Raw genomic sequence first — 1,101,588 nt, forward strand, 5'->3', positions numbered from 1 at the left:
GGTGTGACTACATCTGACAAGGCTTACGGGGAAATTTTCCCCCTACAGCAAGCTGTTTTGAGCTTCTACCGTTAACTGAAACAACACAGCCCTTTCCGCAAAAATAGGACACAGGTCCTGGTGCACTTTAATCCCTGGCAAGCGCTGTGTTTCAGCGTGGCTCAGGATGGATCCAGGTTATTGCAGGTGTGCTTGGGGTCAAAACTCAGTGTCCCTTCCACCTTTGGTTCATTAAAGCCTAAAGCCTGTGACCCTGAATGAGGTTCAGCTGAATATGCTTGCTGGAACCTTGCCAAAGCTAACGGGGTGCCCCTACCCCAACTCCTTGTCCAACCGTGGTATTCAAAACTCACAAAATGAATAGTTTGCACTTTTCCTTCCTTCTTTCTTTCTTTCTTTCTTTCTTTCTTTCTTTCTTTCTTTCTTTCTTTCTTTTCTTCTTCTTCTTCTTCTTCTTCTTCTTCTTCTTCTTCTTCTCTCTCTCTCTCTCTCTCTCTCTCTCTCTCTCTCTCTCTCTTTCTTTCTTTCTTTTGTGACAAGGTCTAGCTCTAGCCCATGCTGGACTCAAACTTGAGGCGATCCTCCTGCCTCTGCCTGCAGGGTATTGATGGTCACATCAAATCCGGCCACAATGAGTGCAAAGGCTTGACTTTTCAAATATGCGCCCAGACCGTGTTAAGTACTTAGCTGTGTAGAGGGTTTATCCAGTCTACAGATTTTTTTTTCCCCCTTCTCCAGCAGTAAACTGACGTCCACTGAAAGCAAGGCAAGAAAACGCAATTCCCCTGTCTGAGAGCTAGGAAATATTTACAAGCCCCAGGAGGATGAAAGCTTGCCTTAAGGGTGACTAGGAGTTGTGAAAGGTCCAGCGAGGGACCAGGTCCACTCCCCATGCTCTCCCACGGTGGTCTCCCAAGAAAAACCAAGGCGTGGGGAAGAGAGCCACGAACTTTGACCCCTGCGCTGTACAAACAAGCCCGACCGCACCCGAAGAGGGCCACGGCTAACCCGAGTGGAGAAAGCTTCCGCGTTTGGCAGAGCCCCGCCCACAGGACACGCCCACGCCCAGCTCCGCCAATCCCCTGGATCCATCGACCGCTCGGGCTTCCCCAGGCAAGGCCAATCGAACGCCTACATGCGACAGGGGGCCCGAGGCCGGCGATCAGGGATGGTCAGTAGAGAGCCTATCAGAGCGCGGCTGGGGGCGGGGCCGAGGGGCGGGGCCGCGTGGGGGGGCGGGGCGCGCTCCGCGCAGTCGGGTGCGATTGGCCACCCCTGGCGGAGCCGCACCTCGGACAGCAGCAGCGGCCGCCGCGGCGGCAGCAAGGGTCCTGCGTGGAGAGTGGGGCGCGACGCGGGGCTGGCGAGGCGAGGCTGCGCGTGGGGGCCCAGCACGCGAGGACCCAGCACGAGAGCGACTCCGGGCACGAGTCAGAGGAGGCGGCGGCGCCGGGGCCGCGGGTGACAGCGCTGAGGTGAGAGCGCAGCGCGGGCGCCAGAGTGACAGCCGGAGTCCCGGCGGCGCGGGGACCCGGCGCAGCGGCCACGAGCATCCCGGGAGCGGAGTTGCTAGCGGATCTCTGCCAGTGCTTCGGGGGACCGGGAAGTGACGAGGGGACCCCGAGAGGGACCACGGGTGAGGGATGGGAACAGGGTCGGCGGGGTGACGAGTGGACCCCACGAGTGGGACCGCTGGTGAGAGAGGGGATGCCGAGAAGGGTGGGGAAAGTAAGATGAGGAGGGGGACCGAGAAATACCGCAGGTGAGCAAGGGGACCCCACGACGGGACCGGGCAGTGGGACTAACGTGGCGACTTGAAGAGGGAGCTGGAGAGGGACCCCGGGCAGTGGGATGAGCGAGAGGACCCAGGAGGGACGGTGACGGTGGGATGAACGAGGAGATCCGCCCCAGATGGACCAGTGGGGAGAGCGGACCGGACCCACAGAGGGACCAGAACCGTGGAGTGAGCGGAGGAGACACTGAGAGCTCAGGACCGGGACTGCAGACTGAGCAAGTGGACTCAGGCTGAGAACCCAGGCAGCGGAATGAAGGAAGGGGACCCAAGAGGGACTAAGACAGAGAATAAGCAAAGGACCTCAAGGGAGATCAGGGCAGTGGGTTCTGAAAACTGTGCCCTCTCAATGGATGTGAAGAGGACCTCATGAAAGTTTAGGACAGCTGCGTGACGGGAGGGGTCCCCACGAAAGGACGAGACAGACGGGTGTGGGCAGAGCAGGGCCAGCATCGAAGAGTCCAGGGAGAGCGGGTGAATGGGGTACCAGAGAAGAGCGTTCAGAGCGTGGCTTTCTGACCTGGCAGCCAGGCACCTGGGGAAAAACACCGGCAGCCTGGGTCCCGGTGGCATTGGGTGGGGACAGCAGCAACGCTGACACCTGGACACCCGATGTTCCGCTTCTACGCTCCCTGAGGGTTGAGTTCCGGGACGCTGGAAGGGGGATCATGTGATGGGCCCGGGAGTGAAGGACTGGATCGCAAGGGCTGGCCAAGGGCTAGTCTGACGATTTGTAGAGATTAGACAAGCAAGCACCTTACCTCTAGCAAACAGCGGGCTGGCTTTCCGCCTCTTTATTCAAGTTCGACCTGGAGGGGATTCCTTGATGACAGATCTGGGGGGAACCTTAGAGAGGCTCTCATTTGACCCATCACAAGAAGTTAGAGGAAGATGTCTTCTGGAATATCCTCCTCGCTTTGGATTAATTAGTGTGTTAATTTTAACGCTGTGTGCTCCTGAAGCACCGTTTTTGGTTTTTGTTGTTGTTTGTTTTGGTTTTAGTTTTTCATTTTCGCTCCACGAGGAGTTAAGAAACTTTTTCCCATTTGGCAGTCTATTTCTATCATTGTTTACCATGCAGATTTAAGAGAACCAGAGCAGGGTCTGTAGTTCAGGCTGTTGAACTTGGATGTGGTAGACACAGTCAGAAGGTCACAGTCAATTTTTCAAAACAGTTACTTGGGTGGGGGTCAATAAATGAATGGCACTTTCTAAGGAACCAGACATGTGTATTCAAAGCAGACATTGTAGGTCTGACTCTAAGCTGGACAAGGAGCTGAAGCAATCAGGTGGTCGGTTCCTGGGTAGCCTTCTACTCCGAGGGATTTGAAAATATCATGACCTCGGTTCTGGGATCAGTTGGCATGGCCCTACCCACCTTCTGAATTCAGCCCCAATGTACTTTATTTGGTCATCAACTTTATATTTGATGATTTTAAGTAATCATGATGGGTCTTTTTTTGTCTTAAATTATTTTTTGGATTACCGTTACAAATGGATAGATTTTCATTGTGGCATTTTTATGTATCTCTTGTATTTCATCTTTTAATCTCCTTTTTCTCTGTTTCTAATGTTGCTTCTGTTCTCTTCGTCACTGTTTTATTTCTTTTTTTTTCTTTTCTTTGGTTTTGTTTTTAGAAACTTAGAAAAGGATAGTTTTAGGGAAATAATGGAGAATGTAACTACTATCCCATTTCTGTTATTTAGATGTCTCCTCTGAGTCAGGTTCAGTGTGTGTGATTCCTTCACTGGGCATGAGACAGGATAATTTTGAGTTGGAGGCCAGCCTGGGCTACATACCCAAGGAGTACCGGGCCAGCCTGGGCTCTAAGACACCATCTCAAAAGACCAAAGAAAGATTTCGCAGCTCCATCAAGAGGTCTACTGTGTTATTTTCCATAGATACAAGGTAGGGGTGGGGATTTCCTACCTAATAAGCCCGAAGCCGTGAGTTTGGTCCCCAGAACAACAGCAAAAGTAGACTTGCCTAGATCTGCTGTTTCTCTCTTTAGGTGCAGAGCATCAGACCCAGGGCCTTCCAAACACTAGACAAGTGATCTTCCCACTGAGCCATACTGCCAGCCCCAATGCTGTTTCAGTCCAAGACCAATGTCTGAAATGGTTTCCAACGGGGCGATAAAAGGCTTGCTCTGCTATTAGAAATCCTCCCCTGGGAGACAAGTGATGCTAAGGACAGAATCAGCTGCCTCAAGCACAGATTTTCCCAGAATTCAGGGGCGTGGGGATAGGATGAAGTCAGTTAACTCCTGTGTCTATTCATCCTGGGGGTAGGGCATGGCGGCTGCCTGAGGTGCTCTGAGTGGGAAGACCCGCCCCAGTCCTTCCAGCAAGTCAGGGAAGTGTCAGTGCAGAGAAGTTTTTCACCATCCTGATAGCTCACTTCTGACTGGTGCAAACGGTCATTTCTGAAGCCAGAACAAGAAATGTATTTCCTTGTAGGAAATGAAAGTCTCTGCCCCTCTCCTGAGTTATCACCCAGGCATCCATGGCAACCACTTTCTGATATGGTATTGATCCAGGGATGATGGAGACAGAGTAGGGTAGAATTCTTAGAGATAAAAGGGGCCCACGAGTTGCTTCCCTGGGGGAGGGGCGTGAGAGGGTAGGAATTCCTGAGAGATCTTTGTTCATCTAAAAGGCTTGTTTCAGCCATGATGGCACATGCCTTTAATCTCAGCACTTGGGAGGCAGAGGCAAGTGGATCTCTGTGAGTTCAAGGCCAGCCTGATCTACAAAGTGAGTTCACGGACAGCCAGGGCTACACAGAGAAACCCTGTCTCGAAAAACCAAAATAAACAAACAAAGCCTTGTTTCTTGTTTAAAGAAATAAAATGACAAGAAGAGAGTCAGGTGAGCACTTCCATGTTCTTTACCTGGTCTTAGCCAGAGCCCAGGAAACCTAATCGCCCATTTTACACTCTTGACTGCAGGAGTCCTGCACAGTGGATCCATTGTGCTCGCCGAGGCTGCCTGGCTATCTGGCGTGGCTTAACAGTCAAGCCAACCTGAACAAGCGTTTTCATTTCTTGCCAACATTCATAAGCACATGGGTCTTCAGTAGAGCAGGGTGCGCGAGTGGAGCTCCTGGAGAGCTGATGCAGGGGGATCATGAAGCCTTACTCTGCACCCATGCTCCATCCAGTATTACATACACACTCTTTCCTCCATAATTTACTCCCAGTTTAAATTTCTTCTTTCTCTCCTAAAAAGAACACAGATACATACACACACACACACACACACACACACACACACACACACACACACACACACGGAAAGATCCAGTCTTAACACATTTGGGGACTTCCTGAGAAAACATTTTTCAATTTATCTTCCTTCAGGGGGAAAATTCCTATCACTCACAGGAGATAGTTTCTGAGTTGTTATTTTGGGGGTGTAGTTTGGCCCCGGGTGATTTCTAGCCTCATCACCCATTGGATTGGCTGATTTGCTGTTTGTGAGGATGTGTTTAGTTCCCAACCAATGGAGCATTCTGTGCCTGAGTCCGTCACCAGTGGTCCCGCCATTTTACCTCCGGCCTCCATGAAGGAAGTGAAACCAAATGAGCTTCAATGCCTCATTTTAATAGTGGAAGGCATGAATGACACATTCATTGGAAGAGTTCAACGCCAGCTTCTTCCACTATTTTGAGGGGAAACTTCATTTCCAGATTAAGCTGGGGTGTATACTCACTTTTATTTTTTCTTATACTCATTTATCTACTGTGTGTAGGCCTAGACCATAGACTCCTATGTCCGTGTGGAGGTCAGAGGACAACTTGGAATAATCGCTCCTCTCCTTCCATCATGTGGGTCCCCAGGGATCAAACTCAGGTCACCAGGGTTGGTGGCAATGCCTTTACCCACTGAGCCATCCCACCAGCCCCGTGTTTGTTTATTTATTTTATAAGCAAGGACTTTATTTTATATGTGTGGGTGTTTTGTGATGTCTGGGCACTGCGTGTGTGCCTGGTGCCTTCAAAGGCCGGAAGAGGACATCACATCCTCTGGAACTAGTTACAGATGGTTGTGAGGCCACCATGTGGATGCTGGGAACTGAACCCGGGTCCTCTGCAAGAACAACCAGTGCTCCTAACCGATCAGCCAGCTCTCCAGCCCTGCCAGCCCCGTATTTATGTTCGTCTACTGCACTTTCTGTCCGTCTGTCACTGGCATGTGTCCATGGCAAACAAGGGTAACGGCAATTCAAATACATCTTGTTTCCCCACTACAAGAGAGCCCACTAATTAAGTCAGAAAGCTTTCTTAAATAAACTAATAACTTAATTGGTCCTGGCAGTAAACACACTAACCAGAATTATAGTTCATGGCCAATTTTCTCTTCTGTTGAGAACATAAGCCTTTTTAAAAAATTTTTTTTTCATTTTTTTTTTTAATGTTTAGAGTATCTTTTATTTATCCTCTACCACTTCACCCACGTATACAATATATCTTGATCAGATCCACTCCAGGACGCTCTTCTCTGTCTCTCCAGACACCTTCCAACACATCCCCCTCCCACCTCACGTCCACCACCCCACCCCCACACTGGCACATGTGTAATCCAGAGTCCAGTTACTCCTGCCCGCTGGCGCGCTGGCTGAGCGCTGGCTGGTCTTTTGACTTCCGTCCATCATGTGGGTCCCCAGGTAACCACAACGGCAGTGAGTTCCTGAGTGTAGTGGGTATACCATGCCCAGAAGACATCACCTCACAGCCCCCTCCCCACTCCTGCAGCTCCCCTCTTCTTCAGCGTCTCCCTGAGCCTTCTGAGGCCCCGGGAGGCTCCATCGACACAGATGTCCCATTTAGGGCCCAGCACTCAGCTATCACCGCTCAGCGCTCCACCCGGTTCTGAGTCTGTCTCTTCAATCACTGCCGCCCACCATCAGGAAGACAGCTCCAGGGCTGAGAGCAGGCACTGGTCATGGGGATAAAGGAAGACTGTGTTTTGGGAATGTGCAAATATACGTATTTTCTTGTATTTATTTAGATGATGGGGCTCGAACTTGGGGCCTCAAATATGCTAGGCTACAGCCCCCCCACAGATACTGTCCCAAAGCAACAGTGACGTGGTTTTTAAGTGACCTGGGCCAAGATTTGAGAGCAAAGAGGATGGTAAAGGTATTTTGTGAGACTTTCTGCTTTTATTGGCCCTGCAAAATTCCTTTTCTGTTTCTGTTTTGTTTCGTGTTGTGACGAGGCCTTCCTCTCTAGCCAGGCTGACCTCGAACTCTCCAGTAGCCTCTCTCTCAGCTTTCCAAGTTCTAAGATCACAGGCTTGAGCCACCATGCCTGGGCTTGCAAAATCCTTTCAGCCATTGTGTGTCAGGTCCCTGTTTCCATATGCTTCTCACTGACTGGCCTGTGAGCTAAGGAAACAGGTGGTCCTTACTCATCTTCGCACACCCCAGGCCATGAAGTAGGAAGTATGCTCAGTAGTGTGCATAAGAATGGGGAAATGAATTGTGATTGGCAAATTAATAGGTCATGTCTATGACTTCTGACTAGTCCTTACTGGGTGCTTTTAGCTCATCAAAAGGATGTGAACAGGGGGGCCCATCAAGATGACTCAGTCCCTTAAAACACTTGCCTCTAAGCCCGATGACCAGAGTTCAATCCCTGTAACCCACATAGGGGGAAAGGAGAGAAATGACTCCACCAAGTTGTCCTGTATCTCCACATGTGTGTGTCATGCATGCCCATATACACCAGCATGTACACACATGTACCATAATAATAAAAAAATAATCAAATTTAGAGCGAAGTTGGGGATAGATATGATCAAGATACATTGTTGACATGCATGGAATTGTCAATGAATACATTAAGGATACTCTGTAGGCTAGAGAGATGGCTCTGCAGTTAAGAATGGGCCCTGTTCTTAAAGAGGATCCGAATTCAGTTCCCAGGAGCCATAGCGCGTGGCTCACAACCTCCTGGAGCTCCAGCTCCAGGGCATTCAATAACCCTGTCCTCCTCAGGTACCTGCATTCATACATGCACACACCCAGAGGTGCACACACTTGAAAAAATAATGTTTTTAAAAAGTGTTCTGTTAAAAATAACCGTTTTTTTTTTTTGTTTTTTTTTTTTTTGGTTTTTCGAGACAGGGTTTCTCTGTGTAGCTTTGCGCCTTTCCTGGAACTCGCTTTGGAGACCAGGCTGGCCTCGAACTCACAGAGATCCGCCTGGCTCTGCCTCCCAAGTGCTGGGATTAAAGGTATGAGGCGCCACCACTGCCTGGCCTAAAAATAACCTTTTTTTTTTTTTTTTTCCACTTTATTTTCTTTTTTTTTTGTGATATATATTTTTTATTTTACAATGCCATTCAGTTCTACATATCAGCCATGGGTTCCCCTATTCTCCCCCCTCCCACGCCCTCCCCTTACCCCCAGCCCACCCTCCATTCCACCTCCTCCAGGACAAGTCCTCCCCCGAGGACTGAGATCAACTTGGTAGACTCAGTCCAGGCAGGTCCAGTCCCTTCCTCCCAGACTAAGCCAAGTGTCCCTGCATAAGTTCCTGGTTTCAAACAGCCAACTCATGCAATGAGCACAGGACTTGGTCCCACTGCCTAGATGCCTCCCAAACTGATCAAGCCAATCAACTGTCTCACCTATTCAGAGGGCCTGATCCAGCTGGGAGCCCCTCAGCCTTTGGTTCATAGTTCATGTATTTCCATTCATTTGGCTATTTTTTTTCAATAATTGAGTAAAACTGAAATTTATTATATGCCACAGTCGTCCTAGGGACCTCCATGCTATATATATATAGCCTCTATGGTTCTATGGGTTGTGGTCTGATTGTTCATTTTATATCTAGAATCCACCAATGAGTACATACCATAACTGTCTTTCTGGGTTTGGGTTACCTCACTCAGGATGATTTTTTCTAGTTCCATCCATTTGCCTGCAAATTTCATGCTTTCATTGTTTTTCTCTGCTGAGTAGTACTCCATTGTGTATATGTACCACATTTTTTTCATCCATTCTTCCGTTGATGGGCATCTAGGTTGTTTCCAGGTTCTGGCTATTACAAATAGTGCTGCTATGAACATAGCTGAGCATGTATCTTTATGGTATGTATCAGCATTCTTTGGGTATATGCCCAAGAGTGGGATGGCTGGGTCTTGAGGTAGTTCCATTCCTAATTTTCTGAGAAACTGCCATACTGATTTCCACAGTGGTTGTACAAGTTTACATTCCCACCAACAGTGGAGGAGTGTTCCCTTTGCTCCACATCCTCTCCAACATTGGTTGTCATTGGTGTTTTTGATCTTAGCCATTCTAACAGGTGTAAGGTGGTATCTCAGAGTCGTTTTGATTTGCATTTCTCTGATGATTAAGGATGTTGAGCATTTCTTTAAATGTCTTTCAGCCATTTGTAGTTCTTGTTTTGTGAATTCTCTGTTTAGCTCTTTAGCCCATTTTTTAATTGGACTGTTCAGTGCTTTGATGTCTAGTTTCTTGAGTTCTTTATGTATTGTGGAGATCAATCCTCTGTCGGATGTGGGGTTGGTGAAGATCTTTTCCCAATCTGTTGGCTGTCTTTTTGTCTTATTGACTGTGTCTTTTGCCCTGCAAAAGCTTCTCAGTTTTGAGAGGTCCCATTTATTAATGGTTGTGCTCAGTGTCTGTGCTGTCGGTGTTTTATTTAGGAAATGGTCTCCAGTCCCAATGCGTTCAAGAGTGCTTCCTATCTTCTTTAAAAATAACCTTTTAATGAAGGCTGGGAAGAGAGACAGGATTCCCTTGGAAGAATAAGAACAAATGTTAGCCTTTCCTTGTTTGACACTGTGGCGAAAAGGGTGGTGTGGGCTCAGAAAGACTAAAAAAGCCACGGTTTTCAGGTCCGTTAGTGTGCCACCTGCCTGGCCCTGAGTAAGTTGGGTGACATTGGAAGCATCAGATGTTCTCTTCTGTCCCAGAAGGATATGTGGCTCTCCGGGGTCTTAGAATGAGTGGATGAAGGGCCCCGTGTCGACCCCGAGCACAGTGACGAGCATTGACGACCCCATCAGCGGTGGACGTCGCTTCTCCCCACCCCTTGAAACCGTTTTCTCTGGCCGCCTTTGCTGTGCTCTCACGGATCATTGCTCCACTGAATGACACACTCCAGAAAGAACAAGGAGTAACTCTACATACAGGGAAACTGAGGCTCCGGGAGCCAGTGACTTCCCAAGATCACCAAGACAGTAGCAAGCCTGACCCCGGTGAGCTAGGTGTGGTTTCTTTGTCCTTCGGTGCTGGGGGCAGAGGCAGGAGCTAGCTCTGCCCCGGGGCTGGCTTTTCATTTGGAAGCCACCCCGCCTCCATCCTCACCTTCTATCCTCCACGGTCCCATAAGCGCCTTAGTAGGATGCTAGGACACTGTGACAATTGTCCAGTGTCTCCTTTAAATTTTTTTTTTAATTTTATAATGTTATGTGGGTGTCATTCTGTCTGCTTGTATGTATGTCTGTCTCTTTCTGCTGAACCAGCTCTCCAGCCCCTAGCCTCATCTTTCTGTCCTTCCAGGGTACACAGACACTTTCTGACTTCCTCAAGGGAGGACACCAATTTTCTTCATCTAGTCAAAGACCCCAACCAATCTCTGGGCCTATTAAACTCGGGGCAGATTTAGCAACATATTCTTGGGTTTGAGTACCCCATTTCTCTCACACACTTACTTTCTGTGTATGGGGTATTGCTGGGGGTCACCTGTGGAGGTCGGAGGACAACTGGTGGGAGCCAGTTTGCTCCTGCCACCTTCCCCCTCAGCCATGTCACCTGCCTGTTAGCCATGCACTTCCTGCCTGGCCATCCACGGTCCCATCTTTGCCCTGCCCTCTCAACACCTCCGTCCCTCATCTTCAGGATTCTTTGGGGGTTTCTGGAGTGTTTTTCATGGACCCAGGGCCATCGTTAGTGAGACCTCTAACTACCCTGCGCTTCTCTCTCGAGTTTTCTTAAGTATATGCTTTCCTTGTTCTAGAATATTCTTTCTTTCTTTTTTGGTTTTTTTCGAGACAGGGTTTCTCTGTGCAGTTTTGCGCCTTTCCTGGAACTCACTTGGTAGACCAGGCTGGCCTTGAACTCACAGAGATCCACCTGGCTCTGCCTCCTGAGTGCTGGGACTAAAGGCGTGCGCCAGAACCGCCCGGCTAGAATATTCTTTCTGATAGTCCATTCTGGGTTTACACTTCCCTTCTCTGTTGCAGAGGTTCATCTTCTTGGTTTTAAAAAAGGACAATCTCTTACATTTCTAACCTTGCAACAGATACCTTAATTATTGAATTGTACTGAACTGTAACACTTTAGATACAAACTAGTATTTAAGTATAGTTATGGAGATAATTATAGAATACAATTGTCGCTTCAGGCAAAGATGATAGGGACAAGTTCCTGAGGGAAGATTACCTCTGAGCATGACAGTTGGAATGTCTGACATCAGGAGGCATCAGGAACCGAGGACTTGGAAAGATCCATGGTCATTTTTAACATTTCACTTTTACTCTCTTAATTTTTCGAGACAGAGTTTCTCTGTGTGGCCCTAGCTGTCCTGGAACTTGTTTTGTAGACCAGGCTGGCCTCTGCCTCAGAGATCCACCTGACTCTGCCTCCTGAGTTCACTTTGACTGTTGATGTTGGGCTCTATTACACTGTTTCCTTGGATGGTGTTCTTATTAGTTGTGTCCTTTGGAATTTTGTACTTTCTCTGAGGTTTAAAAACAGAAGATGGTGGTGATATAAGTCACCTCCACACACTGTTCTTTCGAAGCAAAGGACCTTCCTTTCTAGAACGATCAATTAGTAGCTGAGCACAAATCAACTTGGGTGGTCTCCACCTTTCAGACTGAATTCTTCTCTCCAACACTTGCTAATTCTGGCAAGTGTTTTGTTTTTTTAATTAATTAATTTATTTTTCTATTATCAGCTTGATACAGTATAAATTCTTATCCTAATAGTGAAATGTTTCATTGAGGCTTGCCCAGTGATTGAGTAAAACCAAAACTTGTTATAAGCCACAGTCATCCTAGGGTCCCCCCTGCGATATAGCCTCCCTGGATCTGTGGGTTACAGTCTGATTGTTCTTTGCTTTATATCTAGAATCCACTTATGAGTGAGTACATACCATGTTTGTTCTTCTGGGTTTGGGTTACCTCACTCAGGATGATTTTTTCTAGTTCTATCCATTTGTCTGCAAATTTCATGCTGTCATTGTTTTTCTCTGCTGAGTAGTACTCCATTGTGTAGATGTACCACATTTTCTTAATCCATTCTTCAGTTGACAGGCATCTAGGTTGTTTCCAGGTTCTGGCTATTAAGAATAGTGATGCCATGAACATAGTTAAGCATGTATCTTTGTGGTATGATTGAGCATTCCTTGGGTATATGCCCAAGAGTGGTATGGCTGGGTCTTGAGGTAGATCGATTCCCAATTTTCTAAGAAACCGCCATACTGATTTCCACAGTGGTTGTACAAGTTTGCATTCCCACCAACAGTGGAGGAGTGTTCCCCTTGCTCCGAATCCTCTCCAACATAGACTGTCATTAGTGGTTTTTTGTTTTTTTGTTTTGTTTGTTTGTTTTTGTTTTTTCGAGACAGGGTTTCTCTCGTGTAGCTTTGCGCCTTTCCTGGAACTCACTTGGTAGCCCAGGCTGGCCTTGAACTCACAGAAATCTGCCTGCCTCTGTCTCCCGAGTGCTGGGATTAAAGGCGTGCGCCACCACCCGGCTAGTGTTTTTGATCATACTGGCAAGTGTTTTTGTTTCACTTCTGTTCACCTTCAATCTCCCCACTAGCATTTGGGGTCCACAAAGGAGGGGTTCTTGTCGCTTTGACTTAATGCTTTCACCCCAGCTAGTTGCTTAGTGAGTGTTTGTTGAATGTCTAGTAGAAGTCTGCCTTGAGCCAGTTCTCCAATTGGTTGGCTACAGGAGTTTCGTTCTTTTGAACATAAGGAAGTAAAAATCCTGAGGAAGAAAAGATAGTTTGGAAGCATTTTCATGTCCACTTTACTCTCTGGGTATTGTCTTTTGGACCGGCCTCTCATTCACTCTTATTTTTGACCATACAAGCCAGGAAGGATGCATCTCAGGCTGGAGAAAAACCTATGAACACTGTTCGCTGTAAGGAAACCTCTCTGGTGCCTGGCACAGAACACTTAAACCCACAGTAATACTGAGTCCCGGCGCAGGAGCATTAACTCCTTGGAGACTTTTCACCTGGTTTCCATTGGTTGTGATATTGACGATGGAAACTGGTCAGCTCAAACTCCTGATGTTATTTTGGGGGTGTTATCAGCTTTCTGCATGTATGAGTAATTCGTTTAAGCCTGAATTAAAATAACTGAGCACTGACGACATCTTGCCTGCCGGCACCCACAGCCACCACCTCCAACGTGCACTTGGAATACCAAGGACACACAAACCCTCACCTCCACGTACCAGGGTCTGGAAAAGGTCTTTTTCCATCGTCTCCCCGTGTGAACCAGGCTGGCCTTGAACTTGCCATCCTCCCACCTTAGCACCCCCCCCCCCAATGCAGGGGGGTTACTGGTGTGAGCCACCAAGCCTGAAAAACCTTTTCAGGCTTCCAGTGGAGGCCTGATCACGAGGCTTTTTAGAGTAAACGTGAACTGCTGTCAGCTTTACCAATTGCCAGCTGAGTGTCTTCTGTCTCCGTCATATGAAACTTTTCTTCCCCTTTTATATACAAAATCTACCAGATCCCAGGCCATGTTCTGGTCACCACAATGTTCTAGTGCCAGGAACCTTGAGAAAGTGACAGGGTTAGATAGTGAGTTGGACCTCGGGTTTATATAGGCTCGATTATTTTTTAAAGTTTTTTTTTTTTTAAATTTCTGTGTGTGTGTGTGTGTGTGTGTGTGTGTGTGTGTGTGTGTGTGTGATGCACGTATGGGGGTATGTGCCCAGGGAAGCCAGAAGTGGCTTTGGATCCCTTGGAACTAGAACTGCAGGCAGCTATGAGCCTTTCGATGTGGCTGCTGGGATCCAAACTCCAGACCTCTGGTAGAGCTGCAAGCCCTCCTAACCGTGGAGCCCTCTTCCTTCCCAGCCTCTCCCTCCACCACTCATTTCTGACACAGCCTCTCACTAAGTTGCCCAGGCTGTCCTTGAACTCACCCTGAAGCCCACACAGGCTTTGAAGCCCCTCTGTAGCCTGAGCAAGACTTGAAACTGGGAATCATCCTGTTTCATCCTCCCTACTCTCTAGGACAGGCTCAGTCATGGCGAGTTTTCGAGAAATCACAAAAACCTGTTGAAGTTAAATGTCCGCAGCCCTTTCAAATCAGGCGATCGCCAGTCCATAATGAGCCTTGCTGCATGGTTCTCAGTTTGAACTTAGGGTGGTAGTGTCCTAGATCCTAGATGTTCCTGGTTTGGTAAAGCCAACCTTAAATCTTCAGGGAATTGATAGATAGTTGAGAGAGACAGAATGAGAGAGAGAGAGAGAGAGAGAGAGAGAGAGAGAGAGAGAGAGAGAGAGAGAGAGAGGAGAGCAAATGAACGGCAGACTGGCACCACCCAGAGGCACACGCACCTGCAAGGGCCAATGGGCGTCGGAACAGGAAATGCGGCATGCAGGCTGCTGGGCCTGATAGCACCGTGGGGCACCCTGCTCATGCTTCTTTATCTGTAGTTCCTCATAAGGATTTTCTGGGGTTTCTTGCAGACTTCTCGTTCCTAAACCTCGAAGAGACGGCACTGTAGATTCGAAGAGTAAAATGTGAAGACATCTTGACCGCTCTTCATTCTCAAGGAACCCGGTGAGTGCCTTCTGGGATGCTTTCACGGCCTCCTAACAGGGTGTGTCCCATGAAAAGCTCACGGAGCACCCAGGCAGAGGGACGAGGGGCGCGTTCACGTAGCCCGATGCTGTGGACGTCTTTATGGAGGACAGTGCCCTGGCCTGGCTTGGCCTGGCGTTTGCAGGCATTGACCAAATGTCATGGATTTTTACATGGTGTTTATTTAGCTCACGCCTGTTCTCTTTGGTGGGAACTGGGGGTACAGGGGTGGGGAGGTGCGGACGAGAGACTTGTTTTAGAACATTCCTTCCCCAAATGTCAAAATACAAAGCCCTGTAAAGTGCTCTTGAGGCTCCGGGTCTGACCAGGAAGTACTGCTTAAGTCTCACTTGAGTGTCTGTGAAGAGCTTCCTTTCTCAGGATCTGAAGGCGCTTGACAGCCTAGGGTGTCCTTGTCACTGAAGTTGATCTCAGGTTTATCTTGCCGGGGAGCCAGCCTTTCAAAGAAATTCACCTCGCAGGCTTATCGACTGCTGAGGGAGGCGGGCTTCCATGGAAAACCTCTGTCGTGTCGCCTTGGGGCCTACGTTTCGGGCAGCCCATTGCGAGTAAGCGTGCTTGGTTTTTAGTTTTACACTGAATGTCCCATTATACAGCCCCTTATGTTGACACAGTGCTCACACACGGGAGCCACTTGAACTTGGTGTTGAATTTCACATGAGCCCTTAGGACCTTCGCTCAAAGTCCAGCCGAGAAACCTAAGGCCGAGGCTCGGCCGACACACAGGCTATGTTCAGTTAGTGGTTTGACAGAGTTGGGCTTTTGTGTCCATTTTTCAAAACTTAGATTTTTTTTTTTTTTAAGTTTTCCCTCTTTCTTCTGGATAAGCAAAGCGAAGGCCAGGCTGCCAACAGAATGTCATAATCTTGGCAGAAAAGCCCGTGAAGAAAACTTTCAAAATATGCCAAAGGTTACCTTTTTAAAGGTGGACGCCGCCTACCCTAATGGGTGCCCGCCACCCCCAGCATTAAAGTAACATCTCGATAGTAAACTACTCAAAATGGCAGAGGGTCTGTCCCAGACCTTAAAAATATCACTTCCTATTTTTCTTACTTCAAAGAAAGGGAAAATAGGGCAGAAAGCAGAGGAGTTTCTCACATATAATTCCAAACATAGAGACACAAAGATCAAAGAGTTTGGCCACAGTTACTCGGTTTTGCAATTTTTTGAAATCATTTTAGGGACTAGGCTTAGTTACTTAGTAAAGTGGAGAGGAAAATGCCTTAGCGTTGAGGTCATTAATTTCTGGGCAGCTCTAGTCCATAAAATAAAGTCAGATGACGCAAGCAAGGAGGTAACTTTTGATTGGCAGCCCGCTACTTCGTAAGTTAGTTAGTCTAAAACATCCTCTGCCCGAACACTGCCCCGTGAATCTCTTTTAACAACGGCTTTACTAGGCAATCCCCGCAAGGACTGAACGAGATGCGTGGGCTGCCATTCAGCCCTGGACAAACTCTAGCATCCTCCATGTCCCGTGTGTACATTGATTCTTGTCGTTCTGCGTAGGAGGCATTGTTTGTTCAAGAATGTGTGTGGTGGGGTGTGCTGCTCATGGTGGGGAGGTCTATTAAAGAAAAGAGGAAATTAAAAATTTCAGATAATCTTTGAAATATGATGCCAAATCGTGGGGGTGTGTGTTTATGTGTGTGTGTGTGTGTGTGTGTGTGTGTGTGTGTATGTGTATAAGTAATATAAATTGCAGCCTCTCAGAACTGCCAGGATGGGCTGAATGTAGATTCACAGTCCTGCTTCAGGTCAGAGCTGGGAGTGGGTGGGGAGAGGAAGTGGGCGTGGCCTCACCCTGACAGATGATTTCAGATTTTCTGGAGTTAGGGAAGGTGGAAGTCAGTCACTTGCTGCTGCGTGCCATTCATTCATCTGTGCTTGTTGATTTACCCAGGGCCAACCGTGTGCCGGTTCCATCCAGAGGACAGGGCTCTCTCTCCAGAGTAAGTTGACACGACACAGGCTGACCCTTCTCTCTAGTTTCCCGGGGTCATAGTCCTTATCTCTGGCCCGCGAAGATCACATGGACCCCTTTTGTACAAGGCCACATGTTAGCAGAAAGCGGGGGAGGGGGCAGGCAGAGTTTCACAGTGAGAGTCCTGTGTTTCCTGTTTTAAATTATTGCAGAGTCAGTGTGTGAGAACCTCCCGACACATTGGGACCATCATACAAAACATTAAAGAAGAATCAAAAACTCCTGGGACGGGGCCTGAAGTTCTAGATTGTTCTGGTTCAGCCCTGGTGGCAACATAAAAAGGAAGCCTTCAGAGGAAACGTGACATCTGGGCTCAGATGCTTAGGAATTGCAGAGGCAAGTTATTTTTAGAAGTGTCTTAGGAGTGTGTATGTATGTGTGTGTGTGTGTGTGTGTATGTTTGTATGTCTGTGTGTGTGTGAGTGTATGTATTTGTATGTGTGTGTGTGTACACACACATATACATTATATATATGTATATATAACTCATGCACACATACACATATAAATGTGTATATATACATACATACACACATAGAGATAGGAACTTTGAAAGTTCCTTTCAAAGTTAAGCTTCAGTTGCCCCAGATTGGCCTGTCCCTGCACAGTCTCAGGAAACACTTTAAAGCATTTTAATGCCATCTGCCAGCCCTCATCAGTCCTGCACAGGCTGATAGCTGATAGCATCTTTTTTTTTTTTTCTTGTGTACCATCTGACCTTGATGTGATGTGAGTGTCCTGCCAAAAGGGGACAGTAAGACTCTAACTCTAGCAGGGTCCCACCCACCCCCTGGGACAGTTCAGGGCGTCAGAGAACCTGTCATTTGTGTCCACAACACAGTTCTTAGAGGATGGCCCACCCTGACCCCTGCACTGTGGCTCATGGTCAGCCTCATTGTGTTCCTTTGGTTTTCGTCACGTGCACTTGCGGTTGGCACAGGAATGTGTCTGCCACCTGCTCATTCCATCGCCTCACACACCCGCTAACCTCCTGGAAGACTCAGATGTCTCAAACTGGAAAGTGGGCGTTGGCCAGAGACCCTACTTCCCAAGATCAGTGTAGGAATAAGTAAGAGAATGTCTGCGAAGCCAAAAGTTGACCGTACATCAAGGCAAGAGCCCATGACTGATGTCTGGTGGCTACGTTTGTTCTTGCTGCTTCTGGAGTAAGATAGCTCCCAGTCACAGCCTAACCGGAAAATGACCGTGGGAAGAAAAATAGTGCACAAGCTATGTGAGGTCACAGAGTGTCAGGAGAAGACCAGTGCTGTGGACATGCAGATGGGACCTGCTGATGTCCTTCATCTTCTCACCCTGTTCCGTGCTACCCAGGCCAAGAGGGTGGGAGGAAGTCGGGGAGGAAGCAGAGTTGGCTGTAGATACAGTAATTATTAGTCGAGATGATTATTCGGTCTGATGGAGACTCATCTTTAGCACCATTTCCTCTTTGCCACCTCCCCCTTGAGAATTTCCTCCCCATCCGATAGAACTCAGAAAAACTCAGGAAAGCAGTGTGGCCAACGAAGTATGGGTGTATTTTCAAATTACTTGTGTGTGCATGTGTGCGCATGTGTACGAGGGCACACTGGCTGTTCATGCATGTGTCCGGGCCTCTGTCTCTGGTCAGTAGTAGGGTTATGGACACATCACCACGTCCCGCTTCCGCCTGGCGCTGGGGACCCGACTCTTTAGTCCACGCGCTGTTTTCTCTGGCGTGGCCACATCAGGTTGAGACTGTATTTCAGCACCTTGGGTCAACGGAAGAAGAACTCTCGGGTGTTTCTTTAGCCAGAAGCAGAAGATAAAGAAGGTTTTGTTGTTGTTGTTGTTTTTACTGTCTATCTCTGGTAAGGAACCAGTAAACTTTGATGAGTTGAAGACGTGATGATGTTCATGGGATGGGCGAAGCAGATGTGAAATTTGGAAACACTGGCAATAAATGAATAAACCAAGAAACTGTCCCCTTGTTGAGGACTATGTAGCCTCTGTGGACATAGTCCTGACACTTGAAAGTCCTGGTCTCCGTCTGTAGCATGACCCCCCGCCTCCTGCTTCTGGATTCCTCTATGTGTGTTCCTTGTATCCGGAAGCTCCCAATCAGACATCCTCAACAGTGTGGTAAAATACACTGTTCCCTGTCTCCCCTTCTGACTCAGACCCTGGTGGCCTCATTCACAGGTCACCAAAGTTGCCTCTCTTCTTCCTGGTCTCACCCCCACCCACTCCAGCTCATTCTGAACAACCTTTTCACTCCTTGTGTCTTTGTGGATAGTGGAGACAGTCTCGCTGTGTGCAGGCTCGGCTGGCCTCGAACACTCCATCTTCCTGCCTCGCTCTTTTCAGTGCTAAGATTGCAGGCATCATCAGCATACCCCGCTGCATAGCCTTCTTCACACGCCACTTCCAGCACAGAGCTCCGTGCACAGAGCCCCTGAGGTTTCCCACTTTCCACTGCAGTGTCCCCCACACCCTTCCTAGTCTGTCCCCACAGTGTTTATCCAGCCTCCCTTCCTCAACTCTGGGGCAGGCGGTCCGTTCTGCTCTTCTGCAGTCAGATGTCCCAGGCTCACCCTGGTCCTGCCTTTGGTACTCACGGTTATTTCCTCAGAGAGTTTCTCCACCCACTCACACATTACCTTTTTTCTTCAAGACCCAGTGTCTTGTTTGGCTCTTCCTCCGCCTAGTTCTGCTGTCTTTTTGCTGAGCCAGGGTTTCATGTAGCTCAACCTGGCCTAGAAATTGGTGACAGCACCAATGCTAAGTTTGAACTCCTGATTCTCCTGCCTCCACCTCCCAATAGGATTTCATCTATTGTTTTTTTTTTTTGTTTTTTTTTTGTTTGTTTGTTTTTGTTTTTGTTTTTGTTTTTTTTTTGGTTTTTCCAGACAGGGTTTCTTTGTGTAGCTTTGCATCTTTCCTGGAACTCACTCTGTAGTCCAGGCTGGCCTTGAACTCTTGTTTTGTTTTTTGAGTCAGGGTCTCACTACATAGTCTCCCGGCCAGCCTGGAACTTGCTATGTAGACCAGGCTGTCCTTGGACTCCCAGAGACCCTCCTGCCTCTGCCTGCTGAGTGCTGGGAATTTAAGGGCGCACGCCACCAGCAGCAGATGGCTTTTCATTGATCAAAACAACAAAACAAAAGGTGTGTGTGCCCCTGTCATTCAGCCTCACATCCTCACTAGTGCACACACTGGGGTTTTATAATCTGTGCACACTATATATGCTAGTGAAGGGCTTTCACTGTGACGTTGGTGTGACCGGCCTGTATCATGCTTCCATCATACCCGTCTTCACCTACCCTCTTCCTCGCCCCCTTCAGTTCCCAGCTTTCTCATCCTCTAGCAGCCCTCTGCCACTTTTGGCTCATATGTAATTTTTTTTTTTTTTAATTCTCGTTTCCACAAAGCCCAGAACACATGTGACACTGTCTTCTCATGCCTGGCTTCTGGTGATTCTGATTCTATCTACTTTCCTGCAAATGATCGGATTTTATTCTTGGCTATGGCTGAATATATGTACATCTTCCCCACCCTTCTCACCCACGAGCTAGCCTAGGCCAATCCCATGGCTTGGCTGCCGTAACCAGGGCAGCAATAAGCATGGTGTGCAGGTGTCCACAGTGTCTGACGACTGATTCCTCCAGGTGGATACCCAGGAGAGGCACACCTGGATCATCCTTCTCTTTTTCAATGGGATTTTTTGCTTTTGTTCTGAGATAGGGTCTTCCTATATCTCTCTGACTATCCTGGAACTTGCCATATAGACCAGGCTGGCCTCAAACTCAGAGAGATCCTCCTGCCCCTGCATCCTGAGTGCTGGGATGAAAGGTGTGCACTAGCCCACATGTTGTGTTTTGAGTGTGTTGAGAAGCCTCTGTCTGTTTTCTACTGTAAGGATGCTAAACTATCAATGTGAGCATTTGAACACAAGGACCCTGTTTCAAGCTTGCATCCTCCACTGTTCTCAGCCGGATGCTGTGATGTCTGACTTTGATTCAAAGGGAAATTAAAGAGTAGATCTATTCCTGTGTCTGTGTTAAACTCAATCAATGATCCCGTTAATGTCGAAGGGACTTGAATATTTTTCTAATTTGGGGCAGGTCTATCTTTTTCTTAACCAATAAGCAGAAAATTATACTAAACTGAGCCTCATAGCACAGGCCTATAGTCTTGGCTCCTTGGAAGACTGAGGCAGGTGGATCATAAGTTGAGGATATACTTGGACTACAGAGGCCAGCCTAAGCAACTTGGGGAGATCCTAAAAGTAAAAAAGGTGGCTGGGGGTACAGCTCATCAGTAAAGCACTTGCCTGGTAGGAGGCCCTAGGTTCAATCCCCCAGGCCCCAACACACACACACACACACACACACACACACACACACACACACACACACACCTCTGTCCACATACACAGTCTGCCAGTATGAAACTTGACATTTTAAAGCTCACAATTCAGGCCTGTAGTATATCCATGATGCTGCTGCAGCCATCACCATGATCTTAACCCAGTGTTTCCCAACCTCCCTAATCCTATGACCCTTCAGTTCACTTCCTCATGCTTTGCTGACCCCCAACCACAACATTATTTTTGTTGCTACTTCATGACTGTAATTTTGTTACTGTTATGAATTAGAATGTAAAGATCTGTGTTTTCTACTGGTCTTACTTGGATGACCCCCTGGAAGGGGTCTTGACCCACCGGTTGAGAACCACTCATCTTGACTCTTGTCAGTTCGGTCCCACGTCCCAGACAGCAGGGTCCCTGCTGGCAGGCACTTGCAGCGGCTTCCAGCACCAAGCAATTGCTAATTCTCTGTCTTTGTGAATCAGCTGAGCATTTTTATGTGTGGACTCAGACCATAAGTGGTTGTGTGAGTGTGAGTGTATGTGTGTGTGTGTGTGTGTTCCACTTTGCATGGTGTTTTCAAGTCTCACCCATGTTACAGCATGTGTCAGAGCTTCACTCCCTTTTAAGACCAGCAGTATCCCAGGGTGTAGGGGGCATCCTATTCTGTGGACCCATCTACTGATGCCGTTTGAGTTGTTGCCACTTGGTGATTGTGGATAATGTTGAGGTGGGCATCCTCATAGGTACTGGTGTGTGTGTGTGTGTGTGTGTGTGTGTGTGTGTGTGTGTGTGTGTAAGTGCACAGAGAGATCAGAAGAAGACATCAGATCCCCTGGCACTAGAGTTACAGGCAGTTGTGCGCCTCCCTGTGTGGATGCTGGGATCCAGGAGCGCATGAAGCACTCTTTATGGCTGAGCTGTCTCTCTGGCTTGCATGGATACATTTTCATAGGAGCGTATGTTTTCAGTTCTTTGGGGTATGTACCTAGGGGTGGAATTGCTCGTAATTATTTTTGTTATATAATAGAAATGAAAATTCTTTGATAACGTCTCTCTGAAGTCCTCCACACAAATACACAAAACATTGTTTATTTAGTTAACTGGCTCCTGGATGTTTTCTCCAGAAACAAGACAGACATAAAACCTCAACTTGGTCCTGGACAGGTGGTCTGTCTTTAATTCTGAATGAATGGTTCCAATTGTCTGCCACCTGGAGGGTACCATGCAGAAGACATGACTAAGCATCCTATCATAGCCATAATTAATAAAATTGAGGAGTGCCGACGTCATGTAAGGGAAGACACAGGGCGCGGCTGCCATCAGGAAGCCGTCGGGGGGCAACTGCACACGGTGGAGATGGAATTTGAACGAAGTCCCAGAGGCTGGCCAGCTTTTCATCAGGTGTGGCAGGACATAATCAGTGCATGCTCAGCCAAGTGCAGAGGGTGTGAACAAAGCCTAGGGTACTTAGGGACAGTGGGAAATCAAAGGCCTTTTGAATCACATAGCAAGAGGGTTGAACTCTGAACCAGAGATAGTGGGGAGCCATTTAAGCCATTTGAATAGAAGAGACCGGTGCAATCAGAGCCTTTGAAGGAGCTCTCCAGAGCTAGTTTGTGGAGTGACTTCAAGGAAGAAAGAGGTTGGGAATGAGAATTTGGACCAAGGTTCCGGACCGAAGACGGCCACAATGAAAAAGAAGAAAAGCAGCCGGGGAGAGATTCTGAGGGCATTAGCAGCTCGGGAGAGAGAGCTATCGGCAGAGAGAGTGAGGAAGGGAGAGAGTACAGAGGAGAGTGAGAATGGGAGAGAGTACAGAGTTCAGCACCAACTCCTGCGTGGAAGGGTGGGGTGGGGTGCCACCTAAGGTGTTTGCAGGGGCTCTCACGGGGCCCCAGGGGGAAGGAACCAGGGCCCGTGAGGAGGGCCTGCCCAGAGGTTCCAAAAGATCCGACCTGGGAAGAATCCTTCCGGATGTGGAGATGAGCAGGTTGGAGCGAAAGTCCCGGAAGTGTGTTCCTGACGGGGAAGGCCCCACCCTCTAGAGGCAGGGATGCCTCGGCATGATGTAGGCCACGCAGAGGGGCGGGTAGGCAGGGATGGAAGACGATGAGAGGGTGGACTGATCAGCGAGCAGGCCACCCGGTAAGGGACGAAGGGGCCATTTGTTGTCCTGGCTGAGAGGTGTCAACCTGAAGAAAGAGGGTTGGGGGTAAAGACAAGTGAGGGGCTGAGGAAGCTTATGGCCAATGGCCTCCAGGTGGGGTGTAGACACATGAGGAGGAGGAGTTCCCTACAGACTAGTAGGATGAGAGAACATCTCGGCTGACCTCAGGCACCTGGAGAGAGACTGAACTGTCTGTCGTTCCATCCTCTGTGAATGTTTGTCTTGTAGGTAAGGTAGGAAACAGACCTCCACTTACTCTTTTAAAGGTGTCTTCTTCCCCCAAAGCATGGCCCTGTGGTAGAATTGTACAAGCACCCAGGTCGGCCAGCCAGTCTGTTTCTTGTCATTGTTCAGGCTTTGTATTTTAGATGCTTATAATAGTGGGAAGTCATAAAAATTTACCGGGTGGCGGTGGCGCACACCTTGAATCCCAGCCCTCAGGATCTCCGTGGGTTCAAGGCCAGCTTCAGTCTAAAGTGAGTTCCAGGACAGCCAGAGCTGTTACATAGAGAAACCTTGTTTCAAAAAAACAAAGCAAAATGGCTCCTAAACCTCCAGTTTAACACGTTGATACTGATGTGTTGCTTTTCCTCAAAGGTGTCCCGGAAGGATAATGTTTTGTATTTTCTATAGGCAGTGTGAGTGCTAATCTTTTCTACAGTATAGCAGACGTCAACATAACTTTTATTTTAGGGAACTGGGACTCAACTGTGAAAACGCTTGAATCTGCCCCCAAAGTAATGATGACCAGATGTCACGTGGCACTGTAGAGTCTCTATATAGCAGATGTTCTCAAAGGGAGTTCCTTATCAGTCTTAATTGGGGGTTCCCGACCCTGATGAGGAGGTTTGGGGAGTGAGTAGACGTGGAAGCTGGGCCCACCATTGTTTTCGCTAACTTTCCCTTGGGCAGCAAAATGGTGGCAGTGTCTGACTCAAAGAAGCCCTTATCTACTTTTTATTCATTCATTCATTTGTTTATTTATGCCAGGGTCTCACTGTGTAGTCAGACTGGCCCAGATCTCACAATATAAACCAGGCTGCCTTTGAACTCAGAAATCTGCCTGCCTCTCCCCTCCCCCTGAAGGGGGGTGGCCAGGCAAACAGGCAATCCATTCTTCTTGCTTTGATCAGTGGGGTAGATTTGTAAGTAACTACAAGATACAAATCGTACCCTACCCCAGGTGTATTTTGCATATGACACTCCAGACTTCTTTACAGTTTTTAAAGTAGTAACTAGGATGGCTGATGTCATGTAGCTTTCTTACCTTAAAGTATCAACAGATGTTCATCGCTTTGTCATAAAATGTGCCTCTTCCCTCTCGTTCCCAAGCCTTCATTGTTGCACAGATAATCAAATTAGCTTTTTTAAGTCTTTATTGTTATAAATGTTGAAATTAGCTCCTTAGAGTCTCTCTCTGTCCCTCCCCCTTCCTCTCTCACCCTTTCTCCCCCAATACACCACCACAAATAATATAATAATAATAATAATAATAATAATAATAATAATAATAATAATAGCTGGGTGGTGATGGCACACACCTTTAATCCCAGCACTCGGGAGGCAGAGCCAGGCGGATCTCTGTGAGTTCGAGGCCAGCCTGGGCTGCAGAGTGAGTTCCAGGAAAGGCGCAAAACTACACAGAGAAACCCTGTCTCAAAAAACCCAAATATAAATAAATAGATAAATAAATAAATAAAATTTAAAGTATTAAATTATTATTATTATTATTATTATTATTATTATTATTATTATTATTCTAGGTTCCTTTCCAGGCACAAGAAGATTCCATAGCAGTTAAACCTCTAAGAGCTTGGTTTCCAGAAATATGGATTCTTTCTCTCTTTTCTTCAAAACAGGATGAGGGGACAGAATTGTTACACTGTGTCCTAAGAGAGGCATTCATTTACTTCCTGGCTGTGTGTCCCCTTTTTTTCTCCACCCACCAAAAATGCAAGCCAGAGTCTGACAGTTCCCTCTAGCTGCGAGGGTCCGAAAGGGTGTGGCCCTGGCTCTCTGGACAGATGGCTGTTTACTGACCTTCATCTGGTCAAGACCGGCTCCTGCCACATTTCGTCCCAAACCTGATCACTACCCTCCCTTCCTCATACTTCAGCCTGTTCCATATTTTTTATTATTATTCAAGTTTTACATCCAAACCTCATTGTTTTAACCTCTCTAACATCTTGACTAAGAAAGGAAAAATGTTGTACCTGTCCAAAGTAGCCAATTCCTAATTAATGACTACATTATTTAATAACTATTTCTTACCTATTTTGGCTATACTTCAGTCTCTTTAATCTATTTCATTTAAGAGTGTGTGTGTGTGTGTGTGTGTGTGTGTGTGTGTGTGTGTGTGTTTTGCCTGCATGCATGTCTGTACCTACGTGGTATGCCTAGTGTCAGAGGAGGTCAGAAAGGGAATCAGGTCCCTGGAAATGGAGTTATGGATGGTTGTGATGGTTGTGATCTATCTACTATGTGGGTGCTTGGAGCTGAACCCAGGTCCTCTAGAAGAGCAGCCAGTGCTCTAAACAACTGTGCCATCACTCCAGCCCAGAGGTTCGAAACCTGTGGGTCACCATATCGGATATTTACATTATGATTCATAATAGTAGCAAAATTACAGTTATGAAGTAGCAACAAAATAACTTAATGACTGAAGGTCGCTACAACCTGAGGAACTGTATTAGAGGGTCGTACCATCAGGAAGCTTGAGAACCACCAGTCTCCAGCCCTTATTTATTGTTCTTTTACAAATATTTGTTTGTTTGAGGGCAAACACACATGTGGAGGTCGGAGGACAATTTGCAGGAGTTGGTATTCTCCTTCTCCCGTGTGGGTCCTGGGGTTTGAACTCAGGTTCTGAGGCTTGGCAGCAAGCCCCTTTACCTGCTAAGCCATCTCGCCGGCCTGTTTGACTTTAAGTTTTTGTCCTGACCTGATCCTGCAATGTGACGTTTTCATTCAAACATTCAGGAGCAACTGCTTCTAAATAGTAGATCTGGCCATGTGGGGTTTGTTTTTTAGCATTTTACTTACTAGCTAGTAGCGGACTAAGCCTCAGAAGCTTACTGGGGATCCTCAACTGGCTAACACCTCGGAAAATCAGATTAACGCTCTGAGTATCCTGGACAAGGTGAAGGGGTGAGTGGGCATTACCATGAGGCCCCAGCTCTACGGATGCACATTGTGTGATATAATAAAAGACCAGACACAAGGAAGAGTAAGCATCACCAGCAGCTCCAGGCTTTGAAAGAGCAAGAGAGAAAGAAGTGCTGGCTTCTGAGTGTGAGAAGGGCAGCGCTGTTGTTCACACAGCCAGGATGCTCCCCATGGCAGCATCAATCGCATCCACATCAGTTGGTCAGGACTCATTGTGCAGTTAAGGGAAGCCTCTGAAAAATCCTTTCTTCCACCGGCTTCCATCATGAATAGGGGTGGGGAGAGCATGTGCAAGTGGTTAATACAGGGCTGGAGAGATGGCTCAGAGGTTAAGAGCACCAACTGCTCTTCCAGAGGTCCTGAGTTCAATTCCCAGCAACCACATGGTGGCTCACAACCATCTATAACAAGATCTGGTGCCCTCTTCTGGCCTGCAGTCATACATGCTGTATACATAATAAATAAATAAATCTTTAAAAAAAAAAAAAAGTGGTTAATACAATACCATCGATGAGCAGGCATGGTGGTACACGTCTTTAATTCTAGTATGCAGAGGCGAGACAGGTGGATCTCTGAGAGTTTGAGACCAGTCTTGGCTACATAGTGGAAGCCCCATCAAAGAAAAAAGAAAAAAAGTTCTCATTGCCTCGTGCCTTTCATGTTTTTAACCATATGGTAACATGCTCGTGCCAGCAGGGGCCCATCTCTGCGTGGTGTGCCCATCCCTGTCAAATAGGAGGATTGTTGTGCTGCTGCTGCTCCCTAAGAGGCAGGTGAGGATGGTGGGCGGGTTAGAACTGGTACTCCGGTCACATCTGTGCTTTTCCATGAGGATATGACCAACCAAGTCTGTCCCTGCTGCATAGGCATCCGGGGTGGGGGTCGAACTGGCCATTATCCCCACTCACACCACTGCAAAAGATTCAAGAGCTTGGATCTGTGGGTCGAGATAATCAAGTGAGGAATCTGGACAGGACACAGGCCAGTGAGTACGGGGGTGCTGGGGGAAAATGCTGGCGTCACTACACGGTAAAGATGAAGTGGGGCGTGGGTCTGTTTTGATTTTCAAAAAGTGAGGTACGGTGCCTTGCCGTATGTCCTTTAAATGAGTGACAGCAGCAGTTTCGTGTGGTGGCGCCCTCATACTTTATTCTGTCCCGTGCAAATGGACCCGTGCAGGTACCAATACCCCATATTTTATAATGCTTGTTCACATTGAATTCTTTATCTATTGGGAGCTGGTGGGGAAAGGGCGCATGCTTATGAAGGTTAGAGGACAGCTCTGGGGACTCACCTTCCACCATGTGAGCTCCAGGGCCTGAACTGAGGGCCTCCGGCTTGGCAGCAGGCATCTTTGCCCATTTAGCCCTCTGGCCAGCCCCTCAGCAAGTATTTTGGATTTTTCCCCCTGGGCATCCTAACCATTAGGTTTAACGCTGTGCTGTGTATGGAGTGCACTGAGAATCCTGATGTCATAAAAGAACTTTTGCAGCCAGACTTGGTGACACACGTTTCTAATCCCAGCACTGGGGAGGCAGAAGCCTGAGGATCTTTGTGAGTTCGAGCCTGGCTGCTCTTTACAAAGCAAGCGAGTTCCGGGACAGCCAGGGCAGTTACACAGACCCTATCTCCAATCGCCCTCCCTACAGAAAGAAAAACTCTTGCAAGTAAACACAGAGACTTATATTGCTTACAAACTGTATGGCCATGGCAGGCTTCTTGCTAACTGTTCTTATAGCTTAAATTAATCCATTTCCACAAATCTATACCCTGCCACGTGGCTCGTGGCTTACCGGCATCTTTTCATGCTGCTTGTCAGGGTGGCGGCTAGCAGTGTCTCCTTCTGCCTTCCTGTTCTTTTATTTCTCCTCTCTGTTAGTCCCGCCTATACTTCCTGCCTGGCCACGGCCAATCAGGTTTTATTTATTGACCAATCAGAGCATCTTGACATACAGACCATCCCCCAGCACAGCCAAGTGCATGCCATCTCAGACACCTGCACTCAGGCCCGTGGTCCTAATCATCCTCTATGTGGACCTGCTGGGTAAAGCCACAAGGAACCCAAGAACGGGCTCCCACAGGACATACAGAACATCCCACAGGTAATTTTCTAGAAATTACCAACAGAGGTATAAAGAAACACCTGTAGAAGCTTTTCAACCCAAGACATACTGTTTGTCCTTGGATGCCACAATCTGAAGAGCTATTTGTTACCTGAGGCTTAGAATGTCTCCATGCCAGGTACAACAAGGTATTGGACATCATCTACATTTTACTGATTGACAGTCAGTGAGGCTGTAACCCTTGGTCATCTGGAGCAGTCTGACATTGTTGATGTCCCCATGCCACTGTGGAAGAGAGTTTCCCAGCCTTTATTATCCCCAGTCTTGAACTCAAGGTAGCACTTTATCACTTGTATAACAGGCCTTACTATCAGCATCCCAACCTTTATTAAAAAAAAAAAAAAAAAAAAAAAAAGACCGACTTCAAAGTCACACCGTGTACTACCAGTCATATTTGCCTAGTGCCGTGTGGGCGGGTTTGAATGTGGCTTTCAGCTGCAGGCTGCTTGCCCCCTCCCAGCGGCTCTCTCTCCCTGGGAGGGCCAATATCACCCTAGTAGCAGATCAGAAAGCCACACTCTCAAACCTGTGATCACAAGCTCAATTCCAAAGGAAGTGAGTATTTGGCCAAATTAAAACAGTGGCACATTCGGCAAACAAATGAGAGATCGGGGAAGGACGTCAAGAACACGGTCTGAAGGATGTGCCTGATAAAATGGCATTAAAACCCCCGAGCCTCAGAGGAAGTGTGCTGAAGGGAGGCGAGGCGACCTGGTGTAGGGGTGACCCCTGCCCCACGTCCTCCTCTGGCTGTCACCGTTGACTTCTGAGGGTCCCCGATAGACCCTGTACGTTAACCCTGTCGGATGCGTGCCTCGCAGACACGGTCAGTCTGCAGCTCTTCCTCCTCCTCATTTTATTTAACCTAAAGGCAAAGGTCTGGGGGTTCTGCTGGGTGCCATTTCCCGGTTTTTCCCTTCCCGGGCACCTGCTTTCGCCGCCATTCTGATGATTCCTGGAAGTCCGTCTCCTGCCTTTTGTTCTAACCCCTCCACACTTCACACTTCATCCTGGTTTGTCAACCTCTTCTTTTGCGCACTGGGCCCAGGCCAAGGTTGTACTTATTTACTTATTTGTTTATCGATCTACGAATGTCCAGTAGTTTCAGCAACATCTGTTGAAAGGTGTCCGCTCAAGTGCACCTTTGTCAAAACTCCGAGGGCTGGAGAGATGATTCAACAGTTAAGAGTGTGCACCGCTCCATATAGAGAGGACCTGAGTTCGGTTCCCAGCATCCACACTGGGTGGCTCACAATCACCTGTAACTCCCTCTCCAGGAGATCCAGCCTCTAGCCTCCTCAGGCACCTGAACTCACATGCACATGCTCCACACAGACAGATAATTTAAAATAAAAATAAATATAAGAGAAACAAATCAGGTGGGCTTATATGGATGTGTGGGTGTGTGTAGTAGTAGTGTGGTGTGTGTGTGTAGTGGTGTATGTTGGGGTTCTCTTTGTTATCTCTCCACCAGCACCAACCTGCCTTGATCACCATAGCTATATATGTTGGTGTACAATACAGTGACTGATGTTTATTTCTCTTTTTTCGGGGCTAGTTAGCCTTTCTAGTACATTCTCCTTGCATATAAACCTTAGAACAAGTTTGCCTGTGTGTAAAAATGCCTTGCTGGGCTGTGGTGGGAATTCTGTTCCTATCACAGGTCCATTTGGGGAGAACGAACAGCTTCCCATGCTGCTCTTCTTGCTCTGAGGAAACATAGCATCTTTTCACTCGGGCTCCTTTCTTTCATCTGTATCTTGTCGTTATCAACATGCACACTCTTGACTTTTTTGCTCCGTTTGGATGCTGGGCTTCCCAAAGTCTAGGGCTTCATGATCAGCGAGGGCTCCCCCACTGGACCATACCTCCAGCCAGCATCAGTTGCAGACTCCTGTGTCTAAGGTCTTGAGAGAGTAGCCTGCCGTCTCCTTTCCCTGTGATCTCTTTGTCTGGTTGGGTTTCGTGGTGATGCTAGTCCCATAGGAGGAGGGCGGCCGCCTTCCCTCCCTTCCACGTTCTGAAGGAGAGTGCACAAAGTCGGAGTTAATTCCTCTTTAAGTGCTTCGTAAAAGTTTTATAGGAAGGGGCCTAGATGTTTCTTTTTTAGGAGGCTTTACAAACTCACTTTGCTTTCTGGGTATAGGGTTATTTAAGGCATTAATATCCAATTCACATTGGTGGACTTTTAGGGGGAGTTGCAGAAGAGTTGGTCTGTGTCTTCTAAATTGTCAAAGTAGCCTCATTCCTGGTCTCTTGCCCCCCCCCCTTTTAACAGCCTTTTGATTTGTATTTTGTGCATATAGGTGTTTGCCTATATGTGTATTTCTGAGCCCACCTGTGTGCCTGGTGCCTGTAAAGGCCAGAAGAGGGCATCAGATCCCTCAGAACTGGAGTTATGGGTGTTCCCAAGCTACCATGTGGGTGGGTAATGGGAACTGAACTCAGGTCCTCTGGAAGAGCAGCCACAGCCGATACTCTTGACACAAATCTATCTTCTTAACAGATTTTTTTTTTTTTTTTTTTTTTTTTTGGTTTTTCGAGACAGGGTTTCTCTGTGTAGCTTTGCGCCTTTCCTGGAGCTCACTTGGTAGCCCAGGCTGGCCTCGAACTCACAGAGATCCGCCTGGCTCTGCCTCCGAGTGCTGGGATTAAAGGCGTGCGCCACCAACGCCCGGCTCATCTTAATAGATTTTTAAGATCTTGAACATTTAAAAATATGTATAGTCTTAATGCAATCAAGTAGTTTTGTACATGTGGTCCCGGGTACTTAGGAGGTAGAGGCAAAAGGATTACAAGTTCAAGACCAGCCTGATCTACATGACGAGTGCCAGGCCAGCCAGGGCGACATAATGAATCTCAACCCCAGACCCACCAAACCAAACCATAAAATTCGTACAGTGTTGTAAAAAAGACCTCTTGAAATCATTTGTCCTACCTGACTATTGCTTAGCAACTCCATACTCCTCACTCTCTTCTCAACTTTGACAAAGTTTACTACTACGAGTTTGGCCATGCTCTAACTTCCGGGCACGTGACCATTGTAACCGCTCCACGTTTGACCCGCTCTGAGTGGCCTGTCATTTACTCGAGAGCAGCAGTTCTCAACCTATGGGTTGTGACCCCTCTGGGAGTCACAGATCAGATATCCTGCACATCAGATATTTACACTATCAATTATAACAGTAGCAATTACAGTTATGAAGTAGCAACAAAATAATGTTATGGGCCAGGTGGTGGTGGCACATGCCTTTAATCCCAGCACTCAGGAGGCAGAGCCAGGTGGATCTCTGTGAGTTCGAGGCCAGCCTGGTCTACAGAGCAAGTTCCAGGAAAGGTGTAGAGCTACACAGAGAAACCCTGTCTCAAAAAACAAAAAGGAAGGAAGGAAGGAAGGAAGGAAGGAAGGAAGGAAGGAAGGAAGGAAGGAAGGAAGGAAGGAAGAAAGAAAGAAAGAATGTTATGGTTGGGGGTCACCACAACATGAGGAACTGTATTAAAGGGTTCTAGCATTAGGAAAGGTGAACATTGTTAAAGGGTCAGAGCATTAGGAAGGTTGAGAACCATTGACCTAGTGTCTTAATGCTCCCCCATCATGCCATGCTGCATTCATTACTTAAGGCTGAACCATATTCTCGTGTGTGTTTGTGTGTGTGTGTGCATATATGTGTTTATTGCAGTATGTTTATCCACTAATCTGTTGGACAGTTAGGCCTTTTTATACCTTAGATGTTGTGATGAGCAACGTTGATTAACACTAAACTGAATATAATAGAGGTTCTGATGGTGCGTCTGCCCCCTCACAGCCTTGTGGGATTCCAGTCACCAGGAACACCTCCTAACTATGAACCTTTCTTAAACAAATGTGAGAAAGGAAGTTTAAAGCGTCTGATTTGGGGTTGTCTGTTGGAAACAGCTCAGAAAGTGGCAAGCCTCCCAAACACTGCCTTTTCTAGTTCCCTGTGAGCAGGTAGTTGAACTAAAGACTTTGCACACGATAAGTGAGCACTCTACAGCTGGGCTCTGTCCCGAATCCTTTTTGAACTTTTTACGAATCTTGAGACACTTTCAGTAAGTGGCCCAGACCAGTCTCGAACTTGCGAACTTTCGAACTGGCGGTTCCCTTACCTCAGTGTGTCAAGTGGCTGGGGCTGCAGGCCTGCACCACCTAAGCCTCGGTTCTTCTGTTGGACTTGATCAGGAGTGGGCTGGCCAGGATGAAGGAGTCTCATGGAAACCCTTCCTGACAGGCATGCCAGACACAAGGATCATTTTTTATGTATAAACAACAGTGTGAGCTTGGGTTGAACTGGTCCTTGAATTGAACTGCGTGATAAAATCTGAAGTAAGCAATATCAATTTATTTAGTTTTTCAAAAGAAATTTTGTTTATGATGAGGTCTCACTGTGTAGCCCTGGTTGGCCTGGAGCTTGCTATGTGGACCAGGCTGGGCTCAAACTCACGGACACCCACTTGCCTCTGCCTGCCTCCCTCCCGGGGGCTGAATTTAAAAACCCCAAGTGCCACAACCCACACAGATTTTTTTTTAATCTTCCTTTGTTTGTATGGATTTGTTCAAGTGAGAATTTTGAGCAATTTCAAATGGTTAAGTAAACACAGGAACTGCCTTAAACCCGTCCCATGGCCAGAGCCTCCTACCTATCCACACTGTTGTGTAAGAGTCTGTTTTGGGAATATTCTATCATCCAGCCGCTGGAGATAGCTAACTGAGCAGTGGCAGGCAGCACGACAAACACACTTCGTTTACCGAGCTCTAACTAGACCCGTGTACCAAAGAATGGGGACAAGACCCAATGGCGGCCGGCTCTGATGCTTTCTGAAATAGTGTGTGCTTTGGCAGAGTGGCTGTTCATCAAATGGAGAGAGAGAGAGAGAGAGAGAGAGAGAGAGAGAGAGAGAGAGAGAGAGAAGCTTACAGGATGAGTTTGTAAGTGAAAACCAGAGAGAGGAGAGCAAGGGTGTGCGAGCCAAGATGGCTGTGGCACCAACCGCGCATGAGCGCATGAGGAAATGGAGCCAAAGGGCGGGAGGAGAAGGCTGCAGTGGACAGCAGGTCGAAGTGAAGACAGTGCTTCTGAAGGAGTGGACAGTCAGTACAGGGGCTGGAGGGATGGCGCGGTGGTTAAGAGCACCCGCAGCTCTTGCCAAGGACCCTGGTGCAATTCCCAGCACCTACATGGCGGCTTTCCTACCTTCAACCTCAGTCTGATGCCCTCTTCTGGCTTCCCTGAGTACTGCACACATAACATGTGGGCAAAAATCTCATACACATAAAATAAAATTTTCAATTAAAAAAAAAAAAAAAAGAGTACAAACGCCAGCTCATCAATTTTTTTCAATGTAGTAACCAGACTTTCCTTCACAGGTTTCAAAACCCCTTTACTTACTAATAACACATTATATCTTATAGCAATTTATTTTATTTTCTGATTCTAAGGATCAGACCTCGGCCTTGTACACACTGAGCAAGTGCTCTGTCCCTGAGCTCTAGGCCCCCCGAGACCTTAAAGCAATTTATAACGCACTTTTCTGTGTGGGATAGAGGAGGCATGGTGGCGCACGCCCTCAATCTCAACACTCTGGACGCAGAGGCAGCCGAACCTCTGAGTTTGAGTCCAACCAAGGCTACAAAGTGAGACCTTGTCTCAAAAAATGGGGAGCAGGTGCTCAGAGATTACCCTAAAGTCAGGCCGTAGTGTCTTCATTTTATAGGAAATGGGAAGCTGGAAGTCACAGGGCTAGTCACAGGTTATAGCCAGAGCAGAGTGCATCTCCTTCACGCTCTGGAACACCACACTGTCCGCCTCTCATGTTCACTGGCTGTCTGCATAAAGGCTGCCATGGAAAGGAACCGGAAGTGAACTCAGGTCACCTGTCTGTTCTGTAGTAATTACTCCTGAAAAGTACCCATCACCCATCATTTATTCTGTACCAGAATCCTCCCTCCTCGGATACAAAGGGAGGGCCAGACCTCTGCGCCTTGTTCTCACTCAAGCCCGGGTGGCACCGGTTCCATCTCGCTCTTGGTTCTCAAGGAAACAGACATCTCCCATTTTCACAGGGCTTACACAGTTTCAGACTTAGGATGATAAACGGGTGCTGTCGATCAAGGGCTTTGCCTTCTGGCTCTCCACACTCCTTTCTGGCTCTCCCCCCACCCCCTGCTTTTTCTTTCTTTCTTTCTTTCTTTCTTTCTTTCTTTCTTTCTTTCTTTCTTTCTTTCTTTCTTTCTTTCTTTCTTTCTTTCTTTCTTTTCCTTCCCTTCTTTTTCCTCACCCTCCTTCTAATGACCCCTTCTTCTGTTTGGACTTTTTGGATCTAGCTTTCTGTTCCCTTCTCTTCTCCCCACCCTTCCCCCTGCACTATAAATCAACCTGTCTAACGTTTAATGAGTAACTGACCGGCGGCACACTTCCCCTTTGCGATGATTTCCTTTCTGCCCGGCTATCAACCAGGCCCAGATAAAGCATATGCCCACACCACATCCTAACCATCAGGACGAGCTATGACAAGACAGCTTATGCCCAGAGTCCTAACACTGCCTAAAAAAGCACCAGGCTGCTTTGTCATGTGTTAATTCTTGACCATTTCCTAAACAAACATGTAAGATATAAAACCTGTCCACGTAAATGAGGTACCGTGTAAAAAAGCACGTCCTAAGCTTCATATGGGAATGGACCTTTTCTCTATCACGAGTAAATATAAATACCTTGGGATGTCTGAAAAGAGGCAGATGATGCCTCACCAGACCTCAGGAACCTCATATCAGTTAGACAAACCATTTATCTGTGGGCTTGAATGCAATCGTTACGCTAATTTTTCTCAACAGTCATTTTGGCTTTTCATGGATAAAGTTTTTATATTGTGTCTCATGCAGACATCCCTGAATTGAAATAAACTGTGTGGAGGGGGGAAAAGGAGGGAGGAGAGGACAGGAAATGAAAGGCAGATTTTACTTTAGGACCTCTCATTCTGTAGGAAGCCCGCGCCACTGAAATATTGATACATCTGTGTCAAAAAAAAAAAAAAATAGACAAGATCGCCAAATATTTGCCCATATTGTTGACCCAGAACTGTAACCTAGTGGCAGTTACTGATAATATATTGTCTTCTGTCTTTATTTAGGGAGTTCAAAGGCAAATAACCTATTGCTATCCATGCCTTGTGTTCCAAATCAGACACATGAGAGAAATTTTTGCAGCAGAATTGGCTGAGTGCAAATATTTATGCAAATCTCCATTTTGATTCCCACTGCCAACCCCCAGAGACCTCAGCATGACCCATAAAGGAAGTCTCACAATAAGGGAATAGTGTTTCCGGGTCCCTTGGTCCTGCAGTAGTTGGTAGCTAATGGGAGGTTCCTTCCCATGTGAACAGGCCAGAGAGAATGGCCCTCCTAGAGCAGGCTGAAGGCACAGCAAGCAGCAGGCTCTCGTCTTCATGTAAACACCTCACTCCTCCACCCTGTCTAAGTGCAGCACACAGAAAATGACTCATGGTATGGAATCCACTTCTGGGCTTCATGATCAGTCTAGGGAAAGTTTAACATGAGCTTTGATAATTAACTTGAGGGCTTGGCTGGCATGCACAAGGTTCTGGGTCCCATGCCCTACCTAGCACCACCTCCACACAAAAAAAGCTTAAGTTCTTTTTCTGACATTTGTGCTAGACTGAAAAAAGTTTATTTGTATTTTATGTATATATGTGAGTGCCTGCATGTATGAATATGCCCCTTGTGCATGCTTAGTGCCCTGGGAGGCCAGAAGACGGTGTCCGATCCCCTGGAGCTGGAGTTACAGGTGGTGTGAGACTCCTGATGTGGGTGCTGGGAACTGAATCTGGGTTCTCAGCAAGAGCAATGTGCTGGTTAGGTTTGGTTTTATTGTTTTGTTGTTTATCAGCTTGACATGCTGGGGTCATCTGGGAAGAGGGAACCTCAGTGAAACTGCCTCCATAAAACTGGCCTGTAGACAAGTCTGTGGGGCATTTTCTTGATTAATGATTGATGAGGGAGGGAGAGTCCAGCCCATTGTGGGTGGAGCCACCTCTGGACTGGTGTGGTCCTGGGTTCTATGGCAGACTGAGCAAGCCATGGAGAGCAAGCCAGTAAGCAGCACCCTCCATGGCCTCTGCATCAGCTCCTGCCTCCAGGTTCCTGCCTTAAGTTCTTGCCCTGTCTTCTTTTATGATAGAAGCTGTAAGCCGAAAGAAACCCTTTCCAACCTGCTTTTGGCTGTGGTGTTAGCACAGGCATTGAAACCCTAACTGAGACAGGACCGTGTGCCCTTCACTGCTGAGCCATCTCTGCAGGCCCCAATTCCTTTGCGATCCAGGTCTCAACCCCGGAATCTTGGTCTTCTTCCTGTTGGTTTCTGAAACAAGAACCCAGATCCCAGCCAGCAAAACCCCACCCAGTGGGCGGAGCCAGCACAGCTCTTTACATAGGGGTTAAAGCAAGGTCAGAGCCCCAGACACTGGCATCCCTTTGCCTGCCTGGTGTTCAACTGCGCTTCTGCATCATGATGGACTCGGTCTCCAGGCCTTTTGTGAGTGCCGCCCCAGCCTCCAATACTCTGGTTTTTCTGGAACCTTCTCACCTCCTTAAGTGATTGAATTGAACAAATCCCCTTTGTCCGACGACCCTCCTGTCTCCCTGTGTCCCAGGCCGGCTCTCCCTTGATAAAGTCTCCTGGAGGACAAGACCTTAACATGTTCACGGTGGTATCTTTGCTGCCTGGCATGAAGCCTGGCACCTAACAGATATGAAACAGGTATTTACCAAAGGAAGGGATAACGTTACAGGAGGAGGGGGAAGTTACTCACTTTCACGTTTCTTTTAGACTTAAAAACCAGTATAAACCAGATAGGCCAAAGTAGTCACAAGTTACCTGAGTGAAAAGTTTCAACTATTTGTGAGAAACTAGCATTTAAAAAAAAAAAAAAAAAAAAAAAAAAAAAAAAAAAAAAAAAAGCTAAAGCTTAGCTATCCAGAGGGAAAAATTAACATGCTACTAATTAATGAGAATTTCTGGAATAGCTGGGCTTTTTGGTCCTTGTTGTTGTTGTTTGTTGTTTTTTGTCTTTGAGATGGGTGTAGCATGAATCTTAACAGTTCTTATTAATAAGATCAAACCCAGGGCCAGTTATTGGGGTGAACACTGGAAGGAAGATCAGAGACAGAATGAGCCACAGCTACCTCACCTGGCCAACTTCTCAGCTGGTCTTGTTTCCTCAGACTGGAAGCTTCTGTGTCCTCATCCCAATGGCTCTCAGCTGAACTGCAGATGGGGTCTTATTATGTAGCCCAGGCTGGCTTTGAACTACTATCTAGTTTAACTGGCTGGCCTTGAACTTGTAATACTACTTCCCAAGGCTCCTAAGTGGATGTCACACAGAACTATTTAGTTATTATTATCATGGGGAAGTATGTGCCACAGCACCCATGTGGGGGTCAGAGGGCCACTTCCAGAATTGAATCTCTCCTTCCCCTGGGTTAAGGCGTTTCTGCCTCTCTGTGTACTCCAAGCCAGCTGGTCCACAAGCCTCTGGGCAATTCCCCGTCTCCACTTCCTGTCCCATCCTGGTAAAATTAGGATTGCAGATGTGCACTGACAGATCCAACCGCTTTGTGGGTTTCCAGGCTACAACTCAAGCTGTCCGGCTTGTGCGTCAAGCAGCTTACCTATTGATCCATCTTGCCGACCCTAACAGCTGTTGTATGTGTGTGTATGTTTGCTTGTGTGCATATAGTTAATTAATTAACGTGTATGGGTATTTTACCTGAGTGTGTAGATACAGTGTATATGCAGTGCCCAGGGAGGTCAGAAGAGGGTGTTGGACGCCCTAGAACTGGTCTCACAGACAGGTGTGAGCTGCCATGTGAGTGCTGGGAACTGAACCCAGGTCCCCTGGTAGAGCACTGGCTGCTCTCAACCTCTGAATCATCTCTCCAGCCCTCCTGTTTGCTAGTTTTTGATAGTAAAATACTCTAGTTGTAAGGCTTTGAGCTCCAGAGGAGCAGAGGGTCCTGTGCCATACCCCCAAGTCACTGGGGGAGGTGGGGCATAACATTACAGTGAATAACTGTGTCTCTTCTGTACACGGATGCTCCCTGAAAGCAGGGCACACACATCTACCATGTCTGTTCTGGCCTCCAAGCACACAGTCTGGGGGTCTGGGGAATTCTGTACTTAGGCTGACCAAGTACTACAGTCAGAACCTTCGTTCAGCATCTGCACTAAGTGTGGTGGAATGCATACACACAGCCAAGTTAGAAAGTGGGGGTTTCTGTCTAAGTAGACCCTTTCTGAAAATAAGCAGGAAGGTCCTATTGCTCTTAGGGACATCACGACTTTGGGATCGGTTTTGTGCGCCATTCCTTCAGTCTGAATGGGACAGAAAAAAATGAAGCCATCCGAAACGAACGGACGTGAGAGCTGCTGAAAAGAATGGAGACAGCCAGTGGTTTGTGGACTGGGTGACTCTTAGGGAAGACATGCAGTGCAGACGCCAGGTTCCAGCAAGCTGGGGCTTCTCTGTGAGCGTCACGTGATGAGGATTTTTATAGATGTCCCTCTCCTCCCACGAAGGGAACTTGAGTTTGAGAACTAGTCCCCAAGGACATGATAGTGAATGAACTTAACTCTGGCATGGATGGAGTTCAGAATTTTTTTTTTTTTTTTTTTTTTTTTGGCAAACGATCAAAACATCCTCCATGGAGCATTTGCATAAATGTGTGAAGGACTGCTTTCCCTCAGTGTTGTTATTCCCCAACATGTGTAAGTGTTTTCTCTCACTGGACAAGCAAGAGGTTCAAACTCCAGCCTTCAACTTCCATGCCATGAGCAGAAAGTGAAGCCGTGGACTTTTGCTGGTGCTGGCGTGGACCCCTCTTGAGATCCCCTCCCCGCTCCAGCTCTGTCATCTGTCACAGTTGGATGGGAGTACCAGGTCTTGGGGTCTGTTGGAGATTAATTGGCCAATGCAAAGAGAAACTGGAAGACAAGCGAGTGTACTGTGGGTGATGTGACAGGGTGGGGTCACCCAGGCTTAAATTAAATTAAAGCCAGATGCAGGAGCCACTTGGCTATTTGGCTGGCTTGTGTTCACTCACTAACCCCAAATTAGCCCAACGCGTCTACTACATAAGAAACACTGATCCATTTTATGATTTGACTTTGCAGTGCTGGGGACCAAACCCAGGGCCTCCTGCGTGCTAGACAAGCCCTCTACCACTGAGCCATGCCCTTCCAGAAGAAATCTGTCTGTCTGTCTATCTATCTATCTATCTATCTATCTATCTATCTATCTATCTACCTACCTACCTACCTATCTATCTATGTAAGGAATACTTTGGAGTAACCACACAGCTATTGATTTAGACTGAGTTTTGTTAATCTCAGTCAACAAGTCACAAATGGATATTATAGCATGACTCTAATTTTAAAAACAAAGTTATGATCGTTATATACATTTTTAAAGTTTTGTTTTTATTTTTTAATCTATGTGTCTAAATGTGCCTGCATGTGTGTATACAGTTGCCTTCAGAGGCCAGAAGAAGGTGTTGAATCCATTGGAGCTGAAGTTACCAATGGTGTGTGGTGACCCATGTAGGTGCTGGAAATTGAATTTAGGCTGTGGTTCCTCACACCTTTAATCCCAGCACTGGGGAGTCAGAGGCAGGTAGATCTCTGAGTTCGAAGCCAGCCTGGTCTACATAGCAAGTTCCAGGACAGCCAGAGCTACACAGTGAGACCCTGTCTTGGAAAAAAACAAAAAACAAAAGAAGAGGAGGAGGAAGAGGAGGAGGAGGAGGAGGAGGGAAATGAGAAGGTCAAGGTCAAGTGGAAAGAGGAATGTTTATATATTGTTATGGGACTAGACTATTGACACATTTGTCTCCAGGATAAAACAAAAGACCACTGGACTGTTTTAGCAGCAGTTGGGATGGTAGAGATTGTGAGTAAAACCAGTACACTGTCTACCTTGCTGGTAAAATCTAAGAATAAGGGTTTGGGGTTTTTTTTAGTCTTCTTCTCATACAGTAAGAACACTCTCCATGATTATAAAGGTGAATAGTACAGAGAGAGATTGTTGATGTTAATGCAAAGTAACTAACATTGCCAGATAACTTAAAGTGTGTCTTAAATGATTTTGAGTTTGGGGTACAGCCAGCCTTCCATGGACACAGGTCCTACATCTGTGGGTTCAGACAGCCATAGAGTGCAACCATTCTGCTGGGTGGGGCCACATGGAAGGATCTGAAGTGGTCACAGATCTTGGTACCTAAAAGTGGTGGCGGTCTTGGAGTGACTTCCCAGAGACTGCTACAGTGCACACAAGTGGCCAGTGACCTTCCTCTGGGGCCACCACTACCAGTTTGTTTATTTCTAGTATCTTGGTGTGTTTTCTGTGAGTTCTTCCTGTGGGAATTTGAGCCCACGAAATCGTACATCTATCACTCCATCCTTTATTTTTCCTCTGTATCAAGATAGAGACCTGGGTCTCTCTCAGGCTTGTCTGCTGAGCAAACTACATCCCTGCTCCCACATAGCTTCTCTCAAAAATGAGCATCCTGATTTGCCCTACTCTGAAAACATGCTCCTTTTTGTTTGTTTGTTTGTGTTTTGTTTTTCGAGACAAGGTTTCTCCGTGTAGTCCTGGCTGTCTTAGAACTCTCTCTGTAGACCAGGCTGGCCTTGAATTCGCACAGATCCACCTACCTCTGCCTCCAGAGTGCTGGGATTAAAGGTATGTGCCACCATCGCCGCCTGGCTTCTGAAACATACTCTTTCTATTTAATACATTTGTGTAGACGTATACCTCGTTTGTCTTACACTCTGACCCAAGCTGACTCAGAACTCACTACAGAGCTCAGGCTGGCCTTGCACTTGTGGAAATCCTCTTGTCTCTAAGAGTTATTTATTCATTTGATTTTGTTGTTGTTTGTTTGGTTTGGTTTTTTTTTTTTTTTTCAGAGACAGGGTCTCTCTGTGTAGTTCTGGCTGTTCTAGAACTCACTCTGTAGACCAGACTGGCCCAGAACTCAGAGATCCTTCTGTCTCTGTCTCCCAAGTGCTGGGATTGAAGGCGAGTGCCACCGCCACCGGCTTGATAGTTATTGTTTAGCCTCTGAACTGTTGGATCACTGTTTTACTGGGTAGTGCTATTGCTTGTCTGTATTGTCTGCATCTCCTTGTTATGTGGGAGCCTCCTCTACACCCATCTCCCCACTCACCTTCTATGGCACGGGTACCAAGACATAGGAACCTCTAGATAGAGAGGTGCCTCCGATTTATTTTATTCTTAGCATGCCATAGAGTGAACCCAGGTTGTCACACGAGCTCGGCAGCTCTTCTGTCACTTACCAGTATCCCCGGCCTCTTTAGCTTTGCGTTTCACAGTAGAGTCTCACTAAGCTGCCCAGACTGGCCTTGAACCTGTGAACCCCACCACCACACCCCCTGCCCCAGCCTCCTGATTGGCAGATCTCGATCCATTCTATCCCTCTTAGCAGACAGTGCCCACTACTGAGGTCCTGCATTCCTGCCCACAGCCACGTGCCCTCCATGGGTCTTCATTTCCTGGCCTGTGGCTGTGGCTGAGAGTCTCACGGGTCTTCTCCACCTCTTTGTGTTCCGTGCGCTGGGTTCATCCTTCCCCTGCCCTCTTAGATATCTTTCTGCACTTTGTGACTCAAGTACTCCATCTCTGGATGCTGCTTAGCTTTGTAATATCAGGCAAGTGTTAACTACTTACAGCTTTCTGTCTTTTAACTCTTTCTGCCAAAGTGACATTAAATTCTTTTTTTTTGTTAAAGACAGGTTTTCTCTGTGTAGTTTTGATGCCTGTCCTGGACCTGGCTCTGTAGACCAGTCTGGCCTGGAACTCACAGAGATCTGACTGGCTCTGCCTCCCTAGAGCTGGGATTAAAAGCATGTGCCACCGCCACCACCGCCTGGCTGTGACATTACTTTCTGTAATCAAAATTTTGATAATTTTTTAATCAAAATTATCTATTTCTCTGTATCAGTAAAGAGCCCCCTCCTCCCACCCCAGGACTCTGATGCCACGGGGCTGTCTCCTGCCTTCCGTCCCCACCACATCCAAGTTCTTACTTCCCATGGCAGCTACTTTTCAGGTTTATAGACATTTTCTCTATTTGTTCTTTCTTCCATATTTCTAAACAGCATATTTATACTGTGCTGTAAATGTTTCAGTTTTAGATGACGGGAGAACTTAGCCTTCGTCCATACAACACAGATTCTCCTCCCATCTCCCAGATCCAACCGCATCATCATTTCTGGTTAGCTAACAGCTAGACTTCCATGATGATGATGTGTGTGACTCACAGCTGTGACTTCCAGTAGACTGATTAAATTTGCTTTATCCATGTGACATTGTGTCCCCCCCAGAGTAAATAACGGCTTCATGTCTTCTATTAACCTGTGTAATTCATTCTCATATTCTCTCCCGGAACCATAAATATTCCCCTCAATATGTTCAGACCCGCCGGAGGGTCTTCTGTCTCGTCTCCCTGAAGCCTCCCTATCAGCCACAGGAGACGACACTTCACACATAAACCCACATGGCTCATCATGTCTCAAGTGGGAACTGGACTCACATATGTCCACTGTCCTGTAAACTGCTCTTAAAACCCAATAGATGTAAGGTCATTACATATATTATTCCCAGGCTTAGGGCAGCCCCAAGCTATTCTCCTGCCTCAGCCTCCCGAGTAGCTGGGACTACAGACGCACACGGAGGATTCTGAACAACAGCCCCCCACCACTGCCCCACCCCTACCCCCCACCACCAGAGCTGAGGATCGAACCCAGGACCTTGTGCTTGCTAGGCAAGCGCTCTACCACTGAGCTAAATCCCTAACCCCATGAACAAGAGTCTTTAGACCCACACTGCTGTCCGTTGTGCCTCAGTGAGAGCTGGTACTCTGATGGTTTCTTTTCTGGCACCATGCTGGAAATTCATTTACCTCTTACACAGCAAAATTAATACGTGTGCAGGTTTCTAAATTCTGCGTCACATTTCAAAATCTAAGATCATGAAAACACACAGCCACATCTGCGTTGGTTAACTGGTTTGAATTGCTCTCCATAAAACTCAGAATTGCTTCGGCATACTGAGCGAGGCCTAGGAGTTTGCCCCACCTGACTGACCTTGAGTGGCCAGTGCCTGCCATCATGTCCCTTTTTAAGGTGATGTGAAACGTAGCCCACATCTTATGCTCACGCCTACCCATGTTTGGTTCCATTGCTGAGAACAGCCATCCTATTTCATTCTGTCTATTCTAGTCCCAGACCTTAACGGCTGATTTGCTTTAGTTTAAAACCATTTATCTATCAATCAATCTATCTGTCTGTCTGTCTGTCTTTCCATCTGTCTGTCTATCTATCTATCTTACATGGCTAGTCTTAGTTTAAACCATTTATTTATTTATTCACTCATTTATTTTACACAGGGTCTCACTGGCCTCAGAGACTCACCTGCCTCTGCCTCATGAGTTCTGGGATTAAAGGTTTGGACCACCACGCCCATCTCTCTCTCTCTTTTTTAAAGTTATAAAATTGTTACTACACAGCCAGGCATTGGTGGCACACACCTTTAATCCCAGCACTCAGGAGGCAGAGCCAGGCAGATCTCTGTGAGTTCGAGGCCAGCCTGGGCTACAGAGCGAAATCCAGGACAGCCACCAAAACTACACAGAGAAACCCTGTCTTGAAAAACCAAAAAAAAAAAAAAAAAAAAGAAAGAAAGAATTGTTATTACACTTTACTTATTGAATTTACGAATGTGTGGAGTGGGTTTTAAGTCAGAGGACAGCTTCCAGGTGTCAGTTTTCTCTTTCTGTCGTGTGGGTTCCAGGTGTGGAACTCAGGCCGTCAGGCTTACTGGTGACTTCTTTACCCGCCATCTCACTGGGCTTACACTTTCTTTTCTTTTCTTTTCTTTTCTTTCTTTCTTTCTTTCTTTTTATTGATTCTTTGTGGATTTCACATCATGCATTCTGATCCCACTTATCTCATCCCCTCATATCTGCCCTCTGCCCTTGTCACTGCCCCCAAATCAAAATTAAAAAACAAAACCAAAAACAGAAAAAAGGAACAGTCTTGTTGTGGAAGCTGTAGTGTGGCCCATTGAGACCCGCAGTCTACCCTTTCATCCATTCGTCTTTACTTGCAAGTCTTTGGTCTGACTCCAGGCCTCTGGTTTCTGCTATGCCACCGATAATCTCCAGTAATACCTGAGAGAATGCCTTCTTGGTTTTTCCCCTAACTGTCCCTAGCTATGTGTTTATGGTTCTGATGTCTGTTCTTCCAGATTGAATTGGAAAACTATAACCCCCAAATTAAATCTCTCCCTCCTGTCACTTGTTTTTAGGCAACCTGGAATTTAAAATTAATTTATGTATTTTAACTGTTGGGGTAAATCAGAATAATCATACTTTTTTTCTTCAAACGGGTCTCATTGTACAACTCTGCCTGGCCTGAAACTCACTCTGTAGACCAGGCTGACCAGGAAGGAACTAAGAGACCCACCTGCCTCTGTCTCCAAGTGCTGGGATTAAAGGCGTGGGCCACCACCACCCTGGAGGTCTTTTCTTTATGTAATTTTTTTCTTTGTAATTAAAATAAATAAATAAAAGGTTGATTATAAAACATAGTGGAGACATGATGTAAGATCTTTCTGTTACCATCCGGGTCAAAATTATTATTTTTAATTAAAATAATACAGTAACGCACCATATAGACAACTTCAGTGAAATAAGTCACCAGTCTAGCTGGTCAAAGTGGAGCACACCTATAATCCCAGAAGCAGGGGGAATCTCTGAGTTCAAAGCCAGCCTGGTGTCTACATAGATGGGCTAGCCAGGGCTACATAGTTAGATCCTGTCTCAAGAAAAAAGAAAGAAAAGGGGAAAAAAGTTATGAATCTAAAAATCCCCCCCAAAAAAAATTAAAAAATAAAAATTCCCCAAACCTTTGCACTATCATAATCATTCCCACTCTATGTACTTCGGGCAGATGTTTCTAGATTTTTCCTTTATCGTGCCTGATGTTCATGTCATTATATGACTGTTTTGTCTGTTTGTTTGTGACCTGAGCTGGCCCTCTGATCCTCCTGCTCTCACCTCCTGGGCCACTGAGATTGCAGGTGCGCTTGCCATCACCGCTGCATCTGTGAGGCTGCATGCAGATTAGACTCTATACCTTCCGCTTTCACAGGACATCCTCCCCAGGGGTCCGCTTGACTCATATCAGCCAGCCAGAAATCACAGGCGAGATGGAACCCGTTCCTTTTCCGATGGACATCCGGGCCGTTTCTAAACGGGTGGACTCACAAACCGTGCTCTAATTCTCCTCGCAAACAGCAGCGGTTCATTTTCGATTCATTGACTCTGACTCCGGCCGAGCAGCCCACTTTCTTCCTGCACTCTGGAGCGGTGGGCAGGTCCTCTCCTTGAGCAGCTGTTTTACAGTGACAGAGCAGTGTGCTGGCTGGAGTTGATGGCTGGAGTTGATAGAAAGTGTTGGAGGATCCAGAGTAAACTGCTAGCCGCCTGGGGAAGTGGGGTGGGGGGAGCGGGGAGGGAACAAAGTAAATGGCTTACAAGCTAGGCAAAAAGATACATTTTAGCAAGAGAAGAGACAAAGGGGTGAAAAATCCCAGGGGTAGCCCTGGTTGCTACCTTATCATTCATGTGCTGGAGCATCAACTTTAGGAAATGTTGGTGAGTGTTGAAGTTATGTAAATATATCTTTAAAGCCTATAGTGGGGCCGGCAAGATGGCTCAGTGGGGAAAGGGGCTTGCTGCCAAGCCCGATGACCGGAGTTCGATCCCAGAACCACACTCAGGAGAGAGAGAGAGAGAATGGATGCTACAAAGTTGTCCTCTGACATATTAAATGTATAAAATAAAAACGAATGAAAGCAACAGCAAAAATCACAAATCTCTCTACGTTCACTCCATTGTCCTACACCTGTCATCCCATATTCTGAACAGTTAGTTAGTTAATCGTTGTCTTCATTAGGGTTCCCGTTGCTGGGATAAGACACCATGACCAAGAGCGGCTTGGGGAGGAACGGGTTTATTTGGCCCACAGTTCAGTTCCGCTCTCTCGCTAAGGGAAATCGGAGCAGAAACACAAACAGGGCAGGATCCCGGAGGCAGGAGCTGATGCAGAGGCCACGGAGGGGTGCTGCTGACTGGCTCGCTGAGCCTGGTGTCTTATACCATTGAGGACTACCGACCTAGGGGTGCCATCACCCACAGTGGGCTAGGCCCTACCCACACATCAATCGTTGGTCAAGGAAATTCACCACAGGCTCGGCCACAGGCCAGTCTGGTGGGGGCATTTTCTCAACTGAGGTTCCCCAAATGACTAGCTTGTGGCAAGTTGACATAAAACTAGCCAGCACAACCATGGGGGGGGGGTGCGATGCCAAGTTTTATTAGTATACAAACTAGAGCATATTCAGTATTTGACTTACTATGTCTAAGTTGTAGAAATCTGTCATAAATTACTTCAGGCGCCAGCCTCTCCACTGTCCCCAGAAATCTGTCATCGTCTCAGGCTAAATCTGTGTCCAGTAAACCTCAGATCCCTCCCTTCCTCCCTGTCCAGGACCTACAGTCCCAGATCCTGCATCAGTGACATTGCCTCGCAGAACTGATTTTTGAAAGAAATGCAGTATTCAATAGTTGGCACCTCCCTCTCTGCCAGGTGCGTTCCTTTGCCCCCAACCCCCCACCTCCTTCAGGAGATCCCTGCCCTTCAGGAGTGGCTGCACTGAGGTCCGTTTACCATTTCCATATGCTTGTTCCATATGCCTGTTTATACGTCCTTCACAAGAGACACGAAGTTGCGCCAAATTCCGCTTGAGTTCCGTTTGTCCTAAGTGCAGATCTTCAACCTGCTTTCTCTCATCTGGTTTTGCTATTGAGCAACTCAGATGAATTTGTTGATGTAAGCCCAAGTTTGGCTTTAGGTCTGATGACCATGCCACAGTCCTCTCCTCTATGGAGGGATATCCACCACGTCTTTTACGTTTACCATTACAGCAGCCGCTCAGTCCCGGCGCGGGTGCTCAAGTCAGGCTACATGCACACCCTCAACCTCCCCAGCTCTTGCCGGCAGCTTATGCTCACGAGTGCCGTCAGGAAGGTCCTTGTACTTACTCCTGAGCGAAACTCCAGTCTTGATAATGTCTGGTAATCCTTGTGATGGAAAACTGAGCTAGGATTTCAGCTCCGGAATGAATTGATGGGATCGCATGGGACGGGTTATTCCTGCTGTCTGAACCTCCTCCTCCAAAGCAAGGTCTTTGCCTTGGTATCCTGTGGTCTTACTGTGGATGAAGTGTGTGCAGAGGAGAAGAACCATACCTTTATTTTTTTGTTTGTTTGTTTTTTGAGAAAGGGTCTCACTATGCAGCCCTAGCTGGTCTGAAGTTCACTAACTAAACCAGGCTGGCCTCGAATTCAGCAATCTGTCTGCCTTACTTCCTGAGTGCCGGGATGAAAGGCGTGGGCCAGTGCAATGGCTTGAGCCACACGGTTTTTGTTTTATTTCATTTTGTTCTCCTTGGTTTTTCCAGATAGGCTTTCTCTGTGTAGCCCTGGCTGTCCTGGAACTCACTCTATAGACCAGGCTGGCCTCGAACTCATGGAGATCTCCTACTTCTGCCTCCTGGGATTAAAGGAATGTGCCACCTCTACCACCTGGCAGAGCCGCACTTTTAAAAATGAAATAAGAGATAATAAATAACAAACACCATCAAAATCTTAGAAATACAGAAGTTTAGTGCCTAATCATCCTCATCTCAGTTTACAAGTCATTTTCATGTGCTGCATAGTTTTTAAATTGCTTCTTATCTGGCTGTGTCTTTATCACATGGTCAAGATTATTATTTTGCTTTCTACAGTGCTGGGGACCCAATCTGGAGACTCATGTATCTAGGAATCCCAGTTTACATCCTGTTTTTTTGTTGTTGTTTTGGGTTTTGTTTGTTTGTTTGTTTGGTTGGTTGGTTGGTTTTTTTGAGACAGGGTTTCTTTATGTAGCTTTGAAGCCTTTCCTGGATCTCTCTCTCTGTAGACCAGGCTGGCCTGGAACCCACAGAGATCTGCCTGGCTCTGCCTCCCAAGTGCTGGGATTAAACCCTAATCCCACCGCTCGGCCCAGTTTACTCCCTGTTACTGTGATTAACACCACGACCAAAAGCAATTTAGCAGAGTCAAACCCTGAGTTCAGCTTAGGTCCCTGCCCAGCACCCAAGCAAGGCAAGGCAGGGAGCTTGGGAAGCCTGCTTACTGGCTGGCACCTCTGGCTTGCTCAGCTAGCTTTCTTGTATAGAGAGTTCAAGCCCACCTCAGCTCCACCTGTTGTGGTCTGTGTCTTCCTACATCAGTTAGCAATCAAGAAAGACAGACATGCTCATAGACATCCCAGGTGACTCTAGGTTTATGGCAAGTTGACAGCTGGAGCTGACTGTGACAGGAGATAAGGACTGTACCAGTAGCCTGCGGGCTTAAAGGATATCTTACAATGCAAAATAAGGAATTTAATTTGCATTTGAGTTAATAAGCCTGTTGGACAACAACCTAGATTTCACACAGGACATGGACTTGGGAATGAAGCATGTTCAGAGTGACAGGTACAGGACGCGCGCGTGTGTGTGTGTGTGTGTGTGTGTGTGTGTGTGTGTGTGTGTGTGTGTGTGTTTTCTAGAAACTCAAATGTCACGGCTGGGAGATTTGTATATTGTAGCCTTGGAAGGTCCTAGAACTTCCTCCTGAGCCTGATTTTGGACCCACCCCTGGCTGATTCATTTGAAGAGCAAGGAGGCTTAGCAACAGGCAGGTTGTGACGAATGCTTTGTGAAGGGCAGAGATGACTTGGAGGGCAGCTGTGGTCAATACCCCCATGGCTGAGTCACCAAAGCGGAGTCCGTCGTCGCTCTCTCCTGAGAAGTCCCTCTGGCACTCTTTCATCTGAAAGTTTTGGTTTTCGTTTCCCTAACTCTCAGCCCCCGTGCAGAGTCATTCCTGTCCTGTAAGCTCAGCCCAGTGAGGCGGTTGCTATTGACCCAGCCTGGCAGTGAAGCCCTGCAGAGCAGTCTCCCCTCGGCTTTAATGGGCTCGAATGCCTTCCATGTGGAATAGCTCACCTTCCCTCTTAATTGACACCCGCTGCAGAGGTGGCTGAGTGATTAAGAGCATTGACTACCCATGCAAAGGACTCAGACCTGATTCCCACCACCTACATCCGAAGGTGTAAGCTCAGAACCATCTCCAGTCTTGGGAGACCTGGCTCCCCCTTCGGGCCTCTGTGGGCACCAGACATGCACATAGCACACAGACGTACAGGCAAAACACCTCCCATAGGCATAGAATAACTAAATCTAAAAATAAGTTTAATTTATACGGGAATTTTGTTTGATGGCTTGCGTTTTATTCATTTATCATTCATCTATCTATTTGGTGGAAATATGGGGCCAGGGGAGGGGCATGCCATGGCACACACATGGAGGTCAGAGGACACCTTTCAGGAGTCAGTCCTCAGCATGTCCCGAGGATCACAACAAGGGCATCAGTCTTGGCAACAAGTTCCTTTACCATCTCTCTAACCCTGTTATGAATTTTAAAGCTCCTCTCTGTCTCTCTCTCTCTCTGTGTCTCTGTCTGTCTGTCTCTCTCTCTCTCTGTCACACACACACACACACACACACACACACACACACACACACACACTCCCATGTAGCCTGGACTGCCTTGAACTCACTATGTAGCCAAGGATGACCTTGATCTCCCCGATGTCCTGCCTCCTCCCTTCTGGTATTACCGGCGTGTGTGCCAGGCGTGTGTGCCACCACACCCCGGTTTATGTGGCGCTTAGGGAGTGCCAGGGCTTCCTGAATGTTAACCGAGCACTTGACCCACTGAGCCTCGTCCCTGTCCCCTAAGGTCATTTTTTTTATAAGATTTTATTTTCTTTGCTCTTTTCAACTGGTGTCTTCTCAGCATTCCCCTCCTTCCCTCCCCCTTCTTTAGGGACAGCCTCCTTCCCCACCCCTCCCAGTTTCAATTCCCTGCAGATTTGATACAAGGCTAGCAGGGCGGGGCCTCAGAAGGTCACACCTCTGGTAGCTGGAATTCACCTCTCCCAACTCTCCCTGCAGTGTTCTCCTTAGCACTCTCCTTTTTTGGGGGGGGGATTGTTGTGTGAGGTGGCGATACTACAGGCCCCCAGTGGGGACTGGTGCTACTCCACAGCCAAAAATAACGCCAAGAGTGCAAGCTCGTGGCACAAACTGTGAGCCTCTCCTGTCTGTTGACTCTGTGGCGTCTGGGGGCCATTAGCCCCTTAAGCTTCCATTTCATTTCTGCATTTTTCAAGTCGCACCAGAATGAGAGATGATGCGAATAACTTGATTATAAAACATAAACATATGTAGGTTATAGCACTCGTTGGGTCTGTTGATGGTCAGTGTTGTCAACAGACTCCGGGATCTCCTAGGAGACAGGCCTCCCCGCGCATGTCTGTGGAGGATCATCTTGATTATGTTCATTAAAGCGGGAAGTCCAGGGCACTGTGGGTGGCAGCGTTCCCTGGCTTGGGTCCTGGACTATGGAGAAAGGGGTGGGGCTGTGGAGAAGGGGGCGGGGTTTTGGAGAAGGGGCAGGGTTATGGAGAAGGGCGGGGCTGTGAGCAGCAGCATGCCTGAATCACTGTCATCTGATGTCATCACAGACATCTGCCACCAGCTGCCTCAAGCCCCTGCTGCCTCGACTTCCCCACCAAGACGCACTATAACCTGGAGCCAGGAGCTAACGTTAACCCTTTCTCCATAAAGCTGCTTCTACCAATGTGGGCTTTTTGTTTGTTTTTTATCACAGCAACAGGAAAAAGGAAATCTAAGGCAACTATCAACCATAAACTTAGCATTTCTCTTGTGAGGCAAGGCTTCTACCTTGCTGAGGCTGGCCTTGAACTTCTGATCCTTCTGCCTCTACCTTCCCAGTGCTGGATCTATAGGCATGCAGCACTATGCCTAGCTAATCATAGACCTTTAGCAGATACATTATTTCGAGAACTTGTTCCCTTATTACCATCCACTCGACCAACCAACCCATAATAATACCTTACTTGTTTGGAGTTGTGTGAGGCAAGACTATCCATAGATGACTGAAACAGCATATGTGACCTTGGCACCCCAAGATTATGGCGTAGTTGTATAGTCTCCCCCATAAACACTCTTTTCTTTCTTTCTCCACCGCTTTGTTTTGCAGTATTAGGGACCGAACCCAGGGCCTCATGTGTACTAGGTCCACATTGCTGAGTCTAGCAGACCATGTTGCTACAGAATTGAACCGTTTTTCTTTCATAAGCTTACCTGGAGAGTGGTGTTACTGGGGGTTGAATCTAGAGCTCCAGGCATGCTGGCCTCTCCTACTGAGCTGCCTCCCCAGACAGCTTCCGTGGACTTCTATGCTACAAATGTTGAATTAAAGCACTACATTTTCAAAATGGTTTTCAATTGTTATTTTATATATTTGGGTGTTTTACCTGAATGTATGTCTGTGCACCACTTGTGTGGCTGCAGAGGCCAGAAGAGGGTGTCAGATGATTGTGAACCTACATATGGGTTCTGGGAATCAAGCCCAGGTCCTTTGGAAGAGTAGCCAGTGCTCTTAACTGCTGAGCCATCTCTCCAGCCCCTCTCTCCTCATTTTTAAACACCTAATAATGTGAGGACTCCCTTGGGTCTTATTCATTTCATCTACTTTGATTTTTCCTTAGCAACAATTTTTGTCTAAAGCATCTCGAGAAAACAGTGAAATAATAATACTCATGAAAACACTTTCGATGATAAATAATAATTTCTAACCAGTAAATTCAAGTATTAATGTGGAATATCGGCCTTGGAGTGGTCTTTAGGTTGTAAATATTCCAAAGTTGCCTTTGAGTCTTTTTGCCTCGGTGCTGTAGAATTTGTTTTTAGCATGAGTAACTCAGTGATTTAGAGGATGTCTCACTATCTAATTTTGCCTGGGATGGTGTGGTGTCCTTTCAAACTAGAGCTTCAACTTTTTTTCTTATTTCTAGAATTATTTTAGTTTTATATTTTTAATATGTTTTCATTATCTTCCTCAAGAATACTGATGGTTAATGTGTCCATCTTTCATGTCTATAATTTCCTTTAAGTTTTTTTTTTTAAACTTTGTTCAGCATCTTATGATGCTGTATTCCCCCAAAGGCTTGGTAGTATCCTTGAGTCAGTAGTATCCTTGAGTCACTGTGCCTTTTTCAGTGTTCCCAGTTCTTTGTTCAACTTCCCTTGCAGACTTCATTTATTTCAGCAGTGATTGTTTGTTTTCCTTTTCCCACAGTTCTCTTGACTTCCAAGCCATGTTACATTCCGTGTTTTGGCTCCTGGTATCATCTGTTGACTTCTGTCCTTGCTGTGAGATCCTATGATTGGCAGTACACTCTGATACAGCTGTCCTCTGCCATATGGCACCTTTGTTTCCAAAAAGTCTTTTCCACCCGTCATTTTTCCTATTTATGGATTTTTAAAGCACTTCCTCTGCATACAGCTACTGCTGTTTCCTTCCTATAATTACTCAAATCTTCATGGAATTGGTTCTCCCCATCTTCTATGGTCCCTGAGGGGAAGGAAGGTTTGATGCCACACTTAAGCTAGTTGTTAAGACTAGCAAGAGGTTTCCTTGTTGTGTGGTAAAAATGGGAAACAATTATTTGTGAGTTCTTTTTTTTTTTTTGGTTTTTTGAGACAGGGTTTCTCTGTGTAGCTTTGCGCCTTTCCTGAAACTCACTTGGTAGCCCAGGCTGGCCTCGAACTCACAGAGATCCGCCTACCTCTGCCTCCCAAGTGCTGGGATTAAAGGTGCACACCACCACTACCCGGCCTATTTGTGAGTTCTTTTAGTCTTTACTCAGCTAGAGATCCCATATTTTGCATTTTTATTGCATTAATTTTGGAAAAATTTGATAGAGTTCATTAATTATAGTGTGTGAGTTTCTGGTGGTATCTATGAAAAGCTGGCTCTGAAGACTCAGGATCTACACAGATTTTGTAGATCGAGCCAGCGGCTGTTGTTACGGATGACTGGGAGACATAATTACATATTATAAAATACCTTTTGCACGGGATGAGATTCCATTGTGGGGAGGCTTCCTGTCTGCACTCTGCCCTTTGTTGGCATCTTTCTTTCCCACACTAAGTCTTCCTCCACTCTGTTCTGGATTAAAGAAAAAAAGGACTGCCAGCACCCCCATCAGATGCACCCCATCAGAGGTGCCCCATAGACACACCAAGGAAAGCTGTGGAGTGTGTGTGTGTGTGTGTGTGTGTATGTGTGTGTGTACGTGTGTGTGTGTGTGTGTGTGTGTGTGTGTGTGTGTGCATTGCCAGCAGTTGACCATAGGGCCTTGGCACGTTCTAGCAAGCATTCTATCCCTGACCCAAACCTCCAACTCTGGATAATTCCTACATTGCTTTTTGCTTTACTCTGTTTCCCCTAAATTCTCATTACAATGAGATAGCGATTGTGAACAGGTTGAGCAGTCAGTCCAGTTTCAACCAGTCAAGGATACTCTCCAAGTTTAGGGCACACATTTTTTTTTAAAGATTTATTGATTTTTATTTTACATGTTTGCCTACAGGTATGCCTGTGCACTGCATGCATGCAGTACCCATAGAGGCCAGAAGAGGGCGTGGGATACCTTGGAACTGTAGTTAACAGGCGGTCAGGAACCACCATGAGAGGGCTGGGAACCAAACCCAGATTCCCCTCTGCAAGAGCAGCCAATGCCCTTAACCACAGCCATCTCTCTAGCCCGCTAAGGCACAGATTTAAGCTGAGCCCTCTGAAGTCCCACAGCACGTGAAGAACTTGCATGCTTGTATGTTTGGAGATATGTGTGTACTTCACACCTCAGAAGGATCTGTGCACAGCTCACCAAGTGTGAACAGCAGATAAAGGGCGCTGTTAGAAACAAGCGTTTAGGGTAGAGAAGGAAGCAGCCAAGGGAAGGAATGGATGACAAGGAGCAGGAGAAGGGGGTGACAGCAAGTGCGGACAGGGTGGTACCCACACTCAGTCAGGAGGAGGAAGCAAAAGGCCACCTTTGCAGTTGGGGGGGGGTGGGGAGGACGGGACGGGAGGGTGATTCCAAGAGATAAACGGAAGTGCCAGATGAAACTCTTCAGCTGTAGGTTAGTCAGACGGGCACAGCCATGTCTGTTTCTGTATGCTCGCCCCTGGTGCAGAGCTGTGACAGTCAGTTCTCATTGCATGGGTCACCTGGGAAGGAGAGTCCCAGTGAGGAACTGTCCAGACTGGGTTGGCCAGTGGGCAGGTGTGTGTGTGTGTGTGTGTGTGTGTGTGTGTGTGTGTGTTCTAATTGGGTTAGCTGAGGTGGGAAGACACCCCCCCCCCAAATATGAGTAACCCTAGACTGGGTGAAGAGAGAGAGTGGATCTCTGCTCCACACTGTGGCTGTGACCAGCAGCTTCAGACTCCTGCCACCCTGACTTCCTCCCATGCTAGGCTCCAAAGGGGGACTCGTAAATTAGCATAAGCCACGTCTCCCCTAAATTGCTTTTGTTAGGGTGTTGTATCACAGCAATGCCATGAGCTAGTCGCCTTTTTCTGCAGACCTGTGTCTGGGTGTCTTAACTAGGGTTTCTATTGCTATAAAGAGACACCATGACCACAGCAACTCTTATAAAGGGAAATATTTCATTGGGGCTGGCTCACAGTTTCAGAGGTTTAGTTCATTATCGTCATGGTGATAAATATGGCAGCATGCGGGCAGACATGGTGCTGGAGAAGGAGCTGAGAGTTCTGCATCTGGATTGGCAGGCAGCAGGGAGAGAAAGAGAGAGAGAGACAGAGACAGAGAGACAGAGAGAGAGAGACTGGGCCTGGCTTGAGCATTTGAAACCTCAAAGTGCACCCCCAGTGACCTACTTCCTCCAAAAAGGCCACACCTACTCCAACAAGACCACACATCTTAATAGTGCCACTTCCTAGGAGCCTCTGGAGGCAATTTTTATTCAGACCACCACACTGGGTGATGCCCTGGACATGGTGGGTGTGATCAGAGTGATTCCTTCATCTTGTGGGGTGATTAAATTAATTGAAATTGGTTAGGTCCCCGAAAACACTTATGCAAACAAAAGCTTTCGTGCAGTTATTCAGTGATGAACGGAGGCCAGACGTGACCCCAGCAGGCTGCCTTGACTGCTGCTGGGATAAGAACCACAGCCATGGTGTGGTGCAGCCAGGGCAAATGGTAGCAGGATGGTGGAGCTGTCTGCAGCCTAACCTTTCACAGTTCTTGAGTTATCAGATGCATTCTCTGGGGTGGTGAGTTGGGCATTTACAACCAGTTGTGAGAATCTGAAAGTTCATGAGCAGTTCATGACCGAAACCATGACCTCTAGCCAGCAGTAGAATGCCACTGGGAAGTGTCTGGGAATGTGTTTCCGAGGACGGGTGGGGCGCCATAGCTGCTCTCCTGTGCCCCGTGAAAAAAGACACAGGGACACACCTGCCCTCACCCCTTCCTTGCTGAGGGCCAGCTGACATCAGCTTAAGAGCAGAGACCCACAGATCACTGGCAACGTGACCATCCAAAGAGGAGGTGTGGGCGGGGCCATGGAGCATCATCAGTCCGGAAGCAGTCGGGCTTTGTTGCCTAGGGTCAAAGTTAGACCCCTCCTTAGAGTTCTGATCAGTTTGGGCTTTGTTTTTCACAAATGACTTCAAACAGAGAATGTGAGGACACCACTGGGGCAGGGGAGGGCAGAAGGTTGATTCATAAAGTGGTAAAACCAGCGCTGACTCTTGGGGCACCACCCGATGCGTCTGCCGTGTGGACAGTGAGACAGCCTGTGCCCTTCAGTTGGGAGTCTCGTGACTGTACAACTTACTGTAGTTACTGGAGCCTTTTCACACCACCTTGAACTATCTCCGGTGATGTGGCTGCTCACCCCAACAGAGAGTTACATTTCAATTAATTCAAAGGAAACAAAGTTATGAATTCAGTTCTTCTGTCCCACTTGTAAATGGCTACCAGGGTAGGTACTGGGAGGGGTAGGCTCACTCCAAAGTGCAGATCCTATATAAACTGAAAGCCAGGGGTGAGTGTTAACTGTGTTCTAGTCTATAATGAAATGATTGAATCCAAAGTGTAACAGGTAAAATAATAATAATAATAATAGTAGTAATCATCTTTTAAAGATGGACCCTAGCTGACGTGGTGGCACACTGGTGTGACCTCAGAAATAGTCAGGAGGATGGCATGTTCAAGGCCAGCCTCAAGTACACAGGACTATGTTGGGAAACACTGGAAAGAAGGGAGGAGGGGAGAGGGACAGAGTGGCAGAGGGAACCGAGTGAATTTGTTATCCTTGTGTGAGTGACGTTACCAGTCAGAGACTGGGGCCTTAGGCAGTAAAGTGCCAGCCATCTGAGTGTGAGACCCGAGCTTCCTCCTCAGAACCCACCGCGACAGATAAAAAGCCCGGCACAGGAACACACACCTGTAATCCCAGAAGTGGGGAGGTGGGCACGGGAGGGTCCCTGGGCTCACCAGCCAGCTAGCCCGGCCTGTTTGGCAAAACTCCAGGCCAATGAGAGACCCACACCCCCACACACACACAAACAAGGTGGACAGTGAGAAAGGACACCCAAGGTTATTCTGTGGCCTCTACATATGCATGCACAACCACACACATGAAAACTTACATACCTGACCCATATAGACATATTTTGATTGCATCTGTGTTCACTAAATATAAGTAAAGACAGAATTTTGTTAATTTTGGTCTCTAGGAACACAAGTGGATTTAAAATGGCCAAAAGTGTCACGTGCTTTGGTGTTCCAGAAGAATCTAAGTCAAGACAGGACAAAAGTGAGAAAGTACCTATACCAGTAATTATAAATAAGAGGCAGAATTGAAGAGGCCAATTCCGAGATCCTTCCATAGTCTTTATTTTGTGGAAAGCAAAAGTTCCCATGAAAATATCTTTTTTTGTGGAGGAGGTGGGGAAGATTGAGACAGGGTTTCTCTGTGTATCCATGGCTGTCCTGGAACTTGCTCTGTAGACCAGGCTGGCCTTGAACTCAGAGATCTGCCTGGCTCTGCTCTCGAGTGCTGGAATTAAAGGCATGGGCTTTTGTAGCAAAATTTAAGGCCCAGTAAAGAAAGCCTAACTCAGTGGTTCCCAACCTGTGGATTGCAATCCCTTTTGGGGGTCAAATGACCCTTTCACAGGGGTCACCTAAGACTACCAGAAAACAGATATTTACATTATGATCCATAACAGTAGCAAATTTACAGTTATGAAGTGACAGCAACAATAATTGTATGGTTGAAGTCACCACAACACAACACAAGGAACTGTATTAAAGGGTCGCAGCGTTAGGGAGGTAGCCTCGCTAGCCCAGCCTCAGCTTGTGCTCCTGCATCTGCTTAGCGAGGAAGGAAACCGAAGGCAGTTTAGCCAACGCCGTGACGTGTAACACAGAAGAAAGGTGACAGGCGTGTTCTTTGTATGTCTTCTGTGGGCCCTGCACTGACTCTCCATGTTATTCTGTCCCTTGTTTGTAGTGATCGAAGGTTGCTAACGGCTTCCCCTGCTAGAGTCCACGCTGTGGAGCAGTTAAGCCGAGCTGTGTGTTTGATGAATTATGTCTGTTGTACAGATAGGACCCTGAGCCAAACAGAGCCCGAGACCTGTCCCTGGTCAAGATACGGTAGACCTGGGGCTGGGGCTTGAACCCCATTCTGCTTTTTTTTTTTTTTTTTTTTTTTTTTGGTTTTTCGACACAGGGTTTCTCTGCATAGCTTTGCACCTTTCCTGGAACTCACTTGGTAGCCCAGGCTAGCCTCGAACTCACAGAGATCCACCTGGCTCTGCCTCCCGAGTGCTGGGATTAAAGGCGTATGCCGCCGCCGCCGCCACCACCGCCGCCACCACCACCACCACCACCACCACCACCACCACCACCACCCGGCCCCATTCTGCTTTAAACAGGACCCGCCTCTCACCTCCTCAGGCAGCAGCTGTAGGTAGTTCTGGAGAGTGGGGTTTGCAGCCCGTCCCAGATGCCATGTTCTTTTCTATTTACCTTCAGCCCTTCATAGCACCTACAAATAGTTTATAATGTCTCCCCCAGTTCACAAGGTGCTGTGGAGCCCAGGCTGGTCTCAAACGCTCTGTTTAACCCAGGATGACCTTGCGCTCCTGATCTTTATGCCTCCACTTCCCCAGGACTAGGATTACAGGCATGCACCACCATGCCCAGTTCTATGCAGGGCTAGAGGTTAAACCCAGACCTTTAAAGGTGCATGCTAGCCAAGCCCTCCACCAACTGAGCCACATCTCAATCTTCTGCAATTAAAAAAAAAATCCTTTAAAATGTCATTTATTGCCGGGCGGTGGTGGCGCACGCCTTTAATCCCAGCACTCGGGAGGCAGAGGCAGGCGGATCTCTGTGAGTTCGAGGCCAGCCTGGGCTACCAAGTGAGTTCCAGGAAAGGCACAAAGCTAGTGTATGTGTGTGTGCACATGCGTCATATGTGTGCCATGGCACCTGTATGGAGGTCAGAGGTCAGTAGCAAATTCTTTCCTTCTACCATAAGAGACCTGGGGATCAACCTCTGGTATTCAGGCTTGGCAACAAGAACCTTTATGTGCTGAACCACCTCCCCCAGCCACTATTGTGATTTTTTTATTTTTGTTTTTATTTTATATTTTAGTAAAAAAATTATTTTTTACTCATTTTTTTAGTAAAAGAGGGACCTGTAGGGCCCTGACCCCTGTTTTGGTAACTGTTGCCTTGCTTGCTGACCTTGACCTTGATATCCTCCCTATGCTAATTTCCTGCCAGGTTCCACCCTCCTGAATGCTTAAGGGAAGTTCCTTGTCTGTGTATCCTGCATAATGGACGTTAACAGCTTAGATGCAAGATTGTAAAACATCAGTAGCGAACTTCTGCCCTCTGGGGTTCTCCCATTGTGCTGTAGGCCTGTATTTAAAACCTCCTCCCTCCTTCAATAAACAGCCTTCCGGCATTAAAAAACATGATTTTATTTTGAGAAAGGGTCTCACTATGTAGCCTTGGCTGGCCTGGAACTTGCATAGATCCCCTTGTCTCTGCCCGCCCCCCAATACCACCCCTTGAATATTGGGATCAAAGATGCATGCCACCACACCCAGTCTGGAGCTGGTTCCTTAGCTAGTGGGGCCATATGGGGAGGCACTGGCACCTGTTAGAGACAGGGCCCAGTGGAGACCCTACCTGCCCCGGATCTGAAAGTCGTACCCACCCTGGATCCTGCTGGATCCCTCCACCCTCTTCTCCTTCCTGCTCGGCTGTGGTGTGAACCGCTTTAACCCCCCTCTCTGGCTGCCGTGCACTGAACATCTGGGCCATGTCTTTGGGGCCACAAAACCCTCTGAAACTCCGTTCAGAGATAAACCTCCCACCCCGAAGCTGGTTCTGTCAGGTGTGACCGCAGCAACTCAGAAGTCACCCGTACACTTGGCTTTGGATATAGATAAGCAAGTGCCAGCCCAAGGAGTCAGAAGGAGGCCATTAATACAGCCGAAGGTGAAGGGTCTCGGGTTGGCTCCTCTATTCCGTCCTGAGCCTGGTTCACGAAGTCCACATCTCATCTCTGGCCCCTGAGACCTTACAGGTTCTAGTGTTCCACGTGAAAAACTTCTGGAGAGCAAGAACTTCCCCTCTCCACGAATAAACTGCAGTCAGCCCTGTTCAGTCACAAAGCTGTTTGGTTGTGTAGGAGTGTGGGAAAGAATTTCCTCTGGAAAACCCTATTTGCCATTTCTTTTCTTTCTCTTTTCTTTTCTTTTTTTTTTTTTTGGTGGGTGGGTGGGGTTTCGAGACAGGGTTTCCTCTTTATAACAGCCTTGGCTGTCTTGGAACTCACTCTGCAAACCAGGCTGGCCTCGAACTCACAGAGATCTGCCTGGCTCTGCCTCCCGAGTCCTGGGATTAAAGACGTGCACCACCACTGTCCGGACCTATTTGCCATTTCTACAACTTAAAACTTTAGTCTGGGGTCCGGTGTGGCGGGCGGCATGTGACAATAATCCCAGCATGTGGGAGGCCCTGGCTGTCCTAGAACTCGCTATGTAGATGTGCCTCCTGAGTGCTGGGATTAAAGGTGCGCATCCCCATGCCGGGCCACAGTGTACTCTATACTGTTCTCCATATCTTCACCTTCCCCTCACCTCTGTCAGCACCACCACCTCCCATCACTGCAGGCCTCTTTCCCAAATCCGCGGCTTTTAGTTTTGTTTTGCATGCTTGACCATCCCGCCATCTCTGCACCCCTCTTGCGTTCTTTCTGCTCCTGTCTCCCACAATGCTCCGGGAGGGAGCCTTAGAAGGATGGTAGAACTGTCTTCGTTGGGGCTGGGCACTCATCCATCACTCATTCTTGCACATCATAAAGCTGTGAGTCTGCCTTCACCACTGAGCACTGGAGAGAGAGGCTTCTGTGATTGAGGCTGAGAGTAGTCTGTGGACATAAAAAGAAGTTTAGCTTGACACTGTGTCAGCTTGCTAAACAACAATTTCCGGTTCCCCTAGGGCCTGTGATCTCTTCAGCTGTGGTTCTGGACCAGGTTTACGGTCCTAGGCACAGATCCCTCCTGGGATTCGGGTCTTAAATCCAACCAGAGAGCAGTTGGTTACCCCATACCAGGAGTGCCACTGTTGCACAGTGGACCATCTTGCCTGGCAGTTTGGTCTCATAGCTTGTAGGCTTCACAGCTGGGAATGACCAGTGATGCCTACTCCCCTACCCTTCACCCTTCATGACCCATGATGATCTTCCCTTCACAGCTGTAGGTATAGCCTGGCTCCTGGCAGTCAGGACACCTTTCCCTGCAGAGCCGTAACACTTGCAGTGTCCTCCTGAGTTTACACTTAATTTCTTTATTTTGTTTGTGTTTTTCGAGACAGGGTTTCTCTGTGTCGTCCTGCCTTTGCTGGAACTCACTCTGTAGACCAGGCTGGCCTCGAACTCACAGAGATCCACCTGCCTCTTCACACTTAATTTCTAAGAGAAGCTTTACAACATTGTTTTGTTGTATAAAAAGTTAATTAATTAATTGTTTTAACCAAATACTGGCTGTCAAAGGTTGGAGATGGAGTCATGAGCAAGAGACCACCCTGACAGAGTTTACCTTCTAGAAACAGGAGACAGAAAATGTGCATTTAAGGAAAATATACTGCAGTTTAGAAGGTGATACTGGTGATATTCCTAAGGTAAAAGGGCAGAGGAGAGGATAGGGTGGAGGTAAGGAGGCTTTGAACTGAACAGGGTGTTGACGGTTTCTCCTTACTGAAGTCACAGCGTTCATGTGTTGGAGCTGAAGCTGAAAGCTTCGAACCCTCTGCTTTAGTGAGGATAGGGACCAGGGGAAGGCATAGATGGTGTGCACCTATGTGCTGGTCCTGATGAGTCCTATGCTGGGGTGGCTGTTATTATATGGGAGGGGTGAGGGAGTTGAGGGGTTGATAGTCGTAAGATTAAAAAATTTTCCTGATAATGGATCAGAGCCACACTCATCATCCTGAAATCCCTGCACACGCAGTGTGCCGTCACCAACATCCCTTGTGCAGAATGCTATTTTGTCATGTTGGCATTTTTTTAAGATTAGTTTATTTTTATATGTATGGTGGTTATGCCTGCAGGTATGTCTGGATACCACATGTATGCAGTACCTGCAGAGACCAGAAGAGGGTGACAGTCTCCCAGAACTAGAGTTACAGACAGTTGTGAGCTGCCATGTGGGTGCTGGGAACCGAACCCAGGTCCTCTGCAAAAGCAGCCGGTGTTCCTAACCACCGAGCCCCTGATGTTGGGATTTTTGTTTGTAGGAAATACACTGCTCTACCCTTCTAAACTTCTGAAAGGTCCTCCGAGTTAGGACAAACCCGCCTGTCCCCACATCTCTTTGTAATGCTGGGTCTGTGGAGATGCGCCAGTGAAGAGTTGTCCCATTACTTGCTCATTTAACCAGTGTTTGCTGAGTGACTATCTGGGCAGATGGTGTTTTCCTTGGAAGCATACCTAAGTAGCTCTTGAACTGCCTGTTCTGAAATGCATTGACTTTACTTGTCTCCCCCTTCCTCCTGGCTTCTGGGCAGGCAAGCCCAGATCTCCTGCTTACACAGACTTGCGCTTGACCCTGCTACTCAGTTGTTTCTGGAGTCTGGCAGACCCCTTTCCCCTGGCTTCATTTCCTTTTTTTATTCCCGCTTCCTAACCCAAACTTTCCCCAGCTAATTGAGATAATAGTATTCTCTACACTGGCCAGTAACCTCCATTTCCTTATGAATTGTAGCTACTCAGTAGACTTTGGTGTACTTTGTGAATGAATGAATGATTATGAATGAATGAATCCCTCATCTCCTCTCTGTCGGCTTTCATTCACACTTCTTCCTCCCCTTTGGTGAAGTAGGAGAGGATATTGAGACAGGATCTCACGTTGCAGTCCCGCTGTCCCCGAGTTCATGACCCTCCCTCCTCAGCCTTCCAAGTGCTGGAATTACAGACATGTACCACCCTACCCAGTTTTTTTTCTTCCCCATTCTGTCTTCAGATATGATAGTCTCTCCAACTAGCTATTACCTGGTAGCCCCACTGGTATACCTGAAATTGTTCTAAAACACCCAGGTTTGAGCTCACTGTTCTCATGGTGTCCATCCATTCTCCCAACACCATCTAGCAATTTCATGTTTGTATAAGAGTGGGATTGAAATCTATGTCTGTAAATTCTGCCAGCCTTGGGTTGGAGAGATGGCTTAGCAATGAGTGCTGATGACTCTTGCAGAGGACTCAGTTTCCATCCCTAGCCCCTATAAGGCTGCTTAACAACTGTTTCCAGTTCCAGGGGATGCAGCGCCCTCTTCTGACCTTCTTGGGTGCAGCATGCATGTGGTGCATATACACACACAGAGAGACACACACAGACAAAATGCTGTGGTGCACACCTTTAATCCCCACACTCAGGAGGCAGAGGCAGGTGAATCTCTGAGTTGGAAGCCATTCTGGTCTATAGAAAGGAGTTCCAGAAAGCCATGGCTACACAGTCAAAAATGAGGGGGCTGGAGAGATGGCTTAGTGGTTAAGAGGATGTTCTGCTCTTCCCGGGGATCTGAGTTCAATTCCCAGCACCTGCATCAGGCTGCTTACAGCTGCCTGTTACCCAGCTCCAGGGCTATCTGATACCTCAGACATCTGTGGGCACTCGCATTCATGTGACATGTGCATATAGACACACACACACACACACACACAATTAAAATAATAAAAATAAATCTTAACGAAACAGGAAAACCAAAAAGAAATGAAATTTGACAGTCTTCAGCACAGCGTTCCCCAGGAGACCGTGGTAAAGATTTGCTTGACCCCAGGGTTTCCAGGCGAGCCTGGGTAGCATAACAGATCCCTTCCCCATGGGTGTATTTGTTTGTTTTTGAGACAGGGTCTTATAGAGTCCAGGCTGGCATGGAAGGCACTGCCTAGGCAAGGATAGCTTTATTCACTGATCCTCCTGCCTGCCCCTCCAGAAGAGTGCTGGGGTGCCAGGTGTGTGCCTCCATGCCTGGTTTTATGCATGTGGTGCTGAGGACGGAGCCCAGGGTATTGTCCATGCAGGGCAAACATTGCACCCATTAAACTGCATCCCCAGCCCAAAGAGGTGTTTGTTTCTGCCAAGTCTCATGCCCAGGAGCCTCCGACAGATGTCTGCTCGGGTTATGGTGGAAAGGATTGGGTCCCGTACCTATCCTTAGATTCACTGCCGCAATGGCAATTAACATGTTGCCATGACTATCAAGCCTCACCCTGCATGGTGGGACAGGAAATGTCTGTCAGCAGGATGCAGGGAGGAACTGGTGTCAAGTAAGGCAGCCAGCAGGCAGGGTCTGCCAGGGCATTCCTTCTGTACTGGGACTTGTCCCAAGTATCCAAACCGTGGCAAGCCATCTTCCAGCAAATAAGTACCATCTTCTTCAAGCAGGGGCTACAACCTGGAGGACATGTTGAAGAGTTAGAAAAATATCATCTGAACCAAGTGTAATGGCATTCATGGCCCATTCATAAGCATATCATTAGACAGAAAACAGCAGGCACCACCTTCGATCATCATTAACCCCACAGCCAAGACCTCATGGGGTGTGATTTGACATGTGACGGTCACCCTTTTGCTTGAAATAGCTCATATAATCCCCACCACCTCTAAGGGGTACCCCTGTTGTCCCGGCGAGAAAATGGGGAGAGGTTAAAGGTTGAATTTCCTGACCAGCACTGCATGCCAGAGGCAGAAGCCAGAACTCAAGCCCAGGTCCACTGGAGTCTGAGCCAGCATCCCTGCCTTGTGTGCTAGGCTACCTTCAGGAGTCAGTCAGAGAGATGTGCCTGTGCCAGAATGGTCTGGGCCTCTCCGTCATTCAGCCCCAGACCTGGGGCCCTTGGCCTGATTCTCCCTCTTGCCAACATGTTCACTCTGCCTTCTGCCACTTCCGGCAGAGAGTGACTGTAGCTGGCCCGTAGTGCAAGCCTGGGGCCACCCAATCTCCTTCCTGGACTAGCGCACAAAGCCGCGTTTGGTTCACCCCCTTAGGAGAGAACGAGGCAGAGGAGGGTAAGCCACACCTGCTAGAAAAATGGAGCCTACGAAAAGTCTTTTAAAAGGCGTTTCATGCTCACAAATGTCTGTAACTCCACTTCTAGGGGATCCAACACCCTCTTTCGGCCTCTGTGAGCACCAGATATGACCGACCATGTTGCAGGGAAAATACCCACACACATAAAATAATTTCAAAGCTTGCCCATAAATCATGCCATCTAGTAAAAGTTGAAGGGGATGAGAAGAAACAGTGGCACAAGGTGGCCATGTCCTTTTGTCTTGCTTCCAACTTTGATTATTCTGACCACTAATTGTGGCTTGAGTGCCCCCCCACCTCCGCACTCCCCTGAGCTGAGGACCGAACCCAGGGCCTTGCGCTTGCTAGGCAAGCACTCTACCACTGAGCTAGATCCCCAAACCCTATTTTTTAACATGTGTTTATTTTCTGTGTATTCATGGGCATGGCTTCATGCATTTGGGGGTTGAAGTCAGAGGACAACTTCTGGGAATTGGTTCCGCCCTGAGGATCAAACTCATCAGGCTTTGGAGCAAGTACCTTTACCTACAGGCTCCCTCTCTTGTCCTCTCTCATTTCATAACTACGCATGTGCATAAAACGAAGTCTCTTGCTGAATTCACATTCATGAACTCTCCTTTGAGAGCTTAAGCTTTGCGGGAGGGGTTTATCTTATGCGGAGAAAGGCCCTTCACATTTGGACGAACATCCAAATAAACTTTCATTATTAAATTCTCCCCATGGCGGACACCACTGTACGCTGGGGTTTCTCATTTACGTTTCTCCTGTGCTTGCTTGACTCAAGTTGTCACGGAGCGGTTTTGCTTTGACATTTCCACCTCCTTGCAGCTTTAATTGTCATCTGTGGTGGTGACATTGGCAGCCGCCTGTGGTACTGTGTACTGATCTCGAATTTATCAAGCACCACAGTAACGCAGGCAGGCTCACGACGTAAAACATTTGTACTTAACTCCATCCGATGACTTGCGCCCACCGGGCCACTGACACAAGGAACTGTTGAAGGACAGAACAGCAGAATTCTGGGAGTGGGGAAACTTGGAAAATACCCTTCAGCACGTTAAAGGCTGCCTGTGTGCGCAGGCTGGAGAGTTTCTAATGCTCACTCTACAGAGGTTATTCAGAAAGCTGGTTTGTGGGCATCGGCCCCTTTTGGTGGTTTTAGGCCTGTGAGCATCCTCCCCTGGACTGATTCTTCCATCTTTGGATCGCAGCTCCCAAGCCTCCTACATAGACAGCTTCAGAATTCTCTCTCTCTTCTCACTTGATACCCAGCTCAGACTTCTGAAAGTTACCCCTCAGGCAGGTGCAGACCCAGCGCCTCGTGTTCCAAAGCAGTGACCAGATTTGTTCGTGTGCACCTTCCGTGACTTGAGCCTCTGGTCCAGCCCTCGGAGCCCCAGTGCATGCTCCTCATTCAGGTGAGCATCTCATCTGCGTCTCTGAGTCCTAAAGGATTCGTTACCATTTCCTAATCAGCCAAGCAATCGCCTTGATTTCCTTTGATGAAGGTTTCCTGGCCGACATCCTGATCGAGCACAAAAGCAATTCATACCCTGCCCGGAAATGCCCTGGCCCAGTGAACATGCTCCAGTCGTGCACATGAAGCTCTAATTGTAGGTTAGGGGACAGAAGAGGAAGAACGGCAGAGCCCCCCTCTGCCCCCGACTGCTCTGCAAGACAAGCTTGACCCTCTTCCCCAGACACGTGTGCGGGGCTACACCATCAGAATCCTTCCCCCATCGCTCACGGAGGTCAACACTTGCAGTTCTTTCCAAATAAGTTCAGTTTCAGCCGGATGAAATAAAACTCTGCCAACAATTGAGAAAACTCGAGAAACCTTAAGTACCTCGGGCTTGGAAAAAGCATTTCCAAACTGATTTTGTGCACTCTTTGATAGACTGCTGAAAACTGATATTTATTGGTGTTTTTTTTAAAGATGGCGACCGTTTTCCAAAATCAAGCTAGCGCATAACAGGAGGGGAGGGGGTCGTAGACATCTGAGCTTGCCCTGTGTTAACCTGGGACGCGTGTGTATGACGTGCTGGCCCTAGCAGACTTTGGGAGATGATAACATTTTATATGCCAAAATGATCCTTTTTTTAAAAATCGTTATTATTTTATTTTATGTGGATGGGTGTTTTCCCTGCACATTTATCCACGCACCATGTGCACATGGAAGCAGGAAGAAGACATTAGGTCCTCTGAAACTGGAGTTGTAGATGGTTGCACAACACCATGTGTGTGCTGGGGACCAAACCTGGGTCATAGAGGAGCAGCAAGTGATCCTGTTTTTTAACTGAACATTCTTGGTGTAACTATCCTTTCAGCTTAATCTGAAATATTAATTAATCTTAATCTTAATCTTAATATTTATTTTATTTTATTTTTATTTCTCCACTTTTATGTATGTATGCAGGTTTGCATGTCAGGGGTACGTGTGTTTGGAGGTGCACAGGCTTGCGCGTGTGTACTTGAGAATGCAGAGACCTGTGTTGACATCAGGAATCTTCATCAATCATACTTCGATTTTATTCAGTGAGGCAGGGTCTCTCAATCAAATTCAGAGATCACTGATGTGGTTAGTTTCCTTAGCCGGCTTGCTCTGGGGATCACCTGTCTCCACCTTCTTAGCAGCATGAGTTCTGGGGATCGGGACTCCAGTCCTCACATGTGTGTGGCAAACAAGCGCTTCGATCCCTGAGCCAGCCCTGAAGTCAGTTTCTGCCCCTTCGTTCTCTCTCTCTAACCCTGGCTTCCAACTCACCCTCTTCCCTCGCTCTGCTCAGCCACCCACTGCTCCTGCGCGGCCTTTGCACCGGCTGCTCCCCCAGCTTCCAACAGTAGAAGAGGCTCCCCCACACACTGGCACCTGCTTCCAGATTTGAGAAGGGTCAGATTTCACTTCCTCACGGAGCTGTGGCCCACAGCCGTGATGCAGGTCACAGCTTGCCCCACAGCCCTGGAGTTTCTAATCTCATCTTATTTTACACTTCTATTTTCCCTTTTCATTATACTCTCACTTATTTGTATGTTTATTTTGTATGTGTGTGCGTGTGAGGTCAGAAGACAACCTGGAGTTGGTTTTCTCCTTCCACAATGTGGGTCCCGGGAACTGAACCCAGGGCTTGGCTACAGGCACCTCTACCCCCTGAACCATCTCACCTCCCCCTCATTATTCCTTTACTATGCTAATTATTTATCATATTTATTATTAATTACCCATTTATTTCCCTCCACTAGAATTTAAACTTCTCAAGAATGGGGAGCTTTGTTCTGTTCCTCTAAGTGCCCAGAACAGCGTCCAGAGGGCCGTAAATAACAGCTCTAAGTGGGTAAATTGAAACTGCAGCTCAAGTTATCCTATCTAAACTTACTTTTTCTTTTGTCAGGGTCTCCCTATGTAGTCCTGACTAGATCTCGCTCTGTAGACCAGGCTGGACTCACAGAGATCCCCCTGCCTCTGCCTCCTGAGTGCTGGGAGTAAAGGCGAGCGCCGCCACACTGGGCTTCAAACTTTGGTTGTTTAGGAAAAAATGCACACTTTGCTTTAAGAGCAGTGGAGGAACAGAAGCCGTTTCTTTTGTTGTTGCTGGTGGTGTGGGGTGGGGTGGGGTGGTGTGATGTGGTGTGGTTTTGGTGGCACTGGGGTCAAATCCACGGCCTTGGGCATGCACGCTAGGCACACGCCTGGAAGAGAACTTTCCAGTTGGGGGAGCCATCATGTCCACAGTAAACTATTAATGTAACATCAGGAAAGGTGACAGATGTCAGGATGGAAACGAATAGGGCTGGGGCTGGAGAGTACCAGAGATTAGTGGGGGCTCTTTGTTTATTTACAGTTGTCTGCACTTGAGCACACTTGGTTACTTTCCCCCCATTCCCTTCTCTCCTTCATGCCTCTTGCACTGAAACCCTTCCTATTTTAATGTGTGTGTGTGTGTGTGTGTGTCTGTCTGTCTGTGTGTATGTGTTTGTGTGGGTGTATCTGTATGTGTTTATGTTTGTCAGTTTGTGTATGTGTGTGTGTGTGCCTGTCTGTGTGTATGCGTTTGTGTGTGTGTATCTGTATGTGTTTATGTGTGTCTGTGTGTGTGTATCTGTATGTGTTTGTGTGTCAGTGTGTGTGTATCTGTATGTGTTTATGTGTGTCAGTGTGTGTGTGTGTGTGTGTATCTGTATGTGTTTATGTGTGTATGTGGGTGTGTGGGTGTATCTGTATGTGTTTATGTGTGTGTGTGTGTGTGTGTGTGTGTGTGTGTGTGTGTGTGTCCTACTGAGTTGAGGCTTGCTTACACGTGCCGTTTATCAGTAGCTATACCACTAAGGGAAGTGACACTCCTTCCACAACAACCATTAACTGCCCATCTGGAGGGATGAAGGTCTCATGAGCACCCCGCCCCCGATCCGTGAGGAAACATTGAGAGACGCTGCTGTCCCATGCAGGTGACTACAGGTGCAGTGAGTTCATGTGGGCGAGGGCCATGCCCTATGCAGAAGACAGAGTACTGCGGCTCTCCCCATCCTCTGACTCCTGAGTGCCCCTCCCTCCCCTCCCCTCCACTCCTCCCCTCCCTCTGCATTCCCTGGGCTTCACAGTGGGTCCCCTCTGAGAACTGGGCGGCCCACTACCACTTCTTTGCACCCTTCAGCTTTTAACTTCATCTTAGAAGAACAATTGAATTTTGACTTTTAAAGAAGGGGAACAATAATTAAAAGCCAAGTAAACGATATAAGCGGAGCCCAGGGAACACAGAAGGACGGGCACATCCGAGGGGCGCTCAGGGAGGGCGGGCACATCCCGGCGTACTCAGGAAGCAGTGAACTTGAATTGAAACTATGTCTTAGTAGTATGCAGTGCTTGCTGTGGGTTTCGGGGTGTCTTCATAGTTTCTGAGTAGTAGGGTGATGCGCTCAGAGCCCTCTGTGTTGGGAAAACGGCATCTGGGGGCCACTAGAAGATTGGGTGTGCTTGAACTCTCTCCGGGCATCACTTCGGGCTGCGGTGTCCCTCTCCACTGTGCATCGCTGTCTCCCCGCTGGGTATTAACCACACCCAGTTCCTCATAGTCCCTCTAATGCTCAAAGTTCATTTGAGAACTTGGAAGCAGCTCAGGTCCATCATGGCAGGACCATTGGCTGTTGACATTTTTTTTTAAACTTGCCTGTTAAAGATATTTTTATCGTGCCGGGCGGTGGTGGCGCACGCCTTTAATCCCAGCACTCGGGAGGCAGAGGCAGGCGGATCTCTGTGAGTTCGAGGCCAGCCTGGGCTACCAAGTGAGCTCCAGGAAAGGCGCAAAACTATACAGAGAAACCCTGTCTCGAAAAACCAAAAAAAAAAAAAAGATATTTTTATCTTGTGTGTGGGGGTATGTTGCCTGCAGGTATGTCTGTGGACACATACGTGCCTGGTGCCTGTAGGGGCCAGAAGAGGACATTGGGTCCTCTGCAACTGGAGTTACAGGTGATTGTGAGTGCTGGGAATCGAACCCAGGTCCTCCGGAAGAAAAACCAGTATTCTTAATGGGACTTTTTTTTTTTAAATGTCTCAGCTTCTTTTCAAGAAGGCATTTCCAGGGGCTGGAGAGATGGATCAGGTACTTGCTGCTCTTTCAGAGAACACAAGTTCGGTTCCCACTCTTCACATCGGCTCGCTCACAACTTCTGGCAGTTCCGGCTCCAGGAGCTCAAACACTCTGGTCTCCACAGCCGCATGTGCACACATCCCAGATACAGACCACCCCCCATACTCATAATTAAAAATAAAATATTTTAAAATAAGACATCTCCTCCATCTCGTGAGCGTAGCAGGTAACAAGTGATCTGCTCCAACACATCGCTGTCTGCCTTTGTGGGTTCGTGCCCCAGCTGCCAGGGCAAAGCCAAATTAACAGTGGTTAAGGATACAGGCACACCCTTTCAACATTAGAAATTGGGTAAGAGTTTCGAGGGTCTTTATTATTTCGATTTTTTATTAGATTTATTCATTTTGTGTGTCAGTGTTTTGCCTGCCTGTATGTCTGTCCACCACATGTGTGCCTGGTGCCCTTGGAGGTCAGAGGAGGGCATCAGATCCCCTGGAGCTGGAGTGAGGAATGGTTGTGAGCCATCATGTGGGTGCTGGGAATTGAACCTGGATCCTCTTAAAGAGCAGCAAGTGCTCTTAACTATAGCTAGAGTTTTTCTGGTCCTGCCTGGCCCACAGTCAGGACAAATCTCTCTCACCCGCCAGTCCCACAGCCGCTCAGACCCAACCAAGTGAACACACAGAGACTTATATTGCTTACAGACTGTTTTGCCCTGACAGGCTTCTTGCTAACTGTTCATATATCTTAAATTAACCCATTTCTATTAGTCTATAAGTTGCCACGTGGCTCGTGGCTTACCGGTATCTTAACATGTTGCTGGCAGCGTCTCTCTGCCTCAGTCTTCCACATCTCAGAATTCTCCTCTCTGCTTGTCCCGCCTATACTTCCTGCCTGGCTACTGGCCAATCAGCATTTTATTTATACAGAGCGATGTCCACAGCACTTAACCACTAAACCATCTCTCCAGCCCCTTATTTTTATTTTTTAAAAAATATTTTACACTTTCCTTGATTATTTTAATTTTTACATTTATTTAAAATTTACATTGAGTGAATGAAGGAGGGAGGAGGCGTGGGAGAGATAGGTAGGTAGACAGACAGACAGACAGAGTGTGCCTGTGTATACCACGTGTGGAAGTCAGAGGACAACTTGTGGGAGTTGGTTCTCTCCACCATGTGGATCCAGGAGCTGAACTTGGGTCCTTAGGCTCAGATACAAGCACTTTTACCCACCGAGCCTTCTTGCCAGCCCCTAGGAATACTTCTTTTACATGTGTACATGTCCATGTGTGTGCTTTGAAATCGTCTTTCACCTTCCCCTAGAAATACTTCTTTTACATGTGTACATGTCCATGTGTGTGCTTTGAAATCATCTTTCACCTTCCCCTAGAAATACTTCTTTTACATGTGCACATGTCCATGTGTGTGCTTTGAAATCGTCTTTCACCTTCCCCTAGAAATACTTCTTTTACATGTGTACATGTCCATGTGTGTGCTTTGAAATCATCTTTCACCGAAGGTGGAGCTCACTGATTCAGCGAAGCTGACTGGCCAGCAAGCCCCAGGGACCTCAGCTTCCCCAACACCAGGATTCTGGAATGCTCTGGTATGCCTGGCTTTTTGCATGGATCCTGGGGATTGAACTCGGTATTCATGCTTGCACCGCAAATATAAAGGGTCATCCCTTCATCCCTGGAGTTTTGGGTTTTAATTGTTGTTAAGTGTCCAATATAAAGCAATCTGCAAACAAATTCTCAGTGATAACATAGCCTTTGGGGGGTAAATATTATGATCCCCAGGCTGGCCTGGAACTCCTAGATTCTAGGGACCCCCCTGCCTCAGCTTTCCGCCTTATTTTTTTTCTCCTTTCTCCAAGTAATAGGGCCAAAACTCAGGCTTCACACATGCTAGATAAGCGCCCCATCACCAAGTTCCAGCCCAGCCCTTCAATGCCTTTTAAAAGATTTATTTATTTTTTATTCCACATGTATGTCTGTGCACCACATGTGTGCAGTGCCCACGGAGGCCAGAAGAGGGCATCAGATTCCCCTGTAACTGGAGTTGCAGATGGTTGTGAGCTGTCCTGTGGGTGCCAGGAACCACTGAACCATCGCTCTAGCCACTCAACGCCTTTTCTAAAAGCACAAACTAAACAGGAAGTTACAGGTGTGTTGGAGCCCACTCGGTCTCCTACGGGCTGTACCCAGCAGGACTGCATAAAAGGATGATTGGATCATGTGCCTGGGTACCAGGTGTTTGTAAGGGTCTAACTAGCAAGGGGGAGGTCTTTTGCTCCACCCCTTGGCATTGTTATAAGTAGTGCTTTGGACTGTTTGGATAAGGATCCAGGCCCACCGAGTCTATCCTGTGTTTTCTCTCTGCTTCTTAACTCTCCAACTGACTCTCTTATCCCTCATTCCTCAAGAGTTCCTGGGGTAAATAAGTGTGGGGGCTGGTCTCCCACACAGGTGGAAGAGGTTAAGCCTGCCGGCATGGCTTTGGGTAAAACAAGCCAAAGTGATAGATAGCCCAATAAAGCATCACCAACTCGCTCGCACACTACACAGATCCCTTTATAACTGAACCCAGTCACTGATTTCTGAGTCCTTTATACCATTCTTTAACTAATACTTCTACTGTGGCCATGCAAAGACGGGGTTGAAGTCACACAGCTGAAACTCACATCCTGGCTCTACAGAACTGGCCCTCGGGGTTCTGTGGGTGGATCGACACTGGCTACTCTCTCTCAGTGTTGTGTTAAGGATGTAGAATGCGTGGCCAGAGTGAGTACCAAATACGTGTGATGATGGTGATAACAATTATGGTAACCTGGGCCTGAAAAGAAAAAATGAGTCTAAAATGTGTGCTTACGTGATACTCACTCTCCTGTTCCTTCTAAGATTAGTTCACTTACAAAAGACAACACTAATGGTATAAATCAAGACAAGTGGTGCCTGGGCTGGGTGACTAAGTGAAGGCAGACTTGAACGGGGCCTGAAGAGATGGCTTAGCAGCTAAGAGCCATGCTGCTCTCTCAGAGGAACCAAGTTCAGTTCCAAGCACCCACGTGGCAGCTCACAGCTGCCTGTAACTCCAGCTCCAGGGCGTCCTGTGCACAAATCACCACTCAGATGCACACACATTCACACAAACAAAAATAATCAAGCCGGGTGGTGGTGGTGGTGGTGGTGGTGGTGGTGGTGGTGGTGGTGCACGCCTTTAATCCCCGCACTCTGGAGGCAGAGCCAGGCAGATCTTTGTGAGTTCAAGGCCAGCCCAGTCTACAGAGCAAGATCCAGGAAAGGTGCAAAGCTACACAGAGAAACCCTGCCTTGAAAAAACAAAACACAAAACAAACAAACAAAAATAATCAAATAAATCTTTAAAATAAACAGTACTAGGTCTTATGACTTCCTGTGTAAAAAAGAACAATACACAAAAGGATTAATTTTTTTCACATGTGATTTATTGCATTTTATTTCACTGTTGTAGAGGACTACATGTACATTCTACTCCAAAGTGCTTCATAGATGCTTAAAGGGCCTGTACCAGTCCCCTGATGCAGTCTGTAACATCAGAGGTTCTTGAATAAGTTGAAAGTACAGATCATTCTGAAATCGTAATCAGTTGGCTATCACCCGGTTTAATAAAATAGACATTTACAACACAAAGGGCAAGCTCATTTGTGTATCTAACCAGTAGAAATAAGAATTCAGCAGTTGCAGAGATGACTCAGTGTTTAAGGGCACTTGCTGTTATTGCAGAGGACCCTAGTTCAATTCCCAGCTCCCACATGGCATCTTGCCTATAACACTAGTTCCAGGGGAACCTAACTTCCTCTTCTGGCCTCCATGGGTTCTTTACACACATAGTACACACATATACTGTACGTGCAGGCAAAACACTTATGCACCAAAAACTTAAGTAAATCTTTAAACAACAGTAGTAATCCAGAAAAGTACATGAAGGAATGAAGTTTGTGAATTTTACAAAATATTTACCGGTCCCTTAAAATATCAACCACTTTAAGAAGTGTGACTAGGGGCTGAGCACCCTTCCACAGCATTTACAGCCACACTATCGGCCTGTCGGTTGTGTGCTGGTATGATTATTTTTGGTTATGGATATATGTGTCTGTGTAGGTCTCCCCTGGCCTCTAGCTGGGGAGATACATGCATAAGATGACTCCCATCTTATATAGTGAGTACTGTGTGTAACATAATAGTCACCACGCCCTTCTACAGAGACAGGCAGCTGACACTTGCAAGACCCAGGTGGGTTCTTGAGCAGTTCCCAGCTAGCTGGGCACAGCCCACCATTCTTCATATTTTTGCATTGGGCTTCCTGGCATCCCAGAGAGGTGGTTGGAGATAGCTGTGGCATCTGTGTGGGGGCCCTGGAGTCACTGAGGACAAGAGTCCAGTCTTGACCAAGAAGGATGTCTTATACCACCTGCAAGGACCAAGGGTGCTGTGCGACGATTGGATTATGAGTTCAAGTCCAGCCTGTGCTACAGGAAACCAAAGGAGGGTGCGAATAGTGAGCAGAGGGTTGATAGTGCTCATCAGGTTTGCTGTTCTTTGGATTTTTGTCGGTTTGAATTTGTTTGGGTTTTTGGTTTGCAGAGCTTAGGGCCTGATACATAAGGGGCAAACACTCTTTATCATTCTGCCCCTGGTTAAGTTCACACCATTAACAGATTTCGAGGCAATCAGCCACAGATAAAGAAACTGCCTTATGTAGCTGGAGAATGAGGCAGACTTACCCGCTGCTGACTGGAGGGACTTTCACTCATGATGTATCCATGCCCATCCAGAACTGCTGATGCTCAGATACATCTAAACAGCACTTGCAGACACATTTAGGTCAAGACTTTGTACTTAATCTTTATGTGTACACTAGTCTTATTTGTGGGTCATCCTCCCACCCCCAGTTATTGGGCAAAGACTTAAGTATATTATAAACGTTCCCTCTATTTCGAAGAATATTTGTGTCTTATTCTTTGAATTATCGTGACTTTTTTGTGATTTCTTAAAAAAAAAACCTTTTAATTATGTTTATATATGTCTGTGTCTGTGCATGTGAGTGCAGTGCCCCTAGAGTCCAGAAGAGGGCAACAGATCCCCGTGGAGCTGGAGTTACAGGTGACTGTGAGCTACCTGATGTGAGTGCTGGGAACTGAACTCCAGGCCTGTGCAAGAGTAGTAAGAGCTCTTAACTGCAGCACCTTCTCTCCAGCCCCCGTGATACATTTTGAGAGGAAATAATGTTCTCTATTCCTCTGTGACAGACGCTGAGGCTGGTTCGTAACCCAGCTCTCATTACTAGCGCTGTGTCGGCTGATGCTGCGGCATGCTGACTCAGTCTTTCAGGACCTGCCCATGAGTACCAGATGGGCCACATGGTGGTTCTACTCTGAAGTTTTTTGAGGACTCTCCATACTGCTTGTCATGGTGGCTGTACCAATCTGTATTCTCCCCTATAGTGAATTAGCGTTCCCATCTCCTCACCAGCGCTTTCCTGTTACCTCCTTTCTTGATGTCTGCCATTCTGACTGGGTGAGATGGACTCTTACTGTTTATTCAGCCACAGAGACAAATGAAATGATGTTATTTGCTGGATAATGGAGCAATTAGAGATCAGCCTGTTAAGAAAAATAAGCGCAGAAAGACAAATACCATATGTTTTCTCTCATCTGTTATCTTGGAATTGTGTGTCAATGCAGAAAAACCTATATATAAAATATGAACTTATATGTATGTAAACATGCACATATTTATGTGTTTATATAATGTACTGGGTGGTTTTGTGTGTCAACTTGACACAAGCTATAGAATCATCAGAGGAAGGAGCCCCAGCTGAGGAAATGCCTCCTTGAGTTCCAGCTGTAAGGCATTTTCTCATTTGGTGATCAAGCGGGGAGGGCCCAGCTCATGGTGGGTGTTGCCAACCCTGGGCTACTGGTCCTGGGTTCTATAAGAAAGCAGGCTGATCAGGCCATGAGGAACAAGCCAGTAAGCAGTACCCCTCCATGGCTTCTGCATCAGCTCTGGCCTCTGGGTTCCTGCCCTGTCTGAGTTCCTGTCCTGACTTCTTCAGTGATGAACAGCAATGCTGAAGTGTAAGCCAAATAAACCCTTTCCTCCCCAACTTGCCCTTTGGTCATGGTGTTTCATCACAACAATAGAAACCCTAACTAAAACATATAATATATGTGTATATGCACATCTATATATGTGTGTTTACACATGTATTTGTATATGTATATATTGATATAACATTTATATATAAATATAAAATACACTTGTGCATGATATGATAATACATCTACATATGTATAAAGTGTGTATATCTCCGTGTGTGTATGTATATTTAGTGGAGGCTGCAAGTCCGAGCCCAGTGTGCCTGCAGAGCCTGCTCCTGCTTTGGCCTTTCTTCCTGGGGGGCCGCCAATTCTGGCTGTGCTCTGAGCTGCTTCTCCCAAGGTTCCTATTCTGAGTTCTGTTGTCCCCAGTGGCTGCCTCCCTGAAGTGCAGCATGGAAGGCACAGGTACCTTACAGGAATTCAGTCCCAGCTGTCAGGTCCTAAGTACCAGCTGACTCCATCCCCGGAGCTACTAAAAAACACCTCAGTATTCCAGAGCCCCACTCAGATCCACTCCAAATCCTAAATGCTATTTATACATCGACCCTTAAAGCACACACTTAAATATGTGGACGAATTTCAGATCGTTCACTGTGGTATCAAGCCCTACCCACTTCAGGAAAAGGAAGAGGAAGAAGGGAGCGGGGAGGAAGATGACCAAAAACAGAAAAAGGACAAAGGTGTGGTCTGTGTGTGGCTTTGTTTGTTTGTTTGTTTGTTTTTCTTTTGCTTAACAATGAAGCAAGTGTACAGTCATCTTCTGAAAACTTAAGGAGCCAGGCAGTGGTGGTGCACACCTGTAATCCCAGTACTTGGGAAACAGAAGCAGGGGGATCTCTGTGTGTTCGAGACCAGCCTGGTCTACAGAGCGAGATCCAGGCCGGTCAGGGCTGCATAGTCAGACTCTGTCTTCAAAAAAAAAAAAAATGTATATATGTATATATTGATCAACATTCCCCAAATCTTAGATTTGTGTGTACACGTGAACCTGGGGCTGGAGGACAGCTCAATGATTAAGAACACATGTTGCAGAGGACCTGGGTTCCATCCCCAGCACCCATATGGTACCTTACAACCATCTCTAACTCCAGTCCTAGGGCATCCAGTTCCCTCTTTAGGCCTCGGCAAGCACCTGATACACGTGTGATCACGCATCCATGCATGCAGGCAAAACACTCATACATATAAAATAATACTCTTTAATATTAAAAATAAGGACCTCCATTTTTTTGTTTGTTTGTTTTTTTGTTTTTTCGAGACAGGGTTTCTCTGTGTAGCTTTGCGCCTTTCCTGGAGCTCACTTGGTAGCCCAGGCTGGTCTCAAACTCACAGAGATCCACCTGCCTCTGCCTCCCTAGTGCTGGGATTAAAGGCGTGCGCCACCACGCCTGGCTAAGGACCTCCATTTTACTACTAGTATTCATCCACTTATTCATCTCACTTGTTTGACATAAGGCAGTCATTTTAGCATTTCGACTGCATATTCAGTGAGAAGAATATACTCAGCATCCATCCAGCCCTCAGTAAGAATTCAGCTTTGGCGTGGTCCTCAGCGCTCTCTCTCCTCCAGTCACTGCTGCTGCTCTGGACAGCCTCCTTCTCTGGGCCAGCGCTCTCCGGGTCTCTCCCAGCTCTATCCTAGGCCTCGACCCCTGATGTCCATTTCTTCTTGCTCACTGCGTGCCTCTTCCTGGGTGCCCATCTAGTGTTTTTAACTCCGTCTGGCTAGAAACCCTCATCTTTCTGGCCACCAGGCTTGATCCTTCTGCTCAGCTCTCTGCTCTCACCTGCCGAGCAAACAAAAAGGGAGACCTTGTCACTTGTCCTAGGGCCCCGGAACTACCTCAGACTCCCGTGTGTTTTCTGGGATACGCAAGCCTGTCGGCCGTCAGTCCCTTACTAGGCAGCTACCAGTTTCATACGTCCAGATTCATGGAGCAACAGGAGGGTGTCGGCCGGGTCTCAGTTCCATTGCCACATCCGGGACTAAACCATCTGTTTTGCTTGACATCCCCCGCCCTCCCTCCCTACATGTGTTCCCGGCTATTCCCACCCAATCCTTAAAATAAACTTTTTAACAGGGTCTCGCTGCACAAGTGATGAATGGCCGTCAGTGCGGAAATAAAAGTAATACGAAAAGGTAAAAAGAACAGACAGTACCCATGTTCCCAGCACTGGCAATAATCTCTACTGAAACTTGGTCTGTAGTCTTCTAGTTCTTTCTATAGCATCACAGCTTCCTAGAACCCCCTTCACTGTGTCTTAGTTCCTGTCCGTCGACCTGTGTCCATTTCTCCCTCCCCTGTACACACCTCAGCCTGTGGGCACCACTCTTCTCTCAAACCCTGCGATTACTGTCCGTCTCAGTCACTGTTCGGTTGCTATGATAAGACACCTCAGCCGAAGCAACCTACAGAATAGAAGGTTTGTTGGGGGCCTACATTTTTAGAGGGCTGGAGTCAGTGCCCGTCATGTGGGAGCATGGCAGGCAGGTATGATGCTGGAGCAGCAGCTGAGAGCTTACATTTCGATCCACAGTCTTTTGAATCCTCAATGCTGGCCTTCAGTGACACACCTCCTCTAACAAGGCCATGCCTCCTAATCCTTCCCAAACAGTTTCACCAACTTGGGGACCAAGCATTCAAATATATGAACCTACAGGGGACACTTTTTTTTTTTCTGGAGACAGGGTTTCTCCATGTAGTTTTGGTGCCTCTGTCGACCAGGCTGGTCTCAAACTCACAGAGGTCCACCTGGCTCTGCCTCCCTAGTGCTGGGATTAAAGGCGTGAGCCACCACTGCCCAGCCTACAGGAGGACATTCTTGTTGAAACCACCACAGTGACATCATGCAGCGATGATGTCATTCATTCTCAGTTTGGCTCAGATCTAACTTCATTGCCTATGTGGGAGTTCACCCTTTTAAATGACTGAAAAAATAACCCTGTGTGTAAGCAAGCAGCACATGCTTGGGTGTTCATCAGCGGCCAGGCACTTAGGTTGCTCCCATTTTCAGCTCTGAACAGCGCTACAGTAAACAGGGATCAGATTTTCCGAGGAGCCTCCATCCTTTGGGCATAATGGTTGTATTCATGTGCGTCCCTACCCACACTGTGCCAGGAAGGGTTCCCTTTCCCAGCTCCTCTTGTCTTTGTCTCTTTGGTAATAGCCATCCTTACTGGAGGGAAGCGGCATGTCCTCACGGTTCTGATTTGCATCCCCCAGCCCACTGTGGCTCCCAATCCTGTGCGTGCTTTCTGCCCATTCGCCTGTCTTCTTCTGAGACCTGTCTGCTTAACCTGTTGGACGATTCCGCTGGTTTTTGCCACTAGAGTTTTTGAGTTGTAGACTCTAGGAATGATGGTAGGAAAATGTTAAAAAGTCTTTGTTTTGTGTATTTCAGCAATAACGCTTCTGTAAGAACAGGAAACTTTGTATACCCCCGCTGCAGTTTGTAACATACAGCAGTCTTGACTCTGAGCCCAGGTGTTTCCAGAAGTGTCCATTGCTGTGCATAGTACACCAATACGCACAGTGTGCCAAGTGCACATGTTCAGTGTTCAGAAGCATGGCTGCAGTGATATCCGGCTCTACAGTCAGGGCTGCCAGAAACCCCTGGTATTCATTAGCATTTGAGTTCGAATTAATCTCTGGTCGCTGAACACACAGAAACCTTCCTGTACTGCCGACGGGTTCTCTGTGACCCCTGCATTCCGTTACACGGGTTCATCCCGACATCACAGCCCACAGGTCAAGAAATCAGGCGCCAGGGCGGGAAAGACAGCTCAGTGGGTAAGAACACCTGTTCCTCAGTCATGTAGACCTCAGTTCAAATCCCCAGCACCCACTTAAAAAGCTGGTCATATTGTGTGTGCCTGTCACCCCACCATTGTGGGACAGAGACAGGAGCATCCAAGCATGTGCTGGCCAGTGAGAGACTGTGTCTCAAGACACTGATGCTGAGAGTGACAGAGGCTGCCTGGCATCCCGCTCTGCCCCCTGCATGCATGCTGCCCACGAGCACATGCACCTGCGCGTGCACGCGCACACACACACACACACATATGTTTAAGGTATAAGGTACTAAGTGTTAGGTAAAGCCTGCCTCAGAACCTACAGCCTTGCTCAGTGCTGAGTATACAATCCACATTTAATATTCTTGCTGAGTGAATGAATAAATATTGTGATGAGTGAATTAATCAGATAACCGAAAACAAGTTTTTAAAAAGAATTGGGGATCTGTAAGAATGGTTGATAATGGATATAGATAAATGTTACACAAATCATTATTTTGTAATCATTTAGAGCTTTCATATCATGTATTTGATAGCTATATATCATTAAGTTTGTAGTATATCATGAAGACTACAGTTTGGTCAAATCTATTAGAATAATTTGGAATTTATAAAGCCAGATGAATACCATTTTTGTTCTGTTCTTGATTTTTTTTCATGTGTATGTGTGTGTGTGTGTGTGTGTGTGTGTGTGTCTATGTGTGTATCACATGAGTGCAGTGCCAGAGAGGCCAGGAGAGGGCGCCAGACAGAAGTGGAGTTACAGGTGGTGAGCCGCCTGACATGGGAGCTGGAAACCAAACCCGGGTCCTTTCAAAGCAAGGTCCTTCCTTGGCAAGAGCAGCACATGCTCTTATCCTCTGAATCATTGCTCCAGCCCCCTGGTCTTGATTTAAGACCTGCATAGAGTACTGTTTTTTTTTTTTTTTTTTTTTTTTTGTTTTTCGAGACAGGGTTTCTCTGTGTAGTTTTGGTGCCTGTCCTGGATCTCTCTCTCTCTGTAGACCAGGCTGATCTTGAACTCACAGAGATCCCCCTGCCTCTGCTGCCCCACACACCCACCACCCACCCCCCGAGTGCTGGGATTAAAGGTGTGGGCCACCGCTGCCCAGGGAGTACTGTTTATTTTCTGAGATAGATGTAGCATTGATCTCACGCTTTTGGCCTCCTATCAAAGTAGCAGACAGTACAAAGTTACTCTGTATTCAAGTTGAGGGATCCAGGCTAAAAAAAAAAAAAAAAACAGCTCAGTGGTTCAGAGCACTCGCTGCCCTTCCAGAGTACCCAAGTTCAATTCCCAGCACCCACATTGCAGATCACAACTATCTGTAACTCCAATTTCAGGGAATCTGATACCCTCTTCTGATCTCCTTGGGCACCAGCCACATACATGGTACACATACATAGACACAGGCAAAGCACTCACACACACAAAATAAAAATCCGTGAAGTTAAGGATCTAAGGAATCTATCTTCTTCCCTCTGTCGACCAGTCCAGTCAATCAGAACAAGCAATAGCTTTGTTTTGTTGATTTCTTGTTTGTTTGTTTTTGTTTTTAACACACAGATATAGACCTTAGTCTTAAGAAGGGACGGGAAGAATCTTTGTCATATAATTTGATGTCGGTTCTCCCAGAAGCAGGCTAAAGGTTGTCTCTATTATGATAAATCAATAAACGTGGACATTCCGCCATACTTTGGAGGTGGCGCTCAGGTGATTGCAAGGTCCCTTTCTAGCTCTCAAGTGCAGTGGCACACAAGCCTCCTGCACTATACGATCTTGGTGATGTAAAAGATAACTGTTGTCTGGTTTCATTGCCAAAATGTAAGTGCCATAAAAAGCAGTTTTCTTACCTCGGAATAACAGTTAGTGGTGGCGGACAGGCCCAGCAGCTAGCAGACCAAGATTCCTGTGACTTTCTTGGCAGGTGACTCTCTTCAAGTCTGTACCTAGGTTGAGTGGTAGGCATGGGGGCGTGGTGACCCACACCACTAATTCCAACTTTGAGAAAGCCCTGACTCCTATTTGAACGTCAGTTTTCACTCCTGTCCAAGGATTAATAAATGCTTCAGCCCACCCTCTGATGCCCAGCTGCCCTCTGATGCCCATCCACCCTCTGATACCCAACCCTGTCTCTGATACCCCAGGCACCCTCTGATGACCAACCCTCTCTCTTACTGCCCTAGGCACCCTCTGATGTCCGACCCTCTCTCTGATACCCCAGGCTGTCCTCTAATGCCCCAACCCTCCAGCCCTCCAATGCCTTGGCCCATCCTTTGAAAGCAAATGATGACTAACAGTTGTTTTAAAAGACTGACTTCAGTGTGGACCCCAAGTTGCTGGTCCCCCTCCAGGCTCTCTAACCACACCTCCTTTGATCCTCTTGTGCTGTGCTAAGGGGTGACCCCAGAACCTTGTATGCACTTGGCAAGTGCTTGGCTGTCCAATCACATCCCAAACCCTCGGGACATACATTTATGTGAGAATTTTATATTCTTTTTAAAAGATTCATTCTAAATTATTTGTAGGCATGGATGTCTGTGTATATTCACACACGTATGTGAGCAGGTGTGTGTGAGAGGCAGCTGTGAGCCGCCTGATGTGGGTGCTGAGAACCAAACCCAGGTCCTCTGCAAGATCGGTACCCACTCTTAATCACTGAGCCCACCTCTCCGTCCCTGTATTATTTCCTTAAAGATGTCCCCGAGTTCTCCATTCCATGGGCTGAAGTACCGAATACACATATATACCAAGTGTTAGGAGATCCTCAAGGGCACATGAGACACAGGAACCCAATCTCATATGACACTAAACTCTTCTGAATTGCCCTCCAAAACGTAACGACTTGGGCTGTATGGAAGTCTGACTCGGGCGTGTGATTGAGGGGAAACTTTCTAGACTGGGAAATAAGAAATTCTGAATTTCGGTTTAAGGAAAGACTTCTGTGCAGGTGTGGGGTAACAGTTAAGTTCCTGAAACTCAGCATGTTTCAGGAATGGAGAGAAGAGAGAAAGGGAGGGGAAGAGAGGAAGAGAAAGAAAGAAGGGAGGGGAGGGAGGTGGTATTCCAGTGTGAAGCATTGCCTCTTCCTCCCTTCCTTGATGAAATCCTGTAGGCTTGGGGTTTTGCCAGCATGTATGGCTGCATGAGGGTGCCAGATCCCCTGGAACTGGAGTTGTAGACAGTCGTGAGCTGCCATGTGGGTGCTGGGAATTGAACCTGGGTCATCTGGAAATGAAGCCAGTGCTCTTAACCTCTGAGCCATCTCTCCAACCCCAGCTTTGGCATGACTTAATCACACCACTTCTGAGACAAACCAGGAGCCATCATTTCCAGATGACCCAGGTTCAATTCCCAGCACCCACATGGCAGCTCACGACTGTCTACAACTCCAGTTCCAGGGGATCTGGCACCCTCATGCAGCCATACATGCTGGCAAAACCCCAAAGCACATAAAAATAAATAACTCTTTTTTTAAAATGGTAAAGCAATAAAGAGCCTCAGTGAGTCATTCTCAAAGTTTCTGGGAAGGGAAGTCAAGGAAACACTGTGTTTCTGTTCTCTATTTCTCTGTTTCTTCTTTTTTCCCCCGAGGTCTGTGAACAAGCCACTTACTGGCTTCCCATTGTTGGAAGGCTTCCATTTCTGAGGAACAAGAGTAAACCGTGTTATTTCAGTTGCTGTCGCTGATGAGAGCTAAGCTAGCCAGATTGTTTAGTTGACCCAAGGGCCCAAGACCTGAAAGGCAACATTCTTGGCACTGTCCCCACCCATCACTGTCCATGTGACATTTAAGGTTGCAGGAAGCTGAGGAGGGGAGAGGATTTGCCGCATGTCATTTCAGCTAACGCTCAACGTGAAATCCCCCCAGGGGAGAATGTATCCAGTTGTGTTTGGAAGGGAGGGTGGGTTTCAGTTCTCATTTTTGGTTCTGATAGAATTGGACAAGAGGAGATTGGTGTGGGTTTTCCTGGATCATCAGCTACTTACTGAGGCCAAAGAGCCCAGCTAGTCCAGCCCTGGGTATATATTCAAGAGAAATAAAAACAGAAGTCTACTAAAAAAAAAAATGTGGGCACAAATGACTGTAACGCCATTCATTGCTCACAACAGCCAACAGGTGGGCACAGCCCAGATGCCCATCAGCCGCTCTCTTGACAGGCAAACTGTGGTATGCCCACATCATGGAATGCTACGTGGCATTGACCAGACATGAAACACTGATTCATGCTACATGCTGGCCTATATCACATGAAAGAAGCAGGCTCGGGGTTGGGGATTTAGCTCTCAGTGGTAGAGTGCTTGCCTAGCAAGCACAAGGCCTTGGGTTCGGGCCTCAGCTCCGGAAAAAAAGAAAGAAAAGAAAAGAAAGAAGCAGGCTCCTAAAGAGCACATGTTGTGTGAACCTGTTCTCATGAACTATTAAGAACCAGGAAATGGAAGGAGACAAGCACTGGCTAGTGTTTGCCTAGCATGGAAGGGCGGGAGAGTGAAGACTGTGGGTTTCTAAAAATATTGTTGTAATGGTTGTAGAGAACCTGGGAAAACACCAAAAACAAAAAAAAAAAAAAACAAAAAAAAAACACCGAACTTCTCAGTTGAAATGAGCAGATTAGATATGGGAATTATATTCCAATAAAGCAGGGTTTGTTTTTTGTTTTTTGTTTTTTTTGGTTTTTTTTTTTTTTTTTTGGTTTTTGGTTTTTCAAGACAGGGTTTCTCTGTGTAGCTTTGCACCTTTCCTGGAGCTCACTTGGTAGCCCAGGCTGGCCTCGAACTCACAGAGATCCGCCTGGCTCTGCCTCCCGAGTGCTGGGATTAAAGGCATGCGCCGCCACCACCCGGCTAGGTGTTTTTTTTTAAAATGATAACTCAAGAACACATAGCCCAACCAAGAAGTGAACTGTAAAGTGTACCTTTCTCTGAGGACACTCCAGACACTCCTGAGTATGTTGATCTGTTTGTTTAGCACCGAAGGAAAGAGTTAAAATTAGAGGACAGGCCTGGGGAGGCGGCTCAGTCAGCAAAGTGCTTGCTCTCTACCCACAGAAAAGGCCAGGAGTGGGCCAGTGTGTGCGTGGAACCCCAGTGCTGGGGAGGAAGATGGGGTCTCCCTGGAGCTCACTGGCCATCCAGCCATGTACCATGAGTGAGCTCCTGATGTTGCCTAGATGGATGGATGGATGGATGGATAGATAGATAGGTAAATAGACAGATAGATGGGTAAATAGATAGGTGGGTGGGTGGGTGGGAGGGTGGATGGATGGATGGATGGATGGATGGATGGATGGATAAATGGATGCATAGATAGATAGATAGATAGATAGATAGATAGATAAGGCAGAAGTGATTAAGACACCTGAAATTTGGTCTCTACATAGATATATACACACATGTACACACACTCACATCACAAGTTTACTCAGTAGCTTTCACACACTGTCATCGGGAATACCTTGGTTCATGGAGGCTATAGTCAGACTAGACTATCGGGAGAGATCAGCCATGGAGTGACTGATGGTTTAGTGGTTAGGGGAAATCTGGTGCTGAACGCAGCATGTGACCTCCCACGTGTGTGCTGGGAACCATACTTGAGCCCTCTGGAAGAGCAGCAGGTTCTCTTAACGGCTAAGCCAGCTCTTTTGCACCTGGTGGGTAGTCTTGAGTCACGTGGGGTGCCTCCTCTATGTAAACCTGAGTCTAGTGTCATGTTCATCTCGTGGGAATCTAAGGAGCTCAGGGTGAAAGTTGGATCTCTACATTTGTCATCCCCGCACGACAATTAATGCTTTATACAATTTTGTAAATATTTAAAACTACCACATCATTAGTTTGTTTTTAACAAACAACAAAGGTCTCATTAGGTCGCACAGACAGGCATCAAATTCCTGGACTCCAGCCATCCGCAGTCCCCGTCCTCCAGGGTTGCTGGGACCACAGATGTCTGCTACCACGTCCTGCTTCAATGACTCCCTCCCTTCCTTTCTCCTATAATTATCTATTTTCCCCTTCCGTCCACAGGTGTGGGAGACAGGGATTGCCAGCGAGAAGAGGTTGCTGCTACAATGAACCTGAGCGATCCTGCGGGTCTTGTGCCACACATCAGAAGGTACTGCGCACTCTTGTGTCTCTGTGATGGAAGGTACTGCGCATGGCTTCCACTTAAGAAAATAGGAACAAGCTATGCTTTCTATGGTGAAATTTTATTGTCTTTGTAAGAACATAAAAGGAGTAAGCACGTAAGTAAGAAGATAGTACATTAAATGACTAGAGAGATGGCTTAGTGGTTAAGAACGTGTTCTGCTCTTGCAGAAGACCTCAGTTCTGTTCCCAGCACCCCCATAGCACAGCTCACAACTACCTGTAACTCCAGCTCCAGGAGGTTTGGCGCCCTCTTCTGGCCTCCACTGGCACTGCACCCATGTGTACAAACAGAGACACATGCGCGTACACAATTTACAAAATGAAATAATTTTTTTAAATCTTATATTATTAAAAGTGGTCTTTTTTTTTAGGACTGAGGAGATGGCTCAGTCAGCATATTGCTTGCTGTACAAGCATGAAGTCCTCACTTTGATCCCCCTAGAACCTTCATAAAAAGTCAGGCATGGTGGCAATGGAGCTGTAATCCTAGCACTGTGGGGACAGAGACAAGAGGCACCCTGAGGCTCACTGGCCATCAGCCTCGCTGAATTGATGAGCTCTGGGTTCAGTATAAGACCATGTCTCAAAAGTAAGATGGAGCCGGGCGGTGGTGGCGCCCGCCTTTAATCCCAGCACCAGCACTCAGGAGGCAGAGGCAGGCAGATCTCTGTGAGTTCGAGGCCAGCCTTGACTACGGAGTAAGATCCAGGACAGGCACAAAGCTACAAAGAGAAACCCTGTCTCGAAGAAAAAAAAAAAAAGTAAGATGGAGTCGCAGTTGAGGAACAGACCTTTGCTGACTTCCTGCCTCTACATGTACATGGCTGAGCACATCCACACCCATATGAACACACACACACAGGCACACGCACACGCACACACATACACACACACTTTCTTTACAGATTCTCCATATTCTCTGTCAGAGATCATCATAGAGAATCACTTGGTTACAAAAAAAAATAGTTTGCTGATGCCCTTTTCCAGGAAAATGCACGCACGCACACACACACACACACACACACACTCAGGCATGCAGACATGAACACATAAACATTTATCTATACAGAGAGATGGCACCGTTTTTACTGTAGTTAGGTTTTAGATTCTGAATTTTGTAAATAGTTTCCATGTTAGATTTCTGTTTCTGTGATGATGTATCTAAACTAATAAACTTATATGGAGAAAATGTCTGCCTGGCCCACAGTTTGAGGGTCTCAGTCCACGATCAGTTGGCCCTTTTGATGAGGTGACAGTTCATAACAGGAGTGGGTGGTGGAGGCAAACTTCTCCCTTCATCCCCCAGGGGCAAGAGAAGAACTGAGAGAGAGGTGAAGTTCCACAGCACCTTTCAGAGCAGGGTGAACCCCCGACCCAAAGGCCCCCCACCGGGCTCCGCCTCTCCCAGGCACCTCTGTACCCAGAAGCAGAAAACCCGAGTCTTTGTCACCCAAGGCTTCGGTGTGTGTCGGGGGAGGGGCGCTCAGGATCCAGACTAAAGTGGATTCATACCACTTTCCCAGATGTAATAGGATTTTCAAAACATGTTTTTCTTAATACAGATAAACAAAAAGAAGGGCAGTAAACATTACCCGAAATCCCAGTTCCTGCTTCAGATCCAACACAGGCTACCAAGAAACCCCTACCTGTCAGTTAAAAAGCCACCATTTTTATGTCCGCAGCACCCCATAAAGATAATCAAAAGAAATATACATTTTTTTTTATTTAAATAAAGTGCTTTGGGCTGAGGAGCTGGCTCAGTATCTTTTTTTGTTTTTGTTTTTGTTTTTGTTTTTGTTTTTGTTTTTTGAGACAGGGTTTCTCTGTGTAGCTTTGCGCCTTTCCTGGAACTCACTTTGTAGACCAGGCTGGCCTCAAACTCACAGAGATCTGCCTACCTCTGCCTCCCAAGGACGGGGATTAAAGGCGTGCGCCACCACCGCCCAGCATGTTGTTGGTATTTTTAAGACAAAGTCTGGCTGTCCTGGAACTCACTCTGTAGACCAGGCTGGCCTCAAACTCCCTAGTGCTGGGATTAAAACCATGTGCCACCACTGCCTGGCCAAAGGCCAGTTCTCTGATTGCTTGTGATGTCACATACGTTTCATGTCCTCCGTGGCCACTGGTGTCTCGCTTGTGAATTTCCTGTTCACATCCTCTGAGTGGGTAAGCGCCTGTATGTGTCTCTGTTCCTCCTCTGACACTGACTCTGAGTTCATCTAGACACGTATGTGAAACTATCATCCCGGTGATAATAAACAGATGCTCTGCTGCCCAAAGCTCCTTGGCGCCCCTTCAGCTCTTCCTCTCTGGTCCTTGCCAACAACCACCCTGGCCCAGTAAGTGTGTGTCAGGGCATGTGTGGAGGTCAGAGGTCGACTTCATGAGTTGGTGCTCTCCTTCCTCCACGTGGCTTCCAGGGATCGAACTCAGGTCAGTGCACTTATTGGCAAGCATCTTTATCTGCTGAGCCACCTCCCCAGCTCAGATTCCAGTTGCTTTAACATAATGGTCAGATACTTTTTTTTTTTTCTTGAGCCAACTATGGCGATTTGTGTCTTCTGAAGTATTTGGCCATTTCTTCCAAGTCCCTGAATTTCTTTGCACAACATTGTTGGGAAAAGTTCTTCATTACCTTAGTGCCTGGGAAGCTGGACCGCTGTCTCCTCTTTCATTCCTGATTAGTCATTGGTTTTGTCGCTCTTTTTTTTAATTAACAAATAAATTTGATGAGATTAATAAATACAACTCTTTTCCTAAAAGAGTCAGCTTTGCTTTCATTGTCTTTTTTTTAATTTTATTTCAGTGATTTCCTCTTTGATCTTCATTATTTCCTCTGCTCGCTTTAGGTTCGGGGGACTCTTTTTTCTAGGTTTTTGTTGTTGTTGTTAACACCCAGTGCAAGCCGAGGCCCCTGACTTGAAACTTTCCCTCCCCTGTGCCTTACATTTCCCTGGAGGGTTAGCAGCCTGATGTGGTTCGGATACATTGTGCCATCCTTTGCTTTGCTTTTTACATGTATTCCATTGTGTTTCCTTTTGAGACAGAGTCTCACTCTGCAGCCCAGGCTGGCCTCAACAATCCCATTTCAGGCTCTTGGGCACTAAGGTTGCAGTTGCAGGCTACCCCACCCCACCCTACCCCCAGCCGGGCTTGCCTTTTCAATCCAGTCCAAATGGGTTCTTATTTCTCTCTTCATTTGCTCTTTAACCCATGAATTATTTTTTTCAAGATGTATTTATTTTTATTTTATTTTATGTATGGGTGTTTTGCTTGCATGTATACTTGGGCACTATATGCATGCCTGGTACCCACAGAGGCCAAGAGAGGGCATCAGATCCCCTGGAACTGGAGTTACAGATTAGTGTGAGCTGTCACGTGGGTGCTGGGAACTGAACCCGGGTCCTCTGGAAGAGCAGCCAGTGATCTTATCTGCTGAGCCCTCTCTCCAGCTGTTGTCTTTTAAAAAGTATTGTAATAGGGGGCTGAAGAGATGGCTCAGAGGTTAAGAGCACTGACTGCTCTTCCAGAGGTCCTGAGTTCAATTCCCAATAACCACATGGTGGCTAACAACCATCTGTAATGAGATCTGGTGCCCTCTTCTGGCCTGCAGGCAGAACACTGTATACATAATAAATAAATCTTTTAAAAAAAAAGTATTGTAATAGAATATCTGTACTTATTCTTTGATAAGTTCATATCATGTAAGCAGTGCATCTTAACCCCACGCACCCCCATCCAGTTAGTTTTTAACCACATATTTTAAGGTCCTGTTCTGTGGAATGTACACACTTGGGATCATTATATTCTCTAATGGATCCATGCCTTTAGCGTTATCAATATCATCAATGCCCTTCATTATCAATAGTGACCTGCTTTGAAATCTCCTCATGGTAGTAGCAAACTCGGCTCTCTTTCCAGCAGGCTTATGTCCTCTGTCCCTTGACTTTCAGCTTCTTTGTGTTTTCTATTCGAAGTGCATATGTATTTATAGGTGACTTGTGTATACATGTAGTCTGTGCTGAAATGGGTGCTATTGACGTACCCTTTCAGCCCAGTGCAGAATTTTTATAACAACACACACCAGCTTCTCCCCTCCGTCCCAGTCTTGGGGCTGTCACATTCTATGCCCCACAGCTCACGCTGCATCGTGATTTCTGTTGAAACAATTGACTGTGCTTTAAAGAAATGTGCGAAATGGGCAACCTCTATGTCTGTATACTGTGTGAGTTCCCGCTGCCCGGGGTACCCATGGAGGCCAAAGAGACGGTCGCATCCCTTAGAACTGTAGTTACCCTGGTCCCCTGGAAGTACAACCAGCGCTCTTCGCCAGAGACACTCCTCCAGCCCCTTACCACAAGTTTGCACAGTTTTCTGTCACGCACCTTGGTGTAATGCCCTTCATGTGTTTTGTCCCCGACTCTCCCTAGACATCTGCAGATCTCTGAGTTTCTGATTCTCACCAGTTTGTAAATGTTCCCACCGTGATTTCTCCAAAGAAATGTGTATTTGTTTTGTTTTTACCTTATTTTTCTATCTGACTTGTTTACTTCATGTGTATGAGTGTTTTGCCTGCATGTATGTCTGTGTACCACATGCATGCCTGCTCCTTACAGAGTCCAGAAGAGGGCATCAGATCCCCTGGAACTGGAGTTACAGACAGTTGTGAGCGGCCGTGTGGGTGCTGGGGACCAAACCCAGGACCTCTGGAAGAGCAGCCAGTGCTCTTAACCACTGAGCCGTCTCTCCAGCTCCATTTATTTTACTTTCTTAACAGATCTTCCTCTCCTTTAAGGATGCCAGCTAGACATACACAAGGCTGCAGGAAGATGTCCCCAGCTGAGGGATGCTCAGCTGTTTGCCCCCTTCCTTTTTTTCTTCCTTCATTCACCTTTCTTCTATTTTTCATTTGGATTTCATAGATTCATTCAAAAATGTTCCCTAATATTTTTTTCCACTTTGCATTCCGTTCAACACATTCTTATCCCAGACATGGCTGGCTTCCCCCAGTGTGGGCTCTTTCAATCTCTCCATCCTGTACGCCTCTGCTGTAAGTGTTCCTTGTTCTGCTTTTTAACACGTGGGCTCCTGTCCTGTTTACTGTCCTTGTGTTATCTCAAGTTCAAGGGCAGTGTGGGCAACAGAGTGAGTTCCAGATAGCATTTTCTCCAGTTTCGGGTGGCCTTGTCCTGGGCTAGCATAGCTTCCTCAATGCCAGTCCACACTGCAGATGTGGGGGGCACCGGCTGTGGGTCCCCACACCCTCTCCTGTGCTGTTCCCTTGTATTGGAGCTGTGCCCTGTGAACACTAACCACCAGGGTCACCTCAGATTCTCACGGTCCCCCAGCCTCTACCCATACCCCCTGGAAACCGTCCCCGGGCACACACTGGAGTTCTTGTGGCTTGCATCTGCTTCTTATGTCAGGGATCTTTGGCCATGGCCTGGCAGCCACGGTCTTCAAATACCATCCTACATGTGTTTCATCTAATGCTTTGACTGTTTCAGGTGACAGGAGATAAAATAAATCAAGTGCTCATTCCTCCATCTCGGCTAGAGCCAGAAATCTCCTCATTCTACTGTTGAGCTTATTAATTATGAGTAGTCAAGTTTATTGTTATGAATGATTGTTAGTAACTTAGTTTAGTCCTAACTGAAGCCAAAGCATTCAGAAATTCAAAACACACTTCAGCAACTGAATTGCAGTTACTAGATCTCTCTGGTTTTCTTTTCTTTTTTTCTTTTTTTTTGTTTTTTTTGTTTGTTTATTTTTTCAAGACAGTGTTTCTCTGTGTAACTTTGGAGCCTGTCTTGGAACTCGCTCTGTAGACCAGGCTGGCCTCGAACTCACATACATCCGCCTGCCTCTGCCTCCCAAGTGCTGGGATTAAAGGCATGTGCCACCACAGCCCAGCATCTCTCTGGTTTTCTTAAGGGGGTCCCATCCACTTCCTGCTAGGCACGGTCTCCAAAAAGGCCCTTTCATCTGTTCATCTGGGAGCCCTTCCTGTCAGGAACGAGGAAGGCAAACCCACTCTGAGCCGTCCTCTGTATCTTCAGTTATCTGACTGATGGGGGGGTTCTAGTTCGGTTCCTTCCCCAGAAGTAGGGATGTGGTGGCTCTGCACCTGATTGTCGGTGTCTAAAGATGAGCCGGACCATTGCCCGAGAGGACAGGTACAGCGTTAGCGAGCCAGACCCTTCCTACTCAAAGCCTTTGGTGGCACCCTGGTCCACACAGCATCAAGTCCAGATTTCTTAGCTCGGCTTAAAGGCCTTTTGTGGTTTTGTTTTGTTTTGTTTTGTTTTGTTTTTTTCTTGGCTTAAAACCAGCTTTGTATTTTCTGCTCCCAACTCTCCCACCAATTCATAGTAAATGAACTACATTTCTTTTCCCTAAGAAGGCTTGGCTTTTTTATTTGTAAGTTAAAAAAAAAAAAAAAAAAAAAAAAAACTAGACCAGACCAGCCTTCTAAACACTTATATTGAGAGACACTTTGGTTTGTAGCGGTCCACTGCTTTGTCCTTGGGGTGTCTGTTACTTTGCTTGACCCAAGTCCTTTATTTATTAATTAATTAATAATTTTTTTGTTATGTTTTGTTTTTCAAGACAGGGTTTCTCTGTGTAGTTTTGGTGGCTGTCCTGGCTCTCGCTCTGTAGACCAGGCTGGCCTCGAACTCGCAGAGATCCACCTGGATCTGCCTCCCAAGTGCTGGGATTAAAGGCGTGTGCCACCACTGCCCGTCGACCCCATGTCCTTTATACAATCCAGGCTGACATGGATTCTGACCCTAACGCTCAGCCCAGTGCAATGTTGTGAAAGCACTAAGCACGCAGTGAGTGTTTGTTCAAAGAAAGAATGGGCCCAGCTGATGGGTAGATAGATGATCAGGTTGTTCGCCGACATAAACTAATGATTCCAGTAAACTGAGGGCCTGACGCCGTGTGCACTGTGACCCCAGGCTGTCACAGCACAAGAGGACATGTGTCTGCCGACACCGTCACCTCCACTTCCTTAACAAGTGACCTTTTAGAATTCGAGAATATCATATTTTGAAGAAAAATCGATTTACTGGCTAATAACTAAATGTGTGGCCTGGTTAGCCAGGGGTCAAGGAAGAGACAGTCTATACCATAATTAGGTCAAACAAAAATAAGTGGTTATTTGTGTGTAGGAGAGGTTATTTAGAATAAAACGACAGAGGGAAAGTAACACCCCAGTAGTTTTCAGACATCAAGGAAAAGAATCGAATTGGCACAGAATGAACTTGGTTTTTTTTTTTTTTTTTTTTTTTTTTTTTTCCCCTGAGGGGGGGTTGTTTTGTTTTTAACAGATCCTGCCTCAAGTTTATTTGTAAAAACAGCATGGGGTCCTGATCATCTGCAAATAGTGTGTAGGTGTGTCACACCAGTCCATCTGTCTGGCAGACAGAAACCTTTCTATGGGGCCTTCACAGGGGCCTGGGCACCTTTGGGAGCCTGAGCTGGAGCTGAGGCCTCTGCCCTGGTTTGAGCCTTGGGCTTTGTCTGGCAGAGCCTATGACCCTTGGCCATGTAGCTTCTAATCCGCTTCCCGAGCTTGGGGTGCTCGATGAAAGCGAGACGGCTGAGCTTGTGGCTGGGGCCCTTTGGCATCTTGGGCTTCACAAGGGCCTTGGTAGCCTCTGCACGTGCACTCACTACCTTCGCATTGTTGGTCTGCATCTTCTTCAGGCCTTTCTTGTTGTGCTTCTTGGCAAAGCGCATGTTCCTCAGGAACTTGGGGTCCACCCCCTTAAGAGATTGGTATCTTTGTGACCCGGGTTTCTTGATACCATTTCTGTGCCATTTTCGAGATTGGTTGTGTGTGGTGTGGTTCTTGGACTTGGCCATGTCTGAACGGTAACCGGCGGCTCCCGAAGCGCCAGGGACCGGAAGAGAAAGAGCCAGAATGAACTTGTGTTCATTCACGTCAACACACAGACGGGCATCCAATGGTGTCCTGCTACTCTTGGGCGCTTCCAGTCTTCCAGCGGCCTCTCAGAGTGGGTGTGGCCATGGGCTCCGGTTTATGGCAGTTTGTTGGGTCACCTGAGCGCCTTGCTGCAAGAAAGCATCACATGCCAGTCCAGACGTGGACCTTCCTGTACCATCTAGAGCTGGACCCAACTGGCTCTGCCCCATCATACCCCATCCAGAGCTGGATCCAGCTGGCTCCGCCCCATCATACCTCAATCAACTTAGGACATTTTTAGCATCCTGATGGCCCAGTTGCCAGCTTGATTTGTCCCTGAGCACACCTCCTCGGTAGCCAGTAGTCTCTCCTTGTTTATCTGTTCTGGAAATCCTATGTAGATAATGTCATACATGTGTGGTCTCTTATGGCTAGCTTTGTTCACTTAACATAATGCTTATAAGATCCATTCATGTCGGAGCATAGACCACAACTTTAGTCCTTTTTTTTTTTTTTTTTTTTTTTTGGTCTTTTCTTTTTTGAGACAGAGTCTCATGAAGCCCACGCTGCCATCAAACTCACTATAAACCAAGGGTGATTCAACTCAGTTCACCTGCTTCTACTTCCCAGGTGCTGGGAATACCGGTGTCCTCCACCATGCCTGGCCCTGTATTCCCCCTATGGCTGTTATATTCCATATTCCATTGCATGGGTTACTACATTTTATTTATTCACAAGTTAACAGGCATTGGGTTATTTCTGATTAGGAATAATGCCACTCTGAAACATGTCAGATTTTGTATGGATATCTTTTCCTTTCTCTTGGGTATGTACTTAACAGTGTGTTTTTTTTTTTTCAGTTGTATGTGTATGTGTGTGTATGTGCTTGAAAAAGCCAGGTGGATATAGGATCCCCTGGAGTTGGAATTATAGGAGGTTGTGAGCCCCCTAACATGGGTGCTAGGAATGGAACTCAGGTTCTCTAGAAGAGCAACATATGCTCTTAACCCTTTAGTTCCATGGAGCAGAATTCCTTAGGCAAATGCTAACTTCAGGTACTAGATTTTGTTTGGTTGGTTGATTGATTGGCTGGTTTTTGTTTTTTTTGTTTGTTTGTTTGTTTGTTTTTGTTTTGTTTTTTATGAACTCTTGTCCCCAAGATGTCTGTGCCATTCCACATTCCTGCCTGCTGGGACAGAGAGCCCTGTCTGCCCCTGCCTTCCTTCTCCAGTTCCCAGTTCCCAGTACTTGTCTGTTTTATAGCTGTCTCAGCACAGAATGGTTTTGGCTTTGGGTTTTAATTTTTGTTTCTGATGATGATACTTTTTTTTTTTTTTTTAAAGAAAAGTCTATTAAACTCCTGTGCCAATTTTTAAATTTGGGTTTCTTGTTCTTTTACTGTTGAGTTGTAAGATAAAGATACTTATTACATACTATTCTCTCTGTTTGGGGTGAGTGAGTGCATACACCCCACAGTGTACTTGTGGAGGTCAGGAGACTTGCAGGAGTCAGTTCTCTCCTGCCTGTGGGTTCTGGCAATGGAACGCAGGTCTTTAGCCTTGGTAGCAAGCGCCTTTACCTGCTGAGCCATCTCGTTGGCCGGGATAAGTACTTTTTAACGTTCATTTTTGTTTGTATTGTCTTGTTTGTTTGTTTGTTTTAAGCTGAGGATCGAACCCAGGGCCTTGCACTTGCTAGACAAGCACGCTAACTGAGCTACGTCCCCAAGCCTGTGTTTGTATTGTTGTCATCCAAACAGTGTGTTAGGAAGAACTGACCGGCAAATCTCATTTTCTGCAGGGACTGAAGGTCTCTAAGAACAAAAGCAGTGGTCAATGAGAGAGACCGAAGGACTGGGCCACCAAAAAGCACCGCGCAGGCCCCACTCGCCACCATGCGGAAAGGAGTGCTGAGGGACCCAGAGATTGCCGATCTCTTCTACAAAGATGACCCCGAAGAGCTTTTTATCGATTTGCATGAGATCGGACACGGGAGCTTCGGAGCCGTGTACTTTGTAAGTAACGGGTCGACGGGGTAGAGTAGGTTCAGAAAGAGTGATCCCCGTGGTCTGCTGCAGAACACACTTGTGTTCCGGGTAGAGATGCGTGGTCATTGCTGAAGGCAGTTCCGGAGCACGAGGCTCTACTCCAGCGGTTGTAAGGCGAAGTGATAAGCGTGAAGTCGAGCCCCGGGTGTTTCCTGGAGACGCCAAGCTCCTCCAGCCTGTGCTCTCTGTCCCTTCACCCCAAAGCCTCTAAACCCTGCACCCCAACCTCGGAGCCCTTGCTAGTCTGGCAGGATTCAGTAAACGTTACTTCCACAAGACGGATTTTCCTATTCAGCCCTCCACCTCTTAACAGCCTGTGTTTATGTTTAGATACATGCTAGCAGAATGCCTAGTCATTTATGTCCCTCACCCTAAATTATGCACCATGATAACAGGGGTCTGTCCATCTCATTCATTATTGTGTTTCTAGGAACTAATATAATGTCTGCCAGTGGTAGGACTTAAGTAAATGTAGGGGAATGGATGGGTGGGGCTCACTGGCCGCCAGTCTAGCTCCAGGTCCAGTGAGTGACCCCGTCTCAAGGGAATTAGGTGAAAAGTGACAGAGCTGGACACTCTTTCCTCCACTCGCCTCCACACGCACTTCTACACATACACATGTACGCACCTACATGTCCAAAGCACCTTCGTGTGTCTACAAGAAAATCAACATGGAAATTGTTTCCAAATTCCCGGTCCCAGAGAAAGTGCGCACTGTGAGGTCTAATTAGGATGGCTCTGTAGATGGAGGAAAGCAACGCCAAGCAGCGTTGACTCTACATTTCCTTAATGAGCAATTACTCAGTGGCACTGTCTAATTCCACCCAAGTCTCTTCTCCTCTCTCCTGCTCCCTGACCCCGGGGTGGTGGAACCCAGGCCTCACACATGCTGGCCAAGTGCTCTCCCACCAAGCTAGACCTCTATCCTGTTTTCTTCTTATAAATGTGTCAGGCATGTACTATGCATAATTGTTTGTTTGTTTATGGTTCTGGGCTGGAACCCAGGGCCTCACTCATGCTAAGCAAGTACTCTGCCAATGGCCGACTCCCAGAACAAGATTTTGTTTTCAATGAAAGTCTATATATAACTTCTAAATCAATGATTACCTTATATGTGCCTTTCTGAAGGCCTTAAGAATTGGAAACAATTAACTAGTAGATGCCTTTGATAACAAATCCTGTCACCTTAGTGAGTCTATAAATTTTTTTTTAATGTGTATTCATTTTCCCTACACTTCAGCATCAGGTACCTAGGGTTAAAGAGCCTATGTCTTGGCTACCTACTGAATAGTAGAGCAAGAAACATGGGTGTGTGTGTATTTGTCGGTGGATTGCCTGGTTCTTTTCCTAAGATTTATTTATTTTTATTTTGTATGTGTGAGTACTCATTTGTCTATGTCCTGTGTATGTAATACCCACAGAGGCCAGAAGAGGGTGCCAGATCCCCTGGAACTGGAGTTAGGATGCTTTGAACCTCCCTGTGGGTGCTGGGAACCGACCCCAGGTCTCTGAGAGCGCCAGAGCTCTCACCTGCCGAGCCCTCTCTCCAGCCTGATTGGTTATTTCACTTCCTGGCTGGTCTCTCAGCTGGTTCTCCACTGTCCAGCATCTAAGATGGTGAATCCCAGCGTTTATAAATTTGCTTTTCTTCCATTTGACCATGTGTTTTCTTCAAGTCCTGTTATAACTCTCACACGTCATACACATGTTATTACAGCAAGGAATTCGAGCAGCCGTTCCCACGAAGTCAGGGTGGAGGGGCGCTCTAGCCCGTCGGGGGGAATGTCTTTAAGAAGGACTTTGCTGAGATGTGGGGACAAATGCTACAAGGCTCCAGTCCAGCGCTTGAGTTAAGGTGACTGGACATCGTAACTCTTTCCTTTTCTTCCCCTCTCTTATCACAGGCAACAAATGCTCACACCAATGAGGTGGTTGCAGTTAAGAAAATGTCCTACAGTGGGAAGCAGACCCATGAGGTAAGACAGCCCCATGCCTCCACAGATGTGTCAAGTTAGGCTGAGGTTAGCCAAGTCCTGAGCTCTGGCATCCCACACAGAGCAGGGCAGCTAGTCCCCAGGGCCACCATGTGTATTTCAAAACTCACTGGAAGGGATGGCCCTCTGTTCTCATCACAAGGATGTGGTCAGTGTCTGAGATGACGGACGTGCTAGACACCATCTCAGGATAATTGCGGTACAGAGCTGTAGAGAGTACCCATCAGCACATATGATTAGTATGTGTTCATTAAACATAGAACAAAGCTTTCGAAAGATGTAATCCATAGAAGTTACCTAAGTATTTATCACAATGCTGTTCTTTGTGGGTTTTTTTTCCCCCCCTTTTAAGCTCAGGGACAATTTTTTTAAAAGATTTATTTATTTTATGTATATGAGCGCTCTATCTGCATGTCTGCCTTGATGCCAGAAGAGGGCACCAGATCTCATCACAAATGGCTGTGAGCCACCATGTGGTTGCTGGGAATTGAACTCAGGACCTCTAGGAGAATATCCAGTGCTCTTAACCATTGAACCAATCCTCTAGCCCCCAAAATTAACTTATTTTTATGTTCTTTAAAAGATTTATTGTTCATTTATTTATTCTGTATGCAATGTTCTGTCTGCATAAATCCCTGCAGGTCAGAAGAGATCATCAGATCCCATTATAGATGGTTGTGAGCCACCATGTGGCTGCTGGGAATTGAACTCAGCCCTTGCTCAGGGATAATTTTATAAGAGTTTTAAAGAAAACTGGAGAGATGGCTCAGGAGTTAAGAGTTGCTCTTCCAGAGGACCTGGGTTCAATTCCCAGCACTCACATGGCAGCTCACCACTGTCTGTAACTCCAGTTCAAGGGTATCCAACACCCTCACACAGAGTATATACAGACAAAACACCAGTGCACATTAAATAAATAAATAGATAGATCTTTAGGGGTTGGGGATTTAGCTCAGTGGTAGAGTGCTTGCCTAGCAAATACAAGGCCCTGGGTTCGGTCCTCAGCTCCAGGAAAAAACAAACAAACAAACAAACTGCCAAGGAAGGCAAACTGTAAACCTCAGTAGCTGCCCATAAGAGAGAGAGCATGGAGACAAGAAAAAACAAAATAAAACAAAACAAAAAAAGCTGCCATTTGAGCTGGCATAGAAGTCAGGCACATAGCAGACAGGAAGGGGGGGGGCTCTAGAGCAGCGTTTCTCAACCTGTGGGCTGCGACCCCTTGGAATCAAACAACCTTTCCTAGGGGGTCTCATGTCAGATGAGACTCATCATGACATCCTGCATGTCAGATGTTTACATTTTGATGCCTAACAGTAACAAAATTACAGTTATGAAGTAGCAACAACAATGATTTCATGGCTGGGGGTCACTGCAACATGAGGAACTGTACTAAAGGGTCATAGCATTAGGAAGGGTGAGAACCACTGCTGCAGAGAAACAGCTAAGAGGCTCAAAGTGTTAGGGAAAGATACAGGCCGGGCAGTGGTGCTGGCCTTTAATCCCAGCACTCGGGAGGCAGAGGCAGGTGGATCTCTGAGTTTGCAGCCAGCCTGGTCTACAGAGAGGATTCCAGGACAGCCAGGGCTACACAGAGAAGCCCTGTCTCAGAAAGTAAAAGAAAGGAAGAGAAAAGACCCAGAAAGATGAAAAGGGAATTAGGCTTTTCTGGGTTACTCAGTGAGTGGGCCGGCTTCGGGAGTCGCATAGCTGGAACCCGGAACACTGCTGACCACATGTTGTCTCTGTGGGGCCTCTAGCAACGCTTCTTGGTATTGCATCTAAGCAACAACTTTCCAGAGTAGAACATGGACTTAAGTAGTGGTTTGATTCTGATATATTTGATGAGAGATTTGGACCTTGTGCTATTATTAAAACTATAGCACAAGGTAATTAGCTGGTTCATTTATTAAAATTTACCTTATGTCCTTCTAACACAGAAGAAGAAATATATAAAATGTATTGATCTATGTATATACACACTTGATAAATACAGTTTTCAGTCTGATAGTTAAAACCATTTTTCTGATTTCTATAGAAATGGCAAGATATTCTTAAGGAAGTTAAATTTTTACAACAGTTGAAGCATCCAAACACCATCGAGTACAAAGGTTGTTATTTAAAAGAGCATACTGCTTGGGTAAGTCAGAGAGTCTCTATTTTCTTTTTTATGTTAATTTCTTAATTATTTATTTGAACTATAAAATTATGAGCCCTGTTTCTGCCCCCTTTGACTTTTGGAATTGCTGATTTAACACTTATCAGTGCTCACCAGCTTGCATTATGGTATGTATTCCCCGAGATGAAATATACCAGTCTTGCCTCTTGGAAACATCATTCGGAAAACATTTAGCAAAGGGATGGGGAAAAGTTAACATCATCTTGTAAAACCAAAAGGTAAATCCTTTTAGTCTCCTAGAATTTTTAAAGATTTTTGTCACATCTATTTTGTGTGTGTGCCTGTTTGCCATGTGCACATGTGGAGGTCAGAGGTCAACTTGTGGAGCCGGTCTCTTCCTTCCACAAAATGTGTTTCGGGGATTGGCCCCAAGTCATCAACAGCAAGTGTCTCTACCCACCGAGCCATCTAGCCAGTCTTTATCCTGCAATCTAGCCAGTCTTTATCCTAGGATTTTTTTTTTTAAAGATTTATTTTTATTTTGTATGTATGAATGTTTTGCCTGCATCCATGCGAGTGCACCACGTGTGTGTGTAGTGCCCAGAGAAGTCGGAAGAGGACTTCAGATCCCCTGGAACTGGAGTGATGGATGGTTGTGAGCCACCAGGTGGGCGCTGGGAATTGAACCCTGGTCCTCTGCAAGAACAGCCAGTGCTCTCAGCTGCTGAGCCGTCTCTCCAGCCCTCATTCTTGAATTTTATCTTTGCCACGTCAACCCTCCTCCCCATTCCATTTGACCAAAACCCGGGCACTTTGCTAGACACTGTCACTGTACGACATTTACAGAATGACACCACCACTGTGCCGCTGGAGTAGGGTGCCCTTTCCTTCCACGTGGTTTGTTTTTGTTTGTTTGTTTTGTTTTGTTTTATGTGACGGTCACTGTTCGAAGCTGGCATGTCACATACAAGTTAGAATATGAAAATGTTAAACTTTGCAGTTAGTCACATTGGGCATTTTAGCTTAACATCCGTCTGTGATGGGTTGCTTGTGATGAGCCAAGGCCTTTCTGGACCCTCTTGCTTACAGGAAATGGACAGTCTGTTCCCAAACATTATGTGTAAACATTTCTGCTCAAGGAGTTCATTTGGTGTGTGCATGTACATTTGTGTGTGTCTCTGTGTGTCTGTGTGTGTGTGTATGTGTGTGTGTGTGTGTGTGTGTGTGTGTGTGTGTGTGTGTGTACATGCATTTCTCTGTGTGAGCATGTGAATGCCACAAGTTGAAAGTCACCTGTCTTACTCAATTGCTCTCCACATGATTTGTTGAGCCAGGGTCTCTCACTGAACCTGGGGTTTTCCCAGTTGATGGGACTGGCTAGCTAATGGACCCCAGGGCACCCTGTGTCCACCTTGCCAGCACTGGGATTACAGGCATACACCTCTATACCCCACTTTTACATGGAGGCCGAGCTCTGACCCTCGTGATTGTGAGGCAAGCTTTACCCTCTGGATCATCTCTCCAGCCCCTAAGCAGTCCTTCAGTGGTCCAGAACCACGGCTTCATCTCCAAGCAGCTGTCAATCAAAGGAGCATCCTGTCTGGACATCAGCTGCTCTGGGCAAGCTCAGCTGCCTTGGAGGAGTCTGGAGAGATGTCACTCGGGAAGGGTAAATGCTGCACGTTCCAAGTTACCAGGAGTCTTGGCAAAGCCTCAGGAGCTCTTCCTCCAGCCTGTTGACTCGTGGAGTGCTAACCAGCCTGGCTACCTGGTTTCCATCGACAACTAGTTGACTACTGGTTAGAAGGTGCTCGTAGGCACTGAGCAGTGAGAGGCAGGGAGTCAAACAGCACCAAGAGTGACCTGGCCATGTGGAAGAAGTAGAGCACGAGACAGCAGCAGAGCTGTCGGGGCTCAGTCTGAAGGACTGGGGGAAGCGCTGGGAGAGCATGCACGGGGCCTTTTAACGCGCACTTTTTTTCATATTTATTTATTTATTTTTCTATTATCAACTTGATACAATACAAATTCTTATCCTAATAGTGAAATGTTTTAATGATGCTTGCCCAATAATTGAGTAAAACGAAAACTTATTTTAAGCCACAGTCATCCTAGGGTCCCCCCTGCTCTGTAGCCTCCCTGGATCTGTGGGTTGCAGTCTGATTGTTCTTTGCTTTATATCTAGAATCCACTTATGAGTGAGTACATACCATGTTTGTCCTTCTGGGTTTGGGTTACCTCACTCAGGATGATTTTTTCTAGTTCCATCCATCCTGCAAATTTCATGCTGTCATTGTTTTTCTTTGCCAAGTAGTACTCCATTGTGTATATGTACCACATTTTCTTTATCCATTCTTCAGTTGACAGGCATCTAGGTTGTTTCCAGGTTCTGGCTATTACAAATAGTGCTGCTATGAACATAGCTGAGCATGTATCTTTATGGTATGATTGAGCATTCCCTGGGTATATGCCCAAGAGTGGTATGGCCGGGTCTTGAGGTAGATCGATTCCCAATTTTCCGAAAAACCGCCATACTGACTTCCACAGTGGTTGTACAAGCTTGTACTCCCACCCACAATGGAGGAGTGACACGGACTTCTTAAAGACTAGGAGTACAGCCCAACTCCCTCCTGTCCGGTCTCAAAGATGTGCAAGGACCCAACTCAACCTGTGACTCTTTGGCGTCACAGTGGCGCACAACCAACACACAAAGTGGAACGTGCCGTCCGAGTTTGGCTTTCGCCCTTTCCTAGGCTGGCGTGGGTACTGCAGTCCTCCCTTATAGTGCCGGGCTGTGTCTCCTGACCACAGGGGCCCACAGCCAGCTCTCCACAGAGCACGGTGGCCCCTTATCACCCAGGGGGCATATTCCCAGACCCCAGTAGGTATTTAAAGCCATGGATAGTACTGAGCTCTGTACATGCTATGATTTTTTTTCCTGGCTATACATGCCTATGATAAGGTATAAAAAAATTTTGTTTTTGAGGCAGGGCCAAAAATGAGCAACCCTGGATGGTCCAGGACTCACTATGTAGATCAGGCTGGCCTCTAAATCAGAACTGCCTGCCTCTGTCTCCTGAGTGATGGGATTAAAGACACGTGCCACAACACCCAGCTGGTACCAATTTCTAAATCAGATGTAGATTAACAGCAGTAAGAGCTGAAGCAAAGCCATTGCAGGTGTCTGCTACAGGGGAATTGCCAGCATCACTACTCTTGTGCTTTTGTGCATTATTGACTAAGATAATTATTTAGGATTACTTGGACACAGGTTCTATGGTACTATGACCATGGGTCTGTTGGGTGGATGGTGTACACAGAGTGGACACTCTGTACAGGGGCTGATTCTCATGCAGAGCAGGAAAGAAAGATGTACAACTTAAAGCTTGTGAATTGTTTTTCTGGAATCTTTCATTTACTATGTTTGGACCACACTTGACTATGGAAATTCAACCAGGATAGGAAAAATCACAGCTTGTGATCACTGTGCTCTCTGTGCTGTGTGGCTAATCTACGCTGTATCACAGATGTGGGGTCTCTGTGCTGTGTGGCTAATCTACACTGTATCACAGATGTGGGGTCTATGTGCTGTGTGGCTAATCTACACTGTATCACAGACATGAGATCGCTGTGCTCTGTGGCTACTCTGTGATGCTCAGTTATTTCCTGGGGTTGAATTCATCCTCTTTGTTCTTTTCCTTTGGTAGTTTCTTTTTCCTTAGTGATGGTGCTGGGAACTGAACCCAGGGTCTTGGGCAAACAGGATAAGCACTCTGCCACTGAGCTATATACCCCATGTCCTGTAGTTGAATTTCTAAGATATTCCCAACTTAAAATGGGCTTACAGGGCAAAGGAACAGCTGTACTCATATCTCACATTTTCAATTTAAGGAAGTTTAATGCACATATTTAGCTGCTTACCTAAAAAAAAAAAAAGGCAAGTGATAGTTTAGTAAGTTTTCCTTCCAAGTTAATTTAAAAAGAAGTAGGGTACATAGAAAACTAACATTCATGAAAATCTTTACTTCTGTAGGCTCCTTCATGTCTCAGTAAGAAATAAAATGTAGTTGTTAAATTTTAAAAGTATGTTTGTTTTGTGTGTGTGCGTGGGCGTACATGCATGTTGAACATGTGGAGGTCAGAGGTCACCTTGCAGGAGTCGGTTCTCTCCTTCCACCATGTGGGTTCTGGGGATCAAACTTAGGGTTCCCGGATTGGCAGCAAGTTCCTTTCCCACTGAACCATCCTGCCAGCCACAAAATAAAACACTCGTGAATGTTTATCTTTGTTGTTTTTCTGATCGTCTTCATTTGGGTTTCCCGTTCAGGGTTGTTTTTAGTTTGTTTTGTTTGGTTTTGTTTTATGTGGTACAGACTGGCTCATGACAGTCCCCCTACCTCAGCCGCCTGTGTGCAGAATTACAGGTGTGAGCTACCACACCCTGCTTGAATTTGTCTTCATGCGCCAAGAAGAATATTATAATAAAGTGTCTCAATTGTAAAAATCTAGATTATTTGAGTACTGTGAGGTATATAGTATATTTAATGCTTCATATTAATGTTCATAATGAAAGGAAGCACTCTGGTGACACTGGTTATGTCTGGGTGGTCACAGGAATTGGCATTCATGCTTCCTTTTATAATAACAAAATAATCACTGGCAGGAGTGTGTGCTCACGTGAGTGGCAGAGAATTCACAGCTTTGGCCTTGGCCGTAATCAAAAGTCTGGGACACAGGGTCCGGGGTGGCAGCAGAGGAAGTGTCTCCTCACTTTTGCTCTGAGGAAGCCTCTCAGATGCCTACCTGAGAACGTTCAGTAGCATGATCACATAAACACTTCTTGTGTGGGGGATGTACATGGAGGTCAGGGGACTACTTCAGATGCCATTCCTCAGGTGCTCACCACTTTGTTTTTTGAGACAGGGTCTCTCATTGGCCTAGACCTCTTCTGGTAGTCTAGGCTGGCTGGATTACAAATGAGCATTGCTAGCCTGAATATTTTCATGTGGGTTCTGGGGTTAAATATTAAATAAATATTTTAAGATACAAATTAAAACTTCCAGGAGGTAGTGGCGCACGCCTTTAATCCCAGCACTCGGGAGGCAGAGGCAGGCGGATCTCTGTGAGTTCGAGGCCAGCCTGGGCTACCAAGTGAGTTCCAGGAAAGGCACAAAGCTACACAGAGAAACCCTGTCTTAAAAAAAAAAAAAAAAATTAAAATCTCCAGATGACTCCAATTCAAAGCAGTGGTACTAGAGTGATTCAAGGTAATAATAGCACATGGCAGGCCACGTCTTTATGCTGAGCCCGACAAAGACATGTTCCTTGTGTCAAGCTCTAGACAGTGTAGACAAGGAGGCCTGCTAACTGGGGATTTCTGTTTGCTTTTGGTCCTAAGGATTGAACCCCAAATAAGTGAGGTGCAAAGTCCTGAGCCCAACACAGATTTTTCTGGTTTGTGTATTCTTTGACACTAAGTAACAAATTTTATCTTATAGTAAATAATAAGCAATAATATCTAGCCACTCAAAACCAATTATGAAACAAGACTGTGGGAAGAAGGTATTAGGTCAGAATTGGCAATCTCAGCTTGACCATCTACAGTGACTATTTCATATCAACCCTTATATGGTAAGAGGCCAAGTCCAAGTGAAAGGTTACAGGAACCGAAATGTGGAAAATTAAAAATAAATTCATTATCAAGTGACCAGATAAGACAGGTTTAGATCAGGCCAAATGTCTTTTCTCTTGATGTTCTTTGTGCTTTGGTTGGTTGGTTGTGTGCATGGTTGATTGGCTATTCAGTTGGTTGTTTGGGTACTTGGTTAGTTGTTTGTTTGTTTGTTTGTTTGTTTGTTTGGTTGGTTGGTTTTGTAGGTGGTTGTTTGGCTGTTGGTTGGTTGTGTGCTTGGTTGATTGGCTATTCCATTGGTTGTTTGGGTACTTGGTTAGTTGTGTGGTTGGTTGGCTGTTGGTTGGTTTGGTGGTTGATTGTTCAGTCGGCTGGTTGGCTGGTGGTTGGTTAACTTGAGGAACTTCTTATTAACTTTAATTATTCTGATCTTTTCATCTCTTCCAGTTGGTGATGGAGTACTGCTTAGGTTCAGCCTCAGACTTGTTAGAAGGTAAGGATGACATTACTACGCTGCTCCTGTTTTTCCTCCACCATGTTCTCTGTGGGGCTGAAGAGGTAACTCAGCAGTAAAAACACTCTGCTCTTGGGAAGGACCCAAGTTTGGCTCCCAGGTGGCTCACAACTGCCTGTAACTCCAGCTCTGGGGACCTGATGCGCTCTTCTGGCTTCCACAGGCACCTGCGCTCATGTACACATGGACGGACAGTCTCTCTCTCTCTTTCTCTCTCTCTCTCTCTCTCTCTCTCTCTCTCTCTCTCTCTCAAATAAAATCTTTTTTTTTTTTTTTTTTTTTTTTTGGTTTTTTGAGACAGGGTTTCTCTGTGTAGCTTTGCACCTTTCCTGGAACTCACTTGGTAGCCCAGGCTGGCCTCGAACTCACAGAGATCCACCTGCCTCTGCCTCCCGAGTGCTGGGACTAAAGGCGTGCACCACCACCGCCTGGCTTAAAATCTTTTTTTTAAGGATCTTATCTACTTCTAGAAAAATAGACAAAGTACAGTTTGGGCCTCTGGTTGAAAGTTGAGGGTCATGTGGGTAAGCTGTGCAGACATAATCTCTGCCATGTAGTTTACATGTCTGGATAATGTCAACAGTCCCCCTACTGGTGAGGCCATGGCCATCCATGGCAGGCTATGATGCCCTTAGCCAAAAACCATCAAAACCATGTGTAAGTGTTGCTATCTACCTTTTCCCAGTGTCACGATGGACCTTGTATGTGAGACAGAATATGTGTGTGTGTGTGTGTGTGTGTGTGTGTGTGTGTGTGTGTGTGTGTGTGTGTATACTCACACGTGTTGTCAACTCATGTTGGTATCTACCCATGTGAGGTGTCAGGATGGACCCAATCCCTCCTTACCAGTGCTAAAAATGTCTGGCCGGGTGGGAGTGGCACACACCTTTAATCCCAGCACTCGGGAGGCAAAGGCAGGCGGATCTCTGTGAGTTCGAGGCCAGCCTGGGCTACCAAGTGAGTTTCAGGAAAGGCGCAAAGCTACACAGAGAAACCCTGTGTCGAAAAACAGAAAGAAAGAAAGAAAGAAAGAAAGGAAGGAAGGAAGGAAGGAAGGAAGGAAGGAAGGAAGGAAGGAAGAAAGAAAGAAAGAAAGGGAGAGAGAAAGAAAGAAAGAAGGGAGAGAGGGAGGGAGGGACAAAAAAAGATAAATAAATAAAAATGTCGGAAGCTGCCCATGGTCTCTCAGCAGAAGTTGGTTCATAGCCTCTTTACCTGTATGTAGGTCGGGAGGTGGGGAGTGAGTAATTATAAAGGCTTTGCAGCCGAGAAGAGCATGGCCTTGATCGCTGTCTGGGGGACTGGTACACCTGGGCCCAGTTGGATTAGAATTCATACAGCTCTGGCTCACCATTGACAAGTAAATTAATACCACAGGCCTGTGGGTTTTGTTGTGTTGGGTTTTTTTGTTTTGTTTTTTTGTTTTTTTTTCGAGACAGGGTTTCTCTGCGTAGCTTTGCGCCTTTCCTGGAGCTCACTTGGTAGCCCAGGCTGGCCTCGAACTCACAGCGATCTGCCTGGCTCTGCCTCCCGAGTGCTGGGATTAAAGGCGTGCGCCACCACCGCCCGGCTTGTTTTGTTGTTTTTACGCACTTGGTTCTCCTGTCTCCTGCTGTATTATGGAAGGTACGGCTTCCACGTGTTTAGGTGACTACGCTCTCAAGTTGTCCTTCGGTAAAGTGTGTGTCACTGTGTGGTGTGGAAGGCCGGTCATCCATCCTGACCATCTCTCCTTCCTCCCCAGTTCATAAGAAACCACTTCAGGAAGTGGAGATTGCTGCTATCACTCATGGTGCCTTGCAGGGGCTGGCCTACCTCCACTTTCACTCCCTGATCCACAGGTAAGTCCAGACCCCAGCTTCCTTTCCACTGCCTTTCCCAACTCCGGAGCCCAGGGACTGTGGGAATCAGTGTGTGTGTTCCAGTTCTGCGCCTAAGGGACCACAGGGAACAAGTAGAGACCGACCCCCCCCCCCCAGGCCTCTTCACAGCTCCATGAAGACAGCATCCCTCTGATGTTTGGGGGGGGTGTATTTATTTGTTGTTTGCGGGTGATAGTTGTTATTTTTAGTTTAGATTTCTTTTTCTTTTCTGAAACAGGGTCTTACAATGTAGCCCAGGCTGGCCCCGAACTCACAGTGTAGCCCAGGTGGATCTTGAACTCCATTTGTCCTGCCTCCGCCTCCAGAGGGCTGACATTGTGATGGGCATTGGCATGCCTGGCTGCCTCCTGATGGCGCAGGAAAATCTGAAGAAGGGTCGGTCCATCCTCTTTTCCGCTCTGGGCCAGGAACAGAAGTCCACTGACTTCCATGCACAGAACAGCAGCCAAGCTGAGCCTCTGCCTTTTCTTCTCCCATTCCAGAGACTTCCCGTTCCTGAAGTCTGTGTCAGGAAGGCTCTCAGCACACACAGGTGGCTCACAACTGCCTGTAACCCCAGTTCCAGGAGTTCTGACGCCCTCTTCTGACCCCTGTGGGTGGGCATTGCCTGCACGTGGTACATGACATGTATGTAGGCAAAATGTTCATACACAAAATATAAATAATTTTTTTTAGAAAGGCTAGATTAGACTGGGGTGTGTGTGGATCAGTACCAGAGCATTTGCATAGCACACACAAGGCCACCATGTCCATGTCCATCCCCAGCACCACAAAAAAAATAAATAATGGTATAGACAAAACATGAACCAATCACATATGGTAAATAAGAACTAAACCCGTTTACGTTTAATCAATGGATTTAGCAAATTTTTGAGGTCTGTTTCCTTGGAGTCAAGGTATAATTGCTGGATGGTGGCTTGCTTGCAAGTCTGCTGTTTTTTTTCTGAAGCCACAGTTTAGTTCATATGCGTCCCTCTTACCTTAATCCGCATGGTACTTATGAAAGAAATTGAGAAGACAAAAAACAAAAATTTAATGTTCTTTACATTTCAAAATGAACACCAAGCATGGTGACACACACCTTTAATCCCAGCACTCAGGAAGCAGAGGCAGGAGGATCCCTGTGAGTTCAAGGCCAACCTGGTCTATACAGTGACCAATTGTTTTTAAAGAGCCCATAGCCAGGTACAGCGGCATAGGCATATAATCTCAGCACCTGTGAAATAGAGGCAGAGAATTAGAAGTCCAAAGCCAACCTCAGCTACATAAAGAGTTCGAGACCAGCCTGAGCTATGTGGGGCCCAGTCTTCAAACAACATGAATACCGTTCATCTCAACTTTGTATTGCTTTGAGGGACGTTTTGTCTCCAAGCCCTTCTGTTGGAAGAGAATAGACAGTACCTTTGTTTGCCTTCCCTCTGCCCGGTGTCGCCGTGGAAGAGAGAACCTGTCATTTCGTGGGGACTTTTGGAAGCGTTTAAGCCTATCACCTTCTCTCCACTTTTTCAGCTGTCTCTTCCCATTATCAACTTGCTGTTCGGGTGTCCCAGTCCTCATTACACATCATTCATACCTTAAGAAAAATAAGGGGACAGCCACATCATCCTCTCATTCTGAATTTTCAAATGCTATTTTTTTCCCCTAACGTTTCACTGCATCAAATATCAAACATCTTTAATAGCAAACCAGCCACAACCCGCCATTGCAATACTGAAATGCAAGTTCCTAACCCCTAATCCTTGTCTGTTTTGATCTTCCAGGGTCTTCTTTGTACTGTACAGTGTTATTTCTTAAATAACACCTTTTCTATAGCCTGTCCCCTCCCATGCCTTAGAGGGGCAGTTACAGTTAAAGGCAGAGAGAAAGGGTCTCGGGCAAGACAGAACAGGTATGTGTCCAGCTGAGGAGCCCCCGCCAGGGCGGCCACGCAGGCATGTCAGAAAGCTTTGGAAAGGGGAAAGCAGCAGGCAGTTCCGAGTGGCGCCAACTTTCCCCGCACGCACGAGGAATGTTGGCGGTGGGGGGGATAGAGCATTGAAGAACATGCTTTGTAAGGGTCGCCAACTCGGAGCTCTCCTTGACTGGCATGGCTACCTCTTTCCCTTGCTCCACCCCTCCCTCTGAAGACAGCTCCTCCTGGAAGTCCTTCCAGTGACCGCCCAGGAATGCGGGCTCCCTTACAACACGCAGTGACCGCTGAGAAAAGTATGCTTGTGTGTTTAAGAAACTTTTTATCTTGCTAATTGCATGCTCTGGCCTCCTGCCTAGTAAGAATCGAGACCTTAACTCTCGAATCCTCCCCTCTCTCTCTCCTGCAGGGACATTAAAGCTGGAAATATCCTCCTCACAGAACCCGGGCAGGTGAAGCTGGCTGACTTTGGATCCGCCTCCATGGCTTCTCCTGCCAACTCCTTCGTGGGGACGCCTTACTGGTGCGTAGACATAGAAGATATGAAGCAGGCTTAAAATATACAAGTGTGAGCAGGAGGGACACTTGGCATGGGCCTTGCTGTTTCTGCAGTGGTAGGGATTGAACCCAGGACCTGGAGTGTGCTGGGCAAGTGTTCAACCACTGAGCTATACCGCAGCTCCTTTGTTTGGAAACATTGCCTCACTAATTTGTTCAGATTTTCCTCATATTCATTCTCTGTCCCAGGCTGCCCTTGAATATGCAATCCTCCTGCCTCAAGCTACCATGGAGCTGAGCACACAAGCCTGCACCACCAGGCCTAACCTTGTTTTGTCTCTCAGTGATGTGTTCCCAGCCAGGAATGTTGCACACCTTTAATCTCAGCACTCAGGAGACAAAGGCAGATGGGTCTCTGTGAGTTCAACCAGTCTACACAGTGAGTTCCAGGACAGCCAGGGTTACATAGAGAGAGAGACTCTATTTAAAAAAAAACAAAAAAACAAACCCTGTGTTCCCAATGTCCCCAATCAGATTTCATTTGAGAAGGTTAGAGGCCTCACTAGCCAAACAGAGTGACCTGAAATTGCTCAAATGGTGCAGCTGGCTTTGGGTCTCCTTTGTGTGTTATCGATTTGCTGGGCTAGCTCTGTCTAAGGTTTCACTGGAGATCTCTTTTGAACTGCTCCCCGGAGGCAGCGTGTTCAGGACAAGGGATCTTCTTTATAGCCCTCTGGCTGGCTACCAAGCCAGGATGGAAGAAATCCAAGCTCCCAACTCTATCGAGTTCTCTGACACTTCATCCACTTTGACGTCATTCTGACTTGGAGTTGTCCCCCACATTCTGCTCCAGATCCCCTTTAAATGTTCACAGATACACCCGTCATGTTACCGTAGCTTTGAAAAAGACACATTCTGGAAAAACCCGCTAAGAGCCGCTGCTGTTTGACCTTTGACCTCATGGTAAGATAGGATTTACAAAGCCACTGCCGACGTGGAATAGACCGTAGCACCAACCAAAGCAAACTGAAGGCTGAGAGCCTCTCCCTTCTGGGGGTCACACATGCTGCCCACCTTTACCTGTTTGGGTCTGTAAATCACAATGTCTTTGGAAGCACAGATCGCGGTCCTTTATGCTGTCCCTCCGGATATTTTTCATGTCTTTTAGAGTAATTCATTTGTCTGTGCTCACAACACACTAAGCGTTTACGTATCTGCCTGAGGTCCCTATGACAGATCTCTCCATTTTTTAGATGAAGAAACAGATAGACCATGAATGAGCAACAGACTCAAGAGCAAATGGAGAGCAAAGGGTAGAGCCAGGATGTGTTGAAAATCATGTAATAGTTCCTAGAAATCACCAAAGGGGATCTTCAATTTTTTTTTAATTAATTTTTTAGCTGCTGTACGGAAGAATAGGTTGTGTGATATTCTCTCACACCTAAGTCATGTTTTGTACTTGGTTCACATTCATCCCGGTGTCCTCCAATTCTGCTCTCCTCCCCCCTCCCTCCCTCCTTCTCTCCTAGATTTATCTTTCTAAGTCTGGCTTACTTCACGTAACATGATGATCCCCTGTTGCATCCTACATCTTAGTTCCTTCTTATTGCTGTGATAAAATGCCATGACCGAGTCGACTTATAAAAAAAAAAGTGTTTAATTTGGGGCTTTAATTTCAGAGAGTTAGAGTCTGTGGCTGTCAGGGCAGGGAGCGTGGCAGGAGGCAGGCAAGCCTGGTAGCAAGAGCAGTTGAGAACTCACATCTTAAGGCATAGCCATGAGGCAGAAAGAGAAAGAGACACCAGGAATGGCAGGAGCCATTTGAAACCTCAAAGCCCAGCCCCACTGACACACCTCCTCCAGCAAGGCGGCACCTTCTAATCCTTCCCAAACAGTTCTACCAGTGGGAGCACGAAATTAAGTATATGAGCCTATGGGGGCCACACTCATTCAGACCACCCCATCACAGGCACCTCCATCATGTACCTGGACCGCTTTTCTTATCTGTGCCTCTGCTGGTTGTCAAGGCTAGTTTCATTCCATGGCTTCCACAAAAACCACCACAACAAACACTGAGAACTTTAAGCCGGGGCTGGAGAAATGGTTGAGTAGTTGGAAGCACTTGCTGTTCTTACAGAGGACCGTGGTTTGGTTCCCGGAAAACAAAAGAGAAAAAAAAAAAAACAACTTTCAAATAACCTTAGAAATACTTTTGGGCTGGGCGGTGGTGGCGCATGCCTTTAATCCCAGCACTCGGGAGGCAGAGGCAGGTGGATCTCTGTGAGTTCGAGGCCAGCCTGGGCTACCAAGTGAGTTCCAGGAAAGGTGCAACGCTACACAGAGAAACCCTGTCTCGAAAAAACAAAAAAAAAAAAAAGAAATACTTTTGAATGCCCTTAAATCTACTGTATCGAGTAGTTTTATAATGGAAATTTTGTTTCTACTGACGACTTGAGTTCTGCACGTTGTGTTTGGCAGGATGGCCCCAGAGGTGATCTTAGCCATGGACGAAGGACAGTACGATGGAAAAGTGGACATCTGGTCGCTCGGCATCACCTGTATAGAACTGGGTGAGTGAAGAGTCGTTTTCACTGGATCTCTGCAAACTGGTCCTCATCCTGCTCATCGGTTAGCCTGTCTAGAACTCACTCAGTGATTGGCGGCTGTGCATAGGCCAGGCAATGTGAATTTGTTGTAGATATTTCTCATGCTCTTGTACGCCCCAGAAGACTGTCCCTTCTCTGCTGTGCCTCCATGAAAAACAAGCTAGTAATTGCTAATATTTGAGAAACACCCCTTACTCGGTGTGACATCGCATACCAATAACCCCCCACTGCTTTGCTTCATATTCCCGGCCATATAGGGGAAATATTAGAAGACTTATCGAATATACGCCTTTAACATTGACCTGACAGTGGAGCCTTGAAGGAAACTTCACAGTAAAGGATGCACTACCATGACAGTTGTCCCCCAGGGACTGGAGAGATGCCCGGGGGATGAGAGCACTTGCTAATCTTCAGAGGACCTGAATCAGTTCCCAGCACCCACATTGGGTGGCTCACAACCACCTGTCACTCCAGATCCAAGAGTATTTGACGCCATCTTTTGGCCTCCTTGGGTAACACACACACACACACACACACACACACACACACACATCTTTAAAGTTGTCCCCCAAATATTTATAACCTAAAATACATTGGTTTTCCTGATTGCATGTTTGAACTTTGGCTTGTCTTTAAATGACGTCTGTCCCACAGTATCCCTGCCAATAAACTTAATAAACCGATCTGATGCTGGAGGGAAGGACCCAGGGTAGCCTTCGAGTGTTTCCATAGTGTAAGCTGACATCACTGTTCGTTAGATATGGGCCTGAGGACAGGAGGGGCCTTTCCAAGCCAGGGTAACCTGACCCAGGTTTAATCCGCCTTATCTAGAAATTTAAAACTACATTTAAAAAAATTCTTTGTCTAGTTTTTAAGATTTATATCTCCTTTAATTTAAATTCTTCTTTCCTGGTCTCCACATGGACCCTGTCAGAATTCCTGAGAAGTTTGTCCTGTCGAGGAGACCTGGGACACTCTTGCTGTACCCAGCACTTTATCCACATCTTCCAACAGAAAAACTTAGATGTGTGACCTGTCTGTCACTTTTCATCAAAGAGAGATTAGTGAAAAGAAAATGATTCAAGGGGAAGATAATATTTGCTTAATTTTTTTCAATGAGGTCACATATCCACACAGTTTATAAATCAAAAAATTTAAGTCTGGGGCTGGAGAGATGGCTCAGGGAGGGGCTAAGGCCACTTGCTACCTCACAGAGGATCTGAATTCTGTTCCCAACACTCACCTTGGGCAGCTCACAACCATCCATAACTCCAGCTCCAGGGAATCCCATGTCCTCTTCTGGCCTCAGCAGGCACTGCACTCACTTGGCATCTGTTTGCACACCTAGACACACACACACACACACACACACACACATACATTGAGCACGGTGGTGTGCACACGTCCCAGCAGTTGGGAGGCTCCTGGGGTCGGGGCTGACCACTACTCTGTCACCCATTTCAGTACTGAGCCTAGCTGTCCCTTAGGAGGGTACACTTAGCTGCCAGGCTCCGGTGGGCATGATGAATGGTGTCCATGCCATGCCTGAGGCAGTGAGTGCCAGATGTGGGATAGGAACTAAGCAACTCATGGCAGTTAGTGTTCCCTTTCAGCTAGGGCTGCCAGCCATATGTGTTCATAGGAAAACCTTGACTTACAAAAAGCATTGATCTAAGAGTGGGGTGCCTTTGGGTCGCCTCTTTCTCAAATAGAGTATAGCCCACTGGTTCCAAGTTAGCACATCCAGGCAGAGCTGTTAGCAACGACCCACTCAACTGACCTCCTTAAACCTTGATCTTGGTTGGCATAGATGGTGCATCCGCCAAGATGTGACCATTGTCTGTCAGGTAAACAGGAACACACACACACATACACACACACACACACACACACACACACACACACACACACACACACACTAACCCCAGAGCTCAGGAGGAAGCAGCAGGCGACCTCTGGAGCAATCTGGCTAGCTAGACTAGCCGAATCAACAAGCTCTGGGTTCAATTGAGAGGCCCTGTAGAGCACCATCAAGGAAACCAGCTTCTGCCCTCCACCTGCATGCACACACCTGTGCACCTACACGTATGCTTACACACATAGGAAATATACACATCTACTCACATGCACACTACCCACAAAAACACACGTATGCCAGACACGAAGACGGACACACACCCACACACTTGTGAACACTATGCAAACACAGAGACCCACATGCGTGCACACACACACACACACACACACAAAATAAGGACTCGTGGGTCCTTGTCACCAGTACCAGCAGTCCTTGCTTTTCACTGTGTACAGACACAGGCCCCGTGCTGTGCCCCGCCCATGCCATGATGAAGGACCACATGATGGATGTTTAGACTCCGCAGGCCCCGCCGTGTGTGTCTGCACTGCTTGTACCTTCCCCACCGGAACAGGAATCACCCGTGGAAAACACCTCCTTACACAGAAGTGGGCGGCTGGCTGGCCCTGGCCTTTGCTCTGCGGCGTTCTGTCTCGGTGACAAGCCCTGTCACTGTGGCTATGAGGCTGGTGTTGCTTGCTTGCTTCCTTGGAGACAGTCTTCCTGTGCAGCCCAGGCTGTTCTAGAACTTGAGATCTTCTTGCTTTAGCCTACCCAGTGCTGAGATTACAGCCTTCGGCACCAGGCTCAGCTGGCTCAAGGAGAGTTCTTCTAGTAAAGAATTGAAACGTAGACCAGACCTTTCCAATCCAGTGTTTGAGCATGGCCCCAGGCTCTGGCTTCTCTACTGTAGTGGTTTGCCCCACCATCTAAGGGCTGGCTGTTATGGCTTGTTCCCAGACACTTTGCTTGCTTGTCCTGGGCCTCCAACTTCAAGTCTGAGTTGCTGCTGTCTCTACACTAATGCTGAGTTTTGGTTTCGAGTTTCTCTTCTGAGACAGAATCTCATATAGCCCAGGCTGGCCTTGAAATGACTATCGAACATAGGATCCTCCTGTGTTCACTCCGAGTGCTAGGGTTACAGACATGCTCCCCCACACCTGGTTTGTGCACTGTAGGGATTGAACCCCCTGCATGGTAATCAAGCACTCTATAGACTGGTCTACATCCCCAGCTCCCACATCCTCTTTCTAAACTTCTGTGTTCTCCATCTGCTCCCCTGTTCACTGCTTCTCCCATGCAAATCACTGTTCCTCTGCACAGCTTGAATGGGTGTGCATTTTGCTGGGAACAAGAGTGACCTTACCTACCCCTCTTACGGTGAGCCCATCACATGGTATTTGATGTGAGCCCCAAGACCTCGGTCTCTTTTCATCATTTCTACGTGCCCGTTTGTTACACATAGATCCTTTTAAAACATTTTTTAATAATTCTATATAGATAATAAATATTTATTTCTCTGTGGGGGGTGGAGGAAGTGCATGTGGGTGCTTTGGCATGTAAGTGGAGGTTAGAAAGCAGCTTGCCAGAGTCATTTCTGTTCTTCCACCATCTAGACCCAGGGATCAAACTCAGGTCCTCAGGTTCAGCAGCAATCACCTTGGATGCTGAGCCATCTCAGCAGCCCACACAAAGATTCTTTGTGGATACAGTTCTTTGCATTAAGCTGCCCTTTATTAATTTACTTAGCAGGTTTTGTGGGGACTGCCTTCCAAGGTGAGTCTTCAGCACCAGACGGTAAAGAGCAAAATGACCATCGTGAGCATGGTCACTGCCCCTGTGAGGTTTAGACACTTAGTAAGGGACACAAGATAATGAGAGTTGTAATGTATGGCCAGAAGAAGCAGCACAGATAAAATCCGCAGTGACAAAACTCACAGGGGGCTTCTCTGAGGCAGTGATCGGTCACGTGGCAGAAGCCCTTAATAAACATGCTTTCAATTACTGCAAAAACAAAGTGACTTTTCTCACTGCTATGACCAAATACCTGACAAGAAACATTGTAAGCGAGGAAGGTTTGTTTAGCACTCACAGTTTGTGGGGATACAGTCCCTTCCCGGCAGGGAAGGCGTGGCCAAGAGCACTTAAGTCAGCTGGTTACATTGTTTGAGCTGACTGGACAGGGAGTGGGTGGGGCAGGGCTATAAACATCCCAAGACCTTCCCTCCTTGACTCACTTCCTCCAGTGAGGGTCTACCTCCAGGAGACTCCACAGCTTTCTAGAACAGGAGCACCAAAACTGAGGGACCCAGTGTTCAAGTATGCCACTTAACATACCAAAGCGGACCTGGCCTCAAGGTTCTCCCAGCATCCCTCAGTCCCTACCCACTCTGGGGTATGGCTGGCATACCCCATCCTCTACCCCGAATTCTCCAGCCCTGGGGGTAGGCTACCCTTCCCCCAGGGGCTCTTCCTATAATCCAGACATTTTGGCTACCTGCTCTTTTTGTACCTTTGGAGTTTTTGGCTGCTGCATCTGGCTCCCCTCTCTCTCCCTCCCTCTTCCCCTCCTCACACATGACCCAGCCCGTCATGTACTCTCCCAGATGTCCCTATTGCTGCCTATGTGTTTTCTCTCTCTCTCTCTCTCTCTCTCTCTCTCTCTCTCTCTCTCTCTCTCTCTCTCTCTCTCTCTCTCTCTCTCTCCTGGACCTGCGCCTGCTTCTGCCTACCAAGTGCTGGGATTAAAGGTGTGCGCAGCCGCCGCCGCCGCCACCACCACCCCCACCACCACCACCACCACCACCACCACTGCCCGCCTTATGTTCTCTCTTTTATCTACCATAAACTTTTCCCTCCACCACACCTAGGAGCAGCCATGTCCTTTCTTTTCCTTTTGATTTCTCTTTTTTCATCCATTCATGAGCCTGTGGGGGCATTTCATATTCAAGCCACAACAGGATTGTGAAGAATTAGCCAGAGCTGAGACAGGAGCACACATGTTCTCAGCTACACAAGAGGCAAACAAGAGAACCGTTGGGCCCAGGAGTTTCAGACCAGCCTGAGCAACATAGCAAGACCTCATCTCTTTAAAAAAAAAAATTAATTAATTAAAACATTGTTTAAAAGAATTAGCCTCCTGATAAGGTTAAAATCTGGACTGGAAACATCCATGTGAAATGGCTGTTCTTGATGGCTGGAGAGCGGGGACCGAGGCCCATGTTCTTCTCGGGACAGGACAAGCTCATGGAGGTCTGCAGACGCTGCTCAGTGGTCTGAACTTAGGGCTAGCAGGAGTGGGAAGGCGCTTGTGTCCACAGGAGTTCCCAGTTCCCGTGTGGCTTTAGAACTTGACATCACCAGAAGACCACGCTCTAGAAACCCCTTGAGTCCACTTCCTAAAAAACAGCCCGAAAACACTTCTGTCTCTTCCCTGTGCTTGAAACCTTTGTCCACACTGCTCCGGCTCAGACCAGTTCACACACCATCGGCCAGTTTCGACCAGCTTCTACCAGTTTCTGCTTGATGCTGGAAACTGCTGCAGCGTGGTGGTGTACATGTGTGATCTCAGCTGGGGGGCAGGGGGAGCCAACCAACTGGGGCTATGCTGGAGACCCTGGAGAGAGAAGGGTAGGGGAGAAAGAGGGGCAGGAAAGGGAGAGAAGAAATCCTTGCAGGATTCTAGTGGACCATCCCAGAGGTATCTGCAGGCACCGGTCAGCAAAGACCCACCAAGGACTGTCATCAAAGCGTACTATGAGACCATGAAGGAGTAAATATTTTTTAAAAGACTAACAAGTCCCTCCACATCATCGCCTTCTTTTCTTTTCTTTTTTTAAACATTTTATTTATGTGTCTATCTATTTATTTTGGAGACAAGGTCTCACTATGTATCCTTGGCTATACTGGAACTCCCTATTTAAACAGGCTGGCCTCTGGGCTGAGAAAGACCCTGGCTGTAAATAAATAATTAAATGTCTGTCTCACTCCACAATAATATTTTTTTTCTTTTAAAAAGAGATTTATTTATTTTACATGTATGAATTTTTTGCCTGTATTGTATTTACCACACTGTGTGCATGCATGCCCGGAAGAGGGCGCCAGCTCCCCTGGGGCTAGAGTTAATGGATGGTTGTGAGCCACCTTATAGGTGCTGAAACTTGGGTCCTCTGTAAGAGCAGACAGTGCTCTTAACCACTGAGCCATCCCTCCAGCCCCTCCATTCCATAATAATATATTTTTGTTCTACTTTTCTTTGCTTTCTGATTTTATTTAATGAATATGTATTTTTTTAATTAAAATACACACACATATTCACACCTTGTCATTGAAAAACAGGCCAGCCACAATCTTTGCAGAACCTATGAAAAAATAAGGACATTCTCTCCCACTATTCCGCAACGGGTTCTGCTGGGAGCCTTCCAGTGGACAGTGAGTGACCAGCGGCCAGCAATGGCTCCTTTGAGCTGGCTCTAAGAGTACAACAGGAGAACGGTGTCTCGTTGACGGATAGTCCTGATTTTGCTACCGACCTTACTTCTTTGGAGAATGCCTCACTGTGCCTGCTTCCTCTTCCAGCGGAGCGGAAGCCCCCCCTCTTCAACATGAACGCCATGAGCGCCCTCTACCACATCGCCCAGAATGACTCCCCCACGCTACAGTCCAGGGAATGGTAAGACATCACCAAGAAACTCCCTGTGGGTGCCTGACATTCTCATGAAAGTACATTTTATAGATCTGCCTTAAAATACCGTTGCATTCTTCCATCACAGCAATTGTAAGAATGGATGCCCCACAAACAGTGTACCTTTGTACACACACACACACACACACGCACACACGCACGCACGCACGCACGCACGCACGCACGCACGCACGAACACACACACATGCCCCCACCTCCCCCCCACACCTCATCCCTCAGGTCCTGCTCATCACATCTCATCTGAAGTTTTTAGCAGCTGTGAGATGCCCTGGCTGGTGTCATTGTTTGTCTCTGTGTCTATCCGAACGGGCCGGGACAGAACATGTTACCCTCTATTCAGAAGATGTGTTGTTGTTGGCCAAAAACCATGGCATATTTGTAACTACTGAGGCCACAAGAGTTACAGGGAATGGGCCATCTAACCAGAGTGGACCCAAAGAAGTCTCCAAGAGAGGACTTAGTTTTATTCAGAAAGTGTGTTTCCAGGTCCCCTGTCCTGATGGGCTTTCGTTTCTATTCCTTAGAGGTTGTGGATGGCAGAGAGGTTAGCAGAGCGGGAATGAAGAATGCAGACTGGACATTAGGAATGGTGTTGCCTTTGGGGGGGAACGCATATTAAAGTATTACACATAAGTATAGTGTTTGTATTTTCTGATCTGTCTTGTGATTTGACCTAGCCTTGCTTATGTATATGACTGCGTTGACTAGCTTGGGACCGTGTCCACCTCATTATCCAAAGGAATTAATTTTCAATGCCATAACTTGAAAATGATCCAGGTCTCCTGATATTTCAAAATGTCTTATGAAAAGGAATCTCCTGGCTGGGAGATGGCCCAGTCAGCAAAGTCTTGCTGTGCATGCAAGAGGGTATCAGTTATGTCTCCAGAACCAATGCAAAAGCTGGGCCCCAAAATCCCAGTGTGGGGAGATGGAGAGGGAGGAATGTCTGGGGCTCACTACCCAGCCAGTCTAACCAAATCAGTGAGCTCCAGGTTCAGGGAGAGACCCTGCCTCAAACATCTAAGGTGGAGAGTGACTGTGAGAGACACTTGATGTCAGCCTGTGGCCTCTACACACACACACACACACACACACACACACACACACACACACACACACACACACACACACACACAGAGTCCCAAGTTCCAAGTGTTCTCTCCCATGCACTTTGCCTTCTGTATGCTGTGCCCCTCAGCCCCTCACTGCTCTCCTTGATGTGTTCACTCACACAGGACCGACTCCTTCAGGAGATTCGTCGATTACTGCTTGCAAAAGATACCTCAGGAAAGACCAGCCGCAGTGGAACTGTTACGGGTAACTTTTCCCGTTTCCATCTGGGGAGGGGCCATGAAGTCTGGCCACGGGGCAAAGAGTTACCCCATGGCTGAGCACTGTGATACACTGGCGTATGGCGTGCTCCCTGGTTACAACCCAATGATGGAAATAGGCATAAAAAATGGCAAGGCTGTCAGGATCCGCGTCCTTCCTGCCGTTCCCCCAGCCCACCCCTGTGGGTAGTGTTTTCCTCCCCGCCCTTCTGCGTTGCCTGAGTCCAGTCACTTTCTCCTCCCCGCTCTGCTTGCCATTCGGGGTTTTTCTGACTGAACTCGAGTGAGCCCTCACGATGATCTGCCAACAACGCGGGTGCCCACTCCGCCAACCTCAGTTAGGTTGGTGACAAATCCAGGCAGTGAGGATGTAGGGTGACCGTCTAAAACCAGATACGCGGGTCACACCGATGAACTGCAAGAGTGTCCCATAACTGTACTCAAGAGGCCGTGGTGGCAGGCCTGTGATCTCACCACATGCCCAGGCTGATCTCGTGATCCTCCTGCCTCCACTTCCCCAGCACTGGTGTTAACTGGAGCATGCTGTCATCACGCCCAGCTCTGGAGGTAGAGGCAGGAGCATCAGTGGTTCCGGCCAGCCTTGGCTGCATGGGAGCCTGTCTCCAACAGCAGCAGAACGTTTCCATTCTGTGATATTTTCCTTTTCTTTTCTTTGACTCCTGACCTTTTCTTTAATGAATTGGTTTGATTTGAACCTCGCAGTCCTGAGCCTCCCTTTGCTTGTGTGTGTGTTGGTTTTATGTGATGATGCTGTGGTCCATCAGCAGGCGTGTAGTGGATGGGAATCCATCATGGTGTAAACATTTCCTGCCTGGCATAGGATAATGCAGACCTCTACCCTTTTATGTGTGTATGTTTATTAGTCCTGTTGCTCATTTCCCCCTGAGAATGGATCCTCTTCTGTGCAGTTTGGTTTGTTGGTTTGTTTATGAGAAAGACCCAGAAGGGTTGTATTCCTCAAATGTGTCAGGCCTAAAACAGTGGCCACTGTGGGCCTGGAGAGATGGCTCAGCAGGTCAGAGTACTAGTTGTTCTTGTAGAGGACCGGGTTCAGTTCCCACCATCCACACAACACTCACAGCCATATGTGGCTCCAGTTCCAGGGGCTCCAGTGCCCCCTTGTGGCCTCTGCAGGCGCTGCACTCAAATGTAGGGCACAGACAAACACCCCAACACAAAATAAGTTGTAAAAGTTCACACATATGAAATAAAAATAAATACATTTTTGGCTGGGGAGATGACCCTGTGGTAAGAGCACTTAAGCATCAGGACCTGAGTTCTGATCCCAGTACCCACATGAAAAGCAGGGCAGGGCTACATGAACCTGTAGCCTCAGTGTTGTTGGGGGCAGAGACAGGAAGGATGCTAATGCTTTCTGGCCACCAGCCTGGCTCCATGTTTAGTGAGAGACGCTGCCTCAAAGGAATAATACAGGGAGTGGTGGAGCAAGACACCCAACATCCTCCACATCTGTGCTCACACACATAACACACACACACACACACACATACACATTGACACGCAAAATAATGTTTTCCCAGTACTGGGGAATTTTGTGTGACACTATTCCTGTGAAGACAGGAACAGCAGTCTGCTCACTGCAGATTAGGATCTGAGGACAGACCAAAGTCCAACATGGTGAACTGTGAGTTTTGCTGGGCTACAGGAATATGGGTGAGGGGCTACTGACAGGAGCAGAAATGACTCCAAGACAGCTGCATCACCAAAGCCCACCCAGCACAGGTGACAGCTCACCAAAGCTGGACATCTAGAGCATACTGCACAGCCGGCGGGCAACTCAGCAGGTATCTCAGCTGGTCTGAGAGTGACCCTCAGCAGTCCTTACTGTTTATATATGCTTCAGGAGGGAAAGTCTAATGAATCTGGTCAGTTTTAGGGACTTCCTGAAGCTCTTGAGTTGTTTCCTTCCTGAGCTTAAGGAGCTTCCCTGTAGGATGGAGTGTTTCATCTCTGCTTAGAACACACTGCTGTTCTACCTTTCTGTAAACAAGCTTGGAAGGCTTTAATCTAGGAGGAAGCAGCTACACAAAGAGTATTGATCCCAGGGCCGATGCATGCTGGGAAAATGGGAGCTGTGCACTTACATCTCCTTACACCCTGCCCCGCAGTGAGCATCAACAGGTATGACAGCCCTCAGGAAGAAGGTGGATCTTAGGTTGGAATGCATACCACCAGATCACTCTGGAGTTTACAGCCTCACAGACCAAGTGTGAGCATCTGAATTGCACAGCTTAGAGTGATTTAAAAAAAAAAGTTTCTGGTTATGGTTTGGGTGTTTTTTGTCTTTTTGTTCTGGAATTTTTTTTTTTTTATAGAATTTTTTTCAACTTCATTGGGGTTGTTTTCATTTGGTTTGGAGGTCTTGAGCAGTGCTGGAGGTCAAAGCCAGGGCCTCACCCCTGTAAGGCCAGCACTGTGCCAACAGAGCTGTATGCGCGCGCGCGCGCGCGCGCGCACACACACACACACACACACACATACATATGTACACATACACACACGTACACGCACACATACATGCACACACGCACACTCACCCACCCCTCTGGCTGTAGTTTTAAGTTTTATTTCTCATCACTTGGAGAAGTCTCTTCCCTAAGCTGCAATGCTGTTTCTGTTTCCTGGTCTAGGGCCTCTCTGTGATCTTTGCCATTTGTCTGCTGTTGATTTTCCCCCTCACTCATGTATAATGAATCTTGCAGACATCTTTCTTACTTTTACTTTAGCTTTTTTTTTTTTTTTTTTTTTTTTGGTTTTTCAAGACAGGGTTTCTCTGTGTAGCTTTGCACCTTTCCTGGAACTCACTTGGTAGCCCAGGCTGGCCTCGAACTCACAGAGATTCTCCTGGCTCTGCCTCCCGAGTGCTGAGATTAAAGGCGTGCGCTGCTGCTGCTGCTGCTGCTGCTGCCCCCACCGCCCCTGCCGCCGCCACCTGGCCAGCATTATTTTTTAAATTGCATTGTTTTTAATGGAAATAAAAGTAATTCCATCACTTTCACCATATCCTCCCTGTTTCCTTCCCTCCAACCCCTCTCGTGTTCCTCAATCTCGAGTTGATAGCCTTTTTTTATCATTCTTATTACACACATATATGTATGTATATATGTACACAAATATATAAAAACACACCCTGCAGAGTCCATTTTTGTTGGTGGTGTAGTTTCCAGGCTGATGATTCTGCATTCGACAACCACGAATGGGCTCATCCCTGGGAGAGTCCAATTCTCCTTCCTAGCAGTCAACTGTGGCCTGTAGTTCTTTGTATAGGGGTGAGACCTCATGACAAATGTCTCTCTTCCATGGTTGCATGTCCATCGCTATTGCCATTGTTCTGGTCATGTTTCTGCAGCCTGATTGATTCACAGCCGACCTCGTGATTCTGACTCTCACAATCTTCCCACCCCCTCCTCCATGGTATTCCCTGAGCCATGGCTGCAGGAGCTGTGGTGTGGATGTACATGTTGGGGCTCGGCTTCCCATATCTATTGACATCTGCATGTGTCCAGCCATGCTTTTCTGTGGTGGTCTCCATTTATAGTTAAGAGAGGCTTCTCTGATGAGGAATGGTAGCCGCATTTATCTGGGGCTATAAAGATAAGATTTAGAATGTGGTAAGGAGTTAGGCTAATCAGGCAAAGTGTTGGTAGCAGATTCTGTTCTAAGGTCCATGGCTTCATCAGCCTCAGGACTATGGCCAGGTTTCTAGCACCAGGCTATGATGTGTCCCTCCTTTGAATCCAATTAGACAACTCGCGGTTGCCACCGACATGTGAGCACCACTTCTTACACCATAAAGGTGTAATACCCTGCCACGCTGGTAATTGTCATGGTTCATAGGTGTTAGGGCTGGGTAAGGTTGTTTAATTGTTTCCCTCCCTTGGCAACTTACACAGTAATTTCTGGAACCACGGGAGCTAGGACACAGGACAGAGACAACCAGGTCAGTTCCAGCTCAAATCACAGGATTCCTGTGTCCTGAGTGTGTGGTTTCTTCAGCAATAGAGGTCTACCCTTGAGAGACAAGGTTACCTCAACCCTTGAGAGGCAACCTAGGCTACACCTATAATCTATATTGTTTGGGGCATCACTTAGCCTGCCCTGACCAATCATCTCAAAGAAGGTTTCTTGTGCCTGGACTGGGACCTTTGTTGGTCCCTCCATCAACGTTAGAAATCAGTAGGCATTTCTATGTACTAACAGACAGGCTGAGAAAGAGGACATGGGTACACTTCTCTTTAAAATAACATTGGAAAAGGATTTTTGAATAAACCTAACCAAGAATGTAAAAGACCTTGATAATGAAAACTTCAGCTCTCAGGACTAGAGAGATGGCTCAGCAGTTAAGAGCAGGAGCCGCAGGAGCCGGGCACGGTGGCTCACGTCTTTAATCCCACCACTCTGGAGGCAGAGTCAGGCGGATTTCTGAGCTCGAGGCCAGCCTGGGCTACAGAGTGAGTTCCAGGACAGTCAGGACCACACAGAGAAACCCTGTCTTGAAAAATCAAAACAAAAAAGGAGCACTAACTGCTCTTCCAGAGGACCCAGGTTGATCCCCAGCATCCACATGGTGGCTCACAACTGTCTGTGACTCAGTCCCCTACACATAAAATTAAAAAAGAAAGAAAGAAAGAAAACTTCAAATCTCTGAAGAAAGAGATTAAGAAAGACTTCCCATGTTCATGGGTTGGTAGAATTAATATTGTGAAAATGACCATCCTATCAAAATGATGGACAGATTCAATGAAATCCCAAAGTACCTAAGCATTCTCCACAGAAATAGGAAAAAAAATCCTGAAATTCAGATGGAACCAGAAAAGACCACTGATAGCCAAAGCAGTCCTGAGCAAAAGTAAAAATCCTGGCGGGACTGCTATTCGAAATGCCTTCAGCCTCCTCTGTACCGAAGACTGCCTTGCATGAATTTTGAAAAGGCACGAGGTAAGAGTCTCACTTTTTCCTCCAGCTGGCTATCTACATATTCCTGAATATTTTTCAATAACCCTTCTTTCCTTCATATTTTCTTCCTGACATTAAAATGTCACTTTTGCATTGACTAAATATAGAACTAAGGCAAAAATTATTGAAATGTTTAAAAACCGCAATGTGACGTGATAAACACTGACGAAATAAACAAAGGCAACCGGAGAAAACTAGGGCCAGGAAGTTACCCGTGCATTAATTTTCCTATTTTTCAGATTCAAACATAGTGTTTTGATACAGGTGACCCGCTCTCTTAGACCTTGTATGATATCTTCTCTTCATTTTTTAAGAAGTCTTGTTGCGTTGACATATTTATTTAGAGAGAGCGTATGTGTGCACATGAGCATGTATGTCCCGCACACATGTCACCTGCTCTCGGTTCCCCTTCCACCGTGTGGGTAGAGAGCGTATGTGTGCACATGAGCATGTGTGTCCTGCACACATGTCACCTGCTCTCCGTTCCCCTTCCACCGTGTGGGTCCAGCTGTCACACTCAGGTCACCATCGGTCTTGGCGGCAATCACCTGTACCCACTGAGCCATCTCGCCAGCCCTCTCCTTAATTTAATTAAATCTATTTACTTGTTGATTAATTAACTTATTGAGGATCACATTTGTACCCAGGTTTCATATTTTTTAATTTTTGAGATTAAAATATGATTACATAACTTTCCCTCTTCCCTTCCCTCCTTCCAACCTTCCCACATCCCTTCCCGTGTGCCCCCCATCCCACCCCACCCCACTTCCAGGGCTTTCTCTCAAATTCATGGCTCTCATTTATTTTATTTTATTTTTTCTCCTTAATTTTAAAGGGAGGTTTAGGAATAGATAACACTGGCAGTGAAAAAAAAAATTATAACTAAAATGAAGCAATTATTTTATTTCATTCTCTTCTAAATCTGTTAAATTCAAGTATATCTTTAGCTTTGTAGATTATACTTAAATTAGAATCTATGATATGGTTCCTATTTGAAATTTTTTTATTAAAAGTCTTTGTTCTGGGGTGGGGGGAATTGTTAAGACCTAAGTAGTCATCCTATAATTTTACAATATTTTCTTCTGGATGATGGAAATTGGAATTCGCTTATTTTTCTTTAAGCATTTTTTCTATATTATTTGAGTAGTTAGACATTGTAAAGAACAATAAAGTTATTACTTTGTTGTTGTTTGACACAGGGTCTCGATATAGAGCTTTGCCTGGCCAGGGACTCACTCTGTAGACCAGGCTCTTTCTGCCTCTGCCACCCCTGGTTTACAGATTATTCTCTTTTTTTTTTTTTTTTTTTTTTTTTTATTTATTTATTATGTATACAGCATATATGACTGCAGGCCAGAAGAGGGCACCAGATTTCATTACAGATGGTTGTGAGCCACCATGTGGTTGCTGGGAATTGAACTCAGGACCTCTGGAAGAGCAGCCAGTGCTCTTAACCTCTGAGCCATCTCTCCAGCCCCAGATTATTCTCTTAAAGGGGTCTGGACCTTTCGATTGCAGGGGTGCAGAGAGCAACAGGGGTGTGGGGGTGCAGGCAAGGAATATGAGCACAACACAGGTGTGGCAGCGGCAGGACCAGGGCCAACCGTCCTCTAGAGTGTTCTGTGCACTGGCTAGGAGAACGAGAAGGAAGGGCCGGGTCTGGAATAAAAGCAGGAACCCAGGGCAGCAGGCTTTCGCCAGGAGACGGAGAGATGTACTTGGGCGTTGAGTACTTCCACGTTTCAGAAAGTGTGCACGGGGGGAGGACTGAGTCCTCTCCTAGTGTGAGGTCTCAAATGTCGAGAACAGGGGTGTCCCTCCCAACCCAAAGTAGTATGTGACTCAGCAATGTCACTCTGAGGCCCAGCCTCTCTATCCGCTTTCTCCACAGCTCGTGGCCTCCATCTTCTTAGGTGGAAAATGACAGCCCCAGCCCCAGGACTCAATCCTGATGCCAGACCAGGAAGCACACAGGGCTAAAGCCAAAACACCTGTGTTTTTTGGTTTTTGTTGTTGTTGTTGTTGTTGTTTGTTTGTTTTTTGTTTTTTTCCTTACACATCTTCCTTTTGATCTACAAAAGAAACCTCAGAGGCTTCTGCCTGCGTGTGCTGGGCTGCTGCTTGCTACCAATAGCAGCCAGGGTGGGTGCAGGTCCTCGGAGACCCTGGTCCTTTGCTTCTGCCTGTGCGGCCCTCTAGTGGAGGGCAGCCCTCGCAGGAACCCTGGCCTCTGGTGGACTGCACCGCTGCCATGTTTTTATCCAAACTGTATGACCAGTGAGTGAGCCATGCAGTCTTTTTCATGCTGTGTCTGAAAGAAGAGAAGGCAAAATATACACAAGTCTGTTCTCCAAAAGCTGGTGAGAGGTAGAAGGCCAGGCGAATTGTGGCCGGGGAGAGACCTCGTCCCACCTCAGCTTTGGAAGGGACAAATCTGTCTTTGTTACTTAAGGTTCTTGTCACTAGTTTTTTAAGGATTTTATTTATTTTATTTTATGTGTGTGGTGCCTCCATGTAGGCATGTGCGCTATGCGCATGCAGTACCCACAGAAGCCAGAAGAGGGCATTAGATCCCTGGAACTGGAGTTACAGACAGTTGTGGACCGCCATGTGGGTGCTGGGAACTGAACTCAGGTCCTCTACAACAGTAGCCAATACTCCCAGCCACTAAGACGTCACTACAGCCCTAAGTTCTAGTGGTTTTTATTATATTATATTTATGATAAAGTAAATCTTAGGGAATAGCATCACCCCAGAGCAAAGGGAATGCTTATTAATTGATGTGACTATTATGGAAATCAGTGTGCCATTTCCCCAGAAAATAAGAAACAACTATAACAACAAAGGACTGTATCTGATCCAACATTCCCTCCTCCAGGTTCACATCTAAAAGAAATGGAATTCATTATCTTGTAAAGATGTCTGCATCCCATAATTACTATAGCACTACTTGTAACAACCAAGGTGTGGAAACAATCCCACATGTCCAACAGTGGGATAAAAGATAAGGGAAGCTGTGATCACACACACACACACACACACACACACACACACACACACACACACACACAGAGAGAGAAACAGAAACACAATACAATCGTTTTTACCCTGGGAATAGAAGTTCCCAGCCAGACATGGTACCAAAGCCTGTAAGCTCAACACTTGGGAGGTGGAGGCAGGAGATCAGAGGGCTACGTAGTGAGTTCAAGGCCAGCCTGGGCCACATTAGACCCTGTCTCAATTAAAGGAGGAGAGAAGATGGGAGAGAGAGAGAGAGAGAGAGAGAGAGAGAGAGAGAACCTATGGTATGTGATAACACAGATGAATCTAGACAGCATTCTACAAGTCAGAGAAACCAGACTTACAAAGGAAGGCCCCAAACAGCCTTGTATACAAGTAGAATTGACACACTTTTTAAAAAATCAAAGATATAGGAAACAAGTAGAAAGATGGTTTCAGGGATGGAAATGAGAATTAGGGCTGATGAGAGGGCTCAGTAGGGAAAGGGGCTTGTCACCAAGACTGAAGACCTGAGTTCAGTTCCCAGGAAGAGACCCGACTCCAGCGGGTTGTCCTCTGACCTGGACACACACGTGTGTACACACATACAAATGAATATGTAGAAGAGAATTGGGGAGGTTGAAGTATTGGGCCCAGTGTTTTACTTCCGCAGTATAATGAATAGTGAGACCTAAGGTCTGACCTGAAAACTGTGGATGCCATGCAAATTTTGACGGCAGTGGGTTTTAGGCACCTTTGCTACAGACACGAGAATGGGAAATGATGGTGTGGTAACTGCCTTCTGTTACTTCGCCATTTGCACCAAAGCATCACATTGTATACCATAAATATATATAATTAAAAAGAGAAAGTCTTTTAGACAAGGTCTCATGATGTATCTCTGGCTTGCCTGGAACTCACTGTGTAGACCAGGCTGGCCTCAAATGCAGAGACAGAGATCCCCTCACCTCTGCCTCCTAGTGCTGGGATTAAAAATTGTGCACTGCCCTGCTTAACAAAACAAAAACAAACAAAAAAGAAATCTTGTGGAGACTCCAGAGCTGAGTCTGCAAAGAGGAGCTTGGGACAGATTGTAGAAGCATTGTTATCTCTTTGTAAGGGGGAGTCCCCTTGAGGGACACCAGCCTCAAGATCACATTTATTTCTAAGGTCCGTGAACCTGTTCCCTCTTCCCTGTCTGTTTATGTGTATACATCGCTCATAAAGATAAGGCTTACTCACCATCAGTGTTTTCCTCCCCTGTCAATCAGCACGACTTCATTCGGAGGGAGCGGCCACCACGGGTCCTCATTGACCTCATACAGAGGACAAAAGATGCTGTCCGAGAGTTGGACAACCTGCAATACAGAAAAATGAAGAAAATCCTCTTCCAGGAGACTCGAAACGGACCCTTGAATGAGTCACAGGAAGAAGAAGAAGTAGGTCCCCCTGATTTCAGCTTCCCGAGTTGGTACAGGGAAAACATTTTGGAGGATGGGAACAGAATGGGTGCTCTCTCCCCTAAGAAACACTCGGGGTAACAGGGACACAAGTGCAGCAACTCTTGCTTAAGGTAGACTGTGAAAAGTGCTGGGGGTCCAGCCCCAGTATGGGGGGCAGGACACAATGCTGGGTAGGAGTGAGGGTATAGTGAGTAGTACTCATTATCATACAGGCTCAATCGTGTGTGAGCTGCAGAGTTCAATGCTGCCAAAGATCTCAAAGTGGCACTGGGCTTGCAATCTGTGTGTCCGACACAGAAAAGACCAACAGAGGTCCTATCTCACCCATAGCCAGTAGGCTAAAGGCAACTGAGCCATTCCCTTCCTTAACGAGCCTTACTGCAAATTGGAATCCTTGTAAGATGGTATCCCAAAAGCAAATGGAACTTGAGTTTATAAATTTATAATTTTCAAAGCCAATCGAAATGTATATAACTGTTGAATTAAATTTACCATGCCCAATAGAATGGAAGATTAACTAACTGTGGTAGCTACTTTTGCTGCCAGGGTCTCCACTCTGCTAGCTGTAGTAACCAATTATGAAATGGCAATCCCGGAAACAGTAGCAGCGGTGGCCACCACTGCTGTAACAGCAACAACAGCAGCAGCGATGTTAAATTCTCTTCTGGAGCGTGTGGGCATCCACTGGTATGGATACAGCTCCAGGCAGGGCACAGTGCTGGATAGGAGTGAGGGTGTAGTGGGATGGAATAGACATTCATGAATGGGCACAGCCCAAAATTTTAAATATATTTTTATTTGAGAATTTCACACACACGTACAAAGCCTTTCAGTCACATTCAGCCCTTGTTCCCCCTCCAGCTCTTTCAGGACCTTCCCCCCACCCCACCCTGTCTTAGTCAGGGTTTCTGTTGCTGGGAAGAGACACCATGACCCTGACAACTCCTATAAAGGAAAACATTTAACTGGGGTGGCTCACTCACAATTCAGAGGTTTAGTCCATTATCATCATGGTGGGAAGCATGGCAGCATGCAGGCAGACACAGTGCTGGAAGTGAGAGTCATCACATCTTGATCCAAAAGCAACAGGAAATGAACTGTCTCACTGGGCGTGGCCGGAGCATATGAGACCTCAAAGCCCACCTCCTCAGTGACACACTTCCCCCAACTAGACCACACCTACTCCAACAAGGCTACCTCTCCTAATAGTCCCCCCTCCCTTTGGGTGTCATTTTCTTTCAAACCGCCATGGTCCACTCCCTGGCCCCCAAAGACTTGTAGCCATATCATAATCCAAAAATGCATTCAGTCCAAGTTCAAAAGTCCCCATAGTCCATAACAGTCTCAAACTTATTTAAAAGTCTAAAGTTCAGATGAAAAAAATGTGGTACATATACACAATGGAGTACTACTCAGCAGAGAAAAACAATGAAAGTATGAAGTTTGCAGGCAAATGGATGGAACTAGAAAAAATCATCCTGAGTGAGGTAACCCAAACCCAGAAAGACAGTTATGGTATGTACTCACTCATTGGTGGATTCTAGATATAAAATAAAGAACAATCAGACCACAACCCATAGAACCATAGAGGCTATATATATAGCATGGAGGTCCCTAGGAAGACTGTGGCATATAATAAATTTCAGTTTTACTCAATTATTGAAAAAAAATAGCCAAATGAATGGAAACACATGAACTATGAACCAAAGGCTGAGGGGCTCCCAGCTGGATCAGGCCCTCTGAATAGGTGAGACAGTTGATTGGCTTGATCAGTTTGGGAGGCATCTAGGCAGTGGGACCAAGTCCTGTGCTCATTGCATGAGTTGGCTGTCTGAAACCTGGAACTTATGCAGGGACACTTGGCTTAGTCTGGGAGGAAGGGACTGGACCTCCCTGGACTGAATCTACCAAATTGATCACAGTCTTCGGGGGAGGACTTGTCCTGGAGGAGGTGGGAATGGAGGGTGGGCTGAGGGTAAGGGGAGGGCATGGGAGGGGGGAGAATAGGGGAACCCATGGCTGATATGTAGAACTGAATGATATTGTAAAATAAAAAATATATATCAAAAAAAAATAAAATAAAAAAAAAATAAAAGCACAAAGACTCAGACACAGAAGAAAAAAGTCTAAAGTTCAAAATCTCTGCTGAGAGTCATGGCAATCTCTTAACTGTAATTCCCTGTAAAATCAAAAATGAGATCACATACTTCCAACATATAATGGCACTGGATATACATTACCATTCCAAAACATAGGGAAGGGAGCACAGTGAGGAAATACTGGACCAAAGCAAGACAAAAACCAGCTGGGCAAACTCCAAACTCTGCATCTCCATGTCTGATGTCAAGAAGCTCTTTGTATCTCCATCTCTGTTCAGCTTTGTTGACTACAACACACTTCTTTCTCTTGGGCTGGTTCCACTCCCTGTTAGCAGCTCTCCTCAGCAGGTATCTCACGGCTCTGGCATCTCCAATATGGAATATGACGTGGAAGCAGACATCTTTAATCCCAGCACTAGGGAGGCAGAAGCAGGCTGATCTCTGTGCATTCAAGGCTAGCCTGGTCTATAGATCGAGTTCCAGGCCAGCCCTGGCTACATACTGAGACCCTGTCTTCAAAACAAAAAAAATGAAAAAGTGGTGTATTGTCTACCATTTTGCATGACTAAGTGAATGTTTGTATTCTCACGTCTACATAGCAATTTACTGAGTTCGTTTGTGTAGAGTGAGGTTGGAAAACAAGGCTTCTCTGTATCTAGATTGACTTAGTGACATTTAATCTTGTGGGGGAAGAGCCTCTTCTGTGATGATTAACTGCTATATCCACACTGTTTCACCCCAGCCCGCTAGACATGCATACCAGTATTATCTAATAGATATTTTTCATGAGATCACAGAGGAAAGCATGGCAGACATGCATTAGGGAGGCAGAATTTAATTACCTACCTCTGACGGTACAATTCCTACCCCTGCCTCATATGCAGTTACTCACTAATAGCCTGCAGGGGAGCATACTGCTTGTCCCCTCTAAAGACCCTCTCCACCACACTCCAGTTTCAGGTGACAACTTCGAGTATTGTAGAGATCATCAGTTTGGTGGCCAGCAATGTCTCTCTGGAGGACATTGGTATTCCCGAAGAGCCCACCTGGACTCATGACACATACTGGGGACAATCCCATAGTGTCACGGTCATGTGTAACAGGGGAAGCCCTGGAATGGTAGCATTTCAAGTCTTTCATAAACAGATTGGCCCTGGGGGAGGCACAGAAGTGATCATAGTAGCGTGTCCCCAAAGATCTTCCATTAAAAAAAATGATAGGTGAGGAACTGGGGAGATGGCTGAGTTGATAAGTCCACTTACTGTGTAGGTATAAGGACCTAAGCTCCATCCCCAGAACCCATATTTTAAAAAATCCAGCAGTCATGGTGCCTGCTTATAATCACAGCTCTGGGGAGGCAGAGACAGGCTAGGCCAGCCTAGCCTACTTGGTGAGATCCAACCAGTGAGAGACCCTGTCACAACATTCAAGGTAGATAGCTCTTTAGGAACAACACCCAGGGTTGACCTCTGTCTACAATGCACACACACACACACACACACACACACACACACACACACACACACTTGTTGATCTTTGCACACCAACAGAAAAGCAGCTCGCCGCTGCGGAATTGAGTATACTCAGTGGCCCGGTCAGTGAGTCGGCACTAGATCTCCAGGTGTTTGGTTTTTGTTTTTTTTTTGTTTTAATGCCACTGCCCATTTTTACAGGACAGTGAACATGGAAGCAACCTGAGCAGAGAGGTGGACAGCCTGGGCAGCATCCACTCCATCCCCAGCGTGTCCGTGAGCACAGGTAGCCGGAGCAGCAGTGTGAACAGCATGCAGGAGGTCATGGATGAGAGCAGCCCCGAGCTCGTCATGATGCAGGAGGATGAAGGCACTGTCAGCTCCGGCTCCTCCATGGTGCACAAGAAGGTAGGCATCCCAGGGCCCTCTCGAGCCAGGCTGGGTGGTCACAGCAAAGCCAGCTCAGGACACACTGCTTCCAGGTGGGTGGGCTTCCGCTTTGCGCCCAAAGCATGGGAAGAGAAGAGCACGAGGGACTTGAGGTAATGAGTTGACAGAAGACCATGTTGGCCACACCCTCTGTGGTTTTACCCCCTCTGGTTGCTCTGATGGCTGGCAGTAAAGAAATCCCAGTGGAGCACAGTGGCACGGGGTCTAGAATGCTAGACCCTGGAAGACTGAGGCAGGGGGATTACCACCGTTCAAGACTGCCCTGTGTTACATTGTGAGCTGTAGGCCAGCCCAGGTTACACAGTGAAATCCTGTCTCAAAAGAGAAAGAAAAGAAGAGGAGAGGAGAGAAGAGAAGAGAAAAAAAAGAAAGAGAAAGAAAACAAACAAAAAAAGGAGGCTGGAGAGATGGCTCAGAGGTTAAAAGTACTGGTTGCTCTTCCAAAGGACGTGGGTTCAATTCTCAGCACCCACATAAATGGCTCACAACCATCTAACTCCAATCAGGTGGCTCTGACACCCTCTTCCGGCCTCCTCAGACACCAGACATGCAAAACGCATAGACATTTATGCAGGTAAAAAGCCTATTGATGCCCGGCGGTGGTGGCGCATGCCTTTAATCCCAGCATTCAGGAGGCAGAGGCAGGCGGATCTCTGTGAGTTCGAGGCCAGCCTGGTCTATATAGCAAGTTCCAGGACAGCCAGAGCTACACAGAGAAACCCTGCCTTACCAAAAAAAAAAAAAAAAGGAGGAAGGAGGAAAGAAGAAGGTCAAAGTCCCCAGAGCCTCATGGAAAGACACTCATCTTTACAGAGGATCAGTGACCTCCACACCTCAGACCATCAGAAGAAAGCTTACAGCCAGGCCTGGCAGTTCATCTTTAACCCCAGAGACTCGAGAGGCTGAGGCTGGAGGATGGTAAATTCAAGGCTTGCCAGGGCTACAGAGTGAGTTCAAGGTAAACATCTTACAAAGACCCCCGTCTCAACACCAAAAGCCAAAGACAAAACAGCAACAAATGAAGCCTGAAGATAGAACTCACCGGTGGGGTCTATGACTGTCATGGGCAGGTGCCCTGGTTCCACCCCCAGTACCCGGTGCAGGGGTAGGAAGTGTTTTGGAATCTACAGTCCTGAGTGCTGTTTGTTTTAGGGATGGTTTTTATTCTTATATGTGGTTTCTAGAATTTATTGTTTATGATCCTTCTAAGGCTAGCTCTTTGCCAGCTAACTACATGTACAGATTTATTTTGTTTGTTTGTTTGTTTTGTTGAGAGGGTGCACATATGTGTGACCAGCACACATGTAGAGATCAGAGGAAAACCTTCAAGAGTAGATTCTGTCCTTCCCCTGTGGGGGGAAGGGGGTTCCAAGGGCATCAGGCTTAGTGGCAGGCAAGCCTCCTTATCCCGTTAACTATTTTGACTTTTGATTGATTGAATGGTCCTGATTAAGGATGCCTGTCCTAGGATGCCTGTCCTAGGATGTCTGTCCTGTTGGCTTTCTGGAACTTCCAGATCCAAGCTGGAATGGCTACCCACTATACCTGTCCTAGGATGTCTGTCCTAGGATGTCTGTCCTGTTGGCTTTCTGTTGCTGTGATAAACTCCACGACCAACAGCACCTTGGGGAAGAAAGGGTTTATTTCATCTTACAACTCTCAGGTCACACTCCATCACTGATGGAAGTCAGGACAGGAACTCAAACAGGGCAGGAACCTGGAGGCAGGAGCTGATGCAGAGGCCATGGAGTGGAGCTGCTGACTGGCTTGCTCAGGCTGCTTTCTTATAGAACCCAGGACCAGCAGCCTGTGGATGGCTCCACCCACAGTGGGCAGGCCCTAACACATTACTCATTGATCAAGAAAATGTGCCACGGACTTGTCTACAGGCAGTTTGTCAGTTGAAGTTTCTTCTTCCCAGTGATCCTAGCTTGTGTCAAGGTGACAAAAACCTAACCCACAGAATGCCCATTTTATACAAACCTATCATAAGTTAAGACTCTTTATGAAAAAAGTTAAGGCTTACTTCAAAGCCGTAGCTTTGGCTCAAGGTCAACATTCCACACTATAAAATTATAGAAAAGATCCCTTGTCATTTTAAAATTTTTATTATTTATTTTTATTTCATGGATCTGAGCATTTCATGTATTGTCTGCATGTATGTATTTATGTACCATGTGCATGCAGTACACGTGGAAGCCAGAAGATGGTGTCTGACCCTCCTGGAACTGGAGTTGCAGGCCATGATGGGGGATGGGAACTGAACCAGGTCCTCTGCAAAAGCAGCAAGGACTCTTCTACACCTCCCCCCAACCCCTGGTAATTTTTTTTTTTTCTTTTTCTTGCTTTTTTTTTTTTCATTTTTTTTCTTCTTAAGTATCTGAGCCATTTGTGTGTAGTGTTCCTTTCTAAATTTGTTCTGGGTAACAGGAAGTCTTAACCAACCAGAGAATAACAGGAGGTTTACACAGAATGACAGTTTAGATGAAATTTCACAGACACGTGGAAGCCTCATAGCTTGGGAGGGGAGTGAATCCAAGAGCAGGAAGTGCAAAGGCCCTGGTGCAGGAGGAGCATTAGAGGTCAGGGCAGAGGGCAAAGGTCGAGGAGGTCGGAGCCGGGAACGTGGGTGCTCATCAGACTGGGAGGACATTAGGTTCTGGGGACCAGGAAGTTTAAGGAAATGGGCGATATCCAATAAAGGAAGCCATTTGCCTCCGTACTAGCTGGACTCTTTGGATTATAGGCAAAGGGTCACGTGTGTAAAGTGTAGGAAAGGGAGGACTGGACTGGGAAGATGGTTCAGTGGGTAAAGGTGTTTGTTGCCAAACCTGATGACCTGAGTTCAGTCCCCAGGAGAGGAGAGACCCAACTCCCGCATGTTGTCTCCAGACCTACGTCCTGGGAACATGTGCAGCTACAGGTCAGGGAGGCATAAAGTAAATAAAAATGTAAAAAAAAAAAACAAAGCTTTTGTATCCGTCCGTGGGTGCTCACAGGCGCTGGCTGTCTCTCTACCACCTGTTGGGGTCTCATGAGTAGAGCGCACCAGGGAGGCACTAGACTGGATCTGGCGCTGCCGGAGCTCTAGCTCAGCGGGCATGCACAGGTGGGAAGGGGTCCACCGGGGAGTGGCCTCTCCTGCCTTCGTTTCCACAGTCTGAGAAGCAGCGGCCTCACACCCACCCCAGCAAGGGGAAGGGCTGCTTTTTCTGTATTACAGCAGGGATATGCAGTCTACCTGAGATTTCCCTGTGATGGGATCTTTCAAGAAGCCCTCCTCAAGTTGGTTCCCTGCCCATGCTGATGGACAGCAGCCGCACTACCACGCGGTCAGATATTTGGGTGCCTGGTTACACTTTCCAAGAAGCAGAGCCAAGGCAGAATTTTTCTTTTTTTGTTTGCTTGTTTATTATTATTTATGCATGTGTGTGTGAGGCTTGATGACTGTGTAGCATGTGCATTCAGGTACCTCAGAGACCAGAAGAGGGTGTCAGAGTCCCTGGAGCCAGAGCTACAGGTGGCTACCATCTTGGAAGATGACCATCTTATGAAGCTCACCTTTTAAAAATTCTTATATGTGCATGGATTACAGTTTCACCATTCATGTATGCACGTGTATCTACACACATGCCAATGATTCTCAGACTTACCACGGAACATTAGGACTATGATTTCCAATACTCTTAACTGTTTATAATACAATTGAAAAACTCAAAATTTAAAAGATATTTACTGACCAAGAGAATATTTGTGTCAGCTACTTCAAGTAATTTATCATTTATTAATATACCCTGCCCTTACATTCTCTTAATTACTTTTTATATCCAAAGTAATGGATTTTATTATGGCATTTCCACCCATATGTGTCACTACTATATTCTGTTCTTTTGTGTCCCATGTAAAACCTAAGTCTAAAGTTGTGTGCGTGTGTGTGTGTGTGTGTGTGTGTGTGTGTGTGTGTGTGATATGTGCAGGTTATGAGTGTAAACTCATTTCTATGACATTTAGTATGCATGTCTGTATGTGCATGTGCACACGTGCACTGCACACCAGAGCACTTATGTGGAGGTCAAAGGACAGATTTCTGTCCATTCTGTCCTTCCACCGTGTGGCTCCCAGGGCTAGAACTCAGGTCATTAGACTTAACAGCAAGTGCCTTTACCCGCCCGGCCATCTCACCAGCCCTGTTGCCATCTTTGAAAACCAAAGGACAGCTTTCCCCAGTTTGTTTGGCAGGAAGAAAAGTCCTTGAGGGGCTTGAGCTTCCTAGGTACATTTTGCTCCCATGGCCTGTGGTTATTTCTGCCCGACAGAGGGCCAGGTTCACTGCTGCTTCCGCTTAACTCAGCAAAGAGAACCTGATGGTGCGGATGAGGGGCTAGGAGCATCCTGCAGTCGTGTCCCTGTCCTCCGTCCTTGCCACCTTCCTTCCCTGACTCTCTAGTTCAGACCCAGGATTCCCCTCCAGCTCCATCGAGCAGCCTCAGAAACCAGGCCTGGTGGCTCACACCTTAAATCCCTGTCCTGGGGAGGCTGAGGCTGCTGGATCTCTGAGTGTGAAGCCAGCTCGGTTTACAGATCCAGTTCCACATCAGCACAAGCTGCATGGAGAGAGCCTGTCTCAACAAAACCAAAGTGATATGTTGAAGGGAGCAGGTGAGGGGCAGTGAGTTTGCTGGCCCCTCGTCCACAGACAGGTCGGTGAGGGTGTCCGAAGAGGCTCCAGTCAGAGAAAAGCTGCTTCAGGTCACACCCGTGGGCTGTGTCGGGTGTGCGCCACCATTTGACAGCTTCCCCGTAAACAGAGTAGCGGGCTTTGAGGAAGCACCAATACGAATTCTGTTAAGTAACCCAAGAGAAAATGCCATTTCCTCATCATCTCCTCAGACTGCTCCTTTTGAGTTTATTGAGCCATGGCCCCCCAGACAAAGTGCCACAACCACAGGCCAAGTCCCGGGGAGACAGGGTTTGTCCAAGCCCACAGTCCCAGGCAGCTATCACAGTGAACCGGGAAAAGTGAGCCGAGCCCACAAGGCAGTCAAGAAGGACCCAAATCACTGCCAAGTTCATATATGTTCTAGACATGTGACCACGAGGCAGTTCTGTCTGGGAGGAAGCTTCTGTCTAAATAAAAGCAGTGTCTTAGGGGTGCCGATTCAGTCCCATTCACGAAGTGCTCACCAGCATGCACAGGGCCTCAGGTTCCATCACCAGCCCACACCTGTAATCCTGGAAATGGGAGAGCAGAGACAGGAGACTCCCAGGGGTTTGCTGGCCAGCCCATCCGAGCTCCCAGTTCAGTGAGAGACCCTGCCTCAAAACACAAGGTCGGAAACAATAGAGGAAGACGCCACTGTTGGCCTCTGACCTGCACATGTGCTGACACACATACACAGTAATGCCAGGACATAAGTTTGTGCCTCTTGCATGATATATTTCACTCTATGATATAAAAAATGTAATTCTTTTTTATCCTGTCACCTGCCTGTCATTTTAGTACTCAAGAGGCTGAGGCAGGAAGATTGCAGATTCAAGCCAGCCTGAGCTACAAAGCAAGGCCTCTGTTTCCAAAAAAAAAAAAAAAATTACTTTTTTGAATAAAAAATACAATTTAAAGAAAAGCAAATTTATTGCACATACTGTAAGAGGGTGCTGAGCAAGTATTAGTTGGAGGTTTGCCCACAGAGTGACATCAGTTTTTTAATCTGAGGAAATATTTCTGGTATGTTTTAACCATGAGCACACATGTAGATTTGCCAGATTAAAATACATGGGCTTAACATGGGCCCCTAATCCCAAAGGTGTTTCAAAGGACTATATCAAGTGTTGTTGGACAACAATATTTCATTACCTTTTATTTATTTAGTGCGCATGCACATGTGTGAGTATCCCTGTGGAGGGCAGAGGACAACCCACAGGAGTCAGTGAAATGCAAGTTTTGAGACTGGGTAGCAAGTATCACTACCCACTGAGCCTTTCTCCTCAGCCCTGATAATAATGTTTGTTTGTTTGTTTGTTTGTTTCCGGAGCTGAGGACCGAACCCAGGGCCTTGTGCTTGTTAGGCAAGCGCTCTACCACTGAGCTAAGTCCCCAGCCCCCTCCCCCCCCCAATAATAATCTTTTAAAGGTAAATTACCAATTAAAAAAAAGAAAGGAAAGAAAAGAAAAATAGCCGGGTGGTGGTGGTACACACCTTTAATCCCAGCACTTTACCCCCCAAGGCAGAGGCAGGTGGATCTCTGTGAGTTCGAGGCCAGTGAGGTCTGCAGAGCTCCAGCACACCCAAGGCTACACAAAGAAACCCTATCTCCAAAACCCAAAAACTAAAATAAAATAGAATAAGAATAAAAAGTTGTTCTACTTAAAAAAAAAAAAAAAAAAAAAAAAAAAAAAAAAAGGTAAATTACCACCAAGACACATATTTGGTCTTGGTAAAGTGTAGCCTGGTGTTTGCCCTTCATCTCATAGAAACATTCTTCAGAGATGTCAGCCCTCTGTTCCTCGTGGGCAGAGAGCAGATTCTTACTGCTATTGTGATAACTGACCCTTTCCACGGCTACTTCTAAATGGTGCCCAGCCCACAATCTGTGAGCACCATATACAGCAGTTAAACTCTGAGGGTCTGTGACTTGAAGGGACAGTGTTCACCGAAGGTGACAGACATATCCTTGTGTTTGGGCTTCACATCTCAGGCCACATCCCCCTTATTTTTAAGTAGCTCATTAAGTTGATTTGGAAACTTCAGCCTTTTTTAATCCAGTAAGATTGAGAGTCTACAAATTTATTTCTTGGGCCTGGGAATGTCATTCAGTGTTAGCGAATGGTTGCCCCAAAAGACAAAATACAAGTAAGCCGGATATGGTGGCCACCCCTTTAATCCCAGCACTCAGCAGAGACAGATGGAGCTCTGTGAGTTCCAGGCCAGCCAGGCTACGGTAGCAAGACCTTGTCTCCAAAGAAGTCAATAAATAAAATGTAAAGCAAGCAGACTTCCTTTCCTGCTACCCCGGGAATGGGTGTGTCCACTGTTAGAATGACTCACAGCCCGATCATTTGCCTCTCTAGTACTAGACCTGAGTTCAATACCCGGGGCCCACATTGTAGAAGGGGAGAGCTGACTCCTGAAGTTGTCCCTGACCTTACGCACATGCCATAGCACACACACACACAAACATACATACATCAATAAATGTAATTCTTAAACAAGAAAAAAGGGCAAAGCAAAGACTCACATTATTCATTTTATCAGTTGTATTTAAAGTTAAAAGTTTGGCCTTCATCTTTGAACTAATTCCTAAAGTGGTATCTTGGCTTTTTTTTTCTTTTTCTAAGACAGGTTTCACACTGTGTGTAGCATTTTTAATATATACTTTAGTGAGTTATTTAATGTGTCAATAACAATCAAAAGTGATGTCAGATTTTAGCTTTCTAAATGTATTCCAATGTCTATACATCTAACACAATAAAAATACCAGTAACTTTTAATTTAATCATCAGGGTCCTAAACCTAAATTAGTCATAATTTTGCTTGTTTGGTTGGGGTTTTCTTTCTTCATTGTTGGTTTTGTTTTTTGAGGCAGAGGCTTACTAACGTAGCCCAGGCTGGCCCCAGACTGCCCTGTTTCCTCGGCCTCCTGAGTACTGGGATTGTAGACATACATCGCCACACCCTGGGTTCTAGTTTTTTATTACTTATGAGGGTGCGTGATGTGAGCACTGTGGCTTCTGGTACCACTGGCCGCCTTTGCACGTGAAGTCACCACCACTTGAAGTGTGACTGCTGCTGCCCCTTACCCCACGTCCTTCCTCGATGGCCCTGCTTACGTCTCACCAAAGTCACGGCTCGGAGCCGCAGACTTTGTGTCTCTGACGAGGCTGGCATTGAAAAGTTTCACGCTTTTCTGATCCTGTCGTGTTAAGTAAGTTCAGTTTTAGATGTGGTGAGATTTCATTAGTAAATACAGGATGATGAGAGAGGGGCCTTGCAAGAAGCTCAGGCCCACTGCAGGGTTGCCGTCACACGCCAAGCTCGTTTGTCTATGTGCCGCAAATTCAGACCTCCTGGGAAGTAATACGAATTAATTTAAAAGGATCCTTCAAACATTTTTTTCCTAAGTTTCAAAATACCTATGTTAAAGAATTTTTTTTATTATTATTATTTCAGGAGTGGGGCGAGGCTCCCACTGTTCTGCCCACAGTGACCTCAAATCTGCAATTTTTCCTACCTCTTGGGTGCTTCAAAGTGCAGGTGTATCTTAGGGGGTGCTGATTATAGGTGCCCACAACCTCGCCCAGCATAAGTAATGCATTGTTTATTTGTTTATTTATTTATTATTATTATAGCTTTACATCAAGACCTGGTTATAACATTTCATTTCCCTCAGAAAAAGTCTACATATTTTTTTTGACAATTTCAGATAAATGATATGGTTTTGTATCTTCTGAATCTCTTTGGTCCTTGCTTTGTAATGAAGGGGAGGGCAATTATATGTTTTTTTAAAATTTTCAGGTACTCTTGGAGAAAATGCAAACAAATGGTTTCTCCTAGAACCCTGGGGAATAAGAAATTGATTTCTCCTTCCCCATTTGAGCATGTGCTATTTAAAAATCCCCCACTGTTGAACATGGTTTTGAGCTACTAATTGCCAGAGTACTGTTGGGGGGTGGGGGGGGCTGTTTTTAATTTTCTAAAGGTTAACATCCCAACTGACTGAATGACCAGCTCATCTTGTACAGAGGGGGCATGGTCCTCTGAAAACATTTTTTTCCTTTAAAAGTCATTTCAGTTGCATTTAAGGAACATCCATTATCATCTGTCCAGGGCATGTTATTTTTTTTTTTTTTCTTTCCACGGAGCATTAGAATGAGATTAATCATCTTTGGCCATCAAGAAAGCACAGGACTCGATTAAATCAGTCAAGGACATTAAATACCAGCCTCGCTGAGTCTGCTGGCATACCGATGCCCGAGTTGAGGGACCGTTTGTGAAAGTATCATTTGGTTTGGAATTGTACGCCTGTCTCTTTAAATCTAAAAAAAAAAAAAAAAAAAAAAAAAAAAAAAAAAAAAAAAAAAAAAAAAAATCCTTTCAGAAGCTGTAGAGAGAAGGTGCTAGAACTGTGTACGATCATGACTGGAAAGCAGGATCCCTCAGTGACTGCCGAATCTTCCCAGCACAAGACAGAGAGGCGGCTGGCCACAAGCCTCCCCTGATCCCCCCACCCCACCCCCAGAAGAAGGATGACCCCACCGACCAGCTCACAGATCCAATTCAATTGACAACGCAGCTCTTTCAAGGGAATGAGGCGGAGGCTCGCTTTTATGTTAAAAGCCACCAGCATCCTCCCCGCCAGACACGGACATGACATTTTTAAAGGAATTATCTGGTCACCGCGTTTTAGGCAGACCGTGCTGAAGCGTCGTCCGGCCGCGCCATTCTCTTCTCTCCCCTTCCTTTTTGCGTTTGCATCTATGTGATTCCGGAGGTAAAGGGGGGAAAAAAGCCTGCCAGGGAGTCAGAAGGCATCCCACGAGCGATCAGCTGACATTCCTAACCGAAGGCTGCAATGTGTTGCTTATTCATTTTATACCGTGGGAGCTGCGGGGACTAGAGAAGCTGAACTATGCATTTCAAACAGCGGTGCTTGTTCAGAAAGAGGGGTGAGAGAGAGGCAGCCGGCGAGGAAAGAGCGCAGCTGGACTTCCTCCTTCTCTTCATCCATTTCTGCAGGATCATGTATTCGTAAGGGATGAGGCGGGCCACGGCGATCCCAGGCCTGAGCCGCGGCCTACCCAGTCAGTTCAGAGCCAGGCCCTCCACTATCGGAACCGAGAGCGCTTTGCCACGATCAAATCCGCGTCTTTGGTAAGCCGATGCTGCTCTCCCCACCTTCCCTTGCCTTCCCCTCCTCCCTGTCTGGCAGCCTCTGGCCCTCCCTGAGCCTCCCTCGGCTTCATGGATGGGAGGAAAAGCAGCCAGGGATGTTGTCTCCCTCCAAATAATTTTATTCATTTTAGGGGGGGGAAGAAATCTGTTGGCATAGCAACCTGATCTGAGATATTTAGCATTGTCTATGGCATAAAAAAAAAAGCCTCTGTGATGTGTGTGTGTGTGTGTGTGTGTGTGTGTGTGTGTGTGTGTGTGCTGTATATGTAAAATATAAGGTTTGGGGATGAGTTGCTGGCATGACCAATTTTTTTTTTAAGCGATCTGTGTTTTAATCAAAATAAATAATTCTAAAAATATTTTTTAAGATATGGATGTGTGTAGGGCACTATGCTTCTTTTTATATAGGTGCATGTGTGTCTCTATGATACACATACATACATACACACACACACACACCCCAAAAGGTAAAACACGATTTAAAAAAAAATATGTATATATGGTTGCCGGCTACCATCTATAATTGTAGAAAAATCAGACACTTGCTTCCCAGGGACAGTCCACTGGTTCGTTCTGGTTCATTCATTTATTTATTGCAATGGTGGTAGTGGCCGAGCTTCCCCCATTTAACCCCTGAAGAATTTCCTGAGAGCCATAAAGCGAGGAGGGCTTTGTAGGGGAGGCTGGCAGCCGCTGTGGGAGCCGAGGGGCTGTCGGATTCCTCAGCATTTTTACTACTGCGAATGTGATTGCCGGGTGCCCTTGTAGTAGCAAAAGGGGTGTGCGCAGGAAGACTTAGTTTTCATGCCTCCTCCCCTCGGCCCCCCACGCGTGCGCGTGCGCGCTCACACACACACACACACACACACACACACACACACACACACACGTCTCTCCCTCTCCCTCTCCCCATTTCATCCTTAGCCTTTGGAACTCTCTTTCAGCCATTCCACCTGAATCGCACTTCTCCGGCAGGAAAATGATTGAAATATTAGTTGTTTTGCCCAAATGGATATGTTAGAGGTCACATGAGCGGGAAGAGTTACTGTACACTGCTTGGCCGTTACATCCAGAACCCATGATGACATCATCTGAGGCCGACCCAGAAATAATCGGTTTTTTCTTGTCCTATTTTTCAAACCTGATTTCTACTTTTATCCCCCCCACCCCCACCCCACCAAGTCCTTTTTTAAAGGCTCCAGTGATGTTTGAGATTTGGAAGGCATTATAATCTTTGAAAGAGCAAATGGGAGGAAAATGGAGACGATAGCGGCAGTCTATTGCTCATGCCCACTCCATGTCAGGGGAAAAAAAAAAAAATCACACAGTTTAACGTAGTCTGTTCATAAAGAATCCCACTCCCGAGTTCTTTGATGCTGAAGTTTCTTGTAACCTCTTTAATGGGCAATTTTTCATCTGAAAGGAACACCCTGCCGTGTGACGGAGATCTCAAAATGTCCACTCTGTGGCTGCTAATGCTTGGCAAGCATCTCCCAAAACACGCCTGCGAATCCGCTAGAACATGGTGGGGCTGTCCACAGTTGCCTCCGTGCCACGGTGTCTGACAAGAAGGCTGTGACTACTCACCACAGGCTCCCGGGGGGCTCGTCCCCTGGACCCCCACCTGCTCTCCGAGGAGTGGGAAGAGAGGCCGTGGGGAGCCCTCGCAGCAGGGGCAGGCTGCAGGGAGGTGAACCCCAGCCCCAGCAGTTCCCCCCCATTGTGGGACAGGTTCTCTGCTTTCCCTCAAGCCACGCCCTCCTTCCCACATCATATATTCATGACTCTCTCCTCCCGCCCTTCATTACTACAGCCATGCTGGTGTAGTCTCATGCCGGCCTCTGAAAACTCCCTCCGGGGCCGCTCGGCGTGGGCTCCAGCCACCACAGCCGCCTTCTCAGTGGCTAACAGAAGCCGCTCCCCTGCCAGGCCACTTCAGGCTATGAGCAGAGAGCCCTTGGAAGCCTCCCTGGATGCTCCAAGCTTCAGAGTAACCCACCCCACCCCACCCCCAGTGCAGGAAACGGCTGTGGTCCATCCCTCCGGTGGAATTCTGATGTGTCAAAAGGTCTCTGTTCCAATCCTGACCTAGAGACCGAGAAACCTGGGTTTGGGTGGGGCGGCAGCTGACGCTCTAGGCACAGAGACCAGCGGCATCCCCTCTCCAGACGGGATGCTGTCCGGGTCATGATGGTATCCTTGGAAGTTCTTCTGAGTAGCTGGCAAATTTTGAGGGAGACGAATAAAGGAATGAAGGGAAGAATGGAGTGTGGCATTGGATGGTTGTGTCTGTGTCCCATTTGGGGCCGTCTAACTATTGCCACGGCTATGTTCATGTGTATTATCAAGTCCTTCAGTCCTGCCCCTCACCACATGGTCTCAGACACTTAACCCAAGGACTGTCCAAGCCAAGACACTAGAATAGTGGAAAGAAGTGTGTGATTTTAGAAAATGGATCACACATCCTATTTTTTTTTCCATAGATCCCAGTTCAAGTGAAAAGGACTAAGGTAGTGTAAATAGCATTTCATTAAGCGCAGGGTCATGGGACAGCGGGGATCCTCTCATTGGTAGTCAAGCCACGGGTCAAACTGACAGTCGATGGCAATACTAGACTGATGGGTTGGTGTGTCAACCATGGGTTCATCGGCTGGATTGGATCGTACCCTTTCTCCGTGGTTTCCCTCTGGTGGCTGCTGACCAGTCACCGAGATCTGGACGTGACCAGGCAAAGAGCACAGACAGAAACACACAAGCTCACTCTTCCATTGTGCGCTCAGTATGTGCTGAGAACGTCTTTCACTTGACTTGCCAACCCACGCCCACACTTACCACTTCTCAGATGCGTCTCATGAACCCACCTTTTCCACACAAACCTACAGGAGGCCCTCGCTGGACACTGCCTCCTCTCACTCAGTATGGCTCTCTGTGTTGTGTCTCTGAATGAGGTGTGTGGTGGCCATGAGCTGTGGGCTCTTGCTCCTGGGGGTATGGTGGCCATGAGCCGTGGGCTCTTGCTCCTGGGTGTGTGGTGGTCATGAGCTGTGGGCTCTTGCTCTTGGGTGTGTGGTGGCCATGAGCCGTGGGCTCTTGCTCCTGGGTATGTGGTGGCCATGAGCCGTGGGCTCTTGCTCCTGGGTGTGTGATGGTCATGAGCCATGGGCTCTTGCTCCTGGGTGTGTGGTGGTCATAAGCTGTGTGTGGTGGCCATGAGCCGTGGGCTCTTGCTCCTGGGTGTGTGGTGGTCATGAGCCATGGGCTCTTGCTCTTGGGTGTGTGGTGGCCATGAGCCATGGGCTCTTGCTCCTGGGTGTGTGGTGGCCATGAGCCGTGGGCTCTTGCTCCTGGGTGTGTGGTGGCCATGAGCCGTGGGCCCTTGCTCCTGGGTGTGTGGTGGCCATGAGCCGTGGGCTCTTGCTCTTGGGAGTATGGTGGTCATGAGCTGTGGGCTCTTGCTCCTGGGGGTGTGGTTCTCTGGGCACCTTAAAACAGAGTGTTCTGGGTTCCACACACTGCTCTTCTGTTGCTTGTGGGACAAGGGAGAAGCAAGCCATGGTGGGGCTTTAGAACACAGCTTCTTCTTTCGAGCCTCCCGTGAGCAGCCTTTCCCAGCCTCGTGTAGACCTCAGAGAAGGAAAGGAACGTCATGGCCTTTCTCTGCCTTTCTCCGACCCTCTGTGAGAAAGTGTGGTTTGAGCTGGTCTGTTGTCTAGAAGAGAGCAGTTTATGTCGTTCTTCAGAACTGTCTCTCCGGGTCCTTGGCCCTTGGAGGGGGACCCTCCTTGGGTCTTACTGCCGGTGAATGGCACGCCCAGTGTTTGCGTTCTGCGACTGACCCATGAGAGCAATTCTGGCTGTTTGGGTGTTTGAAGTCACTTCCTCAAATGTTGCCATGTTCTGGGTCCCTGGCAGCTTCTGTAGCAGACGGTGTCATAAAGAGCATCAGGGTCACCCGTGTCTACCGGATGGCTCATTGGTTGCCTCCTACAGGAAGGCTCGTTGGAAAGGAATGGTCTGGCCACCGAGCGAGTTTGTAAGAGACCACACGTTAGGGAGAGGGCATGAGAGGAAAGTCTGGTTTAAGCTCCTCAGAAAAACATGGAAGAGAAACCGTTGTTCCATCCCTGTCCTGCTGGTTCTCTCACTTGGCCTCATCAGACTGAGAGGAAAAATGCCTAGGAGGCGGGGAGGGATCTGCATCTGGAACGTTTGAGGCGCTGTCAAGCTGTTGAACTCATCTCAGTGAGTGTGGCCCGCTCCTGTGGCGCCTCTCAGGAGCCCAGCGCTAAGCTAAGCTAAGTTCGAAAATGTCTCCTTCCGGACGGTGCACCAGAGGATGCGTTATCGATACGCCGCAAATCTCAGGGCTAGGAGGACAACTCAGCCAGTGAGGTTCAGATTCCCTGCACCCATGCAGCCAGCCACCTGTGACTCTGTGCCACCAGTTCTCAGGCGGGGGCGGGGCAGGGCAGGGGCAAGAGTAGGGATGGGCAGATCCCTGGAGCTCAGTGGCCAGCCAGCCGAGCTGAATTCATGTGTTCATCCCCTCCCCCCCCCGAAAAAAAAATAAGGTGGAGAACACCGACATGTTGACCCCTGGCCTCTGTACACACCCAGATGGACATGTACATATCACACATGCGTGCACACACATGAATATTACATACTTTTTTCCCATGGCCTGCCTGCTTAACTCACTATTTGATCCCAGTTTCCTTCACCTGTGCTGTCTGTCAATCAATACGTCCAACCCACATGGCCACTCCCTCAGGAAACACATAGTTGAATGAGTGACGTCCCTACAGCCACTGCCACATGAGGATTGGGATTGAGAAGTGTGCGTTTTAGCTGGGTGTCGTAGTGCAACCTGTGGTGCCCCTACACGGGAAACAGAGTCGGGAAGAGCTCGAGTTCAAGACCAGCCTGGGCTACATAAGGAGATCCTAGCTCCCGTTTTTCAAAAAAATGATGAGTGTCACTTATTCTCTCTCTGTGTGTGTGTGTGTGTGTGTGTGTGTGTGTGTGTGTGTGTGTGTGTGTATGAGAGAGAGACAGACAGACAGACAGAATGTAGAAATCTCCTGGTATCCCTCAGCTGTTAGTGGAGAACTTAAAACACCTTCCCTCGGGTGTTCTGAAGGGCGTCTTGTCGAGGCTCCGCAGCCAACCCAAGGCACTCACCATATTCTCTCCGAGAACTTGCTGGCGGGTGATTGCTGCTCAGCGCTGAGGTGACCACTTCCGCTGTGTCCACTGCTCTGCTCCTTAGGAAGACTTCATCCTGCTCATGGGCTTTGGTCCCTCGAAGCCTATTGTTGAGTGGTTCCTGTCAGCCTTCATGCTCGCGCGTGGGGGGCGTGTTCTGGGCTGTAGGTGAAACGGTTTGCTTCGGAGCCAGGTCTTCTAGTATTAAACAGGGTAGTGTGTTGAGCAACTGGAATCTTCCTTTAAAAGGTGTTGCAGGCCTCCTGGCTACGACTCCTTAGCTGTTGCTTATTTGTTATAGTGTCTCTATTCCAGGTATGTGAGGTGAGCAGTAATTCTGACTCGGAAGTTATATGTGGCCTAGGAGTATAGCTCAGTGGGTAGAGCACATGCGGGACACAGTGGGAAATACACATACTTAATCCCTTTTTAGTTGGGGGCGGGAGCAGGTGTTAGTACAGAAGCCAGGGCCTCATGCATGCTAAGCACGTGTTCTGTCGTGATTCCCCCTTAAAGCCCACACACTGGCCAGAGGTGATTGCATTGTTAAATGTGCTCTCCCACCAGGATTGGTGGCGCATGCCTTTAATCCCAGCACTCGGCAGGCAGAGGCAGGTGGATCTCTGTGAGTTCCAGGCCAGCCTGGTCTACAGAGCAAGACTCTGTCTAAGAATGAAAATGAAACGAAGCCCTTTCTCTCCTGTCCACTTGTTGAAAGCTAGACCTGCCCCCCCCCCCGCCCCGAAGCAGAGGCATGGGGGAGACATTTCTCCGGGGCTGGCGGGGGAGAGCAGGGGAGCAACAGGTCATTCTTGTCCCCTCGAGTCAGAGGCTCCTCGGCACGTTGACACAGGCCACCCCACCCAGTCCACCACACTGAGGAGAACTGGGCTCACCCCACTTTCCCTAAGGAAGCATCAAAAGACTTGAAGAGGTCAAGTGTTCGCCCAAGGTCATAATTAGGACAGAATGGGTGTTTTCTCCCAGCAGCCTGTGGCATGGCACCGTGGCACTTCCCGCTTACATTTGGTCCCATTGAGATGCCCTTGTAAAACTGTAGTCACCACATCCCATAGCTTCTTTTCAGCTTCACACTCAATGTGTGATTCAGACTTACTGTTCTCCCCAGCTTTGACTTTTTTTGGGGGGGGAGGGTTTCCTTTGGTGTCTTTATAACAGAGAATGATCACTATCTATCTGCCTTGATGATGGGGTCCCTCAGGAAGTTCAAGAACTGTGGGCCCACGGTGTATAAAAATTAAAGAAGTAGCTGGGTGTGTTGATGCAAGCCTTTAATCCCAGCACGCTGGAGAACAGAGCCTTCATAGTGAGTTCCAGGCCAGCCAGGGCTGCACGGTGAGACCCCATTGCAAAAGAAAACAACACGAGAGAGAGAGAGAGAGAGAGAGAGAGAGAGAGAGAGAGAGAGAGAGAGAGAGAGAGAGAGAGAGAGAGAGAAAGAATATCAGGGTGGTAGTCTGTAGCCACAAGTGTGGCAGCCTAGAGCCTCAGTACCTGAGAGGCTGAGGAGGCAAAGTAACAAGTTTGGGGCCTGACCAGGCTACACAGTAAAGTGTCTGCTTTATTAGCGTGAGGACCAGAGTTCAGATCCCCAGAACCCAGTGGCATGTCCCTGTAACCTCAACACAGAAGGGGTAGCAAAAGGCAGATCCATGGCAGACTTTGGCCAGCCAATCTAGCAGGGTTCATGAGTTTCAGACTCACCGAGAGACCCTGTCTCAAAAAATAAACATAGAGAGAGGTTTGGGAGAGCTATCCAGTGTCAGCCTCCCCTCCGGCCTCCGCACACGTCAGCAGGCAGGCAAACTCACAAACGTGTGCACACACCCATACTAACAACTTCATCCACCACACACACGGACACAAGTCCAAAAGATAAATTATAAAGTACATATAAAGTATATGAAATTATCAGTTTTTTAATATATAATTTATTTTTTATTTCACGTTCATGGGTGTTTCGCCTACGTGTATGTCTGTGTGAGGGTGTCAGATGCCCTGGAGCTGGAGTTACAGACAGGTGTGAGCTGCCATGTGGGTGCTGGGAATTAAACTCATGTCCTCTGGAAGGACAACCAGGGCCCTTAACGGCTGGGCCATCTCTCCAGCCCCAAATTACCAGCTTTTTTAAATGCTATTGACCAAACAGTATGCTCTTCAGACACATGGTGTAAAAGTGAAATGAGAATTCATAACCTAATTAACAAATGATCACTATATCTCACATTGCATTTCACAACTGGCCATTGCTCATACTTTCGCTTAAGCTTGTGTGTGTCTACCTTGGTGGCTCACGCCTGCCAACCTCCTACCTGGGAGTCAGAGGTCACCCTGAGCTACAGATAGAGACCTCATATCAAAACACCCCTCTCCGTATGTGCCCCGGAAGACGGTCTGAAAGTCAGGAAGCTCGGTGGTGACAAATGGAAGGTTGTGTTTGGAGTCTGAGGAAGGTGATTCTCCTAACCGTGGGGGGCGCCAAAAGCAAAGCTGCCCTCCTGGAAGACAGCCAGGTACAAGGAGGGCGTGCTGGGCTCTGCCAGTTGCCTCTGTCACACATTTGAGCTGGGTGTGATAAGACAGGCAGTGGGACCACCCTGTTTGCAGGGACCCAGGCCCTGGTAAGACAGGAAACGTCCCTCGCCTCCTTCCCAGTCCGTCATGAGGCCTCCTGGCATAAGGTTAGTCATCCCAGAGTTGTCAGCTGCGGGCCGGGACATGTGCAGGGTTTGGATGCATCGCGATGGCGGCGTTAGGGTAAGCCCTGGCTCCCTCTGGGAATCTCATTAAAGAGGGAATTCCAGAGGGCTGGGGAGATGACTCAGTGGATAGAGCGCCTGCTGCGAAGAAGCTCAGATCCTGGCACCCATGTGAAAGCCAGGCACTGTAGTCTGCGCCTGGGACCTCAGCACACTGGGGAGGTAGAGACCTGAGGACTGCCATGCCTCCCCCGGCAAGCCAGCCTAGCCAAAATAGTGAGCTCCAGGCTGAGTGAGAGACCCTCTCTCAAAAAATAAGGAGAATGATAGAGAAAGCCTGCCCTCCATGCCCACATTCGTGCGTGATTGTGCACACACACACACACACACACACACACACACACACACACACACACGAGGGAATACTAAAGTGAAAAGTTAATATCTGGATAAAATATGTCTACCTGGACATGGCCATGGTACTTGTTTGGGGGGGGGGTGCGGGGAGAATCTGATTTCAAAAGGGGCTGTTTTTATTTTGTTTTTCCCTAAAGTCATCCTCGTGTGTGATATAAGCATATGGGATTGAACCTTATACACATATCTCAAAATACTTCTGTGTTTCCCTCTATCCAGATATAAATACATTTAAGAAAATAATAAAGGGACTAGGTGCAGTGAGATGGGTTGCTAATCCTGGTACTCGGGAAACAGAGGCCGTAGGCTCTCCCTGAAGGTCAAGGCCCCTGGGCTACACAGGGACACCCTGACTCCAGAAGGGGAAAAAAAAAGATGTCTGGGGGTTTAGCTCAGGGGTAGAGAACATGCTAGTGTCTCACTCCCAGCATCGGGGGGGAGGGGGCAAACATGGTGTAAACATACCTGTCTAAAAGAGAAGGATGGAGCGCGTTGAGACCAGCCTGCATAAAGGGCAGGCTAGCACTGGCAACCTTAGTTTCCTTTCCAGTACCCAGAATATAAATAAATAAATAGATCACTTGGTATTGTAGCGGCGAAACATATCACTCATTTCTCTCAGAGTACTAGAGGGCTTTAGGGTGATGCCAGGATGTTCTTTGTCGGCTAGCCTTAAAATATCCTCTGCTCTCCGTCCTGGAGAGGAATGTCCTTCCAAGTGAGGCATGCATAGGAAGCCGCATGTCCGCTCATCAGGAAAGATTAAAGTCCGCTCCCAGGACAGTCCTCCCTCTACAGCAGCGGTTCTGGAACACCCTTCCCATCGCTGTGACCCTTTAACACAGTCCCTCATGTCGTGGTGACACCCCCCCCCATCACATCACTTTCATTGTCACTTCATACTTCATAACTGTAATTGTGCTACTTGTTAAGAATCTGAAACTAGACATAACTATCTGATGTGCAGGATATATGATATACAACCCCTAAGGGGTCACAACCCACAGGTTGAGATCCTCTGCTCTATAGCAAGGGCCCAGTGGAGAGTGCAGGGACACCCTTCTGAGAGGTGCGCCATCCGTGGAACACAGTTTGACCCACAAACTACAAACAGTGCAGGGCGTTAATAGCGCGGGATTTTCCAGGAAAACTTGTTTTGGGGGGGAAGTGGGGAAGGGAAGTAGCCAGACGATGCTGTGAAAAGTAAAGTTAGCATCCTGATGCTGAAATCCAAGGGCTTTTCTAAAATAGGGAAAAGGAGAAGGAAGTGATGGATGGCTCCATGGGGTGGGGGGTATGGGGACGGGGAGCTAATGAAGGAGGCCAGAAATTCCCAGAAGGGTCAGAGGAGGAGACGAGATACCCAGGCTGCAGGCTCCCCTGGTAGCCTTGGGCTTGCTGGACATTGAATTTGTAATGAAATCAGGAAAAGTGGTCCAGCTACACTCATAGGGACATTGTCTCCTTCGTAGGGAAAAAAAATTGTAACTTGTGGGTCGATCTTTTAGGGATGTGGCTAAGGGAGACATAAGAGTTTAAAAAACTTTGTGTGTGTGTGTCTGTCTGTCTGTCTCTCTCCCTATTAGGATGATCCTTTGAAAAAGCACAGCTTCTCACCTGGAGGGCCCCACTACCGTGTGTGTGTGTGTGTGTGTGTGTGTGTGTGTGTGTGTGTGTGTGTGTATGACTGTTAAAGATATATGAATGACCTGCCTCCAGTCTCAATTTCTCTATTAAATGAGAACAGTAACACCCACCTCGTGAGTGTGTAAAAGCGCTAAGCAGATGAGGCATTTTGAGGATGACAGAGTGTCCGGCAGAGCCCACCCCCCCACCCCCCCACCCCACCCCCCACCCCCCGCTCCAGCCCATCCCCGGTCAACCCGGTGACCCGAGCTCTGCCCCTCCCCTGCCTCAGGTCACACGGCAGATCCATGAGCATGAGCAGGAGAACGAGTTGCGGGAACAGATGTCAGGTTACAAGCGGATGCGGCGCCAGCACCAGAAGCAGCTGATCGCCCTGGAGAACAAGCTGAAGGCTGAGATGGACGAGCACCGCCTCAAACTCCAGAAGGAGGTGGAGACGCATGCCAACAACTCGTCCATCGAGCTGGAGAAGCTGGCCAAGAAGCAGGTGGCTACCATAGAAAAGGAGGTCAGTGTGCCGGGCGTGGGGGGCGTGGGGGGCGGGGCGCCCTCAGGTGCTGGGGGTGGGGGCGGCCAGGAGGCAGGGGTTGGGGGGGAGGACCTTTAGGTGCTGCCAGCCCTTGCCAGTCTCCACCAGTGGCAGAGTCAGCAGGGAGAGGGAGGGAGTAGCAGGGGGGCACTGTTGCTGGGTTGGGGGTCCTCCCTGAAATTGCCATGGAAGGTAAAATTATCAGGTGATTTCACTCGGATGTGTTCAGAGCAGGGCTCCCTCCACAGTGGCCAAAGAGCCAGTCAAGGGAAGCAAAATGCCACTGTCTTTGAGGACCGTGCGTAGCTCCGATCCGTCTGCGCCGGCCGCACCCCTGTTCTCCTCAAACAGCCCCTTTCGTGGGGAACATCCGTCCCTGCTTGTGACGGCTACTGTATCAGCCACTGGCCACAAGGAAGTTAAGCTGGCTGTGATTGGGGTTTTCTGAGAAGAGATCTCTCTTCCTCATCCAGGTCTTTAGCCAGTGTAATTATTTGAGTTAATTTTTTGGTAGCGCTGGGGATGGAACCAAGACTTTCTTGCATGCTCACCCGAGAGTCACTCTCGGGCCCTCTAAACTAATTTGGAAAGCCTTCTCTCTGGATGTGTTGGAATGCACCTGTAATCTCGGGGATTTGGGTGCCCGGGCAGGAGGATTCCCAATTCAAGGCCTTCCTGGCTTCTATCATGCTGCCTTGTCACATAAAAAAAGAAGAAAAAAAGATAAAATGATAAGACAAATCAAGATGATGTCTTTATTACTGTCAAATGTTTAATATTAGGAGGGAAAGATGGGCCAGGCATAGTCGCATGCCTGTAAACCTACCGAAAAGGTGGAGGGAAGGTGGAGACAGGCAGATGAGACAGGCAGATATGTGGGACCCACTGGCTAGCCAGCTTAACCTAATCGGTGGTAAACCTCAGACCAATGGGAGACCTTGTCTCTGAAACCAAGATGATGGGTGGGGGTGAGGGGTGGGGTGGGGAGAGGGATGGGGTGGGGTGGGGTGGGGGCGAGGGATGGTTCAATAAATAAGAGCACTTACCAAGCAAGCGTGAGGACCTGCGTTCGGGTCCCAGCGCCCTACATGGGCATGGCTGTATGCACACCTGTAACTCCAGTGTGGTAGAGATGGAGACCAGAAGATCACAGGGGCTCGCTGGGCGCTAGTCTAGTTTCAGACTCAGCACAAGACCATGGCTCAAACCAGTAAGGTGGAGAGGGATAGAGCAGGACATCTATGTCCTCCTCTGGCCTCCAGGAGTGTGCACACTCAAGCACAAGCACCTCCCCCATGCTCGTACACCACATTCGCATAAATAAATATATATATATATATATATATATATATATATATATATATATATAGTGGGTGAATAAAGAAAAAATGTGTGTGGCCCTCATAGAACAACACCTGAGATTGGCCTCTGGTGTCCACATGCATCCACACACATATGTGCACACACACACAGAGGCACCTTCATATCTGATCTACCTTCATATCTCCCCTATCATTGGGAATGTATTTTTAAGATGCAGAAGAGCCACAGAAGGCATTATCTTTTTTGTGTTTCTTTGGAGACAAGGTTTCTCTGTGTAACAGCCCTGGTGGTCTTGGAACTTGCTATGTAGACCAGGCTGGCCTTGAGTTCACAGAGATCCACCTGCCCCTGCCTGGGGGTTAAAAGCGTGCACCATCACCACCACCACAACCTACCTGGCTTGGAAGGCATATCTTTAGATAGATAGTCTTTCGTTCTCTGTCCAGGGGTGACATTGTCTGGCACTCATGGACAGCTGAGTCTGGGGAGCTCAGGCTGACCTCGGCCACCTCTGTCGTCCTCTCAGGCGAAGGTAGCCGCAGCAGATGAGAAGAAGTTCCAGCAGCAGATTCTGGCCCAGCAGAAGAAGGACTTGACAACTTTCTTAGAAAGTCAGAAGAAGCAGTACAAGATTTGTAAGGAAAAAATAAAAGAGGTAAGTAAGGATGCCTGCACCTGAGGTCACCTGCACTTTGAACTGGCTAAGAGCTTGAAATGGCCCATCTTGCCCTGGGATCGGCTTTAGAATTCAGCAGCCCTGACTTCTCATTAGAATCCTCGGAAGGCTTAGTAAAGCCGAGATCGGCAGACCCCTCCATCCTCCCGTCTTCATAGGCCTGGGGTAGAGTTTGAAAACTCACCTTTCCGACAAATCCCATGGGACACCAATGTCGCTGAGCGAGGGGCTGCATTTCAGGAATCATTGATCTAAGGTGGGACCATTCTCCAAACCTTTCTCCACACATCAGCCAAAGAAGTAGATTTAAGCCATTTAAACGCATCTCGGCCTTGGAAAACCAACCATCTTCCCATTGTTCTCAGAGAAGGTCAAAGTTCTGAAGACCCCACGTGGTTAACCACCAGTCTCCCCTCACCTCCCTTCCCCACCCCAGCCTCCTCAAGGCTGCTGCATCCCCAGGATACCCTTCAGTTCCTCAGATGTAACAAGTTCTCCCTCCCGAGGCCTTTACACGTGGCATTTCTTTACCCCATCTGCAGTTCTGCCCAATTCATTCCTCCTCCTTGTAAGAGTTAGGATCGATTATTGAAATCTTAACTCAAATATTATTTCCCCAGAGAGGCCTCTCCTAACCACCTCGGCTAAGATACACTTCTCCCATTTCACAAAACTAGAGTTGTTTTTTTTTTTTTTTTACTAATTATTCAAAGTCCTTACTTCTCTGCTAAACACCATAAAAGCAGAGAGCATGTCTGGTGTTGCCCAAGACTGTGTATGATACGTGAGTCTATTTGCCACGTGACTAGACGATTCCAGAACGTTTGGCCGAAGAGCGCAGATGGACTTAAGAGCGTCCCCCGAGGTTTAATAAAGCACAGCCTGGGGCCCTGCCCTAGTGACGTCTTCTGCTAGAGCCCACCATCTGATTGGCGGGTAAAGGGCACAGGACCTAGTGTGCGATCTGCGAGGGAGTGGGTAGGATATCCAGAGGATCTCAGGCTCTGCCCAGCAAAGACGTTGCTGCAGCTGATCCACGCTGTCTGAATGCTGGGGGTCTCTGACTCTCTGAGTCCTGAAAACCAGAGAGGAAATAGAAATAGCCCAGGGAAGAAAAGGTTCCCGCATTTTCTTCAGCTTTTCGTTTGTATTTTTCTTTTGTGGTGGCAAGATCTTGCTGGATCTTGGAGGTTGCTTTGATTTTTTTTTTTTCAATAGGAAATTTTGCTCTTTCCCTCAACTCCAAATACTTCCTCCTTTATAAACTCTACGTATTTGTTCCTGCTCTCGAGGCCACCCTCTACAAGTATGACTGCCCATCTTGGGCATTTGCAACACCAGGATGTTGGGGGTCGACTGAGATACCTTTAAAAGATTCCCCACCAAACATCTATCCCGGAGTCCTGTCCCACTCCCAACCCAGTCCTCGGGTTAGCTTTGGGTCACCAGACTTAGATAATGTAAAAGGTTTGGGCCTTTTCCTGGAGAGAAGCAGGTCCAAAGTCAACCTGAGGTGGCCTCAGCCACTTATGAGCAGAGCATGCTCATCGCGTGTGTTCAGATACCTCTAGAATTTCACGTGTGGACCAACCAGAGCAGTATGGGAAGGACAGTAATAATCCAGTCTTGATTTTGGAGTGACTGTTTATGGTCACATTTGAGCTCAGACATGCAAACGCGGGGCTCACGCCGAACCTTGGGGTGACGTCGTGGCATAAAGAGACATCATTCAGCCTGTCTGTCGCAGGCTGTCTGATTTACAAGGACTTATCGGTGGCAGAGGGCAAAACTAACCTAAGTAATGGTGGGTTTTAACAATCATTAAGAAAAACAAGTGGTTTCAGATGTGTGAGGAGGGTTAACCAAACCTAGGTCAAGTTCGTTGGTATGAACGAAGGTCGGTACTCTGTATGCTCTCCAGAAGTGTCCTCTTGCCCACTCCAGGCTAGCGTCCCAGATCTTGCGGTAGGCAGCCCTCTTCACATTGCCCATGTATCCTGGGAAGCCAGAGTGGAGATTTCCTATGCGTGGTTTCCTCGCTCTCTGATCCCAGATGAAGCACAATTCTTTTTGTCCTGGAACTTAACCACATCTGCAGAGTCCCTTCCTAACTCGGAAACCCATCGACTTCTCTTTAAGCTTCTTCTACCTCCTCCTCATTCCAAGCCACTCTGTGTCCCCCAGCCTGACCTTCCCGGGAGACTCCCAGCTGCCTGCACAGCTGGTCCTGGTCCTGCCTCTCCACACGGCAGCCAGCATCCACTTCCTCGTGACGGCAACTCCCACATACAGAACAGCCGTTTTCCCAGACCCAAGGTCCTGGGTGGGCTTGGGATGTAGCTCACGGGTAGAGTGCTTGCCCAGCATGTCTGAGTCCCTGGGCTCAGTCCCTAGAACTGAGTAAAACACCAATCTGAACTTGGTCTACACGTCCCTGGGCCGACCGGCCTCGTGGCCCGTGAGACCCCACAGGCCATTGCCTCCAGTCACTTCTTGACTGAATTAATTCCACCCCATGCAAGAGTTTTTCCCAGGCTGTGCCCTCCGTCAGCCTCTGTCCCCTACTTACCTCCCGTTCGTCCCTTCCGATGTCCACATAGCTGTTAGTCAGGTCAAATGCTTTCCACCAAATCCTCTTGGAGGACGCCGGTCCTTCCCTCGAAGGCAGGTTTTTGACAGTCATCTCATTCCTTTCCGCGGCTCTGAAATCCGGTTTGGACTCTGGGTTGTTCAACCCTCGAGTGTCAAGGTGCCGGGATCCCTTGGTCACCTGCCGCCTGCTAACCCTGTGGTCAGGGCTTAGAGTCGATGGCTGATGACTGAATACATGATCTCTGAGCGTGAGAAGACAGATGGAGACAAACTCAATACCCCCTCACTTAACACTCAAGTAATTGGGGAGAAGACAATTGCGGGGGGGGGGGGGGGGGGGGGGAGTGTGTACCACAAAGCCTTTCTGTGTTGAGATCCACACCCACCATCTCCATGATCTGACCTGTCCTCGGTGCCATCCCGTTTGATGGGCCTGGATATGTTTGTGGGTTTTGTTTTTTTTTTTTTTTTGTTTTTTTTTTTAAGGTTTATTTATTTATTATGTATACAGTGTTCTGCCTGCATGTATCCCTGCAGGCCAGAAGAGGGCACCAGATCTCATTTCAGATGGTTGTGAGCCACCATGTGGTTGCTGGGACTTGAACTCAGGACCCCTGGGAGAGCAGCCAGTGCTCTTCACCGCTGAGCCAGCTCTCCAGCCCCTGTTTGTGTTGTCGTTTTAAGGAAATGAACGAGGACCATAGCACACCCAAGAAGGAGAAGCAGGAGCGGATATCGAAGCATAAAGAGAACCTGCAGCACACGCAGGCCGAGGAGGAAGCCCACCTGCTCACTCAGCAGAGACTGTACTATGACAGAAACTGTCGCTTCTTCAAGCGGAAAATAATGATCAAGCGCCATGAGGTGGAACAGCAGAACATTCGGGAGGTATTTGTCACTCCGAAGCCGTCTGAGGGGCAGTGGGGGGTCCGTCTCCTCCATTCCGTTCCTAAATCCTTAGCCGTTCGCACAAGGCAGGGGTCCTACGCAAAACGTGTCAGGGGATGACGTCACCTCCGATCAGAGAAAGCCGATAATTTTCAGCATAAGGACCAGCCTTAAATGGGTGAAAAGCAGTGTTATAACGAAGGTGCACGTGCATCCTATCACACGAAGCAGGGGTATGGGGGAGGGAGGGCGGAGCTTCCGCTTCCAGCCTCCTTGTCAGAGCCCTAGGTTTCGTGATTCTACAAGAAACACTTAAATGACGGAGTGATGCTCTGCGCATCATCGCGTTCGCTGTCATCCAGTGCCCACAGAGCGCCTCCTTTGTGCCAGGCTCTATGACAGACACCAGGGGCTACCAAGCAGCACCTGTCTGCCGAAGTCTGGGGGGGGGGCAAACAGACATAACTGACTGAACGTCAATCTCCCGCCTGAGTGGCAGTGATGGGCTGAGATGGGGCTTGGAGGAGAAATCAAGGGCAGCCAGAGATCTGGGCGAGTGGAATGCAGCCTGGGGACAAGGGCAGCTGGCTGGAGCAGGCTGCGGGCCTCATTTAAAATGAAGCCTTCCGACTGTACCCTGAAGGCAGTGTGAGCCCTGAGAGGTGTTTAGGCAGGGGAGTGACCGGCAAGCACTGGCTTTGCTTGTGAGACCCAGAGCATCAGTGTGAGACCCAGGCTACGCTGGTGAGAAGCCAAGAGCAGGGAGGAAACAGGTGCTCTTCCTCTATGAGTTCCAGCCCAGAGGAGGCGGTGGCACAGAAAGGGGAGGTTATATCAGAGCGGCATGCCTCAAGTCAGATGCTGCTAAGTCTTACCAGTTTCCCATGGGGATTTCAAACAGAGGAGTCCAGAATGGTTTCTGCCTAGAGACTGAGGCAGGCTGACAATTTTGAGGCTAGCCTGAGCTACATAGGAAGCCCACATCTCAAAAGTAATGATGATGGAGCTAGGGAGGTGGATCGGTGTGTCAAGAGCTTGCCACACAAGCGTGAGGACCTGGGTTCCCAGCACCAAACTCCAGGTGCTACAGTGTGCATCTGTCATCCTGGCACTGGGGAGGCGGGGACAGGAGGACACTTGGGGCTTGTGGTCCCTCCAGTCCAGGCTAATCAGGGAGCTGTAGGTTCAATGAGAAACCCTGTCTGAAAATATAAAGTGGATAGAGATTGAGGAAGACATGCAACGTCAACTTCTGGCCTCCCCACACATGCATACACATATAAACACATGCACACGTGCGTGCACACACACACACACACACAATCATAACAATAACAATAATAGCAATAATTATTATAGTAATAACTGCCAGTCTTCCAGTTTCGGAGGTTAAAGGGGCATGATGGCCCTCACTGAGACTGAGGATATAGACGGCATGTCTGTCAGGAAAGCATTAATAATCTGAGAAGACATGCCATGAGCCATTGGTAAAAATACTGATGGCTCATGAAAGTCCGGTGTTCACATGCAGGAGGGGAGCAACCGCTTCAGGCACCATTAACAGAAGAGTAATTGGGGCAAATGTTTCAGAAAAAAAAAAAAAAAAAAAAAGTTTTGTTTTCTGAGACAAGGTCTCCTTCTGTGGGCCAGCTGACCTGAACTGTCCAGCCTCCTGCCTCAGCCTCCCGAGCGCTGGGATCATAGGCCTGCTCTCGGCAGGGTTCAAACTGGAAGAAAGAGCAAAGCCAACTGGAATTTGCTGACCACCAACCATTCTAGACCGGCCAGGCTCTGTGTTTGTGTTTTGATATCTACGAAGGAGAAACTGGTGGACATTTCCAATCAGGGCAGTGATTTGATCAACTATAGACCAGAGAGAGAGAGAGATGAACATCATCTGGGGTGATACATGGGTTGATTAGGATAAGGGGCCCTAGTGAAGTTCAAACTTACCCCACGGGGATGAAAATGGTTCTAGGGTGAGAAGAGGTGTCTAGACACTGTGGTAGTGTGGGGTGCTCTGCTGGACCACAGTCATAGACAGAGGCACACAGTGAGCTGTTATATTGATGTGTCAGGGATATGAGTAAATAAAGGAGAGAAAAACTGGACAGGCTCGTTACAGAGGCGATAACAACAGTAAACATTTGAGAAAAGCTCTTTAGAGAAGAGAGACTAGAAACCAAAGGGTCAGGGGTGGGAACTCGGGTGTGGGCCACACCACGGTGGTGGGAGGCTCTAAAGGGCAGCTCGGTCTGCGTTGTGCTTTCAGACAGCGTGAACGGGACTTGGGCTGCTCAGCTGGCAGTGTTTGTTTGCTTAGGGTGACAGAACCCTGAATTCCACCTCCAGCACCACACAAACTGGGTATGGCGGTTCACGCCTGCAATCCCAGCACTCAGGAGCTGTCTGAGGCCAGTCAGAGCCACAAGAAACCCTGACTTCAAAAATTAAAAAAAAACAAAAACACTGGGCGATGGTAGTGCCCGCCTTTAATCCCAGCATTCAGGAGGCAGAGCGGTGGATCTTGTGAGTTCGAGTCCAGCCTGGGCTACAGAGTAAGTTCCAGGACAGCCAGGGCTACACAGAGAAACCCTGTCTCACAAATCTAAATAAATCAAAGAAAAGAAACAATAACCTACAGGTCTTGGTGGCCAATGAGAGGGGGGTGGAATCAAAATTACTTTTCAATTTGAGACTTGGAAACATCAGGGTCTAGCTAGAAACAGAAGCCTCCGGAGAAGTTTTGGTGAGAACTTATCTAGGCCTGAATATTCCAGACCTGTCAGAACCAAAAATCAAACAGGCGAGAAAGGCTCAGTGAGGAAGGCATGTGTGTATGCGAGCATGAGGAAGTAGTGCAGATCCCCAGCATCCGTGGGAAGCAGGGCTCGTGGTGCACGCTCATCTATAATCCCGATGCTTCTAATGACTCATAGAGCAGGATGGGAGACGGAGACAGGAGAACCCCTGACCTCCACAAACATGTGTGGTGTGGTATGCTCCCACATTCAACGCACCATACATACATACATACATACATACATACATACATACATACATACACACACACACACATCAGAGACATATACTCATGCCATGTATACACACACACAAACACACACATACACACACAGTTGGGTTTTTGTTTGTTTGTTGGTTTTAATAAAAATACGCCGGGCGGTGGTAGTGCTCGCCTTTAATCCCAGCACTCGGGAGGCAGAGCCAGGCGGATCTCTGTGAGTTCAAGGCCAGCCTAGGCTACAGAATGAGATCCAGGAAAGGCGCAAAGCTACACAGAGAAACCCTGTCTCCAAAAAAATTTTTAAAAAATAAAATAAAATAAAAATTAAAAGCCTTACAGCTAGTTAGAAATAAGATATTTTTTTTCATCTGACAATTACTGTTACTCTAATAGCAGATATTTAGGGAAACTTTGAGGTCAAGGGGTCAGTTATCACCAATAAAAATTATAGAAAGTTACTACTCCCCAACATGATTTAAAAAAAAAAACTATATTCCTGAAGAGATGGCTCAGAGGATAAGACGTTGTTCATCATTCTTGCAATAGAGCTGGGATCAGGTCCCAGCACTCATATGGCTGTTTACAACCACCTGTAACTCCAGTTCCATGGAATCCAGTGCCCGCTTCTGGCTTCCACAGGTACTGCACATAGGTAGTACACGTGGACACACACACACACATACACACACACACAGCTAAACAAAGGATAGCCCTGTGGGAGTATTTTTCTTAAGGATTCAGATTTTCCTTTTTTAATCTTACCTGCTTTCATGAAAATGATCAGTGCTTTTCTATTTAAAAAAGCAGCAGGAACACTGAAGAATAGAAAAACATAAAGTGTAATATAAAATGTTATTTTTAATTATGGGATAAAAGTTGTCTCCACTTAAGGTATATACTCAGTGCTTTGACATAGTGTTCATTGTGAAATTATGGTATTTGAATTCATTGTCACATCCACCAGCCCCACAGTTTCTGCTTGTATGTGTGTGCATTGTACGCAATGTGTGCATGCATGATGTGTGTATGTATATGTCTTTGTGTATTATGTGCATTCATTATGTGTGCAGGCATCATGTATCACGTGTATATGCATGCATTATGTGCAGGTATATATGTGTATATGCATATATTATGTGCAAGTGTATATGCATGTATTATGTGCAGGTATATATGTGTATATGCATACATTATGTGAAATTGTATATTCCTGCTTGAGTGAGAAAATTTCTGTCCCATCCTCCCAAATATACACATGGCAAGCTATTGTCATCATGCTGTCCTTTAGATATCCAGATATGAAATTATTCATCTTGCATAATGAATGAAATAATGAAAATCTGGTGCCTTTTGGTCAATATCAGACTTTCTCCATAATCTCATATCATCCAGTTTCTACTCCCATTCATTTAGTATATATTATTCTAGAGTCCCTCACCCCGACCCTCCCCCTGTCTTATGTATGACATTAGCTCTGTGGCATTATCTGCAAGCAATAGACACAAACTCTGGCCAGCTTAGGCATGGTAATGACATTTTTCAAGAATTTATTTTTATTTTATGTGTATGGATGTTTTACCTGCATGTGAAAGAGGCCAGAAGAGGGTGGTAGGTCCCTCTAGAACTGGAATTATAGGCAATTGTGATCCACTATGTGGGTGGTGGGAACCCAACCCAGGTCCTTAGCAAGAGCAGCAGGCTCTCTTAAGCACTGAGCTACCTTTCCAACCCCAGGATTACCTGGAAGGGTGAGGGGTAGGTAACGGAGCTGAGGGAAAGAGCCAGGAATGATGAGGAGATGTGCTGGGAAAGCACCTTCCGTGATGCAAAAGGCAAGAGCTCTCTCTGCCCCTCTGGGCACTGTCATTGGGCTGTATCTCTTCAGTCCTGTTACTGGATCATTTCTGTATGGCATCCAGTTCCCAGGAGGGAGAGAACTTGAGTGGGTAATATGTCTGTCCTCAGTGGAACACTCTGACTCCAGCAAGGATGGAGTCCTTTCTCAAAGCAGAAGGCTAGGGCAGGGAGAGTGCAGAAATATCAGATGTCCACCACACGACTTCACCTTTCTCCATTTACCATGGAGCATGCAGAGCACTGCCCTGCTCTCCACAGCCTCACAGGATTCACTCATAGTCACAGATCTGTAGCTAATACTGCTCCTCTCAGGGCATCTGTGGAAATGGGAATGCCACCACCACCACCACCACTACCACCGAGAACAGCTCTGTATGCAAGTGTTTTTAGTGTCTCAAGGTGTGTGGTAGACAGCTCACGTAGTATGCACGAGGCCATGGGTTCCTGTAGTGATATTTGCTCCGCCCATGACCTTGGGAGCAAATACCACTACAGGTTCCTTCCCCAGCACTGCAGAAAAAATCAGTGCATACATAAGTTGGGGAGGAAAGGGTTTATTAGGCTTACACTTCAGCAGTGCTGTTCATCACTGAAGGAAGTCAGGACAGGAACTCAAACAGGGCAGGATCCTGGAGGCCAGAGCTGATGCAGAGGCCATGGAGGGGTGCCTACTTACTGGCTTGTTCCTCATGGCTTGCTCAGCCTGCTTTCTTATAGAACCCAGGGCCAGCAGCCCAGGGTTGGCAGCACCCACCATGGGCTGGGCCTTCCCCCATTGATCACTAAATGAGAAAATGCCTTACAGCTGGAACTCAAGGAGGCATTTCCTCAGCTGAGGCTCCTTCCTCTGATGACTCTAGCTTGTGTCAAGTTGGCACACAAAACCACCCAGTGCAAGGCACTTGCTGAGCTTGATCCCCTGAAAACCACATGCACCCACGCATGTACACTCATAGAGTAATAAAAATTTAAAAACAGACAGATGCTACCGAGTCACTCTCTTAGGAGTCTGTAGTTCTACCAGCGAACATAACTTCCTTCATCCCTTTCTGAGCTGACTGTCAGACTTCTTTTAGCTCACAAAGCAGGTGTAAAGGAACACCAATGTCTGTCTGAGTCTTCCTAACCCCGTCCAAGAACCAGAACTCCAAACACCAGAACTAAGAAATCACTAAATATACAGTCCAACAGCAGCACCATTGTGAAGTTTGAATTCTAAGCCAGATGTGGGTGGCACACACCCATCATCCCAGCACTCAGAAGGCTGAGGCAGGAGAATCGTGAGTCAGGAGGCCAGCCTGGGAAGCTTATCAAGACCCTGTCTCAAAATACCACTTGAAAAGGGCTGGAGATTTTGCTTAGTGGGAGAATCCCTTCCTGGCAAAGGGAGCCTCTGCCCAGTGCTCCCCTCCCCCCAGGGCATGTGGACCTTGAGTGCTTGGTAGGCAGGGTCCCAATGCCATCAACTATGGTTCAGCTCATTTTTTTTTTTTATTTTATACAAGCCACAGACATGCATGGCTCTAACATATAATGTGTCGTCAGTGTCTAGAGCATTCTAACACAGGAAGATACACTTCACTGGGATATCTTTTCACAGAAAATGTTGCAAACCTGAAAACCAGAATTTTATTAGCCTCTATTCAACTGCACACAAGTTGTATGTGATCTTAGACCTTCAGCTCCCCAGTGCCTCATGGTTACATATGAAAGTCTTTATAAGGAGCCCTCAGGGTGGTGGCACATGCCTTTAATTCCAGCATTCAGGAGGCAGAAGCAGGCGGATCTCTGTGAGTTCAAGACCAGCCTGGTCTACATAGAGTTCCAGGCCATCTATACTATCCAAAAAATAAATAAACAAACAAACAAATAAAATCTTTGCAAGGTTTTCACCATACAGAGAGGCACAGTTAGAACTGGGTGAGCTGTATGAAAAAAAAATTTTTTTAATTGAGAAGTGGGTACAGTGGTGCATACCTGAATTCCCCACTGTCTGGAAGGCTGAGTCTGAGGCAGAAGGATTACTTGGGTGCAGGAGTTGGGAACCAGCCTGGGCACCATAGCAATACTCCCACATAAAAGAAAAAAATTGAAAGTACATTGCATGTTGTCATGTAGGCATGGCATTGGACTCAGGCATAAGATAGATATGAAATAAGATAGGAAAAGGCTTCCCATGGCTGGAACTATTACATGCAGCTGGCCATCTTACACCTCAAAACTCAGATATAGGATTTACGACAAAGGACCAGCCTAGAAATTGCACCCCAACACCATTTTTGTCACCATACTTACATTCTCTAAATAATTTGCAAAACCAATGTAAGATACTCTATGCCAGTTATTCATTTCTAAGTACAGAAAAACAATGACGCATGGTTACATTCTGAAGCATTTTCTTGGGATCTGCCATATCATCTTCACAAGCATTTTTTGTGCTGGGTGGGAAGGCCCTGAACTTATACCTGAAGAAACTAAAGTTGTGTGTTAAGGGGTTTCTCTGCATAGGAAGCTTGCCAAAGCCACAGACCTCGAGTCACCAGAAGGACCAAAGCTGACTCTCACCTGAGCATTGTTTGGATGACTCCTGAACGTTAGTATTGGTCAGCAGCCACTGCATAGCTCAGTGCACCCCATGCAGGTGTCCATCAGAGCCCAGAGCATCCAATGTAGGTGCTCTCAGCACCCGGAGCATCCTGTGCAGGTGTCCCTCAGCACCCAGAGCATCCCGTGCAGGTGTCCCTCAGTACCTAGAGCATCCTGTGCAGGTGTCCCTCAGTACCTAGAGCATCCTGTGCAGGTGTCCCTCAGTACCTAGAGCATCCTGTGCAGGTGTCCCTCAGTACCTAGAGCATCCTGTGCAGGTGTCCCTCAGTACCCAGAGCATCCAATGTAGGTGCTCTCAGCACCCAGAGCATCCTGTGCAGGTATCCCTCAGTACCTAGAGCATCCTGTGCAGGTGTCCCTCAGTACCTAGAGCATCCTGTGCAGGTGTCCCTCAGTACCCAGAGCATCCAATGTAGGTGCTCTCAGCACCCAGAGCATCCTGTGCAGGTGTCCCCCAGCACCCAGAGCCACTCCATTCAAGAAGAGAAGCCCATGATGTCTACTTAAAGTACTTGCTTGGTATTGTTTACTTCTAGTCTCTGAGCAGCTTGAGCTCAATTTGGGTTTCCAGAGTTAGTGTGGAGCTAGAAAGCTCAGCACTGTGGGACAGGGACCTTCATTCACTTACGGCGCTTTCTCTGGCACTCCCTGGGTTTATCTGATTACCTGTGGGAAGGGCCAGGTTCCTATGGTACTGGCCACTCACTGGAATTTGAAAGAAGACATTTAGTTTGGGCTGGAGAGATCTCTCAGTGGTTAAAAGCACGGGCTATTCTACCAGAGAACCTGGGTTCAGTTCCCAGCACCCACATGGTGGCTCCCAACCATCTGCCACTCCATTTTCAGGGGATCTGATGCCCTCTTCCAGCACTCATATAATGCAGGCAAAGCACTCACAGACATAAAATCATTCTTTTTTAAAAGAATTTGGTAGTCTCTATAAAGAGGCAAAAATAAAACACTAGAAAGAAAAGCATGGAAGCTGGCAGGATTCGCTTTTGTGAACCGAAACATTTAGACCATGTTTACACCATAGCTACTCCTGTTACTGTAGTTACTAAAAGCCGAGCCCCAGGGATGCCCTTGGTCCAGCTCCATCCCTTGTATCTGTGTCTGCATCGGCACACAGCACGTGTGTAATGATGCTTGCTGAGTGACTAAAGGAATGTTCTATGGCAGTGCTCTAGGGCTAGATAGACGCTGTGGGTGGAGCCAGCGTATGCAGGATCCTCACAAGCACCCATACAACATCCCTGTAAACACACAGGCCTCCCATCTCCTCCCCTCACAGATGCCGGGAGAGGCGGGGCACCCAGGTGCTCCCCTGCCAAGCCCAGCTCCCAGCTCCCTTCCACCAAACTTCCTACCACACACCCTCTTTGGAGTATCCTCTTCCGGCCCTGCTCTTTTCCCTCTTCAGTGTGTACAGACCCTGTTCCCCTGCGCTGGTTAAGACTCTCTGGCTTGCATGCTAACTGGAATTTATTTGGGTTGTCCTTCGGTCTAAACCAGGAGTGACAGTGTAGAAATACAGGAAAAGTGCCACGCCTTCAATCCCAGCACTCAGGAGGCAGGAGCAGGCGGATCTCTGTGAGTTCGAGGCCAGCCTGGTCTAAGTTGCAGGTTCCAGGCCAGTCTAGACTACGTAGTGAGACTCTGTCTGGGGGATTGTGGGGGAATCCAAAACAGAAATGAACAACAATCTCAGCAGCTGTTACTAGAGCTGGACATAGAGATGGGCTGAAACGAAGCCAAGACTTGGGTATAAAATACTCACTGCACACGTTTCTCTCTCCCTCTCCCTGTTTCCCCTCCCCCTTCCTTCTTCCCTCTCCTTCCCTTCTCCCTCTTCCCTTTCTTCTGAAGTCTAGCTTTATCTAGCCCTCATCCCTCCTAGCAGCAGGTGACTATGATCCCATGGTCCCTGCATGTACCATGAGTCACTCCAGCCACCACAGAGACAACTGGCCACCCCAGAGTCACAGCTCCAAATTCCTAAGAGAAAGTAGACTGGTTATTACGCCTTGGGCCCACCTTGGATCCAGTCAGCTGCGAGACCAGCACCTCTTTCACCATTAGAGGATCCCCAAGTCGAGGCCAGCAGCTTAGTGAACGCTGGCCTGAATCTGGGCTCGTGGTCTAGATCTTTGCGACTAGTGCATTGAGGACACAGCCTCAAGGGCCTGGGGGTGTAGCTTAGTGGTAGAGCACTTGCCCAGCATGTGCAGCGCTCTGGATGCAAAGCTCAGGGCATGAGGTTCAAATCCCCAGTCTGGAGTGAGAGATGAAAACAGTCTCAGGTTAGTGGGAAAGACCTTTTACTTAATCTTTTCTTTTTTTCTGGTAGATCCTTCCCCACTCTCCAGGGGAGGAAAGGAGGAGAAAAGCATCAGACAGGCAGGAGTAGAACTAAGCAGCGGTCTGGGGGTGTGGCTCGGCAGAAAAGCGCTTGCCTAGCACATGCAAGGCTCTGGGTTCCGTCTCCAGTGCCATAGGAAGACGTCGGGAGAGAGGGAGAAGGAAGGAAGGAAGACGTAGAACTGAAAATACCAAGTGTTAGATCTAGACACGATCCGTCTGCCGTGGGAAAGATGAAAGGGAAGTGCTGTGCTCAGATTTCTCCCAGCATGCCCTAAGCTCTGCTCTTAAAAAATAGATAATTGGCCCACTTCTGTTATGTACAAAAACAGGGTATTTCCCCGAAAGCTGAGGGCAATGCGGGCATTCCCAACTGAGTTCTCAGCACTGGCCCCATATCAGAGTCACCTGGAGATCTTGACCCTGGTCACATGGAGTCACCTGGAGAAGGCTTTAAAATTGAAATGGGGGGGAGGGAGTCCCAGACAATTGTCAGAATTTGGGGGTGTGTTTCCTTATATGAGTTTAATGGGTAGCTATCACGGGAGCCCCTCACACAATCGAAGACCCACAGCCGTTCTGTGAGACAGGAAAGACCATGGGGGATTAACCCCATTTCCCAGATAGTGCAGCTGTGACGGCTGGGAAGTTTCCATCTCGTGAGTGGTGGCCTCACCCCAGAATGCAAAGCTCCAGGGACCGCCCCTCTGATCTCATTAAGTCATGCTGCAAACACTAACGGACTAATTAGGAGCCATCCCTCACCGTGCCGTGTGTCCCTCCCTTTTCCGCTCCGCTCATCTCTCTCCCTTCATCTTTTTGCTCCTGGGGTGCAGGAACTAAATAAAAAGAGGACCCAGAAGGAGATGGAGCACGCCATGCTGATCCGTCACGACGAGTCCACCCGAGAGTTGGAGTACAGGCAACTGCACACCCTGCAGAAGCTCCGCATGGACCTGATCCGGTTACAGCACCAGACGGAGCTGGAGAACCAGCTGGAGTACAATAAGAGGCGGGAGCGGGAGCTGCACCGGAAGCACGTCATGGAGCTTCGGCAACAGCCGAAAAACTTAAAGGTAGGAGGGCCTGGCGCGCATCCTCACGCAGAGGGGCGGGGCCGCCGCAGCCTGTCTGTGTTCCACCCCACAGAATCGGGATCTCCAGGTGCGGTGTCCAGGGCTCCCTAGGCAGGCTGGGAAGCGGCTTTGGAATCCCTCTAAGCTGCAGGGCCCTTGGCCCTCCCTGTAGTTCAGTCCGTCGCCTACCTGAGCCACTGGTTCCCCACCAGAGGGGCTGGAGAGATGGCTCGGCGCTTAAGAGCGCTGGCTGCTCTTCCAGATTGTTGATCCCCAGCACCCACACGGCAGCGCACAACCATGACCTGTAACTCCAGTTCCAGGGCATCTGATGCCCTCCTCTGGCCTCCAAGGGCGCCGGGCACCCATGCGGTGCACAGACACATTCTGACCAAACACTCATACATATAAAATAAAGCTAGAAGACTGAAAGTGAGCGAGGACACTTCACTTCAGTCAGTGAAGTGTTTGCGAGGTCTATCCCCGAGAGCAGCGGTTCTCAACCTGTGGGTCATGACCCCTATGAAGGTCAAATGTCCCTTTCACAGGGGCTCACCTAAGACCGTCAGGAGACATGGCTATTTACATTACAATTCATAAAAGTAGCAAAATTACAGTTATGAAGTAGCAACAACAGTCATTTTATGGTGGAGGGTCACCACAACATGAGGAACTGTATTAAGGAGTCGCAGCGTTAGGAAAGTTGAGGACCACTGCCCTAGAACCTATGTTAAGAAAGAAAGAAAGAAAGAAAGAAAGAAAGAAAGAAAGAAAGAAAGAAAGAAAGAAAGAAAGGAAGGAAGGAAGGAAGGAAGGAAGGAAGGAAGAAAAAGAAAAAGTTGGGGCTGGAGAGATGGCTCAGAGGTCAGGAGCACTGGCTGTTCTTCCAGAGGTCCCGAGTTCAATTCCCAGTACCCACATGGTGGCTTACAACCATCTGTAGTGAGATCTGGTGCCCTCTTCTGGCCTGCAGAGATACGTGCAGACAGAACACGGTATATGTAATAAGTAGATAGATAGATAGATAGATAGATAGATAGATAGATAAATCTTTTTTAAAAAAAAAGTTGGGCTGGGCACATATAGTATTGTTGCACACAGAGAGCTAGACAGGCTCCCTTAAGGCCAGCCTGGTCTACATAGTGAGCTCTGGGCCAGCCAGAGCTACACAGTGAGACCCTGTGCCACCAATAAAAAGAAAACAACAACAACAAAAAAAAATGCTGTCTGTGAGCCCAGCTCTTCTGGGCAGCTTTCTGGAGCTGGCTGGCCACCCACCTAGTCTGCTTTTCAGCCCCAGGCTTTTGCCAGATACTGTCTCAAAAGAAAAAGAAAAAGAAAAATAGACAGTATCTGTGGTACCTACCCACGGTTATCTTCTGACCTCCATCTACATAGACACAAGTGCTCCCAGCAAAACTGGCTGAGGAACTGTCCATGGTCCTAGCCCCAGTCAGTGAGAACATCCGTCCTCAAGGCTGTGTGATTCACAAACAGAGGCTACTCCAAAGCCACAGCCAGAGTTAGACAGCTCCGGTGTAGCTCACTAGCGACATCTGCCGTGGGCCTGGGAATCAGGCCTGGCTCTCCCGGCTGCAGTGGGGGTGGCCCTGGCAGCCTCCAGCTAATCCTAGCATGGCACTAGTTGGCCAAGTTCTGTGTCCTCAGCCACCGGCGTGTGTCACAAAGAGAGGCCGGTTGTCAGTGCTGGCACAGACGCAGGCCGCCCTTAGTCACCCGGGCACGTCTTCCAGGCAAACCCTAGGCACATCCCTGACCCCTGCCAGCAGAAGCCCTGAGTGTTCAAGTGTCAGGGAGACATTTGGAGCCAGGGCCTTGGAAGCTGACTGTATGGTGTCAGTCCTTTCTGAGCGTGGAAATAAAAGAGAATAGTGCATACATGGATGTACACACTCGCCCAGGGGAAAGAAAACTCAGTGAGGCCAGGTGCCGGCGATGGCGCACGCCTTTAATCCCAGCACTCGGGAAGTAGAGACAGGCGGATCTCTGTGAGTTGGAGGCCAGCCTGGGCTACAGAGTGAGTTCCAGGAAAGGTGCAAAGTGACACAGAGAAACCCTGTCTCGAAAAACCAAAAAAAAAAAAAAAAAGAAAGAAAGAAAGAAAGAAAAAAAAAAAAACCTCACCGAACAATAGGAGCCACTAAAGACTTGGAGGAGACCGGGGAAATAATTACCAACCTTTAACAAGTCTCATAATATTCCACAGTCTACTTACAAACCGTAGTTCCCCGTTATAATCCATTTTTTCCTAAAGCCATTTGTCAATTCTAAATCAATTCCATCCATTTCATGTAAAAACAAACAAACAAAAACAAACAAAAAACGGAGCACTTGTAGTGTGACCTCCGGCATACATTGCCCCTGTCCTTTTCCGGATTGCCGGCTGTCCTGTGGGAGTCCCGTGCTTGTTCTGTGTCGTACAACCCAGGGACTTCCGTGCGGACTGACCCTCTTTTTTCTCTCTGTTGCTTTTTTTCTCCCTGCCAGGCCATGGAAATGCAAATCAAAAAACAGTTTCAGGACACTTGCAAAGTACAGACCAAACAGTACAAAGCACTCAAAAATCACCAGTTGGAAGTCACTCCAAAGAATGAGCACAAAACAATCTTAAAGACACTGAAAGACGAGCAGACGAGAAAGCTGGCCATTTTGGCAGAGCAGTACGAACAGAGTATAAACGAGATGATGGCCTCTCAGGCGGTAAGTGGGCAGGCTCGTTGCCACGGCTCCGAGAGCTTTGGGGATCTCACGGAACGTCAAGATCCGGCTTTCACTCCCAAGCACCTTCTGGGGATGTGTTGGTTTAGGATATATGGGCGGCTTCTTTTCCTGCCCGAGGAACGGAGGAAAATGACGTCGCCGAGCAAAGCCAAGGCCATTCGGATACAAGCCGGAATGCGTCTTATAAAGATGGAGCCGAAGGAGCAGTGCCGGTCCAGCCGGGGCGGGACGCGCACGTAGGGAGGGGGGCGAGATGGGATGGATACCGCGTGTCGTGTTTACGCTTATTCATCAGAGGTTTACTGACCACCACCGCAACTAATGTCAGGCATGGCCCTGCTGCCTCTGAGCTCATGGTCACGTGAGGGGAGAAACACACACACACACACACACACACACACACACACAGACATATGTGTTAAATAAACCCTGGCCAAGCCTTGGCCGGCAGCGCTGCGCTGGGCCCAGAGATAGTGGAGCTAGCTAGCTAGGGTCTCATGCTGTGTCAGGGAGGCTGGGAAGCCAGATCATTGAGTGCTGATAGCCAAGCACACTGAGTCCTTAGTTGTTGGGGTACCCAGGGCCTTGGAAGGACAAGGAGGAACAGGGAAGCTGGCCTGGAAAATACCTGGAGAACAAAAAGGAAGCCATGAAAATCCATGGGCCGACGATATAGACAAAGGTCCAGATAAGGAGAGTGTGCACCTGGGGCTCAGAGCTGGAGGGTCAAGGAGGAGGAAAGCTGTGATCCCAGCATTTAGAAGACTGAGGCAGGAGGATCGTGGCAGCATGGACTACTGTGGAGACCTAGTCTTGGGAAACAAAGGCGGGGGATGAAGTTCATCAGTAGACCACTTGCAGGAGGGCCCCCAGCACCGCAAAGAAGATGAAGTGGGGAAGGAAGAAGGGAGGAAAAGGTAGAAGAAAAGAGGAAGAGAGGGAGGGAGGGAAAGGGAAGGAGAAAGGGGGGCCCGTGTACCCCTCCTGTCTTATTCCCAGTCTAGTCTCTCCTGGTTCTCCACTGTGTCCCAGGATCCCCGGATCCCAAGGATGCTGGTAGGTTGGGAAATGGGTCTGTCGGGTCATTGAATGATGTCATCCCACAGCACCCAGCCCCAATGGCCAATGGTTTACCCAACAGAAGCATTAGTTCCACCTGAGGGTGCAGCCTGCAAAGACGCAGAAACCCCAAAGGGTCTGAGAATGAATGGCCAGCCCGACCAGCTGCCACAGCCGGGGAGTACCACACGGGGTGGGGGGTGGGGGGTGCGGGTGAGGGTCAGAGGCTCCGAGGCAGGAGGTGAGCTGTTACTCTACAACGAGAGGTCTCAGATGTCCAGTGTGCCATTGCCGTGAGCCCTGGGGTCCACCACAGCACAAGAGGGAGGTGGGAGGCAGGCACACGGACATGGCGAGGGCTGGGCAGGGTTTGGGGGACATTTAGGAGGGTGGCAGAAAGAATTGAGCTTCAGAGTGGAACTGATAGGAGACTGGGAGGGTTGAGGAAAGAGGGTGGACTCAGACGCCGGGCACAGTAACTGAGCAGGGTGGCACTGAGCCCTGTAGGTGTCCATGTGGAGAGATCCAGATACTGAAATCTGCCGGTCAGAAGGGACGCCAGGAGTAAAGACAAAAGGTCCCATGCCTGTGCCTCGTGAGGGCAGCTATGACAGTCAGGGGTACGTGAAATTTACCAGGGGCTGGGGTGGGAGGGGTGGAGTTTGAGAAGCAGGCTGGAGCAGGATCTGGTAGCCATCCATGTTTGAAGGCTGGGTAGGTGTAGATCAAAGGGGATGAGGACCCAAAGATCAGGAGGGGCCAGGAGAGAGCAAGTCACGGAAGGCCGAGCGAAGGTTCCCACCGGAGGGTTCAAATATGCAGGAGCCGCGAGAGCAGGAAACCCCGGTGACCTCCCGGCTTTGGACAGTGGCTTTAGCCAGTGCCGTACAGCAGCTGGAGTGGAAGGTGCTCTCCCCCTTCAAAGGGATGTGGCCGCAGCTCAGCAGGCAGAGTGCTTACCCAGCACACACGAGGCCCTGGGTCTGATCCTCCACACTGCAGAAACCGGCATGGTGACACACCCACCTGTGATCCTGGCACCTGGGCGATGGAGCAGGAGGATCAGAAGTTCAAAGTCATCCTCAGCCACCTTGCAAGTTTGAGGCCAGCCTGGGCTACATGAGGACCCTGTCTCAAAAATAAAAGAGTGCCCATAAAAAGAAGAAACCGCACTCGGGACTCCCTCTCCCATCCTCGTCGGTAGAGGCAGATGGACGTGTAGCACATGGAGGGGACAGTTAAGGAAGCTGCTGCCAGGAGGGAGAGGCTTAAACATGTTCCTAAGCTGATGGGTGCTGCTGCTGCACTCATTCACACCTTCATCCATCCATCCATCTGGCATTTATGACTGACTGCACCATGCTCCAGGCACCCCTGCAGAGGACATGATGGATAAGAGATCCCTCACTCCCCAACCAGGTCCCTGGGGACAACGGAGGAAGCCACATCAAAAGGGGGCTGCTGTGCATGGAGTAGGGCGGAAGCAGGAAGGGAGCGGTGGACCCAGAAGGGCTAGCCTGGTCTATAGTGGCAGAAGTGGGAAAACTGTAGCCCACCTGAAGAACTCGGAGTAATCAGTTCTGTCTGGGACGTGGAGAGCTACGGATCTCGCCTGGGAATAAGACAGGAATGCACAGGGGCCAGGTCACAGTCAGGTCTGCAGGCCTCACTCGGCACGGTGCACTGTCACTAAAGTGTAGGGGACCTGGCCTCGTATTGCTGTTTGGGGGCCATCCCTGAGAGACACACAGAGAATGGCCTGAGAGTCCCCAAGAGCGACGGGAGCCTACTGTGGTGTTTGTGCTCTCGCTCGGCCACAAGGGGACGCTGGCTTCACTAGAGATGTGATGCTGGGGTGAGGGGAGAGGTGGCCATGTTTGAGACACAGGCCAGAGGTGCAGGGAGTGTGCTTGGGACAGGGCCAAGGTGCTGAGTGAGGGTTAAGGAAGGACCTAAGTCTCTGGGTTGAGCTTAATGGTAGGTGACAGGGATGGCTTATTAAAAAGGCAATGGGACAGTCTGGGGAAGGGCAAGCAGGAAGTTGAGTTTGTAGTGGTCATGCTGAACTCATGGGTCTACCAAACAGCCCAGGTGAATCTGCCTAGCACCTGAACAGAAGAAAGCGAGGGAGAAAACTGGAGGACTTGCCCTCCCAGGCAACCCTGGTGTGCCAGCATTTGCCCAAGAGATACTCTTGGAGGAAACAGGAGCCCTCAGGAGGAGCAGTTAGAAGAGGACCCAGGCTAAAGCCCCGGAGTGCCCACATTTCCTGAGGTCCTGCCTGGCAGGGACTAGCTGGGAAAGAAGTAGAGTGGGGAGAAAAACACGGGGAGGGTGTGACGCAGTGTCTCGGGAGTCAGGGACAAAGTCCAGGCTAGAGGAAGGAATTGGAAGAAAGGAGGCCCTCAGCAGTGGCGGGCCCTGCTGGGGGGTGAGGTCACTAAGGGACCTCACAAAGATGTTCAGAAACCTGAGCGTGAGGGTGTAAGTGGAGGACGGTGAGGGAAAGACGAGAGGTAAGGAGCAAGAAAGGTGATGGATGGGGTTAGCACCGGGTAGATTCCTGTCTTGGTCTTTGTTTTGTTCTGAGGCTGGGTCTCTTGTAGCCCAGGCTAGCCTGAACCTCACTATGTTGCCAAGGTTGACTTTGAACTCCTGACTCTCCTGCCTCCCCACCTCCCAAGCACTGGGATTACAGATGTTCATCACCACACCCTGTTTATTCTGGGCTTGAGATGGAACCAGGGCTTCATGCGTGCCCCACATGGACTCTGCCAGCCCAGCCACACCCCTGCCTGGCTCTTGTCAAGGGGGCCAGGTCTAGTGAACATGTTATGTAAGCTGGCAGACACAGGGTAAGGAATGTGGGCTAAGAGGAGAGCAGTGCCCTCTCTCTTAAACCAGGGAGTATGGCCATCACAGCTGTCCACCACTGGCCTTGGGCCATGAGTCAGGTGTGACCTTTTAAGTACCCGCTGTGAATCCCTCCTTTACCTGTGCGAACCGGAGGCTCACTGAAGGAAGGCCGGTCACATTAGCTACTGTTTAGGACAAGAGTCGGCACTTTGGTTCTGTAAAGGGACAAGTCATAAATGTGAGAAGCTGTGTAGACCATGAGGTGTCCATCCCACTAGCCAGCTCACCTCTGCAGAACCAGCCAGAAATGGTGTGTGTGTGTGTGTGTGTGTGTAAGAGAGAGCCAGCCTGCATGCCCTAGTAAAACTTTAGTTATAAACAGGCACAGCCTAGGGGCTGTAGCATTCCCATTTCCAGCATTTGGGGGAGGGGAGGGGGTCATATCTTGGGTGGAGGCTGTGAGCTGTATGCTAGACCACCACGGAGTTACACTGCACACTCCCTTGCCTCCTCTTCTTGTGTGTAAGCCACCGGAGGAAGCAAGCATGATATTCACCCACATCATTATAAACCTTAGGGTGCCCTAGTATGTGTGACTGACTGTGGGTGATACATGCCAAAATCTGGAACGCCTGTGGTTTCTAGCACCTGGACTTGTGTGGTCAGAGCTGGCACAGAGCAGAGTTTGAGGATCGCTAAATGCTAGAGACTGCAGGCTGGGGATCTAGCTGGAGAGGGCTGGTCTAGCATGCAGGAAGTCCTGGGTTTTGTCACCAGCACTGCTGGAATTCCAGCATGGTGGTGCACACCGTAATCCCTGCATGGCAGTACACACCTGTAATCCCTACATGGTGGTGCACACTTGCCCTTGGGAGGTAGAGGCAGGAGGATTAGAAATTCAAGCTCATCCTTGGCTGCACAGCAGGTTCCAGATCCAGCGTGGCCTGCATGAGACCCTGTCTCAGAGGGAGACACTTCAAGGGTCTAAACTGCCCATTGGAGTTCTAAACTCTTGGCTCGTTCAGGCCTCACGGCAGCTAATGTGTAGAAGCAGAGAATGGCTGGGCTGTCGTTTTCTTTCCTGGTAAGGAACCTCTCAGATCAGGAGAAAATCCGTAACAGTCCTCACTGGGAGCCACGGGACATTTCAACATCATCTGTGAACTATTCTGGCTGTAGACTGTGTGTGCAGCAACCCTGCCCCAAATGGAAAATGGGAAGAAAAAGGCCTGTCCTCCAGCAGATTCTAACATAGACTGCTTAGGGTGGGACTCAGAAAACACACTTTTTCTCCATAACTTCATGGCATATTTCCCACAGAAGGACTCGAGAATACACTCTACAAATAGCTTAATGTTTCCAAAGTCACTTCCCACTGCACATGCTGGGATAGATTGTCAGGTGTCACAGGCGTAGATCAGATGAAGATGATACTGGGGAAATGGACTGTATGAAAAGGTGCAAAGAAACTCAGGGTAGCCATGCTGTCTGACTTGGGGCTCTGACCTCAGTAATCCCAGCCAAACTGAGGGACTGCCTAGTACAGAGGACCTAACCTGTGCTATGCTAATGGTCTGACCCAGGAGCCTCTTGGAGCTCAGGCCTTCAAGATTCCACAGGTGAACTTGGCCCATCTCCACATAAGATCTGGGCGTCTTGGTACAAAATGTAAAGCTAAGGGAACTGGGCCGGGATGCATGCATAATCTAGATCCCATTGCTTCGAAGCAAGATATACGTCCCCTGAGGTTATCCGCTGCTCTCAAGGAGTGAGATTTCTGAGCCCGTGGGGTTCTGGGTTGGTGGCAAGGAAGATGCCATGTATAGCCGCAGCCATGGCCAGCATGATGTGTTCGGTCACGACAGCTACAGTAGGCATGGTCCTCACATGTGTGAATTGTTGTTGAACTCACTTCTGTAGCACTAAACACGTCTACACGATGTCATGGTTTTACGGTTAAAGGTGTTTAAATATGGACACTGTCTTGTCAGAAACAAAATAATGTAATAACTGCTGTTTATTGGACATTGTAGTATGTGTGGGGGTCTTAGGCTCGGGATCCTATATGGAGTCTTTCATTTAAAACTCATGCCAACCTTAATGGGAATTATGATTGGTTCCTTGAAAAAAAGAAATGAAACCAAAGGAGGCTGAATAATTAGCAAAGTGACACCCTGGAGCGGCAGAGCCAGGCTTCAGGGTCACCAGCTCACCTCCAGAGCGCTCATGCTTAGCGCCTAGAGTAGGCAGCCTTCAGGGATCTGAGGCCCCCACCGAAGGAAATGTACTCTTAGGATCCTGTGGCTGCCCAGGCAGACTCCTCTGGCTCTAATCCAGATCGCAATGTCTGTCGAGTTTCTGCCCTTCCGCCTAAGCCCGAGCAAGGGGACCGTTCCCAGTCGGCCCCAGAGTGGTACGCGTGGGCTGCTGTGTGTATCTATATAGCGTGTGTCTTCTGTATCCACAGTTACGGCTAGACGAGGCGCAAGAGGCGGAGTGCCAGGCCTTGAGACTACAGCTCCAGCAGGAGATGGAGCTGCTCAACGCCTACCAGAGCAAAATCAAGATGCAGACGGAGGCCCAGCACGAGCGCGAGCTGCAGAAGCTAGAGCAGAGGGTGTCTCTGCGCAGAGCGCATCTTGAGCAGAAGGTAGGAAGTTTCCGGGCAGCGGGTGGCTGGGGCTGGGGTGGGGGAGGGTCGTGGTTTTGTACGGAGCCCTCCCTAGTGACCTGGGACCCAAGAGAGGCGGGCATTACCTCCAGGCCTGGGACACGATGGCTCAGGAAGGTTATTCAGCCATCCGAGGTGCTGCTTAGGAAGCCTTCCATCTTAGCCAGCTGGATGACATCACTTACATGAGAACTATGGGATGCCAACATGGCGGCCCAGGGGCCTAAAAGAACGTCAAATAGGACTTGAATTTTTTCAGCAAGAGAAATCACCTGCAGGCTCTTTAAATAAGAAATAAAATGAGAGCTAGGCGGTGGTGGCACACTCCTTTAATCCCAGCACTCAGGAGGCAGAGGCAGGAGGATCTCTGTGAGTTCGAGGCCAGCCTGGTCTACAGAGAGCGTTCTAGGATAGGCTCCAAAGCTACACAGAAAAACTCTGTCTCGAAAAAAACAAACAAATAATAATAATAAGGGTATTTGATACCCTCTTCTGGCCTCCATAGACACTGCATTCATATGCACACACCTAAACACAGACACAAATAGACGTAAATAATTAAATAAAAATAATTTTTTAAAAGTAAAAGCCAAGATAGGTTGATATTGCCACATGTAGTAAATGTTATCCCCCTCGAATTATGCCTTGCTGTAGACAGTGTTACAGGGAGTGTCCAGTGGACACTGCCATGAGGCAGCTCAAAGCTGGGGCTGAGGAGATGGCCAGTGGGGAAGGTGCGTCCTGTGCAGACATGAGGACCTGAGTTCTAGCCCAACACCCACATTAAAAAAAAAAAAAAAAAAAAAAAAACTCCTATCACACGGACTCATTGGACTCAAGAGAGAAGAAGACACTGACCTGGATCAGCCCAGGCTCAGATAGTATCACCACCCACACCCACACCACACCACACCACACCACACCACACCACTACCACCACTCACACTACCACACCATCACCATACCACACTACCACACCACACTACCACACCACCACACCACACCATACCATCACACTACAACACCACACCACACCACTACCACCGCCCACACTACCACACCATCACCATACCACTACCACCACCCACACTACCACACCATCACCATACCACACCACCACACCACCACACAATTACCATACCACACTACCACCCCACCACCCCACACCACCACACCATACCACTACCACACTACACTACCACACCACCACACTTCCACACTACCATACCACCACACTACCACACCACACCTCCACATTACTACACCACACTACCACACCACCACACCACACGACCAGACTACCACACCACACCACACCTCCATACCACACCACACCACACCACCACACTACCACCACCATTACCACCACACCACGGCCATCCCACCACCCCACTGCCACACCCCAGCCCTAGCAAGTTTGAGACATAGTGGATCAAATCCAAGATACTTTATTCCTGGGCTCCCGGCTCTCAGGTCTAGGCTGTTCCCCACTCATGTGTGTGTGTGTGTGTGTGTGTGTGTGTGTGTGTGTGTGTGTGTGTGCTCGCATGCACGAGCTCGCACTCATGGGGGGTCCCTCGTGGCTGTGGGACGAGCACTGGCACTGAGGCCCACTTCTGTACTTCGTGCAGATTGAAGAGGAGTTGGCCGCCCTGCAGAAGGAACGTAGCGAGAGGATCAAGATTCTCCTGGAAAGACAAGAGCGAGAGACGGAGACTTTTGACATGGAGAGCCTCAGAATGGGATTTGGGAATTTGGTGACATTAGATTTTCCTAAGGAGGACTATAGATGAGATTAAATTTTTTTTGCCATTTACAAAAAAAAAAAAAAAAATGAAAAAAAGAAAACAAAAAAATTCAGACCCTGCAAAACTACATTCCCCATTTTAACGGGCATCGCTCTCACTTCACTCTCTCTCTTTCTCTCCCCCTCTCTCTCTCTTTCTCTCTCTCTCTCTCTTCCTGACATCGTGTCGGACTAGTGCCTGTTTACTCTTACTCCATCAGGGGCCCTTTCCTCCCCACGTCAACTCTCGGCGCCGGCTGGCCCGCCCGGCCGGCCCTACTGTCCACCACCCACACCGAAGTCGCGGTGTGGCTCACAGATGCTCTGGCGAAAACCTTGGAGGTGGTTCTGGGGTCAGTCAACCAACAAACGGCAATGGAACGCAGATGGATATTGCTTTAAGCAATCCCTCTTTGTCACCAACTAGTGAAAATAAAGCAAAAAAAAAAACAAGTAAATAAAGGAAACTAAATAAATAATACATGCCAAGGGGGAGAGAGACACAAAATCCGCAGCCTTACACCTTAACCAGCTGCTGCATAATTTTATTTTATTTTATTTTTTTGGTATTTATTCATCAGGAATTAAAAAAAAAAAACAAAGTTTTATTAAAGATTGAAAATTTGATACATTTTACAGGAACTAATTGTGATGTACATATGAAGTGGTAACATATTATTACTATTTTGGGGCCGGGGTGGGGGGGTGGGGTGCAGAGAGCTTGTGATTTTTAAGAACCTGCCGGCAAGAGTTTGCCTTGCCGTCAGCCTGGTCTACTGTATCCCAGCATCCTCTGCTGTTGCAGACGGTGCGAATACACGTACGGAACTCACAGAATCCCAGTAGCACAAAATTGGGCTTTGGCAAATCATGTATTTTGTGTATAGAGGGAATCTAAGGAGAGGAATTGCTTATTTTCATATTGTATTTTAACTGTTTCTCTGATCAAAATTTTTTTACTTCCTCCTCCTGTTCCTCCCTACCCACCCACGCCCACCTCCCGGCGGTTTCCAGTTCAGTCTCGAGTTCAATGTCTTTTTCAGTCCGATCATCTCCATTTATTTCTCCTTCCCTCCCCGCGCCCCCTATCTTTGGTCATAAATATTGCATTATTCATCCTTTCAAACTGTGTATTTTCTTACAATAAAAAATGATGAAGAAAAAAAGGCTTTACTCCTTTGGCATGCACCTTAAAAAAAAAAACACTTTAAAAAAAAAAAAAAACCTTTTTCAGGTTCCGAGGAAGAGCATGATTAACTGTCAGGGCTTTTAATTATATTTGTAAATAAAAGTGTTCGTCACATTGCCTGGCTGTGTTCTTGTGGCAGGGTTTCCCTTCTAGGTGCCTCTGGGGATGACTCACTCCAAGGGCTGAGCCCTCCTGGAACCGTGCTCCAGGTCTTCCTCCCAGAAGGACGCTGAGGGGAAACCGAATCTTCCAGTTTCTTCCGGACCAAGATGGAGGTGCGCTTTTTGACATGCTCACAGACCGGCCCAGCTCAGTGCCCCTAGCCTTAGAAGCACAAGCCACACAGGATCGCAGGCAAGAGGACCTGCACCCCACGAAGAAGAGCAAGCTGCGGAAGGAGACTGTCCCACGGTAGCGCAGACTCCATCCCTTCCCGGCCTCCTGTCACTAGAGTAACCCCGCAGTAAAAGCAGAACTTCCGGGATGGCTCACACCTATACCCTTAGCTCTGCAAGCCGTGCATACTGAAATTGGATTTTGCTTTCTTGTTATTATTGTCTCTTCATTTCTTGTTGTTTTTGGTGTCCCCACTTCCCCACCCCCACCCCCACCCCCGTGGAACTCACAATGCAGACTGGGCTGGCCTCACCCGTCACCTCCCCAAAGTGCTGGGATTAGAGGCGTGTGCCTCTACACACCCAGCCTTGTTTTGTGGTTTCCTAAAGACCTGAGAGTTGGGCCGCTTAGGCATGCTCGGCCAAGCTGAGGCCACATGCAGTTTCTGATTCTGCAATGCAGGGGTCTAATTTCAGCCTCCTGTGCTAGGTAGGCACTATTCCAACTGTAATAGGACTATTCCCCAGCCCCGCCCCAGCCCCTACCCCTGCCCACACTGCTCTTTTGTTTGTTTGTGTCGTCCCCCCCCCCTCCCCGGAGCTGAGGACGGAACCCAGGGCCTTGTACTTGCTAGGCAAGCACTCTACCACTGAGCTAAATCCCCAACCCCTAACACTGCTCTTTTGAATGAGGGACCTGAGAACCATTCTCGGATCCTAAAAGAGAGTATGTTATCAAGCACATATGTAACCTGTCGGTTTCATTGTGACTACATCACACAACTGTAAAATAACAGATAGTTACTAACATGGGTTCACTCCTCCATAAAGCCTATGGTAACAGCAGCTCAGCATCCCAGGCCCCTCAGTGTTTATGGTCAGCACATTGAAAGCAAGATTGAGTGCAAGGCCCTGGGTTCGGTCCTCAGCTCCGGGGAAGTGGGGGGTGGGGTGGGGGTGGAGAAAGTAAGTAAGATTGGAGGAGCCTGGCATGGGGGCACACGCCTTCAATTCCAGCATTCAGGAAGCAGAGGCAGGCAGATCTCTGAGTTCTAGGACAGCCTGGGCTACAGAGTGAGTTCTAGGACGGCCCAGGCTGTTACACAGAGAAACCCTGTCTCAGAAAAACAAAACAAAACAAAACAAAGCAAAAAAAAAAAAAAACAAAAACCAGCAAACCGCGTATAAAAGAAACACAAGGACAGGGCAGAAAGCAGAAAGCCAGAGTCCTCCCTCACAGCATGTAGTAAACTCCCCTGAGTGTAAAAAGGATTATAAAAACAGGTTTATGGGCTGGCAAGATGGTTCATTGGGTAAAAGGTGCTTGCTGCCAAGCCTGATAACATGAGTTCAAACCCTGGAGCCCACAGGAGGAAAGACAACACCCCCCTCCTGCAAGTTGTCCCCTGACCTCTTACATGCACCATGGCATGTGCGTACACATAAGCACACACAAAATCAAATTAAAAAAAAAAAACAAAAAATGAGTTTGTCAGGCATATATCTAAGGTGTAGCTGGTAAGCCTTGTCCTGTGGTTCTTGTGGCTGTACACTGGGTGCCTTCCATGTGCCCATCCATGTCTCTACCACAGATGACGTGACGGTCCTAGTGCTGGGAGACACCCAGTGACTAGTGGTCATGATGAGTGACTGATAATAAGTCCTATGGACGCAGAAGTCCATGTAGGAAAGAGTCAGGAGCCCACCTGACCAGAGCCAACCTGGGCTATCAGACACCGAACTGACCAGAGCCAACCTGGGCTATGCACTTAGACTCCATCTCAAAACAAAGAGAGAAAATAAAGTCCCCGAAGCTAAGAACCCCTTGTCAATCATCCAGGAGACTTCAGGACACAGGAGGTGTCCTCCACTGCTGGGGACTGTAGCTTCTTTTTTTTTTTTTTTTTTTTTTTTTTTGGTTTGGTTTTCCTGTAGCGCTGGGAAAACCCAGGACTTTGCAGACAGTGTCCAAGGACTCTACTACTGAGTCATGCCTCCACCCAACACATTCTCAGTCCTTGACTGCCTGAAGGGTACTACCTTCTAAATATTAAATTTAAATACATACATACATACAACACACACACATATATATGAACGCCTTTAACTCCAGCGCCCTCTCCACAGACACTGCACTTACATACATCTACCTCCACACAGAAATACCCCCATAGACATATTTTAAAATAATCTCTTACAAAACCAGAATTCAAAAAACTCCACACACAGGGGCTGGAGAGGCCAGTCAGCTGATGGGCTGCTTGCTGACCACAGACAGAGCCCTGGGTTCCAATCCCGGCACTGCATAAACCGGGGGCTGTGGTGCTTCGCGGAATCCCAGCAGCGGAGAGGCAGAGCTGGAGGACAGGAGGTTTGAATTTGAGGCCATCTTGAGAGATGTAACACACTGCCTTAAAAATGAAGGAAGGGAGGGAGGGAGGGAGGGAGGGAGGGAGGGAGGAAGGAAGGAAGGAAGGAAGGAAGGAAGGAAGGAAGGAAGGAAGGAAGGAAGGAAGGAAGGAAAGAAGCAAAGAAAACCTATATGCACATGCATCTTTAAATGGCACTGGAAACACAGCCACAGAGCCATGGGAATACCTAGCCCACTCAGACAAGGTACCGTAAGGGTCATCACTGTCAGCAGAGAGAGCAGAAACACGACAGTGTGTGTGAAGGGCCAGATCTGAAAATGCCTGGCAAGGTCAAGGAACCAGGAGGCACTCTTGCAAGGTGGGAGCTGATGAGTTAAGAGACTTGGGGGACCAGATGACAAACGGCTCCCAGGCCCTGCGAAGGACCAGGACCGAGGCTCTATCTATCCCAGCAGCATCTGTCAATCAACCAGGGATTTCCGTTTTTTGTTTTGGGGGTTTTGTTTGTTTGGTTTTGGTTTTTGGTTTTTGAAGACAGGGTTTCTCTGTGTAGCTTTGGAACCTGTCCTGGAACTTGCTCTGTAGACCAGGCTGGCCTCGAACTCACAGAGATCCGCCTGGCTCTGCCTCCCGAGTGCGGGGATTAAAGGTGTGCGCCACCACTGCCCAGCTTCAACCAGGCATTTTCAATCAACTGTGAGGCTGCCTAACTTTGCACCCATGTCAAGACACGTTTCCACCCTGTGCAGTTGGGTTAAACGCTGATGAGATATCAGCCCTGCTTTGGGGACATGGTCTCCGTTAACTAGAGGTGAATTCAGGAATTCCAGAGGGACTGACGTGGCACATTGTTCCCATCCACATGAGGTCAGAATGACAGGCACGTCCCCAGATTCCAACCTTAGACACACTACTGGGCTGAGGGCCGGCGAGACGGCTCAGCGAGGAAGGGGCTTGCTGTGCAAACCTGTTGGTGTGAGTTCAATACCTGAGCAAGTAAGAGAAAACCAGCTCCGCCAAGTCTTCCACTGGCCACACACGCTGGGATGCACACCCCCACACACACACAAGCTGGGATACACACCCACGCATGATGCATGCATATGCCAACCGTACACGGACACACACAAAATAACAGGATACGATTTTAAGTAATCCTGGGCTGTGAGCCCGGCTGGATGGTGAGACGCCTCTTGTGGTGGCTGATATTATTATTACAGGATCTAGACTCCAATCATAGATAAACCTCTGGGCAGGCCTGTGAGCGATGATCCGGATTAAGGTAATTGAGGTGAGACAATCCACTGTACTTGTGGGTGTCACCAGACCACGGGCCACGGGCCGGGGTCCTAAAAAGGAGAAAGCGAGCTGAGTCCCAGCATTCAGCTCTCCGTGCTTCCTGGCTGTGGATGTCACGTGACAGCTGCTTCAAGCTCCTGCTCCCATGCCTTCCCCGCCAGGATAGCCTGTGCTCTCAAACTGGTCTCACTTGTCTGTGTTCATTCCAGACCGTTGTTACACTCTTGGGAAGGCTGCAATCAGGCAACGGCCCTGAGCCTTTGGACTTTGTTCTGGCATGTCAGATCAGGTTCAGTTTAATCATTTATTACATTTCTTTTTTTTAAAGATTGATTTTTTTTTAATGTATGCAGGTGCTTGTCTGCATGTATGCCTGCAGCCAGAAGAGGGCACCAGATCTCATTATAGATGGTTGTGAGCTACCATGTGGTTGCTGGGACTTGAACCCAGTGCTCTTCACCTCTGGGCGATCTCTCCAGTCCCCATTTATTACATTTCTTATTTTGTGTATGTGTGCATGCCCATGTGTACCACACCTCACACACGGGGGATAGGGGACCACGGCGGAGAGTCAGTTCTTTCCTCCCACACTGGGGGTCCCCTGGGTCAGATTTGGGGGCAGTGACTTTAACCCACTAAGCCTCATTGCTGGCCTGAGTCTACGTGTGTTTAGACAAGGAAGCAGAGGACTGCTTGACCCTGATTATCACTTTTTTAAAAAACCTAACATCTTGCAATTAGTGATAGAAAATCACATGAAAAATCTCGTAAGAGGAAAAAAGCTAGTGGATGATTTTAAATATATGTAAATACTAAGTCAAAATGTTTCAAGTTCAATAAAATTGGCCAGACAGTAGCGATGGGACTCACACACCACTCTTCCTGGAGGGCAGTCTGCACCTATCAGAACTGAAAAGATGCAAACCTGTGGACACATTGTTGCAATACTAGGGCTCCCCCCCACAGAATTAACTTGCCATACCTGTATGAAGGGTGTTTGCTGAAGCACTATTTATAACAGCAAATGAATGCAAACAGGCAAAACCACAGTGGTGGGAGCGTCTGTAAGTGAAGGATCTGTTCAAAATGGAACTACAGCACCCAAAGAACCATTGTACAGAGTAGTTAGTAGTTTGGAAAATAAGTGCCTAGGGTCGCTGAGATGGCTTTAGTGGATAGAGGTGCTTGCCACCAAACATGATGATAGGAGTTTGATATTAGAACCCACAGTGTAGAAAGAACCACCTTCCACAAACTGGAACGCTGATCTTCACATGCTGCACTGTACACATGTGTGTGCATGTGCACATGTGTGTACATCCACACACAACACATGATAGATGGATGAATAGATGCATAGCTAAAGAAATTTTTTTATTTTTTAATTTTAAAGAAAAGGCTGGAGAGAAGGCTCAGTGGTTAAGAATGTGCACTGGCTGGACGGTGGTGGTGCACACCTTTAATCCCAGCCCTCGGGAGGCAGAGGCAGGTGGATCTCTGTGAGTTCGAGGCCAGCCTGAGCTGCAAAGTGAGATCCAGGACAATCACGGCTACACAGAGAAACCCTATCTCAAAAAAAAAAACAAGACAATTTTGTTAAGTAAGTGGCTAACAGTGTTTACCAGTGTCCAGACGTGTGGGAGCCCATTCTCAGGTTCCTTGTGGCTTTACCCAGCAGGACCAAATAGAAGATGATCAGGACCACGGGCCTGAGTGCAGGTGTCTGAGATGGTCTGCACTTGGCTGTGCTGGGGGAGGAGGTCTTTTGCTCCACCCCTTGGTGTCTCTATAAAAACCCTGGGGCAGAGACAGTCCGTTGGAATAGGTTCCAGGCCCTCTCGAGGCTATCATTTATTTTCTATCTGTTTATCTCCGCAAGATTCTCCACTATAAATCCTTCTATCTAATATTTGTGCTGCTCACACTCAAGAAAACTCCGGGGAACTGTGGGATGGTGGGTGGGTAAACGCCCCACACAGACCATGACTTACCTCTTATCTTAAGGATGTAAAGATAATGTACATTTTGTTTCTTCTGGAAGAAAATCTAAGCCAGGGACTGCCTGCCATCACGACACCATGTTGAGATGGAAGGCACTTTCTTTCCACATTCGGTTGCATGTGTGTGTAGTGTGTTTATTCTTTTGGTGCTGGGATCAAACTGGGGGGGGCATGTACATGCAAAGTGCATGTCCACCACTGAGCTACACCCCAACCCCATCATTCATATTTAGAACCTTTATTTTATTAACTTACTTTAAAAATACGTTTTCCACAAAAATCTACCGACCTGATGCCACCCAGGAACCATGAGGCCATGTTCTCAACACTTTCCAAAGAAAGTACTAGGAGGTGGGTAGGTGGCATATGCCTGTAACTCCAGGGACAGAGGGAGACAGAGGCAGGATCAGGAATTCGAGGCCAGCCTGGGGTAGGCTGTAAGGCCTGTCACCATCCAAGACTAGCAGTGATGGGGAGGTCTGACTCCAGATCCTTCCCCATGAGCCCAGTCACAGTGACAGGAACCTCCTGACACCAGGCAGGAGCTCCACCTCCTCCTCTGACCCGCCGTGGGGGACCCATCAGGAGTGTGTATTTCCGAGACCCTGACAGCTTCACCACACCCAAGGGGAAGGCTTGTGGAGAATGTGGGGAGTGCAGAAGGGCCCTGGGTCCCATCCCTGGCACCAAGGGATGCAGTAGGGCTGTGTTCTGGATCTGATCCGTCTCTCACGGGATTATTTTCCCCGGTGGGAGTGCTGTTTTGGAAGGCTGTGAACTCTTTAAGAGTTCTTTTCTGGATGAAGAAGGCCAAAGGCTCAGGCCTCCGGGAGTTCCAGCCCAGTTGGTTCCAGCTCCATGCTCTCTGCTCTGCCGGGATGTGAACCCCCGTTACCAGACTTTCCCAACACCACAGCCCGGGCCGCCTAGCTGTGCTTCCCCTGCTGTGACAGACCCTCGAGCAAAACAAGCCCTTCTGCTCATCAGCTCCGTCGTGGAGGACAAGAGCAACAAGCACATTTGACAAGAAAGAACTCGTCAGAAGTAAAGGTGCTTCCCGGCCCGGAGCAAGCCTCTTCCTCTTTAAATACCTTTTAAAATGATGTGTTTGTGCTCGGGTGTCCGTGTGCTAAGATGCACGTGTTGAAGTGAGATCAGAACCTACAGTAGTCAGTTTTCTCCTTCCACCACTGGGTCCCGGGGTCTGAACTCAGGCCATCAGGGTTGACGACAAGTGCTTTTGCCTGCTGAATCATCTCAGTGGCCTTTATTATTTTTTATGTAGCCCAGGCTGTCCCCAAACTCACGCAATCCTCCTGCCTCAGCCTCCCAAATGCTGGGATTGCAGGTCTGATCCGCCATTCCCAGGCCAGCCTGAAGCCTGGGAGTTTGTCTGTTTTGTTTTTCATTCTTGTTGAGACAAGAGTCTCACTACGGAGACCAGGCTAGCCTACTCACAGAGATCCACCCGCCTCTGCCTCCCAAGTGGTAGGACAAAAGGCATGCGCCACCAATGCCACCATTCCTGACTCCTCTGTGAGCATTGCTCCCAGTGCCCTTTTTAAGCATCCCAGAAGGATGGGATGGCAGAACCCTCCACATGTGGCCGGATCGCATCGCTGCTTGCCTCAGAGGGCTCTGACTCCACCCACGTGTGAAACCCAGACACAGGAAGGAAAGAACCTGCATGTCTGAATCCAATGCCTTTTATTTTTATTTGCCGATGAACACACACGATTAAAACAGTAGCAACTCCGGTGACTTTCACTCACAATACTGAGAAGCAAGGCTTAGCAGGGATCCTCTCCATGGCCACGCCTCAGCACAGCAGCCCTGTTCTAGTTACAGGACATCAACACCTGTGCAGCCAGCCACCTGACCAATAGGGACTCTCGGGGCTGAGCTGACATGGAAGCCTTGGGTTGTCTCAGTCGGGGGACAGAACTCTCAAAACACATCTTAGAAGGTGCCACCGTGCCTGGTTCTGCACCTTGCCCTTGCCAAACCACGTACAGGCAACACCAGCCCGTGGACCCGGCCTCGGCAGAGTGTCTGTCTTTTCAGAGTTGCGCTTCTTAAATTAACGACACAATGACTCCATCAGAACGCCAAACACCCCCCAGATGGAGCCTAAATTCGAGCAAACATAAACCAGGATGCAACTAGTAATCATAAGGATGGGTAGCGGGAAATCACCCTAAACCTCTACCCTAGCACAGCTCAGGACTCCCTGCGAGGGGGCAGGAAGGAAGGAAAGAAGGAGAAACAGCATGCTTTGTACCACTTGACAATACTGTGGGGGGGATCCCCAGGACGGCCGGCTCCCTACTTCCCGGACAGCTGCTCATACAGCTTAGGCACGTAGTCGTCCCACTCGGCCTGGTAACACGTGCCCGCCACCGGGGCTCCCAGGTGGTACTTCTTGCGGAAGGCCGCCACCTTGAACTTGCCACGGTGGTCTCCTGACCTGTTGCTGAGGATCGGTTCATCACAGTTCAGCGGCTTGTCCTGCTCGTACACCAGCCAGACATAGCGGTGAAGGCCTGCAGGGAGAGGCAAGCATCACCCAGACTGTAAGTGTGGAGTGGGGATGGGCCCCAGCTGGGAAGACTCTTGCCTAACATGTACAAAAATCCCCGGCTTGCTTTTCTAGACAGCATAACGGTCCACAGTGTGTAGTGGTGCACACCAGTATCCCCAGCACTCGGAAGAGGAATTAAGGATCATTCTGAAGTACACCAAAAGTTCAAAGCCAGTCTGAGCTACATGAAACTATGTCAAAATCGTATGGTTTTAGCCACTTTTTAAAAAATGTTTTTTGTTTTCATGTACCAGGATGGTAAAGACAGAAATGGCCATCATCCATCAGAGCGCTGGACAAGGAAGCCACAGTATGCCACCTGTCACAAAAGTATCAACGACCTCCCGGGGAGCTGCAAGGATTTCACAGACTCACAAAAGCCTCATACAAGCTGATCAGGGTGCAGAACGTCCATTTTGGAGAACTCCAGATCAACTCTTAGACCTGGGATGTCCACCCAAGAGTGACGGAAACCCCTGCCAAGAACAGCCAGGAAGGCACACAGTGGCTCTCTTCACGATACCCACATCCTGGCCACAGGCCAAGTGCCCAGCAGGAGGAAGGCTGAACCGTGAGGCACGGGAACAGAGAATACTAATTAATGAAATGAACTAGAACCAGGATGACCGCTCACCAGGTTAACACACCCCACACACTCCTGCCCACTGGAAATGTGGTGGCCAAAGTGACCCATGGAGGCAGGTGGGCAGAAAACGCTGAGCGCTAGGGGAGCCACAGGAACAAGGCCACCTCTGGAACCTTTGAGGGGACAGGAAGAGCCGGCATCTTCCTAGGGTGTCCAGATGTGTGTGCCTCAAATCCTCTGCCTGAAACCTTACGACCCATCAGTGATTACACAGGCCAACATTTCAGAGCACCTGAGAGCTTCTGGCGTTTCTCGTCTTGGAAGCAGAGCACAGCTCCTCCAGAGAATGGCCTTACTCCCCAGGGCCACCCGTCTATAATTAAATCACCTCCTTTCGTAGGTGCCCTGGAGAACCTCAGAGTCCCCAGAAATTTGTTTCTTTATTCTCCTGTAATGAACATGCGAGAGGCCTTTATTGCACCTGGAAGCTGCTGGGCCTGCGGCCACACCGTGAGCCATGAGCAACGGTCCTTGTCCTTATTGGGCACTTATTATTATTCCAGTCAGTCCTCAGGGCAGAACAATGCACAGAAGGTCACATTCTGCCATGCATCACCCATCATCGCCGTGGCCATGTTCCAGCGAATGGGAACACCGTGTAACAGGCAACAGGCAGTAACCATGTCCCCCACCAGCTCCACGGGTGCTTGTCCGACTTGGGGAATTTCGATGTCGGAGTTGACTCCCTCACTGACTCACGACGTTGTCCACGTAAACACAAAACAGCGTGTGCTCAATGTGGGGTCACTACAGTGTGTGTGTGTGTGTGTGTGTGTGTGTGTGTGTGTGTGTGTGTGTGTGTCTTCAGTGTGGCTCACTACAGTCTTCCAAATCTTTTCAAGGAACCCAACCACATTTTGGGGAGAAAGGGAGTTATAAAGAGATATAAAAGGCAGTCTTTGGGCATTGGTATGAAAATGGTGATCACTACCTGTTCATAAGATCAGAAACTCCCAAGATCACAGGAAGCCGATTAGTCAGGGACCAGAAGGGCTCAACTTCATTTGCCCCACATAGAGCCCCCAGAAACCCACGCCAAGCTCCCCACAGCACTGCCTGCTCCCTGTGCCCCTGCTCATTCAAAGCACTTGACAGCCCAGAGACAGGAGCTTGCCTAAAGCATCTGAGGGCCCTGGCTGTAATTTTTCAGGACCACCAAAAATCATACACTGACATGGCTTTCTAGGAGTCCAAGCAGTGATTCTACAGAGGACCCGCCCAGTCAGAACCCTTACAATCCAACAAGCTGAGGACTGCGCTGGAAAGGACTCGCCCGGAGGGGTGAGCAAGCAGGCTTGTGTCTCCCTGAGGGTGGGGCTGCGGCAGCCCCCCTGGGCCATCCCAACACTCCCCGGTCCGCTCTCACACCCCTCCCCGGAAGCAACCTCTACTGACCGGTGCCACTGGGAGGTCCAGAGCCCACATAATCGGACAGGACCTTGCCACTGCTGATGTCATTGCCTTTCATGTTGACCACCAGAAAATGGTGCCACTCCCTGGGGAGAGAGGAGAGAGAACAAACGACCGTGAGCACCAGATGACAGGGAGGTGACAAGCACCTGCTCCACGCTGTGCTGCAATGGCAGATGACAGAGCAGGAAAACCCATACAAACGAGAGGGCTGCATGAACCCCGTTTCCGGGGCTGAGGATGTGGCTCAGGTGGCCTTCCTCCCCAGCACTACAAACCAGGCTGTAATCCCAGGAGGTCTATGGGTTCCTGTCTAGCAAGGAACTTCCACCAGACAGGTGGATGACTGCCTCTCATCATCTTTTCCCCAACTTGCCTGAATTTGGGGTCCTTCCTGCTGGGAGCATCAGGGTCTGTGAGGACCAGGGTATAGAGTTTCCCTGGGTCAAGGCCATCCCATGAGATGCTGCTGGGTCTATTCTTAACCTGGAGGAAGGAACCAGTTTGAGGTTAAAGATTCAGAAATGCTCTCAAACTCAACACTTTGCAGCCTTATATTCCTAAAAGGTAAAACATGAAGATTATTTTTTTTATTGACTTTTTAACTAAGGATACAAAAATATTTATTGTATCTTCATCCATGTATTCTACTATAGTCCGCAACAGCAGATTAATGCAAGTTCCTGAGTATGACCTCTATTAAAAGCCTGAATCTTGGGGCTGGAGAACAGGCTCCTCCATTAAGAATTCTTGCAAAGGACAGACATTCCCAGCATCTGTGGGGGAAGGGGCAGGAGGGGCGGGAAGGGGATAATAGTTTGCAAAAGCAAATTAATGAAAGTTCCTGAGTATGGCCTCTACTAAAAGCCTCAATCTTGGGGCTGGAGAGAGAGCTCAACCATCAAGAACTCTTGTAAAGGGCAGACATTTCCAGCACCCGTGTGCGACAACAGATTAATGGAAGTTCCCGAGTATGACCTCTATTAAAAGCCTGAATCTTGGGGCTGGAGGGAAAGCTCAGTCATTAAGAACTCTTGCAAAGAACAGACATTCCCAGCACCCGTGGGGGAGGGGAGGCGTGTGGGGGGTGGGGCAGTTCTTAACTGCCTGCAACTCCAGCTCCAGGGGACCTCCACGCTGCTTGCTCTCACTCACATACACCCACACACTGACATATCAATAAAAATAAAACAAATCTTAAAAGAAGAAACCAGATGGAGTGCACGCCTCTAATTCCCAGCACTTGGGAGGCAGAAAGCAGATCGTGGATCTCTATGAGTGCAAGGGCAGTTTGGTTATATAGTGAGGTCCGTTCCAGGCCAGTCAGAGCTACACAGTTGAGCGCACGCACGCACACACGCACACACACACACACACACACACACACACACACACACACACACACCAGCCTTACCAACACTATTCCCACGTTATTAACAGAAAGCGGTGGGACAGATGTCCAACCGTAGCACCAAGTCCTCCTCCACAATCTTATTGGGGTCCTGAGCCACCACGCCTTTGAATAGAGTGGCCAGCTGATGCGTAATCTGCCTTCACTGAACAAGTTCAAGAGCTCAGAAAATGAGAACGCCCAAGGACACGTACAAAGTTTGGGACAATGGAGACCGGCCAGGCCTCCCGCTGGAACCTTCCAAGTCACCATCCCAAACCCTGTGCTCTAAATACACAAACTGAAGGGTGAGACCTAGTTTCTCTGAGCTTGGAGCCGCTCTTGGGGTTCAGCATCCCGCCCCCACCCCCACCAGCAACATAGGTAATGGGAAGGCGCTGGCCCTGCAGCCCTGCAAAGTGCAGGCCGCTCGCTGGGGGTGGCCGCAAGTTCTGGACAGTGAAGAAGGGTTACATAAGACGCCCCCGGCTGTCGGGTGGGGCTCCTGTCGCGCAGCTGGGGCTGCAAAAGCTGAGCCCGGAGGCCCTGGGTGCGAGGCCTGCTCCGTCCCGCTGCTCCCGGGCCTCCCCCGCCCGCAGACCTGCGCGGTACCTGGGTGGGCGTCAGCACTTTGCCCAGCTCGTCCACCTCCACCCCGGCGTAAGCGACCCGCAGAGCGTGCTGGGGACGCTCATCCACCTCCTGCAGGCTCAGCGGCCCGGACCACTGGCTGATATCGGCAGGCATGGCGACAGCGACCGCGACGACGGCCAGGACACACGCGCTGAGTCCCGAGTGCCGCGAACCCATGGCGCTTGCGCAATTAGCCGCCGCCGCTCGGCCAATCTCAAGGCAGGCCACGCACCTCGCCCTCTGATTGGCTGATCCGGAGCTGGGCGGTCCAAGAGCCCGGGCGATTACGTGCCTGCCGGGCTCTGCATTCAGTGCTGCTAGGGTTTGGATTGCTTTTCCCGCTGCTTCTCCTCCTCTGTATTTGGAGGACACTTTGCCCGGTTTCGCAATTCCCAATGATAAGGCCTTGCTCTTTCTCTTGCATTTCTTAAAATTTAAAATTTCTTAAGCGCGGTTTCTTCCCTGAATTATCTCTTTTGTCGTTTTAAATGATTTTTAAATGCCACCAAAGTTCAACCCCCCTCCCCCTGCTCTGCATTCAATGCTATTAGGGCTTAGATTGCTTTTCCCGCTGCTTCTCCTCGTCTGTATTTGGAGGACACTCTGCCCCGTTTCGCAATTCCCAATGATAAGGCCTTGCTCTTTCTCTTACATTTCTTAAAACGAGCGCGGTTTCTTCCCTGAATTATCTTTTTTGTTGTTTTAAACGATTATTAAATGCCACCAAAGTTCAACACTCCCGCCTCGGGGAATCAGTGAATTTGTTGGGCTGATCTGCAGAATGTGGGTGACCCCAAAGCAGCCGGACTGAAAGTTCTGCACCCAACACAGATGATGGCCTCCATCGCCCCATAAATGCCCACACTGGCTCTCTTCAATAAACCTTCCCAACCTGTATGCCTGCAAGTTAGGGCAGAATTGCGTACACCTGGTTGGGAGGAGTGGCTGGATCTTGGGTGAGGCTTCAACGACAGCCCCCGCCTCCTTATGAGAGACTGTCCACAGTTTATAAGCAAGCCCCTTCATGACGGTGGCTTGCCAAGAAGCAACAGCTGAGCTCGTGAAGATGGCGGCTGCTTTTCTCAGACCGGAACAAGTTCTCCTACACAGACAGTGTGTGACTTCACAAGACCAAACGGAATTTAGGTTGCCAGTCACATAGACTCAGAATGTGGATATTTCCTGGGTGGCTCCCAGGTCATCCCAGAAGCCCTGAAAGAGAGAAATGGAAAGCGGGGTTGACAGGACCAGACTGAGAAGGGTGAGCAAAGCTGGACCAGCAATCGACCGCTTTGCAGATAGATAGAGCAGGCTCCAAAGGCTAGAAGCGGTCAGAAAATGGATGGACCTCCGGAAGGAAGCAGATGTGAGGAGGATTTGATAGCAACCCATCTTGACGGATTTTTTAAGTGTATATCTAATAGACTGTATATCTATTATAGGAGCGCTCTAATCTCCATGAAGGACATAACCACTGATTATTTTTTCTATTTATTTATTAATTGTGTGTGTGCGCGTGTGTGCGAGGGTAGGAGTGGAGTATTGGACATTCTTGCCACGGGTCTGAGTATAGAGGTCAGAGGAAAATTGTGGCAGTCTGTCTCTCCTATTCTACCATAAGGTGTTAGGGATGGAGCTGCATTTAGGATTGGCTGGTGGCAAATACCTTTACCACTAAGCCACCACACACACACACACACACACACACACACACACTTGATGTTTTGAACAGAGAAGCTATGAGGACCCACAGGAGACCTTCTGATATAAGACCCTGCTAACAGTGCCTCCTGGAGGAGGTGGAAGGATCTGTGGGCTCCTAAGACTCTCCCCTTCCTGAACACATATGAAAGATTAAAAAAAATTAATTAATTAAAAAAGAAATCCATGCAACATATACTACGCACATGAAAATGCATACATGTGTCTACATGCTTTTTCTCTCAGTTACATTTCTCTCACGCTTCGGCAAAATGCCTCACAAATGCTAAGTGAAGAGGAAAGGGTTCATTTTGGGTCACAGTTTGAGGGCACAGGCCATGGAGGTGGGGGGACGGCATGGCGACAAGAGGCATCCAGTCACATCGCACCTGTACTCAGGAAGCAGAGGGTGATAAATGCCGGCATTCAGCTCGCTTTCTTCTTTTTATGCAGTACAGGACCGCAATCCATGGGATGGTACCACCCACAGTTAGTGTGGGTCTTCCTGCCTCAGTTTACTCGGTCTAGAAGTTCCTTTACAAACATGCCCAGAGGTTTGCCTCCTACATCATTCTAAATCCCATCACCTTGACAAGATCATCCACCACACCCTCTCTGAGCACTCTATATGGAACACTTGTAGTAGTTTGAATGTAATTGGCCCCATAATCTCATAGGGAGTGGCGCTGTTAGGAGGCGTGGCTTTGTTGGAGTGGGTGGCGTGGCTTTGTTGGAGTGGGTGTGGCCTTGTTGGAGGAAGTGTGTCACTGTGGGGATGGGCTTTGAGGTTTCCTATGCTCAGGATACTGCCCAGGGTCTCAGTTGACTTCCTGGTGCTTACAATCAAGACATAGCCAGCACCACATCTGCCTGCACACCGCCATGCTCCTGTCATGATGGTAATGGACTGAACCTCTGAAACTGTAAGCAAGCCACCCCAGTGAAATGTTTTCCTTTATAAGAGTTGCCGAGGTCACGGTGTCTCTTCACACAATAGAAACCCTAACTAAAACAACTTTGTAATACGTAAATTGCTATAGTTCAGATAAGAGTTCCCCAAAGACTCATGTGTTAAAGGTTGAGTCCTGAGCCTGTGCAGTACTGTGAGGTGGGCAGTCTCAGGCAATGGGTAAGAGTGTCCTTGAGGCACACTGTGAACCCTGTTCTCTTGTGCGCTCCTTCTAACCATGAGGGGGGTGATTGCATTCCACTGTGTGGGCGAGGCTGCACGGACTACCTCACCACAGGCCCAAGAGCAATGAAGCCAGTTGATAATAGGTGGGAACCTATAAAACTGTGAGTGTTGCTAGGCAGCGGTTGCACACGCCTTTAATCCCAGCACTCGGGAGGCAGAGGCAGGCAGATCTTTGTGAGTTCGAGGCCAGCCTGGTCTACAGAGCGAGGTCCAGGAAAGGAGCAAAACTGTACAGAGAAACCCTGTCTCGAAAAACAAAAACAAATAAACAAAAAACAACTGTGAGCATGGCAGACCTTTTCTCTTTGATTTCCCCAAGTAATTGTTACAGTGTTGGGAATCTGACTAAAAATAAAACACTTTTCAAAATTGTATTTTAGCTGGGCATGGTGACACAGTCCCTTAATCTCAGTACTTGGGAAGCAGAGGCAGGCAGGTCCCTGTGAGTTTTTGAGGCCAGCCTGGTCTACATATCAAGTTCCAGGCTAGCCAGGTATGGTAATTTGAAAGAAAATGGCCCCAAAGGCAGAGGCACTGTTAGGAGGTGTGGCCTTGTTGGAGGAAGTGTGTCAATGTGGAATCGAGATTTGAGGTCTCAAATGCTCAAGCCATGTCTAGGAGGACAGACCCCTTCCTGTTGCCTGCAGGTCAAGATGTAGAACTCTCAGCTCCTTCTCCAGCACCATGTCTGCCTGTACACTTCCATGTCTCCCCATGATGATAATGGACTAAACCTCTAAAATTGTAAGCCAATAATGTGTTTTCCTTTGTAAGAGTTGCCGTGGTCATGTGTCTTTTCACAGCAATAAAACCCAAACTAAGACAGCACATAAGTGTGTATGTGATGGCCGAGGAAGTCAGAAGAGAACATCAGATTCCCTGGAACTGGAGTTACAGGCAGTTAGTTGTGAGCCATCATGTGGGTGCGGGGAATTGAACTTGTACCCTCTGAAAAGCAGCTACTCCCCTTCCTTAACTGCCAAGCCATCTCGCTGGCCCCTAAAATGTGTGTTTTAAGGCAATTGCCTGGTGTCCACAAATCTTGAACTGTGTGATCACGAGGTAATTGTTGGATATCAAGGCTTCTCCTCTCCCTCCTCGTTCCCCAGCTCAGGGAATTTGCCAAAGGCCTAAACCCAGAAGAGAAGAGACCTCATGTGGCCTGCTGTGGGCCAAGAGTGGCTTGAGATGCCTCCAGGATGTGGAACAGAGAGAACATCAAGGAAGAGACATTTCCTAGCCACAGTTAAGGAGCTGGGTGTCCCTGCAAATGTCTGGAAAGCCTCCTCTGTCTCCAGCTTCAGCGACATGCCCTAAACCTCCAGGTAAAGATGCAGCTATGGGGGATCATGGGCTACATGAAACCCTGTCTCAAAAGGGGGGAAAAAGTATGAAAATTATAGCATGTGTTAAAACAAGTCGAGGAAGCAACAAGAGAAAGGAGCGAGAAAGATTTTTATATTTATATATTTATTTTATATTTACTGACACACATCCAAGGTCTGTGTGCATTTCTGGGTTGTCATTGACCAGCTTGTAGGTCCAGCCTGGGGCTCCAGGAGGCTCTGGCAGTGGGTAGACTCCAGTGAATGAGGGGAACCTTGGATTGCCGAGTGTGGGGAAATTCTCTAATGTGGTTGGTCAGCAGGGCGGCTTCCTTCCAGAGCACTGCTTCTGCGAGACAAGAGCTTCAAGAAAGGCTTAGAGGAAATCAAAGCTCTGTGTCCTGTGGCCGTGGTCTGCCATCGGAAGCTGCCACTGTGAGGCACAGAGGGTCTGAGGATAGTGACCTCGGGGCACACAGGAGCTGATATCTGGCCAAGGACCCAGACTGAGATGTGGTTTGGAAATTGTCTGGTCTCCTGGATTCCTGTTGCTTGGGATGTGTGCATGTGCCCGTGTGTGTGTGCATACGTGTGTGTGTGTGTGTGTGTGTGTGTGTGTGTGTGTGTGTGTGTGTCTCCTTAATAATCTCAAAGCTGCTAAAACACACCTCATATTCTCACTGGCACCTTGAAAAAATTCCTTGAAAAGAGTCAGGAAATATATATCTCTTTTTGAGACAGGATCTCATGTAGCCCAGGCTGGACTTAAACTGGCTACATAGCTGTCTTAGTCAGGGTTTTTATTGCCGTGAAGAGACCATGACCATATAGCAACTCTTATAAAGGAAAACCACATAACTGAGGTGGCTTACAGTTCAGAGGCTCAGTCCATTAGCATCATGACGGGATCATGGTGGCATGCAGGCAGACATGGTGCTAGAGAAGGAGCTGAGAGTCCTACATCTCAACCTGTAGGCAACAGGAAGTGGTCTGAAACACTGGGCGTGGCTGAGTATATGAGCCTTCAAAGCCCACCCTCACAGAGACACTTCTTCTAACAAGGCCACACCTATTGCAACAAATCCACACCTCCTAACAGTGCCACTCCCTATGAGCTTTTGGGGGCCAATTACATTCAAACTACCACAGTAGCCTAGGCTGCCCTTGAACTCTTGATCCTTCTCCTCTCTAGCTGGTTGTTCAGATACCAGGCAGCTCAGCTCTGCCCTGAGCTCGGTCAGTCCTCAGCCTCAGTTGACACCTTAGAGCAATGGTTCTCAGCCTTCCTGGTGCTGCGACCCTTTAATACAGGTCCTCAAGTGGTGGTGACCCCCAACCATTAAGGTATTTTCATTGCTAATTCATAATTATAATTATAATTTTGCCACTGTTATGAGTCATAATGTAAATACCTGCGACCCCTGGGGAAAAGATCATTCGACCCCCCCAAAAGGGGTCTCGACTCACAGGTTGAGAACATATGCTTTAGACCTTCTCTTGAGAGGCCTTGGGTCAGCAGAGGACCCAGTATTGCTGAGCTACAGATACCGAGACGTGACAAATCTGTGTTGTCTTGAGACTCGAAGTTGGCAGGGATTTCCATTCACAGCCGTAGATGAACAAGGAGACCACTACCGCTTGCGGCTTGCTGACATCCAGGCCAGTACTCAGAGACCACAGAGGGAAGGTCTCTGTGTCTCAACATCCCCCACTCGTGTGGACACGGTCTCACTATGTAGCTGGCCTGTAGTTTGCTGTGTAGACCAGGCTGGCCTTGAACTCACAGAGCTCCATGGGCTTCCATCTCTCAGGTACATGGATTAAAGGTGTGTGCCACCGTTCCTGGCCTCTTTGGGTCTTTTAAGTTTGTTTGTTTGTTTGTTTGTTTGTTTGTTTATGTGTGTGGGAGCAGGTGAAGAGGGGTCAGAGGGCAACCTATAGGCCTTGGTTCTGTTCTTTTACCATGTGAGTCCCCGGGAATCTAATACAGGTTATCAGGCGTGGCAGTCTTTATCCACTGAGCCATCCTCCTGGTCCCAGTTTTGGATTCTTTTGAGAAGTACAGTCTTACTGCTGTCTAGCTCAGGCTTACCTAGAACTCACAATCCCCCTGCCTCAGCCTCCAGATTGCTAGGATTATAGATACAGAGCCACTGTTACAACGCTGACCATGGCTGGCTATTTGCCTGCCCTTACAGCTTCTGGGGTGTATGAACAGTGCCCACACCATTGCAGACACCCCTTCTCCATTGAAAGGGCAAAAAATTTATGCCATATCGATTAACACCTTGCCCTGGTGCACGGTTAATAAAAATTGTGTACAATATCTGTCACTTAATTAAAATAGACTCTGTCTCTCCATATCAAAACCTTACAAGCTTGCCGGAACATTCTGTGTCCTCTGGAAATTAAGCATCTGAAATTAGGAAAACACAGCAACCTTGGATATCCTACGCCCTCCCAAACTGGTTTGAACTGGCGCCGGAACTACTGTAATTACAGTCCATCCAGAAGTTCAAGGTGAGTAAACAGAGACCTTGGGAGACACATGAGCGCGCCCAGTCGGTTCCTCAGAGCGGTGACAAAGTCCTCGGTGGACACACAGTGTGATTGTGCCGGGAGAGACTTTTGCCAGATGAGTGTGCATTCGTGATTATGAGTTGCTATAGGGTCTAGTGGTCCTCAGCCTTCCTGACGCTGTGACCCTTTAATACAGGTCCTCGAGGCGTGGTGACCCCCCAACCATTAAGTGATTTTAATCGCTACTTCATAGCTGTAATTTTGCTACGGTTACGAATCCTAATGTGAGTATCTGACAGGCAGGCTGTCTGATGTGAGACCCACAGGTTGAGAACCACTGCTGTAGACACAACTAAGAGACTTGGGGGCAGTCATTTCCATGATTCATGGTGGGAGGAGGGGTGTGACAGAGAGATGGAGGATTTCCTCTTCGTCCTCTTGGGCGGGCCTGGAGAGCTCACTAGGCAGTTAAGTGTGCACACTGCTTTTCTAGAGGACCCAGCACCCACATCGGGTGGCAACAGTCACCTGTAACTCCAGCATCAGAGGGCCTGACACCTTGCTCCGTTGCGGACTTCCTGGGCACTTGCACTCACAGAGACACAGGCAGATTGGAAGTAAAATCTGTAGTCTCTCGAGTCCATTAGGCATGCCACGGTGCAGTCTGGAGCTCTCACGGAGAACAACAGGCGCATCTTCTGATGTTCAGTTGTAGGTCTAATGTCAGTGTTAACGGCGAATGAAGCGCAGCCTCTCCAACTCCTGAAATCATTTATCCTTTCCCTTCACTGCATCCCCTCTCCATTCAAAGGGAAGCAAGAGACCTCACAGAGCCCAGAGGTGGTGGTGGTGCACACCTTTATTCCCAGCATTTGGGAGGCAGAGGCAGGCCGGTCTCTGTGAGTTCGAGGCCAGCCTGGTCTACAGAGTGAGTTCCAGGACAGCCAGAGCTATGTAGGGAAACCCTGTCTCAAATAAAAGGGAGAGAGAGAGAGAGAGAGAGAGAGAGAGAGAGAGAGAGAGAGAGAAGAAGAAGAAGAAGAAGAAGAAGAAGAAGAAGAAGAAGAAGAAGAAGAGAAAAAGAGAGAAGGAGGAGGAGGAAGAGAAGAGAGAAAAGAGAAGAGAAAAGAAAAGAAAAAAGAAACTCAGACATTAAAATCTCCAGGCTAGCACTGGGGGTAGCTCAAAGGTACAAGACTTGACCAGATCTGTGATGGCCTGGATTCTGTCTCTGGCATTGCACTTAACTAAGTCATTTAAAATTCTAGTAGCTATATGCCAAAGGCAAAAAAGAAACAGGTACCATTAGTTCCAATAATACATCTATTTAAACCAATATTCCAATTATCATTTTCTCCCATATAATTAATTTTCAAGCTGAAGTGATCAGGAGAAAATGAGTTTTAATTATTTATTATTTATTTGTGTGTTTGGATTTTCTCTCCTTTTTTTTTTCCTTTTTATTTGGGGTGGGGTGGGGTCAATTTGAGACAGGGTCTCACTACATAGCTCTGGCTGGCTTGGAATTCACACAGATCCACCTGCCTCTGCCTCCAGGATGCTGAGGTTAAAAGGTGTATGTCCCCACTCCTGGCCTTCTTTGGAATTTTTTGTTTTTGATTTTTTAAAAAAATAATTGTTGTGTTTATTCCTTTATCTGTGTGTGTGTGTGTGTGTGTGTGTGTGTGTGTGTGTGTGTGTGTGTGCTCGAGCACATCTACACCACGGTGCTTGTGTAGAAGTCAGAGGACCACTTCTAGGACTAAAGTTGTCTCACACCAGGTAGGTTTCCAGGATCCAACTCAGGAGTCAGACCCAGGAGCCAATGTCTTTACCAGGTCGGCTACATCGACAGCTCTTTTGGTTGTTGTTCTCTTTATCCCCGGTTGGCCTTGAACTTGGCAAGGAGCCAAGATGACCCTGACCTTCAGACTCTCCTACCCGTCGTCCCCCCCGCCACACACACACAAAAAGTGCACAGTCATAGTCTATCAAAGCGATAGGTACCCATTATACTCCAATTACACAGTACTGGGGTCATAGGTCCCCATTACACCCGACTTACGCAATGCTGGGGATGGAAGTCAGGATGTGGTACCCATTAAAAGCAAGCACTCTGCCTGCTGAGAGATGTGCCCCAGCTTTTTTTTTTTATTTTATTTTATTTTATTTTATTTATTTATTTATTTATTTATTTATTTTGAGCTGAGGACTGAACCCAGGGTGAGCTAAATCCCCAACTCGATCCCCTGGCTTTTAAGTCTTCTCTGAAACATGTGGTACTTCCTGGACTGTCAGGAAAGGGACCGTTTGCACACAGATGCTGGAGTGAAATCTTTTCAGGAGGCAACTTGGAGGGATCTGTGGAAACTACCCACATGCTTGCTTGTATCCCGTAACATCTCATCTGAGAATCTGCCTGTGCCACATTGTGAAATAGACATGTCCCATTTGCTGGCACATAATTCCTGAGATCATTGGGCATTCAGAGTGACAGGTGTCCTGTCCCCCCCCCCTTTTTTTTTAACTTGACTGGCTGGGTAATTTAGGGTGGAAGGGAGAGGGTGGGACTTTCACCCCTGGCTCTCTGGGAGAGGAAAGAGGTGGAAGGGGATCAATTGTGTATACAGGGACCCTTCTAAAAAAATAAAATTAAAGTAAAATAAAAATAACCAGCAGAAGCCGGGGGGTGGTGGCGCACGCCTTTAATCCCAGCACTCGGGAGGCAGAGCCAGGTGGATCTCTGTGAGTTCGAGGCCAGCCTGGGCTACAGAGTGAAAGCTCCAGGAAAGGCGCAAAGCTACGCAGAGAAACCCTGTCTCAAAAAAAAACCAAAAAATAAAAAAGAAGAACCCCAACTGCGTTAAGTGAAAAAAACGAAATCGGCAGAGTCACAGCAATGAGCATGGCAGGGTGGGACCGCCAAGAGGACTTGGAGATGATGAAAAGACATACAGCTAAGCCTGACAGCCTGGTTCCATCCCCAGCCCCACCTGCTAGAAGAAGAAATCTGGTTCTTGCAAGCTGCCCTCTGACCTCCACACTCACTCGGTGACTTGGGACCACACTTACTTTTCAAACGAGCAAGTTGTGCCAGGGCGGTGGTGGGCACACACACACCTTTGATCCCAGCATTCAGGAGGCAGAGGCAGGCCGACCTCTGTGAATTCGAGGCCAGCCTGGTCTACAGAGTGAGATCCAGGACAGGCACCAAAATTACACAGAGAAACCCTGTCTCAAAAACCCAAATAACTAACTAAAGAAAGAATAAAAAAAAACTGTTTCTCTTCAGTATTTCAGTAGCAATTAAAAAAAAAAAAAGACTAAACAGAATTTCTTGCCCTTTGGAAGGAATCAATTATGAGTGGGTATTCTAGGAAGGTAGTAGTTCGGGGACAAACAAATCACGTTTGTGGGGGGGTGAATGTCTCTACTTCCCACAGCTAACACTGCACAGAAGTCACTGTCTATAGTGTTCACAGATGGAGGGGGGGGGGTTGGGAGGGAGGTGTCCTTGGATTATCCAGAGGAATTACTGCTTTGCGTCCCCAGCTCTGAACAATGGATCAGGGACTGTGCGATGATACATTTTATACAATCAGGGCCTGGGCTGTGGGTGCCTCTTGGCTTTTCCCACGAGCTGTGACCTTGAATGAGATGTTTAGTAACTCTGGGCCTGTCCTGGCTCCTCTCCGAGGGCGGCGGTGGCTATTGGCTGAACCGAAATCTCTAAAAGTCTTTTGAGTTTCAAGCAGCTTGTTATGATTACTGTTCTCTAGATGGCCTTGGCTGAGGGATCCAGCGTCCACTCAGGGCTGAGAGCGCCACCTGGTGCCCAAGTTTGTCAGTAAGCTTGTCAGTCATTTCTTGTTTTATCTGTTTCCCTCCTCCCCTTCTCTGATGGCTAGTCTCGGTTGTCGACTTCACAAAACTCAAACCTGAGAAGGGGGACTTTCAGCTGAGGAACTGCCTCCATCTTATGGCATGTGGGCACAGTTGTGGGGCATTTTCTTGATTGCTAAGTGATGTAGGAGGACTCAGCCCACTGTGGGCGGTGCCATCCCTAGGCAGTGGGCCTAGGCAAAGCCGCTAAGCAGCGCTCCCTGGCTTCTACCGCAGGTTCCTGCCTTGGTTTCTCTCAGCGATAGACTTCCAAGTGTAAAATGAAAGAAATCCTTTCTCCCCAGTTTGTCTTTGGTTATAATGTTTGTCAGATCAAACAAAGAAAACTAGAACTCCTTCCTTTCTTTCTGTTCTTCCTTCCTCCTTTCTTTTCTTTTTATTGAAACTGGTGAAGTTGGCCTCAAATTCCTGATCCTCCTGCCTCAGCCTCCCAAGCGTTGGAGAAGTGTGGGCATCATGTCCAGCTGAAGCAACATGTTTATAATCCCACTTTAGACTGGGCAAGGACTGGTTTTTGTTATTTTGTTGTTTGCTGTGTGTTTTGGTTTTGGTTTTGTTGTTTTGTTTTCAGAGCTGAGGACCGAACCCAGGACCTTGCTCTTGCTAGGCAAGTGCTCTACCACTGAGCTAAATCCCCAACCCCTGCTTGTGTGTTTTTTAAGTGTCTTAAAATATATGTTGTAAGTGTATCTTTTGTTGTTGTTTTTTTTTTTTCTTTTCTTTTTTTTTTTTTTTTTTTTGGATTTTTGAGACAGGGTTTCTCTGTGTAGCTTTGCGCCTTTCCTGGAACTCACTTGGTAGTCCAGGCTGGCCTCGAACTCACAGAGATCCACCTGGCTCTGCCTCCCGAGTGCTGGGATTAAAGGCGTGCGCCACCAACACCCGGCTCTTTTGTTGTTTTTTTAAGGGCTTATTTATGTGTGTGTGTGCCAGAAGGGGTTGTGGAATGATCCTCTGGGGCTGGAGTTATAGGCGGTTAAGAGCTGCCTGACTTGAGTGTTGGGAACCAATCTTGGGTCCTCTGGAAGAGCAGCAGTTAGAGCTCTAAACCACTGAACCCTTTCCTAACCAATGTTTTTTTTTTTGTTTTTTATTTATACACTTTTTTTTTTAAGATTTATTTATTATGTATACAATGTTCTGTCTGCATGTATGCCCGCAGGCCAGAAGAGGGCGCCAGATCTCATTACAGATGGTTGTGAGTCACCATGTGGTTGCTGGGAATTGAACTCAGGACCCCTGGAAGAACAGCCAGTGCTCTTAACCTCTGAGCCATCTCTCCAGCCCCCCAATGTGTTATAATGTAGTGGAGAGTAGACCCAAAATCTTGCAAATGCTACTAAGTTGCAACCCCGGCCCTCTTAAAATTGTTAATTTGGTTTGGTTGTTGTTTTTCTTTTCAAGACAGGGTTTCTCTGTGTATTCTGGCTGTCCTGGAGCTCACTCTGTAGACCCAGCTGGCCTCTGCCTTCTGAGTGCTGGGATTAAAGGCATGTGGCACCACACTGACCTTTTACATTGTTATTTTTTTTTTTTTAAGATTTATTTATTTATTATGTACACCAGAAGAGGGCACCAGATCTCATTACAGATGGTTGTGAGCCACCATGTGGGTGCTGGGAATTGAACTCAGGACCTCTGGAAGAGTAGTCAGTGCTCTTAACCTCTGAGCCATGTCTCCAGCCCCTTACATTGTTATTTTGAAACAGGGCCTTGGAACACAGCCCAGGCTGGCCTCAAACCTGGAATCCTCCTGCTTCAGCCTCCTCCTGCCTTGGCCTCTGGAGAACCACCACTCCAGCCCTGATGGTTTTGGCTATGATGTAAGTGTGCACATTGTCCTGTAACTAGGGGACATCGCTTTCATCACAAAACCTTTCCGTCCTGGGAGCTAACAACTAGTTCCTGAAGCCAGACATGGCAACGGACAGCTACAGTCTCAGGTAGTACTCGGGAATCCGAGGCACAAGGGTGATTTGAGCCCAGGTGTTCGAGGCCAACTTGGTCAACATAGTAAAACCCTCGGTCAAATAAAAACAAAACAAAAACAGGGTTGGAGAGATGGCTCAGCGATTAAGTACTGGCTCCTAGCATTCTCAACTGCCTGTAACTCCAGCTCAAGGGGATCAGACCACACCTCTAGCCTCTGTAGGAGCTTGTACTCAGACTTTGAGATTATTAAGGGGGGCCACACAATCAATTAATTAATTAATTAAAATTTAAAGCCAGTCGGTGGTGGTGCATGCCTTTAATCTCAGCATTTGGGAGGCACAGGCAGGCAGATCTTTGAGTTCGAGGCCAGCCTGGTCTGCAGATCAAGTTTAAGTTCTAGGACAGGCACCAAAACGACACAGAGAAACCCTGCCTCAAAAAAATTTTTAAATAAATAAAAAACAAAACAAGAACCAAAATCCATTGCTTGATAAGAAAATATCAGAACCCAGGGACTTCGTTTCATGAACTTGGATGTGAGGCTCTGATGGTTTGGGGGTTAATTTCTTCTCTCTGGGCCTCTATTTCTTTATCTGCAGAATGGGGACATGAACCCCGAGTAGAGTGTGTTAAAAGTTGGGAAGGCTGGTGCCGTGGCGCCCAGTGAGAACGAACTCTACCTTCTTGTGCAGTCTTTTTTCTATTGCTCTAGCAGAAGACCTGATGATTCGTCAGTTAGAATGTAAAAGAACGTGGGTCAGCTTCCAGAGGCTTCTATAACCCTGCCACACCTCAGAAAGCTGGAGGGAAGTGTGTGTGTGTGTGTGTGTGTGTGTGTGTGTGTGTGTGTACAATCGCAAAAGGGGAAAGGTGGGATGGAGGGGTGTGGCTCAGTCACTAGGGGGCTGCCTGGCTAGAACCAGAAGTGGAGATGCAGCAATTCCAGCAGGGAAGAGGTAGAGGTAGGGGGGCGCAGAAGTTCCAGGTAACTTCCTACTACATAGCCAGTTCAAGCCAGCTTGGGCCACATGCCTTCGAGGGAGAGGGGGGAGGGGATGGCGGTGTGTGTGTGTGTGTGTGTGTGTGTGTGTGTGTGTAGTGTACACAAAAGAGTAGACTCACTGTACAGCCATCTACCCTCCAGCTAAGGGCCTCTGCCTACACCACGGTTTATCTACTCTAGTGACCCTGCCTCTCCCATTAAAACAACACTAGGAATTAAGGTTTCAAGACACAAACTTTGGGGGATACACCCAAACCATAGCCTGTGCTATGAGGGATGTGGGCACGTGAAGGCCAAGGTTAACATCAGGAGGAGTCTTCCTCGTGAGCGGGGTCTCTTACTTGAACTCAGAGCTTGCTGTATCCAGGTGGTCTAGCTAGTCAGCTTGCTTCTGGGGTTCCTTATCTCAGACAAAATAAAAAATAAATCTTAACAAAAAAGAGGGAGCTGCCAGGGAGTGGTGACACACGCCTTTGATCCCAGTACTCGGGAGGCAGAGGCAGGCAGATCTCTGAGTTCAAGGCCAGCCTGATCTACAGAGCAAATTCCAGCACAGCCAGGGCTGTCACACAGGGAAACCCTGACTTGAAAAACAAAAATAGACAAAAAGAATGAGCACCTCAAATTTTTTTGCTTGTTTGGTCCTGAATTTGTTTTTAAATTTCCGTTATGTGTGTTTTTGTCTTGTTTTGTCTTGATTTGTGTTTGTTTTTGAGACAGACACATGCTAGGTGTAAGAAAAATAAAGCAGACAGACTTGACCTCACCACGCTGGTCTGCTCTCCTGGAGCAGCAAGAGGCCCACCCTTTCAGAGGGGTGAAGGTTATCAGCCCTTGGAGGGGCTGGGGGACATGTAAACATGCCTACCAGGGAGTTAAAGTTGTTATTTTGTGGTTTGGCTTAGAGCAGGGTGGGTTGTTTACCATACAGGGCATATTGTTTCTGCAGCTGGAGCTGGATGGTCAGGCTGGGGGGGCTAAGCCACTGTTTATGGGTAGGGACCATTGCCCAGGACAACCTGACTCAACCCCTCATGACCTGAGGCTATTACCCAGCAGGTCCCAACTCTGGAAGGGCAAAAAGAAAAAAAAGAGAGAAGGGCCAGAGCTTCAGGGGAGAGGGGCTTCTTCCAGCTGAAGGGGACATGTTGAGGTGGGATAGGGGCTGGTAGTTTTGGGCCTTGAAGAACTCAGGGATCCTCTGGGCAGTGAAGCTTGTCGGGTTTTTGTTGTTGTTGTTGGAGGAACATGGTGTGACTACTGAAAAGTCAGGGACCAATGATAAAGTTAGTAAATTTATAATGATTGGGCTGGCCAAGGGAGTGTTCCACAGTTCCCAAGCAGTCCAGATGTCCTTCCAGAAAGTATTGTCTATTTTTTTTTGTTTTGTTTGGGATTCTTCCTAATAATTGTTTGGCAGTTTCCAGGACTAGGCCAGATTGGTTTGCATGAAAACAGCATTCTTCCTCCAGGAAGACATAGATGCCTCCCTGTTGGCAGTCATTAAGTCTAGTCCTCAGGTTTGGGAGGACCACCCCAGCCAAGGGATCCTTTTGATCTTGGGTAACTATGCTTTCTTGTACCAAGGTCAGGTCTTCCGTAAGGTAATTGGGTCGGCTGCGTTGTTCTTGTTGGAGTCTTATTGCTGTTGCCTGGGAGGCCGTTGTAGGGTGAGATCGGCTGGGAGGGCTGACAGGGAGCCTTTTGTTTGGGTGTAAGGAGAAGTGCGGTAATTAAAATATTGAGAAGATAAGTTAAAAAGTGAATATGAGAATGGCAAGGAGGGGGTGGACACCACAAGGGAGGAGCCAGAGTCTGGGGGTGGGACTAGAAACCCACACACAGGAGGAGGCTTGTGGTTGAATTTTTGTCTGGTCCCCATGTCTTTGGGCCTCATCTCAAACCAGTTAGGATTTGTTGATAGTGAAAGCAGCTTCCCTGGAGGAGGAGGGCACAGACCCTATCCTTAGTGGTACTCAGATCTAGTCACGAAGTACTGCAGCAGCCAGAGAATGGAGTCGGTCCGGAAAGATGTTAAGCTGGTCTGAAATTTCTCTAAGGTTTTTTTTGAGAGCTGGTGAGACAGGTTAATTGATGGAGAAAAGGCCTGGTAAAGGCCTGGAACTCGCTCTGTAGACCAGGCTGGCCTCGAACTCACAGAGATCTGCCTCTGCCTCCTGAGTGCTGGGATTAAAGGTGTGCGCCACCACCGCCCGGCTTAAAATAATACTCTACAACAGTTCAGGGTGCAGATTTCTCTTCGAACTGACAAAAGGGACAATATAGAAAGGGCAGCAGTTAAGGGTGCCTTAGAGGAGGGTCCACGCATGGGGGACAATAAAACAACAGATGGCAAGAATCCAGAACCAAAGTCAGGGGGTTAGAAACTGCAGACCTGTGAGAAACATTAACGGACAGAGCTCATGTGACTTTTGCTTAATAAGATTAAATACAATTGTACAACTCCAGAGTTCTGGAGAAGGGTAAGGTGACTGTAATTAGCAGTTTGTGACATCAGACGCCTCCCACATGAGGAACAAGCACCTGGAAGCTTTGTAAAAGAAGTCAGCTAAAGTCAGCGTCTCATTGACAATTTAAAAGACACATTTAATTGAGTCTTTTATATATATATAGGCTTGTCTAGCAAAATTATTTTCAAAGACACCACTTGGATATCCTGAATAACTTTCCAAAGCTGTGAGATTGGTGATGGTATCTGGCAGCCTCTTTTCATCGGGGAACATTGGTGGTTAGGGTGTGGACCCTGGAATTAGCTCTCGCTAAGAGGAAGAATTGAAAGCCAGGGTGAAGGGCATGGCCAACTGAACCAGCATGCAGGTCCCGCTCCCGTCGGATGGTAGCTTTAGATACAAGGTTCCCCTGTTCACGACATCCTCATATGTCAGTTTGGGAGACATTGAGGGCAGGGGAATTTCTATTTGCCTCTGTACTGTTTGAGACATTTAGGATATGGATGCAGACCCTGAGATCTTTCACTGAGCAAGAGAATACACACACACACACACACACACACACACACACACACACACACACACCTGCCATGTGAGACATGACGAGTAATTTATCTTCCCTGTGGTTTAGGAGGTAGTTCTTTTTGGTTTGGCCCACACAGCTGGACACAGGAACAGCAGGCCTCTGGTAGGCTGGTAGGTCTCACTTCCCCATGCATCCTTGTCCTGTAATGAGGCTAGCATGCAATCTTTTTCTGGTGGGACTGTGTCCCATCCAAGGGAAAAGGTCCTACTTGGATCTGGGAACATCCTGCCATGCAAGTGTATTGTAAATTTAGCCAACTTTACTCAAGCATTTAATTTTTTTATAACCAGTTTTCTAATATACCTGATTTTGAACATTATTATTATTATTATTATTATTATGGCTTTTCGAGACAGGGTTTTTCTGTGTAGGTTTGGTGCTTTTCCTGGATCTCGCTCTGTAGACCAGGCTAGCCCGAACTCACAGAGATCCGCCTGCCTCTGACTCCCGAGTGCTAGGATTAAAAGCGTGCACCACTACTGCCCGGCTGAATATTATTTTACATTAAGCAAGTTTACCTTAAACTTGTTTTGAGTTATTTGCTTCAGGCTTACTTGGATAATGATAACATATACAGAAGACTATATAACTGAAGATGTAAATTGCTCTCTCCCTCCAAGCTTGTCCCTGTAAATGAATTACATTTGTACTTAACATAGCTACAAACATAATTTGGAGCACATTAAAGAATTTTATCATTTATAAGGTGATTGATATTAACTTTTTTTTTTGTTTTTTTTTTGTTTTTTTGTTTTTTGAGACAGGGTTTCTCTGTGTAGCTTTGCGCCTCTCCTGGAACTTACTTGGTAGCCGAGGCTGGCCTCAAACTCACAGAGATCTGCCTGGCTCTGCCTCCCCAGTGCTGGGATTAAAGGCATGCGCCACCACTGCCCAGCTGACTGATATTAACTTTTATGTCTTAATTATGGTTAAGTGTTTACAGTAAGTTAGCAACTCTTGTAAGAGTAGGATTTTATAATTTTATTCCTGTTAAAGATTTTGAGCCTTAAAAGTTATAATTTTGAGCTAGGCAATGGTGGTACACGCCTTTAATCCCAGCACTCGGGAGGCAGAGCCAGGAGGATCTCTGTGAGTTTGAGGCCAGCCTGGGCTACAGAGCGAGATCCAGGACAGATATCTATACAGAGAAACCCTGTCTCAAAAAAAAAAAAGTTATAATTTTGAGCTAGGTGGCACACACCTTTCATCCCAGCATTTGGGAGGCAGAGGCAGGCGGATCTCTGTGAGTTTCAGGCCAGCCAGGGCTGCACAGAGAAACCCTGTGTCAAACAAACAAACACAACAAAAGTTTTCACTTTGAATTGAAGCCCTTTTCGTATTAAACTTTAAACCATAGATACAGTCCATGGAGAGACTGGGAACCATATCTCCCAAGTCTTTTTTTTTTTTTTTAAATATTTATTTATTATGTATACAGTGTCCTGTCTGCATGTGTCCCTGCAGGCCAGAAGAGGGCACCAGATATCATTACAGGTGGTTGTGAGCTACCATGTGATTGCTAGGAATTGAACTCAGGACCTTTGGAAGAACAGCCAGTGCTCTTAACCACTGAGCCATCTCTCCAGCCCCTCCCAAGCCTTTTATAGTGTACTTTTATAAGAGATCACAGTTTTGTATATAAACTCAGTTTTTCCAAGTTGCTAAAGTTTAACAAAGTTAGCAAAGACATACGTGATTAGACATACATCTATAAGTTGGATTTTGTTACCGTGAATAGACCGTTATAATCTCGGGAATTAATAGACATCATGTTGTACTAAATTAAGATTACCTGTATATGGAATTTCAACTGTTAACTTTTTTGGTTGTTGCAGGTTTTAAGTTAAGAAGAACCAAGAAGGTGCGTGTGGAGGGGTGGTATTCAGAGATAGACATTTGTAATTATACACACACACACACACACACACACACACACACACACACACACACATCAGCCAGACAGTGGTGGTGCAGTCCTTCAATCCCAATACTTGAAAGGCAGAGGAAGAATTCTGAGTTTGAGGCCAGCCTGGTCTGCAGGGTGAGTTCCAGGAGAGTCAGGGCTGTTACACAGAGAAACCCTGTCTCAGAAAAACAAACAAACACACAAACAACTACAACAATAGATAGATAGATAGATGGATGGATGGATGGATGGATGGATGGATGGGTGGGTAGGTAGAGATGATAGATAGATGATTGATAGATATAGATTGTAGATAGATAGGTAAAGACATAAAAGTAATAAACTAATCATTTGCTAAAAGAAATTTGTTTGGTTTTTGTTGTTGTTGTTTTGTTTTTTGAGACAGGGTTTCTCTGTATAACCCTGTCCAGGTCTGGAACTCGCTCTGTAGACCAGGCTGGCCTTGAACTAATAGAGATCCACCTGTCTCTGCTTCCCAAGTGCTGGGTTTAAAGACATGCGTCATCACCACCCAGCTAAATTTTTCTAAGGGGAGGTGTTGGGTAATATCTGGGGCATTTACTCAACATGCAGAACAGCTTTCTTGTACTGGTAGAGCTCATCTCCATTTTTAGACGTTAGCCCGTACACTTGGAAAACCTTGAGGTTTCATGTGAGGGCCTTACATCAGGCAAGCAGCTGGAAGGTGTGACTGAATACTCAGGTGAAGGTCCAGTGACCTTCCCTATCTCCCCCTTTCTTGAGGGAACATTAACATTTAACAAGCCCGGCTGTAATTATTTTAAGGAGGCATCGTTGGAGTTCAGAAGATGGCAAGAATTCAGTTTAGAAGACATTGTACAATACCACCTTAATAGAAGGAAGTTGAATCCAAATCCCACATACAGAGTGGCACAAGACATTAATAATTATCTTCGTACATACTGTAAAACCATTAGGCCCTGTAAGTTTCTAGGTAAACCTTACAGAAAACATAAGACAGATTTTAAAGTTCTGTTGTTAGGATTCTGTACATGCGCAGCTCGGGGTCCTGTGTCTTGCATCATCATCAGGCACTGGCGACTGCGTGGTCACGCAATCCCTGCCTTAAAAAGCCGGGCACAGACCCCCACGCTCTCTCTCTTCGCTCTCTTTCTGTGTTTCCTCTCTGCTCTCTGCTCTGTTCCCTCCTGCCATCTTCCTTTCTCTTCGGGCCTGGTTTCTTTCTAGTAAAGCTCTTTCTAACTCTGGTAGTCGAGGCCATGGCTTGTGACTTTCCCACCAGTAACCAGCGTCACCTACCAGCACCGTTTAACTATCATTTGTAGATGTAATCAACCATCTTATTAAATAAGAAACACAGAACTAATGTAAAAGAGAAAGCCAAGAGGTCAGAGCTCAGAGCTAAAATCTCACCCTTCCTCCTGCGGTGGTCCTAGCTCTCCGAAAGAGAGCTATTTCCTGTGTGTATGTCTTTTCATGGTCTTTTTTGTTCTGCCTTCTCATTGGTTGTAAACCCAAACACGTGACTGCCTCATCACTGTCTGTATGTACAGCCCTCTAGGTCTTAAAGGCATATGTCTCCAATGCTGGCTGTATCCCTGAACACACAGAGATCTATGGGATTAAAGGCCTGCGCCACCACCGCCACGCTCTGTCTATGGCTCTAATAGCTCTGACCCCTGGGCAACTTTATTTATTAACATACAATTAAAATCACATTTCAGTACAATTAGAATACCACCACAATCATTTGTAGCTTATAGAGTTGTTTTTTTTAAAATCGGAATCATTATTAAATTTATGTTTATATCATCTAACAATTTAGCTGAGGAAGTCTTGTGAAAACTATGATGTTGCAGTCTAGGCAGTGATGATGCTTGCCTTTAATCCTAGCACTTGGGATGCAGAGGCAGGTGGATCTCTGTGAGTTTGAGGCCAGCCTGGTCTATAGAGCGAGTACCGGGACAGCCAAGTTTAGCTACATAGAGAAACTCTGTCTTAGAAAAAAACAAAACTATGATGTTGGAGTTGTTATTGAGAGATTTATCCTTTTCATGTATCAGCATCCTGTTAGCTGGTTTTAGTACGTGTAGAGGGGCCCCAAAGCAGCCTGACCACACAGCTGCCATGATAGGTCCAGACACAGCTTCTGTGATAGGCTTACTGGCAGGCAACATCCAGATCCAGGAAAAGCCATAAGCTGACACCACCCAGGGATGGGGAAGTACCTAACATCCTAAACATCCCAACCATTAGATAAGATAGCCAGATGTCCTTGAGCCTAGCACACACCTACATTTGTTTTACAGATACCCTAGACAAATAGCCAGTCAGGGTCCTGAACCCTGGAAACCCCCCACCCCAACCTCTGCAATGATAAAAACTCTACCCCACCTGGACTCAGGGCTCTCTGCTCTCACCACTGCATTGGACAGAGGGACGAATCTCAGAGATTGAAAATAAAGGCTCTTTGCTTTTACATACAGGGTTTGGTCTCCGTAGTGGTCTTTTGGGGGTCTGCGATCTGGGCATAACAGTACGGACACCTGTATACCATGAGATAAACAGCAGTAGCTTTTATTAGAAATAGTGCCCCTCTTAGCTGCTCTGGAGCATATAATGGCTTTTTTCCTGGGGTGTTTTGTGGTTCTTTTTCTCCCTGTCACAGAGTCAGGGAGCCACCCTGACTAGGAAGGTGGCCTTGCAGGAAACCGAAATAAACATGCTTGGGTCTGAAACAGGCAGGCCAAATCCTGTCTCCAGAAGCAGCTTTGTGGAAGTAAAGCACCCTGTGACGCATTTTCAGTATTATCCATACGCACACATCGATTGAACCCACTGATCTGCATCAGCAGTTTGAATTTGTCTGTGGATGGGGGCAGACAACCTGAAAATCCCAATGAACAGCCAATAAGTAGAAAGAAAAGCAAGAGCAAGTGAGGCAGAAACAAAGGCATAAGGTAAAGACGTCCTAAGAACAGAAATATCCTATCTCGGGGAAACAGGCTTGGAGATCCAGTAGAAACAGCCGGCATTAAGACCCAGTTGTAAGTGGGAGCTGAGTGGCAGGGACAGATGAGTTAAATGCGTTTGTGGGGGGTGGGGGGGTGGGGGGGTGGGGGGGGTGGGGGGTGTTTTACTTGGGGGAGGGGCCTTGATTCATTTGCAAAAATTGTCTAGGTCTCTGAGAACATCAAAATCTAGTCAGGCAGCAGTGGTGCACACCTTTAATCCCAACACTCAGGAGGCAGAGGCAGGTGGATCCCTGAGTTCGAGGCCAGCCTGGTCTACAGAGCAAGATCCAGGACAGCTAAACCTGTCTCAGGGGTGGGGAGTGGGGGAGAGAAGAAGAACTTTTAGAGCCCATTTAAACGATTTGGTTTAAAAAAAAAATTTTTTTTTGGAAGGTTCTACATTTTATTACTGGACAAACTACTACTCCCCCAACTTAAAACACAACCAACTCTTCAGGTTAAAATGTTGAACTCCATGGTTTAAATTTGAAAGGACAGGCAGGACTGGTGGAGGAGAATCTTATCCTGATGCCTGAGGCATCCCCCAGGTGGAGAAAGTTAAAACAAAACAAAACAAAACAAAACAAAAAAAAAAACAACCCACCAAAAATAAAAAATAAATAAAAAAAAAAAACAAAACACCGGGCCCAGGGTCCTAAGAATCACAAAGTCAGTTACATCTGGGAGGTTCCCAGAACCCATGAAACTGCCTGATCTGGAGAAGGAGTGAGAAGCTCCCTGGGCTTCTGGGGTCTGGTCTGGGCGCCTCAGAGAGTCTGGGAGGAAGAGGTCAGAGGAAGATGGATGGGGAGGACTCGGAAGAGAGAAGAGGATTATGGTCAAACCAAGCTGGGTTTACACAGAGCCTCACCAAAGCCCCAGGAACCGACTACGGTCCATCCACGAGACTTGCTTGCACTACCTACTCTTGGAGGCAGAGGCCATGGAAGACCAGAGGTCGCAGGTCAGACTGGTGGCTGTTGAGCCTGTATAGTGAGCTTAGAGGGTGCCCATGTGCCCAGAGGACCCTAAAAGGATCTCAGGTTTTTGCACCAGACGTAAGAAAAATGAGGCCGAGAGGCTGACATCCTGGAGCGCAACAGACTGAGAAGGACAGCCAGGGGCCTCAACCTTTCCCAGGGATGAAGGCTGAGTACATTTAGTGGGACGGGGACAGGGTGGGGGGGAGCGGGGGCACATGTTACATATACATGGATAGCCACCAGGAAGTTTCAGCTCTTTTTTTCTGTGGTTTGGCTGGCAGCAGGGTGGGTCATTTTCCATACGAGGCCGACTGTTTCTGCAGGTGAAGCCAAGGAACCCTAGATGGTTAGGGGGCTATTGCCCAGTACAGCCTGACTCAATTCCTAAAGACCGGAGGCTATTACCAGATGCTAGCTCTAACACTGAGCTACACCCCCAGCCCACTCAGCTCCTACCTCCACAGACTAAGACACAGGTCAAGCTACATGCCCCAGTTCTTAGCGAAACAACAACCGTCTTGGCCGCAGATACACGCAAATGGGTGAGTATCTATTTAAAGTGCAGCAGAGGGGAACCAAGGTCACCCCCTTGGCCCTCTGTCCAGCTCCCAGCAGGTCTCTTTTGTGAGAGCGACTTGGGAGTTACCTCATCCAGCAACCTTTCCAGCCGAGGGGCTCAGGATAGTTGAAGATGTGTGGTTCATTATCTAAGTGTGGTTTATTATCTCCCAGAACCTGCTTGGCCGCTCCCGCTTGTTCCGTGTACCTGGCTCATCCACCTCTTAGCAGCAGCCTCCGGGGTCTGTTTCTCTGGCCATCTATCTTCCTGTTCCCTCTGAGAAGGGCAATTTCACTTTCTAGGGGGTGGATCTGCCTTTCAAGTCCCATGGGTCTCGGAGGCACAGAACTTCAGCATCCTGGGGTCTCTGGTCCGGAGAGGCTGGGTTCGGGTTATAAACAGCAAGCTCCTTTGAAAACTCTGTTTTCCACCCCACCCCGCCAGCTTCTCTTCTTGGGGTGTTTGCCTGTTGATCTGCCATTTTGTTTCTCCAGAATCCAGGCGGCCAGCTGCAGCAGCAGGTTTCCACTCAGGCAGGTCCCTACTGCCCCCCCCCCTACAAAAGCCCCAGGGGACACCTCTAGGTTGTTGCTAAGACTCATCTCTCAGTCACCTCTAGGGACAGGAAGAGTAGGGCAGAAATAATTGGCACAAAAACGGCTTGCCTGAGTTTTCAAAGACCCAGGCCGCTGATGCAATCTCCACGAAGCCGCCAGAACCCCAGTCCATTGCTGCCCCCACCCCATGGTATCTAGGACTAGGGGTGTGGCTCCGTGGCAGAGCACCTGCCCAGCATGCAAGAGTCCCTGGCATCCACCCCCAGCCAGTACTTCATGAAACAAACACGATTCAGCAGCCTGAGACCTGGGTTTGAATTGCCACCCTCCTGTTTACTTCTCCTGTTATGGAGTCTCTTGGACTCACCTGGAAACATCCACTTTTCTTTCTTTCTTTCTTTCTTTCTTTCTTTCTTTCTTTCTTTCTTTCTTTCTTTCTTTCTTTCTTTCTTTCTTTCTTTCTTTCTTTCTTTCTTTCCCTTCCTTCCTTCCTTCCTTCCTTCCTTCCTTCCTTCCTTCCTTCCTTCCTTCCTTCTTTCTTTCTTTCTTTTTTCGAGACAGGGTTTCTCTGTGTAGCTTTGCGCCTGTCCTGGATCTCGCTCTGTAGACCAGGCTGGCCTCGAACTCACAGAGATCCACCTGGCTCTGCCTCCCGAGTGCTGGGATTAAAGGTGTGCACCACCACCACCACCACCACCACCCGGCTGACATCCACCTTTCTGGGTAGCAAACGAGCGTGTAACCAAATGCGTGTGAGTGACTAGGAGCTAGACACGTCTCCAACAGACAGACAGACAGACAGGGAAATTCTGTCTAGTAGATAATGAAGATCAGAAGCTCACTGCTTCTTTTCACCCTCCTGACCTGAGACAACAGCCTGGAAGTCTTTTCCTCCTGCCAGCAGGGCCTGCTATGGCTGTTTGCATTATGTGACAAACTTTTCCTGGGGAGATGCAACACACGTCTACTTACCCCACGTAGGGAACCCACAACAGACCAAAGAATGATACCACTGTAAGCAGAGGCGGATCTTTCTGCTCTGTCCTCCCAATCCCAAATATCCAACAGCTGCTTCACAAGTTACCACACAGAGGTCCTGAGTTCAATTCCAGCAACCATAGGGTGACTCACAACCATCTGTAATGAGATCTGGTGCCCTCTTCTGGCATGCAAGTATATATGCAGGCATAGCATTGTATACTTAATAAATAAATCTTTTAAAAAATGCTAGCTCTTACATTTAAATGAACCCATTTCTAGTCATCTATGTATTGCCACATGGTCCATGGTTTACCAGTCCTCTGGCATCTTGTTCCTTGGGCGGCGGCCTCCCGTCTGCCTGGACTCCACCCTTCTTCCTCCCCTCAGTTTGATTGTTCTATCTAACCTTATCCTGCCTTACCATAGGCCAAAACAGCTTTATTATCAACCAATGAGAGTAACACACATTCACAGCGTATAGAAGGACCACCCCACAGCACACCACCAAAGTCCAAATTGGTGAGCCAATGAGTCTTATTGGGGTCACCTACAAGAATGGAAATGACTCAAAGTCAGCTGCATCACCAAAGCCCACCCCAGCTTGTGTGACAGATCACAAAGCTGGGTACCTGGATCCCGCTGCACAGACTGCCCAGGGGGTTGGACTTCAGTGTCCCTGAGCCTCTCTCTGCTCTGTTGGGGACACTTTCTGTGTCTTGCTGTGCTTCTTCGCTTTTTCCCCCTTCTTTCTGTGAGATTTTTCCTGTCTTTTGATTCATTGAATGGGGGGGGGGAGGGGAGAATCCAAACCAGACAAGACCAGCCACGTGTAGCAACCTAGACAGAGGCTTATCTGCTCCACAGTTTCTATTTTTTTTTTTTTTTTTATCTCTACCTATTTTTCACTTGTGTATATGAGTTACGATACACATGAAGGTGCGCTGGGAGACCAGAAGAGGGGGCCGATCCCCTGGAGCTGGAGCTACTGGCAATGGTGAGTAGCCTAATGTGGGTGCTGGGACCAAACTCAGGTTCTCTTCAAGAGCAGCGAGCACTCTTGGCTGCTGGGTCCTCTTTCCAGGCCCCCACAATCCAGATTTGATTGTGGGATTTAGGGTCCCGGCTCAAATGAGATTCCTCTGACAATGCTCAGTTTTGTCTATCAAAATGGTGGTTGATGACTTTGGGGTAAGTCAAGGCACTTTATCCTTATAGAGCCCCATGAGGGTCTCTTAGTGATGTGTCTGTCTTGCTCAAGTCCCCATGGGGAGCCCCAGCTGTCCTGTGAGTCTTCTTGGCAGGGCACCTTTGACTCTCAGGAGTGGATGTCCGGCCAAGGTGTTTCCCAACACCACCCCTGGCCCTAAACCAACGGGTGGCTAGTTCCTCTCCGTGATGCCCAAGTATCCAGACCTAAGTCCCCTTGGCCTTGGTGGTTCTGGAAGAAGCCACAGCGTTGGAACCTGGTCGAGCAGGATCTGGGGTGCGATAAGCGAAATCCAGTCCTGGTTTTACCAACAACCAACGTGTCTTGGAGAGCAACTTCGGGAGTAATAGGCTGTACCCATTAAAAAGGGGCTGAATGGTTATCTCAGGTCCAAGGACAGCAGGAACTTTGTGGTTGAATCAGCAAGTTCCCCAAGCCTACTCTTTGAAACTCCCCTCCCTGGGCACCATCAAGGTTCCAGAACATTCCAGACTCTTAGCCAAAACATGGCTGGGCAATGCTTCTACCGAAAGCTTTTTGACTCCAGGCCAGAATGTTTGCCTGGAGAGCGGAAGAAACATCAAAACCAGTTAACTTAGCCAGGCATGGCGTACCCTTTGAGATCCCAGCACGTGGAAAGCTGAGGCAGGAGGATTGCCTCAAGGTAAAAGACTGAGTGAGCGACAGACATGATTGTGTCAAACAACAATACACATTCATTTAATACATATTGGGTGGCAGCTAGGTGTGTGGCCCTGGGGACACCAACAGGAAGTAGGGGCCATCAGGATAAACACCTTCTGTTTACCTATTCCAAGGCAGTTCTGTCTAGGAAGCCCCACGGGGCGCGGGCGGGGGGGGGGAGGAGCTTTTCAAAACAGAACCAGCGATTTTTATTCCAAGTGTAGCTTTTCCCCATATTTTACTTTGGTTTCGAGGTGCTGGGGATGGAACCCAGGGTTTGGTGCAGGAGCTATAGCGCTGAGCGCCATCCTCAGTCCTCCCAATATTTTATAAACACACAGAAAATCTGGAAGAGCGGGAGCCGAGGGACGCCCACCTCCCGGAGCCCACAATAAAGATTCCACGGGGCTGACTACATCCTTGTTTTTGAACACGAAGTTTCTTTCTTCTCTCAGAGCTGTTTCAAGGGCAGATATCCTCCCGAGGGCCCAGCAGTGACGGTGTCCACCAGGACGCAGAGATGGGATGCCAGAAAGCTGATCCCGGAAATGTGGCGCTCCGCTCCGGGGATCTGCCAGGACGGGAGGGTGGGGATCGCCAACGGGACAGGCGTGGAAGCACCTGAAAACAAAACTCGCTCTTCCCGTGTGGTCTCGACCCAAGTTCATTCGAGCACCCGAGTCTCGTGGTTGCTTTTGGCCGGACGGCCGAGGGATCGTCTTTCCTTGGGCTCTGCGCGATGGCGGCGCTGTGGCCCGCCCCTGCACCCGAGAACCCAGATGACAAGAGCAATAGAGCCGCAGGGCTGGGACGGCGCCCGGTGCCCCGCAGCCCGCGCGCAGGGCACAGGCCGGGAGCGCGTCCCGCACCGGCAGGCCAGAGCTCGGGGCCGCCTCCTCCCAGCCCCGAGGGACTGGGATCATCGCACAAGGCCCTCCTCCTGGCCAAGGTGGAGGAAGTTGCCGGAGAGGCGGGAGGGGGCCCGCGCCTGTTGTTTTCCGCCGGGCGGGCTGGGCGCAGGGGCGGGGCGCGCGCCCCAGAGGCGATCGCCCGGGCTCGGCCGCAGCATCCTAGTCGGGGAGCCCCTCGCCGCGGGCCCGGGAACCCCAAGAACCCTGCACACCCAGAGCCCTGCGCTTCCCTCGGCCGTAGATCTGGGGCGAGATGGCCCGGCTACGCGTCCTGCTGTGCCTCGGGGCGCTTCTGGCCCGCCAGGGCTCGGCAGGTAAGGGACTCGCCCCCCCCTGGGGACCCGAAAGCTCCGCGATCATGTGCGGCAGGGCCCACCGAGGGGCACGTGGAGGGGAGAGTGGTTTTATCTATTATTTTTTTTCCTTTCCTTTTCGTTCCTAACTCTGCGTTCTGGTTTTGCCCGTGGTGCCGGCGCACCCCACCGTACGCTTCCATTTGTGTTCGGCTCCCCGCCTCCCCCAGGTTGACCTGGGCTTACACCTGTAACTTGTGGACTTGTTTCCCCACACCCTCCTTCCTGAGTGAATCTACCTGTGCGGGACCCGTGCATGAGAAGCCGCGCCTCCTTCCTTGTTCTTTTCCTGTTTTCTTTTTTGCCTTTTTCTTTGGAAATCATTTCAGATTTGACCAAAACTTCCTCTCCCACGAGACGTGGCTGGTGAATGGGCTTATATACCTCATCTACACCGCGCTGTTGCCAGAAAGAGAGAGAGAGAGAGAGAGAGAGAGAGAGAGAGAGAGAGAAGCTGGGAGGGTTGCTTAGCAAACTATGTAGACTGTAAAAAGATTGGAAAAGGATGTTTGAGCGAATTTGTGTCTACTGTGTGCAGGAATGTTTCGGGGTTGGGGACGGGGATAACGACGCCAAGAAGTGGGTAATCTCCCAAGATGCAGGGGAAATGTTATTTTCGTGTGTGTGTGTGTGTGTGTGTGTGTGTGTTCGTGTGTCCGTGTGTCAGTCCCCGGGTCCACCCCACTCGCCTGCTATCCTGTAAGTAGGAGATAAGCTACTAAATTATACCTGAGCTCCCTAGCAGCAAGCGGCAAAATTTCCTATTTATTACGCTTTTACAATTTACTTACTTACATTTGTTTTTAAAATCAGTAAATTTCCCATAACCTATGCTTCCGGTTTATATGGAAAAATCTGAAGGTTTGACCACACAGGGTCGGCTCTCCCACCTGGGACTGGGCAGTGGTCATCTGTTTTACTTAGGACACGTGACCCCAAATTGGTTCCACTTTTTCTTGCAGTGTTATCCCCAGTCCTTTTTGGTCATGGATTTAAAAAAAATTTTGGATGGGGGGGGTGCATTTGTTCTTAGGTATTCCGCAGCACTTAGCCTGGACAGACCTTTCTGGCCTTTCTGGGCATTGGGGGGTCACTGTCAATCTTCTTTGGAGGTGTTCCCAGTGTCCTGGAGCTGGGAGGGGCCTGAACATTCATGCTGGGATGAACTTGCTTTCTTTCCTAGTTGAAGATCTCCCCACCGCAGCTCTGTATGCCCCGATAACTTGCTTGAGTCATGGTCTCACTGTGTAGTTCTGGTTGGTCTCAAATTTGTCATCCTCTCACACCAGTTTCCCTAGTGCGGGGATTCTAGGCATGAGCCACCCACCGTGACCTTCTGCTCGGTACTTTTTTTTTTTTTTAATTTTTAAATTATTCACGTATTCATTTATCTGTGGGCGTGGGGGCGGACATGCACAGAGTCTGAAAGCGTGGGGGTCAGAGAACTAACTTTCAGAAGTCACGTCTCTCCTTCGACCATGTAGGGCTTTGGGAACAAGTTCAGGCCCTCAGGCTTGGCAGCAAGTTCCTTATCCTGCTACTGCTCAGTGATTTTTTTTGCCCAGACCCTCAGGCCTGCTTTACCTGTGTGCCTGGGGCACCCAGGGGCATGTTGTTTGTGCATACATTAGTCCTTTCTTTTTTTGAGTTCAGAAGTGGGTGTCTTTCTTCTGACTCTCACCTACACATGCCATTGATGCTTCAGCTTGTCACCTGGGGGGTGTACTCCAGGCCACGCTTGGGGAGGGTTCCTGGGATTAGATGAGTGTTTGGGTTTGCCCCCCACCCCCAACCCCACCCCCGGCTGTGTAAACAAGGATAGCATCAAGACCGGGATGGGGCTGGGTGTATAGTATAGCCTGGTAGTGGAATTGCTTGCTTAGCATGAGTCCCGAATTGTCCCCCCCACTCCCCACCCCACCCCCAGAGCTGAGGACCAAACTCAGGGCCTTGCGCTTGGTAGGCAAGCGCTCTACCACTGAGCTAAATCCCCAACCCCCAGAGTCCCGAATTGTTAACATTCACTGGCCAAAGAGTTCTCTCTCTCCCGTCTTGGTTACACAATGTGAATTTAAGGTTGGGGGGCCACAACAAAGTGACCCCTGGACAGTGAATGATGTTGAACAGCACAAACATTACCTTGTTGTCTTTTAATTTTTTTTTTTTTTTTGAACTTTTAAAAAAAATTCTTGCCGGGCGGTGGTGGTGCACGCCTTTAATCCCAGCACTCGGGAGGCAGAGGCAGGCGGATCTCTGTGAGTTCGAGGCCAGCCTGGTCTCCAAAGCGAGTTCCAGGAAAGGTGCAAAGCTACACAGAGAAACCTTGTCTCGGAAAAACCAAAAAAAAAAAAAAATTATTTTATGTGCAGTAATGTTTTGCCATAGGTTTTGGGTCCCCTGGAACTGGCGTTAGACAGTTTTGAGCTGCCATGTGGGTGCTGGGAATTGAACTCAGGACCTCTGGAAGAGCAGTCATTGCTCTTAACCACTGAGCCATCTCTCCAACCCATCCTTTTGTTTTTAAATTACATTTTATTTCTCTGTGTGCGGGATATGTATGTACCATGGCATGTGTGTCGTGGTGGGGGGGCGTTCAGAGGACAACTCTGGGGGGCAGTTCTCTCCTTCCACCGTGTGAACTCCCGGGGATGGGTTTGATGGCGGGCACCTTTACCCACCGAGTCATCTCACCAGCCCTGGCTGTGTCTTCCTCTGTCTGGGGTGTGGGACCCTGTAAATCCTTCTGATCCAGAGCACTCCAGACTGTGACTATCCCACAGCTCTAGGGAACCCATGTGGAGCCAGAAGTGTAACAGTGTGACGAGGATATGTGGGACCAGTATGTGTGTGGGAATAACAATGTATCTTCAGGAGCTGCCTTTTCTTGTCCATAACAGACATCACCAATCGATGACTTTTCTCTGAGGCTGAACAGCTTCAGCCACATCACTGATTAGAAGATCTCCAAGGCCATAGTCAGCTTCAGTAATTACAAGCAGTGGAGTGGGCAGAGCCAGGGGGAGATCAGCCAGGTCATTGTCATCCTTGGAGAAGACATGAGCTCGGGTTTCCAGGTTAAAATTGCATGAAGGCTGTTCCAGGGCATTATTCCTTTGTGGTTGGTCTGAGGGACACTCCATGCCTCTGTATGTAACTCTACAGTGCATCTTTTCCATGGTGGAAGTCGCCATGTGAGAACCTGGGTTGGTACTCTAATAATTTGAAAGTGATCCTTTTACTTACACACACACACACACACACACACACACACACACACTTCTCCCTTTTGAGTCAGGGTCTTTTCATAGCTCAGGCTGGTTTTGAACTTGATCCTCCTGCCTCAGCAGGGTTGCAGGCATTGTGACACTAGGCTCAGCTGGGGCAGACTTGTATTTTTTTGTTTTTTGTTTTTCGAGACAGGGTTTCTCTGTGTAGCCTTGCGCCTTTTTTCCTGGAACTCATTCTGTAGCCCAGGCTGGCCTCAAACTCACAGAGATCCACCTGCCTCTTGGGGCAGACTTGTAAATGATCACACTCAAGTGTTTCTTGCTGTTTGAGAGTGGCTAGCATTAGCTAATTCTCTATCTTGTTGACACTGGTCTGCCCACAACTCTGCTAGTCTTTCTTTTCTTTTCTTTTCTTTTTTTTTGCTTAAAAGCCTTTGGGGAGTAACGTAACCAGTACAGACTCAGGACTTCTGGTGGCACGGTCCAACTTTAGTCTGTTGAAAGGATCCTTTTCTTAATTACAGGAGGGACCCAGCTTGGACACTCAATGGCAAGGTCACTAAGAGGCAGGTGGCAGTTTCTATTTCTTCCTTTTTTTAAATAATAGCTTTACTGAGATATAATGTGTATATATATATATATATATATATCAATCATAAAATCTGGGGATCTAGCTCTGTTGTCAGAGTGCTTGTCTAGTGTGAATGAAACCCTGGGTCCCAGCTCCCCATAAAACCAAGTGTGGTGGCACATTCCCGCACTCTCAGCCCTGGGGAGATGGATGCAAGAGGACCTGAACTGGATGGTTATCCTGACCTGTGCAGTGAGTTCAAGGCCAGCTTGGGCTGTTTGAGACCCTGTCGTAGTCAGGTATGAGACAAAACAAAGTAAAAACCACTCTGTTGGGCCAGCGACACGGTTCTGTGGGCAGAGGGGCTGGCCGTAGAGCTGGGTGACATGAGTTCCATCTTTGGGCACCCCCCCCCTTGTCCCCCCTCCTCGTGGTGGAAGGATAGCCCCAACTCCTGAAAGTTGTCCTCTGACCTCCACTTGTGAGCTATGATATGGTGCATAGCAACGACCTCCAGCTGTTAATTACCTCTGGGACATTTTTATCAGCCCAGCAGGTTCTGCCCAAATTCCTGTCCCCGTGGCCTCTCTAGAATTGGGTGTTGAGTGTAGAAAGGGCTGGAATATTACTTCTTAGTGAAAATGGACTGCATTTGTTTCTTGTTACCTACTGACAAAGCTGTTCCTTCTCACTTCTTCATCCTCTGCCCCTCCCCCCCCCAGTCAGGATCTCACTATGTAGCCCACGCTGGGGTCCAGCTCTAGGCCTTCCCACCTCTGCCTTTGAGTGTCGGGATTCCACATGGGTGTCATCACCGTTAGCTTTGGTCTGGGCATTTGAGTTTGCTGTTCCCTCTGCCTGGGACTCTGGCTCCTTCTGAACCCATCCCATGCCTACTTGTCCACCGAGTCCCGCTCTCCTTCCTGAAGGAAGTCTTACCTGGCACATCCCCAGCTGCCTTGGGAGCCCTTCCTGGCCCCCTGACCCTCACCTCTATCCTCCTTGCTAGTTTGACTTTTCCCATCAGCCTGTGAACTGGATGGTTCTCATTTGCCACCAGCAGATCCACAGAGCCCGACTTGCCTCCCAGCGCGTACACAGGATCTGTTGTCAGCCCATTCCTGCATGGAGCAGCCCAAAGTGATTAACTCCACGGGGAGGAAGACTGGCCATCTGATCCCCCACCCCCACCCCATCTGGATGCCTAGGCAACAAGATGGCTGCCCAAGGCCGTGTGATTATGGACTAACAAATGGCCACATGGATGCTTATTGCTCAATCCCTGTGCTGTGATTGGATAGGCAGCTCTGCTGATCTTGCCTGGGCCCTCACATGTCACATGTCATGATCTAGAGCACTTGCAGCTGGAACCTCTAGAGAACCTTGGCTCTGCCCCATGTAGGGTTCTCGCAGTTGGAGCCGGGCCTGTCCTGATGGACAGCAGTGACTGAAAATGGGCCGTGTTGAGGACGCGGTTGTATGGTTCATTTCTGTTGCTGTGATAAAGTACCCGACCAAATCAAGTTAAAGGATGGGAAGGGTTTATTTTGGCTCACAGTTTCCGAGGGGTGCGGTCCATCATGACAGAGAAGGCCTGGCAGCAAGAGCTTCAGGCCATCCCCTCTCAGGGCATCCGTCCAGAAGCAGAGAGAGAACAGGAAATGTGGCCAGCTAGGTAAACCTCAGCACACCTCCAGTGACTCACTTCCTCCAGCAGAGCTCCGCCCCCTAAAGGTTCTGTAACCTTCCCAAACAGTGCGACCAGCTGGGGATGTGAGCCTATGGGGGACATCTTGCATTCAAATCACAGCACCTCTGTGGAGTACGTTTGGTAAAGTAGCTTGGGATTTAGCTCAGTGTTGCAGCACTCGTAATCCACTCGGCTCTGGGCTCCGTCGCCAGCACTGTATAAACAGTGGCACAGCGTGGAATCCCAGCATTTGGAAGTTAGGGACAGAAGTTCAAGGTCTGTGCTTGAGTAGTGTTAGGAAGTGAGTTCAAGGCCGGTTTGGGCTGCATGAGCCCCTGCCTCAAATGCTCTCTCTCTGTCTCTTTCCGTCACTGTCTCTATCTCTGTCTCTCTCTCTTTCTCTCCCTCTCTTGTACGTGAACACACACGTGCGCACACGCACGCACGCCACATGCAATTAAAAAAGAAAATCTTACTGTTCCCAAAGGGTTGTTGCTCATCAACCAGACAAGATGTTAACAGCCTGCCCTTCCCTTTACAGACCTGGGTGCTGTGGCCATCGGCGAGGTCCATGAGAATGTTACTCTTCCCTGTGGCAACGTGTCAGGATCCAGGGGCCTGGTGACCTGGTACCGGAATGACTCAGAGCCCGTCTTCCTGCTCTCCTCCAACTCCAGCCTCTCTCCGGCTTCGCCTCGCTTCTCCCTCGAGGATGCAGGTGCCCTGCACGTGGAGGCACTGAGGCTGGAGGATGAAGGCAACTACACGTGCCAGGAGGTTCTGAATGAGACCCACTGGTTCCCTGTGTGGCTGCGGGTGGCCAGTAAGTGGGACTGGTAGGGATGGGCTTGGGGAGGCAGTGAGAGCCTGGGGACGAGGTCACTGCCGGGAATGTGGGCTTGAGGGACAGATGATGTCAATCTGGGTAAGTTGGAGGCCAGCCTGGGTTACAAAGAGAAACCCTGTTTTATTTAATTTTTTATTCATTGTGAATGCTCGGCCTTAATTTAGGCTCATCCTACTAGCTCTTTTAACTTAATTTAACCTGTTTCTATTCATCTACGTTTTGCCTCACGGCTTTTTACCTTTCATTCTGTATGTCCTACTTCCTGCTTCCTGTGTGTCTGGCCCGTGGCGTCTCTTTTTCTCTCTTCCAGAGCCTAAATTCCTCCTCCTACTTACTCTTCCTGCCCAAGTGTCCTGCCTGTACCTCCTCCCTCACTGTTGGGCATTCAGATTTTTATTAGACCAATCAGGTGCCTTAGGCAGGCAAAGATAAACAGCAAAACATCTTTCCATAATTAAACAACTGCAATGTAGCTGGAGTTTTCCTGCCTGGCCCACAGTCAGGACAAATCTGTCCCCCTCCAGTCCCACAGCCGCTCAGACCCAACCAAGTAAACACAGAGACTTATTTTTTTTTTTTTTTTTTGGTTTTTCGAGACAGGGTTTCTCTGTGTAGCTTTGCGCCTTTCCTGGAGCTCACTTGGTAGCCCAGGCTGGCCTCGAACTCACAAAGATCCGCCTGGCTCTGCCTCCCGAGTGCTGGGATTAAAGGCGTGCGCCACCACCGCCCGGCTCAGCTGTCAGTTTTATCATCTGTGAAGTTCAGGGTCATGGTGGACTTTTGTTGCACCGGGCACACTGATAAGGTAAAACTGGCACAGTGGACAAGACCTTGGCCATGTACCTGGGGGTCTGCGCTTATGAAGGGGACGGGTATCCCGTGAGAAAAATGCATCCCAGGGTCCCCAGCAATCAGTACATCCGGGCCTGTTCCTCCTGCCTCCCTCTGTTCTCTCATTTCCCCCTCCCCCCTCTTTTTTTCTTTTTGGGGGTGGAGGGTTGTGGTGGAGATAGATGGGTTCTCACTATGTCGATCAGGCTGGCCTTGAATTCACAAGAGATCTGCCTGCGTCTTTCCTGGGTGCTGGGATTAAAGGCGTGGGCTACCCAGCCAGCCAGCTCTTTCTTTCATGAGACAAAATCTTGCTGTGAAGCCCCAGCTGGTTGTAGTTTGGGAGTAGAATTCGTACCTAGCAAGAGTAAGAACCTGGGTTTTGATCCTTTATCCAAAAAAGGGGGGAAGGGAGGAAGGGAAAGAAAAGAGAAATGAACTTAGTTTTGGGTGATATCCTAGCACTCTGGAGGGAGAGGTGGGACAATCATGAATTCAATTTTTTTTTTTCCCCCAAGACAGGGTTTCTCTGTGTAGTTTTGGTGCCTGTTCTGGATCTCGCTCTGTAGACCAGGCTGGCCTCGAACTCACAGAGATCCTCCTGGCTCTGCCTCCCGAGTGCCGGGATCAAAGGTGTGGGCCACCAATGTGCTTATGAACTCAAAATTATCCTTGGCTACATAGCAAAATTGAGGCCAGCCTGGGCTACTTGAGACCTCTGTCTCAGAAAACCAAAGCACAACAACAACAAAATCCCTTACAGAAATCCTCCTGCCTCTGCCTTCCCAAGTGCTTGGGTCACAGTTTCCATCTGGGTGTTTGAATGGGACTCTGTGAGAGTCAGGTCCTGGCTTTTCTTTATCTTTTCACTCAAATAACTTGCCGTGTGTGTGTGTGTGTGTGTGTGTGTGTGTGTGTGTGTGTGTGGTGTTTTTAAGGAGAATTGTTTGCAAATGTTCTAACATGGCCTTGGAGACCAGGGAGGAAAAATCCCAAGCTGTTCCAGGCTATACAGGCTCTTATCTGTGGGTGACCTTGGTTATCGAAGACACGTGCCACAGAGGCATGTGTCCAGCAGTGTCTAGGTTGGGCAGCTTCTGTTACCAATGTCACCTGCACCCCAGTGGGAGTCAGTTTTCTGTAGGCCAGAGTGGGAGGGATTTAGCCCACCTGGTGTGGGCACCACAGTGGGATGTCATCCATCACCCCCACCCAAAGAGTATGTAGTACTGTGTCCTGCCAAGGGTGAGGTGAAGTCTGGGGATGTGGCTTGGTGTGTGGAGTACTTATATCACATGCATGAAGCCCTGGGTTCATCCCCAGAACCATGGGAAAGCTAGGTGTGGAGGTGCATTCCTGCACTTAGGAAGTGGAAGGTCGGATTAGACATTCAAGGGTTTTCTTGTTTAGGAAGTTCATAGCCAGCCTGGGCTACATGAAGACACCCTGTCTTTCAAAGTAAAAAATAATGGGGCTGAAGAGATGAATCGGCCATTAAGAGCACTTGGAGGGGACTCAGGTTTGGTTCCTAGCACCTCTATGGTGGCTTGCAACTGTTTGAGACTCCAGTTCCAGGTGATCTGATAACTGCATTAGGCATGCATCAGGTGCCCATACATACATACAAGCAGAAAAACCACCAGGCACATAAAGTAAAAGCAAAAAATATAAAGTAAAAGGCAAGATCAAGACCGAGGCCTGTCATCTTAGGACCCTGTTCCTCTGCTCCTAAGGCTCCAGAGGTCCTCTGGCACATCCTCCAGGGCTGCTGAAGCTGTTGACTTAATCAATGTCCCCATTCCCTTCTGGATCCACGTGGGAGTGGGGATGGGGAGGGCCAGCTGGGTGCTTGCCCTCTGTAAGGTTAGCGGGATGGCGAAGGTGGCTCAGGCGTTAACTAGTCCTGCAGCCTTGGTGTTTCTTGCACGTTATCCTCTCTTAGGCATTTGGGGAACTGAGTCCTGGAGCCAAGTGAGGAAGCTGAAGACAAGCCCCTGAAAAACCCCAGTTCAGATTTCAGGGCACACTGGGCAAGGCTCACCCTGGGTCTAGTTTTCTCAAGCCAAGCAGTTGTTCTGGGGTCATTGGAACCGATGGGCAGGAGGACAATGAAGAAACAGGCTTGTATCAATTGCCAACCCCCCTGGCAGTCGGCCGGGGCTTGGGGCTAGAGCATGCTCCTAACTTCCTGTGGATCTGCCTTGCTATCTCTGTAGCTGGAGTTTTCTCGAGTCCTGCCTGGCCCACGGTCAGGACAAATCTCTCTGACTTGCCAGTCCTGCAGCCGCTCAGACCCAACCGAGTAAACACACAGAGACTTATATTGCTTACAAACTGTATGGCTGTGGCAGGCTTCTTGCTAACTGTTCTTATAGCTTAAATGAACACCTTTCTATTCATCTATACCTTGCCACATGGCTCATGGCTTACCAATATCTTACATCTCCCTTTATAAGGCGGCGGCTGGCAGCGTCTCTCTGTCTCAGCATTCCACTTCCCAGAATTCTCTTCTCTGCTTGTCCCGCCTGTACTTCCTGCCTGGCTACAGGCCAGTCAGCATTTTATTATACAGAGAGATATCCACAGCATATCTCAGTGAACTTCTAGCATAGGGTGTTTCAGGGACGATCCAGGCTCCCTGAACTGAGACTCTGTGAATAGAGCCCTGCTCGTTGGTGTCAACATAGCTTCCCAGGGCAGAGTTCTAGAGAGAGAGGAAGTAGTGGGCACACAGAGGGGAAATCATTGGCCCCGTCAGAAGTCAGGGTGCCTCTTGCTCAAGGTTAGATTAACTTGGTTTCTTAGGGTTTCTACTGCTGTGCCGAAGAGACGCCATGACCACAACGACTCTTAGAAAGGACAGTGTGGCTGGGCGGTGGTGGCCCATGCCTTTAATCCCAGCACTCAGGAGGCAGAGCCAGGCGGATCTCTGTGAGTTTGAGGCCAGCCTGGGCTACAGAGTGAGTTCCAGGAAAGGCGCAAAGCTACACAGAGAAACCCTGTCTCGAAAATCAAAAAAAAAAAAAAAAAAAAAAAAAAAAAGGGAAGGAAAGCATGTAATTGGGTGGCTTACAATTCAGAGGTTTAGTCCATTATCATCATGTTGGGACATGGCAGCATGCAGACAGACATGGTCCTGGAGGAGTTGAGAGTCTACATCTGGATCCACAGGCAACAGGAAGTGAACTGAGACACTGGGTGTATCTTGAGCATAGGAAACCTCAAAGCCGGCTCCCACTATGACACACTTCCCCCCAACAAGGCCACACCTACTCCAAAAAAGCTGTACCTACTAATAGTGCCACTCCATGAGCTTATGGGGGCCAATTACATTCAGAACAACACACTTGGATTTGCAGCACATATGGGTGCTTAGAAGGAGCTGAAGGGAGAGATTGGGCTTTGGATTTAGGACTCATACCATGGAGCCTGGGATGAAAGCTGGTTGACACATCGGTGTAAGTGGTATTTAAGGAGGTTTAAGGTGGAAACTCGAGCCGTTGGGTGCCATTTGTAGCTGGAGAGCTTTTCTCTCCTCGTCCCACCATGTCCTGCCAGTCCCAGAGCCCACTTATAAAATAAACACACAGACGCTTACATTATTTAAACTGCTTGGCCATTAGCTCAGGCCTATCATTGTCTAGCTCTTACTCTTACATTTAGCCCATTTTTATTAATCTATACTTTGCCATGTGGCTCGTGGCTTATTGGTACCTTATATCTCGCTTGTCCTGGAGGCGACTCCAGGCAGTCTCCCTCTCTGACTTCCTCTTCCTTCAGTTCTCTTCTCTGTTAGTCCCGCCTATGCTTCCTGTCTGGCTACTGGCCAATCTGTTTATTTATACAGAGCAATATCCACAGCAAAGGAGCTTGAGTGTGGTGTCACAAGTCCATAATCCCAGCACCTGGGCTGGTAATTCTTAGCTAGGACAGGCTAGTTTGAGGCCAGCCTGGGCTACATGAGAAAACCAACAGAAGCTACAACTAAATCATGATATAAGGGTAGAGTTGGCTCAGTGGTGGACTACTGCTTGCCTAGCCCCTCCGGGCCCTGGTTCCACCCAAAAACCTCAAAGCAGAGCAGAAGGCTTGGAGGCTTCAGCCAAGAGTCTCAGCTGGTGAAATAGATGGGCACATTCTAAAACCTGAAATGACATGGACCTGAGCCTTTCGGGTGGGAGATACTTTGTCTGTGGTACCTCCTGGGTGCAGTTAGAACCCCAGGGGATCAAGAAGAAAGGGTTTAAATAATTTAGATTCAGCCCAGGGTTTAGGATGAGCCATGGTCTTGGAACACAGAACCACTCTGGAGGCTCATTAGGGTCTCTCTCTTGTTTTTTTTTTTTTAACTTTAAATAGTATATTAGCCTAGTTTGTGGTACACACCTTTAATCACAGCACTTGGGAGACAGATGCAGGAGGATCACGGAGTTTGAGACCAGCCTGATCTATGTAGTGAGTTCTGGGACAGCCAAGGCTACACAAGGGTTCGAATGGCTTTAGTGTTGGACAGCTTGCCTCACCAGGTGAGACTCTGTGTCAAAAAACTAAAGATTATGTGTATGCCATAAATACATGGATGTCTTTGGAGACCAGAAGGCTTCAGATCCATGGAGCTGGACTTCCAGGCAGTTGTGAGCCTTCTGGCATGGGTCCTGAGAACAGAACCCAGGTCCTCTGCAAGAGCAGCCTGTGTCTTTAACCCCTCAGCTGCATTTTCAGCTCTGGCGTTTTCTTTAAAAGATTTTTTTTTTTAATTTTTTTTAGATTTATTCATTACGTATACAGTATTCTGTCTGCATGTATCCCTGCAGGCCAGAAGAGGGCATCAGATCTCATTACAGATGGTTGTGAGCCACCATGTGGTTGCTGAGAATTGAACTCAGGACCTCAGGAAGAGCAGCCAGTGTTCTTAACCACTGACCCATCTCTCCAGTCCTAAAAGATGTTTTATAGCCAGGCGGTGGTGGCATTAATCCCAGCCCTTGGGAGGCAGAGCCAGGCAGATCTCTGAATTTGAGGCCAGCCTGGTCTACAGAGCGAGATCCAGGATAGGCACCAAAACAACAGAGAAACCCTGTCTCGGGGGGAGAAAAAAGTGTTTATATATATACATATATATATATAATATATATACATATATATGTATATATAATATATATAGTATATATACATATATATGTATATATACTATATATATTATATATACATATGTATGTATATATAATATATATATAATATATATAATATATATACATATATATGTATATATATTAGCATTTTTTAAAATTTAATGTGTGTGTGAGCTCACATGTGCCATGGTGCTCATGTGGAGGTCACAGGACAATTTGTGGGGGGCCGGTTCCGTCCTTCCCACAATGTGGGTGTGGATATCAAACTCAGGTTGCCAGGCTGGGTGGCAAGCACCTTTACCTGCTTGTTTGCCCTCTTTTGAAAGTCTATTTATTTGTGCGTCAGGAGTGGGTACATTGTGGGACATTTACCCACCAACCCCACAGCTCCCCAGAGTTTTCTTGAGTGTGAGCAGCAAGAAATATTAGCTAGAAGGATTTATATTGCAGAGATAAACAGATAGAAAATAAAGGATAGCCTCGAGAGGGCCTGGAACCTTTTCCAACGGGCCCTGACTGTCTCTGCCCCAGGGTATTTATGGAGATGCCAAGGGGTGGAGCAAAAGACCTCCTCCCCCAGCACAGCCAAGTGCAGGCCATCTCAGACACCTGCACTCAGGCCCGTGGTGCTGATCATCCTCTGTATGTGGACCTGCTGGGTAAAGCCACGAGGAACCTGAAAATGGGCTCCCACAGTACATGCCTGTCAGGGGCCAGAAGACAGCTCTCGGGACTCCGTTCTTGACTTCTCCTTGTTGGTCAGGGTCTCTCATTTGTCCAGCTGCACTGTGTACCACAGGCTAGCTACCCCTTTTGCTTCCCAGGGTATTCTCTGGTCTCTGCCTCCCATCTCACTACAGGGATGCTGGGAGACTCACTCCACCACATCTGACTTTTATAAGGATTCTGGGAATCATAAACCTCTTGCCTGTCTAATGATTCTCAGTAACAAATTCTGCTTCATTTATTTATTTATTTGTTTGTTTGTTTGTTTATTTATTTATTTAACCGGAGTTGAGGACCGAATCCAGGGCCTTGCGCTTGTTAGGCAAGTGCTCTACCACTGAGCTAAATCCCCAACCCCGCAAATTCTACTTCTTGTTGATTGTTCTGCTCAAAAGCTCTTCCCAGCTGCCTTCTGGTGATTCACACTGTCCAGGCCAGGCCACCAGGACCTGGAAGACCAGAGCAGGGATGTGACCCGAGTCACATTACCTTTGCCAGACACCCGGACATTAATATCTCAGTACTTCAACTGAACCCTGTTTAGTTGGAGGGAAGCCCGCGGAAGACACTCCCTAGGACCTGTTGAGCTGCATACCTGACCAGCTAGCCAGCAATGGTGAATGGGGCACCAGGCACCTCCAAGGCCACCACCTACGTCTCCCCAGACCCTTGGGGGGGGGTTGGCAGTATAGTTCCCAAAGATTCACCTGACAAGGATGTTGTCCTGACCAGGTGTGGAAGAAAGCATGCTTGTCATCCCAGCACTCGGGAGGCTGAGGCAGGAGGAGCTCGGGTTCAAGGCTAGCCTGGGCTACTTAGTGAGGTCCTAGGGAAAGGAGGTGCTTCCACTGAAGGACCGCAGAGGAAAATCTTCGTGCCCTATAAATGATCCATATCCCCCCCCCCCTCCCCTCGGACCTATTTCTGAACTAAACTCCACAGCTGTCGATGGATGGATTCCTTTGCTGAAGCTTCAACCTTCCTGGTCTGTTTTCTAAAAGACAGTTTCCGAGGAGAGGCGGGCAGCAGGCAGGATCACGCTAACGTGAGCAGCCGTTGGGTGTGCCCATTCATGTCTTTTAATTGGCAAAATAATTGTATAGATAAGTTTCTTTTCTTCCCTCCCCCCCTTCGCGCGCCCCCTCGAGACAGGGTTTCTCTGTGTAGCCCTGGCTGTCCTCGCTCTGTAGACCAGGCTGGCCTTGAACTCACAGAGATCTGCCTGGAGTGCTGGGATCAAAGGCGTGCGCCACCACTGCCCGGCCTTCCCTTTCTTTTTAAATCATTTGTTTGTTTATTTTTGAGCAGGGTCTCATTATGTAGCCCTGGATGGCCTACAACTTTATGTAGACCACCAGGCTGACCTTGAATTCATAGAGATCCACCTGCCACTGCCTCCTGAGGGCTGGGATGAAAGGTCTCTCTCCCTCCCCTGTGCTTTTCTCCCCAACCCCCTTCCTCCTCCCCTCCTTCTTCCCACCCCTTCACATTTGTGGCACACTTGCCCCTGAACCCAGAACCTTGTGCGCACACAGTAAGCACACAATGTACCCCGGAACTGCTTCTCCAGCTGGAAGAGGTACCTTTTTTTGCCAAAGGGAACTTGGCATCTTGGATGCCCTGGGTACCACAGCGCTGTTCGTTTTGGGGGTCAAGAAAGTTCAGGTCTGGGTGGGGTGTAGTTCCTAGGCAGCATGTTTCCTTCCGAGCACTGAAAACAATACATACGAAATGCAGAGATGAAGGTGAACTAAGATGAGGTCCAGCGTTTGTAGAGTGATTCCGACATGCCAGGCGCCATTCTGAGTGCCGCGTTATATGAACGCTAGCCCTGGCTGGGGGTGGGGTGGGGTGGGGGAGGGGTGGGAGCTTACTGTCATCACCCCCATTTCACAGAGGAGGAAACTGAGGCTGAGCAAGGATGAGTAAGCTGCCTGAAGCCTCACAGCTGGAGTTCAGTCAGGCCTGGAGCCATCATTTCCTTGATGTGAATGTGGGGAGTGGGATTAGGCTGGGGTGGGTGGTGGCTAGACCTCTCTCCGGTTCAGGGACACTTTAAGGACAACTCCCAGGAGCTCAGCGTGTCCAGTGGTTAAAGAGAAGGCAACCTCACTGAGGGGAAAGGGCTCCTGGGCCAGTGCACTTGAGAAGAAAGGCCCAGAGCTTTCCATGGGCTCTGGTCTGCCCAAACCTGGGAGAATTCCAGGTTCTCTGAGGAAGGCCAGTGTTTCCTAAACACCTCGGTTGTGCTAAAACCGAGACCCAGCAAGCCATGGGGACAGGTTTGGGGCATGGTGGAGCCCCTCCTGAGGTCTAGGATTAGGTCTTTCCAGGGCCTCAGTAGGAGAGCAGTTGAAGGCCCAAAGTGTTCCTTTTTCTTTTTTTTCCTCTGTGCCCACGTTCTTTCCTTTCTCCTTCGTAGGGACTTTATGTGTAGGGTGTTTTGCCCTCGTGTATGTCTGTGCATTCTGTGTGTGCCTGATGTCTGTGGAGGCCAGAAAAGGCTGTCAAAGCCCCTGAAACTGGACTTCAGGGTGGTTGGGAGTCACCAGGCGGGTGCTGAGAATAGAACCTGGGTCCTCTGCAAGGACAGCAAGTGCTCATAACCACTAGCCCCTTGGCAGGAATTTTGTTTGTTTTTTTTTCAATTTAGTGTTATGAATTTATTTTTCATGTATTTCATGTGTATGGGTGCTTTGTCTGTGGTGGTCAGAAGAGGGCGCCAGATCCCCTGGGACTGGAATTGACAGTTAATGAGCCACCATGTAGGTGGCTGGGAATCGAACCCAGGTCCTCTGGAAGAGAAACCAGTGCTCTTAGCTGTTGAGCTGAGCTATGTCTCTAGTCCCTCTTTTTTTTTTTTTTTTTTTTTTTTTTTGGTTTTCTTAAGAAACCAAAACAGGGTCTCATTATGTAGTACTGGCTGTCTTGGAACTCTGTGTAGACTAGGCTGGCCTCGAACTCACAACACGTGCGTGCGTGCGTGCGTGTGCGTGTGTGTTGGGTGTGTGTGTGTGTGTGTATGTGTGTGTGTGTTGGGTATGGGGGAGTTCACAGAGGGGACCGTGGCTCCTCTGGAGCTGAAGTTGGGGGAAGCCGTGAGCCACTGGACGTGGGTCCTGGGAACCTTACCGATCCTCTGAAAGATTGGCCAGCACTTACCCTCTGAGACGTTCCCCGGCTGCTGCTTGCAACATTTTAAGGCCAGCCCTTGGGAAGTGGAAACAGAGGATCGGAAGTCCTTCGAGGCAGGGCTGGCGATGTTGCTCAGTGGGTAGAGTGTTTGCCTGGCACCGTGAAACCCTGGGTTTCACGCCCAGCACCACATACACCAGGCACAGTATCATACACCTGTGGCCACAGCACTGGGGGGTTAAGAACAGGGGGATCAGGAGCTCCGGGTCATCCCCAGCTACATAATTTGAGGCCAGCCTGGGCTACATGACATCCTGACACACACACACACACACACACACACACACACACACAAAACCCAAACAAAAAACAAATGGAAAGTCATTTAAGGAAATTCTCCCCTAGCCACAGTCCACTTCCTACAACTGTCCAAGATCAAATGAACAGAGGTCTGAGGACCCTTAGCCCAGGGCCTTGTCACACAGTGAGTGTCGGGAGACTGTTCTTGCTGTCCGGTTCCTTTCGAGCTGTCGAGGGGCTCAAACCCCACTGTGGTCGTTCACACCCCCCCACCCCCCCTGTCATTCCCAGGCGGCCCCGATCAGATCGCGGTGAACATCTCAACCACTGGTGCCCTCTCCAACGGGACCCTGTATGCAGCCAGGGGCTCCCAGGTGGACTTCGGCTGCCACAGCGCCGCCCAGCCTCCGCCCGAGGTCGAGTGGTGGTTCCGGGCCCACAACCTGTCCGAGTCCTTTGGAAAGAACCTGACGGCCAACAGCTTCACGCTCTTGCTGATGTCACAGAACCTCCAAGGCAACTACACGTGCTCAGCCACCAACGTGCTCAGCGGGAGTCAGCGAAAGGTGACCACCGAGCTGCTGGTCTACTGTGCGTAAGCAGCACGCCCCTCCGTGAACTGTGTCTGTGTGTGTGTCTTCTCTCGCCTTTAATGCTGCTTTTTTTCTGCCTCTCACAGTTTCCTCTACGCTGTGGCTTGTAGCGTGTCTTTTAGAGCTCCATTTCTCTGGGGGAGGGGGCTGTAGAATGCTCCATTGCATGTCCACGCACAGATCCTGACATACTCCATTGCGTCTTTCAACATCCATGCACATGCCTGGACTGTCGCGTGAGGCTCCTCCCTTCTAGGAGCTTGTTCTGATCTGGGATGTAGCAGAGGCCTCTAAGCCACAGAGGAAAACTAAGACAGAGCTCTTTTTTAATAGTGGGGAAAGTATTTTAACATTTCAAAATATATGAAAGCTGGTCACGGCGGTTCATCCCTGTACTCCGAGCACTTGGAAAGCTATCATGAGTTTTTGCAGCAAAGTGGCTATCTGGAAAAAAGGGAAAACCCCAACAATGTGTTGGAGAGACAATTGTGGGTAAAGTGCTCGCCACAGGAGCATGAGAAACAGTGTTCGAGCCTCAGCACCCACATAAAAAAGCGGGCCATAATCCCGGTGCTGGGGAGTCAAAGACTGAGGATCACTGGGGCTCCCTAGCCTGTGAGTTCCAGGCCAGTGGAAGATCCTGTCTCAGCAAATAAGGTGGTTACCTGAGGAACAACATCTAAGATTGACCTTTGGTCCTCTTATGTACCTACACACATATGTACACGAGTACACATACATGCACTCCATACACAAAAAGGGCACAACTCACTGGTGTTTACTAAGTGCTGTACAGCCATCACCTCTAGCGAGTTCTGTGTTAGTCGGCTTTCCGGTGCTCTGAGAAGTGACCCGACACCATCAGCTTATGAAGGAAAAAGGTTTCTTCTGTCTCACAGTTGTAAAGGTTCCGCTCTGTGGCTGATTTGCCCCCACACAGCACGTCATGACGGGAGCACATGGCAAAGGGGTCCCATTCACTTCACAGCTGGTTGGGAGAGAGCGACAGGAAGAGGAGGCCAGGCGGCTAGGATCCCACACTCCCCTCGGAGGGCACGCCCACAGTGATTCAAAACCGGAACCTGAGTGAGCCTCATCCAGCAGCTGCTCTGCCTCTGCTTCTCAGCCCTGACCACCCTGACCCCCGGATTTATCCATTCTGGATATTTCTTCCCCTGCCCTCCCCCCCACATTTATTTATTTTGTGTGTACATCCATGTGGAGGTCCGAGGACAACTTGGAAGATTCTACACTCTCCTTGTACTTGCTTGGGTTCCAGGGATCAAATTCAGGTGGTCGGGGTTAGCCACAAGCACCTTCCCCTGCCGAGCCATTTCGTCAGCCCTCTATGTATTTGTACTGTGAATGTGTCTGGTACCACATACACAGGAAGGCCAGAAGAGGGCGCTAGATCCCCTGAAACTGGAGTTACGGACCGTTGTGAGTTGCCATATGGGTGCTGGGGATGGAACCCAGGTCCTTTGCGAGAGAACAGCCAGTGCTCTTAACCTCTGAGCCATCTCTCCAGCCATGTGACTGGTGTTCCCTGCATCTTTATATCAGATGCCCTTTGGTCCTAGTTAATTCCTAAAGAGTAGGATTGAGCTGGGCGGTGGTGGTGCACGCCTTTAGTCCTAGCACTTGGGAGGCAGAGGCAGGTGGATCTATGTGAGTTCGAGGCCAGCCTGGTCTACAGAGCAAGATCCAGGACTGCCAGGACTGATATACAGAGAAACCCTGTCTCAACCCCCCCCCCCAAAAAAAAAAGAATAGGATTGAACAAATTAATCTTTTGTCTCCCACCTTAAGACAGATGTTTGGAGTTTTTTAAATGTGTGTATTCATTTATTTATTTACTCCCCCCCCCCTTTTTAAGACAGAGTCTCTCTATGTAGCCCTGGTTGGCCTGGAACTTTCTATGTAGACCAGGCTGGCCTTGAATTCACAGAGATACACCTGCCTCTGTCTGTTGAATGCTAGAATTACAGATGTGCACTACCAGGATTGGCTCATTTGCTATTGGCATGTGTGTTTATGTGTGTGCACATGCCACCACCACACACATGTCAGAGAACAACCTACAGGAGTCAGTTTCTACCCTCCACCATGTGGGTCCCGGGAATCTGGTTGTCAGGCGTGACAGACACCTTCACCCACTGAGTCTCTTGCCAGTTCAAATTCTGAATATTCTTTTCTATCTTTTTAAAAAAAAAAAAAAAAAATCTTTAAAAAAAATTATTTTTATTTCATGGGCATTGGTATTTTGCCTGCATGTATGTCTGTGAGGGTGTTGGATCCCCTGGAACTGGAGTTACAGGCAGTTGCCATGTGGGTGCCGGGAATTGAACCTGGGCCCCCCCAGAGGAGAAGCCAGTGCTCTTAACCACTGAGCCATTCTTTATCTGGTTTCTCTCACTTAGCGCGGGGTGTTCAGAGTTCATCCGCATTGCCTCATGCCTGTTATCAGTGCCTCGTTCTTTTTCTTGTAGACCAGGCTGGTCTTGAACTCACTTTTCATGGTTGAATAGTGATCCGTTGTATGAAAATACGACATCTTACTTATCCACTGTTCCACCTCTCCCATCCGTCTTTTGGTAAACCCTGTAGGTGTTCCCAGCCCACTCCTGTTGAATCAAAAGGGTATCCCACTACACCTAGCTGACTCTGTGCTCTTTCTCACAAATGGTTATTTGTAAATGTCGACACGCCCTTGCAGCAATGGCTTGGTAGTCAAGCGTGCTTGCCCCGTCGTCATGGGGATCAGAGTTTGGATGCCAGTATCAGACATAACAAACCCGACACCTCACACACACCTGTGACCCCAGTTCTGAGGAAGGATGAGGAGACGGGAGGATTTCTGGGCCTCACTGGATTTCAGCCTAGCCCAGATGTGAGCCTAGGGTTCAGGAGGACACCCCTGCCACAGAGGAGCAGGTAGCGAGTGATGGAGGAGGACCCTGACATACACACGTGAGGAACGTAAATCTTTACATTTATGTGCTTAAAACGCAGAGGAGCTTCAAGCGGACACAATTGTCCCGAGCATCTCTGTGCTTGTTCCCAGTAATTTTTCCTATAGGTGAGTACTACATATCCACTCACTCATATAAGATACAAAATTTTGGGCTGGAGAGATGCCTCAGCAGTTTGGAGCACTGACTGCTCTTCCAGAGGTCCCAGGTTCAATTCCCAGCACCCACTGCGGCCCCTTCAGAGTTTTTTAAAATTAGTTTTGTAAGTGTCTGATGTGTGGGTGGGCGCGTACCTCAGCATGTGTGTGGAGGTCAAAGGCTAACTTCCGGAAGTTGTTTCTCTTCCCACTGTGGGCTGCAGGCATTAGGTTTGTGTGGTAAGGCCTGCAAGGCAAATAACTTTTCACCCACTGAGCCATCGATGGCCTCTGCCCTCCTCCTCCTCTCTTCTTCCTCTTGACAGTGTCCTTTGTATCCCAGGCTAGCCCTGAACTAGATAAGTAGCCAAGGATGACCATCAGTTCCCAGTCCTCCTGCCCCTGTCTCCCAAGTGTTAGTGTTACAGACGAGTACCACCAAACCATTTTGTGGGTGCTGAGGATCGAACTGTAATGTGCATGGCACCTTAGGCAAGCTCTGTACTATTTGAGCTACACCCCTCAGCTCAGTAGGTGCTTTCTGAAGGTAGACTAGCTGGCCTTGGTGGCTCTGAGATCCTGGTTCTGTAACACACACCACACACATACACACACACACACACACACACACACACACACACACACACACACACACCACACACACACATACCACACACACACACATACCACACACACACACACCACACACACACACACACCACACACACACACACACACACACACCACATACATACCACACACACACACCATACACACACACACACCACATACACATACATACCACACACACACACACACACACACACACCACACACACACCACACACACCACACACACACACACACCACACACACACCACACACACCACACACACACACACACCACACACACACCACACACACCACACACACACACACACCACACACACACACACACACACACACACACCACACACACACACACGCACACACACACACCACACACACACCACACACACCACACGCACACACGCACACACACCAGACACACACACACACCACACACACACACCACACACACACACACACCACACACACACCACACATACACACACACACACACACCAGACACACACACACACCAGACACACACACACCACACACACACACACACACCACACACACACACACCACACACACACCACACACACACACCACACACACCACACACACACACACACACCACACATACACACACACACACACACACACACACACACCACACACACACCACACACACACCCTGCCCCCCTGTCTGACTCAGAGTCTGAAATGAAGCATGCATTCCCCCCCCCCCTCTGCTCTTTTGCAGGGCCCCCTCCATCAGCTCCTCAGTGCTCAGTGGGGGTGTCTTCAGACTCCATCGTCCTGGAACTCGCCTGTAATTGGGATGGGGGCTACCCTGACCCGACCTTCCTGTGGACGGAAGAACCCGGAGGGACGGTCGTGGGGAATTCAAAGCTGCAAGCACTGAACCCCTCACAGCTGTCGGAGGGCAAGAAGTTCAAGTGCGTTGGGAGCCACATTGTGGGACCAGAGTCGGGAGGCAGCTGTGTGGTACAGATCTGTGAGTCTGCCTTGCTTTGTCCCGGGGTTGGGGTTCACCTGCCTGTCTTTCTTCTCAAAGAACCGTTTGATGATAGTCCTGTGAGAGAAACTCAGTGCTGGAGTGCCCAGAATCTTCCCCCGCCTCTCCCGGTGCCTCATGGCTGCTCCCTTCCAGGTTTAAAGATGTTCTCCATCACGGCAAACACTGGACTGTGTGTCTGTGCCCTCCTTTCTCGTCACTTGGCACAGTGAGCAGGATGGATGTAAGGCCTCTGTCTTCTTTATCGTGTAACCGAGAATCCTGGCCCTCCCATACTTGGTGGCTTTAACCATACCATTTGTTGCCTGAGGATTTCTGGTAGGGTGCGGTTCTCTTCTCAAGAATGTGATGGGACGGGGTGTCAGCCAGACGACTTGGAAGTTGGGGTGCTGGAATTATGAGAAAAGGTACATGTCACAGGTGCTCACTCATATGCATGGCGAACTGTCCCCTTTCCACATGGGACTACCCTGGGGCTGCCAGTGTGTCCTCTCAATGTGGTGACCCACTTTCTTGAGAGCCAGTGATACAAGCCGAGCTGAGCCAGGCAGGAGTGACCATTTGCAGGACCTAGCCTTGGGAGTTGCTTGCACGGTCTGCCTTCTGGACCCTTCTGTCTCTTAGCAACAAGTCACTACCTGGAGCCCACATTCAAGTGGGGGTGGAGGAGAATTATCAGGCTCCTTTGTTCTCTTTTGGTTTTGTGCTGGAGATGAAACCGTAGATCTCACACATAGTAAGTAGGATATCCTCCCTTGACCCCCCTTTCCCGCTCCCCCCCCCCACTCACCCAAGACCCTGTCTCTTGAGAGAGACAAGGGATATTAGGGTGGAGGGTAGAGCAGACCTTGCTTAGCCTGAGTGAGGCCGAGGATTCTGTGCACCCACAAAAGAGGGGCTGGCTAGATTGCCAGGTTGACTCTGAGTTCCTGGGCTCAAGTGCCCTCCAGCCTCAACCTCCAAAATAGTGAGTGGGACCACAGACAGGAGCCGCCATCCTCTGCTGCAGACGTGTCAAAGTGGCCTGTGGGTCCATTCATTGAAAAATGAAGCATATGCTTTGGGTGAAGGGCCACCCCATCATGTGAAGGCCCCCACAGCCATCCTCACTTGGGGAGCTCCACATGCCCCACATCTTTTGCAGTCTTTCTCGCTGTCCCTGTCCAGTGCATCCTCTCGGATAAACTCTTTGAATGGATAGCTGCCGTGCTGGTCAAGTGTGTGTGTGGTATTTTGTGTACGTGGGTGTTTTACCTGCACCCATGTGTGTGCCTGGTGCTCTCGGAGGCCAGAGGAGGGCGCTGGATCCCCGGGAGCTGGAGTTAGAGATGGTTGTAAGTTGCCATGTGGGTGTTGGGAATGGAACCCAGGTTCTGTGCAAGAACATAATGTCGTCTTACTTTAGGGTTTCTGTTGTGGTGGTGAAAACACCATGACCAAAGCATTTTGGGGAGGAAAGGGTTTCTTTGGCTTACACTTCCACATTACAATCAATCATCAGAGGAAGTCAGGACAGGAACTCAAGCAGGGCAGGATCCTGGAGGCAGGAGCTGATGCAGAGGCAGCTTACCTGCTTACTCCCCATGGCTTGGTCAGCCTGCTTTCTTGTAGAACTCCAGACCACCAGCCCAGGGATGGCCCCACCCATAATGGCCTGGGCCCTCCCCCATCAATCACTAATTAAAAAAATGCCCTGTGGGCTTGCCTACAACCCAGTCTTATGGAGGCATTTTCCCATTTCCCCTCCTCTCCAGTGACTGTAGCCTGGGTCAAAATTCACATGAAATTAATCAGCACATCTCTTAACCCTTCTCAGCCATTTCTTCAGTTCTGTGGGTGATGTTTTGAAGAGTGTGCTCTGCTTGTCAGCCTAGTCACAAGCATGACCTCTTGTTTGGGGTCTGGGAAAAAGTCACCAGGGGCTCGCTTAAGGAAAAAACAAGCCAGTTCTGAAACTCTGGTTTGAGTGTCCCTGAATATTAGCACACCAGTGACGCTTGCCACTCTTGTTGACTTCATGACCCGGAAGGAGATCTAGGTTCCCCACAGAGAGGAGGGAAAGGCACCATCCAGCAATGAGGAAAGATACCTTTTTTGTTTTTTGGTTATGGTTTTTCAAGACAGGGTTTCTCTGTGTAGAAACTCACTCTGTAGACCAGGCTTGCCTCGAACTCACAGAGATCCGCCTGCCTCTGCCTCCAGAGTGCTGGGATTAAAGGCATGTTTTGTTCGAATCTTAGATGGTCTTTTAATAAAAAACCCAGAGCCAGATATCAGGGTGAAAGCTGAAAGATCAGAGAAGCAGAACAGTCAGCCACTAGCTCTTACCTCTATGAAACCCTCAGCCTAAAGAGAGTGAGTTCCTAGCCAGGTGGTGGTGGCGGCGGCGGCGGCGGCGGCGGCGGCGGCGGCGGCGGCGCACGCCTTTAATCCCAGCACTCGGGAGGCAGAGGCAGGCGGATCTCTGTGAGTTCAAGGCCAGCCTGGGCTACCAAGTGAGTTCCAGGAAAGGTGCAAAGCTACACAGAGAAACCCTGTCTCGAAAAACCAAAAAAAAAAAAAAAAAAAAAAAAAGAGAGAGAGAGAGTGAGTTCCTGTTTCATCAAGCCTTATATACCTTTCTCTGCCCTGCCATATTACTTCCTGGGATTAAAGGTGTGTGTGCTTCCTAAGCAAAGGCATGAGATCTCAAGTGCTGGGATTAAGGGTGTGTGCCACCACTGCCTGACCTCTATGTCTAATCTCGTGGCTGGCTCTGTTGTCTGATCCTCAGGCAAGTTTATTAGGGTACACAGTATATCATCACCACAGGCAAGCACCAGCACTGCCTGGCTGATGAGCGGTGCCTCCTTACATAGCCAAAGGGCCAGTGATGAAGTCAGCATGTTGAGATGGGGACATAGACATCGATGATGTTGGCGTGTTGAGATGGGCACGTTATTCTGGGTTATCCCGTGGTCCTAGTGTCATTCTGTGGGTCTTTATAAGAGGGAGGTGGGAGGTCAGAGTCATCGGCTAATAGGATCTTAGAAGGAAGACACTTAGAAGATGTGAGGAAGGGGTGGCGTCAAGAAACACAAAAAGATGTCAGACATGATGGCACCTGCCTTTAAATCCAGCTGCTCAGGAGGCAGGGACAAGTAGGTATCTTAGTTCCAGGCTAGCCTGGTCTACATAGTGAGTTCCAGGCCAGCCTGGTCTATATATTGTATTTCAGAACAGCTAGGTCTACATAGTGAGTTTTAGGCAAGCCTAGTCTACATAGTGAGAGCCTATCTCAAATAAAACAACACAAGAAAGAAGAAAAGAGTGGCCAGGCGGTGGTGGCGGCACACGCCTTTAATCCCAGCACTTGGGAGGCAGAGCCAGGCGGATCTCTGTGAGTTCAAGGTCAGCCTGGTTTACAGAGTTCCAGGAAAGGTGCAAAGCTACACACAGAACACTGTCTGGAAAAACCAAAGGAAAAAAAAAAAAAAGAAGAAAAGAGTAGCTAGAGAGATGGCCCAGTGGCTAAGAGTGCTTTCTGCTCAGAGAGGACCCAAACCCCTTATAAGGTTCCAGATCTCAGGCCCCTTGTCAGGTGACTTACAAATCCAGTTCCAGAGGGATCTGGTCCCTCTGGCCTTTGAGGGCATCCATACATGGGCACGACTCATTCCCCTCCACCTGCACACATACCACATACATGTAATTAAAAATAAAAATACACACTCAAAACTGAGAGGGGGGGATCTGGGTGTGTGTGGGGTGTGGTAACATGCTTATAATCCTTATCTGAGGAGATGGAGGCAGGGAGGCTCAGGAGTTCAAGGCCAGCCTCAGCTACATAGCAAGTTCAAGGACAGCCTGTGCTACATGAAACCCTGTTGGAGGAAAAAAAAAAAACAACACAGGGACCCACCTGCAGTGTGAGAAGGATGGGCTCCCTGGAGCATCCAAAAGGAGCCAGCTCTGTTAGCACCCTGACTTTTTAACCTCATAAAATCATTTCACTATCATAGAACATGGCTTTAGCCACTGAGTTGGTGGTAGCTTGTCACATCAATGAGAGGAAACAGCTGTCCTGTCCTCTTCTTGACCCTCCTTGGCCTGTATGTCAGCGTTTAACACGGTCAGTGTACTTGTGTTACATTACAGCTGTATGTTTGTGTATGGGTGTGTGTGGTGCACATGCGTATATGTGTGTCCGTGTGCCACAGTGTGAGCATAGAGGTCGGAGGACAACTTGGCTGGTGTCCCTTCTCTCCCGTCACATGTATCTCTGCGACCTAGCTCAGGACCTTGGCAGCAAGCTCCTTTATTCACTGAGCCCTTTCACTGGCCCGTGTACCTCTTGTATGTAGATGTGTAAGACAGTGGGTGGCAGAGCCTGGGCCTTGGGTCTCAGGGTCCATGGTCATCATCAGCCTATCTGGTTTCACCCGGAGCTGTATTGGAGTTGCACGGGAAACCTCACGACCCAGCAGCCTTCTGAGTCCTGGGCAAAGTGGGACAACAGGTCCCTCTGTGTCCTAGCCATATCTCTTATTTACCTTGTGTGACTGAGCAAGTCGCTTGGCTTTCTTTGTGCCTCCGTTTCCTTCTCTACAAAATGGGAATCATCTCGAGGCTCTTTTGAGACTGAGTTGGGCTCATTGGCATACTGCTCCTTGTGCACAGTTAAGTACCCGACAGATGTTAGGCTTTATTCCGGAGGACGAGGCAAGGTGTGGGAATTAGGAGCATTAGTTGCTTTGCTGGGAAAGGAGAGGCCATGGCTTGAATCTCCTGAAACATTTGCCTCTGTTTACCCTCTCCCGACCACCAGCGAGCCCCTCACTTGCTTCTCAGCCCATGAAAACTTGCTTCGTGGGGGGCAACGTGACGCTCACCTGCCAAGTGACAGGCGCCAACCCACCCGCCAGGATCCAGTGGCTGAGGAACCTCTCGCTGCCCGACGCGGTCATCCAGCCCAGCAGCCACCATCACATTACCCAGCACGGCCAGGACTCCTTCCTCACCATCCACAACTGCTCCCAGGACCTGGACGAGGGCTTCTACTTCTGCCGGGCTGAGAACCTCGTGGGGGTGAGGGCAGTAGACATCTGGCTGAGCGTGAAAGGTAGGTGCCGAGGGTGGCCCCGAAGAGTTAAGAGCCTCAGAGGACCTGGCGCCATTGAGGGGGAAGGCCTTGGGGGCCCCCCTTCACGTAAGCCGTGGCCAACTGAAGATGGCGTATCTGCTTACCTGGGGTTTGACAGGGTGACTGAGAAAATTAGTGTCCAATCCTGGGAACACTGAAATTACTCCTGTTACTCACCAAAACCTATGTGTTAGAACCTGCATATACACATATACATGCATATATATATATATACACTCTCACACACACATATATAGTGAAATTATTGAATTGTAACAGCAAAGGGAATTCATAGTTCTCTTCTATCCTGGAACTTTCCGTGGCGGGGCAGGGCAAGTTCTAGAAATCACGGTTAACAATTTGTATATCTTAAGGCATAAAAGCTCTGGGTCCCATCTCCCTCCCCTCATAAAAAGGCATGGTGGCACCTGTCTGCCATCCCGTCACTCAGGAGGTGGAGGCAGGAGGATCAGAAGTTCAAGGTCATCTCAGATACGTAGAGAGCTTGAGGCAGCCTGGGCCACAGGCCCTGTCTAAAAACAAGAAAGAAGGGAGGGAGGGAGGGAGGGAGGGAGGGAGGAAGCGATGTCCCCTTTAATACCAGAGCTGCTGTTTAAATGTCTCAGTCACAACTTTTTACCCAAAGTTTTTCCAGGGCCCTTGGTGTGAAGAGATGTAAATTACACAAATCCAACATTGGCAGATGATAAATCATAAAGCAATTTTTGGGAAAGCTTTTTTGGGATATACGTGCACTTTCACTGTTTATTAAATCTGACAGCAAACGGGCCTGCTAATGAGATGGGTGTACACGTTTCATTTTACTCAGAGAATCGTGGGCTGGTAAGATGGTTCAGCGAGTAGCTTCCAGGTCTGACCACCTCAGTTTGGTCTCCGGGACCCACATGGTGAAGGAGAGATCCAACTCCCCCAAGTTGTCCTCTGACCATGGCATGCCCAATTGGGCATGTGGGAGCACACAAACAAAACATGTAATAAAGAATTAAATTTGCGATAAGTGTGTTAACCTGCAGGGCACAGGTGTCTGCAAGGTTCTTCAGAGTGGATTGATATTTTGGTTTTGTATTGTCTTCGCTAGAGTGCTTGGAATTACAGGTGTCCGTCACCATGCCTGGCTTTCTTCTATGATTTTTTTTCTGAAGTTTTAACATTCTCCCCACGGACTTGATTTTTTATGTGGGTGGTGTGTGGTCAGATCAAGTTTCCTTCCTCAATTTGGCCCCTCCCACCTTGCCTGGGTTTGACCTAGCTGCATCTGTCCTGGGTTTGGCCCAGCTCCATCTGTCCTGGCTTCCCTTGTTCACTCCCATGACAGTACCACGATCTTCAGCTGGTTCTTCATGTAAGGTAGGGTCCTTTATGTAGCCCTGGCCAGCCTACAACTTCCTCTGTAGACTAGGTTAGGCTTGAACTTGTGATCCTCCTGCCTTGGGCCTAGGTCACCATACCCAGATGTCACATTTTTTTCTGTGTGTGGCCAGTGCCTAAATTCTCTGTTCTGGTTGGGCAGGGGTGTCGCACACCTCTGATCTCAACACTCAGGAGGCAGAGGCAGGTGGATCTCTGTGAGTTCGAGGCCAGCCGGGGCAGCACAGAGAAACCCTGTCTCAAAAAAGCAACAACAACAAAAAATAAGAAATAAACTCTCTGCTCTGGCCCGTCGATCACTCTGTTTACTGTGGCACTAGCTCCCACTCGGGCACACTGTGGCCTTGGACACAGTCCCAGTGTCTGGCCCACGCAAAGCCCCTTAACTTGACAGTGTTCTTTCAGCTCCACGCTTCACTTGATCTCCTAAACTCTCTCTGCCTGAGGTTGATTTCGGAGTGGTCCTGTGAACCTAAAACCAAGACGAGACAAGAAGTGGATGTGGGCTGAAGAGCGGAGGTTTTACCTGACCATGTGAAAGGGCTCACAGTGCGATCTCTTTACAGAACCTCTGAATGTCGGGGGCATCGTGGGGACGGTGGTCAGCCTCCTCCTGCTGGGACTGGCCGTTGTCGCCGGGCTCATACTGTATTACAGCCCCGTGTTCTGCTGGAAAGGTAAGAGCCCCTCGGGTTCCCCGGCTTCTCTTTCAGGCTTCAAAAAAAAAAAAAATGTCGTGGGTGGGGCTGGAGAGATGGCTCAGCAGTTAAGAGCACTGGCTGCTCGTCCAGAGAACCAGGGTTTGATTCCCAGGATCTGCATGGCAGCTCACAGCTGTCTGCAACTCCAGTTCCAGGGGATCCAGTGCCCTCTTTTGGTCTCCTTGGACACCGGCATGCATGTGGTGGGCAGACATACAGGCAAAACACCCATATATATAAAAAGAAGTAAAAATGTAAAAAACTGTGTGTAAGAGGAAAACCCTATGCCCAGCTTCCCCCTAATGCCCTAGCCTATGAATGGTTCATTGGAGCAATGTGTACAATAATGAGGCCCCTAAGTACCCAAGCGTTTGGAATGTTCCTTAGTTGTTTATCTTTTGTCAATGTTAGGGTTGTTTTTTTTTAATCTTTAATTATATATTTATTACTTTCTCTATGTGTATATCTGTTGTATGCACAGGAATGTGTATGTGCCCATGTATGCCATGACTTACTTGAGACGGGGTCTCCATGTACTGGATGCTCACCCCTTTGGCTAGGCTGGCTGGCTAGCAAGCTCCTAGGCTCCACCTCCCCCACCCCCCAACAATGTTGGGGTCCCAGGTACATACAACCATGCCTGGCTATTTAGGCATCCGAATGTGATCTCAGGCCCTCGTGCTGTTTGTTGGGTGATCTCCTCAGTCATTGCTGGTTTGATTGAAAACGCTGAGACAGAAATGATGCCCCTGATGCTCACTTTTGTTTTCTTTTCTCTCTTCAGCAGGGAGCACTTTCAGGTGAGTGCTCTTGGGACTCTAATCCAAAGCCTACTTCCGTCCTTTCCTATCGCTTCTGTTTTCCTTAAGAACAATAATAGTTAACTCTGATGGAGCCAGCCATGTCCCTGACCCTGGGGTGGGCGCTTCCCAAGGCATGGTGGGAAAACCTCCATCTTGATGACCTCCTGAGGTGGGTGTGTGCATGTGTCTGTTTTACTGATGAGAAGGTGGAGAGACACAATGGAGTGATAAGGATCTGCTGGTGAATCCAGGAAGCAGGCGGTAGGATCTGATGCATTCCAGAGTCCTGTGCTCCTGTACAAGGGGAACCTATGGGTTGGGCACAATGATGCATGTAGACCATGTGTACGTATGAGCCAGGTCACTCAGCCGTTTGCTTTATTCCATTTTCTTTCTTTCTTTCTTTCTTTCTTTCTTTCTTTCTTTCTTTCTTTCTTTCTTTCTTTCTTTCTTTCTTTCTTTCTTTTTCCTTCCTTCCTTCCTTCCTTCCTTCCTTCCTTCCTTCCTTCCTTTCTTTCTTTCTTTCTTTCAAGATTTATTTATTTATTATGTATACAGTGTTCTGTTTGTATGTATACCAGAAGAGGGCACCAGATCTCATTACAGGTGGTTGTGAGCCACCATGTGGTTGCTGGGAATTGAACTCAGGACCTCTGGAAGAGTAGCCAGTGCTCTTAACCTCTGAGTCATCTCTCTAGCCCCCATTTTCTAAAAAGAGCAAAAGGAAGACTGAGTCATAGGCTCATAGAATGTGCTGGAAGACAAGTCTAAACATGCCCAGAAGTCCCCACCCTCGCACAAAAATAGCGAGGGACAAGTAAACAAATGGAATGTGTATATTTCATTTCCCAAATGATGCTGGGCAGTAGAAAGTAGTTCTTTTTTTTTTCCCTCTTTCCTCACAATGGAGTCTTACTGTTCTAGAACCGTCTTTCGTGGGGATTCATTCCCTTTGCCACTCTGTTGTTGAGGGCCATTGTCCTGGCAAATTTGCCATCCCCCAGCTTATCTCCAGGGACACCAGTGTGGCATTGTGGGAAGTGGCTTTGGAACCGTGCCCCTGGGTCCCGGTTGCTGTCCCTGAGTTCTGTGCACGGAGCTTCCTCTGAGCCCTCATCCCCTCCATCCATTTCACAGAGGGGTGTGAGGAGGGTGGATTGTGGCTGAAGTGCTCCTGGGCTTGTGGTCCCTGGGTGAAGCACACCATTCCCTCCTTAAGAAGCGTGTAGCCGGGCGGGCGGCGGTGGTGCACGCCTTTAATCCCAGCACTCGGGAGGCAGAGGCAGGCGGACCTCTGTGAGTTGGAGGCCAGCCTGGTCTACGAGATCCAGGACAGTCAAGGCTACACAGAGAAACCCTGTCTCGAAAAACAAAACAAAAAAGAAGTGTGTAGCCAGGTGAGGCAGGACACGGCAGTGGTTAGCCAAGAGCAGTTCCACACCTGGATGCTGGACATAGAGCCCAGATGTGCATGGAGGGGAGAAGACCTTACCCAAGGATCAGGAGAGATCTCCAGGAGTGAGACAGAAATAAAGAGCATTTTAGGAAAGAACCCCGCTTTGTTTTTATTTTTACTTTTTTATTTTATTTTATTTTTAACCTTTGGAGACAATTTCTTAGGTATCCCAGGCCGGCTTCAAACTCACTAGGGTAACCAAAGATGACTTTAAACTGTGGATGGTCCTGGGTTCACCTGCCAAGTGATGGAACTTCATGCCCCACCATGAATACATACAGGGCACGCACTCCTGCCACTGAGCCACACCCCCAGCTCAGAATGCAGCATTTAGATTCACCCCAATTATAACAGGGCTGGATGCCTGAAACAACATGGTAGGGACAGCCTATAAACAAATATCCTACAAAAGACCCGGCCACCATCTTTCGCCCTCCGTGACTACATCTCTTCCTGAGGTTACAACCTCGCTGTCATGACTGAGCCATGCTGACTGCATGAAGAATTTCCCACCGTCTTAAAGGGATTACAAGGCGCCTGGTGGTGTCTGTTCATTGGGGCGCAAGCTGGGAGAGATGACATCTGATTTTTTTTTTTTCTCTCTCTCCTTTGGAAATTAGGGGGCAGGACATGGGTGACGTCATGGTTTTGGTGGATTCTGAAGGGGAAGAGGAGGAGGAAGAAGACAAGGAAGATGTTGAAGAGGTAGAGCCGGGGACAGATGAGAGGGAGGAGTTGCCAAGAGAGACCCGCAAGCACGGCCACGTTCACAGAGTGACCGCGCTGGTCAATGGGAACTTAGACCGCATGGGGAATGGACTCCAGGACCTGCATGGTAAGCTTGCTAGATACTCCCATGTCATCAGCTTCCCCGGAGGTGTCTCTAAGGAGTAAGGGGGCAATTCCTTAGAGCCTAAGGAAGTTAACTAGCTCAAGTTTAGTCTAGAACCCGAAACTCCACATTCGGTTGAGTGCTCCATCCCCCCCAAAAAAATGTGAAACATTTAATTGTCAATGTATGTCCCAAGCCTGATGCTTCAACTTATTTGTTTCATGCATGAGATTATTTAAAATATCATATAAAATGGGGCTGGTAAGATGGGCTGCCAACCCTCGATGACCTGAGTTCACCCCCAGACTTGTCCTCTGACCTTCACCCATCCCCGCTAAATACATAAACAATAAAATTAATATTTTTTGCAATTACCTACAAATGACCTATTTAAGGGAACTATAAAATAAACTTAAGAGTTCATGTCTAGACTTGGGTCCCACCTTATGGATTCTCATTCTGTACATGCAGATTACCCACAATCTGAAGTCCACATTGCTTCTGGTCCCACGCATTTAGGGGAAGATAATTACCATGTATTAACCACCAGCACAGAGAAGAAATCATCTAACAAAGGACGTGGGGCAGACATAGTACGGAGATTGTTGAATAGGAAAGAAAGCCCTTTATTGTCTGAGTGGGCAGCTTGCTAAGACCAGCAGGCTGAGTGCATGAAAATGTGTGTGTGGGGTGTGTGGGGGAATTAAAATGGAAGTAAAATTTATCCAGTGCTGAGAGAAACCCCAAGGAGAACTGTTCTGATGGTCGGTAGATTTAAAAATCCTGAGACCAGCCGGGTGGTAGTGGTGTATGCCTTTGATTCCAGCACTTGGGAGGCAGAGGCAGGCAGATCTCTGTTGAGTTCAAGGCCAGCCTGGTCTATAGAGCAAGATCCAGCACAGGCACCAAAAAAAAAAAAAAAAAAATCCTGAGACCAGCAAGGTGGTGGCAGTGCACGCCTTTAATCCCAGGCCTCAGGAGGCAGCAGCAGGTGGATCTCTGTGAGTGCGAGGCCAGCCTGGTCTACACAGTGAGTTCCATGACAGCCAGGGCTATGAAGAGAAACCCTGTCTGAAGAACAACCCAAAATCTTGAGACTTTAAAAGAAGATGAGCTGGGAGGGGCAATTTGGCCAGGGGCAGCTTTGGGGAAGAGGTGCTCTGAGGCAGATCTAGAAGGGCAGTTGAATTTGAATAAGGAGAGAGAACATTTCTGTTTGAGTCAGGAGCGTAATGGGTGACAAGTACCAGCCATATCTAGATTCTGAATTCAGAAAACAGGTGACTTCTGGGTATGATGGTGCAAGCCAGCCCTTGGGAAATAGAGGCAGGAGGATCAAAAGTTGAGTTATCCTTGGCTATGTAGTGAGTTTGGGGCCAGCCTGGGCTACGTGAGACCCTGCCTCAAACAGAACAAAATGGAATGAGGGAGATTGTGATACACACTGCCCTACCGCCCTTCCTCCTCCTTAAGGTCCAATTCTGTTTTTGTTTGGTTTTTGGTTTTTCGAGACAGGGTTTCTCTGTGTAGCTTTGCGCCTTTCCTGGAACTCACTTGGTAGCCCAGGCTGGCCTCGGACTCACAGAGATCCGCCTACCTCTGCCTCCCGAGTGCTGGGATTAAAGGCATGCACCACCACTGCCCGGCAAGGTCCAATTCTGTAGCTCACCAGTCCTCAGGATGACAGAGGCAGACGGTAAAAACCCCTCCCCTTGCTGGTGAGATCATTCGATTCCACTCTTTCACCCCCGCACAGATGACAGTGACGAGCGGCAAAGTGACATTGTTGAAGAGGAAGACAAGCCAGTTTGATGAAGACAGTCCACTGTCCACGGGTCTTGCAAGTTCAGTTTTGACCGCCCTCTGACCGCTGCCTGGGAGCTCGCGTTGGTGACGGCTAGGCTGTCCCAGCGCGGGCAGCCTTCTCTCCTCCCGGCTTATTCCACTGATTTCATTTGGTGTGGGTTACCTCGGTGGTGTGAACTGCACTGGGAAGGAGTAGCCGGTGCGGGGCAAAGTTACCAGCGGTGTCTGAGGTGCCACTTGGCTGTGACACTTGGCTCTACCCAGGTTGATGTACTGTGACACTGATTTTTTTTGGGGGGGGGTGGGGTGGGGGAGGTGAGGGCAACCCACTTGGTATCTGTGCCCTGTGCCACACTATTCCAGGTTTGCAACCAGCTTGCCCACCACAAAGGGGAACATGGAGACGGGCTCTTTCTTTTTGTTTTTATCAACATAGAGGTAAGGAACCAGGCCCCTTCCAGGGAGAGGGGAGGCAGTTGGGTTGGACCTCAGAGTCAGACTCTGAGGCTCCTTTTCTTGTTATTTTGCCTCTCTTTCCCCATCTAGAATAACCACGAAACAGCAGCACTTTCCAAGCTCCTGAGAAACAAAGGAGGGAAGTTTAGGGTATAAAGGTGTCTAGGGGGGTGCTTGACAGAGCTGCTGTTGGGGACCTCCTTCGTAGACTGTGTCAGCTCTGACCACCCCAGCCATTCTTCCCCTAGAAAAGGGACACCCCTTTTCCTTATAGCTTCTTGGTTTACAGAGCTGCATGTGGTTATAAAAGCCCCCTAAATGATGGGCCTAAGGTCAGCTTCCGGCTTCTTTCCTTGTATCTCTTGTGCTGTATGCAAGGAGGCAAGGGAAACATTTCCTAACAGAGCATCTGGCCTGAACTGGACAGACAGTCCACTCGGCCTCAATTTCTGTGTCTCGGAAATGGGAATACATGTATTTCCTTCTGACTTAGTAGGGGGATGTGCTGATTAAGGACAGTAAGTTGGGGTTGGGGATGTAGCTTAGTGGTAGAGCGCTTGCCTAGCAAGCGCAAGGCCCTGGGTTCGGTCCTCAGCTCCACAGGAGAAGAAGAAAAAAAAGAGGACAGTAAGTTTCAAAAGAAAATAGTGGGTAATGAGTTGAGCTTGGGACAGCTAAGTTCTGGGGTGTTTTTTTTGTTTGTTTGTTTGGTTTTTTGTTTGTTTGTTTTTGTTTTTTTTAATTTCATCTAAATATTCTGAAGTCAGGGATCTTCTGAAGGTGCAATAGGTTGTGTGCTAGCCATGAAAATCTGACTTGGAATTTGCACTCCGCACTTAATGTACATCCTGCTCAGACAAGACAAGGTCTAGGGCTTTAAGGACACCGTAACACTGGGGCCCAAGAGTCCCGAGGAGCTGGTGAGAAGAAATACCTGCAAAGGGGCAGGAGGGGACTGAACTGAAGGACCCGCTGCCAGTGTCCTGAGCTCCGGGAAGTTCAGCTGGCTGTGAACTTGAGCCCTTGGGAATAGCAATGGAGCGCGGTTCTCTTGCCTTCTGGTACCTCATGCCCTGGGTCACTCCGGTCTGTCATGTCACAAGGGATACTCAGGTTGCCTTCAGTCCTGAGAGCTGGCCTCTCCTCTGAGGCCTGATGACAGAGCTCCTGAGTTGATCTGCGACTCAGGGGCAACTTTGAAAGAGAAGCTAGTCAGAAGGGGAAGCCATAGCTGGGAACATAGTGAATGTTTTGTGAGATCACCGGGTGCTTCCCCCAGCTTCCTCTTCTGCACACACCGGGTAATAGGAAATATTTGAGGGTTTTTCCACTAGCAAATGGGAGCTTCAGGGGCTTGGTGCCAAATCCTGTTCTGAAGCCCTGATCAGTTATCATTGTCACTCTTACCGGCCTGTGTGCACATTTATAAAATGGCAGATCAGTTAAGAGCCCAGGCACTCAAGGACTTCATGTTTGGGTTTGTGAAAAACTGGACCCCTCACCCCTCTTCTCTCCCTTAACACAAGCCACACCCAGATCGCAAGGCATATGGATGATGGGTTACAGACTCTGTATGGGGAAGTCCAATTTGTGCATTGATCTTAAAAAAGAAAAAAATGGTATCTGCCTGTATTAGTTAACTCCTGAGATCCACTTGTCAGAAGCAGGAAGAAAAACACTTCAGGGGTGTTTTAATCATACTGATGTTCCTCGGAAGCCAATAGACATACATGGGAGAGGGGCTCTGCAGTCCCATGCTTTGGCATTAGCTCCATTTCCCACGATCACAGAAGCACATGAGTGTCACCCTGGATGGGTACAACTTTGTACAGTAAGTGCCAATCGAATTTCTCAACACGGGACTGGCTGCCAGCTGCTGCAGAGGAAGGACCGCAGGTGGCTGTGTGACTGACCTTACCATTTGATAGGGGAAATTTGGGAGAAATTAGTCCTAAGGTTATGAATTTTTAAGAGATGTTGGAATAAAGTTATTTTTTAACATACAATTCAGTGATCTTGCGTTATACCTGATGAGTAAATGTAAAGAATGGGGGTTATGGGCTGGAGAGATGGCTCAGAGGTTAAGAGGCACTGACTGTTCTTCCAGAGGTCCTGAGTTCAATTCCCAGCAACCACATGGTGGCTCACAACCATCTGTAATGAGATCTGGCGCCCTCTTCTGGCCTGCAGACAGAACACTGTATACATAATAAATAAATCTTAAAAAAGAAAAAGAATGGGGATTAGAGTTGAGTCTGTAATCCCTGCACTTGGGTAGCTGAGGCAGGACTGCCGAGTCCAGCCTAGGCTACAGAATGAGACTGTGCCTCAAAAATCAACCAGGGCTAGCAAGATGGGACTCAACCTATAAAGACATTTACTTCCAAGCCTGACAGACTTATGTTCAGTCTTTGACCCACAGGTAGGAGAGAACCTATTCCACAAAAGTTGTCCTCTGATGTCCAGGTGCACACCATGGCATCCCTCACCTCGCTGCATACACACACACAAAATTAAATAAGTGGTTTTTTTAATACCGAATGCTGTTTATTGAAGGAGGGAGGAGGTTTTAAATACAGGCTTACAGCACAATGGGAGAACCCCGGAGGGCAGAAGTTTGCTGCGGATGTCTTACAATCTTGCATCTAAGCTGTTAATGCCCATTATGCAGGATACATGGATATTTAAAAAAGGAAAGCCAAGTAACAACAACGAAAACGATTTGGAAAAGAGACGGAAAGTTTTATTTTTGTTTCATTCTTACCACCTTACTTTCCATGACACAGTACAGGAAAGGGTGTGCCTCGATGATAGAATGTCTACATGTGGGAGGTCCTGGGTTCAGGCTCCAGCACCTCAAAATAAAAACATTAAAAATGAGAACCCAAAGACACCAAGCAATGGACACTGGAGAGAGAAAGAGGGGGCTGGAGAGATAGCTTAGGAACCGAGAGCACCGGCGCTGCTCTTCCAGGGGATCTGGGTTCGAGTCCCAGTACCCACATGACCGCTCACAATATCTATTGATCAGTTTCAGGGAATCCAATGTCCTCTTCTGGTCTCCTTGGACACCAGGCACGCCTGTGCAGACACATGCAGGCAAAACACCATGCAAACACATAATAAAAGCAAAACCCAACTAGGGACAGTACCTTTGGCATCCATATGGATGCGTATTCTCTCACACAAGAACACTGAAGAGAAAATGGTAGAGGTGGGAGAAACAAGGCAGGTTAGTGAGTGGAGAATAGAAGGGGGATCTAAGGAGATCGGGAAGGGCATCAGAGATAAAGGGAAAAAAGCCTAAGGGTGAAAAGGGGGCTGGTGAGCAAAAAATGGAAGATGAGTGGATGTGTGGGTGGTGGTGGTCCTCAGACAGACAACTGGTAAACAAACGGTGGGTATATTCCAGAAGACCCGAGGAGAGATGGGTCATAGAGAGTGCCTGGACTAGAATTAAGTGGAAGAGAGCAGCATACAAAGGGGGAAGGCAGAAGCAAGGTTTGGACTCCCAAAGCATGGGAGAGTCATTACTAAACCCATCATTTTTCCTTCCCCCGGCCCCACAGGAGGAGAACCATGTGACTCAAAGGGGAAGGAAATGGGGAGATCGCTGCGCTTTGAGGAAAGTCCAGGCTGGGAACAGGAAAAGGGACTTGAGCGACCTTGAGGGTGGGGGTGGTGACGGGGCACTACCGGGGATGACAATTAGAGCCTATGAGAAAACCCAAGGCCGGTTAACTACAGGAACCAAAGCAACTACTAACTCCCCCCCCTCGACCCCCATCCCCCAGCCGCCCCCTTTTCCGGCTCCAAATTAAAGAAACAGATCAGGACAGGACCAGGACCCGAGGGTGTCAGGACACGCAGAGGGGATTTCCTCAGGGGGTTTCGGCCTACTGTGGGGCTCAGCCTTGACTGACCTCACCTCCCTAGTCCCCCGCCCCCTCCCGGCTTTCCCACGCCAGGCTCTCCAGCACCCCTCCCCCGGGGATGTTGGCAAGGCTGGCATTCCACCTCCACTATGAACCCCCGAAAGCTCCTTCAGCCTGGTAGATCAACACCCCTCATCGTGACCCCAGGAGCTTCCCTGAGCCCCGGGTTGGTCCCCTAGGCCTCTCCGCTTCATGCCCGGCCCTCGTTTCTCCCCCCTCCCCGCCTCATCTTTACCCCCTCCTATTCTGGGCTTTCACTTTAGATCCTGTTAGAACCGCAACCCCCCCCACACACACACACACACACGCACACGCCACCTCTCCACAGTCAGGTCTAGGGTTTTAGTTGTCCAATCAATGTCCACATGGGACGCGGTTTCAACACCTTTCCCGTCGGCTCCCCGGGTCCCCTGGAGCAGCCCCCGGGTCTGAGGTGCCCGCCCCGCCCACCCCTTCCCTCGACCCCTACCCGCTTCCCTCTCGGCCCTACGTCAACCCGAGTCAGGTCCGTGAGCCCCACTCCCTCCCCATCCCACCCCGCTCCGGCATTTCCCCCGGCCTCGGGTCCTTCCGCACCACGGCCCCCGCCCCGGTGTGTCCCCCACCCCACCCCGCTTCCCTTTCAGCTCCGCGTCAGTCCCCCTCCACCCCGCCCAGAACCCCCGGCCCCCAGCCCACCCGCCGCCGCCGCGTTCCTTTCATGCCTGCGTCCCCTCCCGGCTTCACGTCCCCACAGCCTGGTGTTCCCCCCCGGCCCGCGTCCCTCAGCTTTCTTGTTCCCAAAGGCCGATCGATGTCCCTTCAGTCTTAGGGTTCTCCACCCTCACATCCCCGGGCTCCGTGTCCCCCCAGCTCAGCGTTCCCCCGGCCCCGCGACCCCCAGCTCAGCGTTCCCCAGCCCCGCGACCCCCAGCTCAGCGTTCCCCCACAACCCAGTGTTCCTTTGGCCCCATGTTCCCTCCAGCTCAGCGTTCCCCCAGCCCCGTGTATCCCCAACTCAGCGTCCCCCCAGCCCCGTGTACTCCCAACTCAGCGTTCCCCCGGCCCCGTGTACCCCCAGCTCAGCGTTCCCCCCCCGCGAGTCCAGTGTTCCCCCAGCCCCACGTTCCCCCCCCCCCCGGCCCGCGTCCTTTCATCTCATCGTTCCCCGGCCCCGCGTCCTTTCATCTCATCGTTCCCCCAGCTCCACGTCCCCCCGCGTTCCCCCCTGGCCCCGCATTCCGGGCCCCGCATTCCCCGACCCACCCGACGCCCCCGCAGCCTTGGCGTCCGTTCCCCTGCGCGCTCCCGACCCGGCCCCGCCCCCGCCGGCCGCCATGTGACGGGAAGCAGCTGATGGCCTCTGCGGGCAGCGGCGGCGGCGGCGGCGGCGGCGGCGGCGGGGCGGGCGCGGAATGAAGGCCCGCGGCCCTGGGGGCTGAGGCGCCCGCCGCCGCCTGGCGCGGGCCGCGCGTCCTCATGGAGGCCGGAGGTGAGTGCGGCGGGCCGGGGACCGCGGCGGGAGCGCAGCTTTGTTTCACTTTCGCTGTCAGCGGCGCCCGCCGTCCTCCAGCGGCCGCGGGGACCGGGGAGGGCGGCCGGCCGAGCTCGGCGCCCCGCCGCCTTGGCCGAGCTCACGCAGAGGACGCCGGGCCGGGGTCGCCTGCGCCGTGGCCGGCCGCCCGGCCTCCCCGCCCGCCGCGGCTAGCCGGGAGGGTGGGTGCCTGGGAACGGGGTGGGGCCCGGGGCGCTGCCCCGCGGTGACACGTAGGACCCGACACCCCGGTGGGTGAGGTCCCGTCCTGGCTCTGCCCTTGCCCACAGCTGTCACCATGAGAGCTGGAAGAGAGAGAGCATGGGATGAACTTCCTGCGCCGAGTGGACGCAGGAAGGCTAGACCTGCATCCCCCCGGGGCTTCTCCCTAAAGGGCCCTTGGTCCTGCGGTGTGCCCACAGCATAGTGGCATGGATTTGGGGTGAGGTGCTGTTGCCAGACTCGGGTGTCCCCAAATACCCGAGCTGAAAGGAAATTTTCGTAGGGCAATCCCAGGAGGCGAGGCCTAGGGCTCAGACTTGGCTCCAGTGAAGTTCAGGCTTCACCTAGGTCGGAAGGACTCGGATGCGCTGCAGGGCTTGCAGGGCTGGGTGGGATGTTTGAAAGACGGGTATTCCCTGGGGTGGTGTCCCCTTTGCATTTAGGAAATGACATTTCTTTGTTTGCAGTAGCCGGGCTTTCAGGGATAGGTGTCGCCGGGTTTCTATCTAGATAAAAGCCTTTGAGGATCTTCCCCATAGAATTCTGTTTAAATGGCCTCTACTGTTTTCTTCTGTGAATCTTTTTATAGCTTCCGCTCTCCTTCCCATGGATGCCTTATAGTCAAATCTCAAAGCAATCTGTGACCAGACTCCCCGTTCTTAACAGGACTCTGTACCAGTGCAAAATTTCCCCTAGTGATTGACAGCTGGGTTGTAGGGGTGTTGGCTGTTGAGAGCAGCCAAGCTACGGTTAAAAAGGCCAGACACTAGGCCAGAGTTTTAAGAGCCTCTCTTCAAACCGAATAAAGGCTATTGTAAAGGGATTCCAATAGAAAACAGTAGAACAGTGGTTAGAATTAATTTATTAACTCAACAAATGTTTGCTGAGTATCTACCATGTGCCAGGTGCCCTCTAGTTCATCGCTAGCCCATAGAAATATAACAGCAATATGTAATTTAAATGTAGTAGAAACATTTTAAAGAGAAACAATTGCAGGAGGTGGTGGCACTTGAATCCCAGCTCTTGGGAAGCAGAGGCGGGCAGGTCTCTGAATTTGAGGCCAACTTTGTCTACAGAGCGAGTTCCGGGACAGCCAAGGCTACAACAGAGAAACCCTGTCTCAAAAAAAAAAAGAAAAGAAAAGAAAAAGAAAGAAAGAAAGGGAACAGTTGAAATTAAAAAGCTATCTCTTTCAGGCTAACATCTAAAATATTTCATACTTATTCATTTATGTGGTCAAACAAAAGTTACAGGAATGTTTTGGAGTCTTAAAAATTTTTAGGTGTGGGTGTTTTAACTGCCTGTATGTCTGCGCCACGTGGTGCCTGCAGTGCCTGAGAGGGCCAGAAGAGGGCGTCATATCCTCTGTACTAAGTTACAGATAATTGGGAGCCGCTAGGTGGTGCTGGGATCTGGGATCGGAACAGCAAAACAGCACACGCCCTTAACACCTGAGCCATCGCTACCACTAAGTTTTTACAGTCTGGTGTGTGGTTTATTCTTTTTAAAAAACTACTGTGAGATTTATTCGTTTTATATTTTATGTATACGAGTGTTTTGCCTGCATGTATGTCTGTGTACCATGCATGTGCCTGGTGCCTGCAGAGGCCAGAAGAGAGAATCAGGTCCCCCTGGCATAGGAGTTACAGACAATTGTGAGTCACCATGTGGGTGCTGGAGATTGAAACAAGGTCCTCTGCTAGAGTCACAGTGTCCTTAACCGCCGGGCCATCTCTCCAGCTCCGTTCTTAACAGCCCTGCCACACTTCACTGGTCAGTAACCGCTTGTGACTAGTGACACTTGGCAGATAGGTAAGGGGGCTTGAGGAGAGGTAGGCCACAATTGCTACACAGAAAATCCTAGTGTATAGAAAGCTAAATGACTAACCCTAAAGGAAAGTGATCTAGTCACCTCGGTGAGTCAGGAATGTCACCAAGAAGGTGATGTGGACACAGAGCCGCTAGTCAAGACTATCCACGCTGATGGAACAGCCTAGTGATGCAAAGATCTCAAGGCAGGAAGGCTCACAAAGCTTGCTGCCCGCCGGGGTCCTGTCTCCACCTCTGGTAAAGCAAGCCTCCTTGTTCAAGGAGCTCATGAGACATGTCTTCGAATTCTGCCTGACTGTCTAGACATAGCCCTTGTTTAGTTGGAAAGCCTGGAAGTGGGTGGGGGGTAGGGAAATTCTGGCCAAAGGTTGCAGAACTTTGGTTCCCTAAGATGGTGACTACAGTTAATAACCCTGTTATATACTTGGAAATTGCTGATGGGTTTTCCGAGTCCTCGATGAAAAAAATGCTAAGAATGTGAAGGAGTGCATATGCTCATTAGCTTAACTGACTCCCCTCCCCCACTACCTGAGTGTCAGTGTATCACGTGGTATCCAGTAAGTAAGCATTGCATATCAATTGGACAAAACCCTTATCCAACCAAAGAAGGCCATGCAGGTATATCTCAGATGAAGCTGGATCTTTGCAGTCTGTTTCATTTGTTTTGAAGTTCTGCACTAATTATGGTTTTGTTTTCCAGTAGCCAAGTTTAGTTTGGGCCCAGACTCCAGGAGACAGCTACTGGTTTCTTCTTTTAGATTCTAGATTCCTGACCTGAAATAGCAAGAGTTGAAACCCCCAAATCCCAGAAATAGAGTATGCATTCTGGGTAGGGCTAGGGTTTAAGAAGAATTTCAAGTGAACGATGGCATAAGCATCTTGCTAGTCTAAGGGGCTTCATTTCCTCTATTTTGAAAGTGGCATTACATATCTCTTTTTGTCACCAAGTGTCTCCTGGTAGCCTGACTGCTGGCATACAAGGTTTGCTGCTGTAAGCAGACCTCCTAGTGTTAAGGTGAGGGGTAATGATCTCAGCAGTGATGAGGAGTGGTCAAGGCACTGGGTTGAGGGTCAGAGGGAGCTGGCCTTTGAGCCAGACACAGTGTAGATGAGGTGCAGCCATGGAGAGACATTCCTGTGGAGGGAAGAGTTGCAGCAAAGTCCTGAGGTTGGGACTGAGCCTAGTTAGATGGGGGAGGCAGGAAGAGGAGAGGTTCAAGTCCAGGTGTGAAATGAAGGCAGGGAGGGGAGGGTGACCTGTAACAGGGAGGGGAGGGTGGTGTGTTTGCTTTGACTCTAAGGGTAAGTGACTACATACAGGGTACGGAGAGTGGATGATTGGGAGCTAGAGCAGAACCCAGAGAGCAGGTAGAAGACTGGATGCCAGGCAACAGGCGATGCCCCAGAGAGTCAAGGAGTCGCCATAGCAGTGGGAAGGAAGGTGTCGTGAGGCTTTTGGAGACAGGCTTGTTTGAACTTGACAGTGAACTTGGGTTGGGCAGTAAAAGAAATCAAGGCTGGCCCTTTTACGATGTGTGGTGGCCATCCTAACAGAAGGGTGGATGGTGTATGGATACGGGAGGAGTTGAGTCGAGAGTAAATAGTTCAGGGTGGCTGCAGTCTTCACGCTGTTGAACTGAGGGCAGAATGGGTCCATTTCTCCAGCTAATGCTCATGCAGACAGGTCGCATACACCAGTGGATTCCAGATACAAACACACACATCTTTCTAGGAGGAAGGATCTGAGTCAACGTATAGCAGCTTAGACCCAATGTATTCAAACCTCTATCTCCACATAGAACCTCAAGCAGCGAATGTTCACTTTATAAAGCCAAGATACAATGCATTAAAATTCTGTTTGAAGGCTGAATTTTCAGCAACATCCATATTTTACAAAACAAGATACATCTGCAGGGCCAGAGAGATAGAAGGCTCGGTGGGGTTTTAAAAGCAATTGCCACAAAAATCAGTTTAAGCCCTCAAAGCCATGGTGGAAGGAGAGAACTGACTCTGAGAATCGTTGTCGGACCTCCAACACACACCCTATGGCATTCATGTGTGTGCCACACATACACAACCATAAAAATTCCTCAAGAGATACATCTATGTATTTTCCTATGGTACACATAGCAGGAAATGCTTGTTTTGTATGTGAACCATTGCCTTCTCTTTCACTGATACCACGCTAACCATTGATTGCATTAGCACTGTGTGTCACCAAGGAAAGCGGCTGCCCTCTAACTAGGAAAGTCCCCCTTGTAAGATATATGCCAACTTTTTTGAGGCCCAAATGGAAGAAAACACATAAAAGCAGGTTTTGAAATATATGAAATACAGCTTGTTTGAATTAGTTTCTATGGAGTCTGGAGAGGTAGCTCAGTGGTTATGAGGTGGGCAGTGGTTCAGCACACCTTCAATCCCAATACTCAGGAGGCAGAGGCAGGCAGATCTCTGAGTTTGAGGACAGCCTGGTGTACAGAGCGAATTCCAGGACAGCCAGAGCTACACAGAGAAACCCTGTCTCGAAAAACAAAAACCAACCAACCAAAATTAAAAAACAACAAAAAACACTGGCTGCTTTCTTAGAGGATCTGGGTTCGATTCCCAGCACCCACATGGTGGCTTACAACTATCTGTAACTCCAGTTCCAGGGGATCCAACTCCCTTTTCTGACCTTTGTGGGCACTGCATGCATATGGCACCTACTTACATACAGGCAAAACACGCATACACATTAGTAACTTATAAGAATAAAGTTATAGGGCTGGAGAGATTGCTCAGTGGTTAAGAGCACTGGCTACTCATCCAGAGGACCCAGGTTCAATTCCCAGCACCCATATAACTGTCTGTAACCCTAGTTCCAGGGGATCTGGCACCCTCACACAGACATACATACAGGCAAAATACCAATGCACATAAAAAATTTTTTAAAAAAACTTAAAAAAAGAATTAAGTTATTATCTATCTACCAGCATCCACAGAAGCATCAACTCCTAGAACTGCTGGAGTGGGAGGAGCACAGAGGTAGTCATGGTGTTGAAACCTCCCTCTCCAGGCCTCTCTGACTTACAAGTCAGCTGTGGGGTTTCTTCACTGGACTCGAGAACTACAGGGGAGTCGTGGTTGGGTTGACAAACACTGCTCTCTCTGAGGAGATGTGAGGAGCTCTGCAGAGGGGCTGCAGTCGTGGCGTTGGTGTGGAAACTGCTCAGGTGCTGGTCCACAAGAGAATGAAAGAGATGTGAGAGTAGGAAGTTGGGTTGCTGCTGCCAGAAGACCCAGGTGTGGTTCTTCGAGGCAGAAAATGAACAGGATGTGAATGGGAAGGGGGCTTGTACCCTGCAGGGCAAGGAACCACATAGAGGACATGGCCTGGGGGTGGGGAGCTTAGTGTAGGGGTGTGGGGCAGACCTAGGGGCAGACCTGGGAACCATGGAATATATTGGATGTGTGTTTTCAGCTCTGGAGGGCCCCTGGGAGCACCTGAGCAGGTTAAAGAAGGACTCAGGACATGGGAGAAATAGGAAGTGGAGCCAGTAAGTCTGCCCTAAAAGGAGGCGAGGAGGGTGCTGGGAGTGGGAAGGAACCCTTGAGTTGAAGGTGCCAGGTTCCTTTCAAGGGGGACCTTAAAGGCATTCATTGGCTGGAGTCCAGACAGCGCCTCTCACTTTCTTCCTGCTTAGGATGCCTCATTCACCAGGTCCACCACACCAGGGTTACTCTGAGTCATGCCGTGGGGAGGGTTGCCACTGAGTAACCACAGTGGAATGTAGCCTGTGGCTACTGTTACTGCCCTAGGTCATTTGAACGACAACTCTCTCCCACCAAGTCTTGGGCAGACAGCAGCTTCCCCAGTCTGGTGGTGAGACTGAAGTATGACGTCTCCTTCCCCAGAGGAACCGCTGCTGCTGGCCGAACTCAAGCCCGGGCGTCCCCATCAGTTTGACTGGAAGTCCAGCTGTGAGACCTGGAGTGTGGCCTTCTCTCCAGATGGTTCCTGGTTCGCCTGGTCTCAAGGACACTGTGTGGTCAAGCTGGTCCCCTGGCCATTGGAAGAGCAGCTGTAAGTCCTCTTTGTACCCTGGGGAGTGAGGGAGGTCCATGATGGGCCATTGGGTGCTTTTTCCAGGTTGCTCCCTGCTCTTTGGGGTCCTTTTCGAAAATAGGTAAGAAAAGGACTAAACAGTTGAGGACTTGATCGCGGGGTCCCAAAGCCCCCCATTCTGTACGTAGAGAAGCCAGGTCTGTAGAGTGTGTTGGCCTCATACTGACTTTTTTTTGCCAATTTTATTGAGACAGAGGCGACACCCATTCAGTTTGTCCATTTAAAGTCCTCTTTGTACCCTGGGGAGTGAGGGAGGTCCCCAGGGTACAAAGTGCTAGCTGTTCTCTGTGATGTGCTCTTGTAACCGAAGTCCTCGGGAGATGGAGGCAAGAGACCCCAGGGGAAGGAGAGCTTGCACTGGGTGATGAGACGGTCTCAAGAGAAAAACTAAAAATAGCCGGGCGCTGGTGGTGCACGCCTTTAATCCCAGCACTCCACCTGCCTGGCAGAGGCAGGCGGATCTCTGTGAGTTCGAGGCCAGCCTGGGCTACAGAGTGAGTTCTAGGACAGGCTCCAAAGCTACAGAGAAACCCTGCCTAGATAAACCAAAAAAAGAAAAACTAGAACTAGAGCGTCCAGTGCAGCATCGTTTAGTATTTGCACTGAGTTGCGTACCCATCACCAAAATCAATTCCAGAGCATTATCACTCCCTCAGAAAGACACCTCTTTAGCCTTCTCTGGCTTTGGCCTGGCAACCACTGTCTTCTCTCCCACTGTGGACTCACCTGGCATGGATGCTTGTTCCTGGATCTTCTGCATGTGTCTGTTAACCCAGGCTTCGTCCGCGTTGTGTGTGACGCAATGCTTCACTTCCGTTTCCTGCCCAGTGACGTGGTCTAGTGTGAGGTGACTGGTGGGCGTTAGGTTTGGGCTTCCCTCGTCGACTGTGGTGAACCGCCTTGCTCTTCGTGTTTCTGGACACATCTGCATGGGTGTGTGCGTCCAGTGTGGGACTGAGGGTGGCCGGCTGTTTTTCTGAAGTGGGGGTGCAGTTTTACATTGACTCGGCAGTGTCTTCAGGTTTGCAATGCTCTACATCGTTGGGACACTTGCCCCTTGTCTGTCTTAGCCTGGTACTCCTGCTGTGAGGCGGAGTCTGATTTGTATTTCCTTCCTGGCTCCGTCCTTGAGCCTTTTCCCTGTGCTGATGGATCTCTGAGTCCTGCCTTCTGAGAACCACCTCCTCAGCTCTGGCCATTTCTAACTGGGTCTTTGTTTCCTTTTGTTTGTTTGTTCCTTTGTTTTCTAACCTCGTTGATAGTTTCTGTCGCAAAGGTTAGACAGGTTGGGACAGACAGGTTCCAGAGTCTGACTGCTGTGAGCTCCCGGTTGACGTATCTCCCATCTGTCCGAGGGTAGTTGCATGTCTGCATTTCTTTATTCAACCAGTATGTATGTATTTATTGCAAGTCTTCTTCACTTGGCACTGAGCTAGGGGTGGAGAACTCTAAGTACATCAGAGTTTGTTCTGGGGGCTCCAGGCGTCTCTCCTAAGTAATGGGCGAGATTTAAGCTTGAAGCGTGGGAACCATGTTGCCTTGCTAATGGTAATGCCACCAAGGGTCCTGGTTGTCCTAGGCTGCACTGCTGGGGAGGAAGGTGGAACTTACACAGTCCCCACTTCCTGGAACCTAATTCCCAAGAATCCTTGGAATGTCCAGGCTGGAGGCTGCTGCAGTGACTGGTCGCCCTGAATGATCTCTGCCTAACAGACACCTGTGAGTTCGAGGCCAGCCAGGGCTACAGAGTGAGTCCAGGACAGGCTCCAAAGCTACAGAGAAACCCTGTCTAGATAAACCAAAAAAAGAAAGAAAAAAGAGAAACTAGAGCTAGAGTGTCCAGTGCAGCGGCGTTGGGTATGCGCGCAGAGTCATCTTCTGTAGTAGGAAGGGGAGGTCAAAGTCATTCACTGCTCAAATGTGCTGTTTTCTAAGTAGACCGCAAGAGACTCTTCCTGTCTGGAGCGGAGTCTAGGGACAGCTGTCGTCTCAAAGTCCTTGAGGTTTGCTCTGTGTTGGTACCTCCAGAGCACTTCCCTGGGTTCACACGTCATTGTAGGGAATGCGCCCACCCTCCTGTGATAGCGAAGAAAACCCCAAGAGGTGGCCAGTGTCTGCCTTTCCCTGTGCTTTACCAGAGCAAGAACAATATTTACTTATGTCAAGTGAGACATTCCTCGTTTGGGGAGAAATCACAGACTTTGAAGAATGAGAATCCGGCGCAGTGCAAGCTGATGGCTTCTTTTTAAAAGCAGCCAGGCATGGCAGCGCGCCTGTCCTTACAGCTGTTTGTGAGGCTGAGGCAGGAAAGCAGCCGGAGCAACTTAGCAAGTCTCAGAAATAGGATGCAGCTCAGCATAGGGGCTTCTTCCTGAATGTGTGAGACTCTGGGTCCCATCCCTACCAAAAACAATGCAAACAGCAAAACAAAGCACACCACCGTGATGCAGGAGTGGGCACCACGTGCAATCGTGGTATGCAGTAGGCATATGCAGCAGAACAGTATGTGTGACAGACCCATGTGACTTTGTTAGAAGGAAATCCACAGCCATTGGTGGTGACCGTTTACTGTGGTCAAAGTGTGCTTGGACAGTGAGTCGTTTTGTCCTCGCTGGACCTTGGACCAGGCCTTTGTATAGGTGTTCCTACCATGGAGCTATGTCCCCAGTCTGAGTAATAGTCATGATTGATTTCATTCCTGGATCTCCATTGTTTCTTATGTTTTATAAGTTATAATAATTGTTACTGGCAGGATTTATATCCTTGTTAGGGGGTACTTGACCTTTGTCTACTGTCTACTTACTTTTTAAAAATTGTTTGTTTGTTTAATTTTATTTTTACTTTTTCATTCTTTATGGGCATTGGTGTTTTGCCATAGAACTGGAGATACAGACAGTCATGAGCTGCCATGTGGGTGCTGGGAATTGAACTCGGGTCCTCTGGAAGAGCATTCAGTGCTCTTAACCACTGAGCCACCTCTCCAGCCCCTTTGTCTACTTAGTTACTCATTTTTGGCAGAGCTAGTGGCCCAGCGTAGGACCTTGGCTGTCTGAGAATGGTATTCTGTAACTGAGCTACATCTCTAGCCCAGGACAGGCACTCTTTGGGTAGCCCTGGCTGTCCTGGAACTTGCTTTATAGACCTGGCAGGCCTTGAACTTCCAGAGATCCCAAGTGCTGGGATTTACACATTTTTCAAAAAATCCTGTTAGCCAGGCATAGTGAAACATGCCTTTAGTCCCAGCATTGGGTAGGCAGAGGTAAGTGGTCTACATAGTGACTTCCAGAACAGCCAGAGCTACATAATAGAGAGATCCTGTCTTTAAGAAAAAGAAAAAAAAATTATTAGAAAATGCTTTTGTTATTGAGTTACTACCTGGTGTCAACCGATAATCATATACACTACCTTCAAGAATAAAGCTTTTAGAAACTTTTTTGTTTGTTTGTTTGTTTTGTTTTTCGAGATAGGGTTTCTCTGTGTAGCTTTGGAGCCTGTCCTAGAACTCACTTTGTAGCCCAGGCTGGCCTCGAACTCACAGAGATCCACCTGCCTCCGCCTCCCAAGTGCTGGGATTAAAGGCATGTGCCACCACTGCCCGGCAGATTTTAGAAACTTTTTAAAAAGTTACACGTGTGTGTGCACATGTCTGCACACATACGGAAGTCAAGGACAACTTGCAGGCATCGGCTCTCACCTTCTGTGTGGGTCCCAGGCATCGAGCTTGGGCTGTCAGCTTGGCATCAAGTGCCTGCATCTGATGAGCTGTCCCACCTGCCCCCGACCTGAGAAACTGGAAGTCAGGAAGCCAGGTTCTGCTGGAGTCCCATCCCATTAGCACCCTCTCCTCACGTATGCCCTGCCACGCCTCCCCTTCCCACATGTCTGTCTCTCTGCTGCGGTTCAGCCGCTCACTTAGGCACCCAGAGCAGTTTTTGAGCACTGGGCTAGGATACCCTCACTGAACTTTTAATTCCAGCTCTACTCCGATCTTGTGACCCAGCAAGGTCAATTCCTCTAAAGCAGAATATTATAAAATGTATTATAAAATGTAAAACAAGTTAGAGGCAGCACATGACCTTTTCATATGTGAAGTCTAAAAAGAACAGAACTGATCGGAGGCAGGCGTACAGTGCTGGGTCGGAGTGGTGGGTGGCTAGATGTTGGCCAGGCTGCAGAGCCCCAGGGTGGGGTGAATTCTGTGGCTCCGATGTCCACTTGGAAGCTGTCCCAGGAGAAGTTCTTTGATGCTCTGCAGTAGCGAGTGTGAGAGGACTTTGAGGCGTTCGCCCTCTGGCTCTACACATTACACACATCCACACCAGCATGTTGTACGTGGTGAATAGGTACAGTTTTTGTCAACATACTGTGACTTTTTAAAAAGTGACCAAAGCATTGTTGAAAGCAAAAGCAGAAAGAGCCGCCCTGAGTGTTTTCTGCCAACCTCCAGTTTAGGCTGGAGAGCCTCCACTTTTCCAGATGAGCTTGATACAGTTTTTTTTTTTTTTTTTTTTTTTTTTTTTTTTTTTTTTGATTTTTCGAGACAGGGTTTCTCTGTGTAGCTTTGCGCCTTTCCTGGAACTCACTTGGTAGCCCAGGCTGGCCTCGAACTCACAGAGATCCGCCTGCCTCTGCCTCCCGAGTGCTGGGATTAAAGGCGTGTGCCACCACCGCCCGGCTTTGATACAGTTTTTTAACATACTGCACTACACAAGTGACAGAAATATGGGTTAATGGACCTTTTCAGAGCAGGTGAAAATAAAGCAATCCAGGCACATATGTTGTTAGGTATAGGATTTCTCAAGAAATAAGTCTGAGCTTGCTTGGGATCTGGGGTCCTCATCTGGTTTCCCCAACTGAGTGTACAGAAACTGTCAACATCACTCAGAAAAGAGGGGCTTACTGTCTGCTGGTCACATACACTTGGTGGAATAGTAAACGTCTGCTTTCAGACCAAATCCTAGAGCGTCTACTTAACCCGTGCCGTTGTGACGGCCGGTGTTGGGTCCAGTGGTGACAGACAGGACCTGTGTCTGGGGCCTGAGCTTCGCTTTCCTGGACTTGTTTCCCAGTGGAATGGGAAAGGTCAGGGCTGGGCTGAGCGATCCCGGGGCAGTGTCCTCTGGCAGCGCTGTGGTCGGCTGTTTTACTGATGGGTCCCAAGCTGGATGTGCTGCCGGGGAAGTAGGTGGAGGAGCCTCGTGGTTACCTGGAGTGCAGTGAGGGCAGACATGAGTGTCCACCACATGGGCTATAGTGGCAAAAGAGGGTTCACGTCCAGCCTTCTGGGGATTTCTCAGCTGGAGATGGGGGGGGGGCTGTTGAGCAGGAGAGCAGCAGATGGAGAGGATCCATGTTCTAATTCTGTCTGTCCTGCTTCTAAAACCTATGCTGTACATTGCACACTTTCTCAGGGGGAAAGTGCTTATTTCTCTCCAGGACCCAAACCCAAGAGAACTTCCTGAGCAAGCGTGGGGCTCCCTGGAGCCCGTGTGGTCTACTTATTCCACAAGGCAGGTCACCCCATTTCGGGGCTGTTGCAAGTCAGGTGGGCCAAAGCAATGAGGCCCGTGTCCCATGAATTCCAAACGGAATTGAAACCATACCAGACTTCACCAAACGCCAGACGTGGCTTCTAGGAATTGAGTCTTGGGATAGCATGTTGGTTGACGTGGTTCCAATTGTAGATTCACTCAGAAATGTCTACTTTGTCCAGCATCCCTAAAGGATTCGAAGCCAAAAGCCGAAGCAGCAAAAATGATTCAAAAGGACGAGGCAGCCTGAAGGAGAAGACACTGGACTGTGGTCAGATTGTGTGGGGGCTGGCCTTCAGCCCGTGGCCCTCTCCACCCAGCAGGAAACTCTGGGCACGCCACCATCCCCAGGTGCCAGATGTCTCTTGCCTGATCCTGGCCACGGGTCTCAACGATGGACAGATCAAGATTTGGGAGGTGCAGACAGGTAGGTCTTTCTGGTTAGTACCAGGTTCGGGACGGTGTGCTCGTGACATGTGGTCAGGCCCCACGGGCTCCATCAACCACCGTTGGCTGAGGAGTGGGCAGCAACTGACCCATCTGCCTCCACTTTACACTGACCAGGGCTTCTGCTCCCTCCAGGGCTCCTGCTTCTGAATCTTTCTGGCCACCAAGATGTCGTGAGAGATTTGAGCTTCACACCCAGTGGAAGTTTGATCTTGGTTTCTGCATCCCGGGATAAGACCCTTCGAATCTGGGACCTGAACAAACATGGTAGGGAGGTGCCTGAGCCACGTGGTCCATACTGCTCCCCTCGCTCACCAGTGCCGTTTTATTTAGAGTTGTTTCGTCTCCGTCTTCCCCAACAAGCCTTTCTAAGATGTTCTTTTAGTCACTCTGCGTCCCTTTAGTACTGAGCTAAAGATTTTTTTTTTTTTTTTTTTTTTTTTTTTGGTTTTTCGAGACAGGGTTTCTCTGTAGCTTTGGAGCCTGTCCTGGACTAGCTCTGTAGACCAGGCTGGCCTCGAACTCACAGAGATCCGCCTGCCTCTGCCTCCCGAGTGCTGGGATTAAAGGCGTGCACCACCCCAGCCCGGCCTAAAGATATTTTCATACCAAAAGTTCACTGGACATTTTCCTGAAGGGCAGGTTCTAGAAACCCCAGGACACCAACCCCTGAGAGTGTTTGTGCCTCTCATATGAAGTGCCATAGACTCTGCACAGAACCCACACATGTGCCCTACTCTACGCCATCTCTAGAGGACTCCTAATCCCCGATGTGGGGTACATGCTCTGAAGACAGTTGCTATCCTGTCTTGTGTAGGCAGCATTGACAATGAGATTCTATATTCAGTACAGACAGTCGTTCTGAAAACTCTAATTGATTATTGTCGTCCTTGGGTAGGGGGAGATAACACCTGCCACAGCCTGTATGTGGAGGTCAGAGGTCAGATTGCAGGAGTGAGTTGTCTATGTGGAGGTCAGAGGTCAGATTGCAGGAGTGAGTTGTCTCCTTCTATCCATCTGTGGGAAAAGGGTGGCAGTAAACTCCTCTTCCTCTGTCACCGTTCAGGGGTGAACACCAGAGCTGTATGAAATGCTGTCCTGTGCACAGCTTGCTCAAGCAGAATGCCATAGAAACTGACCACCTGCAGTGAGACCAGTACTCTAGGCTGAGGTCGTACTTCACAAAGACACCCTTTCTTTCAGGAAGCCCCCTAGATGGACTGCCCCCAGACCAGGGCCTCCGGGCCAGAGGAGGCATTATCCTCCAGGACTACTGGCAATGTCTAGAGAGTTAAAAATGGCCTCTAAAGAGACTGAGCATGGCATGCTGGTCAACAGCCTGGAATGCACAGGCTAGCTCAGAGGAGAGCGTTGCAGTCCCAAAGGTCAAAAACCTGGTCTGCATCTACATCCTTAGAGGCAACAGCACTTGGGAGTGTCCAGATAAGCTGTTCTGTGATCAAAGCACAGGCCCACGTTCAGAACATCAATATGCAGCAGTCCACGTACCCATGAACACACACGTGGGTTTGTGTAACTGACCATAGGTTCTGGGCTGGCAAGATGGCTCCGTGGTGAATGGATTTGCTGCCAAGCATGAACCCACATGGTAGAAAACATGGCGCTGGAGGCAACCCCAGAAGAGGCAAGGGACCCCACATGGAAGGGTCAGTACTAAGCTGTACTGGCTGTCCTGCTTCCCATTCTGGAGCATTCTCCTACCTTCTTGGAAATGAGAACGGTACCTCTAATCCCATCACTCTGGAGGCAGAGGCAGGGGATCTCTGTGAGATCCAGGCCAGCCTGGTCTACAGAGCGAGTTCTAGGACAGCCAGGGCTACACAGAGAAACCCTGTCTTGAAAAACAAAACAAAAGGAAAAAAGAAATGAGAATGATAATTAGTGCCTTAGCTTGGGCTTCTCAGTACGTACTAGACATCAGTTCTCAGCCTGCTTAATGTGCGAGGGACCCTTTAGTACAGTTCCTCGTGGTGTGGTGACCCCCAACCGGAACATTGTTTCATTGCTACTTTGTAACAGCGGTTTGGCTACTGTTATGAGTCATAATGTAAACAAGTGAAAAAAATGAGTGTTGGGGGTCCCTCAGTCCATAGCAGCTGGTAGCTAAACAGTGACAGAGGTGTTTGGCGTGTCCTCATCTACACCACCCACTCACTAAGAGAGCCCTGATGACTTCTGTCTGGGACTGGAGCTTGGAAAGGAGCAGTCTAAAATGGGCCTGCCAGTGAGGAGGAGGACTTCCGGAAGTCTGGGCCCCCTGGGTTAGGCACAAGCCCTGCAGCTAAGCTACCCACCAACCTCAGCCCTGCTCTACTCTTCTTTCTGAGACAGGGTCTCTCTATGTCGCCCTGACTGTCCTGGAACTCTGCATGGACCAGGCTGGTCTTGAACTTGTAGACCTGCCTGTCTCTGCCCTCTAAGTGCTAGAATTAAAGGCTTACACCACTATGCCCAGCTTGGCCACATTTTTCGTGCTATATGTCTAGAGCTTTCTCACCATGTGGCTTAGCCTAGGTGGGCCCTCGACTTGCTTGGAGATTGTGTTTTCTCCCCCCAAGTGCTGAGATTAGAGGTTTGAGTACACCTGGTGGGAAAGTTAGAGGGGTGCTCAGTAAATCCCTTGCTGGTGGGGAGAATGGACCAGGTGACAGTGACCGAGAGCGGGTGGGACAAAGTGGGTTGTTGGGAGTGCTTTTCTTGTTTGTTTTTAAAGCTTATTGGATTTGTATTTAATGTTTGGCCTATGGATGTATGCATACCACGCATGTGTCTGCCACTCACAGAGGTCAGGAGGTGTCAGATCCCTTGGAGCTGGACTTAAGGATGGTTGTGAGCTGCCATGTAGGTGCTGGGAACCAAGCCTGGGTCCTCTGCAAGCGCAACAAGTGCTCTGACCACTGAGCCACCTCTCCAGTCCCAAGTAGGACTCTTCCAAAGAGAAGAGGGACAAACTGTGTTACCAGGTGCCAGACATTGTCCTCCTAACCTGACTTGCCATAGTACATTCAGTCATGACAGCTAGGCTGCTAGAGAAGAAACCAGTTGAGTTTCACAAGTTGGTCATTTATAGCTACATGCACACGTGAACTTTGTAAATTCTTGTGTTTCTTGCTTTTTATGTCCCCATTGTTACCTCTCTTCCCTCTTCTATGTCTTCCACACTTCCCTCACAATTGGTAACCCAAGTCAAGAACCCCGGATATCAACGTCCATACTATGTCTGTACCTGTGAAGACACTCCTGAACACACACACACACACACACACACACACACACACACACACACACACACATACACGTTGGGTTTTGAGGTCATTTCACAAACAGTCTTATTCCTCATCTATTCTCCTGTATATTGCAATTTTCATTAAGCAATGCCCGACGTGGGAAAGTCTGTTTCTGTTCCTCCTGGACAGACGGACGGCCTAGGTGTACTGCCCATGGACTCTCTCCTTCTCATGTGAGCCGGCCTTGGGAAATCACAGCATCTGACCGTACTGTCATATGCGCACGGTGCGGTGGCACTCAGAACCAGGTTGGCTGATCTCAGAGTGCATGCCTCCAGTGACTGCACCCTTCTGTGCGTGCTTGAACAGGGATCCCTGGGGAACTGTGAGAGGCTCTCAAGCCTGGACAGGTGCTTGGTTCCTGAAAAGAGTGTCCTCTGTGCTGTGCACCTTTGTCCTGCTCGTCTGTAGATGAGAGGAAGCCGCAGGGCAGGAGAAGCTCCCTTGGCTTCTGGCTGCTGCGTTCACAGACAGCAGGTGTTTACTTTTTCCTTTGGTTTCTAAGTGTTTAAATTAATGCCAGGTCTTGTCACCGTTGTCCTGAACTAGAATGTGGGTTTGGGCTCTGGCTGAGAGCTGGCTGGTTGCACTGGGTCTCTTAGGTTCTGGGGGCTGATTCGTCCTGTTCTTCTCGGGCAGGTAAGCAGATCCAGGTGTTATCTGGCCACCTGCAGTGGGTTTACTGCTGCTCCATCTCCCCCGACTGCAGCATGCTGTGCTCTGCCGCTGGTGAGAAGTCGGTAAGCATCCAGTGTGTGAGTGTACACAGGATGTGTGTGCCCGAGCTAGTCCACAGTACATCTGCTGGTGCACAGTATGTATGTACCTGAGCAAGAGTGCATCTGCATGCGTGTGCCAGGGCCAGTCCATCTGTCAGTGTGTGAGTGTATGTACGCAGCATGTATATGCCCGAGCCCCACACAACTCTCTGGAGGCTGTCACTTGAACATGACCATGGAGAGGAGGATTTGGAAATGAGTGCTTCATCTCTGGGGGTGGTTCCTTTTCCAGAGTGGCCAAGCGCAGTATTTCCCGACTGTTTTCCTTTGGAGTCCATGATTTTAAAATCTACAGCCCACATCCAGACCCCAGTTTCCTCTGAATTGGAATCTCTCCAGTCTGACTTCATGCGATTAGGATTTGCAGTTCAGATCCTGACAGCAGCAGCCCTGGTCTGTTGCTTTGAAGGTGCTGGAGCCCAGGGGCAGTCTGGAGAGGTCGTTTCTATTCTGCTTGTGCGACTTCACTGACCTCAGATGTGATGTGATGGGACAGTTTAGAAGGGGTCACTGTTTGGCATAGCTCAGGAACTTGATCATATAAGGTTTGGAATGAGCAAAAATGAAGCATTTTCCTTTCCTTTTCTTTTGGAGACAGGGTCTTAGGTAACCCAGGCTGGGCTCAAACTCGTTACGTAGCTGAAGGTGACCCTGAACTGATCCTCCAACCTGCACCATCAGGCCCCTTTCATGCAGTGCTGGGATGGGACCCAGGGCTTAGTCAGGTTCTCTACTGAGCTACATCACTAGCCTCAAGAGTTATTAAGATAAAAATGAACAATGAAAACCCTGTTTTATGATTCTCAGCAAGGTTTAAAGTGATGAGCTAGGCCAGATGCAGTCATGGGCTGGATGTCCTGCATGTGCGGTTTTTCCACACAGGGTTTCTCTTCCTAGCTCTGGCTGTCTTGGAACTCACTTTGTAGACCAGGCTGGCTTTGAACTCCCAGAGATCCGCCTGCCTCTGCCTCCCAAGTGCTGGGATTAAAGGCCTGCGCCACCACTACCCAGCTTGCTAAGGTTCTTAAGCAAGGTAAATGTTAAATGTCTGGGAGGGGTGCTGCTGCTTGATCTGTGGGGCCTACTCCTCATATCCAATCCTATGCTTGGCTTCAGCTGGAACAAGCTACTGATGCAGAGGTCTCCTGCAGGCCTGCTACCCTGTCCTAAGCAGGGATCAGAAAGCCACGTGAATGTTGAGTAGGCAACCTTCTGTAGTCTAGCCTGGCCTTTGCTCTTCTGAAATGTATTGCACGTTTTACGTGCTTAAACCTGCATGATGGGTCCTAGGAGGACTACAGAAAAGGAGAAAGGTCTACCTCCCCTAGCTGAAGGGCAGGGTTGGGATCTCTGGTTGCTCTGGTGTCTGAGCACCTTGCTCCTGCCCCTCACCAGATCCTTTGGGTCCTGTTGCAGGTCTTTCTGTGGAGCATGAGGTCCTACACACTCATCCGGAAGCTCGAGGGCCACCAGAGCAGTGTTGTCTCCTGTGACTTCTCTCCTGACTCTGCCTTGCTCGTCACAGCTTCTTACGACACCAGCGTGATTATGTGGGACCCCTACACCGGCGAGAGGCTGAGGTCACTTCAGTAAGGACCTTGTGGGGTTAGACGCATTCCTTCCGAGTCTGGGACGGGGAGGGACCGCTTGCGTGGAAGAGCGCAGCTGGCCCAGTGCTTGGTGGTGGTGAGCTCTCAAGTCTCTTGGTTCAGAGTGTGAAACGCAGTGGCTATTTCCACCTGTTACCTGTAGTACCAGGTTCACAGTGACTCTGATCAGAACCGCCACCTCCAGTATGAATTTCCCTGTCCTCACAAGCTTGCTCTACTTTTTCCTTAGTTTCTGTTGTTTCCAAAGCAAATGATAGTAGTCCTATAATTATCACAGATCAGCCTAAAAAAGACTTTGCGCTTTCACTGTGGCACTAAAGTGGGGGCTGACCTACTTTGCATAAGGGAATTAGCACAAGTGTTGGTAACCCTTGTGACACCTGCAGGCACGTGGAGCTTTTGCTGGGCCTTGTTTTCCAGTCTGCAGATGCCGTGGTTTTACACTAGGAGCACAGGCCAGAGCATTCGGTGCACTGCCTGCAGGTGAGGATTCTGGGGGAGGGGGACCATCATTCCAGACCCGCTGCTTTTCCTTTGTAGTCACACCCAGCTGGAACCTGCCATGGACGACAGCGATGTCCACATGAGCTCGCTGCGGTCTGTGTGCTTCTCTCCTGAAGGCTTGTACCTCGCTACAGTGGCAGATGACAGGTACGGAGGGGATGCACGCGACCCTTAGAGCTGGTCCTTGCAATAGCAGGCATTTCCTTGCTGGCCTGCAGCTCAGCGCGCATGCATGTGACTTCTCTCCCCATGCAGGCTCCTCAGGATCTGGGCTCTGGAACTGAAGGCTCCGGTTGCCTTTGCTCCTATGACCAATGGTCTCTGCTGCACATTCTTCCCACACGGTGGAGTTATAGCCACAGGGTATGTATCTGTGCTGAACAGATGGGCAGCAATGTCTCCTGCCTATACCATGAAATTTTAAGGGAAGAAAGTATCTAGAATAGTCTTGCCTAAGAAAATCTAAGGTTACATAAATTAAAATAGTCTATCCTGCCATTGTGTCTATTGTAGATGTTAGTAACTGACCTAAAAGCTGCAAAAGACTTGTTTATGGTTCACAGTACCCTGAACGGTTAATTCCACAAGGAGGCCCAAGATAAGGTGATGTGGAATTTATATGGGAAATCACGGCCGAGGCTACCTTACAGGTGACATCTTGAAGTGGTAGTGGCACTGTCTGTTATGTGTGAGCCCAGGGCCTTCTCTTGCTAGGCAAGCACTCGACTGTATCTCCAGCCCCTTTCCTTTTGAGTATGTAGGGGCTATGCTGAAGAGACGGCTCTTGCCATCAAAGGCTTTGGTGGTGGTTGTTTCCAGACAGTCTTGCTGTATTGCCCAGGGCAGCCTGGAGACCTAGGTTCGGGCTCTTGTCCTGCTTTAATCTTACATAGCAGTTGGGACTGTAGGCATGGGTCACCTCCTGGGTTCTAATAATCCTGTTGGTCATTATTTAGCAGTTTACAGCCCTCCCTGTCAGGAGTGCACTTCCGCTTCTGCAGTCTCCTGTTTCTGGTCAGACCAGAACCACCACTGTCCATGGTAAGAAAACAACTCTCTGGGGCCTGCTAAGGACTGGTTTCTCTTGTTTCAGGACGAGAGATGGCCATGTCCAGTTCTGGACGGCTCCCCGCGTCCTGTCTTCACTGAAACATTTATGCAGGAAAGCTCTGCGAAGTTTCCTGACAACATACCAAGTCCTAGCACTGCCAATCCCCAAGAAGATGAAAGAGTTCCTCACGTACAGGACTTTCTAGTCACACCAGCCATCCTGACTCCTGTCGCAGCCGCAATGCAAGGGACTGGCTAGGATGGAGCCAGCAGATCACACTGGACCCGCTGTGGACCTTTCTCCCCATTGGCATGTGCAAGGAGGTCTGAGTGACCCCACTTCCGTGGTGCCAGCCTTACCTCGTCCTCGTCCTCTGTGAGCAGCCTTTGTCTATCTAGTTGTCTTGAAGCCGAGTGCAGTTAGGGGGTTTGGGGAGTAAAAGCAAGCAGGCTCCAGAGCCTGTCTGGTGGTGGCCGAGTCCACACTCCCTTCACTGGGAAGTGCCCGCCATGTAGCACAGTACCTGCTGCCTGTTTCTGGTCTGTGGCTGCATGGTTTGAAATTCCTCTGCTCCGGTCAGAGAACGTTTGGGTTTGGCACATCTTTCTGGCCAAGACGTTCCCATGGAGCTGCCTGGTTGTTGCTCAGCTGCAGGTGGACGGGGCGTGCTCCTCACCAATACACTAGTACTGGCTTGTTTCTCTTTAAACAGTGGTGTGCATGTGTAGGGAATGACAAACAAGTACATCAGCTCATAGGAGGAGGTGCTCCTCAACTGCATGATGGTCAGATGGCCATTTATCAGCATATTTATTTGTGTTTTCTCAGCAGATATTAAGGTACAACTGTGTGTTCTCAGTGGTCTCTAAAAACCCAGAGTTCTGAAGTGGCCCAGTTGTGAAGCCAATGTCTTAGTTGTGTGGAGTCATGTTGTCACTGGCTCACGCTGTCATGTGCGTGTTTGTCTCTGCTGCTTGACCTCATGGGATTCCCCCAGTTCCAACTGCCCCGAACAGACAGCCCCTTCCAAGCACCGCTCTTCACCAGCGGCAGCCGCTACCTACTCAAGAGCCTCACTCACACAAAATCTGCCTTAGGAAAGTTAATATATTTTAAATTATTTTAAAAGAAACTCAACACCTTATTCTTTGGCTTTTCTTAATTGATGCTTTATGGAGGCAGTGTTAACATTGTACAGTGTGTACATAGAGGAGTTTCCTCTATTATTTGAAGAAAAACATTGCAAAATGAGGCTTTCATTGAAGGGAGAAAAGAGAAAGAAAAAAAAAGCTTGTCTTTGTTCCTTTTTTTTCCACTACAAAAACGAAAAATCTTTTTAAAACAAGAACAAAGTGGGGACACTAGTGGGCATCTGAACCACGTGGTGGAGATACTGCCTCCAGCACTGGCCACTTGGCTGCAGCTTCAAACTCCACTGGGAAACTTGGGGACCACGCTCTCCATTGACAAGAAACCATTTCTCCCTTACACAGCACATGCTTAACTTCAAGGTCCAGCGTGCTGAAAATGTCTCCACCTCAGATGCATCTTACACAGCTAATGTGGTGAGCAGCAGGGTGGTCATGGCCCACCGGGTGCTCTCCAGTGCTGGTAACCATGCACAGCCCCTCGTCTAGACCACGGGAAGCCTGGTCCTGAGGGAGTGCACACGCTTCCCTACAGTTGCAGAGGCCGGTAGGCGCCAGTCGAACGGCCTCCAGGGAGAGTTTATCCTGACACTAGAGACAAGCCCTGACAGGAGTGCACACTCAACAAGCACCTTCTTCTTACCATGGAGGACTGGTGTAAGGCGGCCCAGCTGTGCAGACAGGAGCACCCACAGCATCCCATCCCTCCCCAAGTGGTTTGCACAGCCAATGGCCAGAAAGGCAGTCTGAAGGCTAACTCTACCAGTACAGTTTCTTTGCTATCATCACAATAGAATTTGGAACCTGCTGGGAAGCCTTCTAAGAGACAAAGACCAGTGTTTTGTTTCTGATAGGGTGTATCTCACCAGGCTGGCCTGCAACTGGCTGGTAATTCTGCCTCAGCCTCCTGAGTCCTGAGATTATGGGCAGGGTACCACATTGGACCACAAAGACCAATTTGAAGTTTTGTAACAGAGTAGTTTTGATCAGAAATCCACTAGCACCAATGTAAAGTAGATACAAAAGTGAGAATGTTTAAATTTGGAGATGCAGACCTTGAGTTGGAAGACAATTGAAGCGTGTTCAATTTGAACATTACACTGTAGACCTAACAGATAAGACAAATTTTGTCATCCCAGCAACTAACTTTAAAGACATATTTTTTATGTCTTTATTTTCTCTACCAAAGACAAGCAGTGTGGACTGTTACAGATTAACGTTGCTCTGTAGGTCCTCACTCAAACAGCCACAGAGAGCACTGCCCAAATGCCTGGGGAGACTTCTGTGAGCAGTTTTGTCCAGTGGTCCAGGGCAATACTTCACAGGTAAGCAAGTCCTCTGTCCTGTCACCGATGGGTCTGAGGTTGGGCCAGCAGGACATGGAGTGTCTAGGCCTCTGAGACGATCAGGTCTCTGGTGACTTGAAACGCAGCAATGAGGGAGCTCAGCTGTATCTTCTCATTGGTGCCCACGGACAGTCTGTACCTGAAGACACCAACCCCAAGCTGAGTATAAAGTACACCCAGGCCCTGCCTATGAGGGGAGAACCTGAGAGCTGATATGGCCTGCCAGGGACGCCCGAGCCGATAAACCAGCCTGGACAGCACTCCTTCCTGTCTGTGTCCTCCAACGCTCACTCGGCCACTTGACTGACACTGCTGAGGACAGCCTGAAAACCTAGCAGCAGCAGCAGCAGCAGCTTCTGAAGCCCACCCACTTCACCATCTACAGACGGCAGGGTGCGTGTGGTGAGGACCACAAACTGATACGAGGAACTGCGCTATTGCAGAAGGGAGCTGGAGGGCTGGGGCTGGGCAGGAAAGCAGGACACCGGCAGTTCATCTTGTCACCTTTAAATGCCCAGGCACTGAAAGCAAAATCACTCCCAGTGTAGGGACAGAAAATGACCCAGTTTGTCTACATGAGCCAGTGACAACCTCCTGGAGCTGGCGATACTGACGTTCAGCTGGGGCCCAGTGTGCCGTCCACTTAAATGACAGCCACCAGTGTTCCCAGGGACTAATGACAGTGTTTACCGAGCCGGGCAAAGTGGAAAATGGGGCTTGTTTGCTCTCCCTCCACTGTGCTCCTGTAGGCCACATGCCTCCGTCAGCAGGGTAGCTGGGCACCCCCGGACGACCTGCACACCCACACCGAGGACTGAGGTGACCCTCCGCTCAGACATGGACTGAGCGATGCTTGCCCCGGCACTACTCCCCGGTGTCCTGCAGGCAGCGCATGGCCTTCCCCACATTCCACTCGGCACTCCCCTGAACTCCAGCACCCATGTCTGGACGGCACACACGCTGAAGCCACACCAGCTGAAACTAAAAAGCTCCCAAGAGGAGAGGGACGGCCAGAGAACTGAGTCTGGGAACACTCACTCGATGTCTGCCATCTTGGTCAATAAATGTATCCGAACAGAAGACGGAAAGTCAACTGGGGAAAAACAAAATCAAGAGAGTAAGATGCATCACTTCCAGAGACACCACACAGGGGACTTCGGATGGGCCGGGCCTCAGGTAGGTAGCAGTGACCTAACCTCAGGCCCGTGACAAGCTACCAGACCAGTAAGCGAAGGATGGCGTAGACCCCACTGGTCCTATCGGCGTTTTGTCTTTTTTGTTCAGTGTGGCTGTAAAAACACACAGACTGGGGTGCCGCTCAGTGGGAGAGTGCCTGGCCAGCATGCACAAGGAGACAAATTCCATCACCAAAACAAACAAAACCATTCATCCCCATAGCCCTATCTCCCAGTCCAGGGGTCATGAGAACAGACAAGTCACCACTGTCCATGGTGGGCGACGGCTACCCATTAACTAGAAAGCTCACACTGAGTTCTGAGGCCAAATGTAAGCAACAGGTGCCACACAGCACTCGGTACGGTTGCCTGATGGAGCCTTTCCATTTGGAGAAGGTGCTGGGAGAAAGCCTCCAAAAGGCTGTACGGAGGGGTTCGCTAGAGAGCCTCCTCCAAAAGCTGGCACCTGGCTCTCCCTGCCCCCACACCATGCCGACTGAATTATCTGGGGCGACTCCCAGGTATGGCCCAAGCTGAGACTGATCCCCGAAACAGAAGGCAGGGAACAGGGAACTTAAAGGCAGATTCTGAAGACTGCTGTTTACACAGCCCTCCCCTCTGAGGGAGGTGATCCTAGAAATGTGACTCCTGGGCTGGAGAGCAGCTCAGTGTATGGTGTGAGCTTAGGATGCCACAGCTCTGGGTGCAGGCCCCAAAGCGAGGGCTGTGGCTATAGCCCAAGGTAGGCCATGTGTTCAGCATGTGCAAGACCCTGATCCAGTCCCTAGTGTGGGGAGCATATAACAAGAGTGAAAAATGAAATATACTCCTTTCTGCTCTAAGACGTTCCCTTGAGGAAATAAGGTTCGCTTCTAGGGGTCAGAGATTGAGAAGGGTTTGGAACAAAGTTTTGGTTTTTTTTTTTTGAGCTGAGGATCGAACCCGGGGCCTTGTGCTTGCTAGGCAAGCACTCTACCACTGAGCTAAATCCCCAACCCCGGAACAAAGTTTTAACAGCAGTCCAGAACTGCCTGTTTGTGCACAGCAGTGAAGGCCTCACACCCTTGTGGCCATCCCAAAGGCACACCTCCTCCCTCAGGGGCCACCACAGTTACCTCTGTGTACAAACAAGTGGACCTCGGTCAGGATGTCATGCAGAGCCAAGCCCTTGAGAGTCTTCAGCTCCATGATGTCTAGGGAGGAGCAGCTAAGGGGGGGGCATTCCAGAACATGCTTCAGGGGGCTTCAACCCCAGCCCTTGGCCAGTGACTGCAAAGTAGGGAGCTTTTCATCCCAGCATAGACAGAAGCCTCGCTACTTGGAGCTGCAGACAGGCCCGATTCTACCTTGTCCCGTTTTATCTTCAGTAAGGCTTTTCTAAAAAGCACAGCTCTGTCTCTTAGAGAGCAGAGCAAACAGCTCCCTAAAAGATCACACTGTTAGGTAGCTTTTCATCTCCCTGCAAAACAAGGTAACGAGGTCCATTTTAATGACTGCCTCCTGCACCCAAGGCCTAACTGTGAGGGGCGGGGCTACTCCCAGCCTCTCACAGGCCAGAGCCACTCCGGCAGAGAAGGGTACTCTCCACCGGGGACACCGGGGAGGTGCAGGTGCCGGCTGTAGCCTGGGCTCCTGGGCCCCTCAGGCCTGAACATGGCAGCAGGCACCGGAAAGGATACTTCTGTAGGCGGTGGTGAAGTCTTGATTCAGCATCCAGTCCAGAATGTTGGCAATGTCTGTCTTGAGGGGATGCCCGGTGCAGGTGTAGACAGTCTCTTCTGTCACCTTCCCAAAGGCCATATTGGTGCTCTGCAGACAGGAGGACCCAGGGGCTGTCAGCAGCTACCTGCTAGTGACATGACCCAGGCCCAGGAACCCTGCACTCTGCACACTGGAAGGGCCGCCCTCCGCTCTGAATGCTGCCGCTCGCTGTGGAGTAGCAGTATTCTCCCCCAGCCCCTCTTCCCAGCTCTGAGTCTTCCCATCAGAACGCACAGGTGGGAAGCTGGTGCACGACATGGTGTGTCTCACTCACTGGTTCTAGGCTTCTGAATGAATGTACGGATAGGCTGTCTGTCTGTCTTGGAAAGCTATTTCAAAGCAGTGGTTTACTCTGCCTAGAGCGTGATCGTACCTGCAGAATGTTCAAAGCCCTTCGCATATCCCCACTGGACAGAGTGACGAGGGCCTTCATTCCGTCTTCACTTATATCAACACTAAAAGGAAACAGGCAAAGGAGTTAATCAAAGTCCCCCCCCATCCCCCCAAAAAGATCACAAACATCATCAACCATGGGGAACAAGATGGCCTCAAATGGCTGGGCGGTGGTGGCGCACGCCTTTAATCCCAGCACTCGGGAGGCAGAGCCAGGTGGATCTCTGTGAGTTCAAGGCCAGCCTGGGCTACCAAGTGAGTTCCAGGAAAGGCGCAAAGCTACACAGAGAAACCCTGTCTCGAAAAACCAAAAAAAAAAAAAAAAAAAAAAAAAAAAAAAAAAAAAAAAAAAAAGATGGCCTCGAATGGTTAGGGCTTTAAAAGAAGAAAAACAGAACGGAGGTGACAGCACTTTCCTGACCTATAGCATCTAGAAGCTACCGCAGTGCTTAGGGACACGTCACATGAGCAGCCATGCCCCACCCAGAGTCTTAACTGTGGACCAAGGCCCTAAGGAGGTGGCTGCCGTGAGCGACTTTCTCAGGGAGAAAGTCTGCAGCTCTGCATCTGACTGCACAGAATGGACATCTCAGAACTTCTCTCTGGCAGCTTCTACGAAAAGGGACTCAGCAATAGTCAGACATGACAGAGGGGACAGCTTTCAGGAACACAGGGGGAGGGGAGGTCAGGAAAAATCAAAAGGGCTCCTGAGGTAGAATGTCCAGGGCCCACAGAAAATGACAGCAGCCAGCGGTCCCCAAGGCTTCCCCTTAGCCAGGCACTCTGCCCAACCTCCATGCCGCTCAATCCCCAAGACCCCACCCCTCCCTTCTTATAAAGCAAACTCACTTCTCCTCTTCTACTACATGCTCCAGGCGAGGAACCATGAGTTCAGGCGTCAGAGGGCCAAATCGGAACCTTGTGCACCTTGACTGCAGGGCAGGGATGATCTTGGACAGATAGTTACAGATGAGGCAAAACCTGGTGTTTTCTGTGAACTTCTCAATCACTAGGAGGGAAACCAAACCCTCACATCAGAGCCCACCCTGACCGTGCAAAGGGTCCTGGGAAGGCTCACCGACAGTACGAGCAGGAAGCTAGCCACCTACAGGGGCAGAGGGTGTTCTAAGGTGTTGAGCAACAGGTCTAGCTCAACCACCCTCCTGAGTGGATCTAACTCTGTAGCCCAGGCTGGCCTCAAACTCCAGGTGATCCACCTGCTTCAGCCTCTGGAGTGCTGGGATTACTGGCATGAGTCGCCACACCCAGCTTGCCACTATACTTTCAAAGGTAATAAACGTGAGTGCACAAGATGCGTTTTTTTTTTTTTTATCATCTACCACAATCCTAGCACTCTTGCCGTCTCCTCAAGATCTGAGCCCAGTCTGTCCGTGAGCCCCCATTCCTGTGAATAAGGTGCTGTCTGCCAGGCTGCCGAGGCCCACCTTCTCCAGGCAGGGGGATGGCTCTGTGCACACTTCCCCGCAGCCCATGCTTGAAAGTCTGGGAGCATTCAGGGAGCAACAGCCAGTGCTGAGAGACGCACAGGACACCAGTGTCCCTCTGCAGGGACCCAGTGTCCCCACACAGATCTGCCCACATTGACAGTCACTTGGCAGAACAAGATGCTGAAGGAAGGATGCCAACATGCCGGGACCAGAAGAAAGTCTGTCTGTGCCTCCTTCTCTACCACAGATGCTGCCGTTCCTTCCCTCCCAGGTCTCCTCTCCACAGGCTCCCGAAGCTGCTCTCCTCGAACAGCACGTTCCCTGGGAGGGTTCGTGGGATGCTCACAAAAGGGTCTTTAACAGGAGCAGCACCGGCCCCATTCCACAGGAAAACGGGGCTCACTCCGCACTATGGCCACTCCTACATACATTCAGAGTCTTGCCTGGTGCCTGTTTCTGGTTTTTTCCCCAGTGGTAAGGGTCTGCCAGTGGACTGGGAAATGAAGCCTATTCCCACTGAATGACACAGACTCCCCATCTGGACTGGAAGCCAGCAATAGAGGGGGGATAAGATGACAGAGACCAGCCATACTCGGGGTGCTGAAGGGACCCCGGCCACAGGGCAGTAGGACTGAGAGGTACCTCCCGATGGGAAGCCAATCTCACACCCAGAATTCCTGGCCTTCAGTACACTCCTTGGCCAACATATCAGATGGACAGCAAGTCTTACCTCGTCTCAAGGCATTCTGGGCATCTTGAGTCATGGCATCAGCTTCATCCAGGATCACAAGCTTAAACCCTTTCCTAGAAGAACAAACACCTGCTGAGCTTTCCTCCACTCACACCCACACCCAGGCTGATCCCACACCTTCACACCCACACCCAGGCTGATCCCACACCTTCACACCCACACTTTCACACCCACACCCAGGCTGATCCCACACCTTCACACCCAGTCCAGCTCACACCTTCACACCCACACCCAGGCCAGCCTACACCTTCATACCCAGTCCAGCTCACACCTTCACACCCACACCCAGGCTGAGCCCACATGTTCACACCCACACCCAGGCTTAAAGCTTAAATCTTCACACCTGGGTACCTCAAGTCCATCTTGTCTGAGAAAAGACCCAAGGAAGGCTGACACCTATTCACACCTGCCTGTCATGATGCCTTCAACTCGTAGCCAGAAGTGAAGGCTGATGGGTCCTTGTTTTTCTTCATTATTCAGTATTCTTTTGCCACCTGCTTGCTTGTGGGACTGGGGCTAGAACCCAGGGCTGCGAGTAGGCAGGCCAAGCAGCTCCACACACACCCAAGCCTATTTATTACATTATGTGTATGTGTGTGTGTGTGTGTGTGTGTGTGTGTGTGTGTGTGTATGTGTGCATGTGTGTGCATACACACACCCTCTCCAAGTGCCACAGCAGAAACATGGAAGTCACAGGATGACCTGTGGAAGTCAGTTCTCTCTTTTCACCCCGTGGGTCCCTGGGATCAAACTTGGGTTGTCAGGCTTGGTGGCAAGCACCTGAACCCACTGAGCCATCTCAGCGCCCCCCCCCCCCCCCCCCCCGCCTCCGCCTCCTTTCCTCATTCCGACCACCATGCTAGTCCTCCTTCCTGATCTCAGTGATCTCTGTTTAAGTTCAGACCGGCTCGTCCACCCAGCTAACGACCCACACGGACCCTTCCATCCCGAGGGCTGCTTCTGGTGTAGGCTCAGGCAGTCCCGACCCTAGCACCGCACATCTCTCGGACCATGCCTGACTTGTCTGCTCACTTCTGACCAAGTCATTCCTCCTTCCCTTCAGACACCGACCAAACGGTGAGGCTATGACCCGACGTCACGCACTAAGACCTCCAGGAAGAGAAACAGATATAATTCTTACTTGAAGATGGTCCTTGTGCTGGCAAAGCTGAGGATGGGCCCCCGGACGATATCTATTCCTCGGTCATCGGAAGCATTCAGCTACACTCGGGAGAGAGGCCGCAGTGAAAATCACACCCTGTGCCAGCGGCGGCTATAAAGTCCTGGCTGCAAAGTGTCTTTTCAGCGCTCTAGGAGTGCCGGCTGGTTCCCTAGGTCTAAGGACAGCTGAGATATGACCACTAAAAAGTGAATTCCTCAGCCGGGCGGTGGTGGTGCACGCCTTTAATCCCAGCACTCGGGAGGCAGAGGCAGGCAGATCTCTGTGAGTTCGAGGCCAGCCTGGTCTACAGAGTGAGTTCCAGGACAGGCGCAAAGCTACACAGAGAAATCCTGTCTTGAAAAACCAAAAAAAAAAAAAAAAAAAAAAAAGAATTCCCTGTATTCAGCCTCACGGCACCATCACATAACATCCTGAACGGCACCGGATCCTTCCTTCTCCCGCCCCTCAAGGACCAGCCACAGAAACTGAAGAAATACACACAGGGCCTGGAGACTTGAACCTCTACCATGAGAAAACGATGCTCATTCTAGTCCTCTCTCACCACCTGGAGGCCATCAGGTTTGGAATAAGCTAGAGCAAGAACACTGAACAGCAAGGGACCGAGCCTCATGTCTACGGCACTAGTCAAATACTTTTCTTTGGAGTGAGGAGGGCCTTCTGTCCCCAGGTTGGTCTTGAACCCACACAGCCTGAGATGACCATGAACGTCTGACCCTCCCGCTTCCACGTCCGAGTGCCGGGGACGACAGGTGTGCACCTGTTTATCCCATGCTAAGGATCAAAGCCAGGACTTCATGGATGGTAGGCGAGGACTCTACCGAATGAGCTACATCCCTCCCTAGGTCCTCAATTGCTTGTCTTTCAGACAACATTTAGATTTCTGTAACCTACGGGTATTAAGATTATCAGCCCAGGTCCCAACATCCGAGACAGCGTATCTCAGTGCAGTAATTTGAGAAGACCCAGATGAAGAAACAGCCATTTGAGTCCAAAGCAGTGGTTCTCAACCTGTGGGTCACGACCCTTTTGGAGGGGCATCTAATGGACCCTTTCATAGATGTCGCCAAGATCATTGGAAAACACAAATATTACGATTGATTAACTAGCAAAATTACAGTTATGAGTAGCAATGAAAATAATTCTATGGTTGGGGGGGTCACCACAACATGAGGAACTGGATTAAAGGGTCACAGCGTTAGGAGGCTGGGAACCACTGGTTTACAGAAGCTACAGGGCTATGCAGTACTCACTATCACCCCTCAATCTGAAGGGGATCAACAAGAGCTGTGGGAGGTAGAGCAGGCTGTGGGGAGGGCGCGACCTCTGAGTTGGGCCCAGAAGGAAGTGGAGGCTGTCCAAAGTTAACACCCTGTGGGTCCAAACAGCATCCCCATTTGGCACCCCCCACCCTCCCACTCCCGCTTAAGATCTCGCCGGCTAAACCCAACCAGGCCCCAGAAGGCCAGGGAGTTAAAGGGAACTATCGGAACTAAGAGTCTGGAGGTCTGAGCTACTTGTAGAGTGAGAATGTCCCATTCACCTCCAAGACCATGGAGCCGAACTCTTTATCTTTGTACAGCTGCTTGGCACAGGCCAGGATGGTGGATGTCTTTCCTGTCCCCGGAGGGCCATAGAGAAGCAGGTGTGGCAGACGGTCTTCACTGATGAACTTCTGAACTGAGGCGGGAAGAAGGAGACACCGTCAGTCCCCGGGACCCTCCTCCCATTCACTCGAGCTAGAGGTGTGCTAGCTGTGTCCCGGCCAGAGGCAGAGGCGGAGAGTCTCTGTGTGTGTGTGTGTATATGTGTGTGTGGCGGGGAGTCTGTGTGTGTGTGTGTGTGTGTGTGTGTGTGTGTGTGTGTGTGCGCTACATCCTGAGGTCACCTCATGGTTTGACTGTCTTCCACAGGCTCACTCTACCTATCGTGGGAGGGTCTAGAAAATGGGGCGAGGAACTAAAGTGAGTGCTTGCTGCTCTTGCAGAGGACCTGGGTTTGGTTCCTAGCACCTACACTGTGGCTCACAACTGTCTACAATGACACTTCCAGAGGATCCAAGCCCTCTGGCCTCTGGAGGCACCAGGCACACATGGTGCACAGACATGTATGTGTAAACAAAACACCTAAACAATAAATAAAACAATAAAATATCTTTAAAAACTTGTCCTTAGCTGGGTGGTCGTGGCGCACGCCTTTAATCCCAGCACTAAGGACGAAGAGCCAGGTGGATCTCTGTGAGTTCGAGGCCAGCCTGGTCTACAGAGTGAGTTCCATGAAAGGTGCAAAGCTACACAGAGAAACCCTGTCTCAAAAAACCAAAAAAACATTAAAAAAAAATTTATTTTAAAAAAAAAAAATTGTCCTCGTAGATATTTTGGAGCACTTATGGAAAAGAAACCAACACACCCCATCCTATAAAGTCCAGTCGATCCTTTACACTGTCACCCAGGAGAGAGGGCATCAACACCAAATGTATCCAAGCCACCCCAAAAATGACCACAGCAACAGACACGGATACTCACTGGTACTCAGAATGTCCTGATGAGAAATGAGATCGGCCAGGGTCTGTGGCCGGTACTTTTCAACCCTGAAATAGGATTCAGCACGTGTTACAGCGTATACAAATGCAAGCCATGTTCTGCCACATGCAAAGAAACCCCTTCACATCCCAAGCAGCAGAGGAAGAGAAACCCTTCACATCTCACTGCAGCCAGGGTTGAGTTCTGTCCCCCGGGGGACATCTGTCAGGCATTAGTGGTAGTAAGTGGGTGGAGGGTGTTAGTGGCATCTGGTGAGTAGGAGTCAGGAGGTGACTGAACACCCTACAGTGAGCAGGACAGTTGCCCCACCCCCACAGCGGGTCCCCAAGTCAACAGCACTGAGCCTGAACAACTTGGATAGGAACTCATACTCAAATCCTCACAAGCACGTTATGATTTGGCTGACTGGGCCATGAGTTCGAGAAGCCGGACCCAAAAGGCCACAGTCTGTGACTCCATCCCTGTGCCTTTAACGTGTGGCCCAAGACAATTCTTCTTCCTCCCCAGGCTTAGACCAGGAGAGTCAGAACAACTGCCGGGCTTGCTTTTAAAACCTGGCTAGCTGCTGTCGGACCGTTCAGAATTCAAGCCCTGGGGCCCGAGATGGCTCAGCAAGTAAAGGCACTGAGGACCAGGGTTTGATCCCAGGGATCCACCTCGGTGGAAGGAAAGAACCGGGTCCTGCAAGTTGTCCTCTGACCTCCACACGGGTGCGCTGCCACACTCCCCTCCCCCGCAAATAAATAAAAGGTAACCCGAAAGGAGAAAAAGCAAGCAAGCGCTGAATTCGGACACCCGAGTTCGAATCCAAGCCTTCCCACTCCCCCGAGTCCCTGAGCTTTTCTAAAGGAAGCCACCGATCTCTTAGGGTCATCAAGGCGCACGGAGGATGCTAAGGTGCGCTCAGGCCTCGGGAGCGGGATGGTTAGTGCGGACGCGGGACGGCGGGGAGGGCGAGCGGCTGCAGGCAACGGGGGTCTGCGAGCCGGGAGCGGGCAGGGCGGGAAGCAGGATGCGGGCCGCTCCTACCAGGGCAGGTTCCGGGCGCGGGGCGCCGCGGGCCGCTGCTGCTGCGAAGCAGCCGCCGCCGCCGCCGCCGCCATGAGTGACAGCTGCCGCCGGCCGGCCGCACTCGGAGTCCGCGCGCAATCCAACCCTCGCGAGGCTTCGCCTCCCGCTTCCGGCTTCCTCCCGCCCTCCGGCCCGCCCCCTCTCGGTTGTTAAGGCGCTGGTTGCCGAGCAACCCGAGGCGCGGCCCGCTACCCCGCTGCAGCGGCGCAGGAGGTGCCGGGTTACCGCGCGGCGCCGCAGTCCGGGGCCGCCGCAGGGCCTCGCCAAGGCCGGATCCTGCCAGCCAAGGGCAAGCCGGGGGTGTGGGCGGTGCGCCCTGGGTTCCCAAACCAGCAACACACAAACATGCGCGACACACACACACACACACACACACACACACACACACACACGTAGGGACATATACACACGAAAACATACAAATGTACAAATATACATCCACTCATACATATACACAACAGTCACATAATCTACACTGACACACATACACATAAACACATACATTTGCACTCACACATATACGTACAGACATACGCACAGAAATACAATTACACATACACACATACATCCACGCATACATATATTTCCACATTCATATTCATGTACACTCACACACATAACACATATACTCACACATACACGTAAACACACACATAAAGACATCTGTGTTTATATATATGTACATACATATATACATATACATTTTTCCCCAACATCAAGAGAATTCCAGGCCAATTTTATTTTAATCTTTAAACTTTATTTTGATCCAGGCAGGGATGGCGCAAGCCTTTAATCTCAGCACTTTGGAGGCTGGGGCAGGAGGATCTCTGAGTTCAAGGTCTACAGAGTGAGCTCCAGGACAGCCAGGCATAGTGAGACCCTGTCTTGAAAAAAAAAAAAAAAAAAAAAACCCAAAAAACTAAATTAAATTAATTTTAAATAATCAATTTGTGTGTGTGTGCGTGTGTGTGTGTGCGTGTGTGTGTGTGTGTGTGTGTGTGTGTGCTACCTGGCCGCAGGTCCCTTTCTCCGCTGAGCCATCTCAACAGCCCGACTTTCACCTTTTTGGGCTGCTCTCGATTTTCTATAAGGGATGTGTATAACACCCACAATGAGGCCTTTACTATTATTTGTTGGCTTCCTTTCATTTTAAGACAGGGTCTGGCTTTGCAGCCTCAACTGACCTGGAGTTCACTATGTGGATTAGAACTCCAGCCTCCCAACTCCAGGGAAACAAAACCTTTGAAGCCTCTGGGCACACCCGAGGCTGTGGGGGGAACATTGTTGGAGGGAGACATTAGCCACTGTCCCCTGCTGGGGGAAGAGAGAGGACAGGCCTCAAACACAGGTGGCTGCTGTCCCTGTAGCCTATCCCCTGCCTGGAACCCAGGGGGAAGGGGCTTGGGGTGGGGGGCGTGGCTCAGTTGTCAGTGCACATGCGCTGTAGCCTGCACAGAGCCCTAGGCTTGGTTCCCAGCAACCCAGAAACCAGGCATGGTATTGTGTGCCTGTGATGCCAAGTCTGCGGGGTGCAGACAGGAGCATGGGAATTGCGGGTTTATCCTTGGCTCCCTATCCAGTTCATGGACAGCCTGGTGGGGTGTGTAGCTGCCCTGGGAGCCAAGCAACCACCATCTTGGGGAGTTCAGCTGTGTCCACTTACAAAAGAATTATTACACCAGCTGGACTTTTGGGCTGTTTGCTTCCCCTGATAGAAGATTTCACCAGAGTAATACAGCGTTCCCTGCAACTTACAGTAAACAACGTTGTCTTGATTGCATGTGGACGGGGGAGGGGTGCGGGGCGGGGGCGGCAGCGGCGAGATATGTAAGCTAAAGAAGCCTGGGAGATGGGGAAATCCTTTCTGCTGCGGTCTCTGGAGGAGGGAACACCCACACCCGTCAGTAATTCTCACCTATGCTCTGTAAGGAAGCCCCTAAAATGAATCGGCTTCTCAGAGTGAGCTTAGGCAGTGGAGTCATACCTCGGTTTGCCACTGAAACCTTAGGCAGACATGGCTTATGTCTTCCCCGGGGAAGGAATTTTATCAGCACCGGGTTGCATGAGACCCAGTTCCCAACACACCACAGAAGAAGGGGGGTCGGGTGGGGCTCCAGGGATGACAGCACCCCAACTTTTCACTTCTTCTTCCTTGGGTCAACTTGAACACTGGTTCTTCAGATCCTTAGCTGCCTTGGCTGGGGAAGCTTGCAATGATACCTTCTCTCTAGCAAGCACAAGGCCAGTGCGTGCTACAGTAGTATCTACTCGGAGAGGGCTGTGAGGGCTAGACACTCTGACATAGCTAGATCGGGGACAGTGCCACACGCCCCTCCTTCTACCACCCTGCCCATCTTGTTCTCGTTTCATATTTTTTTTTTTCATGGCAAACAAAACTTCAAAGGTTGGTAGGATGGCTTGAATGAGAACGGCCCCCCCATAGGCTCATCTATTTGAATACTTGGTTGTGTTGGTGGAATTGTTTGGGAAGGATTAGAAGGTGGGGCTGGCTTAGTTACTTTTCCTTTGCTGTGAAGAGACACTATGACCAAGGCAACTTACATAAGAAAGCATTTTTCTTCTTTCTTCCTTTTTTGTTTTTGTTTTTGTTTTTTGCGATAGGGTTTCTCTGTGTAGCCCGAGCTGTCCTGGAACTCACTCTGTAGACCAGGCTGGCCTGGAAACTCACAGAGATTCGCCTGCCTCTGCCTCCCGAGTGCTGGGATTAAAAGTGTGCACCACCATGCCCGGCATAAGAAAGCATTTAACTGGGGACCTGTTTACAGTGTCGCAGGGTGACTCCACTATTTCTCAGTGGGGAGCAGGGCAGCAGGCAGGCAGACATGGCCGTGATATTGGAGAAGTAGCTGAGAGCTTGCATCTCGAGACAAAAACCATGAGTGGGGAGGGAGGGAGAGAGAGAGAGAGAGAGAGAGAGAGAGAGAGAGAGAGCAAGCTAACTGGGAACCTGGGAATGGTGTGGGCTTTTGCAACCTGAAAGCTCACCTCCAGTGACACACCTCCTCCAACAGAGCCACACCCCTTAATCCTTCCCAAAACATGCTCCAGCACCACGCCTGACATCTGCCTGCCTGCTGCCATACTCCCTACCATGATGATCATGAACTCTAACCCTCTGAGACGGTGATCTCCCAATAAACTCTTCAGTCTCTAAGTTGTCTTGGTCATGGTGTCTCTCGCAGCCATAGAAAAGTAACGAAGACAGATGGCAGTGACGCGCCATCATGGGTATATCGTTGTGCCACCGTGCTTAAATTCAGACTGCGGGTAACCCTTTGCATGGTAGTGTCCGCTCCTTGAGCTGGAGGAGTCAGGCAAGACTGGAACACATTCAGTCAGTAAAGCGCTTGCTGTGTAAGCGTGAGGACCTGAGTGTGTTCCCCATACCACGTAAAAAGGCAGGAGTGGTGGTGGTAGTGGTGGTGGTGGTGGTGGTGGTGGTGGTGGTGGTGGTGTGTGTGTAATCCTAATGACGAGAAGACAAAGGCAGGGCAATAGCCAGCCTAAGCTAATGGACAAGCCCCAAGGCAGTCCGAGACCCCATCTCTAAACACAAGATGGATGATTCCTGAGGAATGACACCCACGGCTAACCTCTGGTCTCCATACACATGTGCACCCACACATATGTATGCATCTGCACCCAAATGAACACACACACACACACACAATTTCTAATAAAAGTTCAAGTACATGTCTGCAGCCATTTTGGACTAGAACATCATGATTACCTCTGGCCAGGTTGTCCTGCAAACCCTAAGCAGATAAAAGCATTGGAATCTTGTCTTTTACCTGACTCTAGGAATGCACCCATCTCTGACTTTTCTTAAGATAAACTAGGAAGCCAGGAGGTGGTGGTGGTGGTGGTGGCGGCGGCGGCGGCGGCGGTGGTGGTACACGCCTTTGACCCCAGCACTTGGTCAGGAGGCAGAGGCAGGGGGATCTCTGTGAGTTCGAGGCCAGCCTGGTCTACCGAGTGAGTCCCAGGACTACACAGTTTTGAAAAAAAAAAAAAAAAAAAAAAACTAAAACCAAAGCCAAAACAAAGATAAACCAGGGATATTCTGGCTAGGATGAATCATCTTTGTCCTACCCTGTAACCATGACGCCTTTTCTGACGTAAGGCTATAGTAGCGGTCCTCTGGTCTTGTCACTCTGCCCAGAAACAAGCTGGGATTAAAGGTGTGTGCTACCATGCCCAACCCTGCCTCTCTCTGTTCTTATATCTTACAACTCCTACACTGGAGTTGGGTGTTTGGCATGCAGAATTTGTTTGGGTGATACTGTAGTCTGCACTGACGACATCATCTGCCTGTGCCTGGAGGTAGACTGTGCCTGCATGAGAGGAGACCCTTTATTACTGACCACCACATACCAGGTGCCTGTAACACTCTCTGGCTTAAAGGAAGCACGCAACAGCAGCCGAATGGGCACACGAATGGATGGCCCATACTTGCTGAGCTCCATTCGGCTGTTACTGTGGTCCAGACAGTATTCGGAGTGTTTTGTGTTTGATGCACACATGGCCCCCAGCTGACTATGGTTCAACTTACATCTTTATGATGGGTTTGTAGGAGTATGTTCATTTTGTGTGAGACTGGGATGCAACTCGCTTACTAAGCCAAGGAGTGTCTGCACAGAGCATCAGTACACACTCAACTGTGGCATGAAACCCAAGCTCCCGTCTTGGCCTCTTGTTGCAGATATGTTAAGTAGTTCCTCACTTGGCATCAGCGGCAGAATGAGATCTTACCAAGGGTCTGATTCCCAAGCCCCAGCTCCTAGCTGTGACACCAGTGAACTCTGGGTCGGCAGCAGTCACAGCTCGCTATGCCCCCTGGGACGTTGTTAGAAATGGTAATTACCTTTCCCCTCCCCCAGACTCACCAATTCTGAAACTCGGGGGTGGGGGTAGGGCGGCCCCACGGATGGTGTAATGAGCCCTCTGAGGGGTTGCAACTCACTTAAGTGCGAGACCCGTTTACCTCACTATCTTGCTCCTTCATCATCAAGAAGAAAGGGGAGATAAGGGACAGAAAGCGAGGTGGTTATTTCCCGGTTAGGTCTATGGCAATGGCTTGTCTCCTGGTGACAGAATACCCAGGAAAGCATCTGAAGGGAAAGAAGTGTCTAAGTGACTGCTTTGGCTCCTGATTTAAGGGTGTGACAGTCTGCAATGGTGGAGAAGGCGTGGCCGTAGGCAAGTGAGGCAGCTGGTCGTGTTGTGTCTGCAGTCAAGAGGCAGAGGGAGATGAACGTTGATGCCCAGCCCGCTTTTTCTTTTTATAGTTCTGGACCCCGGTACATGGGATGCTGCTGCTCCCATTTAGGATAGGTCTTCCTTCCTCTTTCTTTCTTTCTTTCTTCCTTTCTTTCTTTCTTTCTTTCTTTCTTTCTTTCTTTCTTTCTTTCTTTCTTTCTCTCTCTCTCTCTCTCTCTCTCTCTCTCTCTCTCTCTCTCTCTCTCTCCCTCCCTCCCTCCCTCCCTCCCTCCCTCCCTCCCTTCCTTCTTTCTTTCTTTTTTTTTTTTCGAGACAGAGTTTCTATGTGTAGTTTTGGTGCCTGTGCTGGATCTCACTCTGTAGCCCAGGCTGTCCTCAAACTCACAGAGATCCGCCTGGCTCTGCCTCCCGAGTGCTGGGATTAAAGGCGTGTGCCACCACCTGCCACCCCAGCTTCCCACCTTCTTTCAATGTGGTTCTTGAGGTAGGGTTGGTATCACCTCATACAGGAGGCTAATTGTTGTCTCGTGGAGTTGTTACGAAAGAGGTCTGACTTCTGATTCTGCCTGGCTTTCTCTCCCACCAGGATGCCATTACCATTTATCCTCACCAGGAGTCCAATGATAGGACCAATGGTGGATTCTTAGCCTCCAGTACTGTGAGCTAAATAAATCTCTTTGCGTCATATGTGAGCCAAGCATTTCATTATAGTCACAGTGTGTGTGTGTGTGTGTGTGTGTGTGTGTGTGTGTGTGTGTGTATGTGTGTAGGAGTGGGGTGAGTGCATGCAGGCTTTCTCACCTTTACATGAACATGGGTCAGAGATTGACTGGTGGGACCGAAAGCCCAGTTTTTTTTCTCTTCTTTTCCTTGAAGTTGTTCCGGAAGTTGTAGAGAAACTGGCGCAAAAGGTTGGAAGAGGGCCGCTGGTCCATGAGTGCTTTCTGCAGCCTGTTGGAAGAGACGCCCTTTGTTGGTTGGTACATTTCAGATCTGCAAATGGCTGCATGGCCTGTGTGTTTAGTTTGGTCTCCAGCTTGGCACTCTCAAGAGGTGGGACTTGGTGGGAGGTCGTTAGGTCATTGGTAGGCATGCCCTTGAAGGAGATAATGGGAGCCCAGGCTCTTCCTGTCTCTCTTCACTTCCCGTCTACCAGGAAGTGAATAGGTTCTTCCACCACGTGCTCCAGCCATGACGTTCTGCCTCACCACAGACTCAAAAGCAGAGACACCAGCCTACCATAGATGGACACCTGTAAGACTGTGGACCAAGGAAACGTCTCTTTGTAAATTGATTATCTCAGGTGTCGCGTTACAATCATATACAGCTGATTCACACACACACACACACACACACACACACACACACACACACGTCTGAATATTAACAGCACTTTTATTTATTTTTCTCTCCGCTTGTAACTCAGACTTATGACACTCTAGAACATTTATCGTCTCTCTGATACCACACAATTAGTTTGAACTTCTCTGAGAGCTAAATAGAGATAGAATGTGAGTTAGAGTGACTGGGAACTTGTTAGAAGTGGGGTCCGAGTCTCAGGATCTGTCTGTGAATTGGGTGGGTCTCTGGGCAAGTTACCTGCCAGTGTCCGTTGGTAAGCCCCTGGATACTGGCAGTGCCTCTCTGGTCCACTGTCCTGCCCTTCCTGGCTGTTCAACATCTCTTTGGAGAAATGAAGAGCTCTCTGTCTCAGCCTCCGCTTCCACCTCTTCCCTCTCAGGCCCTTTGGGGGTTTAACAGTTCAATTGCTGTTCCTGGTCCCCTGGGTTGGGCAATCCTGACACCCCAGAACTCTGAGACTTAATTGCTTGGGGGAGGGGGGAAAGTCTCTCTTGTGATGAGTGTGCACCCGAAAATGCAGCCCTTAATTCTCAACCTGTTAATTTGTCACACTAATAAAAGACGACGTTGCTGGCTGGGGAAATTAAAAAAAAAAAAATCTCCTTTTTGGAGTTGTTCCTTCTTCTTCCCACTTTGATTTCAGCATCGTCGCCTTGGGCTACAATCTCTGGGGTCATTCTGATGAAGAAAGACAAAAGGGTTTTGAGAAGCCTGGCTTGTCTCTGGCTTCTCTCAGGCTGCTTCGGCTTTGTGAACAGGAGAAAACCACTGGTGATGAATGGTTGGGTATGGACCCGTCGTACTGACTGTCTGCGGAACAAGCAGCTGGTCACTGCCCCTTTATCCTCACCCTGGGGGGCTGGGAGTGTGAAGAAGAGAAAAAGAGATCTTAAGCCAGGCATTGCACGTGGGAAGCTGAAGCAGGAGGATTCAGCTGTGAGCTTGAGGCTAGCCTGGGCTACATAGCGAATTCCGGAGCTATGGGGTAAGACATTATCTCAAAACAAACCAAACAGCCGGGTGGTGGTGGCGCACGCCTTTAATCCCAGCACTCGGGAGGCAGAGCCAGGCGGATCTCTGTGAGTTCAAGGCCAGCCTGGGCTACCACGTGAGTTCCAGGAAAGGCACAAAGCTACACAGAGAAACCCTGTCTCGAAAAAACAAAACAAAAAAAACAACAACAAAAAAAAAAACCAAACAAAGGTCCTTTTTTTTTTTTTTTAATGGTGTGTATGTGTGCGTGTATACATACAGGTTACAGTGAGTGTACCTGTGGAGGTCAGAAGATAAACTGTGTGGAGTAGGGTCAGTTCTCTTTTTCCACTGTGAGTTCTGGGGCTCACACTCAGATCATCAGGCTTGCAGAGCAAATGCTTTAACCCCTTACACTATCTTGCTGGGCCCCCGAAATCTTATCAGCCTCCATGCAAGGACACATAGTGATAAAAAAAAAAAGATCCAAATTACTGTATTACATAATCCATTGCACAGTATTACGTTGTCACTTGCACGGCACCTCACGGGACACGAAGAATGGTCATCTGTAGACATGTCACCCCGGTCCTTCGATTCCCCCTAAACTCTCTCTTTCAAAGCAGTTCACTGACGTCCGGCAGAGTGTGATTTTAGAAGTATGCTTTATAGACCAGGCTGGCCTCGAACTCACTGAGATCCTCCTGGCTCTGCCTCCCGAGTGCTGGGATTAAAGGGGAAAGGTGCAAAGCTACACAGAGAAACCCTGTCTCGAAAAACAAAAAAAACAAAAAAAAAAAAAAAAAAAAAAAAAAAACCCCACAACAACAACAACAACAACAACAACAAAACCCAAAAAAAAATTTTAAAAAATTATTAGAAGTATGTTTTAAACACACACTGTGCTGCAGTGAAGCGTGAGGAAGCTCCAAAAACGGAGAAAGAATTGGTTGCTCCTAGTCGACTTGAAGAGCCTTTAAACCTGACGATATCTCTGTGTTTCCAGCAGAGACGGTCCAAATATGTCCTTTGTATTATTTCAAATTCAGACTGGGGAGGCAGCTTGGCTGGTAAAGGGCTTGCCACACAAGCATGAGGATCCGAGTTCAACACCAGCACCACGTGAGAAAAAAAAAAAATGTGTGAGGTCGTGGGTGCTTATAATCCCAGCACTGGGGAAGCAGAGACGGGAGGATCCCTGGGGCTGGCCTGCCAGTCTAGCCTATTAGGGTGAGGCCCGGTCCCAATGAGAGCCCTGCCTTCAAAACAGTGAGAGAGCCGGGCATGGTGGCACAGGCCTTTATTCCCAGTACTCGAGAGGCAGAGGCAGGTGGATCTCTGTGAGTTCAAGGCCAGCCTGGTTGACAGAGTGAGATCCAGAGCAGCCAGGACTATGTAGAAAGACCCTGTCTAAAACCAAATGAACAAGTGAGATGGTTCTGGAGGGAGGACTCCCGGGAAGCGGACATCTGTCCTCACACAACCAAGCACACTTGCACACAGGCTCTGTGCGGGCTAGTTTGGTTTCAGCTTGAGACAAGGTGTTGTCAATGGAGAAAAGGGAGCCTCAACTGAGAAGATGCCTCCTCAGCATCAGGCTGGAGGCCATTTTGTCAATTAGTGATTGATGGGGGAGGGTCCAGCCCACGGTGGGTGAGACCATCGGTGGTCCTGGGTCCTATAAGAAAGCAGGCTGAGCAAGTCATGGGGAGCAAGCCAGTGAGCAGCGCCCCTCCATGGCCTCTGCATCAGCTCCTGTCTCCGGGTTCCTGCCCTGCTTGAGTTCCTGTCCTGACTTCCTTCTATGATGGACTAAGACGTGGAAGTGTGAGCCAAATAAACCCTTTCCCGCTTTCCTTCCCAGCTTGCTTTTGGTCATGGTGTTTCATCATAGCAGTAGACCCTGACCAAGACACCCTCCCATTCTACACATAACATATGTATGTAAATTTTATTCTTTGAGAATTTCAAACATGCATTCAATCTATTTTGATCATATCTACCCACAATGCCTCCATCCAACTCTTAGTATTTTGTTCCCTGTCTTCCACCCAACTTCATGCCTCTTCCTCCTCCTTCTCCTCCTCCTCTTCTTTTTTAACTCACTGAGTCCAACTAATGCTGCCCACTAGTGAGTGCATAGATGTAGGGCCATCCCTGACTCATGGACAGTCTACCAGTGGCCAACATTCCAGAAAGTTCTTTTTTTAAACTTTTACAATTTACCTACTTTTATTTTCCTTCTCCCACCCCACCCCCCACCCCGGAGCTGAGGCCCGAACCCAGGGCCTTGCGCTTGATTGGCAAGCGCTCTACCACTGAGCTGAATCCCCAAACCCTACCTACTTTTATTTTATGCATGTGAGTGTTTTGCCCACATGTAGGTGGTTTTGGTGTGTGTGTGCCTGTGTCTGTGAAAGTCAGAATAGGGCATTAGGTTCCCTAGAACTGGAGTCACAGATGGCTGTGAGCTGCCATGTCGGTGCTGGGAACCGAACCTGCATCCTCTGCAAGAGCAGCTGCAGCTCTCAATCTCTGAGCCATCTCTCCAGCCCTTTAAAAAGGAAAAAAAAGAAAAGAAACGTTTGAAAGGGAAGCAAATAAAACTAGATCCTCTTCCAAATCTGAGAGATGTGGCAGACTGTGGAAAATGAAAATAATCCACACATTTATTACTATGAACATTGCACAATAATATTTTTGGGAAAGTTCTGAAATTTAAAGATTACTTCAAGTCTCTAGTTTAACAAAATTTAACAAGAGCCATTTTCTTCCTGAAGGGGTAGCTCATGCTTCTGAGTCACGTGACGGTGAGGTATGCTAATCTCTGCTTTAGTCTCAGCATTTTGTTTATTTAAGGAGCATGGGGGAAAACCAACCATTTCAGGATGTCATAGTCTGGCAAGTGTTGGCCTGAGCTGGCAATTACAGGTCATCCTCAGTCTGTACCGATTAATTAATTGTCTTCTCCCCCACCCCACCCCCAGACAGGGTTTCCCTGTGTAGCTTTGCGCCTTTCCTGGAACTCACTCTGTAGCCCAGGCGGGCCTTGAACTCACAGAGATCCGCCTGCCTCTGCCTCCCGAGTGCTGGGATTAAAGGCGAGCACCACCACCGCCTGGCAACTAATTGTCTTCTTAATGCTGGATTCTAACTAAGTTCCTAGTTTTGATGCGCAACTTCTCATTTTCTTCTGTTGCTCAGGTGATTTGAAATTCTAATTGTGGATTAATTTTGCAAAATGAACACGTAAAAGGGCAACAGCATCAGAAACACTTCCCATTGCCTAACTCCCAAATGCCGGGGAGGTGGTGTGGCACACTGGGAAGTCACAGGATTTAAACTCCATCCATACTTATTTCAAAATGATCCACCTGCTTCGACACCAGGGAGGCCTGCAGTGGTTAAAGCTAGCCTGTACTCAGATGCGGAGAACTCAGCGTGAGCTAGCTGCTTGGTAAAATCAAGGTCATGTTAGTTGTTGAAAAACAATGAGTAGGGTCAGAACAGAGCCTAAGGCAGCATCGGACACAAGAAAATAACACAGTCGTTTCTTATCCCATCCCTCCCCGCCCCACACACTGCTATTTTACCCGCACCAGGAGAAAGTGCTCCCAGGGACAGAAGAGATAGTGATAAGTCACCCAAGCACCACAGCTGACTCCTAGAGATCTCTAACGGTAGTTAGCAAGCTTTCTCTTTGGTGGGGAGCAACTTCATAAATCAACAGAATGACCACGGCTCCTTCTGTGGGAAAAGGCTCTCCTGTGGCTTAGTTATACAATGGTGAAGGTGTATCCTCAATCTAACAATGCCAAGCGGTCACTTCAACAAGTCCCTACTTTCCACACTAGCATGGGAACGAGCGGCTTCCTCCTGAGATGAAAGGACAGCTCCCTGATGTCCTGTCCCAGAGTGTCAGCCTGCCATTGCTCTGACAAAACACCCGAAGAGAGGAACCTACGTGAGGACAGGTTCCTCTGTGTTCATGCTTTTAGAGCTTTAGCCCACGGTCTTTCAGCGCCATTGATTTCCGGTCTATCTGGAGGCATATGACATCATGGCAGAAGGGAATGGAAAAATCAAGTTGGTTCCAACCTGGACGTTGCTTCCCTATTGGCTAGCTTTCACAGTGCTGGAAGCTTCTAGGTGATCCCAGAGGAGAAAAGTGTTCAATAGTCTGACCCAGTTGTGAAGCCTCAGGGTTATAATAGTGAGTGTCCTGGCGAGTCAGGCCTAACAGAGCCCCAGGGTCCTTAATGCCTGAAAGAGGGGGCCAGGTGAGTCCGACAAAAGAGGGATCTTGGATACAGATTTAGAAGGATGGATCAAGTTTTCATAATTTCTTTTGCGACAGGTTTTCATTGTAGCCCAGGCTGGCCTGGAATTCATGAACTTCCTGCTTCGGCCTCCTGAGTTCAGTATAATCTGGGTTATACAGGTGTGAACCATCACACCAGGATGAACAATTGTTTTAGTTTATTCAGTTTTAAATCTTTCATTAAAAGGAAAGGAAGAAAGAAAGGAAGGAAGGAAGGAAAGAAAGAAAAGCCAGTGCATCTCTGTCTTTGGGCTAAAATCAAGTATGAAGAAGAAAAGCCAACATTCCTCCTTGTCATGATCATTTGACATTTGCTGAGAAAGGCTAGCCTGCCGCCCTTTCCACGGTTCTACTCGGACAAGCACAAAACATGGAGATCTGGGATACATCTCTCCCTGGATAGTTTCCCCCTTCCCTTTTCTTCAAAGAAAACGAAAGCCCAAAACTTGTAGGCCATTAAAGGACTTGTGTTCAGCCCGACAGTGGTGGTGCACGCCTTTAATCCCAGCACTCGGGAGGCAGAGGCAGGCAGATCTCTGAGTTTGAGGCCAGCCTGGTCTACAGAGTGAGTTTCAGGACAGCCAGGGCTACACAGAGAGACCCTGTGTCAGAAGAGCCTGTGTTCGGAGCTGGGAGATGCTCCGTCGATGACACGCTTACTTAGAGTGCATTCATGAGGGCTGGAGCCAAGTGTGGTGGTATAAACCAGGTGTGAGCTGGGTGTGGTGGTGTGAGCCTTGTAATCCCAGCAGAGGCAGGATTCCTAGGTGTGCCAGGACATCCAGGTTAGCAGAATCCACGAGCTCCAGGTTCAGTGAGAGACGCTGTCTCAAAAATAAAGTGAAGAGCCGTATCGAAGACTCCCGATGTCAATCCCCGGCCTCTACCTGCATGGGCACCACCCCCACAGGTGCACCCCACCCCCACACACCTGTGCCAGAGTGTGGCCATATTAAGGAACTTTCTGACCTTCAGCCCGTGGCTGAGGTCAGCTGTGACCTGGGCACCTTTCTCCTGAGCGGGCATCTGATGGACAAGAGCAGCCTGTGCCCCTCGCCCCCGCCCCCATGCCCTGCTGCAGCTGCCTTGGCTGGCGGGGCAGTGTGGCTTCATCCAGCATCCATCTGAGAATGAAGAAAGAATAGAAAAGGATCCATATCAGCTCGCTCTCTCTCTCTCTCTCTGTGTGTGTGTGTGTGTGTGTGTGTGTGTGTGTGTTGAGGGGGTTGCTGTATTTTAAAACCAGCCTTGGTGGGTGGAGCCAAGGGGCACGGTGGAAAGTCACTCACACCATGAGATAACGCTCACGTGAAAAGTTTTATTAAAGGGGGAAGAGAGAAGGGGAGAGAGAGAGAGAGAAAGAGAAAGAGAGAGAGGAGGTGCCCTCGACGTTGTGGCAAGAAAGAGGAAGGGAGAGAGAGAGAGAGAGAGAGAGAGAGAGAGAGAGAGAGAGAGAGAGAGAGAGAGAGAAAGGGGAGGAGTTTTCTCTTAAAGATGACCATGTTGTCAGGACGCTGGGCTGGTCCTCAAGGGGCAGGTCTGAATGCTAACAGGGGTATACATATGTGTACACGTGTGCCTATGGGGCTGTGTGTGTGTGTGTGTGTGTGTTGGGAGGTATACATATGTGTACACATGTGCATATGGAGTTCACTCTCTGTATGTGTTTGAAGACCAGAAGTTAATGTGGCTACTGTCTCTCAGTCACTCTCCATTTAATTTTTTGAGGCAGGGTCTCTTGCTTAACCTGGAACTCACTGATTAGCCTTGACTGGCTGGCCAAAGGACTCCCAGGATCCCCCTCAGCTCCACTTCCCCTCTGCTGGGATTACAAGGTGAAAACATCCGCACCTGGCCCGTACTTCCATGACAAACCTATTAAAACTTCAGCCCCAGCTGAGTGTGGTGGTGTGTGTCTTCAATCCCAGCCTTTCTGAGGCAGAGGCAGGCAGAACTCTTGTGAGTTCAAGGCTAGCCTGGTCTACATCTTGTTTTTAAAAAAGATTTTTTTAAAAGATTTATTTATTTTGTTTTGTTTCGAGACAGGGTTTCTCTGTGTAGCTTTGTGCTTTTCCTGGATCTCGCTCGGTAGACCAGGCTGGTCTTGAACTCACAGAGATCCGCCTGGCTCTGTCTCCCGAGTGCTGGGATTAAAGGCATGCGCCAACACTGCCCAGCTGCAACAGCTATTTTTAACCACTGAGCCATCTCTTCAGCCTGAGATTTACTTTAATTTTGTGTGTGTGTGTGTGTGTGTGTGTGTGTGTGTGTGTGTGCCAGTCCTGATGGAGGCCAGAAGAGGGCGCCAGATTCCTTCTAGAGTTGGAATTGCTGGTTGTTGTGAAGCACCTAGCATAGGTGATGGGAATCAAACTCTGATCCTCCGCAAGGACCATGTTCTTAACTTGTGAGCTATCTTTCCATCCCTAGTTAACTGTTTTTAGTGTTTATCCGCATTGGAGCACAGATCCTAATTCCCTTCCATTTTTGTGTAATACTCCATTGTGTGGACATGGCATGCATCTAGGGTATTCTCCCCTTTGGCTGATGTGAATCCTGTTCGCTATGGACATTTCATGTACACGTTCTGTTTGACTGCAGGGATAGACCACAGCATCCATTGTCTTCTAGTTAGGTGCTCATGAGTTAAAGACTTGACTATGTATGGTAAGATGGAGTTGTCCCAAGTTCCCTTTGTTCCTATCTCCCATGAGTGTCCTCAGGCCCAGGTAAGCCAGGATGGTTGGTCACCCTCTGGTGACTTGCTTAAGCTCACCAGTAGAAGACCCATGTTCAGGATCCTCATTTATTGCTCCCTCCATGGTCCAGCTCCAGGCAGAGTCTAACAGCTTGGTATTTCAGTTGTGAGTCACAAAGCAATGGAGACTGGAGCTCTCTGTTCAGCTGTGAAGAAGGATGAAATTGCGTCATTCACAGGAAAATGGTCAGAGCCTGAGATCATCAAGTTGAGTGAATTAGCCAGGTTTAGAAATTCAAATATCTAGCCGGGCGGTGGTGGCTCAGGCCTTTAATCTCAGCACTCTGGGAGGCAGAGGCAGGTGGATCTCTGAGTTTGAGGCCAGCCTGGTCTACAGAGTGAGTTCCAGGACAGCCAGGGCTACACAGAGAAACCCTGTCTTGAAAAACAAACAAATCCAACAAAACAAAAAACCTCTAGTACACAACATCTGGATTAAAAAGTACACATGTGTATATGTACACACACACTATGAAAACAGAGGAGGACAATTTGGGGGAAGAAAGGGGACAAGAAAAGATCATGAGAAGTTAATGAGTGTGAAGTACAATCCCTTAAAAGTGTGGACATGTCATCATGAAACTGCCATTTTATTATGCATGATAATTTTACAAACAATGGAAAAACTGTGATAAGTGTATGTTCTTTGTAGTCCCCTGTGAACAGGGATGGTTTCAGGACTGATCTACTCTAGTTTTAGAATACTTTTTTTTTTTCCATCACAGGCAATTTATTTTGTTCTATTCATTCACAGTTAATACAGAAAATACTTGGAAACATTTCCATATAATGTTTGACACAGAAATCATCAAATAGAAGTATACAATGTTGACAGGAGGCAGTACATTTATAATTTATAACCCCAAATGTATTTATAAATTAGAAATGGAAAGATCTACAAATGAAATTATGAAGGTTCACCAAAGTCATTTAATCTATCAGTTTCTCATTCATTTTTATGTCTTAATAATATTCTATTGTATGAATAAGCCACATTTTATTTCTCTCCAGTATTTGATAGCTATTTGAGTTGTTTTAACTTTTTTACTATTAGCAACACATTGCTGTAAACCTTCATGTACATGTTTCATAGGTGCACATTTTCAGTAGTTTGAGGATATTTTCCTAAGGGTGGAATTGTTGAGTAACAGAGTAACAATGTTTTGCATTTTGACCAACCACCAAACTGTTTTGCTAAAGTGGCACACCATTTTACATTCTCACCAAATCCTTGTTTTTAAGGCTCTGATTTTTATACAAAAGCATTCAATCATTCTGTCAGACCAAACCAGGAAAAGTAAGCTATAGTTCAGAGCTGTTCTATTCCATTTACTATGCAAAGCCATTCTTGGCATTTGCAACTCTCAGCCCTTTTGAGTATTCTTGCAGTGTTCACCTTTTCCTCCACCACTTTTTTTTTCTTCTTTTTTTTCTGGTTTATTTCTATCTATTACAAATGTATAAAAAATCCTCCATCAACGCTGCTGATAGCAGCAGAACCTTGAGAAATATACCTTTGGTTTGCCTCGGAAAAGGAACACATATTGCACTGTAAAGTTTATAAAATTGGCACAAAACATTGTGATAATGTTACAATACCAGTTTTAAGAGTTCAGTGACTAATGGGGAGCCGATGGGATACATACAGAACTGTGAAAGCAATCTCACTTAGCCAGCTGTACACGTAGACTGTAAATCTACATTCAGATCATTTCTGAACTAAGACTATCATCTCAGTTTATCTGTTGAGGTCAACCAGGAAACCCTAGAATATACCTTGATTTTTGCAAAAAAACAAAATAGGGGGAGGGGTTTCTTCAGCATTTCAGTCCACGAGTAACAGTATCCTAACAAGCAAAGTGTTCTCTCACTGTCAACATAGAATGAACTGCTGCTGGAGGTCAACTTGGGCTTTAATTTGCATTAGCACTTACATGCATAGTAGTCCAAGTTGTTGACCTCATGACTTTAAAAAGTAACTCTAAGAAAGTAAAATGGCCCTTCTTGGAAGACTAAAGAAAGACATCCAGCCACAGTTGTAAAAAGTCTCATCAAAACAATATACCCTTTTATGAATTACGCCTCAATTAAAAAAAAAGAAGTAGCCCCAAATAAGAAGCAGCTCTGAAAAAGAAAATATAACTTAAGATATTTGAAAAAAACAAGGTGAATACAGGTTCAAAAGTAATTAAGATACATTTTCTTGAGGCTATCTAGAATTAGGCTTTAAAGAATTCTACCATTTCAAGTTTACCACTAGTTACTAGATACCTATTTACAAACAAGATGTTCACTTTTTTTGTTCCTTTATCAAGAGAAAAATCTACCTTCAGACTATGAGGGTGGTGATGGGGAGGACTAGAAAACAAGATTCAAACAATCCCATGCAAATATCACATTTTTCAAATGGAAGAACTCCAAACTGCACTAGAAGTTCCAATCACTAAGACACTTTCCATTGAAATGATTTAAGTACAACTACATGGCACCAAGGTTTAGGCCTAATATAGGCCTGACAACCAAGTCCTTGTTTTCTGGAAGAAAGGCCTCAAAAGTCCCACTCAATTCCACATAACAATACTTCAAAGATCAATTAGGTTTTCCTTTCCTTAATAATTTTGTTTTTGACTTCTAATCTTAAAGACTAGATTAAAACTTAGCTCATTTCCCAGAAGGCATTGCTTCCCTTTGCTCTATGAAAGAGTCCACCAAGACCTCTTCCTCAAAACCATCTAGCCCCCAGCCTCCAGCCTGTGCTTGTGATGCATCTTTCTCAACATCCTGAAAAGGTAATGTAGGTAAAATATGCTCATAAACATTAAAACTAGTTGTTAGAAAGACGTAACTAGCTTTATAATTTAAGTTTTAAAGCATAAATACTTGCAGCTTAATCTGCACTGACAATGATTGTCGAAGCCTAGAATTCAACATTTACAAATTCTCATTCACACACACAAAACACACTATTATCACACAACTTGTGTCTTGAGAGAATCTTCTGCTTTTTAAATCTTTGGCCTCCCAGTCAATCCAAGTTCTACCAACTTTTCCGAGTTCTGGTAGTTACCTGGACCACTGAGGCATTGCCACAAGACTTCTTCTCTTTTGAAACATCCTTTTTCTCTAGATATTAGGATAGCTACACCAGCTTGTTTCTTCTGTGGTGTATGTTGGTGTGGGATTACCTATTGCTTGATTTTTCATGGATGTGTTTAGCTTCTTTGGTTGAATTTTCCCTTCTAGTGCTTTCTGTAGGGCTGGGTTTGTAGATAGGTATTGATTAAATCTGGTTTTATCCTGGAATATTTTGTTTACTCCGCCTATGGTGATTAAGAGTTTTGCTGGGTATAATAGTCTGGGTTGGCATCCGTGGTCTCTTAGTGTCTGCATGAGATTTGTCCATGATCTTCTAGCTTTCATAGTCTCTATTGAGTAGTCTGGTGTTATTCTGATGGGTTTACCTTTATATGTTACTTGGTCTTTTTCCTTTGCGGCTCTTAATATTTTTTCTTTGTTCTGTGTGTTTAATGTTTTGATTATTATGTGGCGAGGGGACTTTTTTTTTGGATCCAGCCTATTCGGTGTTCTGTAAGCTTCTTGTATCTTCATATGTATTTCTTTCTTTAGGTTAGGAAAGTTTTCTTCTATGATTTTGTTGAATATATTTTCTGTGCCTTTGAGTTGGTATTTTTCTCCTTCTTCTATCCCTATTATTCTTAGGTTTGGTCTTTTCATGGTGTCCCAAATTTCCTGGATGTTTTGTGTTATGACTGTTTTGTCTTTAGTGTTTTCTTTGACTGACGAATCTATTTTCTCTATCGTGTCTTCAGTGTCAGAGATTCTCTGTTCCATCTCTTGCAATCGGTTGGTTATGCTTGTTTCTGTAGTTCCTGTTCGTTTTGCCAGGATTTCTATTTCCAGCATTCCCTCAGCATGTGTTTTCTTTATTGTCTCAAATTCATTTTTCAGATCTTGGAATGTTTCTTTCATCTGTTTAATTGCTTTTTCGGGCTTGATTTGATTTCTTCCCATTTTTTGTTTGTTTTTTCTTCCATTTCTTTAAGGGAGTTTTTTATTTCCTCTTTAATGGAGTTTTTCATTTCCTCTTTAAGGGAAGTTTTTATTTCCTCTTTAAGGTAGTTTTTCATTTCCTCTTTAAGGAAAGTTTTTATTTCCTCATTGAGCGAATGTTTTATTTCTTCTTTAAGGGCCTCTATCATCTCCTTAAAGTCATTTTTAAGGTTGATCTCTTCTGTTTCTTCTGTCATGGTATGTTTAGGTCTTGCAGGTGTAGAATCAGTACGTTCTGATGTTGCCATATAGGTCTTTATGTTTTTGCCTGTATTTTTGCACTGGCGTCTACTCATCTTTTCCTCTGTCCGGTGCAGGTGGTGTCTGTGTCTGAGAGTGCCTCTCTTGTTCTAATTTTTAGTCTTGGTTTAGTAGGGGTTCTTGGTTAAATTGGTGCTATTGGGCTGTTTCTTCAGGGACAGCTGATTTCAGTCGGTGAATTATATACTTATGATTCTGGTGATCTGGTTTGGTGACTGGGTAGCACCTTCTTCTGTGTTCCCAGGTCACGTTTTGTTCATTTGTCAACTCCTCAGCTGATCTTGTTTCTTCAGACTTCGAACTGTAGGCATCTGAATCCTCTCCCAGATGGGTTTCAGCTGAGCAGGGTAGTCTCACCAACACCTCCAAGTTGTTAGGTTTCACAGGATCAGCAGTTGGGCCCTGGGTTGTCCTCAGACGGAGTGTCCAGACTCGCCCTGGTTCTGACCCAGGGAGATAGCCTCTTCCCCAGGTGTTGGGGCTAGGGGTGTCCCTGTTCCAAGCTGCGTCCGCCCCTCTCCTTCCCCGGGCCTGTCCACCCCTGTAGCCCGCCGCCACAGGCCCACCTGCGTCCACTTGTCTCCACCACTGGGCCTGTATGTCCCTGTCAGCTGCCGCTGGGTCTGTCTGCCTCTGCGGGCAGCCAACGGGCCTGTATGTCTCTGCTGGCTGCTGCTGCGGGCCTACCTACCTCTGTTTGTCACTGCTGCCGGGCCCATCCACCTCTGCCGGCTGCTACCGGGCCTGTATGTCTCTGCCGGTTGCCACTGGGCCTGCATGTCCCTGTCGGCCCGCCCACCTCCGCAGGTCGCCACTGCTGACCCACCTGTGTCCGCTTGTCTCTACCGCATGGCCTGTCTACTTCTGTGGGCCGCCGCCGGGCCTGAATGTCTCTGTCGGCCACCGCTGCCGCCGGTCCTGTCCACCTCCGTCTGCTTATCTCCACCGCAGGGCCTGTCCACCTCTGTGGACCGCCGCTGGGCCTGAATGTCTCCGCCAGCTGCCGCTGGGCCTAAATGTCTGAGTCGGCCACTGCCGCCGGACCCATCTACCTCCGCAGGCCGCTGCCACAGGCCTACCTGCGTCTGCTTGTCTCCGCCATCTTGAATCAACTCTCCTAGAATACTTTTCTCAGAACCTTCTAGAATCTATCTGTCTCCCTTCCTCCCTCTCCCCCATCTCTCCTTCCATCTCATTTATTCCCAGACTGTGTTAGCCTGACAGGTCTCTCCGATCGACCCCGACTCTCTCACAGATGGTGGATTATTGCTAGTATTTTTTTTAATCTGTCTGTCATCCATCCTTCCTTCTTTGGGTAATAGCATCCCCCTTTCCTTTGGAGGACCACCCAGCCTCTGATTTCGTGCAACAAGGTTTGGGTAGTGAGGGTTGTCAGTCCTTCAGCAGTTGACCTCACAGCCCACGCCACCCAGTCCCCTTGACTGCCGGGTCTGGCTCAGGAGACTGTATTGACTCATGCAGGACACCCACAATGAATCTTCCAACGTTTGCTGGCTGTCACGGGGAGAGACTCTGATACAGTCGCTAAGATTACTGTTAGGTTCGGGTATGGTGTTGTACACCTTTAATCCAACCATTAGGGAGGTAGAGGCAGGCAGATCTCTGTGAGTTCACGACCAGCTTGGACTACAGAGTGAGTTCCAGACCAGTCAGGGCTACACAGTGAGACTATGTCTAAATAAAGAATTCTCTTATCTTGGTCTCGGCCTGAGAAAAAGCTACCCACAAGGATACCCCACACAGAAGGCAGAGCTCAGAGTCCTGGTTCAGAAAGAAAGGTGGCCAGCCTTTGTGACATACCTCCCTTGAACTTTTTTTCCACACAATCACCTTTTGACTACACTGGTTTATCCTTTGCAACTGAAAACAATCAATTTATACCCTACACACAAAGTGTCACACCTGGCCCTGTGTTCCATGCAAGAAATTATACATACCTGCTGTGGTAGCACATGCCTTTAATCCCCACACTCTGGAGGCAGAAGTGAGGAGATCTCTGTGAGTTGGAGGCCAGCCTGGTCTGCATAGTGAGTTCCAGGACAGCTGGGGCTACATAGAGAGACCCATTTCAAAACAGAAGAAAACAAAACCACCACCACAATAACAAACAAAAAGGAATTACACACTGTGACTTTCTGTGACTGGTTTCTGGCATTTAACATAGCACTTTCTTCTTCTTTTTAAAGAGTTTATCTTTTTTTTTTTTTTTTTTTTTTTTTTTTTTTTTTTTAAGACAGTATTTCTTTATGTAGCTCTGATTGTCCTGCAATTCACTTTGTAGACCAAGCTGGCCTCAAACTCACAGAGATCTGCTTGCCTCTGCCTTCTGAGGGCTGGGATTAAAAGCATGTGCTACCACCGCCTGGCTGAGTTTAATCTTCTTTTTGGTTATGTTTGGGTCTGTGCAGGTGAACCCAGGCATCTGAGGGGGCCAGAAGAAAGCATTGGCTCCCCTGGCGCTGGTGTTAACAGGTGGCTGTGAGCCACATGATGTGGCTGCTCGGGACTGCTAGTAAGGCAGTTTATTAGTGGCCGGATAGGTGGCTCAGTGGTTCAGAGCACACACTGTTTGTTGTTCTTCCAGGGAATCTGAATTCGATTCCTAGCACTCAGGTTGGACAATTCATAACCTCTTCTAACTCCAGCTCTAGGAGACCCCACATCTTCCAGACTCCCAGGGCACTGTATACACATATACACACCCACTCACAGATGCACATGCATCCACATAGTTAAAATTAACAAAATAGGGGCTGGAGAGATGGCTCAGAGGTTAGGAGCACTGGCTGTTCTTCCAGAGGTCCTGAGTTCAATTCCCAGCAACCACATGGTGGCTCACAACCATCTGTAGTGAGAGTTGATGACTTCTTCTAGCCTGCAGCTACACATGCAGGTAGAACACTGTATATTGTAATAAATAAATCTTTAAAAAATAATAAAATAAAAATAGCTGGGTGGTAGTGGCACATATCTTTCATCCCAGCACTTGGGAGGCAAAGGCAGGTGGATCTTTGTGAGTTCAAGGCCAGCCTGGTCTACAGAGTGAGTTCCAGAACAGCTAAGGATACACAGAGAAATCTTGTCACAAACAAACAAACAAACAAACAAACAAACAAACAAAATTAGTGAAAGCATTCCAGGCCTGTAATTACAGAGACTTGGGAAGCTGAGGCAGGAGGATCACAAGTTCACAAATTCAGGACTGCCTGGGCTATAAAGTGAATAGGGCAGCCTGAGAAATTTAGTTACTCCCTGTCTCAGGACTGGGGTGTAGCTCAGTGGGTAGAATCTTGGATTAACATGCATGAGGCCCTGGGTTCAATCCAGCATTGCATAAAAAAAAAAGATAAGAGAAAAAAATAGTTCGATTCAAGATAAGTCATGAGCTGGGGATTTGAAGAAATTGGGCTCTCTGGGTTGCTGGTTGAGGATGTGAAATGGAGCATCTGCTCTGAGAAACAGTTCAGCACTAAAGAAGCTGACACAGAATTTCCATTTAACCCCAAACCCTGCTCCTGGGGATATACTGAGAAGAATTAACAATGGGGGTGGAGCCTGCCGGTAGTGGTGCACGCCTTTGATCCCAGGGAGGCAGAGGCAGGCAGATCTCTGTAAATTCAAGGCCAGTCTGGTCTACAAAGTGAGTTCTAGGACAGCCAGGGCTATATAGAGGAACCCTGTCTCAAAAAGCCAATAAAATAAAATACTTTAAAAAAAAATGGAGGTGGATGCTCACAGAAGACATAAGGCATTAAGTGAAAATCTCATTGCCAGAGGTGGGTTACCTCCCTATGTGTTGTTGACTATGGAGTCCCAGAGAAACCAGAGAATCCCCCTATCCCAACAATGCAGGTTGTTGCCATTGTTCCTGGCTTCCCACTCAAGCTAGGTGACAGGACCTAGTGCTGAAGAGATCACATGCTCTGGTGTCAGGCCACAGAGGCATCCAGTTGGAGCTGAATTGGAAGCTTCCTCCCTGCTGGCTAGCTTTCGCAGTGTTGAAAAGAGTTGGGTGGGTCTGTCAGGAAGAAAAGTCACCAACAGCCTTACCCAGCTGTCAACCCTGCGTGCTACTGGTATAATCAATCATGGTACCACTGTTATGGCGGCATGCGGTGGGATGGTCCTTCTGGACGCTGTGAATATGCATTACTCTCATTGGTTAATAATGAAGTTGTTTGGCCTGTGGCAAGGCAGGAAGAGGCTAGGGGGATCAATCAAACTGAGGACTTGGATGATTGGATGAAGAAGGTGGAGGGAGGGAGGGAGAGAGAGAGAGAGAGAGAGAGAGAGAGAGAGAGAGAGAGAGAGAGAGAGAGGAGAGCCACCCAAGCAGCAAGATGCCAGAGGACGGGTAAAGCCACGGCCACATAGCAATGCATAAATGAATTAATTTAAATGTAAGAAGTAGTTAGTAATAAGCCCAAGCTATAGGCCGAGCATTTTGTAATTAATATAAGTTTTAGTGGTGGTTATTTGAGGCCAGGCAGTTGGGCCAGAAAACTGCCTCCATTTATGGGGTAGACAACTGTTTTCTGATTGAACTTGAGGCCTGCTGCACATGAGAGAATTTATATCTGGCACTATGAACCTGGTCAAAAACCCATGGCTAGGGAGGTTATAAACCCTAGGACTGAACCTGTTCCTGTTGTCTTGCTAAATGGCCATGCTACAAAACTGACTTCTAAATATTTGTGTCTGTATCTACAGATTAGTGCTGCCTTGGTCTCGGTCAGAGAAACATCGATTTACAGTGGGCAGCAGTTAATGCAGACTCACTGCTGGCCAATATCCCAAGAACAAGTCACTGTTGAGTACTCAGCCCCAAAAGTGACATCTGTGTCACCGCCTCCACGCCTCAAGGAACATCAGTTGAAGAGGGGGCGGGAAACACATGAGAGCCAGAAGATGGTAAGGAGTGCAGGGGAGGATACGGCCATTGTTCACATGAACCCAATAGCAGCGGTGATTCCCTGCTTGAGACTAGTACAAGACTGGGCCCATTATGGATGGGGAAGGGTGTAGAAGACCCCCAACCCGAGAAGGGTATTTTCTTTTCTTTTTTTAAAAAATAATTTATTTCTATTTTATGTGCATTGGTGTATTGCATGCATGCGTGTCTGTGTGAGGGTGTCAGATCCCCCGGAGCAGGAGTTTACAGACCGTTGTGACCTGCCGTGTGGGTGCTGGGAATTGAACCCAAGTCCTCTGGAAGAGCAGCCAGTGCTCTTAACCGCTGAGCCATCTCTCCAGCCCCAAGAAGGGTATTTTCTAAAGTGGTGTAGCTACGGGTAGGTTGCCCCTGTGCCAGTAAATACCCCCACAGCCACGCTCACGCAAACAGCCCTTTCTGTGTGGGTTACACACATAAAGATTTGGAAGTAGGAAGGAAACGTATTGGGAAAAGAGAGAGTGGAAATGAAGATGGTGGGGGTGGATGGGGGGTGGGGTGGCGGGGGGGGGCGGTAATGGGTGGGTGATTGTGAGCAAATATATACATGTCTAAAACTGTCCAAGAATAAATAAATTAAAAAAAAAACAATAACAGAAAACTTGTGTGGCTGAAGAGAGGGCTCAGCAGTTAGGAGCACTGGCTGCTCTTCCAGAGGACCCAGGTTCAACTCCCAGCACTCACAAGGCCGCTCACACCTGTCTGTAATCAGTTCTAGGGGATCCAGTGCCCTCTTCTGGTCTTCATGGGCACTGCATGCGTGTGGCGCACAGGGACAGAAAGGTGGAGGTATAATGGTCGTGTAGCTGATACTGCTTGACAAGAACTTTCATTGAAGTTGAAATGCGTGTCTTTGGGGGCTGCGAGGGCTCCCCTTCTGTCCTGAGTGCTGCAGCTGAAACACACTGCATACCACGGAGTCCTTAACTCAGAAAGCCAGCATAAATCACTGGGCTAAATGGCTCGTTCCCGTGAGCCCACATGATCCCGACACGGACACAGTGACCCACTTACACCAGAAATGAAGATGCAGAAGCAAAAGGCCCTGAAAGGTGAACTCTAGAAAAACAGTTTTCCTTGATGTCAGAGAACCCTGACAAGATTAAAGAGGGGAACATTCTGTTTGCTCTGATCAAAGCTATTTTTTAAAGTCATTTATATTTGGGGGTTCTGTGCGATAGTTAGAACAGGATCATAGTCCCTGTGCAGCTGTGAGAGGTTTTGTTGTCTCTCGGGGGCTTCTGGTCCGATGCTATTCCATCTGTAAAATTGGTAGGAAGGAAAAAAAAGTATAAAAAGAAAAAGAAACAGCCTGGGAAGATTAACATAGGAAATTAAGGAATTTCCTTAATTCAAGTAAAACAAGGGGGTGGGGGGGGGACGGACCTGGCTCGGTCATAACTGTTTGCTCAGCATCACAGAGGCCTGAGTTTGATCCTCAGCCCTGCATAAACCACCTGTGGTGGTGGCACAAGCCTGTCATCCTTTCCCTTGGGAAGTGGGGGCAGGAGGATCAGAAGTTCAAGGTCATCCTTGGTTGCATAGTGTTTAGGAAGTCAATGTAGGTCCTATGCAGCTCCAGGCAGATGGCCCTTTTGCCTCCTAACCCACCACTCCCCCATTTGTGAGCCCAAGGCAACTTAGAAAACCTTGAGGCCAGCTCATCACCAATCAAGCAGGGGTGGAGGGGTTCACTTTTCTGGTGTCCCAGAATTTCTGTTGAACCTCCAAGGTGATGGGAGAAGGTAAAGCTTCTCTCTGGTGGAGAGGTGGTCAGGCTCGTCGGGTGACCATCTGTAACTCGCAACCTCCAGCCTATACATGATAAAGTCAAGATCTTATCTAGCCGTTTCTCTGACAGGGTTATCCTGTTCCCCAGGGGTCAGGTGACAATCTTAAAGCATGCTTGGGCTTGAGCCACCCTGAAAAGACTAAGCCAAGGGGCTCTGGGAGCTGTGGGGTGCTGCCTAAGGCAAGACTGGAAAGGAGGACTTGGGAGGTCACCACTGTGTGTCTTGACTCTGGCGGGGCTCCCAGATCTTTAGGTTGCTAAGGATTCCCTGCGCATGCACCTGGGATCAGCAGGTGGGCGGTTAGCAGGACCCAGTGAGGCAGCTGACACTCTGTATCCATCAGTTCTCAGGATGAGTCCTTTCCTGCTAGGTCCTGCAGGTGATGATGGGGAGCAGGCAGGGAAGGAAATATCCAATCCTACCTGGAATTCACTGCAGACTCCTGAACCATCTGGGGTTACATCTCAGCACTGGAAGAGGAAGCAGGGTCATAGGTTCCAAGTTATCCTCTGCTATACAGTAAGTTCCAGGCTATAGGCTATGGGAGACCCTGGGGGGGGGGGGGTCAGGGAGGGACAAGATTTTTACTGAATCTATCCCTTACACACTAGGACTGCCTGAGCAGATCAAAGCAAGGTTAGAAAGACTCTCCAAGTTGGGTGGTGGTGGCACACGCCTTGCCTTTAATCCCAGCACTCGGGAGGCAGAGGCAGGTGGATCTTTGTGAGTTTGAGATCCAGGAAAGGCGCAAAGCTGCACAGAGAAACCTGGTCTCAAAAAACAAAAAACAAACAAAGACTTTCCAGGAAGATTAGAGAGAGACAGCCTGGGCTGTGAGGCCAGGGATGATGCCCAAAGCAACTGTAAGTGATTCCTGTGAACACATCAGTCCCCTCAGCACGGGCATCACATCTCCTGTGGGACTGGGCACCTGAGAGCCTGTGTGTTGTCTGCCACGCTCCCATAAGCTTCCTCTCCACTCTCTGCTTTCCATTAAAGACCCCACGTGCTGTGTCTCGTGGCAGAGTCGGATCAGACGGTACTTGATGGCTAGAAAAGTTCTGAAAGAGAACTTTAGGGCCTGCAAGATGGCTCAGGGATAAAGGGGCTTTGCTGCCCATCCTAAGGACCTGAGTTTGGATCCCCGGGACCCACATGGTGGAAGGAGAGGACCGACTTCTGCAAGGTGTCCACTCTGTCTTACACACACAGAGAAACACAGCCCATATGTGCACACTGTGCACACACACACACACAAATAATACATATAGTAAAGATTAATACAAATTTATTAGTGAATCCTAAAAAGAGGTTATTTCTCCTATAGAGAGGTGGTGTCCACAATGTGGGCGGTTTTCAAACGGGACAAAGATGCATTCACTGTTGCTCTGCCGACTGATGACTTTCGATTATTTTCATCGTCTAAGCTTCAGTGGAAATACCTTGGATGACAAGCAGAGAAGCCATTTTGGAACAAGCACAAACCCAGTCCCACCATCACTGTTGACTCCTGCTAAACTCTCTCTTAAGAGGTCTGTGGAAGACACGGGAACCAGAGGGGCCACGTTTCGGGATTCCGGAGACAGGAGAATTGTACGTGGGTGAGCTGATATGGGTGCCGGGAAAGAGGCTGAGAAGATAAACTTTCACCGGGTGAGTGGACTGTTGCTGAGGTGGGGGCGGGGGCAGAGAAACCAGAAGAACCTGTGTCCATCTCATCTGCCTGTGGGGACAAACAAGGGACTTTTGGGAGGTTGATCTCCCAGAGAAGAACAGAAAATGAGTCTGAAAATGGCATTTTCTAGCTTGGGATGAATGGCGGGTTTGGATAACGCCACAGGGCAAAAGGCTGAGAAGCCATGGGGGAAGTTCCAGAAAAACAAAACAGTGTTTTTTTTTTTTTTTTTTTTTTTTTTAAAGTCTTGCCATACTTTGGGGATTGGGGCACAGGGCAGGGAGAGGGGACTCTGTGAACAAAGAAGATGGCGTCACCTTGAAACAGAAACACACCCTTCACCCAGCTCAGCCAACTAGTGGAGTTGTGGTCATTCCCCACTTCTCTTCAGGGCCAGACAGCATCATTTAGAGACTCTAATATAGTCTCATACACAGCATCTGGCACGAAACAAAAATTCAACAAGGCTCACTAAGAGATAGGGTCAGATCACTAAAAACAAAGAGAAACATAGTAACTAGGAAGAGCCTCATGGGGGACCCGGGCTGGAGTCAGAGGTTTGAACATAACCAATGTTAATATGTTCAAGGGAAACAAAGGGAAATGGAGAAAACAGGAAGGGAGACAATTTTGTGGTAGAATGGGACTCTAGACTTCAGAGTGCTTAAAATCGGTCGCCTGCCCTCATTATGGATAGAGAGAATATTTTCCGGGTATGGAGCTGGGGACTGAATCCAGGATCAGGGCATGCTGGGTAAAGTGCTCTGTCACTGAACCACACACCCAGCCCCAACAGAAATGGACATACGGATTCAACTCTGTGTGAATTCTAAAGCCTGTGATGGCTCAAAGTCTTAGAAAATCAATTTGATCCAACTTGGCTGCCAGTGGTGTCCATTCTCTTCACACCATAGGTAGCTTTCTCTAGGGATGATGAACTTTAGCGTAAGTTCTGACTCTTAACCCTGCTCTTAGCAAAACTTCCTAGAATCCCAGAGATGGAAGAAAAGGATGTCTTTTGCCAATATATTCCCCCGCTTCTCCCCCGAGGGGATTTTACTTTGTTGCCAGGCTGACCTTAAAGTCCTTTGGTTTAAGCAATCCTCCTGCCTCAGCCTCCCAAGGGGCTGGGACTTCAGGTACATGCCATACCAGGCTACTCATTATTGAAAACACAGCCCGTGGGCAGTTCATTAGGGATGCTATTTGATCATTCAGTCAGAGATGGGCAGCCTCCTTGTGATAACGTTAGACTTCACCCTGAATGACAGGAAAAAAAAGTCAGAGAGAAGAGAATTGGGGTGAAGTGTGGTCTGGGCAGAGTTTGTATAGAGAACACTGATTTAATCAGGAGTTCGCATAGCTCCCTGGAGTGAGCCAGATAGTAAATATTTTAGCTGCCACCATTGGTTTTACAACAGGGGGGAAGTAGCCGTACACCATTCAAAAGTGGGTGGTAATTGTGAGGTAGCAGCCTCTCCAACTGTCCATGTGCTCTCCTGATGGATGCCACTCTCCTAATAAAGCCCCCTGGGGGGAATTCATCTCAGTCTGCTTCTATCCAAACTACAACACGATCTTTTTTTGAGACAGGGCCTCAGCACTAGGTAGCCCTGGCTGGCCTGCAACTCACTATATAGACTGGACTTGAACTCCCAGAGATCCACCTGCCTCTGCCTCTGCCTCTCTAGTGCCAGGATTAAAGGTGGGCGCCACCACATGCGGCTGAGAAGAAAGGCTATATCTTTTACTAATTCATAACAGACTGCTGGAGAGTACTCAGCCAGTACGGACATCTAAGCTCAATTCCTGGAACCCATGGTGGAAGGAGAGAATTGACTTCACAAGCTGGGCTCTGACCTCATAGGCACACCGCGGGGCACGTGTCCCTGTCCCCCACCCCCATCAATTAATAAAAAGCGTATATCTGTAACAGAGGCACTCCAGCAAAACTTTGTTAACTGCATTGTGAAATGTGAATTTCTTATATCTTCCCCCTTCTTTGTCACAAAGTATCCTTCCCCGCCCTCAACGTCTTTAAAATGTCCACGGATGTCCCTTACTCCGGTACCCTAGGCGGCTGACAAAGGGTAGGGTGAGTAGCTGGAGTTAACACTCCACAGGCCCTTGTGGGACAAGGTAGCGATCGCGAGCAAGGCAAAGCCTTCTGTCTCTCCGCCAATGGACCCTAGCTAGATCAGGCCCAGGTAGTCGTGGTCCCCAGATCCGCCCCAACTCAGGGACACCCATTAAGGTTTGTCTCCCCCCCATCCCCCCGACCGCCCCACCGCCGCCCCCAAGCCGCAAGAAGACACCCGCAAAGCCAGGCGGGGCGCACAGACTTGCAGAGCCCAGCAAGCCCGGCGCGCACCTGCTCCCGGGCCCCCGCGCACCTGCTGAGCCGCGCTCCGGCCTCGTCTCGCGAGATCCGGGCTGGCGTAGTGGCCCCCACCCCCACCCCGGCCACCGAGTACCTCTCCCCGCCCCCGGGCCCGGCCTCCCCGCCACCTCGGGGACCAGCCCGCTCCCCCCCTCCCCCTTCCCACTCCCACCGCATCGTAGCGGCTGCGCTCAGCACGCGAGCCCCTCAGTCCCAAGGGACCCCGCCTCCCAGGCTGGAGGGTGGCCCGGCGGCCAGGTGCACGCGCCGCCTGCCCCCCAGCGGGTCCCAGGCGCGCCCGGGGTTGGGGGGACCCGGGGACCGGCTGCGCGCACGGCGCCTCTCAGCGCTGCATCCCTCGCTCGGCTCCCCACCCCGCCCTGTGATTGACAGGCAAGATGTCGGTGTGGAGCGAGGCAGGAGCCGTCACCCCTGGAGCCCGGCGGCAGCGGCAGCAGCAGCAGCGGCAGCGGCAGCAGCAGCAGCGACAGCGGCAGCAGCAGCAGCAGCAGTGTTGTCGCGGGGAGCAGACCGCAGCCAGCCGCAGTGGGCGCCGCAGCTCCGCCAGTCGTGCGCACAGCATCCTGAGAGCGCGCTGAGCGCGGGGACCCGCGGACCATGCCGTGTCACCGCGACCGGGAGGGGGGCAGGCGCGCTCCTTTTTGACATAAAAGCCAGCCGGCCAAATAGATTTATATACATATAATTCCGCCCTTGACGGAGCCGGTGTGCGAAGCGTGAGCTCTATTTCTCTCTGCCTCCTCCTTCCACTCCTCCTCCTCCCCTTCCTCCTCCTCGCCCTCCTCCTCTTTCTCCTCCTCCTAAGTGTACAGACTGCACCCTACCACCTGGTTGGCTTCTGACAAACGGGCATCTCTCCCTTTTTAGGGACCAGAGACACAGAGACAGAGAGAGGAGAGAGACAAGGGACATTCTAATGCAGACTGCCTGATACTCCCCCCTCCAAAAAAATAATAAATTTTGGCTCTTGTCCCCTCCTCCAACCCCCACCCCCTCAAGCTTGTGTGAGATGTTGGGTTTCTTCAGGAGACACTGCTGAGAAGTCGCAGTGGTTGGAGAGGCGTAGGGGGGGTGGACTCCCTCTACCTCCTCTCCCTCCCTCCCCCTTTTTTCTTTCTGGGAGGAGGAGGTGGAGGAGGAGGAGGAGGAGGGGAAGGGGGGTTGCAGAGCGAGCGATGGATGAGGAAAACATGACGAAAAGCGAGGAACAGCAACCTTTGAGTTTGCAAAAAGCCTTGCAGCAGTGCGAGCTGGTTCAGAACATGATCGACCTGAGCATCTCCAATCTGGAAGGGCTTAGGACGAAGTGTGCAGCTTCCAACGACCTCACGCAGAAGGAGATCCGGACCCTGGAGGTAGGTGTTGCCTGGGATGGGGTCGGGGCGCGCGCGGGGCGGGGGGTGGGGAGGCAATCCTTCATTCCTTTTCCCTCCTCCAGTCCGTCCCCATCCCTTTGGGGTTCTGTTTGTTGAGGGAGGGCCTGGGGAGGGGAAGGGTAAAGCAGGTGGGCACGAATGATGCGCTATGATTTATCACCCGGCAAAGCCAGCGCGGATGTCCCTTCCCAGTGCGGCTGTTGTCTGTGCTCGGCCGGGTGGCGGTGGTAGCAGTAATAATTGCTGTTCCGTATTTATTATTATTATGGGTTGTAGCTGTTGCCATGATTATTCTTCTCCTGTGGGAGGAGGGAGGGAGTTCTTTATTATTTTCTTTTCTTCTTTTTTCCCCTTTTCTTTGCGTTTGGGGATTTGTTTATATACCACGGGGGCTTGTGTGCTGGGAGACACGTTAAGAAGCTGCAGGGAACCCACGTGACCTTGTGCGTTCTGCAGGTGGTCAAAGGTGGTTTTGACTGGTTTGATGGGGCTGCCTGAATGGAAAGACTCGATCCTTTGCTCTGTGTCTCACCCCTCACCCTCCATATACACCTTAGGAAACCACATGCATTAGAAAAAAAAAATCCCCAGGGAACTACCCATTTCTAACACAATCATTTGATGTAAGGGGATTGATGCAGGCCCAAAATGTGTAAAAAGAAACGATAAACCATATTACGGTTGCCTGGAGTGGTTCTTGCACTAGGTGGCGTGGGAAAAATCCTCTTGGGTTGTCTTGGTGAGAGCTGGTGGATGGGGGTCCAGGAGAAGGAGCTATGTCTGGCTCTCTGTAGCATCTCTCCGACAGAACTTGAGCGGAGTTGGAAGCAGTTTGCCGAGAGACGGTCACAGAGAATGGCTACAAAGTTACCACAGAGAGATGGAAGGAACTATTTTTCCTTCAAAGGCCATTTTCTCAGAGGGAGCTTTCAGGGTTTTGGGAAAGGCCTGGTGTTCTGAAATCCTTGGGCATCCACCTTGTTCAAAATGTCAGATGGATCCAGCCCCCTCACCTTCCTTCCCACAAAATGGCCCAGCTGTCCACATTGCTTGATTTAATTTGGGAATTCCCACTAGTTGGCATTTGCCAGGGGGTGGTGTGTGGAGCTCAGAGCAAAGGAAGGTTCCCCTTTTGGTGGCACGGCCAGGCACCATGGAGCTTGGTAGTTGGGCTGGTCTTCAGTCTTGGCTGACCGGGTCATCTGCTTGAATGCGCCTCTCTGATTCACTTTCAGGCCTTTATTTTCCCTGTGTGGTTTTAAATGTAGCCAGACAGTCAGGATGCGGGAGGCTGGCTATCATTTGGAAAGAGGAGTTTGTGTGTGTGTGTGTGTGTGTGTGTGTATATTTTAATACCTCGCCTGCCATCCTCGGATATATGCCTCTGCTCACCTGTCAGGTGGTAACAGGATCCCAGGGATGAAATAAGATAAATGTTAATGTGGGAAGAGTGTTGGGAGGCACAGGCATTGCCTTCCTCAGAGTTGAGAGAGAGAGAGAGAGCTTGGCTAACGTTTGCTGCTGGAAGGAAAAGTATGGGACGTGTTAGCCCAGCCCCGGTCTCTACACAGGGCTCACAACAGATTTGGTTCAGAACTCTAACCAGGACAGCGTAGACAGACAACCCCTGAAGGCTGCCACCACCACATCTCTTCTTCCCTCTGTCACCAAGAGCCTCCATGCTTGGCTGTGACTATTACAGCTTACGCTTCTCACATGTTTCCTTCTGTGCCATCTTCTGAGGACTCCCAAGAGATGGCGATTGACACGGCCGGGCGCTCTGTGGCTGGGGAGGGTAGCTCAGTGGTCCAGCGCTTTTGTAGCGTGCACAAGGCCCCAGGGCCCAATCCCCAGCACTGTGCAAACACACAGACCAACTGTGGCACTTGGTTCTGTGTGGTCTCTCTGCAAGGGGGTTTACATTTTCAAATGGGGTGGGGGCATAAGTCCTGGCGTGCTGGTCAAGAAGTTGGAATCATAGGTGTCTTAGTCAGGGTTCCTGTTGCTGTGGTGGAAACACCTCGACCAAAGCAAGTTGGGGAGGAAAGGGTTTTTTTTTTTTTTTTTTTTCCCCGGCTTATCCTTCCATATTATAGTCCATCACTGAAGGAAGTCAGGACAGGAACTCAAGCAGGGCAGGATCCTGGAGGCAGGAGCTGATGCAGAGGCCACGGAGGGGAGCTGCTTACTGGCTTGCTCAGTCTGCTTTCTTAAAGAACCCAGGACCACCAGCCCAGGGATAGTATCACCCATAACAGGCTGGGCCCTCCCCCATTGATCACTTATTAAGAAAATGGCCTACCGGTGGATATAATGGAGGCGTCTTCTCAGTTGAGGTTCCTTCCTTTCAGATTACTTAAGTTTGTGTCAAGTTGACGTAAGACTAGCCAGCGCAAATAGGGAATACATCTTTTTCTGAGGGTACCACAGGACACACCAACCACTTGATCCATATTGTCCAGTGACTGTTCTGGAGCAACTATGCCAATTTTGACTTTCTAGTTCTCTAAGACCAAGGGGGTAGGGGAGGAGTACCAGGGAAGGTGTGGTCCCGCTAGAATTTGCATTCACCGAGGTTTCTACCCTAACAGCTATGAAAGCCTCATGGGGGTGCTGGCTAAAGCGTGGATGCCCAGCATCTAATGGCCACATTCTAATTTAGCTCAAAGTGGAGAGAGGGCCCAGGAATCTGCATTTAGTAAGCAGACAGTGTGCTTCCGTGTGTAAGTTTTCTTTGGTGGTGCTGGGAATTGAACCCGGGACCTTGTGAATGCTAGCAAGGGCTCTACCGCTGACTATATCCCCAACCCCCAGGTTTCTGATTCAGGTTTTGATAAGGTTACTTTATGAATTACTTATCCAAGCTGTACATGGTGGTGCACGCCGGTAACCCTAGTACCTGGGAAGCTGAGACTCAAGGAGGGTGAGTCCAAGGCTAGCCTGGGCCACATAGTGAGACTGTGTCTCCAAATTAAGAAGAAAAAGAGGGCCAGGTTGTAGCTCAGTGGTGGAGATCTTACCCAATATGTCCTGCTCAGCCTCCACCTCTGAAAAACACAAAAACAAACAAACAAAACAAAACAAATAGCAACAACAAGAAAAAAACACAAAAGTCCTAATCCATTAGCACATAAATGTGTGTTCCAGCTATTTATTTTTGTTTTAAAATTCATCTGGAATTTTCGTTCCATGTGCCAGTGAGTACACAAGTGAGTACTTTGGGTTCCAGGAATTGAACTCAGGTCCTCAGGTTTCCAAGGCAGGTGTCTTTACCCACTGTCATCTTGCCAGCCCAGATGTGTATTTATTTGGCTCACGCTCTGGTCAAGGTCGATGGGCTGCATCTGATGGCATTCATCTTTCTGGCAGAGTTCCGAGGTGGCTCAAGGCATCGCATGTTGAGAGACAAGTTCCCGGTTGTTTCTGCCACTTAATGGCCACAGCTCCCTGCTCACAGGCACCAGCATCACTAAGAGAGTGAGTGGAGCATCCTGAAGACATGGATGATAGCTAGTGTGTACGCCTCAAGAAACAAAAACACTCCACATGAACTTGGCCTTCACAAAGCATGCTTCTTGGGTAGGGAAGAGAGGTTTACATCCCTGCAAAGTGTCAACGAAGGCCAAACGTTCAGGAAGTTCTGATGGCCTTTTTTTTTTTTTTTTTTTTTTTTTTTTTTTTTTTTGGTGATAGTTCCAAGATGGCTTCCATTGCTCCAGCTGTCACATCTGCATTCTAGGCAGGAAAGAGGAGGACTCTGCAAGTGTGGAGAGATGGAAGCTTCATATTTTTGGCTTTGGGAAACAAAGGCTTTCCCATGGTAACCTTCCTTCTCAACAGCAATGTTCAGTTATGTTTCCTTGGCCATAGTAGGATCACACGTTCTAGCTGCAAGGGAGGCTGGATGGAGAGAAGTGGGAAAGCCATCATTTTCCTTGCCCGGGATGACCCCTGTGCCGACCACAAGGCTCTGCTTTCATGGGGAAAGGTACTAATGGATGCTGGGTGGACCACTGGTGATACCAGCCTCTTATATTTTATTGGCAGATATTTTGATGGAGAAGAAAATCCATGCTTTGGAGTTGGAGGCAGGTTGTCTCCCTCTCTGTTCTGCTTTACAGTGGATACAACTGTAAACATTTTAACCCAAACTGACCATTGTAAGGTAACAATTCCTGCCTTAGTAGGTGGTTGTGAGGATCACCAAGGGTGACACTTTTGAAGACACCATGAACTAAAGTGTCAGTAGGTACTAAGCAGACAGTAGCATAGGGCAGATTGTAAGATTTATTACTTTTCCCTTTGTTGGGACTGAATGCTGTTGGAAACTACTTTAAAAAAGGGTTTTCTTTGTTGTTGTTTTGTTTTTATTCTTTTTTATTCATTTTGTACTTTTTCCACTTAAAAAGTTGAAATAGTATCACATCATTCTCCCCCCCCCTCCCTTTCTCCCTCCAGCCCCTCCCAGCCAGCCCTCCTTAGATGCAAGGATTCATTTTGGCTTATGATTTAAAAAGGAGCACAGGTCAGGCATGGCGGCACGTGGCTTTAATTCTAACACTGAGGAGACAGGAGGCAGGTGGATCTCTGATGAGTTCCAGGCTAGCCAGAGTTACATAGTGAGGTCCCTGTCTCAAAAACAAAAACAAACAAACAAACAAAAGAGTCACAGCCCATCAGGATGGAAAAGTGTGGTGACAGAAACATAAGGCAGCTGGTCATGTTCAGTCCGCCGTCAGGAAGCAGAGAGCAGATATCAAAGTGCAAGACTCGCCCCTCGGGGACTCACTGCCATCCGCAAAGCGCTGCCTTTTAAAGCGGCAGTTCTCAACCTGTGGGTCATCACCCCTTGGTGTTGAATATCCGCTATCCTGCATATCAGATATTTACATTACGATTCATCACAGTAGCAAACTTATGAAGTAGCAACGGAATAATGTTATGGTTGGGGGGGTGGGTCACTACACGATGAGGAACTGCTGGGCTAAAGGTTCCACATCATTTTAAAACAATGCCACCGCTTGGGGACCAAATGCTCAAGCACATCAGCCTGTGTGTTGGGCGGGTGGGGGGGTGGCGGCGCGCGGGGGGGGGGGCGCTTCACATTCAACCCATAACAGTGATGGTGGTTAGCAGGGGATGGTGTGGAATTAACGGCAGGGGAATGGCTGGGAGCAGAGGAGTTTGAGCAGCATTTCTGAGTATGTTCGGGAGAACCCTGACTGTGTGGGATGTTAGCTCTATGCTGGAAGCAGATGTTCAATAAGTCTTCTGCGGGCCAAACAAGTTCTGTGGTGAAGGGGTTTTGGAAACACGGAGTACAGGACTTCTCAGAGCCTTTACGCCGTCGTCTGTGCACGAGGTAGCTCCGAGAGAGGACGGAGCCCAGAGTGTTTTCTTTTTCCAAGGATTACCCTGGGGGAGGGGGTATTTATTCCATAGCATCCACCTGGGGAAACTTGGCCAGCCAGTGAGGGAGGCCTGCTTGGCCGGGGGAGGTGGGGATTTGGAGTGGAAAGATGGATGGGAAGGGTGGAGATGGTAGCAAAGGTGACCCCGGGACTCTCTAGACTTCACAGTGTCACTTAGGGACCGCTTTGCTCAGAACGGAGGGCACCTGATGGAGTGTCACAAGACGTGAATTTAAGCCCCCAATTCCTGGGGTCTTACGTGGCACAGGGGAGTCGCTCGGACCATTTTTATTTCTTTGTGGGAGGAGACAGGAGTCTTCCGAGGTTTTGGAGGGAACACAGTAAAAAGATGATTGACAGCAGGCGTGATGCCAGGGGCTAGCTAGCCAGCCTTTTCTGTTAAAGGCCGAACAGCAAATACATTAGGCTTTGTGGGCCCCACATTTCGCAGACAGCTCTACCCAACTGCCATAGCCTGCAGTAGCCACAGCCCACCATTGAGGTGTGGGCACGTGAGGAAGTTTCCCAATAAAACTTTATTTGTGGCCCCTGGATTTTGAGTTTGATATTATCTTCCTATACCATGATGTATTTATTCTTTTGATTTGTTATACATAAAAATAAATAAATAAACCAACCTATTCTTAGTTTTGGGGCCTGACAAGAATAGGCGGTGGGTGAGACTTGGTTCTTCCCTGCTCTGGAGGAGGAATGGGATTTGACAGAGGTCGTCTGGATGGTGACCAAGAGACATCAGGGCCAGAAGGCTCCGGCAGTGCATGGGACATTCTGGGCCGACCCGATTGTGGCCAGATCGCAGGGAGAGAGAAGTGATGGGTGTTGGGAGCCAAGGGCAGACACCATGACATCTCTTCGTGTGGCACAGGCGTCATGGCCGCACTTAGCAACACTGCTCTTTGTCCATCCACCTCAGTTCTTGGCTTCTCTGTAATGAGCCCTCCCTGGACACAAGTCCATTTGGGAAAGTCTGTTCTTAAGACTGGTTCCTGTGAGTTTGTGGGCTGTGTGATGTCGGCTGGTGATGCCATCGCTGGTCTGGTCTGGCCTCATTCACGGGGCCACATGAAGCATGAATGCATATTTTATTTTCTTACTAGCTGGTTTTGAGCAAGGCCAGTGTGTTCCATCCTCACGCTCCCCTTCAGCCCCAACTCCGTCTCAAAATTCTGAGTGACAAACTATCTCTGAGGGGTTCACTGCCTCCCTCTGACTTTTGGAATGGCTTCTAACTATGGAGTTTTCTCGTTTCCCTGCAATGAACAATGGTTTTCTAGGTTCCCGCTCAACTTTTGGGAAGAGAACAGGCTAAATTTCCTGTTCCCCTCTTCCCACCCTGTGTGGGTCTGGGACAGGGGAGATGTTCCGAGACTGGGTGTCTGGGACGGAGGCTGGAGAAGCTGAGGGATGGGAAGAGACAAGGGAGAAGGAGAAGCAAATGGAAGCCTGGAGTGATTTTTCTCCTGCAGGTTTCCTCCAGGCTGGAATGCCTCTCCAGTGGGTCGTGACCGTAACAGCGCGGTCGGTCGATCCAGCTTTACAAGCGAGTTTACAGAGGTTTCAAGTAATCGATTCGACCCAAGCTGTCGTGGCTAGGGAGCCACAGATGAGGAACAGGTAGATTCACCCCTGTATTACGGTATCTTCAGAGGTGGTATGACCCCAAAGAGAAAGGTGAGGCCAGAGCAGATGCGGGGCAGAGGGCACATTTCTGATGTGGCTGGAGGTGACGGCTATAGATTCATAAGGACTGTAGTGATGGAACATTGCTTGACTGTAGTGTTTCTGGGTGACAGTTCTTGAAGTGTAGGATGATGGAAACAAGTTAAGGTGGCCAAGGAACCTGAGCTCACTGGTGTGGTGGGCTCCTACCCGAGATCTGACTGCCCAAGGATTTCTAATCTCTCAGAGCACGGCAAGGAATGGAAAGAAGTTCAATAATGATTTTTATACGGGGCACATAGAAACGACAATATTTTAGATATACCAGTTTAACTATTTCAAAGTTAATTCATATGTATCTTGGTGCCTTTCCCCCTGAGGAAATTAAAAAGTTTTGAACAACATTAGTGGAATAAGGGACATTTGTGTGGGACAATACTGATATTTCCTTCTCTCCTTCCTTTCTCTCCTCTTCCCCTCCTCCTTCTCCTACCCTCCACTTCCTTGAGTTGGGTGCCCGGACCTAAACACAGAAAGTAGAACAGAAGGCATAATGTGTTGGGTGTGCGGAGTTGCTGTGTAATGGGTATGGAATTTCCATGGACTTCTGTTTAAGATATTGAACTACTTTTGAGGCTGATAGTGGTGGTGGTTACACAACATTCTGGGGCACCTGGTGCCACTAAACTATGAACTTAAAAATTATTAGAGTGGAAACTTTGTGTGTATTTTTTTTTGCATAATAAAAAAGTTGCTTATAGCATTTATTGTACGAGTGCGCACACATGCTCACGCATGTGCCAAACACATGCACACTCATGTGTACACGCTGGTGCATGCGTCGCAGTGGGTGCGTGGAGGCCAGAGGACAGCTTGTGGGAATCAGGTCTGCCCTTCCACCCTGCTGTGAGTCCTGGGAAGTGAACTCAGGTCATCCATCAGGCTTGGTGGCAATCGCCTTTACTCCCAGAGGCAGCCCGTCAGCCCCAACAAGTGAGGGTTTCACTTGTGTTCATCTGTGAATGATGGGCTGGTGTGGCAGCTACACTCAGTATGGCGGCCAACAGATGGACGGAAGTGGACGCGAAGTGGGGCACCCAGGGACTTTGTTTTTTGTTTTTTTTTTTTTTTTTTTTTTTTTTTTTTTTCGAGACAGGGTTTCTCTGTGTAGCTTTGCGCCTTTCCTGGATCTCGCTCTGTAAACCAGGCTGGCCTCGAACTCACAGAGATCCGCCTGCCTCTGCCTCCCGAGTGCTGGGATTAAAGGCGTGCGCCGCCGCCTGGCTGGGACTTTGTTTTTTGATTGGTTTCTGTATCACATTTTGCATTTTTGTCTTTATCTGACTTGGAGAATCTGTGTCTTGTGATCATTCAAAAAAGCAACATACATAAGATCCAGGCTCCAAGAATGGAATTCTTTGACAAAGCTCTAAAGAGAGCCCTGTGGCGAGATGTTCCCTGAGTTCCTGTGACCCTCACCCAAGACCTTAAATGAGGGGACTAAGAATGTTCGGTGATAAATTTGCTTTTCTCCCTAAGTTTATGATGGCAAATTTCAAACAAACAACAAAATTGCACTTGACCACATTGATCACCTGTGACCTCTATTCTTTTTTCTTTCTTTTTTTTTTTTTTTTTTTTTTTTTTTTCCAGACAAAGTTTCTCTCTGTAGTTTTGTTGCCTGTCCTGGATCACACTCTGTAGACCAGGCCTGGCCTTAAACTCGCAGAGATCTGCCTGTCTCTGTCTCCCGAGTGCTGGGATTAAGGGGTGTGCCACCTCCACCTGGCTTCCCTCTATTCTTTTACTGCACACCTGTCCTCTATTTATTCCTTGCTTCATGTCCGAGCCCATCACAGTGCTTGATGGATTCAGAGTAGATGGCCTTACACACCCCTCCGGTAAGTCTGCGTGCACGGCATTGGTTGATGCTCAGGCTGTGATGAAGAGAAGGGCATGAATGAGCATCATTGAACTTTGCCAGATGTGTGCATCAGAGCCGACCAAACCTCTATCCAGATGGGGAGTGTTTGCTACCACATTGTAAACTCTCATCCTGCCCTTAAATCAACCAAATTTGTGCTTCCTTTTCCTCCATAGATTGTGATCTTTTGCCTAGTGTAGAACTGTATTTGTTGCTTGCTTGTTTTTGTTGTTGTTTTTCGAGATGGCGTTTCTCTCTTATAGCTCTGGCTGTCCTGGAGCTCACTCTGTAGATCAGGCTGGCCTTGAACTCAGAGATCCACCTGCCTCTCTTCCTGAGTGCTGGGATTAAAGATGTGCGCCACCACCGCTGGGCACATAGAACCTGTATGTTAAGTAAAATGATATACATCATGGCTTTTAAAATTTCTGGCTTTTAAGAAAATTGTGTGTGTGTGTGTGTGTGTGTGTGTGTGTGTGTGTGTGTGTGTTTGCCCACGTGTGTGGAGGACAGAGGTCAAACTTGGATGTTGCTCGTCATTTTCCATCTTCTTTGAGACAGGGCTTGCCACTGTGTACACCAGGCTAGCTAGCCAGTGGACTTTGGGAATGCTTCTGCCTTGGCCTTTGCTTCCCATCTGGGCAGAGGTGCACCAGGATTACAGATGTGTGCAGCTGTGCCTGGGCCCCATGTGAGTTCTAAGGTTCTGAACTGATGTCCTCTGCCTTGCGGAGCAGGTACTTCTGCCACTGAGCTGTCTCCCAAGACCACTGTTTGCTTATTTTATTTTATTATATATAATATAATATATTTTTATATAACATTATATAATATATAGTATAATTTTATTAGATATATATTTCTTTTTGTCCCTTCCTCTTTCCCTTTCTCTTCTCTCTCCCTTCCTCACTGTATTTCCTAGACTGACCTTGAACTCCTGAAATCCTCCTGTCTCAGTCTCCTGAGTGGCTGGGACTACAGGTGTGTACCACCACACCTGGCTGAATGTTCCTGAGTTTTAACCCATAGGTGGGTTTGTGAAAGCCAACATGCTCAGACTGCTGAACAGTCCTCCCACTACTAACCCCCTTCCTGGTCCTTCTGGTCGTTCATCCTGCCCTTCCCACCTGCCTACCCTGGCAACTGCTGGCCATCCTCTTTTAAAGAATGTTCTGTGCGTGAAATCACTGGGCTCGCTGCTCTTGAGATGAGCTTTCTTCTCACAGGATGTCTGTGAGGTTCATATCCACATGATTGTACAGGGCAGCACTTCCTGTGTGTGTGTGTGTGTGTGTGTGTGTGTGTGTGTGTGTGTGTGTGTGTGTGTGTTGTGTGTGTGTATGTGTGGTGTGTGTATGTGTGTGTATGTGTGTGTATGTGTGGTGTGTTTGTATGTGTGTGTGTGTTGTGTGTGTATATGTGTGTGCATGTGAGTGTGTGTGTATGTGGTGTGTATGTGTATGTGTGTGTGTGGTATCTGTGGGCTCTGTGTGTGTGTGTGTGTGGTATCTGTGTGTGTATGTATGTGTGCTCTATGTGTGTGTGGTATCTGTGTGCTCTGTGTGTGTGTGTGTGGTATGTGTGTATATGTATGTGTGCTCTGTGTGTGTGTGGTATCTGTGTGCTCTCTCTGTGTGTGTGGTATCTGTGTGTGTATGTATGTGTGCTCTGTGTGTGTGTGTGGTATCTGTGTGTTTATGTATGTGTGCTCTGTGTGTGTGTGTGGTATCTGTGTGCTCTGTGTCTGTGTGTGTGGTATCTGTGTGTGTATGTATGTGTGCTCTGTGTGTGTGGTATCTGTGTGTGTATGTATGTGTGCTCTGTGTGTGGTATCTGTGTGCTCTCTGTGTGTGTGTGTGGTATCTGTGTGTGTATGTATGTGTGCTCTGTGTGTGTGGTATCTGTGTGCTCTCTCTCTGTGTGTGTGTGGTATGTGTGTGTATGTATGTGTGCTCTGTGTGTGTGTGGTGTCTGTGTGCTCTGTGTGTGTTATCTGTGTGTGTATGTATGTGTGCTCTGTGTGTGTGTGTGTGTGCCCATTCACATGCATGTGGAGGCCAGAGGAATTTGTCAGGTGTTCTGTTCTACCTTTCTCCACCTTATTTCTCTGATACGGGGTCTCTCATCAACCCTGGAAGAAGCTCCAATGAACCTCCTGTCTCAGACCCCTACAAACACAAGAGGTCTCTCACTCCCAGCCTTTACATGGACACTGGAGATTCAAACTCGGGACCTCAAGCTTACTTAGCAAGTGTTACCCACTGAATCATCTGCCCAGCCTTACTTCCTCTCTTTAAAGAACATTTCTAGTTCTTATCTTTTCTTCTTGTTTTACTTTTAATTATTTTTTTCTTTTTCAAGATTTATTTTTATGTGTATTGGTGTTTGGCCTGCATGTATGTCTGTGTGAGGGTACCATAGATCCTGGAACTGGAGTTACAGACAGTTGTGAGTTGCTGTGTGGGTGTTGGGAATTGAACTCAGGTCCTCTAGAAGAGCAGCCAGTGCTCTTGACTGCTGAGCCAATCTCCCCAACCCCATGAACTTGTTTTATGTGAACTCAGCTTTACATTTCTCTGGGATAAATACATAGCTGTGGAGTGGCCAGATTATAGGGTAGATAACTGCTTTCCATGGGCCGCACCCTCTGAATCTGTATTGACGTGTGTGGCTATTTGCATGTGACTCCACAGCTTCACCAGCTCCTGGGATGGTCACTGTCATGGTCACTGTTCTGCTGTGGAGAGACACCGTGATTACGGCAACTCTTGGAAAGCGTTTAACTGGGGCTGGCTTACAGTTTTAGAGGCTTGGTCCATTGTCATCATGGCAGGAAGCATGGTGGCTTGCAGGCAGACACGGTGCTGGAGCATTAGCTGAGAGTTCTCCATCCAGATCCGAAGGCAGCAGGAAGAGAGAGACACCGAGCCTGGCTTGGACTTTTGAAAACCTCAAAGCCCACCCCTCCGTGACACACTTCCTCCAACAAGGACACACCTTTTAATCCTTCTCAAGTAGTGCCACTCCCTGGTGACTAAGCATCCAAATCTATGAGCATGTAAGGCTCATTTTTATTCAAACCACCACGGTTGCTGTTTGTTTTTGTCTTAAAATTTTATTCATTTATTTTATTTATTCATTTGTGTGTGTGTGTGTGTGTGTGTGTGTGTGTGTGTGTGTGTGTGTGTGTCAGGGTGGGAAGTTCATGTGCTGTGGTCAGAGGACAACTCTTAGGATCCAGTTCTTTCTTTATGCTTTGTGGGTGCTGGGAATCCTCGGGTCTTCTTCGGCTTGGCAGTCAGCACCTTTACCCACAGAGTCACCTCACAGGTCCCCAGTATTTTTTTTCTTGTCACTTGAATATCAGTGAAATGGTTCTCAGTTGTGTTCCTCTGATGTCTGAGGCTGAGCGCAGCTTTTGTGGGATTATCTCTCCCCCATACGTAGTCTTCGAGAACATGTAGGTTCAAGCCTGTGATGGCTAATATCAGTTGTCCGCTTGACAGACCTGAGGGGAGGGACCCTCAGTGGAGGAAGTGCCTCCATCAGATTCTTCTGTGGTCAGGCTGAGCAGAGGCAGAAAGCAAACCAGCGAGCAGCTTCCTCTGTGGCCTCTGCTTCAGTTCCTGCCTCCAGGTTCCTTCTGCGCGTTCCCACCTTGGCTTCCCTCTGTAGGCTTTTGCTAAAGGAACCCTCCTCTCCTCCTCAAGCTGCTTTTGGTCAAGAGTTTAATCAGAGCATCAGAAAGCAAACGTCCGAAGTCTTTTCTCCCACTTGAGGAAAGTTGGGCTGCATCCTTGAGAGTTCTTTATAGGCCCTGAACAAGATCCCTGCTCAGGTACGGGGCTGAGAATCCCTTCTCCCGCTCTGCAAACTGTCTTTTTCTTTCTTTTAATAGTGTCTCTGACAGAGCAGTACTTTTAAAATCCAGTGAAGCCCAAACCATCAGTCATGTCTTTTCCACATCATAGTGTTTGGTCTTCTGGCTGAGAACTCTGCCTGCCCTCAAAGAATGCCTCTTGTCTTTGATGGTAAATGTCTGGCGTCTGATAACCCGTGTTTAGACCCATGATGTGTTTTGAGTCAGTTTTTGCGTATTGTGTAAGCTCTCCCCTCCCATCCACCCTTTTGGATGTGCTGTTGTTCCAAAGACTATCTCTTCCTCCGATGACTTGCGTCTTGTGCCTGGGCTGTAGATTCAGTTACCCATGCCTATCAGTACCCACTTTTCCTTTTAGGGAAATTGAATTTCCATTGACACGTGTAATTATATGCACACACGGGGTGTGATGTGGTGTGCTGGTGTGTGGTATTTCCTTGTGTGTGTGAGCACAGTGTGTGTGTGCGTGTGTGTGAGTGCATGTGACAGTCAGAGGTCGCCTCAGTTGTCTTCCTCACTCACTCACTCTCCGTCTTATTTTTTTGAGGCAGGGTCTCTCACTGAATGTACAGCTCACTGATTTGGATAAAGTGGCAGTGAGCCCTAGGGATCCTCCTGTCTCTTCCCCACAGTGTATCTGGGTTTTTATGTGATCTCTGGGGGTCTAAACTCAGGTTCTCCTGCTAGGGCCGCAAGCGCTTTGCTGACCGAGCGGTCTCTGCAGCAGCTCCGTGATGCCCGATTTCTTTCTGCCTTTTTTAAACTTTCATTTTTGTAGATTTCTTTATCTAATTTCACGTATGAGTGTTTTGCTTGCATGGATGTGTGTGCCCGGTGCCTGCGGAGGTCCGAAGAGGGCATCCGATTTCCTGGAACTGGAGGTATGGACAGTTGTGAGCCACCACAGGGGTGCTGGAGATCGGACCCAAGTCCTCTGGAAGAGCTCTCAGCCGTGGCACCATCTCTCCAGCTCCATAACAGGGTTCTAAAAATAGGGATGAACAAGCTGAGTCTTACAATGGAAGGAGAAATGAATTGAGCAGCCAAAACCATGTTGAAGAAGAAGCAGGAGGAGAGAAGAAGGGGAGAGAAGGGAGGAGGAGGAGTTAGGAGGAACTAACTTTGATTTTCAGAGCTAGTCTAAAGCTACAGCGATCGAGATGATGTGGTGTTGACAAAGGGTTTTCAGTGTGTGGATCCTGCACGTAACTGACCCAGTATTTCATTTTATTCTTGCATCTGTAACACGTGACTTGGAAATTCTTCATTTTTGTATTTGTTACTTTTTAGCATTAGAAATTCAAGTGACTTTTTTTCCCCTCTGTTGACCTTGCAGCTTGTGATTTGAAATAAGCATACTGGGATGTTTTAAAAATACAGATGCGGTGGGAATTTTTTACATAGATAATTGTGTTGTCCGCAAATAGGGATAGTTGTATTTTTAAACTTTTTATTTTACGGGTGAAGACGTTTACTGTGCTGTTTTATAGGAGCAGTGGGAACAGACATCCTTGTCTTGCTCCTGGTCTTTTGGGGAAAATACTCAGTTTTTCCATCATAAGGATGTTTGCTTTGGGCATTTAAAATACATTGTTTTGGTATATTAACCTTTCCTTTAAAAGATTAAGACATTCTTTCTATTCCTGGTTCACTCTGAGTTTACATTTGGTCAAATGCTTTTCCTAGATAATTGGTATGGTCCTATAGTTTATTTTCTTTATCAGTTAGTACACCTTGTTTCCTTTACAATGCTTTTATTTTAAATTATTCATGAAAGGTTTTTAATTAATTAAGTTTCTCTTAAAATATTTATTTTTATTATTTCATTTGTGTAGATGTGTCTGTGTGAATGCATGCCACCTGTGTATGTGTGACCATTGGGGCTAGGAGAAGGTGTTGGATCCCCTAGAGCTGGAGTTACAGGCAGTTGTGGGGCACATTATGTGGGTGTCAGGAACCCAACTCAGGACCTCAGGAAGAGCCACAAGTGTTCTTACTGACCAGCCATCTCTCCAGCCCCCAGATTAAACTTCTTCAATAGCGTTAAGATTAAGTAAAGGCCAGGGGGTGAAGGTCCACACCTTTAATTCCAGCACTCGGGAGGCAGAGGCAGGCGGATCTCTGTGAGTTCGAGGCCAGCCTGGTCTACAGATCGAGTTCCAGGACAGCCAGGGTTACACAGAGAAACCCTGTCTTGGGAAAAGAAAAAAAAAAAAAACCAAGCAAACAAAAAGATAGTAAAGTGTTTATTCTTGAGCAGCTTCTTGGGTAGCTTGTGGTTTCCAGGGAATAAGTTTTATTTGAATTGTTGAGTTTGCATCCACAGAGTCCTTGTGTTTTCCTCTATTGCTCCTTTGGTGCCTGTAGCATCTGTAGTGATGCCTCCTCTTTTGTGCTTGGTTTTGTCAAATTGTCCAGGGCTTTATCATTTTAATTTTCCTTTTCAGAAAACCAGGCTTTGGTTTCATTTAGTCTCACCTTTTTTCCCTCCAATTTATTTATTTATTTTTTTTTTAAAAAATACTTGTTCTAACTGTACCCACCCCTTTTTTCTCCCCTGGGTTTACATTGCTCTTCTTTTTATTTCCCCTCCCTCCCCCCTCCCTCCCTCCCCCCTTCTTTCTTTCTTTCTCCCAACTGCTGGGATTAAAGGCATGAGCTACCATGCCTGGCCCTGATGCATGGAGTCTTTATAAGTGTGTGGCTAAATCCTAGTGTTGAGGAGTCTCCTGTGAGCTTTTTTTGCTATTGTGTTCTAGTTTAATTCGGTTATGGTTTGTATACTTCCATTCTTAGATATCTAAGGCTCACTACGTTGTCTTAGTGAATGTGCCCGTGTGTGCTTGAAGTTGAGTGGGTATTTTGCCGTTGATGTGTGCAGTGTTCTCTTGTTTACATTCTGTCTCCGTTGCTGACATTCTCTCCAGTTATTCTGTTGATTGCAGACAGAGGAATCTTGACACCCTCTACGTTTTGTGGATTTTTTTCCCCCATCTATTTCCAGTTCTCTTAGTTTATGCTTTATGTATTTTGAGCTGTTTTAAGCATTTACATTTAGAATGATTATATCTTGATGAATTTCTCTTTTTAAAGTTATTTGTGCCCTTATTTTTATTTATTTATTTGTGTGTGTGTGTGTGTGTGTGTGTGTGTGTGTGTGTGTGTGTGCGTGCTAAGGGGGCACAGTGTATGTAGAGGTCAGAGGACAACTTGTGGGAGTCAGTTTTCTCCTTCCACCCTGGGGAGTCCCAGGATGGGAACTCAGCTTGTCGGGGTTGGAGGCAGCACTTTTTCCCACAGAACCTCTCACCCTTCCCTTTTTTGGGACAAGTTCTCATGTAGCCCACGCTGCCCTTAAATCTATGTAGCTAAGGGTGACCCTAAACTTCTGATCTTCCTGCTTCCAGCTCCTGAGTGCTAGGATTACAGACATATGCTGGGGTTCAACCCAGGGATTTGTGTGTCTGAAGCAACATGCTACTCACTGAGCCTCATCCCCAGCCCTTGACTCGCTCTTGAAAATTATTTAAAATTTCTTTCTTTTCCCTAGTCATTTTCCTTGCTCTGAAAATTATTCCCACTGTTATTGATGTGGCCAGTTTGGGTTTTATTTCTCACAGGTTGTTAAACGCTGAGGTTTACAATGTGTGTTATGTAGGGTTCCGCATTCTAATGGTTTTGAAGGTACAGTGGGAGGTTTTCGGTGCATGGTCAATGTCTTGTAACCATCAGACACAAAGATGCCTCACACTTGACGGAAAGGTCAGGTCCGTCACCTTGATCACACCCTGATGTCTGTCGGTCTATTACCTGTCACCTGTCAATGGCTCTGGATATTTTATATCTGTGAAATTGTACAGAATGTGGCCTTTCTCATATGCATTCCTTCATTCAGCACAATGTCCCCAAATGCTATCTGTGCTACAGCATTTACCAGCACTTCATTTTTTATGGCTGAATAGTATTCCACTGCATCCACAGATCCAATGTGTTTATCTACTGGTCAGTCAAGAGCTACTCCCTTTAACTCCTTTTTATGTCTGTGACTAATATGTTGTAAATAATGCTTCTGTGAATGCTGTTTGTTTATGGGGATATGGGCCTGCTCTAAGAGATGGTTTTCCCTTTCCAAAACTGACGTTTTCTGGGTCAGGCTGCCAGGCAGTTGGGAATCCTCTGGTCAGGAGCTGTGCACAGTGCATGGCTGTGCATGGTGACTGTGAGTGAGCATTCCTCGGAGCTTTTTCAGGGAATTGATTGGCAACTCAGGTTATGAAATGTTCACAGTGGGACAGGAAGATGGCCCAACAGGCAAAGGTGCTTGCTGCCAAGCCTGACCACCGGGTTCTATCCCCAGAGCCCTATGGTGGAAGGAGAGAAATGATTCCTGCAGATTGTCCTCTGATCTCCAGAAGTATGCTTTTTGTGTTCTCTGCCTTATTTCTTTTCTTTCTTTCTTTCTTTCTTTCTTTCTTTCTTTCTTTCTTTCTTTCTTTCTTTCTTTCTTTCTTCCTTCCTTCCTTCCTTCCTTCCTTCCTTCCTTCCCTTCTTTTCTTTTCTTTTCTTTTCTTTTCTTTTTTTCCCCCAGAGACAGGGTTTCTCTGTGTAGCTTTGCGCCTTTCCTGGAACTCACTCTGTAGACCAGGCTGGCCTCAAACTCACAGAGATCCACCTGCCTCTGCCTCCCGAGTGCTGGGATTAAAGGTGTGCACCACCGCTGCCCGGCATGAGAAGTGACTTTTAATGAGGAGTTACCTAGATCAGGTTGGCCTGTGGGCATGTCTGTGGAGGGTTGCCTTGATCGGTGAATTTATATAGGAAGAGCCAGTACATCACGGGTGGCAGCATCCCCTAGGCTGGGGTTCCTGAACTGTATAAGAGGAGAAAGCTAGCTGAGCACAAGCCAGCAAGCCAGGATCTTTGTGGACATTCTCTCTCTGCTCTGTGGATGTAATGTTTAAAGTTCCTGCCTTGACTTCCCTGCAGTTGTGGACTGCAAACTGGAATTATAAACTGAATAAATCCTTTTTCCCCCTAAGCTGCTTTTTGTCAATGACAACAGAGATGAAACCAGGACAGACCTTCAATATCAACCATGTATGGTCACTGACACTATGAGAATGTTTCTCTTAGGCTGTGTGTGTGTGTGTGTGTGTGTGTGTGTGTGTGTGTTCACTTATTTATTTTGCAGTGCTGAAGATTAACCCAGGGTCCTGCACAAGATAGGCAAGTGCTCTCCCACTGGTTTATATCACTAGCCTCTAGTTTGTTAGACACAGTGTACTGACTGGTTTTATGTCAACTTGACACAGGCTAGAGTTAACTGAAAGGAGGGAACCTCCATTGAGAAAATGTCTCCATAAGATCTAGCTGTTGAGCATTTTCTTAATTAGTGATTGATGGGGGAGGGCCCAGCCCACTGTGGGTGGTGTTACCCCTGGCCTGGTGGTCCTGGGTTCTATAAGAAATAAGACTGAGCAAGTAATGGGGAGCAAGCCAGCAAGCAGCACCCCTCCATGGCCTCTGCATCCCCCCTGCCTCCAGGTTCCTGCCCTGTCTGAGTTCCTGCCCTCACTGATTTTGATGATGAACTGTTGTATATGGAACCGTGAGTGAAGAAACCTTTTCCTCCCCTAATTGCTTTTGGTCATGGGTTTCATCACAGTGATAGTAACCCTAACAAAATACACGGGTGTTAATTTTTTTTCTTAATGGGGGTACTGAGGATTGACCTCGGGACCTCAAAGTCTGTTGCGTGCGCTTTCTACCTTGGGTCTCTCTTCAAAGTTCTTCCATCTTACAATATCTGTGTCTCCTTTAGACCAAGGGGGTCAATTTACAGCATGTGACAGCTCCTGAAGGTCACTTGGTGCCGATGTCCCTGAGGGAATATGCCTGAGCTGTCGTTGTGGACATGAACTGTGAAGTGACATTTGTGTTCATGATATTTGATAGGAAGTGAACACGACTTGGCCATTATCCAGTCAAGGGTACCAGCAACTTCCCTGTAAATCTCTCTCTGTGTGTACATGTGCATATGCCTGTGCGTGTATGTGTGTTCATATAAAGAAGAAAGTAAGGACCCACAGTGTGGTGATCAGAGGGAACCTCCGAGTTAGTAGCACTTGCTGTTCTGATTTTTTTCTGAGTCGGCTACATCTGTAGGTTGTAAATAAAATGACACTTGTAGGGATAGTGTGATGGCTCAGCAGGTATAAAAGCCCCTGCCTTGCGAGGGAGACACCCGAGTTTGATCCCTGGGACCCTGTGATGGAAGGAGAGAAGTATTGGTGAAATTATTAAGGCCACTCCACGTAGTTAAAAGGGAGGTTGATTTTGTGGGGTAACTTACAGGTGAAGGGATAGGTTGCAGGGTCTGGGAAAGGCGTAGCGCAGTCCTGTGGTGTTCTCTGGAGAACTCTGCTCGGTCTACCTCCAGCGTTCAGGGTCCAGGAACCAAGAGAGCCAGTACATCCGGATCTCGGGTCTTCAGGGTCCTCTCTCGGCTCCGCCTTGTAGGCGTGACAGTTACCGAAGCCTCAATGGGGGTTGGAACTTCCAGATCAAAGCTGGAATGGCTACCCACTACAGAGAAGCAGGTCCTTATCTTTGGTCTACACACACACACACACACACACACACACACACACACACACACACCATACTCACACAATAATAACACAGACAATAAAATTTAAAAAAAAAATCAAGCTTGAATTATCCAGCTTAGAGAAGAAGGGTAGCCAATGAATTCTTGGCTTTGTAGTGGTGACTGAATGGGGTGGCCTCAGTGCATCTCCAGGGAGGGCATGACAAGAAATATGACTCGGGCGGTGGTGGTGGTGGCGCACGCCTTTAATCCCAGCACTCGGGAGGCAGAGGCAGGCGGATCTCTGTGAGTTCGAGGCCAGCCTGGTCTCCAAAGCGAGTTCCAGGAAAGGCGCAAAGCTACACAGAAAAACCCTGTCTCGAAAAACAAAAAACAAAAAACAAAAAACAAAAAAAAACTGTCTTTTGCCGCTTCTGGTGGCGCAGGCCGGTAGGATATGCTGAAGAGGCAGAGGCAGGTGGATCTGAGTTCGAGGCCAGCCTGGAAGAAAAAAAAAAAAAAAAAGAAATATGACTGTGTAGAGTGCTGACCCTGTGTGCACAGAGACCTGGATCCCATCCTTAGTACTAGGTGTGGTGGTGCATGTATGGGAGGCGGGCAGAGTAAAGAAGCCGCCAGAATGACCATTCCATGAATTGAGGGGTAGGTCTTTATTGTGGGGAAGAGAGCAGTAACAGCCAGAGGCATCTGGCTGAGTCCAGAGTAAAGTGGACTGGCCGTGGCCGGGCCTATCTGTGAGAAGGAAGAAGAGTGTGTGTGTGGGGGAAAAGCCTTGCCATTATAAAGAGAGTGGGGGATCTGGAACAGCCTTGGGGCTGAACATAGTGCAGGGGGAGTGGAGACAGTAGAGGAGGGCCGGGGAGCTAGTGTGGGGGCTTGGAATAGGGACTGGAGGAGCCTGGAGACCAGCATAGGCTTGGATGTGCAGCCACAGGTATGCGTCAAGAGAGAGCCATATGTCCCTTCTGCCAGAGGCAAGGGGAGGAACTCCTTTTAGTGGACAGGAACCCATTTTACAAGTCCCCAAGGAATGCTGGCTTTTATATGACTGCCAGAAGTCCTTCTATAGCCCAGCTTGAGCCGGGCCAAGGTTGCCAATGCTAGACATATGCACTTTCCGAGTCCTAACAGTGCACATCGGCAATCCCTACAACTACTTGGGAGGTGGAGGCGGGAGGCTCAGACCTTGAGAGTGCCTTGGATACACAGTGAATTTAAGGCCAGCCTGGAAATGAGGGACTGTCTCAAAAAAAAAAAAAAAAAAAAAAAAAGGTAAAGCTGTAACTAGGCTGGAAGACACTATACACACACACTGAACCTGTATGGCTGTAGTCAGAAAAGCCAGCAGACCTCAAGGTGTGCTCACCACACTCCCACAATAACCGAAGTGTGGTCCGTCAAGCATGCTCTCCTCCTTAAACCTCCCTGGATTATTCTGAAGCATCCTCCCAACACTGTAGCATCCTACCTTCAATATATTTCTGTTTCATTTCTTTACACAGTCTATCTATCTATCTATCTATCTATCTATCTATCTATCTGTCTGTCTGTCTGTCTGTCTGTCTGTCTGTCTATCTATCTATCTATTTATCTATCTGTCTGTCTGTCTATTTATATTTATGTGCATGTGTGTTCTTCTGTGTGTTTATGTGCGTGCATGCATGCAGAGGCCTCAGAGGCCAGAAGAGGGTGTGGATGTCCTCCTGGGGCTGGAGTTACAAGCTGTTGTGAGCCTCCCAGTGTGAGTGCTGGGAACTGAACCCAGGTCCTCTGCAAGAGCAGGAAATGCTCTTAACCACTGAGCCACCTCTCCAGCCCTATACCCATATTTCTATCTTCCTTTCTTTCTCTCTCTCTCTTCCTCTCTCTCTCTCTCTCTCTCTCTCTCTCTCTCTCTCTCTCTCTCTCTTCCTCTCTCTTTGAAGCAAGGTTTCTTTGTGTAGCTCTAGCTGTCTAGGCACTTCCTCTGTAGACCAGGCTGGCCTCGAACTCAAAGAGATCTGCCTGCCTCTGCCTCCCAAGTGCTGGGATTAAAGACATGTGCCAGCATTGCCGGGATTTCTGTATTTTTAATAAGTGATAGTGCCCTCTCTTAAAACTCAGTCAGATTCCCATGCTGGCCATTCCTTAATTAGGTTATTTTCATACAAACGAGTTCCATGTTTCTTGAAGCAGCCACTGTTGGAGACACCTGCCTGCCGGAGCTCCCCAGGTGCCACTGAAAACAGAGCATTCAGGGAATTGAACAAACTCCAAATGTGTCTGCAATCTCCAGTACCCCAGGCCCTCTGAAAAATCACAAATGTCCCTTCCCCCTCCCTCCCTGCCTCCTTCCCTCCTTGTTACTTTTGTCTCCCATAGCCCAGGTTGTACTAAAACTCTCTATGTAGCTGAGGATGACCTTGAACTCATGACACTACTGGTCCTACCTCCCAAGTCCTGAAGTAGCCAACACCTTCTGTCTATTTAAAGCTTCTACTCAGCTCCACCCTCTCAAAGAACCAGTTAGTTGGAGTTGGAGGTCACAATACTGATTGATGGTCTGGACTGAAATCTAAAATGCAGCTCAAAGAGAAGAAACGTAGCATGGGATTTGAGTCTTCTCCCATTCACTTCTGCTTCAAAAGGGGACCCTGACTGGTTGTTTTGAAGTCTTTGACACATATGTATGTGACAAGGTACAAATAGCTACTGCATGGTAGGAACAGTGCTGGAGTCCGGACACAGGTCAGCAGCTCTCAGACGTCGGCCATGTGGCGTCTGAATGAAAAAAAATGAATTAAAAGGAGGAGGGACCTGACTATTCCTCAAGTATGGAGAAGATTTTTATTGTCCCTATAAGGGAGAACGCAGGCAGAGGGAGGAGTCCGGGATGAGCATGGCAGTAGACTAAAATGGACCATGAGAGGAGAGATGGGAAGGGAGAGGGAGAGAGGAGCCGCCGACCAAGAGAGGTGGTCCCGGAGCCAAGAGACTAAGAGACCAAGATCTAAATGGCTAGCGGGCGGTGGTGGCGCATGCCTTTAATCCCAGCACTCGGGAGGCAGAGCCAGGCGGATCTCTGTGAGTTCGAGGCCAGCCTGGTCTACAGAGTGAGTCCAGGACAGGCTCCAAAGCTACACAGAGAAACCCTGTCTCGAAAAAACAAAACAAACAAACCAACAAAAAAAAAAAAAAAAACCCAAATGGCTGAGTTGTATAGTGATCAGGTGGTGTTGGGGGGGGAAGCAGAAGCCCCGCCCCTGGGTGGGAGGGGTCTAGGGTAGGGGGCGGGGTGAGGCGTGCTGGGAGGAGCCACAGATACCGAGGTAGACCTAGACCTATCCTTCAGTTTGAGGGTTTGGGATCTAACAGCGTGAAAGTTGAAATCCTATGCCAATGAGGAAAGGTTGTTCCAGGGAAAGGGAACAGAATTCTCAGAAGCTCAGAGATTGGAAGCTCATTCAGGGAGCCAAAACAAACTCCAGTGTGTCTGGAGTCTCCAGTACCCCAGGCCCTCTGGGAAGCCACGAGACTGGACAGTCCATCTTCGCTTCTGCCCTCCTCTGGCTTTCCTTGCTTCTTTTCATAGGAAAGCGAGGCGTGTCATTGGCCAAATTGAATAAGCCTCCCTAATCGACCATCTCCACTTCTCAAACACAATTTGAAAGCCTAACATGGATTTATTGGTCCCCGAAGGTAGAGGCAGGTTCTGTTAGCGGCGTGGCACGCCCGGTACCCTGGGAGAATAAGCGTGGATGGGCAGGACTCGGGCAGGCAGGGTGGAGCTGGAGGAGGCGCCGTTGGGAGAGAAGGGGCGGAGGAGTGGAAGTATGTTTTGGATCCTCGCTCGGTTACTATCAACAGCAGCGGGGAAAGCGTCTCCACGGGGTTATGAAAAATTCATTAGTAGCATTCTAGAGGGCCGAGAGGCCGGCCATTGTTTGATTAGATTATCGAGGATGAGAGCAGTCCTAAATGAACTGAGATTAAGAGGCGGACGGACTCCCCCACCCTAGCCAGTGCACTGTGAAATCACAGTTCCTTCCAGCCAGCCGCCTTGGCTTGTCTGCTGATCTGGGCGGGCGGCTGGGGCCAGATGTCACCTGATGGCTGGGATCGTATAGAGGAGGGGTCTCAGGGACTCGCTGGGGGTCCGGCTCTGTCTGTCCCCTTTGGGGCAGAGGTCACATGAACTGCCGGGAGTTTTCATGGCTTCTTTCATGCAGGGGGTTGAGAATGGGCTCCACATGCAATCCGGGACTGTGGTTGGATGTTGGTTATATTTAGCAATGACTGTGAACAAGATTGGGACCTTGCCTATTGAGTGATTGAAAGAAAAAAAAAAAGTAGAAATTTAGGGTTGTAATCATCTGAACTCTTTTGTTGCAAATAACAGAAACTGGCCCAAACCTGCTGTTCCTTGACTTATGTAACCCAGAAGTCTTTGGGGGTACATAGAGCTACAAAGAGGACCCAATTACTTAGAGAACTAAGGTTAGGGCTATCCCCACCTCTCAGCTCCACCTCTTTCCATGTTGTGTTCAGCCAGGCAGGTTCTCCTTGTGGTGACAGAGTGGCTGCTGGGAGCCCACACTTGCGTCCTATCCCCTTAGCTCCATACAGGAAGAGCACACTTATTTCCCAGTGGCTCCCATGGATGTGTGGGACATTCTGCCGACCTGTCAAGCATGACTATTTCTCCGTTCGGTGCTTCTGGAAGACATATTGCTCTCACTGGTCAGTTCAGGGAGTGAGGTCAGCCCCTCCCAAGCACCATGGCCCAGACAGGGATGGCCCTCTAAGGTGATCGAGGATGCTGTTACTAGAGGCTATGGTGAGAATGGATGGATGAAACAATGGATGCTAACTAGTGTGTCTAGAAGTCTCCGTCTGGGATACTAGCCATTTCAGACCATTATAGCCTGGAATGACAGGCAATTCTGATATGGGTGCTGGGAACCCAACTTGATCCTCTGCAAGAACAGCCAACGCTCTTAATGGCTGAGGTATCTCTCAGCCCCCATACATCTCATTTTAAGTCACCATTTAAAGCTACATGGGTTTGGATCACAGCGTTGCCTCTTCTAGACATGAGCGGCAACCTTGGTGCAGCTGGATTAAAGGATACATTACAGATGTCTGTAGGATACCCTAGAGATCTCAAGTCAGTATGGACAATACCTGTGGGTATAGGCCACAGCCCTCTTTCTGCCAGTCCGCAGGGCACAGTCAGACCTCTTCTTCTTTGTTGGGGACAGTAAGTAGACAGAAAACCAGAGCACAGTGGCTAGGTCCTGATTCTGCCCCTCACCTTGCCGCATTGTGATTTGGGCCTGGGAGGATTAAATAAAGGTTCAAGTGCCCTTCCCCAGGACCTCATGATGCGGCTGATCATGAGGTATAATGGGGGGTAGAATGCTGCCAAACTTGACTTTCAGGTAAAGGACACGTAGCCCAAGTGCTCTAGATATACGCGCGGGATATACATACGCTAAACATGCTGCTGGGCGGGCGATATTCTCGGAATGCATTGTCCAGATGAATGCAAAGGGCACGGCGAACCCCAACATCACCTGGAATGAATAAACGCTAACACAAAAACCAGTGTATCTGAAATTCGAGGTCAAGTGCCTCTCATCCTCGTGTCTCTTTCTCTCTGGATGGGGCTCAGGGCTTTGCGCATGCTGGGGTAGCGCTCTGGCAGTGAGCGCCATCATGAAAAGGCATTGATGAAGCTGGCGATTTGAGATAATGGAGAGTTACTGGTACAGGTCATTCATGACTAACCCTCTCAGTGTGACAAAGAGCCTGGAGCTGTAGTCGCTGGTGGTATTTTCAGGCTGGATGTGATACAGTGTATCGCTGAGCTGTATCCCTTGCCCTGGTTTTGTGTTGTTGTTTGTTTGTTTTTGGCTGTTGTTAGGTTAGTTAGCTTTCCTGTTGCTGTGACAAATCACCTGAGAAAAACCAACTTATAAAGAGGAAAGGTTTCCTTTTGGTTTGTGGTTTGAGAGTTTCAGCCCACAGTTGGTCTCTGTTGCTTTTGGGTCTGTGGAAGGAAGAGAAGGGGACAGGAAGGGGCAGGTCCCAGGATCCCTTCCAGGGCATGCCCCCAATGCCTAACTTCCTCCTACCAGGACTCACTATTTAAAGGTCCTACCATCTCCCAGGCTGCTGAGCCAGCCCTTAGCATGTGGGCCTCTGGGGGCACCATAATGGTGGTTCTGTGGCTAAGTTTGAATTCCTGAGTCTCATTTCCCTGTGGCTTCCTGTGGGTGTGCATCAACCTCACAGGATGCAAACAGCACCGTAAAGAAAGATACATCTTATATTTAATTTGTGCCACTGTGCATATGTGCATGCACATGCACAGAAGAAGCCATCAATCCTTTGGAGCTGGAAGAACAGGCAGTGTGGGTGCTGGGAACCCAACTTGATCCTCTGCAAGAACTGCTAATGCTCTTAATGACTGAGCTACCTCCCCAGCCTACATAAATTACATTTTAGATCGCCAGTTAAAGCTACATGGGTTTGGATCACAGTGTTGCTTCCTCCTCCTCCTCCTCCTCCTCCTCCTCCTCCTCCTCCTCCTCTTCTTCTTCTTTGTTTTTTTTTGAGACAGGGTTTCTCTGTGTAGTTTTGGTGCCTGTCCTGGATCTGGCTCTGTAGACCAGGCTGGCCTCGAACTCACAGAGATCTGCCGCCGCCTGGCTCAGTGTTGCCTCTTCTAGATGTGAGCTGTAGCCTTGGGAGTAAACTTCTGTGTGTCTGTTTGCCCATCTATCAAAGTAGGAAGGGGAATGTGATTACCTCACAATGCTGGGACGATTGTCTGTTAATTTCCCTGTTAGTTTTTCCTAACGCTGAGACCCTTTAATACCGTTCCTCATGTTGTGGTGACCCCCCCAAGCATAACATTATTTTCATTGCTACTTCATACCTGTAATTTTGCTACTGTTATGAATTGTAATGTAAGTATCTGATATGTGGGGGTCCGCACATCCAACGTGCTCTGCTTCCCATCCAGCCCGCGATGAGCATTGGGAAAGCCTGGTGATGGAGGAGATTTATGTCCCTTGATCGAGCTGCTCAGGGAGAATTGGCAGTTCCTTTTCCTGAGAACTTCTGAGCTCTGTTTGGAGATGTTCCTGGGGCTTAGGAGATGGATTCACCCAGACAAAACACCGGGTGCAGCCTTCAGACTTAATCCACATGGGCAGTTTTCAGCTTAGATGGGGAGTGAAATGTCCTCCTTCTCTCCCTTCCCGTTCTCTTCTTCCCTTCCTCCCCCTCCTCCTCTTTCCTGCTCCCCACCTCCTGCTCCCCCTCTTCCTCTTTCTCTCTTGGAAACAGTGTAGTCCAGGATGGCCTCAAACTCATGATCCTCCTGCCTCAACTCCTGAGCCCCGGGGTTTCAAAGGGTTCCTAATGCTGTGAACTAGATTGGCTCATGGTAGGTGAGCCTGAGCTTGGCTGTCTTAACTGCCCCAAGTCTGAGGGGACACACCCTCCTTCATGAGGATGTGTGGCCGGAGCCCCCCTGCCTTGTTTTCTGATGCCCCGGCCCTGGCTGTTCAATTTGCTCTCCTGCCTGTGAGTCACGAGCAGATGCTGACCACATAAACCAAGCTTCCAGCCACCAGAAGCATTCAGGGGTCCTGAGAGCAGAGGGTAGATGTGCTACGGCAAGCCCCGCTCCTCCAGGTCCCAGGTAGCTTCTTTTTGCTGGAGGTCTTTTCAAAAGGAAACAAACAAGCCTGCTGTGTGTGTGGTCTGATTGCTGTGAGGGAAGCCCGCTGGGTATCTAGGGGAAGCTCTGTGCAGAGGGGTCAGGGGTATGAGGCCATGGTGGCGACTCCAAGCATGTTTCTGGAAATGAGCGTATCCCAGGGAGCCATTGGAAAGGACTGGCTGCACTTTAACATTCATCGTGGTTTTATGTGGCGTGTGGTGGTGTGTGTGGTGTGTGGTGTGTGGTGGTGTGTGGTGGTGTGTGGTGGTGTGTGGTGGTGTGTGGTGGTGTGTGATAGTGTGTGTGGTGTGTGGTGGTGTGTGTGGTTTGTATGGTGGTGTGTGTGGTTTGTGTGGTGGTGTGTGGTGGTGTGTGTGGTGTGTGGTGTGGTGTGTGGTGGTTGCCTTGCCTTGTTTAGCAGGTGTCTGGAAAACCAGCATGGCCCTCGGTTTGCTGCTTCTTCTTCTTCTTCTTTTTTTTTTTTTTGGTTTTTTCGAGACAGGGTTTCTCTGTGTAGCTTTGCGCCTTTCCTGGAACTCACTTGGTAGACCAGGCTGGCCTCGAACTCACAGAGATCCGCCTGGCTCTGCCTCCCGAGTGCTGGGATTAAAGGCGTGTGCCACCACTGCCCGGCAAGGTTTACTTCTTAATAACGCTCAAATCAGTACCTGTCAGGATCAGTGTTGCTGAGTGCTCAACTGAGTCAGAGAGCAGGTTAAGCATTTCCCATTGACAGTGTTAGTTTCGTCCACATAGCCAGCCTGGGAGGTGGTATACATCTGACAGGTGACAAAATGAGGGAACCAGAGAGGTCAAGTCATTCTCCTAATGACACACAGCTAGTCATGGCGGAGTCAGGATTGGAGAACCTCGGGATACAAGGGCTGACAGGGTATGTGTTCTGCCTCTCAAGAGGCTTCCAAAAGGTAGGTTAGCCTGGACAACTGCAGATTTTTCTTTTATTTTTTTTGAGACAGCACTTTGTTAGGCAGCCCAGGCTGACCTCAAGAGTATACGGCTATCTGCAACCTTAACATTTTCACGAGTGTTTCTTAGAGTCTGTGTGGGAGGCTGAAGTCACTGGTCTGTGGCTGCCAAGAGCAGCCTTCTGTGACTCTTTCAGCTGTGGCTGTGGGTGAATTTTCTTCAGAGGAGCTGCCTGAGTACTCAGAGTTCTTTCAGAGGCCCTGGCCGGGTCTCTCCATTGCCGCCACCGACCATTATCTTATCTGAAGCGGCCTAGCATAATGCAAATCGAATTTGCGACTTGCCTCCAAAGCTGTAGCTCCCAGAGTCTAATTGAGAGATGCTTATCAGGCACTTTGAACATCGTCTGCAGGGACAGCTTTGAGCATCACTGCGGGGGGCTCCCGAGTCCCTGTCAGCGTGCGATCAGGGCCTCTGTGTGTGCTGCAGAGATCAGGGTGGGCCGGCAGAGGCTTTGCCTAGGATGGAAGCTGAGGGTCAGCTGGTGGGAGAGCAGCGGGGCTTGCTTCCTTCTTTCTATACTGTTTGGTTCAAAATCAAAAGGAAGCCACTGCTTGGTGTCCTGGGCAGTGCATGCATGGACATACACAGATGCAGACAGACAGACAGACACACAGACACACACACACACATACACACACAGACATATGTACAGATACAGGCAGACAGATACATATACACATAAACACACAGACACAGACAGACACACACATACATAAACACACAGACACAGTCATACATACATACATACATAAACACATAATACATACATACATACATACATACATACATACATAAACACACAGACACATACACATACATAAACCCACATACATACACAGACAGACAGATACACACACATACACAGATACAGAGACATATATGTACATACATACATACATAAACACACAGATACACACAGATAGACACATACAGATATACACACACAGACACAGACACACACGCACATATACACACACAGACACACATGGTCAGGGAAACAGACAGATTCCCCTCCTCCTCCCTAGTGTGGCTCTTTTTTTTTTTTTTTTTTTTTTTTTTTTGGCTTTTTCGAGACAGGGTTTTACTGTGTAGTTTTGGTGCCTGTCCTGGCTCTCACACTGTAGCCCAGGCTGGCCTCGAACTCACAGAGATCCGCCTTTCTCTGCCTCCCGAGTGCTGGGATTAAAGGTGTGTGTCACCACCGCCCGGCCTCTTTCTTGATCATTAGCCCTGTGTCTTGGATCCACTATGACGTTGGCTTTCCATCTTGGGGGATGCAGCGCCCCAGGGCTGCCTCGTGGGTGGGATGGGATGAGAGGGTCCAGGTGAAAAGCTGAGTTTTATTCAGCTGTGCAGGGAATACCGACGGTCACGGCCACTGCTCCTGTCCTTCTAATGTGTGACATCCAGATACCACCGCATGGGAACACCCTGGAGGAAAACACTGGAATTAATTAAAAATCATGTGTGCAAGGGGCTGAAGAGGTGGCTCAGTGGTTAGGAGCTCTAGCTGCTCTTGCAGAGGACCCGGGTTCGATTCCCAGCACCCACATGGCAGCTCTCAACCCTCTGTAACTCCAGTCCTGGGCATCCGATGCTTTCCACTTTTCACACACGCATCCATATTCATAAAATATAATAAAAAACTCCAGTATGAGCTGTCTTCCCCTTAAAGAGTAGAGACCGCTGGAGACATTTTTTAAAGTGCTTTTTATATTAATTAAATGAATTCTGGTATAATTTCAAGCGTGTATGTCAGGCATTCTGAGTGCTGTCAGCCCTGTCTCTCCTCTCCCTCTCCCCTGTCCTCTCCCTCCACTCACTTACTAATCCTTCCCACATCCATGTCCTTTGCTTCTGCTCCTCTGGGTTTGTCCAAGGACGTCGATGTGGCCGTGGGATTAGAACTGTGTGATGGAGCCTGGTGGAAGGGCGGGTCCCACGCGTCCCTCTCCCGCCATGGCTGTCGTGAACGCCCAGTGCAGGTAACCTTGGCTGCTTTGAGTTCCATGAGTATCCTGGTTGTGCTCGGTCTAGAGGATGGAATTCGTCAACCTGTCTCCCAACCTTCCGGCTCTTACATGCTTTCCGTCTCCCCAGGGATCCCCGAGCCTTGGAGGGAGTCGTGTATTAGATGACTTATTTCGTGGTATGAGCCCCCCATCCGTCACTTACTCTCAGCATCTCGGGCAGCCATGAATCTCTGAAATCACCGCTGGTTCACGGCAGAGGAGAAGCTTTTTGGATTAAGGTTGACGGTAGCTTTTGTCAGAGCTGGCAGCGTGGAGCCAGTGAGGATCCCGAGGTAGCAGGGGCCGAAGGGGAACCCCGACTTAAAACATAAAGATTTTAATTGTTATTTTTATGTGTGTGCGTGTTTGCCCTACCTGTATGTCTGTGCACCGCGTGTGTGCCTGGTACCCGAGGAGGCCAGAGGAGGGTCCTGGATTCCCTGAAACCAAAGTGATGGACAGTGGTGAGCTATTTTGTGGGTCCTAGGATTTGAGCGGCTAGTGCTCTTAACTGATGAACCATCTCTGCAGCCTGTTTTTTTTTTTTTTTTAAATTGAACTTAGAGACTTATCTTAAGCAAACCACTTTTTTATTGCCACCACACTCAGCAGGCAATGGTAGCTTTTGAATGTTGTCCCCAGCAGTTCCACTATTAGTGCTCTGAAGGTAGGTAGTAGCATCAAGGATCCTGGGAGAAAGATCCAGGGTCAGCTTCCTACAAGCCTCCATTCCATCCCTGCATACTTTTTGCTTTTTGAGGATTTCTTAATATGTTACGTTGTATTCACCCACCAATACCACATTACTGGACTCGTGGAAGGGCCTCTAGCGCAGTGGTTCTCAACCTGTGGGTCACGACCCCCCTGGTGGTCGAAGAGCAGGTATTTACATCACGATAGCATAACAATAGCAAAATTACGAAGTAGCAACGGGATAATTTTATAGTTTGGGGGGTCGCCACACCATGACGAGCTGTATGAAAGAGTTGCAGCGTTTGGAGGGTCGGGCTGGCACATATGCTGTCCCCGTTAGGCACATGGCCCCCTCCTTGCACTTAGGCAAATGGGATAGATAGTGTTTCTGCCTTGGCTTGGAGACTGTGGGGCCAGAGATGACTCAGCACCTGAAGGCGCTTTCTGCCAAGCCTGTTGACGTGAATTCAGTCACCAGAGGCCACACGGTAGAAGGAAAAAAAACGAACCCCCACGGGTTGGTCTTCAGACCACCACACGTGCATTGTGCATCCGCAAGCTGCGCCCCTGCAAAAAAAAAATAATAACTGTATAATTCTTTAAAAACAACGGAATCAACAGTGACTGCTGGATGCAAGTGGTGCAGGAAAGAGAGGGCTGACATGACCGCTCTGTTGTTAGAAGTTTTTTTGTTTTGTTTTGTTTTGTTTTGTTTTTAAATTGTGAATAAGAGAGAGAAAATATCCAGAGGCATCTGGAAGAGTCCAGAGCACATGGAAAGACAAACAGACTGGACATGGCCAGGGCTCGGGAAGTGGGAGAGAACAGTGAAGACAGTGAGAGAGAAAGAGAATAGATCATGAGAGAGCTAGAGGAGGGATGGAGGGAAAGAGAGAGGGAGAAAAAGGGAAAGAGAGAGGAAGGGAGAGAGAGGGGGGAAGGGAGGGAGTGATGGAGGGAAGGAGAGAGAGAGGAAGGGAGGGAGGGAGAGAGAGAGAGAGAGAGAGAGAGAGAGAGAGAGAGAGAGAGAGATCATGTGGATTGTAAGGAGGATGAGTAGCTGTGGGGAGGGCCAGGAGCTAGCGTAGACTATGAAAGGCGGAACAGGGTAGGCTGTGGTACTGAGGGAGCCGGGAAGCCAGCATGGGCTTTAATATGCTATGGTAGATTCTGCCAGAGGTGAGGGAAACGGCTTCTTTTGGCAGATGGGAACCAGCTTCCCAGGTTCCCGAGGAACGCTGGCTTTTATCTAACTGCCAGAAACCCTCCTACAGTCCAGGTTGAGCTCATTTCTCCATACGTGGACTGCCCGAGACACCACCTACAGTCAAAGTCATGAAACCAAGCCAGCCGGGTGCCTCCTCACTTGGCCGTGGCTAGTGCATGGACTTTGGACAAATCACGTGGTCAAGTGTCCTCAGATGACTGTGGGAATCTCATGGGTATTGATTTTGCGGTTATGAATGAATTTCAATGTGTAGCCAGGACTACAGACAGCAGTCTCGAATTGTGAAGCTCCGTGGAGTTTTTCTTTCCTCTCCATGTTCCATTCTCCCTGAGATGTCTGCCCCAGGAGGGGTGGGAGCGTGATTGTGTACCTTTTATCTATTATTATTATTTAAAACTGGGGGTCTCACTGTGCAGTTCTGGAAGCTCTGGAATTCACAACATAGACCAGGTTGGCCCCGAACTCCCAGAGATCCTCTTGTCTCTGCTTCTTGAGTGCTGGGGTTAAAGGGCTAGCTCATGGTTTTGCTTATTTGAGATTGGTTTTGCACATGGTCCGGGGTAGCCTTGAACCCACCATCCTCCTGCCTCAGCCTCCCAAGTGTTGGAATGACAGGTGGATGTCACTGTTCCCAGCTTTGGTCCTTGGGGCTCTACAGACTTCTATTTAAGGTGGCTTATTTATGCTTCTATTGTTCTGAGATGTACTTAGTTGTTTGTTAGTGTAGGCTAGACCTGGTGTGGCCATCCAGAGAGCAGGCAAATCTTTGAATTCCAGGCCTCCAGGGGTAGCTCCCAGGATGCCCAGCAGGTGTGAAATTGCCAGCATGTTTCAGTCCTGAGTGCTGTTCCCCTTGGATTTTCTTTAAGGATTAATAAACGGTGCTTTCTTTTGCCTAAAGATGATTGACACACAGCTTTTCAGCTCCAGGGACTCTGGCCTCAGGGTCATGCATGAGGCTGCCCTTACTGCCTGCCTTGAATGGGTTGGGGAGAATTCTCCAGCCAACTCTCCTCAGTGGTTCAAGGCTGGTGGGGTTTTTGTAGGGTGCTGCTACTTTGAGCCTGAGCTGGGTTTGCCCTGTCTTGAGATAGGTGGGATTGTTTCTGGGTGTGATTAACAGCCTAAATATACCACCGTCAACACGCCTGCAGAGAGCCAACCTTCCCGAGAGCTTGGGAAGGCGTCCTGGCTCTGTCTGGAGCATACCTTCCATTAGCATCTTCAGATTCAAGGAAATAAAACTGCACAGCTTCTGTAAATAGCGGCCACACAAACACCTCCCCCTACAGGGATTGCTTTTATACATAAGGGGCGGGGCAGGGGGTGGGGTGGTTCTCCAGCTTGCCTATGACTTCATGTTGGAAGATCCGAACTGCTTTATTAGTTAGTTCTGCAGACAGTGGGCCTGTTAGAACTTCATCTCCACGGAAGGGGTCGTCTTCATTAGGGGAGCCGGAGGCAAGGGCTGGCAGCGGCTGATTGCACTCACTTAATGAGCTCCCATCACTAAGAGCTTTCTATCGATTGCTTGGGCAGGAGTGCCCTTATCTCTCTTTCCTGGATGAGGAAGCCAAGCTCAGGGGTCAGCTTCCTAGGACCACACAGCCTACAAGTGGCAGAGTCTAGGTCTGCAGGACCCTAAAGCCTGGACCTTAGCTACCATGCTGGCCAGCAGCTCTAAATCCCCTTTATAATAGGACCTTGCTCTGCAACCTTGAAGGTGGTTTTGTGAAATTTGCATATCATTTCCTAGACATCTATCTTATGAATATATATGCTATGGAGTCAGCATCTGTGGGAGTAGAGATATCAACAAACAGCAGCCCATGTTTGCGCAGTATTGATCATGACCGACACTGCCCTGAGCTCTGTGTGAACGTACATATGTACGTGTGTGTGTGTGTGTGTGTGTGTGTGTGTGTGTGTGTGTGTGTGTGTGTGTGTGTGTAAGCCACAGGCCATCCTCAATTGTCATTCTTCCGGCACCTTCCACATTATTATTATTATTATTATTTGGTTTTTCGAGACAGGGTTTCTCTGTGTAGCTTTGCACCTTTTCCTGGAAATCACTCTGTAGCCCACGCTGGCCTCGAACTCACAGAGGTCCGCCTGGCTCTGCCTCCCAAGTACTGGGATTAAAGGCGTGTGCCACCACCGCCCAGCCACATTATTTTTTTGAGACAGTGTCTCTCACTGGCCTGGAGGTCACCGAGTAAGCTAGGCTGGTAGGCCAGCATGCCTCGGATCTGCCTGCCTCTACCTCCCCAGCACTGGGATCACAGGCATGTGCCATCATACCTGGGCTATTTTTTTTTTTTTTGGTTTTTCAAGAAAGGGTTTCTCTGTGTACTTTTGCTGCTTGTCCTGGATCTCGCTCTGCAAACCAGGCTGACCTCAAACTCACAGAGATCCGCCTGGCTCTGCCTCCCCAGTCCTGGGATTAAAGGCATGCGTCGTCACCGCCCGGCTTTTTTTTTTTTTTTTTTTTTTTTTTTTTTTTAAGTCACGGGTTCTGAGGATTGAACACATGTCCCCCTGCCTGCAAGGCCAGAGCTTTGCCGACAGAGCCATCTCCACGGCCAGAGCTTTGCCGACAGAGCCATCTCCACGGCCCTGTTATGAGTCCCTTCCGTATACGGACATAAGAAATCATTGTAATAACCCTCCAAGGTGGGTCTTATTGGCACCCTCCTCTCACACCACAGACACTGAGGCCCAGAGAGGTTAAATAAGGAAGGAAAGCCACACAGGATGCTACAGCAAAGGTTGGATTCATGTAAACAGGCAGGTGCCAGAGCCTGAGCCATCTGAATAATTGCTACTGTGTCTGAAAGTTAAAACCCAAACAAAAACACATTACTGGGGGAGACCAGTGTCTAGCTGATGGTGGCTGAGAGTTGGGAGGGTTTGGGGGGTGTCTGCATAGAGTGGGCTCCCATTTGTTAGGTTTGCACACTTGCGGATGCCCTGTCTGCCGGCTTCAGACTTAATGAAGCTGGGTGCTGGATAGATTGGGAATTCTTGGGTTTCCAGATTCAAATCCTCCCTGTCTGCAGAGTGGGCAGCTCCCTCGGCACCTGCCACCTCTACCTCGGACTGAGTTTGTTTATAGAAGATAAAAGGTTGGGTCATAGGACCCGTTGGGAGGAAAAAGGAGTTCCTCCCTCGAGGTACAGTTTATCTGAAAAACAAAATAACAGCACAATAATGAACAAAGTATCTATTGTAGAAGCATGAGGTCCCGAGTTCAGATCTCCAGCCATGTAAAAGCTGTGCTTGGTGGCCCATGTCTAATACCCTAGCAATCAGGAGTGGACAGGACAGAGAAAGGTGGGTCCCTGGAACCTGCTGCGTGGCCAGCCAGTGTCCCTCTGGGATCAGTGAGAGACCCTGTTTCAAAAAACTAGGAGGTGGCACACACCTTTAATCTCAGCACTCAGGAGGCAGAGGCAACTGGAACTTGGTGAGTTCCAGGTTAGCCTGGGCTACATAGTGAGTTCCAGATTAGCCTGGGCTACATAGTGAGTTCCAGGTTAGCCTAGGCTACAATAGAGAGTTCTTGGTCAGCCTAGGCTACATAGTGAGAGAGTGAGACTCTATCTCAAAGGAATTAAAAACAAAAAACAAGAAAAGGAAAAAATAAAGTGGAAAGTGATAAAGGAGATATATGACATCACTCTCTGGCTGTCACGTGCATACACACATGCATGCACACATTCATGCACACATACAAACATGCTTTCTCTCTCTCTCTCTCTCTCAGACACACACACACACACACACACACACACACACACACACACACTGTATTCCCCCGCCCCCATGGGGCTTCCCTGAGGTTTCAGGTTCATATGTATACTAAATAGCTGGTTCAGTGGCCAGCACATAGTGAGTCTCAGCCAGTGGCAGCCAGGAATTACCATTATTTATCTGTTTCATTTAAACTTAGGACGTGGATCAAAGCCACCATCCTAGATCTCAATTCTTTTTCTTTCATTTAAAGTCACCCAGGCCGTGTGTGGTAATGCCAGCCTGCCATCCCAGTACTTGGGATGAATCTGAGGCCAGCCTGGGCTAGCTATTTATAGCCTAGCCTGGTCTAAATCACAAGACCCTGTCTCAAAAAATTCAAAAATTGTTGGACCATCCATGGATCATTTCCTCACTAATAACAGGGAAGATTAACTTCCATCTACTGTGACCAGTCCTCAGTTGAGACAGGTTCTCATTATTTAACCTAGCTGGCTTCAAATTCATGATCTCCCTGCTTTGGCCTCTCAAGTGCTGGGGTGAGAGGTGTGCACACCACACTCAGGCTTTCAAGTCTCCCTGACCTTGATCAACTTGTCTAGTTACTCTACCATTGATTGGCAGGATAGTAATGAAGTCTTCTACCAGTACGCCACACTTATCTATTCAGGTCTGTGAGTTTTTGGTTTTGTTTTGTATTTTTGGGCTGTGTTGTTGGTCGCGTACATGTTTATAATTGTTGGCCCCAGCTTTTAATCCACTGTCTTGTTTTCCATAGGACATACACCAGTCAGTATGGGCCAGGGTATGCCACAGAAACAGTCTTCCAATTTCAGTGACTTTACACAACAAGTGTGCAGTGCTGGCCAGCAGTGGACTGCAGATTAGAGTGATCCAAGGGGTTAGGCTGATAGAAGCGTGACTCCACACAGCCGTGCTGTAGCTCCCCACAGCTGTGGGATAGACACACACACACACACAGAGCCATGGTGTAACCACACACACACACACACACACACACACACACACACACAGAGCCATGGTTTAACTACACACAGCCATGGTGTAACTACACAAAGCCGCGGTGTGACCACACACACACACACACACACACACACACACACACACACACACACAGCATAGCCATGGCAGAACATGGTAGGGATGCACTGTTCCCTAAAGGCTTCCACTCGAAGGTGGACATATCACTTCTGTTTGGAACTCACTTGCCAGGCAGGTCCCAAGACCATGCCTCACTTTAAAGGATGTATTGTCTGTCTGTCTGTCTCCCTCTCTTTGCCTGCTCTCTTTTGCATATGTACTTGTGTGTACAAGTGTGTATGGAATCTCTGTTTGCATGCATATAGATTTGTTTGTGTGTGTGTGTGTGTGGAAAGAGATAGAGATAGATAGATAGATAAATAGATAGATAGATAGATAGATAGGGAGTGCAGACCCGAGGTTGATTTCGAGTGTCTTCCTCAATCACTTTCCCTCTTATATGTTGAGGCGGTCTCTCTCTCTCTCTGAACCCAGGGCTCACTGGCTCAGTCAGCCACCTAGTTCTGGGATTTCATCTCTACCTCACCCACAGGCTTTACATGCCTGCTGGGGATCTGAACTCTAGTCCTTGCAGTTGCAAGGCAAGCTCTTTCCTTGCTGAGCCATCTCCACAGCTCAGATATGTGGTCTTGGATGAAGTCAGTGGGTGTGAGTCACTGCTACAGTATGATAGTGTGAGCCTCCTCTACGGTATGATAGTGTGAGCCGCCTCTATAGTATGATAGTGTGAGCCGCCTCTATAGTATGATAGTGTGAGCCTCCTCTACAGTATGATAGTGTGAGCCTCCTCTACAGTATGATAGTGTGAGCCTCCTCTACAGTATGATAGTGTGAGCCTCCTCTACAGTATGATAGTGTGAGCCTCCTCTACAGTATGATAGTGTAAGCCACCTCTACAGTATGATAGTGTGAGCCTCCTCTACAGTATGATAGTGTGAGCCTCCTCTACAGTATGATAGTGTGAGCCTCCTCTACAGTATGATAGTGTGAGCCTCCTCTACAGTATGATAGTGTGAGCCTCCTCTACAGTATGATAGTGTGAGCCTCCTCTACAGTATGGTAGTGTGAGCCTCCTCTACAGTATGATAGTGTGAGCCGCCTCTACAGTATGATAGTGTGAGCTTCCTCTACAGTATGATAGTGTGAGCCTCCTCTATAGTATGATAGTGTGAGCCTCCTCTACAGTATGACAGTGTGAGCCTCCTTTATAATATGATAGTGTGAGCCGCCTCTATAGTATGATAGTTTCCTTAGTCACTTTCCTAGCACAGACCGCTCAGGGTCTGTCTAACCATTTGCCATTACAAGCCGTAACGTATGGAAGTTGCCTGGCAGGCGCCATTGGAGATGTATTTTCTGGCCCATTGTGTTCAGAGCCATTGATGCTGCACACTCAGCTCCTCCTGACCCATTACCCCGAAGCTAAGAGCTATAGAAGATGCAAACATCCTGCTTAATAATCTTGTGCTTGGGGCCTCGTGGGAAATCTGGACAGTTTCACTCTTGCTGTGGATCTATGCAGCCAGGGAAACTTTGGGCCTTCGCTGGCAAGCCACCCGAGGGCACAGGATCGATGTCAGGCACGGTTTAAAAAAGACCAGGAAAACTTGAGACTCTGGCGGGAGACAGCAGAGGACAGCAGGGCAGGAGAGTTGCCCTGCTTGTGGCTGGGGGACCGGGGTTTAGTGTCAAGGGTGTTCCATGCTTCGGGGAGCAGTGAGGGATGGGAAAGGTCTTGGGCAGGAGCAGGGCATGGCCAGAGGCAGATGTTAGGACTCGGTGTAAGGTTTAGGATAGGAAACAAAAAGGTCCCAAGGGAGTCACAGTATGGATAAGGCAGTGGCTGAGCACTGCCCACTGAACTGCCCACTGTCGCCATCATCAAGGCAGCTGCGGCCACTTGCCGGAGCCTCATCCAGCCTGCTTGATGTCCCTCTGAGACAGTGAGGTGGGGATGGTCACTGGACCCTCACCAGAGAGTCCTGCTCCTTCTGTAACTCCCGGCCATGAGCATGTAATTCTGCCCTAACTGGGAGTCTCCAGAGAGCGGGAGTATTAACTGTGGGAGAGTAATCAAAGGGGGAGACTCCATCTATGCAGCTGGGGTGCACCATTCATGCTGGGGTGAGGCTTCTGGGGTACGGCTGTTTTTGGGGTAACCCTTGCTCTGTAAGCGAACCCAGCAAACTCATTGGTTTCCCAAGTTGCACTCGCATGGAGTCTTTGACTTGTTGTCTGGGTTCTATAAAGCAGGAGTAGACCTTTGTTTTTGTCTCTCCAGGGAAGGAGTTCAGCCACATCTCCTAAATAGATGCTTGGAGTTCATAACAGCGGCTCTCTGGCTGTCCTTGCCTCAATATCTGGGAAACCCCATGTGGCTCCTTTCATTTGAAAGTCATCCACAGTGGACTTGCTTCTATGGGGCAGGATAATAAGGATCATGGGGTGGGGGGGAGGCCCTGAGCCGAGGTTTCAGACTTTACACACTTTGATTTACTTACTTATATTTTATGTGCATTGGTGTTTTGCCTGCCTGTATGTCTGTGTGAGGGCATCAGATCCCCTACAAGTGGAGTTACACAGACAGGTGTGAGCTGCCATGTGGGTGCTGGGAATTGAACCCGGGTCCTTTGGAAGAGCAGCCTGTGCTCTTCACCGCTGAGCCATCTCTCCAGCGCCCACATTTTCATTTCCAATGTCTCTTCCTTTCAAAGTTTGACAACTGTAGTGATATGTGAGAAGGGCCTTGGCCTGGGAGCTGTCTGTGTTGGTCAGCTGCCGCTGAGGTGAGCGGGGAGCCCAGAGAGGCCACGTACTGTGTGGCTCAGAGCCTGGCCTGCCAGGCTGCATCTGCAGCTGGATCATCACTCCCTGGTGTTGGGTGGGGCTTCTCAAGCCTGGTTCCTTTATGAATAAAGGAAAAGACTCTCAGGTACCTCCTACAAATGCTATTATTTTTTCTTGTTGCTTCAACAGCTCCCACACAAGTCAAGTTCTTTTACTAAATTGTACTAACGTATTGAATTGTTGTTTGTGTGCACACACGGCTTGTATGTGGAGGTCAGAGGACACAGTTCCCTCCCACCACGTGAGTCCCGGGCATTGAACTGTGCTTCCCAGGCTTGGTCGTAGATGCCTCTGTCTACCGAGTCATCTCACTGGCCTGCAAGACCAGATCCTAGCCTGGGATGTTTATCAAAGTCTATAGAGGCCGGGCGGTGGTGGCGCACGCCTTTAATCCCAGCACTCGGGAGGCAGAGCCAGGCGGATCTCTGTGAGTTCGAGGCCAGCCTGGGCTACCAAGTTAGTTCCAGGAAAGGCGCAAAGCTACACAGAGAAACCCTGTCTCGAAAAACCAAACAAACAAACAAAAAAAAAGTCTATAGAGATGTTCTGTGATCATGACTTGGTTGAGGATATTCCATAGGACTGGGTGAATAGAGCAAGGAGGCTAATCCTTATCCTACAGTGAGCAGAATGGCTGACCGCAGTGAAGGATGAGCCATCCCCAAGCACCCACAGAGCTCACATTAAACGCTAAGGTCCACACCCAGGCATTGGATCTAATCTGTCCACGCAGATGCCCGACAGCAGTGAAGGCTTAAACCAACCTGCCCAAAACCGAACACAGGCGATTTTTACAAAAACAGGTCATGTCATTGCCTGACATCAACGATGAAAGTATTTTGCTGAGAATAAACTTTTCATTAAAATTCACTGGGCCCCTGCCTGCTCTTGTGTGGGTCATTTGGTCCCTGGGGAGCCTCAGGCCTGCTTGTGCATTTGGTGGCTTAGTTTTCCCGAAGTGTGAGGAGGGACGGGCCATAGGAATAAACTATATTTGGTCTTCACTCAGGGGATGGGGCGTGATCCTGTGTATTGAATCTGCTGAAGTTCAAGTCTCATTAGCCTGTGATAATTAAAGTGCTGCGGCTCGGTGCCAACCGTGTTATAAGTTAGAGCTGCTGAGAGCTCTAGGCAGCCCTGGCTTCTAACTTTCGTGTCCGGGTCACCCAGCAGGTATGTGGCCTGGGTTTTATTCTGAAAACTTAAATTTGAAGTAAAAACTTGAAAATTTTATTTTAAAACACTTCTGGGGCTGGAGAGATGGCCCAGCACTTAAGAGCACTGGTTGCTCTTCCAGAGGACCTGGGTTCAGTTCCTAGCACCCATGTGTTGCTCACAGCCACCCAGCTTCAGAGGATCTGAGGCCCCCTCTTCTGGCTTCCATGGGCACCAGGCATGCGCACAGCGAGCAGACATATGTGCAGGTAAAGCATTCATGCAAATAAAATAAAAATAAATGAAATCATTTATTATTATTACTGGGCAGTGGTGGCACACGACTTTAATCCCAGCACTCGGGAGGCAGGTGGATCTCTGTGAGTTCGAGGCCAGCCTGGTGTACACAGCGAGTTCCAGGACAGCTAAGACTGTTACACAGAGAAACCCTGTCTTGGGGGCAAAAAATAGAAAGAAACCCATAAAGAGCAAAACAAAACAAAACTCCTTAGCCAGGTGTGTAGTGCACACACCTTTAATCCCAGGAATTAGGACACAGAGGCAGATGGATCTTGAGTTCCATGCCAGCCAGGGCTGCAGAGTGATACCTTATCTCAAAAGCAAAAGAAAAAACTTCTTGAGACAGAATCTCACTGTGTCTACCTGTCTGGCCTTGAACACACAGCAAACCCGCTGCCTCAGCTTCCCGAGTGCTGGGATTCCAGGGTGGCCTTCACTCCACAGTACATTTTCGGGGTGGGGGTTGGGGGCAGCACATGAATGCCCTTCCACTGACTCATAACCCCAACTTCATCAGCCACCCCCATTTTCTTCTAGTGTTCTATTACACAAAGCGCTATGTTTCACGGTGACGTTTTTTTTTTTTTTGTGGTAGTATGCATTGTACTTTTATGGCAATCACCGTCCCTCTCTTGTCTTTGCTTCCCCAACGTCACCTCTTCCCTGTGTCTCTGAAATAGCCTTTCTATTTTCACATCACCTCTCTCTCTCCCCACCGTCCTCTCCTCCTCGCCCCTCCCCCACTTCCTAAGTTCTACATAAGATTTTGAGTCTAGTTTATTTCACCTAATATAATGATCTCCAATTCCATCCATTTTCTTGAAATGACACATTTTTTATGGCAGAATGAAACTCCCACAGTGTGTGTGTGTGTGCGTGTGTGCGTGTGTGCGTGCGTGCGTGCGTGTGTGTGTGTGTGTGTGTGTGTGTGTGTGTGTGTGTGTATGTGTGTGTAGGTCAGAGGCTGATGTCTAGTCTTCCCTGACTGCTCTCCATTTTATTCTTTGAGGCAGGGTCTCTCAGTTGAACCTGGCTCTTGCCAATATGGCTAGTCTCACCTGTCATCTTGCTGTAGGGTCTCCTGTCTCTGCTTTCTGAGTGCTGGAAAGTACTGGAAAGTACATGGGCCGCCACAACCATGTAGCAGGTACTCGGTTCTGAGGGCCCAAACTCTGGTCCTCATGATTGCTTTCTGAAACAATCACTTTAACTGCTGAGCTGTCTCACCAGCCCTTTGTTAGATCTTGAATCCTGATTTTTTCTTTGGCGTGACAAAAAGTCACTGTGGGCACAGAGTGTTCCTGGTACGGTAGTGACTTGTACCCTAGCTGCTGTTGGGTGCTGTTTTACTTTCATTGCCCGACTGAGATCCTGGGTTTCTCGATGTGTCCCTAGTGGCCTTGTCTTTATAAGATGCTCTGCTGGCATCCCCACCCCGACCTCATGTCATAGCCTCAGTGCTCACAGCATGAACACAGCTCACACGTGCAGAAATTTATCGCTTTCTGCTTCCATCAGATTATCAGCTCTTGGGGCTGGAGAGATGGTTGAGTGGCTGAGTGTGTTCTTGTTTCTACAGAGGACCCAAGTACAGTTCCCAGCACCCAGGTTGAGCAAGTCACTTATTCCTGTAATTCCGGCTTCAGGAGATCGGATGCCTTCTTCTGCCCTCCTAGGGCACCTGCATTCATGTGCACACACCCACATAGGAACACATACCTGTACATAATTCAAAATAAAAGTAAGTGATTGGCTCTCATCCATCACCAGCCCAAGAGGCAGACCTGGGCAGAGAAGGAACCAGATCAGAGAGCTTATCAGGGATCACAGCAGCAAATGCTAGTTGGGTCTGAACTCAACTCACTGGGCTTCTGTTTGGGGCAATAACTTCTCTGCAAAGTGATTGCAGGAATCAAACAAATCACAGCTTGGCAGGCTGATCATCTGCAAAACCGATGGAATTTATTATTCAGCAGTGACTAAGTTTCTAAATCTTCCAGGAATCCCAGAATCCTCCTGGCTCTGCATCTTAGTTAGGGTTTCTATTGCTGTGAAGAGACACCATGACCACAGCAACTCTTCTGTTACTTGGGGCTGGCTTACAATTTCAGGGGTTTACTCCATTATCATCATAGTGTATGGGCAGACATGGTGCTGGAGAAGGAGCTGAGAATTCTGCATCTTGATGCACAGGCAACAGGAAGTGAACTGTCTCATACTGGGTGTGGCATGAGCATAGGAGACCTCAAAGCCTGCCTCCATAGTGACACACTTCCTCCAACAAGGCCATACACCTCCTAATAGTGCTACTCCTTATAGGCCAATCATTCAGACACATGAGTCTATGGGGGGCCATACCTATTCAATCTCCCACACTCAGTTTCCATTCGAAGCTATAAAGAACACCCTAGGAGAAGGGGCTCACAATAGACACGGCGGACACTGACTGTAGATGTACTGTATCAATAAACTATTATGAGACAGGAAAAAAAAAAATCTTGGGTTCCCCAAATGTTGTAATGCGCTTTACATGGGTCACTTTTTTGGTCCTCTTGAGGGCACATTGGTCCCAGCATGTTATCCTTCCCAGTGTCCGGTTGACATGTCTGCTAGGCAGGGTGTAGGATGTCCCATCTCATCCAGACTGGAAGTGGGTGGAGCCCTGGAGTCCACTGCTTCAGAATGAGGGAAGGACAGAGAAGAAAAGTCTAGGGAGAGGTTGGCTGGGCTTCAGACAGACGGGCAATGGTCCAGGCTGCAGGGTCACTCAGAGGGTAGGGGATGAGTGCTTCTGTCCTGTACAGTGGATGTACCAAAGCATCACGACTCGGGTGGCTGATGTATCAGAAATATATTCTCTTGTGATTCTGGAGGCCAGAACCCCCGCAGAAGTCTACAAATCTAGGGTCCCCACGCCCCTTCCAAAAGCTCCAGGGGAGACGCCTGTGTCTTTTAGCATATGATGGTCTTGGAGTTTTTTGTCTCAGAGCAGTGTGACTCTTCATCTCTGCCCATGTCCTCACATGGCCTTCTCTCTGTCTCTCCCTTGTGTCCTATTTCGGTGTCTTATAAGGATGCTCTCATCGGACTTAGGGACCAGGCCAGTTTATCGGGCTACCTCTCAGTTTGTGTACAAAAGATGTACCTTCTAAGTAAGGCCACATTGCGATGTTCCACATCGGAGTGAATCCTAGGGGAATGTTATTCAGCCCACTACCTGGACAGGTTGACAGCTTAAAGGGGCTGAGGCTTGTTACGTGGAAGGGCTGGGTGAGATGAGGTGTGATAGTGTCTCTGCACATCTGGCAGAGGCCACTGTGTCCTGGACAGGGACAGACATTTTCTTAAGTTTCCTTTGCGGCAGTGACACGGGACCCACTTAGAGCCCAGAAGAAACCAGGTCCCGGAGTCCTGGTCCAGAAATGGCACTGTGCAAATCCCAGGACATTGCTGCTGCTCTGGGGCCACCGGGGGATGGAGCAATCTGCCTGTGAGGCGGATTGGGGGAGGGGACACAGATGCCCCAGCCACCCTGTCTCCACCTCCCCTATCCTCCAGGTCTGTCGGTAATAGGTGAGTTCAGAACAAACTGTTTTCGGAGCCGCTAGAAAACAGTGTTTGCCTGGAGGACACTGGTTGATGGGGACCTCAAAACAAACTAGAGAAGCTCCCCTGGCTGACAACGGTTCACTGTCTTTGCAGGAACCCAACTCACACGTTCCTAAGATGAGATGCCCGAGGGCTGCAGTCAGAGAAAGCAATTGCCTCTAAAGTATTAAGACCAGTTCGTTCTTCCTTAACGTGTGTGCGTGTGTTCCCTCCATTTTACATTCTTGTGTCTGACTCCTGGGGCCAGATGTAGAAGTGTTTAGAAGTACCTAGTGCCATCCCATCATCCCATCACCCAAAGGCATTTATGGAAATATTTTCGGTTTCTTCCCTTCCCCTTTTTATTTATTTTGTGTGTCAGTGTGTGTGTGTGTGTGTGTGTGTGTGTGTGTGTGTGTGTAGGATCGGGAGTGCACGTGGAGGTCAGAGGACAATTTGTGGGAGTCAGTTCTCTCCTTCCATCATGTGGGTCTTGGGGATTGAACTCATGTCACTAGGCTTGGTGGCAAGTACCTTTCCTCACTAAGCCACCTCGCCGGCCCTTACCTCTTACATACTGAGATCATCTAAATGGAATGGTTTGTATCTTGCTTAAACTCATATGTACCCCTTGAAGATGTCACATGAATGTCATACTCCTGTGCAGCTGAACAGAGGAACTTATTTCTTCTGTGCAGTTGAACAGAGGAACTAATTTCTTCGATCAAACCTACTCTTGTTTCAGCATCGGAGATGAGAGACAATAACCCAGATCAGACTCCCCAGTAACCAGCCCCCTTCCCCAAGTGACATAGTTTTTCTCTAACCTTATCTGTTATTGATCGCAGCTAAGGAAGGTTGAACAGAAGAGGCTGTTGAGATGGGTTTTGAGGGATGCATAGAAGTTTATCATGCATGAAGGTTTAGAGGCACTTGGCATCTTGGGGCCAATGAGCTGTCTCAGAGGGGAAAGGCACTTGCAGCCAATCCTGACAGCCTGGGTTCAGTCCCCCTGGACGCCGTGGTGGAAGGCAGATGTGTCCAGTTGTGAATTACAGTCATGATTGGGCAGGGAGGGGCTGAACCTTCATCATTCTGGGATGCAGCTCCCTGCTTGCAGTTGGTCATATGGAAATGGAATAGAATCCTTCACCGCCTGACTGCCTCATGGTCATAGTGGTCAAGTGCATTGTGGGAGTTCACACGTGGTCTGTCTGACATGCCTGCCTCTTCTTTGTAATAGGATATTTGTTGAAGCAATTGAACTTGGTACCCTATGTTAGCATAACCCATTTGCTTCGTGTGAGGTAGGGTCTTACTCTGTAGCCCAGACTGCCTTTAAATTCATGATCCTCCTGCCTCAGTCTGTGGCTGACATCGAAATATCTTTGACAGGGGCTGCTAGGATGGCTTTGTAGGTAAAGGCACTTGCCACCAAGCCTGAAAACCTGAGTTCGATCCTGGGGACCGACATGGTACAAGGCAAGAACTGGTTCCTACAAACAGTTCTCTGACCAGCAAAAGTCCATGGTGGCACCCAGGTGTCCCCAACCTCAGATGCACAAATTAGTGTAATAATAGTTAAAAAAAATATATCTGACTGGAGAATCGTGCAGATCTGCGGAGGATCTGAAAACACACTCGATTGGTAACTGGCTCCTTGTCGCAGAGATGTATAGAGTGTGACATTCTCGAGGGAGGAGAAAGGGCAGATGCCATGGTGGCTCTTGCTTCTGCCCATGGCTCTGTTCCTCAGGCGCGCTGCCAAGGTATGCTTTGTGCTGGTGCATTTCCTTAAAAGCGGTGGTGAGTGTCTCCACGGCCACATTTGCGCAGATATGAGTAGCCTCGTGCATCTCATAAAGCTGACCTGCTCCATTGCTGAGGGGTCCTGATATGCCATCCAGGGGAAAGCCGAGACCCACTGGACACAGTCCTGGGGAAAAACAGAGCCAAGCAGAGCCACAGCTGATGAGTCTTTAAACTATTTTTCTTTCCCCTGACGTTTCTTTAGAAACAGCCCTATGTGGTTGTATGAGAAACTCATTTGAATATGTTCTCGGATTTGCTTTTCCATATGTGAATTATTTTTATTTCAGCTTGGAATACAAATTGAGAGCCAAGTGTGGTGGCTCATACCATATGTGGGAGACTGAGGCAGGGGAATTGCTGTGAGTCTGATGCCAGCCTGGGGTACAGAGTGAGGAAAAAAAGGAAAAGGAAAGAAATACAGCCTACCTTCTCTTTCCTTTCACCTGACCAGAATCTTCTAGAATCTTCTAGCTTTATCAGAACTTTCAGTAATCCCTTTTCTCTCTAGAAGTCAAGCATGTCATTACTTTGAATACTTTCTTCGTGGATTCTCTAGCCCCTAAAGAAGCATGGCAAGGACATGATTTTGAAGTCATTATTTTATAGTTTTAGAGGAATAACAAAGGATTTTTTTTTTTTTAAATTGATGTGGCTGCACCCCCATCCCCAGATGTTTTTGGAAACCCCTTCTGGTTATTATTTTTTTTTCCATTTGTATTCCATAACTAAACAGGGTAAGGTTCGCCGAGTCAGCCTCGCGCTCTTCCAGGTGGCTGCTTTCTGATCCCGTTTTTCCATTCACGCGTTTTTGATATTCTCCCGCGCCCTCTGGTCTGTGTTCTTAACGCTAAACAGGTCAGGGCAGGAGAGCAGTTTCCACTGAGGCTGACGTCATTGCAGCCCTGTAGACGGGTTAGCGTGGGGTGTCAGGAGAGGGGTGCAGCTGTTCCACCTTTACCTGGAGACCAGATCTCACCGGAGACACCTGCCGAGCGTCGCCTTGAGCTCCTAGTCCTGGCCTCCCTGAGTCACAGGGTGGAGGATTTATTTCTTTGGTTTTTTTTTTTTTTTTTTTTTTAATCAACCCTGTTCCTTAAACAGTGTGTGTGCTCCGTCCTGAACAAAGGTAGTTTGTCACCAGGGCTGGTGATGCAGGGGGTTGTCACCGTAGTCGGAAGGAACTAGGTGTGACTGTCACTTCTCCACTGTGCCGACTTCTTCTCCGAGAGCTCCAGTTCCCCTCACTGCCCAACACTCCCTCAGAGAATCGTTTTGGCTGTGGCTTTTCAAAGTGGCACCTCAGACCGCCCACAGAGGTGTCACCTGGGTGTCCCACTTGTTAGAAACACAAATGGTGACCTCTCACCTCAGAACTGTGGAGTGTGCAGCTGCGAGGGAGGGGACCCGCCTTCTGTGTTGTCGCAGGCTCCAGGGCTGGGGGTGGAATTTCATGCAAGCGCGACTCCTGAGTGCCGTGGAATCTGAGCCTGTCTCTTTGTAGAGGAGAGCAGTGTGAAGACAAGAGGTTATGGCTGCTTTTCCTCCTCCTCCTCGATTTGAGACAGGCTTTCTCTGTGGATCCCTGGCTATCCTGGAACTCACTCAGTAGACCAGGCTGGCCTCGAACTCACAGAGATCTGCCTCCCGAGTGCTGAGATTAAAGGTGTGTGCCACCACACCCAGCTCCTGATCCACTCTTAACCTCTCCAGTTCTGGGATGACAGGCTTACGTCACCTCCATCAGCTTTTCCTCCTCTATTTAAGGTCAGAACAAAGAGCTGGGGACATGGCCCAGAGGGTAGAGCATGCACCCAGCATGCACAGAGCTCTGGGTTCCATTCCCAGCACAGCATAAACTGGATGTGCTGCTGCACGTCTGTAATCCCAGCACTCGGGAAGTGGAGGCAGGAGGGTCAGAAGTTCAAGATTATCCTTGACTAGGTAATGACTTCAAGAGCAATCTGGGTGTGTGTGTGTGTGTGTGTGTGTGTGTGTGTGTGTGTGTGTGTGAGAGAGAGAGAGAGAGAGAGAGAGAGAGAGAGAGAGAGAGAGAGAGAGAGAGAGAGATAACACACACACACACACACACACACACACACCATGACACAACAATCCAAATCTTTCCAGAAAGCCTCGAGCAGGCCATTTGTGTTTTGTGGTTTTATTCCATCTGCTGTGTTCTCCTTTGCACGGCCTCCTCTCTGACACGCAACCTTCACACACAGCTGTGACCCGAGCCCTCTCCACCTGCCTCTTGGTCACTGATATCTTGTCTTCAGTGCCTTGCTGCCCTTGAAGGAAGCAGAGGTCACCACAGTGGTCCTGAGTCCTGCCGTTGCTCGCTGTTCCGGTGGGACAGCTAAGCCTGGTCACCTACATGGCGGCTTACAGCCATTGTCTCTGTTCTTGGGACGCAACTGTCCCTTCCGGGCTTCTTGTCAGTTCTGGAGTTCTGAGCTCCCCGGCATGTGATACCTTTGACCACAAGGGATACTCAAGGTGACTGGGGGTTAAGGTATGTGTGTGTGTGCATGTGGTGTGGTATGTGTGTGTGTGTGTGTGTGTGTGTGTGTGTGTGTATAGTGTGTATATGTATGGTATGTATGGTGTGTATATGTATGGTGTGTGTGTGTGGTATGGTGTATGTATGGTGTGTGTGTATGTGTGTGTGGTGTGATATGTGTGTGTGGTATGTGTGTATGTATAGTGTGTATATGTATGGTGTGTAGGTGTGTATGTGTATGTGTGTGGTATGGTGTATGTATGGTGTGTGTGTATGTGTGTGTGTGTGGTGTGTGCATGTGGTGTGTATGTATAGTGTGTATATGTATGGTGTATATGTGTGTGCGGTATGTGTGTGTATGGTGTGTATGTGTGTGGTATGTGTATGTATGGTGTGTGTAAGTATGGTGTATGTGTATGTATGGTGTGTGTATGTGTGTATGTATGTGTGTGTGTGTCTATGTGTGTATCTGTGCATGTGAGTGCAGGTGCCTGTGCAGGTCAGAAGAGGGCGCCAGATCCCTCGGAAGCTGGAGATACAAGTGGCTGTGAGTCTCTTGAAGTGGGTGGTAGAAAGTTGTTGACCCATCTCTCTAGCTCCACTGGACATGCATTTTTAAAATCGATGATAATTGCTACTTTCAAATGCTCAGTGGTGGTGGTGGTGGTGGCCAAGGCCACGGGGAAGGTAGGCAGGCGACAAGGTTGGGAAACAGTGCTTCAGCTGTTGAGAGTATTGTCCTAGGAGTTAAACCCAGCTGGGTTTCAGTTTGAAATCTGATACTTCTCAGAGCTGGGACTTGGGTTTAGCATCCTTAAGCCACTGTGGCCTCATCATTTAGATGGAACAGGTAATATTTCCTCCCTCACAGGACCTCGGGTGGGCGCAGAGAAGATAAAAAAGTACAGCATGCTTAGCAGAGGCCAACTGATACATGGTGGAAGGTCCGGTATATAGACAGTATCGGGGATTTTGTTTTAACAAGATGAGGCTGTTGCCTTGGCTAATCTGGTCTCATATTCCTTGGCTCAAGCAATCCCCCTGCCTCACCTCCCAAGTATCTGGCACTACAGGCATGCCCACATGCTAGGATATTTATTTCTTGGTGGGTAGGGAACATAATGCTACTGGTATCCATTTTCTAGTTTCTTTTTAAAAATATTTATTTGTTCATTTAGTGTGTGTGTGTGTGTGTGTGTGTGTGTGTGTTTACTCCATGGAAGGTATGTGGAGGTCAGAGACAACTAGTGGGAGTCAGTTCTCTTCCACTATGTGGGTCCCAGAGATGAAACTTAATTTGTCAGGCTTGGCTCGGAGGCACACACCCTGACTGGCCCCGTTTCCTCATATCCTAAAGACGGGCTGCATTTAAACAGAGCTGACCAGGAAGTCAGGGATCTGAGCCACACACGCTGGACTTTTGAATCCTCCTGGAAATGTGAGCCCTGCCCGATGTGACTGGGCCGTAGGTTTGGGGGGTGGTGGTGAGGATGGAAGAGTGTGGAGGAGTGGGGTGGAGGGGTGTGGGGTGATGAGTTACCCTGTGGGGCCGGGAGAGCACAGTTTTGAATAGTGTCAGGACCGCTGTCTTCTTCCTTGTGAGTTATCCCTCTTGACATGGGAGTTTTGTGTCTTCCGTATTTAGCATGCGAACAATTTGGAAAAAAAAAAACTTACAAAATCCTTTTTAAAAAATTGGAAACAAATGAACAAAAAATTTCTTAAATTAAAACAAGAAATGTAAAAAGAAAAAATGGGGGAAGGCTGGGGGAGCGGGAGGAGGGATAGGAGGGGGATCTGTGGTTGGTATGTAAAATGAATTTAAAAAAATGTCTTAAATTAAAAAAAGAGAAATGTGAAAAAAAATGGAGACCAGGTCTCACTCTGTAGTCTGGCTCATCTCGAACTTGGGACCTGCTTGCCTCAGCCTCCTGAGTTCTGCAGTCACAGCCTGCCCTTGGCCTCGAAGGTCTGCGTGTCTGCAGGTTGGAGGCTGACCTCTGGGGTGGCTTCTATCGTCCTCCACTGGATTTTGAGGCAGGGTCTCTGTAGAGCTTCGCTGTTGGTGAGGGTGGCCAGCAGGATCTGAAATCCTCCGGTTTCGGTCCCCACCCCCAGCCCTGGGATCACGGGCGTGTGCATCCGCACCTGGCTCTTTACATGGGTGCTGGGGATCCGAACTCGGGTCCTCGTGCTTACGACCAGGAACTTTACTGACTGAGTCATCTTTCCTACCCACTGACTGTCATCAGCTTGTTAGTACACGGACTGCAGCACTCTGCGTGTGTGTGTGTGTGTGTGTGTGTGTGTGTGTGTGTGTGTGTGTACAAAGGCAGGGTGTGTGTGGAGGGGACAGGGGACAGGGGGTGCAGTGTTGGTCTTATTGGGGAGCTTGAGCTGTCTATTTCTGGATAGGTTGCAGGACAAAATCCCAAGTTCAGATTTTGGATAAATAGTGAATAGCTAAAGGATATGTTATTGCCTTTTCTACTGGTGCATAAAAACTGCATGCATTTCACTGTGAGTTTTTACTGACATGTAGAAATGACCCTGTGCTCATGATGTTGGAGTACATGTATGTATCGTTAATGTTCAGATCAGGGAAGAATTCCTCCTCATCTGGCATCGAATGTTTCTTTGTGGCAGACACATTTAAGATTCTTCCTTCTAGCTTTTTTTTTTTTTTTTTTTTTTTTTTTTTTTTTTTTTTTTTTTTTTTTTTTGGTTTTTCGAGACAGGGTTTCTCTGTGTAGCTTTGCGCCTTTTCCTGTAACTCACTTGGTAGCCCACTCCCTGTAGATTCCATGCATGAGACAGAACACTATATTGATCATTCTGAGCGTGGCTTGTTTCCCTTAACACCATGATCCCAGATTCTGTCCATTGTCTGGCAAATGCCACGATTCTGTTCTTCTTTACAGCTGAATAGTACTCCAGTGTGTATGCGTACCACATTTTCTCACTGACTCATCTTCTGATGGGTGCTGGCCTGGTTCCATGCTCGCCTACCTCGAGCAGTTTGGCATCACCTTGGTGTGTGTGGGCTCCTTTGTGTGAACACTCAGGGGTGGGGTGACTGGATTGTAAGGCAGCTCTAGTTTTAATAATTAAGGATCCTCCACACTCGGCTAAGTGACATCCCTGCCAGCCCTGGATGGAGTCCCAGTTTTTTGGGCCAAAGTATCTCAGTTGGTACGTGCTAAGCATGAAGACCACACTTTCACCTGAACTGGTGTGGCTCAGGCTGTCAAAGGTTTGCTGTGTGCCAGGCTCCAAACTCAGGGCTGAGAATGAAGGACCAGTTTTCTCTCTTTCTTTTCTTTTCTTTTCTTTTCTTTTTTTCAGAGCTGGGGACCAAATCCAGGGCCTTACACTTGCTAGGCAAGCGCTCTACCACTGAGCTAAATCCCCAACCCCGAAGGACCAGTTTTCTATGTCCTCATAACCTCGTGAAACAATCTTGTCTCTCAGGGGCTCAGAGTGCTTAAGGAGCCTGCCCAAAGTCAAATGGTTTGTGGAAGGGAGTCCGATTTGTATCTGAGCCACTTGACTTTAAACACATTACTTTTCTGAGTGTTGTCCAGTATATCTGTGATGAAATTGCCAGTAAGACATTGGGGCAGGCTGAGCAGATATGTTTTAGTTTTTATTTATGTGTGAATGTATTTGTGTGCATATTTGTGTGTGTGTGTGTGTGTGTGTGTGTGTGTGCGCACACGCGCGCGCCTGCATGTGTGTATCTGTGAGTGCATGTGAAGGGCATAGGCCAATTTTAAATATTGTTCCTAAGGCACTGTCCACCCCTCTCTCTCTCTCTCTCTCTCTCTCTCTCTCTCTCTCTCTCTCTCTCTCAATATTTATGGGTGTTTTGTATGGGTGTTTTGCCTGCATGTCGTATGGTATGTGTACTAAGTGTGTGCAATACCCAAGGAGACCAGAAGAGGGAGTCAGGTCCCTAGGAACTGGAGTCACAAATGATTGTGAACAGCTATGTGGGTGCTGGGAACTGAACCAGGGTCCTCTGGAAGAGCAGGCAGTACCTTTAACTGTTGGGCCATCTCCTCAGCTTCCTCACATCCCTTTTTGTGAGATGGGGTCCTCACTGGTCTGGAACTTGCCAAGTATATTAGGCCCCCCAGAATCTATGTCTGCTGGTATTACAGGTTCATGTTCCATTGCCTGGTGTTTTTAAAGATGGGTTCTGGGGATTGAACTTAAGTCCTGATGCTTCTGTGATAGGCACTTTACTGGCCAAGCCATCTCCCCAACCAAACAGACATTACTTTTTTTTTTTTTTTTTGTAAATGTGTGTTTTTGATTCAGGGTTTCACTATGTAGCCCTGGCTGTCCTGGAACTCTCTCTATAGACCATGCGGGCCTCAAACTCAGAGGTATGCCTGCCTCTGCCTCCTGAGTGCTGGGATTAAAGGCATACGTCACTATGCCCACTGAGATATTTTAAAATGAGCCAGTTTACATTCATCTTGAAGGTCCTTTCTCCCTTTCTCAGTCTTTCATGGTTAGAGTAGTTGGTTGTCACAAGAATGTCCAATTTGGGTTCAAAATTGATCGTCTACTTAGAAATTATTTGTTCAGGAAGATAGAATTTAATTCCTTATGATGCTGGGATTTGAGCACAGTGATTTTCACATGTTAGGCTGGTGATTCTCAATCTATAGGTCGTGACTCCTTTGGGGGGGGTCAAATGACCTTCCACAGTGGTCGCAATCAGATACCTTGCATATCAGATATTTATATCATAATTCATAATAGTAGCAAAATTAATTATAAAGTAGCAGCAAAGTAATTCTATGATTGGGGGTCACCACAGCATGAGGAACTTCATTAAACAGTCCCAGCATTAGGAAGGTTGAGAGTCACTGCACTAGGTGAATGCTCTCCCAGTGAACAACAGTCCTAGCCCTGGACATTTCTGACTCGAAAAACAGTTGCTTCAGAACCAAATCTCCACTTAGAGTTTGAGGTCAAAGGTAAGATGTCTGGCCCTCTGGATACAAATATCTTCTCAGAAATGAGGAATGGGTTTCTCTGCTAGGAAAGAGGGAACTGACTTTCGGTCCCAGTGTGGTGTCTTGCTGTGAGTTCTCAAACTTTCAGGAAAGAAAAAATGTCTTTGCCAAAATCACATGGTGAGGTAAAGCAGGCTTCTTTTTTTTTTAGGCCACCAACCAGCTCCCAAATCATGACATGAAGACTTAATATTAGTTTTGACTGCTCGGCCTAGCTTAGGCTTGTTTCTGGCTAGCTCATTTAATTTAAATTAACCTGTTTATTTACGTTTTGCCTCAGGAATTTTTTCCTTCCTTCCTTCCTTCCTTCCTTCCTTCCTTCCTTCCTTCCTTCCTTCCTTCCTTTCTTCCTTTCTCTCTCTTTCTCTCTTTCTTCCTTTCTTCCTTCCTTCCTTCCTTCCTTCCTTCCTTTCTTTCTTTCTTTCTTCCTTCCTTCCTTCCTTCCTTCCTTCCTTCCTTCCTTCCTTCCTTTCTCTCTCCCTTCCTTCCGTTCTTTCTTCCTTCCTTCCTTCCTTCCTTCCTTTCTTTCTTTCCTTCTTTCCATCTTACTTTCCTTCTGCCTCTATGCCTGGTTTCTGGCCCTGGGCATGGCCCCCTTCTTTCTCCTTGTTCTCGTCTCTCATTCTTTTTGAGCCTAGATTTCCCCTCCTGTTTATTCTCTCTGTCCGCCAGCCCCGCCTCTCCCTCTCTCTGCCCAGCTATTGGCCACTCAGCTCTTTAGTAGACCAGTCGGGTGCCTTAGGCAGGCCAGGTGAAACAGATGAAACACATCTTTACATAATTAAACACACATCCTTACACCGTTAAACAACGCTGCACAAACATAGGTAACACACCTTCACATAGTTAAAGGAATAACCTGAAACATAAACAAATCTAACACATTTTTACTTCATTAAACAAATGCTGCTGGGCGGTGGTGGCGCACGCCTTTAATGCCAGCACTTGGGAGGCAGAGGCAGGCAGATCTTTGTGAGTTTGAGGCCAGCCTGGTCTACAGAGCGAGTTCCAGCAAAGGCTAAAGCTACACAGAGAAACCCAGTCTTGAAAAATCAAAACCAAACCAAATCAAAACAGAAAACAAACAAACAAACAAACAAAAAAACAAAAACAAATGTAGCACAAATGTAACACACCTTTACAGAGTTAAAATAATATTCTGTATCATAAACAATCATAACACATCTTTGCCTAGTTAAAGTAATATTCCACAACAGTGGGGTTAGAGGTGTACCTACCTATTGTGCTGGGTGGAGTATACATGTTGCTGTCTACCTAACTCAGCAGCTACTCCACTTGCCCTGGCAGTGAACAGTGGGGTCCGATGGACTTGACTTGATACACTGTTGCTGGATGCATTTAAACATTTATTTTTGGTCAGGGTGTGGGGAGCCAAGGAAGCTCTGAGTGAATGTGTAAAGAAGAGACAAGTCTTGAGACAAGACCTGGACACTTATGCCCTCAGACCCAGGAGAACTGGAAAAGCCTTCCCTGTACACATGAGCCTTGGAGGGATGGCAAAACCTTCCTCTAGTTCAAAGTTCAGATGTTGGTGGAGGGTGCAAAAGTAGTTACCGGAATTCCTTTTCCCTGGTATCTGCAACCCAAGACTGCCCCCTAATCCCAGCTTTCCTGTGTGTGTGTATCTGTGTGTCCATCCTTTCTTTATTTTTATTTATTTATTTATTTTTTAAAGATTTATTTTATTATGTGTTCTGCCTGTACATACCCCCACAGGCCAGAAGAGGGCGCCAGATCTCATTACAGATGGTTGTGAGCCACCATGTGGTTGCTGGGAATTGAACTCAGGACCCCTGGAAGAGCAAGCAGTGCTCTTAACCTCCGAGCCATCTCTCCAGCCCCCTTTCTTTATTCTTACCTCCTCAGACGGGTTTCCAGGACCAAGCTGTGCAGGGTGTGGTGAGAGGGTCTCATACAGCATAGGCTGGCCTCCATGCCACTGTGCAGTGGATGATGACCCTGGCCGATTGCCTCTGACGAGCGGATTCTCCTGCCTGGCTTATGTGGCGCTGGGGATGGGACCTAAGGCTTGGTGCATGCCAGGCGAGCACCCTACCCGCTGAGCCTCAGCCCCAGTCTGGATGTGTTATTAAAGACGTGTTGTGGTTATCATTCGGCTACTCTTAGGATAAACTAGATCACACAAAGCAAGGGGTAGCAAGCGGAATGTGAGCTTGCCTGTCCAACCTCCCAGACACTCAGCCATCTCTTCACCCATTTGAAGAAGAGGCATCTGTAGTGCCTAGTCCTGTTTGGAGCACACCACATTGTCAGTAAATTTAGGCAGCCATTTTGATAAAAATGGCCTGTCTTTTTTTCCTCCTCCTCTTCTTTGATACATCCATACAATTATTATTATTATTAATTATTTTATGTGGTCACAGGGATTGAACCTGGGGCCTCCTGCATGCTAGACAAATGCTCTTCCTCTGGGCTACACCCCCAGAGTCCTGGCTTTGCACTCAAGCATGATCACAGCATGTCTGGGTATGATTAGGGAGCCTTTTGAATGGCAGGTTCTCATCCTGAAGTGAAGGCATGCCTTGGGTAATCTAATGTCACGTTTGAGCTACAGTCTAGAAAAATAATATACTTTACCTTTTGTATCAAGTAAGAGTCAGTAGCACTTGTATTGAATTTGGGGGGAGAGGCGGTAAGCCTCTGGGGAAGTGAACAAGGGCCCTTTATTATCTGCTTTATCTATCTATCTATCTATCTATCTATCTATCTATTTGTTTATTTATTTTGGTTTTTCGAGACAGGGTTCTCAGTCTAGCTTTGGAGCCTGTCCTGGATCTCGCTCTGTAGACCAGACTGGCCTCGAACTCACAGAGATCCGCCTGCCTCTGCCTCCTGAGTGCTGGGATTAAAGGCGTGCGCCACCACGACCTGGCACTATCTGTTTCAAACAACTGAACGTGGCAGCTCTCAAAACACCATGCATTCTGATTCCATGGTCTCATGGGTCAGGAGCACAGGCACAGGCAGCTGGATCCCATGCCCGGGATCTCACGTGGTCGCCGTCCCCATCGGCAGGGCTGTGTTTTCAGCCGGAGCCTCTGCTGGAGCCAGGCCTGTGTCGGATAGATGCTCACTCAAGTTGCTTGGCAGAATTCATGCCCTGATGCTTTCTGACAGAGGACCCTGAGCTCACTCCAGCTTTCACTGGGGACCAGCCTCCTGTCCTAGGAGTTTCCTCTGGCCCCTCCTCCTGTGTGCCTCTCTCTGTGTTCGCAAGATGGGTCGCTGTTTTCTGCAAAGCCAACAGGGATGTCTTTCTCTCCAATCTGCGAGATACTGGTGGAGGGTTGCCCCCGGCCTTCGCCTTCCTCTAATGATGGCAGCAAGGCCCCTGCTCTGGGGCCACTGAAGGGAAGGGGACATACAAGGGCCCGATACCAGAGGGGAAGGTCCTGGGGGCCATTCGGGCTCTTCCTCTTGCAGGCACCTTGAAGAAGCCTCTTCTATATTGCTGGTCTCACTTTGTGAAAACTCCCAACTTCTCACGGACCTTATTTATGTTTTCTTTCTTTCTTTCTTTCTTTCTTTTTTTTTTGCTTTGTGTCCCTAAGTGGGGGATGAGGAGGAAGAGTAGCTGGTTGCTCAATTTTAGATAGAGAATTTTGACCTTTTTAAAAATCATGTTTAGTGTTTGTAATGCACTGGTCAAATTTACAGCTGTTGATGAGCTGGGGAGAGAGTGTGATAAAATATTTCCCTTTCGAATGTGTGTGGCCCTCAGAAACCAGCTGTAATGACTGGAACGAGAAATGTCCCCCATAGGCTCATGTGTTTAAACACTTGGTCTCCAGCTGGTGATACTTTCTGGGAGAAGGTTCTGGAGCCTGTCAGTCAGGAGCCTTATAGAGGAAGTATGTCCCTAGGGGGTGGAGTGTTGAGAGTTTATTCCCTTGCAACACTTCAGGTTCATGCTCTCTACTTCCTGTGTGCAGCTGAAATGTGATCTTTTGCTTCCTTCTCTGACTGCCATGTCTTTTTCACCATCTTGGACATCCAGCCCTCTGTACCCACAAGACAAAAAATAAACTCTTCCCTTTATATTGTATTTGGTCACAATATTTTATCACGACAAAAAGGTGAGTCATATACCCAGCATGGAGATACACACTGTAATCCCGGGACTGGGGAGGCAGAGACAAGGGGGTCCCTGGGGCTCACTGATGTAGGTAGGCTACTTGGTAAGTTCCACGCCAGAGAGAGACAGAGACAGAGACAGAGACACAGAGAGAGACAGACAGAGAGACAGAGAGGGAGCTGGTGACACCCAAGGTTGACATCTGAAGTTGACCTCTGGCCTCCACACGGGTGTGCACACACATGCACACATACACTGTTTATAGCTGTTGAGCTAGCGTGAGTCAAGGATGTAGAAAAGAGAGAGGCCTTAGCCATCAGTTGGAACAGAAGGGGCCCCTTCTGGAATCACCTGGCTCTGCCTGCAAACAGGGATTTACTCAACACTTTCCTCACCCAAACAAAAACACCACGACGACGACCAAGCAGCCTGCAAACTCTCCGATCATTTTCTTAAAGTGCAAGAAGTGGTTGTCTGGGTTGCTTCTCGAGTCTGAGGACTTTTGAAGTGCCATTGCATTTAGCTCAAGACGGCTGTTTAGGGGGATGAATTATATCAGGCCCTCCCTCTCCTCTTCCCTCTCTCTGTGGATGTGTGTGTGACTCCATCAGTTTTTGTCTCTCTTCATCGATTTTGTGACATAGTGTCATGTAGCTTAGGCTGGCCTCCAGCTCACTGTGTAGCGGAGGGTGACCTTGAACTTCTGAACTTCCCACCTCTGCCTACTAAGGGCTACGATTACAGGCTTGTATCATCATGCTAGGTTTGTGCAGTACTAGGAATAGAACCTATGGCTTCGCGCATGCTAGGCAAGCACTCTCCCAGGGGAGCCACACCCTAGCCCTTTCCCAAGCTCCTCTGAACTTCCTGGTTTTCTGAGATGAGCCAGAGTGCAGGGCAGAGGTCATGAAGGAAGCTGCTGGGTGGTACATCTTAGTGCTATATTTGGTCCTGCAGTCACTAGGAGTGATGTGACATTTCGGATGGAGTGTAATCACACACACACACACACACACACACACACACACACACACACACCTGCCAGCCCGTTCCCCTGCCAGCTGAATGTTGGAGTGTTTTAGAGACCTAAAAAGAAGTCAATATTCCCAGGCAATTGGGCATCAGATACCTTTAGGTTCTAGGGCACCAACTTAGTTTCAGCAGAGCTGAAACTCCAGCATTCCCAGCCCTGTGAGCGCCAGAGAAACCTAATACCTCAGTCAACCAGCTCACACCCTCACATCCTCACAAAGGAGACTCACCGAGCCCATGCTTATTTTTGTACTAAAAGGGATTTCCACAGGGGAGAGACTTTTTCTCCCCACTGAAGGCCATCGTCACTCAAAAAGCACATGTATTCAGCTGGGTGACAGATACAGTGCCGAAGACATGAAGAAACCTGGGCCCAGGCTTGCCTGGGCATGGCAGCAGGCAGCAGCTGACTGTGGATTGTATATCTAGACAGTGCAGAGCTGGTGTGGGATGCCTTTTATGGATGCCTTCTGATCGCACAGGCGATCACACTTGCCTCTCTCTTAGAAGAAGCAGGGATGGGAGTCTCTCCGGGTCAGGAGAGGCAGCCCTCGCCCTTTAGCTCAGCCTGGTATGAGCAGAACTATCCCGGGCAGCCATGTCTTCCCTTGGCTTCCAGTGCCTCCGACAGTAAGTTTGCCCCCTCTGCCTGCCCGTGTTCTGCACCATGTGGCCTGGCACCTGGCACCTGGCACGGCTTAGAACGTGGATGCTAGTGAAGGTGTGGAGTCTGTTCATGAAAGTGGGAGCCTGGCCCCTCCCCCTAGCTCAGCACCCTCCCTGCTGACTTGGGGCAGAGAGAGAGAGAGAGAGGGGGGGGGGCGGGGGGGGCAGACAGCCTCCACCCTGACGCCTCCTGGTTAGATGGAAGGCCACCACAGCCCTGTTTAGCACAGCAGTAATGCCACGGAACACCAATCCTTAACCCCAGAGGAGCCTTGAGCTATGAGGTCAGTGACTGCCAGCCCACCCTTTTAACCAGGCAGACACCAAGTCCTTGCTGGGTGCTGGAGTCACCTGGAGGATGTTTTCATTTAAGATATAATTCCCTTTTTTGTTTGTTTGTTTTTTTCTTCTTCTTGTTTTTGAGATGGTGTTTTTGTTCTATAGCCCAGGCTAGACTGAACTCATAGTCCGGCCTCGGTCTTGAGTCTCTTAGGATTATGAGCATGCTCTGCCATGTCCACCAAAGTTCATCCTTTTAAACTATATGCTTTAAAAAAAAAATCAAACTTACAAGGCCATGCAGCATGACCCAATTCCAGAAATCATCACCCCAAAGTCGTCCTCTTAGCCACCACTCCCCAAAGGGTTTCTTCAATCTCTGATAAACCATTATTCTCCCTTTTTCTTTAGATTCTGGGGATTTCTTTAAAAATAAAAATATACAGTGTGTGTGTGTGTGTGTGTGTGTGTGTGTGTGTGTGTGTGTGTGTGTGTAAACACAGGTGTGTGCGCATGCGCACTTGAGAGTGCACCATGGGATACACATAAAGGTCTAAGGACAATTTGCAGGAGTCTGTCCTTTCCTTCAGTAATGCCAATCTCAGGGATGGAACTCAGGTTGTGAACTTTGGCTGCAAGCTCGTTGACCTACTGAGTCAGCTCACGGCCCCCTTTTTGGTTTGGACATTTCTTTCAATGGGATCATTCCATATGTGACTCTTTCATTCAGTGTTCTTTCAAGGTTCATCCATATTGCAGTGCACACCAGCAGCTTGTTCCTCCCTCCTGGCGGGGGGATATACAGGGCTGTAGCAGCCCATTTAACTTATTTACCTGCTGCTGGTCATCCGGCCTGTTCCCACTGTTGACTGTTAGGAATGATAACACCTTTGGATAGTCCTCTGCTAGCCTTGATACATAGTCTCTACTTTTGGAACTGTGGACTCTATGCTTAATGTTTCAAAGAACCCCCCGGGACAGTTCTCATCAGTGGCTACTCTGTTTCCCCTCCCCCACCTGCAGTGTGCCAGGGTTCAATCCTCTACATGCTTGCCGGTGCTTGTTATTATCCTTTAGTGCTACATTTTAAACTTTATTACGTTTATTTATTAATGGATCTGTGTGTGTATATATGCGTGTGGCATGTGCCTGCCATGCTGCATGTGTAGAGGTCAGAGGACGGCTTGCAGGAGCTAATTCTCTTCTTCCCGTTCTGGGGATTGAACCCAGGCTGTCAGGCTTGGCAGCAAGCCCTACCCACTGAACCATCTTGCCAGCCCTACTGTTTGTCTTTTTGATTATAACCAACCTGGGAGGTTCGAAGTAGTCCGGACATGCTTTCAAAAACACCAAGTGAATGAAGCCCCGACTTCTCTCCACCCAGAACAACTGTTTCATTATTATGTTCAAATCCCCTGGCGGAGTCACATGCACAGTGGGTTTGATAGCCAGCCACTGGACTGCTGGGAGAATTTTCTTGTGCGAATGAGATATTTAATAGGTTTCTACCCGGGGTCTGTAGTGGGTCAAAGTCAGCAAAGCCTAGGGACCCTGATGGACACAAAGCTCAGGAGTGACGACAAGGTCTCATTGTGTGACTCAGGCTGGTCCTGAAGTCACTGTTCTCTTGCCTCTCTCCAGGTGCTGAGATAACAAGTGTGTGCCGCAAAACTAGACTATGCAGTATTTTAATAGGAAATACATTCATGCAATATTTAAACACCTGGTAAATGTCAAATGCTCACAAAAGGTAAAGAGAGTGTTTTATATAAAGATAGCAGTGACCCAAACTTGCAGAGTTCGCCTCACCATCCCCACCTAAAGGTTGGTACAATTAGATCCTGTCCGTAGTTAACACTTCGAACATTTTTCTTCATGGATGTTTTTGGTGTTGATTTTTAACTTGTAAAGGTTATTGCTTATGGCCTGGGGTTGTGCCTCACTATAGGTGATTGTCTAGCGTGTGCACGACCCTGGGCTCCATCCTCAGCCTCATTAAATGAGAAAGAACAGTGCTTCGTGAGGTATCTTTTATCCTGGGTGCTGAGGTTCGGGTACTGCCTTAACTTTTGCACCCGGGAGAAAAAAGTTTTAGCCGCCATGGGTGGGGTGTGAACTGGCGCAGCCATCATGGAAATCAGTATGGAGGCTCCTCAGAAAACTAAAGCTAGAATGGCCATAGGATCCAGCTATTTCACACCTGGGTACTTATCTGAAGGAGATTCAGCATGGTTCAGAGATCCGTGCACGTCCATGGTTTACGGCTGTAGTAGTCATGATAGCCAGGATCTAAAGCACACCGAGACACCTACCTGCAGGTGATGGATGAAGGTGATGTGGTCAGGGTTCACAGTGGGATTTTATTCAGCTGTGAAAACAGCAGGAAAGCAGGATGTCGGCAGGGGCGTGAGGGAACTGGAGACCGTGATGTTGAGAGAGACAGGGAAAGTGTCAGAAACACACATACAACATACTTCTCTCATATTGGACTCTAGACTTGTGTGTGTGTGTGTGTGTGTGTGTGTGTGTGTGTAAGTCCTGAGAATAGAAAAGGGAAGAGGGGACGGTGAGAGGGGATGGAGGGAGGGAGGGAGAACCTGAGAGGAGGGGAGGATGACAAGGGAGAGAATAATGGATGTGGGAGGTATGAGAGGAGAAGAGGGGACTGTGTGGGGAGAGGAAGATGACCAAGAAGAATGGAGCAGGGGGGATGGAGGAGGGGGAGGGGAGGGGCGAATAAGAGCAGAGAACACACACACACACACACACACACACACACACACACAGTCCTTTGTATGCTAGCTTATTTGGGGTCTGGGGGTGTTGGTAGAATGCTTGCCCAGCCTGCAGGAAGCCCTGGGCTCAGTTCTCCAGCACAGCATAAACCAGATACAGTTGCCCATGCCTATAATTCAGCATTTGGGAGGCGGAGGCAGGAGGATGGGAAGTCCAACGTGATCCTTGACTACACAGCACATTGGACATTAGCCTGAGCTACCTGAGACCCAGATTCAATTTGTTTTCTCATTTTATACCCAAGGGCCTCCCTCTCCTCATCCTTCTTCTGGCCCCAGAAACCGACAAGTCAGCCCCTGCCATGGGCCAAGCACCCAGAGGTGCCCTATGCACCTCGTTTTCTTGTGTCTAGTCTCACAGCAACCCTTGCTCAGAGAGGTCTTGTAACTTGTCTCAGGACACACAGCCTATGACTTCTTTGCTGATGGTACCCCAGACTCACTTGATGCGTGGCATCTTCAGGTTCAAAGGCCTCAACTAATCCTGTGGAGTCTGAAGGGAGGGAGATAATGGTCTTCTTTTATAGGTGAGATGACCCAGCCTTCTTCACCAAGCCTTTGGGAACTTGGTTGCTCTTTTAAAAAGGCTTCCATAGTTTATGTACCCAATGTCATCTTCAAATGTTATTAGCACATCATTTTCTTGGCACAGCAAATCCTGATAAAGTCCAGCTCTGTGGCCCATGTTGTGCTGATTGCCAGGCAGGGCATAAGGCAGCCACATCCCAGAATCTGGAGTCTAGATACAGTACTATTTATAAAAATTCACTTCGAAAGCAGCTTACCATGAAATTTATTCTTTCCTTCTTACATTGAGCAGTGGTTAGCCAACATTTTTGTCAAGAGCCATGTGATTATTTTAAGTGTTCTAGGTCATCCAGTTTCTGTGTCAACTACTCAGCTCTACAGTTGCCGCCTAAAAGGAGCCCCAGACAATCTGCAATTGAAGGACTGTGGTTGTGTGCCAATAAAACTTTATTTATAAAAAACAAGCCAAGGGCCAGATTTGGAGGTTAGCCAATATGTTTGCTGACTCCTAGTGTACTTTTGTTCCAGAAGCCAATGTGGAGAAAAAGGCTTGGAAAAGTATGGAATTTGTCTATGGGGATAGAATTTGAAAGATGAGAGGGGGAAAATGGGACAAATTCTAAAGGAAGACATGGACAAAGTGGAAAGCTTGTTGTGAATGAGCTGTCTCTTGGGAGCTGAGGAAGATAAAGATTTTCCAGTTCTATTTTCTCCACTGTTTTAGCTGTGTTCACTCATTCTTAGGAAGGGAAGTGTACCCAAGTGAGTGGAACAGGAGGATGAAGAGTTCAGGGACTCCACTTGTCAGTACCTCTTACCTCCGGCTTCAGCTCTGCCCTGGCCTTTCACCCGGCCTCTGAACAACTCCATTTTTTTTGTCTGTAGTGAGAGGTGACAGTTTAAGGACCCAGAGGCAATTCCCCATCAACAAGGGAATCCAACAGCCCTTCGGGGTAGAAGCTAGTGTGTTGCAATATTCCACTCTGGGAGTTCCTATTCCCCCTTGCTGGAGCCCAAGGTAATTTCCATTACCCTCCTCAAGTGTGACGCAAGGTGTGCCGGGCGACGTCCCAGGGTAGATTTAGGTGGGAAGAAAAAAAAAAAAAAAGAATGTATGATTATACAAACAACTTTAGGTGGCAAAGAACGGATCGGAGTAATAGACTGAATATGGGAGGGTCTCCATATACAAGACAATGGGCACAGAAGCCTGGTACAATGCTTCCATGAAGAGCCCTGCCCAAGGCCCACCATGCATGAAGCCCCAGCTTCGAACCCCACACAGAAAGAATAATCGTGAGACATAGAAGTCATGTTTTCAGGGTGTGTCTGCTTTCTCTAGACTCCACAGCCACTGTTGGAGGAACGTGACACGAAAGGTTTGACCCTGGGCAGCTTGGGTACATAGGCAGTGCTAATGTCTACAGGTGTGCACGGGGGACAGGAAATGCAGGGAGTCTTGTGTGACACAGCTCTCTCAGTGACGCCTCTACTCAGGAGGAACCTAGGAAGGTTGGTGTCAGGGATCAGGGTCTTCCAGGACTTGTGACTCAAGACTGTTGCATGGCCCAGGGAAGGAAGGGTTTCTTTTCTTTTCTTTTTCTTTTTTCTTTTTTTTCTTTTTGTTTTTTGAGACAGGGTTTCTCTGTGTAGCTTTGTGCCTTTCCTGGAACTCGCTTTGGAGATCAGGCTGGCCTCGAACTCACAGAGATCTGCCTGCTTCTGTTTCCCCGAGTGCTGGGATTAAAGGCGTGTGCCACCATCGCCCGGTGGAAGGTTTTCTTTTTCAATGCTTAAAAAAATATATTTTGCCAGGCCTTGGTGGCACAAGCCTTTAATCCCAGCACTCGGGAGGCAGAACCAGGGGATCTCTGTGGGTTCAAGGCCAGCCTGGTCTACAGAGTGACATCCAGGACAGGCACTAAAACTACACAGAGAAACCCTGTCTTGAAAAAAACCAATACATGTGTGTGTGTGTGTGTGTGTGTGTGTGTGTGTGTGTGTGTGTGTTTTCTGTGCATAGTGTTTCACCTGCATGTGTCACAGCAAAACTAGGAGCTGACAGACTAGGAGGCGGCCTGAGTGGAGGCCTGAGTGGAGGCAGGTCTCTCTGCTGTCACACCAAGAATCCAATCCATGGATTCATCCATGCATAAGTAAAAGCCTTCACTTTTCCAAGCTCTCCCCAAAACCCCACCTCCGAATGGTGCATCGGAGACCAAGCCCTCAGCACACCAAAGTATAACCTGGGAACCTGACAGAGCCTTAAAGCCTGGCCCCTCCTCAGAGCCTTAAAGCCTGGCCCCTCCTCAGAGCCTTGGGTGGGATCCATGATCTGTGTTCTTTCAGGCAGCAGGGGTTCCAGGCTCAGGTTCCAGTTTGAGAACTGTTAGCCTAGAAGAGGGTTATCTGACTAGGCATGGGTGTCCAGGCCCAGTTGATTGGGGGACACCCCTGTACACTGGGGGGCACTTAGCTGTATCTCTGCTCTCTACTTATAGATGCCAGGAGCCACCCTTGCCTCCAAGTCCTGACAACCTAGATCTCAAATATCCTTTGGAGGACACACTTGCTCCTAGCTGGAAACCACTGAGCGGGAAGAGGCAGGTCCCCACTGAATGATCATTATTCCTGTCCCCATTAGTCCAGCCATCTGAACTCAAACGCGGAGCTAAAGAGAAGGAGGACTCCCAGCCTTCTGTACTTCTGAGCTGACACCATGGCCCTGGGCCTCATTATTTAAAAATAGTCATACCATTTAAACTTTCTAACAAAATTTTCCTGTGAGGAGAAGCTAACCACGGAAAATCTTAGCCCCAGGGACCCGGGGTAATGTTCTCCTATGAGCCTGCTTACTCCGAGTGGGGGCTGGGTGGAAATCTTCAGCTTTCATCACTGCTAAGTCTGCTGCTGGGTCCCTTCCACACACCTGGGCTTCCTCTCCCTGGGGAGCCGGGTGGCAGGTCCCTGGGGCCCCGCTGCCTGTCCCTGAAGACATTAACCTTGAGACTCTGCTTTCCATTGCTGGCATGCTGGCTCTTAGCCCAGTGATTTACTTTTCCAGGTGACCTGAGTGTGAGGAGACACGTGGGTCTGGGAATAGGGACATCGTGTCACGGTTTGGATGGCCCTGGTTCCTATTCTGCCTCCATCACAAACGTGGATGGGAGCTACCGAGAAAGTCATCTAGGCGCCTGGCCATGCTTCAGTTTCTGGACATGTGAAACAGGCACCAGAGGACCGGCATGTAGTTCAGTGGTAGAGTGTTTGCCTAGCATGCATAGGGTCTGAGGCCTGTTTCTAGTACTGCAAAACCAAACCAAACTAAATACAAAACATACCCCAAAACCCAAGCACTGTGATACATTTGCTTAATTTGATTGCAGTGTTGAGAGTTGAACCCAGGGCTTCATGCATTCTAGGAAAGAATTCCACCTCCCAGGTACTCATCCAGACAGCAATGTGTGCGTGTGTGTGTGTGTGTGTGTGTGTGTGTGTGTGTGTGTGTGTGTGTTCTCGTGCATGTATATATATGTGTGTGTGTGAAGGCCAGAGATCAACTTTGGGTGTCATTTCTCAGGCCTGTCCCCCAGTTTTTTGAGATAAGGTCTCTCAATGGTCTGGAACTTGCCAGGTAGACTGGTTGGCCTGGCTAGTGTGAGCCCCAAGGATTCTTTCTGTCTCTGCCTCCCCCAGTTCGAGATACAAGTGTGTACGATTGTGTCCAGCTTGCTCTCTGTGCGTCCTGGGGCTCTGACTCTGGTCCTCATGTTTATTTATACGGCAAACACTTTAACTGAGCATCTCTCCATCCCATTTTATCCATTAAAGTGTTTAAGATTATATTTATTTCTGTGTGTGTGTGTGCGCGCGTTCCCAGGAGTGGAGGTCAGAGGACAACTTTTGGGAGTCGGTTCTCTCCTTCCACTGTGTGGGATTTGGGGATTGAACTTAGGTTGTCAGGTTTAGCGGCAGGCGCCTTTGCACATTGAGCTATCTTGCCAGCCTCATTTGATTCATTTCCAAGTTGCATTAAATGCATTCCCGTTGGTGTGCGGCTGTCACCACCATCCATCGCTAGGCTCTTCATCCCACCAATCCAACACTTACCTAGAGCTCCCCGACTTGGTCACCAGGGAATGCCACATGCAGTTCCACAGATTGGGTGGCGTGAACAACGGAGACGTCTTCCTTGACATTCTGCAGCTGGTGCCTGAGACGAGCCTGCCAGCACCGGTGGGTTCTGCCTGGGTTTCGAATGACCACCTCCTTGCCAGAGTGTGTGAATGGGGGTGGCCTCTTTTTCTCTAGGGACATTAGTGTTATCAAAGGGGCCCCAGCTCAGGATGTCATCCAAACCCAGCTTTCCCCTAAAGGGCAAGTGTGTCCTACCTCTGGATGCCATTGTATGGTGGGAGGTGGCGAGGGGTCAGCAAGCTGGGGTTGTGTGGGACAAAGCAACGGACTCCGTTTCCTCGCTGTAAAAACGGCTTGATGTGGTCACCTCAATAGATCACTAGTGAGAACCAGAGATAATGTTTACGAAGAGCCAGAAGGATGGAGGTTCTCAATGTCCGAAGGCAGAGGTTGTAGGACGGGGAGCATCTCGATGTGTGTGATGTGCCTGGAGGAACCTCACCTGGCTGGGCTGTGTAGCTCAGTGGGTAGAGTGCTTGTTGACTGTGCACAAGGCCCCGGGTCCCTTCTCCCGAAGGGCATGAACTGGGCACAGCGGTGCTTGCCTATAGTCCTAGGACTTGAGAAGTGGAGGAAGGTGAATCGGGAGTTCGAGGTCACCCTTTATTACGCAGTGAGCTTGAGGCCAGCTTGGGCTGTGTGACACCCCCCCCCCCCCCACACACACCAGAAAGAAGGCTGGGGGGATGGCTCAGTGGGTGGCGTGTTGGCTGCACAAGCGTGAGGACCCCAGTAAAAGCCGGATGTGGCAGAACACGCCTGTGTAACCCAGTTCTGGGGAGGTGGAGACCGGCAGATCCGAGGGGCTCACTGGCAGGCTGGCCTAGCCTGATTGGTGAGCTCCAGGTCCAGTGAGAGACCCTGTCTGTGAAATAAGGTGGAGCATGATTGAGGAAGACACCAAGAATCAGCTCGTGGCTTCTACACACGTACACAGGGGCACCTGCATCTGCATGTATGTACACATGCATGTGCACACACATGCACACACACAGGCATGCATTCTCTCTCTCTTCTCTGGAAGGAAGGAAGGAAGGAAGGAAGGAAGGAAGGAAGGAAGGAAGGAAGGAAGGAAGGGAGAGAGGGAGGGAGGGAGGAAGGAAGGAAGGAAGGAAGGAAGGAAGGAATGCTTTGCTTTGATCTCTGCTGCCAATGTGCCCCCTCCCTCCCCATCCCGGGTTAGCACCAGCTGCCCAGAGTTGCTGTTCACATCTCCAGGTACCAACCCCCTCCACGCTCTGTAGTAACCCAAACAAACAGAACAGCGCGCCATGTTATGCAGCATCTGGGTCAGACATTAGAACCCAGGACCAGTCAGGCAGCTATGGGTTTGCCCATGGAGAGAACCTTCCTTTGTTCCTTTTTGTACCTCAGTCAATCACAAACATGCTTCTTAAGTTCTTTGGGAGAAGGCGAAGAAGGCAGGAAGTTCCTGCCCTCATAATGGCTGCTGGTAGAATTGAGATGGAATAGAAATTGTTCTTACAGGAGGGGCCTGCCTAGCTGCTCTGTTCATACAGTGCACTTAAGCGGGGTGTGGTGCTGCTCACTTGGGGAGAGGATCCGGAATCGGAGATCGTGGCCAGCCTCTCTACAGCATCCAAAGTTCCGGGCCAGCCTGACCTACGTGAGACTCTTTCTCAAAATGAAGACAAACCAAGGAGCCCGGTGTGTGTTTGTGGAGGTGGAGGTGGTGGCTTACACTCCAGAGTGAGGAAGAACAGAGAGAATTTGACCTACAACTTGAGGGTTGAGCAGGAGGTCAAAGGTGGTGACCTCAGTTACTCCCAGGGTTAGGTTACTCTCAGTGAGTCTAACAGGTCCCCAGTGTAACAGACGGCGGTACCCCTGATCTGGGGGCGCCACTTTGAGAAGCCCCAGTGTAAGCCAAGGATGGCAGGAGAGAGTTTGAGAGAGGTGTTGGTTTCCCTCATCCCTCCTTTGGTAGATGGCTGTTAAGCACCTACAAGGTGTCAGGGCCTGTGCTAGGGACCAGAGAGACAGAAGAGATTCCAACAGGGACATGCTGATGGCCGGTGTCCCTGGCCCGTGATTAGAAGCTGTGATCAGTTCTATGAAGGAGAAGCAATATGGTGATAGGGGGCATTGCCCGGACAGTGAACTGCTTTGTCTTGGCTAGAATGGACATGGTTTATGAATGGAGCTTGCAAGGGTGCGAAGGGACCACTCTGATGTGTGGGAAGGGGAGTTCCAGGTGAAGGGGCTGGCATATGCAAAGGCCCTGGTGTATGATGAGCTTGGCTCACGGGAGGGATGGGAGGGCTTCGTATGGAGTTGGAATAAAGGGCTTGTGTGGTTTGTGCTGGGAGCTGAGGGCAGAGCACCCCAGGCTGGGAGGTGGGATGGGGTGGCATCTTCAGGCTGCCCGGTATGCATCCTACAGATGAATGTCTGGAGAGTGGAGTCAGAGGTTATAGGGAGAGACGGTCTTGGGTGATCCTGGGCCTCTGTCCAGGATCAGATCAAGGTCTAAGTGAGGAACACTGTCTAGGCAGTTAGATAGCGCCACCTCACGTCTCTAAAGCTACCTTCTCTTAGCAAATCTTCAACCTTCTATACTTATCTCTATACCCTTCACTTTTCAATTGCTGGGTCAAGATACCGTGACTGAGGCAACTTATAAAAGAAAGCATTTAATTTGAGCTTCAGCGTTCCAGAGGGCTAGAATCCGTAACCATCATGGTGGGCAGCCTGGCAGCAGGCTGGCAGGCTTGGCCCTGGAGCATCAGCTGAGAGCTCACATCTTGATCCACAATCAGGAGGCAGAGAGACCAGGAATGGTTTGGGCTTTTGAAACCTCAAAACTGGCCCCTAGGGACACACCTTCTCCAACAAGGCCACACATTCTAATCTTTCCCAAATGCTTCTACCAACTGGGGACCAAGTATTCCAACAACCAAGTTTATGGGGGCCATTCTCATCCAAACCTCAGTTCTCAGAAGGTTGGGAGAAGCAGGTATGGTTTAGATGATGGGGATGGCCACCATGGAGAGAAACAGTTGTGTCCATACTATCCAATATGGCAGCCATTGCTGCATGCAGTTCACTAAAACTACGTTAATTCATATCAAACACGACCTTACACGCAGCTTCTTGGCCATACACCCTATCCCTATTTCAAGTACTCCACAGCCACCTGGGGCTACTCTGTTGGACATCACAGATACTGAACATGGCCACCATTCTAGAAAGTCCCAGTAGACCATGCTGGCTTAGGTGATTGGCTCAGCCAGGTCCCATTAGCTGACTTGAGGCCGAGCCAGATAGGATCCTGGGATCCTGGACACCTCACAGATGTGACTCTTCTTGTTGTAGGGCCTCACATGGCCTGTGGTGACATCGGGGAGGCTCATACTGCAGCCTAGGCCTTCAACCCTGTATTTGCTCCTGGCCTTGTCCCTGTGGTTAAAATTCCAAGTGCAGAGCCCAGAATGGGTTTCTTGGCCAGCAATGCCAAGACCCAGATAGAAACCTGTGGATGTTCCTGCCTTCTCCAGTCATACTAGATAACGGTGAAAGTTTGGGACTTGATATCACTCTTGAGTGTAGATTTCTTTCTTTTCTTTTCTTTTTTCTTTTTTAACCTTCCAATTAACAGGGAAAAACACATCTTTGAGAGGCTGTGTGGATCATTTGAACCCCACAGCTCCTCACCCTGGATCCTAGAGCTGAGTGCAGGACTAAGTTTTTCCAACTTTAGTCTTTCCTCACCTGGGAATTTAAGGGGGGCAGTTGTTGCAGGTAAGAAGGCACAGTGTGTGTGTGTGTGTGTGTATGTGTGCTGCAGATCCCGATGAGCTGAGTTGGATCCCGGATCCCACAGAGTGGAAGGACAGACTGACCCCCATGGGTTGTCTACTGACTTCCACATGGCTCTGCTGCATACACCTCCCCCCAACAATAAATAATATCAAATAATAAAAATGAGAAAGGCATGTCAACGTTCCTTGGTTGGACCATTGTCTGTTTAGTGAAAACACTCCCAACTGGGTTTTTGGATCTGAACTATTTAACTTGTGTGTGAAATTTACTAAGTGGAAGTTGGGGGTACCAATCTGGATCTTAACGAATTAAACACCTTCAAGCGGTTGAAACGGTGTTTATACATTCGATATATGGAAATTTTAAGCACCCCAATGGCTGGTAAACAAACTTTCTCAACTATGTCCATAACCCACAGCAGCTTCAGGAAATGACTTGATGGGGGGGGGGGGCTGTGAGATGGCTCAGCAGGTAAAGCCGATTGCTGCCAAACTTGCTGATCTGAGTTTGATTCCTGGGACCCTCTGTCTCCCATCTGAGTGCTGAGGCATGTGCGAGCATGCACACCCACACACATGCACTAAAAAAAAAACAAAAAACAAAAAAACAGGCCAGGCGCCGCCGCCGCCGCTGCCGCCGCACGCCTTTAATCCCAGCACTCAGGAGGCAGAGGCAAGCGGATCTCTGTGAGTTCGAGGCCAGCCTGGTCTCCAAAGCGAGTTCCAGGAAAGGTGCAAAGCTACACAGAGAAACCCTGTCTTGAAAAACCAAAAAAACAAAACAAAAACAAAAACAAAAAAACAAAACAAAACAAAAACAGTCACAAGCTGCTCATGTGACTCAGTGGCTTGGCGCTATCCTGACATTCACAAGACCTGGGTTCATTCCCGAACACTAGGAAAATTAAAAGAAATATATTAAAAACTTCATAAATATGCTAAGCTTTTTGGTGAGGTTGTACTTAAATTGAATTCAGTTTCAACTCAAATTGTATGTCTGAACCAGCTGTTCAATTACACGTTTCAGACCAGAGTTGGAGAGATGGTGTTAACCTTTCTACATTCTGTCAGACTGGAAGAATATGAAATAATTACCTCAAATACACAAACTGTTTAATGCAGACATGACTCTTGATGGGTTTAATGATCCTTAATGTGTATAATGTGTCCCAGGTCTTGGCTGAGTCTAAAGATATCGTTTTAATGAGGATCTTGGTTCATCTCACCCAATTAAAGTTAAACCTTGATGAAGTTTTGAAGTTATTTAAGCTCTCAGTCTCAGCAGATCAGTGATCAGAGATTTCAGTAAGGATGCGATCTGGAATTTTCTCCTCCTCCTCCTCCTCCTTCCCCTCCTCCTCCTCTTCCTCCTCCTCCTCCTCTTTTCTGAGACAGGTTTCTCTGTGTAGCCCTGGCTATCCTCCTGGAACTCACTTTGTAGGCCAGGTTGGCCTCAGACTCACAGAGAACCGTCTGCCTCTGCCTCTCGAGTGCTGGGATTAAAGACATGTGTTACCATCTCCTGGCTGGATTTTTTTTAAATTGTGTTTATTTATTTTTTAAAATTTATATGTATGTGTGTATGCCTGTGTGAGTTTATGTGCACCACATGCCTGCAGGTGCCCATAGAGGCCGGAAGAGGGCAACAGATACCCCTGAAACTGGAGTTCAGGCAGTAGTGAACTACTCAGTGTGGATGTTGGGAACTGAACCCAGGTCCTCTGCAAGGGCAGCCAGTGCTGTTAACTGCTGAGCCTTCTCTCCATCCCTGGAATTTCTTTTTGTCAAGGGTGCTAAGATATAGGTTTATTCACTATGTTGATTACTAATGTGACTTAATCAATTTTAATTTCACTGCCATAGTCATGAATACCGCGACTGTCTTGGGCAGTGTGGTACTAAATGGAACATGGGTCTTGGTTCGGCTGTGAAGCTGCTTACCTACTTCCTTGATGTGGCTGGCTTTCGGTACATAGTTTATTCTAGATCATGCTGGTCTTTCTCAGGTATTGTTTGAGACAGGATCCCACTGTGTAACCTAAGCTGAACTTAAACTCTTTTTTTTTTTTTAAGATTTATTTATTTATTTATTATGTATACAGAAGAGGGCACCAGATCTCATTACAGGTGGTTGTGAGCCACCATGTGGGTGCTGGGAATTGAACTCAGGACCTCTGGAAGAGCAGTTGGTACTCTTAACCTCTGAGCCATCTCTCCAGCCCCATGAACTTAAACTCTTGATCTTCCTGCCTCAGTCTCGTGGATGTTAGTTACAACTATGTGCCCCCCACATCCGGCTGTCTCCCTCCCCATGGTTCAGGCAATGGGTAGTAAGGCTGCAGATTGCTCAGGGCACACCTTCCCCAGATGTTTGTAACTGTGGCTTGGCTCTGGCTCCCGGACTCGCAATTTGCCGGGGTCACAGGCGTGGGGATCAGACCTTCTGCCCCAGCCCTCACCTCCCGTCCTTCAGTATAGCACCCGTCCACTGGCTCTTTTCATTTCCTACCGCCATTGACCTTTCTCATTTACATGGTTCAGAATGGAGGCACAAAGGGTGGGCTCCCCCACCCTACCAGCGTGTATTTCCCATACAGCGTATCCCCTGGAGAATGGTTAAGAGGGAGGGAGCTACAGTGTGTGCCTGGTAGATGGAGTTGGGGGGGAGGTCATTTAGTCTGACCAAATTGGAAATTGCATTCAGCTTAGGTATGATTTAGGCTGGGATGTTTTTTAAAAGTTGAATGTATTAGTTAATCAGCTCCCCTGAAGCCAGTGCTGGGTAAGATGGGGAGCTGGTGCATATTTTGGGTGCCTCCCTGTTTCCAGAAAAGTTGGAAATGATTGCAAGGAAGACACAGATTACATTTGTGTTTTTTCTTTTTCTTTTTCTTTTTTTTTTTTTTTTTTGATTTTTTGAGACAAGGTTTCTCTGTATAGTTTTGGTGCCTGTCCTGGATCTCACTCTGTAGACCAGGCTGGCCTCGAACTCACAGAGATCCATCTGGCTCTGCCTCCCAAGTGCTGGGATTAAAGGTGTGCGCCACCACCACTTGGCCTACATTTGTATTTTTATTCTCCTCAGCCCTGTACCTGTGCCTTCTGGGACCACTGACTCCAGTGCCACATCCCCACCTCCCCTGAACCTCAGCCCATCCACACGTGTGGGCTACAGCCCCTCACTGCGGCAGCCTTGATGAGTCAAGGACAGCCAGACTCTCCCAGGACAATGAAGTCCAACTCAGCATGGTTGAGCTTCTTACCTCTCCGAACTATCTGGGGACCTTGTTTAATGGAAAGAGAAGCCCCTGGTCCCAGGAGTCCTGGGGGGTTGGGGTGGAGCCGAGCAGGGGCTTAGCATGTGTGTTATTAACAAGATCCCCAGGCAATCCTATAGTGAGCAGACTCTAACAACATTGAACTCAGGGTTGGGCCAGTCTTGGGGGCCGCTCCGTCCCTGTTAGTTATGCTCATGGTCTTAGCCAGGCTAGTGGTCACACTGTGCCTCGGCTCTCTTCCCTCTAAGAGGCCTTTAAGGTACAGAGGATGGCAATCACATTTATATTAGTAAAGGTCTTATCCCAGAGCCTGGCACAGGGCAAGCACTATAACCATGAATTCAACTGTGACTAGATTCTTGAATAATGGTTGGTGAATTAATAGCGTTATTATCAACAGACCAGTAGATACGGCTAGTATATAAAAATCAACAAGTGTCGATTAAACTACAAATACAATATGGATATGGCTCTATTTCAAATTATATATGAATGTTCATATGTGCATGACTCTGCATTACATTATAGAAATAGTGTAACTATATTATGGCAGCATATTTTCATAATGTAAGTGTTAATATTATAACAGTGTTGAGGCTGAGGATGTAGCTTAATGGGTAGAGCCCTTGCCAAGCCTGTGTGAAGCCCTGGGGTTTCCACCCCCAACACAGCATGGACAGGGTGTGGGGGTGGTGCGCATCTTTATGCTGAAGCATTCACGAAGTGGAGGCAGGAGGGTCCAAAGTTCAACCTCATCCTTGGCTACATAGTGGGTTTGCGGCCAGCCTGGGCTACATGAGGCCCGTCTCAGAAACTATAAGGATTCCAAAATAATGAGTGCCTTCACTCTGTTGCTTTCTAGGACCTTTGGCTCTTTGTAATATTCCTTACTAGAAAGAGTAAAGAAAGAGACAAAGGTGAGGCCGGAGATATGGCTCTGTGGTTAAGACGGTACACTGTGTTTAATTCCCAACATCATCCGTACTCAACTATTGCCTCTAACTCCAGCTCCGGGGGATCCAGCCTCCTCTCAGGACTCCATGAGCATCTGCATTCACATGTTTGTGCACACACACACACACACACACACACACACACACACTTAAAAATAATCTTAAAAAAAGAAATAGAAAAGCCATCAGCTATCCTGAACTGAAAGCAGTGGGCAGTGGGATCCACATCTCTTGATTGCCCGGGACCCCCGTGGTCCTCTCTGCTCTGGGGTCCAGCCAGGGCAGGAGACACAGACCCCTTCCCAGTAGGGGACTTGCCTCTAGATGCAATAGGGTCAGTTGTTTGAAACCTTTCCAGTCAGACAATTTTCTCCCCTGTCAGCTGGCCCCTCCTGCAGGGGTGTTATGACAATGGTCGCCCTGGCAACCGCGGGACGGCCTTAGGCCTCTGGTTGCAGCTCCAGCGATTTCATTACCCCGGCGGGTTTTGACAGCCCTAGAGCTTAGGCGGCTTAGCCAGGGAGCCGGTCCTGCCCGGGCTGTACCTTGGGAAGGGGCTCGGGGCTTCATGTCGGGAGGTCTGGTGGCCATTTCCAGTGATGCGCATTTATCAAAAGACCAAAATAAATAAATAAATAAATAAATAAATGGACAGACCACTGGCTGTCTGCTGGGCAGGATCCAAAATGATGGGGGAATGAACACAGGCAGAGAGAGCCCCTGCTTGGAGCTGACAGGATGATGGGTGTGTGGCGGTGGGAAGGTGTAGCCATGGAAACCGGTAAACAGCATCATTTGCGATAAAGAGCGCTACCCAGGGTGTGGGGTGTGTGTGGAACTGGGTGTGCCTGGTTTGGAAGTGAGAACTCTGCAGGGTGGGAGGGAGGCATCGTTGCTGCCAGGAGACCTACCCCACGGCAGGAGGGACAGGTACAAGGTCAGACCCCGTGGGTTCAGGACGGTTAGTAAGGAGGCTGTGGGAATGGAGTTCTCAGGGCGGTCCTGAGGGCATGGTGGTTCTGTGCTGCCCGCCCGAAGGCTGGCTGTGTCATTCCTGGGCCCCAGGTGTCCCACCTGTATCATGGGTGTGGTATGATTCCCAGCCCCAGCCGGCTGGTAGGTTCACACAGGCCTGGAAGATTGGGTGCACACCCCTCTTCAGCGTACCCTGCCTTCCTTGCAGCTTTCCTGACCCATCGATCAGACAGAAGTGCCCAGGGGTGATGGCTTTTAGGAGGTAGCAAACCAAACTCCTGTGTGTTCCCTGCAGGTTTCTGCAATTTGATTTGGAGTGAAAAAGTTTCCTGTTTCCCATTAGGGATTTGAGACACGATTATTTTTAGAGCTGTCGCATGTCTTGACTTTTAATTTTTTTTGTTGTTTATGCTGCTAAATTTACCATCATGCTAATATGGAATACAGTAATAAGGCGCGGGGATGCTTGGATGGAGTCTGGGCCTGCAGACAATTTCCATTTGCTGTGCGAGGGGCCGGGCTGCCCTCTGGTGTACAGATGAGGAATTGCACTCTAGGATCCCCGCACTTCTTTGCCGGGCTTGGAATGGCACCTGTGACCCTGGTAGCACTTCAGAGGGTGGGTGCACTTGGACCAACCTTGCCGTAATTTTTTTTGGGGTGTGTGTGTGTCAGGGTTGCTCTACCGCTTTGGCTGTCCTGGAACTCGCTCTGTAGACCAGGCTGCCTCCCGAGAGCTGGGAATAAAGGTCTGTGCCACCACTGCCCGGTCCTCGAAGGTGGATACTCGGAACTGCTTTTTCCCACTTTAGCTCTGCTCAGATTTGAGTTGAGCGTGACCTAGAGGTCAATTAGACCACCAGGCGGGACGAGGCCACTGGGCAGGGAGGAAGCCACCGAAGGCTCTTACCCTGTGTCTGTTTTGGTGGAGAAGCAAAGAGAGACCCTGAAAGTGGGCATTGGATGTCCTGAATTCTCATCCTGGCCCTGCCACATCTTTGTGTGACTTTGGGATGGGGGGGGTGTCCAGCACCCCGGGCTTCATTTCCTCATCTGTAATACAGTTCCAATAATGTGACCCCCGTGTCAAGCATGCCGACACATTCAAAAGAAGAAACGTATCAGGAACCTTTTTTTTTTTTTTTTTTTTTTTTTTAAAAAAAACCTAATTTAGTGATGTCGAAAGATTTAGTTATGATCACAGTGATTTTGGGTTGGTTCTGGGGCATGAACCTAGGACCTTATACACGCTGGCCATGTACTCTGCCACTGAGCTACACTTCTAATGTGAAATTAGGAGCCAAAATTCACCCCAAGGGTACGTTCCTGCTTGGCACACCTTCTCTGGTGCCGGGCCAGCTTTTTCAGTTCCAGAGATTCTGTGGGCAGAACTTTTGCAAAAATACAATAAAAAAGGACTCACTAGAAAATGAAACGGACAAAGAATGTGAGGCTGGCCCGGAAAACAGACTCAGCAGATCCTGAGTGACTCTTGGCAAATTAGCCCTGTGCCGCGCTAAATGCTCTGGCTCTCTGGGCTTACCTGAAGGGGCGTGGCTCCTGTCTTCAGAACCCATCAGTCAGGAAGAGCACCGCCCCCCCTATGGAGGGGCGTGGTGTAATGAGCTTCGTGCTTAGAACCACCTCCCAGAACTATGAGAGAAGAAAGGAGAGCGCTTGCTTTCCTAGGCAAGCCCAGCGCTCCCGCCATTGCCGTCCTGTGATAATGGATCCTTGCCGGGTAAGAGGCTGGCCCATCACTTCTGCATCTCGGATGCCCGGGCTGACCCTTGGCTGTCCTTCTCACTTGGCTCTGACCACGGGGCCTTGTGGTTTCTGTTTGTCAAGTTGTCTTCCCAGAGATGGACGCGGCTGCTCAGTTTCCCCCTTTTGATTCAGTCCAGGACCCAGCCCACAGAATGGTGCTACCACATGGGGGGTGGGTCTTTCCGCCTCAATTAACCTAATCTAGAAACCATGGTGATTCGAAAGCCTGCCAGTTTGACTATTGGGATTGAGGATCACCTGTTCCATTCATCGGACTTGGGTTCAAGACCAGGGTGAAATCTGATGGCCCTGAGTCAGTGATGACCTTGGGCCAATGACTCCACTCCTCTTGGCTTCAATATTTTCCTTTGTCAAATGTGGAAGGTGATCAGAACTCAAAACGGTCACTAGGATTAAATGATTGATGAAAAGTGTCTGTCTTAGGACTGTCACTGATAGCTATGATTGTGCTGTGACCTTAGTCTTGGGGAAGCAAGATTTCTAGGTAAACTGACTGCCATTAAAAGGGCTTTCCTGGGGCTAGAGAGATGGTTCTGCCGTTAAGGGCGCACACTGCTCCTGCAGAGGACTTGGGTTCGGTTCCCAGCTTCCACACGGCAGCTCACAATGGTTTGGAACTCCAGCTCCAGGAAATCTTATGTCCTCTTCTGGCCATTTCGGGGTCCTATAGGTCCTATAGGTCTACATCCATGCAGACAAACACGCACATATAAAAAAAAAGTAATAAATTAATAGAAAACGACACTATCAAGTCAGGCATCACAACACACATCTGTAATGTCTGCATTCGGGAGGCTGAGGCAGGAGGATCAAGATTTTAAATCCAGCTTGGACTTAGCAGTAAGACCTTGTCTGAACACACACACACACACACACACACACATACACACACACACACATACACAATCTCAGTGTCTGGGAGCACCTTTGTACTGTTTGCTGTCTAGTTTTTTTTTTTCACATGATTAGGAAAATCATAGATTTGAGATCTTCTATATTCTAAGATCAATGAGAACAAACGTGGAATAATAGCCGGTGCATCTAAGTTTCTTTTTATTACATCTGTATGTGTGTGTGGTGCACATGGTGTGTGTGTATGTCTCACATGTTTGCGGGCACACGTGGACGGGGGTTTCACATGCTTGGATACACACATGCATATGGCAGCCAGAGGATGCCATCCAGTGACTTCCTCCACCTCTCTCCACTTTACTGAGGCAGAGTCTCCCAAACTCAGCGCTTACCCATTCAGCCAGCCTGCTTGCCCGGGGAGTCCTCTGTCTTCAGCTCCCGAAAGCTGGATGGTAGGCAGGCACCCTATCCACTCAGCTTTTGTGTGAGTCCTGGGGATCCAAACTCTAGTCCTTACCCTCACACAACAAGTGTGACGTAATACAACAAAACGAAAATGGCCGTGCCCTGTGTGAGGACCCTGTATGTGGTGTTTCAGCAGGGGGCGCTCAGGGAACCTGGCTGCTGGGATCATGTGTGTGGGTATGAACACACTCACGACGGGCTTGCTGAGGGGCGATACCCTCCAAGTTCTGTCCCACTCTCTCTCTATTCCGGTTTACACCGCACGGCACTGGCGTTCCAGCACGTTATGTTCCCAAGCCAAACTTTAGAATCTTGTATGTCCCCCTGCCCCATCAACAGCAGGGGATGTCTATCATTCCCTGAGGACAACTGAGAACAACCAACTAACAACAAGAATCAACAAGGAAAAACCGTCATCTCTCCACCAGAGAGAACCGCTCATATTTCACACACTTCTGCAGCCATGGTTGTACATCACACAGGTTTTCATGGTGTGTGTGTGTGGATGGAACCCAGGCCAGGAAAGTGCTCCTCTACTGACCTACACTTCTAGCCTTCCTTTAACTTTTTTTTTTTTAATTACAAAAACTTTTTTATTTTATGTGTATGGGTGTTTTGCCTGTATGTCTGTGCATCATGTGTGTGCAGTGCCTGGAGGGACCAGTAGGGGGCATCAGATTTCCCAGAACTGGAGTTACAGACAATTGTGAGCCATCATATGGGTGCTGGGAATTGAACTCAGGTCCTCTGCAAGAGCAGTGTTCTCAACTGCTGAGCCGTCTCTCCAGTCTCCATCTTTCACTCTTTTAAAAAATTGTTTGAGTCAGGGTCTCATTAAGTTGCCCAAACTGGCCTTGAACTCACTTAAAAAAAAAAAAAAAAGACATACAACTGGGCAGTGGTGGCACACGCCTTTAATCCCAGCACTCGGGAGGCAGAGCCAGGCAGATCTCTGTGAGTTCGAGGCCAGCCTGGCCTACAGAGTGAGATCCAGAAAAGGCGCAAAGCTACACAGAGAAACCCTGCCTCAAAAAACAAAAACAACAACAAAACAACAAACAAACAAACAAACAAAAAACAAAACCAAACACAAAAAGACGCCCTTTTATTAGTATTAATTATGTGTAGCTGTGTGTCTGCATGTATGTATGTTCTAGTTATTATGCTAAAAAAAAGCAACCACAGAATTGATGTGAATTTTATGTTAAATGCACAATATCTCAAAACACACCTTGCTGGATGGTGGTGGTGCACACCTTTAATCCCAGCACTCGGGAGGCAGAGGCAGGTGGATCTCTGTGAGTTCGAGGCCAGCCTGGGCTACAGAGTGAGATCCAGGACAGGTAGGGCTAGGGTTACGTAGAGAGACCCTGTCTCAATGCCCACCTCCCCACCTCCCCCAAACCCCACACCCCTCCTCCACGTGCTCAGGCTAATATATTAGCAACTTTCTTCACGTCCTCCGTCAAGTATTGGCTATGCCCTAAGCTCACAGAACGGCTGCAGTCCAGCTTTTCCTGGTTTAATTGGCGGACGGAGTGATGATTTGATTTTTATGGTGCCAGCGGTCAGCTAAGGCCTTTGTTCACGTGCCAGGCAGCGTAGCCAGCGCCCTCAGACCTGTGTGTGCTTTTGTTTCTTTGAAATAGGGCGTCTCATTATATATCCCAGGCTGGTCTCAAACGCCTGCTCTAACAATCCTCCTGCCTCAGCCTCCCGAGTGGGTGGAATGAGAGGCGCCCACCACCACCGCTGGGCTCAGTTTGGTGGCTTTCTCCTCAAACAATGCAACTGTGCTTCCCAGAAAACATTTTTTCTTGTATAATATTAGAGGGACCAGCCTTAATATTATACATCCCAGGGGCTCAGGAGAGAGAACTACTAACAGCGAGGACTATTTTCAGGAAATATAATCTCAGCACACCGAGTTCTATAGTCCACTTGCTTTAATTCCTCTGGCATAACATCCTTTATACACAGCTTCAGTTCTGTTTTCATGTCTAGCTCCTTTCTTGCCTGATTTCTCTCTATATTTATCTACTGTCCCCTCTAGGTTCTATCTTAATTCCTTCATCTAGTTCTGTCCTTTCTAGGTTCTCATCTATCTAGTTCTTTCCCCTATCAGCTCCTCTCTCGTCTCCTTCTCTCTCATCTGGCTCTTCCTCATCTTGTTCTTCCCCATCTGGCTCTTCCTCATCTCCCATCTCGTTCCTCTAGTCCTCTCTTTTAGCCCTTCAATCTAGTTCTTCCCCATCTCAGTTCGTTCCTCTCAAGTTCTTACCCATCTAGTTCTTCCATTCTCTTTTCTCTTCTCTCTCTTGTGCCCTGGAAGTCCCAGTATATAAAAGGGAGGGTCTGAGATAAATTGTGTAAAGCTATTAACGCCCACCTCTCCTAGGTGGCGTCTCCTTGTGGAATTTACCATAAGTCAGGAGACTTGCACGTGGGCTCTTATGGGCGCCCACCTGGATGGTGTTTCCTGTAGTCCTTGAAAGTGGCCAAGGGAGATAATCTGATTCCAGAGAAAGCCTTTCCTGAGGCTGTTCTCCAAATACCTGGAATGTGTATGTCCAGAGAGTGATCAGTCTACACTGTTAGTCCTTCTTAGGGAAAAGTCAATTGGAAAAACTATGAAGGCACACATGATTTTCATATCAGAATACAGCTGATATATAACAAGCCAAGTAACACCAAAAACTCCTTGGGATTTGGCTTCTTCTGGAGGAATTCCCTGATTCCTCCAGGTAGTGACTTTGCCATAACCAGCTGAGTTCTTATGATATATTCCTGTGGCCCGCAGCAATTTTTTTATATTGTTTTGGTTTTTAAATTTCACGCCAAATTCATTGACATGAAATGAAACAAAAGGAAACACAAATCTGTCCCTGAGTTGAAGGACCTGCCCCGTGTCCACTTGGTCGTCTCTGGCTGGAGGCTTCCCTCCCTCTGGACATTTGGCCCAGAGGCTGCACGGATGTCTCTGTTTCCGAAGGTCTGGAATCAAAGTAGACTTTGAGAGCACACCCACAAATCCGAGATGAAAGGCGACTGGTACTTGAGGGACTCGAACTCTGGGAGTCAGGCAAAAGTGAGTGCCTGTTGCTCAGAGCCATACCCCTGCCCTGCCCTGCCCCACCCCACCCCTGCCCCTGCTCAGACTCCTGCCTTTAAGGTGCGTTTAAGGCAGTTGGCTGGACACACAGTCCAGCAGGTGAGAGCGTGCTCAAGCATTCATAGTCATGTAATAAAGCTTGGTAAGAATTTTTGCCCACATGGTGGTTTCTCTTGAAACTGCTTGGCTCTCTGCCAGCCCTGGCCCTGTGTTACTCCAGGATGGCTTTGCAAGATCAGGACACCTGATGGTGGTTGCTCAGTCAGTTTGGCTTGGTGTCTTCAGCCATCACTGTTGGGGTTTGTGGTAGTTTGAATGTAATTGGTCCCCATAAGCTCATAGGGACTGACGCCATTTGGAGGTGTGGCTTTGTTGGAGTATGAATGGCCTTGTTGGAGGAAGTGTGTCTCTGTGGAGGCGGGCTTTCAGGTTTCCTATGTGCTTAAGCCACGCCCAGTGTCTCAGTTCACTTCCTGTTGCCTGTGCAAGATGTAGGACTCTCAGCTACCTCTCCAGCACCATGTCTGCCTGCACGCTGCCATGTCCCACCATGATGATAATGGACCGAACCTCTGAAACTGTGAGCCACCCCAATTAAATGTTTTTCTTTATAAGAGTTGCCGTGGTCATGGTGTCTCTTCACAGCAATAGAAACCCTACCTAAGACAGGGTTTGAAATGTGACTTCCCTCTAGGTTGTGTGTGGAAGTTGGAAGCCCTATTCATTTTATGTATTTTGTGTGTATGTGTGTGCATACATGCCATGGAGCATGTGGAGGTCAGAGGGCACCCCAAGGGAGTCAGTTCTCTCTTTCCACTGTGTGGGTCCTGGAAATTGAGCTCAGGTCATCAGGCTTGGTGGCAAGTACCTTGAATTGCTGGGCCGTCTTGCTGGCCCTCATTTCTTTAAATGCCTCTTATAGAGCTTTGCTTAATTATTGAAAAGATGCAATGTCGTTTGCGTATAAGGAAACAGAGCTACATCTTGTTGCTTGGTACTGTTGGGTCCCCCATCCTGAGAAACTGAGTCTTAACCCTTCCACATTGCTTCCTCTGCTCGGCATACTGAGATTGCCCCCCCTTCCCTCTCCCTCCCTCCTTCCCTCCTTCCTTCTCTCTCTTTCCTTCTAGATTGGTTTATTTTTATTTATTTCTTTTTGTTTATAAGTGTTTGTCTGCATGTATGTCCATGCACCATAAGAGCGCGTCGGATCCCCTGGAACTGGAGTTACAGATGGTGGTGAGCTGCCGTGTGGGCTCTGGACACCAAACCCAGGTCTTCTGAAAGAGCAGTCCCCCCCTCTTAAGTGCTTAGCCATTCATTGTTCCAGCCCCCTGGATTGCCTTTCTTTGGTTAGTGTTGTTCACTTGTACAGAACTAGCCATGGACAAAACAAAGCACTGTTCCTTTTGCGTGTCCTGGCGTCTGTCCAGAAACATGGGCCAGGCCTCTTTGGAAGAGCACTGGATAGCTCGCGGAGACTTGTGTATGACTTGTAAATCCAACCACTGAGCAATGTGTAAATATCCTTTCTCCCCACTCTGTTTCCTACCTCCGTTCTCCTCATCCCAGAGGGTTTAAGGATCCTTCCAGAAAGAGGCTCCGCGTTTACAAAGAAATTCATGGGCACATTTTGCTGGGGAGTGGGAGGGAATTCTGTTTGTCAAGACATCTTTGAAATTGCTGTCTGCCTCTACATAGCGCACTTCATCATTTTATTTGAGGGTGGTGTGAACAGGGCTTCTGGGACCCTCCCCACTTACAGCCCCTTATCACCAGAGAAATGTTTATGCAGCTGGGGTTATGCAGGTGTAACTATTCTAATATTACTGATGATAAACCATAATGGAGCTTATTTCATAGTGATTACATATACACATGATGTCACCATTTATTAAATATGAAAGCATGCATGCGTACTAATGAGATGGATATGCTTATTTGTTTTTATGTAAATAACTAAAACTTGACCGGGCATTTGATATTTGACACCACAGAGTGGTGACCATTTCTTAAAGCCCATTGGTATTTTGATTTTATCATCGCCAGTGCTGAGGACAATGCTTTGCCTAAGAACAGAGTACAAGATGGTATAAACATGTCGATCACCATCTCAGAAATTGTTGGAAATTCAGTCCTAGTCCTAAGAGAATTTTTTTCATGGTTTTTAAAAATAAAAACCAAGCCAGGTGGCGGTGGCGCATGCCTTTAATCCCAGCACTCGGGAGGCAGAGCCAGGCGGATCTCTGTGAGTTCGAGGCCGGCTCTAACAAGATACCAGAGGCCAGGTACTTTATGAAGGAAGGAAGTATTGTTTGGCTTATGATTCTGGCAGCTGGAAGGTCCAGACAGCCTGTTGCTCTGTAACGTGGTGGGGGAGGTGGAGGGGGAGGGGGGCGGAACTGGCTGCTTGCAGAAGGGACCAGGTACCAGGGGTCTAGCCCCTTAACCAACCACTTCCAAGAGAGCTACAGTGATCCCTCCTAAGGGTGGCGCCTCCATGTCTGACTCACCTCCTTCCGGGTGGCACCTCCCATCTCTCAGGTCTTGTTCCACCGCAGAGCAAGCTTGACACCAACCATGTCAGAAAGGCAGGCTGGGTCCCCGTGGTGGTGGCAACAGTCTTGGCGGCACGGGATTGGCTCGGGTTAGTGGGCGCTGTCAGGGCTCCTCGCCCCTGCTCCCCGTGGCGGAGGAGTCTCTGAGGCGTGTCTCTGTGCTCTCTGTCCCCGCAGAGCAAGCTGGTGAAGTACTTCAGCCGGCAGCTGTCCTGCAAGAAGAAGGTGGCCCTGCAGGAGCGCAATGCCGAACTGGATGGCTTCCCCCAGCTCCGCCACTGGTTCCGGATCGTGGACGTGCGCAAGGAAGTCCTGGAGGTGACCACAGGCAGTTCCCCAACCCCTTGGCCCTCACTGGCCAGAGACCGCCATTGGCTACTTCCTAGAGGGCGGAGCTTGGGCTGTGCCCAGCACGGACCCTGGCACATAGTCGGCCCCTCAATAGGTGCTAGATGAAGGCTTGCAGGACCCCAGATGTTAGACGCCAGATGTTATCTGAGTGGGGGTTAAGGGCAAGGCTCCAGAGTCAGCATTTGTAGTTGGGGGTGTGGGGGTGGTCTAGAGTCAGGACTTCGTTTTGATCTGCCTCTCAATGGAGGCACGCTAAGCCACCGTGTGGCCCAGCGCTGCCCATCGATTTTGCTGTGGTGAGGGATGTTTCGTGTTTGTGCCATCTGCTAGAGCGGCCATGGGCACACACGGGCTTCTGGAGCACTAGGATTGTGATTAGTATGTGGGACCAAGGACCTGGCTTCTGAATTGTATTTCATGTAAACGGCTGTGGCCAGGGCCGCCATCTTGGATCACAGAGAGACTCAGGACACCAGTCTTTTCCACGTGGGTCATGGAGGCCGGAGGGTGAAGTGTTTGCCATGCAAACACGGGGCTGGAGGGCAGTCCTCAGAACCCACGTACAAAAGCTGGGTGTGAAGGCATGCCCTGGTAATGCCAGGGCTGGGGAGGCAGAAACAGGTGGGTCCGGGGGGCGTGCATGCACACACATGTGCACACACACACATACACACACACACACGTGCATACACACACACATGTGCATACACACACATGTGCATAACTTTGTATACTCCTTCCTTCCCTTGCTCCTTCCTCCTCCCCCCTCCCCCTCCTCCCCACTCCTCCTCTTTCCTCTTCTAGTCTCCTGTAACCCAGGCTAGCATTAAACTCACTCTCTAGCTACAGGTGGCCTTGAACTTGTGTCCCTCTCCCTTCTGCCCCCCCAAGTGCTGGTATCCCAGGTGTGGGCCCCAACTTCTCTTTTCTGAAGTAGCTGGGGCATGAAAGGAGGAGGTGACCCACATCAAATGCCTGGCTCAGAGCGAGGCTCTCGACAGCACCCAGTGAACAGCTCAGGGCTTTGCAGGAATGGTCGCGATGTCTGGGCATCCGGGACTCCTTTTAGGGACCTTTGGGGTCTCACTATGAGCTCTATGGTACAGGGAGAGAAACCGAGGCTCAGAGGAGCAGTCACTTGCCGGTGGCAAGTGGGTAGGACTAGCGCACCAGGCTGGATGGACTCCAGGGCATCGTGTGGGAGTCTCTGAAGTCTGTTCATTTTCCTGGGGTTGGGCAGACCATGGGGTGCCCCTGCCTGTGGGAGCACAGGGTCCCTTACTTCACATACCACAAAGCCGTCATTTACTCAGGGCTTGTCGTTAAGGGGAGAGATGTTCCTCAGCCCTGCCAGCTCTCAATGCTGAGCTGTACCCTGCTCCTGTATTCTTCCATCTACCATCCACACAGTTACACACACACACACACACACACACACACACACACACACACGACACCAGCATTGCATGAATTTCTACACCACTAGTTTCACGTCCAGGATGGCCAGAAGGCCTGGGGGTGGCGTGTTTCTTACAATATTTTTAGGATGAATGAAAGGCCACATTTTAGTTTTCTTTTTGATTATTGTGATGAAAGCAACTTTTTTTTTTGGGAGGAAGTGGGGGTGGATTGGCTCCCCATTCCAGGTCACAGCCCATCACTGCAGGGAGTCAGGGAATGAAGCAGTCAGTCACAGCCACTGTCAAGAGCAGAGAAAGAATGCATGCACACATGCTCGGCTCGCTTTCTCCTTTTTTATCGTCTGGAGCCTGAAGCCTAGGGAGTGATGCCGCCCATGGTGGACAGACCTTCCCACACTAAATTATTGTAGCCAGGACAATCCGCCATGTATGTGCCCACGGGCCAACTTGATCTAGAGAATCCCTCCATGAGACTCTCTTCCTAGGTGACTCTGGATTGTGTCCAGTTGACAGTTAAACTAAGCACCATGGTACAAAATGTACAATTTGATTGCACAGCTCAGGGTACTTCTTAAAGGCTTTGGGATTCTATAAATGTTTATGTACCCAGGGCTCCTCATGGGCCAGGTAAAGCAAGTCTCCTAGAGAAGGGTTGGAAGGTGGTGGTCTTCAGACTGTGCCTGATGGGCAGACGGTTTTCGTTTGAATGATCAGATCTGGTCTTATTTTATTTTGATCCAACAACTTAAAAACTTGTTTTCTAAAGTCTGGAGACCTCTGGTTTCAAAGCCACAAGTACTGGTTATACTGAAGGCAATCCTTTTCCGACGTGATGAACCACAGTCGTCAGGAACCTTCGGGCCCTGAGGTTCCCCCAGTTCACCCCTTTTTGGGGCTCTTAGTCCCCCAGCCAGGGAGTGAAGGTTCCCTGCCTGCAGTTCACAGGCTTGTCCACCAGAGGCTGCTCTCACGCCGGAAAGGGATCTATGGAGCCCGCTGTGAGATGTGCCCTGGGTTCGAATGCTGCTTCTCCACTCGCTTGCTGTGTGACTTGGCCGAAGGGTTTAACTTATCTGGGCCTGAGCATCCGGGTCTGCAGGCGGGGGTAACAAGTCACTTTGGCTGAGGATTCAGTGCAACGGTAGACACCTTGTCTGGCATGTGTGAAAATCTAAGTCCAGTTCCCCAATAAACCAAACATGCACACATACACTCACATACACACACACACACACACACACACACATACACACACACACACCCCGGCGTGTGCACACACACATGCACGCACATGCATGTCCATACACACCTTCACTTTCACATGGTCTTTTTTGCACTGTAAGAAACTCTGTGTTGGGTGCAGTAAATACTATCCCAGCTGGGATGATTTTACCAAAACACACACAAACTTTCTTTCTCTGACCCACGTAGTTACAGCTTTCCTCACTTTTCTTGTCATTAAAAAGGTTTGCGTGTGCTCTCTTAGGAGCCTAAGAGTCAGGATAACCCGAACGAACACACACACACACACACACACACACACACACACACACACACACACACACCCCTTTTAAATCGTAGCATGAAAACGCACAGTTGGGTCCCGCAGCAAGGAGAGAAGGGCTTTAGCTCGCGCACCTGTCCCAGCTTTCAGCGACTGTCAACGCCACGCAGTCTAAAACCACCCGAGAAAGGAGCCCGAACTGAACAATCATCTTCACCAGGGCGGCCTGGGGCCGCATCTGTCAGTGTCTTGATTGCTGATTGACACGGGCGGGCCCAGCCCACTGTGGGCGGTGCCGTCCCTAGGCAGCCCGCCCCGAGCTGTAGAAGGAAGGCGGCCAGCCTGAGAAGAGGCAGCGCCCAGGGTTCCTCCGAGTCCGCTCCAGGTTCCTGCCTTGCGTTCATGTCTTGATTTTCTTCAGGGATGAGCTGTGACCTGGGAGCGTGAGCCGAGTAAACCCTTCCTCCCAGGTTGCTGTTGGTCAGAGTGTTTTATCAGGGCGGCCGGGCTCCACCTAGAACAGCGTTGTTCTCTGTTCACCCTGCACCCCCAACCCTGGCGGGTCCAGCTGAAGGAGGCTTACCGGCACTGTGTTCCTACTTGTCTCTAGGTGACTCAGTTTTTGTCCCCGTCCCTTCCCTGACTTCACAGTCACTGTCTGACCTCTGGCTTTTGCCCTGTAGCTCTTTTTTTTTTTAAAAAAATTATTATTTTTTTATTTATTTTGGTGAAAAATGGAATTTATGGACTCTGCTTTATGCGACTCTGTATGTTATTGTAATACATAGTCATGGCCACAAGAGGGCAGAAGGAGTCCACAATATCGCCCATCACCACCCACACATTTACAAGCCTTATTTAAATAATAACAACAATATAGTATGCATGTGTAAGACCCTTGGCTCCCGTTAGATACTGTGAGTGAAGGCTCTTCTTGCAGACTTATTGAGGACATTGTTTAGGGAGGGGACCGTTTGCAGAGCAGGGAAAGGACCACCCGCCAACATGTTGCAACCTGGGAATCCCACTTCTTCTGTCCCCAGCTCCTTTGTTCAGGGAGGTCCTTTTTCTTTGCTCTGTATTATTCCTCAGCCTTACCACAATAGCCTGATGGTGCTCAGTAATTTTTTCAAGATTCATTTCCAGCCTCAAGCCACCCATGGCACTTGGGTTACCTCCCTCTAAGGCTCCTAAAAGGCCCCGTGTGACTCCTAGACCCCGTGGGTGCATCAGGAAGGAAGCTGAGAGTGGAGGAAGTTTTGTGTCTCATTGACTTGTTCTGAGTCCACCCTGCCCAAATTCAGCAGAGTCATCTACTCACAGAAGTACGAAACGGGGCGTGGGTGGGCTGACTGGATGGGGTTCGGAAGCTGGACCGCGTGTGTGGATCATGTTGATCATGTACTGAGTGTGCACCTCCATTCAGCACCCCCTTTTTATAAGTGAGAAGAGCAAGGCCTAGAGAGGTTAAGTAACCGGTCTAACTGGGTAGCAAAAAGGAGACCCCAAATTCAACCGTTTTTTACACAGTGCAGTGTCTCTCCCTGGGTACCAGCAGAGGGCAGTGTGGAGGCGCCACTATGCTGTTTTCCCCTGCAGTTCCCCCGAGTGCCACGAGAGGGCGGTATGGGAATGCCATGCTATTCTGTCTGGCCAGGCACTTGGGTTCCAGGTCCAGCTGACTGCCTTCGTCCCCTCCTTTAGGAGATCTCCCCTGACCAGCTGAGCCTGGAGGACCTCCTAGAGATGACAGATGAGCAGGTGTGCGAGACGGTAGAGAAGTACGGAGCCAACCGGGAGGAGTGTGCCCGGCTCAACGCCTCCCTGTCCTGTCTCAGGAATGTGCACACAGCAGGTGAGCAGCCCAGGAGGTCAGGATTGTCCACTGTCTGTCAGGCTTCCTGTGCAGGTCCAGCACGTAAGAGAGTAGAGATGGTTGTGAGATTTGGAAGTAGGCGGGATTTGAATGCCACCCCGCAGAGGACGGCTCGCTGTGGGTCCTGGAGTGCTAGGGTCTGGATGTGGGAATCTTGGGAGGCCAGGGTCCTTCCTCCGTCAGACACTGGGAAGTGGTCTTGTCCTGAGTAGCAGTTCTGCTTATCTCTATGTGAAAACACTATGCATTCTTTGTAACAGAAATCAGGTGGTAATTTTGTAACAGAAATCAGGTTGTAATTGCCCGGGTTCTGGGTTCCAGGGACCTACAGTTGTCGTTTTACTGTATTTTCTGGAGCAATCCTGCCATGCCAACTAGTATATATTCCTCTTTCCTCCTCCTCCTTCCTCCTCCTTCTTCCTCCTCCTCCTTCATTCTCTCTCTCTCTCTCTCCTTTCTCTCTCTCTCTCTCTCTCTCTCTCTCTCTCTCTCTCTCTCTCTCTCTCTCTCTCATTTTTTCCCTCATAGCACTGGTAAGATTATTTAGACATAATACTTTAAAATTCTTTTTCTTCTAAGAGAAATTCTGTGGCTTTGCTTTATTAATAATTTACAATCTAGATTTGTCATCGTTTTTCCTGGAACGTTCCAATTAATCGCTCAAAAACTGTGATGCGGGGCCGGAGATGTAGCTCAGTGAGTTGGTAGAGGGTTTGCGGAGCGACTCCGGGGTTGATCCCCCGCACCTTGAAAATGAGGTGTGGTGGTGCACGACTCTAACCCCTGCATTTGGGAGGCGGAAAGAGAGAGGATCTGGAGTTCAAGATCATCCTTGGTTACACGGAGAGTTTGAAGCCAGTGTGGGATACGGAGACCCTGTCTCAAGAGAAAAAGGACGAAAACCCACGGAGTTTATTAGCGGAGCATTAGCAGTAGGTGGCTGAAACTTGCCTTCGCTCTGGTCTCCTAGGCTCCCTGCAAACTGTTGCAAAAAACCAGCCCCGCTGTTTCAGTTCTCACCACAAGGTGGCGCCGCCGACCACAGGTCTGGCACAACCCGGCGGCTGTTAATGCTTAACTCTGGTTAGAAAACATGCAACCAGCAATTGCGGTTTACGGAGTGACTGCTAATATGCCAGGAGGGTGGAGGACCCGCCAGTGAACCAGATCGAACAGGTTTCCGGTGTGTAAGTCTGAGGACCTCTGCTCCATCTTAAGAACCCCTGTTAAGAAAAAGCCAGTTGTGGGGCGTAGGCTTGTCCCGGTGTCGGGGAGGCATAGACAGGTGGGTCCCCGCGCGCTGGTCACCCAGCCTGGCCCACTCGGCCAGCTCCAGGTGAGTGAGAGATACGGCCTCAAACAACAACAAAGCAAAAACCCCAAGTGGGTGGTGCCAAAGGAATTGGCGGACGTCAACACTGGTCTCTACGTGAGTGTGTAGACGTGTACACGTGTACCCCCCTCCCCCAAATTGCAGCAATTCACGATGTGAGCCCAGGAATACCTTCCTGCCCAGCACACATGCTTCCTTCTCCTCTGTGGCTGTGTTCTAACAGCGCTCCGTACCGGTCTCCTGTTCTGAAGCCTTCACTTGTCTCCCATAATCCTCTGGTCCTGAGCACTGCCGTCTCTGTAGGGTGGGAGCACCTGTAGGGTGGGAGCATCTGTAGGGTGTGAACATCTCTAGGCTGGGCTCACGGGAGTGACATCCCGGGAGGAGGTGTTCACGCTGACGGATGTTGCTTTACGGCTTTGGCAAGTTCCCTCCGGATTGGTGCTTTCTTAGCTCTCCGAGGGACAGTCTCATCAGCTTCTTGTGCATGTTTTTGATCCAGCTGTGCTGGAACAGCTCTGGTTTATACTGCACCCTCACAGCCCCTCCCCCCCAATGCATACACACACACACACACATGCACATGCACACGCACCCACAGCCGAGGCGTGTTTCCTGACACAGGACCCAGCCTGGCAGGCATGGCGGGGAGACAGATATTTTAGATTCATCGCTATTGTATCTGTAGTGTCTCCACTTGTAGATGTGTGGTGCTGGCGACTGGACCCAGAGTCCTGACCCTGCTAGGCAAGTGCTCTACCACGGAGTTGCATCCTAACTGTATGCCCTGCCCTCTATCAGATGCTGGCCATGGTCTGCCACTCCTGCATGTCACTTAGGGGTGGTGAGCTGTGGCCTGAAAAGATAACAATCTGTGCGTTGAAAGGATGGCTGAGGGGCCAGGAGTACTTTCTGCTCTTTCAGAGGATCTTGGTTTGAGTTCGAGCACCCACATGGCAACTCATAACTGCCTGTAACTCCAGCTCCAGGGGATCGATGTCCTCTTCTGGCCTCTTCGGGTTCCTTCAGATATGAAGCATAAACTCATACACATATATGTATATGTAGACAGACATGTGCATGCATATCTTTGCATACACACACACAATACATATTTTATACCTTTAGTCCCAGCATTTGAGAGGATGAGGCAGGTGGATCTCTGAGTTTGAGGCCAGCCTAGTCTACATAGCAAGTTCAGGGTACTCAGGGCCACATATGAGATCCTGTCTCAAAAAATTAAACTAGCTGGGCAGTGGTGGCACACGTCTTTAATCCCAGCACTCGGGAGACAGAGGCAGGCAGATCTCTGAGTTTGAGGCCAGCCTGGTCTACAAATCCAGTTCCAGGACAGCCAGAACTACACAGAGAAACCCTGTCTCAGAGGAAAAAATAAACCAAACCAAATCAAACCAAAACAAAAAAGCCTTCAAACTAAACCAACTAAACAACAAAATTAATATTTTTTTTTAAAAAAAATATTTAATGTGCATTGGTGTTTTGCCAGCACGCATGTCTGTATGAAGGTATTGGATCCCCTGGAACTAGAGTCACAGACAGTTGTGAGCTGCCATGTGGGTGCTGGGAATTGAACCCGGGTCCTTTGGAAGAGCAGCCAGTGCTCTTAACCTCTGAGCCATCTCTCCAGCCCCCAAAATTAATCTTAAAAAAAGAAAAACACCACCAGTCTAGTTCATGCTGCTGGCTCCATCTCAGGTACTTCTGAAGTTCCCATGGTAACAGCGTGCTACGTCCTGCTTCTGAGTTGCCTTCTGGACAGCATGGGGCGTGAGCTATTCTGCCCAGCTCTTGCGGCATGTGGGGCCAAGGCAGCTGCCACTCAGACCTCCCGGGGGGGGGGGACGATGGCGACCGGCTCTGAGTTTCCTCAGTACTGCCTCCCTTCTGTGATATCCACAGGTAGCTATGCTACCACATCTCATTGTTTGCCTTTCATTGCCCCTCCTCCACAGGCTTGTGTACCTACCTCTGTTTGCCGTGTGCTCCCAGGGTGAAGGTTAATATCTGGCACCCAGGAAGAGTTTAAGAAATAATTTGAATACTCCCCTTCCCCATGCCTGGCCCATGAAAATCCAGCAGTGGCTTGAAGCATGTCTCTCTCCAGGGACTGAGGACGTCTAAGGATTTGACTTCTGCATGGACTGTGTTCTCACTTTCCTTTCAAGCCCTAAAATGTATATTCTAGATTTATTTATTTGTGTGTATGTGTATGTATGGTATATGCACATCAGTGTGTGTGTGTGTGTGTGTGTGTGTGTGTGTGTGTGTGTGTGAGAGAGAGAGAGAGAGAGAGAGAGAGAGTGTGTATGTATGTGTGTGTATACACCTGTGTGGTGCACAGAGCTCAGAAGGACATGCCCAGTGTATTCCCCCATCATTCTCTACCGGTTTCTCTGGGACAAGGTCTTTCTGAACCTGGGACTCATGCTTCTCCACTAGGAGGCAGCAAGTCCCAGCAATCCTCCTGTCTCTGCCCTCCCCAGGGCTGGGGTTCCAGGCATGTGCCAGACGCCTGGGAGCTGGGATCTGAAGTCCAGTCAGCACTCTCCCGAGCCCATCTCTGCAGACCCGAAAAACTGGATGAGCCAGTAATCCACCAGCACCCCAGATGAAGTCTGGGTGTCCCATCTCACACTGGCTGCTCTGCCCAGAGCTCCCGGCCCCTCCCCATTCATATCCTCAGACCCAAAGCCTGGCTTTCCCAGAGGCTCCTCCTGGAACGCACAAACTGAGCTGACCCCTGACTCTTGACCCCTAAGGACTGTACCATAGAGTTCCTCTCGACCTCTCCTCCCTCTTCTCACCCTCGTGTTGTCCTGGTGAATTGTACCCCAGCCACAGTGGACTCCTTGATTTCTTCCCCTTAGCAAGGCTGGCTCGATTCTGTCTCAAGGCTCCTGCCCCGCAGTGAATGAATGGACACATCTGTCAGCATGCCCCATGGCGACTGTTTTCTGGTCTGCTACCCTCACTGGAGCAGGACCCTCCTGTAGGCACACCTTTCAGCCCCCCACTTGGTCCTCAACCTCCTGACCAGGTTGAATTAAAACTGCAAGCGTGGGCCGCGCGTGGTGCCTGCCGTAGTTCTCCACCAGGGGGCAGCAGCGAGCCAGCCACCGCGGTTCCTTTCCTGTTTTCAACGCTCTCCTGCCTTCAAAAATTGTAATTAGTTTCTTGAAGCTTCTATGTCTCCCCCGCCGGACTCTTCCCCTCCCAGTGACTGCAAAGCCCCAGAGGGAGCAGTCTGGATCCTCTGCTCTCTTCTCCCGCTGTGTGTGTGGGGATCAGCCCCGGGCCTGAAACTGAAGGAGGATCACTCTTTGAACACGCAAGGGGTCCTCAAGCCAGGGGGCCGCTTAACCCGGTAGATCTGGGGTGGCCCGAAGCCCTAACATTCCAGAACTCGCCGGATAGCGCTAGCTGCTGCCACATGCCCCATGCTCTTTGCACTGCGGAGATGTGTGCTGAGCGGTCGGGAAGAGGGTGGTGGTTAGGTTTGGGGTGGGGCGAGGACTGAGCAGGAGCCGTTAGGGCAGCAGCCGGGATGCACAGTGCATGGTGTGGCCGGATGGCGGTTGTGTGTAGTAGGAAAAGCGGAGCAGGCCGTGGGGGTGGGGGGGAGGGGGCGGCAGGACCTTTGAAATGGGTGGTGGCTGTCATGTGGACAGGGGGACAAGGTGTGCCACCGGCCACCTCGCTCTCTCCCTTTCTAACCTCTTATTCCTTTAGGTTTTATTATTATTATTATTATTATTATTATTGTTGTTGTTGTTGTTGTTGTTGTTGTTGTAATAGGGTCTTAAGTAGCCCAGGCTGTCCTCAAACTTACTATTGTAGCTCAGGCTGATCCTCCTGTCTCCATGTCCCAGGTGCTGAGGTTGCCGACATATATCCACGCCTGGCTTAGCCTGCTTGCTTTCTTTTGTCTGTCCGTCCATCCGTCTGTGTGTGTGTGTCTGTCTATGTGTATGTGTTTCTTTCTTGCGCCCCTGGGGACCGAACTCAGGCCTTGAGTAGGCTGGACTAGAGCTGTAGGTATAGCAGGAGCTCCACACGGGCTCTCGGTCTCAGTCCTTCATCCTTTCCTGGGAGTGATGTGAAATGATGCAGGCAGAGCACGGGGCCTGCTCTGAGCTAGGCACAGGATGCTCTAGTGAGCCCCTATGGTCCGTGTAGTTTTATCACCATCACGTCGTCACACCCACTCCTGTGCTAACATCACCATCACTGCCACCACCACCACCATCATCATCACCATCATCACCCACCACCACCACCACCATTATCACCAGCATCACCACCATCACCACCAAAACCACCACCATCATCACCATCACCATCATCACCACCATCATCACCATCACCATCATCACCACCATCATCACCATCATCATCACCAGCATCACCAGCATCACCCACCACCACCACCACCACCACCACCACCACCATCATCACCAGCATCACCACCATCACCACCAAAACCACCACCACCATCATCACCATCACCACCACCATTATCATCACCATCATCATCACCACCATCATCATCATCACCATCATCATCATCACCCCACCACCACCACCATATCTGCCCTTCCTCTGCCTTCCACTGACTTCTCTTCACTTCCCACACTTGTTTCTTTTTTCTCCGCAACCCCCCCCCCCCATTGTCCATTCCTCTGACTGTAACAAAATACCTTATGCTGGTGGTTTATAGTGAACAGAAATATGTCACCTGGAGCCCTAGAGACTGGGACATTCACCGTCAGCGCTTTGTGGAGAGGGCCAGCTCCTCACAGATGACACCTTCTGTGTGCCACCCGACCGAAGGGCCAGGCAGCCCCCAAGGCCTCCTTTCCCGGGATACGGAGGGCTTGTTCACTGCCTGCCTTTCCCTTCCTCCCTACGCGGGCTGAGAGCTCACTCTGAGCCTGTCTGACCTCCGGGGCTGGCGGCTTTTCTCAGGGACCCAGGCTTGAGCTGAGACTTAATATAAGTGACTCTTCTGGCAGTTAGGGGGACAGGGCTTCTGTGGTGGGAGAGAGGGTGGGGAACCCCAGGCATGCTAAAGATTGGTCGGGGTTACTGGGGGTGAGTGGTTGGTGCCCACGGGACAGAGGCCACCGCAAAGGGCTCACTCTGAATGGTTGCCAGTCACGTGACTTCAGACAGCTGTGGTAGCTGTTGCATAGAGCAGTGGTCCAGAGTAAGGTGAGACACTGGACATCCTTCATGAGGCCAGGGGTCCACGCGGGGAGAGGGTCGTTGGAGCAGGGTGCTGGTCCCCAGGTCTTTGCTGGTCTGCTTGGTCCCTGGGCCCCTCCTGAGTATCGGGTGGGGAGAGAGCTGGCAGCCGGGAGCAGGAAGCAGCGAGGCCCTGAAATAGACCAGCCTCAGATGCTCCGTGGCTTCTCACCAGTTGGGCTTTGAATGGGACCCCCGAAGCCGCCTGCAGTGCCACCAACTCCCTTTGAGGAGAACAAAGTGGGTCTTGATTGCTCTATTGTGCGGCTTGCTTCTGACTTGGGGGAAGCTGGGGGAAGAACAGCTCCCTTCCCAGAGATGCTCACAGGGACCGGCATGTGCCAGCGTGATGCTATGTCCCTCTTCCCACGGCCCGCTCTCGGGGGTCCCTCCCATGCATGTAGCACCCCTCAGGATACATGCGCATGGAGACAGACGCCTGCCCCAGGTGCACTCTGTTCCCGTGGCTCATCCACTCACCCTGTAACGACCCACAGGACTTCTTCTGCTTCATCAGTGCTGGGGACCAGGGTCCCAATGATAGGGAGCCTTTGTCCCGGGGGACCCGTGTTCCTAAACTGTCCAGTAATGCAGCCTCTAGGCTCCTCCATCAAGAGAAGTTTCAGTTAGAGACTGTTTCTTCATCTCCATTGACCCATTGCCACAGTGGCCAGTGAGTACCTTTTTGGCCCTGTATACTTCCAGAACTTTCCTTGCACTAAGAGAAAGTCAGCATGCATGCGTGTGTGTGTGTGTGTGTGTGTGTGTGTGTGTGTGTGTGTGTGTATGCATGTGTATGCATGTGTATGTACACATATATGTGGAAGCAGAAGACAGCCTCAAACGTCATGCCTCACACGCCCATCTGCCTTATTTTGAGACAGGTTCTCTAATTGGACTATGGTGTGCCAACTTGACTGGGCTAGTTGGCCAGGGAGCCACGGGGACCCACCTGTTCCTGCCTCCCAGTGCTGGTATTACACATGTGGACTTAGAAATACTTATTTAGTTTTCATGTGTATGGGTATTTTGTCTGCATAGGTCTGTGTACATTGTGCATGCAGTACCTGTGGAGACCAGAGGAGGGCGTCAGATCCTGGAACTGGAGTTACAGACAGTTGTGCTAGGAATCAAACCCTGGTCCCCTGGAAGAGCAGCCAGTGCTCAACCCCTGAGCAGGCCTCCAGCTTCATGTGAGGACTTTTTTTTAATATTTTTTAAATTTTTTATTTATTTTATACTTTTTGGTTTTTTGAGACAGGGTTTCTCTGTGTACCCCTGGCTGTCCTGGAACTCACTGTGTAGACCAAGCTGGCCATGAACTCACAGGGATCCACCTGCCTCTGCCTCCTGAGTTCTGGGATTAAAGGCGTGCGCCAATATGCCTGGCATGTGAAGACTTTTAAAGTCCTTGGGTTTCCAAGGCAAGCACATTCCCAACTGTGGCATCTCCTTAGCTCCATTCTAGATGGTTCTGTTGGCCAGATGTTTGGGAGAAACCACAAATAATATCAGATGGAGACGAATTTTCTGAGGAATTTTCTCATATGGCCTGAACTGATGGTGACCAGGAGCCTCCAATGAGCATTCCTTGCCTCTGAGTCCCATGCAGAACATCTGGCCTGAGGTCACCACTGTGAGGAACTTTCGTAAGGTGTTGAGAAGGGTGGGGAAGGTACATAGGGTCGGCACCTCAGGGTCATGCCTTCTATTGTTCCAAGTGCAGGTGGCCCTCTATGCCATGGTGGCCACTGCTTCAACCTGGCCAACACTGACCTAGAACATCCTTCACCCTGGCCAACACTGACCTAGAACATCCTTCACCCTGGCCAACACTGACCTAGAACATCCTTCACCCTGGCCAACACTGACCTAGAATATCCTTCACCCTGGCCAACGCTGACCTAGAATATCCTTCACCCTGGCCCATGCTGACCTAGAATATCCTTCACCCTGGCCAACGCCGACCTAGAACATCCTTCACCCTGGCCAATGCTGACCTAGAATATCCTTCACCCTGGCCAATGCTGACCTAGAACATCCTTCACCCTGGCCAATGCTGACCTAGAACATCCTTCACCCTGGCCAATGCTGACCTAGAACATCCTTCACCCTGGCCAACGCTGACCTAGAACATCCTTCACCTTGGCCAATGCTGACCTAGAATAGTGCAGAGACAAGGGTTCTAGAAACCCACTCCCACCAGGATCCAGGAGTCAGGTTGATCCAGAGCTGGGAGGTTAATCCCCAGGGCATTGGCTGAGGGGAACTCCCGTGACAGTGGTGCTGTCAGGAAGCGGGAACTGTGGAAGAAGCTTCTGGAAGGGCAGGACTCCATTCTGTTCTACAGAACCCCCAATCAAAGATGGAAGGAGCGTGCTCTAGGCAAGTCAAGTCCGTCCTCCTCCATTGCCCGGCTGCTCGCTGTCATCCTCAGCTGTGGAATTGGGGTATAAATGGGGTGGTTAAGGCCAAACATTTAGCTCCCCGAGTGACAAATGGATGCTCAGCACACCCCAGGCCCTGGTTATCTTTCTGGAGTTTCAAGTTTGCTTTCCTGTCTCCTGCTTCCTCCCTCATATGAATGGGAACACGGATCGTTACCTGTGAAGCTTGGGCCTGCTGGGGGACAGAATATTCCTTCTTAGCCTCTATCTGTAGCTGGGGTTCATAATCAAACTGGTGACTCATTCTGCCCAGGGCTCCGCCCACCTTCCACATTTGGCTACTCCCACCTCCTTGTAGGTCAGTCATGCGCTGGTCCCGATCTCTTGCGCATCTGTTGCTTTGAAGATGCAGCAATCAGAGGCTTCCCTGGAAGTGTCTTGGAACAAGGCACCTGCCACCCACTGCTGGTACCAGTATTTATGTCCCCGACACCTGGGAGATAAAGGTAGAGGAGCCCAGTGTACAATTGACAATGACCTGGTGCCACATGGTTGGAAGGACAGAGGTTTTTGAGGATCATGAGTTAGCCCTAAGCAGAGGCTTATGTCTTGGAATAAGTCTGTGTTCCAGGCTCTTGACTCTGTTCCCTAATGGCTTCAGTCACCCATTACAAGCCCTCTGGGCTTCCTCCTCGAGCTGAGTCTGCCCCAGGACCTTCACACAGATTGTTCTTTCAGCTTGGAATATGCTGTCCTGGTCCTCCCCTGGCTGGTTCTCTTTTTTAAATCTCAGGTCAAAGTCTCCTTCTTAGGGAGCCCTGCCCTCATCTCAGGAGGTTTCTGCCTTGTTACCCAGTGCTGTTTTTGTTTGATGTGGGTCAAGTCCCAGGCTGGACCATCAACCATAGCACTGGCCGACTCCCAGAGTCCTCACAACACCCACATGAACTCCAGTGGCACTTTGTATTTCCATGTAAAGAAATGAGGCTCAGAGAGGTTCCTTCTTTGCTTGGGGTCACACAGCAGCTGAGTGCCCAAAGTGGCTTGAACTCAGGTCTGTCTGACTTAAGATTCTTAGGTAACAGAGATATGGAAACGGCCTTTCCCTTAACCCTGACTGATCCCCGTGTCTCTCATTTGCTCAGAGTGAGAACCGGCCCTTTGCAGGTTCAGGGGTAGAATAGCTTAGTCCAAGAGAGAAAAGGAAGCAATTAGAAGGCTGCGTGCCAGTTCCAGAGGACAGGGCCGGCAAGGCCACCAGCCCTGGTACCACCCGCAGGTGGGGGGACAGACCCAGCTTCCAGGTCATAGGGAGGGAAAACCTCTCTGTAGGTGGGCAGGGGAGCACTTCCCTTTACCAGCTTCTGGACATCCTGGCCTTGGTCTGAGAGAGGATGGGGCCTGCCTGGAGGACCTGATGAGCTGGGGGCGTGGCTCAGTGACAGAACACTCTCGGGGCATGCACAAGAAAGACCCTGGGTTCTGTTCCCAGCTCTGCGAAGATAAGTAAGTTGAGCAATAAATCGCAGCAAACGTGTGTGGCAGGGAGCAGGGAGAAAATGGCATTGCTTTGGAATGCAATATTTCTGCAGTCACCTAGGGGTGGATGTAGCTGGCTTCAGCTCCTCACTGCTGAAGTCCTGCCTCAGGTGGCCGTGAACTTTATTCCATTGTTGTCCAGATAACCAGTTTACAGTCAGGTACATAGAAATGCCCAGGCTATTTGGGGAAGGAAAAATTAAACAATTCCAATATGGTATGGAACCAAATTTGTATCCTCATTTGCATATCATTTACATGTAATGATTTATTCATTTTTATTTCACGTGCTTTGGTATTTTGCCTGCATGTGTGTCTGAATAAAGGTGTCAGATTCCCTGAAGCTGGAGCTACAAACTGTTGTGAGCTCCTTGTGGGTGCTGGAAATTGAACCCAGGTCCTCTGGAAGAGCAGGCGGTATTCTTAACCACTGAACTCTCTCTCCAGGCCCCAAAGATTTATTTATGTATATGGTGCTCTGTCTGCATGTATGTCTGCACACCAGAAGAGAGCATCAGATCCCGTTATAGATGGCTGTAGCCACCATGTGGGTGCTGGGGATTGAACCCAGGTCCTCTGGAAGAGCAGCCAGTGCTCTTACCCCCTGAGCCATCTCCCCAGCTCATTAACATTTAAAACATGGCCACTAAGGTAAAAGTCAGAAGGAGGACATGGCTAGTTAGGTGCTGTTCTGGGATCAGGGAAGTTATTATTTCCCTCCTGCTCATCTTCATTTTCTCTCTTCCTGGGCAACACCCAAGAGGCTGTGCGGCTTCCACAGAGGTTTGAAGGGAAGGAACCCCCCTCCTTTTGGTTTGTGGATGTGCTCTCTGCCTCCCGTGATATGTTTCTCCCAGCATAATATGTTGCTCCAGTGTTCCACTCCCGGAGCAAACCCCCTGTTTGTACCCCTCCCTGACATGCATTCCCCAAAGCAACTTTATCACGCTTGGCAACTCCTGATGATGCCTCAGGACGTAGCAGCTTAAATGCTACCACTCCCAGGCAGCCTCCTGGATGGCACCTGCTCCAGCCCTCAAAGAGGCTGTCTTGTATCTGTTTGATACATAGATCTTCTGCTTTAGACAGTGCTGTGGGATGGTCTTTCTGTATGCTGTGAATATATGTTGCTACAATTGGTTAATAAAGAAGTTGCTTTGACCTATGGTAAGACTGGAGACAGCCAGGCGGGAAATCCAAGACAGAGATACAGCGAGAAAGTTGGGGTCAGGGGAGACACTGAGCACTGCCAGGGGAGCAAGATGTAACAGAATACAGGTAAAGCCACGAGACATGTGGCGATACATAGATGAATAGAAATGGGTTAATTTAAGGTAAAAGAGCTAGTTAGCAGTAAGCCTGTGCCGTAGACCAAACAGTTTGTAATTAATATAAGCCTCTGTGTGTTTGCTTGAGGCTGGAGCGGCTGCAGGACACAGGAAAACTTCTGTCTACAAGACAGTAAATCTAGACACTAGGCTCATCCTGCAACAGCCAACAACAACAACAATAACAACAACAACAATGACAAACCCAAAACAAACCAAACAAAAACAGTAACAATGTTAGAAGCATGTGTGTGGCGGTGTAGTATCCCAAGGTGATTTTGAAGATGATTTCACTTAATTTTATTTTGCTTTATATTCTCTTCTTATATAAGAGAACCAAAGCATAGGGAGGTGGGACATGTCACCCCAGGTCACTCCATCCCTTCATTTTTCTACAAACTAATGAAGGAACAAAAATGTTCAATGAACTAACAAGCCAGTGAGCTGACCCGATTCCACCATGGATCTTCCTCCTGGAGGGGCAGAGGGAGGTAGGAAGTATTTGCATGCTTTTTCCTGGGAGAGAAGTGAGGAAAAGCCTTTGCTGCCTGTGTGTGGGTGGTGGGAGACATGAGGATGATGAGCAGGTGAGAGCATTCTCTCCGCTGGCCCATCCTTGCCCGCCATTGGCTTTTTAAAATAAAGTTTTATTAGCACATTGCCATGCCTATTTGTTTGCATGTTGTCTAAGGCTGGCCTTTTGTTTTTGTTTTCAAGACAGAGCCTCTATTGTAGCCCAGGCTACCCTCTAACTCTCAATCCTCCTGCCTCAGCATTCTGAGTGCTGGGACCACAGGCATGCACCCACAGGTCTGCCTACTATGTTTTAACACTGAACTGCAGAAATGTGTGGTGTGGCAGAGATTGTACCCACAAAGCCTGAGATATTTACTATCTGGCACTTTAGAGGAAACATTTGTTAACCTTAAAAAAGACTCAGCGTGCAAGAAAAAAAAGTGTTAAATAAAACACACACGGCTCTAAAACAGGAGAGGTTGGGGGAGCTGTGGAGAAGAACTTCCTTTAGGGGGAGGGACCTAGGGAGGTGTGATGGAAGTCTGTGGGCTGTGGTGTGGAGACTGTTGATGCGCACACGGTGCAGCGCTTGTATGGAGCTAGCATTCATGCAGAACTTAGGATAGTTAAATGCCCAGAAGGCAGAAATGCAGGGCATGACCAGAGAGTCTATAACTTGTCCTGGGTAACACAGCTGGTACCCAATAGAGGGCCCACGGAAATCCCATCCTGTCTTAGTTAGGGTTTCTATTGCTTAGATGAAACACCACGACCATAAAGCAAGTTGGGGAGGAAAGGGTTTATTTGGGTTACACTTCCACATTGCTGTTCTTCACTGAGGGAAGTCAGGGCAGGAACTCAAACAAGGTAGGAAGCTGGAGGCAGGAGCTGATGCAGAGGCCATGGAGGGGTGCTGCTTACTGGCTTGCTCCTCATGGCTTGCTCAGCCTGCTTTCTTATAGAACTCAGGACCACCAGCCCAGGGATGGCCCCACCCATCATGGGCTGGGCCCTCCTCACATCAATCACTAATTAAGAAAATGGCCCACAGACTTGGGTACAGCCGGATCTTATGGAGACATTTTCTCAATGGGGGTTCCTTTTTAGATGACTCTGGTGTGTGTCAAGTTCACATAAAACTAGCCAGCACACACCCCAAGCAGGTGCCTCCACGAAGTAGTTGTCTACAGCCCTCGAGACAGAGTTCTCTAATGTGTCAGCTCCAAAGTGTCAGGGACACGGATGCCGTGTGAACAGAACTTCCCGAATGTCACCCCGACTTGGGAGTCCCTGGTTCTCCTTGGGCAAACGTATGCTGCCTCCCACAGGGATTTTGGAATGTGGGGCCACCTCACACCCCCAAAGGACGTCTGAAATTACTTCCTCCTCCCAGCCCCCGAGAGAAGCTGCTGGGCTATGTTGGCACACAGGGGGGGGGGGTGGGGGTACCTCCTGTCCCTGCACCAGCCCTGCCCTTGGGATCAGGGCTCCGTGTAGTGCAGTCATTCGATCCTTTTCTTTCTTCTGAGCTGTTGTTTTGCTCCACTCTGTCTGTCACTTTGTGGAGAAGAAATGCTTGGCTCTGTAACCGGATTCCAGGCCAACCTGTGACGTGCCTGAGACCATCAGGTGTTGCTTCTTGAGTGGTACCATCCAAAGACCTTGTGCCCACATCATCGCGGTGAGCTGGAGAACTGAGTGGCAGGCCTGTATTTTTTGCTTTAAGCCCTAGCAGGGTCAAATAGCTCCTTGGCCGCAGACTTTCTTCAGTCTATTTGCGAGGACATCCCACCGAGGTGCCTTGTGATGGGTGCAGTACCGTGTGTGGCCACCAGGGAGCGCCATCTAACAACCTTCCGTCTCCCTGGAAGCGATGCACCAGTGTATGCAAACTGGAACCTGGGTTGAATCTTCTCAAATTGGGGGACACTGAGTCCTAGAGTCGGGGGGCGGGGCACGGTAAGGTTGGATCCAGACACAGCGGGAAATGAGGGTGGGCGTAATTCACAGACAGAACTTCCTGGCTGGCAGGCTGTCACCCAGAAGTGGGTTGTGCAATTTGGTCTCTTCCAGGCTGGCTTTGGTCTGAGCATGTCTGAGCAGGTTCATGGTTTCTGCCAGCCGTGGTCGGCTCAGAAGGGACCTTCCTGTCACTCACCTCCCCTCAGAATCTTTCCCGTGTCTGTCTCTCTGCTCTGCTCTCAACGGCCAATATTAAACGGTGATAACGAAGCAGCCTCTCCCAGGAGTGGGAGCAGGCAGGGAGGAATCTACAACCCGAGCAGGGGCTTGTTTCTCTTGGGAGACATCTGGCAAGGGCCGAGGGTAGGATTTGGGGCTACCTCCACCTGTGGAGAAGCCTTCCCTGAGTCTGTCAGCTAGAGCTTTTAGGGAGAAAAGCCACAAGCCCTGGCTTCCGTGCCGACCTGCGTCTTAGCCGGTAACGTGGGGCCTGGCGTGGGGACTAAAACAGAAACCCAAAATAAGCAGAGGGAACAGATGTACGAGCGCATGCAGATGTAGGCACAGACACTACAGGCCCAGTTTTGGCAGAGGCAAGGGGCCTGGCAGTTTCTTTCACCTACCCTGGCCAGCCAACGGCTCTGCTGTGGGGTATTGGGGGGGGGCAGGGGCGGGTGGGTTGAGTTCTGAGCCTGGGCTGTATAGCCCTGACCTCCTGCTGGCCCAGCTGCTTCTAGGGCACATGGAGGGGGCTCAGTCTTTGCAAGGAGCATAATGCCCTGTAAGCCCGCAGTGTGACCCTGAGGGGCGCATGAGGCAGAATGGGCTCAGCCAGGGGGCCGCCCCACCGTCTGAGCAGGACCTTTGCTGGGGTCTTCAGGCTGTAAATGACACACCTGAAGAAACTGGGCTGGGCTGACAGAGTTTCTTCCCTGTGCCTTGTCACCCCCAGGGCTGTGTCTGCACAGCGTGCCTGTGGAGCGTTTCTAGAAGGCAGTTCTGTCTAGGGCCAGCCCGTCCTGTGAACTGACTGAAGCGATTTCCCTGGATGCAGGGGGCACACTTGAGCCCCTCAGTAGTGTTCGAGGGCAGAAGAAAATAATCTGAACCACCGCTTTCTTGTAACGTAGCCGAGAGGCGGGAGAAGTCGCCCATGGCCTGTCACAGAGACTGTATTTATATCCCCAGAGTGAATGTGTTTGCAGCCCAGAGGACGTGAAGGCTGGGGACTGTCAACTCATATGTAACAGGGTCCTTCCTTAATACAAATTGTTCTGGGGGCTGCTGGTGGGGTGTTGTAGTCAGGACTCAGGATCAGGGCGATCTGTTAGCTGGGAGAGCTGGGTGGGATGTGTTCCTCGAATTTCAGGTAGCCTTGAAACGGTCTCACTCATGGTATCTCCTGTTGCTGGTACCTGGGGACCGGGGGAACTGTGAGGGGAACTGGCTTGTGCACATTTATAGCACCAGCAGAGTCCATCCTTCACCCTTGGTCCTGTCAATCAAAAGTGGCTCCAAGTGCTCCGTGATGAACGGCAGGCCCATCAGGCTTGGGAGTCCTGGATTCCATCCTGGGTGCCAGGAAATGAATGAGGAAATAGATAAACACCTCCCAGCATCACAGGCACTTCTGGGTGAAGACGGCTGTGGCTGGGACCACGGACGGACTTCTCCTAAGAGCTGTGGGGTTACCACAGCTGTGGGAAGGATGCCGGCAACCCAGGAGATGAGAGCTGAGGCCAGAGGAAGCCAGAAGGTTCCGCAGGGGCCGAGACTCTGTAAGAGGCACAGAAAACTGTAATTGAGTTGGTGTGAGGCTTGTGATGGCCAAGGTCTGGTTTCCCCAGGGGACCACAGCCCAATTAACAGGAAGCAGATGAAGGCTGGGAAGTTCAATGCACCCCTCCCACACACATGCGTGTACATGTGTATACGCTTGTGGACATGTACACACATGTACACACACACACACACACTTACACACAGATGATCAGACACAACCACACACAGCCACATATAGCCACACACACACAGCCATACACACACAGCCACACACAGCCACACACACACACACACACACACACACACACACACACACACACAGAGAGAGAGAGAGAGAGAGAGAGAGAGAGAGAGAGAGAGAGAGAGAGGTTCATAGAGACACTCAGACACAGAACCAGTCCACGCACCATCTCTCTCTCTCTCTTCCCTGGGACCATGTTAAACCTTCAATCAGATTTGAAGGTAAACATCCCCTGGTGGCCCCGGACAGGAGCCAGAGGCGGGGCCAGGGTGATGGGAACCTGTCCAGGCCTCTGGCTCCCTGTTTTTGGTACCTTGTGATACACTTGGGGATAGGATGGATACCTTGAAACCCTGTGATCACCTTGGATGGGAATAAACACACCCCAGCCTGGAGCAGGGCCTCCGACTCCGCTTTGAATGGTCTCTGTCACTCACATGGAGTCTGGCTTGCTTCCTCACACTTTCTTCGGAGGCCTTGACCCTCAGAAATGAACTTCTTTGGGCCATAGCTCCCTTCCACTTGGCTCAGCACAGTGTGTTATGGTAGTCGTCAACACAGTGATTATTAATGCAATGAAAAATAATAAGCTGATCATTTATCAATGTCACTATTAATCTCTTCATAGACTAGGGAAGCCCAGGGCTTGGGGGAGCCCAGAACAGGGATCCTCCCAGGTCCTGTCAATTTTCCTGGGTCCTGAGGGGAGGGCGACACCCTGTTTGGCCTTCCTTTCTGCTTCCGGGCTTCACAGTTTCCTTTAATGCGTGCACCAGATGCCAAGTTACAAATGTGCTCAGCATTCTTTTTCTCAGCATCACGGCTTAGAAACATTTTCAATACCTTCTTGGACCATTTTGGGTTGTAAAAGCCTGCAGATTGAGAGAAGATTCAGTGGTCAAGTGCACTGACTTCTCTAACAGGGAGCCAGGGTTCAGTTCCTAGCGCCCACATGGCGACTCACAACCTCCTGTAACTCCAGTGCCGGGGGATCTGGCGCCCTCTTCTGGCCTCAGCCGGCACTGCGTGCGTATGGCGCACATACAACATGCAGGCAAACGTAAGATGGAAATAAATCTTTCAAAAGCCTGTAGACTTTTCAAGGTGGAGGTTGGTGATGTCCCTGCTGGGAGAAAGTGGGCTTCAAGTGACCATGCTGTTTGGGGGACAGAGTGGTGTTGTTCATCCGGTAGTGCTAGCTTCCAAGCCTAGCTTTGACCTTTAACCTTTGTGCCAAAGAATTGTGGGTAGAAGAGGAGGTGATACACCTTGGTAGTCTTGGGTCCATGGGCTTATGCCGTGTGTCCTGCAGCTGAGTCTGGATGTGGCGGTTCTGAATCGGGACACTGTGACTTTTAGCTAAGGTATTACAGCAGCTTGTAGGTCCCAGAAGTAGTTGGGATGGGGGAATGCGACATCCTTCCGAAGAAAGGCTTGGGGTCCCCAGGTCTTTTCTGAATGTGTCTGGGGCCAGTGGATGTGGAAAGGATTTGAACTGTACTCATCTCGCTTGTGTGGTTCTCTGGACAGGTGTTTGTCTTTCCCTGATGATGAGTGGGGAGCAGGTTTGTGTCCTCAGCGGCCTCGGCACACTGTGTGCCCAGGGTCTTCTGGAGAGGACCCCAGAGCGGCACCTCTAACAGGCAGAGGGATGGCTGGCTGAGGTTATGAGACTTGGGACGACCATGAAGTCAGCGTTGCCTGGGGAGCTCAAGTCTGTGGCCGCCACAGTGGCCTTAGTCTCGAAGAGAGAAAACTTGGCTAAGGTCAAGCAAGCGGTCAGATTCAGATCTGTCTGAAGTCTCTGGAGCTTCAAGAGCACAGACTTAATTCTTGTTTCAAGGCCAGTGTGCTAGCCATGTCCAGGAAATTCAGATAGGTGGTTGAATGTCCTAGAAGGAGACGGGAGCAGGGCCACGTGGGTGAGGAGGAAGAAGAGGTGACCCAGGAGGCTATAGGAACAAGGCTTTAGAATCCAAAGGGGCGTCTTTGTCCTCTGGGATGTTCCACAAGGCCAGCCTTGCTTCTGGCTTGCTCAGCAATGCTGGGCGGCTGCTGGTCTGCCCTCTGGGAGTCGACTGGGAATCTTGTCCTGGGACGGCATTGTACCAGAGGAGCTGGGCATCAGCTGTGCACACAAAAGCCAGACATAGGCTGGCGAGATGGCTCAGCAGGGCAAGGTGCTGGCTGACATGCTTGACGCCTTGAGACCCACATAGTAGGAGAGAACGGACCCTTCAGGTTGTCCTCTGACCTCTACACATGCACACACATGTAAACACACAAACAAAAATAAACAAAAAGTGAAGAGTCGTTATCTGTGGCCACTAGACGTCTGTTGATTCTCCTGCTGAGAGACGGGACAGGAACTCAATATGGGAAAAGAAACGCTCAGGCGTCTTTACGGGCGCGTCCTTGAAAACAGAAGTGAGGGTCGCTGGCTGCAGAGGTGACCAAAATGACCAGGCCTTAGCATGTGGCTCATGCACACATTCAGTGTGACCCAGCACTCATTAAGATCCTACCGTGTTCCTGGGACTCTGCAGGGTGCTTGCTCGGTGGCCTTTGGCCTCTCTGAGCTGGCCCTTCCTGGTCCAGAGATACAGGTGGCGCTGCCTCTTGGGGTCATTTTGGGAATGACATGAGGTCAGATACATAAAGCTCAGTGGTACCTGGTTGCTACGAAGGCAGTAAGTACCCTTACCGTGTAGTGTCTTCACCTACACGGTCTTAATCCATCCCCAGTCCTTTCAGCATGGTCTTCCTCCTCCGCCTCATTTCCCCAGCTGCCTTCTTTGTGGATTAAGGACGTGTTTGCTTTTAAAAAGTCTTATATTAATTTGTTCTCTCTCTCTCTCTCTCTCTCTCTCTCTCTCTCTCTCTCTCTCTCTCTCTCTCTCAATGCATTTATCTAATTATTCTTTGGCAATAAAAAAAATCGGGAGTCAGATATCAGGGTAAGAACCTGAATGATCAGAGAAGCGACCAGTGACCTCCTATGTCTTCTGTTCCTCCATCCAAAAAAAAAAGGTGAAATTCTCTCTCAGCCCCGTCTTATAACTTCCTGTCTCTCTATCTGCCCTCAGTCCTCCAAAACCTCTATGGTTAATTTTGGTCAGCTAGTGGCTAGCTCTGCCCTGTGATTCAAAAGCAAGCTTTATTGTCAGAATGGGATCAGAACATCACACAGTTCTCATTCTCTCTCTCTCTCCCTCTCTCCCTCCCTCCCTCCTCCCCCCCCCCTCTCTCTCACTCTGTGTGTGTGCCATGATGTGAGGTCGGAGGACGACTTGAAGAAGTGATTCTCTCCGTCTACTGTGAGGAGTTCAGGGATCAAACTCGGGTCCTCAGGCTTGGCTGTCAGCCCCTTTGCCGGCTGAGCCATCCTGCCAGCCCAAGCTCGGACTTGGCCCCAATCTCCAGAGGAAGAATAGCAGCAAGTCTCACAAAGGAGCAGAGAGGGAGAGGCCCTGGCTGTCCCTTCCTGCTTCTAGTGAGAGACGAGCCAGATGGTGGGTTTTTTTGTCAGCGCGGAACGCACATAGCACGAAATTTCTTAAAGGAAAGAGGTTATGCAAGGCTGTTTGAGAGAGCGTCGGCTAAGAAGTAAGCTATAAGGAGGTACTTCAGAAAGAGAGCAGGCTTCCTCCGCCAGTGTGTTTATTGGCGAAGGGAGAGAGAGAGAGAGAGAGAGAGAGAGAGAGAGAGAGAGAGAGAGAGAGAGAGAGAGAGAGAGAGAGAACGGAGCCCCGTCTGGTGTGGGCGGACATGATCGAATGTGGCAGGAGTGTATGATCGGGACATCAGGGAGCTGCTTGCGCTGGGGGAAGTGTTCTTCATTTCTCCACTCTGCCACTTCTCCAGGGAACGGGGCATGCAGGAAGTTGGATTTGGGGACATGTCACATCTCCTTTCTCTTCTAGTGAAGACATCTATTTATTTAATTAAATTTCCGTTGAGTTCGGCTCCCCCCCCCCCCGCCCCCTGCCCTGCAGCTAATTTTTGCTTCTGTTTTCTTTCTCTAGACATCAGTTAGGCCAGAACCCATCAACAGAAATGACAGCATCAGTAATAAGAATAATAGAAATGGTAATACCCAAACAGTGCCCTGTCTTCTGGAATCTTCTGTGGGTGGCTGAAGTCACCTCGTCTCTTTAGATGAATCTGTTGCTCTTAGGTTGAATTTTGTTCTGCCCATGGCTGCTTTAAGGGCTGGAAGGGTCCCCTCCACCCCCCCCTCCACCATCAGCTATTTTACAGGAAAATAGAGGACCCTTTGCTCAGAATGAGGCTGTCCGCTTCATGTCATTGTCACATGTGCTGAATAGTCTAATTCAGGGTCTAGCAATTGAAATCATGTCTGGCCTACCACTTGCATTTTTAAATAAAGTTTTATTAAAACATAGCCACATCCACTTATTTACATATTGTTTATCTCTGCTTTCTACTATAATGGCAAGACTCAGTGGTTGCAACAAAGTTAAAATATATTCTATCTTGTCCTTTACAGAGAACATTTTCAGAACTCTCTTCTCTGCCTTGACTGTGTTTGTGTGTGTGTGTGTGTGTGTGTGTGTGTGTGTGTGTGTATGTGTGTGTGTTTAGTTGATTCTGACGTGTGTTTGTGAACAAGTGCACTCAGTTGCTTATGTGTTCACGGACCATTCATTGTATCAAGCTCATGTTAGATCCAAGGGACTTAGAGATGAATGGGTCTGCTTCTTCTCTTTGGGGATGTTTGTGACATAGTAAAGGTATAGAGGAAATGTCAGCTGTGGAGGTGACAAGTCAGATAAAACAGGAAGCATTTGGGAGTCTGAGTGCAGGAGGAAGTAGGAAGGCTTTGTAGAACAGAGGGCATTAAAGATGGGTATAAAGAGAATGGTACTAATGACTGATGGCTAGGGAATGGTACCCAATGGCTGATGGCTGGGAATGGTACCTGATGACTGATGGCTGGGAATGGCATCCAATGGCTGATGGCTAGGGAATGGCATCCAATGGCTGATGGCTAGGGAATGGTACCCAATGGCTGATGGCTGGGAATGGTACCTGATGGCTAGGGAATGGTACCCAGTGGCTGATGGCTAGGGAAACCTGAATTCTTGGGCACAGGAAAAGCTGTCAGTGAGCTGTGGAGATGTGGCAAAGTGTGACCAGCCCAAGGAGCTGGAATCCACCTGGACAAGGGTTTGAAGGATAAGGGGAGGGGATGAGGTTAGTGGAAAGGGGAGAGATGGGGCTGGGGGACCATCTAAGGAAGACTTTTGTGTCTTCATTTTCAATGGTGGCTTATTCCAAACAGTGACTTGGGAGCAGAATGTGGTTGACTTGGTTTGTCAACCTTGAGAGGACCCCAATGTTGCACCATCTGTAGGTGGCGTTGGAGCAGATTAGTCTGGAACTCAGGCTCGAGTCCTCAGGCCCTAGAGTAGAGGTTCTCAACCTTCCTGATGCTGTGACCCTTTGATACAGTTCTCCATGTTGTGGTGACTCCAACCATAACATTATTTTCATTGCTACTTCATAACTGAAATTTTGCTACTGTTATGAATCGTAATGTTATGAAATCGTAATCTGATATATGACATCTGTGCAAGGGTTGTTTGACCCCCAGATGGGTCTTGACCCACAGGTTGAGAACTGCAGGGCTAGAGGGTGGCATTGTCCTTTTGGAATTGCCCATGGAAATGCCACAAGCTCTCAGACTCTCCCGGGCATAGTCCCTGTCCTGCTGTGGGTGCCGAGGGCAGTTGGTAGAAGGCTAGAGAATCTGATGTTTCCCACAAGTTCCACAGAAGACAAGTGGGGGCGTGGGATTCTGAGTGTCCTTTGGAAACTTGTGGTCAGAGCTGAGAGGCATTGGGGGTTAGCCTCCTGAGATCCGTCGGAGGATACCCAGGACAGCCTGGCCACAGGGTGGGGGTGTCGTTTGTGCCTTGACTTTGATGAAAGCTCAGAGCCCTTGCTCCTTCATCCGTGAAGCAGGGAGGGAGACAGCACCTGAACTTTAGAACAGTCTCAGGAATTCAGAGAGTGAATCGTCAGCCGCGGAGGCTCTGTGGTAAAGTGTAGAGTGTGGCGATGGAGACATCAGTGGAGGCTTTAGTCAGTAGGTAGTTAACGACTTAATGATTGAACTGCTGTCCAGACTGCATTTTCCCTAAGGACGGTGAGGGGCTTTACTTAAAGATCAACGTGATTTCTTCTTACCCACACGCCTTCTGGAGGAGCTGGAAGCTGCTCTGTGCTGGAGTCTGTGTAGCGGCAGGAGGCAGTTGAGCTTGCGTGTGGCTCCCATTTTCTCTGAGTGTACGTTGAGCTGGGGAACTAGGAAGCAGAGTATGTTGTCCAAGGAAGAATTTGGGGAGATGCTTGCTCAGTGCTGCCCTGTGCCGGCCCTGTAGACTGTCACTGTGTGGAGGATGTGCGCTGTCCAGACTCATGTAATCAACGTGGCGGTGATCAGAGCCCCTGGGTCCTCTGGCTGTCAGTGCTGGTCTGTATAATGTGAATAACGTGGCTTGAGCAGGAGCACAGAGCTGAGGCAGAGGGTCACACTTCAGTCTAATGCAGGAGCTGCAGAAGACCATGGAAATATCGTGTACTTGTTTCTTATTTGATGTTTTTTAAAGAAAGTCTCATTACATAGCTCAGACAGGCTTCAAATTCATGAAGTAGCTCAGGCTATCTTTTTACCCTTGAGATCCTCCTACCTCAGCTTCTTGGGTGCTGGGATTCTAAGTGTGTTCTACCATGCCTGCGATTTTAATTTTACTTTTGCATGTGTGTGGGTATGTGATGTGCAGTGGTGTGTGTGTGTGTGTGCACACACGTGCGCGCGCATAATGTGCGTATGCCTGTGGAGATCAGAGGCTAATGTCATGTTATCTTCTTCAGTTACACCCCCCCCCCCAATACACCGTATACTGAAGCCGAGTCTCAATTTGAACTCAGAGCTGGCTGATTTGGCTTGTACACCCAGCTGGGTTGCTCTGGGGGGGAATCTCCTGCCTCCGCCTCTTGAGAGCTGAGCTTGTGATTGGGCCCTTCTTCTCCCACAGCTTCCACATGTATGCTGGGGATCCAAACTCTGGTCCTCAGGCAATCCCTGTCCGTGCAGAGCCGTCTCTCCAGCCCCACTCCCAGGGTCTATGACAAGGTGCTGAGCAAGAAGGCAGGGGCATCTAGGAAGCTGAGTGTTCAAGGAACTATTGGACAGACACAGAACGGCCGGCTTCCCTCATCTCTCTGCTTGGTTCGCTGGGTACTCCGTGTGAACGGTCCAACCCATTCCTTGAGGTGACTTCACACGGCTGTCATTATCCTTATGTAATGGTCAAGGAACTGGAGGCCGGGATCCGAACTGCCATGGGCAGCTAGTCAGTATCAGAACCTGGTGGTCCAGACTCTAGTGTCTGAACCTGCACCCTCTGAGCTCTCCTGGTATAGACAGTGATGCTGTGGAAGACTTAGCTTCCAGGTGCATCTGCCACGGTGACCCAGCATTGTAAAAAGGAGCTGCCTGTGATGGCCTGGTGTACATGCAGAGGGACCCTATGCCTGTGATGACCTGGTACAGGCTCTTTAGTCTTAAGACTCCTGGGCACACCTGCGGACTCCTGTTTACCCTTTAAAAGCTCAACTTTCTGTCCCTCAATCTTCTCTTTCAACGGCTTGTTTAATATGAGGAGAGTCCTGGTTCCTAAGAACATCTCTGCAAAGGGCAGAGCAGCAAGGCTTGGGCAGATGGCAGCCCGGGCGTTGGGCGCTGTGGGAGCATTCACTGCGTTTTGAACAAGCTCCAGCTAAATGCTGATGTGAGGCCTCCGTCAGTCTCCGCTCCACAGAAGTCACTTGGCGGACTTTTCATGTCGGCTACTTGTCATTTTTCTGACTATTTAGAGAGCAGGGGCTCGATCCCTTCCCTAGGAAACAGTGTGCATTACAAGGGGGCTGCTGTTGTCGCGGACTGGAGTGCTTTTCTTTCTCCTCCCACTCCCCTCCTTCTCAGTGCCCGGCAGCCTGACCCTACCCTGATTATCTAAGACGGTCTAATAGGCATGGCTGACATCAGTCCCCGGGGACAGACACTGCCTGGCTCAGGCTGGGATGCAGGGAAGGGTTGCGTGGGTTTTGCAGATTCAAAGGCTTTGGGGCTCCTGGAAGGGGTTGTGCCTTTCCCGAAGGCAGAATGGCTTTATACAGCTGATCGCCAAGCAGAAGTAGAGCGCAGCCATATCCAGGAGCAGTTAGCCTGTGTGTGGGTTAGAAGAATGTAGGATGTATTCATTCATTCATTCATCCATCCATCCATCCATCCATCCATCCATCCATCCATCCATCCATCCATTCATTCATTCTTCCTCTCTACCTCCCACTATCCTCCTCACCTTTTAGCTGTCTTTCTGCCCATCTATTCAGCTACTTAACCGTCTGTCAATCTATCCACCAGTTCAACTCTGCACCTATCCATCCATCAGTCTGTCTCACCCGAGTATCCATGTACCTAACCATTTTTTTAAATCCATCCACCCACCCACCCATCCATCTGCCCATCCATTCATCCATATATCCCTTATCTACCCATCCATTTACTTACCCATCATTTCACCTACCCTTCTCCCCGCCCACTCATCCATGCAGCTACCCACCTGTCCATCTCCCATACATCTGTCCACCCATCTATCTAATCTGTAGATATTTAGAACCACCTCTGCACCGAGTGCTCCCCAGTATGCTGGGGATTTAGAGCCGAGTGCTCTGCTGTGGACTACGCCATTCGAGGATGGAGACGGTTGGTAAACTATCCAAAAAAGAAACAATTTGAGAACCTGATAAACACCGTGAAGACAGTGGTGAGAGAGAGCCACACAGCTGGGCAGTTGCAGGAGGTTTGTCCAAGGAAGTAACATGTCATTACCGACAGCCAAAGTGGGAGGGGATGGTAGAAAGAGTGCCCTAGACAGAGAATGGAGCCATGAATGATGGAGTATGTTTTGCTTGGGGGAAATGAACTTGATTTCTGGTATCTGCAGGCACAACAGCTGTATGCCCATCTATCTGTGCACACAATCATCCACTAGTGCACTCATCCATGTACCCCTTCATCCCACTGTGTGCCCTTCAGTTATGGACATCCAGCCATCACCCGAGTTGATCCATGCTTCCAACCTGTCCACCCATGAACTATCTACATGAACTGCTACCCATCTGTTAACCAATCTACTTGATATCTATATAACCCACTGTCCACTTGTGCACCCCTCCATCTGTGTGCCTGCTTGTGCATCCATATACCCCCTCCACCCATCTGTATGTCCACCCATGCCTCCATATACCCCTCCATCCATCTGCCTGCCCGCGTCACCATTCTCATACCCCTCCATTCATGTTTGCTTATCCGTCGGCCCATCCACCAACCATCCATGCACCCCTCTATCTGTCTGTGCATCTAACAGACGTTTGTAGACAGGCTGCTTCATGTCAGGCTCCTGGACCTGGATGTGAACCACAGACGTCCCTCACTCAGTCTCTTAGCAGCATGTATGATCAGTCTACTTCCCCCTTTTTTGAAATGTCCCCCTCGCTTGGTTTCTGAGAAAGTGTTCTCCCCTGCTATCCGCTTTTCTTTTTGTGATGGAATGCATTATCTGCATCTTAAATTTCACTTGCTAAGAATGGGTCCCTTTCTCTAACATTGCTCTTTCCTCCACAGTAAGTGATCCTCCCCACTAATGGTTCAGTCAGAGACTAACTCGGGGCCTTTTCACCTGCTGTTCCCTGGAGCTTTCTAACTCTCTCCATAGGGCTCCTACGAAACATTTCGTATTCTGACTTGTGTGCTTTTCTTCAGAAAGTCATCCTGTCCTTCGACCCCAAGTGGCACCGCCACTTTCCCTTGGAAGTCTAGGTTTTAAACACATATTTATTTTATGTGGATTTCACATCTCTCTCGTTCCACATCTGTAGACCCCTCTGTTCACCAAGGTGGCTCTGTCACATCTCCCAGAGCCTGGTCTTCTATGAAGGATTTGTAGGAACAAAATGTCTTTAGAAATCTTATGTCTTGAGGGATGTTATGTTTCCAACTACAAATGAGGTAGGTAAGGCCACATCAGAAAAGGAGGTGAGAGCAGCATCTGATGTGGGTCTCTAACTCAGTCCAGGCCCCGTGTTAGGGGTTTCCATGTGTCCTTTCCTTTAATTCTCCCAGGATCAGTACAAACTGGGTGCTGGTTTTCCCCCAATTCTGCAGTGAAGAGACTGAGGCAGAAAGAGGTTATGTCACATGCCGGCAGAGAATCTGAGCCTAGACCTGGTCCTTAAATTCATGTTCCCTCATCTTAATTCAGCAGGGCTCAGATGTAACAAAAACCTCAGTGACAGATTATGGCTGTTCAGGAGTGTGGCTTGAGGGCTAGTGAGCTCTCTTGCTTTGAATCGGGAGGTTGACCAGATGACCCACATGTGAACTTCTGATCCTGGTCTTCTGAAAGGTCCCTAGTGTTAGTGGATGCTGGGTGTGTTGTTACAGATCTGAGGTCCTTCTGAGCGGAGTCCCTGGGTGGGTGAGGAAGGGCACTTCTTTCCTTTGAGATGGAGTGGTGGCACCTAGGCCTTGGCCCCAAGCCTCCCAGTTTCTTCCTGTTTCTGCTTCCCCAGGATCTGCAGCCAGAGCCTGGCTTTTCAAATTGGCTTCAAAGATAACGATCTGATTTAGTGATTTATCTGATTAGGCTTAAATGTATTTATTACATGTTTAAACATATCCCGGCGAGCTGGGGAAAACGAACCACAGGACTGGCCTGGGCTGAATTTCCGGGACCCGCTGGAGCAAGTTCAAGAAAAACCTAATCTACTTAGAGAAAACCAGAGCTAGGTCTAATCCAATCAGTGTGTTCTTGAGGCAGGACACCCCACCTTCTGCCCGTAACCCTGGTGCCCCCCGAACCTCCGCCCAGAGTTCAGAAGGGGCCGAGGGTTGAATTCTGGACACTCAGGCCACAGGAACTCAAGCATTTCACATTCTTCCTCCTTACAGAGTCTGGAAGGAGACTCTTTATGGGCTCTTTATGTATTAAGATAACAGTCACTTCTCTTTATCATACTAACATTGTTCTACCTATAAGAATTTTGGAAAAATCAAGAAAAAATACATTAAAAACAACCAAATCACCAGTCTTGCCTGCATTGACATTGTAAGGGGAAATCTTTAAGTGCTGTAAAAATTATTTGAGAAAGCTCTGACTGTATTTTATTTATTTACCTATTTACTGGTTTATTGGTGTGTGTGTGTGTGTGTGTGTGTGTGTGTGTGTGTATGTGTGTGTATGAGTGTGTGTATGTGTGTGTGTTCCACAGTGCATGTGTGGAGGTCCGTGGACCACTTTGTGGGGTTGGTGCTCTCCTTTGATCTTTCCAGGGGCTCTGGGCATTGAACCCCAGTTGTCAGGCATGTACAGCAGACACCTTTATCCACTGAGTCACCTTGTTGGCCCCTGTGATTCCATTTTAATTATAATATTCTGAACACCCCAGAATATTGTTGTTTTTGAGATAGTCTTACTATGTAGCCCAGGCTGGCCTTGAACTCAGGTCCCTGTGATTCCATTTTAATTATAATATTCTGAACGCCCCAGAATATGGTGTTTTTTGAGATAGTCTTACTATGTAGCCCAGGCTGGCCTTGAACTCAGGCTCCTCCTGCCCCTGCCTCCCTAGTACTGAGATGGCAGACTTCTGCCCCGACACCTGGCTCTGACATCCCTGGCTCCAAAGACACTTGCCTTGTGTTGCATCAGCTAGGGGATGTGAACAGCGGGACCGAGGGTGAGCCTAGAAGTCACCCCAATAAAGATAAAGCCTCAGACATTTGTCAGTCACAGCTCAGGTGACAGGCTCCAGTTCAGTACTTCTGAGTTCCCTTTATCGCCTGGGGGTGGCTCCTAGCAGAAAGGTACCAGGTCAACCAAACTGTGAAGTTTCCTCCTATCTCGGTGGGTCCAATGCCATCAACATTTTGATTTTTTGCAGTTTATAGATGAGGATTTTGAAAGAGAGAGAGAGAGAGAGAGAGAGAGAGAGAGAGAGAGAGAGAGAGAAAGAGAGAGAGGAGAGAACGCTTGCATCTTGTCCTTGACCAGGCCACACAGCCTCTATCCTGGTTCATAGTCACGGGTTACAACCTCATTGTAAGACTACCATCTCCCCTGGGAGGAACCAAGGTCAGGAGGAAAAATCTTTGTGAAGCCAAATGGAGACACTGAGATTTGACTTCAACTGTGTGACCCTAGAGATCTGCTTGTAATCCCCACCCAGTGTACACCCTAAGGAGGATGCTGCAAGCCAGAGTAGGGTGGCCGAGGTCCCAGGCCCTGAAGAACGTGGATCTTCATCCATTCTCTTAGCTCCCAAGGTCTTATGGGTAGTGTTCACCTGTGTTGACATGCATATATGAGGGTGTTCATGGGGCCACTAAGGGGTCAAATTCAGATTTTAGAATATGAGATCCACCCCCCCCTCCCTCCCTCCCCCTCTCCCCCTCTCTCCCCCCTATTTCTCTTGCCTTCCTTCCTTCCTTTGTTCTCCTTTTCTTTTCTTTCTTTCTGCTAGGGTCTCAGCCTATAAGTAACCCAGGCTGGCCTTGAACTCTTAATCTTCCTGCTTCAGCCTCCAGAGCAAGTGCTGGGACCACAGACCTGCATCTTCATGCCCAGCTGGGGGCCTTCTCTTTTCTGAGTATCCAGCTTGTCCCAGGCAGGTAACTGTGCACCCAAATGTGTATCAGTTCCAGTAAAAATCCTGCTGCATCCCCCACCCCCTTCCCTCTATTTATTGAGTCATTAATTAGAGGCATCTAATTTCCCACGCTGGTTCATTCTGGGAATGTGGGGAGGGTGATCAAGGCAGAGAATGAGCGAGAGGAATGAGATCATTATCCCCGTCACACTCTGAGCCTAATGAAGTTTTGCTAGACTGGTTTTGAAATTCAGAGGCAAAGAGACAGGAAGTCTTTAGGGACATCTCGTCGGCGAAACTCTCTTTTCCAGGGGAGGAGAGCTGTTCTCAGAAAGGCTGTGAAGTCCTCAGGCGGCGTGTTGAAGCTCTCTCATCCAGGAGAGTTGAAACTTGGTTCGCAGCCGACTTCTGAGGTTCCCAGCAAGTTCAGAAAAGTGCAGTCGCTCCATGGTCCAGCCCCGGAAAGCAGGAGTTTATCAGACTAGATGCGTCTGCTTCCGGCAGCTTCCTTCGTGCCATGTAGTGCATGGGTTGGGAGCCTTCCCTAGGGCTCTGGGCTGGGGTCCCTTGCTGTCACAGCCTCTTAGGAGCTGTTACAGCATCAGCCATCCCATGTCGCGCTCTCAGCCTCCCTTGTCTCCGCAGAGTGGAGGTGAGGTGGGGTGGAAGAGGAGAGTTGTCCTATGTGTCATAATTAAAATGGTCCCTAAGCTCAGTACCTGACCCCCCAGGTTGCTGTCTGTGGTGGCAGCTTTTGCCCTCGCCAGGCTCTGGAATGGGCACTGGGCACCCACCATGCATGTAAGAAGACACCGTTGTTGGAGGAGATGCACAGGTAAACCGATGCCCAAGGTGAGGAGTGATACATACCACAGCTGTGGTATGAGTGTAGAGGTCAGAGGACGACCTTAGGGCCAGTGCTGGCCTTCCATCTTGTTTGAGGTGTGGTCCCTCTGTTGCTGCCATGCCATCCAGGTCTCGGGGCCTCTCCTGTTCCCGCCCCTGTCTCCTGGTAGGTGTGCATGGATCACAAACACCTGTGCTGATGTCTGGATTTTTCTGTGGGTCCCGAGGATCTGAACTGGGGTCATCAGGTTTGTGCTTCACCCATTGGGGTCACTTCAGCCGCCCATTTCTCAGCTATCATACACAGTATTCCCGGAGCTCATTTTCTGAAAGCTGTGTATCCTGGTGCTCTTCCACACCAACACATACCAACCCGCCTTGTCCTTTTTCCTGACTGCCTACTATTCCACTGCATAAAGATCTTTATATTATTTGCCTGGTCTCCTGTGGGTGGGCATGGGGTTTGGCCACAGTCTTTGCTTTGAGGGACATTATTTTACAAATGTCACTTCACACAGTGTCTTCATTAGGGTTTCTATTGCTGTGAGGAGACACCATGACCACGGCAACTCTTAGAAGGAAAACATTTAATTGGGGGCTGGCTTACAGTTTCAGAGGTCTGGTTCATTATCACCATGGCAGGGAAGCATGGTGAGGAGCATGTGGCGTGCAGGCAGACAGGATGCTGACTGTATCTGGATCAGAAGGCAACGGGAAGTTGATTGAAAAATCACACGAAGGGAAGCTTGAGCAAAAGACCTCAAACACCCCCCACCCAGTGACACACTTCCTCCAACAAAGCTACCACTACTTCGACAAGGCCATACCTCCTAATAATGTCATTCCCTTTGGGGGCTATTTTCTTTCAAACTACCACACAGCATACAGGCTTTGTCATTGCCGACGCAGGGGACTTGTACATTTCAGACTTTCCTGGTTTTGCCGGCCTGCCCACCATGGCTGTGTCTAACTATATCTATTCTCACATTTTAAGGAAACTTTCTGTTCTTCTGAGTGAGACCAACCCTGTTTCCATGAAGTTAAGAGCCATGTGTAGTTCCCATGCTGTGGATCCTGGGGCAATAGCCTTTGAGCACTTTATCACTGGGCTGTCTTTTTATTGTTTTCTGAGAGCTTTTTACTTATGAAGGATTTAGCCTTTAGGTGTGACACAGTAGCAACCATTTTTCCCTTGTAGATCTTAATTTAAACAGTGGGGCCACCATGAAGCAGTGCAGTCAACCCCCGTGATCAAGAGCCTAGAAGTTGGAGTGACCCATGTACAGAGGGTTTGAGCCCTGCACTCTGAGGGGGTCCTGCTCTGGTTGGCTCGAGACACCAAGGGGGAGTAGAAGCTAAAGAACCAGGAAGAAAAAGAAGAGAAGGAAGAGTCACCTTGTCATTAGGTGGTAGGAATTCTGGGAAGGATAAGTTCATTAGGTCATTGGAGGGATAATTATTCCTCCCACCTCCTGAGCATGGCTTAATCCCCCTTACTTTTCCACAGGGTCTCTCCCCAAACCTGGAGCTTTGCAGTTCAGCCAGTCTGCTGGCCACTGAGCTGTCTCAGCCTCCTCAGCACTAGGGTTACAGGCGCGTGCCACTGCACCTGGATCTTACACGAGTCCCTTATGCTGGCACAGCAGATGCTTTACCCAGCGAACCCTTGGCCAGCCCTTCGTTTGTCAGTGAGTGCATCCCCAAAGCCCTTCAGACATCGTCTTAGTTAGGGTTTCCTATTGCTGGGAAGAAACACTGTGGCTGCGGCAACTCTTACAAAGGAAAACATTTCATTGGGGAATGGTTTACAGTTTCAGAGGTTTAGTCCATTATCATCATGGCGGCATGCAGGCAGACATGGTGCTGGAGGAGGAGCTGAGAGTTCTACCTCTGGATCCACAGGCAGCAAAAGCAACTAGGTGTTAACTGGGTGTAGCTTGAGCATAGGAGACCTCAAAGCCCACCTCCACAGTGACACACTTCCCCCGACATGGCCACGCCTTCTTCGACATGGCCACGCCTCCTAATGGTGGAACTCCCTATGGGCCAAGCATTCACACACATGAGTCTATGGCGGGGGGGGGGGTAATGCCTATTCAGACTATCACAGACATGTCACCAATGCCACAACTGTTATTCTTACTTTGTGGTGCTGGGGACTGTACCTGGGGTCCCCTGCCCGGTGCTAAAGCTGCTTCCCTTCCATGAAGGTTGGCAGAAGGGCTGAGAATGGTAAGGGACGATGCCATATGTATGCTGCTGTCACCCATGGTCAGGCTGTTGATGGGAGAGGTGGCAATAGAGGGAACAGAGCCAGGCAGGAGGGCGAAAATGGCCTTGGACACAGCTTAGGTGCCGTTGAAGGAACAGTGTTTTGTCCCCTGGGGAGGCCTCTACATGGGTGGCTTTGATGAGAGACTCGTGCCCTGGTTGGAAGCAGGAAGATGCCTTCTTCCTTGATCTGATGCAGGCTTTTAGCATACCGGCTTTGATCTTGGAAAAACATCTCACTACTGTTCCCTGACCATCATTCCCATGCACCCCTGGCCTTTGTCGAGTGTATTAGCCTCACTAATTTCTTTAGGTCTGATCTTCTCTTTCCCCAAAGCAAGAGAAACAAAACCCCAAATAAATCCTGTGACAGTCTGGGATGGGCAGGTGGTCTGGGGCGGGGCGTCTGCCGTAGCTGTGGGGGGAAAGTGGCTGCTTTCTTGGTAATCAGTTATCGCCTCGTTTTCTGTTTTCTGTTTTCATTTGTGTGTGGCACGTGTTGGTGAATGCGTGGTTTGCACATCTGGTGCTCAGCTCCCAACACAGGCTCCCTAAAAGGAAAAGCGATTGAGACAGGAGGATTAGAACTGGGAGGACGTGTGTGTGTGTGTGTGTGTGTGTTCGTGTGGGAGCCTGAGGTTAGTATAGGGAATTGATCACCCTTCCATATTATTTGTTGAGGCAGGGCCTTGGTCAAACCAAGAGCTCTGGGCATGGTCTCTCTCTACCTTCTGAATCTAGAATTATAAATGGGTTGCCACACCCACCCAGCATTTGTGTGGATTTCTGAGACCCAGACTCAGGTCTTCATGCCTGCACAAGGTCTTTTAACTACTGAATCATCTGCCAGCCCTCTGTCCCCATTGTCACCTTTAAAATCGTGAGGCCAGGGTTTAGTTGTAATTCAGCAGCCCCTGATGGAAATTCTGCAGAATTCTGTGACAGTTACTATCCAGGTGACTGGTTAGGTAGAGTGTTCACTGCCGAGAGATAAGAAAACAGAACAATTTCCCCCGAACCCAAAGAAACTCCAGACAAGCTGAGCCACGTTACGAGTTTCTACCTGTCAATGGCTTCCTGGTGCCCAAACTTAGGGGCTGGTAGCCTTAGTGAGGGCTCCTTCTGGACCCCACTTCCCCAGCCCTGAGATGCTGGGGTGGCCATCATTTAATCTCACAGAAGCCCTCAGCAGGCAGGATGCTTTGCCCTCTTCCCGGGGCACCTGAATCATTGTCTCTTTCCCCAGTCGCCCGGGTAATTGGAAGCAAGTGATGGCATCTGTCCCCCAAGTCCTAATCCTCCTGTCTCAATCCTTTTCCCACATTTGGCATCCAATTCCCCTCTCGTTCATCCAGCTAATAGTTAGGGAGCCTGTGGGAGCCCGGCACTGGCTGTGCTAGAATTGATAAAGCAGGATGAACGAGGCCTCTGTTCTTGTGGGACTTTTCTCCAGCGGGGAGGGAGCCAGCGAATATATAACTGATTCATCATGCAGTTCCTGTGAGTGCTGAGTCCTGGGAACAGCGCTCAGGGTGAGGCATGGAGAGATGGGGATGAGGCAGGGGAATGTCTGCTCTAAGGTGGCATTGTACAGCTGGGTGAGTCCCGTGGGGGCCGTTGTACCCTCCTCCTCCTGCCCCGTGGATATTTGGCGACCTTGGAGGCGCTTTGGTTGACAAAGGGTCAGATGGACTTAGTATATAGGAACTCGGATCCCTCTAACTTTGCCCATCTCCCAGTTGAGAGTAATCCAAAGCAGAGTTCAAGGGTGCTGCGGGTGGAGACCCCTGGGTCCAAGCATGCACAGCGGGAAGAAGCCAACATCATGGCCGAGATCATGGTTGTATGAGGCCCTGCGGGTGGGCGAGGACAGCTATTGCCGCCTGGGGTCCCAGCCTCCAGACATCCCAGGGCTCGAAAGGAATCCACGGTGGGTGGATCATACTGGAGGGTGAACTTCAGGATCTCGGGAGCTGAACATGAAAGTTTGCTCCCAAGGCCCGCAACCTGTGTGCTCTTGATGGAGGTGCGGATGCAGCCTCTGTTCCCAGAAGTCATTTATTCTGGAAGACTCGACTCAGGCTCCAGCCTTATCACAGCACAAGTGCGGGGGTCCTGGGAGGGATGGCTAGGGGAGGGGGAGGGGGCCTTGACGTGGTGGGTCTCACCTCTACCCCTATTGCGTTGCCACACTCTGGCTGCAAAGCATGCTGGGATATGAGGAGGTCTAGCCAGGACCTCAGAGGAAAGAGAGGTATAAGGTGTTGATGGAGCTGGAGTTCAGAGCTTGACATGCCTTGAGGGCCAAGGCTACATGCTCTGGCCCCTAAGTCATCATGGTGGCAACCTTTGCTCATGAGATCTAGCAGGGATTAGACCCCACCTGTATACAAAGCCCCGAGCTAAACTTCCAAAGGAAATTGCCTTTAATTTTCATGTCGACCTCCCCAATGGCTTCCTGCTGTGGCTCCCATCTTACAGATGGGAAAACCGAGGTTTAGGGAGGCTAGGTGTTTTCTCGATGGCCACACAGCTGGGAACGGTAGGATCTGGGACTTCAGCCCAAGCAGTCAGAGGCAAGGACAGAAAGTTCCTTGCTTTATCTCTACTGAAAACTTGCCCTCGTGTGGATTTCTGGTCCCCAAACTGCTGCTCCAGTGGCAGTATGTGTAAACAGAATCATTAGCCTCCACCCCAGTGGCTTAAAGACGTGCCCTCTCTGAGCTTCCTGCACCGGAGGTCAGGAGGGGAGACATGCTGTCACTTCCTGTCTCCATGAGCTTGCAAAAAGGGTGTGTGTGGGGGGAAGCAAACAAGATGTCAGACCTGGGATGGTAGCCACTCCCTCCCTCCCTCCCCCCATTTTAAAAAGGACCAGCGAGTCACCCAGAAGCTGCTGCACGTGGGACACTGTTGGCTCCCTCTGGAATGGTGGAGACAGCAAATACCATAGCAGCTCAGAGGAGCCATTGCTGGTGGCCAGAAGTCTGGAGCAGGTTGAATGGACAGGGCTTGGAGGCAGGAACACAGTTCAGATGGTAGATTTCCTCTCCTCCCTCCCTTCCCCTTCTCTCCTCCCTCCCTTCCTCTCCTCTTCCTTCATCTTCTCTGTTCTCTCTCTCTCCCCTTTCCCTCTCCATTTTTCTTTTCCAACAGGGTCTTACTATATAGCCCAGGCTGGCTTAGAACCCATGCCCCTCTTGCACTCCTCCCTTTCCACTGCTGGAATTACAGGTGAGTTCACCTGACAAGTTATGCATGATTCTTCATGAAGGAAGGGAAGTTTCTGGCCTATCAACAACTCTCAAATACCCAGCAGCTGCTGCCCAAATTACTACACAGTGGCTTATATTACTTATAAATGCTCGGCTGGTAGCTCAGGCTTATTACTAACTAGCTCTTACACTTAAATTAACCCGTAATTCTTATCTATGTTTAGCCACGTGGCTTGGTACCTTTTCTCAGTACGGCATTCTCATTTTGCTTCTTCTGCATCTGGCTGGTGACTCCTGACTCCGCGCCCTTCCTCTTCTTAGTCTGGTCGCCCCACCTATGCATCCTGCCTGGCTACTGGCCAATCAGCATTTGATTAAACCAATTCAAGTGGCAGATCTTTATTCCCCATGAATTCCATCGTCTACCTACTACTAGATGAAGCTGTATGGGTGCAGGGACTATTCAGATCTTCATCACCACATCCCCATGAGTCCCTTCACAGACAGCTTGCTGTCGACAGCTGCAGCAGTCTGTGCAGGACTCCCTAGATGCCTTTCGAGGTGAGGTCCCACCTCATCACACACGGAGAGCTTTTCCAGGTCAGATCTGTTAATTAAATGAGTAATTTTCTTTCCTGCAGAACTTCTCAGAGCCTTTGATTTGTGGCATTACTCAAAGGAGGAACTAAGAGCCAGAGACACTCAAATGTACCAGTACACTGGGTCTTTTTCCCAGTAGACCCTCCCAGCACATTGTGGGACAGGATTATTCAGTGGAACCCAGTTTGGGATTGTTCTAATGAGACAGTGGAATTTTTGGGTCCCACAAACTCCCGCCTAGACCATGTTCTGTGGTTCTTGGGTATAGAAGAGAGTTCTGTTAGTGAGGAGACTCTTAATAGTTTTCTAAAACATGCCTATTTTCCCAAGAAGCCTGGGGTCCACCTGCTTCATTGCGTCCTGTTTTGTCATTGGAGTTGTGGGTGATGTGACATGGTCTCTCTGATCAGCTTCTTCCCTGACAGTCCTTACCAGGGCTGCAACTGCCCTGTGACCCCGCAGATCCCCGACCATGAAAAGGAAGTGTCAGGGCTGCCCAGGCTGAGGCGCACGGGGCTGAGCCGCAGAGGCGAGCGTGACTTTATGTGAGTTGCTACTTAATGGATCCTGACAGGGATTGGGGGGACCCAGAGAGGCCTGTGACAGGTGTCGGGAGAGCCACGCTGTTCTCAAGGCCCAGTGAGAGGTCCTTCATCTCTCTCCTTCCTCCCCATCCCTCCACTTCTTGTGCCTGTGTGTGCATATGTGTGGTGGGCACATGTATGGCTACACATGTGTGGTGGGCACATGAGGTTAACATCAGTGTCTTCCTCTATTGCTCACCGTGTTATTTACTTATTTAAAAATTTTTATTTATTTATATTTCATGTATGAGTGATCTGCACGCCAGAAGAGGGCATCAGATCCTGTTATAGACGGTTGTGAGCCACCATGTGGTTGTTGGGAATTGAATCCTGGACCTCTGGAAGAGCAGCTAGTGCTCTTCACCACTGAGCCATCTCTCCAGCTCCAGCCATGTTATTTTTTGAGACTGGGCTGCTCACGGAGCCTGGAGCTGGCTGTCGAGGCTAGGCAGTGGAATCCCGGGATCTACCTGTTCCCTCTGTAGCGTGGGCCTCACAGGTGCATGCCACTGCACTTGGCTTTTTCAGCACATGCTGGGGATCGAACTCAGGCCCTCATGCTTGGCAACAAGCACTTTACCAACTGAGCCAGCTCCCCGGCCTCTATGAAATGGTTCTAAAAAGTCCGTAGACAGACTCCTGTGATTCAGAGGGAGGACTACTGAGCTGTAGGAGCATCTAGCAGCCGGTCTAGACCAGGTCAAAGTTGCAGTCAGGAGTCATCGGAGAATACCTTGAACTCTGCTTGCCTGGATTTCTCTCCAGAGCAGATCCAAGATTTGAGTCTAAGTACCAGGAGTTTAAAATTTGTTAATTCTTAAAGTTTTTATTCAGTCAATACACAGGATAACTGTCCTATGTATGTGGGGTATGATAAACACATATGCAGTGTGTACAGCTCAGGGCAGTGTGGCTGACAGATCCGTTGTCTTAGGGTACCCGTCATTTCTTTTGGGCCCATTCAAAATCCTCTCTAACTATTTCAAAATGCACAATGAGTTGTGAACCATTACTGGGCCATGCTGTAGAACATTCTATGTTGTTCTTCCTCTCTGGCTGCACCCCTGTCCCCCCCATCCAGCCTCTCCATCCTCCCACCCCACACCCCCTGGCATCTTGTCACCACAGTTCTAAGCCTCGGCTTCTGGGAGAACAGCTTTTTGCTTTGCTCGTAGGAGTGAGAGCCTTTGGTGTTTGGTTCTTCGTGGGCATCGGGGCATTGAACGGCCTTCTGGGTGATTCTGTTCCATGTCTGGAGCTAGAAAAAGGGGCCTGGAGCACGTGGCTCATGAGCAGCCAGAGTAAGCTGCACGTGAAGGCCCTGATTCCCAGCCCATCCCCTGCTGTCTTCCCACCCACACTCACCAGCATCCTCACCTCCCCAAAGACCTAATGTCTAAAACAGCACACAGGCCGAGAAGATGTTCAGTGGGTCAGAGGGCTTGCGGTGCAACCACGGTGACTGGAATCCAAATCCTCAGCACCTGTGTGAAAGCCACTCATGGCCAGGGGTGTCTGTTACCTTGGATGGTGGAGACAGGCAGATCTTGGGGATCTCTGAACAGCCAGGTGCAGAGAGAGACCCTAACCCCAAAATTAAATGGAGTGCAATTGAGGAAGATACCCAGCATCCCGCTCTGGCTTCCCGCACTAAGGTGTGCACATATGTATGTAGATAAATTAACACATATACCCAAAGTGTGTGTGCGCGCGCACACACACACACACACACACACACACACACACACTCACACTCTCACACTCCAGAGCTTACCACACTCACTGTACCCCCAAGTCACTTGGGATCATGTCCCCACGGAGGTGCTAGCTTTTCAGATGTCAGGTCAGCCTGGGAATCTGCAGCTCTCACCCAGCCCCTGTGGTCCTGGCCCCCACTTGCCCTCAGCTGTCTTTCCTCTCTTGTGCAAATGCCATTTGTCTTGAGGGAGGCTCACCCTGGTCAACATTCGTGGCTTCAGCATTGAGTGTTGAGTTGACGATGGTGGCTCATGCCTATGATCCCAGAGCTCGGTGGACTGAGGCAGGAGGATTATGAGTTCAAAGCCAGCCTGGTCTGTTTTCCAACCTCTGGAATGTATTGCCCCTACTGAGGTCCCAAGAGTTTTTGTGGCTTCTGCGGATGGTGGCTGGCTGTGGGCGTCAGGGCCCAGTGTGTGAGCCTTCTCGCCCACGGCCTCTCTCAGGAAATAATAGCGACCTTTCCCAGCTGGCTGTCTTTAGACACTTGCTTCGTGACAGGAGAGACAGTGCCTGTTTTCAGAAGAGCGTCTTGAAGGATATGGCTGTAGTTTCAATTCTCATTAGGAGCCTAGAAGCTTGGAAAGCGTTACAATATTATTAAATATGTTGAAGGGTCCTGATTTACTGCCGAAACAAGACTTATTATCTCAAGGCCTGCTTCCTCAGCGGGGGTGGCTGGGAAGATTTCTTTGTCTCTCTCAGAAGGTGAAGATGGTCAAAAATTAGTCTAATGAGCACAGCCCTGCTAACACAGCGGCAACAAAACCATCGTTATTTGGGGGACCCTTTCCTGAGCATTTGGGGATGCGCCACTGGTCTGTGAACTTGCTGGCGAATTGGCAGGAGCTGTTCTGAGTTGTTTTGTTTTGTTTTGGAGACAGAGTCTCTTACTTGCCTGGGGCTCCCCAATCCGGCCAGTCGGGCTGGCTGGTGAGCCCCAGGTATCCACCAGTCTCTGTCTCCTCAGAGCCGGAGGTATAGGGTGCACACCATGGCACCAGCTTCTTCATACGTGTCCTGGGCATCAAACTCAGGTTCCCATGCTGGCTCAGTGAGCCTGGTAGTCCGTGGTTCAGGCTTTGAAGACTGCGTCATCTGCCTCCTAGGCTGCATTTCTGCCGCTGTAGCCTGAAACCAGCCCTACAGAATATGCATGTGAGATGACGAGCCGGGTCCAGAAGTCCCAATTTGTATGAAATGGGGGAGTCTGCCCTGGGAATGTGGTATGCTGAGACCAGGGGGAAGCGGAGAGAGAACCTTGGCAGGCTTGTGTTAGATGGGGGCTGTGGATATGGCTTTGCCACTGTCCAGCAGCCGTGAGGTTGGACAGATGGGATCCTTGCTTCTCTGGTGCGATCACCCCTAAAATGCTAATGAAGACAGGCCAGATCTCATACACTGGCCATGAGTACTAAAATCGAGCCCGAGCCATCGAGCCTGCAGAGTCTTAATCAACTGATTGCATCTATCTATCTATCTATCTATCTATCTATCTATCTATCTATCTATCTATCTAAGCATGCCATGGTGTAAGTACAGAGGTCAGAGGACCCCTTGAGGAAGTCGGTTCTCTCCTTCCACCATATAAATTGAACTCAGGCTTGGTGGCAAACGCCTTTAGTGGCTGAGCCATCTCACTGCCCTTGGCGCTTAATTAACTTATGAGACAGGGTTTTGCTGTGTGGCTCAGTTTAGGTTTGAACTCATGATTCTCCTGACTCTGACAGAGCCTCCCGAGCGCTGGATAGCTACTCTTTTAACATGCTCCTCCTCGTGAGGGCGGAGACCACGGGAGACGCGCCGATACCTTGTCTGGAGGTCACAGTGTGCAGTTGGAACTCTGATCTCTCTGGCTTTGAACTTCACTTTCCACAGTGGGCTCCTGGCTCTGAACGGAATGCAGCTCCCTCCCCCAGGTGCAGCTGATGAAGGGAACTCTCCCTCTGGCTTTCATGCCCAATAAATCACTCTGACAAGGGCTTGTTATTGCTTAACTCCCTGCATTGTTTGGCAGTCCCGGGAGGGAGGGAGGGAGGGACATCATTTTTCCTGCAATTGCTTCAGGAATGGAGATACTTTTGTGTGGGAATTAATAATCATCAAATAGGTCAGGTAAACATCCCATAATTAGGAGGTGTGGACAATTTGTCAATTCAGGCTTCAGAGTGCAATTATCAGTCAAATGACTCTGAGATCCAACAACAGAGCTGTCCCCAAAGATCCCATTACTCTCAGATCAGGGGTGGGATGGGGGTATGAATCTATTTTTCACTTTTATGTGGACAATGGTGCCCCCTTGTCAGAGCCGGGGTGAGGGCTAATATCTCACGCCCTCCAGAGCCTCAGACTTGGACCTGGAGTGTGAACAACCTGGATCCCATAGACATCAGACTGGTCTGGGTCAGTTGTGGAGGTGAGAGAAGGAGGTGGATGGAGCGAAGGAAAAGATGGGCGGAGCGAAGGAAGAGGTGGGTGGAGTGATGGCGAAGGTGGGCGGGGCAAAGCAAGAGGTGGGTGGAGCGAAGGAGGTGGGTGGAGTGAAGGCGAAGGTGGGCGGAGCAGAGAAGGTGAGTGGAGTGAAGGAAAAGGTGGGCGGAGCAAAGGAAGAGGTGGGTGGGGCGAAGGAGGTGGGTGGAGTGAAGGCGGAGGTGGGCGGAGCAGAGAAGGTGGGTGGAGTGAAGGAAAAGGTGGGCGAAGCAAAGGAAGAGGTGGGTGGGGCGAAGGAGGAGGTGGGTGGTGGGAAGGAGGAGGTGGGTGGTTGCTAGTTCTTATAGGTTTTTCCAGGCTCTTCCCCGACTGTAGTCATGTGACTTTCTGGTCATCTCACATAGAGAAGTCAATGACAGATCAAAGAAACACTTCCATCGGTGAACCAGTGAGGTCACCGAGGTTTCTCACAGGAGCCTGGGGAAGATCTGCTCATTGACAGAAGAAAAGCCCACCGCAGCCTGGGCGATGACTCGGGACGGCTGTGTCCCCGGAACCCACTGCACAAGTTGCAGGCAGCTCCACCCAAGAGACTCCTTGCACCCCAGCTGTGGTTTATGACTCACAGAATCCAGGGAGGGGCCCTGAGTCATGTTAGTTTCCAGAGCCTCCCCAATTCCCTCCAGGAGGCACCCTTCAGTCTGAAATAAAGAGCCACAGTGTCACCCTCTAGTCATCTCGAAGCCAGTATTGAATTATCACCCCCATTTTACAGATGGGAAGTTGAGGCTGGAGAGGAGTGTCTCCCTGTGGTAGGGAGATCCCTGCCCCCGCCCCTCACCATAACAGCACACACGGAGGGTAGAGGTTGACTTTTAGGAAAGAGTCAATTCTCTTCTTTACCACGTGGGGCCCAGGAAATAAACAGGGCAGGCTTAGTGGTGAGTACCTCTACCCACGGAACCATTTTGCCAGCCCACATCTCCTTTACTCACATCTCATCACAGAGTGGAGAGACTTGACCATTGTGGTTGACGAAGGATCTTGGGAGAGGGAAGGGCATGAACCTCCTGAGGCTGGATGGAGGACAGGTGGCAGACAGAGACGTCTTGAGAGATGCTTGTCTGAGGTATGAGAGAGGAAGCTCCAGAACCAAGGGCATGGGTGGCCTTTGATGCTGGGCAGGGCAAGGAGACCACCTCTCCCTCAGACCCTCTAGAAGGAACATACCTGTTGACACCTGGGTGCTTTTAGTAAGATGCTGTGAACATCTGGCAGCTGGGGTGTCACGATGGTAGCTGGAGACGGAGCGGAACCCATCATGTCAGGGTTGCTTGTTACCTGGCAGCTGGAGATGCTTGCCTTTGGTCCCTGGCTGGGGGATGGCTCAGCTCACATTTTCTACAGCAGATGTAGCCCAGCCTCATTCTGCCCCTTCCTACTCCCCATTTTTCACTAGCTCAAGAGAAGGTCTGCCTATGGAGCCCAGACTGGCCTCAAATGTGTGACCTTACTGCTTCCGTGTCCCGAGAGCTGAGTGACAGGCGTGCGCCATCATGCCCAGCTCTCTCGCCTTGTTTTCAGAGGCCAGTTTCTATTGAGACGCCCCGGTGTGCCTGGGGAACACTGTAAAGGAAGCTCGCAAAGGGCACCAAAATGCATCAATGTCACATCAAGGAATGAGGTGGTTTACCAAGAGCTGGCCTTGAACTCCCTCTGTTGCTCAGGAAGATCTTGAACTGGTCATCCTCCTGCCTCAGGATCCCGAGTAGCTGGCGTGATGGGCTTGGACCACCAGGCCGTGTTCATTTTATCCTTAAACACAGCAGCTCTCACTTAGCTGGTGGTAAGTGGGGAGTCCATTAGCATTTTTTCCCTGTGACTGTACTCACTTGCTGAACTGCTGGCTATGCCCGCCAGGGGTCACTGCAGGGGCTGGATGGCCCTCCACCTCCCTGGATGCTTTTCCTTGATTTTGCCCATTTGGGTACCCCCCCCCCTCGAGTCCCCCTTAATCACCTCTGTAGCAAACATAATGGGAAAGAGCTCTGGGTTCAAACTTTTACTTTTTCATCTGGGTTAGTGCTGAGTCCTTCCCCAGCATACAGGAGACCCGAGATTCAATTCCCAGCAACCCCACCCCCTCAAGAAAACATTGGTCTCACAGTTCTGAAGGCTGGGACACCCAAGAGGTATCGCTTGCATCTGTGAACCTCTGGCAAAGGCTCCCATGGTCCAGCATGGCAGTGGGTGTGCCACGGAGAGATGCCACATCTCGTTCCCTCTTCTTAGGAAGCCACGGGTCCTATCACATGACCTCTTGGAATCCAAGTTACTGCCAGCGTCAGCCAGCTTTCTGTTCACCGTAACAACTGTCTGGGATTGAACCTCCCCGTCCATCGCGGGCCAGTCCCCTTATGTTTAGACTCGTGGTACGGCAGCATGTTGCTGTGGGAGCCTGTGGCAGAAACTACTCACCCTCGCAGGGAGCAAAAGAAAGGGGTAGAAACTGGGGCCCCACAATCTCCGTGGAGAGTATTCCCCAATGACTTGAAGACTTCTCTTTCGGCCCCGCCCTTTAGCTGACCTCCCACCCCATCCTTTAACACATGGGTCTTTGGGAAGGGAGACAATTTGTGTGTGTGTGTGTGTGTGTGTGTGTGTGTGTGTGTGTGTGTGTGCGCGCCTTGGTGTTTTACCTGCATGTGTGTCTGTGTGAGGGTGTCAGATCTTGGAGTTACAGACAGTTGTGAGCTGCCATGTGGGTGCTGGGAACTGAACCTGGGTCCTCTGGAAGGGCAGTCAGTGCTCTTAACTGCTGAGCCATCTTTCCAGCCCTGGGAAGGGAGACGTTTAATGTCCAAACTATGTCCTTCCAAAGCGCTACCTCTGAATAACACGATTCCAGTACTTGGACTTTTGGGGTGCACATACTGTGGCTCTGATGGGCCCCTCCAAGTGTGGTACCCTAACTCCCGAATCAGGCCACCCTTAGGGCTCGTCACTCAGGACGGAATTATGTGGACCGTGACATATTGTGTTGCTGAATTCTACACACGTTGGTTCTGCCCCATTCTGTGATTTTTATCAGTTAGAGAGGTTTAATTATTCGTGAGCCCAGAGGGATACTTTTAAAGACACATTTGTTCTTTATCTCTGGGCTCTGGGGCACGAAGTTCTAAAAATAGCCTTTGAAGCTCATTGCTCGGGAAGCTGGGGCCTCAGTGGCAGGTGGGGAGCCGGGAGGGAGTGACTGTTGGGAACTTGCTTGCGTAGAGCTCCTCCAGGTCCAGTTCATGCCAACATTGTGCCCGGACCTGAGATGTTAGGAACAGACAGGAAGCGCCAGGATGTGACCTCTGACCTCCAGGGGTTGGAAGTCTGATTGCAGGTGTGTGGTGGGTTCGCCACTCAGAGATGAGTGGCTTTGTGTTATTTGAGGTGGTCACTGGGACTGTGAGACTGCATGTGGCATCATCTTTGGCATAAATCCTCATCACCATGGCCTATGGGTCCCCTTGATCCAGTCCCTCGACTCACCCCATGGTCTGTGCTCCGGTCCAGGGGCTCTCAGGTTTTTCTCCAGCCTGTCACATCCTTGGACATGTTGGCTCCGGGTTGGACACTTGTTCTTCCTTCTTTGCCTAATTAACTGTCACTCATCCTCCAGTCGCAGCTCCTAGGGATCTTCCCAGGAAGACAGTCTGGTCTCCACTTCCGCCCGGTGACATTGTGACTAACTAATTAATGTGGGATTTCCCACTTTCTGTTACCTCTTCTGGGTCTGTCCTTGACAGCCTGTGTTCAACAGGAAGATCACGACTCTACTTATGTCATTTCAGATGTTTTAGTGGTTATATTAAAAAGAAAAAAAAAAAAGAAAGAAACCCAAATCCAACTGCCAAGTATTCCTATGGCCGTAAAAATACATCATGAAACATGTCATTTTCGCCATTCTGAGTGAATTCTGCGGCATGAAGAGCAGTCACATGGCTGGGGTATTACCCCCGCCATCTCTCCTGGAAATGTTCCATCATCAGAAACAGAAATCCCTTTCAATCCCTTTTACAGGTTCTCATGTAGCCCAGGCTGGCCTCCAACTTACTAGGTAGCTGAGGATAGCCATGAACCCCTGCTCCTCCAGCCTCTGACTCCAGGTATATGTCAGCACACCCAGTGCAAACTGTAACCCTAGTCAAAGATCAGCCCCTGCCCTAGTCCCAGGCAGAACAAGTCCGTCTTATACATTTGACTGTCCCAGATGCTTTGCACAAGCGAGGATATGTTAAAATGGGCGTATGCCCGCATTCTTTCCTAAACATGCTACTTTTTTTTTTAAAAGAAATTGTTATTATCATTTTTGTGGAGGGAGCATGTATGCCAATGTACATGTGTAGAGTTGGTTTTCTTCTCCCATCTTGATGTTGGTTCCAGGAACTGAACTTGGATCACTTGGCTTTTGCAGTAAGTACCTCTACCCACTGGGCCATTTTGCTGGCCCAGCATGCTGTGTTCCAGAGTCATTGGTGTGTGTGTGTGAGTGTGTGCGTGTGTGCGTGTGCGTGTGTGTGTGTGTGTGTGTGTGTGTGTGTGTGTGTGTGTGTGTAAAGGCCAGAGATCAACCTCTGGGATTCAAACTCAGATCTCTGACCCCACTGGGCTCTGTGTCCCCAAAAGACCTTATCTAGGGAGGGGCTGAATCTAGATGTCCTCTAAAAAGTCCCCTGTGGCTGCTAAGGGTCTGCGGTCGATGGAAGGCATTAAACAGGTCAGTCCAGGTTTATCCAACTCTCTCCCCTTGGAGTCGCCTACATCCCTTCTGGCTCTAGGTGGAGGCAGTGTGGATACATTCCAACACACTGAACTCCCGGCACACTGGGCTGGGGCACTTTGCTGGGGCTGTCTGTGGAGGGAAACTGAGCCACCAGGGGCATGTGGTGGCCCTGCTGAAGCTGCATGGCAGTGAGCTGGAAGACAAAGGGGTTTGGAAAGCCTCTCCCTGCCACTCATCTGGAGATAAAAATAGCGAGCCTTGAGGCACCCGAGGCCGTCTAATGTCGCCTTCAGCTCTCTGGAATCTGCAGACACGAGCAGTTGGAGAACTAATATAATGTGTGTCACTCAAGGGAGGCAGAGTATTAGACTGACGGAACGTTCTGGAATTAGCCCTGCCTCAGAGGTTAGCCTTTTCCAGTCTGGCTCCTCCGGCCATGGGTTTTCTTCTGTGGTTCTCATGGGTGCGGTGCTGGACAGGATCCCCTTGCTAATGCCCTTATATCCCTACTTAGACGCCTGTGTGGCAGCCTGTCTGGGAGTGCTGGATGTGGACAGGCACAGTTGTCTTTAGGATGCAAACCAAAGGAGGCAGAAATAAAATATAGACACCATTTTTCCATCTCTAGCTCCCAGGCCTCCGTGTCTCTAGGCTAGCCACCTGGGAAGGTCTGCCATGAGTGGAGTTCTGTCTATGGTAAGGTCTTCTGCTTTCTTCCTAAATTAAAAAAATGGGCAGTACAGGTGATCCCTTCTCACCTACAGTTCTGTGTTCTGCAGTTTCAGTGACTTACGGTCAGAAATGTTCAATGGAAAAATCCTTGAACCATCCACGTGTTTTAGGTTACACATTGTTCTGAGTAACACGGGAAAGCCTTGAGTCATCCTGCTCGCCTGTCTGGGATGAGGAGCATTCCTCTGTGTGACGAGTCCATCTTGTGTGTGCTACCCTCCTCTTGGTCATTTAGATGCTCTTTTGGTTATCTGATCTGTTCTTGGGGTGTCTGTGCTGCATACACTACCCTCCTGTTAGTCATTTAGAAGTCCTATTCATTTACCGATCCTCTGTTGGAGTGTCCACGATGTGTGTGCTACCCTCCCGTTAGTCATTCATAAGTCCTATTCATTTACCCATCCTCTGTTGGAGTGACTATGATGTGTGTGCTACCCTACCATTCATTATTTGGATGCTCTCTTGGTTATCCAATCAGCTGTGGGGGTGCTGCAGCACTTTCATTCAAGCAACTTTTAGTACTGAATGAGATGACCCCCCAAAGCAAAAGTGTGGTGATGCTGGCACAGTGGACATGCCAAAGCGAAGCCATGAAGCTTCTTGTGAGTGGAAAGACAAACATTTTTGACAGCGTAAGGAAAGAAAAGGACTCATGTGTGGAGCTTGCTAAGAAGGACAGAACGGTCTCTCTGTGAGCTGGTGATGGAGGAGAAGGAGGAGGAGGAAGTCTCTGCTATTGTTGCTATTGTTCCGTGATTGCAAAGCTATGACCATGGAGCATGGAAGTTCTTGCTGACATTCTGTGTGGGTCTGTGAGTGTCAGGACATCTGTGTGGTCATGGCCCGGATCCCCACCACTAAGGAGCACAGTGATCAGATGGCAGTAGCGTTGTGACAACTTGAATCTGTGGCTCTTTCAAATCAGCCATTTGACTCAGTTGTCAAATATATATTGAAACAAGATCTGACTTATACATCAAGATGAAGAAGTATGAATTATATGCAAATACATAAATAAAAGTAAGTGCGAATTGCAACTCTGGGTGGCAGGCCCTGGGCAGGGTGGAGGTGGGGTTGTTAGTCCAGATAACATCCTGAGAAAGAGTCCAGCCAGCAAGATGGATGATAAACAAGACACCTGCATACAGCCAATTCTCACTCTTTGCAGATTCTACAGGTGTGAACTTAGAAGCTTTCTGAAATGTATTTATCATCCCAAATCAAGAGTTACACATACCGAGTGGCGGAACCTTCCGGTCTTTGATGCACATGTTCCCAGCTGGGATGGGGCCAGGTCACACTCCACTGCTACATGTTGTAGCTCTTAGAATATGTGTGATGGTTCATACTGACCATCCACCTGACAGGAACTCGAGTAACCTTGGCGACAAACCTCTGGACATGTCTGTGTAAAATTATCTAGATTATGTTAACTGAGGTGAGAATACCCTTCCCCCTCCCCGCCCCCAGTACGGGCTGCACCGTCTCACGGGTTGGGGTCCTGGACTGAATAAAAAGGAAGAAGCGAGCTGAGCTCCAGCATTCACCTCTCTCTGTTTCCTGGCTGTGGATGTGAGTGGTTAGTGCATTTTCCTGCTGCCATGCCTTTGCCGTAGGTGAGGGTGAGTGGGATGTGCGGGGATGGATAAGGATGTGTGGGGGTGGGAAGAAATGGGTGAGGATGATGGGGATGGGTGAGGATGGGTGAGGAAGATCAGGATGGGCAGAAACAGGTGAGAATGAGTGGGGATGGAGGAGGATGGATGGACCAAGCCTTTTTTAGATTGGTGGTGGGGGGCGGCGGCGGCGGCGGCAGCAGGGGGGGTGGAGTGGGGGGGGAGGGTGTCTTGGAGCAGTGGTTCTGAACCTGTGGGTCATGACCCCTTTGGCAAACCTCCGTCTCCAAAAATATTTACATGACTGTTCATAACAGTAGCAAAATTTCAGTTATGAAGTAGCAATGAAATTAATTTTATGGTTGGGGGGTGGTCAGCACAGCATGAGGAACTGTATTAAAGGGCTGCAGCATTAGGAGGGCTGAGAGCCACCGCCTTGGAGGCTCAGTTTCCCTATCTGACGACACACGTCTTGGATCTCCAACATCAGATCCAAGTATCCAGCAATGGAAACACACTAAAGCCGGCTGAAATAGGTTTCCAATTTTGGATATGTGATCCTGGGGCTGAGAGGATTGACTCTGACATGGTGGATATTGTGTCCCAACCAAGAAACAGGCTCCGCCATCAGACCCCTGGAACTGAGTGGGATCTCAGCCTCAGACAAGTGACTGGACTTTTTCTCAGAGCTTTAATTTCCTCACCAATCTCACAGGATTATAACGAGAGTGTAATGAAGTAAGGTGGGAGCGGGGAGAGGAGGCAGGGAGGAGCCTGGGCCAGAGTCAACACCCAGCGTCTGCTGCTGTGCCCACCAATAAATGTGCTTTGCTGAACACCCACCAGGATGGAGATGATGCTGATGGTGGTGATGCTGCTGATGGTGGTGATGCTGCTGATGGTGGAGATGATGCTGATGGTGGTGATGCTGCTGATGGTGGTGATGATGCTGATGGTGGTGATGATGCTGATGGTGATGATAGTGGTGATTATGCTGATGATGGTGGTGATGGTGGAGGTGATGGTGGTGGTGGTGGTGATGGTGATGCTGATGATGAGATCAGCTGATGGGAAAAAGTGAGAACCACTGCATGAAGCTGGTGGGAATGAAGAGTGGCACAGCCGATCAGAAAAATGGTCCAGTGGTTTCTAGGGTGGTTAGAGAGCATTACCCCCTGGCCCAGCAATTCCACTCCTACTTTATGCTCAAAGCATTGGAAACAGATAACCACACAGATGCTGGTTCCTACACGTTCCCCACAACACTGCGAACGTCAACATAGTGTGCTGCGTCCAATGGCTGTTGAGTAGAGAAACAAGCTGTGATGCCAATGTCGACCTCAGCCATGAGAAGGAAGCAGTGGGCCATGCTGCAGTGTAAATAAATGATGCAGACTGAGCCAGACCCTAATCACCATGCATGGCATGATCTACCGATAGGAAAGATCCCGCGAGGGCAAATCCACAGAGACTCGAAGCCGTGTCCTCGCTGTCAAGGGCGGGAGACAAAGAGAACAGAGGCTGACTGCTTAGTTCTGGGTACGGGGTTCATCTTGAACTCCCTCCGTTGAGAAAGCCATGACACAGCACTGTGGACATCCTAGACGCCAGCGGGCATCACACTTGAAAGCCCTTCTGTGGGGCTGAGGAGATGATTCAGTGGGTGAATGACCGGCTGCGCAGGCTTGAGGGTCTGATTACAGCAGGTGGGGTGGAGCCCCTCACCTCATGGCAGCCAGAGCAGAGGACAAGACCAGGAAGAAGGGACAGGAAGAGGCTGGAGTTGAGGTACATCTTTCGGGGCACCCCCGAGTGACCTCCAATGAGGGTCCACCTTCTGTAGCTCCCTGGGTACTTCATAGCCTATTCGGATTTAGGGTCCAACAGTGGTTGCAGCCATCAGATCGGATCATCCCTGGAAAAGCAAGATATGGCCAGAAGCATGCTGGGACAATGTCCCGAGCAGTTCTTATTTCTTATTTAATGAACTTGGCTGTCAGGGTTATGATCGCAGTATATGCTCAGCAAATATTAGTGGCTAATAATAATAGGAGCTAATAACTCTCTCTCTCTCTCTCTCTCTCTCTCTCTCTCTCTCTCTCTCTCTCTCATGTGTACACATCTATGGGTAGAGAGCCCCGTGGTTGGCCTCAGGCATCTTTTTTTTATCTTATCTACTTGGGCAGAGTCTCTTGTTAAATCTACAGTTTGCTATTCAGTTGAGTCTGGCTCACCAGTTTGCTCAGGGAATCCGGTGTCTCTGCCTCCCCAATGCTGGGATTACCTTGGGGCCGCCACACCCAGCCAGATTTTAGGTGGATTCTGTGATCAGATCCTGAGCTCATTAATTTTAGTCAAAATGGGGGGCTGGAGAGATGGCTCAGAGGTTAAGAGCACTGGCTGTTCTTCCAGAGGTCCTGAGTTCAATTCCCAGCAACCACATGGTGGCTCATAATCATCCGTAATGAGTTCTGGTGCCCTCTTCTGGCCTGCAGGCATGCATGTAGGCAGAACACTGTATACATAATAAATAAATAAATGTTTAAATTTTTTTTTTTTTTTTTAGTCAAAATGATACAAACCAGAGTCACCTGGGGAGAGAGACCCTTAGTTGAGAAACTGCCTCCATTAGATTGGCCTGTGAGCATGTCTGTGGGGTATTTTCTTAACTGATATGTTAGGGTCCAGGTCACTGTGGGTGGTGCCACCCCCAGGCAGGTGGCCCTAGGCCAGTGGTTCTCAACCTTCCTTAGGCTGCGACCCTTTCAATACAGTTCCTCATGCTGTGGTGACCCCCAGCCATAACATTATTTTGTAGCTACTTCGTAACTATAACTGCTGCTGTTGTGAATCGTAATATAAATATCTGATATGTAACCCCCTCAAAGGGGCTGAGAACCACTGTTCTAGGTGATATAAGAAAGCAAGCTGAGCAAGCCATGGGGAGCAAGTCAGTAAGCAGCAGCCCTCCATGGTCTCTGCTTCAGTTCCTGCCTCCAGGTTCCTGCCCTGCTTCAGTTCCTGTCCTGACTTCCTTCAGTGCTGGACTGTGATGGGGGAAATGTAAGGCAAATAACACCCTTTCCTCCCCGGGTTGGTTGTGGTGTTGGTCACAGCAGCTTAAAGCAAGTGAGGACAGGGCCTGATGTTCATGGGGCAAGCCCTTTATTGACTGAGGTATCTCTGTAACCCCGGAGAATAATTTTACACAGTATTTTTAGTGTGCCCACGTCTGCTCTGTAGCTGGCCACATGGGGTCAACCATGGAATTTTCCACTTGGTGCTTCATGGTGGCCCCATAATCGTTTTGGACTTTGGAGTCTTTTAGATCTTTGGATCAGGGATCAGGGCTGCTTAACTCATAATCATAGAAGCCGCCGCTGCCGCTGTTTCTATTCTTTAACTTACTGTGAGTCTGGAAAAAAAAAAATCTTCAAGCTGTATCTACAGATCCTGCTTCCCAGCCGAAAGTTAGAATGATTTAAACAGCAAGCACTTGGAAATATGCAGGGGACTTCCAAGCCCCAGTAGGCAATCCTGGAATGGTGAGGGTGGGGTCCACCCCTTCGCAGCTGCCTCTGAAGGGCTGAGGCGTGTGTGACGCTGGCTCTGAAATCCAGACAACTTCTAAGCTCATGCATTTGCCTGTTTATATGGTTTCAATGGAACGGGACAAAGCAGTCAGACACTTGCCTAGACTTTCTGAAATCATTTTCTCTCTCTCGAATGGCGTTTTACTTCTCCAGTCCCTTATCAGAGAATGTCAAAAGAAAAAAAAAAACACCCTATGCCTTGAAATGCCTTTAATCAGTCCTCAGACCTTTCATTTTTTAAAATCTATTCCCTTCTCTCCGCCCATCTCAAGACTTGAAATAAAACGATTTTTCCAGAAACGAGTGACAGGAGGCAAGGGTGACGATTAATAACCCCGGAGCCCATGCCACCACACCTTTCCTATTTAAAATGAAAAATTACCTTTTTTCCCTTTAGACTTTATTAAAAAGAGGATCAAAAGTGGGGGTTCTGATAGCATACAGCCCATCATCGAGGCGCTTTTGAAGCCTCTCTGCTTTGGAGTCGGCTCTGCTGGCTGAGCAGTTTGGATAATGAAATAAAACTGTGCGCGTACTTCTTGGGTCCCCGAACTTCTGATTTTTGAGCCTTTGGGTGTGGAGAGGAAGCAGATTTGCCTGGGATGAGAATGTGCTGGGGGGTGGGGTGGGCTTCCTTCCTTCCTTATCTTTTTAACTGTGAAGAAATACTTCAAGAGGACGACTCCCTGAACCCAGTGGAGTGTCTGTCTGTCTGTCTTTGGAGGAACAGTGGGTCTTGGGAAGCATTGGGTCCCCACACAGCAGCAGGATACTGTGTGAAGGCATTGGTCTCCATCTACTAAGGGATTTTGATCAAATCCTCTCACTCATCTAAAACTTGATTAAGTAGGCCAGTGACCCTGCCTTCCAGGAAGACAGAGCAACTGATCCTCTCACTCTGAGAACCTGAGGTCAGCCACCGTCTCCCAAACGTTCTTTTCCATCCTATTTGTTATATTTTAAATGATGTATTTGTGTCTGAGTGGGATATATACGAAAGTGCAGGTCCCCTGAGAGGCCAGAAGAGGGCGTCAGATCCCCTTGGGGCCGGAGTTACAGATGGTTGTGAGCCTCCCATGTGGGTGCTGGGAACTGAACTTGCGTCCTTCATGACAGCAATATCCTGTTTTGACCATTCACCCGTCTTTCCACACCCAGCTCCCACCCCTGCTTGTTTAAGACAGGAACATGGGTAGTTCAGGTTGGCTTCGAACTTGCCACTTAGCCAAGAATGACCTTGAACTCCTGATCCTCCTCAGTGGGATTCGAGATATACAGTGTGTGTCAGGGTTTGTTTGTTTGTTTGTTTGTTTGTTTTTGAGACAGGGTCTGTCTATGTGTAGCCCTGACTGGCCTGGGACTCACAGAGATCTTGCCTGCCTCTGTGCTGGGATTAAAGATGGTGTGATATGTCCGTTTTAGTAACTCCTCCTCAGTGTTTAGCACACATGGATCCTTCCCCTGGGGGGCTTGCTAGGGATGTGGTGCTTTAACAGAGCACACTAGCACAAGTCCACACACTCACAGACCCCAGGGCTTGGAGTCAAGCCACAAAGCTTAGGCTCCACCCTCTCTGGGGGTCTGGTCCCCGCCCCTCCCTCCCCTGGATCTGGTGGGTGACCGTTAGCATCCTCGCATCCCTTGGCTTGTTGCTACATCCCACGAGGCTCTCCCTCCAACGTCACTCTGCCTCTGCGTCCTCTCTATATTGGGACAGGGTGTCAGTGTGTAGCCCAGGTGGCCTGGGATTGGCTGTGTAGACCAGGCTTGTGATCTTCCTGCCTCAGCCTCCTCCTGCCACCAAGCTTGTCCCCTCCCCTCTTCGTATAGCTACGGCCGATTAGGGATGACCTTATCTAGAGTGAGCTCAGCTCAATTCCATCCGCAGGGACTTTATTTGCAAATAGGGTGTTGGGGTAAAGAGGCCCACCTGTGGCATTGCTGGGTCCTTTCTCTTACAGCTCGATCCTGAGGTTGAAGCCAGGCCACATGTCGCTCCCCGAGGGTCTGTGTCTTCCAATCTGCTCTTTACATTTGTTCAATTGCAGCATTTAGCTGAGAACCCAATCCACGTCCATTTACTGTGAGTTGCCTTTGAAACCGGCTCTGTTCTTTTTGGCAAACTTCTGGAAGACTTAAAAACGAGACAACAAACCAGCAAACCAGCTCTTCCTGCCCCCAGATTTCTGTCCCCACTGGTCCCTCAGCCTGGAGCACCGCTCTTCACTGTTGGCATGGTGACCCTTCTTGTTCTCAGCAGCTGATATGTGGTCTCCTGGGGGGGGCATTGTAATCGGACTTTTTGTTGGGTCCATTAGCTCCCCAATAATGACCCAGAAACTTACTAATTATAAAAGCTCGGCTGATAACTTAGGCTTGTTTCTAACTAGCTCTTATAACTTAAATTATCTTTTTGTTTTGTTGTTTTGTTTTTCAAGACAGGGCTTCTCTGTGTAGCTTTGGAGCCTATCCTGGAACTCACTCTGTAGACTAGGCTGGCCTCGAACTCACAGAGATCCACCTGCCTCTGCCTCCCGAGTGCTGGGATTAAAGTGTGCCACCACCGCCTGGCTAATCTATGTTCTTTTATGTGGCTCAGTTACCTTTACTCGGTATTGCCCATGCTGCTTGCTCTGTGTCTCCTGGCATCCCCAGGGCCTTTTCTCTTCCCATCTTCTTCTGTGCCTGGAAATCCTACCTAGCTGTTGGCCGTTCAACTTTTCATTAAACCAATCAGTGACACATCTTCACAGTGCACAAAAAGATTATTCCACAACAAGGCATTCCCTAATCACATCCTGAGGAAGGCTCTTTCACTTCCCTCTTCCCTCTGACTCCATCTGTCCTTCCTCCCCACTTCCTGTGTTCGTGGTGCTGGGTATCAAACCAGGGTCTCAAACATCCTAGGCAAGAGCACTACCCCTGAGTCTTAACGGAACTGTTTGCTTTGGTTTTGGTGGTCTGGGACAGGGACTTGATGTGTCCCTGGGGCTGACTGACGATTTTCATTGGGTACCTGTGGAGCCACATACAGTTGTAAGAGAAGGTCACAGGGGGTACCTGGAAGGCTTCGCTCAGTTTCTGTCAATGGTGATGTCTTGCTAAATGATAGATGCACAACCAGGGTACAGATACGGATGCAGCCCAGTGATCTTGCCCAGACGTGCCCAGCATTGTGTGCATGCACGCACGTGTGTTTGAGGTGCGTGTGAGTGTGCATTCGGTTCTGTATAATGTCCCACAGTGGACTCCCATGTCTATACCACTGTCAAAATAATGAATGGTATATCTCTCATCTGTTGCTATTTTATAGCTACATCTCTTCCTCCCATCCCCTCATCCGCCCCACCTCTGGCATCTGCCAATCATGTCTAAAGAGTTGTTCTCTGTAAGGCTGTGGAAAGGGAGTCAGAGAGTGAGCCCTTTAATGTTAGTCCATTTGTAATCCCTGGAGACCCACCTGAGCTCTGTGTGTGGGTCCTTGGCTCCTTCATGCAGCAATGTTGTGGCCATGGTTTGTGTGGACCATCTGTTAGCCACTCACCATCACTGACTATCACACAGTTTCCCTCCCCATAACCACGTGAAAGGCCTCCAGGAACTCATCTGCTTGTCCCATCAAGTCTTGAGTCCGTGTTGGAGTCAGGTATTAAGATTGTTCCATAGGTGGGTAGTTTGAATGTCATTGCCCCCCAACAAAAGCCCACAGGGTGTGGCACTATTAGGAGGTGTGGCCTTGTTGGAAGTGTGTCACCATGGGGGCGGGCTTGGAGGTCTCCTATGCTCACACTAGGCCTAGTTCAGCTCACTTCCTGTTGCCTGAACAATATGTAAAACTCTCAGCTCCTTCTCCAGCACCGTGTCTGCCTACATGCTGCCATGTCCCACCATGATGACAATGGACTAAAGCTCTGAACTGTAAGCCAGCCCAATCAAATGTTTTCCTTTGTAAGAGTTGCTGTGGTCATGGTGTCTCTTCACGGCAACAGAAACCCTGACTAAGGCAAGCATCATCCTTGGCAATCTTTTAGAGCAAACCCTGACGCGGTTGGATGTTGGGACCCATAAAAGGCAGGGACTAACTGCTTTGCTTTGTGAAGTCTTTGGGGTGTGGGCTTCGCAGCCACGAGGCAGTGGAAGGCAAGGCTGCTAAGTGGAGGGAAAGCAGGGAGATTTCAGTTTTGTTTGTGAGGGCCAAGTGGTGTGATCGGATGTTACAAATGTGCCTGCGATGTAGCACACGTGTGTACTGATGTGCATGTGGTTTACTGAGCATCGGACATAGTGAACATGAGGTCTATGTGCATCTGATGAAACATGCCTATGCTATAATGTACTTATGGGCAGTGTGTCTGGAGTAAGGTGCACGTGATGTGACATGTGTATGCTTTAATGTGTTATGGTCTGATGCGTATATGATGTGGTGTGTGTGTGGTGCAGCATGTCTACCATAGATCATGTATGTGCTGTGAGGTCCCTATGATGGGACGTGCTTATGATATGAGGTGTGTATGATGCAGTACACAGGGCATGAGGTGTGTGCAGACAACAGGAGGTGTGTGTGATGCATTGCATATATAGCATGAAGGATGTGTGAACACACCATGTGAGCCACACACAAGGTGGTCAACATAAAGTGTGAGGTACAGCAAGGTGATAGATACACAACATGAGGTGTGTAGGAGGTGTGTGTGTGCACATAGCATGAGGTGTGTGTGGCCTGAGGTGCATGGCGGCAACATGTATGTCATTTACTTAATGTGCAGGTGCCAGAGCATGCACGTTATGTAGGGTGCATATGTTGGAAGGTGCATTTGATGCAATGTGGTACACTGGACCCATGAGGTGACCTGTGTGTGCTGTAAGGCACATATAACGTGACCTGTACGCCACATCGGGTGCAGAGGATGTGCGCTGCATACTGCATTGTGTACATATGATATAACCTGCATGTGCGGTCATCTGTGTGTCGTGGCATGACGTGTGAAAGGGTGTGCAGACTGTGTAAAGGTGCACACGATACATTGTGCTGAGTGTAACCTGCTGTGATGATGTAAGATGCTCATGGTGTGATGTACATGTGTTAAGGTGAGGGTGGCAGATCTCTGCCCGGGTGAGCCCACCTCCTTTCTTCTGGCTTACTTGCATCTCTCCCAGCAATATAAAGACTCACCTGCCTGCTGGGCGGTGGTGACGCACGCCTTTAATCCTAGCACTCGGGAGGCAGAGCCAGGCGGATCTCTGTGAGTTCAAGGCCAGCCTCGTCTACAAAGTGAGTTCCAGGAAAGGTGCAAAACTACACAGAGAAACCCTGTCTCGAAAAACCCAAAACAAACAAAACAAAACAAAAAAGAAAACAACTTTGGGGATTTGGCTTAGTGGTAGAGTGCTTGCCTAGCAAGCACAAGGCCCTGAGGTCAGTCCTCAGCTCCGGAAAAAAAAAAAAAAAAAAAAACAAGACTCACCTGCTGTGATGTCAGATATGCATGATGAGACACATGGCGTGGTGAAGAGTGGATGGTGGATCTCTGTCCACAGCAAGCCCACCCGTTTGCCCCTTCCTTATGCATGTCTCTCTCTGTTCCTTTGCTCCTACCAGGTGGGAATCTCTCCAAACAAGACTGGATCATCCAGTGGCCCACCACGGAGCCAGGGCAGGACAGCAACCCTGTGTGCCCCCCGGAGTCCAGTCCGTGGATCCGCACCCACCTCTCCCAGAGCCCCAGGGTCCAGTCCAAATGTATCCAGCCCTTCTGTCACGCCAGCCCTACGCCTGGGACCCCTGTGTACACCCACGTGGACAGACTCACTGTGGATGCCTACCAGAGCTTGTGCCCGCCGCCACCCCTGGAATCAGGCCACCGCTCCCTGCCCCCGTCACCCCGGCAGCGGCACGTAGTCCGCACCCCACCTCGCACCCCGAATATCGTCACCACCGTGACCCCTCCTGGCACGCCACCCATGAGGAGAAAAAACAAGCTGAAACCTCCGGGGACGCCACCACCCTCCTCTCGGAAACTTATCCATCTGATTCCCGGCTTCACAGCCCTGCACAGGAGCAAATCCCACGAATTCCAGCTCGGGAACCGTGTAGACGAGGCCAACACACCCAAGTGAGTGGGGTCAGTGGGTGCTCTGGGGTGGCCGAAGCCCGGAAGCTGCTCCTCCGAGGAAGCCGGAAACAAATGGTCGTGTGTGTCTGTAGGTCTAGTTAAAGGAAGTTGGCTTTGTGCTGTGTGTTCTGGGAAAGTAGGTTGGGAGGAATTTTCTGGAGCTGGCAATTACTCTTTACAGGATGGTCTTTAATATTTCTGAGGGTTGGTAGGGCATATCACAGCTTGGGGCTAAATTTAAGCTGTGGCCCATTTTAGTAGATAAGACTCACTGGGACGCAGGCAAGCCATCCGGTTAGTGTTGTCTGTGAGTACTTTTGGGCCACAATGGCAGGATTGGGTATGGCCCACTGAGTCAGAAATCCTTATCCTTTGGATGGAGGCAGAAGGGGGCTGGCCCCTCCAGGGTCTCCCTCCTGCTGGCCCCAGAAATAGGTAAAAGTTACATGGTAGCCTTGAAGTATCCAGTAGGCATATTAAAATGAGTTTTTAAAAATATGCTATATGACTCTACCAAAAATAATTATCATTCCAACACAGCGTCAATGTAAAGTGTGGTTATGAAGATAACTCTTTGTTCTTTATGAGGTCTTTGACATCCAGGGGGGCAGAAGGCCCCATGTGGATGTGGGGGCCGGGCACGTAACAGAGACCACACCAAAAAATTAGGCAAGGAGTGATGTCACTCATGACCTCTAAGGCAGAGACCACCTGAGTGCCACTCAGCAGGTGTGTGAGGAAGTGAGGCAGGGCCTCTGCACACAGGGGAACATTATTCAGCAGTCGGGGGGGGGGCACTTCTGACGTCTGCTATGATGTAGCGGAGCCGAGTCTGCAGACAGGAAGCAGAATGGTTAGGGAGAGAGAAAGGGGCGGGGGCAATATTCAACGGGTACAGAATTTGGGATGAGGAAATTCTCTGGTGACGGTTGGTGGTGTCATTTACACAACCCAGGAAGCGTTTTAACGCCTTTGAGGCTACGTTAAAAACTGCATCACCTAGTTAATTTTCATGTTAAGTGCATTTTTGCCACAAACAAGAAAGGTAGGGTCCTGTCATCCAGGGGTTCACAAACTGTGCAGGGCCAGGCAGTGAATATGGCAAATATTTTTTGGCCGTGCCGGCCGCATGGGTTTGTATTGTCACTGCCCAACAACCAGAACAGCCTGTCCACAGCAGGTAGGCAAATGTGCGAGGCCGTGCGCCAATAAAACTTTATCTATAAACACAGCTTCCAGCTGGTCTTGGCTGTGGTTTGTCTTAAGCCCTGGTGGAGAGGTCGTCTCCCTTCTGAGGTGCTGTAGAGAGGAGAGGGCGATTGGATGAAGGCTGTTCCAGCAGCTGGGATCCCGGCCTGGGAGACAAAAATCCCTTGGTCCCTCAGATGTTGAAGCAAACGAAAGAGACTTTTCTCATCAGAATTCGAGTTGATGGTCATGGTTTCATGAGATCCACAGAGGCTGGGGCGTGGAGACCTGAGGTGAGGAGGTGGGAGAGAGTCCCAGGAAGGCTGGTGGTGAAATTACCAAGGACAGTGGAGAGCAGCCTGGGCTCTGCCTCTCACCATCCCTGTGTGAATTCTGAAGTGACTCTCACCCATCAGCCTGCAGAGTGTCTGGACCTATGGCATTTTTTTTTAAAGAAATATTTTTTAGTTTTTGAAATTAAAATATAATTACAGCATTTTCACCTTCTAATCCTCCCATGCACCCCTGATCCCCTTTGCTCTATCCTAAGTTCATGGCGTCTATCTCTTTAAAAAATATGTATATATTCCTAAATATATAAGTATGCCTGCTGAGTCCATACAATGTTACCTGTATGTGTAAGTTTTCAGAGCTGAGCATTTGGTATTGGATAACTGATTGGTGTGCTCTTCCCTGGGGAAGACTTTTTCTTCTGCTCCCAGCATGCCTTAGTTATCTGTAGTTCTCTGTCTAGGGGTCGGGGCCCCAGGCGACCCATGGCACTTAAAAAAAAAAAAAGATGTATTTATTTGTTTTATGTACGAGTGCTCTCTCTGCACATACACCTTTATGCCAGAAGAGGGCGCCAGATCTCATTACAGATGGTTGTGAGTGAACATGTGGGTGCTGGGAATTGAACCCCGGTCCTTTGGAAGAACAGCCATTGCTCTTAACCGCTGAGCCATCTCTGTAGCCCCAACCTATGGCATTTTATCTGCACACTAGAGGCTGTCCTTCTGTGTTTTCAAGGCCAGCTTTTCTCCAGGAGACCTTGACTTTGTCTGACACACCAAAGCCACTCCTTCGGCAGGACCTGGCCCCTTCGCGGGCGCTGGGATTCCCTATCGGGATCTAGCGGATCGGAAAAGCAGCAAGGAGAGGAACTGTGGTCACTGAGCTCTAACAATGAATCTGGAGGGATAACAGCCACTGGTGCTCAGCGTGTTTGGAGCTGGTCTTGGCTTCCACCGGGTGGTGTCCTTGGGATCTTGGCGTGGACCCTCACTCTGCTCTCCTGTTGGTTAGAATATGTTTGTGATTTCACATCTGAGGTTAGGAGCCATTAGTAGATGGCGATGTCAGTTTTCACGGGCTGTGACCAGCATTGGAAAGAGGAAATTGATGGACGTAGAGGAGAATATATTGGGAAATATGGTGTGGTGCAAGAGTCAGGATTGCTTCTGTGGGACTTGTTCACACCCATGAATACATACAATTACACATATATGCAAATGAGCACACACACATATACATACATACACCTATGAATGAATGTGCACAATATACACACATATGCAAGTGAGTGCACACACATACATACATGCATACATATACAAATGAATGTGCACAATATATACACATACACACATGCAAATGAGCGCACACACACCTATATACATATACACACATATGCAAATGATGCACACACATATACAAATGAATGCACACATATGTGCACATATACATACACATTTATACCCACATATACAAAGGACTGCACACACACATACACACAAACACATATATGCACACATGCATACAGACAAGTACCTATACACCCAAGCATGAATATGCTTTTTCTGCCTTGCTTTCCCCTCTGAGAGCTCCTACTACTCAGGGCAGCTTTGGTTCTAGAATGATCCCCATAGGAAGTAGGTGAGAGGGCACACCTCCCCCTGCCGGGCACGGTCTCCATGGGAACTGGCATGGTGGTAAGGCGGAGCATGAGGTCACAGTCTTTCTGTGAGAAGGGAGGCCCCAAAGCTGCTGACTCCGTGACTTCTCTAGTGTGCAACCTGGGAGGCTTTGGATCCGATACAAACAAGTCTGGCGTTTTCAGCCACGGGTGGCACTTGGCACACGGGTGGCGTGAAACGTGTGATCTGGGCGGGTCCGAGTCCTCTCTCGGGCCTCTACAGAACGAACCGGTCTTGACCCCCAGCACTATGTAAACCACATGTAGTGACACACGCCTGTCACCCCAGCACCAGGAGGCAGAGGGTCAGGAGGTCAGTAAGAGCCTTGGCCGCACAGGGAGTTCGAGACCGGCCTGAGCACAGGAGAGCTTGTAAAAACAAAACCGGAAAGAAAACAGTAAACAAAGGAGGACTCGAGTGGGCGGGCCCTGTGATGGGTGGGGCCGTGTGGTGGTGGGCGGAACCAATGTGGTGGGTGGGGCCGTCACTTTCCTGTCCACAGCCTCAGGAGAACGTTGCCATCTTCATTTTTTCTCTTTCTTTCTTTTCTTCTTCCTTCCTTCCTTCCTTCCTTCCTTCCTTCCTTCCTTCCTTCCTTCCTCCCTCCCTCCCTCCCTCCCTCCCTCCCTCCCTCCCTCCCCCTCCCTCCCTTCTCTTTTTTTAAATTTACTTGTTGGCATCACCGAAGACACATGCGCGTGTGAAAAGGAGTGTCTGTTCACCCAGAGGAATGCTGGGTACTGAGGAAACTTGAAAAGTTCAGGAAAGGGCTTGGGGATTTAGCTCAGTGGTAGAGTGCTTGCCTAGCAAGCGCAAAGGCCCTGGGTTCGCTCCTCAGCTCTGAAAAAAAAAGTTCAGGAAGTGTATAAAAGAAGACAGGGCATGGAGGTCTGTCCTGCGGCCTTTCCTTTCCTCAAACAATTACATTAATCAATCAATCAATTAATCTATCAATTGTGTATGTGTGTGTGCGCGTGCGTGCGCGCGTGCACACCACAGCATGCATGTGGAGGTCAGAAGACAGTTGTTTTTGGGGAGTCAGTCTTTCCTTCCACCACATGTGTCCTGGGGATCAAACTCAGGTCCTCAGGCTCCCTGGCAAGCAACTATTTTTAGGGCTCCGTGTAGCTTCTGCTCAACAAGACCTTGAAACAGTGAAGGTCGAGAGTGATGAGGAAATCCCGCCTCTACCCCTGCCACATACGTGTGCTTGAGTGCATGCATGCACGGACACACACGTGCACTTACTTACACACATTAATGCACACACATGGACACACGCATGTGCACTCACACAATACATGAATGCATATATATATGAACACACACAGGAATTCTACTATAACTTTTTGTTCCAAATCCTTTGCGCCTTTCCTGGAACTCACTCTGTAGACCAGGCTGGCCTCGAACTCACAGAGATCCACCTGCCTCTGCCTCCCGAGTGCTGGGATTAAAGGTGTGTGCCACCGCCACTGCCACCGGCTAGAACATTCTTTGTGTGTGTGTCTACTTTAGAACCCTGTGTTCCCGTAAGGCCCATGGCTCAGGCTTTCCCTGGCCCGAGGGGAACCAGGATCGGAGGATCCAGAACCACTGACCCGCCTTGCCCGCAATCAAACCCGACTCCTCTTTCCTTCTAACTCCGATTTTGCGCCAGGACCCTGTGCTTCTGAACCATCCATTATGTAAATTAGGTTTCGGGAGAGAGATTCTTGTCTATCTTAGAAAACTAATTATGTGCAAGTGTTTAAACTTGGCGACTCACACCTACGGATCGCGGTGCTAATTACGATGGGGCGAGGCGAAGTGGGGCGACAGCCCGGCTTCCTGTTCCCAGCGGTTCCTTTGGTGTTGTTCTGACACAGACTGGAGGGACCCTGGGGTCCAGGGCCGGTGCTGGCGTCGCTTCTGGTCCCCGTGATGAGACTCATTCAGTGGGCGTGAGAACCGTCCTGGTTGGGGTCCCAGGGCTGAAGAGTCCTCCTCACGTGTTTAAAGTTCACTTGAGGATGTCCGGTCCCCCCACACCAGTCACAGCCACGCTGCTCGGCCACCGGGCGCTTCATAGGCCTGCGGCCTCCTTAGCCAGTGCCAGAGGAGCCAGGAGGGCGAATTCTCACTGGGAAGGGAGGGAGGGGCTCACTCTACCTGAGGCTTCTCCTGAAAATCCTGTTCTGTCGACTTGCTGCTCAGTTCCTGCCAACATTTTCTCCTGCCCTCCCTCCCTCTCTCCTGTCCTCTCCCCATCCTTCCTCCCTCCTTCCCTCCCTCTCTTCCTCCCTCCATCCCTCCCTTCTTTCTTCCTTCTCCATCTTCCTTTCTTTCTCTCATTTCTTCACCCCAAAGCTCTGGGGATCAAACCCAGGGCCTCTTGTACTGCAGACAAACACCGTGCCTCAGAATTTCTTGGTGATTTCCAGTCACCGGTGTCTTTCACAAGGCTTAGGATCCAGAGATTCGGAACATGCATCCCATCTGGTCGTCACTTCCCAGGGGCTTCTGCGGAGACTGGTTGCTGAGCCTTGTTATTGCTCTGTTCTGAGTCCTCCGCTTGCCCTTCAGTGTTGATAAATGCCCCTTTCTCAATCCCAGGCCCGGGATTTGACTCTGAGGAAACAAGACATGGTATTCAGGCGTGAAATTAATACTGTCAGGTGAATCAATATGAGAATCAGATTTGGAAGTAGAGAGAGAGACAGATCTGTGGCTGTCACCCTGGTTTCTGACTGAGCAGGCATGTGTAGACCGGGTGGCCATGGGTGGCCATGTAGCTGTGCTTTTTGCCTCCTGATGTGACGATCTGGACCCAGGGACTTGGCCATGGCAGGCAAGTGTTCTACCACAGCTCCCTCTGGGTAGGTGCAGATTGCCACCCAGGCTCCTTCAGCTGGGTTAGAAAGCCTCCCTGCTTTATCTTGGAGTCACAGGAGGTTAAGTTTGCAGTTGAAGTCACGGAGAAGCTCATATCAGGATCCAGCTGGCCGTGATTTTGTCCCCTTCTATAGGCAGGATGTGCTGAGGGGTTGGTCACACCCACCAGCCTCGTGTGTAACCAGTTATAGCAGTACGGAGTCTTGTACCTAGAACCTGTGACCATGGGGACATGTGTCACTGGGTTCAACCCAACAGTTATTGAGTGTGAGGTGTGCCTGATCCTTGGCATGTCGTAGCTGACAGATTCTCACAGCCGACAAGAGAGGCAGTCAGCATGGGCTGAATGTCCTGCGTCTGGGATGCTTGCATCCGGAGCGGGGCGGGGACAAGGTGGGTGGCGGCGGTTCAGACTTGGAGTTTTTCAGAGTCTCGTGTACACAGTGCACAGTGAGATGTCTCGGAGGACTCAAGTCTAAAAATGAAATCCTTTCGTATCTTATATGTCCCTTAAACACACAGCTTGAAGGCAGCCTTCTACCTCATTTATTTATTTTATTTGTGTGAATGTATGCATGTGTGTGTCTGTAAGACAGACAGCCTGGGTGTGGTTCCTCATGTGTCATCTACATCTTCGAGGCAGGGTCTCTTACTGTTCTGGAGCTCACCAAATCAGCCCCTGGTCAGGGAGCTTCAGGGATCCACCTGCCTCTGCACCCCACCCCCACCCCCACCCCACAGCTATCAGCATGGAGCACCATGCCTGGTTGCATTTCTTTACTTTTTTTTTACATAGCTTCTGGGGATTGAACTCAGATCCTCATGCTTGCCAAGCAAATAGGTTATGGACTTAGCCATCATCCCAGCCCTTTATACTACATTTTGAAAAAGTTTGCTTATGAAACCAAGTTTGCATGCCCTGAAGGATCGATCATCCCCGCGCTGTCATGTGAAATGCTCAAAGAGTCTTAGATTTGGGACATTGCAACATCCCGGATGCTCAGTGACTTGTAAAAACCTCATTGCATTTACATGGGATTCCCAGACATGAAATCAGCTCGGGGTTAGTTACAAAACCTACTACAGCATGCGTGGCTGCTATACTGGGTTGTTCAATAACATCTGCAGGAAGGAGGGCTCTGTGCTCCGCACAGGGTTCTTTCAAAGAGTCGTTTTGTTCTGTGGTTGGTTGACGCCTCCCGTGCAGACCCTGAGGTCTCTATAGGCGGTGTAACTCCAGCAGCTCATACTCTGGAGACCAGTGTCAGGCCTCGACCACGCCCTCTACTCCCCTCCATTACACATTTGTTGCTTCACAGCTTTAGGGATCCCTGTCCCCCCTGGAATAGCATTCAGTCGGGTTGTGGGGCTATGGAATGTGGATCTAAAGACCCACATGTCACTGCCTTTTGTAGAAATGGAAGGTGACAGTTTTTTAAAATCATTTATGTGCATGCAAGTCTGTGTGTGCATGTGTGTGTGTCATTGTGTGTGCAAGTGTGTGTGCATGTGTATGAGTGTGTGCAGTGAGTGTGTTGTGTGTGAATGTGTGTAGTGAGTGTGCTTGTGTGTGTGCATGCATATGTGTGGGTCATTGTATGTGCATGCATATGAGTGTGTGCAGTGAGTATGCTGTGTGTGAATGTGTGTAGTGAGTGTGCTTGTGTGTGTGCATGCATGTGTGTGTCATTGTATGTGCATGTGTGTACATGTATATGAGTGTGTGCAGTGAGTGTGCTGTGTGTGAATGTGTGTAGTGAGTGTGCTTGTGTGGGTGCATGCATGTGTGTGTGAGTGTGTGCAGTGTATAAATGTGTGTGTGGATGTGTGCATGTGTGCGTGAGTGTGCATGTGTGTGTGGTACACTTATCTGAGCATGTGTGGGAGACAGGAAGTGAGCATTGAGTTTTCTCTGTCATCTTCCTCTTACTCCTATGAGGCAGGGTCTCACCCAAAGCCTGGAGCTGGGCTGCAACCAGCACGACCCAGAGATCGTCTGGTTTCCTCCTGTACCTGCCCCCATCAGTGTTGGGCTTAGGATGTGTACCGCTGCATCTGTCTTTTTATTAAAATGTGAATGCTGGGGATTTGAACTCAAGTTCTCATGCTTGCTCAGCAAGAGCGTTCTCTTACCTGCTAAGTCGTCTCCCTCGCTCTCGTTAGTTTTTGATTTGGGTTCTTTTTTTTTTTTTTTTTTTGATTTTTCGAGACAGGGTTTCTCTGTGTAGCTTTGCGCCTTTCCTGGGACTCACTTGGTAGCCCAGGCTGGCCTCGAACTCACAGAGATCCGCCTGCCTCTGCCTCCCGAGTGCTGGGATTAAAGGCGTGCGCCACCACCGCCCGGCTTGATTTGGGTTCTTAACTATGTCTGGATTTGAGATCATGGATCTCCTTGCCTCAGCACATTGAGGATTGAGCACAGAGGTGTGTCCCTGTGTCTGCTGCAACTTGAGTTTATATCGCTGTGATTTATATCCCTGGAGGAGAGACAGGGTGCTTGCCTATTATGGGATAATGATTTAGACTTACACACTGTGGGCACTAAACAACTATGGGGGGGGGATTTAAGAGCCACATGAGATAATTTAATACTTAAAATTATTTAATATTTTAACATTATCAGAAAAAAACAGGAATGACATCTAGTGGTATCATCAGGTGGTATTTGATACTTACAATGAGGTTTTATAAAAAGTCAATTTAAAGAAACTGGTGAGCTGACTGAGCTGATAAAGGTGTCTGACGCCAAGCCCGAGGACCCGAGTTTAATCCTTGGGGACCCACGTGGTGGAAGGATAGAACCAACTGTCACAGGTTGTCCTCTGACTTCCGTATGCATGCAAGTCACCCCCAACAAACAAATAAATAAACAATAAATGTATTTAAAACTAAAAAGAAACAGTCAAGATACAATGCACAGGAGTATGAGAAAGTGTCCCTGTGTAGCACAGTGTCTGTTACAATGAATATACCCAAGAGAAGTGAGAACTGGAAACAACCCAGGAGGAAATATTGGACATGGAGGGCCTGGAGAAGATGTCCTGGATTGTCCTGGGGTGACACATTGTGTCAGTCAGCAGAGAGAGAGAGATGGATGCGGGGTTCAGCTTGCTTTCTCCTCCTTATGTAATCTAGAATGGTGTCCCATGGATTGCTGCTAGCCATACTTTGAGCGGTCTGCCAACCTCCATGAACCTAATCTAGGGAACCCCTCAGCAGGCTGTGTGGAGGCCCCTGTTCCAGGTGAGTCCAGGTCTGGCCAAGTTGACAATCCTTATTAGCCACCACGACCTCAAGGCTTTAACTCTGTTGGGAAGGGATGGTTAGTCCTTCCTTGGCCTTAGAATGTGAACCTCAGATTACGAAAACCTGTGATCTCGGCATTCAGGATTGCTGAGGCAGAAGGATTGCCAGCAGCTGGAGGATGCCTGTGTTACAGAGTGAGCTCAAGGTCAGCCTGAGCTACACAGTGAGGCCGTGTCTCAAAACACCAAAGCCAGGGCTGAGGAGACGGGTCAGTGGGTCTGGATTTGCTGCAGAGGCACGAGGGCCTGAGCTCTGATCCCAGCACCCACATAAAGGTGGGGCATGGGCATGACTGTTGCACCCGGAACCCTAGTGCTGTGGGTGATGGAGATGGACAGACGGCTAGGGCTTGCTGGCTTCTGGGCTAGCTCCAGGATCAGTGAGAGACCTGTGTCAAAGGTGTAAGGCTGAGCGGGGACACTTGTCATCACTTATTATCACTTATTAACACACACACATGCACACATGTGTGCACATATACATACACATGAATTGCACACACACACACACATATACACACTCCTCCACCTAAGCCTTAGCTTCCACTTGAGGGTACCCTGTGTGATTATGGTGCTGGGATTGCCTATGGAACCACCCACACACTGATCCTATGGGCTCGGCCCTGCTGCTTACGTGAACCCAGGGGCTGCCGAGCCACTAACGGCTCAAGGGGTCTGTGCGGCTTGAGGATGAGTCTCAGGACCGAGACTCTGAGAGACAGCTGCTCAACAGTGTACAGAAAAGTGGAGGCAGCCCCGAGGTCGTGGTAATTGTCGGTAGGATTTATGACTTCTTTTTATCTTGTTCTGTGGCAATCGGGTTGAGTTTTTCTTCTCCTTTCCCCTCTGTGCTTGGCCAGTGGTGCCAGCCTTCTGGGAGGAAATGTCTCTCGCTTGCCAAATTAAAAGCCCCAAATTTGTTCACTCTGGAGCATCGAGCCATTGCTGGGAGAGAGGCTCTGCTCCCTGTCTGGCTCTTCGACCTATTTAATAGGCTTTGAAATGAACCTTTTAGTATAATAGATGGGAGGCATCAGAATTCCTTCCAAGGCCAGCTCTGCCACTGTGCCTGGCTCCCAGATGGCACTCTGAGTCACGGAGGGGCAGCTGCCGGGGACTTTGATTTAAGATAGTGGGTGACTGATAGTAGTTAGTCATGTTGAGGCAGATGGGACTGGATCTGGGGACAGCTGAGGCCCCCAAAATATATGCAGAAACTGGAGGCCACGGTGGTGACGCTACCCCGAGTCAAGGGTGTGGCCTCAGCTCCCAGACACAAGGCAGCCACAAAATGGAAGAGCATCCTCATGAAGGGCACTCAGATGCTCATTCTGGACCAGAGGACAGTTCTGGGTGTGTCCTGAGATCAGCACTTCTCCGCCCCAGACGGAAGCTGTACGCCAGACGGGGCAGCTTCAGGAAGGAGGGAGATGCTTTGGCTCTCGGTTTGAAGGGCAACAGTCCATCACTGTGGTGTCGCCGTGGCAGCTGGAGCCTGAGGCAGCTGGTCCTAACTCAGGAAGCAGAGAGAGATGAATGCCCGCACTTGGCCCACAGTCTTATGTTTATTCGGTCCGTGACACTAGTCTACAAGGTGGCGCCACCCACATTTAAAACTGGTCCTTCCACCTCAGCTAACCCAGCCTAGAAACTCGCGCACAGACCTGCTCAGCGGTGTGCCTCCTAGGTGATCCTGCCTGTCACGTTGACAATCATCACAGACGGCAGCACTCTGCTTGGGGCTCTCTCCTATATGCAGGCATATGTCACAAGTGTTTGAGTGCCAGGGTGATTCTCCCACGGAATCTGGCCACACTGGTTGGCCAGTGACTTCCTAGGAACCATTCTGTCTCTGTCCCTTCCCCCATCACTGGGGTTACAGATGCACACTGCTACCTGGCTGTTGACATGGGTGCTGATGATCAAACACAGACCACTGAGGCATCTCTCCAGCCACCTAAACTTCCCTTATGAAGGGTCCAGATGAGACCGTGAAATCACCAGTTACAGTTCAGTGGAGAAGGGCTGATGTGGGAGGAGAGGAGAGGAAGGGTGTAGATGTAATTCTGAACAGTTTTATTAAACAAGAAACACAGAGCCAAATGCAGAGTTAAAAGCCCCAGAGGTCAGAGAGCAGGAGCCAAGAGCTGAGACCAAGACCACCTTCTTACCACCCGTTGCCGCTGCCGTCCTTCCCCTGAGAAAAAGACCTACTTCCTGTGTGTCTGTCTTTTTATTGACTTTCTGTTCTGCCTTCTCATTGGCTGTAAACCCAACCACATGACCTCCTCGTCATTGCCTGTCTGTACAGACCTCCAGGTCTTCTGTGGTTGGTATTGAGATTAAAGGCATGAGTCTCCATGCTGGTGGTGTCCTTGAATACACAGATGTTCAAGAAGGGTTTTCTGTCATGTCATTTGGATTAAGGGCATGTGCTACCACTGCCAGACTTCTGCTATGTCTTGCTGTTAGCTCTGACCCCCAGGCACTTTTATTTATTAACATACAAATAAAATCACATTTCAGCACAAATAAAATATCCCATAGAAGGGCAAAACAAACCCAGGTGATGTTCATTTAAGACATTTTTGGGAGCCAGTAACAGCCTCCCAGAGAGCTGGCCACTAACATGGGGGATGGGGACAGCAAGCAATTCCATTAGGAGCCAGGGGGTGAATGCATCGGGCTTTCTGCGTCCCTCTGGTCTCTGCTGGGGTCATTCCAATTCACTCAATGGAATTCTCATTCCATTGGGAACCAGAGCAGCCGTGGACAGTATGCAAATGATGGGTGTGGGCATGTTCCAATAAAGTTTTATTGATAAGAACCAGTGGTGGTGGGCCGGATTGGCCCTTTGGCTTGAAGCTTGTTTATGCCTAATCTGAAAGGAGAGTTGATCAGGTCAAGAGAAGAGGGCATATCCCCAGCTGGAGAGTGGGAGGTAGAAATGCCTGGAGCTAGGGCTGCTTTGGGAAGTGACCTGTGTGGGGGTGGGGGAGAAGGAGACAGATAGAGATAGAGATGACCAGAGGGTTAAGTAGCAGCCCACGTATATTCTGAGGCTGTCAGGAGGGAACCTTCTGGAAGGGTTTTCTGTAAGGAGGGCTATCACGGGTCATGTAAGCTTTTAGCTGCACTACATTTTGACCTCAAGGCTTTGTTCCAGCTGCTCCAAATGCTTTCCTTCCTCTTTGTCATTAATTAATTCTTGCAGGAGTGCCCCGAGCTTCCCAGGACACCATACAGTGTGTGGTTCTGGTGGTGAGATTGAGCGGAAGTCAATGGGAGGCATTGCCATCTGCTTCTGGTGGCTGCTGGCAGAGAAAGGAGCCTCAGGTCCTCTTCTAGTACCAGACAACTCCCCATCCACGTCACCTCCGATGGCCGGGGGACAGCTCCTTATGGGCAGTTTAGACCTGTGCCATTTAAACTGAATGTGGCCGGAAACCTTCTGGTTATTGAGGAGCCCTGCCCCCACTCCTGTTCCCCGTAGGCTGGAGGTATTTCTTAACTCAAATTAATAGAAGAAGTAGTCCCTTTAAATAGTCCTCTGAACCTCCAGACAGGTCCTGCTCTGCCATGGCCAGGCTCCTGGAAGCTTTTTCTACAGGTCTGGCCAATCAATGACTTTCAGGAAGCAGATGCTAAGCTGTCTCTTCCAGACCCAGCTCTTTCTTGGGACCGTCTTCTGCACATTGGCAAGGTGGCCTTGTGTGTGGCTGTGGTTTCCCTTACAGGAGGCCAGCCCTACCCCTTTCTGCCTGCACATACTAGCATCAGAGAACAAATTGTTGACGTCAGAAGTAGCTAAGTTTACAGCAACTCTCCCATGTGTTCCAGGATCACCCTGCATCACCCCGCATCACCCCGTGAGAGGCAACCACCTCTTTTAAAGTGAAGGTCCTCGTCTCCTTGCACAGAAAAATCAAATCCTTCAACATAGCTTGGAGTCCATAAATAAAGGCTCAGAAACTGTTTAATGGATGAATGAGTGAGTGAGTGAATGTTTTCCCCAGGCTCCCAGCATAGAATGAGTAAGAAAATGCGCTGGACGATGGGACCTCATTTCTTAGTTCCCTCAGTGCCTGTCAGTGGCATCCGTCAGTTCCTTTCTAGTCTGCATCCTGCAGGGTGGGGTAACATGGGAGTCAGTCCCTGAAAACATTCCTTATTGTTCTCTTCTAGTTTCATTTCTGTGACTGTGACACCCTGGCAAAAGGTAACATGGGGGAGGAAAAAGTTTATTTGGCTTACAGTGCCAGGTCCCAGTCGTCATCAGAAGCAAGTCAAGGCAGGAACTCAGGCGGCCAGTCCCGTCACATCCACAGTCAAGAGCAGAGAAAAAGGAACACACCCATGCTGCCTGCTTTACTGCTTCCTCTGTCCTTTAGGATTACCTGCCTAGGGAATGGCGTTGCCCACAGTGGGCTGGGCTGGATCCTCCCACATCTATCGACAAGTAAGGCATTCCCTCACAGACATGTCCACAGACCAACAGGATCTAGACAGTTCTTCAGTTGACGTTTCCTTCTCAGGGGATTCTGTCTCGTGGCAAGGTTAACACGTAAAACTAACATCACACATTCCTTCCAACAAATCTAGGGCTGTTCTTTTTTTCCCCCCTGTCTCCTTTTGGCAGTTAGAAGTGAGAACACTTTTAACACCGGTGTCTTAAGGCAGCCTCTGTTCTAATGCAACCAAGGTGCTTTTCTCTACTGATGCCACAACACATGTGTGGGTAAGACGAGCTTGCAGTCAGTGGATTCCAGGGGAGGAAGGGTATATTGCCCTCGGTGTTGGGCTGTGGATACCAGAAAGGCTACAGACTATATTTGCTGCTGTTAAAAATGGGGTCATGCTGGTGTCTTATGTATGTATGTATGTATGTATGTATGTATGTACTTGAGAAACCCTTCCATGCTTGTTGCTGAGTACACCCCCCTGCCCCAGCAACACTTTGAAGTTGGCCTGCTGGCTGCATGTCACTGAAAGGAACTAGCATGTCCTGCATGGAGTACCCATTCCTATCATGTGTGTGCTGTCTCCATATCTTCCATGAGATAGTTACTGCACTGAGAGCCGGAGGGGGTGGGGAGTGCGACCTGGAGACATAAGACTGCCACTGCCCTGCTGAGCCCTTCTGTGTCTTGTCTGTACCCTGCTCAGGTCCCAGCCAGGAGCATCACATAAGATATGAGCTGAGTGTAGATGGCGCGCCAAGGGTCTCCAAAGCCATTATCCATGCTTGGTGGATCTCACAGGGTGCTCATGCCAGAGCACTGTTCTGACTTATTCTCAGCTGCCCACTTAGGTTTTCAAGATTCTTCCTGACGTGTGAGGAAGCTAGGGCCTCTGTGAGCCGCGGGGGCCTCTCAGAAGTTAATGTCCCATTCCAGGTTGTGATGGACTGCAGCTGGGCTATCTGCCTGGGGCCAATTTACTGTGAGCAGCCCGGCAAATTTGGCCTCCGGTGAAGAATTTGCGGATTTACTTAACCATGGCGAGCGCCGTGTATTAAAATGGCAAAACTCTCTGGTGGTTTCAGGGGTGGGGCCAAGTGGCAGGTGTCTTTGCCTTGTGGGTCCTTTTCCCATAGTCATGCTGTTACCCCTTTCTCTCCCCCGTTCTTAGGGAAGAGGAACACAGGTCCCCATCTCCCCTGCTCCTCAACTTCTTTATTTACAGTTTGGAAAAGTGAGGTCCCATTTTCATTTTAAAAACAAACAAACAAACAAAACCAACCAACCAACCAACCAACCAGACCATAGGGCTGGTCAGATGTCCCAGTGAGTAAGATGATTGCCTCCAAGTCCGAGGAGCCGAGTGTGGTTCTTGGGAGACTCACATGGTGGAAGGAGAGAACTGAGTCCTACCGGTTGTCCTCTGACCTCCACGGCCTGTGCCCCACCCTCACGTGCATACGCAATAAATAAGTAAATAGTAAACAAACAAACAAACAAGTAAATAAAGGCAATCAACTCTACCAGGAGTTCTTTTTAAAAGCCACAGATCTTAAGTTCAATGTGTTTGTGTTTGTGGGGTACACATGAGTGTGTGTGTACATACGTGTGTGTGTGTGTATGTGTGTGTGTGTGTGTGTGTACACACAGAAGCTACATCACGATTTGGAGTGACTTCCTCTATCACTCTCTGGATCCCTCTGTCTCCACCCCAGTGCTGGAGCTCCGGGCACATACAGCCATGCCAGACTGCGTATGTGGGGGCTGAGGATTTGAACTCACGTCCTTACTCTTACCCACTGCGCATCTCCCCAGCCCTAGGTTAAGTGAGTTTGATAAATTTATATTCCCAGGCACCCATCCCACCAAACAAGATAAGGAACGCATCTTCCCCACTCCAGAAAGTTCTTTCATGCCTCTCTCCCACTGTCACGCCCGCCCTGAAAGCATCAACTGTTCTGATGCGGATCACATGGCTTAGAATTCTTCCTGGACTCTATAAATGGAGCCACGAACTCCGTGTGCTCTGGTGTCGCTCACTTCTTTCGTGAAGCGTCTTTCTCTCAGCATGCTGCCCCCGAGATTCACCTCTGTGTGGCACGGGGTCTTTCCATGGAGGACGAGCAGCTCACAGTTCATTGCTGATCAGTCAGCAATTTACCGGTTCTCAGCGTGTCTGTTTCCTGGGCCACAGAAGAAAAAAAAAAAATAAAAGAAGCCTCACAGACAGCAGCGGTTTGTTGACTTACAGGGCTCCAGGCTAGAAAGCCAAAATCAAAGTGTCAGCTGAGCTATGAGCCCCCGAAGCTTCTAGACAGAATCCTTTCTTGTCTCTTTGTGATTGTGGTGGCTTCAGGCACTCCTTGGCGTTGGCTGGCACGGAGCCGTGCTGTTCAAAGCCAGCTCCTTTCTTCATGAAGTCAATAGGCTCTTGTGTCGAAAAGACTCCGGCAGTGAGAGCAAGTCCACTCTAATCCAGCTTACCCTCATCTTAACTTGTCCCTACACCTACAAAGACCTGAACTTGCCAAATAAGGTCACATTCATGGGTACCGGGGTTTAGAATATCAACCAATCTCTCTCTCTCTCTCTCTCTCTCTCTCTCTCTCTCTCTCTCTCTCTCTCTCTCTCTCTCTCTCTCTCGTGTGTGTGTGTGTGTGTGTGTGTGTCTGCACATGGGTATGGAGGCCAGGTTGTTGTTGAGTATCTTCTACAGCAGCTCTCCACCAGTGTTTTTTCGAGGCAAGGTCTCTCACTAGGACCTGGGGCTCGCTCTTTCGGCTAGGCGGCCTAGCCAGCAAGCCCCCCTGGGCTCCTCCTGTCTCTGTCACTTCAGATTGAAGGTGTGCACACCGCCACACTAGGACTTTTACGTGGGTGCTAGGGATCCGATTCAGCTCCTCATGCTTGTTGGGCAAACACTTTATCCACTGAGCCGTCTCCTTGGACACAGTTTCACCCACTCTGTTCCCATCAATGAACCTTTATTTAGTGTGCTTACAGGGCGGGGCTTCTTCGAACTCATCTGAGTGTGCCGTCAATATTCTCATCTGAGTTTCCTTGTGTGGACGACGTCTTGTATCTTGGTGTCTCTTGGTTAAACCCCCGTGAGAGGCACTCTGAAGTCCTCCTGTGTGCGTGTGCTCGTGCATGTGCGTGTGCGTGTGCGTGTGTGTGTGTGTGTGTGTGTGTGTGTGTGTGTGTGTGTGTGTGTTTAACTTTATGTGTAAATCCCAAGCTGGTCTCCAAGCAGCTTGTATATTTGACAAACCTCACCAGCCCATGAAGGAAGCCTGTGGCTTTCTATTATGGCTCCTCTCATGATGGGGCAGTTTTGTCCCTAGAGAGAACTCTGGATGCTGAGCAAAGAGGTAAGAGGCTGGTAAGAGCATCACACAACGTAGAGACGGTCCTGGGAAGAGCTGAGACTGGGAGCCCTGTATCCCACCACCTCTTAGTTCCGTGGTACCGTCACCCCCTCTTTTCTGTGTTTCGGGCTCCATCTTCCCAGTGGCTAAAACTGCCAGGCATCTTTCCACGAATGCCCCTACCTCTGAGTGTGTGTGTGTATGTGCCTGCACGATTTACCTGTGTGTATGTGCACATATGTGCACACCGGCCATAGCACTCCCGGGCAGGTCAGAGGGCAGCTTTGTGGGAGTCAGTTCTCTCCTCCTGCCATGTGGATCCCAGACGCGGAACTCTAGTTGTCAAGCTTGGTGCCTCTGAGGCATCCCATGGGCTCGTGCCGTTCTGTCGTAACGTGAGTCACCCATGCAACCTTTTGCCTATACGTTTAAGGTTACTGTGCTGTGTTGGTACTATATCAGAGCTAAGGATATTTTCTCCCAATCATTATCTCTCTTCCACCACTTTCTTCTGAATAATTCTCTCTCAAAAAGAGCTGAAATATGCATTTCAGTGGATTCTGATTCATGAGTCCTTTTCTCTTATACACGGCACCTTCTGTTTCTTAAGCAGCCGGCCAAGCCCAACATTGTCAAGACAGTCTCCATTTTCTTCTAGATGCTTTATAGTTTCAGTTTTTGTGGCGGGTTTATGACCAAGCTCACGTTAAGGTTTTTTTTTTTTTTTTTTTTTTGGTTTTTCGAGACAGGGTTTCTCTGCATAGCTTTGTGCCTTTCCTGGAGCTCACTTGGTAGCCCAGGCTGGCCTCGAACTCACAGAGATCTGCCTGGCTCTGCCTCCCGAGTGCTGGCATTAAAGGCATGCGCCACCACCGCCCGGGTCACGTTAAGTTTTGCATAGGATGAAAGTCAAGCATAGGGTCTCACAAGCCCACAAGCACATCACTGGGTCACCTGGGACCCCAGTCAAGTGTGAATCAGCCATACACATGTGGCCATCTTACAAGGGGCTGTTTGTTCCATGCATCAGTCCATCTGTCTGCACACTTGTGTGGCGAGACCACACTGCTCCTCCCTGGCTTCTTGTCTCTTCATTCACCACCTCTCATTCTTCCCTCCTTCCCTGATCTTGGGAGACTTCCTGTAGGTTTGGGTTGAGTGTAGGTTTATCTCTTAATCCTACATTCCTTCCTGTTACTGTGAGAAAACACTCTGAACAAAACCAACTCTCGGGGAAAGAGTTTATTTGGCTTACTCGTCCATGTCACAGTGTGTCATCAAGGTGTGTCAGGGCAAGAACTCAAGCAGAGGCCATGGAGGAATGCTGCTCACTGACTTGTTCCCCATGGCTTGCTCAGCCCAGGGCCACCTGTCCAGGGTGGCACTGGCCACAGTGGGCTGGGCCCTCCCCCATCCATTATTAATCAAAAACATGCCCTACGGGCCAGTCTCATAGAGTCAATCCTTTGAAGTGAGATGACCTCTTTCCAGAGAGGTCTAGATTTGTGTGGAGTTGACAAAGTCAACCAGCACACTCTGTAACAACCACACTCACACAGCTGCAGCACACTGTCAAAATGAGAGAGTTGACATCGGTAAATACGGTTGCCATAGGATAAATGTCTTTAGATTTTGGTAGTTTTTATATTTCTGCATTGTAGAAGTAACCATCTTATTCAACAAGAAACACAGAACCAATGCAAAGATGAAAGCCCAAGAGGTCAGAGCTAAGAGCCTTACCCTTCACTCTGCAGCTATCCTCTTCAGCCAAGAGAGCTACTTCCTGTGTGTTTGTCTTTATAAAGACTTTCTGTTCTGCCTTCTCATTGGTTGTAAACCCAACCACATGACTGCCTCGCCACTGCCCGTCTGTACAGACCTCCAGGTCTCCTATGGTTGGTATTGAGATTAAAGGCATGTGTCTCTATGCTGGCTGTATCCTTGAACACACAGAGATCTGCCTAGCTCTGCCTCCCAAGAGCTGGGATTAAAGGCATGCAGCACCACCACCCAGCTTCTACTAAGGCTTGCTATTAGCTCTGACCCCCCAGGAAACTTTATTTATTAACATACAAATCACATTTTAGTACAAATAAAATATCACCATATTTCCCTTTTTCTATTTTAATAAAAAGAAAAAAGGAAAAAAGTTGTAACTAATGTAAGAAAAACTATATATAAAAGTACAATAACTATATACCATATATACAAGTAATAAATACCTAAACAATGTCTAGTCCATTTGTATTTGACAAATTCAGAGAAAATAATTCCATTATCTATCCTATTTTGGTAAGTCCAAAATGTACCTAATTCACTTTATATCCTAACTAATCTTCAACTATAACTAACTAATCTTCAACTCCCTGAGAGACCCAAGAAGGAAATAATATTACCTAATAAAAAATAAAAACAGGAAGTGCATGCAAGCAGCCTCCAAAAAAAAAAAAAAATGTGAGTTGATAGAAACAGCCAGCTGCCTGGACATCACCTGAGGTTTCTCCACAGTGTTGGGGAATCATCTTCAGCCTAGGCTTAGTGTATCTGACAGACTCATTTATGAAGTAGGATGTACACAAGGTCAATAGTTTGACCTAACATTGGGTGAGAGCAGTCCATGTACCAGAAACACCTGAATTCCACTAGGATTTTAAATTCTGGAAATTGTTATTTTTTTTTTAATTCAGCTGTCCATTCTTCTTGGCTATGTGTGTGTGTGTGGCTTCATCTCAGCATCCTGTTCTTCTCCATATCCTTCTATTAAATGCCAGTCTACTATTGAGAGGTGTAAGTTTAGTTATTCTTCAGGAATAACTGTTTCAGCTGCTGTTCCATTGCACATCAGAAGCCATCGGCCCACTGCCTGTTCAGCTGCCTTCAAAGAAAAGGGCACTGTACCTTTTCCGGATTGCAAAGGCCACTTCAGGGATGGTGCCATATTGTCCTGGCCTCAGAAGATGCCTTTTGATAAAGCCATAACCACACTTGTTTTGGCAAGAATCGGTAGTCCTTTGTTTCATGTCCTGTCTGTCCTGTTTGTCAGCAGTTGATTCGAGGATACTTTGTTGTCCAGTGGCTAACTTTTGCCACAATGAAAGTTAACTCCATATGCAGTTTCTTCAATGCCTATATTTTCTCTCAAGTAGATTGGTATTGCCAGGAGCCGACATGTCTCATAGTCATAACAAAAAGAAAAAATTTCTAAGTTATTAAAAAATTTTAAATGCCATATTCTGTAGATCTCTGAAGGGTTTGAAGATGACTTGTCTATCTAAAATATATCTGCTCAGTTTTGGAAACATACCTAATATGAGTACAAATTCTATTATAATGTTTAACTACTAACTTTCATTTCTTTATATCCTAATAGCTGGTAATAATAACATTCAAGGATCAGAAAAATTGCATTACATTGTTAAATGAACAATATAAGTACAATTAGAAATATACATATAGCATTTTCTAACAATATCAATTTCAATATATATATAATTTGTATATAATATAAAACAATCCAATCCAATGTAAAATATTTAAAACTAGTAATTGTCTTTTTTTTTAAAACAAGAATCTTAAATCTAATTTCCTTTGCTTAGACCTTTTCCTAACCCTTAACAACAACTTGTAACCAACCCCCCTAAACAATGAAAATTATCCCAGACCCCAAACCCATTAAAAAGACCAAAAACCACCCGCCCCACACCACCTCTTTGAGAATGCGGGCATCATATTCTTAAAATTGCTTCCTGCTGGGTATGGGTGAAGGTATCTTTATCCTGAAAAGAAAAATTTTAGGTTAATTGTCAAATTCTAGGAAAGGTAACTATATCCTTCATTATCAAGTCTGTGTATAATGCCAAAGTTCAGGGTTTATCTCAAGTCCTTATTCAAGTAGTCTTTGAGACTGGATCATCTCAGTTAGCCCTCTCAAAATTGCTCTGAGCACTTTGTAGTCCAAAGCTGATCTGTAGATGATTTTTGTCAGCTTAATGATATTATTACCGTCCACATGGAATTGTTGTTATGGGGCCCCATCTTCTTCCTGGAGACTTTAGTTGATGTTAGGCCTGGCTGTGATTTCCTGCAGAAAACTGATAAGAGACTCAAACACAAAGACATATATATGCAGCTAATTGAAGCCTTTTTTCTAGAATTAGTTAGTACTCTATATGACCATTCATATCTTAACAAAATTTAAAATGTATATATATCTGTATATATATTAATCTTGTAAATTTTGATATAAAATTCATACTTTAAGAAAAGTTTAAAGAATCAGAATAGAATCAAAGAGTTGAGATTAGTAATAGAATAGTCCCTTAATTAGTTTGGTTTTTCTCCTGTCCCATAGCAGAAGATGGCTCTTTTCTTCTGGCATGATACAGGGAGTTTGCATTTTCCTTTTAACAACATGCTTGAGTTTAAAGGAGAGAGCCATTCTCCAACTCCAAAGTCAGCTTTAAATTTTAATTGAACTGGGACTATTAGAAGACCAATAGTATTAAATTTCTTTAGAGAAGAGCAGAAACAAACATTTAGGAAGACTTATAAAATTTTTTAGATGATATACCCATATGCCATTTCACTCTGTTTCCTGGGATAGATGATTTGTTCCTTTTCTTCAGTTGTCTCATTTGTCCAGTGTTCTTCAGATTCCTTAACCTTCATTCTCCTAAAAGACAAAACCAAAAGCCTTTCCCCAAGACTAATTTTGGGGATGTTCCTTTTTGGCAAGTTATTATTTGATTAAATGAAAAGGCATGTGTTACTGGTATAAGTTAGTTTAAATTGGATGTTCATGCTGGTTGATGAACTATCACCTCCTCTAATTAAGAGGTCTCTCTTGTTCAAATTGAACCTTTATCAATTTTGATGGTACCCACAGCTTATCTTCTCCTGTAGAAACAAAAGCAAAACCTCGTCCCCAATGTAACACATATATATCCTGGTTTCCATTCTGAGGTCAGCACATCCTTAAAGTATATAGGCTGATTTAATTCTGTAGTTTTTTCTATTATCCAATGTCTCTCTGCAGCTGTTGTTCCTTTCTCATTGGCATTGAGAAAATTCAAAGTTAATAGAGCATTATGCAGTATATTCTGGGGTTTTTGTTACCCCTTTCTGTTTATTTAGCATATCCTTTAGAGTTCTGTTTGATCTTTCTGTAACTGCTTGACCTGTAGGATTATGTGATATACCTGTAATATGCTTTATATTGTAATAAGCAAAAAACTGTTTCATTTTAACAGAGACATATGATGGACTATTGTCAGTTTTGATTTGTGCAGGTATACCCATGATGACCATAACTTCTATCAAATGAGTGATTACAGAATCAGCTTTTTCAGAACTCAAAGCAGTTGCCCATTGAAATCCTGAATAAGTATCGGTGGTGTGTACATATTTCAATTTTCCAAATTCTGCAAAGTGAAACACGTCTATCTGCCAGATTTCATTCCTCTGAGTATCCTTTGTGTTACATCCTGCTGGTAATGGTTTTTGATTGTAGAAGGAATAAGTAGGACATTTCTTTACTATTTCTTTGGCTTGTTGCCAGGTTATGGAAAAATCCTTTTTTAACCTTTACTATTGACATGATGTTTTTTATGAAATTCTGAGGCCTCTAGCACATTTCCTATTAATAATTTATCAATCTCATCATTGCCTTGTGCTAGAAGGCCTGGCAGACCAGTATGGAATTTTCATCCATATAATGATAAATTATAGATTTAGAAAATTTTTTACGTATCACTTCCAATGACTGTTGTACAAAATATTGGCACAGGGTTGGGCTATTCAACATTCCCTGTGGGAGGACCCTGCACTGAAATCTTTTAACCGGTTGAGAATTATTGTAAGTAGGCACTGTGAAAGCAAATCTTTCTCTGTCTTTTTCTTGTAAAGGTATTGAAAAGAAACAGTCTTTTAAATCAATAACTATCAGAGGCCATCCTTTTGGTAACAGAGTAGGCAAAGGAATTCCAGATTGTAGAGAGCCCATTGGCTGAATTACTTTGTTAATTGCTCTAAGGTCTGTTACCATTCTCCATTTACCAGATTTCTTTTTAATAACAAATACAGAAGAATTCCAAGGGCTGGTTGATTCTTCAATATGCTGAGCATTTAACTGTTCTTCTACCAGCTCTTCTAAAGCCTGGAGTTTCTCTGTTGTTAAAGGCAATTGCTGAACCCATACAGGCTTGTCTGTTAACCATTTTAAAGGTAGAGCTGTTGGTGTCTTTGGAAGATCATCAGTTGTTGTGCCCTGTTCTTGTATAATATGGATGGCTGGTGACCACTCATTAGAATAATATCTTCTAATATTTCTCTCAGAAACATGTGCTAGTTTATGATTTGTTTCTGAGGTTGGAGGGATGTTAATCTGAGTATTCCATTGTTGCAATGAATACTCAGAACCTGTTGTCTCTACCCCACAGGTTCATAGCTATGTTAGCCACATATGGTTTTATATTTTCCTCTCTGTCCTTCTGGACCTATACATTTGAGCCATCTTGCACTCTGTTTCACTTGAGATAATGTCCCAATTCCTAACAGTTGAACATTTACCTCCTGAAGAGGCCAAGTTGGATGCCAAAATTCTGGTGCAATTATGGTAACGTCTGCATCTGTGTCTACCAGACCAGAAAACAAAACACCATTTATTTTTATTGTTAATTTTGGTCTTTGTTCATTAATAGATGTTTGCCAAAAAAATTTCTTTATATTTTCTCCTGAATTTTCTATTCTCTCTGTTTCATCATCCCAACCAGCATGATTTATTCCAATAGGCATTTGGTTATTTAATTGCTCTGAGTAGGGGTTTCCTCTACAACTGCAGGAGAGGTTTGAACTAGATTTGCTGTGGGGGCCTACCTGAGGCCCCTCTGGGAGTTTCCCAAAGACCGAGGCAAAGGATTACCTTGCCTGTCCCTTGTTGATCTACATCTTGTTGGTCCAGTGTTTTCCCTTACCACACCTTCTGCAATGCTCCAGAAGGAAGGGGCATTCTGTTGCCATTGTTCCTTGAAGAAACATTGTTTCTAGGAATGACCTGTTTACAGTCCCTTTTCAAATGTCCTTGCTTTCCACATCCAAAACATCTAACATTTCTCAAACCCTTTGAAATTGCTTCTCCTACCCATGTATCATCATGGTCATGAGCCTCAACATTAATGGTGTCTCTAATCCAATCTTCCAAAGGTACAGATCTTGCCTTTAAAGGCCTGATTATTCTTTTGCATGCTGCATTCACATTCTCAAAGGCCAAAGATTCAATTATTATCTGACTAGCTTCTGAATGCAGGACCATTCTCTTTACCGCTAAAGCCAGTCTTTGTTAAGAAAAAAAATCTGTGAAAGATTCTTTTGGGCCCTGTACAACCTTTGTAAATGACTCAGTTTTCTTTCCTGGTTCCTCAACTCTGTCCCATGCATTCAAGGCTGCCATTCAACATAGAATTAAGGTTTGGATATCATGTAAACATTGTGTTTGTACTGCAGCATATTGGCCTTCTCCAACAAGCTAATCCTGGAAGACTTGTATTCCTTTATCCCTCCATTGTTTTTCTATGTTTTTAGATTCCTTTTTAAACCACATTTGCCACTGGAGCCTTTGTCCAGGTTCCAGAACAGCATGTGCCAGCTCCTACCAGTCCTGTGGTATAATCCTATTATAAGTTGACCAGGTGTTTAACATTTGCTTTACATATGGGGAGTGCATGCCATAAGATACTATTGCTTCCTTAAATCTTCGTAAATCTAACATTTCAATTGGAGTCCAAATATTTTGTGTATTTACTTGATCAGGTACGGTTACTAGATAAATTAAGGTTGATTGTGTGAAAACAGGCTTTCTCTCTGTAACCTTATGATCCAATCTTGAAACAACTTCACTGTTAATTTCTTCTGTCTGAATTTGAATTTCTCTGTAATTCATTTTAACAGGTTTAACAGGTTTTTCTAAAACTTTTATCCTGGCACTTAAATTGACTATCTTTTTAAATAGTAAAATCAGGATAAGAAAAATAATAAGGTGCATAAATCAATCAACATTAATCTTCTCATATAGTTGTTCCATTGTCAGACTGCCTAGAATTTCAAACAAAACCCAACTTTCTTCCAGTGTACACATAAAACCCATTTTTTTTTTTTTTTTTGCTTACAAACTGTATAGCCGTGGCAGGCTTCTTGCTAACTGTTCTTATAGCTTAAATTAATCCATTTCCATAAATCTATACCTTGCCACGTGGCTGGTGGCTTACCGGCATCTTCACATGCAGCTGGTCATGGCTGCGGCTGGCAGTGTCTCTCCACCTCAGCCTTCTGCTTCCCAGAATTCTCCTCTCTCCTTGTCCCACCTACTTCCTGCCTGGCCACTGGCCAATCAGTGTTTTATTTATTGACCAATCAGAGCAATTTGACATACAGACCGTCCCACAGCACTTCCCCTTTCTTTTTTTTAAAAGGAAGGTTTTAACTTTTACACATCTCCAAAGTCAGCTTGGTATATTAGGGAATTTGGGCGTAGCTTCTCTTACTACTTCCTGCTGGAGGGGGGCGCTGTATCTTATGGGGACACAAAGAAAATTTTAGGATCATGGAGTAGTCCGTGAGACCGTATCGTCTGAGCCAGTTGCCTTGAAACGATTCTGGATGTTGGATCATCTGGGCCATGGTGTCATCGGAGACCTTTCAGGTGGTCTTGGCTGGTCAAACCTGATGTATCTTAATCTGGAACAAATCCATAGCCTCTGGCTTTCTGTGGAAACAAAAGCAGAGCCTCCTTTCCAAAGCAACATATCCTTACATCCAAATTTTGAAGTTAAGGTATCTTTAAAACACACATTTTGGCATAACTCGACAGCTTTTGCAATCAAATGTTTCTCTTCAGTTACGAATATCAAAGAGAACATAATCCAGATTCTCTGTGAGGTAGCCATCTTTATGTGACTTATGTTTTATATTACCTTGAGCCTATTGCTTTAAACTGCAGCCTTTTAAGCCTGAAACGGCGCTGTGGCTGCTGGCTCCGCCCACTTCAGCTTCCCAACATGGCGGTGGTACGTTTTCCACCAGCTCTGGGAGCCATCGTGGGTCTGTGCTTTTATCCAAGCAGCGTGTAGCCCAGAAACCTTTTTTTTTTTTTTGTACTAGCAAAGGCTAAATCCACCATGCAGCTTAATGTGCCACTTGCAGAGGCCTCATTCCCGACATACTGCAGATCGAGCTTGCATGCTAGGAACCCGCCAGTAACTCAAACCGGCAGGCTGCCGCTCATTTGAGAGAGACAGTTAGGAAGCTGTTTTTAGTTCCGTTTTAGAATCTTTTCTCAGGTTTTAGGTGGAAACTCTTGCCAACACGTTGGGCGCCATTTGTAGCTGGAGTTTTCCTGCCTTGCCCACAGTCAGGACAAATCTTTGTCACCCGCCAGTCCCACAGCCACTCAGACCCAACCAAGTAAACACAGAGATTTATATTGCTTACAAACTGTATAGCCGTGGCAGGCTTCTTGCTAACTGTTCTTATAGCTTAAATTAATCCATTTCCATAAATCTATACCTTGCCACATGGCTGGTGGCTTACCGGCATCTTCACATGCAGCTGGTCATGGCTGCGGCTGGCAGTGTCTCTCCACCTCAGCCTTCTGCTTCCCAGAATTCTCCTCAAAACCCATTTTTTTAGTGTGGAAAAAAATTTCTCTTTTAAATAGTTTCCTTTAAAATATCTGATATCTTAATTGACTTACCAAGTCTGTGTAGAACAGTAGAAATCCGAGGGAATTTCAAAACAGCCACCTAGTGTGAATCCAAAGAGAGAGAGAGAGAGAGAGAGAGAGAGAGAGAGAGAGAGAGAGAGAGAGAAAGAGCGCAAAAGAGCAAGAAAGGAAGAAAAGCTTAAATCCAGCCACATGTTCCCGCTTGAGTTTAGTCAAGCCTGGGCTCCGGCTTCCTTAAGCTCCGACCACATGCATTGGCTTTACAGGCAGGGCCCTGTTCAGCAGGCCTGAGTTGTTTGTAGCACCAGCTTTAAGCAAGTCTCCAGCTATGGGCAATGCTTGGGGTCAGTCTGGCCTGAGACCTAAGCTGACCTGGGCCCGAGCTAAGGAGCTGGGCCTCCCAGGCGGGAAACCAGACCTGCCGCCAAGCCAAGCCAAGCGGTTTTAATGGATTCTTGCCACATTGGGCACCAATCGTAGAAGTAACCATCTTATTTAATAAGAAACACAAAACTAATGCAAAGATGAAAGCCCAAGAGGTCAGAGCTAAGAGCCTTACCCTTCACTCTGTAGCTATCCTCTTCAGCCAAGAGAGCTACTTTCTGTGTGTTTGTCTTTATAAAGACTTTCTGTTCTGCCTTCTCATTGGCTGTAAACCCAACCACATGACCGCCTCGTCGCTGCCCTTCTGTACAGACCTCCAGGTCTCCTATGGTTGGTATTGAGATTAAATGCGTGTGTCTCTATGCTGGCTGTATCCTTGAACACACAGAGATCTGCCTAGCTCTGCCTCCCGAGTGCTGGGATTAAAGGCGTGCACCACCACCGCCCGGCAACACACTCTTGTTTTAAATGTAAAATTCCTTTCATCCATCCATCTATCATCTATCTATCTATCTATCTATCTATCTATCTATCTGTCTGTCTGTCTGTCTGTCTGTCTGTCTGTCTGCCTGCCTGCCTGCCTGCCTATGTATCTGTAGGTTTTGGGGTAGGGGACGTTTGCCACAGTGTACATGTGGAGGTCAGAGGACAACTTGCAGGATTTGGTTCTTTCCTTCCACTACGTGGGGTCTGGGGATGGGATTGAACTCCAGTTGTCGGGGTTGGCGACAAGCTCCCCCCCACCCCCCCAGAGCCAGACGTCTGTCCTCATTAGCAGTTTTTTAAAAATTCAGCATTACATTTCTCTCTTGCCCTAGGAATGTCCTGGCTGAGTAATGGGCTCAGCCTCATTCCTCCCCTTGCCTGTGACTCCGTCGACAACCCCTTACCTTCCTGGAGTCCACAGGAAAAGGTCATGTTTCTCCTTGGCTAGTGAATGCTCATCCAGTCAGCACTGAGCACTCGCACACAGCCCTCCCCCAGAAGGAACAAAACCCACTGTCCTCTCTCCTGATGTCTCCTGTCCGTTCTTGGCACACCCTCGAGCAGCTGGCTGGTGATGCCTGTCCCGTCTCCGCTTCGCAGACCACCTGTCTATTTGACATGGGTCACGGGAGCATCCAGTAGCCCAGAGTCGGTGTGGTGGGGGTGGGGATGAGTAAGGCTAATTTTTTTTTCCCCTCCCGATCCAGAGAGATGCTTGATATGAGCTACGAGCAGCAAAGCCAGCAAAAGCCTCCTGGTGTTTCAGGACTAAATGAGATGATGATATTCATGGTGTCATGATGCGCAGCAGCAGGTCCGGCTTATACACTTGCCTGGGAAATGCGTGATGTTCTCTCACATTCTGCTTCCTAAGGGGTTGCTACTTATTTCTCACGGTTAGCCTCAGCTGCCCACTTGACGCAGCTCAGGATTTTCTGAGGGAGTCTTCAGTTGGGGAACTGCCCCCATCACCTTGGCCTGTGGGGCATGACTGAGGGGCATTTTTGATTGCTAGTGGATGTGGGAGGGCACAGCCTGCTCTGGGTGTTGCCGTCCATAAACAACTAGTCTTGGGCTATGTCAGCCTGGGAGTGAGCCGGTGAGTAGTTTTTGTCCAGCCTCTCTGCTCCAAGATCCTGCCATGAATTCCTGCCCTGATTTCTCTCAGTGGTGCACTGTGACCCGGAAGTGTAAGATGGATAAGCCCCATCCTCCACAAGCTGTGTTAGTCGGTGGTCCTTATCACAGCAACAGAAAGCCAACAAAGACGGGTTTGGTAGATACGAAACTCTAGTCCCCCCCACATCCCTTCCAAATGCATTATGCTATAAAAGTTGGAATGAAATAGATAATAAAGGGTTTAAAAAGCCTCAAGAATCGATAGAGTCAGATTTGGGGTTCCCTAAGGTATTTCTTCAGGTCCTGGTCCTACAGTGTGGGGATGACAGAGGAATGGCATTTTTTTCACAAGCTCTAAGAACCTCTGTCAGGATTCTGTGACTTTTGGCTTGAGACAGGGCCTATGATGTAGCTCAGGGCAGCTCCTCCTGCCTCAGCCTCCCCACGTCTGGGCGTCTGTGCGGATGCTGCTGCCAGGCCTGTCTCCTACTAGTGTTTTGTTTCTTAATTTGGGTTGTCTGTATTTGTTTGTTTGGGGACAGGGTCTGCTGTGTAGCCCTGGCCAGGCTGGAACTCACTATGTAGATGGACCAAGCTGGTCTAGAACCCAGAGAGAACTTCCAAGTGCTGGGATGAAGGGTGTGGCACCCATACCTGGCTGCTTTTTTTTCCCAGTTGACTCTTATTGTGAAACACTTTAAGAATCCATACAGTGTTTTAGCAGAGAACTTCCTTTGTTCCTTTCAGCTATGTCCCCCTCCCTCGGCCCCCCCAAAAGCTCTTACCTCACAGTGCTTTGTCAAAACCAGGACATTTGAAACATACTAATATAGGTACAGGTCTTATTTGGATTTAACTAAATTTTACATTTTCCGTGCATTGAAAATTTGATTGTTCGGAAGGCAACATGCACCATTAGGGGAAGCGGTGTGATGTTGTTGGTCCAGATAACGCCTCCCACTACTGATGCCTGTGCTCGCCCCTCCTGAAATCTCTCCCATCCCTGGTGGGTAGTGATGCCGTGGTGTGGCCATATTTCAATAGGTATCTACTCAGGAAGCAGAGTGTCAGTTGTCCTGGATAGCAGGCACCTTCTCGGATAGGTGCACACTCACTTTGTGAATCTGGGCCCCCAGAAGGTCAGAGTCCCTCTAAGTAGCTGCTCTTTAGGATTTAAAAAGTAATGTGGAGTCTGGGAAAGGGCTTTGTGAGCCAGGAAGAAAAGAACAGTGGTGGGGGTGGGAGTGGGAGTGGGGGTGGGAGTGTGTGTGTGTGGGGGGAGTGCATGGTGGTGGTGGTGGTGGTGAAGCACCCATAGTTTTCACAACATTTTTACAAAGGCTACTGAGCCCCCAAGATGACAGCAGCCGTGGGACCGGAGACCTCTGTGCTGTCAGGAATATTTAAGCAATGGTCCTTCTTCCCCCTTGGGTGGCTAGACCGCCATGTTGTCTCTGGCAGGCCTTGCTGAGTGGGTGTAACTGCCCATGGTGTCGCTCCGGGCCAATGCTTCTTATAGGTAACTTGCCTGGATCTGAAGGAGAATGAGGAAGGAGAAGAATTACACCTCCATCTTTTTCCTTCTTCTTCCTCACCTTCCCCCCATAGGGTCTCATGCATCTCAGGTTGACCTTGAACTAGCTATGCAGAGGATGACCTTGAGCACTAGGATTTCAGGCATGTGCCACCACCAGGTTTATACAGTGCTGGGGATCCAATCCAGGGCTTCATATAAGCTCAGCAAGCAGTCCACCTCCTGAGACACAACTCAAGTGCCACCTATTCGGGTCTTTCTAGGAGATTCCAAACTGGGCTGCAAAGCTGCCCCCTTTCTCCACAGAAGAGTGACTAAGGGGTAGAGGCGGGAAGTAGAAGTTGCCAGGGAATTCCTTTCATAGGAAAGAGACACTGAGAACAGAAAATGGCACCAGCTTCTAGAATCCTGGCCTCAGGAAGCTCCAGAACATCTGGTCAACCTGGTTGGGGGTTGTCATCCTATATGGCTGAGTTAGAAGAAGGTTTGAGAAGTATCGTATCTCACTTTCTGCTGGTTGAAATTTTGCATAAATAATAACCAATGCATCTGCACATGGCAGTCCCTAGGGTCCCTAAGGCCTTTTGCTGATAGGCAGGAGACTCTGCTGGGCGAGGAGGGCCTGCCTGGTGTGAGAAGATAGAGGTAGCTGGCATTTGGGTTCAGAGCAAGGAGTCACACTAGGGAATGATGAGGAGTGGGGTACACTGGAGTGACCCAAGCCCACCTCAAGTGGGGGTCACTCTATCTCTCTGGTTGGTTACTGGCATATTAGAGTAGATCTGGAATTGTTCCAGTTTATCAAGAGAAGTTACAAATGTAGGCATTTTTCCATGTGTGAATTTTCTGTTTGTAAAAAAGGTTGCCCACAAATCCGGATTAAAATCTTGCATGAGCCAGACTGTTTCCCTGCAGTCCTGATGTTAACTTGCAGGCTGTGAGTCTTGTAGAGCAAATATAGAATTTTCCAACCGTTTCATGGTATTTTTTTCCCCTGAAGTCTACCCTAACAGAGAGACCACTGGGTCTACCCTCAGGCTACTGGCTGGGAAATTCCAAGTCCTTTTTTGTAGGGAGCTGGTGATCTTGTATTGTCATATTTGACAATACTCTATTCAAAAACCCACATTCTAGTTTTCTTACTGTTGCTGTGATAAAAAACACTCTAGCCCAAAACAACTCAGGTGAGAAAAAGGTTTATTTGACTAACACTTCCGGGTGCCAAATATCACGGAAGGAAGTCAGGGCAGGAACTCAAGCTTTTGGAGCTTGAAGCAGAAACCATGGAGAAGGCCATTTGCTGGCTCACTCCCAGGTTTCTGCCTAGCTGGCTTTTCTTATACATCCTAGACTCACCTGCCTCAGGACGGTGCTCCACAGTGACCTGGATCAAAACACATCAATTCACCGTCAAGACCCACCCTCACCCCAACCCCACTTCCAACACACCACACCTACCCGCCGACCTGATGTGCGCAGTCCCTCAATGGAGGCTTTCCTCTCAGGCTGTATCAAGCTGACAATCAAAGCTAACTAGGAAGGCACAGAAGGAATAAGGTACTGAATGCCACATTGATTGACAGGCCAAGGAACTAATTCTAGATCACCCCACCTGGAGGGATTCACCTAAACTTGAGCTTTGCTGAGCAGTCTTGATCTTGTCTCCACAATGGCCAGTGTGGGGTTTGCTAACATCGCTCCCCAAGAAGGTGCCTTTCCCACAATCCCCCGCAGTGATTTTAGAAGAAATTGTCTGCATTTAATCCGTAACCTAGTTAGTGAGCCTTGCATCAGCTCCTCAAGGCACCGCTAGACACCACACCGTTAATCCGTGTGGAGTTAGTATTTTAATGAAAGTTGGAAAAGCAAATTCCTTTCAGACTACACTTGCTGTTGACCCCTTTTTCTTGATGAAACCACAAGTTACTCTGGCTTCAATGACTGTGAAGTTCACTGGGGGGGGTTCCTTCAGGAGCTAGGTGTTTAAAGTCACAGAAACTCGGTCTGGGTCGGCCTTTTGCTAGGTAATGGCGCTGTGTTCTCACGGCGGCTTCTTTCTTCCCCAAGCCTGCTCCCTGAGCAGTTCTAAACTGCTGGTCTTAAAGCTTTCTCGAAGGTTCTCATGAAAGTCCTGATGCTAAGTTATCTTGGGCCCCCATGCACAGCTTTGAAAGCATCACTGTATCCAGGGGATGAAAGAAGTTTGTTGAGCCAGATGTTCACACATCTGCCTGCTCCACACAGTGGCATGTGGGTGGGCTCTAGGTAGCCAAAACTGACACACCATCTATGCATTTCAAAAAAATTTTTACTTTATATGTATGGGTGTTTTGCCTGCAAATATGTCTGTGCCGCTTGCATACCTAGTGCCCATAGAAGCCAGAAGAGGACATCAGTGCCCCTGGACTTTAGTTTACAGATGCTTGTGAGCTGCCATGTGGGTTCCGGGAATTGAACTGAAGTCCTCCGGAAGAGCATCCAGGAGCAACCAATGGCTCTTAACTGCTGAGCCATCTCTCCGGCTCCCATGACATCTATGTCTTAATAATGAACAAAACATCAGCGTTTGGTCAGCCTGCATCCTGTAGGGCTGCCTCGAGGTGCAGGTGGCATGTGACTCCAGTACATGGGAGGCTGACAGGTGACCCTGTTTGCTTTGGCACCACCCTCAAGATCACAAGGACGTTAAAGACCATCCCTGAAGTCCAGCAGGACCATAGATCACACAGCACCTCAGGTGACTGAAAGAGTCTGGAAATGGATGTGCCTTGCTCCGACTCCAGCTTTGAAAGTGGCAGTTCACTGCCGGTACTGACTCCAGAAGTCAGACGGAGAGGGGCAGAGGCCGGAAAAGCTGAAGGAAGCTGGGCAGTATGCCCAGGAGCCAGCAAGGGAAGGAAAACCCATGTGGGGCCGGAGAAAGCCAGAATAGCTCATTTTAAGCGCTCTACCAATAGTTCAGAAGGAAACCACACCCACTGTGTTGTTTATGGCATCTCACTGCTGTTTGGTGGTATCTGCCCCTTCTGCCTCTTCCCGGACTAAGCAGTTTGATTTAGAGCTTGTTTTTGAGGCTTCTGCCCATCGCCCTGGAACCCTCCTAAATGTTTAACCTACCTATGACCCCAGATCTCTTCAGATGTTCTACAAACGAAACTCTCCTCTCCACCTGGGAAAGGTTCAGAAGGCCCACGGCCAGAAACGTCAGCAAAGGACCTGCGAAAGTTGGCCCTCGACCCCCTAGTCCCAAGCCTCCTTCAGAAAGTCTGCACAGGGCCCAGGACAGAAGTGAAAGAATTCTGGGGGAGGTTAAACGTCAGGGATGCTACTGTGGCTGCAGAGAGACCCTATAGCGAAGCTGGAAAGAGTTACTCGGTTTGAAAGACAGCTGAGAAGTGTCGGTCTATAATGGAGATCGGGACGAAGAAAGACATGTCCCATTCAGGTGCACCTGAGCTTGTGGCCTGCATCATGTGCAGGATCCTTCTGAGAACGCTAAAATAGGGCAAAGGACCGAGTTGCTTTAGGACTCAGTCTTACAGGGTCCTTTCTTGCCCGTGATACCGTGCACCAGGCATGGGAGCTATTCTTTGATGTTAAGCTGTACAGCTATAATTTTGAACACTCAGTGTGTGAATCCTCTGCTTTCTTTCCCTTCCGTTTTTCTGGTCCTTGGCTTGGGGAGAGGGGGAAATCCCTCCCAAACTTGTCACCAGGAATCTAGAAGAAATGTGTGCAGCTTGAGTGCATGCGAACAACGTCATTATACCTTTCTGTTTCGACTTGACCCAGAGAGCCAATGAGTCTCAGGTACTCTGTGTGCTTGAGAAGCCTCAAGGTTGAGATGAAATGCCATAACTCCAAAGAATGTAAATTGAATTTGTAGTAGATTGGCTAGAAGGTAATAATTAGGGTGGATTGTTGTTATTTGACTGTTTAGTAATCAATATATAGGGGGCGGGAGAGAGAGAGGGAGAGGGAGAGGGAGAGAGAGAGAGAGCGAGAGCGAGCGAGCTCTATTAACTCATCTAGCTAAATCAGTGCCCTGTGAGGTTGGCGGGTCAGAAGTATTCAGATTAACTTGTTGCACTGAGAAACGGAGGCTCCTTGAGGTTAATTGACTGGGCCAAGGTCAAAGAGTCAATTAGGAGGAAGTCAGGGGAGTAGAGCGGCTCCGTTCAGGGGACAGGAAAGGCGGACCACGCACGCACGAGTGTCACCCAGAGCTTTCTCATGGTCGCGCTAGAGAACTACAAAGAAACCAGTGGAACTGGTTTTGATTCTTTATTTTAATTCACCGAATAGCTCCCCCAATATCATAACAGCATGTAGTCAATTTAAAAATTTGAGGAACACGAAGGGCTGACTTAGAATTTGCTGCTCTTGCAGAGAAGACAGGTTTAGCTCCCAGCACTCACCTACTCACCGCCACCTGCAACTGTAGCTTCAGGAGCTCTGAGGTGCTCTTCTGGCTTCTGTGGACACCTGCACACATGCGTGCACCTGCACACATGTGTGCACATGCGCATATATGTACATACCTACATACACAAATATTTCTAACCAAAAGTTAAGGTATCTGACAGCATTCCCCCCCCCCCCATTGAAAGCGTTCAGAACCTTGACCGTAAGAGCGAAGCCTGCAGCTCATCTTGTTCAAGCCTCATTACATTTAAGGGGCTTACCGGCCACGCCTGACTGCAGGGTGCCATATTGGATGGCACAGTCTAGGCTGTTCATTGCAGAGGCCGCCTGTCCTTTGGAACTAACTTTTCTGGGGGCTTCTGCTTCATCCATTCCCTTTAGTAGCTATTTCTTCGGCATCCATTATGTGTGAAGGGCTGAGGCCATGATGCAAACGCGAAAGCTTTTCTCTTTGCATGGAAAGCACAGAAACCTTCCAGCGTAAAGAATGAAAGTAATCCCAGTGTCAGAATTTACAGCAACAGACCTCCTGGAGCATTGAGATGGAGAACAGTAGAGAGAGGCTCAGGCTGTCCTGTTGAGCTGAGGCTCGGGGCAGAGGAAGGGTCATGGGAAGAGGAGGTGTGTAACAGGCATGGGGAAGATTTCTCAGAGACACAGAATATATGCGCAAAGACCCTGGGACAGGGCAGCGCTCCCATGAAGGCTGTACTAAAAGAGACTTGTGAAGCATGATCCCAATTAATCAATAAAAACCAGGAGTTAGATATTGGGGTAAAGGCTGAAAGATCAGAGAAGCAGAGCAGCCGCCGCCAGAGACTCCTTACCTCTACGAATCATCAGACCGTAAACAGCCAAGATCCTGTCTCCACCCAGCCTTATCACTTCCTGTCTCCTGTCTGTACAGACCTCCAGACCTCTATGGTTAACTAGTGGCTAGCTCCACCCTCTGATCTCCAGGCAAACTTTATTTGTCAGAACACAAACAAAATATCACACAACAGACTTGGTTGCCTTGATATCCTGAATGCTAGATGCATCAAAGGTTGCCAGCAAGTGTTGGGAGTGTTTGTTGCATGCATGGATGGATGATGGATTGCTGGGTGTATGGAAAGACAACGGGTTTGGGATGGACGGGTGAATCGATGAATGAACGGAAGGATAGATGACGTCTTAGCTTATTTTCTATTTCTGTGATAAACACCAAAATCAACTTGGGAAGGAAAGTGTTTATTTGGTTTACAAATTAGAGTCCCCTATGAAGGAAGTCAGGACAGGAACTCAAATGGGCAAGAACCTGGAGGCAGGCGCTAATGCAGAGGCCATGGAGGGGTGCTGCTGACTGGCTTGCTCCTCATGGTTTGCTCAGCCTGCTTTCTTGTAGAACTCAGAACCACCAGCCCAGGGATGGCCCCACCCACAGTGGGCTGGGCCCTTCCACATCCATCATTAATTTAAAAAAAAAATGCCCCCACAGACATGCCTATAGACCAATCTGATGGAGGCAATTCTTCAATTGAGGTTCTCTCTTCCAGGTGACTCTAGTTTGTGTTAAGCTGACAAAAAAACCAAACCAGCAGGCTTCCTTTACACAATTATGGGGTGCCGTGAGAGTCCACTGCTCCTGTCTGCTTCAGCAATTTACCTATGGCATAGCATCCTGCTGAAGTGAACTTGGGCTGTGTGCTGTGGCCCATAGCTTTCTCTGGGCTCCATTACTCACCCCTGTGGGCTTTGTTCTGGGGCAGGGAGAAAGGGGGGAGTCTCCAGAGTGTTTCTTTGCAGGGGGGCTGGGAGGTGGAGGGAGTGGTCCGAAGTATGGAGGCTGGTGCCAGCATGGGGGCCGGCTTTGGGGTTTCATTACTGTTAATTACAGCCGCACCTCACTGTGAGGGAGCACAGGATCTTATTGCTCTCAGTGGAGAGAAGCTTCCACCGTGCCCTTAATGAGAACGTTGTCTCTGGCTGGCATGAAACCGGGATGTGAGCATGAATTTAGATGAGGTTTTTAAATGCAGGAACAACCCAGAGAGACAGCCTCCCGAATACCTGCTTCCTCCCAGGTGAGTTTCACCAGGGTGCTCGGAAGAAAAGCAAAACCCAAGGTATAATTTTCTAGATCTTGCAGGGTGATGGTGAGACTTGGAAAAGTTTGTGGGATACAGCGTCTGAGCACTGTAGGTATCGGCCTGGATAACTCTGTGGTGGGTCTTGGGCGTTTCTCAGCCTCTGCCAACTGGATGCCAACCCTATCCTTGGGACCTCTACTCTGCCCACCTTCGGGACACCATTGTCAGCCCTCTGTCTGTGCCAGTGACACCTCCTTCCCTGGGTGATCGCGATGGCAGCCTGGCCGTGGCTGTGCTCCTCCAAGCCGAGAACTCCAGCTGTGTGGTCGTTAGTGAGTTCTTGGAGCTGGGATGGTTGCACAGTTTCTTGTATGGCTGATGCCTCCCGATCGTGTCGTACTGATCTCAGACACCGGAGAGCCCTCCCTGGGCACCCTTCACCTTCTGCTCAGCACCCTGTGTGTGCCTACTTCCATTGCATCCAGCAGTGATTGTATTCTTTTGATTGTAAGCTTGTCAGCCAACCGACCCTTGCCTTTTTTTGTTTTAAACTTTATTTTTATTTATTCTTTTCACATCATGCCTCTCCATCCCATTCATTTCCTCATCCCTTCAGGTCTAGCCTGGGCCATTGCAAGACCCCCACTCTAAAATAAGACAAAGTTTAAGAGAAGAAAAAAGGAAAAAAAAGGAGAGAAGGAAAAATCCATCTCCTCATGGAAGCTGTAGTGTGACACAGTGAGTCACGCAGTAAACCCTTTTAGCCATATATCTTTATTTACTTGCAAGTGTTCACAGCAAAGAGTCATTGGCCTGGCTCAAGGCCTCTGGCTTCTGCTGCACTATGGATGCTGGGCCCTCACTGGGGCTCCTCTTGGTTATCCCGCTGTTGCCCTGTGTTGTGGAGATCTTGCAGCTTTGGGTCTGGGTCCAGCTTTTGCAGGATCCCTTCACATGCTCCTGCAGGTCACAGATGGGGTGGGTGTTGGGGTGGGCCAACACTTAAATCCTGGTTCTGGGCTTGGGTAGTTGCAGGGTTGGTCAGCCCGCCAGCTCTCCCTTGTCCTCACCACCAGGGTGAGCTCGCCTGCTTTGCTCTGGCTAGTTCATCCCTTGCAGCAACGAGGGGGCGGGGGCAGTTCTCCTCCTTTCATGTCCCCAGGGTCAGCTCTCCCACACCTACGCCACCAGGGCCTGCCGGCTCTACTGTGCTGCCCAGGCATGGGGGGGACGGACACTCTCCTGAGTGCTGCAGCTGATGAGGGACGAGGACAGCTCTCCCACTCCTATGACCTCAGGGCCAGTTCCTGAGGAGGCATTTCTCCCCCACCCATGCCACCACGTGACAGATGAGTAATGGAGACAGCTCTCCCATACTCACAACTTCAGGGCTGGTTCACCCACACCTCTGCTAACAAGGTTGCCTCTGTGCTGCCCGGGAGAGGTGCAGGGCCTGCTCTCCCGGGTGTTGCAGCTGGTGGCAGTCAGGGCCAGCTCTCCCATCCTGCCTCAGGTGTTCATGGGCAGTGGAGGTGGGGTGATGGGGTAAGGCATCTCTCCCCTGCCCATGCTGCCACATGTAGTTGAGTAATACCACCCTTGCTTTCTTACAACTTTGAATCTGCCGGCAGCAATAGGTGTGCAGGCTGACATGTGTGTGTGCAAATTCATGTAATCGTGTGTGAGACAGACGGTAGTGGAGGTCCAGGGACAATCTTGGGTGTCATTCCTTAGCCACTGTCCACAGTTTTGGGGGGACCTCTCAGTGACCTGGAGCTCACCTAGTAGGTGAGGCTGGCTGGCCAGAGACCCCTAAGAATTCATCTGTTTCTGCTTCCCCGGAGTTCACCACCGTGTCTAGATTTTTATAAGAAGTGGGCTCTGTGGATCAAGTTCAGGCTTCCGTGCTTGCAAAGCTGGCACTTTGAAGACTGAGCCATCTCTCTACCTGTGAAGCAGCAACAGTTTTTACATAGAGAGATCTACAGGGGATAAAATCATGGTAAGGAGCAAGCAAGAAAACCAAGGGCGTGATGGGAAGTGTGTGAGGGGGTGGAGGATCTGTCTTGGATCGGACAGGTGGAGAGAGTGTATCTGATCAGGTGACATTTAAGACAAACTCTGGAGGCTACTATGCCATCAGCCATGGGGAGAACAAAGTTAAAACCGTTACAGACAGAGAGGTACCAGTGTGCCAAGGTCCTGAGGCAGGAGCAGTTTTAGATTGTTCCCAGAAAGAAGGCTAGCATAAGTGAAGCCTCTTAGAGGGGTGTGATACAGTGCTAGGCAGAGAGCAGAAAGTGTGTTTATTCAATACCATTGGCACAGGGAGGTGTGGTAGCTTGTGACTGTAATCCCAGCACTGGGGAGGTGGACACAGACAGATCCCCAGGGCTCAACAGCCAGCCTAGCCTAATAGCTCCAGGTCCCAGTAAGAGATCTTGTCCCAGAAAACAAGGTTGGGGCTGGGGAGATGGCTAAGTTGGTAAAGGGACTTGCTACCAATCCTTATGACCTGAGTGTGGGTCCTGGGACCCACAGGGTAGGAGAAAAGGACTGACTTCTACAGTTTGTCCTCTGACTTCCACATGTGTGTTGTGACGCGCATCCCTTCCTCCTACCCCCACAGATTAATACACATTTTTGAGAAGTCTAAAGGTAAAGGTGCTTGGCTCCTGAGGAACAACACTGGCATTGGTCTCTGGCCTTGTCTTAGTCAGGGTTTCTGTTGCTGCCATGGAACACCATGACCAAAGCAAGTCGGGGAGGAAGGGGTTAATTCAGCTTACACTTCCACATCACAGCTCATCATTGTGGAAGGAAGTCAGGACAGGAACCCAAGCAGGGCTGGAACCTGGAGGCAGGAGCTGATGCAGAGGCCATGGAGGGGTGCTGCTTACTGGCTTGCTCCCCATGGCTTGCTCAGCCTGCTTTCTTATAGAACCCAAGACCACTAGCCCAGGGATGGCTCCACCCACAGTGGGCTGGGCCCTCCCACATCAATCATTGTCTAACGGAGGCGTTTTCTTAATAATCGGGGCTCCCTCCTCTCAGATGACTCCCACTTGTGTCAAGTTGACATAAAATTAGCCAGGATAGGTCTTTACTCTCACGTGCACACACCTGCACATATGTGAGCACCCCCTTCAAACATACATACACGAACAACATGCACGCGTGCGCGCACACGCACACGCACACACACGCTTCTTCCCCAGCATAATGGCGGTGATGACTTATCCAGCCCTATTCAGTATTTCCCCCTGAGCTAAAAGCTTTATATTTTTCCCCCTCCAATTCTCACAATCTCAGGCATGGTCAATTGCCAGGGTAGAGAGGAGGAAAGTGAACTTCCTAAAGGTTCAAATCCCCGCCCTACACAGCCCAGCTGAGCTAGATTTGAACCCAGTACTCCAAAACTTTAACAGCACCATAGATCCCTGGCTTCTGTGCTCCAAGGTCCAATCCCTCTGCCTCAGGGTCTGAGGGCACCCAGCCCCCATAACCCAGCCAGGAGAACCTTCTGCCTAGCCCTGCTCCAGCTCCCCTTCACAATGCACGAGAACATTCCACCACTCTCACCCCCCCTCAAGTGCTCAGAAATTCTGTTTCCTTGTTAAATAAAAGATGAGAGGCAGATAATAAAATCCAGATGCCCTCGAGGCCTTCCATGTCACCTGCCAATTTTTCTGTTGGCCATTTTTTTGCTCCCTTTAAACAAAACAGAAATGATGATTTGATGGCTCGGAGCAAGAGGCCATATTCTAATGGCCTCATTACCTGTCAGGCCAGACTGTGTTTTCTTCTCTTGTTCATCTCCCTAGATTCTGGTCTGTGATTCAGTATGTCAGCACCCTGGTCAACGTCTGGCCCCATCTGCCCCCTTCCTTCTTTGGATGAGACCTGGGTGTGGAGATGCCCCAATCAAGCTCTCTCAGCACCCATGTCTCTCAGAGTCCAGGGTTCTTAATCCTGATTGTTTAGCCCCTTCCCAGAGGACAATCCACAGGTCTGCATTCCGTTTTGGTGTTCACAGTTTGGAGAGTGGGTAGAGACCAGAGATGTTGTTCAGCATGGTAGGAAGCACAGCATGGCTCCCCATTCCCCAGCAAGGATTCAGTGTCTCCAAATATCGACAGTGTAAAGTTGGAAAACCCGAGTCCAATCATGACTCCTCCAGCTGGATTCCCAGGTTAGGTAGTGAGTTCTGATTCTGATGAGTTTAGCTGGACTGTTAGGATGTCTGTTCCTTGTGGTTGGGTTATTGTGTGTTGGCCCCTCTGTTGCCTTGCCTACCTTCTGTCTGACTGTCATAGCCGCACTGAGACTTAACTTCTGAAGTCTCCCGCTGGCGATGGACACATCTGTTTCCCCCTGCCATCCTGTCAGCGGTTATGGCAGAAATTTGAGCTGGGAAATAGGGTTCAAAGGAAGGTCTGGGGCTGCTTTGGGGAGGAATGCTAATGAGAGAGTTGGCAGGTGTGACATGGGATGGGGGTGGGGTAGGGTGTGGGGAGAGCAGCCACCCCTGGAGATGCCCACGTCCTGGGACTTTGTTGATGGGATCGAATTAAGGGTCAACTCATGAGGTAGATGATAGGGAGCAGGGCCTCTTCCAGGAGGGCCAATCAGAATCCAGAAAGCTGATCCAGTACATTAGCAAGTGTGTGAAGACCAGAGCTGGGCAGTGCAAGTGACCTGTGGAGACCACATGGGCCAGGAAGTGGGTTTCCCTCCTGGGAACACATCTGTCTTCTTGTGCGTGCTTGGTGGCCCTGGCTTGGTAGCTGGATACGCCGGTCTGGTTGTCTTTTTGATGCTGTGATGAAATCCTGGCAGAAAGCAACTTGGGGAGGAGTGGCTTGTTTCAGGTTACAGCTTACAGTCCATCACTGAGGGAAGCCAGGGCAGGAACTCAAGGCAGGAACCTGGAGGCAGGAACTGAAGCAGAGACCACGGAGGAGTGCCTCTCACTGACCTCCTCCCTTCCTCTGCTCAGGTGCCTTCCTTATAAAGCCCAGGATCACCTGCCTCGAGAGGGCTCTTCCGACAGCAAGCTGGACCCTCCTACATTTATCAGCAATAAAAAAAAAAAATGCCCTATAGATGTGACCACACGGTCCATCTGATCAGAGTAATTCTTCATTTGAGGTTTCCTCTTTTCCCAATTGACTCTGGGTTGTGTGAGGTTGACAGCTCAAGCCAACTATGACAGCACCCCATTTTAATGGGGAGGGCGAGGAAAGTCATTATAAGATCAGATGTGTAATGAAGAAGGGAAGTCAGTTCTGTTAGTACAGTAGAGTTGGGAAGTCAGGAAGTCCTGATTTGACACTACCTATCATCAGCTCTGGAAATCACTTTGATGTGGTTAATGGGACCATGAGTCAGGCTAAATTGCCTGCCCACCCCAGGGACCTTTTCCTGTCTCCTTTTCCTTTTTCGGTCCGATGGGTCTGTTTGACGTCTGATCAGAGAGTCTATTTTTGAGTTGCAGTAAATGACACTTATTCTCCCACCTCCACACAGTCGTTCGAATATCTGGGTGTTTATTACGTCGTAGGCACCACTGATTAGTTCTGGGCATAGGACTGGAGAAGACAAACATATCTAACCCTTGTGGAGCAGTTCTGATTGGGGAGACCAATGACTTTCACAGCTTTGCCATAGGGGTCTGCGGAAAGGCCACCAGAAAGAGATGCTTGGTGTTGGGGACGTCTGCAGGAGGGGATCACGGTTCCCCTGTGACATCAGTCAAGGCTTGCCGAGGGGACTATGGATAGAACTGAAGCCAAGGTGTAAACAGCCTGTGGAAAGGTCCTGGAGGGGGCAGGGGAGCATGCTGTCCTTGGTGGATAAAGAAAAACAGGGTGGTTAAAGAGAGAAAGAGTATGGAGTTCCTGCAGACCGTATGAGCGTCACATGGCTGCTGTAACAAATGTCCTCATACTTGGTGTCTTCAAGCAATAGGGTTTTTCTTTTCCTCCCATTATTCTGGACACTAAAAGTCTAAGCAAGGTTTCTAAAGGCTTTGGGGAGGGCTATCCTTTGCCTTAGATAATACCTAGCATAACTTACGGTAGTGCTAGGCATTCCTTGGTTGTGGTGGCATGATTTTAATTCTGTCTACCTGTATTTGCTGTGCACGGCTTCCCACCTACTCTCTCAACCTCTTCTGGTGTATCAGATCTCTCCCATCCTTTCTCATTTTAGGACACATATCCTTGGTTTAGGTAACAAATGGATAATTGAGGATGTGCCCACCTCAAGATCCCTAACTGAGTTGCACAAGCCTCATTTCTCTTTCTCTTTATTCAGAGAAAGGAACATCACAGGTTTGGGTGCTTCTGGCTCTGGTCAGGGGTATGGAATCCATTCCTCCCTCAAGATAATGGTGAAGAAGGTGATCTCGATTTTGTGATGCTTAGGGGGTCACCAGAGAGTTATTAGCAAAAGCGTGGGGTGAACCCAATGACTCTCTCAAAATTTCCATTGCATCATCCATCTTTCTGTCTGTGTATTGTGGTGTGTGCTCACGTGAATGCCATGCTGTACATGTAGAAGCCAGAGGACAGCCTACGGGAGTTGGTTGTGGAGCCTGAGTGGGTGTGCATGCACATGGTGTGTGCATGTATTTGTATGTGTGTGTAGGTGTACATAGTGTGTCTAGTTACATGGGCACATTTGTGGAGTCCAGAGGTCAAGCTTGGGTGTTGTTCCTCGGGCACTGTCCACCTTGGTTTTTGAGACAAGGTCTCTCAATGGCCCGGAAGCCATCACATAGGCTAAGCAGGCTAGCCAGCCCTGGGATCCTCCTGTCTCCCCCTCTCACTCTTTTGTGTGGGGGATGCAAATATATGCCACCCTGCCTGGCTTTTCTTTGTGGGTTCTGGGTATTGAACCTGGGTCTTCACGCTTGCAAGGCAGGCGCTTTTTCGACTGAGCCATCTTCTCAAACCGGGAACTCCCTGTTTTTTTTTTTTTTTTTTTTTTTTTTTTTCACGATTAGCTGGAATAATTTATTCAGCATTGTTTCCTATGGTGGCTTCGATGTTGAGCATTGTACCAAACCCAGTTCCAAGCTGTTCTGAAGTCAGAACGAGCCACTCTTCCTCATCTGAGAGACACGGCATTCACTCAGTGGATGCTCCCCTTATTACTCAGCTTCCTTGTGAATAAATGTTTTCTTTAGTGCAGTTAATAGCATCCTCACCTGGCTAAGTACATGCGCCACCAGGCAGGCAATTACAGCCTGGGCCGGCTTGATCTGTCTCCGGCTCATTGAGGAGGCATCATTATTTTTCAGTAACGTTATTATTTTTTTTTTCTATAACAACCAGGCTTGTTCTGCACGGGAAAAATAAATAAGAAAGGCAACTTGGTGCCCACGGAGAGTTGTGTTTAATTTGCATTAAATTTGCATGTCATTTAGGGATCTTCTTGTGCCTTGTGCTGAGGTCAGGGTCTGGTTAGGTGAAGGGGCAGGTATGTACTGCCCATCACGATCTCATGGGGTGCCTTAAAAGGGAGGAAGGCCAAGGGTCAGGGCTGTGGGCTCTGGGGTCTGGTGTCTTGTGGTCATATTCAGCTCTGTGTGGCTTGTGTGTCTATCTGTGTCCTCTGGTCACATCCCCACTAAAGCTCTGTGGCCTTGGGGAAGGTACCCTAGCCACGAGGTGAGACTACCTGTACAAGTTCCTCAGGCTGTTGGTTGAATTAAATGAGCTAATGTGTTGATAAGACTAAGCAGATGGGCAGGGAGGGCGCCAGGGGAGCTCTGTACAGATGCCAGCCTGTCCAATGGTCCACAGGGATTCGTGAATGCCTAGTATACAGGTATTCATGTGCTGTTACCTGCTGCCCAAACCAAGAACATCTCTTGTCTCATGGGCCTGGGAGTCCAAGTCTTCAATCAATCATTCTACAGTGACCCTATTTCAGGGAGGGCCACATTCTGCAGTAATTCAATGTCATATTCGGGGATGGGCCAATAGATCCCTGGAGGATTTCCCAGGCACCTCTGATTCCCAACACAGAAAGATGTAAATATCTCAGAGGGTTGTTCTTTCAGTGTCCTTGAGTGCACGTGCCCGAGGAGGCCAGAGACACCTGAAGCCCTGGAACTGTAGTTAATAGACGACCCTGAGTTGCCTGATGTGGATGCTGGGAGCCAAACCTAGGTTCTCTGCAAGAGCAGCCAGTGCTCTTAACCACTGAGCCATCTCTCCAGCCCCAAGGCTGTTTTTTTTTTTTTTTTTGTACTGGGATTAAAGATGTGTACTACCACACCCGGCCTAAGTTTGGGGCTCATTGAGGTGACTTCCTGGCTCCTGTTTTAAGGGGACCCCATCTGGCCCTGGCAAGAAGATGTGCTGGACGTTCTCAGGTGCCTGAGGGTCTGTGTTGGTTGACAGTGTGGTGAATCCTAGGGTGGACTGGAGCCGAGAGGGCCCAATAGAGGTTGATTCCATCTGACTAATCCAGTCCTTTCTCAAGAAAGCTATGTGGGGCTGGGTGCCCACTGAGTCAATGGCTGAGCTATACTGGTGCCTCGTCCCAAACTGTGACTCCTACTCCTCACAACCTCAGGGGACCACCACCCACATGGTAGGGGGGATGGAGACCAAATTCCCTTGCAGAAGATAGGTCCAAAGAGAGGAAAAGTGGGTCCCTGGTCTGTCTGCTTCCGCATCCCTGCTTTCCTTGGCTGCCAGGACTGCTTGAGTCGCTTGAGGACAATCACCGCCACAATTACTTAGGAAAATGTGTCCACCGTGCACCCCCTAGGCAACAAACCCCACTCCCCTCGGGGTTCACCATCCACTGGTTTCCTTATGATCCAGGTAATGTGTTGATCGTGAGCGGAGTGAGAACTCCCCCAAACCCAGGCCGGACATGGCAGCTTCCCCAGGGCGGCAGGTGACAGGTGGCCTCGTGCCCATACGCCAGTGGCCCGAGCCTTACGGCTCCTCTGCGCATGGTTTATAAACATGGCATTTGCTTTGGAGAGCCTTGGGGGAGCCTTGAACTTCTAATTAAATTGGCTCCAAGCAGGTGGAAAGCAGGCGGCTAGGCGGAGGGCACGAAACAGCTGCCGAGAAGGTGGAGGGGGCCTGTCCGCTCAGCCGGTGCATGGCCCCTCACCGCGACGGTCGGTGTTGACTCAGAAATACGGCTTACTTTTCCTGAGGAGCGGCCCCCCCCACTCGACCCCCCAACCCCCACTTGTCCCAATGGCTGTCCTAGAGAAACGTAGTCACTCTTCTAGTGTCTCTTTTACTCTGGTTCACAAAGGTCCCTTCTCTTCCGTCTTCATTTTCTATCATTCAAGGGTGGGAACCTATTTGCCAACACGGCACTATTTTTTTTTAGTTTTAAACAAAAACATTCTAAATTAGTCAAAATACAAAATTTGCTATATTTAAGTGCACAATTGCCCATCCATCTCCGGAACTTCTTTTCTCCCTGATGTAAACTCTGTAGCAAAAAAAAAAAAAAAAAAAAAAAAGGAATCCCCCATCAGCCCCCTGGAGGTCATCCATGCATGTCCTTCAGGTCCCTCACGTACGGGGGCAGGATGTCCTCCTTTTACAAGACGGAGTCTTAGTCCAGGGCTGGGTTGCATGATGATTCTATATCTAATGTTTGGAGGAACCACAAACTCTTCCGCAGCAGGGGTACCTCTTCCCATTCCCACCAGTGCTGAGCGAGGGCCCCATTTCCCCACATCCTCCCCAGGGCCTACTCTTCCTAAGTGTGGCCACCTGGATGCCTGTGGTGTGGAGTGTCTCGGTGGCTTTCTCTCACACTCTCCAGTGAGTCCTCATGTTGACATCCTCCACGTGCACATTGACTGCTGTTTGCGCGTCCATCTTCTCTGGAGGAATTTCTCAAGTCTTTCCCCCATTTTTCATTATCCTCTCTCTGCCTCCTTTGCCTCATCACCTTCCTTTTTTTCCCTTCATCACTTTCTCCCTGTCTCCCCTCCCTCCCTCCCCTCCTTCCCTCCCTGTCCTTCCTCTCCCCCCTCCCTTTCTCTCCCCCTCCCTTTCTCTCCCCCCTCCTTCCCTCCCTCCTCCCTTCCTCCCTCCCCCCTCCCTCCCTCTCCCCTCCCTCCCTCCCTCCTTCCCTTCTTCCCTCCCTCCCTCCCTCCCTCACCTCTTCCCTCACCTACTCCCTCCCTCTCTCCCTCCCTCCCTCCCTCCCTCCCTCCCTCCTCCCTCCCTCCCTTCCTATCTGAGGATGGACTCCAGGCCCCTGGCAAATGCTCTCTCCCTGAGCTTCGCACCAGCCTCCATTCTCTTTTGGCCCGCATTTGTGGCCTCTCCCCTCCTTGGGTCTCCAACCACTTGGTAGCAGCAGAGTCAGAGCAAAGGCTGAGCAGGATGCTACTTCCATTGGCCTCAGGCAAGCACCTTCCGTGTGCTTCCGTTTCCTATCTGTACACTCCCTGCGGGGCTCAGAAACTGAAGATAATGTAAGGAATGGTTGCTCGGGGCAGTCCCCATCCCGCCCAGGCTTTCTATGAGCTTGGCCTTATTCTTATTCCCTCCCTCCCCACACCCAGACTTCCATTGTGGCTGCAGCCTGGCTGGTGCCTTGTGCTGCTGGAGAATTCTGAGATGGATACTGTCAACAGAGCCCAAGGCAGCCACAGGAGTTCAGAGTGTGTGGTTGGAGGGGCCCCTTTACAAAACAGTGTGCCAGTGCCAGCAGCAGCCCATACGGCCTTCGGTGGGCAGCCGTCCATCTGTCCGTCAGCCTGCCAAAGCTTACCGATACACAATTCATCTGGGCGAGGGAGAAACATGATTTGGAAGTGACCCTGAAGGCTGCAGAGCCAGAGGCCAGGTACATTTGCATATGTGGGAGGGAAGGGGGGCATCTAGAACATTCCCCCAGGAGGCTGAACTGGGACCCAGTGTCCATGACACAGCTCTCCTCACAACAGTAAGACTTTAGGTTGTGCGGCTCCAAGGTCTCTAGCCTTGAATTGGATTTAGCCCCTCCTCTGTCCACCTGCCAGGTGCCCACCCCCCTTCCCAAGATATCATGGAGCAAAGCGTCCCAGCACGCAGCGGCTTTCCGGATACTCCCCCGTTTCTCTGCTAACCCCTAAACATGGTCTTGATTCCTTTGAGAGGCACCCCTCTGAGCCGTCCACAGACAGCAGGTCCCAGTAGAAGTCGGTCTCCCTCCTTCAGGGCAGGTGCACAGATTCTCATCAGACTCTGAGTTTGCTGGAGCTTGCAGATGCTCCCTGTGGCCTTTAGAAGTGCAGTTTCCTTGGAGATAGCAACATCCGACCTGGGCACTTGCCTGACGGTGGACCAGATTTTATTACTGGCAAGAACTGGGAAACAGGTCTCTAGACAGAGCCAAAGCCGCCATCAGCCAGCATCAGGGTTTTCATTTTGAAGCCAGCGAAGCGCCACAGAGCGAGACCCCTTTGATGTGATAATGTGAAAATGAGAATTGATTTAAAAAAAAAAAAAAGATCACTGCCATTTAATTAACCTGTGTGCTGGCAGCGATCATTTGCCGACGTTTCGATGAGTAACACACAGCCGACTCTCTTCATACGTGCATGTGTCAAGGGCTGGGGATAAGGGTTGAAGTCTTAGTTCTCTAGTGAACAGGACGGGCTCTGTTTCCTTCAGGCCTCCATGAGCACAGCAAGGTCTTCAGCCCTTCTCTGTTGTAAGGTCTTTCGGGATGTGGAGTACAGCGATGATTCCATTCCACCGTGATCCCACTTCATGAGGCACCACCAGAGTCAGGACAGCGTGGCCCATAAGCCATTCTGGCCCACAGCTGGATTTATAAATAAAGTTTTATTGAGATGCTGCCTTCTATCTTTTTATTTCGTTTCCTTCTTTTTCACTTCCCATTTCCTTCCCTCTACTCTCTTCCACCTATTTCCCTCCTCCTTTCTCCCATTCTTCCTTCCAACTTTTTTCCTTTCTTCCCTTCTCATTTCTTTCTTTTCAGTTTGCATGTGTACCTCAGGCAGTGAGCCTTTTCATCAAAAGCTACTTCCCCATAGCAAAGTTGGAAGCTCTTCCATCCTCCTCATTCTTCTCTCTCCTTCACCATAAACTTTTCAAGTTCTTCAAACACATCATACAAACATACAGGGAATATTTAAGCATAATAGTTATGTGTTTATACACATTTATGTTTAAATACTGTTTGTATATGAAAGCTCATACTATATAGGTTGTCTGGGATTTTTTGTTCTTTACAAATCAGTATGCATTGGGCTTTTAAACAACTGTTTAATCAGGAGCCATAAAACCTTAGCTCATGGAATAAATCTGGCCCAAGTCTGTCCAATCAATAAAGTTTTATTGGGGCTCATCACGTTTTATGGTGTCCTGGTTATCTGTAATCGTCAGCTTGTCACCTAGAACTATTTAGGGGAGAGACTCTCAATTGAAGAACTGCCTGGGCCAGATTGGTCTGTAGATATGTGTGTGTGTGTGGGGGTTGTCTTGATTGTTAATTGGGGGAGGAGGGTCCTGCTGGGAGGCACCATACTCTAGGCACTGGTCCTGAGCTGTGTAAAGCTAGTGCTGAGCATAAGCCTGATTGACAGGCAGCAAGCCGGGTCCTCCATGGTTCCTGCTGCCCTTCCCTGGGTGTGAGTGAGTCCCTGTCGGTCATGATTTGTGGAAGAGTGAGCAGGCCTGCCTTCAGGATTCCTGCTGGAGTTCCCGTTCTAACCTCCCTCCGTGATGGACTGTGACCCGAAGTATAATATAGCCAGATAAGCCCTTTCTTCTCCTAAGTTGCTCTGGTCAGGGTGTTTGTTGCAGCAACTGAAAGGAACTAGATAGGATACACGACATATGCCTATTTATTTACATATTGCCTGTGACTGCTTTTGAACGGCACTGTCGAGTTGAGTAGTTGCCATGGAGACAAGACAGCCCAGGAAGCCTGTGACCTTTGCTGTCTGGACCCTTACAAGTGTGTTAACGTCTGCTGACAAACCACCCCTTTTCTTCTTACCGAGCACGTAATATTCTACAGCACGGTTGCATAAAATTTAATTAATCTGTCTCATTATTAATTTACTCATCATTTCACAGCACCTATTATGCTGTGAAATGAGGACCGGACACATGGGCTGTATCTGGCATGACCTCATTGCTGGGGAGGGGACGGACCCCTGAGCCCTTGAAACTTATGGCTGTGATGGTCTCCTAGCCGTGTGACTGTGGTCTTGAGACTGTCTCAGAGGGTGGGCTTGGGTTCCATTTCCTCTTCCCTTCGGGAATGTTCCAGCCACTTCAGCCACAATGGCTGAGCTCTCAGGGCCTGAAGTCTTGGTTGGCTCCTGGAGAGTCTGAGCAGATGCTGTCCTCTGCACAGAACTTTGTTCTAAAACACCAGCACCTTCTACCCTATTGGTGAGGATGGCATAGGTGAGCGTCACACTGTGGAGCGACCCCAGGGAGAACATCTCTAAGGCGTGGGGAGTCGCCAGAGGGCTTGTTGGAATGCAGACATCTGGGACCCACCCCAGAGTTTTGGGGAGCTGGGTTTGCTGCACAGAGTCTGGCTTTAGGGTAACTTTGAGCCTCCGATGTTTAAAATGAAGAACTGCAGGGCAGCGGGGGGGGGGGGGGGGGTCATGGCTCAGCAGCAGAGCACTGGCTTGCTGTGCGTGAGGTCTTAGATTCTATCCCTAAAACTAAGGAGATGGTGGGGAGGAGGAGAGGCTGATTGGATAGAAAGGAAGAGCAAGAAGAGGGGGAGGGGAAGAGAGAGGGAAGGAACCTCACACAGCTTTACATGGTGATGACTGAGGGACGGATGAGGGGTCTCGGGCTGCAGAGGGCAGAAGCCAGCCACCTGGGCAGAGTATGAGCCTGTTTGGACAGTTGTGGGCCAGTTCCCTGGATGGTTCAGAGAGGTGTGACCCCGTCTCACAGAGGATCGTCACCAGGCTGTCTTAGCCAGAATGACCTGTCAGGTTCTGTTGACAAGCCACCACCCGACCAAAGGAACTCCAAACGCTTTCTTCCTCCTGCCATGGAGTCCCCGCTCAAGATCTGTGTCCCTCGGGTGAGATTCCAGTGGATCTGATGGGGGTACTCAGTGACTCAAGGAGGCCATTGTCCTCTGGGTGGCATCTCCAATTGACCCGTGTAGGAGAGCGACAGTCCCCAAATGGGGCGGGATGGATGCCAGGTGGCCTTAAGTCAAACATCTCCTGCCGGGCAGCAGCACACAGACCATGGACTCTGATAGTTAACACGCATGTCTGGCAGAGCAGGAAGACTGCCGTAGATGAAGGGGTCCAGTTGCCCTCAGCGGTGGGCACACCCTCTATCCTAATTTACCCCTAACGATCAAGCTTTGTGGCAAGCTTGCTGGCTGCACGCACTGAGTGTATGCCAAAGGCCTCACTTAATCACCCCCAATTCTTTAAACTCACGAGGGAAAAAGAGCCGGAGGCCTTCTTAGAATCCCTGAAGGCCAGCCACGAGTGACCATGCTCACCCACCCTTGCTGTGATCCTTCACGCAGACTCATCTGCCCCACATAATCAAGGGGCAGCCAGGGAGCCACAGAGGGGAACCCCACCGAGTAAATAAGAAGTCTCGAGCTCAAAGCGGCCAGGACCCTGATTGGGCTAAGAATGGAGGAGAGAGAGCTGCCTCACAGACCCAGGGAGCTGGGGCCCACGGAGCTCTTGAGACCATCTGCGCCGCTGAACCCTGTAATTTACGGGCGGGAAGTTGAACCTAGTGGATATTAAGTGACTGGCCCGAGGAGTCCAGCCCACAACCCTGCTGGTGCTGAGAGCCCCTAACCTCTGGTGTCAGGGAGAAGCCGCTCTCTGTCTTGTAGGCTCTGATGGCTGGAACCCTCGGAACCACCAGATAATAGCCACTGGTTTAGACATAGTGGCCATACCTACTCAGCTTTGTAAGGATGCATTTGTATGTGTGCGCATGCGTGTGTGTGTGTGTGTGTGTGTGTGTGTGTGTGTGTGTGTGCGTGCGTGCGTGCGCGCGCGCGCGCGCACGGAAGTGGGTGCGTGCACCAGTGTCATCTCAGGAATTAGTCACCTTTGTTGTGTGGAGACTGTGCCTCTCATTGGCTTGCAGGTCACCAGCTTAGCTAGATTGGTGACCAGGAAATGCCAGGGATGCTCTTGTCTCTGCCTCTCCTCCACTAGGATTACAAGCACATGCCATCATGTCTGATCTTTTATTTTGGGGTTGGGGAGGGAAGGTGGTTCATCACAGGTTTTTTTTTTTTTTTTTTTTTCTGTGTAGCCCTGGCTGTCCTCAAACTCATTCTGTAGTCCAGGCTGGTCTCGAACTCACAGAGATCTGCTGACTGAGTGCTGGGACTAAAGGTGTGCGCCACCACCGCCCAGCTCATGCCTGACTTTTTTTTTTTAACATGGGTGCTGGGGATTCGAACTCAGTTCCTAATGCATGCATAGAAAGCACTTTTCTGACTGAGCCATCTCCCCAACCTCCAGATTAATTTTCTTCCTGAGGAGAAAGAGGAGGGGCTGGGAAATGGCGTCGCACAGAGGGTAAAATATTCATCCAACTCAAGTAAGTTTTTCCAGTTGCCCTCCGGCTTGGGTGGGGAAGGGTCTTTGGTGGCTCACACCTCAGCAGGGTAACTGTTAGTGCTGCAGACCCTGGGTGCTGTCAGAGAGCAATGTCTGAGTCTTGTGAGCCCTTCCTTGCCAGGAATTCCAAGCAAATTTAAATCTTAGTGTGGCTGTGATACATGTTAGCACAAAGCGCTTCGGAGCACAGCTGAACCTGATTCAAATCCTGCCTCCACCTTTTTGGTGCTGTGTGACCTCAGTGGAGTGGCACAGTCTCTCTGACCATCGGCTTGTTCATCGGGAGACAAGTCCCATCTCGAAGATGAAGAAGATGACCTAATGCCTTTGTATGTATGTATGTATGTATGTATGTATGTATGTATGTATGTATGTATATATATAATTATTGGCACAAAAGCAGGGGCCTTGGAAGTCATGCTGTTTGATCTCCCCGGCCCCTCCCCTCAGCCGCCTTCTTTCTAGTTTCTGATATCGGTCAGTTGACTCTCTCTCTGTTCCACTCTCTGACCCCAAAGCGAAGCCAGGAGGAGAGGGAAGAAGCTAGCCTGGTCATTTCTCTAGGGAGACCGTCATTTATTGGGTTGACGGGACTCTGGACGCATCCCACCGGCCCCAGGGAGACAGTGAACAGAGACCTCTGAACGAATTTATCTTGGAAATTGTCTTTTTCCTTCAGGCAGAGGGAGGAAGGAGGGACTTGGAAGGCAGCATCTAGCCAGATGCCCTGCGAAATCTGCCCCAAATCAACCATCCTTTTTAATAACGAAGGTTGTCATGAGCCCTGGTTGAGCCCCGGTTCAATCGGAAATGACAGACTGTGTAAATATTTGCTCTGTAACTGATTTATGGGGTAGGGAACAACGAAAAATAAGATTAGTCACTAATCATGGGGAGATCAGGAAGCTGGGATGCCAGGACCCACTGCCTAGAAGGCCCAGGCCCTGACTAGGGTCAGTGCATACTCTGAGGATGCTGGGAGACACAGGGGTGTTTTGTAGGGGTCTTCACCCGGGCGTGTGGACTTGTGGATTATTCTGTAGGGGAGGCTTCCGGCAGCATTGTCTGTGTCTGAGACCAGCTTCTAGCCAGATGCTCAGATATGAGCCCAGAATGGACTTTTTTTTTCCTTGAATCTGACAGCTGGCGAACTTCCTGCCCAGATGGGTGCCTTTGAGAAACAGGAGCGAGTGTGTGTGTGGCTGTCTTTTAGGGCGAGGTTGACAGACTTGAGTCTTCCTGAGGATACGAACTGTCGAGAAGGCCAGTAGTGGGCATTATCAATCCTTCTGCAAAAGAATTAGGTCCCTACCACTCATCACCCAGCCCCTGGCATCACAAGGCTGGCATGGCATTCCATCACAGGGCATGCCATAGCCCACTCCCTTGTTGCGAACTTCCTGTGGGTTCAACTCCACACAGCTACTCAGAGCCAACACCTCCCGTCACAGCTTGACCCTCAGGATGGCTACTGGGTCTCCCCTCCCCATAGCATCTAGATAAAGTGGAATTCTAGATGAGCCGATCCCTTCAGATTTGTTGACCCCCCTCCTGGGTCACCAGCGTGGGGGAATCCATGAGGACCGTGCTGCAGTGTGTAAGAACCCAAGGTCTTCACCCATCTGCAGATTCATACTGGTGTCTGTACGGGAGCTGGGGAGATGGCTCCGTGGATAAACTTGCCTTGCAAGCAAGCAGGAGGGCCCGAGTTCAATCCCCATCACCCATGTGAAAATCTGGGTGTGGTATTGTGTGCTTGCAATTCTAGGTGCAGGTTCAAGCAGACTATAGGACAAGTTGGCCAGGCGGATTAGTTGGATCAATGAGCCCCAGTGAGAGACACTGTTTCAAAATACAAAATTTAAACCCAAACTAGAACAAAATGAAAAAGATGAGCAGCACATGAGGAATGACTTTCAATATTGACCTTGACCTTCATGCAGGCGTGCGCGCGCGGATGCGCACACCCACCCACCCACTCACCTGTACACACACATGCACAGTCCCCACAAACATGACTCACAGAAAATGTCCTTACCAATCTCATATAATATCAAGGTATTATGCTAGCCCTGGGGTCCATAAAGAACTGGTCAGACGTGACCCCTGTCCTCTAAACGGGAAGGAGACCTCAGTGTCCATGAGATGATTGGAAAAGCAGTCATGTGTTTCCAAACCGGCGTCCGAGCTGTGGGAAGCCATGTCTGCTAGTGATGGGACTCAGCTGTCTTGAGAGGAGGAGAGGGAGATGCTGGGTGGAATCTGGGTGTCAGGGACAGACATTGTCCAGGTAATGGGAAGTGAGCTTCAGGGGCAGCTTTGAGCGGCGCCTTGGACTTTCCTACTTTTAGAGAGGTGTGTCAGGACCCGGGGAACCCCATTGTGGGGGCCAGGGGCTCCTCATCTGCTTTTGGAAAGACCCTTCTTAGGATGTGGCCCTGATAACTTAGGGGTCGAGGGCCTCTTGCTGATGGGCTGCTGTGAATGGTTATTCCTAATGTTTCAGGTCCTTGCAGAATAAATTTTGGAATGTCCATTTAGATCTGCACGCCTTGCCTCTTTCTGTCTTCCATCTGAGCATTTACTCTGACACAAAGCCATGATTAATGGGCAAGGAGAGGCAGCAGTTTAATTTACCTCTTCCTCAAATCCGGGCTTTGACCTAGCCCATACTTTTCAAGGGTGTCTGTTTACACTCTACACACTCTATGTGTTTTAATTTATAGAATTTTTTTTTTTTTGAGACAGGGTCCCAGGTAGCCCAGGCTGGCCTTCGACACTATGTTGCCGAAGATGACCTTGAACTTCTGATCCTCCTGCCTCCACCTCCGGAGTTCAGGGGTTACAGATGTCCACCCCCACCCCCGGTTTCTGTGGCACAGGGGGCCAAACTCTCTACCAGCTGAGCCACATCCTCAGCTCTTTTCTAGGAATTTAGAGAGAACCATGTTTCTTAGTATGCCAACCGAATCTGCGACACCAGTTACAAGGGAACTTAGAGCATCTAATTGGGAAACAGAACTCCACCTCCAGTTTGATCTTGAACTTGGAACGTGTTGAAAAAAAAAGACATGTATCACAGTGGACTACATCACACTGTATCTGTCACTCCGCTGCCTGAGGCCTTATTTTTCTTTCTTCGAATAAAATAGAGAAACAGTTGCAGATGCCACTTAAATTATGTCTTATTATTGAGAAACAGTATTCCTGTTACTAAATCGAAACAGTGGAAACGAGTCTAAAAGTAATGAGGTGTCTGTCTCTAAAACCCACAGCCTCCACCCCTCCACCAGGCTGCCAACTGCCTCCTCCTGTGGATCCTTCTAGAAAGTGTAGATACAGATGTCCCTGCCCGCCTCAGGATGGCTCTGCTCCTGATTTTCCTAGTTTACAGTGGCGTGAAAGCAATTTGCCTTCAGCAGAAACTGCTCGGGAGCTGCATTTTCATCTATCTCCAGGCTGGCAGGATTCAGTGTGATCTCTCGACGATGGGCAGTGGCAGTGAGCCGTGGTTCCCGTCTGTCACATGTTCTGAGGGGACTGTCGCATTTCCGTACTGGGCTGGGTTGCTGAGCCTCGAGGCTTGGTCAGGTGGGTGGGTCTGATGCATTTTCAGCCCATGATAGTTTCACTCGACAGTGGGACAATTGGGCTGGACCACACTGTCACATACTCTTGGGTGTGTGCCCTACTCACCCATATGACACACCAGCTGAGGGAGCAGCTGGGGTCTCTCTACATCCCCTCTCCCCTTAATCGGTCAGCTTGCCCTAGAGAGCTGGGTCCCCATGGTCTACCCTCCATCTCCATGGTTCTACCGTGGCCCAAGCCATTATTCTCTTGCCTGGGTGACCCCCACAGCCTTTTCCCCAATGACATTTTTTTTTTTGCTGGTGATGGAGAGAGAACCCAAGGCTTTATGCAGACCCTGCAAATGATCTGCCACTTCAGCCCCTCACTGGGGAATTCTAGACAAATGCTCTGCAAATTCTCACCCCAGTTCCTCTTTAATTAAAAAAAAATTAAGATTAAAAATATTATGGTGTGTGTGTGTGTAAGTGTGTAAGTATGGGGGCTTGCACATGTCACAGTGCATGTGTAGCGGTCAGAGGGACAACCTTTGGGAATTGGTTCTCTCCTTCCCCCCATGGGTCTCAGGGATCAAATTCAGATCATCAGGCCATCTCTCCCAGCCCCGTTCTATACTTGCCCCGTCAGACTCCATCCTGCTCTTTAAGTGGAGAGATCATTTCAAAAACCCAGTTGGTATCATCCCCTTCCAGCTTCCTGGGGCTGTTGAAATGGGATTCAACTCTTCTTCTGACAGTGGCAGACAGGATCTGCAGAGGTCTGGCCCGCTGCCCCCAGCCCGTGTTCTGAGTTCCCTGCCCTGGCCTTGCTTCCTTTCCATGCCCTCCTGACGGCTCCCTTGCCTCCCTCCTGACCCCAGACCTCCCCAAGACTCACTCCTCCCTGACTCCAGGGTTCCCCGGAATGCAGCGTCTGTCCACTCCCCAGGTGCAGCCATGCTGTCAGATCTTACTTGCCCAGACATGTTTGCAGGACACGAAGACCCATCTTTTAAAGACACAGTGACACAGAGGACCATACCGCACACGTCTCGGTCTTTCCACTCCGTAAGAGATGTTGGTGCCCCCTCCATCCTGACTCTCTCCAGCTGGGGGAAGGGCGGTAATGTGATGGACCACTCCACTCTGAGGCACAGTGAAGATTCTTTCAGTCTTTGGCGAGGCCCCGTTAATTTTGCTAGTGCAGGAATATAAAAATCTGAGAAGGGAAAGGAGAGGAGGGAGAAGGGGAGGGGGTAGGGAGAGAAGTGGGAGAGGAAGGCTGGGGGTGGGCAGAAGAGGGAGAGAATTGGAATTTAGAGGGCTCCACTGACCAGGCATGCTTCTAGACCTTGGGCATCAGTGGACGAGGCAGATCTGGAGGCCAATGAGATAGTTCCACAGGCAAAGATGCTTGTTACCAAGTCTGGCCATCTGATCTTGACCTCTGGGACCTACAGGGGACAGAACCGATTCCTGCAAGCTGTTCTTTGTCCTGCACATGTGTCCTGCAGGGGACACACACACACACACACACACACACACATACACGGAGCCATGATCCCATTTTCTCAGTAAAGAACTCAAGAGCAAATGCAGTGTCCAGTTAGAAGAGGGATTTGAGGAAGGACTCAAAGCAGGGCCAGCACACTGTGGGGCACCCAGTGACCAGCCCATGAAGACGGCAGGTCCAAAGGACCACCTTGAGATGAGCGCGGGCCCATGAACTTGGCAACTGAATGACAAGGCCTCTTCCTCATTCTGGAGGGTGGGATGTCAAGATTAAGGGCTCAGCAGGTCGGTTTCTCGCGAGACCTCTCTCCTTGGTTTGCAGGTGACCCCCTGCTCACTGTGACCCCATGGGTCTGTGCACACGTGTTCCTCTTAGAAGGACACCAGCCCTACTGGGTTAGGGTCCCATCCTTCATCCTTATGACCTCATCTAGTCTTAACTGCTTGGCTTTTTTCTTTCATTTCTTCCTCCTCCCTGGGTCTCTTCAAGACCCAGGGCCCCATTATACTTTTCCATTCTAAGATCTGGGGGAGTAAAGACTTCAACATATGGATTTGGGGGGTGGGGTGGGGATAATTCATTCCAAGCCCGGGAGAGGGGAGACTTTGAGGGACAGGGATGCACCTTGAGTGTCTCATCCGAGGACAGTTCCTACCCTCTTCATGCAGGAACAGTTCTGTGACTGGCTCTCAGACCTTTGTGTGTCATGGGTCAGGGATCCAGGGCGGAAGGAAGTCTTTGGTCTTCTTCACGGACACGTGTCTATCTTCACCCGAGTGCTGACCTGCCTCCCCACAGGAGGGACTTGGCCCCCTATCTAGAAGCAAAAGTACTTCTTGACAAAGGAAAAAAGGAAGGACCCCAGTAGCCCCCTCCAGATTCACCAACAGCCAACTGGAGTATTCCCATCCAGCTCACTGGCTCCTTAAAACAACCCTGGTAGAAGTTACTTGTAACGGCAAAGACCTTGGGACTCCGAGAGGTTAAGCTGTGTGATAAAGGTCACACAGCTCCTCAAGGGATACATATACAGTACAGGCAGCATTAGAATGGTTTCTCTAATCTGATAAATGATTGTGATGCCACCATTGGTCATTTTAAGCCTTCAGTATCATTTAGTACACCCGAGGCTCAGCGGTTAACACCTCTGCCTACTTCCAGGGCCCTTCGTGACCCTAAAACAAACAGCAAAACAGCGCTTCCACGTGCACTTGGGTGGGCCCCATGCCCCTCCCGTCCTCCAGTCCTGGCAGCTGCCAGCCTGCTGTCCATGTCTGTGGACTCACCCCGTCCTGGTTGTTTTATATAAACTGGAATGCGTGGTCTTTTGCTACTAGCTTTCTTCCCGGGGCATGACAGCTGTGAGGTTCACTCGTGTTTAGGTTATGAGTCGGAACATCATAAGATTGCATTGCATTTGATTATCCGGGCAGATCACATCTGTCTTCTTTCACCCAGTGATGCGCATTTGGTTTTTTTTCCCCTGCCCTTTGGTGGTTGTCAGTGTTCATGTGTCAAGTGTCAATATCTGTGGACACTTTCTGTTGAAGGTTTATTTCCCATTCTTTTGGGTACATATCTAGGTAATAGGACTGTTGGGTTGTCTAAAACTCTGGTTTTACGCAGTTGAAGCGTGACTGAAGTGCTTTCCATAGCGGCCCTGCACCAGCCGGTGGCTTCCTGTTCTCCATGTCTTCATCAGCACATGGTATTTGAGCACCTTGTGTTTGAGCATGGCCATCCAGGAAGAGTGGGGTGTAGCTTGTTGTTGGTTTGATTTGTGTCTCCTGTTTCTCCGTGCATGCTTGTTGGGTCTTCATATGTCTTGCTGTGGGGGGGATGTCTTTTTCAAGCCCCTTTCTTACTCATAACTTATTTTTATTTTTTAAAATTATTGTCTAAAAACCATATTTTCTAAGCAATAACTTTCATGTAGAAATGCAAACTCATCATCTACCCATCCATCTACCCATCCATCCATCTATTCATCCATCCATCCATCTACCCATCCACCCATCCACCCATCCACCCACCCACCCACCCATCCACCCACCCATCCACCCACCCATCCACCCACCCACCCATCCACCCACCCACCCATCCACCCATCCACCCATCCACCCATCCACCCATCCATCCATCCATCCATCCATTCATCCATCCATCCATCCATCCATTTACTCATCTGCCCACCCATTCCCCTCATTCCCTTTCCCTTTTTCTGTTATTCTTTCAACTCATCTCTTTTTCTCCCATCTTTCTTCTTTTCTCATCTTCCATCCTCTTCTTTTATTCCCCATCTTTTCCTTCTTCCTTCATTACATCTCCCTTCCTTCCTTCTCCTCCCCCGGCCCCGCCCCTTTCTTCCATCTGTCTGACAGTTATTTGCACAGCCCTCTCTGCTCTCGTGACTTTGGATTGGTAACCATATCTCTTCTGACATCTCTGAGCTGCTGGTTTGGATGTGGGTCCCTCCAGTATTGCTCTGATTTACACGACCTCATTGTCAGCGCCTCAGGATCTGCTAGGTGTCTGTGGGGGATGATCATAGCTTTATGCTTAGGGGTTTGCCCATGTCCTCTTCCCTTGCCAAAGCTGGCGGTGGGTGTTCTGGGTATTTCAGGTAAAGCCTTGCTTGGCTTCACTTCTCAGCTTCTTTCTTGACTTTCTGCATGGCTGTATGGCCGTCAGATGTAACCACAGAGTACAGCCATGTTCATGACAGGAAACAGCACACAGGCTTGTCTGAGCCAAGCATGCTACCTCATAGATCCTCATGGTCTTGCATGGCCTTCTGGGAAGGGAACCAGTGTTCTTTCCATTGTCCAGGTGGGAAATTGAAACACAAAGAGTCTCTCTGTTCCTAACAGCTGAGTACTGGCCTTGGTTTATACACCTCTTTAAACCCCACTGCTGGCCCGTTTGGAGCAAAAGAGACTCACTGGCTCTCGCTTCCTCATTTTTTCCAGCCCTGGGCAGAGACAAGTTACCAGATGTGAGCTGCTGTAAGGGGGAGTACCTATCTGAGCCTTGCATCAGGCTCCTGAGGAACAATAAGTAGGACTGACTGCTGCCACAGGGGTACTGAGAGGGGTGGCTGAACAGGCAGACATGTGTAGCCTCCTGCAGAGCATGCCCCCCCCCCCCGCCTTTTTTTGAAGGTGGTACCCAAAGGAGGCCTAGAGACCTCCAGGACTAGCAGTTTGCAAGCAGGTTCTGCAGCAGCCACCAGAGGGTGCTCGGCTCCATCCTGGGCAGATGGGAGTTTGGGGAGGGAGGTGGGTGGGAAGGCGTTGAGAGATGTAGTCTTACACCTAGCTCTCTTAGACCAGCTCCTTGGAGAAGGGGGGCAGTTCTTAACCAGCCTGTGAGGTGTGTTTTGCGCCACCAGTGCCAAGCCGGGGGCTGAGGGATGCAGCCGCGCCATCTGCCTGGTTCTTTTCCCCGGGGAGCCAGCAGTTAGGATCGGAAGGCAGAGAATTAGAATATAGTGTGATATCCCTCCTCCCTGCCCCCTGGGCCATAGCCTCCATTCAGAACGCCCACTTAAGCAGCACCTACTGTGTGCCAGGCAGCTCACTTACACAGCACCTACCTACTGTGTGCCTGGTGCCAAGCCAGTAGCCAAGGATGGAACAAGGAGAAATCTAAAGTCACTGCCTTCAAGATTCGTGTTCTGCCAGGAAGATTACAAATGCTGGGGGGAAAATGGGAAAACATGACCATACAGCTATGAAACAAACCAACAAACAAGAAACTGCTAGCTCAGGCCAGCTGGGGGAAGAGGGCAATCTGAGAGGGCTTCCTGGAGGAAGAACACCTGTTCCTGCTGGGAGGAACTGGGGTTACCCGAAAGGTTGCAGAAGGAGACACGCCAGAACTGAGTTATCTATCAAGACAGAGATCAAAGCGGCGGCGCAGAGGAGGGAACTCTGGGCCGCAGAGATAGGAGGGTCAAAGATGAGGAGGTGACTGGACTAGAGTAGATATGGAGGATGGCTATCGGGAGCCATGGTGGAGGTTCCTCAGAGAATAACGGGGGATACTAGGATGGAGAGAGTGAGGTTGTCCCAGAGAGCGAGAAGATGTTTCGGTTATGATCACTTTTGAACTGGACCATGGAGTTTGTGTAGGAGTTCGTCGAGCAGGGAAAACAGCAAGACAACACAAAGGGGGTGACTGGCCTCAGGGTGGTGACACCCTGAGATCCGGCGAGACGTGGACACAGTTGAGATGAGGCCTCTGGGCTGATCTGCTAGGTTCTTCCGTCTCCTTCGCTCCAGTGTCGTCCTTAGGGGAAAGAGGATGTCCTTCCTAGGATGACTTTTATGCTTTAACGAGACGATGCCCCGACGTCCTTGATTCTGTCCCTGGGATGCAGCCTGCGCTTAATTCAGAGTAGCGGTGACGGCTGCCACCTCCTCCACCGACGCTGTTAATACTCTCAAGCTTCCTGTTTGGTCAAGCGCAAGGTTTTAGACACTCGGTTTTGTGTTTATGCCTCGAGAGACACCCTGGCCCAACTCCCATCCGAGCTCAATCAGCACCTGGCTGGAGCCCCGCTCTTTAGCGCTTCCTCCTCTTCTCCGTCCCAGTGTGAAGACTCTCACTGGAAATTGACTAGCTTTACCTCCCAGGGATCTGCTTACAAGGAGTAGGTCCAGAAAAAAAAAATAAATAAAAAGAATAAAAAAATCATCCTGAGACCTGTTTTTTTTTTTTCCTTTCTCTTGCTTATTCAGGTCAGAGCTTTGCTCTGTAGTTCAAGCTGGTCTCAAAGCCAGCATCCTCCTGCCTCAGCCTCCTGAGTGCTTGGATTACAGGAGCGCATCATCACACTAGCCAAACAAAGCCTTTATTTATTTTTTAATTCAAAGAGTATACATTTTATAGTTGTTGTAGGGTTACTATTGCTGTGATGAAACCCCAGGACCAAAAGCAACTTGGGAAGGAAAGGATTTGTTTCAGCTTATACTTCCGTGTCTCAGAGGGAAAGTCAGGGCGGGATCCTGGAGGCAGGAGCGGATGCAGAGGTCATGGAGGGGTGCTGCTTACTGGCTTGCTCCCTGTGGCTTGCTCAGCCTGCTTTCTTAAAGAATCCACAACTATCTGCCCAGGGCTGGAGCCACCCTCATGGAGGTTGGGCCCGCCCCCACCGAGTGTCAGTCAAGCCAATGCACCACAGCCTTGCCCACAGGCTCATCTTGCGGGGGTATTTCCTCAGTTGAGGCTCTCTCTTTCCAAGTGAGTGTAGCTGCTGTCAAGTTGACAAAAAACAAAACAAAACAAAACAAAACAACAACAACAAAACAACAACAACAACAACAACAAAAAACCCAGCCTGCCCGATGGTGCCTATAAAATATTATTTGAAAGACAGTTTGTGTTAGTCTCAAGTCAATGTCAGGTGATCATGTGTTGGGTAGATTCCTCACTGGCAGGAACGTTCTAGAAGACTAAGAGACGCCCAGCTGCATTCCAGCAGGCGTGGTCTCTGCGAGTATAGGTTGTGTTCGTGTTTCCTGGGTGCCCAGCTGTTGCCAGGTGGGCAGCGTTTATATTGATGGTGTAGACGGTACAGACAGACTCATCTCCCTGTCTCCGTGTTCTGCTTCCCTTTCAGAGCCAAGAAGAAGAGCAAACCCCTGAACCTCAAGATCCACAGCGGTGTGGGCAGCTGCGAGAACATCCCTGCCCAGCAGCGCTCCCCGCTCCTGTCCGAACGCTCCCTGCGGTCCTTCTTCGTGGGCCACGCCCCCTTTCTGCCCTCCACCCCACCCGTCCACACGGAGGCCAGTTTCTCTGCAAGTAAGTCCCTGCTACCCCTGGGCTGCACTGGCTGGACTCACCAGATCCTCACTGCGCAGCCCGCCACCTTACCTGCCAGGTTCAGGTTCCGTGTGCTCTCCTCCCTGGCTTCTGAATCTCACAGGTCATCCCCTGCTACCCCCCTCCCACATGTGCGACTAGCTCCCGGGTCCTTAGATGGTTTTGAAGGGGGGCATGATGGGCCCTTGGAGGTGACTGTCTGTCATGCATCCTCAGTATCGGCTCTTTGGCTCGCAGGTGGGAAGGAAGGCTGAAAGTAAAGTCAGGGGGACATGAGAGGGAGCACCCATCTTTTCTCTCTCTGCTCCCCACCGCCTTTCAACTGCTTGTCTTAGGGTTTCTCCGTCCATGCGGGGTCTGTGAATGACATCATGCACATTTTATTGACTGGGGTCAACGTGTATAACTTTTGCATCTCGATGACGTATTGGGGTTCAAACCAGGTTAAGTGTGGCTGAGGATATATAGTCCACATTCACAAATTGCTGCCAGAGTCGTGGTACTTACGACTTGAGTACAGAATGGAAGTCCCTGGTGGCAGAGGGATGGGTTTCCAGAAAGTTCTGATCTTACCCAGAGGCGCTATCTCCTAGAAGGTGCAGATGTGGGCAGAGGGGACCCCACTGAAGTGAGGCTAACTGCTCCCCCAGCAAGAGAGCGTGTTGACTGGCGGGATGTTAGGGGACGGGGGAAGCTGGCTTCCAGAAGCTCTGGTCCTGTGCCCTAGGGCTGCCACAGGCTACACATGCTGTTCCGTTGATCTGGTGGCCACCAGGCTAATTGCTGCCTTCGGTACCTCATTCTGGTCTTGCAACTGTCCATGGCAGGCATAGATTATTTCCATAGTACAAATGGGGAAACTGAGGCTCGGGGACACCAGAGATCTCCCTCAAAGTCACACAGCTACCTAGTAGTTGGGTCAGGATTTGAATCTGGTTCTTCCTTTCCTCTCTCCCTTCCTTATCCTCTTCCCCCCCATCCCCTGCCCCAAGGATGGAGCCCAGGCCCTCACCCAGGTTGGCCAAGCAAGTTCTACTACCGGGACAGTGTCTCTCTAAATTGCTGGGCACTGTCTTCAACCTACTCTGCAGCCTCTGATACCTTTGAACTTACTTCTTCCTGCCTTAGCCTCCTTAGTAGCTAGGGCCCGAGTCTGTGTGCCAGATCCCTCCAAGATCCATGCAGAGTGACGTTGCCTTCTCTAAATGGATGTCAGGGTACCTGGCAGGACAGAGGAGGGAGTGAGAGTCCCAGCTGGCGGAGTAATCAAGTCACTCCAAGGGTTCGCCAACCAAATTGTGTTCACGGGTCAGCCAAGATGTAAGATGTCCTTCTACAAGGTCTCAGCTTACTATGGGTGTGGACCCCAATAAGTCCACCGTGGGTGAGCATACCATGAATTGAAGAGCACCAGATACAGCAAATGTACTGACTGAGTAGTACCACAGCCTAGTGGCTGGAGCTGCACCCAGGCCCGTCCTAGAGAATCTCACCCAGGCATCCCTAAAGATGCTACGCCCAGTATGTCTGAATGTACTAGAACACATCCATTCGCCGGAAGTTGGGCAAAATCACTGAGCCCAAAGCTTGTTTTATGAAAGTGTGAGTTCACTTATATGGCCTACTGCGTAGCATGCCCTGCCTGTGTGAACAAGCTTTCCTGCCGTCCTTTGACTAGACCTGTGAACCATCACATGTCAGGGACAGCCCATGTCCTTCCTGTGGTGCTCAGGCATTGTCTCCTGGGTGCCCTCCACACCCTCATCTTTTAGCCTGGCAAGCCATGAACTTGTGGCTCTTTGGCGAATGGTCTCCGATCCTAGCTGCCGTAGATGAGGCTATGTCTAATGAAAGAATCTATCAGAATGAGTGTGTTCCACCCCACAGGGATGTAGGGAGGAGAGGATGGGGGCGGTGCTTAGAGCTCCGTGACTCAGTAAAGGGGAGTTTGGAGAACTATTGGCGTGCGTTACGTGGTGGAGCGATCTGAAACAGTGATGGAGATGAGAATACCAACAGCTGTTGGTACCAATAGCCATCGGTGCTTGCTGTGAGGTGACAGGGTCACAGGCCTTGTCCAAGGTCTTCTCCCTCCTCTGATGTCTGTGTCGCCACCCTCTATAAGGTTGAAACTTTTATCATCCCCTCTTTAGAGATGAAGAAACAGAGGTTGAGGTTAAGGACCTGGTCATAGATCACAAGGTCAGGAAAGCAGCGAAGGAGCGAATCATTCACGAAGGAGCGAATCATCCATTCTGCAAGGGCCACCTTCATTGAACCTCGGTGCTTCTTGGTCGCCTTCCGCTTTCTTTCTGGTTTGGGGAGCTGTGTGGTGGTCTTGTGGAAGGCTCCTCTCTGTTAGCATGCTGCATTGGCATGTGTGACCCCCCCCCTCCACCCCTGGGCTCCGCTGTTCACGTTCACTGCTTCATTGCATCCAGGGGGTGGCCATCCCTGAGGGGGGCAGGCAGCTGCAGGGAGTGACTGAAAAGCTAGCTCCTGGCAGCTTCTGCGACTCATTCCTCCTGAATGTCTTCCGGTTGAAACTGAGGAATGACCTAGTACTCCCAAGTTTCGGTGTTAGCTGCCTGTGTGGCCCTCCAGCCCTCAGGGCAGCAGCCATTTGAGGAAACAAGTGGCTTTAACTCTGTGACCTCCCTATCACAGTCATCATGGTAGCGGCTGGAAGTCATATCCCAAGGCTAAGGGAATACTCTCCTTCAGCTGATACCTTGGAAGAGGCTATACCCTGTCTGGGGCTGTCCCTCCAGCCCTTGTGGCCATCACTTCTATAAGCAACTCCTGTCCCTTGTCCTGGAAACAAGGGGAAGAGTTGACCACCAGCCAAGAACCTGACCTTGTGCGTACCTGGAGGCTGAGTCAGATCCTGGTGTGGTGGGGGCCATGGCAGCAGGCGGCAGTAATGGGTGATGGAGCTGAACGGCCATGTTCCCACCAAGGCAACTGCTGGGGTTATAAAGATACCCAGGATGGGGCTGATTATATAATGGGGTTTAATGAGGCTTGAAGCCAAGGCTCATTACCCCTGGAGGAGGGGGAGGAGAGGTGCACATCTCCACAGAGGTTGGCAGCTTGTGCGCCCATCTCACGATCAGGACCGATCAGAGGATGGTGGGGGGGGGGAACTGGCTTGGGGGAGGCAACTCCAGTAGGAAGTGTATATCCCATAGGGCTGACCCAAAGGATCGTGCTCACCAGGTGCTGGCGTTGGTGCCTGGGTCCTGCCCCGGCGGCGCCAACCCATCAGACCCAGGAGTTGCTTGAAGTCTAACCCTCAGTTAGGATTCCAGGCTCAGGAAGGTTTCTGTTGTGCACGCTATCTGCTACATTCCACAAGGCCCTGGAATGTCTGCTTAGTAGGCATGAAGAGCTATCCACTTGGAGATAAAATGATATACAGGTGTCCCTCACGTGAAGCCCTGGTTCCGGCAGTTGCCACTTGCTCCATCCTGTCTCTGCCTCTGTCCGTATCCTTCTCTTGGTGGTCAGTTTAACCTCAGGGGTTCTGGTTTCAAAGTGTGTTTGAGACCTCCCACCAGCAAGAGCCACACGTAAACATACTAGGGTGCTAGAGATGTACATGTTTGCTGGGTGGGGTGGCACACACCTGTCGCCGCCCCCAGGCTGAGGCAGAGTTTGAGACCAGCGTGTGGGCTACTGTCAGCCTCTCTCCACAGTAAACAAACAAACGCAAATTCTTTCTGTTGTCCCCAGCCCAATACCGGTTAAATGAGGAGGAAGTCGGGGAAGGTGGTCCCCCAATCAGAGATTTCACAAACCCTGTCCCCACCCAGCAGGTTCAGCAAGCCAGAATTCCTTGGCTCTAGAACTATCTTATCTTTACATTTTGAAACACTGCCCTCCGTATGTATCAGTGTCCGTGGGTTGAGTCTGCACGTTCAACTGAGGCTAGAAGGTGTTTAAAGCCATTAACTCATCTACACTGAACAGTCACAGACTCCTTGCCTGTCATTTATTTCCTAAACAGTACAGCGTGACACCTCTTTACACACCCAGACACTGTACTTGGTGGTGTTATAAGTAGCCCGAGCTACTGGAACATCTACGGGAAGGTGTACAGGGACTCTGGGCAAGCATGATGCTACCTGAGCATCTGGCAGTTTTGGTACCCACAGATTTGGATTCCTTGGGATGGATGCTCTGCGGACATGGAGGGACAAGTTGAGCTTCAAATACACAAAGTTGCTGGGGTGATGTTGAGAACGTCTGAGCCCAATCAGATCCCTTCATCTTTATCATTTTCTTGTATTGGGTCCCCCACCCCCACCTAGTTTATTTCTCAGACTGTTGGGGTCTAGGCAGCATATTTTTTTTTTTTTGCCTCCTCACGTACTTTGACCCTGGACCAATGTTCTCACCCCGCTGTACTCCATCCTCAGCTGTTGCCCCAATGGTGGCCTCCATCATTATGTTTCCTGTTGGTGTGGGGTCCAATCCAGGGTGACCTATTGCATGGAACTATTGAGATGACCTAGAAATCTCTCACCTTTCTTTGCTGTTTATGACCCTGGTGTCTCTGCAGAGGGGCACAGTGGCTCTTAGAATGTCCCTCAGTGGGATCTGGGCGATGGTCCCCTGTGCATCAGCTGTCTGCAGTGTGGGAGGAAGCCTGAAGAAGCAGTATTGTGCCCTGCGTATGGCATTGTAGATCTCTGTGGAAATCACTATCGGCGCCATGCTAGTCTGATGACCCAGGCTCAGTCCCTAGAACCCACAACGTGTGAGAGAACTGCCTACCACAGGTTTGCCATCTAACTGCCAGCAGGGCAGCATGGTACATGCGCATCCAACCCCCTGGATACCTCTCCCCTCAAATAAATAAATAAATAAAACGTAATAGAAAAAATTAAAGCAGAATCCCAGCCAGTCCCAGCAAGATGGCTCAGTGAGTAAAAGAATATTTGCCATATAAGTCTGATGGCCCAAGTTCCATTCCTGGAACCCACACAGAAAGCCGGATGCGATGGTGCCCATCTGCAATCCCAGCATTCCTTTCTTAAGATGGGAAGGAAGCTGAGCCATGAGAATTGCCTGGAAGCTCATGGACCAGCTGGCTTGGAGCACACTGTGGCAGAACCAAGAGACTCTTCCCTCAAAAGGTGGAAAGAGAGTTGACTCCCTAAGGTTGTCCCCTGACCACATGTGGACCATGGTTTGGGTACCTGTACTCAACACTCCATCCCCATCCTTTCAAATAAATAAACAAGTATCGCAGCCACTGATGATAAAGTTATGTCAACCCAGTGTGGGCTGGCACATCATAGATACAGATCTGCAAGCTGTGCTTGACCTGGGGCTCTGTTTGTTTGTTTGTTTGTTTGTTTGTTTAACCTGTGTTCAAGAGTCATCCATGTCAGAGTTCAGAAATCACCAAGTCCACTTCTCAGATGAGGGAAACTATGGGCAGACAGTAGAAAGGACTGGCCCTGGCCTACAGGCTGAGGCTGGAGCATGGTGTTCTTCATGCCCATCTGCCCTCCAAGAAGGCTGACCAACATCTGTGTCTACCATCACTGAAAATGTTTAGCAGTGAGACAAGAGAAACTCATAGGAGGTCGTGCCTCTGCTAGCCAGTGAAATATTTTGCTGTGTGCACAGGGCTGCTGCTGCTGCTGCTGCTGTGTGTGTGTGTGTGTATACACGTCACCCACAAGGCCACTTCCTGGTTCTTATTAACTCCTTTCCTATTACCTTGTCTGCCCGAAAACTTTGCAATCCTTGCCTCCGCACACACAGTTTGGGCGCAGCATGAAACTGACATCCTCAGACCTTTTGTTATGATTGCTCCCACCAGGAACCATAGCAACCAAAAATTGGTTGGTAAGTGGTTGGTGCTAGGAGCCAAGGGTGTCATTTGTGTCTATTGGATAAGTCCGTCCTGATTCTGGTTCAAGTGTAGGCTGTCAGAGTGGGCGATCCCTGCCCCCTTTACTGGGGCCTAGGGTCTGAAGGTCACCGCCTTGGTCCCAGTAACTCCCCAGGTGAGGGATTCTCAGACATGACTCAGTTTATCAGAAGACGTTGCGCAGACCCAGGACCCTGTGGAGTACACCAGGCATTCATATGCTTCTCCATGCTTGAACTGCCCCATTCTGAGAGTGATAAATGGACTCCAGGAGAGGAAGCCCGTGGCTGTGTGGTACATGGCACAGTAGAGTCAAGGCTGGAGCCTAAGGTGCCTTCACATTCCGAGTTTTGTGGGCTTTCTGTACTTTGAGCCCCTTTCTGCATCTGTCTGTTTCTCTCTCTCTCTCTCTCTCTCTCTCTCTCTCTCTCTCTTTCCTCTCTCTCTCTGTGTCTGTCTGTCTGTCTGTCTGTGCTGTTCAGGGTACTGTGCATGTGTATGCATTTGCATAGGCATGGTTCTACATGTATACAGCATATGGGTATGGGAGAGGGGAAGACAGCCTGGTGTGTCCCATCTTTGAGGCAGGCTCTCTCTCTCCTTCACCTGGGTCTTTAACACATAGACCAGGCTAGCTGGAGGGCACGCCCCCCAGGATGCTCTTGTCTCTGCCTCCTGCTTCCTCATCACTGGAATTATAGGTGTGTGCTGCTGTGCCCAGCTTTCTTCTTTTCTATAGGTTCTTGGGATTTGAACTCAGGTCCTCAAGTTTGCAAGGCGAGTGCTTTCCTAACTGAGCTGCTCCTAGGCCCCGCATTTCATGAGATAGTAATTTGGGGTTCATGGTTTTAATCAAAATCGTTCCCTCTCTTCCAACAACCCTGATCCTCCTCTGCTGGCCCCATTTTGTCCAACTACTGAGTTGAAAGGTGTAGAAGTGACCTCTGACCCCCCCTTTCTGAGATGACCCACCTTTCGGTTTTGCTGAGCTCCTTTTTGACATCAGAAGTTGTAAGCTTTCTCCTGGGACCGTGTGAGGCTCTCAGTGTGAGTCCAGGGTTCATTGCTGTGACAATACACCCGCGGAAGTGGATTTCAAAGGAGGAGAAGGTTGATGTCCACTCACGATTTCAGAGGTCTCAGTCCACATCAGTCAGCCCATCACCTTTTGCTATTAGGATGAAGTAAAATGATGCTGAGTCCCGTGCCTGGTGCCTAGGGAACCATATCTAGGGGTTATTGTTATGGTGAATACTGTTAATTTGCAAGCTCTAGGAGGCACCTAAGAAACACACCTCTCTGGGCATGTCTGGAAGGGATTGTCTAAATTAGGCTCATCAAAGTGGGAAGACCCATGCTAAATGTAGGCAGCCCCATTTTACAAGGTACAACCCCAACCACATAAAAAAGGAAACTGAATCTGAGCTCGGCGTTCCTCTCTCTCTGCTTCCTGACTGTGGATGTTGTGATGTTGGGCCAGATAGTCCATCTCTCCACGTGTCCCCCCCATGGTGGACTACGTCTTAATTATTTTTCTGTTGCTGTGATGAAACGCCTTGACCAAGGCAACTTATTAAAGAAAGTGTTTAATTTGGGGCTTGTGGTTTCAGAAGGTTGGATTCTGTAGTCATCATGATGGGGACATGGCAGCAGGCGGGCAGGCGGGGATAGCGCTAGAGCAGTAGTGTAGCGCTCACATCTTGAGACAGATCCACCCCCTGAGGAAGAGGAAGTGAGAGAGATGCTGGGCCTGGTATGGTCTTTTGAAACCTCAAAGCCCACCCTCAGGGACACACCTCCTCTCACAAAGCCACACCTCCCAATCCTTCCTAAGCAGTTCCACCAGCTGGCGACCAAGTGTTCAAACATATATGAGCCCCTAGGGGCCATTCTCTTCCAAACCACCGGAGTCTGTAACCTCCAGCTGTGAGCCCAGCTGTGAACTCTTCCTTTGTCAGGTGTTTTGTTGCATCAGTGAGGAGAGTAACCAACACTGCCATCACTAAAGTTGAGGACAAAGTGCTGACTCCACCTGTGAGATCTAAGTGTGAGGGGGTTGTAAGTGCTGTTCTCGGTCAGCTGGGTTTGATTTGCCTGCCCAATTTCAGGCCCGCCCATGGAGTTCTCTGAGCCCAGAGCCTGGGTGGCGAGCAAACCCTTTGGAAGTAGGACACAGAGCAGCCTGAAGGTGAGGATTATGACTGATGGTGTCACTCACCCCGTGTCAGAGCCCCACAGATACGGACTGGGTCAACGCGTTGAGTAGGTCTACGAAGGATGGGAGCATACTCAACAGGTAGCTTTTGAGTTGGCGACCATGCCCTGTGTGTGAGTCTTTGTTCGATGAGCTTTTTCAAAGCCTAGAGGGCTGGGGAGTCAGCACAGTGATCAAGAATACTTACTGCTTTCGTAGGTGACCCAAGTCACAACTCATGTCAGGCGGCTCACGGCTACCTGTAGCTTCTGTTCTAGGGGATTGGATACCCTTTCTGACCTCCCCAGGTCCCAGGGATGAAAAAAGAATGCCCCCCAATTCCTGAATCCTAGCTGGCTTCTGGGATCACAAGGTCAGTGTTATCATTGATCAATTAGAAAGATCCAGCCCACATGGAGACACAGTCAACTTTGTATACCTCAGTGGAGGCAACATCTGACTTGTTCATTTTGTAGCTGATGTCAGCATGGCCCAGGGAAGTTGAGTGGTGTTCCTTTTTTTTTTTTTTTTTTTTTTTTGGTTTTTCGAGACAGGGTTTCTCTGTGTAGCTTTGTGCCTTTCCTGGAACTCACTTGGTAGCCCAGGCTGGCCTCGAACTCACAGAGATCTGCCTGCCTCTGCCTCCCAAGTGCTGGGATTAAAGGCGTGCGCCACCACCGCCCGGCGAGTGGTGTTTTTAGGGTCACCAAGAAGACAGAAAGATTTGGGATTTACCCTGCAGTCTGAACTACCTTCCACTTTGCTTGATGTGATGGTGGTCAACTGTGGCAGTCATCTGGAGTCATGGACATACCCAGGAACCACGAGTTGTCCTTGCATCTATCTATCCATCCAGTCTAAAAGGCCTTTTGGGTGCCTGGTCCCCAGGATCCTGGGATGCAGAGGCATTGAACATCTCGATCCTGACTCAGCATCTGACTCAGCTTCTAGATAGCTGGAGGAGGGCAGAAATCAAAGACCTGATTATAGAGGGGATCTTGTCAGGGATCCAGGCGTGGGTTCTGGAGAAAGTTACTCAGGAAGAGACCTGAGAGCTACTCTGAAGTAGCTCATGATGAATGGAACTGCAACCACATGAGCAGGAGGAGGGACAGACTTGCTGACGAGTTTTAGGGCCTCAGGACATCTGGAAGGAGCAGGCAGAGTGATGTAGATGACTCTGGAGGAGGGACAGGAGTCAGCATCTGGTGTCACAGTATGTAGGCATTCACTCTGGGTCTAAAGGAGGCTTTCAAACCACGGGCTCTGGTACCAATGTACCAGCTGCTGCTTCTGCTCTTGCTTTGCTCCAGCCAAGTGGAGAGTGGAGAGCAAGGATGCAGAATCCAGCGGAGGGATAAAGGCAGACCCCAGAGTCTCCATCCCTGAGTCCCTGAATTCCTCACAGGGAGCAGGACCTTACAGTCACAGCTGCTGTGACTTGTGTGCTCCACAAAGACCTATGAAAGTCTTCAGCCCCATATACACCCATATACACACACACTCACATATACACACACATTCACATATACACACACACTCACATATACACACACATTCACTCACATATACACTTACATACATACATATTCACATATACACTCACATATACACCCATATACACACACTCACACACTCACATATGCATACACATACACACTCACATATATGCTCACATACACACACTCACATACATACACACACTCACATACTCACATATACACACACTCAGTCACACACATACATCTCTCTCTGTGTCTGTCTCTCTGTCATCTATCTCTGTCTGTCTCTGTCACACACACACACACACACACACACACACACACACACACAGAGTTTTTTTTTAATTTCTTTTGTGTTGAAACAGGATCTCATTATGCAGCCCTGGCTGTCCTGGAACTTCCTGTGTAGACCAGGCTGGCCTGAAGTTCACAGAGATCCCCATGCTTCTGCCTCCTGGGTGCTCGGAATAAAGGTGTGTGCCACCCGAGTTACATACAGTTTTGTTTTGTTTTGTTTTTTAAGAAGAGGGGAATTTGGGCATAGAAAAACCCAGGAAACCTGTCATCTGACTACAGAGGTCCTGGTAGTCAGGGGTCCCCAGGGAGTCCTGGCCACCATCAGAAGACAGAAGCAGCAGACTCTGTGCCCACGGGCTCTGCTGGGGGACCTTCTCTTGACACTAAGAAGAACAGAACAGTTTGGCCTCCAAATATCCCAGAAGATGTAGTTTCATTGCTTCCAGCCCCCAGGTTGAGGCATGGCCTGTGGCAGCCCCTGGAGGCCATAAACAGCTGCTGCTTTGGCCCTGGTGACGTGAGCACCAGGCTAACGAGCCCGCGTTCCAGGCCCTGTGGAGTCGGCTGGGGCGCCAGTGTGGCACCTTTGGGGGACGTGGTACAGCTCTTCTCAGCTGTGAAATTGATCATCAGTCATTGAGTTCCAGTGGTCGCCTCACAGATGGCCCCCGAGTGACCATAAAGAGTTAAATGCCGCTTCTCCAAATGCCCCTTGGCTCTCTGGGCGGCACTTTGCCGGGGAAGGTAGGGAGGGCTCCTGGCAGAAGAGGGGGCTGGAGCCAGTTTGTCCTGGGCACACAGGTCTCTAGTGCCTGCTCTACCAAGGGAACAGACTTTTTTTGGATTCAGTCATTTTCCTAGTTAAAAGGATCTCAGTGGGGCCAGGGACATAGCTCAGTTGATAGAGCACCTACTAGCATGCAGAAGGTCTTCGGCTCAATCCCTAGCACCTCATGAATGGCTATGGCGTGCATACACATAATCCCAGCACGAGGGGAGTGGGTATAGGAGGGTCAGAAGCTCAAGGTCATCCTTAATTATAGAGAGAGTTTGAGGCTAGCCTGGGCTACACGGACTCTATCAAAAAAGGGGTTCACTAGAATCCCTTTGGCTCCGTCTTGCCAACCCATTTTCCAAATTAGTAATAAACTCAGTAACTTCTTGATTTGAACAGGCTACCCAGAGGGCCTAAGATGGTGTGTGAGTGTTAAATGCATGCTCCAGGTTCTGCAGCCCCCATGCGGTGTGACCTGATGTGACACTGGGTGGGTTAGGCACTCTCCCTGAGACTCAGAGCCCTTCCCCCACCCCACATTCAGAATAAGGGTCTTTGTACTTCCCTGCACAGCAGACCCCCAAAGGTAGACCTCAATCAACAGTGTTGACAGAGAAGATGATTCCTCCATGGAGGCTGTTGTGGGGGAAGAGTCCCGGTCAGACTTGTAGAGAGTCTAGGGAGGCGCCCACCATCCATTTGGGGTTTTCAGTGGTGTTCGGATGCTGGCTGAGGCCAGAGTTGTCGATACCTGGAGCTGGAGTTACAGATAGTTGTAAGGGGCCCTTTGAGAGCTGGCTCTCTCCATCTGCCATGTGGGTCCTGGGACTAGAACTCAGGTCCTCAGGCTTGGCTGCATGTGCCTTTACCCACTGAGCCATCTCACTGGCCCATATAAAAGTATTTAAATAAAATACTCCTAAGAGTCTGGTGGCAAACTCCACGGGCCAGCCCCCTATTTGGGTGACCAGAGTTTTATTTGAAGCAGGTTTGGGATTTAAGAGTGTACGTGAGCAGGTCAGGAGTGCAGGGTTGGCTCCTGCCTTTTGAGCCTTGGTTCCCTGTGAGTTCTGTTTGTGTAGACACCTGTCCCCTGGTTATACAAGAGTCATTATTAGGGGCAGCTGGGTGGGGGTTGCTAGAGAACTCTGGAGTATTTCTGTTCCTTTTCTGTATACCTAGAAAAGAGTTCCAAAGTTTAAAAAATTTTTAAATTTGTTTTTGCCCCAGATTATATTCTCTCTTAACTCTGTGTCTCAGTCCTTAAACCCATTCCTTTCACATTCCTAATTTGCTACTTCTTGGGGTTAAGCCATTCATCTTTTCAAATTCTCTTCTGCCCTTCATGCCTTACATGTTGTCTTCATTGGCTGGCAGTCTCCGCTACTTGAAAAATCCCTTGCTTTTAAAAAAAATCTGACCATTGAGAAGACGATGAATTCATGGGTTCCGTTTATGGAAGTCTGAAATGATATTAAAGCGTTGGTTAAGTCGCTTGTCTTTTCAGATGGCTCACAGTTTTAATCACTTTGTAACCAGCTGTCTCCCCTCATTATACACTGTGCTTTGTAGCCCTGGCCTCCAGGGCACACGTGTTAAAGGCTTCGTCCTCAAGGTGGCGCTGTTGGGAGTTAGTGGAACCTCGGGGAGGCGGAGCCTAGTGGGAAAGTCTTTGGGGAGTGGGTGGGACGTTGTGGGGATGGGGGTTGTTCCTTGAGGGAACCACAGGCTCTTCTTTAATTTTCACTTGTATTAAGGCATGCCAGGCAGCTCTTGTCGCATCCACAGTCAGGAAGCAGGGAGAGGTGAAGGCTGGTGTCCGGCACACGTTCTGTGTCTCGTGCATCTGGGGCCTCAGCCCGTAGTACCAGCGCCCTGTGCACCCTTAGGGTGGCTCTTCCCGTGAGACTGAGGACACATGACCAGTGGTTGCAAATCCCTTTGAAGTCAAGAAGGCAAGGGGGAGACAGAGGTGGGAAGAGCCTCCAGTGTGAAGAGAGATGGGAGAGGGTCCTGGGACTCGTGCCAAGGAAGGGCACCGGGTGCTTCAAGGAAGCAGCCCTTCCTGGGGAGAGGGAACAGATTTGATGTGCCACCGTCACAGCGGGAGCGGAGAGAAAGGGTCTTTCTATCCATCTAGCCCCTGTTTCCAGAAGCCAAGGAACAAGGGCAGATGTTGGTTAGTGAAATACACCCAAATGACGTTGGGACTCTTGGAACAACTAGGCAGAAGCTGTCCTACAATCAAAGACAGAGGGATGAGCCTTCCCCTTCAGGAGGTTTTATGACCGCGTCTTACAGGGCTCAATACGAATTCAAGACTACCGAGGAACACTCTTGATAGATAACTGGCCCCTCTCTAATTAGAGCCGAAAGTCAAAGGTCACTCAACAGCTGAAAATAAATCTGTCTTAGTTCTGGCAGACATCTGACCCTTCCGTGACTTGCTTTTCATCAATAATCTTTCATACTCTGTGTGCCAGTGAGGCTTACTGTAACTATGACAGTGTACAGGAGAGGAATTACTTGGGAGAGAAAAAGGTGATTTTTTTGGATCATGGTTTCAGTCGGTGGCTAGCTGTCCCTGCTGTTTCTGGGCTGTAAGGAGGCAAAGCATCACGGGGAGGTGATGGTGGTGGTGTGGGGGGAGAGCAGGGCAGAGAGCTCACCTCATGTGTGTGAGTTACTGTCTCGACGCTATAACGAAACATCCGATGAAAGCCACTCAAGGCAGGCAGGGTTTATTCGGCTCGTGGTTTGAGGGGAAGGACACGGGGTGGCCCCTGAGGCACCCGGCCACAGTGTAGTCACAGACGGAAATCAGAGAGGAGTGAGTGGCGGTACTCAGCTCCATTTCTTTTTCCCCCACTCTTTTTTTATTAAGGCTGGGACCATAGCCCATGGGATGGTACCTCCCCCCCACATTCAGGATACATCTTCCTTCCTCAGTTAAGTCTCTTTGCAAACAGCCTCCCAGACCCGCCCAGAGGTGTGTCTTCCAGGTGGTTTCCAATCCAGTCAGGTTAGCAGTGAAGAGGAAGATCCCATCCCAGCAGCCAGGAATCAGAGAGAGAGAGAGAGAGAGGAGAGGAGAGGAGAGGAGAGGAGAGGAGAGGAGAGGAGAGGAGAGGAGAGGAGAGGAGAGGAGAGGAGAGGAGAGGAGAGAAAAGAGAGAAGAGAGAAGAGAGAAGAGAGAAGAGAACAGAGAGAGGGGGGGGGCTGTGTGTCTGGACCAGTCGCCTTTTGCTTTTTCTCTTTTTATTGTACCCAGGCCCCCAAATTGCAGGCTGGAACTATAGATCTTTCCCTCACAGCTCGTCTTCTTTGGAACTGTCCTCACAGACACCCCCGGAAACATGTTTTTACTAATCTCTGGGGTGCTTCTCCACGAAAGCAAGTTGATAGCAACATTAAGCAGCACACCATACCCATCCATGGCTCCACGTATTTCCCACTAGTTTATTCCTGCAGGCATGCCAAGAAGATGTTCCTACCCCTCAAAGCAAATATTTTTATGGATTTTTCTACAGTAAATGATAATAACAGTTCAGATCTTGAATCTTGCCTTTGGGTTAAAAGTGGTGTTTTTTTTTCATATTATCTCATTTGATAAATAATGATAATTGCCTCCATCCTGATGAAAGCAGCCCGAGTGTGTGGATGAGTGTGTGGCAGCCATTGGGGCCTCACTCGGGCCCTGGTTGCTAACGAGCACTTAGCATGCTCGAGGAGGAATGGGCTGAAGATTATCTCAATGTATTATCATAATGTTTAGCATATTGGAATAGAGATGAAGAGAAATAATTAGGCGTGGCCAATGTAGATGGAAGCTAAGTCCTTTGTTCCTGATGGAGAATAAAGGGCTCAGATTAATAGTAATCGCACAAAGTAATCATGAAGTTGATTTCTGGCCATCGCAGAAGATTCTTCGGTATTCTTCAAGGACAGAAATAGAGACCAAACTGTCATCGAGGCTGTATGGCCTTGAAAATGGAATCTCAGGCTGGAGAGATGTCTCAGTTCATTAATGTCGAGTTGCCCCAATGATGCTATCTTATGTAACAACCACTCAAGCCAGGAAAATGGTATTTCTGCAACACTATGAGCCGAACCAGAGAAGGTCTGTGTCCTTTGTGTGCGCAGGTGTGTGGGGGTTCTGGACCACCCTCTTTTCATGTTTCATCACACATTTGCTTGTACAGTCTTCATTGTAGCAGCTCTGCTTATGCCCACTGTGCAGGTGGGGAAACCAAGGCACAGAGAAGTTCAGTGCCCCCCCCCAAGAGTATGCAGCTGGTAGGGGGTGGAGTTCTGATAGAGACCCAGAGTTGATGCCAGGTCCGAGACTCTTAGCACCCTTCTGCACAGCCCCCAAATTCAGACATAAAATCCCCCTGGAAGCAGAGACTGGAATTTCCCACCGCAACCTGCTGATGCTGAGTGTGTGTGTGTGTGTGTGTGGGGGGGGGGGTGTTGTGGGGTATGTGTGTGTGTGGCATCATTGCACAATTCAGGTTGTGTCCGTGGACTGAACATGTAAGGAGGGTTGATGGGGTGACTGGGCTAGGCTGGCCTTTTCTCCCTGCTGTCCAGAACTTGCACTGATGTCCAAATCCTGAAAAAATGAGCCTACCCTTTTGGCCCTTGCTACTGACTGTAGAGCTGAGGAAAATTGAACCCATCGTACTTGGGAGATCAGGACAATGTCAACATCCACAGTGGCTGGTCCACATACCTCTGTGGATTTCTTCACTTTTTCTTCCTTTGGTCAGCTATAATCCAAAGGCATAACCCATGAGCAAATGTCAATTAATAGTTGGTAGGAGGTCATTCTTAATGGTGCCTGAGATGGGGAGCAATGTAAGATCGACGAGTTAAAAAAATACTCTTTGGGCAGAAGGGGACGGGGTCTCATGCAGCCCAGACTAGCCTCAAATTCTGTGGTCAAGGATGACCTTGAACTTCTGATCCCTCCATGTCCTAAGAAATATGTGTGTGCACCACATACCTGGTTTATGTGGTGCTGGGGATCAAACCCAGGGCTTTGTATGCGCTAGGCAAGCATTCTCCCGACGGAGCTTCATCCTCGCCTCAACAATCATTTTTGGTCACCTGTGATAGACCAGGCCCTGTGCTGAGCAGCCAGGGGTTAGCGTTTCACAGAACCTGACTGGCTCTCAGGAAGTTCCCATGGGATGGAGCATGGAAAAGGAGACTGTTTTAGAGAGGAAAAGCTTTTAGATATGGGCTCAAGTCTTGGTGCCCCCTTCATTGTCCTCCTAATTCCCATCAAGTGAGTCTCTTAACCTCTCCGTCCCTCAATTTTCTCATCTCTGGAGTGAGGGTTATGATCCCCACATTACAGATCTGCTGTGATAAATAAAAGAAGACAGATATAAAAAGAAGACTACAGATGGGATGATTCCACTCGCATGGAATGCTCAGGAAAGACAAATAGGGAAAGACGAGCGGAGAAGGGTTACTCTGGGCTGAGAACTGTGAGCGACTTGTGTGGGGTATCTTCCCGAGGTGATGAAATGTTCTAGAATTACCATGGGAGGATGACCTCAATTCTGTCCATTTTCTGAAAGTCCTGGGCTTACCCACTTGCAATGAGTGGATTTCAGGATATGTCAATGATACCTCAGTAAAGCTTTTAAAAGAATGAAAAAATAAACTGATCTACTCCAAGGTTCAGGTGCATGCCAGGCAAATGCACGTTGTCAGGATTTTCAAAAAAACAAAAACAACAACAACAACAACAACAAAAACAACGCACATTAGGCCCGTAAGATGGCTCGGGGTTAGAGGGCCTGCCGTACAAGCCTGATGATATGAGTTCAATACCCGGATCTCAAGACGAAAGGAAAGACCCAACTCCCCAAAGTTGTCCCCTGACTTCTCCATGCACACAGTAATGCGTGCCTCCCCACGCCCAACAAAAATAATAAATAACTTAGAAGATGGAAGTTGGTCACAGCTTGGGCATCTGTATGGTACCCCCTTCCACGTAGAGCCCAGAGAGCGTGGAGGAAGAGAGGAAAGATGGTGAGAGCCTACGCTGGATGGATTGGCTTTGAAATAGTGTCCTCTAGGTTGTTGTACTCATGATCTCACAGCAGCTGTGGTTAAGACCTGCACAAGGTCAAGGGATGGGCCACCCTGACTCCATCTCAAGATCGGAAATCATCCCACTACAAGGTCAAGGTAAGGTCATTTCTATTTGCCGCAGAACTCAGGTTTGACCCGGCTTTGACCTTTTCCTGGAATTGAACATGTTCCACACGCTAGGAGACCTGACCATATCCTGATAAGAGAAGTCGCTCTTCTGAAACATCCTGAGATGTTCAGCCAGGATGATCTGTCAAATATTCTTATCTACTCTCCGTTTCTGCAATTTCCCTGACAAACCTTTACATTGCCAAATTCTTCTGAAAATCCCCAGTCTGCATCCTTTTTCTCCTAGAAGAGGGAGGCCTGAAAAATTCACGCACACTGCTCTCTCAAATCCCACTCTGGAGATTCAGTTTAATGCATAGTAAATAAAGCTTACTTAATTGTCCTTAGTTTAGGGCGTGACCTTCACTCTTTTTTTTTTTTTAAAGATATATTTATTTATTAAGTATACAGTGTTCTGCCTGCATGTATCCCTGCAGGCCAGAAGAGGGCACCAGATCTCTTTACAGATGGTTGTGAGCCACCATGTGGTTGCTGGGAATTGAATTCAGGACCTTTGGAAGAGCAGTTGGTGCTCTTAACCACTGAGCCATCTCTCCAGCCCCCCTGAACGCGCCTGATCTCGTCTGTGACCTTCACTCTTGCTTGGTGGGAACGACATAAGCCAGTCAACACTCCAGCATGGATGGGGGAGGGGCACTTGATGGCTGTCGGAGGAGAGCGTTTGCTTCTGTGATGTGTGTGGCCCATGGCTGGTTACCCATACTCCATGGATGGCATCCTACACCCATGCACACACAGGGAGCGCTAACTAGACTCAGTAAGCTATGAAAAAGGAAGAAGAAAAGAGGAGGAAGGGGGAAAAGAAGAGGAGGAAGAGATGAAGTGATGGTGAGGTCAGGAGGAGATGGAGGGGGTAGATACGATCTTACCCTGTATGCATGGATGGGATTACCAGATCACATCTGTTGCTATATGAGAGCGTATCCTAGGGTGCTGGCTTGGCAGCCTAGCACACGGTATTCTAGTCTTTCTCAAACACTTAGCGGAGGTTTCTTGAAGCGAGGCCTTAGTCTTGGGTCTGAGTGTCCCTAGCATCCCACAGGAATGTCTGTTTCTAGCCGTGGTGAGTTGTATTGCCACCAAGAAGAACTTGGGAATTGGTACCTTAAAACTTGTTAGAAGGCATTAGCAAGGTATCAAGTTAGAACTTGAGTAGCCATGGTCCCAGAGAAAACAGAGGTGCAAAGGCGAGCTCAGAGTTCAATGTTGCCTTCCCCCTAAGGCCTTTGATAATTCAAAGTGGCCCCCTGAAATCTGTGCTAATTCCAAAATGGCCCCCTGAGGTCTTTGCTATTTCCAAAATGGCCTCCAAAAGTCTATACTAATTCCAAAATGGTAGCTGGTCTAGGAAGCCTAACAGAGTGTCCTGTCTGTCCCTTACGTTGCTTAGGGGGAGTAATGGATCTCAAGACCTACAAAGCAGAAAGAGGCCCTTGTAAACACTGACGTGTGCAGCAGGAACCGGAGGGGTTACACTCTGCATATAAGGCTGAACTAGAAATAAATCACTGCTTATAAAAATAAAGCCTTAGCCTCAGATCTGCCCCATGCCTGACTGGATTAATGTGACCAACCTCCCAGATGCCTGCCAGAAGAGAAAACTAAGTTCTCCCTAGAGAGAAGTGACATCACCCAGCAACTCCAATTATCTCCTCTAATTTTAGGAATTCAATAAAAATTTACCAGACATATTAGGAGACAAAATCATATGACTGAAAACCAGGAGAGGAAAAATAAAAACCAGACCCTGAGGAGAGTCAGATATTTAATTTATCAAATACAGACTTTATCCCATGACTCTACAGTGATTTAATTCATTCTGAATTTTTGTGTTCTGGGATTTGCCAGAATTAGGAGCTATCTCCCAGTGGGTTCAATTTAGGTTTTTGTTTGTTTGTTTGTTTTAAAAACAATGTTTTGAGGTGAAATAGATGGCACTTATTAAAAGTATACAGCTGGTGGATAGGTCTAGGTAGCTAGTAATCTGTGTAAATTACCACAATGGACATACAGTAGAGACTCTTTGATCCCCCCATGGCATCCCAAAGTTCTCATTCCCTACACCACCATTCCCTTCGCCCTCCTGAAACCATAAACCACTGGCTTCCTTCTGGAATCTCATAGAAACAGATAGATGAAGTCATGTTTTCTCTGATGTCTGGCTCCCATCACTTGGTTGTGTTGAAATGCATGCCATTATCGGTGGACTCTCATTTTAGCAGTTTATACTTCACTGTGAGACAGACTTCAAATAGCCATGAGTATATGAGACATTTCACAAGAAGATGGAGACTTTCCCTGGAGACCAGGGACCCATGGGAAACAAGAATGGACTTTCTAGCAATCACAATCACAGTAGCCAAAGCTGGTAATAACATACAGGTTTAATTACGAAATAGATACAGGTGAAAGGATGTTAGCTAGCAGAGAGATCAGAAGAGAATATCCAGGTTGAAGCGGAGAATGGAAGGCAGTGGGAAACACTTCACAGTCTATCCGAGATGCTTGGGGCCGGTTGAGAGGGTGTGACAGACTTGTGTCTGAGATTCCAGGGACAGAGAGAAAGAAGGAGGCCAAGCAAAATCTAAAGAGATAATGACCGAGAACTTCCAAGAGTGGGCTGCGAGCTCCAGGTTCAGGAAGTGTTTGGGGGCCTGAGTTGGGCTCTCCAGTACCCATGTAACTGCCGGGTGGTGGTGGTAGTGTGTCTGCAATGCCAGAGCATGGGCATGTCCGGGCAGGTCGGCTACCTAACTAGACTAGGTGAACTGGTGAGCTCTGGGTTCATATGAGATAGAGAGTGCTTGGGGAAAGACACCTGATGTCAACCTCTGCATTCCATATGCATGTATACATATGCATGCTCACCCACACATCACACACACACACACACACACACACACACACACACACACACACACGACACACACGACACAACGTAAACCTCAAATGCGATGAACACGGAGGGAGATGACTCTCAGGAAGGCTAGCAGCGCTGCTGCTGGCCTGCAAATAATTCCCTCGTCAAGCACAGCTCCCGGCCCATCCCCACTATATGTCGGCGTGAATGAGTGAATGAAGAATGAATGTCAAAAGCAAGGGGAGAAAAGAGGCAGGTGGCTGAAGTGGAAGGGGTTTTGCCACGGACTGGCCCACCGGGAGTACCATGACCGTAGGAGAATCAGGGCTTGGGTAGTCAGGAAGGCAAGGATTCAGTGACTGACAGACAGACAACAAACACACTCAAAAGTGGTTTGAATCTGCTGCAATTTTACTTCTGCAAATCAGTAGTTTATATACAGAAAAGAAAACTATCAAGTCATACAGGGAACAACAAGAGCTTGGCAATAATTCAATTACATCATCTTTAAAAAACATCAAGCACACAGTTATTAATCGGCGCTAGACATATCCTTTCACTCATAAGAACTTTATGACCCAAAGAGCAGTCTGTGTTTTTTAAACTTAGTACAGTCCCTAGACTTGTGAAGGCTTTTTTGTGGTTGCGGCTGTGTCCTTCATCTTTATCTCAGCCGCTCTTTAGTTTATTATGAACTTCTACTTTTCTGGTTCTCATGACCCATTTAGCCAATTTGGATGCTGCAGATCCTCCCTAAGTCTTTCTTCAGTTCTTTACCATATATCTCTTCTAATATAAAACCTTTTTACCTGCTGGAATATGGACACTTGTACTTTTACACCTGTAAGGGGAAGGGGTTCTGCTGTAGTCCTTAAGTTTCCCATGCTGAACTTCCTCAACAGAGGGGCCCACCATCTGCCTCCTATGAGATAATGTTTTCTTCCATAAATCACTTTAGTTGGGATTCCTAGTGAGTGAGTGTTCATTCCCTAGAAGTGCCTGAAGTATTATACTTTCTATTATCTAGCAGCTTGAGGCTTGAGGTCTTTAAGGAATAGTTCATTCTGCTATATCTAAATAAGGTCCATGTCTAGCTTCCCCTTTCCTCCACAGTTCACAACCCAAGCATTCGTTAATTTTGGCTGTGTTTTATAGATTAATTAGAACATTATCAGAAAAGCAGTTATACAGAACCCATAGCCCAGGGAGCTCATGATCTCTGAAGCACGTCTCCTTCGAGAACGAGACATAACACGGGTACTCTGCCAGGGACCTCCAGGGAGCTTAGTCCCGTGGGACACGTATCTCCCGTCCGCTATTATTGACATAATTGTTCATGTCACACGGACGACACTGGAGTTGGTGTGGCAGGGTTTGACCCTGGCGGCTCATCAGGGAGCTCTTGGGGTCGCCCCGGCAGCTGAGGGAGTAAAGAAAACCAGACGGACAGAAGAACTTGGACTGACATACAGTGTTCCCAAAGATTGCATCTAGCCTTCTAGCGCCAGGGAACTGGGCTAGCAAGACTGTTGTTCTGACATGGGACAGTGACCCTCTCCAGCCAGACTTTAAGGGTGGGGTATCCTGGGAGTAGGGTCCTGTAATTTGGGGTGAGGGTGCCTTCTTTAGCCAGGGGCAGGAACTTAGAGGGGATGTCTAGGTGGGATTGTTACACCGTTAGCTCTGTGGTAGTTACCCCCCCCACAGAGAGAGAGAGAGAGAGAGAGAGAGAGAGAGAGAGAGAGAGAGAGAGAGAGAGAGAGAGAGAGAGAAAAGAAAAGGTGTGGGGACCCAACATTTCAAGTTCAAAGCCTTTGAAGTTGTGTAATTCTTCATTATCCAGATACAGTAACCTAAACCATTATGCTATGGGAAAGAAGGTTTTCTATGGAAAGTGTAGGCCAGGAGTTCCCTCACTCTGTTCTCGTATTTTATCATGCATATGCATGTACTTAGGGGTGTGTGTGTGTGTGTGTGTGTGTGTGTGTGTGTGTGTGTGTGTGTGTGTGTGTACATGAGCGAGGGGAGGGAGAGAGACCATGTACAGGTCAAAGGACAATCTTGGGGTCCATCTTCATCTTCCATCTTGTTTGAGACAGGGCCCCTGGCCGTTCACCGCTGCATAGGCCAGATGGCCTGTGAGTGTCCAGGGATTCTCTTGTCTCTACCCCACCCACTCCTGAGCTGAGGACTGAACCCAGGGTCTTCTGCTTGCCCTGCTAAGTCTCTAACCCCAACCTCACATCTCTCCTCAGGCGTGCTGAAATTCCAGATGTGTGCTCCTGTGTCTGGCTTTATGTGGGTTCTGGGACTCTGAAGTTAGGACTTCATATTTGCACAGCAACTGACTTATCTCTTAAACCATCCCCCAGTCCTATTCTCATTTTGGCTGACCCTCCCCTTTCCCCCGCAAATCCATTCATTTATTGAGTCACCATTTAAAAACACTTAGGAAATATTTTAATTAACTCCACTGGGTATTGCAAGTTCCTTCTCTTTAAATCCAGCCTGTGGTACCTGCTGTGCAACAAATTGCTGTCACATGTGGTTTGATGGCAGGGTTGTGTTCTGAGAGATGTAGTGTTAAGCAACTGTGTTGTTGCTGGAACACCACGGAGTGTATGTGCCCCCAACTAAGTGCCTGGGATGTCAGCAAGTGATGTCATTATGAGACTATTGTCATAGATCCACTGTTGACTGAAATGTCATTAGGGAACATGCGAGTATACTTCAACATTCAGTGACTTAAAACATCAAAGAAGGACTGGGGATATAGCTTAGGATAGAAGGCTTGTTCAGCACTATTCATAATAGCCAGAACTGAAAATAACCTAGATGCCCGTCAACTGAAGAATGGATTAAGAAAATGTGGTACACATACACAATGGAGTACTACTCAGCAGAGAAAAACAGTGACAGCATGAAATTTGCAGGCAAATGGATGGAACTAGAAAAAATCACCCTGAGTGAGGTAACCCAGACTCAGAAGGACAAACATGGTATGTGCTCACTCATAAGTGGATACTAGATATAAAGTAAAGAACAATCAGACTGCAACTCACAGATTCAGGGAGGCTACATAGCAGGGGGGACCCTAGGATGACTGTGGCTTGTAATGAGTTTTGGTTTTACTCAATCACTGGGCAAGCCTCAGTGAAACATTTCACTTTTAGGATAAGAATTTGTACTGTATCAAGCTAATAATAGAAAAAAATAAATAAATAAAATGAAAAAAAGAATAAGGCTTATTCAGCATGTGTGGAGCCCTAGATTCAATCCCCAGGACAAACAGAAAACAAAAACAAAAACGTGTGAACATTGGTTACCCCACTGTGTCTATGGGTTATGAATTTGTGACCCCACAATGCATGGTAGCTTAGCTGCGTAGGCTTGGATACAGGTCTCTCATGGAGGTATTGTCTGGATGTGGGCTGGAACTGTGTTCTTATCCGAAAACTTGGCCAGCATGGAAGGATGCACTTCCACGATGTCCTCCCATGGCTGGCAAGAAGGGTTGGTGTTCAACCTCGGTCCCTCTGCTCCCAAGTCTTCCTGAGGAGACACAAAAGCCCTAACAGCAGAGGAGTAAGTCTCTGCCTGTCATATTGCTTGAGTTTTCTCCAGTCAATCTTGGCCCAAGATGGATAGAGCCTAAATAGCTGACTGAAGACAAGATGTGGGAATGTGTGGGCCTTGGGTGCTAGGAGCAAAGTCCAGGGAGGCATATAACACTTGGGACTGGGTACCATTCCTTCTCAGGCCCTTGGGTCATTGGCAGGATTGAACCGCTGTATCTGAGCTTCCTCATATCGAAGCAAACAAGTCCTTCTAAATCACTGGTTCTCAACCTTCCTAACGCCGCAACCCTTTAATACAGCTCCTCATGTTGTGGTGACCCGCCCTGCCCCCTCGCAACCATAAAAATTTCGTTGCTACTTTATAACTGCGATTTTGCTAGTGTTATGAATTGTAATGTTAATATCTGATATGCAGGATATCTGAGATTTGACCCCCTGTGAAAGGGTTAATTATCTCCTGAGGGGTCTCAACCCAGAGGTTGAGAACCACTGTTCTAGATGAAGGGATGGCAGTTTCTGAGAAGGTAAATGGAAAGGGGGCCACATCTTCTCAGTTCTGTTGCATCCCTCACTAGAGAAGAGTGAGAGAGCTCACCCTACCATTACCCATAGACCCTTGCTCTTGTAGCCATAGTGGGCGAGAACATGCTGGGGCTGAGGAGACTAAGCATCACCCCGCCCCCGGCCCCCGCCACTGAGCATAAAGGATGAAAGCCAGGATTCTGGAAGGTAGAGAATGCTGAAGATTTTTTCTTACGGGAAATGTTGCCTTAAATGTGTGCTCATTTTACAATCACAAGTATCAAATTCAAGCCAGGTCTTGGCTCATCAAAAAAAGCTGTCAAGACAGCAGATGAAGGAGGGGGAGGACTCTTTCCTCACTCACATATTAATGGAGAGATAATGCTTCGAGAATATTGAAGTAAATTTCAGGGCACCGCTGACATTTCCAGAATAAACATTAGTTAAACACGTAGGAATGGGCGTCAAAATTATTTCAAGGGTGCAAATTAAAAGGCAGCCCTCTGATAGCGCTTCTGTTTGCTCTCCCCAAGTTTCTACTGTTGAATGCACACAAGTACGAAAGGAAAATATTAAGGGACCTTTCTCCACATGGAGATGTCAACAGCCCGGCTTTTATCTTCCGGTAGATTGCTTTTCCAACTAGATCAATCATTTACTCTTAATAGTGATATTAAATTCACATTTTATTAGGTAATGAGCTAGAATTCTATGCAGCCCACCCAGGGAGAGAGCAGCAGAGGTCCAAGCATCCTCCCTTGAACCCAGACCAACACAGTCAATCCTTAATCATGCACTGGTGTGCTTTCTTGGCTCTTGTCCTTATAAAGAGTTTCCAGAATTTCCTTTTACAGTTACAAAATGTAATGTATGATCAGGCCTGGTGGCACTGGCCCAACATCCTAGCTACCCAGGAAGATCACAAGTTCAAGGCTTCTCTGGGGGTAAAGAGTGAGTGTTCACAGCCGGCCTGGGCAGCTCGCTCAGACTGTGTTTAAAAAAATAAAAAGTAAAAAGAGAACTGGGTGGTGGTGGTGCACACCTTTAATCCCAGCACTAGGGAAGCAAGAGCAGGTGGATCTCTGTGAGTTCAAGGCCAGTCTGGTCTACAGAGTGAGTTCCAGGACAGCCAGGGCTACGCAGAGGAACTCTGTCTCGAAAAACAAACAACAAAAAAGGTAAAAAGAGGAGAGTTGAAAAGGGTTCAAAGGTTAAGAGTGTTTGCTGCTCTACTGGGGACCCAAGTTCGATTCCAGGCACCCAAGGTTGGTGACTCACAACTGCTTGTAGATCCTGCTCCAGGGGAGTCACACAGCCTTTCTCTTCTGCACACACCCACACCCACACATTTAAACACAAAATAAACTTTTTTTTTTTTTTTTAATAAGGTAGGAATGTTGCTTGGTGGTAGAGCTCTTGCTTTGTGTGTGGGAGGTCCTGGGATCTAACCACTAGCATTTCAGTTTGTTTGTTTTTGTTTTTCAAAACAAGTTTCTCTGTGTGTAGCCCTGACTGTCCTGGAACTCACTGTGTGGACCAGGCTGGCCTCCAACTCACAGAGACCCACCTGCCTCTGCCTCCCGGGTGCCACCATGCCTGGCTCAATTTTTTTTTTAAAAAATGAAAGTAGAATTAATCATTTCTCTCTTCCTATTTCTTCCTTGAACCCCTCCCATGGCATTCCCCATCCTGACCCCTCTCAGATTTAAAACTCCTTTTTCTTTAGCAATTATTGTTACATATACATGTGCATACATCTATAACTACCACCTGATGGGTCTGTTTAGTGTTGCTCATATGCACATGTGTGCAGGGCTGACCTCTTGGTGTTGGATAACCAAGGAAGGGGGTCATATCTGGAGAAGACTAATGCTCCTGTTCTCAGTATTCCTTAGTTCCTTGTCTAGGGGTGGGACCCATGAGATTGTCCCCTTCCACGTTAGCAAGTCTATTGGTGTTGTCCCTGTTAAGTCTTGTTTGGGTGACCACATTGTTGCAGTATCATGGGTGACGCCCCCCCTGTCATGTCTCAGAGACAGTCTCCCAGCTGATTTACTGGTCCTCTGATTTTTACTATCTTTCTGTCCCTTCCTCTTCGCTGCTTTCTAAACCTTTCCTAAACATTATTTAGATTGAGTCGGTTGAGGTGGGAAAACCACCCTAAGGTGGGTGACCTCCTCCTGTGGGCTGGGGTCCCAGACTGAAAACAGAAAGTTAGCTGAGCACCAGCATCCATCTCTCCCTGCTTCCTGACTGTGGATGCCATGTGACCAGCCACCTCATGCACCTGCCGCCATATCTTCCCCCATTGTGATGAGCCCCAAACAAACCCTTCTCCCTTAGCTTGCTTCTGCCAGGTTAATTGTCACGGCAACGCGACATGTGGACATGCCATGGTGGACGTCTCCGCCACCCAGTTTTCCACTGCTGTTACCTCAAGGGCTAGTGTATAAAGACGGCCCTTAACAATGGTTTGTTGGACTCATGGGTTCTTGCCTTAGGATGCTACCTACACAAGTGATCTAAACTGACTCAAAAGCACACTGTGGATATTTGAATTACAGTGTTTTCCTAGACTAGTGGGTGATGTGTATTATAATGCTCTGTTGGGATGTTGGCGGCCATCAGCAGCAAGTTGAAGCAATACACCAGCACACAGGTTAATAACCAGCACCATACAGTAGCTGTATTCAGAGGGCTGAGGGGGCTAAATGTGTTCTTGGTTGATGAACTTATTGGGGCAGAACTCTGTTGTAAGCTGTGGAGCTTCTGGATGTCTGAGCATAATGCTGATGCTAGAAAACAGCCGGAGACAGGTGAGGTCCTAGTGTGTGGTTCTTGTGGTGTGGGAGGAGCAGTCCCAGCACGGTGAGTGTGAAGGAGAAGGGAGGAAGAGAAAGCAAAGGAAGGCAGTGTATCCCCAACTCTGTCCCCACTGTATCCCCGTGAGCCACAGACACAACGGTGTGCATTTGCATGGTCACATCAGATGCGTTAGGACAGGCAGTACAGGAAGCTATGCCTCAGGGAATGGTGTGTTGAAGAGGGAGGTGAAGAGGGAGGTTCAGGTTGTTATTGCTGTGAAGGGACCATGACCACGGCAACTCTCACAAGGAAAACATTTCATTGGGGTGGCTCACTTACAGTTTCAGTGGTCTGGTCCATTTTCATCACGGCAGGGAGCATGGTGGCATGCAGGCAGACATGGTGCTGGAGGAGTAGCTGAGAGTCCTACATCTTGCAGGCAGCATTAAGTTGACCGAGACACCGGGCAGTATCCTGAGCACAGGAAACCTCAAAGCCCGCCCCCACAGTGACACACTTCCTCCATCAAGGCCACACCCACTCCAACATAGCCACCCCTCCTAATGGTGCCATTCTCTGAGATTACGGGGGCCAGTTACATTCAAGCTACCACAGGAGGAGAGAGAACATCGGCCCAGCTCTTTCTCACTTCCTGGTTTCCAGAGGTCAAGTCCCCCACAGCAGGAGCATCACTTGGTCGTGGTACCATCAGGTCCATTGAACAACTGCTCACAGAGACCAGACCCCGAGCCCCACAGCTGAGGGTTTCACCTCAGTCCAGTGTGCACTGTCCCAGAAACTCAATGGACGTTGCTGAGCTCCTCTGGCGCCAGAGCCCCAAGGACCAGGTGTAGTTATATGGTAGCTGAGGAGCAACAGGTGGCTGGTACAGTGATATTCAGGCCAGAGGCCAGTGAGCGATGTCCCGCGCGCAGCATCTCTTTTATGATGCATTCCTAGATGCAGGCTGGAGTCTGAGGGTGTGTACATACACAGTCGTGGTAGGTTCCTGGGAACTGCTTTCTGGAATGTTCTTCTGATCTCAAGCCTGAGGCACAGTCCCTGGTGACATTTCTGCACCTTCACCGACTACACACTCTCAGGCTTGCCTGAGCTTGGCCAGCTCAGTGGGTGAGACTTCTTCGCTCTAGTCTGCCATAGTGTTTTAGTGAGGGAGCGCACTGTAGCACATGAGTACAGGCTGCTGGTATTTTTGCTGAGTTTCTCACTTACATGTCTAAGAGCTGGCTACAGTTTCTGCTTCGTAGTAAGCCTCTGGCCTGCTCTTTCATGGTATTCAGAGTACTTAAGCACCATCCTGAACAAGACAACACTTCTAAAAAAAGATACAGTGTTCTTTCCACACCCAAACCTGTGTATGTGTGTGTGCACAGATACATATGTGTGTGTGCATGTGTGCATGTGCGTGCATGCATGTGGTGTGTATGTGTGTGTGTGCATGTGTGTGCATGCATGTGTGATGTGTGTATGTATGTGTGTGATGTGTGTTTCAATCACCTCTCTTAATCAAAATATATATGTATGAGTGGAGAGAGACTGAATGTAGAATTCTGTGTGAGTGTGTGTGTGTGTGTGTGTGTGAGTGTGTGAGTGTGTGTCTTCCTGATGGGGTCATTTTTAAGGGCTGTATAGTATCTCCTCATGACACATCCTGTGTGTGAGTCACCCGTCTTCCCACTGTATGGGTTCTGGCTGCTTTCTAATTCAGGGACATTCTAAACAGTCCTGTAATTGTGAAAGCGATCAGCCCAGCTCCCGCGCTTTGTGAGCATCTGTGACTATTTCCTTACGCGGCACTTTTTGGAAGAATCATTTCTGTGTCACGGAGTGTGTGCATATTTAGAAGGAGATTGAATTATTTTGCCAAATCGTCCTGTGAAAATCGTACTGATTTATTCTCCCTGGAAGCTAAAAGTCTTCTTACCCAGGAGGTTGAGTAATGTTGTAACAAGAACACTCAGGGAAAAAAAAAAATAAGGTCTAAGCCAACTCTAGAGGCAGCTCTCTTGCTGCCAGGACCCAGTTTGGGGGATCTGGGCAAGTCATGCCCCCCAGGGCCTTGGATTTCCCATTTGCACAAAAGGCACATTGGATTAGCTCAACATTTGGCAAGCTTTGTCCATAGCAGGCTACATAACAAATGGTTTGGGTTTTGGGGGCCCCATGGCAGTAGTTTTCAACCGGGGACAAATTCCTGCTCCCAGTAGCTAGGAGCATCTGAGGTTGCCACCGTTCAGGACAGAATGTTGCAGCAAGATGGTGGCAAGAGCCTGGGTTGCTGTTGAGCGTTCTCCTGTGAGGAACACAGTCTACCATCCAGATCCCCCTAGCCCCCAGCATCAGCCCTGGTTCCGTGGAGAAGCCTCGCCATACGGTCCATCTCAGTCACACTGCCCTGGTGCAGGCCTGTAATCCCAGCCCTCATGATGTCCATATAGGACAACCGCCAGCTCAGGGTCATCCTTGGCTATAGAGATAGTTGTAAGCTAGCCTGGGCTACATGGAACCTTGTCTCCCCAAAACAAACCCACAACAGAGAACCGGTTACAGGTTTTCTGTGCTATACAAAGGTACCCCAGTTAATACAGAAGAGAGTTGGAGCAGCGGGGGTGGGGGGTGGGGCGGAAGAACTTGATTTGGGGACTGGGAACACAGCTCAGGGGGCAGAGTACTAGCCTAGCATACACAGAGTCCTGGGTTTGAGCCACAGCACCACATCAGCGGGATGTGGACGTGCACACCTGTAATCCCAACACCTGGGAGGTAGAAGCAGGAAGTTCATGAATTCATGATCATCCTCTGCTACATAGAGAGTTTGAGGCTAGCCTGGGCTACTTGAGACCCTGTCTTGACAACAGCAAAACAATTTTTAAAAAGTGATGGTTTGTGGACATGGAAACTTGAATTTCATGTAATTTTCACGTTGCAAAGTAGTTTTCTTTTCAAATGCTTTACCCTGATCATTTGCTTCTAGTTCTTCAGCCGTGGGTGGCAGCTAGTAGTTTTGGCTCCATTTTACAGATGCATAAACTGAGGCCCTGGAAGGCAAAATACCCATTCACAGTTATATATAAGCTAGAGCGCAGGGCTGATCCTGAGAAGTTCACCTATTGCTACCACAGAGATTCTGCACCCATCAGCTGCTGGCGTGGTTCCTGTGTATGGTTAAGCTGGCCCCACGGGGGTCAGGCTTCTGGGCTGAAGATTTTGGCAGGTGATTGAACACGGAGGCAAAGCTGTCACTCATACGTCAGTGGGCACCGGGACAAACTCGCTGTCTGTGTGTCGTCTGGATGTGCCCTCCTCTCTCAGAAGGGCACCAGAGGCATCAGAAGCCCCGTAGCCTCCTGTCACATCTGTCCGTCAGGCCGGGAGCCACAACATCTCCAGCCTCATCTCCTGTCAATGGTATGACAGCGGGGTCACCCACTGCCCATCAAGCCACTTCTCCCTGCGCGGTCTCCTCCCCTGTGGACACCAGCTGGGGCCTGGAGCTCTGGTCCAGACAGTGCCCAGCTTGGCCTGTCTTTCTTCTCCGTGGAGGGTCTTGTGTTGAGGAGAAAGTTGAGGCTCAGGGTCCCAGCCTGGGGTCAGGAGGGAGGGCGTATTGGCCCACAGGATCAGGGGTAGCCATACTTTACTCCTCAGGCTCCCCGTCTAGAGTCTGTTCTGTTTGCCCATTGTCCCGACTAGCTTCCCAGCAATCCCCAGGGATCCTCCTGTGTCTGCCTCTCCAGGGCTGGGTTTACAGTTATGTGCCGCAGTGCCTAGCTAATGTGGGCACAGGGGATTCGAACTCAGGCCTTCATGCTTGCACTGGCCAGCATTTTCCTGGCTGAGCCATCTCCCTAGTTCCAATATATCTTACATTGTTTATAAAATATATGTATATGCGAAGAGAGTGTTTAATTTCCTTTCATCCACATCTCTATAAAAATTAAGAAAACCAATTAAACCAGGACGAGCCTTCCTGCTTCCCTTTTCTCTCTGCCTGCCCTGTTCCCTTGTGTGCAGGCACTGGGATTTCATATGGCCCTTCTTGCTCAGTGTTTAGCAATCTATCCCTGCCAGTCAGATCCTGCCCAGGGGAGGCTAACTGTTAAAAGCCAGCTTGTAGGGAGTGCAGTTCGACTATGACTCCCAAACACAGAATTAGTACATGTCCAGCAGTGTGCTCCTGGATGTGTGCCCCAAGACCTTTACAACAGATCTTCAAGCATATGAATGTGGGCAGCAGCTAAGGTGGAAATGACCTCTTCGTTCATTAGCAGATGAAGGGAGTCATGGGTTATTGTATGTGTGTGTAGTGTCTACACATGCAATGGAATATTATTCAGTCCTCAAAAAGAATGAAGTACTTATATGTGTTCCAACATGAATGAATCTCAAAAGCATGATGTTAAGGAGCTGGAGGGATGGCTCAGTGCTTAAGAACACTGGTTGCTCTTGTAGAGGACCAGGGTTTGATTTCCAGCATCCACATGTCTGCTCACTGTAACTCCAGTTCTGGGCACGTGATACCCTCTCTGGCCTCTGCAGGTACTGGGCATGTATGCGGTGTGCAGACAAGCATGAGATGGAGCACTCATACACATCGAGGAATTACATTTTATTTTTACTAACAATTAAGAAGCTAGACACAAGTGTCCACAATGTCCATCTGAAGGGAATCATAATCAAACCTGAGTGTTGACAGCCCATGGCTGAGCCTTCCTGTTTCCAGGGGATGGCTGAAGGAAGGGAAGGGTATTAAGTGGGAACCCCTTCTCCATCAGAGCATGAAAATGGTTGGGAACTGTATAGAGGCCGTGCCAGGTCCAGGTCCTCATCATCTGTCCTTCTCTCTTGGTGCTGCGAGGGCCACAGCAGCCCTGGACCAACCCCCTTCGCTTGAAGCTGCTCATTCCCATCCTTCCCTTCTGTGCCTTGAGCTCTGCCCCCCCTGCTCAGCCCCCACCATGTGTCTGGTCCTTGTTATTATTGAGACCATTAGTTCAAAGCCACACAGACCTAGTACGACCCTGCCTCCAAACATTTGGAGGTTCTAAGTATGAATTTGTAGGGGAGCACCTTTCTTCCCAGTGCATTAGACCCCACCATGAACTTTGATTCTAGAGGAGTAAACATGGGAAGGGCGTAGTGGTGTATGCCTGCAATCCCGGTTACTCAGGTAGCCGGCTTCCAAGCTATCCTGGGCTACAGAGCGAGCTGGAGGCTACCCTGGGCTACAAGATTGAGGCCAGCCTGGGTCACTTAGCAAGACTGTCTCAAGCTAACTAAGAAGGGGCTGAGGATGCACCTCAGCAGTAGAAACACCTGCCTCACGTGTGCAGAGCCTTGGGTTCAGTCTCCAGCAACACACACACACGCGCGCGCGCGCGCACACACACACACACACACAGAGAGAGAGGGGGGGGTAGGTGGGGGGAGAAACTAATTTATCAATCAGTTAGTTAAAGGCCCATGCGCAAGCTATCCACTCCTCCTCTAGTTCCTTTACAGGCTGAGTAGGAAGCAGACAGGTCTGGATTAGGGGGCCTGCCATATGGCTCAGTGGGTAAAGGGGCTTGTTGCAAAGCCCGAGTACTTGAGTTCAATTCCTGAGACCCACATGGTGGAAAGAGAGATCTGACTCCTGCAAATTGGCCTCTGACCTCCACACATGCACACACAGAGCAAACAAGTGCAGTATACATTTAAACAGTCTTAGTGAAGTGCCCGCTGGGTGTCTGCTGCTGTTATAAGCACAGAGTTGCTCCAATGAGGAAACAGGAGTTAGGTGAAGCCTGGAGAGGGTAAGCAAGAACTTGGCCAAAGTTGATAAAGTCCCAAGTTACAGAAGCAGGTGCCTGGCTCCAGAGGTCATCCTTCATCTGACAGCTCCGCAGGGCTTTCTGTTCAAATCCTTATACAGCAAACAAGAAAGTCAGCAGACTCAGAGAGGTGGAGAGACCTAGCCAGAGGCCGGGCTGCCGCCGTCACCAGGCTCCCTGCAAGCACAGGTGTCCCCACCCTCTGTCCCCACCCTGAACAGTTTTCTTCACAGGAAAGAGGTTAAAAAGGAGCAGGTGCAAAAACAGCCCCCCGCCCCGCCCCCCAGGACTTGGAGTGGGCTGAGCTGGCTTTCTTCAGTCATGAAAACCCACATTTCAGCCTTCCAGAATCAAGGTCCTATTGACAGAAGGCTAAGACACTGGGCTGCCTGCAAGGTGAGAGGCAGAGGCGTAGATCGTAGATCGGTCTGGAGAATGTGTTTTCCTCCACTTTCACATAAGTGATGGTGGGGATCAAGGGGAGGGAGCCGTCATTAGGGCGCCCTCCTGCTAGCAAGGATGGGGGGCAGGCAGGTAAAGGCAGAGGGGGTGTGGCCTGGGGCACATTCAGAGCCAAACTCTATAGAAAATCAAGGCAGGTGTCATGGCGCAGCGGGGGGCTCTGAAAACCTCTCTGATTGCATCCACACCCCTCTATCAGGCCCGATTCCCATGCCTCTTGCTTTCCCCAGCCCTCAGCCATGTGGCTTTTGAAAACCTGGGGCGATTATACCTTCTGCTTTGGTTTGCTGAGTCTGAGGAACCTGGATGCTTTTTTCTCCTCTGTAGCTGCAATCAGGTGTTTTTTGAGCACCAGCCCCGAGCGATTGCCTTTGCCAGCCCACACCCATTTTTCACAATTAGCTAAGGTTGCCTGCTTACATCACCCCCCCCCCCCCAGTTACAGGGCTGAGTAGTGCATGACATCTGGGAAAGGTAGTTTCTCTGGGAACTTGTGGGGAACTTTAAGAAGCCAATGAGCCACTTAGCTGGTAAGACCTGAAGCTGCTTGACCACCCTGGGGAGGTCCCTGTGAATAGCAGGCTTGGCATTGGGGTGCTCAGGGTCCCTCCAGGCAGGAACGAATGCAGATGGGCTTCTTGTAACATGTCCTTAGTCCCCACTGCCTTGCAGGTGTCTCTCTCCACTCACTATACCTACTCTTGCTAAGACTCAGGTACCAGACCGACTGCTCCAACATGGAGGAGTTTGTACAGTGTTTTCTATTGTTCCCACGCAATGATCCTCAGGTAGGAGAAAGGCTGGCCACCCCAAAGACCCGCAACAGTGTTTGGAGGTACTTTCGTGTGTCACAGCTCACGGAATGGGGCTGCTGCTGGCCGTTCATGGGTAGACATGCCAGCTGCTCAGTGTTCTTCTACAGTGTGCAGCAGGGCCCCGCCCTGAATGTCAATAGTGCCAAGGCAGAGAAACTGATGTGGAGTAGTGAATCTCCTTGACAGGTCCCAAGGACAGCGGCATGGAAGTCATGCTAAACTTGTTAGAAAATTGCATTTTGGGGTTGGGGATTTAGCTCAGTGGTAGAGCGCTTGCCTAGTAAGCGCAAGGCCCTGGGTTTGGTCCTCAGCTCTTAAAAAAAAGAAGAAGAAGAAAGAAGAAGAAGGAGGAGGAGGAGAAGAAGAGGAGGAGGAGGAGGAGGAGGAGGAGGAGGAGGAGGCTGCTCTCAGGGGGAGGGCCCAGCAAGGGGTGGTGTGTGCGGGGTGTGGAAGGGGTTGAGGGTGAGCGCAGTGCATGTGTGCATGGTGCACACGTAGAAGTCAGGAGATAACTTCAGGTGTGGCTCTTTGCTTCCTACCTTCTGTTTGAGACAGGGTCTCTCACTGGTCTGGAACCTCACAGAGTGGTCCAGGCTAAGTGGCCGGTGAGTTCCGGAGATCTGCATGGCTCTACATTCCATCACACCATCCCTAGGGTTACAGACTCATGTCTTTTTGTCCAGATTTTTCTGTGGTCTCTGGGGAGGCCAGCTCAGGCCCTCACGCTTGCCAGGCAACTGAGCTGTGAGTGGTGTTCTAAGGAGCCCAGTGTTGACACAGACACACGGCACGTGAGGATCATTAGCCCAGGGCTAAGAGTGGGTGAAATGCCTGGAAATAGTTGACCTGGGGGTGCAGGCTTGCTTACCCAGCTCTTTAGGAGGCCAAGGCAAGGGATCACAAGTTGAAGGCAAACTTGGGGTACAGAGTGAGTTCGAGTCTAGCCTGGGCAAGTTAGTGAAACGCTTTTAACCAGACTTGACTCTCTGCTTGTCAGTGTTCAGCAGGTGTTGTAGTTTACAAAGTCCTTGGCAGGTGGTTTTTCTGTTGAACGTGGAGTGGGGAGCAGGATGGTGGCTATGTGAAAAGTTTGAAGAATTCAGGCAGGGCCAGCCTGCTTTCTCTGGGTACGGAGTTAGAATTGAACTTTGGGCACATTCCCGGGTCTTCATCTTGACTCCAGTCCTTGTGAATAGCTTATCCTTTCCTGGCTGGCTTCCGTCGCTGATCCTCAGGTGACAATAAATATGAGAGGCAGCCATAGGATCATTGTGGGAATTACCTAATAAGACTGATAAGGCCCATCAGCAGCTGGCCATTAAGAGTGGATGCCTCAGAACAACTGTTAGGAGTTTTGGTTTTGTGTGTTGGGGGGTGGGAGGGGGCGGGGTCATCTCACTACATAGCTCAGGCTATCCTTGAATGTATTCTCATCATCTTCCCTCACCCTCCTGAGGGCTGGTGTTTCAGTTGTGAGCCACCACATCTGGCAAAACAACTGCTTTAGTGTATGAAATAAAGATTGGCTTGTGTCCGAAGCAGCCGAGGGGCCCTGATGATGTAGCTATGCCCCTGGTTTCCACGCTTTCCTAATGAGACAACTTCCTCCTGCATCCGGCAGACCCTTCCTGTGGATGCTCACATGTGCAGCTGCTCATGAGCTCCTGGAAGGGGAAGAAAGAAGGAGAGGGGAGGGGAAGGGAGGGGTGATGAAGATCCCAGGGCTTTTCATGAACTCTGATTGGCTGTCTTGAGTTGTATGCCTCTGTCTGAACCAATCATCACAATGGTTCAGAAGTCAGACTACCGAGCCCTTTAGTACACCAGGCAGGAGGATGCTCTATCCCAGGTCATAGGGGCTCAGTCTGCCTCAGCTCCAGATGGGTTCCCCATGGGGAATCCAGTTGTCCTTACTAGGAAAGGGCTATGAACACAAGCCATATCCTGCAGCCAGAAGATTTCTCCGGTCCTGCCAGGCCCCGCTGTCAGGATGCATCTCTCCCTCCCACATCCCTCAACCGCTTAGTCCCAAGTAAACACACAGAGGCTCATATTATTTACAAACTGTATGGCCTAATGGCTCAGCCTTCTCACTAGCTAGCTCTTACAACTTAACCCATGTCTATTCATCTATGCATTGCCATTCATCTATTCAAGCCATGGCTTCATGGCTTACCGGTATTTTCACATCTTGCTTCTCCTGGCAGCATCTTGCAGCGTCTCCTTCCTCTCCTTTCTCCTCCCCCTATCTCTCTTGGATTTTCCTGCCTGGCTCCATCCTGCCCTGCCATAGGCCAATGCAGCCTTATTTATCAACCAATCAGAGCAACACATATTCACAGTGTACAGAAAGATATCCCACAGCAATATCCAGACCCAAAGAGCTCTGTCCTCTGGAGGGACATCCCTAGGAAGATCAAGTTGTGGCTCTCTTCATGGTTGTCCAGTCCCCATTTAGAGATCTGTGTATTGGTTGGTTCTCTTGTTACTGTGACCATACGATCTGGTAGAAGTGAGGGAGGAAGGGCCTGCATTGGCTCACAGTTTCAGGTGGACTTGGGCAGAGCATCACGGTGGTGGTGGCAGCGTGATGGGGAGCTGGTCACATCACGGTCGACAGAAAGTCACCAGGGATAAGATACTCTGAAGGACCTTACCCTAGTCCTTTAGGTCAGTCTGACCTGCTGAAGTTTCCACAGCCTCCCCAAATTGGGCCCACTAGCTAGGAACCAAGCTGTGAGCTTGCGGAGGGCACTTCCTGTTCAACCCACCACAATCTGTCCATGTGTTGAATCGAAGATCAAGGTTCCCCTCTGGGCATTCAGGCAGAGAATTCTCAACACCCACTCTGGCCATGTGGGGCTGGACAACTCTTCGTGGCGGGCTGTTATGTTCATTTGTAAGATGTTGATCAGTGTGCCCTGGTCTCTACCCACCCTTACCGCTCCCCTTGGAGTTGTGACAACCCCCAAATGTCTCTGTATATTAGTGACCATCCCTGAGGGTCACATTCAATAATGAGAAAAACCATAGGTACGGTTTCTTTCTTTTTTTTTTTTCATTTACCAAATTTTTTTTTATTTTTTTATTATTATTTTATTTTATTTTACAACACTATTCAGTTCCACATAACAGCCACAGATTCCCCCGTTCTCCCCCTTCTCGCCCCCCTCCCCTTCCCCCCAGCTCACCCCCCACTCCCACCTCCTCCAGAGCAAAAGCCTCCCCCGAGGCATCTGGGCAGTGGTGCCGCGTCCTGGGCTCACTGCATGAGTTGGCTGTTTGAAACCTGGGACTTATGCAGGGACTCTTGGCTCGGTCTGGGAGGAGGGGACTGGACCTGCCTGGACTGAGTCTGTCATGTTGATCCATAGGTACTGTTTCTACATCCTCTTATCTGTTAGGGTGAGCACGCTTACTCTAAACAGTCAGCTTCCCTTTTTTATCTCTGGGTTTTTGGGGACTGGGGCTCCACCTCACTGTGCTATTGATGCCTTTGGATGTTGAACACACCCTGTTGGAGCAGATCTCTAGCCCCAGTGACCTCACTTACAGAGCTTGCCACGGCACCCGTCATTTCAACAGACAGCCTCGCCGCCTCTCAGTGATGCTTAAGAGAGACACACTTTGGAATATGAACATCCTGACTTGACCTTGGACTGTGATCCATCAGTACGCCGTCTCTACAGCAGCCACAAAATATAGATGGCGTGACACCTCTCAGGTCAAGGGAGGCATCGATTGCCTAAGGCTCAGACCCAGTGGTGCCTAGCCGAGGGTCCCTGATAGCTGGGTTCATCGGCACTGTCCCCATGGAGCCCCGTAAGGCAGTAAATTCCACGGAATGAGCCTGTGTGGGGAACATCTCCTCAGCCCTTTTTGTCCCACGGACGATTAACTTCCACCAAACGTTAAGTCGAAGGTGGCTGCATAATTTAAAACGTCACATTTCCACTGGGGAGAATTTTCAGCTCAGACAACTCCAAATGGGTCTGATTTAAGTTCCATAAACTCAGTTCAAGGCAATAAATGTGTGAGTAATTGATGATGTAGCGTGTGGGGAACTCGGGCCCCATCCATCACCCCCAGAGAGCCAGGGCTGTGGACACACTTCGAGGACAGGCTGATAGGAGGGGGATAGATGGCTGGAGACTCAGACAGCTCTGTCCTCCCCATAACTCAGGGATGCGTCCCCCCAGTCACGGCCTCCCTCCCCAATAGTCTCATCCCGTGTCTTGTCACCTCCAGCCAGGGAGAAGGCTGCTCAGGAACGCTGGCAGTGAGATACCTCAGTCACTGCTCTTTTTTGTTGCACACCTACTGTGTGCTGGTTGTTTGCATAGTCCAGTGTCCAGCACTGTGAGATGGTTTCCCCCTCCTTGTGTTTTGATAGGGAAAGAGGTCCAAAAAGGGGAAGACCTCCGATGGCGGAGTCGGGACAGCATGGAGCCAGCCTTTACGTTCTGCTCCATGCTGCAAGCCAACCCCACGCTGCCTCCGAGGACAAAGAGGGGCTCTGATCTCTTGATGGTGGGAGACTTCTGATCACGTTGGAGTCTAAACACCCCATCTGACTTGCACATCCCTGCCTGGGCTTCGGGGTCTCCCTCTCTCTGCCACGCCCCAACCCGTCACCTCTGTTACCGTCATTGCTGTTAGTTTGATTTCGGCGTGCGACCATTTACTATTGAAATGGATGGGGACCCCGGGCCGGCTGCCTTTATCCCTTCATCGGTACGTTTGAGATGATGGCCACCTGGGCTTCTGTCTGTCAACTCTCGTTTTATCCTCATTTACGTCTGAGCCAGGCGCAGCGAGCCAGCCTCTTCCCATTCATCATCATCACTCGTCAGGTTGAGGACACGGTTGGGAGGTGGCTTTGTGCCACCAGCCCGGCCCGGTGTGTCTCAGAGTCTTCAGGATGCCCCCGCCCCTACTCCTGCTTCTCTCCTGGGGGAATGCACAAGCCGGGGACCCCCGGCACTCAGCCCTTCTGTGGGTCTCTTTTCCTTCCAGAAGATCTAATCAGATAGTAGAGCGGAGCATTCAGCCATGGAGCTGTGCCATGGGGGGTGGGGGGTGGGTTTCCAGTTCATGTCAATGTCAGAATGTCATTGTCCTCCGGGGGGATCCCCAAATGTTACTTTTCCTGTTTGTAAAGTGAAACCATCACAAGGTGGATCATTCATTCATTCATTCATTTATTCCACAAGTGCCTGTGAAGTTGCTGCCCTGGGCCCGTCATGGCCATACTTGTTTATTGAGGATATAGGGGCAAGGGGAGTGATGCAGACTTGACTGTCGGAAGCCTTCACCAGGCAAACTAATGTAGACCCCTCAGGCGGGCAGCCCACAAACGGGTCAGCGTGTTAGAATTCCTAGTGTTAAGGTTTGAATCTGAAATGTCCCCCTCCATGACGACACTATATAGGGACCCTATGGAGCCATGAGGAAGTGGGGTCTTGTTGGGAGAAGTATGCCTGGGGACCAGGATGTAGAGCTCTTGGCTACTGCTCCAATGCCACGCCTGCCCGCCTGCGTGCAGCCACACGCAGTCCCTGCCATCACCGTGGACTGAGCCTTGGCAACTGTAAGCAAGCCCCCAATTAAATGCGTTCCTTTTCCGGAGTTGCCTTGGTCATGGTGTCTCTTCATAGCAATAGGAACCCTAAGTGAGACAGTAAGGAAATGGGTGCAAATTTTTAAAAAGTCTTAAAGCCAGATGGGGCGGTGTACCTTTGAAACCCCAGCACGGGGGAGGCAGAGACAGGTGGATCTCTGGGACTTGCTGGCCAACTAGTCTAGCCCACTGGGTGAAGTTATAACCCAATGAGAAGACCCTGTGTTAAGAAAAGAAAAGAAAAAGAGGTGAATGGCATCTGAGAAATGACAGCCAAGGTTGTCCTCAGGCCTCCAAGTGCATGTGCACGTGTGTGCAGGCTCGCTCCACACACGTGCACACACACACCTGTGCCATCATAAGCACACACACACAGCTGCTTCGGGTCACGATGAGAATATAGCCCCCAGAGAATGCCAGGCAAAGGCTCAGATGGTAATAATGACAGCCTTCACTTAATTCTGTCACATACTTGGGGGAGGAGCTGCCTCTTTTCCTAGCCACTGAAGTACCTACCCACTGTCCCGGAGGCCTTTAGGATAATGACATTGGATTGTCCCCCGTTCCAAGGTTGCACAAACCATTGCCACCAGCCACTTGCCACTTGAGCAGGACCTTGCCCCCAGGGTGCTAGGTGAGTGGTCCCTCTCCAGCCCCCCCAATTCCCTGCAGACAAATCGATCTCACGAGTGCTTCCCCAAAACAGAACGGAGCAGGGCTGGCTGTCACCCTCAGGAGTTTTTCTAGATTTCTAGATGTTAATATTTGATTTCCATTTCTGTTGTGAGTGTGTCCTCTCGGTCCACGGAATGAGTTTGACATCTCAGCACGTCCCCTTCTTCTCTTCAAAGCCTAGCAGTAAAAACATGAGGCGGGAGAGTGGATGAAAGGCAGGCTTCCAGATGTGTTGTCTGTCTTCAGATCCCGGGGAAGACAGCTCTCTCTACACCCTCCCGTCCTTGGAGCGGCCCCTCATGACCTCATGTTTCTTACCGCTCCTGCTGGCTCCTGGCCACCACTGTCCCCCTGGCCTCCACCACCTTCTGTCACTTCCCCACCTGACCGTTTACATCTTCGATTCTCCATCCACCGTTCCCACAATGGAGTGATGCCTTCTCTGTCCACAGGTTTGGTTTATGGAGACTTAAAGAGGGGGACAATTGGTGGTCAGGATTCAGAGGCCAGGTGGCAACAGTCATTTTTAAAGGGAGAGGGCATCAGAATAACTGTGGTCACACCTTCCTGCGAGATCCCAAAGGCATCTCTCAGTTGTTCCACCTTGTTTTTTCCTGTTTTTCATCTAAATTTTTTTTTGAAAATGTCATACGTGAGTACCCTTTTTACATCATTCCACCCTCTACCCTGTCCAGTTTTCCATGTGTCCCTTCAAATTCACAATTCTTTAATTATCCTTGTGTGTATATTAATGTATCATATGCATGTATACAACCTATGAGGTCCATTTAGTGTTGCTCATATATACGTGTGTTTAGGGGTGATCACTTGGGATGGGTAATCTAGGGGGCTCAGTGCTGTGGATATCATTCTGTATAAATAAAACATTGATTGGCCAGTGGCCAGGCAGGAAGTATAGGTGGGACAAGGAGAGAGGAGAATTCTGGGAGGTGGAAGGCTGAGTCAGGGAGACACTGCCAGCTACCGCCATGACGAGCAGCATGTAAAGATGCCGGCAAGTCATGAGCCACGTGGCAAGGTATAGATTTATGGAAATGGATTAATTTAAGCTATAAGAACAGTTAGCAAGAAGCCTGCCACGGCCATACAGTTTGTAAGCAATATCAGTCTCTGTGTTTACTTGGTTGGGTCTGAGCGGCTGTGGGACTGGCGGGTGACAGAGATTTGTCCTGACTGTGGGCCAGGCAGGAAAACTCTAGGTACAAATAATAAATATTTGTATTTTTATTGGAATAAAAACAATGTTCCCTCTCTCCACACTCATTGACTTCCTATAGCTATTTGTCTAGGGGGTGAAGCCTCGGGAGAGATTTCCCTCATCCACACTGGCACGTCCTCTGGTGGTGTTACTGTGTAGATCTTGTTTAGGTGACCCCATTGTCAGGATGACATGGGGCAGCTGCCCTGACAAACCTAGAAGACACAATCTCCCAGCAGGTGTCTGGTCCTCTGGCTATTACGGTCTCTTTCCTCCCCTTCCATGATGTCCGCTGGGCTTTAGATGTAGGAGCTGGGTGTAGATGTATCCAGTGAGGTTGGGCACCCCCTGGGAAGTTGTCTCTGCATTTTGACCAGTTGTGGGATTTCCATAGGAGTCTCCATCTGCTGCCAAAGGAAGCTTCTTAGGTGTGGGGTAAGGGTGGGATTTACGTGTGAGTGTAAGAAGTATATAGACTTCAGTTAGCAATTATTTTGGTTTAGGAAAGTAGCAGTAGAAAGCTCTCTCTAGGGCCTATGACCTTAACCAGCACCAGGGTGGAGGGGAGAGGTGGTACAGACTGGATAGAGACCCTCCCGTGATGTCTTCTTGCTACACCCTCTTCGCTTGGGATGGGTAATCTGGGGGGCTCATTCCTGGAATAAAACAATTTCCCCTCTCTTCCGGTTTCTCCCTCCCACCACCCCCCCATCGTCCACCTACCATTTTCTCAGTGGACTCCCTCCCTCCCTTTCCGGTCTTTCCAGGGTAGTTTTCCACACTCCCCGAAGGCATCTATCTCCTTCATCCCCTTTTTCCCATAGCCACCGCCCGCCTCCGCTGGCTCACACATCCTCAAGGTCTTTTCTCTCCTTTGATAAAGTAACAACTAGAAAAATCTCATTAATGAAGCCAGACAGCAGCGGGGGAGAGTTAATGTCCCCGTTCCCCTGCTCCGTGAGTTGACATGATTTCAGCAGTGACCTGTCATCAGGGATGGTGTTGTCTCCAGGAGGATTCTACCAGCAGACAGCAGGGGACAGGAAGAACGCAAGCCAAGCTGGGTAGGGTGGTGCAGGCCTGTAATCCCAGCACTCAGCAGGTGGAGGCAGGAGGATTGGAGTTCAAGGCCATTGTCAGCAACATGAGACTCTGTCTCAGGAAAAGGGGGGAGGGGAGTAAAGAAAGGAGGGAGGAAGGAATGAGGGGGAGAAGAGGGAAAAATGGAGGGAGGCACAGGATAGCGTCTGTGTTCAGGTGGTAGATGTTTGTGCATGGTCATGTGTGTGCATGTACATGTGTACTCCTGCGGAGGTCAGAGGCTGGTACTGTGTCTTTCTCAGTCACATTCCATCTTAGTTTTTTTTTTTTTTTCTTTTTTTGAAACAGGGTTTCCCTGTGTAGTTTTGGTTCCTGTCCTGGAACTCACTCTGTAGCCCAGGCTGGCCTCGAACTCACAGAGATCCGCCTGGCTCTGCCTCCCGAGTGCTAGGATTAAAGGTGTGTGCTGCCGCCGCCGCCGCCGCCGCCGCCGCCGCCGCCGCCGCCGCCGCTGCCACCACCACCACCACCCAGCTCCATCTTAGTTTTTGAGAAAGGGTCTCTCACTAAACTTGTAGCTTGCCTACTTGGCTAGGCGGGCTGGCCAGCAAGCCTTGGGGATCCCCCTATCTCTGCCTACCAACCCCAGTGCGCCAGTGAGAGATGCATACTGCTGCACCCGGTTTTCTACATGAGTGCTGGGAATCTGAACTCAGGTCCTCGGGCTTGCTCAGGAAACACTTTACTAACTGAGCCTCTGGGGTTAACGTTTTTGGCTAAGATTCCTGTGAGTCTCCCTGTGCCCAGCCACTGCTAGGTTAAGCAAAGAGAGGGCATCGAGGACTCATGTAGATTTGGGGTTGGTCATTTGTCAGAGTTTCCACCAGCAAGTAGTAGAAATGGTCTTGAGTCAAGGTCTAGTGGGGGTGGGGAGGGAAGACGTCTAATTAGCTAAGGAAATGAGTTCCTCCCGGGATCGATGAACTTTTTCTCCAAGAGTCCAGTCACTGGTGACTATTTTTGACTTTGTGAGTTATATCGTCTCTGTCATCGCCTCTCGAGTCTGTTGCAAGCGAGGCAAGCGAGCAGCCACAAACAACACGTCAGTGTCTGAGCGTGGCTACGTGCCAATCAAAGTGTATTTCCGGAACCCGACAACAGGCGTCATTAGACTCAAGGGTCAAGTGTACCGACCTCTGCCCTAAATCACAGTCGGCGGGGAGAGCGCTGCCGTGTTCCCACTGGCCTGTGGATTCTAGAGGAAGAATGATGCTGCTGATGAGCAGGCCAGCGGCAACAGTGCGTCAGGCTTTGTGCCGAGCGACTTCTAATCACAGCCCCCTCCATCCCTCTAAGAGCCCCATGAGGAGACTCTATGATTCCCTTTTTATGTCAGAGTCGGGGAAGTAAGGGCGCCGAGGTCCCTCGGTTTATCAGTGACGGAGCTGATGTTGGTCACACATCAGCTTACTGGAAAATTCCCTGCTCTTCCCTTGAAGTTGCACTGGGTGAATTGATGCCTCGGTAGGGCTTTTTCTCTGTCTCTTTAGGATTCTCACGTTCAAGGGTAGGTCTCCATCTTAAGCCACACACATGGAGCCATTGGCTTGACCTCAGCACCTCCATTTATGTGGTGTTGGGGTTTGGGTATGCAATGTCCTCTACAAGCTTGTAGGATTGAATGTTCTAGCCTCAGCGGGTAGAGCTGTTGTTTGGGAAAGCTGTACAGTCTTTAGGAGGCGTGGCTTGCCTGGAGGAAGTGGGGGTTAACATGGATAGTCCAGTTCCACTTCCTTTCCAGACTCTGCCTCTTGGTCCTCCCGGATGTGAGCAGTCCTCAGCAGCTGACTGACGGCCCCGCCCTGCATGATGGGAACCAGCGTCAGCTCTGCCTTCTCTGTGTTGCTGTGATTTGGTCACAACAAGAGACAATTAACTAATAAACCCCTGTCCCTGGATGGGTAGCATCACCGTTGCCCCTTGCTTGGCCTCAGTGCCACAGGGAATCCCAAGGAGCCCCACCTCAAATCCTTGTGAGCAGTTCCGTATCTCATCCAAGCGTCACTGTCAACCTCTCCTGCCACAGATTTTCCTCATCGCACAGTATCAAAGGCCGCCTCCCTGGTGGCGTCTCCTGTAACTGTGACAAGCCACTGAGGGAAAGAAAGGCTTTCCTGGGGCTCATGGTTGGAGGCTGTAGCCCATCGTGGTGGGGAAGGAGAGGAGAGTGAGGTGGCAGGTCACGTGGCATCTGCAGTTCGGAAGCACAGAGAGAGGAATGCTGGTACTCAGCTCCATTTCCTCTTTGTCCCTTTTGATTCAATCTGGAACCACAGCCCCCCAGGGGTGGCGCTTCCACCACGTTCAGGGTGGGTCTGTCTCCCTCCTCAGTTCACCCTCTTTGGAAGGACCAACATGGGTATGCCCTCAGGGGAGCTTCCTAAGTGATTCCAAACCCAATCAAATGGACTGCGAGTCTTTTACAGTTATGAGTGTGTGTGTGTGTGTGTGTGTGTGTGTGTGTGTGTGTGTGTGTGTGTGTGTGATTTCTTTCCTGCCTTGCAGGGATTAAACTCAGGCTTGGTGGCAAGCACCTTTGCCCACTGAACCAACTCCCAAGTTTACTGCAATTCAGTTTGAGGACTCGGGGTTGGTACACATACCGTGACATGGATGTCGCAGTCAGAGGAGAGCTGGGGGAGTCTGGTCTCTCCTTCTTCCATGTGGGTCCCAGGGATAGAGTTCAGGTGGTCAGGCTTGGGGCCGCAAGCACTGTTCCCCACCAAGCCAAGCCATCAACCGGTCAGTGACATTTAGCAGTGGCTCCCAGCTTCTTCGGCACACTAGCCAGTGCTGTGTGACCCCCATATAAACTTGTCAAGAGACTTCCGTGGTGGTGTTTGAAGCTTGGAAAGTGGGCTATATTTGTCTCAGGAGAAAGTTAGGTCTAAGTCGGCGAATAAACTCCACTCAGCCCCAAAGCATCGCGGGGCTGTAACCTTTGGAGACAGCACATAATTAAAATGCTTTTAGATCTGATGTATATTATATTTGAATTGGATATTAAAGCTAAGAGAGTTCTCGCCCGCTGTGTGAATGGTATGGGCAGCTTTAGTCAAGCCTTGTGAGCACCCCGGATAAATCAGTGGGACTTGGGCTGGCACCTAGCCCGTGGCCTCAGAAGGAAAGTTTCATGGTTTAAGTTTTATGAGTTGCAGATGTCTTTTGGGCTCAAAGAATTTTCTAGTCAATTTGAAGGTGGCTAAGTTGTCACTGAATCCATCTCGTCCGTGAAGGGAAAGCTGAAGAATAGTTTGAAACTTTTATTTCATTTATGATTTTCCCAAATCGGCTCTCTGGCTCTTGACTGGCCTAGCTCCGATCTCACCTTCCCTGCCTGAAATGCAACCATGGGATTAGATGGAATCCTGAATTTAAATCACATAACCCGTGCCCCTCCATACAGTGGGGGCTCAATGAGTGCCGGCTGTATGTATTAACGTGTTCAGGTCTTTATCTCCATGGAAATGGCAAGGGATTAGGAATGCCTCATCGCTACAGGGGCTTTAAGAGACTTCCATGGACTCTAGGAAGGCACGGTGCTTAAAACGATCGTCGCATTTGCCTCAGAGAGGGGACATGATGATAGAAGGCGAGCATGGCTGAAGATTTATAGGGACTGACTTCAGAAGTCCGCTCAGCTGTAGGACTCCGAACAAGTGGGCTGTGCTTTGTAGCCTGTAGACACAGCTTTCCAGGGGTGTGCTCCTTCCCAGGGTGGGGGTGCTGGCCAGGGAGGCTTCGGGTCTGCCTGGCAGAAGTGGGTCAATAGGAACAGTGCTGAAGGTCATAGCCCAGTCTCCATTTCTTTCCGCTTCCTGGTCAACTGCAAGACAGCTTTCCCGGCCACATGCTCTGCCGTGATGGACTGAGACCCCCCCCCCCCCAGAAACTGGGAGGTGGATTCGAATCATTCCTCCCCGAGTCTTCTGTCAGGGACTCTGCCACAGCCGTGTCCAAGGAGTAGATACAGGCTGAGGGAGTCCTGCTGACGTCTGGGACAGGCACCGTGATTAAGACTTTCCATTGACGCCGAGTCCAGCGGCCAGAGTTCTATGCACATTTTTGTGCATAGCCTTCCAATTGTCCAGTGAAGCAGATGTGAGGACACTGATGCTCGAGGGCTGTTCCCAGCCCAAGGACTCACCACAGGTCACATCTTAGATCTGCCTCAAATTGCCCATCTTTAAAATGGCATCTAAAATCAGCATCTTTTCTGACATACCAAGGATTCCTTTTCTTTTTCCATTTGTGTTGAAGCTGATGTTGGGAGTCAGCCTTGGTCACTCTTTTTCCTCACTGAGGTGGGGTCTCTCAATCCAACCCAGAGCTCACCCGCATGGCTATTCTCTGGCCAGCTTGCTCTGAGGCTATCCTGTACTCTCCTCGGGATGCTGGAATTACAGGCAGGATCTACTCCCCTTGGCTACCAGGAGCTCATATACTTATAAATGCCAGGCACAGCCTGCGAATATTCTAGCGTTGGAGTCCAGGTTCCCATTGCCTTAAACCCCCAAAGTCTGGACTGTTTTGTTTTCCAAAAGGGCGCTCTCTGGTTCAGCCATTTGCTTTTTATTTCCCCAGGAGAAGCTTAATCGTAGAAAAGTTGGCTGTGCGGTTCGTTACATCCCAGATTCTTGAAGCCACACACGTGGCACAGGACTGGAGCTGTGAGGGCTTTGTACCACTGCTCTGACAGATCGCCACAAATCCAGTGGTTTAAAGACCACGTACGAGTATTCACCTTATAGCTCAGAGAGTCACAAGTCTGAAATGGGTGGAAGCACTCCATGGTGGAAACAGGTGCATTATGAATTCAAGGCTAGCCTGGGCTACATAGCAAGCTTGAAGCCAGCCCAGGCTACCTGAGACCATCTCAAAAACCTGACCAAATCAAACAAAACAGAATGTTTATAAAACTTGGACACTTTATTAACGTTGGCCCCATCTGTTCTTGGACTTCCAAGGTGTTCTCAAAGTCTGTGGCTCCTGGGTTGTATCTCCTGTTCCGTTTGGGGGTGTGTGTCTTAAAGGGTTTCTACAGCCAGACCTCAGAACAAGGACGGCCTTCCTCCCAAGTCTCCCTCTTTCCATGTGCTGGCGATGGAAATATCTTGAAAGAGGCGTCTATTTTTCTTCCCCTGAGATGAAGGCAGCCGCGCTGGGCAAGACTCTGCCTTGTTATCAGAAAATTAGGGTGGGAAAGAGGTTTCCACGCAGCTACGGAGACATCTTAATAGACGCTTTGGTTGTTAAGCAGAAGTTCCTAGATCGGTTTAATTGCCGTAAATGTTATTTGCCTTCCCTGTTATGATAAGGCCTCGAGTCTCCGTATCTCTTTTCCCCCTCCTTCTTCCCTGTCAACCATTTGCCTTTGCTCTGAGGCTCGCACTGGCAAGTTTAATGAAACCCAAACAAAGGAAGCAGAGAGAGGCCATTGGAGTTCGAGTCTCACGCCCACAGACGGAGCCGAGCCTAGGGAGCGAAGCCTCCAGACTAATGAGGCTTTGCAGCTTAATGCAGTTGACAGGATGTACCCCTCCAGCTGAGCCTGGAACGGGAAAGCCAGTCCTGGAGCTTAATTGCTTCTGCCCTGGGCAAAGGGGACGGATGAGGACTAAGCAAGACACAGAGCTAATGGGAGATGCTCATAGCCCAAGATGACTCATTCTGTGCCCGAAGGAGCCTGGGGGCATCATCTGAGATGCTTTATTGGGGGGGGGGCAGGCAGTTATAGAAACTTCCAGATCAAGAGTCCCAACCTTGGTGTAACTGATACTTGGGATGTTTTAAGTTGTTGCGTGTATGGGGAAAGTTCTCACCTATGTATTAAGGGATGCTAAATAGAGCCTCTGGCTTTATCCCACTAGCTGCCAGTAACAAACTCCCAAACACAGTGTGATACCTTCAGAATGTCTTCAGAAATTTCCAAATATTTCATGGGAGCTGGGGATCTGAACTCAGGTCCTCATGCTCATACAGTAGGCACTTTACCCAAAGAGCCGTCTCCCTGGTCCCTTTAGGGAGTACATTTACACATGCTTCTCTTGGCACCTGGCTGTGTGACCAGTGCACCTCCTTGAGTTCCCTGGCCTTCCTTTGTACAAAGGGAATAGCTACGGCACAGGATGCAAGGAGGCATAGCTTCTGGCTATTAAGTACACACAGAAGATTTCTTGGCACATACTAAGTTTCTGTTGTAAGAATCTTGGTTTCATCAAACTTGTGCTAAGAACATACTTACCCCTAGGCACTATGCTCCGAGGTGAATTCAAAGGTGTAGATTTGGTTCTTGCTTTTGTAGAGGAGGTAAATGTATACAAGACATGTGAGGGACTACCTCCTTCCTCACTCATGGCAGACATTACTAATCAATCTCAAGACTTGTAAGCACTACCTACTTCCTCACCCATAGCAGACATTACTAATTAATCTCAAGACTTGTTAGGCGTACCTCCTTCCTCACTTATGGCTGATATTAGTAATTAATCTCGCTGCTCTTCCTCTCAGTTCTTCTCAACTAACCTTTGTCAGACATTACTAATGGCCTATGAGTGGACTCTCATTCAGTACTTCCTGTTTTGTAGATTACTCACAGGAGATTGACCTTCCTTTCCTGTCCAGCCTTTCAGAGTTAATGAGTAATGTCTTTCTTCCTGTGTCTGATGTCAGTCTACAAGAGGAGTTGACATGGAAAAGTTTTGTTTTTTTTTTAATTTTTAAAATTTTTTTCTCTTTGCATATCTGTGTGAGGGTGTCAGATCTTGGAGTTACAGACAGTTGTGAGCTGCCATGTGGGTGCTGAGAATTGAACCCGGGTCCTCTGGAAGAGCAGTCAGTGCTCTTAACTGCTGAGCCATCTCTCCAGCCCGGAAAAGTATTTTTAAAGAACATCATTTTTTTTCTCATTTTCTATCTCCCTCAGAAACTGGATGAAGTAGTAAAATGGGCTGTGTTAGTTAAACATTCTGCAGGCTGGGGGGCGTATGACTATCACGCCACCTCCTCAGTTTTCTTCAGCATTTGGGGCTTGGAAAACCATCGGCTCTTGCCAAAAAAAAAGGGTCCCAGCTTTGCAAGGGCGGCATATCGGTCTCGGAAACAGCTTTCAGACGACTGTGGCCATCAGTAGGCAGAAGAGAGAGATGACCGGGGTTAAAGGCTCTCCAACGTGTTCTGACATGCCCAGCGCTCCCAGTGAGAGCGACACTCCATAACAATGGCTGTGAAAAATGAGGCACACATCTGCAGCCCTGAAGTCCCCAGCAGGCTCCATCCATCTGGCTGAGAAGTGGGCGCTGGCGTGGGGTTGGCCACTTGCCTCTCTCCCTGTCTGTCTGAGGCAGCACTAGTTCACTCAGCTGCTGTTTTATGTCTAACTGCCTGCAAGGTCTTCCAGGAGGCTGGTGAGGGGGGCGGGCAGCAGTGGAGGTGTGCTGGGGCTTATGCTCAAGGTCTCAGAGGACCTAGAACTTGGTCATTTTCGACGATGTGGTTTTGCTCCTATTTGGCCTAAGGCATGGAAAAAAATGAAAGAAAGAAAAGAAAAAGCAGGACCAGGTACCCAGTCTGAAGTCTGGGTGCTTTATTGTTTTTCTCATTCTTATTTGTCCATCCGTCCATCCACCCACCCAGCGTTATCCATCCATACATGTAGCCATCTGCCTATCCATCTATCCTCCATCACAAACCTTCATCCATCTACCGACTTAGCTACCCATCCTTTATCCATCCAGGTATCCTTCCTTCCTCCATCCCGTTCACCTAGACATCCTTGCACTCACTTGCTCATTCTAGTATGGGTTGAGATTGCACACAGCTGGACATTCTGAAAGTCGTTATCTGCAATATCTGAAGAGCTTTCTGTTCAGCTTTGTGTTTGTTGGTGTATTACTTTTTGTTTGTTTGTTTTCCGAGACAGGGTTTCTTTGTGTAGTTTTGGAGCCTGTCCTGGATCTCACTCTGTAGACCAGGCTGGCCTCAAACTCACAGAGATCCGCCTGCCTCTGCCTCCGGAGTGCTGGGATTAAAGGTGTGTGCCACCACCGCCCAGGCTTTTTTTCTTTCTGAGACAGAATATTACCCTGCAGCCCAGGATGACCTTGAACTCATCATCATCCTCCTGCCTCAGCCTGAACAGTGCAATGACAGGTGGGCTTTCCCATACCTGACCTCAGTTGACATATTTGATGGCATCTGCTGCCTGCCCTTCCTGGGGAGCCTCCTGTGAGTGGAGCCGGTGACCTAAACTGGAGCTCTACCTGGCGTGAGGCCAGTGGATGGGGCTCCTTTTTATTTCCAGCGCCCAGGTAGAGCTGGCTCAGCCCTTGACCTTCCTGTCTGTTTTTGTCTCCTCAGACACACTGTCTGTACCACGGTGGTCACCACAGATCCCACGCAGAGACCTTGGCAACTCCATCAAGCACAGGTAGGTAGGAGGCTGTACCTGTGTGTGTGTGGGGGGGGGGGGTAGGAGGGTGCTGAAGCCTATGGGTGCCAGGAATGTGCCCATCCCCAGCTTCCACACCACCACACCCTTCTGTCTTTTGTTGGATTGAGGTGTCTGCATCATAGCCTCGTCCTTATCAAATCCACACAGGACAGTTAAAAAGCAGAGACATCATGCTCAGACTGACCTGAGTTCCGTTTTCCTCCTACTAAAGCTTTGTAGCCGTGAGAAATTGCTTAACGTCTCTGGACTCCATTTTTTTTTAATGTCATATTTATTATCAAAAAAAAAAAAATCACATGGCATACAATGAAATAAAGGAAGACCCTGGGATATCATAATCAAGACCTTTAAAGAAATAACACGAAGCTGGGCGGTGGTGGCGCATGCCTTTAATGCCAGCACTCGGGGGGCAGAGGCAGGCGAATCTCTGTGAGTTCAAGGCCAGCCTGGGCTACCAATTGAGTTCCAGGAAAGGTGCAAAGCTACACAGAGAAACCCTGTCTCGAAAAACCAAAAAAAAAAAAAAGAAAAAAGAAAGAAAGAAAGAAAGAACACGAAACTGTACATCCATGAAACAAGTCTAGCAGGTTACAGAGTGTGGCATCAAAGTTAGAGAGAAACTTTTTTTTTCCTGTAGGGATAAGTTCATACATTCTACCTACAAAATGAGATGGTATATTAAGGGCCGTACACACACCTCACTGTATCATAAAGGACTTCAGGCTCCACGTGGGGGCTCTTCACCCGGGAAACTCATTTAGATGGCCAGCTAAACTCATTGCTAGAGGTTACCCCAGAGCAGGGGGCCAGCAGGAGGCCTTCCCCAGGATCCTCCACGGCCTAGAATTTGTTTCCAACAACTTCTTAACTCTCCCAAATTCAGCTTTCTACATGTGGCCGCAATTTCCTCACAGACTCAGGGGGGAGGCGCAGAGTCAGACCAGGATGGGGGAAGTCACTGATAGATGAGGAGACTTAGGCCCTGGCGGATGAGGGAGGGGACTGACCGCTAATTATAGCATAATTAGCTCGGGCCCCTGTGATCTGAGATCCCCCCTGGTGAGTTTCTGTACCCAGGGGAGCCAGCTGGATGTTTTGTTTGCTCCTTCATGGAGCTATCCCTCCAACTTGCAGATTCCCAGTGTCCGTGCTGTGGGACATGGGTCTGTGTCCCTGGGGAGCTGGCCAGTTAGCAGAGGGACCTCAACAAGCCTCAGAGGTCTGTCAGCGGGCTGCGGGGAGAAAATCCAGGCACACACACACACAGCCTCAGCCTGGAGCAAGGCTGCACTCGCCCTGAGACAGCTCATCATCAGTTCTTAAAGAAAAAAAAAATGTCACAACTGGAAACTGGAAAGACCTTGATGGAAGCCGTGAGATGTAGTGACAGACAGGTCTGTCCGTGACTAGAGGCTGATCTGTGGAGCGAAGAGGACTCAGATGAGGGCCTTTTCAAATGTTTATTGGTTCAGCTCCACCCCTGGGTTGGCCACAATCCCTGGTTCAGCTCATCCCTGGGTTCAGTTCCCCCTCTGTATCAGATGCCTCTCTGGCCCAGCCACCCCTCCAGTTTGGTCACGTTTGTGGCTCAGCCACACCCCTGGGTTGGCTACCCTTTTGCCTCAGTCTCACCTGGCTGGCTCTACCCTCTGGGCTTTCTTACCATTGCCCTGGTGCCCCACCTTCGGATGCTGATGTCCAGGGGAGTGAAGCAGGCTGACCATCTCCGGGCCCCATAGCTGGCTTCCTAGTGAGGTGAGGGCCCCTTGATGGGTGTTACTCTTCAGCCTCACCCTGCATTCCCCCCACCCCCACCCCAGGCTAGATGTCAGGAATGAGAGACCCCCAGCCTTGAAAAGAAACATGTGCTAACATCTCATTCCCTAGGTTGTCAGGTCTAGTGGTACACACTAGCAGTCCCAGCACACGGGAGGGTAAGGCAGAGAGTTAAGAGTTCAAAGATAGCCTGGGCATCATGATAAAATCCTGTCTCACAAAAAACACCCACCCCCCACCCCCACCCCCCCGCAGCAGATCTCACTCTGTCATTGGAATTATCACAGCAAGAGCCAGGCAACAGGACAAAGCGAGGCAACCCAGGGGACAGGCCAAAGCTGAAGAGGGGAGACATCTGCCAGCGGACCCTCACACCTGCCCCCCCCCATTCCTGCCTTGCTGCCCGGTGGGTCTTTTGCCATCTCCTCCCCTGAGCCGCCCCAGCTTGCAGAACAGACCCGATAAGCCCTGCTTATCCCAAACCCCAAAGGGGCTTAACTAAGCCCAAGTCCAAAGCTGGAGAGGGAGCATCAGCAAGCCGGCATCTCCGTGGTGAATATTGCTGTTTGCTTAGCTGTGGCAGCTCCAGGCTGAAGCTGGCTGGCTGTGCTCGAAGGGCTGACCCAGATCCCAAAAGAGGGGATGGCAGCGGAGGGGAGCCAGCTTCCCCCCTCAGAGTTATCCATCTCTGAGTTACATAACCTCCAAGGTTCCCCTTTGGCACTTGGAGGAGGCAGTGGAGATTACATACAACCACTGCCGAGGGTGGCACAAATTGAAAATTAAAATTAACTGTGACCCGGGAACCTTCAATACTTTTGCCGGATCCAGCCGCTCCTCTGTCTCCTATCTCAAGGCGGGAAGCACGGCCCGGCACAGGAGGGGTGATCGGAGAGATAATCTGATGCCTTCCAACTGGCCTTGGTGACCTCGCTGTGTGGGGACTTCCACACTGTATTTGCAGTAGGTGACGGTGACTAGGGGAAGGTGAACCAACCGAGGGTGTCTGAAGAGGCAGGCTTTCATTGGTCAGGGGCAGCTCTCCTCTGCTCCTGAATTTGGAGGTTCACTGCTCGCTTATAGAATTGAACTTGCAGGCCACCTACGGTGTTTGTCGAGTGAATAAATGACCATAATGAACACTCAAGGTAATGACTGACACAGACCGATTCATTGAGCGTTACCTGTGTGCCAGGTGTTAGGACACCTTCAACATATAATCTCCGAGGTTGATGTCAAGATTACTTCCACTTTATAGGCAAGGATACTGAAGCTTCCTGGTTTAAGCAAACTTAATTGAACTTAATTATCACCTGTTTTGGAACAAGCAGGACCAGAATCCAGGGTTTATAGGCTTCCTGTCATCCCCTCTTGCAGGATCTAGGGGTACATCTTCCTGGAGATGGGCCCACGGCCACTGCCTCACCTAGGACATTTCCCCTTTCTTTCTTACAGGTTTTCCACCAAGTACTGGATGTCTCAGACGTGCACGGTCTGCGGGAAAGGGATGCTTTTTGGCCTCAAGTGTAAAAACTGCAAGTGAGTGATTTCCCTTTAAAAGACTTTTTACAATACCAGATATCAGGCAGCGCTCGGATGGGCTTTGGCACTCTCCAGGGAGTTGTGAGTTCTTGACCCTGAGGAGAGACATTTGCTTTGTGTTTCAGAAAGGGTCCCAGGTGAAGCTGTGTGTTTGGGTAGGGTATCGAGGAGAATGGTTCTGAGTAAAGCCAGAGCTGAGAAGTAGGAAGGCTAACAACACCATGTGCTGGGGCCGGTGGGGTCTCCTGTGCTCAGAGCCTTTACTGTGGTTTTGAATGTGAAGTGTTTCGCACAGTCTCATGTTATGGGATGCTTGGTCCCCAGCTAATGTTTCGGGTCCTTTCGAACATGGGGTGGGGGTCTGGCTGGCAGACATTGGGTTATAGGAATAGGGGCTAACTGTTCTAGGCCAGCTCCCCTTCTGCCCCAACTCTGCTTCCTCACTGCTGCTATGACACGACCTCATGCTCCCACCACCAGGCTTTCCTACCGTGGTGGACTGTGTCCCCTGATTTCTAGTTTCTCCACATATTCTGTCACAGAAACAGTAACTAATACAGTGTTAGAGGTCAGTGTCAGCAAACTTTTCTTCTAGTTGTCAGAAACAGTAACTAATACAGTGTTAGAGGTTAGTGTCAGCAAACTTTTCTTCTAGCTGTCCTGTAACAAATACTTTAGGTTCCATGGTTCTCGGGAGCCTTCATGTTTCCCTTGAAGCTTCTCAAAACTGATTCATGTATTTTGAAAGTAGCCACAGACAGTTCAGAAAGAGTTATGGTCATGGATTCAGTCCAATAAAACTTTATTTATAAAAACAGTGCATAGCCTGGCTCCAGTCCTGTGGCTTGCTGATACCTTTGGTAATTTGCAAAGTTCTTTTTCTTCTCTTCTTTCTCATCATGCACTGTCTCCAAAAGGGTGCCATGACTTCCCCATTTTATGTCTGTAAAAATTGTGTCTCGACTTGGAAAAGTCGAGCTAAGAAGTAGGAGGGAGGATTTGAACTCAGGTCCCTTAACTCCTGCTCCATTTCTTTCTATGGCTTCATGTTCATGCTAATTCTGGTTAAGAGGTGGGAGTGCCCAGACCTCCACTCCTTACCCCTTCCCTATAGACATTCTCTGTCATTCTGATGGGAGGTTAGGAAGGAGGCAAGAGAAGGCATCGGCACCAGCCATGGGCTCTGGAGGCACATTAAACCAGGTTCAAATCCTGTTCCTGCCACTTAGTAGCTGTGTAAACAACATGGGCACATCACCTCATATATTTGTCCTCGTGTGTGTGTGTGTGTGTGTGTGTGTGTGTGTGTGTGTGTATGTGTGTGTATGTGTGTGTGTGTGTGTGCATATACATATATGCACACATGTATTAACTACCTACTCAGGTCCAACAATTACAAAACAGAAACATTTGACAATAGAAAAGATAGGGGTGGACATGTGTCTGCTTGATAGGAGACACTCAATAAGAGTCTCCCCTGCCCCCCTACGGCCCCCCCCCGTGTGTGTGTGTGTGTGTGTGTGTGTGTGTGTGTGTGTGTGTCCGTGTCCTAGGCCTATTCAGGCATCTTGCAGAATGCCTTTCTGGTGGCCTCACCTGAGTAAGTCCGCCACACTGAGCTTCCTGCTAGCCTGGGCTATGGGGAGAGTTAATTATTTTCAGCCCCTGGGGATCGGTTAGCTCCACGGTCTAAGGGTGTTTGGGATAGTAATTGCTGAATATTAGCATTTGGAACTGCTGTCCTCTGTGGTTCTGGGCTCTCAGGTGACCCCCCCCCCAGCTTCCCGACTCTGAGATGTGCATGGGCAGGTGCTTAGGTCTGGCTCAGAGCTGCCCGATCCCCCCAGTACTGCTGCTGCCTTGGAGACATCTTGGCTGTATCAATTCATGCTGTGTTCTGGGGGGGGGGAAGGGGGGATGGCTTTCACATCCTCACACCTGCTGCGTGGAGGCTTTGAAGTCAAGTAATTAGGTGACAGGACGCAGCCAGGAGTCAGCAAGGCTGAACACTCCTCAAGCCTTTTCAATTTTCAGCACTAGAGGTGGGACCCAGAGGCGGCCTTCCTCCCTGTCTTCTGTTCAAGGAGTAATGAGCAAAGGCTGAGACCCTGCCAAGGGTTGGTAGAGTGGGCTGGGGACAGGCCAGCCGCACGGAGCTGAGGCTCTGGAAGCCGCCGCCAGCACTAAGTTTGGGTCCCATTTCTGCTTGAAGTCTTAAGAGGCCTGCAATGTTGGGCTTTTTCTCCTCTGAAGAGCAGGCATGATAGTGGCGCCCATCACTGGATTGCACGAAGGAGTCACCGAAGTGCCCTCGCCTCACACTCTCATCGGGGACCATTTCCCCCACCGCCTCTCACATCGCCTTATGCAAAGTAGCTCCTGGCACATGGAAGGGCGAGGTCAGAATTCATGACTTCACCAATGTGCTCGACCCTTCCGACTCTAATGATTGCTGCTGCAGCTGGCATGGTGTCCGGGTGTGCTTTTGTCCCAACCACATACCTCTGTCGGCTACGACGGGAACAGGAGCCAGCTCCATGATGTATTTGTACACACACACACTGAAGTTAACAGTTGAAACCCACACTTATCCCCCGGATAAAACCCCTCGGGGAGCCTCACTTAAAGCGAGGGGGTAGGCGTTTATTTGCATGTGTTTTCAAGGACTGACAAAAATGTGGACACATTGGATGGGCTCCTAGGAGGGTTGGTGGGGGGTAGGAACAGATAATATGCAGGCTCCATGGTCGCAGAGTTAGGGGAAAGACTCAACGTGGAGAAATGAGTCTGAGTGGAACCGAAGGACAGGAACGAAGAACAGTGGCAAGTGACCTTTCAGAGAGGTGACCCAGAGGATGAGGAGGTTAGAGGTCACTTCTTAAAGAAGTGGGCAAGGCCAGCTCACCAGTCATTCACCTAATATTTACCAGTTGGATAATTAATATCACAGGCTAAGAAGTTATTATCTGTAGTGCTTGGGACCAAAGGTATTTTTTTTGTGTTTGAAAGGCATTCTGAGTTTAGAGGATCCGCATCATGCAAACCTTTGCCTATGTGATGAGGTGTCTTAGAGTTGGGACCCAAGTTTGAACCCCCAAAACCTAAACTTCATTTGTGCACTGCTTTTAGAAACTCAAATTTCAGCTCTGAGGTTAGGCGTGGGGTGCTCCACCTGTGGACCTTCAGGTGCTCAGGAAGTTTCAAATCCGAGGCCATTTTGGATTTCAGGTTTTTGAACCAAGGATGTTCAATTTTAAAACATTAATACCCTGTACCGAAGGGTTTTCCAGGCGCCAGAAGCAACAATAAGAAGATAAAATGGACAAAGTCCCTGGACTGGTGGAATTTACCTGTGGGTGGGTAGGGGGGTGGGTAGATGGTGCATGAAGTGAACTTGGCTAAAAAGATGGCGGAATGGGATGATGTTGGCCGCTGTAAAGAGCAGAGCGGACATGGCACCGTGCACTCACGGGGACTTGTCATCCCAGCACTCAGGAGGCAGAGGCAGGAGGGGGCTAGGGTTGGGGAGCAGCCTGGGCTGTAGAGTGAGACCCTGTTGAAGCTGTTGAAAGAAAGAGACAAAGAAAGAGGAAGGGAGAGAGAAGAGAGGAAGGAAGGAGGGAGGGAGGAGAGGGAGGAAGGAAAGAAAGAAGGAAGAGGGAGGGAAGGGAGGGGAGGGAGGGAACGGAGGAAGGAAGGAAGAAAGGAAGGGAGGGAGGGAGGAAGGAAGGAAGGAAGGAAGGAAGGAAGGAAGGAAGGAAGGAAGGAAGGAAGGAAGGAAAAATGGGTAGGGAAATAGGAAGGGCCCTGGTAAGAGGCTCCAGTTTTCATTCAAGGGCTCTGGGAATTTCAAGCTTTTCTCTCACTTGGGTCTTGTGTATCATCATCTGTTCAGAAATGCATACAGCATGTGTGTATGTGGAGAGGACACATGATCAGAAGCCTAGGCTGCAGGGCAGACGTGTCTGTGACTCCTGCTGCTGCTGCAAGCTGGTCATGTGATCGCTTCTGTGCCTCCATTTCTTTTTCCCTAAAATGGGTTTATAACGTCTGCCTCAATAGACAGTTACTGTTGATTGACAACTTGGCAGGATCGGGAATCTCTAGGAACCACACCTCTGGGCATGTCTGTGAGGGAGTTCCTAGGTTAGATTGATTGAGGTGGAAATAGCCACCCTACCTGTTGGATGCACCATCTGGGGTTCTGGGTGGAATAAAAAGGAGAAAGCGAGCTGAGCATCAGCGTTCATCTCTTTCTGCTTCCTGACTGTGGGGGCCACGTGACCAGCTGCCTCACACCCCTGCTGCCAATGTCTTCCCAAGCATGATGTAATGTACCCGCAAAATGTGAGCCGCAGTAAAACCCTCCTCCCCTGAAGTTGCTTGTGAGAGAAGTCACTACTAAAACTGTTAAAAAGAAAAAGGATAAACAAGGTAATGGCCCACTATGAGTGCTATTTGATAAAAGCTAACACCGTTACTGGCTTGACAAATAAACGTTGGGATATCCCTCCACCCAGGAAGCCAGAAACTTCTCCTTCCTGCCCAACCCCTCTCCCCGCCTCCACAGCCTCTCCTCTTAAGTGCCCACTTCCTCCGGAATTATCATCAGCTGTCTTGTTGGGAGTCTGAATAGATTAATGAGCTAATAGGAAATTAAGGCTCCGAAAGCAATTTCCAGTTATCTAAATGGAGGCGTTTTTCATCTAATCGGTTCAGGAGTGTGGAAGGGAGCTGTGTGCAGAGCGGTTGGATGTCAGCACTCTCCCCGAATTGTTTCACACGTGTCGATGCAGCTGCCAGGGTTTGCTCCTGCACGGGGATGCTGATGGGTTTCCCGGTGTCGTCTGTGTCCCACCCACCTCACCTGCCACGGGGGTCTGGAGCTCTGAGGTCTCATTTGTTGGAAGCTGCTCTAGTCTCTCTTCCCTGCCCCCTTTCAAAAAGCCACTGTATAGCTCAGGCCAGCTAAGAACTCAGCTGCATAGCCCAGGCTGGCCCCACACTTATGATCATCCTCCTGCCTCAGGCTCCCCAGTGGTAGGGTTACAGATGTGTGCCACCACACTTGGCTTCATCTGATTTCATATAGGCAAACTGTAATTTACACAAGCGTATTTGGAGTTGCTTTTGCGGTAGAAAAAGAGAATTGAAGCTGAGATGCATTTTTCTTTCAGTCTGACCTACTACAGTATGATAAAGATAGGAACATCTGGGTTTGGCTCAGTGGTTAATAGTGCTTGCTGCTCTTTCAGAGGACTTTCAAGTCTCGACATCCTCATCAGGCTGCTCACAACTGCCTATAACTCCAGCTCCAGGAGATCTGATGCCCTCTTGTGGCCTCTGAGGGACCTGCACTCATGTACACACACACACACACACACACACACACACACAGAGTCATGCACATGTAGACACACAAGTAAATTTTATAAAGAAGGATACATTATCCCAAGCCATCACAAAGACATAACATGTAAACAAACCCTGTTTGTTTTAACTGCCGCAACCTCTCTTCCACACCATGCTTTAACCTGAGTTAGGTTGCCCAGCCCTCAACTGTGTGGTGATTCTGTGTGACCCCCAACCCTAGATGTGACAACAGAAAAGTCTGTACATGCTGCCACGTAGTGGAGACATCATTGCCACTGGTTTAGAGAAACAGGTTTGCATAATAAATCATCCACTCCCAACCAAAGGAATTACAGCCTGCTCTGTCCAGCTTCAGCATGTTGGCTGCCAATCACATGCCCAGCACAACCATGGACCCATTACCAAACCTTCACCCTCTGGGATAAGTGGTAAGATTCCCACTTAGGTTTTAGGATGAATTATGGGATTTTCCAATCCCATAATCTGCAGAATGATTATAGCTACTGTTGCCCTGTTTAGCCTGGACTTTCCCTGTTTTAGCCAAAGTCCCAAATGCTGGAACAAGCTCCTTTGGTGAGCCCTAAGTTAAGACACCTTGTCACAGAGGCAGGTTGGTACTCGCCAAAGCACTGACGTGTTCCAGTTGAGGTCATTGCCAGCTTCCGTGGGCGTGAACCCCCTGATCAGTTCTCTAGGAAGAGAAGCAGCCTCACGGGGGCACTTGCCTTACTCAAGTGTCCTGCCATTTTTGGGATCTTGGAATGCCCGCGCTCTCGGAGTCCCTTGCCTACCTGTGGCTGCACATGCGGACTCTGCATTCTTTCCGCATCCGCACTCACTCATTTGCACTTTGATGGGGCTCCTGGCCCTTTTCCAGTTTTGCTCCATTACAGGGTCCGCTCACTGCTCTTTCGATTACCCCCTTGCCCTGTGCAGTCTCCGTAGGTGTGCTCTTGCATCTCGGTTTACAAGATGGGTGTAACCACAGGTGATGGGGAAATGCAAAGGGAAGCCAGCCCTGTTGATGCAGGAGCTGACTGATCCACCCTTACCAAACTGGAGACCCATGGGCGCAGCTTCGGCAGCTGCTGTAGAGTTCCTGGAGGCCCGGGAGGCTGCCCAGCAGGCAGGATGTTGGCAGGATATAATTATGAGCATGCGTTCTGGAGATCACCCTCTTGAAGCCTGAACTCGCTTTTCCACAAATAGAAACACTTCATTTCTTGCAAAGAAACCATCCTGGGAATTAATTATCTCTTATGTGTAATAGTTTTTTATTATTATAGGGAAAAAGTTTAATTCTATTATAGCTATTTGTAAGAAAGAGATTCATAGAATTCTAGAAACTGAGGTGGGGACTTCGGTAAGGTCATGGTAATAACAATTGTGATGATAATGTTGTCAATGGGGAGATGGTTATGATGTTGAGGATGGTGATGATGATGATGGGGAGGATGTTGATGGTGGTGATGATGATGGTGAGGATGATGATGATGATGGTGGTGATGGTGAGGATGATGGTGATGGTAATGATGCTTATGGTGCTGATAATGATGATTGCTGTGGGATGGATGGTCTTTCTGTATGCTGTGAATATGTGTTGCTACTATTGGTTAACAAAGAAACTGTTTTGGCCTATGAAAAGGCAGGATAAGAACCAGGCAGGAAATCCAAGAGAGATACAGGGAGAGGAGGGCAGAGTCAGAGAGACACGATCCAGCTGCCTAAGGAGGAACAAGATGCCAGCAGACTGGTAATGCCACCACATGGTAAGCATAGAGATTAATAGAAGTGGGTTAATTTAAGATGGAAGAGCTAGCTAGCAAGATCCTGAGCCATAGACAAACAGTTTATAATTAATATTAAGCCTCTGAATGATTATGTTATAAGCTGCTGCAGGCCAGGCAGGACACAGGAAAACTTGTGGCTACAGATGATGGTTATGGTGATGGTGATGATGATGATGATGATGATGATGATGATGATGGTGGTGATGATTTTTATGGTAACAGTAGTGATAATGATGGTGATGATGATGGTTATTGTGAGGGTGATGATGATACTGATGGTGAGGATATCAGGCCCTACCACACGGTAGACATTTTGCTAAACACTTTAGAAGCATGGTTCCATTTCATCCATGTAACAAACGGGAGGAAGATGGGGACTTCTATCACCCCCATGTTATAGATGAAGAAACTGAGGCCTCAGAAGTCTTCATGGTGGCCATATCTGTCACTCAAACACAGATCCCCTTAATTCAGCTTAATCATTTTGTGGGGCCAAGGGCTGACCACACAACAAGATGGCAGCAGGTGCCGCCTCCTGCTCTCCTTCCCTTTGAACTATGCAGAGCAGAGTGTGAGAAGCTGGACTCAGCCCTAACCCTGGACCCATGCTTTTCCCTCTGCCTGTCTGGCCTGCCACACTCTCCCCTTGAGCTGTCCTTCCTTCCTGGAAGCAGAAGATGCCCGATGGGCCTTTGGGTTGTGATGGGTACCACTGGTCCTAGGGAGCCAGAGTGTTCAGGGTTACTTTCTTTGTCTTTCTGGGAACAGGCTTGACAGTGTCAAGGTCAAAAGTTAAGCTCGGGTTAGACCAAGGTGTCGAAGTTCTGAGAACATAAGTGTTGTTTTTCTTCATAACCGTGGCTGCCTTTTAAGCAACAACTGTCCTAATCAGAGACTGCAACTCAGCTGCTACCAGAAGTGTTTGGCCGCAAGGGCCGCAGCCTGGGGGGATTCTGTTCCCTCGGGCACCGACTCTTCCAAAGCTACTAAGGGAACTTATCTAAATTTCTATCTCTCTAAAGAACCCAGGAGTCAAAGGTTGAGGTGGAATTCTGCTCACTCAGAGAGGCTGAATAGCAGCTAACATTCTCCCTTTGCTGGAGTCCTCTTAAAAAATCCAGCGTCCTTCTCTCAGTCCCCACTTAAAAAACCCTTGCTACAGGTGGTTCCTCCTTACCACTTCCTGTCAGCTACTTGCTGACTCAGCCTCCTGCTCACAGGTTAATTTTATTTAATCAAACACATCTTTGCATTGTTAACAAAAGCAGTAGGAAAAAATTAAACACACTTTAAAATATTCCACAAGGAAAGGGAGTTAGTCGGGGCCCCCCACAGCTACACAGGGAGCCTAAATTGGATTCTGCAGATAGGGGAACCCTTGGAGGGCTCAGAGGACTGCGACTCATTCAGACAGATATCCGTGAAGCCTCAAGTTGGGGAACTTGCTGATGTCAAATGGGAGTTGATCCAAGAAGTGTCTACACTCAGAATAGCTGAACACTACCCCAGAAGCCCCTAAGATGAAATGTTTCCTTTCTACCACCCCCTCCCCCACATTGGCATCTTTTTCAAGAAACCCACTTGGAAAGGTGATTGAATACACAAAAAAGGGAAAGATAAACAATTCAGTTTAACTTCGTTTGGGTGGGAACAGAGCCTTGCTCAGGCAGAACACACAGGAGAAATTGTTCCCATGTCTGGGCTCTCGCACCTTGCCCTAAGGCTCAGACATGAAGAACCAGGATTGGCACACAGAGGAATGGCTGATGGAGTTGACCGGTTTGGCCAGACACTGAGATGGCAGCCCCAAGAAAGGAGGGCAATGGGGCCCCAGCTGAACTCTGCACCCACACGCCCACTGTGCCGCACTTATAGAGCATTGTCTGTCCAGCTGGGAATGGACATCATCCCCCAATCAGGTCACCCCATCACTGTCTGTGGAAGAGCAGCTAGTGTGCCAATTTATCAGCTGACCACTCGCTCCAAAGTGGGTTTCTGAACCCCACAGGAGTGTCTGTGAAAATCCGGGACTTGTCTCAGCACCCAAGATAGTGAGAGGATCATTACCTGGGAGAATTCCCAGGTGGAGTGTGGAGGCTCTAATTCTTCATCATGCTCCCTTCCAACAGAAAATAGGGTCAGGAGACTGTTCTGAACAAACCTGGGTTCAAATTCTGACCCCATCACTTCCTGATTGTCCAAACTCGGTCGAGGTGCAGACTCTGTGTGAACCTCACAGTCTTCCCCTGGAAGGCGAGGAGAGTTGTGTCTTCTGCCTTGCAGGTCTCCCAACCAAGGCTAGGAGTAAAGGTGCCGAGGACAGATACTTGACACAGGGTAGGTCTTCAAGAAGGGGTAGCCGCTCTCCTGTTTTCTGTGGGAGCAACAATAATTATTGCTACTTTGCTGGGAGACTTTTCTTGGCTGGAAATGTGGGCAGGCCAGACTACCAAGAGTCCAAACACGTAGGAGTGGGAGGGACATGGGTTCTCCTTGGGCAGGGGTTGATCCAGGGCTCTCTCTCTGCATACTGGTAATGGACCCCGGTCACCCAAAGCCCCACCTGTCCAATGCCCAGCTGGCAATGGCAGTCTTCCCTCCATGCCTAACTCACCGGCTCACCTCACTGGCATGGCCAAGCTTGTCTCTTAAAGGATCCACTTGCCCTGGTATCTGGGTTTGGCCCAGGTGTAGAAATGGGATCCCAAAGAAGACAACAGGATACTTAAGGAGGTTCTACATATTGACTTTGCCTTGTGTCTCTTCAGCCCTCAGCACTAGATGAATTTTGTCTTGGCGAGGGATCCCCTTTACAAGGAAGAAGGGGAGGGTGGGAGGACCCAGATGGTTCCTCAGAGGCTGAGAAGGGAGTGGGTCTCAGACCCGGATGCAGGGCAGGAGGTGCCTTGTGTTTTGGTGTGACAAGTCAGAGAAATCCCTAGACACCAGGGAAGGGCCCTAGGTACAGGGAAGTAACCCAGGGGCCGAGAAGATGGCTCAGGCAGTAAAATGCTCCCTGCAAAACCAGGAGGACTTGGATCGATTCACAAAACACACGCACAAAAGCCAGCTGTGGTGGTCCAGGTGTGGTGGTCCAGCTGTGGTGGTTCAGGTGTGGTGGTCCAGCTGTAGTGGTTCAGGTGTGGTGGTCCAGCTGTGGTGGTCCAGCTGTAGTGGTTCAGGTGTGGTGGTCCAGCTATAGTGGTTCAGGTATGGTGGTCCAGCTGTGGTGGTCCAGAGGTGGTGATCCTCTCTTGTGGTCCCAGTACTGGGGAGGTGGAGACAGGAAGACACTTAGGGCTTGCTGCCCAGTTAGCCTAGAGCACTCAGCAAGCCCCAGATTGCAGTAAGACATTCTGTCTCTCAGAACAAGTTGGATAACTCCTAAAGAATGGTACCCAAGGTTGACCTCTGACCTCCAAGTGTATCTGTGAATGTGAACACCCACCTATACATACATGTTAACACACACACATATATGTATTCATGTGCATGTATATGTGCACATGTGAGCAGACACATACATCCACACCTACATATACACATATGTGAACACATATACACACACAAAGTAGGGAAAGAGACAGAGAGAGAGACAGAGAGACAGAGACAGACAGACAGACACAGACAGACAAACACAGACAGACAGGCAGATTTGGGCTTCACAGTCAGTCTGACCTGAGCAGGCATCTGTTCTCTGCCTTTCTTGACTATATGACCAAGAAACGTGAAAGGACACAATGCCTGAGCAGGTCTGCACAGAGGACCGCTCTGCCCTCTGAGAGCTTAGCATCCTGGAGAGTGACTATGGAAAATTTACTTTGAAGATGGCTAACTTTTTTGTCATTCCAAGCCTTAATAGTATAAACTTCAGTTATGAGGAAAAGTTACTTGAGTAGAACATTTCATTCCCCCCAGAGGAGCTGCCGGCTAACTGAGACATCATCTCCATCAGAAGACCAAATCCGAGGCAGCCTGATACCTGGGCGGCCGAGGGAGGCAAATGACTATTTCTATGCCTGCCTGGGCTCCACGGTGTGTTTCAACCCAGCCCTGACGACTCAGTGAGACCCTGCCTTAAAAAATACATAGAAGTAGGAAGAGAGCAGCTCAGCGATACAGTGTGTGCCTAGCATGGCCACGGTCCTAGATTCAGTCTCCGCCCCCCAAAAAATAGATGACATGGGTCTATCCCCAGTGTCATCTTTCCTGTGTCCCCTTTTCCTCCTCTGGTGCCACGAATTGTTGGAAAATCATCATAGAGAGGATGGAAGACAAGAAAGACAGGAAGGGATGGGGTTGAGTTGGCAGAGGCGACCATGGGTGAATACTGTTAGTTTAGGAGAGTTATAGTCTCTACTAAAATTATAAAGAAAAAGAAATGCTTGGTTTCTATTTCTGATAAATTGCATCCCCTCTTATGCACAGGGTCTTGTCTGCTTTCCCTCACAATTCCTTCCCTTGCCCCTATCCCAAGGCTTGGGACAGGGATGTGGCCTCCAGGGACCTTGTGCCTTTGTGAGTATATCTGGTCTTCTCTCTCTGGTCTGACCATGGCCTGGAGCAGACCAGCGAGGCTGGCGGGAGTCTACAGGCCAGCACAGGGCTGACTGAGAAGCAGGCACCCAGAGTGGGGACAGACAGAACTCTGGGGGAGGAGCCTCACTCCACGTTCAAACAGTAGGTCAGTCTTGTCAATTTCTGGAAAAGTCGTTTGGGACGACCAGCCAAGTCCCCCATTTCTCCTGATCTGTTGGTTCTGGGTTAGTGTTTAAGAATCTGCCTCTCTCCTACAGAGAGCAGGGGCATTTAAAAAAGCTGGGCCTAGGACTCAATAAAGATACTTGTTTTTTTTTTTTTTTTTTTTGAGGGGGCGGGGCTTATAATTTTTTTTTTTTTAAAGAGAGTCTGACTGTGTAATCTGAGTTGGCCTCAGAGTCACAACCCTCCCCCTATGCCTTCCTCCCCAAACACAGAGTGCAGGTGAACGCCACCATGTCCAGCCTTAATCTGAGGACAGGTTAAGCCAAACACCAGCATTTAGCCCGGGTTTGTATGTAATCTATTTACCCTGAACAAGAGTGCTGCGGTATACAGATATAGATACAACCATTTCAAAGCCTGGAAGACTGAGGCCCAAGAAGAGAACGGCTCCCAGACAGAAGAGTGGAGGGAGACCTTACATGCGTGCAGGAAATATATTACCAGGTTCCTACCATGAGCCAGCAGCTGTGCTGGGTGATGGGGTGGCAGTCTTGGTGGGGGGGGGGGTCAGAAGAAGAAGAAAGAAAAGTTCCTCCCTTAAAGGCCTTATTGTATGAGGAGGGATATACGTCAAGGCATCCAAACCCCACCACATGACTTCAGTATGAACACCTTGCCACTCACCACTTGTTTGAAAATTGACTCTGATAAGTGAGAGCCACTGGAAGCCAAGCTTGTTCTGTGGGCCCTGAAGTAGAAAGGGCCTCGTTCCTCCCAGAGGCTCCTGTTGATGTGATGTGACCAAAACACATATGTCCTGAGCACCTACTGTGTGCCATGCTTGTGTGCTAGTCATGTCCCTGAACATGGGATAACCTAGAAATGGTTCTCTGCTCAGACCACTAAGAGCCAGGCAGGAAGATGGACAGGTGGGGAGACAGACAGGTTAGCAGTATATCCTGTCATCAGATATGCCTGGGGAGGGCAGGGTGTGGCTTTCCAATCGGAAGGGCAGTCAGGGAGGACTCCCTGGAGGAAGCTGTGAATGAGCTGATCTGAGAAGATAAAAAGGGAGCAGCACTGTGTCAGAAAGATGTAGGCAGGAGCAACAGGGATGTTCAGGAGCAACGGGGATGTTCAGATAATGAGCTGCACCCAGGGAACGGATGCTTGGTGAAGCTGGAGCTTTGGGTACCAGCTCTGGTCTCAAGCGAGAGAGGGATGCTGGGAACAGAGGTAAGCAAATTCCCTGAGGTTTGCCAGGTCTCAGCATGAGGCTGGCTTTTATCCGAGAGCAAGGACGATACAGGGCTGGCCTTGTGGAGGGAATGCTGGGAAAGCTGGGAAAGCTGCTGGTACCTTCAGTGGAGGGAGCCTGGGTCCCTTGCTGCCTCTCATCGCCTTCCCACCTTGTGCCTATTTCCTGCAGCCCTGATCGCTGCTTTAAGTGTTCCAGGGCTCCTTGCAAAGTCACCAAACCGAATCACTAGCCATTTCCCAATGGGCTAAGGGCCCTGAATGTTGCCGCCCCTTGCTCCCCCACTCCGCCCTGCCCCGCCCCCAGCCTTTCAGTCTCATTTTGGCTCTCTAGAACCTTTCATTTGAACCAGTGTTTTTTAAAAAGGCCTTGGTAGGCTCTTGACACAGGAGACTGACCATTCTCTCCCTGACTACTCCACAGCCTGACATTGCCGAAAGAAAGACTCCACATAAACCATGGGGGAGGGGCATTGGTCCGTGACTCAGATCCCAGGACCCAGAGACAGCATAGTGACACCTCAGGGCTCTTCTTTCCATGAGAGAATGAGGGAGGGGGTGGGTAGACTGCGGACCCTTTAGAGGTGTGCGTTCTCTCCCCCTCCCCCACCCCAGAACGAGGAGACTCTTGCAACCCAAAGAAAGGCCCACCGGCGTGTCCACTTCCAGAAACGATGCACGAGGTGGCCAGAGTGGCAGGTGGGTCACAGAGGCAGTGAGAAGGACTCTGGTCTGGGGTCAGTGTTGAACCCAGGTTCGGTTCTCATACTCTGCTCTGTGTGGGGAGTTCAAGGGGAAGCAGAGAGTCAGGGAGGAGAGACCGTGGTCTACGGCGTGGCCAGCCTCGCAGACTAGGCAGTTAAGTATCTGGTCTTGAATCGGGGAGACCTGTGTTTTTAACAACAGATTCTGTGCCAGGTATTTACTCCTGAGGCCTCAGTTTCCTTGTCTGTAACATGGGGATAGTGATAGAGGACCCTTTAAAAATAATACATAAAATATAGGGTGAGTCAGAAACCCTGATGGGATCATTACTTATTTGATACATGTATCAGAATGTCACAGAACGAGTCATTGATGTACATGATTAGCATGCATGAAAAATAGACGTGTTTAAATAGTCATCGTGTAGGTTAGAGACAACTGACTTTGATAATCGGGAATCTTCATAAAGAACAGACGAGTTTGAATCAGGAAGAATAGAGTAGTTGAAAGACATTAAAAGGTACGGGTGACTGGCAGATTCACAAACCATACCCTCAAAGCACCAAGAGCTGACACTCCGGAGATGTGATGGTTTAATTTAGTTGTCAACTCCGACTGGAGTCAAAATCAGTCTGGAAAGACCTCTGGATGTGTTCTCTGTGGATGTTTCCAGAAAGGTTTCACTGTGGTGTGAAGACCCACTCTGAATGTGGATAGTGCTATCCCACAGGCTGGGGCTTCTTGACTGAAGACAAAGGGCCCAGCAAAGCTGAGTCCCAGCATCCATCTCTCTGTTTTCTGACCTTGGGTGCCACGTGATGGCCCTCTCAGTCTCCTAGCTCCGTTCTTCCCCACGATGATGGAGTGTGCCCTCAGAACTGAGCCAACATGAACTCCCTCTCCTCAAGCGGCCTGCATCAGGTATTTTGTCCCCCAAGGAGGAGGGTGACTGATGCAGGGACGGATCCCAGTGCATGAGGTGATGTTCTGCATGCTTTGCTTGGTCACCCCAGTTTCACTAATGGCCCTGAGTGGAAGCAGTGATGGGTGCCCCCATTTTGCAGAGTGAGAAACTGAGGCTCAGCCAGGATCACAGAACCAGTGAGCAGCAAAGGCCTGAGCTTAGCTCTTATGTGCTGTGTCTCTCCCAACTTCCCATCCTGGGAGACAGGAATGTGGGTCAAAATGCTCTTCTTTGAGATGGACCTAGGATGCCACTGGGCTCCCACTGGTCTTCTTGAGCTAATACAACTTCTACTATTCTGACTGGCCCTTTCTCTGCTGAGACCCTCAGACTCTCCGACCTCGGCGGAGGGTCTGTGTTCTAGAGTTGGACCAAACCCGGACGACTCCACGGGTTTTTAACAAGCTCAGCTGGAAACGGTGTGCACCGGGTACCAGGGACATACAGCAAACAAGCGGAAGAAATCCTGTGTTTGAGGGGAGAGAGAGAGCCCACATGGGAAGAAATAAAGGATGCAGGCATGGGACAGCATCCATACAAAAAGACAGGAATGGAATGCAGAGCACCAGGGACTCCCCACTCATGGAGGTGCCACAGGAGTAACACCAGAGCTGAGCTCTGTGAGCTCCAGTTGAGCCAAACTAGAGAGAGGATGGGCGCGGCTTCTGCAGCTGCTGTGGAGTTCCTGGAGGCCCGGGAGGCTGCCCAGCAGGCAGGATGTTGGCAGGATATAATTATGAGCATGCGTTTTGGAGATCACCCACTTGAAGCCCAAACTCGCTTTTCCACGAATAGAAACACTTCATTTCTCGGGAAAAAAAAAAAAAAAAAAAACCATCCTGGGAATTAATGGTCCCTCGTGGGCTTCTTTTCATTATTCTAAGTCAACTGTTGGGTCTGATTATACCGATATCTGAGGGGTGGTCATAATTATCCCAGAGGCTGAAGTGGGGATATGATGGATGGTGGATGGTTGTGGAGATGGCAGGGATGATGGATTTTGGCAGGCATGATGATGGTGATGCTATGGTGATGGTAATCATAATGGTGATAGTGATGATAATGGTAGAGTTGATGGCAATGGTGATAATGGTGGTGGTGGTAAGGATGACAATTGTAGTGGTAGTGATGATGGTGGTGGTGATGATGGTGATGATGATGGTGGTGATGCTGGTAATGGTGGTGATGATGGATGATGGTGGTGATGGTGGTGATGATGGTGATGATGGTGGTGGTGATTGTGGTGATGATGATGTTGGTGATGGATGATAATGATGGTGATGGTGGTAATGTTGGTGATGGTGATAGTGGTGATGATAGTGATGTTCCTGTGGTATCACATACTGAGTCACCACATGGCAGGTATTTTGTGTAACCCTTTACAAGCATGATATCATTTAATCCTTACAAAGTAGTGGAACTCAGAATGTATCCCAGGCTGACTTCAAATTTACCAAGATCCCAGCCTTCTGAGTGCTGGGTTTACAAGCGTATGCCACCATGCCTGACCTTATTACTGTCATTTTGGCTAAAGTATATTGTGTTCCTTTGTCAGTGGAAGGGGCAACTCATGGAGGAAAGATTTGTTTGGACTCCCAGTTTCTGGGTTTCATTCATCATGGCAAGGAAGACATACAAGTTGGCGACAGCATACAGAATGCCGTGTTCATATGACGAGAAGCAGGAAGTAGAAAAACGGTCTGGACCCAGGGTGGGCATGACCTTCCAAGCCCACCCCTTAGTGACCTACTCTAAAAAGCCAGCTCCCACCTCTTAAAGGCACTACAGCCTTCAAACTAGCACCCCCAGATGGGGACCAAATGTTCAAAACGTGAGCCTCTGAGGGACACACCAGACTCAAACCATAGCGGCAAGTTTACTTAAAGATGAGAACTCCTCTTTGCTGTGAATGGGAAAACAGTACCCTTTGCCATTTACATAAGGTGACCCAAAAAACATATATTCCGATGCGAGGAGACAGTGATGAGAGAGCCCTGTCCTCCTGTCCCTTGTCCGTCCGCATCAGGGACTGGGTGAGCATTTGAAGACCTTCCTCCATCCCTACCACCTGGTATGGTCAGCTAGAAAAGGAGGGCTCAGTTTCTCAATTGTTTGGGGCTACCCAGGTTCCTCCTAAGCTGTCCTCTGTGTGCTCGAGGGCCCCAGGTCAAAAGTCTCCAGATCAGAGATGAACGCAGAGCTTCTCTCAGAGCCAGGAAAGACGGTGGAAAAAAAACGGGAAAACAAGTGTAGGCTTGTACCACAAAGTGGATCCACAGTTCCCCTCATCATACACATCTGCGTCACTTCAGGGCTTTTTCTCGTCTAGCCTCAGAGATGCCAATGCTGCAGAGAATCTTAGAGAAGTTTCCAGAAAGCACTGATGTTGCTGGGTGGGGAACCCCTGTTGAGAACCATTGAACTAGACTCTTGTTCTGACCTGTGCCTAGGTGATCTAACATTCTGTGGAGAGGCCAGCCAGAGCTTTAGAGGGAAGAAACATATGCTCTAACCTCTGGGTAGTGGGTAGGACGTTCTATTCAGTCCTAAGATGCTGGGAACCCAAGAGTGGTTGCGTGGCAAAGTCATTAACTATTGGAAGCTTGGCTGGTGTGCACAAAATGTCAGGGGAATCCAGAAAGGGTCTCTATGGAGCTTATACAGTATCTTGTGTGGGGTGTCCATCCTTCTGCATTAAGTGCGGTCACTGCAGTAACTTGGGGGAAGGGCAGTAATCCTTGGGCAGTCAGGTGTAGTAGGAATGCAAGCCTGACTTGTTAGATTTGTCTGAAGGAAATTCACTTGTAGTCTGCTCTTGATGTCTCCTAATGATCGCATTCTCAAGGTAAGCTTTGGTGTGATGTCTCCCGAGAGCTTTAGTTTTAGGATAGACAAGAGACTACCTAGGGGACAATGGCTTAGGGAGTTTGTCCAGGGCATGCCAGTTCATCTCAGTTTTCCCACCAAGAAAGCGGGAATGACTATAATAGCTATTTCTTACAGTTGTAAGACTCAAATGAAATAGTGTATGGAAAATGTTTACTATAGTGAGGGGTGAGTGAGTCTTTGAGTACTTCGTAATGATGATTAACATTGGAGTGTTGTGTTGATGATGATGATGATGATAATGATAGACCATTATCCTAAGCACATTTCAGCATGCATGAAGTTAACATAGATATTGTTAAAAACAATTATTACTTACTCTTGGACCACCCAGGGTGGAACTGGAAAAGTCACATTGGAAGCCTCTCTCCAGAGTTATCCCTCTGGGTTGTTAAGGATTAGCTTTTTCATTCACTACCTCCAGTCATTTCACACATTGCTGCCCTCAATGCCTGGAGTTGTCTGGACCACTGGGGCATCTTTCACCCATCCACCCATCCATTCATCCATCCATCCATCCATCATCTATCCATCCATCATCTATCCATCCACCAAGCCAGCCAGCCATCTGTCCATCAAGCCAACCAACCATTCAGTTAACCCATCCAACTTTCTTTTTCCCTGTCTTTCAGGTTAAAGTGCCATAACAAATGCACCAAAGAAGCCCCACCCTGTCATCTCCTGATCATCCATCGAGGAGGTAATGATTTAACACTTGTCACCCTGTAACGGGCTCGAGAGCTCTTGCATCCAAAGCAGCCCTCCCACCCAGAATGATCCCAGATATCTCCCGATCCCCAGATCCTTGACCACCCAATTTCTTTCCTCCTAATACTTCCTTCCTGCTGCGTTCCTTCCCCATTCTGCACTCCTGTCACTCCACGGGTCCTTCTGGTTATTTTAGTGCCTACTGCCTCCCAATCCTCTCTTTGTCTCTTTGTCCTAATTTTCACTCCCTTCTTTCCACTCCATTGCTTTTCCTTCACACTCAAAAAAAGAGTGCTGGCTGGGGTCTTTCCGTTGTGTGATCCAGGCTCATACAGTGGGTCTTGCACAAGTGGCCTTGGGGAGGAGTCTGGTACAAGCAGGCTGTCTTTTGGGCCACCAACCAGTTCCCAAATCATGACACGGAGACTTATTACTAGTTATAAAGGCTTGGCCTTAGCTTAGGCTCATTTCTTGCTCGTTTTCATAACTTAATTTAACCTGTTTCTATTAATCTATGTTTTGCTTTGGGGTTTTTTACTTTTCTTTCATTCTGTATGTCCTACTCTATGTCTGTCTGTCTGGTGGCTGCCTGGATGGCCTGGGTGTCTCCCTCTTCCTCTTCCTCCCTTTTCCCTTCTCTCATTCTCACCTAGATTCCCCCTCTTACTATTCTCTCTGCCTTCCAGCCCCACCTATCCCTCTACTGCCTAGCTATTGGCCACTTAGCATTTTATTACCAATCAGGTACCTTAGGCAGGCAAAGCAACACATCTTTACATTGTTGAAGTAATAATCCACAACATAAACAAACGTAACACATCTTTACATAGTTAAGGTAACATTCCACAACTGTCTGGCTCAGAGCAGAGTTGTTGAGGCCATCAGTGTCCCATTCTTTGGGGTTCTGGGAGTGCCTGGGCCAACTTGACCCAAGCTGGCAGCCTTTCACAGTACACAGCCAGACCCATTCAGCTGGGAGGAAAAGCGTTGCCCTGTCTGCCACAGACTTGGTAGGAGACAATAACTCTTCATAAAGACTTATAGCCCAGCTTGCAAAGTAATTCCCTAATTTCTTGTCCTGTGGATTCATTACTGCCAGCTCCCCCATGATCCATCCCCAGGGCAATTTCTTCAGTCTGTGCTCTCGGATAAGTAGCTGTGAGCCACATCTGACTATTTAACTTGAGATGAATGAGAAGAAACTAAAAACACAAGTTCTGTTACTCAGTCTCACCAGCCATCTGGGGGCTCAGGAGCCCCTTGTGACTGCTGCACTGGATGGTGATGCAGAGATACGGCAATTTCATCACGGCAGGGACCTCTCCTGATGATGCCATTCCATCTCGTGTGATCAAAAGCCTATTCCTAAGGTGCCGGCTCATGTAAATGGCCAGATGTTACAGCCTGAAGAGCTCAGGCCGTGAGCTTCTGGCTGCCCTTCTCTCTTTCTCTGAGGACAGATAATTAATAAGCATCCGTGTTGTGGTTTTCACAACCTCTAATTTATGGCCCTAGGCTGTACCTGACTCCCCCATTCTCCTTGTTATGTAGGCTATCCGAGACTAAATTGCATGATATGGACTTTCTTGTCACTAGCCCTCCCCCCCCCTGCGCCCCCGAAATAAAAGTCAGACATTTTTCTTTGGGAATTTCTCCGAAGGCTCCATCTCTGTTCCCTCTGCCTGTCACTTTGTCTGTGGCGGCCACCTATGTCTCTTTTCCCTCAAGCATGCTCGCTTTCTTGTCCTCTCTCTCCCTCTCTCATTCTCTCTCTCTCTGCAATATTTTCTATCAATTCTTTGTGAATCTCATACAATGAACTTTGAACACATTCATCTCCCTCAACCTCTTCCATCACCACCCTCCCCGCCCTCCCATCCCTCCCCATGCAACTTTGAGATTTTTTTTCTTCCTTCCTCATTGAGTGTAGTTTGTGTCACCCAGCTAGTCTTGCCATTGATGCCCTGATGTGAGGTCAATCCACCAGGGGTCACGTCATTAAAGAAATGAAGCTTCTCCCTGGGTTTTCAGGGGAAGCCTGCCCTTCCCTTTCAGGCTCGATCACGTTGTCTCTTTGATGCTCACTCAAGGCCTGCTCATGGCTTCCCTGGTTGCAGGCCACCCTCTCCCAACAAAGCTCTTTAGTCACACGCATCGTCTCCTTCCCCAAAGCAATGTGCCCGCGCTCCTCTGTTCTGTCTAAGTGTGGCCCATGCATGCGTGAAACGGACACTTCCTGGCCCCGCCCCCAGAAATGCTGCCCTTTTGAATTGGATCTGCTTGGGAACGGTTCCTATGCCCTTGAAAGCATTATTCATGAACAAGAGTTAGACAAAACTCACACGCTGTTGGGGGTCAAGCAAATATTCTGAATGAGAGAAGTTGCGCTGATTGGACAGTCCAGGCAGGTACTGTCCAGAAAGGTGGGCACCTCAGCAACTGGGCAGGCAGATGTGTGTCACCTGCATTTGTGACATTTCACACAGAAGCTCATATAGTTCTTATGTTTGTAGCTAGAGTTTTTCTGGTCCTGCCTGGCCCACAGTCAGGACAAATCTCTCTCACCCACCAGTCCCGCAGCCACTCAGACCCAACCCTGAGTAAACACACAGAGACTTCTATTACTTATAAACTGTATGGCCGTGGCAGGCTTCTTGCTAACTGTTCTTATAGCTTAAATTAACCCATTTCTATTAATCTATAAGTTGCCATGTAGCACATGGTTTACCGGTATCTTAACATCTGCTTCTCATCATGGCAGCTGGCAGCGTCTCTCTGCCTCAGCCTTCCACTCCCCAGAATTCTCTTCTCTGTTTGTCCCGCCTATACTTCCTGCCTGGCTATTGGTCAATCAACATTTTATTTATACAGGGCGATATCCACAGCAATATGCCTTAGATTTTCCGCCGAGTGTTAGTGACTTCCTGGGCAGCTGCTGACCAGTGTCCCCATCTCTAGGTTGGATGGAGCCTCAGACCTGCCACAGATCATAGAGACTTGTTAAGTCAGGGCTGAACCTTCCTTCTCCTTCCTTCCAAATGCCCCCCCCCCCAGCATCGCTGAGCTCAGACTCAGCCTGGGAGTATCCACCCAGTTTAAGAATGAACCTAGGAGACGCTTCAGGCAAGAAGTGAGTTTTTCCCTGAAGCAGGCCTAGAGCTGTTACAGACAGTTGGCTTTTGATGTTTTTCCCACCTTGGGTCTCCAGGAAGAGAGGAGGATAGTAATAACGCTTGGCTCTCTTTTCTCCTGCCTCTTCACACCCCTTCACAGCCTTAATACCCCCTCCCATGGCTATTTTGAAGCCTGAGTTCACACAGCTCCTGTCGGAGGTCAGCATCCCTGGGGAATTGGCCTCCCACCAAATCCTGCTCCACAGTGGGTGCTCTGGAGGCTAACTCCCCCAGAAAGGTGAGACCCAGACTGCAGGCAGGCGAGCCTCCCTCCGAGTCTGGTATTTGAAGAAGGTCTCCTTCCTCCCACCTGCCTTCAAGGCCACTGCTCCCTGGGCGCCTCGTGCCTTACAAGTAAATCAAAGAGAACTTTCCCCGAAGAAGTCCGCTGGCTTCTTGCCTTCCCCCACCTCCCTGTTGGTGGGAAGTTGAAAATAGAGTCCGTTTCCATGGTAATGGCAGCCCAGGCTAAGCAGAGAAATTAAATCCCTGGGTCAATGCAAAGCTTGAATTCCTCAACCCCCCTGCCCCCCCCCCAACAAAAACACAAGAAACAAGGAAAGGTGGTAGGCGGCAAATCTGAACTTGTGTGGCTCCCTAGCATCGCACACTGTGTGCCCCGTGAGTGACAGAAATAGCGGGGACAGGCACTTGAGGATGGCGTTCTCTTTCCCCACGAGGAAGCAGTTATTTAGCCTCACTGGCTTGTGTACCCAGCTTTGGCTCTGGCCGTAATACCCAGGGGAGAGGCTGAAGGAGCTGAGCCATTATTGCAGGGATCTGTAGTTATTTGGGACACACTCTGAGTCCCGAAAAACTCTATATACATAACAAAAGATATCCTAACCAATGGTCAGAAGCGTAGGGACGGGTGTCCATTGTGGCTCGTATGCTAATTGCAGGTCTCGTGGAATCAGGGATCACAATGACTATGAAAAAGCAGTGTGCAACAGTAACAGTGTGGAAAAAAACCCAAACAACAGAACAAAAGATGGCTGCCCCCTATTTCTAGTGTCAAAAACCATGTGTAAGGGAATAAATAATTAAAAAAAAAAGAAACATCTGGAAAAAAATATATAGATGATGGGGTGATGGCTCCGCTGATAAATTGTCCCTGCCATACATGTATAAGGACCTGAGTTTCGATCTCCAGAGGGCATGTCAAAATGCCAGGATGACAGGACACTCCTGTAACCCCAATGCTGGGGGTGGGAGCCTAGACAGGCTGATCCCTGAAGCTCATTGGCCAGTTAGCCTAGTCCAAGCTATGATCTTCAGGTTGAGTGGCAGACCCCATCACAAAAATAAAAGGTAGAGAGAGATCAAGGATAGACCTGCTGTCAATCTCTGGCCACAGTATTCACACCCATGAGACACCTCTACATTGACAAGTACATACGTCAGTACACCTTGCATGTGGGTGGGTGTGCCAGCGCGCGCGCGCACACACACACACACACACACACACACACACACACACACACACACGCACACACACTGTGTAGATAATACAAAGAGTGTAAAAACCACAGAGGTCCACCTAGAACATTTGTCATGGGGGGTGCGTGGCTGTCATTTCCGGCGTCACTGGTAGGTTTCAAAGTGGGATGTGCGCTGGGCTCTCCTGACATGATGAAAGCCAATGTGATACTTAGACTCTCTCTCTTCACTGTTTTTACCCCTACGGACCCAGCAAGGTTAGTGCGAACAGAGTCAGTCCCCTGTGACATCAACAACCCTGTCCGGAAGCCAGCGCGATACTCAGATCTGCACATAAGCCAGACGCTCCCCAAAACCAACAAAATCAACAAGGTAAGGTGCGGCTTTTACGGGGTTAGCGGTGGGGGGCAGATGGTGGTGGGTGAGAAGGAGGGGAGGATTGAGCCGGGGCATGGCACTCACACTCATCGGCTCTGGGTGGTTGGTGTGCAGTAAAGCTTCAGGGCTGAGGGGACCACCCCACGATCTGTTGAAGACATAGTCAGAGCAGAACGCATGTCGTTTAGAAATGGCCCGTGGAGCTGAGAACAGATGAGTGTGGGGAGGACAGGGCACTGGGATGGGAGGAAGCAGCAAAGAGGAGTTACTGTGGTACTTCAGCCCCTGGCTGCTCTGGCAGGGATGCCTCCCCATCTGCCAGAGCAGCTGTGCCCATGGTGGCGGGCTTTCTGAACATCTGCTGAACTCAGGGATGGTGATCTTCTGGTGGGGACTTGGATGGATGGGTGGATGTCATTGGGAACTCTGAGCAACAGTTGGATCAGTTTCCCCCCCTCTAGAGGATGGCCAACATGCGGTCCTCCATACATCTTTCTCTCTGGCATGATCCCTCCAGGTTGGCTTTGGTCTGTTGATGGACTGTGCTGACATTGTCCCAGGGACAATTCCAACCCCACAGTGTAAACCAAGTTCTCATATGCCAGGAGGTGGTTTCTCAGGCTCCACAAAGCCTCCGTGTATTATGGTGAAGATGGATAAAGCGTGGTGTCGACTCAGAGATGGGGGAGGGCACAGATGGGTGTGCAAATGAGCGCCTTGGTGACTGTTGACCTCCGAAGGCCAAGTGTGGCCTTGCTTCCCTGCATCAGGCGTTGAGAAGACGCCTTTCCCTATCCACCCTCCTCCCAATAGCCAGAGTGGGTCTTAATGAATGTTACTCAAAGGCTGCCACTCTGTCTAAAACCACCTACTAGTTTTCTGTGGGTTTCTGGAAGCAGATCTAATTTGTATTTATTTATGTACATATTTTCCTATATTTCTCTCTGTGTCTCTCTGTGTCTCTGTCTCTGTCTCTCTCTCTCTGTGTGTATGCACATGTTTTGCATATCTGTGGGCACTTGTGTGAGGGTGCATGTGCACATGTGTGATGAGTATGCACGTGGAGGTCCGAGGTAGATGTCAAGAACTTCCTTGATGGCTTTTGTACCTTGCTCATTGAAGAAGGGCCACTTAATCAAACGTAGAGCTTGATGCTAGGGCTACTATTGCTGGCCAGTTTGCCCTAGTGATCCCCCCCACCCCCACCCCCACTGCCACACCCCCCACGCCTCTGTCCTTTGAGGATGAGATTACAGATAGGCTCCACTGCTAACCCAGCACTTACACACAGATTCTGAGGATCCAAACTCTGGTCCTCTGACGTGTACAGCAAGCGCTCTAACCACTGAACCATCCCCCAGTCCAAATGTTGTTGTTTTTTTCTTTTTTCCTGAGACAGGGTCATACTGTGTGGCTCAGGTTGGCCATGAACTTGAGATCCTCCTGCCTCAGCCTCTTGAGTGCCGAGATTGCAGGCGTGTGCCATCCCATCCAGCTCCAGACACGTTGTTTCGAGCAGGCTCAAGGGCTGTGTTTTCATTTGGTTCCCACCCTCTGTGTCTGACCTCCCACGGTCCCCTCCAAAGCCTTGTCTACTTCCGCTTGCCCTGCGGCTATTGGCCATCATTTTTTTTATTGCTAATTCTTGGTGCAGTCACTTTCTGGCTCCTTGTCACATCATCCCAGCGTTTGAAAGAACCTGTGACCTGGGGTCAGGGCGAACTGGCAGCGAGCCCTATTGGCTGTGAAACTGTGGGCAAGTAACTTAACCTCTCTGACCTGAAGTTTTCCTCTATATAAAATGGACAGGCTCCAGCTGTCTACTGCCACACAACGGACCATCCCCAAATTAGCAGTTTATAGTAACCACACTTTTATTATGCTTGTAGCCCTCAGCGCACCATGAGGTGGATGCTTTTGCCTTTGCCTTAGAATATCCAGAGACTCTATTGGGAAAACCCCTCCACCTGGTGGCTAGTAACATCTAGACATCAAGTTCAGCCCACTCCTTGTTTTTGTGGGACTCGGGCCACACCCACGCTGTCGGTTGCTACTTTCCCGCTGGGGTGAGAGCAAAGCTGATGAGTCCCAGGAAGGCTGAAAAGCCTGAACTATTTACCATCATGTGTTTTACTGTTTTATAGCCCTTCTTCACTCTCATGTCTGGTGCCTGGGTTGGGAGGAGTCTGTTCCTGGCAGAGAAGTCAGTCAGGATGGCTTTCCAGAGGCTCAGCTTCCCCCAGTATGGCCGCCTCATGGCGTCTGTTTCTTACATGATGGCTCGTGGGACCTCAGCAGTGCCGTTCCCACTGTTCTTTACGAAGGGGGCACCTGCATGTTGCAGGGCTTGAGGTCAGGCAAGGCGGATGCCAGCTGTCATCGGGAAGGGGTTTGGGGTTCCCCGCTTTCTGGTGCTCACAGTGGCTGTAAAGAGCGCCAACTTGGGAGAGCTGTCCCCGAGGCGAGATTAAATAACTGGCATCTGAAAATGCTCTGTGTGCTTCCTGGTGCCTAGTAGATATCCGGGGAATCCTAACAAGCATTGCCTTTGATCTCGGGGCTTCGTGCAAAATGTCAAGTCCGGGGCTGTTTCCTTTGGTTGTTTCTGAAAGTCTCAGGGCTGGAAGTCTCAGTGGACGAGAACTTGGCTAGTTCTACCTTTCATCTGTGGTACTGCAGGGAGGAGGGAGGGAAGGAGGAAGGAATGAAGGGAGGACAGAGGAAAGGAAAGAAGGTGCCGTGTTCTTCCAGAAGTGACTGTGCATATCTTAGAACCCATCTTTTTCCTCGGTGACATCATCAGGGGCCAGGAGCTCAAAGCCACTCCGAGACCTTTCTGTCTGGCTTAACCAGCGCTTGGAGCCTCTTGATGTCAGACGGGACAAAGACATGGGTCAGATGGATGAGCCACAGTGACACTGTTCTGTGTGTCTGCCAGCAGGGCCACTTAGGAAGGGACAGAAATTGGCCTCTATGCAGACAGCGGCTTCGCCACGGAGGTGGACAGGCTCTTCCATCGGGCTGGGTTATTTTTCACCCTGTTCTTGTCTTCACTGGCTTTGTGTGGATTCTCATCATCAGTCAGTGATGTGGTTTGGGGGCAGATTTCTCAGCCAGTTTGCTCTGAAGAGTTCCTCCTGTCTGGTTCATAGAGGCCCTGCTTCCTCACCTGGCAGGTGTGCAGAAGGTGAATTTTGGAGGCAGAAGGCTTGGGTTTGTGGCACGGCTCCTTAACTTGCTGTGTTGCTGTGATCAGGCCGGTTCAAAGTGCATTTGCCTTAGTTTTCCCCCCTGTAAAATGGGCCAGGTGATAGGAGGGGTGGTTGAGAGGATTGGATGTGTGGTGTGTATAAAGCATTTGGTCCAGCACAAGGTGCTCAGGGGTGAAGGAGGGGGAGGAGGGGGAGGAGGAAGAGTAGGAGAAGTAGGGGAGGATGGGGAAGAGGAGGGGGAAACAGAGTAATGTAATGAACAGAGGAGGGAGGGGAGAAGGAAGGAGAAGGTAGAGGAAGAAGAAACAGAAAAGAAAGATGAGGGAAAATGGGAATGAGACAGGAATAAAAGATGAGAAAGAGCAGAAGAAGACAGAAGAGGAAGTGATGGACGGAGAAGGAGGGAATGGAGAAGATAAAGACAGACAGGATACAGAGAGAAGCCGGACAAGCGAAGTCAATAGTGTCTGCCAGCTCCTTCGGGGACCAGCCTCTAGCCCTCGTCCCCTACGTCAGGGCATCCAAACAGGCATCTGCAGTGGCAGCAGAGGCCGTGCATCTTCCTGCTGTGAGCCCGGGGTCGGGAGATGCTGCATGCTGGCTTGTTGCAGTTGCGAGGAGCAGAGCCCAACTACCCAGCTCCGCAAAGTGAGCAGCTGGAAGGATATAGCCAAGAGGCCACAGCGGCCACTCTCAAGGAGCTGGGCTCTCTGAAAGTAGACCTGGAGCATGGCCTCGAGTCAGGTGGGTTCCCTGACCCGAGTGACACCAGGACTTTGTTGTTAAAGCTTTATTTTATAATTGTGTTGAGGTAGGTGTGTGCACATGAAGTGCAGATGCCCAAGGAAGCCAGAAGAGGGCGCTGGATTCCTTGGAGCTGGAGCTACAGCTGTTGTGAGTCTTATGATGTGGGTGCTAGGACTTGAACTTGGGTCCCCCGGAAGAGCATTATGCACACTTTACATCTCTCTAGCCTTAGACCCTGTCATTCTAAAGATAATATGAAAAGGTGAAGTAGTTAGAATAACCAATATATATATGAACAAACTGAAAACAGAATAAACTACCCAATTTCCAAACTGAGTGAATAGCTACAGAAATCAAAACCAAAAGGAATATCCAGAGGACAAGCAGGCTCAGGAGAGGACACTTACTATGAACCAACAAGACACACCATTATCACATGCTTGAATAAGAAATGATGGCACACCAAGCCCTGGCTAGGACACAGAGAAAGCTGCTCACTGTGGAGTATGGATACAAAACAGTGCAGCCACTCTAGAGACCCACATACGTTCACACCAGCCTCTTCATAAATATCCACAGTAGCTTAGTCCTCACACACCGAAAGTATCCTGACCAGGAAGCAACTTAGACGGCCCCCACTGGACAATAATTCACAAATTGTGGTACATCCATATAGTAGAGTATTACTCAGCCCTGCTGAAGTTGTCATATTCTCAAGCTCAGAAGGGGGACCCACTGCCTCTTCCAGCTTCCAGTGGCTTCTGCACTCCTTGACTGCTGGTGACATCCCCTCAGTCTCTGCATCTGTCTTCACCTGCTCTTCTTTCTCTGTATCTCCCCTTCCCTGTCTCTCAGGAAGATCTTCGTCCTTAGAGTCAGGACCCAATCCTGTCTCTAGATCTTTGTTACATCTGAAACAACTGACTTTTATTCTAACTGGGATTGGATTCTAACCTTCTGGGTGACGTCTTGAGGGAGGGCACATTCAACCCGCCGGCCTGCTTTCTTAAGTCCATCCAACAAGGGCATTCCGTGCATGCACTTAAGGACACCATCTTTGCCCTCCCCTTGAAGCTGGTCTGAGGGCAAGGCAGGCAATGCAGGTCCCAGCTGCATGCCGGGGGGAAGATGCTGGAGGCTCCCGCCCACACTCGCTGGTGCTGTCAAGCTGTTGATTCTTTAATAAACACTTGGGAGGAGACGTGTCAGAGAAGGGACAGTTCTCTGGGCACCTCGGCATGGGGCCCTCCAGATCAAAGAGGCACGGAGTGTGTGGCTGGCACCTCCGCAGATTTCATTAAGTGGCAACCTTTCCTGCCTGGAGTTCCCGCAGCAAGCGGGAATGCGACTCCAGAAACTTCTCCTCCACAGCTCTGGGCAGCCTTTACATTGTCTTGCTCAGGTGTTCTGTCTGTGGGCGTGTGCATGTGTTGGGCTATGTGTGCACCTGTGGAGGCCACAGGTTGACTTCAAGTGTCTTCCTGTGTCACTTCATATCTTATTATTATTATTATTATTATTATTATTTTAGATAGGGTCTCTCACTGAACTAGGCTAGACTCTGGAAGGCTCTAACAATTGCAGAAGGGGCAGCCATGGCTGAGGAGGCTGGCTTGGGGAGCCCCTTCCTGCCTCGCCCACCCCGGTCTGCTGTGTCTCTGCGACCCCACCCGTCCCTGACACCTGCCCTGTCTTTCTTTCCGCAGGACCACATCCCCGTCCCTTACCAGCCAGACTCCAGCAGCAACCCCTCGTCCACGACGTCCTCCACGCCCTCCTCACCAGCACCCCCCCTCCCTCCCAGTGCCACGCCGCCTTCTCCCCTGCACCCTTCCCCACAGTGCACGAGACAGAAAAAGAACTTCAACCTGCCAGGTACCTCTGTGCCGGGGAAGACAGGTGGATACCGGAGGGGACGAGGTGAGGGAGGAGGGCATTGGGTCACTGCCAAAGCCAACCAGCACGGGACCAGCCCTTGCTTGAAAGCAATGAGTTGACGATCAGAGAGAGTCAAGGGCGGTGTTTGGATGGGTGCTTGCAAACACGGGGCGATTGTCCTATGATATCACATTTCCGCTTTAGAGGAATCTTTCAGAGTCATTGCCTCTGCTTGACAAATGAGGAAACTGAGGCACAGGGACTGCTAGAGACGTGTCTTTGGTTTGGTCATGAGCTGATGTCTTTACCTAGCTCAGTCACAAGGCAGAGCCACCTCCTCTGGAGTTGGCCGTTGTCTGGTGAGACAACCTGGTTGAGGTTGGTGGCAGGGTGCTGTGCTGAGGATCTCAGGGCCACGCGCCTGAGCAGCATTACATCACAAGTCCCAGCCTGGGTGCCAGACATGGCTCAGAATGGACAGCGTGAGGTTCTGGATTCCAGATCCACGCCTGTCTATCCTGCCCTTGCTGTGTGACCTGATTCTGCCGCCTCGGTCTGTGAGAGAGTCGTGAAAGAGCCACTTGTGACAGGGATCATCCTCTGCCTTCCAGTGGACCAGACCTAAGACTCTTGCTGCCTCCCCCAGGGCCCAGCCAAGCCTGTAGCTCCCAAGAAGGCTGTACCAGTCAGATCTCCATCACTATGGCACCTGAGCAAGGACCTGAGTCCAATTCCCAAAATTCACGTTAAAAAAAAAAAATCCTCGTGTAGTGCACATTCTTGGAGTCCCAACACTGGGGACCTGAAGGCAGGTGGATCTTGTGGACTCAGTGGCAGCCAGCCCAGCCAGAGTGTTAGGTCTAGGTAAAGTGACAAGCCCTGTCTCATCAAATAAGGTAGACAGAACTTGAGGAATGACACCTAAGGTTGGCTTCTGGCTTCCACATACATGTGCACGTACCAAATACACACACACATATAGACACACACACACACACACACACACACACACACACACACATAGACACACATACACAGACACACATAGACACACACACACAGAGACACACACAGACACACACACACATAGACACACACACACACACAGTACTATTGGATTTGCTTTCTGAGGAAGTTAGTCTGTCAGTTGAAATTTTCCATGGAGTCAGCAATGTCACTTAAAGGAATTTCTAGTCAGACACTCGACACAAGGACACCGGGATCTGTGTGTCAGGACATTAGTCTTTGCAACAGCGAAGCATTGAAATCATGTCAAGTGCCCATCCAGAGAAGGGCCGAGTGCACTGGACCTGTGCGCCATTTGAGGGGACTCAGTACTTGGCAGAGATTTCCCAGAATGCCAAGACGCTCATCATGGGTTTTAAGTGGAAAGAATAACCGATGTGCAAAATAATCGGTATACGACCATTCCGTTTCTTGTGGATCGTTTTCATGCATTCATGCATTGCATGTGTAAAATCTGCCAGGACTCACTTCTCGGCTGTTGCTGATGAGCAGAGAGGTTTCAACTTTGTTTGCGGTGCTGGGGATAGAACCTAAGGCCTTGTGCGTGGGGCAAGCACTGTATGACCGAGTGTCGCCCCCTTGCCCATGTGTGTAGTTCATAGGGAAAGCCTAAGAGTGGTTTGTAGCAGGAATCTTAAAGAGCCTTATTAATAAAACAAACCCGGAGCCAAGTATTGGGGTGCACACTGGAAGATCAGAGAACCAGAATAAGCCACAGCTACCTCGCCTCGCCGGATCCTCAGCTGATCCTGTTTCCTCAGACTGGAGGCCTCTGAGTCCTCATCCAGAATGGGTCTCAGCTGAACTGCTGCTAGAAGCCTGAAAGCCTAACCAGCCAAATGCTTCTAGTTTCTGGTCTCCACGCCTTATATACCTTTCTGTTTTTGCCATCGCTCCCTGGGATTAAAGGCTCACTTCTTGGGATTAAAGGCGTGTGTCACCAAGCCTGGCTGTTTCCAATGTGGCGGCCTTGAACTCACAGAGATCCAGAGGGATTTCTACCTCTGGAATGCTAGGATTAAAGGTGTGTGTGTCACCATTTTCTGGCCTCTGTATCTAGTGGCTGTTCTGTCTCTGACCCCAGATAAGTTATTAGGGTGCACAATATTTTGGGGAACACAATATCACCACAGTAGTTCCTCCCTGAGTGGCTGCACCATTTGATGCCCTCAGCACATGAACACTCAGGAATTTCTTTTCTAGACAAGCTCTCCCCACAGTCACTGTCCCCCTGCCTCTGCCTCTGGAGTGCTGGGGTTGTTGGGATGTGCTACCATGCCTGGCTGACGGAGGGCTGCCATCTCACCTACTTTCTGTCGTGTATGTAATGGGGGCTGTGTGTGAGTCAGTGATTGCAAACGATGCGACGTGAAGCTGAAATGGAAAATAAAATACAGTCTCCCAGAAACGCAGTCAGGGCTTCCCCTGCCCCAGCTGAATCTCCCCGGGTGACAGGCATCTGGCTCTCTGTCACACTCCGGGTTCTGAGCTCAGGGACATGAGGAACAGAGCTTGGAACGTGGCTGGCCCTATGATGTTGTGTTCTCAAGGCTACGTAAGCTAACGCTCAGATGTAACTATGTTGCTAGAATTGATTCATCAGGAGTGTCCAGGGGATTTAACTTCCCTGGTGACCTCAGAGCACACGGGAAGGAGACATCAGCAAACCGAGTGTGACGTGTGCTGACCGGGTGTTGGTGACTGCATCCTGCCCACTCGGTTGGCCACTGTTTCCAGCCTTTCCTGATCCTCCCTGCTCTGCGGAGAAGCCCGTGGGGGAGCGGCAGTGAGTGGCTCTGAGCAGATGGATCTGGTTTCAGACCCCAGCTTTGTTTTGAGTGGCTGTGTGGTCCCCACGGCAAGTGACATGAAGGGACTTCTGGGTGGAACCTCCAGATATCACCTTTCTTTGGACCCATCGTAGTACACACACACACACACACACACACACACACACACACACACACACACACGAGAGAGAGAGAGCACTTATATGCATTCATGCACTTACATTTACACACACACCACACATACTCACATGCACACAAACTTATGCACTTATGTGCACATACACATGCATTGCACACATGCACATACACACTCATACACTTACACACATGCACACACAAATGCACTCATGTATACACATTCATGCACTTACACACATGCACATAAACATTCATTTACTTACACATATGCACACACTCATACACTTACACACATGCACACACAAATGCACTATGTACACACACTCATGCACTTACACACATGTACATACACACTCATTCACTTACACACATGCACACATGCACTTATATGCACACACACATGCACATACACACATGCATTTATGCACACACTCATGCACTCACACACATGCACACCACCCCAGGAAATAGAATGTTGTGGTGCCTTAAAAATGAAGGAACAAAGGGTAGAGTCTGTCTGGTGGATACAGCAAGATTTCCTTTTTATTTCTCCTTTGGTTTCACATGTTCCTGCTATGGATGGATGGTGTGGTCACCCCATCACCCTCCAGTGTCCCCATCTATTTCCCTCCGAATCATTTCTTCCCACTGTGTCCTCTAGTGTCACCGCCCTCCAGCACACACCCGCAGGCGTCAGTTCTCAGGGGAAGAGGGGCCTCACGGGCGTCTCCTCTGTCTGTGGGGACAGTCGGGGCCTGGTCTTGTGCAAGTGTCCACTGCTGCTGTGTGTTCATGGTTGCTGTGGCAACGTCATATCTGGATGGCAACACTTCATCAAACTCTTCTCCACCCTCTGGCTCTGTAGTTCTTCCTGCCCTTTCTTCTGTGGTGTTCTCTGGGCAGTGTGTGTGTGTGTGTGTGTGTGTGTGTGTGTGTGTGTGTGTGTAGTAGTGTGTGTTTGTGTGTGTGTATAGTGTGTGTATGGTATATGTGGTGTGTGTGTATAGTGGTGTGTGTGCTTGTGTGTGCAGTGTGTGTGGTATATGTGGTGTGTGTATGTATGTGTGTGGTGTGTGTGTTTGTGTGTGTATAGTAGTGTGTATGTAGTGTGTGTGTATGTGTGTAAGTGTGGCGTTTGTGTACATGTGTGGTGTGTATGGGGTATGTGTGGGGTGTGTGTGTAGTGGGGTGTGTGTTGTATGTGTGTGGTATATGTGGTGTGTGTGTATGTGTGTGTTGTACGTGCATGTGTGCGGTGTGTGTGTGTTGTACATGCATGTGTGTGTGGTGTGTGTGTTTGTGTGATGTGTGTGCATGTGTGTGTGTGGTGTGTGTGTGTGTGTGCTTATGTATGTATAGTAGTGTGTGTTAGTGTGTGTGTGGTATATGTGGTATGTGTGTATGTGTGTGTGGTATGTGCATGTGTGGGGGTACACATGTACATGCATGTGTGTGGTGTATGTGTGTGTGTGTGATGTGTGCACATGTGTGTGTGTGTGTGCGCACACGTGGCCCAGGTTGTATGCATGTCCCACCCCCACCAGTCATCTACTGTCAGCTCATGGACCGGCCTGAGTCTGTATGAACCGTGACGTCACCCTCCAGGGGCCGGCAGGATTTCTAAGATCCCCCTCGGTCTCGGGCAAGGCCTCCTCTCTTCCGAACCCTGCTCCTCATCGCCATGTGATCGTGGAGATGTATTCGCTTGCTCACTGTCTGTCCCCTCCATACGCCAACACCATAAGGGCAGGAAACCTGACCACATCATTCCTTTTGTGCCCAAGGCCAGTGAATATGAGTACCTATGGGATAGGAGTGTTTGCTGAATGAATGAATGAATGAATGAATGAATGAATGAATGACTTAAATCCTACACACTTCCCAGGACTCTAGTTCCTCTTCTTCACATTGTCTTCTTGACCTTCAGAGGGCAGCCGTCCTTAAGAAGCACCTATTGAGCACCTACTGTGTACCAGACACTTCCTGTAGAACCGTGAACCGCCTGACATAGCTCTGTCATACCAGAGTCCTGCTGCCGCCGTGACAAATGATCCCAGACTGAACAGCTTAAGACAGCACAAAGGCGTCTGAGGTTTCTGAGGTTAGAAGCCCAGGCAGAGCAGGTTTGACAGAGGAGAAAACTCCATGGCCCAGCGAGCCCAGGTTGTCCTGGAGGCCGTGGGGGAAGCAGCCATGTCCTTGCTTTTCCCCAGCTTCCATGTTTGCCTCCCTTCATTGTTCTACCTGGGCCTCTGTCATCCCCTGTGCACTGGGTGGCTTTGTGTGTCAGCTTGACACAAGCTGGAGTCATCAGAGGAAGGAGCCTCAGCTGAGGAAATGTCTCCTTGAGATCCAGCTGTAAGGCATTTTCTCAATTAGTGATCAATCGGGGAGGGCCCAGCCCACTGTGGGTGGTCCTGGGTTCTATAAGAAAGCAGGTTGAGCAAGCCATGGGGAGCAAGCCAGTCAGCAGCCCCCCTCCATGGCCTCTGCATCAGCTCCTGCCTCCAGGCTCCTGCCCTGCTTGAGTTCCTGTCCTGACTTCCTTTGATGATGAACTGTGACAGGGAGGCATGAGCCGAATCAACCCTTTCCTCCCCGAGTTGCTTTGGTCACGGTGTTTCATCATCATCATCGCAATAGTAACCCTGACCGACACAACCTGTTTTCATTGACTCTCTTTGACCTTTGACTTCTTTCAGTGACCTTTATAATCACATTGGGCTCATCCACATAGCTCAGGATAGCCCCTGTGTCAAGAGCCCATTTAAACCCATCTGTAAAGAACCTTTGCCATCTAAGCCCACGTAGTCACACTTCTCCAAGATTAGGACACGAGCAACGTTTATTATAAATAAAAACCAAGTTCTTGCTATGTACTCCAGGCCAGTCTTGAACACGTGGTCCTCCTTTTCTTGAAAAGAACTTGACCATCATCCCACCTTTATGACTGGTTAAGAGTCCCTCACTGGCCAGGCAGTGGGGGCATAGGACTTGGATCCCAGCACTCGGGAGGCAGAGGCAGGCGGATCTCTGTGAGTTCGAGGCCAGCCTGGGCTACCAAGTGAGTTCCAGGACAGCCAGGTCTACACATAGAGAAACCCTGTCTCGGAAAAGAGAGAGAGAGTGAGAGAGAGAGAGAGAGAGAGAGAGAGAGAGAGAGAGAGAGAGAGAGAGAGTCAGTCCTGCTCTGTAGTTAGAATGTGGTGGTGGTAGTGGGGTGTGTGGTGAGATCATCTGGGCCCTCTGAGGTGTAGTAGTTTTTCATTTTATAATTTTAGCCTTTTGTTGACAAAACAGCTTTGTGTGAGATTTGTACAGGCCTGTGTAACCAACAAGGCTCCTGGACTCGAGAGGGGCCTTTGATTTAGACCGCTGTACTTTGTGACCTGGAACAAATTGTCTCCCGGTCTGTACACCTGTGATCCAGAATCAAAAATAACCCCACTGGCGTTCCAAGGCTATCCCAGACCAGGAATTGGGCTAAGCCAAGAGCTTCCACTCTTGCGTCCTCAATAAAGAGCGGTGACTTTAGTCCGTCCTCAGCATGTTTCCCACCTACGTGTGTGGGGACTTGGGGCTCCCGAGGTGCTAGGATTTACTTTCTGTCCTAAAGGAGCTTATTAATCGACTCCAGCCTCAAGGGGAGTGTTTCATTTACATCCCCCCACGAAACAGTTTAGCACCTGAAGCTGTCTGTCTGTCTCTTGGTTCTAAATCACTCCTGTCTGTTAGTTAAAAGAGCTGGGAGTCCATTTTTCACCACTTACTAACGCATTCATCCCACAGATCTAGGGCTCCCGGGGCCTCATGAATATCACAGTCCAAGGATGCTCATGTCCTTGTGGAACATGCATGCCATCTCCACACATTCTCCCACACGCTAAACTATGGGAAACCGGCCCCCACATTTACTTACCCCAGGGACTCTAGAGGAGAGAGGGATAAGAAGAGATTTAGATAGAAATAAAGAGGGGAGAGAAACAGATAGAAAGACAGGATAGCCTCAGGTGGGCCTGGACCCTTATCCACCGGCCCAGAACTTTAATCAAAAGGGCTTTTTATAACAATGCCAAGAGGCAAGGCAAAAGACCTCCCCCTTTGCTAGATACAGCCAAGTGTAGAGCCTTCCAAACACCTGGTACCCAGGCCCATGGTCCAATCATCTTTTCATGCAGGCCTGCTGGGTAAAGCCACTAGGAAACCTTGGTGGGCTCCAACACTAAACCACCTCTAGGTGACACACAACACCGAGCTCTGGGTGAAAGCTGTATGGTTTTCACGTGTTGTGTAGGGCCTCACAGTCAGAAGAAAATATACCATGGTTGGCACACATATCATTCATTAGAGACTTTTCCATCCTGGATCAGTTGTATCTGCACACGAAGAACCAAGGCTCCAGCTGTCTCCACTCAGAACCCACTGCACACTTCTTGGTCTCCGTATCATGTACCCGGAACTAGTATTGTCCCTGTTTCGTCTGTGGATGCTGAGACATGGAAAGGTTGGTTTGGAATTTACCAGGGACGTAAGCAGAGCCAACACTCAGGGCCACAGGATGGGCTTTTCTAGACTCCAGGCCCAGACCTGGGTCCTCCCAGGGGGGAGTCAAGTTAGCAGTCCTCGTCTCTGGAGGCGGTCACGTTGCTTCTGGTACCAGATTCTGCAGTAGCTTGTATGTGACCCCATCTCTGCCAACCACCATGCTTATTGTGGGGGTGGGGATGGGCGTGGGGGTGTAAGCTGTCTGACCTACCCACACTCCATGCACCGTACCCCAAAGAAACAAATGGGCCAATTAGAAACCTTGGCCTTTGGTGAGTGGACCCGAGTGGTCGACTCAGTTGTCAAGAGCATCAGTAAGTGAGGTTTAGGAAACATCTTTTGTATAATTATTCTTGCTAAACGTAGAGATTAATCCAAGCTTATGGTAAGCGGGGAAAGGCCTGCTCTCTGAAAGGGCAAAAGAGAAGAGAGAAAGGTGTCCACACCCCGATCTCCAAGCCTGTGCCTGATGTGGAGAAAGGGTTATGGCAGCTGGGGTCAAATCGCAGATTTTGAGGGGTGCAGATGACCCTGGATTAGTCTAAATTTGATCACATAAGGGCGGGCAAGAAGGCCAGCAGGAAGTGATGTCAGAACAGCTGAGACAGGAGAGAATTGCTGGGGAGCCGAGGAGCACTTGGGTTGAACTCTCTGCCGACTACGCTTGCTGGGGAAGAGAAACCACCTGCCCAAAAGACTTGTTGGGACTCTCCAGGGAGTCCAAACCACACACCTTGTCCGTGGCTCTTTAAGACTTATTTTCCTGTTCCAGTCTGTAGAGCGGTGGTTCTGAACCTTCCTGACGCTGCCACCCTTTAATAGAATTCCTCTTGGTGGGGTGGGGTGGGGACCCCCCCCACCCCCCCCAACCGTAACATTATTTCGTCGATACTTCATCACTGTGATTTTGTGATTGTTACAAATGGTAACGGAAACATCCATTGTGCAGGATAGCTGATAGGCAGCCCCCAAAGGAACTGCAACCCACAGGCTGAGAATCACTGCTGTGAAGGGAATCTGTCCGTGCTATTGGGAGTCATTATGTTTATTGTCGCTTGATAACAGTGCAAAGAAAATAGTCCAATGTGAAGGTCGATGCTGAAAAATTGTGTAAAGGATCTGTAAAAGCAGAGAGTATTTGGGATTATAGCTTCGTGGTGGTGGTGGTGGTGGTGATGTGTGTGTGAGTGTGTTTCACTGTGCCTCTGAGAGGACCTGGCCTGGTTTTAGGGAGTGTGAGATGTCAAGTGTTTGGGTCCCACATGTTCCTACTCCCTTATAATTCGGGGTGTCTGCTGAAGTGTGGACCCTCTAGGGGTGGACAGAGGATGACTACGCAGTGACAGTCGGGATGAGGCTTGGTGCCCACCCAGACAGCACTCGGGTGGCACTCACGCTGGTGTTCTCTGTCTTTTGCAAGCTCCCCACTACTACAAATACAAGCAGCAGTTCATCTTCCCAGGTGAGTGTCCTGGGAACTGGCCCTCTGAGCAGCAGGGATTGCTGGGGCTGGTGGAGAGAGGTCAAGAGCAGAGGGGAGACTAGTGGGGTCTCCACACTCCAGGATAACATCTGGACAAGGAAGAGGAGAAGGTAAGGGTGGGAGATGCTAAGGGCACCAAGGGACCCAAGGATATACCCAAGCATGGCAGAGGCCCAGAGGGTCAGCAGGCCAAAGGGACCTGAGCTGGACAGATGTGAACTGAGTGGTCCCCTTGACCCAAAGGGGAACCAGGGGTGAGGAGGATTCAGGGATGGTCAGTGGATGCTTAGGCATCCTGTCCAGCCCCCTTGGTAGTGATGATGTGTATGCAGGATCCCTAGAATGCTGGTCCATCTCAGTGGGCAAGGCAGGGGGGAAAGGAAGCTGGAGAACATTGGAATCCATAACATGGGGGAGGGTTGCTGGCTGCTGTGTCTGTTGCGGGGGTGAGGGTCATGGGTTCTAGGTTTGAACACTGAGTATCCGCCCTCTGCCTCTCAGATGTGGTGCCTGTACCGGAGACGCCCACCCGGGCACCTCAAGTCATCCTGCATCCTGTCACATCGAATACAATGTAAGTGACTTCATCCCCCTACCCCAGGCTTGGGTACCTTCAGCCTTCCTGGTTTCTCTGCTGTCACTTTGTCTCAACCCAGGAGGAGATGAGTAGGGGACAGAAAGATACAGGACATGGCTCAATAGAGAGAGGGGGGCTGGCACCCCAAGCTGAGAGAGAAGTGATAGGAGGCAGTGTCGGTCTCCACAAGCCAGCTCTCCCCGAGGCTCTGGTCCTCCGTAGCAACTACAGTTTCTAGAGGTCACACCGTTTTCTCACAGGGCTCTCCTCATGATTCCAGACAGCTGTCCCAGGCAACAGCTGGACTTTCGTTTATACCATGGTCTCCCTTTTTTTAAAAATGTCTTTTGGGGCTGGAGAGATGGCTCAGAGGTTAAGAACACTGGATGTTGTTCTTCCAGAGGTCCTGGGTTCAATTCCTAGCACAGCTCACAACCATCCGTAATGAGATCTGGCTCCCTCTTTCTGGCCTGCAGGGATACATGCAAACAGAACACTGTATACATAATAAATAAATAAATCTTCAAAAAAAAAAAAAGGTATCCTTTAAGCCAAGCCTGGTGGCACCTGCCTGTCATCCCAGATGCTTAGGAGGTCAGAGCAAAAGAATTACAAGTTCAAAGCCAGCTGGGGCAACCCCAGAAGGCCAGGTCTCAAAATCTAAACATCTAAAAAGGGCTGCGGATGTACTTTGGTTGTGAGGCTCTAGGTTAAATCCCTAGTCCTGAGGAGAAAGGGGGAGGGGAGGACAGGATGAAAGAAAGGGAAACAAAAGATAAAGGAAAGACAGTGTTTACCTGGAATCAACAAACTCTAGCCTGTCAGACGAATCCCATCTGTCACTTGTCTTTATAAGTAAAGTTTTATTGAAACACTGCCATGCTCGTGTGTGTACCGGGCCACGACTGGCTGACTCCTCAGTACAGCAGGAGGGTTGAGAGGTGATAAAGAAGCCTATGGCTCCCCAAAGCCAAAAAAAAAAAAAAAAAAAAAAAAAAATCCTGACTCTCTGGGCCCTTGCGGAAAGAGCCTGCTAGCCTCTTGTTTATACCACCGCGAAATGAACAGAAGCTGATTTGGGAGAATTTAGACTGTTCTGTGAATAAGGGAAGAGAAATTCGCCCCTTGGAATTTCATGCTGCTAGAACATTCTAGCAGGCTTTCTCATCCTGTTCCTGTATTGTGATTCATGACAGAGGCGGTTACAATCCGTGCAGTCCTGTTTTATCTTTAATACGGTGTCGCTGATTTTTCCCATGCGATTCTGGGTTCTTCATAGGCCGTGTCTTACTGACTATAGAATGTCATACTGATGTGGGGTTCAGATCTCCTCCCCCCATGCCCCCCCGCAGTAAACAACATGGCCACAACTGTCTTGGTGTACGCATCCCCTGGATGGCCCACTGCTTAGACAAGCAGAGAAGTCGCCCTCCTTCCCTTTGGCGCCTGTGCCCCAAGTCTGGGCCACGCTGGGATGTGACGGGTTTCACAGCTCTCATTTCTGCCCGCGTGCCTTTTCTTCTTGCCTCCCTAATGGCTCCATCCCACTTGACCCGCATCAGGACTCGGTGAAGCGCCGGACGTGGTGCATCTCTAAAATCAAAGGAGCAGTGTCTTGCCGGCGGGTGCTTTGCTGACCTAGATCTCTGGGTCAGTTCTCCGCGGCTCACAAACCAGCTCCACGCTTTGTACAAGATGAACTCCGAGTTATTAATGATAGCTAGAGCTGCTGTGTCGGGGGCAGGGAGCTGCTTGTGATCTGTGTAAATGTGTGAGGAGTAATGGAAGGCTGCAGCTGGAAGTCACTGAACAGCCCCCGGCTGCTGGGGGCCCACCTTGAAGCAGAAAGGAACGGGCTGCCCTGGGGGACTGGCAAGGAGAGGGAAGCCTGTGTTGTCCTGAGTTCCTCGATGTCCCCACTTCCTACGGCAACACTGTAAATAATTGATTGACACACGTCACACACAGTGACCCTCCCTCTCCTCTTCAGCTCTTGCATGGCGGTAGATGGACTCAGTCTGCAGGGCCCTTAGCTCCCTGGGATCTGAGGGGTGGGAGAGGGAAACTCCTCCCACAATAGGGTGGGTAGGGGAGTTGCTAAACTTCCATCGGAGAAATAGAAAGAGGATGGTTTTCCTGGTGGTGGCTTTGCCCTACCTCTTCTGAGTTTTGTGTGCAGTCTGGTAGCCAAGCTGCTCTGCTCCCACTGCGTTCCATGAACACACATCCCTGAGTGTCGAAAGCTTCCTCCAAACACCCCTGTGGACGTTGACTGTGCCCCACATCCCCATCACAGAACTATGCATTTGATAGTGCCCTCACATTCTTAATACACAGCCAACTATACCATCAACACACAGCACATCCCTAACACCCTTAGTGTGTCCACACAACTCAGACAAGCCCTGACACACATCCCGTTGACCCTTGCATTGCTCACACATAGACCCCATTTCTCCCTAGCACCCATGCTTAGAATACAACCGCAGCTTTTGAGTTCAGTACACGTGACACACACTCACACACACACACTCACACCTGTTTATTTCCACCCAGCAAAGTTCTTGTTTACGTATCTTGAGTCCATGAGATTGGCCAAGTTCAACTCCAACGCCATTGTATTAGTCACCGCTCTGTTGCCGTGAAGAGACACCATGGCCAAGGCCATGTCTTATAAAAGGAAAGCATTGAATCGGGGGCTTCCTTACAGTTTCCGAGGGTCAGTTGGTTATCATCAGGGCGGGAAGCATGGCAGGCATGATGCTGGAGAAGTCCCTGAGAACTACATTCTGATCCATGGGGGTAGAGGACGGGCAGACAGACAGACAGAGAGACTGGGCTCAGTCATATGGGCCTCTGAGACCTCAAAGCCCACCCTAAGGGACACACTTCCTCCAACAAGACCATACCTCCTAATCCTTTCAAATAGTGCCACAATCTAGCAATTAAGCATTCTAATATATGAGCCTTGTGGGGGTCACTCTTATTTAGACCATGACAACCAGGGACTTCCAAACATGGCCAGTGAGTCTCCTCTTCTGGGAATTCCCACAACCCTCCATTTATTCAGTTCACTGGTAGCTGCTGCCCCTCTGCACCTGTCTACGGTTAGTTATTTCAGCAGTAAAAAGATGTCCCTTTATGTCAAGAGCCATCCTGCCTCCAACTCCAGAGCCTCTTCTTAAAGACATGCCTGGATGGATGGATGCAAAATGAATGAATGAATGAAGAATAAAATAAATGGACAGACAGATGCATTGATATTAAAATCCTTGTAGGGGGGCGGGGCATCCTTGTAGGATGGCTCCACAGCTAAGAACACCTGTCAAGTTCTTGCAGGGGACTTGAGTTTGTTCTCAGCACCAGTGTCCGGTAGTGTGCTAATCTTATTTCTGTTGCTGTGATGAACACCATGACTAAAATCAATTTGTGGAAGAAGGAGCTCACATCAGCTTACAGCTCTCAGGTCACACGCGGTCACAGAGGGACGTTAGAGCAGGAACTCAAGGCAGGAACCTGAAGGCAGGAGCTGATGCAGAAGCCATGGAGGGGTGCTGCTGACTGCCTTATTCCCCATGGTTTGCTCTGTTTTATTTCTTACACACCTCAGGATCATCTGCCTAGGGGATGGCACCACCCACAGTGGGCTGAGCCCTCCCGTGTCAATCATTAATCAAGATAGGGCCCCAGAGACTTGCCAGTGGGCCAGTCTGATGGAGGCATTTTCTCATCAGTTGAGGTTCCTCTTCCCAGATAACTCTAGCTTGTGTCAAGTTTTTTAAAAAACACTAACCATCCCCATTGGCTCATAACCCCATGTGACTCCAAATCCAGAAGGTCAGCTGCCCTCTAACTATGAAAGGTACCACAAGCATGTGTACACACCCACACACAGATACATAATTAAAATTAAAACTGAATCTTTCCTCCTAGGAGATTCTGAACATGAAGTTTAGAAATGTGATGTATTCTTTCACAGCGCACAGGAGTTGTTCACCTGTGACATTTTCGCCCACTTAAAAAGAGGCTGCTAGCCGGGTGGTGGTGGCGCACGCCTTTAATCCCAGCACTCGGGAGGCAGAGCCAGGCGGATCTCCGTGAGTTCGAGGCCAGCCTGGGCTACCAAGTGAGTCCCAGGAAAGGCGCAAAGCTACACAGAGAAACCCTGTCTCGAAAAAACCAAAAAAAAAAAAAGAGGCTGCTTTACTAGTTGAAGCCAGAAAGCAATAAAGAAAAGCAACCCATGAGCAAACCAGGAGAATTTCTTTTAAAATAATGGTCTTGTGAGCTCTTTCTGTACTCAGCTCTGAGTTGTTTCAGATCCAAGTGTTTAAACCACACGGGAGATAAAGGTTACGTGGCCACAACTTACCAATTTGGACTCCTGAGCGTGGCTCACCTTAAATCCAGAGTTGTAAGATCACGGGTGATTTCTTTTTTTTTTTTTTTCCCCCTCTCTGATTTACAGCTTGGAAGGAAATCCATTACTTCAGATTGAAGTGGAACCGACCTCAGAGGTGAGACTTGGAGATCGGCAAGGTGGCTTTGGCTCGAGGTTGGCAAAGCTGCCCGATGTCGTCGATGACGCAGAGGGATGGGGGCAGGGGAGGTGGGGTACAGGGGCTGTTTGATGGATGTTCTCACTCTAGGACAATTAAGGAGCTGTAGCTCCTCCAGGCGCTGAGCCTAATGGGCCGTTCAGCTGTGTTCATCCTGGCAGAGACAGTTGGAAGGAAATTGGCCTGTGATTTGCATTTTTAGGTAAAAAATTAGCTCAGGGCTGGGGGAGACGGGAAGGGGGATGTGCCCCACTGCCTTTGAAATAACAATACAGTAGCGTTGGGAGCACCAGGATGCTAGCCTGACAGCATGGTGAGGAAGTTCTGGGCTTCCTTCCACCTGTACTAAGGGAGTAAAGAAATGTCCTGGGGAATGACCATTGGGTCTGCCATCTCGGCCCTACTGTGTGCCCTGAGCTAAAGGGTCTAGAAGCAGGGCTCTGGAAAAGAGGCCCACATTCCATTCTGAGACGGGAGCAGCCACCTAGAACTGACCAGTGTCATGGACAGCCAGCTCATAGACTTAAGGTCCAGTGAAGAGGTCCCTTTATTAGGTCTTCTTACCGAGGTCTCTGGGGCTTCTCACAGGGTCTGGCATCTGCTCTTCCCCCACATGTTATAATAGAGTCCACTAGGCAAGATGCCCCTGAGCCTAGATATCCCCAACCCTACGCATTCTCCCTTGATCGATCACAACTAACCCCAAGAGTCATATGATTAAAACGCAGGTCTCACTGCAGACCTGCTGATGTTTTAAAAATTATTAATTTTTATTTTACGTGCACTGGTCTTTTGCCATGGGTCTCGGGTCCCCTAGAACTGGAGTCACAGACAGTTGTGAGCTGCCATGTGGATGCGGGGAATTGAACCTGGGTCCTCTGGAAGAGCAATCAGTGTCCGTCACCACTGAGCCATCTTTCCAGGCCCAGCCTATCGATGTTTTAACTCAATAGATCCAGATGGGGCCTGAGAATCTGCATTTTCTCTGGCATCCCAAGCAGATGTTTGATGTAGGCAGCCAGGCAATGGCAGGAACTTCAGAACTCATCAACTCGCTTAAAATTTCACCACCCCCTGGGGAAAATTCTTATCTTACTGCCACTTTATAGGGAGATAAGGAAAACTCAGAGAGGTGGGCCAGTTTCCCCAAGGTCACACAGGCCAGAGGCCAGCTCACTGGGTCTAAGTGTTCAGCACAGGGTCTCAACTGTCTGCTTCGATGATGTCTCCCAGCCACCTGGTCTTACATGAGCTACAGAGCTTGGAACGATGGCCCTTGGCCAATCTCTGAATCAATTCTGAATTCCCTGGAGGAGGCTGACAGACGGCCCATGCTGACAGTTGTCCTGTGTCACACAAAGATACATAGTACATCCATCTTTTAGCCTGCTGTTCCTCTCAACACACATACCGTCCAGCAAGTCAAAACCAGTAGAGCGAACAGGAGTGACACTGGATAGCAGGGATCCAGCAACCTGAATCTAAACTGTCTCCCTCCGCTTGGCTGTGACCCAGTGTGAGGACCTCCCAGGGTGACCAACATCCCAGGTTGCCCAGGATTGACAGGTATCCTGGGATGTGTCACTTTTCAGCGTGAAAACTTCAAAGTCCAGCCAAACTAGAACAGTTGGGCCCCTCTGCATTTCTCCTCTCTTAGCACAGGGCGGTGGGGGCCACCTTGACTCCTCTTTAAGTCATTCCTTGTGGTTTGACTCCGATTCAAAGGCACCTGGGAACCAACTCTGTCTACCTATGGAAATACGGGGTATGTCCTGAACCTCCACAGCACACATGGTACCAACAGGCCCCGAGGGAGGGTGGAGCTGGGGTGGCCATGGCTTTGACCTCTCTCCCCTCTGGCCACAGAATGAAGAAGGCCACGATGAAGCGGAGGAGTCCGAGGATGACTTTGAGGAGATGAACCTATCCCTCCTCTCGGCCCGGAGCTTCCCACGCAAGGCCAGCCAGACCAGCATCTTCCTTCAGGAATGGGACATCCCCTTTGAGCAGCTAGAGATTGGCGAGCTCATCGGGAAGGGTCGCTTCGGGCAGGTCTACCACGGACGCTGGCACGGGGAGGTGGCCATCCGGTTGATTGACATCGAGAGGGACAATGAGGACCAGCTCAAGGCCTTCAAGCGGGAGGTGATGGCCTACAGGCAGACCAGACATGAGAACGTGGTGCTCTTCATGGGAGCCTGCATGAGCCCGCCCCACCTGGCCATCATCACCAGGTCAGTTGCTTCGGCTCCCATGGGGGCTCTCCAGGGCTTCGTTCAGGCTAATAGTGTCTTCAGGTCTTCCATCCATGTGGTTCACTCACAATCTTTTAAGCCCCTAGCAAATGTTTTCGGGGCTTTAGCAGTGTGTGGGAAAAGTACTCCATTGGGAGCCAGAAAAGCCATGTCTGACCTCTACCCTGCATAGGTGGGACTCCGACTCTTGTCTCTGATTATGTAAAGTGAGTGGATTGCTTTAGACATAGGTCAGCCAACTGAGGTCAAGGCCCAGTGGGATCTGTGAACCAGCCTCACAGGCGGAACAGTTCCTGTCTTAGCAAGTTGGTTCTGCCACTGTCACACAAAAAAAGCAGCCATAGATGATATGTGAATGGATTTGCATGGCAGCGTTGCGATAAAACTTTATTTGTAAACCCAAGTGGTGGGCCAGATCTGCCCCATAGTTTGATCTGAGATGCTAATGGCTATGATTGTGGCTCTCACTGGTTCACAGAATGTTTATGGAGCTGTTACCACCTTTGTCCTGAATGTCCAGCATGCATGGGCTGCAGGGGTTTGGGGGCAGGGTGGGGGCAGGGTCATTAATAGAGATCAACTTTAAGAAAATGGTAGGTGACACCGATGTAAAACCTTGGCCTTCACATTCATGTAAACTCATATCCGTGAGCACCCACAAACATAGGAATATATATATATATATATATATATATATATATATATATATATACATATATATATATATACATATATATACACACACACACACATACACACACATAAGCTGGAGAGATGTGCCAGTCAGTACCTGAGTCTTATCCCAGAATATGGATAAGAAATATCTAGGTGTGGTGGTGATGCCTGATTATAATTCAAATATAGGGATGATAAGGGTCCGGGAAATTCCTGGGGCTGGCTGGTGAGCCAGTCTGGCTCACTCAGAGATCCCCAAGTCCCAGTGTGAGACCCTGTCTCACACAAACAAGATGGGCAGCCTGGGAAATGACAGCCAAGGTTGCCCTCTGCCCTCCATGTATACATGCATATGTATAATTCGCGTGCGCGTACACACACACACACACACACACACACACACACACACACGTCCACACACATCCAGGAAGATGGTGGGTGGTGGTGAACGGCTCTCTGACCTCGCCCAGCCACGTGAGACACTTTGAAAAAGCGAAGTAGCATTGGTTACACTTGAGTGGCTGTGAACCCATCTTTGATGTGTTTCCAAATCCTCCCTTATTATGTCAGTTGGAGCTGGCTACAGCTGCGGGATTCTGGGTGTGGCCTGGGGATGCCAGGCGGAACCTTCTGCTTCCAGGACACAGCTCAAGCAGTAGCCTCTCACCGCGAGTTGGTCCCCCATCGTGGAAGGTGTCAGGGAAGGGGCTGCAGCCTCAGCAGAGGTGGTGTCTTTTCAGTCTGTTCCCTTGAGTCTGTTTAATTAGACTTCGGTGGCAGAAGAATTATCATGTCATTGTGGGTTATGCAAATGGCTCAGGTATCAAGTGCCAAGTGCCTGTGAGGCCTGGGGATGGTGGCAGAGGCCTTTACCTCTCCTTGAACCAGGGGATCTCATGCCTACCCGAGCCAGAAGTGGCTCTCCAGTCATCAATTCGGGGAGCAGGCTACAAATGCTTCATATGCTGTGCAAAGTAAAGGACTGACTCCGTAGCTCAGTGGTTTCCCTCTGTCCCGGGGATAGTTCTGGATTGAGTCCTGTTCTGTGGCCTGACCCTGCTGGGTGGCTGTGGTCAGCTGGCAGGCAGCGACGAGGATCAGGTCAGTTGTAGACCCCGGTGCTAGTCGGTACCCTGTCAGCTAGGGTGTCTCAGTTCTGTTTCACGTGACTTCCAGCTCGGGTCTTTCCCATGGTGGCCTCTGTTTCCCAGGTACAGTGAGGGGTCAAAGGTTAAATGCACAGGTGCTTTTCATGCCTCCACTGGTCGGTCACGTACTGGCTGACAACCATTGGCCGGTGCATCTCCTCGTGGTCAACTGGATTCAAGTTAGGGAGAAAGACTTGCCCTCTGAATGGCAGACTCTGCAGGGAAAGGCCCACAGATGGTTGCTTTGACAGCCCTCCTCAGCATCCCCCTCTGCACTCTGTGCTTCTCTCTCATCAGGAAGCAACTTCTCTCTCCCAGAAGTTAGGAACCTCTCACTCGAGACCTACAAGTCTGGCGACCCATGGATCTCAGCGACCCATTCCTTTTGTGCGCCCCCCCCCCCTTTCCCAAAGAGTGTTTCCTTGCACATGTCCGGACCCCGTTAGTAGCTTTGGAAAATGAGTGGCCATTATGGGAATGTACTGCTCATCCCTCAAGCCCAGCTGCGCTGCAGTCTTCTGTTCTGCGACAGAACTCTGGGCCCCGGCCCCATGTGCCATAACAACCTATAGATTCCACAAAGCATCCAGCCTTTTCCTGGCACCCCAATTTAAAAAAAAAAAAATCCCCGGCGGCTTTGGGACATAGAATTGGTCTCTGAAGTATCTGGGGTTTTGTGGGAGGATACCAGATGAGCCCCGAGGAAGGAGCATCTATTCTCTGACTATTTCGTTGTTATGCATTTATCATAGGAGCGCTCGGTGTGTCCCCCATTTCGCTCCATCTACGTGTTGGTCCTGAAGACTGCCCATCTGAGCGTTCTATCTGCGACCAGATATCTGAGTGATTTGATTAATCATGTGCATCCGCATGATTGACTGCTAGCGGTGGATTGTTGGAGGCTAGCCAACCGACTAGAACAATTTGGGGGCACCTTGGTTTTATTTTTTACAGGGAGCATATGACCAGATAATTGCCTAGCATATTCTAGATCAATTCACAATGGTGTGTTCTAGCCAATTACTTAGTAATTATCATCAAAGCTAACAAGTATTTCAGGGCTTGGTTTCCTTGTAAAGCCATATGCTTGGCTCTCTGGGAATGAGCATCAACTAGCCAGTTATCCAGTCACGATAGCCGCAAACAATTCGAATCTGGACGGCTAGATTATTTCATGATTGGGTCATTATGGAATCACTGCCAAGCCATCGGCAGCCTGCACAATTGTTCACGGTGAAAACTCCAAATGGCATTGAAGGGCCGACATTGAAAGGGTTGATTGACAGTAACCCCATCCTTCAGCCCAGCTGCAGGGGTCCCTGAGCCTCGGTTTCTACATCTGTGGGATGAGTGGGCTGAAGCAGGTGTTTGTCCTAACTCTGACAAAATACTTGAGATCTCTGGGAATGGGCTTTTGGTGACTCAGTTGAGAAGAGTTTTGGAGCAGCAGCTTCCCGGAGTGGTCTGTCTGGACCTCCTCACACACCCTCTGAGGAAGCAAGGCCACTCAGGCGCAGACCCCTCTAAGTGATTGTATTCCACTCCTAACAAGTTACCCTGACTCTGTGGCATCAGGCAGTACCCCCTAGCTCCTTTTACAGTTATGAAGGTGTGAGTGGTCCTCACTAGACTGACAGGGAGGCCAGACCCAGCTTCTGGCTTTATCCACCGCGGCTTCTAGCTGCTTCCCCCATCTTAACGTCAGCCACCACAGGACATCTTGTTTCCATGGTTTGTCAACTGCTTTGGTCAGATCTCCTTTGGCTTCCCGTGTGATGGGACAGTTACATTTAGGGCCCACACAGATCACCTAGTACTATCGGGCATGTCCCCTTTGGCCATCTGAGGTAGCCATCTGTAGTCAGTGTCTCCAGGGACTAGGGCCTAGAGACTCTGGGGGGCCATTCTTATACAAAGTAACACTGAGGAGACAGTCAGCAACAGAAAGACAGAGGGGAGGGAGCCCAGATGGGGGGTTCCAGCCAGCACAAAGGCCCTGAGGCAGGAAGTAGGGAATAGAAAAGGAGAGCAAGAGCTAGGAAAAGGGTTACAAGATGCTAAATGATTGTAGGGCTTCAGAGGCTCTGGGCAAGAGCATGGAGTTTGAAAAACAACAGCGACTGTGTTCACTGCTCTGGAGATTCCTACAGGCCTGGATGCTGTCTCTTCTTGCGCTGGCTGGTTGATTCAATGTATCTAACTGGTTGATTCAATGTATCTAACTAGTTGATTCAATGTATCTATCTGGTTGATTCAATGTATCTAACTGGTTGATTCAATGTATCTAAACTCTCGGTTGCCGAGCCGAGGCGGTCAGAGTAAAGCAGTTCCGGGCAGCTCTGGTACCGTCTTGGATGGTGACTCCACATTTCCCACCTGTGTGGGCACCCAGGAAAAATGACCCACAGTTCCTCTGCACTTACATCATCAGGACACCTTGCAGGGGTGATGGGAAGAGGGAACAAGAAATCAGGGTGCTTTGTAAACGCTGACGGAAAAGCTCGGCCTGTGTGCCCTCGGGAGGGATTTTTTAAAAACGTCTCTTTTGGCACATGTCATCAGTCCTGCCCCCAGATTCCAGAGTCCTGAGGTGACTTCTCAGTCCTGGGAGGATGACTCGGGACCAGGCAGCAATAAAGTCCCAGAGGCCTCATTTGCAGCCTTTTAAACCCTATAAGCAACAGTGCCTAGACCACAGATTATTCATGTCCAACCCCAAATCTCCTTGTTTCTCAGGCTTTCAGATCCAATCACACCACACTGCCAAGTCTGACAGACAGGCAAACAGGGCCACAGCCTCCCACAGCCTCGCGTGGGGACAGTTGACTTATGCTTGGATGAGATTTCATCTTGCTCCCCCCCCCTCCCCCGCTGTAATGTAGGGGCTTGTATCTTTCCAGTTTGTTTCTTTCTTCCGACCAGTTTTGACTGTCCTAAATATAACATGCAGGAATCGGGGGCCTGAGCCATGAAGATTTTATACCACCCCCCAACACACACACACACACACACACACACACACCATCCAATGACTTTGGCTTCCTTTAGTGCTTAGGAAGGCTGAATTGCTTTCCTTTTATGAATCTCAGCTGAAAGGATTTTTTGTCTGCGGCTGCCTTTAATTGTGTGTCGCGCGCGGGACTTTTGTGAAGGAAGACGCTATAAATGTCCGTCGTCATTAGCGACATTAGATGAGCATCCTCTTGTGTATGTTTGCGTATGCCTGGCTGTCAACAGTCACGTGACCAGCTGAGGCCTCTGCCTGGCTGAGGAGCTCACTCCTTTCTGGTCACTGCTCCCTCACATCTCCAAGACGCTGGATTCACGCGGGTGACATCTGTCATCACTTCAGAAATATTTTGTCTTACTGCCCAGGAGACAACGCGTTGGTTGTCGAAAATCCAGACCAGCTAAAGAACAGCTCCACACAGGATACAGCCAGCTAGAGAGAACCATGGGGGGTGGGGGTGGGGATGGGGGTGGGGGACTCTTTGCCAAAATAGGTTTAAAAAAAATCACACTTTATATTGGCCAGGGTCGGGGTAGCTGCTCAAACAAGTAAGACTTAAAACAGGAAATGCTCCTGAGTAGTGTGGAATACCTGAGTTTGAGCTGCTGCAGAATCCAAGTAAAATGGCCAGATGTGTGGGTTATCCGAGCACATTATCGAGCACATAACGAGCAGGTTATCTCTGGGGAGGCAGAGATGGAAGGATTCCCAGGGCTCACTGGCCAAGGAGTCTAAACTAACTTGTGAGCTTTAGGCCAGTAAGAGACTGGCTCCATGTGAGTTTCCAACAGACCAAGAATACCACCTGGGAGTTTGAGATACAAAAATGACCCAGATGGCCTTTTCTATGTGTGGAGGGATGACGAATACTCTTCCGCCTTCGGTCCACCATACACTGGAGTCACAGGTCTCTTCATCTAGCTGAGGGGAGAGGAAGAAAATCACAAAGAGTCACATTGGGGGTTGTCAGAGGCCTACAAGCACCCCGTGTCCCTCCAGGCATGCGCCATTGGCTCATACTGAAGCCCTTAGCCGTTATCCAGTGGCAAGGAGGCTCAGAAATAGCTGGGTTCCCTGCGGGGGGGGGGGGGGGGGCGGGGCAGATGAGATGGGTCTGATGAATGGCAGGAGGTCACTGGAGTGAGCCTTTGAAGGTTAGCCCCTCCTGGTTTCTGTTGAGCTCTCCTTGATTCCTGGACTGTCAATACTACATGGTCAGTCCTCCAGTCCCAGCATAAACACTGCTACCGCTCTTCCTTTCTAGAAAGTTCTGTTGACAAGTGGCCTGGTTGGCATCTTGTGGTTTATACTGAACAATGCACCCACGGCACACTTATCTTTGATCTATTTCCTATTTCTTTCCTCCCTTCCCTCTTGCTGTAGTTTCTTCCTTTATAAAATGGCTGTGGTATTTATATCTCTTGGAAGATAGGGATGAGAATCAGAAATCCCTGGGCCAATCAGATGGCTCAGCGGGCAAAGGTGCCTGCCGCCAAGCTTGACAAACTAAGCTTGATCCCTGCAACCCACATAGTAGAAGAACCAACCCCTACATGTTGTCCTCTGAGCGCCACATACACATCACCCCAGCTCTGCAGGAAGCTCAGGCGGGAGGGCTGTAAGTTCCAAGCCTGTTTGGCCTCAGAGCAAAGTCAAGGCCAGCCTAGATAACTTAGTGAAACCTTCTCTCAAATTAAAAATACAAAATAGACAAAGAAAAGAGTTGGGGCTAAGAATGTAATGTCCACAAGGTTCAATTCCCAGCACCAGGAAAGAGAGAGAGAGAGAGGGAGAGAGAGAGAGAGAGAGAGAGAGAGAGAGAGAGAGAGAGAGAGAGAGAAGGAAGGAAGGAAAGAGAGAAAGAAAAAGAAGGAAGGAAGGAAGAGGGAAAGAAAAGGGAAAAGAAATTTCATGCAGAAAGGCAATAACAACTTCTGCAAGCTAGGGTGCGCTGTAGCTTTGGATGAGTTGTTTTTGTTTCTTTAATAAACAGTGTGAGGGAGGGAAGCTCCACGTTGGTTTCTCATTTCAGACGGTTTCAGTCCCTCATGGAGGGCTGGCTGTGCCCTCTGCCCAGGGTCGGGAGCTCAGGCTTCAGAACTGCTCCCTCAATGGTCGCATCCAGGAAGCCGAGAAAGGTAGCAGGAAGTGGGGCGGGGCCAACCTTGAAAGGCCCGCCCTTAGTGGTCTACTTCCTCCAGCCAGGCCCCAGCTCTTAAAGATTCCATAGCTTTCCTTCAAAATGGCAACACAAGTCAGGAGCTGGGTGTGTGGGGACATTTCAGCTTCAAACCACACGCAGGTGAACCTTGACGCTGTCATCATGATCAGGATCGCAAGGATCACAGCACCTGGGAGATCTAGGTTCTCTTTCTTGGCACCACAAAGGTGCTTGGTGCTTATTGAATAACACATGATAGATGTCCAGGGTTTGAGGACCCAGCTTCCTGTCCAACCTCTGGCCCCTCGCTGGTTCCTTGGCTGGGTGGCTTCTCACCCCTCAGCTCCGGGCCATCCAGAGGGAGGTGTGGAGTGATGGGCTGTATCCACTGGTCTCCAGCTGAGCAGGGCGCTTGGAGCTAGAAATAACCTTGCGTGAGTCATCTGGGTGGACGTGGCGATTGAAGCCGTGGGCCTCGGTAGCTGAGGTCACCCAGGGAGCCGAGAAAGGTCACCTGAGGACAGACGCTGAAGTACCTGCTGCTCTCAGTGGACTGATGGAGAGGGCTCATCCCGTAGAGGGCCCAGGAGACAGTTGTCTGGGGAGTGGGAGCAACCCTCGGAGTGGGTTGTCAGGAGAGTAACCTGAAGTCACGGCCACCATGCACTTCCCACACTGTCTTCTGCTTAACCGGACACATGTCACCACAGATCATAGTTTTATCGCTTCATTTTTGGCTTGCTTGCCTGTTGACTTTTTCCCTCCGCATCCCCTTCCCCACCTTAGAACGCAGCCACGAGGGGGCCAGGGTCTTAGCTATTTCGTTTGTCTCTGTATCCTCAGCTCCCAATGTGCCCATCAGGTCATCTTCATGTGCTTGTCAGAGTAATGAATAACAATTAAAAAAAATGTTTCTAGCCTGTGCATCCGGGCCAGTGTGGCGGGGATGGAGCTATTTGATTTGGGTTTCTGAGGAGTGGCAGTGTGCAGAAAACCGAGTATGGACGTGGGGGTTGGGTGGAAGGATGGAGGAGAAATAATGGTGACAGACAGAAATATGAGCACTGTGATAGTGACTGCACACCCATAGCAATGCAGTGCAGGGCCAGGGGACTTGAGGACACTTGCCCCCAACATATGTTCTATGCAGATGTCTGTGCTTGGTGCTGGGACTCGTGAGAGGGGCGGCCCGTGCTCTCTTGGGGCTCATGGATGGAATTTACTGGCTGAGTCTCCAAGGTTGTTAGGCTCTGTGCCGTGGGGGACCCAGAGCTGGCCTGTTATCCTACCAAGTAACTGCTAAGTGGGTAGGAAAGCAGTGTCCTTGGGCTGTCCAAGGACCCCGACACTCACATCAAAGCCAGATGTGGTGGCACAGGCCCGTGATCCCAGTACTCCTGAGGCAGACAGGAGGAGTCTAGGCAATCTAGGAGATCCAGGTTCAGTATGGCCCGTCAGTGAGCTCCAGGTTCAGTGAGAGACCCCACCTAAAACAAGCTGGAGAGTAATTCACACACACATACACACACACACACACACACACACACACACACACACACACACACACACAGAGTAGTGTTATTCCTAATAGAAGGGCTGACATGGTCAAAGGCCCCCAGAGAGTCTAGGAGTCCTGGACTGGAGTAGATGGGGGACATGGGAAGCTGAAGAAGTTGGCGACCCATCTTAAAGAACCTGGTGAGGGAGGAAAGGGAAGCCATCTGAGGATATAACCTGAGGGATGACACAGCCTGGTTGACTTATTAGAGGGCCCGCTCTGGGGCATCTCTCATCTCAGGAGCCTTCCTGGTAGGATAAGGGATGTATTCCTCTCCTCCTGCCACGGTGCGGACGGTCCCTGTTGGTCCTAATCAGAAATTAGCAGGCATGCTTGCAGGTTTGAATTCCCTGGCTTCTGAAAACTGGTTGGCCTGCCTTGGTTTGGGGGGTGGGGTGGGGAGCAGCAGAGAGCCGGCATCTTCTGGAACCACAAGTGTTTTCAACAGCTTTCACTATTTCTTAGCGTTTAAAAATAGCCCGATGCGTTCCCATGTTTTGAAGGCACGCGTGGGTACCACTGGGCAACCTCATGTGTGTTCCAGAGAAGTCGGGCATGGTTTCCTTGGCGTGGCTGACAGGCAGTGGTCACAGGCAGTGGTTAAACGGTGATAGGGGAGTTTGTGCGTAGGGAGGGCTTTGTGGAGAGAGGCAAAACTGGAATTAACGCTCTCCGAGGTTCCCGCCCTTCATCTGTTCGCTTGTCTGTAAAAGGGGGTGGGGTGTGGGGGAGGTGAATGGTTGTGGTGGTATTGTGTTCCCCAAAATATTGTGTACTCTAATAAATTTATCTGGGGTCAGAGAACAGACAGCCACTAAATACAAAGGCTAGAAAATGGTGGCGCTCACACCTTTAATCCTAGCATTCCCGAGATAGAAATCCCTCTGGATCTCTGTGAGTTCAAGGCCACATTGGAAATAGCCAAGCATGGTGACACACACCTTTAATCCCAGGGAGTGGTGGTAGAAAGCAAAAAGATATATAAGGCGTGAGGACCAGAAACTAGAAGCATTTGGCTGGTTAAGCATGTGGCTGGTTAAGCTTCAGGCTTTCCAGCAGCAGTTCAGCTGAGAGCCATTGGGATGAGGACACAGAAGCTTCCAGTCTGAGGAAACAAGACCAGCTGAGGAATTGGCAAGGTGAGATAGCTGTGGCTTGTTCTGTCTCTCTGATCTACCAGCATTGACCCCAATAACTAGCCTCGGGTTTGATTTTATGAATAAGAACTTTTAAGATTCCTGCTACAAATGGTACCTACTTAGGGGGGGCCATCCACATGGCTCTAGAGACAGAGGAAACAGCAGCAGCCAGCATCTGCATGAAGGTGGATCAGATGGCGGGGAATTGGCTTTTTAATTATAATTTTGCTCAAGGGCATCAGGCAAGCCCGGAACCTGAGAACCGGAACCTGTCTGCTTAATCAGAATGCAATTTTCTCTGCTTTCAGGGCTAGTGGGCTCCCGGATTTGATGTCTTCCCAACCGGGTTCCTATTGCCTGGTCCCTGCTCAGTTTTTTTGCTTTGGTCCCATCTGATTGTGTTTAAGATAATTAAGCCCATATATCAAATAATAAATAGATATTGACTGTTTGTCACGGCGAGTATGAGGATGGATTGACCACTGTGATTCTGCTCCTTTGGATCAATGGGAGCCATGGGAATAGATAAATCCTGATCATGACTGACAAGAGGAAAATCAATAGTCGTATTAATATATGCACCCGGCCCATCGATCTTCCAGTTGGAAGTGGGACCTTGATTAGATGGGGAGCCAGAGGTGGAGGGAAGACAGACAGACAGACAGTCAGACCAACCGACTGGGTATTTTCAGATACTCAATAGGCACCGGGTGATTATGAGTGTACATAGAGAGGCAAGGAGGGGTGTTCTCCCTTCTTTGCGCTGAAATCCTTTCTGCCCGTGGGCAGCGGGGTTCTTCTTAGTGTTGGGCCCTGTGGCGTTATGGGAAGAAGGGAGAGAAGAGAGAGCAGTGTGGATTATCTGGGGCACCATGTCCCGCAGGTGCTAGTGACCCTCCATGACAAAGAGATGGCTGGATCCCATCAGGCTGCGGACTGGGGTCAAGAGACTTGGGGTGGAGTTATTGAGCGTGTGTGGTCCCTCCGAGATGGGCAGGGGACTGTGTTAAGCTGGCCTCTAGGCTTCTGTCCGTAAATGGCTATGGAGTCGTGACATAAGACTAGAGTCACCTGTGTTGGGGGCATTAGAGGCCTGGACCTGGGTGTCATGTGACTAGAACAGTGGCTCTCAACTTCCCTAATGCTGCGCCCCATGTGCAGTTGTGGTGACCCTCCTCAACCATAAAATTATTTTTTGTTGCCACTTCATAAAATAGTTTTGCTACTGTTATTAATCATAAGAGAATCTCTGTGTTTTCAGTGGTCTTAGGGGGCCCCTGTGAAAGGGTCAATCAGCTCCCCCCCAAAGGGGGTCGGGACCCACAGGTTGAGAACCACTGCCCTAGGAGGTTTCTGAAAGCTGACTGCTGCCTCTGCATCCGTCCCCATCCAGAAGTCAGCGGGGTCAGTGATCGGACCTGAGCCTTTGCATTGGTGGGTGTGTGAGGTGAGATAGTCTCAGCATCCTCCTGCCTCGACTTCCTCAGTGCTAGGCTGTCAGGCGCGTGTGTGGAGATCGGGGACAACGTACTGGCTAGTCCTCTCCTTCCATCGTGTGAGTCCCGGGCATTAAACGTGGCTTATCAGGCTTGGCAGCAGGCACCTTTACCTACTGGGCCATTGCACCAGGCCCCCAGGAGCCTTCTTCCCAACAGCGTTCAAGGACCCTCTCAAATGATGAGGGTGCAATTGGGGGGAGCTCTCCTTTGAGAAGCAGCAGCCTGATGAAAAGACCCAGGCACAGGCAGAAGAGATTTTTGAAAGGGGCTTGATCATGGGACACCAAAGTGCTGGATATCTGGGACCCCGAAACAGTCAGCCATCCAGCAGGGAAGCAGTCCGTGGTTCCGGGACCTGGGATAGGAAGGACGGATGAGGCACAATTGGAAAAGTATCCTTCAGGTCCCTGGCAGCTTCATCACGTTAGCCATGAGTGCCACTGTGTACAAACTTCCTGCTGTGTGTCACAGTGCAAGATCTGACAACTCCACCCGTGGCCTGGGAAGCAAACTGTCCATTTCCAGGAGGGGTCATAGGTCACACAGGGGTGGAGCTGCTCGTCCTCCCCACACGGTGGACAGCGAGGCTGTCTCCGTGGAGATAGGGAGTGTTAGCAGAGGATGTAGGGCACAGCTGGACGGCCACTCCTAGGAGCAGCTCCTGGTGGGCAGTAGCTTTAGTTTGTCACAACGCTGTGAAGGGTCACTGAAAATACGAGGGAGAGGCGTTCTCTCTGGGGACTGAGCAATATCGGCTTTAGATCCGGGCTTTGCTGTTCCCCACCACTGTCCTTTCAAAATAAGGGAGAGAATTGACAGCTTTGCCCAGTCGTGTGAGACAGGAAGTGGGGCTGGGTTGGGAAATTCGTTAACAAGACCGTTTGTTAAGTGGTCACTGGACACCGGGCATTGCACTGTGTGGGTATTGTATCCTTACACTCTTTTCACTGGCCTCAGAAGACGAAGGTGGCTCATTGAAGGACATAGGACGGAGGAGGCTAAGCCAGAGTGAGTTCTAGACCCTCTGAGTCCAGAGCCGGGGCCTTGACTCCTAGGCTGTCCTACATCCTGAGTCATCTCAAAGACAGCATTCTTCATCTGCACGTTCTTTGGGGGAGGCTGCTCTCCTGGTTCTCCAAGGCAGGCTTTGTGGCCCATGGCGTCAACCTCTTCTATAAACCTTGGGTATAGAATCAAATTCAGGGGAATTTACAGCCACACAGAAAACTGAGATGCATAACAAGCTCTTACCCATCCAAGCTGAGCCTCCATGTGTCCTCCAGTGGCCAGCCTCGTGGGTCACCAGGAAACAATGGGTGCCCATCCAGTCAACTACCCCATGTAGAGAAATGTTTGTGGAGAGATGCTTGTAGGCTTGTCTTTCATTCTGGGAGTTATTCCGGTTTCTTGGGCCTCAGTCTCCCTGTCTGTACAAGGAGTCCCACCCTCCTAGATGGAGGTGAGGATGAGATGAACCCTCACCTGGACCCCAACGCTCAGAACTGACCACACACAAGGCTCGGTTCCAGCATCCATCCATTCGATCCTCTGCCGCTAGTGCTGCCTTGGAGCTCGCAGAGTGGCAGAAGAACGCGGCCCCCATCCCGTGCTGCCACAGAGTGAGTGTTGGAGGTGTGCGGGATGTATCGGATGAGTGGCCTAGCACTCATAGCGTGCTGGGTGGCCTTGGGTAAGTCAGTTGGCCTCTCTGAGCCTTGGTGTTTTTATCCGCAGCCTGGAGAGGATGGTGTGTGTCTCCCTGAGTGGGAAAGAGGAATAAGAAAAATGACAAAACTGGAAACTCTTGACAAGTGATGAAGACTGTGGAAATAATAGAGTCTTAAAAACATTATATATATATATATATCAATATGCATATATTGATTACACATGATAATGGGTTTCATTATGACTTTTGTATACATGTGTGTAATGAATTATTGTATCCACCTCCATTATTCTCTCTGCTTCCTCTTCCTAACGTGTCCATTTTTACATTAACCTGGTACTGATGTTAATGGTTAGGAGACATGTGCCCACCTCTTCTTTAGCTCAAACCCTTCCGTGGTCTCCATGGAAGTGTCTGCCTTTTCCCTGAGGAGGAGTGAGGAGAAGCAGTACCCCTCCCCAGCTCACCTGTCAGCCCCCCTCTTTGATGACAGGAGACAGGCTCGGGGCTGAGAAGTCGCTCCCACTTTTAATCAAAAGGTTTGTCTCTGAGTTCTCTTCAAACGAGGATTCCGTTTCTTCTAGGTGTTCAAAAAGCCTCAGAGAGACGCCGCAGAGGGCCGAGATCAGAGTGCTTCAAAAGCTGAGGTGGGCCCCAGAGCGTCCTGGGTCCGTCCCCAGCTGTGCCCATCCCTCCAAGGCAGTTATTAGCTCAGCCCTCGGGGACTCACAGCCCCGGATCAAGGACTCTCGGTGGACTTGTTTGGAAGTGTTTGTAGACTATCGAGGACTGTCATCTGCTCTTGATCACCGGGGTCTGATTCCTCTCCAAGCGACCCAGGCTGCCTCTGACAGCTCTCAGAACTGCAGGCAGCATGCTGCGGCTCAGTGGTCTGTCATTCTGTCTTGTCAATAGACACAGTTCCTAGGCTGTCTGGCCTCAGACCCGGCCACCTGCACAGGAACTCTGTTCTCTTGTACCATCCTCTCCCACTTGGAGCCGTGGGACTGGTGCATCCCTTGACATCCCACTACAGAAGGGAGGTGGACATGGGACAGTGGACATGGAGGCAGGTTTCCCGTCAGAGGTTGAAGCCAAGCACAGGGGCACGGGAGGAGGAGGGGCCAAGGTCTCCGCTTCTCTATCTATTCCGGCCCTTGGTTTCTGTGTTTTGTGAATCGACTTTGTCAGTCCCCACTTTGCCCCCAGCTGAGTCATCCACTTCCTGGTCTGCATTGTTTGACCAGAGCTGGGCCAGTGGAAATGAACGATCATTCACCCATCCACCTGCTGTCTACTCACGCTCACTTACCCACCTGCCTATCTGCTCATTCATCCACTGATCCTCCCACAGCTCCAGTCAACCCCTCTCCCATCCGTTCGTGTGTCCATTCTGTTTGTCCACCCACCTTGTGTGTATTGACCCATCGTCCGTTTCTTCTACTCATACAACTATCTACCTAGTATCTATCCGTGTTCTCGATCCTTCTAGCCACCACTAATATGTCCATAATCCCACACCTAACTGTCCATCCAGATCTTTACTCCTAATTCTGCATCTTCTTAACCACCTATCCTCCCATCTACCCTTTTATTTAATATCTGTACACCTACCTCTTCATCTACTTGAAATTGGACGCCATTAATCTAACCACCTATCTATACACTTGTCCATCCATGTACCCATCCACTCATCTGATACCTACTCACCTACTTCTTCATCTACCTGAAATCAGACACCATTAATCTATCCATCTTTCCCTACACCTGCCCACCCATTGATTTAATATCTGCCCACCTCTCTCCACTCAACAACCAACTAACCATCCATCCATCCATCCATCCATCCATCCATCCATCCATCCATCCATCTACCTTCTCACTAATCTAGTCTAGCCATAAAGTAGTAGCCACTGGGTCTCTTTGTCCTATCAGGTACAGCATGGTGTCATGAAGGAAAAATGGGGTCTTTTTTCCTGGGCCATGATGCAAGCATATAACACTTTGTGTCAACTCCTCGAGACCGAGAACCATGGCTGGCTGGGCAGAGCTTAAGGTTGTGGTTGGCATCAACCTGTCTTGCTGGTTTAGTGATTAACAGTTCAGAAGCCCGAGGAAACATCCATCCATGGGAACTCATCCCTCTGCACAGCCGTGGATGCACACCCTGGGCCACATACCAGATAGGAAACCAAACAGATGGCCCCTGCCAAAGAAAAGACAGGTAGTCAGGACCCTAAGAACTGTCCCCATGTTTTTACTGATGAGCAGGGCAGGGGGTCCCTACCAGGACACCAAGGGATGGAGAAGCCTTGTCTTAGCTTGATGCCTGGAGCAGGGTGGCTAGGCAGAGGGCAGTCTTGGACAGTAGTGGTAGGGGGATGAAGGAGCTAATTCCATAGGGCCTGAGGATGCTCAGTGCTGTTTCTGAGGGTGGTAGAGAGCTGGGGTGGGGCTGCAGATTTGGAAGCAAGGCTGCTTATTGCTGACTTCACACCCCATTAACTCCCAACTCATAATAATTTCTCAGCGGCAGCTTGCAGTTTACTTGCTCGTTATTTATAGAGAATGTGTTTGCTAAGCAAATCAGTAGTTCAAACAAGATCGCAGTAGGGGAGCTTGAACCCACTCAAGAGACCCAGCTTGAGGGGACAGTCTCGGCAAAGCTGGCTTGTCTGCAGGCAGATGGGAATGCCGAGAGCAGATGGACAGCCAGCCCTCGGGCCCCTGCCTTACAACAGCAGACATCCGCATTTGAGCTCCAAATGGCCCCTCCAAGGAACACACCTCGGCTTCTCTCCTACCCCCTTTTCGTCTGAATGTGACCCACCTGTCAATCTGGGTCTCTGTTGACTTTCTCATGTCATAGTAAAAACCTCTGGTTAACCTGGTAAGAGTGTGCCTAGCGACCGAGTGTAAAAGTCGGGTCCCTCGAAGCCTTTCTCTGATGGGAGATGGGTGGCGGTGGGATTTCGGCCTGTGGTCAAGAGTTCTGGTTCCTTTGGGAAAGGCCTCTTGGACTTAAGCTCACACTTGGAAGCCTTGTTCCCTCCTGGTGTTGGGCATCCGTCTTAGTTTCAAACACCCCACCAAAAAAATCAACACGGGGAGGAAAACAGTTTCTTTGGCTTCAAATTCCAGGTCACAGGTCATCATTTCGGGGAAGTCAGAGCAGGAACTCAAGCGGCCGTCACATCACCTCCACAGTCAAGAGCAGAGAGACTAGAGACATCCCTGCTTGCTCTCGGCTCACTTTCTCCGCCCTTATACAGTTCTGGGTCCCCTGACTAGGGAATAGTGCCACTCACAGTGGGCTGGGCCCTCCCACATCAGTTAACAATCAAGACAACCCCCACAGTCATGCCCACAGGCCAATCTGATCTAGATGATCCCCCCCTCATTGGGACTCTCTCTTGTGTAAAGTTGTCCTTGGGCAAGCTCTTGGGATGCTGTGATGCTCATCCTCTTCGTCTGGTTCCCTGGGGCTCAATCAGAGGGCAGTGATTTCTGTTCCACAGAAGACTAGGATCAGGAACAGACATGCTGGCTGGTATCTGAGTACTTTCTGTAACCCATGCTCAGTTTTGTGAGAATGACTTGGGCTCATATTCAGTATCCGCCGTCTCAAGGTAGGGGGACCGTCATTCCTATTGGAAGGTGGCTTCTTAAAACAGCTAGGAAGGAAGTAATAAGGCTAGAGTCTTAACTACTGCAAGGGTACTGGACAGGGGAGGGGGGCTTGACACTGTGGTGGTCCCACTCTTCCCACTCTGCCCTAGCAGGCACATCCTTCCAATCCCCTCTTCTCAAGGAACCTGGGATCTGTCTGAGTATGCTCAAGAAGTCACAGCCTTCCTCAGAGCCTCGCCTTCCTCCTAATCAAATAGGGACCATGAGAATCCATTCCCAGAGGGTTAGCTGGGAACAAGGGTGTCTCTAGCTGACCTAGAACCACAGGTGTGAGGCAAGATCGGTGGGAGCTGTGGTTCTTGGAGACTTGGATTTGTTTTTTTTCCTGAAGGCTTGCCTTCAAGCCGACCCCAGCCTCCTCTCCTCTGCTTAGCTGTGTGCCGTTGTACAAGTTACCAGCTGACTTATCCTCTCTGTGCCCTGATGCTGCTCATCTATCAAATAAGGGAAACACAGTACCCCCCTCACTGAGCTGTCATTCATGATTAATTAAGTGCTTTGGGGAATATCAGGCACATCTAAAGATGAGTGGCTCTTGTTGTGAACATGGTGGTAGATTTCTTCTTCGTTTATCTCTTATTTTTCTCCTTGTATTGAAATCTGAGCTCTATAAGGTGAGGGCATGACTCTCCACCTCTCTGGGTTTGGGTCTTAGAAACAGAGCCTGGCTTTGTAGGAGATGCTCAATGTATACTTACTAGATGGATGGATGGATGGATGGATACATGTGCTGGTGGGCAGACAGATGGATGGATGGATGGATGGATTAATGGATACATGGGTTAATTAATTAATATGCAAATGAAGAGTATTGGCCGTCAGGTAGCACATATATCTCCTAAATAGATATTCTAGAGTTTGGCTGCTTCTCCAAAACACCCATCTCTGTGCCTCTGATGTGACATGTGAATTGAGCCCACCCTGCCTGTCTGTCCATCAGAAGACACAGTTGCCTCGCTCCCTCCCTCAGAAGAATCTATAGTTCCCTAACTTGGTGTTTTCATCTCATCCAGACCTGAAGGCCAGTATCCATTTCCCTCCGGTTTCCAGTTTTGGCCAGAGAGCTGTTTCATACTCCTCTAGTGACCATCCATAAAGCTATATACTTCTTGGGGCATTTCAGAGTGGTCAGAGCAATAGATAGGGGTCAGGTCCTTGGGGCAAGGAAGGCATGACTCTGTTATTGAAACTCCTAGAAGGATGGGGGCAATGTGACCCCTTTCATGGGTCATGAAGGCTATTTCTGTTATAGGATAGAGAGAAGACTGGAGGAAGGGGATGAAAAGTGGGGTACCCAGCCAGTGACCATTAGAATCCAGCTTCTAAAGAAGCCCTTAGGGGCTGGGGAAATGGCTCCGTTGGTGAAGTATTAACCTTCTAAGCATGAAGACCTGAATTTGACTCTTAGGACCCATGTAAAAATGCAGGCACTGTGATGCACGCATGCCTATAATCCCAACGTTGGTGGGATGGGAGGCAGAGTCAGGTAGATCTCTAGAAGCTCGTGAGCCAGCTAGCCTAGCCTGCTCAGCGTAGTTCCAAGCCAATGAAAGAACAAGAGGAAATGCAAGTGTCTTATCTTATTGTGGCCACAGTCATCCATACTGGCATGGGATGCACCCAAGATTCTGGGGACGCACTGAACCTCCGGTGGCACTGAGACCTGTCATTCGATGCTCTGTCTGCCTTAATGCAGAACTTACTATGCATGTTGGCTCTAGCTTTTGCAGTTTGATGCTGGTGCTGAAGAGATGGCTCAGCTGGTAAAGGTGTGTGCCATGCAAGCCTGAGGCTCCAAGTTCAATTCCCAGGACCCACATGGTAGAGGCAGAGAACCAATATTGCAAACTTGTCCTCTGACCTCTGCACACAAGCCATGGCACACACTCCCAATGATGATAAATACATTTTTTAAAAAAAAACTAACACCAAATTCCTGTTTGTTCTTCACAATGTCACAGATAGAAGATTCATTCTTACCATACATCTTAGCAACCCTCATGCAAGACATTGAATCCAATAATCTCACCTTTTGACTTAAAGTACGTTCTTTGTGGCTTCTATCATTTCCAAGTTACACCATTCTTGTACTCTGGGGCCTTTGTAAAATAAAACAAGGGTCACTGGATCCCCATCCCAGAGATACCACAATCATTGATCTGGTCACCAGGTGGCTCTTGGATGAGTAGTGGGCAGGTAGCCTATACAGCATGGATACATTGATCAAAGGAATGAGTCCATGCCCTAAGCAGAATGGGGTCGTGTCAGAGTGATATAATGTGTGATTTCGTCATTTTACCCAGAATGCCCTGCAGCTGAAAATATATGAACTGTTTATTTCTGGAATTTTCCATTTCTTATTTTATGGTTATAGTTCAAGCTCAAGTTGCCAAAACCGCCAAAAGCAAAACGGTAGGGAGGAGGTGTGGGGAGCACCACCTCCTTGTTCATCACAGCTGTTTTCCTTCTCTGAGCCAAGCAGAAACAGTCCTAAGGTGTGGTCTAATTTAACTTTCAGAAGACTGGAGGGGGCTCATTGAACCCAGCGTACAGATGAAACGGGATCACAGAGACAAAGCAGCGTCTCATGGTGGAGTCAGCAGCCACCCGGTTACCCTCCCCCCCCCCCCCCCCCCGATTCCTCACGGGCATTGTATTGTTGCCCTGACGGTGCAGGCAGGGGGATTGAGGCTCAGAAAGGTTAGATGGCTGTGCCTGGACCCCCTGCTGCACAGTTGACTGAGCCCGTATCACTCTGTGGCTCAGGAGTTCTCTCCCCTGGGCCTTTCTCTCCTTTGGAAGAGCTCTCCGCGCCCCCCCCCACTCCCAACCCCCTAACATCGACTCCTTCCCATCCTCCAGGTGTGGTTGTTCTAGGAGGGCACAGCCAGGCTCGTGGGTGGTGCAAATCAAGTTTCTATGACCACAGTGAAGAGATTTCTTAATCTCTGAAGCAAACAGATCCTCACGATGTGCGCAGCAGAACTTGAGCTCCAGCCTGAAGCCGGCAACTCAGGAAAGAAAACAAACCCGTGTTTGCTAAGTGGGAAGAGAGAGGATATTGGCTGAGGAGAAAAATGTCATTTTTCAGTCAGTCGAGAGGAATGCTAACATATAACCTAGAAAACCAATGGGGGCGGGGGGACCCAGTCTAATTCTTCCAGGCTGCCTGCATGAAATTGCGTCCAAGAACTCTGACATTTCGCTCCTAATTTTGATAGAGAAGACATTTTCTGAGGCCCGATATTGGTAGCAGGTATACTGACTTTGTGGACTCCTCCCTGGCTGTAGGTGATCAGAAAGTGTGTCCCCGATCAAAATGTTCAGAAATGGCATTGTTAACCAACGCATGTGGCCGTTCATCTGCTTATCCAGGCATTCAGCTGCCTCTGCAGGGAAGGGAGCTGGTTCTGGGGTCACGGTGTCTCCTAAGGCAAGCCTATCCCTAGAAGTCTGTCAGCCCGAGCAAAGGCAGGTAGAAGAAACCTCCAGAAACTGCTAGGCCAAATAGCAAGTTTGGGGTTGAAGGTGCACACAGGGTGAGCGGGGGGGGGGGGGGGGGGGGGGGGGGGATGATGATGAGACAAGATAACATTAGGGTTTGAATGTGAAATGCCCCTTCAGTCGGCTCAGGAGTTGGGACCCTGGGTGGGGCGGGGTGAGGAACTTTGGGGACACATGGCTGACTGGCTGCATGCTGGCCACTAGAGGTGGACCTTGAAGATTATAGCCTGACCCTGTCCTGCTCCCTGTGCCTGCCACACACTCCCACCACCACACCTTCCCCCACCATGATGGACTTGCCCCCCCCCCATTCCCCTCCCCTGGCCAACCATGACCCAAAATAAATCCCTCCATGAAGCTGCTCTGTTGGGTCACAGCCAAATTGGAATGGCCGTGCAAGAACGAGTCAGTTTGAAAGAAATGGGTGGTTGTTTTAGCGCCTCTTCACTTGCTGTGGTAAAATACCGTGGTGGAGGCAATCCGTAGAAGGAGCTTATTAGGGCTCGTGGTGCCAGGTTAAGAGTCAGTCACGGCAGGGAAACTTGGCGGCAGGTGTGGAGGCTGGAGAGGGAAGCCGATGGTATATGTGACCCAGAAGCAGGAGGCAGAGAGCAAATTAGGAAGACTCTGGTGTTTAAACTCTCACAGCACCCCTTCAGTGATGTACTTACTCCAGCAAAGCCACTCTTCCCAAGTCTACCCAAACAGTGTCATCAGCTAGGGGCCAAAAATTCGAATGCATGAGACTGGAGTGGGGGCAGCTCATTGAAACCACCGTAGCAGTTGAGGAAGAAAAAGACAGAATGGCTTGTGTTAAAATAAAAATTTGTATCTACAGAGTCAACCAACCATGGATGGGAAAATAGTTGGGGATGAGCTCTAGAAAGTTCCAAAGACAAACATTTGAATTGATTGCACAGCCAATAGTACACTGAATCCATTTGAGTGGATCAATCATAGCATGTCTGGCTGGGGCCCCATCTCACGATCTTCAGGCTCCCCCAGCCCTCCCCCTAATGTTGCCTGTCTGTGTCTCACTCTGTGAGGTTAAAACAGCCATGTTTGTGTCTGAACTGGACACGTACGAGCTTTTGTTTTTTCTTCTCCCTAAATGCTGTGGTGTAAGAGCTACTTATAGAACGTTCACACTGCAGAAAGTCAACATCTCTATGTATTAGAGATGTTGTTATGTAAACTATCTAGAGATGATTTAAAAGGAACCAGGACCATGTGCAGATGTTATACATTGATGTGGTACATTGATGCACAAGCGAGCATCTGCAGAGTTTGACATCTGCAGGGTGGGAGCTTGGGACCAGCGGGACAGCTGTGGTTCACTTAGGACTAAATAGTGCCAACCGGGAGGTGTATCATAAAATGGGTGATTTCATAAGAACGGATAGTGCTGGGGACCTGGGAGGGGTTCTGTCGATAAAATCCTTGGCGTGCAAGCCTGAGGACCTAAGCTTGGGTCCCCAGCATTTACAGCCAAACAAGTCTGTATTCTCAGAGCTAGGGAAGTGGAGGCAGGAGGATTCCTGTGGCTTGTTGACTGGACATTCTAGCTAAAGTGGGACGCTCCTGGTCAGTGAGAGATGCCTCGAAAAATAAGATAGCAATTGAGGAAGATACGAATGTTGACCTCTGCTTTCCACATGCACAAGCTCCCACATGTACACACACACACACAATTGCACACACACACAAGTGCACACACACACAAGTGCACACACACACAAGTGCACACACACACCCAAGTGCACACACATATGTGCATGCATGCACATGGGCACCAGCAAAGAAGAACAAACGGCTACTGTCTTGCTCTGCATTACCCATCCTGTGCTATAGAATACTCACAGCTATCCTGACATGTGACTGTGAACGCCGACCCCATTTTACACACCAGGCTGAAAAGCCTGTCTTTCCCAAGAATTCTTTCCACTTCAGCAGCTGTCAGTGATGTCATGACAAACTCAAGGTCATGGAAGCAGAACACCTGAAGCTCTGACACCCATCACTTGAGGGTCAGACCCGGTACTTTCATTTCCCCCATGGGGGCCAACCACACCCACCCACCTGATTATGCCTCCTGTGATATGGTAACCTCTGTGACAGTGGGCGGGACAATCAGGGAACTTGGGATCGGGGCTGTGGTCCTGATGCTGAATGAGCATCCTCATTGGCTCTGGATCTTCTTACATGTCCCCCGGCCCAGGTCAGAGTACCTTCCACTTCAAACAGCCGCCAGGCAGCAACCAAATTCACACATAACTTCGATAGCAAAAGTGGCTACACATTGCTTGGGATCCCTCTATCTCCATCCTCCAAGTTTTATGGGAACTGGAGTGTCTGAGGGATTTGCCAGAGGGGATGGGGGTAGGGTGGATAAGATTACCCAGTCGAACATCAGAAAAGAATTCTCTCAGAGCCCTGGAGATGAGAGTTTATGGGGCGGGGGTGGGAAGAGTGGCGGGGGGGGGGGGGGGGGGGGAGGGCGGCATGGAGAGGGGGAGAGCACACGTGAACTTGACTTGTGATTTCACCGGTCTCTGAGAAATTGGCAAAGGCTTACATTTTGTTCCTGCACCTTCTAAATTGGGTTTTTGGGAACTGACAGGGCTTTCGATGGGAACAGATTAACAAGGTGAGGCTTGGCGGCTAATGGAAATATTCGTAATAGGGATTACAAGGAGGTTTTTTTTTTTTTTTTTTTTTTCCATCTTGCCTGTGGGGAATGTGACAGTCTTTGGGGGCACAGCACCCCTTGTCTCTAATCTCTCTGGACACTTATCTTCTGTTTTTAAATGATGGAGAGGGGAGGTCACATCCCCCCGTGGTGACTGGCTTGCTATCTGGGACAAACTAGAGAAAGCTATTAACAAAAAAAAAAAAACATGAAATTGAATCTCACCGAGCAGAGATTCCCATTTGCCTGGAGTTCCTTCAAAGCTGCTCCACAGCCCAGTTTTGTGCAGATGGAGATGTCCATGGACATTTGTGTTAAAAAAAAAAATACCATGTTTCTTAAACACCAAGAAAATACAATCCCATGCCAAGGAATCACAGCATCTTCGTTACTTTGGCTCTTGTTCATTCTCTGCCTGCTTCTCATGGCCTCGATTCACCTAGTATTTTGAGATCCATGAATCTACTGTCATTGCCAGTATTTATGGAGCACTCCCTATGATCTGATCTCTTCGCGTGTCTGTTAGAATTATTATACGTTTTATTGATTGATTTTTGTATCTGTGGGCACTCATGTGCCATGGCATATGCTTGGAGGTCAGAAGACAGGCTGTGGAGGTCAGTTCTCTCCTCCCATGGTGTGTGCTCCCTGCGGATTGAACCTGGGTCATCGGACCTGGCAGCGAGTGTCTTTACGTGTTAAACCATCTTCTCTGGCCTTTGCCTATCTTTCAGCCAGGATAGGATACGTGTAAGCTGCGCAGACAAACGACCACGAAAAGCTGCCATTTAACATTGTAATTCTTTCACGGAAGTCAGCCGTGGGATGGGCCATCCTCTGCGGTACCCTTTTTCCAGGCAGTCGCTCAGGCATCTGGTCTGTGTAACCTTGTGACTCGGTGTGTCCGGGCAGAGCCTCCTTAGTCCTGATGGCACAGAGAGAAGGGCAGACTGGACATTAGGCAATGGGCTTCCAAGTTCCCCAGCTTGAAAGTGACAGGGCTCCCTTTTGATTGGCTGGAGCCAGTCACGTGGTTCCGCATTACCAGGAGGAATGGAGAAGAAGGCAGTGTGGGACGGGATTTGGTGGAGGTTAATGCTCTTCTATCCATGTAAGAGTTTTCCAATTAACTTCTCCCAGGCGGCCATTTATTTTAAGTAACTTTTCTAAATGCTTATGGTTAGAGAGATCCACATTGGTTCTGGAACCTAGCTGTGCCTGGCTCCAGATTCCAAGTTTTCCATCTCTAGTTCTGACTGCCCCCCACCCCTACCCACACCCTGTCTCCTGTCCATTCTCCTGTTTCTGTTTCTTCTGGAAGTGAATGATCCTCTTAGCAGAGTGCCTCCCCCTCCTCCCATTTCCTCCATCTCTATCAGGGTTATGAATATCTTTTCTCTCTAGGATCCAGCCTGGCTTTGCCACCCCGGCCCTCGTGAGTTACCTAGGAGTCCTCTGGTATCTGCTTCCAAGGCTCTGAGAGACAGAACACAGGTGTTCTTTGCTGTGCGGGAGGCAGAGCAGAGGTTGCATAGTATGTGGGAGACCCTTCCTGCTGACGATGGCGCTGTGGCATGTCTTATTTCCCCCCTTTCCCAGCACACGGAGTCTCAGTAAATGCAACCGTTAAAAAAAAAAGAACAAACAAACAAAAAACAATGAATTTTTGATTTCTATGAGTTCCCTTTGGGATTATTAAGCAGCTTATACAGCATTTGCATCCCCACAGTTTGCTCATTGGGTGCTTATGGTTTAATTATGTAGCTCGGTGACTTTTTGTGCATTCATAAAATTGTACTAAAATGTAAATTTAAAACATTTCAAAACCTTAAGAAAAAAGCACTCGGTTCGTTGACAGCTACCGTAGCACCCACATCCCACCACCCCATTTCCTTCAGCATTCTGCCCATTGACAGCCAACCACAACTCCCAACATCCCCCCCCCCACCTATAGCAACCTCAACTTCCACTTTGCAAAGGATTGATTGGGGCGGGGGGCGGGCAATGTGAACACAGAGCAGTCTCCAAGGGCAAGAGGCCAGTTCTGGCCTTGTCATGAAGGTGCCCTGGGTCGCTGTCCCTGGCTCCAGTCATGAGCATGCACCTGCTACACACGTAAGGACATGCAGGGACCTCTGCACACATAGATCTCGGCATGGGGCATGCAAGAACATACCTACAGAAGCAGAAGCCGACTTAACATCGCTGTAACACAGGATCCTTATGAAAACAGAGAGAATGGCCTATTTGTGTTCAAGTCCAAGATGGGGCAGCCCTTGGCCTGGGGCTCTGATGAGGCCAAGTATATCACGGTCACACAGTAGGAGCACAGAGGTAGTAATTGTGTCTCGGCTCACTGCTGTGATGGAATACCCCGAGACAAGCAGCAAACTGAAGAAGGGAAGTTTTGATTTTTGCCCTCAGTTCCAAGTGGCATCTACTATTCCAGAAGCCGAGAGTGGGTGCTGGTGTTCGGCTCACTCTCCTTTTTTATTGAGTCCAGGATCCCAGTCTGTGGGATGGTACCGACCACAGTTAAGATGGGTCTTCCCATCTCAGTTAAGCCAGCCTAGGAATTCCTACACAGGCATGTCCATAGGCTCATCTCCTAGGTGATTTTTAGAGTCTCTCAAGTTGATAGTATTAATTATAACATGCCCCAATAACCACGAATCCCCACCACTAACAGGTCCCCAAGACCTCATAATACCACCATCTTGAGGGCCAAGGCTTACATCTTTTGGGGACTCTAGTCAAAAACCATAACAATAAATATGCATTCTTGCTTGTACTCTTGTTCATATACCCGGACATTCACACGTACACACGTCTGTCCGTGCATCGACATGTGTACACAGGAAAGGGAACAGACATGTTTGTGCCCACAGGAACTATAACAGACAACTTATTTACACCTGTGTCTTTTCATGTTGTTATGGTAGTCCGGTGCCAATATCTTGGGTCACTTTGCTCTTGTGGTCCCACCCAAGCCAGGTGTCTGGAAGGAAAGTCTTCTAAGGCAATTTTGCTTTTCCTAGGTGGATGCTTATTTGGTGCCAAAGGGACTGCCTGGGAATTGTCCCTGTGAGTGTGGTGTTGGGTTCCAAGCAGGGGATGGAGGAGCGGGGAGAGGCAGGAGATGTGGACTTGAGTTGAGTGTGTCCCTCTCCGGCTGGGTAGCCATGGGCAGCACAGCCAACGTCTACCCTATGGAAGGTCGGTTGTTTAGCTGCCTTTTTTCTGCACTGGCCCCCCTCTGCTCCCTTCTCCCTCAGAGCTCAGTCCCATCCCAAGCACAGTGTTGTCTTTACACCGTGACACTTGGTGGCACTGTCTTGGGGCATATCTGCTCTGCTACCAGACTGGATGTCCCCAAGGCCAGCATGGTGCCCGGCAGGGACTCTAGCGGAGGGTGAGCCCAGCACTTGCTTCGTGGTGTGAGGCTGAGTGAATGAAGGAGTGAGTGCAGGGAGAGAAAACCCACTTGGCCCTGACCCTCCCTCACTATGGAGAAGAGCGAGCAGCCCATAGTTGTCTTGGTTAGCTCATTCATTGCCAACTCAACAGCAATCTGGAGTCATCTAAGAGGAGAGGCCTGGACTGAGGAATTGTCTACATCATATTGGCCTGTGGACACATCTTTGGGGGATTGTCTTCATTATGATGGATGCGGGAGGGCCCAGCACACAGTGGGCGGCACCATTCCCTAGGCAAGTGGGCACAGGTTGTATAAGAAAGCTAGCCAAGCATGAACCCTTGAACAAGCCAGAGGGAAGCACCCTCCATTGTTCCTGCTGTAATCCTTCATGAGTGAGTGAGTTCCATGTTGGGGTTGATGCTGAACAGAAAAGCTGACAGGTCTACTTTCAGGTTCCTCTTTGAGTCCCTGCCCTGACTTTCCTCAATGGCACACTGATCTGGAAGTGTAAGGTGAATAAACCCTTTCATCTACTAAACGCTTTTGCGTAGAGTGCTTAGACAAGCACTCGCTTTTCTCATCCACAGAGCCCCAGTTCTTAGGGTGGCAGGGGAGGGGTCCGCAGGTCTCTCCTGGGAATGATTGGCCACCATCGCCCAGAAGCAGCCGTAGCCATCTACAAACCCAGTGTGGCCGAGAGCCAGATTTTGTTAAGGACAAAGACACTTGAATCTTAGCTGATGTCTCTACGTCACTCTCTGCCTTCTGGATCATTTTCAAGTCTTAAAGATGTAAACACCACTGGCCATAAAGCAGGCACTGGGCTAGATATAACCCCCAGGCTGTGGCTGGCAATTCTTCACAGACCTAGGTGTCTTCACTTTCCTAAGTTCCTGCATGCCACTGGCCTGGAGCAGTGTGAGAAGAGGGCTAGGGGACTCCGGGCAAACTGGACCCACCCTCTGTCCTCCACCCTGTCCTGATGCAGAAGGATCATTTGCTCTTCTGACCATGCATACCATGGTATGCACCCCCCACACATAATAAGTGTAACTTTTAAAATAAAAAATGAATAGTAACAGGGGCTGGGGGTGTAGCATACACACACACACACACACACACACATGCACATGCACACGCACACATACATACACACACATACATACACACACATACATACACACACACATACATACACACACACACACAAACAAACAAATAGCCCTGTGCCTATCTTTTTCACTAGGGACTGAACTTTTCCAGGGAAGACACATTGTTTGATTTTTCTGGGATTTATACGTTTGCCATGTGCCCGGAATTGTCAAAACCAGGTCACCAGATAGGAACAGCAAACATGCCCGAGCTGCTTGGAGCAGCAATTCGGCTCAGGCTGTGCGCTATGCTTTGACTCTGTGTTTCTTTCTCATCAGCTCAGTATTTTCCCAACTGGCTGCAGAGCAAACACACATGCTGGTCTCACTTCCGTCTGACTCAGAGGCCCTCCCCACCTCCTCCCTCCTCCGTTCGCCCTCTTTCTCAATTTATAAAAGTAACATGAGTTTATTGGAGAGAAATTAGAAAGGAGAGATAAGCAGACGGAAAATGTGCAAAGCCCCAGGTCCCAGCACTCGGAGATAACCCGGCCAATACCCTGCGATCCGTCCTCTTTGTGGGTTTTCAATGCATATAAATTAGGTGAGAGATGTATACATTTTTTTAAAACAGCGGTTCCGTTTACTGTTCAGATGAAAAAGACGTTTGACTCCGGCCAACAACAAATGTTCATAGGGTTTCCATATCCAGCCCTGGAAGGCTACAGGGCCAACATTTATTTGCTCCTCTAGTTGTCTGTGGTACCTGATGGGGTGGGGGGCAGGAAACACCACTGTGCTCCGTTCATGATGTAGATAGACCCTGTGTTAAGATAGACACATAAGATGTACCTTGGTGGTGTACCCAGCTCTCGCCAGCCCTGATGGGCACAGGACCTTATGGCTTGGGAGACAGATATTAGAGTCAGGCCTGGAAGGTGATGTCTGCTTCTGGTTCCAGCCAGAACAATCTGCTTCTTGATCTGCTGTGCCCCATGTCCCCACTGGCACCTGTGGAGCATCCCCCGCCTCCCCGCCATGCTGGACTTCCTCCCGTCAAGGCGCCTCTGTTGTTAATTCATCACAGAGGCTGGAACACTCACTAGGACTGGAAGGTCGTCTCCCCTGAGCTCAGTGGAAGAATGGGATTCCCAGGGTGACACTCTTGAAATCAGGGGGCCGCTCCTCTGTGAAATCACCCTTCCCCGGAGCTCTTAGAAAGTCCTAGAAAGATGTGAAGATTCAAGGTCCGGACTCACATCCGGAGCCTCTTGCTTCCTGTGGCGCCGGGAGGGGATCCTGACTTGCACACAAATGTGCCCTTTGTAAATAGCATCCCTGCCCTAGGGAAGATGGCCACAAGAAACTCTGTGGCTTGTCAGAGAAGCCTCCAAATAATGGAGTCCATCGCTTTATCTCATTTCATCTCTGGTGAGTGCTGAGGAGAGAGGGTGTTCACACTGAGCACACCTCATGACAAGGATAGAAGTACAAAGCCCGTGGTTCCCCTGTGGGTGTTATCATCCCTCCCCGCCACACACACACACACACACACACACACACACACACACACACACACACACACACACACACCTGTTCCCAATTTCACAGAGCCCTATGGCTTCCAGAGATTTCTGGTGACTTGATGTTTGAGATCACACACCCTGGAGACTCAGGACAGTTTTACCAGGGCTTCTCTTTCTGAAGCTTCTGCTCTGAACTAGGTGGGCTTGCTGCCTCAGTTTCCTGATCTGTCCTGTGGGAATAGTCATAGAATCTCAGAGCTCCAGGAAAAGCATCACACGGAGCTAGGGAGCCATCTCGGGCAATAAAGGGTTTGCCTCGCAAATGTGAGGACCTGGGTTCCATCCCTGGGAACGCATGGAAAAAGCCGGGTGAGGTGTGCGTGCTGGGAGGCAGAGACAGGGAGGGGGATCCCTGGGGCTTGCTGGACAGCCAGCCTAACCTGAAGGGCAAGCTTCAAGTTCAATGAGGGACACTGTCTCAAAAGGGAGGAAGGGGGAGGGAGGGAGGGAGAGAAAAGAAAAAGAATGCAAAAAATAAAATAAAATAATTTAAAAATGAAGTAAATGGATAATTCTGAGGAACAACACCAGAGCTTATCCTCTGGCCTCTACATGCACGTACACACACACACACACGCACACGCACACGCACACGCACACGCACATGCACACGCACACGCACATTTAAGTGCACACATTCCCACCCATGTATTAAATGAGATGATTCAGCTAATGAACACTGCCTGGAAGCCTCTGCGTTGTCCCTGACAGTCTAGGTGGCCCTAGGTTACTGTCCCCCCAAATAGGATGCTCCTGACCTTCTTGGGGAGACTTCATACACTTGATTAGAAGTGGTCCCAAGTCAGCAGAGTCCCTGCCCTGGAGCGGCAGGAGGTAGGAAGGGCCCGCACTGTGCCTCTCCACCAGCCAGCCCTGACTACCTTGTCAGTGGGTCTCCCCCAAGCATGTTCTGTTTCTCTCAGTCTAGTCTGCTGTCATCTGTTACCTGTCTCCTTCGAGAGACTCTCCACTCTGAGCAAGGACTTCCCCTCTTGTCTGTAGCCGCACACACCGCGGTTGCATTTGAGGGGAAATCCAGCGCGTTCCAAGCCCTCACTTGCCGAGCTTGATTCGTTTTACAGAAAGCAGCGCCTTCCACCGTGGAGCCTTCTGTCGGCCACAATATCAAACTCGGGATTTGATTTCTGTTTTTTAGCGCTTTTTCCTGCTGTATTTCTTTCTGCATCCGTTAGGGAGTTGGGGGGCGGGGCGTCTAGCTCTCTGTGTGGCGGTCTGAGGAGGCAGTGATAGGTTTCTTTTTGAAATACTGTCCTCTTGCATTTTTCATCGCTGTAATGAAATGCTTCCACCTGGGAAGTTTACAGAGATTAAAGGTTCATTCAGCTCGGGGCTCTGGAGGATGGGAAGTCCGGTAGTGTGCTTCCCATATCTGATGAGGACTTCATACTGTACAATGCAGAGCACACCATAAGAAACAGAGCAGGTGTGTTGTCTCTGATCGCTCCCTCTGTAGTAACCTACCAACACAGGGGCCCACATTATGGCCTCACTGAATCCTAATTCCTCCCTAAGGCCCCACCCCCAAAGACCATTCGTGGGTAGGTTGAGGGGTTTAAACTTAGAACACGTGAATTTGAGGGGATATAGCAGATAGCTGGAGTGTTCAAACCTAGTCCATTACAAGAGACTGGCTGGTCCAGCAAGTGGGTCTGTAGTAGCCGTGATGGGCAGGATCCTAGATAAGAATGCAGGCTAACCCTGGAGATGCTGAGAATGTAAGGATCTGGGCTCAGGGAAGAGCACATCCCAAGATGCCTTTGAACTGTGTCCCAGACTGTGCTGGGCCTCTCGGGGTGACAAAAGGCTACTGCTGCCTGCAGATCTCCAGTGAGCGGGAGGTCTCACCTCCCAGATGGCATTTTCCGGTCTTGAATGTTCTCTCCCATCCAAGTGAGACCAGAGAGAGTGAATGTCACCAAGTATCCAACAGTGCCGGGTCATAGGATGGCGAGGAGAATGCAGGATGGCCAGAACCACACATCTCAGGCCTTAAAGGGTCAGGGCAGCCAACTTCTGGCCACTCAACAGAGATCTCAGATCCAGCCCTAGGAAGACGGACAACAGAAAGCCCACAGAGAATGCGAGTCTCCCTGTTCCTGCCTCCCCTCTCTGAGTCTGCAACAGTGCTTGGCAGGAGGAGAGCAAGACAGAGCTGAGTTATCAAAAGCTAAGCTCCAGGGTCAGGGGAGGTGTCCCAGGGGAGAAAGTACTTGCTTGCTGCACAAACATAAGGATCCAATTTGGGATCCATAGCAGCTGTGTAAACAACTGGAACTAAATACACATCTGGTGCTGGGTCAGCCGAATCAGTGAGTGACCCTGCCTCACAAAGTAAGGTGGGGAAACATCGAGAATGACAGCCGATGTCAGTCTCTGGCTCCATGTGCATCAACCCCTCACAACACTTGGCTCCTACTTGCAAATCCAAGATTCTCTCTCTTGAGGTCTAGCCTCAGCTCATTTCGGCACAATTTTTTTTTTCTTGCCCAGCTTGGACGTAAGTCTACCCCCCCAAGCAAGCCCTTCCTTAATGAAACTCCATAATTCTTCATTTCCTAGGCACACTCTGGGTTAAGCGGATGACAAACCGTCGGTACTTCCCGTTTTTATAAGCAGCTAACCTGGCATTTTTTTTATTATTATTATAAACTCCCAGAGTCCTGAGGTTTTAATATCTTCAGTGTTAGATTCATGGAAGACTTGGAAGTTGGAGATTGCCCGAGGCCAGAATTTGATGGAGTGTGCGGACTTGTTGCCTGGAATATGATTTATTGGCTCAGGGGAGGGAGAAGGAGCGTGGGACAATTAAATGGGACTCGAGTGTTGCAAAGTTGGGGCAAGGATGCTGAGTCGAGCGAACAGCAGACATTTGTAAATCTCCCTGACAGCTGCGGAGCTTTAAAAATAACAATTGATTTAAAAAATCCAACTGCCCTGGGAGCTCAAGGAAGTGGGAGCCCGGGACTGTTCCGCCTAGCCCTGACTTGGAAAATTCAACACTGAAACAAGCTTTAGGCAGCCTGCCCTTGACTGGGTTACTCAAACACCCTAGGTGGCATCCTATCTCAGGGCTGTGCACTGGTGGCCTGGCAACTGGGACTCTTTCTCCCTATTTTTTTTTTTTGTTACCTGCCCAGCTTCTTCATTAATCTCTTAGTGTCAAGGTGGCCCCCCCAGAGTGGCCTTCTGCAAGGCGACTTTATCACCTGAACCATACACATCCCCAGCCCCAGGGGTGACAATTTTTATCAATATCTAAGAGTCACGACCCATGTAGTACATGCCCTGGCCAGAGAGGACAGCTACCGGGTGCCACGAATCAGCACTACCTGCTTGCTGGATGAGTGTCTCATTGCCGCTGTCACAAATAGCCAGAAACTTGGAGACTGAAAGAGTAAAAATCTATCTTGGGTGTCAGCTGTCCAAATGGGACTCCCTGGGTTAAAATCCTGAGACTCTATGAGTTAAAATCCCAGTGTGGACAGGGCTGTGTTCTCCCAGGTGCTCCTGGGAGAGACCCTCTGCCAGATTCTCTGGCTTCTGGCACTGTGGTGCATCCTATGGAACTGTCTGAGTCCGTGCTGGTGGTCTAGATTCGTGATGCATTTCTCTGCCCCCCCCCCCAACTCTCAGAGCTGCCCCTGCCTCTTTGTTTCTGTCCCTTTGGAGCCACCACGATTCAGAATTGTCCCATCACCTCACCTTGAATCGGTCACATCCGCAACGCCCTGCCAACTCCGTGGGACACTGTGGTTTGGGGATCACTGTGTTAGCGTTCAGAGGTGGTTACCCCCCAAAAGACCAGCACCATCCTCTCTCTCCCCCATCATCCACACCTGCTCTGGGTCCCTTGGGCTTGGTGATGAGGAGTCAGGCACAGAGAGAGGAAGTCAACCCGTCGTGGCTCCTATCTGTGTCTATGAGACCATTCGGACAGAGACCCTTAAAGGTTGACCTTGCAGGATGGGCTTGGCTCGTTTCTGACACACAACACAGATTTTCCACTCCAGAGCCATCTTGGCTAAAGGCTTGCTGTACTTCTTGGATTAAAAGTTCCAGGCAGCTTTGGGGCTGCTGCCAGCGGCCAGGCTAGAGGGGGTGGGGCGGCCTGGAGAGAAGGCAACACACTAGTCTTCGTGCCTCTATTTAGAGAAAGTGTTACTCAGAGATACCAAGGTATGTGTGTGTGAGTGTGTGTGTGTGTGTGTGTGTTTGTGTGTGTGTGTGTGTGTGTGTGTGTGTGTGTGTGTGTGTACCCACACCGCCTCAGACACTAAAGGAGAACCAGTTAAGCCCATGAGTTACTGAAGCACCTTGTACTGACCTCCATATTAATGCTCCCGAGCATAGCAGACTCCATTAATCTTCATTGCCTTTGATGATAATGGTAGAGATGTCACAGCTGTACTTAACTGAAGATCTATGTGCACCGGGGTCTCAGAGGAAGGTGCCGTGGAGCAAAAGATGGGCTCCTAGAGCGTAAGGGCCCGATCCAAGAAGCCCAGATCCCAGTACCAGCTCCGGACAAAGGAGAGATATTGACACAGCCATGTTCTTGGCAGCATTGGCCAAGACATGAATGCTGGTTAGTTCTAACTGTCAACTTGGTACAGCCTAGACTTACCTGGGAAGAAAGTTGCAATGAGGGCCTTGTCAGCAACAAGTTGACCCATGGGCATGTCTGTGGGGGTTGCCTTGATGGCTAACTGAAGTGGGACGATCCACCCTGAATGTGGGCTGCACCCGGGCTGGGGCCTGGACCCTGTAAGAGTAGAGAGAATTGAGTAGCCAGCAAGATGTGTTTCTCCTCTTCCCACCCATGATGGCGGGTATGACGTGACCTGTTTCTTCCTTGACCACTCCTCAGTGAGGAACTGTGACCTGGACTTGTAAGCAGGATAAAGGGTGTCACGGCAACAGAAATGGAACTGGAAGAACATGGGACCAACCCCAGTCTTCTGGTGAACAAAAGGGATGCTCTTCAGCCTTTGAAAGAGGAGACTCTTCCCTTTACAACAACAGCCATGAGCCCAAGGACGCTATGCTTGGTGGATGGAGGCAGACACAGAAGATGACTACCATGTCGTCTTACATGGAGAGCCTTCAAAAGCCAAGCTCAACCAAGCGTGGTGGTGTGCGTCTGTAATCACAGCACTTGGGGGTGCTGAGGTAGGAGGATCTGGAGTTCCAAGCCAGCCTGGGCTACCCAGAGAGATGCTTTCTCAAAATCCAAGGGCTGGGGATGTCCCTTAGCAGCAGAGTAATTACCTAGCATGCAGAAGTTGGATTCCTACACTAAAGCAAAAGAGGAAAAAAATTCAAACTCTTGGAAAAGGAAAGGGATGAGGACTGGCCAGAGGCTAGGGGAAGGTGAGAGAACTGGAGAGATGTTGGTCTAAGGACACAAAATTTCTTATAACCGAGTTCAAGGTGTCCGTTGTTTGTCATGGTAACTTTGGTTGGTATGCTTATATATGCGATAATCACTAAGAACAGTGTTTATTTTCAGCCCAAAATTAATATGTTTAGAGTACATATGCTAATAAGCTTGGATTAGTCATTCTTCAATATATATTCATCAAAATATACTGTGTGCAATTAATAAATGCAATTTTTAACTTTCCAAATGTAAAGAATCATCTCAGCTGGACCTGGTGGCAAAGGCTATAATCCCAGCTACTTGAGGAACTAAGGCAGGGAGATGCCTGGCCTGCAGAGGGAGTTCAAGGCCAGCCTGGGCCACTTAGGGGGACCCTAGCTGAAAATAAAAAGTCAAAAAAGGCAAGAACTGGGGACATAGCTCAGTTGTAGGGTGCTTGTCTGACCTGCATGGAGTCCTGGGGTCCCTCCTCAGTCACTACAACAACAAATCCTCTTGGACACTCTTTGAAGTAGAGGTGAGACCACGTTGCAGAGACTCAAGGTTCCCTCCCTCAGAACATGCGCTGTTGATGCGCCACCAAGAAAGATGGACGACACCAATGCTACTCTGCCCTGCCACTCACGGCGAGACACACTCTGCTTCCTGAGATGTTACATATGAACGTGCATCTCGGAGTCTTTGAAACACCAATGAGAACACCGCCCCTCCTAACCATGACAGACGCTGGCTGCCTTGAAGGCCCTCAGCATGTGTTAACTCCATCTTACAGATGAGGATACCGTGGCTTGTGTCAATTCAGATGTCACAAAGCTGGCTGTAAATAACCGTAGAGATGTGGGATCAGGTGATATCTTTTGCCCTCCAGATGCCCGGCCCTTCTAATGGCTTCGAAACACTGTGCACTCACTCAGTGGGAGAAAAGCTGGGAGACGTTTATGTGTGTGTTGACACCTCAACTGTGCGTGGGAGTGGCTCTTTCCTATGTGTGTGTTGACATCATGGCTGTGTGGGTGAGTTTGTGCTCCCCCCCTGGATCTCAGCATCTGGTCCTATAAAACAGGAAGGTGACAGAGACAGACCTTGCAAGTCTGGGAGGATTCAGAGAGGTCACACTCGTCCCGAGGATGCACTCAACAAACTCACCTCTTCTCCCTCCCGTCCTCACTTCCTACCCCAGAAGCAGCTGTTAAGGCCTCAGAGCCAGACGCTTCCGTAGACATTTGAGCTGACTGGATTTTCTCACCTCAGCCACCCCAGAGGTCAATTTGGGTAGGAGCTGTCCACCTTGGTTCTTTTGAGACAGGGTCTCTCATTGGCTTGAGCCTCCTCCATTAGACTATCTGGCCAGCAAGCTCAGGAGCCTGCTTGTCTCTGCCTCCCCAACACCAGCATTACAAGTGTGGGTTCTGGGGAATCAAACTTGGGTCCTTGAGTTTACAAGGCAAACATTTTACCTACTTAGCCATCTCCCCAATTTCCCTCACATATTTTTAAAGTTTTTTTTTCAAGTGATGATGTACCTGCCAAGGTGTCCGTCTCATCAGGGCACAACACAGTGGTTGTCTGTGTTATCTGCTCCTGGAGACAAATGTGGAGCCTAGCTGGCCCCAGCCCCTGATGTTCACACACACACACACACACACACACACACACACACACACACACACACACACACAAAGACAGATATGCACACAGACATACAAACACACTCAGACACACACATACACACGTATGCACACATGCATACACGCGCATGCACACACGCAGAGACAGATATGCACACAGACACACAGACAGACAAACATACTCAGAAACACACACAGACACACAGACACTGGCATCACTCCGCTGGCTTCCAGCACACAGGCCAGTGGTAGAATCTTCCGGCAGTCTCCTGAGGCTGGCTCCCACCCCGTGAGCTTCATCCTGCCTTCTGCCATCTGCTTGTTTTACACAGTGTGGTGTGACTATGTTTTGTCGTGTGGCTCCTTCCTAGTGTCCCCAGTGTCTGCTGATGAACACGGGTTGTTTCTTAGCTCCCGCTGCTATAACCAAGTGCCGTGGACCAGTTAGCTTATAAAGAACAGAAACTTTGTCATCTATCTGGAAGCCGAAGTCTGAGACTAAGAGGCCAGGGCAGGCCCGCTTTGGCAAGGACTCCCCATGTTACAGACTGCCACCTTCATACTGTGTTCTTGCACAGTGTGAAGTCACGAACTCTCTGGGGAAACTTCCTTAAGGGTCCTCTCCCATCATCCCGTCGTCACCTCTGTTGGGTCACACATTGGGGGTCAAGGGTATCAGTGTAAGAACTATATAAAGGCCACAGTTTTTAAGGCCCTGACAAATTGCTCCCAGTCTGGGGTAAAGGTAGAAGCATTACTATTAGACTCTTATGATGTTGTGGTTCGTATTTGAAGGTAAGTGTGGGTATGTGTCTGCTGGGCATGTATCCAGGCATCATCTGCATATTTGGCATTTGTAAATGAGCCAAATCATGGCTGCACCGGCGTCCACTGTGGCCAGTACTGCTACTTGCTCAGCAGCCCCGTTTACTTAACATCGTGAAGACAGGAAGCAGACCCTGTCCATGGTGGCCAGGAAGGAACAGGCACAAAGACAGGGTTTCCTATGGTCACCCTGAGCTGTAGATGCTGGGAGTCTTGGAGAATGGTGCAATTATTTGCTCTTCTGTGTGCCTCAGGGAGAGCTCTGGTCTGTAATGAGTGTAGGTGGCCGCTGGAGAACGAGGTATCCAGGGGAGGGAATCCACCCACAGTCTTCCATCTCTGATACTTAAATGTCGACAGAGCAAAACTGGATGCTCGCTCGGCCCGCCCTTCCTCCACCTCTGCCGCAGAGGCCCGGCAAACTTGCCGCTGTGCCGCAAAGAGGGGGCAGCCTTGACTCATCTTAGACTGCCTCCTGCCGATGCACCGGGCGACCTTGGCTCAGTGAACCAAACCGCCTGTGAGTCAGCTGCTCTCGAAACCTCGCCCTGGGCAGGTGAAGAAAGGAATCTTCCTCGAAGATCATGCCTCTAGGTAGCATTTGGGATGGTGAGTGGATGGACAGACGGACAGACAGACAGATGGGCACACTAGAGAGGCAGGTTGGCAGACAGATGGGCAGGCAGAAGTGATCCACAGACAGATACATCATTTCTCCATTTGCACACACGATTGTAAAGGCCATGGGGACCTACTGTGTGTTGTACATGGAGCAGCACCTACATTTTTACACACCTGAATCCTGATGAAGCAGGAAGTGCCGCCCCCATTTTATGAGGACTCAGGGTCATATGGCTACTATGGGACAGATCAGAAGCCTAATTCCATAGGGTGTGACTCTTGTCCCCTAACCAGTGGGGATGGACTTCGCTTCAGATGCCAGACGCCAGGAGGGACTCTATCTCATTCGGTCCATATATTAATCTACAAAGGAGGTTTGCTCTGATGCATGAGGACACTCTAGCCCAGAGAGACTGAGTGACCCCATCCCAAGACCTTTCAGTAAGCAAGACGCAGAGTCAGGATTTGAACTGGGATTCCTCATACCATCACCCTTACTTCTACCCCAGGAATACAAGTCCAGCCTGAAACAAAGCCCGGGCAAACACCATGCCCGGAGTGCTTTAGCAATAAAGCTATAAATGAAAAGAAAGGCATTCAAGCTGTTAATTTTATAGAGATGGAAAATTAATTACCATAATGACTTCCATACTTCTTTTAGGCAATGCTGGCTTCTGGGGACTGGGGACGCTCTAGTGAATACAGAACTCATTCCTTCCTTCCTTCCTTCACTTCACTCATTTCTTGGGTGACTCCTCACAGCACCTGCTCTGTATACATCAGGAGATAAACTCGCCAGGAACGTTGAGATGGAGGGACGGGCAGACTGCAGTGTGAAAAGGTGTCGCCGCTGCCGCACAATGTCCTTTCATCCCGTCAATTCATCTTCAACTACCAGCCCTTGAAGTAAACTCAATGAGGCTGCAAATGGGTTGAGCACCCTCCATCTAGGCAGGTGCCTGATTGGGTGACATTGTCCTCTTGACACGCCCCCCCCCCCCCCCCGGTGAAAAGGCTCAATGGACCATTTGCTGATGGCGCTCAGTGCCCAGCAGTCACAGTTTCACTGCTCCTTCATCCCCGTCCCCACACAGGGACTCCCAGCTGGGACAGATGGCAGACAGTGCCGTCTGAGTGGCGTCTGAGGGCCCAGGAGTTATTGGTTTGCGACAGCTCTCCTTTGAGACGCTGGATGGGAGCCAGGCATGATGGCACAGGTCTGCAGTCCCAGCAGCTAGGAGGCTGAGCAGGAGGACCATGAGCAAGGCCAGCCTGAGCTATGCGGTGAGTTACAGGATAGCCTGGCTATATGGTGAGAGTCTGTCTCCAAAAGAGCCAGGGAGGCTGGAAATATGACTCGTTTGGTTCGGTGCTGGCCTTAGAAGCTTGCGGGCCTGCGTTCAATCTCCTAGAACCCGTATAAAAAAGATACATACGATCTCAGCGCTAGGGAGGCAGGAAAGGGCTGGTTCCTGGGACTCACCAACCAGCCAGCCTAGTCTACTTAGTGAGATCCTGTCTCAAAAAACAAAAGTGTCCGGCACCTGAGAAATGACAGCCAAAGTTGTCGTCTGATGCCCATGTGCGTGTGCACACAAGTAGATGTGCACCTGTACATGCACACGTGCAACTGCTTACACACACATAAACATGCATGCACTGTATGCAGAGAGAGAGAGAGAGAGAGACCCTAGGTTGAGGGACAGGCAGGCCCACTGTCTTCCCACTGTCCTATTGCTGTGAAGAGACACCGTGACCAAGGCAACTATTACAAGAGAAAGCCATTCGTTGGGAGCTGGCGTCCAGTTTCGGAGGTTTAGTCCGTTATCATCACGGAAGAAAGCCTGGCAGCATGCAGGCAGACACCGGCGTGGTTGCTGAGGACTGCGTCCTGATCCTTAGGCGGAGATGGGGTGGGGTGGGCCTGGGCCTGACATGGTCTTTTGAAACCTCAAAGCCCACCTCCAGGGACGTACTTCCTCAAACAAGGCCACACCTCCTAGTCCTTTCTAAGGCTTTCCAAGAGTTCTCCATTCCGGTGACTAAGCATTCCACTATATGAGAGGCCGTTCTGATGGCCACCACAGACACTGCTGGACCTGGCTGGATCTGGCAGGGGTCGACATGACAGGAAGTATCTGATATTACTAAGGGATCTACAAAGACAACTTTGCAGATTGCCACCCAGAACCAGCTCTGGGGTCGGGCGCAAGGCCCAGGAAGGTCACATTGGCGCCATGGTGACACATCCTCTCGGTTCTTCGTGACTTCTGATGACTGTCGTGGGCCGCCTTCCTCACCACGGCCAGCCATTTCCCTGACTGACCCCGTTCTTTTGCCTTGCAGCCTCTGTAAGGGACGGACGCTCTACTCTGTGGTGAGGGACGCCAAGATTGTCCTGGATGTCAACAAAACCAGGCAGATCGCACAAGAAATTGTGAAGGTACTGTGAGTTCTGGGGCCCCTACCTGGACCTTACAAAGACCCGGCCTGCTCCGGCGGTTTAGACCACAAGTCTGGTGCCCCGGCCAGCGGGGTGTCAACGGGGGTGACCCACCTGCGGGAAAGAATGAAAGGGACAGGGAAGACACAAAAGGACGACAGCAAGACAGGGTTCTGATCAAGCTGCAAATTTTATTCTCCTCAGCAAGGCTTATATAGCATGAGAGGGGGCAGGAAGGAGGGAAGGGGTGCACGATGTGCCGTACGTGCAGGTGAAGGGGGACGTGCAGGTGTAGGGCTACGTGCAAGTCTGCAAGTCGTGAGGCTGCTAGGTGGTAAGGTCACTCACTGGTCAGGGCCCATTGTCCTGTTGCTATGCTACCTGACCTGCCTGACCTGTTCTTTATCTTTGGGGACATCTGGTTTAGGGCAGGGGCTTGTTCTCTGGCCTAGCTAGTACTTTTCCATGGTCCATGTTTGGTCCCTGACAGTCTGGAACTCAAAGACGTTAGATTTAGTCTGAAAACCCCCGGGGGGTATGTACAAAAGATCTGTGAAGATGCGCCCTTAGGAATACTGCCTCAACCTCTGTTTTCTGGCTGGTACCTCATGGTCATGATCCCTGCATACAGGTGATGGCCCGTGGGTACAGATAAGCCACTCAGTTCTCTTGGGTAGTGAGTACATCAGAAACTTCTGAGTCCGCTGCTAGAAGCAGCTGATGGTAGGAAAGGCAGGGCACAGCAGCCCAGTTCATGACAGGAATATGGGGCAGAAATGGTTCACATCACAGTAGACCAGGAGGCAGAAAGTGAGACAGGAAACAGGCAGGGATAACATTCCCCCCAAGGCCCGCCCCCAGTGACCCACTTCCTCCAGCAGGCTCCACCTCCCAAGACCTTCTGAAAAAAAAAAAAAATGGTACCACCGGTTAGGTACCAAGCATTCAAAACATATACCAGTGAGGGACATTTCAGATTCAACCCATCACCACTAGGGACTGGTATACTGGAGTCCTGGAATTCCTATGAGCACCCAGCCATCTGTCTCTCTGTGGTCCAAAAAAACATCAAGTTGTTGAGTGTTGTCTTAGATGAAATCAGATAAGACGTCCCGAGTCTCCCGACAGGTGCCTTATTGGGGGGCTGCATCCAGGCTTTCAGTTCCCATCGGAAGTGGTAGGAATGATCTGTAGACATAAATAAAGACATGATAAACTGCTTAGCAAGGCAAAAATAAGTCAAAACAATCTCTGAATCGCTGGTAGATTTCCCTGTGTGTTCCTGATGCGGGGTCCTGAAAGGTCCCGTGGGTATCTCAGGTCATTCTTCAGGGCTGTGGGCTGAGTAACAGAGGAGCAAGGACCCTTTAAGAAGGAATTGAGGGGAAATGGCTGGTGGGATTCCTTTCTCTGGTGTCCCCCATCCTTTGTGGTGTCCCCGCTCTTTCCCTCTGGAATACACTTCCCTTTCTTTATTCTTCAGGAAGCAGAGTGGCTCCGTGGAGATGGCTTTGCAGGGGTCTGTGGGTGATGGTGGGCTTGTGACTTGCGTACCCTTGGTCCCCTGAGCTCCGTGGGTGGACCCTCCACTCGGCCACCCTTGAGGATCCAAGCAGGGGTGACAAGGAGGTGCTGGGTGCGCCTCTCATGAGTCCCCGTCTTCTCATCTTCCAGGGCATGGGCTACCTCCACGCGAAGGGCATCCTTCACAAGGACCTCAAATCAAAGAATGTCTTCTATGACAACGGCAAAGTGGTCATCACGGATTTCGGGCTCTTCAGCATTTCTGGGGTGCTACAGGCTGGCAGGTAAGAGGTGACAGAGGGGACCAGAGGGGTTCTTGAAAAGTGACCATGGGGCGGGGGCAGGGGTAGGAGCTCATTCCTGATGACCTGAGTGACAGTTGGTGAGGGTCGTGGCTAGGCTGCCATGCCAGCGGGGGTCATCAAAGACCTTCGCTTATTCCCATGAGCTTAGTGTCTTGCTCACTTGCCCTGATAGTGGCACCTTTGAGTGTGTGGCACAAGATCTAACACATCTCTAAGTTTCACGAGCTCTTGCCCTGGGCTGGAGGGGCTTCCCCAGGGGATGGGGATGGCCAAACCATGAGTTCCAAACTGTCTTAGGAATTAATTTTAGCCCAGCAACCCAACACAGCTGAGAGCAAGTGGTTTCAGGTCAGACCACCTGGGCCAGAAGGGGGTCCACCCATCCTTAACTGTGACCGTGGTCAAGATAAGCAGTCTCTCTGAACTCGAGTTTCCTTGTGTGTTTGAAAATGCCTCGCTTGTAGGGAGGGTCCTTATGAATTAAAACATGAGGATGCAGGACAAGCATTCAGCACAGGACCCTGAGTGGCATCAGATGCAGGGCAAATAGCTGTACTGCTGTGTTGTAATTAGCGCTCATTTGCATATACCTCCCCAGGATCACCCAGGGAATGATTAACCATCTTTAAGTAATTAACTCTCAGAGGCCACTCACCCTGGAGCCAGCCACGTTGAGTCAGCCATGCGAGAAACAGCTTGATCCCAAATAAACAGCCTATAACTCAGGAGGTCTGCCCTCGCGGATTTTAATTTGGAGTGTGCGCTGTGTACACACGCATGACACACACATCTGAACCCCCCTGCATCATATAATGAATGGCCTCTCTCCGCAGGGAAGACAGCACTGTGATTTCTCTCGTTGTGTTTAAGTTTCTGCCATTCTGGAGAGTCACTGATTTCTTTCAGGGACACCCTCCTGCCTTCTCAAAGGATTTTTATCCCTGCTGTGAGCTACCTTTGAATTGGAGTCAGAGTGCTTGGAATTTAACAAAACATGACATAAGCTGTTTCGGGGGTGGGGGGAGGGTGAGGGGATGTACAGCAAGCAGCCTTGGTTTCTGTCTTCTGGTGTTGTCTCCCCCTTCCAGACAGGATGTACTCAGTTTCTAGAACTGTCTATGGCGCTACGAGAAGTAGAGGCAACCAGACGAATAGGCCAGTAGACACATGGAGGGAGGGAGTCCACGAAGGACCGAGTGGGGTTCCTTCCACAGCAGAGCCAAGGTCCCCCGGCTTGCCAGAGAGAACCACATTCACTTTCATTTGCCAGGACCCCGGGGTCAGAGCAGGGTTCGGGACACAATTGGTGACGTCACTGTGAACCTAAGTATTTACGTGGGACTGATGGAGGCTGGATAAGCGTTTTCTTTAACTTGATTTGGGGCTGGTCATAAAGTTAGAGCTCTCCCTCCTGGCGACCTGCAGTGTTAGTGAGTTCCTCACGGTGAACGAACTACCAACCACACACATACACAGAGCTTCAGGAAAGATTTAGCGTGGCTCACGGATTCTTGGATTCAACACGGCTGCCTGGTCCCATGGACTTGGACAGCCGTCATGGAGGCAGGGTCCACGTGGAAGAGGAACTTCTTCACCCCATGGTTCATGGAAAGTGGAGAAGGAAAGACAGGAAGTAGCCAGGGAGGGACAAGATCCTCTTAGAGACTCACACCACCACCCTGTGACTTACTCACCTCCAGCTATGGTCTGCTTAGCTGAACCTCCCACAATGGCCACCAACAGTGAGCCTTTGGGGACGGACCACTTCACAATTAAAATGTAACACCTAACTATATCTGCCCGCTCTCCTCATTGAGGAAGGCGGGGGCGGGAGTCTATGACTGTATTCCTTACTCTGTGGTATTGCTGAGGCCACACTGCAGAGAAGAGGAAGGAGAAGCGAGGGGTCTTGGGTACTCTGTCCTTCCATTCCTCCTGTGGACTCAGTGTGGACCAATCAGGAAGGGAATCAAGCCAATTCAAAGATAAGGTGGATTCTCGCCCTGTCCAGACAATGTCCCCTCCCATCTCTGGCCCATCCTGGCTGTCAGTACATCTAATGTCAGGAGAGGGGAGTCTCAGGAATAATGCGCAACAGGAACAAGAAGTTGGAGATAGGAGACACCATCAAACACGGAATAGTTGGGGTCCTGCTTAGCAGCCTGGGAGCGGACGATGGGAGCTGAGGCAAGGGAGTCAGAATTACAGGCAGCAACAAATCCATTCTCAGGAGGGAGGCTTAAATGCCCAGGCCTGTGTCTCCATTCAGCCAGGCATCACATGGCCACTGAGAGCTTTGTAGGGCCTTCACCAACCAGGGTTACTATAACAAGGTGGCAGGTGTGGGGTGCTGATGCAGTACACAGGGAATATTTTCTCCCAGTTCTGGGGCATTAAGGTCAAGGCCTGGCTGACTGTTTCTGCAGAGAATTTTATTCCAGGCTTATGGATGGCTGTCTCCTCACTCTGTCCTTGTATGATCTCTCAGATAGATGGGGTGGGGGTGGGGTGAAGAAAGGCTTAGAGAAGAGAAGGAAAGGATGGAGAAAGAAAAGGAGACAAACTTCTCATGGCTGTGCTGGCTTAGTTCTTGTCAACTTGACACAAGCCAGAGTCATCAAGGAGAAGGGAGCCTCAGCTGAGAAGATGCCTCCGTAAGATTGGGCTGTAGGCAAACCTGTAGGGCATTTTCTTAATCAGTGATTGATGGGGGTGGGGACCCAGCACATTGCAGGTGGGGGCCATCCCTGGGCTACTGGTCCTGGGTTCTATAAGAAAGCAGGCTGAGCAAGCCATGGGGAGCAAGCCAGTCAGCAGCACCCCTCCCTGGCCTCTGCATCAGCTCCTGCCTCCAGGTTCCTGCTCTGCTTGAGTTCCTGTCCTGAGTTCCTTTGATGATGACTGTGATGTGGAAGTGTAAGGCAAGTGAACCCTTTCCTCCCCGCATTGTTTGTGGTCATGGTGTTTCATCACAGCAATAGTAACCCTGACCAAGATGGGAATTGGTGCCCATTTCTGAGGAATGTGCAGTGGGGCCGTGCCCTGAGGTCACCACTCCCTTTATTTCATGTTAAATCAGGCCTTTCTTAAAACCTTTATCTCCTTGAGCAGAGGATTTGGCTCCAGTACATTTCCTGGTGTGCCTTTTTCTCCTCACACTGTCCGTTTTGTATTTCTCTCGGTCCAGCTTGCTGCTTTTCATTATAGATCCGCTAGATCTCTCAGGCCCATGAATCCAAAACTCTTCCATTTAGCCTTTAGGACAAGGACTTTAAAAGCAGCCACATGCTTTGCCAAAATATCCCGATGACAATCCCTAGGCCACATACTACTAATGTCCTTCCCCTCTGAAACTTCTTGAGCTGGGTCCCCGCAGTTCAAATCGCCCTCAGCACCGTCTTCCATGCTCCTACTAGGAAGGCTCATTAGCCCTGCTTCGAGTGCCCACCCGCTTTTCTAGCCCCAAAGTCCTCCATATCTCTCCAACAAACAGCATGGTCGGACCTGTCACAGCCATACCACAGTCCCTGGTTCCAACTTCTGCCTTAGTCGCTGTGCTACTGCTGTGAAGAGACCCGTGATCAAGGCAACTCTTATAAAAGAAAGCATTTACTTGGGGGCTCGCTTACAGTTTCAGAGGCTTAGACCATTGTCATCAGGGCAGGGAGCCTGGTGGTACACATGACATTGGAGAAGTAGCCGAGAGCTACATCCTGATCAGCAGGCAGTGAGCAAGACATTGAGTCTGGTGTGGGCTTTTGAAACCTCAAAGTCTACACCCACTCCCCACCTCCCCACCCCCGGTGACACACTTTCTCTAATAAGGCCACACCTCCTAATCCTTCTAATCCTTTAAATAGTTCCGTTCTGGGGTGACTAAGCCATTCTTATTCAAACCACCAGTTTCTAAGTATGATAGTCCTGTTGCCTAGGGCCCTGGATTTAGGCCTTGTTTAATTTTAAATGTCTCTCTAAAAACCCCATCATATATATATATATATATATATATATATATATATATATATATATATGTGTGTGTATTATTTTATTATATATGTATATATATTCCATATATATAATACGTATATAACTGGCATACAGTTTTGTGTGTGTGTGTGTGTGTGTGTGTGTGTGTGTGTGTATGCTATTAAGAGGGCAAGGCAGGTAATGGCCAAGCCTCATGGCCTGAGTTTGGTCCCTGGGATCCACATCGTCGAAGGAGAGAACTCCCACAAGGTTTCCTCTGACCTTCATACACGCTCTCCAACTCCCCCCACCCAACAAATAAATTAATAAGTGTAATTTCAAAGGTTTAAAAATCAGTACATAAGACAGACTAAATTACCGACCTACACCAAATGACGGGTTTCCCTGTGACATTCGCACACCTCTGCCTCGTGTGCTCTGCTGACTTTGAGCCTCCCGCGGCCCTCTTTTGGGTGTCTCCCTTCTTCCCGGCCTTCTCTTTCCCCAGTTTCCTTCCTTCTGCTTTTATGTTGCACACATTAGGTCTCGAGCCCACACGCCCTGCTTTTAGTGACAGTGACGCTGAGAGTCCAGGCTTCAGCCTGAGACTCCGGGGGACAATCCCAGTCTATAACGCTGCAAGACAGAAGATAGGGACTTAGGTTCATTGAGCATGCGCGCCTGACACCCTGAGCCTGTAGGACGGGTGGAGCGGTGGTCATGGGACTTCATAGAGAGAAGCAACAGTACTTCAAACTAACAGTCCCAGGATGCAATGGGCTGACTGGGCCCGGGTTCCCCAAGGCTGCGGTTTCCCAGAAGCGTCCCCCCCCCCCCCCCGCACTGGAAGAGACCCACCCCGACTGGACGCAAAGGGACGGCCATAGAGATCCCGGCAAACAGCTGCTCTGCCACCCCCAGGAAAAAGTGTCAAAAGTGTCGTTTACGACGCCAGCCCTACCGTGCCAGCCTCGCACAGCCTGTTATTAATCATAATAATAACCATAATGAGGATGATTTGGACGTGTCATCGGTGGGTCCATTGCCATGGGAACGGGACACCCTGGGGTGGATGCACCAAGCCCGCCTTCTAACCCTCTCCCAGGCATGTGCCTACGCACGGCAGCCCCAGGCCGATGGCACTTGAGTGTCCGCCACCCCACCCCCCTCTCCTGTCCCAGTGGTCACCAGCCCACCAGCCCCTGGAAGGACTGGCAGTGCCTAGGCAAGGTTGGCTAACCTACTCTAAGTCCACTATTCTGCCGTAGACTTTCGTGCTTAGGACTCAGTCCTCCAGATAAACAGATACAATGTATGTGAGTAGGATGTAGTATAGACTAATTTCTATCCAGTAGTCACATGGCCCTGGCAGCAGACATAGCCCTCAACTAGACACTCTCATGTTGCCATCACTATCGGAGGCACGAATGAATGTGCCCATTTGGCAGATGGGAAAATAGAGGCCAGAGTGTGCCTGAGGCCTCACAGCTAACAAGCAACACAGGAGTCCTTACATCCTTAAATGCCAGCGGGTGTTCTTGATTCCAGAAGACAGATGTCACTCAACTCTGCCAACCCCGGGGCTTGCTGAAGCGTTTGGGCCCTCTGTACTAGCAGGGGACATGTCCTACCATGTTCCTTGCTCACAGTAGAGGAGACATTCTTGACGCTAGAATCTGGACCATCCTCTTCTCCAGTATGTATTAAATGAAGGACTTTCAGTGGAGGTTATTTTTCCTGCTGATGGGTCTGGAGACATTTCTCCTAGCTACAGTTGAGGGGGGCAGGGGGTTCTTGGGGGAGGGGTGCTACCAACAACTGCTGCCTAGAGGCCAGGGTTGCCAGGAAACTTGGTACAAAGCACAGAATAGCCCCACCTGACAGAAACATCCAGAGTTTCTGAGCCCTGAGACGAGAAGCCCGGAGTTAGAACTGATCTCATGGTGGCCACCTGACTGTGTCTGGCTCCTGGTGTAGGAATGTAGGCAGTGGACGGATGGCCCCGATGTTGGATGAAGAGGCACCCCACCGAGAGCCCCCATACACACAGGCTGAAGCTGCTGTGATTTTCCCAGCTCAATCTCCTCTCTTCAGCCCCTGTCTAGGGATCACTGAATATCTGTGTTATCCAGATAGATGCTGTGTGCCCTCTGGGGAAAAAAGGGCCTAGAGAACTGCAAGTTTAGAATGTTCCTAGCCTCCTTCACCCAACTAGGAAATGCATCAGCAGCTCTGGAACCCTGAACCCCCAAACTTCTGCTGCCTCATTAAGAGTTCTTTCCTTTAGGCCCGGGGTTTCTGAGAGGGTAGGCTGTGAGCAGATTTTTAAGGAGGGAATGGACAAGCACTTTCTGTCTTCGTTTTAATGTGTATTGGAAAAATACTAGTTTCTATTTATGGCTGTGCTAAAAGTCACTTATTAAAATTTAAGTTTCTTTTTTTTTTTAAATTGGTTTTAGTAAATCATTATCTAGATCTGGGCCACTAGCCAGACAGATGTATCTGCACAGATTTAACTTTAATTAAAGTGGAATCAGGGTCTGTGAGTCGGCTCAGTGGGTAAAGGCACTTGCTGCCCAGCCTGATGACCGGAGTTTGATCCCTAGGGTTCTCAGGATAGAGGGAGAGGATGATTCCTGCAAGTTGTCCTCTGACCAACCCGCCACGTGAGTTCTGTGTGTGTGTGTGTGTGTGTGTGTGTGTGTGTGTGTGTGTGTGTGTGACAGAGAGACAGAGAGAGAGGCTAGAGACAATTAAAATTTTAAAGTGGAATTAAATCTCAAGCTCCATCCTTGGGGCTGGTGCCGTGGCTCAGCAGATAAATGCACTCGCCACCAGGCCTGAAGACCTGAGTTCGTTCCCCAAGACCCACAGGGCAGAAGGGAACCAGTTTCTGCAGTTTGACCTCTGACCTCTAGGCGTGTGTCAAGAACACACAAACACTCTCTCTCTACAGATATATTTAATCTCATCCCTTTGGTCATAGTGTCCACCTTTGAAGAACGAGAAAGCCACAGGAATTGGTGGCCGCCACGTTTGAGAGACTAGATAGAACAACACTGTCCCCGAAGATGTTCAGACGTGGGGGACATCATGATGGGGGCTCTGACTGAGTGCCCTGGAGGGACCAGCATGTCACACCTCATATAGCTAGGAAGCCTACCTGGAAGAGCCATAGAATGCAGCCAGCCCAGGTCCCCCTAGGGACTGCCATGGAGACTACAGGGCTTCCGGTGCCCAGTCTTGATGTGCCTGTTTCTTGCTCAAGTCCCTTGGCTGACACCCCCTTCTGTAGTAGTCTTTGGTCATTGGAAACTTCATGCAAGGGCCACTTAGTCATCTGTCCCCAATGGAAGGCTCCGATCTGCTGGAGATGTTCAAGGTATTGGAGCAACTTTGCTTCCTTCCTCTAGACGTTTATCTCGGGGACAGTGGCAGATAGTGACAGCATTTTCCCACAGATGTCCAGTGCACCGCTGTTTATCATGGGGGGAAGGACAGTGCCCAACTCCCAGTATCCAGGTTCAAACATGGGATGCATTTTGCCTTCCTGTGCACCGCTGTTTCTTGGTTTCTGGAACCCTCCTCTGGTCACCTCCCTGGGTTTTTGACCTAGCTTTCCCTTCTGGCTAAGATAATCCTTGTGTTCACATGGCCAGATCCTCTGCCACATAAGGCTTATGTCGGATGTGTCCTCGGCTGGGTCACAGGCCTCTGTTGTGACTCTGTGAAGTGTTTCCCACTGTGTGGCCTTTTTTCCATTTAATTCATCCACATTGGCTCTTCTTTCCTACCAATGCAAGGGCTCATACCTTGTTAGTCTTGTTTACAGTTGCGGATCTGGTGCTAGGAATCTACTAGAATGTACTATTGGGGAGACTTGAGGTATTAATCTGTGAGATTTTTGCATAGTTCCTGTCTTTGTTAGGGTTTCTGTTGCTGTGATGAAACACCATGACCAAAGAGCAAGTTGGGGAGGAAAGGGTTAATCCAGCATACACTTCAGCTTTGCTGTTCATCACTGAAGGAAGTCAGGACAGGAACTCAAACAGGGCAGGATCCCGGAAGCAGGAGCTGATGCAGAGGCCATGGAGGGTGCTGCTTACTGACTTGCTGTCCCTGGCTTACTCAACCCACCTTCTTATAGAACCCAGGACCAGCAGCCCAGGGTTGGCCCCACCCACCATGGGCTGGGCCCGCCCCCCTTGATCACTAAATGAGAAAATACCTTAGAGCTGGAACTCAAGGAGGCATTTCCTCAGTGGGGGCTCCTTCCTCTGATGACTCTATAGCTTGTGTCAAGTTGACACACAAAACCACCCAGTATAGTTTCCCTAGAGGCAACAGAACACAACTTATAAGAACAACAGGAACAGACCATGTTCAGCGAAGATGAGCAAGAGGGTCCAGAAGCTGTGGACCTGAGGGTGGCTTGGGCTTCCCTCCATCATCCTTCTCCCTGAGCCTCACCCCGGGTCTCAGCCTCATACAGACGGTCAGGGAATGTCCACAGAGGAGGGTAGGAAGCTGTTAGAGGTCTTCCCAGGACCTGGGATCGGTGCTACAAAACAAGGCTCTCCCGGGCTTTGTCTCCGCAGACGAGAAGACAAGCTACGCATCCAGAATGGCTGGCTGTGCCACCTGGCCCCAGAGATCATCCGTCAGCTGTCCCCCGACACAGAAGAGGACAAGCTCCCCTTCTCCAAGCACTCGGATGTCTTTGCTCTCGGGTAAGTGGGCCACATCCTGGCCTTTGACCTCCACAGTGTGGGTAGAGCTACTGCCTAGGGACATCTTTGGAAGAGTCAGGGCACAGGTTGGTAAGGGCAAGGTGGTAGGACTTCTGAGTGAGCTTGGGGGACCTGAGGAGGATGTAATAGAACTGTAGCACACTTTTGTTTTTGTTTTCAAGACACGGTTTCTTTCTATAGTTTTGGTGCCTGTCCTGGATCTCGCTCTGTAGACCAGGCTGGCCTCAAACTCACAGAGATCCGCCTGGCTCTGCCTCCCGAGTGCTGGGATTAAAGGCGTACATCACCGCCGCCGCCGCCGCCGCCAGGTCTGCAGCACACTTTTATGCCTGGTTTCTGATTATGGGGCCATGGCAAGTTACCCTACTCATTCATTCATTCTTTCCTTCATCCATTTGTTCATTGTATACCAATTCACTGTTACATTGTTACAATGTTCATTGTGGATCAGGTGCCTATGGGTCACTTCCAAGATGGCTGCTCATGCTCACTCAACTGTGCAGAGCAGTCCACCCTGCTGTGTGGAAGCTGCTCCAGACAGCTCCCAACATGATAGCAAATAGCCTTGTGGCAAATATGAGCCAAGTCTGAGGCATTACACAGCATCGCTCCCACCATATATTTTTTTTTAAGTTTTCTCTTTGAATGTCGTATTTACATGCAACAGGATGCTTTGATAAATGTGTACTTGGCATAATGGTGGAAACCAGGGCAGTTCACACATCTGTCACCTTACAACTTCCTTTGAGTTCAGACAAGTATGCTGAATAGGAGAGCAATTACTGTAACTCGGAATGTGCTGTCTCCTTCTAACATGTGCTCCTTGTAGACAAGCCACCAAGTGTAGATGGCTCTCGAGGACAGGAAATGTTAACTCTGCCATTTTCAGAAAAGAAGGAGTTTCAGAACTGTTTTTGACTTCTGCTTGTCAAGCTGCTGGGGCTGGAACCCAGGGCCTTGCGCATGCGAGGCAAGGTCTATGCTTCTGAGCTGCGATCCTGCCTTTGACCTTACAACTCCTTGAGAACTTCTACTCTGCCTTGTAGAGTTCCAGGAACAAGTGGGATGCTGCCCTGGGGATGAAGGCGGGACCCTGGGGATGAAAGAGGATCCCTGTACCAACCTGGGAGGTGAGGGAGGCCCTCCAGCAGGAAATGACTCCTAAGCTGGAGTCCGAGATCAGATGAAGGGAGACAGGGAGAAGATAATTCATCTACAGTGGAGGAACATGTAGCCATGGGAAAGGTCCTGAAGGACGAGGGGTTGGGTTGGGAATGAGGCTGAGGTGAGACACTAAGGGAGAAAGCAGGATCAGGCCTTCATGGACTTAATGGTGGTGTGTAGTTCCATCTTCAAGGCACTAGGGAGCCTTGATGGTTATAAAGCAGGCAAGTGGCGTGATGGCCGCAGGAGCCCCAGTTCAACCAGATCACTCTGGGTGCTCTACAGATAACTGAACGGAGAAGGGCTTGGTGAAGGTTGGGTGACCGACACATAAGGAGGTATGGGTCATTCCATCCATCAGAAGCTGTGGGGATGGGCTCAAAATAAAGAGGCCTTTACAGGGTATACGTGCTAGGATTTAGTGATGGGGTCCCGAGATAGCTGCCATCGGTGAGTAGAAGAGCAGTGTTGGCCAAGGTAGTGACCTTGGAAGTGAGGCATGGTTGGGCTATGGAAAGAAGTTGGGTATGAGCACAGTGAGCCTGACCAACTTTGGAGATGATTAGCAGAAGCGGGGGAATCCACATCCATGTCACCTCTGGAGTTGGGAGAGGAAGTATTTGTGTAACATCTGCAGCCATGGGGGGCAAAAATGAGAAGCTCTCAGAACATAGAAGAATGAGAAGGGACCAAGACATAGGCACAGGTCTCAATAATAATAACAACAACAAGCAGGGGTCTAGGGAGATGGTTCAGTCCATAAGTGCTTGTTACAGGATCATGAGGACATTAGTGTGTAACCTTAGTGACTATGTAAAGAACTGGGCGACTGAATGCTGGGGAGGCCGACACAGGTGGATCCCTAGAGCTCAATGGCTAGCCAGCTTAGGTGAATTAGTGATTCCACTAATTCAGTGAGAGACCCTGCCTCAAAAAAAATAAAGTGGAGAGAAATGGAGACAAGATATCCAACATGCTCTCTGATCTCCACATATTTGTACATATTCACGCATGTGCATTTACGTGTCATTTCCATACACACAAGAGCACTATAACACATCCGTAGATACGCACCACCACCACCACCACCACCACCACCACCAGATGAGAAAACGCAGCTAGGAAATAGCTGTGCCCTGTCACATACATAGCCACCCTGATCCTTGCCTTATTTATGGGATGGATTTGAAGAGTGGGGAGCTAGTGCCAGGAACACTGACCGAGGAAGCTGCGAGGCTGTAGATTGGTGCAATTAGACCTGTCATCCCTGAGGCGCATTGGAGAGGCAGTCAGCCTCCAGGAGAAAAGCCCCCCACTGTGCCCTCACTGCTGGCCCCCAACTGTGCATTTTAAGAAGATCTCAAGCCTCAGAGCCTGTCGTTTGAACCCCTTAAGAAGCCATCACTTGGTCTAACTAGTTAATCCCCAAATCTTTATCTAGTTAGATATCATTATCTGGAACCAAATTGCAGTAATTAAGTTGGTTTATTTTTTACTGTGAATTTAACGGAAGAAAAAAATGTAATTAACAAAATGTACTAGAGTAAGTAATTGGTTTCCCACTAGGCTTTTCATCTATAACATTTTTTTTTCTCCTCAAAGTGAATTTTTTCCTCTTAAAAGTTGGGTTAGGAAGGAAGTTTTAATGAGCCTTTTATTGGTGACACTGTTGGATTGCGATGGACCCCGCGCTCTCGGACTCCCGCCAATTAGGAGCATCCTGTTGCCAGGGAACCTCATGTTCAGGGATGATTAAGAGCATAAAGAAGCTGCTGGAAGTGTACTGAACGCTGCGTTGAGCTTTTCTTGTGTGTGGTAGCGTGCAGTCTTCACAAACACCTTTCCAAATGGGGGCCATGCTGTCCTGGATCGACCGGTTGAGGAAAGCAGGGCCAGATGGTTGTGAGAAGGTGTACAGCACCTGGTAGTGGCAGAATTGGGGTTTGGACCAGGGCCATCCTAATGCTGTGGCCGGGGCTTTGAACACAGCAGCCCACAGACCTGGGAGCGAGTTACGCTCAAAGCCTTGCTTCTCTCTATTGCAGATTTAAACTTAATAAAACCTCTCCAGGAACTGGAGAGATGGCTCAGTCCTAAGTGCGTGGCATGCCAACACAAGGACCTGAGTTCAGTTCCCAGAACCGGAATAGAAAGCTGGGTGTGGTAGTGAATGCCTGTGATCCCAGCACTGGGGATGAATAGACAAGGGGGATCCCTGGAGCTCCCTGGCCAGTCTGGATGAATTGATGAGTTCCAGGCCAGTGAGAGACCCCCATCTTAAAAAAAATCAAGCTGGGTGTGGTGGCACACACTTTTAATTTCAGCACTCAGGAGCTATACGTAAGCAGATTTCTGTGAGTTCAAAGCCAGACTGGTCTACATGGTAAGTCTGAGACCAGCCAGAGCTACGTAGAGAGACCTTGTCTCAGGCAAGCAAGGGGGACATACCTAAGGAATGATGCCATGGGTTGACCACTGGCACCCACCTGCGTGTGTACATAGGTGTGCATAAGCACAGGCGGACACACTCACACACACACACACACACACACACACACACACACACACACACACACACGTGTGCCCACAGGAACACATGCACACAAGAAGGAGAGTAACAGCGAGCGAATCAGTGAACTGGAATCACTTCTTGGGCTCTGGATGGAGGGGTTAGGGAGGGGACATGGACCTTAAGTGTGAACAACTGGCCAAGGTGTTCTGAGTCATTTGGTTTGTTGTGAAGGGCACACTCCCTGGTCAGCCCCTCCCTGTCTACAGGAACCAGCTGACCTAGGCGGGGGACGGTTCACCAGGGCCAGCAAGTAGCCAACCAGTCAAAGCATTGGAATAAGAAGACTCACTGAGCATTAGGTGTGGGGCTCAGTGTAGAGTGCTTGCTTAGCGTGTACAAGGCTCTGGGTTCGACCCCAGCAATTCAAAAGCAGACCAAACCCGCGTTCCTCCAGACACTGTCAATCAAGCTGAGCATCATGCTTCCACACTGAAGCCGGTGATGGAAGACATAAACCATAACACCCGTGAGACACTGGGCTCCCTCCCTAGCAACAAAGAAAATAAAATGTAGAAAGGATTTTTTTCCGTTTATTATTTACTTATTTTTAACTTAAAATTGAGATTATAATGTAACGATATCATTTTCCCTTCCCTCCCCTCCCTCCAAACCCTCCCATATACCACACCTTACTGTTTTTCAAATTCATAGCTTCTTTTCCCATTCATTGATATTGCATGCATATATGTATATATTCACATCCTTAAATATAACCTGCTCAGTCTGTGTAATGCTACTTGTATGTGTTTCAAGACCGAACATTTGATATTGGATAACCAATGGGTGTGCTCCTCCCTGGGGAAGACTGTTTCTCCTGCTCTTAGCATCCTGTAGTTCTTTGGGTAGGGTTGAGGCCTCCTGGGCTGTCCCCGGCCACTTTAACATGTCTGTTGCTGTTGTCCTTGTTCACCTTATATTTGGGCAGCACACCTAGAGACTAGAGAGATGAACCAGGTCATCTAGGGCTGTATGGTTATGAGTACCTATTGCCCTTGCAAAACTCTAAAGTTTGGTTCCCAGCACACACATCAGTCAGCTCACAACCGTAACTCCTGAATCTCCGACACCCTCTTCTGGCCTCCATAGTCATGTGCATATGCCCACACATAGACTTAATTAAAAAATAAAACAAAATTTTAAATAAAATAAAGTTGCCTGTGAAGACCTGAGTTAACACAGCCCTTGGTCAGTCAAGGGAATGCCAGAGTGCCTTTGTGTTCCTTAAAGAAAAGCCCAGAGAGCCCGATGTGGTGGCGCACACCTTTAATCCCAGCACTTGGGAGGCAGAGGCAGGTGGATCTCTGTGAGTTCCAGGACAGCCTGGTCTACAGAGTGAGTTCCGGGACAGCCAAGGCTACAGAGAGAACCTCTATCTCAGGAAAAGAGAGACAGGGTGAGGGAGGGAGGGAGGGAGAGAGAGAGAGGGAGAGGAAGAGGGAGAGAGAGAGAAGCCCAGAGGTCACCTTGTGGAGGAGGAAACATCCTTTTTATTGAGATATTTCCTGAGGTGAGAGACCTGCCTCTCAGGGAACGGACTTCATTGGCCACAGAATAGCTAGCTCACTGACATGCCAGCCTCCCCAAGCTCCTCTGCCACCATCCTCACCACTGATGGTGCCTCATGATGGCATTGATGTGCCATCCAGCCACCACCACCCCCATCTGTGGCCAACCTCAGCACTGGCGTCCTTTCTCCCTTTATTGTCCCGTTGTGATTTATGGGACATGTGGCATGGCAGATATCCATGGAGTAATCCTAGCACTGTGTGCGGATGCTTGGCGTTCCACATAGACACCCTTCTGTGGGCACAGAGAAAGGGAGGCGCAGCTCGCACTGACTCATCCCACTAGCATAGACTTCGGTCGGTCTTCATCACACCACAGTCTCTGTTTCCTTCTGCCGCTCCACACTGTGATTCATCCTTACAGTGCACCGACAGCTATAAAAGTAAAAGCTCCCCACCCCGCTACTCCTCATGGGCATGTTATTGGCTTTCGTGATCCTCCCCCATCCATGCATACATAGTGATTTTAAAGACCCCATATCCAGCCAGGCGGTGGCGCACGCCTTTAATCCCAGCACTCGGGAGGCAGAGCCAGGCGGATCTCTGTGAGTTCGAGGCCAGCCTGGGCTACAGAGCGAGATCCAGGACAGGCACCAAAACCACACAGAGAAACCCTGTCTTGAAAACACACACACACACACACACACACACACACACACACACACACACACACACACACCATGTCCATCTTCATCCTGCTTTTTACACTTAAAGTGATATATTGAGAATTTTTCACGCCACAAAATGTCTTGCAAATATTCTCGAGGTAATACAGCACCCTTCATTTTAGGGAGTTACTATAATACATCTGCTGGTTACTAGTGAGATGTTATGCTATTTCTACCCTTTTCAGTGTTTTATGTGAGGCCATAGAGAGCAACCTCATGAATAAAGTATTCAAGTATAGTTGTTTCCTAGAATCATGAGTATAAGGTCAGAGATGGCCACCACCTTGTGTAGAGCTGTATCAGCCTAATGGCTAACTGCTAGAGGGTTTTAGACAAAATAGCAGCTTCTTGGGTAGAGACCGCAAAGAGAATGGCTAGCCAGGAGGCTACCTCTGTTTGTACGGTGGGTGAAGAGGGAGTTCCTGGGCCACAAATGACACAGTCCAGCGATGCCTCCTCAACCATGTCCTCTGTCTGACAGCACCATCTGGTATGAGCTCCACGCCAGGGAGTGGCCCTTCAAGACTCAACCAGCAGAGGCAATAATTTGGCAGATGGGAGCAGGCATGAAACCCAACCTCAGCCAGATTGGAATGGGAAAAGAAATCTCGGTAAGTCCCAAGAAAGGCGGAGTAAGGGGGACAGGGAGAGATTCAGACACAGTCCTGGGATTTCTTGGTTCTGCGTGTGAAGGTTATAGAAGCTTTCCCAGAGAGTGACTAAAGTGATCTGCCTGGAGCTTTAAAGGGCCAGTTCTCAGCACTATGCCTGCAATTCCAGGGGCCTGCCACCAGGGGCGCAGTAACACTTAGTCACCCTCCTGGCAATGGCTTGCTGCTTCAGATAAAACAATGAATACCTACCTGGTCTGCTACTTTTTAAACAATATTCATTAAAATATCACAAACAGTATTAGCATTCATTTTTACCTGCATCTAACAATAGTATTAAACCACTATCTAACTCAGAGTATGCTAGACAGAAACCAAGAGGCCTGACTGTAAACGAACACTGTTCCTCTTGAATACACTGGGGAGAATCCTTTCTTTTGGTCAGAAGATGGGTAAGTCAGGAAAGCAGTAATTACACCAGGTGTTCATCAGGACCACCTGCCTCCAGGTTCCTCTTCCTGGGCAAGGATATGGTTGAAATTAGCTTTTCTCCTCTCTAACTTTGATGGACACCTACTAATCGAGTGGGATGTAGCTAGAGACTTCAGGATTTCCTTCCATCTCTCACATTCAAGAAAAATGCCAAGACACTCCCTGGAGCTACTATTGGTCTTGATATATCTCAGGCCTTGTAGCAGTGAGCCTCCCTAACTTACTAGAGTGGCTAATCAAGAAAAGAGGAAGGAGGGTGGGTGGGGGATAAGATGAATGGGTGGATAGATAGATAACAGATGAAGCTAAATAAGTGAATTGATTTAGCAGAATGGTTACGGGGATTCATGCTTTGTGGAGAGTAGATAGATAGATAATTGGATGGAATATTATGTGGATTGTGAGTGATAGATGGTGGTGAGTGGATAGATAGATGAGAGAGTGGATAATTTATGTGTGGATGAATGGATGGAAATAAGGATGGTGAATGAGGATGAATGGGTTCATGTAGATGGTTGGATGGTTGGATGGATGGATTTTAGTAAATGAATAGTGGTGTTCATGGGTGACGGGTGAATGAAAAATGATGGGTGCTAGATGAAGGATGAATGAGTTGATATGGGTGGATATGTAGATGGTAGGCAGATTGATGGATGGATGCATAGGATGGCTGTGTATATGAATGGGTAAGTGATTAGTGAGTGGATGGATGGATGGATGGATGGATGGATGGATGGATGGATGGGTGGATGGATGAATGGGTAGGTGGATAGATGGATGGGTAAGTGGGTGGATGGATGGAAGAAAGGAAGATGGATGGATGGATTGATGGATAGGTGGGTGAGTGGATGGATGGATAGATGGATGGATTGATGGATGGATGGATGGATAGATGGGTAGGTGGGTGGATGGATGGGTGGGTGGAAGGAAGGGAGGGAGGGAGGAGGGAAGGAAGGAAGGATGGGTAGGTGGGTGAGTGGATGGATGGATGAATGGATGCATGATGGATGGATGGATGGATGGATGAGTTGAGGGATGGATAGATGGGTGGATGGGTGGGTGGGATGGCTATGTTTTTCAGGGGGTAGATTGACAGTGGCTCCTGAGTGGATGGGTGGATGCTGAGCAAGTGGACGGAAGGGTGGATGAGGGAGAGATGTGAAGTGGGCTAGATGGGTAGACAAATGGCTAGCCCCAGAGCAATGCCCAGGTGCTGAGACTTGGGTGAGGGCTCAGTAAAGTCACCACTTAGATCCAGTCATGGCTCGCCGGTTTCTTCTAGGACATTCTGCTCTTCTGCTGGGCCTTTGAGCAGGAAGAGCGACCCACCTTCACCAAGCTCATGGACATGCTAGAGAAACTGCCAAAGCGAAACCGCCGCCTGTCACACCCCGGACATTTCTGGAAGTCTGCAGAGTACGTGTTCCCCTCAGCAGCTCCCCCGCCCCCTGCCTTACCCTTTGACCTTTTACCCTTTGACCTTTGTCTCCTTTTTGCTCTCCTCCTCCAACCCTTCCCTCAGCTGGCCCCGCTCTACATACCCAGCACCCAGCTGCCACACTTCTCTACCAGGGTCTGTTCGGGGGAGCCCATCATGGCGCTGGGGCCCCAGAGTCCGCCTGAGGCTGGCACAGTGACCTCTGGCTTGTTTCTTCCTGATGACAGACGTTGTCTCAGTCTAAGCAGCTGTCATGTGATTGGGGTCTCCTCAATGAAGCCTGACTGGCAGGGTTCCTCTCACCCTCTGCCCACTTTATGGCAGATCTCAGCTCCCAGCATCCTCCATTGCAGAAGTCTTCAGACAGGAAGGGCTCCCAGCTTCTTGTCATCCTCTGCCTCTGCTCCCTTCTTAGGAGGGTCCATGCCTGTCCTTGCCATTGTCCTAGCTGTAGATCCCTTACTTTTCCCGAGACCAGGAACATGTACCTCACCCCGGGGTCCCATCCCCAGGCCTGCCTTCATGATGGAACTCTCTTGAACGTGAGAGAGAGGCTGCTAAGGGAGCCCCGTTTCCTGTTGCCATCCTAGGTACTCTCCAATAAGCTCCCACAAACTCAGGTACACACACACACACACACACACACACACACACACACACGTGAACCCAGAAACAGTACTCCACACAAACATACACACATACATACCAGAGAGAGAGAGAGAGAGAGAGATGCACTCAGTTGCATACACACCTCCATACATAGGGATGTTCCATGGAAGTACACCCTAAAGCCTGCTCATGCAGGCAAATTCAGGTACAAACAGAGCAGTTACATAGAGATACTACTTGGCACGTGAGGACATGTGCACACCCACATGTCTGCCCTATCTGCTCACCAAGCATGTCTGCACACAAACGTGTAGATGCCGGTACACCATAGGACCCCATGAAGACCTTTAAGGTCCCAGGAGCTGGGCATGTGGAGACAGCCCTGCCCTTGACCTTCTCGTTGCTTCTCATCCCAGGGGCTCCCCCCTTTTCTTGGACAATTAGAAAGAACTCAGAGTCTGCAGTCAGAGGGACACAGGTTGAAATTTCCTCTCTGCCATTAATAGCCATGCGATTTGGGCGAGTCCACTGGCTTCTCTGAAGTAGAATTCCATGCTCTGAACATTGAGGGCAGTGAAAGCCACGGCAGTGATACTGTGAGGGACCAGAAAGGTCATGTGTTTCTGGGCACAGTGCCTCTCAGATAACCAATGTTCACTCTGCCCTGACCATCACTGTGGGCCAGGATGAAACAAGAGCCTTGGACTAGCAGCCTGGTGGCACTTAGAGCCCAGTCATGAAAGAAACATGTAGGAGGCCGCTCAAGCCGGGCACCACTCCGCCTTCTAAGAGTGGCTTAGGGTATCTGATGCTATAAAACTCAAAGGTCCTTTGGACCAGCACCCAGTGGCCCCTGAGTAGGGCTTGAACTGAGGCAGGATGCCTTTTTCTAGGTTTTCTAGGTTTTCTGGACAGACTGAAGAGACTAAAGAAACAGGATAAGTTGTGGTCCTGGGTCCCATGATGCTAGAAACCCTATGGAACTTTCCATTCGGTTTTATCGTTATTCATCTTGTGTGTGTGTGTATGTGTGTGTGTGTGTGTGTGTGTGTGTGTGTGTGTGTGTGTGTGTGTGTGTTGGATTCCTGTGGAGAATCAGAGCCCATGCTAAAAGGGGACATGTGTGATCATGACATGAGGGTCTGATATGTGATCAGGGTGCCAATGTCAAGTCCACTACACAGGTCTGGCCTCACACCAGAGGTCTCTGTCTTCAGCCATGTATCAGGCTTTTCCAAACCTACACCCTGGATTATCTGCTGCCGTGAGGGAGTTCTGTGTTCAAATCTTGACCCTGAGGCTTGGGCGAACCACATAAACTCCCTGATCCTCAGTTTTTATTTGGGAAAAAGGGTACAAAATGCCCACAGCTAAACCCCTTCCCAGGCTTAAATGGACTCAGGAACAGGGCACCATCAGTCCAGAGTCTGGTGCACGGTAGGATCTTGGTTAGTAGAAGTCCCTTCTGCTTGGAAAGGACGGGAGCCCACCGGAGCAACTGTCATGAAAGATGGCACGATGGTTCCCACATGCCTCTTATCCACCCTGTCTTCTCTCCCCCTTCCAGGCTGTGACCATGGACATGGGCCAGCGTCAGCTGACTCGCCCCCAAACCACCTCCTCCTCCCTGCTCTGCCCTCTGCCAGCCCAGGAGGCCCAGGCTTACCACCAGGGGAGTCCCAACACAGCCCAGCCTGGGAGACCTGTGCGATGACCCGGACGCCGTGGAGGCTGACCGCATCTTGGACTTGTACCCCTTTACTCAGGCAGGATCAGGGACACCCCCCCCCCAAGCTAGGATCAAACTGGACGAGTGAGGGTCCCGTGCACGGTATGAAGAGCAGCAGACGCAACACAACATCACCGGGCTGTGGAGACCCAGACCTACGGCCCTGTGGGCAGACTCCCTCCCAGGACCGGCGAGTGTGCATGTGTCTACGTGTGGACAGGACCTCCAGCTTTCTTACCACCCGGACAAGCCTGCCCACCTGTGAAGTGTCCCAGATGTGCTATCCCAGAACGTAGGACAGGGATGGAACCAGGAACGACATGCCTGCTCCGTTGAGTCAAGGTTCCCAGGCCAAGGTCAGAGTGGAAAGGGTTAAGGCGAAGCTTGCAAACATCTGTTTGTAGAGGCCCCATTCCAAGCTGGAAGTGACTGCTAGCCCCTGGGTGCACAGCTCCGAAGGACACTAGGCAGTCCCGTGTGTCGTTTTACTATGGGGCCTCTCTGGGGAGAAAGTCCCCCGGCTTTCCCCTTCATCCTGTCTTGTAAGAACGTTGTTCTGACTCACCTCACAGCCCACCCTCCCCTGGGCAAATTGGAGGACACCATAGCATCTCAGCTGATATGACATCTGGAGGGTCCTTTGTAGCTCACCATCATTCATGGTATACACACACACACCACCACCACCACCACCACCACCACCACCACCACCACCACCACCAAAGTCTGAGTCCTGAGAACTGGGCCTGCAGCAAGAGAGTTCTAGTACATTCTCTCTTTAGCGCTGACACTGCTGGAGTTGGTTCTCCCACAGTGACGGATACAGGTCCTGGGTATGCATGACGGGTTACATGGGTATGCGAGTAATATTTACAAGGGTCTCCCAGCCTCTCACCCACTGCGTTCCTTGTCAGGGGGTGCAAGGAGGGAACGCATCTGTGGAGGTTCCGTGGTCTCTGCTCTGGCCCAGTGCTGAGTCCTCTGAGTGGATTCCCCCACTCAAGATCCTGTGCCCCTCACACCACATCTCCCATGCCTTTCTTCTCTCCCTACCCAAGGGGGAAGGTTTTCTGGTCTGTGTTGGGCTCCCCCACCCCCTCCCCCACCACAGGATCCTGCCTGAGGGATGCTGAGAACGGAGGGTACAGAGTAAATAGAAGGGAGTGCCCTGAGGCCACTGGTCCATGTCCCCAAAGCCCTGTCCCCAGCGGTCACACTTGACACATGAAGAAAAGCTGTCCCCAAGCAGAGAACTGGCAGAGGTGGCAGGACAGAGACATCCAACCCAATCATACGGAATTGTCCCCTTCTTTGGTGGCCCTAGGATGCACGTCCTGGGGCCAAACCTGCTTGTAAAGCAGGAAGATTGATTGACAGTGGTCACACATTCAGAAAGACTACCCTATGACATCCTCAAGTCTTTGCAGGGCCCTTCTCAAACCCCTGTACCTGTGCTGGGAGGACCTGGGGCCCCCACACAAAGTTGTTCCCACGTGAACATCTCTCTCTCTCTCCTAGTAACACCTGTGTGTCTCCGTGGCTCAGCCTTCATGCATCTCAGAGACATTTCACATACGTGTGCTCACATGCCAGGGCTCCCGTATCACTAAGGACCGTCCTTATGGGTAGCTGCATCCTCATCTAACAAGGCTGCCTTCTGAACTCATCCCTGTGGCCAGGGCTGGGCTGAGATCTGCCTCCCAGCAACCTACTAAGAACCTAGGATTTAGTTCCTCCTTTCTCTTTAATCCCATCAGGACCTCTGTGGTCCATGGACCCCCAGTCTTTATCACGTGTCTTTGTATCAAGAGAGGAAGTAAGAGAGGGCTGAGCCACTGGGAACCTGACGTTGTCACCAAGAACTGGAACCCATTCATCTGCTTCCCCTGTTTTCAGATGAATGACCCACTGGGGACTGGAGAGGGAGATTTCTCCACAGTTCTGGGTGCTTCAAGGGAGCCAGAGGAAGGGGTTTCTTTACAAGGAGTGACCGATCACCCACCTCCTAGGGTTCTGACCTGCTCTGAATCTAGGGTCTATGACTCTGTGAAGGATTGAAAAAAAAAAAAAGAGTGTGGTGGTGACCCACCTGTAATCCTGGCACTCTGAAGGCTGAGGCAGGAGGATAACAAGTTTGAGGGCAGCCTGGGCTCCATAGGATTTCTGAAGACCTGTTTGTGATTAAGGACTTGAATGATACAGGGAGAGTCCCAGCCTTCCTGGTTCCTCTGCCACTTATGGGACCTGGGTCTCTTGGGTCAAATGTCACCTCTTCTCTCTTGCTCTTTCCTGACCTCCACACCCTGGGCTGGACCTGTGCCTGGGCTCCAGGCTCCATCCCTCCCCGGCTTCCCTCACTTCCTCCAGCTAACAGGCCCTGGCTGGCTAGCAGCCCCATAATGCGCAAACACTTGGATCCAGGGAGCCAGCAAGTCTTCCCTGAGGAAGCATCTGAGGATGATGGATTCCTCTACCCTGCACAGAGCCAAAAGAAAGAGAAGGTTGCGTAGTTAGATACACTCCCCCACCCCCCTACCACCATCATCACCACCACCCCGCCGCCGCCGCCGCCGCCGCCGCCCCTGGACTGTTCAGCATCTCACTCTGGACAATACCCCTTGTTCCGTCACACCAGCCACCCACTCCACTAGCACCAAATGGCTTCTGTCTCTTCCTCGCATCGCAAATCCTTCGAGACACAGGCTTCAGAGGGAACAAGTCCTTTCTAGCTTTGTGTGGGGTCATCTCCCATGTCCCCATCCCCAGAGCTAACCTAGAAACTCCAAGTGGTCCCTTGGATGGTTTTATGCGTGTTTTCTCTTACTGGTCAGAAGGGGAAGGGCCTGTGTGTCATGTGCTTGGTCCTCTTGTTCTCTGTAGCAACTTGAACTCTTGGCCAATAGGAGCCCTAGATGGGTGTTACTCGGTTGGTGGCTGTATACGGGATACCTAGCGCAGGAGGTGGGTAGAGAGCTTGCCTAACACTCCTCAAAGCCCTGAGTTCCATCCCAAGCACCACATAAACCAGATATGATGGTGCATGACTAAGTTCCCATACACAAGAGGCAGAGGCAGGAGGATCAGAAGTTCAAAGTCATCCTTGACCATATAGTGAGTTTGAGACCAGCCTGGGCACCATGAGACCTTGTCTCGAAAAATAATTTTTGTAAATTTAGGAGTCTTGGCACCTCCCACCCCATGTTCACACACAAAGCCAGACTCCCGTCAACCCCCATATTCCTTGTCCCTATTTGGACACGGCGACCTAAGGTGTACAGATCAAACAAGCGCCACCCACTTTTAACCTGGGATCCTCAAGCTCTGGCCTGCACAGTGGTTTTTACATTCTTTGTAACTGAGGATGAAAAACAAAATCAAAAGAATGAAAATATGACCCGGGCAAATTTGATGCAATTCAAATTTCCCATCAGTCCCATATTGTCCCCAGCAATGACAAAATTATTTGCAAGAGAGACCCCAAGACCCATAGAGTCAAAATATATTGTGGCTTGGTCTGTGGCCAACTGGGCTGGCCTGTGATGTAGTGGGTTGTCTTACTGAGGAATAAACCCACCAGAGTAGAAGGGAAGGGCGCCTGTGGGAAGCAGCCTCCAGAATGACAAACGCTGAGAAGGGAGAGGCAGATCCTGGGCCCTGGCCAGGTGTGGTACCTGCTGGCACTGTGAGTCAAGCCCTTGAGGCTATTGTGAGCTCTCAGATGTGTCCAGCCCATCGCCCACAGACTGCCTGCACCCCCAAACAGCTGTGAATGTCACACCCCACTACAAAACTGTAAACTGACTTAAAATATTAAGTTGTTCTTTTTTTCTATTTTCCTTTTCCATTTCTTTTTTCCCCCCTAAGGGTATGAACTTTGTAGATGACCACGCCATGTCTCGGTGTCAAAGGTGCAGGATGCATGGCTCGCTAGGCTTCAAGGCTGCCTGGGTCAGTCAGCAGTGCTGGCATAGGCACAGGTTGGCTTCAACAACAGATACTCGTTTCTCCCAGATCTGGGATCATCTCCGTGGTGCCTTTCTCCAATCTCTTGTTTCTGGTGTCTTTTTCTTCTATGAATCCTAAGAACACTGCATGTCTTCTTAATTAGAGCCCCACCCCTCTGACCTCTTCAAAGATTCTTTCTGTGGGAGTGGCCTTAAGGACTTCAACTGGAGATGTTGGGGAAAGACTCAACGTGAGCATGGTGGGAAGTCATCCTTCAGTCCTGTACCAAGACCCTAGAGGTGGCTGAGGCCGTGGATTTCCATTATCTGAAGGCTTCCCATCTCTGGCTTTTCATTTCCATGCTGGCCCCAAGCTTGAGTCCCCAAACAGGCCCCCTCCCTGTCCTCATGTCCTGCCCATCTTCATTACACCCATCCACCCTCCTGGGGACTGGTCTTGTTGTAAGAGTGATCCTGGTAAAGCCGAGCCTCCTTTTGCCCCTAGGTCGGCTTCTGTGAGAAACTACTACATGCCAAGAGGCTTTTCACCATCCGGCAGATCCAGAGTCCAAAACAGAATGTCCACATGACCCACCCCCTCTGGAATTTCTCAATGTTTCCCTGTTGCTTCTTGACATGTAAGGGTATGTGGTAAACGCCAACATTCCTTGGCTTGTGGGAGCATCTCTCTAACCTCTCCCTTTGTCTCCACCAGGCACACGGGGCTCCTTGCATCTCTCTCTTTGTGTGGCTCTTTTTATGGGGACCCAGTCCTGTTGAATCAGGACATGGTGTATGGGTTATCATTCTTGGGACTCTAACCAAATGCCTGAGAGAAAGAACGCAAGGGAGGAGTTACATATTTTTTTGGCTCACCGTTTCAGAGGACCGAGTCCATCACTGTCTGGCTCTGTGTTCCCTGGCCTGTCTTGAGGCAGAATGTGATGGTGGTGTGAAGGTGAGGAGGGCGAGCGTGTTCTTTGTGGTCAATAGGAAGCAGAGAGAGAGAATGAACAACACAGGGAGGGGCCAGGGTGAGATGTCTCGTGGCCATGTGCCCACTGGCACACTTCCTCCAGCTAGGACCTACCTCCTGCCTTTGGGCATCACATTGTGAATCCATCCAGGGTCTCATCGTAGGTTAGGTCATAGGTATTGAACTGCCTCCAGAAACTACATCATAGACACCCAGAGGTGCTTCGCCGATTCTTTAAAAAGCATTTCTTAATTCCATCAAGCTGACACAATCAAGATTACCCATCACATCCCTTTACTGAAGTATGATCTCATCGGAAGTAACACACCTTTGTGACCCTGTTTCCAATCAGGGCCTGTTCTGAGGCCCTGGGACACAACTCAAAACCTAGTGCTCTCTCAGTGACTGTCCTCTGTATGCAGTGTCATCTTGGCTCCTTTGTGGCCAACCCTGGGTCCTCCAGAGATAGATTTCCCAGAATCCATGAGCTACTTCTCAATCCTACTTAGGACAGAAATGTCCCATCCTTGAGTCCCGATAGTCATAGGCTTCAGCACATGGATTGTGAGAGCGGGCAATGAAGAAGTACCAATAAGGTCACTGGGATGAGGATTTGGAAAGATCTGTGTATAAAAGGTCTAGAAGGATGAATATCTAGACCAAGGAGGGTGAATGCGTAATGTTCCTACCATTGCCACCCCTTCCTCTATCCTTGGCAGACATTGCTAATCAATCCCAGCACACCTTCCAACTGCAGCCATAGAACATTAGGCAGGTAAGCCCCACATGTGACTATACATGTGGAGAAGGGGAGATAGGTTCCCCCAGAAAGCCCCTTCTAACAACCAATGGTGGCTTTAGAACTCACACCTTGGAATTTTCCAGAAACCCAGCCACTTGGGGACTCTCCTTAGTGGAGAGTCTGCTTGGAACTGTACAGGAGTTACTTTCCAATTAGGGAATTTGGCAAGCTGGGAAAGGATTCTTTCCAGGTAACCCTGTAGCTGCTACCATTTAGTAAACTGCTTGCTGCTTAGAGAGAATCATTTATTCTCTGGGACAGCTTCTCTGCCACAAAACAGCTGGGCTGTATGGCCACAAAGATGGACATCTGGAAATATGGCTGCACGCACAGCAGCAGGCTCAGAAGCAGGAAGGAGTTCTGAAGTTCAGCCAGGGAAGTCAGGATATGTGGCATAAGGTGTTGGGAAGAAGGAATCTGACCCTAAATGCTTTTCCGTCTTTTGCCTGTATGGAAGGCTCAACATCTGAGTTTTCACCCAGTGGCCTCTCAGGTTCTCGTGGACCCGAAACTTGCTCTACTCCTGAACTCTTCAAATGCCGCTGATGACCAATTTGGTGACCAATAGGACCTTGCATGGGCCACTCTTCAGCTCCTGCCCAATCCCATCTCTTGCCCATGTGCTGAGGAAGAATGAAAACTAGCCATCGTGTACTTAGCTTAAATGGAATCTGGAGAGTGACGTCCCACTCCATGGAGCTGGTAGTCATTGTTTGAGACTCTGTGATATTTGCATTGTAGATCCTTAGATTTGAAAGTCTGGTGATTCAAACCAAAGCTTAGTTTTTCTTTTCTGTTAATTTGAAGGGGAAAAAAATACCAGCTTGGCTATTTCTTCACATCTTAAAATGCCTTGACTTCTCTCCATAACCCACTGCAGGTCCCAGGATATGAGAAATGCTAGGTCCAGGAATGCAAGAGGTAACTCTACCCAGTGACAATGCCCAAGAAACATCTAATCATGGAAATAGATGTCTGTGATGTACAGAAGGCTGGGGGAACTCGCAGGGGCCATAAATGCACACAAGTGTGGGCAGTGATCCATGAAGCTGAGGTCTAAAGGAAGAGGAGGAGGCAGGAAGGTCAGACTGGCCGAATTAGAAGTCTATCAATCTCAGTGCAGTTGACCTTGGACTCAGTCAATTCTTGGGTTCCTGTTATAGCCCAGGCTAGCCTCAAACCCTTGATCCTCCTGTCCCTGGTGGAGAAACAGCCACTAAACAGCATAACAGAATGTGACTGCCCTGTCCCTGATCTGGGTGTGGCTGATGGAAAGTTCTCTGTACCATGCCTTTAATCAGATCCAGGGTTCCCAGTGGCTCAGAATTGGAGGAGGGGACAGAGGGAAAGGTAGACATTGCAAAAGACTGAAGTTTGGTGAGCACTTTGGAATTTGACACACATAGTCAAGTGCCTCGTGGGAAGGAAGCTGGATCACTGGGACTCTGCTCCATGAGGGTCAATAAGCCCCATCCTCACCCTGCCCAGGGTGGGACACTGATGATCCATGGATGTCTCTGCTGTACACGGGCCAGGCACCAGCCCTCCTCCTGAAATGCTGCTCTTATCTGCTCCTGTTTCTTAACCATGCTGTCCCTCCACCTCTCATACAGAGCTCTGATGTGTCAGCCTCCTGACCCTCAGACCCATATGGACACACTGGAAAGCCCCACCACAGACAGTCTTGCCATGGTTTCTCTCTCTCTCTCTCTCTCTCTCTCTCTCTCTCTCTCTCTCTCTCTCTCTCTCTCTCTCTCTCGGCATTGCCTTCACTCTATGCATAGGCCCACTGCAGTACTGACATCAGAGACATGCAGGAACATGGAGATCGGTGTTGATAGAAAGACACCCACACCCTACATAATTCTCCAGAGAAATCATGAATGTGTTGGGCAAAGCGCTGATTTGTTATGGAAGAAGCTGGCAATAACCCAGGGGTCACAGAGAGCCCCAGACTGAATGTGTAATGGAGCCTAAAATGTAGAAGAGAATGCATTAGCTTTGTTGGTAGGGTGGGGTTTCTTTCATTCCTTGAAGTATCTATGTGGGCTTGAGGCATGGAAAACAGCGCCTCGACCAATTATAGAACTCGCTGGGGTGGGACCTGTAAATGAATGGGGCACTCAGGTCTGCTTCAACTTGATTCAACTCACAATTCTCTGTCTACTTCCTCTGGCTAACTGTGGCCTCACCAACAAGTTCTCAGCGTCCTTGGCTCTGCTGGAGCAATACTTTGGACTTTCTTAGCTTTGTGAAGCCCTTAGCGCTCAGTCTATTGCTGGTCCCCATGTGGGTGACTGCCATTAATAAACAGTGGCTCCATAGCATCCCGGTCTCTGACATCTTGGCACCCGACTGAATGCCTCACCCCAAAGTGTACCTCTCAGGATATCGCTGGGCACACGCAGCTGAAATAGAGAGGCAGTGGGTGTCTCCTACCCATTTAGATGCTGATGTCCTAGGGACTGTGAACAGGGACAGCTAGGTCTCCTAAGGAATAGCTTGGAACAGCTTCCAGGTCCAGGGGGAACTGAGAGGTCTCCAGAAAGACCATCCCCTGACCTTGGTAGAAGCAGGAAGCTTTTCCTTCTGTTCCACAGCCCCTAGGTCAAAGCCAAGGCCATCATCGGGGGCACACAAGTCTGGCTCCACAGGCAAGCAGCCTTGCCATAGCAGGCCAGACTCTACAGCCCAGGTTCCCACTCCAGACCTGTTGTTCCTCTGTCTTTTGATCTTTTCTTGGCGGTCTGCTCTATAGACTCCTCTGTCATATGTCCCAACAGGTGGACAGCTCTCCAAGTCACCAACTTGAGGAAAATCCCTCATTGTAAAAAAGGCTTTCTTTGTAAATTATTCTGTTGCCTTTTTCTAAACACAAAGTATATATACCTATAAATGCTATATATATTATATATGTGTATATATATATAAAGACTAATTCTTGTACAGCCCTCCGCGGACCTCAGGCCCACACTGTTTTCTCCATGTCTGTCTGTACTGACTGCTGCAGGATGAGCTGATGTATGACCTTGGTTTCCCTTTTCCTTCTGGACCACTGTTTCTTTCCTCCCCTCTCTAGATCTGTCTTACTCTCTGTCCCTTTCCCTTGTTGCCAACATGTTGCTGGGAAAGAATATTTGATTTAGATGCCATCCAAGAAAACAAGCAGAATGGGTGAATGGGTAGATGGATCGATGAGTGGATGGGTGAGTGGATGGATGGATGGATGGATGGATGGATGGATGGATGGATGGATGAATGAATGGGTGGGTGGGTAGATTGATATATTGGTGGATATGTGGATACGTGAGTGGATGGGCATGCAAGTAGGTGGGTGAACAGAAGAGTGAATGAATAGAAGGATGGATGGATGGATGGATGGATGGATGGATGGATGGATGGATGGATGGGTGGATGGATGGATGGATGGATGGATGGATAGATGGGCAGACAGATGGACAGACAGGTCAGTGGATGGGTAGATGGATGGGTGGATGGTAAAACTGATGGATGTGTGGATGGGTGAGTGGGTGGATGAGTGGGTAGAAAGATGGGTAGATGTGTAGGTGGGTAGATGGATGGCTGAGTAGATGGATGGATAGAGGATGGATGAATGGGTTGATTGATGGGTGGGTGGGTAGGCACGTGGGTAGGTAGCTGGATGGATGGGTGGATAGATGGATGGATGGGCAGATGGGTGGGTGGATGGTCCACTGTGTATATTTGTACAGATCATTTATAAAGTTTTCTACACTTCTCAAAAAAGTATTTCTAACCTGGGCTGTTGGACAGTCTGTGAGCCTATGAGCCGGTGAGCCTGTTGTTTCTTGTGTCTAGTGCAACGTTTAGTGAGAATCCAATGTCTGAGTTATTTATGCCAATAAAGAATTTGAGACTTACTGCGTCAGCTGCTATCACTAGAGGTCTGAATTCTGCTGTTGTCTGCTGTATGGAAGGAAGCCTGAGGGGCTAACAAGGGTCGCTAACTGCCCAGATGATGCTATGCAGCAACATATCCACCTAACTCTACAGCTTACAACAACAAGGATTTATCTTGATGCACCTGGGGCTGTAAGTCTAGGTTGGGCTCCTCTGAGAGGTTCCTGGGAGGCTTCTGGTTAGGCCCAAGGTCAGATGGAAGGTTATTCCATTTGTGTTCATATGGACATGAAAGCCAGACCAGAAAACACATGCAGACGGTTGCCTCTAACCACAACCCCCAACACTCCACTGGCCAGCACTGGTTAGACAACCCAGCCTTTCACAGAGTGGTTGCAAACCCCACCATGGTGCAGGCTGGTGACATCCACTTAGGGAGCCCCAGATGGGCTTCTCTGGAAAGATGAGTTTGGTGTGGACACAGTGGTCCCCATGCCCATGCTCACACTCACAGATGTGGTGGAAAAACACACACACACACACACACACACACACACACACACACACACACACACGTGTATAGGCCAGGTATTGACACTGAATATCTGAATGTCTTCCTCCATCTTTCTCCACCTTACTTTTTGAGGCAGGGTCTCCCACTGAACCTGAAGTTTGCCCTTTCGACTAGTGTGGTCAGCCAGCTTGTTCTGGGGCTCCCCCATCTTCACCCCAGCCCCAAAGCTGCAGTCTTCAGCCACCACTATAGGTCAAACCAGAGCTACGTGTAATTCGGGGAACCCTATTCCTCACTGCACAGGCAGGACCTTTCCGTAGCCTCTATGACGTGCTTGGAGGATTCTAAGGTGTTCCCCATTCTGAACAAAGCACCAGTTTCCCTTTACTCTTTCATGTGGTACCGTCCACCCTTGCCTTGGGAATGTCCTCCATCACTGTCAGCATTTTGCCGAGGACACTGGGTAACTTCTGCAAACCATCTTCATAGATCCACTAGCCAAGAAGCTGGTCACCAGGTGCTCAATGGCTGCTGTATGCCAGCCATTCACACCTAGTCCCCTCCCCCCAATAACATTCTGAAGCTAGACAATCACTTGCTACCCTGGGACCAAGTCCCACTTAATAGTACTGCTTCAGACCAGGGTGGGGCCCATCCCCAACTTACAACTGAAGAAATTAAGGTACAAAGGCATTCAAGCTGTTGTGACCAAGCCGCGTTTGGGGCCCCCACAACTCTGGTTCCAGCCAGTTCTGAGTCCTAAGCCTCTGGCTCCTGGGGCAGCCATGAGTCCCAGCCCCCAGGAAACATGTGGGCCAATGTGGGGAACTTCCCAGGAAACAGCCACTCTGAGACTACCTAGCCATACCCTGCGAGTTCCGGTCATGAAGATTTTCGCCACTGGAGATCCCCTTTGACGGTCATGGCACCTCACAAAGCCCAGAGAGCTGGAGGGACTTGATGGAGGTCACACAAGACTCCCAATTCAGTGTCCAGCATTCTTTCTCCTAAAACTCAATCTGTGGTCACACTTGGAACCTATGACAAGTAGGGACACACGTGGGCCAGGAGAAAAGGCCTGTATCTCAGCAGGACACTGAGTGTCCTATGGCCACCTAGCCCAGCACGCTAGTGTTGTGAGAGAGATTAGGTATCAGAAATGATAGTACATGTGCCACCCTGGTGTCCCTGGGTTCAGGGCCCCCTGACCATGGAGTGGAGGACAGCCTCCTCTGCTCATTCCCTCAGTCATGAGAACTTTCAAGATCTGTATTACTCCATACATATCATCCATGACTATATATAGTTGTAAAGCCATCCCTGGCCATATGAGACCTTCATCAAAGAAATTAAATAATGCTAGGGGTGGTGGGTGGCACAAGCCTTTAATTCCAGAAGCAGAGGTAGGTGGATCTCTGTGAGTTTCATACCAGCCTGGATTGCATAGTTAAGACCCTGTCTCAAAGACAAAATACATTAGAGTAAATAAAATCATTTGTTGATAATTTTTGTACCGATTACATTATGGCTTAAGCCTTTTTTCATAATTTATTTATCTTTTTATTTATTTTTTCACATAGGCTCTCTCACTCTGTAACCCACACCATCCTTCTGGAACTCTGTAAGCCCAGGCTGGCCTCAAACTTGGCATCCTCCTGCCTTAGAGCGCTTTCATCACAGGTAGCTGCTCGCCTGACTCTGCCTTAACTAGCTTCACCTCCTTTACCCCTTCGGGATGGTTCTGGATGTGTCTGTGGCTAGAAGTACATAACAGAATCGACCTCACTCTGCTGAAGAAGGCTCCAACCTTAAAGTTGGCTTAAACCAACTGTGTAACAGATGAGATTTCAGGCAGGTGATATGTATCCCCGGTTCCCAGGCTCCCCAGCTCCCCAGCAGCTCCCTAGCTACAATCCCTGCAGCCAGCCGTGGAGTGGAGTGTCCAGGCTCCATCTGCCCAGCGCACCAAGAGGATGGGGAAGCTGGGCTTGGAGCAAGCAGCTCTCAGATTTTTTTCCTCCCAATACAGAAGTGGAAGCAATTGGCAGGTCCCTGCCCCTATGTGGATGCAGGGCCAAGGCTGTCACCATGACCGTCATTAACACCTGTGACGATTACCTAGTCCAAAGTGCAGCCCTGGAGCCACTGAAGTGATGCACATCTGTAATCCCAGCACTCCGGATGGAGAGCAGAAGTTCAAGGTCATCCTGGGCCATAAGGTAAATTGGAGGACATCCTGGGCTAACATGAGACCATGTCTCAAATAAATAAATAAATAAATAAATAAATAAATAAGTGAATAACAGAATTAAAAATAACCCAAACACACACAAACAAAATAACCATCACGAGGCTGGAGAGAGGGCTCAGTGGTTTAGAACACTGGCTGCTTTTCCAGAGGATCCAGGTTCAGTTTCCAGCATCCACATCAGGGAGTTCCCAGCAGTCGGTAGCTCCATTTCCAGGGGGAGCCAACATTGTCTTCTGGACTCTGCAGATACTGCACACGCGCATGCACACACATGCACACATTGGGGGGGGGGGCGCATTGCGAAAGTGTGGCGTCCCAGGGGTCTTCAACCGGGTTGAGCCCCACGGCCCGATTCTGTGGAACTGAGAACAAGTGTGTGAATGACAGGATGACTGCTCACCTGGGTCACGCTCGCTCGCTTCAAGCTGAAAGGAACACTGGAAGACAAAGTTTCAACAGTCTGTTCTTAATACAAGATATTGGCTGAGCACCTACTGTATGTCAGGCCTACAGTGCCGTGGGGAAGAAAAACAAAACAAAAACAGAGCTCTGGCTTAGGGCTGGCCCGAGAGGGGAGAGCTGGGAAGGGGCAGCGAACCTCCTACCACTCCGAAGATGTCGTCAGTTGCTGATGTCTGAGATCAATTCTGGAGGAAGGCAGAGGTCCCACTAGTTTTTTGGAATCTCTCCCAATTTCTGGAATCCATAGATGGACGGGGAACTCATCCGCTCACCAGGCAGCCCGCCTCGTGATCCTTACTAGAATATTCTAGTGAGTTTGCTGGTGACCCCACCATTCATCATCTGAGCTCGGTGCTTTGTCATTTTTAGGTCTCGGCCAGCCCGTACCCCGTCACCTGCCTCGGGACCTGGCTCCGGAGGCCTCATGGCCGACAGCCCAGCCAGCTGTCTGCTCCCTTCTTGTCTCACCTGACAAGTCAGGCAGCCTGAGTCACGGCTCATCTTCCCCAGCCCCACGTGGAGGCTGGGTGTGCGCCAGGGGTATGAGCTACCAGCCAGGGTGCCCGCCAATCAGGCCAAAATGAGTCTGTAAGCTGCCCCGAGGATTAGGCCTAAGAACATTCTAGAATCCCACACTCCACTTTGGAGCTCCCGAGGGGGCAGACCACAGCAGAAGGGCGTGTTATTCAACCATGTGTGGGGAAACCTGTCTTGCCTGAGGATAATGATACAGTAATTATTCAATCATCCAAAGGGATGTGGGCCCATCAGCTGCTGCAGCCCCAGCCCCTGGGATAACGCCCAACACACAGTAGGCACTCCAAAAGTTCTTTTATTAAATAAAGGCACAAACAATAAGAGAGCTGCCTCGGTTCCTCAGGTGCGTGGCATAAACAATAACACCTTTTACCATTAACATACACTAATCATAATTTTGAAAAGATCACACCTTCATTTCCATCTCCACCAGATAGGCACCGCTTACATCTGCCCTTATATCCCTGCAGACAGTAGGTCTTCAACGAATACCATTACCCAGAGGCAGGTGCGGGACATCTATTTATTCTCTCATTGCTCAGGCAGGGAGGCGGAGATTCCCCAGGAGGCCTCCTACCACTGGGTCCCACTCCCCAGCAGTGAGAAGGAGGAGCAGGGCCAGGGCCTTGGGGAAGGCGGGGAGGGGAGGAGGCGGGGGGGGGGGGGTAGTGGGGGATGGACGACAACACCACACTTTTCCACTCTCCAATTCCAGGCTCATCTCAGCTGTTGTTCACTGCAGCTGCGGCAAAGCCCAGAGAGGGAGAGGTACCTGCTCAAGGTCACACAGGTCTCCTGACTCCATGTCCAGTGCTCTTTCTGGCCCATCCCCAGCAGTGGCTGCACACTGGAACCCTGAGATCAGCTGGGGCACAGGTGGGCCAGGAGAGAAGGCCTCAGCAACCTGACCCCACATACCTGGTGGCAGGCTGTAATTTCTTACTTGGCTGTGTGTCTTTTAGAACTGGCTTCCTGTCCTGGAGCCTCAGTTGTCCTGACTCAAAACAAGGGGCCGGATGTCTCATCTACTTTGCAAATGGCACGGTGGGAAGCCATGTGTCACTCAGTGTCAGGGAGAAGAAAACTTCTTTAAGCCTCAGTTGCTTTATCTACAAATAAAGTAGTTACTAAGTAGCTGTCTTGTGGAGCTTGTGATTTGTTTGGGGGCAGCGCTGGCATCCATCCTGGCACATAATAAATGCTCACTTAAAGCTCCCAGGGTGGCACTGTGAAGGGCCATATTCAGATCCAGCAGGCAAGGCCTAGGTACAGAAGACCCATGGTTGCAGTCCTGACTCCAGGCCATCCCAGCCAGCTGGGGGAAACCTGAGCCACCTCCGTCTCCCTGGCAGAAGCTGCCACAGCCACCACAGCCTCGGGAATGAAAGAAAGGTCAGAGTCTAGGGAAGCAGGATTGGCACGATGCTGGGAGGGCTGCCCGGGGGCTGGCTAGCCACCCTCACCTCTCTCCGCTTTCCAGGGGAAGCCTGAGCATGCTGAGCCTGGGTGCGCCCCCCCACCCTGCCCAGGGCTTGGCCTCTGGGCCCCGTGCTGAGCCGCCTCCCAGCCTGCCCCTGGGGAGGGGCCACCTGGTGTCAATTAAGGCCCTGAGTCGCTCGGCCGCACCACGCAGGGCCGCTGATTAGAGCGGCAGTCTCTCCAGATGGGGAGCACGGATTGAGGGGCGACACCACCATGCCCGGGGGAGGCCTCGCAGGAGCCCGTGAGTAGCGGGTGGGGACTCTGTCCCCTGGGTGGGAGGGAAGCTGAGTGTGCGCGTGGGCACTGGGCATCAGGGGAGGGGGCTCCTCCTCCGGCAGAGTTTTTCTCCGGAGGCCTTTCCGGGCCTCCCAGCACCCTGGACCCCCTTCTCCTCAGCCTCACCTCAAGGAGACCCCAGGGGACCGTATGCCATCCTGTGTCCTTCCTCGAGTCATGCACTCGCAGAGGGCACCCCCACGCTGCCTCTGGAGGAGGCATGAAGGGTGGATGAGGGACTAGCTCAGACCCGAGGCTATTTGGAGGAGTTCCTCCCTCCCTCCTGGACACCCCAGGGAAGGCTGTCTCCGAGTCGGCCTGGGTGGGCATCTAGAGCTGTGTTCCTACAACCTGCTGGCTCCAGAGCCCATGCTGGGGGGTGGCTGTACCAAAGCTGCTCTTCACAGGGGGAGGCTACGGCTCCAGATGCCATGTGTCCCGGGGCACAGAAGGCCAAGCCAGGTCCTGGCCCTGCACCTGCTTCCAGGGCCACTGGTTCAGCTTGGCGGGCTCTGGGCTGCTTCCTAACTCCCCATGGGAAGTTGCTCCCCTAGAGGGGCAGTGTATGGGGCAGCTGCCTGCCCGTGGGACAGACTCCAGGGAGGGTGCCACTGAGACCTGCCCGATGTGAGGCGACTCGTGATTGGTCCCCGGACTGGGTCTATGCAGCCTCAGCTCCTGGCTGGGAGAGGTTTCTGTAGCCATGGGAGGGTCTTCTCGGGTGGCACCACCTGGCACTACTGCCAGTGGTGGTCCTAAAGTTGGAGAACACCTGGGTAGGACCTAGGAAAGTAAAGGCAGCTGTCTACGTGCTGGAACAACAGGCATGCCCTTGGCTGCCCATTTCTGTGTTCAGCAACGTCCAGCAAGCTCCACCATCCTCAGGGTCCAGGTCCCTTGGCGCGTATTTCCTATGTAGCGTCTGTCACGTGCGTCTCGGAGAGTGGCTCTGAGGGGTAGGCTAAGAAGGAAGGACGGGTCACCCCTGTGACCAGCAGGGCCCTGCGACGTGTCTTTCTGTGACTGCAGGAGTCTGTCTTTTGTGTTTGGAGGCTTTGGTGCCAAGTTGCCGAGGTTGCTCTGTCTAGTGTTGTCCTTTTGCAGGGGGCGGGAGGGGGTGAGCCCTGGGGGATGCAGCACCCTATGAGTTCACTGGCCGGTAGCTGCACCGCCCCCACCCGCATTGTGTGTTCATCTTGGGACTTAGCCGGCTCTCTCTCCCAGGCTCCTATCCAGCTGGTGATTAGTACCCCATGTCTGTGAGTCTGAGGCAAGCAGAAGAGGAGGACGAACCACAGAGAAGCCCCATTGCTTTCTGGGAAACACTGACCCTAGTTCATTTCCCCATGGAAGGTCCTCCGCAGCCTCCTGCCACCCAGGACCTGGGCCTGACATAGGGATACAGTAGTGAGCCAAGACCTCAGTCAGGTCACAAACGCTTTACAGAGAAACATTTGTTCTCAGGACCAAATGACAAGGTAGCTTCCCCTATAAGTCCTCTGCCACGGAGGCCTTCATTCCCACAGCCCACTCTGCACTGGGCAGTGTTCATTGAGCGTCTACCGTGAGCCAAATTCTGTGCTCACTGGTGCAGACACACCAAGGCATCTGAACTCGAGACTCCATGGTCCCTCCTCTCTCCCACTGTCTGCAGCAGGACACCCATGTCCGGTCTGGAAGATGCTATAGCAGATTGAAGTCCCTTCTTGGGGTCCCCTGGCAGCACCCATCAGAATGTCCCCAGGGTCCTCTGGGAATCAGTGGCTCTGGCCAGCGCCCAGAATTCAGTTCATGACCGACCATAATAGATCTTTTAGCATTTTGAAAATATCCCCCCTCCCTGCCCCGGGACAAGGTGACGTTCCCGTGTGCCCATGGCTTAACTGCTGTTTTCTAAGGGAGAGTCTGATTGTTTGACTTGCTGCCTCAGCCTGCCCAAGGCATCCGCTTAGGTCACTCATTAAAGAGAAGGTGCATTTAGTGTTCCCACAAGCTGGACACCGCCTGGTGTAGCACATGAAATGACTCACCCACCTGGGCCCCTCCCCCACCCTCCAGCAGCTTCCCTTCCCAGCTGCTGCCCAGGGACCCAGGGACCCACACCTTGAACCTCCACAACCAAGCTCTTCATGAGTTCCAGTCTTCAGCGGGACCTAAGCGATTTTCTTTTCCTGGTGTTATTTAGTTCGCCCTGCTGGGAACGGAACTCTGGATCTTGAATGCTAGGCAAATTCTCCCACTAAACGACAGCCCCTGCCCTCTTGGTTCATTTGTTTGTTTTTGTTTTTTTAATATAATGTTTTTATTAACTGTTTAAAAATTGTATACATGCACACAATGTATGTTGACCATATGCACCCTCACCCTTCCCAACTTTGTGTCATTCTTTTTTTTTTTAATAACCCACCAAGTCTAGTCTGCAACTGCCTGTGTCCTCATGGGTGTGGGGGAATCCCCTGGAGCATGGCCAACCTAAGCCCCTGGATTTCTGAGACAGGGCCTGCCTCCTCCATCCCTGTGCCAGGATGATGGGCGGGCTCTGCCACGCCTGTATCTGAACACTCTCTTGTCTAGAGCTGGTGATGGAAGGTGTGGGCAGCGTTAAGGGGGTGGGGGTGGGGCCTGCGGGAAACAGCGAAGAGCTTTTCGTACATTGCAGGCAGACACGGAAAACTTTTGCCCAAACAAAATTCTGGGGAAATGGATTAGGAGTCCAATATTCCAGAAGAAGCTGAGAGATGGAGGGAGGTCTTGCCATCTCAGTCCCCATTTGAAGGGTCCTGAGGTTCCCCTGGTGACTCCCCTGTGGTAACCAGGCAACTGACAAGTCCCAGGCCAGCCAGGGGGACGTGGCAGGTGAGGCTATCAGGCAGGTGAGGACAGCAGTGACCTTGAAGTGGGAAGAGACCCTGAGAAAGGCAGACTCTTGGGAAGACAGACAACGCCCTCAGACATCTGTTCCTGTATTCATTCAACAAACAGCTAGTAAACTCCTGTTGTGTTTTGGGATTTGGGCTATATGCCGGCAGGGGGGAGAACACAGCCCAGCTGATCTCCTTGGCACAGAAGGAGGTGCTGTGTGTAACATTAGCTGGAAGGGGGGTTAGGATCTGATCAGAGCTCCTCCAGGGGTCGTGATGATAAGTGGGTGAACCCAGCCCAGCCCTTCTCAGTCGATACCCCAGCAGGAAAGGGATTGCCTCGGGTCTGAATTCGTGGAAGGAGGGCTACCTGGACAAGGGTGCAGGAGAGGCTTACACAGAGCACTGAGCAAGGCTGGGACCAGCCTCGACCTGGTCCAGGGGGCTCTGGGAAATGAGGTGCATCTCAGAGTCACACCACCCAGAGGCCCAAGCACGTCAGCTCAGTACCAGGTCAGTTGTTAGTCACCGGCCCAAGCTGTCCCCAGTGGTGAGGGCGCCATGGGGCAGAGGAGAATGTCAGTTGCCCAGGTAAGCCAGCTACCTTCACTTCAAAAGACACAGAAGCTGGGTCACAGGTTCACTGGCCCGTCAAAGGCCACATGTGTGAGACATACGTGTCACCCACCACACGGAGCGGTTTCTAGATTGAGGGTGAAGATGCACATGGAGGTAGAGGAGGACCGTGTAGGGCTCGTTCCAATGGAGAGAGTCAAGGGAAGCCAATGGGAGTACCAAACCTAGTGTGGGAAGTCAGGGGAACAATAAAGAAGAGTTTGGGGCCTGAGTTCAAATCCCAGCCCCTCCACTTAGTGGGCCTTTGTTGTTGAACCAGTCCCTTGGTTTTCAGGACCTGTGATTCCCTGGCTGTGGGGTGTGGATGCCATGTGGCCTCTCTCCTGGCATGGTGGGTGCAGTGTGTGTATAAGTTACACGGTCCAGTTTCTGGGTGATGCAAAGGGCAGTACTGGTACACTGAGAGTCCAACCACAGGGAGCCCCTCACTGTGGAAAATCCGGGGCCTTTCCTCCCCTGAACCCAAAGTACAGGCATCAGGGCTCTGTGTCTCAGTGGAGAGGTGAAAGATCATGGCTTAGTTCAGTTTCTGTTGCTGGGATTAAACACTGTGATCAAAATCCCTGAAGGAAGGAAGAGTGTATTTGGTTGGCAGCTTACAGTCCATCATCATTGGAACCAAGACAGGAAGTTGGAGGCAGGAAGCTGGAGGCAGGAAGCTGGAGGCAGGAAGCTGGAGGCAGGAAGCTGGAGGCAGGAAGCTGGAGGCAGGAACTGAAGTAATGCCCTGCAGGGATGCTGTTCTCCGGCTTGCTCGCCATGGCTTGCTCAGCTTGCTTGCTTTACAACCCAGAACCCAGGGATGGCACTGCAAACAGTGAGCTGGGCTAATCCATCGTCAATCAAGAAAATAGAGGCCAGGCTCATGCCTGTAGTCCTAGCACTTGGAATGTAGAGGCAAATAGAGACTTCCTGACTGGCCTGGAAATCTCGTATTTAGACTTCAGAGCCAGCCTGGTCTAAATAAGAGATTTCCAGGCTAGTCAGGGCTACATAAAATTCATCACTGTCATCATCACCATCACCATCACTGGCTGGCTAGAAAGATGGCTCAGTGTTTAAAAGCACTTGTTGCTCATGCAGAGGACCGGAGTTCAGTTTCCAGCACCCACATGGTAGCTCACAACCATCTGTGACTCCAGCTTCAGGGGCTCTGATGCCCTCTTCTGGTCTGTGTGCTCATCATGCACACACATGGTGTGCATACAAAAAACACAGCAAAAACACTCATACATCTAAAATAAAAATAACTGAGTCTAAGAAAAAAATATAATGTCCCACAGTCTTGCCTTACAGTCCAGTCTGATGGAGGCATTTTATTAATTGGGGTCCCCTCTTCTCAGGTGACTCTGGCTTGTGACAGCTGACCCCCAAAGTAAGCAACACAGCATGTGTGGGGGAGGGGCTTGAGTTCAGCTAAGAGCTAAGAGAGACAGAAGCCTGAAACCGCCAAGGGGGGCAGGGCTCAAGCTTTGCCCTCTCCTCATACCTCACACAAGCCTGAAGCGTTGACTAGGAAGGAGCCCACCTTGCCCGTCAGTCATCCATTCCCTCAGCCCGTGGTTCCTCATCATGCACTGGACCCCAAGGGTATACATGAGTGTGAGCAAGGGTTCCCATATGCATGTGTGTGTGTGTGTGTGTGTGTGTGTGTGTGTGTGTGTGTCCATTCATGCAATTGTTCATTCACTCCTTTATGTGAAGATGGACCCTTGCTGTGTAGCCCAGGTTAGCCTCAAACTCACAACCTTCTTTGCCCCCTAAAAGCTGAGATATAGATTTGAGTACCCTACCATACAAGGCTCCGGGTTCATGTGTTTAATGGTACATTTACAGAAGTGGGAGGGTGTGTCTGTGTAAGGACATGGATGGAGGCTGTGTCAAGTGCTGTGGGAAGCCTGCACTGGTGCCCACGAGCCTGCCTGGCCATCTTTGCATGGGACCGTCTATGGATGTCACTGTATTTCCATCTACCTTTGCATTCTTGAACTCCAGAGAAACTCAAATCTCATTCCATTTAACCCTACCCACCAATCCAGTCAGTGTCTAAAAAACGACCCATCTCTCGCGTGCACCGCACCCCACAGTTTGTAGTTCGCCCCACCCCCACCCCGTTATTCCTAGGGCCCTCCTAGGAGCCATATGAATATGGCTTCCTCCAGTTAAGAGGTATGGAAACCAAGGTCCACGGGCTCAGAGCTGGGCAGTGACAGGGCCTCTGAGTCACAGCAACAGGGTGGTGAGACCGCAGCTCTGACTGTGGGCCCTACCCTCCTAACCCGAGTGCTTGTGTGTCCAGTGAGATGTCGGCTGAAAGGCCAGGTGTGTTTTCTAGATAGTTCCCTTTCTCTGCTGGTTTCTGTCCATTCTCTGTGTTGTTTTTTGACCTCATTCATCCTGGTTCTTCTTCCTTTCCACTGGGATTAGACAAGGCTAGACCAACTACTACAACAACTTCTTCTTCTTCTTCTTCTTCTTCTTCTTCTTCTTCTTCTTCTTCTTCTTCTTCTTCTTCCTCCTCCTCCTCCTCCTCCTCCTCCTCCTCCTCTTCTTCCTTCTCTTCCTCCTCCTCTTCTTCCTCCTTCTCCTCTTCTTTCTTCTCCTCTTCCTTTTCCTCTTCTTCCTCCTCCTTTTGTGACTCAGTTTACTTACAGAACCCAGAATGAAAAAAGAAACAGCTTTTCTGTAACATTGATCATGTTTCCAGAATAATGAATTATGAAGAGATATTTGATGCTTGCAGATAAAAAACATCTCCAAAAAAAGAGCACATGTGTTCAATGGGTCATACCTGTGGATGGAGAAAAGGAAACTCTGTTTGGAACTTTGTGGTGTTGCTGGCCAGTGAGTCTGCTCCCCACTGGACTCCTGCCCTGACCCACTACCATGAGCATCACTCCTGCCCCTGCTGACCTTACCCTCTACCATGGGCATCCAGAGCAAAGCCATGGTCCTCCACATGCCCCCAGGGAGTGGGTGGTACTGAGAAGCAGATCCCCCACCTTGACTCACTGAGGAAGCTGCTATGGAAAGTCTGGGCCTTAGAGGAACTCCAGATGCCATTAAAATTAGTTGTTGAGAGAACATGAAAGGTTTTGACCACTCTCTCCTACACCACATATTCACTTCATCACACACACACACACACACACACACACACACACACACACACTCCCTTCTAATCAGTCATCACTTTCATTCACCCACCTAATCATTCATTCATCCACCCTTTTATTCATCTATCCATCTTTCCCTCTTTTTTCCCTCCTTCCTGTTCATAACTTCTTCTGTCATCTGCTTAGCCATTGGTGTATCCATTCACTCATCCATTAACCAGCTCATGCATCCGCTCACCAGCTCATGCATCCGCTCACCAGCTCATGCATCCACTCACCAGCTCATGCATCCACTCACCAGCTCATGCATCCACTCACCAGCTCATGCATCCACTCACCAGCTCATGCATCCACTCACCAGCTCATGCATCCACTCACCAGCTCATGCATCCACTCACAAGCTCATGCATCCATTCACTCATCCATTTGCTCATCCATTCACCAGCTCATGCATCCATTCCTGCATCGCCAATCGCTCAGCCACACATTCATGTATCCATCTGATCCACTTATAAATCTGTTCATCCATATTTACCTCTCTGTGACTGGGGTCCCCAAGACTAGCCCAGATCTGGTAACTTTCTAGGAGACTCGTGGGTTTAGTAAAAGAAGGCAAAATAAAAACACATGGGGTGTGGCCCAAAAGTAATCACCAAGGTAGCCTCTAGAGACTATGTGATGAGATTAGGGGGCACATGCCGTGGGGACTGGGTCTGAGATAGCTTTGCAGATGGGATGGAGGGTGAGTGAGTCTCCTCTCATTTTTCCCCTTCTGCCTCTGGGTATCTTTCTAACTGTCCCCTTCGATGTCACATCAGATTATGCCCCTCCCACTTTGCATAGCCATCACTAATCCTCTCCCCTGCTCCATAAAATAAGCAGGGCCGAGAATTACCCTTCACCTTGTTAACAGAGCACAGCCAGAGTCTCAGCAAGGTCTGGAGCCTTCAAAGGGGCGCCAGCTGCGGTGTCTTTGGACAAGGCACGCCTTTAAAGGACTCAGATCCTCACAGACATCCTCAGTGTCACCGTGAAATGTCCTCATTACGATGTCTAAATGGGTGCCCGCAGACATGCACGGTGGGTCCCCCGCTCTGCCGTCGCCTGCACTGTCCTACAGCAAAGGCAGATAGACACGGTAAACACGATTGCAATTACGCAGCCAATAAAACTCGCCTCCAAAACACATGTGTGATGGGCAGCGTGACGTTTGGCTGCGACAAAAATCACTGCCTGCACTGCAAGTGTGGGATGTGCTGCCTAGAGGGTTCATCTTTTTGACTTTTGAAGAGCTTAATTAGCAGTTGTTTGGAGATTTGAGGGGGGCTGGGGTTTGGGGTTGTTTTCTTTTTTCCTTCCAAGGGTTTCTTTTAATCACCCTTACACTGGCACACCCGCCTCTGCTGTGGCAACTTGATTTTCCGCCTCATTTTCCTCCCTGGGATGAGACTCCTCTGTTCTCAAGGTGTAGCCGCTGTCCTATCCTCAGGCTTCACTGGGCACCAACAGGAGCCTTTCCACAGGGCATCCATGTTGTCCCCTTGTCCTTGTGTGGTAATTACAGTGCGATGGCTCGGGACAGTGGCTGTCATGGGCACAATGCAGAAGAGAGTCCAGAAGAGGCAGAGTTCAGCAACAAGATGCTCATCAGTCAGTCCAAGAGCAGGGGCCGTCTCCACCTCCAGACTAAAACAGCAAGCTAGTGTTTATGGCCTGCGTGGGTCCCAAGAAATCAAGTTCAGGATCATCTTGCAACAATGAGGAGCATGAAGGGATATACAAGGTCCAAAACAGTTGGGGGCATTTAGACTTGATGTCAAGGAGGGCTCTCAAGGCTAAATGGGAAAGAGAGGAGCAAGGGATGTGGAGCAAAATAGACTGGGTGGGGTGACACACTGGTCATCCCAGCACTAAGGAGACAGAACCAAAAGGGTCATGAGTTCAAGACCAGCCTGGGCTATAGAGTGAGATCCAGGGGAGGAAAAGGGAAGGGAGGATAGACGGATGGACAGACAAATGAAGGACTAAGCAGGCTTTGAGCCTTGATGGTGACACCCAGAGCATGGGCTTCAATGTGACCTTCCCAGGGCCACCACCTGGGGATTTGGAAGAACCAACAGACAGCTAAGGAAAGGGAAACCTCCACAGCTTCCCTAGGCCTGCAGGGAGCTGGGCTTGGCTCCACCGGACTTGTCTGGCCCTTGCTTCATGGGCTAGATGAGGGTGGGGCTGAGCTTGGCAGCATGGACGGGTGAGTCAGGCAGACACGTCCTGAGGATGAGGCAGCCCACAGTCTCAACCCTAGCTGTACGCCTCACCGGCCGTGTGGTCTGGGACTCGTCCCCCCACACAGCTGGGAGTGTATTTCCTAGGTGGTAAATGGGAGCTGATGGTCACCCCTTCCTGTGTTTATGGCCAGCGTTTTGTGGATGACACTCGCAGGGGTTTAGGCAGCGGGCTTGCAGGAAAAACCGTCACCATGGCTCTGACCTGTACCGTGGTCACGGTGATTCTCTCTTCAGTTTACGTTCCCCATCTACCATCCATCTGGTCCCAGCCTCCGGCAGCTTGCGGGTCCTGGGAGCACTGATAGACACCATGACCTCATGACTCTTCTAACCCAGTTTCTCATCTTCCTCAGTGACATAGAGCTCTCTCGGAGCAGTGGGGTGTGTGTGTGTGTGTGTGTGTGTGTGTGTGTGTGTGTGTGTGTGTACATACACATGTACACATACATGCATGTAGAGGCCAGAGGTCAATGTCAGTGTCTTCCACTTTATTTTTTGAGATAGGGACTCCCACCAAGCCTAGAGGTTGCTGACTAGCTAGACTGTCAGTCCAGTGAGCTTCAGGGATCCACATGTCTCTGCCCATTCCCTAGCCCTGGTTCGCAGAGGGTCACCGCCACGCCCAGCTTTTGCATGGGTGTTGAGGCTCCGAGCCCAGATCGTCAGAGCCACGCTCGCAGGGCACCAGAGTATAACGCTCGGGATTGCACACGAGCTGTTTTGAAACACTGTGATCCACAGCTTAGCACTTACCTTAAAGAAACAAACCCCATCAGCAAGCATGTGTTTCTGTTAGCACATTGGTTAACAGAACCTAGCTGGGAGCCTGACAAACACCGTCATTTTATGTTGTCGATGAGGGTGCAGGCCTATCAGTAGCGGGGAGGCTAAGGAGGGTTAGGAATTTGAGGCCAGCCTGGGCTACACAGTGAGACATGCCCCCCCTGCCCCCGCCCCCCCCCAGTCTCAAAACAGACAATAACAATAGCAAGCTGTGTCATCTTGAAGCGGGGAGGAATATAAATATCTCGAGGTATTTACGGTAAGTGTAAAGGGACAGGAAAAGCCTCCAAAGTCTTAGTTCTTTGGGAGACAAAGACACGGGGGTTGAAAATAGTCCTGTGGCTTTTGTTTCTTTAAAGACAGCAAATGCTAGGTTTCAGGAAGAGGCTAGTGTGAAATAAAGACGTAGATTTTCTTGTCCACGTGGAGGACCCCTATGAATTGTGTCCCAAGAGCCCATGTTCTGTGGCAGATGATGGGAGCCACCTGTCTGATGAGTCGCCATCAGCTGAACAGATTTATCACTTCTTGAGTACGCAGAGGTTTTCCTCTGAGAACAGGCACACGGTGGGAGTGGTCCGTTAAGATAAACATCTTAGAGCAGGGAGGATGGCTCAGTGGTTACAGTGCTTGCTCTGCAAGTGTTAGGTCCAGAGTTCAAATCCCTAGAACCCACTGTACATGTTGAATGGGCATGGTGGCCTGGCTGTAATTCGGGAGGCAGAGACAGGGGACCCCTCCCCAGGGTTTGATTGAGAGATCCTGCCTCAAAGAATAAAGAGCCATTGAGGATGTTTAAATACATTGAGTGCTGTCCTACACACACACACACACACACACACACACACACACACACACACACACGTGCGTGCACACATACGCCCCCTCCAACGAGTGTTCTACACATGCCAATGCCCACACATGCACACACGGAAATGGAAAGTTTTCACCCTGCCTCCCAGCTCATGTCCTTCTGTTTCTAGCTGTTCCCTCTGCCGTTCCCTCCGAGGCTCTCCATACCACGCTGACACTTGATGTCTATCAATTCACAGACCCGAGACTGCATCTCTTGACATTTCTTGCTCCATCCACACAATCTAGGTCTGTCACTATTTTTAGTTCCGCATTGGTTACCGTGGCAACTTTGAGGAATGCTTTTACACTCTTGTTCCTTACTCTATTCACAACTGGAGGTATATTTTGGCTCCTCGCCGTTTCAGGGGTGATGTGGGGGCTCCACTTCTTACCTTGTCTCTTTTCCCTGCGCTGCCAATGCTGATATCTGGGACTTGTGTGTCTCATTACATTTATTTATATTATGTGTGTGTGTGTGTGTGTGTGTGTGTGTGTGTGTGTGTGTACATGTGGTATACTGAAAACCACACAGGTACCACAGCACACATGTAGAGGTCAGAGGACAATGTGTGAAAGTCAGATCTCCCCCTTGATCTCCATGTGGATTCTGGAACTTATATTCACATCATCCTTGTTGGCAGCAAGTACCTTTGTACGCCGATCCATCACACCCGCCTAGATAGATGGATAGATCCTGCCTTACTTACAGTTCTCATTGCTGTGATGAAACACGATGACCAAAGCAACGTGGAGTTGAAAGGGTTTGTTTGGCTTATACTTCTACCATTCATTGTCAAAAGAAGTCAGGACAGGACCCCAAGGCAGAAACCTGGAGGCAGGAGCCAATGCCGAGGCCAAGGAGGGGAGCTGCTCACTGGCTTGCTCAGCCTGCTTTCTTATAGAACTCAGGGCCACCAGCCCAGGGATGGTACCACCCACAATGGGCTAGGTCCTCCCCCATCATCACTAATTAAGAAAATGCCCTACAGGCTCACCTACAATCCAATCTTATTAAGGCATTTACTTCATTGAGGGTCCCTCCTCTCTGACGGCTTTATCTTATGTCAAGTTGACATAAATTGGATCTAGCATAGGTCCCATGTCCTCGAGGGAATTCTATGTTCCTAGGAAGTGGGGGCCTGGTTCAGTTTCTTTTGCACCATGAAGTGGGTTACCATCACTATGAGCTCTGCTCTGAGGATACAGACCTTGACCTGGAGAACAAGTGGGAGGATGCAATACAGGACTGACTCAGACAGGTGATGGTTTAGAGGGGTAATAGACAACGGCAGACAGGCAGAAAGACAGGTTGGTGGGCGGGTTGGTAGGTGGATGTATGCATTGTAGATGGAGACATCTACAATGAATGTGTAGATGGATGCACTGATGGTTGTGTGGATAGATGTATGGATGGATGTATGGATGGATGGATGGATTGATGAATGGATGGATAGATGAGTGGATGGTTGGATGGATGGATGGATGGATATATGAAGGGATGTGTAGATGGATGGTGCATTGATGACTGAGTGCATTGGTCCAAAAACACTGGCAGGGCTACTGTCACCATGATTTTGTGAGTCAATGATTGTCCCCTGGTCTGGGGGCCTGAGTTTACCATTAAAACGTTATGGAAGCATTTTCAGGGTGAATGTGAATGGCTGCCGGGATCATGAACTCACCTCCTGACTTCATCACTGGCTTTTCAACAAGGTGTAAAATGGTTCTGGAAAAAAGGCAGAAAACCAGGCTGTTTGTGACGATCCTCAAGTATGAAAACCTCCTTCCAGCTACTGCTCTAATTTCAAAAGAGAGCCTACCTCCTTGGAAAGGCCCTCTTTCTACATTTATTGTTTATTATTAGTCTGGTGCAGGGGCGGAGGGTGGCACACATGTGCCACAGCACAGATGTGTAGGTCAGAGGACCACTTTTCAGAAATCAGTTCTCTTCTTCCACTGGATGGATTCCAGGGATTGAACTCGGGTCCTCAGCCTTAGTGACAAGTGTCTTTACCCACTGAGCCAAATCAACAGCTCCAAAGCCCCATCAGTTCCAGGCTCACAGCCCTGGTGGCAAAGTCAAATGTAACTTCAGCCCAAAGTCTTTTGTGAGCACAACCTGGACCGTGGTTCTCTCTCTCCCCTTCTACCTTCACGTCTATGATCCAGCAGGGTAGGCCCACCAGCATTTCCCCTGGCACGGCATGTTGTCTCTTCCCCTTGCTTTGCTCAACCTGCTTCTCTGTGGAAGCCGTTCCCCCCCACAGTGCCCCCTACTGGTCCCTCCTGCCTTGACTTAGACATCCCTTCTCCCACCAACCCTTCCCTGGCCCTCCTAGGCTGTGTACCACAGCCTCTTGTACTCATCCCTATGGTGACCCAGATCATACTGGATTCGGAGTACTAACGGTCTTATCCCCTCCTCTACAGTGTAAGTTCCTTTAAGACAGCATGTGGACATGAGCGGTGCCTTGCAAAGTGCCTGGAAGCTAGGGAGGATTCAGTAAAAATGTTCTTGGTAGGTGCATGGCAGGTGGCTGGATGGCTGGATGGGAGGGCAGATAAATGTATAGAATGGTGGTAGTTTTGGAGGAGTGAGTGGGCAGATGGTTAGATGGGTGGGTAGTCGGATGGATAGTAGGAGGAAGGAGAGGGAGGGAGAGGGGGTTAGATAGATGTGTGGAAGGACAGGTGTAAGGAGGGAGAAAGGGATGTGTGGGTGGGTGGATGGATGGTATGTTGGTAGGATGGATGGATGGATGGATGGATGGTAGAGTAGATGGATAGATGGATTGATGGATGGATGGATGGATATTAGTGGAAGTATTAAGGCAAGTCCACATAGTTAAAAGGGAGGTTTATTTTGTGGGGTAACTAACAAGTAAAGGGATGGGTTACAGAGTCCAGGAGAGGTGAAGTGCAGTCCAGCAGTGTTCTCTGGAGAGCTCTGCTTGGTCTACATCCAGAATCCAGGATCCAGGAGCCAAGAGAGCCAGCACATCTGGATCTCAGGTCTTAAGGGCTTCTGTCTCAGCCCTGCCTCGTAGGCATGACAGTTACCAGAAGTCTCAGTGGGGATAGTACTTACTTCCAGGTCAAAGCTGGAACAGCTACCCACTACAGATGGGTGGGTGGATGGATGGATGGATGGATGGATTAAAATATGAGATGGTTCCATAGATAATTGAAAAGTTTACTGGTTGGAAGAATGGACGTGTGCCATTAAACACCTGTCATGGATGACTTGATTGGCCCCATTGTGTGCATCCCTGAAGTTACATTCTTACCCCAACTCCCCCAGTTGTTCCAGTAACCCAGGAAGACTCTGTCATCAGACAGAATATCATTGCCTCGTGTTTGTAAGGCTCTGAGAGTTTGAGCAATATCACAGAACAAAGAAAAATGGGGAAGAAGAGAAGAGGAGGGGAAAGAGAAAGAGAAGCAGAGAGAGACTGTCTCTGAGTCTTCTTGGAATAATTGTGGCTTTTGCAGTTTGGGGTCTCAGTATTGAGGGCATTTATGATTGAGATTGTATGCTGCATTTTCTTTTAATATCTGGTTGAGCAACGAACATTTCCCAGAGATCTTCCTGCTCCACCATCTATGGTCGGGGCTGAAGACAGGGAAATGGGGAGCCACTGCCTCCCGGGAGCTTCCAGGTGGGGGCAAGTGCTGGACGCACATGTGTACCCATTCAGTGACACTGTGGCCATAATAACAGTCACAGCCATTTATGGGCTAAGTCGGAGAAAGAAAAGAGACCCGGGACCCTGTCGGGAGAAGGAAAGGGAGGAGCTCTTCTCCTGTGATGAGCTTTAATGACAGCTGGCTTCCCTTCATAGCAGCAGAAGGGAGTCCGGGAGGGGTTAAGTGGGTAATTCAAGGTTACTCAGCTGATGAGCGGCATGGCCTGATCTCCACTTGCCTCTGCGAGCCAGACTGTTAGCCACTCCACAGCCTCTGGAGCTGCATGAAGCTGCTCCCACAGAGGCACTGAGAACACCCAAGCAAGGGAGGCAGGAGGGAATCACTCACCCTGGAGAAGGTGGGGACACTTCACTCAGGAGGGGACACCCAGCTGGGTGGGATTTCTGGACCTGGAGACAGATGTCCACAGATTTAGAGAGGGATTGTCCTAGGACCTCTGAGGTCTCTGCGAGTGTCTTACTGGAGACTCTGACCAAGAGCAGGGTGGGCATTCCTCAACTAGGTTACCACCTAGCTCCATCCTCAGCAGTGAGGCACCAAGGCTGGAACCCAGCTTGGGAATGAGATCATCTTGACTTGGATTCACACATCTTGGACATCCATGGGACAGGCAGGTACAGAACTCAGTATCCATCTTCCAACTGGACCTCTCTGGGCTTTGATCTCCCTTTAGAAACTGCAATATCTACTTTGGCAGATTGTTGCTAGAGCAGGGAAGAGATAATGTCTATCAGCCTGATGCGTGGGGGGAACACCTTCAATGGCGGGTCCCTTCTTCCGGCCCCTGGGCCTGAGCAGACCATAAGAATCCATCTCAGATGATCCCTTTATGTAGAGGTGAGCCCTCTGAGAACCTGACAATAAATGATGCACATACACCCTGAACCATGTGTGCCGTATCAGGACATATGAGGACCAGAGCACCTGTGCCTGGCTCAGTCCTCAGGGGCTGAAGGCAAGGGTTCAAGCTGGACAGTTTCCCATAGCATTTTACTGACCTTGGATCTGGGAAACCCAAATGTACCTGGGACGACTTTGTTTGAAGCCTATGACCAAGTGAGAAAAAGTTCCAGGGCTGTCTGTGGGTTGGTAGATGCCACCACTTCCTCCAGGGATCAGAGGGTCCCATGTTCCTTGCAATAGGCTTTTCTCTCTGGGCGCATCCACATCTCCCCTTTCTTTTTAAATTTTAAACACTGTGTTCTTTACATTTACAATTCACATCATGGTGTCTTGGTACACATCATGTAACATTCACATCATGTAACATTCACATCATGGTGTCTTGGTACACATTCAGTAACTTTTGTGGGGGATGGGTGTTAGGAGCCCCTTGAACCTCTCTGGTCTAAAATGAACAAAGAAGCATTGAGTGTGAGAAGCGCCACCCCTCATGTCTGTGAGAGCCTTGCCTGCTGCATCCTGCTTTGCTGCTACGGTGGATCCATGCACCTACGTCCCGTCCAGGAACCTGGAACCTCTGGATGCCATGGCCCCACCTTCTCTGAGGGCGTCCACCCCAAAAACCCCATGAATGCCAGAGACTAGCATTAGACCCTGTACACACTCACTCTGTTCCTCTGCCACAGACCTAGGGTAGCTTCACCTGTAAAGGACACACAGGGCATGCAGATAAACAATCACTAATAATACAGAAGAACCAAGCTATCAGTGCGGTAGAATGAACGGTATTTAAAGCCTAGGAATTGTTTCCTTCTAGAATTGTCCAGTTAGTATTTTGGACCACAGTTGACCAGAGGTCACTGAAGCTGTGCCACATGAAACCGTAGGTAAGAGAGGGACAAATTCAAGGTTTCATATATAAACAAAATTCTGCAGCGTCTTTTCTGTACCTGGATTTTCTCACTTCGCGTGAAGAGTCCTTTGTGCTCAGTATTGTTTTAGCAAACAAGGTCATGGGTCCCGACTCTCCGTCTTACAGATGGAGATGATCGATGTCCAGTTAGGTGAGGTCACTCACCTAGAACCTTTTACAAAGTGATGCACTCAGGATTTGAACCCAGGTCCATTCGGTCCTACAAGTCACGTTCTCAATGTAAAGAGAACTTGTCCAGGGCCAGCTGTCACGCCTACCCCAGGGACAGTGTCACCAAGCACTGTCCCTCTCGAAGCAGAGCTCCCAGGGTTAGAACAGAAGTGGAAAACAGTGGGACCCCCTAAGAACTAAGAGGGGGCCACTGAGCTAAAACCTCTTCACACTGAGGGTCCCAGCTCCAAGGTCCTCCAAGGTGTCCTGGGCAGAACCTCACGGACGGTGATTCACAAGCAGTTCTCTTCACCATTAATGACAGCGCCTGGGTGGTTGGTCATCTTCCGGAAGTCTGGGACTGTCTGCTGGCAGGAGGGCCAGTGGGCCATGCATTCATCTCTAATTGGTTGCCTGATGTCTTTGGAAGGGGTGCAAATAGTGGGTTCTCCCTGCCATGACGCTGATGGCTGAAGAACAATGTGCCAGGTTGACAGTCCAATGGCGATGTCGTCCTCTATACAAAGCCACCAATGTCGTGAGGGGCGGGTGGAGCTCAGCCCTGCATCCTCAGGGTTGTTTACTTGAACAGCCATATCCATCAAGCAAAGCCTTTGCTGGGGGACACTGTCACCACTGTCCTCCCCACTCAAGGGACACAGGGAGCCATCAGGCATGAAGAGAGAGAGGAGGTGGACCCCAGCGTCATTAGACTGCTCAGGCCTGGATATATCCTTAGCCAACCTCTTCTTAAGTCCAGAAGGACCAGGGGTCACCCAGAACATGCCTGGCATCTCTGAGCATCCTCCATGCTTCTAAAATGTGAGGGGGAGTTGGGATGTGGGGTGCCAACCCTCTTGAGTAAGAGGTGTGTTCATTTTCTAGGTCAGCTCTGACTGTCTTCCTCATGCCACTGTGACAGAATATCTGAGACAATGAACTTGTGAAGAGGAAATGTTTAATCTGGCTCATGTTTTGGAGGCTCCAGGCCAACTGACCCCATTACTTTGGTCCCAAGTTGTGATGGCACACATCATGGCAGAGATGTATCATGACCTAACTGCTCTCCCTGCTGCTGATAGCCAAAGAAAGCAAAGAGGGTCATAGTGCTTAGTTTCCTATGCTCCCAGTGACCCAATGGGCATTATTCCCCCCAGATCCCATCTCTGAAAGGCTCTGCTCCCAATACTACAGCCCCAGGGACCAGGCCTTTAACACATTGCTGTTGGGGGGGAGGGGGATGTTTTACACCCATGCTCTGGCAGCTGCCGAAACGCTCCCCATAGGCTCATTCGAGAGCGGCCCTTTGCCTCATGTGTCTAGGGTCCAGAAGTCCACATTCTAAGTATCAGGAATTTCGATTCCTTCTGAAGGCCGAGGAGACGCTCTCCCACAGACGGGATTGGAACGGGGGGGGGGGGGCCGCGGGGGGAGTAGAGTAGCCCTCATGAGGTTTATACTTCATCACGTTGGCTGCTGTGTGGAACCTGAGCGGGAATGAGACAGCAGGTATGACAGGCGGGAGGCATCCGTGGTAGTCCTGGCAGGAAATGGTGGTGAGCTAAGGCCTTCAGATAGAGCTAAGGAACGGAGGGGCTAAAAAAACGGTGCCGTCTCACTTCTGAACTTGACCTCACCTAGTCTGGTGGAGGGTGTTGGAGCAAGCACAGAGGGAGGTTTAGACACTGCCCATTGCGAATCCCGAACATGCAAGGACTCGTTGGGCCAAAAGGATCAATTTATTTCACCCTCTTTAAAGTAAGGCCCCATTGCCCATGTCATGGCTGATGTCACAGCTCGAGAGGGCATCTGCTCACGAGGTTATGAGGATATAATGGGACGCAGATTAAGTATGAACTGCTGTGTATTGGCTGCTCACTCTCCAGCCGGCGGGGCTGTTTGTAAGGTTCTATAACTTTGGGGGGCGGGGCAGCTAACAGAAGGAAGTAGATCACTGGAGGTGTGGGACCTTGGGGGGTGATAGCGTGCTGATCCCTTCCTCCCTGCCCCCCCCCCCGTTTGTTGTCCACCATGTTGTGAAGAATCTCTCCCATCAGAACCATGTTCTTCCTAAATGTGCAGGTTCAGCCGCCTGAACTGAACACCCAGACCTTGAGCGGAATGGGTTCTTCCTCCTTTGGGCTGTTTCTGTGACGTGTCTGGTCACAGCTGATAAAGCAATCAGGTTGGGGACATGTAGGTGGAGGGGCAACACCCACTCCCTGTCCACTCTTAGTTTCTTGCTTGGTCATTCTCTCTCTGGCACCTTCTTCATGCCAAGCTTTGGGGACCCAGTGACAAGATGCTGTCTCCACTCTTGGCAATATCTCAGGCTAGTTGCGGGGGAGGTATTATGCACAAAGGAGTAGGAGAATTGATCAGGCCTGGGCAAGGGCCTTTGGATGTCCTGGGGAAGAGGAAACTCTGTGGGTGGGGACAGGTGATAAGAACAGCCCCCACCGGGATCCCCAGACCCAGCTGCCAGTCTGGACCTGGGACAGAGTAACCTGATCAGGCCTGGAAATCTCTCCCAGCCCTGGAAGGGACAGGCTATGTGAGTGTGTGTGTTGGGACAGGGACAGGGCACAGTCACCTAAATAGCCCAGGTCACGAGGTACATGGTGTGTGTGTGTGTGTGTGGCGCTGGGAGGGGGGGGGAAGTGTTGTGATAGCCACAGGAGTCACGAGATTCACATAGGAGGTGCCCCCAGCGCTGAGAAAGGGATGTGGAACCTGAAATGGCCCTGGGCCATCCTGAGAAAGGGCAGGGTGAAAATAGCCCAGGACTGTCAGAAGTCATAGGCTGGGACATGCTTCGGCTGGCACCTGACAAGATCTTTCAAACCTCAGACCATGTGCCTGCCCTCTGAACTTTCTGTACTCGGCTCAGAGAGTGTGCTTTATGGAGTGAAACCAAGAAGCAACCAAAGTGCCTATCCAGGACGGAGCTAACATAAGCTACAGCCAATCAATGGCTGCTGTGAGAGGGAGCATCTATTTCCTCTGGGGACAGATGCCTGATGGGTTATCCAGTCCCAAATGGTCAGCCCTAAACACATATACATACCAGTGGCACTAACTGAAACACACACACACACACACACACACACACACAGAGAAGTCATCATTTTGAGACAGAATAGGGAGACACAAGGGCGAACAGGAAGTGTGGAAATGACATCAATACAGTACTTGTGTGGGAAGGTCTCCAAATTAATTAATTAAAAACCAAGAGATCCCGTTGCCACCGCAGATATGAGAATTTGAAGGAAGGTGCATTCGCACAAACAACTCTCAGAGACATCCCACGAGCGCAAAGAAATTTCGAGAAGGTAGTGAAGGACTAAAAATGTTGAAACACATTTGCACATTTACCCACGAGCAAGATAGCGCTCTATCTGCTTTATTGACACACGGTGGTGTCTGTCTGTCGAGAGCAAATGCGGAAGATAACCCGTGGGAGGCTGATGATGTCAGTTGCCTCCTCCAGGGAGCAGCCCTGTGGGTGGGTATTTGACACCTGGAGAAGATCTTTTTTTTTTTTTCAGGCGATCCTCTCTTCTATATGACAAAATTATTTCTAGTAATTGTATTAGAAGAAGTATTATTTTCACTGTTTGTTCTTTGGTTTTAAACCGCTCATTTAAGAAGAATAAATTTCAATGTTAAAGATGCACTCAAACTCAGAAAACAGAACAGGTACGAACCAGAAATTAATGTTTAATAAAGAAACAAAGCACAAAAAAATTGTAGCTTCTGACTCATACCTACTCTTCAATTTTAAACACAAATTTTTCAGCTAGCAAAGAGGGACAGAAATAACTCTAGCTGGCTTCGTGTCTAGAATCACTATTTGTATAGCGTCTTCTGTGTAAACAGAGGGAGATACATTATTGCAGAGGCTGAAGCCCTGGGCTGAGGTTTCATGAACTCTGAAGAATTTCAAACTGTTATTAACTTGCAAACTTTTGTTATTATATTTATTTATTGTGACACTGTATGTGTTTGTGTCTTTGTGTATCTGTATGTGTGAGCACGGTGTGTGTGTGTGTGTGTGTGTGTTCAGAGGACAACTTGCAGGAATCCATTCTTTTCTACTGTGCAGATCTCAGGATCAAGCTCAGGTCATTAGGTTTGGCAGCAAGCGCCTTCGCCTGCTAAGCTTCTTGCCCACCAGTAGCTTTCAAACCCGAGAAAGAGTCCCATAGCTTGGACAGGTTGCATTGGGGATGGGTGACTCTCTGAACTTGGCCTCACATAGAATCTGATGTCTTGGAGAACGCCCGTTAAGAAGGTGTCGGTTTGAAGCTCCTGGGTGAAAAAAATCTAATGTAAAGCAACAACAGTTTCAGATCCAGACAAAACACTTTCCGGAGTGGGGAAGGGCTTTCAGAACCCTGTCATTCCTGAACTCGGCGATGCGGTGCACAGTGATAAAGGAAAGCAGATAGACTTTTCTGCCAGGCAACTCAGCTGCTTATTCCCAATAGCGTGGAGTGAAGAGCCTCAGCTTGGCCCCCGAGACTCTACCACTAGGAGGCTGCCCAGGACCCAGCGCAGAGCACAGGAGACCTCAGTTTCATCTTCACAGGCTGATTTTTCCAGCCTAGGAGTTAAGAATGTGTTGAACGGCCTGGGTTCTAAGCCTGACCTGGGGTGTATTACTACACTTCCCCTAGCCTCAGTTTCCCCTTCTATAATATTGTTATATGGCTGTGTGGATGACACAAGATATTTTATATGAGATGCACAGAGACACCTGGCAGGCACTGGTTACCCAATAAAAACCAGTCATGTTTCCAGTGGGCAATGCATACATGCATGCATGATGTAATTTTAAACGGTATGTATCTGGGGGGAAAGGGCCAGAAGCCACTGAGCCCAGCTGCTAACCAAGGGGAAAGAGGGAATATGATGAGGTTGGTCGCTCTTTTATTAAAGTCCAACTCTTCCCCTCTGAGGCCTGGAGGTCTCCTTGGGGTTGTCCCCAGCACACCCTTTTCTTCAGGTGTGGGACCCCCCACAACACCTCTTTCCTGGTTTCTGTAACTCTCAACACGACCCAAGAGATATCTGTGTTTTCTCTGAATAAACTTTACCTGGGAGTGGGGGAGGGGAGCAATAGACTGGAGGTTGGGCTGGTGGCCAAAAGGAATGGGGGTGGGGGGTCCCAGGGATGGAGAGATTGCATAGGTGTCTGGGCAGGACTCTGGCTGGCGGGCCACCCCAAGTCTACCCATCCCCTCCTCGACCTCGGTCTATCCGTTTTCTATCTGTTCCTCTGTCCGCCCACTCACCCTTCCTGGCTTCCGTCTTACACGTTCACCAAGTGGATGTTTGCTCCCAGTTCCTGTGTGCACCCACTGTCCTGAGCCTGGGACACGGAGAGAAGGAGGCTGACACAGACCTTGCCTCCTGGGGCTGCCGCTGTAGTGGGAACATAGTAACAAACCGTGTACACAGAACGGACCACCACAGGGCGGACTGAGACATCAGCAGGAGATGCAGTCTGCTCTCGCCCACCCATTCATCTGTCTGTCCATCCTCTAGACCTGCCCCCTCCCCTCACCCACCTCTCCTTGAACTTTGTCCGGCTGACAGGCTGGATCCGTCCTTCACAAGCTGCCCAGCTTGGCCCGTGGTGAGACTCGTCAATGCACTGGTTAAAAAGGGGTTTCTAGAACCTTCCTGAGACACCCGTTCAGGGTAGCAACCTGTGGCGGGCACACAAGCCAGGGCTTGAGGGAGCAGAGTGTCACCTTCTCTTCCTTCGCCTCCCTCAACTTCACTCCCAATGGTGGGGGAGAGCCAGGTCAGAGAGACCAGGTCTCAGAGGAGCACCTGGAAGGTGAGGCTCACAGTCTGGAACCCTGGGAGGAGGATTGGCTAAACCAAGAGTCAAGCCTGTTCAGTTCCGGAAGAAACATAGACACCTGCTCTAGAGGAGGCAGGGAGCCAGGAGGAGGAGGACAGGCCACAGGAACTCGCCATGTTGCTGGGAAGGAAAGGGACATTTTGCTGAGACACTGGGCAGCTTGGAGTCCTGGGAAGACTTCCTCATACTCCGGTGATCTGGGCAGGGTCTGCATTTTGGCTGAAGAAAATGCCACTGTAGGCCCTGAGGGGGCGGGGGCAGCCCCTGGGGAGGCCTGGCTACCAGCTTTGGGTGGGCACAGAAGAATGGAAAGGTATTGCGAGGGGTGTTGTTGGCCGCTTTCAAGAGCCTGGGCCTCTTAGAACTGGGTGTGGTGTCACATGCTTGTGATCCCAGAGCTGGGGTGACTGACACCAGATGTCTGAGGGTTCAAGGCCAGCCTGCGCTGCATATTGAGACCCTAAAGTGAAGACAATTGAATAGGGCATCAGAGCATTTTTTTTAAGAGGTCCTGGCCCATGTCTCTCAGGGTTTCTAACTTTAAAAGGACGGGGTTTCCAAACGGGTTGAAACCCTTGTCTCGGCGCTCAGAGGGCATTGCCCTGGCAGCCACAGTGTGAGGTGAGGATATGTCAACAGGACAGGGCACACTCCTTTCGAACTTCCATCCACCGTGCTCTGTAGGTGGCCCTGTCTTACCGGTGACTTTGCCAAAGGCGTTTATCAGGATCCTCACTGCTGTGTGCTGTGGGTCACGTGGGGTGTGGTGACACCCAGCTGCCAGCCCCTCTGACCTCCACCCAAGAAGCCTGGGCCATTCCAAGCATGGCGGTAGACACCAGCGTTTGTTTTGAGACAAGTCCTTGCTTTGCTGTGTAGCCCAGGCTAGCCTCAAACTCACCATTCCCCTGCCTCAGCCTCTTGGGTGCTGGGATCTTAATTTATGAGCTTCATTTTTTTTGTAATATTAGTCTCCATCTCCAGTTCTGGGCTCATTTGAAGGCTTGGCCGTTGTCCCCATGAGGGGCGCCAGCTGTGTGATGAAGTCTTATGGCCCTCACTCTGAAAAGGTGGCTGGGACAACCAGCCACAGGCACGCACTGACCAGCAGAGAGGCACCCTTTATGACTGCAATCATTCATTCATTCATTCAAGTGTTAATCAGTCATCCAGTCTTTCTGCATACCTGGGTGCTTGCCTCCTGTGTCAGGCACTGTGTGATTCCAGCCCTCCTGGAAACAGGGGTGTCAATCAAACACTGGGCAACGAGGGCTACATTCTCAATGGGTTCTCTGGGCTGTGCGGGGGCGGGGGTGGGGGTGCGCTGGTGTAAGTCTAGCAATAGTAACCCTCTAGTTCCTCCCTTGGGGTGGACAGGAGCTGAGCTGGGAGGGAAAGGGGCTGAGGAAAGCCATTCCAGGAGTGGGAACAGCATGTGAAAAGGCTCTGAGGTGTGAACAGCAATAGTGTATTTGGGGCAAAGTGCAAAGTCTTGGCAGAAGCCGGGGGGGGGGGGGGGGGGGGGGGAGAGATGAGAAGTGAGAGCCTCAGGAGTGGGGGAGGGAGACACTGCTTTGTTGGTTTTCTGTCAAGATCTTCATGATGTAGCTCAGGCTGCCTTTCATAATCCTCCTGCCTCAGCCTCCCCAGTGCTGGATTACAGGCATGCATCACCATGCCTGGTCACATGGTTTTTTTGTTTTTGTTTTTTTCTTCTTTTTTTAAAAAATTATTTTTAATTTAACTTTATTTTGTGTGCATTGTTATTTTTTGCCATGGGTGTTGGGTCCCCTGGAACCAGAGCTACAGACAGCTGCGAGCTTCCAGATGGGTGCTGGGAATTGAACCTCGGTCCTCTGGAAGAGCAGCCAGGGCTCTAAACCACTGAGCCATCTCTCCAGCACCTGTTTTTGTTTTTTAAATTCAGGTCTGTACAGTAACGGTCACCATGGTGACCTGGGTACTTCCGGAGCATCTGCTTGCCCCCTACCTCTCACTGTGGAACCAGCTATCCTGGGCTTCTGTGTGGATCATCAGTGTTAATTGGAAGTGTTCTGTCTTGTGCTTTCTAATTCACACAAGCTCTTTTTTGCAGAGTGTGGGGAGTTCCTTTCATAGCTTTGCAGGTGCACATCTGGGGACATGAACATGCATGTGTGACATGTGAGCATGGGGGTCAGAGGTCAACCTCATCTGACATTCCACAGGTGCCCCGACCTTATCTTTGGAGACAAGATCTCTCACTGGCCTGGTGCCCGTCGGTTTGGACTAGGCTGACCAGGAAGTCCCAGGGATCCTCCTGTCTCTGCCTCCCCGGTGCCAGGATTCCAAGCATCCTCCATCATGCCTGGTTTTTTCACGTGGGTATTAGGGGTGGAATTCACCCTTGCATGGGAGACACTTTGCTGGCTGAACCATCCTCCCAGCTCCAGATTTCCGTTTTTAATAAAGGAACCCGCATGCCCAGCTTCCTGCATGAAGTCAGAGTATCTGGCCCTACTGAAGCCCTCATGTGGCCCCTAAGGTCCATGGGGGCTTCTGTGAGGCCAGGGAACCCAACTGTGGGCAGAGTGAGGGGTTCTCCTGGTTGCCCCGATTCTGTTCATGGGCCAGTGTCTCCTGCTGTCCTCCATGCTTCCTCTGGGCCTTTCCCAAGAAGTCAACGCCACAGGGGTCTCTCCTAGGGGACCAACCTCACAGTGTCTATTTCACCTCAGCCTCCCAGCCACCACGCTCTCACCTTCTCACCTTGGCTCCACTTCTCCTCACCCCCTGTCCTCCCCTCTCCCCCCTCCCCTCCCCACCTACACCATAGAAACAGATGGCGGCCTCAGGCCAGAGCAGTCCTGGTGATTTGTGGTCCCTGATTGAGCCCTGTTATTTTTAGCTGCGCCTCTCTCTCAGCCTTCTGCTGTCCTCAGCACATTCTCTTTGGCCTCACAGGGTGGTTATGTCAGTGGTTTTACAGCCAGAGGCAATTTTTGGTCCCCTGAGGGACTTTTGGCAAGGTCTGGACACAGTTTTGGAATTGTGACTAGGGTCCTGAAGATAGAAGCCCAGCATGTTGCCTTCATCGTGTGAGAGGTGTGGGTGGTACCAAAGGCCATGTGGGTCCCCAAGATGACCCGCTGGGAGGCAGCCTGGGAGGAAGCACTGACTTCCTGAAGGAGGTTCCATCCCTGGGGACGCTCCAAGCCTGGCACTTGTCAAGTTGCCGAGAGTCCCATGAAACTGCATCCTCCTGGTGTATCGGTCAGCTCACGCTGCATAACGAACCATACATACACAAATGCAAATGCCTGTTCTCTTTAAGCTGTTGAAATTTGCCATTTGCCAGATTGGTCATTGGCATTGGGTCAGCTGACCACGTCTAGTCTCCTGTGGCCTCATTCATGTACCCATGGTCAGCAGCCAGGTTGGCTACTGACTAGGTGAGACGCTGGCTGCGGGAATGGGAGATTGGCAATGGACCCCAGGGCCCACTGTTCCCAGTGAGGCTGGATACAACGTAGCCCCTCAGAGCATAGTGGGTCCCTCAACAGACAACAGCCCGGCATGGCCAAAGCCTCAGAATGGGGGAGAAAAAAAAGTCCTAATTTTGGGTTTAAGATACCCCTCCTCTCCATCCTTACCACAGAAAGGACTCCACTTTGTCCTGAGGCCAGGGTTTAAGAACAGCTGTTTAGTAACTCACAGGACCCCAGACTCAGTCAGTCTCCTCACCCACACCATGCCACCAGATCCTTGTAGGACCCCCATGTTCATGCTCCCACAGAGAGGGCTTCTGATATCATCACTCTCCACTCTCCAGAGTGTCCCACGGCTCCCTGGCAACTGAGAATTAGACCCAGAGTCCGTTCCATGACCATGAGGCCTTGTTCACACACCATTTACTCTACAATTTCTGCTCCTACCCTTCCTCCTGGCTGCACCAGCATCTCTCTGGCACCCTGAACATCCTCGGGGCCTCAGGGCCTTTGCACCAACTGCTCCCTGAGCCTGGAAACCTCTTCTCCTGGGTGTACACTTAGCTTTCTCCCATATCCATCCAACAATGTGTCTCCTCTCCAAAGAGGCCTTTGTGACCCTGTCAGCGTTTCCCGTCCTCACCAGTACTACCCAGTGACCCAGGACATACTAGAACGTCAGCCTCATGAATGTAGAGTCCTGGTGTGCTTATCCTGTGTCCCGAGGCCTGACATGGTATCCAGCTCATAGTATGTACTCAACAGTCCTGTGTTGAATGAATGAGTGAATCCTGTAGAGAGCAAGAGCAGGAGTTCCAAGCTCAGAATGATGAATGAAAAGTCCCCAGTGCCCACAGGAAAAGCCAGGCATGATGGTATACACCCTGTGATCTCAGCCCTGAGGAGGGTGGATCTCTGAGGCTTGTGCCTAGCCTAATTGATGAACTCCAGGTCACAGTGAGATAACTCTGTCCCAATAAACAAGGTATCTATCCCCTTGAGGTTGACCTCTGACCTATATATACACCCACAAGAAACTCACTTGAGGTCACTAGTCCCCCTAAAAAAAATTAGTAGAATATGAATAGGGGAAAGGGACATCATTTTACAGACTATCTAATATTCTATCATCTCGCCATCTACTGTTGACATTTTGAGTCATTTCTTCTCTCTGGTCAATAACCCAGGACCCTCCTCATGAAACCATCTCTCTCTCTCTCTCTCCTTGTCTATATCCTTTTGTCTCCTTACAATATCACCTCTTCTCTCCTTTCCTCGGTTCCCTGGTTTCTCTTACTGTGCCCTGAGGGTGTAGGCTCAAATCATCAATACAGACAGGTGTGTTTCCTTGACTAAATGACCTTGAGACCATGATTTTCAGTCTGCTTTGTCGATGACCACTGATCAGGACGACAGGCTCATCTATTTGGTTCCCTGGCCTTTGTGGCCAGCATCCATTATTGATAACCTTGACCTCCCCCTTCTTGGGTTGTTCATTGTGGTTTATCACTTGGTCCCTGGGAGCTCCTCTTTGGGTCTGGTTTTGTTCTGAGGCAACACAAAACACAAACTTCTTAAGTCTTTGTCTATGAAGATACCTCCAGTTTGTGAAGGGCACATTAGCCTTTTGGACCACAGCCCAGGATTGAATCTCCTGGTAGACACCCACTCCATTACCTCTGTGTATATCTGTGTGCATGTGTGTATGCATGTGCATGAAAGTATTAAGCTATCATGAACCCATAGTTTTTCCTGGCATAGCTCAACAAAATTCTGACACATTATTTACCCATATAATCATCAACAAAACTGTGAAATGAACTCTTTCCATTGTTTCAGAATATTCCTCCATGTCTGTTTCCAAATCTTCCTCCACCTGCTATGTGCAGCCAGTTTCATAAGAGCAGAGGTGATCTTTCCTGTAAATGGAATCACACATTGTGGACCTTAGATCTGGTTGGTTGTGCACCATGTTACATTTTTGAGACTCAGCCGTGTTGGTGTGGTTGAGTTCATTCATTCTTAAAAATGTTTTCCCACCTGACTGGTATTCCACTGAATGGGCATACCACAGTGTTTACCAATTTCCCGGATGGTAGACATTTGGGTGCATTCTGGTCTGGGATTACTGTTCTTAAGACAGGTGCTTTTGTAGGCAGTGAGTTCACTGAGGCCCAATCAAGCAGCTTCCCAACATGATTAAACTATTAATGTCACCCTCACCCACCTATGAAAGGGTCACTTGTTCCACATCCTTGCCAAAACTTGGAACTGTCATGGTTTCTAAAATCTTTATGTTTATTTTCAGTGCTTTCCATGGGGGAGAGAGGCCCAGTGTGCTCTTAGTTTGAATTTCTCTGATGACACTGATATGTCTTCGTGCTGTGAGTGGTCACATGACCACCTCCTTTTGTGAAAGACATACCCGACTCGTTGGACAATTTCCATCTTTGGCTTTAAGTGCTGAGCCTTAGAAATCTGCAGAAAGCCTGATTTTCATTCCTTGGCAAATACTGCTTGAGTGATGGCTGGTGTCACTTAGTATTTCTTTGCTTTGTTTTGGAATGGGTTTTTGTTTTATGTGGCTTCATTTTTTTTTATATCAAAGACTTACAGAATTTTTTTCTCATCTCTTAAATCCCCTGACATTCATCTTTGCTGGATTTGTCTGGCACTAACTCAAACCAGCCAGCTATAGACTGAAACTTCAAGACGGTTCTCTATTAGAGTCGTTACTGTTACTTCCTCTCTTCCCTCTGGTCCCCTCTTCATTCTTGCGTTGTTCACCATGAATGGGAGATCACAAGCACCCTACTGATTTGGTCAGGTCCAGTAGCAGTAAAAAGGGGCGTGGAAACTGCCTGTAGTTAGACAGAAGGCTGAATGGGTGGATGGGTAGATGAATGGATGGAAGGTAGGTTGATGGATGGACACATGGACTGAGACTGATGTTGTTGGTCATTCATTCCTTGTTTGGATTCTGGCTGTGTAAACAAGATGGGGACCAGTGTGTGGGCAGCCCAATCACAGGACTCGGTGTGGAGCCAAAGAAAGTCTTCTCTCTGGTGATTGTGACGTGAGAGAAACAGCCTCGTCAATGACTTTACTACCTGACAAGCCTGATTGCTTCCATCGAAACCAGCCATTGATAAGCCAGAAATCCCCAACAGCCCATCTGGGCATTGCCTACTCCGGGACACTCATCCTCGTCTGTAAGTTCGGGGCTCCATTTTCCCTCGACCTTGGTATATTGTAAAGTGAGGTTCAGGATGGATGCCTTCATCCCTGTGTCCCCTGAGGTGGCTCCCCTGTGCATGGTATATGGTGGTTGTTGCTAGTTCCTGAATGAGTAAAGGGATGAGCAGGGGATGAAGGAAAGATGGATAGTAGACAGACAGATGGATGGATGGATGGACTAATAGGTAAACAAATGGACGGAAGGATGCATGGGTGAATAAGTAGATGAATGAATGAATGATGTATAGCCAGATGGGTAGATGAATGGAAAACGGATGGATGGACAAATAAATCACTGGCTGAATATATGAATACATAGAATGATAAATAAATGGAGAGAAGGAAGTAAGGAGGGGAGGTAGGTGGGGTAAGAGATGAGGGAAGACCTTAGGCTTAGCCTCCCCGGGACTTCTCTCTAGCCCTCTTGACCCATAAGCCAGACTCTGCCCATTTCACACACGGACAAACAAACCTGAGAGTGGACTCAACTCCTTGAATACTGTGGATGATGGAGAAAACATGGTTGAGACTTGACTCTAGAACTCACGTTGTCTCTTAAGTTAGAACTCCATCCCAAGGGCCCTAGGGTGAGGTTCTAGTGTGCATGAGGTTCCTGAAACAGTCAGCTGGGATATGTGTATTTGACATTTCCTGGGAGAGATCCATCCCACAGGCTCGCCATATTCCCCAAGGAGTCCACGGCCCTTAGGAGACCATGTGGCTTCACTGTCTCTGCCCTGGGACTGCTGGGCCCCAGCAGTCAGCAGCAGGAGGCTGTATTCCTTTGGGTGCCTGCACTCAGGGAGTTAGTTTTCCTTATGAAGTTCAGGCTGAACTTGACTGTGTCTTTGTCGGAGCCCAGCACTCCGGGAGACTGAGTCCTGGGACCGGGAGATTTGTCCCAATGACAAAGGCCGCCAGAAGCCATCAGAGGTCGGGAAGCTGAGGGGGCACATGCTGTAAAGGGTTCTTAGAGTACTTGGCTGCTGCCAGCGCTGGGATGGCAAAGGAAATTAGATTTGGGTTAGTTTCTTCTTCCATGTTTTTTTTTTCAGGAGAGGAGGAAGAGGAGAAAGAAGGGAAGAGGAAGGGAAGGGGGAGGGAGACAGGGAAGCCAACATGGGTTTCGTTACCAGTGAACGCAATACTGAGTCATTTCTGAAATTTGTGTTTGATAAAAACAAGAAGGAACTGAGATGAGGACGTGGGGTCGTATGACCGGGCTTAAACAGCAGAGAGAGGAGCCCTGGTAAAGGCTAGAACCACAAGTGACTGGGGGGCATGTCAGGGCCCAGCTGAGGGGGGTGGAGCCCAAGGTGGAGCCTGAGAATGATTATAAGGAGTCCACAGTGCAAGAGGGTGGGGCTCTCTGCAAATACCATGGCCAACAGAGTGTCGATCCAGAGGAGGCAGGAAGAAAGTCCAGTTCTAGATGTAACCAACCGTCTTATTAAATAAGAAACACAGAAACAATGCAAAAGAGAAAGCCGAGAGGTCAGAGCTCAGAGCTGAAATCTCACCCTTCCGCCTGCGGTGTCCCAGCTTCCCGAAAGAGAGAGCTCTATTTCCTGTCTGTTCGTCTATTTAAAGTATTTTGTTCTGCCTTCTCATTGGTTGTAAACCCAAACACGTGACTGCCTCGTCACTGTCTGAATGTACAGCCCCCTATGTCTTAAAGGCATATGTCTCCAATGCTGGCTATATCCCTGAACACACAGATATCTAAGGGATTAAAGGCGTGTACCACCACCGCCACACTCTTGCTATGGCTCTAATAGCTCTGACCCCCGGGCAACTTTATTTATTAACATACAATCAAAATCACATTTCAGTACAATTAGATTACCACCACACAACTCAGTAGCCAGTGTTGCTTAAACTTCAAGAATCTGACACCAGACAGTTTATTTCAGGCATATTGAAGCACAGCACAATTTGAAAAAACAGTTTCCTGGTAATGATGAACTCCATCCATCCCGTGTGCACAGCAAAGCTTTAGACATGATTGCGTGGAAAGTCTTGTAAAGTAAAGGTGACATCTTCCATAAAGATGGGTTCTATAGCCTAACTGAGGAGGCAGGATCAAGGTAGACAATGTGTATGATAAGGTCTAGGGTGGCCCTGTAGATTGACTGAGATAAACAGGCTCAAGATGTAGGTCTGAGGGAACTGGTGTGGCCTGGCCATACTGATAATGCAGAGGTCACCAGGCTATTACCCACACCCACTCCCAGCCATCTGGGTGGAAAAGAGTTTGAACATCTCTCCCTTCGAAGAGAGAGCCCCGCGTATTTAACATGCCTGGATTCCCTAGTGCTTATCTCTGAGCACAAGTACCTACATCCCTCCTACACGAGGGACAGGGTTTCTCAGTGAATCTCCCATCTGACTATTTTTGCCTCATTCAATATCCCTACTCTAGCCCAAGCCTCTGTTCTCTTAGCTGGAGCCCTGGGAGGAGCCCACAGCACGGCCCTGTGACTCTCTCCCTCAATGCATTGTCCTCACTGCAGACAAGGTGGCTGTCAAAGTCCATCCTCTGGATCTCCCTGCACTCCCTAGTGCCCAACAGATAGCTTTAAATGCCTCACCTGGATCCCCAAGCTCTTAGCTGCCGTCCAATGGCACAGCCCCAGCTCAAGCCACGAGGTCTCTCACTCAGGGCTCCTTACAATCCTAAGTCCTCCAACATGCCAAGCTTCCTTCAACCTCAGGACCTCTGTGTCTGCTGCTTTCTCTGCCTGGACCATCTTCTCATTGTGGAAGAGCTAGGAGGTTGACGAGTGAATGTTACTAATGGACGAACATCTTCTGCTCCATTCTCGTTAACTGTACTCTGTGGGGTTTCCCCCGGGTGATTTTAAACATCTGATCCTTGCGGCTTCTGTTCAACTATTGGTTTCTACATTGCCTCGCTCCTCCTTTGACCTATAAAGGCGGAGGCTATAGATTTTATTTGCTAACTCGGGGCCATATGCAGAGTAAATCAATGGTTCTGGGCTGCCTACAGGCGCAGCTGGATCCAGCCGTTCCCTGGCTCCAGAAATCTTTCTCTGTACCCTTGTTGGATGTGGTTGTCCATGTGGTCTCTTTCCTCTAGCTAACGTTGGTCCTTCCGGTTTATCAGGGGAAACTGAGGCTCTCCTTTCACTTCCAGTTCACTTGGCCTGCCCTATCCCCTGCTTTTCTCTCACAGAATGTACCTGTTTAATAATCTAAGGAATTGTTGGGTGCTTTTTGTTATTGTTGTTTTTGTTCGTTCGTTTTCCAGAACATTTGGGGCTTGCTATCAAATCCAGGAGCTCTGAGATGAGGTTTGAATCGGGTTACAGCTTGACATGTCTTTACTGAGCACTTGTCTAAAGCATGAAGAGTCATTAAGAAACAGAAGGGACAGAGACCTTGTTGCCAGGGCTTACATTCTAGGGACCAAACCAGACAGGGAATGAGCCAAGGATGGCAAGTGTCTGAAGCTATGGTCGCCAGGATAGAGTGGGAGAGGGCTGCAGGGAATGTGTAGGACACAGTTGGTATGTGCCACCTTTGAAGGTCCTGCCTGGAGGTGCCTGTTCCCCAACCATACTCAAGGCAGGGTGCGTGGGGACAGAATTATTGTTCAGAGGACGGGGACAGTCAGGCAAGCCAGAGACATCAGCAGATGGCAGAGGGAAGAGGCTCAGGACAGCAGGACTTCCCTCCGAGGTGTGCTCATCCCTGGTGGGGACAAGTGTCGGCCCTGCCAAAGGTCACTGTTCTCCAACTAGACATTGGTTACTCTCCATAGCTGTGGTCAGGTACCGCCAGCAGCAGCAGCTCACAGGAGATGTCTGTCTTGACTCAGGGACTGTGGTCCGTGTGGGAAGGGGGAGGAGGGGGATGGGACAGGGGAGACACACTGTGCCTGGGGCATCCCAGTCTGTAGAGTGGTGTTTACAGTGTGTTCTATCATCACTGAGCAGGAAGCGAAGCCAGGCTTTAACCCTCAAGGTCCACCTCTAGTCACCTGAGTCCACCAAGAGGACCCATGTCCCTTCAGGAGGGGAGGAACAAGTTGCACCACAGGAGCCTGTCGGGGCCATTTCACATCGAAACCCATGGGCCTTCGTTACCAGGCACACCTGTGATGGCGGACCGCCTGCCTCCCAGGACCGAGCAGGGCAGAAGTGGAGAACTGGAACAAATCACACACAGGTGGTGTTTACTCCAGAAAGAGCAAGTCCAGGGAGGAAGCTGAGCTCAGAAGTGGCTTGTTCTCAGCAATCTTTAAAGGTTTCTAGGCCTCTCATAGTCTCGGGAATCCCCCAGGTCCTGAGTGAGAGGTCACATGATGAGAAGACTCTGCTTTGTGGGACAGGAACGGGAGTATTGTGCATCTCAAAGCCTTTGGTGTTTGCTGCCCAGGCTGCGGTGTTGAGAACAGATCCAGCCTCGTCGGGAGTATGTGCTGTGATCCACTAGTGAAGTCTGATAGGCACATGTGCTATGGGGCCGATATGTCACAAGGAAAGCCCTCTGGGACAGGCCACTCCTGGCTCTAACACTTGGGTTTGTGGCCAACTTCAGGCAAGTTGGAAACCTGTCTAACCCCTCATTTCTTCCTGACCTCATTATTACGGCACGGTCACTCCCAACACAGGGACGTTGTGTTCAGGGGTCAGTGAGATCAGCTACACAAAATGAGTCAGGCTGGAGGACCATACCCACCTTCTCTTCCGATTTCCACACTGGCCTCCGGAACCCATCCATCATGAGGGGTGAGATGTGCGGAGGCGGGGATGGGGGTTGGTGGGGGACGACTCTGAAACAGCTTGGGAACGTGGACTGTGGAGAGCCTGACCCAGAAACAAATTGAAGTAAAACAGTTTTAAAACCCAGCCCCGGAGCTTCGAGAACTGGAAATGAAAGCTCCGTGGGCTGGTGCGTGAGTTTTGAAGCCAGGTGGCTACAACCTCCCATCTCCCATGTCCTGGCTGTGTGGTAATCCTTGTCTGCGCCTCAGCTTCCTTATCTATAAAAGAGTCGTGGTCAGTGGCCGTCCCACTGAACGTGAGTTACATGAGACCTAGGGGGAGCACTGATGGCTGGATAGTGATGTGTACTTAGTGTTCGGATGAGCCGCTTCCCTTCCTGGGTAGCCTGGAAGCACACGCTTGGGCTCCCTATGGTTCACGGGGAACACGGAAACAGAGCGAGACAGGAAGTTTCTTGCTCCTTCCAGGCATGATGCCCATCCATGCTGGGGAGGGAGGGTGTCTGGACCTGCCTGTGTCCTTGTGTCCGCCTGTGTCCTTGTAAACTTCATCCGGGCAGATGGCGTCCCCAGAGGCCATCGTTAAGGATCCCAGCAGCAGGACCTCACCACTCCCCACCCTAATATCCCCATAATCATCCCAGGATCCCTGCAATCTGATGTTTGGAAACAATTAGCCTGGTTCATGGCCCAGGCCCACCACACCACTGTGAATTACAGAGAAGCAGACACAGATGGGTGGAGATGAAGTCGCCACTGACAATCTCTGCCCAGAGGAGTTGGGGCTGGCGACACAGGATTGGAGGTGCGCCTCTTCAGTCAGGCAGGTGTGGACCAGTGCTCACTAGGGGTCATGTGATACCCATACCCAAAAGCTCTGGGCAAAAATACGATCCAAGTTACTCTCTGGGGCAGATAAAGGGGTGTTTGGGGGCCATGGCTTAAGAAGGTTCAACATACGCATTTGGAAATGAGCGCCAGAGAGCAGTTGGCTTCTGTTGGGTCCCAGCTTAGCCTAGTATGGACAGCATGCCTAACTGAACGTCTCTAAGCTTCAGAGTTATGTTTTGTCTTTGAGATAAGGTCTCACTATGTAGCCTAAGTTGGCCTACAACTCTCTACCTAGCTTAAGCTTATCTTGAACTCATGATCCTCCTGCCTCAGCCTCCCAAGTGTTGGAATTACACCCCTCCCAGCTCTGTGCTACGGTTTCTGCTAAATGCCCACATGAAATGTTTTCTAAGTAGACAAATGCACTTGATGCTGTGTGAGGACTGGGTCCCTACAGAACACTGTTTTCTTTGGGCCGAGGGAATCAGGGGTTGGCTAGCCCTGATCCAAGTTTGCTGTGTGGCTGGTGGCTTCTGGCAGCTGTACACTGGTATCTTAGGGTTTTATTACTGTGAAGAGATACCATGACCAGAGCAACTCTTAAAAAGGAAAACATTTCATTGGGGCTGGCTTACAGTTCAGAGGTTTAGTCCATTGTCATCATGGGGGGAAGCATGGCAGCATGCAGGCAGACATGGTGCTGGAGAAGGAGCTGAGAGTTCTCCATCCAGATCCGAGGCAGCAGGGAGAGAGAGAGAAACAGATGCTGGGCCAGGCTTGAGCTTCAGGAACCTCAAAGCCCACCCCCCTGTGACGCACTTCCTCCACAAGGCCACGCCTCCAATAATGTCACTCCCTGTGAGTCTATGGGGGACATTTTCATTCAAACCACCACACTCCCCTCCCATGGACCTTTCCAGAAGACAGCTTACAGCCCAGCCACTCACTTCTCCAGGCTCTGAAAAAAAAGTAAGAGGCCACTGTCTTCTCATCCCTGAATTCAGAAGTGACACCCATCCCTTGCTCTATGTTCTCATCAGAATCGAGCCACTGGGCTCCTCCCACACAAGGGCTCCAAGTGCAGCCACCCTGCCACCCACCAAGGGATACTCCATACCTCATGTCAGGCCCTGAGTGACAAGCCTGGCTGGCCTCATCCTGTGTAACCCTCCCTGCACCCTAGGGACACGTTGACCTGTTCTTGTTTGGGAAAGACAGGATACACAATTGCCCAGCAAAGGGATGGGTACCTTCGTTGGAACCGGAGAAGGGTCCCACTGCCAGGGCACAGTGGTACACGCTTGTCACCCCTACACTCCATTTGGAGGCAGAGGCAGGAAAATCTGTGGCTAAAGCCAGCCTGGACCCCATCATGGCAAGAGCCTGTCTCAGAAACGAAATGAACAAGTGGAGAAGGCCGGCTGGAGCCAAGAAAGTCCAGGGCTCCGAGGTCAGGCGACTTGCCAAAGCCAGTTTTCCAGGAAGGTTAATTGAAGATGCAGACATGGGCCACTGGCTGCCTTGACTTTGGAAAGTGGCATCTCTGATGAATGGGGACAGGAAGCCAGCATCCTAGCTGGACGGGGAACCTCAAAAAACAAATCATAACTTAGTAATGTGATTTCCATGCCTGGGGGATGGTGTCCTGGATTGGAGGAACAACTTCCTGGCCTGTCTGGCCTGGTCTTGTTGGAGACTGGAAGGCCCTTGACAGATGTAGCCAGCTCTGCCCATGTCAGTTAAAATCATGGAAAGAGAGCTGGGTGCCAGCTCCACTGGGGTGGAAAGTGCCCTGAACCCTGGAGGTAGCAGGAGACAGGCTTGTCTCCACAGCGACCCGAGCCAGTTCTGAGCAGGGCAGTCTTCCAGAGGTGCACAGAAACCAAACCCAGAAAAAAATGGGGACTTAAACATCCCATCCCAGACTAGCCACAATGTGACCATCAAAACCTCACCCCCCCCCCAACTCAAAATGCCCTATGAAGCAACGGTCTTCTGGCCCTTAGGGTTGATGGGAGAATCCAATGCACAGAGCACATAGAGACGAAAGCATACAGGGAATGCTAAGTGCCCAATATGTCCTCCATGGGTTCATGGGGCGAAGGCTCTTCCTCAGCCATTGGTACTACTCTAGAAACTTGAAAAGGTGGGATCCGGCTGGAGGGCACAGGTCACTGGAGGCATGCATGACTTGAGGTATTAGCCAGTTCCCAGTCCCTTCCTCTGTCTCTGCCCCCTGTTCACCACCAGCCGAACAGCCTGTTCCTCCACGTGCTGACGCTGTGATGTTCTCCAATCCAAGTAGCCATTGACTGAGACTATGAGCCCAAGTATGATCCTCCTCCTTCGCGTCACCCTCTCGGGTGTTTGGTGGATGGCAGGAAGCACCTATCTCCTCATGAAAGCAGGCTCGTGGGGGAGTCCTAAGGCAAGGGTGAGTCTGGGACATCTACACAACCTGCCGTGGCTCTCTGCTTTCTTCACAACCCTGAGACCGCGTTTGCTGTTTGCTTGTGTGACCCCAAGAAAAAGGCTTAACTTCTCTGAGCATCAGGAAATAGCTTTCCTGTTAGCCTCTCTCAGAGCGGTGACTCTAGGACATCGTCAGTCAGCGGTGGTTCCCGCTGTCACCCCCAGCTGTGTGCTCTGTGAGGGGGAGCCTGTGGCTCTCAAGTGGGAGTACTGGGCGGTGGCTCTAAGCCTTCGCTGGAAGCTCACATGCAGGAGATGATGGGTTATGGTCCTTCCAAAGGCTCGGGGTGGGGTGGGGGGGAGTCTAGGGACCAGTTCAGGGTAATAGTCTCCTTTGCTGTCTATGATGCCGCCTTCTGTTTAGTCCAGAACACAAAGAAATAGCTCATCCCTGGCTCAGTACTCAGTCTACCAGGGAGAGGCATGGGCTGGAGTGGGTGGCTGGGGGGTGTGGGGGATGCAACAGATGGTCTGACAGCCGCAGCCACTAATGGTCTCGGTACTCAGCAACACTCCTGCCATCACGGAGGGTGGCCACCTGCAGGCAGGCAGTGAGGGAGTGTGGTGGTGTGAGTTGGGTGTGAGGAGGTGTAGGGTGTGTATGGGTGTGTGTGTGTGTGTGTGTGTGTGTGTGTGTGTGTGTGTGTGTTGCTCTCCTCCACACTCTGGTCTTCTGAGACTACTTGGTGACTCCTGGAACACAGAGCTGACCCCAAAGCCCCACCCCCACCCCCACCCCAGGAGGAGCTGCCTGCCATGTTCTACGGCTGCCGGCTGCAGATGGTCACATATTAAATTCTGCTCAGTCCCCCATCTGCTGGCTGCTCTGGCTGGCTGGGAGAATTCCCCACGGGCCTGCTTTGGGCTCTGGACAAGGCACTCAGCTCCCTCCCGGCCCTCTGGTGACCCTCAGACAGGGCTGTGTGCCACTCATCAGGAAAGCAGACCCTTAGCTCCTGCCCAGTGCAGCCTCTACCCCTCCCCCTTCCCAGAGCAGGCCCTGAGGGCACAGAGCTTGGCGCCCAAATCACCAAGTTCACATCCTGCCTCCACTGACCTCCCTGATCCTCAGTTTCTACCTTCCGTGCTCTCTGAGCCTTGAGGCCACTGGGCTATGTCTACAGCTAGGTATCATAGCCCTCACCTAGGTCATTCCATGTGCTGGGGTACTGTAAGGCTCTGAGCATCATGTCTGAGATCTACCCTCTCCGTGCCCCTGTTGTGACAACCAAAAATGGCATAGTCAAGTGTCCTGGAGGAGAAAGTCACCCCCCACGGAGGACCAGTGTGTTCCCTGCAGTGCCTGGCATGTGGGCAATATCAGATAGCAGCCACCTTCGTGGTTTAAGGAGATGGAACTCCTAAAAGTGCTTGGGACAATTCCTGATGTGTCATGGGCACTCAACAGATGCTGTGACTTTCATGATATTTCTGGAGGACCTGTCTGGTCTCCTCTAGGGTCAAAGGTTTGCTGTGTATGCGTGGTTCAGTAGCCATTAAACAAAACACGTGGAGGAAGCTGGGGGATCTCTTAATTGGTAAAGTGCTTGCTTCACAGGCATCGGGACCTGGTTTCGTCTCCTTAGTATTCATGTAAAATAAAAGCTGGGTGTGGACAGAGTCAGGCTTCCTGGGGATCACTGGCAGCCAGCCTAGCCAAACCAGCTGACTTTGGGTTCAGTGAGAGATACCGTCGTCCCAAAAAACCAACGTGGAGAGTACTCAAGGAAGACAGCTGAGACGATGTTCACCTCTGGCCACACATTACACTCATGTGTAGGTACACTTGTATATCCAAGTGTGGACATGTACACACATATACTACACACACACATATGCATGCACACACATTGATTATGTTGGGAGCTACTGGCTGGGGTAGATTCCTACACAGTCTGGCTCTTCGGAAGAAGAGGCAGCCAGCCAGAGAAGAACTCAGAATTACTGTGGTCACCATCCCCATCACGCTTCCCAGTCTTGTCCTATCCTTTCTTGTCATTGTGGACCATGAGCACCCACTGTATTTCAGACAGTATTCCAGGAACTACGCAAGTCAAGAGACTAACTACCCTGAGGGGCTGCTGAAGGCCTGGGCCAAAGGGGTAACATTTGAGCTGCATCTTGAGTGATTAGTTGGGGTGTCTTAGGGAGATGGGATGCAATCCGGGCCAAGCCATGCCTGAGTGCTGGCCAGAGGCTCCTCCCAGAACCTTCAGTCTCTACCATGGTGGAGAACCAGGACCTCTGTCCCACCCCCCAGGGCATGTGGGGGGGCAGAAGTGAAGGCAAAGGCAGCTTCCATGCCTCATCACCACCCCCAGCTCCCTGCTCAACTTCTTCCGGTCAGTGACACACAGTCATCACACATATTTATACCACGCCGCGCCACGTCAATCCATTCACTCCCCATAACGATCACATCAGCATCACAAGCAGACCCACCTGACACATCTGTCATTTCATCCAGTGTCTCGAAACCTCTCTTCCAAGGAGGGGCATGGTGGCACACTCTGTGATCCCAGCATTCAGGAAGCTGAAGCAAGAAGATCAGTTCAACACCAGCCTGGACTGCACAGCGAGACCTATATCCCACTACTTAGAAATTCCCAGCAACCCCCATGGCCTCCAGAGCCCTACTAGAGAGCTACAGGGCTTCCTACTTCTGCATACTCTGCATGGGCACACCAGACCAACCCTCCCTACCCCAGCCCTCTGCCCAACCCCTAGTACTGAGACTGTTCGGTGATAGAGAGTCAGCCATGAGCCTAACGCAGAGAGAGAGAGAGAGAGAGAGACCAGCTGGCCACTAGGGAGCTAAAAGTAATGCTGGCCTGGAGGTGAGCCTGGGACTCTGGGTGCACAGCAGGGCCACCCACCCTGAGAAGGGAGAAGAGCTTTTCTGCAGAAGTGGGTCGTCCACTGGTGCTGGGGGGTGGGGTGTCATAGGGTTTAGCACATGAAGAGCTGGTGGGAATGTGTTCAGGGCATGTAGAGGAGCAGTTTTTTTTTTTTTAAAGCCCTAGAGGTGGAAGACATGGCTGAACTGGCAAACTGAGTCACCCTGTCTGGGGTGGAGTAGAGATCTTGGGGTAGAGCGGGTTGGAGGGACAGAGGTGGCCAGGCCAGAGGCTTCAGTAGCTCATTCTACCTTGAGGGCATTGGGTAGCCACTTGGGCTCAAAGGAAGTGAACCAGAATGAGTGGTGTTAAGAAAAGCATCCTGGCTGTTGTGTAGGGAGTGGGTTGGAGGAATAAGAGAGGGCTAGTTGTGGGTGTGGGGCTGTGTCGTCTTGGTTCTCCAGAGAGCTACCGTATTTATCACAGGGCCTGGAAGGGTGCAAGGAATGATGGGAAAATGTAAGAGGGAGCAGGGGAAGAGGGGGAAACTGAAGAGTGAGAAAGGGAAGGAGGGAAGGGAGGAAGAAAGGGAAAGGGAAGGAAGGAAGGAAAGAAGGAAAGGAAAGGAAGGAAGGAAGGTAAAAAGACAGGCCCCTCGTACCAGTAGAATGAAACCTGTGAACACAAACCAAGGAAGTTATGTTGCAACTTAGATCTTAAAAATGGCCATGATCGCAATGGCTGCAGCCAGGAGGAAGAGCCAGCACTCTGGAGTCTCGCGCCCTGAGAGGGATGTGTTAGGTAGTTGACAGCATTAGCAGCTAGCTCGGGGCTCTGTATTTCTAAACCCCTCCCTGCCCTTGGCCACCTCCGGGTCCTCTGTCCCCAAGTCTGAGTGTTCTCCCAAACCTCCTTCCTTCACACCCATCAGCCACTCAAAAGAACCGGCTTCCCCCAGCTGTCGAGACACGGAACGTGCCAGAAGTTCTAGATGTCTTCATTAAGATGCCCCTGCCCTCTAGGAGCAGGTGCAAACCGCACAGACCCAGCCTCTTCTCTCACTGGCTGTGTGGCAATTCTCTGAGCCTCTCTGAGGGTGAGCAAGACCAACTCTGTAGGCTTGTGGATGGGGGGGTTGGTGTGACTGTGTCTAGAAAGGGCTATTACAGCATCCGGGTTTCTTTTGGTTGTAAGTGATACAGACCCAAGTCCGGAAAGATAAAAAAAGGAACGCATCACATGCTTTGTCTCCTCAATCCTCCTTTCCGCCTCTTCCTGACAGCAACAATGATGCCTCTCAGAGCCAAAGCAGAGCCTCCTTGGTCAAAAGCCGGCTTCCTTCACCTTGCAACAGCGGCTCCATCCCAGGGAAGGGCCTGACTGGCTCTGCTTGAGTCACATGTTCACCTTTCAGGCCAATCACTTTGCAAGAAGAGTCGCTGTGATGATTGGCCAGGCCTACATTGCTGTCCCATCCACTGTGGGTTCTGTGAAGGTCCATGGTGTGCCTTGATTTGCCCATTTCTATTTATTCATGACTTTATTTACTCATGTTTTTGTAGCCACTTGGCCCCAGTTGTAGCAGGAGGCAGACATTGCTCCCTCTCAAAATTCTAGCTCTTTTCTGGCCACAGTTTATCTTTTCTTCTCTTGTTGAAAAACTTAAAAGTAGAGCCAGGTGGTGGTGGCACACACCTTTAATCAAGCATTCAGGAGGCAGAGGAAGGTGGGTTTCTGAGTTCAAGGCCAGCATGGTCTACAGAGTGAGTTCTAGGACAGCCAGGGCTACACGGAGAAAACCTATATCGAAAAACCAAGTGGGGGGATCCCACTCATTTCTCTAGTATACAGCATCTGGATAAAAAATGCACATGTGTACACACACACACACACACACACACACACACACACAATGAAAACAGAGGAGGACAATTTGGGGGAAGAAAGGGGACAAGAGAAGATCATGAGAAGTTAATGAGTGTGAGGTATAACCATGTGACCTGCTTCCATGATGAACACCTTGGTTCCTGTGTTCATGGGTGCCTGCCACCCTGATATAAAGGCCACTGGGTAATGATGTTAACGTGGTGGGCCATCTCTGCCCAGCCACTATGAGTCTCACCTTATCCAGAACCTTCTGCTTCAGCCCCTATGAAGCCCTCATAGAGTTAAAAAAAAAAAAATCATGCAAGTTATGGAGGGAGATCGGAGTTCTCACCCAGGGACGACTGAAACCCAGCCTGACCTCTTCACACTCTGTTTTCAAACCCAGCCTCCTCGAAGAGGCTGCTCTCAGGAGCTGCAGGCGGCCATTCAAGTGGTTTTCATGGCACGGGAGACGGGCAAGTGTTTTCCCCGCTAGCTACCGCGGGAAGGCGGCTTTTAGCATCGCCAGAATTACCCCCATTCAGCCTGTGAATAGCATGATTCTCAGGCTGCTGGGAGCACAGAGATGCTCTTCAAGGAGCACACAAGAGGAAAACAAGAAATGGGAGGTTCTTCAGCTTGAAGCAGGGTGTTATGTGTGTGTGTGTGTTTGGGGGGGGGGTGCTTTTAAATCTCTTCAGGATGATTAGTGCCTGCCTACTTCCAAAGTCTGGGGAGAAAGGAGTAAATGATGGTTCCCACTCCAAATGAAAGTGTCTATTGAGAACCTACTGTGTACTTCAGACGCCGTCTGCAAGATTATACATTCTCAAAGGACATCGTCAGCCCAGGCCGCTCCCGAACCCTCATCTACCTTTTCCACCTGAGGTTGCAAAGTCCATGCTTTCCTCCCACGGTGAAGAGCTCATGCCTTCTTGGGCGCAGAGAGCACTGGCTGTCTCCACAGTTGCTGGGCTAAAATGTAGAAGTTATTCATACCTTTAATTAAAGAGGAGGAAAACAATTCACGCATTTTAAGGTTTGGGTTTTGTTTTTGTTTTTTTTTAGGGTTTTTTTTTTGTTTTTGTTTGTTTGTTTATAGACATGTCCCATGAAGAGAATGAAGTGCAATTTGGACAAAGGTGGCTAGAACGAGCCTGTGAAACAAAATGAAGACAGAGTAAACAGATAGGACTGTGTGTGTATGTGTTATGTGTGTGCATGCACAGGTGTGTGCAGGTGTGCATGCCCATGAATGCATATGTGGAGGCTATAAATCAATGTTGGGTGCCTTCCTCTGTCATCCTCCACTTCATTTTTTGAGACAAAGGACACTGGGACTTATCCATCAGGATGGGCTGCCCCAAAGATCCTCTGTCTCTGCCTCTCCAGCACTGGGAGCGTAGACACACACACCACCATACTAGGTTGGTAGTGATGGTCAACTTGCCAGAATTTAGCGTCACTTCGGAGACTAGCCTCTAGCCGCATTTGTGAAGAGCTGTCGATATTAAGTTAATTGAAGTGGCCAGACACACCTTGAGAGTAGACGCACCATTTCATGGGCTGGGGGCCTCGACTGCATAGAAAGGAGAAAATTAGCTGATCACCAATCCTCATCTCTCTGCTTCTTGATCATGGGATACAGCATGACCAACTGCCTCACACACCTGCTGCCACTGGGGGAGAAGGGACTGTACTCTCAGACTATGAGCTCTGCCCAGTAACGGCACCCACCCGCCACCAAGCCTGATGACCTGAGTTCCATTCCCGAGACCCACATGGTGGCGGGAGAGAACTGACTCCCACAAGTCGTCCTCTGACCCCCACATCAAGCCTGATGGCAAGACAGGGGTAGTAGAGCCTGCTCTCGCAAATGCGGCAGAACCTCATGTGACCCCGCCCCCTCTGTTCTGCCCATGCCTTCTATTGGCTGAATCCAAGAAGTGGGGCGTATGCTGATTGGCTTAGCTTCCCAAGGTACCAAAGAGGGTTTAGAAACCAGTGAAGGGACCTAAAGCCATCAACAGATGCTAACCCAGGTCCCCTCCTGGCTGAGAAAGGAGAGCAGCCTCCTCCCCCTCCTCCCTTTGGTTTCAAGATCATAAGTGAACCACTACTTTTCAGCAACATGAGGATAGTCCACAAAGAACTCAATGGAGCACAAAGGTTTTGAGACAAAGCTGGACAGCTACGCCTCACAGCGGAGAAGCAGAGTTCCAAGGCTTCACAGATGGAAAGGGGAGCTCCCCAAACAAAATCGGGGTGTATTTGAGAGAAGAAAAGATGTGAATGCTGGGCAAGGGAAGTGGTGGTCAGCCTCATCCTGCTGATTGGAGGAAGGCATGCCTCCCCACACCCCATCAGGAACCACCTCCATCCTCAGTGGACATCCGTGGCTGGGAGGAGTCTGTGGGAAAACATGTCCAGAAGACTCTGCCCACTTTGAAGGGCTTCGAGCTCAGGGGGTGATGTAGTCAGGGGGCTCCTTAGGGAGAGCTCTGATTTGGGAAACAGGCTGTGTTGTTGGGGCTAATGAATGGCCCCAGACCAGGAAAGTGGCAGCTCAAACAGAGAGGCATTGGAAAGAAGGAGACCTGGGATTATGACTGAGGACTCTGGAGACCACGGACAAAGTCACAGAGCCTTTGGGACCATAAGCATGTGACAGTTGATTCAATTGCTGACCAAAGCTGAGATCTCCATCGGTGGCCTGAAAGAAAGGCTACATCCTTGGGCTAAAGGAAAATGGGGAGGTAAGGAAGTCTGATTAAGAAGTATTAGGGAAGCCGGGCGGTGGTGGCGCACGCCTTTAATCCCAGCACTCGGGAGGCAGAGGCAGGCGGATCTCTGTGAGTTCGAGGCCAGCCTGGGCTACCAAGTGAGTCCCAGGAAAGGCGCAAAGCTACACAGAGAAACCCTGTCTTGAAAAACCAAAAAAAAAAAAAAAAAAAAAAAAAAAAAAAAAGAAGTATTAGGGAAATTTATTAAGGTAAATTGAGGAAATACACTCATGAATACAGAACGGAATAGACAGCAGAAGTCATCCTCTGATCTGACCGGGAGTGAATCCACCTCGCAGGCAGGAGCAGGGAGAAGGGGAATGTGACCCTTCTCCAACTCCTTATAAGAGGTCACGTACAAGGGCAGGAAGCACCACCTCCTTCGGGCCCTATAGCCCAAGGTCATGGGCAGAGCAAATACCACTGTGGGGGGGGGGCGCTCTAGAGGCATGTGCTAGCAAACTGTCAGACACTGTGACACCCCTGGCCCTCCCCAGCTGTTGACCCCATAGCCCTAATACCCCCAGAAGCCCAAACCAACTCCACAGTCCAGTGCAAATACCCAGCCTCTGATGGACAGATGGAGATTCGGTTGCAGTCCCCAGAGTGACTCCATCCTGTGGATACAGCATCATGCAGATACAGAGTCCTGCATGAGGGATGGCCTCAGCTGGAGGAAGGGCAGGGAATTACCTAGAGTGCTTGAGAAGGAGGGTAATGAAGCCACCAAAATGTGGCACACACACATACCCTGGGTTCTAGAACGGACCTCCACTTCCTAGTCTTGATTCCCCTGCCCCCAACTCAGCGTTTCCCCAACAAGGGCAGACACAACCTGTTTGCTCCAGGCTTGGCTAGATTACCTCTTCTGTGTTGCCAGTACCATCGGCCTGGCATCCCCCTGAACATGTCTCATGGTCATTATACAACTTCAAGCGAGTTATGTGACCTTTCCTGAACCCCCCTTTCTTTTCTTAAAAATAAATGGTTCTATTAGTACGTTCCTAATGGGGTCATTGGGCCTTAATGGTGTGGTACTTAGCTTGGTGCCTGGAGCAGACAGAACAAACAGGAAGTATTAGCTGGTGTGGGCCTTGACCACTTCTCAGGCTTGAGGCAGAATCCATGGCAGGACTCATTTCCCATGCCTATGATTTCCAGGCCCTCAGGTGGCCCTGCATGGGGTCGTGGTGATGACTGATGGTGATAATTGGGTTGGGGACATATTCGATATCTGAATGAGGTCATGTTATTCTAACATCCTTTCTGTTGCTGTGATAAATTCCTCTGTCCAATTCTCTTATATGGTCCAGGACCACCTGCCTGGAGAATGGTGCTGCCCACAGTGGGCTGGGCCCTCCTTCATCAATTAAAAATCAACACAATCCTTAAGGGGCATGCCCACAGGCCAATCTGAACTGGGTGATCTATCAGTTGAGATTCCTGACTCAGGTGACTCTAGCCCAGTGGTTCTCAACCTTCCTAATGCTGTGACCCCTTTTAATACAGTTCCTCATGTTATGGTGATCCCCCCCACACAACCATAACATTATTTTCATTTCTACTTCACAACTGTAATTTTGCTACTGTTACGAATCATAATGTAAATATCTGTTTTCCAATGGTCTTATGTGACCCCTGTGAAAGGGTCGTTCAACCTCCTCCACAGGGGTCATGACCCACAGGTTGAGAACCACTGCTCTAGACCGTGTCAAGTAGACAGTTAAAACTAACCAGAACGGGTATCAACTGAGTAGTCTGTGGTTCTGAAAACAGTGGACAAAGTCCCCATGGATTTTTCCTTTTCATATCAAAGCTGCCTACGTCATCAGTATGGTGGTCTCTGTATTTAGCAAGGCTTTGTGGAACACTGACTTATATGCACAGCCTCTAAGACCACGTCTTGGCCATGTTGTGTGAAATCAGCCCCCAGCATGGCCTCTCTGCCTCTTTCCCTGACATTTTTGTCATAGCTGCTTTCCATTCTTGAGTCACAGCGACTATCTCCAATTGAGATATTATTTCTCCGTTTGCTTGTGGAATGAGAATCCAGGTCCCATGAGGGCCAGGGCAGGCCTGCTGCTTTACTTATATCTCCTCTGGCCTAAAGCACACAGTGATGCCCAGTGAGTATTTACCAGGGGACCGAATGCTAAGCCATGGCCCAGGTGTTTTGCAGGAGTGGGGATGACTAGGCATATATGTATATTCACTGGTGTGGCTGAGGAAAAAGCTTGGGGGAAATTCAAAGTTCTAGATCGTGAATGGTAACACAGTTAAGTAGTTAGTGTAGGAGATGGTTCTGCCGGTGGAGGCTCTTGCTGCCGAACCTAAGAACCTGAGTTTGATCCCTGGGATCTGTATAGTAGAAAAGGAGAGCTGACTCCTCCTACAAGGTGTTCTCTGTCTTCCACAAATACACCGTGGTGTGCATGACTCTCTCTCTCTCTCTCTCTCTCTCTCTCTCTCTCTCTCTCTCTCTCTCTCTCTCTGTGTGTGTGTGTGTGTGTGTGTGTGTGTGTGTGTGTGAATCAATGTTAAGTAAAGAAAGAAGGAATTTTCATTATTCAGGTGCCCGCTGTACACCAGTGTCATGTGGTTATTGGTCGGTGTGATTTTCAAAACATGTGAAAGGTAGACAGATGCTGTGCATGAGGTGGGGGCATCTGGGAAGCTAGGTCCCCAGCCCAAGGTCACACAGCTAGCATCAGGCAGAGGTTGGCTTGGTTAGAGCCAGGTGTCCTGTGGCTCCTGTGGTCATCCTCTCATCGTGTTGATTAGTGGGTGCAACCATGATGGGGACAGCCTAAGCTGGAAAGTTCATGGGGGTTACCCACTTTTCTCATCTACCGTCTACCCACTATGCTCTCTTTGGCCCTAGATGTGAATCATCAGCTCAACCTTGTCTCAGAGTTTAGCCAGTGGATTCCTTTGCCTGGGTCTCACCCTGAGGACCGCCTGCCAGGCTTTACCTCCAGACTTTCCCTTTACGATTGGTTGGTATCCAAGTCCAACAGACCTGGATTCCAACTTTACAGATGTCACTGTTTAGACACATGTCCTGGAGTAAGTAATTCTGCCTTTCCATGCCTTGGTGTCCTCCAAAGTTCAGCCAGTAGTGCCCAACTCACAGGGCAGCTGGAGGAGGGACGGCCCAGAACAATAACCATGGTGACGATGTAGCAATGATACTCTGATGCCATTTGCTTCCTCAGCTTTCCGTACCCGGGACTGTCCCCTCCACCTGTCCCTTCCTCATCGGCCGCTATCATGTTGTGTCAGCGCACAGACCCTAGAGGCAGGTCTCCTGAGCCCACACCTGACTCTGCCACCAGTGGCCAGCAAACAATGTGCAAATGTGCAAAACAAGCCATGTCCCTTCTCCAAAATGCTTGGGGGCAGAAATGTAGATTTCAGGCATTTTTGGGGTTTTGCAATATTTGCCTCTATGCCCTGATCTAAGCACGGAGTTCATTTCTGTTTCCTGCGTACCTCCCACACCCAGGCTGAAAGTGGTTTTCTGCAGTATTATCAGTGCGATTTTATTGAGACTTCCCAAGCAGTCAACTGTGGAATTTTCCACTCACAGCCTCAAACCAAAGCACACTAAGTTTCGGGTTTGGGAGCTTCCTGGGTTTTCAGATTGAGAATTCCTATGCTGTCCGCCAAGTGGGTGAGAGTTCACACTTCGACTGGCCCATGGGATGAAGCCACCTAGAATGTTCCTATGAGTCCACAAACCTTTATTACATGACTACTGTGTACAAAACACTGGTGTGGGGTGCCAGGGCCCCAGAGATGGAGAAGCACGGCTCTTTCCTGAGGGCTGCTACCACATGTGGAGGCAGAGGTACTGGACGGCACTGGCCATGAGGAGAGTGTTGGAGTATGGCTGAGGAGATCAGTCACTCACTGTGGGCTCCTCCTGGTGTCTACCTACTTTATGTGCTCTGCTCCAAAGCTTCCCCTTCATGTCTTACAGCTCAGCTGGAGTCCTTGGGTGTCTCTACCCATCTTCTTGAGGAGCCACTATAGGCTCTCTAGGCCGGGTCATCCTCTAAGTGTTTTTATATGATAATGGGTCCAACGCACAGAGCTGAGGGCAGAGCGGCTGTACAGTGTCCAAGTCCTGACATCTGAAGGTTGCTGCCCACTCATAAGCTGACATGTGGCCGACTGCAGCTTCATGTATGCTTGCACGTGACACAAGGTGCCTGGGTCAGGGGCACTGGCCTTTATGACTCATGTCAATAGTAGAAACCAGGATATCAGCATTGAGCCCAATCCCAGCAGGCAACACAAAGAGGACCCAATGACATGGGTTGTCTTCAGGAGAGGAATCCAAAATTCAGGAAACAACTCTTGCATGATGGGAAAACCTGCTCTCTGTCCCAAAGGCCACTGTTATCTTTATTGAGGTGATAGTGAGCACATCAATAAAGAATGTTCACACTGTTTGTGTCTTCCAATATTGTCCTCTTTACAGGTATGCTTGGAAACAGTCTTCTTGGTAAGACAGAAATGTAAGAGACATGTAATCTCAATAGATACAGATATGTGGATGAATGGATAGATAATGGATAGATATACATGGATACATGGATGCATCAACAGATAGACTGATAGATGGATGAATTCATGTGTACATGAGAATATAGTACATGGATGAATTAATGGATGATGTATGGATTTATGTAGGCATAGGTAGATGGTTGGATGAATAGATGATGGATATATTATTAAGTGGATGGGTGGGATAGACTCATATATGCATGAATGAATGGATAGATGAATTATGTGTGAGTAATGGGTGGATGAGTAGATAGATAGATAGATAGATAGATAGATAGATAGATAGATAGATGAATAGATGGTAGGTAAGTAGGTAGGTAGGTAGATACATACATACCTACATGGATGGATAGATGATAGATATAGATAGATAGATAGATAGATAGATAGATAGATAGATAGATAGATAGATAGATGGATTCATGTATGCATAGGTAGATAGATGATGGATTTTTGTATGCACAGATGGCTGGATATATGGGTGAATAGATGATGGATAAAATAATGCCTTCATGAAAAGATGCATGCATACATGCATTGACAGACAGATATATGTATGAATGAATCCATCCATGCATGGGTGGATAGTGGATGGATGTATGAATGGATGATGAATGAATGGGTGGATGGATGGATGATATATTGATGTATGCATAGGTGGATGGGTAGATATGAATGATGGATGGGTGGATTCATGTATGCATGGATTAGATATATATTGATGAATGGTAGATGGATGGATTCATGAGTAGATGGATGATGAATTTGTGTATACATAGATTAATGGATAGATGGGTGGACAGATAATGGGTGAATTAATCCATGAAAAGATACATGCATATATGCACTGACAGATACATGGATAGATAAATTCTTGCATGCATGGGTGGATAGTGGATGGGTATATGAATGGATTATGAGTGGATGGGTGAAAAGATGGATGGATGATATATTGATAGATTTATGTATTCACAGATGAATAGATGGATAGATGAATGAATGAATGAATGATGGGTGGGTGGATGGGTTCATATATATGGATGGATAGGTGGGTGAATGAATATACCAATGGATGATGGTTAGATTCATATATGCATGGACTGGATATATATATGGGTGGTGGATGGGTATATAGATGAATGAATTCATGTGTGCATTGGTACATGGGTAGATGGATGTGTGGATGGATGGATATATGAACAGATTTATGTGTTCATGGATGTATGGGTGGGCAGGTTCATATGTGTAAGAATAAGTGGGTGGATGGATGACAGATGTTAGATGGACAGATGGATGGACTGCTTGCTGGGTAGGTAGGCATTGGGTAGCAAGATGAAAAGTCCCCAGGCAATGCATTTTTTTTTTTAAAGATTTATTTATTTATTATGTATACAGTGTTCTGTCTGCACATATCCTTGCAAGCCAGAAGAGGGCACCAGATCTCATTACAGATGGTTGTGAGCCACCATGTGGTTGCTGGGAATTGAACTCAGGACCTTTGGAAGAACAAGCAGTGCTCTTAACCGCTGAGCCATCTCTCCAGCCCAGGCAATGCATTTTAAGCTGTGTTCCTGGAAGTCCTAAGTGTTTCAGAGGCTCCTGGGGTAGGATGGGAGAAGAAGAGGGTCTTTATTCCCCCTTGGGGCCCCTCTAGATGCCTTTTTACTTTCCTAGAGAAACATTGCTTTTTTTTATTCCAGACAGTCCTTTTTTATGTGTATATTAACACTGCTAAAATGTAGCATTTTCATGCATGTATGCGATGGACTTCAATCACGTTCACCCCATCATCTTCCCTTTTTGCCCTGTCCTTCCTGTAGCCTGCTCCCCCACAAAACACTCCTGTTTCTATTTTTATCCCCATATTTACTTTTAAATCTAGATTCCATGTATGGGAGGAAACATGCAATGTCTAAATTTTTCTAAATCTGGCTCATTTTGCTTAACATCGTTGTCTCTGGTTCCACATATTTTCTTGCAGATGACATGATTTTATTCTTCCTTATGACTGACTAATACTCCATTATGTGTATACCCCCCTTCTCTTTATCCATCCATCTGATGCTGGGCATTTAGTCTGATTCTATACCTTGGTGGTCGTGGATAGTCCTGCAGTGAGCCTGAATGTGCGGGGAGGGAAGGGTGTGGATGTGCAAATAGTTCTCTAGTTGTCCCATTTACATTCCTTCAGGTTTGTAGCCAGGAATTGTGTAACTAGATCACACGATCACATGACGATTCTGCTGTTGCTGGGGTTGGGATTGGACTGAGTAAGATAAAGTGGCCCAGTCTACCCCATGACGTAGCCTTGATCTTTCTGCTTTGGCCTCCTGAGCTGGCAGGCATGCACCGCCATCATGTCTGACCCTGCTTTCGGCCTCCATACTGACTTCCACAGAGGCCGAACCCATTTCCATTCCCACAGACACTGAGGGTGACCTCAAGGTTCATCACTCGCCCGTCATTGCCAGCACTTGTTAGCATTTACTTTCTTGGTCATGGCCCATTCCCTCTGGGAAGAGCCACATTCTCAAACTATTTATGTTTCCCTTGGAGCTGAGTATAGTGAACCTTGTGTGTGTTGGTCAGGGGGACCCAGCCCATTATGGGCAGTGCCACTCCCAGGTAAGTGGTCCTAGGGTGTGTAAGAAAGCAGGCTGAGCAGGCCACGAGGAGTAGGCCAGTAAACAACACTCCTCCATGGTCTCTGAATCAGTTCTTGCCTCCAGGTTCCTATCCTGACTTCTCTCAGTAGTAGACGATGTTGTGGAACTGTAAGCTGCAACAAACCCTTTCCTCCCAGGTTGCTTTTGATCATGGTGCCCACTAAAGATTGGATGGGTTTTTTATGTTTATTTGTTTGAACTCTTTATATATTATGGATCCTATCCCCTTGTCAGATGGAGGGCTGGCAAAGGCCTTCTCCCATTCTGCATTTACTTAATTATTTCCTTTGCTAATCCAGACACTTCTAATTTTATACGTTCCCATTTGACACTTTGGGCTATGATTTCCCAATCTGCTGAGGTCCTCTCCAGAACATCCTTGTCTGTCTGCATCATGAAGTAGGGCAGCGTCCGAGTCTCAGATCCTACATTAAGGTCTCTGATCAAGTGTCAACGAATTTTTGCACAGTGTGCTAGGGAACCTAGCTTTGTTCTTCCTCCTGTGGACATCCGGTTCCTCCAGCACCAGTTGTCAAGTCTTTTCTCCATTGCTTTGGGATCTTTGATGTGAATGGCTTTATCTTGGGGCCCTCTGTTCTATTCATCTGGTTGTGTTTGGTCTGTTGCCGGTACCATGCTGGTGCTGTCACCATGGTTCTGTAGTACATTTTGAGGTCTGATGCTGCAATCCCTCTGGGCTTTGTTCTTTCTGCAAGAACTGCTTTGGCTATTTGGGCTCTTCCAGCAACGATAGATCGTCTTTACTGCTTTCACTTTTAGTTTCTGTGAGACTCTGTCTCAATAAAAAAAAAGAAAGGCCGGGCGGTGGTGGCGCACGCCTTTAATCCCAGCACTCGGGAGGCAGAACCAGGCGGATCTCTGTGAGTTCGAGGCCAGCCTGGGCTACCAAGTGAGTCCCAGGAAAGGCACAAAGCTACACAGAGAAACCCTGTCTCGAAAAACCAAAAAAAAAAAAAGAAATAATTAATTAAAACAAATAAATAATAAAGACAGACATGGTAGTAATGTGTCCAAAACCCCAACACTCAGGTTCAGAAATTCAAGTTCATCCTTGTCGACATAGGAAGTTCAAAGCCAGTCTGGACGACCTGAGACCCTGTCTCAAATAATAATCATAATAAAGTAAACTATGTGCATTCTACATATATAATCATATACACAACCTCATCTGGATAATGAATATTGTGAAAATATCATGAATATAGAGAAGTGAGTCCCAAGCTTACTTGGCACATCAGAACTGCAAGCAACTTCTTAAAATTCAGCTAGCCATGCTCCGTCCCTCCTGTGGTGTTACTGACTGGAACAAGGGCAGAAAAATGTGTAGGTGCCACACAACCCAGGTGCTGCTGCTGCTGCTGCTGCTGCTGCTGCTGCTGCTGCTGCTGCTAGTCCAAGGACTCAGCTCCTAAAATCAGTAGTGTGGAGAAACTGCCAAATCCTCCCAAGCAATTGGGTTGAGTTACCGAATGCCTGGGACACGTTAGCAAACTGCTAGACATTTGAAAACATCAAAATAGATTCCAACGTGGCCGCTACCTTCAAAGGAGTCCAATAACCAACCTCGGACCACACAGTTAAGAGTCAGCAGAGCCCAGAACGGAATCCTAAGCTTTTAAATGGCACCAGCTCCTCCCCCATCCACACGAAAAGAGAAAGAGTGTCCACTTGAATCAATTGGATGTCAGAGCTCAGGGCCGTCTGACTGGGGAGAATAAAGTGGCTTCTCTCATTATAGCTTTGGAAATGAGGGTAAGGCTGACAGGTTCCCGGTGTGGGGGTGCAGACCATACAGACTGCAGAGTGTCAGCGCTCAGGTGACTGCTATGGGCCATGAGTTCATGGTCCTCCGGGGACAAAAATCCTGCCTTGGGTCTCATCAGCCCCACAGCGCTCCACACACACAGAGAAACAGGGAGGCGTGGTTGACTGACTGAATGATGGGAAGCTACGTTTAGCACCACCATCCTGATATACAAGCAAGAAAGCCAAACATACAAAAGGCAGAGATCCTCTGAATTGAGGAGGGACCAAGGGGCTCTGGCACCCTTCCCCAGTCTTCACCCTCTACCCACCAAACTGCCATGAGACCTAAGCAAACCTAGAGTAGAGACAGAAGCTACATTCTAGCCCAACCTCCTTCATTTCATAGAGCCCAGAGAGGGGAGCAGTCTTGCCCAAGGTCACACAGCAGGTGAGGTAGAGTTAGGTGAAGAATTATGGTACCTGACCTTGGCTTTGGGGGACTTTTTAGAATATAAAGCTGGAATTTCTACCTGCCCCTCTGTCCTCGACATCCCCAGTCACCTTCCTTAGGGACTTCTCAGTAACAGCCAATGGTATGATCTTCTCTGTGAACATCTGTGGTGTGGTAAAGAGGGGTGTGGTCACAGGAGATCTCTATCTCGATTTAGATAAGGGAATGGTGTCATGGTTACCGAGAAGCTGTGTCATTGAATTCCAGATGTCTGCAGCCAAAGATGAGGATCCAGCCCAGCTTATTGGGGCGGGGGGGGGGGGGTCACAGCAACAAAATAGTCAACTTGGAACAAGGAGGTCATCTGACTCGGTCTCCCCAACAACTTGCTGAGGGCACAGCCATTATAGCTCTCCATGTTTTGAGGGGGTGCTGGGTTTAAAGGCGTGTGCCACCATGCCTGGCTCTGTTCCCAGTGTGGCCTTGAACTCACAGAGATCCAAATGGATCTCTGCCTCCTGAATGCTAGGGTTAAATGCTTGTGCTACCATTGCCTGACTTCTATGTTTAATATAGTGACTGGCTTTTTCCTTATCTCCATCAGATAAGCTTTATTAGGGTGCACAATATATTGGGGGACACAATATATCACCGCAGGGGTCCCATCCATGAATGTTGGGAACTCTTAGGCACTTGGCAGTTTGTGACACTATAATGGGGATCTCTCTTGACACCACGCAGCACCACTCACAGGAACTGAAACCCGCATTTGTGGTCAGAATTCTCCAACGAGTGGCCTCGATGCTTTAATTTGAGGGGAATAATTAGAATTCTCTGCAGACCCCACCATTCTCTGATGCCTCACACTCAGCCCACTTGATGTGTCCTCCAGAAGAAGTAAGACACAGAAGCCCTGGCTGCATGCTGCAAATCCCAGTCCAGCTGTCCACACGGAGGAGACCTGAAAAAGAACAGGAAGTTACAGGACTAGACTTGGACTAAAGTATTAACAGGCCCAGCAGTCCCATGCCATTCAAAGCAGCCCAGTTTGTCCAGGACCCAGGCCGGAGGTCCCAAAAGCTGACTCCAAGAAACCATAGCGTCTTCCGGATGGGTCTCAAAAAGCAAGTTGGCTACCGTGAAGGCTTAGCGCCATCTGTCAACCATTTCTGGAACTGCCTCTCTGCTGAGCTAGCTTGGTAAATGCAACAGCCATCAGGGACCCCCAAAGACGAACTGCCAGGTCTGGGGGCCCTTTGAAGGAGCTTTGGACACTTCAAAACCTTCGTGTGCTGGACTTTGCATATAACACATGGAGCCACCCATCTATACATTAAATTCTCCTTTGAGGCTCAGAGACTCCAAGCTGCTTACCCAAGCTCACACAGCCCATGCATGAGTGACAGAGTCAGGTCACATTATTTCTTATGCCCAGGTTGCTCCTTTTAAACCTTAAATGGTTCCTCCCTTATCGCTGCTAGAGTCTTACAAATTATTTCCAGTGTCTGAGGTAACATCTCCAGGGACTGTGCTCCCTCCTTCCCTAGGGACACTAGCCTCTCAAATAACCATGTTCCTAATACTGGGTCCTGTCTGGCCCGCCAGCCTTCTGGCTCCAAAGCTGCTTAGATGAAATGTTTTCCCTCTTATGATCCCTGAGCTGGAGGGGAAAACCAATCAGCCACCCACAGGCTGCTGCCCCTAGATGGCTCTGGAACTTTCTGGTCTTAGGCTCTCTGTGTATAATGCCAGACAGCATTTCCAGGGCTCTGGTTTCTCTGACTGCAAAAGAGACTGGTGGGCATGGAGTCTCATAACAAGCACTTTGGACCGACAACTCCCAGGCAAACACCCAGGGCTGAGCTCAGACACGAGCTAACTTCATTTCTGAAACCAGTATCTCTCACCCAGAGAGATGAGTGGAGCAGATTCAGGGACAGAGGGGATCTGATTACCATGGCAACAGAGGGACAGCCCTGAGACTGTCATCACCCCTGTAACTCAGGGGCACTCTTCAGAACTGAGGTGTGAGGGAATGTGGGGTAGGTTAAAGAGGCTGGAAGAATTCAAGGGCTTCATTACATGGAACTGTGTATACAGTTGGTGCTTAATAAGGGAGGTGATGTTGAGCACACGAAGCCTGACTGAATGAATGCTTGGCCCTTCATTCACTTATTTAAACAAGTGTGTGTTTGGCTTTTGGTTGGCACTGGATTCTGACAAATCCCCCCCACCCCCAATGAGTGTGTCACAAACACAGCCCCGAGTGTCTGCTTCAGTGGGTCTGGGGTGAGCATCATCAAGAGGTTCTCAGGGGATGGTGACCTAGTTGTCCAGGAACTTTGAGAACCACCGACTTGGAGTGATGACTGATAGTGGTCGTCCTACCCTTCTGAGTTTCTTTCCAGTCTAACACTGAATTTGTAAATATTCCCAAGTGCACGGTGTATTCGGAGCAAGGGCTTCTCCAAAGAGGGGAGTTTTTAATGCAAGGACCCTCCATCTCAGTACAGCCTGCGCAGTCAGGGCAAGAGAAGAGATTGTTTTATTAAACACAGAGAACATGCTGGGACCCTTCCTCTCTCATCACCTCAAGTGTGTCCCTTAAGTTGTGGTATAAGAGGAATAATTAAGCCCCATTGCATGGATGAGAAGGCTGAGGCTGCTAGTGGCAAAGGAGAAGCCCGCAACTCGTGGCAGGAAGGGAGCCCCCAGGTCTGTGTCTGCATAGACACCTGGGGGTTGCCGTGGTCCTTCAGCTGCTGCTATCTGAGCTGTAGGCACCCTGCAGGCTGGACGCAGCTGCAAGCCAGCCAGCGGCCCTCTCCTCTCCCCTCCCGGGCCCTTCAAGTGTTTTCACTGATGGGTGAATTCAACAGATGCCTTTCGATCGCAGCCTATTAAATTAGCCCCTCTCTGCAGCCAAAAGAAGATAATTATGTTTTCATTAGCCCTGGGTAATGTATTAGCCCTCGGTGGCAGCCACATAGAGTAAGCAACCCAAGTCCCTCTTCCCTTGCTTCCCTGGGCCAACTCTTAGTAGAGGGCCACGAGGAAGATGGAGCAGGGGGCATGCAAACACTCACTGTCCATGCAGGGGTTTGGGCTGAGACCCCGTGCCTGGAGCAGATGTCTGGATGTGTGTCAGACTGAGAAAGGCGACATCCTCATCATCGACCCCTGGACGCCCCAGGCTGCTTCTGGTAGAATCAAGCCACAGCACCTTCTAAGTCACCAGATTCAAGAAGCATTTGGGGGACTGTCGCTATTACCCTGCCCAGAGCCACCCGGCTGGGGTTGTTTGTTTTTTTTTTGTTTTTTTTGTTTTTTTTTTTCCCCTACACTTCTTAGGAATGTTAGTTCTGCCCAGCATTAGCCAGGAGGCTCCCCCTTCCGACGCCCCCCAGCACAGTGACTCTGACTTCATTCCCCTCCCCCTTTCTCTATAAGTAGGCAAGCACTTCGGGGTCCTGGGGATGGAACTCAGGCCCTCCTGCACAATCAGATGAGCCTTGCCTCTGAGTCATGTCCCTCCAACCAGGATCTGGGTCCTTGTATCTGTTTCCTCATCCACTGCTTTGGGGGCTAGGAGAGGCTCTGGCTTCAGAGCCTCCAGTGCCCCACCAAGGCACAAGTGAGAAGGAGAGCCACTTCTTGTCATTTTGGTGACAATCCAGTCAACTGTGTACTGTAAAGGGCTTGGTTCAAACCCGGCAAAATGAGATGTGATCCACAGGAGAGAGCCGCGGTCCTCTCTGACCCAGTAACTACATCCTAGTTCCCCTTAACCCCGTGGAAACAAGGCTTGGTGAGGATGGCAAGTCTGTCTGTCTGTCCGTGGCAGGACTCTTTCTGTCTCTATATAAATAAATGCCTGCCTCTATTTCTGTCTCTATTCCTCTGTATCCTCTCTCTCTCTCTCTCTCTCTCTCTCTCTCTCTCTCTCTCTCTCTCTCTCTCTCTCTCTCTCACACACACACACACACACACACACACACACACACACACACACCTCCTTGTGGTGGTAGGCTCCTCCCCTGGACTTGGGCTCCCTCCTTGCAGCAGGGACCTCAGGACCTCTTGGTCCTGCCTCAGCATCACTTGTACCGGGATGCCTAGCAACAATGACAGGATTGGGGGCAGTGAGCTTCTGTCTCCTCCCCCAACAGGCCAACTCTACTTCTCGAGGCACAGCCCAGCCTGGGTCCTGACCCCACATGTCACAGCTCTGCCTTCCCTACTGACCACCCTTCGCATGGGAGATGGGAGATGGCCCACTCTGAACCTCCGCTGGCCCCAACTCCCACACACAGCAGGCTGGCTCGAGGCTCTGGAGCAGGTGAACTGCCAGCCCAGTGGAGAAGCAGCCTCCCTTCCTGGCTTCCTGATTTTCCCCAGTTGCCATGGTAATTGAGGGAGCAGTGTTGAGACCCAACACCATGGAAGCCCAGTGCTCAACTTTGAAAGGCATCGGGGAGAAGCGGGGTCCAGGAGGAACAGAGCCCAGGCTGCAAGGGCTTACTCCAGCCTCCACTTCTGGGATGCTCATTTACCCGTTGACATATAGGCAATCCCCTTTGGTGTCACCGTGGATGGCTGGTCTTCTCAGAGCAGGTACTGTATGCCAGACACTAAACGAAGAGCATTGCCACCAACGTTTGACTATACCAGCCTCCCCACAGCCCAAGACACACATCCAAGGCTCAGGAAGCAGGCTTCGGACCCGGCACATGGAGTCAGGAAGTGGTAGGGCCCTGGCAGGCCGGTGGGATTTCTCAGGCCCTCCCTGGACATATTCTTCACACCCCACCAGCTTTTCCTAATGCCTCCCTTCCCTCCTCCCCTCCTCTCCTAGTCCTCGTCCTGCACCCCTCAAGGTCATAGCCCCTTTCCTCAGGCTTGACGTGTAAGATTATCTGAAGACCACGTATGAGTGACAAGGAGGGGTAGCTAGCTCTTGGCCTCGGCGAAATCATTCTGAGCATGCTTTGCCTTCGTTGGGACTGAGGAGGGGAAATCAAGCTAGCAGCCAGGTGTCTGGGCGTGTTTGGGTTTGAATCTTCCTCTCCTTCCTTGAGTCCGAACCCCCCCCTACACACACACACACACACACACACACACACACACACACACACACACACACACACACCACTCCTTCTCCAAGAGTGTGTGAGCAACAGCGACAGTTAAATGCAAAAAACGCCTGTGCAATCTGCCCAGGAAAAGACAGCTTTAGAGACGAGTTTATATGGTTACCCATATGTTAGAGCCCCTAAGAAAGGAAGGGAAGTGTTCTCTGAGCCTGCCCTTCCCCCAGCCCAGCCCTTGGCCTCTCCTGGTATTGGGGTCTCCAGGCCATAGGAGAATAAGACCCCCTCGGAGGTTTTCCAACTCCCCCTCCCTAGATGCAATGCCTACACTCTGCTCCGAAAAACGCAACAACGAGGCATGCTTTCCAGAACATCTGCCCACCCAAGAACCCGGGCCAGAACCCAGGCTGTCTTCTCCCGCTGGCTCTGTGAGGGGCTTCTTGCCCTGCCTCAAGGGGCGGTGCCCCTGCTATCCCATTAAGGAATCATTCCACCATGTAGGACAGAGACAACCACCTGCCTCAGCGAGGTCCTTCTCTGCCCAAAACAGCCTCCCTCCCTACTGTGGTCACTACCTCTAGCCCCCTTCGGGTTCCCCAAAATTGTCATTGTGTGTATGTTGATTTTTTTTCTGATAAAAAAATGGAAATTAGGTTACATAAAAGATGTATGCTTCCAAGCCCAGAGCGGCCCTTTTAATGAGGGTTGCGACGTCTCCCTCCCCACGCCCATAAACCAGCCGGTTGGACGTCACCACTAATTCGTTTCAGCGGTGATAGGATAAAGCAGGGACATTAAGAAATAAATTCCCCCTCACGACCCTCGCTGAGCTCGCTGCGCGGTCCCTGCATATTGATGCAGCCGCGGGGTGTGCGGGCGACCACTTAGCACAGCGGCTGCTCCGAAGGGCAGCTGCGGCCGGGGTGAGCTGGGTTGCGCGCGGGGACGCTGGCAGCCTCCAGTCCTGAACTTGGCTGGGCTAGGGCGGAGCGAGGCGGGAGCTAGGGACCGGGAGGGGGCGGGGAGCGCTCGCTCTGGAAGCTCCTACCCCGAGGCGCTGCTGAAGCCTGGAGCATCCTGCCCCGGAGCGAGGCTCTGAATCTGCGCGCTTGACAGCCGCGGGAGAAGGAGGCGCGGGAGACAGGGTGATCGGCGAGATCCACAGCCCTGGAACTGCGCGGGCTCCAGCGGCAGGTGAGTTCTCTGCCCCGGACCCAGCGTGTCCCACGTACCCTCTCTCCCAGACTGGTGCTCTGGCTCCGACTGTGTGCGTCCCAACTTGGCTCTCCTTGGTAGCCTGGCTCTCCTAGCGATGGGGCGGACCCGGGTCGCCGGGCTGTGAGCTCCTGGGAAGATGGGTCCTGCTACCTTGCTCCAACTTTACAAGGGCAGGGGACCCTCCCAACCTCGTTCCCCAGATGTCCCTAACCTCCGTGTCACAATAGCAGGGATTCATGACCCAAGGCGTGCACGTAGCCCGAGACTGGGTATGCACGACCCCTGGGGACCTTGGCACCTGTGGGGACTCAACTTTGAGCCACCTCCTCCTCTGGAAGACCCTCTCCTCTTCTCTCCTGCCATCCCCCCAACCCCCGTGACCCTGTTGGTGACTCTGGCATGACCAGAGGGGGACCGGAGTGCAAGACTGGCTTGCTAGAGCGCTGCTCCTTGGCTTTCCAACTTTGCCCCATCAGCCTTGCGCTCCTGTGGGCTGGCTCGATCCAGGAAAGCAGCCTTCACTCCCCCCAACCTGGAAAGTTGCACCTCTCCCGCCCAGAAGCCTAGAAGACCGTTGAGAGGGGCTGATGGTTCCCAGAGCACAGGAAAGGCATTCTGTGGGTCCCTGCCACGCATAGCTTTTTATCCAAGTGGTCCAAGAGTGAGACAGGGTCCCCAGGAGATCCGGCTTCCCTGGCCACTCATAGACACTTGGATCTTGGAGTCCAGCACCGGACTCTTGGGCTTGCTCTCTGGAGAACAGGAAGTGAGAGGCTCACCTCCACCCTCAGGGCAAGGTGGCCTCAGCACCTGCAGCTGTCTCTGTACACTGGGGACCTGGCTGTCTGGAGCAAGCGAGGCTCGCGCAGGCATACAGCCAGGGCGGGGACCTTAGAGGGGCTTCCCTGGGGTTCTACTCCTAGAGCAACAGTTTCAGGTGAGTCCCCTCCCCTCTCTAAGCCTATTTTTCTCGTGTGTAAAATAGAGAAGTGGCCCTTTCCTGGGGATTGTTGGCAAACCTTTAAAGCATCATAAATGTCGGTGTGGAGCTGAGGGTAGATGCTCAGCGCGCGGGAAATATTGTTGGTGGTCCGGACTGACGCAGCCCGGAACAGATCCTGGGGCCTCTGCATCTTGTGGTTTCCCACAGACCAAAAACCAAGGGTCCTCAGGAGGGTGATTTAGGCTGCACCCACCCCCATCTCCCAGTCTGCTCAAGCAGCACCTGGGGGGATGCATCCCATTTTGCGGCAGATGAGACTCTTTAAAAAAACATTGTCCTACTCATGGGGAATCCCAAACCTCACTCACACACATATTCACAGACTGGGAGGGAGCTCCGGAGGCCCCCCATGGAGGGAGAGTCCCCAAAGGTGAGCTGGCAGGTGTGATATTCAGGCAAGCCTGGGGCACCCAGGAAGTGCCTGCCCCAGTAGGAAGATAGAAAGGAGCTGACCCTTCAGGCCACTCCTCTAAAGGGGGCATGAGGAAAAGTACCCCCTTGCTCAGCCCCACTTAAACTGGGATCAGGGTAAATAACAGGGTTTGGGGGGTGGGCATTAACACAGCTTCCTGGAGAACTGATTTTCTTGGTTGGATTTTTGCTTTTGTTTCTAACGGAGGTTGTTTGCGGGCTTGATTTTTAAACTTGAGGTGTATGCCAGAATGGAGTAAGGGTCATGCCCACTTTTTGTCTTGGGGAGCCTCAGCAGGGTTTCAGAATCCTTCACGGGTTCCCAAAAGGAAGCACTTCATCCCCATGATTGCCAATGCCACTGCCCCGATCCAAATTCTAGAAGAAACGGAGGGCCATGCTGCTTTGCGTATGCCGCAAGCTCCTACCGCATACAGGATGTGTCTGGAATATCTTGACTTCCCCAGTACTTAGGACAGCTACCTGAACCTCACTTTCCAGATATGGAAACTGAGGTAGGGCTAACCAAGCTAGCTGCCCATCATCAACCAAGGAGACCTCCACCCAGGTTTGTGGCTTCCTAAACTGGGGGGGGTGTGTGTGCATGCATAGTCAGCCTGACCTATGCCCCACTTTAGCGCACACTTCCAGATGCATCTGCCCAAGCAGCCTCCCTCCAGAGAGACTTCATAAAGTCTGATAACCCCCTACCCAAAGTCCCAGAACATTCAGGGAAAAAGCAAGCGGCATATCAAAGACCTGTTGAAGATTTTTGTCTCGCCCTGTTTACTCCATGGCTGTGTGACCTTTCAGTTGGTCACTTAACATCTCTGAGCTTCAGTCCCACTATCTGTCAAATGAGAGAATCACTCCTTCAAAAAGCCGCCTTGAAGATACTGTAATGTCTGTAACAGGCGGTCTAGAGAAACCCAGAGTGTGTTAAAGTTGTGTGTTGGGTTGTTTTTTTGTTTGTTTTGTTTTGTTTTTTAATAAAAGAGAACGAAACCCAGTTTGGAAGGTCTGCTCTGAAGCAAGCATGAGATCTAGAATCTCTTCCTGCCTCTTGTCCATTTTCCCCAAATGGCCAGTGCCAGCCCATAAAGGCTTTATCTCTGAGGAGCGACCCTGGAAGGAAGCTGAGAACCTGGGGAGTGCACTAATGTGAAAAGTCCCCAGGGGTCTCCATGCCAAGCATCAAGGAGCTGTCCAAGGTGCTGGGAGAAAGTGTTCCAGATACTTCCAGCCCTCACAGGGATGACTTCAGGGTTAGCTTGCCTAGGTTTTTGTAAGCATGAAGAAAATGTGCCATATTCGTGTGTGTGTGTGTGTGTGTGTGTGTGTGTCCATGTGTCTCTGTCCCTGGGTGTCTTACGACAGCTCTTGGCTCACAGCCTGTCACTCAGGTTCCCGGTTTGCCTCGGCAGGGGTGGGTGTGCTTCGGAATGCAGTTAAGAACCACAGACAAGAAGTATGCTCCCTCCAGGGAGACTGGCATACTAAGAGGTTGAATTTGGCAACTCAAGAGCAATTTTTACATAGGTTGTTTCCACGGAGGGGCATGCTTTCCCACCCCAAAGCAGTGTGAGGCTGTGTGGTTAATAACACAAAGGCTGCAGACAGTGTAGACACGCCTTTCTGTCGCCTGATGTCTGATCGCCTTTAGACATCTTCCAATCGAGTGAGTGTCAAATGCCTGCGCGGCCGACCAGCAACGTCAGAACACAAGCTGGAAGCAGAGGTGGCAGGACCCCTCTGTCTGCAGAGTCCCCATCCCCTGCAGGAGACATGAAGTATATGCATTTCAATAGAGCTTTTCTAGAAGGTTCTAAGGCCCTTGGTTCCTGACCTCCTTGTGCAGGAGGGAAGCCAAGGACTAGAGAAGACATGGGATTTGCCAAAAGTCACACAGCTCTTCTCTGTCAAAGCCGGGGTTGGTCTTTACGTCTGGGCATTTTGTCGAGAACCTGTGGGTGATGTTTCATGGTGTCCTCTCAACAGACAGGCCCCAGAGTTAGGCATGGATGAAGCAGGATTTCCTTTCTTCTGATCATCCCTGTAAGTTTAGGGAGCTGTTGGGGGTTCCTCCCACCTCAGCCTCCTAGACATCAGCCCCGAGTTCCCATCTAGCAGTGAGCCTTAGCCAACTGGTTAATCCTTTCAGGGAGGAAGCTCCTTTTTAAAGCGGCTCCTCAGGAATGAGTTAGCTGTCACTGGTCTCGGCCAAAGCCCTTGCTTTGTGGTCAGCCCTGGCCCAGCCTTGGCAAATCATCTATGTGTTTGTGGACTTCAAGCTTCTGAGCCTGGGAAGGAGGGAGCGAGTAGCCTGCCACGCTGGGAAATGGAGCCGGCTTGGAGCCGTTCAATGCAAATAACACATCAACAGAAAATGCCGCTGGGTCCCCAGAGTGGGCATTCACAGGGCTCTTTGGGCACGTGTCCTGCCATATCTGTATTCAGCAAGAAAGGCTAAGAATTAGGGCTGTTACCATGGGTGGCTCCGCAACAGACATCTGCATGTGTCTGATGTGACATCGTGTGTGTGAACGCTGCATGTCTGAGGGCAGGTGCCTGATACAAGTGCTCTGACCACCCTAAGGTTGGCTGGATCAGGCAGTGGGGTCTCCAGCAAGCGCTGTGCCAAGTGTGACATTTCTTCAGGAGTGGTGGGAGTGCTTTGCCACTGCTGCCAGGCTGGTGTGGCTGAGGGCATCGGGGGAGACATCTCAGAGGCAGAGACATTCAGAGATGGTACCACCGCAATTTGCATGAATCTCTTTGGTGACAGGGCATCTTCCAGGATGAGCTGACCACAGTCAGATGACAAGGGAAGGCATCACAGGGAATCGACAGGGGCATCATCATGGGATGCATCCAGTGAGTGACTCGGGATGAGTGAGCTGAGCTTCCCGACCCTTGGCATGCCATCCATGCAATCATTAAGTACTGTGTGAGCTGTCAGGAGGAGTCAGTGTGCAGCCTTGTGAAAAGGGACAGGACCCAGTAACCAGGAGGAGAGAAGCTGAAAGCAAGAAACCCCTTTGACTGGCCAGTTGTTTGGCCTGAGCCTGATCCTCACCCTCAGCCTCCATTTTCTATCTGTGAAATGGAGACTTTGGAATCCATGGTGACTCCATTGAGATGCCTGTTGAGATACTGTGTGAGGAGGCTGGCGGACAGTTGTGTTTTGCTGGTTTGGATTTAGATGTAGGGGAGGGCTCTTGTTACAGGCTTTTTTTTTTTTTTTTTCAGTTGATTTGGTGTATTGATCTAGATCATCTCAGGGCCAGTGCATGGGGTCCATGCTACTTGTCTGATTTTAGAGGTGTTTGAGCTGCAAGCCCTGGGCTAGCGGTCTTCAGAGCCTCATTAGCATCAATATTCTCTCCCTTACCTGAGACGTACATTGCTCAGTCTCAGTCCCTGAGTTCTGCCCAAAAGGAGAGTTCCTTGTTCAAATGGAAGTCAGAAACCCTTTGCAAGGGACATGGCTTCCGTGTGCAGCAGGGAGGTGTGCCCTGTCCCACATGTTTCCCTGCTTTGTGCCTCACGGTACCCAGCGCCATCTTGTATTGATGGTGATTTTCCCAGGAAGGGTAGTCCTGAGTCTAAAGCATCATACTGTGCATCAGGCGTTTGTCACGAAAAGTCCCTGGAATAAATTTTCCAGGCTTTCAGAGGTGCCCCAAAGTTCTATCAGCTTCCACCATCTCAGCATTAACTAACTTTTGGAAACAGCTTCTTTTTTATTAAAACTTCGCAGCCAAACTGAAAAACAAAGTGGACCTTTCCGGAACCCATTTCCACTTAGACACGAAGAAGGGAGCTTGCATGAAATCAAAGCAGCAGCTAAAGGATTTGATGTCTTGTTATAAACAAGGGTTGAGTGGCTTGCTTTAAGGGACAAACCTTGAATTTCTAACTCCAGCGAGACTTCCTAAGAAAGAGGGTGGCATCAGGAAAGGGTAAGACAGTCCCTTCCTCTAAGACAGTGGTTCTACACCCCCACTGGGATTGCATATTGGGTTTTTTCATTATGAATCATAACTAGGGAAATTACAGTTATGAAGTAGCAAAAAAATAATTTTATGGCTGGGGGGGTCATCACAACATGAACTCTATTCAAGGGTCACAGCATTAGGAAGGTTGAGAACCACTGCTCTAAGGTGTCTGCCGGGTCTAAGAGGTATCCAGTTGACAGAAACTGGGTTAAGACGTGGGGTGTGCATAGCCAGTTCCCTTTAGCCATAAAAATATATTTTTTTATATTGTGGGTATTGTCAGATTGTCTTCCATCCCAGGAATTTTAATTTTAATTTTAGATAGATTGCAGTGGCAACTGACGTCTTCTGGGTTCATTTGTCTCTCTGATGTTGACGCTGCAGCTCAGCCCTGAAATATTCAACAAGTGAAATGAAATCCAATTACAATCACGCACCAGTGTTCAGGTAGCCGACAGAGTCAAGAGCAAGTCTGCTGACGAAGCGCAGTCTTCGCCTCTCATTTCCTCCTCCTGTGACGCAGTCTCAGAGACGAGACCCCTTTGTCTCCTTACAAAGCACGACAGAGGTTCACCAGACCAGATAGGTCTCCTAGCTGGGTAGAGGTTTTTATTACTACTACTACTATTATTATTATTATTATTATTATTATTATTATTATTATTACTTTTGGACTATCTAGGTGCTTTTATTATTTTTTTATTATCTTTTTACCAGACATTCACAACTCTGGTGTGGGGAGATACGCAGTCATCAATTCCTGCTGCTTGAGAGAAAAAGCAGACAGAACCCACAACCCACAGAGAGGGTTGATGCCAAGTCTGATGACCAGAGTTCAGTCCCTGGAACCCGAAGACTGAGCACCCAAAGGGTGCCTTGTCCTAGAGTCTAGAAACAGGAAACCCTCTCGGGGAATAAAAGACAAGAAAAGGTTGTGATAACATTGGGTGGAAGAATACTTGGACTTTGTTCTGTTTTTGTTTTTGTTTTTGTTTTGAAAGAGATAGGTGTAGTCAGGCTAAATTTCTAGCCTAAACTAAAGCTACTGTCAAAGATAGGTATCCTGGACTTGGTCTTGAACTCACAACTGCCGTGGCTGGGAGGTAAGATGTCAGCTTTTCTCTCAAGCAGTGACACTCTGGCTTCCTGCAAAGATTGGCATTAAAATTAAAAAAAAAAAAACTTCATTGAGTATTGAGTGAAAATTTTAAGAGCAAAGACATCATGTTTAAGAACTTAGGGCTGAAGCCGGGCGTTGGTGGCGCACGCCTTTAATCCCAGCACTCGGGAGGCAGAGCCAGGCGGATCTCTGTGAGTTCGAGGCCAGCCTGGGCTACCAAGTGAGTTCCAGGAAAGGCGCAAAGCTACACAGAGAAACCCTGTCTCGAAAAACCAAAAAAAAAAAAAAAAAAAAAAAAAAAAGAACTTAGGGCTGAAAATTTGGTGTGATGCCTCGTGCCTGAAATCCTAGCACTCAGGAGACTGAGGCAGAAGGATTGTTCCAAGGTTGAGGCCAGCAGAAACTACTGAGCAAGACTCTGTCAAAAAAAAAAAAAAAAAAAGACCAAAACAAAACCATAATAGTAAAGAATATGTTATACTAATGATTGTTAATATTAGCATATTATGTTGATAATTATTTTTATTTTTGCCATTACTCAGGGCTGAAACATCATGATGTCTCCAATTTATTTTAAGATGATTCACTGTAAGGAGAAGGACCAGGGTCTGGCTCAGTGGTAGACATATGCAAGGCCTGGGCTTCAGATAAGTTAAGACAAACAGGTGGATGAACAGACAGACAGGCAGGTAAATGACAGATAACTGGATACATAAAGAGCTTGCAGGTAGATGAGTAAATGCACAGCTTAATGATGCTTTGATGGGGTAGACGAGCAAAGATATAAATGTAAACAGCTACGGAATCTAATGGAGACTGTCGCTATGCTATTCGTTTAGGGTTTCTGTGTGTAAATATTTCCTAACAAGTCATTCATGCTCATCTGTAATCCCAACACTCAGGAGGCCGAGGTGGGAGGAGTTCGAAGCCAGCCTTGGCTAAAACAACAAGACCTGTGTGAGTGTGAGTGTGTGTGTGTGTGTGTGTGTGCGCGCGCGCGCGCGCACGCACACGCGCGCTTACACATATGTGCCTGTGTGCATGATTTCCTAATAAAAAGTTGGGAGGTATAGTTTCAGTGAAACTTTTCTTTTTGTTCAATTTCCTGATCTCTTAGAAGAAGAATATTCATAGCCTGGGCTACATGAGACCCTATCTAAAAATAAATAAGGAGAAATCTATCTTTCCCATTCCATACCATCACTCCACACATACAGGCATGCACACACCCCTGAGCACCCACTCTCTCCCTCCCCCTCCCCTTTTCCTGGAAGACTCACCTCCCTCACCAACCCCCTAGGTGTAGTAGAGAATCATTGTTTTTCCTGCCAGCCTTTCTTTACATTTATCCTTGGGCATTTTAATTAAGACTGTGAGTCTCGGCTTTCTGAAGGCTGACGACGGTATCACACATGTCTCTGTAAGTCCCCACCTAGCGCTCTTTTTTTCCCCTCTGGGTTCATCATCTCACAGACATTGAGCAGCTTCCAGGCGACTGTTCTCTCAGCCAGCAGCAGATCGTGTCCCGGGCCTACCAGTGAACATGCAGTAAACATGCAGTGAACCTGTGGCTCACCCCTGGAGCTGCTTCCTAAATTGCCCTCTCCCAGGCCAGTGTGGCATCCTGGCCATATCCACAAGCTCTGCTCTTGCTTCTAGCTCTGTGGAGTTGTTCATACAACAACTCTGACCTCCCTGGTGACAGTCAGCCTTCTCCCAGGCCAGCCCTGTCACTTCGGGGGCCGTTAGTCCTGTGACACCAAGCGTGATAGACACCTCCGTATGAACAAATTCGGTAAAGACTCCGGAGCTGGTCCAAGCCGGCTTCAGGTTCAGTAACTGCCATTTAATTACCCTGTAACCTTGGGCACGTGGCTCAGCAGCCTCTCCCAAGCCTCTCTCTTGCGGAAGCCAGGTTAAACCACCTCGCCTCACACCTCAGGGTGTTACAATCATCAGTTAGATGCTTGGGAAGCGCCAGTAAAGCCAATGGGCAAAGATCAAAGAGACCACAGCTATAACCATCAGAATTCCTTCTGAGTTTCTTATTCCAGGACACGTGGGATGGTGGGGCGAGGGTTTACCAGGCAGTCCAAGCAGGGCATAGTAGACAATTATGGCTGGAGTTTCCAGGATCATCTATGAAAACATTCTTGATGGACAGTTAAAGGCACTGGTGAGGAGGATATAACCAGGGACCTGGTACAAGGAAGCAGGTCCCACCCAGCCAGAAGGATCAGGCACAGTGGAATTGGGGGGAGTGAGATATGGAATGAGATTGGGGACCCCTGGGAAAGGAGCACACACCCTGACAAACACATGGGTATCACTCCAAAGGCATGAGCTGGATAGAGGATGAAGAGGTGGCTCTGTTGGTAAAGGACTTGCCACTCACACATGAGGACCTGAGTTCAATTCCTCAGGGCTTACCTCTGAAGCACATACCCATAAATTCAGTACTCATGAGGTGGAGATGGAAGGATGTCTGGCTAGGCGATCTAGCCAAATCAGCAAGCTCCAGATTCGGTGAGAGACCCCGATTCAAAAAATATGATGGAGAGCAATTCAGGAAGACACACATGAACCTCAGGCCACACATATGTACCTGTTAGCTAGCTCATTCTCTCTCTCTCTCTCTCTCTCTCTCTCTCTCTCTCTCTCTCTCTCTCTCTCTCTCTCTCTCTCTCACACACACACACACACACACACACACACACACACACACACACACACACGCCAATCAATGTTAAGGAAAAGTATTAGCTGAATAACTATGTCGTGAGACATGAGGTGCCAGGAAGGACAGTGTAAGGCCAGCATGGGAAAGAAGATCTTGGCTCACATCATCCCAAGTCACTACTATCTTCATTTTACAGATGAAGGAACAGGAACAGGGATGCTAAAGGCCTGTGCAGAGCCACTCGGGGTCAGGATATGAACCCAGTGCCAGGGAGTGTGTCTCTGGTCTCGGTCCTCCATCCCACACCTCGGAGTCATCAAGGACTGTTTAGTGACCTATGGTTATCTTCGTTAAGTGATTTCAGTTCGAGGGAGACTTGTAGCATTCTTCTGAGCCATAGAGAAAGAGGGTGTGTCCTTGAAGCTGAGGTAGGCTGGGATCTCCCAGGGGATTGGCAGGTGTACAAAAGGAGCCCAACGCAAAACTCAGGGAAGACGCTAAGATGGGAAGCACATGGGACCTGGAATGACCTCTTCCCTCTGTGTGAAGGACCAAGAATGGAATCTGTTCGGCTCTGGGGGAGGTCAGGACTGGGGTTGACAGCAAAGAGAAAAGGCCTCATTGAGAAGATAGATGTTCCTATAGGAAGGGCTCGGTACCCATTCCACAGTAAGAGAAGCGTTAGATGGAGCAGGTACCTACCAAGAGTCCTGGGTGGTAGGGAGCTGACCTAGTAAGATTCCAGTGTAGGATGCATACAGATGGTGGTGGATTTCAACCAGGGCTTGGAAAGTTAGGGGCAGCCCTCAGCCAGAGGCATGAGCTGCACAGAGGCTGAGCGCCCTCAGGAGACCTCGTGAGTCACTTCGGTCTTCCAAGAGACCCTAACGCCCAGCCGCCTCTTGGCCCTTCATTAAGGAGTTCCAGAAGGAGACTTCACTCTTTCCTACTGAAACTCCTACTTTCTAAAGGAGTCTTAAATAGGGTCTTCCCTCCAAAGCCATGGCAGGAAGCAGGTGTGGAGGAGGCTGTGTGGTGGCCAGTGGTGACCGAGAGCTCAGGTGACACCACCACCCAGCCCTGCTGTGATTGACAGCCGCATACATCTAAGATTGTGAGCTGTAGCTTTCCAGCCTCTCTCTACCTATGTGTTTCTTGACTACCCTCAGTAAGTCCGAATAATTGCAATTACTTCACCTCCCCTCCTGAGAAGCCATCCTCACACCTCCTCCTAAGATGGAGAGCAGGGCGTCTGAAGAAATCTCAGCCTGATATGAGCACAAGGAAGCCTGATGTTCCCATAAATCTTACGAGAAACCTCCACTTTTTAAGTGGAAGGGGGACTCAATGTTGTGGACGACACATAGCTCACCTGCATACCCGTGGGCTGTTATAAATAGACTCTGGCCCGAGCCTTTTTTTTTTTTTTTTAAGCTTCATATCCTAGATCAGAAATGCTTTTGTTGGGAACGGGGTGTAGATTGAGCTGAAATTGGAGTTTCATTTGAAACTGTCATCTTTGTAGGTCACAGAATTGTCGGATTTTGTTTGATTCAACCTAGTATTATCACAGTTGCTACCTGGAAGACTTCTGCTTGAGGCTTTGAAAGACTGAGGACTGCCCGAAGGTGCATCGGTCATTCAGAAGTAAACTAGGGCCCAAGTGTCTCACATGCTTCCTTGGTCCTGTGAGCATGAATCTGAGGCGTGTGAAGTGGGGCATCTGGGTGGGGCCTGAGGGTTTGTATCTCTGATGGTGATGTTGGCCTGCAGACTAGACTCTGGGAAGCAGGACATCCACCCCGGGTGATTTCACAGAGACCCCTCCTTTTCAATTCCCCTTTTTCTGGGTCTGTGATTGGTTTCCTGGGCCTGTGAAGTCCAGCTGACATTTCCCTTTGGCAGGCCACCTCCCTCCCTCCTCCCCACTCCCCGTAGCTCCTGGAAGGAAAGGAAGGGATTTCATTCTCTTCTCTCCTTTGGGGCAAATCCCTGCTGGAAGTGCCAGGTGCTAGACATCCCGGGCTCTCCCATCCTTCACAGTCCTCACTGGTTTGATTCTGTAGACTTTAAGGCTGATTGTAGACTTTAAGGCTCCGTTCCTGGGTTGTTGGGCACCTAAGATGTGCTGAGCCCCAGGCATCTCAACGAGGATGCAGTAAACCCAAGAAATATGACCTCTGTCTGTGAGTAGCATCCAACCTCACAGCTCATTTGGTTCACCAGGCATTTTGGTTCTTTTTGGGGAACAAAGTAGTTGCTCAATAAAAGCAGTTGATGAGGGAATTGTAGCAGGGTTTTCTGAGACCATGATCTTCATTTTAATTTTATTCTTTTAGTTTAAAAATACAGTGCCGGGTGGTGGTGGCACACGCCTTTAATCCCAGCACTCGGGGAGACAGAGCCGGGTGGATCTCTGTGAGTTTGAGGCTAGCCTGGGCTACCAAGTAAGTTCCAGGAAAGGTGCAAAGCTTCACAGAGAAACCCTGTCTCAAAAAACCAAAAAAAAAAAAAAAAAATACTATACTATGCTTTATAGTTCCTTCACAACATTGACATACAGCCTTCTATCATAATCATGAAATTGGCCTTTGAAACATTTACTTTCTGAAGTGGTTAGAGTCCGTTCACCTGGCCAGCACCTGTGAGTCCTTCTGACACCCTGATCTCCATCCTAAGATGTGAGTAGTACTTGAGGGCCATTCACTGGGAAGGAGAGGAAATCAATTTGTAATCATTTGGGCTCTTTTAGAACAGTCCAGAAGCATCTAGATAGAAAGAGGCCAAAATCGGCAGCCCACTTTCTGACATTCAAGGGGAGAAAGGAAAATGAACGAGAGCCTGGGTGAGTCTGGGGGTCCTGAGTTTGATCCTAGCTCCGACAGTCTGAGAAACTCTCTGAAGCCTATCTCTAGCTGTGAGCTGGAACTCACCAGTCAGCTTGATCCGCACACTTCTCCACTTAGCCCCTGTTGCTACCAGGAGCATTTGGAAAACTGTAACGCTGTAGACTCTTTCCCCGGTGAACTCATAAGCACTTGACTCTGATGTTCTGAGATTCCTGAGCCCTAAGGACATTCTCAGACTCCGAGGCAGGACTGAAGGGAACAGCCCAGAGTCTCTCTCACCTTCCAGGCACTGGGATGGCAGGTCGCTGCTGCGGTCAGGCTGCTTAAGTCGCGAACACGCAGTACTAGTTGGAAAATGACTAAAGAGCAAAGACGTCAAGTTTAGACAAACTCGGTTTGTGCCCCCCACCCCCCCCACCCCCCACCGCTGACTCCAGCGATGTCAGCCACCTTCCTTGGTGTCTCCGAGGCTCGTTTCCATCTATAAAGAGGAGATAAATAATCTCGTCTCTTTCAGAATTTTTTTTTTAAGTTTGGTTCGATCACTCACTAAAGATCCTCTTAGAGCTAGAGATGTCACTCGGTAGAGTTCTTGCCTAGCAAGAGGTCTGTCTTGGCTTTGATCCCCAGCACACAAACCAGGCATGGTTGCTCTATGATCCCAGGTTGGTCTATGATCCCAGCACTTGGAAAACAGAGGCAAGAGCGCCTGAGGTGGCAGGTCATCCTCAGCCACACAGTGAAGTCAAGGCCAGTTTGGGATGCATGGCACCCTGTCTTGTTAATTCATTAAAATTAAGACTCTCTCTACAAAAAATGTTCAGAATATTAAAGTCATGACCTTTGGAATTGGTACAATTCGTCCCTAAGACTACTAATTTCATATGTTTAAAAACCTAAATAACATTGAGTAGAAGATGTTTCTGGAACTTGAAAATGTATTCAGAAATAAGTATTACATGCTTCCAGACTAGTATCCTCTAAGAAGAGAGTGAACTGTATCATTAAATTCTTCAATTAGAAGTAGACTCTGTCTGAGAGCCACGTGGCCAGCAGATGTACGTTGGGCCCATACCTGCCTTTGGGGCTAGTTTCTCCTGCCCTGGGCCCTCGTCCCCACAGCCATGTTGTTATTGGAGAGCCTTAAACTTCTACTCAGATTTGACCCTGTTTGATTTCTTGGTATTACAGGCATAGCTGTCTTATGACAGGCACATTTCCCCCTCCATTGCCGTGTTTTCTCCCTTTGCTGAAATTCTTCTGTGATGAGTTCAGGACCCTGTGGATGCAGCAACTTGTCTACAGGCATCTTTTTTTGTTTGATTGATTGTTTGGTTGGTTGGTTGGTTGGTTTTTCGAGACAGGGTTTCTCTGTGTAGCTTTGCGCCTTTCCTGGAACTTACTTGGTAGCCCAGGCTGGCCTCGAACTCACAGAGATCCACCTGGCTCTGCCTCACAAGTGCTGGGATTAAAGGCGTGTGCCACTACCACCTGGCTCTACAGGCATCTTTAAAGTTAAGGGGTTTAATACCAAGAGTGCCTTAAATAGATGTTTTTACCTTGTATCCTTCCAAGAGCCCATTTTCCCACATTCTGAGCCTAGCCCCCCCCCCCTTGGATACAAGCATGGCATGCAAGAGATGGGGGAGTTTACTGAATCTTTAGTTAACACTCAGCTTCAATTTAGGGCATGACATCCTCGATGTACCCTTAGAGACAAAGACCCAGCGGTGTCATTACAGTGGATGTGATGGTTTACAGAGTGTTCTATGCAGTATCCACCTGCTCGAATCTTTACAAAATCCCCGGGAACTGCTTCTGACTACCTTTTCAATGTCACAAGAAAATTGAGAACTGGGTGTTTAGATGACAGGCCCGGCACCGGTCTGCCAGGCAGGGACAGTGCCAGAAAATGGACCTGATCAAGTATATTTTCTGTCATCCCCTTGGGCTCTCAGAATAGTGGGAGTCAAGGATCACAAAGTGTTGACTCCCGCGATCCTGCAGACCGCCGTCAAATGATGCATCAGGACTCGGAAAGCACAATTTCACAAATGACTTCTGCTCACTGTTATGATTTTCTCCCATCACACAAGCCTGCGTTCCTCTAGGAAATGATTTCCTACCCCACCTCCACGGAAACTGAAGCCATGAAATCCCTGAAGACGCCACCCTCTCCCTCAGCCCTCTGTCCAATCAGTCCCCACATCCCCAGAACTTGCCTTCCTTCTCCACTGGGCATCCTGCCCTCTGCCCTGCTCCCTCATGGTCACTACCTAGTGCTGACCACACAGTACCTGGAACAGCTCCTGCTTGGGCTCCTGGAATTTTCTCCCATCTTTACCGAGTCAGAATCTGACCACAGCCTTCATACAGTACCTCCAGGTTTCACCATCACCGTCAGATTGTCCAAAGGGTGTTTTTAATCAGTGTACAAAATAATAGGCTCCATTATGACTCTTCTTCCTTTTCTACATCCTAAAAATGTCTTAATCTAGATTTCACATAAGAGAAAATGTGTAAGTGCCCCCCCCCATTTTTTGGTTTTGTGTTTTGAGACAGGGCCTCCCTGGGTCATGCAAGATGACTTGGATTCATGGCACACTTCAGCCTCAATTTGTCTTTCTGAGTCTGCCTTATTTCATTTAACATGATGATTTCCAGTTCTATCCATTTCACTGGGAGAAAAAAATGACATAATTTCATTCTTTACAAATAAACAAAACTCCATTACACACACATAGCTCGCATTTTCTTTAATCCACTCATCTGCTGATGGCCATCTATGCTGGCTCTATTCCCTGGCTGTTGTAAATAATTCTGGGGCACCAAGTTTTGTGTGTCTTGACAACACACAAAAGTGTGTTGTCTAAAGGTGACTCTAAAGGTGACAGGATGGGTACATGAGTCCCGGATAACCCCCCTGAGCACCCACCCACTTAATTGTCTCCCATAATTCATAGATGGAACCCATCAACATTCCTGCCTCCCAGATGAGGAATCTGAGGCTAGCAGAAAGTGAACCTACATCCCAAGCTCTTTCTGGCTCCAGATTCATGCTTTGACCTCTACCCAGGGATGGGGCAGGCCCGGGCAGGGTGAGAGATGAGCAGAAGGCAACAGCCGAGCCTCTGCTCTGAACTCTGGAACTTTCTGTCATCATGATGGATGTAGTAGCATACAGGTGGCTGAGCTAGCTCTGGTGATTGAGTTTGGGAAGCCAAGCCAAGATGAAAGATCTGTGACTCCCCTCATGACTTCCAGCATGGGGACAGAGCCCTGTAGCTCTCTCAGGGTGGTAGACAGTGACATCTCCAGACCTTCCTCACAGGGCTGGCTCACTACTGAGTTTGGGGGGGTTGAATGTCTCTGCCTGTGTCTCTCAGGCTCAACATCCCAACATTCTCCATTCTGCTCTTTCTACATTCCAAGGAGGAGCTGGTGGTCTGGGAACAGACACTCACTCTCCTGGGACTCAGGATCAGTCCACGTATCCACAGTACAAAGTGCCCGGAGCAACACGTATCTATCTACCAGATACCAAAGATGCTTAGTTTAAAGATGAATACTCAATAGTCAGAATTGGCTACAAGGAAGTACAGGGGCCTTTTACTGGATGCGTCCCCTAGTCCATGGAACATTTAAAAAAATAGACCCTAATAACTCTTATCTCACTCCATCCACACAGACACCTGCACTGCCATCAACTCTATTTTACAGACGGTGACGCAGACTCAGAGAGGTTGAGTAACTTCCCCACCATTGCGAAGCTGAGTAGAGACAGCCTGGCTTCCAAGACCTTGTCCTGTTTGGGAAAAGTGATATTAAAAAATAACCAAAGCAGTTATCAATAATCAAGTGGGAAAGAATATCCAAAAAGTAAGGTTCCCTTTTATACCCAAATCCCTCCTTTCTGAGAAACAGCCACTGATGACAAGGGCCTGGGTATGTGTCCAGAAATATTTGGTTTCTCCAAGCTCACGTGAAAATGTGGACAGGCAAATTGGATATATAAGTAAATATGTTAGTATGGTCCACATTAAATGGAGTAATCTATCTTTTTTTGTTCATTTATTTACTTTCAAGACAGGGTTTCTCTTTGTACCCTGACTGTCCTGAAGCTCACTCTGCAGACCAGGTGGGCCTTGAAATCATAGAGATCCACCTGGCTCTGCCTGTGCTGGGAATAAAGGTGTGCACCATCACCACCACCACCCAGCAGAGTAATGTATCTCAAAGGTCATTCCTCATTGACTTTTTAAAAAGTACATTATTCTTCGAGAACTTTATACAATGTATTTTGATCATCCTAACTCCTCCCAGATCCACCTCACCTCCCTACCCACCCCCAACTTCTTGTTCTCTCTCTCTCTCTCTCTCTCTCTCTCTCTCAGCTCATCCACTCTGACTTGTACTACCCACATACTCCTGGATGTCAGGTCCGGTCCTGGAGCATGGTCAACCTGTCAGGAGCCACACCCTTAAAGAAAACTGACTCTTCCTGACCCGGAAGCCATTCAGTGTCAGTTGCGGCTCAGTTAGGAGTGGGTCTCGTGAACCTCTTCCAATTCCAGGCTGTACCTGGCTTGACAGTTGTACAGACAGCCCCAATTCCATGTTGACTGGCTTGGTCTTGTGCAGGCAGCCACCGCTGCCGTGAGTTTGTGGATGCAGCCATCCAGCCATACGCAGAAGACACTGTTTCACTCCAGTGTCCCTGGCCTCTGGTTCTCACACTCCTTCCACACCTCTTCTGTGATGTTCCCTGAGCTTTGGCAGGATGGGGAGTGACCTACATGTCCCCTTTGTGGCTGAGCACTCGACAGACCCTCACCCTCTGCTCCTTGACCAGTTTTGAATTTCTGCACTTAGCACATCCGCGGCACACAGAAACATTTCTGATGAGGTCAGGGAGCTGCGGTGATCTGCGGGTAGGCAGGCCGAGCTTTAGAGGATTGTTGGCTACTGTGTCTCTTCAGCAGCAGGGTTATCTGAGGGTTAGCCTGATGGATCCTTACAGACTAGCCCCACCCCAGCTTAGCACCTACCCAAAATGACACAGACACCACACTGCGAGGTTACTTTTCCTTGACGGATTGGTGAGTCCTTAGACATGTGTATGTATGAAGGTATGTATGAAATGTGTATTCATGAACATGTGTGTGTTCACATGTGCATGTCTACCTGTGTGTGTGTTTATTAATGTTTTCTATTGTTTATCTGAAGGAGAAAGTCCAAATTCTCAATAGCCACACCAAAGGCATGTGCATTTTAAATTGAGAGCCAATATTGTCAAATATTAACAGAGTCTGTACCACGCAACAGAGTAAGAGAGGGCCCATCCCCCCGCTAGATTCCCCAGCCTCGGGGATCAGGATTCTACAATTCTCCTCCTTCCTGACTCTGAGCTCAAACTCTTCCTGCCCAGCTGTGGATTCAGTCTGAGAAAGTCAAAGTCATTTTCAGAAGGTTGCAGCCCCGAAGGGGGGTTCCACAGTTTGCTTGCGTGATTCACAACAGGGCCCAGAGACTCATCTCTGGGATCCCCAAGGCACAGGATGTCAGCACACCCTGCTGACTTGTGGGGGCGTGGCAGGCCTGGGGCTCTGGCTTGCTGGCGTGGGAGAGATGGCTTCAACTTGGATCTTAAAAGGCTGCAAATTAAAGACTACGGAAGTTGGTTGTTGGGGTATTGTTTAAAGGGGGCACAGCTTGTTGTCTTTTGTTCGTATGGGGGGGGAGGCTGTGTCTTGTTGTGTACTTTAAGAGTTGGGAACTTGAAATGTGTTTTTAAATAAGATCAGAGAGAGAGAGACTGCCACAAGGCTGTGGCTCTGAGGGTGACCTCGTGGCTGTGCAGACTGCAAACAGGCTAGGTTTTGTTTTCTTTCATACTGTTCGTTTAAAATATAAATACATCTGTGCTTAGAACCTAAGTAATCTGACATTCCAGGTTGAGGGAAGGTGTTTGGTGACGAGGGTGTGCCCACCAACTTCTGACTTGCAGGGCCTTGGGAAGATGCATGCATGGATACCTCTCCCTTCCAGATTGATCACTGTGTGTACATGTACAGAATTTACCCTGCATGCATTTTCCTCACCTGACAGGGAATAGGATGGCTCTGTTCCGATCTGTAGATGCCCATCTTGTTCTCCAAAACACACTCCTTGCATATAGATGTTAGATTTCATCTGATGCCCAGAGGGAAGCGCTCCGGGAACTAGAATATTAGTCCTAGACACACCCATTTCTCACCTCTCCCGTGTATCAATAGGTTTTCTCTCCTCCATCATTCCCTCCCATACCCATGCCCAGCTAAGTCTCCAGTAGATTCCTAGGGGACAAGAGGGAGGTGAGAGTCTAGGAACGTAACTAACGTTTCTTTATTCATTGGGTGGGCATGCTTGCCACGGGCACATGTGGAGGGCAGAGGACAACTGGAGGAGTCGACCTCTCCTCCCATTGTGTGGATTGTGGGGATTGAACTCAGATCATCAGGCTCGGTGACAAGTGCTTTTACTTGCTGGGCCAGCCAGCCCACTGGCCTCAGAGTCACAGTTGGACCCACAGTGTCTGAGGACAGTGTGGTAAGAGCCGTGACAAACTGTCCAGCTTTGTGGTAATCACACTGAAAGAAAGCTTAGTTAAAGGGAGAGAGAGGATTGCAGCTGAGTGGGACAGCACCTGTCTGGCCCGCGTGTGCCATCCTCGGCATCACAAAAATATATGTAATAAATAAATAGATAAGTAAATAAATAAATAAATAATAGCCAACAAAGGAAAACTGATTTCCATAATTCTATTTAGCCTAATAGATCCGTAATAGTATCATTTTTAGATGGAAACATTATTTTAAATTTATATACAATGTGGTAATGTTAGCCCCTGGGAAGCTGTCGTCAATGGGGTCATGAGTTCAAAGCCAGCCTGGGCTAACATAGTTTTTAAAAAAAAGCCTAACTCAGAAAAAAAAAATTGATACGTCTTGCGATCTCTTTCTCATACAAGTCCTTGAAGCACAAGGTGTACTTGGATTTTTCCAGAACCACAGTGAAGGAAGCCCAGCCAACATACAGTGAGGGGCTGCCACCTCGGACCGTGTGCCTCACCACCATCGGATATGATGGTTAATGCAAAAATCCACAATTCTCACCTCAAAGGGAGTACGAGAGTTTATTTTGGAGCCAAATTTGAGTGACCACCACGGCTTGGGGACAGAGATTCAGGTTTCCCTAAATTCCTGAAAGTGGCTACATGAGATTTCATTAGCTACAGAGTAGAAGACTCTGGAAGGGTTTGCCGGAGTTCTTACTGGGGCGGGAGTGGAGGGTCATAACAAAGCCTGGGAGATTCTGCTGTGTAACATACGACGACATCTTTAGCTTTGGTGGAGCTAGTGGCTGGCTAAGAATCCTTTCTAAAGTTTTGATAGTCACAAGGACATTGGGCCCAACACAGGGGTGCGCAAAAGGCAACTTCCAAGGGCACCAGAATTAGCCAGAGAGGATCAGGCTCTGATCTGCAACATTCTAACTCTTTGTAGTCTCAAAGTTCAAGTCCTTCAGCCTGTAGTCTGCAACATTCTAACTCTTTATAGTCTCAAAAGTTGAGTCCTTCAGCCTGTAGTCGCTTTACCACAGGCAAGGGTTTTCTCTCTTCCATCTCACCCAGACCCCCTTCTTTCTGGGAATTTCAGATACCCATGTTTCCACTTGAGTTCACAACACTGAGCGTGCTCCCGTAAGTCTCCAGACTTCTCTGTTCCTTGTTTTTCAATGAGAAAGCTCTACTAGGCTCTCAATGGCTCATCTTCATCCTGGTCTAGAAATGGAAAGTGTGTCAATAGGAAAACCACAACAAACATAACAAACGAAGAACAGTTTACATTCATCCTATGCGTGCATGAGGAGAGCCTCTGGGCATGACCTTGAGCAGCACAGGGCTGAAATGTGAGGCCACAGTGGAGGGCGTGCTTTGGGGAGAGATGGAGGCGCCATCATGTCTGAAATTGGCATTCGGACTAGATCTAACCCTGACTATTAAACTTCTCTGGAGTCTCCCCCTTCCCTCTCATCTTCCTAAGAGCCTGTTGATAACTTAGCCGAACAGGAAAGACTTCATAAAGCTTAACCTTCTAGAACAAGACAAAACCAGAAGAATAGCAAGGAGAGTTCAGATCTGTGGCCCTCATCCACCCTCAAGACAAGGAGGAGAACGGTTCTTTATTCCTATGCTGGCTGTAAAAAGATCGAATCGAATCCCCGCAGAGGGCTTGGCACCCTTCCTGGCCAAGAACTCCCAACCATCCCCATTCCTCCCCTTGTGGAAATGAGACCCAGGGTGAGGCACTGCCTGCCCAAGGTCACACAAGAAGGAGGCGACATCAGACACGCCCTGTTTGGGCTGCTTCCTCCTCCCTGGCAGTCACCCCCTTATTTCCTCACAGCAAGGTAAAGGAAATAAACACACCCGGAATGAGTGAAGTTCCCAGCAGAGGTTCATGTCCAAGTGTGGTTTCCATGGTACGGACCGTGTATGTGCGTGCTTGCGTGTGTGTGTGTGTGTGTGTGTGTGTGTGTGTGTGTGTGTGTGTGTGAGAGAGAGAGAGAGAGAGAGAGAGAGAGAGAGAGAGAGAGAGAGAGATTTGTTTAGAATCCCAGCTCCCAAAAGTGGCAGCAACTTGGCGGGACCATTCAGCCTAGCTTCTCTCTCTCTCTCTCTCTCCCTCCCTCCGTCCCCCCCCACATCCCTGTAGATGACGCTCCCGAAGGGACCAGGTGAGAGCCCTCAGTGCCCTTAGAGATGTCACAAAAGGACTGTGATTGAGGGGGATCAAAAGACAAAATACCAAACCATACTGATTAAAATCCAGGAAATCCAAATCACCGTGTTATATAATAATAACCAGAGACGGGTTTGTCTGAGCGACGTTCCTCTCCGTGGCATGGCTGTCCCTGTGTTTTCTGTGCCTGTTGAATTCCCGGGGTTAATCAGCCGGGTGGCTGCTACTAAGAAACCATTTTACAGATAAGAGAAATGAGGGTCAGGGCAAACAGGAAGCCCGCTCAGAAACACAGACAGAGCCAGGCCGCAGAGACTCGGGGGACCTGGATGTTTTCGACACATAAGCGTCCCTACGAAGTTTCATGGGTCTACCTGCAAAAGAGGGACAGGTGAACTTGACTCTGCTCAGGCTACGAACAAGACACGATGGCAGATGGAATGGCTCTTCTAGATAGAAGAAAAAAAAAGCAAGGTCACTGTGGGGTCAAGACTGTGACAGGTGCTGGGACTAGCAGCTCAGGCCTGTAATCCCAGCTACTGAGGCAGGAGCATGGCCGCCTGGACTACCAAGAGAGTTCAAGTTCAGCCTGGACAACTTCAGCAGACCCTGTCTCAAAATAAAACTTAAGAAGGGATATAGTCTAGTATATACATGAAGCCCTGGATTCCATTCCCTGTACCACATGAAGAAAGGGAGGGAGGGAGGGAAGGAGGAAAGGATGGATCCTAGTTTACCAGGCACCTGCCAAGAGCCCCACCTGTTTCTAGAAGATTGCAGAGACAGAGGGCAAGCTGAGCATGGCTGACGATGGGCGACACCATGACACGCTTTGTTTCTGGTTGGTTTCGTTTTAATCAAGGCACACCAAAGGCCAGGTCCACACTCTGTCCTTCACTAAGGTCTGGCCTAAGCCAGCATTTGTAATAAGTGAGCTTAGAGTCCTTGCCTCTCCTTCCAGACCCTTCTCCCATTAAAGAATGGAGCCCAGAGCCAAATGTGGACCCCGGAGAAAGCTCTAGAGCCCCAGCTGTCTCCACCTTTGGCTGGAGTTTGGTCCCCAGAAGATGGAGCACTTATGGAGAGCTAAGGAAGCAAGAGAGAGAACCTGTCCTTCTAGACAAGGAAGAGCATGGCCATCCTGGGTGCTTTACCCTGCACACCAGAGCCTAGGCAGCAAGATGCTAAAACATACTCAGGCTACTGACACCAGGGCCACACACAGCAGAGAAATGCCACAGCGTGAGGGCGATGCATGAATACACAGAGAGAAACACACACACAGAGCCGCGCCAGATGGAGAAAGCAGCCCGGGCTGGGCCAGGGATTCGTTACTCCCCAGCCCACACAGAGCGGCTGGTGGGGTTACGTAATGCAAGCTGCAAAAAACACTAACCAGCCTCCTTCAAGGGGCCCTGGAGGGGGGAGGGGGACCTCCTCTGAAAGGCGTGGGGGGGACCTCTGTAGTCATCTCTTATGTCTGCTGGCTCAGCCCTGGGGTGGCCCTGGGAAGGTGCTAAAAGCAAAAGGAAGCAAGGTTTGGGTTTGCTCGTCACGCTGGCAGATGGGTGGCCCTCCTTGTGCTAAGGCATGGCGAGGATGCTGGAAAGAAGAGTCTAGGGATATGGGTAGAACCGGGGCTTGGAGGGGAGGAGAGAAATGGATGAAAGGATTGCCTTGTCCTCCCCCCCCCATCCCCACCCAGCCCACCACTAACAGATCACCTGTCACAGCCCACAGCTTCCCATACACACAGCTCGTTTGCACTTGTCTGATCCGAGCTACCACCACACTCCAGCTTGGCCCCTGCTGGCCTTTGGCACTGTAAGCATCACCCCAAGTCCCTACCCTGGGACAACTGATGCTTTGAAAACGGACAGCGTTTTAGAGAATTTAAATATGGAGCTGTGAACATAGGTATCGGAAGTAATTATCGGGTAAGTTTCGAAGTTCAGGCTTGAAAGGGAAGCTGGTCTGTCCCTCGGCCGACCGCTCTGTGTGACCTTGGACCAGGCACTGAGGCTTCTTTCAAGTTGGGGCTCCAGGTCTAGGGATGGGTTTCTGTGGACATCAAAGGAGGAAAAAATAACTGTTGAGAATAGATGCATTCAGAAAACTCCCATGTTAGTCTCCCGTCAGTGGATATTGATTGAGCGTGTTATGTGCCATTACTAAGCCCAGAGGGCCACAGTCTGTCTTCCTCATATTCCCTCACTGGGGTTTTTCATGTGGTATGTGGGGAACAAATGTACTCCAGAGCTTTGTGTGGACCTAGCTCTTTGTGTTGGAAGTCTTCGTAACATGGCGAAGTGTCTGTTTTTGAAACTGAAACGATATAATAATGAGTGAACCGGCTTCGGAGGAGGGGGCGGGGGTTCAGTTGGAATCCTCTGTCCATGGTACCACTTAATGCGGCCTCTGTATCTATCCAGTGGGTTTTGTTCTTGGTGATGGTGGAGGTGGAGGTTGGAGAGGAGGTTCCAGAGTGGGGAGCCCAAAGATTGGTGCCGGAGGAGCTTCTGAGCTGTGAAGGGGAACTGTTTGCAAAACCCAGGGCTCCGAGGACAGTGTGACAAGTCAGAGCCGTGGCTCCCATGCTGGGAAAGATAAAAGGTTGAGAATTCTTACCCTTGGGTCTCTAGGGTTGCCTGGCCGTCTTGGCTGTGGTGTCCCCGGGGAGACTGTTTGGTCCCTGAGGGCTTTGATGGCAGGGATAAAGCCAGGTAGCCACTGCTAACTGGCGAAGGTGGGTGTCCACCCGAGGAAGGCCAGCTTCAGCACCCCCAGGCATCCGTGACTCAGTGTTTCCCATCCTAGTTCTGAGGTATGGGGTGCCCTGCTCCACTCTCTCCTCACCTGCTCTCTTCTTTTTCTACTCATCAGATCCAGGAACCCCTACATCACATCTGCAGTTGACAAGCTGGTGACCAAGATGCCCAGAGACTAGTCCCCATGCTTGTGTGTCACTTTAGACGCGGCCATAAGACGCAGCAAGCCCCCAGTCCTCCTGACCTGTTGCTTGGGGACACAGCCCTTCACCGCTCCTGACGTCTGCCTGGTCGACATTGGCTTCCTTAGAGAACAAGGAAGGAGGTGGGGACACATGAAATCATGCCACCCAAGGCTGAATGGCAATGAGCCGGTGACGCCAAGTTGACGTCAAAGACAGAGGCGACTGAAATTCTGTAACCAGCTCCTTTTTCCGGAGTAGCTCAGGTCTCCTGCAAGAGTCATCTTAGCCTGGAGGTCTTCCAAAGGACACAGACACCATGGAAGAACACACATTTGGGGTTCAGCAGATCCAACCCAATGTCATTTCTGTCCGTCTCTTCAAACGCAAAGTCGGGGGTCTGGGCTTCCTGGTGAAGGAACGGGTCAGCAAGCCACCCGTGATCATCTCAGATCTGATTCGAGGAGGTGCCGCGGAGCAGAGCGGCCTTATCCAAGCCGGAGACATCATTCTCGCCGTCAATGGCCGGCCCCTGGTGGACCTTAGCTATGACAGCGCCCTGGAGGTACTCAGAGGCATTGCCTCTGAGACCCATGTGGTCCTCATTCTGAGGGGCCCTGAGGGCTTCACTACACACCTGGAGACCACCTTCACGGGGGATGGAACCCCCAAGACCATCCGGGTGACCCAGCCCCTGGGTCCCCCCACCAAAGCCGTCGATCTGTCCCACCAACCGTCAGCCAGCAAAGACCAGCCATTAGCAGTAGGCAGGGTCGCAGGTCCGGGTAATGGGCCTCAGCATGCCCAAGGCAATGGACAGGAAGCTGGCTCAGTCTCCCAAGCTAATGGCCTGGCCATTGACCCTACAATGAAAAGTACCAAGGCCAGTCTCCAGGACAGTGGAGATCATGATGAACTGCTCAAAGAGATAGAGCCTGTGCTGAGCCTCCTCAATAGCGGAGGCAAAGCAGTCAGCAGAGGGGGACCAGCCAAAGCAGAGACGAAAGACACAGGAGTCCAGGTGGACAGGTAAGCTACACGAAGTGTGTGCGTGTGTGGAGGTGTGCATGTGGAGGCTCCACCTGGCAACCCAGGAGCCAGCCTGCCCACCCACATGGCTGGGCCACCCTTCATCTCTCCCTGGAAATCCTAGTCATGCGAGGTGAGCAGACATCCATTTGAAGACGCCGCTCGTGCCGTGAAGCGCGGAGTCATTAATAACCGTGGTCCAGGGAATTGTGTCTTCACGTGTTTGTCCCGTGAATGCTCCCGAAGTCCCATAAGGTGGGATGTGGGAAGGATGTGTCAAGGGTGGGGTTGAGAAAAAAGGAAATGGCTTTGTTGATACTGACCAGGGATTGAGAGGCACGTGCGCACAGCTCACTGGGCAGGTAGCTCATGCCATGATCCTGGGAAGGAGAGCAGGGGAGAGCTGAATTCTCAAACCCACTCTGCTTTATCTTCTCCGTAGCTAGCTAAGGACAAGGGAGGTTTTCGAGGAAAGGGAAAGACCGCAGAATTAGTTCAACACCCTAAACCACAGTCTTCCAGTCTTGGACCCTGGGGGACCCTAAAGTACTGGGAATGACCCCTCTTGTTCAGCAAACCACTGCTTTGGGAGTCTCTGGTGAAAGGGGTCCGGCAGAACCGTGGGTGTTGCCAGCTCCATCTGAGGGAGGAAAGAACAGCTGGCCCTGGCAGTCAGAGAGTTGTGTGTCCCGCAATTAGGGAATTCCCTATGCCTCTTCCGCCATCAAACCCAGTAGCCCTGCTCCATGCTGCCAAGACGGGGATGGGGCCACTCAGAATTCAAACCCTGCACACGTCCGCGACACTCACTGAAGCCGTGCGGTACGCCTGGGCTCCGGAGTTGTCTCTGTTGTGCGCATGACACAAGCTGGTCCTAGTCAACTAACCCTGTTCCTCAGCAGAAGACAAGTTCAGGGAGTTTTCCATGAGACTCTGTCTTAGCTGGTGTGGTGGAGTCCCTGGCCAATGGCCGCTGACCATCAGATGTATCCATGTTTCATACATTTGACTTGGATTTGCCGCTGGGCCAGAGGCTGTGGATAGAAGGACCCCTTGGGTTCTATTTCAGGCAGGCTTGCACTCCCAAACTCCATATGATGTGGGTCCTCCCCCGGAAGACCCACAGTGAGTACTGGGTGGGTACTCCCTGCCCGTCATGTGGTTAATTTGACCCTGTCCCTCAGGTGACACTTGAAGGGACACAAAGGTGGCACCTAGAATATAAAGTTCTTGGTATAACACTAGTGGTGTGTATAAGTGATGAGCATGGCTGCCTTCCAGAACATGGGGTTCTGGGGTAGTTACGGAGCAAAAAGAGGACTGTAAACAAAACTCCATACTCCGTTCCGTAGAAACCATTGCCTGCCTTTCTTTCTCCAAGGAGGCATAGCCAGTGTGACATAGGACACTGCCCCTGGACCCATTTTTCTGACTTGGGGGTGGCTCCGTACAATCTCTCTCCCATTGTGGTCCTCCCTCTGGCTGCCTAGATCTACCTTGCACATGCCGAGTGTCTTAGCCAAAAGTCATAGATAAGCTGAGGTTTAAGAGAAAGCTGCCCAGGAAGGTTCAGAGAAAAGCTGCCCTGGGAAGCCACTCCGAGGAACAGGTTCTAGGGAACGGGTGACATTTCTTAACGACACCCGTTCCCCTAGCTTGGTGGCTTATGCTCATGTCGTACCCAAGACCACCTTACTAGCCGGAAGCTAGCAGAGGGTTGATAGAGCCCGCCCCTACTCGACATTTTCAGACACTTCATGTCCTAACTGTGATACAAAGGACGGTGTCAGTCTCCTAAAGAGAGAGCCAGCCATCGACAATGGGACCTCAGCCGGCAGGTCAAAGGTGTGTGCCTGGACCCAGAGCTGTTGTTACACACACAGGAGCATCAGATACAGAAGGACATAGATGTGTCATCTTGGTATCCCAAGGGCCACAGTGGTGTCAGGGTTTGTGATACCGTTTTCTGAAATGAGCGATTTTCAATGAGACAGCAGGTCAGCCTGGCTTCGCTTGGTCACTCCCGGTTTCTGTGGACTCACACACAGAAGATCAAAGCCATCGGCATGGTGCAGCAGAGCCCAGGAACTTCTGCCTGCTTTCCATCTACATGGAAGGTCCTGTGCTTATCGAGGGCCTGGCTCCTTGGGCGGAACTTATCCTTGGCATGGCATGTCCCTCTGTCCCCACATGGTACCACCTCTACAATGTAAGGAACACCCCTGAACGCAGAGAGCAACAGCCCAGAATGTCCCCCCAACCTACTGTCACACCACCTCCTGGGGGCTGAAATCAAATGCCAGAGTCAGTGTCACATTGCCCTTGGGGTCAGTCTCACACTGGCATCCCTGAGACCATCAGGGACCCTTGGTGCACACAGCTATGGGGAATATCTTATACTCCCGTTGACCTCCCTGACCAGATGCCGTTTGGGGCTGAGGATTGTCACTGGCAACTTGGAGGCTGGATGAATGGTTACCACACTGAGCCACTTGGGAGACAATGGGGTACATTACCCAGATCCCACATCCAGGGCACGCCCATCAGCCAGTGACTCCTGAGGCTACCCGGAGCATCAGCCACTTGCTAGTACAGGGTGTTCCCTGTCTTGGTTCTGCTGCCCTTCATTCCTGCTATGAGTGGACTTAGCTTTCTGCTCCATCACTGGGGTTAGTGGGGACCAAAGGTGATATGTCACTCCTATGAATGACAGCCAAATCCCCTCACCCCAGGAGCCAAGTGGTCCCAGGAGTCCGCAAACACAGACTTCCGGTACCTTCTGTATTTGAGAGCGGTCACTTTAAAAAGTGTCAGGGGATATCAAGGTTGCTCAGCTTGCTGCCCTGAGGCAGGGTTCTAAGGAGGCCAAGGTCCCTGGGCCAGCATCCATCTGGAACAGCCGGTCATCCCAGCCCTATGATCAGAAAACCTGCCCCCCTGTTCACTTTTGCGAGGCCCTCGGTCAGTCCCTACATACCTCTTCAGAGGTCATGTAAATGTTGCCAGAGAAGTAGGACACACAGCTTCAGCCTGGTTTTCTAAGTGAGCAAACTGAGGATCAGAGAGCCGAAGCCACTTAGCCAGGGTCACACAGCCTTGCGTGTAACCTACATGCCTCTCAAGTGTCTGGGGGGGCGGTGTCGGCAATACACAGGGCACCCACTCTGCGGTAAGCCTGGGTTGGAGGATCGTGTTGTATACCCATCTCTGCTGATCACTCCCAGGGAGGCTGGTCCCATACTAACATCTCTCTGTCAATCCCGTTTCCTTCTTAAAAGTGTCCCATTTCCATGATGAATTAAGCTGGGTTCAAAGAGGTTCTGTCGTTGATCCCGGGCCACACAGCTAGCAGGCCACCAAACCAGACTCGGGCCCGAGGCTGTGCTCTTGACCTCTGTGGCCTCATAGATGGATGGCCTTGTTGCCACAGTGCATTTGGCTACCGGCCACTGGGTGTCTGAAGCTGTCAGAACATTTCATCTGAGTCTGGAAGGGAAACTGAGACCTTGAAGTTGCTCTGGCTTGGGGTAACTAATGTAGGGCAAGATGACCAAGGTTTGTCATCCTTCAAGATGAGGAGGAGGGCCTCCTGAGTTACGGAAGATCCTCTCTGATGGGTTCTGCGGGTTTCCCAACCTTCCAGCCATCATCATGGAAGAGCCGGGATCCCGGGTCCTTTTCTTCCTGTAGCAGGGCAAGGTGACTGGCCTGTTTTTATGTAGTTCATTAGTGTTTGCTTACCAAGGGGCCCAAGAGGGGGCAGAGGAGATGCTCAGTAGGGAAAAAGCTTGCCACACAAACATGAGGACCTGGGCTCAGATCTCAGGCATCCACATCAAAAGTGCTAGAGAGAGGGAGACAGCCTGATTCCTGCACAGTTTGCTGACCAGCCGGTCCTGCTTTATTGGAGAGTTCCCAGTGACCTTCACATACACATGTGCACACACATGCTCACACATGCATGCACAGGCACAGGCATGAAGGTCCTCATGCTTACACGCAGGTCCTCATGCTTACACCTGCATGTGCATGTGTGTGTGAGCATGTGTGACCTCGGAGTGACCCTCAGCTGGGCTGGCTCCAGGCTGCCTGGGTGGGTGCACGTCGCACACAGAGCTCTGAACAGGACTGCAAAAGCTCTCCCGCAAATTCCTCCGCCACAACCCAGAGCGACTTCCCTTCTTCCCCTCATCAGACACACATGTCTTCCCCAATCTGTCCTTCCCTGCCTTGTCCCCTTTCTGTCTTGTCACTTGGACACTCGGCCCTTCATCCTGAACGAGCTGTGGAAGAACTCACTCACGTGTCTTACCTCCCCAAAACTGACCTGTCCCCAGCGGGCTTCTCGCCGCCTTCCGCCCAGTGAAGTTTTGAGCAAGCACGGTCTTGCCCCTCCTGGTTCTGCTCTCAGAGCTGGAGACTTGCTGAGGGAGCTCTCCCCTCCCCGAGTCACATCAGAGACATGAAGAATAGACAAATAGACGTCTGCCGTCATCTCTCCCAGTGACTCATGCCAGGGAGGAAGTAGGCCAGAGATTTGGGGGGAAGTTGCTCAGGAGTGAGGAGGATGTTAGGTGGGGGAAGACAGAGGTGCCAGTCATGTGAAAGCTGGGGATGAGGGAGGGCAGCCTGACAAGAAGGTAGGGTGGGAACAGAGATCCTGAGGCAGGGACCAGCATGAAAGGTTCAAAAAGGTAAAGGAAGGCTCCCAGGGATGCAGGGTGAACAGTGGGAGGAGCTTTCTATGTGAGCACTGAGGATCAAACTCAGGTCCTCAGACTTGCACAAAGGTCCTCAGACTTGCACAAAGGTTCTCACACTTGCACAAAGGTCCTCACATTTGCATAGAGGTCCTTATACTTGCACTAAGGTCCTCAGGCTTGCACTAAGGTCCTCAGGCTTGCACTAAGGTCCTAATGCTTACACTGAGGTCCTCAGGCTTGCACTAAGGTCCTAATGCTTACACTGGGGTCCTCAGGCTTGTACTAAGATCCTAATGCTTACACTGAGGTCCTCAGGCTTGCACTAAGGTCCTCAGGCTTGCACTGAGGTCCTCACGCTTGCACTAAGGTGCTGTACTCACTGAGCCGCCTCCCAGACATCACTGTTCTTCAGAAACGTAGCCCGGAAGGATACTGAGAGCACCTGTGCTGTGTATCCAGTCAGGCTGGCTGTTCACACACTCCATGCCCAGGTAGGACAGGACGGATGTTGCGTCAATGCATAGGAACTCTCCTGTCCTCCGACATCCAAACCCAGCCTATTACCCCCCAATTTCTTTACTTACCTACTCTTGCAGGTTTAGGCTCAAGGGTCCTGCCCATCTTGAGGGTATCAGTAATTCGAGTCATCGTGATGACTGAGCCTCAGCGCCCCACCTCTCTTTCCCATCTTCAGCATCCCCTGTAGGGTTCCTGGTCTTAAAAGCAAACTTTACAGCCTACCCTGTAATCTCAAGACCTAGGAGAGCTGAGGCCCAAGGGTGGCAAGTTTGAGGCCAGCCCGGGCAACATAGTAAGGCTGGAAAAATAAAAAGAATGACTGAGGGTGTAGAGTATTTTCCTAGCATGCGCAGAGTCCTTGCTTCAGCTCCGTATCTCGTAAACCAGGTGTGATGACCTACACTGTAATCCTATCACTCGGGGGTTAGAGCAGGTGGCTCAGAAGTTCAAGGTCATCCTTGACTACACAGCAAATTTAAAGCCAGCCTGGGCCTGTCTCAAAATAGAAAAACCTCTGAATTTGTTTAACAAGACCTCCCCATCAGGGTGACAGCACCCTGCTGAAGCCAAGGGGAAACTTGGCCAAGGCTGCCATATCCCACCTCCATAAACATGGGGTCTTTGTATTAACTCAGCCCCCAGCGTCTGAGACCAGGTCAACCAGGTAGCAATGAAAAGCTAGCACAGGGCAAGGAGGATGGGAACGAGTTAGCCAAACACATCCATGGAAAGCTGGAGCAGGCTTTCTGCCAAGGCCAGCTGCTCCGCAATAGCCGCATCGTCTGGTAACTGCCTCTACCTTCCCGGGGCCTGGCACACAGGCCTGACACACCTCTTCCTTGCCAGGTCCCCAGGCTTGGCCGGTGGTCAGCCATTTGAGCTTCCTGAGGAGTCAGACTAGGCTACCTGTCCGTGCGGTCTGTGAGAGATTCCCAAATACCCTGTGCTGAAGACCGCCAGGTTCAGGATACTGACATGGAGCTAGGATACTGACGTGGAGCGTGGCTAGGGCGCATCTCAGCACAGTGTCCATGGATATCTTTGTCACATCATGAGGTGTGCCACGGGATGAGACAGGAAGCTTTACCAACCCTCAAGGCCTGGGACCGAGCCCACTACAAGGAGGTCTCTGGCTCCACACCTCCACAGCTGAGGCCCAGACAGTTCCAACTACATCAAGGCAATTTGAAGCAGCTGGGCAGGCCGGCCCTGGACCCATGAGTGATGACCAAATAAAGTCATCCATCCACCCTTGCCAGAAGTCAAGAGACAACCTACGTCTCTTGGGGTCCTAGTATCCCCACCCCACCCCTGGGGGAAATAATAAAAAACCAAGACCAAGCCTGCATTTACCCAGTGGATGGAGTCACTTCATTGATGGGGCGTGTCTAGCACCTAATTTAAAGTTCTGGGTCCAGCAAGTCGGCAGTGAGGGTAAAGGTGCTTGCTGCCTTGTTGACCAGAGTTTGATCCCCAGGCTATGGGAGAATAGACTCCTGTAAGTTTTCCTCTGACCTCCACACACATGCTGTGATATTCTCTCTCTCTCTCTCTCTTTCTCTCTCTCTCTCTCTCTCTCTCTCTCTATCTCTCTCCCCCCCTCTATCTATCTATCTATCTATCTATCTATCTATCTATCTATCTATCTCTATCTCTCTCTCATACACTCAAATATTTATTTAATTTAATTTTTTAAGAAAATGCTCACAACTCTTCATGAGTATGTGGTTTAGCCAGATGCACGTCCGGGGTCCACTATGTAACCCCCGTGCCCCAGGATGCCCAGGTATAAGAGAAAAAATAAAAAAAGAAGCTTTGCAAACTTCTCTCACTGGATATGTGCCCTTGGACAAGTGACCCAATCTCTCTGAGCTGCAGCTTCCTTCGATGTTCAGGAACGTCATTGTAGTTAGTGTCTTGTTTGGGCTGATTGTGCGCTGGGCAGTGTACACACATGCCCTCACGTAGTACCCAGCAGAGGTGGGTGTCCCATAGGCTTTGAAGGGTGAGCAGAGGCAGCACTCGGCTGGGGGTGGGCATAAGGGCACATAGAGGAGGGGAGAGTGGAGATCGGGGCCGGGAATTATGGGAATCTAACCACATTGACTGCAGACCTGTACTTCGGAAGTGTCTAGTGGCCATATGTGACTAGTGACCACACCTGATGGTACAGGCAGAAAGCATGGCCATCATGGCTGACTAGAGCCTGGACAGTGACCAAGACCCTGAAGGACTAGAAGTCTCTGTCCCATCTGATGAGGCTGTGAACAAAGGATGGAGAATGTCGGAGAGTCACTAGCCGGTTCCCCAGCCCTGTGCCAGGAGGGTCTTCTCGCTCCATCGTTACCCATGCTGTCGTTAGCCCTCATGTGACAAGGGACACACTGGGGCTGGTTCCATGTCCAGATTCACCTGGCTTAATAAACAAAGCCAAGGGTCAGACCTGGTTTGCCCGTCCCCACCCACTGTGGATGCTTCATGGGTACCACTGTGAACAGACCCCATAGGATGCTTCAGGAGCCCTCACCATGCAAATGAACCCCTGGGGTACCAGGTCCTCCACAGCCCCTCTCCTACAGACTGTGGGTCAGGGGGTCTACCCCCGAATTTGTCCTGAGTGCATGGAGATCAGATAGCTCAGCTCTGACATTCCCTGGGCTCCATACTAAAAATGTCTATCTCCTGCTCATCAGACATGATTCTAAAATCAGCATGTGTTAGACAACCCATTCAAGGGCATTCTTTGAACAAAGTTGTTCATAACAGAAGAAGAAAGAAAAGGAGAAGAGGAGGAGAAGGGGGAAGAGGAAGAAAGAGGAGAAGGAAGAGGAAGGAGGAGGAGGAAGAAGGAGCAGAAGGAAGAGGAAGGAGGAAGAGGAAGGAGGAGGAGGAAGAGGAAGGAGGAGGAGGAGGAAAAAGGAAGGGAGGGAAAACACAAAAAATAGATGTTAAACCTGTGAGCTTCTTCCTGCAAGGCCACAAGAGGATCCACCTCAGTTGCCTAGGTGATGGACCTCACAAATGCTGGGGCTCTTGCTCTGTCACCTGTAGCTGAGAATCCAAGTATCTTGACTTGTCTTTCCTCCCCCCTCCCGGCCCTTTTTGTAATCTCAGAAGGGATGTGAGCTAACAGCCAGCCATCAGACCTCCTCTTAAACCTCGGCTTCAAGCTGTGGGCCTCCAGGGAACACACATTGCCTCTCTGGGCTCTGCTCTCTCGTCTGAAACCAAGAGCAGCGAATGACTGTTGAAATGAGATGAAATAACTGTGTACAAGTACCTGGTACATTACAGACGTCCCCAAATGCATTAACCTCTTCCCTTGTCTGCTGAGGCCCCCATTTGTGGTCACATGACGCTGTCAGCTCAGGAACAACAGAGCTGAAATGGAGCTGAGTGACATTTGAAGCGGCTCTCTACAGCCCGTTCCCTAGTTAATTGCTGCACAGGTAATCCGTTGACTTGGGAAATGCTGGCCATCGAGAACCACTCTAGGGACGCTTTGGTGACATTTTAAAGAGGGTGAGACAGAATGTTCCCTCTGATGATGTAATCCTCACCCAGCAGAAGAGCAGAAGTGGCTGAGCCATGGGCCAGAGGGTCCAGGAGAAACCCAGCCAGGAGGGGTGAGCTGGCCCCATCGGAGCAGTGTGAAGGGGAACCACTCAGGGCCAGAACCAACCTCCCAGCTCCTGATTCACCACAAATGACAATCCACACAGACCTGGTCAGGAGGGAGTCCCCAAAGCTGGGAAGGTTAACACAGAGAGCTAGATAAGAGACAGCCTCCGTGCCCGCAACCAATACCCACGGGGGACACAAAGTAGCTGAGTGGCTTAAAGTTGGGAATGGGGTGTGACAATAAGGTACATCTGCAATTGAATGCAAGGTCAATTAACAGAAGGGAACAGGAGAGCAGTCCTCACAGGAAAGGACAGAGGTGACATAGGCATCTAGGTAACGTGGTCCAGTTTTCATCTCTGAGGCTGGCTACCCTATAGGGCCCTGCTGGCACAGCCTTGGCCTGGGCCAATCAGAAGAAAGGGCAGGAAGCCAATGGGGCTTCCCATGCAAGCGATCATGTTCTGGAGTCAGGCACAAGCCTGTGGTTGAGGACCGTGTGGTGTGAGCTAATGGCTTTCTGTATCTGGACCTCGGCTTTCTCGTGTGATTCTTATTGTGATGCTGGTAGTGGTGATGGTCATCATGGTGAAGAAGGCGAGGAAATGGTGATGGTAATGGTGATTGTAGCGTTGATGGCTTGGGTAGCAATGATGGTGATGATGAGTGTCTTGGGGTTTCTGTTGCTGTGAAGAGACACCATGACCACAGCAACTCTATAAAGGAAAGCTTTTAATTTGGGGGGCTTACAGTTCAGAGGTTTAGTCTATTATCATCTTGGCGGGAAACATGGTGGCTCGCAGGCAGGCATGGTGCTGGAGGAGCTGAGAGTTCTCCATCTTGATCCACAGGCAACAGGAAGTGAACTGTGACACTGGGCATAGCCTGAGCATAGGAGACCTCAAAGCCCATCTCCAACGTGTTACACCTCCTCCAACAAGGCCACACCTCCTAATAGTGCCACTCCTTTTGGGGGTCATTTTCTTTCAAGCCACCACACAGTGAGGATGGTGATGATAGTGATGATGCTGGTGGTCATGATAGTGATGCTGATCATGGCAACGATGAAGATGATAGTGATGGGATGGTTTGGGTACCAGTGATGGTGATGTGATGATGGTAATGATGATGGTCGTGATCGTGGTGATGGTGAAGTGCTTGTGATGGCAATCGTTTAAATAGCACCGATGGTGATGATGGTGACGGTGATGGTTATAGCGAGGATAGACATGTTGATGATGGTAATGATGTTGATGTTGGTGATGACGTGTGACCGTGGTGGTGACGGTGGTCATGGTACAGCAATGGTGAAAAGGATGGTGACAGTATGACAAAGATCATGATGATGGCAGTGAGGGTGTCACTGGTGTTAGTGTTACTGCTGATGAGAAAGGAAAGCCAGAGATCTGTTTCTGAGGGTGGTGATGGTGGTGACGGTGGTGGTGAGTAAAGACAGTCCTAGGAGCCTCTACTTCAGAGTAAATGTAAGCAGTGAGCCGGAAGCTTTGACTTGACCACTGACCACCTGGGCCCTTGGCCCCTGGATGAGTTATTCGCCCATCGCCATGATAAACTTACGGCATGGGGGTCTGTAGCTCACAGTTCTAGGCTGCGGTCCATCAAAGGCAGCAGGAGCTTGAGGCAGCTGGTCACATTGTGTGCTCTGTCAGGAAGCATCGGGTGATGGATGCTGGGCCTCAGTTCACTTTCTTTAGTTTTTTTTTAACAGTCCATAATCCCTGGGAACAGTCCTGCCCTCAGTCAAGATGGGTCTTTCTGTATGAGTTGACCCAGCCAAGGTAATTCCCCACCAGCATGGCCAGAGGCTTGTCTTCCATCTCATCCTGGACTCTGGCGTTGAGAGCAGCTCTAACCTCCACAGCCCCTCACTTCTGTCTCTCATCTGCACCATCTATGAATGTGTGATGGCGGCAGCTAATTCTTGCTCCCACCTCATGGACTATCTCAAGGGTTAGATGAGTCAAACACACACAGAGGGGCGAGATGACCATTCACCTGGGGTGAGGGTTTGCCTTGCAAATATGAGGACCTGGTTTTGGTCCCCAGAATCCACATGAAGGAAGGCTCCTGAGCACTGGAGAGGCAGAGGCAGGGGAATGGATGGGGTTTCCTATTCTGCGGTCCCATCAAATCCATGATCTCTATACTTGTGAGAGACTCATAAGGGAAGCTGGATGGCTCCTGAGGAATAACACCTGAGGCTCACCTCGGGCCTCCACATACTCCTGCACACACACACACACACACACACACACACACATACATATAGTGCCTGACATGTGGTGAATACTAATTAACTCTAGACACCACGCTGAGTGATATTGTTTTCATTGCTCTGCCCCCTATGCTGGTGATTTCTTAAATTAAAGATGCCCAAAGCCTTGGTCGAGATCAGAATGAGGAGTCTTGGGTCCGGCCTGCAGGACTCCCACCCACCCCATGACCTGCCTCTCTCATCACGAGCTGTCCTGGGTGGGTAGGGTGTCTAGTACATACCTGATGACGGTGATGCTGACAGACCTGGGAGATGCCAGATTCTCCGACCCGGGGAAGTGGGGGGAGGGCCGAGTGATGTCTATGTGGCAGCCACGCTGAAGCCACAGGCATTGCATGCAAGCCCAGAACTGCCTTCCCTGTGGCACTGGGGTCGGGGTGGGGAGTGGGGGGCGGTGTCCCTGATGAAGATGTGTGAGCCCACAGGCTACTGCAGAGAGACCTACAAGTGAGCCAGGCTTCTCTACAGATGCGGGGCTCCCAGATCAAGGCCACCACCCTGCTGTCAGCCTTCCTCACTCTCCCCTCCCCCGCCCTTGCCTTTCAGAGACCTGGATGGCAAGGCGCCCAAAGCCCTGCCCCTGGGCGGTGACAATGACCGAGTCTTCAATGACCTGTGGGGGAAGGGCAACGTCCCCGTGGTCCTCAACAATCCGTATTCAGAGAAGGAGCAGGTAAGTGGACACATACACACACACACACACACACACACACACACACACACACACACACACCCCGCACTGGCAGCGTCCGGGGTTCCCACAACTCCTTGCAGGTGGGGGTGAGAGAGGGGAGGGGAGCAGGGCATCCCAGAGCCATTGGCCTGGAAGCTAAGCCAAGAGGGCTGGGGCTGGGGTTCGAGGACCGGCTCCAGTTCTGGGTGTGTCGTGTTTGGTCAGTGTTTGGGAACTTGCCAATTTTCCACATCTTACGTTCCCATTACTACCAGGAAGGGCACTTGTGGTCCATGTTCTAAAGACTCAGAAAATATAAAACTCTGAGTATTTTTATAAATGTATAAACCTAAAGATAAGTGTAAAAATATAAAAAAAAAAATCTAAAGCCACCAAATATCCTCGCTAATACCTTTTTTCCCCTTAACACCAACCCTAGAGACCAACAGTATTGGTTGTTTTTTGTGTGTTCTAACATCTCGTGTATACACAGACAAATGACACGTGTGTTATTTTCATGCCTTTGTATGAAATTGTGTCTGCACTTGGCTTGGCTTTTCCCTGTATTAACATGTCTAGGAGATAAGTCCCTGTGAGAAAGTAAACAGGAGAGGTGTCTTAATTAGGGTTTCTATTGGTGTGATAAACACCAGGACCAAAAGCTACTTGGAGAGGACAGAGTTGATTTCACTTTACAGTTTCTAGGTCCATCACTGAAGGAAGTCAGGACAGGAACTCAAGCAGGGCAGGAACCTGGAGGCAGGAGCTGATGCAGAGGCCATGAAGGGGTGCTGCTTACTGGCTTACTCCTCATGGTTTGCTCAGTTTGCTTTCTTATGGAACCCAGGACCACCAGCCGAGGGGTGGCACCACCCACCATGGGCGGGGCCCTCCCGTGTCAATCACTGATTAGGAAAATGCCCAATAGGCTCACCTACAACCCGATCTTCTTGAAGCATTTACTTAATTGAACTTCTCCAACAGCTTTAGCCTGTGTCAAGTTGACATAAAAGTAGCCAGTGCTGAGGGCCTGGTTCTTTTTCGCAAGTGTATAATATTCCAGTGTGAGGCTATGCCGTCCTCTATGGAATAAGTTCTCATACGGAACACGGGCTATGGCCAGTCTCTGGCTGTGACAGCAGCCCCATCCCCTGTGGCATTGTATAGATACCTCCTTTGGCCCAAGAACGGACTTAGGAGAGAAAAAAATTCCTAGAAGTGTTAAGGTTGAGTCAAAAGTCATTTACATTTACAACCCCGTGGCAGTACCCATCTTACCAGATAAGTGGCGGGAGCAGGAGGGGGGGCTGTTTGCCCACAGCCTCGCCAGCTCCATCTGTTCCCAAGTATTTCGGTCCTTGCCAATCTGCTGAGATGTGTGCTGACAGCTGAGTCACCATCCCTTTCTAAGAGTGCCTCAGCTTGGCTGCAGACCAGCAGCCACTTACTTCTCTCTTGCCCAGGCAGCTGACGATGGGCCAGGCCAGGGTGACCCTTGGAAAGAGCCCATGTCTCCTACCCATCACCCTTACCCCACAGCGGCAAGAGTGGGGTGACTCATGGGAGGTCTGGAAGAGGGGGCGGTACCCCCCTTTCTCGACACCTGCATAGAAATGGAGCCTTTCAGTCCCTCTGAGCCAGGACGCCAAGCCTTTCTGCCGGCCTTCAGAGGCGGGTGAGCCGAGCCGGAGCCACAGCAGAAGTAGGCTGCTGATGGCTAAGGAGGAAGAGGGCCGTGGGGAATTCCACGATCCCACTGGCTGACTCGCCTGCAGCCGGTGACACCCGGGAATATTCGTGGATGAACAGCATTAAACAGTTCTCAAAACTCAGGGCCATACTGGAGCTGGGATGGGCTCAGTGGCTGAGCTGTGCTTAACAAGCAGGAGGCCCTGGGTCCACCCTAGCAAAACAAACAAACCAAGGCCTTACTGGGACACTGGGGACTCCTGTTCATGGGCAAGAAAACAAACTACTGTGGTCTTTAAAAACTCCTTCATAATTTCTTTTTGTTGTAGGAGAATGAGGTCCTGAGAAAGGAACCTGGGGCTGTGCAAGGACAAGGCTCTGCACACTGAGCTATATCAGCAGCCCTTGGCTTTTCTAAAGTATAACCCAGGCTGGCCTTGAACTTGTGAATCTCTGGCCTCTGCCTCCCAATTACAGGTGTGCACCACTACACTGGTTTATAGTTCCTTTCTTTATTAAAAATGAAACTATAAACTATATAACCTTCCCAAGATAAAGATGGACAGGAAGTGGCACCTCCAGCCAGATCCAGGCTCGGCCACAGTTGGTCAGGTGTACAGTCCGTTGTCCTAAGAGATGAGTCTGATTTTTAATTTATTGTCAGGGTTTCAGAGTTTTGCACAAAAATAGTGATGTTTCTTCCTTAAAAACATACACTATCGAACCATATGTGAGCCTATCTTATTAGGGGGTGTCTTAGTCACTGTTCTGTTGCTGTGAAGAGACACCATGACCAAGGCAGCTCTTATGAAAGAAAGGATTGAACTGGGGGGCTTGCTTACCCTTTTAGAGGTTTAGTCCATTTTCATCATGGCAGGGAGCATGCATCATGAAGGCAGGCACTGGAACAGTAGCTGAGAGCTACATCCTGATCCATAGGAAGAGAGAGAGAGAGACTCTGGGCTTGGCATGGGCTTTGAAACCTCAAAGCCTGCCTCCAGTGACACACTTCCTCTAACAAGGCCACGCCCACAAATCCTCCTAATCCTATTATAAAGTTCCACTCCCTGGCAACTGTGTACTCAAATAAATGAGCCTATGGAGGCCATTCTTATTCAAACCACCACAGGGTAACAGCAGTCTCCGTAAGCCAACCTCCTTACAGAGACTTTGTGACAATCCCTACCACCCATGACTACCACCATCTCCGCAAGACCAAGTGCCTGTTATCATTTATTAGCACACCAATGCTGCTATCTTTATTTTTACATTTGGGATAGGGGATAAATCTTTTTGTATCCCTTTGTTGTTACTGTTGTTGTTTAGTTTTATTTTGGGGGTTCTAGGATGACCCACAGCCTCGTGCATGCTAGGCAGGTGCTCTACTGTGGAGCTATCTCCTCATTCTTTGGGGGCTTTCTAAGATTCATTTTTATTATCTTAGTTACGTTTATATGTGTGTGGGCATTGGCAACATGAGCACAGGTGTCTACAGAGTTCAGAAGAAAGTGTCTGAAGGAAGGTCTATGTGTCAGAAGATCGTGTAGACCAGTGGTTTGGATTGTGCTGAGGTTCCGATGTGAGGGGTGGAGTGGACCCAAGCCCCTCACTGCTGGTCTCTGGGTCAGTCTTTCAGACAAAGCCACTTGGTCATCTTACTGGGTCCTCAGTGCTCAGCCCCTCTCTCATCCCCTCTCATGCCACGCTGGCTGCATGCTCCCTGCCATGATGAAAATGGACTAAACCTCTAAAAGGGTAAGCAAGCCCCCCAGTTCAATCCTTTCTTTCATAAGAGCTGCCTTGGTCATGGTGTCTCTTCACAGCAACAGAACAGTGACTAAGACACCCCCTAATAAGATAGGCTCACATATGGTTGGATAGTGTATGTTTTTAAGGAAGAAACATCACTATTTTTGTGCAAAACTCTGAAACCATGACAATAAATTAAAAATCAGACTCATCTCTTAGGACAACGGACTGTACACCTGACCAACTGTGGCCGAGCCTGCATCTGGCTGGAGGTGCCACTTCCTGTCCATCTTTATCTTGGGAAGGTTATCAGTTCACATAGTTTCATTTTTAATAAAAGAACTATAAACCAGTGTAGTGGTACACACCTGTAATCTCTGCAGTTGGGAGGCAGAGGCCAGAGATTCACATCCCCTAAAACTGGAACTACAGGCAGTGAAGAGCTTTCCAACATGGGTGTTGGGAATTGAGCATGGGTCCTCTACAAGTGTGTTACCTACTCTTGGCTTCTGAGCCATCCAGCCCCTCCCCCATTCTTTAAAATAATTTTTTTTAGATGAGGCCTCACTAAGTTACCTTCTCTGACCTTTAACTCACTCGATGGCCTGAGCAGTTCTTCACCTTGCCATCCTCCTGCCTCAGTCATGTCTTTATAAACAAAGGGTAGAAATTGACTAAGACGTTCCTATGTGTCAAGAAAGATAAGAAATGAGGAATATTCTTATGTGCTTCATGTATAGCCAAATGCAGTGTTTTGACATTGCCAGCCTGCTTTGCTGGTTTGCCATTGGAGTTTGTAATCCCCTGTTGGTGGCAGCCTTGGAGTTTGGCTGAAGGGGGAAGTCTGGGGAAGAAGCAGAAGCATTCTTGACTTTTTCTAGAAATAACTGGAAGTCCCTGGCAAAGTCTGAGCAAGAGCAGGGCTGTGGCCACTTCCTTTCATGCTGTTCTCCTTGTTTAAAGTGGCAATTTGAAAAAAAAAAATATCACCTTGATCTTCTAGTCAGAGGGGTGGAGCCCGGTACAGAAAACACGGCAGGAGTGATTTGGGGAGGGGCTTCTCAGCCAGCGTGGCATGAGAGGGGACGAGAGGGGTACTGAGCACTGAGGACCCAGTAAGATGACCAAGTGGCTTTGTCTGAAAGACTGACCCAGAGACCAGCAGTGAGGGGCTTGGGTCCACTCCACCCCTCACATCGGAACCTCAGCACAATCCATGCCTGAAAACTCCAAACCATTGATGTACACGGTCTTCCCAGACCCACCGACTATACAGCCAGGCTCCACATTGCCTTCAGGAACAGAGCTGAAAGGAGCTGGCCGTGCAAGTGGCAGTCTGTAACCTCAGCACTCAAGAGGCCGAGGTAGCGGGTTGCGAGTTCAAGGGTAGCCTGGGCTACACAGTGGGACCCTTTCCCAGAAAAAGAAAAACAAGCACCAAGGCTTTAACTGACATAATAGGGCATTTTCCCCCAGACAGAGTTCACTTGGTTCTGTGTTCAATCCCCAAGACAGAGAGTGAGCAAGGGCATTCCTTGAGACCCAAATTTAGGGTCCATTTTGCCAGCTCCAGAGATAAGGAGGCAGCCCTGTTCATCCCTGCCCCTAAGGCCTTCATGTGGGGCAACTCAATAAAGAACTGGTCCTGTATGGTGTGGGACTGTCTCTTACACCCACCTTCCCAGAGGCTGCTCAAAGCCATCTCACCTGGTTGCTAAAGCCCGCCTCCTCCTTTCCCAAAGCAATTTTGCTTTTCTCTTTCGTACTTTCACCGACATTTTTTTTTTCAATTTTATTTTTTATTTTTTGGAGACTTTCAAATGGGAGGGCTGTGTTTCTATCATTTCCTGCCCTCCCCTCCCCCCTCGACTCCTCCTGTTTCCCCCACTCTCACTCAGCCTCACGGTCTCTTCTTTAGTCATTGTGTGTGTGTGTGTGTGTGTGTGTGTGTGTGTGTGTGTGTGTGCGTGTGCTGAGTTTATTCATTGTTGCTGTACGTACATGAGTTGAGGGCTGACTGGATCACCTGTCCAGGGTAGTCCCTAGAGAAGACTAAGTCTCTCTCTCTTGGCAGCTATGAATGATGGCCGGTAGCTCCTCACATAGGGGCGGGGCCCTGTGACATTCCCCCATCCACATCCGCATGTGTTGTCACTGTGCAGGTCTTGTTTAGGGAGCCATACAGTTGAGGGGCCATGGGAGCAGCCTCCATGTCGTGTCTGGAATACGCAGGTGCCCTGGTTCTCCAGCTCTTAGAATCTTCCCACTCTTCTTTGATGGTGTTCCCTGAGCCTTAGGTGGAGGGTTGTGTTACAGATGTGTCGGTTGGGATGGAGCATCCCGGTTGGGATGGAGCATCCCACAGTCAGGCATTCTCTGCATTTCAGCCAGCAGTGGCTCTCTGCAATGATACTTTCACAGGCTACTTTTGTGAGCGTCCTCAGGCAGACAGCGCTGTTCACTCTGCATAGAGGGACCTCTCTGTCTGCTTCCCAAGTCAGGAAGAGACTGGTGACCATGGAGGGGGAGCAGCTGTCTGTATTCTCCCTCCCCAGAACTGGGCAAAGGGGCACAGAGTATGAAGGAAGCAAGGAGGATACAGGCTAGACACGAGAAAGAACTTCCTAACTCACAGCACTATTTATTTTTTTTTTTTAAAGAAATGATGAGGCTACACTCTTGGCCCAGAAAGGAGTGCCACCATCCTTGGGGGCTCGTATTAGTTTAAATTTGGAGAGCCTGGCACACAGGTGCCAGCCTTGAACCAGTCTGGGAAAGCTGAGCTGTTCGTTTCTATATAGTGGTGGTTTCTCTTGCTGGCAGTCTTGGGTAGCTGCAAGGAGGGCCAGAGATCCTGTAGTTTCTAGTCTTTGGTGATACTTCTGCGGACCTCGTCTTGCACATCCACAGCACAAATTGCCTCTGGCCCGAGATGGAAGGCGGAATGCGCTACTTCCTGGACTTCCTGGAAACCCCTGTGCATAGCCCTGTGACAGAAGCAGAGAAAAGCAAACTCCATCTTCCCTGCCCTCAAGAGCCTAGTGGCCAAGTGCACATCCACTGTGTGCTTAGTGCTAAACGAGGTGCTGTGGGAACTTACGTGACTCATCAAAGAGGTGCCACTGGACCTGAGCTTTGAAGATCAAGTAGAAGTTTGCCTAGCATAAGGTAGATAAAAAGTTGCCTGGTAAAAACAAATGACGATGGCTGGCAAGCTGTGGGTTTGCGCTTCTGAGGCTCTCTACTGGATCTCTGCTGTTAGCTTTCAGGCTCACCCCACCTGAGGCACCATGCTAAGGCCCTTCTGTGATAATCATCATATGTAAAATGTCACAACAGATAAATAACGTGAGACCTGCTGCTGGTCCCTTCTCCCTCTGTTCTTTTCTCTGTGCCGTGACAGAGTGTCTGTTCCCAGGCAGCTTTAGGAGAGGTTATTTTCTTTGCCCAGTTCAGGGGTTGTATAGTCCGTTATGGCAGGAAAGGAACAGAGGGGAGCCATCCTGGCTGCCTCGGTGGCAGGTGGGTGAGGTTGCTTGCTCATATCTTGGCAGATCAGGACGTGGAGCTAGAACAGGAAGTGGGGGCACAGCTATGACCTCAGTGCCAATCACCTAGTGACTCACTTCCTCTAGCCAGGCTCCAGGCCTCTCAACATCACCACCCGCTGGGGTCCAACTGTTCAGAGCATGAGCTTGTGGGAACCGCGTCCCTTAAGCCAAAATGTTCTATAGAACCTTAGGAGTGGGACCCAGCCCTTCTCAACGCTCCCTCTCATTGATTATCTGTGTCTCTCGTGTGCCCTGGCTGCTCTCCTAAGGGAGAAGTAACTTTACCTTGTCTGGAGGCAGATGTCCACCTTCAGAGTCCAATCAATCACTCATCCAACCCGCAATGCACAGGTAAGGAAGACTCCAGGCCAAAGTGGTTTCTCCCCTGGGGTCCGCCCCTCTCTCCCAGCCCCCCATCCTGTCTCCAGCCTCCTGCTGGTTTTAAGAGATTAGATAGTCACTCCAGCCGGCCTTCCTTGTGACTCCCTCCCCACCCCCTCACCTCACCAGGAGCTGGCATTTCCCCTCCCTGGGGACCCAGGGCTTCCTGGCTGCTTTCAAAATGTCAGAATCCATTGTGGAGCTTCTCTGTATTTCCGAGCAAGTACCAGCACACTGTCCTCTGGGGAGCTCCAAATTACAAGGCAGGGGGGGCCAGGCTCCTTAACCCATACCCCCTAGTCTACAGGGGAGTCTCTGAGAGCTGGGGCCTGCCTGCTCTGTCGAATGGCAGAGGGACAGCTGCCCTGTGGGCCTGGGCAACAGAGGGATAGAGCAGACTCTCTGCCTCACAGCTTCCAACCCATCATGACAGCAGGGACCCTTCGTCAGCCCTGACCCGGGCTTGTTAGTGATAGAAATAAAAATATCAGCCGTGGCGGTTAACACCACCACCATGGAGATAGATGTGCAGCCATTAGAGCCCAGGGTTTCCTGGCCACAGCGTGGTAGCCAACCGTGCTGTAGATGGGACCAGGATGGCCCCGTCCTCACTGGTGATCTCCATCAGATGACTAGTTAGCATGGAGTTGAGCCTCCCCCTCATCACAGGGGCTCATCATCTCCTGGAGGGGGCGGAATGAAGTGGGTTCATCTATGGAATAATGGCAGCAAACAGCAGCTGGACCTGGTACTTACTGAGCGTTGCCAGTGCTGTACTGAGTACTTCAGGATTGCCATCTCTTTTCATCCCCAGCCCCCTACCTAATGCAGCAGTAGGTAATGTTTCTAGAGATAACTTCTAGTACAAAGGAGACTGGGCTGGCAAGATGGCTCAGTGGGTAGGAGCACTTGCTGGGCAAACGTGAGGACCTGAGTTCAAATCCAGCACCTACATAAAAAGCTAGGCAGGGCTATACATGCCTGTAACCCCAGCATTTGTGGCTGGAGACAGGAGGATCTCAAGAGGTTGCTGGCCAGCCAGCCTAGGTACTGTAGTGAACTTCAGGCTCAGGGAAGAGACCCTGCTTCAAGGGCACAAGGCATAGAGTGACGGAGGAAGACAGCTGATGCCCTGCCTCCTGCTCTGGCCTCTGCAGGCACAAACATGTGACCTGTACACTCAAGTGTGTGCAGCACACACACACACACACACACACACACACACATACACACACACACACACACATACACACACACACACACACACACACACACACACACACACACACACACTATACTTGACTCACATGCCCCACCTTGCTTGGCTCAGCTCACCCACACTGAGTCCCACTGCCCTTAAGAAGCAGCCCTTCAAAACCATGCTTTCCAAAAACTTCTCCTGAACAAGGCCTTCTGTCCACTGCACTGGGTGTCAGAATATAATCTCTGTCAATGCCTTCCGTCCCTCTACCTAATCAATCTGTTTGGTGATCCTTGGTCTTTATAGGTCCCTTAATGGAAAGACTGTCACCAGCTCTGGGGAGATGGCTCCATCAGTAAAATGCTCGCTGTACAAGCATGAGAAGCTGAGTTCAAATCCCCAGCTCCCATGTAAAATGCCAGGCAACAGAGTATACACCTGTAACTCAGTACTGGGGGGGCAGAGACAGGAGAATTCCTAGAGCTCACTGGCCAGCCAGTCTAACTGACTGGCAAGCTCCATGTTCAGTGAGAGACCCTGTGTCAAAACATGAGGTGGAGAGCTACTGAGGAAGATACCCCAATAGGGGCCTCTGGCCTCCACATACACATGCACAAACAGGTAGAGATATGCCACGCATGCGCACACATACGCACACATATAGAACGCTCATGTGCACATGAACACGCACGCACGCACGTGCACACGCGTGTGCACACACACACACATACCCCACATGCACACAAAGACACCAAGTCCTGCTGTCTGGGGGTCAGAGCCAGAGTGGAGCCAGGAAATGGGGTTTGAATGCCCTTAGACCAGTGTTTGGGTTCGGCCCTGTGGGAACTTCCACATATTCTGATAACGGTTTGTTTCCATAGCAAGTGTACTCAGTGCAGGCTGTCCCACCTAGCGAGGCCATGGCATTTGATGGGGAGCCAGGGAGAATTCTCTCAGTACTGAGTCACTGTGTGGCACTCTATCAAAATCCTTTTCCTGTAACCCTAGCTCAGGCTGAGCTGCCCGCCCCTTTTCCCAACTGATAGCTGAGACCCCTTGACCTCCCGACAGAGATCCTGACAACTCTAGAGATCCCTCCCTTCATTCCTCTACTTCCCCATTCCTCTACTTGCTAAACCTGTGTGTTTAGCAAGTTCGCACGCAGGACAAGACCCGGTGGAAATGAGCCACAGGTATTTACAGGATTCATTATTCAAATTAATTTCTTGGGCACATAGCCGTTCTAGTGTGGTGTGGTCACAGGGCCAAGTTTAGGGTTGTCTTGGAACATGCAACTATCCAGCGGTCTCTCCAGGATGGGGGTCAATGTGAGTTTTCTAGCTTTGGGGGGGGGGCATGCATGTGCAAGTGCACATGTGTAGATGCATATGCACATGTATTTGTGTGGACATGGTGGTCAGAGGTCAATACCAGTGTCACCTTCAACATTCTCTTCTTTTTTATTTTCAAAAATTCCTTGCACGTATCCAATACATCTTGGTCACACCCATCCTGCATCCCCCTCCTTCCAGCCCTCCTCACTGTCCCTTACCCTAACATACCCTCTGCCTCCCTCCCAACTTCATGTCCTTTTGTGGTTTTTATTTTTTTTTTTTATAACCCAGTTAGTGTCGCCTGTAGTAGGTTGTTCGTGCCCCAGTGGGTGATTCCACTTGATTTTTCTGAGCCGGGGTCTCTCACTGAACCCGTTTTGACTGGACCAACTGGCCAGAGTGCACCAGGGACCCACCTGTCCTCTGTCCCAGTGCTGGGGTTCCAAGCACAAATTGTGACCCCCAGCTTTTTCCATGGGTGCTGGGGATCCGAACTCAAGTCCTCAGGCTTGCGCAGCCAGCTTTTCAGAAACTGGACCATCCCTCCCTGGCTCACGTTCTAGTTTAAAGATCTCTTCATCTCAGGGGTCTGAGCTGCCTCCGCTAGAGCAGGTCTGCTTCCTGGGTACTCCTCCTCCCCACCCCCATGGGCTAAACATGGTAGGATGGGGAAAGGAAACAGAGTGAACGGTTGCTGGTGTCCGTAGGGTCCCTGCAGGGACCAGATCACTATGGATGCAATGCTTTGTGCATTACCCCACAGAAACCATTCTCAGGTCCTAAGCACAATTGGTTCCGTGCTCCAAGCAACAATGTGCTCATGGCGTGGATGCTCCACCACCATAACTGGGTTAGGCTGGCTCTCCTGAAGAAGTCGTCCCCACAGGTTGGAGCAGGCGTTGCCCAGGGTTGCAGGAAGATCGCAGTGGGCGGCGTCTAGCCCCTGTGGTGTGATGGCCTGCTGCCCAGCTTATGCCTGGCTCGCTGTCCTCATTTCAGGACAAGTCCAGAGGAGGCAGGTTGGCACAGGGCTGTCACAGAGCAGCCGTGGCTGGTGCCAACAAGGAAGAAGGGAGATGCTGGCCGACGCCGCACAAGCTTGGGCTCAGCTCCAGGGCTCGCTCACCTGGGGCTGCATAACCCCGTCCTGACAACCTGGTGCTTTGTGTCATGGTTATGACAGAGAGAGCCCAAAGTCAAGGTGTGAGCGGAATGGCTCCTCTCTCTGTGGCGGGTAATAGCCAGTTTCATGATCATAAGGCTTTCTCTTTGGGTGAGGGAGTGTCTGTCCCTGAATTCCCTTTTTCTAATTCATGTCAGCCATGTTGAGCAAGAGACTACATAGTGACTGATCTCTAACTTGTTACCTTCATAGAGACCCTGTCTTCAGTTGGGGTACTGTATCAGTTCCTTTCTTCTTTACCAAGACAAAATGCTCAACCAAAGCAACCCATGGAAGGAAGGGTTGATTCCAGCTCTCAGTTGAGGGTGGAGAGGACAGCATGGTGACAGGAGTGTGAGGCAGCTGGTTACATTGTATCCACAGTCAGGAAGCAGAGAGATGAACGCTGGGGCTCAACTCATGTCCTCCTCTGTACAGTTCCAAGACCCCAGCCCATAGGACAGGGACACTCACAGTCAGATTCGGTCTTCTCACCTCAGTGAACTTGATCTGGAAACTCTCCTGCTGGCATGCCCAGGAGCCTGTCTCTAATGGTGATTCTAGACCCTCTCAAGTGACCACCACAGTCCCATTCAGAGGTACGGAGCTTTGGGGCATCGATGAAAGGATTTGAGGGGACCCAATTATTGGGAACACACAGGTCCTTGGCCCCTGCTCTGACACCTTCCTGTCATATTGAGGTTCTTGCTTCCTACCTTAAACACTTCCTCCCTCCAGCTCCCACATTCTCCCCGATGCTTCTCAAGAGCCTGAGAGTGTCTCATCAAGTTTTCAGAACATCTATAACCCAGGCAGGGAGCCACCCAGCTGACTTGGCCTTTCTCATACCCCAGACTCAGCCCGGCTCCCCTCTTCCAGCCCCACTTCCAGAAGATCTACCTTCCGGCTCTTCCACCCTCCCCCCCCCACCAACCACAGTGTTGAGAAAGCATCTTCAAGACTCTCAGTCCTCCCCGACTCCCTCCCACAATCCTTGAGATCCTTAGCATTTCAGTTTCACGATGGTGAGAAAGCAATATTTATTCTGTAGAAATTGTACTTCAGGTTTTGCTGGAATACGCAGCCCAATCACTGCAGCTCCCTGTCGGTGAGGAAATCACAAGGAGAAACACCCGGCACCTACAGTGTACTTCGCTACAGAGCCGGGATGGCCCGTGGGTTAGGTGTCATAACGAATTTTCTTCTTATGGTGTTTTCACTTTATGATGGGTCTGTCAGGTTGTGAACCCCCCAAAGAGTCCAGGCACCTCTGTTACCCTGGCTACAGCCCAGCAGCTTCATGTTTCTCTGTCCTCCCTCAATTAAGACCTTACCAGAGTCCTTGGCTCTGCACTTAGGCCACTCCACGGTGTCAAGCATGCTAAGATCAAAAGAGAAAGTCAGACATGGTGCTTTTAACTTAGACTTGTAACTTGGAGAAATGGAGAGGGGTGGACCCCTGCTGGGGCTCACTGGCTGGCTAGCCCATGCTACTTGTGGGTTTCTGGCCAATAGAAGATCCTGTCTCAAAATAAGGTGGATAGTGCCTGAGATAACACCCAAGGTTGTCCTCTGACCTCTAACACACACACACACACACACACACACACACACACACACACACACACAAAAAAGCCCACCTGCAGGCTGTGCTAAGTTCTGTGAAGATGTCTAGCATGTGGTAAGGGTTGCTGGAGAGCAGGGCACACAGGGCTATTTCCTAGAAATTCTGGAAAGAGCTCCAATCCAATGGCATTTGAGCAAAATAGGCCAGTGGCAAAACTGGAGACATCCTTGACTTTGGGGACTCTCCAGTCTTGGTTCCTGTCATAATTACAACACGCTGGCACTACAGTGTACAAGAAGCTATGAACAGGCCAGGCCTGATGGCAGAGGTGCATGTCTCCAACTACTCAGGAGGCTGAGGCAGGAGGATGACAAGTTCAAGGTCAACCTGGGCTACAACCTGTCTGGAAAACGTAACAGAATTGCCTCAAAGGCTGGGCATGTAGCTCCGTGGGGATCACTCACCCAAGTGTGTATAAGGGCCTGGGTTCAGTCCCAGCCCCTCACAAAAGAAACAGGCAACAGGATGGATGACCAGTGAAAAACTTACCACTGAAACTTGAGCTTTGTATCACGTTCATGGAACACCAAGTACCGTTCTTGTTGGGGTTTTTGTATTGAACCGTGGAAAAATCGGAAAACGTACTCTACAGAAACACACAGGCACGCATTGGTTGGGCCTGTGGGCTACAGAGCCCAGACCCCTGCCTCAGGACAGTCAGTGAGTCATACCTGCTCCCCAGTTACAGGGCGAGCATTATCACCTGTGTGGGGTCCCTCAGCCTCCGTGGAGCCTGAGTGCCCAGGCCTTTCTCTCAGGCTTCAGCAAAGCCCTTGGCAGAGTGAGTTCAGGAAATCATTACGATGCCTCCTCTCACACTTTTGCAAGGCTCCAGCTAGAGCAGGTATCCCCCACCCCCATCCCCAACACCCAGAAGCTTCTTCCATCATCTTACAGCAGACACAAAGCCAGGAAAGGACGAGTGTGGCTGCCAGCTCAGTCCACATGTGCCCGCTCCAGCCTCATGGGCCTGGGCATGCTAATCTGCATTTTGAGCCAAGACCTTGGTTCCCACTCAGAAAAGCCGTTTGTGTCCTGTATGCGGGGCCCCTGTCTGCTACACATGTATCTGTCTGTTCGTTTGTCCCCTCCCGGGTCATCCAGGGTCACTGGTGGCTAGTTATAACATCAAAGCCAAGTACAGCAGCCCCAGCAAGGCGTCTGGTGTGCTACCCAGACTCTCCCACTGGCCTGTTATCATGTTTCTCTGCTGCCTGGTGGGGAGGGCTGGGGCACCCCTCCACCTGCCACACCCTACGCCTTGTCCTCATTCCCCGCCTCACTCCGAACCTCTGCCCTCCCACCCTGATGGGGACACCATATCCACCGCTCCCCTCCTGGATTCCCGCTGTCACTCAGCCCCCAGGGGCACCAATTCAAGCAGCCCAGATTGACACCCAGGACTGAGGGAGGAAAGCAGTGCTGGTCTTCAAAGACTCAGGCTGCCAGCGCCGTCATGTAACTAACTCATAGCTGTCCTCCTGCCTCAGCCCCTCCAAGCTTGTAGGCCATGAGCTTGACCTTTAGCCGTCCCATCCCTCACATGGTCGTGCCTGGGTTTTTCACGCGAGTCCCAGGAATCGAGTTCAGGTCCGTGTGCTTGGTGAAGCAACTGAGCCAGCTCCACAGCCCCCTGGTCCTTCGAACTTAGCAAACTCATCCTGACCACAGGCCCTCGCGCTCACCTCTCTCCCCTTCTCCACTCAGGCTCCATCCCCTCCCTCCCTCCCTCCCTCCATCCATCCATCCATCCCCTCCCTCCCTCCCTCCATCCCCTCCCTCCCTCTGCATTCTCATCCCACCTGCCAACATATCATCTTTGTATCTGTTTATTCTTTCTCTCCTGTTTCAGAAGGCTGAGCTGGCCAGTGTCTGCTCTGGCCATGAGTTCTGATGAAACGTGGCCGTGAGAACTTAGGAGTTAGAACTTGCCTATGCGTGAGTCACAGCTCAGACTCGCTCCCTCCCCGGGTTGCCTCTCCCATGGGGGTGCTCCCATCAAGCAAATGACCCGGTTTCTACAACTCTAAGGACCGCAACTACTCAACAGCTGCTAGTTTCTTCTATCATTTATTCACTCAACAAAGCTTCACTGGGTCTCTATGAGATATTCTAGATAATAGAATGTATAGTCTAGAGCCGGGCGGTGGTGGCACAGGCCTTTAATCCCAGCACTTGAGAGGCAGAGGCAGGCGGATCTCTGTGAGTTTGAGGCCAGCCTGGGCTACAGAGTGAGTTCTACGAAAGGTTCTACACAGAGAAACCCTGTCTCAAACAAACAAACAAACAAACAAACAAAAAAGAATGTAGTGTCTGTTCTAGATATTCTTGACTCTGTGGCAAAGACATTGGAGCAGTCCCCTATGACCTTCTGCCTTTTACCCCAGGTCTCAACCCATAACATCTTTCCATGCCATCATGTGTCTTTGGCATAGGCAGAGCTTCATTCCTGGGAACCTCACACCCGACACCCGGGGAAGGTTGGGGCCTTCTCTCTGTGAAGGTAGTGGTGACCCCGAGAAAACTCTAGAAAGAGCAAAGCCTAAAGGTCTCGTATGTCGCTTCCTTTCTCGTTTACAGCCCCCTGCCTCAGGGAAACAGTCGCCTACCAAGAATGGCAGTCCTTCCAGGTGCCCCCGCTTCCTCAAGGTCAAGAACTGGGAGACAGACGTGGTCCTCACTGACACTCTGCACCTCAAGAGTACATTGGTGAGTGTTAGGACTGACCCACCTCACAACGGGGGGGGCTGTCTTGGGGAGGGTCCTGTGCGTGGCAATGTGATCAGCACTACCTGAAGCTCCCCCCATGAGAGGCCAGAATCCCCACACACATTGTGACAGCCAGAGGTCGGCAGGCATGGATTCACACCTCCCTGGATGCCCCACTGATGGGTTTTTATGTGTGAGCACCCTGCTCCCAGCAGATTTTAAGGATTCTTGCACATCCTTTGCCTCTTACAGTGTGATCACGGATGGGGTATCGAACCAACCCTTCCTTTGCTTCACACCGTGGCCTCTGTTCTTTACCACATTCTTAGTACTCAACACTCCATTGCCTTCCATTTTTGTTTTTTTTTTAAAAAAAAAATGAGCCTCTTGAAGGAGTGTTGTATCTGTCAGCTAGGGCAATGTAACAAGCAGGCCTCAAACTCAGTGGCTGAAAACAACTACTATGTATTACTTTTTAAAGTCCACAGTCTAGCCAGGTGGCTCTGCAGACCTGGTCAAGAAGTGGCTGATTTTGATGGGGTCTATCTCTTGCACCTTCAGTCCCTCGAGAAGACAGCTCAGGTCAGGCTGCTCTAGGAGAGCCCTGGCAGAATGTGACTGTGTTCTACATGGCCTCTCCTCTCCCAGCAAGCAACCTTGGGCTTACCCCCAGGGCTGCAGAAGATTGCAAGAGCTCTCTATTTTCCGTTAGCATACAAGACTCTTGAGACCTAGGCTGGTGCACGGCCCAGGGTCACTCCTACTGGATTCTATGGGTGCAAAGCAACTGGATCCAAGGGGTGAGGGGCCGACTGCATCTCGGGGGAGGTGTAGTAGAATCACATCACAGGGGATGCTGTGCACGGAAGGGAAGAGCAAGGCCATCTTCGACATCAATCTGCCATAGGATGTGTTCAGACACATTATTAGGAGCTGGGGGAGGGGAGCTTGATTAAAGTGCTTGCCTAGCACGCCCAAAGCCCTGGGTTTACACGCCAGCACACAAGTGGTGTGGTGGTGTGTGACTGTAATCTCTACACTCAGGAGGTGGAGGCAACAGAGTCAGAAATTCAAAGGTTATCTTTGGCCATGGCCATATGGGCTAGCCTGGACTATATGAGACCTTGTCTCAGTAGTAGTAAATAATAATAATAATAATATCAATGACACCAGATGATGAGATGAGGATGACAATGTCATTAGTTCTCTTTGATCAACATAGAATAAAAAAGTTTCTCTGGAAATGGGTGTAACGGCACACACGTGTACTTTTAGTACTTGAGAGGTAAAGGCAGAGAGTCAAGAACTTAAGGCCAACCTCAGGTACATAGTGAGCTCAAGGCCAGCCTCAGCTATATGAGACACTGTCTCAAAACAAAAAAAATAGAAGATAGATAGATAGATGGATAGATGATAGATAGATAATAGATAGATAGATAGTAGATAGGTAGATAGACAGACAGATAGATAGATGATAGTGAGAGAGATGTTCAATGATAAATAGATGAGTAAATAACTAATGGATGGGTTGATTATGAGTAGATATATAGTAGATACATAATAGAGTTAATAAATGATGGATGGATAGAGGGTAGGTAGACAGACATATAAATGATTATTGATAGGTTGATAATAGATGATAGGTGATAGGTAGATAATAGATGATTGACATATGATAAACGATAGATTAGTTCAAAAATTAAAAGTACATGATTGATACCTAGATGATAGATTAATAGATAGCTAATAGATGATAGATCATAGATAGATAATATATAGATGATAGAAAATATATAGATGACAGATGATAGATTGATAGAGGGTAGGTAGACAGACATATAGATAGATGGTTGATAGATTGTTGATAAGTTGATAATAGATGATAGATAGGTGATAGGTAGATAATAGATAATTGACATATGATAAATGATAGATTAGATATAAAATTAAAAATAGATGATTGATTGATACCTAGAAGATAGACTAATAGATAGATAATAGATGAATAGATATATAGATGATAGATCATAGATAGATAATATATAGATGATAGATTGATAGAGGATAGATAGATGATAATATATAGATGATAGGTAGATAGGTGATAGATGGGTACATGATTGACAGATAGAGGATTCAGGCAGAGATGTCAGAGGCAGACAGATACTAGGCTGTTGCACCGTGGCTGTGTGTTCCAGTGACAGGGTCCCTTCCCTAACTGACCAGTGCAAACACCTTGGGCAGTTCCTCGAGGGCTTCAACCAATCATGTCCAGCAATGATCTGAAGCTGGCTTGGGAGATCCCTTTGGAATAGAATGCCGAGTCAAGCTTTCTGTGAGTCTGGGCCCTGGTCCTCAGTCATGACACCTGCTAACCTTGGTGGCAAGAAGCCAGACACTCACTTACCTCCCTCTTGGCCCCCAGGAAACGGGGTGCACAGAGCACATCTGCATGGGCTCTATCATGCTGCCATCCCAGCACACTCGGAAGCCAGAAGACGTCCACACCAAGGACCAGCTCTTCCCACTAGCCAAAGAATTTCTCGACCAATACTACTCATCCATTAAAAGGCAAGTACAGGAGCCCGGGCAGTTGGACCAGTGGGAAAATGCTCACCGTTTAAGTGTGACGACCTGAGTTCAGATCCCCAGCACTCTTGTGAAAACAGAGCGTGTTGTTGTGTGTCTGCGACTCCACTGCGGGTGGAGTAGAGACAGGCAAATCCCTGGAACTCACTGGACTGCCAGCCTTGCAAAATTGATGAGCTCCTGGTTCAGTGAGAGACCCTGCCTGAAAAAGTAAGAAGGAGAGAGATTGAGAAAGACACCCCTGTTCCCCACCTCATAAAGGCTCCTTCACCTGTTAGTAGCACAGAGCTTTAACGCACACACACACTCATGCACACAGACATGCATATACACACATGCACACACACACACATGCATGCACACAGACACTCATGCACACAGACACTCATGCACACAGACACGCATATATACACATGCACACACATACACTCATGCACACAGACATGCATATACACACATGCACACACACATGCACGCGCACACACACTCATGCACACAGATATCCATATACACACATGCACACACACTCATGCACACAGACACACATATACACACATGCACACACGTGTACACACACACATACACACACATACACTCGTGCACACAGACACACACACACACACAAACACAAACACACACGGAACACTTCCAAGCCATCACATTGCGGCCCCCTCTCTGTCCCCGCTCCCTTAGGTTTGGCTCCAAGGCCCACATGGACAGGCTGGAGGAGGTGAATAAGGAGATCGAAAGCACCAGCACCTACCAGCTCAAGGACACCGAGCTCATCTACGGCGCCAAGCACGCTTGGCGGAATGCTGCTCGATGTGTGGGCAGGATCCAGTGGTCCAAGCTGCAGGTAGGTGGTGACACTCAGACTCCTGGGAGACCCTCTGGGAGGGAGGGAGCCGAGGGGGGAGAGGGAGCTTCAAAAGAGATCCAGTCTGGTGGAGGTCTACCGGAACACGGCTCTCCAGTGAATGACACTGCCATGCCTCCTGGTACGATCCAGGCTGTCCTGTTTGCCAAAGACCCCAACACTCCTTTTTTCTTGCACCTGCCTGATGGTGTTCACTTCTGCGTCCCTGGCATGAGTCTGTCCTAGAGAGTAGTTTAATGTTACAAGTAGATTGGTTTGTAGGATCAAGGCTTTCTGTGCAATGGGCTGTGTGAACCTATATTCTGCATCCTGATGATTTCATTATAGCATTTCATTTCTATAACGTATTTGGATCATGTTCACTCCCCACTACCTTCTCTAGGTGCCTTCACATTCCCAGCTGGTCCTCTTCTACGTCCATGTCTTATATTTTATTGTTATGTTCTGTGACCCACTGATTTGATTTGGGCTTCTGGCATGAGCTGGGGGTGGGGTGGGAGTTGGGGTTATTCACTGGGGTGTGGTCAGCTCTCCAGTGTGATGCCACCAAAGGAAGCAAGAAGCTATCAATTGCCACTAGCTCCTCAGGGCAGAGTGGGGTCTTGTGAGCCCCCACCTCCACCCTCTGTTCTAGATTATTTGATTTTTTTTTTTTGTGCTTGTTTTGAAATGCCTGGTGAGCCCACAGAAAATATAAACCAGCCCGCTACAGCTCACTCCTTTCTCCACCACCCTGCTTTCCTAGTCATTTGCCCTCTGTGCATATTTTTGGAGATATTTACTCAGTTATTAGCATACAAAAAAAGGGAATACAAAATTATACAGTCTGGACCTCGAGAATAGGGGCCTGGATATCTAAGATGGGGTGCAGCTGGAGTGTGTTCAGGTTACCTGAGAAAGGAAGCCCTCCCTGGGGCTGCCAGGGAGATGGGAGGCAGTCAGCAATCCCACCATGCACTTTTTGCAGCCAGCAATCCCACCATGCACTTTTTGCAGCCAGCAATCCCACCATGCACTTTTTGCAGCCAGCAATCCCACCATGCACTTTTTGCAGCCAGCAATCCCACCATGCCCTTTTGCAGCCAGCAATTCCACCATGCACTTTTTTTTGCAGGTATTTGATGCCAGAGACTGCACCACAGCCCACGGCATGTTCAACTACATCTGCAACCACGTGAAGTACGCCACCAACAAAGGGAACCTCAGGTGAGTTGTCCTGCTGGGTGGGGTGGGGCGGGGGCTGTCCCTGCAGCATGGAGTTCTGGTTCTGGATATGGCTCAGCTGCCGGGAGAGAAGGCTGTCCCCTCCTGGGGAGGCAGCCCAGATGGCAGAAATAGCCTGGCATTCTTCTCCCCTGCTCCTCCTCCTCTGCTGGAAAGAACAACAGAAAACTGAGCATCTCACTGGACTGTAGTTCCCTGCCACCCACGGAGAGGACGGGGAACTAGTTAGGATTCCTAGAAAGAAAAAAATAATAATAATAACAAACTCCCATTTCCAAGTAGAGCCAGTCCTCACAGCATCCCACCCTGCTGTCTGTGGCTGCCTCCCATTCCACAGGACACTATGCTTTCCAATTCTGCCCCATCTGACCCCACCTTGGACTCTTGGAGCAATACAAAGAGCATAGCCTACAGGAGCCAGCTGAGGCAGGGAGGCACCTTGGTCTGTGATTTCCACACTGGCCTCAGCTGCTCCCTCACAGATGAGACCCCATCCACAGCTGGCTGCACTTGTCAATCCTGCTGGTGACTTACTTCTGTTCCCCGCTGCTGAGAATCAGTCCCGCCTCAGAAACACCCAAGGCTTTTTCAGGGATATTCCCACAACACCCCCCCCAACCCTGGGGTGCCCTGAGCTCATACAGAGAAGGCTTGTCTGCCTCCAGCATGGATTTCCTCGCCGCCTAAGCCACCGGTAGAGACAGAAATAATTTGTATGCAAGGAATTCATGTTTAGGACTCTTTGCTAAATAACATCACCCTGAGAAAACATCAAAGAACGTTCTAGCGAGTGGGCTAGAGAGGATGCTCAGCTGGTGAGGTGTGCTCACCACACAGGCACTGGGGGGGGGGGGGTCTGAGTTCAAATTCAGAACCCAGGTTTCAAAAAGCCAGGTGTAGTGGTACGTGCTTGCCATTCCAGGGCTGCGGAAGTGGGGATGGATTCCTGAGCCTGTTCTCCAGCCAGCCTAGCACAGTCAGTGAGCTCCACGATGACTGAGAGACCTTGTCTCAAAAAGCATGATGGGCCTCTGGCCTCCGTGTACATGCACGTACACACACACACACATACACACACACACACACAGAGAGAGAGAGAGAGAGAGAGAGAGAAAGAGAGAGAGAGAGAGAGAGAGAACCTTCCAGCATATTCTAAACTCTGAATGATGGCGGGCCTTGCCAAGACTAAGCGCTCAAGTCGCTTAGGGTCTCTTCTGGTGGTTCTCAAGGGACACTGTGAGCTGGCAAGAGGAGGGGGGTCACCCCACACTCGGCAGCACCCCTCTGCTGTGTTCAATGATCTACTTTGGGGAGAGGAGCTTCGTGGAGAGCTTAATTAACATAATCACTTAGGGTTGTTTTCTTAAGATGTAAATCTCGGGTCTCAAAACTACGCCACAGACACAGGAGGAGGATGTACGACTGCGAGCCGAAATAGTTTATGCCTGAGCGGGTGACTCAACAGCACAGGCCTTCCAACTGCCCTCAGGTAGCTCCAGAAAGGCAGACGAGGAGGCGTGGCCGTGCTTCTGTCTCCCTCCAGCTCGGTTCCCGCGTGGAGAGCGAGTCTCACACCCCACTCGCTATGTGTGGCCCTCCTGTTTGTCAACAGGCTTCTTAAATGTATGTACACACAAACAGGCTCTGGCTGGTGGCCACGCACAGACATAGCCACGTGTCTTCATGCCAGAGGGAAGGCGGCTTGCCTGTCTCCCATGTGGTGCGGAGATTTTTCACTAAGAGATGTCGGAACCTCGTTTTTTTTTTTTTTTTTTTTTTTTTTTTTTTTTTTGCCTCCGTGAGTTGCCTTCAGCCCAGACTCTGTCCTCATTCTCTGGCGTCAGTGACATCGTGGCCTGCAGCAGCAAGTGCTGCATCCCCTGGCCCAGAGAGGAAGACCTACAAAACGCGCTCAAAAACGGGGTCCAGGGAGCTCCATCTCAAATGCTGTTTATGGAAATAGAACCTAGCTCAGCCTTGGCTGTGAGCCCGTGGCAGCAGAGAGGGATTTCAGACGAAGGATGGAACATGACATTCAGACAGGAGAGCATATGCCTTGCAGTGTGTGGTGGCACATCTCTTTCACGCCAGCCCTCAGGAGGCTGAGGTAGGAGGGTCACAACTTCAAGGCCAGGATGTGTGTTTCCCACCCTCCACCTTGCACACACTATGGGTTTTGTGGCAGGAGCTGGTAACTCAACTCCTTTCCCACCGCTAGGGACCCGAACATCCGATCCCCAGGCTTTGCCACTGTGTCCTCCAGAGGGCAAATCCCGCCCTAGTGACTCGTGTCCTTTCCCCTCTCCCAAGGTCGGCCATCACTATCTTCCCTCAGAGGACCGACGGTAAGCATGATTTCCGAGTGTGGAACTCACAGCTCATCCGCTACGCCGGTTACAAGCAGCCGGATGGCTCCACCTTGGGGGACCCCGCCAATGTGCAATTTACAGAGGTGAGCTGAGAGGCAGCACCAAGCCCGTCCCTGGCTGGGCTTTCGGTTCCCCCAGGCTTTTCCACTTGAACGTTTTTTATCCCAGAGGGGCCAGGCAGCAAGGAACAAAGGACCCACTCCTCAGACCTGCCCTGACACGTAACCGCCCACCACCTCATTCTCACAACACAGCCCCGTAGGGGAGCTTCCGCCCCCTTTCAGAGTTGGATAGACTGAGTCTTGCCAATGCCGAGGAATTTATCCTCAACTATTAGATGAATGAAGGAATGTCTAAGACTCTAGGGAAGGTCTTCCAGCTTCCCACCAGGAGAAATGTTGTCCAGTGAAGTCACATCCCTGGCCACCTTCCTGAGCTGACAGACGTAGCTCCTTCATGTGTTGATCAATAGTGTGAGCCAAGTGTGGTGGCGCACGCCTCTAATCCCAGCACTTGGGAAGCAGAGGTAGAGGGGTCTCTGTGAGTTGGAGGCCAGCCTGGTCTACAACAGTGAGTGCCAGGACAGCCAGGACTACACAGAGAAACTGTATCTTGAAGCAAAAAAAAGTTTGAGTTATCAATCCTTCCTGGAGCGAGCTTGACTCGCCCAGGCATCTGTATTCCACAATGCTGGGGACCAAAGTTGACAAATGCTACCAAGAGAACCAAAACTGCCCATCTCCCTTCCCAGGGTCCCTTCCATGTGGACACAGTGAGCCGCAGTTCAGGGAAGAGACGCTATCAAATAGGCTGTGCCCACTGGTTACACAGCAAACAGATGCCAATGTCGGGGTTCCCCCTTTATTCGACCCACACACACCCTGCTTTTCTCCCCACCCCTGTGTGCTGACTTCATATGCATAGGGCTTTTCTCATTGAAATGTGATAATCCTGAGAACTGACTGTAACCAGGGCAACCAGGAGCCGCACCTGTGCACTCAGAGCCTGGGCCAGATTCCCCAGACTCCGTTCTACTTGGCTGGGCGCTAACTGCCAAGCGTGTACTTGGCTGACCTTGGCTCCTGCTTAGCTGAACATAACCATGCGCCCCAATCTTTTTCCTTATCTGTGTCCAGAACCATCCCTGACCAGGATGTGTCCTCCTGAAGTCAAGATGTAGGACTTCTGTTTCCACTCATACTGCACACAGAAACATCCCAAACCTGGCCATGTTGTTATATGGAGCCCTTCATGTCCCCGATGGTGGCCTGTGCATGCATATGCTTGTAAGCATGCTACACAGCTGAGCTGACCCCAACCAAGAGATCTCCAAGACGACCACAGACAATCAGGGAAAGGGCTCATCAATAGTCTTATATTGAGTATATTTTGAAATTATAGTAGTAGAGTAGAGCAAATTAGCATATGGATAGATTAGGAAACCTCGTGGATTAAGTATATTTAATTTTACTACTAAATATCATAATTAAAATAGACTTACTTCTTTGTGCATCATGGTGGTGTACACCTGTACTTCCAGCACTCTGGAGACTAAGGTGGAAGGGTTGTGAGTTTGAGGCCAGCCTGAGCTACATAGTGAGACTGTGTCTCAAAACATAATAGAGCTGGCGAGGTGACTCAGTAAGCAAAGGGTTTGTTGCACAAGCTTGAGAGCCTGAACATGGATTCCCAGCACCCACAGAAAGCTCGACACAGAGACACATGCCTGTAATACCGGCACAGAGGAGCTACAGACAGGAGGATCCTGCCTGTCGGCTGCCGATCTAGCCACACCTGTGAGCTCCAGGTGCAGCCAGAGGCCATGTCTCAAAAAAGTTGGTAGAGCCCAGTGTGGTAGCACACACCTTGGGTCCAGCACTCTGGAGCCAGAGGCCTCCCTGGACTACTTAGTGAGTTCCAGGACAGTCAGGGCTACACAGTGAGACCCTCACGGCTGGAGAGATGGCTCTATGGTTAACAGCATTAGTGGTTCTTCCATAGGACCATGGTTCAGTTCCCAGCACCCACATGGTGATTCACAACTGTCTATAACTCCAGTTCAAGGAAATCTAACACCCTTTTCTAGCCTCCACAGGCACCAGGGATGCACTTTGTACATAGACATATACCCAAGCAAACCACCCACACACATAAAATAAAAACAATAAAGTTTTTTTTTTAAAAAAAAGACCCTCTCTAATAAAATAAGGTTGAAAGCCTACACACATAAGCACATACACAGTATGCACACACCTCAGAGAGAACACGTAAAACAAAAATCAAAGAATAAAAATGTATACAATTAGTAAATGGATATTGACATTTAATGCACTTTATTATATTCTATAAACATAGATTTTAATATATTTAGTAAATGAACAAATGTCTTACTTAATTTTGGTGTCAAATGTCTCATTAAAATCTTAATCCATTGTTAATGAATTATTATTCATATGAGGTACATAGTTGGATTTAAAATTCACAGTTTAATATGAGTATGCTAGTGAAGTGAGCCTCATTTCTTGGGTTTTTTCTTTTTAATGAGGCCTCCAGAACACTTGGACTCCTGTGTCTCTCTGTGTCTGTGGACAGCTGTGCGTTTTTCTACAGTGAGCCACAGCACTGGAGATCTCCTTTGTATCTTGCCGCACTTAACACCACACATAAAGCTAGCCTGTGGGGGATGCCACAGTTAGTCAGACTCAGCCCTCATCCCCTCTGTGTGCCCAGCCGGCCCAGGAGACCCTTTCTGGACAGTGCTGACCTGTGTCCCCTGGAGAAGTTGCCCTGGTTCTATGGTGAGGTCAGACTGAGCTTGTAAAGGAGGCTTTTATTTTATTTTATTTTTTAAGCTCCTCTCATGACTGAGAGGCCCCAGAGAGCTTGTGTGAGGACCTCTGCTTGCCCTGGCCCCCTGTGCCTGCTGTGCATGGAGGGGCAGGGGCAGAGATGTGACAGGGGGACTCTGTTTGTAGATCTGCATACAGCAGGGCTGGAAAGCCCCGAGAGGCCGCTTCGACGTCCTGCCGCTCCTGCTCCAGGCCAACGGCAACGACCCTGAGCTCTTCCAGATCCCCCCAGAGCTGGTGCTGGAAGTGCCCATCAGGCACCCCAAGTAAGAGGAACTGCCCTGGGAGTCGAGGTCCCCCCAAAAAACTCCTCTGTCCATCTCCTGCTCCACCCCCACCCCAGGTTCTCCCAACCCCAACAGACAGCAAGAGGGTCCTAGGTCCCATCCTGGCTATCAGGCTGGGAGACAAGGGGTCCTTCTGAACCAGCCTGAGCCATCAGACACGTCTACTCCTAGGCAACTCCATGACCTGCCCTTTGCCCAGCCATTGGGGTCACATGAGTAGACACACCTACTGTCTTACTATGGACATGGGCATTCCGTCGAGGAAGCTGCATACAGTGGCTGACTCTGAGTGAACCAAGTTCAGACAGAATCTAGAGCCCAGAAGTAGCGAGGAGATCAGGGTCAGAGAAGCAGGTGGCATGTGCCCTTTAAGAGTAAAGGACGTGCTAGGTCCGTGAGATGTTAGTTAGATGGCTCAGCTGGTAACGGAGCTTGCCGCCAAGACTAACTTCTTGAGTTGGATCTTCGAGCCCACACCAGGGAGGACAGAACTGACTCCTTCCTGTAAGCTGTCCTCGAGAGCACGCATGCGCGCACGCATGCGCGCATGCACACACACAAGTAAATAAATGTAATTATAAGATGAATGAAGGAAAGCCACACTGAGGTGCTAGACTGGAGCCTAACCTAAGGGAGGTTGCTAAGAAACTTAAGTAATGTGCCAAACAGACCTTAAAAACCAAGTTAATTATTTTTAATCTATGATGAACTATATCTCAACTTTTGAAATAAAAACAGGATTCAGCTCAGACCTGCCATGAGGGTGAGATGATAGGTGAGTCACACAAGAGGAAGCCTGTCTATGTAAAGAGTTTTTTTTTTTTAATGTTTATTTTTTTTTTTAAGTGTGGCTTCATTTAAAATATCCTGTATACAAATGACGGTGCTGACCTTGTTGGCTAAGCCTCTGGGGGAACCTGCAATGTTACAACCCGGCACTGGTACCCCACCTGCCTTGCCTGAGTCTTCCCTGGACAGGGAACACCTGTCCTGGGGCTCCTGATGCACTGGAACACACAACCAGATGCCGAGGCACACTTGGCTTCCCTTCATCTCTAGGTCCGTCCAACCAACTTCACAGTCCTTACTCTGTCCAGCCGTGGCACTAGCTTAGGGGCCCACTGTGTCCCTGCTTCTGTGGTTTGTGTCAAAGAGGAGAGAAGACTGTAGAAAAACAACTCCTAACACACTCGGTTCCAAAAGAGCACAGCAGAGGAGAAATAGGAGGTCCCCCCGGACCCAGCCGGACATTGGGAAGGTTTCCCAGAGAGAGAAACATTAAGCACAGATTTAAAAGTGAAAGGCAGAGGCAGGAGGAGATTGTGGGGAGGTGGAGATGTCAATGATCTGGTTCTGTGCATGGTCCCAGCGGGTACGGGGCGCCTGGAGCATCCCCAACCTGAGGATGCTGCCCCCATGTGCTTGGGAGACACTGCTCCGTGCTGAGCGGGGCGGGGTGGGGGGCCGTTTGCTCTCTGCAGGTTTGACTGGTTTAAAGACCTGGGCCTCAAATGGTACGGCCTTCCTGCTGTGTCCAACATGCTGCTCGAGATTGGCGGCCTGGAGTTCAGCGCCTGTCCCTTCAGCGGCTGGTACATGGGCACAGAGATCGGCGTCCGTGACTACTGTGACAACTCTCGATACAACATCCTGGAGGTGAGGTCCCTGGGTGGGGGAACAGTGGGCAACTGCTCAGCAGCTTTGGGGTTTGGGAGATGACGGGACAGAACTGCAGTCCTGGTGAATCTTCTAGACATGCCAGAAGCGCCTATGTCTTTCCTAGCGATGGTTGAAGTAGCAAGTAGCGCAGCCACCTCCACAGCGAATACCTACCGTGCAAGCACCTTGCACATGAAGTCCTCCCTTGACACATCCACGGAGGATTCCCTGGACCCTTCTAGCTACGACTATCTGCAGAGGGGCCGAGAGACGGCTCAGTTGGTGAAGGGCTTCCCACCCAACCTGAGTTTAATCCCCAGAACTCACATTTTAAAATCCAGGATTGGTAGTGGGTACCTATAACCCCGAGACCAGGGGAGTGGAGACAGATGGGTCTCTGGGACTCGCTGGACGGACAGCCTAGCCTTCTTGGTCAGTTCCAGGCCACTGTGAGAGCCTGCCTCAGAAGATGAGATAGATGCCCCCCAAAGAACAACACTGGTGCCTGAGGTGTCTCTCTGGCTTCTGCATGAACATATATAGCATGTGCACCCACACACATGTATGCGCATGTGTATACTCATGCATGCGCGCGCGCGCGCGCACACACACACACACACACACACACACACACACACACACACACACACTCCTACCTCAGATGCTCAAGTCCCATACATAAAATGCTGCCGTATTTACACTGAGCCTCCCGTATATTTGAACCTTCTGGAGCTGGCATATGATTCTAGACTCAGGGTAGGTACTATATAAAGGGCTGTCCCTCTACAGTCCAAGGAGCAGTGATGGGGGAATGGCTTCACATGCTTTGGACAGATGCAGTTCTTTCTAATATTTTGGTCCAGGGTGATCTGACCATGCAGTTGAGGAGTGCTCGGTGTAGAGGGCCAGCTGAAGAAGCTATGCAGGGTGTGTGTGTGTGTTCCTGGAGGACTGGGGCTCTTGGTTTATTAAGTTTGTTCGGGTTTGGTTTTCTGGTTGCCTCTGTGATGCTAGGGGTTGAACCAGGGTCCTTGAGCAAGCTCTCTACCATTGAGCTAGAGCCCTAGCTGGACTTTGTATTTTTTGTTGTATTTTGTTTGTCAACAAATGTCCTAACAACGATTTGCAACTGTTGACCTTGTTTTCAAAGCAGTTAGAGAGAAACTGAGAGGTCAATGCTGGGCTTGGATCACACAGTCTATCAGTTGAAGAGTTGAGATTAGAACTCAGAGCCAAGTGCTGGGTTTATGCTGTTAAAAACCCACTGGCGTCACCAGGCGTAGCCCATGCCTGTAATCCCATACTCGGGAGGTAGAATCTAGAGGATCAGGAGTTCAGGGCTGTCCTCTACTACACGGCAAGTTCCAAGCCAGCCTGGGCTACATGAGACCCTGTTTCAAAAACATGAAAAACAAAGTAATGTTCACTGGTGTCACTATAGAAAGTAGTTGTCAGAGTTTCTTGGTGGTAGGACCTCAGTCCATAGGACTTTTACACCGTTGGTCTGGGGTATGGCCTGGGTATCAGCATTTTTACAGCTCCCTAGAAGATTCTACTAGATGAACACCAGGATATACAAACCTCTGGCACCAAAGGAAGAAAAAACACATCAGTCCACATCCTAGTTTAAGCAACATCTGGAAGCGGTTTGGGCTTTTCTTCAAGTCAGAAAGGGCACTTTTTAACAAATTTGTATTCTTTAAATCAAAGTAATGCTGCCCAATGTCCCAGTTGTGTGTACCCTCCCCCATTTCAGAAATTTACCAGGGTGGTAAGCATATCACATAAAGCAGAAGCCATTCACTTTCTGCAGAGGTATCCCCCGATTCCGATCCAAGCTAAACTGAAAGCCTTCACCTCGGACAGTGAATTAATAAGTCTGCTCTCTGCTCTCCAAGTCACCTCAGGACTTTAAATGAGAGGCTCTGCCACCCCGGCCCTTCAATTCCAGCTGCTGGATATACAATGTCAGCCGGGGCTAAGAAGCAATTTACCCAGACTGAGGGATGGTGGCATCTGAGCGTAGTAATGAGACCTGGGCTCCCACCAGCGACCAGCCTTGACAAAGAGAAGGAAAGGCATGACTTTAATTAAGGAATTTGCCTCAGGCCTCTGCGTCCGGGCTGTTCATTCTGTTATGTCAAATACTAATGCCAGGACGTATTTCTTTCAAGTTATTTTGCTAGAGTGTTGTTGGCTGAGAAATCAGCTAGCTCCCGGCTCTCCAGGTCTCAAGTGTCAGGCATTAGCACAGTCTTCTCCATTGATTGGCACATGAGTTTTGGTGGCAAAAGGGCCAACCATGTCTCTTTGGTTACCACCTGGATTGTCAGCAGCAAATCTTTGGAACCTGTGGGCCAGTTAGCCCATGAATGGGTTCACTGATAATTAAAGAACTCCACCACTCACAACACAGCTGTCTTTGAAATCCAGAGTTAGCCAGCCCGTGAGTCTATGTTTCCTTCACCCTTCCAGGAAGTAGCCAAGAAGATGGACTTGGACACCAGGAAGACGTCCTCACTGTGGAAGGACCAGGCGCTGGTGGAGATCAACATTGCTGTTCTGTACAGCTTCCAGGTACCCTAAGGCTCAGCGCCATGCTCAAGCCTCAAAAGAGAGAGGGGGGAAAGAACTTTCTAGAAACTCCAAACAGAGGATCAAGGGTTCTGCCAACAAGATCCACCTTTGGGAGCTGGAGACGTGACTCTGTCAGTATATAGTAGAGTGCTGGCCTCACAAGCATGGGGTTCTAAAGTCAACCCCCGAACCCACACAGAGAGCCAGATGGAGGGGACAATGCTTGTAATCCCAGCGATGCTGATAGAGGAGGCAGAAACAGGCGAATCCCTGGCTCTTCACTGGCCATCCAGCCTAGCCCAGCTTGGTGAAGCTCTGGGCCAAGAGGAGACTCTGACTCAAACGGACATCTGAAGAAAGTTCCCCTCTGACCTCCATACACATACACACGTGCACCTTCCTACACACTTGAACACACACACACACACACACACACACACACACACACACACACACACACAATATCACCTTCAGGGGGCTCCCATCTGTCAATGTGACCTACTTCCTGCCCACATGCCTTCCTGTCTTGTGGGCCTTGGCAGGGTAGACATTTGCTGCCGAGAAGTGGGAGAGAACCCTGGACTTGATACTCCCCATTCTGCAGTTTGAGGGCAGTATCTCCATGCTTTGTCATCTCTTAGAGACTCTGGCATTCACATCCCAGGGACGTCACCCAACCTCACTCTCAGCCACATAGCTCCCTGCCCCCACCCCCACAAGGAGTTCTAGTAAGGTGGGTGGGAAGTATGCCACCTAGAAAGTGCCGCTTTTGAGCACAAGGTGGGCACTGGCAATTCTTCCGGTTGTCCAGACACTAACTGGGATCTCAGCCTCCGCTTTCAGGACTTGAGGTCAGCCCTGTCCTGGGAGCGCCAGAGGCCTCAGTCTGAGTAGACAGAGGACAAGCATGTTCATGCAGGCCTTGGGTAGATGTGAATAGAGCAAGCACCTCACAAAACATCATGGTGCAGAGATCTGTAGGGGTGGCGGGGCAAGAGGCCACCTCCCAGGGAGAATTAAGGAGCTGTGGAAATGATCAGAACTGAGCCCCTGGTGGAGACACTCAGGCCATAGGAGAGGTGGGGGAAGGAACGGAGTCAGGGCAGTGTCTCTCTTGACAACTTGGGAATCTATGCCCGCCAGCTCCAGCCTGTACCAGACACTGGTCCGCCCACCTCCACGCTGGCTCGCTCCTCTGATCTCCAGTCAGCTCGAACTCACTCCTTAAAACTAAGTTGAGAGGATTTCATTTCACTGGGATAAATAGTTACAGAAGATAAGTAAAGCATGAAATAAGTAAACAAATGTAAGAAAAACAAAACCAAAGCCCTGAGATTCTAGCTCCCGCCTGAGGCTCGCCCCCGGGGGTTAGAGAAAGGTGGGGGAGGGAAGATGGGCAAGATTGACAGGCAGGTCTTAGAAGCACACTAGCACCAAGCAGAAACTTTGTCCTGTACCGTTAGGCTTCAAGAACTCAGACTCATCCCAAGGCAGCCCCTTTGGCAGACTCTGTAAGGAGGGATCCCAAACATCCCACCTTCTCTCCATTCCTGACTCCTTGTCCCTTCTCCCGCAGAGTGACAAGGTGACCATCGTTGACCACCACTCTGCCACGGAGTCCTTCATCAAACACATGGAAAATGAATACCGCTGCAGAGGGGGCTGCCCCGCCGACTGGGTGTGGATTGTGCCCCCCATGTCCGGCAGCATCACCCCTGTCTTCCACCAGGAGATGCTCAACTATCGACTCACCCCATCCTTCGAATACCAGGTCCTGCCCCCACACTGCCCTGCACGCTCCCCCTCTGCCCCGAGATCTACCCTGCCCTGGGCCAAGTTTTCCCAACCCACAGGGGCCCGTCTCTACGGGGTCAGTGCTGTGGACTCACGTGCGCCCAGTAGCCCCAAGAGACTTACGGAGACGGGAAATGAGTATTCAGGAAGAGGATGTGCTTATCCAGGAAGAGTTTGGGTTGGAGGGGGTGTGCACACCTAGAACCTCAGCACTCAGGAGGCATTAAGATGTCGAGTTTGCAGCCAGCCTGGGCTACATAGCTAGATCCTATCTCAGAGTCTGAAGGGACCTGGGCTAAGCGGGAAGGGCTGGTAGGACCATGCGGGGAGGCTGTGCCCATCGCCTTGTATAGGGACATCTGTGGCCATCCCTGGCTGCATCCCTACTTTGTAGGGCTGAGAGCTGGGCAGCCCTAGCTGCCCTGGGCATCTCCAGGTGGGATGGAATTTCCTCAGGGCTATGACTGGTATCACTGCTTCTCTTCCCAGCCTGACCCATGGAACACCCATGTGTGGAAGGGCACCAACGGGACCCCCACGAAGCGGCGAGCGATTGGCTTCAAGAAATTGGCAGAGTGAGTGCCCTGCACCAGGGGATGGAGGGGTCTGTTCACAAGCTGGGGGTACCTGGAGCTAGGCAGGTGTTGTACTCTGTGCCAGCACAGTGGTGGGTATTTCCATTCTACCACCACCATCACACACACACACAAACAGGATGGGGGTATAGGTAAGGCAGGCTGAGCTACATAACAACACCCTGTCTTTTTTTTTTTTTTTTTTTTTTTCTCTCGAGACAGGGTTTCTCTGTGTAGCTCTAGCTATCATGGAACTTACTCTGTAGACCAGGCTAGTCTTAAACTCACAGATCTGCCTGCCTCTGCCTCCTGAGTGCTGGGATTAAAGGTGTGTGCCACCACTGCCTGGCAAGACCCTGTCTTTTTTAAAATTTAGTAATAATAATAACAATTATTATTATTAATTACTATCATTATAATAATAAGGTTTAACTGAGCCAAAAGGAAGATCAGAAGGCTATGGACCGAGGGCACTAAGGAATCACTTTTAACCCAGGGTCCAGCTGTCGTATGTGGTGTACACCACCAAGATGACTTAATGGAAATCAACAGCTGTCTGTCCCAAGAAAGAAAACCCCACTGACCCCTCAGCAGGAACCTCTGTTTGCAGAAGACACCGATACAAGCTAAGCTAGCTTGTGTTCATCCCCTAGGTTCTAGAACTCTCAGGTGTGGCATCCAGGTGTGCAGCAGGTACCATTTATACTAGGAACCCCAGAGGCAAGACTCCCGTCCACCTTGCAGTACCTGATCCCATGAACCTGGACCTAGTAGATATTCTCATTCTCCCTCCATCCATTCCTTCTTCCCTCCTTTCTCTTCTTTGTTCCTCCCCGGCCCCAACCCCCGGCCACTAAGAGCCCACCAGCAGCCTCCTCCAGAGCACCCCAAATGGTCTCCAGAGAGCCTTTGTCTACAGTTCTGCAGGAGCCAGGAGAGAAAAGCAGTTGGAAGAAACACTGTTATTAAAGTTCAGGGTGGAGACCCTGTGGGTTAATTATCCACGCTCTCCGTGCTCCCAGCCTTCCAGGGGGAGCCCTCCAGGGCACTTTTATTCCTCTCCTTCCTCCCCCTGAGCTCAGAGGCTTCCTGCAGTGTGGGTGGTTTCCCCAATTCTATAAAATGATGAACTCCCTGCCAATATGCCTCAGGTGGGAGTTGTCTAGGAATTTGTCTCCCAGGAGATTCCTAGTAAGAACAGGGAGGGGAGTTTCAGGTTCAGCAAGGTAGAGCCAAGTCTGTGGTAGGCAGCCACTCCTGCCCTTCCCTCTTCCTCTCCATCTCCCCCTGGGCCTGCTCCTCCCCTGCCATTCCCACACTCCTAGCTTCGAGTTCTCAAACTTGATGTCAAACTCCTCCCAGCTTAGGCACAGGGTCTTTAAAAATTCACAGTGTCTTTCAAGAGATATTTGCTATCTATCTTGCTGCCTGCTAGGCACCAAGCTCCATGCAGAAGCTTGGCCGGATGTATGTTTGTAAATAAAGCAGTCTTGTTCTTCCTTCGTGGATGTTAAAAAAGTATTAATAACAACAGCAATAAAACCACTGAAGTTAGACCAGCGAGATGGTTCAGGGGGTAAAGGCACTTGCTGCCAAGCCTAAGGATCTGAATCGGAATCCCAGGATCCACACGATGGAAGGAGAGGATCAATTCGGTAGGCTGACCTCTGACCTCCGTGCCTGGGCTAAGGCAGAAGCACATGACTACCCATGCACACTAAATACGGGAATGAGAACAATTCTTATCTCGGAATCTCTAAAGCCCCTCTGATTCAGGGCTGGGAGATTATTGGTGACAAGGTTCTCAGGACTCAGGACTAGAAACAACCAGCCAACAGCAGCCATGTTGCCAACCTTGGACCTCGGAACTTGTTGCTCTGGGGAAATAATGCACAGGTCAATATGGCCTCCAAACTCTGGGGTGCTGTGTGTCTCTAGGGGTCCCTAAGTCTCATCCTAGCCTCCTGTGTCCCTTCCCTGTTCCCCATGTTTCTCTCCACCTGCTCCCTCGCAGAGCCGTCAAGTTCTCAGCCAAGCTGATGGGGCAAGCCATGGCCAAGAGGGTCAAAGCAACCATTCTCTATGCCACGGAGACAGGCAAATCACAAGCCTACGCCAAGACCCTGTGCGAGATCTTCAAGCACGCCTTTGATGCCAAGGTGAGCAAGGCTAGTGTAAGCTACTGGGCCCTCATAGGAAATAATGCACGTATTTGTATACATATCAGACATAGATAGGTCGCCCATGGATCCTCCAAGAGTCTAGTTCACAGGAAACCTCCATCTGTACAGCAAAATGTTAATGGATTGATGACAACCCATTCTGCTAGGATCAGTGTGAGAAACCTCAATAGCTACAGCTCCATGGATATACCAGAACTTTTCAGAACTTTTAATCTATGAACACCCATTATAATTTGGGAAATTACAAACTATACATATTTCCCAGGCATATCTGACCCAAACAAGATCCCTGGTTCTCATGGAGCATCTGGGGAAGCTGGGGTTCCTCAGAAAGTCCTTTGAGAAGTGTGCAAGTGATGCTAAGGTGCAGGTGACAGTCTCTCCCTATGGTGGGCACCTCAGCCTCGAGGGGCTCAGGGCCTTTGGGGTACTGGAGGCAGGATTAGAGAAAATACTGGGCAAACCTGGTCAGGTGTTGCCAGACCACGCCTAACCTAACTGTGGTCGGGATTCCAAGATCATGAAGTACCTGGGGACATGGGGTTGGGGGCATGACTCAGCCAGAAAAGCACTTGTAATCTAAGCATGACAATTGGAGTTTGGATGCCCAGCACCCAAATGTAAATGCCAGGTAGTACCCTGCCTGTATTCCCAGAACATGCACAGTGAGACAGGGGAGCTCTCCAGAGCAAGCTGGCTGGCTAGCCTAGACAAATCAGTGACCTCTGGGCTCAACTAAGAGACCCTGTCTCAGGAAATGAAGTAGAGAGCAGTGGAGGAAGATGCCCAATGTTAATCTCTGACTGTCACATGAACACACACACACACACACACACACACACACACACACACACCCCACACACATTCACACCACACACATGCACACCACACACACACATTCACACCACACACACATATGCACACCACACACACACATATGCACACCACACACACACACATTCACACCACACACACATATGCACACATACACATTCACATCATACACATGTGCACACACACACACACACACACACACACACACACACACACTTCACACCACACATATACATATGCAAGCAAAGAAAACATAGTCCAGGGGTCTTCATAAAGATACAATCTCCTACAAACTACTTCATTGGACCAGGGCCCAGGTTCCCATAACCCTTCAGGACACAGTGGCCATAGCAAGATGTCAAGCCAGCAAACGTCATTAGTGAACCCACTGAATAGTAGGAACATTGGCCCCGAGCACAAAGGCAGCTCAGACTAGCTCACCTTCTTGCTCCTTGTATCCCTTGTCCCCTTTTCATCCCTCCCTGTCACCACTCACTTCTCCCCTCTCCCATGTCCCCGCCCACCTAGGCAATGTCCATGGAGGAGTATGACATTGTGCACCTGGAGCACGAAGCCCTGGTCTTGGTGGTCACCAGCACCTTTGGCAATGGAGACCCCCCTGAGAACGGGGAGGTGAGAGGGAATGCCCCTGCCCTAGCGTGGGGTTCCATCCCCCCAGAGGAAATAGCCACAGCTGGGATCCTTCCCCACAACTGCCCCTCAGAAGCAAGCCCTCCCTCCCCGGGCCCCAAAGCCGGGATTTGATTTGATCCAACTTGGGCAAATGGGACAATACCAGGTTTTGTCTATCAGTGTCTCCTGGCTAAACACAGTGAGCTGTGTGTTTGAGTTACTCCAATTCTGAGCATGGGGTAGTACTTTCATACAATAAAGACCACAACACTTAGTCGTACACTGGGGTGGAGAGTTCACACCTGTTGGGTGTGAACCACCCCATCCCCATACATACACTGAACCTGCAGCTGGGCCATTGGCTGCCCATCTCAGCCCCTGGCTGTCCCTGATACCTATTCATCGGGCTTCAGGCTCTGCTTTTACCAGCTAAGGGCCCAGACTCTGTGCCCATCCACTAATACGTTCTTCACATTCTGCTCATTTGTTGTGACTTCTAGAAATTTGGCTGTGCTTTGATGGAGATGAGGCACCCGAACTCTGTGCAGGAGGAAAGGAAGTAAGTGAATGTCCCCTCTGATGTCACATGCTGCTCTTGGTAACCATTGAACAATATGTCTTGACACCTTTGGAGATGGGTTTTAGCTGGTGGTCTGGGCTTCACTGAGGCTGCTGTTATGGCCTCCAACTCAACACCCCTCTCCTCTGTGCCCCCAATTTTGTTATCAAGCAAAGATTGTAATATCTACCTTGACCTTTTGATTGGTGGGAACCAAATGAGGGAAAAACAAAAAGATGGAGAGTCTCGGGAAAGACGAGATGCACTGTGCAAACCTCGGTTCTCTGGAACTCTCTGCCTTTGGAACTCACGCTGGAAATCAGTGGGAACCACTTTCTCCTTAGAACCTCCCATCCGAGACTCACAAAGTGCTGGGTTGTGCAGCTAATGTCCAAGTCAAGTTGAAAGAGTAGATAAGATATTTCGTGAGGCAACGCCCGTGGTTTCACACTCGTTTCTTGGAGGAGTTACATCTCCCACGGGGCTCTCGAGGTTCTAAAGGCATTTTACAGGACTGGCAAGATGGCTCAGTGGGGTGGGGGTTGCGTGCCACCAACCTTGATCACTAAGTTCGATCACCAGGACCCACATGTGGAAGGGCAAAACAGACTCCCCGTCAGAGCGTTTTACAAGGTGGAAGTATCTGTGTGCCAAACCACCTTTGGAAATCTCCAGAACCTTCTTTGAGGTGCTGAACACAGGGCACACGCACACTGAACCCCCCTCGAGGAGATAATTATAGGGTTGCCTCCAAAGAGCAGGCCCTGTGACTTGAGAATGTGTGTGTGAGCTGGGAGGTGGTGGCACACACCTTTGATCCCAGCACTTGGGAGGCAAAGGCAGGTGGATCTCTGTGAGTTCAAGGCCTGCCTGGTCTACAGAGTGAGTTCCAAGACTACACAGAGAAACCTGTCTCGTAAAATCAAAAACAGAAAAATTAACAAACAAGGAAGAATTGTGTGTGATGCATAACTGGCTGGACTTTAGAAATGTTTGGAGACGATCTCTCCGGGTCTCCCTCCTGAAAGCACAGGACCAAACTCAGGTTCTGGGTACCCAGGGAGCAGAACCATAAGCACCTTCTAGTCAGCACTTGCTCCAGCATCTTGGCCTCAACCTCCCCATCCCTCTCCTTTCCATCCACAGCAGCTCCCCTCTCCCCACCTCCTTCAGGGAGAGATAGGGCACCATCCATTCTCCCCTCTAGGTACCCGGAACCCTTGCGTTTCTTTCCCCGTAAAGGGCCTTCCCTCTCCCAGGCTGACTCTGGAGCCCACAGTCTGGTTGCTGTCCGTGACAGCCAGCGCAGGTAGAGAGCATCTGTGTGCGTGTGCATGTGTGTGTGCTGCTGCTGCTGTGTGTGTGTGTGTATGTGTGTGCAGGCATGGCGTACATTAGACAATGCATGCCCAATGTTGGAACATCCCTGGCCACCTTTGAATCTCAAAGAGACCTGACTTCTCACCCAGGCTGTGCTACTAACGCAAGGACCTTAAGCAAATCTCTGAACCTCTGGTCTTTCTCGTTAACCGAATGGGGAGAAATCTCGGCCCCTGCCAGTCTCTAGAGGCTGCTGCCGGGGCTGGAAGGAATTGTCAACAACAGAGAGAGCAATGGCAGAAACCTCCAGCCTCATACGGTACACGTGCTGGTATTTTTACCCCACAACCATCCACCCATCGTGCCTCCCCCGCTAACGACATGGCCACCCCCCTGGTATGCTGCGTGACGGATTTGGAGAAGTGACTCAATGTGAGTCTATTTTGGGGGCAGAAAATACACATCCGTGTATTTAGAACCTTGTTAGAACAAAAACTTTGAAAAGCATCCAGCCTAGAAATGCTCTGCCAGAATGTGCATGTTCCTTTTTTTGTTTCTCTCTCTCTCTCTCTCTCTCTCTCTCTCTCTCTCTCTCTCTCTCTCTCTCTCTCTCTCTTTCCTTTTGCATTCTAATGTGTTTCTTGAAATTCTATCCTCGTTTAGGGGATTTGGGAAGGGAAGGGCTGTTTGTTTGTTGAGTATTGGGAATTTTGTTTTAGTTTGGGTTTTTTGAGATCTATTTTATTATGTGAGTATGTGTAATGCCCACAGAAGCCAGAAGGGGGAGTTACATCCCTTGGAGTTACAGGTAGTTTTATGCCCATGTGGGTGCTGGGAACTGAATTCAGATCCTCTGCCAGAGCAGCAACTGCCAGCCCTCATTTTTGTTGTGTCTAAAAGCAAAAGGTCTTGATGGAAATGGATTTTTCTTTCAGTCTCGGGTTCCTGAGCCTCTTGGGCTGAGGCCCGGGTCCCAGACATCCTCCCTGGCTGGGAAAACTATGGGGAGATGCTGGACCTGTAAAGTGAGAACCTGAGCTCCATCCTCTGAACATACGTTTTAAAAAGTCATGGGCCAGGCATGGTGGGACCAGGTGTGGTGGCGCACACCTTTAATCTCTTCACTCGGAAGACAGAGGCAGGGGACAGTTATGGGTTCAAGGCCAGCTGTGGCTTCATATTGAGACCCTGTCTCCAGAAATTCAAAAGGGGAGGGAGGGAGGGAGGGAGGGAGGGAGGGAGGGAGAGAGAGAGAGAGAGAGAGGGGGAGGGAGGGAGGGAGGGAGGGAGAGAGAGAGAGAGAGAGAGAGAGAGAGAGAGAGAGAGAGAGAGAGAGAGAGAACAAGCCACGAAGGCAGGTATAATTATTCCTGTCCTGGGGAGGCAGGGATAGACAGGTTCCGGAGACTAGCTAACCTATTTGGTGAGTTCTAGACCAATGAGAGACTCTGTCTCAAAACACAAGATAGAGCCTAAGGAAGACTCCCAAAGACCTCTGGTCTCCACACACAAGTAAGTACACATACACCCCACAAATGTGACCACCAAGCTTACATGCATGCACACGTGTACCCATGTGCACATATACATATATACACACACATGCACACACATTCACCCACACACAGTGTCCATGCGTGCTTCAGATCAGTGCTAAAAACAGTTTCCATCTTTCCTGGAAATGTGGCTCCTCGTGACCCTAAGATGTCTAAGAATGTCACTCCACAGCAGGGGAGTGTTGGCAGGGACGGGCCAGCCTTGCGGGACTTTCTACAATGATCTCATCTGTCGATCCTGGCTGTCAAGCAGCCACCAGCAACATATGGCCACTGAGCACCTGGACCAGAAAGTGACTAGTGCAGGCGAGGAACCGACGTTTGAAAATTTTCATACACATACACATTGTAGGTTGAGCAGATTTCCCATACATCCCTAACCCCCCTCCTCACCCTTCCCATGTCCCCTAAACAGCCTCATTTGTACGTTCAGGCTGTTTATACGTATATGACGTCAGGTACCGCCATAAATTTAGGAACTACAAATGAGAGAAAATGTGGAATATTTTTCTGGGGCTGGCTTACATAACCATCACCCAGCCCCCACTTTCTGCAAATGATGGGACGACTTCTTTTTTTTTTTTTTTTTTTTTTTTTTTTTTTTTTTTTTTTTTTTTTGGTGTTTTGGTTTTCTGAGACAGGCTTTCTCTGTGTACCCTTGGCTGCCCTGGAACTCTATAAACCAGGCTGGCCTCGAACTCACAGAGATCCACCTGCCTCTGCCTCCCAAGTGTTGGGATTAAAGGTGTGTGCCACCACCACCCAGGTGACTTCCTTCTTCTTTATGGCTGAAAAGTCTCCTCTGGATAGCTACTCTAAGCATCCCACATTTAGCCAAGTCCCCTCTTCTTGGTCATCTAGTTTTTCATTTGTAGTTCATTATAATTATCTTTGGGTTTATATGGCTGCAGGGAGATAAATGGCTACCATATTGGAGAGCACCAATAAAGCACTTGTTTCCAGCCCCTCCGTGAAGTCTGGGGACAGAAACGTTGGCTCTCGGGCCCCGCCCCATCCCTACTGAACCAGTACCCTCACTTTAGCAGAGTTCCGCATGCTAAAACTTGAGAGGCCAGGAGACCTGGTCTCACAGTCACAGGGTCCCTCCCTCCCCCTCTCCGTACTGATGAGACCATCTGAACTCTGTGGGTCTCAATCCTCCCAACTTAAACGGGGCCGGGAAACATTTAAGTCTGAGAGGTCGGCTGTCATTGTGGTGATTGTGGGTAAGTCCATGCATTCTCCAAGAGCCCGGAGGAGTGGTATAGCTTGACCCAGTACTGCAGAGAAGGTTCTAGAACCAGGACCAACAGGTTGAAGATCCAGAGTGGGAGCGTGTCTCGGGAGGGGGCTCCAGGGCAGAACTCACAGCCACGTGTTGGTCTGCCATAGGAGCTACAAGGTCCGATTCAACAGCGTCTCCTCCTACTCTGACTCCCGCAAGTCATCAGGCGACGGACCCGACCTCAGGGACAACTTTGAAAGTACTGGACCCCTGGCCAACGTGAGGTGAGCATGGGTACAGGGGACTGAGGCTGACGAAGGCCCTAAGGGAGCAGGGCTCAGCTGCAAAGCGGCTCTTTGTTCAGGAGGAGAATTCTCACCCAGTGTCCCTCCATTCCTCCAGGGTCCCTCCCTCTCTGACTTACATTACCTGGTCTCCCACGTGTGGGGACATTTGTACCTGATGACCTCTGACCTCTAACCCTGCCTCCCCCCAGATCCCATCCCCAAGGTTCATCCACCATCTGTGCTGTTGGGTACTAGTCTCCGGATGCCACTGTCTACGCCATTTTTCCAAGGAGACAAATTTTACACAGAGTGAACCTTAGGTGCCAGGATGACCCAGTGGTTCCCAACCCTAGGTGCACGGTAGGATCACCTGGAGGTGACCCGTGCTTGGCTGTGCCATAGTCCCGACCCTTGAGAAGCTGAGGCAAAAGGATGGCAAGTTCAAGGCCAGCCTGGGCTACATTAGGAGACTCAGTCTCAAACCAAAACAAAAATAACCTGGGGAGGCTTGTGATCTAGCAGTGTGATGCCTGTGTAAGCCCAGCCTGAAGAGATCCTGGAGCTGGTTTAGGATTGGGCCTGCACCATCTCTCCACCTCTTCTCTTCTAAACCTTGCCGGTGGCCTCTACTGTGAGGCCCGATTTGAAAACTGCTCCCCAAACCCACGTCTTCCTAAGCAGAGTCACCCTCCATGAAGTAATTTGGGAGAGGAGGTAGCCAAAGACGTGCATTTGAAGAGTCGATGTGTGTTCGGTTTAATACATATTTGGAAAAAAAAAATGGGGAGTGTCAAGACATGCTGTCCTGGATAAAGGCCAAGACAGACTGATGCACTGTCTGGATGTCCATCATCCAGACCTAGTCATGAACGTCTCCCACCTTGGCCAGACAAGCCTTCTCAGTGCCTGCTCAGAGCCAGGCTCATAGACAGCACAGGACACAGGGCTCCTAAAATGGGGAAGAATCATGTCTACTGCAACATTTTTACACTCTTTTCTATTTTGTATGTGGTGGGGAGGGGTCCCTCATAATGTGGGACAGCTCTTAGCTTTTGATATCAGAACATTATTGTAGCATTACTTTCATAATCCAGTCAGGAAAAAAAGGCAATCCCCACCCTAATCCTCCCTGCCCTCCCCCTCCAAAAAGCCTCCCTTCTTCTCATTGGCAGACTTGTATTTAAAGAACTGCACTCAAGAGTGTGGAGAGTTGGCTCCGTCTGTAAAGTTCTTGTCACACTAGCCTGAGGACCCGAGTTCGATCCCTAACACCTGGATGAAATCCAGGCATGGTAGCACGCATCGAGGTGTGCAGCTGTAATCTCAGCCCTGAGGAGGAGAGACAGGGTCCTTAGGTCCCAGTGAGCATCCTGTTTCCAAAAAAAAAAAAAGCTATTCTGAGACACAGCACCTAAAGTTGACATCTGTCCTCCATACCCGTGCACACACCAAAAGTACTTGTACTTGATTATTATGGTGATATTTTAATTTCACCAATTAAAAATATGCAGGCTTTTGTTGTTGGTTTTTTTTGGTGGGGTGTTGTTTTCTTGTCTAATGGCCCACAAGGCACCTTCAACTTTGAAATCTTAAATATCTTTGCTATCTGGCCCTGCAGATGAGGACTTAAGTCAACTGTTGGTTTCGAGGTTTAAAATAGGAGCTTTGGACTCCTAAGTAGCGATTGTCATGGAAACGTGAGTCTCCCAGTGACTGTGGTGTGGGCCCCTCAGCCCATCCAGAAGTGTGTTGTCATGAGTCAGCCACCTGATCCTTGTGAGCTGGTGAGCTGGTGGCGGTCACGTGTCTGAGTCTGTTGTCCATGCTCTAGCAAAAGGCTGACAGACATCAATTGTTCTCAGGTCTGGGGTCCGGGGAGTCCGAGGCCAGTGTCCCATGAGAGCTCACTCCTAATCATACACTGCTCCTTATAGGCGTGTCCTCGTGGTAGAAGGGATGAAGTCTGGTTTCTTCAGCCCCTTAGATGGGCACTAATTTTATTCTAAGGAGCCCCACCCTGATGACCTAATCACCTCCCAGAAGCCCTTTCCCTTCATCCCTCACAATAGGCTTCCCGATGTGAGTCAGGGGGGATTCAAATACTTGAACCGCAGGATGTGGTCTGCCAAGCCAGTGAGTAAAAAATCAAAAGGAAGTTACACGAAACAGGCACCCCACACATGCCTGCAACCCCATGTCTGAGGAGAGCGCAGACAGGAGAGTTGCTGGGACTTGCTGACTTAGACAATGTAAGCTCCACATTCAAGGAGAGACCCTGCCTCAAATGAACAGGCAGAGGGAGAGGAGAATATTCAACGCCCTCTTCTGGCCTCTGCCTGTGCACAGGCATGCACATCTGTAAACATGTGTGCAGACCCTCACAGACACATCTAAATAATTTTTTAAAGCAATTCAAAGAGCATGAAAAGTCATTAACAGTATCAAGCATGCTCAAATGTGGCCGACATTACACACCCACATAACAGGGGTGTTGGGCGTAGGTGTATCTGTATTGGGCTAAGGCGAAGATGGATGGCATGAGGCAGAAGAACCCTTTTCTCTCACCCCTCGGATCTGCCCACACTGGTTACTACACCTATGTGCAGGCTGCTTCCCTGTGAGGAGTGGTACCCAGACCCAGCAAAACTGTGGGGCATGATGGGAAAGACCCTGCCTCATGCACAGGCCACACTTGGGAAGGTTCAGGAGCCATTGGAACAGAAGGCTGTGAGAGAAGAGAACGTTACGATATAACCATGTAGGTGTGGGTCTGCGGAGGACATAGGGTCCTGTGGTAACTTTTGCTCCACCAGTGAGACCCCTGGATCCATCCCAGTTCATGTTGTAATGATTCAGGGTCTCGTCCCAATGTCCCTCCTTCCTCCTCCATCTCCATCGTCTTCTCTTCCCCATCAGCCTCGAGCCATTCAGGGACAGCGGATGACAGGGCTCCACTCCCTGGCTTATCTGGGGTGACTGTCTTCAGCAGCGTACCTTCCTTGGAGATGAGAGAGTGACTTTTGTCCCCTTTTGGAACCCATCAATGTAGTCTTATTGGCTGAGAACACCAACCAGGACCACTCTCCAGAAATGAGCTGTATAATATCTATAAGACTGTAAAGTAACTGGATGTAGTACTACACACCTCAAATCCCAGTACTCAGGAGATGGGAGCAAGAGAATCAGAGTTCAAGGCCAGCCTGGGCAACATGAAACCTTGCCTCAAACAAACAAACAAAAATCCTGTTAACAAGGTCCATCCCACTGCTATACTTTGATCCCTACCTCAGCAAGGAGAAAACTCATATTAACTTGACCCCTACTGACTCAAGTATCAGCGTTCTCTTGGTGGAGAGAGCTTGTGAAACTTCAGTTTCAGACATTAGAAAGGGTACAGTGTGCATGACTAAGGTTCTATTTTAACCCCATGGAGGAAATCCTACCTCTAGACCAACATGTGTTATATTCAAAAGTCCTCCTAGTCACTTTGCTAGTCCTGCTCCCCAAAGGCAACCACATTAGAATTCTCATAGCCCTCCTTCTTAAGACAAATTGATCTGTGGCAAACAGAAGCATCCCTGCTGAGATTCTTTTCTGTGGATGGTCTGGCTAACACAGAAGCGTGCATCCAACAGCTAGTGTTTCCCGCTCATTGCCCTCCCCGACTCTCCTTCCTCAGAAACCACTGGAACTTTCTCTTGAGGACAGTAATCACTACTAGAGACCAAGAGGAAGAAGGGTCTGAAGAGCTCTTGGGATTAAAGCCATCTTTCCACTGAAATGTGTTTCTTCATAGTTCTGAAAGTTAGGACCTCAGCAAGGGGCGGATCCCAGCTGGCTTCTCTTACTGGCTTGTTAAAAACTACCTTCTATCTGGAGAGGATGAGGAAGAAGAGGAGGAGGAGGAGGAGGAGGAGGAGGAGGAGGAGGAGGAAGAGGACGAGGATGAGGAGGGAGAGGAGAAAGAGAGGAAATTGACTTTATAAGGATCTTACTAACCTTGGTCACTTTCTTAAAGCTATTTCAACATACAGTCCCATAGGGGTTCAGGACTCAAGCCCGTGAATTTCGAGGTCACACTAATCAGCCCATGGTACCAGATACCCTATACCTCCTATGCCCCACAGCCCCCATCACAGACCTTCTGTTTTTTCCTGGACAGGTTCTCAGTATTCGGCCTGGGCTCTCGGGCGTACCCCCACTTCTGCGCCTTCGGGCACGCAGTGGACACCCTCCTGGAGGAGCTGGGAGGGGAGAGGATTCTGAAGATGAGGGAGGGGGATGAGCTCTGCGGGCAGGAAGAGGCCTTCAGGACCTGGGCCAAGAAGGTCTTCAAGGTAGGAGACCCCCAGACAATGCCAAGCGGTCCGTGGTGGTGTGACTCAATGGTAGGATTGCTCAGTGGTAGGGTGCTTGCCTAGCATGCTGGAGGCGCAGGGTTCTAACCCCAGCATGGGAAAGGGAAGGAGGTGTGGGTAGAAACATAAAGTGAGGAAGAGAAGGGCAAGGAAGGAAGGAGAAACATTAGGAAGGGAAGGAAGGAGAGAGAGGATAGGCAAGGGAGAGCCCTCCCCCAGTGTCCTCAGCCAGGATACAGCTCCGCACACGTTTTCCGCTCAGAGTCCTCCCGGTCACCAAAGCCAACACTGTGGCTTTATCCTCTCTGTCCACTGCCCCGGAATTGGTTCCTCATCAGCAACCCCAGAAGGAAGGGTCCTGGGCAGCTTCGGACATGGCACTTGTGCAGAAGGCAAAAGGGGAAACTGAGGCCCAAGGCTCTATGAGTTATTAGAGGGAGCTGTGTCTATAAGCCTCTTCCTGGATTTCCACCCAGACATTGAGACCTGAGATGATTCAGGGCCATTCATATCCGAGATAACTGTGTTTCCTCATCTCGGCAGCCAACCTTAACTGAGCATCCCAGAGGCCAGGCCCCTGAAAAGCCTCTAGAGCTGTGGTTCTCAACCTTCCTAATGCTACGACCTTTTAATACAGTTCCTCATGCTGTGATGACCCCCCCCCACCATAGAATTATTTTAATTGCTACTTCATAACTAATTTTGCTACTCTTATGAATCATAATGTAAATTTTTTGGAGATAGGGGTTTGGAGATAGGCAATGGGGTCATGACTCACAGGTTGAAAACCATTGCTCTAACCGTTTGTTGGCATCCTGGTCTCCCATCCCACCCCCAGCTCACTCATGTCTGTGTCTGCAGACATTCCTTCTTGTCCATGAGAAGTGAAATCCAAAACCAGGTGACCTTTCATGACTGGCTTCTTTCCCTTATTATAAATTTTTTTTAAGATTTATTTATTATGTATACAGTGTTCTGTCTGTATGTATGCCTACACAGCAGAAGGCATCAGATCTCATTACAGATGGCTGTGAGCCACCATGTAGTTGCTGGGAATTGAACTCAGGACCTCTGGAAGAGCAGCCAGTGCTCTTTATCTCTGAGCCATCTCTCCAGCCCCTCTTATTATAAAGATTTTCAGGTTCATCCACACTATAGCATATAGTCAGTACTTTATCCTTTCTTGTAGCCAAACAATATTCCACAGTATGATATCTTACTTTTCTATTTTTATGTTGATGAACATGTCAACTGTTTTTAAATAGGCACACAGCCAGATAATAATAAAACCTATGTTTGAAAACCTTACATTTCACTGAAAAAAAATATTTCTATGGTTGTATATGCCTCAGTCTCAGTTATTTGAGAGGCTGCGGCAGGGGCATCACTTGGACCTGCGTGTTCAAGACTTGCCTGGACCTGTCTCAGAAAAAGTTTACTAATCATTCTGGGCAGTAATCTTAGGATCATTAATGTTTGCTGATAAAGGAGCTTTGACCAAAAAGGAAACAAATAAAAAAAATGTGTATTCAGACAGCTTTTCCTGGCTTTGTATAATTTTTTTAAATCTTTTGAAGAAGATGAAAGTTCTATGGTATTTATTTTCATTTTAATGTTAAGCCTCTGGGCACATGGGATTTAGTAATAAAGGTCATCATAGATGTGTCTTTAGTAGAAGTGAAGACCTCAATCACTGTTCAAAATATTGGGTGATGGTGAGCACATGGATGGATGGGTGAGGGTAGATGAATGGGTATATGAAACAGTGAGTAGGTGAATAAATATTAGGTGAAGACAGACAAATAGATGGGTGAGTAGAAAGGTAGATGAGTGGGTGGGTCAGTGGATGGATAGGAATGTTTGGATGATGGATGGATGCCTGGATTGATGTTTGGATGTTTGGATGGATGGATGGATGGATGGATGGATGGATGGATGGATGGATGGATGGATGGATGGGTGGGTGGATGGTTGGTTGGATGGATGGATGGATGGATGAATGGATGGATGGTTGGATGGATCGATAGCTGATGGATGGATGGATGGATGGATGGATGGATGGATGGTTGGCTGGATGAATGGATGATGGATGGTGGGTGGGTGGATGTATAGATGGATGGTTAGTTGAATGGATGGAAAAAAGGATCAATAAGGCAGATGGACAGACAGCTAGGTAGATGAAAGTGTGGGTAGATCAATGGATGGGTGAGTGGGTTGGTGGATAGATGGTAGAAGGAAGAACGGGTATATGGATTAATAGGTGGAGACAGGGAGGGAGAGAAAGGGGGAGAGAGGAGAGAAAAAGAGGGATGGGGAGAGACATCCATGTCATGCCTTGGAGCCTCCTGTGGAGGCACCATCTAGGATAACTGAGGTCACCAAAAACTCTCTGTGGGCCACAGGCAGCCTGTGATGTGTTCTGCGTCGGGGATGACGTCAACATCGAGAAGGCGAACAATTCCCTCATCAGCAATGACCGCAGCTGGAAGAGGAACAAGTTCCGCCTCACCTACGTGGCTGAGGCTCCAGAGCTGACACAAGGTATTGACACTGTCCTCCTAGGAGGCCCTCATCACCTTAGGGAGGGTTGGGCTGGAGAACTCCCTTCAAGGGTGTGTGGGGATGGTGGCTTTATCACTCTGGTCCCCCTTTCAGAGAAGCCCTTGCACACACACAGACCACACTTCTGTCCCCACATGCAGGGGACTGTACCACTGGGGAGCCTCTCTCCAGCTGCACAGCCCGCCCTATGAACCATCCCACCTCCATTCCATTCACCTTGGCATAATTTGGTTCAGTGTCTGCAACCACCTCACTCAGCCCCGCTGATACCTGGCCCCGCCCTCATCCTTTCCACTCCAGAGGAAGAGCTGGGGAGGGGTCTGAGGGGACGGCTCACTTGGTAAAGTACAGGCTTTCCAGACACGAGGACCTGAGTTTGATTCCCCAGAACCCATGAAAGGCCAGGCATGGTGCTACATGCTTGCAGTCCTAGGGCGGGGAAAGAGGAAACCAGAGAACCTTAGGGCTCACTAGCCAGCCTAGCCTAACTGGCCAGCTCCAGGCCAGTGAGAGACCCTCTCTCAAAAGATAAATTTATAAACTACCTACAATGATAACTCAGGCTGGCTTACACACACACACACACACACACACACACACACACACACACACACACATCCTCCTGCACACATGCTATTACACCTACACATATATGTACATGTTGATGTAACTAACCGTCTTATTAAATAAGAAACACAGAAACAATGTAAAGGAGAAAGCCGAGAGGTCAGAGCTCAGAGCTAAAATCTCACCCTTCCTCCTGCTGTCCCAGCTTCGCGAAAAGAGACCTACTTCCTGTCGGTTCGTTTTTTTATAGTATGTTGTTCTGCCTTCTCATTGGTTGTAAACCCAAACACGTGACTGCCTCGTCACTGTCTGAATGTACAGCCCCCTAGGTCTTAAAGGCATATGTCTCCAATGCTGGCTGTATCCCTGAACACATAGAGATCTATGGGATTAAAGGCGTGTGCCACCACAGCCACACTCTTGCTATGGCTCTAATAGCTCTGACCCCCGGACAACTTTATTTATAACATACAATCAAAATAATAATTCAGTACAATTAGATTACCACCACATGTACATATACATACTCAAAGTTGGGGAGGTTTTTTGGACCATTGTTTAACCCTCTCTCGTGGTGACCTTTATTTCTCTCCTCACAGGTCTTTCCAACGTCCACAAAAAGCGAGTCTCGGCCGCTCGGTTCCTCAGCCGTCAAAACCTGCAGAGCCCTAAATCCAGGTAGGAGCCCCCACCCAGGTTTGCTCAGCAGCAGTCCCCTCTGCTCCCAGCTGCCACCCACAGCCCGGAGGGAGAGCTCAGATTCCAGAGGCTACCGAGAGCTTCAGTAGTCCCCTCACACCAGGTCTCTCAGACTTCTGCCTTCACATTCTGTCCCCAACTAGAGACAGGAACAAAGGAGAAGTGTCAACATACGACATCAAGAAAGAAATGGGCCTCAGGATGACCTTCGCGGGGAGTCCCCTTGTGAAATAGCTGGGTGTTCTCTGTAGGTAGCATCTCCACCAGAAAGTGCTGAATCAAATTATCTATTCTGTTGTTGTTGTTTGGGGGTTTTTGTTGTTGTTGTTGTTTGTTTTTCAAGACAGGGTTTCTCTGTGTAGCTTTGCGCCTTTCCTGGAACTTGCTTTGGAGACCAGGATGGCCTCGAACTCACAGAGATCCGCCTGGCTCTGCCTCCCGAGTGCTGGGATTAAAGGCGTGCGCTGCCACCACCCGGCCTAATCAAATTATCTTACTGTGAGTGATTTTTCTCAATAGCAGTGTTTCTCAACCTGTGGGTCACACGACCCCTCTAGGGATTGAATGACCTTTCCACAGGGGTCACCTAAGACCATTGGAAAACACAGATTTACAGTTAATAACCTTAGCAAAAATACTCTTAAGGCTGGGGGTGGGGTCACCACAACTTGGGGAACTGTATTAAAGGGCCACAGCATTTGGAAGGCTGAGAACCGCCGTTCTCAAGCGCTGCAGAGATAGCTACCTGCTATATGGAGTGATGAAAGGTGCACCCCAAAACAACTTACTCTTTGATTTGAAACCCTAACTATAACATATCATCTGTGGGGGGTGACTTGGTGCCACCCCGTGCCTAGGGAGATCAGAGGACAACCTTTGGGTGTCCATCCTTACCTTCCACCTTCTTTGAGACAGGGACTCTTCGCTGCTGCATAAGCCAAATCTGGTCTATGGAGCTTCTGTGGATCCTCCTGTCCCTTCCTAAGGGCTGCTGGGCTTTTCAGGAACGTGTCCTCTGCATTTGGCTTTTTGTTGTTGTTTATTTTATTTGTGTGTGTGTGTGTGTGTGTGTTATGCTTGCTAAGGCCAGGAGAGTGTCAGATCCCCTCAAACTGGAGTTACAGGTGACTATGAACCACTATGTGGATGCTGTGAACTAAACTGGGGTCCTCTGCCATGGCCACCTGTTGTAGGATGTCCTTCTGTACGCTGTGAATATGTGTTGCTTTTATTGATTGATGAATAAAGCTGCTTTGGCCTATGGAAAAGCAGAATATAGCTAGACTAGAAAGCCAAACTGAATACAGGGAGAAAGAAGGGTAGAGTCAAGGAGACACCAGCCAGCTGCCCGGTAATGCCACAGCCACATGGCAATGCATACATTAATAGAAATGGATTAATTTAAGATGTAAGAGCTAGCTAGTAATAAGCCTGAGCCACTGGACAAACATTTATAACTAATATAAGCATCTGAGTAGTTATTCGGAAACAGGCAGGAAGGGGAGATTTATCCGTTTAAAGCCTTAATTACAATTCTTAATTGCTGCATCATCTGTCCAGCCCTATGCACCCAGCCTTTTATGTGGGCTGTAGGGATCTGAACTCAGGTCATTAGGTTTGTGCAGTAAATGCTTTTTTACTGGATGAGATACCCTAGCCCTAGAAGTTATCTTACTACCCAACATAACCAAATAACTTACTATCTACTGTAGCCAACCTTGCTATCTGATACAGAGTGTGTTTGTCTTAGCACTTGGGGCAGGGTGTGGCTTTTGTTTTATGCAATGCTGGGGCTTGAACCTGGAATCTTATACACACTCGGCAAGTGCTGGACCACTGAACTACATTTTAAGTCTCAGCACTTGACTTAAAACTCGGTTAGCCTCTTCAACGACACCCAGAACAAACTCATTTCTTCCTAGTAAGAGACTTAGGCGACCCAGGGCACTGACTCCATATCCTCTGAGTCCCTTTACCTCCAAGCTGTTCTCCCCAGACCTGGCTTCCCTAGCTTCAGACTTTAATTACACGGCTCTTACTCCTCCACTGGGAATACCACTCCCAGCTCCAGCAGCAGAAGTCACATGACCACCAACAACAACTGTGTCGGGTCGGTTGCTGCGGTCACCAGCCTGAACAGGATATATTAATATCACCTGCCCTGCGACACTGTCTTCCAAACCAACCCACTCACCCATTAAGCCTGTGTCCTCACTGAACCCAGGCATCTCTCTTTTCAAAATGATCACACCCAGACTGGCAACCTCTCTGCATCTATAATAATTGTTTAAGTCTTTGCACTGATCCCTCTTGGGATTTTTTTTTCACTTTTCAATTAAAACTCAGCTATGTCTTTTAAATTATTTATTCTTTACAGCCCTAGGCACTGACCCCAGCTCTCCCACACACAAACTGGGTCTGTGTGGCCTTGGAAAAGTCACAGGGTATGGAATTGAGAGCTAGAGAGATGGTTCAGTGACTAAAAGTACCGGCTACTTGGGCTGGAGGGCTGGCTCTGTGGTTAAGAGCACTGGCCGTTCTTCCAGAGGTCCTGAGTTCAATTCCCAGCAACCACATGGTGGCTCACAACCATCTATAATGAGATCTGGTGCCCTCTTCTGGCCTGAAGGCATACATGCCCCCAGAACACCGTGTGCATTATATATGTGTATATGTATATGTATGTATATGTATATATACTGACTACTCTTTCAGAGGACCCTGGTTCAGTTCCCAGCACCCACCACATGGTTGCTCACAACCATCTATCACTCCAGTTCCAGGGTATGTGGTTCCCTCTTCTGGCCTCCATGGGTAGAAGTGAACATACATACATTCAAAGCATTCATAGACAAAATAAATGTTTTTCTATAAAAGTCACTTTCATGCTCTGAGGACCCTTCCCCTTCATTGTAGCATGCAAATGCTGGCAGAAAGCTGGCTCACTTGTATCTAATACACTCTGTCTTCCATGCACCGAGCAGAGCTCTCTGAACGCTATTTCTCACTTACACCCGCCCAGGAAATCAAGGCCACAATTGCTCACATTAGATATGAGAAGGGACCGTGAGAAAATGCAAGCATCTTTTTCAAGGTCACATTGACCTGGTTCTCTGGCCGCCACGCCAAATGACTCCACAGATGGCCTCTGCTGTGACCATTGACAACGGTCCTCCCCAAGCGGCTGGCATGGTACAGGATCCATGCACATTCCTTGTTCCTCCCAGCTTCCTCGTGTTACCTGCATAGTTAGCATGCATGCTTTCTGCGTGCCCTTCCAAGCCTTTGATTAAAGAGGTTCACAGGACAGAGCCCCCCAAGCCTCTTGAACTCTTTCTCAAATATTCTCACACATTAATAGAATATATTAGGCACTTAATACCTTTGAACAATTAGTTAAATGCAGCATTAGGTGCATAGGGACATCTGAGGGAGAGGAGCTGCGTGTTGGAAAGCCGTAGCTGATGTCTCAATTCAATCCCGGGGAAAGTAACGAGCGTGATACAATGTTGCAAGCGCATTGAAAAGCCAGTGTGTGGTGAGTCCTCCCTAGAGCATGGTTCTTAGGCAGCAAGAAAAAACAGGCAAATGACCTTGGAATTGGCCCTGTCCACCACCCAAAGGGAACTGACTCTGGCAGTTTCCACAACAATTAACAGAGGAATATGCCAAGCAAGGTTAGGAACTGGAATTGAGTTAAAATAGTTGTAACCTATCAGAGAAAAGACCAAATTGTGCCTGAAGGATTTGGGGACTGGAACAAGAGGCCAGTGGTTAAGAGCACTGGATGCTCTTCTAGAGAACTTGAGTTCCATGCCCAGCACCCACATGGTGGCTCACAACCACTTATAATTCCAGTTCTAGGAGATCTGATGCCCTCTTCTGGCCTCTGTGGGCCCAGACAAGCATGTGGTGCACAAACGTTCATGCAGGCAAAACACCCATACACACACACACATAAAATGAAAAATTACCAAATATGTTTTTAAAAGATAATGCTTTATAGAATTTTTTTAAGTATAATTGAGTGGAATAGCAGAACTCACCCAGTGGGGGCTCTCTGGCCTTGTAAACCATAAACAAGATATCACAAATCATTCCCACTAGCAATCCTTAATTATAGGTCCAGTACCGACCCAAGAGGAAGTCAGTGGCCCCTGAAGGGTGACCCGTGCTGAGCGACAGCACTCAGCATCCTGCCTGGAAACGAATTTTGTGATGCAGGCACAGTAATTTGGAAAAACAATGTGTAAGAGAGTGCGCCATAGGGTGAGTGTGGGCAGGACAGAAACGGAAAATTCTAGAAGTCGAGGGGCGGAAAGAGAACGAAGGACTGAGATTGCTTGGTTAGGAGAGTGGACTCCAGAGAGGAAAAGGGAGAAGCTGTCTAGAAAGGGAGAGTGATGGGCAAGGTGAGCGGGCAGGCTGTCTTATTCTCACTGAGAAGTCACTTAAAGATCCCACAGAAGTTAGGGGATGGCTAGGTGGCAGTGGTGGACAGAGTGGTGTAAAGGAGACAGTGGTCGCTCTGTGGTCTAATTTTTTTTTTTTTTTTTTCAAGACAGGGTTTCTCTGTGTAGTTTTGGTGCCTGTCCTGGAACTCACTGTGTAGCCCAGGCTGGCCTCGAACTCACAGAGATCCGCCTGCCTCTGCCTCCCGAGTGCTGGGATTCAAGGCGTGCGCCACTGCCACCCAGCTCTTGCTTGCTAAAATTAAAGATGTGTGCCAACATGCCTGGCCATGACTGCAGAGTTTGAGGGAGGTGATGGGTGGATCCCAGGGATCTCTTCGTGACCTGTGTGACCCCAGGGACCTCTTTGTGACCCATCAGACAAAGGTTTCAGAGTCGCCTTTGCTCTGCAGGAAGCACCTGTAGGCTGTGATGCGGAGAGTGCATCTGCTTCAATTCACATTTTAAAGATTTCTTGGACTGCCTTAACAAAACAAAACAAAACCACAAGGTTCTCAGGCTGGGGAAATACTCTGTAGTAAGTGTTCCTGCCACACAAGCAGAGGACCTGCCTTCAGATTCCCACTCGCACGTAGAAAGCTGAGTGAGGTGCCATGCATCTCCAATCCTGTAGCTGGAGAGGAGTACGCCTGGGCCTCACAGATCAACAGTCTAGTGGAAGCAGTGATTTCCAGGTTCAGGAAGGGCCTATCTCAAACACCAAGATTGAGAGTGATGCAGGGGGATCCCGTCTGTCACCTAGCCTGTCCCTTCCTTTACTGTCCAATCACCTGCAGGGTAGAGAGGCCTTGGGGGAAGCCAGTGAGCATCCGCCAGCTCAGGAGGTTTGGGCCCTTGGTCTTCCTGTTGGGAAGAAAGTGGGAGTTGATTTGAAAGCCTTTCCAAGACTTCCGCTGCTTGAGCAACGGGCTCCTGAATTAAAGGCCTTGCAGCGCCCCCTGCTGGCTAGTGGCTTCTGCCAATCTCTTCCTGTCAACAGGGAAAACAATGGTGGTGATTTCTTTGCTCCCAGGAACTAAAAGGCTGATGTGAGCTAGGGAGGAAAACCAGTCACATGAGTTGCGGTAACTGACAAGCTCAGCATCCTAGAGAGGGCAAGACCCTCTTGGGAGAGGAGGGGGCCGTCCCAAACCCTAGGAACACACAGTTAGGCCTCCCAAGTTCCCCACCACACCACAAACAGGCCGCCAGGCTTCAAGAAAAGCCTTCACACTCACCCCCACCCCCCATACACACAAGGACACGTGCCAGCTTAGCTATTTTTAATAACGGTGGCTATTCGCGGCACAAAGGGGCTCTTGGTTGTGCCAAAAGCATCCCTAAATAGCAAGTGCTCTTGATCTATTCAAGTGTGATTTACATGTGGGGAACGTGAGTCTCTCCCTCCTCTGAGACCAGTTGGCAAGGAGGAAAGAGCAATGTTTGGAGTTGGAGAAGGCTGTGAGCCTCCCCGTGTGGGTGCTGGGAACCAAAGCTAGGTCCTTAGCAAGCACAGCCGAGCCAGCTCTCCAGCCCCAAGAATTCGTTCTTTTTTTTTTTTTTAACACTTTTTAAAATAGATTTATTTATTTATTATGTATACAGTGTTCTGCCTGCATGTACCCCTGTAGGCCAGAAGAGGGCACCAGATCTCATTCTAGATGGGTGTGAGCCACCATGTGATTGCTGGAAATGGAACTCAGGTCCTCTGGAAGAGCAGCCAGTGCTCTTAACCTCTGAACCATCTCTCCAGCCATCTTTTGGGTTGTTTTGTTTTGTTTTGTTTTTAGTTTTATTTCATTTTGTGTGTGTGGATGTTTTGTCTGCATGAGTATCTGTGTACCATGGACACATATACCCAGAAGAGAGAATCCTATTCCCTTGGAACTAGAGTTATGCGTGGTTGTGAACTGCCACATGAGTGCTGGGAATTAAACTTGGGGCCTCTGCAAGAGCTCTTAATCACAGAGCCATCTCTCCAGCCCCAAGAATTCATTCTTTTTTTTTTTTTTTTTTTTTTAATTTTCCAGACAGTTTCTCTGTGTAGTTTTAGTACCCGCCCTGGATCTCGCTCTGTAGACCAGGCTGGGCTCGAACTCACGGAGAAGAACTCATTCTTGAAATACCTGGCTAATGTGGGCTTTCTGAACTGCAAACACACAAACCCATGTGGGTAGATTCTTCCCAGAGCCCCACACTCTCACACACTGATGCATCTACGCAGGAGAGGCCCTGAGCCTCTACAATATGGACCTTGCTTGCAAAAGAGAGTAGAGGGCCAGCAGGAGGGCTCAGTGGGTAAAGGTGCTTGCTGCCAAGCCTGACAACCTGAGTTCAATTCCTGAGACCTACAGATCAGAAGGAGAGAACCAAGTCCCTTAAACTATCCTCTGACCTCCACATGTGTGCCATGGCAAGCACATGCCACCACCACCACTACCACGTACGCGCGCGCGCGCGCGCGCACACACACACACACACACACACACACACCTAGAGAGAGAGAGCATAGAATTCTATGAGAAATAAGAAATGGAACTTCATAAATCAGACACACCCTATGTGTGGCTACAATGAGGTACTGATCCCTAGGAGAACCCTGATGGGCACTAAGGACATGGCTAACAGCTAGTTAACCCTGGATGCCTGAAGTTCCTTCATTCAGCAAGGACTCTGAGCACATACTATGTGCTAGCCACTGTCATGGGAATAAAGCCACAGCCAAAATAGACAAATGTCCTGTGTCATAGTGTTCCTATCATCCTAGCATAGATCACCAGCCACAGAAAGAAGTAAATGCTACCATAATTGAGGAAAATGAGGCAAGAGTGGGAAGATACAGGAAACATACATCTCAGACAAAATAGTAGGTTGTAGCAGGTGTCAGAGCTTAAAGGATAAGATGGGACAGCATGGAAAACTGAGCTGGAAACACCAGTGAGGCCATGAGAGCTTGGGGACTGGCCCTAAGAACAGAGTTGAGACAGAGGTGAGCCATCACATGGGTGATGTCCCTGGTCCAGAACCTGTCTGTTGTCTCTGTGATGGAGAGCTGAGTAGAGAACTTGGAAAACTCTGAGATGAGTGCTGGGCATGTACCTTACCAGTCCAGAACCAGGGAACATGGAAGGAAGGGATCTGCCACCAACAGTGACAGACCAGGGGCAAAGCAGGGACAGGGTGGTGGTCTTTGTCCCACGATTCCCCCTCATTCCCTGCAGCCGATCAACCATCTTCGTGCGTCTCCACACCAATGGGAATCAGGAGCTGCAGTACCAGCCAGGGGACCACCTAGGTGTCTTCCCTGGCAACCACGAGGACCTCGTGAATGCACTCATTGAGCGCCTGGAGGATGCACCACCTGCCAATCACATGGTGAAGGTGGAGATGCTGGAGGAGAGGAACACCGCTCTGGGTGAGGGTCCCGGCTGCACCTGCCAGAAGGGCTGGGAGGGCCTCGGCCCCAAGTGGGCAGAGCAGCGGCCAGGGCTTAGTCGGCCTATCAGTGGGGGCTCCCTACCTCACTCCAGCTGATGGATGTCTCATCAGGAGCCTCCTTCCCTTCTTCACATCCTTCCTTCTCTTCCTCCCTCCCCTTCCTCCTTTTTTCTGTTCTTTCTCTCCCTCCCTCCTTCCCTTCTTCACATCCTTCCTTCTCTTCCTCCCCCCTTCCTCCTTTTTCCTGTTCTTTCTCTCCCTCCTTCCCTTCCTTTCCCCATTTTCTCTTCTTCTTCCTCCCTCCTCCCTTATTTTCCTTTTTTTCTATGTAGACCAGGCTGACTCCCAACTTCCCATCCCTCCTGCTTCAGCCTCCCAAGTGCTAGGACCACAGACCCAAACCACCACACCTGGCTTGAAGAACCTTCAAAGCCGATGATGGGTCTCCAAGCTTTACCCTCACCTCATAGATCGGGGTGGGCTCCAGACCCCGGTACAAGGAGTTGTGGTGGCCATACCTGATAGCCCGTGACCCCATGACTGTCACCTTTACAGGGGGAGCTAATTAGAGGGTGAAAATGGTATGCCGTCCGTTAGAGCCTTCCTGCAAATCCTCTTGGAAAGAGCCACACTCCCCTTAATGAATCCAATCCCATGTGGCTCTCTGTGTTAGACCAGAATTTCCATCATGTCTTGAATTCACACTGAGGTAGGGGATCATGTTTGGAAGGTACACAGAGGCAAACTAGTCCTCCCATCATGGAGGAAGGGTTCCAGGACCCCTAGAAGATACCAGAATCCATCCATGCCCAAGTCCCTTATAGAAAAGGTGTTGTGTTTACATAACATCTATGCACATTGTCATATTTACATACCACTTATGTGTGTCTTCCTGCATACTTTAAGCCCTCTCTAGATGGCTTACCCAGGGTAATGTAAATGCTATATAAATGGTCGCTACACTATGGTGTCTAGGGATAATGACAAGGAAAAAGAGTCTGGACATTTCGGTACAGATGAGATTGCTCTCTCTCTTCACTGCTTTCATTCCTCTGCCAAATGCACTGAATGCAGAAGCCATGGACATGGGGAGCCAGGGGTCCAGCGTAGTGAGAGCAAGGTGTGAGGCCAGAACACCTGCCTTCGCACCTGAAAGCTGTGTGGCCCTTAGACAGATTCCTTAACTTCTCTGTGCTTCCTTTTCCACACCTGGAGTGATGAGTGTGGCGAGGATTCAGGGACCAGAGCCTCATTCCCGCTGTGCCTTCCCAGGTGTCATCAGTAACTGGAAGGATGAGCCTCGCCTCCCACCCTGCACCATCTTCCAGGCCTTTAAGTACTACCTGGATATCACCACGCCGCCCACGCCCCTGCAGCTGCAGCAGTTCGCCTCCCTGGCCACCAGCGAGAAAGAGAAGCAGCAGCTGCTGGTCCTCAGCAAGGTGGGTCCTGGGTTTTGCAAAGCAATGCATACTGTGCTCTTCCAACTGTTCTCGGCAGATGGCAGTCTCGAGCGAGGGGGCGTGTCCTCATTTGCATACAGGCGCCATATTGGCTTGTCCCATCTGACTCTTCCTGCCTCTAAGGCCTGATAAGTCAAGGGTGACCCCCTCCCGAACCTCAGCAGGCATGGCTCTAAATATCTCTTACCACCTTCCTTTGTGATTTTCGAGCTCCCGTCAGCACCATCTTAACCCATGCATGGAAGAAAAGGTAGCAGAGATCTCACAGTGGGTTTACAGACAGGGGTTCCGTTCTGGTGGTGGTAACAATGGTGCTTTCTGATGCAGAATAGCTACAAAAATATATATACTGCTAGAAAAGAGACCTCTGGTGATCAGATGAGCCCAAAAGCTTTACCACCCTTGCCTAGAAGGTGCCTACCCAAGCTGCTCTCTGGCCTTGCTCAGCAGGGCACCTAAGGCTGGGGGTGTGGCTCAGTGGGTAGGGATCTTGCCTAGCACATAGGAAGACCTGGATTTAATCCCCAGTGCCACATAAACTAGGCTTGGTGGTGCATCCCTGTTATTTCAGCAGTTAGGATGTGGAGGCAGGAGGATCAGGAGTTCAAGGTCATCTTCAACTACATAGAGAACTCAGTGTCAGCCTGGAATGCATGAGTCACTGTCTGAAAAAAAGGGGTGGGGCGAGATGGCTCAGTGTGTAAAGTCCCCTGCTGGCAACCTGAGTTCAATTCAATCCCTAGGGCCCACATGGTGGAGGAGAGCCTGCTCCTGAAAATTGTCCTTTGAACTCCACTTGTATGCATGTGTGCATATACACACACACACACACACACCACACACACACACATACACACATACACAGTCACACACTGACTCTCACACACGAACACACACTCATACAGTCATACATACTGACTCACACACTCACATACACAGTCACACTCACAAACACACATACCTGTGCACAAAAAAGAAAAGATGTAGGGTTTTAGATGGAGAGATGTCTCGTTGGTTTAGAGCACGGGCTTCTCTTTGCAGAGGACCAAGGTTTTATTCCTAGAACCCACACGGCAGCTCATAACTCCAGTTACAGTGGATCAGATGACCTCTTCTGACCTATGGGATCTCCAGGCACACTTACAGTATACACACACACACACACACACACACACACACACTCAGGAAAAACATTCAGATACATAAAATAAATCTAAAATTTAAAAGCTAATATAATTTAAAATAAAGTCACAGACCTACTCAGGTGGAGCACCCAATCCAGTGTTTCCAGGAATTGGGGGTCTCCTTCCAAGGAAGCAAGCCCCGAGCTGAGGCCATTTCTTATGCTATCCAAGAAAGGGGACCGGGCGGTGAGTAGCAAGGGGGAGGCTCATTAGCAAGAGCGTATTATCGAGAAATGTGAAAATAAACACCAGAAGGCAGCGAGGACTCTGAAGTGGGGAGCTGGAGACAGATGGCCGTCATTGTGCATCCTAAGCTGAGCAGGATTTTAGAACTTTTAGAATATGTATAATGTAGACTCAAAACTTATGATTAATGGTGGGTGGCGGGGGTGAGTATGACGAGGGAACAATTTACATAGTATCCTTTGAGAGAGAATTTCATATGAAGTCCATTTCTCCCGGAAAGCACAGTCTCCAAGACAAGTGAGCCGAATGTTATTATTATTGTTGTTGTTATTGTCAGAAATAACTGTGAGAGAGAAAATTGGGCCGGGAGGTAGTGGGGGGGGGGTGAGGGGGGGGGCTGGGAGGGAATGGTCAGGCTGCAAAACAAAGCTGGCCAAAGAGAAGGAGAAAAGGAGCGAGGTCGGGTAGAAGTATCCCGCTCGCAATGTGGTTTCTGAACAATGCCCAAGGTCCTTGGGGGTTCCTAGAGCCAAAGTCATGGTTCCCTAGAAGGGGTCACCTTGACATGTATCATGAGCTTGAACATCCTGCAGGAATCCATGCCCAGCAGCAGCACAGCTGCCGGATGCCAGTTTCAGATAGCGGTCACTGGCAGGGGGACGTCAGTTTTAAGTGAATGCCCGTGTTTTGAACGTGAAACATGGGGCTGGAGAGTTTGTTCAGCTGTTCAGAGAACTTGCGGCTCTTTTGGAGGACCCAAGTTTGGTTCCCAGCACCCACATCAGGCAGCTTGCAGTTATATGTTAACTCCAGTTCCAGGAGATTTGGGCCTCTGGCTTCTGCTGGCGCCTGCACTCAAGTGCAATACTCACATGCAGACACACACACCTGTATATAATTAAAACCAATAAAAATAAATCTTTGAATGTGTGGTGTCCCCCCACAGGCTCCTCCTTGGCCCATCGCTGGTAGCACCGTTTGGAAAGGTCATGGAACTTTTAGTGGGCAGGGCCTCCCTAGAAGAAGTGAGTCATCAGGGGTGAGCCTTGGGGTCTTACACCCCAGCTCCATGTCCCTGTTCATTCTCTGCTTCCTTCCGGCTGCGTGTGTGCAGTAGGATGGCTGCCTCGTGTCCCTGCAGCCGCTTGTCCACCATGATTGGCTGTATCTCCTTGAATCGTAGAATAAAACAAATCCGCCTTCCTTTAGGTTGCTTCTTGTCAGGGATTCAGACGCAGCAGTTAGAGAAGTGAGTAATGCAGCCTTGAGCAGCTGGAGGCTGAGCCAGTGAGGCTCAGTGTTGGAAACAGATACCTTTGAAAACACTGTGCTCCGGGCTGGAGAGACGGCTCAGCAGTTAAAGAACGTGCTGTCCTCGCAAAGACTGGTTTAGTTCTCAGAGTCCACATCAGGTGGGCTACAACTGTCTGTGATTCCAGCTCCAGGGAACCTGACGCCCTCTTCCGGCCTCTGCGAGCACTCACGTGCACACACACATACACGCGGACACACGCATACATGCATGCACACACACGTACACGCAGACACAGAGACACATACACCTAAGTAAGAAATCTAAAGTAAAGCTTTTAAAATGTAAAAACTATTCTTGCCTCACAGGCCACACAAACAGGTGGCGGTCAGGGATTGGTGTGCTGGCTAAAGGTTGCCTTTCCCGGCTCAGACACAAAGCCAGAACTCTGTGTCTCCATAGCCGCATCTGTGAAATGGGATGATGGTAAACCACTGCTGCGGGGTGAGGGTTTATGGCCCCTAGAGTTCTCACGTCAACATTAGACTTCCTCAGAGTTGGTGTGTCACTTAACAGGGGGAAGATATCAAGAGGTAGGGATTGGGCTGGGGGTGCAGCCTGATGGCTGGAAGCCACAGTGTCGTGCACAAGGCTCTGAATTCAACGACAAGGACTGGTACTATAGGAGGAGGCAGAGGGAGGAGGGAGGGAGGGAAAGAAGAAAGAAAGAGAGAGGCAGACAGACAGGGAGGGAGGGAGGGAAGGAAGGAAGGAAGGAGAGAGAGAGGGAGGGAGGGAAAGAGAGAGAGAGAGAGAGAGAGAGAGAGAGAGAGAGAGTTAGTTAGTTAGTTAGTTAGTTAGTTAGTTAGTTAGTCAGTTAGTTAGTTTTGTAAGGCTATTGAGGCAAGGACTCTGCCCTCATAGGCCAGACAGACATTTTTATAAAAAGAACCCAGGAAATCTGCTTCTCCCCTTCCGCCATGTGAGGACATGTAGGCACCACCAGGATCTACATGGTCACCAGGATCTACACCAAAGTAGATTCTCCCCAGACACCCAATCTGCTGGCGCCCTAATCACAAGTCACCAGGATGTGAGTGATAGATTTCTACCGAGCCAATTAACCAGCCTTGGGTATTTCGGAATAGCTATGGCCATCTCTGTGACCAAATGCCCAATAATAATGGGCAGCAGCTTAAGGGAAGAAAGGTCACAGGGTGCAGCCATCAGGACAGGGGAGGATGAGCCTCAGTCACACGAGGCAGCTGGTCCCATTGCATCTGCAGTCAGGGAAGAAGAGCGTCAACAGGAAGTGGACTGGGCTATAAAACCTGAAGGCCCGCCCCCAATGACTCACTTCCTCCAGCTAGGCTCCACCTCCTAAAGATTGGACAACCTCCCAAAACAGCACCACCAACTGAAAGCCAAGTGTCCAAACACGTTAGCCTCTGGGGAACCAGTTCACACGCAAACCACAACCCTAAGAGTCGATCCATTTCAAAGCCAGAGCTGCATAGCCCCACTGTAGGTAGTGAATATCGTCAGGACGGTTCACCTCTGCCTTGGCCTTCCTCCAGGCCCCGCCAGAAGTCTGGGACCCGGACTCAAGTTCCTCTCTGTCCTCTCTTGCCACAGGGGCTGCAGGAATACGAGGAGTGGAAATGGGGTAAGAACCCCACTATGGTGGAGGTGCTGGAGGAGTTCCCGTCCATCCAGATGCCGGCCACACTTCTCCTCACCCAGCTCTCGCTGCTGCAGCCTCGTTACTATTCCATCAGCTCCTCTCCGGACATGTACCCCGACGAGGTGCACCTCACCGTGGCCATTGTCTCCTACCACACCCGAGGTGCGCATGCGGGAAAGTGCCAGCTGGGAGATCCTTGCGTCTGCGTTTCCCCCTCAAGGTGTCTGGAGGTCTCTCTCCCTGAACTGCCTGTGGAGCTGATCCCAAATTCTTACAGGACACTGCCAGCCCGAGTCCGGGGAATGGAGTGCGTCCCCATAGCTGAGCTACCCCTGAGTATGGTTAGAAGTAGGGAAGGTGTGTGTTTGGGAACGGCACCTAAGACAGGCCTCCCCGGGCACCCTGTCCACCCTGCCGGGCAGCACTTACCAGGGGCATCACGAAAGCCTGGCTGGTACTAAATAACACAAGCCTCACTGTGATGTTTTTCCCTTGTGATCAAGCCACTGAAATGCTCAGTGCCTAGAGGCTCTGAGACCTGGGTGAACAAGCCATTCAGAGCACCTGACCCAGGCCCTCAAGTGGGCAGGATCTTAGTATTCGCCTCCAGACCTATCCAAACCCAGTGCCCGTGCACAAGGAAGCCTACTCTGAGGGTGCCAGCTCCTCCTCCCTTTCAGAGGCAGGGGTCCAGATCTGGAACTCGGAAGCACTTGGCATTGAGCTGGGAGATACTTCCCTGGGGGTGAGGGGTGGGGCTGGGACTGGAAAAGGGAGACAGTGCATGACGTGATGAGATAGACCACCTGCTCCTTCTGTTAGATGGGGAAGGACCAATTCACCATGGCGTGTGCTCCTCCTGGCTCAACCGGATACAGGCTGATGATGTGGTCCCCTGCTTCGTGAGAGGGTGAGTGACAGATATCGGGGAGATGCATGGCCATCTCCTATCAGCGCGATGATGGTGTGCATTGGAGTGTATGAAGGACCAGCCTGAAGGGCTCTAGATAGAGGCAGGGGTAACGCCAATATCCTGCATCATTTCGAGTTGTTAGGGAGACAGGATCAAGGGACACACAGCCAGTGGGGTATCCGGGTAATAAATACTTATACAAGACCGTAAAAAGGTGGCCTCAACCTTCATGAGTTTTACAGACCTGTGGGCTTTCTATCCTTGAAGATGTAACAACCCAAAATGTCTTCAGACATCCTCAGATATCCCTGAGGTGGTAGGCAGAAGGCGAAAGACACGCCAGGTTGATTTTATTTTTTTTAATTTTACCAGTGTGTGTGATGTGTGAGTGCAGGCACACACGTGGAGGTCACAGCACAACCTCAGTGAGTCAGTTCTCCCCTCCTACCTTTACATAGGATCCGGGGATCGAACTCAGATCGGCAGGCTTGCACAGCACGTGTTTTATCTGCTGAGCCATCTCAATGGCTCCTCATTTATATTTTTCTTTCTGGTTTTCACTCCAGTTTCTCAGAGATTGGGGATGTATTAAACACCCCCATCAATAGAAGATTTCCCCATTTTAAGGATGGTCCTGAGCTGGGACCCTCACCTCATAAACAGCTGCTTCCTCAATGGAAACTCTGCTCCGACACTGGCTGGGCCCACCATGCTTTTCTCCTGTGGAGGGTAGAATGTTGGTGGTATGGACCGCCTACTGTCCACATCAGAGTCTCATAGAGTTGGTCCTAAAACAAGAGTCCTAAGCCCAGCCTAACCACATAGCCTGGGAACATACATGTTAGCATCCCCAGGTAGCTCATTTGGGCCCCAATGTCTGTGACTCCGCTGATTAAAGACCTCACGGGTGACTAAAGACTGGTTCTTAAGAAATCAGGACATGGGGCAGTGTGGCTCAGTGGGTAAGGTGCCTGTTTGACAGGTGTACAGATCTGAACTCAAATCCTCAGCACCCACTTAAAAGCAAGGCAGGGTACTCATGTCTGTAAGCCCAGCGCTGGCATCGGGAAGCAGATAGGTGGGTTAATGGAGCTTAGAGGCAGCTAGCCACTGAATCAGGGAGCTCCAGGTTCCGTGGGAAAACCTGGCTTGAAAAATAAAGTGGAAAATGATAGAAAGACATCTGATGTTGACTTCTGACCTCCACATGCACACACATGTACAGACAAACATACACACATGCATGTGCACACATACACAGATAGATAGATAGATAGATAGATAGATAGATAGATAGATAGATAGACAGATAAATAGATACAGGTAGATAGATATACTCACACACACAATTGAAATTTTTTTTTTTTTTTTTGGTTTTTCGAGACAGGGTTTCTCTGTGTAGCTTTGCGCCTTTCCTGGAACTCACTTGGTAGACCAGGCTGGCCTCGAACTCACAGAGATCCGCCTGCCTCTGCCTCCCGAGTGCTGGGATTAAAGGCGTGTGCCACCACCGCCCGGCTTAAAGTTTTTTTTTTTTTTTTTTTTTTTTTTTTTTTTTGTTTTTTTGTTTTTTTTTTTTGCACAATTGAAATTTTTTAAAGTTAAAATTCAAGCCAGGGTGATCTCCCACTCTGGAGACATTTGATGATGTCTAAAGTCATTTTTGATTGTCATGACTCTGGAGTTAGTTACTCCTGTTATCAAGTTGGTAGGAGCCCAGGGTGGCATTTGAACTCCCACAATGCATACAATAGTTCCCCCAACAAAAGGGTCCCCATTCCCAAAGCCAGAACACAGAGTAAGCCCAGGTTAGCTCAGGTTTATTGTTCGTGGGACTTAGCCTGATGACAAGTGATGGGGGATGGAGAAAGAGCCAAACTCCAGCAAACTGACTTTTAAATTCCTCTAATCTGTGAATTCTCACTCGAAAAGGGAGCCCATGGTCTCACTAAAGAACAGTACATCTCTCTAAGATGGATGCCTGGGCTACCCTTGGCTACCCTGGGCTCCAACATGGAGCAGCGCACAGTGATGCTTCTCTCTTTTCTGTCCAGTGCCCCCAGCTTCCACCTGCCTCGAAACCCCCAGGTCCCTTGCATCCTGGTTGGCCCAGGCACTGGCATCGCGCCCTTCCGAAGCTTCTGGCAACAGCGACAATTTGACATCCAACACAAAGGTACATACAGTCCAGGGGCCACTGAGCTCTGACCCAGAGAAAGATGGGGGGCCCCTGCTTCACCTCACTGCCTGGGGAGGGGAGAGGAGGGGTTGCCATACCGATGTAGCCACAGGGTGCAGTTTGAGCAGCCCACTCAAACAGACCTGCTACATAGCCTGTTCCAGGGGCCTGAAATCTCATCCTCAGAGAGCATCTCCTTGACTTAAGAGTTGGTCCTAAAAGTCCAATATGCCACCAAGGATAGGCACGCATCCTTCCCGAATGGATTTGTGCATGTGACTGCCCCGTGAACCATCACAAGGACAGGCCTTGCTGTGTGAGATAAAGTTCAGGTCTGGAAAAAGGAGAGAAAAGATCCCCAGTTGCAGACTTGTCAAATAAGGAGTCTAGTAGTATCAGAGAGAAGGACAGCGCAAATTCACATTTAAAACCTAGACTGGCTGTGTTAGACCAGGACTCAGAGGCCAGTCTGGTCTACATAGTTCTGGGCCAGGGAATATTAATAAAAAGAAAGAAGGAAGGGAGGGAGGGAGGGAGGCAGGGAAGGAGAGAGAGAAAGAGAAAGAAAGTTCCACACACAGCTGTGTTTCCGACAGAACAGTGACCCCAGGAGGTGGTTGGTGGTATTACCATCAGCCCACACACGGGGTTCTGAATCTGATTATCCAACTGCCCATCAAACAACTGAAGAAAAATATGGAGTCTGGAGTGAACATCTACAGACTCTTCCCCTTAAACAGTGCAGTATAACAGTTATTTTAGAGTGTCTACATCGCACCCACTGTTATAAGTAGAGAGGTAACCGAAGGTGCAAAGGTAGATGTGTAGGAGTTCTAGAAAATGCTGTGCTAGTTTACATGAGCTGGTGCAGCTGCAGATTTTCACACCGGGGGGTGGGGGGGTGGGGGGGGAGATCCCCTGGAATCACCCTTTCCCTTGCATCCTGGGAGATAGTCTGTGCTTCCATTTTCACATGGGGAAACTGAGGCTGTGAGAGAGAAATGACTTGCTCAGGGTCATACAGAACTAGGACTCGGAACCGGGCCATCAGGCTCCAGTCTGGACTCAGCATTTCCCAAGAGCAGGCTAGTAAGGAGTCAGGGCCGGGCATCTGGAAGGAGTGAGATCAGGAAAGGAATGCCCCCTGTTCCCCCACAGGCTGTGCTCGTCTGTGTGCGTGGATGAAAATGTGTGGGTGCCCCCAAGTGTGTGAGCTCTCCTCTGCATGTTACACCTGAGATCCTGGCACCCCAGTTCCTGTAGTTCAACCGCTGCCCCTACTTGGGCATCAAAGCCATCTGTGATGTGAGGTCTTCCCACCCCCCAGGAATGAATCCCTGCCCCATGGTCCTGGTCTTCGGGTGCCGACAATCCAAAATAGATCATATCTACAGAGAAGAGACCCTGCAGGCCAAGAACAAGGGTGTCTTCAGGGAGCTGTATACCGCCTACTCCCGGGAACCTGACAGGCCAAAGGTAAACCAGCCCACACCTAGCCATACTCAGTGGGCATGCGTGGGATTGCTTGTGCATGTCAATGTGGTGATATTGTGTTCCCAAAAATATTGTGATAAACTTATCTGGGGCCAGAAGACAGAACAGCCACTAGATATAGAGGCTAGAAAATGGTGGCACTCACACCTTTAATCCTAGCCTTCTGGAGGCATGGATCTCTGTGAGTTCAAGGCCACACTGGAAATAGCCAGGCATGGTGACTCATGCCTTTAATCCCAGGAAGTGATGGCAGAAAGCAGAAAGGTATATAAGGTGTGAAGACCAGAAACTAGAAGCTTTTAGCCTGGTTAAGCTTTTAGGCTTTTGAGCAGCAGTTCAGCTGAGATCCATTCCGGATAAGGACTCAGAGGCTTCCTGTCTGAGGAAACAAGACCAGCTGAGGGATTGGTGAAGTGAGGTGGCTGTGGCTTGTTCTGCTTCTCTGATCTTCCAGCATTCACCCCTACACCTTGCTCCAGGTTTATTTTTATTAATAAGACTCTTTAAGATTCCTGCTACACTAGCGAGCACCCCACCCCCACCCCAGCTCCCCAGAAGGTCCAGCAAACAAGCTTGAGCTGCCCGAGGTTGGAATCAGCTCGCTTGCACACCATGGTCTGGTCCCCTGTTGCACTTTCTGGTCCCTTGTCCCATTTCCCCGAGGTTACCTCACAAACTATCTTACAAACTACCCTACCCACAAGCCCCTGCATCACACTCTGCTTCCTCTGGGATTGGGGAACGGGAGCCTCTCACAGTGACCCCCCCCCCCTTCATCATCCTCTTCTGTAGAAATATGTCCAGGACGTGCTGCAGGAGCAGCTAGCCGAGTCTGTCTACCGCGCCCTGAAGGAGCAAGGAGGCCACATTTACGTCTGTGGGGATGTCACCATGGCCGCCGATGTCCTCAAAGCCATCCAGCGCATCATGACCCAGCAGGGGAAGTTGTCAGAGGAGGATGCTGGTGTGTTCCTCAGCAGACTGAGGGTGAGTGACGGCTGGCAACCAGGGTCCAGGAGTTTCCCCTGTCACGCGATCGGTGCCCATAATTCAGGGAGCTCTTTCTGCCCTTTACGACTGGGGTTGTACCTAGCCACGGCTGAGAGGAGATGAAGAGCCAGGCATGCAGGCGCGCGCACGCAGGCACACACACACACACACACACACACACACACACACACAGAGTCAGTATGGTTTGAGGCTCTAGCATACAAAAACAACAAGTGTGTGAACCTGTGGGTAGTTAAACAGACGTCCTCCTGACTCGACACGTCCTGACCCCCAAGCCGAGCTGTCCCTCAGCCCCATGCCATTGCTTATGGCTCGCACTGCACAAAAAGGCTCATCAAAGCGGGTAGGTGGACTGGAGGTCCAGATGCTCCATCTCTAACCCGCTCACCTGGCATGGAGTATGACTGCCCTAAAGGAAGGGCCTGACTTAACGCATCCAAAGGCTTAGGTTATGGGCTGCGACAGTTTCCTCAGCAGAGTCTCAACTATGTGAGCGCTACCCCACAAATGGAAATTGAATCCCACACCACCACTGCTTTGTTAAATGAGAAACAAGTTTTTTTAGTGTGTGTAGCGGGGGGAGGGGGGGGGGATGGGAGAGCTTGTGGTACGCTCGTGAAAGTCAGAGGATGCCATGCGGAGTGATCTTTCCTTCTATCGTGTGGGTCCTAGGGATTCAACTCACATCATCAGGCTTGGCGGCGAGTGCCTTTACCTGCCGAGCCTCCTCACTGGCCCCAAGCAGTAACCAAGCATTGGTTTTTAGAAACTCTTCTCTAAACTTCATTCTAAATCCCAGGGAGGGGAAAGAGATTTCGGCTAGAAATTGGCCAGGATCTGTGGACAGGGTTCAGCAGGTAAAGTGCTCGCCGTATAAACATGAAGGCCTGGGTTCGAATCCCCGGCACTCACATAACTGCCAGATGGACATGACAGCCTGCCTGTGGTCCCAGCACACACAGAAGGAAGAGCCAGAGGGGCGGGGGAGGGGGGTGCCGGATGGACGGACAGACTTCCAAAGCAATCTGGCTGTGAGACTAGCTGGATCGGTGAGCTCTAGGTTCAGGTGAGAGACCCAGGGGAGAGTGATCCAGAAAGACATCTAATGTCATCCTCCGGCCTTCATATGTGTGCATGCATACGTGTACCCACATGGATAGACATACACGGGGGGGCTGTGGGGGAGACATGCCAGGTAGGGAGGGATGCTGTGGAGCCCACCACTCCCTTGGTGTCTTTGACACGGTCCCCTGGGAACACTTGCATAGCTTCCCGGGAACTTTGCAGACTAGGACAGAGAAACCCCGCTCATGCTGGAAATGAACCACTCTCTCCAGATGTGGGGCCTGCTGCAGAAGAAGGGTGCTCGAGCTGAGTACATCATGGACTCTGCTAGCCAAGCCAAGCTCCTGGCCACTGCCCTCATCAGCACTGAGATCAATATCTCCTCCCAACCACAAAGATGTCGCTCTTAAAGAATCATCTTCTTCTTTCTTCTTCTTCTTCTTCTTCTTCTTCTTCTTCTTCTTCTTCTTCTTCTTCTTCTTCTTCTTCTTCTTCGGGCTGGGGGGATGGCTCAGTGGTTAAGAGCACTGGCTGCTCTTCCAGAGGACCCGGGTTCCATTCCCAGCACCCACATGGTGGCTCACAACTGTCTGTAACTCCAGTCCCAGGGGATCTGACTGACACCTTCACTCCAATGCACATAAAATTAAATTAAATTTAAAAAAAAAAAAGAATATTCTTCTTAACTCCCCAGCCCACCCCTCACTTCTGCCAAGGGAGCTTCCATTACTTCTGAATATGTACACACGCGCACACACACACACACACACACACACACACACACACACACACACCCGCTTTCTTCCTCCTGTGCTGGAGATGAAACCCAGGGTCGTGTGCATGCTGAGGAAGCTCTGTGCCACTTAGCTATATCCCCCCCCCCCCAGCTACTTTCTTTTTCCTCTCCCATCTGCTGGTACCAATAACCTGGGGGCCTTTCACACTTAATTCAGCCTTGCTGGGATCTGAACCTTCAGGGGCAGAATTGGAAGAAGGAGAGAGAGAAATCGAGACTTCCTTCAGGCTTTGTTGCTTCTTCTAGGCTCAGAACCCTCAAAGCAGCCACCCTCTCTTTATCTAATTGCTCACCCCACTGATTCTTTGCCACCCAGCCCGGAGGAGAGGCACAAAAGGGTAGAAAGTAACTGCTAACACACAGCCTCAGAGACCAAAGATACCCCAGGACCTTCGGCTCGGCCTTTGTCTTGTCTGTACCTGCTATTCCATGTGTCACTCTGGCTGGCCCTCTCCAACCCCTTACCCGCCGTATGATCTGTGCCCTGGCTGTTTCTGTCCATAGGATGACAACCGGTACCACGAGGACATCTTCGGAGTCACCCTGAGAACATACGAAGTGACCAACCGCCTTAGATCTGAGTCCATTGCCTTCATTGAAGAGAGCAAAAAAGATAATGATGAGTAAGTTTTCTCCAGCCCTGGGCAGAGGGGCTGCAACTGGGCGTTTGCCTGATTTTCCTGTGTGTGCTGGGGGAGGGCGGCGGCGGTCCCAGACCCAAATGCATGGCTGTGATCCTGCTGCTACCTGGGCAAATGGTTGCCCATTTGAGGCCGGTTTGAGCTACACAGGAAGACCTCGTCTCCATAAAACAAGAGTGCACATTCCCCGGGGTGACCCCAGTCCTGCTGAGTCTGGTATTCAAAAGTTAGGGCACAGTGTGGGTAGCAAGCCCTCTGGGGACCCTCTGGATATACTGACACCTGTCTAGGGTGCCCCCCAGCGGAACCATGATCTCCCCAACCAACTACTGTAGCTCTTGACGCTCCCCACCCCAACCCCCATCCCTATCCCAGAAGTCACTGGGAACATTCTCATGGGTCCAGATGAAAACAGAGTATCTTGATGGTTTCACTCAGCCTCTAGAAGTTGCTGGAAACAGCCTGAAGCGTCATGAGAGCGGGATGGAGTCTCCCTATGTAAACCTTGCCTCCCAGGGTACAGCAAGAGGACCCATCCTCATCCCCTCCCCCCAGCCCTTCCCTTTAAAGCAGGTGGGAGTCTTTCCCAGTCAGAATGGCTGTTTCCTGAACCTTCTCACGGTTTCTCCTTCAGACAGCTTGGCTGCCTCCAAACACTCTGTCCACTCAGCTTACATTACCATTGCATGTGTATACATTCACACCCGTGTGTCAGGTGCCTGCAGAGGCCGGAAGGTAGCGTTGGTTGGACCTGGAGTTAGAAACAGTTAATTGCAAACTGCCACACATAGGTGCTGGGAACCGAACTTGGGTTCTCTGGAAGAGCCGCAAGAACTTTTTAACCACTAGGACATCTCTCCCACCCTTTTGGGGGGTTGCCTTTTTGAGACAGAGTCTGTGTATAGCCCAGGCTAGCCTGAACTTGCTCTCCTCCTGCCTCTCTGTCTCCTAAGTGCTGGGATGACCGGTGCGCCCAAGTCATGCCCAGGTCATCTGAAGGAAGCTCAGGAGCCTGGCTTCCTTGCCGCTAATACCCTCCCTCTCTCCTCCAACAGGGTTTTCAGCTCCTAACTGGATCCTCCTGCCCCATGGGATGGTGGGGTGGCCGCCCCAAGTGCCCAAGCGAGGGGGCGGCCGCAGGTTGACTAAACGCGGACACACATGGCTGAACCTTCCCCCCCCCCACAGGACCCCAAGTGGCCCCTCCCTGCCTTTTGTCCTGTTGCTACGTCCTGGTCCTTCTTCCCGCTCCGGGCTGGGCTCTCTCTCCAGCCCCCCAACCCTGGGTTTTCTCCTTGACTCTTGAGCTGCGGCGCATCGCCCTTGTACCCCGGCTCTGACAAAACTGCATCCTCCCTACCTGCTTGCTGCCGAGGGCAGGTTGCGGCGCATGAAACCACCGGGGCGTGGTCGCCACTTTCTGTTGGGGTCTGGAGGCAACTGGCACTGGGCTTCAGAGTCCCCCTGAGCCAGTCCCTTGACCCCTCCGTCCTTTTTTTTATGGTGTGTGTGTGCGTGCGTGCGCGCGTCCGAGCGTGCACGCGAGCGTCAGGCCTAAGTCACCTCTATCCTCTTGCCCGAGTCCACTGCCTTCGTGAAAGATGTCCAGTGCCATGAGACGTGTTCCTAGCTATTGTTAATCCCTCCCACGTCCGTCAGATCTGTGCCAGCCTCTCTGAAACGCATCAAGCCCCCTTGCTCATCTGGGTGAACCCATCATAGAAGGAGATAGGCAGAGTGATGGAGAGGAAGGTGTCCCGGTGAAGAAGCCAATCACAGAGTCCGAGGTGTTCCGGAGAGTCTGACCCCATCCATGAGCAGAGGTCTGTCTGCGAAATTTACCCGGACAGTGGATTGCGCAAGCGCCTCCCCATTCCCACCCACCCCAGCTGGGGCCACCAGATGTTGAGCTTACCCCCACCCCCAGGCAAACGCAGCCATGGGCCCAGGGGCCAAGGTGTTGTGCAGTGAAGCATGCTGGGAGTAAGGACTTCGCCGTCAAGGAAACGGTGTTGGCCCTTATTAAATGAACGGGCCTCCTTTAGTGCTTTGGCGCCGGGAGGCAAATGCCAAGGAAGAAGGAGATAGTTGCCTGTTATTCTTCCAGATGAGCTTGCCTCCTGCTTGAGAATAATCCCCTCCCTTCCCACCACCACCACCACCACCACCACCAAAGTCAGCCGTACTGGCAACAGTGAGAAGTTTAGCCCGGGCACATCGGCAGCGGCAACCATCTTCGGAGTCAGCCGAGTGGCCCCTTAGCTGAATGAATAAATAAATAAAAGCTACATCAGGCAGCGTGGACAGGCAAGAACCCCGCCTCCGCCCCCCAGGTTCAAGAGATCAGCCCTGGGTCCCATGTTCTGTGCTCCTCCGGTTTGGTTTTATGAGTCAGAAAAGCAAAAACAACAAAAATTCCTCTGTGTCCTGAGCCGGGGCCTGGTTCTCCTGATGGAGGCTGAGTGTGGGGGCTGCCAAGTAGGAAGTGCCAAGGACTTTACAGTTGTGGGGCCCAAACCCAAGGCCTTCAATCCTGCCTTCCTTTCTCCTTTCCTTCTTCCTTCCTCCCTCCCTCCCTCCCTCCCTCCCTCCCTCCCTCCCTCCCTCCCTCCCTCCCTCCCTCTCTCTCTCTCTCTCTCTCTCTCTCTCTCTCTCTCTCTCTTCCTCTCTTCCTTCTTTCTTTTCTTTTTTTCCCCCCAGACAGGGTCTCCTGTTGCCCAGGCTGGCTTTGAACTCATGACCTTGAATCCCAAATCCTCTTGCCTCTATTTCCCTAGTGCTAGGATCACAGGCATGCACTATCACATCCAGTTTATGCTGTGCTGGGGGGTCGGGGGGTGGGGTCAAACCCACAACCTCCTGCACGCTGCACACCAGGCAAGCACTTGTATTAAGCTCCATCCCTGGCCTTCAGCTCCCCCCCACCCCACCCCCGCCTGAAACTCAGAGACAGTTCTCGGGTTGCCCTGGACACCCCCACCGTGTTCCATCACTAGCATGTGGACTTTGTCCCAGTTATCACCTTACCCACCCTCCTTTAGTAGCAACGGTTCCTATTCAGTCTTCCCTGACTATGGGGACTAAGCTCCCAGTACCTCATCGCTAACTTCTGTAGCCTGGAGGCAAGGGGGCGGTGACCTCCTACTGCCCCTCCCACCCAGTTCCCACCGCTTTCTCCCCAGGGACTCCCTTCTCAATCTTTCAAACCTCTGAGGACACTTCCTAAAATGCAGCTGATTCTCCAGGTCGAAACTGCGATGTCCCACCTCCATCCAAGAGCCCTCTCTCTGCACGCCAAGCTGCATGCAAGCATGCATGAGTGATTTTTCCACCTCCGCGTAAGGAGCGCTGACTGAGCGGCAAGCTCCTCCCCCTCCCCCCCCCCACCCCAGTGCTCCCAGGAGCGGGTGGACAGACGGAAGCTTCATGTCACTTGCCAGAGAGTCCAAAGATGATAAACATAACTGGGTTCAAGAAGGACTTTGCTTTTAAAGTGCCAGGGATGAGACCCCCGGCCCCACACGGGCCAGGCTGAACTACATCCCCAAGCCCCAAGAGAGAATGTTTTTAAAAAGACCTCTGAACTCTTAACACAGGCAGCTTCCTTAGCGCCTGGCTAGAAGGGCAGAGACTGATTGGATGCCCTTCTCTCCTTTTCCAAAAAGCCTTCTTAAGTCGCTTATCCAAAGGCTGAGCGAGGTGAGCATCAATGGTGGGTCAATACTGCCCTCTGCTGGCGGTTTTTAGTTCAGTCCCACAGCCAGCAGCAACAAGTGCAAAGTACAGCTCAGAATTAAAGAGATCAGGGTGGGTGAGCATTTTCGGAGAGCCGGTTTGTAGCTGGTTTGCCTCGCCTTCTACCTTGGCAGTAGCTCCAACCTCACTTCACAAAAAAAGCAGGTTTGACCAGGAGGAAGAAGATGACCCCTCAAAACAGGAGGGCTGGAGACTTACATTCCCTGGCATCCCTGTGACTTCTGTTCCCAACAAGTTCAGCTTGTGGAAGGGGAGAGGGTTTCCTTGCATGTCCTTAGGGAAGAAAGCAGGTGACTTTGAGGGGGGAGATGCTTAGATTTCCCCCTATGAAGTTTCTCAAGCCGACCTGACCCACAGACTCCTTTTGCCTTGTTTATGCAGAAGACCTGGTTCCTTGGCATTTCTTAGAATCCACACTCTACCTGAGCAAGGTGACTTTAATGAGATAATGCTCCACGACAGTGCCATCTCAAGCTCTAATGAGCTTCCATTTCCCCTTTATGGCTGATGGCTGATTATCGCCATCACTCGCTTGAGTAAGGGGATTGGCAGGCGAAGTCGCAGATTCTTAAGCTAAGTCAACAATATTTGCCACCTGTCTGTCATAGAGAGAATAGAGAGATCCTGCCCTGCCCCCATGGACAAGAAAGATGAGTTAGGCCTCAGGACAAAGGAAGAAAGTGAATCAGCCAGAAGACACAGGACCAAGGGGGTGGATTTCCCTGGCAAAGACCTGCTTTGGGATACAAGAGTTCAGGACAAAATGGAATGGTTACAGACCCTGATATCTGAGCCGCCATCCCTACAGCATCACACACACACACACACACACACACACACACACACTACACACCACACACCACACACCACACACCACCACACACAGCCTTTTATTGTGCCCTAAGAAAGTTCTGGGCTTCTAGGTTGAGTTCAGCCAAGGTTTAATCTTATTTTCTTTCCACCTCGGGCTCTGCTTCCTCAGGACCCAACCTTGAGAGGTTCAGGCTGCCCTGGTTTTTTCTCTTTTCTTATTCACTGCCAGATCCCACCTAGAGGGAAAGGCACCCAAGAGGACACATTGACCATGTCTTGAACATGAGGATCCAGGTTGGACATCTTAATCCCCAAAACCAAAATGCTCCAAAACCTAAAATGCTTTGGTACAGCCAAGTGAATGCTTTAATTTAGCCACAAAATGATTTAAAAAGAATGGGGACACTGGGTGTGAACTCAAAGGTAGAGTCTGCCTAGCATGCCCAGAGTCCTTGGTTTCATCCCAGCACTATAAACAAATTGCCTCAGGCTACATAGGTAAGGTGTATCTATGAAACAAATGAATTTCATGTTTAGAGGTGGGTCCCAGCTACCGAATATCCCATTATGAATATGCAAACATAATTTTTTTTAAAAAAAAATCCAAAATCAGAAATACTTCTTGTCAAGGTATTTTAGCAAAATACAGTCGACCAATCAGAGTCAAGGGAGATAGTGGGGTGAGCATGCACCACCTAGGTTTATGTTTGTTTGGATCTGGATGTATCTCAGTGGCTCTGGAGAATCAGGCATCTCTGACCCGAGGCAGTCAGTTCCTAAGGAAGTGTCCCTGGAAGGCAGAGCAACGGTGACTTTACCCACTGATAACCTCCATCTCCCAGACCAGTCAGGACATGGAAGTGGCCAGGTGTGATCATGACCTCTAGGAGATTGTAGCCAGGAGCCCACTAACCTTGGCCGCCTTGTTTGGAGTTAAATGAGTCTTCCTAGCATGGGCTGTCTTGGGTACTGTAGGACGCTGAATACCATCTGGGACTTTTCCTACTAAATGCCTCTAGCAGCCTCCCGCCATCTGTGACAGCCACGAAGGTCACCAGAAAGTCCTGAGTGCCCCTGAGAGGGCAGAACCTCCAGCCACTGGACCAAGAACCCATGGCTTTTGGATCTCGGGGGTGGGGGGCGTGGAACTGTCTACCTGCTACTGCAGGCCTTCTGGTTACAGATCTGGAGGGAGCCAGCAGCCTGCCTCTGATCAATGGCTGCTTCTCCTCTAACCTGCTTCACACCGAGACCCAAAAGCTTTGTGGACGATGATATAGCCAAGTCTCCAACTCCCAAGCCAGAGGGTGGCCAAGAAGCGTTTGAAAGACAGACAGATGGCCCTGAGGAGCCATCCCTCAAGTAGGGTCTGAGGCTATCCCCTGTCCCCATCCCCACCTCTGTGCCCCGAGCTCTGTTCCCACACTTTTGTTGCTCTGTTGTCTGTGTGACTGTGTGACTCACTCCAGGTTCAGCAGTGGCTTGCCCGAAGTCCCACATGGGATCAGGTGACACCCGGAATGTTCACTGTGGGGTTATAGGGAGTGGGGGGGGGGCGGGGGCCGGGGAGGCATGGGCAGAGCCTGGGTTCCATCTCACCACACACAAGCTGTCAGAAACTCGGCGGCCCCCACCCACCTCTGACATCCCGATGCTGCTAATCTCTGCCAAGTGTCCCGTGTGCTCCAGCACCGCCACCTGCCCCCCACGCCCTCCGCGAGGTTGTCCAGGCTGTGGTCTCGCATGCTTCTCTTCTATATAATCTTCACCTTCTCATTTTATGGGATTCAACACAGAGTCTACTTATGCTTGTTTGCATTATGGTTAAACTATTAAAAAAAAAAAAGTGGACCGACTCTAGCGGCTGGTGTCTTTTGTCAAATTGGGTTGGAATGTCACACACACACATCCCCTTACCACAGTCACGGGTTGGGTATCCAGAAAGCATGTATTGAGACACTAGGAAGCTGACAAGGGAGTACTGTTGGGAAAAAGAAGCCTCTTGGGTGTCTTGATTTGTGACCAGAAGACTAGATTTTATCCATCGATACCCTCTTGGGCCATTTCATTCTTGAACCAATTGACCACTGACACTCCTGGACTGAGGGAGGCACGAGGTCTCCATTCCCCATTCAGGCGCCCTCCTCCACGACACCCCTCCTCCCCATCACAGCCACATCCATTGGAGGGGCCCCAGAGAGGCAACTCCATTGCTCAGTCCTTCCCCACATATATCATCCCTGAAGACCCCAGAGCTCAAACCTAGCTGGTTTCAGGCCCAGCTCGAAAAATAAAGGAGATCTCCAAAGCCCTTACAAGGAGGCTGGAGAGATGGTTCAGTGGTTAAGAGCATCGGCTGCCCTTGCAGAGGTCCCAGGTTCGGTTCCCAGCATACACATGGTGGCTCACAGCCATCTGTAACTCCAGTTCTAGGGGATTTAAGGACCTCATCTGGTCTCCACAGGCGCCAGGTGTACGTGTGGTGCACAGACAGACACACATGCAGGCAAAACATTCATATGCTGTGGGATGTTGTGTATGTCCTGTGGGAGCCCGTTCTCGGGTTCCTCATGGCTTTACCCAGCAGGTCCGAATAGAGGATGATTAGAACCACGGGCCTGAGTGCAGGTGTCTGAGATGGTCTGCACTTGGCTAGGCTGGGGGATGGTCTATATGGCAAATGTGTTGCTCTGATTGGTCAATAAATAAAACCTGATTGGCTGTGGCTAGGCAGGAAGTATAGGCGGGACAAACAGAGAGGAGAAATAAAAGAACAGGAAGGCAGGAGACTGCCTGCAGCAGCCGCCAGGACAAGTAAGATGTAAAGTACCGGTAAGCCACAAGCCACGTGGCAAGGTATAGATTTATAGAAATGGACTAATTTAAGATATAAGAACAGTTAACAAGAAGCCTGCCACGGCCATACAGTTTGTAAGCAATATAAGTCTCTGTGTTTACTTGGTTGGGTCTGAGCGGCTGTGGGACTGGCAGGTGACAAAGATTTGTCCTGACTGTGGGCCAGGCAGGAAAACTCTAGCTACACTCATATGCATAAAATATTTTTTAATGTAAAGCCCCCGCCAGAGCTGATGAGATGCTTGTCTTAGATACCAGGATGGATTGGTTACTATAAAGGGCTGCATGGGTGTAGACAAAAGTTTCTTGGTCCTGCCCAGTCCCACCTGGGCATCAGTCATTTTTTATATAACCACTCAGAGGCTTAATATTAATTACAAACTGTTTGGTCTATGGCTCAAGCTTATTGCTAACTAGCTCTTTTATCTTAAATTAACCCATTTCTATTAGTCTATGTACTGCCACATGGCCGTGGCTTTACCGGTCTGCTGGCATCTTGCTCCTTGGGCAGCTGGATGGCATCTCTCCTGACTCCGCCCTTCTTCTCCCTGTCTCTCTGCTCAGGTTCCCCGCCTGGCTCTTCTCCTGCCTCACCATTGGCCAAAGCAGCTTTATTTATTAACCAATTGGGGGCAACACATATTCACAGCATACAGAAAGACTGTCCCACAACACATGGGTGAGGCAGGGCAGGGGGATGTGTCTTCACATGCCCTTCAGGACACAGCCAGGAGGACAGTCACACCAATCTCCTGTGCTCTGCAGTACAAAATGACATACTTGCTGCTTGCCGGGTGGTGGTGACGCACGCCTTTAATCCCAGCACTCGGGAGGCAGAGCCAGGCGGATCTCTGTGAGTTCGAGGCCAGCCTGGGCTACAGAGTGAGATCTAGGAAAGGCGCAAAGCTACACAGAGAAACCCTGTCTCGAAAAACCAAAAAAAAAAAAAGGACTTGCTGCTAAATCTGATGATCAGTCCCTGGGTGGGGGGGAAAGGAGGGAGCTGACTCCCGAAAGTTGTCCTCTGAGCTTCACGTGCACCTTCTTCACACAGGATGGGCATGTGGACCCCAACCCCAACCCCTCCCTCTCCATCTCTCTATTCCTCACTCTTGAGCCCCGACCCTGAGCCTCACATCCAAGGTCCAGTGTAAGATGAAAGGCAGAGATGGAGCGGGAACCAGGCAAGGCCACTCATGCCCTGCTCCTCGCGGGACTACAAAATTGATTAGCCAGTTAACGCAATGGCTCGTGGTGATGAAAAGCCAGGCTTCACGGGGTGCTTTGGCAGGTCACCTACAGTCAGTCACACAGCACGTAAGGACAGGACACATCCTGAGGAACTCGGGATAAATTGATAGACGTGTGTCAGTATGCAGCCCGTGACCCTCTCTAATTCAAAACTTGGGTAACTGAGGCACAGGGGGACCAGGCAGCTTGTAGAATGTCAACAGCTAATAAATGACAAGGGTAGGGCTATCCATCCTAAGAACCCACATTCTGATCCACCATGTTGGGTATTTGCTGAGATACCCAATCTTGGTTCGAATCCCAGCTCCTCCACTTCCTAGCTGTGTGACTTTGGACAAGTTACTCAACTTCTCTGTGCCTTCACTTCTCTGCCATAAAAATAGGCTGGTGGTTGTAATTTGTTGGATTGTGATAAGGTTAAATGAGTTTGCATGTGCAATACATGGGATGGAATGGGCTGGGATAGGGTAAGGTGAGGTGGGATGGGGTGAGGTGGGGTGGGATGGATTTGATAGGAAAATAAACAGGCCTGAATTCTGCCTCTTCCAATTTCCTCAGTTTATTTCTCTTCTGGGTGTGCGCAGTCTGAAGCTCCATGACACCCAACCCTGGTCTTCTCTGGCCTCTCAGGCCCTGTAAAGAGTCCGTTTCTGAAAGCTCCCGGACACGCCCAGGAGCGTTGTCTCTGGAGCTGGCCTCCACATCTGTGTGTTTACCCAGCTTCCCACCTGACGTCTACTCAGGCTGGCGTTGTGACAGGTCCCACCTGAGAGTTAGCTGGGGACAACTTCACCGTATGGGCCTCCCAACTGTATAGCTGGGGTTGCCTAGCAACCAGGTGAGTGGTTTTTTTTTTTTTTTTTTTTTTAAGTTTACACCAAAACAGAACCTTCACAGGAACAAATCAAAGAAGAAAAAGGTGGTAAAGGCATATGGTTTGCGTGGGTGGAGGGAGGGGAATAAGAATATTGTTAAGTCTTTGGAGATCAATCTAGAGTATGGACTTCCCTGGGGTGGTCAGATGACCCGCTGGATGATGGTGCTTGCCACCAAGACGCGTGACCTGAGTTTGACCCCTGGAACACCCCCCCCCCCCCCCGGGAAGGAGTGAGCTCACTTCACAGAGTTGTCCTCTGCCCACCACACATGTCTCATGTCGCACACACACTCACACACTCACACATTCACACACACACACATTTTCCAAATACAGGCACAGGCTTCCAGGTATGGGCACACGCCCATAATCCCAGCGACTTGGGTGTTGGAGGCAGGAGAATCAGATTTTCAGTGTCATCCTCTGCTACACTGGAAGTCTGAAGCCAGCCTGAGATACAGGAGGCCCTGTCTCAAAAAAAGAAGATAAACCAGGCGGTAGTGGTGACACTCGCCTTCAATCCCAGCACTTGGGAGGCAGAGGCAGGCAGGATCTCTGAGTTCAAGGCCAGCCTGGTCTACAGAGCGAGTTCCAGGACAGCCAGGGCTACACAGAGAAATCCTGTCTTGAAAAAACAAAGAAGAAAAGAAGAAACGTCCATTTCCCCCCCTCACTTTACCCTTTGCAAAGTCAACAAAAGGGTAAAACCAAGGACCAGGGCTGTGAAGCTGGCTCCAGGGTTAAGAGCATTGGCTGCACAACCTTCAGGGCCTGAACTCGCATCCCAGCCCTCAGGAAACAAGCCGGGTGTATTTTCATTCTCCCCCCGTAAAGCCAGTGCTGTAGAGGCAGGCTGGAGGGTGGGGGCTTGCTGCCCCCAACCTATCTGAAAAACATGAGCTCTGGGTTCAGGAGAGAGACTGCCTCAAAGGAATAATAACTCCCTGGCCTCGGAACACACAGGTACATGCAACCACATACACAGGTGTGCAGACACACACACACACACACACACACACACACACACACATCAAGGAGCATATTTATAATTGGTTGAACTATAGTATTTAGCCTGTGACCTGAGGGTCACTGTCTCAGCTCTTCCTTAATTTGCTGTCTGCAAGATCTGAAGACCCTCCAGGGTGGTTCTCTCCCTTTGTGGGGTGGGGGCGTGAGAGTGTCAAACGACCCCTTCACAGACGTCAGATATCAGATATCCTGCATGCCAGATATTTACGTTACGATCCATAACAGTAGCAAAATTACAGTTATGAAGCGGCAATGAAAATAATCTTATGGCCGGGGGTCCCCACGACATGAGGAACTGCATTGAAGGGTCGCAGCCTTAGGAAGGGTGGGCCCAGTGTGGTGCGGGACTAACTTCCAAGCCAAACGGCTGCCATCTCCAGGCGTTCAGGTGATCGTCACAGCTGGGCTGGTTAACTACTGGCATTCCCTGACCCAAGGGGGGGATGGGGAGACTCATGGGGCTCTCACCTGAGTCGCCAGCCACCCCTCCCAACCAGTTGTAGTTGGAAGCAGCCCGGGGGCCGGGGGCGGGGCTAGGGTGTGTGTAGGTGGAGGAGGAGGTGGGGGCAGGGTTCCACCTAGGCAGCGGTGAGCTCAGGCTTCACTGTCCATGCTTGGGTGCCAGGTACAGGCCACGTGGCTGCTTTGAGGTCCCCTGCGGCTCCTGCCTGCAACCCCTCACTGGTGCACTGATCTGTAAGTCAGCCTCAAACACTCCCCTGCAGCAGAACCTTGGTTTGTCATCGGGCCCTTGGGGGAAGAGGCAGATGTTATTTAGTTCTCTGCCCCTAGGGAGAGAATTCTCACGACACCCAAGGCTGTAGGTGTCCCTCTACAGTCCCAACACTCCAGAAGGAGCATGGTTTATCAGTACCCATTCTTTTAGTCCCGTAAGTCTCACTAGGGACTTCCAGCTTCTAGAGCTGGGTAATCAGTTTGAACGGGATTTTTGTTTGTTTCCTTGGTTTTTGAGATAAAGTCTCTTGACATGGCCGTGGCTGGTCAGGAACTCACTCCGTAGACCAGGCTGGTCTCGAACTCACAGAGATCCCCTTGCCTCTGCCTCCCGAGTGCTGGGAGTAAAGGTGTGCGCCGCCGCCACCCCACCCCCATCCCCCCCATTCCCCACCCCCGGCTACTTTACATTGTTTTAAGCCTCTACGTCAGGGCTAATTCTCAAAAGCAGCATCAGAAAGCTAAAACAAAAGGCTAGTGATGTAGCCTGGTGACCGAGTGCTTGTCAAGCATGCATAAGGCCCTGGGTTCCATAGAAGACCTTAAAGGGAATGGAGAGGGAGGAAGAAGGAGAAGGAGGAGGCGGGAGGCGACTGGGTTAGTTTGTTATTGTTGAAGTGTTTCCTTACTGTCTCTAGCTTCTGGAAGCATCATAGATTCCTTGGCCTATGGCCCAGCTTCCCTCAAGCTGGTGTTTCTCAACACCGGGCTATTCTCTGACCTTTGCCCTCCTGCCCCCTTCTCCTGAAGGCCTGTGTAATGACACCAGCCCCAGGTCACTCAGCATAAGGTCTGTCTCAAGCTTCCACGAACTTCAGCATACCCGAGAAGTCTCTTTCACCATTCCAAAACCATTACTATCCGTCAGTTTCTGGAGATCAGCCTGGGGACATGTTTGGGGACTATGATCCTGACTGCCACAGCCCGACCCTGACTCCCAAGGACTCTAGTTCCTCCCCATGTGTAATAAACACAGCCCAACTTGTCACTTTCAGAATTCATCCATTCAGTCAGAATCCAATGAGGGGACAATGGCCGGCAGAGAGGAGGGGAAAAATAATGGAGAAGACAGACAGGGCAGTTAAAGAGGATGGTGGAGGAAGATGCCAGGAATGAGGTGACTCCAGGAACACCCAAGGAAGGAAAGAGGGTCAGACAAGCCATAAAGGGAAAGTGAGGCTGGCCGGACCAACCATGTATCTCTCTAAATCCAGAGAGACCCTCGAATACCCCAGCAGAACATTCCGCCAACTTTTTTTTCCCCCTGAGACAGTGTTATCTGTGTAGTTTTGCACCTTTCCTGGAACTCTCTTTGGAGACCAGGCTGGCCTCGAACTCACAGAGTGCCGGGATTAAAGGTGTGCGCCACCACCGCCCGGCCCATCTGCCAACTTTTTAAAAGATGTTCATTTTAGTTATGTGTGTACGAGTGTGTTGTACAGGACTACCCTGGGAGTCAAACAACCACCATCATCATGAGTTCAGCTGTGTGTGCTCTCCTACCAAAAATCATCCCACGTGGACTTGTTGATTCTTAACCTTCTCCCATAGGTCTCAGGGGAAGCCAGGTGGCCTGGGACTCGTACCTGCTCCTCCCAACCAAGTGTATTCAGCTCTGCCCTAAGTGCAGGGGGTCTAAGCAGGGGGCTAGAGTATACAGTCTAGGGACCCTAGGGAAGGGGCTTCATCGACTTGGCCATGGGGAAGTCATCAGCCACGCTGGGTACACACCCTCCAGCGTGACTGCTCTAAGTCGGCGCATGCTCCTTCCCATAATGCCTTGCTTTACTCTATAGGTAAGCCTCATAAACCCATCAGCTCCCCATTCGGTAGAATTATACCTCTGTTTGTCATTGGAACCTTAGGAGGAGGGATAGATGATGTTTACATCTCCGCCAGAGGAGGGATTTTAGCAACAGAGTGTGTGCTATCAAATCCCCCAGTGCTGGAGTTACAGGTGCTTGTGCGCCATCTGCCATGGGTGCTGGGAACCAAACTCGGGTCCTTTGCCAGAGAAGCCCGTGCTCTTGACCTCTGAGCCATCCCTCCAGCCCCTCAGTTGATTTTTTTTGATGGGACACACCGTCTTGTACATGCTGGGTGGGGATTATACCACTGAATGATATCCCTAGCCTCTGATTTGGTGGTGGTCATGTTTCGTGTGTGGTGTGTGTGTGTGTGTGTGTGTGTGTGTGTGTGTGAGAGCTCAACCGTAGTTCACATTCCCCAGGGACCATCCACCTCATTTTTTGAGATATGCTTTCTTACTAGCGTGGAACACCCTGCCTTCAGGCTGGCTGGCCTGAGAGTCCCAGGGACTCCCTTGTCTCCACCTCCCGAGTGCTAGGATGACAAGCGCTCAACGCCATACTTGACATTTCTTTCCTTCTTTATTTTTATTATTATTTTAATAATAATAATTGTTTTCATTTTTATTCCTAAGTATGTCCATGCCACAGGCTTGCAGATACCGGAAGGTGTCCGATCTCCCGGAGCTGGAATCACAGGCAGTAGCTCCTAGCTAGCTGCCTGGTGTGGGTGCTGGGGACCGAACTCAGGTCCTCTGGAAAAGCAAGCATCGGTGCTCCTAACTGCTGAGACGTCTCTCCAGCTTCTTCTCCTTTTCTCTCATTATTAACGTGAGTTCTGGGGATCAAACCCAGGTCCTTATCCTTGCAAGCATGTTACATACCGGGCTGTCTCCCCAGCGCCCTCAACCCTTGATTTTTTTTTTTTTTTTTTTTTGAGACAGACTATCACTAGATAGCCCAGGCTGGCCTCAAACTCTCAATCCTCTTGTCTCAGCTTCCAACACCCAGGATCACAGGGTTGTGACACCACCCCTGGCCTTGATAACTATCTGAGCCTCGCTAAGTGGCCGTCCTCCTTTCCTGCACATGCCCACCTCACAGGAAGGGCTGTGTGCAGCGTGGAGCTAATGAATGAGACTACGCTGTGGGGGGGTGTCCCTCCCAAGGCCCCCTTTTCTCCTCCTTGGGAAGCACTGACCAACTCCTCTGTAAGTATTCCCTTCCTCAGATGAGACTACCAAACAGGATGAATCCCAGACCTTCAAACTCCAGGGTCTGCCTGGGCCAGCGGGAGAGTTCAGCAGTCACGGTCCATTCTGTCCGGTCCAGAGAATGATCTGTGGCAGCCATGATTTGGGTTATTTATTTATTTATTTATTTTATGTATATGGGCATTTTGTCTGCATGTAAATCTGCACCCCAGAAGAGGGCATCGGAGCCCATAGGACTACGGCCATAGACAGGTGTGAGTCACCATGTAGGTGCTGGGAATTGAACCCAGGTCCTCTGGATGAGCAGCCAGTGTGCTTAACTGCTGAGCCATCCTTCCAGCTCTGATTGATTGATTGACTGATTGATTGATTGATTGATTGATTATGTATCCGGGCAGTGATTGGGTTTTGACTAGGTAAACAGCCAAAATAAAAGAATGAGGGAGAGGAAACATATTATCATCAGATCGGGCTCTCAAACCATCAAGCTGAAATGAACTGGGTAAGTTGAGGCTGTGAGCCGGAGTGTCCGTCAGAATTTCCCTTCCTTCCACAGATGAGCTTCCAGCCTCTCTCCATTGCAGGCATTTTTATATCATGAGATAAGTGATAATAACCTCTGTGAAATGCTTTGCTCCTGGTGCTGCCTCAAGGGCGCTGTGTTACTTTTGCCCTGTTTTGCTGTCATAGAGTTAGGGAGGGCGAGCCTGTCCCTAGACAAGGGGCCTTGGAGGACACTGGACAAAGACACACTTGAGGTAGAGGAGGGGACCCTGCTTCCAGAGCCAGCTTCCTCAGCGGGCTCAAACAGCACACGACAGCGTCCCAACATAATGTACCTTACACAGACTCCTAGATGTATGGGCAGGTGAAAAGCAGGGCCTGGGAGGCAGAAGGGCTCATCCAGTCTGAGATCAGGGACGTGTGTCCCTGCATTCTAGGCAGGCTCTGCTAGAAAACAGAATTGCCAGCAAAGGTCTCATGCAGGAGAGGAGCTGGACTCAGAAAAAAAAAAGAAGAAGCGCGCTCGTGTGTATGTGTGTGTGTGTGTGTGTGTGTGTGTGTGTGTGTGTGTGTGTATGCACATGTGCGCATGTAGTTGTCTCTCAGTATGGGAGAGGAGGATGGCAGGGGAGGCTCCCTGAGACACCCCAAGTCTATGGTTTCTCATAAAATGGAGGAAACACCCGGATGTGCCCCCAAGCTCTGTGGGCTATGAAGTCACTTGCTTTCAGCTAACTTGAAAAGTCACTGGGTTAGAAGGTCACACAGCTGAACTATGTGTCATTAGTCTCCCGGACTGGCTCTTCTCACAGCAACAGCTCAGATCACGGTCGTTTAGGTGACGTTTTGAAAGACAGGAAAGCCGTCTGTTTTCAGAATCGCTGACTCCTGTTTGGAGGCAAGCACTCACAAATCACTTAGGCTCAGCATTTTGGCCAGTCACAAGTCCTCTCTTGGACGGTCTGTTGTACGCTGCCAAAAGAGGCCAAAAGCCTGGCTCGTTTATGATATGAACACAAATATTTAGAAGGCGGTTTAACCACATGTCCGTTGGACAAAACATGGGTGGCAGATTTCCCTAACCTAAGGCCTCCCCAACATAGGCAGCTTTCGGCCAGTGCTGTGGTGTCAGGAATGTATTTCCTCCCATAGAGCAGGCCTCAAGTCCAGCTGGGATCAGAGGGTGGGAATGAGTACCGTGGGCCACTGTCTTCTGGATGGGACATGGCCGTTGCCATGGTGAACACACAGCGGCTGTGACTGCCTGCGTGAGGCTTGGAGGAGAAAAGGAAAGGAAAAGGATGGAAGGGCACAGTGTAGGGGAAGGACAGAACTACGTGGTAAGAAGGGGTCAGCAAGAGTTGGGGAGGCAAAGGGGTGAGTTGGGGGTAAACATGATCACATGCCTCCTACACAAGTATAATACTGCCCCAAATTTTTAAGCTTTATTTTGCTTTTAAGTGTGTGTGTACGAGAGGTGGTGGGTGTGGGTGGGCGGGTATGAGCCTGTGAGTGCAGGTGCTTAAGGAGGCCAGAGGAGGGCGCCCCAGATTCCCGGACCTAGAAATAACAGTTGTAAGCCTCCTAACATGGGTGCTGGGCTCAATCGTCTCTAAGGGCAGTGCACGCTCTTAACCACTGAGCTGTCTTTCAAACCCTCAGAGCCTGCCCTGCACGAGATATTTCAACGAAGTCATCAACTCTTCCCCTGACCCAAGCAAGTAAATGATAAGAAGGAGCCTTTGGATATCGAGGCCAAAATAACCACCCTCGGATCACACTAATTCTACAACCTTTCGACACCTCTCCCACCGAGAACCGTGAACATTAATTACCACTGCCCAGACCCAGGAGAGTCTCATGTCCAGTCACGGCCCTAGCCCTTCAACCTCTTTCCTTTTTTAAAAACATTTTTTTTAACTTCTGTCTATCTATGTCTGTGTATATATATGTGCAGGTGCCCCTGAAAACCAGAAGAGAGGGCATCGGATCCCCTGGAGCTGGGGTGACAGGCAGTTGTGAGCACTCTGATATGAGTTCTGGGAACCGAACTTGGGTCTGTGATGGAGCTGCAGACTCTTAACCACTGGGCCATCTCTCCGGTCCTCATCCCTACTTCGTTATGTCCTAAATAGCAACGTCTGGTTCTTGGAGAGGCTCGAGGCCCCCATATCCGGATGCTCAACCACTTTGCAAATACACTGTCCCTTGTAAAACTCTTTACTCTAGTGGCTGTCAGATTGCGGTGGCCAAACAGCCCTGGTCCTACCAGGCTCAGGTCCCTTCTACAAAGTGACATTGCATTTGCACATAACCTGCACACAACCTCCATGGACCCAGGTCACCTGTAGGCAACCTATAATACACAATACAGACCAAATGCTGGATAGGTATTTACTGTATGCTCTGGGGGTTATAATGAAAGTCTATACATATGCAATACAGATGCAGGTTGTTTTTTTTTTTTTTTTTCGAGACAGAGTTTCTCTGTGTAGCTTTGCGCCTTTCCTGGGACTCACTTGGTAGCCCAGGCTGGCCTCGAACTCACAGAGATCCGCCTGCCTCTGCCTCCCGAGTGCTGGGATTAAAGGCGTGCGCCACCACCGCCCGGCTCAGATGCAGGTTTTAAATGTCCTATTTTGTTCTTCAAACAGGGTCTTGTGTAGCGTAGGCTGGCCTCAAACTCACCATGTAGCCAAGGATGACCTTGAACTCCTGATCCTCCTGCCTCCACCTCCCAAGTGCTAAGGTTAGAGGTCAGCACCATTACAGCAGTTTATTCACTGCAGAGGGTAGAACCTGGGGACTGGTGCATGCTAGGAAAGCGCTCTATCCACTGCGCCACATCCCAAGCCCATCTGTTGTTGGTATTATTGTTTTTAAATGAGTTCTTATATCCAGGCTTGACCTCAAACTCTCTGTGGTCCTCCCTCTGCCCCTATGAGTTTCTGGGATTACAGGCATGGCCACCGCCACTTCTGACTTTTTTAAGTATTTTTGATTCCCAGTTGTTTGGTTGGTTGGTTGGATCCACGGTGTAGAGGCCACCGAGGGCCAACTGTGTTTATCCTGAGAGCAAGGGACCCTGATGAAGGTTTTGTGGTGGGTTCCAAGCCTCTCTCTACCCGTATTATGGAGATTGTTGTGTACAAGACAAGATTGTGTACAAAGCCCACAGCTGGAGATAACGAGAAGCATTCCCGCATACAGTCCCAAGCCCACAGCTAAAGATAACGGAAGCACTCCCACATACAGTCCCAAGCCCACAGTGGAAGATAGCCAGAAACATTCCCACGTACAGTCCCAAGCCCACAGCAGAAGATAACCAGAAACGTTCCCACATACAGTCCGGTGAAATATGTTCCCTTTCTTTAACAACAACGGGGCACTGGGGAGCCAACGGGATGGAGAAGGCAGGATGGGGCCTGAGATTTCTAGCTTGTGTGGGTGCCTTTATCAACCTGGGGGGTGGGAACTATTAGCTTATTACCGGAGCTTTACAGGTCAAGGCTTGGATCTTAGCAATCTTTACATGCTAGACTCATCCACTTGACTCAAACACCACCAACTGAAAAGACAAGCTATGAAAACACACAGAAAAGGGGGCTGGAGAGGTGGCTCAGCGGTTAGCAGCACTGGCTGCTCTTCCAGAGGTCCTGAGTTCAATTCCCAGCAACCACATAGCGGCTCACAACCATCTATAATGGGATCCAATGCCCTCTTCTGTCACGTAGGCATACATGCAAGTAGAACACTCATATACATAAAATATATGGGGAAAAAATAGAAAAGAGGCTTATTCGGTGTAGACACATGGGGAAGAGGAAAAAGAAATATGCCAGTGACTGACCCCCAAGGCAGTCTTGGTAAACTGACATGGTGGTTAAGATAGATTACCTATTTTTTTTTTTTAATTTAGTCTCTAAGTGCATGCCTGTGTGTGCATGTGTGCAGAGGAGGACAGATCTAGAACTGGAGCTACAACCTACTGTGAACTGCCAAGATGGGCCCAACCTGTCCCCACAAGGGGTCTGTTAAGCTGTCAGAACTTTGTGAAATCCCTTCCTATGGATTCAGTTCCCTCTATGGCTGGCTCCAGGGCTTCAACCTTTCCCTTTCTCTGGACAAGGGAGTCATTTAAATTAATTAAGGTCCATTGTTTCAAAGGCCTACAAGTGTTTTGTGTTTTTTTTTTTAGAACATCCCCTCCCCCACTAGGGTGGGTGATGCTCTCAGGACACAGTCATGGATCTGGGCAATTTAGCTAGAGCACAAGTATGTGGCACTGATTGGTGATTGATTGGTTTTGAGATTGATTGAGTCTATGTAGTCCTGACTGTGCTGGAACTCACTCTGTAGACCAGAATGGCCTCCAACTTACAGAGATACTCCTGTTTCTGCGTCCCTAGTGCTGGGATTAAACGTGTGCGGTGTGCATCATCAAGCTTGTCGTGTGTATGTGTGTGTGTGTGTGTGTGTGTGTGTGTGTGAGAGAGAGAGAGAGAGAGAGAGAGAGAGAGAGAGAGAGAGAGAGAGAGAGGGAGGGAATTTCTTATTTCTTTTTTTTCCGGTATTGAACTTCTCATATGCTAAACTACTTCCCTACCACAGCTTTACTTCTTAAAGCATTTTCTTGTGAAATGTGTCTCTACATATATTCTCTGTCCCTTTGATAGGCAAAGCTTGTATGAGTGCTTTTGTCTTTGTTTTTGTTCTATCTAGGTAAGGTGAGCAGACTAGACAGTGTCCCTCTTAGCCCCTGCAGTTCAGTGACATTAAAAACATCCCCTGCCTGGATTTTCTTATTGCCTCGGAAGGTCAGCATTCATTAGGTAACCCAAAGGTTGGAAGAGATGGCTCCACAGTGAAGAGCACAGGCGGCTCTTCCAGAGGACCCGGGTTCAATTCCCCTCACCCACCATGGAGCTCACGCCATCTGTAAGTCCAGTTCCAGATCCGCCACCTCTTCTGGCCTCTCTGGGTACGAGGCACACATGTGGTGCACAGACAGATGTGCAGACAGGCACGACACCCATATATAAAAAATAACAATTTAATTTTTCAAAAATAAAAGTAACCCCCATTTTCCTCCTTCCGCTTGACCTTAATAACCTCAGTCCTAATTCTGTTTGATAAATTCATCTTTCCTAGCAGTTTTCTATGAGGGGATCATGTAGAATTTGTCCTCTTGTGTTGACTTTTCCGGGCATGCTACCCTCAGGGGTCACCTTGAAGTAGCAGCAGCAGACTTTACATTTTATTTGTGATTTGGAGGTATTCTGTCAATCTATTTTTTTTTTCAAGGTCTAAATAAGTTTCTGGCCAGAATCATTACCCAGAATTTTTTTTTTTTTTTCAATTTTTTACGGGCCTGGGAAACATCTCCTTGAAAATGTAAATATCAAGGGAGACCCTGTCCCTGCCTCCCTGTCCCCAGGGGGAGTTTAGCTGGGCTCTTTGTTCCCAACTGTAACCACCTGTGTGATAAAGAGTTGAAACGTTTTATTATTTCTTGATGCACAGGGCAGCTGGCCAGCTTGATGGGTCCCGGACAACTAAGCCAGTTTAGGAGGAAGGAGGCAAGAATGTGTCTCAAAGAAGGAGGTCATGTCTTCTACCCAAGGACAAGTTATGGTGAGCCTTGGGAATTGGCAAACGAAGCCTATGCTCTGTGGCTAGCGCTTCCCGGGTACAGAGTGGGGTTGCCACGCTGACATCTCCTTATCACCTTCTCTGTGATGGCGGCTCACTCCGTTTGAAGCTTGTTTGATAACAAAACCGGTTTCTTCATTTGTATAGAGCATTTTGACTACCAGATTTTTTTGGGGGGGCAGGGTTCCTATCTCCCCAGTGACTGTCTTTGATTATCTTTGGCCAACTAAGAGCTGGTGGCAGGCTGCACAATGAAGGGACAGTCACTCCTGATAAGCTCACTGATCAGCAGCTCCCGGCTGCAGGATGGATGGCTGGAAACGGTTTATCCAGGTCTGAGCAACACCAAGGATGATTTGCAACAGCTTAGCGTGGGGGGGGGGGGCAAAGCTGGGGGAACAGTCCAGGGCCACAGCGGGAACCAGGCAGGGGCTGAGGACAGAGAGGCTTGTGGTCTGTGGAAGCCAGGTTTCGAGGGTCCAGGCTAAAGCCAAGTATCTCCAGCTCTATCTAAGTGCATCATGACTGTCCAGCTGGCTTCTGTTCCACCAGTGTGGGGCCTGCAGTGAGGTCCTCTGTCCTAACTCAAATGCAAGCACCTGAAGCCGGCACAAACCACTCTAGGTTGGACGCAGTACTGCACAACCCACGTGCATCTACTCACTTAACACCCGGAGCTGCCCTAGTCAGTAGGTAGGTTATTCTTCCCATTTTACAGATGGGAAAAACTGAGCCTCACATAGGCTGGGTCACTTTTTCTAGCCCAACAACTGGTTAGACCTGTGCAGTCTGCACTAGCTTCATTTCTGTGCTTTCGATAAAATTCTGTGATAAGAAGCAACTTAGGGGATAAAGGGTTTATTTTAGCTCCCATTTCCAGGTGATAAGGAAGTCATAGCAGTGGGGATCTGAGACAGCTGGTCACATCACCTCTGTGGTCAAGAGCAGAGAGAAATGGATGCATGCATGCATGCTTGCTTGTGCTCAGCTAGTTTTCTCCACTCTTGCACAGTTCAGGAGCCCCCCCCCCCTTGCCTAGGGACGGCGCCGCCCACAGTGGGCTGGGTCTTCTCACACCAGTTAACTTAATTAAGGCAAACCCTCCTCCATTCACAACGTGCCACAGGTCACCCTCGTGTAGACAACCCTTCACAGAGACTTCTGGTCCTGAAGAGGGAGGGGGCTTCAGACCAGAGAGGAGACACATGCTGAAGAAATGGTTCTATAGGAAAGGATTATGGGAAGCAAGGAGAGGAAGACAGCCATTGGAGAAGCCAGGCTGGAGGGTCAGCAACTGGGAAAGGGGGGGGGGGGCTTGGCTGAAAGTGCATCCCAAACAATGAGAGGCACCCAGGAGAAGGATACCAGTGGGAGGAAGGAGATAACGGCCATCTGGGCTCTGCTCGGGCTGGAGGAGGAGGAGGAGAAGGGCCTCAGCCACGGACAGGCGACGTTTGTCCCTTTGTAACAATGTTAGGGATTTCAGATTATTTCTAAGGACCATAGAGAGCCATGGATGGCTTGTGGGGGACCTGCTGAGATGTTCCAGCAGGTTCTGACCCAGAACATCTGACATAAGGGGAGTTCTTTACTGTGGCCTTTGTAAACCCTAGTCAGGAGCCACAGTCTTGAGATTCAAGGACTCCGGTTTTATGCTATCTGTGTTCCCGGAGACAGGCTCTAATGATGAACTGAACTTGGTTTTGTTCACTTGTTTTTCTTAAAGGAGAGATGGAGATTGCCCGGCAGGTAAAGGTGCTTGATGCTAAGCCAGATGGCCTGGGTTCCATCCCTGAGGCCCAGGTGTTGGGAGGACAGGACCAACTCCTCCTCTAAGTTGTTCTCTGTAGGGCGTTTACCCACCAACCCCACAGCAACCCAGAGTTTTCTTGAGTGTGAGCAGCAGGAAATATTAGATAGAAAGATTTATATTGCAGAGAATATTACGGAGATAAACAGATAGAAAATAAAGGATAGCCTCGAGAGGGCCTGGAACCTTTTCCAACGGGCCCCGACTATCTCTGTCCCAGGGTATTTATAGAGATGCCATGGGGTGGAGCAAAAGACCTCTCCCCAGCACAGCCAAGTGCAGACCATCTCAGACCCCTGCACTCAGGCTCGTGGTCCTAGTCATCCTCTATGCGGACCTGCTGGGTAAAGCCACGAGGGACCCGAAAATGGGCTCCCACAATTCTCTGACTTCCATATTCATGCACCACCCACAGAGGAGCACAGGAAATAAATTAAAATGTGAATAATGGTGCTACTAAAGATGCGACCCAAGGTTCTCCTCTGCCCTTCACATACATGTGCACACATATACACATGCATTAAGAAAATAATAGAGCGGAGGCTAATATTGAAAATACCCACTACACCTGTTGACAACATCTGCTTTAGAGGTTCAGATCCAGATCTTTGTTCCTCATGATTCAACCAGTGGCTCATGTTTATAAGCCTTGGTTTTCTTAACTGCAGAATGGGTATGCACATGGTAATTATTGTATTGCCAGTGAGGGCATATGCATCCCCAAATATGAAGGATTGTTGAGTGGAAGACCATTGAAAATGGACACCATAAACACTTCTAATGCCACACCCAGCACTTGGGAGGCAGAGTCCAAAGGATCAGTGGCTTGAGGTCATTCTGGACCCGGTCACATACAGGAGTGCTCCTCACCATTCTTTGATTTGCCTAAAAGCAGGACATAGATCCGGGGATTAATATTATTTCCCACATCATCAGAGGGCTAAATAGGAGTTCCCAAAAAGCAAATAGTATGCTTGGCCCAGCACCCACTTGAAAACAAGTTAGTCCTGGGGAAGGCCAAATTACTTCCAGAAAGTGCTTGGCACAAGAGAATAGATAACCATTTTTGACAACTTAATTTGGGGACTAGGGATGTCGCTCAGTAGAGTGCATGCCTAACCTGCACAGAACACTGAGTTCCGATACCCCGCCCCCCCACCCCCACGCCGCCTCCTCTGAAATATATCTTGGTGGTACGTGCCTATAATACAAGCTCTTGGGAGATGGAGGCAGATGGAAGTTCAAGGTCGCAATGCAATTCATCATTCAAGACCAGGGTGGACTAAGTGAGACTCTGTCTCAGACTGTCATATAGCCCAACTCTTTATCCTCCTGCCTCAGTCTCCTCAGCTGGAATTACTGAGTAAGCTACCGTGGCCGGCTTTAAGTTTTATTTAGTTACTGTGTGTGTTTGTACACTCATGTCGTTATGCGAAGGTGGAAACCAGAGGACAACTTAACATGAGTCAGTTTCCAGTCTTACTATGCAGTTTCCGGGATTGGAACTCCGGCTGTCAAGCTTTCCTGCTGAATCATCTCACCGGCTCCCCACTCCCAACTTTAATTCCCACCCCACCCCCAAACAAGGTTTCTCTGTGTAGCCCTGGCTGTCCCGGTACTCGCTCTATAGACCCAGGCTGGCCTCAAACTCACAGAGATCCACCTGCCTCTGCCTCCCTGGGTGTGCTGGGATTAGAGGCGTGCGCCGCCACTGACCATCCAGCAACACTTCACCAATTTGCGTGTTATTCTTGGGCAGGAGCCACGCTAATCCTCTCCCTATCATTCCAGTTTTAATATATGTGCTGCGGAAGTGAGCACCCAGCTTTAAAAAAAAAAAAAATATTTAATGCTGTTGGTATAATCAGGACCAGGGGGGCCATCTCGGCAGCCCGGGTCTCTTCCCCAGCTTGTTCTAGGCCCGGTGGGCGGGGCGCGGAGGGGCGGGGCGCCAGCCGGCCCCGCCCCGGGATGGGCGTGGCGGGAGCCTCTGTGGGCTCTCCTATCGCGCCCGTGCGCCCCCGCGCGCGCCCGCGCCCGCGCGTGCCCGCGCCGCAGCGGCCCCTCAGGTACGCGGACAAGATGGCGGCGGCAGCGGGGGACAGCGCCATGGAGGTGGTGCCGGCGCTGGCCGAGGAGGCCGCAGGCGAGGCGGCGGGGCCCAGCTGCCTGGTGCAGCTGCCGGGCGAGGTGCTGGAGTACATCCTGTGCAGCGGCTCCCTCACGGCGCTCGACATCGGCCGCGTGTCCAGCACCTGCCGCCGGCTGCGCGAGGTGTGCCAGAGCAGCGGCCAGGTGTGGAAGGAGCAGTTCCGGGTGAGGTGAGCCCGCCGCGCTCCGTGCTTCCCCCGCAGCGCCGCGGGGAGCGGCGGCCCGGGGGCCTCGCGGGGGGCCCCACCCCACCCCACCCCACTCCGCCGCCACCCTCGGCCCGCGCGCGCCGCCTCCCCGGCCAGGCCCGCTTCCCGCGGGCCGGCCGCAGACAAAGGCCTGGGCCCGGGGGCGGGGGGGGGCGCCGTCCCCGGAGTCGCGCACCGCCCCCCCCCCCGGTAGGGTCGCCTCCGCCAGCCCGCGGCCCAGGCCTCCCCGCTCGCCCGGCCCCGCCGCTGCGGCCCTCCCGCGCCTCCCTCCCTCCCTCCCGGCCGGACCCGACCCACCCGCCGCGCCGCGCATCTTTTGTGGCCCCGGCCCGGCGGTGGCGGCGGCGGCGGCTCCTCGGTGCAGGAGGGATGTTTACGTGCGGGCAGCGGCGTTGCGTGCCTTTCCCGGCTGCCTGGCTGCCTGGCTGGGAGGAGGCCGGATGGGAGGCCGGGATGGGACCTGCCATCCCCATCTCGTGACCTTGCGGGGTGCGGTGGGGCGGAGGGGGGGTGATGTCCACCTTCCGTTCTCGACAGCCTGGGTGTGTAGGGGGGGGGTCTTCTTGCCATTCCGGGATCGGGCGACTCCCTCCCCCACCCTACCCCCCCCACGTCCCCGTTTTGCAGCGTGTTGGGGGGGAGCAAGGACTCCAACGGAGATGCGGGGCCCCGGGTTGCGGGGGGGGGGGGCGGGGAGGCCTGGTGGGTGCTGAGGAGGCGCGCCATCTGGGCGAACCGTTAGCATCATCCCTGCCGTTGAGTGTGGCCACCGCGGAGATGATGAGGGGGGGCTGGCTGTGTGTGTGTGTGTGTGTGTGTGTGTGTGTGTTGTGAACACTGCCTTCGTGTCGCCAGGCCAAGGTCACTGTATTGAGTAGTGAGGGAGGGGAGTGCGTGGATGCCCGATGGGGATTGCAGCCAGAGCCGCTGCCAGCCGCCGCCCCCCCACCCCAAACCCCCCCTCCTCCCCGCTGTCACCGGGTTCGCGGCCTCCGAGCTGAGCTGAGGAGGGTGTTTTCTCCCCTTTTCTAGGTGGCCCTCCCTGATGAAGCATTACAGTCCCACCGACTACGTCAATTGGTTAGAGGAGTATAAAGTTCGGCAGAAAGCTGGGTTAGAGGCCCGGAAGATTGTAGCCTCCTTCTCCAAACGGTTCTTCTCAGAGCACGTAAGCACCTGTTATATTATGGGGTGGGGGCCGTGTGTGTGTGTGTGTGTGTGTGTGTACACGCGCCTTGGCTGCTCCGCTCTTACTGCTGTGTCCCTTTTCAGTGCTCACACAATCCCTCCCTCACATGGCTACAAGAGTCATTGTGCCCTCTCTCCTCTCCCCTCCCCTCCTGCAACAACACGGAGACATTTGTCCCTGCCAGCCCTACTTTTCTAAAGCCAGAGAGAGTGGGGTGTCGAGGAGCGAGCCAGCGGGGCAGGGATACCCAGGGCGGTGTCCACGGGGTCCAGATAAGCGTTGTTTCTCTTCGAGATTGTTACACACGCTTCCCCTCGTGATGTGGGAGGAGGCATCGATGATTGGATCCTCCAAAGCTCTTGGACTGGCGTTCCCAGGGAGGCTGCCGAAGTCAATGGCGCCCTGCTCAGTAGCGAACTGGCGTTATTAGTTGAGGGAGCGGGGTTAAACGCTGCCTGTGGGGTCAGTTCCATTGCTGCCCCGTGGCAAACTGGCTGGCATCCGTTGCTCCTGGCAGGTCAGGATTTGTGTTAGCACTGCTGCTCTTTGTTCTGTGAGAGGAGTTTTCACCATGTAGCCCAGGCTGGCCTTACACTCGTATCCAGCTTCCTCCTGAGGGCTGGGATGACAAGTGAGCATGGTCAGGCTTGGCCCAAGTTGTATGTTGCTTTTCCTCACTGGCTGAAGTGTGTGTTTCTGGTATGGTTTGGGGTCGGTTGTCTTCCCTTGTCCAGAATGTCCCGTGGAAATCAGTGTCCATTCCTGACGCTACTTTGCACAGGGCTAGGGAATTGTCCCCGTATGGTTCAGTTCCTCCACGGATTGCAGCTGATGTTTGTTTTGCTCTTCTGCTTTGACGGAGGTTGTCTTTCTGAAAACCGCTTCTGACTTTCCACTCGGCTGTGAACGGGATTCATGGGCAGTGTTTTCAAGGTGTTTCAAGTTTCGAAAGGGCAGAGTTGACCTTTCAGCACCTTTTAACGCAGTCCCCTCTGGGGACTACAAATAGACATTCTCCAGTTTGTGTGTTAATGCTTATTAATGACAGAATGAACCAAGGGTTTGTTGGCCTGGAACAGTGCCCTAGCCAGCCTAGAACACACGGGAGTTTTGGTGCAGGGCGTGTATGATGCCGCTGGTCACAGGCTACTGGTTCACAGCCTCTGCTCGTGAGCCAGCTGGGTTTGTGTGTGCTTTTAACAGTCTGCCTTTCTCTGATAACGATGGATTGGTGGGCTCTTCGCTCTTCCTTCCCTGCACCTCCGCTTGCTTGTTAGAAGTGTATGGAGGACTTGGAACACAGCAGGGCCTACTTAGGGTGGACTCATAGGTGGATGATTGATTGGCCTCAGCACTCCAGTGTGCTTAGTTTCTCCGAGTGCACACAAGTTAACATGGAACACTGTGGCTGCTATCTTGAGGAAAACTGGGGCAATCCCAGGACTTTAACCCGAGAGAGAGTCTTCATGCACCACCACCTCAGCACACATGTATCTCCACCTCAATAGCTGTCGCACCGTTACCTCAACATAGGCACACCTCCACCACAGCACACATGTACCACTGCCCCAGTGTGCAGAGCAGAGCACTCATCCAGGGAGCCTCAGGAGCATCTCTGCCTTGGGCTAAATGCCTCTGGCCTCTCCAGTTGTGTGTAGCAAAGACCTTGCGAGATTGGAGACTTGCACCTCAGCCTGTGTGAGCTCTGTATCCGCACATGAGACTCGGCACCACCAATCTCAGAAACTCCCGGCCTGTGAGAGTGAGGCCTGGGTGTGCTGTGACTTCCATGTTACTCTCTGCCCTGAAGGCCCTAGGAGACAGTGTGTAAGAGCCGCTGTCTGTCACCGTGAGCAGCTGCCCTCACTTGTGGCTCAGCTGTGTATCTGCCAGCGTCAGCCACGCTAACTCACGATTGCGGCCTCCTGTGTGTGTGTGTCTCTATAGGTTCCTTGTAACGGCTTCAGTGACATTGAAAACCTGGAGGGGCCGGAGATCTTTTTTGAGGATGAGCTGGTGTGCATCCTAAACATGGAAGGAAGGTAAGCCATGCTTTCTCCAGATCCTCGTCATAATACTGCAGAGGGAATGGCTGTGCTGTGTGGGAAGACCCCTGGCATTCCACGTACTTCCCATCTCGCCACAGCTAATTTGAAAAGCTCTGTGTGTGTGAGATCAGGACACCAGGACAACTGATGCACATCAGTCCCTGCAGTCCTGGGGGCTCATGTCTGTAATTACAGTGCTCGGGAGGCTGAGGCAGGGAGAAGCGGCAGACTCAAAAGCTGCAGAGTGAGTTGCAGAACACTGTGGGCTACAGAGTGAGACCCTGTCTCAAAATAATAAAATCTTTAAAAAAAAGTGTCCAGGGGCAGGGGAGACGGTCAGTCAGTACAGCTTGCTTTGCGAGCATGAGGACCCCCGTCCAATCTCCGTGGCGTGGGCTTGCTATCCTAGAACTGGGCTTGATGAACACCAACTGAGCCAAGTGGCCAGCACCAGGCTCCAGAGAGAGATTGTCCCAAAAACTAGTGTGTGTAACTCCCGAGGCATGACACCTGAGTGATCTCTAGCCTCCACATGTGCTCACATCTGTGCACCAGGCACACACTTACACATACACAGATCATGGTTTTACTGAGGGTGTGCAGACCCTTTCTCCTGTTGCTGTTGAAACAGTAGCTGCTTACATTGCACTTAGTGATTTAGGGGCGATTCAAGGTGCAGCGGGGAGTGAGCCTGGGTCCTCCACAAACTCTCCTGATTAAGAAGAGCCCCTGGGACTGGAGAGACTGACATCTCAGTACGGAACTGCTCTTCCGGAGGGCCTGACTTCAGTTCCCATCACCCACATTGGGTGGCTCCCAGCCACCTCTAACACCAGTGCCACAGGACCTGCGTCCCTCCTTTGACCTACTTGGATGTCTGCATCCACAGGCACAGAGCCACACAGACACGAACTCACCCAAAAACACATCGCTGACCATCAAAATCAACCCTCTCTCTTACTGTTTAGAATGATGTATCTTATATTTTCTGCTGGGAAGCTTAATTTCCAGTCACCAGTGATTTGCCTGGAAGCCTAACCTCCTGTCGGGAAGACCTTCTGGTCCAAAGGTTAGAGAACAAGATGCACTGAGAGGGGTCACTGCAAAATGTCCAGACCAGGAGGCAGTGTTTCATGGGGGTTTGTGGGGACAGGTGAGATGCCAGTGTTCCGCGCCTGGGCTGCTCCCCCGACCCGAGTCTGTGAGTAGGTTTATGTGTACACTGACTGGAATGAGCACTGTATTGTGTGGCCTGGACAGTCTTTAGGCATGGCATGTGTGTAGATGGGGTTGGAGGCGCACTTTCTTGGCTTTCATTTGTGTAAACTTTTCCTCTTGTTTACGCTCTTTTCCTGCCCTTCCCACTCCTGCTTTTATTTGGGCCTTTCCTGACTCCACCCCTGTAGTTTTTCTTCCGTAGTCTTGAACGCCAAACCCAGGGCCAACTGAGTGCTCTGCCCCTGGCTCTTAGCCCCACTGTGTGGTTTTAATAGTGACCTACGTTGTCTTTTTTTAACCTAACTGCATGAGAAAGGGGGAGAGGGATCATTGTTTGTGGGAGACAGACCCTGCTCGGCTTTGGTCTTCGAATTACCCCAGGGGTCTGTCCCAGTCAGCTGCTACAGGAGGAGCTCCCGTAGCTAACAGCTACCCTCTGTCTTGGGGGATCGGCTGGTGGACGGCCTCTTGCTGTACTCCCATGTCCACTCTAGAGGCTTCAGTTCTTAGTCCTGTGGGGTCTCAGGCATAGGTTTCCTAGGTTGTTGCCGTGTGTGGAAAATGTGAGAAGACTTAGCCAAAGATGTCAGTTCTCCTCAAATTAATACACAAGCCAGAGCTGCTCCAGGTGGATACAAAGAAACAACTACCGTGTGAGGATGGGAAGGTCTTTGTTTTGTTGAGTTGTTTTTCCAACTGGATAATGTTGTCATAAAGTAAGTACAGAGAAGTAAATCTACAAGAAAGCCAGGAAATGGGGGGGGGGGGGACAGTGGTTGGTATGTAAAATGAAAATAAATAAATAAAAAAAAAAAAAGAGCCAGGAAAAAAGTGTTTAAATTGGTGTAATGAGAAGCTTACTCTGTGAGCTAGTGGGTCAGAATGTGAGGGAACTGGTGATCTGAACAGAGCTCTGTGGGAACAGACATAGACAGGAGGATGCCAGGAGAGGTCCCCAGTGAGAAAGAAAGGGGCAGGCAGGTTGTTGAGTAGGGAGCACTAAGTGGAACTGGGTGCCCAGCCGGAAACCAGCAAACTAGCCTTCTATTCGACACTTACTCCCCAAGAGTGAGCAGCCCACACAGTAACACTGTGACTGGAAGGCCAGGCTGGGAGCCATCCGTCTTTTGCAGAGATTGCCACACCCAGGGAAAGCGGGCAGGGCGGTGCTTTTAAGGAAACACCTTGGAATTCACTCTTCAGAGGAATGTTAAAATCACTGGGAAAGCTGCTTTTTCATGCTAGTCAGTTTGTCAGGAAAAGTGAACTTGTGTAGCCAGAGGAAGTATGTATTAGTGGTTGTTTTCAAAGTAACTGTTGCCCCTGCTGGGATAAGTGTAATGACATGTAATGTCCTGCCTCTTAGAATGTTTGGGCTTGTCAGTTTGCATGGCGACCCTGTTGACATCCATTCCTGTTGTGGAAAGCAGTAGGGAGCGAGCAGTTTCTGTAGATGCTCAAGTGCCCCTCTCTGGGTATGTGATGAGGGTAGCTGTGCTGTTCTGTGTGGTCTGCAGGAACAGTTTACCACAGCACATTAAAGAGCTTGTGCTGTGCCTAAGAAAGTCACCTGGGTGGCCAGTGCCCAGCGAGACCCTTCAGTTGCTGGATTTTAGAATCAGAAAGGGCCTTTGAGTATCCAGGCAAAAGAGATGAAGTCACTTCTCTGCAAAGAGAAACACTGTCTCCTTAGACTTCAACAGCAGCACTTGATGCCAGAGGAAAAAAGGTATTCCAAGATAGAAGGAAATGCCAGCCAAGGATTTTTATATCCAGCTGAACTGACTTCCAAGTATAAAGAAAGGCTAAAGACAAACTTGTCAGCTTGGAAGACTCAGACTTTGGGCTCTTTCTGACACATCTGCTAGAAAGTGAGTTTGAAAAGCAAAACCACAGAGATAGTCTTGACTCACGCCTGCTGGTGAGCACTCAAATGTATAGTAACCTGAACTTGAGCCACTGGCTCCAAGTAAGAGCTGTCTAGGAGACAGTACCGTGTGTGTGTGTGTGGGGGGGGGGTCAGGGCAGAAGCCCCGACTAGATTCCACGTAACTAGAAGAACATCGAGCAGTGGTCTGGCAAGGTGGTTGAACAGGTAAAGAAGGTGCTTGCTGCCAAGCCTGAAGAGCTGAGTTCAGTCCTTGGGACCCACATAGTAGGTCCTGCAAGATGTCCTCTGACTCCCACATATTCCCGCCCCATGGTGTACGTCCACACAAGCCTGGACAGATAGACACACTTGTCCACACAAGATCATGTGGGGATTGCCCAGCTTCTTTATATTCAGGGAGATGACAGGACAGCTGGTCATTAGACTTAGGCCAGGCTTGTGTGTAGGACAGAGATGTGCAGTCAGGCCAGTGAATGACTGTCATTGTCATCTCAGGTATCAGGGAGGAGCAGAACTGTTCAGGAAGAAGGATACACATAGAAGGCAGAAGGAGGTCAAAGTTGTATATGTCTGAATTTGAATTGGAAGTGTCAGTGTGAACTCATGACCACCCAGTAGAAATGGCCATCCTAGCTTGCAGATTTCTAGCCTCAGCTGCCGCTTCCCCAATGCAAGCCACGATCATGGAGAAATGGCTGCTTCTCAGGCCTGTGTCAGAAATGTACAAGATGACTCCAGAGCCTCTTGACACCTGGAGCCAGACAGCATGCCTACCGTCAGTCCCTCTTGTCAGTGTGGGGTCGTGTGAAGCATCTGTGGGCCAGAGGTGTGCTGGCTGGGCCTGCAGCATGGTAGAGGCAGAGCATATTGGACTGCTCCAGACAGTTGAGCTGAGTCCCAGTGCGATTTCAAGATGTTCCTTGGTTTTTGAAGGAGAATCAGAAATGAGTAAAAGGAAAGGCAGAGCATTTGTCCTGTTTTTGCTACATGTCATCCCATGGGGAACTAGGGAATGATGAGGTGTTTGCGACAGTCTTTCTAATAAATGAGGAGGGGCTGGCTCAGTTAGAGTCTCCTCTGGAGGATCGGTAGATCTGAACACTGAGCACAGTGGTTGCTGATACTACAGAAGGGACAGCCACACCTTGTCACCACCTCCACCTCACCTTTTCCCTTTTTCTTAAGACAGAGGCTCCCGGTAGTCCAGGCTGGCCTTGCTGGCAGCCTCCTGCCTCTGCTTCCTGAGAGGATCATAGACAGGAGCCTTTTTTCTTTGGTGCTGGGGTGGAAGGCTGGCGAAGCAGGCATCCACAGGTGACTGCTGATGGAAGAGTACGCCACCGCCTGGGGTGGCAGCTTGCCACATAACTGGCATTTGAATTTTGCAGAACCTCCCCAGCCACTTAGTTGTGAATTTATTTTGCGTTCTTGTTTATTGTGTTCTTCTGTGTATGTGTGGTCACACTTGTGCCATGTACATGAGAGGACAGCTCAGGAATCAGCGCTTCCTTTCTCCCAATGTGGATCTTGGGGATCAGACTCAGGCTTGGCGCCTTTCTTGGCAGCCTCTTCGTCTGCTTGCTAATAAATTCAGAGTAAGTTAAAGCTCACGTGAGTGTGGACTGTGGGAAGATACTGTTAGAGACTGGTGAGACGGGGAGGAGCCCCTGGAGATGCCGAGGTCTAGAGGACCCCTGAGAACTGTGAGGATGTGTCGGTGCTCACTCTAGAGAGGTGCGGGAAGTGGCCACAGGCATGAAGTGGGACTGTGACCTCAGCATTGCGCTTCTTGGCCTGGACGGCGAACACGGCACTTGCCCTCCACCTTTGTTTGTTAGAGGAGAAAGAGCAGGTGGGACAGGTAGACGGCTCTGTGGGTGGAGGGGCCTTTAGTGCTGCGTAGAGGCTGCCACACACGTTAGTCCTGTCTCGTTTGGGAGACCTGCTGAAGGGCTTCACATAGTCTTCTGCACACCCTCAGTGCACCAGCATTACTGTGGGCACTGGGGGTACAGCTGTGAGCAGCAGCCCCAAACCTCTGTCTTCTCGAGCTCACAGGGTAGCGACACAAACACAGAAGCTGTCTGTCTTGCTAGGAAGTGGCGTGTGCCTGGGAAATGCTGAGTGAACTCGAGTGTAAGGGCTGTGGCCCCTGTGGAGGTAAGAGAGGGAGAGGCCTGACTCCTCGGGCCATCTGCACAGAGCCACGAGGAGGTGCAGACTGCAGGCCTCCAGGGAGGAAGAGTCCACTGAGGAAGGTGTGGGGTGACACGGCCAGGCACAGTGGGGACCAGGTGAAGGGACATGCTGGGTCTTCACCAGGAGTTGGGCTTTAGCGTGAGGAAGTAGATGCTGGAGAATTGGGTCAGGGGCCATGGTCCTGTGGGTGACAGTATCACTGGAACAATGGACTGCCCTGTCCAGCGGTGACAAGGAAGAGGATGGAAGCAGGAGCAGAGGAGGAGGAGGGGACAGAGACACCCACAGAGTCTGGGCCAGCTCTACCACGTTAGTGGGAGGTGCTCATGTTAGAGTGTTGGGAGACGGGCGTCAGGCATTCAAGATGGCCCAGCGACCTGACCCTCACCAGCTGACAGCGACTCAGGGGAAGAAGTCTTAGGGCCCCCCCCCCCAGTTGTCTAGGCAGGTGTGGAGTAACCGTTGGGTGTGCAGGTCTGAGTTCTCCAGAAAACCTCTTCAGAAAGTAACTTCTGGAAAGGTGGTCAGTGTGGACACACCTGAAACCGTAAGGCTAGAAGAACTCCCGAGTTCACCAAGCCCAAAGGAGAAAGGAGCAGGCTGTGCCCTGAGTGTCGGAAGTGGGCCCTGGGGACCAGCACAGTGCACCTCCCAGGATGCTGTTCACAGCCTTCCCCCAGAGTCAGGGTGTAAGTGTCTGCCTGCCATTGGACCGTCTCGTCAGGGTGCAGAGCCCTGCGCAGACAGCGGTGCAGATGTGTGCCAGCTGTGTTTGTGTTGGTAACGAGGAGTGTGTGAAGTGATGGGGAAGCTGGGCTACTGAAGTTCTTAGTGGCTTGTTTGGTTGCTTCCCAGGAAAGCTCTGACCTGGAAATACTACGCAAAGAAAATTCTGTACTACCTGCGGCAGCAGAAAATCCTGAACAACCTCAAGGCTTTCCTGCAGCAGCCTGACGATTACGAGTCCTATCTGGAAGGTGGGTGTTTTCGTGCCTGCGGACAGGGCTCTTGAGCGGCTGAGCAGCCTGTCAGATCCTGTGACAGCTGCCCCTCCAGGACGAGGGGAAGGAGAGCATGTCAGAGGGCGCTAGGATTACACAGCAGACAGCACTCAGACTTCCAGCAGAGTCCGGTGGCCTCTCCACATCAGCTCAGGTGACCATGTGTCTTAAGAGTCGTCACTGGTCAGTGACAGTTGAGAGCTGGACACTCAGTCAGGAAAGGCTTGCCACACAGTTCGTGAGGAATGGATTCCGTCCCCAGAACTCGTGTAGAAAGCCAGACTTGATGGGCATGCTTGTGACCTCAGCGCTGGGGAGGTGGAGACAGAGGATTCTTGTGGTTCTCTGGTCAGTGAGCTTGGCAAAAACCAGATGGACAGCCCCCAAGGACGATGCTGAGGTTGACCTCTGACCTCAACACACAGCACATGTGGGCCTGCAGAGTGAGTGACCTTTGTCTAGTGAAACCAGTTCTTGCTGCTGCTCAAAACCGTTACTTCGGAGGTCTGCTTGCCCCTATTTACCTGTGTCCTCTGTAGCAGCTGGGGGTTAGTGAGGATAGGCAGTGTGGCCTGTGGCCGGAGGCGTGGCCCAAATGGGGGGAGGGGAGAGGTGACTGGGCTCTGCTAGGAGGTACTGGGTTCTTAGGGGAATAGTAAAAAATGTGACTTGGTTTTTTAACCACTGTCTTAATTCTTAGAGAGAAGCCTCCCGTGCTGTGGTTGTGAAGTGTGTGCTTATGGATCCTCCTTGCTCCTGGGGGCCACCAGATGGGGTGACGTCCCCCCTTGCTGGTGTTCTAGGTCACATCCTGTCCATTACAGTTCTCCAGGCTCTCGGCAGCCTGTCTGAGGAGTCCTGGCTTTCCCTGGGCATCACTGCCTGCTGTCGTCCTGCAGTCAGCCCTGTACCTGACCCACTTAGTCCCCGTCTCTGCAGCACTGCCTCGTGTTCCTGGATGGCTGCTTGCATCCCAGGCCCTCTGTGGTCTGGACCTCCCTCCCTGACTTCACACCTTTCCGAATTGCTCTGCAGGGTTCCGCTCTGCATCAGGCCTCTCCTGACCGGTGCCTAGAGATGCCAGCTTCACTTCCTGTGGTCCCCTGTGCCCTTCAGCGCAGGGCTCACTTGTGTGAGTCTCAGCTGAGCCCTGCAGAGCTCACTGGCCTCCGCAGCGGCAGCTGCCCTGGCTGTCACAGGGACTGCCTCCCCTCAGTGTCCAGTGTGTTCAGTGCATTTCCTGGCTTTTTGTTTGGTTTTTTCTTTTTTAAATGCAGAGCACAGCCTAGCTGTCAGCTTGTCTTCTGAGTGCTAGATATGCCCGGCCCTTGGAAGTAGGTTTGTTACGTTCCAGGCCTTGAGTAGAGATTGCCACAGCCCACAGTGCCTAGTGGAGATACATGCTGATGGTTGAAGGTCTGATGTTGACTGACAGGAGGTGGAAACTGTAGTCAGATGAAAAGAAAGTCACAGCCATCCTCTTGTCTGCTTCTGCACTTAGAGCTGGGAGTTCAGCTCTCTCGAGGTGTTTGTTCTCTTTTGTTTGAAGCAATCTCACTATGTAGCCCTGGCTGGCTGTGTTGACCAGACTGACCACAGAGATCCTCCTGCCTCTCCCTCCTGAGTGCTGGGATTAAAGGTGTGCGCCATCACACCAGTTCAGAATAGTGAAACAGTCTTTGTTTTCTGTAGGTTATATTTGAGAAATAAATACTTCACATTTTTCAAGCACAAAGCTTCAGTTTCCACAGTCCACCCAGGTCACTAGGTAGGCAGTAGAAGCCGGGGGGAGCTGGTGGGGGTCCTGGCTCCAGAGCCTCAACCCTGACTAGACTGCAGCCACTGAAGAAGCCTGAGCAGGTGGCTTACAGCACAATCGCTGTAGTCTAGGCTGGGTCTCCCGATGCCCTGAACCACCTTCAGCTTTTGGAGTGTTGGTAGGAGCAGCAAGGTCCTGGGCTAGCCTGAGGTCTCTTGAATTTAAAAGGTGACTGGGAGGCTTTTAAGTAAGCATGTTCTGCCACCAAGTGATGGTTTAGGCATGGTATGAGGTCAGCTGGGACTGAGGCCAGTGATGAAACTGGCCCTGCTCGGTGGGGTCATCAAGGCTCCTTCTCTTATGAGCGTGTGTTGTCTCTCGGTCAGTGAGTCTTTACCCATGAGAGCTGTGATTGGCTGGAATGGTCTCTGTCTGTCATTCCTACCCTTGGCTTAGTTGTTAAGAGGAATCGCTTGCCAGTGGTTGGGTTTTTGGCTCACAGGAGTGAGTGTAGGAGAGAAGTGGCCTGAGGGCTTCCTTGTGGGCATTTGGCAGTCTTCATAATAGGATGTGGGGACACGTGTCCTGCTTACTGAATCATGACCTCCCCCAAAAATGGTTTGTTTTGTTTTCTTAAATGGTGTATGAAGTGCTTTGTGGTGAAGTTATCTGATCTCCCTCCCTGTGGTAGGGCTTTTCCTGGCATCCAGGGTGGGAGCTGTTGTGGTGTGTGGTGTGAGAAGTCACAGCCCCAGGTGCTAGTTCAGTAACACGCTACTACCAGTCAGGTGGAAAGCAAGCTGACTCCACACTTCTCACCCACAGGTGCCGTCTACATCGACCAGTACTGCAACCCTCTCTCCGACATCAGCCTCAGAGACATCCAGGCCCAGATCCATAGCATCGTGGAACTTGTGTGCAAAACCCTCCGTGGTATCAACAGCCGCCACCCCAGCCTGACCTTCAGGGCAGGTGTGGAAATGCTGTAGATGAGCCAGGCTGCAGAGGTCCTGGGGTGGTTGCCTGAATGATGTAAAGCACTAACGCCACCCTGTCTCCTTTCCCAGGCTGGCAGCACTTGACTGTCATGCAGGCCCTTGCCAGTCACTGCGTGTTCAGGGTGTGCCTTGCTTGTGTTTGGGGTGTGAGTGTTTGGGGTGTACTTGCTCATGCTTGTGACCCAGAGGAGTTCTTTGTGCTGCAGGCGAGTCCCCCATGATAATGGAGATAGAGCTCCAGAGCCAAGTGCTGGACGCCATCAACTATGTCTTGTACGACCAGCTGAAGTTCAAAGGGAACCGCATGGACTACTACAACGCCTTGAACCTCTACATGCACCAGGTACATGTGGCTGCAGCAAGAGGAACCATGCAGCTCCCTCCTCCTCCTGCAGCACCCTCTGTGTGCTCCTGTGTAGGCACCGTTCACTGCCTAAACCTGCAGGTGTGCACAAACCTGCACGTGTGCACATGCAGGGTAGTTGAACAGTGCTGGGGAGTGTGTGACTTAAAGCTGAGAAAGGGTGGGTGTGTAGGTTCTGTGCCTGTACCTACTGGATCTCCCTGTACCCTTGATGTTCCAGGGTGCTCGGACCTGACTCCCCTCTAGACAGACAAGGGTGACTGTGTGTGTGCAGTCACATCTCCAATGGGCTGTTCATTTCTTGCTGACAAATGCTGTCGTCTTTCCGTATCTCAGTAAAGCCCATTTTCTCCTATCATGTGATAGCATGGTGGGGTAGATCTGCTACAGGATGCTTTTCTTTTTAATTTAAATTTTATGTGTGTTTAGAAGAGGACATCAGATCTCATTACAGATGGTTGTGAGCCACCATGTGGGTGCTAGGAATTGAACTCAGGACCTTTGGAAGAACAGCCAGTGCTCTTAACCACTGAGCTATCTCTCCAGCTTCCAGGATGGCTGTTGTAAGGAAGCCCTGTGAATAGAGATGGGCATTTCTGTGGCTTAGTTTGCTCAGTCTATGATTATGAGTGTTGAACTGCACAGACCTGCCTCCGTTGGCCTGGAAGCCTATGGCCGAGCCACATCAGCCACAAACCTTTGATGTGCATTTCCTTGTCTGTCCTGTTCTCTGTAACATGGTTTCTGTTGTCCTATCACAGACTTTACATGCTTGCTTTCTGGTAGGAGGAGGCCAGCAGGCTGCCTGTAAAAGGCCTGGCAGTCCAGGTTCGCAGGCTGTGTGGTCTGTGTGCTCAGTACTGTCTTACTGGGTGAAAGGGCACAGGCAGTTGAAGCCTTGGGTGGCTGTGCACTCTGTGTGCCAGCAGAGCTGTGTGGGCATGGAACATGCTGGTTACGGTTCTTTGCCTATTTTGAGATAGGTTCTCACTCGGTAGCCCAGGCTGGTCTTGGACTTTCTGGCATCTTGCCTCAGCCTCCCAGGTGCTGGGACTATAGGCATGGACCATAGAACCTGGCTTCTGTTATTTTCATGTCGCAAAATGGTTTTGTTCTTAGAATATTTTAAACATTTGAAAATTCAGGTGTGGGCAATAGCTGAGTGGTGGAATGCTTGCCCAGTGCACCCAAGGCTACAGCTTCCATGCCTAGCCCAGCAAAAAACAAAACACAAGCTAAAAGCAAGAAATTGGGTGTGGGGTAGTCCACACCTGTAAGCCCAGCATTGGCAGGCGGAGGGGGCAGGGTGGCAAGTTTGAGGCCAGCCTGGCTTTGTAAGGAGACCCTGTCTTGGGGCTAGGGAAGGAGGCAAACGTCTTCTGCAGGCTGTGAGAAAAAAGCCAGAGTGCTGGGTTTGGTCCCTGATCTAAATGTAGCTCTGGAGCTAGCATGGGATGCTGGCACCGCATTGAGCCAGCCCCTGGCCCTCCTGAGCCTCAGCAACTTTCCTCCCTCAGGTGTTGACCCGCAGAACAGGAATCCCCATCAGCATGTCTCTGCTCTACCTGACCATCGCCCGGCAGCTGGGGGTCCCGCTGGAGCCCGTCAACTTCCCAAGCCACTTCCTGCTGAGGTGGTGCCAAGGCGCAGAAGGGTGAGCCATCTGTGCTGTGTTCAATGAGTGTTGAGGAACGACCAGGTTCTGGTGTTAAACTAGGGATTACCAAGCAAGCATCTGCTTCTGAGGGGTCACGTTGAGCTTATATTGGGTCCCCCTTATGTGGAGAGTGACAAGCACTATGTGTATTTCTGTTTCTTACACAGGCATGTGACTCTACAGCATCTCAAAAGCCTAACTTAAAAAAAGTCTTGTGGCTGTCAGGGTCCATAGTGTGAAGGTCCATCCCATCAAAGGTTCTTCTCTTTTCTCCTCAGCCATAAAACAGCCTTCTCCTCCTCCTCCCACACTTGTGCTCCAGCTTGGGAGAGAGGAGGACCAGGCTGGGCAGCTTACAGCCTGGCCGAGCTGAGTTGTGTTCTGGGATTGGCTTGTTTCAGGTCGAGTCCTCTGCTTCTCCTAAGCAGAGTCTTCCCCAGGGAGAAAAGCACTTCTCCACACGAGGGAAAAAAACTCATCCTGTTGTCCTGTCCTGGACAGTGGGATGAGCAGTCCCTGAACTTTGAAGCCAGACAGGGCTCAAAAACCTGGCTTCGTCAGAGCCAAGTGGGGCTAGTATTCTCTGTAAATGCTGGCTTAAAAGTTCAAGGACAGCCTCCAGTGTACGTGTGCAACACACACACACACACTCACACATTCACACACACACTCTTACCCTCTAATCTCTCCTGCTCTGTAGAAAGGAAGTGCAGCTGGACTCCACATGCCCCTCCTGTTTAAGAAGACAGACATTTCATGAGGTGTGGAGCCCCCTCATCCCCATCCATTACTTTGAGTTTCTTTACATTACTATAGACTGTCATTATTTTCCAAACGTATAGTCCTCACAGTTGACTGGTAGGTTAATGTTTGCAATCTGTATATCTACTTCCTATTATTTGAAAATAAGAAAACTTATTTGCAGCCTTGGTACGCTTACCTATCTCCTTGTGCGTCTGTTAAGATACTCCTGTGACATCTACTGAGGGTCCTACATGATCTGATCATTTTGTCTCTAGTGTGTTGATTCTTTGAGACAGTGACTCACTATGCTACCCATGCTGTCCTGGAACTTGGAATCCTCCTGCTTCAGCCTCTCATCCTGAGTGCTAGTATTACAGAGCTGAGCCACCACACCAGGCTCAGACAATGCAACGATTTGTTAGGACCTGAAGTCCTATCTGATTGGGAGGCTGAGGCAGGAGGATCAATCCCTTTACTCCAGGACCCAGGCAGGGGGCAGAAACAAACACAGAGACCTGTGGAAGCCTGAGCCACCAGCAGCGATGCTGGCACACACACAGCCCTTGTTAGCAGCTGGGCTCCACCCTCGCTGCCCAGGCTGTACTCTGAGCCCTCATGACCTCCTGCCCCCATCCAGATCTTAAAGTGCTTTGGATGTTCCTAGCTTTTGGTCTTCCTTACAGATTGAGAGTCAGTTTATCAGGTTCCTTAGGCCTGTGTGAAGGGCACAGGGAGGCTGAGGCAGGAGTTTGTGGCCAGCCTGAACTACAGTCTAGCCCCTATATCAAACAAGAAAACAGGAAGTTCTACTTTGCTATTGATTGCAGCTAGAAACTGCTTCTGACTGGTCATAGCTGGTTCTGGCACTAATGTCAGGTCCTGCAGCCTCCTGCTGTCTGTGACTGTGGTTCTGGGCGTCTATTAGGAATTGTTTACCCTTTCCACATGACTCGGTTAGGGCTATCCTGGGCTACCAAGTGTTTTGGCTCTAGCTGTGGCTGGTACTTGTATACAGGCCTGGCCTTCAGTGCCTGGCTGGATGAGTCTACCCTGCGGATGGTTCATAGCTCTGGCTTTTGGTGACATGTCACAGTGTCTGAACAGCGCTGTTTTGTTTTTTCTAGCTTAGTGTATGCTATTGTATGCTATTGACTACAGAGCAGAAACAGATAGCAATATCCTTGCCTTGGGATGATTTTTGAGGGTTTTTGTTGTTGCTTTTAACTGTGTGTGTGCGCACGCACGCGCGTGTGCGTACAGAAGTTAGAGGAAAACTTGTGGGGGAGTCAGTTTTTTTCCTTCTACTATTTGGGTCCCAGGGGTCAAACTCGGGGCCTTGAACTTGGCAGCAAGCACCTTTCCATCTTTCCAGCCCAGGGATCTCCTTCCACTCAGAATGCTTCTCTCCTCCACACGGAATGCTTCTCTCTTTCACACGGAATGCTTCTCTCTTCCACATGGAATGCTTCTCTCCTCCACATGGAATGCTTCAGCATTCAGCTTCAGTTTTCAGCATTAGCTTGTTTGGCGTGACACCTTTTATTGGTGTCATCAAAACTACCTTCCAAATTTCTAATTTTGTGAAGTTTTTGTTTGTTTGTTTGTTGTTTTGTATAAGGAGACATGGTCTCACTCTGTAGCACTAGCTGGCCTGAAATTTGCAATATGGATCAAGCAGGCCCCGAGATCACAGAGATCCTCCTGCCTCTGCCTCTACCATGGGATTGAAGTCATGCACTGCTGTGCTTGACTAATTTTGCTAAGTTGTATTTCTATGTAGACATTAGATTTTTTCAAGCATGTATTTTTTAGTAGTTGTCCGTGTTCTTTCACTTTTTATGTATAGGAGTAGCTGTGTGGGTTTTTGTTTGGGGGGCTGAATTTGTGTGTGTGCTGCAGATTGAACCGTGCTTTATCACTGAGGTTCACCTGTCCCAAAATTGATCTTCCGTGTTCAACCCTGTATTCTTGGGGCACAGCTAGTCCAGGTATGTCTTTAAAAAGCTCTGGCACTTGGGCACGTGAACATTCTGTCTGTGTGGTTTACATCGTGATGACCTCGGTTCGTTAGGCCTGTGTGTTTGTCCATAGGAATTCAGCCTCATAGCAGACGCCAACAAGTTCTGTGCTCTTTTAGAACATTTATGTAAGTCTCAAGTCTTTGCCAAAAGTGGGCTATGAACGCAACTCAGGAAAGAAATCCGACTGAGATAGTTAGCAGCCAAAGAGGAAAATGTTGTGTGATTGCAGTGGGCACAGGATCAAGACTGCTCAGAAGAAGCGCTGCTGTCCCCAACGCTTAGCCACCCACTACTCCATGAGCCCTCAGAGTCACAGTTGGCAGTGCTGTGGGCATGTGAGCAGGCCCAGGGGCATTGCCCCCAAGGTGCCAGCCTGGGGTTGTGTGGGCACAGAGGAGGGCCAAGTCCTGGTCTGGGCTCCATACGTTTTCTTAGGTCCTTGTAGGCCCTGGATCCCAGACAGGCAGCAGTCTGCCACTCTGTGGTTAGCATCCATCTTGATCCTCGTGCCCATGTCTTTCTGTCCGTGTTCTTTAAACTGGCTCAGGGCTGTAGGACTCTGTCTGCTGTCGGGCGGCTTCCCTGCTGCCGCTTACTTGTTTGTTGGTTAGCATTGTGTGTACGCATGCACAGCGTATGTGTAGAGTCAAGGCAGCTTGGTAGTCAGTTCTCTGCTTCCACCATGTGGAGCCCAGGGAGCAGCCTCAGCTGGTCAGGCCGACAGCAAGCGCTTTGATCCACTGAGCCATCTCCCTTGCCCTGGTGCTTCTCGAGAGCAGGGCGGTGTGGTCACCACGGCCAAGGCCTCGATGGTACTGGTGACGATGGTAAAGTGGTGCTGTGACCTCCGCCTCTGCCGTGGCCTCCTCCTCCTCCAGGTTGTAATTCTGACTCGTTGGCTGTCTTTGGGCAGGGCAACCCTGGACATCTTCGACTACATCTACATAGATGCTTTTGGGAAGGGCAAGCAGCTGACGGTGAAGGAGTGTGAGTACTTGATTGGCCAGCACGTGACGGCAGCGCTATACGGCGTGGTGAATGTGAAGAAGGTACTGCAGCGGATGGTGGGCAACCTGCTGAGCCTGGGCAAGAGGTGAGGGCCTGGCTTCCTCTGCTCCCGCAGTGTGGGCCTTCTAAGTTCTGTGCAAACACAAGAAGCCTGTTTAATGAGCTGCCCTGTGATGACTGCTTCTGGGACATCAGCCATGCACTTGTTCGTAGCCTCACCCTCTGGTGTTTGTGGTGGGCTTAACTCTGCTCAAACACTGAATGCATTCTTTGGAAGTCAGTGTCAGAATGGCAGAGGTCATGTCTTCCTGTCCAGGTGCTGTGACCTCTGACCTTACACCCTCCTGTAAGAGAACAGAGTCTAGGGTTGACTTTGCTCCCTAGTTCAAGGAAACCTGTCCTGGGAAATGGCTGTAGGATGTGTGTTGCAGTCAGTTTCCTGATGCCCAATAGGATTCACCTAGCAGAATTTGTTGTTAATAGATTCTTTTTAGAACAATTGTCAGTTGGTGGCACAGGTGAGCAGACTGCAGGGTGGGGGGCTATAACCTCACAGGTGAGCAGACTGCAGGGGGGGGGGGGGGGGGCTATAACCTCACAGGTGAGCAGACTGCAGGGGGGGGGCTATAACCTCACAGGTGAGCAGACTGCAGGGTGGGGGCTATAACCTCACGGGTGAGCAGACTGCAGGGTGGGGGGCTATAACCTCACAGGTGAGCAGACTGCAGGGGGGCGGGGGGGGGCTATAACCTCACAGGTGAGCAGACTGCAGGGGGGGGCTATAACCTCACAGGTGAGCAGACTGCAGGGGGGGCGGGGGGGGCTATAACCTCACAGGTGAGCAGACTGCAGGGGGGGGCTATAACCTCACAGGTGAGCAGACTGCAGGGTGGGGGCTATAACCTCACGGGTGAGCAGACTGCGGGGGGTGGGGGCTATAACCTCACAGGTGAGCAGACTGCAGGGGGGGGGCTATAACCTCACAGGTGAGCAGACTGCAGGGTGGGGGCTATAACCTCACAGGTGAGCAGACTGCGGGGGGGGGGCTATAACCTCACAGGTGAGCAGACTGCAGGGGGGGGCTATAACCTCACAGGTGAGCAGACTGCAGGGGTGGGGGCTATAACCTCACAGGTGAGCAGACTGCAGGGGGGGTTATAACCTCACAGGTGAACAGACTGCGGGGGGTGGGGGCTATAACCTCACAGGTGAGCAGACTGCAGGGGGCTATAACCTCCTGTCCACATGTGTATGCAGCTTGTCTGCTCCCTAAGCCCTAGCTAACACAGAGCAGACACTTATTACAAGTGCTGACCCCAAACTGACAAGTAGAACCAGGGTTCACTCCTATTGGTGTGAGCTCTGCACGTGTCACCCAGGGTAGCTCTGCCCCCTCCCAGCCTCTGTTCTGCTCTTCAGGGTTCTGGATCTGTGTGTGCTGCTGAGGGACTGCCTAGTGAGCACAGATTTTAATGTGGTGTAAGACTTTTATGTTCACTGTGGATTTTGCTAAGAGCTTGCAGTGTTGAGCAGGGAGTCTGGGAGTCAGCAAGCCTTGGGAATTTGAAACAGTTGTTTTTAGACATGTGTTGGGAAGCCCACACTGAGTCAGGTGATTTATTCTCCCCCAGGGAAGGCATTGACCAGTCCTACCAGCTCCTCAGAGACTCCTTGGACCTGTACCTGGCGATGTACCCGGACCAGGTGCAGCTCCTGCTCCTCCAGGCCAGACTCTACTTCCATCTGGGTATCTGGCCAGAGAAGGTAATTATCTTACTTTGCTGCTCGGCCTTGCCTTAGAGAGGAAAGCTGTAGCTGGACCAAGGCTGTTGAAGGAGTAAGTTCAGATCTGCTCCGTCCCGCAGTCCTGACCCACTAAAGAAATGTTTTTCTCTCTTCTAAGAAGCATTGGTTCTGTCACCAGGAATGACCTCTGAGCTCTGGACACAAAACCCCTGTCCTGCCTCTTGCCCACTGCCGCCCCATGGTGCCTTCCCAAAGTCACCTGACTCTGCAAGGAGAGGCACGACAAGTGCTCTGTGCTGGCTTTGCTGCAGCTGTAGGACATGAGAAGATCCAGCTGAGACCGGCTGAGGCTTCTTACTGTCCATTTCTGGGGGTGCCCATGCTGTAATCCCCGCATCTGGCAGTGAGTGCTATGAGGAGTCACCTGTGGAGCACAGAGCTGACTTTGGGCCCACTGTGTGCAGTTTTGTGTGAGTGAGTGTGCAGGAGTCATAGCCCATTCCCATCCCGCCCTTGGGCTGGGGAGAGGCCCCAGTCCATGCTGTTTGTCTAGAAGGCCTGCAGAGGGTGTGGTTCTGAGCCTCTGTGGATGTTTCCCGAGATGGGCAGTCTCCACAGAAAGCTACTGCTTGGGGGCTGGAGAGATGGCTCGGCTGTTAGGAGCACTGACTGCTCTTGTAGAAGACTTGAGGTTCAGTTCCTGGCGTGCACTTGGCACTCTCAATGACCTGTAACTCCAGCTCCAGGGGATCCAGTGCCCTCTTCTGTCCTCATGCACCCACCCCCCCACAAACACATCCACACTTTCAGAATAAAAAGTAAATTCTCAGGCCGGGCGGTGGTGGCGCACACCTTTAATCCCAGCACTCGGGAGGCAGAGCCAGGTGGATCTCTGTGAGTTCGAGGCCAGCCTGGGCTACCAAGTGAGCTCCAGGACAGGCGCAAAGCTACACAGAGAAACCCTGTCTCAAAAAACCAAAAAAAAAAAAAAAAAGTAAATTCTCTCATGAAGTGACTATACTTGGCCATCAGTTCATGGCTTTAAAGATACATAGTGGGGTGCAGACATGGGCAGCCCCGAGTCCTTAAGATGTCTTCCACGGCCCAACAGACATGTGCTCTGGAGGAGTGCACCCTGGGAACCATCACCCACTCAGGAGCCCAGGGTTTAGTCCTTTGACTTTGTTCAGCCAGTTCTGTTTGTTGAGGGATTTCAGGATCATCCAGGAGAGAGAGTAAAGGTCCCTTCGCTGAGTTGTCCCAGTTGAGTGGCAGGTCCAGTCACGGGCCTTTGTGGTTGAAATTCTCAGTGCTGCCTTCCAAGTCTGCAGCTGGCTGGCAGTCCCACTGGGGACACGCCCACTGGGGACACGCCCACTGCCCAGCAGCGCCCTGTCACCTTCCCTTTCTCTTTTGCATGTGCTGCCGTGTGGAACATCTGGACCCCTCCCCTCAGTTCATGGTGACCCCAAGAGCGTGAGATAGGTGCTTAGGGGCCCATGTCAGTAGACAAGGCTGCTCTCCAGAGGAGGGCTTCTGGAGGAGCTCGAGGGTGGGTTACCTGAGGAAGGCAGCGTGCCAGAGGCCTGGGGGAGGGAGGGGTGTGCATTTAATGAGAGGAGGTGACATCAGCCTGTGGGCCATGGGCCTTGTTTGTTAAGATGATCTGTCCCTGAGCAGGAAGCCTACAGGCTGGCTCCCTTCTCCCTCTCTGTCTGGTGAAGTCGGGAGAGCTGCAGAGCCCAGTCCTCTTGGTCACTGTGGCTGTGGGTGGGAGAGTGGAGTCAGGAGGTCATGTTTGTGGAAGTCACAGCTTTTGCTCTGTCCTCTCAGCTGTCCTGTGGAATCTTGGGTTCTTGCCGGTTTCCCGTGCTAAACGTCAAGAAGTTACCTCTCAGTGCACTGAGGCCACCGCAGGTGTCACCCTGAGAGTCACAGTGGCTGAGGAGAAGCCGGCTGCACTTAGTGCTGCTGCCAGAGCCTCGGGGACTGTGACCGCCCGCCTTCTGTGCAGTGCAGGAAGCACCCTCCTCCCTTCCCTGCATGAAAGCCTGAGCCGTTCTGACCGGCCCCATTGGCCTTGCCTTGGCCACCATCCCCTCTACTCCCTGCATGCTTACCTCACACGTGGCCACTGTATGCTGATGCCCGCCACCTACCTTTGCTCCTGTACACCCCAAAACATGCACGCTCTCACTCCCAGCCCTCCCCAGGCCCTGATCTGCCAGCGGCCCTTCTGTCACTGTGGCAAGGCCAGGAGAAGGAGAAGAAGTGGCCTTGCCCTTTCTCCTACTTTGATGCCCCTTCTGCCTCATGGCCACTGGCTCCCAGGCTCCTTTTGTTCTCCCATCTTGGGTCTCCCGCCGTCGAGGTTCACACCAGGATGCTCTTAGGTTCCTCTACCCTGTGTGCCGTCCCAGGGGCTTCTTTCAATGCCTTTACACCTGGGCAGGGGACGGGAAGACATGGCCTGTCTGCCTCCTTGTCGTGTCCACGGCAGTCAGGGTCTTACCAAGATAGTGGTCCCTGAGTGGCTCTCTGCTGCCTTGGGGATGCTTTTCTTACCCTGCAGTGTGGCTCACAAGTCTCCATGGTTCTGTCCCACCTGCCTGACCTTCCATGTCCCACATCTGTATGTCGTGATGTCCCCACCCACCCCGTGCTCTAATGCAGTCCTGCTGTGTCCGCCATGCACATACTGCCTGCCCCTCTGCTGACCCCTCAGCTGCATTGGCACCCCACCCTCCTTACACTGACGGTACATACAGTGTGCTCCCCACTAGCCATTCTCTGTGCTCACAGCACTGGCCGTGGCATGTTCGGGGATGGTTGGGGGACCATAGTTCCCTGGGACATGAGTGAGGGGGACTCCCAGAACCTACAGACTTTCCAGCGTGGGGCTGGCATTCCACTCCGGAAGAGGGTGTTTAAGGCTTAGGCTGTTGGGGCTGGGAGGAAGTGCCATGGCAGGCTGTATAGAACTGGCCTGGGACCACCCATGGCAAGCAGTGTTCTGGCCTGTGTCAGGGGCTCCTGCCCTCCCAACTGCAGCCAGCAGACAGTCTAACAGATAAGCAAGGGGAGCCCAGAGCTCAGAGGGAGACTTAGTGGGCAGGCAGGACTCGTGCACACAGGCCGGTGGACTGGTGGCCTTGGAGCTGCCTGTCAGTGGACTTAGAGAAGTGGGACTGTCGTCTTCTGTGGGAGCCGGGCCACAGCCTGTGTGCTGCTGTGTAGCCAGAGGAGTGGTGGGTGGAAGGGAGTGTCCCTGAGCAGCGGGGCTCCTCCCAGCTCTCTCCCTGAGCCCTGGGTTTTGTTTTTGTTTTTGTTTGGGTGGATAGCGGCTTGTTTTTGTTTATGAGTCAGGGTTACAGTATGTAGTCTGCACTGGCCTTGAACTTGGGCTCCTGGTTCCCAGTGCTGGGATTATGGATGTAAATCACTATGTCCAACCAAGGCCTCGAGCTTTGCTGGGAACATGATGCCCACTGTCAGCATTGTCTTGTAAACACACCAGGTCCAAGTCATATGTCCCCTCACCCTCAGCCTCACACATCCATGCAAGGAGTCAAAACTTCCTGCCTTACAGTCTGAATGTGGACCACCTTTGTGCCCTGAAGAGTCCGTGTCTAGCTGTGTGCACAGTGGCTCACTGGCCAGGACACACAAGGACGGCCATTGTTTCTGGCCGAGTCCACAGAGGCTCACTGTTGGATGCTCTCAGCTACAAAGGACAGATGTCATGAGCATCCCCACTTTGAGAGCCCCTCCTGGAGCTGGGGTGTGAACGGGGACTGGCTCCTGTGGATCTCTGTTGAAGCAAGCTTCGGGGTGTTTGGGGTGCTGGCACTCTGCCTGTTGTTCTTACGTTAAGTTGCATCACAGTAATTAGGATGATTCTGTTGTATTTCCCTGGCACAGTGGCGGTTGAGACTGTGGGCTGAGGGTCATACCCAGGGCCACATCTTTGTAAGCCTCTCACCTCGGACCAGCATTTAAACTCACTGAGCCAAATTCCTTTCTTGGAAATCAGTAGTGGCTGTGCACTACCATGCCTAATAGACACCTCCAGTTCATCACCGAGAATTATCAGGAGCCTGTTGATATCTCGTGTGTTCCTACTGTATTTATTGCTCAGGAAGGTGAGGTTGAGCTTCAGAATAATTGCTGAGACGTCTGGCTGTCAGTGTGACAGGGAGTAGCTCAGCAGAGAAGCAGCTGGTTGATGGATCTGGGCCTAGAGTTGAGGTCACCTGTCCTAGTAAGGAACTCCAACTCCGGCAGGACTCAGTAAACCAGGACTGATGTGTGCTGTTCTCAAGCATCACAGGGCTGTGTGGGTTTGAGCATGTTGATGTGCATACACACACTTTGCTTGAAGCCTGACCCTTGAGTGGAGGCACTGTGAGCAGCAGACAGACCGTGCAGGGTCAGCCCTGCTCCTGCTGCCAGCCTCAGCTCTGCAGAGGTGACTGATGAATTGCTGCCATCCAGAGGCCTAGCTCCTCCCTCGAGTGACGTCTGAATTGGAGCTACTCGCCCGGCACCAAGACAGTTCTCCAAGTATGTTTTTTCTTGGTTAAGGGGTCTTGAGGACTTTCCCTTCTTAAAGCAAGAATGACAGGATAGAATGGTTTCTGTACTTTAAAAATAAAGACAAGTTGGCTTCCTCGGCTCCTATGCTAACCAAGAAATGTTTGGCCCATTACAACTCCTGGTCCACAATGGTGTGCCGTCGCCGGCCTTTGTCAGGCTTCATGGGTAGGTGTCAATCCCACGCTGCGGAAAAGAAAAGGCCTGGCGAAAATATTATCTCCTAGTCTTTCTGTCTTGTCTTGAAGGTGCTTGACATCCTCCAGCACATCCAGACCCTTGACCCCGGGCAGCACGGGGCGGTGGGCTACCTAGTGCAGCACACACTAGAACACATTGAGCGCAAGAAGGAGGAGGTGGGCGTGGAGGTGAAGCTGCGCTCCGAGGAGAAGCACAGAGATGTCTGCTACTCCATCGGGCTCGTGATGAAGCACAAGAGGTGAGTGCCTGCTCCGGCCTCCGGGGCTGCCCGCAGAGGCCCACCCTGGGACTGCAGGCCCTTTCACCGAGTGCCCACCACAGGCAGCACAGCGGGGCCCGTCTGCACCCTGCTTCCTACTGGGAGCTGTAATGTCTTTCGTGGACTCTGACTGCTCCTAGAGCTTGTCTGGGGCACTGGGGTCATGAGCTGCGGCCCCAGCTCCTCCTCCTCCTCCTGCTGTCCCTTCTCTGTCCCCTGCTATCTCTGATCTGGGTTAGCAGGGCTTTCCTGAGCTATAGTTCTGCACATGGCTGTTCACCAGGCAGGATTAACTCCAGAGTGCTGGTGCAGGTTCTTATCCCACAGGCACCCTAGGAGCTGTGAGTTACTACCCCACAGCATGCCCTTGACATGCTGGAAAACCCAGCAGCAGGTGGCACTGTGTTAAGATCAGTCCACGTGAGTCTGTTTAGTGGGTAGTAGGGATCTGTTAAGATATAAATTGAGGAAATAGACTCACGAATGCAGAACGGAGTAGACAGCTGAAGTCATTCTCTGTTCTGACTGGGAGCGAATCCACCTGGCAGTTCAGTCAGACCAGGAAGCAGGCAGCAGGGAGAAGGGCAAGTGACTCTTCTCACTTTCCTTTTCAGAGGTCAGGTACAAAGGCAGGAAGTACCGCCTCCTTTGGGCCCTATGTCCCAAGGTCATGGGCGGAGCAAATACCACTACATTTCCCCTTTTTGTCTAAATAAGAAGGTTCTAAACTTAATGCAAACTATATACAATAAGAATGATTATCAAGTATTGTCCAAGAAAAAGGGTAATCACATAAACAGAAATGGAACTACAACCAACAAGAAGAACATCAAACGAGAAAGACATGCTGAATGTCCAGAAATGTCCAGATCATAGGTCAATGGCAAATTTCCGAGATTGCTCCAGTAGCTGTCCTGTCGTGAAGATTGTAGCTCTAGTACTAATATGTTCTAGCTAAGATATGAGAAGATCAGCCTGCCTCCTTTCCATCTTCAGGACTCCCTCACTGACAGGCAGTTCCGTCAGGCTGCACAGTGTTCCTTGCTGACATGTGGCTGCTCCTCACCCCTCCATTGTCTCTGTGAGGATAACCAGCAAACCCTCCCCTGTGAGGGGCTGTGATTTCCTCTCAGTGAATTCTTTCTTCTTAACTCTCTTTGGGAACTTTCCAAACTTGGAAGAGTGGAGAGAACGGCACACGAGGCTCTTCCTCCTGCTCCTGCTCCTGCTCCTCTCCTCCTCCTCCTCCTGCTCCTCTCCTCCTGCTCCTGCTCCTCCTCCTGCTCCTGCTCCTCTCCTCCTCCTCCTCCTCCTGCTCCTCCTCCTGCTCCTGCTCCTCTCCTCCTCCTCCTGCTCCTGCTCCTCTCCTCCTCCTCCTCCTCCTGCTCCTGCTCCTCTCCTCCTCCTCCTGCTCCTGCTCCTCTCCTCCTCCTCCTGCTCCTGCTCCTCTCCTCCTCCTCCTCCTCCTCCTCCTCCTCCTCCTGCTCCTGCTCCTCTCCTCCTCCTCCTGCTCCTGCTCCTCCTCCTCCTCCTCCTGCTCCTGCTCCTGCTCCTCTCCTCCTCCTGCTCCTGCTCCTCTCCTCCTCCTCCTCCTGCTCCTGCTCCTCTCCTCCTCCTGCTCCTGCTCCTCTCCTCCTCCTCCTCCTCCTCCTGCTCCTGCTCCTCTCCTCCTCCTCCTCCTCCTGCTCCTGCTCCTCTCCTCCTCCTCCTCCTCCTGCTCCTGCTCCTCCTCCTGCTCCTCTCCTCCTCCTCCTCCTCCTCCTGCTCCTGCTCCTCTCCTCCTCCTCCTCCTCCTGCTCCTCCTCCTCCTCCTGCTCCTCTCCTCCTTCCCCTCCTCCTCCTGCTCCTCTCCTCCTCCTCCTGCTCCTCCTCCTGCTCCTCTCCTCCTCCTCCTGCTCCTCCTCCTGCTCCTCTCCTCCCCCTCCTCCTCCTGCTCCTCTCCTCCTCCTCCTGCTCCTCCTCCTGCTCCTCTTCCTCCTCCTCCTCCTCCTGTTCCTCTCCTCCTCCTCCTGCTCCTGCTCCTTTCCTCCTCCTCCTGCTCCTGCTCCTTTCCTCCTCCTCCTGCTCCTGCTCCTCTCCTCCTCCTCCTGCTCCTCCTCCTGCTCCTCCTCCTCCTGCTCCTCAGTTCTGGACTAATGAAGCTGATGTTGCACTTTCCCCCTAGCCATTCAGTTTGGCCTCTGTAAAGAGAAGGAGGGCTCCCTTACTTACTCTGATTTAACCTCATCTTACCAGAGGTAGTCTCTTGCTCTGCTCCAAAGTTTTTCTTAAACCAGGCATGGTAGGAGCACAAGCCTTTAATCCCAGCACATGGGAGGCGGAGCAAGCTGATCTCTGTGAGTTGAGGCCAGCCTGGGCTACATAATTCCAGGACAGCCAGGACTACGTAGTGAAAACCTGTCTAGAAACAAACAAACAAACAAGGTTATTTTCCAGATAAAGTGCTTTGTTGATGGTGAGAGGAAGGTTTGTAAAGAGGGACAGGGTGTTCTGACAAGTGACTCCACATGGGATAAAAGCAGGTAATGAACAAAGGGCATGGAAGAACCCCGGCCAGGCTCTCCTGACTCCCCCACAGCTCCGAGGCTCCCCAGGAGCTCATCTGTGGTCTCCCTGTGCTCCCCAGGTACGGCTACAACTGTGTGATCTATGGCTGGGACCCCACCTGCATGATGGGGCATGAATGGATCCGCAACATGAACGTGCACAGTCTGCCTCATGGCCACCATCAGCCCTTCTACAATGTGCTGGTGGAGGATGGCTCCTGCAGATACGCAGCCCAAGGTAAGGTCTTTGCTTGACCTGCACCCGCCCCTGACTGACCATGCTGTGGGCAGAGCTCACAGCTAGTCACACACAGGCACACCAACATGGGGTCCTTGTTCTAGCCCTGCTCACTGTCCTCACTAGCCAGACTCCTGATTCCTGTCTCCCAGGCCTGACTTCCAGCAGCGCTGGCCTGAATCGCCCTCATGTGGCTACAGGTGGAAACTGCAGTTCTCTGCACAATCCCTGTGTGTTTGGCGACCTTTGGTAGGCTTTTGTGGTCATAGCCAACTTGACACACCAGCCCAGGGAAGTCCTGAGCTGAAGAGTCAGAGCAAAGAGTGCAATGTGAGCCTTTCTGTGTCCCTTTTAACTTTCATACACCTGACCAGCACACTGGTTTTATTAATAAGAGGGAATGTGGATACTGATGTGATAAATAGTGTGCCCTCATGGGTGCTAAGTCTGTCTGGGACCCAGGCTGGGCAATTCATACATGCAGAGCTTGGACCTTGTGCAGGCCACCTCCACTTTATCTTGCCCACGAGGACGTGAAGCCCAGAGCTTGGTGATGGGCCATGACCTGAACCATCAGGCCTGCTCTGCCCACACAGTGATCAAGTACTGAGGGCTGGAGTGTCGGGGCTTCAGAAGGCAGGAATAGTGGCACATGAGTGATTGTGAGCCATCCGAGGCCAGGAGGACCCGTACAGTATGGCTGCAGGCACCTTACCTCCTTGGGTTCCTGGGTGAGGTAAAGGGGCTAAATATTCCCTGGGTGTTCTGGAGGCTCCCACAGGGCAGTCTTCAACATTTGAAGCTGAGGCCAGTGAAAATCGAAACTCCATTTCTAAAAGTCACCATGATTTAAAAATGGCCTGGGGCTTTGCTACATGACAGTTGAGGAAAGCTTTCTGTCCTGAGCCATGACTCCAGGCTCTGCTGGTACCGGGTGCAGCAGTTGTCCACTCTACAGAGTGAGTGTGGACATCTTTAAATCGGTACTGGGGTGTCTAGAAACAGTTCATTGAGTTGCTTTGCTCGGTGAGTTTGTAAACAGAGCACTCAGCTTCAGTTTCTGAACAGTTCTGCTGAAGCCTCAGTGTACCTCACTGCACGTGCGCAAACCCGTGGATAGTAGTTTGCAGTCACAGTGGTGAACAACCAAAAGAAGAAGGCGATGTCTGTGGCCCAGTGACCCAGTGACCCAGTGATGGACCGTGGGAGTGGCTGTGATCAAGTTAGCTTTTGCTGGTTTCCGAAGGCCCTTCTGTTGGCCACAGGACCATGGCATCTCCTGGGGGCTGCTGTGTGATGGCTGTGGGGTGCAAGGTCACTCGGAACTCCTCCTTCACAGCCACACATACGCTTTCCCTCACCTTCCTGGGCCAGCTGGTGTCTCTGGTGACCTTGTGAACGAACTGTTTGTGTGTGTTGGATTTCCAGCCTGGGCTCTCTGCTCTGTGATCTTGGGGTGTCTCGTTCTTTTCCCTGAACTGCTGCTCCACGTGCCTGCGCCTGCAGACGCACTGCACATGGTGCCCCGTTTACCGACAGTGGGTTCCACGTCTATCTGTTTCATCAGTGAATAAAGACACAGGCTCTTGCCAGTGTTGGAAGGGGCATTGCAGGATCCTGCCTCGTGGTGCACCAGGGCTGTGGCAGCACACCAAACCCTGTGGCTGATAGCTCGTGTTTCCTCAGCGTTCTCATCGCCCAGGTGTCACCACAGGCTGGCCTTTCCAGCTCCACCAGCTCCAGCAGATGGCTGTGCTGTGGTTTGCCCCCTTTGCAAAGCCTCGCTTGAGAAGGACTTCTCACTGCCCATCCACCCTGTGCTCCTGCGCCAGGGCTTTGATTGTTGGAAGCTTCCAGACTTGGTTGCTTTGGGGTTGTCTGAGGTTGAGCTCGGCTCCTTGTCTCTTGACCTGCTCTACCTGTGGACGAACAGTGATGTCTGAGGCCTGACTACTTGGGTGTCACTGCCCCACCAGGCTGCTCGTAGGGCCTGTGCTTCCATGTCATCCCACCCCCGGTGATGCTGAGTTCAGGCAGAGGGAACTCAGCTTCTGCAGTTAGCAGGAAGGCCATGGTCGTGCTGTGTCCTGTCCATGTTGCTCCCCAGAGACCATGACACTGCAGCTTGTCCAGCACTTGTCCACGGCTGACACAGGAGCATTGCAGCTTGGGAGTGTCTGCTGCCCCTGCTCCTGTCCAGTGACTTGGAGATGCTTTTCCCTGATGCCCCTCCTCCCCTTACCCTCCAACCTCCACCTTCCCCCCTCCGGCTCCCTACCAGAGTCTGGATTCTTATTCCAGTGTGTTATGATCACAGGGACAGTTCGATGCTCACAGCCCATAGTTAGCTGCAGGATGGAGGCCTGGACGAGCTAGATTTTTAATTGTTCTGGAAAATTTATTGTTACTGCATGTGTGTGCCATAAGCAGGGGTATATGTGTTCCAAGGCACATGTTGGAGGTCAGAGACATTATGGAGTTGGTTCTCTCCCCCCTTGATGCGGGTTCCAGGGATCATCTTGGGTCCTCGGGTTTGCACAGCACATGCTTTGACCCACTGAGCCATCATCTCAAAGGTCTGAGGAGCTACTTTTTAAAAAAGACTTTATTGTGCTTTTAATGACGTGTATATGTGTGTGTATGTGTATGTGTGGGTGTGTGCAGTGTGAGTGTAGTGCCTGCAGAAGACAGGCGTTGGATCCTCTGGGACTGGAGTAATGGGTGGTCGTGAGCCACCCCAAGTGAGTGCTGGAACCAGACTTGGGTCCTCTGGAGCAGGTGCTCTTACCTGCTGGGCTGTCTGAGCGGCCAACAAGCTACCTTTTTAAATTACTTTCTTCAGTTTCCCTTCAAAGGTTTCTGGGTTGTTTTTGTTTGTTTGTTTGTTTGTTTGGGGTTTTTTTTTTGTACTATTTGTCTTACTTCTTTTGGTCTAATTGTAGTGATTCTAGTTCCCTGAGTAGAGGCCATTAGTGACGCCGCCGCTCCAGCCCTCAGCCCTCCACAGGGCACTGAAGAGTGGCTGCCAGAGCCCTTGGGTGGCACTCTGCAGTGTCTCGAGTTCCTGAGTCTTGTGTATGGCTCCCTGCGCCCACTGGGGGGAGCACTGCACCTCTTCACGGCTCCTGTCCCTTACTTCCCGGCTCCTGTGTGCTGTGGGAGGTGTGTGTGCCGGGAAAGCTCCTCTCAGCCCTATCAGAAGGTCGGGTGTTTGTCTGATACCAGATGGCGCTTGGTGCAGCATTGGACCCAGGAGCCCCGGTTGGGTGGCGCTTCTCCGTCCTTAACTTGTGTCACACCCACACTGCTGTCCCCACCCCAGTCTGCTCCTGCTGGTACATGTGGTCCTGGGGTGAGGTCCCCGTGGTGAGGGTGGGGGTATAAAGTGATGTTTGGTCACTTGAGGGGGCCATTTGGCTTTCACTTGTTTAGATTCAATTTTGTAACATGGACTTGGACTGTGGTGTGCATGGAGAGATGAGAGGCCAGCTTGTGGGAGTCAGTTCTCTCCACCACGGGGGTCCCAGGTACCAAATTGAGGTCTTCGGGTTGGTGACAAGTGCCTTTACCCACTGAGCCGTTTAGTGGCCTGGCATTGTCATTTAAGAAGTAAAACCCTAGCCGGGCGTTGGTGGCGCACGCCTTTAATCCCAGCACTCGGGAGGCAGAGCCAGGCGGATCTCTGTGAGTTCGAGGCCAGCCTGGGCTACCAAGTGAGTCCCAGGAAAGGCACAAAGCTACACAGAGAAACTCTGTCTTGAAAAACCAAAAAAAAAAAAAAAAAAAAAAAGAAGTAAAACCCTCAGACATACACTCTTCTGCCTGGTGGTCCACCCCATGGCCCCTTGACTAGAGACACATCCACACTAAGTACCAGGAGGTTTGTGGTCCCTGTTGAGACAGTGGAGCAGTGTGTGTCTCTAGTTTACTGCTGAGTAGCAGGTAAACCCGATACAGATAAATGCTTAGTGTGCATTGGATATAGATAGCAACAGAAATGAGTACCAAACTCCAGGGTATGCAGGACAAACCAAGGGTAAAGGGACACACTCCGCTGGTGTCCCCCCAAGAGGGAGGCCCTGGGCCAGGTGCCTCTAGAGGACTCCAGGTGGGGTTTCCGAGTGTATGTCCATGGAGTTGAAGGATGCTACAGATTTGAGGTTAAATAAGCAAACATATTTCTCTGAAAACTGCAATGTTTGGGGTTCTTCGAGTACATTATTTTACAGGCATGTCAGGTGACATGTTCCCTCCAGATGCACAGGACCAGCTTCTTCTCTCTCTCTTCTGCACAGGTTGTTCGGTCTCTGTGTCTGGGGTGCACAGCTATGGTCCCTGCTCTTGGGAGGCAGGAGGAGGAGCATTAGTTTGAAGCCAGCCTGGGCAGCCTAATCTCAAAGTAAACCTACCATGTGGCTGGGGGTGCAGCTTGAGTGTAGTGTGCTTGCCTGGCATGCACAAGACCCCGAGTTCGGTCCCCAGAACTCCAGAGCAGACTGTCTTATGTTCTCTTCTTTTGCTCCACAGCAGGCCTGAGGGAGGGCCAACAAGCTAGGGCAGCAGTCCAGCTGGAGGTGGCCCCAGGGAGCCTGGAGCTTGTGCTGTTAGCTCCCAGTTTGTACTGTTCTTGCCTGGGCCTCCCAGAGCAACCTCTCGTTAGAAGCCGTATTCAGAACCTGGCTGTGTTGTCTCCAGAGCTGTGTACCCCTCCTCCAGGCACGCAGAGGCCAAGAGCTCCCTGCACGGGCCACTGCTGAGCACCTAGAGAGAGGGCAGCTGTGGCAGGGCTGCTCAGGGACGGGAGGTCCTGTGGAGCAGGGCATCTCCCCCGAGCAGATGGGCAGTGGACAATAATTGCCTGTAGTGGGGCCTGTACTCTGGGGTGCTCAGCAGAACCCCTGAACTCCTCCGCCATTGCAAGCCAAAGCAGCTCCCAACTCTGACCACCAGAAATGCCTGCAGACTTGGCCACACATCCTTCTGGGGGTTTGTAGCTTCCAGTGGAACCCCACTACACTAGACAAACTCGCCTCAAAGCGGGGGTCAGATGCCCACTAGAATTGAATTGGCTTTACTTCCTCCCTCCTGCCTGCAGTACGGCATGCTCCTTGAGAGCATGAGTCTTCCTTTCTTGAAGGTCCAAGACTGTGCTCTCTGGTGTTTTCTGTGGGGCCTGAGGCCTCAGCAGCTGGCCTGGTATGGTCTGGGCCGCAGGAAAACATGGCTAGAGCCCCCCGGGCAGGTGCTGGTGCTGGGCAGCACAGGCAGTGCCATTGTGAAACAGCCCCTGGGGGGTTTATTTGACTTGTATATGTGTCAATCTGTCCCAGTTACAGCCCTTGAACAGTGTAAAATGTGAAGGGACTGAAATTGGCTGCATCAGCCGATTGCGGGCAGGCCAGCCTTGCTGGTGTGTAGACAGCCCAGCTCCTCCATGCACATACACGTTCCCCTCAGCTCTACACTTTCTGGGTCTGACCTGCCCAGAGCCCGCAGGCAGGTCTCTCCCTGTGGGGCAGGACCAGAGCAGGGCCATGCTGTGAGGCCACCACAGGGCTGGCCAAAGTAAGCTCCAGATTTAAAACAGATCTGCGGTCTAGAATTGCCAGGTCTCCCGGTATCTTCTCAGGGGCACACTTTCCCTGACCCAGTGCCCTCCCTCCTGGTCAGACCCCTGTGTCCACACTAAGTGTCTTAGTGTGCTGGTGACTTCCTACCAGTTTTACTTCTCATGGGGACACGTCCCTAACCTATTCTGAAGATGTGGCCCCAAAGCAGTACATCCACATTTTCCCCAGACCCTTAAAGGGAAACACAGGGGTAGTTGGCCACACTGTCCGCCTCTCACAGACTAGCACAGGGACAGCCTGCTCTAGGGGGGCCTCTGGGGGCCTGGGGCCACCCTGTGTGCTGCTGTGGCAAGCCTTGCCAGGCCCTGCTTAAAGGAATTCTGGAGCAGAGCTGTCTGTGTCTGTGCCCTGGCCTCCTCTCTCGGGGGACCTTCCCCGCAGTAGGACTTTCTGCACCACCGTCTTCTGTGTGAGACACCTGGAGGATCTGTTCCTCCGCTGTAGATGTCTGGGTTCTGTCCCTCTCTCCTGTGGCAAGGCCGAGATCAGGAGAAGGCAGCCAGGCTCTCCTGGGGGCCGAGCAGGATGTGAGTGCGGCTGTAGCCACAGCTCACCCAGGCAGTGTGAGCCCCGAGCGGAGAAGCTCTGGTGGACAAGGGTGGCTGTGGCAGCGGCTTCTCTCTAAGGACAGCTAGAACAGGGTGGAGACTTCCAACCAAGTGGTAGGGTGGGTTCTGACCCTGCCACTGGCTGATGTACGGCTGAGGATGTCTGTCCTGTGCAGTGAGTACCCACCCCGGAGGCACCACTGGGATCTTGGAGCCATGTGTCCCACCCACTCAGACTAGGAAGAGGTCTTCTGAGCAGGGCCACAGGGAAGGGAACGTGTGTTCCCCCCTCCCAACTGGGGCCACCTCCACCTTTTCCTCTTGGGTCCCTCTAATACCAACACTTCTCTGTGGTAACTTTTGCTCTGTTCCAAAAGCTTCTGTGGAAGGAGTGGCTGGAGGGTTTCTGCAGAGAGCCGCTGCAGGAAGTGGAACGCTAACCGCAGTGTCCGGTGCCTCTTTGCCAACAGAAAACCTGGAATACAACGTGGAGCCTCAGGAAATCTCACACCCGGACGTGGGGCGCTACTTCTCAGAGTTCACAGGCACGCACTACATCCCAAACGCAGAGCTGGAGATCCGGTATCCTGAGGACCTGGAGTTCGTGTACGAGACGGTGCAGAACATTTACAGTGCGAAGGAGGACCCAGCCGAGTAGACTCAGGGGAGGTCGCACCTTTGCTGCTGCTGCCGCTGCTGCTGCCGCCGCTGCCTTCTGGGGGACCAGGATTCCTGAAGGACACGTGCCGGCCCCTGGAGTCAGCACAGGACAGCCACTTCACCAGCAGCCTTGGCTGCCTCCCACTTTAGATGGCGTGTGCTCCTCCGGCCACAGAGACAGCGTTGCTCTCCGCTACACTAGTGAATCAGTTGAAAGGCACCGTGTCCAGTGGCATGGCTTGTCTGCTTGTCCCGTGGTGACAGTGTGTGACATTCTGTCTTCATGAGGTCTCACCGTCCACACTCTGTTCTTTCACCCTCTTCCCATCCTGTCTCCATTCACACTGTGTCAGCGTTTCTCCAGCTGGACAGACGGGCTCCACATTTCCTGCTCTCTAGAACTTGGGCACCCGAGGCAGGACCGCCTGCCCCTCTGCCTTGAGTGTGGTTGTGTTCACATGAAGGCATGGAGATGGGACTCGGAGCCTTTTTTATTTTATTTTTATTTTTTATTTTTTGTTAATACATGAAACACAGATTTTAAGTGTTCCCTTTCCCCCTTTTAATTTAATTGGGAGAAGGAACGGCACCATCTCCCTTGTCTCCCACTGGGGTCTGTGCACATTTCCACCCATTGTGAGCTTCCGTCTGACTCCGTTGGCTCTCTGAGCAAATGCACAGCAATGGCCTTTCCCAGTGCCGTTCTCCACATTCAACAGCTGCTCCGTTAATATGACTACTTGTTTAATTTAGGAATCTGCCCCAGTGCCAGGAGTGGGTCTTAAGTTGGTCATAGGTCCATTTCCCTAGTGAGGCCTGCAGACCGGATGAAAATTGCTCTTAAAACTTGTAGCTCCTGGTCCCCAAAGACCAAGAGAATGGTTTGTGTTCTGATCAGGAAAATGAACTAGAGAAGCGTAACCGGGATAAACAGGTCTCACACCCCTGTCACCCCTTAGAGTTACATCCAGACCCTCCATCCTGAGAGTATAGGGCTTTTGGGAAGAGGAGTGCATGCTCTGGGCTTCAAGCTGCCAGTCTGAAGGCTCCAGGACACTGTCCAGGATGAGGTCTAGCCTCGGGTCACCCTGCCTTCACCTGATGCTCTGTAGCAGATCCTAGCAGGGGCCACCAGGTTCTCAGACAAGCTGCCTTGTAGGTAGTTACCCATCGGGCTGACGGCACCTCTGCCCTGCGTTAAAATGCCATTGCTCTAGTGAGGAGGCTTTAGGGAGCTGCCTGCCTGCCCCGCCTGCCTGCCTTCTGCATGTGTATTCTCACAACACTAGATGACTGCCCCCTCCTTGATTGCCCTTCACCAGCCCCGGGATGACAGGAGGGAGACCATTGGGTAGTCTCGGGAGGGACAGGAAGCCGGAGGCTCTTGCAGCTGATACGGCTCTCGCCCAGCGTCCGTGTCTCACCAGTCAGAACTCAGAGGCGGGTTTGAACTCGTATTTGGCAGTTGGACGGACCACTTAGCATCTGCCTGAGGCTGGAGGATCTTACAGCTACTCATTTCAAGGTGAAAACCAACCCACACAGATTCACACTCTTGCATCCCCGTAACTAAGCAGCCGCGGAGCATGCTGGGAGTTCCCATTGTTGGGCTTCTGCTTTGATCTCCTTTTTCCATAGAGAAACATTGAGGCTGAGAGATGGTTTCCCTCCCTGACCTGACTGTAAATATGTACCTAGACTGTTTTTAAACGTGTCTCTCCACGAAGGCTTCGTTTGGCTGAGGGAGCCTGTATCACCCGTGTAAGTTGGTATTTGGGCACTTTATATTTTTCTAAAAATGTGTTTTGGATCCTGTACTCTAATAAATCATAAGTTTCTTTTTAAAAATTTTTCCAAAAGTTTTCTCCATTTTCAAAAGCCCTGTTATAACAAGTAGAACTTTCACAATGTTAAAATACTAAATATTTGGTTATAGCAACTTCTCTTCAAATGAATGCCAAGGGGTTTTTTTGTTTTGTTTTATTTTTTTGGTTTCTTTTGTACAATTAATAAACGAACTTACCGAGAGAAACCACACCAGTGACCTGCCCACTTTCATTCAGTAGCGAGAGAAGAGAAAGCAGGGTCTCTCTCCGGAACAAAATAGGGGGAGAAGCTAGCGGACCCTAGTGTTTCTTTAACGATTGACAAGTGTCGTACTGAGGCGGACTTTCTGGACCCTGCAAAGGCTCCGGGTGTCTGGTTGTCAGAGGAGGGCCCCTTTTGTCTATGAACTGAGAACTGCAAATTCAGGAGGGAAAAACCAGGACAGTGGTGTCTATTGTCACTGTTGGCATGGTAGCCACACTCCGCAGGGATGTCCTACTGGGAACACCGGCTGGGGCTATTCAGAGTAGAGGCCCTCCTACACCTGCAGCCCTAGACCGAGAGGCCAGACGGGGACGTGTCTTCCTCAGGACCTAGAACTTGCCCAGCACACCCCCCACCCCCCACACACACATGCATGCCACCCCAGGTCCAATGTCTGCAGGCATGCTCTGAAGTGGGCTCAGAGAGACTTGAGGTGTCCAAGGCTCGCTAGTCCATCCCTGTCGCCCCAGTTTGCCATGGCCTTGTTTTCGAGCTTGGAGTGCCTTCTTGGACTCGGTTATGTGTGCCACACCAGCTACTTAACGCTCTTGTTCAGAAGTGTTTCCGTCTTTTGTAGTAACTAGAGCCAGGCCAGCAGCAGGTCCCTTTCCTCTAAAGTCGAACCCAACTGGAAGTGGAGGGACTTGGACGGCCAGAGACTTCATTTGAAAGCATCCAGACGTGTCCCGTACTGTCTTCGTTTATCTGGCTTTGGGTGGAAGGAAGGAAGGAATGTATACGGAGACAGCATTGAGAATGGGCCACTGGGCTCATGAGGACACGGATGGCTGTCATGGTGTGCTGGCTTACCACCGCAGACACTAACCTAAACAGTCCGCCTGGCCACATGGCTGGCAAAGCCCAATCACCAAACATCTCGGCTGCGCTGGGCGGCATCTCTCGCTTGTCTTTTGCTTTGAAAGGAGTGATGATCCCTGCCCATCGAGGTTGCTTGGAGGCAGGCTGCTGCTGGATTAGGCGCTTGTGAGCATAAGGTCCTGCTGTGTGTGAACCTAGGCCAGGCTGTGTGGGTGGGTGGGTGGATGGGAAACCCACCCTTGAACCCAGCCCTTCACAGCCATGCTATGGACACAACTACCTCACTGCACCGCTTCCCCCAACCTGTTCTGAGCACCCCCAAGCCTGCGAGTTCAAGAACGTTCCCTTCTACGGATTCTTCGAAAAATTCTGTGCAATTCCAGCATCGATGTGCGGCAGCCGAGTAGCGATGACTGTATCAGGTTAACACCGCTTCTGTAATAAACAGACCCCCAAACACTGCGGCTCAAGCACCGTAGAACTTTTGTGCTCTGGGGTTGCTGGGGAGGGGGAGGAGCTGGCATCCAGAGACCCAGGCTGAAAGAAGTGCCTACCAAAGGTCCCCTGGGGCTTCTCCCCATCCTGTCTGAAGAGAATAAGGGTGGAGGGACACGTCTAAGTTCCTGTGAATGGATCAGGTCGGCCCACTACAGCTGCTCATCATGCATGTGAGGTCACCCCTGCTCGTCCTGCAGCAGGGCCGCTAACATTAAAGATGGCCGTCTGGGAAAGTGTCAACAGTTCCCCAGCCTTGTGGGACATGACAGGCAGTGGGGTGCCCCTTACACAGTCAGTCCCCAGTGTAGATGCTGTGGGGGTCACGAAGGAGTCTCCTGAGGTGGCCTCTGCTGGGCACCCATCACTAGCTGGGACCTTCATCCGGGCTGGGCAGGTAGCTCAGCTGGTAGAGCACTTACTTGCCCTGCAAGCCTGAGGGCTGAGGAACTTCCTCTTGGCTCCCACACTGAGAGCTGGTTATGGCAGTATTTGTAAGGTCAGTTCTGTGAAGGCAGAGGCTGCAGGTCCTGGGGGTATGTGGCCAGCCAGCCTAGCTGACCTGGTGAGTTCCAGGCCAATAAGAAGCCCTGTTTCCAAGGATACAGGACAGCCTGATATGGTCCTCTGGCCTCCACCCACAGGTGCACAGGTGTGTACTGGTACATACACACTTGTTTAAAAGTTTTTTTATGTACATTAGTGTTTGGCCTGCATGTATGTCTGCATGAGGGTGTCAGATCCCCTGGAACTGGAGTCACAGACAGTTGTGAGCTGCCGTGTGGGTGCTGGGAATTGAACCTGGGCCTTCTAGAAGAGCAGCCAGTGCTCTTAACCACTGAGCCATCTCGCCAGCCCCTACATTTGTTTAAAAAAAAAAAAAAAAAAGACTTGAGTCAGGGCCACCATAACTCCAGAGGAGCCTGGGAGACACCTCCCTGGAGGGATGTAAGGCCAGTGGGCACTATGGTCCTCATGTGTCCATCCCCAGAGTCCTTCCTGCTCTCTGTGACCCCCCACAGTTCTCCGCCAGCTATAGGGAGCAGCAAAGTAGTGGCCAGGGCTCCAGCTCCTAAGGACCTCCTGAGTGAAACAGGGCCCAGACCACTGCAGCCAAAGTACACAGAAGCCACCAGTGTTTAGAAGCAATGAAGGCCTTACGTAACCCAACGTTATCTTGGACTTGTCACCGAGTCCACCTAGAAGCCCTCTCTCAAGCCTGCCTGCCTGGTTACCTCAGAAGGGAGGGTCGTGTGAGCCTGCTGCCAGCTTGGAGGCCATGCTAGTACTTGATCCTTCAGCTTGTAACATGCTGTCACTCTCCCGAGTGACACTCCGAGGTCTCTAATTGGTTACCCAATAACCTATAAATGGTATCTGGAGTTCTCTTCCAGAATGTTCCAGCCTCTTCGGCGGCCTTGCGCTGCCTCCTCTCCGTGATGTCATGGTTCTCCCCTCAGCTGACACCCGCCAAGGTACACCTGATCATTGGAAATGTATTTTCCAAACCACTGTGGCGCGGAGATGTCCTTGTCTCTCTTTGCGGCTGGACCACTGTCTGTATGCCACACTTCCTTTATCTCTCTCCCTCTGTCGATGAACACCACGCCGGTCCCCTGTCTTAGCCGTCCTGAATACAGCAAGGCACAAAACACAAGACACCACAGACTAATCCATGACACAGTGCCACCGCTCTATCCAGCCACTTCAAGATGGCACCCCTTTCTCCCTCCTCAGCCCTGACCACTCTTCCCCGTTCCCGTGGATCTGTCTCCTGTGGACACTTGTGTCTGTGGGATGCTTGCCATGAGGCCTTCTGTGTCTGGTCTCTTTCTCAGCGTCCAGTCACGATCGCAGCTGGGAAGGTGTGCATCTCCAACACGAGACACCATTCTTCCACTTGGCCATTTTGATGGACACTTGTTCCTGCCTCAGCTGTTGGGACCTGCGTGCCATGAGGCCCTGGGAAACGTCCACATCCTGGCACAGCTGTTATCTCTATGTCAGAAGTGGTTCTGGCTGAGCTGGAGAACATTTTGCCTGCTGAGGGGGATGCTGTCCGGCTGAGAATGTGACCTCTGCCACCGGGCGCCGAGGGGCACAGCTCATGTCTGTCTTGCTGAGTCAATAGGGAAAGCTGAAGGGCCACAGATTGCTCAGCCCTAAAGGCATTTGTCCCCAAGCATAGTGACCTGAGGTCCAGCTACTAAACACACAAGCTGGATGGAGAGAACTGACCCCAACAGGTTGTACACACACACACAGACACACACACACACACACACACACACACACACACACACGTTTGCACACACATGCACACAAATATATAAATAAACAGATAAATATGCTTCAAAATATTTCTCAAAAGATGAAAACGTGGCTGTGGTGGAGCCCAGCCACAGACCACACACTCAGCATGCAGGCCTCAGACTCTGTCTCCAAACTCCATAAACCATGCACTGTAAACAGTATAATCTAGACCTGAGTCCCGCCCCCCCCTCCAAGTCACCGCCTTGCCCGACTCCTCACACCCATGCCCATGTTCGATGTTCCTTTTTGATCTCTCGGTGCCATGCACCATCCCCTGATGAAACCGGCTGGCACTTCTGCCTGGCACCTGGCCGGCGCCTGCAGAGTCGGGACCCACCGGCAGCATCCGTCACCCTGCAGAAATGAAATGCTGAAGAAGTGACCTTACACTGCTCGTGGACAAGGCTCCAGCAGGGCTGTGGTCCCACCGAGAGGCTTAACTTTTTCTCTTCCACAGCACACGCTGGTCCCCAGCCAGAGTGAGGATCTAGATGTCGTCCGGAAAATGCAGCCCAATGCTGACGGTCAGGTTAGGGTTCCAGGATGTTCTTTTGTTCCAGGTATGAAACCCATAGGAAACAGTTTGTATTGTTCTCGAGGACTGGATTCTAACATTTTTCAGGCCTGGGCTAGGGGCTGCAACCCTGTTTTCCCCTTGACCCAGGAGGATCCTTGGCCACCACGGAGTCACGGGAGAATGAGGCAAGGCACAAGGTAGTGTGGTCACTCACAAAGGTCCAGATGCTGGTGTGGGGTTTCCTCTGGGGTTTTGGGGTTTTGTTTTATCTTAATTTGTTCCTTTTTCTTTCTTTCTTCCTTCCTTCCTTCCTTCCTTCCTTCCTTCCTTTCTTCCTTCTTCTTTCCTTTCTTCCTTCCTTCTTTCTTCCTTTTTTTGTCAAGTGGTTTCATGTCTTCATTTGATCTCACTGTTTAGCCCCAGGCTGGCCTGGAATTCCTGACATCTTCACTCAGCCTGCCCCGTGCTGGAGCCTCTGCCCCCCGCTGTGATCTCATCTGTCTGTAAGGGGCAAGGCAGTTCCCAGCAGTTTTGCCAGCAAAGAACGTAAGTCTTCATTCTCATGAGAGCCTTGCGTGACGCAGAGGTGTTGACGCACGGAACACAGGTGAACGCTTCTAGCATGTTCTGCGAAGTCACTTTATTGTCCTGTGACAGAACGCCGGCAGAAGACACAGGCATCCCGTGTTGTCGCAGCAGTCAACACAAATGGCTGTCCTCGGAATTCCTCCCGTTCCTGCGAAAGGAAAGGAAGGCTCAGAGAGGCTGAGTAACTTGTCTGGGGTGCCACAGCTCCTGGGTGAACAGGGCTCAGGGCTCAGCCCAGCTCTGCTCTGGCACCCCGAACCAGCTGCTGTTCACAGCTCTCCTGGTCTCATCTATGTGAACACCTCACCTTCCTGGGAACAGCTAGAAATCAAGCCACCACCAGCACCACCACCCCGCCCCCAAAGGTGCCCGCGGGTCCCCGTGGCTGGTGTCACAACCATAGCAGGGACAATTCGGTTGTTAGTGAAACATACAGAAAAGGTGGACAGGCCAAGGCACTGCTGGGTGTGTGCAACACCGTTTTACCTTTCCAGGGATCAGAAACTGCCAACCCAAGATGCTCAGAGGCTGGCCTGTTGACTCCTTGGTTTCTCAGGCTGGCAGCTTAGTTTTGCTCTGCAAGCTCTCGCCGCTCACTAAGATGCTCCAGGTAAGAGCCATCGGCCATGCATCGCCACGCTCTGCTTGGAGCTGGGGTGGGCATGACGCTGCCGAGCAGAAGGCCTGCTTCCCTGGTTCTCAGATGAGCATGGTGGGTCTGTGTGGTGGGGACGGCAATCCCAGAGGCCAGTGCGGCACACGGGGTAATAGAGACAAACACAGGGTCCCAGGGTGAGGGCGCTTGGGCAACCGCCTTGCGCTTCACTCTCACAGTGAGAGACTGCTCACCAGCACCATCCGGGCATGAGTCACCCCAGCATGGCCTCCTGGCAAACCGAGGCCAACAGCATCACCCCCCCACCCCCCACCCCCCACCCCCCACCCCCATAGAGCTCATTAAGCCCCAGAGCCCGGTGACCTGCCAGGAGGAGGCCATTGAACTGGGAACACAGCCAGGAGCGAGCCAGTGCATAAGATGAGCCAGGCACCCTGCCAGCTGGTCGCATGGCCAGGGCTCTGCTGTTCCCTCCAGGGGACCGAGTTCCTCTGTGGGGATGAGAATGTGGGGGTGAGGTAAGTTTCCACATTCCCTCTCACTGACTCTGGAGAAGGCAAGCCTGGCTGGCAGCCTCACTGTTTCCCCCGTGGCCACACAGCATGGATGGAAGACCGGGAGACAGGCGTCTGCCCACCTTCTCGTGGACAGTGTCCCCCTTCTCCTTTGAGGCCTCGAGGCTGCACACATTTGCCTGGGGATGACATTGCTGCCATTTTCAAGAGAAACGCTGTCACATCTCCAAGGCCCAGGCACAGTGCATGTCCCTGAGGCCAGTGGTGTCTCCGGGGCTTGAGTCAGGGACCCACTGGAGTCTAAGGAAGCTTAGGAGCCAGCTGTGAGCTCAGCGGTCCTGTCTTGGGGCTGGGAGCACTTCCTCTACTCACTGGGAGTGAGTGACGTGGAGAAACAGATGGTGGTTCTCTTCCCATCCTGAGACCAGGCCGTGGGGCTTCCTGGTTGTTGGCTATCACAGACCTATAGGACGCTCACCCCAGGGGAAGGCTGGGGGTCTCGGGGTAGACACCAGAACATGGCCCACTGGGTGGCTGCCTGGAGTAGGTGGAGCCTATGGTTCATGCTTTTCACCCCAGTACTCGGGAGGCTGAGGCAGGAAGATTATTGCAAGTTCAGCCGGGCGGTGGTGGCACACACCTTTAATCCCAGTACTCGGGAGGCAGAGGCAGGCGGATCTCTGTGAGTTTGAGGCCAGCCTGGTCTACAGAGCAAGATCCAGGACAGCCAGGGCTACACAGAGAAACCCTGTCTCAAAAAACAAAAAGAAACAACAACAATAACAACAACAACAAAAACCAAAACAAAAAGATTGGAAGTTCAGGCTAGCCTGACCACATAGAGATATTAAATTAAAAAAAATACTAAAAAGTTAAAATGTAATATTCCGGTCTGGGCACAGCCTGATGGTAAAATCACGCACAGCACAAGCTGGGGCCAGGTTCAGCCACTAACACAAGAAATTAAATAAAGATGCCCTACATCAGGCATGGGGGACATGCCCGTGATCTCTAAGTCCTGGGGATAGGGAAGCTGAGGCAGGAGGATTTCCACAAGTTCAAGGCCAGCCTGTGCTACGTAGTGAGACCCTGTGTGTAATATTCTGCACGCTGAAATACAAACACAGCTGTGGTCCTGTTGAATCTGTGCCCACAAGTGGTTTGCTCTAAGCCAGCGGGATTTTCCGAGCACCATGAAGCCTCTAACTAAATCCCCTCGAGCGCCTTGAGTTCACCAACAGACACACTTGGTTCATGAGCATTTTAGTTATGGCCAGACGGAAGGTCCCATTGTAAATGGCAGTGGTCCGTGTACAAACTCGGGAGAATCCTCTAGCAACTTTCTAAGACCTGACACTGCATTCTGGGGACTCAGCTTCCTCAACCGTTTATTTATAAATGGCTGCCTACCTCACTGGGTGAGAACCCATGGCCCACCAGCCTGGGGACCTGAGTTCCAGCCCACAGGAAGGTGGAAGGAGAGACCCAACTCCAGGAAGCTGTACTCTGACCTCTTCACACACTGTGGCATGCACACCCCCACATATATAATAATAATATAACTAAGAGAAAAATTAAACAATTGGGTGTGGCACACACCTGTAACCCCAGCATGCAGGAGATGGAAGCCAGAGGATCAGTAAGTAGTTCCAAGTATCTTTGGCTACATAGCAAGTTTGAAGCCAACCTGGGCTACACTGGGGACCCCCTACCCAGATTATTCTGTAAGAGAAGATAGCAGGCCCTTCCACCTGGGCTCAGGGCACCTCCTCAGACGGCGCCTCCTGTTTCTACTCCAGTACCCAGTGCTCTTTGCTCCTCATGTGTCTCCGCTCTTCTAGACACTGCAGCCCAGGGCTGTGACACCTGTCCCTGACCTGACTCCAGGACGCAGATGTTGGTTGGGACAGCAGAGAAACTTCCCTAGGGTCACTCCAGGAAGCCTCAAGCTGCCCCAGTCTACAGATCTGTGAGAACTCAGCAAGCAGCTCCAGGCACCCATCGGTGTTCCGCGACTCTTGTCTGTCAAAGGGTGACCCTCTGGCCCCGTCCACAAAGTCGGGAAAGGGGATGTGCCCACTCACCACGGCTGCCTCCTTCAAACACCTCGTGCTTCCCCAGGAGCGCCCCCACCCTGCCCCGCCCCCTGTGCCCATTCCCAGCTGGGGTTATAAAAAACCTGCAGAAGTTGGTAGATCTGCGCCAGGCAGAGGTGTTCTCTGCAGACAGAATAGTGGTGGGCCCTGGCAGGGGCTGCTTGCCCGTGACATCATCTGGGAGCAGCCACCAGGCATGTGCCGCCCTCACACTAGCAGTATACACACACACACACACACACACACACACACACACACACACACACACACACACACACACACCTGTCCCCAGGAAGTTGCCTGTTCTTCCCTTGCAGAAGGCTGAGTGGAGGCTGAGCATCTTGGTAGGAGGAAGGAGGGGATGGAAGGAAGCCACGGGTATGCTAGCTGAGGCTGGGGGCTCTAGGTTGCCCCTCCCCACATCCTGCCATTTGCTGGCCGCCTGGCCTGACCAGTAGGAGGGAACAAGAGCCAGAGGTCAGGCCGATGGAGCCAGGCAGTTCCCACCCCTATACACTTCCCTCCTGTTCACCGAAGGGCTATCTCACTCAGCCTGGACCCCAGGCTGTCCCCTGTCAGCAAACGGGATGGAGTCCTTGTGCCTGCTAGAGCCTGCGACCTTGGCATCCAGAAGAACACATCCGAAGCCGGGAGTGTGTTCAAAGCCCAACAGGGGGCCGACAGGACGGCTTCAGCAGGTAAAGGTGCTTGCCGCAAAGCCTGACAACCTGAGTTCAATCCCTGGAACCCACAGGATGGAGAAAGCCAAATCCTGCAATCCTGCAAGTTGTCCTCTGACCTCCACATCTGCACCATGGCATGCATGCATTTACAACTCATACACACGCATGCATACACAAACAAGCATGCACACACACAGCTCCAGCTGGATTTTTTTTTTTTTATTTTTATTTTTTGGTTTTTCGAGACAGGGTTTCTCTGTGTAGCTTTGCGCCTTTCCTGGAGCTCACTTGGTAGCCCAGGCTGGCCTCCAACTCACAGAGATCCGCCTGGCTCTGCCTCCCGAGTGCTGGGATTAAAGGCGTGCGCCACCACCGCCCGTCGGATTTGATTTTTGATCTGCAATTCTCCAGCTAGTTGTGCTTTCAAAATTGTTTTAAACATTATATATTATATATATATATATATATATATATAAATAATGTGTGTGTGCATGTGGCCATGGCCACACAAATGCCATGCTGTATGTGGAGGTCAGAGGACAATTAATGAGACTCAGTTCTGTCCTTCCTTATATGACTTGAGTTGTCAGGTTTAGTGGCTGAGATATCAAGCTGGACATATTGGAATCACCTGGGAGACTTAAACTATATTAAAACCACTCTCCTGTCCCCAACCCTGTCTAATTTAATAGGGGTGTAGGCACAGCTGAGCCAAAGTTTTAACCACTCCTGGGAGCAAAGGTTAATGAACAAGTGCATTTGAACATGCTTGGGGTCCAGCTCATTTTGGTGGGGGCTGTCATCGCCTAGCAGGTGAGGACCACCCACAGTCCCCAGAAGGAGGGGACCCTGTAGCTACTTCCAAGTTTCTGTGTATATGAAGACGTCTGTGGGTTTATGCTGGCCCAAAGCAGTGACCCCTGGTCTATGCCCTTTGGTTGGTATGTGGGAAATACTGTCAGTGAAAAGGGGGGGGCTCTCCATTTACTATGCCACTGTGCGGGGGCCTTGGCTGTAACTCCAGGGCCATCTCACTGTGCCCCCCATCACTGTCCATCTCTTGGATTGAGGTTCCCTCAGGACGACTAATGCCCTCTGTGTATGCACCCACGTGCACCATGGGATCCCAGGGGGCTGAGTTCTCACCTGCCACACCCTCCTCTGTGCCCAGAAATCCCAGGTCTAACCCAAGCTTTATGACATCTCGTGGTGGCCTCCATGCTCCTGGGTGATGAAGTCTCTGTGTACCTGACTTCCTCATTCCTCCACAGCAGCTGCTCCTGGGAGACGAAGGACAGCAGCTAAATTGTCCTGGCCGTCACCCTCCTCTGTGCTGTCCCCACTGAGACGCACAGCCGCCCCAAGGCACCCCCAGTCAGTGGTGACCGAAGTCACACCGGCCCACTATCAACCCTTGCCTGTGTGGCCCGAGTATGATCCCCTGATGGGATCCGAGGCTCCAGGGTGAGGCTGTTTGTTATGGGGCTTGAATCACTTGGTCCCCTGGGGTCCCTCTCTGGTTCTAGAGCAGAGAGGCACCGAGGTTCTAGTGTCCATAGAAATGCAGAAGACTGCATGGGTACACAAGCAGGCCAGCTAGTCGGGCCTGAGTGGCCTGGCCCAGGGATGCCTTTGGAGGTCACAGCCCACTGTGCCCATCACACCAGGGTCTGAGTCTAGGTCCAGTCCCACACTTGCTGGGGACCACTTTGATCCTCGGCGTCCTTCTCTGTGAAAATAGTCTAGCCTTGAGGGTCTTTCAAGCTTCCCTGGAAGTGGAAAGATGGGGTAACCCCCCATTCCAGATCCCTCAGCTGGGGGCCCCCAGCTTGGCTCAGGTTGGGACCCCTCCCCCCAATAGAAATGGTGCCCCCCCCACACCTCCCATTGGCTCATGAAAGAGGAGTGGAATTCTCTAACTTGGGCTATTGCAGTCCTGGAGGGTTTGGGCGCCCGCGAGAGTGGACAGCTGGAAGGCAGTTTGCCTCTCCTGCCCCTGCCTCGTCAGCAGCCAGCAGTGGCCTGGGCTTCTGCTGAGTCAGGCCGGCCAGCCTGGGCCCTTGGCTCTGCAGCACCTGCCTGGGCTGGTCCCCTGATAGAGGCTCTCCTCGCTTAGCTTGAAATTTCACCCTGTGTGATGCCGCACCCCACCCTGTGTTGATTATCACCTTGCCTCTCTGTGCATCCCACGGGTGCAGGTGTTCACAGGGGTAGGGGGGGTGGGGGGGGGAGGACCCTGCAGGGCCCCCCTCACCTCCACTGCCCCAGGCCCGGAAGGAGGTGGCAGGCTCGGCTCACACAGCTGATGGTCTCATCCTGCAGGACAGCTCTGGGCCCCTAGATACAGTCTCAGCCTCCGGCCCAGACCACCATGATGCCGTGATGTCAGGATGGAGGTGGGAGCCTGGCTGAAAGCCAGACAGCCAGGGGCAGTCACCCCAGAAACCCCTGCTTTCTCCATTCCCGGCCTCCCTTCCTGTATAGTCTGTTACAGTGACGCTGTGAGGTGGTGGCACTTGGGCCCAAGGGGCCAGCACCCCTATAATGCACCAGCTCACAGTACACGTCAGAGTCCCTGTGGGCAAGTGCATCGGACCCCCTTTCTGTCCCAGAAGTCCAGGATTTGTCCCTGGCTACATCAGGACCAATGGGGACCTGGATAGGGGTGTGGCTCCCCTGGGAGAGAGTGAACCTAGCATGCTGGGAATAGAGGGGGTCCATCTCCAGCTGTAAAAACTGGGCTCAGTGATACAGCCCTGTAATCCTAGCTCTCCAGAGGCAGGAGAATCGGAAATTCGAGGTCATTTTCAACCGCACAGTGAGTTCAAGGCCAGCTTGGGCTACATGAGACTTTACCTCCTGGGTTGTCATGTCCTGTGGAGGGGAGGCATAACCATTTGCGTTCTGGGTAGTAGGACTTGTGAAATTCTAGGTTCTCACAAAATGACCCCATGGCTCGATGGGTCTGAAGAAGTGTTTTTCATTTTCCCATCTGCCAGCTGGGTCACCCTGGTGGCAGTAGTCACCCGTAAGAAGTGTCAGCAGTCACGGGACCCAGTAGGGCTTGGTCACTGGCTTACTGGGTGAACTGGAGCTGGAGATCTGAGCCCACTTGGGCCTCAGTTTCCACATCTCTGACATGGGATGGTGTAGGGGTAGTGTCTTCCCATTTGGCCATGCTGGCTGAGATGATCTAAGGAAGGCTACTGGCGAATGGAGACCCTCCTTGTCTGGTAGCCCCACCCACACCCACTGCTGGGACCACAGGCAGGACCCCGCCTTTGGAAGCAATTGATAGGAAAGGAAGAACGCCCTCCTGTTGTGGAATATTTAACTAGGTAAAGCTGTGTTACATCTGTTTATGCTGCGGATTGCTACTTTTAACTGTGTAAAGGTGTGTTACTTTTATTTATGCTGCATTAGTTCCATTATGTAAAGATATGTTACATTTGTTTAATTATGTAAAGATGTGTTGCATCTGTTTCGCCTTGCCTGCCTAAGGCACCTGATTGGTCTCATAAAGAGCTCAGTGGCCAATAGCTGGACAGGAGAGGCGGGTCTGGCGGGCAGAAAGAATAAACAGAAGGAGAAATCTGGGCTCAGGAGGAGCTAGAGAGGAACAAGCTCAGGGCGAGAATCCAGGCAGCCAGACGTGGGAATCAGTGAAAGTAAGATATGCAGGAAGGTAAAAAGTCCAAGGTAAAAGGTAGACAAAGAGAAAGAGTTATATTAAAAGAGGTAGCTAGAAAGAGCCTAAGCGAGGCGGAGCATTCATAGCTAATAAGAAGTCTCCGCGTCATGATTTGGGAGCTGGTTGGCGGCCTAAAAGAAAAAGCCCGACATACCTCCCCCAAGCCACCATGTTTTGTAACTCCCAATATGGCTGTCACAGTGGCTCAGTCCGATCTTCGTACATCAATGTTCATAACAGAATGAGTCACAACAGCCAAAAGACAGAGCCCACTGCATGTCCATCCTCTGAGGAAACGAATAAACGAGACAGACTGTCCCTGTGGTGGGATAGTATTCAGCCATGTAAAGGAAAGGAGTAATAGAGCATGCTGTAGTGTGGATGAACACTGAAAACATGTTACGTGGAATCAACTAGATGTGAAAAGGCCACCTCACACACGATTCCATCTACATGGGAAATCCAGAGCTGGTGAGTACCAGGGGCTGGAGGGGAGCGGGGGGGGGGGGGGGGGGACGGGGACGACGACCACGACTGCAGGGTCATAGCTGAAAATGTGAGGTATCTTTGTGAATGAGAAAAATGTAAACGTGACAGCCACAATGGTCACACGAGCCCCGGGAAGAAAGTAGAACTGTCCAGGTTGTTCATTTTAGTCAGGGAAATCAATGAAAACATCACACACATCTGCAGCCAGTCTGCCTCAGAGCCACCTGGAGTTTTGATTTTAAATGTCCACATCCCGGCTTCTGGACTGCCGTGTCTGGACCCAGGAACTAGGATTTTAAGAAGAACCCGAGGCAAGCTGCACACACACACACACACACACACACACACACACACACACACACACACGAGAGAGAGAGAGAGAGAGAGAGAGAGAGAGAGAGAGAGAGAGAGAGAGAGAGAGAGAGAGAGCGAGAGAGCGAGAGAGAGAGAGAGAGAGAGCGAGAGAGCGCAGAATGCCCATCTGGGTTAACAACCTTGTCCCCACCATATTCACGGCCCTGAGGTCTTACAGGCTCAAATTCTGTCCCTACTTGGTGGTTTTTTTGTTGGTTTTGTTTTGTGCTGCTGTTCCAAGTCACAGCCAACTTTGTAGCTTAAAGGAATACGGTTTATCTACTGGTTCTGGGAGCCGGGGACCTCAGTGGGCCAACAGCAAGGTGAAGTTTGCATTTCTCCAGCAGCCTAGGGAAAGGGGTCTGTTTTCCTGCATTTTTTGGACTTTAGAAGTTGCATTCCAGCTGGGCGGTGGTGGCTCACACCTTTAATCCCAGCACCTGGAAGGCAGAGTCAGGCCGATCTCTGTGGGTTCAAGGCCAGCCTGGTCTACAGATCGAGAGCCAGGACAGGCACCAAAACTACATGGAGAAACCCTGTCTCGAAAAATAAAACAAAACAAAAGTTGCATTTCTTAGCCCATGGTCCCTTCTTCCATCTTCAAAGCCAGCCATGGCTGGTTGGGCCAGTGTCCCGTCTCCTGTTACTCTGGACTGCAACCCCCCATCTCCCTCTTCCCTGTATAGGCCCCCGCTGGGGTTACATGGGACCCCTCTGGACCACATAGAACAGCCTCAAGGCTTCTTTGCAGTCCCTGGCTCCTCCACATCCATGACTTAACAGTCCAAGGTTTGAGGGAGAAGGATAACTCCTTGGGACTGGACTGTCTGATAATGGAGGTGGTTCCTCAGAGCCCCCTCACAGACTGATACACCAGGCTATGAGGAGAGCCACATTCACCCACCCGTGTGCACCCGCTCTCGAGGACTCCTGTCCTTGACCCCCTCTCCCCCAAGCTCCATAGAAGGGACAGTGATTTTGAAATGGATTCTGGGCCCCGGCCACCTCACTCTGCCTCTCGACTCCAATGCAGATTTGAAGCCCATCCAGGGACAATCTTCCGTCTGCCCCTGCCAACTCCAATGATTGGTCACTATTTATAATTGTGTAAATAATGGAGCAGTGCACTCAAGCCGCCCTCCCCAAGGAGACCCGCTCTCCTATTTTTAGGCCCCCCTGGCCTATGGAGTGGTGGCCTTCTGAGGTCTGTCCAGGAATTAAGAAAAAGTTCTGAGGACTCAGTGGCCTTGAAACCTGGAGGAGGCTAGGGATGGGAATGAGAGGTCTGAGTTCACCACCCAGAGGGGCCCCCACCCAGATCGACGGGGTGACTTTTGGGGAGGTGTTTCAAGGTCCCCAAGGATGGTGTGGGGGACTCCTAAGGTCCCTTGTTGAGCTCTGGTCCCAAATCAGAGTGTGATTTAATTTAAAAAAAAAATGGGGGGGGGGAGGGCCTAAAGAAGGGTGGGGACTAATTCTGTTCTTTATTATTAGATAATAAGAAATATTATTATTCTTTATTTATTGAACTAAAGAGCTTGGCTACAATCATGAGCCATGGGGAGTATACCATGGGAGGGGGGGTCGCTCTCTCTCTGTTTGAGAAAGGATTTCATGTAGCCCAGGCTGGCTTTGAATTCTGTGTAGCCAAGGATGACCTCAGGTTCTTGACTCTCCTGCCTCCACTTCCCAAATGCTGGGATTACAGGCGTACTCCACCATGACTGGTTGATGCCGGGCTAACGTAGTACTAACTGAGCCATGGCCTCAGACCCCCTCCTTTTCAGGGACAGGGTCTCACTATGTATCCCAGGGCTGCCTGTGAGTCCCCAGCAATCCTCCTGCCCCAGCCTCCTGGGTCTGGCACCAGAACACCTGTGTCCTTGGAAGGATCTGGCAAGAGCCTCAGTGATGGTTTCCTATTTGAAGTGGTCCGGTTGTCAAGCTGGCTGGCACCTAGAGTCCCTTCTAATTTTTTGGAGTCAGTGGCCTATAGGTTAAGAAGCGTGCCCTATGCCCCTTGGGCATGAGCAAACCTGGGGAGTTACCCCCACCCTCACAGGATCATAGAGATGGCTGCTCAGAGTTCAAATCCATGTTCTGATTCTGACTCAGCTCACCGGGGTCACCCACCAACAAAACAGGGGTGTGCCTGGTGTCCCTCCAGGCACCCACAGCATCTGGTGAGCTGTGATGGCTCCCCACATCTCTGTTTTCACACTGAGGGCTCTTAGGGTCACCCATGTTCCTGGAGTCTCCATAGCCAATGCATGAATGACATATATGGACATGTGGAGCCTTCACAGTCCATGGTGGACGATGCCAGGCTTGAGTTGGCCCGCACAGAACTTTGTTAAATAGAGGGGTTCCCGCAAGCTCCTTGCTGAGTTACTGTTGGCTTAAAATCAGCCATGTGGGATGTCTATATTGTGTAAATTGGCAAGCACCACTTCGGTCTTCCTAGAGGGCCTCTACCAGCAAAGCCTGGGTGTTCAATGCGGGCATTATCATTTCTGGCACTTGGAGCAGACGAATCTTTATTTGACCCTCAAAGCCACCCCAGGGAGACAGCCCTGTTGCTCTGGACATCTTACAGATGGGGAAACTGAGCAAGCAGGATCCCACAGCAGAGCCAAAGGCAGGGCCCAGCTTGACATCTCTGGGCTCAGCTGCCTCTGGTTTCCTAGGGACCAGACTTGCAAATCACAGGGCACAGAGACAAACAGGTTTGTCTGCCCCTGGCTTTTTAGCTCCTCTAGGGGACCCTGTGCCCCCAAGGAGAGACAGTTACCTGGTGACCGAGACAGCCCTGGGGGAGGGAAGTCGCCCCGTGTTGCAGTAGGAGGGAGCCCCCTTTGGCTCCTTCCCGGGCAGCCACACCCCACGTCACGCTCCATCCAGACCTCCATCTAGCCGGATGACGCCAACAGGACCATGGGTAAGATTGAACGAAAGCGCCGGCGTCCTGCACTAGCGGCAGCAGGCTTTGTGTGGCCAAGCCCTGCTGGGTGCTCACATCACTGCCAGAGGGAGAGAGTGGGTGCCGCCGCAGCACCCACGCAGTTTCCCGGAACCATCTGTCTCTGTGGGGCTACAGGTGGGGACAATTATGGACTCGGAAGCTCAGTGTGGACGTTCTGATCTCTGCAGTCCTCCTGAGAGCCCACGCCCACCTTCACCCGCTCCTCTGCGCCGTTTGTCTCCCTCCCTCCCAGTCCATCGGGAGTGAAAGTGGTGCCCTTATCCCCCTTTGCAGCTCAGTCAGGACCCTGCACATAGTAGGCCATCGGCAACCCTGCACTCAACGAGGGAACGAACACCCCAAGTTAAACTGTGGCTCCCTTTCCTGCTTCCTGAGGACTCCTCGCAGCCCTGGGGGTGAAGGGCGGGCTCTCCTGGGCGACCACACCCCAGCCTTCCTCTAGGTGGCCGGTGGCTTGCTTGGCAGCAGCTGGGAAAAACAGGGGAACCCCTGAGGAAGGCCTCTCTGAGGATGTCTAGGAGGAAGAGGGGGATCTGGGCAGAAGGATCGAGCCGCCCCGGGAAACGCGCTGTCGGCTGGAGGTGCTGAGGGTGCTGGGCTCGTGGGAGCCACGACCGTGAGAATGCAGATCGTCTCTTGACAGGAAGCCCCAACCAGAACTGCAGACACGAAACTAAGTTGCAGGGAGGCATGTTTTAGAAGCCTCAACACCCCGGGGTCCGGGGAGCCCTTTCCTGTCTTCCACCCTCTTCCCCCCCCCCAACCAAGGTCTGTCTGGGTTTGTAGAATTCTTGGGGCCACAATCCCCCCAAGAGGCACTCCAGCCTAGTCAGCAGCGACGCCCCACAGTCAAGCTTCCCTGACCTGGAGGGGTGTCAGTGAGCCCTGGGCAGCTGCAGGGGGGACCTCCGAGGAGGACCCTCAGGGAGGACCCTCAGGGGTTGACCCAGCTCCCCGGAGGAGCAGAGTGGACTGTAATCGGGTTTTAGCGGTGGGGCGGGTTTTTCCGGCTCTGCCAGGCCCCCTGGTCCTGTAAAAGCTGCCAGGGCCCTGGTCCTGGGCTGGCCACAGTCAGCTCCTGAGAGCCCCAGCACCAAAGAGCTGGGCCCACCCACGGCCGTGACCGGCAAGGTGAAAGATCCTGGGGACCCCAGCACTTCCAGCCAGGACAGACTTGGCAGGTGGACCCGTCCGGGTGTCACCGAACTGGGCAGGACATGGCCGGGGTGGGGGTGGGGGACCCAGAGCAGCCTTGAGGATAAATTCCTCCCGGCCCCTCCCTCATCGCCTGGACACGATCCCACGGGACCCCCCAGCCCCGGCGGCGCCTTGCTCCCGTGCTCGTCCTTTGGCGAGCATCTCATCGCGCTCACCCTATTTGGAGGTGGAGCGATGGTGGTTAGAGCAGCAGCAGGACTGGCCAGTCACAGCTTAGCGGGTCTCCGGGACCCACCGGTCCCACCTTCTGCACTCAGCAGCTAAACTGCGGCTACCTGCGGACGGACGGACGCGCCCTCCTTCCGGCTCCCACCTGGATGCGGGGAGCAGGGGAGGGGCGGCTTTAGCCTGTGCTCATCACACACACGCACGCTCTCCACTGTCCGGCAAGAAGACCCTGGGAGGGTGGGCGCGCGGGGCTGCGGCAGGGGCATGGCGGAGTTGCGTTCTCCGCTTCCCGGTCCCCCTACGCCCCCGCCCCGCCCCCGCTCCCCACGGCCGCGAGGGAAGCCGGCTAGCGCTAGGACCGCGCCGCTCCGCCCGCCCGCCCGCCGCTATAAGAGGCCGCTCGGGGCCCCACGCGGAACCGGCTCCGCGCCGCTGTCCCCGCGTCCCCACCCGGCTCGAGCTCAGCGCAAGCCCAGGCAGAGTCCCCGGCCTTCGAGGGGGCGCCCCCCCCGTCCCCCCGGGCCCCGCCGCGCACCATGGGCGCTGCCCACTCGGCGTCCGAGGAGGTGCGGGAGCTCGAGGGCAAGACCGGCTGTGAGTACCGTGACGGTGGCCGAGCACCCGCCGCGCGCGGGGACCGGCGCCTTGCATGCCCCCCGCTTCGCGCCACCGCCGGGTGCGCTGTGTGACCTTGGGCCAGTGGCTGGCCCTCTCTGTGCCTCGCTCTCCGGTTGGTTGCTTGCTTCCAATGGGTTCCCGCCCGCTGCTGTGCCGGCGATGTCCCCGAGAGGGGCTGGAGGGGGGACCCCCCGACGGGGGTGGAGGGGTGGGTGGGTGGCGGGAGGCGATGAGACACCGGCCTCCCCTAGCCAAGGCGGAGGGCAGGGCGGAGCCGGGCAAGTGGCCGCGGCTGCGAGAGCCGGCGCCCCGGCAGCCCCGGAGAGCGCTGAGCGCGCGCGGCGCCGCACCGGCAAGTCTGCGGCTGGGGATGCGCAGGGAGGAAAGTTTGGAAGTGGCGGCACCCGGAGGAGCCGCGCCGCCCGCGGTGACCTTAGGCGGGGGGGTCACCCTCTGGCCTCCCCGCAGTCCCCACCTCCGGCTGCAGGCTTGGGCACCGAGCCCCGCGTCCTCGGAGCTGGCTCGCGCTCCCCGGACCGCAGAGACCCGGCTGGGCGAGCGTAAGGAAGTGCGGGTCCGCCCTGCGCTTGACCCTGGGCTCGGAAGCGGCGCGTGGACCCGGACCTGGGCAGGCGAGCGGGCAGAACCTGCTTTGCTGACCCAGACAAAGCCGGTGTTAGCCCTTCCAAGGCTGTGTGACCTTGGGCTAGTTAGTTTCCGTCTCCCAGTCTGTCTCAGTTTGCCGGCTCTGGTGCCCCGTGGGTGCCCCAAACGCCGGGAGCTGCGGCTGGAGGCAGCTGCGGAGTTGAGAGCAGCCAGTCAGCAGCCACCGAGAGGGGACCCCCGCTGCCACCCGCCTCCCTAGAGCCCGGTGAAGTCATAGACAGTCCCAAACTGCCGAGCGTGTACCCCCGCGCACGCAGAGTGCCAAAGTGTGGAGTGGATCCGGTTAGAGAGTCGTTTACATAACTCACTAAGGGCGACATCGGAGCCGTCCGGTCCCGGCAAGAGCGAACGGTGGGAGGGAGCGCTGTCCGGAGTGTGTGCACACGGTGTGCAAGCTGGGAATGTGTGCAAGGCAAGTGTGGGCGTGTGCATGCCGGGAGCGTGTGCACCCTGCGTGCAAGCCGGGGGTGTGTACAAACTGTGCAAAGCAAGCGGGAGTGTGTGCACCCTGCGTGCAAGCCGGGAGTGTGTGCAAACTGTGCAAAGCAAGCGGGAGTGTGTGCACCCTGCGTGCAAGCCGGGAGTGTGTGCACGCAGTGTGCACTGCTGTTTGAAGAGGCTGCTGTGATCCTGGACCCTCCTTGCCTCAGTCTCCCCAGTTCTGGGACTGCAGGGCAGCGCTCGCCCAAGCCCCACTTTTGAGTTTTCTCTCTGAATTCACTTTACTGACCCCAAACAAACAGAAAGTTTTATAAACGCGATCCCTGAGGCCCACGTGACAGGACGGAGGCCCCACCCACTCCTGACTCAGTTTGACCCATCGCCAGTTGCTGGCCCAGCGGGCGCAGGTTGAACCCCTACCAGGACAGCACCCAGGGCCTTCTGGGGGGGAATTCCAGCGGGCTGTGGGTTTGACAGTGATGGGCCGCAAAGCATGCTGGGAGCCTTGTCAGTTTCCTGGGCTCAGCCTCCCACGGTGACAGATGCTCCGCTCAGGCTTGATGGCTGAGGTGGCTTCTCTTGCTGCCTGGGCTCAGAAAGGAGCTGGGGGGGGGGGGTCGGGAACCCGAGGTTGTTAAACCCGGGGGGACAGTGCTTCCTGGAGTCCCGCAGGCCTTGAAGGTGGCTGGTGCCGTCTGGGCACTTTCACCCACTTGGCGAATCTTTATGGACCCGGGTTTTGGAAGATTTTAGAGAATGTGGCTGTGTCTGTCACCCAGAGAGGCCCATATTCCCAAGCAGGATGCACAGCACGGGGATCTACCCCGTGGGGTGTTATGTTTCCGGGAACCGGGGGCGGGGGAGGGGCGGACAGGTAACTGAGCGAGTCATGTGACAGGAGCGGCAGGTGCCAGGGCCCTGTGGCGGGAGGCCGTTGTCATGCCGATGGATGGCACAGCAGCCCTCGAGGCTCAGGCTGCCCTGCAGCCCACCTTCTGGGGTGCCTCGGTTTCCTCTACTGTCAGATGGGCGCAGCACCTTCCTTGGAGGTGCTTCTCAGCCCTCAGAGGCGCATCGAGCTAAGTGTTGGCCCCTTTAGCCCTGCCGTGAGACCTTCAGCAGGTCACACACGGTCCCTCTGGGCCTCGGTGCTCCACCTGGGCCTCGCCATTGTGTGGACCTGAGGAGGTGATGCTATCGGGAAGGGACTGGGCTTGGCGTGAAGTTTAGTGGGCTGGACAGGGCTGCGTCTGTGAGAACTTTAGGAAGGCGTCCCAGGACTGGGGTGACCAGGGGGACACGTTGCACTTGGGCTTGCCCACTCCGACACTGAGCACTTTGTAAGACACCCAGAAGGTCTTCACCCACATTTTTCTAGGAAGGGCGATGGTGATATGGCCATTTTCCCCCTATGAGGCTCCGAAAGAGACAGCATCTTGCCTCCAGCCCCACAGCCAGGCGCGGAGGTGGAGATGAAGGGTTCTGTTGCCTCTCTGACCTCCAGGGTAGAAACCGCTGCCCAGGGTGGACTGCTTTTCCTTCCCTCACCCCAGGACCTTTGCACAAGCCGGTCTGTGGCCAGTCTACTGCGCAGCGTCTTTTGTGCCGTTTTCTGTTGATAGGAGAATGCTCTCCCATCACTTCCTCCCGGGTTAAGATTTCTGATCTTATCTCCCTGCCCTGTCTCAGGGCAAAGTTCCCGTCACTGTGAGGGCTCTGAAAGCTGTTGCTCCCTAGAAAACTGTCCTGCCTGGCCACTCTCATGAAGCCTTGGTTGGACATGCTCACCTAACTCCCTGGGTTCCTGGGTTCCTCCCACCACCTCCTCTGCATCATCACCTGCCCCCTCCCCCCATTAATAGGCTGGGTTCCTCCCACCACCTCTGCACCATCACCTGCCCCCCTAAAAGATGGGCGTCAGTGTGCCTCCACAGTTGCTGGTTGGCAATGAACGCATACGAGGCTCACACGGGGTGGGGTGGGGGGCTGTCACTGAACCCTTCATAACCCAGAAAGCATCACTGAGCCAAGGGCCACCTCCCCCTACAGGCCTTGTCCGTGCCAGCCCAGAGCCACCCCATGGAAAATGGGCCTGGCAGAGGAAGGATGGAGCTTGCCGGCCTGCGCAGGGCACAGCAAAGACCGCTCCCCCCTCCACAGAGAGAACTCACTGACTCATGGCTCAAGCCTCCCTCCGAGCCAAACCAGCACCCACCTAGACTTAGCTTGTCTTTCCAGAAGGGAGATCAAGCCTGGGGTGCTCCCGCCTGCCCACTCCTGATGGAAGCCAGGCAGGAGGCTGCTGGGAAAGGCAGCGGTCTGTCCTCCTGTCTCCAAGACGTTCTCTCCATGCCTGCAGAGCCAAGAAGCTGCCAGAAGCAGCAGGGCCTTGGGGCCAGAGCTCAGGCCTCATGGCCACATTGGCAGGCCCGTGACATCTGCCCAGCGCCAAGCGCCAGCCCATGCCAATTGCAAGGTCCTGCCGTTCCTGGACCCTGCCAGGGACACTGCTGGCCCATTGCATGGATGAGGTCATGGAGGCTCTGCAGATGGATGAGGGGGAGATTCCCTCCCCTCCAGCGGAGAGCCAAGGGCAGCTGGGGCCTGGTTCCTGCTTTTTCATTGAGTCCAGCATCCCCCCTCCTTCCCACCCTCCATCCCTCCCACCCCGGGTGTGATTTCTTAGGCCATAGACTTCTTCATAGAATTACGGTTGGAACCCAGGGCCTCACACATGCTAGGCAAGTACTCTGCCAGTTGGCTGCACCCCTGACCTCTGCTTTTTAAAATATTTTTGATACCGTCTTCCCACGTAGCCCAGACTGGCCTTGAACTCAGGACCCTCCTGCCTCGTCTGCTTCTTAGGTTGCCGGCTCAGGCCTACATCATTGTCTGGGAGCGACCTCTGCCTATGGTTCCTAAGGCTTGCAGGCCCTGGATGAGGCTGGGGGATGGGTGGGTTCTCTGCCCTTCAGAAGCTCGAGGATCTTTTGAGGTACAGGGGGAGGCTGGAATGGCCTGGGGCTGACACTTCTGTACTCAGCCCTCCCCAGAGGCACGAGAGCAGCCAGCCAAAGCCACTGCCCCAGCAGTGGCCAACGCTGTCGACCCTGGGAGCCCCACAAAAGGGGGCTTACCCGAATCTCTCCAGGTTCTCAGGACAGGAGCCTTAGAGGCCATTTGTACCTGGTACACACCTGTTGTCATCCCAGCAGAAGGTTGGAGGAGGATCATGAGTTTGGGCTAGCCTGGGTTATACAGAGAGACCTTATCTCTAGAAAAATGGGGGGAAGGAGGAAATTAAAACAATTTTTTTTTTTTGTTTTTTGTTTTGTTTTTCAGACAGGGCTTCTCGGTGTATAACCCTGGCTGTCCTGGAACTCGCTCTGTAGACCAGGCTGGCCTCCAACTCACAGAGATCCGCCTGCCTCTGCCTCCCGAGTGCTGGGATTAGAGGTGTGCGCCACTGCCGCCTCCCAGCAGCTACTCCCCTGCCTTGAGGACACCATCTTCTCTTGTAAAAGCTCACTGAGGGAGGGTTCCTCCTCATGGCCAGTTTACAGACAACGGAGGTTTAGCTCAGAAAGTGACTGCCCATGGTCACTTAGATGCTGAATTCGAATCCAGAGCAGGTCCTCCTGTGAGGTTTCAAATGTGGAGAGGAGAGAGAGAGAGAGAGAGAGAGAGAGAGAGAGAGACCGACCACAGGTAAAGGCAGAGCCCGCAACCCTTCGGGTCCCTGGCATGCCCAGGAGAGGCGGCGAGCACGTTACAGCCACACGCTGGTGGACTGGGCTGCACTGGACCTCAGGTCTGACAGGATGGGTTCTGGGTGGTATGGAATGTTCTAGAACTTGCATGCCGGGTGGTAGGCAGTTAGATTGGGGTGTGAGCCATCTGTCTCCTGGGGGCCTCCAGGGTGGCTCGCATCTGTTCCAAAGAGAAACGTGTGTTGTCTGTGGGAGTGCAGGTGGCGGTTGCTGGACTCGCTGGCTTGGGGACCTGCAGTAATGAGCTCCTTGTGCTTCTTCCCGCCCCGGCCTCCCTGCCCGCCCACTATGGGCACGGCATTTTGTTTTGAGCTAACAGAGTCCTCCTTCCCCCAGATGGGAGGTTAATCAGAGCTCAGGCGTACCGCCGGCTGGGTGACAGGTCAGATGACAGATCAGGAGCTCCTGTGTCCCCAAAGCACTTCGGGGAGGGACATGGGGTCTTTGCACCTCTGAAGGACCCATTGCTCTAGGAAGAAGGTGGGGCCAGGGCCCCGAGGGAGGAGCCGGGCCACCAGCCACCTTGTCACTTGCTCCACCTGAATTATTCATAAAGCCAGAAGGTCAACTGGGCATTTCCGTTGGTGGCGGCGGTTACCTTAGGCACTGGGACAAGAAGGCCCTTTGTTGTCCCTGCGGTGTGACCTTTTCGGATGGGCAGGCTGTCAGGAGTGGCTTTCCATTCCCCTTGGGAGGCGACAGGAAGTGTCCAAGGTCATGCCAGGGCCTGAGGTCCTCTAGAAGGGGAGGCAGGGGCTTTGCTGATGAGGCTGAGCCTCCGAGAGCCCCCTCAGGAGGAGCCTGAGCTGTGCCTCAAGCCCCCTTTGTGGAGAATATCTTGCCTCAAGGGCCGCGGCTTGAAGAGGGGCCCCAGGCAAGCACGCGCTGAGCACCCATCTCCAACCTTGAGTGCTCCCAAATACAGACTTCTGAGCACGGGTGTGACACCCCCACGTGGAAAATTCCTCCCTACACTCAAGACACATGCAGGGAAGCTTAACAGGGAATGGGTTATGGCACTCGCCTAACATGGTGCCATGAAAACAAAACAGAATAGATGCCTTAAAAATATTATATAGGGCCTCCGTCCATGGTGCGCCTGCTTAGCGTAACGAGCTCAGAGCCATGGGTCCAATAACCCAGCACCAAATAAGACCAGTGTGGTGGTGCCAGGACTTGTGGGGGGCGGAGGTTGCAGGCAAGAAGATCAGAAATTCAAGGTCATCTTCAGTTGCATACGGAGTCTGAGGTCAGCCCCGAGGGTACATGAGACCCTGCCTGGAATCAACCCAAAATATCCAATCCCTTTTGTGTTTTGACTTGGGCTCCCATCCCCAAGATACCTCATCCATCACAAAGTAAAACCCGAACCACCCACAGTCCAAGGCTTTTGAATCGTTCTCATTATAGGGTGATGAGCACATTCCAATGTAAACAGTTCTTAAAATTGTATTTGTGTGCATGCACACAGGCTCAGCGGCAAGAACCTCTGTTCTCTGAGCCATGTCGCCAGCCCTGTGTGGCCGTTCTCACATCCACGGTCCATAATTCCCTCCTCTCCCATCGTGGACACGCCTAAAACAAACTGTTACCTCTGCCTCTGTGCTGAGTTTTGTCTGGCTGTGTGTTTTTACTTTTCAAGCCTACCTACCAGCTGGCTAATTATCCTTTTGGGCAAGCATTTATTTTCAAAAACGCCACTCATTATAAATCTTCTTCTTATTTAATACGTTTTTTTCCCCATAGATTTCTTCTCTGTGAATTATAAACTGAACTCTTTTGCTGGGCATCTATGAATGAGCATTGAACTGGGTATAAAATTTGAGCTTGCTGGGTGATTTCTCTCCACCCCCACCCAATGTTCTGTTTTGGGTTGCTATTGATAAATTGGGTTTTTGTCTAATGGCTTTTTTGTTCTTTTGTTATTGAAACCTATTTTCCCTCTTTTAAAACTTGTGTTGGTGTTTTTTTTTTTTTTTTTTTTTTTTTTTTTTTAATTCTGGCAACTGTGTGCCACACACTCTTTTTTTTAAAAAAAATATTTAACTTTATGTGCAGTGGTGTGAAGATGTCAGATCCCCTAGAACTGGCCTTCCAGACAGTTGTGAGCAGCCATGTGGGTGCTGGGAATTGAACCCAGGTCCTCTGGGAGAACATTGGCTGCTCTTAGCCACGGAGCCATCTCTCCAGCCCCTGTGCTGGCATTTTTAGATGTGATCATAACCTGGGGATGGTTTGTGTCATTTGATTCTAAAGAAGACTCCTATCTTCTATCACAAAAGTGTTGTCTCCTGGCGATCTTGCCCCTCACTGGTTCCCGTTATAAATATGTTGGACCTTCTTGTTGCCTCCTGAACACCTCCTTCCATGTTTCTCCCTTGCTCTGAGACACATTCAGCATCACTTCCTTAGGCGTGCCCTTCAGTTCACTAATTCTCTCTCCAGCACGGTTGCAGCCGTCACCCGCTGTGCTGGGCAGTTTTATGTCAACTTGACACAAGCGAAAGTCATCTGAGGAGGGACCCCCAATTGAGATAATGCCTCCCTAAGATCCAGCTGAAGGGCATTTTTTAAATTAGTGATTGATGGGTGGGGGGCCCAGCCCATTGTGGGTGGTGCCATCCCTGGGCTAGTGGTCCTGGGTTCTGTAGGAATGCAGGCTGAGTGAACCATGATGAACAAGCCAGTCAGCAGCACCCCTCCATGGCCTCTGCATCAGCTCCTGGCTCCAGGTTCCTGCCCTGCTAGAGTTCCTGTCCTGACTTCCTCCTAAGATGAACAGCAATGTGGATGTGTAAGCCAAATAAACCCTTTCCTTCCCAGCTTGATTTGGTCATGGTGTTTCATCACAATAGAAATCCTAAGACATCCATTAAAAATTTTAAATTTTGTTTTGTTTTGTTTTTCGAGACAGGATTTCTCTGTATAGCTCTGACTGTCCAGGAACTCCCTTTGTAGACCAGGCTGGCCTTGAACTCACAGAGATCTGCCTGCCTTTGCCTCCTGAGTGCTGGAATTAAAGGTGTGTGTCACCACACCCAGCAAAACTTTTAAATTCTAATTACTTTACTGATCACTTTTAAGTTCTTGTTGTCGGGTTTGAATATCCTCCTTTGGTTCATTTGCTTGTATGGTTTGACTTGATTTTAGGCTCATCTTCTGCCAGGGCTATCTCTGTCCCTCCCCCTGGCAGGGCTATCTCCGTCCCTCCCCCTGGCAGGGCTATCTCCGTCCCTCCCCCTGGCAGGGCTATCTCCGTCCCTCCCCCTGGCAGGGGTCCTGAGCATACTGAGTCATAGAAATGGTTTCTAAGATTACTTTTGCATCTGTTGTGCTAAGTACCTCGGGGTTATCATCAGTGTGCAAACACTTTCTGTGTAAACTTCTCGACGTGGGGCTCGCCTCCCTCCTCCCCCTCCGCCCAGCAGAGGTAGAGCCTGGGCTGGCAGAAATGTTCCTATTCAACCCACCCGACCTGGATGGCCACTGTTTGTGTTTCAGTGTTTGGTGGGGTCCTGGTTTAAGCTTACACAGATCCATGGCCAGCAGGGTCTCTCGATGGGTTTACAGCCATCAGGGCTTGCCGCCATTCTAATAGCATCCAGCAACTTCTGCTCATCACCCTGTGGGGGTCTCCATCTCTCCTTGTTTCTGGCGTCTGGGTGTGTCTCCTCCCTCCCTGTCTTGCAGCCCAAGCTGTCCTTGAACTGGAGATCCTCCTGCCTCAGCCTCCTAAGTGCTGGATTGACAGGTGTGTGCCCCCAGGCCCTGTTCAGGGAGGGAAAGCTTTCTTCTAAGCTTTAGTAGACCATGAAGGCGTTCCCTGGATTTCTCCAGGGGCCATGTATGTGTTTGGAGTGGCAGGTGCAGCCTGCGCCAGCCCTCAGAAAGCAGGGCCGGTTTCTTTGCGACTTCTTCCCATGCACGTGAGGTAAGTTACCGCCGCTTGCTTCAGCCTCGGGATAAACCCGGAGCTGGGATGGTTCTGAAGGCGGGGCTGAGCTGTCTCTTCTTGGATGCTGTGCACGGCACCCACTCTCCGAACAACATCGGCTTGGATGGAGGCTGCCCCGCCCTTCCGTATCGCTCCACTCGTGTGCGGAGATGCATGTGCCCCTTGCTCCAGCGCACAGAGAGCACGGCGGCACGTGGCCGGGAGAACAGCCCCTACCTCTGCTCTTCTGAGCTGTGTGACCCTCGGGGAGTCACACGGCCTCTCTGATCCTGCCTCCTGAGCAGGGAAGTGGGGGTGTGCCGGGCGGGGCGGCACTGTGAGAAGAGCTGAGCCCTGGCTCGGCTCCTGCCTCTGAGTCAGGGCTGTCACTCTCTTTAGTCCTGCTATAAGGCGAACGGTAAAGAGCCAAGTAGGGCTGGAGAAAGGCGGGCACACCCCAACTGGAACGCTCCGAGCCGTGCTCTCCCACTCACGGCTTTCTGCCTTGCCTCCTTTGCTTAGAGTGCAGGGTGTGTGGCAGAGCAAAAGCAATCCACCCAGCATCGTGCCGACTCCCCCTCCAAGGATGTGTGCTGTGCAGAAGAAGCCCACAGAGACCCCAGTGGGGGACCCTTGGGGCCCCGAGGTGACCACAGATGGTGGTATTTCTGTGCTGGTGTGGGCCGGGCTGGCTCTGCCTGGGGACATCTGTGGCTTTTGCACTGGGCTGAAACGTCTGCGCGGAAGAGGGTCCAAAGGGTCTGTGTGCCTGCCTGCCTCCCTGTTGGATTTGAAAAACCACTTCAAAAGGCCGGGTGCACCCTGAGCAGGTTTTTAAAGTCCACGGCAGTGTGGTGGGTGCACACCAGGGCTGTGGCTGCCGCGGCGCTGGCAGGTGGGTGGGGGAGGGGTGTTCGAGAGGGCAGCTGGCACAGGCTCCCCTGCAAGGCTCCGGAAGCCCAGCCTCCCTCCCTCCCCCCCCCCCAGTCCGGCATTAGTCACTGCTGTGTCTGGAGCCCCAGGTGGCTTCTCTGTGGAGCCCAGAGGCAGCAGAAGAGCCCTGAAGACTGGAGTTGCTCAGGGGACAGACGGCAAGCCAGGATGGCTCTTGATTCTCCACCCAGATTCAGAGCTAAGTAGTAGACGCGGCTCTTTCAACTGGGGCCAAAGTTCGTGTGACAAAAAATGACCATCTTAGGACTGTTGGGCAATGGCTCAGTCGGTACAGTGCCCTCCCTGCGAGCACGAAGAACCAAGTTCCATCCCTCGCCACCCATATACAGAGTAGTAACACACATGCAATCCCAGCACGCAGGGAGCAGAGAGGGGAGGAGCCCTGGGACTCTGGCTGAATCTGTGAGCTCAGGTGCGGGGAGAGACAAGAAGACAGCAGATGTTGACCTCACCCCCTTCACATGCACACACATAAACTCCCCCCATTTTGGTCTCTCTCTGGCCATTTTAACGCTGTGAAGTGAGCATCTTGGTTGGGCTCCCTGCCTTTAGTGTCCTAAATCGCCGCCTCTCTTTCCAGAACATTCCATCACCCCCATTTAAACCCTGCGCCCACCCGTTATCCATCTGCACCCTCTCCTCCTGGCTCTTGCCCAGCAAGAGTCCGTGTCCCCCTTCCAAGGAATCACACAGCTGGGCGCTTGACAGGTGGACAGGTGGACTAGGTGGCCTTGGTGCCAGGGACAATTGTCACTGTCCCACCCTGCACCAGTGAGGGTCGCAACAGCTGCTCTTTCGACTGTGAACAGGATTGTGCCTGTGGATTTCCCCTCGTGCATGCAGCCAGCCATCCACGGGGGACGTGGTTGTTTTCACCTTGGAGAGCTGTGAATAGCATTTGTGACTAGGATGGCATGTCACCATGGGAGCCACCTCCTAGGAGGTGGGAGGTGTTATTGTTCTGTCAGGGAAGGAGGCAGCATGATGCTTAAGGAGCAGCCTCTGTAAACCTGGGGCGGCGGCCACGGGGTCCCGGCCCCCCCCCCCCCCCCCCCCCCGTCATTTAGGATGGTGAAGCCACAGAGCTCCGGGTACCTCGAAAGTCCCCAGATCCTATTTGGTGTGCTCCTGGGGGTCGAGCATTCATATTCAGGCTGGTGTGGCTGCAGAGGACAGGAAGCAGGGAGGCTTAGGGAGCCCCTGAGGAGAGCAGACTCGGGTACCATGGTCCCACTTACCGCTCCTGTGTCCGAGCCTCTCTCTCTCTCCTCACCAGGTCCGCTGCCGGCTCCCAGCCGTCCCCAGCCCTCTCTCTGGCTACTCTCCATCTTGTCTTGCCAGGGGTGACAGGTCTTGGTCCCTGACCTGGAGTCCTATGTTCCCTGAAGGTGAAGACTCTAAAACTTGTACTAGTGGATGAAGCCAGCACAGTCCACCACAGCCATTCCCACGGCCTCCACCTTCTCAGGATTCCTGGGGTCCAGAGCTATCACCATACCCTCTGCCACCATACTGTCCCTTGTCTCAGGCTGCAGAGACCGGCAACGGACAGCCCCTCCTGCCCGCACCCCCCCCCCGGGGCGGTGGGGGGTGCTGGAAACATCTTTCCCATCACTCTTTTCTTCCCAGTGAAATGTGAGGCGCAGACTTCACCCGGCCTTCTAAAGCCTTATTACTTGATGTGTTGACATGGTAGTATTTTAGATATTGTGGACTAAAATTATATCACTAAAATTAATTTCACCTGGACGTGGGTCAGTGGTTATTAGAAACTCCAGGAAGCGCAGTTTACAACTTATGCTCACCAGAAGTATAAGGCATGGCGACCACGCCTTTAATCCCAGCACTCAGGAGGCAGAGGCAGGTAGATCTCTCTGAGTTTGAGGCCAGCCTGGTCTACATCGTGAGTTCGATGAGAGCCAGAGCTATATTGGAGGACTCGGTTTCAAACCAACAAATCAGGCTGAGGCGCTGGGGCTCTGGCTCTGGTAGAGCATTGTCCTATCATGCTCGAGGCCCTGAGTTCAATCCCCAACACAGGTGAGGATCAGAGCTCAGGGTTATCATTGGCTACATAAGTGAGTTGGAGGCTAGCCTGGGCCTCATGAGAGCCTGTCTCAAAAAGGGAGGGAGAAAGGGAAGGAAAAATGTCCTTTATAAGATCACATGTGCCCGGACCACGGCACCGAGCCAAGGATGACTTATTAGTAATTTTGAGAGCGTCTGCTGTCCCATATGGACTGTGACATGTGCAGGGAAATGTTGTGATGGCTGATGCCTACGCACTGTACGGAGTGAAACTGGAAAACACAGGCAAGTCGGAGACAAGCCTCAGGTCCCAGTTGCTGTGTGCTCTGTCCCATGTGATCCCACACCTTCAACGTGAACTTCACGTCAAGCATCATCTCGGCTGGTTGGATTGTCCCCTTGGTGACATGCCGGGAACACTACATGCTGACTCTCACTCCTTCAAAATAGTTTTTCAAGGGCTGGAGATGTGGCCCAGTCCCTAGCGAGCATGGTGAGCATGCATGAAGCCCTGGGTTCAATCCCCCAGCAACACATAAGTCACATGTGGTGGCGTATGCTTGTAGTTCCAGCATTGGGTGGTGGAGGCAGGAGGATTATCCTCAACTACACAGAGCATTCAAGGCCAGCCTGGGATACATAAGACTCTGTCTCAAATACGTTTTCAAGGCTGTGTAGTATTCCGACTTAAGGATGTCCCAGGATGCTTGCGGTCTCCTGGGGGCTTGGCATTTTCTCCACAGTGTGGTGGTTATTAGCTTTTATTACAAGGCAGGCGAGCTTCCTGTGGCCAGTTTTCTATACTCATCACTCCTTGGGTTTGTTCTAGGGATTGGATTGCTGGTTGGAAGGGTGTGTACACCATCATCTGTTAGAGATGTCGCACGAGACAGAATTAAGCCTGAGTTTTCCAGTAATTGTGGTGTAACCTAATTCTACACTTTCCAGTAGCCACACTGACGAAATGGCTAAAGATGGAGCAGGACTTTCAGTTGTAGCATCTCGGGAGGCTGAGGCAGGAGAATTGCTTGGGCAAAGTTCAGGCTCAGCCTGGGGACCCAGCTCAGCAACCGACGGTCAAAGACTTGATAGGTTTGATACAGAGAGACATTTTGAAAACAGTCCCAGTTTGGAAATACTTCTGGTTCTTCCCGAGTGTTTCTGTGAGGGCTGCTGGGCCGCGAGGGCAGCTGGACCTCAACAGAGATGCAGATGTGCATGCATACTCTTAGCATCTGGTGGACCCGTTCCTCCCCGGGAGTGTTACTGAAGGTGGTGGGTAAAGTTTTTTTGGTGAATCACAGGGCTCACTCAGAAAGCATTGCGCCCCTGGGCCGGGAGTGTAGCCCAGTGGGTAGAGTATTCACCTGAAGCACACAGAGCACTGGGTCCCACCCCCAGCTCCTAATAACTTGGGTGTGGTGGCACACACTTGTAATCCCTGTGCTCAGGAAGTGAAGGCAGGGGGAATCAGGAATTCAAGGTCATCTTTTGCTACATAGACCATTTAAGGCTAGCCTGGGCTACATGAGACTCTATCGGAAAAAAAAAAAAAAGTTCTTCACCCATAAGCATGAAGCTCCACATCTTCCAAGGAGACCACTGTGTCACTTTATGCCCACATCAAGACATAGAATATTCTCTGTCCCCCAAGGCCCTGCTCACACTCCATTCACATTACTCTGCCCCCCGGGCAGCCACTGCCCTGACGGCTAACACTGCAGATGTGTGTTTCCTGAGTATGAGTTTTGCCCAGGTGAAATCGTGAAGTACATGCCTTTTCATGCCTGGCTTCTCTGGTTCCGTGTTAACATATGGTGCCCGGCTTCATTACTGTATACGGTTCCATCGGTTGGCTGCATCACACTTATGTACTTTGGCTGTCTGGGGTGGTTTCTAATTTATAATGCTTCGCACCGCCCGGCCACCAGGCCACCAGCACCCTGTGTTCATCCTGTTACGTACATACTGGGCGTGGGCCCCTGGTCCACTTGCTTGCTGCCTCGTCTCTGCTGTCCATGGCCGTGTCTTTCTCTAGGAAGGTAGCTCTCGTCCTGGAGATCAACCTTTCCCAGCATTTGTGATTGCATGTGCGGCCTGGGGAGGCAGCCCCTGCCTGCCGGGGCTGTGTGGGATGGATGAGCTAATCCCTGGAGCGGTGCCTGGCCCAGGCTGGCAGCCTTCCCTAGTCTTCCCTGGTGAGCGGCAGCTGCTGGGGATGCTTGAGAACTCTGTGGTGGATTCTTGAACAAATTGAGGCTCGAGCCTGAGGTGGAAGGTGGCGGGGAAGACTCCCGGACAGGGGGAGGGCCGTTAGGTCTCAGGGATTCACAACCGTCTAGAATGAGAGGTGGTGTGGAGGTGGGGGCGGGGCGTGAGGTGATTGCAGGTGGGTATGGCAGGTCCCCAACCCAATCACTGCACGGGCAGGCTTGGCCTGAACTGGACATGGTCCTCAGGAGTGCTTGAAGGCCCTGAGCATCAAGCACCTGGGTATACCTAGGTGACGTCCCATGAGGGAAGGTGTGCTTTGGCTTGTATCCCAGAGTTCCCGGTTGCCAGTGCTGTGGTCTTCGGCCTTCTGAGTGGCAGCTGGCAATAGTCAAGCCAGAGATGACCGCAGGGACCCCCTTGGGTCACGCGCCACTCTCTGCCTCAGAGTTTGTATGTTTTGGGGATTCCCTCTCCTTCCAGGCCCACCTTCTCCCTTCTGCTCTCCCTCCCTTCCTGGCCCTCTCCCTGCCGAGAGAAGCCCCATAGGCTATGGGAGAGGATGGCAGGGGTGGGGTGGGGTGGGCAAACAAGCAGGTCCAAGGTGCCCTTTCACAGGCGGTGGAGGACAAAGCCTGGGGGAGTGGCTGGTGGTCCCTGGCCCACCGCCGTCAGGGGCTGTCATTCATAAATAGCCACCATCTTGCTGAGGGAGTAGCTGATGACCCCAGAGCTGCCCCAGCAGGCAGAAAGGGGGCTCTCCTGTGTCCCTCGGTCATGGTTCGATGTGGTCAACGGGGATGTCTCCGTGTTATAAGAGGGATGGAGGGGCCAAGGAATACCGCAGCCTCAGACCACCTCAAGTTCAATGTCAATGAGTCAATGATCTCTCTCTCTCTCTCTTTCTCTCCTTCTCTCCCTCTCCCCCCCCCCTCCTCTCTGTCAGTCTCCTCGACCAGATCGAACAACTGCACCGGAGATTCAAGCAGCTGAGCGGGGACCAGCCCACCATCCGGTAAGACGCGCAGCCGGGCGTTATCTCTTTCCCTGGGGTCCGTGGGGCTCTGGGCTGGCTGCCGGGGGGGTGTGGGGGGACTCTCCCAGTTTCTGCAGCAAACCTGTTGTGTGGATTCTCCTGGGTCTTTCTAAGACACGCCGCGGTGGAGAGGAGGAAGGGGCCCTTTCTGTTTCCTAAAGGATCAGACGCCTGCAGGGGAAGCCAGGGAAGGGGAGGAACCAAGGGAAGCGGTCAGCCACCCGGCCCTGCCCAGCCGCTTTCTGCAGTGTGCGATCTGGACCAGTCCTGAAGTCTTGCTCCCTCCCCTCACCCACCCACACACAGAGGGCCTGCTGGATCCTCCCTGGTGCTGGAGTGAGAGCCAGCTGATCCAGCTGTGTTCCCCGGGTGCTGGCCTCACCCCGATGAGCCTGTCTCTAGGCTTTACCTCCTCCTCTGTGTCATTCCAGCCTTGGACAAGATGAGGTGGGTGGTGGCGTCTCCTTTCTGGTAGGGAAGTTGATGTTTGCCACTGTGGCTTCATTTATTTGTTTTTTGGTATTGGGGATGAACACCGCCTCGTACACGTCAGGCAGGCGCTTCACCCTGGTCTACAGTCCCAGTCCCCTGTTTTTCCTTTTTCCCCTCAGCTGCATCACCGCTAAATAGCCCAGGCTGGCCTTGGACTCACCCTATAGCCCAGGCTGACCTTAGACTCACACTATAGCCCAGGCTAGCCTTGGACTCACCCTATAGCCCAGGCTGGCCTTGGACTCACTCTATAGCCCAGGCTGGCCTTGGACTCACCCTATAGCCCAGGCTGGCCTTGGACTCACTCTATAGCCCAGGCTAGCCTTGGACTCACTTGATATCCTCCTGGCTGTTAAGAAGCTGGACTGACAGGTGGGAGCCACAGACCCTGAGAAGTGAAGAACCATCTGTCACAAACTTTCTAGCAGATAGCAGTCTCCTAAAATATGCAGGGTGTCTCAAGGTGACCTCATTGGAACACTGATGCAAGCCTCGCACAGGTTCCAGGGAAGCGCCCTTCTTCATAGATGGACTTAATTTCGCCCTTGGGGGGTGGGGCATGTGCACACTCATGTTTCCTTGCTTGCTACACAAAGGCACATAATTAACCCAGAGTGGCACCCTGAAGGTTCCCATGGTCTCAGGGTTCTGTGGCCTCTGGTCTCAATGTAATTGGCCTCCAATTCTATCAAAACAAGGTTGATCTGTGCAGAGCAGCCCAGAGGAAAAACCTGGGCACACCCCATGAAGTCACCTGGCTTTTCACCTGCTCTCATGGGCTCAGGCGCCTGAGTGTCGAGCCAATTGCCGTGGCCAGGGGCCAGAAACAGACTGTTTTGCCTTGCCTAGAATTGAGGAGCAGGCTCTAGGGGCAGACCCAGCCTTACCTGGGAGACAGACCTCAAGCTCTTGGCTGTGTGGCTTTGGACCAGTCCTCTCTTTCTGGGCCAGCCTTCTGGGTAAAGCAGGCGGCTGCTTTGAGCTTGGATCTGAGCACTCGGCTCACAGATGTGCGCAGCTGGCTCCCAGACATTTGGCAAATGGGCCAGGTTATTGTACCCCACCTGAGATGTAGATCAGAGCCTGCTGATCTGCTTGGAGGGTGTAGAAATCCTGAGTCCTGGGAGGGAGGGACCTCACGAAGGTCCCATCTGCGCAGAGGTGAGCTTGAGATCAAAGGGGGGGACGGTCCAACTGTACAGGGTGAGGGGATGTTGAGGGGACCCTCCATGCTGTAGGCAGGCAGAACCCTGGCTCTTAGCATAGTTAATAGTCACCTCCTCATTCCATGTGGGTGCTCTCCAAGAAGTTTATGGCATCTAAGCCAACCTATCCCGTATCATGAGCAGTGTGACCAGTCGGGTTCCTTGGGGGCTGGATTGGGGAGGGTAGCCTCCGGCTGGGTTATCGGGGAAGATACTCACCCCCAACTGGCTTGACATGCTTCCTGCATGTATGTGTGCCTGACCAGGGCCTCAGCCCACATGCCGCAGCAGACCTGTAGCTACACATCCACGTGGTGCCCCAAGGTGGGCCCTCACCCCTCCCAGCTGCTCCTTAGTCATAGTGAACGGGGCCTCCCCTTCTGCTGACCCCCTCCCACCCCCACCCAGGGCTGCCCTGTGCTGTGTGTCTGTCTGTCATCTGTCTTTCTTGCTTCAGGTCCATCAGAAAGTGCACAATTCTCCCCAGTCTGCTGTCCTGTCTCTTGTCTTTCTGTCCATCCCACTCAGCTGTCGACCCCAGTGTCCCCTCCATCCAGCATTGCCTGGGAAGACATTTGCCCCATGAGACAAGATCCCTGCCCTGAAGAGTGCCCACGAGGCCTCAGTTTCCCCAGTATGGGAAAACCGTGTGCTCTGTGAGCTCACTGTGAACTCTGCCCTGAGGCCTAGCAGAGTGACCTCGGCAGCTGAGCTGTGTGTGTGTGGGTGGGGGGGGGGGGGCGCTCAGAAGCCACCGGAAACTAGCCCATGGCACTGGGTTTACAGAAGAGGCCAGCCCAGCCTGGGTGGTTTTCCTTGGTTGTGTGTGTCCTTTGTGGGCTGGATGCGTGTCCTATCCTCTTTGGGAGTCTGGGCAGGAATGGGGGCCCATAGCTCTAATTCTCTCCAAAGCCAAAAGGTCCAAGCTAGGGGGAGGGGAGTGTGCACTCTGGGGCCGGAGTATTTCTGCTAGTGAGCTGTGTGGCTGCGGCTTACGGGCTTGGCCTCTCTGGACTCCGTGCTCTTGTCTATGAAAGTGGGCCCATCACTGTCACTACTTGTGGGTGTGAGGGTGACTGAGATTCCCAGTGAGTGGCTGGATGGGAGGGCACTCCAGAATGTGGGGGAGGTGATGTAAAACACCCTGCCCTGGAGCTTCAAGCTGCCCTGGAGGAGGCATGGAAGGTGGTGTCTCTCGGGGCTTCCTGGGTCCTTTCCTTGCTGACCACTAGGGCGGCCGTGCTGGGCTGATGGCAGTTGGGTCAGCTCAGTCCCGAGGGCAGTGACTTGATAGATCAGGCCCAGGGTAGAGCGGAGCTTTTTTTTCATAAGCCAGTGAGGGCCTGGCGGCATGAGATGGTGACCCCGAGGCCGCTCGCTTGGCCTGGCCAGCTCCATCCCAAGACTTCTTGCCTTCTTTGTCAGAGTGGGGGGGAGCAGCAGGTCAGGGGTCGCTGGTACCACCAGCCACCTACTCTTGTGAGTGACAGCTCCCAGAGGCCCATGGGCAGGCATCAGAATGCTAATGTGTATGTAAAACACCCTGCCCTGGAGCTTCAAGCTGCCCTGGAGGAGGCATGGAAGGTGGTGTCTCTTGGGGGCTTCCTGGGGTCCTTCCCCTTGCTGACCACTAGGGCGGCCGTGCTGGGCTGATGGCTGGTAGGTCAGCTCAGTCCCGAGGGCAGTGACCTGATAGCATCCAGGACCCCAGGGTGGAGCGGAGCTTTTTTTTCCATAAGCCCAGTGAGGGCCTGGCGGGCATGAGATGGTGACCCCGAGGCCGCTCAGCTTGGCCTGGCCCAGCTCCGTCCCCAAGACTTCTTGCCTTCTCTTTGTCAGAGTGAGGGGGGGGGAGGCAGCAGAAGTCAGGGGTCGCTGGGTACCAGCCAGCCAGACCTACTCCTTGTGAGTGACAGCTTCCAGATCAAGGCCAAGACATCACACCTGGGCAGTAGCCACCATCCCTGCACCCCTCTCTCTTCCCTTCCTCTCCCTCCTTTTTGGGGGCCTCCAGCAAGTGCTCTATACTGAGCTACATAGCCCCCCCCAGCCCTTTTTCTGCTTTTTAGACAGGGGCTTGCTAAGCTGTTGTAGGCTGGCCTCAAACTCACAATCCTCCTGCCTCAGCTTCCTGAGTGCCTGGGGTAACAGGTGCGACCACTCCTGGCTAGGACGCAGTTTCTATCCGTCTCTGCCTTGTCTGTCTCTAAAATGGGTTAAGCCCCTGCCCTCCATGGTATTGTCACGGGGATGGGACGTCCCTCCTTGGGAGGGCTGGTGTCACTAATGTCTCTGTCCACTGCTGCAATGCCATGGTCCACGGCCGCCGCGGCGTCTCTGTTCCCACCGTGTTCATGTGCGACACCCCCGTCCCAGGGTCTTCCATATTCTTACAATCCCCATCTTACAACCGGGACATCTGAGGCTGGCTTGGGGGGAGCATCCTCTCTCCCAAGACCATGTGCTGCAGAGGGCAGAGCCTGGGTCGGCAGCCACAACCTCTGTACTTTATCCTGTTGGTCCAGAGGGAAGGATTAGGTCTGCACCCATCTCACAGATGCGGAGACTGACCTTCACAGAAGCAGCTGCCTGAAGTGAGGGGTGGGTGGGGTAGGAGTGTGAGTCTGGCAGGCACCTGTAGAGACAGAGAGCAAGGAGAGTGAGTGGGCAGGGCAGTGCCAGGGGTATGAGTGTACCTGGGTTCCAGTGTGACTCCCCACAGCTGGGTGAGCCTGGGCAGAGGACTGGCTCTCTCTGTGTCACACCTGTTACTCCAGGGAATCACAGAAGCCCCTGTCGGGGACCCTGAGGTACATGCTGCAGGCCTTACAGCTCACACAGCCACTGACTGTCATCTGAGCGGTGACCAGCAAGTGTGTGTGGGGGGGGCAGCTCTGATGATCTGATCGTCTCCGTGGTAACCTTGACTCCTTCCGTCCAGGGTTCTGGTTTCTCTTGCTTCCTCCTGTGGTTGTTGGAAGCTAGCAACTGCGTGGGGGCGGGGACAGAGCCCTTGCGTGTCTCTGGCCCTGAGGCTCCCTGTGTCTTCTCTCTGGGTTGCCCGTTGCAAGGGCAGTTAGCCGGTATCCGGTGTGGAAATTCTGTAGTTCTTACTGTTCTAGCGAAACCGGGGGAAAGTTTTTTGGTAGTTTGGAGGAAGAACTCATTCCCATGTACGATCCAGCCAATTAAGCTGCTCGGTCCCTTTAAGCATCCCAGAAAGACACCCGCCCCTGTCACCCTGGAAACCAGACTCTGCTGGCTTCCATCCTGAGCGTGATGTTCTCGAGGTTTCAGTGGCAGCTTGTGTCCTTGCTACACTCCCTTGTTTGGTTTAGGTTCTCAGCAGACAGAGTCTGTGCAGCCCAGGCAGGCCTTGAACTTGTGGCCTTCCTGCCTCAGCTTCCTCGGCGCTAGGATCCCAGGCACGCACACACCACCACGCTGCTGCTTCTCAAGTACCCAGGACTGCAGATCGGACCATGGGGACCCACTTAACTCGTTATTGTGTGTTCACACGACTTTGTGGAGTTGGTTCTCTCCTGCCACCTTTACGTGGGTTCTGGGAATCGAACTCCGGTCTCCAGACATGCACACAGGTGCTTTTGCCGCTCAGCCAGCTCATCTCATCAGCCCCCTGGTTCCTTTCAAACCCATCCTGCTCCAAATCTAATTTTTGGTCATATAGTGGCCCCCATCACTCCGGGACAACTGTCCGAAGTGTGTCCTTCTTCCAAACTGGGCCCTGGTGAATGGAAAAGGTGACTGCACCCATTCACCAGCTCCTGTTTGGCTAGAGGGCACCAGGCCAGCCACGAGGGAGGGGCAGGAAGCCACCCAGGGGTGGTAAGAACAGGAGAGATCCGGTCACCTGGTTCTGCTTGTGTCTGGAGCCCCAGGCGCCCCTCTCCTGTGAGGTGAAGCCAGGATGGGACAAGGGACCGTTTGTGGGACCTTCCAACTCAAACAGCCTCAGCTCCCAGCCCCAGTCTGTTCCAGGGTCACGTCCCCCACTAATGTCCTCAGGGGTGTGAGTGTGTGAGTGTGTGTGTGTGTGTGTGTGTGTGTGTGTGTGTGTTGTTTTTTAATCAGCTGACTCCTCCCCATCCTGCACATTCTTTCTTGTCCCCTGAATTACTGGGCTATGCCCCAGGTCCCTTGGAAGGTCACTGCCATGGAGCAGGCGCAGGCAGCCTGGATGGAGGCTGGGCCCCTCCTGTGAGGACAGGCAGCTGGGACACGCGCCTGCACCCTGCCCAGGCCCGTAGCTGCTGGTGGGTTTTTTGTCTTTCCTGACGTGAAACCCACACACCCTACAGCTCAGTCGTTAAAATGCATGGCAGTGTCAGCGGAGTTAAATATCCAGAATTCTTGTCACCAAGAGATGCCTGTCCCCTTAGGGGTCGTCTGGCTCCCCCAGCCCTGGGTCACCCCTCTCCTGTGAGTCTCAGTGGCTTGGCCTGTTCTAGACATGTCACTGCCAATGTCTTTCCAGCAACGTCAATCTTAGGGTTCATCCTCCTGTAGTGGGTATCAGTGTTCCAGTTCTTTTCCTGGCTGTGTAATATTCCTCCGTGTGGATGGCCTGCAGTTCAGCTATCACTTGATCTGGTCGCAGGCATTTGGTTAGCCCTTCTGTTTTTTTTTTTTTTTTAAGATTTTATTTATTTATTATGCATACAGTGTTCTGCCTGCATGTATCCCTGCAGGCCAGGAGAGGGTATCAGATCTCATTACAGATGGTTGTGAGCCACCATGTGGGTGCTGGGAACTGAACTCAGGACCTCTGAAGGAGCAGTCAGTGCTCTTAACCTCTGAGCCATCTCTCCAGCCCCCCTTCTGTGGTTCTTACGTGGTTCCTGTGGAGACTGCCTGTGTGTCCTTGCTTCTCTTGGGCACGAGCTAGGGGGTGCCAGGTCATGAGATGCTCTGAAAGTCCATTTCCTTGAGGCCTTTAGGCCAGTATCCTGCCGCTGGGAGCCCAGGTAAGCGCACCCGCCTGGACAGATCTTGTCGCTGCAGCCTGAGTGTGAGGGTCCCACCCACCTCTCCGGTTCTTCCATGTGACAGGCCCCTCGGCCCCCCACCCTCACCCCATCTGTAGGCAAGAGGCCTGAGGAGAGAGGGTGGGACTGTTGGGGATAAAGAGACACCACACTGCCTGTGTCCCATGCCACTGACGACCACCCTCTTGTGACTCTCTCTCCTGCGCGTCCTGGAATTCAGCAAGGAGAGCTTCAACAATGTCCCTGACCTGGAGCTCAACCCGATCCGATCCAAAATCGTTCGTGCCTTCTTCGATAACAGGTGCGCTCCCTCCCCTGGGCAGGCTGAGGTGCGCCGCCTCTTCCATTATGAGACAGAGAGTGGGGAGGGGGAGGGTGTCCTGGGTTGCAAGGAGTCTTTCTCTGTCCCACCAGCCAGCTCCCAAGTAACGACACGGAGACTTCATATTGATTTTGAAAGGCTGGCCTGTAGCTTAGGCTTGTCTCACCAGCTCTTATAACTCAAATCAACCCATTTATTTTAATCTACATTTTGTCATGTGGCTTATTACCTCATCTCTCCGTACCACCCACGCTGCTTCCTGTGTCCCCCACGCACCTAGATCTCTCCACCTCCTCTTCCTCTCCCTCCCTGGAAATCCCGCCTATACCTCCTGCCTAGCTATTGGCCGGTCAGCCCTCTATTACACCAATCACAGCAGTACACCTTCAGTGTGTACAGTGTACACAGATATCCCACCACACGGGGTGGCTTTGGACAGCTCCCCCGGCTCCCCCCACTTCTGCCTTGCTCATTGTTGGCCTCGAGACAAATGCCTCCAAAGTTAGCAGGTACTTTGGGTTCTGTCTCTTTACGTTTGTCTGTGTGCACATGTTCATGGAGGCAGGTGTGTGTGTGTGTGTGTGTGTGTGTGTGTGTGTGTGTGTACTCTAACAGTATTCTGTACATGTAGAGGTCAGAGGGACATGTTTTATAGGGGTCAGTTCTTCCACCATGTGGGCCCTGGGGCTTGAATTCAGGTCAGCAGGCACCTTTACCCACCCAAACCATCTCAAGATGTTTTTACGTATCGAGGTCCTCCCTCCCCCTGCCATCCCCTTAGGAACCTGCGTAAGGGACCCAGTGGCCTGGCTGATGAGATCAACTTCGAGGACTTCCTGACTATCATGTCTTACTTCCGGCCCATCGACACCACCCTGGGCGAGGAGCAGGTGGAGCTGTCCAGAAAGGAGAAGCTGAAATGTGCGTGCTGCGTCCTCAGAACACGGGACTCCCCAAGAGCAGGGGAGGCTAGGCCATGTAGGAGGAGGGAGACAGCCGGGGACCTAGCCTGTGTCCCTAAACAGTGGCATTTGGTGTGGCCCCTCTGAAGTTGCACCTTGGTAGCCTCATAAAAGTGCAGCAGGTTCGGATCTGGGGGACAGGCAGGGTGGGGGCTGCGGGGTGACGTACTTAAGAGAGCTGGGGTTTTACTTGAGGTCTTCCACTTAGCTGAGTGACCTTGAACCCGGGCATGGTGTGCTGGCTGTGAACATGGGTGACTGTGGGGGCTGAGGACTCTGTTGCAGATAGAACCTCACATCCGGGGCTGGGGAGCCCCTGAGTCTGGGTCCCACAACTGCCCCACCCCGCCATGGCATGCTGTGGCACAGTCTGTGACAGCCGTCTCCTGAGGCGGCTCCTCAGGTCACCAGCTCTGGGTAGCATTTAGTGGCCATCCTGGTTGGACGGCAGCACTGTGATCTTTCCCACGACTCTTGACGTCCCTCCCCACCTCCTCAGGCTCCAAATACTCAGCTATGTTTAGCCCTGGAGTGCATGTGAGGGGCTGGTGGGAAAACCACGCTGGGTGCCTCCTGTATCGCAGCTCAGGAGGTACCCACAGTCCAGCCCGAGATTGTTTGCTCTGAGGGCTGGGAATATGAGGGTCATGAAATTAGAGGAATACAGGTCTGAACCGGTTCAGGACCCCTGTCTTAACACACGTGGGACTTGATAGCCCATCTGTGAAGTGGACCGTGGCAGCCCTGACCTCACAGGGTCAGGCTAGGACATCATGACCAGGAAATACACACGGCATGGTTCTGGGCACTTGGTTCCTGACAGATGCCAGAGCAGTGCCCTCAGGATCCACCTAGGACCGGCCAGCAATCAGGATGTGGGCAGTGTGGCTCAGGACCTGGCATTTTGAGATAATGGCTCTGTGCTCATGAGGTGTCCAGTCCTGTCACGTGTCTGAAGTGTAGTGGTGGCGGCAGGCGGTGCCTCCAACTCCCATTTTATAGATGGGAAACTGAGGCTTAAGAGAAGTCACTGGCTCAAGGCACCCCACCAGGAAGAGACCAGTGAGGTCCCATGGCCAGAGTCCTTCTGCCCCAAGGCTCTGGCATCTGGATCTTGCTCCGGTATCTTGTGTTCAGTCTGGTATAGCTTGCAGAGCAGGAGCCCCTGGGGGAGGAGGAGACACAGGCTCCACTCCTGGCGGCTCCTAACTGGCTCCCACCGCCTCCGCCACCTGCAGTTCTGTTCCATATGTACGACTCGGACAGCGACGGCCGCATCACCCTGGAAGAATATAGAAATGTAACGTATGCCCCCATTGGCCCTGCCCGGGGCTCCCGGCGCCTTCCCCTCCTCAGACCACCGTGGAGTCCCAAGGTCACCAAGTGTCTGCCCCACTGCTGGTAGGTGGTGGAGGAACTGCTTTCTGGGAACCCCCACATCGAGAAGGAGTCAGCGCGGTCCATTGCAGATGGAGCCATGATGGAGGCGGCCAGTGTGTGTGTGGGGCAGATGGTGAGCGCCCCTTGGGGTGGAGGGAGGGGAGGGTGGGGAGCAGGGGCCCACCAACAGATTCCCCCCCCACCCCCCGTTCTGCGGCTCCACACTGCCTTTCCCGTGGTTGGAATCCTTCACCTCTCGAAGGTCTCGGTGGCAGGAGCCAGGTGTGCCCCGCTTGCCGCTCTCCCCAGAGCCTGGCATGGAGTGGAAGTCAGGACCTCCTGCAGGCTCTTCCTGCCCCCGGGGGACTGCTGCGTGATGCAGCCAAGCAGAGCTCAGTCTCCACTGTGGCCTCCTTTACCCTTGTGGGCAGCAGGAGCATCGCCTCCTCAGTTAGAAGTGGAAGTCTTCTCAGGCCTCGCTCGACCCTGGGCTCAGCATCGTTCGTGATCTGTGAAGACCCTTGGTGTTGGGGGCGTGGCCGAGGGGCTGAGGGGGTGGGGCTTGGCCATCAGTGCACACCGTTCTATCAGTGGGGAAACTGGGCTCAACACAAAGATTCTGTGGAGCTTGTGATCTTTCCTGGCTGGGGTTGGGGTGGGGGGTGGTCTCTCGCAGGGTGGGGTGCAGCCCAGTAGCCCTGGGAACAACCTGGGTGCGTAGACGGCCACCTCCACGGGCCGGGCTTCCAGCAAGTTCTGGTGTGGTTGTACCGCGCGTTGACAAGAGCTCCATGCTGATCCCACCCTCTATGCCCCCTGCCTGTCACTGAGGCTCCTCACTTGCCCAGAGGCAGAGCTGCCTGTCCCTCCTGGCTTGTTTATCTGAGCCGCTCTCAAGAGAGGCAACCCGGCCCCAGTAAAACCCGCCACATTCTGCGTGTGAACCGCCTCAGGGAAGGGCCCTGACCCGGGTGGAGAAGAGCGCTCCCCCTTCTAACTGGGGCAGAGCCAAATGCCCATTTGGTTTAATTACACTCTCCAAATGACTCCCCATCCCACTCCACTTTCAATCGGTGACTTTTCTTAATTTGCTGTAGTAAAATTGTTGGCAGCTGGCGCCTGCTGATTTGTATAAAAATCCACTCTGCCTCACAAGTGGAGGCTTCCCCCCACCCCACCCCGCCCCCGTGCAGATCCCCAGGAGGGTGGGGGCAGAGCCACCGGGGAGCCTGGCCTGCGTGTTTACCTATGGAGCCAGATCAACACGGACCCGACTCGGGCTGAGCTGTGGGTCAGGGCGGCCACTGGCTTCCGATGATGGTTAATGCCTCTGACCACGGCACCCGCCAAAGACGAGAGAGCCACCCGCCATCCTGCTTTGATGTCCTTCCAAAGCCACTAATTGACCCGGGGCGGGGACTCTTTAAGTAGCATCTCTAGACCATGTCTGGGCAGGGATCTTGGTGGGTAGAGGGGGAGGGGCCGCTAAGTTAGGCTTCGTCCTGGGGCTCCAACTCCCAGCCTCCTGACCTTGCCGGCACCACACTCCTGCTCACCAGACTTCCCCACAGTGGGGCCCCGAGTCTATAATTAGCTCCCCTCACCCAGCCTGGGAGCCTGGTGCCCTGGAAGAGAGAGGGTGGCCACTTCTCTCTCCCTGAGAGGGAGGAACAGAGAGGAACAGTCCCTGGGGACAGGGCAGGCCCAGGCCAGTGGAAAACTGGCTTTTTTTTTTTTTTTTTTTTTTTTTAAATGAAGTGTTTTATGAAACAAACCCTAAAAGAACACTGACCCTTGACCCCAGGAGCAACCAAGAGAGGGCGAAAGGTGAAAGGTCGCTCTCTCTCCATGCCCACCATGCCCACTCGAGGCCCTGCCCTGTAGGGAACCACCCTTGGGGGCTTTTTCCCCCTCCAGTGCCAGTGGGCACACCATGGGCTTTCTTGGGTTACTTGTATTTTGGCGAGTCTGGGATTTGAACCCAGTACCCTACACATGCTAAGCTCAGGCCTAGCTGCAGCCTTGCCCCTGACTTGTGGTTTCAGGGCTGGCGACACTGGCGCACACACCCTTGGGAGCTGCAGGCACTCGCTCCTTGTGGCGTTCCTGTTTCTTCTCAGCGGGGCGTGTGCATTTCCGAGCCTTTCCCTGCTGAGAAGAGGCTAGCTGCCGCTCGGTAGCCACAAAGGGCTGAATCCTGGTGAAGGTCTCTGGGGCAGTGCAGGGGACCCCAAGTAGCCAGCAGGGGACCTTTGGGGTCCTGCAATGGTACTGTCTCAGGGGATGCTGGGGCTGGGTGGAGTGTCTTAGAGACTTGTTCAACAGCGCAGGGGACAAGGGTCAGTGCTCTTGTAGGGTTTCTCTGTTTCATAAAACATGTCATAAAAACCCCAGTTTTCCACTGGCCTGGGTGGAGCCCTGGTATCATCCCTTCTGTCCCTGCAGTAGGATGAACACAGCTGGAGACTTGCTTTGTCAAGCATGCGGGGCTCCTGGCTGAAGCCACACTCTGTCCCTGTTCCCTGGTTATCACGGTGACTCATTAGCACAAGGGTGGCCACAGAGGCCTTCATCATTCCCTTCTCCTTCCCCCAGAGGGCTGTGAGTGTAGATTAGCCCAGAATAGTTCTGTTATCAGTACAGGGAGCCGAGACGGGAGCCAGGCTGGCAGGACATAACAAGGTGGACTTGTAGGGATAGGGTGAGGTGGGCTGTATTAGGAAGGAGGGCCCGTGTCTGGGGCTCACTGTTTTCTCCCCAACCCTCCTGGGGGAGCTTAGTGAGATGAAGCCTCAGCCACTGTTGCGGTTCCAGGAGACTGGCTGGGGACACGTGACCCCCCTCTTCTACCTCTGTGCTCTGGGTGTTTGGAGGAGGTGACCTGTCTCAGCAGAGTCTGGGGGAATCCCTGGCCACTCACTCCCTCTACAATCTCGTCCTCAGGAACCGGACCAGGTGTACGAGGGGATCACCTTTGAGGACTTCCTGAAGGTGGGTGCTGGGGGGGGGAAGAAAGAAGGACTCTGGGCATGGGGGTACCAGGACACCATGAGGACCTTGTGGAGCTGTGGCTATGGGCAGATTGCAAGTGCCTGCCAGGGCTGTTCTATAAGGAAGGCCTTGGAGACCACATTAACTGATCCGCTTAGCTTTGTGGAAAGGGTAGCGTGGCTGTGTGGTCCCTGACCTCAGCGGCGCACAGGTAGATTGGAGAAGTCAATTTCTCTCCCTCGGGACACTGGCGTCCCTTCCCAGGAGCAGTCGCTTTTCATAGAACGGCAGGGATTCTGGAAGATTCTGGAAACTTCCTGCACCTGGACGAACACCAGCATTTTGCAAGCAGACTGGAGTAGACAACATGTTGATGGGTTCTGCCTCCCTAGTACGTCCTGATGGGAGCTTTAAGTGGCCACCCACTCACCTGTCCTCCCTCTTATGATGGCATCTGTACCCATCTAGCAGATGGACGGCCTTCACTGTTGCAAACACACTTCTAGGACTGGGAGTTTAGATTGGCTCCTGGCTGCCAGGACGACCAAGTTCTCTGGAAGCAAGAAGAAAATGCTAAAATCCTCTCTCCAAGCCTTCTGGGCATGGAGGTGGGCAAGGAGGTCCGGAGACGGGAGGACCTCTGAACCCAGTCCAGCTTCCCAGCATGCAGGCTCCGCCAAGGCCTGTGCGTGGAGGGAGCCTGGAGCCTCTGGGGTTCGGTTCGCAGAGCCAGGGCCGGCCACTGTGCTCCAAGTCTGCCCCTCTGTCCACCTGAGAGAGGCCGACTGCAGCCTCCCTGCCTATGAGGCGGCCAGCATAAACAGTGGACCCCAGGCGTGGGCCCCGTCTCTCGGGGAAGGAGACAGGTCAGCAGCTACCCCTATCTCATGTCAGAGGCCCACACCCAAGGCTGCACAGGGTGTGTGGATTTGCTCAGGCCTGCACTGGGACCTGTTCATCCAGGTCCGCGGGGCAGAACACCGGGGGGGGGGGCAGGAGTATCAGGGAGGGTGCAGTTGCAGTTGCTTTGAGCATGGCATGGTGGCCCACGAGTGCCATCTCAGCACCTGGCAGGCTGAGGCAGGGGCATCTTGAGCTTGAAGCCAGCCTGACAAACCACTCTGGTGCTTTCCCCAGGGCTCTTCTAAAGCTAGCTCCCCTTTCTGTGCCCCCCCCCATGACTGTGCCCTCTCCCAGAACCTAGCTGAATTCATCAGGGAGTCCAGGATCTTTCTCGGAGAACATCTCAAACTCCCAGCAGTTGGGGCTGCTCAATGTGAAGTCGAACTGCTCCCATGTCCCCACAGGACCAGTGCGGGGGACAGCAGGAAGGCCACAGGGGCATCTCTATAGATGCTGAGTGACAGCTTGACACTCCAATGTCACAGGGAGACATGTCACCTGCCTATTAGGTTCCTCTGTCCCTGTTCCCCCCCCCAATTGTTAATTGCTAAGGAACTGGGAGAGAGTGATCTTGGAAGGGACAAGGCTTTGTCCTGTAGGCCAATGACCTTGTGACCTGATATCCAGGCAGGCCCTAACCGGCTAGGGTTGACAGTCTACAGCAATGTCACTTGGTACAAATTGCTCTACCTGAGCTCGGGTTTGGAGCAGATGGACCCCTTATCCCACAGGGGTTATGGTGACCGAACTGGTGGGTTGTTTAATGCTGGCTGTCTAATGAAGCTTGCCATGTAATGGCCCTTAGTAGTTCACATAGTGGCGCTCTGTGGATGAGGCTGGCCCGATCTGAGTCTGGAGAGCGGGAAGCATGGTGGGGTGATCCTGGAGTTTCACTGAGGAAAAGGAGGCTCTCATTTGCATGAATTCTGAGCCTGTTAGGGTGTGTATGGGGGGGGTGGTGAGGTCAAAGAGCCTGGACAGTGAGGACCCTGGATCCAGGACTTCATTCTAACTCGCCACCGTAACCATCTCAGCAAGAACGTGAAGGTCAGCGCCAGAGCAACCGGAAGAGAGGGATAGGAGTTGTTCCTCACTTAGCTCACAGCCTTGGAACCCATCCTGCTGCTTATCGGCAACGTGGCTCCGTCGGTGGCAGAGGAAGGCGGGTGGGAAGGCGGAGGACCTGGCTCAGGCAGGCGACAGGCAGTGGTGGGAATGCCTCCTGATGCCACTCCCTCCGTTCCAGATCTGGCAGGGAATCGACATCGAGACCAAGATGCACATCCGCTTCCTCAACATGGAGACCATCGCCCTCTGCCACTGACCTGCCGCCACTGACCAACGCAAGGGAGGGGGTGGTTGGAAGCTGGAAGTGGCGAGGTCCACTGTTCAGCCCTTTGCCTAAGCTGCTGTGACAATACCCCTTCCTTATCCTTCCTGTGGGGTGTGGTGTGCGGGACTCTGCTGTTTTTATTTCTAATGATGACAATAAAGGTTTCTTAATGAGCCGGGCATCCCCGTCTGTCCCTCACATTCCCTTAAAGGACCCTGGTCCTTGGTGACATGAGACTGATTCTGAGGAGCAGGCAGACTGGTAAGGAAGGACCGACGGACGTCCTGTCTGCTGGTCCTGGTGCACCATCTGTTTTCTCCTTGAAGGACCAGGTATCCACCTGCAGACTCCACCCAGGGGAAGCCTGGGAGAGCCTGTCTGTCTGGGCAGGCATCCGGAAGATCTGGAACGTAGGTGATGGAGCTCTCTCAGTACCATTATGGCTGGCTGGCTGCTGCTGCCAGCTCCTGATGGTGGATGCCTGCAGCCGGGGCTGCCACCATGGACGCAGCTGTGAGCCCGGGACACCCCGGTTCCCAACACAGGCAGCAGTGGAGAGCCGAGGTGCCTACTGCGGGTAAGCTCGGACAGCTCTGCCTGTTACCTCTCGTTTCAGGACGGGTGGGGTGGGGGTGGTCCCAGTAGGCTGGTGCTGAGACCACCCGTGACTGTGCCATCTTGGCGGCTGTCCTTACACGGTGTGGAGCAGAGTCCCCTCATGGCTGGTGTTTGCTCTCTAGGTCGGTCTGTTCCAGGATGGTTTATTCTCTCTGTTGACACTGGGAGGTGCCTTTCTAGATTCCAGAAAGTTCTTAGGGAGGCTGGCACCTGCTGCTGTTGGCATGTTTCTTGTTCACAGTCCCAACAGTGAACAAGCATGCATGTGAGCATGCTTGGTCTTGTTTGTGTAGTCCCAGGCCCTTAGGGCCACAGAGGGCATCTGTGAGGTATCTTCACTCCGGCCCCTGTCCTGTTGCCCTTCCACATCCTTGTCATGCATGTGTAGGTGGATGTGGCTTTAGACGTTTTTGTTTTCCTTAAAACTTTTATTGTTACTTGTGTGTGAATGTTGGCTAGAAGAGGGGTTCAGATCCTTTGGAGCTGGAGTTAGAGGTGCTGGAAGGGCACCTGGTTTGTTACGTGGGTGCCGAGATCCAAACTCTGGTTCTCATGATGGCACAGTTGTTCTTAACCACCGAGCCATCTCTCTAGCTCTCCACCCCCAATGTATACATTTTAAGTTGTTACTATCACTAGTGTGAGGTGTGAGCATGAGTGTGTACATGCTACGGTGTATGTGTGGAGGTGGAAGGACAACTTTTGGGGGGTTAGTTCTTGCCTTCCACCAGGTTGAGGCAGGGGCTCTCCCAATCTATCTGCTGTGGACTCCAGTCCGGCTGGCTCACAGGTTCAACTGTTCCGTCTCTGCCTCCAATGTCACATGAGCTCTGGGATCACAGATGTGGGCCACCAGTTTTTTTTTTTTTTTTAAGTGTATATGCCCGTGTGAGTTTGTACACACGAGTGTGGGTGCTCCGAGCCAAGAGGGTGCATCAGACAGACCCCTGAGTGGGTGTTGGGAACTACACTGACCTTTCAGCCCCACACCCAGCTTTATTTATTTTTTAACATGGGTCTGGGGACCGAACTCAAGCCATCAGGCTCTTGCAGCAAACGCTTTGGCCTCCCATGCCATCCTGCTGGCCTGGTACATGCACTTTAGTTCGGCTGGTTTGATAAAATCATGACGTCTGCTGTTACTAGTACAACTATCCTGCTGCTACCTCCCAGGGGACAGTGACTCATGCCTGAACAAACCCCAGCAGCATCCCCTCTGCCTGTGGGTGCTTGTCATGGTTGATGGCAGCCTGGTGTCTCCATGGTGATGTGCCAGATTCCGTATGGGTCTTTTCACGCTGCCGTCCCCAAGCAAGCTGTCCGAGGAGGTTCTAAGTGGCGGGCTGGGCTTCTCATCAACAGGTGTTTTCTATTTAACACGCACAAAGGGGGGGGAGGTGACTCAGTGACACTCGAGGGAGTCCCAGGCTACTGCTGAGGATGAAGTTCCAATTAGTCTAATTAGTATTTCATGTTTCAAAGCAAAACATGCTGTGTGACCAATTATAGGGGCGCGCAGAGACTATGCTCAGGGAATGTGTTAGGACCGCCATGGTGTGTGTGTATGCGTGTGTGTGTATGTGTGTATGTATGTGTGTGTGGGGGGGGGGGGCTACTTTGGTTACTCCGCTGTACCCCAGAGGCAAGTGAGGAGCTGAGGGGTCTGCAGGTGCTCTGAGCAAGTACTTGGCAGGCAGGGCTGAACTGACTGTATTGGGCCTGTGACCGACGCTGGATCACAGTCACCCATTACCACCCGCTCCTCTGGACTGGTGAGGACAGAGGCCCGATGGCACTGCCAGGCTGTGCTTCTGAACGCAGGCCTTGGTCTGGCAAAGGCTTGCCAAAACAGCAGGCAGGAACAGATGGAGGGGGCTCCCGCCTCCCTGCTCAGAGCCAAGCAGACCCTGTCAGCTCCAGGGAGAACCCTACAGAGGTACCCCACCCCATCCCCCAAGTCGGGGGCCTCCTGGCTCCAGGTTGCTAGGTCTAGGGTTCTAGGAAGCCAGCAGTTCGGCCTGGGACATCACGCGTGAAGCATCTGAGACTGGGCTCTTTGGGATCGCCAGCACTCCCTGCTACGGTAAATAGGGATGCAGGCTCCGCGGGCAGCCATCACCTTGGCATCTCACGGGCCTGGGTTTCCTGAGACGCCCCCAATTTGTTTCAGTTGCGTCCTTCTCAACAAAGGCAGTTCATGAATGTAGAATGTTTTCATAAATAATGGATCACCTTCCCCCAGCCCGCGCCTGGAGTTCTAGTCAGGAACCGCTGCGCTGATGGATGCGCATCAAACGTGCTTGCTTGCGCTGCCCACTGAGGGCCTGCTAATGTCTTTGAAGCCCTGGGCACGGCTAATCCAAACAGCTAATTAAAATGAGATTGACTCACTGGGAGCACAGTCCTCCAGGCACAGAAGCAAGCTCATTTATTCACAATTGCTGGGAGGACCAGGCTAGACCCCATTCCCACTGCAGAACTCACCTGGAGTACTACTGCTCTGCTCTGCTCCCAGCATGCTCTGTGACAGGCAGGATAAGGACTTTGAAGTGGTGCAAACCTGCTCCCAGGGAGTGTAGATTAATTCCTTGGTACCTCATGGGGCTTCTGGCCTTAGAGCTGAGGGCCATTGCCCTGGGCACAGTCCTGCCCTGTGGGCTATGTGGTCTGTAGGTCGGGAGGAAGTGAGTGGATTGTTACCTGCAGGACTGCTGGGGTACCTGGCCAGTGCAGCCAGGTACCCCATCCCTGTTGTGCCTCAACCAGCACCATGAAACAGGGTATATATGCTGAGATTTATTTTGGGATGGGTGAGTGTGTGAAATCCATCACGCACACTGGTTAGTGATCATCAGAAATGGCGGTGACCATCCAGATGGAACCTGAAGCCAGATGTTTGACGGTGCTGATGAGCAGGGGCTGTGAGGTCCCAGGGCTGTGTGTGGAGCTGGGTAGAGGTCTGGTGCACTCTCTATGGTCTATAGCAGTCACGTGAGATCTAGCCTATACTTACTGTCCTGTTACCAACTTTGGTTTCTGTTTCAGATCCTCCTGTCTCAGCCTCCCGAGTGGTGGGGGAAACAAGTGGGAGTCATTATGGCCTTTTGTTTTTTGGTTGGTGGTGGTTTGAGGCAAAGGATTAATCTGATCGGTTTCCCAGGGGTTCTGCAACGCAAACCTCATAGAAGTGGCTTGATGGCTCCCTGCAGCCCTGTGACGCCTGCATTATGGGGAAGCAGGCTCTCCAATCCGTAAACAAACGGCTAGACTCTGGTCCACACGCCTGTGTGCCGTGCTGATGGGAGCAGGCAGAGCCGTGGGTCTGACCCTGGATCCGACCCTGGATCCTGGCTCCACCTGCCTGTGGTGGCGGACCAGCTAAGTTCTGCTGTGCTGGAAGTGGCCCAAGTGGGCGGATGGAGAGGCAGAAGTGCAAGTCACCTTGAGGGTTTGGCAAACACCTGCCATAGAGGCTGCCCTTGCATGCCGTGACCTTGAGGGGCCAGTGCCGGAACCAGGCTGCTCTCCAGGGCAGCAGCAGCACCTTTGTCTGTCACAGCCACAGGAGGGCACACATGGGACTCTGGCTAGGACAGGGTGGCAACACAGTGACAGGAAGCCAGCAAGAGGCAGGCTCATCTTCACCGGGAAGTGGTGGCTGAGGGGTGAGTGTGCTGGGACGGGCAGCTAGGAGAGCAAGGCTCGGCTGGGCATGGGCCAGAGTCCTTTCCCTTTCCAGGGTGAAGTTCCCTGGCGCAAAGCAGGAGACAGCATCAGAGGCTGAGCGCAGGCTGCTGCCCAGGAGGGAATCTGCCGCCACCGTACACACAGGCAGCGCCGGCCAAGTCGCCGCAGGCCTGCCACAGCATCCAGGTAACCATCTGGTCTGGATGTGTGGCCACGATGCCACGGCCCGTGCCATCTGCTGCTTCAAGCGAGAACTTGGGAGGAGCAGTGTCCGTCTGAGCCTCCACCTCGGGCCAGTTACCACCTGAAAGCCCCCACCAGGGGAGGCGGTTCTCAACTCCAAACAAACGGCTTGTGGTGCTGCCATGTGCCATTTAACAAGTGGACTGGGTGTGTGTGTGTGTGTGTGTGTGTGTGTGTGCGCGTGCGCGCCACCCTCATGGAGGGGCTGCGAGCCTAAGGTGGGGACTGAGCGCTTCGTCCTGGGTTGTTGCTGGCCTTCCAGTTCAGGAAGGGCGGAAAGCACACTGCTGAGGAAGGCTGCTAATTCTGTTGCTCAGCTGAAGGCCACGCCGCCCCTCGTTCCATGGGAACTGCTGTCTGGGCTCCAGTCGAAGCAAGGCTGCTCACAGCCTGCATGGGCAGCCAGCCCAGTCACAACGGTGAGACAGCAAGCCCGGCCAAAGATGACCGCACGCTCCCCAGACCCTGTCCTACGTGCTGTCATGCTGCGCGCCCCGCCCCCGCCCCCGCCCCCACGGGTGACAAACCAGGGCTACAAACGGTGGGGGAAGACTTCAAGTGTGCAGGGATCCGCACTGTGCACCTCGCAGGAGCAGCAGACGAGGCCGTGAGTGAGTCAGAACCTTTAATAGCAGAGCAGATGTGGCTGCGTAAGGCAAAAGGCAAGCTGCAGGTGTGCAGCCACCTCCGTTCCCAGGGCGTGTCCTGGTGGCTCCTGGCTTTCAGGGCAGCAGAGGGAGACCACCCGTCCCCACCCTGCTAGCAGGTGCAGCGGCAGCAGCCCCAGAAGCCGGTGGGGACAGACTCTGGGTAGGTCTGCTGCTCTAGTGGTAGGGGGTGTTCCTGGGAGGCTGAGCTGACAGAGAACACCCACAGAGCTGCTGTGGAAGGAACCATGTCCCTAAGCGCCCCGTCATGGAGCCCAGGGGCGGGGTATGCTCCAAACTACCCTAGCTGCTGGTGGGTTTGCTATTTCCACTCCAGGCACTTCTGCATCTGCTCTTCCAGCTCTTCGATGGCCCTTCATCCGTGCTGACCACGGAGCTTCCTCAGTGGCACGGACGCAGGCCTGGGAAAGCCCTAGCAAGACCAGGCCAGCAGGGGGCGCCAGCCCAGCAAGCCGGAGGTGAGCTGCCACCTGCCACACCTGCAGTGTGGTTCAAAGTCCTCCCTGGGAGGGAGGGGCCTGCCAGGAGGCCATGCCAAGCTTCAGCTGGCTCTGTGGCCTGTCCAGCTAGACAGTGGGGGTCTGAGGCCTCCTGAATGTCTAAGCTGAGAACCCTTCCAGCCACGTAGCCACGTATTGGTTGGAGGTGTGTCTCAGTGGCAGAGCACTTGCCTAGCACGCACACAAGGCCCCAGGTTCCACTGGGAAGGTGAGTACTTCCCAGGGCTGCACTCAGTACTACTCTGGCTTAGACGTGGGTCAGCCCCACCCCCTTGGAAGAAGCATGCCCTCTCAGCCCCTCTCGCTCCTCTTTAATTTTTTTAAGCCACTTTGGTGTCCAGGGCAGGAAGCCTCCCCACTCCGTGCCTTTTTGCCCTCTGCAGAGCCAATGTGGAATGTCCTGGCACACGTGTTTATTATACTGCTTTTTGAGCTGGTGTTTGCTGGGACAGGGACTCTGCCTGAGTGGGGTGGGTCTCTGTACAGGCGTGTTAGGTGCCTGGTCAATGGGAATTAGAGTCTGCCCACAAATGTTTTCACTGACGGGGTCTCCTGGCCACGGTGTGGAGATCTGCCTGTGATAGTCTGCAGGCAGAGTAGGTGAGCTATGGTTGCTGTTTGTCAAGAGCACTGTGCTGCTCTTGGGGTGCTGAGGGGAGAGATACCACCAGCCAGGCTCAGGAACTGGGCCCCCAAACCCATCCCCATGGAGTGCCTTTTCCTCCCCGGGAAGGATGGCTGTTTCCTCGCAGCCCATGTACTGGACAGAACAGCAGCGGAAGGGAGGCTGTCCTCACCCAGGGAAGGGTCTACATGAACTGTGTGAGAGCCACGGAGGGCTGGACCAGGGCAGGGTCAGCACCACACAGGGAGGCCAGTGAGGCGAAGGCCCTGTGTCCCTAGAGTGTGGGACGAGGGACAGCTGTTGCTCCTGCCACAGGCTGAGGTGCAGGAGCTGCTTCTGGAAAGGCTAGCTCCCGAGTCATCAGCGTGTGCTACCAAAGGCCTAGGTGGGAGACTGTTCAGCTGGCTCCCGAGGCCGTGTGGCCACAGGCCACCTGGGAGAGGCACTGTCCCCAAACTTCCAGTCCGCTGCCCTACAGTTCTGATGTTTGAAAACTGGCCCTTCCCACTTCTCCATGAGGGGACGCCCTAAACAGTGTCGTAGGGGAAAGACAGTGCTAGGTCATAGCTGTACCCAGCCATGGTGTCACAGGGCGAGCGGCAGACAGGAAGAGGGCTCTGAAAGGCCAGCTGGTCCACAGCAAACTCATAGGCATGGATCAGACCACGATGTCTAGAGGAAGCAGAGATAAGCATCAGTCAGCAAGGGGTTCTACTGCCTGTGACAGTATGCACAGTCTAGGCTAGCCCTCCACGGTGACAGTATGTGCTCTGGGCCCACAATGTCAGATATGCAGACACCATGACTGAGTGAGCAGGGAGGCCCAGCAGACAGTGTTTAGGAAGAAGCACCTGATGGGATCTTTCAGCGCAGAGGGCTTGCCTCGCTGTCACACTGACACTGTGGCCCTGCTCTGCCCCAGATGTCAGGAGCAGCTGTGGCATGCTCCAGACAGACACTTAGTATGTGCTTCTGTTCTATTGTAACCACTGTGCCCAATTTCTACAGAAAACAGGGCCCAAGGTTGATGTTCTGAGGGGAACATGTGACGGGGGTGGGGGGGGATGAAACTACGCTAAGCCATTTCTCAGGAGGGGCCCAACCCCTCACTGACCTCCTGTGACAGGCAAAGTTGTCCAGGTCGGAGTTGCGCACCACCTTCTCGTAGGGCACGTTGGCAGTGATCAGGCTGTGGCTATTGAAGGAGACGTGGCGCACGGGGTGCCTGTGCAGGGGAAGAGCACTGTGAGGGGAGTGCAGCCTGCTGGCTGTGAACAGTGGACCCCCGGCATACTTTACACTATGGAGGAGGACCTGGGGCGCAGCCTCAGCTCCCAAAGCAGGCTTGAGCAAAGCCTTTCTCCGGTACTGTTTTGCACACACCTGCACCCTTCACCTACTCCAGCCAACTGCTTCAACAAGCTGGTGTGTTCGGGATATAAGGATGTTCATGAGACAAGCCTGCAACATGGCATCGAGATCCAAAAGCCATGTGCGTGAGGCCCCGGTACCAAAGTGATGGCTACAACTGGCAGCCATGCTGTGAGCCAGGGGACAACAGAGTGAGGCTCCCGGAAATGGGGGCTTGCCCTCAGAGGCTCCAGACTGGGAAGGTAAGGCTGCAGGAAGGAGTTCCATGCCACTCCAGCTGGGGCTGACTGAGGTCAGCAGGGAGGAAGCCTGTGGTAGGAACAGGCCTTCTGGCTGGAGGATAACGGGGGAGTGGGTAAAGGAGGGGGACTTGGGGGGGGAAGGCAGGCTGAAGACAGGTGGTCAGACCAGCAGCCGGACTAGAGCTTGGGAAAGGACCAGGACCCTTACAAGAGAAGACCTCACTTCTCTGGGCCTCCCTCGAGTGGTGAAAAGATCTGCTGGGCGTTGGCAGCCTGCCGGAGCCACTGCAGAAGCCCAGAATGGACGGAGCTATCCTGGAGGCACAGAGAACCATCTCTCTACTGGCTTGCCTGAAATTTGGGCAAATGCTGGAGTCTGGTGTGGGAGTTTGAGCTGTCCTTTGGCGCCACCTGGTGGCACCACTGTGCATCACCATCTAAGGTAGGGACAGAGGGCAGTGTGGTACCACCAGGGTTCTGGTCTCATAAAAGCTGTTGGCCAGACAGAGTGTTCACCACCCTTCAGGCCACGAAACAAATTCCACTTTGTTTACAAAGCCATCGACCTGCACTTAAACGAAGGCAGGGCTGTCTGATTTTGCATCGGGGTGGGAGAGTTGCGTCTGTGATGATTTTACGCTGGCACTTCCACAGCACCACATCCTTTTACAGTGGAGCCAAAGCTCACTAGACAGGAATTGGGGCCACGCTCCCCTACTGAAGGCACGTGAGCCGTAGGAGTTCCAGGCTGCTTCTAAATTCAAAACCGAGGCAGGCTCACATGAACAATGTTACCAGTGGGCGCCATTCACAGAATTTCTCCTGTTCAAGGCCAGATGAGCTCCCCTTGGCTGGCGCTCACTTAATTTGCACATTATGTGCCCTTCTTCATAGTGAAGGAAGGCCCAAGTCACACACCTGAACACACCTGTGCCAACCCATCCACCTGCCCACTGGAAATGAGTCTCGCCAAGCTGGCTCCCTGGTTTCCTGGTAATTAAGATGAAGGAATCCACAGTGACCAACACAGTTGTGAAAAGCTCACTCCACCCCCAAGGAACTAGGATGCTCAGTGAGGCCGTATGTTACTCTGGGCGATATTAATGGGGGAAAAGAGAGGAGCTGAAGTCTCAGGATCGGTCTCTCCAAGCCTAGGTCTCCTTCCTGCAAAGCTGCTTTCAGGAAGAGGGCAGCGTGGGCACAGGCGGCCCGGAACCACTCCAGCAACCACGGTCCACACAGAGCAGGAGCCGGCTTACCTGGAGTGCACCTCCCACAGCTTCTGGTTCATGCGGTAGTCCCACACCGACACCAGCCCCTCCTCGCCCCCACTGACGATCTTCCAGTCATCCATCTGGACTGCGGACACCCCCAGCTGATGGGCGGACAGTGACAGGGCGATTTTATCACTGCGGAGGTCATGGAGTCTCACTCTGGAAGATGTGAGGAGAGGGTTAGTGAGCAAGCCTGCAGCCCAGCACGGCTTCAGCTATGTGGTCTCTGCAGCATCCAATGGGGCTCAACATCTGCAGTAGGACAGACACTTGGTCTTCTATCAACAAAGCCCATGAAAGCCCTGGCAAGGCAGAGGTAAAGCTTGTGCTGTCCCAAACTATCTACAAGGTGCACGCACTCGCTGCTTCCAAGGGTCCCGTGGAGTATTTTAACCCCAAGACCATGCCTCACTCGCTCCCCAGGCCTGAAGGCTTCCCAAGTGCACACGGGACAATCACAGATCAGACCTGCTGCATGCACAGAGGACGAAGATGGATGTCGCAGTTCTGTGCCAGAAAAGTTGGATTTCAGAGCTAATTTTCCTGTTTTGTAAACCTGCCCAGGAGAACCAAAGCCAGGGGGCCCTAACTTCCTCTTTACAGACAGTGTTTCATGGACTTTAGAATTCTGCTTCTCTGCTCTCTATCACTCCCCAGCTTTTCTGTTTGAGTCCATTTTTTAAGCTCCGGAATTGAACATTTAGACTACTGAGTGGCTTTCTAGGAAAGACGAGAAAAACCAGATCGAATGCGAGGGGCCGCTGCCTACAGGCTCTGGACACAGGAGCCAGGAACTCAGAAGCCATGAACACCACAGAAGCCAGGAAGGGATGGTGTTAGCACAGCTGACATCAGGCAGACAACCCCCAGCCCCGCAGCAGCAGGACCACAGGAGGCCCCTGGAGACTAGCCGAGCTACCATGTCCTGCACACAGAAGAAAACCCAGTCAGCTCTACCAGGGCTGAAGCAAGCGCCCCCCCCCCCCCGCCCCCAACAGGACGCCTCCAAACAGCCAGGCACGATCACACTGCTCCTGCCCAGTGTTAGAAACTGTCATGAAGATCAGGAATGATGCTGACAGAGACAGCCATTTATCCATATTAATATGCCCAACTCGACAACTACATTAAACAGTTGTCTGTCTGTCTGTCCCCCGTGTGTAGTGCCTGCAGCTGGCAGAGGAGGCCATCAGATCCTCTGGAGCTGGAGTTACAGCTGCTAGTTACCATGTGGGTGCTGGGAATTGAACCCGGGTCCTCTGGAACAACAGCCTGTGCTCTTAACTGCTGAGCCGTCTCTCCAGCCCCAACAGCTACATTTTGTGTAACAACCATTGCTTGTAAGAAACAGTCAAGGGGCTGGAGATATGACTCCACAGTTAAAAGCATGGCTTGTTCTTGGAGAGTTTGGTTCCTAGCACCCACATCTGGCGGACCACAAACAGCTGTAACTCCTGGGCCCCAGTGTCCTCTTCTGGACTCTGTGGGCACCATATGATCTACATGGATTTCAGTTAATATCGGTCTACTGTGTTTTCTCAGCTCAGAGCTGAGTTACATATAACAGCAGCTACCCGAGAGGCTGAGGCAGGAGGATTGCAAGTCCCAGGCCACCCTGCACAGCCTAGGGATGTTCTGTGTTGAATAAACCGTGGGGTGCAGCGTGGTGGTGGGCTCTTGTCTAACCTGGGGAATGTCTGCGTTCACTCGGGCAGCTGAGGCAGGGCTGCTGAGTCTGCGTCGGGCCTGGGCTATGTAGCAAGACCTTGTTTCAAATAAAGAAGGGGGGGGCTTCTTAAACACAAAAGCCACCCTGAAAAGATTATGGGAGACGACAGCAGGGCCTCCTCCTAACTGGTTCCTCCAAGTGAAACAGTGAAGACCCACAACTCACAGTGAGAAAAGACAAGAAACCCCAAGGCACTGAGTGCCTCTTGAGCACACCACATCCAAGTCTACCGGTCGTAAGAAATAAACGGAGGCTGCTCCTTTATCACGTTCTTTCAGCAAAGACGGAACCTGTAACACTCCTCAGACCCTGGCCTGGCGGTGAGACTCAGGACAGGTGCACGCACACACAAACCCCGCTGCAGGGACTGAGCTCGAGTACTGCGGTGTGGGGTAGGCTGGAGTGGCTTAGAAGGCACTCCCGCTGGGGGGTTCCCACGGAGTGGACACATCCAGGCCGCCATGACTCTCCACCTTGATGGACCACACCTTCAAACCCTGAACTCCAATAAACTGAGTCCTTTTTGTCACAGAAACGAGAAAGCATGACTAACACAGTCAGGAGAACTCAGGCTGCAGTCACAGTGCTCATCGGGGGACAGGGACAGGCCTTGGTTTCAGACAGTGAGGCCAGCCTCCCACCACACACCACTTAAGATGGTAAAAACAAAACCAACGCCCTTTACCTGCTCTGCCGGGCTCAGGGGAGCCGCCTCTCCACTGCCCTGCAGAATCGCAGAGCAGCTGTGGGAGGGAGGGAGGGGTGAGGCTGCTGCCCTCAGTCCGCACGGCAGCAGTGAGGAGCCACAGAACACCTTGACTCCTACCCTACTTCACACAGCCCTTCATCCTCCAGAATGAAGATACGACCCTGAACATGAACTTCATGAGAAGACACGACGGGAGCAGAGCATGAGCAGCAGAGACGTGAAGGGCAGGGCATCACACCTAGAGAAGGTCCTGGAGAAAACCGGCTGGTAACGCCCTGGGACTAGTGCTAGTGAGCACTAACCCCAATACAAACTACGTACTGGAAACCGTCATTTTAAAATGGGCGCACACGGTCTTCAGCAGCCTGGGGGAGAAGGAATTACCTGCTAGGATGACCAGTAGACTCACAGGGACATGGGGCAGCATTAGAGACGTTGTGAGTTTGGATGACTGGATGGGGATGGTGTACGTAACTGCGTCGTCACTCGGCAGCTCCAGCACGAGCCGACAGTGGAGCACGGGGCAGACATTCAGAGCTGGAGCTGCTCACAGGAGCCTGAACTGTGAGCAGTGAACTGTGAGCAGGCGACATGTCCACACCGTTTGCAGAGGAGCCAGGGGGCCAGTCCTCCTCAAGTGTGAGCAGGTGTGTGCGTGGGGGGCTGCGCTGAGGTCCTACTGCACTTGCTTTCGGGTGCAGAGCATGCTTCCCCCAGCACGGTTCAGAAGTCAATGCTAACAGCAGCAGCTTGGGAGGAGAGGGGAAGATGCACCAGACCCTCGAGGAAGGTGTCTGCTTTGTTCCAGACACGACTATATAATATACCGTTTAAAATTCAGGCCTCAGAGGGTGTCGGCCACACCGGTGCACACACGTGTGCACGTGCACACATGATTTGTCTCAGATGGTGACCTGTTCTCAGTGTTACGCAGTATAATGTGAATGACACAAGTTGGGCATTGTGGAACAGTCTGGAATCCCAGCACCCACCGGGGAGGTAAAGGCAGAAGGACCACAGGCTACAACAGAGCCAGTTCAAGATCAGCCTGGGGTACAGGAAAACTTGTAAAACCACACCACCACCATCGACAGAGCACCAAACCAAACAACACACAATGCCAGTCTTGGGATGCAGAATCAAGGCCACACGGCAGGATGGCAGTGCAGGCCTACGAGCGCCACTCACTCCCAGGCTCCAGCAGGGAGGCCTGTCCTCCACGCGGGCACAGCTGCCCGTCTTCAGGCCTCTGTAGGCCAGGAGACCCAAGGCTGTTGGGCACCCTGGAGGGAGGGATCCTCAGGCTGATGGGGGAGTGCGTGCTGGCTAGTCAGGTCTATCCAGAGCCCTCTGTGAGCGTTTACCGTGTAGCCGTAACACGCGGACACGGGCAAACACGTTTGGTCCATTACTTCCAAGTCTGCCGCCTGTTTCTCTACTGTGTTTAGACGGCGGCACCAGAGCCCCAGCAGCTCAGGCTCACTAAGGAAACAAACCAGCCCGTGTGGAAGAACGGTTTCTGACATCTTCAAGAGACGCCTGGCTTCTCCTCGCAGACAGAACTGCACTAACTACTGCAGGGTCCTGTCCGCTCAGGCCATCAGTTCAGACGAGGAGGCGGGTACCAGGCCGGAAGAGCTGACAGGGTGCAGCACCCACCCCACAGGCGGCAGCCTGGCAGAGCCAGCACCTGGCAGAGCCGGCAGCCTCCGCACTCAAACCGCACTCTCCACGCTGGAAACAGGTAGTCCAGCAAACGGCAGAGCCGTGCCAGGGTGACCGATTCCAGGGACAAAAAGGGGCCAATGGTAGAAACTGCGAATCCTCATCTAGTGAGTATCACCAACTTTGCCTGCTGAAGGAAAAATAATTGGTCTGAAAGCTATAATTGTCGTATGTTTAATATTCATGGATGGGCTTGGAGGACAGCCCCAACACTCCCTCTCTGCAGCCTCCACTAATGAAAACCGCACCATAGGAGGCAGCTTTAGCCCGCCAATTAAAACAAAAGACACCAGAACCTTCCAAAGACTCCAGCAGAGGAGCATCCATCTGATGGGCAGGAAAACGCGCTGGAACGGAGAGGGAGGCACGCTCTGGTTGGTCCTGTGTGAAGAGCTCTGAATAACTCATTATAACACTTGCAGATGGAGTGAGCGTAATGTTCGCGCCCTGCACGCGCCCTGGCAGCAGGCACCACACACGAGCGCACCACAACTTTCTATGTGCCGGGCAGGAAGGAAGCGAGAAGACTCTCTAATTGGGGGGTCACACCTCGGGGCGTGCTTCCTATTGGTTTGGACTCCACAGTCCTGTACGGTAACAAGGCAGACCGGGGTGGCAAAGCTGGCGGTGTTCGGCTCTGGGTTGGCTGTTCTTCAGGAAGAATGCAATCTTGGCTACAGTTATATCCAGAAAATAAAGGTAAATGTAGGGAAACCATTGGCACCCAAGCCTTTTTAAACTGTGACTAAATGAATCGGGAGAAATGGTATTTTTAAAAGGTTAGTGCACACCTCCACCTGACCTCACTGTACCTGAGCTGTGGAGGAAGGACGCACATAAGTGTGTATGCAGGATCCATGCCTCACCCACACAGCACCGAAGCCAGCCTTCTGAGACTGTTCATCTCAATAGCAATTGGAAACACTTACATTTTCAGATGCACAACACATCCAGCTTTGTCCAGCTGGGCTAAGCTTAGCCTGCTCTGTGCCAAACGGTATTACCACAGTGGAGGTTTCTACATGAAATACAAGCAGCAATCCCTTTGGGGTGATCCCGAAGCTCTCGGCACCTGATTCCTCAAGGAATCTTCTAAACCCTGAGCTCTACAGCTCACAAAAAGCCAGCCTGGGACAGCACTGATGGCCAAAGCAGTAACCCTGGAAGTCCCAAGGTTTTAGATGACACTTTCCATCTCAAGTCTGAGTGAGAACCAGCGCGCTGGCTCAGCAGTGAATACTCACGACAAACCTGGTGGCCCGAGTTTCCTCCTCAGAGCCTTGGATGGAGAGGACCCGCTCTACAGCTGTCCTCAGACCTCCAAATACACACACGGCACATGTACCCCTCATCATGTACACACTCAATAACTTTAAAAACAGTACAAATACTGTTGCACATTTTATCCTGTTCTAAGATTTTTTTTCTTCTTCTTGAGACAGGGTTTCTCTGTGTAAGAGACCTGGCTGTCCTGGACCTCACTCTGTAGACCAGGCTGGCCTTGAACTCAGAATCCACCTGCTTCTGTCTCCTGAGTGCTAGGATTAAAGGTGTGCACCACCACTGCCCGGCTCTAAGATTGTATTTTTAATTATGTGTCTGTGTGCATATATGTGCACATGTGTGTGCAGGAGCCTCCAGAGTCCAGGAGAGGGCATCGGGTCCCCTCAGCTGGAGTTACAGGCCGTTGTGAGCCCCCTGATGCGGCTGCTGAGAATCACACTCAGATCTCTGCAAGGGCAGCACATGCTCCTTAGAGTTGGGCCATCTTTCGGGCCCATTTTTTTTTTTTTTTTTTTTTTTTTTTTGGTTTTTCGAGACAGAGTTTCTCTGTATAGCTTTGCACCTTTCCTGGAACTCACTTGGTAGCCCAGGCTGACCTCGAACTCACAGAGATCCGCCTGCCTCTGCCTCCCGAGTGCTGGGATTAAAGGTGTGCGCCACCAACGCCCGGCCCCATTTTGTTTTTTACAGAGCTGCAGTATATAGTCCAAGCTGTCCTGAGACTTGCGCCTCCACTTCCCAGGTGGCACAGCACCACACCCAACTCCAACACAGATGTCCTCCCTCCACCTACGGCGACTGTTAGCAAGCCTGGCATCTGGGGGTGGTGGGGGGTTTCCTCTGTCTAGTACATCCTAACCAAAGCTGCAGGGCCGTCCATCAGGCACCGGGGAAACAGACAAACAGGGCAGAGCCGGAACTGGGAACACACTCGATCTCTGTGATCAATTAATGTTCCAGAATGCAAGAACAATCTCGACAGCGAAAGGTGCTGAGATGACTGAGCACAAGCCACACCCACCTCACACTGTACCCCAGACTACCTAACAGGTCATGCATTTCAAATGTAGGCACTAGATTATAAAACTCAAGAAAACAAACTAATACCCTCGGAGTAGGAATTTTTTATGAGTAAGTGGTAACACAAGCAATACAAACTAGATAAATCCCACTCCATCACTATTTAAAGCCCACACTTTGAAGGCCATTGTCAACAAGTGAACGAACATAGCTTACACAAGAGAAGGAATACTTGCACATGACAGATCTGACCAGGGACTTACACCCAGAAAAAATAAAAAACCCATCACAACTCTACCATAAAAACCTCAGGTAAAATCAGGATTTGAGTCTGAGTGTGGAAGTTCACGCCTGTAACCCCAGAACTCAGCAGCAGACACAGGGCCGCCCTAACTGTACCCAGCAAGTGCTAGGCCAGTGTGCTACAGTGAGACCACGTCTCATCCTGCACCCCACTAAAAACAGTCATCTCTCCACGGAAGGCATGCAGATGGACACAGGAAATGGGTCCTTAGGCGCCAGCACGAGGCACAAGGAGGTGCCTCACAGCCTGGGACAGGGAGGAGCTGGGAGAGTCCCCAGGGCCAGGGCAGGCAGGATGAGCAGCCGCTTGAGAGGAGCAGGGCAGTTACCACTGAAGCCAGCAACTCAATTCCTAGTGTCTACACCCAAGAGAATCGAAGAAACATAAAAAATTACACGGGAATTATGACAATGGTCAAAACTATTAAGAGATTGAACTAATTAAACCGCCCAGATGTCCACTGGCTTACTGAGATGGACAGAATGTTGTCTGTCCAATGTGGACATTACTTGGCCATTAAAAAAGAGTGAGTGACGTTCTGGTACAAGTTACCGCGTGGGCTCACCTTGAAAACATTAGACTAGGGATAAGTCATAAAAGGCCACATGCCAACCATTTTCACGAACATCACAGGCAAATGCACACCAGAATGGAGGCCTGGGGGAGACAGCAGTGGCTGCTCACAGTGCGGGCTTCCATCGGGGCACCGTCCTCAAATGGACGGTGCGTCACATGACACATGAACTCCACGTCAAGGAAGTGGTTCTAAAAATGACCTTGTGCTGGGGAGACGGCTTTGTGGGTAAAACACTTGGCAGACAAGAATAAGGACCCAAGTTTGGCCCCAAGGCCCAGGTAAAGCTGGACGCAGCAGCACACGTCTGTACTCCAGCTCTCCTATGGTGAGATGAGGGGGAGGGGTGGCAGAGTCACCGGGAGCTCCTGGGCCAGCTCATCTGACCACACAGCCAACATGGAGGGAGCAAGGGCTGAGGACAGTGTTGTCTCTGATCTTCATCACGTGCTGTAGCGTACACATACCCACGGTAGATGTACACACACACACACACACACACACTAAGCTGTGCCTGGGGAGGGTGACAGAGTTGTTGGTCCAAGGACTGTGCCCTAGCAACCGACAGTTGCCGTCTCACCCCAGCACTGACTCTGGCCCTGGCTCTCCCTGGCAGAGCCTGAGGATGCTCCACTCTAACCCGGGTTTCACTGTTGAGGCACACAGGGAGGGACCTCAGCGAGCACAGCCCTCGACCACCAGTCATGAGTTCTCCTCCACGCACCGACAGGAAGGTGGAGGTTCTGGTTCCGGAGCTCTCAGTCTGACTCCAGTAAACCACAGATGAACAGAGAAGGCAGGCACCTAGGCACCACAGAGGGCAGTCAGGAGGATGGACTGCAGCCGAGCACCCTGGGAAGTGGCTGTGCCCGGAGGCTTCCCCCTGTCCCTAGTGTTTTCCTGGGGTCCTGCCCTCAACAGGGGTTCCCACCCACAGAACTGTAAGGAGGCAGGACGCTGTGACCACCTTCCTGGAACTGAATGGGCTTGAAACCTTCCGTCTCCCAGGGAGCAAAGAGCAGACTAATGACTTAGGTTTGGGGACAGTGTGTCCATGCAGCTATTCCTAGCCATTGGGCATGGCTGCTCTAGCAAACTTGTCCATGGGAGCTTTAAATGTTTTCATTCTTCCCCACAGTTTACTTGCCTGGACTCTTAGATGAGGCAGGGAGTCTTGGCTTTTCCTCCGAAGGCTCACTGTGGCCCTCACTGCAGACACAAGCTCAGGCCTGTAGCTCGGGTTTATTCTAACACCGAGGAGCCCTGTTCGCGTCCGTCAGCTAGTGATGGATGCTGTGTGTGCTGAGAATCCTGGGACCTCCCTGCTTTATTTTAAAAACTTAACTCCACTACATTCTAATAAAACGGATTTCTCAAAATCAGACTTGGGCTTCATGCTGACCAGAGGGCGTTCTGAACTGGGCGTGTGGCTCCTCATCTAGTCACGACACATGATGAGGTGGGTACACTCTAGAGGAAAAGGTCAGCTTTCCTGAGAATTCCCTGTGTGTCCTGGAGGACAGCTAGGGTGAGAGACAGCTAACAGTGGCTGGGATGGTCTGGAGCTGTCTGGGCTAAGGTCTTCCCACATGAGGCTCCTCTGCTCTCTGGGTTCCTGCCAGCACCAAGAAGCTCACACACTGCACACACACTCTGGGCAGAGTCCCCTGCCCAGACCTGATATGTGGAGATCCCCAAGAGCCCCTGACATTTGCTCCACTCAAAAACAGTGAAGACCGTCAGCTCAATTCACAGGAACTAGTTTGTTTCCCCGGACACACACTGGGGCTACTTGCAAAGCCTAGGCCGTGGTTGTTGTTGTTGGGGTGTGTGTGTGATTGTGTGTGTGTGTGTGTGTGTGTGTGTGTGTGTGTGTGTGTGTGCAAGGGCATGTATGTGTGTAGTGTATGCATGTATGCAACTGTGAGCAAGGGCTTGCATGTATGCAGTGTATGCATGTATGCATCTGTGAACAAGGGCATGTCGAAGTCAGAGTCAATGCCAGCTGTCCTCAATTACCCTCTGCCTTATCTCTTGAGACAGGCTGAACCCAGAGCTCTGACTTGCTGGCCACTGAACTCTGAGGACAGTCATGCCTGTGCCCCTTCTCCCCAGGGTTACAGACTAGTGTGACCATGCCTTTTTTGGCTGCTGTTGTTAAGACAGGGTCTCAGTATGTAGCTTTTGCTGGCTTGGACCTTACTACATGGAGCAGGCTGGCTTGATCTCACAAAGATCCCCCTGCCTCTGCTTCCCAAATGCTGAGATTAAAGCATGCCTTGTTTTTTTGACATGGGTTCTGGGTTCCAAATTCAGGTCATGTTTGCTTAGCAGCCGGTTACTGACTGAACCACCTGTCTAGCCCCCCCAAGCCTTAGCGCACTGAACTCAGAGCTCCATTTGCAAGCTGCACTTTCTGAGTCATCTGACCTGAGACAGGGACTGAGTGCCTTCTCCCCACAAAGCGTGCTCCGGCTCTCTTTGCTCTAGGTGGGGGTGGAGCAAGTGGGTGAGGTTCAGGATGGAAACACTATGTGATCCAATAGCGATCTCTGTAAGCTGCCACTCTGCTGGGACAGAGCTCTGGGACTTGGCACAAAGCGACACCCAGAGCCGAGCAGCCGCGCACCTGCAGCCCGGGGCTGGGCCCAGGGGAGGGGTGCCAACAGCCTTGGCTTCCGGCCAGTCTACCTCTCTCTGGGGCACTGGATCAGACGCAGCAGGTAACTAGCCAAAAAGCAAAGGAGGAGGCAAGACAAGGGGGAGAAAACGGAATCTGGACTGGAAGGGTCTTTTCAAACACTTTAATCCTGCAGTGCGAAAGGCTGGCACTGGCCCCTGTACCAGGAAAACCGACTCCCTCAGCCAATGTGTTAAAGAGAAGGCCGCTAATCAGCTAAATAGAAACTGGAATCTGTTCCCATCAAGTCTCTTTCCCGTCACCAGAGGGACACACAGTGCTCTGAAACACACTCTTGGCATCACTTGGCAGGCAGCCCTATTGTGATGAACACGGCCCGTCCCTCAGGTTATTGTTTTTAATATCAGAAAGCGAGCTTTTCGGTGCCAAACAAATTCTGCAGCAGGGGGACAAAAGATATTCCAAGTGGTCTCGCCGGACCATCCACCAACTGCCTGAGAAGAGAACCAGCCATCCTGTGTGCCCAGAAGCGAAGCGGAGGCACAGCAGGTCCAACTATTACCTAATGCGAGACTTCGCTCCAAGTCCAGAGGATGGGGAGGGCCAGGGGCTGCAGGCAAGGCGGAAGCATGGGGCCCTCACAGCTCAGGACCACAGATGACGGTCACTTCAGCCCAGACCTACCTCCTGTCCATGTTGCCACTGACCATGAGGTTGGGAGGACTGTCCCGGAGGTTGACACAGGTAAAGTCACCGAGCGCGTTGCCAAGCTTTGAGAGGCAGCGTTCTGCTTCCAGGCTGTATACCAGGATCTGAGAGAGGGAGAGAGCACAGGGTGTCAGACCCACAAGTCAGCGCGGCGGGGCCTCATCCACTTCCCACTGTGCCACCCTTGAGGACTGTCCCCAGAAGATGCCGGGCTACTCAACGGCTTGGACACTTCCAGGCCACTGAGAGTAGAGGGGCACAGTTACTCAAGTGACAAAAGACCAAGGGAGGGAAACCAGAGTTCCTTGGCCCAAGTACAGCAAGAACATGAGACAGAGATGCATGAACGGGGCCAGGCAGCCTGCTTTCCCACACAGGTGAACTGAACCCTAGCCCAGGTAATTGTTCCTGTTTGTTGGAAAGGAATAAAGACTACAGGTCACAGGCTTCTGATCTTGGGGTTAACTGAAGAGCTCACAGGGGCTGAGGGAAGCTGCACAGACACCACACGGAGCTACAGTCCAACAGTGTCTCCTTCCCTCTTCTGCCCCGCTCTCCCCCCGGCTCCGGTCTCTCAGCCGCTGAGAAGATGCCTGTGGGCTCCAGACAGTGCAGTCCTCCTGGAAGGTGCCTGTGCTGCTTCTTCAGCAAAGGGGAACAAAGGATGGATCACGCAGACGCCCCGAGAGTCAGTTTGAATGAAAGAATATTATTAGCTCAATTGGAGGTATTCAGTGAACAGTACAGTCCTGGCCCCAAATTCACAGTGCACAGGCGTCCTCACTACACCTCTGCTGACTTGACTGCGCGTGTGGTGAGCACGCTGAGCTGGGTTTGCAGAGCAACTCCATAGAATTCCCACAGAGACCATGCTCTCTCTCCTGGTTAATCCAGACACTTACCACTTCTGAGTGGAGAGTCTTATGTCGGTCCTGAGAAATTCCTAACAAGTTAAATCATCTCCACTGTGGGAACCGTCATTCTCAGGACGGTACACATTTCTAATGCATGAGTCTTCAAGAATCTATGGAAGTCTAACTCCACGATCATAGTAGTTAACTACTGCTAACATGGGAAGGAAAGACAGCGGAAGTCACAAAACCGTCTCAACGCCTAATACACAAGCTAAGATGCAGCTAAAATGAAAAGTTCCTGACAAAAGTTCCTAAAAAACTGTCTTGCTATGTAGCTCTGGCTGTCCTGGAAACTAGTATGTAGACCAGGCTGGCCTTGAACTCCCAGAGATCCCCCTGCCTCTGCTTCTTGAGTGCTGGGATTAAAGACGTGTGCCATTCCCAACTCCTGACAGAAAGTTTTAAGCAATTTAAAAATAACTAAAATGGTGCTGTTCTTAATACAGACATGAGCAAATCCATCTTCAGCAAATGAGATGGACATTATCACAGGTGGCTCCTGAGGGAGGGCAAGTGACATCCAGCAACCTGGTGGTGTGTCTTGAGAACGTTCAGCACTAAGCGGATCTGTGGTAAGACTCCAGGTGCCCCGCTCTGTGCAAGCAGAGATGCCAAAACACCCTTCGACACTCTTTCCCAATTTTAAAAGAGCTATTTTTTTTTTTTTAAAGCAACCATTTTGGACGTCATAGAGGTCTCAGTATTTTGGATTGACCTTTTTGTTTTAAAGTACACCAGTGTGCGAGCAGGAAGGGGGTCTACGGGAGCAGCGGAGGCCAAGTACAAGCACCGAGGCTCACACAAGCCAGCGGCAGGCTCCACTTTTTCCTAGCTCTTTTTGGACAAGTGGATCAATCATCTCTGAGTGATACAGGGAGATGATCCCCGCCAACAAGACTCTGCAAACTCACCATAAAGACATCCAAGTCAGCAGTCAAGTATTTCTAAAACGTTCAATAATTCAACAGATCAGAACTATCCAAAGAGAACCTTTACTATTGCGTTTAGTTAAAGACCACAGAGATTGGAAAACACATTACCATCTCGAAGGCAGGTCTTCCACGCTACAAGTCCCTTAACGACCTTTACCATGGCTCCCTCCCTCCCTCCCACACTCTCTCTCTTTTAATAAGGTTGAGCAAATGGGACTTCATTTTATCTGATTGCCACAGACTAGTGATATCAATTATTCATGCTCACACTCCCTCTTGTTAAGACCATGCATTAGACAATTTTTCTCTTTATTACCCTGGTTGGGCGAGTCTTAACCCACGACCACTTGAGTTGTTCTCAGAGGTGTTCAGAGATGCTGGAGAGAAGGGAAACTCCCCCCACCGCAATCTGGGAGCAGATGCTCTGCACTAATGTGGCCAGCGAGTCGATAGAGCGGCCAAGCAGCAAATGCAGGTTCAGCAGTGTTAGCAGCAAGCATGGTACAAGCAGGCGCTGCCGTCCGCTGTCTGCTGTCCGCTGTGCTCTAGGAGGTCTAAAGCTAAGCCTGCAGACTGCTGTGTGTCCTGAAGACATCTGCCAGAGATGCGCGATGCGCTGTGAGATCAAGCCCCTGTGTGTTTCCATTCTATCTTCTAGGTGGATCTACAGGACTCCAAGTGAACAAAAGCATCCTCTTCAGATGGGGCTGGGCGGGAAGTTTTCTATTTCTGTTTATTTCCCCCTCAGAGGGCTGAAGTTTCTGATAAAACACAGCTTTTGAATCCTGGCTTTCAACTATTCTGACTGCTCTCAGTTCCACTTTTAAAGATACACTTTGTTTCAAATATAATGTATCTTATAGTAAGTTACAAGAATAAATTACATAACAGAAGAATGTGGTAGCCCATTGCCACCCATCTCCAGGAACCAGCCACCCAGAACTAAGTAGATTTGGAATGTGAGAGTCTGTCTCTCTTGCTCTGTGCATGCCAGTCATTGTGTGTGTGGCTGGTCTTTCACGGTGCTTCTCCGCTACAAGTAGCCCTGGTTCTTTGGAATGGAGAACTTCTGTGCATACGTAATTTATACTGGTAAGTAAGTTGTCTGGGTTTGGTTTTTGATAAAGCATTCACACAAGCATTATGGTGACAACCACTGACGAGTCCTCCTCTGTGCAGTGGGACTGGAGTGAACGGGTGTGGCAGCCAACGTGCTGACAGCTGAGAGAGCGGGGGCTGGGCCAGCCCTTCCACCCTCCTCCACACATGGGACCTGCCTCTTCTGGGACCACAGAGCCATCGTACTGCTATGTCCTAGCAGCTGGTGTCTCAAGCAGGAGGAGGGCTGCTGTCCTGCCTGCCACAGTCAGGAAGGAAATGGCCACAGGTCCAACGTCTGAAAGCACCAGCCTGAGCAGGGAGGCCAGCGTCTTCCCCATGACTGGGTCTGTGTCGGGGGTCTAGAGGCTGCGGCTTTCCAGCCAGATCCTGACGGAAGGGCCAGAAGACGGCTACTACCCTCTCAGCGACCCTCTCAGCGGGGTTAGTTCAAAGCCTGCCACCCCCTCCTCCACCCTTTGAAACCAGGATTCAGCACAGCAAGTTCTTCCTAAACACGGGACTGACATCACCCATCTGTGAGCATGAGGCACCAACAGAGAGATGTCTTCAAAGAGCTTTGGAGCCTTGCCGACAGAGAACTGTGGCCACGTTCTGATGAGCAAGGAAAGCACCTTTACCAAAACTGCAGGAAGCGGCCAGCTCACCTCCCCAGAACCCTAGCCGCCTTGGCGACATGGTCAGCAGGGGCAGCGGCCTCTGCCCACAACAACCGCACTTTCAGAACCTTTGGAAACCAAGAGTGTCTGCCCGCTTCCCTTTAGACAAGGGGCGTGCTGAATGGGGATGGAGTGAATTCCAAAGACTCAGAGTGAAGGCCTGACCCAAAGTCCTGGAGACTTCAGTCACAGCCGACCCTCTCCCTCCCTCCCCGATACCTGGCCTCCCCCATCACTACCACAGACACTGCTCTTTGGGAGAAAAGTCGTGGTCAGAAGCCAGTTGTGAACAGAGCGAGCCGGCCTCACGCTCTCCATCTGCACCCCCGCAAGGGTCCTCTGCTCTCTCCACTCCCACTCAGCAGAGCAGGAGGTGCATCACGGTGCTGCATCTGGTGTTCCCAAGTGCCACCCTGAGCGGTGCCATCCGCTTGCAGCTCTCAAACACAAGGGGAACGGCGCCAAGACTGCAGTCCTGAAGGTCAGGTGCAGCCTGGTTACCAAGCACTTCCACAGGTGGAGAGTGCTTCGTCGACCGGGCCGTAAGCCCCCTGGAGCAGAAAGGCTGCTGCCCACTGCCTTTCACTCAGACCAGCAGGGGCCAGAGGCCACGGTAGTTATGTGGGCCTGCATCTGGCTAGGTGTGCGCATTCGTGTTTGGTGATAGCTGGCTGGCACTAAGAACCAAGCAAACCGAGAAGTCCCTCGGTTTGGGCCTTTCCTCTACTGCTTAACTCTTTCCTCCACTCCTGGGTGACCTTGAGGCTCCACAAGGACATGCTTCATCCTGCCCCAACGCCACCCCCCCCAGGGGGGGTCCCTTGCTGTCTGACAAGTTTGCAGACCAGGGAGCCTGGCAGACAGCTTCTCCAAGTGCAGCTCACGTCTGTTCCCAAACAGCCCTTTGCCCGTTCCCTTCACTCAAGGGAGGCAGAACAACTCACGCAAGCCCAAAGAGACGGGAGCACTGAGAGCAGAGGGAGCGAGGGGCCTGGTCAGGGGCTGCTCTGGGGACACCCGACAATGTCAGGTGGGGACCCAGCATCTGAGGTCTCTGTATAGAGCTGAGCCTGTGGGGTGAAGGTGGGGCCCTGTCTGGTGCAGCTCAGCTCGGCTCAGCGCAGGGGAGCACAATGATCCCACGACCCAGAGCCCCCAGACCTTGGTGGTGCCTACCCATCAACACCAGCCATGCATTCGCTCACAATAAACCCTACAGTTGAGACAGAGAAAAGCAGGGAGGGGCTAGCAAGGCATTGGCAGTTTCAGGTAAAGGACACAGAGCCAGCATGTGGACAGTCCCCTCCCTCGTGAGAGGGACAGAGCTCATGTTCGGACAGCCGCCTGCCATGTGAGAGGCACAGCAAACGGAGTGCATTTGAGAAACTGAACCCAGAATTTCTAGAAATCACAGTAGACGGACGGGCTAAGCAAAGACCGAGGTGACAGGGAGCAGGAAGTGAGCTGTGAACAGGTCCTCAGAGCACAGCGCGGAGACGCAGGTGGAGAGTGGGAATCAGTGTGTTGGTCCAACATACATCTAACCTGCGCTCCACCGAGCGAGCGAGCGAGCGAGCGAGCAGAGCAGCTTTCAACAGGTACAGCCTGAGCGCTTCCTATGGCTGACAGGAAACACTAGAAATCTCCAACAGGAGAAAGTAAAGTAAATCCACACAGAGATGCTGGAGTGAGGCCACAAGCGAGGAGGTTCTGCGCCGTGGTTCTGTTGTTTCTGAGACAGGGCTGGGCTGGGTTCCCAGGCCAGCTCAGGACAAAGGGAGAGAAGTCCTCAGAGGGGTGAGCAGTCCCATCCATAGCCACCTTCGCACCAGTGTCCACGATGTCAACCCCAGCGGTATCTGAAAGGGACTGAGCAAACGCCTATCCACCTACAACAGTGCAGTCTGGCCACACTGGCCGTGCAGAGGGACAGGGAAGTGACATCTCACGTAGAACACAGCCCCGGGCTTCACCAGCAAAGCCAATAAACAGGATCACTCCAGAAAAAGGTCTGAGAGGTTGGGAGGAAGAGTGACTCAAGAACTGTGTAGACACATAACACACTGACCACACGACGAAGTGTCGGCACTGGCGTGGGCAGTAAATAGCAGAACCAACTCTGCCCCATCCAGGCAAATGCCAGAAGTCAGGGGAATGTCCCATAGCCACAGATGCCAGCCGCACAGGCTGCGTTCAGGCCCACTTCTCTGGATTCCGGAGCAGTGTCTGGCCCACTGCCGGCTGAATGTGCACCAGACGAGGGAGATGAAGCATGCGACCGCACATGCTGTCTGCCCATGGCCAGAACAGCACCGTCTTAGCAAAGACACGCTTCGAGAGTGTGAACACAGCGGCCAGTGCGCTGTCCACCCAGCATGGGCAGCACTGCGGCTCCTAGGTGCGGCCCGCAAGGACGGGGCCACCGGGGCGCATTCTGTAAATACAGAAGACGGAAAAGGCTACATTATACATCCCGGTAATGACAAGAGAGGTGTTTCACCACAAACAAGGTGTGCACACTGCTTCACACACACAGCAAGGTGTGCACACTGCTTCACACACACAGCAAGGTGTGCACACTGCTTCACACACACAGCAGGTGTGCACACTGCTTCACACACACAGCAAGCTGTGCACACTGCTTCACACACACAGCAGCTGTGCACACTGCTTCACACACACAGCAAGCTGTGCACACTGCTTCACACACACAGCAAGCTGTGCACACTGCTTCACACACACACACAGCAAGCTGTGCACACTGCTTCACACACACAGCAGCTGTGCACACTGCTTCACACACACAGCAAGCTGTGCACACTGCTTCACACACACAGCAAGCTGTGCACACTGCTTCACACACACAGCAGCTGTGCACACTGCTTCACACACACACAGCTAAGTGGACAACACGGGGAATTCACAGGTGAGCTAAGATTTTAAAAAAGGATGAGAAAGATGGACATTGGGCAGGGCAAGGAGGCTGGGGAAAAAGTAAATCACACACAAAACAGCCAATAAAAAAATAAAAAAGCAGTTAATATACATGAATAATGGATGCCTGATTTAAAAGCAGTTTACTCTGATATGATGTAATTTTTGACAAGCAGCCAGAGAGACGATTTTAAGTCCTTGCCAGAGATAAGTCATCGCGTGAGGCCTGGCGCGGCCGTGTCTGTGACCATGTGGAGAGTGACTTTCACCACCGCCTCAGAGGTGACTTCACTGTTGGCAAACAGAAACCCGCCTCTCAGGTGCCCTGAGCAGCACCCCAGCAAGACACAGCACTTGGAGGATGGCTCCCCAACATGAGCACAGCTCCCTGAAAACAGCCCCCAACAGTTTCCGTGACACGCTCTGGCACTGTCTTGCGCTCACTCACACAAAGGGAGAAGCCTGGCTGCTTTTGTGTTTAAGTTTTAATTGGAGTGACAAGCCCAAAGGCCAAGATATTGCGGGGATGAGACGGCGTTGCTGAGCGTCGCCAGGCACGGGGTAGGGAAGGCCTGCGCACGCCCCCACCACGTGCCAATGCACCTGCAACCCTGGCTGTTCCAGGACTGGGCTCTTCTGGGCAGGCAGTGCCAATCACACAGGCGTGCCAGGCGTGGGGCTCTGTGATGTGGGCAGATGTCTACAAAGGACCAGACCGCGGCCAAACCAACACCTACTGTGACCTAAGGCTGAAAGGAACCAGGGTGAGTGTATCCCTGCGGAGTCCAGGACGCTGGTCCCCATGCCTCTCTCCTGACACATGCCCAGGACGGTGCAGGACAACAGATCTCCTTAGAGCAGTCGGCAGATGCAATCCTGCCTGCTTCAGATACTGCCTTACATCACCATCACCACAAGGAGGAGGGAAGACCTGACCACCACGAGCATGGTGAGGACCACACCAAGTGAGCAGGGAACCTTGCTGTCAAGCACAGGTGAGTCACTATGCACACATGCCTGATGACGGACACCTGCGTGGGGCGCCACAGCAGAGCAGCCGTTTCTAAGCACTCCAGAGGCATTAGGCACATATGCAGCAGGGGCATGTGAACCGGGGTCAGCATGCGCTTTAGAGGGAGAAATCAAACCTGCATCCCGGAACATTAATCCTTCAAGTAAAAATGCTATGTCCTCTTACATGGGAAGGTGCAGGGAAGGGCTGTGGTCAGCTCTCTGTGGCCGACAGACAGATGGCACTGTTAGCAAACTCAGGCACTTACCTGATTACCAGCCTGACTTCTGTTTCAGCCCCAAGTTAGACCAGACAGAGGCTCAGAGGGGAGACAAGCAGCAGGCCTCTAAACTAGATCATGGAAACAAATGGCCGCTGAGGGGGCTGGATCAGCAGAACAGCCAGAGCCTTTGGAGTGGGCACACATTCCACACAGGGTGCCTTTATTGGCTGTATACATCCCCAAGCCATAGAAACCTGTGCTCACCGCAGGGTCCACAATATTGTTCCTGGGGTGCAGAACAGTGTGGCACCCGCCTCTCCCACAGCCCTTCTGAACATACTCCAGTCTCAACTACCCAGAGGAGAGACCCACTAACACCTGTACTTAGCCACCAGGAAACTCAATTGAAAGCCATTTGAAATGGCTTGCCCCACACTGTACAGGGAACAGTTGAGAAGCAGGCCAGGAAGAACCCAGCCCTTCCCACTCCAGCCACCACACTGGCGTGCCTCTTCCCGATCCCTGCTCAGAATGGTGTTCCCAGGAGCCAGCACAGCTCTGTGCAGCGCTCTGTGTCCGCAGCTGACCCTCACGGTACTGTAAGGTGGGCCCACTACTTCCACCACTGTTCCTATGAAGAAGTGGAGCTGACAGAGGCACATCCCTTACCCGGCTTGGACGTTCTGGAAGTAGGCGTCAAGCCTGGGGCCTGGCCTTCAAAGCGCCTGCTCTCTGAAGCTCTACCAAGGGCACACAAAGTGTGCAGTCCTAACACAGTGTCCATAGCAACTCAGAACGCCGCACACCGCAGCCTGCCTGGCGAGGACACACTGATCACCAGCTCTGTTTCTGCGGGTGCTGACTCCAAACACATCAGGACTCTGCACGCCACTTACTGTGTTGTTTCCCATCGTTGAGGAGCTCAGTGTCCCTCAGCCGTGACCCTTTGCCTCTGGTCTCCTGGCCACTGGTTTATGGTAGGCTACAGTGCAGCAACATGGATAAATGTGAGCTTCTGGCCCATGTGTGCTGAGGTCAGGAGAGGAAATGCAGGCCCGAAGCTGAGGCCTGTTCTTCTGAAAGGCCACGGGGAGAGGGAAGTCCTGGGCAGGAAGGAACACCACATTCAAGAGGGCGACACCTCTAGGCTGTGTAGAGAGACTCGTCTTGTAGGTGTGGGTGGAGAGCTGGAAGCCAAGGTCTGACTTCTGAGGGCTTTTAAAGGTGGCTACAGGCAGGCAGCAGGGCCTCACCCACAGTGCTTGGCATGGGCCATTTTTCTGATAAAACTGGAAATACACTTGGTGTATGTGTGTGTACCAGGGAGTGTGTGTGTGTGGGGGGGTGCAGGGGTGTGTGAGTGCATGTGTATGCACACGAAGGAGAACAGGGGTGGGTGTGTGCCATGGAGTACAGGGGTATATGTGTGTGCCAGTGAGTGCAGGAGTATGGGTAAGGGTAGGAGGTACAGGTGTGCATGTGTGGTTATGCCAGAGACTGCAGGGGAGTGGGAGTGGGGGTGCCAGAGACTGCAGGGGTGTGGGAGTAGGGGTGCAAGGATCTAGTTCTGGAGGCATTTGAACGTGCATTTCACAACCTCCCGTGAACAAGGCATATGAGTTCCCACCCCAAGGAAACAGGGAGATGGAGCCCCAGCCTGCTGCATGAACAGGGAGTTCAGGCCAGGGCCCCAGCCTAGACACTGACAGGGACCTGAAGAAACCTGGATATGGAACGGTAAGCGACTCCATCAGTGCACTATCCTTGCACCGGAGGGAAGTGGTGTCTGGAAGCCAGGTCATGGCAGGACTGCCTCTGTATAGATGGCCCTCAGAGGACCTGAGCCTCATCTTAGCACTGTGCAAACCTCATCACTTTGCCTGAGTCCCTAAATTTGGCAAGTGACTGCTCAAGTATGAGCTGAGCTAAAATTTTCCTCTGCCTAGCTGCAAGAGAATCCACCCTGCAACTAATCGGGGAGGGAATGTTGTGAGGAGTGGCTTGGCGTCCATTAGAAGTACTTGTGCAACTCAGTACCCAATGTCAGTGCTAACCCCACTCTCCAACGCAGGGCCTTACACGAGACAGAAGTGTAGGCTACGTTAATGTCGTCTTCGAGGTGCTGGGTAAAGAGCCCAGGTTCTCTACTATAACTGCGGTGTGTTGTCTGAATACAGCAAACATTCGAATAGTTGGTAGGCTGAGCCCACATAGGCCATGTGCTGTGTGTCCTTGCTTTCCCAGCCAAGTCCATCAGTCTCAACTGTCTGGACTATGTAGGAGCATGCAGCTCACAGTTACTGTTTTCACTCCTGGAAAGAAGCAAACATTTCCACCAGGCCCCCTCAGATCCTGACTAGCTGAAAAACATGCTGATTTTTAACACTAACAAACCTAACTGTTGTCTGGGCAATATTTACCCCGAGACTCATCTGGCACAAAGAAATCAAAGCCGGATATCCCCATCTGTGCTGGGGAAATCATCGCAACAGTCAACTCCAAGTTCACGGCCTCCCATGTGTGTGGGATGGTGAACCAGGACAGGAATTCTACATACAATCAGGGAAGCCACTGGAAAAATTAGACCCTAATAAAAATCTAATCTTAATTCAAAAGCCTAATAAGAAGGGGCAGCAGACACTTCAATATAATGCTTCATAAATTGGCTCAGTGCCTTTCAGAATACTGATGATTTTCTTTAAAAATCAGGAAATATTACAAATGTCAGTGACATCCAAAACGATGCAGGAGTGTGTACAGACAGAAGCTGCTACCTGAGGTGTGGTCCAGCCCTGCCGGCAAGGATGCAGAGTGACTCAGCACCCTATCAGCTCCTTACATTAGCTCCACACGGCCCTTTCTACTCACAGGCTTCTTTCAAAACCAGTCTCAGGAAAAGAAACTAAGCTGGGCTCCCATACCTCCCAGGGATCACCGGGCTCCAACAGGCCGGGGCCACCCTTCCACGGGCCTGTTGTCTCGCCTGGCACAACTCCAATTTCACTCCAATGCTAGTGGGTACAGGAGCACCAGTCCTGTGCTAAACATCACCCCACTTTCTCAATCGGAAAAGCAAGGCAAGTAACTTGCCCGAAGAGTATCTGACTGTAGAAGCCCTGCTCAGCCCCTGGTGAAAGTCACTGTCCCCGCATAAACATTCTACCATGTCATTTCACCAGGGATCCTAAAGCACACTCAGCTGCCCCCAAAAGTAACAAGAAACGTCTTCCACAGAACCTTTCATGCTGTACGGTCTATCAGATGCTCAGTTCTAAGTCCTCAGAGTTCTAAAGCCTCTGAGTTGAGTGTGGCTGACAGTCCAGGGCAAACCGGGAGCTCTGCGGTGATACTTCAAGGTTCTCACTAAACGTTGGAGAGTTTCATTATCTCTCATCATTAATAATGCCAACACATCAGTTATTGGCATTATTTTAATACTAAAACCTGCACAAAGCAACCTTGAGTGTTCATTTCTCATCCATTCATCTTTGAGATTGTCAGCAGCCTGGGAGTTCCTGGGTTCACTGTGTCCACCTCCACCAGGGAAACCCCTTCTGCATTGCTGGTCACTATTAAGGAGTACCGGAAGGCCAGCCTGGGCTACCAAGTGAGTTCCAGGAGAGGCGCAAAGCTACATAGAGAAACCCTGTCTCGAAAAACCAAAAAAAAAAAAAAAAAAAAAAAAAAAAAAGGAGTACCGGGCGAGAGCCAGAGTTAGAAGAAGGCTTGAGTCATCTCTTCCTAGGACCCTCAGATCCTGAAGAGCCGGCACCATGCAGCTGGCTCACTGACGTGACTGTATGTAACAATGCTGGACCTTCTTCCAGAAAACTAGTCTCCAGGAGTTAGTTAGCCATCAACTCCCCAACAAAGAAGCAAATATGAAAAAAAAAATCAGAAAGTTTTAGGTAGACTGTGAAAGCATTTGATAAACTTTCAGTTTTTACTTATTTGTCTGCATGTGAAGTACCAGTCCTGATTCTCAGAAACAGAAACCTCAACAAAAGGAAAGCTGAATAGGAAAGCCGGCTCTCCGATTCTGGCAAGACATGGCAGAGTGTGGCCCATCTGCAGCCACACTCTGACCCCTGAGGCTCCAGACAGACAGCTCACCTTGTGGCCAGTGCAGACAACTAATCCCAAGTCTCTCCCTGGCTGCACGTGGGAAGTCATTAGCTCAGAGACTCGAGCAATTATTTTCTAGCATGATATAAGCTGCTGCAGCCCAAGCCAGCCTCCTTGCCCAGCACATTCCAGCCTGCAATGACTTCACCCCTCGCCCTGATTAGAATGCACGCCGTGTGCTGCTTAATACAATCTGCCATCAAATGCCAAGTGCTTCAGAACTAAATTGGGAAATATGTCCAGATACATAGACTGATGCTAAGAGCACTAAGTGGGGCCCCGCTCCCTTTATGAGGCAGGAGACTCATCGACAGCATTGTGTTCCACCCAGGGCAGCTCTGCCCCTGGCTGTCCACCCTGAGAGCACGATTTAATCCAGGCAGCGAAGGCATTAATAAAGGTAGTGTGCTATTGTAAATGGTACAGAAAGGAAAGCGCTGCTGCTGAATCCCAAATGCACACATAAACAAAACTGAGGCGGCTGCTTGAGTACCAGGGCCGAGAAGAGCTGCGCTGACTCCGCAGTGGGAGGGCGTGGTCAAGACACTTCTCGTTTGTCTCTTCTCCTGTCCCCGGGCACTCAGTAATGGCTACCTCTAGGAAACTGTCCACTGGAGTCCGAGAACCCACGAATGGACAGCAAGAACTCAGAATCCACCTCTGCTGCACGTTAAAAGACCTCTGAGCAGCCCCTCTTCCTGGGGGGAACACCGTTCCCACCCCATCATTCCCGCCAGCAGCAGAGCACGGCCCCCAGAGAGAACACACAAGCCTGGCTACCCAGCACCCCTCACCTAACCCACGAATCCCATGGCCATCCCTCATTGATGAAGAAGAAAACTATTCAACAGAACCGTGGGCCCACAAAGGAGTATCCAACAAGCAGTGCATGCCACCATTTTTCCCACCATGACACTGGCCCAGGAGGGCCGCTAGCCCTGCCACATGATGCCAGTGAAGCCACGTGGCCCGGTCATTCACCTTCCAAGCAGACAGATGTGAAAATGTGAACTGAACAGCCAAGTCAGCTGAAGCTCCACACTTCCCTCCCAGCCACAGAGGAAGGACATCCAGGTACTCTGGGGTGCAATGCTGGTGCCCCTCAAGAGCACCCTCGGTACAGAGCAGTGCCGTCAATGTCATGAAGGAGCACACTGCTTTGACCCAGCAAGTCCTCAAGGAGGAACTCATCTACAGGCACTGATGCTGGCCACACCCTCAAGAGGAGCGGCCACAGGGGTGAGGCCACCTATCAGCTGCAACGCTACAAAGTTCCAAAGCGACAATACCAGGGAGCTCCATGTCTTTCAAAATTACCTCAAACAGGCTTCCCCGCAGGCAAAAACAAGGTGCAAAACAGTAACACAGAGTTCTACCATTTATGCTTGTTTTCCTGAGACAGGGTCCTTCTATGGAGCCCTGACTGGACCGACTTCCTGATCAGGCTGGCCCTGAACTCAAGAGATCCTCCTGCCTCTGCGTCCAGAGTGCTGGGACTAAAGATGTGCACCACGACGTCCAGCTCCATCCGCACTTTAAAGAGGGAGGGATGGTCGGGCGGTGGTGGCGCACGCCTTTAATCCCAGCACTCAGGAGGCAGAAGCAGGTGGATCTCTGTGAGTTCGAGGCCAGCCTGGTCTCCAAAGTGAGATCCAGGAAAGGCACAAAGCTACACAGAGAAACCCTGTCTCGAAAAACCAAAAAAAAAAAAAAAAAAAAAAAAGAGGGAGGGATGGCACTCTGCTCGGAAACACACATGGCCCATCTCAGAAGGATACACAAGAAACGGGCACTGCCAACTTGGCTCCAAAACCAAATGATGGGCAGGGGTTGAGGATCTGGGAGGAATCTCCGGTTGGTGCTCCTCTCATCTGGATGTCTGAGTCAGGAGAATGCTTTACCTAATCAGAATAGGAGCTGGAGCAGTGGCACAGAGGTCAAAGCTCTGGCTGCTCTTGCCAAGGACCTGGGTTCAGTTCCCAGCACCCACATGGTGGTTCTCAGCCATCTGTAACTCCGGTTCCAGAGATCCAGTGCCCTCTTGTGGCCTCTGCAGGCCCTGCACACTCATCGAGCACAGTATACATGCAGGAAAACACTCACACATATAAAAAGGTTAAAGATCTGACTTCTACAGTAAAGGCTAAAATATACACTAGACATGTTTTCTCTGACTTTATATAGCCAAAGAAAATGCTGGTAAATCCTTTGTGGCCGCCAACTCTGACCTCCAAATCAACCTGGGCATAACTGTCCCATGGGAGTCCAATGTGCAGAGCACTAACTCTCTAAGGCCTTCCAGCATGCACCACAGAAGACAGCCCTGCTCCCACGCTCAGGCAGATAATCTTGGTAAATGGCTTATTAACAGAGTTCAGTCACTTGATGGCCCAGTGTGGAGGAATGCCAGAGACACACTGATGTGGTGAGTCTCCGTGACAACCACAGGACAGGCTGGCTGGCTGAGCAGACGGAGGATGGACGCTGAAACACTATTACTCAACGCTCATGAGCTGTGGTGCCTCTAAGACACCAGTGTGGTCAGCATATGGTACAAGGACACTGTCCAGTGAACAGCAACAGCATCCCTGGACACACCTACAGGCTATGGTATGGTATGGTACACTCCCTACTAAAATCCAGCTCAGCATTTGGACTTCAGTGTGCTCTCATCATGGTTGATAACAGTGAACTATAGTTAAGGCCCAGTCCTGCATCAGGTGCAAACAGACAACTCAAACTCTGTTCTTACACGGCCTTCATCTGAGTCCTAGTTATAGAGGCCAGAGGCACAGATGCACCCTCACCCCCCACATGTGCGCACAGCTCCAGGCAAGCCTGCTGCTAGGCAGCTCATAGCAACCTAATAGACGCCACAGTGGCTTGCATCGCCAAGCTGAATGCACATGGCCAAATCACAGTAATGACAAGCAAACAGTCATTGAACCTCCATGACATGGCTTAACTGCCATATACCAGCAACTGTGATTAACACCGGGTTGTTCCAGGGAAGCAGAAGACACAGTAAAGATGAGGAGATGTGTAGCTAGAGTTTTCCTGCCTGCCAGCTGCCGCCAGGATGAGGAAGATGTAAAGTACCGGTAAGCTACGAGCCACGTGGCAGGGTATAGATTTGTGGAAATGGATTAATTTAAGCTATAAAAACAGTTAGTAAGAAGCCTGCCACGGCCATACAGTTTGAAACAATATAAGCCTCTGTGTTTACTTGGTTGGGTCTGAGCGGCTGTGGGACTGGCGGGTGAGAGAGATTTGTCCACGTTGGGCGCCAGAGATGCTCTGTGAAACTAAAGAACAGGGCCAGCAGGTCATTTGGTCCTCGTCTCCCTCCCCAAGCGGGTGGCACTCACTGGAGAAACATCTCCATGCTAAGGTATGGGCATCTGAGGACTGGTGAGACACTCACAGAACATCTGCATGACTGACTGCTCCCAGCAACACTCTTAGCAACACTCCTGTGGTCAACACACCTCCATGCATCACTTTAAAAGAGCAACAAAAACTAATTAATGAGTAATTCCCAGGGCAGGGCATGAAAATGCATGATTTTCAAAAATAAAAAAAGAATGAATGTCTTACTCAGCCGATTGTTACAATCAAAGTTTTTCACTGGATTGAAAATATGAGAGGCGTTAAAAACAAATTCTGTGACTAGAGGGAATCAACACATCATCCGTGTTAGTTAAGGAGCAGGGCCTTCGAGAGTAACCCAGCACAGCAGAGGAGCACAGAGCCCAGGGCACAGCTCAGTGGCAGGGCCCATGCTCATCAGCAAGGGAAGCCCTAGCCACCTAAGAGAGAGAACGGTTAAACCACCAAGACTTCAAACAGACAAGTGTTGATGCGCTGTCCCCCGACTTCACCGAGAGCACTAACAACACACATGGCACAGAATTGGCGGTGAGACACAGAACGTGCCCGAGTCCTTCCGGGACCAGAGTCTTTCCAGGGTGGAGGAAGGGAACACCGACCCAGAGACCGGGACCTCCTCCTCGCCCCTTGCCGGGAAGTCACTCTGGCGTCCTCCCCACAGGCTTCCCCGCTAGGAATGAGGGTCTGCTCCAGCACGTGGGCTGACCCAGCACAAAGTGCTGCCTTCCAGAGACGCCTCTGCTGCCACTGACTGGTCTTCCTGATGTGTAAGTAGAAGCCAGGCTGCTCCCATTTTTGAGCACTGCCCCAAACAGTGGCACCCACACGTACATCGGGATTTGACTGCACAGCTCAAATATATTGGGAAAATGAAACGCAGAAACATCACTGGAGCCCGGGATCTGAGTGTGAGCAGCAGAGAGAGGAAATGCACCGGGCTAGCAGAGCAGCACTGATGTGAACCAAATACACTCTTCCACGGAGCCGAGGGCACAGTGCAGCGGTGGAGCCCAGGCTTATCGGCAGGTACTGTCGGGAACAGTTTTACCAAAGAGGAAACAGGCAGGGGCTGGGGAGATGCTTAGCAGCTAGGGCACTGGCTGCTCTTGCAGAGGACCCAGGTTCAGTTTCCAGCTCCAATGACAGCTCACACCACCTGTATGTAACTCAGTTCCAGGGTATCCGGAGCCCACTCTGACATGCATGTGGTGCATAGAAATACATGTAGATAAATGACTCACACACATAAAATATAAATTAATCTAAATTTTTTTTTTAAGAGAGAGAGGCAGAGGGAGGTCTAGGCAACCTGCTTGAGGTCACACTGGGTCACAGGGAAGAGGGCTGGGCAGAGCCTGCCGCTCCAATCCACACCACTGCTGGGGAGGAAAGGGAACTCCTTCACTGGCTCAGGTGCTCCTTCCCAGGAAGACCCTGACTGCCAGTGGGGTCAAGAGCAGGCCAACCAGAGGGAACCTAAAGCCAAAGGAAATTTCACCCAACTCTTTGATCCCACCTGAAAGGGGGGTTCTATAAGGCAGCTCTAAGACTGCATCAGGACAGTAAAACCTGCAGTGATAAAACAGTCATCACCCAAGAGTTAACACAAAGACTGTCTTCCTGTCCGGCTCACACACGTCAGCAGACGCTTTCATGCAGCTAATAACAACAGAAACTATAATGTAAATTCTTCATTTCATTTCCTAATTTTATTATATTGTGTGTGTGTGTGTGTGTGTGTGTGTGTGTGTGTGTGTGTGTGTGTGCATGGGACACACATGCCACCATACACGAGTGGAGGTCGGAGGATGATTTTGTGGAGTTGGCTCTTCTCCTTCCAGGGATGGGACTGGGGTCGGAAGGCTTGTGTGGCCAGTGTCTTTCCCTGCTGAGCTGTCTCACTGGCTCGGCCTTAGAGTGTGGTTTAGCAGTGACCACCCCACTGTGATGCACGTCCTAAAGACAGGCTGCACAAGGATCTCTGCAGGCTGTAGTGTGTGGTGTGCGTTCCCTGAGGTAGCCCAGACAGTGAGGGGGGTCTACATACATGCACACTGGTGACTGCATTGGCTACACAGCCTGTGAGCTCTAAGCACGCGCTGGAACTCGAGGACAGAGAGCTGGGACATGAGCTATGAACCACTGTCTGAGGCATGTTGCTGAGTAAATGCTAGGCAGAGAACAGGGAGGGCGCATACCACGACCCCACGTCTGTAAAGACCTGCCCCCTGTCGACAGATGTCTATTTCTACACAGACACCAGGAAATCACTAATCTACTGTGTGCCGTGGAGGAGAATTTCTGCAGCTCAGGTTCTATCTACTTGCTTGGATTTTTCTGCCATGCTCACACGCTGCACTAACGCAGCTGAAGACAAAAGAGCACCAAGAGTGTTAACACCCTGCCAAGTGTGGCTGCGCACACCGCTACGCCAGGAATTTGGGGCAAGATGGGGCAGGAGGCTACACAGTGAGTTCAAGGCCAGCCTGATCCGGATATGAGAGACCCTATTTCAAGTAACTAAACCAAACCAGAACAGGAAGAGCTTAATGTTTCAGCTGCATCTAAAAGAATTAAATCCCAGGGCTGGAGAAAAGGCTCAGTGGTTAAGAGCACTGGCTGTTCTTCCAGAAGTCCTGAGTTCAATTCCCAGGAACCATGTGGCAGCTCACAGCTGTCTGTGACTCCAGTTCCAGGGGACCCGACACTCATGGCAAAACACCAATGCGCATAAAATAAAAGAATTAGAAAAATACAAGCTTATTAAAAAAAAAAAAGAAGAAGAAGAATTCAACCCACGCTTGTTCAAGCCACTGTGTCCGTACCTTGTTTCCTTCATACACCCATCCTAGACTCTTCACCCCAAAGGCGACCTGGCTGGCTGAGACATCCAGACACGTGGCAGGCTGGCCATAGACATAATGGAGGGTTCTGGCTGAGTCCTCGGCCTTCAGCAGGTACACCAGGTCCCCAGCTGTGGCTATTGCCACGGGGTACCTTCCAGTATTCGGAACTATTTCCAGGTAGTCGACCTGCAAAGAGAGGGCTTGTTTAGTTATCCACAGGCATCTTGACTTGGTCAAGAAAGGAACTTCCCCTGCACGTCAAGAGGGCAGTGGCCCAGAAACAGGTGGACACAGGGACCATTTATAGGGGGTGAACATGGCTCCTGCCCAGATGAAAAGATGCTTGTAACAGCAGAAACACAATGCACTCCGAGAAGGAAAGCCACAAAGGGAAATCCACGGAGACACCATTTTCCACCTGTCAAAGCATGAGGACCAGGAAGTCAGAGGACACAGAGCTGGAGGTGAACAGGGGACATAACCCTGTCCAAGTCTTACTCAGGAAAGACTGGCAGTGCTTACCACAGTGCCAAGCTCTGACCCAGGAGGTCCCTCTAGCAGCTTCCGGACACCCGCAGAGGAGAGGGTTGTAGATGGTGTGCACTGTGGGGCCACACCTGTCACTGTGCAGACAGGATAGAGCCACACAGCAAATGTCACACAACCTCAGGAGGAAACCTGAAGGCTTCCTTAGGATCCACAGGATCACTGTGGAGATGAACTGGGTCTGGGGGAGCAAGGGAACAGGATTCCCAGGGGGCTACCCCCAAAAGTCCAGCAGATGGATGGAGTCACAACGCGCTTGGCTCAGGCATGGGTGTGTCTGTTAACAATGGCTGTCTTCAAGGGTGGAAACAGGCTGAGCAAGACAATTATGGCTGTCAGTTCAACTGGGTCTTTGAAATCCTGAACACGGCAGTGTTTGGAGCTACCCTTCTTTGTTCTGTTGTTTTACCGGAACCTGAAAATGTCAAACTGTCCCAGTCCCAAACGAACCAAACCATTCTGGAATATGTGTGTCCCACCAATGCATCACCAGAAGACCCCAACTGTCTTCTCAGCCTCCTCCCTGCCTGCCAGGCACTGCTCGTCCTGTGCCATGTGGCCCTCTGAGGATAGAGACCAGTACAGATGACACACTCCGGTCAGTGTCCTCTCTGACTGCACCGGGGAGGGGGGGGACACGACGAATCCCCTTTAGGATGATCCGCTTCTCCCCAGAGCAGTCTGCGTCAGACCCACCTACTTAGTAATCACAGAGAGTGGATGCTGAGGGTGAGTCCACTGTGGAATTATGAAAAGCCATGGTGGGAAGGACAGCATCGCCCTGACAATATGCCAGAGGCGCTCAAAAGCCCGAGTTCTGTAGGCTGCCCTGGGGAGCTGAGCACAAGCAAACATCCGGTGCCTCTGCTAATCCTGGGTCCAAACTGTGCCGAGGCAGCCCAACATCTTGGGCTGCAGGTCCGTCACAAAGGCCAGCTGCTCCAAGCTAACACTGCAGACCTGGGAACGCTGCCACTGTTATTCAGGAGGCACAGCGAGGGAACAAAGATGGTCGGGCTCCATGGACGGGGGTGCCTGGTCCAGGGATGCCCAGTGCATACTGTGGCAACTTGGCACCCAGACTGGAGAATAATGCTGGGAGTTGACACATCCTCAGCAGGGCTGCCCACTTCCTCTCTCTGAAGAAAACTCATCTCTTAGTGTCTTAAAACAGACATCTTTCAGTAGCCATTTAACCTCATCTTCCGGTTGGATTTCTAGCACGCCAAGAGGCTCAGATTGGCAGTGGCCGCCATTCACTAGAGGTGTAAACGACCTCAAAAGCTTCCAGTCAGCCCCAGGATGGCACCTGACTGCCAAGGCAGGATTCACACTTCACGAGGGCACTCAGCTTGCACAACTGTGGCTGGTGCATGTCGTTCGTTAGCCCTGCACCCCACATCTCTCTCAGGCCTCAGGACGGGCTGACCGCGGCAGGCCATGTTAGAAGAACACTGTGTGAGAGCCGCGGAGCTGAGCCACGGTAGCAAGCAGCTCAGGGAGGGGAAGCAGTGACGCCAGGTGCTTGCTATTCAAATCTAAGATTCCCACAGGGAAAGGGAGAGGGCAGCTGGTTCCAAGTCGCCATCAATCCTTGATCAAGGCTGGCTCTTCTGCTCCTCTGGCTAATGCCAAAATGAAGTGTGCTCAAATTAAATCCAAACTCGGCACAGACAGTTGAACACTGTCTTATCACCAAACCCCCTCTGCCTGGTGGACAAGATTTGTGTACAACTGAACTTGTCAGAGCCCTGTGCGAAGTTCCCGGAGCTGGCTCAGCTTCATGCACATCCCTGAGCCCGGCTCTCGATCCACACTGACTTCCCTCAAAAGCTGTTCTTAGTTCTAGGTGAGACAACAGTGTGGGCTGAATGCTTCCTTCCACACAGACTACACTGTACCTACCACTGCTGCTCACTTAGGCCTTAGGCAGAAATGAAGCTCAGGCCCCCAGGGGGAGTAAGGAGGCTGGGACCGAGGTCCGAGCAGACTCTGGCCCTAACCAGCTCCGCGTTTGCATGTGCTGCTGTGCTGCTTGGTTTGGAAGCAGGGCTGGGGTGGAGATGGCTCAGCAGTTAAGAGCATGTATTGCTCCTCGCAAGGGCCTGAATTAGAATCCTAGCTCACAACCCCTTACAAGGCCAGCTCCAGGGGATCCGACACCTCTGATGTCCTCATGAGCACACACCCACACAGTTAAAGGGGAAGAAGAGGGCTGGAACCTAGGCCTCACGCACACTAAGTCAATGTTCTACCACTAAGCCATAGCCTCAGCCCTACACTTGGATTTGAGTCACTATTTCTCAGCTCAGAAACCAGGGGCAGGTCAATACGCCACTCTGAGCCATTCCTGACTTCTTGGGAATGAAGGAAATTCTATCACCCACTTCAGTGGGCTGTTGGGAGTTTCACGGACAGAAGGCTCAGGCATCATTGCTATCTGTCTGATTAGACCCAGGGATTCTTAGAAGGCAAGCTAACGAACAGACGAAGAGCTCACCAGTTTCTGAACTTCAAATTCCGCAGCTACATGCCAGTAGCCCTCCTCGTTAGGGTACAACATCACAACGTCAAAAGCAGAAGCTGTGGCAACCGTGGCCTCTTCCCGGCTGAGCGCAAGGGCTTGTATTCTTGCATCGTGCTCAAAGCGATGGATAGGGAACTTCCCGGTCCTCAGGTCCCAAATGTTAAGAATCCCTGGGGGAGCAAGGCAGAGAGCAGCTGTAAGCCAGTTCACACAGGCACAGAACGAGCATGCAGTCAGTTTCCAAATTCACTCCACCAAGACGACACAGACGCACGCTTGTTTGGATCTGTTCCACAGCTTCCAAGCTGCAGGACTGGGACATGTCACTCCTCACCAGTCTCTTACCTCTGAAGACAGCAGTACCCACCACACAGGACTACCGGGCAGACCAGGGGAGACCCTCCACAAACAATGCTCAGCCGTAAAGCCAGCCTGAGCTCCCACCTTCCTACAGGGGCAGTGACACTGTTCACTCCCCATCTCTGTGCAGTCCACTATCTCCTTCTTCCTGCACAGCCCTCATCTCTACACTGCAGGTGCAAGACTTCCAAATGGCCCGCAGCTGGTAGTCACCAAGAGCAACAGGGCTCTCCTCCAGGAAAAGGCTTCACCGTGAACCCCATGCACTTTTCTTTCTTTCTTTTTTTTTTTTTTTTTTTTTTTTTGGTTTTTCAAGACAGGGTTTCTCTGTGTAGCTTTGAGCCTTTCCTAGGACTCACTTGGTAGTCCAGGCTGGCCTCGAACTCACAGAGATCCGCCTGGCTCTGCCTCCCGAGTGCTGGGATTAAAGGCGTGCGCCGCCACCACCGCCCGGCTGGCATGCACTTTTCTAAGAACTATGATCGAACGGAGGACAGGCAGGTCATAAAAGGCTCCATGACATGGTCCCTGGCATATACTTTGGTAAACTCTCTCTTCTGCCGCAGGAGATGTGCTACAGAAAATGCCCATCTTGAGGCCCACTCATTAAATAGGCACTAGTGTCCCCACCACCCTAGGAGGCCTCATCTTAATATGGCCTCTTCCAAACGCGGCTCTGAGTCTGTTCTGAGGCATCACACAGTGAGAACTGCCATGCAGAGCCTCTGGGCAGTCCACATCACATGCCTCCTCTCACTGTGTGCTCTCCGTTGTGGCCAGAGCAGTTCCCCCATTCCACGGAGCAGAACAGTAGAAGCTCTAAGTGGCTGGACCACTGCACTGAGCTGGGGAGAGAGAAGTGGAGCTGGGTGAGGACGCACACACCACCACACTCGGCCCATGTTCTGCTGGCTGTTCAACACAGCGCACTCGAGCACACTCGGAGTCTATCTACAGACACAGTTTCATTACTAGGCAAGGGCTGGTTTGGCTGGCATCTCTTTCTCAACAGAACTGGATTCGATAAACATGTAAACACACAGTAAACAGAGCGCAGCACAGAGCCGAGCTCCAAGCTGCCTCAGACACTCAGGGCTCCTCGATCAGGAGGCCACTCTCTCCGAGCACCTCCATACTCTCACCACTGACAGCCCCCCTCTGCAGTTACATTTATGTGTGCCACGAGGCTGGCTCCCGTCAATGGCACTGGCGTCACTGCGCTCCCCTAGCACCAAGTCTGGTGTGCAAGCATTGAGTGCTCTAATGGTTTCTTGAATTAACTGTCCCTTTCTCACATGTAATGTCCCTCTCTGTCCCTGGCAGGAGTCTCTGCTCTGAAGTTCACTTTGCCGCTCACCCCGCACCCTGGCTTTGCCCATCTGTTTCCTTTGCTGTCTGTCTGTATTTTTAAAGTGGGATTGATTCTTGGAGCCAGGCACAGCGACACACACACACACCTGTAGCCTCAGTGGCAGGAAGGATGAGGCAGCAGATTGACAGTCTGAGGTTAGCCTGAGCAACACACCAAGTCCAGGCTGAATAATAACTTGTCTCTAAAGACATACACACGTAAGGTGGAGTTCCTGCAGATAGTATATATTTGGTCTTGTTTTTTAAATACAAGCTAAGACTACTTACATTTTTAGATCTATTTTATTTTTAATTAGGTAAGTGTCTGTGTATATGCGTATCACATGAGTGCAGGTGCCCACGAGGCCAGAGGCCTCAGATACCTTGGAGTTGGAGCTAGAGGTGGTTGTGAGCTTCCCAGTGGGTGTTTGTGAGCACTCTGCAAGAGCAGCAAGTGGTCTCAGCCACTGAGCCACCTCTCCAGCCCCACTACTTACTTACACTGTTTTTATTTTCCACGGTCCTAGTTTTTGACTATGTGTTCATTCCATCCTGCTTCCTCTGCTGACCCAGTGGCTGAAATTCCCCCGGGATCATTGGGCAGCTGCTTTAGGACTCTTTAGACACATGCTTAGCTCACCACAGCCTAGCTTCAAGTGACAGTACTCATCCACACCAAGTCCAAGGACTTCACAGTCTCTCGGCCACTTTCCCTTCCCGAGATCTGTACACGGCCCTCACACACTGGTTCTGCAGGAGCAGGTGGGTCAGTATCTTGTAGAGTGATGCAAGTAAGAGAGCGCTACTTATTTCCCCATGCAATCCTCTCCTCTGTTCACCAATGTCCCTTTCAACATTAGAGACCCAGAGGCTTTGCCCCAGCACAGGGCAGTCGCGGGGCAGCTGTGACAGACCTGCTCAGTGTGCACAAGGTCCTCCTACTCCCCGCACCAAAGAGGAGGGGAGAGCTTAGGGCGGGGACAGACAGACCCCTGACTAACACAGTTCTATCCCAGTCCTTTTCAACCTGAGAACGAATCCCTCCGCTGTGAGAATGTCCCAGAGCACAGCTGGAGGTTAGAAGAAAGGAGGAAGGGCCAACAAGGTCACACAGGGGGCGATGCCGGCTGTGCCCTGTGCGGCATCGAGGTGTTAGGACAATGGGAGACAGAAAGCTCCTTCCTGCATGCAGCCCAGTTCTGGTGGTATCTACACAGCCTCTCACTTGTAGGCCTCTGGAGATCTAACTGTCAACCTGATACAGCCTGGAGTCCCCTGACAAGTGAGTCTCCATCCAGGAACTGCACAGGGCACGAGAAGGGGGTGGGTGGGGCTGTTTTGATTGTTAACTGACAGAGGAAAGCCCAGCCTGCTGTGGGTAGCACCATTCCCTGGCAGGTGGGTCTGGGATACGTATGAGTGAGCGAGCAGCATCCTCCAGTCTCTGCTTCAGCTCCTGCCCCGCCCTTCTTCAGTGATGGCCTGGCACTGGGAAGTGTAACCAAATAAACCTTTCCTCTTCTCTCAGTTGCTTCAGGTCAGTGTTTTATCTCAGCAACAGGAAGGAAGCTATAAACTTTTTTCAGATCACACCCCAACACACACACACACACCTGTCCTCACCCTGACAAGCGGCAGCAGACCTTTCTGGACACTGAGTTGAGCTGGTCCACGTTCACCACATGACTGTTAAGGGAGATGTTGGCAGTGACGGTCAGACCAAAGCAGTTCAGTTCTCAAACAGGTACAGTATTTAAAACTCTGACCTGGATTCGTCTAAATGAACGTATTATAGGCCCAGCAACAGGGTGAACTTGGCTTCTGGCACTGGATGGCAGATAAAGAGGCAGGCTGTGTGCTGGGCTTCTGCACTCCCCAGGGTGGGTTCAGAGGGAGTGGTGTGCCATTAGCAGAACCTGCCAATGTTCACCTCTGTTTCAATTAGAAATGTTCAGTTGTAAAAAACAGACCCCCAGGCTGGGCGGTGGTGGTGCACGTCTTTAATCCCAGCACTCGGGAGGCAGAGGCAGGTGGATCTCTGAGTTTGAGGCCAGCCTGGTCTACAGAGTGAGATCCAGGACAGACAGGGCTACACAGAGAAACCCTGTCTTAAAAAACAAAAAACAGACCCCAGTGGAGCTGCACAGGACAGGACAGGCTGACAAGGGATCAGAACCAGTGACCCAGACAACACTGAGGACCAAGGCCACTTGTACATGCCACAGATCTCACCTCTAATTTCTACAACTGTTTCCTCCTGTCTGTCTCCATAATCCAGCTTTCTCTAAAGGAGCCAGCTCCATCCCACAAAGGCTTCTACTCCAAGCATGGAACAAAATGTGAACCCTGGTCCATGAACAGGTCCCCAGCCCTGGTCTGATCAGCCTATGCCAAAAGATGACTCAAGTCCTCCACGCCTGCCCACCACCTGCTGGCTTGGAATAGAGTTTAGAGTGCAGAGGCACTGAGCTGTCCTCTACTTCCCTGCATCTCAGGCCAAGGTGAAACAAGAAAATCGCTCAGCAAAGGCAAAGGGAGGTCCTGGTGACTTATGAACATGCCACCATTTCCTGCAGCAGCCCCAGGCTCTGAGAGCTGGAGTCCAGGCCCCACGGTGTAAACAGAGGCAGGAGGCATCCATCCAGAGCGTCTTCCACACCTGCAGAGAAGATTCTGAGCTCCAGGGAGCGCTGGGGCTACAAGAGAGCCCGTTCACTCAGCAGAAATCTGAAAAGGGCGCAGACAAAGGAAGACACTGGACCTTTCCCAGCCCATCTGACAGAAGACAGTGAGGGAAGGCCAAAGCCCCCCAAGTAGGCAGGGGCGGGACCTGGCAGTGCTCCTGGCTCCCGCTCCCCACTCAGTACCCTCCACCTTGACGAGCAGCCGGGCTAGAGGCACTCAGCACTTGCCCTAGACCAGGAAGTCATTAGCAGTGACATGAGTGACGAGGGCCAGGCTTTGGAGGAGACATAAAGGCTGCTGAGCAGCTGTGGATGGGCACCCATGCCAGTCTGCAGCACGTCCCTCCACCTCCCAAAGGAGGCCAGGCAGAGTGTGGTAATGAAACTGCACATAGTAGAAATGGGATCTAAATGAGTTTAAGCTGATTTATGTTAGCTTTTGTAAAGATTACTGGGATCGGGAAAGTGCTACCACTGTGCAAGAGCGACGACAGTCCTTAAGAACTCCGCCTAATGGTGCCTGCGCACGGTATTTATATTCCTCGGCATGGGAACAAGGACCATAATGGATACCATTTTTGTTTTATTAGGGATGCATATTTAAATTAATCTGCTATTTGCCTAAACAATTAGCTGCTTCTGTTTGTGTGCACAAAGCCAAAACTGCAATTAGACTTCCATCAAAAAAATAAGTCCCAACTAAAACTGTCCCGGTGGGGCTGTAAGAGCTCAGGGCAGAACTTCCCCAATTACTTCTCAGCACAATGGTAATTACGTTAATTGCTTGAAAGGTAAATAACCACTGAACTGGTTTTGGAAACACACATAGGCACTGCCCCTCCCCTCTGATCTGCCCCATGTACCTACGGTTTAAAAGAGGTTACAGTGTAGACAGCCACAGGGCAGACCCTCAACTACCATGTCTGCTCATGGGCTCTGGAGCCTCCCTTCTGAGCAGCCGGCCACGGTGAGCTCAAGCCCGCCTCTTGTGCTCACGCGATTAACACCTGCAGCTCGGTCTCAGGCCCATGACAGCTAACCAGACAGGATCAATTAGCTGTGTTCAGAGACACGGAATGAGCCGGCTACTTCTACAGACAGCTGGCATGCTCCATTCCCACTATGGAAATAAGTGCTTTTCTACAATCAGTTAAGAAGGACGCAGAAGGGATTCTCTGACAAGGGAAAAGCAGTTTTAACAGAAATTTAAAATGCACCCACAGCACTCACTAGCCATAAACATGTACCTCTTCATTAACTGCACACATCACACTGAATTCAGGCTGCGGACACGCATCAAGTCTGAGAGGAGCAGTTTGCTCGCTGGCTGGCTGGCGTGTGCGCTCTCTCTCTCCTTGTGTGAAGAGGTCTCTCACTGAATCTGGAGCTCACTGTTTGGGCTTGTCTGGCTGACCAGTGAGCCCCAGAATCTACCTGTGTCCACTTCCCCAGTGCTGGGGTCACGCAGGGCATGAGGGAGCACTACCACCCAGCTCTTTTGTGAGAACTACACAGCGAGCAGCTTACCCACTGAATCATCTCCCCAGAACAGGAGTTTAGCTCAGTACGAGCAAGGGTCCAGAGGGCTGAGTCAGGTATGCCTTGAAGGGGAAAAGGGCGGAGTGAAGGGGACCCCTTCCGCAAGGCTGCATGCCGTTGTCTCCAGAGGAAAAGCAATAAAGAGAAAGGATTCTGGAAGGGGCATTTTAGACTGGATTCTGAATGGCCTGGAGGACCAAGGTTAGGGAAAGGACGAAAGCCGGGGTGACCAGGGCGGCAGAGGCTCAAGGAGGGAGGTAGGGAGGGTGGGTTCCCAGGAACTCCGAAGTCCACGGCAATCAGGAGAACATCTGAACAAGGCGGAGTGGGCTGAGGGCAAGGTGAACAGCACACTGCTGACGGCCAGGCATCTCAGTGTAACTCAGAGCACCGAGTCCAAGGAAGAAGAGATGACTGAGAAGCCAGTCAACGCAGAGGAGGCTTTACCAGGGCCCCTCTGGGAAGGCAGAGGACATCACTGAGACAGTATCACTGAGGCATCACTTTGGCAAAGCCTGACACTAGCCACCACTTTCCGGTCACATCACCAAGGGGACCAGACAGGGCACCCAGGAGAGCATGGGATGCTGGTTGGGAAGGCTGCCTGGGGTGCTGGGGGACAAGCCATAGCTTCACGACGACACCGGAAACAAACCAGCACTTCCGTGCGGTCGTACACGTTCACAGTGCTTGAATTCTTTCCACATGTAATGCTACATAAAAAATACACACACAAACCTGTTACACACCTTGATGACGATCTGACTAGTGTGAGATTTTTTTTTTTCCAAGCACAATCTGCATCATTTTATAGAGGATATTTAATTCTGGTGGGCAAAATTAAACTACAAACTCAAATTCTAAAAGGTCTGTTGAGGAGTTCAGGTGAATTAAACTCTGACAGAGTCCAAAACTATTGTTGCCACAACCTCCCTGGATCAGCTGGAGCCGGCCACCCCAGCACAGGCCAGGCGCCTCCAGTAAAGGCTGCTGCACGGGCTTGTTCTCCCCTTAAAGAGACTGCTCCTCAGACGGGCAGTGGTGGCGCACGCCTTTAATCCCAGCACTCGGGAAGCAGAGGCAGGCGGGTCTCTGTGAGTTCGAGACAGCCTGGTCTACAGAGCAGATCCAGCACAGCCAGGGCTACACAGAGAAACCCTGTCTCAAAAACAAAAAACCAAAAAACAAAAAAAACAAAAAACAAAAAAAAAAAAAGACTGCTCGTTACTAACAGGTTTGCTCAGCTGGCAACTGGGCACAGCCAATGGCCACCAGAGAAGGGGGTCTCCAGGCTGGAGAGCTGGCTCAGTGATTCAGAGCATTTGCTGCTCTTGGAGAGGACCCGGTTCAATTCCCAGAACTCACATGGCAACTCACAGGTGTCTGCCACTCCAATCTGAGAGGCTCCAATTCTCTCTTCTGATAGTCTTGGGCACCAGGCACACATGGTACACATACATACATGTAATCAAAACTCTCACACACATAAGATAAATCTAATAAAAAATCTTTTTTAAAGACGGGAGTCTCAACTGAAGGACTGTCAGACCAGACTGGCCTCTGGGCATGTATGCCTTTGGGGAATTAACGAAAGCCATTGGGGTCCAGCCCCTTGATAGCTTTCTCCCAGATTTCCAGAAGAGACGCTACCAGCGGCAAATTAACCTGAGGGATACTCTAATAAATCTATGTAAACAAAACTCTTAGTCCATTCACTTATTCTTTTGAGTCAGTTCTCTCTCTACACGGCTTCCATTCTGCTCTCATGCCTAGCTCCTGTCTTGCCTGATTTCTCTCTACATTTATCTGTTGTCCCTCTAAGTTCTATCTTAATTCTGCCCCACCTAGGTTCTCATCCATCTAGTTCTTTCCCATCTCAGCTCCTCTCCCATCTCCTTCTCTCTCATCTGGTCTTTCCTCATCTTGTTCTTCCCCACCTGGCTCTTCTTCACCTTCCATCTCGTTCTTCTAGTCTCTCTAGTCCTCCAATCTAGTTCCCCAAGAGTCTGAGGTTTACAGTTATATACCCATGCAATCAGCAATACTCTGGCCAAGGCAAGGTCACCAGGCTTGAATTCCCTCAGGATCAAAAGGTGGGGTGATAAGATCCACACAAAGAGCAGTAACTGTCAGCTGTCATTAGCAACCCCAAAAGGAAGTGACTAATGGGATGAATCAACTGAGGGCTAAATTCGGCTAAAACCTAAGAAGAGGGGTATAGGGGTGGTTGTCTATGCTTCGCCCCTGAAGCATCGGCCTAGTAGACTGCACGTAACTGCTAGGTACCTGACCCCGCCCGGGGCATAGCCCCGACAGGTGGGGACCCCTTAAGAACTGAAATTCATATGTGTTCACTCTCTTGACTACCTCATTACCCGGGAAGCTGGACTGCAGACCAAGTCGGAGTGCTCCAGAGGGTTGGGCTGCGCTTCACCTCTCCTGGATCCTGTACCCGACCCTTCTGCTTGCTGTAAACTGACGCAAAAGAAACCCCCTTTGACTATCAGATAAACTCTGTGGAACTGCCTCATTAACTGCCACTACAAGGGAATTTATACGCTCAAACTATGTTCTTAGAAGTGTTTAGTAGAAATGTTAAGAACCTATAAGTCACTAGGTCATGGGTGAAAATAAAATTGCCTTCTTTCTTCCTGTGGCTTCTTATCTGTCCAAGCTATTGCCATTTTCTGGCAGGGCAGGGGGAGTGTGCTCGGTCGCTAGGCAACTTCCATCACAGCTAGATGCACCTGGTACTTGTTAAAAGGAGATCTAAAACTAGAGATAAGATGTGGAAAAGGAGAAAGTTAAGCTTAATTAGCACTTCCACCAGGCCTTTTCAAACAGACAGTCTGGATGCTTAAGTCTATTCTTAGAGAGTCTGTGAGGTATCTCAGATGAGATACTTTCATCCTTCTGGGGATGGTCCTGACTGGATACTGCCAATGACAATAACTACAGAAAGGCCTGAAATTAGGGATTTTGACTGTGTCTGCTGTAGCACAGCTGGAGAAAGTTATACAAATACTTTAATTGTACAGGGGGCATTGTGCCCAATGAATGACGGAAAAGCTACAACAGCATACAAGAAATTCATAGCAGGAAAGAGCTAATATTCAAAAGCCAATATCACCAAGACTCCTTGAGCCTTGGGCTCATCCTCTGGAATACTGCTTAACTCCTCCAGGTATAGCTTTGTTATAATCAGCCGAATTCCTACTTCTTATTTTATTTTATTTTTTTTTGTGGCCCGCAGCAGGGAATGGTCTTGATCTTTAGTGTATAGAGGAGGACCCAGGCCACCGTGGGAGGCACCATTCCCTGGGCAGGTAGTTAGTCCTGGGCTGCATCAGAAAGCTGTCTGGGAAGGGCCTGTGTGTGAGCCAGCAAGTAGCATCCTCCATGGTTCCTGGTGCACTCCTAGAAGTTCCCTGGCTGGAGGTGATGCTGTGTGAACAGCAAGCGGACCTGCCTTCCAGGTGCTTGAGTTCCTGCCCCGATTCCCTCCATGATGGACGGCGACTCCAAGTGTAAGCCCAACCAACACCTCCTTCCCCTAAGCTGCTCTGGTCACGACAGAGCTGCACAGAGCTCAGAACCCTGTGCTGAAGCAGAGGACAGGGGTGGGGCTTTACGACACTAATCACTTCAAGTCTGGGTTCAATTTTCTTAAGAGGACTTCACAACTTTATGCGTGCGGGTGTTCCGTGTGGTGTGTGCCTATGCATCACTTGCATGCTTAGCCCTGCAGTATCAGATCCCCTGGGACTGGAGTTACAGGTGGGTGTGAACTGTCTGTCATGTGGGTGCTGGGAACTGAACCTGAGTCCTTTGAAAGAGCAGCCAGTGCTCTTCGCCACTGTGCCATCTCTCCAGCCCCTCACACAAGGATTTTAAAATAGAATTTTAAGGACTATTTCTAATAAAGTAAAGCTCTAAGCACTATGGAGGCCGAGGTGGGAGTCCGTGGACTGATAGAGCTAAGCAGTGAGTATGGGGCCAATGCAAGCATATTAACCTCTGTGTCTGTTGTCTGAAGACACTGGTCTTGCTTGGTATCCAGACTGGTCTGTAACTCACAGGTGCAAGCCATCCTCCTGTCTCGGCCTCCCAGGTAGCTGGGACTACAGGCACACACCACTGTATGGACCTTACTTCCTACAGTCTCTGGCCAGCCAAGCACAAAATGATGATGTGATGGGTTATAATCCTGCAGGTCCACCCCAGACCAGCAAGCTCTCTACTTACTGGGGATATTGGTCATTCACTCTGAATGGCTATGGTGTCAGGTGACCTGCAGGTTCAGTTTTTTCACTCCATTTGGCCTTGGGTAACTAAAACGCAACTGTGCTTTGCCATAATCTTGCCTTTCTGTATTCCCTTCTGATTCCGTGGGAGTTCCTTGGCCCTTCTGGTGACTTGGAGTTGGACCCTAAGGCTGTGGGTGCCCCCCTGGGATTGTCTCTGTGAATCTGAGACAATCAGATTCCCACTTCAGCCTCTGGGGACGCTAATTTAACTTGATGTCTCTATCTCCAATCTTGTTTACCCAAAGATGTTTCACTCTGTACATAGGTGTCCTAGTCAGTCACTTCCAGTATTAATACTTAAACCCAAAATCTGGGTGGAGGCTAGATTCAGTATTGTACAAGGATAGCACAATATATATTTTTACCAACCCTCGCCGTGTGTGTGTGTGTGTGTGTGTGTGTGTGTGTGTGTGTGTGTGTGTGTGTGTGTGTGATGGTGCTGGAGCCCTGGAACTAGAGTCACAGGAGGCTGTGAGACACCCAACACCGGTGCTGGGAACCGAACTTGGGTCTTCTGCCAGTGCAAGCGCTCTGACCCTGAGCCATCTCCGCAGCTCAGGTTCTACAACAACACACTCCTGTAACCTTCAGAATGAGAACCAGGACATGACCCTCAGCTGAAAGTGAGTCGCACTCACTTTCACTCCACACACTGACCAAAACAACCATCACTGCAAGAACGAGATGATGTGGCAAATGTAATTAAAATGGTACTGACTTTTTTTTTTTTTAGAACTGAGGATCAAATCCAGGGCTTTGCACCTGCTAGGCAAATGCTCTACCACTGAGCTAAATCCCCAACCCCAAATTATCAACTTCAAATGTACAATTTGGCCAGAACAGAAAACATACTGGTCCTGTAGCCTTCACTACAACCACCATCCAGAACTACCCCAGACCAAAAAGTCCCCTTACACCCTTCTACAGCCAAGTCTCTTCCCATAGTTCCAGCTACTGCTGACTACTCACCTGCTGGTTACTGTCATGGCTCTATCTGTCCTAGGATTCCCTAGCAGTGGAATTTTTATGCAGGATGCACTTTTGACAATCTGGCTGATGCCACGCATTTCAACACTGCAGAGGTCCAGCTCACTGCTGCTATGTGGCTGACCCCCCACGTAACTCTACTGATGTTCAGCATTCCACTGCATGGATACACAAGGCATACTCGCCACCTCATACGCTCTGGGTTGCTTCTAGTGTAGAGCTACAATGGACAAAACCCCATAAGCAACCAAGCACAAGTTTGTGTGTTCACGTGCTGTCAGCCTCCAGGTTAAGATTGACCAGTGGGAACGCTGCATCCTAAGGCAGCCCACACTCCATTTGTACAAGTGCTGTTCCCATTGCGAAGGCACAGGAACACGGACGGACTGCTTGGGGATCACCAGCACTTAGTATGTCTAAGCACTGTGGGTAAGGAACAGTGTGATTCCGTAGCTAATGTAGATCGTCTTTTCAAAGCGGGCGGGCAGGCGGGCCATGCAAGCACCTCGCTGAAGCAACAGTTACAGTGTTGCTGTGCTTAACTGTTTGCTGTCTGTCTCTATAAAGTTCTTTCTACATCGAGCTGCATGCAACTGCATCAGGCTGCATGCAACCGCAGCAGACTGGGCTGTCAACCTGATGGGCTCTGGAATCCACGGAACTAGCCCTGTCTGCTGAGTCTCTGAGAGCCCTTTCAGGGAGGAGTGCTGTGGGGAGCAGACCTTGCCCACAGTGGCCTCTTCTGTCAGGTGATCCAGACTGAGCAACAAGCAGCCCTGCCTGCCTGCCTGCTCACTTATCTCTCTCTGATGCAACTGCCACCGTCCTTGGCTGACACCAGACTCCAGCTTCTTGGGCCTTCCAATGGGAATAGAGGGCAGTGGATCTCTGGGGATCTTCAGGACTTCAGGTGCCAGGCTGAACTGCTGAGGCCCCAGGTTCTTCTCTGCACCTCTGGACCACCAGGCCCCGACTTATCAGCCAGGCTAGCAAGTCCTTCATAACACGCATGCATGCACACATGTACACTATTAGAACACAGTCCAAGAATGGAGTCGTGAGAATTCTGAGTGCTTGTGAGAAAACTCCAAGAAAGTGACAAGAGTCTTGTGAGCTCAGTTTCTTCAAAACACAGGACTGTCCTGGGAAGGTGTTTGCACGCTCCTCCCAAGGCAGCAGACAGGAGCTTACTTCAGCTGTTATTATTCATATGCCTCTATGGAAAACTATGTTTTTGCACGGATAGCTTAATCCTTGTGACTGTACACCTTTCTCATGTGATCCTTCTTAACCCTCAGAGTATAAAGTGTCCGATGCTCTGAATAAAGTTGGTTATTTCATGAGACTTTAGTCCACCTGGTTTTTAGGCCCTGTTCTCCCAAGTTCATTCATATTTTCACATCTTAGTGGTGTCTCTAAGAAATGAGGGTTTTGATTCTGATGTTAACTATTTTCTTTTATAATTTGTGTTTTTGTGTCTGAGGAGTCTCTGCCTGGATCAAAGTCAGGAAGACTGTCTACAGTTCTGGAGAAGTTCTACACTTAGCACTACAATCCACTCTGAGCAACTTGTCTGCAGCATCAAGTGGGGGTGGGGGGTCATCTCGAGGAGGGATGAGTGGGGCAGTGCGCACTTCAACAGTTTCCTGGAAAGGCAGGCACTTCACTTCACCAGTGAAGCAGATTAATGCTGGAGCAGATTCATGACTCAACCACCACCTGGAGGTGGACGTTTCTGTGTCCAGCCAGCAACTCCCAAATACCCAGCAGCCAAATAATCACTCAGAGGCTTATATTAATCATAAATGTTTGGCCCATGGTGCAGGCTATTTACTAACTAGCTCTTACATATAAGTTAACCCATTTCTATTAACCTTTGTATCACCATGTAGCTCATGACTTACCAGTCTCTGGCATCTTGCTCCTTTGGTGGCTGCTGGTGGCTGCCCCGACTCCACCCTTCTTCCTCTCTGTCTTCAGTTTGATAGTACTGCCTAACCTTATTTGGCCTCACCATTGGCCAAACTGCTTTATTTATCAACCAATGAGAGCATCACATATTCACAGAGTACAGAAAGACCAACCCACAGCAACCACCCTTGGAAAGAATTTAGAGATGTGGAGTGTTAGTCAAGTTAGTTAAAAGATGTTTTTGTTTTGTTTGGCTTTGATGTAGAAAATCTTGAGGAACAATCTGAAGTCTAGAAAGGCACACTTTTAATAGTTGAGCAAGGGACTCACTGAGATCAGGGAACAAGAACAATGGCAGCCTGGTTATTACTAGCTAATGTGCCTTTCTTGATAAGATGGGTTGGTGACCAAAGATGATAATACTTCTTGTTTCCATTTTTGCCCTTGGCTTCCTAGGATGACTTAATAAAAAAAAAAAAACTGTTGAGTCGGTGTGCACTTTGAGGACTTCAAGTAGAAATGACTGTTCTTTATAAATAAAAGTTTAGATCTGTGATTCTTTAAGATCTTTTGTAAGATTACCTTTTGAGATAAGTAATAAAATGACTGATCCTTTCTTTGTAACCGCAAACAGCTGCCTGCCAGTACAAAGGGAACTGGCTGAAACAGACTTGGCTTGCTTACAAATCTGTTAATCAATTATAAAAGAATTCGTTGCTTTGGGGTGAAGATGTTACGGTGGGAAAATTAACATAAAGAAAAAGGTTTAATTACTTGTGGGCTTCTAAGAAAAACATGTAACTTGTGATCATAATGTGATTTCTTCCTGTGTAAGGATTTTAATTTGTTCTGAAAAATATATAGCTTGTGGTTGTGAGGTGATCTTTTCTTGCACAGAAACTTTTGTCTCAGGAGGTATGAAAGGGGTAAGAGAAAAGGAAGGGAAGCAGAAGGAGAACATGAGGGAAGGAGGAGGAACATGTTGGGTAGAAGAACAGAACGGAGAAAGAACAGAGGAGGAAGAGCAGAGAGGAAAACAAAATGAAGAATTAGGCAGGCTTTGCCTTGTAGCTAAAGCTCCAGTGTGTGTCTGTGCGTCAGTCCAACAGTTTGCTGACTCCACGCCTCCTCTTCAGTACCTGACCTGCTGAGGGCTGGCCCTTCAGCAGATTATCTATAGATGCTTTTACCTCTTTTCCTTCTGTTTCTCATTCTCATCTTCTGCAGCCTCTAGAAGCCCTGTGTGCACTGAGTCAGCCTGACCTGGTTTCTAGGAAGCCACTGCCAGGCGTGATTAGTGATGGCTGGGCACAGGGTTCCCACGGATGCTCTTAAGCAAACAGAAAACTGTCTCTTCTCCTAAGGTGTTTTGTAACAACAACAATAACACCAGAGCTTCTCCACATGCTCTACCCCCGCCCCCACGCACTATCACTGTGTGTGAGGAAAACTGCTTACTCTTGAAGAGACTGTTAAAAGAATAAAGGTGTCCCTGTCACTGGCCCAGGCAGGTCTCTGTCACCGTGCATCCGGGAGCTCTTGCTGCTCTCTCCTAGACTCCGCACCCCACACGTCCACTCCCCTTGCCATGTTTTTGGCTGCCTCCTGCTCGTATGCTAAGGTCACTTTGGGCCTCACCTTTATTCTTCTTAAAGGGAAGGCAATGTTGGAAACTTAACATACTTTATCCAGTTCTCGAGTTCCTTGTAAGAGAAGAGCTGGAGATGGTTCAGTGTGTAAAGTACTTGCCACATAAGCAGGAAGACCTTAGCTCAGACACTGTGTACATTCCTGCGCGCACACACACACACACACACACACAAGATTTTAAGAAAAACCCGGAAAGAAAAATCCAATTCCAAATGCACAATCTTGAGCAGAGACTCAAGTTTTACTTTTGTCCTTCAGAAACAATGTCCGAGTCACAGAGAGTCTCCAGAAGCCCTGTACCCCTGTCCTCAGGCCTCTGCCACTGTCTAACCACAGCTTTATGGGACCCAAGCCAGGACACCTCAGTCCTTGGCTGTCCTCTCCCAAGCCTGGAGGACAGGATGCAGGCCAGCGAAGTGTTTGCTCAGCACCACAAGACCCGGGCTTGATCTCTGGTACAGAAGAAAAGGAAACACCCAGTGGACTGCTGACTGTCCTGTAGTCTATCACAGCCCCGAGACACTGGCCTAGCTCTCCACCACTGGCAGCCTGGAGAAGGGCAGCCATTGCACGGAGTGACCCTCCATCTGGGTTTGTCCTTTAGTGCTCCACGACTGTGTGGGGCCGGCAGCTCACACATGTGGCGACTACGTGTTCTCTGTATGAGCCTTAAGTGACGATTCTCCACATGGCCCCTCACTGAGACACTCTGCCAGGCGGCCCCTGCACATTGCCCGTCTCTCTTTTAACGACTGTTCTCTGAGGACACTCTTTGGGCTACAGAACACTCTGAGCCCGTCTCATTCTCATCTATTAGCTTCAGCATAGACTATTTTTTCTCCTCATCTAGTTATTAGTCACTATTAGTGACTTCCTCCTCCCACCGTCCTTCTCTATTTATAGCTGACATTCTAGCTGAGCGGATTTTCTCCCTTTTTATTCCTTACTCTTGTCACGGCTTGGAGATTCCTGCTTTATTCAGTAAGTCGTAATCTGTCACTGTCCTCGTTCATGTTTGATACTCAAACTGGCCAGATCTGACTAATGGAACACCATCAAGCTAGCTCTTACGTTCTCTGTATGTGACGCATTCACACACTTGCCGACTTTGTCCTTTCTGCCCAAGTTCCATGGTCAGCCATGGACACACACCTCTCCAGTTACCCAACTTCCCCTGCTCTGCACTACAGACCACATACCCCACACCCCTCCCTCCGCTCCACTCCGGCCCTTGGGGCCTCTGCCGGCTGTCATCTTCTCTGCAGCAGGGGGACGGGGGGGGGAGCCAGTCCCTCATGCACAGCATGCTCAGCAAACCCCCCCCCCCAGTGCTGCTCCACCCCCTTCCTCCTGGGCCGCCCTGGGCTGAAAGGCCAATCCTCTCCTGTAAAATGTATCTTCCCTGGAAATAAAGCCATGCTCCATTGCCACAGGTCCACTTGGGAAGACAGCTCACTCCCCTGGTCTAGTCCCCTTCCCCATGTTCCCTGGCCTGCTTCTCAACTCCAACAGACTGGACAGACAGCTACTCTGAGGTCGTGCCTCACACTGGAAACTGCATTAACAGCACTACAGCCAGCCCCAGGAAGCAGTGGCCAGCACTCGACCCTGAACCAGCACATTCAACAGCCTCCTCTGTTCAAGAGGAGATCATTTCACTCTTTTCCAGTAAGTCCAGCGTTTCTCAGCTGCCTTGGGAGGCTGAGCATCTGAAATACTGAAGCCAAGACTCCAGGTTTACACCCAGAGCTTCTGGGTCCCTGAGAATCATCCACAGCCCTCAGCATGGACAGGAGTGCGAGACCAGGTCAACACAAGAGTCTGCAGAGCCAATGGAAGCTCCCCAGATGGAGATCCACAGCTCTATGCAGCCTCGGGTCAAAAGGTGGAGATTTCCCTGAGACTCCCCTAAACATAAACGCACATTTTAAGGCTCTCTGATCAGAGTCCTGCCATGGCTGCTGCCCTGGCACCTTGAGGCCCTGAGCCGGTGTGAGGGATTCCTGAAACACAGAATGTCTGCTTTCTGGGCCCCAGGAGATACCCATGGTGAAAGATGCTAACTACTCTAGAGACTGGAACAGTCCCTTTTTCAAATCCCCAAAAAAGCCCCAGTGAACACACTCATCTCCATGAACAAACTGTTGCCCGTCTTTCTGGTTTTAAAGCCACAAAACTACCAACTCCAGGGGAATTTAGGTGGACTATCTATCAACTGGCTGCACTAATCCTGAAACAGACCCGGGAGAGTCCATGTCACAGTCCCCAGTTCAGTCATTCCCAGACGGATGACCATGGGCAAGATAAAGACAATGGAAGTCTTGCACTAAAGATGTCACGATTCCTCCTTGTTAGCTGTGGCGGAGACAGTCTTGGAGCATCATCCCAACCACCAGGCTCTCTTCTATGGTCAGGGAAAAGCTGACGTTCATGCTGAGGGAGCCCTGTCCGATGGGTCCCCTTCCTGTGGGCTTTAACTCAGAGGCCTATTAGGCGACTATCTTACAGCTAGGAATTCGCAGATGGAGTTTCTGGAAGGCCTAGCTCGTGGTCTCTCACAAGAAAGCTTCACCCGAATGGCAATGGCAGCAGCGTCCAACCTTCAGTTTCTTCCCAAAGGCTCCTAGCACTGCTCGCCTCCCCTGAAGGCATGCATCTCACGCTTCTTAGGCAGCACGCAGGACAGGAGCGGAACTCTCTCACCGGATTCTTCATCCACTTCCTCACCAACGGCACTTCGAGGAGGATGGCGGAGAGGGCGTCTACACTCAACAAACTCACACCAAGCCGCAATCTGAGCACTGGAGGCGCTTACACAGATGGATGCTCACCATTTCTACACTGGTCTCCACGGAGACTCAGACACCGTGGTCCCCAGAATCAGACCTCACCCATTCACGACTCTGGGGCTCCCGAGACTAACGGTACAGATGAAAACAACGAAAACGTTCTCTCCACCAGTCGGTGACGCTGCAGGATAAACAGCGACAGTAGGGGCGCAGGCCTTTAGGCTTTACTGCCACGTCAAGTGAACAGAGCCAGTCTAAGTGGATACTGAAAGGGAGGAGGAGGACACTGTCTCAAAAAACAAAAAAATTTGCCGGGTGGCGGTGGCGCACACCTTTAATCCCAGCACTTGGGAGGCAGAGACAGGTGGATCTCTGAGATTGAGGCCAGCCTGGTCTACAGAGAAAGTTCCAGGACAGGCACCAAAACTACAGAGAAACCCTGTCTCAGAAAAAAAAAAAAAAAAAAAAAAAAAAAAGTTCAATGTCTCCAATATTTCTAAAGCATCTCAGCTCTGAACTATGCACTTAAAAATCTGTAACACCTAGAGTGTGCTTTTGTGTGTGATGTGGTGTGTGTGTGTGTGGTGTGTGTGTGTGTGTGTGTGTGCGCGCGCGCGCGTGCGCGCGTTTGGCTCTCTTTCAACCACATGGTTCTGGGAAGAACTCAGGGCCTCAGGCGTGGCAGCCAACACCTTCACTTCCAGAGCCATCCCACTGGTCAGATGTACTTGTCTGTTAATTCTCCCCTGAATATCAGAAAACCACGAGCATTCCCACTGTTAGGGAAATGCCGGGAACGTCTGGGGGTCTGAAAGGGGCTTCGACTCTGCTGTTTGTTCCTGAGCCTCGGGGCAGTTGGGATAGCAGGCAGACCCTCTCCACCCACCGCTGATCCACTGGTAAGTGAGAAATGGTCACCAGGGCCTGGCCGACAATGAGGCCTGTGACAATGTGTGACAACTACCTGAGGTGCTGCGGGAGTGAATGAGCCGCTCACCCTCCTGGGGGTACCAGAGAGAACTGCCCTGACCCATCAAGGTCTTGAGTGCTGCTGCCCCCAGGGCTCGCCTCTTCTTCCCCCTCAGGTAGACAGACAGAAACCTCTCCTCACAGAACAATGTCTCCTCTCACTTCTCACCGGAGAGCGGGTTTGAGGGGGAGCTCCTGGGTCCCAGCGCACTGCCATCCCCTAATGTCGTGGCTTGAGGCCAAAGGCAGGCAGGCAAGCACGGTGCAGATGGCGTCCTGGCAAGGTCTCCGCTGTCCCTGCATTAGCAGCGTCTGCTCATTACTCAGAACCTTCGCTCGCTTTATCTAATGCTCCAGGAAAAGCGTTTTGATTTGATTCATTTCAGGATGGTAACGTGCCGCACAATTAGTGGTCAAATCAAACTGGAGGGTGGCCAGTGCTGACAACTGGAAACGAGGCACAAGAAATATGAGGCCAGTGGGTCGGAATTCCAAAAATCACAACTGTGGATCGCCTTGCCAGCTCCCAGCTCCCCAGGTGCGCGTGCAGGGTTCCTCGGGGCGCTCAGGAAAGGGGGCTGCAGGGCTGTCTCCCACTGAGTGCCCTGCAGGAAGGCTCCTGCTGCAGAGAACGTGGCAGCTCCAACATGGGGCCTGGGTAAGGTCAGTACCTCCCCAAACCGCACACAGCAGACCCCACAAGGTCCTTCTCTAGTGTCTTTGCCAAGAAGCACCAGCCACTGCTCCTGGAGGGTACAAGGAGAACGTGCATTTGATACCTACACCCATGAGCTCCGAGTCAGCTCTTTGGGAATATCTCAATCTGTCGGCCAAGTGAGACTGAGGACAAGGCGGACTGGGATCTGGAAAAGGGCCAGAAGCTGCCCTCTCCCACGGAAATCCCGACAGCCTGATCTGACAGCGTCTGCTGGTGTGAGAGGTGAGCTCCTGGAGGAGGAATGGTCTTCACACTGGACAAAGCCAGAGCTTTGAGGCAGACCCTGAGTCCTAGAAGGACTGCAGTTGACCTCACAGCCAAGTGACTGCCTGCCGGCCCGAGACCCTAAAGCTCAAGATGTAACCAGACAGTCCATAGTGCCCCGAACAGACCAAGCACAGACCACGCCTATCAGAAGCCTGGACCTGTGGGACATGGCAGCCTGTCTCCTGGTGCTAGAGACCACCATTCCTCAGGTCCGTACTTCCTCCTGCTCTAGAATGGATTCAGCAGCAGGTGTGGTCACAAAAGCTTCAACCCTTCCCGCCGGGAGAACCACAACCAGAGTCATGTACCATTCCCTACCAAATCCATCAACGGCCCAGAGTGAGCAGAGGGGACTGCCCACACCTGCTGGAAGAGCAGAAGACACTGTCCTCACCCTCCTACCTGGAAACCCTTCCTACAGGAAACGACTTCCCTGCACACACGTGGAGGGGCACATCTGCTTCTCAGTGAGCCACAGGCTTACACAGAAAGGAGGACCACACGGTGTGAGAAACGAGGCTTTCAGATATGGGACTACATCAAAAAGCCAAGGGGTGGAGCTGGAGAGACAGCTCATGGCTACAGCACTGGCTGCTTTTCCACAGACCCTGATTTAATTCCCAGCACCCACATGGCGGCTCGCAACTGTATGTGACTCCAGTTCCAGGGGATCCAGTGCCCTCTTCTGGCTCCCACGGGAACTACATGCACAGACACAAGCATGCAGACAAACCCCCGTACACATAAAATTTAGACGACAACAACGGAACACTTCTAGGGGACAATTCGGTAGTTATTTACCCAAACACCAAACACCAGAGCCTCCAACCCAGCAATGGCCAGGGCTGTACCCTGGGTTTACGTCCACACAAATTCAAGGTCACTGCCTTCAACAAGAACAAGGCGCTCAGATGTGCAGCAGTAAGGGCTCAGCAGATGTGGCACGGCACTGAGAGGAGGAAGGAGTAACACAGGAGGTCACTGCGGGGGGTCATTAGGTTAAAAACAACAAGACACACTGAAGTGTGCACAGGGGGCTACAGGGTGAAGAATACTTTGAGCAGTTTCTTTTGCCTCCCCCCACCCCACCAGATAGGGTGTCTCTGTGCAGCTTTTGCGCCTGTCCTGGAACTGTAGCCCAGGCTGGCCTCGAACTCACAGAGATCCGCCTGCCTCTGCCTCCCGAGTGCTGGGATTAAAGGCATGCACCACCGCTCAGCTCTTCTTTTGCCTTCTTAATAGCTTTGTTGTTTGAACTTTATGGTTTTTGTTTGTTTGTTTGTTTTTGTTTTTTTGAGATAGGTCCTTAACATATAGCCCCAGATGGTCTGGAGCTCACTAAGTAGACCAGGCTGGCTTCTAACTCGGAACTCCAACTACCTCTGCCTCCCAAATACAGGTAGTAAAGATGTCCACTACTTCTGAATGAATTAAGGTTTTTAAGCAAAATCTGTGACATGTTTTGAGATCCCCTGTTCAAACATAAAGGAGGTTCTCTATCATGTCTAGGGTGCTCCCCACTTCTACGCAAAGACAGTGACAGTGGCCAAAGACGCTCTTATCAACACCAAGCGCATTCAGTAGAGGGCAGTGATTAGCATGCACCAGGCTCCCTGTGTCTGCATGCACACACATCCATGTGCAGTCACTGTGCGTCTGTCTGTCTGTCTGTCTGCACACCTAACGTGGACCACAGTTTATTGTCCCTTCAAGCTCTATGTGCAAGCTCGTCAGGTATGCTGAGCCCAGTGCTCCCTCACGAGTCTCCGGGTTTGCTGTCAGGAACACCACTCCAGCCGACGGCGAAGCTGCGAGAGGACGGCAGCTGTGGTTCCAACGGCCTCACCCTCTGGCCTTCAGTTTCCCCAATGGTAGAAATCTGTGCGCCATTCACGAGTGCAGGACAAGTGCTGTTAGAGTTCCAAAGCTGCAAGTCCAGCTGGAGACTAAGCAGTGAGCATGCTCAGTGCGGCTACACTGCTCACCTGGGATGGCAACCACACACGGAAAAGCCTAATAGAAGCATCGTGCTTTTGCTCTTGCTGTTACTGCTGTTTTGAGGAAGCTGGAGTTGAACCAGGGCCTCGTGATGGCAGGCAAGCACAAGGCTGAGCAACACCCCCAGCCTCTACTTAGCTAATGTCCACAAAGGTGTCTACTCACATGAAACCAGAAGAATAAGGTACAAAGTTCTGTTCAATTTTTAAAATTCCTATATTTACTCTTAGCCAGGCGGTGGTGGCGGCGCACACCTTTAATCTCAGCACCTGGGAGGCAGAGCCAGGCGGATCTCTGTGAGTTCGAGGCCAGCCTGGGCTACCAAGTGAGTTCCAGGAAAGGCGCAAAGCTACACAGGAAACCCTGTCTCAAAACACCAAAAAAAAAAAAAAAAAAAAACAAAACCCACCCTATATTTACTCTTTTAGCTCTGAATTTTTATTGTTAAATATCAGACTTTTACAAAACTCTAATAGCTACTGCGGCCCCACCCCTCTGTGCCAAATGACACCATGCTGCCTGAATTTTTGCATGGCCCTGGTATGAACACTGAGTCCCTGAAATGTGCTGGGGTGCAGATTCCAGGCCCAGGGTGGTAGTGGGGGGCTCTGGGAGCTGCAGGCTTTCCAACACAATGGACATCAGGACTGTGAGCGCAGGCAGGCAGGCAGGCTGCTGTGGCCAGTGACGCGATCACTTCCATCAGCTAACAGTGTCACGTGTCCCATCATCCCCGTAACAGTTCTGTAAACCCACAGTCGCTCTCACACACTCCGGAGTCTCTCCAGGCCAGAGACAGCACATCAAGGACTGTGCTTGGTGGGTGAGCGCCAGGTGAAGGCAGGCGCTGACTGTCAGTTTTCTGCCCATCCATGTCAGACCACCTCTCCATCCTTGTCTCCAGTCTTTTCAGCCTGAGCCAAGGATACAGGAAAAGGAGGCCAAGTATATTTAATATTTTAAACTAAACACACCATTTGCTTAAGATGGTCTGGCCAGCCTCATGATGCCTGGCAATGATATCCAGCTCCACGGTTCCAGGATGAATTAAACACCAGTTTTAATGGGTACCATGTTCCAATGCCTACTAATGGACCAGGGTTATTGGCTAGCTTCTTCACATAAAGGCAGAAGGCAGTGCATGAACCTGTATGTGCTTGTGTTCCCAGGGAAGAGGCTGGGGTGTGTGTGAATGCATGTGTAGGGAGGAGGTGGCGGGAGCATGTGAATGCGTGTGCAGGGAGGAGGCGGGGGCATGTGAATGCATGTGCATGGAGGAGGCGGGAGCATGTGAATGCGTGTGTAGGGAGGAGGTGGGGGGCATATGAATGTGTGTGCATGGAGGAGGTGGGAGGAGCTGCAGCTGCTGCAGTTGATGAGACTTTCTCCTGCACAGGGAGGGAAGGACTGGGGTACTGGGTACTCACCATCCTCGTAGGCCGCCACTGCCAGCGAGCTGTTGATCCTCACAAAGGAGACATAGGGCTGCATTCCAGGCTCGTCCTCCTCAGACTCCGACTCCAGGAAGGGGGCCACATAGTCCCAGGTGCGGGTGTCCCACACTCTCACATCCCCTGACGTGTATCTGGAAGAGAAGAACACTCTTGGTTCCAGGAGAAATCTGGAGCCACACACAGCAGCACGCAGGCTGGTCGGGAGGTGCTGCACCATTTGGATGGGTGACTAGGAGAAGGTGTCAACTGAGCCACGAAAGGCTGTGGACTCAGCACAACAGTGACTACTACGTTTAATCCCAGCACTTGAGAGGCAGAGGCAGGCAGGTCTCTGAGTTTGAAGCCATCCTGCTCTACACATTGAGTTCTAGGACAGCCAGAGCTACATAATGAGACCCTGTCTCCAAAAAAAAAAAAAAAAAGCATGAAAGGAAGAGGAAAGGAAGGAGCTGTGTGATGGTGTACTTCCTTCCCACCCTCACAACCAAGCTGTCACCCCTCCCACTCTGGGATCACAGGCAGAAACATGCACAAGTGCTGGTGTTCCCATCAAGCATGCATGCAGAGACACAGATGCAGCCGGGACGCTGAGAACTAACAGCCCTGAAGTCTGAGCTCTTCACACTCCTCCAGGAGCAGAGCTAACTGAGCCGGGCTCCTGAGGACGAGGATCTGCTCAGCACCGCCACCTGCCTGTGAAAGGCGCCTGTCCCGCCCACTAAGAAAGCAGGGGCACCAGCGCTGGCCTGCGGCTTTGGACACTTCCTAGATGATGGGGTGGCCAAATGAAGCTGCGCACTGCCTGTTACTGGGGGGGGGGGGGGGGTCTACATTCCTCCCACTGAATCCCTCAGTTGAGGAGGGCTGGGTGAAGGAGAAGCACCTGTGGGGGTCTCATGAGGAGCACAGGCCCCAACCACACACACTCAGAGGCTCATTGTAGAGTCAAAAAATCTAGTTTACCCCGAAACCTAGGTCACAAGCATGTCTGAGGTAGCTTCAGAAGGCCACTCTCAGGTGAGAGGTCCATGTTTATACATTACTGTGCGTGTGTGCTGGAGGAGAGGCACGTGTGTGCTGGAGGAGGGCCATGTGTGTGCTGGAGGAGGGGCATGTGTGCTGGAGGAGGGGCGTGTGTACTGGAGGAGGAGCATGTGTGTGCTGGAGGAGGGGCGTGTGTACTGGAGGAGGAGCATGTGTGTGCTGGAGGAGCATGTGTGTACTGGAGGAGGGGCGTGTGTGTGCTGGAGGAGGGGCGTGTGTGTGTGTGTGCTGGAGGAGGGGCGTGTGTGCTGGAGGAGGGGTGTGTGTGCTGGAGGAGGGGCGTGTGTGTGCTGGAGGAGGGCGTGTGTGCTGGAGGAGGGGTGTGTGTGCTGGAGGAGGGGCGTGTGTGCTGGAGGAGGGGCGTGTGTGACGGTCCGAGGACAACTGTTCTGCATGGCCCTCTTCCTGGCGTCTTGTGGGTTCCGCAGATGGACCAGGAGGCCAGGCTCTCCAGGACAAGTGCTTAGCCATCTCAGCCACCCGAGGGGAGACTTCTCAAAGAGATGACTCTGCGTGTGCCCTGACTCCGGAGAATTCCTTTAGAACACACCACAGCACTGCCCACCTATCAATCGACAGTCATGTGGCCATGAGCTCACTCTGCAGGACAGAGTCCAGACAGCGCCATCAAGAGGAGCACACAGCAGGAGGCTTCCCCACAGTGGACGGCTGCTGCCCCAAGGACCACCAACCCTCCTCTCTGTCCTCAACAGCGACAATGCAGAACCAAAGCTGCACACTGATGCGGCCCTCAACAACTACAGCTATAGGCCCCAGGCTCCTCAGGAAGTGATCTGGATGACCGCTGTTGATGAAGAACCCCTCCAGGAACTGCCCCCCTCAACTGCACCATGCTCAGCACCCTCAGTCTGACTCGGGTCGTTCACTGGAATCCAGCCACTGTTTCAGCCACAGAGACAGCAGGAAGGCTGGTGTGAGTCTAGACCTTGAGTCCACTCTTGAGGTTCAACTCAATGAAAGGAACCACCACGCAGTCACGAACGGTCTTGCTCCCGGCACCCTGGCTGGGCCGCTTCAGCACAGCCGTGCTCTTCATGCCGTGTTCCCCCACTAGGTCCCTCGGCCCTCACCAGTGCAGTCCACTGGTGGCAATGCCTATCAGCAGCCAACTTCACGCTGACGCCCCCTTGGGGCTACAGTGGGAGGAGCAGGGATCAGAGAGAGGCTCTGAGGGACCAGGGCCCCAGCTCACTGCCCTCTCTAGAGTTCTGAGGCAAATCAGCAACAAAATACCACAAGGACAACACCTTGAGCCCCACGGAAGTGAGCTGTGTAAGACAATGACGACGACGATGACTGCAATGTCCTCATCTGGGGGAGGCGCAGGGGGAGGGCAGGAGTCCAGAGGGCACAGCCGACAGGAGCGCTCCTCCAGCCACCCCTGCACAGGCTCTGGCTCGCAGCCCCGGCTTCTTCACACAGGCTTCCTTCCGTGAGTGGAAGCTAGCTCCCATGCCTCCACCACTCACACACCATGGCCCTCCCACCCACTCCAGGGGCCACCCCAGACTCCCTGCCGGTCCACCTGCAGTCAGGCCGCCTTGCTGACTCGGCATCTGTGTGCCGTCACCAGCTGGCCTCACCTCCTCACCCGGCCTGCATCTCTCACACACACAGCTGATACCACCGAGAAGTGGTGTCTGGAAAGGGCAGGTCACCAGCACTGTGCTCACAGGTGGCAGCAGCTGTCCTTGTTCCTAACCAGCAACCCCAGAACACTGACACCCAGAACACAGGCGACTGATTCTCCTCAGACTTCTGCGTCTCCTTCCAAGCACACTAACCTGTAGCTCTAGGAGACACAGGCAAACCCAGTTATTTTCATAAACAGGGAACTTTCCAGACAGCCACCTGAATTAATTCTGTCCCTCAAAGCCAAAGAAGCGTGCGAATCACAAGCATTTGCCCCTTTCACTACGGAAGCAGATGTCTGACTTGAGCAGAGCCATAGGACCCAGGCCCGGCTCCACAGCTAAGGGAGAGAGCAACACAGCAGACAGAGGACACAGTGCTCCTGCTGAAGCATGCTGCGGACCGGCATTCTCACCAGCGGACAGTCCTGCTTCGGGCAGAGGGAGCTGCATGAACCCTAAGTGTGGTCTAGGCGTGCTCACTCACAACAGCCAGGAGGAGCCCGGGAAGGTGGGGGTGGAGGTGGAAAGGGAAGGCTCCAGATGCCCACTGCTGCCTAAAGACAACTACACTCAACCAGTTAGGACACCAGTAGGGCAGCCGCACTGTCAGGAGGCCTCCGGACCTTGGTGCTGATGGCTGTAATTAGTGTGCGCAGTACAACCACAACCACATTAGCTGAGGTATGAGTACAGAAGAACGGAGGCAACCTCGTCACAGCGAGTGATGACACCCAGGCTGCACACGGACCCGGGACGCGAAGAGCCACCTGCTTTCCCAGGCAGGCCACGCCTGGCCAGGTGCTGCACCCTAAATATGGGCGTCAGAGACGGCAGCCGACCCCAAGCCAGGCTCCGCGGTACACCAGGGCAGTCGCCAATTTAAAATGACCACCACTGAAGAGCTCTCGCTAATGTGTGCTTCTGCCAGCACACGATTTAGTCAGAGCAAAAGGCCACAAGGAAGGGGGGGAGAGGAGCTGGTCCCCCTTCGCACGACCTTTCACATCCCTCCCGCGCGGCACCCAGCAGGGGAGGCTGCATTTGCTCCACAGTGCCGGCTCTTAGTCACTAACACAAATGTGTTCTCAGCTCTTCCAGCAACATGGACGAGTGGAGGAGGGGCTGCTGGAAGGGCGCTGAGGCCGAGTGAAGGGCCCGGTCCCCTCGGCCTGCTGCTTAGCCACGGGCACTCCACACCCAGAACAACAACAGCTCTCAACAGCCACTGCTCACAAGAACAGCTCCATTTCAGTGCTACACAAGGAATACTGTGTATACTGTGCTTAGCTGGGCAGGAAGGACACGGCCCCCCACCCCAGCTCTTTCCACCAGTCCCCCCACCCTATTTCATGGGAAGTCAGATACCAGCAAACATGGAACTGGAGCAAGGGGCTGGGCTGACTCAAGACCACCTTCCATACCCAATTTCATACCCTTGGTGAGAACAAAGATAGCGAAATTTCTTCCTCCCCAGGACCCTGTTTCTGCCACTCCCAATAAGTCCCAACTCTAATCTGATCAGCCTCAGCAGCACACGGTTCTGAGCACTTGGAGCCCTGTGCCAAGGACTCCACTGTGTCTCCCTCCAGCCAGGGAGACACCCAGATGCTACAGTGGATTACTAATGACCACTGCAGCCGAGGAGTGCAGAGGGACACCCCTGCCCACAACTGTGCACTCCTAAGTGCTGACAATCCTCTGGACCAGCTGCAGTGGGCTCCCCAGGAGGAACCTGGCCTGGTCCCGGTCCTATCTGGGTGCTCTCCTTGGGGTCACGTCCCCTGCTTCCTACCCCCACTCCCTAGCATCACCCATGTTGCTTAGTGGCCACCCGCAGTTGTAGCCTTTGTTGGCCTGAGAACTGCGACCTGAATGAGAGATCTACCGGCTTCAACCTGTAAGGCGGAAGTGGCTGAAAGCTGCCGAGTGCAGCACCCACAGGCCAGGGGTATTTACACCCTCGGCACACAGAGGCAGCACCCACAGGCCAGGGGTATTTACACCCTCGGCACACAGGTTTTTGAGAACTCTTCACTTGCTCTGTGCTTTCTGTAGTGATCAATAGAATCCAGAGTATTTACTGTTTTCTACAGAACATGACTACTGTAGTGCACAATTAACAAAATGAACTCGGTCCCACAGTACAGGCACTCTGTGGGAATGCACTAGAGCAAACATCGAGGGGAGTGTAAGACGTAGCAATTGAGAAATAATGACCGTCTTAATGGCCCTTGTGTGGTGCATGCACTGCACACTTAGAACTGCTTTCCATACATCTTGGTTAATGACAATCAATAGAGTCAGAGTCGATGATGATTATGCAGAGTTATTGGAGCTGTGGCCCTTCCCAGAATTCCCTGGAGAAGCAGAGATGGATAAATGCAGCCATGAGTTCATCAGTATTTATTAAGGACGTTCTGGAGCGCCTTCATTAAAGATGTAATAAATGCAAAGCTCTCCTCTAGTGGAGTATCAGCAGCTTACCTCAGACTTATTTACTAGAAGAGCACACATGCCTCACAGCAGAAAATAAATAAATTTCAAAGTATTTTAAAAAAGCGGTCCCTAGTGGGTCATGATGGGGCCCCTTATGGGAAGCAGCCCAGAGCCAGAAGCAGCCACACAAAATCCATATGAGGCGAGGCTGAAAGGAAACTGCCAGGAAAGGAGGCTGGAGAGAAGAAAGCTGGAAAACATGCCCAGGTAAGTGTAAGCATGGTGACAAGGACGTAAGGGGACTCCGTTCGTCACCAGTCTGCATTTACAAAGCTCTGCTGTCCCAGCAGCCTCCGAGGAACATGCAGGGATCTCCACTCTGTACACCTTCTCACGAACCCGCAGAGCACTACCACGCCTGAGAAGTCAGTTCCTGAACAGAAAAGACTTTAAAACTCAAGGCAAACACACAGCGCGCCAGAGCACAGCCTCAACCAGAGCTGGTGCACAGCGCAGAGGAAGATCCGGCTACTGAGAAAGGGAGAGAAGAGGCTGGTCGGTAAGCTACCTTCCCTTGGACAACTGTGTTTGAACGTGTAGTGCTATGTGTCTCAGCGTAAATGACCAAGGCCTGAGACAGATGACACCAAGTGGTGATTCAGGCCTTAGGAACTTAGAGTCTAAAGAAGCTCCAGCTCCAAAGAACAAACACTGAGACCCCAGACCCTGTGGACAGATGACAGATGAACCTGCAGCAGGTCTGCAGCGGACAGACAGATAGACCTGCAGCAGGTCTGTGGTGGACAGACAGATAGACCTGCAGCAGGTCTGCGGTGGACAGACAGATAGACCTGTAGCAGGTCTGCGGTGGACAGACAGATAGACCTGCAGCAGGTCTGCGGTGGACAGACAGATAGACCTGCAGCAGGTCTGCGGTGGACAGACAGATAGACCTGCAGCAGGTCTGCGGTGGACAGACAGATAGACCTGCAGCAGGTCTGCGGTGGAGACACAGCCAGCTCACCTGCCAGCCAGAAAGCTGCAGTGTTCCTCAGGCATCCGCTCCAGTGACCTTGCCTCTACGGAATGAGATAGAACAAGGCAGCCAAGCACTTTCAGGTAAAGAAGAGTTAACTTTTGCAGCACTGACTGATACAGTTTTCCCTCCAACCCCATCTGCAAAGGGAAACATGGATACACAGCTGCGGCTTCCCCCAGGAAAGGCAGCAACTGTGCATGGTGACCATGGAAACCAGGGAGAAGCACCTAGGTAGACTGAAACATCCCTTAGCACATAAAGGGCTGAATACTTTGAAACGTCTGGGAGACGCAGTCCTCTGGAATGAGGAGAAAGTGAGCTAACTGACGGGAAGGGGACGCTTCAGATGTGATACCGAGCGAGGGGAGCAAACTGCACACCACCACTCACTCCTGGGCATGGATAAAAGCTCTGGGTGAGCTAACAGCTTAATGGGGGCAGGGCTGGCACGGGGCCTCGGAGGAGCCCAGGCTTGGCTCCTGGACCTCCAGGCTCTCCCTGGGTCGCCCTTCACTAGGTGGCTCTCCTGCAGGACTCACAGCAAACCCAACTTGGCCCACACCTCGAGTCTGGTGCTGGGACCTTTCTGAGCCCATGATGTCATCTGTTTGCAAGTCTGAACTTCCACAGGGCCACTGGGGAGAAGGAGGCCCAAGCCCACAGAACAGGGATGCTGTCACAGCTCTTTGCTCCAGTAATTCTCCTCCAGGAATACATCAAATCTACTGATGGTCTTTCTCTTTGTCCTAGGGACTGGGCCTAACATCTCAGGTTCTCTTGGCTTCTCCTGAGCTACACTTCCAATTCCAATATATAATTTTAAGAACATCTGGAAATTTTAAGAGCTGTCACCTACAAAATTCAAAACTAAAAAGGAGGCAAACGGGACATTTCTGATGCGCTGTCAAGCAGCTCTGCAGATGGAAGGGGAACACAGACGGCAGGCCGGGGCCGCCTGGCCAGCAGAGCAAGGGCCAGAGCACGGAGAACACAGCTGGACACTCGGCCTGGCAGGACAGGAAGGGACTGTATCTCGAGTGACCTTGAATACAATTGTGTCCTAACAAGTGGGAAGTTTTAGCGGGAACAGAGTTGTCTCGAGTGCTAGTCCTGGCGGAAGGAGCCTCGGCTGGCCCTCACATTTCCTGGGATGCTGGTCCCATGGCTGAGCGACCCCTGGAGACTCACTAGGGCAGGAGGAAAGGCCCGAGGGAAGCTTCATTTGGGACTCCGGGACTCGCCCTCTGTGTCTCCTGGGAGCTAGGCTCAAGCAGGTGCTGTGGGGCCAAAGATGCCTCCCACATGACCCCTGCCATCTCACGGAGGGTGCAGTCAACAGATCAACCGCAGGGGGCTCATGAGGAAACGGCTGGTAGACTATGAACCAGAAAGCCACCAGCGGCCTGAGGGCAGCGGCCTGAGGGCAGTATCAAGAAGCAGAGGAGTGTGTGCGGGAGCAAGCTTGAGGGACGGTTTGGGAACTTCAAATCACAAAGTCACACTGCAAAAATCGAGGGCTAGGAAAGAACTTGCAGAGTTTCAGAATCTCGAAGATACAAAATTCCTCTAAGTCCAGTAGATCCACATGAGGGATTCCAGCTAGAGAAATATCAACACAGCAACAGCACAGAACTTTAATGGACACACGTTTTATAAGGAACATGAAGTTCTGCAGCAGCCTCCGCTTTATAATTTTAAAGACTATCTGTGGCGCCAAAACAGAAACAGAACCATGTGCAGACATGCCATGCACATGAAGTGATCTTGATGCTACCACAATCACGTGCCCCACAACTGTGTCCCTGAGAGACTGGGCAGTGACAGCATAGCCTTCTGATCTGTGTATGTGCGTCCTATGATGGCATCCTCCAACCCACTTCTCAGAACAGCTAGGAAACAGGAAACGACGTATTTACTGTCTGCCATTGGGTGAATGAAGGGGGAAACTAGGAACTGGTGGAGTAATGCGAAGTAACAAGGAAAAACTCTGCAAGAAAAAAGTATACCATGCAATATAAGCTTTGATTGTATTATGTGGAAATAAGTAGAAAACCAGCCTGGAAATCAACACGCACGGCCCAGCAAACCACAGGTGGAGACTGCAGGGTCAGGGCACTCAGGGGGACTTCGGGCACTCGAACACCTTTGCCAAACTAACGTGACCTCACTAGCATCTTCAAAGAACAAAGATGACACTGTGACAGGCTTCAGAGGAGACGGAGGGTGGCGTGTGTGCACAGTGCATGTGTCCATCCAGAAGGCTGAGTCTGCCACCGCTCACACCCGAGAGCTCCGGAACAAGATCAGAGCTAAAGTTGCTTCCACGCTTAAAACTGCATAGTTTCAAGTTGTGACGACTAAAAATCAAACACACAAACAAAACAACCCCACACATTTCTCTGCCTTCCCAGGGAAAATAGAGTAATGGGAGTGGAGAGAGGCTATGTCTGAAATGTTGGCACTTATTCCATACAAAATCTTATACAGCACTGCACACCACCCCAGGGTAACAGAGGACTGCACATTACCCCAGGGTAACAGAGGACTGCATATCACCCCAGGGTAACAGAGGACTACACGTCACCCCAGGGTAACAGAGGACTGCACACCACCCTAGGGTAACAGAAGACTGCACACCACCCCAGGGTAACAGAGGACTACACACCACCCCAGGTAACAGAGAACTGCACATCACCTCAGGGTAACAGAGGACTGTACACCACCCCAGGGTAACAGAGGACTACACACCACCCCAGGTAACAGAGGACTGCACACCACCCTAGGGTAACAGAGGACCACAGAGCACCTATTTTAAAAGACATTTACAAATAGTTGAAAAGACCAGTTATGCTGCAAAGGTTAAAGTTCCTTCTATGTAAAATAATATAAACAGGTATCTCGTGAGACAGGACAGCCGTAAGATCACTTTCCCATATACTCCATCACTCACCAGCATTATTAGAAGAGCGGGCACTGAGAGGGAGCCGCTTCTTAGCCAAGAGTACTTAGGAACTCCTGGAGGGAGGCAGGGCTGAAATGCCCAGCAAGAATGGGGACTGGGGTTGTTGGGTGCGGGGGTGCAAGTCTTTTAGTTTCAGCACTCAGGAGGCAGAGGCAGGCACAGATCTCCAAGTTCAAGGCCAGTCTGGTCTACAGAGCGAGTTCCAGAACAGCCAGGGCTACACAGAGAAACGAAACAAAGAATGGGAAGTGGTTTTCTTGTAGGGTGTCGAGAATGCTCTGGAATTAGTGGTAGCAGTTGCAGAGTCTTGCCAATGACTATAATTCACTGGATTTGAGACTGGAAGAGTGAATGTCGTGGTATATTTACTGTATCTCAGATTTCAAACAGATGTGGCCAGGGGACTCAACAGACAGTGCGGCAAACACACGGTGCGCTTGAGTTAGGGGTCAGCCGCAGACCACACAGGAGTCCGCTGTCGGAAGGTGACGATCAAGAACGCCTGCGACAGGGAAGGAGGCAAGGACAGTGGACGGCTTTGGGGACACACCTGCACACGTGGCCCAGCTCAGCCTCAGCTAGCAAGAACTAGACCAGGTCAGTCCATAACCTGCCAGCCCGGGTCTACACAGCCTGAGCCAAAGCAAGACCACTGCACAGAGAGTGCCGAGACGGGGAGAAGCAGCCGGCACTCCAGTCGTGTGGAGCAGATCTCACAGGCCAGGCTCTCCTTCCCTCAAACAAAGAGAAACACCAAGAGTAAGGAAGTCAGCACGAGGGAAAGCCAGGAGAGGCAGTGCTGGCTCTTTAAGAGGCTCCTTGGAGATGCTTAGCTGGAGAAAGCCTAGAGAATACAACATTGATTGGGAATGAGGTAACCACAAACACCACTGTCTCAAATGAAAAGGACTCAAGAGCTGACCCAGAAAACAAGCAGCATAACCGCCAGATCAAATTTTAATGATAAACACAAGACGCGCTGCATACAAGCAAGATCGCAGGGTCTTGGACGGAGGTCTCAACTGCAGCTTCTCTCAGAGAGGAGCCCAGGAGCCTCTCTGACCCGCGGCTCAAGTTTCACACAATCGATGCCCAGAACACCGGTATGGCTGGGCCTTTGGTGGCCTATCTAGTGCTGGGCAGATCCCTGGGGGGCGGGGGGAGCAGCAGTTGCCTTCAGAGCCGCGGTCTCCTTTTTGGGGCTCCATGTTCAGAGAAGCTCCGAACTGGACTTGGGGAAGGAGAGTCGCCGACTTCTCCAGTCTGCCAGGACTCTCAGTCCAGCCTGAGCAGCGTAACCTTCTTATGCACTTAGGCAGAGCTCTGAAGTCAGAATAATGTAACCCCGCCTGGCTGCCACCCGTCCTCAGACATGAGGGGAAGCTCTCTGCCATCGAGAGCTCAGAGAACCACACCTCACAATGAAGCTGCAGGTCTGACTGCAGCCAGCCAGCCAGCCAGCCAGGCAGCCAGGTTACCCACTCGTCTGTAAGAGCTGAGGGGTCTCTCTTAAGGGTGTGAGGTCAGTGAACAGAAGCTAAGAAAAACTGGCCTTCCTGGCCAAATCCTCTTTAAAAGAGAAGGGCCAGCGAGATGGCTCAGTGGATAAGGGGGTCTGCCACCAAACCTGACAACCCGAGTTCAATCCCTGGGACGCACACAGTACCAGGAGAAACCAATCCTGCAAGTTTCTCTGAACTGCACACATATGCTGTGGCACATGTGCACCCCCTACACACACACACACACACACAAACACACACACACACACACACACACACAGAGTAAATAAGTTAAAGTGTAATAAAAAAAGAAACAATTTTTTATGGCAGAGCCTGCCATAAAGTATTTCAATAATCTATTTGGAATTCAAGTGGTGCTTTTAATTTTTTTTTTAACATTTCATATTTGGGAGGTGGCACATGTGCCACAGCATGTATGGAGGTCAGAGAACAACTTGCAGAAATCGGTTCTCTCCTTCCACCAACATAAAAAAGTGTGGGTTCCAGGGTCAAACTCTGGATAGTGAGGTTTGGGGGCAGCACTTGGACCCTCTGAGCCATCTTGCTGGTTTCCACTCTCCTCCAGGCAGGAGCCCTGCGGCGGCTCCCACAAAGCCGACTGACTCAGAAACCCAGGGGCTCCGTTTTTGGCACACAGCCTGAGACGACAAAAATGTATAAAGTCTACATTCTGACACCCTAGCTCAAGAGACACCCTAACCCTAAGATACAGTTGATCTGACAGTACAATCAACAAAGGCATGGCCAGCTCTTGAGGTGACAACCACGAAGAACTCCTCACGGTGGGTTCCGGAAGAGCGGCTCATGTTCAACTTCTCAGTCAGGAGACAGCGAACACTGACTGCAGCGATGAGGTGAAGCTGCACCGTGTGGGGAAGGAAGAGCATGTGGCCACAGCCTTGCTTCACAATGGGGAGCCAGGCGGGGTCTCCACAGACACTGGCACAAACAGGTACAGACCTGCTCCACACAGCCACCCCTGCGGTGCAGCTCCCAGGCCCTAGGACAGAACCCTAAGAGCAGCTGGAACTGGGGTGCTCGGGCAGAGGGTGAAGACACGGACTGAGCTGACGCGAAGGAACACGCTTTGCTTACCCTGCGATGACAACGCCATCATAGGAGCGCACATCACACAGAACGGCATCGGGAACGTGCTCCAGCTCGCTCACAGCGCCTTTGCGATTCTGTGTGAGGAAAAGGGGGACGTGGTTTATACTAGTCTTGGGGTAGCCCCTTGATAACGTGCTCTGCCCTCACCTGTATGTCGTAGCCATCTTCAATGGCTTCAAAGGATAACATGGCAACACCATGCTGGTGAGCCTATACCAGAGGCATTCACGGAGCAGTGAATGTGAGGTGCTGGCCTGTCCCCAGAATGTCACCAGATAGGAAGAAGTATGTGCACACAGGCAAGGACCTGAAGCAGCGCATCGAGTACTTCAGCAGTTCAGCTCCCAGGAGGAAGCACCCAATGGACATGTAAAAGAATTGCTAAAATAAATGAAAAGCTCAGAGGAGACCAGGGAGGGCAGAAAGGACGCCATTCTGCCTACATGTCAGACTTCTCAGGAAAAGGGTCTTTGGAGAAAAGCCTAACCCTGAAATTGGGTTGCTCCTTGGGAACACTAGGTCAGTGTTGAGAGAGGCAGGAGGAGGCAAGTTCCAGCTGTGGCCCTGTGGGACTTCTGTGGGGCTTCCCATGATCTCTGGTGGTCTTTCCATCAGTAAACTGTCAGGTGCTGTTTGCGCTCACTGAGACGCTGGCTGCCCCCCTACTTTAGACCCAAGCATGACCCTGGCTCTCTGTTGGTGAGAAGGGAAAACAGCAAGCAACCAGGGCATTAAAATCCCGTCCTTCCCCGGCAGTCGGGAGGCAAAGGCAGGCGGATCTCTCAGTTCGAGCGAGGCTAGCCTGGTCTATAGATCGAGCTCCAGGACAGCCAGGGCTACATTATAAACCTTGCTCCAAAAACCAAACCAACCAACCAACCCCCTCATCCCTGAGTACCAAGGAGTTGCCAAGCCAACTGCTAGACAGTTAAGTGTCCACAAAGGTGGCACAGCTGATTTTCCTGCAGCATAAAAAACCAGGGAAGAGAGGCTGGGAGCCCGGCCTGGGGCAGCACTGTGACGGGAAGTTCCCCCACGCAGACGACTCTCCATCAGGCTACTCTAGTCACCTCTGCTGGATGCTGGGGGCATCCGGCCAGGTGTGGAGATACTTGCTGCTTCTCTCCACCTGCTCGCTACTCCTTTACTTCCGCTTGCTATATATTAATAATTCCATTCATTCAACATCAGAAGCATAGCTATCATATGTCACTCTCCAGACTGTATAGGTGATTTGCTGTTAAATTCAGAAAACATATCAACTATTTTTAAAGTAAGAATGCAGGGAATCTGAAGATATTAGTATCAGTGTAGGAAGCAGAACACAGTAAGAAAGACAGGTGAGTCCCAAAGTAAGCACAAGCAGTGTTCAAGATTACTCTGTTATGTGAACTGTCAGCTCTGCTGGCCTGGCCAAGGATTAACACTTGATGCGTAAGTACCACACCCAGCGTTAGCCACTGCGATTATTATGCCATTAGGAAAGAGATGATGGCATCCACTTCGTTAAAATCAACAGTCATTAAGTAGCTATGGCACTGAAATTGAGCAAGAGAATTTGTATAATGACCCTCACTTAATCCTCAGGCCCAGTCTACAGCCTAGGGGCAGAAGACCTTCAGGGCTGTCCGATGGAACTGAGCTGAAGGGAGCCTGGACACATCTGGGGGAAGGGACTGAAGAAAAGCAGAGGGCCTGAATGAAAGCTGTACCCCCAGCACTCACTGAGCTCAGTAAAACAGCAGCCCTTCACCCCAAGCTCCCAATCCCACTGGCTATTCTCATTCTAGACAGATCTCAGAATGCCAGGGTGGCAAACACCAGAAGAAAAGCTTCATGGCAACCTCACCCACCTACCAACCCATTTCCAGTTAGCTCTGAAGTGCAGATTCAGGCAGACATGCATTCACAGCACATGCCCTAAGAGCCTCAGAACTCCAGGGTCCTTTCTGGGGTTTCCAGACACTGACCTAGGAGTTACCACACCAACTGCCTGCCCAACCTGTCCTGAAATGGATCTCAGTTAGGTCTGAATCACTGCGCTTGGCTGGAGCCCTGAACACAGTCAGGCTCCACATCAGGTCATCTCTAAGGGCCACCTTCCGCAAAGGCCTGGGAGCAGAGTCACTCTGAGCCACCCAGATGAGAATGGAGGCTTGCAGAGGTTGACACACCTGCCACAGCGCCCTTTGCACATGCTGATGGAGGTTCTTTTCAAAACTGCACTTCGATTTCTACCCCAACATTCGGTGAGTCATCCATCACTTAAACTTCACCCAAGTGCTCCTCTCGGCTCACAGTTCTGGGAGGTGACCGAGGATGCCAGAGGGTCTCACATGCTGCTGCCCATCTAACCAGATCACTCGATGGACAAGTGCATACTGAGCGCATCTGACGGTTTCCACTTACCAGAGAAAATGAGTGAACAGACACTGGGTGACATCACCTCTTCCTCGTGATGCTCTTTACTTCTACCATCCCTGGCCCAGACGAGGACACCCTGCCCTCCTCCCCTCGCCCCCACCCCACACCCCAAAGCAGCAGCATAAGCAGAGCTATTGTTTTCCCTTGACTCTGACATCTCCAAACGCAACGCCAGGGACAAGCTTGCTCTCTGGTTCCCGCCTCTCTGGACAGAAACGCAGGAAAGCCCAACTCTAAGCTTTCCTTCCCTCAGGTGGACTGTGGATGCTGCGTCCAGCCCCTGCTTCATCTGAGCAGCTTTCTTCCACAGGTCATTCTGTCTGTCCATCAGAAGACCTGATCAGGTGGGCAGGCTCCAAACAAGCCTACTCCATTACCTTTGGTGGATGCAGACATCATGGGGCCGGTGAGATCCTACTGAGTTAGTAGTGTCTTCTCAGGCTAAGAAGACTGGCTTGGCCAATTCTCCAGTGATGACTAGTTCTTCACCAGGAGCAATTTGCTATTCAGGGGATACCTGGCAATGCCTGGAGATACCTTGTGTGCCACAACAGGGGCAGAGTGCTATTGGCATCTAGTGGGGACCCTGGGGTGCTGCTTGGCATCCTGCAAAGAGCTGGCTCAACATCACCAGTGCTAAAGCTGGCATCCCATAGAATAAGCACTGTTCTCTGATGTTACAGAACCAATGCACTGGTCATTAATCTGGTTATGAGGGGCCTAGAGACAGACATGCACAGAAGCCATATGCCACCACCAATCATGGCAAGGCCTTCTTGCCTCAAAGTCTACTGGATTGACCTTTAAGTGAGAGAAGGGCCCAGCTCTACCCCATCTCCAATGGGTGAATCCCAGCTGCCTAGGTGGGAAAGCAGCTTGGCCATGCACCACCTTGCGGCGCCTCACACAGCCCTGGAACACGCTTCCTGACAGCTTGCTCTCCCTGAAATGCTTCTCTGCAAATGCTTAGCTGTGATCTAATATTTCTGTAGAGACTTGAAGTGATAAATGCCAGGGCGGCAAGCCAAGGGTTACGTGAGGGAAGAGCAGACAGCACTCAGCACTCCGCCACCTCTCCAGCAGCAGCAGCAGCTCCTCCGCAGGGGCCTCCAAGCGCCTGCCTCTCGCCTGTGCCCGTGTGCACGGTGCTGCTGCATGTCAGCCCTCCGGAGGCCGGGAAAGAGGAAGGGGGAGGGAGCTGACAGAGCGAGACTCCGGTGACCCTAACCAGCCAGGCAAGGCAGGACCAGAGAGCCCACCTCAGACTCCTTCCTGCACAGCAGGAGGAAGCTCTGGGCCCAAGGCTGCAGGGGCAAGTGTAAGGAAGATGCTGAACTCAGCAGTGTGTGTGTGTGGGGGGGGGGGGGCTGCTCAACATACCCCGCTCCCTCCCCAACTGCAGGCCTGTGTGCGTCCCGTGTCCCTGTAAGCCGTCTGCAGCAGGGGACCACTGGCCACTGCCTACCTTCCAGTTGGTTCTGAGCATGTGCTCCTTGGCGCGGCACTCCTGTAAGATGAGCTTCCAGCAGGTGTAATCGGAGATGCTGCTCTGGGTAAGGTGGCCCTCCTGCTGGCACAGCCGGTACCACAGCACCTCGTCTTCAGAAATCACCTTCCATGTCTTGCTCACCTAGGACAGCACCGGTGACGCAAATGTCAAGAACTGCAATTAGAGAGGCCTTCCCATCCAAAATCAATCAACACCTATAGTATAGCCCCAGGCGTATGGCAGCATACAACGTCTCATTAACAAAACACTCGGAGGTGGAAAAACTACAAGCAAATGTTTCCAGTTCTATCTTTCCAGATTTCAAAACTGTTATACCACCATGTAACGTCACATTTTAGATGGCATGGTAAGTTATCATCTAACAAATGAAAGAGGAAAAAAATGTACTGATACACAAAATGCTAAAAGAACAAACTTGAACACAGGAAAAGACCACACCAGCACACAGAGCTTTCCAGGAGAGAGGCTGCAGACAGATTAATGACTGTCTTACAAATCGGGAGTCTGATGGTCTGTGAAGTAGAAGGCTTTAATCAACTCAATTTCTGGTGGCATAAAATTCAAACTTTTGTTGCATGGAGAACGCGTATATGTACAGATTAAAACATAGTGATAGCATTAATACAACACTCGAGCTGTTGCCTGGGACCGTGACATATGATGGAGAAGCGACTCCTACATCTGGCACAAATCTCCAGTCCCCACAGCATCGGGGGATGGTTTTAACTCTCAGTATGTTCATCTCCAGCCCTCGTTAGGGTGCAGCAAGCTTACTTCCTCACAGGACAATGCACAAGGCATGGACTCTCATATTCAAATGAGAGACTGACCCCACAGATCAACAAAACCAACCTACAGCGTGCCCCGAGATGCAGGATGGAGGCCATGTTTGCTGCCGTCCAGAGACTGGAGCTTACTCCTGGTAAACAGAGAGGGGTCAGCTGCTTACAAGAACCTACACTTGCTACCACTTCTTGGGACCACGTGAGGAAGAGGGAAGAGAACATGACTAAGGGATGGGGGTATGAAGATGTCTCACAGTCTGCTCCTCCACGGTGGCAATTAGAACAGGACAAAAAAAAAGGCGGGGCTGGGACTCTAGCTCAGGGGTGGAGCTTAGCCAGCGTGTGGGAGGCTCCAGGTCTGACTAGGGCAAGGGGGAGGCAGGGAATAGCTGAGGAGACGGGTGGTGGGCCCGGGGGTTTACTGCAGTGTAAGACCCGAGTTTGGATGCTCAGAGCCCAGGTAAAGCTGGATGCGGCAGCCTGTCTCCTATGGACCGGTGGGCGGTAAAGACAGACAGGAGAGCCCCTGAAATCCAAGGGCTAGCTAGTACACAGGCACAGTGGTGAACAAGAGACCCAGTGAGACGGCACAAGCCTGACAACCTGAGTTCGATCCCCAGAGCCCACAGAAAGGTGAGAACTGACTCCACGAAGTTGTCCTCTGACCTCCATACACACATGCACATCATACACACATGTGCACACGCCACACACACACACACACAGTAATTAAGTTTTGTAAAAAGAGAACGCCCCTATCTCCAGGTGGAAGTTGAGGACTGCCACCTTGGGTTTTCCTCTGACCTCCGTGTGGAAACTGTGGCTTGCACGCACCCACACTTAAGCACCAACAGGTTTTTTACTGACTTCCTCAGGACCATGGGAAGTAATAAAAAGCTTGAACCTTCGAAGGACCAAGTACCCAAAGAAAGAAAGATAGAAATGAGTAAAAATGAAAAAAGGATGAAGGCAGGGTGTGGTGGTGCATGCCTTTAATCCCAGCACTCATGAGAGGCAGGCAGTTACATGTGAGTTCAAAGCTAGCCTGGTCTACACAGTGAGTTCCAGGCTAGCAAGAACTAGAGACCCTGTCTTTAAAAACTAACAGGGAAGAAAGGCTGGACGCCCCTGACTGGGGCTCTCCTTCCTGAGCGGGCCCTCGTTGGGTCTTCTGCGCTGTTTGACCCTCTGCTGGGGTCTCCTTTCCTGTTTGCCCGTGTGTTTTCTTTCCAACGGGCATCTAGGGTGGGGGCTGTGGCCCTGGCAGAGCCTGAGCCTAACCGGCAAGCGCTCTAAAACTGCCTGGTCAGTTGAGATCATCCACTCTAAAGAGCAAAGCCTCAGAGTTGGGGATTTAGCTCAGTGGTAGAGCGCTTGCCTAGCAAGCACAAGGCCCTGGGTTCGGGCCTCAGCTAAAAAAAAAAAAAACCACAAAGCCTCACAACCTGTGGAGCCGACAACCCTGTGCACAAAAGTCTGCACAGCAAAGGCTGGAGCAGAGATCTGAGGGTGCTCAACTGTCTCAGTAAGGACTGTGAGGCACTAGCCCACAGCGTGTGCCTCCTCTCCCTTCGGCCCCTGAAAACCAACAGCCTCACGTTCATAACGGCCACCCCAGCAGCAGTATTGGGGGTGGGGGCATGGGACAGGACGGGCAGGCTTTGAGCTTACCAAACCTAATTCCTGAAGAGCCGGCAGCGGCTGACCTGCCTGGCAGATTGCTGGAGAGCACTACCGAGGCTTTATCTGATCGGCCTGACCTGCCTCAACTGCAGGGCGGCTGTTCCAAACACGGAGCGTGAAAGGAGCTCAACACTGCTGGCCGCGCACACGGCTCACACCCGGACTCCAGCGCTCAGGAGGCTAAGGCACAAGGACTGCTGTGAGCTCAAGGCTAGCCTGGGCTAGCGAGCTGCGGGCCTGCCGGAAGCACACAGCAGGCACTATCTTGAAGGAGGAGGGGTTGCCTCAGCACTGCAGCACTTGAGAAGGCTCTGCTGTTGGGACTGACAGATGCTGACCAGACAGCGGAAGAGGAAAACTGGGAAGGAGTGCCCACGAGATCTCTGAAAACCCAGCAATTTCTGGGAGTCCAGCATGCCACACACAGGGCTTGTGCTGGGCACTTGGGGTGGGGGTGGGAGCATCAAGGCAGGGCTGAAGCAGAGCTGTGACCTGCTGGGATGGGAAGGTGTGTCCCAGCACACAACGGGCCCTCAGCAGAGGCCGGGGGACCACTGCATCTCCTGAGTCACGAGCTAACCCAGTGGGGACTTGAGGGGCCACACAACCCCTAGACAAGTTAGCCCGCCCCTTCCACAGAGGCAGGAGCAGCTGTTTCAAATGCCAGCGGCCGGTTAGGCTCAGGCTCTGCCAGGGCCACAGCCCCCACCCTAGATGCCCGTTGGAAAGAAAACATACGGGCAAACAGGAAAGGAGACCCCAGCAGAGGGTCAAACAACACAGAAGACCCAACGAGGGCCCGCTCAGGAAGAAGAGCCCCAGTCAGGGACGCACAGGAACAGCAACATGAAGCAACTGAAGAGAAGCCAGGAGGGAGATGGTCCCAGTCGAAGGCAGAGTTAACTGCAGCATTCACTAGAGGGCTCACTGGCCAATCAGAGCTGGCAGAGAATCCGCTGGTCAGTTGAGATCATCCACTCTAAAGAGCAAAGCCTCGGAGTTGGGGAGGTAGCTCAGTGGTAGAGCGCTTGCCTAGCAAGCACAAGGCCCTGGGTTCGGGCCTCAGCTAAAAAAAAAACCACAAAGCCTCACAACCTGTGGGGGCCGACAACCCTGTGCACAGAAGTCTGCACAGCAAAGGCTGGAGCAGAGATGTGAGGGCTGCTCGACTGTCTCTAACTCCAGTTCCGGGGGAACTGACTGACACCCTCCTCTGGCCTCCACAGGCACTGCACAAACTCGGGGCACATACATACAGACAGACAGGCAAACACACATACACATAGACTAAATATTCTTTCAAGTTCCAAATGGGGCTGGGGAGATGGCCCAGTAAAGGACTTGCCATGCAAATGCGGGTCCCTGAGCTCATGCCCCGAACCCCCCTAAAACCCTGGCTAGGGTAGCATGCATTGGCAATCCCAGTGTGGGAGGGCAGAGAGGCAGGAGAGTCCCTGGTGCTTGCTGCCCAGCCAGCCCAGCCAGCAATGGCAGCTCTAGGCCCAGGAGACCAGTCGACATAAAGTAGACAGCACCGAGGAATGACCCCACGGTTGGCCTCTGGCCTCCACATGGATTCATGTACACATGTGCACCTCATCCCTCACTTCCGGTATATTCTTTCCGTATCTAAATCCCAAGTTTCTAAACACACTACCGGTGGTAAACGTCACCCCAGCGCCTACTGAGCCACACTCCTCGGGTATCACGAACTCCAGCTCTGCCTTCCACAGCAATAGCTGCTTTTCACCCCATCCGTCATCGAGAAAACGTCACCTGCGGGTCCTTGTGTCTTATTTTTAAGAGGGAAGAATGAAAAGGAGGGGGAGCTAACCAAGACAGGGCTGAAGGCCACAGCAGACACGGATCCACTCCGCAGTCCTCGCTGGCACAGCCACACCATCAGTCACAAATCCACTTAACCACACCGTCAGGCCACACTCCTCTACCTCAGCCATAGCGTCCAGACAAGGCCTCATCTGAGCACACATGCTCAGGCCATAAAGACCAGGAAAATGGCTCAGTAAAGTGGAGGCCCCAGTTTTGAACTAGAGAGAACACTGGGGTTTTATTTTTGGCATGTCTGGTCCACAGCTGAGCCTACCCATGACACCCAGGAGTGTCTGTTCATCGGTCTCTGCCAGGATGGGGGTGAGCACAAGGCACAAGGGGGAGAGGGACAGAGTCAGCCATGGCAGGGCAGCCACAGTCAACTCCAGTGCGGAAGGTGCTTCCTTCCAGGCCACTAGAACCCAGGATCTAATGCGGCTACGACAAGGAGTAATGAGTGCTTGGACTCTCCAGGGACAGAGTACTAGCTTGGCACAGGGCATGAAATTTGACCATTTGATCTGAGCTCTAAGATCAGCCAAAGATACACAGAGAAACCCTGTCTCAAAAACCCAATAAAATAAAATTAAAATTAAAAAAAGAAAGAAAAAACAAAGAAAAAAAGGAGCACTAAGACAAGACTCTAATGGAAACCCTGCGACACAACTTCTTGTTCTGCGAACAAGACTTACAATGGCTGAGACCCCAGGCCCAGGCTGTGGGGCAAAGCTGAATTAGTGGACGCAGGCTTCCTGGAGTGCTGTCCAGTTTCTGAGGAGGGTCCCACATGAAATGAGCTAAGAGAACTCTGGTTTGAGCAACAGAACCCTTTGCTGGGACTCCTTGGAGCCTCTGGTCTGGCATGCTCCTCTCTCAGAGGGAGGGCACACGAGGCGGGGTTTCCCACACCCACCTCTTCTGCATCTTCACGCCAGGCCTGTCTCGCCCCAGCTCCAAGGTCAACCTGCAGCAGCCATCCCCCCCACCTCCTACCTCCAGCTGCCCAAACCGGGCCCTGGGCCTTCTGCCTGCCCAGGGAGGAAGGGCCTTAGACAATCAGCAGGCCACACGGCTCCTCCTCCAGGCCCCAACATCTCCGGAGCATCTCAACTGGGCACACAGAGACCACAGAGGGACACTTGGTTACGCTAAACAGTCTGAAGCGGCCCTGAGGACCCGAAGGACTCTGGAAGCCACAAGACTTTCATAACCATCTCCCAGAAAAACACCAAGCTGTTAGGGAACACTCTGAAGTCTATACGGCTCATGACGGGCAGAAGCTGAGAACACAGGATGTTTTGTTGCTGTGTTCTGCAAAGATGAATACTCAGGATAGAGTTTAAGTTCTAGATCTCACACACACACACACACACACACACACACACACACACACACCCCTCTGGGAGGGTTTGTGAGAGGCGGGTTAAGAATGATCTCCACAGGGTCACAACTGCACCTCCAACCAGGTGCTACACAGGGACGGGAACCAACAGTCATCAGCAAACTGAAAAAGGGGGCGTCTTCCTTTTAAAGGAGCAGACGGCAGCCAGCCTTTAAGACTTTAACTCGGGGAAACAGAAGGACTCAGTTAAACTTGCACAGCGAATCTGAAAGGGTCCCACCAAAGGAAAGCCTTTCTAATGGTTTTGATTTCTTAACTCATATTACAATCCAGCAAGTTTACAAGCCTGACTTTCCAAAGGTCTAACGGTCTTTAATACCCCAGAACTGGAACGGCCCAGCTCAAAGCCCCACCGAGCGAGCAAGCGAGCCTCAGCTGCAAGAGCTCGCTAATAAAAGTGGCTCCAGCATTCTGCTTTATAGCGCCACTGTGAATTGCCACATTGAGAAAAGAAAAAAAAAAAGCCCTTGGCTCAAAAACCTGGCTTTATTAGCTCTGCCTGGATTAGGCTTACCAGTAGCCGGGGAGCAAGGCGCTCTCCGCAGGTCCACACTCCAGTCTGCCTGAGGAGGGCACAGCACGGAGCAGGGTAGCATTCTATGCACGCCTTGTCCCAGCTACTTCCCGTGTGCTCTTGAACCCAGGGGCTTGTTGCCCCTCAAGGGGCCAATGCCTGTGGTCGTTTTGGAGTCCTGCCCCACAGGACAAGCAGCAGCACTTAGACCCTTAGTCTCTTCTGCTGCCCTGAGAGCCGTCATGGTTTTGTGCCAGGCTTACGTGTTAGGGCGTGCAGGCCCAGCTGGCCGGCAGCAGCTGTTGGGGAAGTGAAGAACCTTTAGGAGGTGGGGTACAGCTAGAAGTGGGAGGAGTCTTGGGGTTCACAGCCCAGCCCTTTTCGTGCCCTCTCTGCAAAGAGGGTCTGAGCCGGAGTCGATCTCTTCTCCCTAAGCTGCTGTGGGGTTGACAGGAACAAGGAAAGCAGCCGACTCTGTCCCGTCCCGTCCCCCACCCCCCGGCGTCACCCCAGGCACCTCCTGACACTCCTTCCCGTGCCCTTCTCTCTGGGTCCTGACTTAACCCCCCTGATGCACCGACAGGGCTCCACCGCGGCCTCAACTCCAGCCTCACGCCCTGCCCTGCGCCGGCTCCTCGGGGGACGGCGCTCTCTCACTGCCAGCCATCCTCACTGACCAAGCCTTCTCCCCATATCCAGCCCACAGGCAATCCTGACCCCACCCATCTGTACTGAATAACCCTCGTCACATCACCATGTCCTCTCCTCTGGAAGATTCCACAGCCTTAATCAGTTTCCCTGCCATCCTTCTTTCCCTAGATCAGGCAAAGCAAAGCATACAGACAACAGCCTCTGTGATTGCTGCAGGCAACTCGGCAAGCCTTCCCACCTATTCAGAATGGCCTTCGGTCTCTGTCTCTCCTGGGCTCACTCCTGCTCAGTGTCCTCACCAGTTCCCCATGGCTGTTCTGAGGACCACGGGCTCAGGACTCCACACAAATTCACCCACGCACACTCCTGAAGGCACAAGTGGGAGCCAGTGCTGGCCAAGACAACCTCCTTTCAGGAAGCTTCAGTTACCTTTCCAGCTTCTGGAAGCCATCTACAGTCCCTTCCTCCACCTTCCAAGCCAGAATGTCTACAGTACCTGCTTTAGACTGTCTGAGTACCCCTAGATTATAAGAGAGAGAGCGGGAGCGAGAGACAGAGCAGGGGGAGCCCATAAAGCGGTAGGACCCCATTCAATGGAAGGATTTTCTCTCTGCAAAAACAAACACACCACAGGGCAAATGAAAACACTGCTTAATATTGATTACTTTGTCGTTTATCTTAGCGATGACAGAAATCAAGCCAATCCTACTGACGACTGGCCGTCCATTGCGGTCTGCATGTAAAGACACTGGAAGCCCAGCTCCTCCATCACAGCCGACTCCATCACTGTGCACTGAAGGGGCTGTGCACGTGTTCTCAAAAATAGGTTCTACACACACGCATGCACACACGCAGGCACGCCAACTGAACACACACCGGAGAGCTCCAGTGAGAACTAGTGTGCTGCAAAGTGAACGGTTCACACCTGCAGGATAACCACCCAGCAGAGCCAATCTCGCCCGAGTGCAGCTCCACTGGACCTAACCTATCATGCCCTGCCTGGTGGGCAGCACACTTGAAGGCCACACGACTCTCCACAAAATGGCAGAGCAGTGTGCCTTCAACAGCAGTCCACTCCCAAGAAAGCAGCTGGGAGCACAGTGCCGACTGTGCAGGGCAGGGCTGGCTGAGGAGGTTCCAAGCTCCGCCCTGGCATCAGGCTGATAGAACTCTGCCCTCAGCCTCCATTCCTGGGAGCCGAGCCAAGGCGTGAGCTAGAAAACAAAAAACCAAATTTCCTGGGGTCGGGTGTGTGTGTGTGTGTGTGTGTGTGTGTGTGACAACACAGATACTCGTCATGCAGCCGACGCCGAGCACTGTTTACACTCAGCCGGCGTTTCGCTCATCTCATCGTTTGCGATGGACACCAGCATCAGGAACACGGGCTGGATGGAGTCTCCACCTAGGCGACGCTGCTGCGATCACACACCAAAGGCGTGCTGCAGCTCCGAGTCACTGACGAAGCAGATACTTCAGAAAACGGGCCAGCACAGGGCTGCCCCAGCTCATCTGTGCAGTTTTCACTGTGAACACGGATGGTGGACGCTCAACTGTGCCAAGTGCTTTTCTGTATCCGCTGAGACGATGGCATGACTTCTCACTTTCAGACTGGTCATGCTGACCAGTTACAGATTTCCATTGAATTGCTTTTTATTCTTACAGCGATGGGTTTAAATCCAGGCCTCACATGCTAATCAAGCCCTCTACCACTGAGTTATTACATCATTAGCCAAACTCAGGTTTGGTATGGTTTGTTTTTCTGGTGGTGGCACTGGGGGTCAAACTCATGGCCACGAGTACTCACTCAGTTTTAATAGACATACAATTTTTGACAACTGAAAAAAAAAAAAAGCTAAAAGGAAAAACCGTAACTTAATCACGTTTTTCCCATAAGGATGAGAACGATTTGAAGGGCATAAACCCTGGCCTCCCCAGAGCACACCTGGTCAGAAATACAGATCACAGGCCCACCCCACACCTCCACGGTGTCTTGTTGAGAAGAGCTATCCCCAAGCGGACAACCATCACCATCACCAGGGCAGCTGCGAGCCTGTGCAGGAGCCTGGCTCAGCCTGCTGACCTCCCTCAGAGACCGTGGGGTGGGGATGGTCCCTGGACCCGCCGGGGTCCACTGCTCCCGTGCACCTCCGGGCCATGCAGAGGCAATTCCGCCCTAACGGGGAGTCTCCAGGGTGCTGGGATATCAGCTGGGGGAGGTGAACTGAAGAGGGGACTCCATCTGTGCAGCTGGGGTGAGGCTGTCTGGGTGTGGCTGCTTTGGGGTCATCTACATCCCTATAGTTTACCTTCCCTATGCTCTGTAAGGATGTCAACGGACCTCCTGGTTCCCCAGGTAACACTCTGATGGGACTGTCTGTCATTAGTGCCCTATATAAGTGGGGAGATACTTGTTTATGTCTCCCCAGGGAAAGCATTCCCACAACACCCCTGCATGCAACCAAGGCCTGCCCACGCTGTGCTCCACAGGCAGGTACTCCCCAGTCGGCATGACTGGGCAATGCTCCTGTGTCATCCCCTCAGAGTGTCTCCTTCTCACTCGCTCAGGAGTGAGTCTCTATTTAAAGGGTAATTCAGACTATCCGTCTAAAACGGGACTTCACCGATCTGTCCCTGGGCTGACCCTTGGCTGCCACCCCGATGACTAGTCTGATTTAAGGGCTCCGTCTTTGTACTAACACGTGGGATGTATTAACACAGGCTAGCTCGCCGCAGGCAGGGCCCAGAATTTCAGTCATAACTCAGACTGTGACTGTGCAGCAGACAGTCACGGAGGATGTGCATCGAGAGGGAACGTGGAGAAAGACCCTGAAGTTCAAGGCGGCCTTCCTTCGAGAAGGCTGCCATGCCATTCATCACTTCTGTCAACTGTGGAATTCTACAGAGCCAACTGTTCCAGGGGCTCCCCATCCTTGCTCAGAGCTGGGGACCCTTGGACAGGTGTGAGCAAATGCTTACCTGAGCACAGCGACCCAGTTCTCTTCTGTTCAGATATTGGAATATATTGATTGCCAGTTCATAAGGCAGCTGGACGTCAAAGAAGGGCACCTCCTCCATCTCATTCTGTGGAGAGAAGGAAGAAGCTGAGGGTGAGGCCGAGAGCAGCTGGCCCTGCCAGGCTTTCCAACACCGGACACTCTCGCAGGCGACCAGAGCGGGGCCCTTTCAGGGAGAACGTGAGACAGTGGGGTCTCTGCCCACATCTACCCTCCTTTCAGTCACTGTGAACGCACTGTGACTGTTTCCCATGATGCTCCAGAAGGAGAAGCGCAGGTGCTGCAGGAAGGGGTGTGTCAGAAACCTTCTGACGGAATTCTAAGAGAAGCTGAGGTGGCCGGTGGCCAAGAAAGCCTGCCTGGGCCGGGGAGGCCACCATTCCCCCAGGCCAAGCAAGCCTCCCCACCACATGGGCGCGGTGGCCCCAGCTGGAGAAGCGCTGACCAGGTCACTAACATGTTTTCGTGGGCAAAGAGCAGGGAGGGGGCTGCTCTGGGTGCCAGGCCCACCTCTCCTCAGGGTTTCCTAATGCTCTGGGGGCTCGTGCTGGTTCACCTGAGCGAGCCAGTACAAACACAGCGTGCGATCCTCCTCAGTGTTGTTTATTAATGCGCAGCAACAAGAGCTAGCCCGCCCTAGGGCAGGCAATCGGAGATGAGGTAACGGGCTTAGGCTGAAAGATAAGGTCATGCAGATCCCAGCGCACAAAGGAATCCAAGGGAGACCGGGGAAGGCCAAGTGTGAAGTGAACGCCCTAGGTCCACCGGTCCACCAGTCCACCGGTCCACCTGCCAGGCGTGGCTATGGCCGAGCTTCTCGGCCGCAGAGTGTGTCCTTGGTCCCGACAGACTAAACTTGGGAAATTCATGTTTAATAAGCTCTGGCTGACATACTGACTGAAAGCAAGTTGCTAATTCACCGCTCACTGCGAGTTTCCACGCTACGAGGTGGCCACTTGAGAAAACGCCTCCAGTGTACTAAGGAGGGGGAGCACCAATCAGACCCTTCCAAGACTGAGGCTGAACAACTGTCAAGAATCATGTTACTATTCATCTTGGAGTCTCAGGACTGAGGGAGAATCTGGAGCCTCGGAGGAAACACAGGGTTGGACTGCAAAAACAGAGCGAGGCTAAGCACACACGCCAAAGAGGCTCTCTGGGGAAAGGGCACTGACCGGTCTCTGTGGGCAAAGGAGGGACAGAATGTTCAGTCAGTGGAAGGATGCTGGCCACGCAGAAAAACAGGAAACCATCTGCAAGGGTAATTGGAAGGCGCTGGTCCCTGCCTAAGAAAACAAAGGAAAGGCATGGGGACTCAAGTCAGGCAAGGTCCTTGCCTACAATGACACCTTCACTCTTCACCTAAGAGCACTACTGCCAACCAGACTCAGCCAGAGACTCCCCAACCCCTGCAGAGGTCACTGCTGGTCCGGGACCTGGCAGGCACACACAAGGTGAAGGGCTATCACTCACAATGCCACCCACCTCCCTGGTGCCCTCCACCTTTTCTTCTACATTATTTTGTCTGCAGGAGCAGAAAGGACTAACTTTGCCGACATGGTTAAAAAGAGAGAGAGAGAGAGAGAGAGAGAGAGAGAGAGAGAGAGAGAGAGAGAGAGAGAGAGAGGTCCCTTTATGTTCATACAACCAGAGCTATGACAGGGTGAGGCTGGACAAGACAGAGCGAGCCAGGTTGAGGCGCTCTTCGAGCCATGGGCTCCTTTACGGTAAGCCACACTATAAACTAGTCTTGAGATGAACAAGATGCCATCTTTGCTTTTATTCTGGGCAGAAGTCACAGCCTCCCATGCTCAACAGGGAACACGGTCCCTCTGTGAAAGCATGACCCCACCTCCCACTGCCCTCCCTGATCCGAGTTTGGGAAGAACACTGCCTGGAAGCACCAAGATCCCAAACGATCAGGCAAAAGGCACCTAAGCTTCCTGTCTAGCACACTCATGGTGACTGCCCAAGAAACACATGAAGACATTTCCCAGAGAGGCCAATGCAAGCCCTGCTGCTAGGCACGCAGAGGCTGGGTGCCACTTTCCTGGAGGACATGCCAGCTCCCTTTCATTTTCTCAAGTCACTCTTGCTTCCTGTTGGTGACTCGTTGCCTTGTAACGTGTCTCACTATAAACAGAGACATCACCAGCAGTAACGAGGGGACTACAGAGTAAGGCTACATCCCAACCGTGGAGGATCCAAACACACAACATACAGAACAGCAGCGCCAGCTCGAGAGGGCACCTAACAACTCAGGAAGGCTTGGCCGTGGTGCCGGGGAGCAGAGACGCAGCCCAGCAGGCTGCAGGACCAGCAGTGCTGAGAAGACCACGGCACCAACAGTCGGTCAGACACGGCTGGGCTGGCTGGGGGAGCTGGAGGATGACCACTGTTTCAAAGATAAACCGGAAGAACACAAACACCACCGCAGAGCCAACCTTCTCTTTTAAATCACCATCCTTAGGAGTGCTTTAAACTCCGAAATGTCATTCAACAATGTCAATTTCTAACAGTCTGAGTCCCCTCCCCCACTTCCACCTGGCTGGGCTTCCTGTTCCCATCACTAACAGTTAAAGAATGGTAGGAGGGACAAGGAGGTCAGTCACCAAAGAGTACCAGTAGCTGTGGCACATGCGTGGCCATGGTCAGGAGACCACACCTAAACGCTCCTGCTGTGGCCTGTAGTGATGGGGCAGTGGGTCACTCAGATTCCCCCAGACAAGAGAGGGCTACCTAGTTCACAGCTGAGCACCCTCCTAGATGCTGCCTTTGGCCAGAGGGGCTGCCTCACCAAAGCGCCATCCCCTCCAGAGAGCAGTCTGCATTGAGCGTGGGCCTCTGACATCAGTTCTCACCTCTGAATGGCCAGCCCACTAAACCCACGTGTGAATCTACACCTCACAGTTGGATCCATTAAGTCCAGCCTTCTCCCAAACAACCACTGAGGCCATGTGCCCAAGGGTTCTAAGTGCAGAGCTGCAGAGAGGCTGGTGCAGAAACTTCCTTCTGACATCCACTGAGGAGGTACAAGAGCACGCAGGTGAAGAGGGGGTGCTAGTTCTACCAGCCAACCAGAGGAAAGAGTGTGAGTGTCCGGCCCACGAACATCAGTTTGTTGTATTAGTAGCGTACCACTTGGGAAACACCTCACCAGAGACTACTTCATGAGCTTGGTCGACCCTGTGATGGACCTAAGCCAGACCTGATCGCACTCTGACCCAGGCTGCAGCCCAGCGACCACTCCGAGCTCGCGGCTGCTGCAGGTCTCCTGTGACGACATGCAGCCATTCCTTCCACGGTGAGCAGTGAGTGTGCAAACGCTACTTGTGCTCGTGTGCGGAGAAAGCCCTCGATCCTATCGAGATGCGTCGGGCTGCCACCTAGACACCTGGGGCACACAGCCAGCCCAACAGTTATGGGGTTGTCCTGGTGTGGCTCACGACAAAAGAGACACCATGGATGCTCTGAGGAAGCAGCAGCAGCACAGAGATGTTCAAGGGACACTGCAAGAGCATCAGTTGACCGACGGTGACATCACAGCTCGCCAGGCTCAGACTCTAGACTCCTCCTCCCAGTCTAGGGAGGAATCACACAAAGGGGTTGTGTTACGCTAAGGTCAGTGAATACTGGATTTTCCCAAAGTCTACTGGACTCACTCCAAAAACACCGAAAGAAACTGTGAAGGGCTCTGTCCCCAGAGAGGCTGATTGTCCCCCAAGGGCTACTATAAGCCTGACTCCATAAACGGACGCTCTTTATGCCATCGTGTGAGAAACTTAATCTGCCTACCCTTGTTTAGCAGAAGGGGTAATCACTGCCAGCCAAACCAGGGCAGAGGGGAGAAACCAACTCCGGGATGCACTCCCAACTGTTATCTCCGCGGCGACCGCCACTCAGACGCTCTCAAGATGGTGTTTAAACACATCTTCTACTGACCCTGGGATGGAGAAGCCTGCTGCTGTCTGCTGGGCTTATCTCAGCCCACATACCACCCAGTCCCACACAGGACCTGGTAGCATCCAGTTTCACTTGGGGCTTGAGAAAATTAGCTGGTAGATGAGGAAAGTCTCAAACACTTTCAAAACAGGCACCAATTCTGTCTTGAAATACCTTCCTGGCACAAACAAACAGGAATGTCAATGCACACCATGGATTTCTTCTCAAGTTCCTAGATATCTGTACAGGAGGCACACCATCCAGCTTCAAAATAATTGATGTGCAAAACACTGTCGGAATTCAGGGCCAGGCCCAGTGCTGGGGGAGGGGTGGTGCTATTAGCAAATGTATGAGAAATGGCCTCTACACTGAAGGAGCTGAATCTTTTATGGAGCTAAGTCATCGCATATAAGACAGAATAAATACAGGAGATAGTCCCCCAAGGTATGCCCAGGCTCATTAGTAAGTCAGCTATTTAGAACTTAGGAGTCCTTTCTCTTAAAAACCAACAATGCAATAAAGAGAGGTTAAGTTCCCAAGCAGTCCACAGAAAGCCAATTTATCTCTTCAGAGCGACCCTAAGCCGGAGGCCAGCAGGATTCAGTAGAGATATGCACTGCCTGCACAGACAGCTGCCACCTACAGAAGCTAACCTGCCTGCTGGCCGCCTCACACGTGCCCTCGCCTGGGAAAGACACCGAGATTTAGTTATTTAGGACTGGTTTCAAAACCGTGAGGTACGTTCCCATTCATCATCTCCTGGCCATTTCCCTGGGGGCTCCAGCAAAGAAGGGAGGTAGAAAGGGCAGCTATGGACTCGGAGACTTCCCGGAGGCTGGTGTGGCAGTGAAGGAAGGCTGTGCAGCAAACAGGCCAGCCTCTGCTTCCAAAGCCTGGGTGAGTCCAAGTGGGACTGGAGATGTGGGAGCCGGGCAAGGCAGAGTGCAGATGTGCTCTTAGGAAAGGCGGATGGAGCGTGTGAATGTGTTTGGTCAAAAGGCCCAACACAGTCTGAGTATCAGGATCCACTACAGAATTTGTGGAGCTTGGGGTGAAAACAAGTATGTTAGAGTTCCTAAGTCAAAAAGATTCTAAGAACTGCAGGGCAGCCAGGGCTGCAGAGAGAGACCTGGTCTGTTGGGGAATATTTGTTTAGCTATGCAAAGATGTGTTCCTGTTTCACCTTGCCACCTAAGGAACCTGATTGGTCTAATAAAAAGTCAAATGGCCAATCGCAAGGGAGGAGGTATAAGTGGGACTTCTAGGTGGGGAGAGTAGGCAGGAGGAAGAATTTTGGTTGGGGGGGGGGGAATACCAGGGAGATGCCAAGGGCCAGACAGCCAGACATGGAAAAAGCAGGAAAGTAGGACATATAGAATGAAAGGTAAAGAGCCTCAAGGCAAATGTAGATGAATAGAAACAGGCTGAATTAAGTTAAAAGAGCTAGTGGGACAAGCCTAAGCTAAGGCCAAGCATTCATAATTAATAATAAGTCTCCCATGTCTTTATCTGGGAGCTGGTTGGTAGCCCAAAGAAAATTCCAACTACACCCGTTTCAAAAAACAAAACAACTTGAACAAATGGAGCTGGCATAACTGGATGTCAATATGTAAAAGATTACAAATAGATCCATATCTGTCACCATGAAAACTCAGTCAGTGGACAAAGACTCACATAAATCAGTTACACAAACTAATAGAAAAAAAGTAGAAGCACTCTTGAACGCATTGACAAGACATTTCTAAATAAAAAAAAAAAGAGACAAACAAAATAAATGGACTCTGAAAATGAGAAGCTTTGAGGCAAAAACAAGTCAATAAGACAAAAAACAAACAGAATGGAAAAGATCTTCACCAACCCACATCTGACAGGGGATTGATCTCCACAGTATATAAAGAACTCAAGAAACTAGACATCAAAATACTAAACAGTCCAATTAAAAAATGGGCTAAAGAGCTAAACAGAGAATTCAAAAAACAAGAAACACAAATGGCTGAAAGACATTTAAAGAAATGCTCAACACCCTTAATCATCAGAGAAATGCAAATCAAAATGACTCTGAGATACCACCTTACACCTATCAGAATGGCTATGATCAAAAACACCAATGACAATGTTGGAAGAGGATGTGGAGCAAAGGGAACACTCCTCCACTGTTGGTGGAGTACAAGCTTGTACAACCCTGTGGAAATCAGTATGGCAGTTTCAGAAATTAGGAAATCGAACTACCTCAAGACCCAGCATCCCACTCTTGGGCATATACCCAGGGAATGCTGATTCATACCATAAAGATACATGCTCAGCTATGTTCATAGCAGCACTATTTGTAATAGCCAGAACCTGGAAACAACCTAGATGCCCGTCAACGGAAGAATGGATGAAAAAAATGTGGTACATATACACAATGGAGTACTACTCAGCAGAGAAAAACAATGAAAGCATGAAATTTGCAGGCAAATGGATGAAACTAGAAAAAAATCATCCTGAGTGAGGTAACCCAAGCCCAGAAAGACAGTCATGGTATGTACTCACTCATAAGTGGACTCTAGATATAAAATAAAGAACAATCAGACTACAACCCATAGAACCATGGAGCCTATATATATAGCATGGAGGTCCCTAGGACGACTGTGGCTTATAATAAATTTCGGTTTTACTCAATTACTGAGCAAGCCTCAATGAAACATCTCACTATTAAGATAAGAATACATACTCAGCCGGGCGTTGGTGGCGCACGCCTTTAATTCCAGCACTCGGAGCAGACAGCAATCTCTGTGAGTTCGAGCAGCCTGGCTACAAGTGAGCTCCAGAAAGCGCAAACTACACAGAAAACCTGTCTCAAAAACAAAAAAAAAAAAAAAAAAAAAAAAAGAATACATACTCTATCAAGATGATAATAGAAAAATAAGTAAATAAATTAATTTTAAACAATAAAAAAAGAATAAATAAAAAAAGTGAGGTTATAACTTTTCTAAAACGTTGAACGGGGGTTGGTAAGATGGCTGGGTGGGCAAAAGAGCTTGCCATATGAGCCTAAATTCGATCCCTAGACCCATGGTGGGAGGACAGGCGCAACTCCAAAAAGTCGTCTTTGACCCCCTACACCCTCCACATGCACACACACTAATAATAGTCACAATAAATAAAATAATAAAAAAGAAAAGAAAAGAAAGAAGGAAGGAAGGAAGGAAGGAAGGAAGGAAGGAAGGAAGGAAGGAAGGAAGGAAGGAAAGAAAGAAAGAAAGAAAGAAAGAAAGAAAGAAAGAAAGAAAGAAAGAAAGAAAGAAAGAAAGAAAGAAAGAAAGAAAGAAAAAAAGAAAGAAAGAAAAAAAGAAAGAAAGAAAGAAAGAAAGAAAGAAAAAGTTGCAGGGCTGGAGAGATGGCTCAGTGGTTAAGACCTGAGTTCAATTCCCGGTACCCATGGCAGATAGCTCACAACCTCCTACAGCTCCAGCCTCAGAGAATCCAATGCCTCTGCTGGCACCATGCACAAACTGACATACAGATAAACACATATCACTTAAAACAAAAGAAAAGAAAGAAAGAATTGCAAGCATTAAACTAAGTGCAAGGTATGACCCATGTGACCACTCAGCCAGGAAGCCGCTGGCACCAGGGACTCTCTAGCCCGTCCATCGTGTTCACTGCTACTGTCCTTAGCACTCAGGAAAGTGTGTGGTGCTACCATGCCCCTTAATGAACAATGTGGACTGAGGAGTGGATACATGGATGGATACACAGATAGATGGATACACGGATGGATGGATGGATGGACAGACGGATGGACAGACAAAGCCCACACAGTTTCAAGGAACAGAACCTCCTAGTAAAGACATTCAAACTTGTTTTAGTGAATACTCACACAGATCATGGGAAAGGCACCCACACAGAAGTCCGCTAGTTCATGAATATCATTTTTAAATGAATGCTACTGATAAGAACATTTTAGTTAGAAGAAAAAAGAAATTGGGGCTGGAGGGAGCAGAGAGAGTTAGTATAGCAAAGGGAATTCAACTGAGCCTTAACAGGAAGGCAGAGGACAGCAGAGGCAGGGGAGTCACTCCAGCTCAGCTGACAATGAGCTCAGCACACCAGGAAGGACGCACTGGCCAGCAGCAGGGTCTGAATCTGAGTTGGGGCAGATCCAGAGCCCCACCAGGGCTGGCCTGCCTGAACTCACATCATACTACCAATCATGGAGCCGGCGAGGCTGAGGCCGAGTCCACTCTGGACACAGCCGACCCCCTGCCCTAGCTCCACAGTGAGCACAGACCTGTCAGATGGACAGGAGTGGGCACTGGACACAAATCTGGACCACCTCAATCAGTAACAGATGACCCAGTCTGGACCAGTAAGAACACAGCTTCAGCTGCGCACGACATGGCACACACCGTGCTCCCCAGGACTGCTACCCTGCACAGCATACAGCTGCAGCTGCCGCAGCCCGCCCTCCTCAAGAAGGGACAGCCTACTGTGGAAAGAGCCTGCAGACGAGCAGCACTGATGGGAGGAGAGGTCCCAGCCGGGCAGCCACTGCCCAGAACGAGCAGCACCTCCTGGAACTGTGACACAGATCCAAAGACCCCAGTGGGTGTTTTTAGGCCAGTTTGTGTTGAGCGTCTGTGTCTTGTTAGTCAGCTGTGATACACCACCTAAATAAAACGCGACCAAGCAGCTGGCTGTCACAACCCAGAGGCTTACATAAGCATAACTGAAATGCCACCACTGTCCCCAAGGAGAAGGCATGAAAGACAGTATCTATGCCCTGGAATCCTGACCAGGGTATGCCATCCTTGCACTGGCCCACCCAAAACTGCCAGTGTAGGTATTCACACGCCACTCCCATAAGCAAGACGGCCAAGTGCTGCTATTAAAAGCCTCACCTAAGAAGGCAGGACGTCACAGTCTCACTGCAGCTGTGCTTGTCCATCAAAGGTCCTGGCCTGTGCCCAGCCAAAGAAGACACTCGGACGCCGCTGTGCCAGTGGAAGGCCACACTTCTCTTTGTTGCCCTCACGATAGTGATAGTGCAGTGGGCACCAAAATCGTGCCAGTGGGCTGGGAATGCAGCTCAGAACAGTGCTTGCCTAAAGAGCCCGGAGCTGAACCCACAGTACCAAAAAACTGTAATCCCAGCGCTGGGGAAAGTAGAGGCTGGAGAATCAGAAGTTCAAGGTTGTCCTCAGCTGCAGCGTGTTCAAGGCCAGCTTACCCGACAAAACACAAGAGGTGCTAGTGTAACACAGCTGCTGAAGGGGTGGGCGGGGGCAGGAGACAGAACCAGCTCCAGGTTGCATGCATACTCTGCCTCAGCTGCATCATCCTGTTGGCTCAGGGAGTCCTGGGGGAACTCCACCTTCCTTTCTAGGAGTTACTCCTGAGTTAAAAACTCCAGGAGAGGCACACAATAAAGCAGATCCTGCCAGGCAGAGATTACCTTGTGGCACTGGTACTAAGAACATTACTGCTTTTACTATATTTCGTTACCAATAAGTAGAAATGGCAAGTTTGTGGGTAGATTGCTGTAACTATAACCTGCATGCCCACAACCCTGTAATCCTACTCCTGAGCAAATAACCAAGAAAAACATGGACGTATCCCAAAAGGTTCCCGGCAGCACTTCTCTCCCAAACCCCCAAAGAGCAAAACCAACTACACATAGTTATCACGGTGTTGGAAGACAGCAACATCAGGTCCATGCCTCAGGACCCACTCGTCCACAACGTTCTGCACAAGAACCCAAACTAGAGTAAAACTGCCTGATGCCACTGTGGAGACGGCAGAGTGGAGTGAGTGGATGAGAGCGCAGCGAGAAACATGGTGCTGATGGACTAGCAACCCAGTCCTGAGATCAGGGGTTTCGTGGGTGTGTGTGTGTGTGTGTGTGTGTGTGTGTGTGTGTGTGTGTGTGTGTGTGTATACATTCTAAGAAGGCAATGAACTCTGCAACTAGCATCTGTATATTTCAAAGCATGCCTAATTAAAAATGTCAAAAGACAATTTTCACAACAGACAATTCCATTGACAAAAGCACAATCCTAACATGTATCAGATAAAAAACAAACAATCAAAATATTTCTTCCCACATCTTTGGTCCCAGAACGAGCAGGAGGATTTGAGTTAGAAGCTGGCCTGGTCTTCACAGCGACACCCTGTGTGGTGGTTTGAATGGGAATGTCCCCCACAGGCTCATATATTTGAATATATGGTCCCCAGCGGGTTGAACTGTTTGGGAAGGATTAATAGGTGTGGCTTTGCAGGAGAGGATAGGCATTGAGGTTTCCAAAGCCCACAGTCTCTCTCTCTCTCTCCCCCTCTGCCTACTGCCTGCAAATGAGGATGTAAAGCTCTCAGCCGCTGTTCCAACACCATGCCTATCTGCTTCCTGTAATGATGATCACAGACTAACCTTCTAAAACTACAAGCCCCAGTTAAATGCATTCTTTTATAAGAGCTGCCTTGGTCACAGTGTCTTTTCACAGCAATGTGTAACAGTAACTAAAACACCCTGTTTTGTTTTGTTTTTTAAATGCTCCTTGATGCATTATGTACTTTGACCAGCAAGCATGCTGGAACATAGAACAATTTTATTCGGATCATGTATAAACTTTGTCTAAATAAAGAAAACTGAACAATTGGAAAAGAATCCTACACTACCCACCATGTTTAGTATCTAATTCTGGTTGCCATCGTTAAACAAACCATCACAAAACCATCTGGTAAGAGGTGGTGCAAACCCCTGATGAACTGCAGAGGACCGAACTCAGTTGCTCATGTGCCTCCGTGAGCTGTGGGGCTCACACTCACTGCCACAGGCACCTGAGGCTTTTAAATAAATATTACTGTCACTTGAAGATACAGGATGAGTTTACTGTCCCTTCAAAGCCAAGCTACCTTCTGTCTGCTCAGCTCCCAGGACAGGGTGAAACGGTCGTGGAAGGGTTGTTAGGAACAGTGAAAACTGTCTCTGACCACCAGACGGCAAGCACCAAGCTCAGGCTTCAGTTACAGCACTCAGGAGGTGGAAAAGAGGGGGTGGGGTGGGAGACCAAGAGCTCAAGGCCAGGGATGGGGCATCGGCTCAGTCAGTAAAGACGGCACTTGCCTTGCAAGTGTGAGGACAAATGCCTGTGATCCCAGAGAAGGTGAGAAGAGAGAAGAAACAGACAGATCTCTGCAAGGTCAAGGGTCAGCTAGCTTACTTGACAAAGTTCCAGGCCAACAAGATCCTATCCTCAGTCTCAAATAAAATGTGGAGGTGCCTGAGGGTCAACATCTGGGGCTGTCCTCTGATCTCCACATTCAGGCTAAGCATACAGACATCTGGGGGGGGGGGGGCGCGTCTGAATGCACATTAACACCCTGATGGCTAAGAGCAGAGTCCGGGACTGGAGAGAGGACTCAGCGGTTAAGAGCAACGGGCTGCTCTTCCAGAGGTCCTAAGTTCAACTTCCAGCAACAACATGGTAGTTCACAGCCATCTATAGTGAGATCTGGTGCCCACTTCTGGTGTGCAAATATAGATGCAGACAGAACACTGTGCACATAATTAAAAAAAAAAAAAAAAGATTTATTTAAAAGCAAAGTCTGCTCTTCCAGAAGACCCAAGTTCGATGCATAGCAACCATGCCAGGTGGCTCAACCTCCTGTAACTCCAGTTACCTAAGCACATGACTTACTGCCTCTTTACTGTACAGATGTCACCGATTGGAGAGTTGGATGCTGCTCAAGAGACCTTAACAGTACCTAATGAGGTGCTTCTGAAGGGCAGAGGAGCCCAGGGACAGGACACAGGTCAGGTTTTTGCCAACTCTATATGAAACATAAGACTCTGCTATGCCCCGGATCTTCTCCCTGGGAAGATCCCTTCCATTTTAGGACACTTATATTCTGTTTGGGGGTGCTTTATGTGAGGCCTAAAAAGTCTTGTGTATGGGACTTAGGGTCCATCTTAGTCAGGGTTTCTATTGTGTGATAAACACCACGACTCAAAGCAAGTTGGGAATGAAAGGGTTTATCTGGCTTATACTTCCACATTGTAGTCCATCATTGCAGGAAGTCAGGACAGGAACCTGGGGGCAGGAGCTGATGCAGAGGCCATGGAGAAGTGCTGCTTACTGGCTTGCTCATCCTGCTTTCTTATGGAAGCCAGGACCACCAGCCCAAGAGTGTTCCCACCTACCATGGGCTGGGCCCTCCCCCATCAATCACTAATTTAAAAAAATGCCCTACAGGCTTGCCTACAGCTGGATCCTATAGAGACATTTTCTCAACTGAGGCTCCTCCTCTCCAGTAACTCTAACTTGTGTCAAGCTGACATAAAACTAGCCAGAACAGGGTCCAGCACTGGCTACACAGCTGAGACTATCTCAACCTCCACAGATTCTCAAACCTCCATCAAATGTGACCTCCTTCCCTGGGCTGCTGATTTAGCAGGTCTGAGAGGACCTGGGAACTTACACATCACCAAGGCTCTAAGGCAGCCAACTCAAACTTCACCTAGTGAAGTCAAAACTCAGGAATCCAAATTCAATCCCCAGAACCTATCAGTTGGGTAATCCTGGGCAAATGGCAGAAAACACCGCCTTTGAGTCCCTTCATTTGTAAAAGGAGTTAGTATCTACCTCGTATTATGGCCATTTTAGAATCAAGGCAGAGCACAAGACAAGACACTGGTTTAAAGGGGAATAGACTTGAAACTCAAAATGGAAGCTATTAGTGTCATTTAAATAAAGCTGTCCATTGCACAAAATTACCCATTTTTAAAATTATGTGTATAAGTGTGTGTGTGTGTGTGTGTGTGTGTGTGTGTGTGTGTGTGTTATACTCATGTGTGCAAGTGCCCCTGGAAGTGGAGTTTCAGGAGGTTGAGAGCCACCTGAACCGGGACTAGGAACCCAACTCTTGAAGAGTAAGCTGAGCTCTTAACTAAAGAGTCATCTCTCCAGCTCTATCCCATTATTTCTCTAAACAACCGTCACTTACAGAAAAATATTCCCTACTGGAATGCTACGGAAATTTTAACCTGGTTTGAATGAAGCCATTAAACCTTCTCTTCTGGACTGGAAGCCATGGATCCCTGTTTGGGGAGGGAGGGAGGGAGACGGGTCTTAATTTGCTTCTCCCGACTTGGTAAAGGATGCTGAAGTAAAAGCTTCCTGATTCTCTGAGGGACCCATGCCCTCCAAATGCTAAGAACCTCCTAAGGATATTAACCAAAAGATTCTTCTTGGTCAGAGTCCTTTCGTATCTTCTAATTTAAGTTTTGCTTTTTTGGTTTTGTTGTTTTGTTTTGTTTTAGTACCACGTTAAGTTAGGAAAGTCAAACAATACAGAGAAAAGTGAACGGTTATTCCGTCCTGTGCTTTTTCTGGACCTTCCTCCAAAGTCAACCTTTCTTCCAATTTTAAGGATGTTTCTAGGGCAGGATGTCTCAAACTCACACGTAGTCACTTTATGGAAGGGATCTCTTTTGGGGACTCTGGTCTAAGTAAGCATTGCTGTTCGAGAACAATCCTCTACCCCCTTGCAAGCCCAAGAGCACGCACACACCTATTGTCAACACCCCCAAAATGTTTGCAGGCCGAACTCCCCGCGGAGAACCAATGCTTCCAGGGACGCCCTGGGTGTGCAGCGTCCCGGCTGTGACCGCGTCCGCACCTCCGTGGGGTGAGCCACAGGGAAAGTCATCTCGCCCGGGCCACTCACCAAGTCGCGGATGAGCTGGTCCACCAGCGGCTCGGGCTCCACGGCGTCGCGGTCCGGGGGTGAGCGCGAGCGGCTGGTCGCATCCCTCCTGTCGGACCGGCCGGGCCTGGGCGCCGGGGGTCGGCCCGCGCCCTCCAGCAGACCCTGCGCCAGCGCCAGGTACCCCGAGGCCTGCTCACCGCGCGCCCCCGCCTCGGGCCTCCGCGGCCGCCGCTCCCCGGCCTCGGGCCGCCGCCGCCGCCTCAGCGCCTGCGACTGCGCCAGTTCCTCCTGCCAGCGCCGGCGGAACTCCTCCAGGCTGTGTTCGTCCATGCTCGACGCTCCCGGGCCTACGCGTCACCCAGGGACCGCCAGCTGTTGACGGACCGTCCATCCGCAGGAAGTGTCCGCCGTTGGCCGGAAACTTCCGGGAGCGCGGCTCTTAGGTTCCGGGAGGCCACGCCCCTCCACTCTGGCATCCCTGGTTTTTTACCACCTTGGCACCAAAGAAAGAGTTTTCCCTTCGTCAAGTAAACCTGCTTTAAATGGCTGCTACATACATATTGCAAAGGTAGCATTTTTTTTTTATGTAGTGGGGTTTTTTTTATTGTATTTGCGTAGGTGTGTGTGTGTGTGTGTGTGTGTGTGTGTGTGTGTGTGTGTGTAGGTCAGAGAATGACTCGGAGGAGTCGGTTCTTGCCCTCCACCGTGTGGCTCTCAGGGATGGTACTCAAGTCGTCAGTCTTGGTAGCAAGCACTTTTTCCTACTGAGCCAGCTCAACCTGAAGTAAGCATTCAAGTTTACACACACCACACCCACATTCAAATAAAACGGCGGTAAATAGATGTTTTAATGTGAATATCTGAATCCATGGGAAAAGCTATGTAGAAAACTAAGAATTAAGGTCAAATAACAAAGTGGTTGACACAGGGAGGGGCCAATTAGTGATTAAGGATGGTCATGAAGTCCTGGCCTCTCTAAGGAGATGTCATTTAAGCTACTAGCTAATAAAGAGAAAAACCATCCACAGAAAATCATGAGATTTCCAGAACCACAGTCCAAAGGCAGTAAGGTGGGGAAGTATCTGCGAAGGAAAGTTTGGGGGGGGGGAACTTCCACGGAAGGCTGATTAACTGGTTAAAACTTCAGTGAGTGTGGGGAGGTTGGAATGTTGCAGGTCCAGAGCCTAAAATTACTGTTTGTCTTGGGCTATCATTAGCCCTCTTCTTAACCATTCCTTTTTTACCTCTGGGTCTAACCTGGCATCCTTGTGATGGTCCCATGAAACCTTTTGATGTATTAGCTTAGCTCCTATCTTCTGCCAACCCCAAAGCTCAGAATGTCATCTGAGGCCTACAACGGAGGTGTCTCCACCCCGCAGTAACTGCCTACCTGATATTTCCATCAATGTGTTTTAAACGTGTCTTGATTTTTTTGTTGTTGTTCTTTTCATGAAACCTCTACCACATTGGACCATGGGATTTGGATGATGTAAAGGGCCAGTTTATATTTTGACAACATGGTGCTGATGTGGACCAAGATGGCAAATGCTGGACATGGGGGTGGAGGGGGTGCGGGGGAGGGCACATGGAGCCAGCACAAAATGGCTGACACTAGATGTCCTTGGAACTCAAAAGTAAACGATGATGTCATCTGTTATACAACCATTTATGGCTGAGTGCCACTGTTGTATGGGTTCTATATTAATACAACCTGAGAGCAGAGGCCTGAGCCTTCACAAGTTGGCCTGTGTGTCTTCCTGTAGGCCTGTGAGTCAGTCTGTAGACCTGTATGTCTGTCTCTAGTCCTCTGTGCCAATCTTTGTGGCCTGTGGACCTCAGTGTAAGCCTGGGCGCCTGCCAACAGCTGACCGCTTGCTTATCTGTCACCTGTGTTGTGGGATATTTTGATTGCACTCTGAAACTCCTGAGAATGTCAGTAAAGTTTACCTTGAATCAGAGAACGGAGCTAGCTACTAGCTGGCTAGAATTAGCCATAGAGGTTTGGGGGGGACATATAGAGAAAGACAAGAAGTAGTAGGGAGGGGCTTATAAAGATTCTCATACTCTTTTGGATCAAGGAAGGAGAGAGGAGGTCACTTCTCTGATCAATCAGGTTTTGACCCCGATATCTGACTCATGAGTTTTATTTAATAATAGAACAATATAAGTTGTTATGCCTGTGTCATGAGCCCCCCCAGAGATCACCAGGAGTCCGAGTTTGTATGCAAAAGCAAAGAGCCTTTATTGCAAGCTCAAGCTTGGACTCTCTGTCTGTTCCGACACAGTGGTTGGATCAAGAAGAGCCCTGAGCTCAGTTGAGGCAGGGTTTTTAAGGAGTAAAGGATGGGGGTGGGGGTAGGGGAATTCCGGGTTCAGATGGGAGTTGTTGATCTCCTGATTGGGCAGGAGTGAGGTAGCAGAAGTCTTGCTAAACAGGGATTGGTACTGGCGTTGCTGCAAGGAAATTGGCAACCGATATACAAGTGATGTAAGCTCTCCTTATTGTTCTAGAGCATCTAGTACTTGTCTCAATTCTGATTGGTTCCCTGCAAGATACAGTTTGTGGCTTTTCCTGATTATTGTAAGGGTGAAGCCTCGTCCCAGTATTGTTAGTCTGCAGCCTGTCATGGCTGCACTAATGTGAAGTTAGGCCTCCTCATAAGTGACCGATCCACACCTGTGTGCTGGCGAATAAAGTGTCCATCTGCCCTCCACTCTCCACCGCCGCTCTGACCTCCCAGCCTCCCGCCAACCCTCATCCTTTCCTGGCATCAGAGGATGGCTCACACACGGCACGCCGCAGTCACTCCTATTTGTCGCCCTTGGAGGTGAAAATTGTTTTTATGTTGACATGGCATAGGGTGGCATCCCCCACTTCCATAACTGTGAGGAACAGTGACCCTCACTTCATAATAAGAGCATTGGAGACTTGGTGTGGAGGTTTACTGCTCTGCAAGGCCAGGTGTGCTGATTGAATGCAGAGGTTTGAAACTCAAATGCAAGCAAGCCCTTTTCCCCCTACCCCCTTCCCCCATCCTGTATCATCTGGGTGTTACCTTTCCATCTGTTACTTCCATCATCTTTTTCTAAACAAAAGCTCTGGGGGTGAGGGGCGGGGAGGAGCATCTCTACATTTTACATTTTATGTCCTGTTCATTTTAAACCTCGTCGGGCATGTGGCCTTGCAGGCAAGCTAGTCTGTAAGCAATTTTCTGTTCTAAACTTCTAGTTTGTGGGGGGTGAGTGGGTAGTAGGCATGGGTGGGGCTCTGGTCACTAGAATCTAATGTGTCTGCTCACTTGTAGTGAGACCAATGCTGTCTTGAGGCCCCTTTGAAAATGAAACCAGTAGAAGTTTTTTGTTTTGTTTTTGTTGTTGTTGGTTTTGTTTTGTTTTGTTTTTTGTTGTTGTTGTTTTTGGTTTTTTGAGACAGGGTTTCTCTGTGTAGTTTTGCGCCTTTCCTGGAACTCACTCTGTAGCCCAGGCTGGCCTCGAACTCACAGAGATCCGCCTGCCTCTGCCTCCCGAGTGCTGGGATTAAAGGCATGCGCCACCACCGCCCAGCTAGTTGTTTCTTACAGTAATGCCTGACCTCTGCCCTGAGCGCCTCCGTGACATCTCCTCACCTTGTCCTGGTGAGACCCCACTAGACAGACACCTTCCATATCTCAACTCACAGCTCGCTTACTCTTATCCCAGTTCTGAATCCGTCCTGTCTCCCTGCTGTTCATCCCCTGGCATCCTGTACCACAACACATAACACAGCTGGCGACTTTCTGTTGGCACAATTAGCCTATGCTGCCTCCCTTCCCTTGGAGATGATTGGCTCTTAGATTGGAAGCTGGTGATGAGCCGGCACCGGAAGAGCCAGTTACCAGTTGCGTAGTGACTCTTTAGAGATGAGAAAACCCAAGAAGAAAGGCTTGGAAAACATGTCCCAAAACACATGACTGGTGATTTGCAAACTCAGGGTTTTACTGCTTTGTTTGTTTGTTTGTTTGTTTGTTTGTTTGGGGGCTCTAAAGGATAGTGACTCAGTTAACCATTAAGTCACACAGCCCACATCTAAGGCAGGTAGGAAACTGGATGACTTTCTCTACCATATTTGTTTATTTCTTTGTTTGTTTTCTGCTGTAGTAAAAATAGCAACAGGGTCAGGGAGCTAGAGGTGGCTCAGTGGGTAAAAAATACTTATGGCTCCTTCCGAGGACTCAGGTTCATTCGCAGGACCCATGTCCGGCTGCTCGCACCTGCCTGTAACTCCAGCTCCAGGGGATCTGATGCCCTCTGGCCTCCAGGGGCACCTACACGCACTCAGTGCACATAAATGCACAGACATGTATAGAGATACATTTTTAAAAAAACACACAAATAAGTCCTTAAAAACAACAACAGTAAGTTCCAACAAACTGATTGAAAATCAGGCTGACTGAAATGGACATTCCACATGCTCATTTACACATACATCCATTTCTCTCAGCAATTCTACTCCCAAGACTTTATTCTAAGAAAATCGCATAAATAAATAGAAATAACATCGAGGGGCATCAATATGAAAGAACATTAGCACCAGGCGGTGGTGGCGCACGCCTTTAATCCCAGCACTCGGGAGGCAGAGCCAGGTGGATCTCTGTGAGTTCGAGGCCAGCCTGGGCTACAGAATGAGTTCCAGGACAGGCACCAAAACTACACAGAGAAACCCTGTCTCAAAAAACAAACAAACAAACAAAAAGCCAAAACAACACAAAAGGCACAACACACAGAGAAACAAAACCAAAATGGGGGATGGGGTCCAGTTTGTGTTGGTTCACTGTTCCAGAGTTTGGCGCCTGCCCTGGGGTGTGGTTGGTACACCCAGAGTCACTCCATTGAATCAAACTGATTTTTCCCCCTCTGCCAGAAGCTATCAATTGCAAACAGTTTTTTGATTAGGGGTGGGACATTGTATCCACTTCCCCTTATCAGTGCTGGGACATTATATTGTTGTTTGGTGTGTGTGTGTGTGTGTGTGTGTGTGTGTGTGTGTGTGTGTGTGTGTGTGTAACAGAAGAACTCTCCAGCAGGGACAGAATTAGGACCTTGTGATTGTTGTCATTTTTGAGACAAAGGCTCACTCTGTAACCCGGGTGGTATGGCACTTACCACATAGCCAAAGTTAGCCTTGAACTCACGGAGCTCCTCCTGCCTCCTACTCCCAAAAGCTGGGATTACAGTTCCAAGCCTGAATTCTTTATCATCTGTACCTTGTGGGACACATCCTGATGCTTCCAGAAGGCAGAGCCTGCCCCCCCCCCCCCACCCCGCTTTCGAGAAACTAGCCCGTTTGACGAATGGCTGCTGGAAGTGAGTTCCAAGGAGCATTCTTGAGTTGGTCCTACTGTGAGTGAGTTGAGATCCACCCCACTAGGGCCTTTAAAGATGCTTGAAGAACACAGCTTGGAAGTGTCCTCCGTGAGATAAGAGCTGGCAGCCGTTATCCAGGGATTCTCCTCCTTCATCAGAGGTTAAGCCAAGAGTTTAAACAACCTCCCACTCCAGGCCTGGGTAGCAGTAAATGGGTCGCCATGGACACCCATACCAAGGCAGTAAAGATGTCCTGGGGCAAACAGTAAGCGATACTACAGCTCAAAGCTGGTTGCTACGGCAGTATCTACAATGAGTAATGTTTTCCTGTGAAGGCTTTATTCTTCAAGTAGGAGAAGGGACTCTGTCCTGGGCAAC

At 50.0% G+C, this 1,101,588-nt stretch overlaps 12 protein-coding genes and 1 non-coding gene across 25 annotated transcripts; 8 read left to right on the forward strand and 5 right to left on the reverse strand.

Moving 5' to 3' along the window:
- Positions 1–1,386: 1,386 nt before the first annotated feature.
- Positions 1,387–184,468, forward strand: Taok3 (TAO kinase 3). Of its 5 annotated transcripts, none has more exons than XM_028878825.2 (22): positions 1,387–1,475; positions 14,493–14,586; positions 86,748–86,835; positions 96,604–96,817; positions 98,755–98,826; positions 100,883–100,984; positions 107,043–107,088; positions 108,854–108,950; positions 111,311–111,424; positions 113,878–113,969; positions 120,439–120,532; positions 121,801–121,882; positions 131,166–131,333; positions 135,130–135,336; positions 145,113–145,247; positions 155,529–155,765; positions 157,636–157,764; positions 161,062–161,265; positions 171,949–172,188; positions 174,697–174,909; positions 181,313–181,495; positions 183,148–184,464. In XM_028878825.2, the coding sequence occupies exons 4-22, from the start codon at positions 96,698–96,700 to the stop codon at positions 183,307–183,309; spliced, it is 2,697 nt and encodes an 898-aa protein (XP_028734658.1). In that variant the 5' UTR covers positions 1,387–1,475; positions 14,493–14,586; positions 86,748–86,835; positions 96,604–96,697; the 3' UTR covers positions 183,310–184,464. The 5 variants fall into 5 exon arrangements, with proteins under 5 accessions (XP_028734658.1, XP_028734657.1, XP_037054536.1 ...); XM_028878824.2 differs by lacking the exon at positions 1,387–1,475 and adding an exon at positions 1,552–1,636; XM_037198641.1 differs by lacking the exon at positions 1,387–1,475 and adding an exon at positions 16,529–16,577 and having other exon boundaries at positions 14,396–14,586; positions 183,148–184,468.
- LOC114699659 (60S ribosomal protein L29-like) lies at positions 94,201–94,768 on the reverse strand. The gene has a single exon (XM_037198643.1). The coding sequence runs from the start codon at positions 94,740–94,742 to the stop codon at positions 94,311–94,313; it is 432 nt and encodes a 143-aa protein (XP_037054538.1). The 5' UTR covers positions 94,743–94,768; the 3' UTR covers positions 94,201–94,310.
- Positions 184,469–192,187: 7,719 nt separating the features above from the next.
- On the reverse strand, positions 192,188–197,350 carry Pebp1 (phosphatidylethanolamine binding protein 1). Its single transcript, XM_028878827.2, has 4 exons — positions 197,137–197,350; positions 195,511–195,620; positions 195,120–195,220; positions 192,188–193,040 (listed from the first exon to the last, which is right to left on the reverse strand). Exons 1-4 carry the CDS (start codon positions 197,332–197,334, stop codon positions 192,823–192,825), a joined length of 627 nt encoding a protein of 208 aa, XP_028734660.1. The 5' UTR covers positions 197,335–197,350; the 3' UTR covers positions 192,188–192,822.
- Positions 197,351–224,745: 27,395 nt separating this feature from the next.
- Positions 224,746–261,330, forward strand: Vsig10 (V-set and immunoglobulin domain containing 10). 2 transcript variants are annotated; one of them, XM_037198644.1, is made up of 9 exons: positions 224,746–224,912; positions 230,981–231,262; positions 241,702–242,001; positions 246,484–246,738; positions 251,567–251,860; positions 253,837–253,947; positions 254,759–254,771; positions 256,851–257,065; positions 258,819–259,064. In XM_037198644.1, the coding sequence occupies exons 1-9, from the start codon at positions 224,852–224,854 to the stop codon at positions 258,872–258,874; spliced, it is 1,587 nt and encodes a 528-aa protein (XP_037054539.1). In that variant the 5' UTR covers positions 224,746–224,851; the 3' UTR covers positions 258,875–259,064. The 2 variants fall into 2 exon arrangements, with proteins under 2 accessions (XP_037054539.1, XP_028734656.1); XM_028878823.2 differs by having other exon boundaries at positions 224,751–224,912; positions 254,756–254,771; positions 258,819–261,330.
- A 3,257-nt stretch (positions 261,331–264,587) lies between these two features.
- Positions 264,588–285,427, forward strand: Wsb2 (WD repeat and SOCS box containing 2). 2 transcript variants are annotated; one of them, XM_028878821.2, is made up of 9 exons: positions 264,588–264,730; positions 270,719–270,887; positions 276,643–276,887; positions 277,043–277,174; positions 280,855–280,955; positions 282,411–282,583; positions 283,145–283,255; positions 283,364–283,471; positions 284,202–285,427. In XM_028878821.2, the coding sequence occupies exons 1-9, from the start codon at positions 264,718–264,720 to the stop codon at positions 284,362–284,364; spliced, it is 1,215 nt and encodes a 404-aa protein (XP_028734654.1). In that variant the 5' UTR covers positions 264,588–264,717; the 3' UTR covers positions 284,365–285,427. The 2 variants fall into 2 exon arrangements, with proteins under 2 accessions (XP_028734654.1, XP_028734653.1); XM_028878820.2 differs by lacking the exon at positions 264,588–264,730 and having other exon boundaries at positions 270,685–270,887.
- An 889-nt stretch (positions 285,428–286,316) lies between these two features.
- Rfc5 (replication factor C subunit 5) lies at positions 286,317–297,042 on the reverse strand. Its single transcript, XM_028878822.2, has 11 exons — positions 296,934–297,042; positions 295,887–295,951; positions 294,905–295,041; positions 293,323–293,402; positions 292,161–292,234; positions 290,832–290,991; positions 289,963–290,044; positions 289,508–289,637; positions 288,944–289,021; positions 287,692–287,746; positions 286,317–286,792 (listed from the first exon to the last, which is right to left on the reverse strand). Exons 1-11 carry the CDS (start codon positions 297,005–297,007, stop codon positions 286,696–286,698), a joined length of 1,032 nt encoding a protein of 343 aa, XP_028734655.1. The 5' UTR covers positions 297,008–297,042; the 3' UTR covers positions 286,317–286,695.
- Positions 297,043–327,035: 29,993 nt separating this feature from the next.
- Ksr2 (kinase suppressor of ras 2) lies at positions 327,036–709,980 on the forward strand. 2 transcript variants are annotated; one of them, XM_028878818.2, is made up of 20 exons: positions 327,036–328,157; positions 413,925–414,065; positions 418,728–418,878; positions 476,012–476,525; positions 539,735–539,919; positions 590,685–590,754; positions 594,010–594,093; positions 612,408–612,475; positions 617,344–617,468; positions 623,140–623,308; positions 632,231–632,272; positions 632,795–632,867; positions 637,339–637,387; positions 639,296–639,663; positions 679,343–679,439; positions 681,114–681,247; positions 689,833–689,964; positions 696,436–696,565; positions 698,340–698,473; positions 700,672–709,980. In XM_028878818.2, exons 1-20 carry the CDS (start codon positions 327,978–327,980, stop codon positions 700,676–700,678), a joined length of 2,853 nt encoding a protein of 950 aa, XP_028734651.1. In that variant the 5' UTR covers positions 327,036–327,977; the 3' UTR covers positions 700,679–709,980. The 2 variants fall into 2 exon arrangements, with proteins under 2 accessions (XP_028734651.1, XP_028734652.1); XM_028878819.2 differs by having other exon boundaries at positions 617,350–617,468.
- Positions 709,981–715,718: 5,738 nt separating this feature from the next.
- Positions 715,719–886,020, forward strand: Nos1 (nitric oxide synthase 1). Of its 3 annotated transcripts, none has more exons than XM_037198645.1 (30): positions 715,719–715,921; positions 799,800–800,895; positions 812,581–812,707; positions 827,982–828,110; positions 830,536–830,681; positions 831,393–831,555; positions 832,691–832,782; positions 835,111–835,252; positions 838,145–838,284; positions 839,787–839,961; positions 842,440–842,541; positions 844,118–844,312; positions 844,825–844,910; positions 846,925–847,069; positions 848,456–848,560; positions 849,061–849,119; positions 850,327–850,428; positions 853,388–853,504; positions 857,670–857,844; positions 860,268–860,406; positions 861,594–861,672; positions 869,366–869,559; positions 870,855–871,024; positions 875,303–875,513; positions 876,174–876,261; positions 878,319–878,440; positions 879,771–879,919; positions 880,730–880,924; positions 883,314–883,432; positions 884,506–886,020. In XM_037198645.1, exons 2-30 carry the CDS (start codon positions 800,186–800,188, stop codon positions 884,519–884,521), a joined length of 4,392 nt encoding a protein of 1,463 aa, XP_037054540.1. In that variant the 5' UTR covers positions 715,719–715,921; positions 799,800–800,185; the 3' UTR covers positions 884,522–886,020. The 3 variants fall into 3 exon arrangements, with proteins under 3 accessions (XP_037054540.1, XP_028734649.1, XP_028734647.1); XM_028878816.2 differs by lacking the exon at positions 715,719–715,921 and adding an exon at positions 775,597–776,048; XM_028878814.2 differs by lacking the exons at positions 715,719–715,921; positions 850,327–850,428 and adding an exon at positions 775,599–776,048 and having other exon boundaries at positions 884,506–886,019.
- Positions 886,021–907,469: 21,449 nt separating this feature from the next.
- On the reverse strand, positions 907,470–907,576 carry LOC114699664. Its single transcript, XR_003735558.1, has one exon. It is a non-coding gene; the product is annotated as a U6 spliceosomal RNA (small nuclear RNA).
- A 223-nt stretch (positions 907,577–907,799) lies between these two features.
- On the forward strand, positions 907,800–944,670 carry Fbxo21 (F-box protein 21). Of its 3 annotated transcripts, none has more exons than XM_028878811.2 (12): positions 907,800–908,076; positions 909,148–909,283; positions 911,252–911,346; positions 917,516–917,637; positions 920,246–920,392; positions 920,625–920,761; positions 922,300–922,436; positions 926,118–926,297; positions 927,844–927,976; positions 932,779–932,990; positions 935,638–935,795; positions 942,444–944,670. In XM_028878811.2, exons 1-12 carry the CDS (start codon positions 907,838–907,840, stop codon positions 942,629–942,631), a joined length of 1,884 nt encoding a protein of 627 aa, XP_028734644.1. In that variant the 5' UTR covers positions 907,800–907,837; the 3' UTR covers positions 942,632–944,670. The 3 variants fall into 3 exon arrangements, with proteins under 3 accessions (XP_028734644.1, XP_028734646.1, XP_037054542.1); XM_028878813.2 differs by having other exon boundaries at positions 932,800–932,990; XM_037198647.1 differs by lacking the exon at positions 907,800–908,076 and adding an exon at positions 908,614–908,657.
- An 18,135-nt stretch (positions 944,671–962,805) lies between these two features.
- Tesc (tescalcin) lies at positions 962,806–992,694 on the forward strand. Of its 2 annotated transcripts, XM_028878810.1 has the most exons (8): positions 962,806–962,867; positions 977,838–977,906; positions 984,851–984,931; positions 985,734–985,873; positions 987,153–987,214; positions 987,320–987,427; positions 990,238–990,285; positions 992,435–992,694. In XM_028878810.1, the coding sequence occupies exons 1-8, from the start codon at positions 962,806–962,808 to the stop codon at positions 992,510–992,512; spliced, it is 648 nt and encodes a 215-aa protein (XP_028734643.1). In that variant the 3' UTR covers positions 992,513–992,694. The 2 variants fall into 2 exon arrangements, with proteins under 2 accessions (XP_028734643.1, XP_037054544.1); XM_037198649.1 differs by lacking the exons at positions 962,806–962,867; positions 977,838–977,906 and adding an exon at positions 978,243–978,374.
- Positions 992,695–992,726: 32 nt separating this feature from the next.
- On the forward strand, positions 992,727–997,959 carry LOC114699662. Its single transcript, XM_028878830.2, has 2 exons — positions 992,727–993,098; positions 996,879–997,959. The coding sequence occupies exons 1-2, from the start codon at positions 992,752–992,754 to the stop codon at positions 997,132–997,134; spliced, it is 603 nt and encodes a 200-aa protein (XP_028734663.1). The 5' UTR covers positions 992,727–992,751; the 3' UTR covers positions 997,135–997,959.
- Fbxw8 (F-box and WD repeat domain containing 8) lies at positions 997,681–1,096,273 on the reverse strand. The gene is made up of 11 exons (XM_028878807.2): positions 1,095,886–1,096,273; positions 1,082,198–1,082,302; positions 1,072,312–1,072,476; positions 1,068,408–1,068,496; positions 1,056,627–1,056,784; positions 1,033,644–1,033,840; positions 1,030,577–1,030,783; positions 1,012,420–1,012,547; positions 1,001,735–1,001,908; positions 999,977–1,000,087; positions 997,681–999,534 (listed from the first exon to the last, which is right to left on the reverse strand). Exons 1-11 carry the CDS (start codon positions 1,096,195–1,096,197, stop codon positions 999,390–999,392), a joined length of 1,791 nt encoding a protein of 596 aa, XP_028734640.1. The 5' UTR covers positions 1,096,198–1,096,273; the 3' UTR covers positions 997,681–999,389.
- Between the last annotated feature and the right edge of the window lie 5,315 nt (positions 1,096,274–1,101,588).

Source organism: Peromyscus leucopus, chromosome 23 (genome assembly GCF_004664715.2).
Source record: "Peromyscus leucopus breed LL Stock chromosome 23, UCI_PerLeu_2.1, whole genome shotgun sequence".
Taxonomy (NCBI): domain Eukaryota; kingdom Metazoa; phylum Chordata; class Mammalia; order Rodentia; family Cricetidae; genus Peromyscus; species Peromyscus leucopus.

Coding starts and splice junctions, on each gene's coding strand:
- LOC114699659 (XM_037198643.1), bottom strand. CDS start 94,742: ATGGCCAAGTCCAAGAACCACACCACACACAACCAATCTCGAAAATGG.
- Taok3 (XM_028878825.2), top strand. CDS start 96,698: ATGCGGAAAGGAGTGCTGAGGGACCCAGAGATTGCCGATCTCTTCTAC. Junction 135,337..145,112: donor CCTCCATGGTGCACAAGAAG/GTAGGCATCCCA, acceptor CCATTTCTGCAG/GATCATGTATTCGTAAGGGA. Junction 155,766..157,635: donor TGGCTACCATAGAAAAGGAG/GTCAGTGTGCCG, acceptor TCGTCCTCTCAG/GCGAAGGTAGCCGCAGCAGA.
- Pebp1 (XM_028878827.2), bottom strand. CDS start 197,334: ATGGGTTCGCGGCACTCGGGACTCAGCGCGTGTGTCCTGGCCGTCGTC. Junction 195,221..195,510: donor AGGAAGGACCCCAAATTCAG/GCAAGTTGGGGA, acceptor CTCTCTCCCCAG/GGAGTGGCACCATTTTCTGG. Junction 193,041..195,119: donor TGGACCTCCCAGTGGCACCG/GTCAGTAGAGGT, acceptor CTCTCCCTGCAG/GCCTTCACCGCTATGTCTGG.
- Vsig10 (XM_028878823.2), top strand. CDS start 224,852: ATGGCCCGGCTACGCGTCCTGCTGTGCCTCGGGGCGCTTCTGGCCCGC. Junction 224,913..230,980: donor GGCCCGCCAGGGCTCGGCAG/GTAAGGGACTCG, acceptor TTCCCTTTACAG/ACCTGGGTGCTGTGGCCATC. Junction 257,066..258,818: donor TGGACTCCAGGACCTGCATG/GTAAGCTTGCTA, acceptor ACCCCCGCACAG/ATGACAGTGACGAGCGGCAA.
- Wsb2 (XM_028878820.2), top strand. CDS start 270,700: ATGACGTCTCCTTCCCCAGAGGAACCGCTGCTGCTGGCCGAACTCAAG. Junction 282,584..283,144: donor GAGAGGCTGAGGTCACTTCA/GTAAGGACCTTG, acceptor TTTCCTTTGTAG/TCACACCCAGCTGGAACCTG. Junction 283,472..284,201: donor GGTGGAGTTATAGCCACAGG/GTATGTATCTGT, acceptor CTCTTGTTTCAG/GACGAGAGATGGCCATGTCC.
- Rfc5 (XM_028878822.2), bottom strand. CDS start 297,007: ATGGCGGCGGCGGCGGCGGCGGCTGCTTCGCAGCAGCAGCGGCCCGCG. Junction 290,045..290,831: donor CATGTAGTAGAAGAGGAGAA/GTGAGTTTGCTT, acceptor GTTTCCTTTTAG/TGTTGATATAAGTGAAGACG. Junction 286,793..287,691: donor ACCAAGATGGCAGACATCGA/GTGAGTGTTCCC, acceptor TGGTGTCTTCAG/GTACAGACTGTCCGTGGGCA.
- Ksr2 (XM_028878818.2), top strand. CDS start 327,978: ATGGATGAGGAAAACATGACGAAAAGCGAGGAACAGCAACCTTTGAGT. Junction 414,066..418,727: donor TGCGCAAGGAAGTCCTGGAG/GTGACCACAGGC, acceptor CCCCTCCTTTAG/GAGATCTCCCCTGACCAGCT. Junction 679,440..681,113: donor TCGCACAAGAAATTGTGAAG/GTACTGTGAGTT, acceptor CTCATCTTCCAG/GGCATGGGCTACCTCCACGC.
- Nos1 (XM_037198645.1), top strand. CDS start 800,186: ATGGAAGAACACACATTTGGGGTTCAGCAGATCCAACCCAATGTCATT. Junction 831,556..832,690: donor TCCAGTGGTCCAAGCTGCAG/GTAGGTGGTGAC, acceptor TTTTTTTTGCAG/GTATTTGATGCCAGAGACTG. Junction 847,070..848,455: donor AGCACGCCTTTGATGCCAAG/GTGAGCAAGGCT, acceptor CCGCCCACCTAG/GCAATGTCCATGGAGGAGTA.
- Fbxo21 (XM_028878811.2), top strand. CDS start 907,838: ATGGCGGCGGCAGCGGGGGACAGCGCCATGGAGGTGGTGCCGGCGCTG. Junction 911,347..917,515: donor ATCCTAAACATGGAAGGAAG/GTAAGCCATGCT, acceptor GTTGCTTCCCAG/GAAAGCTCTGACCTGGAAAT. Junction 917,638..920,245: donor TTACGAGTCCTATCTGGAAG/GTGGGTGTTTTC, acceptor TCTCACCCACAG/GTGCCGTCTACATCGACCAG.
- Tesc (XM_028878810.1), top strand. CDS start 962,806: ATGGGCGCTGCCCACTCGGCGTCCGAGGAGGTGCGGGAGCTCGAGGGC. Junction 987,215..987,319: donor CCCTGGAAGAATATAGAAAT/GTAACGTATGCC, acceptor CACTGCTGGTAG/GTGGTGGAGGAACTGCTTTC. Junction 987,428..990,237: donor GTGTGTGTGTGGGGCAGATG/GTGAGCGCCCCT, acceptor TCTCGTCCTCAG/GAACCGGACCAGGTGTACGA.
- LOC114699662 (XM_028878830.2), top strand. CDS start 992,752: ATGAGACTGATTCTGAGGAGCAGGCAGACTGGTAAGGAAGGACCGACG. Junction 993,099..996,878: donor AGCCGAGGTGCCTACTGCGG/GTAAGCTCGGAC, acceptor TTCCCTTTCCAG/GGTGAAGTTCCCTGGCGCAA.
- Fbxw8 (XM_028878807.2), bottom strand. CDS start 1,096,197: ATGGACGAACACAGCCTGGAGGAGTTCCGCCGGCGCTGGCAGGAGGAA. Junction 1,056,785..1,068,407: donor GATGGCGTTGTCATCGCAGG/GTAAGCAAAGCG, acceptor CTTCTCTTCCAG/ATACACGTCAGGGGATGTGA. Junction 1,001,909..1,012,419: donor AGTGGCAACATGGACAGGAG/GTAGGTCTGGGC, acceptor CACATCTTCCAG/AGTGAGACTCCATGACCTCC.